Source organism: Manis pentadactyla, chromosome 1 (genome assembly GCF_030020395.1).
Source record: "Manis pentadactyla isolate mManPen7 chromosome 1, mManPen7.hap1, whole genome shotgun sequence".
NCBI classification, from domain to species: Eukaryota; Metazoa; Chordata; class Mammalia; order Pholidota; family Manidae; genus Manis; species Manis pentadactyla.
The window spans coordinates 6,795,399-7,879,293 of NC_080019.1; the positions used below are offsets into that span (position 1 = coordinate 6,795,399).

A 1,083,895-nucleotide genomic window follows, 5' to 3' on the forward strand; every position below is an offset into this window, starting at 1 on the left:
CATAGCCCCAGACAAAGGGGTGTAGAGGTTTTGAGCAGACAGTCCAAATCCACTTTCCCTGGGTTGCAGGTTGTAGATATGGAGGGCCATGAAGGAGGACTGAAAAAACAGAGGTATCACAGTGCAGAAGATAAACTCCAGGACAAATTGTGCAAAAGATGAGGCTTTGTCCCCTCCAAGATATATTTCAGCAATATCTCTATTCTTTATTAAACCATGAATAAATAACTCCAGAGATGCCACAGCAGACATATAGAGATAAGGCTCTTTTGGCCTTCTCATAAAAGTCCACTTAGCTAGGTGAAGACACACTTACAAATGAATGAATAGAAAGCATACTATGCTTCACATTTGCATACTTCAAACCATGTGGCCTTATTTTTGGTCTGCCTGTAGAAGATAAAAATCTGTCTTAAGCATTCTAATAAATTGCATGGATTATTTTACTGAGTTTTATGAGGAAAATAGAAATAACAACAATAGTTCCTGATAGTTGAGCACCTGTTCACAGAACCAAACAAATTCAGGTCTCCTCGCCTGATGTGAAGCAAAGCCAAACACTATGTCAGGATGTAGTGAAAGAAGGAGGGCATTTATTGCAGGGCACCAAGCAAGGAGAATGGGTAGCTAATGCTTAAGGTCCCAAACTCACCATTGGCTTACAAGCCAGAGTTCTTAAAGGCAAAATTATGGGAAAGAGTTGCAGGGTGTGATCAGCTGGTGCCCGTTCTTCAAATTGATAGTGGTAAGGCGGCAGAGGATGTTCAAGGGGTCTTAGCTGTCAGTCTTCTGGTTCTGCCCACTCTGGGGTCTACATGCTTGTCAGGAGGTGGCCCACCTGGTGGGGGTCTAAATTCCTGCAAAATATCTCAAGGGTATATGAGTCAAGAGTGCATCTACAGCCTTGAGGAGGAACTAAGACTCCTGTATCTGGTTTGCTTTTCCTTGGTTTGAAAACTTCCATTTTCTTTAATCCCTAATTATTCAGTTTAGTGTCCACACTCTGGGTCAAAACTGAGGGACTTGCCTTCTGTTTGTTAATGAGGAGTCTAAGGGTCTTCATCAAAAGGGGGCCACCTGTGCAGTTACACAGCTGTCATCCTCCAGTGACCATGTTAGGAGCTTCACATGCATCATTTTAACCTTCACTCTGATGTATTTTCAGTTTTATACATGGGTAAACCTAAGCAAATAGAGCTACTAAGAAGAACCTAGATTCAAGCCTGAGTTTTCCTGCTGTCCAAGTGCAGTATCATTCCTTTACCAAAAAATGAGTTGGCTACATCTTACTTTGACAAATTCCTCTTAATCAATTTCTTAAGAGAGAAGTTTGGATCTAAATAGAAAACAGAATGGAATGATCTGGGCAAAAGGTAAAATTTTCCTTCAGGGTCCTTCCCAAAAGATGACCAGTCATCTCCCAATGTTTATTCTCCCTTCTGGGATCAGTAGAGAAACTCCCCACCCACCCCAGGTTGAAATTGGTGCTGAGCTATCAGGTAAATATGCCTAGGTGTGACCATGTGACAAGGTGATGGTCAATGACTGCAGTAGAAGTCATATGTGCAATTGCTAAGTTCTGACCCTAGAAGTGGCACGCTTGCCTTCTTACCCTCTTTTCCTGCAGGCTGAAGCTCTGCTAAGAGTCAGACAGGAGTAACCGCTGCAGACACAAGATGGGAGCTGCAGTGTGAGTGTAGCTCAGTGACCAGATAGAGTGAGTGACCCTAGGTCTCCAATATCATGGAGCTGCCATTTCACCCCTAGACCACCTACTCCTAGATGAATACATTAGTTCGGAATGAACTTCTATTTTATTTAAGCTACTATGGTTTTGAGTAGATAAAGTGGTTCTCAAACTTCAGCATACATCAGAATCACCTAGAGGGCTTATTAAAATGCAGATTGCTGGGCCCCACCCCAGGGTATCAGATTTAGTAGTTTGGGAGAGACCTGAGACCTAGCATTTCTAACAGATTCCTAGGTGATGCTCATGTGGCTGGCCCGGGCACCAAACCTGGAGAACTGCGGTTCTGGCCAGGACCCACACCCACTCTCCCAGCCCTCCACAGATGCTCCTCTCGTGACTCCAGTTTCTAATGATATCCTGAACTGCCTTCCCATTTCAGGTCACACGCTAAATCCAAAACTCAAACTTAGCTCAGTAGTGTTTCGTCTGCAGTTCTCATCAGTGAATCTAAAGAGATTTGGAGCAAACCAGAAACCACACAGAGAGCTAGGAAATCCTATACCTCCAATAGCATCTGATAGAATCTGAGAGCCCTCGAAATCTGGATTCCAGAATCTAGATAATTCCAAACTTCTCTTTTTAATAGTCCATCATGCTCAGGAATTACAAATGTGTTTTTCAAAAACAAATTTAAAGAAGAAATCCACATGTATTTTGGTGTATGTTAAATTAAGCTCTGATTTTCAGCAGCTTCCTAGAAGACACACACCTTGAATAGGATCACAGGCTGCAGAGAGGGAAAGCACATGCATGAAACAATAGCTGAGTGGAGGAAAATGGAAAATAAAAACTCCCATGAAGGAATCAAAATTCTGAGTGGCAGCAGCACCCAGCAGATAACACGGGTGGCAACAAACTGAATGCTTGGAAACCAGAAAGCATCAAAGATGCTGCTATAGGGAAGCAGGGAAACCTTCAGGTGTGTGACTCACACTTCCCCAAGCCACGCTGGTCCTTAGAAGCCTCCAATAAGCTCTGAGCTTTTTCCCTGGCAGGGTCCCAGGTGACTCGTGAGCTTGCCTCAGCTGGCACTGGTGTCCCCCCACTGCCACCACAGATGCCACTCTCCTGCTGTCACCATCGTGACATCTAACACTGCCAACCCCATGCTGCTGTCACTCCCTGGCGCCCAGGGGTCACCTCATTGTAATTAGATGCCCCTGTGGGTAGCCTGACGCACTGCATCTCTGAACTCAGGATCAGAGCCCTCAAGTGGGATCAGAGAACCATCAGATCAGGAATAGGTTCAGGATTGCACAGACTCAGGCCTACAAGAAGCTGACATGCTTAATAAACGGTCGTTTTCCACTCGCTTGCCTACTACTCACGGTTCACCACTGCCCCAAACCAACACCCTTTCAGAGCTTCCCCTGCTGCTTGGTGAGCACCCTGCCCACCTCAGGAGATGGGGCAGCTTTTGCTGATCCTTCCTCAGTCCCCCTTAACCCTCCAGGCTAGGTTAGCTCCCCGGGGCAATGATCTTCTATCACCGTGAACCTTTCCTTCTTAGCACCTGTCAGATATCACTGGGGATAATAATAGTAGCACCTGGCTCACAGGTTTTTTGGTTTTGTTTTGTCTTTTCTTGGAAATGATTAAATAAATTAATATAGGAAAAGTGTCTGAAACCGCATATGACACATAGGCAGCCGTCAATAAACATTAGCTATGATTATTATATACATTTATTTATGTGATCATTTGAAAACTCTGTCTTTTAAGGACTGTGTCCATTTTTGCTTTTTATTGTATCCCAAGGTCATAGTAAGCACTCAGCCAACACTGGTTGAATGAATACATGAATCATATCTTGAGCCAACTGCCTAAGTCCCTCCTTATCACTGCTCCTGGATGTCTGATGGGTCCTGATGCAAACAGGACTTCCTCTTATTCTATTGTCCAAGTGTTCTCCAGTTACTATATAAATTAAACTCCTTCTTACACCCACATACACACACACGAGCGCACTTTACAGTGGCCCCTGAAGGATGCAGATAGAATGTTTTCTGTTTGTTTTTGTTTGTTTTAATGGCTTTACGAAGGAGTAATTGATATACAAAATGCTGCACATATTTAATGGATATACTAGATGAGTTTGGACATGTGTAAACACCTATGAAGTCAACACTACAGTCAGGGTGGTAGACATATCACCATCTCCAAAAATGTCTTGTGTCCCTTTGTTTTTGCTTTATCTTGTTTTATTTTGTTTGTGTGGTAAGAACAGCATGAGATCTACTTTGTAATGAATTTTTGAGTGCACAGTGTTAACTACGGGCATTATGTTGTACAGCAGGTCTCTAGAACTTACCCGTCCTGCATAACTGACACTTCACACCCATTGAGTAACTCCCCATGTCCCCTTCTCCCTGCTCCAGAAACTGCCATTCTGTTCTCTACGTCTGTAAGTTTGACCATATTAGATTCCTCATATAAGGGGAAGCATGCAGTATTTGTCCTTCTGTGACCAACTTATTTTACTTAATGTCACATAATGTCTCCAGGTTCATCCATGTTGCAGCAAATGAGAAGATCTCCCCTCTTTTCAAGGCTGTATAATATTCGATTGTATGTATATGGCTCATTTTCTTTACCCATTCATCACCAGTGGGCACGTAGATTATTTCTGTGTCCCAGCTACTGTGAATAGTGCTGCAGTGAACATGGCAATGCATAACATTGTTGTAACCCTAAAACTGTTCTAAAAAATAAGGCCTTCAAAAAATTCCAAAGAGATAATAAACATGATAATCTAAGTGAGAATACTAAATATAGTACCCAATGCCTAATAGCTGTTACTATTATTTTTGTCTTTATTATAAGACAAAATAAGCCCAGAGCCCTGGATTGCCATGGGAGAGACTTAATAAACATTTAATGATTAAATGAATAAGTGCCAAAGTAAATGAGTCAAAAGAAGAGGGCTGGAATGTAATAATAGTTTTGGATTAACTAGTCCTGTGACCTTTGACTAATTATTTAATGTCTCAGTTTATGTAATCTGTGACAGGAGTTGGGGAGAGAAGCCTCGGCCTCCTTTATATTCATTGAGTCACCAGCTTTTCAAGCTGAGAGGGCATTTGGCAGATCTCTCAGTGAGCAGTTCATTAAATTCACCCTGAGTCTAAAGGTGGTATTGCCAAGTTGTCCAGTTTTGATACACTAGACTGTCTGGTTCTTAGTTCAGAAACACCACCTTTGGACACACAGTAGAGTCTCAGTAAGTGTGAGCTGAATGAATGACATAGTGAATGATACAGTGCTGTCTACTTTGAAGCTGATCTACATGGGTTCCTCAAAGCTTCATTATCAGAGAACTTATTTATTTGACTACTATTATCAACAGTAATTTAGTTAACTATGTATATATGAAAATAATTTAGTCAGGTAATCATATTTTTCTTGGGGACACTTTTACCCGCAGAATACCATACATCTTTTTGTCTTCCACATGTTATTTCAACAAAAGAAATTTTAGAGTTTCATTATTTTTCAACATGTGTGTGTGTGAAGGTAAGAGAGGGTACTTTTAAAAGCCTGGATGAATGTACACTAGGATATTAACAGTAATTATCTCTGGATGGCAAAAATACAGGCAATGTCTGTTTTCTTTTATATTCCTTCTTTTACATGTACTTTCTTATTGAGGTGAAATTGTTAGAGAATATTATGTTAGTTTCAGATGAACAACATAATCATTTGATTGTTTATACACTACAGAGTGATCACCACCATAAGTCTAGTTACCACCAGTCGCCATATTCCCTTCCCTCATTGTGCCCTCTCCCAGCCCCTTCCCCTCTGATAACCGCCAATCTGTTCTCTTTCCCTGTGCGTTTTGTTTTGTTTGTTCATTCGTCTTGTCTTTTATGTTCCACATGTAAGTGAAATCATGCAGTATTTGTCTTTTTCTGACTTATTTCACTTAGCATAATACCCTCTAGGTCCGTCCATGTTGTTGCAAATGGCAAGATTTCCTTCTTTTTATGGCTCAGTAATATTCCATTTTATATATATATTTCACATCTTCTTTATCCATTCCTCCATTGATGGACACTTAAATTGTTTCTGTATTTTGGCTATTGCAAGTAATGCTGCAGTGGACATAAGGGTGCATATATCTTTTCAAATTAGTGTTTTCTTCAGATAAATACCCAAAAGTGGAATCGCTAAATCACATGGTAGGTCTAGTCTTAATTTTTTGAGGAATCTCCATACTGGTTTCTATAGAGGCTGCATCAATTTACCTTCCCACCAGCAATGCCCAAGGGTTCCTTTATCTCCACATCTTCTCCACCACTGTTTCTTATCTTTTTGATACTGGCCATTCTAACAAGTGTGAATTGATATCTCATTGTGGTTTTGATTTGCATTTCCCTATTGACCTTCTGTATGTCTTCTTTAGAAAAATGTCTATTTAGATCCACTGCTCATGTTTTAACTGGATTAGTTTTGTTTTTGATTTTTGCTATTGAGTTGTTTGATAATTTTAGAGATTAGCCCCTTATCAGATATATCACTTGCAAATATTTTCTCCCGTTCAGTAGGCTGTCTTTTCTTTGTGCTGATGGTGTCCTTTGCTGTGCAGAAGCTTGTTATTTTCATGTAGTCCCACTTGTTTATTCTGGCTTCATTTATCTTTGTTTTTGGAGTCAGATCCATAAGTGCAATGCCAAGACCTATGTCAATGGGCTTACCACCTATGTTGTCTTCTAAGAGTTTCACAGTTCCCAGTCTGACATTCAAGTCTGTAATCTTGGGTATTGTAGAGCCAAGTTGAAGCAAGCTAAACTGTCTTCCCAGCTGCCCGTTTGTCCCAGAAGAGCTTATTCTTGCTTTCCTTGCCAAAACAGCGGGACCATTTGTCTCTCAAGTCTGCCTTGTGTCTCCATTCTCCTTCCTCTTGCTAAGAAAAGTACAAAGCAGACCCACAGGGCTGGGGTGTCAGCAGCATTTCCCCAGGGGAAAGTGCCGGTAGTCCCTTTGGCTTTGGAGGGAGGGGTAGTGGAGTTCTTCGCAGGGGACAGACGGATGCATTTCCCTCCGCCTCCACCAGCCTTTTGCTTGGATGTCCCCGGAGGCCTGACCACTGTTTCCTACACTCTGGGTAAACAGGCAGACCCCAGCGGTTTGCAGATCTCTTTTCAACTCTGCCAGCAGTGTTTTTCTCTCTGTAATGTGACTGTGGGTCATTTTCATTTTTTCCCTCGCACTCTCTATTTAAAAACTTTCTAGAATGAACATGTACCACTTTCATAATCAGAAAGTAAGCAGTTTACTTAACAAAAAAGATTAGGGCAAAGCTGAGCAGTAGATTGGTAAAAAGAAAAAGTAAACTATGTTTACTACTTCAACTTGCATATTTAACTCAAATACTGGGTTAACTTGTTAAGCTAGATTTTTATTTCCTTTGGTTTCTATTCATAGCCTGAATAGAAAGATAAAATGTCTGCTTTATCAAAGAAAGAAAATTTTCTCCACCTTCAGAAGAAGCAAGTGCTTTTAAAAGTTAGTTGTCCAATTTTAGGTTATGTTTGAAAAGGGCCTATTTATTGGGTTTCTTTTATTCTCATTAGCAAATAAAGATTTTTAAACTTCTAACCAGTAATTATAAGATGTATTTTGCTCTCAGAAATCTCAGAAATCTGTGCTGAATTCCTCTATCCCTACTTCAACTTTGTTCAGAAGTTTAAAGATGGTCTGATATTGAATATTCCTGAAGGGCCTTTTTAACATATATTTTTAAAAGAAGGCATTTAAAAATATTTTTTATTTAAATGTATATGAAATATATATTTAAAAGCAGGTATAGCAGATTGACATAATTTTTTAATTGTCTGGAAAGGTTAACAAAACTTACTATTTCAATGTTAGTGTCAATAGAAATTAGGATCTCAAATTCATGACTGTCTCTGAGCTCTGCTTCCTTCACAGTGTCTACCACATAGCATATACTTGTCAGATAAATGAATGGAATTACACTTAACCAGGCTGATACTTTACCATTTACATTACAAAATTGTAAATAAACCTGTGCTTGTTCCAAAAACTTCACACAGTACAGAGCATCTAGAGTATAAAATAAATGAGCCACTTGAACGTATTCTACCAAAGGTTAACATCCTCCTAGACATATACATAAGTGAGCGTGTGTTTCTTTTTACATTACCTCATTAAAATGTTTTAATCTAAGCTGATTTCAACTCCGGTTTTCATATACAGATACCATATAGAATACATTTGGATTTATAACCACTATAAGCATTTAGATTTTTGCTTTGTTTTATTTTGTCTTGAAATTATTCTGCCAGCAGACAATATGCAAACATTTTCTGGGTCACAATTATTTTTCCACCAGCATTTCTCCTTGAAACAATTACCAGCACTAATGCACCCAAAGAGAAAAAGACATCCTTACTTCTAGTCTACTGTACATGTTTCCATGTGTTGTAAGCTACGCATCGTGAGGCATATGCTTCAGTAGCCCTCTCACAAGGCTTAATTGGGACTTAGGCACTCCATAAATATTTGTGGAATTGAAATGAGTTTCAGTAATTATTCTGTAATTCTTAAAGCATGTAGGTGCTGGAAAGATGATATGGCTTGGTGTGTTTCACTTTGAAGGCTGCAAAACCTCTGCAAACCCATCCCTGGAATCCGGTGATCCTGGTAAGTGGGGTCTTTGGAATTCACTGCAGTGGTTCTTTGGAATTGTTGGTTCTTTGGAATTCTCTGCAGAGATCCTTTTGATCTCCCTCCAGTCGTGCTTTTTTTTGGTCCCAGATTTCTCCGAAAATCTGGATTGGAAATAACTTCATTGCCTTAAGCCATCTGGTGGCTTTCCCTTGCAACTACAAGGCCAGTTTTGCATGCCTCAACACAGGAACTGTCCCTTTCTTCCCACGTCTATTAAAATCTGTGTGACAATGACGTGCTACCTAAGTAATGCATAGATGTTAAAAATCCAAGAGAAATTTTCACGATTCTAACCTCAGGGCCACTTTAATATCAAGAGCAACATAGGAAAGGCTGTGAATAATACAGTAAAACAAACCATATTATTTCATTATAATTATATACTAAAATAAGCTTTCCTGAGCAGCATCCGTGTGCCCAGCAGTGTGCCTGGGCTAGAAAAGCCAATGCGAAAGGCCCATGTTCTCAGAGAATACAGGCCAAGTGATATGGGAACAAACTTACAGTAGGGTAAGTGTTATAACAACGTGCTCAGGTGGGGATGGGGAAAACACTGGCTGGGGCTCCTCTCTCCCGCACCGAACACCAGGGAATGGGTGCTAGCCTCTCCCTAAGTATGCAAAATACAAGGAAACAAAGTTGTTTTGGAATCAGCCCAAAATAATGATTGACAAAATAAAGGAGTTGCATTGTGTAAGTTTGCACCCTACCTTTTGCAAAAGCCAAAATGGTTCATGACTTTGTGTAAGGCCTAACCCTCAAGGCCATGTGAGCCCAAGTGGGGTCATCACGGGGTACTCAGGGACCCTAGGGTCAGTAGGTCAGTCCCTGGTGCCCATCTGACTCAACCAAACACCACCTCCACCTCCACCTTCTGGAGGACGTAGCACAGCAAAGAGCAGCCAGCGCCTGCTCGCCAGGCTGCAAGAGTGGCCCCTCTAGCTCTAGCTCATGACCCCTGGACAGCAAAGTGTTACTGGAGCACATTCTGCCTCGGAAGGTCAGAGAGGGGTCCTGAGAGGCTGCGAAGTTTGAAGTGAATGTCAAAGAGGGGTTAGGAATTCACCAGATGATGCAGTGCAGGGCCATTCCATTTCACGGGGGCACATGCCAGAGTGCAAGTATGAAAAAGCAAGCAGACCTGCAGGCTATTTGCTATGACGAGAAAGGACACTGTGAGCAGGGAGCACTGAGAGCCACAGCTAGGAAAGCAAGCAAATGCCCACACTGAGGGTGGTGCGGGGCATGCTCAGGAGATGGGCCTTTGCCCAGCTGTTAATGGGGCCACTGTAGGACTCTAAATAGGGCAATGATGTAATCGTTCACATTTTGGAAGACCATCCTAGAAGCATGATTGATGTTAGACTGAAAGGATGCACAGCAAAACAAGGCCAGCTAGGTGATTGTTTATATATTCTAGGCAAGATATTGCAAGGGTTTCCAGATGAAGTTAGTGGCCTTACAGGTGGAGAAGCAGGATGGATATGAGAAATATTTAGCAGGTAGGATAAAGAGGTCTTTCTGACTTGGATACAAGAGACTAGATACATAGAGGACTTCAGGACGATTCCCGGACTTCTGGCTTATAAACCAATGTTCCATAGGCATCTCAGGTCTGAAATACGATGAGATGTCAGGGCTGCAGATAAAAATTCGGACCTGAACAGCACCAGTGCTATGGAAAGGAAGAAATTATTCCTGACTAAGATATTACAATGCCCACACTCGAAAGAGATGTGTTAACTAAATGTTGAATAAATCTACGTTCTTAAATACACCTGAGTATATACAGACAACCTGGCAGACTGAATAGGAAGAAGCCAGCCTAGTATTTTCTGAAGACCAGTGCCTGGAAGAGGTTGGGGGCAGCGCAGAGCCAGGTGATGTTCTGGTTTCACGAAGATGTCATGGATAGTTCTGAAAGTAAAGATTTCCACCAGGTGAGTGTCTGGCTGCACTAATACCCTGTACCAGAAGTCATAGTGCTGAGTATTTCTCATCCAGGGCAAGGAGTCACTCCTTCTCTCCAGCCTTGACTGGAGCATTGAACCCTGGACCCATCCAGCCCTATGAGATGGAACCTGAGGAGGGACGAGAGAGCCACCAGGATGCAGCTGGGAAAAATGCACCTCTGTCTTCCCGGCTATCTCAGACTGGGTGGAAATTCCAATCAAGATCCCTCTGGGGAAATACCAACATTATTCATCTACTGGAACTTTATATTAAAAAGCTACTTAATTCTTTAAGGGGGGGAATTGTTTGTCCTCCCATTAATAAGTCAATTTTTCCCCTTTCATCCTCCATCCCACTATATTTTAAAAGCAATTCATTCCAGTTAATATAAAAATGAGAAACCAGAAATTGTGAAGGATGCATATGGATGTCATTCTAGTGATTCATTGATACCTGTTAATCTAGGTATCAATAATACACTTATTTTTCTATCATTCAAATGCTCTCAATATTCATCTGCTCTTGGAACCAGTTGGAACATCTTAGCATTCTAAGGAACATGCTAATGGAATGGTACTGAGCCCCCTTATTAGTATTAAAAGCTCCATGTCACTTTCAGGCAATGAGTAGGGACCATCCTCAGGGAGGCATGACGTCCACACAAGGATATGAATTTGACCATGTAGGAAAAAAAACCTCAGGCCAACCAGAACAATTTTCCCTCACTGAAATTTTCACAAGTAAAAATATATATACTTATTTCACCTCATTCCTGCTCAACCATCTACAATTGTCTTTACCAAATCCTGCATGGCCAGATACACAAAAATGTTTTGACATCTAGTGAGGCAAGTATTTCTTGCTAGTAATCTTTCTCACAATTATTTTGGTTCTTCTTCCAATTCATTCTTGTTGATAGATTCTTTTTTACTGGAATATGGTTGATATACAATATTGGTTGCAGATGTACAAAATATATTCTGTAATTGTGTACATCACTAAATGCTCACCACCACAGTAAGTGTGGCTGTCCCCCGACGCCACACTGAGATATTACAATATTATTGGCTATATTCTCTGTGCTTAACTTCCATTCCGTAGTATGACTAACTTGTTTTATAATTTGAAGTTTTTACCTCTTATCCCCTTCACCCATATCACCCAACTCCTCATCCCCCTTTCTTATGGTAACCAAAAGTCTGTTATCAATATTTATTGATCTATTTCTTTTGCTTGTTTGTTTTGTTTTTTAGATTTCACATTTAAGTGAAATCATATGGTATTTGTCTTTCTCTGACTTATTTCACTGAGCATAATACCCTCTGGGTCCATCCATGTTGTCACAAATGGCAAGGTTTCCTTTTTTATGGCTACAATATTAATTTCCATTGTGCATATGTGCCAAATCTTCTTTATCCTATCATCTATCAATGAGTACTTGGATTGCTTCCGTATCTTGGCCATTAGGTGTACATATGCCTTTTCAACTTAGTGATGTTTTTTTCTTTATGTAAATTGTAGAAAAGAAGTGGAATTGCTGGGTCATATGGTGTTCCTATTTTTACTTTTTGAGAGACCTCCATTCTGCTTTCCACAGTGGCTGCACCAATTTACATTCTCACCAACAGTGTAGGAGGGCTCCCTTTTCCCCACATCCTCCCCAACACTTGTTATTTTGTGTCTTTTGGATAGTGGCCATTCTGACTGGTATGAGGTGATAGCTCATTGTGGTTTTGATTTGCATTTCCCTGATGCTTAGTGATGTGGAGCATCTTTTCATGTGCCTGTGGCCATCCATCCATATATCCTCTGCTGTTTTTTATAGGTTTCTTTTGGAGAAATGTCTATTCAGGTACTCTGCCCGTTTTTTTTGTTGTTGTTGTTGTTGATAGATTTTGAATGAGTTTGTCAGTTAGCTCTAAAAAGTCTCTAGGGTTTTGACTGGAATCTTTTTATACTTTCAACTGCAGAAAATAGGCATCCTACCCATGAAAGTGATAGGTCTCTCCATTTAGTCTTTTTTTCCCTACTTCAGGGAATTTCAGCATTTACTTTATGTAGGCCTACCTATTTCTTAGGTTCATTCATTATTATTCTGAAGCAGCTTGCTGCACTTAAAGTGTGCCCCAAAGTGCAAGGCAGAGTGTCATATTTACCAGGACACTTTCTGACTGGAAGATTTCTATTACAGTATTTTAAGAAATCACAGGAAATAGAGGAAGATGTAGTAGTTGTCTTTTGTCATGAATAAACAGCTCATCTTATAAATTATATTTTGTCTTCTTTATGGAAATACTTGCAATCACAGTGTGATGACAGCAAATGTGGCGTTTTGAAGAAGACAGCCTGTCAGATCAATCTAATTTCTTCTAGAGTGGGGAGGCTGACTTTAGATAAAGAATTACATGTGGAGTGTCTGGATTTCAGGAAGTCCTTATTCTCCTGAATATGACTCTGTTCCGAAGAATGTAGTAGACATAGTCTGGTGCTGGCTGCAATGCTGGAAGAGAAGTTGTACTTGAAAAGGGGCTCTCTGTTTAACTCTTATGTTTATTTATTAAATTCAAAGACAACCAGCCTCATGGCAAACACATACTAGCCTTATGGGACAACTCAAATAGCTTTTTTCAGAGTTCCTTTAGGTCACAGATGAAAAGCAGTTTAATTCTCTAGGGCTATTTTTTTGGAAAAGAGTCCTATGCCTAAATTCCCAATGTACAACTGTAGATATTAGATACCAGGACAATGTCAGCTGGAGGGCAGAGAGAGGACCACAGGTGCCTGGCTTTATGATTTCATGAATTCAGTTTGCCTAACCTCCTGTTAACTCGTGGGAGCGTAAGTCCAAAGGGGAGCTGGGGTGCTGGCAGGACGGCATTCATGGATGAGCATTAAGACCCTCACAGCATACTAATCCCCCCTGTTACTGACCGTTGGGGAGAGCTATGGTGGAAAGCAACAGACACCGGACAAGATGCAGGGCACCGGGATGTTCACACGCTGTATGTGGAGATGGAAAATGACGAAGCTGCTCAAGACAGCAAAGCAGAATGTTAAACCAAGAGCAGAGCCCTTTGGAGTGCTGCTGTGTGTGCTGCACATCCTTGATGCCAGCTCTGGATTCACACAACAGAAATGAAAACATAAGCCCATACTAAGACTTGTACCTGAGTGTATGTATATATATCCATGCTGTTCATAGTAGCCCCCAAACTGGAAGCAACCAAAATATCCATCAGCTGATGCAAGGACCTTCAAATGGACTGCGACTTAGCAATGAAAAAGGAACAAAATACTAAATCAGACAACAAGGCTGAGGCTCAAAACTAATAACAGTTTCATAAGGCTCAACTACTAAATAAAATAAGACACAGAGACTAAATACTGTATGATCTTTATTATATGAATTTCTAGGAAAGGTAAATCATTGTTACAGAAAGCAGGTCATAGCTGCCTTGGGCCAGATTTTGAAGAAGGGGATTGACCACAAAGGGGCAGGAGGAAACGTTTTTGGGTGATGAAAATGCTTTATATCTTGGGGGAATGTTATTGTAGGTAAATTACACTTCAACAAACCTAGGGGGAAAAATTGAATAGCAACAAAAAGCTGAGTAGAGAGAAAATTTAGTATAAGTCACGTTAATCTAAAACACTTAAAAACATATGTATTATCATGTTGTAAGGGCCTTTTGATATAACTGGAATGATACTAACATAAATGGCCTCAAATAGGATTATTTTTCTAGTCAGCATGTATTTTGGTAATCGTCATCTCCTTACTTTATTGCACCTACAGTCAGCATCAATACTGAGGGTATCTTCTCATACAAGGTCCAGGATTCAGCTCCGACATGGAGGGGTCTCCCTGTTGCTCAGAACTGAGGTTCTTCCTGCCCCCTCGGCCCCCTCGGCCCCCTCACCTGAGATGTCCACAGGCCGCAGAGTCAGCTGCTCTCTGCCTCCCGCCCGCGGTGTCCGGAGTGGCAGGGGATCTGGGACAGCAGAGACTTGGGACCAAGAGGCTGTGTGGGTGGCCTCCCCAGAAATCGAGATCGCCCTTACCCAGCTTCAGTAGCAGGAGAGGGAGAGGGCCCTTCCAGAAAGGCTCTGTCTGAATTCCTGGAACCAGAGAACCTAGAGACAGCGAAAAGGACACGGCCTGCCCCCAAGATCAGACAAGGAGCAGCGACTTGGCAAGGGAGGCTTGAGAAGGGAGGGAAGGGAAAGGAGGGAGCCGTCCAATCCCGGCCAAGACGACGCGGGTCGTAGGTGCGCAGCACTCGCGGGCCCTCCACCGGCGGGCGTCTGGGCTCCTGATCACCGCAGGGGCAGCAGCTCCCCTCCCTGCCCAGAGGTAAGCGGGTGGGTTGGGGCAGCCGCTCACCCAGCTCCAGCCGGCCCCGTAGGCTTAAGTCAGGTGTTACCCCGGGTCTCTCTGATGACCAACAAGGTGTGATGTAGAAATAATGGCAAATCTCCTGAATTAAAATAAAGGATGCTCCTGCCCGCTTGAGGATGCTTTAAATTCCTTTAAGAGGGTGCACAGAGTCCGAAGGTATTACTTCCAAATGTCTAGAATAGGTGATATACTAACCTAAATTCCTTCAACCTGAAGGGTAATCACCAGTCGATGAACAATTCCACATGGTTCTTCTTGGTTCCAACTGGAGGAGATCAGAGAGGAAGGCAAGGAGGTGCCAGAAGGGGAGTGGGGGGGTTAGAAGACAAACTTGGTAAAATCGAATCGTTTTTCAACCGATGGGCCCAGTGTTCCTCACTAGACAAAAAGACCGTGCAGCGCAGTGTTTCTGCTGTGCGCGGCGAGGCCCAGCTCCGTCGTGAGAACAGAGTTCACACAGGGCCTCGGTGCCTGAGAGGCAGGTAGCCCCGACCGGCTCGGTTCACTGATGCAAGACGCAAACCCGAGAGGGAGGTGGCACAGCCCGAGAGGCGGGATCCCAGGCCACTCTGTCGCTGCGTCCCGGCTCTCTGACTGCTCAGCATGCTGGATCCCACCGGCGCAGGCCTACGGAAACACCCCCTGCAAAAACAGAGGAAAATCCCTATGCCCAGCTCCCTATAGTGTCGCTTATAGTTTCTCAGATTTGAACAAGAGAGGTGCATTTGGAGAGGCCGATGGAAACAGTGTGTGGCTCTTCCAAATGCTAGGAGCTATGCTGCTTCTCTTCTGAAAAGCTCTTCCTCTACCTACCAAACTCTTCTCGTCTCTCCAGGCCCATCCAAACAGCCTTCCTTCTTTGAAAAGAAGGAGAAATGGAACTAACATTAGTTGAGCACCTACTGTATGCTCGCAAGGTCTTTCTGTGTGTTTTGTTTTGCTCACTCGTTGCTCATATGAGCCCCATAGTTCAGGCATGATTCACCCCATTACCAGCCAGGGCCCTGATTCTTCCTTTCATCCCCACATGCTCCTTCCCTCCCTCCCCTGGAGCACCCCTGCACTTTGTCAGGCCTTGCTTAGTCTGGCCTTGTATTATGGTTGTTTGTGGTCAAGGGTTCGGTTCCCCAGAGGCAGAGCCCTAGATGCCGACTCATGTTTGTTAAGAAAGGAAATGGGGGAAGGAGGAGGGAAAAGGCAGAAGCCATACAAGGGGTGGTTTCAGGCCACGTCTGCCCCAGCCTCATCCCTGGGGAGCTTTGGAGTCTAAACTACACCTGAGCATGTTTCCCTTGGGGCAAGGGGCTGAGGGAGCTCTGGAGGAGCTCTGCAGGGAGTTCTGCAAAGGTGGGCAGAGCACCTGAGGGTGCACAGAAGCTGACAGGGGCACAGTGAGGGAAGACGGAGAGTGGAGGGACGAGGCTGACATGACACCTTCTTTCCCTGTTATGGCTGAACGGGGTTCCCCAAAAAGGTATGCTGAGGTCCTAACCCCCTAGTACCACAGGATGTGACCTTCCTTGGAAAGAGGGTCATTGCAGATATAATTGGTTAAGCTGAAGTCACAGTGCAGAAGGGTGTCGTCACAGCAAGGTGCTGTGACAACACAGGGGGGAGCAGCCATGTAAGGACTGAGGCAGATGAGTAAGGCGGCTGGGAAGCCAGAGAGCCCCGAGGAGGGCCGCCGCCGCTGGAGCCGAGGGACAGGGCTCCTCTCAGGAGGAGTGTGGCCCTGCTGACACCTTGATTTGGGACTTACAGCAGAGGCGATACATTACCTCAAGTTACTTTAAGCGATCCAGCTTGTGGTGATTTGCGACCACAGCCCTAAGACCCCAATCCACTCCGCCCGACACAGGTTCTGCATGCAGCCATCGCCTGCTCACCCCTCCCCTTCAGTGTCTGTCTCACCGAGGTGCTGGGCCAGAGGAAGCGAAGCACTTACTCTGCCCAGATCCCCAGAGCTGTATCCTGGCCCCATGGGGACTAAGCAACTCCCTTGACACACAAATGGGAGGTGGGAAATGCGGCTCACTCCCAGGAGAAATTGGGAATCTTGCTCCCTGTCCTGTGTCTACCTTACGTTCTTGAAGCCCGCTTGGGACTTCCTTGGGGTTTGTGTCACTGTTGACAATGTTGCTATTTGTCAGCCCCTCTCTTCTGTGTGGGAACTGGCTAAACCTCTCCACTGGGCTCCCAGATGCCAACTTCTCTCCTGGCTCTGCCACAGACTAGTCAGGTGATCTGTGTGTGCTTCTGCTGGCCCCCAAAACTGAGGACCCTGGTGTGGGTGGGGGTCTTACTTCTTTCTGAACCCCCAATACCCACTATCCAGCACAGAATAGGATTCCTGTGCAAGTGCCAAACTGAACTGACCTGCAATCCTCAGGACTCCATTCCTCGGCCGCAGCAACTCTATCTCAAAAATTCTGTGCTTGCGTTTTATAGGCATACCACGCTCACAGAGAGACCAGAAAGCCAGCCCAACTCATTTCATCACAGTTTATTATGCGGAAAAACATAAGCCTTCTGTTTTCCTGGGCTGTTAACTTGGCACCTCATTTCATGTATAAAACTTGCATTAAAAGATCCTACCTCCATGAGTTAATCAGCCATAGAAAGATCAAAGCTATTTTATAGTACGAGGAACTCTCAGAGCTCACACACTATGAAGAATGACTTCACAGGCCACAGGAGAGAGACTGGGTGCCCGATCATTAATCCTCTAAACAACTTATGTTGGTATAAGACCCACTTCAAAGACAGTGAAATTGACTTGGAAAGGTTGAGTGACAGGCCCAAGATGACACAGCTGCTAAGGGACAGGCCCAACATCTCTGACTCGAACAACTTGTGGATTTTTAAAGAACTCCATTCAGACTCTCAAAGTGACAGACTTTTAAAGAAAACAACTGATTGTTTTTTTTTTACACAAAGACTTGGAATTATTCGTTCAAATGGGTGATGTTCTTCACAGCCGTCCCTTAGAAGGTTAAACGGCTATTCTGATGAGTTTCTGTTTCCATTTTGGGGAAACTTCAGAACCCAAGGAACGTTTTTTAAGTATTTCTTCTGGTGGCAAATCTTCAAGTTTGAAGTCTTTCTGAGCAAAACATGGACAATAAAGCAGGTGATTAAACTGGGCGTGAATTTTTCAGCCAAAAACACGGGTGGCTATACAGATATAGGATAGATTTTCAGTGTGGCTCTGGAGACAGTGTGGACAGGTTTCCACAATGTGTTTGGAGCCAGGCAGAAAGGGTCTGAAATCTGCTTTGCCATCTGCTGGTTGACCTTGAGCAAGTGGCTTGACCCTCTCCAAGCCTGTCTCATAGGGTGGTTAAAATGAGATAATGCACGACAGCCGTCACCTAGACTCAGTGCTTACCAAATGATAGCCATTATTATTGATCAAAAAAGACTTAAAAAAAAAGTCTGGAATAATAATAACATCACTGAACATGCAGCTTCAAGAATATTCATCTAAACGATTAGGCCCTGGTACTTATTTCCTGTATTCAGGGGCCAGACGAGCAGTTCAAATGAGTGCCTCCATGTCTTTGGTATTCCCAGGGGTCCAGGGCTTTCTCACGCTTTGCAGTGAGGTCAACCCTTGCCATCATTACCACGTTAAAATAATGCCACATTCAACATCTGTTCATTTTTACCTGTTTATTACTACTCCAAAGCACAAGTTCCCAGAATAATAAAAAGAAGAAGAAGTGGGTTTATTTTTAAAATAAGAGAAATCTGTCTTTATGAAGGACTGGTAAGTAACTGAGCAAAGCCTCCTTCCCTGAGCGGAGCTGACTCTGCACCTGTAATGATTGGTTAAATATTATTGCGGAGTTTTACGCAGTCAGCTGGCTGACTGGGATTCATAGCCTAAGAGAGTTTTTCCATACAACATATACTTCTTTTTCATTACACTAGGAATATATGTTCCTTGTAGAAAAACTAGAAATTGCTGATGAATATAAATAACCCTTAAATCACACATAATCCTGCCTCCCAGAGATAAATACTGCTAATATTTTTGTTGAACATTCATTCACTCAAGTGTCACTGTGTATTTATCTATTTTTTACACAATAAGATCACATTATACATACAATATTATGACATGGTTTATTAACGAAACATCTCTCCATGTCAATAAATGTTCAGTGTAGCTTTTGTCAAATGGTGCCTAGTATTCCACTTAAAATATAGCCCATACTTCCCCAGTCCTGTACTGTTGTATCCTTGAGTTCTTTCAACTCATGTTTTTGCTAATAGATATGATACTATGATGAGGTCACTCTGGGAACAGTGTGTCTAGTGAGAAGAGGACAGGCAGGGACACAATGGCCCTGATGACAAGGATAGGTCCCTTGTGATGAAATGGAGCTCAAAAAACAAGAGTGAGCAACCAGAAAATAGAAAGGTGAGTTGCAGCTGCCAGGAACTGTGGGGAGGGGAAAATAGGGAATCGATGTTCAATGCATATAGAGTTTCAATCATACCAGACAATAAAGTTCTAAAGATGTGCCATGCCACATGGTTTTAAGAGAGTAAATCTCATGCTATGTGTTTGACCACAATAAAAAGCATATATATAATGAAAGAAAGACAGAGGGAAAGAGAGGGAAGGAAGGGAGGGAGGGAGGGAGGGAGGGAAGGAGGGAGGGGGAGCAGGCAACCAGAGAAGCGGAGCTAACACCAGGAGGCAGGGGTGCCACCAGACATTGGTGGGGGAGAATGTTGCAGAGGGAGGGGCTGCTCAGTACTGCAGTATTTGCCACCACATCAGTGACTGGTCATCCACGGAGTCAACTGAGCAATTGGATATTCTATAAAATCCATTAAAGCAACTTCACAAAAAGGCCCTAGAATATACCCCCCATAAAATGCAGCCATTACTAAGCCACTTCACCATCCAATGAAGTTGGCATTCGAGAGGCTGACTCTATAGCCTGAGGATGCTTTGTGGTCCCTAAAGGTGGACCTGTATGCTGCCCTCAGCCCACTACACAACTGCAGGGTCGCCTGCCCCCAGATTGATGAAAACCTTCACTGCTCCTGTGGCTGTGTCTTTACTGTTGGTGTATTTCCTTCTTTAGGGGATTTTTTATTTTCCCTTAACATATTTAATATCACCCATTGAAAATTATTAATTGACTTGGTCACATCATATATAAAAATTAGAAGATACAAACAAATAAAAATCCCTCCAAAATGCACATATGCACATAGACCTGATATAACACTGTAAACATAGGCCTCCTAAAATCAACCTACATTCTTGATGCTGTCGTCAATCCATATTATAGTTAATGAATTCATAAGAGAATCAGATCCTCTCCAATAAAGGCTGATGCTTTCTGGGTTTCCCAGTTAGTGCCCACCTTGGGACTGCAAATGGTATTTGGTTAGAGTGACCAGACCATCCCTGGGCTTGCCCAGGAGTTTCCATGATTTTAGCACTAAAGTTCCAGTGTCCTGGGAAACTCCTCAGTGCTGGACAAACCAGGATGGTCGATCACCGTTCATGTGGCTCTGGTTGGCTCAGCCACCTTTCTACCAAACTTCTTCTGGAGGCCTTATTTTTGTTCTGGATTCCATAACCCATTGACTGCAGGTGAATTTCCTCAGAAGAAACTCCATGGAATTTATTAGTGATTAATATTGACAACAAATAATAAAAATATATAGAACAAATTTTAGAGAATGGTACAACTCTTTGGGGTTCTGGCATTAACTACCACCCCCTCAGTGACTGATGTAGCCCTTAACCAGGAGTGACTGGGGGAATATCCCTTCTCTCAGTCCAATCCAGGCCCTGTCCTTACATCACACAGGGTTGATGTCCTATCTGATCCCTCTTCATCCATCCATTCAATATGCCCACTAAGTCCATGGCAATGTGCTGGACACTAGGAATACAACAGAAAACAAGAGATGCATCCTGCCCTGCCTGGATTTACACAATGGTGGAGCACGCTGAGAGTAATCAAATAACGTCACGAATATGTAACTGTTTAATAGTGATGAGTACAATGACAGGGGATAGCAGGAGAAGCAGATTACTCAGAGATAAATTCTCCAAGGAAGAAAATGTAAGCTAGCCATGAAGGGTAAGTCAAAATGCAAATTAAAACTCCCGCCAGATGACAAAATTTACAAGTCAGACTATACCAAGTGGTAGCGAAGACGTGGCGCAGAAGGAACGCTTGTTTACCTCTGCTGGAAGCGTGTATCTATCTGTGCTACCTAACGCCCCTGAAAGCCGCATCCGCTTCCAATGCTCTGCTCCGTTCGGCTGGGGTTTGGAGTCTGCAAAACGCCTTTCCCGGGCTGCCTTGCCTGCTGGCTTCCAGGAGGCTTTGCCAGTACAAGGCTCCGGTGGACATTAGAAGGCCGGGAGAGGGCGGAGGCTTTCGGCTTCTGGCCCTGACCCTTGGTGGCAGGTATCGATGAAACTATGGTGGCAATAGAGGGGAGGTGATCTGGACGCCAGCAGCCGGGGCACAGCCAGCACCTCTTTCAGCAAGTCCCGCCCTGCCGGAGGCAGCGCCTCTTCGGGGACCCAGAGCCAGCGGCCACAGCACGGCTGGCGGGCCGAGCTCCGGGGCACCGGCACCTTCGGGTCTCTGCGCCTCACCGCCACTCCCTTCAGGCCCTCCAGCCCGGCGGCTTCCTTCTGCCCTCCACCCCTCGCAGTGCTTTTACACCTGTTCCTTGGATAAAAGTCCCCCTTTTTGAAACCTAGAGTGGTTTCTGTTTTCTTAACTACACGCTGTTTCAAGCATTTTTTTCTTTCCTTCTCACGTGCGCCAATATATTGCCGCATTCGCTTCCCCCAACCACCCGCCCACCTCTCTCCCCCTCTTTCCGTATATACACTATTTGGCTGAACCATTTGAAAAGGAACCGTAGCTGCTTGGCACTTCACTACTAAATACTCTTCAGAAAGAATAAGGAAATGACATTTTTGTACATAACTCCAATCCCATTCGCATTTTAAAAATTAACAGTAATTCCAGAGTATTCATTCCAATATTCATTCCAATATTCATGCCATATTCAAATTTCCCCAATTGACCAAATACATCTTTTACATTTTTTCCCCCTAATTCAAGATTCATGCGTTGTGTCTGCTTTTACGTTGGCTCAGTCTCTTTCAAGAGCAATTTGGCTTTACTTATAGGAATTCTTACACAAATGCACTAGGAAATACATAAACGTAGTTCTGAAGAGAGAAAACCCGGCAACAATCCATTTGAGGGTTAGAGGAGGAAAAACTGAAGGACCCGGGGATGACTTCGGGCCCGGCTCGAGCAGCTGGGCGGGGAGAGGTGCCGGGCAGCTTGCTTTCCCTGCAGGGCCCTCAATAGCCCATTTGCTTTCTGGTTGCAAAGTGGTCCCAGTCGGTTTCTGCAAATGCCCAAAATTCACTCTACCTACTTTGTGCCTCAGAAACATTAAGAGCATTTTTATTGCTCTAGTGATTTCTATCCCTGTTTGCCTTTCACAAAACCAAGGAAAGTAGGATGGGCTGTGGAGGTAATTCCCCTCCAACGCCAAAGGACTCTATTACCAGCCCCTCGCTCTGCCCAGCCTCTGAACATCCTCAGACGGTGTAATGGCCTTTGATTCCAAGTGCAGAAAGACTCCCCCATCACCAGCAGCCATTTTTCCTGCGATTATGGCCTGTCTCCCACCCCGGGCCTGCCTGCTCTCCCTCCCCCACCCTCCCCCCACTACAGCTAGAATTAAAAGCAGCCACCTGCTGCCCAACGGTTGGAATTCACATTGTTCATGCTCTATTTTAAACAGAAATAAGTTTCAGTGTGAAATTAGAAATCGATCTCAAACCTGAATTAGCAAAACCAAAACAGGGAAAAGCAAACAAAATATTTGTATCGTTAAAACAATGACACAACATGAACCCTGACCTCCAATATGGTGATGCCTTTGGAGGCATCCTTAACAGTTCTCCCGATATCAATGCAAAATGAAAGAAATCTCTATCTGAAATAATTGTCATGAAACAGAAATCAAAACTATTGGACAGCACAATTAATGTTTAGTGTTTTAAATTTTTCATTGGATAATGGTCACTTTTAAATATTAAGTATTGTGGTATTCATATTTTTTTATTGTTATTTGGCCTCTATTTGGTGCTAATGGTCCCTATCAAATGTTTATATCAAGTAAACAACATTTTTGCATGTTATTGAAATGTATCAGCTTTTCATAATGTTTCAGTTAATATAAACCAGGCATTTATTACATGGGGGTAGATTTCTCTGTATTAAAAACCTTTGCGTAACACTATCACAGAAAAATGATTACCTATTTATTATTATGGTCACTCATTCCTATTAAACACATAAAGTATTATAAAAATTACAGTATACACTATGACTTTGGCAATTCCTAGGGATTCCCAGAGGTTCCAATTTCTCACTCTTGAATTCTACTATAACATGTGTCGTGAATTTGGAAATTCTATTTCTCGCCCATTTTTTAAATAAAAATTGTGCGTATTTAGGGTATACAACAGGATGATTTGATACTCACATAGTGAAATGATTATTACAGTCAAGCTAATTTACATGTCTCCTCACAGTTGCCATTTTTTTTGTGCATGATGAGCACGTCTGAAGTCTATTCTGTAGCAAATTTCTAATATTCAATACAGTCATTAACTCTAGTCCCCATGCTGTGCTTTAGATCTCTAGATGTATTCATTCTCCGTAATGGCAGCTTTGTACCCATTGACTAGCACATCCCCATATCCTCCACTCTCTGCCCCTGGTAACCACCATTCCACTCTCTGCTTCTATCTATTTGACTTTCTTAGATTCCACACATAAGTGAGATGATGTAGTTTTTTTCTTTCTGTGTCTAGCTTATTTCACTTAGCAAATATCTTCCAGTTCATCCATTTTGCCATGTGTATGGCAGCATATCCTCTTTTTCAAGACTGAATACTATTGCATTGTATGTACATAACAGCATTTTCTTTATCAATGTACCCATCAGTGTATACTTGGGTTGTTTCCATATCTTGGCTGTTGCAAAATGCTGCAATAAACGTGGGAGCACAGCTATTTCTTCTTCAAGGGACTGGTTTCATTTCCTTTGGGCATATACCCAGAAAAGAGATTGCTAGATTGTATGGTAGTTCTATTCTTAGTTTTTTGAGGAACCTCCGTATTGTTTTCCATCATGGCTGTGCTAATGTAATTCACAAGGGTTCTCTTTTCTCCACATCCTCACCAACACTTGTTATCTCTTGTCTTACTGATACTGACCATTCTGACAGGTGTGAGGTGGTATCTCATTGCAGTTTTCATTTACATTTTCCCGACAATTAGTGATATTGAGCATCTTTTCATGTACCTGTTGCTATTTATATGTCTTCTTTGGGAAAATATCTATTCATATCTTTGACCATTTTTTTAATTGGTTGGTTGTGGGGTTTTTTGTTTTGTTTTATTTTGTTTTGGGTTTCTTTTTGCTATTGAGTCGAATGAGTTACATATTTTGTATATTAACCTCTTTTCAGATATATGGCTTTTCCTTTATATTTATTAATGCCATTCAATGTATCAGAAAGCTTGTACAAAGTCTAATTCATTCAGGTGAATTTCATTTGCATATGGATATAAACAGACATATGTTAGTCTTACTACATACTGTATATCTGAGGAACTCACTGGAATTGAGAAATTACTTTCTGGGGACTAGAATTTGCAGAAAATTCTTCCAAGTGGTCAAATATCAGTGCTCCTTAGTGACCAGGAGTGATTAACCAGACATTATATTTCAACATTTGAGATTTTGAAGAAGGTAAAATTTTCTGATGAGTTTTTTTAATAGCTCGAGAAGTTTTATTCATGGACTTCCTCCATTATGACATGGTCTCATGGATAACTACATGGAAGCTGCTAGAAGGAGAGGCACATTCTTCTTGCAGATGAAAGCATAGTTCAAGAAATAATCTTGTTCAACTTCTAAACACATCGGCTCATAAAAAGAAGTAAAATAAAAAATTATTTAGAAATGCAGTTGAATTCACTTGATGCATCTATGTAAATCTAGGGATGCTACCAAGTCAGTATTTGCTTATGTCCACAGCAATTTGTCATAAATTTATGCTGCACCTCCTTGCTAATAGAAACTCAAGAAAAGTGATATTAATGCTCTATAAGAAATATTGAAGAACAATATTTCTCTATGTTCAGATTTATTGCTACCTCTCTTATTAGAGCAAAAGTTCTATAATGGGTAAAATATTGTCTTAGCTCAGATTCCCTAAAAAGCAGAGCCTGAGTCAAGGATTGAGTCCTGATGCTTCACTTGATAGGTGTGGTCCCAGAGCAGTGGGTGTGAGAGAAAGGGGATGTGGGGCTGGGAGGAATGGGTAGCATTGCAAGATCCTGTGTATTACAGAACTGGCTACCTTAAAAACAAGCTGTGAAGATACAAAGCTGACTACTCAGTAGATGTACCTACCAGGCCAGAGCCTCTAGACAATCTATTCAGAGAAACTGTGGCTTGGGGACCAGCGATGGGAAGAAGCAAGGAGTAGGAATTCATCTACCTGACTCCTTCCCATCTCTTATTTCCATTGGTCAAAGTCAGCCCCAATGTGGACTTAACACCTCTGCCTTTCTGGGTTGCATCAGCTGGGCCATTCGGCTACTGCTCCAGAAATAAGACCCCATGCTCCACCTCATAGCATCTCAACCAAGACCAATAGAAAGGAGACAGTCCATAAATTCAGGGTGGAGACCAGTCAGTCTGTCTGTGCAGCAGGCCCGAGGGACCGGTCACCTTCAGGTGGTGGAGCCATGCAGTCCCAAACAGAGGAGGAAGGCCAGAGTAGCAGGAGAAGCAGAATAAGCAGCTAAGGATGTGGGGGGTGACAGCATTGGGAGAATCTTAGAAGGAGCATAAGATAAACCTGATCTGAGTATCTGATGTCAGAGTTTCTAGCATTGTTATTGACAGGGTGCTACAGTCTGGAGGGTCTCCCCGACAACACTCATACATTGAAGCCCTAATCCCCAGTACTCCCTTAGAATGTGACTGTCTGCAAATAGGGTTTTTAGAGTGGTAAATGAAGATTAAATTAGGTCATGAGGGCGGGCCAATAGGAATGGTGTCCTTGTAAGAGGAAATCCAGACACAGGCACACACAGGGAGAAGACCACATGAGGACGCAGGGAGAAGGCGGCCCTCTGCCTGCCAAGGGAGGCCTCAGGAGAAGCCACCCCTGCTGACACCTGATCTCCGTCTTCCAGCCTCCAGAACAGTGAGTACATTTCTGTTGTTTAAGTCACCCAGTCTGTGGTACTGTGTCATGGCAGCCCCAGCAAATACACAAGATGGATCGGAAATCAACCAAACTAAATTCCACACTGACTTCCTGTCATGTCTATCACTTGTTCACATTCCCTTGAGGTCAATTCCTAGAGCAGCCAAATTATTAACTCTCTTAATCTACCAGAACAAATGGGCCATCTGTAAGTTTTTTAATCAAAATGAGTCTCCAATAAAGCATTAGATGCTTTTGCTAGTGGAATGCAGCAATATATTCAAATAGGCACTATATGTTTTAATGAATAATTTATGTATGGCACTCATATTAGCTCCACAATTACCTTACTACCTCTTGCTGGGACAGAGCAACAATTATTCATATATTAGCCTACTGATTATTGCAATTGTGGAACAACTTCAATCAAGTCAACAAAAGAAATGAAAAACAATAAAAGTTATACTGTGTTCTACAAAAAAAACTAGAATTCGTAGAATCCACTGTGAAGCCTGACACACAAAACAAACTAGAAAAGCAAAATTGGCTGAAATACCAAACATTTACAAGGCTGTGATGAATGTCGACATATCGCAATTATTGGTTTATTTAGTTTAGCTGCTACTTTGAGGATTTAAAAAAAAATCACATAGATTGTACAAAATACATTTAAATGATCAAAGATGGGAGACCAAGGGCCTTAAGTGCAGCAAACAAGGAAATAGCAAACTGAAACACTGTTTTATTTACACATTTATCAGAGGATTTAGTAGGGCCCTACGAACTCTATTTAATTAGGCTCATTTACATGACAGCAAGATAAATAAGTATTGTTTTATGCTGTTTTATACCTTCTCCCCTTTCTGTGTCCTTTGGCTGCCTCTTCTTTTGCACATTCTGTGCTCCTTTTCTCATGTCTCATGTTTTACATCCTCTTAATTGCATTTCGTTGTTTCTCCATGTGGGCAAGCTATTTTGAATCCTGTCAACATTCATTTGAATGCCTTTGTAGGACGTGTTCTATTAGTGGAGAGGAAGGAGATAAAAAAAAGTTCAGTCCCTGTCCTCAAGGTATGTACTGTCTAGAAGGAACAGATACTTAGAGGTTAGAACCGAATCTGTTTAGTTTGCTTAGAGTTCCTGCTAATACGACAAATGGTGCAGGATATTAAATGTAAAGATATTCGACCCCTCTTCCCGTGCCTTCTCACCGCCACACCCACAGGGTAAAGCTGCCCTTCAACAGTGAAATGGATAAATTGTGGCATCATACAATGGAAACTACAAAGCAATGAGAATAAACACCTACAACGACACTCAACAACACTGATGAATCTCACATGTGTTTGTCAATAAATTTCTCTGTAAGACAAGATAAGCGAGGAGAACTCTATGGCAAAAGGACAGTTTGCAGACTGGAGAGGTGCAGCTTTCGGGCTAGGTACCAAAAGTATACTCCAAGGACACAGAGAGAGGGGTTTATTTTTATACTAAAGGTTTCTGCTCAGGTTCCCAGGCCAGGCCATTACATATACGAGCTATGCAAGCGTGCTTGGTCCTGATTGGTTGATACAAGTCACAGCTGATTGGTTGGTTTCCCAGCCGTTGTCCTTTTTGGCAGCAGTGGCGGGACCACATCAGGGACTGGCTCTGCCTTGGACCATAGATTTCATTTTGTGGTTCTTCCGAGGACACAGAGTAAGTGTGTAGCCTCCTGCCCATACATGGCCACTTGTTTCAGGCTCCAGAGCCCATCTCATTTTCTGCATTGCTGGATTTGCGGGGGAGGCAGAACTCAACTTGATTTTGTCTTATTTTCACATGCTGAACGAAAAAAGCCAGCCATTCAAGGGTGCATACTGTATAATTCATGCAGAGAAGGCACAAAAGCAGGCAGATCGGAGCTATGCTGCTGGCAGTCAGGAAAGTGGTTTCTCAGTGGGGGCCTGGGGGAAGAAGTGACTGGGGAGGAGCATGGGTAGGGCTGTTCTGGCGTGCAGGCAATGTCCTCTTTCTGGTCTGAATAGTGATTAAACAGGTGTGCTCAGTTTGTGAAAATTCATTGAGTTGTGTTTATAATATGTACACTTTATATGTACTATATTTCAACAAGAAGTTTTAAAACGATACTATCAGTGTGCCCAGCAATACCAAGTTTTTCTAAAGTTGATAATAATTTAGCTTCAACTGTTCCTGATTTTCATAGAAACAGGTAAGAATAATACTTCATGACAAATCTCAAAGAGAGAGGCATTACTATGTTCAGAAATACTTAAAAGAGTCTTCATAGCAAAGTCGCCTTCACTTGTGGGCTGTAAGAGGAATCCATGCAACCAAAAAGTATTATATTTGGTTTTACTTTGATTTTACAGGAATAGGAGTAAAGTAAACCTAAAGGAATGAAGTTTAATTTTTTTCACCACTAGAGATTGATCAGAGTTTGTATCCTTTCCCATTCCAGCTGATAGGCTAAAAGCCATAGGAAATTAGGCCAAAATAACAAAAACAGTTAAGTCCATTTTTAAAAGCAGCAAAGGGCATTGCGCCTAACAAGAAACCCAAGTGAGATACTAGCCGAATGAAGTAAGTGTGTTTTTGAATTATTTGTATTTGATGGTGAAGAAAAATGCTCTTTAAAGAAATGCATCTTCTAAGCAGGCCCACAGAAAGGCAAGAGAGATCTAAATAGATGAACCGTTAAGTGGGAAATGAACAACCTGTGAATACAAAAAGACAACAAAGTACCTTGTTTAACTGCATCTACACAAAAGAAATATACAGGAAGTCAATCGAGCCAAATGAGCTTTTAAAAAAAAGAAAGAAAGAAAAGTCCGCTTAAGGAACAGCACAAAAAAAAGGGAAATCATTTGAATTTTACAAGATAGAAGAGTGTGTCCTATACTTTAAGATCTCTAATTGGTAGAATTGAAGGTCTTCCTCTTTCCTTCCACATATACCTATTGTATTCATTATACTACCGTATTGTATTTAAAAACAATTCCATGGGTCCAAACTGCAAGAAAACAACAAGAAGAATGTTGAATTGTATCAACCAAAAGTTAGCATCTTACAACCTGATTAGATACGTACTAAATCATAGCACGATAGATATAAAATGAGTCCACAGTCCATCACTGATTTGAAACAAGGATTTATGTAAATGGCTCAGAATATAAAATTATGGAAAACATTACAGTACATCAAAGCAAAGCGAGTTTAATTAGGCTTAGTTTGATAATTACGGGAAACAAAGAACCTGCCTCACAGCATGGCTGGTGTAAAATTCAGCAGTAAGTCCAGTTGATCCAAATTAGAACTGCCCTATCTACCATCCCACATGAACCCTTTTATCTGAAGTCTACAGAGAACAAAGAATTACAATCCAGCTCAGAATTACAGAGGGTCCGTTGTTTTTTTTCATCAGGATTACTTTGGTTAAAACCAGACTATGTATGTTTCATTTCTCTATTTTAAAAATGTAACATATAAGAACTTCAGGTAAAAGCTTAATCATATTTGGATCCAGAGAATCTACTCACACTTTTTCCCACATAGAAGCCATAGGAGAACAAAATTCATCATCTTGCCGCCTAAGTCTTTTCTGAATTATGGATTCTCTAGATGGGAAGTGTAGAAATGGACCTCTCAGGAGAATTATAAAATCTGCCCCAAATTTCAAATAGATTAGGAACATCATGAGATTACATTTTTTATTTAATTTGAAGTGGAAAATGTAACAGGATCAGGAAGCCTAAAGGAAAGGCGGAGGTGCGGATGGAATGCTGTTCGATCTCCTGCTTCCCCTGCTGGACCAGGCTCTCATCACCTATCAACGGGACTGCCTCTGAGGTGCCTCTCTGGTGCTCCTAACTTTGGGGTCCTCCAGCTACCCACTTTCAACAATCTCGCCCAAATTATAGTTCTAACAAATAACCGTGATCATATTGTCTGTCCACTTACAAAATTCCACTGAAATTTTAAAAATGCAATCCTCATCTGAAAAACATTCAACCTCACTAATAATAAAAGTTCTAATTAAAACAGCAATTAAATATCAATTTTGCTTATCAAATGGGCACAAATGTCAAACAAAAAATGATTACTGCTGATGAAAGAGGAGAGAGGCACTTACAAATACTTCTTGTGAAAGCATCAATTAGTATAGCCTTTTTAAAAATAAATTTGGCTCTACAAAATCGTGAACATTAAAAAAAAGTCAAATACTTTGACTCTGTTTCTAGGATTTTATCCTAAAAAGGAATCAAAGCTTTGAACAAAGATTTATGTAGAAGAATAGTGATGGTAGGTTAAAATTGCCATCCTTAGCAGAAGCAATGTAAAACTCCAACATTAAGAAAATGACAACCAGAAGGCCACCTCAGGGAAGACTGGACACTTGTCTCTGTCCATTCAGGTTACTATAGCAGAAATATCATAGACTGGGTGGCTTGTAAACAACATACATTTGTATCTCACAGTTCTGGAGGTTGGAAAGTCCAAGGTCAAGGTGCTGGCAGATTCAGTGTCTGGTGAGAGTCCACTCCCTGGTTCATGGATGGCCATCTTCTCGCTGTGCCCTCAAGTGGTGGGAGGAGCAGGGAGCTCTCTGGAGTCTGTTTTATAAGGGCACTAATCCCCTTCATGAGAGTTCCACCCTCATGATCAAATCATCCCCCAAGGCTCACCTCCTACCATCACATTAAGGGTTAGGATTTCAACATAGGAATTTGGGGCAGACACAAACATTCGGTATAGCCACACTACAGGGAAGAACTCTGAATATAAGAAATTCTGCACTAGAATTAGCTGTGCATGCATCGACTAGTTTCCAGAGTAAGAAAAGAAATTAAGCTGATAATTAAGGCCATGAGTACAGGGGTAGATGAAGTGGAGCAAGTTGTCTCAATCTGCAGTGACCTGTGAAGTTGCTGACACTCCATTCAAAACATACATTGACTTTTTAATAATATCTACACAAAGAATTCAAGTAACATAGAATATGCAATAAAAAAGTTAAAATTTAGCCCAAACACCACCAGGTGAAATGAATCATTATTAATATTAAAATGCACATCATTCCAGGTAGCTCTCCATGCATCTATAAATTAGAGAAGAAATACTTTCATAAAAATAGGATCATTGTAACTTCTACTTTTAATAAAAAGTATTATATTTGGTTTTACTTTAATTTTACAGGAATAAGAGTAAAGTAAAACTAAAGAAATGAAGTTTACTTTTTTTCACCACTAGAGATATTTTATGAAATTATAAGGAAAATAGTTAAAGTAAAAAAAGAGGTTGGTGTCATTTCATTTAAGTTCTGTGCATGTTTTAATTTTAGACAATAATGATACTGTCCATAATGAAAGATGAAGAAAATAGTGCTCTTATATGGCTTTCATCTTCTTATTTTTGTCAAAATGATATTCTTATTTCAATTGGAAGTATATATAATAATGCTGTCACCATATTCTTGCAGTTTTTTAATCTTACTTCTACAACTAATTTAAAAATCAAGGGAATGGTAAACACAAGATTCAAGAGTTGCTTTCTGTTTGCAGGGGATAAGGTAATAGGATCAAGGAGGGATAGACAGATAACTTCAATTGTGAGGAATTGGGTGGTATGTTAACATTATTTGTGTGTTCACTCCCAGTCTGTTTTTTTATACACACATTTACAAAATTGGAATCATATCATATTCAAAATTTGATATTATTGAAATCTTCAAAGTGCTGAGAGAAAAATAGCTGCCAACTGAGAACTATATACCCAGCGAAACTATCTTCCAAAAATGAAAGTGAAATAAAGGCATTGTCAAATAAATAAAAGTGTGATACTTCATAGTAGCAGGGTTTTACTAAAGGGACTCCTAAAATATGGATATTATGAGAAAAGAAAGTGACCCTTGGAGGAAAATTTGGGAGGCAATAAGGAAAGGAAAACAAGGAAAATCATATACAAAGGGTAAGTCAAATTTCTGTTGAAAATTAGGGAACACTTTCCAACTTATCCTATGAGGGCTATTATGACTTTGGCAGTATTAAAAATAAAACTACAGGCCAAACTCACTCATGAATAGAGATGCAAACATCCTGAATAAAATATTACCAAACCAAATATAGTTCATTAAAAAAGATCACATATCATGCCAAAATTAGCTTATCCTGGGGACATAATGACATTTAACACAGAAAAATATAAAAACTAAATCCTCTACATTAAGACATTAAAGGAAAAAATCATGTCATCATGCAGAAAAGGAGTTGGAAACAATTTAACACTCATTCATCCAGCTGCTTATTACCTTTCTAACTACATCTCCAAATACACTTTCCCTGGCTCCTGCACTTTCAGACATGCTGATCTCCTTGCTTGCTTGTTTCCTTAAACAAGCCATGCAGTGTCGTGCCTCAGTTTTTGTACCTGCTATTCCCTCTGCCTGGAATGTTTTCCCTACGAATGTCTGCATAGCTTGCTTCCTTCCCCTTTCAACTATTTGCTCAACTATCAACTTCTCAGTGAGGCTCCCCCTTACCACCCTATTTAAAATTGCACCCCTCAATCCCACCACTCTTACCCCCTACCTTACTTTGGTTTTCTCCATAGCATTTATCACCTGCTAATACACAATAAAATACTACTTGTTTTATTTGTTTTCCTGCACTCTACCACAAGCTCCATGAGGATGGAATGCATTGTCCATTCTGTTTGGGAATGTGCCCCAGTGGTTAGACCAGTGCATTGCCTATGTGCTCAGTAAGTGTTTGTTGAATGAATAAATAAAAGATAAATTTTTTAAAGAAAAACAGGAACAGAACTACCTTTCCAGATAAAAGTTATCTATACCAAAATCAAAAATTATCTTCTATTACCTCAACTTCTGACTTTTATTCCTACATGCACTGTGATTACCTCAGGCCTTTCCCCTGTATCCATTCTATCAATGTTTAGTGATTGATTTTGTTCTGTCATGGTTCTGTTTATCAATTTGTTTTCTCAGTCCCTGTAATCTCTCTTTCCATCTCCTTCTGTTGTTTCCAACTTCCTTTGAGCCCCACTTTGTTGAAGTCATATTTTTTAATTCCTCTATAAAGTAAAACATTCTTGACTAAGTCATTTCTGTTCTTTAGGTTGTGAGAGTTATATTTCCTTCAGCTGTATTTTTTACTCTACATTCTTCTTTTTAGTACATTTGCCCAGTGTCCATGCCATTTCTTTTTATCTTTCATGCTTAACACAGACCATTCCAAACCTTCTATTTTCCCAAATTGCATTTTTGTTGACTCCCTCCCCAAGTATCTCAACCAGCATGTATTTATATTTTCCCCTACCAGCCACAGTCTGAGACAATGTATTTTGTCACCTTCCTACTTTCCTCTAGCCTGGAAGTGAGACACACAGTCGGGGAGCAGCCCTGATGATTCTGACTACAGTCTTTTCTAGGAGACCATGAACATATTTCTCATGTGCTTATTTAGGGCTGAGTCCTCCTGAATCTTTCCCCAGCTCCAGCGTAAAAGAGCCTTTGAAGTTTCACTTCCAACAGAGTTAGCCTTACTCACCACCTCTCTTTATCTCTCTCTGCTGCTCTGATCCCAGCAATGGGAAATATAAAGACAGCCTCTCAGACTGTCTGCAGGTTTGGGCATATTTCAATTCACAGCACCGCCTTTGGGAAGATGTGTATAGGATCAAGGTCAGGCACTGTCCTAGCATCTCCATCCTTAGCTATAATGTTTTGATGTTTGTGGTACTGGGTGGCACACTGTTTCTTGTTTAAACACTGCTAGTGATTCGTAAAAATTTTCTGGTGTTTTATTTTATTTTTACTCTTCAGTGTTACTATTCATTTCATTAGTTATCATGGGAGGAAGATGCTGCTGTGATCATTTCACCTGTCTGCTTTACAAAGATATCACCCATAGTCCCAATTATTGAAAATTTTGATGCTGGGCCTCACATCTCTAAAAATTGCTAAAGCTGGTTGGTGTTCCTAACTCAAGAAATTTCCCTTATTGGACAAATACAGGCACATTTCTGCATCATACATCATCAGGATTAAAACCAAAATAGAGCCAGAGTTGAGAAAAGAGATGTATTCATTTACTTAAGTCCATCCTTAACAATGACAAGAACAAAGTGACTTCTCAATCTCTAAAGCAGCAAGTCTCGTCTTTGGAGCTCGCCTGAGGACTCCGCTCGGTCCATTTTATAGTGGCTCTTCGGAATCATTGTTTACAGTTCCCCGTTGATCTGACCCAACCTTAAGTGTTCCTGTGTTAAAAACATCTGGAGTTACAGGATCTGGAATTAATCACTCAATTCATGTTTACTGAGTACCTACTATGTGCTCAATTCTGCACCCACTGCTATGGGAGACTAGTGAAAATAAACCATCTCTGCCCTCACAGAACGCACCAGCTGAGGACATAAGATATGTTCCTCCAAAAGAGTGGTGTAACAGTTCAGAACAGGAGATAAGTGTTCTGCTCTGGACTCCGACTCAGTGTGAGGTTTGATTAGACTGGTGAAATCCATGGGGAAGTCCCCTAGAGGTCGTTTCGTTTTGTCCAACTTCTCACACTGAACACTCATCATAAATGCCTATTTGTAGGGCAGCCATTGCTGGCCATTCACTGATAACTACAAGTGACACTTTTGAGATGGGAAATTATTGAGCTCTTTGTGGATAAAAGGTTTTTGAACTACCTATTAGTCAACCAGTTCTCCCTCAGAAGCACATAAAACTGTCATTTTGAGTCACACTCAGTCAACCACAGGATCATCGACGTTGCCTTTACCCAGGGGACTAAAAATTAGTTTACACTGACCAAGAGTTTTGATATACCTATCTCCACTACCATTTTAGTTTCTCTAAAACTAAGGGTATACTTGTCACCCATGGATCAAAATCAGTATTTTTGTCCTCTTTTCCTTTTAATTGAAGTATAGTTGTTATACAATATTATATTGGTTTCAAGTATACAACACAGTGGTTCAATAGTTATTTAAACATTATTAAATCCTCACCCCCACTTCCCCACTAGTGCAGTTCCTGTCTCTCAACCTAGGAAGATACTACAGAATCAACTGGCTGTATTCTCCAGGCTGCACTGCCATCCCTGTGACCAACTTATACTATGATTGAGACTCTTGTGCCCCTTTATTCTCCTCACCCTCCCCACCCACCCACCTCAGCCCCTCCCTCATGGTAACCACCAGTCACTTCTCAGTGTCTGAGTCTAGTGCTGTTTTGTTCATTTTGTTGTTTGTTTTGTTTTTAGATTCCACAAGTAAGTGAAATTATATGGAATTTGCCTTTCTCCACCTGGCTTATTTCACTTAGCTTAATACCCTCTAGGCCCAGTCATGTTGGTGCAAATAACATCAATATTTTTAACATAAATTTCAGCTTCGGTGGCAAGCCAAATACAGAAAGGAGAATGGAACCAACCCTCTGTTCAGACTTCAGCTCTGCCATTTTCTAGCTCTGTGACCAAAGGCTTCTCATCTTCACAATGGGACCTGTCTGTGGAGGCTGCTGTGAGGATGGACGCCGGCATAAGCAAGCCCTGGGCACAGAGCCCTGCTCGGTGTCCGTCAGCACTTCCCTTCCTGTGCGAGAGGTTCTCTAGGTCACAGCCTTATCAGGGACCCCAAATCGTAGTGTTCTAAGAGTCCGTTCCTTTGGTACCTACTAAATCTTTGAAGAATCCCAGATAGCATAGTGGTTTAGAAGGTGAGAGAGGGATCTGCCTAATGAGGGCCCCGTGAAGGCTGAATCTTAGCCCATCCACAGGCTTGGGGTGGGCTGTGCAGACAGCCCAACACATGCTGTGGGGGGCCTGCGTGAGCGACCTCGGGGAGGCAGGATGAGTGTGGCAGCGCCCTGACTCCCGCAAGAAGGAAGACAAAGGAATAAACATTTTTAGAGAAATTGCTCTGTGCCAAGAACCTCTGCGGGCTCATTTAGGCAGATCATTGTATTTAATCCCTCCTAACAAGCCTATTAAGTAGATTTATTTGTTGGTTCCTCAGTGATTTACTGAGTGCCTATATATTTTTTTTTTTTGAAGGAGTTAGAAGACGTTAAGAAACTTGCTACAGTGCGAGCAGTCAGCAAGCAGGAGAGCTGGAATTCCCACTCAGAGCTGCCTGCCCGAAGCTTACAGTTTTCCAGCTACAAGTTACGGCCCGCAGGGGAGCTCGTATGGATGATTAAAGTGAGGGTACATCATAGAAGCCTGGAAAGACAGGGAGATGAATTTAGGATTGTTGCTGTGGGCAGTTAGAAGCCCTTGAAATGTCCAGACAAACAGTAGCTGGTCATTCTATTGCCTTGTAAACTGAATTATAAATATATTAGCCAAAAATGTATAGGTATATCATTTATCATTGATTAAATAAATGGTAAGATATAGTTTTAAGATGTTTGTTAATCCAGATTAAAGAGACAAAGAAAGTGAATCTAACAACCAGGCCTCTACTGGATCCCTTCTTGGCAGAAAAAGAAGAAAAAGAAATGCCTTAGTTGACTGAAGAAATTGGAATTAGGATGGTAGATTAGATAAATGTATTCCAATGATGTAAAATTCGCTTAACGTGATAACTGTATTATGGTAAGATAAGAGAATGTCCTTATTCTTAGGAAATATACATTGAAATATTAAAAGTTAAGGACTAGAATGTATGCCACTCACTGTCAAATGGTTCAGAAAAAACATTCACATATATATATAATATATATATATATATATAATATACACACACACACATACACACTCAGGGTGAGACAGAGCCGCACATGAGTAAAGCTGGTGAGATCAAATGTAAACTCTAGGTAAACCCATATTAAAATAGAATCCGTTTTTTCTTTGTACTATTCCCATCCTTGAAACTTTTCATTTAATTTTCAGTTACTTCCAAAACAGCTGGAGCATTTTTGGTGACCTTTATTTTTAAGATTTGGGAACTAGTGCCCTGGTCAAATATTTAAGGTCTAAAGAAAACTATTTTTTGAAGCAAAAATCTATCATAACACTTAACTCTTTTTTAAAAAAATCAAATTTAATTTAGGTGGGAAGAAAGAAGGGAATTTAATAAGCACCTAATGATTCCCAGGCACAAAATTTTTCATTTAATCCTCAACATGAGACTTCAAGGTGGATTTTATCCCCTTTTTTCAACTGGGGACATTGGACTCAAAGAACTCAATGTTCCTAAGGTAAGTGGTGGAAACTAGATTTACATCCAGGTCTGTTTAATATTTATAGTGTCATATCCAACATTCATCAGTAAATATTTATAAGGTATGAAAATATCACGATCACCTCATTATTTATATGTAAAATTAAAAACACACATATCAAATATATTTGATATTGAACAAAGACTGTTTAATTCATGTCCACTCTTTTGTGGATCATTCTAAAAGCATAGTTTGGAGTCTTTGGATTAAATGCATTGTCATGCTGTCCATTCTGAAGCTTTGATGAATGAGAGGAATCACCAGCTGAATAAGCTGAATCATGAGGCAAAGAAAGAAGACACCGCAGCCAAACCTGCTGGCCACCCTGCCCGTTAGATTCTGACTTTCATGCTACACATGCTCATGTGTGCACACACACAAGCAGGCCCCCCACGTGTGACTGCAGTTGGCCCCTGACTCCCCACCAGCCCAAGCCTATACCCAGCTTGGGACTCTGTCCTTCCCTCCTCACCCTTCCTGTCCCATTAGCACCTGTTACCAGAGCAGGACAGGTGCTCAGGGCCACAGAGAAAAGGACCACTCCACGTCCCATCTTCATGGGTCTGTGTCTCCACAGGTAACCTCACCCAACAATTCAGTTTCCTTCATCACATTCTCTATTGTGATGCCAAACAGACCTAAATGATGTTAAACCGGGCTAAGAATGTGTTTGGAGATCACATAGAATGGAACTGGACGTAAAAAGATGTGTCAATTTTCATAGACTTGTTCATCTTTTCCCTGCCACGGTGGCATTTGGAATTTTTCTATTACTTGTTTAGATTCCAATCTCTAAGCTCCCCTCTCCTCTCTTCAGCTTCTAAGTCAAACAGATTTTTCTCTGCAAAATAACCCTTTGGTTACTACCAGGGACAGACTGGTATGTGGGCTACAACAGATGTACAAGACAAGCCCTACAGGCATGTGAAAGGGTTCAGTGTCAAGACAGAATTTATCTAATGCAGCATTTCCTCTCAAGTGCAATTTATCATCCCTTAGATGTTGAACTCCTTATAAATATTAGATTCTCTCTTTTCACAAGCACTCTGTTATTTTACCCTTGGTTCAGGACAGGCTTTGAAATTAGATTGACTCATTTCATTTGTGCTTGCAAATTCACTTTCTTTACTTCCAATTCTAATTTTTTCCCTTTGCCTTGAAATTCAATTTATATTCTAACACTTTGAAAAACAATGTCAATTAGAATTTGGCGCTTTCATGAAAGCTGTTTGTTCCCAAATGCCTTTTAGCACATCCGCATCAATGCAGTGTCTCCTGGTGGACCCACATCCTAGGAAAACCGATGGTGATTACAAAGTCACCCTTTGTGTGCCTCGGGTGTAATGATATAGCTCTGATGTCATGAGGCCGCTGCTGTGACTGAGCAAGGGATCCAGTTGCTTCTAAAGTTATTTAGTTCAATGAAGATAGAATATGAGAGCTCAAAGCTGTCTGTGCCCGCCGATTTTACGGCAGCAAGACTGGGGAAAGGAGCGGTAGTCCCAAAGCACGATCCTAGAGAGTGATCATCGGGTCCTGACCCATAGAGGATGCCAGATCATGTCACAGTAGGATGTCCAGAAAGATTGACAAAGGCAGGGCCTCCTGGGGTAAGACCTGGAAATACCGACGCATGACCATCAGAAATCCAGGGAGATGTATTAGATGCGCAGTGGATCGGAAGAGCAAGCTAGATGGTCAATGAGGCAAATTCTGGAAACAGGCTAATGTCCTCTGCCAATTCCTTTCTTTTCGTTAGGGCTTGGAATTCAGAGACCTGCGGCCCAATGCCTTTACTGAGTGAAGCTTGAGCACACGCAGCTCTGGTGAGGTGTTCTGTCGTCTCCCCAACTGGAATCAATCACTCACTCCCAAAACTCCCACAGCCCTTTGTTACCTTGTTTACAGCCCTTGAAATAATGGATGTGGAAGTGCTTTGTAAACTGAAAAGCACTGTGCAAATGTCAGGTGTTAGGGGTTTAGCAGGGGAGCAATTGATAATGCATGGCTTCCATTCCTGAGTCTGCATACGATTGAGAGACATGGGGAGTCAGCCAGACAGAGATGCACTCATCAGATTTATGCCTAGTAACAGCTGGTTCCAACGCACAGGCACCATCAACTTCCTCATACTTTGCCCCAGAATTAAACTTACCACCCAGGCAAGGCCGATTGCTTGCATGCTGGAGACAGGCTGAGCCAGGAGCCCAGGCTAATCACAGGGTCATGCCTCCCCATTGCGGACACGTGAGTGAGGGGGATGGGACATGTTACTCTAAGCCCCTTCACAGAGAAGTACAAAGAGAGAGACACCAAGCCCATTCACCATAAAGAACTTCTGTGCTTCATGCTTGAGTCACTTATGTACAGTTGACAGTCTCTGGGCTAGATGCTGATGATACAGAGATCACTGAGACTTCAGAGAGTTTATCATCTAGCAGAAACTATTGACAATCCAATGTGATAGCTGTGCACTAGAAAGGGTGGAGTTCATTCTGCCTGGGTGAGCTGGGGGAAGTTTCATAGAGCAGGTGATAAGTGAGTTGGCTCTTGGAGTATGTGTAGGAGTTCACCAGATGGCAAAGAGAAGAGAGGGAATTGTTCCTAGCAAAGAAAGCAGCAGGGCAAAGATAGGAAACTCAATCTCTTTATGGAATGAAATAAGGCACAAATTAACAGACACACAAAGGCCTTTGAGGGTACAAACATATATGCTATCATATCTTAATTTTCTATATACCAAGGTAGAAGGCAAAATTCAAATTAATATCCATGCTTTTTATTTCAAGAAAGAATAGTTTTCCTTTTTAATCCTATTTAACATATATAATGAAAAATTTTGGAAATTGCTTTTGTTTCTTTTTTAAAAAAATGAGTCCAAAAAGTGAAGAAGATACCGCCTTTATGGTTCAGTCTTGGACCTCTTTACCAAAAGGTACGGTCATTAGACAATAGAGAACAAGATGGGGTACCATTATTGACTCGTGTCTCTTAGAACAATAAAAGTTTACATAGTCCACAGGAAGTTTTAGTAAAATCCCCTTTCTCATCCTACTTCTCTCATACTCCAAATCTGGTCAGATCCTCTGTCCTCAACAGCCCCTCCTAAACCAATAAAGTTCCCTTCTCCAGGAAAGGGAAGGGAACACCCCCAATTTAATCATTTATGTTTAATATCCTAACATGCATCTTGACAATATATATGAGAAATGTGATTTATACAAGTTATGTACATAAGAATATAAATTCCCATTCAATACGTAGCGATCCATTGGCCATTCAAGAATAGCACCCATATCAAAACGTTATTTCCCACCGTCTTCCATACGTTGAAAAGCAATCATTTTGGCAGCTTTCTCCAAGTTTAAATGTCTTGGATCCTCTTCCACGCACTTGTCGTAAGTTTGTTTTTGAGCAGCTTCCTTCATCCTAGGGAATGGCATCGCACCCATCTGCCATCTGAGCTTTTTCAAAGACACTTTCCCCAAAGTCTGAGAGGACAGTCCTTGCCTCTGAGCCCTAAGATATCAGAGTCACTTTCTCCGACTGCTCGCATCACATCCACTTCACCAGGCACTCTTCCTGGTTCTCCAGGTGCCCAGCACAAGTGCCTTCACCAGCCCCTGTCCTCTCCCTGGTCCCCACGCGGCCTTGCTAATCTGCTCAGGAGTTGTCTGTTAATCTTGTCTCAGCTGGGTTTACGCCAGCATCCTCAACAAACGACCACCAATCAGAACTCTTGACCAGAATATTTCTAAATGTCACCTTGTACCCACCCTCCGCATGGCTGTGCTTCTGTTCCTAAGGCCCCATTGTTCTGGCATGGCTATGACAAAGAGCACCAATACTCAGGAAAAAGAACATAAATGTAACAAAATAATGAGGAGTTAAATAGATTTAACAGAGTAGAAGACAATAACAAAAAATTAAGACAATTGATAATTAGATAAACAAACAATTCACCAAAATTAAATACAGATGATTAACAAACTCAAGTGAAATTTTCACCTTTCAAGTAATCAAAGCAATACAGGTTGAAACAATGATAATATAAAATTTTATAACAGAGATATTTAAAAGATGTCCAATGCTGTCAAACGTTTAGGAACATAGATATTTTCACACACTTCTTGTAAATCCTTGATGAAAACTATTTCAGAGTATTTACTTCTGATTTTAAGATTCTATCATAGGGATAAAATGGGAATAAAACTGTATACACAGGATACTCAGCTTTATTCTGACAACAGAAACAGACACGGGATTCAGTCCATCATTATTCAGCATTCTGAGCACTAGCAAGACAATTAGAAATATCCTTAATGTCTATTTTCAGATAAATAGTTAAATAAATTATTTATGTACTGATAGAGATTTTAATGTATAAGAAAAGATTTGTATACATATATATGCATAGTAAAATTATGGAAATACAGGCAGCTACATATAGAAAAAAAAGGAAATGTACTAAAATATTAACAACAATTGAATTTAAATGGTGGAACCATGGGTGATCTTTTCTTTTACCCCAACCTTCCTTTGTTATTCAAAATTTTTAAATAAGAATGTGTTATGTCTGCAGTAAGTGGGGGAGATTTTTTAAAAGATATTTGAACTGATAATCAGTAGACCCAGGTCTAGTACAAGGTCTGCTCTGAAAATACTCTTGAGCGTTGGGTCATTTGCATCATCTCCCTGAGCCTAAATTTTCAAATCCAAAAGCGTGGTGGCTTGGCAGTGTTTCAGCTTAACAAAACTGACCTGGTTCCTAAAATTCCTGTCCCTGTAAGTTCCCAGCTGGGGCAGCTTCCCTAACTTGGGAGGGTAGCAGTAAAGTAGCAGTTTGTTGTTCCTACGTTCAGCGCTCGGCGGGGTGGGTGCCTGCCTGGGATCAGGCAGCGCCTGTACATTGTCACTTACCTGTTGGCTGCGCCCATGGGTGTGGGCAGCAGTCAGTCCTAAAGCTTCTCTGCCTTCCCTCGCATCCTCATTCACACTCTCCGTGTCCTGGACTAGACGGGTGTTCACCTCTGTGATGAAGGATGCCAGCTTCTTCGGTGGGACAGCCACCCTGGGAAGACCAAGGTCAACAGAAACAGACACGGGGTTCAGCCCATCCTCACAGGCTCCAGCCCCTGCTTCTGGGTTCTAGCCTGTCCGGACTCTCCTCTGCTTTACATTTATCTTTCCAGCCCTCCCTGTAGAACTCAAATCCCAGATCAGGCACAGAAACAACAGCCATAGAGAGACCTTTATTTTTTGTTTTTTTTTTTCATTGGAATATAGTTAATATAATATTATATTGGTTTCAGATGTACAATATACTGATTCCATAATTATATACATTACTAAATGCTCACCACAGTAAGTATAGTTACTCCCTGCTACTATACCAAGATATTACAATACTATTGGTTATATTCTCTAGGCTGTACTTCCAGTTTTATAACTGAATTATTTTATAATTTAAAGTTTGTAGCTTTTTTATCACATTCAACCTATTTCACCCATCTCCCTACAGTCACCAACAGTCTGGTGCCAGTATTTATGGATCTATTCCTTTTTTGTTTGTTTTGTTTGGTCTTTAGAGTCCACAGATACATGAAATCCTGTGGCATTTGCCTTTCTCTATATAGACTTTTAAATCACCTCCCACAATAGTATGAGGTCAAACTCCTCTAATAAACAAATGACTACTTAGTGGTCATGCTTCCTTGATTGAACCATGACTGATGTGGAAAGCAAGAGATAGGTGGGATTTTATAATAATTTAAATAATTATGAAAGTCCACATTTCTATCCAGCTCTAAAGTAGAGGATTCTACTGTAAGCTCCAAGGCTCTTCACAGCCATTATCAGTTGAAAATCCAGAAAGCTATCTTTTCAACACAAAAGTAGCATTAGCATAAAGTTGGACAGTTGAGGGTGAAACGCCAGGCACACAGGGCTATCGCCACTCCTCCAAAGAGCTGGAGACAAAGATGGTAAAGTTGTTTAAAAGATATAAGCCCTCATGAACCAAGAGAAGAGGCAGTAGTAGGTGAAGAGATTTAATAAGTTGCTGGAAGACATAAAGCAAATGGAAGGCTGATGACTGATAAAAAGAAAGGATCCATCAGCCTCTACTGTAAATAAGGGGATCTGCGGGACTGGAACATGAGATTCTGGGATAGCTGGTGACAGGGGCACTGGAATGAGAGGCAGGGCCAGGAACACAGGAGCAACAGAACGGCTGCCTGTTGGGGGTGACCCTCCTCCCCACCCCAGGGGACAGATCTGTCACGATCAGGCATTTCTTTCTCAGCAAAAATTAAGTTGCTCTTAACTTTTTTTTAAATGTTGTTTTCAACTCAAACAGCTATATAGGGGGAAATTAGGGCCCCTACCAGGCAGTGTTACCACTAAGCAGAGTCCTCCATTGGATTCCTAGTAGAGGGACCCCGGCATAACAGCCTGCTCCCCACCTATCCTGTTCAGAAGCCTGACAGTCAACAAGCCCAGTCCTATGCACAGAACTCTCAATTCCATCTCTATTGCTTTGGTATTAAATGTAATCAAATATTTGCAATGTAAATGAAAAAAAATCAAGCAGAAAAAAAAATGACACTCCCCCAAAATAATTCAGGGCACAGAAGAGAACTAAGGACATGAGCAAAACAAAATCTGTAAAACCAAGAATTCTCTTCTATGAATAAATGAGCCATGAGGGACTAAGAAGGAACTCTTAGAATTCAAAAATCTGTTGTACAATTGCTGCGATTTTAAAAGTGCAATAGAAGGATTGAAAGATCGATTCCAAAGTATCTCTCAGAGTATAAGAAGAAAAAAATAATTGAAAAATATGAGAGGAATCTGAAGTGTGAGAAAGCAACGCAGGAGTCAACGTCAGATCAACAAGTGTTCTGGAAAGTGATTCTGAAGAAAGCAGGAGGGAAGGAATGATCAAGGAAATAATGTAAGAGAACTCGCAGAATTGAGGAAGGATGTAAGTCTTTAGTTTAAAAAGAGAGGCCCTGAGTAAAGGCTCAAAGGATGGAAACAGGCCCCAACCTAGTAATGGCTTTACGAAATTTCAGAAAACTAGGGATAAAGAGTTTCTCCAGACTCATAGTTCTTGCTTTTTGTTTTAAATCTTGGGCGGGTGACAGGGAGGAGATAATAGTAAAATAACATCGAGACTGCAGAGTCAAATAAGGGGCACAGACTGGGTGCAAAGGGCCTTGGGTGGTAATGGCTGACCCCAGGGACCTCCCCGGCCAGTGTTTTCCCTGAGGGAGGCCAGTTCCAGGGAGTTTTGAGGTGCCTCTGAAGCCAAGCTGCTGGGCCTGGGAGGCTGGGGTGCCTAGGGCAGGCAGTCCCTTCTGCCTCCTTTCGGGAGCACATGGAAGGCTGCCCCTGAGCCTGCATCACTGAGCCCTGCAGTGTCTGCACAGGGAAGTGCCCTCCAGGCTGTCCTGCTGGGTTTTAAATTCTTTTCGGTGAGAGAAAGTTTTCTTTCAAACCTAATGAACAGTAAATTATAGTCTTGTATAGATGTGAGTTAATCACACTAGAGGAACCTCTGAAGGAGAGGAAAACTACCTTAGTCTCACTCCCTCACCCAGCATCTGACTTCCTTTTGGCTTATTCTCTTCTGGCTTTGGTCCACGTGCACACATAATTTTACTTGGCTGTGATCAGAGGGAACACGTGATTTTGTATTAAAGCAATAAAGTTCTAATGATATAGAGCTATAGAAGGCAAATGGCTATAGAGCAAAATTTATGCAGGTTCATAGGGAAAAAATTCATTTTCAAGGGGACAGTCTAGGATAATAGCAGATATTAGAGCAGTACATTGGGGATGGTGCTTATAAAGATTTTAATAAAATTCCTTCTTTTCCTTTTTATATTGTTCCTCAGCCAAGTCATGATGAAATAAATGTAATATATGTTCAGCCTATATTTGTACCATTTGATTTTTTAAACAATCATGGTCATTAAGTAAAAAGAAAACTTCACAGTTCTTAGTGCCAGAAGGACCTTAGAAATACTACTAACTGGGAATTTGTATCTTTTGACCATCTTCGCCCAGCTTCTCACCTCTGCCTCTGGTAACCACAAATCTGATCTCTGTATCTGAGTTTGGTTTTTTTTTAGTTTCAACATTCAAGTGATAGCATACAGTACTTTGTCTTTCTCTGTCTGTTTTGTTTCACTTAACATAATGCCCTCAAGGTCCATCTATGTGGTTGCAAATGGCAGAATTTCCTTTTTTATGGCTGAGTAATATTCCATTGTATATATACACCACATTTCTTTTGATTATTCATGTTGGTTAGTCAACAAATACTTACTGAATCTCTGCTACAAAGCAGGTGCCGTGTTAGGGGCTAGGGAAGATCAAGATGACTTTGACACTAGGTGCCTTAAAAACAGAAGCTAGGGTAAGAAACAAGTTGATAACCCAGTGGTGACAGCAGAGGGGACGTGGACAAAGCCCTGATGGAGCCCAGAAGGAGCTGTGCACACTCTGGGTTCCTGTCCTCTGAAAGAATAAACTGAATCTTTTGATGGAACCCCAGCTTTTTCCAAAGTATTATCTCTAAATGGCTCTCCTGTGACAGTTGGGGCAACTAGCGTTGTAAGTCACTTGAAACCTGGCCATGTTCCTCCAAGTACATTGAGTTGGTTTTTCTCATTGTTGTTGCTATTTTGATAGGGCGCTGAAATGTCTTTCCTCAACCAAAACAGTTAAGCAAATACTAATACAGCTTTTTTCCTGTATGCATATATATATATATATATATATATATATATAGAGAGAGAGAGAGAGAGAGAGAGAGAGAGAGAGAAATTTATGTGGTCCTGCTTATATCTGTGTACACATGCCCCTATGGAATCTGACATTTGCATACATTATACTTAGAAATATTTGTGGAGGGATGTGTATTTGTGGAGGGCTGTCACTCCATAAATGTGTATCTGGGTCCTACAGTGTGCTTGTTTGTGAAAATGCACAAATGTAGATGAAAGTTCAATGAAGGTCAAACATGAATAAAAACATTCAAGGGGCTATCAGGGAAGAGGGGGAAATACGTATGTATAGGAATTATACATGAGTGATTCTCACACTGAATTGTGAGGGTTGCCTTTAAGAGCATCTTGTTTAATTTCCAGAGTCATCTTAGAAATTCCCTTTTATTATTTCCTTGTAAAGGAGACCTTAAGTCAAAGATCAATCTCCAGCAGGACCCAGCCCCTGTCCAGCTCTGTCCCTCTGTGCTGTGCATTCCTAGAGGACACAAACCAGTCCTTTTTCTCTGTGGGTCAGCAGAACACAACAGCCAGCACAGGGCGGGTGCTTGGGAAGGAGAGCAGAGGAGGTAAGAGAGAGGAAAGAAAAAGGGAAAGAAGAAGGGAGGGACAAAGGAGAGGAGGCATCAGGCTCATTCATTAGAGGCAGACTGAGCTAACGAGCCGCTGAACGAGATGGATAAGATGCATCACTGGGGCAAAGGGGCCACAGAGAGACGCCAGTCCTCAGTGCTGCCCCGTCTCCTGTCTCCTTGGCCCAAGCCAGCGTCTCTCCTGGCCCAGCCTTGGACTCTCAGCCCTTGAGGATGGATCACTGCCCCTGGGCTGAGCTCCATGGACGCCTTCTGTCTGCACAGATGCCCGGCCTGTGGCGCCGTGAGCAGAGTGCCCCCTGTGCGCTGTGAGGCCTGCGTTCTTGTGTGGCTCGGCTTGTCTCAGTGGCTTTGGGATTGCCACCTAAGCCCTCTGGGCCTCATCTGTGAGGGTCCTGGTCCCTTAAATGATGCACTGTGCAATCTCTAAGACTCCCTCCTGCCCCAGAATCCTGTGATTCCCAGCCTTGCTGGGCAGCGAGTCCCGTCTGCCACCCCAGGGCTTCAGGCTTTGTTTGTGACCCCGGCTCCTTCCCACCCCCAGCCTCCACCTGGGGCCGGGGATCAACTCACAGCCTCACACAGGCTTCCAACCTGAGGGAGACAGCAGCTCCCCCACCACGGACACACAAGATCATTACACAGGGCCACACTCCTTATGCTAAGCTTAGGCAAGTACTGAATCTCAGGCTAGATGCAGAGGCCAGCTCAGAGACTGTTCCCACAAGGCTTTGAGCAATCTGATCAAATCCAGCCAATCCCAGGCCGGGTCCTGCATCAAGGTGTTCCTGGCTCTGCAGACACCCACAGATGCCTGCCCATCTCCTCCGGATACTGAGGAAGTCCACCCAAGTCCTCTCCTCAACACAGCGCAACTTCTCTTCTCTGCCCTGCTTCTCCCCAGCCAGCCTGACTCCCTGGTTTCTCTTCATTCTTTCTACTAAGAGAGCCATGGGCATGAAGTCCTCTCTTCAAGTAGGCAAAGAGCCCTCTTATGTCTATCCACCATGCAGTCTAATTAGCTGTCAGTGATTAAAGAAGTTCTAGGTCCACTCCCAGCTTCAACTCCCAGGGGCACAGGAAAATAGAATAGAGGTCTGCTGCTTCCTCTGGACCAGGGAAGGAAAGCAGGTGACTGCAGATGAAGATATTTCCCTGGGGAAGGTGGAGGACAGGAAATCCACTAATGTTCATGTTGGGAGCAGAGGGGGGTCTGAGGAAGGATCCCTGGGGTGAAGACAGCGCATCACTCTCCCTAAGGACTTCTCTAGCTAGTGAGGGAGATAGGTGCATGACCTGGTAATTTGCAAAAAAAAGCATCCTGGGGAAAATATGTCAATTGCAGCCTGCTGAGAGAGTTCCCAGAAGGTAGTCATTGATTCTATCTTGGAGGGAATCAAGATAGACATTCAGGGGGAAGTAAACTGTGAAGACTTTTTAGATTTTTCAGTTCTATTAAATAATGGTAACAACGCTTTCCATCTTTGCTGCACTTTATGTTTGACAACGTACCCTCATAGCGTCTATTCCATTTGATGCATTTGGGGGAATATCCATGCACTGAAGCAGTGAATGAACCTCTATGCACCAGGAAAGCTGTGGTTATAAAGATGAAAAAAGAATCATAGTCCTGGCCCTCAAAGAGTTTGCATCTGGTAAGACAGACAGGCAGTTAAACAAATAAAAGCATGACAAAGCATGAGTCCTTGAGTGGGACATCCACTTATTGTGGTGGCAAAGGGGCAGTGGACTTCACCCAGAGTGGAGGAGGGAGGGAAAGTTTGGGGATAGAATTAAGAGGAGAATGTTTGAAATGAGTAAGAAGAGGTGAGTGTGACAGAGGTCATATGGAGAAAAGAACATTCTGGAACAACACGAGCAAAGGCAGAGCCTAGTGTAGTCAGATAAAATATAGGGAGGAGTACAGTGGGGGCAGAAGAGTAAAGGCACATCGGGTACAGGTCACCCTCGGGCAGTCCACAAGGTGCAGGTGGAGGGGGCATCGGGATCACTTGAAAGTCTTCTTCAAAATGCACACACGGCCACCTGCCCCACTCCAGACCCTGGCGTCTGCAGGAGGGCACCTTCCTCGCAATGGTTCACAAATTCCTCTTGAACATAAGAGAGAAGTGCAGGTACTCTCCCCCATGCACTTCCGATTCTCAGCCACACTCCTCGTCCTGCCATCCACCCCCCAGGTTAAGATGACTGTGGAAATTAATTTTGGCATTGCCTTATCGGTCCCTAAATCAAAGGCAGGATTCTCTTCCTAGCTTCTGACTTCCTTCTGACTAGGATTAACCATGCTGGGCCCAGGGCTCCCCACACACAGCCGGGAGCTCCAGGTCTGTCCTCTCCGGTGCATGCCCTGGTCAGCAGCACCACGAGGGGGGCCTCCTCACTCTGCTGGGCCCTCTGGCCCTGGCCCCTGGCCTGCCTGGCCCTGGGATATCCCCCCGAGCCCTGTTTATACGTCATCGTCAGTCTCAGGACTACATGACTCAGAAGCCTGCAGTCACCTTGGTCTCACCCCTGACCCTGGCCAGGCCTACGTGCTACCACATCTGTCCCAATACGGCAGACTGATATGCCCCAGGCTCCACTGAGGATACGGGATGAGGGACAGTATTCCCAGTGGGAAAAGGAGGGAAATACTTCCATACATAAAAGAATATGGAATATCCTCACTCAAATAGAACATAGAATGTCATAACCCAAAAGGCCAACAAGCATGAAAGGATCTCAATATCACCAATCATCAGGGAAATGCAAATCAAAACCGCAATGAGACATCACCTCACACCCATTAGGATGGTTACTGTAAAAAAAAAAAAAACCTGGAAAATAACAAGTGTCAAAGATGTGAAGAAAACGAAACTCTTGGGCACTGTTAGTGGGAACGTAAATTGGTGCAGCTGCTACAGAAAACAGTATAGAGGTTCTTCAAAAAGTGAAAAACAGAAGCATCATATGACCCAGGAATCCCAGTTCTGGGGATAAATATTCAAAATACTGAAAGTGGGGTCTTGAAGGGACATGTGCACACCCGTGTTTTCTAAGCAGTGTTGTTTGCAAAAGCCCAGAGGTAAAAGCAATACAAATGTACATCGACAGATAAATGGATGAACAAAATGTGGTATACATACAATGGAATGTTATTCAGCCTTGCAAAGGAAGGAAATTCTATCACACACTGAAATAGGGGTGGATCTCGACGATATTATGCCCAGTGAAATAAGCCAGCCCCAAAAGACACTGCATGGTCCCACTTACATGGGGGATCTAAAGTAGTTAAAGTCGTAGAACAGAAAGTAGAATTGTGGTCACCAGCGGATGAGGGAGGAGGGTAAAGGGAGTTACTTAGGCGTGTGGACAAGGGATGTGGAAGGAGAGGCTGGGAGACTAGAATAAACGTGGGAAGGGCCTTATTTACAAAAGACCTTATTTACATAAGTGGACTATAAAAACATTCCACATATTTGATAGCTTTGGGGAACATCGGTCAGCTTTCCAATCTTTTGCATTATTAGGAAGTTTCTCAATGGTAAAAATGTCATTTCAAACATTATGGTGGGTCCCACTAAGATAGTGACCGTCCAGTGAATTATTTAGAGAGACTTTAAAAGAAAGAGGGAGGTTGGATTTGAGATAAAGAAAAAAAATCAGTGGGATGGAGGGAACGCTCAGAGCAGTGTTTTAGCTAAGGACATTTGGATTGTCTGAACATTCCACACACCAGCATAAATAACCAAGGGAACTGGTTGAGTAATGTCACCCAAAGAATCCCACAGTAGAGTGGGCTTCGGGCGTGGCTCAGTGAGAGGGACCCTGGGCTCTGGCCTGTTTCTCCAGGTCTGCTTGTCTCTGCTCTCCCAGGCGAATGGGCTGTATTCTGTGTATCCCCGGGGCACGGACTGCATACACTGGCTTTCTTCATGGAAGCAAAATGGACTCAGCCTCTCCAGACCTCATATTTGCATCCTGCTTCAACCAAAACAAAAAAGGGGTTTTCCTTCCTCCAGCCATCATACAAAAGTCCTGCATTTACTCTATTTGGAGCAAACTGAACCAAGCTCTGGGCCAGGGGAGGGCCGTATATTGACTTGCTTGGGCCTCTGAGCCAATTTCTGTGGCAAGAGAGATGGAATTATGTCGACTGAGTCTAATCAGGGCCCATCATCTGGGCTGGGGACAAGGTAAATCCTACTCAAACCACAGAGCGAATTCAGGGTGGCAGCAGTGATTCCCCAAAGGAAATCTGGGGGCTGTGAGCCATAGGAGAGGCAAGAAATAGATGCTGGGTAAGAAGCCAACCCTTGTGCATGATAGAGAGACAGGAAGGAGGCCCCAGGACAGCACCAAGGGTTCAGCTCAGAGGGCGGTGGACTTCGACACTCTGAAAAAAGACTAGAAATAACAAGAGGAGAAGCAATCTGGGAGGTTTAGGGGTAAAACAGGAAGGTAAGTATGACAAACAAATCTGTTGTTGAGTTTAAAGTAACTGAAAGACATAGGTGGAGATGTCTGATGCTCGATGGACAATTTTGGTCTTTCCGGTAACCCCATACGACTGCAACCGCAGCTAAGTGGTCCCTTTGCCAACACCACTGTGCCATGTCTCTTTAGAGTTTTGAAACACTCCACAGTTATTGATTAGCCTTTAGTAATTCCCTCTGACCCTGCCTGAGTATTTCCTCTTCCCCTTTAGCACCACCATCTACAAATCACTGGAAATGGGGTTGAGCAGGTGCAGAACCGAAGACAAAACATTCTTCCTAATGTGAGAAATTAATTTGTGGCTCTAATTGCCTCTAACTCTAAATGAAAAAAGAAAATCTACGTTCTCCTGGCATTCAAAAAATAGAACTCAGGCTTTATCTGAATAAAGAAAATAATCTGTCAGGAGGGAAAAAAAAAAGGACTTAAGCTGCTAAAATGTCAATCTTACCACATCGTTAAGGAAAAGCTAGTTTAATTACACTCATATCTACATGAAATCGTTTTTGAGTTGTGTTCCCAGGAACCCAAAGGTCTAGGACTTCAGGATTAACAGGACACATGGAACAGAAGCAAAGGGTGAGGAGCAAAGTACAAAGGGGAGAGCGGACACGATCTGACAGCCAGGAGCTTGTAGTCCTCGACCCGCTGTGCCACGAAGACCCTCTGTGAGCTCTGTCAAGCCATGCGCCTCTTCTGGACTGCAGTTCTGTCATATATCACAGAGAGCAACATGGAGTAAATGTTCTCAAACTGCCTCTCGTGTCTATGAATGCGTCACATAAAACCGAGTCTAGACTCTTTCCCCCCAAACACTTGTTTCATTGCAGGGAACACAGCCTTACTGGTTGGTCTATATGCCCGTGAAGTATACAGAAAAATGACCTGGAATTTTCCAATCCACATATGTCAAAACAGAGGTTAAAGAAAAGCTCCCACTGAGGTGATCCAGAAAACCAATGGTGACTTAGAACTTGAACAAAAACCATACATACTGCTTCCCAGAAGCCAGGCTGCTGAGCAATCAGCTAAAATAAAAGGCGGTTAGCTCTGACTCCATGGGAAATTGGCCTATCTTCATGCATTTCCCCCACTCCTCCCCTCTCCCCAACCCGCCCCGATAAAAGAACTTGGGGGAAAACATAATTTTTAGTGTCTGCATGCACGAAGCCCAGCAGCCATGCTTCTGAGGGCAGTGAGCACAGATGAAGACAGACTGGCACAGGGCAGCCTTGTGGTAGGGACTTGTTACCTTAGCTGAGCACCTGCTCTGTGCCAGGTGTGTTAGCAGGTGTTGGGAAGGGAGATATAGACAACTCAAAAGGCTAAAGGCTTTCATAAACTTTAAGGGTTGTACCTGGAGAGGTGGCTGCTGACCTGCAGGCAGCCATAGACGTTCTCTGCCCTGTGTTCAGGCTGCTGCGTGATCATTGCAAATCCCGCGCCCCCCACCCCCGCCCCCGTTCCCAGACTCAGCCAGGGGATTACTAGCCTACCTGGCCTTTTCTCTTCTTGTTTTCTATTCAATAGTGAAGCCACTTGGGAAACTCACATCTTGGTACAGTGTATGTCCACCCACTCCTGCCTTTCATCTCTTGACATCCTTAAGAACATCAAGAAAGAGCTGGAAAAAAGAGAAAGAGTGGTATAGAACACAGAAATCTACTGAGACAGTAAACAGAAGCTAAATGATCATTTCTGTAAGCAATAGCCAGGTAATGTGTAGCACAGGCAGGCAGAAATACTCCAGGCCTTCTGTCTTCCAAAAGGACGATGCTCAGGACCAGAATTTCATCTGCAGAAGTCGGAAGATTCCAGCTGGTTCACAAATCAGTCTACAGGAACCCCTGAAGACACTCTCTAACCGGACATTACAAAGACAACAAAAAGATTGGTTGGGAATCAATGATTCTGCACCACACAAACAGACCTGTACAACATTTAATATACAGTTAACTTAAACATAATCACACAAAGCAACAAGAAGAAGAAATATACGGCAGGGTGTTGAGGTGAACTTCCAATCTCCCCCCACCAGGGAACTGGTGTAAAACTTCCATCGGGCGTGACGAGAATTGCCTTCATCTCGTCCTGTGGGGATTTATTTTTTTCGCAGATGATCTAGGTTCTGCTGCTCCTCCTCGTGCCAGGCTGTTCCTGTTCCGTGCCATTCTGTGCAAGAATGGTTACTTCCTGATATCAGTGTCATTAAACTAATTTCAGAAAATATCTGTCTATTGGCCTCAGATTTTTAAGCGTCTTCATCTATTGTAGTTACAGAAGAGTGCTTGGTTTTCTTCCGTGTTCTCTGATGAATGCCAATTTGCTAGTCATTTACTACGTGAAGACTGGTTTTTTTCCTCCTACGTGGCTGTGCGTTTCTATCTCTCCTTGAACACCTCTGCCTGAAATCTCTGTGTTCCCCTAAAAGTCCTAGAGGGAGATAGGAAACTTAAAGCTTGCTTGTTTTGGCGGAAGTAATAATTTACAAATCCAGATAGAGATTGTTTCCCTTCCCCACCTCTGGGAAACGTGGCTGGTTTGCTGTTTCTGGCACTTTCTCTGCCTGCACAGCTTTAAAGCTGATTAGCTAAGCATTTCTCATCCTCTGTTGTGTTAAAACAGACTTGCCAAATTTGCCCCAGACCAAAGTGGGTGCCCTTGTATACCGACTCTGGTAAAACAGTGTAACTACATCAAAAACTAAATTAATACCATGCAAGTTTTAGGGATATGTGACCCTAGAAAGTAAATAGTATTTTTTGCCTTGATACAGCTTTTACTTTCTAGGGATTGGATGAAGGTGGGTAACCATACGCAGAATCTATACTTGTCAATCAAACGTATTTAAATGACAGAATCTACAACCCAGAATATTTGCCCCTGACTTGGTTTAGATCTAGACGTGAGCAGCCTGACTACAATCCTATAATGAAATGTTTAGACCCTGAATCTACAGAAGAGCATTTTTACCAAAATATATCTGATGGTCCTGTAAACAAGCTTAAGACAGTTGTTTCTGTCAATATTGTCCTCAGCGAAAACATTGTGCTGAAGTCCATTTCCAGGTGGAAGCAAGCCAGAGCTCATTGATGGATCAATGGATAAATAAACGGTGGTCTATGCATGTAACAGAATATTATTTGGCCTTAAAAAGTAACAAAATCCTGACACATGCCATAACATGCATGAACCTGGAGGACGTCGCCCGAAGTGAACTAAGTCAGCCACAAAAGGGCAAATACCATATAACCCCACTTGTATGACATCCCTAGAGCAGCCAGATTCATAGATACAAAAAGGAAATGCTTTTTCTTGGCTTTCTGGACAACCCTCCTAAAAGGCTTTTGGGCTCTTCAAAATTAAAAAAGGTATGTCTTGTTGTTTTAGTCTCGAGGGGAGTAGATGTGGCTGAGAAGACAAACGCACGGAAAACATTTCTCCATGACAAGTCACACAGCGACACTTTCCCGTGTTTGAAGCCAGTGGCCCAGAGCAGTCGTTCACCGCGCAGCCCCTCAGAGCTCAGTCTGCCTGGGCCTCTCGCCCCGTCCACGGCTCTCCAGTCTGAACGTATTCTGCTCACTGAACTAGAGGGAGGAAATGTTTCACATCAGGGACCAATTACCCAAAGAAATAAAATAAATGCATATATATTTTTTTCATTTTTCAAGAGAGATCTCTAAAGGCCCTACATTACCTGTTTTATAATACATGTGTTTATCAACCTCAAACAAGGTATATATTCATCACTGCATGGAAATTGAGATGAAGATAAATCTTAAGTGAAATCCTATTGAAAATAAATCTTTACCCTTTTTTATTTTTCAGTAACTTTGCAGCTGACTCTTGCTTCTGGAAGGAAGGTGATGTGGCAAAGCAGGGCTGAGGGCGCAGAGGGCTGGGCTTTAAAGCCAGGGAGATGGACCCAGTTCCTGGCGTGGTAGACCAACTACGTAGCTCTGGCTCTCTCCGGAACCCCAGCTGTTTATCTGCAAAACAGATGATAATACAGGCATCTGGGCTGCTAAGCTGTAGCAAGAATTCGAAATTATGCATGAATAGCATTTGAAGCAGCGTTTGGCATGTAGTAGATGCTCAATAAATTGTAGTAATGACTATGATGTCTGCATCCCAAGCACAATGGCACATGTCACACACAGCACCATTGCCCCTCCATAAAAGGGGTTCTGCTCATGGGCATAGGTCCACAGCACACAGAAGCTTACCCAAATCCTTTCTCCATATACCGTTTCCCACTTTATCAGTGAGGAAAAGGGGTGAATTACACAAATACAGAAAGAATTTCTTCATCAATAAATACTGTCTCTGGCTTTTACGCTCAATATTTCAACATGACACAGAGTTACCTGTCTTAGGAAAATAATATGCTTGCTTTCAAGAGAAAGGGTCCAGGCCAGAGGACTGCTGGGTATTTTTCTCACTGGGTTCTCTCAGTCTTACCCATTCCCCACTTCTTCTCTTTCTCACATGTGGAGTGTATTACCTGAAATATGAATGTTAAAGATTAAGGACAGAGTTATGTTTTCCTTTAATTCACCTCATTCTTTGTCCTAGGGGACGACTACATTCAAAGGGAACCTAACAGATCTAACAAATACAGGGCATCTTGTCCAGCTGTGTGGTCCTCAGCTTTGGCACAAAAATCAAGGGACACAAATACATGCTTGCCCCAGACACCTAGTCGATTTGCCTTCCTGCCTTGCCCTTTGCCCCTTGCCAGAGAATCTAATTCCAGTGTGCCCACTGAGCTAGCGGTGGCTCGTGACCTCATCCCCTCCACCACAGCCAGCTGGGCCACGGATGACCACCGGCCCCAAACTGTGCCAGTCAGATGCTTTCTTCCAAGAAGTGATTGTTGCTTCAGAAATACTAGCTTGACCTCCTCTAAACATTAAACTGGGGCATGGTCAAGACTAGACAGACTGTACTGGGTCTACATGGAAGCAGACCTGAGAAATGTGGTCTGCAGAGAGGAAAATTATGAAGCAGATACCCAGAGAGATGCAGAGTGAGAATATGATAGTGGGCTGACGGGGGAGAGAGAAGAGAAAGAGAGAAAGCTTTGCCTCCTGGGAGCTCCTCGATTGCTGGTTCCATCCCTCTGTGTGACCCAGGTGGGTGCTCTGTCCTTGGGGTCCTTCAGAGACACCTGCACCCTTCAGATGACTTTCTCTATTTGCTTAGGCCAGCTTGAGTGGGGTTTGTCCTCGGGAAAACAAAGGGTCCTCGAGCCAAGACTTCTCATTCTAGCCCCTCACCCACTTGGGTGATGGCATCACCGTTGCCAGGAGCAGCCACAATGGAAATCACGCCCTCTGCACGTAGGGAGCTGAGAGCCAGCACGCCCCCCAGAGCAGATCCATTTACCAGGCGCACATCATGCAGCTGGAGTAGCGCCCCCTATCGGTGCTGTGCTGGTGACTATCTGATAACCAGCTTTCTCTGGGGGGAAAAGTCCCCATCCTCAAGCATTTGCCAATTTCTGTAGTGTAAATACAACCCCCCATTGCTACTTCCAACATGATACTGCTGAACGTGATTTGAAAGAGAGTCACCATTAGCTTTTAGAAGTCAGGACAAATGGCCAGCTAGCCTACACTTTCTGATGTATAAGTACTTCCTGATTACCTTTTATTATTTGGTTCTGTTACCTTACTCATGGTTTAATGGTTTAGGTTTTATTAGCTCTATATCTTTTATTCTGAACTAATTTAAATCTCTTTCGGAGAGAGCATAGTAAAGTCATTTTTAAAATACAGCCTCATTCGTCTCTGAGACCCGTAGTTTCATGCTCTCTCAAACACTAAGGTAGTAATAACAATACCTCATACTTGTGGAGCAATTAGAGTTTCTAAACTACCTCGATGACATGCTAAGGCCGCGAGGACATAGGCATTGCCATCAGACCGACCTGCTTTGAATCATGCATAAAGGATGCACTTGGTCAGTGTTAGGTTTTCTTTCATATTCACTGACCCATTTGTTCCAAGGATCCATCCCAGCTGAGTGTTGGTCACGCACAGGACAACCAGAATCTGTAAAGAGTCCTGAACACAGGTCACAATTTTTCCAGTGTGGTGCACACCTTACTGCACCTTTGGGAAACCTCACTGACTCCATATCAGAGACCAGAAAGATCTCTGATTAAACAATAAATACTTTGTTTCTTGTGTTCTACTTTGAATAGAGCTGTTATCTTTGGTTTTGCTTTTGCTTGTGGAACACAAATGAGGCAAGAACTCACTAGTATTTCATCTCCTTCTCTGGACTTTCAAAGTACATCACCCTACGAACAGCAAGAGAAGAAAGAAATGCCCACTGGCTTGTCGTAGGGGTATCTAAGGGGTTCTTCTGTTAGATTTCCGCTTTGGCACAAACCATTTCTTGTTTTGCCTTTTTCAGTAACTTGAAAACAAGCCTTAGAGCAATGAATCAACTCAACCAACCTTCCCTTGGACTCCCCTCACTCCCACGATCCCCCAACTGTTTTGTAAGAAACCCAAATGTTCCCAGGCCCCACTAGCCTTTGGGAACCAGAGATAACTTTAGTAAATCATTCCTCAAACCATGCCTGGAGAGCTTTCAAATCTAGACTAAGAGTCCATTCTATAGTTCCCTAACAAGATCTTGTGTTTGAGCCAAGGGTTTTCAAAAATCTTAGCAACAGGCTTCTCCAAATGAAATCTCACACATAAGTCCTGCAATAGATAAGAAGAAGAAGAAGAAGAAGAAGAAGAAGAAAGCTGATCCTCTATGGCTTTGTAAGTCTTTTCATTTTTCAGATTTCAAAAATTTCTTAATTGGATCTGGTTGGATTGCAATGAGGGCCCCCAGAGGCCTTCCAGACTGGAGCCCCGGCCTCTCACTTGTTGAAAAGACCTTATAGCATCTTGGGGGAACCCTAGGGCTCCTCGGGGCACACCTTGAAAACCTGCGTTAGGAACTTCTCTCCTCAGTGTGCAGGAGCAAAGTGGATTAGGAGCTAGGGGCAAAAAAGACCAGTTAGGAGGTTCCTGCAATTGCTCAAATGAGAGATAACGAAGACCTGCTGGCCTAGGAGACACTTCAGAGATGAAATCACCAGGATGGGCAGTTAATTGGATGTGAGCATCAAGAGAGAGGCCGAAGATGCCTCTGAGTTTTCAAGCTTATTTGAGTGTGAAAATTAAGGTTCATTAGAAGAAATGGCTCTCAGAAAGAAGGAGCTAAATCAAAATGGCTTGGGGAATGCCTTATATTTTGTTGGGAGTAGTTCAGCTTCTGTCTTTGATGCATCCAGGGAGGACTTACCTACCCCAGAGAGGGGAAATGGCTTGTCCACAGGTTCCCACAGGAAACCAGGAGAAAGTAACGACACCCACTGTGCATCAAGGGCAAACACCCATATGACACAGAGCACAAAAATATAAGCCAGTTGCAAGGGATTAGGACCCCAGCCTGGGAGGTTTGCTTATCCCAAAGTCATAGATAAATGACCAAAATCATCCTTCCAAGTGAAAAATGTTTTCTGTCTCCAGGCTCAGCTCTTCTGAGGACAGGAGCTGGCAGCAAATGCCTCAGCCAGAATGCTGTCAGCTTAGATAGCTGGCAAATGTTTGCTGACGACCTACCGAATCCACTGAGCCTAGAGAAGTGACATGACTGGCTCCCCTTAGGATTCAACCAGCATAAGCACACAGATGCAGTCACTGAGGCCACTGCTTTTTCTCCAGAGCCAAGTCCCTTTGCTTATCTCAGAGGGATCCACAAAGAGTGTCTTCCTGCAGTTATGACCAGCGATGCTCTGTGCTCCGGGGCCCAGGCTGCATGCGCTTGGCTGTCAGAGTTAGAAAGCTGTCACAGGAAGATCTCTGAGTGCCAATCTCCTTTCTCCCTCTGTTTGCCCCCGCATCACCAGAGAAGGCAGATGGCGCACTGCAAACACAACCGTAAACCGGGCAAATGTGAACCATGTTGATAATGGAAATCCATCACCAGGCATGCCAGCCCATGGGACAGCCGGCTGTAGCGGGACCCCTGGGTGGGAGCGGGGGGCAAACTTCAGATCAGTTCAGGAAGAACATCCTTGAGAGTTATGAGCGCGCCCTACAGAGCCAGCCTCTTCCACCAGTTACCAGCTGTGAAAACTCCCAGGGCCTCATTTTCCACATCTGTAAAAGGAAACGATGCTTAGTACCTCCTAAGTCGGATATAAGCATGAGGAGAGGTTCACCAAATGGAGGTTTTTGCACAGTGACTGCTACGTAATAAACACCCAAACCACGGTAACAGTTATTAAATCCCATTCCACGAACTTCACTCAGAACTTGGACACCTTCGTCAGTAATATTGCAGAGGAGATTTCCGGCTGGGTGGGGAGTGGGCTCTATTTTGCTGACTCTAAAGCCACTTTTGCTGCTGTGACTCTGAAATGTGGCATTCAGCTACACCATTTCTTCACAGCCATCTGTACCACCTCATGGCCACCCAGCCAACATTCACAGGACACCTACAATAGCCAAAGCCCCATGCACTAAGCACCTGCAGTGAGGAATTTTACCCACAAAGACAGAGCAGACCTGTTTACACCCAGCCTCTGTGGCCATGGCTCTAACAACCCCAGAAGGCGCACACAGAACAGGCTACACGCACTCATCAAACGAGGACTTGTTTTCTATTTCTGCCTTTGGGATTATCTAAGGGATTGGCAGGTCTTTAAATCGCTCCAAGCTGCTTGACCATGACGCCAGGCCTGCTCCAGAAAACACCCTGCCAAGCGTGATGCTGTTTATCAAAACAGGGCTTAAAAAAAATCTTTTCTTTCAATTTCTAGTCTATTTCCTGATCTAGAAACACATAATCCCAGGAGAAAGCCAGCTCGTTTCCCTCTCTCCTCTGTTTCCCTCCCTCTCTCCCTCTTTTCTTTCCCTCTCCCCCTCCCACCCCCACCCCCAGCTTTTATTATTTTAAGCTGTATGCATGCCATTCTTCAGGGGATTCAAGTCAAATTTAGTCTTCTGCAATTGTTATTACCTACCCCTTGGCTTATGAGATGCATTTGCCTGCATTTGTAATGCATCAATAACTTCCTCTCTCCTCCACTTGTAAACAATGCACTATATTAAATAGCCTGTGTCTAGCCTTGTATTGAGACAGACAATAAATTAGGACTTCCAGTTCTTGGTTTGTACTGATGCCTAAAGCTGCCCGTTACATGCCTGTCTGCCCCACTGAACATGCTCTCTAAAGCTGAGCCGCCACAAAGCCCCGTTCAGCGTTCTCCTGTCTCCGTCACTGCTACTGCCTGTCAGTTTCACACCACCAAGCAGATTGTAATTGGCAGGATGAGATGCAGAAATAGGGAATGGTTTGAATACGTGGTTCTCACCATGCACAAACACATACACACACACACACACACACACACACACACACACACACCCATGCTCGTATGCACACACACACCAGTCTTTCTGTTTTCTGGCTTACACCATTCTGCAAATTTAGGGGCTTCATATGTGAAGTTTATAATCAGAACTCCCAAGCGCTGCCCTCATTTGCTAGCCCGTGGATTGGAAGCATCAAAAGGAAACACAAGGCCATCAACACCCAGTTCTACCCTGATCCAGCGCGGGGCCTGCGGGTCGGGGATGGATGCCACCTTGGGATGTGCCTGCTGGGAGCCGGCCTCTGTGCACTGTGGGGCGGCTTCCCTGGGATCTGAGATCTGCAGGCATTCCAAGGGTCACAGTGGCCCTGCTGAGCCTTGAATGAGGCTCTGGAGCTCACAGAACCTGTAGTTTTGGTAGACCTTTCTTTCTGGGAAATGAAAACCCAACATGGATTTCACCACCTGGTGTATTCTAACATCCACCGTCCATATACAAATTCAAATCTTGCTGAATGGAATCACTTAGAGCAAGGTTTCTCAATCTTGGCACTATTGATATTTTAAAGCAGATACCTTTGTTGTGGGGGGACATCCTGTGCCCTGCAGGAGGTTTAACAGCATCTCTGGCCTCTACTTACTAGATGCCAGTAGCAACCTGTCCTGAACTGAGACCATCAAAAATGTGTCCAGACATTGACTCGGTTGAGAACCACCATAACTTACTTAGTTGTACTGAGTCCTGTGGGCTGCCCAAAGTTACAGGATTTCAGACCTAAAAAGGACCAGAGAGTCCCTCTATTACTGTGCTTCTCCAAGGGTGGTCCCCCGCGCCCTTCCCCCAGCAGAATCAGTGGGAACTTGGTATAAATGCAAATGCGGGAGCCTCACCCCACGGAGACTGAGCCAGAAATGCGGGGCGTGGGCCCGGCAGTCTGCTTTATTAAGCCTTGCAGGGGATTCTGACAGAAGGTGAAGTTTGAGAACTACTGTATTATTCCAACACTCACCTTTTACAGATAGAAAAACCAAGACTCAGAGAGATAGAGTGACTGCCCCAAAGTCACACAGCTACTTTAGACCCAGATCTACTTACTACCCAGCCAAAGTGTTTACACTGAATTACTCTCAGGAACACCCCTCCTGGGTAATTTCCCCATCTCAGTCTTCAGCGGGTTGCTTGCTTGACCTCCTAATTTAATTCTCTTGCTACTTTTCTGAACTGGACTCTTCTTTGTGCTGGTTTTCCTGATCCTTCTACCCCTTTGAGAGACTGTGTACTAAGTAAGCTGCAACTGAGTTTCACCATCTTTCTGTCCCTACTCGCTTCCTGCTAGACGGGGTGTGAGGCAGTCCTTATGGTGTGATGCGGGTCTGTGGGTGATCTACGTGTTGGTGTATATGTATGTGCATCTGCAGGAATGTGGCCGTGGGCAAGCCTGACGTGTATGTGCGTGGCAGGCATGCGGAGAGCGGCCCAGTTACCGTAGAGACGCCACGCTTCTGCCTTCTCAAGCCATCTCTGAACGCAGGATCCGTTACCCGTGACAGCCTGGCAGCCTGGCCCTCAGCTTGAAGGCCAGTGGCAGGCATGAATTTTTCTAAGGCAGATTTCAGCAGGCAGAAACTGATGCATTCTTTCTTTCAAATAGGATGACGATGAAACTTCATCTCTTGGGGCTTTCAGAAAGCACACATGTTAATCCAGGGTCAATAAATTGACTATTTTTGACTAAAATTCAAACAGCCTTTGTAATTTATTTTTTTCCACAGAACCAATCAGTTGTTAGAATTAAAAACAGTCATTTTCACAGCAGATGGACAGAGCCTCTGAACCCTTGTCTTCTGTGAATATTAATAGTTTAAAAATAAATAGCAGATTTCCTAGCTCAGAAGATGCTCTGAACCACTGTCTGATTTAAATCCTGATTTTAGTCAAGAGTAGATGTATGTGAGTTGCTGTAGAAATGTTGTTTTTAGGAGTCAATGGCCAGGCTGCAAACTGACAGCAGAGCTTGGGTAAGAACTCGGGGTTCCTGACTTTGATCAACATGCTTATGCTCTGATCAAGATTCTCTCCTTGACCAAACTTTAGTCAGCGTCCTCTGAACTCTCTGCTCAACTAGGCCTGTCCTTGGGCTTCCATGCCTGTCCTTATAGAGGCAGTTACAGCAAGAATCCTGCTGCAAGTTTAGAGTGAATCCTCACCCTCAACTTCTGATGACCCTATATGTGATCAATTCTGTCACCTGCCACCGTCTCCCCTGTGATATCAGAACACCCTAGCCTCCTTTCAGTAGCGCCCTGTTGGGCCAGGTTAGCCAGAACCCACTGTTCCCCATGTGTGCTCTTAGTCATTTCCACCCTCTGACCGCCCCCTGTACTCTTTGACCATTAATCCCCACTTGTCCTTGAATTCTTCAGAGTTGAGCTCAAGCGCTCTCTCTTGCCACAGAACCCATTGAGTAGCCTCTTTGAATAAAGGCTTCCCTACCATTTCTAGCAAGTGCCATGAGTCATTTTTTCTTTGAGAGTTCATATGTCAGCCAGAATTTGTGCATCTCAGATGGTAAAATAGACTCATCCTTGACAGATACCTGGGGTAGGGAAAGGCCATGCCTCCAACTTTGGTTCTGGTAGCTCCTGGGAAAAGCTAGGAGACAGAGGCAAAATGAGATCACCTGGCCACCCCGCCCACCCCCCAGCCCAGGCCTGAGACTCCTAGAAACGGGACAATTCCATTCCCAGGTGAGGATTACTCAGCAGAGCTGTGGGAGAAGCCCCAGATGAAATGGGTCAAATGTGGAAACCTAAGGAGTAGATTGGACCATACGAAATTGCCTTTTTATTTTTTTGTCATCAAAAATGATAGAACATTTGCAAGCTCACGTGCTTCAACCTCATAACATTGGTGGGGGTCTCGATGCCACCTTGTGAATTCCTGCTCTGCCCACAGGCCCCAAGGTGCTCCTGGGGAGAGGGGAGGAAGAGGAGATGGAAGGGTCCAAGAGCTCGCAATCAAATTCAAGACTCACCAAATCAGTCTGATTCCTGAGCAGAAAAATCAGAATGGAGATTTGCATTTCTTCTTGCCTTTGTGAGAAAGATTCCTTAACACCATAAGTCATTTCTTGACTAAAAAAAGGGAAAAGAAAAAAAAAAGGAAAGTGTGGTCTCTGGTGATAATCAGCCCTTGTTAAGTATTTTATGATCATTTCTATTTCTAGCAGGTGAGAAGCAGTTATAAGAAAAACAATTTCCCAAGGGCCACCCAACAAAAGGTTGCCAAACCAAGGAATAGGCCTCCTGCAGGACAAGGTAAAAACCAGCTCATGGAAATCTGGGGTATCTGTGGGCTGGTGGCCGTCTGCTAACACTTCATGACAAGTACAGAAATTGAAAGTAATCATTTAAAAACACTTATGGCAATGTGACACAGTAATTTTACTTCTGTTGACTCTAACAATAAAAAATCAGGAGTTTCAATTTTGTATGTCTGTTTTTTATTACATTTTTCTAGTTATCCAATGTTATTATATTCTACAGAATTATCAGTCCACAATGGATTGGAAATTTTTTTTGAAATGTCCTTCACCACAGATATCTGAGAAGCCCTGATCTACAGGAAGGCAGATACCAACTTAACGTAAACAGCAATAACATTGCCATAAAATTGATTATGTCTGGTTGTAAAGACTTGCAACAAAAACTCATTTACTGCTCACAACAACCCTGGAAGACAGGAACTATTATTATTCCTCCAGTTTCACAGATGAGGCAATCGAGGCAGAAAGAAGATAAATTACTTTTCTAGTATTGCACAATTGGTATGTGACAGGTAAAATGAGAATCCAGGAAGTTTGGCTCTAGAGTCCATGCTAAGTAGCTTCTGTCATGAGACTCTACACAAGATAGGTAGTTGGATTCATATGTAAATGGTAACATATAAAGAAAATCAAGGAACGATTAATACCAAAACTCCAGGAGGAGAATAACTCTGGGAGGAAGGAATGTAGAGAAGGTAACTGGAGCTTCAAGGGTCTAATCCTGTTTTATGCTTTAACCTGGTGAGGGATACACACAAGTATTCATCTACTATTATTCTTCAACTGTACACAAGTCATTTTGTGTATCTTTTGTATGTATGATACACTTCACAGTTTCGAAACAAAATTCTTTTAAGGAGAAACTGGCACCATCCACCAATGGCACCCAGTGTCTAGGGAAGGTGAGCGCCCCCTAGTGGAGAAGATATATACAGCAATTCTCCTCTATCAGGCACTGCACGTGAGGAAGGTGCCCTCACTGCTCAGTCTAAGATTCCTCCCTAAGTCACATTCTAGAACTCACAGGGAGGAAGAACCCACAATACATGAGAATTTGAAACAACACCTATATAAATTGATGCAGAATTAACATTTTTTTATTGACATATCATTGACATACATTCTTATATTGGTTTCAAAAACACAACACAGTGGTTCAACACTTACCCGTATTATTAAATCCTCACCCTAACTAGAGCAGTCACTATTTGCCAATCTAGGAAGATGCTGCAGAATCATTGGTTATATTCCGCTTGCTGTACTACTATCCACATGACCAACTTATACTATGAGTGAGAATTTTTGTGCCCCTTTATCGCCCCCCACGCTGACCACTAGTCACTTCTCAGTGTCTATGAATCTAGTGCTGTTTTACTTGCTCTGTTTTGCTTTGTTTTTAGATTTCACAAATAAGTGAAATCATATGGTATTTGTCTTTCCCCACCTGGTTTTTTCACTAAGCATAATATCCTCCAGATCCATCCATGATGTTACAAACAGCAGGATTGCTTTTATTTTTTATGGTTGAATAATATTCCATTGTGTATATGTACTACCTCTTCTTTATCCATTCATCTATTGTTGGATACTTACATTGCTTCCATATCTTGGCTACCGTAAGTAATGTGGTTATAAACATAAGAGTGCATATGTCTTTTGAATCAGGGATTTTGTTTTCTTTGGGTAAATTGCTAGAAGTAGAATTACTGGGTTGAATGGTATTTCTATTTTTAGCTTTTTGAGGAACTTCCATATTGCTTTCCACAGTGGTTGTACCAACTTACATTCCCACCAACAGCGTAGGAGGTTTCCCATTTCTCCACGTCCTTGTCAACACTTGTTATTTCTTGTCTTTTGGTTAGTGGGCATTCTAACCAGTGTGAGGTGGTTTCTCACTATGGTTTTGATTTGCATTTCCCTGATGATTAACGATGTGGAGCACCTTCTCATGTGCCTATAGGCCATCTGTATTTCTACTTTGGAGAAATGTCTGTTCAGGTTCTCTGCCCACATTTTAATCAGTTTGTCTTTCGGGTGGTGAAGCATATGAGTTCTTTATATATTTTGGATGTTAATCCCTTTTCAGATAAATCATTTATAAATATATTCTCCCATACCATAGGTTCCTTTTTTGTTCTGCTGATGGAGTCCTTTGCTCTACAGAAGCTCTTCAGTTTGATGGAGCCCCACTTGTTCATTTTTTATTTTGTTTCCCTTGCCTGAGGAGATGTGTCCAGAAAAAAGTTACTCATACTTATATTCAAGAGACTTTTGCCTATGTTTTCTTCTAAGAGTTTTATGATTTCATGTCTTACATTCAGGTCTTTGATCCATTTCAAGTTTACTTCTGTGTATGGAGTTAGACAGTAATCCAGCTTCATTCTCTTGCTTGTAGCTGTCCAGTTTTCCTTACACCAGTTATTGAAGAGGCTGTCTTTTTCCCATTCTATCTTCATGGCTCCTTTATTGTATTTTAATTGACCACATATGCATCGGTTTGTATATGGGCTCTCTAATCTGTTTCACTGATCTATGGTCTATTCTTGTGCCAGTACCATACTATTTTGATTACTGTAGCTTTGTAGTATAACTTGAAGTCAGGGAATGTAATACCCCCAGCTTTGTTCTTCTTTCTAAGGATGGTTTTGGCTATTTGGGGTCTCTTGTGGTTCCATATGAATTTTTAAATTATTTATCCTTGTTCATTGAAAAGTGCTGTTGGTATTTTGATAGGTATTGCACTGAATATGTAACTTGCTTGGACAGGATGGCCATTTTGACAATATTAATTCTTCCTACCTATGAGCATAAGATAGATTTCCATTTATTGGTCTCTAATTTCTCTCATGACTGTTTTATACTTTTCAGAGTACAGAGTACAGGTCTTTCACCTCCTTGGTTAGGTTTTTTCCTAGGTATTTCATTCTTTTTGATGCAATTGTAACTGGAATTGTTTTCCTGCTAGTTCACTGTCATTTTATAGGAATGCAATAGATTTCTTTGTATTAATTTTGTATCCCACAACTTTGCTGAATCCTGCTATTAGTTCTAATAGTTTTTTGGTGGAGTTTTTAGGGTTTTCTATGTATAATGTCATGTCATCTGCAAATAGTGACAATTTAACTTCTTCCTTTCCAATTGGGATGCCTTTTATCTCTTTGTCTTGTCTGATTGCTTTGACTAAGACCTCCAGTATTATGTAGAACAAAAGTGGTGAGAGTGGACATCCTTGCCTTATTCCTGATCTTAGAAGAAAAGCTTTCAGGTTTTCACCATTAAATATGATGATAGCTGTGAATTTGTCATATATGGCCTTTATTATGTGGAAGCACATACCCTCTATGTCCATTTTGTTTAGAGTTTTTATCATGAATAAGTGTTGAATTTTGTCAAATGCTTTTTCAGCATCTATTGAGATGATCATATGGTTTTATCCTTTTTGTTAATGTGGTGTATGATGTTGATTGATTTACTAATAGTATACCATCCTTGCATCCTTGGAATAAATCCCACTTGGTCATGATGGATGATCCTTTTGGTGTATTTTTTAATTTTGTTTGCTAATATTTTGTTGAGGATTTTTATATCAATGGTCATCAAGGATATTGGTCTATAATTTTCTTTTTTTGCAGTGTCTTTGTCTGGTTTTGGTGTTAGAGTGATGTTGCCTTATAGAATAAGTTTGGAAGTATTCCCTCCTCTTCTACTTTTTGGAATGCTTTAATAAGGATGGGTATCAGCTCTTCTTTAAATGTTTGGTAGAATTCAGCTGTGAAGCCATCTAGTCCTGGAGTTTTGTTTCTTGGGAGTTTTTTCATTACCGATTCAATTTCATTTTTGGTAATCGGTCTGTTCAGATTTTCTGTTTCTTCCTGGGTCAGTCTTGGGTGGTTGTATTTTTCTAGGAATTTGTGCATTTCTTCTAAGTTGTCCAATTTATTTGCATATAATTTTTCATAGTATTCTCTAATAATTCTTTGTATTTCTGTGGCATACATTTGGACTGTTCCTTCTTCATTTCTGATTTTGTTTACATGTGTACTCTCTCTTTTTCTTCTTGGTAAGTCTGGTTTGTCTATTTTGTTTATTTTTCTCAAAGAACCAGCTCTTGGTTTTATTGATTTTTTTCTATTGTTTTATCCTGCTCTATTTTATTTATTTCTGCTCTGATCTTTATTATGTCCCTCCTTCTACTGACTTTGGGCCTCGTTTGTTCTTCTTTTTTGGTTTCTTTAATTACGAGTTTACATTGTTTATTTGATCTTGTTCTTGTTTCCTGAGGTAGGCCTACATTGCTATGTACTTCCTTCTTACCTCTTTTGCCATGTCCCACAAATTTTGGACTGTTGAATTTTTGTTTTCATTTGTCTCCATGTATTGTGTGATCTCTGTTTTAATTTGTTCATTGATTCATTGATTATTTAGAAGCATGTTGCTTAGCCTCCATATGCTTGTAGGCTTTTCTGTTTTCTTTGTGTAATTTACTTCTAGCTTCATATGATTGTGGTCTGAGAATTTGCTTGGTACAATTTCAATCTTTTAAATTTATTGCGGCTCTTTCTGTGGCCTAGCATGACACAGAATTAACATTTAAGGCTGACAGAAATGCCGCACATGAGAAAACATACAAGAGCACAATTTACAGTGACAGAGGGTATTGAGGAACTCCTTGATCCATTCCAAGGGCTTTCCCTGTTTGTGACTGATATGTTAATGCTGATGTGGTAATATGGGGCCTTCGTCAGTAAACAGGTGAAGCTACGTGTCTCATAAGGGACTGAGGTGAAATGTGTGTTTGCACTATACAAGAACTCTTCTTGATGTGAAGACGGCTAATGGTGCTAAGGAAAGCCCGAGCTTGGAAGTTTTGAGCCATTTTGGGGGTGTCCTGAAAACAGCCCCAGGAGATGAAGACAGATACCGTCTCTCCACAAAAGCTGGGTTAATGTGCCAGGCAAGTCAACCATGAACTAACCAAGAGACTTCAGACTCCTGGGTCCCACACCAAACCAATCAAATCAGAATCTTGTGAAAGCAGAGCCCAGAAATCTGAATTTCTACAAATTGCCTCTCCATTCCATGATTCTGATTGAGATGTTCCTGGGACCATTTAAGATGCACCAGGTGAATTAAGAAAAGTGTTTAATGATCACAACCTAAGCTAAATCTTGTTTCTGCCACATACTAGTTATATGACCTTGAGGAATTTAATTTCACTAGGCCTCAATAGTCCCATCTGTAAAATCAGATGATAATTTATCGCTTTACCTCTTAGAGTTATTAGGAAGATTTAATTAGAAGTTGTATGTAAAATATTTGGCATATAATAAGTGTTCATAATTTTAGCTGTATTTACTATCATTTATGAGTATCCATACTATGCAGGGCAATGGAGGGAAGGGGTAGAGAGAAGAGTACAAAAATGAACAAAATAGCCCACTGCTGTCAAGGAAATCATATCTAGTGGGGTTGCGTTGAAAAGCTTTCCTATAAACTTACCAGGAAAAAAATTCTCACTTATTTTTCTAGGATTATCAAGGCATTTTACCACCCTGAGTCAAAACCACTTTAAAACCCTGGATCTTATTCAGGTAACACTTTTTTTAATCGGAGGGGGGAAATCTGCTGGGAACAAACGGGTACGAGCCAAAAAGCTAGCCCTCCTTTAAATGAGACGAGGCACTGTGAGTAACTTTAAACTACTGACCGTTGACAAAAAGCTTACCAGCCTCTGCCCCGTCCCTCACACCGAGTCCTGGTACCAATGGGTTTGATGCCAGAAAGCATTACAGCCTTAGGAAATGTGTAGCAGTGCTCTCAGCCACTGTTTATGGGGCTCCTTCAAATTCCCCTTATGGGACAGTGCCTCCCAGGACCCTGTTGACCTGTATCTGCCAAGTGAGGAGAGAATAGGGGATGAGAGGACCTTCCCAGACCAGGTCCTAACAAAACCCATCCCCTTAAAGGGAAAACAGTCTAGCAATGAAAGCACCTCTGATTCTGTGAGGTTCTGTGGCAATGTTTAATAAGTACTATTGTCAATTTTCTGTGCCAAGGGAGGAATATCAACAGCAGTTTCGTTTCGGAATTACAGCTAATTCAGCAATCATATTTGGGGGTCTAAGATTACACAATGCTCCAGAGAAATTACTGCATCCAAACTGACCCGGGGAAGCAAAAAAGTTGTACCTCTGCCTTGAAACCTTACCCATATCTGTGTCCATTCTAGAGATAAGCAGGGAACTTCTCTGAGGTTGATAGAAAGCAACCCAAAGCTGATTTTGCCTCTTGCTGATTCAAACCCAATTGGAAATGATAAGCAAGGGTTTTAATTCAAAAGGCCCCTTACTCAAATGATAGACTGCATTAAAAAAATTATAGACTGCATAGAGGCATAAGTGTACATGAGAGCTACTGAATGAGTTGAAATAAAAACTTCATCACCTTTGCTAATTATGTCAAAAAGAAACTTAAATCAGGAGTTTCCAAGGAGCACCCATGGTTGGGTAATCCAACACCAGATAATAACTCTTTATTAGGAAAAAGTTATTTATGATTGCTGGTTATGATGCTTACCTTGGTACAGTGGTGTTCAGTGGTAGTTCTTTAAAATATTGATATCAGGCCCTACCCCCAGGCCAATTAAATCATAACTGCCTGGGGGGTGGGCATATTTAAAAGGTTCCCTAAGTGGTTCTAATGGGCAGCTTCGGGTTGAGACCTGCTGCCTTAGTTAACAGAACTCAGCTACCTGAATTGGTAAATCTTCTTTTAAAACAGCTTGACTTTTTCCCATGAGCACCAGACAAATCATGTTAATAAACATTTTCCAAACAAAAGCAATGAATTAACCACTGCTAATGTTCAGACCATGGAATTAGACGTGACCCTTAGGCACCAGACTCATCTCCCCAGATAGAAGGTTGCATCTGGATTTCTGAGAATGAGGGCGTGGCAGGTAATAACCAGAGATAAGTCGGCCTCAGCTGAGCAGTACTATGAAAGGAACAAGAACTCAAAACTACAGGCTCTTTTTCACATTATCCCAAGTGTGTGTAAGTACACCAGGCATTGTGCTATGTAAGGACTGGAGAGTCGGAGACCCTCTCCATTAAGAGGATATGACCAATGCATTCCCAAGAACTGCTTGGCTAATGGGAAGGATGAAATGTAGGCAAATTTTCCAGCCATACAATATGTCATCGAGATACAAAGCAGGTACCTAGGGAGCATGAGGAATCGTAGAAGCCTCAAGATGACCTGAGAGGATTTCTGGAGCAGGTGACTATGAGATGAACCTAGAATGGTGAGTGGAAGTCTGCTAGGTCAATGGGGTTAATAACTGTGCCAAGGTGAGGGACAGCATGATCAGTTCCAGAAACAACACCGTGACAGATGACATTAGAAAGGCAGGCAAGAAGCTTATTATAAAGACCCTTGTACACCATCTAAAGATTTTGAATTTAACCTTGGAAGTGATGGGGGTTATTGATGGATTTCAAGTAGGAAAGTGCCATGGCCAGGTTTACATTTAGGATGATCTCTCTAGCAGATTATATAGAGCCTTGCTCTAAAATGTGGTCCACAGGCCAGCATCATCAGCATCTCCTGGGAGCTTGTTAGGAGTTAAAAAAATAACTCAGTTCTCACCCTAAACGTACTAAATCAGAATCTGCATTTTAACAAGCTCCCCAGATGATTCCCATGCCCATTAAAGTTTAAAATGCATGGTTAAAAAGGAGAAGTGTTTATGAGAAAGGGAGGTGAGATATTAGGAAGACCAGTTAGGAGGCTAGGGCAACAATCTGTTAATCCGTCCCTTTAAACAGCTCTTTAACAACCACCTATGGATAGACCCAGGTATAGACTGTTCTCCGAACCTTCCAACTGATAAGTGAAACACTCAAACAACACTTATATGCACAAGCTGAGTTTTCTGCACAAGGTATCTTCATTTTCTGCCATATCAGCCAGAATCTTATAGACAAAACCATAGATGAGAACCCCAGGACATATGTACTGGAATATGCCCTTGTATCTACTGTGGAATTTCAGGTACAGTTTCAGCAGAAAGGGGGCTTTGTCCTGCCCCTTTGTCAAGTTTTGATGATGGGTAAGGCAACGAGACAATAATCTTTCTCTCTTTGTTATCTCAAAGACTATGTGTGGGGTGAACACCACCTTGGTAGTGGGGCCCCAGACAGCCAGACTAAAATCACCTGTGAATTTTACAGTCACTGACCAGGTGCGCTGAGAGATGGAGAGAGGCCAGAACAGAGAGAGACAGAGATAGAGGGAGAGATCTGAAAAGACAGATGGGAGAGGCTGTGCCTTGAGATCGTCTCTGGTGAATAATTTCCTCTCTTTGATCATAAGCAGTGGTGGTGTTGGGACCAAGCTAGAACTGCCCCCAAGGAACTCCTTCTCATAATAAAATAGCCTTCCCACAGAAGCAAATCTTAATGAATTTGAAAGAGGGAGTATGACCCACTAGGTAAGAAGCAAGGGGTTTAAAAGGACAAACAAGCAATTAGCCTATAAATAAGCATAAATGTACCTCATCTTTAACAATCAGTGTGTTACTGAACAGAGTATACAATTGGACTGGGGTTAAATTAAGCCTATTTTAAGCCTATTCTGGAATTTTACTATTTAAAGGAGTCCTTTGTAAAATGGATAATCACCCACTAATGAAGCTTTTGTTGAATCTGGAGTTCTACAAAGCTGAAGTTCCCAAACAGACTGTGATTGGAAGCTCTCCCCCCAGATAACTGGCAGAGTACAATTTGTCTGTGTGCCAGAGAACTGAGCTCTGGGAAGAGAGTCCAGTGGTCAGGGAACCCACCCTCCAAAAAAAAATATGGTCCCGCCTTTAGGGAAAGTGATTTTGGAGCTAGATAAAAGAACACACAACCTTGTGATTAGAAGGAATCTAAGATCCGTGGGTCAAGAAGAGTAGATGGAAGATGGATAAGGGGAGAGCAGATGGATTAATAGACAGCACAACAGTGGACAGAAGAAAGGGTGAGTGACCACAAAAAATTCTGAAGATTGTACTTAAATCATGATTAAATTCTGCAATACTCATCTCAGAATTTCTAGTGCTGGTAGACAGAATGTTTCAAAATATTGGTAATTCAATTACCTGAGGGGCATCTGTGGGTCTCTAAGTAGCTAGAGAGACATTCTAGATGGAAACAACGTAACATAACAGTGTTACTCCAATGATCTTGCATATCTTGACTCTAAATGCCAAAAGGAGACGTCTTTCTGTGCTGGACTTTTTGAAATGCCTTCACAGCATAGATGGAGCTTGAATGGAAAATTGAAGGATGGGGAAATTTGGTAATCTGGGAAGGGAATTAGGAAAAGACGATCGGAGTTAATGCCAGAGGCATAGCTATTTAAGACTCTCTCTTTAAACTATGAAGCACAAGTCATGGACTCCCAAATAAAAAGACACAGCCAACTATAAGCATGATATGGGACCCCAAGAAAAAGCTGGACGAGGAGATGAGGACAAGCAGAGTACACTTCCCAAGAGCCATCTAAGATCATCCCAACTTCAGCACCTCACACTCGCCACAAAGTGGAATGCCCCTTCATACAGCCCAAGGCTGGATGAGAAGAAGGTGGGGAAATACAGCAACACCAATCCAGTGAACCAAAAGAGAATTCAAGGGATGAAAAAAAAATCCAAGCGACGGGCCAGTGAAAGGGTCAGAAAGAGGCTAAGTAGAGTCAAAAGAAGCACCATTTAGATTTCAGCTGTGATCCGTACCAGCTATTTTTCAAAAGCTTTTACAACTTGATGTAACTTAGCAACTAACCTATGTTTGTTTTTTGTTTTGTTTTTGTCTGTGTCCATTTCTCTGTAGTTACTATTGGTAAAAAAAAGAAAAAAAGATGCTTAGGATTGTGCATTTATTGAAAAATGGGAAGTGAGGAAAAAAATATGTGCTATGTCCTATTTGGCAAGGTTGTTACAGGACAGGACAGCATAAAAGATAACAAAAGGCCCAATCCTTGGGGTCCTCAAAAGAAAAATCAAAGTCTGCAGGCTGCCCCTGGGAACCTCATGCTCTCAGGAGAGTGTGTCCCACAAGAAGGCCCTTGGTGGGGCATTTCTTTGAGATGTGTCAGGATTTCATTCCTTGCCTACCTGAAAATCAGAACCAAACCCGATCATTAGTTTTCCTAGACCCCACTTGTTGAATCCCCCATTGAATCAAAGGGGCTGGGAAATATATCAGGCTGGGAAAAAAACAGCCGACTCGGGTCCCCCACGACAACCCTGGCCCTCCACCCCCACCAGCTTCCTTCTCTCTTCTTAGTGAAGAGTATGGAAATGCCACGGCCAGTGAGCTCTCCCAGTTATCCAGGATACCCCTCACGGTAGAGAGAAACACACACACACAAACACAAACACATCTTGTTCTCTCCTTGCTGCTGCCCTGCTGTGGCAGGTGCAGGGACAGCTCCCAGGTTCCTAACTGGCTGGGCATCAAAATGTGCATATCAGCACCACTCTGGCGGACAGCTCACAGCAGAGCCCTTGGTGGAGCTTGTTAGAAATGTGTTCAAAACTCTCGGTGATGTAAAGAAAGAAACTTCCTAGTTGTGCCCTCAGCCACCTTTTCACTCTGCTCTAAGACAAAGCCAAGAACTTCTGTGACCCTCTCTTGGCTTTAGGAGGGCTCTCACACTTCCGCCCCATATAGCTTTTCATTCTAGAGAATCAGGCACCTGGAGGTAGGAAGTTATCTGTACTGGTTGAGACCTCAGTGATGCCAACAGCTCTGGGTCTTCCTATCTTCTCATTCAGCTGTCCTTAGCATATTGGATTTTTGTCACCTAACGGTCTCAGAATAGCTGTCCCTGCTCCAAGTGTCACATCTGCATCAAAGAAGATAGAAAGTAGAAGGGATGTCTCTTCTGTCCATTTTATTAAGAGAACAAGGGTTATCTCTGAAGGATCCAGGGATTCCTATTTAGGTCTCATTGGCAAGTACTATCAGAGGACCACTTCTAGCTGCAAATAAGGTTAGGAGAATGAGTATTTAGCTTTCCCATCCTTTGTAATCAAAGAAGGCAACAGGACGAAACCCACACTTACATGGTTAATTAATCTACAACAAAGGAGGCAAGAATATACAATAGGGAAAAGACAGTCTCTTCAATAAATGGTGCTGGGAAAACTGGACAACTATATGCAAAACAATGAAAATGGACCACTTTCTTACACTACACACACACACACACACACACACAGCTCAAAATGGATTAAAGACCTAAATGTAAGCCATGAAACTCCTAAAAGAAAACATAGACAATAATCTTAGACATCAGCATTAGCAATTTTTTTCTGGATACATCTCCCTGGGCAACAGAAACAAAAGCAAAAATAAGCAAGTGGGACTACATCAAACTAAAAGCTTCCGCACAGCAAAGGACACCATCGACAAAATGAAAAGGCAACCTATCAAATGAGAGAATATATTTTTAAATGGTATATTTCATAACAGATTAATATCCAAAATATATAAAGAACTCATACAACTCAACAACAAAAAAACAAATAATCCAATTTAAAAATGGGCAGAGGACCTGAATAGACATATTTCCAAAGAAGGCATACAAATGGGCAACAGATACATGAAAACACAGTCCACACCACTAATTATCAGGTAACTATAAATCAAACCCACAATAAGATATCGCCTCATACCTGTCAGAGTGGCTATCAACAAGACAAGAAATAACAAGTATTGGTGCGGATATGGAGAAAAGGGAACCCTCATACACTGATGGTAGGATTATAATTGGTGTGGACACTGTAGAAAACAGCATGGAGTTCCCTCAAAAAGTTAAAAATAGAAATACTATACCCAAAGAAAACAAAAACATTAATTTGAAAATAATATGTGCACCCTATGTGCACTGCAGCATTATTTACAATGGCCAAGATATGGAAGCAACCTAAGTGTTCAGCAATAGAGGAATGGATAAAGAAGATGTGGTACATATATACAATTGAATATTACTCAGACATAAAAAAGAATGAAATCTTGCCATTTACAACAACATGGATAGACCTAGAGGGTATTATGTTAAATGAAGAAAGTCAGACAGAGAAAGACAAATACCATATATCTCACTTACATGTGTAATCTAAAACACAAAACAAATGAATGAGCAAACAAACAAAAACCCAGCAACAGACTTGTAAATACAGAGAACAAACTGGTGGTTGTCAGGAGTGGTGAGAGGGCCTCTGGCAGTATGAACTTCCAGTTATAAATAAGTCATGGGGATGAAAGGTACAAGCATAGGGAATATAGTCAATCATATTATAATAAATTAGTGTCGTGACAGATGGTAACTACATGGAACATGGAGAGCACTTATATAAATGTTGAATTACTATGTTGTATGCCTGAAACTATTATAACTAAATGCCACTTTTAAAAAAGAGGGAAGCAAACATGTCTGCCATAAGCAAAGAACATAACCGCTTATGAGACTGCTTCTTTGTATGCCAAATGGAATCATTCCAGTATCTATGTCATGGAGGTGACACAAAGCTCCATGCTCAGAGTCTGGTTACCATGGGACACGGGACACACAAGCCTGTCAGGTCCCAGAGCAAGTTCTGGACATTCCATAGGAGGCGTATGCAAACAAAACACTGGGTTACAATGTGATGCTAATGCCTATAAAGAATTTTTGAGGCAAGAAAGGTGCACATCAGTATGAAATAGGAAGCTTGAATTGTCATGACCTCAGAGTACCAAACAATTTCTGTTTTTAAAGGCTGATAAACTTCACTACATTAAAACTAAAAGTATCCCTAATTTACAGAGGAGATGCTGGAGCTCAGAGAAGTTAAGTACTTTGCCCCAGATTTCATAGTTAACAATATTTATGACAATAATAACTATCATTTGTGGAACACCTAGTACAGACATGGATTACATTTAATCCCACAAAAATACTTGAAAGATGGGTACCTTTATCCCTACTAAGCTAACCCAGCCGTTGGGAGCCAGTGTGGGAACCCAGGGCTGTCTGATTCCAAAGCTCCTCCTGCTCACCCTAATGTGGAATGTTCTGGGCCCTTCTACCACACAGAGATGGACCCAAGGAATGACCAAAAAGAACATTCAAGCAGGTCAGTTGTGGGACCTACACTTTCAATAAACAAATGTATCATAATAGATCCGCTGAGCAGAGAGAGTTATTCAGCATCAGCTATGGTGAGGCAAGCGTGTCGACACACCCTGGCCCTGAGACCTTCTGACAAATGAACCGGGCTCCCGGTGCTGAGGCCATCTGCCTGCCACCAATTCCCGGCCAGCTCCCCAGCCGCCCCTCAGCTCCTTCTCACAGCCCCAGGAGGACTCCTTCTCCTCAAAAGACACACCCCACCCGACCTGTAGTAGCAACTGAGATGTCCCATTGGAGGGGCCTTGAAATGTGCTGGATCTCTGCGAGATTCAGGCTCATTTAGAAATGAATTTGCTTCAGATGAATAGTTTAGTTCAGTTTGGCAGACATTCCACTAAGAACCAAAGGACATGGAACCAGCATGGGTTTCATATTCTGAAGGGAAGTGGGGATCTAGAGTGGGCAAAATGGAGAGAGCGTTAGCCTCGGAGTCCGGCGTCCCGGTTCTCACAGCAACCGTGTTTCTACATGGACTGGTTCACTGGGCAGGTGTTTTCAGCTGTGTGATATTCAGGGTCTCTTCCAGCCCTGCAGAGGCAGTAAGCAGGTTTGAAAACGCAGCTTTCTGAAAGAGTAGTCAGGATCTTGCTTAGCCACTAGGTATAATGAGGTGTCTGAGTAAAATTCAGGGCCAATAGGTTGGGGACAGCCAAGTAGGGGTAGAGGCAGGTGGGTGGAGATGCCATGGGGGGGCAGCTATCATGACTCACTGAGAAACGCAGGCAGACCCCGTCCACCCTGCAGGAGCAGATGGCAGAGAGTGGCAGCCCTTGTCTTTGCAGACATCCAACCCGGGCCAGGCCACCCTCCCATGCAGCGACACGAGTGGCCGTGCTTCCCCTGCTGAGGCAAAAAGTGCTCTTAATGGAGAACCGTTTCTGAACAGCCTATTTGCTGGTATGTAATATAGAATGAAGCCTCCTTACCCGGTGAAGAGGTTGAATCCAGCATCAGCTTTATGCTAGGCACTGTGGAGATACAGAGAAGCCGAGAAGACAAGTATATAGCAGAAAACTTTTGCTGAGCACCCACTTTGTGTCAAGCCCAATACTTGGAATATTGCCTCTATTATCTCATTATATTTCAGAGGTCATTACTACAAAGTGAGAAGGAAAACTTCCATGAGACATTCAAATGATAATAGTGATCTTCATATCGTAATACCTAACATATCTTGAGTACTCACTGCACGCCGGGCACAGCTCTAAGCATTTTGCATGTATTACATTATAGAGATAATGTGCTTTAGAGACGTCGCTTCACTTTTCCCCTCCCTTTCTCAATTTTCCCCTAATCATCCAGGCTTCTATTTCCTGAGCTTCCTTCCGGCCATGTGGGGCCTCTGAGCCTGTCTCTGGTCTCAGTCCATAAAGCAATTCTGGGAAAGAGAAGAGGTTGGTCTTGATAAGCTAAGAGCCCCCAGGGTGGCCTTGACTCCAACAGAGGTATCCAGGGAGAAGAACAGGAAAGAACGGGTCCCCCAAGAATGCACACATTAAGGAAGGGGCATCCCTTAGGAAGTGATCCATCACTCGTGGCATTTCAAATGGAGCTGAGAAGAGCCAGAGGACAGGCACGGACAGAAAGGAGCTCCCTGACTATTGCTCAGAAAAATGAACTGGGTGAGCTCTTCCAGGGCTCACCTCTCTGACTCCCCAGCTCTGCCCTGCAGACCCAGAGGCCCCTCCCAGGAACTGGGGGGAGGCAGGCACAGCCTGGCTCAAAGTAAGGACTCTGAGTTTTAAGCCCAAGTAGACTCCCGATTTGCTGCTTGACCCCTGATCTCTTAAATAGTGTCTACACAACTCCAAATATCTCATCAGTTGAATCAGAAAATTCACTGAGCCACTTACCTAGAGGTCTGGGCTCCAAATCTTTGGACCAGTTTGAAAGGATGCTTTTATTGGCTTGATTAAATTGGCCAGATGTTTCCCCTTCGTTTTGGCATGGCCTCAGGTCCCTATCTGGTTATAGCACTAGAGCCTGGGGGGAAGGATGAATGAGGAGAGAGTGTACATTTTTTAAACCTAGGGCTCTGCATACTGCACTTTGCTTAAATAAATTAGAGTGAGTACACTAGGCTTCTGTGAACCAGATTTATGAAAGGGCCTGTTCTCAGTTGATGACACTTCTTTACTAACAACTTTAATTCACAGGGTGCTTTATAAGTCACTTCCATGTACATTATTTTGTTGAAACTCCATGCAAAGCAAGGTATTATTTTTCTTATTTCACAATCAAGAATCAATATTCTCTCACCCCTAAGGACCACTTCTTCTGTTATAACTTAAATGAAACTCAGCCCCCTTATGCCTATCATCAGGCTCAGCTCTTGGGATCTGAGATTTAGGGATCATCTGCACCCAAAAGATAGTGAATGAGGCTCCAGAAGAAACCTTACGGAAACATGAGGTCAGGATGCCACAGGAAGGCCAAATTCTGGCCGACTCCCCTGCCTTGCCCCGTGGCAGCGTTAGGTCACGTGCTTTTATAGAACACTTAAACCTGGACAGCTTGCCACAAAGGCCACATAAACATGCCCATGTGCTACTAACCATGAAACAGAAAAACCAAAGGGCGAGAATGAGGGGGATTGAAGGCACAGCTGCGGGGCCCCGGGTGCGGGGCAGAGAGTGGCCGCTGGGAACCCCGCTCCCGCGGACAGTGGCCACTTGTAGCGCTCTTGGTGAGACAGAGGACCTCACTGGGGTCCATCCTGAAGACCCAAGCAGGGTGGTGCCCCTCTACCTCCCCAGCCCCCTCTGTTTTCCTCTTAAAAAGAGGCTTTAAAAACTGCTGCTGAACAGAGGATTTTTAGGGCAGTGAAACTACTCTGTGGGTTACTGTGATGGTGGATGCATGTCGTTACGCACTTTTCCAAACCCACAGGACGCACAACACCAAGAAGGAGCTCAAACGAACTTGGATGCAACTCACTGGACTTTGGGTGATGATGCATCAGTGTAGGTTCGCGCATGGGCACACATGCGCCTCTCTGACGGGGGATGTTGATGGCAAGGGAGGCTGGCAGGGCAGGCAGGGGGCTCTGCACCTTCTGCTCAATTTTGCTGCGGACCTAAATTATAAAGTCTGTTTTTCCTAAAACTGCTGCTTGGAACTCTCTGGGACTGTGCTCATTCAGAACTGGAGGGTCTGGGGCCCGGAGCTGGCTGTGGGAGGACCCCTAGGTGACCTCATAACCAGGAACTAACCAAACCAGCTACTGACACAGCTGGGTCAAATGATAGCTAGGAGCAAATGCTGTAAGACTCCCCGTCTTCTTGGCTGGCTGCTCCACCTCTTCTCAGTCACTAGACACTGGAGCGCCCAGGGCTCTGTCTTCGGCCCCTTTTTGGGCTCTCCCCACACTCACTGTAATAGTCCTATGGCTTGATGTTCCCCAGATTTATGCTTGTGGCCTTGGCCTCCCTCTCTGAGCTCTTGGCTCATATAAATAAATTCCATAAGGACACAGACTCCACCTTGATTCATCTGTGCATCCCTCAAGGTACTTAGGGCAAGTCTGAAACAGCAGGTTTCAGTGAGAGGTGCTGCATTAAACTTTCTGCTTCCGAAACACAGTAGAGGTTGGTTGAGCAACTTAGAAAGTTCAGTACTCATTTCTCAGCCCCATAGTTTCACTCTAAGGATGCTCAAGGGTGACTTGGCCTCATGGCATTCCAAAAGTCTCCCCACCTTCGCTCCCACGTGAACGCCACACTTGTCCCAGCCTTGGTCAAAATACTGTCACCAGCACAATCAGCAGAACTGGAATTTTCAGATCCCAGACAACCAGACACAAAATCGGCAGAAATTATTCAGCTCAACCAGAATAATTTCTGGAATAAATCCAAGGGGATCCTGGGATAAAACACGAGGGGATTTCTCCAAGACCGAGCAGACACACTTGGTCTGTTATAACTGTAATAGTGCACCCACTGGGGCCGGTAGCCTCTGAAGTAACCCCCAATCCTCCCCACCCGCTGGTATTCAACTTCCATGTAATACCCTCCCTTTAAGAGTGGGCTGGATTTACTGACACACGTTTAATGAATAGAATATGGAAAAAATGATGGTCTGTCACTTCCAAGATTCAGTTGTAGAAAGACTATGGCTTCCCTTGGGGGTTCTCTTGCTCTCTCTAGAAGAAGCCAGCTGCCATGTTGCGAGGCACCCCTTTGCAGAGGCCCATGTGGTGAGGAGCTGAGGCCGGCCAATAGTCACGCGTGTGAGCGTGGAAGTAGGTTCTCCCCCACAGCCCCCTCGTTGAACTTAAGCCAGAATCGCTGGTTAAGCTGCCCCCCCACCCCCAAGTGCCTGGCCACTTAAAAACTGTCAGATAATAGAGGTTCCTGTTCTCAGCTGCTGTATTTTGGGGTGATTTGTAACACAGCAAGAGATCATTAATACACCAGTTTTAACATGTATTGACCCTACATGCTCTGAATGCCTGTTTAGCTGTTCCCCACAGTGGTTCAGAGGTTAACGCACACGTTTCATTGTCACACACACATTCAGTTCAGCTGTTACACACATGTTGGTATGTCGTTCACATTCAGATGCTAAACACGATACTTAAATATAAAATATTCATTTGAATGTACACAAAAGCTCTCAGATGCTGCCTTAACTCAAGTTCCTGAAGATGAAATATAAAACAAATGTAACAGGCCAGCACATTATTAACCATACAATCCCAGGGGCACCATGGTCAAGGGCAAAAGGGAAGCTCCAGAACATACTGATTCACTCTAGACTTTCTCCCAGAGTCAGAAAGGCGTCCAATAGGTGCCATGGAAGATTCCCAAGGAGTGTTTAGAGTGATCACATTGTATTTCTTTCTACCTCCGATGACTCCCTTATCACCAGGCGACAGAGATGGGAGCCAGTCCCCAGGTAGCCCCACATTCCAGGAACCTTTTCCTTCACAAATATACTCTGAAATACAGAGTCAGCTCTCTTAACCGCCATGCCTGGATTTCCTTACCTCTCCTGAACCAAAAGCAAGTTCAGCTAATTTCTCTAGAGCAAGAGAACACCGACCTCTGTTGCCTGCTAAGAACCAAGGAAACTAGTAAAATATAACAGAATAGCTTCACTTCTAGGTCAGAAATCTCATAACTCTCCCCCACCCCAAGTGTGGTCAACTTCTGATGTTCTCCTCACCTGCCCGTATGCTTCTCCCATACCCAGTGGGCACAAAGGCTGGAGGGTCCTGCACCTTGCCCAGGACCTCAAACTCTGCTCATTTGCCATGTCCCCAGGAACCCCCAGGTTTCCAAAGCCTGTGCTTTTCAAAGTGCAGTCTGAATGCTTTGGGGCCCAGCATGATAGGATGCAGGCCCCCTGTCCTGGCTTTTTTCAGAGTAGCTGTTTTATTTCTTGTTTTTTTTTTTATTGTTGCTTTTAATCTGTTTAACACACTAGTCTTTATGTAAGTTGTTTCTGAAGAAAGGCCAAGAAAATAATTGTGAGAAATCTCTCTTCTTGTTCCATATTCACGTTTTCAGCATCAATGACATCCGACTGGCCTCTGTTTCAGTAACTAGGCACCCTCTCCGAGCACCAGCTCCCATCTCTAACACTGGCTAATTTCCTGCTTTAACTGGGAAAATGGGCTGTGGCCTTGGGCACTATCTAGCCGGAATTGCATCACCTTGTTTTTCACTGTGTTTCCCTTTACAGTTACCTTCTACTATTGCTCCCCATCTATACTTGTGGCATAAAGCTTTTGCTTAAAATAAATATATTTCAAATCTTTAAATGAACAGATTAAAGGAAAGCTACTAAGTAAATAATAGAGCAGGCTCACACAGTTACGGCAAAGAGCATGAAGGTGTGAGGGATGAAAGCCATCCTCTGTGGGGCAGGCACCCCCCTGCTGGGCACGCCATCTGTGGTCCACCCCAGCACCATCCAAATGCAGCCCAGCACGAGCTCTCCATCTTACTGTGCATCAGAACCAGAGATGCTCATTCTGATTGGAGGTGGAACCCAGGAATCTGCATTCTTAGCTTGGGACCTCAGTCTGTTCTGGTACCTGATTATCTCCTTGACAGCACATTCATTCTCCAGGCCCACAAGACCAGGAGTTCCTTAAGGGCAAAAATCATATCTCACTCATACTTAGCTGTGCTGAGCACATAGGCAGCCCTCAAGTAAGTATTTGAGAATACAGACAGGCAGGTAGGGCAGAAATCAGAAAAGTCAAGCTGGGAAAGCCCTTTCCATTATACAAGTCAATAGCAAAGCTCAGAGAAGCTGAGTTCCTTGGGTGTAGCCCTTGGCTGCTGAAAGCAGAGCCATGGCAAAGTCCAAACACCTGGGCTCTGGGTCAGCATCTTTTCTAAGAGACCTAGACCACGACCGCTTGTGCCGGCAGGCCCCCCAGGACTGGAGCAGGAGCTGACAAGGACTTAGAAGATCATGGGCACATATTAAGTTCATTCAAGTCATGCTCTCCCACAACATAATGTAAGCCCTGAATTTTGCAAAAGCCTAAGGGAGACTAAGAGAGTCTGTGTAAATCTGCATGACTGGGGGAAAAGAACACACACATCTACTCTAAGGAGTCAGAAGCAACTTCTTCAGATACAGATGCCAGACACTAACATATCCTGGAACCAGTGAATGAAATGCCTTCGTGACATAAGGAAGTTGCACGCCTCCACCACCTGGAGAATGTGAGGTCTGTGTAGCCATCTTTACCCATCCCTACATCCTTACTGTTACTGCTTCAATGCAGGACCCCACCAGGTACATCTCTGGGACATAGTTTAATGTAGTAGTTAGCATGTGGGTTTCAGAATCAGGTGTCTAGGCTCAAATTCTTACCAACTCCAGAAACTCAGTTAATTTACTTAACATCCTCTTTGCTTCCATTCTCTCAACAGTAAAATTTGAATAATAGTAGCTCCTATTTCACAGGGCTATTCCTAGGTCAAGGGTCAGAACAGTGCCACCTTAGCATGTAGTAAGTATTTAGTAAGGGTTAGCAACTATTTCCCGTATTTCAATAATCACTGATCAAGCATTTAATGTTAGGAATGTTAAGCACAATGAGAAATACAGAGATGCCCCAGAGGTATGTTATGGACTAAATGTTTATATCCCCCCAAAATCCATCCTTGGAAACGGAAACCCTGCTTCCTTGCTCTCCCGCACCCAGTGTGATGGTATTAGGGGGTGGGAACTCTGAGAGGCAGCTGGGTCATGAAGGCAGAGCCTCATGAGTGGGGCTAGTGTTGCTAGGCCAGAAAGAGTCCTCAGGTACAATCCATTCCCTGGTCCCTAGAACAATGCCCAGCACATAGTATGTGTGCAATAAATATTTGTTGAATAAATAAACTAACTCCTGGCTTATGTTCATTCTCAAGTTCAAATATCCTTACCATTTTCCTTGTTGTTTGCATTTTGTATGTAACCTGTGCCTGGCCTCACAAGGACTAGCTAATATCAACATAACATGCAGCTTAGGTTCCTATCAGCTAGCATGCTGACAGGAGAAACTGTAATAACAAGTCTTACTCTAAAATATGACCTGGCTTCTATCCTACAAGGAAGATCTTGGCTTTACACAGCATGAGTTCGAATGAGCTGGAGGTGTCTTTCAGCACGAAGCAAAGGGGAGCTGAGGTTCTCCATTCCTGTGCAAGGAGGCACAAGGGCGGGTATGGGAGAAGCAGGCCTGAAGGGGAGGGCTCCCCACAGTGATCAGGCAAGGTGGAGCTGTCAGGTGTAGGAGGCAGAAATGGGAGAGAGTCCCTGAGGCTCCAGTACAATTTGTGGGAAGACTGGAGGCCTCCAGTGGCCAGGACAGGTGGTGGAATGGGCCAGCTGTTCCAGGTGACACGTTAGTCCCCTCAGGTGCAGAGAATCACCTGGCACATCAGGAGGGCCCAAGGAAATTTTACTTGTACTTGACTTGTTATCAGACTCCTGCCAGGAGATGGATAGCAACTCAAGCCAGGTAAAAGAGGAGAGAGAAAAGAAACCATTTATAGAGGAGTGGGCAGAATTAGAAGAGACTAACCAAGGATGGGGTGGTACTCCAGGGCTAGCAACATCCGGGAGCTATTACGCTTCCTAAACCCAAAGGGACCAGGGGACGTATTGGTCACCAGACCCTGAGGGAAAGTAGCTAATAAATAGGGAGATGCTCCCTAAGAGAAGCTGCGGCCTTTGGTCCAGGGACACAGCCAGCCTGTAGCAATGCGGTAAGGAGGGAGGCAGGGGATAAACACCCTGCCACTCCTGCTGGTGGTGAAGCTTGTTGACCAAATCTAATCAGAAGCCAGCCGGCAAGGGTGATCCTGAGGCCCAAAGCAGAGGGATGGAGGGAGAGTGCCCTGGGACAGAGGTGGGCAAGCGTGACAGCGGCTGGTCTCTCACACCTCCCAAAAGTATGCTCACCCTTCTCCTCCCTACATGCTGCTTGTGTGGATCATGACGGAGGGTTCCCATGATGTCTGCCCTCTAATTGGGTTTAGCCACTGGCAAAGATGGGATGTGACCACGGTGTTCCATTTTCTGGTTATCTCTAGCTGAAAGTCCCCCCGGGTCCCAGTCACTCCCTCTCCACTTGCTCCTTCCGAGTATCACACCTTCTCTTGGGGCCACCATATAGCTCCACGTCTTTATAAAAATTCTGAAAGTCCCTTCCACTTACCCCATTTTGGGTGTGCTGCATCTTTCCTGTTGGGATCCTGACTAATTCACTCTGTAAGGACAATTTTTATAAGGTGACATTTTTCTAGAGTCTCCAATTTTTCAATGGAAATTAACGAGAAATTAGAATTTATTTACCAGCAGTCCATTTTGACATTTTACAACCCCTTTTGGAATGATGCTTTCCACTGTCTAAGAGATACCTGGACAGGGTATCCTTGCAATTATTTTATTACACCAGTGGAGAAAATAGGAGACAGAGGACCTTCCAAACTTGCAAGGCCCTGGAACTCTGCCACTGGCTAGCTCTGAGCTTCTGATTAAGTAAATGTTTCCTAACGTAACATTAAAGGCAAATCGACTTTTTAGCTTAACTATTTAGCAAAATATGGATTGAGGGGAGGTCGATCTGAACATAAGATGGACAATTCCACTTGTGTCTTTCCTGCCTTAAAAAAGAAAGTCTCCATGGCTCCCCATTGTGTACAGAACAAAACAGAGCCCAAAGCGTGGCTCTCCAAGGCCCCACTCAGCCTGCTCTCTCTTCTCCTCCTCTTGCCGTCTAGGTGGATTTCCTGTATCCCAGCTCCTCTAGACACCTACAGCTCCCCTCCCCGTCCAGGTCCGGGCTGTACCTCTCTGTGGTCATGGACAGCCTCTATCTGAAATGCATTTTCAACTCTGGCTATCAAATCCTACTTGACGTGCAAAGACCCACTCATGCAAATCCTCAGAGCAGCTCACTTTTTAGCAACCACACAAGCTGGGAACAGCCCAAATGTCCATCAACCGGTGAATGGGTACACAAATCGTGGGATATCCAAACAATGGGCTTCCACTCAACAACAAAGCACACCCTAGTGATGCGTGCAACAACATGGATGGATCCTAAAATCATTATGCTGAGTGAAAGAAGCAAGATCAAAAAAGATTACATTCTGTATAATTCTAGCTATATAAAATTCTAGAAAATGTAAACTAATTTAGAGTGGCAGAAAGGAGACGGGTGGTAGCCTGGGGATGAGGGCAGAGAGCAGCAGGGTTACCAGGACCTCAGGGACTCTGGGGAAGGATGGAAATGCGTGTTATTCTGATCACGGTGATGGTTTCACTGGTGTGTACGTATTTCAAAACGCTTAAAATATTTTGATTTTCAACATTTGAAATAGGTGCAGTTTATTGTGCACCAACTACTCCCAAAAAAGGTTTTTTTTAAAGAAATACTATAAACAAATTTAAAATACAAACTGAAAAAACTGCTGGCAGCAAGCCAACAAAGGAGTATTATGCACAGTATAAGGACTGCCCCCAACAAATCTAAATGAATAAATGAAGCAGTGGGAAATGGATGCAGAGCACAAGCATGTAGGTCAGAAACAAAAACAGATGCATTACGCTGGCCTGAAATCCTTCTGCCTCCACAAAAGGCAAAAACACACCCTATTCACCAAGGGGTCTGAAGACCAGCGAGGTCTGCAGTGATCACCTGTGCAGAGGGGTCCTCCAGGCAGGGAGAGGGCTTCTCCCGCCCTGTTACCACATCCTCGGCCCTTTTACCTTCATCCCCCGGGCTTAGCATCCTCCGTGCTGCCTGGCATGTCAGGTCACCAAATTCCTTATGGGCAAGTGAAGTCCCATGCCACAGGTACACATGCCCTCGCACAGCACCTTTGCAGGCCACCTGCTATTGGAACGTCAGCACATGGCAGTCACAGCTGCCTTTGCATTGCTCTCGCCCAGTACAGAGAAGGGGTGGTTACCAACCGGCAGGACAGAGCCCTGTGACCAGCTTTATCACAGTCGGCGTTGGGTTAGGTGAGTGGCACCCCTCCCTCTCCCCGCAGAGGGAAAAACAAGCTCCTTGGCAGTCGGCTCCCGACCCGCACAGGGCCTCCTGCCCTGCACCCAGAATTAACGTCTTGAGTGTTGGTATGGCACTTGCCAAAGCACGGTCGCGCGCTTTGTTCATTCAACTTGCACAGGGCCCCTGAGCTAGTGTGGTGATTACCACTATCATTATCCTTATTCTCAGCCTGAGGAAGCACGGGCTTGCCGCTGGGTGTCTTTGCTGGAGGTGGCCTGCTTCATCATAAAGGACGAAAGCCCTGCCCCCTGCCCCCCGCCTCCACGTCCAGCGCGGTCCCCAACCACTCCGGAGGCTTGGCCCGGGAGGCTGCTCCCGCAGCGCGCGGACGGCGCCGGGGCCGCCCTTCCCTGCGTCCTGCCCGCCCGACTGTTCCGCCCTGTCTGCTGCGGCGGCGGGCTGAAACTGACAGGCTGGCCGGGGAGGGACCCGGAGGGAAAAATCCCAGGGGACCAAGGAAATAAGAAATAAGGGCAGAAGCAGGACCGTTGTAAGAAGAGGGAGACAAAGAGAGAAAAGCTGGACAAGGAGACGCAAAGCGTACATAAACCTTAATGAAAGAAAAAACAAGAATGAACGGATGATGGCTCATTTATTAATTATTAACGAACAAGTAGCACTAATGAATAGCATCATTAAAGGGCGTTTTGTGACTATTAATATGTAATTGTAGTCTAAATAGTGCTATCCCCTTGACCAGCCAGGGTCTTTCCAATCTTTGTTCAAAAGTCACCTCTTTTAACTGCAACCAGCCCCCAATCTAAGCCCCACGGTCACAACCCTGATTCTCTGGGTCCCAAAGTCCTTATCACCAAGAAGACAGTGTAAGACACGATTTTCTACACTTGCTTGTACTGTTACCCTGCACTAAGACCATATGCTTTACAAAGACATGGATTTCTGTGTGTTGTGTGGACTAATGTGAACAAGTACCTAATAAACTACAGGTGCTCCACAAATATTTATTGAAAACATAAACTAAAACTAAACATGAAAGGGAGAGGGGTTTCCTTCAGTGCATGCCCAGTCCCTTCCTGCAGAACTCCCTCCAAGCAGTCCTTCCCCGCACACGGGGCGTGAAAGAGGAAACCTCAGTTCAGCCTGCGGTGGAGAGTTCCGCCCTTCGGGCTGCGCGGGCTCCTGGCCCAGAGAGGCTGGAACCGAGGGCCCTCTGAAGCCGGGGCGGCATCCTCCCCCACCAGCACATGACCAGAGTTGCAGAGCTGAAAGCGTCCAACCCTCTCACTCTACACATATGGACTTCGGGACCCGGGGAGGTGGAGTGACCTTCCCAAGGGAACCTAGTGCTCTCCTGGTCTCCTCCGCCCTGCTGGCGCACAGGGGTTTTGTCGGCAGGCGGCAGTGGCCCAGCCTTTGGCAGTGCCCAAGGCAGAGGATGCACAGGAGCCTTGCAGCCTTGCCTTCCTAGGTTCTTGCTCCCCTCACCCCTGCACACATCTGTCCTTCCCTGACCTTCCCAGGGCCACAGGGTCCTCAGTGATACATCCTGTGACTGCATCTGACCCAGCGCACAAACGCCCATTCAGGTTACTGCAGGGCAAGAGGCTCTGGGGATCTGGCTTCAGTCCTCACCGGCTGGGTAGAAAGGCATTTTGCAGAGGAGGTTAACCTTGTCTAAACTTTACTATGTAGTTTTTCAAAGAGCTTGCAAACGTTTGAAACCCAGGTGACAGAGCAGAAGTTCAAAGCCAGGGAGAAGAAGTGAGAGGGCCGAGGGCCTTTCTGTTGAGTCGGGATTGTAGGAAACTCAGTATTTCCATTCCTAGCTCTCTAGCTGCGCAAGTTCTCCCCCCATTGTCTCCATATCTTGAGCAGGACAGAGCCGCACATACAAGGAAATTCCAAGCAGGTTCTTTCCGGATCCTCCCAGATCTAAGGAAGCCTGAGATACAGGAGCTTGTTCTCAGCCATCCTCTTCCAGGCGGATGAACCACATCATCAGAGGCCGCCAGTGGAGGGCCTGGAGCGAAAGAGAAGAAACCCAGGGCTTAAAATAGGCCACAGCGACTTCTACTTCTTGAGCATCTGATATGAGCCTGCATTACAATTACTCATCCTCTAACACAATCCACAAAATAATCCTGTGACATACGTTCAGAGAGGTTAACAGACTGCCAAGTGTCACACAGCCGGTAAATGTCAGGGCTGGCATTCGGATGGAGTCAGATGGAGCACTGCATGACATCAGAGCCCATGTTTTTGCTCTCTGTCAGGACACCTCCCTAAAATTCTAGCTGCAGTGGGCAACGTCACACCTGCCTTCCCATCTGCCTGCAGGAGGACGACTCCCTTGTCAGCCCCCTCGGAGGCTGCCATCTCCACGGGGTCCTTCCCATCCCACATTTCCAGGTTAGGTTTTCCACCACTCCTGTTGCCATGGCATTAAGGGGCTCTTCTCACTATTCGAAAACCCAGAAGAGGAAAATAAGAGGACTCAGCTCTTTGATTCAAGAGCTGACCAGTTCTTTTCAAAGATAAACTCAGTCTGGTCCTTGAATCAAGCTTAGAACTGGGAGACAGATAATGGCACTTGTAGGCCTTAGAGTTATTTTCCATTTCTCACTCCAAGAAATTCAGACATGATCTCATTCTTCTTCACAGGCTTTTAGCAGGAGCCCAGAGAAGATACCAGGACAATTCTCTGTGGGATGAGACTAGAGGGAGGCTGGTGGCCCCACCCATGTGTCTGAACCTGCTTCTCTTCTCTCCTCTCCTGCCTGGCATGAAAGATAAAGACGTCACCCTACTGGCACTGTTACATGCAAGTGGGAATTTAGGTGAGGGCCATGGTTTGCTCCATCAAGTTTAAAAGATAAAGAGATAAATATGCTGCAAGGTTTGTAGACTATTAGAGATGAAAAGGATGTTACTGTACAAACCTTGTTGGTCACCCAGGTCGCCCCTATTGATCACCTACCGCCACCCAACAACCACCCGGCATCTTCCGGGGAGCAAACGGAAGCCAAGAGAGATGGAGCGAACTGAAGGGAAGGCGCTCCTGCCACCTCCCTGCAAGCTGGCCTCTAGGTTCAGGGATCATCTTTGCAGCTGCCAGGGAGAGGCATTGCCCACTCCCCATCTAGGCGGCTCAGGGTATGTTTTGTTTATCACTCTCTCTGCTGGGTCTTTGGTTTTTCTCCACGACTCCACTAGCTGTTACGGTGTTGGTATAGTGGAAAGAAAATGCCCTTTGGAATCAAGCTCAGTCGGGTTTAAAGTCAGCTCTTCCTCCACTGAACAGCTGGGTGATTTTAGGCAAGTTATGTAATATTTTGTCAATCTTGGGGCTGAGAACGCTCTGGACAGGCCCATTCACAGTCCAACATTCTCTGATTTCCTGCCCTAGTTAACTTAAAATAAGGTATCCGAAGATTCGAGGTCCTGACTTCATGCTTCCATCTCCTCACACTTGCATTTTGAATGTTTTTAACATTCAGTTTTGGATTCCACATCACAGATCCACCAAGTTGTTCTATTTAAGTTTTGTTGACCTGTTCTCAATACAGAGGAATCTGTTGGGAGTTCTTTTAACGGGAACACGTACCAACTTGGTTAAACCATTGAATGACGAAAGAAGAGACAGAGCCCTTGCTTTTGTAAAGCACACTAGTTATACCTACTGTCCCAGTGTGAAGATGAAACCGGGGATATTAAGCACTCTTTGTTTAGTCATCTCTGAATCAACACCCAGCTGTCAACCCAAACTGCACAGGACGTCTTATTTGAAACCTCCAATAGTCCCCACTTGGGCAGCATATACACATAGAAGAGAGAAATGGCCTCAAAGTTCAATTCTAGAACTTTCCACTCCAATCCCTACACTTGAAAACTGAGCATGATAGACACAGTTTAGTAAGAATTCATCCAGTGATTCATCTTCATATTTACACTATAGCATCTACTTCCTTGTCTTTTTGGAATCAGTCTCAAAGGTAGTAGGGCTTGTGGAGCTGAGTAATACTCCAATAACTCAGGAGTTGCAAGGGTTCACAAATCCCGCAGTGCCCAGCAGGCCTGAGCTAAAATCCTTAAGAAAAGTTTTTGGGTGTTTGGAAAGAAATGGGGCTAATGGGTTTGGGAGTTTCTTTTCAGGCTGATGAAAATATTCCAAAATTGATTGTAGTGATAGTTGCATGATTGTGAATACACTAAAACCCACTGAACTGTATGCTTTAAATGGGTGAACTGTATGGTATGTGAGTTATATCTCAATAAAGCTGTTTTTAAAAATCCCTAGACATCTAATGCTCAGTTTCATCATTATGAAATGGGGATAATACCTTAAAATGCTGTTGTGAAGTCTGAATGAGTGTGGTAAAGTGCCTTGCACTGGTTTACAGTAGATGCTCAATTAAGAGAACCTGTTATTGTCAGAGTAGCAGTAATAATAGTAATTATGACAGTAGGGTAGTGAAACTGTCCCCATGTCCTCCATAGTTTCTTAGTCCAATACAGCCCCAAACTTCCTTTTTTCTCTACATTATTATCTATATAGTTCATTCAAATATTTGAAAATTAATGACATACCTTTTGTGATGGCTCTTCTCTTGTTGTCCAGCACATTTATTGATATCTCTTGTCATTTAGTTTTATTGTTAAAAGTAACTTTTTGCTTGTTTAAATCATCTTTCAACAAACTGTAAAACCCAAGGACAGAGAAAGTACCCCAGTGTCCCTCCCAACAGAACCTGCACTTGGAGGCATTCAACATGATACCTTGGCTGCATTTTATTATTGATCTGCTGGGAGCATGACATTCATCTCCTTACTGATTCTTTTGTCTCTCCGTCCTTTCTTTCCTAATTTCCATCCAGTAGCCTCTTAATCATCCTTCTACAAGTATGAAGAATCAGCTTTTAAAAATAGCATCCTCCACTTTCTACCACCCCTGTGAGTTAGACAATACACCAGAGGTGAAGGGAAGAAATTATTGCCCCAGTTAGAGTCTTGATAGAAGGGTAGATACGATAACCTCTCATTCTGTTCCTTTTAGGAAGTTTTATAAAGGTGGCCCCAAGAAACTCTTTGTATACAGAATCTTGGGCCACAAAACTGGCCTCTAAGGAGCAAAAGAGTCCTCCTACTTGGCGAATCGGCTACTTCCCTGGTAGGCTTCTTGTTCACTGTACCTCAAGGACATACTTCCTGCCCAAACAAAGAAACTACACAAATCGAGCGATTGAATTAGCAAATGAGGTCCAGCCCTGGGAAGAAACAGAACCAGCTCTGATTAAGAATGAATGAGTACTGGACAAAGTAGAATCCACCAACTGGCAGAACACGTGTCCTGACTACTGCCCTCTTACATCATCTGACACATGGTTAAGAATGGTGGGAGTGAGTGAAAATGCTGCTGGTTTAAGAAGTTCAGTAGATTAATTTGGAGTACTGCTCACGTGGCTCAATGGCAGGTCAAGTGTGCAGTGTACCTTTAACAAATGACCTAGACTTGTCTCCTGACCAGCAACTGAGTATATTAGAATGTTTTTAGCTACAAGTAACAGAAACCCCTACTCAATCAATAAAGAACTTGATTATCTCACATAACAGGAAGACCAGAAGAAATGCATGCTTCAGAATTGATTCCGTGGGTTGCCAATGTCAAGAGCCCAGGTTCTTCTCATCTTTCCGCCCTGCCATCCATGGTGCTGGCTTTAATGTTAGGTTCACGGCAACTGGGCAGCAACAGTTCTCAGCATCTCATCCAGACTCTTCCCATCTTGTAGGGGTAAGGAAGCCTTTTCCAGGGATCTCCCAGCTCTAGGCACTGGCACAGGGGAGAGGCAGGACTGCTCTGGAGCTGGGGGTGAGGATGGCTCTCCACAAGCACATGGCTGCATGGGGAATGGAGGACACATGAACACAACTGGAGCTCTGTTAAGAAAGAGGGAGAAGTGGAGGCTATGTAGACAACAAGCATGATCATAACACAGACAGACCATCCTATGACATAATGGACAGTTGGCAAAAGCTAAATGCCTATATGAGCATATAGGTCAGACTTGCTTTGTCCACAGAATTAAGGATGACAGGGCTTACTCTCCCTTAGAGACAATACAAAGCAGTCTTTCTTAGGATGCTAAAGGAAAGTCAAATCATCCAAAAGATATGGCAGCAATGAGTGGAAGACATATGAAGGTAGCTGGGGGGTGAGTAGAAATGTGTGGGCAATAACTAATTAAACAGGCTTCTGCAAGGTCCTGAGATGTTTAACTGCCAATGGGAAATGAGGGTGGAGGGGGGGATGGGTCACTAGTTGTTCCCAGCAGCACTGTGACTGTCTGACAAATCACAGTGTCAGTGTGAGTATCCCTGGCTTATTAAGCTCATGGAAGAGAAAAAAATGTTTCAGATACAGAAAGAACCAAAGCCCAGTTCATAACGGCCAACTCAAAGCAGGATAACAAGTCCCTCTGAGTTGTCCTGGCATCACTATCTGTATCTCTCTGATGGGCAAGGTCTGCCACTTTCATATCCTACAGTGATTAGGAAATGAGAAATACCAATATCTTCCTATCAAAGGTTTTGTAGGGACTGTTATTATTCATTATTGGGCAGCACTCTGCAGTTAACAAAACAATTTCTCATAAATGATCCCATTAATTTTTACATAAGTTAGATATATGCTGTGCTCACACTCTACACTTGAAATGGAGACTCAGGGAAGTTAAATGACCTGCTCTAATCTCCATGGTTGTTGAAGAATCAGAACTATGCCAAAGGTGGCCTTTCATAGAGTTAGAATAACAATATGCCCTTTACTGCATAACTATGACATCTCTGAGGCCCTGGAGATCCTTAGAGACTCTCTCTCACCTTGTCTTGAATGGAGCCTGAATTCCTGCTAGTGAGAACATGCCTCTTGAGCTAAGGCAACAGATATGCAAAAGGCCCCTACCAACAGGTCCACGTATTGCCTGGGCAAGTGGAAAAGAAATGGGCATCCAATTCTCTGTCTATTATAGTTTAGTGTCCATCCATGCTTTCCTTGAAATCCAGGGCTATTTAACTAAGTCTTACATGGAAAACAGACAGCCAGAGGTCCAAGGCAAGAAAGAGCATACTTAGACCAAAAGAAATGAGATTAGTTATGGGTTGGTGGGGGGCAGAGATGCCACAGGATTCCATTTTCTTTCCTGTAGACTGGTCAGAAAGGATTAAATAAATGACTCAAGCAGCCAGAAAAAGAAAAGGAAGCCTTAAAACCCAAAGAATAGACTTAAAAAGGAAATGATTGCTAGCCTGCACTAAAACCCAAAGGACTCTGAGTTAGAACTCCGGATGCTGAGCCTTCCTTAATACTCCAGGTTCCAATCTTCAGCATAGCTGGTCAAAATCACTGAATCAAACACGCAGAAACCCCTACTGTAAACAGCCAGAGTCCCAGCTCAGTTTCCGGAGCCCTCCACACACCCCCGCACCCCATCCCCTCTTCTGGGCACTGTCCTCGGTGCTGAAGTAGAGCAGACTGGTGCCCAGAACACACAGAGGCAGCAAAGGTAATTCCAGGCTGCACCACGCTCCACTTCTGATTTAACTTCGGAGTCACGTGGCCTTCGACCCTGGAATCCCTTGTTCAGATTTGGAACAAAATGCTTTAAATCCCCACCTTTCCTTTGCTCCCACCACTCACGCCAGCTTCTTGAAGGCATGGGGAAAGGATTTTGAAGCTTCAAGGACTGTTACCAGCCAAACTGCCAAGCCAGATCATTTGCTACTGATATCCAAGAATGCACTCTTGGTGCCCATTTTATCTTTCCAAGGGTCTCCTTTCCACTGTCTCAAGTGAAACTGTTCCCCAACCTACTTTCCAAGTTCCCTCTTAGAAAAGAGTCTGGGAGAAGTCTTTCATAAACCAGAGTGAATAAATCAGTGTGGGACTTCTTTGCAACCTTACATGCCAGGAAATGAAAGGTTGTATCGCCATTTAAGGAAGGTATTTTGGAGACAATAAGGAAGGAGAAGATTTCTCCAGGCTTGTAATGTCATACCCAGGGCAGCTTCCTATCATCTCTACATATAACCAGTTCTGATTGCTATTATCATTATATAATGTGAAAGGCCTTGGCATTCTAGAATAAAAAAACACATTTAACTTATTAGAAGCTAAAAATGCTTAGTCATTCAAGTGAAACAGGATGTCCAAGACACAGGCTCTGTTCTCAAGGCATTCCCAGGTTGGCTGGGGAGATGGGTGGCATACTGCAAGACATGCCCAATTTAATGGGAACCCAGAGGTGCACCTGGAGGATCCAGGCACGGAACTAGAAAAGGAGCTTATTGGGCTAATAAAAGGGGAAAGAAGAAAATAAGTGCAGACTTGGTGATTAGAAAATGTGGGTTATGGTCTTCATTCTGCTATTTTGATGTGATCTTAGAAAAGTCATTTAGCTTCTCTTTCTTTATCTGTAAAATGAGAATAATAATAATATCAGACTTACTGAGTTATTTTAGAGATGAATTGAGATAACATGAAACCATACTTCCTAAACAGCAAAGCTCTATTAGATAAAAAGCAAATCATATTCTGCCTGTTTGAGTAGCAATGCCTGAGTGTGTGTGTAAGTGCTATGAAGGCAGGACTGGCTCCTTCTCACTGGTTATGGTGCCTCACACAGCATCATGTTCCCAGAGAGATTTCAAGAGTATTCTGATTCTAGAAGAACTCTGACTCGGGGAAGAAAAATTACAGTGTTTGTCCTTAGTGGCCAGTTCTGCTCAAGCCATGCCTGGGGTGCAGGGCTGAGAGGTGCAATGGAGAAAAGACAGCTCTCACAGGAGGAGTTGGCCTCAAACATTCGCTCCAGATGGAATTTCAGCTGGAAGCATACTGCAGCAGCTGAGCCCAAAGAAATGACTGAGATTTTCTGGACCTCCTCTCTGGCTGGTGGATGAGATGAATCAGAAAGGAACAGAGGACAGGTGGTACAGGCAGAAGGGAGAGATGGGATGAGGAGAAGCAAAAGGGAGGTCATGACGTAGGGTCACATTCCAAATCATTTGCTTGGGTGGAAATTTTTGACTAATACAACTGCCACTGGATATCACTATAGCTTCATGGAGAGAGACTTTTTAGAAAGAAGATAATAACCACGGATTCTTAATGCTGGAAGAGACCTTAAAATTATCTAATCCAGCACCTTAATTTCACAGATCAAATTAGGGCCGAGAGAGGTGAAGTTCAAAGTCAGAAACCAAGTTCCTAAAAAAAATAGGTCTAGGATTCAAGTCATCTAATTCCCAGGTGAGTTTGTTTCTCACCACTCAATGATTATTAACAAATAAACCAAACACTGAAGAGACTTAAAAAATAAATAAGGGTCGCCTTCCCCCCTGCACCCCATGTAACCATCACAATGTGAGTGGTAGATTGGGTTGTATTCCCTAGGAAATCCCAGGTGGAGACTTGCACACCTGAGGTTTCCTGGGGAGTGCCCTCTGGAACAGCAGCTGGCAGAGGGGTTTTGAAACCACAACAGAAGCTTCAGCTAACACCACAGGAGCTCTGTAGTGGGGATAAAATTTAGAGTTGTCCAAAATGCAGGCTGAGGGCCAGGCCTTTGGACCTAGCATTGACCAATCACTGGATGTGGGTTACTCCTGGGGGAGGGAGGGGAACTTGAGGAGGGAGTCAGCTCTCTTTGGCCAAGAGCAATCCCTGAAGAATTCAAATGTGAACCACCATCAGCAGCCAGTGTTCCCAGAATCTGGGAGAATGAGTGTTTCAGGAGGAAATCTAAGCAGTAGTCCAGGTTTTAGGGGATGGGGGTGGGGGGTTAGTGCTGCAGCAGCCTTACTCCACATAGTCACTCAGGGACCCAATCACTGAGAAAATTGTCATCGCCCACATTTTAAAGCTGGGTCACCACTGTGTCTGCTTCATGTCATGGAAAAGAGAAAGAGCAGGGTAGAGACACACCAATATCTGAAGTCACAGGACTGGAAGCAGCTCAGATCCCATGGACAAAACTCAGCCACATGGCCGTACCTAATAGCAAGGGAAGCTGGGAATGGTAGCCACCAGGACACATGTGCCCAGCTACAGTTCTGCTACTGTGAAAGAACATATTAAGAGAGAAGGCCCTAAGTTGCCATTTATTGTTCACTGAATGTAGGTTGGAAATTATCTCTTGGTGATCGGTCCTCCCTCTGGAGATGGATAACACATGTTCCTTGAGGCTCTCTACCCTGTTATTCTTCATGAAGCCAAATTTACTACAGAAAGAATCTCTGCCTTCAAGACAGTCACCAAGCTAGTCTGTTTTCTGGAGAGGGGGTTCTTTCTCATCTGCCCTTGAAGTGACCAGGACACTATCAGAGACCTCCAGAACTATTTATATATATTCTGTTCTAGAGAAAGCCTAGGTTCTAGAGTTTCCTCTCCACACCCAATAAAATCTGGAAGGTGCAATGACTTAGAGTCTTTGCCTCTCTATCTATGTAATTGCAATTGCAGAGTGCACTGCAGAGACTTGTCAGGTAAAAGTTTAGCTTAAATCATGATTTATGACTATTCCATCTCTTTCTCCAAAAGTCTGGCTGGAAATAAGCAGCATCTCTTCTGGCTCAACACCCAATGTGATCCGACCTCACTTATTTCATAGCAGAACACTGTAACCTAACATCCTTTGAAGAAAGAACTGGATTTTTCAGGACCCAGAGAAGGATTTCTGAGTATTCTGTTCAAAATTCTAGAACTGTACTGACAGTTCTGATTCTCTGAAACCCAACAAAGCCTTCTGAAGTTGCAATGCAGAAACATTTCCCTTTCTTCCCACTTATAATCCTAAACTACACTAAACCTTCCAATATCTTCCCTCCTGCAAAGGATTCTCTTAGGTCTCTGATTCAGAGAATGGATCCAGGAATTGGAATCTATGCTCAAGATGCTTCTAATAGTCATGCAGTAAATGCCACTGGAGTCAAAAACTCTAAGTGTGCCCTGCCCATCTTGCCTGAGATCCAATCACAAAGGAGGAATGACCATGTCTGTTCTTACTGGGAACCAATGGGATTGATCCTTCTTGAAAAAAAGTGTTCGGCGGTCCTAGGAGCTTTTGCCGAGCATAGTTCTGCCATCAAGACATCTTTCTCCAGATATGTACCCTCACCATTGCTTTCCAAAAAAAGGCGGAAGCACATACCCCAGGGGGTAGGCAGAACCAGCCGCTGAAGTACAGGAAAGAAAATATCAACATCTCTTATTTTATCTTAAATATCACAAAGAAATTAATCTTTATTACTATCTCATGCATGGATTGACATTGATGACTTTTTCATCCGGGTGTCAGAGCCCAGGCATAACTTCCAGGAAACATGTTACCCTGATGGAAAAGTGAGAGATCCACAATGCGTGAGGCTTGCGTAGAGTTTCAGATTATACGATCTAGTTTTATTTAAGCTGACCCCACATGTACACAGTGGATACTTGCCTTAGAAAGATTCCTGTGAAGAAATCCCAAGTGAAAATGAATACTAATAACACAAGCAACAAGAAAAGGCAGAGCTGACACGTCCACTCCTAGGAGGAGCTCAGTCATATTCCTACTGTATTCACAACCATCTTCACAACTATTTTACAACAATATTACCACCATACTACAGCCGTATTCACAACCACATTCAGAACCATGCTACAACCTTATGCACAACCTTATTTCAGCTGTATTTACAACCATATTGCAAGATCAAAACAGTGATGACCTACTCAGATCCAAGGAGTTAGCCAAAAAATTTTGAAATTATCACAATTGTTGGAAATATCGTTTAACATCCACCATTAATTCATTATTAATGAACATCCATTCATTAATAATGAAACCCATCCTTAGTATATATAATAATATATATAATTGGAGTTAATTCATGATATGTGTTATATGATTTACAAATATATGTCTACATATAATATATATATATATATATATACACATATACATATATTGGGTGTGCACACACAAATACATTTGTGCTGATGGAGAACATACTCAGAAAGATTTGAAGACGACTGTCATAAATCACATAAACAATTTTTCATGATCACCTGTGAGTGATATTATTTTGCAGATGAGAAAGAAACTCAGGTGGCAAATATGCCCAGAGACCATCAGCTATAGCATTTACGTGGAGATGGAGACTGGCCACCGATGAAACTGGCACCCAAAAGCTGAGTGAGCCATTCAGGGAGACACCTGTGGAAATTAAAGAGCATTCTCCACCCCCATTGCTCCCAGGCTCTATTCTCAACAGATTATGCCAGGAAAGCCAGCACCACAAAGAATATCTCATCCTATCAGGCCAAGTGAGGTCGCCCTGAACCCTGGAAGCCTGCAGAAACATCACTCTTTAAGAAAAAAGCCAGGCATTTGCCCTAGGATGCTTTCAAGACCCTGTCACCATCTCCATTAACAAACGCAAAGGTTGCTCTAGGGCCTAGTCCGGAGCAGGAAGCTAGATCGCAATCCCAGATGTCCGAGTCTGACTTCACAAGGGGGGCCTGATCTTGGCAAAAGCCAAGGTTTTTCAAATTCATCCCTTTAGGGGTTGCAATGTTTCAAAGCAGATTTCCTCCCACTGCTAAAACTCACTGGGGAAATAGCCCTTGGAAGAATGAAGACCCATTTCTCTCTGCAGCAATCCAGTCTGCTTTCCCAAGCTCAGAAATGTGCTGTGCTCGGCATTTCTGCACTGATGCAGCATCCGTGGTCAAAAAGGCAGGCGGCTGCCGCAGATTCAGCCACAGCCGCTCTAGACGGGGGAGTCAGATCACACCATTTCTACCTCGTTTGGCAGCAGAAGCCCAGAGTCACAAAGAAGATGAGGTTCTAGTCCAGAAGCAGCTGGGTTATGTCACTCTAAAGGTGGTGAGTAAAATGACTGTTCACCGGGGCATCGGATTCTTGCACTAATTCCCTAAGTGAAGATTCTGGGTGTAAGAGGATGTGTGGGACATGTGTGTGTGTGTGTGTGCATGTGATTGTGATTGTGCACACGTCTGGGAAGTCATATTTTCACTGAGTAGCAACACTTGGTAAGCTGTGAGTGGATAAATACATGGATTACAGTGTTGGTGAGCTGAGAGGGTCAGAGAAACAATGCATTCCAAGCCCCTTTTTTCACAGAAGAGGATCCCGAGGTTCAGAGTAGTAAAGCCATTTGCCTGAAATTACAGAGCTAAGTGCTCAGGTCTAGAAACCAATGTCCTGACTCCCAGCACTGATTCCTTCCCGTTGCTCTGCATGGGTATGAGATGACCACCTCGACGCCAAATGACACGGCTCCCTGGGAATAGACAGAAACCTGCAGCCACAGCATTAGTGTCACTGAGACACTTATCGGTGTTTCCTGTAGACATGGGAAGCCATTTCTGACTAACTACAACCTGGGGCGAAGCGGAGAAACAGCAGTATGTGTTTGCTATCAATTGCTCCAGTCCTAATGGCTGCCTCCTCCCCCGAGGTTATTCTTCGGGTCACACTGCAAACAAAGCGTGTACAGTTCCGGCAAATCTTCCCAGCAGGGTCAAGTGGGCTGTTGATAAGGATGGGGAGGAGGCTCCACCAGTAATATCCCCCTCGGCTTGGAACAAATATTTGCTGAATGCCATCCATATGCCAGCTGCCGTTACACACTTTATCTCACTTTATTCTTGTCACAGCTTCCACACCTTATGAGTAAAACTTGAGACTGGGTGAGGTTAAAATGAGAGGGCTATTTTAGGGTCCTTTTAAAATTCCTAGTTCTTCCAAGAATCATAGTTTTAAGAACAGTTATTTTCTATGATCCTCATCACCAGAATGACCATCGCCCCTGAAATGGAAGGAAATGTTCTCTCCTTAACAAAAAGCAATTATCTGCAGCATTCTGGATCAACCGTGTAGTCAGAACAGGGAAAATGTCATTGCACACTGGCAGACTGTGACTCTAAACTAGGCATTGCACCGGCCTTTTGGATTTTTCTCAGGTTTTTCTCCTGTTTTTCTGGATTCCGATTCGAGTTAAGATTGCACAATGTGCTTAGGGACCTTGGCTTGTTAATACAGCTTTACCCTTAACTGTGTGATCTGGAATAAGTCCCTTTATTTCTCAGAGTCTCAGTCTTCTCGTGGATAAACTGACAACTAAGACTGAATGCTATCTCTCCTCCCTTCAAGCACTGAAATGTTTATGTACGTGTTCATTCATTCACTTACTCAAGCGTTTCTTGAGTCCCCATGACATGCCAGATGTAGTGCTGGTGGCAGAGAGAAATTTACAGAACTCCTCCTCCAGCCCCACACCTTTCAAGCCTGAAAAGGTTATTTCCCAACAGGTACACCTCTAGTCAAGGCCCATCAAGACAGTGTCCAGCATGCTTTCCATGTACCATGTGCATCTTACCTTGAGCCTTGCTCCTGGCTCTAAATGATTTGACTTTTCTTTCCCCTTGTTCTTTCCTATTTGTTGAATATTTGCTCAATAAAACGCAGTGCCAGGTACTGTGCTAAGCAGTTTTCATGCACTATGTCATTTAATTCAGACAATAATCCTACTCAGTAGGTAATATGATGAGCTCCAATTTATGGATAAAGATACTAGCAACTTGACCAAGTTGACCAAAAATTACACAGTTTAATAGTAGTGGGGACAGAGTTCCTGTTTGGGATGATGAAATTTTCTTGACGTGGATAGTGGTAGAGGTTGTACAGCATTATGAAGGTACTTCATGCCACTGAATTGTACAACTTCAAATGGTTAAAATGGTAAATTTTGTATTATGTATATTTCACCATGATAATAAAACACAAGTAGTGGGGACCATACACCTAGGTGGCATGCAACTCCTAAACCTTCTACCCCTAACCACTCCTCATCCAGCCCCCACCCGAACCCCTCACCCCACCACCACCACAGACAGGCCTCAGAAAGGAATGTGCTTCCTCTCCAATGGAGAATTTTTTTTATTGGAATTTCTTAAGAAGCCATGGCCACACATCAGGAAAGTTCCTTTCTGTGTTTAAGGTCAGCAGTAGCCTGTTCTGAATTATTATGACCAGATTCTTAAATCTGGAAGAGTCAGAAATCATTTCCACCTTCCTTCTCCCATTTCTCTCCCAGCCTATACTGTCTACAAACTCAACCCAACTTCAAACACATTTAAAGATTAGGTTGCTCCTTTGCACAAAGTCCAGGCATACACATAACGGGGAGGCCAAGGTGAGAAAGATACCATTTTGCCTGAAAGAGTTTGCAATCTCATAAAAGGAGTAAATACACAACTAGAGGGAGAAAAGTCATTGAATAGAATTGCTGAGCTGCCACACCGATGTGAAGGCCACAGATAGTGAAGCACCACTTTAGTCCACTACAAAGGGGGCACAGATTCGGTGCAGAGGGCCTTCAGCGGGGAGAGGCTCTATTCTGGGGAGAGGGAAAGGTATTTGCAGCGGGGGGTGCTTCTCATCCATAACATAGCCATGGACCTATTCCAGATGGCATTAGAGCCTACATCTCGCCACCTGTCACCTCTTTTTTTCTCGTATCCTTGTTTTTTTTCCTCCTCCTTTCTTTAGGCTTACAATACTCTGCTTTTCCTTTTTTTAACTTCTTCCATCAGAAACTTAGATCACTCATCTTTGGTTTTTCTTCTTTTCTGTTATAAGCACTTTAAGGCTATAAGTTCTCCATGAAGTATTTCTATGACTGCAAAACACAGTCTTGGTATGTAGTATTTTAATCAACTAATTAATAATTTACAATGTAATTTCTTCTTGGACCAGTTAGTTACTTAGAAATGACTTTTTTTTTTTCCCCAAATGCATGGGGGAAAGCAGGTGGAGTATTTGTTCTTGTTTTGTTTTGTTTTGTTTTTTGCTAGTGATTTCTCACCCAGTTATATGGAACCAAATAACATCATATCATAGTATTTGTTGAAACTTTATTTGTGGGCTAGTACATGATCCAGTTTTATACATGTCACATGTATGCTTGAAAAGAATGTGGTTTTTCTAATTACTGAGAAGGGGTTTCCAAGCTTGTGCATTAGAGCAAGCTTAATAGTGTGCTGTTCAAATCTTCTCTATCTTTTCCAGCGGCTTTTATCAATTACCAAGAGAGGTGTATGAAAATCTCTAGCTATCTTTTACCGTTTGCCTCTTTTCCCCCTAAAATTACTTCATTTTTTGCCTTCATATTTCAAAGCTAAATTTCTAAGGGCATAGAAGTTTAGAATGTTCTTCTACTTAATTATTCTTTTTACCTTGTTCATTATGTGGGGATGATCTTTACCACCAACAATGTCTTTTGTCTTCAAGTCCCTCTTATCTAATATTGATAAACTACAACAGTTTTCTTTTGGTTAGTGTTTACATGTTATTTCTTTTCCAATCCTTTTCCTTTCAGCCTTTTTGTTCCATGTTCTTGATGCATCTCTTGCAAACAGCATATGACAATATTTTATTTCTGGTCAAGCTATATTTATTTCCTTCAAGCTCTACTATACAATTAAAAAAATATTCCTATCTCACCTCCTAAAAATTTTAGGTATTAATTTCCAGGAAGTTTCTTACTGCCAGAAGGTCAGAGACCCATACTTTGAAAACTGTTAAGACATTAGTGAAAGAAACTGAAAAAGCAAAAGGTCTAGAACCCTATTAGTTAGGATTTCTAAGTGTCCCCTTTAGGATGTTAAAAATTGTCCCCTTCAGTCACACACTGTGTCCTGTTCAGCACACCAAAGAAGTCCTAAATTTCATCACGTCTCTCCCAGACGTCCCCAGAGAACTTCACACCCTCAGCCTGAGTCCTCAATGCCTCCTCCTGTTCCTGCTAACACACTGTACAGCAGTGAAATGATGGCAGACCGGAGGTTGTTACTTCCTTGAAAACGGACCTTAGCTTTAAGGCCCAGGTCTCCAAAAGGACCCTTGGAAATGTGGTTATAATCAGCCTCCTCTGCAATTAGTGGTAATGCTGTTGCCACAAGGCACTGGACAACTTCTCTGGTTTTCATCCAGAACAATGCCAATGATGCTAACAGTCTTTCTTGACCAAAAGCAACATGGCTGCCTTTTTTTTTTTTAATAAAAACAATGTCTTTAGCTAATATATTTGTTGAGCACTTACCATAAGTGTTTTTTTGCAGGTTGTCATTTTATCCTGACAACCTCTGGAGTAGACAGAGCTATTGTTCTGTTCCCATCAAAGAGAACTTCAAAAGCTTGCGGTTCTGTGAATTGTGCTCAGGCCCCGTGAGGAAGCAAACAAGAAGCCTCTGCTCGTTGCCCCAACCCGGAATGCCACCTCTTCCCACTGGTACCCTCCTCTGCTTCCCTACGCAGTGGTGCGGCCAGTTCATCTGCGATTTCTAGCCCCGGAATAACTGGGTGGCCTTGGCCAAGGTGCTTCTCTCCTCATCTTTCTTCATCTTCCAGCTCTAAGGTTCTCTCTCCCATTGCTGACCACCTCCCGCACAAGAGGCCAACATGGCCGGTCCCACGCCTGCTCGAGCTCCATTTCTGTAGGAGCTTCTGACACCCTCAGGACTCCAAAACTCTCCTCCAGAAATCAGGAGGAATTCTGAGCTGTATTTCTGTTTCATAATGTGCTATTTTTACAATGCTTGTCCAGTCAGACTGCGGATCGGCTCCAGGACACATCAGGAAATAACCCTTCTCCAGGCCCCCTTCTGCCCAGACAGTGGCCAGCCACGGGGCACACAGCTCAGGGCATTACACCATCTGCACCCCCAGAGAAGGAGGGGACAGGAGCAGGAGTCATTTCTGGGCCCACCTTTTAGAGGGAAGGCAGAGGTACAAGCCTGGCATTTCCTGGGTGTCGTCTCGGTCAACAAGAGCCCTGTGATGTCAGCATTTTCCTTGTCCCCATATCGCCCGTGAAAACTAGTCCAAGGTCCCCGAGCAGGCGGTGGCGTAGCTGGAAGGTGGTCTCCCGTCTGTCTTGGCATCAAGGCCATGCCCGTTCTCCTGCGGAGTCTGCCCTCTATGAGAGAAGAGGACAGGATCCACGCAAACCCAGCATAATTTAAGAGGAGACAGAAGAGCATCCTCTGTCTCCCTCAAACAACCATTACTCATTGGCTTTGGGAGTTCCAAAATGCTACTAATTGATCTTCCAGACTTTTTGAAACTCCCTTAAGAGAATAAACATGGGGGGGGGTGCCCATTACTGAGGTGAGATCTTGTCCTGTGAGTTGGGAACAGAACAAAGAAAGGTGAAGGCTCTCGGAGAGCAGAAAGAACCCCCATACCCTTACTTACCAGTAAGATCAGAACTAGGCTCAGAGAGGGAAGGTGACTTGTCCAAGGTCACTGTTCATAGGAGAGCAATAACTGGACCCCAGGCCTCCTGCCTCCCAGCCCTGTAGCCCACACCACGCGGCACTCTGCCAGAACACTGGCGCCTTTAATAGACAGGAAACTCTCTCAGTAATAATGCGGCTATTGACATATGACTAGTAAGGAATTGGGAATGAAATGCCATCTTTTCCCACCCTCAGGTAGCTCAAATTTAAAAAATATATATTAAGCAGAGAAATAAATCCCATAAAAAAACTAAATTCCTATCATTCCTTTTTTATTCCCTCTACCTTTTTTATCACTTGCTTCAATCTACCCATTTCTTCTGCGTTGTTTCGTATCAGCTCAGGGTATCTGATCAAGCACCCAAGGCAGGGACCCTCTCTGTCAAGCAGGGGTCCCGCTTACCAGCCCTGCCTTGGAGAAGGCAGTAAGCAGATCGTCTAGAACAAAATGCAAGTATGTTCACCTTGATTTACAGTCCTCCCTCCCCAGAACTTTCCCTGGCTCTCTGCTCCCAAATGAACCCCTAAGTCCTTCTCTATTTTCTGGCTCCCCTCTACCACCCCATTCCAGGTGACAAAACGCTGTGACTTGTTAAGATGCTATTTAAATGCAGAATGTTATTATCACTATATATCATCCAGATCGGCTTTCTAGGTCGCACTAAGATGTCAGAATGATGCAAGCCAACATTTTTATTATTTAGGATACAGTATACTAAGTTTATGTTGATTACTCGAAGTATCATCGTTGAAAGATAACTAGCATTAAAGTGTTGATAATGTTCCACTTTTGCAATCATATTTGCATAGCGTACAACAGAGTTAAGCAGGAAAAATTATCTTAAGTGGTGTTTCTCATCTTCTCTGTCAGTCTTACATTGCTTGCTTCAACCTGGTACAGGAGACAGGACAAACGCTTCCATTTTTTTTTATGTCAGCTTTACATTATGTAATGTTCTTCTTGTCCCTTCTGGGAAGTCTGCAGCACAGAGCTGTAATGGAAAAAGCAGAGTCTTTGGGGCAGGTCATAACTGGATTCCAATTCCAGCTTATGCACTTGAGAAAGTCATTTAACTGCTCCGGGAAGCAGTCGCCTCTTCTGTAAAATGGAGTTAGCAATGGAGGTTGTAGATAATGTATATGAAAAAAAACACCTAGGTAGCACTGTGCCTGGCACAGAGCTGGCTAGCGAGCAGCAGCCCCTTTGTCTCACGTACACTGTTTTTAAATGCATGTTTACCGCATTTTGAAATTAAAGCTTGAAAGTAAAGCGACATTCTCCATGCTGTACTTCTAGCTGCCGTGTCTTTGGCCTTCCAGCAGAGTTATATATGCAGATAATCTGTTTGATGCAGCTCAACACAGAAGGGATGCTGATTTTATTTGATGAACAATAGTTGAATGTCTCTTGAGTGTCAGCTACTGGGAAATAAATATTCTAGATTTCATCTATTCATTCATTCATTACAAACAAGCTATGCTCCAAACGACCCCCTTGTTCTTCCTTTTTCCACTTTTTTTTACACTTCCCCCTCCCCCAGCCTATTACAGTCTTTTTGTGCAATTGGATGCTATTTTTCATTTTCGTCTTGTCACCACCTAATGTCCAAATTTATTTAAATCATCCTCAGACACAATCTTACGAGATATGAATCACATTTGGGTTTTTTTTCCCTCTGACTTGTCAGCTGTCTCCTTTATGATTGACAAGATTTCCATTTCAGTAATTTCTACTAATTCTACTTCAAATCTGTATATTTAATGAACACACCAATTGGTACCTGATTATCGGTCAGGACCACTTTTTGAGTGTAATGTGCTGATTGCATAATGCATAGTACATGGTAGCTGACTGTAAATGTAACGCAAAGCAAGCCTTGTCCAGTTTGCACTGAAACAGTATCTGGCATATGAATACAAACATTACATCCTCTCCATGGTCTTATCCTTTATGCATATGAACACTGCATGCTCCCATCAGACTCTGAAACATAAACAAGGCTTTTCTCTTTGTAAAGGTATGTTGAATTATATGTATATCTCTGCATAAGGACAAAAAGGAAAACAAGAGTTTGCCTGCACCAAAAAAAAAAAGTCCAAGTTCTCCAATGCAAACACAATCTGACACATGCTAAAAATTGCCTGAAGCACTGGCGAGTTATAGATCCTCTCCCTGGGGCAGATAATTCATTAAGAAATAGCTTCATGCCCTATGTGGCAATTGAACAAAAATATTTACTTGTGGTGATATCAGATATAAGGGTAACAGGGTTTCTTTCTGAACAAGGGAGGAGGGAGAACCCTGCAGTAGATGCCCATCATAAGCATTGCAAATGAATCATTAGTTTTCATCCTGCAATCTAGGTCAGGATGGAGCCGAAGGGAGGGCATTTAAATCTGCGACAGGGCTCAGGTTGGATCTGCTTATGTCAAGGCACAGGAGGCAGACAGTTCCGTTGTGGTGAGGAATTCTAAGGCGGATAAAAAAATGTTTTCACCTGATATAGGGACCTTTTCCTGACCCAGAGAGTAATCAAGAATAAAGAGGATTGTACTTTCAGATGAATGCTATTTAACCACACACACACACACACACACACACACACACACACACACACACACACACACACACACACACACACACACCACGATTTTCCTTTAAGCTTTCTGTGTTCAACTTTTCAGGCTCTGAACAGTGTCTGCCACATAGATTTTAAAAGGGAGACAATATCTTCCAGACTCAGGAACATGTGGATATTTTTTTAAACAATAGAATAATACACTATTTGTGTTGAAAGGGACTTTAGAAATCTGCTCCAAGCATCTCATGTTGAAGAAGTGGATAGGAAAAAGAAGTGGAAGGAAAAACAGTGACCTACTTGTCCAAGGTCATACGAGTCACCTTTATCTTGCCGGTTTAATTACCTTTTGGGGTTTTTAAAAATATTCCTTTTTTTGTACAATATGAATAATTTATTAAATAATGCAGAAACAAAGCAAATTGACTTGATTGCTGCCACCTGATAAACTAGATATGTGTCAGAGACGTGCCACAAGCCTCATCCTTCCCCCAAAATGATTATAAAAGGATGCTATTTGTCAGGCCTCTGTCTTGTGGTCCTCCCTCAAAATCTCTAGCCCCTGGCTTCAATGTGTTTATTTTCTAGGCACATTGTGGCACTTAATTCACTTGGCTAAAGGCTCTGAAACTTTTGGGTGGCTCTTGCCTTATCCTTCCAGGGCCACTGGAGGTAGGCCCTGTGATTTTTCCTAAATATGTTCTGAAATTTCACTAAAACTAGAGGAATTTAAGTAGAAAAACATGAATTTCAACATTAAATCCAAGCTACCTATTATGTAAGTATTATTGGCTATTTTTTTTATTTACCAAAATCTTAGAAAACTTAAAGTTTACTATGATCTGAGGAGAATATACGGGCAAGAAGTGAAGAGAACTGGTTTTGTTCTTAACCACTGAATTTGCCACAGACCATCCACATGGTATTCAGAAGCAATTTTTCCTTCTCTCTAGGCCTTGCTTCTTTTATGCAAGTAAGAAGAAAAAGCAAATGGCCTCTGGGGTTCCATCATTAATTACACCATTCAAATAATATCTCCAAATCTGTTTTGTTTACTTTTTGAAAGCCACAGTAACTGCAAGAACTATCTGTAGCTATTTCCAAGATATGAACAGACACAAAAGGAATACTTCTTTTGTGTCTGCTAAATCTATGTGAAGCTTTTAAAGGAGTGGTTTCACTATCAAAACAATGCTCTGAAGCAATGTTGACTGACATTGGACTAAGTTCATGAACCTAACCCTCTAACCAGTGTTTTCCCCCCATTTCACTTTTCAGATTGATTTGCAAAGGTTTTTTTTTCTCCTTGTCCTTACTTTAAAATATTTGTTAAGGCCTGAAGAGAACAAGGAGTATGGATTATGCAGTATGCAAATGCACACAGATGAGTTAGAACAAACCTGGTTCCTATCTAGCCTGAACACTTCAATAAGAGCAGAGTTTTGTATTCAGTTTCTCCGGCCACCACAACTTGAAGGTTATAGAATGTTCTATTTCAGGACGCCTTTAAAAATGAGAGAGGCCCGTTTAAAAGTACAGCAGAGGGTTATTTTGATTTCTGCCACAGAATGAATCACTCCTCCTGAATGCAAACACCAGCAAAGAATGCGTTAGAGGATCCGCCATCATATTAAAAATTAAATCCGGCTGCATTTCATAATGGGCTTTCCTTTTTCAAGCACGATTTCATCTTCTCACCATGGAAATTGTGCTCTCGTGGCTGTTCTTTATGGTTAACACTGAGGCATCGGCTGAGGTCAGAACCCTGCTTCTCTGAACAGGGAACCACAAATGTCACCGACACATGGTACGGTTGGCAAATAATATATTTCTTTCCAATCTCCTGTGTCTTCAGTTGCCTCGCGTCATGCTTGTGGTAAGCTGAAGAGAGTTTATTTCTCTGTCTTCTTTCCTTCCTTTGGTGGGACCAGCGGGAGGCATGCAATTTACATTGAATTCAAAAGTGAACCTCTTTTGATTTTTGCTGTTGTCTTTATTTTAACCTCCAAGAAGAGAGAGATTTAACTCAGTCTTCACCCCAGGCTAAGCTAATACTTAGGTCATGTCGGAGCTCTCTGGGGAACCCCGGCTTTATACCATCGGAGGGGCAATGGTGTCTTTTCACGTGGAGCCACACAGCTGTCCAGCCATATGGGCCCCAAACAGCCCAGTCAATCGGATTTGAGGTTTTACAATGTAATTTCTTAACGTGTTAGTGTTCGGGGTGTTTGATCGGGGGCATAGACAGCTCTTAAGCCCAAGGGTTTAGGTTTTAAGAAGTCATCACAAACGTCCCAGCATCTGATCAGACTGGTTAAAAACAGATAAGAAATCTGTTACTGGGGGAGGGGAGAGGACCTGACCCCCTCTTTGGAGAAAGCCCCAAGGGTATGTTCTATTAATTCAACATCAGCTGCTTTTTTTTTTTTTTTGGCCTTTTTTCTTTTTTAACCCTGGTCTCATCATTTAAGGCGTTTCCACTCAGGCCTGCAGAGCCCGTTACAAAACCATCTCTCTCCTTCCCTCCCCCATGCCGCAAGATGAGAGAGCAAATATCCTGCAATGCAGCAACCGCGCAGGAGGACTGCACTGAAACCGTCCACAAGCTGAACAAAACCAGGCCTTTAAGGAAAACCATGGAAAGGGAGGCAGCGGTCTGTCCTGCTGCCCTTCAGCCAGGACAACCTGGAACTCAAGTCCCAGCCCCATCCTTCCATGTAGAATAGGTGCAGAAACTGTCTGCTTAAGAAATTCTTAGTGAATAGAAAACAAAAAGTCCTGAATCTAACCACCACCACCCCCGCCCTACACACACACACACACCATAATGGTGGAAGTCTTGAGCCAAGCTACCGCCAATATAGTTTTTCCACCAGAGAAGTATTTTAGTTTGAGGCGATCGTTATCGGAATGGTAAGTTTTCCCTGAGAGGATAGGCCAGATGATGACTCTTTCCAACTACACAGTCTTGAGAAATTAAAAATCTATTGCAGGAATATTTTATATTCTTCTCTCTGTTTCTATCTCTCCCCCTGTCTGTGTCTCTCTCTAAATTTAAACCAAAGCTTTCCACTTCTTAGAATTTTACAAAAACTCCTTATTTCTAAGCTTCTTGGGATACACTATGGGAGGCAAAAAGCCAGGGCTAAGAGGTTTTGAGATTTGGGGCAAGCACCCAGTAATTGACAAGCACTGAAATGGCCTTGAATTCAAGCGAACAGAGCAGCGCCCAGGGTCACCATTCATTCGGACCGTTCCCGCTCGGCGCGCGCGTCTGCCACGATCCCGGCAGGTCGGCTGGCGGCCGCAGCGCACGGGCCATCTGATTTGAGGGGCTGCGTTGGGCTGTCAGGGGCTTGTCCTTCCTATCCATCTCGCTCTGAACCTAGCACTGCCCAAAAAAACACTTAGATTTTTTTTTTTTAAGTCATTAAAGAGAAGCCAGTGGGGGAAGCAGATGGACCCTGCGAGCGCGGAAATCGCCGGGGTCGGGGTTGACTCCCGCGACTGCTGGACGGACTCCGCGGAGAGCCCGAAGATTTCTCATTGCTGGCGCCGGGTTTTTGTTGGGGATCGGGACGGGGGTTCTTAGGGTTTTGTTCTTAGGGGCAGATTAATCCTGAGTCCTTCCTTAACACCAAGCTAACCCCGGGCTCCCGAAGAAACGCGCAACACGGCCACAATCACAACAAAAGGCGCCTCCCCAAAGTGAGTCTAAATGTACGCGGGACGGGTGGCGGCCGGACGTGGGGACGCACTTCTGGGCCTCTAATCTCGTGCGTCCATCTGGCCCCTGCGGGCGCGGGTGGGCGGCAGGGTGCCGGGGGCGGAGAGGAGGGGAGCGCAGGGGCGCGCGCACGCATCCCGAGGCGCGGGCACGCGCGCCCGCTCTCCTTCACGTTCACCTTGACTGCAGGGGGGCGGGGGATGGGACTACCTTCCCCCACCCAAACCGACTCTTCCTCCGCCCGCCCCCCGCGGTCCTGCCCCGACGCCAGCTGGGGGCTGGGATGAGGGGGAGGTGCAAAGGCGCTCTGGTCGCCGCAGCGGCCCGGCTGCCGCGCGCTCGCCGCAGTGATGTCAACGGTATCCGCCGCAGCACGCCACCCCCGCCCCGTCCCCATCCCCATCGTGGCCCTGGCCCGCGTCTCAGCCCGCGAAAACCCCCGGCCGGCGCCTCCGGCCTGGGGACCAGAAGCGGGGGGCGTGCCGGTGCTCTGAGCCCCCCGCTCCATCTGCCCGAGCGGGAGAGACGGGGAGTGGACTACCCGCGGTGCCGCGGCTGCAGGGGCGGCGGCAAAGGAGCGGGGCGGTGGGCCCAGATGTGGGTTTGACGGCCCGGGCCGCGGAGGGGAGTCTGCCCGGGCCGGGGATGGCCGGGGTTACGTGAAGGGGGCGGAGGGCACGCCCCACTGCAGGTGCAGCGCGCGTGGGCACTGCGAAAGCGCCCCCTTCTCCCAGGATAGAAACCGGTAAACGGAAGCGAGTGTGAGTGGGGGGGTGCGAATCGCCACCTCCAGCCTTGGTTTTTCCCGCTCTTCCGAGCGCTCCCACTTCTCACTTTACCCAAATCCGCATTTTCCTTGGCACCGCTTTCCGCGAGCGAGGAGAGGGAGGTACCCGGGGGCAGTGAGAATGACGTGTTCTGGTGCAAAGAGGGGGTGGGGGGCTGCGGGCCGGGCTCTGTGGACCGGCTCCTAATCCTCTTGTTTTCGGTACAGTCAGCAGATGTGGCTCCTTTTAGCTGAATAATACGTTAAAGGAATAATAATTTTTTAAAAGGAGATCGACCTCACCCATAGACAGTGAACGAGATTAGGGTTTGGTAAGGATAAGCAAAGGCTCCAAATTCCCCGTCCCTCGCTGCCTCCTCCCCCTGCCTCCTCCTCCCTCCCCACCCCCTCTTCCCCATCCCCTGCAATCCGCACTCGACGCGAGTTCACGCGGAGGGCTGGATTTCCAGGCTGAACCGCAACTCGGGCTGCGCGTTGTTATTCATCTCAGGGAGCTGCCGCACAACCTTTGCCGCCTCCGCGCCTCTCCTTCCTCCCGGCCGCCGCCGCCAGCGGCGCAGTCCCTCCTGCACGCAGGCTCTGGTTCACCAAAGGGAGACGGGATTTTGTATCGTGCTCACGATCATCATCAGGATGCACCTCATCATGGTTATTTCTTCCTGCCAGGTGGAGCGACCACCAGCGCCTTCTAGCCGCCCGCCCCTTCCCCCGCGAAGGAAGCTATTCGGGCTGGCCCTGGCGGCTGCCCCCCGAAACGCCGGCTTCCTTCGCTTCTCCGCGTCCCGCCCTCATTCATCTGCGCGTATATTATCTTGATCCCTTTTATTCCAGTAGATCTACTGCCTTCAGTTGGGCTGGCTGAGATCCTGCGGACTGCGACCAACCTCTTAAAAAGAACAAAAAGAAGACCTTGCGTGGACCCCCCGGACAAAGCGCTCTGCGCTCGGCGAGAAGGGATGCTCGGGAGCGCTGGGTCGGGAACGCGAGGATCTCCGGTGCCGGGGGCCCCCACCCGGCCTTGCGGACCTCCGAGGGTATTCGGATTGAATTCTGTTTATCTTTCTGGCATGCTTGAACAGGGTCATTGTCGGGAACTGGGTTGATATTACTGTTTTTGTTTTTCTGAGAACGGAAGGTGAATCGTGGGAGGTCAGGTGCACTTGGCGTTCCTACTCCCCTGCTCACCTCCTCGAGATCGGGAGTTGGGGAGACTGGGGACAGAAGGCTTAGCAAAGAGTGTAAGCTAGAGATGGTCCTGGGGGCCGAGGGTGAGGGAAATGATGGGGCGAGGGGGAGTTAAGTGGAGACGGGCAAACCGGAGGATTTAGAAAAGAAGGGTGAAGGGTTTTTTAAACCTACTTCAGGTTCAGAGGATGAATTTTGCTGGGGAGGAGAATATGGGTGTTTGTTGATTAGGCTCCGAGGAGTTGATTTTAATAAATGATCTGTCCGTGTACACACAAAAGGAGGCGTCTGGATTTGTGTGTAAACAGAAGAGGTGAAGGAGGGCATGAAGGGAGGGGGCTTCAAATGTCTTATTATCCATTTGGCTTTGGGGACTCTCATTCTGCATCCTTCTCCCGTCTTTTGACCCAGGGATCCAGCTGCATTAGACACGAGTGACCTTTTAAATCTACGCCCAGCCTTTACCTGGTAAAGCCAGTTGACAGTTTGGGGTGGGGTGGGGTGGGGTGGGGTGGGGAGAGTGGCAGGGGTGTTTCGAAGACGTATATATTCTCTTTCCCTCCCCCCTCCCTCCCTCCCTCTCTCCTCACCCCTCCCTCCCCTCCCCTCCCCTCCGTCTCTCTGCCTCCCTCCCACCTCCCCGCTCCCTCCCTCCCTGCTGCATTTTGCATGAGCTATCTAGGTCATTAGCATTTTAGCGTATGCAAGACTTGACAAAGCTGATGAGGGGCCAGATGGGCCTCGCTCTTATGGGTTTTTTTTTTCCTTTTTTTTCCCCCCCCTTTTTCCTTTTTCCCCTCCACCACTTGGGACCTGAACGAGAGGACCGCAGCAGGCGAGTTCCGGAAGGCTGATTCCCCAGATTCCGGCCCCGGACCGCGGAGGCTCGCTCCTGCGGCACGCCCGGCCGGGCTGTGCCGGCTCTCGGCCAGCGAGGTAAAGTGGGCGGCGGCGCCGCCTGCCCTGGCAGCCGCGGCCGAGCCCCTGTGCCCCCTCGTTCCTTGCCCTCGTCTTCCCTCCTGGCCCCGCGCGGCTTCCTGGGGGAAGCTGGGGGCGAGGTGGGTGGGAAGGGTTTGCTGCGCTGGGGCGAGGTGGGATCAGTGTTGTTTTTTCATTGTCTGGAGCTGCAGGGGAAGCGAGGAAGGGGCGAGGGGAGTCGGGGTAATTACCACAGGGGAGGCACCCCTGCGTCTCCCACTTCCACCCACACCCCAACCCTCCACCCCCTCCGCGTTGCAGGAAAAAGCCTGGATCCGAAAGGATGGGGGAGAACAAAGAGCCTTTGGAAGACGTCGCTGTTATCTCATTGTCTGTGTGCCTGGGGGAGCTGCGGTGGGGAGGGCGCCGAGGTCCGCTCCCCGCCCCCCCACCCCCAACCCCTCCCCGCTGTCACTGCGGACGCGCGCGCCGCTTTTTCCTCCTTTTTCCCAGTTTTCGCATATCCTCTCCCGCACCTCTTCCTCGCTTCCACCTTTCCTTCCTTCCTCAGGAGCAAGGCCTCTCTCTCCGTGTTCACAGCGGACCTTGATTTAAATGTCCATACAATTAAGGCACGCGGTGAATGCCAAGAACGGGGCTGACTGAGCACCGTCGCTCCGAGCGGGCCCGCCGAGGAGCCCCGGCACCCTCCGCGGAGCTCGGCGCGCGGGCGGGCGGGCGGGGTCGCGGGCTCCTGCTTGGCAGGGCTGCCCCGACCCCAGCCCTTGGGGTGCGGAGGCGTGTGCCTGTGACAGACGGGGTCTTAGCGAGGCAAACAGACTCAGAGAGACAGAAGCTGATTCTGTGACAGCAACACGGATCTATGCGAGCACAGATGCGGGATGGGGATGGGGATGGGGGCGGGGGAGAGCGCGTTGCGGAGGGCTTCTGTGTGCATATTTTTCTCTGTGCTCGGGTGCATTGTATGTGGGTTACATTGTATGTAACCTTCCTCCGTGGCTGTTTTTGTTCTGAGCTTAGCTTTTGGTTTGTCCTCTAAAGAAATAACTTGGCATCCAGAAGACTGGCAGAGTGTGCCAGGTCTTGGACTGCGGATATATTGTGCTCTGCGGGAGGGTGGGGGTGGGGGGGAAAGGTAGCCAGTTGGAAGGAGGAGGGAGGTGTTTTGTCGTCCCTTGCTGTAGAGCTGTGAGCCCCTGACCTGCTTAAGTCATTGGAATGTGTGAGGAAGAACGACCAGACCCGACGCTTCACAAGCTCCATCAGGGCGCAACGCTGGGCCAAGGCTCCGGAGCGCCCCACTTCCCCCTATGCGTGTCCTGGCAGTTTCAGGCAGCGATCCAGGGGTTGCAGAGGAAAGGAGAGGCGCAGTAACCTACATGTACCACAAGTCCCGAAGGTGGGGGTGGGGGTGCACCCTTTTTTTATCTGAACCAAGGAAAAACAGTGTGTAAAAGATGGGGGGGATTGTTTGGAAAGAGGCAGTCAGGGATGGGAAGCGTTAAGCCTCCCTCGTCTGGAGAATATGCTTCCCAAATCCAGCCTCCCCTCAACACTAGACCCAGAGCTGCAGCTGGTCCTTGAACTCTGCTGGCTGCACCTCCAGGGCGCCATCCCATCTCCAGCTGCATGTTACCCCTAAGCTGCAGTGGATGGTGGCAAGTCCCAAATGCATCCATATCCCGGTGGAGAGAATGGAGAAAGGGCAGGTCCCCACAGAGAAAGGATGCCAAGAGCTGGATCTTCCTTCCCAGGAAGACTGTTCATGCCTTTCCCCACCCACCCTTAGCCAGAGGCCTGTCTTGACAAGGCCAAGGCCATAAGGGACGCTTAGAGGTTTAGCTGAATTCCTGACCCAGTAATCAAGGCCTAAAAGAGTCTCAACTGAAGCTCTCCACACAGCTCTTTCCTCGTCAATCCTCTGTCCAGCCCACTAAGTAAATTCATATTCAAGAATTCCATGGATCCCTGGTCTCATTTCCTCCCAAGTGTACCAATCATTGTGTAACTATTATATCTTAAGTTTCTTTCGCCCTCCTCAAGGAGTATCTGGAATCAGGAGTCAAGGTTAGGGTGTGGTACCCCATCTAGACCCTCCTAGAACCTTCTCTGGGTCTGCAGAAATGTGCCACATCCTGCTCGCCCCTGCAGAGAGATGGCTGCAGCTTCCATCAGGCAAGCTGCAAGTGCATAGCTTTCCCTCAGGTCCCCCAGAAGACAAACTTGGCTGAAGGGCAGAAGAGAGCAGCTTTTTGCTCTGAGCTTTAGCAAGGGTGCCCTAAGAGGCATCAGCCACCACTGCGTTCAAAGTAGACCTACCTCCAAACCTCCTTGGGGCATAAACCCTCTTGCTTCTCCCACTGCCGCCCCCCCCCCCCCCCACCACACACACACCTCACTAAGAAGGCTGTTCTAACAGTTATTTGGGGCATGGTTTAAGCCTCTGATACCAAACCCCTTGCCCCAGGGTCATCCACATTAGTGAGCCTTGGCTCTAATTGCTTCCCCATAATTCCATCAGACATGGTCGCACCCTCTGCTGACATGCCCGCTCACGGGTACAATCCACAGATGCCTCCCCAAGTAATTGGGGTCTTTTAGGTAGGAGGCTAACACGCTTCTCCCCAAGAGCTTAAACCACAGGCAGTGTGGACAAGGCCTGTCAGGTCCCTGCTGCTGATAATCTGCAAAGGGAAGGTCATTTTTTATTTTACTACTTAGATAAACTTTTGTTCCAGAAAAGTTTAATGTGTGTGGGAGTGTTGTGGCTTTGCTGGGTCTGTGGGCATCCGTGTGGGGATGTTCCTGTGTTCCCCAGGTCTCATATGGGCTTTTATGTGGGGCTTTAATTGCTGAAAGTGGCAGAGATGAATGAGCTACTCTGCCCCATGTGTTAACTTCAAGGCCCTTTTGTGTTCACCAAAAAGAGGTATCCCAGCAAAGGTCAGCCCTAGCTTCCCCGCCACTGTATTGCGGGCCTATTTATGCCCAGTGATATTTAGATAAGAAACGTGACATTTCTGCTCTTTCAAGGCATTTCTTGAACTCTCAACATTATCTTCTACCCATTTGATCCCCTCTAATTATGTTCCAAAGCTTAAATGAAAGGGAAAACATACGTTTTTAAATATAAGACACGCCTGAGGTACTCTGCTGGCTGACTGCGCTAGGAAGGCCCTCTTTGGCTCACACGATCATTTTGGTTCTGGGGATGATGTAGCGCGTATGTTCTTCAAGGTGACTGTACCACATACTTTAAGATTGATTTAGAAATGTGCCAAAGGAATAATTGGTAATGACATCCTTCTTTTCCCTGCCAGAGACGGCCCAGGCCCAGATCTCTCTGTAAGCAGAAAAGAAATTGATTTTTTAACAACAGCAAAGGTGAATTCCTTCATAGCTTCTATAACCAAAGAGGTGGGGAAGGGGGATAGTGTTTGTGGCCACATGAGGAGACTTAGCCAAAGAAATATTTGGGAGAGGACTATGTTCTCAGCAGGCATTTGACAATATACACACATATATACATTTTCTCACATTGCTAGTGTTTATAGGAAAGCATTTACATGCACACCATCCATCCATCTATACTGTCTCCACAGGAAAATAATTTTCTCTCTCCCTCTCCTAAAGTTATATAATACCCCACCCCTTGTTCCAGCTTTAGAATGGAGTCTTCTGGGGGCAGCTGCAAAGCTCTCTGGGACAGATGGAGCTCCCTTCCTCATCTCCGTGGGTGGTTTTAGAGCCCATGAGTCAACAGGGGCTGAGGGTTTTGCTGCTGGTATGTGTGTTTGAGGCTTGCCTGGCTATTCACCACCATGAGTATGTCAATAGCAATTATGAGAATTATGATACCTAATAAAGATTTTTTTCCTCTAACTCCCATCGACAATTCTTTCATTTGGGTGTGTTTTTGCCAAGTCTTAGTCAATTTGACTTCAGTAAAAAAAAAACTAATACTCAATTGCATCTCCGATGTACACATAGAACAAAAGAAGACTTCCAATGGGATCACTCGATTCAGTGCTGCTCTGTGCAACTATACACAGTTCTGCTCCAGGCCTGGAGTGATCTGCACCAAATTTAGATGGCCTCCAAAAAAAGCAGCCCTTATTGAGAGCAAGGAATGTTCCAGGTCAGAAATGAACTGCCAGCTATTCTCAATAGGTTCACTTTTTCATTTGTTAATCCTCCCTTTTTTCTGAAAATGGAAATGTTACCCAAAAAATGAGGACCTGGGTTATGGTTTCCAAAGCCCAAAAAGTAAGCCTCTAGGATCACTAAGAGTTTGTCTCAAGATTAAAGTGGGGGGAAGTTTATTTTCAATTAAAATCTAACCTATTTCTTAAAAATATATAAATATTGAGATCTAGGACTTAGGAAGCAGTATTTTAATGGGAGTTCAATTTGCTACTTCGTGTAGCGTTTTTAAGGTGGTTCCTCGCCCAGAGCGTCCCCTGTGGGCCTGGCCGGAGCAGCGGCCCTGCACCCAGGGCTTCCCAGTGACCCGCTTTCCAATGCCTTCATCTCCTAATGTTCCTGAGACATCTAAATTGAGGAAAGCGAAGACGAACAGATGCTGGTTTCCTTTTTTTTTTTTCTTTATCCTGTTTTCCTGACTTTGGTTTTTTTGTCTTGCCTAAATCCAGCAAACTGGGATTCCAAAGACTGGGTCACCTCGCATTTGCCAAAGCTTCGGACTGAGCTGAGGTGCAGGGAGACCCCAGCTGCAGAGATGGTCCCCTGCGAGTCCACCTTTCCCCCTTTTTCGCCGCCCCCTCCATCCTGCAGTGTCACCCAGGCGCTAGATGGATGCACCATGGTCAACGTTAGAAATGATTACGGGGTAGGCATGGGGCTTGGAGAAGGGCTGGGGTACATCTTCAGTTTCGCAGAATGGAGCGGGCCAACCGAAGACTTTGGCAGAAGGAACTGCGGTCCAGCCCCCAGAGCCCGCCCGCAGGCCGCGGCCTAGATGCCCGCCCGCCCGCGGTGCACCGCCCGGCCCCCGCCGGGAGGGCCCTGTCCCGGGCCGGCTGTCCCTCTCCCGGCATCCTCCTCCAGGAATCCTCTCGGGCCTGCAGGACCTCATCCCGCACCCGGAAAGCCTCAGAATGTGCGAGAACGAGGGGCAGGCGCCCTCCAGGAGGCGTGCGTTGAGGGAAGGAGGTAGGAAGAGCGCCCCGCCGGAAAGTCACTTCCCAGCCACTGCCTAGGCTTCCCCAACAGAAAGCACGGGTGCAAGCACTTCAGGTGGGATTGGGGGCGGCGGATTCGGCCTCGGTGCATCCTCTTGACCCCTGTGCGCCCACCCAGCCCCCTCCACATCCGTGTATCCGCAGCAACAGGGCCAGGGCGCCGGCCACCTTCCCCCAGGACCCAGCAGTCACGTCCTCGCCACCCCCGAACACCCTCCTTCCCACCCCCACAACTTTCTCTAAAGAAGCCAAACAACAAAAGCCTCAACCCAGAAGGAAAACGATGCATTTCTCCTTCAGCCTTAGTGTTTGTGCCGGATCCTGGGCCGGAGGAGTTAGGGCCATGCAGAAGTCCGCCTCAAAGAGCAGCCGGACCCTCTCTGCTTTCGTGACCCCCCCAAACCCCAGCCCCCGTCCCAGGCAGGAGATGCAGCCGTTCCCTCCACCGGACAGGGTCTCTTTCAAACCGAAGTTCTTTCCTTTGCCTTCTTGCCCGGGCCCATTAGGGTGCAGACCCAGCGCTGTGAGGCCCCATTGGATCAACAGGCCAGTGCCCTGGACTCAGGGTCAAATGCCCCAGGAGAGGGGGCCGGTTGGCCTCCAGAGGTCATAGGTCAGGGCCACTATGCGCCTGACACGGTCCTGCCACTGAGAACTTCTAAAGGTACACCTGGTCTTCACTGGGGTTTGGGGGAACGGAGGGGGCTGCTTCTCTTCAGCCCCTCTGGCACTTACACGGATTGATGTGGCAATATTTATTCCCATTTAATTGAGACACTGGTTTAATTTCAGATTGCTTCAGCTTAAGGCCCAATGGGGTTTTCTGCAGCTCTTTTCCCCTGTGCCTCTACAGAAACTAATTGCTGTTAATATCCAATTTTGGCTTTATTATTCGTTAGCCAATTATGTATCCCGTAGCCCAGGCCCCTCACTGCTTACTGCCTCTGTTGGAATCAGCTGACACCATGCCTGGCTTCTGGTTTTTTTCCTTCGCCTCAGTTCAAACCCTTCCCCCCACCACCCCCCTGCCCCCCAAGATGATTTACTGAGGCACCTCAGTCATTTTGTCTGTTTGTCCCAACACGGAGTCCAGTTTTGTGTGTGTGTGTGTGTGTGTGTGTGTGTGTGCGCTGGGGGGTAGCTTCAGGCTTTTTTTTTCCTTTTGAGGGTGATTTCTTCTTTGATGTAAGTAATTCCCACGTTTTAAAAAGGAAAAAAATGTAAGTTTTTCTACTGTCTCTTCACCACCTCTGGGCTCTCTCTGGAGCCATCTTTGGAGAGGCATTTTCAGTCAGAAGAAGCACCTCAGCCTTGCCGCTTCCCAGCCGAAAGCTACCCCATATACCCATCGCCATCGATTCACGCAGAGGGCCTGGACGATGTCATTCCGCACAGTGAGGAGGGAAGCTTGGGAAAGGCACCGTTTTCAGTGATGAGGAAGGGCGCTTGCGGTTCCTCTCCCCCAGACGCCCGGAAACTACCCGGGCTTTACTTCTCACCTGCCTGTCGCTGATGAAACGGGGCAATAGCTTTTAAAAAAAAAGTGTCATTGGCCTCATTTAATGTGTGTGCCCTGAGGTCACTGACATACAGAAGCAAGCACTTACATTGCTGGTGTTCTGGAAACAGGTACAGAAAAGCAAAATCCACAACATTGGCTGGAAGATCTTCCTTTGTCTGTTCTCCCTTCGTCCCCCATTTTGAAATAATGCTTTAAATGCTCTAATGTGCTCTGACATAGCCTACATGGTGTCAGCATCAGAATGGAATGGGGAGAAAACAAGATGTCGGCGCAGCAGGCTTTGGCTGAGGCCTCGTATTGCCACCTGGAGGCCCAGCCCCGCTGACGGAGCCAGAGGAGGCCACAGGCTTGCATCACGGCCTCCTTCGTAGGGGGGTTGTGGGGGTGAATACTGCGTAGGTCTGGGACACTGTGAAGTAGGAGCCTTACAAATAAGGCTCAATAAATACCACCCAAGTTAGATGTCATTACATTACCAGCAGCGGTCCTCCTTGTCCTGCAGAAAAGCTACAATTATATAGGAAGGCCTTCTGGGCAGTAAAGGGGCTTAGACAGCTTTCTGGTTCACCCCCTAGCCTTGGCCCTGCTTAACTCATCTAGATGTGTGGAGTTTTATTTTCAAATAGTTCATGCATGGTAGACAGACCACATATACATACCGTCCAGACATAAATTCAGAGGGAAAAATTCTCCTTTAGAACCCCTGTCTTCCTTGCAGAGCATGTCTTTCACCTTCTCGTCAACCTTATGCTCAGATCTCTCCCTTCGCCACCCCCAGTGCTGCACGTCTCACCCAAGGCCTTCCCCACCGGGGTAGGCCACAAATAAATAAATAAAAATCCATTTCCCTAAATAAATAAATATCCATTTCCATTTCCTTCTACTCTCCTCCCACTAGCCCCTTGAAAACATCTATATTCTAAATGGTCAAGAGGTGTTAAGAGCGAAGCACTAATCTGTGAATTGCTTAGTCTCTTTAACTTTCCCAGAGATATTTACATTTTAGAAGAGACACTTACATAACAAGTGGAATCTAACTGTAGGAGTTCCTAGCAGAAGGTGTCCACAATGGGAAGGCAGAAAGGCACCAACTTCCCCACTTTTTGTGTGAGGATAGCATCATGGTTCCCCTTTGTTCCAGACACAGCGATGCTCCAAACACATAGATAAACCATGGATAATAAGACAACGCGATTCAAGAACCCCGCATGAATCCTAGCTGGTTCCCTCCCAACGCCCTGCCATTCTGTTGGTCCTCGTTGAAGACAGATGGGAGCTCCCTGAGCCACAGAGATAGATGCCTGTGACTTTTGCATAATAAATTCGTATCAGTCCAGGTTAAGGTCACCACATTTAAAGCCAGCCATTTCATGTCACATTGCATAATTGTGAATCTTGATGCACTATTCCATGAGTCACAATTAATTGTTTGATTAAATGTGGCATGGAGGGCCCACTTAGCTCCGGGAACCCAAAGTAGACTCAAAGCAGTCCCGGGCAAACTGGGGAGAGCTTGACTTCTCCACGTCCCAGCATTGGTGCTGTTCATTCTCCTCCCCTTGCCAGCCCTTCCCTTGTCTCCGTGGAGCTCCTCCACCTGCACCCCCTGACCAGGACCCTTTCCCACCGTGCATCTGTGTTTCCCACAGTGGCAAAGCCAGGCCCCAGGGCAGGGTCTTGTAGGGAGAGACACAGTAACCGCCTTCCCAGCTTTCTGCCTGTCTCTTGGAAAGCAGGGACTTGGAAAATGTCAAAGTCTCTCCGCTCCTTCCACTCTTCCCTTCTACCTCAGCATCTTGCCGCCTTCATGTGGATGATTAATCAACAGCAACGGCATACATGAGGGGCCGGAAGCCTGGTGGAGCTGCCAGCCCCACTGTACCCCTACTGCATTAACCCTGTCTTCTCCAGTTCCTGAATCACTCATCATACCATTGACTAAAACCTGTCCAAGACAGCGTTGGGGGCAGCTGGGACATTTATTTAATGTGGAACCAGGGCCCCTCAGAAGTTTAGAGGGATTTGGTCTCTTCCATTTTTTGAGGCTTCCTGGATATTACAAAATTAAGAAGTGCCAAAGCAGGGTTACCAAAAGTCTCATGTATTTTACATGCTTAGAGTTAAGAATTTGAAATTATATGATGAATATCTGCTTTCAGTTCTGTTTCTGTACCTATGTGGGTATGAATAGCATCTTCCAGAAATATTACCCAAAAGGCTACGTATGAGACCCTTTGTGATTCTGGCACCGAGGCAGAAGGGCCTGTCTACTCAGGCCAAGCCCCCAGCCTCCAGAGGGAGCCTAGCATAGTTTGTAGGACTGCAAATTCTGGGATCAGATTATCTGTATTGGATCTTGGCTCTGTCTCTAGGCTATGTGACTCTGGGTAAATTGCTAAACCTCTCTGAGCATACTCTGTAAAAAGGTGATGATAATAATGGTATCTACTTCATAGAATTGTCATCAGAATTAAATTAGATAGTGCATGTTGAAAGCTTAGCCCAGAGCACTGTTCAGTGGAAATATAATGCAAGCACATATAGAATTTTTAATTTTCTAGTAGCCACATTTTAAAAACGAAAAGGAAACGTGACACTAACTCAATCATGTAACCCAAAATATTATAATTTCAACATGTAATCAATATAAAGATTATTAATGAGATATTTAACATTCTTTCATTCACACTAAATCTTCAAACTCTGATGTGCATCCTACACTTACTGTGCATTTCAATTCAGATGCTAAATTTTCATCAGTAATACTTGCTTTGTAATTTTAGGTTTCATATAATTTATAATTGAAGAGGTAAATTCACATACCCAAGTTCATTCCAGCCACTCTTAAATATTTTCTAATTACCAAATCGAGTTTCTGGTTTTCAGCTAACATTAAATCTATGATTCCATTCTTTGGTCTCAGTAGCCACAGTTCAAGTGCTCAGTGGCCACATGCGGCTAGTGGCTACTCATCAGGCAGTAGAGGTTTGGCATCATACCCGGCACAGAGTAAATGCCCCATAAATGCTCATAGCCATTACTCTCAGGGGCCCACCCTCTCCAGACACAGAAAACAGCTTCTTCTCTTCCCTTGTTTGCTCTGGGCCTGGCCTGTGAGATGAGCTCAGGTCCAGCATCGCCAGGGCCTCTTCAGGGTACAAGTTCACAGTCGCTGAAGGGACCAGTTGCCAGGAACATCTTCCTGAGTTTCCCCCCTGTGGTTCTAGGAAGGCTTTCGGAATCTCCACGATTATTTTGCTACTTGTATGTGTGTAAGGCGTGTGCATAGCAACGTTTCTGTGAAATTGTTCTTGCAAACCATAACTTGGTACATTTGCACAGCAGAAATGACAGGAGCTACCATGGTCACAGTAGCGACTGACATTTATTCCTATTCACAGACCAAATTCTGTATGGGAGAAAATAGGCATGAGTATGGAGCGTGCTCCTCAATTCAGTTCTGTGCTAAGTTCTCACACTGTTAATCACAGATCTTCTCAGCTTCCTCATGTTCATTTGTCCAACAATTTTTATTGAAATCTTGCTACATGTCAAACCCTGATGTCAGCTAGGAGGGATCTGTGAATACATGAGGCTCACTCCCTCCTTGTCCTCAATAATCTTATAGTCTGGTGGAAAAAATAAGACAAATACATAAGTAATTTTGACAAAGCCAAGTGTGATAGATGTCGTGCAAGAGACACAGTCACAATGCTGGGAGAGTGCTAGTAAAAGATGTGCCTTTTCCAGTGAGAGGGTTAGGGCCAGAGCCAGGCAGGACACTGGGGGAGTGGGGGGAACCTAAATAGTGAGATTCTAATGAGCACTCTCCCACGGGTGAGGAGGTTTGCAGGACCAAGCCTAGGTATAATGACAATGTATCCGACAGAAAGTTCGGGGCCAGATTGCACGTGGGAATTGCTGGATCATATAATGTCTTAGTCAGCTCAGGCTGCCATAACAAAATACCACAGACTGGCTGGCTTACATAACAGGACTTTATTTCCTTACAGTTCTGGAGGCTGGAAGTCCAAGATCAGGGTGCCAGAATGGCTGGGTTCTGGTGAGAGCTCTCTGAGCTTGCAGATGGCTACTGTCTTGCTGTGTCCTTACACGGCAAAGAGAGAGAGAGAGAGAGAGAGAGAGAGAGAGAGAGAGAGAAGGAGGGCTGCAGTCTTTTCTTATAAGGACAGTCATGACGGTCCCACCCTCATCTAAACCTACGCACCTCCCAAAGACCATTTGCCAAAGAGCATTTGTCATCTCCAAATACCATCACGTGGGGATTAGGGCTTCAGAGTACCTAGGAACCACGGCTCTATGCTCTTTCCCACAGCGGCCACACCATTTTACATTCCCACCAACAGAGCACAAAGGTTCCAATTTCCTTACAGCCTCCCAATGCCTATTATTATATTTTTTCTTTTTTTTTTTTTTAGCCATCCCAGAGTCATCTCATTGTAGTTTTGACTTGTATTTTGCTTAAGGCTAGTGATGTGAGCATATTTTCATGTGATTACCAGCCATTTGTATCTCTTCTTTGTAGCAGTGTCCATTCAAGTCCTTTGCCCATTTTTTAACTGGGTTGTTTTTTATGGTGACGTGACTTTAGGCAAATCTGAGGAGTTCTGACAAGTGGAGTGAAGTCAGCAGCCCCTGACCCACGGAATAAAGTCTAAGTGTAGGATCAGGTGGTTGCCTGCATGCCCACCGATTTTGTGTTGCCTGGCTGTTTGCACTTAAATCCTCAAACCTTCCTCCTCGGTTGGGTCTCTGAGACCCGGCTGCGGTCCTGCCAGCTCCAGTTTCCTGAGGGGCTAGGCTTGCGCTCTGGAGGGTTCCTCTTGCAAATCTGATGAAGGACTTAAAACGGCAGTACACTCCCGTCCCTGACCCTGACCTCTAGCCCAGGAGTCAGAACTCTGATGATTTCAAGTGACAGAAACCCAGTCTGAACTAGCCTAAACATGAAGGGGAATTTATTGCCTCATGGAACTCTGTACAGGAATCTAGTTATAACTCAAGGACAACTGGAAACATGGGCTCAAACATCTTGCTCTGCCTCTCCCTTCTCTGCTCCTCTCTGCACATATTTAATTTCTCTCTCTTCCTACAAACTGGCCTCCCCTTCCCAGGTCCATACAACAAGAAACACGGCCATAGGGAGTTCCCAGGTTCTATGTTTTATAGCCAATCTTGGGTCAGGTGCTCACCCCTGAGCCAATCAACTTGGCCAAAGGGATGGAAAACCCTGATTGGTCAAGTGTGAGTCAGGTGCCTGCATGGAGCTCCCTGGGTAATGGTGGGCGGGAGTGGAGGCAGCCACGTAGGGAAAGGTACTGGCCACAGATGTCCACTATAGCCACCACCATCCTGTGCGTGGGGCCCCTGGAGCTATGCAGTGCACACGCCGTGTGACGGAGGTCCTGAGAGAGTATCTTATTTCTGCACTCAAACACACCAGGTTGGCATTTTCCTCCACATCCTCCCGCCTCAGAAAACCTTGATACCCGGATCCATCACAGCCTCCAAAGTCTGGTAGTTTGAAATGCTGACCATTTCTCCTAACCCTGGTGCCAAGATTCCAGCATGCTTCAGTGTCCGCGTTTAGTTTATGGTAAGAGCTCGACGTGGAACCACAAATTGTTATGTATTTTCTTGCCAGCTTATGTAACATTTGGTGCTTTTCACGATTCCCCGCTGCTTATATCTCCCTGTCTTCTCACTCTCTCTAGCAATCCACCAATATTTCTCGTGTCCTCCCTGGAATATAAGAAAGGGGAAAAGAACACTAGAAATGCCTGTGATCTCCTCTCCCAGGCTTTCCTGAACAGAGGGCACTGTGGACCCTGAAGGGAATCCCTACGGAGAGGTCCTGCTCCCAAGTCTCACTGATTTTGGTTTTAATTTCCTCCTGTGAGCCAGGCATTGCATTCCTGCCCCCACGGCACCCTACCTCCCGTTTTCCATTGTCTCATCTCATAAAGGTTCCAGATCTGAAAGTCTCGGAGACCCTAACCCTAATCCAATTAAACCCTGCAAAAGCAACTAGGCTTGGGAAAGACAAAGAGGGGAAGAGGTTAATAGCAGACAGAACCTCCACTGACAAGCGAAATTAGCCTGGTGCACCTCAGGAGAAATGTTAAAAGCAGATTACTAAGACTGCTGTTGGTGATTAACATTTGCTCAAAATTCTAAGTAGCTGATTTTTTTTCCCCCAAGTTAAATGCTAACCTGAGGAAAGAGGGACAGCAGCTGTGTCAGAGGAACGTGAAGAAACAGGAAGACCAGCCTTCTGGGTGGATGTCATCTTCCCAAAGTAATCAGGATTGAGAATGCCCAGGATCAACCCCCCACTCGCCCTCATTTCCTTCTCAGGTAGGAAAGGTGGAGCTTCCAGCAACTCCATTCAACAGCAAAGCTGTGCTTCGGGATGGGGGTAGAAGCAGGGACGCGGCTACCAAACCTGACCTTGAGGAGGGCCAGGTCAAGAGCTCCCTGAGGTTTTGTGTCCTGTCTTTGTCACCCTGGGCCGCTGTAATAAACACCACAGACCAGGTGGTTTAAACAACAAGACATTTATTTCTCACAGTCCTGGAGGCTGGGAGACCCGGATCAAAGCATCAGGCAGTTAGGTTCTTGGTGAGGACTGTCTGCCTGGCTTGCTGACTTCGCACTGTGTCCTCAGAGGGCAGAGGGAGAGCTCTGGTCTCTTCATCCCCTTATAAGGGCACCCATCCCATCACGGGGGCTCCATCATCCAAAGGCCCTACCTTCAAATGTCACCACACTGGGGATTAGAGTTTCGACGTATAGATTTGCAGGTGGGGAGAGATACAAACATGCAGCCCGTAGCATATACTTGTGGATCTGTCTGTGGGTGGGTTTGTTCTGATGGAACAGGTAGCTAACACCGTGGAAAAGCACCCCCACCACTCGCCACTTTGCAACACTTTGGTGTATCAGGATAATCTTGGTATAAATGAACTTGATCTTCCTTGGTATCCTTTGATGGAGGCTTCATGGCGTAAGCGCGTGTGTCCCTACTGGTGAACACCATTAGTGGGATATCAATTGAGCTTGTTCCTTCAACAACCAGTGGGCACTACAATAAGGCACTAATCTAGCATCTGGGAGGAAAGAAAAATTGGACACGGATCTTATCTTTTCGAAATTTACAATACAGGAAGGAGAAGACTTGTATAAATGGCTAAAAACATGAGGGAGAGTGATAACTAAGATAGAAGGCTTTAAAAGGTCACATAGTTTCAAGAACATAAAATGGCACCATCGCATGGAAACAATATGGCAGTTCCTCAAGAAACTAAAAATAGAATTACCATATGATCCGGCAATGCCACCTTGGGGTATAAATCCAAAAGAATTGAAAGCAAGGACTCAAATATATTTGTATACCCATGTTCGTAGCAGCACTGTTTGCAATAGCCAAAAGGTGGAGGCAACCCCAAGGTCCAACAGATAACTAGATATACAAAATGTAGTTATACACACAATGGCATATGATTCAGCCGTTGAAAAGAAGGAAATGCTGACACACAGGCTGCAGCATGGATGAACCTCGGGGACATTAGGCTAAGTGAAGTCAGCCAGTCATAGGAGGACAGCTCCGTATGATTCCACTTGCCTAGAGCGGTCAGACTCAGAGACAGAGGTAGAATGACGGCTGCCAGGGGTTGAGGGGAGCAGAAATGGGAAGTTAGTGTTTAGTGAGAACAGAATTTCAGCTCTGTGGATGGATGGGGTGATGGTTGCACAACAATACGAATGCACTTAATACCCCCACATGTACCCTGAAAATGGCTAAGATGGTAAATTTTATATAATGTGGAATTTATCACAATTTTAAAAAAATACCATATTATTTCAGATGAGATTTCCTAGGAGAAGGGCATTGAGCTGGGTTTGAAAGGGCAGATGAATTTCAACATGGAAAGAAGGCAAAGGAGAAACTTAGAAACTGAGGGAAGAACATGGAATGTCCAAAGCCGGTGACAGACCCATACATTGGCACAGTAAGTTTCTGGGAGCAAGGGTTCAGGAAGGAAGATAAGGTTAAACAGCTGTTGCAGCCTAGACAATGGGACTTCAAAGGCTAGACCAAGGAGTTTAGATTTTATTCTCTAAGCCGGCATATCTAGCATTTCCATACTATGTTCCATGGGACACTAGTTCCATGGGATGCTGCGAAAAAAGGGAAGGAGGGGGCCGTAGCTGATTAAGTCTGGGAAATGCTGCATACCTGACGGGCCGGTTACAATGCACATTCACTTACCTGAGTCCTGACATAAAGGAACCTGACTCACCTTGGCTAACTTCCTGTTGCCCAAGCTCATTTGCTCACCACACACCTGGATTCAGAGCAGTGGTAGGCATATGGTCAGAGCTTGGCTTTAGCAGGATTCATAGACAGCAGGTGAATGAATGGACTGAAGGAGTGGAGAGAAATGACCAGAATATTGGGTCTTGTGTCATGAAGGCTGGGGCACATGTCAGATTTCTGTAAGTTCATAGGGAGATCCCAACCTTAAAAAGTGTCAGGAACACCAGAAACTTCTCTAGCACAGAGAAGATACCTCCTTACTGAAGTCAAATGTTGACATGAAGGCTGGGGCACATGTCAGATTTCTGTAAGTTCATAGGGAGATCCCAACCTTAAAAAGTGTCAGGAACACCAGAAACTTCTCTAGCACAGAGAAGATACCTCCTTACTGAAGTCAAATGTTGACAATCAGCAGATTCTCCCCCACCCCCACCCCCCCAAATTTTGGTTCATCCTAAAGCACAGCACCATCCCCTGCAGTCCATCCCACCTGCAGATCCCCTCAGCCCCCAGAGGCAGAGGAAGTGGTGCACTGCAGTGACTTATACCAGCTCCTGAGAGCTACTGAGGAATTTTCCGAGAACCATTGGTAGAACACAGCCACGGTGGGAGTATTTATGCCGTGGAAGTCAGCCAGTACTGCAGATGAGGGCTTTTGTTTTTGGAGATTCAGTTAAGCAGCACGCCACGGAGCAGATGCCAAGATGGGATTAAACGTGAGGATTGTATTAGGGAGAACAGAGGAAGGCTGGGCGAGCCAGGCCGAAGGCGAAGCAAGTCTGACCCCAAGTGAGGGGAGGAGGTGGGGAAGGAGGCTTGGTGGGGACATCCCAAAACACATCTGCATTCAATGGAAGGTTTGGCAAGGCTGTTGGGAGTCCTCGAGCCAAAGCTGGCCTTCAGTGGCAGTCTCCCAGGGACCTGCCTGTCCTAGAGTCCCCGCAGCACTCGGACATTCAGAAGGAGCAACCCATGGGAAGTGTAGCCTCAGTGCGAATTTAGCCTGGGGCTTCTGAGCCCAGAGAGGGGGCCCTGGTCATGCGTGCTGTGAGGCACCTTCTCATTGCCACTAGGCTCTCCCTTGCACCACACAGGAAGGCTCCAGAAGCAGCTCCTTCAAGGTGCCCCTGGGCCTTTTTTCCTGTGGGATAAGCCACAGCCCTTGTTACTGAAGTTGCAGCTGAGAGTCCTTGTCCCTCCCCCGCTCTTCATTCTAAGTTCCCCGCCCTGAACACTGAACTCACAGGTGTTGGTGGCTTACCTGATGGTATGACCTTCATTCCTGAAGGGTCGCATACTCTGCCTGAGATGCTGTGTACAGGAAAGGCAAAGCCGTGCCCGGAATAAGACCTGCCCATCTGAGGATGAACCACTGGCCCTCTCAGGCTGGTGTCCTGGAGGACAAGGGCTGGACCAAGGGCAGCTCTGTTGCTGGCATTCAGAGACAGCGATAGCTCGACTGGCCTTGGTAAGGACGACTTCATGCTGTCGAACCCAAATAGCCTCCATCTCTGCCACCTCAGCCCTTCTATTCACATGCCTGTTGTGCCAGTTCTGTGGGACAGTGACAGTGGACATCACCGGCCAAAGCAGGCTCTCTAACTGATTCTTCAGAGCCTCTTCCATGGTGGATACTTCTGGATGGACATTCATGTGTCCTACAAAATCCACATTCTTTTGCCCGCTCTCATCTGTACATCCACATGCGTCTACCTCTGACCTCCTCAGCCACTGTCCGGGATCAGTATCTGTTCTTCCCCGTGGCCACTTTCCTTCTGCATAAAGTGGAAGGCCAAACGCATTGCCCCCAGCTGTGTCCACTGGGAAGATTTCCTCTCTACACTGACTTCCAGGCTACCCCTGAATGTGTCTGTTACCGCATTTTAGTTTGCTCCCACATATCAAACCTACCCGTTTGTAAACCGAGCTTGGGATTTTCCCCCTTTCAACTGATCCTAAAGCCATAGGTCCAACCGCAGAGGTGAGGCACTAGTGCAACTGTGATGGGTCTGGGCCACCTGCCCAGGCAGCTCACTCCTGCCCTCATGCAGCTCAGACGCAATCTGTGGCGTATCATTTCTGTTCTGCGATGGAGTGCAGCTATTCAATTTGTGACTTTGCAGGTATGACAGGACCCAGCTCATAAGAGACAGTTCTGGATGTGAGGTCACTGGGGGCCCCATGGCCAAGTATTGCATTTCCACCAGGACCCAGTAATATGCCAAGAGCTGATTCTCAAAGGGTAGACATTTCTGGGTATGATGGCGTGGCACTGCTCCAAAATCCCAGGGCCCGCATGGTGATGCTCCCACTGGTGCTGGGTGTGTGTTGAGGGGTCAGTTGCAGAGGCTCTGTTTGGCCTTCTCCACTGTGGTAACACTGTATAACATAGACCAGAACCTGATGTAGGTTATTTCAATTGTCATATATATATCAGTTCCAACTGTGCACTTTGGGCCTGGGGAAATGACCACTGTGTGCATCTGAAGATGTAGTAGCCCCACTATGAGCTGGACTTTCATCAGGAGTCCATTTATTACCAGAACCTCATAGACTTTCACTCTCATGGGATGTAAGGTCACCTAGGATCTCCAGGTACCGATGTCATCTCAGATCCTGACCCTGTATCTGGTTAGTCCCCTTCCCCAGTGCACAGTCACCCAAATTAATTAAGTGACTTGGGGGAGGACTTGAAGAATCAGCACAGGGTGCACTGGCCATTATATTGTAACCTTCCCTCCTTCCAGGGACCACTTCCTCAGTCACTGGGTTTCTGATCTTAAAATTGGCTCAGGTCTGGGAATTGAACAAAGGCTCTTGAATTCTTACTGGAGACACTGTCCTTAGTCTACTCACTCTACCTCCATTCTTGCCTTATTTTTTATTACAGATGTTAAACAGAACTCTTTTGACATCTATTTTTCCTCTGCAGACACCATGCAGTATTAACCATTTCCACAGTTCCCTGAAGGTCAAGCCCACTTGGCTGTCTCCCCAGCCTTGCTGGTTTGTATGGTAACTCTGGCCTTCTGGCTTCCGGTGGTCACTGGCCATCACCTGGCCTCTACTCAGGGCCCTTCATCCCAGTGGAGGTTAGTGAGCTCAACTCCATGACCACCCCTCGTGTCCCTCTTGGCCTATAGAGGCAAGCCACCTTCTGGCCCTGGGTCCTGTCTATTCTAGGACCCCCATGTCTTTATGCCTTTGACTACCAGCCTCCAGAATAACTGAGGCATTTTCCACTTTACTCGGTGTCGGCCATTGCTTTCCCCAGGCTTCTAAGAGTCACCTGAGCAGACAGCTGTGTGTTTTCCATCCCCTGGGGTCTTCACTAGGATGGCCTATAAAAGCGCCCCCAAGTCAATACATCGTTCCTTATTGAGCCTCACATTCTGGCCCTTGATCAAGCACCCTTAAAATCCGATGCCCGCCTGCCTCCCGCCAGCACATGCTCTAGTTTTTACAATTCTTTATGTGCAAGGGCTCTTTCCTCTCTCACCTGGCTGAACACTTCTCCAAATCTGTGCTGAGCACATCTTCAATCTATACTAAGATTTAACTACTTATCAGCCTGGCAGCCAGGCAAGGAGGTGAAGGCGGTTCCTTAGGGGGCCAGAGATTTCTGCAGCCTCTGCCAGCATGACAGAAGTGCTGGGTTTTACTCGAGAGGGGGGAGCTACCTCTGCAAGCCCAGACGGCCCAGGCGCAGTTGCAGAGTTAATGTCTTCAACATGCACGCAGGTGCCCCTGTCCCATGTTTCAGGGTCTCAGGTCATCTTAGTGATGATCATAACAAAACAGTGTAACAGACCACATGGCCTCAACAGCAGAAGTTTCTTGTCTCACCGTTCTGGAGGCCGAGGGGTCCAAGATCAAGGTGTCGGCCAGTCTGGTTTCTGTTGAGAGCTCTCTTCCTAGCTTGCAGGCACTGCCTTCTTGCTGGGTCCTCACAGGTCAGAGGCACAGAGAGATCTTTCTTCCTAGTCTTGAAGGCCACAGTCCTATCAGATTAGAGCCCACCCTTACAATCTCATTTAACCTTAATGACCTCTTCAAAGCCCTCTTTCCAAATACAGCCACACTGGGGATTAAAGCTTCAACATAAGAATTTGGGGGGAGCACATAGCACAGATTTTCCCAGGGCCCTGTCCTTTGCATAACACACCTGTCTTAGCTGAGTATTTATTTCAACATCTCTGAAGCTCTGTGACTTCAGAGGTCTTCAGCCTGTCACTCAAGTGTCTGCCTTTCTGCTCTAGTGCTAACAGCGTCTTTGTGAACTACTTCCTAGGCATCCTGGCTCTTGTACTTAGCCATTTTCTGCTTGTTAACAGCCTCCAGTCTTTCGTTACTCTTTTGCAGGGTATCAGTTCCACTTTGCAGGAGCCACTCATCTCCGCTGTCGTTGTAGGCATTGTTCCCTCCACGTTTTTCAAGTTTTTGCATCATCACACCTGTGGCAAGTCCATCATGATATTTTTGCAGGTCACCACCAGTGAAATCTTCAGCAATTGAGCCATCACATTGTGCCAGAGACTATCTATGCCCCACCTCCAAGGCGGCTTCGTCCTCGCCTGTTGGGCAGTGGGTGACCCTGTACCACACCCCCATCTTGCCCCCTGTTTTCTCAGACCATTCTGAGTACCACTCATGTCAGTCCAGGTCCCCTGAGAAGCAAATACCAAGAAGGAAATAAGCATACAAGGATTTTATTAGGGGAAGTCCCTTTGAGAGAGCAAATGGGAAAGAATCACAAAAGCTGGGACAGCCTTGCAGAGCATGAAGCAAGTCTTACCCCAAGCAAAGGAGAGAGTGGGGCGGTTGATGGAAGCATCCTGGTCTAGCCATGAAGTAGCAGGAAGTTTCTGACAGGGCCATCAAGGGGGCTGGGAGACCAAGCCAGCTCTCAGAGAAGTCCTAGTCACTGGCTGGGAGCACCTTACAGGGAAACCTGAACCCAGCACAACATTGCTATGGATTTCAGAGCAAAGCAGTGTGTGTGTGTGGTGGGGTGGGGCGGGGTGCAGGGAACCCTTGGTCAAACATGACTCCTGTAGTCAGTCAGTTACTATCCCTCCAGGTCTGCAAGGGACAGTCACCCTACAATGCCCCAGGCCTTCTCTGACTCCAGCTGGGCAGAAAGAAAAAAATTACATTCAACAAAAAATAAGCACATAACATGTTTTAAAACCTTGACTGTTGACCTAAAATGACATCCACTTCTGCCAATAAGTCACAGAGATAAACTTCCTACAGCTGCATAGTCTCTGCCGCATTAGTAGGTATCGTTATTTTATCGCACAGGGCAAAGACAACATGGCCACTGATGGCAGTCAGCTAAACCAGGGATGGGAAAGGCCATTTGCATGCTGTCCCACATCATCTCTTTGATAATTGTCTTCTGGCAAGCTCAGCATCAGGAAGTATTCATAATGATTTGCCATCGCCATGGTATCATGTTTATGTTCATGATGCTAGGCTAAGCTCTGTGCATGTAAGTGAAATGGTCAATCAAGGCACATCCTGCTACCTGTGGAAGGACTGGGAGTGGGAGGTGGGAGTGAGTGGCCTTTACCACGAAGGGAGAAATTCTTGTCCAGTGCCCTCTGCTCAGGGATGAGCTGTTGCAGGCCAGAGTGCCCCCTATTGCCAAAGGCCTTCCGCGGGGGCCGTTACAAGTCAGTCCTGAGCCAATGGCTTTTTACGTCTCTACTCAATATGCTTATATCACTTTATATCCCATCCCAGACCCTCCCGACATTAGTCAAATTCAATTTCCAGCCATGAATGGGGAGCCAAAGCTCCTTCTGGCCTAAATTCATATAAAATAAGAGTAAAAAGATCCTCTGGATTGTCAGCTCAACATTTATTAAGCCCCAGCTGCATACCAAGCACACACCGTTAAGTCCTGGGATACAGAAAGAGTGAGACGCGGGCCTCCTTTCTAAAATCTCCCAATCAGCCCCTTCTCAGTCCTCATTCTCCTCGTTGCATTGGGAGCGCCAGGGTCTAAATTATTCACAGAGGATGAAATGGTCTATTTTGGGGTAATTCCTATCACACTTCATGGTGACTGCTTCCATTTTTAAAATAGCCTCAAGTGTGACTATTAATCAGGATATCATTAAAAATAATATCTGTCAGGATGACATTCATTTCTGTTCCTTAAATAATGTCACCAGCATTGAATTCCTGAACAGTGGAACACTTACAAGGTTCCAGAAGATCTCTAGGTAATGAGCTGCTGGTGGACAGGGCTGTGCCTTTTGCCTTTCTGACACCAATCACCTGGGACAGTGCCTGACACCTAAATGGAGCTCAGCAAATGCTGAATTTTAAAATCCCTGGATCTCACACCACAACCCTGTTGTGAGAGCACATGCTCCTCCCTGTGATGCCGAGCACCAAGATTCAGAAAGCTTCCAAAACATCAGAACGTGTCGTAGAGATCCATTATTGCTTTTTAAAAGTCTGTTTCTATCTTCATCCTCTTACATCTTAGGTGAATACATTTCATAAGTTCATTACTCCATGTGTGAAAAGGTACATGGTTTCATTGGTTTTAAATCTGCTTCTATTAAAGGTCAAGAGCTGCCCTCTTTTGAATCGGATAAAGATCAGTGTCAGTGTTGCTTTGTCCATTTCTACTTTTCACTAGCACTAACATGCTAGGCTTATTCAATTTTTTAAATTAGATTTTGAGATAATTGTAGATTTACATGCAGCGGTAGGAAATAATAGAGTGATCCAGCCTACCCTTCATCCAGCCTCCTACTAACGGCAGCATTTTGCATAACTATAGTGCAGTTTTACAACTGAGAAATTGGCATTGATACAATCCACTGACCCTATTCAGACTACTTGTACACTCACTCGTCTGTGTGTGTGTTTAGTTCTACGCCATCTTACCACGTGTGTAGAGTTGTATATTCACTACCACAGTCAAGCTTCAGAAAATGCCATCACCACAAAGATCCCTCGTGCCGCCCTTCTACTGTCACAGGTCCCTCCCTTCCTGACCTCTCTCCCCAACCTCTGGCACGCACTAACCTGCTCTCTATCCCTATAATTTTGTCTCTAGAATGTTATATAAATGGAACTGTACAGTATGTAGCCTTTTGAGATTTGCTGCATGCATCCAAGGAGATACATGTATCAATAGCCTCTTTCTTTTTATTGCTGGTATCCATTCCACAGTATGGATAGAGCACAGTGTGGCCATTCATCCGCTGCAGGACGTTTGGGTGGTTTCCAAGTGGGAAATCTATTTGACTTTATTAAATTTTTTAAAAGGAGGCCTATCAGCCATCAGTTTTTCTCATATTCAGAATCCCAAATACTTAGTTTCTTTTCACATCCCCAACTTTAAAATTTTCATAGTGCTTTTCTCAAGTCCCAGCATATTTTTCTGAGGTGTATCAACCAAAATTCCACTCAGAATTCAGACTCAAACACACAATACTTTTAAATGATAGGAAGACAATGTTTTCTCTTATGTTTCTAATACTTTTCCTGATGGGGCCTTATACTTAGTCAACTTTCCTGGCTCCTTGAAGCTGGTAAGCTCCGAGAACAGTCTAATATGGTGCGTAAATATTTGCTTAGCCCGAGAAGCTGTAAATATAGTTTGGATTATTAATTTCTCAACTTCCCAGCGTTCATTTATCCGTGCTGAAGCTCAGCTGCTGCTTTTCTGTATCTCAGAGCGTCTGGAAAGGGCTTCTTCCATCTGATGACTCTTAGTCTGTGTTTCCGCTACCTGACAAGTCCTCTGTGGCCTGCAGACTCACAGACCGCACGGGGCCATACCCCACCTGCTCCCGTGTACAGGCCCAGGGCTTCAGGCTAGCTTTTCCCAACTTCCTGCCACTGTCTCTTCTAGTGAGAGTCTTACTTATGACTGCTTTCTGTTCATCAGAGGGAAGGAATTCATTTAACTTTCCAAAACCCTGAACCAGCTTTCTGAGCTCCACGAAATGCTCATCCTTCTGGTCAGAGGCTGAAGACAGCAGTAATCTACACCAGTGGTTCCCACATCCGTCTGCATGCGGGTAAATCTGGGGAACACCCAGAGCATGAGCATTTATTAAAACTCTTCAGGACTTAAATAAATTATAATAAACACAGACATTGGAATACTGTACAACCATTAAGCAAAGGCTGAGAAAGTTGTTGATGTATTGATAAGGAAAAATCTTCCAGATAGAATATTATATAAATGAAGTTGTTATATATCAGTATGCTACCATTTGTGTAGGGGATGATAATATATACATGTCTTCACCTATATGTGCATACAATATCCTGGAAGTATTTATAAGACTCTAGGGACAGAGGTTGCTCTGTGGAAGGTTGGGGCGCCCCAGAAGGCAACTTTTCACTACGTACCTTTTAAAACCTGTACAACATTAAATCAGGCAAAGATTGCCTATGTCAAAAGTGAAATTAAAATTAAGAAAATGAAAATAAAGTGAAAGTTATGCCCATGCACAGCCAGGACCGAGAGCCACTGTGCAACTCAGTCATGAGCTGACAGTGAAAACTACAAGTCCAGTTGCAAGTTTCCTGGATTATTTATGCATTTGTTTGTTTGTTTTGGAAAAGGTGCAAAACTCCCTTTTACCTGCCATATCTACTTACCTTTTTAAAAATGAAGGTATAATTATAGATAGAGAAAAGTGCACAGTAAGTGCAGATCTTGATGACTTTCCATACATGTACACCTGCATTCACATCGAGAGACAGATCGTTTCCAGCACTCTAGAAACCTCTGTGTGTCTCCTCTTAATCAACCCCCACTTCTAGAGGTAGCCACCATTCTGACTTCTATTGCTTCCTCTTGAACTTCTTATAAAATACACAAATCTGTACTCTTGGTGTGTCTGACAGTCATTCAGCCTTATCCCTGTGAGACTGGTCCACACTGTCACACTTGACTGCGGTTTTGTTTGTTGTAGTTGTTTGGGGTGGGACTGCTAAGGGGTCTCCCATTGTATGGCCATACCACAACTCACTTCTGCATTCTTCTGTGATGGGCTTTTGGTTTATCTGCAGTTTGGGGCTATGACAAATAAAGCTGTGTGAATATTCTTACAGTTGTCTGCCAGACCAGGTGCCCCTTTCTCTCAGGCAGCTCCTGCATCCTCTTAGCAGCAGTCTTCATTGTGCGGCCAGCTAGTCAATGCTTATCTTCCCTGAAGGACTGGAAGCTCTGTAAGATCTGTGCCTGTTCACCGGGACATCTTCCCAATAAAAAGGTAATTTTCCCTATTGCCCTTCACGTTTCCTGTAGTCCAGCCTGGGATAAGAACCTGATGTCTGGGGATGTGGCAGCCATCTTCTGATAATGACAAGAAAAGCCAAAGAAACGCAGGGCAGGCAGCCATGTGGTATCAAGGTCTTTGATGACGTCGTGGAGCCGTGCCATCAACCCTGGACTGCCTGCCTTCGACTAGTCTGCAGGGAGAAAAGGGAGGACATAGCAAGAGATGCACGGAGTGGAGCAGAGATGAGGGTCTTATGAGTCTGATCTCAAGCCTCAGGTCCTTCCTGAGACCTGGGTGCGTCTTGCCCTCACACCCTGCAGTGTGCCCGTTTAATGAATCCTTCTTCCTCCGCCTAAGCAAGAACCACTGGATTTCCGTGACTTCAACCAAGGGTCTCATTTGAATCGGGCTGTCAGCACTGTATTCACACTGCTGTTTGTAATTTCATCTCCAATTCATCAAGAAAAGGTTAAGAATATGCTTGATTATCTCTAATTTCTAAAAAGTGCGAGCTTTAGCACAGTGTGGTAGCAATAACGTCGGCTTTGGAGCTGGACAAAATTGGATTCAATTCCCCATTCTGGGACTCAGCCAAAATGTGATTTTAGCCAAGTTACGTAAGTTCTCTGAGCTTCCGCTTTTCTTACCAGGTAAACGGTGATAATCATACCAACTTTGCAGGGTTGTTAAAGGCTGAATACAATAACGGATGTAAAGGGCTGGCAGATAATTAGTATTCAATAATGACAGGAATTTATTAAAGAAAGTTGGAGAAGTGTGTATTACGTATCAGAAAGGTTTACCTCAAAAGTGATTTTTCTGTTTATTAGGATTATCCTTTTTTTGAGTGTGAGAGGAAGGGAATTACCTTATTTCCTACTGATGCCAGATGGTAGACCCACCAATGCACACTAGTCCAAACTCAGAGTATTGCAGACATTATTTTTGAGTGTCAATAACCCATCAGAAAAATGATGTGCTAGCTAAATGATATCCTCAAAGTAAGATTTCTGAAATTTATAGGCACTGAGTACATTGATGAGCGATCCAAGGCCGCTCTGAGCATCCCTGCCAGAGCTCAGGGACGGACCGCGTGGCTGAGAACACCAGATGACTTCACAGACTGCGCGCCTCCTGTACTTGTTTAAGCCCCAGAGGCTTTGTGCGGTCTCTGGACCAGAAAGCCACATCCACAGGTCTGCTCTTCATCATGGACAACCACAGCTTTAAACACAAGGCAGCACTTTACAATCAAACAAACCCAGATGGACAGCTCCCTCAGAGCCAAATCTATACCCAGGACACAGATTTCTAGAGGAAAATACAGCCAAGGCAGAGACAAAAACAACCCAGGGAACAACAAGTCCCAGTCACTATAAAGTCATCGATCTGCTGCTCAGAATCGAGCACCACGTGCACATAGGGGTGGGGAGGGCCACGCGCTACATGCCGAAGCCCAGGAACTGTGCAGGGTGAGTGGCGGTCAGCAGAGCACAGCAGCAACAGTAGGGGGGGCATATGCTCCTCTACCAACATGGGCCACTTTATCTCCACACCTTATTCAAGTATGAGGGCCTGGCCTACTATGTGCACAGCCCTATACTGTGGGCCACTGTTTCCTGTGTCGGGTAGGACACATAAGGACCTGAACAATCTAGGATGCTCTGATCTTCCGGAACTCGCTGCAGCTCCAGCTCCTCACCATTACAGGTCAAGATGTCAAGGTGGTCAGTTTGCTCAGAAGTGGCCATGGCCTGCAGTACAGCCGTGTACTGACCAAACGTGTAAGAGATGGCGAGCCAGATGTCTAATGACCGACTCTTTTATTAGGAGGATGTGCCTCCTTGAGGCTGCCCTCATTTGGTAATACCCATCACTCCACACCTTGTGTTCCACCAGCATATGTCTACCCTATGTCCACGCCTTCAAGACCCTTCTCTTCATCAGGCTAAACTCTCTGATAAACCATTGGTAATGATGGTGGGTGGTCAAAGATAGGCTATTTCTTTCCTAATTACGATAACAGTAGTTACCGTTTACTGAGTCATTATCATATGCCGGGCATTATGGCATCTCATATAATTCTCAACTCTATGCAGTGGGCATTATTATTATCATCTGATTATTATAGATGAAGAAGTGGAGGCTCAGCGTGATGAAGTGACTCAATTGTCCCAGGCTGGTCTCTCCAGGAAGCAGGCTCTGGAGTTATTGTGCGAGATGTTTATTAGGAAGTGCCCTTGAGATCAACCCCTGGGGACCAGAGGGGACAGCACAGGAGAGGCAGAAGGAGAAGCTGAGCTGTGATGGCCTCGGCCAACCCCTGGGAAGCTCTGGAGCTAGAATGGCCCTTCAGAGCTGTCACACTGGGCCGGGATGGCCAGGTCTTTACACCCCGTCCAGAGCAGTCACTGCACGTGGGGCCTCAGAAGGATGGACTTCGGGCAACGTGGCTCTGCAGTGGAGGCAGAGCCCAAAGAGGCTGACAGCTGGAGACAGTCTGCTGACCACACTCCCAGCAGCTGGGGCACGAGTCCTTCATGACGCGGGAAATAGGTGGCGCACCACCATGTCTGCAATGTTAAGAGGGTTCCTTGGCTAGTGAGTGGTAAGGGCAAGCTTGGAACAGAAGCCTCTTGGGCCCTAGATCGTCCCAGTTAGCCATCTTCCCATAGCACCTCTGGCAACCCTTTAAATAGATGTTGAATGTTCAGCTCTCAAAAGGTGGTTGTCTTTTTTACATTCTTTGCCTGCAAATTGGTATCCTCCTCTAAGTGGGTGGGCTCCGTGGGTACATTTATGATTCTTGCCTAAGGAAGGATGACCTTGTGCCCTTCGAGAAGAGCAGTGGCCTTAGCAGTGTTGATATCCTGAGCCTTTAGCTTGGAGAAAAATCAACAAATACCGTGTCCCCCACAGAACATGTGGAATGGTCACTTCGGCCTTGGACCAAACATTTCAGGAGCCCCATTTCTCCCTACTACCCCTGAACAACTTCCATCCATGTCCTTCTTTAAAAATTAACTTTTGAGATCCTATTTCAGTTGCTCTTTCCTATCAGAGCTATTAAACAACAGTGAGTCAAACCATGTAAGAGTCACAGATCAATTTTGTAACAATGACACTTTATCCTTGTAAGAATTTCAAAGCATATAATACTTAAGTTACTTAAAAATGACATCATCCAGGTGTAACCACTGTTAACATTTTGACTGTCTGCTTTGAGAAAGTTTTGTATATGTATACAGACTAAAATATATGTACTCAATTTTACATAAATGGGAATAAGCCATACCTGCCATTCAGGAATCTGCCTTTTTCCCTCCCCCATGTGATAAGGGCATCTTTCTATGACCACAGATTTTCACTCTGGAGCATGTGGGTTGCTGAAGATGACCCTCAAGATATGGACAGAGTTGTGGATAAGAAGAGGGACATGATTAAGGTTTAAGATCTTTTTTCTTAAGTATAAGGAGAAAACACTGAAAGACTGCAAAATTCAATTTATTTTTTAAATGGCTTATTTTGACTACTGATTGTGACATGAGCAGCATTTGTTGACAAAAATATACACCTAAGTGATGTTTCCATGGTGTTCAGCCTCACACATGAGAGAGGCAAATGTCAGCAGTTTCCATTCAATCCAGGCCTATACACCAGCATTTTTTTGTTAGGATTTATTATAAGAGAAAGAGCCATCAAGTATAAAGTATTACCCACCTTTATAAATCTTACCTGTCTGCTTTCCAGAAGCAATTAATATTCTTGGTATAACTGATCATTAATATGTTGGTATATATATCCTACCAGTCTATTTCTAAGAATATTTTTTCTCTTATAAACAAAAGCAATCATATTTTATAAGCTTTTTATATTTTAGTATTCAGGAATATCTTTCTAAATTGAATATTCTCCTGTGACTTCATTTCCAATGGACATCTAGTATCCATTGTATGGTTCTATCATTTGCGAAACAAGTCCCAGTTGGTGGCAATGTAAGTTGTCTCAATTTATTGGCTATTAGAAACCTCACTGTGATGAACGACCTTGTAAGTAAATCACACTGAGGAGCATCCTTGCAGTGGGTATTCATGAATTGCCACTACAAGATTTCACAGACCCTGTCTATTCTCACAACGTCGCCATACCAAACGTTCTAAATGCACCCCCAGCTCACATCAAATATCATTGATTATGCCATGCAAAATGGCAAGGATTTTCAGAAGTTGCTTTTTAAATTCGTTAGCTCTGAGGAACAAATTTAATTTGGCCTTGACTTTTCAGCAGTCATTTTGCATATACCAGAATTTTTGTGACATGAGAAAAGAGCAAACATACAGATAGTTTTTTTAATAGAATGGAAATCTGTGAACACTAAATTTAATATTTCATTACCCTGATATGAAATTGTAGTTTGTGACTAGTTAGACCAATTTCTTTTTTAAATTTTGAAGCCATACCTTTTTTTTGTTGTTCTTTTAGGTCCGAGACATTTTGTGTGAGCTCCTTAGAAGCTCATAGGCCTCAGGCAGCAGGACTGTAGACCTAATAGAAAAAAAACGATGTAGTAAATACTGCTAAAAGGGACCAGTAATAGAGAAAGATTTCTAAATAAAGTATGGCCGCTTTCATTGCTGATAAACTGTAAGTTGTCTCTGTGTCCCCCTCCTCTTCTCCTCCCACCCATCTCTGCACAGGCGCGTAATGTTGACGGGCTGTAGGTCAGTTGGTGTCTAAGGTAGAAACAAGAGAAAGAAAAGCATATGGCTTCTCAGGGGTTGGCTTCACAGAATGGCCTGCTCTCTGTCTCTCAGTGGAAAGGTCATGTGGCACTTGAACTTGCTCTTGCTGAATGGACATCTGCTGAGACAGACATGCTCATGTATTTGCGTGGACACCTGTGAACAGGGCTCTGAAGAAGCGGCGCAGCGATGGAGGCCCAGGTCACCACGAAAGCCATGCATCAGGGCCCCGTGTCCCCCATTCCCCCTGGCCTTGTCTCTCTGTGGCCAGGGGAGCTCACTCTCCCCCTTGTCTTCTTATGCAGCCAAGGGATGTTCATTCAGAAGGCGTCTTCAGCACAGAAGACATGAGGAAAGAAAGCCTCCCCCACCCAGCCATCTGGGACTAGGAAAGCTCTCGCATGCAGCCCCCAGATACATCGCGGCAGGATCTGTCAAACCTTCTCCAAATGTCAAGTGGAGGAATGAATTACGGCTCATCAATAGATGCTTTTTTTCTTTGAAGAGATGTTTTAGGAAGCAGAAAAGGTCACTGCCCGCCCCTATCCTTCCCCTCTCACTCCTTTTTTGGGGGGTAGGGATAATCTTTATTTTCTTGGAGCAGTGCTAGGTTCACAGCAAAACTGAGCAGAAGGCACAGAGGTTTCCCATAGGCCCCCTGCCCCCGCACATGCATAGCCGCCCCATTATCAACACCCACCACCAGCCTCACTGATTTTTTTCCAAAAAATCCCCTTCATTTCTTCTTTTGGATATTCTTAAGCCTTAAAATTCCTTCCTTGTCCACAAATGCCTCTCCTTTCATTTCATACTTAATGTTCTTCTGGCTTTAGCCCTTATCACAGGCATGGAATCTCTCTGGGGCTTCTTCCTTAGCTCTTCACGCTGCCTAAGTTTTCTCTACCAAAAATTTCCCTTCTTATTCTGAGTTTATTAGCAGTGCACTGTCTTATTACTGCACTTTTTTATTGTAACAGTAATAACATGAGCCCAGCATATGTTGGTATTTAGCTCCCCATCCACTCAACCCACCACCACTAACCACCATCAATCACACATTCAACAAACATTTGCCAGATTCCCACTATGTACCAGGCATTGCATAAGATAGAAAGGACTGGGTTTAAATTGGAGCAGACAGGGTTTTAATTAAATATAATTGATGTAATAACTACTTTGGCTTAACCAATGTTCTCACGGGCATCATCCCATATATTTGTTCTGATAACTCTGTGAAGTGGCCACAGTGAATAACCCACGTGTCAGCTGATGTTCAGGGATCTGCCCAGGACCCTAGAGCCATTAAGCAGGCATGCCAGAAGTCTTCTGTGGGCCTCTCCACATGCACTCTCCATTCATCCCCCCTGTCGATGTCACAGAAAGCTGACTTTAATGTGACCAACAGGATCCTTGTCCTCTGGCTTTGGTTATGGGGAGCTTGTCAAGCGATCAGAAGAAGGGAAGAGATTGACATCAGGATATTTACGCCTGCAGTTCGCTCCTTGAGAAGTCACCTCAGGTGGCTGTGAACCTGGACCGAAGCTCATGCTCTTTTCCAGGCAACCTGTTCCACGTATCTCTACTTCTGGTCATGCCTTCCCTGCGTTCGGAAGGGGTAGCTGCTCCAGTGTGGCGAGCCCCATGTTCCTACAATATTCTTGGGAAGTTCCCTTTACCTGTCCACATTTTTAAAATGAGTTCCTTTGTAAAGCCTTCTCAAATTGTTCTAATTTGAGAGAAAAAGTGTATGCAAACATGTCAGATGTTAACAGGTGATGGGTTTATGGCTGTTTCTTGTGTTTATGCTTTCACTTTTCTGAGTTATCTTCGTTTGATTGGCACAGTTTTTTTTCTGCTGATACCTGACTGATACTGTAGCCAAGCCAGAGTCCAAATCAAGACTATGTAACCAGACATAGGATGACCAGCCATCTTGGTTCACCTGGTACTGTTCTAGTATTATCTGTGAAAGTCCTGCATCCTGGGAAATCCATCAGTCCCACGTAACGCAACAACCCCATGCATTTCTCCAAGAAAGAACCAGGTTGGTGCTGGAGCAGCAAAAGCCCAGGCAAAACCTTGACCATCTCCCTGGTTAAATAGTGAGCCTTCAGTCTAACTTCCCAGCCCAGAACAGGAACATGGAGAGAAAAATTATTTGTAAAATACTTATGTTGCTTTGATTGTGTATTAATAATACTAATCCAACCCTGAAAAATAGTTGTTGAACTCTTAGAGCCTTATGATTTTCAATTTAATATTTCACATTACATACATATTTTTATAGTAGCAAAGTACAAATCAGATGATCAATGAAGAATCTGCAGACATGGAAACATGTCACATCAGGATGAAATTCTGTGCAGGAAGTATAACAAAATTGTAAGTTCCAAGGAGAACAGAATGATGTAAGATTTCCAAATGTTTTAGTTTTTATGTGGAAAAATGGTAGATATCAAATCACTGTAACATTTATATTCCAAAGGATACATTTAAGGAGTTATATGTAACAGTTTGTTTTAAATTTCAATATTTACAGTATGTTGGATTTCACAGCCACAAATACTTAAACTTATAATGAAACATTTTTAATGTCAACTTTAAAATGTATTGGAGAGCACATAGTTTTTTTTATGTTTAAGGGCTACATAAGCAAGAACATTGATGTAGCTGGTGAATATATAATAATCCTATTAGTGACTTTTTCACTGATCATCTGCCATATGTCAGGCACACAACATTTCATTTTTCTCCCAACTTTTTATTTTGAAATTTTCAAACATTCCAAAACATGATAACCTAGTACAATAAACCCAGAAACCTCACACCAGTTGGTATTTGCTACGTCGCTCTCTCTTTCTCTATTCTGCTATTTCATCCCTAAATATAATAAATACCAGAATGCATTGCCTAAGAATAAGAACATCTACTATATAACCACAGTAGCATTTTCCCACTTTAAAAAAATAATAGTTTCACAAGATCATCCCGAATTCTCCCAGTTGTCCAAGAACATTTCTTATAGTTATTGCTGCTGTTCTGATTTTGATCCAAATCCAATCAAATGACATACAGTGCATTTGTTATGATGTCTCTCCACTCTCCTTTAAGTTAGAACAGTTTCCTGACCTTCCTTACATTATATTGTAGTATATAATATTTACTATATTACATCATTTTTTTTGACAAGACCAAGCCAGTGGTCCAGCTCTCTTATAGAATGCCTCATATTTTGGATTTGTCTGATTGCTTCTTCATGCTTAGTTTCAAGTTAGACATTTTCAGCAGGAGCACCTCTGAGGTGCTGCTGTGTCTTGTTGCATCACTTCAGGAGGCCAACAACGTCAGGATGTTCCATCATTAGTGGTAATGAATTTCATCCCTGAGTTCAGGCGATGACCCCCAGTTCTTCCCACGCTAAAGGAACAGTGTTGCTCTTACTACTTAGTCAGATTTTGAGAGGCGATACTTTGAGATCATGTGAATATCTTATTCTTCAACAAATGTATTTACCCAGTGATGATCCTCACCTGAATTGACTGTTACACTGGAGGTTGGAAATAATGGCTTCCTATAATTTCTTCTGCCATTAATTTTATTTTTATCATTATTCTAGTGATTAGTAGGGATTTAGGGAAACTTTTTTTAAATGTCTTATGTAAATGTAAAGCCCAAAATTATAAAAATTCTATGAGTAACATAGAGGGAAAGCCTTATGATAATCGGATTTGACGATGGTTTCTTGGGTATGATGTCAAAAGGATAAGCAACAAAAGCAAAAAATAGACAAATAAGGCTGCATCAAACATCACAACTTTCGTGCATCAAAGGACACAATCAACAGAGTGAAAAATACAACCTACAGAATGGGAGAAAGTATTTGCAAATCATGTATCTGATTAGGGATAACATCAGGGAGTTAACATCCAGAATATACAAAGAACTCCTACAACTCAACAACAAAAAATTCAAATAACCCAATTAAAACTAAGGCAAAATTCTTGAATAGACATTCCTTTACAGAGATTATGCAAATGACCAGGAGCATATGAAAAGATGCTCAATGTCAATAATGATCAGAGAAAGGCAAATCAAACTACAGTGAGATGCCACCTTACACCCATTAGAATTACTACTATCTAAAAAAAAAGCAAAAAGAAAAATAAGGGTTGGCAAGGATTTGGAGAAATTGGAACACTTGCACACTGTTGGTGGGATCATAAAATGGTGCAACCAATTATGGAAAACAGGTTGGCAGTTCCTCAAAAAACTAAAAATAGAACTACCATATGATCCAGCAAATCCCCTTCTTGGTATGTACCCAAAGGAATTGAAAGCAAGGTCTCAAAGATTTATTTTCACACCCATGTTCATAGCAGCATTACTCACAAGAACCAAAGAGTGGAAGCATCAAAAATGCCTATTGAGGGGTGAATGGATACATAAAATGTGGCATATACATGTAAGGAAATATGAGCCTATGAAAGGACATGCTTTACATGCAACAACATATATGAAACTCGAGGACATTGTGGTAAGTTAAATAAGCCAGTCACAGAAAGACAAACGCTGCATGATTCCACTTACATGAAGTACCTAAAGTAGTCAAATTTATAGAAACAGAAAGTAGAATGGGGGGTACTAGGGGCTGAGGGGAGGGGAGTTGTTTAATGGGTGTAGATTTTCAGCTTTGCAAGATGAAAGAGTTCTAGAAATCTGTTTCACGACAATGTGAATATACATAACACCACTGAACTCTACACTTTAAAATGGTTAAGATGGTAAATTTTATGTCATACTTTTAACTATGATAAAAAAATCAACATGTTATAATAATCATTGTCACTATTCTGTTTGATACTCAGACTAACCAAAACCTGATCAATAGGGCCCCTTCAGGGCCATCCCCGTGTCCTTTTGACATTAGCCCATTAGTTTTGAGAACATGTCCTTGCTCTTTGACTGCAGTACCAAGTCTAAGGCTCAGGATAACCCTGTTACCAGTGGTTCAGGACTAGGCAGGGAGCGACGTATGATTAGATTGCAGAAATGGCAGAAATGGTCAAGGGCTAGATCATGCTGGGCTTTGCAAACCTTATTACAAGGTTTGGACTTTATTCTAAAAAAAAATTAATGGATACCATGAAAGATTTTTAAGTTTACAGGGGCATGATATAATTTATACTTTAAAAAGAGTACTCTGGCTGTTAGGTGAAGAATCCATTGGTGGGGTTAAGAATAAGCACATTATTCTTACATTCAGATGAACCTGAGGCTATGTCTATGCATACTTGCATATGCAAAGACAATTTCTGGAAGGCTATTCAGGAACCTCTTCATGGTGGTGCCTCTGGAAATAGGGTCTGGGACTCAGTCACGCAGTGAGACCCTGACGGTCAGGCTTGCCCCCTCATGGAACACTGTCCATATATAGTTCACCTAAGGCTACCCTGCAGTTACTTAGGACCTGGCACCGCAGCAGCAAAGAAATAAACAGCACCCTCTCATTACATGGGGTGCTGGCACGGCAAACTTTCCCTTCTTTCCCTCCCTCCCTTGGTCTTAGCTCCTCCCTCCCACAGCTGATCCCAGAAAAATTTAGTTGGGCTACATAAAAATAACACTAATTAGCTTGCTGTTCCCATCTAGTTGCCATGCAGCACAGTAATAAACACGCTTCCCTAAGAGGGTCAGGCAACCTGTGTTGTGCATTTTATTTCCAAACCTCGCATGCATGTATTTAATCTTCATGGCTCAAGTAGCAATTGTTGCCTACTCACAATTTAAGATACTTAGGAGAAAGTTTGCTAATGAGAATCTCAAATCTTGCCCCCATGATTTTATAAAATAATCATAATAACAATGAGATAACATTTATTGAGCATTGACATGTGTCAGGCACTGTGCTCAGCTCTCCACACATCTGCTGTCATTTAGTTGGCATGAATGCCCACTGATCCAGTGTTGTTCACATGCCCATTTTGCAGATAAAGCAAGTAAGGTGCAGACCAGCGAGGTCACTTGCTCAAGAGCATACAGCCATTCAGTGGCAAGGCCAGACAGAGTGACTGCACTGCGGCAATGTGACGTGATGGTGGTGTTTCACCATATCCATTAATACACGGGAGAGGTTTTGCGGTTGTCAGTAAAAGGGGGTGTTTTAGTGGAATTGAGTGTCAGCTTAAACCAACGGTCAGTGGAAGCCACTATCATTTTTCTTATCAATGAGACTGTAACCTTTTCTGGGCAAAAGGACCCTTTCAAACATTTCTTGTATTTCAACACTTAATATAATCTATATACATAGTCATTTCTGCTGCTCTGAAAATAACAAATTCAGTTGATGTCCCTAGCCCAGGCACATGGAAAGAACCCTCTCCCTTATCGCCTCCCCCTAACTCCACCCACATTCCCTGAGTCACCTAATTTGGGTCAATTCTACTACTGAAACAGTTTTCCAATTGTTCACCTCGCATCCTCACTGCCAGTGCCCCGGCCCGGATCCTGACCATCACTTGCCTGACAGGGCAACATTCCCTTCTCCGCCTGGGAAACCCTGGCAGATTCTCCAAAATCCAGTCTTCCTTGACTCTCCTGACAGCATTATCAGTCCTTCTAGAAGGGCTTATTCCACCATATTACAATTATCTATAATTACTTTTGTGGTCTCCAATTAGACCGACTTCTTCCAGCCAAAGTGCTATATCTTTCTGTAGCTTCACCCCTTATTTGCACAGAATCTGGAACACCATAAATGTCATATTTATGACATTTTTTGACATTTTGACATGTGTTTGCTGAACTAATGACCTGACAATCTATACTAAAATGTTTTAAAATAAAAATCTTATGTAAAACAAAGCACAATGTCAAATGTCAAATACAGAAATGACAAAATAAAGATCAGTCTCCCTCTCGAACTCCAGTTCTTCCCAAAGGTTGTCTGCATATGCAGTTTTCATTTACAAAAAAATGGAATGATCCTGTTTGCATATCTGTAGCTTGCTTTTGTTGCATGCATCTGGGGGGTGTTTTCTATGGAATTTGTCTCACTATTTTAAACAGCTGTATAGTATTCCACCATATGTCTATTTATTTAATCAGGCCCCTGTTGGTGGGCATTTGGGTAATTTTCAGTTCTTTGCTATAATAATATTCCAATGGACTTATCTTGAAGTCCCCGTTCTAAGTCTTATTTTTTAAATAAATTACACATTCTTGTAATCCTCATTCCACTCTTCCTGCATGACCCCAGCCACCTACTTCTCCTCCATGGTGACAATGTCACTACTTTCTTACCTAGGCCTAAGTTGCAATACTTTAAAGAGACCATCTGAGAGCTAAATTCTAAGTGCTCAGATTGTTGGGTCAAAGAGTATATGGTTTTGTTGTTTCTGTAGCTTTTCAGTTGATACTCCCAACTTGTTCTTCAAAAAGCTTGTACTGATGTAATTAGTGATTAGTAAATATTAACTCAATAATTAGTAATTAGGACTTAGTAAATACTAATTTGCCTTCCTACCAGCAGCAAACTCTTTCTTCCCCTACATCCTCACTAATAGTGGCTATTTTCAAGCATGTAAATATTTGCCAGTCTGATAGGTGGTAAGGAAACCTCGTTGCTTTGATCTGAGTTCTTTAATTGTGGCTGAAGGTGAGCAGCTTTTCATATGCTTATTGCCGTTTGAATTTCTTCTCCTGAGAACTGCCTATTTGGGTCCCTTGCCCATTTGTCTATTGGGTTGTTACATTTTTCTTACTGATTTGTAAATTTTTCTGGCATAGCATCTGCAAATATTTTCCCTCCTAATACATTTATAATTAAAGCCACATAATTCGAAGTTTAAAGTTTCTTTTCAGGGTCACTTTTGTCTCTGTGCATTCTTTGAAAACAAGGACCAAGAATCTACTCTAGTCCTAGGTTATATGGCAAACTGGTTGATCCACTGCAGCCATCATCTCGGGCACCTGACACGGACTGAGAGCCTCTGGGGAACAGGTGTATCTGCTGTAGTTACAGAAGAAGATGAGATTTGCCTTCCTGGGTCAGCCCTTTTCATCGATCCAGTCTAGCTTTCTACCTGACAGAAGTAACAAGGAAATGTGGAAGAGAATCCAATTACCCTTTTTGACATCTGCTTCTAAAGGTTAAGAATTTATCCTGCGTATCACCATTTGAGATCTCTCTTCCATCACTCCATTTAAAACCATTCTGAACCTCAGCCCATAGTCCCACTCCAGGCAGTACAGGTAATGGGTTCTTTTGTTTATAATGCAATATATCAACTTCTGGGTCGGGAGGACAGTATTATATATAAGCACATATAATTCTCCCTGCTTCATTCCAAATACCAATCAATAATAAATAAAGATTAGGTATAAAATATTAATGCCATGTTTCCTTTATTCATTCTAAAACTTTCTTCAAACTTTTCTTTGGCCTTTGTGTGTGTGTGGTGTGTGTGTGTGTGTGTGTGTGTGTGTGTGTGTGTGTGTGTGGTTGTTGTGTATTATTACACACAGGAAAAGACAAAAATATGTAAGTATACAGTTTAATGACTAACATTCAAGGGAACAGCTGTGCCCTCACCCCAGGTCAAGAGAGAACATCTCCAGAGCCCCCGAACTCCTTACATGCCTGCTCCCCACTTGGAGGTAATCACTTTCTTGCATTTCTTCATGTACTGTGTTCTATGGATATACCCCTAAATGCTAAACTTTCATTTGGGTTGGGTTTGAACTTTATGTAAATGGACTTTATGTAAGTGTATCTGTAATTTATGTGTCTTGTTTCTTTCCCTTAATATTCAGTTTTTAGGATCCATCCATGTTTGCTGAGAACAGTTGTAGATCATTCATTTTCTTTTTTGATTGTCTCCCATTACATGACTGTAACACAGTTTAATTACACTTTCCACTGATGATGAATGTTCAGGCTGTTTCCAGGTTGGAGTAATGCTATTACAAATAAAGCTATACTACTCTTGCAAATACCTCCAGCTACACGTGCACACGAGTTCCCTGGGAGCATACTTTCGAGTGAAATTGCTGAGCCATAGGGATGCATGCCTTCAACCGCTAGGTATTGCCAAACATCTTTCCCAAGTGATAATACTAATTTGCACTCCCACCAGCAGGGCCTGAGAATTCCCATTGCTCTGTGCATTCCTTAACACTTGGTATTGTCAGAGGGCTTTTAACAGCTTTATTGAGCTATAATTCACACACCACACAATTGACCCCTTCGAAGTGCGCGGCTGAATGATTTTTAGTATATTCACAGAGTTGTGCCTCCATCATCATAATCAATTTTAGAACATTTATATACAAATATATCAAATTATCACAATGTACACTTTAAATGTCTTGCAATTTTATTTCTTAATTATTTTTCAAAACAGCTAAAAAAAGAATCAATATTTTTAAATGGTAGGACATTTCAGTTACCACCAAAAAATACCCCACACCCCTTAGACATCACTGTTCATCTCTCCTACTCCAACTCTCAGCAACTGCAAAAAAATCCTTCCCTACTCCGAGATCATTAAGATATTCTCCTATAGGATCTCTAAACTTTTTCCATTAATTTGTAGAGCTTTGATCTACCTGGAAATGCTTTATTATAATCGATGTTAAATAGGAATCCAACTTCATTTTTTCCCCCAGATAAACACCTGTTCATCCTAACACTATTTACTAAAAGACTGTTCTTTCTCTTCTACTGTGCATTCTAGCACACATCTAGTATCCATTAGTGTTTCTGGATATCTATTTAGTTCCAATGATCTGTTTATTTTTATATAACACCCCACTGTTTCAATTGTTACAGCTTTTACTATGAGCCACCTCATCCAGAAAAATTAAATAATTGCATTTCAAGAAAAAAAAATAATTATTAGTATTATATGTTTACAGAAGCTCTTGATAACTTGTAAAATAACTGTTTCAACCATGTTCCCCTTTGTGAGTGTCTTGACTCTTCCCAGTCCTTGGTATTTCCAGGTGCATTGTGGGATCAGCTTGTCCAGTCCTACCAAAAATTTGGATTTTTGTCAGGAATTTCATTGAATCTACTATTGATTTGATTCGAAATGGCATTTTATAATATTGAGTCTTCTGAACTACAAGCACGATATATTTCTCCACTTATCTAGGTATACGTCAACATCTCATGATAAAGTTGTTTGTTTATTTTAGTAAGGGTATTGCCCAAATATTTTGAGGTACTTCAAATTTTTCAATGTTATAAATTTTACTCAAACATTTTCCATTTTCTGTTGTGACATATTACATATAACTGATTTTTGTACATTCGTTTTGTATCCAGTCAGTTGGCATTCATACTAATATTTGAACTGTGAATTCTTGTGGAATTTCTACAAACACAACCGAATCACCTATAAATGATGGAAATTTTGTTTCTCCTTTTTAATTTTGCTTTTCTATTGCACTGCTGTGCTTAGTACCTGGAGTACCTCTAGTCAGTGTTGAGTTAATCTTGTTCCCATTACAAAGGGAAAGTGAAGTTTCATTATTAGCTGTGTTGCCTGTTGTGTTGTGTATTTGGTTTTTGGGTATTTGTTTCTTTGTCTGTTTTTTTCTATTCTGTTTTGTTTTGGAGCTATCTTTTATAAGGTTAAAAAGAAAGCTCCTACTACTAGTTAGCTGGGAATTTGTATCATGAATGGACATTGAATTTAATCAGATACTTTTTCCCATCTTTTGAAATAATGATCACAAGCCTTCTTCTTTTAATCTGTTACTGTGGCGATTTACATTGATTGTTTTTCTAATATTAAACCAACCATAATTTCCCAGAATAAACCAACTTAGTGATAATATATTACCTTTTTTATATATTACTGGATTCAGTTCACTAATAATTTGTTTAGAATTTTTATATCTGTGTGAGATCGGACTATAATTTTCTTTTTACATACTATCCTTGTCAGATTTTGCTATCAAGCTTATGACAGCTTGACAAATGAACTAGAAGGAACCCCTTATTCTATTTCCTAAAAAGTTTGTGTAAGACTGGAATTATTTGTTCCTTGAATATTGGGCTGAACTTTGCAGTGAAGCCCTCTGGAATTTTGTTGGGAAGATTTTTAATGACTAATTGAATATTTCCATGATTTGCAAGACTTATGAGGTTTTCTTTCTCTTCCAGAGTCATTTCTGTTCCATTTTATTGAAGTATAATTTATATATCACCAAATTCAAACATTTTAAGTGTACAACTCAATAACTTTTAGTACCTTTCCTGAGTTACACAACTGTAACCATAATCCTGTTTCAGAACCCAGATTCGGTTTGGTAAGTTGTTTTATTCCAGGAATTTATCCATTTCACTGAAGCTTTTTCTGAATAATGTTGTTCGTAATACCTTATTATTAAATATATTGTTAATTTTTACAGTATCCAAGTTTCATCTTTTTCTAGTCTTGCATTTTTGTGCCATTTTACCTTTTTCCTTGATTAGTCTCACCAAAGTTGGCCAAATTTATTCACCTTTTTTTGAGGAACATTTCCTGGCTGTATCAAAGCATTCTGCTGTGAATTTGTTCTCTATTCCACTAATTTCTGCTTTTATCACAACTATTACTTCTTTTTACTTTCTATAGTTTATTTTGGTATTCTTTCCTAGTTAGTTAGAGATGGATGCTTAACTCATTTATATTCCGACCCTTTTCTATCTATTAAGAGTTATAAATTTCCCACTAATTACTATTTTAGCTGCAATGAGTTTTGAAATGTAATGTTTGTATTATTGTTCTATCAAAATATTTAAAAACCTCCATTATTATTATTTTGATTTATACTTATGTAGAAGTATAGTTCTTAATTTCCAAATTTACAGAGCTTATTTTGTTATATTTTTATTATTGATTTCTAGCTTCATCATATTTTGTCCAAAAAATAAGCATTGTATGATTTCCATACTCAATTTTTTGTTTTGTTTTTTTATTAAGGTATCATTGATACATACCTTTATGAAGGTTTCACAAGAAAAATAATGTGGTTATTACATTCACCCTTATTATCAAGTCCCTCCCCATATCCCATTGTAGTCACTGTCCATCAGTGTAGTAAGATGCCACAGAGTCCCCATTTGTCTTCTCTGACCTACACTGTCTTCCCCGTGACCCCACACACACCATGTGCACCAATCATGATAGCCCACAATGCCCTTCTCCTTCCTTCCCCACCCACCCTCTCCAACCCCTCTCCTTCGGTAACCATTAGTCCCTTCTTGGAGTCTGTGAGTTTGCTGCTATTTTGTTCCTTCAGTTTTGCTTTGTTGTTATACTCCACAAATGAGGAAAATCATCTGGTATTTGTCTTTCTCTGCCTGACTTATTTCACTGAGCATAACACCCTCTAGCTCCATTCATGTTGTTGCAAATGGTAGGATTTGCTTCTTTCTTATGGCTGAATAGTATTCCATTGTGTATATGTACCACATCTTCTTTATCCATTCATCTACTGATGGACACTTAGATTGCTTTCATATCTCAGCTATTGTAAATAGTGCTGTGATAAACATAGGGGTGCATATGTCTTTTTGAATCTGAGAAGTTGTTTTCTTAGGGTAAATTCCTAGGGGTGGAATTCCTGGGTCAAATGATATTCCTATTTTAGTTTTTTGAAGAACCTCCATACTGATTTCCACAATGATTGAACTAGCTTACTTTCCCCTCCAGCAGTGTAGGAGGGTTCCCCTTTCTCCACATCCTCACCAGCATTTGTTGTTCCTAGTCTTTTCTATGTTGGCCATCCTAACTGGTGTGAGGTGATATGTCATTGTGGTTTCAATTTGCATTTCCCTGATAATTAACAATGTGGAACATCTTTTCATGTGCCTCTTGGCTATCTGAATTTCTTCTTTGGAGAAGTGTCTGTTCATATCCTCCGCCCATTTTTTAATAGGGTTATTTGCTTTTTGGGTGCTAGGCACTCAATTTTTTTTTTTACTTGCAGCCCAGAACATAGTCAGTTTTTAAAAATATAATATGTACACTCAAAAATTTTTATTCTGAGGACCTGAACAAACACTTCTCCAAAGAAGAAATGCAAATGGTCAACAGGCACGTGAAAAGATGCTCCACAATGCTAATCATCAGGGAAATGCAAATTAAAACCACAATGAGATATTACCTCACACCATTTAGAATGGCCACTATGCAAAAGAAAAGAAATAACAAGTACTGGTGCCGTTCCATGAGCTTTGACAAATACATGCAGTTGTATGACCACTGCCCCAAAGAATATTTGTGTGCTGTTCCTTTGTAGAGACCCCCTCCACTGACCTATGGCAACCACTGCTTTGTTTTCTATCACTAAAGATCTGCTTTTTCCAGAATATTATATAAAGAGAACCGTGAAGTATGCAGCCTTTTGCGTCTCCTCCCTTCACGTAGGACAGTGCATTCCGGGTTCATGCATGTTGTCGCTTGCATCAGAAATTTGTTTTTTTTGTCGTTAAGTGGTACTCATAATCGTAGCAAACTTTGCTTATCCACTCATCAGTCAAAGAACATTTATTTTCATCCCAGTTTTCTGGTGAATAGGAGCAAAGCTGCTAGAAGCATTCACATACAGGTTTTCGTGGGAACAAACCATTTCTATTTCTCCGGACAGTGAGGATGCTGGGTGATAGGACACATGTATGTTTAAGTTCGTAAGAAACTGCTACTCTGGTTCCCAGAGGGGCTGCCCCGTTCTGCACTCCCACCAGCAGTGGAGGAGGGCTGCAATTGCTCTGCCTCTTTCCCAGCTCTTGGTGTTATTGGGTTGTTATTTTTGTTTTGTTTTAGCCTTTCTGTTAAGTATGTAGTAGTATCTCATTGGACTTTTAATTTCGATTTCCCTAAGATAAATGATGTTGAACAACTTTGTGTGTGTTTATTTGCATCCATTTATCTTTGGTGAAAGCATCTGTTCAAATCTTTGGGTCATCTAAGAAATCTGGTTATTTTTTGTTTTTGACTTTTGAGTTTTGAGAGTTTTGCATACAAGCCCTTTGCCACATAATGTGACTTGCAAATATTTTCTCCCAGTTTGTGACTTGTCTTTTCAGTCTCTTAACAATGTCTTTAACAGAGCAATAGTTTTTATTTTATTAAAGTCCCATTTATGGTTTTTTTCTTTTATGGGTCATACTTTTAATGTCATATCTAAAAACTATAAATCTAATGGTTTTGGAGGTCTGCGTGTGTGTGTGTTTGTGAGAATGGGTTTGCATATGACTATCTGATTGTTCCACTATCATTTGTTGAAAAGATTATCCTTTCTCTGTTGAATCGCCTTTATAGTATTGTTAAAAATCAATTGACAACATTTGCATAAGTCTGTTTCACACATAGATAGACATATAATTTATTCTTTCACCTACACCACACTGTCTTGATTTACTTTAGCTTTACAATAATTTTGAAGTCAGGTAATGTGAATCCTCCAACGTTTTTCTTCCTTTTCAAAAACTGTTATTTCCTACACTTTTCCACGTAAATGTTAGACTCAACTTGTCTACCTACAAAACCTCCATCTAGCATCTTAATTTGGATTGCACTGAGTCTATAAATCAAACTAGAGGAAATTGGCTTCTTAATGAAATTACATCCTCCAGTTGATGAACATGTACCTCCATTTATTTAGGTTTTCTTTCATTTCTTTCTTAAGTTTATTTTATCTGATAGGAACATACCTACACCTGCCTTTTGTTGTTGTTGCTGTTAATATTTGCATGACGTATCTATTCCTACCTGTGGCCCCTCATATATGTCCACATCCTGATTCCCAGAACCTGTGAATATGACAGGTTATGCTCAAGAGGAATTAAGGTTACAAATAGAATTAAGGCTGCTAATCAGCTGACCTTAAAATAGAGAAATGATCCTGAATTATCCATATTGTCCCAATGTAGTCAGAAGGATTGTTCAAAGAAACAGAGAGAGGCAGAAGAAGGGAGTAAGTCAGAGTGATGCAATGCAAGGACTTAGCCCAATATTGCTGACTTTGAAGATGGAGGAGGATGGCCATGAGGCAAGGAATATAGGTAGCCTTTAGCTGGAAAAAGATCCAGCTTTAGCAAAGAAAAGGATCCTCACTTAGAGCCTTCAGAAGGAATACTTCGATAGCACGTTAGCAATGCCCCCAACATCACCTTGATTTTAGCCCAGTGAGACCTATTATTTGTATTGTTTAAACCACTAAGTTCATGGTAATTTCTTACAGCAGTAATAGGAAAGGAATACCTTTTACTGATACTTCCATTATTTTAATGCCCAAAAACATCTCTTATAAATAGTATATGATTTAATTTTGCTTTTGTTTGCTTTAGAGTCTGACAATCTTTGTTTCTTAACTGGAGGGTATTGTCCACTTATATTTAGTGCAATTGCTCATATATTTGGGTTTAAATATAGTATCTTATATTATGCTTTCTAATTATGCCATCTAGTCTCTGACTCTTTTTTTCCCCTTTCTTGCCTCTTTTCACTCAATTGTGTCTTATCACTGGTTTTCCCTCTGCTGATTTATAAGTTATCTATTCTGACCTATTATTTTAATGTATACCTAAAAATTAAAACATGAATAAGTAACTTACCAAATTCTAAAGTTAGTCACTATTTATCCTTACCCTGAACAATTAAATACCTTTAGAACACTTTAATTCCATCCATCCCTCTCCAACATAGTTGCTATCATGTGTCATGTATTTTATTTTAATTCTCACAAGACAGTATTATTTTATCTAACCAGTGTTAATTTAGATTTTGTCTAGATATTTACCACTTTTTTTCTTTATTCATTTCTTATTTTGGTATCACATTATTTCTATTTTAAATATATCCTTTGGAATTTTCTCTATTGAGTTCTGGGAATAGAATCTATATCTTTTTGTTTGATGAAAAAATATCTCAATTTCTCTCTCACTCTTGTAATATTTCTTTACTGTATATGAAGTGGCAGTTATTTTAATGCAGTGACAATATCATTCCATTGTCTTCTGGCTTCCATTGTTGCAGTTAAGTCAATTGTTAGTCTATTCTGCAGATTTTTTTCTGGTTGCCTTTAAGACCTTTCTCTGATTTTAGTTTTCTAAACTTTCCTTTAATCTCATGCATTTTTTTAAACTAGCTTGTGATCCTTGGGTTTTACATCTCTGAGTTGGTGTCTCTACTCATTTCTAGAAAATTTTAGAAAATTCTTAGCCTTTCTCTCTTCAGATATCGTTGTTCTATTTTCCTTTCCTCTTTTTATATAACTTTGACTTAATATATGGTAGACCTTTTTACTCTCTTAACTTCTTTTTTTAATGTCTTTTATCTTTTTGCTTCTCTGTGCTACCTTCTGGAAAACTTATCAGATCCCTCTTCAAGATTAATTCTCTTGTCAGCTATGTCTGATATGGTGGTGAGCCCATCCATTTAAGTTATTGTGTGTTTTGTTTCTATATGCTCTATTTTGTTCTTTTTACATTAACTTTGTTGTTGCTATTTATTTCTTCTTCCCTATAAATATATTCAAGCATATCTTCTTTCTATTTAAATATAGTGAGCACAATTGTTTAATTGCACCTGACAATTCCAATAGCTTGTACCCTTGTGGGCCTTGTCCTGTGGTTTCTTCTGGTTCTCAGTCATGGTTCTATTCTCCTTTAGCATTTATTTCATTTATATGCTGCTAGTGTACTAGAAATAATTACTTATAGAAAGTATTTGAGGCTTCCTCGGATGAAGCTCCTTTTCCCCAGAGAGGATTGGTATTTACTTCTTGGTGTGGAGACACTACCAAGCCAGACACTGCCTGAGGTTTCCTAAGCCACCCAAATGACATAAACCTGGAGAACAAGTCCCTTTGAAATCTATTTCATCTTTACCTGAAAGATACGATTCTTTGAATTTCAGATTAGGGTCATGATTCAAACTCCTGGGACCTTTTCTTTTTAGAGTACCAGAAATCTCACAGCGTTCCATGTGGAGAAACTCCAAGCTTTAAACAAGGATAAGACAAGGATGTCTGGGTTCCTTCTTTTTAATCACATTCCCTATGATATCAGTGGGCCTGTTGTCCCTTTGAAACAAGACAACATGTTACATCAGTTTCCTCGGGAAACAGTTTATAAAACAAAACACTATATATTTCAAGAGATATTAAGTGCCTGCCATGCACCAGATGTTGTGGTGGGAAACAACGGTGAGAAACACAGAAGCCAGTCCTCCAATGACTGCTTAATTTCTCTCCTGGATGTAATTGGTGGCTTAAAGATTATTTTATTATTTTGATTTGTAACTTCAAGGGTAGAATAAAATCATTGTGTTTCCATTATTTTCCATCTGCTACTATTCCACAGAGAGCTCAAAGCCTACTGGGGAAGAAAACACGAAACAACTGGGATAATTCAGTTCTACAGTCATTTATGTGGGAGGGCTTCTACAGGAAATAGATAGAAACTAATGGTCACCAAGATATTAATTGGTAGGTGCCCAGTACTCTACATTTATTTCTTACCTCAAACCCGAGACAGGCATTATTAAACCCATTTTCCAATTGAAGAAAAAACTGAGGATAAACACATTCACTTTCCTGAAGTTGCACAGTATGATAGGCAGCTTCTAAAATAGCTCCTGCCTCCTGAAATTCCCACCACACTGTGTATTATCCCCTCCCCTTGAGAGTGGGCTCAAACTAGTGACTCACTTTAATCAACAGAATGCAGAAAAAGTGATACAATGTCATTTTGGAGAATAAGTTTCAAAAGAATTATTTCCATTTCAATTTATCTCCTTCCTATGGCTCTTACTCCCCTTTCACTCTGATGATGCAAGCGACCACGTGGTGAGCTGCCCTGTGGAGATGCCTGTGTGGAGGAACTGAGGCCCTCAGCCCAACAGTCCATGAGGAACCCAGGCCTGCAACAGCCACACCCCTGTGCGTGAGAGCGGGTCCTCGCCCCAGCTGAGCCAGCAGATGAGCCTACAGCCCCAGGTGACATCTCAACTGCAGCCTCACAAGAGACCCTGAGCCAGAAAAGCCAGCTGAGTCATGGCCAGCTTCCTGACCCATGGAGACTGACCACTGAGCTTTGTTGTCACACAATGGAGAACTAATACATACCACTTGTATGAGCAATCTGAGATCTGACAGGTGTGAGGCCACACTGACTTCCTGGGCATGATCACACACTGACAAATAACTATACCCTCAGAGGAGGCACCTTTGAATGGAGGTTTCAAGAAGAGTTCACACTATCTCAATCATACAAAAGGGGAGCTACACTTGTTCTCAAAGCTCGCTTCATCTGACTCTCTTGTTTACAGCCAAGGAAACTGAGGGATTGAGGCTTTCCCAGTGTCCCCTGGCCATACGGGTAGGGCCTGGGGCTGAGCCCAGTTGGTTTCCCCATCCAAAAGTCTTCACACTGCTTCACCCTTGCTTTCCTTGCTATTGAAGGCAGGAAAAATGCTTTCTTGAATTTTGCTCACTAATGTGCTCTGTATAAAGACCTTTATGTGTTATGAGGCAATGTGACCTCCTGTAAGAGTAGACCAACAGCAACTGGCCCTTGATGGTCACAGTGAAGAGAAATTGCTCAATGTCCCCTTATTCCCTTTGTTCTCCCCCTCCTGCCTCAGCAGCAAGAAATGGACATTGAATGGAATTAGTAGGAGCCCTGCATGATGGGTGTCTCACCTGAAGGTTTCAGCCCTGGGCTGGTTCACTATGGATTCAGTGAGATCAAGAAATGACCAGAGAACGTTCTTGGGGTAAAAGGGTCTATACCCAGCTTTATTCTCATGGTGGTAGGTGGAGCATCAGGACCACGCCTGCATCAGCAGCCTGCAGGTCTGTAGCCCACCTGCATCTCCGCCTCCACCCAGAGCACTGGGCAGAGCTCTTTATATAGTGACTCAGTCAATAATAGCCTATAGGTGTGGAAGCAATAGCCTAGCAGTAGGCCAATTACGTCATCAAGTAGTTTAGGGTCAGGTGAGGATCCTGGCTGTAGGAACTTCCATTTTCCCCACAATGGGTTACCACCTGGATGCTTTGTGACTAGAACATTGTCATCAGACCACATATGCAAGAGGGAAGGAGCTAGTCATGAGAGCTAGACTAGGTAGCTTATCAGCCAGAGAATTGCAGATATTTGTGGTTCCTGGGATGTGGAATGTGGTTCAGAAGATAAAGGAGAATTTTTCATGATCCTGAGGAATCCCTAAAAGAAGAAAACAACACTTTTTGCATTAACAACAATTTACCAAGCAGGTTCTCGGCTCTGAGCCTCATTCACAGGCTGTTATGTCACACGGGTCCACTAGAGGTCAGCACTTACCCTAGCTAAAGGAGAATTCCCACCTCTCTCATCTGGACTGCCTGCCTTGGAGATATTTTGTCTGCCAAACAAACTGAATTTATTAAGAAATAATCAACTTGGATTTCCAATTTTTATGTATAAAAGACAGACATAATATGTTTCAGATCACTTTGAGACAACCAGTGTTATAAAATTCCAGCACCAAAGTGTATTTTTATAGTTAGCCTTTGTGGGGAAAGTTGGGGTTCCTATGGCCCAGATCTTCACTGAACCTAAACCACTTGATGATGTAACTGGCCTGTTGTTAGGCTACGGCTTCCACACCCGTAGGCAATAAGCTATTATTGACTGAGTCACTATATAAAGAGCTCGGCCCAGTGCTCTGGGCAGAGGCGGAAATGACAGGGGATCACAGACTTGCAGACTGTTGGATGCAGACGTGACTCAAGTGCCAGACCTACTGCCAGGAGAACAAGCCAGGTAATAAACCCTTTCACCTCAAGAACGTTCTACTGTCATTTCTGCGGTCACATTGAATCCATTGCGAACTTGCCTGGGGCTGAAACCCATTGGCAGCCTTCTCATAGGGAAATGTAAAATATTTATTAGAGTTTTGGAATGCTGAAATTAAAAAAAAGGAAGGAGGAAGGGGGGAGCCTGAAACCCATTACGATTTCCCACCTCCCTTGGGAACCAGAGACTCTGGTTTTGAGAAACACCACTTTTAGCCAGAGGAGTCCTACTACCTCCTCGAGATAGAATAACTGTATTTTCTTTTTCAAAGTATGACAGGCATGTGTCTTTGGCTAGAGCTTCCTAGTCTGTTCTTGGGCTGGGAAGGGCCTAAATGTATTTAAGAAATATAACTCCAGCTAAAGTCCTCATCATATGGTGTTGGCCAGTGACGAACGTTTTGGAGTTGAGTGTGGCATTTGGCATCAGCTGAATTTCAGTGTGTCTACCCACATTTGGTGCCGCAGGCTTGCAGGGAGGAGACCAATTTAAGACAAGGTGAACTTAATCATCTTGGCCAGGCTGTGATCTGCTTGAAGTCAGAGACTCCATACTATATGTCATTTTTTCCTCCTAGTCTCGCTACAGAGCTTGGCATGTAGTCTAATTGGATCGATAATAATGTATTAAAAACCAGTAAGAGCTAATAAGCCACCAAATGAATAAAGAGCATCAATTCCCCAGAGTCTGTGACTCTCGAGGTATATGTGCAATGTCCTATACTCCATGATTTAGATAAACGATCCATGTTTAATGCTCCAGTTGAAATTTTAACAATTGACAAAACTCAGAGGATTTGAAAAGGAATATTGGGTGTATTTTTCGCTTGTCGCATTATGAAGGGCCACTGCTGGGGCACGTTGGCTGCAGTGAAAATATCGGTCACAAGGTGGCGCTGGTGCCTCAGAGTTCACCTTCCCTCTGCTCAGCACCCGCGTTAAGCTGGGTCCTTGAGCGTTTGTCTCAACTAATGAGGTTAATTGGCATCCAGATTAGTTTTAATTACTAATTCTGGGAAGGGGGAAAAATGATGGGAAGAATGATAAAATCACAGCCAGACTCTTCACCTTTGGGTCCACTTGAGACTCAATTTGATTTTATCACAGGAGGAAGACAGGGCAACAAAATTTACAGAATCTCGTTTCCTATGCTGACAGGATTAACTCAGGTGAAGTGTATTCGGCCTGGGCTCACGTCCATCTCCGTCCCTACACTCTGAGGTCATCAGTAAGACATGGCCAAGGCCTTACTCCGTGTGGAAGAGAGAAATGAGGGTTGAATATGTGTGCAGGGGGATGGAGGAACTTTCCGGAGGTCAGTTACAAGCTCTGCCTTTCACCTGCCCCTGACCTGTGTTTTCAGTAACACAAAGCAGGGAGGGTTTGGTTGTCAAATACTTTCCATCCCGACTCAGGACGACCAGAGTAGGCAGCGACAACTGGCCAGATCCAACTGGGTAAACTTGAATCTGCAGTGGGTGTAAAGTCTCCGACCTGAATCCAAAGCACGAACAGCCTCAGGTCCGCTGACTGCCCCCGACGCACGGCCTCCACCGTGCTGGGTTCCTTTACGCCTGCGCAGCCCTGCTTGAACTAGTCCCCACCACAGTCCCGGGAGGAAGCTGTGATTAGCCCCGTGTTTACGCAGGAGGAAAACAGGTTTGCTATCTCGGCAGAGGGCACCTAACTAGGGGTGACTCTGGAATGAGAACACACCTCCCTCTCAGAGAATGTTCTCTCTGCTTTGCCTGGGCGCCCTCTCCCACACGCTTTGGCCAAGCAGGTGGGGCTGGCGGGTCCTTCACTGGAGTGGGGGCTTCTTTGTGAGGACCAGTGGTGGACCTCCGCAGTGCTATGCCTGTGGTTGGAATTTTTACTCTAAGTTACTCCAAGGTAACACAAGCTAGTGGTTAAAGAAACACTGATAGGGATCCAGGCTGTCTGGTTTGAGGTCAGCTCTGTCGCCAGCCACAGAAACCTTAGCAAATTATTTAACCTTCCTGTGCCTCAGTTCCCTCCTCCGTACACTAGGGATAACAAGAGAGCCCATCAAAGAGTTGTTGCAAGAATTAACTGAATTAAATGCTGGTAACACACCTTACATTGCACTTTGCTCATTGTAAAAACTTTGCTGTTGTTTACAAAAAACAAAAGGCCCTGTATTGTGTGTTACTTTGTGATTAGATGGGTCGCATTCATCAAATTCCTACGCAAAAATGAAGTCAAAGAAAGCTTTAAATCAGCCAAACATTTTTTTTTTAATTTGGTCCCTCTAATTTTCTCTGAGCAAATCAAGACTGCTGTCTCCTGTGAACCACTGGTTCTAGGTACTGACCTGGCCTTAATGAAGGTTATACAATTCGATCGATGAGCTGCTGCATATCTTGAGCACCTACTGGGTTCTCGGATATGGTTTGCTGTAGAGGAAGCCACTGGCTGCTGCCTGGCAGAGTCTCCCAGCCCAGCGAGAGAGAGACAGGAAGTTACAAGGCTTATAATGTGTGAGTGGGTTTGGACACTAGATCAAGGACCTGTAAGGGTGAAGGAGGAGAAAGCTCTTAATTTTCCCCAAGGCTGTTGGGGAAGGCTTCCTGGAGGAGGGGGCTTTTAACTGAGGTCCCAGGTAGATAGGAGGGGGAAGAGAATGCAAACCAGAGACAACTCAGGAGCAGGCGGGCGTGGCTAAAGAGTGGATGGATGTGAGGAAAGGGCAGGGTCTGCAGCTGGAAGCCAGGAGGAGCCCTCAGAGGAACCACACGCCTGAGCCACAGAGTTGGATTTTACCCTGTGCAAGAAGAGCTTCCTCTAAGAATGAGCTTCTCAAACTTCGATTTGCAAACAACTCACCTGGGATTGTGTTAAAATGCAGGTCTGGGGAGGGCCCAGCATCAGGATTTCCAGCAAGCCCCCATGTGCTTCCAGCGCTGCGGGTCTCCCACTATAGCATGCAGGGGTCAGCAAACGTTTTCTGTAAAGGGCCATAGACTAAAAACTTCAGGCTCTGCAGGCCAGAGGGTCTCAAATGAAAGAGTGGGACTCTATGCCAGTCAAACTGTTTGCAAACACATGCAGTAGCTCAGAAATAAACCCTTGCATGTATAGTCAAATGATTTTCAGAAGACCATTCAATGTGGAAAGGAGTTTTGCAATAAATGGTGCTGGGAAAACTGGATACCCAGAAGCAAATGAGTGAAATTGGACCCTCACCTTACACCATATACAAAATGTAACTCGAAATGGATCAAAGAACTAAATGTAAGAAGTAAAATTTATAGGACTGCTAGGAGATAAGGTTCTTGACATTGGATCCGGCAATACTTTCTTGGATATGACAACAAAAGCACAGGGAATAATTTAAAAAATAGATAAATTGAACTTCATAGGAAACTTTTGTGCATCTAATGCACTATCAACAGAGTGCATAGGTGACCCATGGAAAGGGAGAAAATATGTGCCAATCATATATCAGATAAGGGATTAATATCCAGAATGCATAAAGAGCTCCTACGACTCAACAACAAGCTGATTTTAAAAGGGGCAAAGGATTTGAAGAGTTATTTCTCCAAAGAAGATATGCTAATAAGCACATAAAAAGATGCTCAAGATCACTAATCATGAGGAAAATGCAAATCAAACCACAACTACCTCACACCCTCTAGGATAGCTATTAAAAACAAAACCAAAAGCAAAACAGAAAATGGCACCGGTTACTGAACCCTTGTGCATGGCTTGTGGGAATGTAACATGCTCTGTAGCTGTGGGAAACAGTATGGGACTCCTCGAAAAATAGAAAATAGAAAATAGATTTATCTTTGGATCCAGAAAATTCCTTGTCTGGGTATACACCCAAAAGGGAAAGTGGGGACTCAGTATATTTGTGCACCCAAATATACTTTTGGCATTATTTGGAAGAACCAAAAAGTGGAAACAACCAAATGTCCACCGACTGGTGAATGGATAAACAGAATGCAGCATGCCCACACAGTGGAATATTATGCAGTCTTAAAAAGGAAGGAAATTCTGACACAGGCTACACCATGGATGAGCCTTGAGGATGTTATGCTAAGTGACATAAGCCAGGCACAAAAGGATACTGACTGCATGGCTGCACGTACACGAGGTCCCTGGAGCAGTCACGCTCATAGAGGCAGAAAACGGAACAGTGGTTGCCAGGGGCTTGGGGAGGAGAGAGGGGCTGTTAGTGCTTCATGGGGACAGAGTTCAGGTTGGGAAGATGGAAAGAGTTGTGTGGATGGCTGGGGGTGACAGCTGCACAACATGAATGTACTTAATACCACCAAACTGGACACTTTAAAATGGTTAAAATGGTAAGCTTTGCTATGTTTATTTGGCCAAACAAAAATGATTATTTCTTTAAACAAGAGCCACTGTTAAAGTATTTCACCTTCCTCCACGTCTAATTCATCATCAAGTCCTATTAGCTCTACTTTCAAAATAGAGCCTGCAGGTGACTGCTGTCAGGTGGCCTTCCTCGCCCTCGGGCCATCTCCCACGTGGGCTCCTGCTTCTGTCCACGGCCTCTGCTTGCCTCTCTCCCACGTGGCAATGGCAGACACCCCTAACAACGGGAGTGACCTCACTTCCCAACCCTCCTGCCACCGTGGCCTCTTTCTGTTGCCTGAACTTCCCAAGGACGTTCCCTCTGCTCTTCTTCCTGATATATCCTAATGCGCCAGGTCTGGGCCTTGCTCACGCCTTCCTCCAGCCACATCTGTGCCCTCGGGTCATCCCCTCAGAGTGGGGGGGCTGTCCTGGCTACGTCCTCTAAGGTAGCATGACCCTCCACTCTCTAACCCTGTGCCCTGGTTTACTTATCTTCATATCAGACATGACCTTGTACATTGATTTGTCCATGGCCATACATTCTTGGCCATAAGACCAGCTCCAGGAGAGAGCATACCTCTATATCTCCACTAAAAAGTGTCTGGCACATAATAGGAATATTCAGTGTGACGGCTGGCTGTTTGAATGAATGAATGAATGACTCAGACTTCTGAGTTTTCTCTATATGAAGGCTTGGCTTTGGTTGAGCAGCCCATCCCACTGGGTGAGCCAAATAAGGCATCTGGGGCTTTGTTGGACTCCTGCTAACAGTCCCCTGGGCGTCCAAAGGAGGCGCATTCTGGTCCTAAGAGCAGGAGGTGGGTGGACATGTGGCTCCGGTTGAGACCCCACAGAATTTTTGCTCAAGACGAAGAAGGCCCATAATCTCCCCAGTGCTCTCAAATGACATCCTATTTGTTCTCCAAAAATGTATTTGCACTTACAAAGTCCCAATTACCACCCCAATGCTAGGATTATGGATTCAGGGTTTCCCCTCATCCTCACTGCTTGCAAAACTAAATTACCTGCCCTTCCAGCTTTAAAAAGCCATAAGAAATAAGAGGCTCTGGGGTAGAAAATAGCTGGCTTCCTTTGAGGGGTGTTGAAGACACAACAAGCATCTCTGAACAGAGAGTGGGGTGTGGATAAGTGGCTTCTAAAGGGTAAAGATGAGCCGATTCATCTAGAACTGGCAGGCAAGTGGCCGCTAACAGGGGGGCTCCATGGGGAACTGTTTGGGAGCTGGGGGTGGGGAGTGTAGACTGAAGGTCAAGGAAGAGGCTAGCATGGAGCTTTCCATCAAAGGGAATGAGGGTACAGTGGGCGTCAGCATCACAGCTGAGTAAGTAAAGAGCATGGTGGGAATGACACCGAGGAGTCAGGATACCTGGTGTCATTCCTGCGAGCTCTACAAAGACTGCCTGAGGTATCAGTGCTCATAGCAAGGAGGGGCAGAGGCCAGGAGAGGCATGACCCACTCGATTTAAAAGAGGAGAGGGGGACTAAAGGAGGGTAGGGCCTCCTCCGCAGGTGACTGTGGGGCCACAGGGACGTGTGAGAAGGAAAGGAGGGGGCAAGTATTCCGGTTTCCAACCTTTGCTGGGGACCAGACACCTTGCAAGGTGTTTTGCACATGTATCTCATTAAACCCTCATACTAGCCTAATAGTTGGTATTATTATTTCCATTTGGCAGATGAGGAAGCTAATGTTCAGCATATGTAACTTGCCCATCACACAGCTAGATGCGGAGCAAGCAGGACTCAAACCTGAGACATCTGATTCCCCAGGAACAGTGTGACTCTTGGTAAATGGTGAAGAAACTGTGGAACACCTTGAATTTATATTTTTTAGCCTTATTTTGATCTGCAGACCTCTTTGAAGGCAGGAGTTTCTAACCTAGGGGCCCATGGATGGGCTTCTGGGGATCTGTGAATCTCCAGAAACCATCTACAAAATCTACTTTGTACATGTATTTTTCTGAAGAGAAGAACCATGGATTTTGTCCAGTTCTTTAAGGGTCTCTGCCCCCTGAAAAGAGGTTAGCCATTGTTCTAGGAGGTCCATGAACCCTTGTAATAGCAAAAGAAGTGAGGGAGACAGAAGCTCTTTTCTCAAGAAAAAAGTTTAAAACTATGCAAATGACAAACAAGAAACAGAGTGCCAACTAAATTGATACGGTTTGGGGTAGGGGTTCACATATCTAGGTTGGATCAGCACCCCCACTATACAGGCCGTGTTCCCATTTGTGGAGTCCATCATCTTTTGAACACCTTTTCTGTAACCTGGGTGTTTCTCACATCGGGAAACCTCTGTATCACAGTGTCCCTTGCTACTAGGCCACAGACATGTGACCGAGTTCTGCCAATCAGATGTCCCTCCACCAGACTGAGGCTCAGGCAGAACCAATTCTAGAAGGGAGGGAAGGGGACGTGCTTTGTCTTGAGTAAGGATGTTGTGAAGGCAGTGGCCACAGTGTGGTGTTTGGGGCCTGGAAACGGCATCTGTAGAGGGCAGTGCACAGTGACCCCAGCAGGGGTGTCCTCATTAGACCAGTGTTGCACTGTGGTTTGGACATTGCTTCTGGAAGCTGGTTCCTCCAGCCCTCCTAATGAAACTACCCGATATCTTCGTAATAAACTCCTTTTCTACTTACTCAGCTGAAGTTGGTGTCTGTTGCTTGTAACTAAGACCCCTAAATGGCATATTCACAACTACACAGTGTGAGGAAGAAATCACAATTACAGGGAGCCTGAGGCAGGAGCTCCCACATGCGGACAGCTCAGCACCCATTCGTGAGGGATGGAGACGTGCTTTAGAAAAACACAGGGTGAAAGAGGAAAGAAACACAAGCTCACACTAGGATTGATATCTCTTATAATTATACATTTTAAGGGTCCAATGAAAAAGTAAATGAAGTAGATTGTAACATTACAAAACAGAAGGAAAAAAGGAAAAGGAGAAGACAGCCCAGCAATTTGTTTTTAATTAATGTTTTGAAGGGATTGGGGCATTTTTTTAATTGAAATGCTCTACATCATGTTGTCAGGGAAATGCAAATTAAAGCTCTGATGAGATACCATACACACCTAGTAGAATAACCAAAATATGAACACTGACAGCACCAAATGCTGGTGAGGATGTGGAGCCACAGGAATCTCATTCATTGCTGGTAGGAATGCAAAATGGCACAGCCGCTCTGGAAGACAGTTTGGCAGTTCTTACAAAGCTAAACATACTCTCAGCATATGAACCAGCAATCACACTCCTTGGTATGCAGCAAAGGAGTTGAAAGCTTATGTTCATACAAAAACCTGCACATGGATATTTGTAATAGCTTTATTCATAATTGCCAAAGCTTGGAGGCAACCAAGATGTCCTTCAGTAGGTAAATGGGTAAATAAACTGGTACATTCGGACAACGGCATACTATTCAACACTAAAAAGAAATGGGCTATGGAGCTCCAAAAAGACAGGGAGGAAGCTTAAATGCATATTTCTCAGTGAAAGAAGCCAATCTGAAAAGTTTACGTACTGCGTGATTCCAGCTGTGTGACGTTCTGGAAGAGGCAAAGCTGTGGAGTCAGTGAGGAGATCGGTGGCAGCCGGGGGTTGTGGTCAGGGGAGGGATGAATAGGTGGCGTACAGAGGACTTTTAGGGCGGTGCAGACACTCTGTGTGATGTTATAGTGATGGATACACAGATCTCTCTGAGGATACAAGGATACACCCACAGACTGTATGCCATCAAAAGTGAACCCTAAGGTTTACTAAGGACTTTGGGTGATATGTTAATGTAGGCTCATCTTTGGTAAAAAATGTACCAGTCTGGTGAGTGAGGTTGATGATGGGGGAGCCTGTGCATGTAGCAGGGTGGGCAGGCTCTGTACCCTCCTTGCAATTTGTTGTAAAACTGCACTAAAAACAATGAAGTCTTTAAGAAGCAGAAAAAAAAAGAAAAGAGAAGGAAGGAAGGAAGGAAGGAAGGAAGGAAGGAAGGAAGGAAGGAAGGAAGGGAGGGAGGGATAAAAAATAAGTTATTCTATGAAAACTGTAGGAGTCATGAGAAAAACAATAAAACTGATGGTTGTTTCTGGTAGTTGTTTTTGGTTAGGTTATGTATGGTTTCATGAAAAAATGTATATGGTCCTGAAAAAAACACAACTTTGTAAAGACCATTTGGAATAACAGCACAGACATGAGTCTTTCTGAATTGCATCTTCATGCTTTTCAAAGCTTCCATATAATTCGTCCTGTTTGATTTTAACAGCCTTTAGGCTGGCATAGCCTAAGCAGCTGCATAATTGCCAAAGAGTGGCTAGGAATAAGAGGAACTGTTTCATAACTTAGCATTCTATTTTAGTCACAATAAGAAAGCTAGACATAGGGCATTCTTTTAAAATTCCTGCCTAGGTGGAAATGAAACTTTTCAGAAGTCAGGAGGAGGCAACTTGCAAAAAGGGTATCTTGAAGAATGAATGGAAAATACCAGAATGGCTAATTTCATTAGAGGAAGGAAAGTAAATGACAGGTGTGTTGTATATATGTATTTTTTAATCATAAATACAATCACTGACTGGTAATTAAGGACCACTGGGACCTGCATAATTAAGTGTGTTGTATGGGATGTGAGGTGGGGGGCAAACCCCAAACTGAACACCACAGACACATGGGCATGACACAGACTAGTTACTCGTCCACCCCACTGGGTAGGTTCACCTCTGTGCTGGTGGGAGGGTGGCTGCCTCCCAGACACAAACGCTGTGATGATGAGCTGGGGCCTTCCCACCCCCCACTTGGCCCATCATTGTAACTGACTGACCTTCTCCCCTACCTCCAGTTTAGCCCCAATATACCTGGAGTGGGGTGGCTCTTCCCGCAGCCGAACACAGAAAAGATTTAGAGCGCGAAGGTCAGGCCCACCTGGGGAAGGCTAGACGCCCTCTGATGAATCCAGCTCTTTGGGACCCAGAGGGCTCTGCTCTTTGGGGTGGGGGTTCTGCTCTTTGGGGTGGGACCAACAGCCCCGCCCTGCCCCCCAGGGTGCAAAAATCTCAGGTCTCCTTGAAGTGCACGAAAGAAGTTGTCAGTCCTCTTATCAATCAATTTCTTCCCTTCCTGGTAGAAATGTGGTCTTTAATCACAGAAGACAGAACCGAAGTCACGCCGTAAGAGGCGGGTGATGTTAGCGAGGATCCGGTTGGTTGTCTCGTAGATGTTCTGTGATCCCAGAGGCGTGGGGCTCACCTGGGGAAGGTGAGGAGCCCTTTGGGGTGGACAGAGGCAGAAAGCTTAGGGAGAGTGGAGGCCCGGGCAGAGGCTGAAGAGGGGGGACCAGAGCAAGGACGAGCCCCACCACCCTTCAGACCCTGGAGGTGGGTGATGGGAAACACCCGTTTTGGCCTCCCAAACCCGCCCGTCGGGGGTCTGCTGGCAGTAAGAACCTCCCCTCCCAGCTGACCTGGGCTGGATTTTTCAGACGTGCGTGGCAAGGCTGGATGGCTTGTAAACACTTTCCTTGATGCCCTCCCTGGTCCTGTGACGGCCCGCCTGCCTGAGACCTGTGGACGCTGGTTCACCTGGCGCCGGGTCCCACCTGCTCACCGTGGGGACCCAGGCACCACCTGCCGGCCCCGGGTTCCCGGCCCCTCCTCGGCCGCCCTGTGCGTGTCCCCTGTGGTCCCTGGCCCTCATCTACATCTGCCCTGACGAGGGGCAATCCGTTTTGAATTGGGCCTTCCACCTAGCTCGGATGATTGCTGGAAATAGCTTGCTTTCCAAAAAAAAGAAAGGGTGAGAAACCACTATAGGAGTTTCGTGAACCCAGTTGTAAAGTTTGGGGGAACCAGAAAATTTGGAGTGTAGAGAGGAGACATTAGGAATCTACGTAAACAGGAAACTGCACTCCTCCCTTCAAAGGGGGTGGAATAAAAAATACCACTGCGGGAATACCCACAGCCTAGAGAGCGTGGTAATACCCACGGCAGTTGGCACCGGGGCTTCAGATAGGAGGGCCAAGTGTGCAACGGGTTAAAAAAGAAATGAGCAAGAGGGAGAAAGAAAGTCGGTTTGGAAGGGGAGAGTTGACACTGGAAGTTGGTTTTCCTTAAGGAATGTGGCGTTTATGAACATTTATGAACATTCTACGTGTAAAGCCCCCCCACCCCCCCACCGGGGTGAGATAGAAAGGCTAGAGGCAGACTGTTCCAGGTGGGGCTCGGCCGGAAACAGTACTAAGGATGGCGGGCTGCGTCAAAGAGGATGGGGAGAAACCTATTGAGGAACTCATTCAGTCATGGTTTAATTTTGTAATTAATTTAATGTTTTAAATTTAAAGGTTTTTTTTTTTTTATTAACAGACTAATTTCTAGAAAAATGGAACAGAAAGTAGAGAGGTCTACCAACACCCACACGATTATTAACATCTTGCATTGGTGCGGTGCACTTGTTAGAACTGATGAACCAATACGAATGCGTTATTATTAACTAAAACCCATAGTTTACATATTATGGTGCATTCTTTATTGTTGTGATTTATGAACATTTAAAATCTAAAAGTAAATCTGTTTGCATAGATGAGAGATTATAAAGAGGTGTCAAGAATCAATGTTTCCTATGTCAATACTGTCTATCATTTTTTTTTAAAGTGGAATTTCCCTCTCAGAACCACATAGATATCAAAAAACTAAAAAAAGTCCCATCCATTGGAAGGACTCTTTGGTTCTAGAATGAATTTGAGCTCTCAAAGGGCAACACTTTAGGAACTAGGCAAAACACAGCTGCTTAATCTTCTTGTCCCCCAGGATATAAAACCCCTTGAAATGGGGAGTCTGTCCAAGGACCAGTGAGAATCGCATAAGTCTGTCTAAGATTCAACCATCTTGACCATGTTCCACTGAGCTTTAAGGCATTGGGGGTTTCCAAGCTGTTGGTGTTGACATTGGCATAACCCTGGCCCCAAGAATGGCTCCAAAAGTCTGCTTCTCCCCAGGTATGCACTGGGTGCTAGATGGCGCCATTCGATCCCTCACCATCATATGGATTCTTCCTAAATCAGAGTTGGCCTTCATTCCCTGGAAGGCCAGGTCAGGAGGTTGAAACCTCAGTTCCTTTTTCACGTACCAGGCGGTTTGAAATTAACCGTAGCCTTCCCCGAGATGGGTTTCTCTTCAATGAGTTTGAACTTATAAACAACCAAAAGATGTAAATAAAATGCTAAAGGCTTCATTAAACTGAGTGAGATTGTGCCCGTGTAAGTTCCTAGAATGGTGCGTGGCTCAGAATTTGTAATATTTGGCTCAGAAAATATTTGCTCTCCATCTTGCATTTGTCAGTTAGAAAACCAGATGCCTTTCAAAGTCTTTAAGTTAATTCTATATCCTGGGCTTAGCTTGACTGGGGAGACCTACTAAACATATTGTTTATAATTGTAGACTTTTCAGTAGCAATTGTAGGAAATTGCTTCCATAGGAATTGCTTGTGGGTTATAGGAAACAGTCTGAAAGGGGGTGAAGGATTTGCATTCGCTGTTTTGGCAGTCATTGTCAAGCCTGATGGAGTAACTCGATTGTGAGGTTATTGCCCGTCTTTTGAGAGAGCGACGTGCAAGCTGCTTTTCTTTGGGCAGGTCTCAGCCTACCTGTGGGAGACCGTTGGCCTTCTGTTCTCACCTCTGATTACTCTATTGCTTGAAGAGCGTCCATTCTCTGGACTCTTAAGTCAACATCCCCAGAGCCGTGAGGTCGGCTTGTATTCGAAGTGCAGGTTGCACATGTCCCCTCTGAGTCCTGCCATGATCTCCTGTCATCTTCTTATGCTGTGTTATTCTCCTGCTAACCTAAGCTTGCAGCATCAACGGACCTTTGATGACTTGATTTCCAGGGGGCTCCATCCTGGAGAGTCTTCTTCTAGGGCCGCTGTCTCCCGCTAGACCCTCAGGGCCAAGGGGCCTCAGGGGAGGCAAGCCAGAACCCGAGGCACTCGCTCTCAGGACAGCACACGGGCAGGGACCACCCCGAAAGGAGGCGCCTCCTTAAATTTTGCATCCTCCCTTGCCTCATTTCAATAGACTGAATGCTTATATACCCCCAAGATTCATATGTTGAAACCTAATCCTCAAAGTGATGGTATTAGGAGGTGGGGCCTCTGGGACGTAACTAGGTCATGAAGGTGGAGCCCCGTGACTGGGGTTAGTGCCCTTAGAAAGGAGACCCTGCAGAGCTCCGTCTCCCCTTCCACCACGTGAGGACACAGAGGGGACAGCCGGCTGTGCACGACCAGGTACTGAATCTCTCGGCACCTTGATCCTGGACTCCCCAGTCTGCAGAACTGGGAGGAACAAGTGTCTGTAGTTTATAAGTCGCCCAGTCTGCGGTATGTTTGTTAGCCCAAGTGGACTAGACACACACCTTAGTCCCACCCTGCTGACCTTCCTTTCCACTCCCCACACCCCCACAATCCTGGCTCCCAACCTGATTATTGCCAGGGCTATCTAACTGGGCCCCCATTTCTGCTCTTCGTCTGCCTTGAGACCAACGATAAGCCTGCTGCTGCTCTGTCCAGCATTGTTCCCCCAGGTGGCTGTCTTGCAGATGGGTTTCAGCCCCGGGTAAGCTCACTATGAATTCAATGAGCCTGAAAAATGACAATGGGACATTTTGGGGTGAAAGAGTTTATGCCCAACTTTATTCCCACAGTGGCAGGTCAATCACTAGAATCCTGTCCACTCAGAGCGAGTCTGCCTGCAGCAAGCCCGTCTCTGCCTCTGGGCCTCTCTGCCTGCACAGCCATTTCAGTCTCTGTCCTCGGTGCTGCCACCACTCCAGTCTCATCTCTGCTCTCCTGCAGCCTTGCAGCCATGCCACTGTGTCACCTAGAGCCCTGGGCAGGGCTCTTTATATAGAGTCAATAGCAGCATATTGCCCACACGTGTGTAGTGAACCAGCCAACCGGGGCCAGGTGAGAATCCTGGCCACAGGGACCCTTGCCTTCTCTACAGCGGACATCACTGTGCTTCAGCTGTGTTCTGAGAATCCTGTCACAGCACCTGCCACCCAGCATCCTGCTTATTTCCTAACACATCTGCCCCTCTCTTGAAGGAAAGGACTGTGACATTCACCCTTGTGACCCCAAAGAATACACAGGCCCAGTCATTCATGAAGCGGGAGGCGATGCAGTGAGGTGGTTAGGAAGGGGGTTCCGCAGTCCGACTGCCTGGATTCAAGTCCTGACTCTGCTCTTAGCGCTGATTTTGGGCAAGTCACCAACCTTTCTCACCCTTAGATTCTCCAGCCATAAACAGGGCACCCCAAGTACCCAGGCCACAGGGCTGTCAGCAGGTTTAAGTAACTACAGCATTGTTTGCCGCAGTAACTGCTAGCTCCCATTTTTAAGAAATGTTTGCTGAACTAACTGGCTGTACCCTGTAGGTCAGTGTCCAGATTCCCTCCCTACACTGTCACTTTTGTCTTGTCACTCCCCTGAGCAAAATCCTCTAGGATCTTTCTCAATCTAGAGGAAGCCCCAACTCCTTAGCTTCAGTAGGTATTGATTTATGTCTATTTCAAAAACATGTTCATTATTGCTTAACTCTTTCTTTAACACTATTTTTGTGAAGGCTTGTTTTGAAATGACTGGTTGGTCCTGAGAAAATTAATTTATTAGAATTAACCTTTGCAGCAGCAGTCCTAAGGGCCTACCCCTAGTAACTCGGTGATTCCTAGTCCTGGCTGCATTTTACAGTCATCTGGGGAGTTTTTTAAAGCATACAATGCCTGGGCCCAACCCCTAGAAATTCCAGGCTAACTGGGCTGCAGTGCAACTGGGAAGCTCCCCAGGTGAGTCAAACGTACAGCCAGGATTGAGTGGCTCCATTGCCACCTCTGTTTTGTCACACCTGCTAGAAACACACAGCCTCAGATACCTGCTCTTCGGCCGGCTGCTCCTCTCCCAGTTTGCCTGGTAAGACCCAAGTCATACCAGGTCCTGCCCAGAAGGATTTATATAAAGAAGTACCTTCTGCTGCAAACAAGTCTTGTCTTCAGATCAGACCATAAACACACCTTGACTCACCCTCATAACTTCCTGGACTCTTGATCTGGTTTATGGCTTACCGATAACATCCTAGACGGAGAACCAGTTTCTGACTTGCTGTGACCTACTCACTCCTTGGGCTGGGGCTGGAATTTCACATTCCCTGGGCTCCTCCCTGCTCCCAGACGAGCAGCAATTGGTTACTTCTTTGGCTCTTAGTCCTTGCCCTTCTGAGTTTCACCTTGACAAGGCCCAGCCTTCAGAGCTTTTACAAACTTTCGCTTCCATCCTGCAATCTGAGCCCCATCCCAGCCCCCAGTCCCAGCTATTCATGCCTTTTGGGTGACCAGCTGATACTTTCTGATGGAGAAGTGGGTGATAAGCCGAACAACAAGGAAGAGAACACTGAACGAGGGAGAGAGAAGTCTGGAATGTCAATCCGGAGAAAGGCGGAGGGGGCGGTTTTGGGGGTGGTGCAACACAGTTTACCTTTTCTGTGTGTTTTAGGAGCCTGAGGGTAATGCCTAGGTATTCCGGTAGGTTGGGCCAAACCACAGTCCTTCCCATCTTAATATCATGGTTCCACTTTCCTCCCTTTTATCACACATAGCACGTGGGGCCCAAATAGGGAAGCAGAATTACTTTGACAGTGAGAGTAAGAATAGATTTCAGAACCAAATCAACCCATGTTGGACTATGGAGTGGGAAAGACAGTTACAGGTGGCAAGGACTCAACATTTACACGGGACCTTCATATAATGCTTGTATCACTAATCTGGAAGGATCTTGCTCTTTAATGAAAGCTGCAATAAACGTGAGATTTGTCCCCTTTTCACTCCTTACCTTGGGTCAAGCAGGACCAAGCAAGTCTCACTTTAGAAGGGGGGGCTTCTTCTCACATCAGCTCACCTCGGGCACCTGTGTCCTTCTGCAGCTGTCAGCTGAGGGCAACCTCATTCACAAATCTATCCAGTATGATAACCCCGAGGGGTACTTGAACTCAAGTCTTTAGAGGCACCTGAAAGATTCACCAACAATAAGGGAATCCACTCTATGGAGTGATAGCTGTGTACAATTTACAGTTAGTTTTACCGTAACTATAGAAACCATAACCATAAATAATATGTAGTGTTTTGATATTAATTGTTTTCATATTAATTTCTTCTCAACATCTTGGTGAAAGCTTTAACAAATTCTTTCGAAGAGTCTTCTGTTTTCTCATGGTTTACTTCATCATCAGCATACCCTACTAATTGGCAATGAAAAAGTCATTACTGTGAAGTTTGGAAAGTAAAATGATCCTTGTTACTAATTCCAGAAAACTCACATTCATGGTTGGTGATTGCTCAACCTTCAGACAATATCAAAACATTTTATCTGATTATTTTTAAAAAGTCATTAAATATTAAATATTTAATAAATATTAAATAAAAAGTGTACCTTTTCTCCTGTTAATCAGTCTTTTATCAGCTTAATTCACAGGCCCCAGCTACTGAACCTAAGAGAGTAGAGGAAAAGTTTTTCCTCTCTGACAAGCAAAAAGTAGTCTATTTCTTAGGTACTTTGGTATGAAAAGTGGAAATTTCAAATCCTCTGCTTGATATCCTTAAAGATTTTAATGAAACTACAGAAAAGATAAAACAAAAGGTTGTTGATATATTATAGGAATACAAATGGGACCTTGCTTATCTCTCTGCATATTTGGCAGACAGCCCAAATGTAAATTTTGGCAAATTCTTTCATTCTATACATCTCATGTATCAAAGACAATGAAAAAAAGATATTTCCTGCTAAGTTTTTTGCATACCTTGTACACCACTTTGCTAAAGAGGAATATGATTCGCTCACCTATGGTATTGAGGTTTTCATTATGAAAGTTTTGGTCACTTTTCAGTTTCCTGAGAAAACTGCAGGATTACCTAATGAGATATTTGACTTTATCAGATGGAAGGAGACAGCCTGGTTAGACATGTCCCCATAGGATGGCTATCATTGCTACCAGACATAGAATAGATATTAAATTTTGTCTGTAAAATCATCTTTACAAAATGTGGGACAAGAAGAATGTCCTTTTCTCATTTGAAAATACAATGAGGATGAGAATGGAAAAAAAGATTACAATAAAATTAATGTATATGCTCTTTCTCCAAAATTGCTTGACAATCCTTGGAGGCCATAAGAAGCCTAGGAAAGGATGAGCTGAGTCCTCTTGAATGATGGACTGTGACAAAAAAGGGATACAGCATTTTTTTTGGAAATAAGACTGTTTCAGAACCAACCAAACAAAAAAGCCACCCAGAAAAGGGCAATCAAGTTAAACAGGTCTTTGTCATTTCTTTACTAGAACTGTAACTTCTTTGGAATCTAATTTTGATTTCTCAAGTTTGGATTACCTCTATGCTTTAAAACCTGAGAGAGATTTGGCCTGTTGTGACAGCCAGGGTGCTCTGGAGTGTTCATGCACGATGGGCATTTTAGATATGGACAGTCTATAAGATGGATTGATAGATGCAAAGGATCTACAGGCAAACCTCATTTTATTGCACTTTGCTTTATTGTGCTCCGCAGATATTGCAGTTTTTACAAAGTGAAGGTTTGTTGTAGCCCCGTGTTGAGCAAGTCTGTTGATATCATTTTTCCAATAGCATTTGCTCACTGCTCTGCATTGTACTTGGTCTCTGCCTCATACTTGGTAATTCTCGCAATATTTCAAACTTTTTCATTAATATCACATATGTTAGGGTTATCTGTGATCAGTGATCTTTGATGTTACTATTGTAATTGTTTTGGGGAGCCACGAACCTCAACCATATAAGATGCTGGACCTAATTGATGAAAACTGTGTGTGCTCTGACCACTCCATTGACCAGCCGTCCCCCATTTCTCTCCCTCTCCTTGGGTCTCCCCGTTCCCTGAGACAGAAATATATTGAAATTAGGCCAATTAATAATCCTACAATGGCTTCTAAGTGTTCAAGTGAAAGAAAGAGTCAAATCTCTCACTTTAAATCGAAAGCTAGAAATGACAAACTTAGTGATGAAGGGTGTCGTAGGCCAAATGCTAGTTGTCTTGCACCCAACAATTAGCCAAGTCGTGAATGCAAAGGAAAAACTCTTGAAGGAAATTAAAAGTGCTGCTCCAGGAACCACATGAATGATCAGAAAACTAAACAGCCCTATTGCTGACATGGAGGGAGCTTTAGTGGTCTGGATGGAAGATCAAACCAGCCACAACATTCCCAGAAGCCAAAGCCTCATCCAGAGCAGGGCCCTGACTCTCTTCAGTTCTGTGGAGGCTGGGAGAGGGGAGGAGGCTGCAGGAGGGTCTGAAGTGAGCAGAGATGAGGACGAAGGAAAGAAGCCGTCTCCATAACAGAGAAGTGCAGGTGCAGCAGCAGGTGCCGATGCGGAAGCTGCAGCAAGTTATCCGGGAATATCTGGTTAAGAGAATTAATGAAGGTGGTTGTGTAAGTGAAGCAGCTCTCTAGTGGAAGAAGATGCCACCTAGGACTTTCATAGTGAGAAAGAAGTCAATGCCTGGCTCCACATCTTCAAAGGACAGGCTGTTAGGGGCTAATGCAGCTGGTGACTTGAAGTTGAAGCCCATGTTCATTTACTATTCAGAAAATCCCAGGGCCCTTAAGGATTATGCTAAATGTCCTCTGCCTGTGCTCAAAAATGGAGCAACAAAACCTGGATGACAGCACATCTGTTTACAACATGCTTTACTGAATATGTTAAGCCCACTGTTGGGACATACTGCTCAGAAGAAAAGATTCCTTTCAAAATATTACTGCCCACTGACAATGCACCGAAGAGTCACCGGGTCACCCAAGAGCTCGGATGGAGATGGACGATGAGATGACTGTTGTTTTCATGCCTGCCAACACACATCCATTCTGCAGCACATGGATCAAGAGTCATTTCAACTTTCAAGTCTTAGTATTTGAGTCATACATTTTGTAAGGCTACAGCTGCCATAGAGAGTGATTCTTCTGATGGATCTGAGCAAAGAAGATTGAGGACCTTGTGGAAAGGATTCACCGTTCTAGTGACATTTAGAACACTTGGGAATCACGGGAGGAGGTCTAAATAGCAATATTAACAAGAGTTTGGAAAAAGCTGGTTCCAGCCTTCATGGGTGACTTTGAGGGGTTCAAGACATCAGTGGGAGAAGTCACTGCAGATGTGGGGGGAACAGCATGAGAACTAGAATTAGAAGTGGAGCCTCGAGGTGTGACTGACCTGCTGCATCTCAGGATCAAACTTGAACGGAGGAAGATTTGCTCCTTATGGATGAGCAGAGAAAGTGGTTTCTTGAGATGTAACTGTTCCTGGTGAAGATGCTGTGAAGGTTGTTGAAAAGTCAACAAAGCATTTAGAATACTGCGTAAATTTGGTTGATAAAGCAGCTGCAGGTTTTGAGAGGACCGACTCCAATTTTGAAAGAAGTTCTACCGTGGACAAAATGCCATCAGCCAGCATCGCCTTCTACAGAGGAATAATTTGTGAAAGGAAGAGTCAGTAAACTGATAAGGGGTTAACATCCAAAATATATAAAGAACTCACATGCTTCAACACCCAAAAAACAAATAGCCTAATTAAAAAATGGGTGGAGGACATGAACAGACATTTCTCCAAAGAAATACAAGTGGCCGCCAACAGGCACATGAAAACATACTCCACATCATGGAAATGCAAATTAAAACCACAATGAGATGTCACCTCACACCAGTTAGGATAGCCTCTATCCAAAAGACAAGAAATAACAAATGCTGGCAAGGATGCAGAGAAATGGGAACCCTCCTACACTGTTGGTGGGAATGTAAATAGGTGTAACTACTGTGGAAAGCAGTTTCACTGTGGAAAGGAAGAACAGCAAACTTCACTGTTGTCTTGTTTTAATAAATTGCCCCAGCCACCCCAACCTTCAGCAACCACCACCGGGGTCAGTCAGCAGCCATCAACACTGAGGCAAACCCTCCCCCAGCCAAAAGATTAGGACTCGCTGAAAGCTCAGGTGATGGTTAGCATATTTTAGCAATAAAGATTTTTATTACAGTATCATTTTATTACAGTACCATCTTATGTTGGTTTCAATTATACAACTCAGTGGCTCAACAGTTACCCACACTGTTAAACCCTCACCCCTTCTAGTGCAGTTACTATCTAGCAACGTAGTAAGATGTTACAGAATCATTAACTATATTCTCCATGCTGTACTACCATTCCCACGACCAACTTATATTGTGATGGCGAATTATTGTGCCACCTTATCTCCATCCCCTCCCCACCCTCCCATCCAGGTCCCTTCCCCATGGTAACTGCTAGTCCCTTCTTGGTGTCTATGTGTCTACTGCTATTTTGTTCCTTCTGTTTTGCTTTGTTTTTATACTCCACAAATAAGTGAGATCATTTGGTATTTGTCTTTCCACCTGGCTTAGCATAATACCCTCTAGATCCATCCATGTTGTTGCAAATGGGAAGATTTCTTTTCTTTTTATGGCTTGAATAGTATTCCATTGTGTGTATGTAGCACATCTTTATCCATTCATCTGTTGATGGACACTTAGGTTGCTTCCATATCTTGGCTATTGTAAATAGTGCAGCAATAAACATAGGGGTGCATATGTCTTTTTGAATCAGGGACTTCATTTTTTCAGTTTTTTGAGGCATTTTACCCACAGTAGAACGTCTTTCAAAAGTGGAGTCAGGAGTGAAATTATTGGGTTGTATGGTGGTTCTATTTTCAGTTTTTTGAGGACCCTTGAAACTGCTTTCTACAGTAGTTACACCTATTTACATTCCCACCAACAGTGTAGGAGGGTTCCCGTTTCTCTGCATCCTTGCCAGCATTTGTTATTTCTTGTCTTTTGGATAGAGGCTATCCTAACTGGTGTGAGGTGACATCTCATTGTGGTTTTAATTTGCATTTCCGTGATGTGGAGTATGTTTTCATGTGCCTGTTGGCCACTTGTATTTCTTTGGAGAAATGTCTGTTCATGTCCTCCACCCATTTTTTAATCAGGCTATTTGTTTTTTGGGTGTTGAAGCATGTGAATTCTTTATATATTTTGGATGTTAACCCCTTATCAGATGAGTCATTTATGAATACATCCTCCCATACTGTAGGATGCCTTTTTGTTCTGCTGAATGGTATCCTTTGCTGTACAGAAAATTTTTAGTTTGAGGTAGTCCCACTTGTTCATTTTTATTTTGTTTCCCTTGCCTGAGGAGATGCGTCCAGGAAAAGTTACTCATGCTTATATTCAAGAGATTTTTGCCTATGTTTTCTTCTAAGAGTTTTAGGGTTTACAATAAAGTATTTTTAAATTGAAGTATGTCGTTTTTTTAGACATAATGCTATTGCACACTTAGATGACAATATGGTCTAAACATAACTTTTATATTTACTGGGAAACAAAGAAATTCATCTGAGTCACTTTTTTGCAATATTCACTTTATTGCAGTGGTCTGGAACCAAATCAATATCTGGGAGGTATGCCCGTATTGACAAATAATTGATCTACCAAGAGAAGCCTGTAATACAAAGTGAATGAACAGTTTCCTGCAGGTCTCCAACACAGGTACTGTGCCTAAGTGAAACCCTAAGTATTCCATGCTGAAGTGCTATTGTTGAGAGGATATTTCGCTAGATGTCATCACATTGGACTGACACCAGGATTTAGCTGGGCTGGAGGAGGACAGATCTACAAGTCAAAGTGAATTTTACATTTGAATATATTCAGTCTATAGCCACATGAAAGAAAAGAAGGCTGTTCTTGGAAAAGGAAACAGAAGGAGCAAAAATATCCTATGGCATTATGGGAGAGAAAGAAATGTCTTCTTTTCTTATTAAATACAGGTTAAGATTTGTTTAATTAGTCCTATTGTATTTACACTCTCCTTTTTAAAAAGTATTACATTTATGTATCTTAGGCAGCTACAATAATGTAGCCTACAAAATGTAAACAAACATTCAATGAAGTGTTCAAATAAATTACTGTATCAGAGAACAAAAAGAAACATAAAAATAGTGTTATATTTTCTTGCACATTATTTTTAAAACTGTCCTATTAGTAATTATAAGTTGCCCTTGTTAACTAGTCTTACTGTGGTTTTGCTTAGTATTTGTTACAGAGAAGTAAACAATACAGAATAATATATAACAAAATTAGCATCTTTTTTCATATTTTTAGGTTAAACTAACACACGTGTGTATTTATTATACATTATATTATTATCATTAATTTTTTTGTCTGATGTGACTGGTCCTGGATCAGCTCTGTAAAAAGATGGTCATCCTACTGGCCTTAACCCACCAAGAACCAGGCGTGAGCTTTTCCTTAAAAGCTCACCAGTTTGTTGGAAGAAAAAATCTTATATCTTTATTAAATGAGCATTTCTTTGAAACTAAGGAGTCTGAATATTTTTCACGTGCTATTGTCCACATATCTTCCTTGGAAACAGCCTGTTTGTTACCTTCGTCAAAATTTCTATTGGCCTCTTTCTGCCTTTTTCTTTTTGATTTGTGAGTCTTCCTTAGGACTATAAATCCTCTTCTACCATATATTACAAAAACTTCCCAATTTGTTGCTTGCTGTTTCTGCTGTGGCTGTTTCCTTCGTTGGGCGGACTTTAGAAATCTTTGTTTCCTGAACCACCTGTCTTCATTTTGTCCTCAAAAAAGCAATTTTGTGCAGGGTTAAGAGACTCTGGTGTCCCGCGGACCCAACTGTGAGTCCTAGCCCCATGTAAATGGACCTTGAACAAGTTTTTCAGTCCTTCTACTATTATTGATGACTTCTTCCTTTTCTTGAGATCAGCTAAATATTCACCTTTAGTTTTCTCTAGGTTTTCCAGTTTTTACTGCTAAGCCTTGACTTGACTGAAATGTACATGGGCGAATGACGGCCGCCCCCTTTTGTGTTTCTCCATAGGTTTTGCCTTCGTCCCACAGGCGATGGGAAGGGATCAGAGGGCTGCAACAGCTGTCCTCGCACTGTTCCGGGTGCTGCTCTGCTGCCTCCGAGTCATGCTGTGAATATTGTACAGTTCTGTGGCATTGGGAGGGTTTTATTGCTCCTGGCTTTCTAGTGGGTAGAACAGCTTCCAGACTGGGTCCCAGCTGGAAAACAGGGTCTCCCTTGGTGGTATAGAAAAATGAACTCTGTAATACTTCCTATCTCAGATCCCCAGGCTGCAGCTGTTTTGAATTTGTCTTTAACCCTTTCATGCACAGTGTCTGGAAGATCAAAACCACACGTGGCATCCATCCTAGCCTGGGCCATTCTCTCTGCCCTTCTTTTCCCTCCAGTGTCAGGATTTGGGCACCTCACCCTCATGGTTCCTGCCTGGATGACACTTCCTGGATCTGAATCTGGGGTAACGTAGAATGGCCCTTCCCTCTCCCCAGCTCGACCCAGTCCCCTACCCCACCCCCTGCAGCCGTAATATGTGACAACTTCCCTGAGAAAACAGGATCTTTACCTGCCCAGAATCAATGGGGGAACTCTCTGGACATTTTCTTCCACTGTGACAACGTAAATTATCTTCAACTAAATTCGAACCTTCTGGAAATGTAGAGTATGTCAGACTCACTTTTTGATTTCTTATCAGGCAAGTAAGTACCTTGATTATAATCAATATTGGTTAGCTTGAATTAGATTTGATAAAAAATAATAATGAATAAAGGGAGAAGAGTGGCTTTCTTGGCAGGGATTCCTCCCCAGGTATATTTTAGATAGCCCTTTTTGTGGGGGAAAAAGAAAAATATATCAGTTGCTTCTCCTTAGGCTAGGAACCCTGGTCCACATAGTTTACTTCCAGTTTACCCCTCCCTTTCTTCCGCGGTTTTGAAAAATCTCTCTAAATTCTCAATCAGATTTGTTGATGAGCTGTCCAAGCCTGCGAGATTAAAGGAGTGGGCTGCCTTAGCCACAGAACTGACCCTTTGTACCCCCGGGAGGGGTTCCCCCAGGCAGTCAGTGCGTTTTTCCTGCAGCCTATGAATATTTTATGGAAGTCCTTTTGTGCTTGCCTCTGGGGCCTGAACTGTACAATCTGCCTTGAATAATACAAAAAGAACAACCTCTCCGGACCTCTGTCCCTAAAGGATTTATCGAGATGAACTAGGCCTATCAGAGATTCATTACTGATATTCTTCAGAGATACTTTTCACCAGATGGGGAAGGAAGTTTATGTGTGTACAGAACACTTTGGGGGAGGTTAGTCTGAAATCTGTGTTTGGGGAACGCCTTTAGTTCTGGATCTTCAGAGATTAGGAGGGATTTAAATTTCCTCAATAAAAAGGGCCAAGTGATGATGTTCTAAAGACCTTCTACCCCCACAACCCAGGCTAATTTTATTCCTGAAATTTCTTGTCACTGTAGGACATCAATCAAAATAATTAACATAAAGCCTTTCTCTTGTCTTCTGACTCTTCCGCCTCTGTGCCGTTTAAATTGGAACAGACCCAAACCCAGTGTATATAGAGTCAGCTGTGCTCTGTTCGCCCTGAGCAGTGTGGGAGACAGGGAGACACTGCCCAGGCTGCTGAGTTCTCAGGCTAATTGGAGGGACCAGACCTCCATACATTATTTAAGTCGGCTTGTAACCTGATGCTAAGATGGCACTGTGCTAGAAAAGTTTCCAGAACGGAAACAGTAAGTGCGTGAGATTAAAGGATGACTTTATGGAGAAAATGGGCCTGGAATGATCAGATTTTAACTGGCAGACGGAGGTCATCTTGAGGAGGGCAGCAGCTCAAGAGAGTAACCTAAGCAAGAGTGTGGATAATAGAGAGAGCACCGACTGGGGAGAGGGCAGAAAGTGCTGGGGGCGGGGGTGCCAGGGAATGCCCCCTCCATACTAAAGGAAACCCCAGGCTGTCAGATGAGTATGGAGAGGACTGCCCTGTAGACTTTGGGATGGACGCTTGCTGCGGTCTCTCCCCAGGCCCCACTGCCTTTACCACACTGGCCTCAGAGGCAGACTTCTTCCCTTTTAAAGTTCTGTCAGAAAGTCCCCTTCTGTCAGAAGGCTTCCCCTTCGTATAGGTCCAAAAAACGTAAGTTTAAGAAAGGTTTACTAGACACAATGAGAGAACAAAAAGGAAATCAATACACAAAGAATTGAGTTTACAAGGTACACCTTGCCGTCTGGGGCTCATACACCCTACCCCATTCCAAATGAGATCCCAGGGAAACAGGGCCTTCCCGGGTCTGCCACCTAGCACATTTCAGGAGACGTCTTTAACCTCCAGCACCCGAGAGGACTCCTCTGAACATCTAAATCTCAAAATCCAAGCCCCTTCCATCCAGCCCCCTAAGCCCCAGTGGTATGGCTTCACCTCTCAGAAGAAACCCAGCTGTGTGACCCCAAAGTGAATCCCATATACAGGTTGGAGGATACTGTCCACCCATAGATAGGAGGGGTCATGCAGGGGCATTGAAAGCAAGGAACACTGAAGGCTTAGAATAGTAAGGAGGCAACAGGAAAGAACAAACAGGTAGAGACAAGAGACGTGGCTTTAGGTACCAAGGAAACCACGTGAGCATTTTGCAAGTTATGCCCCGGCAGCTACTCTTTGATGGAGACCAAAGCTCTTTCTTGTCTTCTTTCCTTCATGCCTTCTTGCTCTGCCCCTCAGCTGCCCACTCCACCTCCTGGCTCGTCTTGCCCGCCCTCCCCAGCTCTGGGATTGGACTGACTACCCTCAGCGTTGCAGTCTGTGTGACCCCCCAAGCCAGGCAGCCAAACTTCCTGCTTTTCGAGGGCATTATCTTCAGAAGGGATTCCCACACAGGACCGAGAAACAGGTGGCAAAACAACTCGAAGAACTTAGAAATTTTCCAGTAATCTAACCAAACGTTTTAGTCCGTAAGGACAGTCACCGTGTCTTTTTTATCTTTCTGTCCCACGCACCTAATGCAGAAGCGCCAAGCACCTGGTAGGGAAGTTTGTTGACTAAGATAATAAATTAATTAAGACAAGGAGACCAGAGTCACGTCATCCAAAGCAAGGGAATCAAAACCTTCAACAAGGAAGGTGGTCAATAACACCAAATATTACAGAGAAATCAAGTAAAATGAGGACCAAAAGGTGCTCTGATGGATTTGCAATGAGAAGGTTCACGGCACACTTTGTGCCAGGACAGTTTTACTGGAGGGGTGGGGCCAGTGAAAGTGTGATTGAAGTAAGCGTTGGTTGACTAATGGCCCGTGAGGAAGGGGAGACAGTAGGTGAAGATGATTATTGGGGGCAGCTTGGCTATGGAGGAGGCAGAGAGACTGGTAACCAGAAGTGGACTAAGGGTTGAGGGAAAGTTGCCTTTGTTCTTTTGTTTTACTTGTTGTTATTTTTCCATGAGAGATTCTCTGCATGGGGAGAAGGGGCTAATGGAGAATGGAAGGTTGACCTGGTTACACAGGGAATGACTAGCAGTAACTCTGCCATGGAGGGGGGATGGAAGGGCATGGAACAGAGGCCTCAGCCTTGGGCTGAAGACACACACCCACCTCTGCAACTGGAGGGGAGAAGTTGGTGTTGATACAGTCCGAGGTAAAATCAAGGGCACAGGAAGTTCAGGGAATTTTCACTTGGGAGCCTCGATTTTTGCAGTGATGCAGGAGCGGCGTGATGTGGGAGTGGGCTCGCTGAGTTGAGTAGCCTCGTTGGGTTGGAGGTTTGAAGAGAGCAGTGAAATCGGTAAAGACCCCTGAGGTACAGGGGGGAGCTGAGCAGGAGAAAGGGCTTCAGGTACTCCTGAGGGCCACCCTGAGATCAAAGACCAGACTTGTGAGGGCACCAATGTGCACGGGTGTGGGAGCTGCTTCAGCTGGGTTCCTGGCCAAGAATGGGAACACGGAAGGGGGGAACTTGATGACTTAAGTTTAGAGATTCACAGGCCATGAGTGGTACTCATGACACAGCCAAGAGGGAGGTTTAGGCTGAGGATGTAATCAAATGAGTTCCTGAGGAAACTTAAATGTGGGGAAGTGGGCAGGATTAAGGAGAGTGTGTTGGTCCTTGGGGGTGGGAGGGTGAGTCCCATTGGATGAGGTTGAGGTTGTGGATGAGAGTGACTGGATTATTCAGGGCAGTCTTAGATCATGGCAAGGTCCAGGTGGGGCCCTGCCAGTGGGTGGGTGATGAAGTGAGTCAGGACACGCTGCTGGACCCAGCAGAGCACCAGATACTGCATGATGATGCAGGGCAGTGTAGTGGGAATGGTCTGACAGTCCAGGCACAGGCGTGTGGGGGACCCAGGATTTACCTCTTAACGCACGCCAGTGTGCAAGTTAACGTGCTTCATCAAGTCTCAGTTGCTCGTCTGCCAGAGGCTGTAATAATGGCACTGACCTCATGGGAGTGCTGTGAATACTACATGAGATCAGAGATGTGGAGTGCTGACCACAGTACCTGGCACAAAATAAGCACTTGATAAATATCATAAAATAATGCCTGCTGTTATGGAGATCCGAGGCTTCCACTAGGAATTCATTACATAGTAAAGATAACACTGACATGGAAAATATGTAAGAGGAACCTAAGGAGGGCCTTCTTTGTGGAAATAGTATAAATTTTTGGAATTAAACAAGTTTGTGTTTCATCCCAACCCTGCCACTTACTAGCTATGTGACTTGCGTCAAGTCACTTAATCTACCTGAGGTAAATCATGATGTTGCGTTGTCAATATCTTCATTCCCCAAAATGTATTACATGGTTGCCTTCTAAGTTCTAGGCATTGCACTAGGTGTTCAAGATACAGAGACTTGGAAAAGACACTCTCCTTATGCTCTGGGTGTAGCTGGGGAGACGGGAAGAGATGATTATAATCAGGAGATCTAAGAGTTCTGGCAAAGCTGACTCCGAGGCAAGCAGGTAAGTCCTGATTTATGCTGGAGATGTCTTTTGTTTTGATGAAGCAATGAGCGGATTCCCTCCTTTTTAAAGTATAAAAATAGAACTTAGAACTTAGTCCCCCGTTTATTATTTATTTATTAATTACAATAATGGGGCTTCTGAAACTACTTTGGGAAGTAGAATGGTGTTAATAAGATCTTTAGGAATGCCCTTGGGCTGAGCAATCTGCAGGTAGACACCTCGCATGTGGAAGGCTGCAGAGTGGCAGCTCGATCCACAGAGGCGCAGTGGCACCATCAGTCAGTTCCTCAGGTCCTCAGTTTTCCCATCTGTGAAACAGGGAGAATAATAGTAACTATTTCATAGAGTCAGTGTGAGGATTAAGTGAGTTAATTCAGTGAATTTCTTAGGATAGTGTCTGGCATATAGTGAGTGTTCAATATATATTAGCCATCATTATTATGTAAATGATGAACTTAAGACAAGGCAAAATACCTTGCTCAGCCTCTGCAGGGACCGTCACAAACTCTGGGTGGATCAAAGCAATGAAAAGAAAACTAGAAATCAGTTTTACACTGAGTAGCTTTGCAAAATGAGAAATTTCTTGTTAACCCAGCTAAAATTCAGTATTCAACAGACCTACCCAATGCCTTGAATGCAGTATCTACACCAGAAGTAGTGACTGATTGCCTGAGTACTTGTTTTACAAAACAAAGTTCCAGGAGAGTGCCTTATTTACTAGTCCTTTTTCTCTTTTTCCTCTAAATAGTTGAAAAGAGAGAAACCACGACTTTCTGTCTCTGCTGTGGACCCTGAGCCATCCTCCTGCTGTGGTGATGAGGCAGCTCAGCAGTTTCACCTGGAGGGAAAGCCCCTGAGCTCCTGGGCTGCAGGCTGCAACTCATGCCTCAGCCCTTTCTCTCACCTCTCTCAGGAAGATTTTCCACAGAAGAGAAAGGCATTTCTAATCTTCAAGCTCTCCTCCATTGTAGAAGTCAAGAGATTCATGTGAAGGGAAATCAAAAGGGAGAGTGGCCCACAAAGGTTTTTCTCTCTGGTGCCTTGGGGGTCTGTCATTTCTTCCAATCAAATGTCTCCAGGACAATTTACATGGTTTTGGAACTTTAGAGAAAGTTCTCACCTCTTCCCTTTTATATCCCCCCACTCCTTCAACTCCTTGGGGGCTTTCTCTTCTCTGAAATTTGAGCTTAAATTTAAATACAAAGTTCCCACAGAAACTGCCCAGTCTTCCCTTTTTCTGCCTGCCTCTTTTTAAAAAGCTAGATTCAAACTGTGGTCAGAACATGTCTTTTAAAAACAAAATTTACCAGGTTTAAAAGAGGTATAGTGAAGAATGGGTACCCTGGAACCCTGCACATTGCAAACCCTTATTTGTTACAACCTGAATGTGGTGAGGTGGTTATCAGGAAACAGGTTTACTATCCGAGTATCCAACACTGGTAATTAGTCCAGGGGCCTTCACAGAAATTTTTTCAATGCTGAATAAGAGCAAAAGGACAGTAGTGAGGTTTTTTCATCAAGCAAATGGTTTCATTACAAAAACATATCCTTTGTGGCCTTTCAATTTTTTTTAAAGAATGAGAGACAGTTGATAGCAACTGTGTGTATTCATTTTTAAAGACTACTTTATAAAATTAAAAAGATGGTAATTCTAAGTTGGTTTTCTGTGTTTGCTTTATTGGACTGTGAAAACCAAAGACTTACTTTATTGAAACCTACTGCATCTCCAGCTAAGAAGGCCCTCCTGAAACCTGAAAGAAATTCCCTCCTTTTAAAGAGGGCCTTCTGGGGGATAACATTGTCTGTTTTTAATCTTTTAAAAAATTACTGTGATAAAATATACGTAACATAAATTTACCATTTTTAAGTGTACAGCTCAGTGGCATAAAGTGGATCTACACTGTTGTGCAACCATTGCCCCATCCATTTCCAGGACTTTTTTTATCTTCCCAAACCAAAACTCTGTACCCATTAAATGACTCCCCTTTTCCCCTCACTGCAGTCCCTGGCAACCAGCATTCTACTTTGTCTCTGTAGGGACCTCATATGAATGGAATCATATACAGCGTTTTTTTGTGTCTGGTCGATTTCACTTAGCCAGAAGTCTTCATGGTTCATCTATGGTGTAGTACGTGTCAGAATTACATTCTTCTTTGACTTGTTTTTAACCTTTCCACAGCTCTGCTTGTATTGAAGCTCTTTCAGCAATAGGATGGTTGGTAAAAGGGCAAGTCTTGTTAGCTTTCTCTGTTTGTTTATCTGTAACATGGTTCTAAGGGCTGTCCTCTCATTCAGACATATCCAAGCAGGCACAGGAGGGGTAAAGGCTGGAGGGGGTGCTATGGCAACAGGAGGGCCCTGCCTTTTATAAAGATGGCCACTAGTACTCAGTTCCAATCCACTCTTTCCAGTGCGTGAGGCAGGTCCAGAAGTGCATGTACAAATCTGATGTTCATATGTTGGCCAATGCTGTTGGACCAAATGGAACGTATTTGCAGGCCAGACTTGGCCCACAGCCACCAGCTAGCCATCTCTACTTAATAAAGAGCTAATTTTAGTGTGACTTCATTCATTCAGGCAATGAATGTTTAGACTACACATATAAGTAAGCTTTGATTTAAAAAGCACATAATAGCAGAGAGAAACACTTGGGACATAAATGCTAAAACAGAGAAAGGACAATAATGACTTACATTTATTAGGTACTTCCTATGTGCCAGGGAGTTTTTAAAAGGGCTTTACATACATTAACTCATTTAAACCTTACAACAGTCCCATTTCCATTTTAGAAATGAAAAGACAAGCACAGAGCAGTCAAATCACTTGCCTGTGGTCACGCAGCTAGGAAGTCTGAGGTGGAATTTGAACCCAGAAGGTTCCAAAGCCCAAGGTCTCCACTGGAAAGGGGGTGGAGGTGGGGTGGTATAGGGTTAACCTGGGGATCTGTGAAGAATTCCAGAAGAGGTAACTTTTGACTTGTTTTGAACGGTGATTTCAGCAAACAAGGGCCGGAGGGCAACCCAGGTAGAGGATACAATTTGAGCCAGGGATCAAACAGTAAGATTGGCAGGAAATGAGTCTGAAGAGGTCGCGGGTCTCCAATGTCTCTATTTCAACTGCTTGTTTCCAGGTGAGGTATCAGCTCACTGACAGCTCACGTCCCGATACTAATTGCAGAAGTAAGAACTGCGCAATAGCATAACATTTACAAGTTCTAGGCAGCAGAGCAGGTGGTCCCGGCTGTCGCCCCAGCACATCCGCGGCCACCCAGCCCACGACCCCGCTGGGGGACTACAAGTCCCGTCATGCAGCGGGGCGCGCCGGGAGCCCGCGGCCGGCCGCGCCCCCTCTGGCCCCGCCCGGCCCCGCCCCTCGCGCCCGCAGCTCCCTCCCGCCCGGTCAGCCCCGAAGAGTTGCCCGGTGGCCGTGGCAGACGGAAGCCGAGCGAGAACCTTGGCGGCAGCGGGATGGGAGACTCCAAAGTGAAAGTGGCCGTCCGGATCCGGCCCATGAACCGCAGAGGTAAGAGCCGAGCCCGCCCGGGGCCGCCGCGGCGGAGGCGGCAGGTGCCTGGCGCGCCCTTGCCCTCGCCCCGGCCGCCGTGTGGGGTCCGGCCGGCTCCGCCCCTACGGTCCGCGTCCCGGCGGGCGGACGGCCGGCGTGCCCCGAAACCTCGTCCCCCGCCCGCCCGCCCCGCCTGCGCGGGACGCCCCTCCCCTCGCCCGCACCGCGGCCCGGGCGCCGCGGCCCCACGTCCCGGTCCGCAGCCCCTTCCGCCGGCGCGCCCGCCGCGCCGCCCTTTCGCCCTGTTGCCTCCCCTGCCCTCCGGGAGGGCGCTCCGTCCCTGGCCCCGGACAGCTTCCTCCTTCCCCCGCGCCTGCCCCTCGGCCCGGGCCCCGCGTCCCTCCCGTCCCCTGCCAGCTGTCAGCGCGGCCCCCGCCCCTTGCTCCTCACCCCTTCGGCCTGGCCGGGACAGCCGCTCTCCGAGGCCCCGCGTCTTGGCCCGGTCACCCCAACCCTGCACTTCGGTGGCCCGCGGCAGGAAAATGGCAGGGAATGTGGTTCACTCCTGAGAAAGCACTCGAGTGCAAAAATTCCTCGTCTTGGTGTTTCACTTCGTGTTCCTTTAACCTGGACTGTCGTGAGGAGTTGTAGCTGCTTTGATTGAAGTTGGGTAAAGAGCACACCCCACTTTTTTGACTGTCAAGAAAGTTGTGTTTGCTTGAAGTAATTCGTCATCTCGCAACAATAAATAGTTTTAAGTGCCAAGATTCTTGTGAAATTGTATCTTTCAGACATTGTCACAGTTCTTCAGGGAGGATAGAGAGAGCAGATAAACCGAGTACATTTCAAATCATCTTTAGACAGATGCAGTGGAGAGAACCCCAGTTCCAAGTCCCAAGACGAGGTGGGCTGGGTCTTGGCCTTAATGCTTAACTAGCATTGGGACTGGGCGAGTAATTTTAATGAGGTAATATATTTGCAAACATTTTCTGTAGGGAGTTATATTATCGGGGTCACTATGACAATCCCAGGGGATGACTCTTCAATGGATAAGACTTAATCAGAATCCTTTGTAAGTACCAGACTCATCCAAGTCGTTTTTGCAACTCCTGTGTTCAAAAATTAAGTGTCACTTTAACTTTCCTTATAAATTACAAGTTGTTTTCCAACTTTCCTTTTCTTGGCTGTCTTGTGTATATTGAGATACACAGATCAAGCAGTTGACATATGGGGTTTGTCCTTCCTTTGGAAGTTGATTTCCCTCTTCTCTTAGGGTCATCTTTTCTTTTGGAGTTAGTGATTCCTCTTGTCCCTGCTAGGTCTGCTTTAAGGCTGTCAGGTGATGTAGAAGAGTTTTCCATAAGAACTTCCAACTAGTGCCTGTTTTGGGTCTTCAGTCTTTGCCTCACTAGTTCCATGCTCTGCCATAATGAAAGTAACTTACTTGAATGCTGAAAGTTTTCAAAAGCTGCTGTTGTTAAGTGTTCAGGCATTTTTATTTAAATTCACCTCGTTTATTTAAAAAAAACAGCGAGCCACATAAAACACAATTTACTGGGATTTGATTCTGAAAGCATGATTTCAGCACATTCTTAAAATGTCCTTTTCACAAAAAACTTGGAAATGCCAGTGTTAAAAAGAGGCCGCTAACCAGCCACCTCAAAAGACTATCTCAGATCATTAAAATCCTCCCCACTTCCTTCCCCCATGGGTTTCCGTCTTTGAAGGGAAGTACTGCTTTTCTTTTTACCCATTAATTGTCATTAGCTAGATTGTATTAATTGTCAGTATCAGAGTTTTGAGGGATGCGTAGAATAATAGTTTTAGCTGTGAAATGGATGGTAGCTGTTTTGTCTGAACTCACTTTAAAATTAAGGTTCACACATAGATCCATTACCCTATAAGTAGAAGTATGTTGTGGTAAACTGCCTCCTCATTCATTTAGTGTCTTCTTTTACCTAGCCTTGCATTTCCAGAATGCACAAAGACGTCTTTTTTCAGTGATCACCACTGATAATTAAGATTGGTTCTATTTCTGTTTTGTCTGTGAAACACTTGTTTACATGAATCTAGAAGTGATTATGGAGTACAGTGCAGTGGAATTCTAAAGCTAGTGATTTTGAAATTGCTGTCTACAGTTTAAAAAGGCTAAAACAAAACTATATTCCTTTACAGTAATGTTGGAAAGAATCATATTACTTGGACCAATTATTCTGGGAAAACAGTGTATTAAGTAATAGCATATAATTATGGAAAATAGTAAACTTTTAGCCATAATAATTGTTTCTCTCAGCATATTAGTTCAGGAAACAATCTCAGAAGTCACTCTTTACAGGTAAGAATGAGATGAGAATGAGTTTCTGGGTTGATGTAGTTTTACTGTATAAGACTCTGAGATTTAGAATCACAATAGCTGCTTTTTGAGGAAAATCTGAAATTCGCAGGAGACTTCTAGTGTACCGTTAAGTTGTTCATGTGGCTCAGTATCTGATTGTCCTTATTAGTCTTTTTTGCTAAATCATATATGTGTTCGGGAAACTTTCTAATTTGAACATTAAACATTAGGCCCTAATTCAGTAATAGCAAGAGTTGTGATGGCTAATGAATATGCTTTTGTCAGTAATATTTTCCTTGTTCTACATTTTAACATTGTACTAACAAAACAAAAATAAAAAGGAAAAAGTTTCTGACATCCTTACATCTTAGCACTTCACACTCTCATTTCCTTACTTCCAATCCAGTTTGCGTTCACATGCATATGCAATTTTACATAGACTTTAGTATTACAGGTTATATTTTTGCTTTTCTTCATCTGCAATAAGAACTTCCTAAACAAGCTAAACAAAAAGGGGTAAACCTGTTTTGTCATGAGAACTTGAAGTCCTATTTGCAGATATTGTTTGTCTTCTCATGTTATCTTCCTGACTTGTCCAACTCACCAGGTGACTCTGCATGTGTTCTTCTAGGCACTATAAGGAACACCCGTTCGTACATTATTAACCAATCTAGTTATTAAATGAGCTGAAAGGTTTACAAGCATAACTGATGGTATTAGCTAGATCAGTGACACTCTTCTGTTCAGGACTTTGATATTTTTAAACTTTAGATGGTTTAAAAAATATTTAATATTTATTGAGTGCCTGTCAGATGTCTAGCTTATATAAGATAGTGTGGGACCTTACTGCCTTTCCTCAAGGGCCTTCCCATATTTAAATATGTATAAGATCAATGACCGAAATAAATAAGTCTATATAGAAAGCATTTGGAAAATATGTTCACTATATATTTAGCCTTGGGTGGAAAAACCAGAAATTATACTAGAAATTTAGTTAGAAAAACAGAGAAGTGGGTTATTTCAGGTGTTAGGGAACATGGACAATATATTTATTTCAGCAGGTATTTCTCAAGGGTTTACTTTGCATTTTACATTACTTCATATAGTGAAAGACACAAAGAAGAATGTAGTGTCGAATAGAAATCAGTGCTTAAGTAAATCATGGTCTATTAGCTCAGAGGAAAGACTATTATATAGCTATTAAAAATGCTGAACATCAAAACCATTTAGCAAGGAAGACTGTTTTCTGTTAGCAGAAAAAGCAGAAAGTGAAAGTCTGTGTAACTATGATCAAATCTGTTATGATTATTACTATGTAAAAATGTAAACAGGAGTGGACAAGGGCTAGAAAGAAGCATGAAAAAATGAGATTGATTATTCTTTTCCGGGGAATTTTATTCTGAAAAACTTTCTTTTAGTGTTGTCTAATGTTGTAGTATTAATTTTTTTTAAGTTCGTGCCCTCGAGGAAATGAAGAGGTAAGATTAAAAGGTAAGCACCCATAGCGGGTTGCTAGGTGAGTGATTAAGTGCCAAGGGAGTCATAGGGAAATACAGGAATTCAGAAGAGTGGAAGGTCCTTGGAAGCTTGATGATTAGAGAATCCTTCTGGGAGGTTAGGGAGAGAAATTTGAGTAGACTAGAGGGAGAAACTGATGATTGGAATGAGTACACGGTAGGAGGGGAGGGGGAAGTACGGCCAGAGCAAAGGCACAGACAGGAATGAGCCAGGCAAAGCTAGGCAGCCGACAGGACGAGCCTGCCACCCATTGGGGGTCCCATGGCATTGACTAGAGATTGCGGGGAGCCCTCAATGCTGGCTAGGACCCAAGGTGGGGCTTAGGGTGGCTGGTCCCTGTGCTCTGTTTAGCTTTTTAGAACTTTGCTTGGGTCTTGGACACAAGCATGAAGGAGAACGATTGCTGGGTCTCCGGGCAAGGGAGAAAGCCTGGGTAGGTGACCTATTCAGGGCAAAGCTGGGCACTCTTCAAGAGCGTGTGGTGAGTGAAGCCAAGTGAATAGGAACAGCAAGGAGGACGGCCAAAGCTAAGTAAGCAGTAGTGGATCAAAAAACAAGGTAAAATTGAAGAAGGAGAGGACACTCTGAAGACTGTGGCAGTCACTGAAGTCACTGGTGACCCTTAGGACATGAGGGGCAAAGTAGGAAGGGAGAATCTGAAACAAGAAGGTGTTTTTGTTCCTGAGGCTGTGGCAGGTGCTTAAGCCTTCTCAGAGAGATAACTGAGATTACAGTTAAGGATGGCTGTGGATGGAAATTTCTGACATGTTTTCTGAAACAGAAGATACTTGTTTTACTAGCATCTGCTTGATATGCTAATGAGAATGAGACACACATCTCATACAACATCTTTTGTTCCTACTGTCAACTCAGTGACGGAAATTGGGATTTATACACATAGGGCAGGGAATTTTGGAGAAGGAAGTACACATTTACTAACAAAATACACTAAAAATTTGTTAGAATTGGCATTTTATGGCCTTAACTCTGTAAAACAATGGCTAATGTCTGACTTTTAATTCTTTAAGTTTTGGAGATGGAAGAAACCACTGATGAAACTATTTGTTATGCAGATTAATTGAGACCTTTAATGACTGGAGATGGATTTATTATTGATCTATATGCTTGCTGATCAGGCTCCCTTTGTGTTCAACAGAACTGTTCCTTAAAAACCTTGACAAAGATGAGCAGTGTAACCCTATGGGAAGTGTGTGAAATGGTCTCTGGGACACAATTCCATGAGTTAATTGGTACTGGACTTGAACTCACAGAAGCTGTAGATATCTTTAAAAGATGGTATTAGTCCATTCACTTCAACACATGATGATTGAAGAAAAATAACAGCTACTTTTTTAGAGTTTTCTGTTTGTAAGCTACAGTGTTCAGTACTTTTTATGTTATTTTATTCTTCAAACCAAACTTTGAAAGCTAGTTATAGAATTTCTGTTTAATGAAATATCAGACACGTTATGTAATTTTCCCAGAATTACAAAACCAGTATTTTGGAGCCTGAATTTCACCTACTTTGTCATGAAAGTCTGTGCTTTTTCTACTATTTTGGACATGATGATCTTTAAAGGGGCCTTGCATTCCTGAGTTCATATAATTTTCAAAGATGTGCAGGATACACGAGAAGTATAAGTCATGATTTTGGCCAAAGGAGCTTTTGTTGTTTTGGTAGTAAGAGATGCCCAGGTGAGTCAGTTATAAGAATATATGTACACAGTGCAGTGGAGACAGTGCATTATGAGCTAAGCAATGTGAGTGGGACTTGAGAATGATTAGGAATGAGTTGAAGACAGTGGGCAGGGAGGGAGGTATGTCAGGTAGGGGGCACAACACAAGTTTTTGGAATTAGCAAAACGTTCATGTCGGAATCAGCAAGACATTTGCAAGAAGAGTGAAGAAGTCCACTGTAAAAACTCAGACAGCCGGATAGAGACTGTATAATTAACACTGGAAAGTGTCTGTATAATTAACAGTTACTGTGCACTGACACTGTCCCAAGCACTCAACTAGATTATTTCAGTCAATCCCACAACAGTTCTGGGAAGCATTTACATTTTAACTCCATTTTACAGACTAGAAAACAGAAACTTAGACAGGCCTTGGCAGCTTGCCCCAAGTCACAAAACTATCAAGGAGAGAAAATGGGCACTGGAACCTAGGCGGTTCAACTGCAGGACCCCAGCCCTTAAATTCTGTGCTTTCCTGGGAAAGCTGGAGGAGCCCAGGGACAGAGTGATGGAACTGGGCTTACTCAAGTAGAGAGGTTTGTGGGGAGTAGATGGTATGAGGTTATTCACATGAGGTACAGGCAGGTTCAGGGAGGTTTGGGACATGGCTTGAAGGTAGAGAGACTGTTGGATTTTGAGTGGAGCAGCAGTGCAGCTGGAGTGGCGCTTTAGGGAGGTACGTTACTCTGTGTGACTTTACCCTGCTCACACACCAAGTTAGCTTGGTACTGTTTCATGGATACTGGTGGGAGACACAGGACTTCAGGATCAGAGGACTCAGTCGAGCCCCAGCAAGCAGTGTGAGCAGTTCCCCATGCCAGCAAATACTACAGGGGCGGTGTGGAGGAGTCCAGATGCATGCTCTGCAACATTGGGTTTGGTTTGCATCTGAGGAACACTGAGCTTGTGGAATCGTTGCTTTTAAGTGGTAAGCAAGCCTGCTCTTTGCCCCAAAGGAAGACCTTGTCTCTCAAGGTTGCTGGCTGCAAATACATTCCTGAGAGAGAGGCTGGGTGTAGAGCATTTATGGTCTTGCATTACAGATATACCCAGCAAGAACGGGTGGTATGAATGCAATAGAAATTTAGGAAATACAGGAAGACTGCCAAGCTTTTGATTTAGGTGATTTAGATGACTAAGTGGATGGGTGCTGATGTCATTAATTGAGATCAGTATAGAGGAAACTGGTTTTAGGTGAAGGTGTGGGAAATAACGATGAGTTCTGTTGTTGGACATTCAGCAATACTTAGTCAGTACTTCCCACATGCCATGCGTTGCACCTACAGCGGTAAGTGCAGTGCGTACCGGGAAGAAACTCAGCGGACTTGGTGAGTTTTAGGTGTCTGCGGTGTGAAGTGGGTAGATCCAGAAGGCTGTTGTATATGAGTCTGAAACTAAGGGACTGGAGATAGTGTAGATTTGGGAGTCATTACTCTAGGTAGAAGATAGGACACCAAATTAATGGGAAAGCCTTGGTGTGCTTAGTTTTCTTTTTGAGGTAGAATGTGAGGTTATTAATGGAGAGCAATTCATAGTGAGTGTTCAGAAATGTGATCGAAGGACTCTTACTATATTTCATTCATTGAGGGCGATGGGGTCATTCTAAGTATTTTTTGAGATATAATTCACATACACAAAGTGTGCAATTTGGTGGTTTTAGTCTATTTGCAGAGTTGTGCAAGCTTTACCACTCTCCAATTCAGGACATTTTCATCATCCCAGAGAGACTCTGTACCCATCAGCCTCACTCTCCATGTCCACCGCCCTCTCCCCCAGCTCCCTCCAGCCCCTGGTAACCACTAATACACTACTTGTTTCTGTGGATTTGCCCTTTCTGGACATTTCATGTAGATGGAATCATGCCGTGTGTGCACTCTTGTCTCTGACTTCTTTCACTTGGCATAATGTATTTATGGGTTTATCCATGTTTGTAACAAAATTAGTACTTCATTCCTTATTTATTTATTTATTTTTTAATGGGATGCTTTATTTTTTACTGAACCAGAGTTGACATACAATATTGTATTGGTTTCAAGTATACAACACAATGATTCAACAGTTACACACGTTATTTAAATCCTCACCCCAACTAGTGCAGTTACTATCTGTTGACATAAAAAGATGTTACAGAACCATTGACTGTATTCTCCATGCTGCACTTCAATCCCTGTGACCCACTTGTACTGTGATTGAGATTTTGTGTCTTCCTATGCCCCTCCCCCATCTTACCCACCTACCCCTTCCCCATGGTAACCACCAGTTACTTCTCTGTATCTGTGAGCCTCCTGCTATTTTGTTCATTTTGTTTTGTTTTGTTTTTAGATTCCACATATAAGTGAAATCTTAGGGTATTTGTCTTTCTTCGCTTGGCTTATTTCACTTAGCATAATACCCTCTAGGTCCATCCATGCTGTTGCAAAATTTTTGTGGCTAAATACTATTCCATTGTGTATATGTACCAAATCTTCTTCCTCCATTCATCTTTTGACAGACACTTTGGTTGCTTCCATATCTTGGCTATTGTTAATAACTCGTCAATAAACATGGGGGTTCATGTGTCTTTTTGAATCAGGGATTTTCTTTTCTTCAGGTAAATCCCCAGAAGGTGAATTACTGGGTTGTATGGTATTTCTATTTTTGGTATTTTGAGGAATCTCCATACTGCTTTCCATAGTGGCTGCACCAATGTACATCCCCACCATTGCCTTTGCTACACATCCTTGCTAACACGTGTTATTTCTTGTCTTCTGGATAGTTGTCATTCTAAATGGTGCAAGGTGATATCTCATTGTGGTTTTGATTTGCATTTGCCTGATGATTAGCAATGTGAAGCATATCTCATGTGCCTGTTGGCCATCTGTATTTCTTTGGAAAAATGTCTTTTCAGGTCCTCTGCCCATTTTTTAATTGGGTTATTTGTTTTTTTTGGTGTTGAGTCATGTGAGCTCTTTATATATTTCGTATGTTAACCCCTTCTTGGATAAATCATTTATGAACATATTCTCCCATACAGTAGGGTGCCTTTTAGTCTGTTGGTGGTATCCTTTGTTGTATAGAAGCTGTTTAGTTTGATGTAGTCCTGCTTGTTCATTTTATATTTTGTTTCCCTTGCCTGGGAAGATGTGTCCAGAAAAAAATTGCTCATGTTTATGTTCAAGAGATTTTTGCCCATGTTTTTTTCTAAGAGTTTTATGGTTTCATGTCTTATACTTAGGTCTTTGATCCATTTCATGTTTACTTTTCTGGAGTTAGACAGTAATCCTGTTTCTCTTGCATATATCTGTCCAGTTTTTCCAACACCAGTTGTTGAAAAGACTGTCTTTTTCCCATTGTATATTGATGGCTTCTTTATTGTATATTAATTGACTGTGTATGCATGGGTTTATATTTGGGCTCTCTATTTTGTTCTGTTGGTCTGTAGGTCTGTTCTTGTGCCAGTATCATCCTGTTTTGGTTACTGTAGCTTTGTAGTATAGCTTGAAGTCAGGGAGCATGATACCTGCAGGTTTGATCTTCTTCCTCAAGATTGCTTTGGCTATTCGGGGTCTTTTGTGGTTCCATATGAGTTTTAGGATTATTTGCTCTAGTTCATTGAAAAATGCGATTGGTGTTTTGACAGAGATTGCATTGAGTTTGTAAATTTCTTTGGGCAGGATGCCCATTTTGATGGTATTAATTCTTTCTATCCATGAGTATGGGATAGATTTCCATTTATTTGTGTCTTTAATTTCTCTCATGAGTGTCTTACAGTTTTCAGATTACAAGTCTTTCACCTCCTTGGTTAGGTTTATTCCTAGGTATTTTATTCTTTTTGCTGCAATTGTAAATGGAATTGTTTTCCTGATTTCTCTTTCTATTAGTTCGTTGTTAGTATATAGGAATGCAACATATTTCTCTGTATTGGTTTTGTATCCTGCAATTTTGCTGAGTCCAGTTTTTACTTCTAACAATTTTTTTGGTGGAAGTCTTCAGGGTTTTCTATATATAGTATCATCTGCAAATAGTGACAGTTTTACTTCTTCCTTACCAAATTGCAGTGTTTAATATCTTTGTTTCATCTGACTGCCGTGGCTAGGACTTTCAGCACTATGTTGAATAACAACATCCTTGACTTGTTCCTGATCTTAGAGGAAAAGCTTTCAGGTTTTCACCATTAAGTATGATGTCAGCTGTGGATTTGTCGTATATGGCCTTTATTATATTGAAGTATGTTCCCTCTATTTTGTTGAGAGTTTTTATCATGAATGGATGTTGAATTCTGTTAAATGTTTTTTCAGCATCTATCAAGATGATCACATGGCTTTGATCCTTCTTTTCGTTAATGTGGTATATCACATTGGTTGATTTAGGAATATTTGTACCATCCTTCCATCCCTGGAATAAATCTCCTTTGGTTGTGATGGATGATCTTTTTATGTATTTTTTAACTTCATTCCTTTTTAAAGCTGAATATTCTGTGATATGAATATGCTTTATTTTGTGTGCCCATTCATCAGAAATGGGCATTTGACTTGTTTCCACTTCTTGCCTCTTATGAGTAATACTGCTGTGACTTTTTGTGTGGATGTATATTTTCCCTTCTCTGGGGTATGCATAGATGTAGCAGTGGAATTACTGGGTGATACAGTAACTCTGATTTTTGATGAAATGCTAAATTGTTTTCAGTATGACTGCACCATCTCACGTTATTACATGAGCAGTGGATGAAGGTTCTGATTTCTCCATATCCTCACTAACACTTGTTATTGAACCTCTTTTTGATTATTGCCATCCTGGTGGGTATGAAGTGCTATCTCATTACGGTTTTGATTTGCATTTCCCCACTGTCTAATGATGTTGAGCATCTTTTCATGTGCTTATTGGCCATTTATTTATCTTTGGAAAAATTTCTATTTAAACCCTTTCCTAATTTTAAAAATTGGGTTGTCTTTTTATTATTTACATTCTGAATACTGGTTCCTTATCAGATATAAGAGACTAGTATTTTGCAAGTATTTTTTATTTTGTGGGTTGCTTTTTCATTTTCTTACTGGTGTCCTTTGAAGCATAGAAGTTTTTAATTTTGATGTGGTCCAATTTATCTTTTTCTTTTGTTGCTTGTGCTTTTGATGTCACATATGCAAAGCCTTTATCTAACCCAAGGTCATGTGGATTTATGCCTGTGTTTTTTCTAAGAGTTTTATAGTTTTAGCTCTTACAGTTAAGTCTTTGATACACTTGAAGTTAATTTTTGAGCATGGTATAAAGTAGAGGTCCAGTTTCATTGTTTTGCATGTGGCTATCCAATTGTCCCAGTACCATTTGTGAGAAGATCATACTCTCCCTCTTGGATTGTCTTGGCATCCTTGTTTAAAATTAGTTGACCATAAATGTGACAGTGTATTTCTGCACTCTCAGGTCTATGCCACTGGCTTATATGTCTGTCTTTATATTAGTGCTACACTGTGGTATTCCTGTAGCTTTGTAAGTTTGAAATTGATGAGTGTAGACTTTCTACTTTATTCTTTTTCATGATTGTCTTGGCATAGTATGGTCTGCCTTATAAGTTTTTAAATACCTATATCCTAGCTTTCTGAAGTTTATCAGTCTTTTGAATATGCATGTTTTATGTTTTGGGCCACATAGAGTTTTAATTATTTTCATACTCTGGCTTCTCTTTCTCTTATCCGGCATCCTGTCTTGGATCGTCCTTCATTACTTCATCTTTCTTTTAGCCATATTAGAGCCTCGTATTTTTATCTTTTGCTTGTTGAATAGATTTTTGTGTTCCTTGGTAGAAACATAAAACTAGGTGATTCAGGTATTTTCTATATATCTACTACAAAGCAACCTACCAACTTGCTTTTTACCTATGTGGCGTCACAAAATTTTTTTCTCCATGGGTCAGTGGACCTAAGGGGATCCCAAGCAATTTATAAGTACAGTAAGGAGTTATAAGTCATATTCCCTATTTTGCCAGTAAGAATATTAAATTCCAGTTGGGAAAACAAGCCCTTTGTATGTGAAATATTCATATTTTATTTATGAGTGAATATTTTATTTATATGAGCATGCATAGACATATAAACGTATCAGGCATGCGACACAAATTACTTGAAAGTAGAACTGTGTATAGCATGCAAGGCGTTCAATTTAATTGAAGTGTGAATCTAACAAATAATTTACTTCCCTCTTAAAAATGTACCCTAGTGAATTTAATAGTAAATAATAGTTAGCCTTTTAGGAATGTGACTCAAAGATAAAGGGAGGTACCTCTATATTTTTGAATAGTAGATTTGGTTTAAAAATTATTAATTTTCTAGAGAATTAGAAAAGCAGATTACTAAATGAGCAATTCTGAACTATTTTGTTCATACTGAGAATGATGCATTTCCCCAGACGGAACATGAGTTATGTAAAGGGAGTCTCCCAGCTCCTGCCCTTTTTTTACTATGATGTCATTGAGGAAAGAGCCATAGCTGACTTAGGCATTGAAGAAAGACTTGTTTCGAATTATTGTTCACTTTTACAAGGTGACTAACTTGCTAGCTGAATAAGCGAAATTATCATTTGTTGATATTTTAATGTTCATCTTGAGGAACTTGACCTAGAAAAGGATCCTGTTTGGGAAATATTATGGGATCTTGAATGGTTGTGGGGTAAATTTCTTTTTTTTTTAAAGGACTCATGGATACATGAATACATTCATGGTTCTGAGTACTATAAAGCTTGATTAGCAAGGACATAAACTTACAGCGTTACTTTAAGGTCACTCTGGTTGTCTGTTGGTTTTCAGACAGTACTAATTAAATCCCAGTCTCATTATTTTAGACTTCACTGGGAATAAACTGTTGTCCATGTGTTACTCCTTATAATAATAATGAGTATTTAATGCTACTTTTTATTGTGGTAAGGTTTTCATAACATAAAATTTACCATTTTAAATGATTTTAAGTATATAGGTTACTGGCATTAAGTACGTTCACATTGCTGTGTAACCATCACCACCATCCGTCTCCAGAGTTTATTTTGTCTTGCATACTGAAACTCTGTGCTTATGAAACTTCAAGCCCCCTGTTGTCCCTTCAGCCCAGCCCTTAGCAGCTACCATCCTACTTTCTGTTGTGAATTGACTACTCTAGGTACTTCATGTACATGGAATCATACAATATTTGTCATTTTGTGACTGGCTTATTTCAGTTAGCATAAGGTCTTCAAGGTTCATCCATGTTTTAGCAGAATTTTGGTCCTTTTTAAGGCTGAATAATATGCTACTGAATCATACCCTATTTGGTTTACCCATTCATTCATCGATGGACACTTAGATTGCTTCCAGATTTTGGCTTCTGTGAATAGTGCTGCTATGAACGCAGGTGAACCCTAATGCTGTTTTTGCAAAGGCAGTCCATAGCAGCTCAGCCTCTATCTTTTAAATCTAAGTAGTGTTCCAAACTAAGAGGAAGATGTTTATCTTTTGGTTTTTTGTTAGATTTTTTTTTACATTATTAAATGCTTGCCCCAATAAGTGTAGTTACTCTCAACATAGAAAGAGATTACAGTATTATTGACTATATTCTCTATGCTGTACTTTCATCCCTGTGACTAATTTATATGATAATTGAGATTTTGTGTCTGTATCCCCACCTTACCTGTTTCACCTGCTCTCCCCATGGTAACCACCAGTCTCTTTATGTATCTATTTCCATTTGTTGGATGTTTTAAAATTCAGAGTAAATTTAAGACCTAGGTTTGTTACTGTTATTTAATCACTGCTTTGCTTCCTAAGCAGTATAGAGCAAGAAGTTTTTAATGGAGAAAGTATCACGTTAAAATCTTGTAGCAGTAAAATTTAATTTAACCAGCTAGTAATAATTGATGGTACACTAGTTCTAGCATTTTATATTAGAAAGTGTTTCAAATATCTCACCTTAAACTCTCTTAAAATCTCACCGTTTTTATTTGCTTGGTTGTGTGGCCTAGGTATTCCACCACCATACCCATAATCTAAACAGTTTTATGAAAGCCTTTTCTTAATATCTACCCATCATCAGTCAACAGTCAGGGTGGGAATTTTGTTTGCTAGAAACAGCTAATATGATGAAGATAGTTGTTTATATTTTAAAAGCTACCTTTTGTGGGTGTTAGATGTAGGGACGTTTGTGAGTGTTGCAATCTTTAGAACAAAATGAGTTTAGCTTGGATATATTAGTTATTAAGTGATTGTATTTTGTAAGATTTTCCAGTGATTGGTTCCTTAGTCATGCCATTTGATGCCTCCAAATTATTAATTCTGTCTAATGGAGTTTTGAGGTGGGGGAGAGAGGAGCTGTGAAAAGGGTAAGGGAAAAGCATACAGATATTGAAGAAAAGTGGATCCCTTCTCAGTCCACGATTATTTGAAATGAAGTCTGGGCAGTTAGAAAAATACTTGATCTGCAGTTTTTCAGGCATGCGTTCTAGATGTATCCTTCTGCATACAGAACTGTACATGCAGCTCCTCTGCTCAGACCAAACTTTCTTGCAAGAAACTAATAACTAACTTTGTGGTGGGCGGTGAGATTGTAGATTCTGAGTCACAGTACAGTTTCCTGAGAGTTGATAGTAGTATAGACTTTGAGCTCAGGACCTCTTAAGGAAAGGAAGAATGGAAATTGAAAATTTGAAAAATATTTGCAGTGAGGATGAGATTTCCTTGCAGCATTTCTGTGACAGTCTAGAGTTAATTTTAACACAAAGCCTTAAAAACAAATTTCAGTACTAGTTGACCACGGTGACCTTTGGCCTTTCTGGGCTTCGTCTTCTGCACCAAGGTAAACAGCTCTACAACTTTCCTCTGATAAAGTTCCCTTTGCCTGAAAAATGCATTGGCTGAAAGAAAGACCACTGCATTTTTTTGTATTTGTTGAAAATAACTTTAAGAACAAATGTGGAATCACTGATATGAGAAAAGTTAAGTTGTGGCAGGTACAGGAAGCGAATGTATCTGTTTTGTTTTTTTTTTTTTTGTATTTTGTCCCAGTTATATAAGTTGAAATGGAAAAAAGAACTTACCTTTCCTGGCAGTGGAAATACTCTTAAGTTATAATAAGTATGACACGGACATTTGGCCAGGTTCTTTGGGGAGTACAGGGTAGCTCCATGTAGTGTACCTCCTTTCCTTTGGTAGTGGAAATGAGACAAACAGAAAGAGTTTCATACTTTGGGTCAGAAAAATATAAGAATGTAAAAATAGGAGACCATAAACATGACATGGCCTATCCTTAAAAAAAATAACTTTACTGAGATACAATTCACAGGTAATACCATTCAACCAATTCAGTGGTTTTTACTAAACTCACAAGAGTTGTGCAACTATAATCACTTTCTAGTACATCTTTGTACCCCCAAAAGAAAACTGTACTCATGTACAGCGTGGTGACTGCAGTCAATAATACTGTATTACTTATTTGAAAGTTGCTGAGAGAGAAGATCTTGAAAGTTCTCATCACAAGGAAAATTTTGTAACTATGCATGTTAATAGATGTTAGGTAGACTTATTTGTGATGATCATTTCACAGGACATACAAATGTTGAATCATGTTGTATACCTGAAAATAATATAATGTTACATGTCAGTCAGTTATACGTATATTTAAAAAAAAAGAAAACCAAACCCATTAGCAGTGACTCCCTAGGTAGTAAATAGTCTGTTTCCTGTTTGCCTCTTCTGGACATTTCAAATAAATGGAATCATATAATTTGTGGTCCTTTGTTAACGGTTTCTTTTACGTCCCCCAAGCTTCAACCATGTTGTAGTATACATCAGTTCCTTATTCCTTTTAACGGCTAAGTGCTGTTCCATTTTATGAATATACCACTTTTATCCATTCATTCATTAATGGACATTTGGATTGTTTCTACTTTTTTGCCATTATGAATAACCATATAATAGTGCTATGAACGTTCATGTACGTGCTTTTGTGTGGACCTATGTTGTCATTTTTTTCATGGGTGTATATCTAAGAGAGGATTGCTGGGTCATAGGCTAACTCTATGTTTAACCTTTTGAAGAACTGCCAGACTATTTTCAAAAGTAACCATCATTTTACATTCCTATCAGTAACGTAGGAGGGCTCCAGTTTCTCCACATCCTCACCAACACTTGTTATAATTGTCTGTCACTTTGATTATAATAATGCTAGTGATTTTGCAGTGGTATCTCATTGTTGTTCTGATTTGCATTTCCCCAATGGCTAATGATGTTGAGCATCTTTTCCTCTGTTTGTTGACCATTTTGTGGTTTTTTTGGAGAAATGTCTATTCAGCTCCTTTGCCCATTTAAAAATTGGATTATTTGTCTTTTTATTATTGAGTTGTAAGAGTTCTTTATATTTTCTGATCCAAGTCCCTTATTAGAAAACAACTTAGAAATGTTTTTGATTCTGTGTGTTGTCTTTTTTAATTGAAATATTGTTGATAAACAATATTATATTGATTTCAGGTGTACGGCATAGTGATTTGAAAATTATATACATTACTAAATGCTTACTGTGATAAGTATAGTTGTCTGTTAACATAACAAAGGTATGACAATATTATTGACAGTTTCCTGTGTTACAACTTTTTCCCTATGACTAATTTATTTTATAATTGAATGTTTGTACCTCTTTGTCTCCTTTACCTATTTCATCCATCTCCCCAGTCCCCTCCCCTAAGGCAACCACCAGTATGTATCTGTGTTTATGAGTCTATTTCTGTTTTGTATTTTAGATTCCACATATAAGTGAAATCATATGGTATTTGTCTTTCTCTGCCTGACTTATTTCACTCAGCATAATATCTTCAAGGTCCATCTATGTCACAAATAGCAAGATTTTATTCTTTTTTATGGCTGAGTAATATTCCTTTGTATATATGTATCACATCTTTTTATCCATTCATCTATTGATGAACACTTAGGTTGCTTTCATGTCTTGGCTATGTGATAAATACAGACTGCCTATATCTTTTCAAATTAGTGACTTTGGTTCTTTGGGTAAATTCCTAGAAGTGGAATTACTAGGTCATATGCTATTTCTATTTTTAGTTTTTAGAGGAACCTTTGTGCTGCTGTCCACAGTAGCTGCATGAATTTACATTCTGTGGTTTGTATTTTTACTCTCTTGGTGGTGTCCTTTGAAGCACAAATGTTTTTCAATTTAATGAGGTTCAGTTTATCTATTTTTTCTTTTGGTGCTTGTACTTTTGGTATGTAAGAAATCATTGCCTACCCCAGAGTCAAGCGGATTTACCTTTATGTTTTCTTCTAAGAGTTTTACAGTTTTAGCTCTTATACATGTATCTTTTGAAGTTAATTTTGTGTATGGAGTTCATCCTCTTGCATGTGGGTATGTAATTGTCCTGGCACCATTTGTTGACTAGTTTTCCAGTTGGATTGTCTTGACACCATTGTCAAAATCATTTGGCCTTAAATGTGACAATGTATTTCTGGACTCTCTCTTCCGTTGATCTATTATATACCTGTCTTTCCCTATAGCAGTACCACACTGTCTTGAAGTGGTAAGTTTGAAACTAATGAGTGTAGTCATTCTACTTTGTTCTTTTTCATGACTCTTCTGGCTATTCTTGGTATCACGATTTTAGGATCAGCTTGTTAATTTTTGTAAAAAAGAAAAAAGGTGATTCAGATTTTGATAGGGATTGCCTTGAAACTTGTAGACTAATTTGGGGAGTATCACCATCTTAATGGTATTAAGTCTTTCAATTTATGAATACAGGTAACTCCATTTATTTAACTCTAATTTCTTTTAATGATGTCTTGTGCTTCTTTTAAATTTATTCTTACTGAAAGCTCAGATGATGGATAGCATTTTTAGCAATAAAGTATTTTTAAATTAAATAAAAATTTATTCGTAAGTATTTAAATCCTTTTGATGCTGTTATAAATGAAATTATTCTGACATCATTTCTGGGTTTTTCATTGCTGGTTTGCAGAAGCACAGCTGAGGCTTGTTTCCTACAACTTTGCAGAACTTGTTTATTCTAATAGTTTTTTAGTATGTAGATTTTCTATATACAAGATGATATCATCTGCAAATATAGTTGCATTTCTTTTTTTCCAGTCTGGCTGCCTTTTGCTTGCTTATCTCGCCTAACTGCCCTGAGCTCCTAGTTGTAGTTGTAGTAGTAGACATTCTTGTCTTATTTCTGATGTGAAAAGGTAAGCACTTCAGCCTGTCACCATTAAGAATGATGTTAGTTGCAGGTTTTTGTAGATGTTCTTTATCAGGTTGAGGAAGTTCTTTCTAATACTAGTTTTTTTGGTGTTTTTGTCATGAAAGAGTGTTGGGTTTTTATCAAATGCTTTTTCTGAAATAAATTACTTTAAAAAATGACCATTTTTCCTTTTTTTTTTAATCTGCAGAAATTGACTTGCATACCAAATGTGTGGTGGATGTAGATGCAAACAAGGTTATTCTCAATCCTGTAAATACTAATCTTTCCAAAGGAGATGTCCGGTAAGTTAAGAAACAATGTTATGCTCGATGGATTTTTAAATGACTGGAAGCAACAGTGGCTGCTGCCAAGTTAGTCCAGCCTAGCAAATATTGAATGCTTACTAGGTAGAGATGTTATTGTCAAGTCAGTGATGAAGTCTACGACATGGAATGACAGAGTGCCAGGATGAGTGTTGTAGTTAGTGGTTGTGTTAAAAGCTTAGGGAAGAGGGCTTAGGTTACATGGGGAGTAACTGAGGAAGGCTTCCCCAAGGTGATGGTACTGGCTGGAGGATTAGGTGAGATGTTAGTGGGAAGAAGTGGAGTAGAAGGGAAGACTTTTAGGCTGCTTGCTCCTCAGCTTGGTTGCTTTATTTCTTCCAGTTCGACTCTGTCAGAGCCCATTTCACATGCTGCCTTCTTCCTCAAGGCATTTCTGCACCCTCAGTGGTTCCTTTTCTCTAAATCCCCGTGAGCAGTAGTCTGTGCTACCTAATTTAATTATTGCATATTGTTTTGGATTGTTAATTATAGAGGTACAGTAGATTTCAAGGCCCTGGAAGGAAGGGACTTTGTCAGGGGCTGAGGATGAATACTGGGACATCATTTCTGGATTTGGGTGATAGTATGAACAAGAGGGAGGAGGGCAAGATGGTGTAAAGTGAATTTGGGGAAGAAGGAAGACATTAATTTGGCTTTTAACCGTAAATGCAAGGAAATTAATTTAGTCAAAGAAACTGGGATCAGATTGCAGAAGACCTTGAAAGAGGATAAAGAAATTTGGTCTGTGTTTTTATGGATAAGGTGGCATCTTTGACAGTTTTTGAATATGGTGAGTAAGGAGGTGAATTTGGAAAAGCTGTCAGTTAGCAACGTAGAGAACAGGTTGAGGTGGGAGAGACTGGCTCCTTAGAGGGATCCACCGTATCAGAGATGATACTGACCCTGGAGGTGGCGAGGAGAGCTAGGAGACCGGGCCTGCCGTAGTACTTTGCATAAAGCAGATACCTCTTAAGTACTTATTGAGACAATGTTGTATCTGGAAACACACACACAGGGCACTCCATAAGTGTTCTTCAGAGTTGGGTTGAACTAAGTTGAAAGAGCACTGGACTTAAGAGTCAGAAAGTCTGGAATCAAATCTCTTCTCAACTACATTATTGCAGTTAGTTTTTTTTAACTTTCCTGAGCTTCATCTGTATGTCAGCCTCACTGTTTCATGGTGTTGTTTTCTGAAGATCAAATTAGTCATGTGTAAAGTGCTTTGTACAGTGTTCTGTAAGTGTTCAGGTTTATTGCTGTTGATGTAGAGGTTTTCTTGAAGCAACTCTAGGGTGTGGGTACTATCAGATGTGCTATTGTGAGGGTGTGGATGGTGTAGATGGTCAGAAATGATGCTGGATTTTGAGTCTGCTAATTGAATGACCTTTTGTCCTGAATTTTAATTGAACTCATTACTTTTGGAAGCTGTTTATTGCTTTTAGAACTTTCAATCTAGAGACCACTGCTTTATTTGGAAATGTGGGAATGCACCTCTGTACAAAGTTGGAGGCAATATCCTATGGTAGAAACAGTGTGGCCTTTATATATGGGCTGACTTGGATTCAGATTCTGGCTTTGCCACTTGTTAGCATGGTTACCTCCCAGTGTTCCTTATTTATTAAGTGCTTTAATTTTCTGCTGCTGTGTAACCAATTACCACAAAAGCTTAGTGGCTTAAAACAAGAGCAGTGATTTATTGTCTCATGACCTCTGTGTGTCAGGAATTCAGGCAGTGCACAGCAGGAATGGCTTGTTCCGTGCTGCCTGGGGCCTACCTGGAAGGCTGGAAGGCTGGGGACAGAACGGTCTGGAGAAGGCTCATCACCCAGGTCTGGTAATTGATGCTGCCTCTTGGCTGGAGATGCAGCTGGGGCTGTGGGCAGAACACCCACTCACTCTCTGGTGGCAGGTTCCAAGGGCAGGTGTCCTGAGAGAGTGAGAAAGCCCGGTGGAAGCAGCATTGCCCTTTACGTTCTGACCTTAGGAGTCACACAGTGTCACTTGTGTCACATTTTCTTGCTGAAGGCTGGTCTAAAGCTTTACATGGTTTCAAGAAGAGGAATCAGACTCAGCTCTCAGTAGAGGAACTTCAGTGTCACCTGAGAAAAGCATTTGGGAAGGAATATGTTTTGTTGTGGCTGTTTTTGGAAAACATAATCCACCACAAGTGTGTAATAGTACCTATCTGATAAGGTTGTTGTGAAAGTGAAATAATCACAGAGAAGCTCAGAAATACGTATTCTTTCCTTTTAAAACCTTCAAACTTCAGGGATTTGTGAAAGAATTAAATAGCACTTTTTGATTCCATAGGCTATTTGGATGTCTCTTTTTTTCCATATGCTGAAAATACAGACTGCATATTGTTCAGTGCTATAGAGTGCTTGCTGTCTGATAAGAAATTTTTAAAAATGAAACTACCAATAAGGTTGTTGTGTAATGATTTTTGATGAAGTAAAGTTAAAAAGCACAGCTCTTAATAAAATAGCTTTTTATTTAAGTATGTAATATACATCCAGGAAAGTATATATAGCTTGATGAATTTTCATAAGCTTAAGTGGCATCCAGATAAAAAACAAGGATGTTACTAATATGACAAAAGATCACCTCATGTGAATTGCTTTTTCTTTTAACATATGAGGGTGAAAAGAGAAAATAGAAATTTTGGAATGTAGCAGTCCAGTGGTATATGTTGACTTCATTAAATTTGAGGAAAAATCGAACGGAAAGCACACATTAAAAGCTATTTTATATGATATGAGGCTAATTACAGTCTAGCTTGTAGAATGACTAATCCATAAAACAAGCTGTGGTTTACAGGAGCTGTATTTGTAATTAGAGAACCAGGAATTTGGAATTAATATGTAAGTGATCAAGGCAGTTCAAATCACTAGTCAGAAAGGCTCAAATTAACATTTTTCCTTTAAAAGCTACTTATACTTGCTTTTAGAATAATATTTAATTCTGTTAATCTAAAACGGACTAATTTTATATGTATACTTAACAACTCAAGTTAGTATATTTTGAAAGTAAACATACAAACATTTTAAAACAATGATTTGTATATTTTTCTGGTTAATTTTGCATTAACTTCTGAAAGCTTCATGATTTGATATTTGTGCTTTATTTAAACTGATAAAAGCCATGGTTGTTTGAATGGTTAAACCATTTCCAGTTTAACAGGCTAATCATGGTGAACATGATTTGAGGAACATTTTTACTGTGCTATATATGAAATTTCAAAGCTGTTTTGAAAAATAAGATGCTTGAAATTCAGAAAATTGGTGACACCAGAGATTAAATTGCTAGCAAGTGATTAAGAGCGCTGATTTTGGAGACAGATATCTTGGATTGAATCTCAGCTCAACAGTTTAACATGTACAATAAGAGACAAGTTACTTAATTGCCCTCCATCTCAGTTTATTCATCTGTAAAGAGGAGATTACTATAGAGGATTAAATGAGTTAAAATTTGTAAAATGGCAGTGCCTGGTGTACAATAAACCTTACATAAATGTTAGCTATTGCTTTGAGTAGTAGTACTGTTATGGTTGTTACTGTGAAGTTGTAACCCATGGGATGTTTAATGAGCTATGAATTCATAAAGGAAGGAAAATTTTTTTTAAGATCAAAATATATTCAATTTAATACTTGCCGATCAAGAAATTACCATGTTCTGTAAAAATCTCAGCTTTGCAAAGTTAGAAACTTTATTTGATCTAGTTTGCCCAAGTTGATGGGGCTCCTAGGGACTAACATGCCATCTATTAGAGAGACAGGACCCCAATTTTTTGTTTACAGTGAATAAAATATTAATCCCTGCCATCCAGCTTCTCCTCCTTAGTGTCAGCTTGAGAAACCAGATCAAAACATTGCTTGTGAACATAATGAAGGTATGTTTTATTCAATATGGAAAAGATTAAGGACAAGTGATTTCTGTTCTACACACTATTTGAACATTCTAGGGACTGAAATGCTTGTATACACCAACTTAGTCTTTTTCTTATATGTGTACTACTGGGTACACACTGATGGACTTGCTCTATTTATTTTCTCATGCAGGGCCACACTGCTACTACTAGTACAGTGAGCTGTCTCTAGAATTACCTTTTTGCCTTGAATCAACTTAGCTCTCTAGATTGGTCTTTGGGGTTTTCCAAGTCTTCATTAGCAACATATTTACATGGCATCTTTTAGGGCTAATAAATGAGCAATTCGTTATCTATTCTTAGTAGATTTTACAAGTGTAATTCTCAGCATTTAGTTCTTAGCATTTAGGAACACTTTAAGTCCCTTCGTAACTAGTATAGTAATACCATGATGTAGAAGAGTCCCCTTTTAAACAATGAAATAAATCTTTAAGCTTAGTTTGTTTGAAGTATATCTTAAAAGTTACTAAATTTTCATCCTGTAATAAAATGTTAATGTTGGTTAGCCTGTTATCATGATAGGACAAAATAGTTTCGGAGGCTAAGTTTTATCTTTGCCTTTACCTGATTCCCAGCTTTACCTGCCAAACAGGCCTATCCTGCTAACTCTGGCTGACAAGTTAATTACACTGATGTTTTTTGAAAGAGAGTAAGGTTTGCGTTTAAGAGTGGCAACCTCCACTTTATGAAGAGTTGTGTTCTAAAAGTTACATATAGGGGAGTTTGCAAGTGGGAATGCATTCGCCCATAGGAAATGACAGCCGTGTCTAGTAAAAATGCTGTTCTGTTGAAAAAGTGAGTAGTTTGGCCCATAGCTCAGACAGTCACACTTTTTGGATTTTGGTATGCTACTGAAGTGCTTCATAGTTACTTCCAGTTTGTTGCACATAATATTAGAAAGATGTGTACTCAAGAGTCGAGGTTGAAGAAAATTAATTATTTTTACTCTTTATTGAGCATATTCTGAAGGGAAGAAAGTTTTACTTGGCTGCGGTTCTGTGGCGATGAAGAGTCAGTGACTGCCCGTAGCTAGTGCGCTTCAGAGAGCCAGAGGTGAGGCAGTTCTACCTGCCATATTTTCGCTCATCAGGGCTAATATCAGCACACTGAAAAAGGAAGGTGTCTTCATGCTATGATGAAAATAGTTCTTACTTCAAGACCCACTGAAAAGTTCTCGGGGAACCCCCAGGAGTCCTCAGACCACAATTTGAGAACCAAATTGAAGGACTAATCTAACTCTCTAGGAGATGAATGGATGTCTTTGGTTTGTTTAGTTTTACACTCTAGCTGACTCTTGAACAATGGGGGGCTTAGGGCACAAACATGCAGTTGAAAATCCATGTGTAACTCCGATTCCCCAAAACTCTGACTCCCCAAAAAACTACCAATAGCCTACTGTTGACCAGAGAAGTCTTACTGGTAACATAAACAGTTGATTAGTACATATTTTGTGTGTCATATATTTTTTATATACTGTATTCTTACAATAAAGTAAGCTAAAGGAAGTGTTTTTTCCAATTGTCACAAATCTACAAAAAATTTTCCAGTGTACTTATTGAAAAAGATCTACGCGTAAGTGAACCCACACAGTTCAAACCTGTGTTGTTAAAGGGTCAACTGTACTCTTATTGAGCTATTATATATATATATATATATTATATATATATATACTGTATATATATAATATATATATACTGTATAATTCACCCTTTAAAGTGAAAAATTCAATAGTTTTTATTATATTGACTGAATGGTGCAGCCAGCACCGTTACCTAATTTTATGACATTTTTGTCACCCTGTTAATCTACTTTCTGACTCTGAAGATTTGAGATTTACCTATTCTAGACATTTCCCAGAAATGAAATCATACAATGTGTGATCTTCTGTGATTGGCCTCTTTTTTTATTCTTAATTTTATTTATTTATTTATTTGTTTGTTTTATTGAAGTATCAATGATATACAATCTTTGTATCTCAGATATACAACACAGTGGTTCAGCAGTTACCCACATTAAGTCTTCACCCCCAGTAGTGTGGTTGCTATCTGTGAACACAGAAAGATGTTACAGAACCATTGGCTGTATTCTGTGTGCTGTACTACCATCCCCATGACCAATTTATATTATGATTGAGAGTTTTTTTGAGTAATTGGCTTCTTTCACTTGGCATGTTTTGGAGGTTTTCTACATTGTGGCATTTGGCAACATTTCATTCCTTCAGTGGATGGATATTTGGGTTGTTTCCACTCTTTGGTTACTATGAATAATGCTGGTGTGAGCATCTGTGTACAAGTCTTTGTGTGGACACATGTTGTCATTTCTCTAAGGTAGATATCTAGGACTGGGATTACTGGGTCATGTGGTAACTCTGTGCTTAACATTTTGAGGAATTTCCCGACTGTTCCAAAGTGGCTGCACTGTTTTATATTCCCGCTAGCAGTTACGGAACTCTCATTTACTGTAAGAAAAATGGTGGTGACTCCGGCTCATTGGAAAGTGCATACCCTGCCTGAAGGCATTCAAATTACAAGTAAAAAGCAAAACAAAACATTGTGCTGTCCAAACAAAACAGGTCTTGGCCAGGGTCAGCCCTTGGCTACTGATTTGGAACACCACGTCCTAGTGTACTTTCCACTGAGCCCTATGCTTCTTGAGAGGTTTTAAAAAATAGAACAAAATTTTAAAAGTATAGAATACTAAAGGTTTAAACAATAAACCACTTTCATGTACCTATCACTCAGTTTATCAAATCATCACCAATCCAATTCAAGCCTTCTGTGAACTGCTTCCCAATTTTAACCCGTTTCCTTCCCCCTGCAGTTAGCCACTTTCCTGAATTTGGCTTTTTATTTTTCCCTTAAATTTCCTTACATGTTCACTATGTATATTTGTAAACTGTTTGCACAGTGTTACATGTACACTGATACCTTTTTCTAGTAAAAGATCAGATAGATTTGTGACTTAAAAAGATTGACTACTCATAAAGCATAATACCTGATTTTTAAAGTAAAAAAAATTGTGTTAAAAGAACTAAAAATATCCAAAGTTTATCTTGGGAAGGAAAGCTGAAAGTTGGTATTTTACCAAATACCTTGTTCCTTCTTTTTTCCTTTAAAAGAGGCAAAACAAAAGCTTTTCACGCCTCATCTCTTGTCTGTGGTGAATTCCAAGCAAGAGGGGCAGTGGGAGTCGTTTAGTGTCCCTTCAGCGCTCTGAAGAGGCTGGGGCAGTGAGCTGCGCCTGCCGGGAGGGGCTGCGCCAAACACCAGACTGAAGCCTGGGTGAGAGGGAAGGAAGTCCTCCGTACAGATTGCTCATTGCAGTCCCTCGGTCCATGAATCCATTTTCATCTTAAGTCCTGTGTTTTCTATCCTGTGTGTGTATGTGTGTGTGTGGGTGTTAATACTAAAGTGTTAATACATTAACTTCGGTTTTTCTTACAATTCTTTAGTAACCTGCCCCCCAAACAAGTGTAAGATTTTAAGACCTGAATTTTCAGAAGCAGAAAACATTTGGAGGTCTAGACTTAAAGATCTTAATGAACCTGAACACTGGTTCTTTGGCATTTTGTGGCATGACCTGCTCTGAAGTAAATGTGGCAGAGACCCTCCAGCATGGATAGAATTAGCCAGAGGTGGCACAGAGAGGCAGAAACTTTTCTTGTTTTGTAGTAAATCTGTGGTGCTTCCCTCCCCTTCCTGTTTGGTCATGTTTAACTTAAATTCTTAATTGATGGCATGAAGGTGATAACTGGCAGCCGAGTGAGCATAGTGTCTGAGGTGTTGACCTCAGTCAGCACTGGCTGGTTGGTGATGTCACAAAAAATCTTTTTATTTCTTCTGATTTTTACTAGACACCAGTTTAGTCAAGATTGTTAGGTAAGTAATGAGTATGTATGTATTATGAGCAGAGCATACCCAGTCCTCCTTTAGGGGTTCAGAGTACTTTGATCCTCGTAGGGTGAATACCTACAGCATGTATGTATGTGTGTGTAATTACATATGTGCAGGATTAAGTGGGGCTGACCCATGCACGTACATTTCTTTTGCAGATGCACTAAGTCAGGTTACCTAGGGGAAGGCCTTAATGCCAGTATCACTTTGAAAAAGGAGTCATTTTCAGACTAATTCCTTGTTAGTGGAAGGAGTCCTTAGGTCATACTAGATAATAACTTTTCTCTATTGCTGTATGGATGCTAATTTAAGTACAAATTTTAATTGAAGGAAGTCATGCAAATGTAATTATGGTATGTACAATAGACCTGTTTCTTCTCTCTCTGCTGTGAAATGACTTGAGTGAGGCTAATAATTCTGCCCAAATAGAATTTATTCCTCTGGAGAACAGTATGTGGTATGTTTTAATTTCATAAAGACGCTCTTCCTAGGGGAGGCTGTCCACCCTGATTATGTCAGAGTAAAGCGGAGAGAGCATTGTGCCATGTACTCAGAAACATTAGATGATTCCCCCTTCTTAAAAATATACTGTGACCATTGAATGTATAGTATAAATTATTTACTACTTTTGAATATAGTTGTGAAAATTAATCAGGGAGACTCTTGAAAGCTGTAATAAAATAGATATGGCTGAATTCATATTGTTGCATAGATAATAGTAGCAGTATATAATCTAATAGCAGTAAATACAGATTTTTTGAAGTCTTTACCAGTAAAGGATAGTAGGTTGCTAGCTAGAAGGTTGACAGCTGAATAGTAAACCTGCCTGAACAAAAATGAGACTGTTACAGTAGAATGTGTGATATTTTAGCATTGTTATTGGATATATAAACATTGTCTCATTATTGCTTTTATCGGTACAGCAGTAAGAAGGAATAAACTTATTTTTAATACCAGAAAAGAGAGTCTCTTTATCACCGTGCTTGAAATACTACTGATGTGAGATTCAGGGTTATGTGTATATGGTCCATAACTAGATTAAGTAAGTTATAGCTAATAGGAATTTAATGTTTTGGATTTCCCCAGAATTCTGGATTCAGCATAAAAGTATCAGTTAGTATATGATATACTAGATAAGGCATCTAATTAGGAATAAGGTTTAGATAAAACACTAAGTCCCACTATGGAGGCTTTTCAGATTTGTCTTTATTTTCTAGCACTTTCTGTTTAAGGGCTCTTTGGCTTAGTCTTTAGTGTGGGAGTTGTGCCAATATAAACCAGATATAAAAATCTGGACTTGTGTCTTAAAGATGGGGTAGCAGTCCTCCGTGAGGACATGTCAGATGAGAAAGCAGTCCAACCCCTGGAGTTGCTGTATCTCAGAGCCTTAGGAAGCTTTAATCCATTCAACAGCTGGACATCAACCCTTTGGCAAGTATCTGTCTAAGAGTTAGGATAATCTTTATTAACCTTAGTTCTATTAAATTGTAGTTAAATTTTTTTAGCATGCAGTGTCTATAAACATACTAGTTAAACAAACAAAGCTAAACAAAACTGAAAAGAAAGAAGTTGAATTATTCTCTTGTGGACTTTGTTAGGTTAGATTTTTGTAGACTCAGGTTGGAAACGATTCTGTTGTTTAATTCTGAGCATTGTGCTTTTTCTTATGAGAGTGGTACTTAGCTAAAATGAAAAATGATTTCTTTTACAAATTGGTAGTTAGGGTTCTGGAGCCCTTTAAACTTCTTCCTTAGATTTTGTTAAATAAGTAACGTATATGACAATGAATTTCATTTTTGCTTCACTTTTATGAAACATAATTTACGTATACTTAATAATTAAAAAAACATATAGAATGGGTAATAAGAGTAGTAAATTTTTATCTTCATGTTTTGACCCATCTATAACACAAATCAATAACCTTTTATTGTACTGTTACTGAAATAGAATTTACACAAAGATCCTTGCATAGGTAGAAATTGTATTTGCCATTTAATTGTGAAAAATTTTTGTTACGGAGAATTTAAAAGACACACCAAAGTAGAACAGTATAGTGAACCCCCATGTGCCTGTCACTCAGCCCCCAAAACTATTAGCCCAGGTTTACGGTGTCCTAGTTAAATCTTCAACTGTTCCTCTTTCCCAGATCACTTTGAGGTAAATCCCATTTTACGACAAAATATTTTAATATTTTTATTTTTAATGTAACCACAATACCACTCTTACACCTAAAAAACCAACAATAGTCATGTTACAGTGTCAGATTTTCATGGTCACATATCCAATTGTCCTTTACAGTTTTCCCCCAAAGTCTGTTTTGAATAGCACCCAAATAAGGTTTACACATTGTGATTAGAGAATGTCTTTCAGTTTATTGGTTTTTTGGTTGTTGAAGAAACTGGATCATTTGCTCTGTAAATGGATTAATATGTGAATTCATTACAGAGGATGTGTTATCCTTATTTAGTCAGATACCAGATCTTGCTGACTTTTCTTGTGAATATTTTTATCCCGGCACTCCTTTCCATTTTCTCCAGCATGACCCTAGTTAAGGTCCATAATTGCCTTACATTTAGATTACATCCAGCCTTCTAAGTAGTTTCTAGAATGCACTAATGCCAGACTGATCTTTTGAGCCTGCTCCTACTTCCAATAATTTGGCTTTTGAATTGCGAGTGTTAGTTATTTCTACTAATTAAGAAATGTCACTGCCTAGGTGACATCTTTTATCCCTTTTCCTGCACTGTTTACTAATGCTTGCACTGTTCATTTTTTCCTATGTTTTTGAACATCTCCCCCACACTCCCCGCATTACACTGTGGCTGCTTAGAAGCCGAGACCCTTCTTACTCTTTGTGTCTCTTACAATGCTTCGCAAGTAGAAGGTGCTCATAAATGTCTCATGGTTGATTTCAGCTGTTGTGTTAGTGCTTGTTCTCAAGGACCCCCGTTCTGAGATTGGCCCTACTGAGTGGTGGGGAGTCAGGTTTTGTGAGGCGTGTCTCTCAGGACATGGTAGAGCCTGAGGCGCCCTCTCCGTCCACTCCGTGAGGAGTGCAGTTGTGTGGTGATCGAGACCCTTGTCCGCAGACACAGTCTCTTGTTGAGTCCCAGAGCACCACAGCTTTTGTTTTACCTTTGTTTCAAAGCTGTTTAATTGATTATAGTTTAAGTTTGCTGTTTCCTAGTGATTTAATATTAGGATCATACCACAAGATGTTTCCTTTGGGAAGAATTTCCTGAAGAGTAAATAATTCTGTGTATAATACATAGAATAGATGGTGCCAGATGGGGTGCCATAGGCCACATTTACCCATAGATGTGTGTGTTTGGCCTGCAGTTTCAATATTTAAAAATCAGGCATTTCATATAAAAATGCAGGTTTGCAGTTTTTCTTAAACAACCCCCAAATCTGGCAACACTGTGCTTGCTGCCTCCTTTGACAAGGTCATGACTCTTCAGATTGGCAGCTGGTTGAGTCCCACATTCGCTATTTGCCTGGCCCCTGTGAACCTTTCTGGTTAACAACCCTTGGTATACATTCTTACCAGCTTCAGTTGCAAAATATGTCCTTTCCTGACCTTGGCCCTGGGTTTTGGGGCACACATTACTTTTTGAGACCATCAACTTCTGCACTCTGATTATGTTATGTTATAAATTTTTCACTAGGTTATTAAGTTTAACCATGTGAATTCTGTACTTGCTGACATGACTATAAATTATAAGTGTTCAACTCAGTGCATTATGTTAATTTGAGAAGATGTAAAACAATGCTACTTAGTCTTCACTGTATATATTAATATTTATATATTTTTGTTTTGGAGAATAGTGTTATTTTCCTTAAAAATGTTATTTTTATTACCATGTTATCTTGATATTTTTAAGTGAATTAATAAAATATTTTTGTTTCTTAGCTTTAATTCTCATTCAAAAACATTTCCATACACTATAATCCGTACGGAAAAAAGCTCTTGAGGGGCCTCAGGAGTATTTAAGGGTGTAAGGGAGTCCTGATACCAGAAAGTTTGACAGTCTCTGATCTTAAAGGATGATGCGTTAGCCTGGGTTAACTAAAATTGTCCGAGGTACTCACCAAAATTTTAGGATATTATGTTTTTTCTCCTTAGAAGCAATGTCGTACAAATGGGTAAATCATATCTAAGTCCCTGCAAAAGCCTTTTTAACCTGTGGTTTTTCTGAAGTGTATGTAGCATTATTTAACTAAGACATTTTGAGCAAATAATTCTGATTTGGAGTTCTAACTTAGAATGCCAAGAAATTTAACCTTCTACCTTTTGGGTGAGGGGCTGGCATTTCCCTGGTTCTAAATCTTTCCAATTGTTCTCTTGTTCTTGGTAGAGAGAGTTTCTTGGGTAAACAGTGAGAAGAGGATTTAAGAACTGAGATGGAATTTTGTTGTGATTTGGGAGTTTTGGGGGTTTTCGAATGAGATTCAGATTCCAACAGGGTGAAGAAGTTGTGGAGAAGAAAATGGGCTTCCTTGAAGACTAGAGGAGGATGAAATGATCCTACCTCCTTCCCTTTGAGGAGCGGGCAGCCTGAAAAGAAGGTGCCAGGCCACAAATTCCTGAAGTCTTTCCCTTCTACCCACCAGCCACCCATTGCTGTGCCCAGCAGGGGAGCAAGGAGAGAATCTCCTTACATTGTCCCATTGTTAGAGAGTCCTCACCTTATATCCCTGGAATAATAGAACAGTTCAAGGAAGATGTGGTGGCCAAGAAGAAGTCTTTTGCTTTTGCTGTGCTGAAATAGAAGGGGAGGTAGACTGTATGGAGAGAAATTCCCAGCAGCTGTAACAAGGGCAGGGGAGTTCCCAGGCCAGTTCAGTTGGGCAGCTGTCCAAATAGGACAGTATATATTGGCAGGAGACACATGTCTTTATATTCTTTAGTTCCAAGTACCTGTCTTGTCTTCAGCTATTTTGTAGATCATCTTTAGTTTAGGAATTGAACCCTATCTGATTATCCTTATAGTTCAAAGGGTTTAGAGGTATTGATTATCTGTATGTGTTAGTATCTAGCATAGGGTCAGGCACAGGTGGTCATGCAATACTTTTAGATTAGATTGAAAAACATCGCTTATATTGTCCTACTACCCTAGAACTAGAGTGGAAAGTCCTTAGCATACATCTTATAAAATTTCCTTCATGACACAAAACTGGGGCAGGCTCTGGACATCCTGCTGCATATGTGTGGAGAAGACAACGCTAGAGTTACTTTAACTGTAGAGTTGATTACGGGAGGACTCTGCCTGCAGGGGCCAGTGCTCAGGAAGGGCCGGCTGGCTCCGGCGACTCTCCTGGGCTCTGCTGCACCTTGCAGAAGGAGCTCCTCTGAGCAGGTCTGTTCTTCAGAGAGTGGGTCACGTGAGGTTTCAGTGTCACCCAGGGCATTAAAGGGGACAGAAAAGACAATTAAAATTGACCTCATGACTGGTTAGCCAGAGACGGGTAAGATTCCTCAAGGGAGGAACAACCTAAGACAGGCACAGTCGCAGGGGGCCATCTGGGGAGAAAATGGGGAGCAGCAGAGGTGAGGCTTAGAACCTCACCCCCCTGTTCTGAGAGAAATCTTCTGCATACATGGATGTTTATTGCCCTTGTCTAGCTCGGATTAACACATAGTCTACAGGCACACACCTGATCATCTACATTTGCTCTCTTACAACACTAAACTATGTTTTCTACCTTCATCTCGTATCTACCTACCACTTCAGCATTTTATTAAAAATAATAATAATAGAGAAATGTGGTATCCACATATAAATCAAGTTTAAAAATCAAATGAATATTCATATTTGAACTGACTGTTTATAGTTCATAATGCATGAACAAAACCGAAAGCTTCTGTGATGACTGCCCTTGCACTGTTCACCATGTAACTTATTCACTATGTAAGAATTTGTACTCCATGTAAGAATTTGTTCGTTATGCATCAGAAGATTGGAGACTGACGAAAATTAGGCTTGGGGTGGATTAATGATTGTGCATTGAGTATTGACCCCCCTATACAGAAATTTATTGTTGTTAACAACTATTTGATCAATAAATATGAGGATGCCCTCACACACAAAATATATATATATATATACATATATATATATATATAAACACACTTCCAATTGTAAAATAAATAAGTAACCGGGATGTAATGTATAGCATAAGGAATATAGTCAAAATATTGTAACAACTTGGTATGGTGATAGCTGGTACCTAGAATTATCATGTATATAAATGTTGAATCACTGTGTTGTACACCTGAAACTAATGTAATGTAATACTGTTGTCAACTACCCTTCAATAAAATAAAATAAAAAAAATTGACCTCATGAAAAAAGCAAGAACCTTTGATAAATCTAAATTTTGCTTACTGTCAATAAGATAGAAGTATTTGATTATAAATTTTTATGTCAAAAATTTTTACAGTAATTTAACAAAAAAATGTTTAAGATATTCTAAGTAAAAAGACAGATAACTAAAAATTTCAGATGTCAGCAGAATGTAGTTGCTCTGAGGGAGAAAAAGAGGGGAGTCCTAATTTTATTTTTATTTTTACTCAGAAGTATAGTATTTCAAGTTTCAAGATATGCTAGTTTTTTGCATAGCTGGAAACTTAACGGATTCCTCCAAAGCTGAATTCGTGATGCAGAAGCAGCTCTGATTGGAGTTTTTTGTTTTGAAAGCTGGGATTTATATAGCAGTTTTATGCAGCAGTGCATATATGCCTCAGTCTCCATTAAGGCAAACTTTTTCCCTTTAATTTTTAGATGATATAAACATTTACAAAATTATCAAGTGTTTTAAAAAATAAATTTTACCCTATGAAATGAAACCATTGTAATCTGTGCATAGTAGCCACTGTTCTTGTAATTGTACTTTCTTATTTTGTTTGACTTATATATTCCCCTTTGTAGAAAATTGAGTGACTCGATGTTTTGGTCATATGCAAAAATAAACTTCTTACTCAACTTTATTCTCATCAAATGTTACCACAGCAGAAACCCCATGTGTAAGCAAGATCTTTCTTCAGTTATCACTCCCACTTAGTCACTACTCCAGTCATAGCCACCCTTGCGAGCTGCGATACTCTTTGGGAGATTGAAACTGCAATATAGTGGGTGGAAGGAGACGTTGTATTCAATATGGTACCGTGTCTCATTAGTAATTCTAATTGTCATATAAGCAATACAGGAAAACCCTGTTGTGTGAAATATTTATAAGGACTGAACCCATTTATTTATTTTGATGCTAGCCTTTATCCACTTCCATGAGGAAGGATGCTTAGAAATGGGAAACTGGGGCAGAGGCTGGTTTCAAAGTCCTGCTTTGGCACTGAACTGAGATTCTGGGCCCTGCCATGCCCATGGGCTTCACTTAACTCTCCTGCCTCCAGTTTCATCTTATCCCCATCTCAGACAGCACTTATGTGCCACTTCAGGTCCTCTTGTTCTCACTTTCCCCAGAGCCTTTGATCACTTTTCAGCACTGGCTGCTGCCAGCTCACACTGGACCCTGACCCACTTCACGTGCACATAATCTGACACCTCATGCCTTGCTCTGCTCCCCCTCTTCCCGGAGACTGTGCTCCATGATAGGCCTGAGGCTTTGCTTCCTGAGCAGACCACGCTGAGAACATTCCTTTGGTATGCCCTCGGTCTGTATACGGATGGGTTCTCTTGCTTGTGTATTAAAATGTCAGTTGATCTGTCTTACTTTAGCCTGACCTAGTACTGATAATAAAGACCTGAACTTAAAAATTAGGAAGATAGGTTTTTTTTTCACAGAGTGGATTAATTTTTTAATTTATCAACCCCATAAGCATTACAAAGGATCTAGGATTGGAATGCTGTCAGTGGTGCTTAACCATCTTCATTGCTTGTAAGGATAGGAAAAGGCAAGGGTTGGTTGAAGGGCATCAGAGAAGTCTGACTCAGACTAGCGTTTGAGTTTTGAGTCCACCATTTACCAGCTGTATGACTTTGGAAGTTTACATCATCTCCCTGAGCTTCTGTTTTGTCTTCTGCAAAATCAAGGATATGACTCCATTATGGGTATTTTAAGATACCTATGGGCATAAATGAGTTATTTATATAAAATGCCTGGTACTTAATAGATAGTAGCTGCGGTTATTCCTGATTTATTTATTCTGATCATTCTTTATTTATAAAAATTTTATTCATTGGAGTATGTCATATTTTAAGTAATATTCTTTTCAGACAACACTGGCACATGCTAGGTACTCAGTGTAAATATCTATTGACTGGGTTAGTCACATAGTAACTATCATATCATGTTCCTAATAACAAAAATTCCTTTTTTCTTTTAATTGGCAATAATCTTAGGTGACTTCAGCTATAGCCCTCAGTGTCATTTCTTAACCCTCCAGATAACAACTGTGAGTTGTTTATTTCAAGGATTGTGGGTTTCCTCTGAAGAGCACCAATTTGCATGATAGTGCACAGAGTTGGTTTCCTTGTTCTGAGTAAAGAGCTATTATTATAGTAAAAAGAGCTCAGTGATCAAGGTCTTTGAACACTTAGAAGGTGTGATACGCAGAAGCTAGTACAGAGTTCTTGGGAATATAGGAAGTGAATAGAGAGTTTAGTTTTTGGGTCTTCCCATTGATGATAAATAGCATTTATTTATAGGCTTTATTATTGCTTATATATAAAGTGTGTTGAATCCTTTGCAAGGGTTTTACCTATAAGCACAAACGACAGAAATACTTAACCAAAAGATATAGACACCATGATTATCTCTAAATGTTCAGAAGGGGAGGAGACAGAAGGTGTTAAATGACTTCCCAAGATCATACAGTTTGTAATTGGCAGAGCTGTGATCTGAACTCTGATTGCCTGGAGCTCATCTCTCCAAAGCCAGATGAGCTCACTATTTCCAATTGCCTTCTAAGATTTTACAGAAAATTTCTTCTGGATAAACATTTGAAAAAATATAATTGGTTAATTCAGATTAGAGCAAATATATGGGCATTCAACAATTTTTGATTGGTATCTAATATATGCAGCCCTGGCAAGGGGCCTGATGAAAAAAACAAAAACAACCCCCAAACCCTCTTTTTTTAAGGAACTTATGTTCTGGAGTTAGAGAAGCCTATACACAGCGAACTATACTTATTAATGCATTCAACAGTTATTCACTGAGTGAGCTCCGTGAGTGTCAGGGTGTCAGGGTGGTGCTGCCCCTAAGAAAGCAGTGATGAACAAAGGGAAATAGGGCCCCAGGCTTCATGGAGCCTATTGGTCTGTCAGGTCTATTATGAACTGAACTGATCCATTTTGGTTATTTATAATCAGATATTAGTAACCTCCTGTGATTAGAACTGGGTGACAGCTTATGGGCTCTCATAACTACTGTGCTAGTGGTTATGTAACCATGACATTCTGGCTGAGTTCTGCCATACACTTATTAGCAGGCAGGCACAGTGTTAGTCAGACAACCTGTTTTTCCATAAGCTCAGTGAAGTCACAGCTCTCAGTCAAGCACCTTGCTAGAAAGCTTCCCAAGACCATGTAGCAGAATTCAGTACCCTCTGGTTAGAATTATGTGACAGAATCTGAATCCAGGTCTGGTAGAGCCCTAGGCCAAGAACACCACTCACAATGGTACAGGATGCCACGTTTATGAGAGTCTTATATTTTGTTCTCCCAAGAAGTACCTGTATAATATATTCTAGTCAGTCTACATAGTTTTAACCCTATACATTTTACCAGCGAAAGATTATTTCTGAGATTCCTTGTGCTAGATAACAAACCCTCTAGTGTTGATAAGGAGAAAAGGTAGGGGAAGCCATGTAAAGCTCTTTTCTAGAACTGAAATTCTTAACTGATTTTCGCCATGACCTTTGGCAATCTGATAGTCTGTGGACCCTTCTCAGAATAGTCTTTCAAATAGATAAAATGCAAAGGATCACAAAGTAAGCCAAACATAATGAAATATAGTTACCAGAATATTTTAAAATATGTGTGATACAGTAATATCTGCTTCCTTATTGCTGTATTAATAGCAAGATCTAGTGTTGGAAATAATTGCTTTAATTTAAAAATTGTGGTAAATGTAAACACGAAACATTTGTAACAGTTGTAATGTGCTTTGAAAATTGCTGTGATTTTTATTAGTAACAGAGTCACTGCTAATAACTGAGGGTAACCACCAAATCTCAGTTAAAAGTTAATAAAAAATGAAAGTATAACTTTTTCCCTATCCATCTTCATAGATGCCCAATCATTCTATCCAGGTTAAGAATGCCTATTCTAGAGAGTGCATTCTTCATTAGAATCTTTCATATCCTGCCTAATCAACCCTGGAGTCTATATTTGTGATTAGGATATCAAATGTTAACTAATTATCCCTACAGGTAGATTAAAATGAATACTTGCATTTATCACTGTTTTTCTCTTTTGGTTATAATTTAGTAGGGATGATGAGACTATACAAATAATGAATATAAACAGTGTGTGAAGAGTTCATTGGAGAGATCTCTGAAGTGCTATGGGGTTATGCTGAAGTATTTTAAAATAAAGACAAGAGGATCTCATCTAAAGTAAAGACAATATGATAAGAGGATTTGGACAAACATTAATGCTGTTATAGATGCTGTGGGTGTTAGAACAAAGTGGGGAGAAAGAATGAAAGTTGAAATTACTATAATTCTCTCAGGTTGAAAAGGACATCACAGAAAATATATGATTAGCTCTTTGTTCTGTCTAGTTCAGAAAGAAAGATATTTTGGGTACTGTTTTCTGTATCCACCAGGATGGTGGAGGTGAAAGGTGGGAAATCAGGATGGAGCCATGGAGGAGAGGAAGACATAGAATGTTTTTCCACAGGGGAGTGACATAATTATCCAGCCACAGTTATAAGCACGTTATACCTGTTAAGTTATGTAACCCTCACAGCAGTCCTATTACTATTAGCATTTTACAGGTGGAGAAACAGGCATGGAGAGATTAAATTTCTTGCCCAGAGTCAAAACTAGGCCTGTCTGGCTCCACTGGACTCAAAATAACTCAATACAAGATTACACTGATGGTACTGTGGAGAATAGATTAGGCAGGAGCATGACTGGAGATAGGGAAATCAGGTCAGACTGCTAAAATGATACTGGCAAAAGATGGTAAAGGAGGCCTGACAAGAACACATGAGAAGAACTTTCCAGCTTTGAAATCTACACATTTATGTTTTCAAGTTAGGCAACATCCACAAAATATGAAATGAAAAGTCCAGTGTTTCTGAATTAGTGTTTAAAAAAGTTAATGGACTTCTTTCTCATTCTTATTTAATTATTTTTAAAACCTTAATATACCAGAGTTTCATACACGTGTTAACCTGAGGAATACCATAGCTTTATCATACTCCATTTTGTAAATAGCATCTAGTTTTAGTTGCTCATTAACTTTTATTATTACAAGTCAGTTAATGAGAAAGAGCATATTGATCTGTCTTGTCTTTTGTCCATTTTAAATTACTGGTTATCTATGATTTAAATCCTTACTTGATTATGTTTAGTAATCTATTTTACAAAATGTATTTCATAATACACTTCTCCTTGAACTGAGTGTTAAAACTTTAATTTGCATTTAAAAATGAGGTCAGGTTATTTTGTACAGAAAATATGTTTGATTTACCTGCCTACTTTGATAATCAGATAATCAAGATTTGACAAGATATATAATGATTTGATAATAAAGCCACTTTCTAGTTAGATTACAGGACAAATTTTTCCATAAGCTGAATCAGCTAGATAGGCAGGTTCAGTGTTTTCAGGAAACATTTAAAGCATGTCATAAGCTGAAATCATTTTGTCAAATTGTATTATTTTTTCAAAGATGCAATGAAGTTAACAAGTTTTGATTTTTTTCTCAACCATTTCTGAGTTTCAGAGGTTAAGCGAAGTTCTGGTAAGTGAAACAATAGCAGGTGTAGTTAACTGGATAAGTTATGATAAAGTCTTTGGCATGTGTCTGGGAAAATGAGTACTGTGTGACCTGAGTCATAATTCCTTTTGCAAGTGATATAGTTTCCCATTCTTTGCTTTCAGGAGAACTAATTGATTCATTAGCTTATAGATCATTAAAAATAATATTTGATGGTAGATCACTCAGTGATTCTTTTCTTTTGACATGTACTATGGCAGGCATGCAAGCTTTGAGTGATGTAGTAACAAACCACCTTCCAGTCCCATTCCCTTTTATATTTGAGCAGGGCTTTAAGTGCTTTACAACTATACAAAAGAAAATAGGAATAGAGTTAATGCTTAGTGCTCTCATTTTAGTAGTAAATTCAGTCATCTCATGGGTTCATTTCATTAAACGATACTTTTCCAATGCCGTTTTGCTCTTTATTTCTATCAAAACTTGTAATACATTGTTTTGTTCTGATGAGTCATATGCTACTAATAATTGTATTGCTAACTTAATACATAAGAAAAGTAACCAGAGAAATTAAAATTTTTAATTAATATAAATATTTTTGCAGAAAAGAATGATAGCATGCTTAACAAAAGCTTTACATTAGGATAAAATATTTTACAGGAAGTAGAATGGAAATACAAGTTCATGGGAAAAGTAAAGGTATAAAATTATTGACTATAAAAGAAGAGTTTTTTTGGAGGGGATGAGGATTTATTAATATGGGTGACTTGAACCACTGTGTTGTACATTTGAAACCAATATAAGATTGTATATCAATGATAATTCAATAAAAAAAGTTTTTTCATTGAAAAAATAGTTGATAGGATCAATAATAAAATACCATAAAAATACCCAGATTTATAAAAATTTATGGTATTTGGAGCCCAATGGATATAAAGGAATTTTATTTTAAAATACAGTATATCAGAAATTATGTCCTTTGCAGCTACTTAAACTCATTTTTGAAAATTTTATATGTCAAAATATATGAGGAGTTACAAGGTTTCGTGGGAGTACATGAAAAGCATGAATGTTATCCTGCATAATGTGCACATACCTTGATTTATTAATCTTACACATATGTTCATTGACTTCCTGAAGAAAATTTAGTTTTTTACAAGGTTTTTACCTCTTCTACTACTGTTTGTTTTTCTTCCTCCTGTTGTCATTACTGCGATGTTTTCACATAATGTATTAAAACCTGTATTTCTTATTAAAGCAACTTAAAACATCTCTTCTTGCTGTTGTTGCCAAGATTCCCTTCCCCTTTTCTATCCCCTTTCACTATCCACTTGCTTTATTCATGAATTGACATGTATATATATGTATGTATGCACCATCCATCCACCCAGCCAGCCAGCCATCCCTCTATCTCAACGGTAGAACCAGCAGGGTTAGGACTCCTTGTCCTTGTCTGGGTTCATTACTAAACACATAGGTTGTTTGATGGAGAATGCTCTAGCAAAAAGTTAAAAATGAATTCTCTTTTCTTAAATTTCATCAGTTGTATCAGATTGTACCATGTTTTTGTTTGCTTTATATTTGGACTGGGACTCTTGAATAGCTTTTTCTTTTTCTCTTCTTTTTTTATTGAAATACAGTTGATATGTAATATTATATTGGCTTCAGGTGTACAACACAGTGATTCAACAATTATCTACATTATAAAATGCTCACCGTGATAAGTATAGTTACCATGTCACCATACAAAGAAATTACAATATTATTGACTGTATTCCCCAGGCTGTTCTTTTCTTCCCTGTGACTAACTGACTTCATAATTGGAAGTTCACCTCTTTATCCCCTTCATCTACTTCACCCGTCCCTCCACCTTCCTCCCCTGTGGCAGCCACCAGTTTGTGCTCTGTATTTATAATAGTTTTTTGTTTTTCCTACACTCTTACATTTTTATTCTGTTTTTAGCATGTTCTTAAATTTTTCCTGTCAAATTCTTAGCTGCATCGTTCCATCAGTTCCCTCCGAAGATCTCTTAAATGTCTCGGGGCCTCTGTCTTGTTGCTCTGTAGACCTGCTCCTGCGTCACTGTCACCTGGACCTCACTGAGGAGCAGCCGAGGGGGCTCTGGCTCCTTTCAGGTTTTAGACCATGGTTTCTTACAGAAACTGGTAGTTTAGAGTCTAGTGTGTAGCTACATGGGAAGGACAAGATGTTGACAAAGAACATACGTAGGACAAGTGGTGTCTGGAGATTTCAGGAGAGGCTTATAAGGAAAGATTTTATTTTAGACAGGCTGTAGTCATGGTTAACCTAACTCCTCATCCCTCATTTCAGTAAACATTCATTGAGTGCCTGCAATTGGGCAGGCACTAGGCTAAATTTAGGTGCTGAGATACCTAGATGAAGGAGCTGGTGTGGAGGCAGCAGGCTGTGGAAACACCTGGAAGCAATTGATGCATGGAATACATGTTATTAGGAAATATACTCAAGCAGGCCAGGGAACCTTCTATTTTCATCCTAACTTGCTGTAATTCTCTTATCTCTTCCAATAAGCACATGTAACTGTGCTTATAATGTCACAGGATGCAGTGGTCTTTCAGATAAGAAACTGGTTTAAGAAGGTCAAGGGGGAATCAGTTGATACCTATACAGGACAGGGAAGGGGAAGGTGGTATTAGGAAAATACACCAAGCTTTGGCATGTATTAGTGAGTGATAGGTCTGATTAATTGTAATAAACCATGTTGGGGGTGAGTCCTGACAGCCCTTTGCCCTGGAAAAAACAAAACTATTGCAAATGAATTTCCACTTGGTGGAATGTGACTGGGGAGACTTTAAACTAGGCACCTTAGTGCCTTGTCTCCTCTGGACCAGCTCTTATTCTGGAGTTTCCTCCAAAGTAGTTCACCAGACAGTAAAATAGGACATTTACATCCTCTTATCACCATAGCCAGGAGGCACTCATTCCCTCTTCGGAAAGAGATTCTGTCCTTCTTTTGGGATTTTAGAAAGCTCATACAGAACACCCCTTTTTCCCCCACCCCAATTCTGAACTGAGGTATTGTCGGGTATCAGTAAGGTAGAGGAAACGTGCAAACACTGACCCTGGGTGCTTAGTATGTGCCAGCCTAATCTTCATAGCAGTGCTATGAAATGGGTTCTCTTAATAACTACATGTTGTGTACGGGGAAATTGGAGCATGGGGAGGTTAGCTTAGTTACCCAAGGTCACATAGTAAGTGGTGGAGCTGGGATTCAGAATCAGGCAATTTGATTCCAGGACCAATCTCTTTCCCCCATGTTTTCCTGAATCTCATTTCTTTGGAGCTTTTGGAGAAACTGGCTTTGGGGTTGTTGGCCAGGGGGGTTTCCTGAGACCTCCCCACTGAATGACAGATAGCACAGGCAAGCTGGATACCTGCAGGCCTCCTGTGGGGTATTAGGAGCAGAGCTTTGTACCCAGCTTCTTTTCTTGAGCACCACTGATTTGATAATTCATCCTTCCTTTCCTCATTTCTTCAGAAGGGTAGAGTGAGGGGCTTAGAGACATCAGGAGTGTTACTTGGGGTTCTTCCACATGGAAACAGGAAGAATGAGAAATAAAATATTCTATTCTTAGCACTGACATGTAAGACCAATTCTTTTGCAAGTTTATACAGGTTGGGCAAGATGCTGGAGAAAGGGCAGCCTTCCCCCAAACAAAACTTGAGCATCTGATGCTCACGTAGCTTCAGCCCCCACACTTACCCACCTAGGCACCCCTACTGTCAGCCACTGTCAGTGTTGCCCGCTTTATATGAAAGCAAGGGAAAGAACGAACAACAAACCAACATGCAAACGTTAAGTCAGAGGTCATTTCATTCAAGCATCCTCCCCCAAGTCTCCTGAAACAAGCCAAGTTTCCTGTAATTTGTTCTACGTCATCTGCCATTGAGGGAGTCAAACTCTTCAAGCAGACAGGGTGTAGTTTTAGAATGAGAGACTTAGGCTTGGATCCCAACTGTGCCACTGAACATTTTTGATCTCTCTGTGCTATTCTTCCCATATCAGTCTATAAAATAGTTGGTGGAAGACCTACCATGGGGGGTTGATCATGAGGATTAGAGCTAAAGTGTACCAGGTGTTTGATACACAGTAACAAAGGGTACATTCTATTGTTAATAAGAAAGTGAAAGCTACACTTAAAGTCAGTTGAATGCTTAAGAAAATAATTTTAACAGTTTTACACAAGCAAGTTTCTTAGGCACGTCTCCTGTTAACACTGCTGGCAAACGAATACTGATTAATGTCTGGGTGTATCATCTGGTTACCCACAGACACACTCATATGGAAGATGAGTGCACAAGATTTATTTGCAAGTATGTCTCTTAATATGCACGACTGGTTACCGATATGTTGCATGCATATCATATTGAGTTTTAAATTTAAATTTAAGAATTCATATCCTCACTTATTTCCAACAGTCTAAATTTGTATTCAGAAGCTCCACTGCTTTCTTTGTCTTTCAAGCTAATGCATTCAAAGATTCCTGCTTTCTTTCAACCATTTTAGCTTAGTTGAAGAATACCATAAATTCTAAAGGCGTACTTTAAGAGTTAGTTGGTTATATGTTGGGTCATGAAATAATCAAAGGTTGTAGGTGGTTTTTTTTTTTTTCTTCTCTAAGACATTTCCCATGTCATCCCTGCCCCTCATGTGTTTTACGTGTTAGTTAGGCTTGACAATCCTTTCTACCTGCAGTCTGCTCCCCACTTCCCCTCACATGGCTTCACACTTCGTCTGCTTGGGGGCAGGAACACATCTCCTCAAGGTTTGTTTGCCTTTTCAGGAAACCAGACTTCACTAGGGAGGGAAGGAGGATGGAAAGAAAAACACGAAAAACGAACGTAGGGAAGGAGGAGCCACCGCGCAAAACTCACTTTAGCACCCTGGTCCTGGAAAGAAAAGGCAATATCAATGCTCTCACAGGACCTGCATGTTTTTGATTTTGTCCTTCCAGTAGAGTATTGCTTCTGCCTTGGTTTGAATCTCCAATCTAGGATTTAGTTGTTGAGCTTGAGCAAGCTACTTAATCTTTCTGAGCCTTAGATTCCTCCCTTATAAAATGAGGATGATACTAGGCCCTGTCCTTCAGGTTGTGAGGATCTCAGGAAATAAGCCGTGGAATGCACTTGCAGGGGTGTGGGACCTGTACGAGCACACACACTTACTGAATCTCGCTCTGAATGTCAGCCCGGCCCCGAGCCATGCTCTTCCCCACCTCACCGACAGTGCTGCAGAGCAGTGTAAAACAGGTTATATAGGCAGTGGTCCCACCTGATCGCGGAAGTAGCAGACAGGTCTGATGAGGTTAAGTGACTACTAGGTCCCAAGGCTGATGTGAGGCAGAACAAAACAAGGGAGGGTCTCAAAGTGCTCGTGCAGAGCCCTGTTCCCTGCGGCATCATGCGTGAAGACAGTATCTTTTTCTTTTCTTAGTTTTTTTTTAATTGAAGTATTGTTAATATACAGTCTTATATTGATTTCAAGAGTACAGCACAGTGGTTCAACAGTTACCCATATTCTTAAATCCTCACCCCCCACTAATGCAGTTACAGTCTGTTAACAACATAGAAAGATGTTACAGAGTCATTGGCTATATTCTCCATGCTGTATTACCATCCCATGACCAACTTATATTGTGATTGAGAATTTTTGTGCCCCTTTAGCCCCCTCATGCTCCCCACCCACTCACCTCAACCCCTCCCCCATGGTAACTACCAGTCATTCTCAGTAAGACAGTATCTGTAATAGCTGATGATTTGTTATCTTATCAGCTACACTTCAAGCTTCTTGAAGACTTCATCTATTAACTATATGGTGCATTTGATTGTAGACACTTAAATAGTTAGAGACTTAATGCAATAAAGATCACATTATCATGATGACTCAGGAGTATGGACATTAGTAATTAAATACAGTTTACTAAAATACATTTATACATATTGTGCTTAGTCCAAAAACAATTGGCCTGAATTTTCAAATGGGCAGTTTTGCAGTGATGGACATAAAAATCTATTAAATGTGAAGTTAAATATATGCTGACCCATATGACTCAGCAGATTTACTCTTAGGTATACAAGGGAAATAAAATGAGTGTATGCACAAAGTCTGTGAAGGAGTGCAAAAGTGGCTATAAGAGGTAGAAGGGATGAACAAAATAGTAGATAGAAATGGTACAGAGAAATAAATAAGGAGGATAACCAAAAAGTGTGGATTTGATCAGGAGTTTGTCAACCCTTATAATAGTCTAAAAGTTTGGTTAAAAATAGATTGTGAGAATTTTTCTGTTCTCTGAGGTGAAATACAAACACATCTTAAAAGATTCCCAACCTCACTGGTCATTATGGAAATGCAAATTCAAATCTCAGTGAGATGCTGCATCGTACCCATCTGAAAACTCATGGGACAGACGGACAGCACCATGCCAGGTGAGGATATGCAGGCTGTGTCTCTCAGGTCTGCTGGTGGGAATGTGAAATGGCACATACACCTGGAGGACAGCATGATTGTTTCCTAAAAGGCAGCTGGACTCCTACCCAAAGACCCAGCAATTTTTCTCTTAGGTGTTTTTCTAAGAGGAGTGAAAATAAATGTCTACACAAAGACTTGTTCCGAATGGTCATAGAAGCACTATTTGTAATAGCCCCAAACTGGAAACAGTCCAAATGCGTATCTACTGGTGAATGATAAATAAGATACTATTCAGCAGCAATAAAAGGAAAAGATAAGTGATAACAAACACATGACCACATGGACGAACCTCTGAAGCATGCTCAGTGAAAGACACCAGATGCACAAGAGTGCATGATGTATGATTCCATTTACTAGAAATGTCCAGAAAAGACGAAGGTCAGAAAGCAGATCAGTGGTGACCTGGGCTGGGGACAGGACCTGGACTGACCACTGTCAGGCGTGAGGGAACCTCTTGGGGTAATGGAAATGTTGTCAGAGTAGATTGTGGTGAGGGATGCACTGCTCTGTACATATACTGAAAGTCATTGTTCACTTAGAATAGATGGCTTTATGGCATATAAATTACATTTCAAAAAAACTGTTAAGAAAACTACATAAACATATATTTAGAATATGTTTGCTTGTCTTTAAAACTTACATTTTAAAAATACATTAGGTTTGGTAACCCTTCAAAAATGTCAAGGTTTAACTGAACCCTTACTTCTCTGTGCTTTAGTATTTAACTCCTCCACCCTGTCTTCCTTCTGTTTCTAGTCACTGGCTAAGTCACGCAAAGCATAAGGGTACCCTTGGTGATGTGCAGGTGTGTGGAGTTTAAGACTCCTGTTTGTCTAACACAGGGAGGGATTTCTTTGGTTTGGGGTTCTCTCTGGCTTATGCTGGTCCAGGCATTTTTGGGTCCTTAAAATAATCTATCTCCACAGCTTTGTTCTTAGACTGTAAAAACGCTGCCACTTTCTGCTGGTGACCTCAATTTAATCCTCAATCCTTTGTCCTCTTTCTATATCTTGACTCTTTACTTCATCTCACAAATGACCAAGTCTTTTATTAATTTATTTTGCCTTCTCTGTTATTCCTTTGCTTGTTAAAATCAGTATTCGCAAATATGGAAATGATGGAAGCCTGGTGTATTTTGGGTGACATAAAATGTATTTCTTTTTGGAAATGTTGTAATATAACCAGACAATTCCAGTTTACAGAAAAAAAAGAAAAAAGAAAAAGGTTGCCATCATTTGTATAGTGGGGTTTAGGTATTATTTTTTCCTTTGAATTTCGGACTTTACTTTTAGTAAAAGTGGTAGGAATGTTTGGCAAATGGTAGAACATCTGTGACATGTAGCAGATAAATCCAAGTTAGTTTTTGGAAGGAGATTAGTAGTGTCATTACAGTTTATCTAAAAATACAAATTCCTGTTTGATTTAGAGGTTTGCAGTAAAAATACTCTGTTCATCTTGTCACATTTACCTTTTTAATAACTTATCTATTACCTTTCTAATTATTCTATTTATCTATTACCTATTCTAATTATTAACTTCCTAATAATTTCTACATATCTGATTTCTGATTGTTGTGTTCTCTGACACATTTAGGATTATTTTAATATTTTATGATTTTTCTGAGCAGAGATCCTACAATGGTACCTCAGATTATGAAATCTCTCTTAATGAAGAACAGGAGTGTTGTAATTCATCAGTGACGTTCATCATGAGCTTGAAATGGGGAAGTGGCTGGCTGAGCGCCGTGCATCTGCTCCATTTTTGTGGCACCCAGCAGTTTGAGTATAGGCTTTGCATCAGACAGACTCCAGTTTGAATCTTAATTCCAACCCCACTAATTGTGTTAATTTCTGAGTGCTAGTTAACTCAGGTGTAAAATGAGGATACTATCTCATATATATTAGATATGGTGAATGTCAAGTACTTAATGTAGTGTTTGGTGCTCAGTTATTCCATAAGAATAATTCTGTGCCAAGCTTATATCTGCAAGTCCAGATTGAAGGAGCTAGTTATTATCCCATCTTTCATTGGTCTGCATGAGACTTTGGAAACTCCTTGTGGATGATATACTTGCGGATCAGCTGGATCTTAGCTTGTTTTTAAGCTTTGTTAGGCTGGCCCCAGAGTAGTCTTTATTCTCTGGTGAGTTTAGCCCTGCTCCTCAGTTTTGGCCTCTCTGGGCTCCGCAGCAAGTGCTTCCTAGCGTTCAAGACGTTTGCACCGGGGCTGGTTGTTGCTCATGTCTCGGAGCCCTGAGAAAACCCTGGAATTGTTCAGTGCACACACAGCTCTCGAGTTGTAGTCCTTTCCCGGTGGTCTTTATGGCCTCTGGGAGTCTCACCGTCTGCATGTGCAGTTCAGTATTCAGTCAAAGAAAGAAGGGGAACCCGTGCACATTCCTGGCGTTCTTCCTTGGACTACTTCCTTCTCTGGCCAGCAAATTCCAGCTGCCTCAGCTTATCAGATCTCCAGTCTCTATCAGCTCAGCTCAGGCCACCATGTGCAGGCCTGGGTACCCCCTTCCTGTTCATAAGGTGGAAACCTGGGCAATCGTCCACCTCACTATTTTCCTTCTCGCAAAGATCACAGTCCCACATGGCCTGTTATCCATTGTCTGAAACTACATGCTTCATATCTTTTGTTCAGTTCTCTTGTTTATGGCAGGAGAGCGAGAACCAGTTATTCTGTCATGGCCAGACTTCCGGACTTACATTAACTGCCTTGTGCACTGAGGAGAAACACTTTCTGCTGATCCTATGGCAAACAGTAACTGGAAGTCAGTGTGCACTGCAGGGCTCTTACAGCAAATGGTGCTTTTGTACAGACTGGGAGGTGTGCCTTCTGGCACCCCATCAGAGCTGTCACCGTCTCGTGAAAAGCAAACGGTACCTGTGTCTTTAAGCCCCTCCATTGCTATGACTCCCTCAGTGCCTGGCCACTGTAGCGGGGCTGCGCGTGAGCACCCCTGCACTTCTGGGCCTCCGTGAAGTGCACAGGCACACAGCCGTACGCCACGCCAGGTAGGCCAGCTGACCTAGTATGGCTCTTCCTCCAGAAGCATTTGGCAGGTAAATCGGGCAGGTGAAAATTAGTTCTGTTATTCTGAAACAAGTTGTACTCACATGTGCGCCTTGGTACTCTACTGGTACCACGTACATTGATGAAAATGTTCTGAAAAATTCTTTTTCTATATTCCCCATGTGAAAGAGGGGTTTAATACATTTGACAAGGAGTTAAAGGAAAAGGACAAGGATAAAGGCCCTTAATGTTATTTTATTTTGAGTCACCATGGTAAGAAAAAGTCTCAGGAACTCATTTTAATAAATGTCTTGAGACCAAATATTTCCTTTCAGTTCTCATTAATTTGTTTGAATCAATTGTTATCTGCCACACACGTTTTGTGTCTGTCCAACTAAACAAAATGGAGTTAAATCTGGTGGGAAGGTGGTGTTCCCCAGGGGGTCATTCTCTTGGGCAGTGAGGCTGGAAGGGAGTTGTATTGATGTGTTTGGGCGTGACCTCACTTGCAAAGGATCAGATCAGACTCCTGTGCTGGGGTCCCCCTGCGAGACACATGTAAGCACACAGCCCTCAGTGGAGGGCATGGCTCTACAGGATTGGCATGTGCTCTGGAACCTTATCTGGGATTCAAGCATTTTTAGCAATTAAAAAAATGTATAATGAATGATAACTCTGTGAACGTTTATCTTTAGATTCCATCTCCTTGAGCTCATTGCCCTCTTTTTTTTTTCGAGATATAATTGACATATAACATGTTAAATTCCAGTGTACAACATGATGATTTGATATTTGTATGTATTGCAGAATGATCTCCACAGTAAGTCTAGTTAATATCCATCACCATACATAGTTACAATTTTTTTTTCTTGTGATTAGCCTCTTAAGATCTACTCTTCCAGCATCTTTCAAGTTTACATTACCCTCTGTTTTAATTACATTTCTCATTCATTCCTTGTTCCACTGTGGACTGACTGCTGATCCCACTGCTTCCTGGCTCTCTGAGGGCAGGTCAGTGATCCCCTAAATGCTAACCCTGGATCCTTTGTAGCCCTAGCAACTGGTTCACAGAGTGGACATGAGGCTCATCTTCTCCTTACCTGCCCAAGTTTTTTGCCGTGTTCCATTGAGTGGCTAGCTATAAGGGAACAGAGCAACATAACGCGTCTTGGGAGTTATATCCTGCTTGGAGGGGGAGTCTGCATCAGGAATCATCTCACAGACTTGTAGGGGAAATCAGCTCCGGGGTGTAATTAGAACAGTTCGTTGAATGGGTTTCAGAGAGCCAGAGTCCCAGTCCTAGTAACCTCCCAATGCAATGGCTTTTGTGACATTGGACGAATGCAGCAGGGGATGCGTCACAGGGTAGAGGGAGCTCATTTCCTGAATGGAGGCTTTGGCAGGTTGGGTGGCTGTGAGCTGCAGAGACTATATGAGGTGTGGCTCAGTCCCCAACAAAACTGGGAGACACAGATCAAGAGGAGCCTGCCACCACCCTGAATTTGCTTGCTCTCTGCATTGTGCTGATGCTCCTTCCTCTTTGGCATGCTCCGTGCCCTAGGATGTCACTCTTGCTGGTTTCCCTCCTTCTTTGGTCATTCCTTTACAGTTTCTTTTGAGGGTATCTTAAAGAAATATAAATTTGGTTTAGTGTTATTTTCTTATTTTGCTAATGCCTTTCATTTGTATTCAGTCCTCAGTGCCTTTCTTGTTTCTTTTCTAAAATGTTGATCAGCATGTGGAAATTCAACTAAGACCACGCAAATGAGAACAAACAGAGGCTATTTATTCAGAGCTTGCAACAGCAAGGGAGTCAGCCACTGTCACTTGTGTTTGGCAGAGACTAGAAGGCAGGCAGGGGAGTGTGAAGCTTTATGTGCTAAATACAAATAGAAGAGAAGGTTTCAGGTGTGCTCTGATGGAGGTGGTTGGCATCAGGGAAGCTGGGGCTGGCTAACCAGAAGCAAGTGTCATTTGTGATTGCTTTGGGGAGCATATTTGGCTTTTTCTGGTGGTCCTGGATGGCAAGCAGGGCCAAATAATAGGGAAGCTGGCCATCACTGACCACATCCTGACTGTTCTGGGTTGACTGCTACAGAGATTAGAGGTTCTTATGTCATAGGTGGTCTGGCTGTTGTCTCATATTCAGTCTCTCAAGCCAAACACAGGGCCAGGATATGAAGCTCTTAGGGAAGTATCTCTACAAGACTCTTTCTTAACTTTTTTTGTGTTTTAGATTCTCTTGAGAATCTGAAAGCTGTAGTACTTCTAACTAGAAAAAAAAAAGAAAATTCAGGAATTCACAGACCCACTGAGGCCCATCCATGGACCAAAGATCTCACTTATTTCATTCATATTTCACAGTTTCATCATTTTGTTACTACATTATTTTGTGTGGATTTTTGACTATTAAATTCTTCCCTATAACTTAGGAGTCATTGTTAATTAAGTACATATGCAAATGTATATTTTTGAGAGATTGTATTCTAGATGAGTTAGTATTCTGTGATACTGAGGAATATGCTCATTAAACAGCAAAAAGATTGAACCTCTTATCATTTCAACTCATCTTTCTATGAAGCTTTCTAAAATACAACTTACTTCCCTGACCAAATAAAATAAATGGTGGTAGATGGTGACTAGATCATTTTGTAATGCATACAGATGTCAAATTATGTCGAACACCTGAAACTTAGATAATGTTATGTGTGAGATTCACCTCAATAAAAAAATCGGTGTTGCTGAATGGCTTGGACTCCTTTTCATGGTGCACTGCAAACACATGATTTTCTAATGGTTTTAAATACCTGACTTCACTGGATCGTCAGCTCCTTGCAGCAAGGACTTGTACCTATGGTCCTTATTCTATAATCTCCCAGTGAACATGGAAGGGAATACTCGTCCAGGGCTCTTTGCTCCCCCTCAAACTCTGTCCAAACTCTTAAGATTGTGAGAGGGAAACACATGAGAAACTTCTCTGGTCTATAGCCTTATGTTACAGCGGCAATATTGAGTCCATAGGCCCTAGTCTCTTCCAAAGAGAAAAGCATGGCTTCTGTTGTTTTCTATATCTGGAAGCATTTTTTGCTTTTGATTCATATATATTCTGAGTAGTTGATAAATTGAATTCTAATCTGGTTTAAAAGGTATGTTACTATGTGTATCTCCTAGTAAATATTCTTTGGGGTGAGTATAGAACACCAGAAGAACTACAGAGATCCTGGGGAGAGTGCAAATCAGGAGTGAACAACTCAGCAGGCTAGGCAAGCTCCTCATCTCCTGGTAAACTCCAGCAGGCACTATGGAGGGCCTGCCGCCCATCAGATACTGGGCAGACAGTCAAGACCAAAACATGCTCTGAGCCCCCGAGGAGCTCCCAGTCCGAGAGGCAGTACAGCTGCAGTACTTCTCGTAGAAAAGAAGACCTAAGGGACTTAGATGTTCCTGAATGGGACAGAGAAGGCAAGCCCTTGTTTTTTGAAGGGCAAGAGGGCCATCACCAGACCAAAAAGTGGGCAAAACACACAGGTAACTGAAAGTGTAAAAGTAACCCAGCCTGAAGGATACAACATGTCCAAATATGTGTAAACCACAAAGATTTGAGGAAAGAGGGTAGGACACTGAGGTTGGGGTGTGGAAAGAGGTGATATTGTGGAAAGCCCCCTTGCTTAAGGAGTGAATTTTGTCTTGTAGGGAGTAGGGAGCCTGTGAGGGGTCTCAAGCTTAATTGTGACCAGATGTGATGCATAGTTTAGATACATACTGGATGGTGATGCTTTGTGGAGGGGAGACAGGGAGAACACACTTTGGAGGCTGTGTGCTAGGTAAACCTAGAGGGAGATGAGAAAGGCATCTGTGTGTCTGCTGCCTATCCAGATGGCTCACTCCTTTACTTCCCACAGGCCACTGTGCAAACGCCACTCTGTGACGCTTCTCCTGACCTCCCTGCTTAGAATGTCAACCCCATACCCACTCTGTATCCCCCTTCCCTGCTTTATGTTTTTCCATGGCACTTCTTATATTACCTATTCATTCATTCATTCAATTATAATAGAATTTAAGCTCTTAGAGGGCTGGGGTTTTTGTCTGATTTGTTCAGTGCAGTTTCGCCAGTACTGAGATTGCACCAGGCTGATAGTAGAATCTCAGTAAATACAGCTGAACAAGAGAGTGAAGGATGTGAGAGGAAAAGAGGGAATGGGTTTGAGAGGCATTTCAAAGATGAGAATCATACATCAGGACAGGGATAAACACAGCAATCTTCACTTAGTTAACTAAGCAGTTTAATCCCTTGTAAGTAGTGAAGCATTTAGTTGGGGAATGCTTGGAAACTGAGTTACACTAAGCGAACGAAATCTTTGCTAAGCAGTGGATTTGGGGAGTAATTATAGTAATGAGCTGGGAATTTCAGTTTTTCTCAATCTGCTAGCCAACTTAAGCCCCAAGTTAACATTGCATCTTGAGTCAAAATCACAATAATGGTTGTATCTAGCATTTGGGCATGCATGAATTATGTGCATCAGGCATTTTTTGCTTGCTTTTTTTCCCCTTAAAGCCCCACACTTTCCAATTTAAGTCAAAATTCTAGACCTGTTACTGCTTATAGTGAAGATAAGTCTTTAGCTTTAATTCTATTTCACTGCTATTAATTCTAATGACATTACTGCTGCATGTGACATTTGAGTTTGTGGTTTGATAGCCAGGATTAGGTGTTGGGATATTAAAGGGGATTGAATTATTTAATTGGATGGGCAGAATCTGTAGTATAATCCTGATATGATTGTGATTTTATTTATTTATTTATTTACTTTTAATTAAAAAAGTTTTTTGGTGGTACTTTAGGTTCTTTGAATTGGATTTGGAAACATTCTCTTTATCGGTGTGAATTCATGAGTCTCTGTTTTTGAGTATGTTCTACTTTCTTTCTTACTAGCAGGAATTTAAAACTTGGCCGCCTACTTGGCCCGTCCATGTGGAAAACATCAATAGCTCAGATCTAGCTGCTGTTGACATATGGGAGTTCAGGCCTACCGTTTCCAAATCTTTTGAATTTTCAAGAGAATTCTAAGTGAAGTCTAATGATTTCTTACTTTTGGCCAATACCGTGAGGAATAAACAAGCTGTGGGCTCTATCGGGCCTGCAGACCTTGAATGTGTGACTCTGGTTTGGAGACTGAAGTAGTGTGGCTCTAGATCCAGAAGGGTTGTGGGGACAGGAAAATGAGTTAATTTCATACTCAGTAAAAACTTTTTCCAGATAAATCCAATCCAGTCAAGGAGAAATTTAATCACATTAATCCAATCAAGAAAACTAGAGAAATATAGATTAATAAAATTAGAAACCACAGGTATCACAAGTACTGAGAGAAGTAAACAATATCAGACCCTTTTTGGCTTGGAGTCCAAGAGTATTTCAGTAATCTATCCTCATCTCTGTGTCTACCTTGAAGTTATTTTAACATGTGGTTATTAAAATGAATGTGTATTATGCTAACATAGAATGTGAAATATATTTTACAAAAAAACCCCTAAGTGTGCATCAATATTGATTTAATTCTTCAGCCAGTTTTAAGTTCCATATATTGAAAGTGGACAATGAATTAAAACTTCCTCTGCTTGTGTATTCAACAGATGAGAAGAGGCAGGTGAATTGCAAATGACTGATTAATAGTGAGTGTAGTCTTTGGATTTTGCTAACCCAATCTATGGTGATTTGAAATTATGGAATTGACAAACCAGGATTTTCATATTTCAAAAGTTTTGTGTTTGTGAAATATGCCAGGTGTGGTTTATTGTCCATATTCTTTGGATGTCCCTGCATTATTAACCAGTTGTACTTTGTGTGGGTAGAAGATTCTAATAGAAGAGTGTTGTCAAACTGTCTTTTTAAAGAAGTTTCTCCAAGGGCTATATATCAGAGGTAGTGATCTAAATGCTTTTCCAGTTTTTCTAAGCCTTCTCTTCAACAAACCAGGCTTTTAGTGATATTTGTGCTTCCTGAAGTTGGCCGGATAAGCAAAGATAGATACACATCCTCTGTGAGTCTGGTCAGCTCAGCTTTATTCCCTAAGGGGAAAGCACATCACGGGAGGGGAGACCAAAATACCTATCATCACACAGGTAGTCATCTGATTGCTGGTACTGCCGACTAAGTGCAAAAAAGCAGCCACATCATGACATGGTGTGGCCATGTTGGAATCAGACCCTTGTGAGGTACACATCTGCTGTGCAGGGGGCTGGAGGGCAAGCTTGTTAAAACAGATTCTGAATAATTCCAATTGGACATTAGAATACATTTCTGAATGTGTACAGAAATGTAAACAAATCTCTAAAGTTAAAAGGTTTGGTGTTAGTAGTTGTCAGCACTAATAGATTTATTTATATGTTTGATTTTGGTGGTTGATGGCAGGTACTGATTTATACATAACTCATCATTCTCCTGAGAATGCTTTGTGCTTCACACATACGTGATACTGTGTGGTTTGTTTTTGGACCTAATATCGATTTTATTTTTGTTATGGTCAGATGTATTAATAAAAATTTCCAAAGATCACTAACATATAAAGCCATCATTAAATATCTTCTTCTTGTGACATTAAAAGATTAGGAGTACAATTTAACTTAATTTTATGGTATAATTTACTGTTTCACTGAGACATGAGCACATGTCCCTGAACAAGGTCAGTGAAAAGGTTACTTATTCATAGGTTACAGTTCTGTCCGAAATATGCAACCAAATCATTTTTTGTTCCCAGGCTGTCCTCTTTCTAAAAGGTACATCTGTCCATGGTGACCCACCTCGGCTGTTAACGTCTCTAGCAACTAGAGTTACCATTTGGGAAATTGTAATTGTGGCAGGCAAGACTCATCAATGGATGCCAAAATTTGTGGACAAAAGTATAAGAAATGGGGTTCACATACTCTCAAAGTCCCCTTAGCCCTCTCCCACCCAAGAAAAATGTGCAAAGGGAAAACTAGCAGTATGACAATGGAGGAACATCATAGATAAACCCTAACCAAATGATCAGAGTTATCATCACGAGTAATGAGCCATGGACATCACCATGTGCCTTCTGGCATGATGCAGAGCATTACTTCTGTCGTCCTTGCCAAAGTGCTTATCTGTAGTTAGTCAAGAGTAAGGTTTAGACAAACCTAGACTGCGGGACATTTTACTGAATAACCAGCCAGTACTCTTCAAGTGTCAAGATCATGAGAGACAAACTGTCCCAGGTGGGAGGAGACACAACTGTATGCAGTATGGGATTCTGGCCCAGAAAAAGGGCATCAGTGGGTCAAAAAAATTGTGTAAGGTTGGCTCTGGATTATTTAATCAATCTTATATTGGTGGTTAATTTCTTGGTTTTGATAATGTAACTGTGGTTGTATAATTGTTAACATTTGGGGAAGCTGAATGAAGGGTACACAGGAATTCTTTGTACTATTTTTTGGACTTTTCATAAGTCAAAATATTTCAAAATGAAGTTAAGTAACAACAACAAAAAGTCACTAATCTCAACTGAGAAACTAAGACTGGTGTTTTTACTTTGTGTCTTTTGCTTGCTTGTTTTCTTTGCTTCCTGCATCTCCACTTTGGTCTGGATAGCTGAGGTTTCTAAGTAAGGGATTTGGGGAGAAGAGAGCCATTGCCACATTGGATTGCAACCATACTTTGAAAGGTTTTGTTTAATTCATTAATTTACCTATTTATTTTTGTACAGAGCTGTAATTACATCTTTGGGTTTCCAATGGCTTTGTAGGTTATTTGAGCTTTACCGTTGTAGCCACCAGAATCCCTAGGTGGAAATTTCAGTCTGTAATTAACTTACTGGCTTGTTTCTGTTTTTATTGTTATGTTCTGAATTCAGGTTAGTCCCCTGGATTCTTCTGCTATGTGTCATGTATTATTGCAGCTCATATTTGTTGGCTGTCTCTTAGGAAGGGCTGATTTTGAATATAAATTTTTATTCACACTTGAGATAGCATACTAAACATCTATTTTCTGTTGAAAAAGACAGTCTGTAGTTTTTATAAACATAATGAATAAATAAACTTGCAATGACATAAGTACCAAGTGGTGACCTTTTATTGAGTAATAATTAGAATGGAGGAAATTAATACATTGGGCAATGTTTGCGTTATTAGCAGGAGCACTTGTTAACGTATGACTCATAGATTCTTAAGTCTAGGAGAAATTTGACAAGGCTGTTTTGACTAGTGTCGAAGAGGGAAGAGCATGGACTTGGGAGTCAGAAGACCTCATTTTACATCCCAGATCCATCACTGCTTTTTTTGTGATTGGACAGGTCCTTAAACTTTTCTGAGCCTTGTTTCTCATCTGTAAAACTGGAGTAATAATAACCTCTTGGCAAGCTATTGTGAGAATTAAATGAAGTAACATGCAATATGCCTTTGCCTAATGTGGATATTTCATACATGCTGGCTGTGTTCTTACCTCAGCCAGGTTTATAACTAAGCTGTCTGCGGTTGGTGAGAATGTACTTTGCTTATAAAGACCTATAAAAAGGTGATAGAATATGTCATCTAGTACTGGTAGTAACTTCTACCAGTATTTCACAAGTCTTTCTGCAGGGAAGTTTTTCCATATCTCTTAGTCTAGAGAGATTATTTTCTTTTATATGTTCGCCACATTGGCTACCACCCCAAAATCTATTAGACAAGTGTCACTCATTTGCTAGACTTCCCCTAGTGTTTAAATGTTCTTATCTGAAATCATTTCATACAATACATATTAAATTTATTTTAGAAGAAAATCTTTTATGAGACAAAGGGACAAGCTGTGTAGACAATTGTAAGGAATCCCTTCCATGTACGGTTTCCTTCAAGCTATAAGTCTAAGTTGGCACTGTAATCCTCTGAGATAATTATTCCTAAAGCTCTAATTACTCTTCCTGTTTCACTCCAGTTTCAAAAATACTTTCATTTACTTAGATTTTCTAATTTTATATTTTACTGTGGGTATGTAACTGAGCATCAGTGGTTTTAGGAATTATACACTGAAGTGTTTAGGGCTAGAGGCATGTCTGCAACTTTTAAGAAAAAGTTTAAGGAAAAAGTAACGTGTGTATGTGGACATGTATCTCTACATAGAGGAGGGGAGAGGGAGAAGGGGGAGCACGATACTGCAGCTCTGCAATGTTCATAGAGGTGAATTTGGGTGGAGGGAGTTCTTTGTGCTTCTCTGACAATTTTTCTCTAAGTTTAAAACCATCTCAATATTATATTGGATTGAGTCATATTTCTGTACTCAGAAGATGTAAGCGAGTGGCCGTTTCGGAGGGTAGGAGATAGGACATGGGCAAGCATAGAAGAATAGATAATAAGTGAGTAATTCAGCAAGTAGTAATTCACTGGCAAGAGAAACTGTGTTCCTTTAATTTCACTTTTTTTCCTTAGCCAGAACAGAATTCATTTTTCGTAGAAGGGCCTTATAGGTAGGCAGTAAGTTGCTGCTGTATCAAAGCAGAGTAAACTACTTGGAAATGAAATCAGATGATAAAAAGTATTAAAATATATATATATTTACAAGACCTATGCAAGGGGAAGCAAAATGCATAAGGCTGAAATAGTAGGACTTTAAAAATCATCCAGTGCTCAGATAGTCTTTCTTCTGCCTGAGAGGTACAAGTTAGTTTTCTATAATTAGCACTTTGCCCTGCTAGTTAATACATATTAATTTATCCTTTATTTTAAGTTGCTATTTGATTTCGAAGTTAATCTTTTGTATTCATAATAAAATTTTACATGGTATTTATAATCATTTTACTCTTCAAAAAGAGTCTTCTGAACTCAAGAAACCTTTTAAACCCTTTCTGTTTTCTTCCATGTCAATGATGATATTTCTTTTTGGAACTCAGAAGCCAGCCAAAGGTAAGAGATTTGGCTTATTATGTGACACTTATAAAAAAATCTTACGTGCATGTTTTTAATGTCCTGGTAATTTTTCTTTTAAAAAATATTTTCTGTGCCACTTTTGTAAAAGTAATGCAAGTTGTCAGACTATTTATAAATCTGAAGCCATTTAATGGCATAGGAGGGACCTGGAGGTTTATGGAAAAGCTGTATTTGTACTTTGACCGATTCTGGCCAGTTTCCTGGCAACTACAACACAGATTCCTTTTGTGCTGTGCTGTTGGCCATGGATTGGCTCGGAACTGGTCCTTCCAAACTGTGGTTAAAACCATGCGAGGCAGACTCATCCCCGTCACTCTCGAGACAGCTGGGCCGCATTCTCAGGCCAACAGAAACCTGCCCTGGCTCACAGCTTCCTCAAGGAATGTGCTTTCGTCTTAGATCTGAGCCCAGCTTCTAAAGAAACTTCAGTGGCATGTGCCAGTTCCTGAGTTTCTTAAGGAATGTATAGGTGTGCCAAAGTGGGCCCAGGACTGTATTTTTGAATTGACTATTCTCTGAAGTTATTGGAACTTGCCAGGATATTCAGATTTTTATCTACATTCTTGGAGTTTTGTTTTTGTTTTAGAGATTGTGGTTGAATTGTAACTCCATTCTCTATTGTTGTTAGAATATGTATAGATATGGCTGTTTGGGACCCTGAATAATTTTTTAAATAGTTTAATATGGCACTGATTTATTTATGTATAAAACTAATTGCATTAGTTTTATCTCATCTTTTCTATGAAAAGGTGCTGGATTAGTTTTGTTTTCTTATTTTTTAATGGAGCAGAGGCTGGAGATTGTGGTTAAGTGAGGAAACATTATATGACTACTTAAAACTAATATTCTTTTTTCTTTTAGTTTAGTTATATCTTAATGGTTAGAGAAAATGTGTTCACATAAAAAATGTGGAAGAGCTGATAGCACATTATAAACAAAGCGGTTACCTCTAGGGAGAGGTATGCTCGGTGAATGGGAGGCCTTTATTTTTCTTATGCTTCTGTGATTTGATTTTGTCAAAGTGAATGTGTGTTACTTCAGTGTTACTTGAAAAAAATATTTTGTTTTTAAATTTTAAAGGGAAAATATCTATTTAGAAAGAAAAGAGCTTGTCTGCTTTAGAAAACTCATGGCTGGAAGTTTCCTGTAATAATTTATGAAATTGCTAAAGCTTAAAAGAGGATATCATCAGCATTGTTAGTAAGAACTAAATGTTCTTTAGTTCCCAGCTTTGTACCAGGCAGTGGTGCTTTCACGTTATTGGGGAAGAGAGCCACTCCAGGCTGTGGTGAGCTGACACCTGGCTCAGAGGCTGGGTTCAAATCCCAGCTTCCCCACCTGCTAGCCCCCAGGTCCTTAGCTGTTTGTACTCAGGGCCCAGCATGTCATATCAGCTATTGTGTGATGGTTACTTCAATTATATTTTCTTCACTGGAATTGTGAATAAGAAAGGCAGTTGTTAAAGAAACCCCTAAATCAAAGAAAGCGAAGGAAAAAACCCAATAATGGAGAGAGAAGTGCCATTCAGAGCCTGGCCTCTGGTAAGTGCACACATGCAGTGAAGGGATTTGAGGCTTACGAGGAGAGTCAGGCAGGTTTCTACTTAACTTTGTTAAGAACAGAATTAAATAAAATTATAAGAGGTGAGAGTTGAAGGCTAGAACTGAAGAACCTTAATTGGAGCTTCACGTTATACTGCTCTCCCCCTGCTAAGGTGACTCTCCCCGTGGCTGGCAAGTGCGTTTGAAAAGCCCTTGGGACCACCTCCCCTCTGCCTTTCCTCCTCTCCTGTTGGAGAACCACCGCTCACCCAGTCAGCCACCACTTGTGAGAGATACAGGCAGTAGGTACATGTTCAGCTGTGGGAGGCTGCTGGGGGCCAGCGATATGCAGCATGGTGCCGCGCCTGGGTGGAGAGCTCCTGGCCTCTGGGGCTCCCCCACCTGCCTCGGGGCTGTCAGCCACTGGGCTTCAGCTTGCCTTTCTGGCCGACCTGCCCCTTCACTGTCCTGCCTGCCCTGCCTGCTGGCTCTTTCACACAGAGATTGGGGCATCCTGACTCTTCCCTGCTTTACAGGTGTTTTTAACCAGACCTCTTGTGTTCCTGGGGGTCTCCTGGGGCCCTCCCAGACCTGCTCCCCTTCACAGCTGTCTCCAGCTGCAGGGTTTGGGCCTTTGGTCTCCCTGTGGCCCCCACTCCACCCCATTCCTGTCAGTGTCATTGCAACTATTTTTCAGGGATTCTCAATTTCTGGTAACAGGTACAAGCAAGCAATCTTACTTTCAGAGACTTGCCCTCCTTTCCCCCCTCTTTCCTCTTTTGGCCTCTCCCCTCCCTCTTTCTGCCCCTCCCTCCATCATTTTGAGGTAAATTCAAGTGGGAGGGGGATGTAGTTGTGCATACTTAATTTACCATCCTAATCTTACTTCCTTTCTTAAAAAATTAACTGTCATACCTTTGGTCCAGAGAGCCTTGTGAGTTTATACAGAAACATTCTCCTGCCAGCTCCAAACTCATAGCAGAGACAGACAGAATACTTTAAAATATTAAAATCATGTTATTATGTTAAAAAACAACATAGGTAACTGCAGGAACTGTCAGCAAGCTGGGGCTAAAGGAGCATATTGATGGCCCTGGAGTCAGGTTCTTCGAGGCAACTGGAAGTTCAGCTGTTAGAGTTAAAGGGGACCCTGAGTAGGGTTGATGACTGGAGAAGCTCACCACATGGAGGCAGATTTGGGTGAATGAAACATGAATGAAAGCTTAGAAAAGGGTTTTGGCCACCAACACTGAGCTAATGTCTGTCTGTCTACATAGGAGGGAGTAGAGACATTGGGCTTTGGGAAGACCAAGACCTGGACTTGATATCTGGGAGTGGCAACGCAACCAGCCCTGTAAAGGTGGCCAAATGGAGAGGGAAGAAATAGGCAATCACATAAACCATGAAATACAAATGCCCAGTTCACATGCACTTGCAAGCTACATTTTTTGGCCCAAGAGAAAAATGGTCATCGGGAAGTGAGGCAACTCAGAAAGTGGGAGAGTTTGAAGTGCAAGCTGAAATGGATTTAAAAATAATTACACTTAAAATACTCAAGGAGACTAAACCATAAACCATGAAATCCAAAAATGAAAAATCAATGAAAAAAAGCCTCTGAAAGATTTTTTTTTAAAAGTGCGTATATTTTAGAATGTAATAAACTTAAAAGATCAAAACAGAAATCATCTGTGATATCCTACCAATAAATATTAATGACTATCAGTATTTCCAGAGTATTTTCTTCCTAATTGTTACCTGTGTATATTTTTGTACAAATATAGGATCATGATCCAGACTTTCATAATTTTTGCCTTAATATATGAACATTTTCTTACCAGTCTTCTGTAGTCTTAAAGATGTATACTATTGCACATGGGTGTGCTACAAAATCTACTATTTCATAGCTGTTTACAACATACTGTAGTAATCTGTATGTTTTATTCTTTTAAAAATATATTTGCTTTCTATGATGAGAAAAGTAAAAATATAGAGAATATATAAAAGCATAAAGAAGGGAACAAAGATCTCTAATCTTATCATGCAGAAATAAACTTATATACACATAACTGAGTATGTGTATGTGGGTATAATAGCTATTATATTATACATATCGTTTTGTAACCTTGCTTTTTCCACTTAACATTGAAAAGTTTTCCATGTGAAATAAGATCGGTATCATCTATAGGGCACTTAGTCCTTCATTGTAAGATTGTACCATAAATAATGTCCATTGTAAAATGGGTTGTTTTTATTTCATTATTATGAACAGTGTTACCAGTGTTACAATATTACAAGTATGTTAAGGTTTTGTTCTTAATACATTCTGTGTTATTTTTATTTTTCAACAGGTGTTTGCATATGACCATTGTTTCTGGTCTATGGATGAATCTGTCAGAGAAAAGTATGCAGGTAAGAGTACAGTGTCCTCTTAACTACTGATCATACAGAAAAGGCATTCTAATATTCTTTCTACAAAGTATACTGGTCTTATTTTGTGTAACTTTAAGAACTATATAGAGAACTCCTCCCTACCTTTGCTATTAGAGTTTTTACATTGATTTGGAAAAGGCATTCTAATATTCTTTCTACAAAGTATACTGGTCTTATTTTGTGTAACTTTAAGAACTATATAGAGAACTCCTCCCTACCTTTGCTATTAGAGTTTTTACATTGATTGGGAAATGTGAGATCACAGTGCCATGTTCTTGGTATGAGATGATAGTTAGATTATTAGGGTACACCGCTGAGGTTATCACATGCATTCCCCAGGCCTTACATGGACAGTGCTCATTAATTCAAGTTCATATTGTATCAAGCACACTGAAGCCACTTAGATTCCCTTAGCCGTCTGTGGTGTGGCCCGGAGAGGCAGCTTGTTTTACCACAAGGGAGAAGAACTAACACAAAAGAAAATGAGTTTAATCCAGGCTCTGCTGACTGCCTCTGTGGCTTTGAGTAAATCCCTTAAGCTTCCTGTTTTCCGTTTTCTTCGATAGAGAGGAATATATGGTGTTCTCTCTAAATTTACCAGGAATTCTGTTACTCTCCTGTCCTCAATAAGGACTGTCTGAAACCTCTTTTCACACGAAGTTTAGAGCTACAGTGACAGCCTTTTATTTCCTTTATTCCTTACTGCCTCTGACACCTATTTCTAAGCAGTGTCTTTTAAATATTGAGTGTCATCTTGTACTGGCTTTTGTCACGAAAAACAGTAGTACTACACCTGTTTTAAAAAGTTGAGGTTAATTTGTTGTAGCTGGGCCAGCGATGACTGTAAGGATTGCTTCAGTATGGCAAGTGTGATGAGGAGGTACTGATCTGGTAAATTAACTAGGAAGTGAGACATAATGGAGGGCTATTTATAGCATTCAAAAATCTGACAAACATAACAGCGTCCAGTTCTTTCAGATTATGTTCAGGACTCAAAGAGGTTGAATGGCTTTTCAAGGTCACGTTTAACTATTGATGTATTTAATTTAGCCTGTGGAGGAGAATTTGACCCTGTTATTTTGTCCATTATTCAAAGCTAGAAGAAATTTCCAAAAATCTTCTTCCCTTCCCTAGCTGATATGTATTACAGGCCCTGTAATTAAAACTTACCATTGAAGAAAAGGAGAAGGGATTTATATATATATATATATATGATTGTTTTGAACTCTGGTACCACATGAATAAAGTATTAGCTAAGTGGTATATAGTTAAATTTAGGCCCAACGAGGCCTTAAGTATAAATTTTGGATATTGAGAATCATTGTTTATAAAATTACCAGTTCATCTAAGCTTTTTGCATTGCAGAGGGTTTTTGGACAGTGCTCATTAATTCAAGTTCATATTACCAGGAGCTCTTTTCCTCATTTTCTATCATGTGCTAACTAGAAATACCTGAAAGATGTAAGCCTTTGGAAGCATTCATCAAGCTTAAAAACTGTGTTTGGAGATGAAACAAGCTGAAAAAAATAGGTGCATTTGTGAGGGTGTTGTGTTTTTATTTTTTTTTTAATTGTTCACAGGTAGTTTTGGTTTAAAACATCCTTTTTCTCTTTCTCTCTTTCAGGTCAAGATGATGTTTTCAAGTGCCTTGGGGAGAATATCCTTCAGAATGCTTTTGATGGCTACAATGCATGTATCTTTGCCTATGGACAGACAGGTAATGTTAAAAAATATATTTTCTTTAAGCTTTAAGGATCATAGAGAAAGTACCAAAAAGAACATGTACTGTTAACATCTTCCCAGGATGATTGATAAACATGTTGACTTCTGTACCTTTGTGGTTAACAGGCAAGAAAATTTATTTGACATGAAAGGGTCACTTTGTAAGGGTACATTATATAGCTTGTGCAATAGAAAATTATTCTGCACAGTAAAATGCTTATGATATTTTTAAGAGGCAGTATATATAGTGGTTAGAGGAGCACAGACATGGAGTCAGGCTAGCCCAGCTCAAGCCCTGCTCCTGCTCCTGACCAGCTGTGCAACTTGCACCTCAGTTTCCATATCTGCAAAATGTTGATGATCAGAGACCTCCCTTACAGGGTTATCATAATGTGTTAGCAACGTTTAGAATAAGGCCCGGTACTTAAGAAGTGGTGTGTTAGTTTTAGGTAGTTATGATCATGATAAAGTGTCAAGTGATAAAAGCAGTAACTTGTATGATTAAAAGTATGTTTATAAAATCATTGCTACTAAAAAATGGAAAAGAATTATTCCAAAGTTAGGTCTATAAGTGACTTAATTTATAACTTTTTATTTTCCTGTGTTCTATAAATTTTCTTTAATGAATATGTATTTTTGGTACAAGGGAGAAAATAATTTTATAGTAGAAGAAGAAGATTACTCTTTGGTTTCTACCCTGTTGCCAAAGAGTAGTATGTCAATTTGTGCTGGGGCCCACGGGGATAACATATATTTTTTGTGCTTAGTGGCTGGGAGCAGGCACAGTGGTATTCAATGTATAGATATTCTCAGTTAATTTTAAGAAACTGTTCAGACCTCAGTATTTTTCAGTTGTTTTAGGTAATTTTGTTTTTCTGAAAGCATGAAGATGGTTAAAGAAGGTTTTTGGTTTTTTCTTAAACAATGTTAATTTTGCCTCTTCCATGTGAGGTAGAAAAGCTTCTATACTTACTAGTCTCATCACTATACTTGGGTATATTTCTTATTTTATATTTTGCATTTTGCTAAGTGTTAGTAACTTATTATGAGCAATGGAAAGAGGATTATGTATTTAAATTTCTCAAAGAGTCAGTAATAGATTTGATTTCCATTTTTTAGGATCTGGAAAATCATATACCATGATGGGTACTGCTGACCAACCTGGATTAATCCCAAGACTTTGCAGTGGACTCTTTGAACGAGCTCAGAAAGAGGAAAATGAAGAGCAGAGTTTTAAAGTAGAAGTGTCCTATATGGAAATTTATAATGAGAAAGTTAGAGACCTTCTTGATCCCAAAGGGTAAAGGACTTTGAGATTTTAATGTTACAGTATTATGGACTGAAACAGACTTCATAGACTGGCTTAAGTGAAATTTTTTATATTCAGCTCTAGTAGAGAGTTATTTATCTGGTTATTGTCTGTGATTTGTTTTCAGTTACATCCAGTGGCTTCCTGCAGCCAGTTCTGGGCATTTGAACTTAGGGCTGAGTCAGGACAGGGAAGTGTGGTCGAGCAGCTTGTATTCGCATCATGCTGCCCTTCTCAGTTTCATCCACAGCTGCAAATAAGAGCTATGTCAGGAAAATTAAGTCACTTGGTGTCAGAATGACTGGTATTCTTAATCAAGCACATTTTTTTTTTAAGACCAAGAAATTTCAGGTTGAATTCAACTGTTTGTTTGCAGGCTGTGAAGTGAGGGAGAGGCATAATCAGAGATGTGAAATGTGGACGTTAGGGTAGTTAATTTTAAAGATTCCCAGAGGGAAGAAGTGTCCCATTTTATAGCACAGCTTGGAAAAAGAAGTGCCTCAAAAGCATTTTATAAAGCTTAAAAATGCTGTCCCCACTCTGCAGTCATAACTGAACCTAATGAGGAAGATCAGAGGTATTGGAGGAAATCTGTTCATTGCCCAGAGAATTCTCTGAGTTCAGATTTTAAGGAAGTGCAACAGTGGAGAAAAAGAAACAGATAATAACCACAGTGGTGGCTTCTTAATGTAAAAACAGTGTCCAGAAGGTCGAAGAGCCAAATAAGCTGAGGCTTACGGAGGACAACAATGGGACATTCAGTTATGTTTGGATGAAGAAAGTGATCAAGGAAAGATGACCTTAGAGGCAGTGAATCATTGTGATGCTCAGTCAAGAGAAAATGGCACTTGTCAGCTCCTCCCTAGCACCCAGTTTTTTTGACAAAGATGCTGATCGTTGGGCACTTGGATTGGCACTTGGCATTTCTTTACAAAACGTTCCTTAACATCTGAGTGATCATTATTATATGCCAGGACTGTGCACGTCTTGGGGAAGAGCTCAGTGTGGACACAATGAGAGTTTTGGAAACAAATAATTGTATTACGGTGTAGTAGTGCTACAATAAATTGTAAAGAAGGCTTATTCAAAAAGGGTGAGGGCAAAAAGTGAATGGCTGTCTTTGTCCAAAGAAGGGAAGACTCCGCAGAGGGTGCTTGATGAATTTTGTGCTGAGTACGAATTTGTCCATGGAGAAGTTAGGTGAGAGCCCTTCGGGCATAGGGTCATTCTGTGCCAAGGCATGGAGGTGTAAAGAAATCACTGATGTGGAGGGTGACCCAGCTGTTCGGTGTGGCTGGAGGGCAGCGTGCGTGAAGTCAAAACAGACCAAAGGGAGGTCGGATGTAGGAAGGTTAGAGCCTAAGTACCTACATCTTGCAGAGTGTTATGCCCTTGTGTTTTTCCTGACTCTGCCTTGAATACTTTTTCTTGCACTTTCACCTCTGTGAAGAGCATCACTTTCTTTGAGACCCCAGACCTAATCTTTCCAGAAATTCTTAGCTGACTTCATTCTTGTGCTTTGTGTTGCACAGTGCTTGTGTGGAATAATTTGTCCTTTACTATCTACAGTTTGCTCATAGTCTTTAGGCATTTCTTATATATTTGGCTTGTGTGTGGTTTAGCAGTTAATAGCATGGGCTTGAGACTCACAAAGCTCTGGATCCAGGGCCTCTAATTGTTACCTGGTGGGCAAGATCCTTATGCTCCCTTGGCCTCTTTTGTACAGGGGGATGGTAATGTCATACAGTATCTCAAGGGCTATTGTGAAGACAGGCTGGGGTGATGCACATGAGGTCTTCGAGCACTTACTGTCACATAGTGAGTGCTCAGTAAGTGAGCTGCTGCTCTTGTTGCCTCCGTGAAAATTTCCTGAGGGTTTTTGTAGTGTTTTTCTGAAGAGTTGAAGACAATGGATTAAAACTCTAAAGGCGATCTCTTTTCAGTGAAAGAGAACTTGGATTTTGTATTCAAGTACTTACTTTATTCATTGTCTACTATGTGTACTAATGTTTTACTCAGCACATAATATAGTGTACATTATCTGTAAGTAAGAGAAAAATGAAGGGAAACAATATATCTTGAGATCAGAACTAAGTCAAATATTCTATATCTATTTCATGTATAGTTCTATAGTAGTAAGAGAAGTTTTCAGTGGCTAACTTGAGGATATTGTAAAGTTCTAAATTATTAGAAAATAATATCAAGTTCATTAAAGGAAAATCACTTGTAATCTCATCAACAAATTTTTTTTCATAATTTTTAATTTTTTTAAAGACCTTTTTGTGACAGAATTCACACGCCATAAATCATCAACAAATATCCCTAATCTTTTTTGGTTGATATCATTAATTATGCTCTTTACTCTCAGTTTTTGTCAGATGCCCTGTAGTGGGCTTATTAGTTCCTTATTAGTACTTGAATTTTTAGTTTTATTGACTTCTTTTTCATTACATACATTGAAGTGATCATGTGGTTCTTTCCCCCCCTTCAGTCTGTCAGTGTGGTAAAGGGCATGGATCTTTTTCCAATGTTAAAACATTATTAAATGTTAAATTATTAAATATTAAAACAATGTTAGCAGCCCTGAAATCAGTCCAGATTTTAAATCAGTGTGTTTTTAGATCATTATTGAATTCAGTCTGTGTGTTTTGTCTTTGTTCACAATTGAGATTGGTCTGTAGTTTCCTTTCTTGCACAGTTAACATTTATTGAGTTTCTTCTGCCCTTTTATATGCTTTCTGTGATATGACAAGCAGATCGTTTGTTTGACTGCATTCTTTGTGGAAGTAAACAGGCATCCCACAGTGTACCCTTTTGAGAGATGTGATATTTTACCATATTATGAACAATTCTTACCAGTGGAGATTTAAAATGTTGGTTTAAATTCTTCTGAGATCAGATTGGTTGGTTCTGTTACTTGGGCTCTTTGTTGAAATTTACTATGTGTTTTTATGGAGCACAGTTGAGTCCTTCTAAAAGCAGGTTATTAAAAAATCATTTCTTTGTTTTTAATGAACAGAAGCCGTCAAACATTAAAAGTCAGAGAGCACAATGTGTTGGGACCCTATGTGGATGGACTTTCTAAACTGGCTGTCACAAGCTACAAGGTAACAAAATATTCTTTATGTAAATTACTTAAATTCACTGTAGCAAAATTTTTTGTGGTTTAATTTGTGATGATTATTTTTCTTGAAATTAAAAAAAATTATAATAACATCACTTAATCACTTTTTACAGAAATCTCTCTTAAAAAACTATGTCTGGCTCTTAGGACAGTTTAATTTTAAGAGAAGATATACATACTTGCAAGGCATACCTATTTATTGTGACACACGTATTTTTCTTATATTTTGTGAACTCTAAAATGGTGAGCTCTTAAAATTATAAATCGCAGCATTTATTTCTCCCTTAGTAGTACATAAGGTAATGAAGTTGTTTATGATATCATTGATTTAATTAAATAAAATGTATGATTTGAGTAGTTCAAATTCAAAGCCTGTTTCTAATTTGAGAGAATCTCTCATAGGCCTTTACTTATTAGCTCTCTTCATTTTCAAACTTCACATTAGACTTTGTATGGATCCATCAGGCTTTATATGTTGGGGACTTGGGGGTGGGGCCAGAGGCTGTGATGTAATGTACCTTGAATGAAGAGCCCAAGAATGTTCATCTGGTGACACTTGATCCTCTTGTATGACTGACTCCTCTGTGATTCTGAATCATTTACTCTGCCTCACCAAGCCTCTTTGTGCTAATTTGCAAAATGGAAATGAATTTTATTGTCATGATTATCTTATGAGGTAGGTTCATTTGTTCCTTTATTCAGAAATCAGTTCTATCATGTAGTCAATGATAGTTCATTTAGTAAACATTAGTTACTTCATTTGGTAAATAAACATCTGTTGAACACCTGTCATATGGCATTGTGCTAGGTGCCGAGGATATAAAAAATGAATGAGATGGTCAATTCCCTCAAGTTGCTGACAGATGTTATAAAGGTATTATAAAATAATGTGATTATAAGTGCAGTGAGAGATGCATGTTCGGGATTCATGGTAGTTTGGAGGAGGGGTTCCTAACTTAAATGGGTGTGTAGGTGTCTGGGGAGGGTAGTGTCTAGGAAGGCTTCCTGGAAGAGATCAAAGGAGATGATGCATGTGAAGTCTTTGATAACTCTAGAGTATTACATAAGTGGTAAGTATTGTTGTTATTTTAATAATAACTTGAGAACCTATTTATGCAACATTAGAGATCAAGATGTTTTTAAAAGCTCAGAGGAGACTGGAAAGTATGAAAAGACATTTGCTTGTTTAAAAAATTAAAAGTCTCAATACAAAGTTTATGCTTGAGAAAACAGATTAAGAGACCAAAGTCTAGGTTAAATAGGATAAAGCTTTTACAGGAAGCCTTGGGACCATCAGATTTAATGGAACTAAAATGGATTTGGAATGGATCTAGAAAACTGAATTTTACCTTTTGCTGCTGTGTTCCCATTCTGGTGCCCACTTATACTTATTTTTGTAGTCAATTTTTACTTTGAGGCTTTAAATTTATAATACTGAATTTTTCCTTCGACATTATTCTTTTTCATTTACACAGAAAACAGAAAATTATGATTTCCAAAGATTTTCATGTATATATATAAAATATATATATTTCAGTGAACAAATGAGTGAATGAAGGAAGGAAGGAATGATGAGAGGGCTGGTATGGTGGCTCCAGAGATGCCATTAGGGACCTACATTCCTTCCAGTTTTCCACGGAGCCAGCTCTGTAGTAATGTCCAAATGCTCAAGATGTTAGTTAGCTCTTAGAACCAAGGTGTGGTATCGTTTCTACTCCCTTTACAGAGAATTCCCAGATGACTTTCTATCGCATTCACTAAAACCTAGTCATATGGCCAGACTGAGCTTCTTGGGCATTTGGGAAACGTTGTCTCTTAGTTCCTCTGTAACATGCTGTGCTGAAGATTGGGTTCCTTTACTGGAAATAAGAGGAGACTGGGTAAAAGTAGGCAACTTGTACACCCTTCCGCACATATCATCTTTCTTGTTACTCATTAAAGTCCTTGTACAGTAGATGATGTTACAGCTCTGTATTGTTCTTTATGAAAGTAGAATTCAGATTGGCTAAGTAACTGTGTTAGAGCTTATAACATTTTAAAAATGAAGATCCTATGATCTTTCAATTGCATCTTGCTGTCTCCTTTATAGCAGTAATGGCAACAAAGTAGTAAATCTTTGCAGAAAATTATTCTCTTCACGTTCTCATTAAAAAAAAAACAAATCTGATAAGATATACACTGATGTGGTAATGTGTAGCGCTATGCCTGCATGAAGGGGCTATAAATTATTCTTATTTGTTGCATATTCATATAATCTAATTTGATTTAACAATGAAGCCTCTATTGGTCCTATAGTTAAAGAAAACTGTGTTTTTAAGATTTCTAGATTAGATAAGGATTGGCTTGGCAAATTTATTCATCTTGTGGGACTCAACACGCAGCCTCTAAACTTTTCAGTTCCCAGCCAAAGCTGCCACTTCATTTGGCATCTACAGAAAATGATGTATTTTGTTTGAATTTTCAGAGACAATATTGGCAGTTATCCGCTGTGGGGCTTAGAGTTCACTGCAAGACAAAGTGTAAACTCCAGATGTGGTTAATTAAGTAGTGAAACTTGTAATGCATTTTGTCTCATGGCAGAGTTCTAATATTTATGAGACAGATAATGAAATGTGTGTCTATGACTTGTTTCCACTTAGGATATTGAGTCTTTGATGTCTGAGGGTAACAAGTCTCGTACAGTTGCTGCCACCAACATGAATGAGGAGAGTAGCCGATCTCATGCGGTCTTCAAAATCACCCTCACGCATACTTTATATGACGTGAAGTCTGGGGTAGGTGTGCAGATGCAGGACCTTCTTTTTTTTCCTTTTAATTTCTAAAGTAGATCACGGTCTGTCTATCTTATTCCCTTCAGGTGTTAGATGATTTTAAGTCCTACCCAGACATCACTTAGGACTCAGGACAAGAAACAGAAGCCACTCTAGGCAAATAGGAAGGGGTTTAGTGGAGGGAATCAGGTGATGACAGAGTTGTTAGAACAGCTAAGGAAGAGGAGGTTCTAGACTGAATCTCTAGGAATAACAACACGTATACACCGCGGGTGGTGCTACCCCTGAGGGCAGCCCCAGAGCTCGGCGCCACAGGCTCACACCTTGCCTGATGCTGGATGCAGCAGTCTGTGAGGCTGCCGCTTGGCGCCCCGGGAGCTGAAGAATGGAAGCTGGGGGCACTGTGGTGGGAAACCTCATGTTCTCATGATCTTGCTTACTGTCAGAAAAAGCCAAAACAGACAGGGGGGATGGCCTCTCTTTCACTTCTGCTTTCCAAATCTTAGGCAGACTCTAAGTCATATCCTGAACTTGGCTACAAGGGAGTCTTGAGAAGTATAGGCTTTAGCTCTCCGACTAAAGGAAGGTGGAACAGAAGTTAAACAAGCTGATGGGCCACAGTCTCTGCACAGCATTTTTTGAGGTTGAGTATTTGGCTCTGCAGTGTATGAAGAGTAAACAGAGCCAGAGACATGTATGCTTCTCCTACACTGAAACTTCTCTGTTGATTTGTGCATTTGTGTTTTCCCTCTTACTTTTTTTGGGAAGTTTGCATATTTTACTATGCTGCCTATCTTCCAGCAGATCAATTGCAGATACCAGAAGCTAAAATAATCACCCAGGCAAAGCACTCTCTTTTGGCAAAATTTTCACTTGCTGAAAGCATATTTTTCTTCTTTTACCACCACAGCAAGATTAGTGTAACAACAAAACGTTCTTTGTTTTCTATTTCCTTTTCAGCATAAAACAAAAAACATACTGATGACTTTTTTTTTAACCAAAAGTACTTTTGCTTTGGGAAGCTGAATATCCTTTTGTTTGCAGCATGTTTATTTATGGAGATAAATATAAATGTATATTTTAAAGAAAAGTTAAAAAAATGAACCAGTCTATAGATTTTAGCATTGCTTTCCCACATTTCTTGTATTGCTGCTGAAGTGTGAAATATTTATTAGTGTGTGATTTGATAGAATGTTTTGATAAAGGAAAATAACAGCATATGTGTATATATAAAATAGCTAGAAAATATGTAAATTTAATACCTGAAATTATGAAATAAGGGGATTTTCTATGAATAACATGAACAATTTTAGAAAGCACTGAGGTTTGGAGGGTTCCTTCTATTGTATAAAAGTCAGATTAATGTCTTTTTTTGTATCAGTAAGATTTGCAAATATTTTCCCTCAGGATTATTGGTAAATACTCATGAAACTTTAAGTTTAGTTTCATATCATATTAAAATTTCTATCTATAAGTGCTCTTGTATACTTCTCAATGAAAATTTTATTGGGTTCCCTTCAAAATGTCCCATTTTTGGTGGCACTGTTTTTCTGAGATAACTTTCACTCTGTCTGGATTAGTAGAGTTGTGTATAGTTTTGTGTGTCTCCTTAGGTTATATAGTTTTCTTATACTGTTTCATAGCAGCACACACTAATTTTGAAATAACAGTAAATAATGCAATAGTAAAGGATTTAGATAACAAATGCATCGGTGGAGACATATCACTTTCTGTATTCTTTAACGGTTCATTAGTTTCTCTTAACTTGCTTTCTAGACATCTGGAGAGAAAGTGGGCAAACTGAGCCTGGTGGATTTAGCGGGCAGTGAGCGAGCAACAAAAACTGGAGCTGCAGGGGACAGGTTGAAGGAGGGGAGCAACATCAACAAGTAAGATTTTCAGAAGCTTATTTTTGTTGCTTTATTGATTTAATAGACAAATAGAAGAACTTCTGTAGTTACTGAAAGAATAAGGTACTGGAACGACTGTGGCTATAATGAATAGTTTAGAATTGTTTTTAGGTATATATTTATTTATGGGCCCAGGCTGAGGAGCACAGCCTCGGTCAAGTCAGAAGTTTCTCCAGCACAGACCTAAGGGGATTTGGGGTCCGGGAATTCTTTGTCCCAGGAAGTGGCCTTGTGTAATGTTGGACATCTAGCCACTAGATGGCGCTAGTACCTGCCGCCTCTCTTCCCCCACCCTCGTGACAGCCCAGGTATCTCAGACTGCCCTCTGTGGGGGCAGAGCAGCCCTCGCTTGAGAACCGTTGGTCTGAGTTATAAAAAAGAACAAAGATAATGAATTGATCCATCGGAGTCCAGCGCTGACCTTGACCCAGGTGTCACTGAACAACAACAGGTCAACTAGCCATACTGGGATTTCCTTATTATGACTGCGTGGTGCTTATTTATACCAAGAAGCTAGGGTTTTATAAAATAATATTTTGTGCACTAATTCCTTCACATGGTTATATTTTCTACCTTGCACAAGCTAAATTGTCAGCTCCTTTTGGGCAAGAATATTTTCTATCTTTGTGGCTCCCAGAGAAACACATAGCGAGTTAGTAAGTTGTAAGTAACCACCTGGAAATCATAGACCACCATCATCTCGATGCTGTGCGGTTATTGAATGGCGGTATGTATGTAAATGTTTTTGCTTTGTACTAAGGTTTAATTAATTGCATTGTGTTAGTGGCTTCCTTTCTTAAAGATATGTGGTGATTGTGTTATAATCTTGACTTAAAGATTTATAGCTCACATTGTTATTTACAAAAATGAAAAAAAAAATAATTGAGCTAAGCACTTTTATTGCTTACTGTAAATAACGTTGGAGGAATATCAGTTTTTAGAGTTTATGTGTTTTTTAGCTAAGCCACAGAATGCTGACAGCAGTGCTGTTCTCATGCAGGTACAAAGGCATCTTGATGCTCAATCTTTTTGCTAAAACGTGACATTTGATATACTTGGTTTTTTATGATTATACGGTTTGTTGCACCATGCAGGTCCCTCACAACCCTCGGTCTGGTTATCTCAGCCCTAGCAGATCAGAGTGCTGGCAAAAACAAGAATAAATTTGTTCCATATCGTGACTCAGTTCTCACTTGGCTGCTCAAAGTAAGCTCCCCCTGCCTCCCTTTCTGGCATACTCTTGGTGGTTGGTAAACAGGAAGAATAGAGTGGACTATTAATCCCTCTCAATATCTTTTCCTCCATCAGTGTTCAAATTTATAATCATTAAGGTCTTATCTGGTAATCACAGTTTCAATGGATTATGCATAGGTTTCTTCCTGACTCACCAGAACCTGGAAGCAATGGAATTTGGGAGCACCCTGAATCACACGATTGCCTCTGAGATTTTGGGAATAGAGCAAGAAGCTAGTGCTAATCCGACAGCCGAGTGAGTCATAGGGAAGGAGTTGCTCCTGCCCTAGGACTCAGCTGGACTGCTCCAGCTTCTCAAAGGCTCCTTTTGTTTGACTGACATTTTGGACCTGATTTTTCTGTTTAACTTCAAGATTGCTTCTCGTAATCATTTTTAATTTACTTTAAGCTTATTAAAGGTGTTGTTTAAGGATACAGTGTAGAGTACACATTCATTGGGTAATTGATTCAATATGAATATGAGAAATGGAAATGAGAAATTAAAAAACCTGTGAAGTGCTATTAGGAGAACATAAATATAAGACACTCCTTGCCCTCTAATTCTCATAGTCTAGTAATGGAGATAAGATGTGTACCAACATACTATAACGTGACTTAGTGATTCCAAGAGCATGATAGTAATGACATACATGGAACAGGAGTTTGGTGGACAGACTGTTTCCACGTTTCTTCTCGTCTTCAAGGATTCCTTTTGTTCTGATAGAGATGATCTGGTGAACTGGATATCGTACTAGGAGTTACAGGATATAAAGTTTAATTCCTTATAGTTGCCAAGCTAGAACAAAATATTGTACCCAATACTCTTCTTTTTTTAATGGAGAAATGCTTTTATGAGCCATGTTTAGTTTTGTGATGGCTTATTTTCTCAATGATCAAGAATTTATGGAACACTTGTTATTCACTATGTTAGGGGTTGAGAATACAAAGGTCAGGTAAACACAGGCCGCTCAGTAGAGGACACACTTGAATAGTCCACAACATGGTTTAGGGCACCATGTTTGTTAAGGGAGTGGGATTTTCTTCTAATTCCTTCTCTTAAGGGGTTACTAGTCTTCAGTTTTACTTTCTAAAACTCTGCACACCATTTGAGAATGCTTTACTAAGTGAAATTTGCCACAGTAGAAAATAAGGTAGATTGTTTCCTTTGGCCAAAATGAAGTAAAAGTAGAAATTAAAAACAAAAGGATAAGCCAAAGATGATCATTAAAAACCACTTGTAAATAACTCTTGAATTAAAGGGGTATTATGGAACATTACACTACCAAGGAAATAATTGTACTGGTCTTCATATTTCAGTAGTTAACCTTGAAATCGGATTTATTTAAGTTCCAGAAGAAATCTTGATAAGATACTTACTTCTTTGGACTTTCCAAGAAGCCTTTCCTGATTATTCATGATTATTCCCTGGATATGTGTGATTTTTAAAGAGAGACTATTTATTGTTCAGGTGTTTCAATGCTACTATTTTAGTCCACTGAAACCAACAATAGGAAATATCTTTTACTAAATTGACTAACGTAGTTAAAAGGGCCCAGGTAATTACTGAGTGTGCCTTCCAGAGTCTGGAGGCAGGAGACCTTGTTCAGGAGAATCAAGTGCTGTGCAAAGTGCTTCACTTACATTATCTCATTTACTCCTTGGAAGGCAGGTGGTGTTCCCATTTTACAGATATGACAATGGATGCAGAACTAGTAAATGGCAGAAATAAGTATGGAATCAAGGATTGACTCTACTGCCCATATTCTTTTACCTAGGCTGTCTACGCTCTTCTTGTCAAAGGTTATTTTTCACTAGGAGAAGCACTTTTACCATTGATAGAAACTGTTGAAAATACTGGAACTTGAAGAACAAAATTAGACTTTATCTTCTGTTTAGTAAAATTAGGTTATAATTGTATCTTCTATGTGTTAATTCTTAGGCTAAAAAAGTGAACAGTTCTCTTGAAAAGAGTATGACCTTCTTTATCATATTTGACTTCTGCAGAAAGATCATAAGTAGGGGCATTTGTGCAAAACATAGTCAGTCATTCTGGGGTTTAAGCCATTTCCCTAAAGCCCTCTTGGAAGCCATTGATAAGCAAATCATTCTCCTTTGAAGTGGCTTTTATGTCCCTGTTGCTTTTTCCTTTTTTAAATTCTTAATCAGTCTAAAGCTCCCTGGTCCTTATTCACCTAGGTGTGATTTGAGTATTCTTCAGCATAACTGTCATCTAACTCATAAAATTGTTATCCTTTATAAGATGTGCAATTCTTAAAGTGTTTATTTTTTCACATTGTATTTGTGTTATGCTTTTGTTCTCTTGATATTTATGACATCTTAAGAGTCAGGAACTTTGGCTACACTTGGTGATTTGGGGGTGGACACATGAGTCCCCTTCTCTTAGGCAAGGTTGAGTGTTTTCTTATTTGGTAAGTGGTCAGTTGAATTATTCTGTATTAAGATGATTTTTTGCTTCTCTGTATAACCTTCTAAATATGGGTCTCTTAACATCAATAAAGCCAAAATCGGAATGCCTCAATAATGAATATCTTTTAAATTCATCCACTCTTACCCCTTCTTATTGCCACTTACCTAGTGAAGGTGACTTTCATCTCCTGGATGACTGAAACATCTCCCTTGGGCTTTCTTAGTTCATTCCATTCTTTACAGTTAGGTTGCAGTATCTTTCTAAATTAATACTCTCCTTAGACCTAAATCTCTTCAGTGATTCTCCAGAAGCCCTTATAATGACGTCCAAATTCTTTAATGACTTGAGACTTACTGGGTGGGCCCTTTGTAATCAGACGGCTCCCTACCTCTCATTGTTCATCTTTTGTTCTGGGTGTTACCAACTCTGTCTAAGTGATGAGGACTCTTACTTCTAGGATTTAACTCTGAAACATTCTTCCTCCTTTCTCCAGTCTCTCCTGCAACTTCCAACCACCTTTGCTTGGGTGATGCTTGTTCACCTCAAGGTCTCAAATGTCACTTTCTGTGGGCTTTCAAGACTGGGCTTCCTGCTGTTTTGCTGGTTTCTTAGACCATACTGTAGTCCTACTTCGGTTCTTTAATCATGTGATATTTGCTCGCCAGCACCACCCTCTAGATGGTAAACTCCATGAAATGTTGAATGAATAGATATTTTCACCTCTACTCTGAACTAGCATTATGACCTTTGGCAAGTCTGCCCATCTTCCTGGTCTCAATTTCTCATCTGTAAAATGAAATAATTTGATTAGATGACTTCAAAGAGTTCTCGCAGCTTTAAAAAATTCTGACTTCCAAAATTACATTTCTTTCCTATGTCTGTTTAACTTGCAGTTGCCACATTCAAAACAAAGCTTTCCTGATTTGCCTAATAAAACAATTAAAGAGTAAACTAAAAGCTTTATACTTTCTCTCTGAATGAATGCCAGTTCTTTTGTTGCTATTTCTTTTTGCTAATGGCATGAGGCCATTTTTGGATGTAAGCATATTGTTGCTCATGCTCAAGGACTTTTAAAATATCAAGTATTGCTGTTTGCCAGGTTTCCTTTTCTCAGCACAAACTGAAGCACCATATGCATGCTTTTCTCCTTTGATAGTTACTGTGACAGATATGCTTTCACCCAATAGCATTTGCTGTTCACGTGGGCTCACAGAATGCGGCAGTTCTTGAAGGTTAGTACTCCAGCCCAGTGCTGCTCGTGAACTAAATTGCAATCTGAGATGTGATTTCTGTGATCTTTATATATAACATTGGAATTTCTTTAATGTGCGTGCAATTCTTCTTGACATTTTTCTGGAAGCTGCCAGAGCTGGGCACCAACAATGTGAGATCAGTGTCTAGAGGCAAAGAGTGAAGAAGCAATCATCCAGGCATCGCAGAAATCACTTTTGCTTCCTAAAGCCGAGATTACTTATTTTCCCTTCTTTTTCATGTATTCAAGTGCATTTCCTCAAGAAATAAAATAGCTATGTTTTCTATGGAAAACCAAGTTATGTTGAGCTGCTTGTAATACCTAGGTAATTATTTTGTTCCTGGCTTTAGGACAAAATAATTTGGAAAGGTGTCAGGTCACCATACTTCTTCCAGGTCTGAACCCTCCCTGTGCTGCCAAGTGCTCTTTTGTTTCCGCGGTAGCCCTCCCAAGTGGTAGCTGGCGGGGAGTGGGAGTCATACTGGACTTGAAGGCAGAAGGCAGCTGGCCTAGAATATTGTTCAGTTTAGTAGTTCTGGATCTTTAAGCAGGTATTTAACCTCCTTTGTCAGAACAACCTGGATTTTCTTAATCCATAAAATGGGGATACTGATAATGCAGTACACAAAAGACTGAGAACTAAGTCAAGTCTATGCACAGGATTGTGTAAATCACAGATTGCTTGAACAAATTTTAGGTAGACACACTGGAGAAACGTATTTTCAAAAGTAAGAAGAATTTTCTATCTGTTAGTGCTGCCCACAGGGAGAGTTGGCTTGCTTGTGACCTGATGAATTCCCCATCACTGGTCTGCCTCAGTATTCTAATTTGAGAACCTCTAATTCAGTATATTCTATTACTTCAAGAGGGCATTGCATCTGAGATGGCATATTAGTGTATTAGTAGGAATCTATTGCTGTGTAACAAATTACACCTAAAATATAACCGCTGGAAACAACGATGACTTACTATCTCAGAGTGTGCCCGAGTGCAGCCTCACCCTGGTCACGGCCGGGTTTCTCAGGTGGCTGCAGTCAGTGTCACTGGGGTGCAGTCATCGTGCGGCTTGGCTGGGTTGGATCTGCTCCCCCAAATGGTCGCTCGCAGGCTGCAGATGATCTTTTTCCACGCTCAGTCCCGAGGTCTCTATGGGCCACCTCACCTCAGGGCAGCATCTCCCCAGAGTGAGAGAAAACATGACAGAAGCCACATCTTTTTGTAATCTGTGCCATAGAAGTGTCAGGCTAGGGCTTCCACTGTATTCCTTTCCTTAGAGGTGAGTCACAAGCCCTGCCACACCCAGGCGAGCGATGGTTAGGGGCGCGGGACACCGGGAGGCGGAGTTGGTGGCCACCGTGGAGGCTGCGTGCCACGCATGGGTTATGTGCAGCCTGGGCGCCATGAAGCGGAGGCAGTAGACTTGCTTCCCAAGTCTAGTTTTCTAATTCTGAGTTAGATCTAGTTGTTTTTAGTGGTCTTAAGAGAAAGTAGTTTTTTTGAGTTTGTTGGAGCACGCTCCAAAGCCCCTTTCACTGTAGGATGTGTTTCAGTTAATCAAGAGGAGTTTCTTCTCCTCAGCACCCTTGTCAGAACTGTAGGAGTGATTGTGTAGAACAGGAAGCCTGGTTTCCTAGTTTTTGAAGTGCTGTCAGAGGGAATAAAATGAAATACTTGCCGTATATCTTTTGTTTTCTAAGACTGATTGTACCTTCTGTTTTTAAAAATGTACAAGGTGCTTGATAGCTTTTAACAGCAACACTGTCTGAGCCGTAATTTGGGCTTCACAGTGATTCCAAATACATGGCGCTGTGGAGTAGATTATATAGGTAATCACTCTTCGATCAGATAACAAATAATATCACACTTGTTCAGTTCCTCTAAGGAAGGTTTATGTAGGCATGTAAGAAATAACCCTTTCTTACTCTGAGTAATTGGCTGACTTTTCTATCATGGTACCTGGTAAAAGAGGACAAATTGACTTAGAATTAATTTTTAGTAAACTGAAATGAATGTAGGCTTCCATATGCTTCCCTGTCCTTTCTCAAAAAGTGTCATCCGGGGCTTGCAGTCATAGCGCGGCTTGACTGGGGTTGAATCTCACCAAAGCTCCCCTTTGCAGAAAACTAGCTTGGCAGAGAAGAAAGCACATGGGACTGGGAGTCAGTGTACTTGGATTTTAGTCCTAGCTTTGTTCTTAAGTAGGTGTTTGACCTTGGCACGTTACCTCACCATTTCTGGCTTCCAACTTTGTTCTATGATGTCTTCTTCCAACTTTAAAATGCTACTCAATTTCTTATTTCCTCTAGGACAGTCTTGGGGGTAACAGCAAGACGGCCATGGTCGCTACTGTGAGTCCAGCAGCTGATAACTACGATGAAACCCTTTCAACTCTGCGGTATGCAGACCGTGCCAAGAACATTGTGAACCACGCTGTGGTGAATGAGGATCCTAATGCACGAATTATCCGGGATCTCCGGGAAGAAGTAGAAAAGCTCCGAGAGCAGTTAACCAAGGCAGAGGTATAAGGCACAGCTGCGCGATGCATCATGAGTCTGGGAAAATGTCCTAAGCTAGAGCTTGAAATTTCTCCCCTTAGCTGTAAGTGATGAACACTCCACTTACAATTTTTGAATTTCCTCTAGGAAGAGAAATTTGAGATGAGTAATACATAAAGACAGATAGATTGTCATGGTTGAAACGTAGAGAGTTTTAACAGATGTTAAAGGATTGAATAGGAAGAGAGAATAAAAGAAATTGAGACAATGTTTCTTTCCATAGTATAGGCAGCAGACAAGAGAGAAGACATAGAATAAGGGAGAGAAAGAGAAAGATGCTTGAAACAACGTGTGTAATTTAATTTTAGTGCAGAAAATAGTGGTGAGTGGACGTAGACTAATGGAAAGAGATACCAGGCAGATTTTTGTTGTATCAGTTGCTTATGAGCTGAAGACAAAATGGAAATCTTAAGTATTTGCACACTGTAATAATTTGGTTTTTCCATGTTGTGGGTTAATTATGTTGGCAGAAAAAAATATTTTAAAACAGAAATACCCATCTATTTAGTGGTATTCTATTTCCACTATGTTTTGTACATTCTATAATGTATTTACGTTCCATTACTGAATTTAAAATCTACACAGTTCTTGCCTACAAATGGATGCTCATTTTCTTGTCAAAAGGAGAACAAAATAACATATTTAGGATCCCTACTTTAATCAGCATTTCTGTTCCCACAACTTTCCAGCACTGTGGGCCTCTTTCCTAGGGCTGGGACCATAATCTTTTTTCTCATAACCTGTTTTCTTGTAGTAGGTTGGTAAAATATATGGTCAAAACAGTTATCTTGACTGTATTTTTGCCTGTTGAATTTTATACTGTTTTACAAGAATAATTTTACAGTTCATCAAGATTCTTTGAAATTTTGTTTCTGTCCTGGTGTTAGTAACACTATCCACTTTGTAGCATGTACCAATTTAGTCTGCTTATTCAAATACTTGAATAAATACTTGAATAGATACCTGAAGTCATCAATAAAAACTGGAATGAATTGTGTGTATGAGTCTAGATACATGACCAGTTAGGATTTTAAAAATAAGCCTTTGATAGCTTGAATTTTCTATCTCCTTAAATGTAATGATCTTCACAATAACACTAGGTTGAATGAAAAGGTTAAGTCGGCCTTTCAAGCCCACCCTGGATAACTGAATGAGTTGGTGAGACCCTGCGGTCTGGATGCTGTGCATCAGTGACGGTCATTGTTCTATCTTGGGTGCATCAGAGAGCCGTAGAGCTGAGAGGAGGCAGATCGTCACTCTGTCCTTCTGGATTTAGCTAATTCTTTTTTCAGGATAACCTATAGACCTTTCATGAAGTAATCATTTTACTTGTAGGCAATGAAATCTCCAGAGCTAAAAGATCGCCTGGAAGAATCAGAGAAGCTAATCCAGGAAATGACTGTGACCTGGGAAGAGAAATTAAGGAAAACGGAGGAAATTGCACAGGTGCGTGCTTCCTTATTTGAGAGAGGAACCTCGTGGCAGTTTGTGCAGTGCAGCTCATATGGCGTTTCTGGTGTCTTTTGATTTTTAGCTTTGAAGATGGCAAATCTAGCACTGTTGATAAGAATCTAGATCCAGGAGTCTATACGTTACAAAATGAAGTTGAAGGATAAATAAGACATAATAATAATTGTTCGTTATCTAAGAAATGATTTTTTAGGGTCTCACATTTTTTTAAATGAAATAACTACTTTGTAGCCTCTGGCTCTGAATCCAGTTCTGTTAAGTGTTTTGCAGATGTAAGGAACTTACCCAAACTGTGAAATTAACAGACATAGATATTAGGCCATGTAAATGAAATACCTAAACCTGAGGTGACTCATTTTGGGGACCTTTAGTATAGGTACAGTTGTGAAGTCTTGGAGTGGAATGTTAGCATTTGGAGAAAAACCTAAAATGTCCAGCTTTGTACAAGAAAGATTTATTCTGGCTTTCCTGTTAGATGGTTGTTCAGCGTGTCTTAGAAATACGGTAATGTGGAGCTGAGCACAGTCTCTTCGTGGCTGGACAACTCTCATAGTAGCTATTGAATCAAAGTATCTTATTCTTTCATTTCTGCTCATTGGCCATCATTTGGTCTTCCAAAGCTAAGGAAATAAGTGTTCCACTTGTATGCAGTAAGTAATAATAACAAAAGAGTCAGTGTTTGTTGGCTGCGCTTACGTGTTGGGCCTGTGCTAAGGACTTTCAAATACAGCAGTGTATTTAATCCTCCGAGCAGCCCAGTAAGACAGGGACTGTTACAACCCAGATACGTAAAGCGACCTCTGCTTCTTCCCTCCTCTTCTGAAGTCAAGACTCTCTGGTGTTTTCAGGGGTTCCTGTGTTAGGGAATGTATAGAATTTGCTACTTCATTTTGTTGCCCAGTAGATTCCATGTATAAGTGTGCTGTCCAGAATCAATTTATACATCAGATGTTGTAGGACAGTACTACTATTATGTGGCATAAAGTGGATGTTATATTTATACTAGTGCGGATAAGGATTTAAATCCATTTCAAACATTTTTATTATAGTCATTTTCAAAATCGATAAAAAGAAGAGTACAATAAATCCACATATACCCATCACATGGTTTCATTAAAGATCAATATATGACCAATCTTGTTTCATCTGGATCCCTGCCCTGAGTTAAAAGCATATACTTCAAATTACAAATAAGAGAATACACCAGTATATAAACTTCATTTCTCATTACCTATGTCACTTCTTGTGCTCCTTAAGTTAGAAGTCATTCTAATAATCGTTTGGAACTAGTTTGTGAGAACCTTTTTGAGTTTTACCTTTTTGAGGTAAAACATTGACTTTGAAGTGCCATTGTACTTGGGTTGCTTTGCTGGTACAAAGCCAAGCAGGTCTAAGCGAGATTGCAGTGCTAGTGAATCTGATCTTTAGCATCTTTCCTTACCTAATTCTTCTCCCCCTTTCTCATTTGTCCCTTTAGAAGACTGTGCACGATTTTATCCAGCACTTCATTCAAGACCTTATCTTTCCAAGCCCCCAGGCTTCATGCTGTTGAGCTTTCCTGTCCTCTCTTTGGAATAGACCTGGTCTATTGGTCATTGACCTCTCTCCAGAACAGGCTAGAACTTCCCAAACTGTATTTCTGGCAGTATAGCCACAAATTGTAAATAAGGCTGCTTGGAAAATATGGCCCATGGTCAGATAACTTTGGGAATATCTGGGCAAACTAAGTTAAATGGATTTCTGTTTTGAAACTTTTTGCATCATTTTTGGGGGTCTCCCTAAGTCCTCTGTGTTCTGGCATCTTCCCCTGTGCCAGGCACCCATAGATCGTCCCTGCCATTGAATTCTTGTAGAAACCAATCTGTACCCTTTGACCCTTAAATCATGCAATACTTTGCTTTTGTTCAGTTTTTCACGTATGCTTTTATTACCTTAGAGTTCATAAGGTTCTCAAGAAAAAAGGCCTTATCTTTCTGTTTTTAAAGTGTGTACTCAATAATTTTTTTGAGTCAACACACAGAACTCAAGTTGAGTAATTTCTGAGCCCAGTGCCATATTTCTGATACTGAATTGTCTCTCATTTTCATCTTTTATTTTTTCATTAACAACTGCACAGTTTAGTGTAATCAAGTCTTTAAGATGAATCAAGGGTTGACAAATATGTCATTGGGCAAAACCTGGTCTGGCACTTTTTTTTTTGTATCATTAATGTACAGTTATATGGACAACATTATGGTTACTAGACTCCCCCTATTATCTGTTCTGGCACTTTTAAATCTAAGTGTTTCCATAGTGAGAGTTAATACAGTTATAATAAGAGTATAAGTAGAAGAAATTATTGTATTACCAAAGCAGTATTTACTTCTAGAAAATATAGAGAGATTATTGGGAAGAAAATGTAGATTAACTGTGATCCAACCATCCATAGAAAACTATTGTTAATACCTTTGCATTTTTTCGTTGAGGTTTTTCCAATGCACAGATTGGTACACTAATTTATACCCTACGTTTCTCATTTAGTATTGGTTTGTGAGCTAGTTTACAAAGCAAAGTTTTTTTTATAGAGAAATGTTTCTTCTCATTGTTAGTTCTTTAAGTATCTACTACCAAAATCCCTACATAAAAGAATTTCCTCAGAAGGAACTAGATTAGATCTATTAGAATTGCCTTCCTCATTTTAGGAACATGGTTCTTTATCAAGGATAATTATTTTTTAGAACTGAGTGCTGAAAACTCTGTTGTCTACTGCTAACCTATTCAAATCTTCTGAGAGAACTCAATAGTGTTTTGTTAGAGGAGAGATTTAATCCAAAGACCCAGAATCAATATATCTCCTTCTGACTGTTGTAATAGTATTCTTCTACATGAGATGTATTGATTGGTTGCAGTGGCTATATAAATTAGGATGGTATCCCTAGAAACAGCAAAATTCTGAGGCTGTCACTTATCCTGCAGTCTTACTGTGGAGCCCCAATTAAATGGTTTAGCTTATCCTGTCTTTCCCCAGGTCATAGGGCCTTGGCTGTGACTCACTACTATTTGCTGTTTATATATAGTCAAGGACACCCTCCTCTGCCCCAATTCATATACCTTAATCATAGAGCAGTGGTTGTGGAATTTATATGTATCCCCATGTGCATGTATTTGTGTATTGTGTGGATTCAGAGACAGGCAGGCTTGAATGCATATGCAAGTTTTATTTTGATAAAATTCACAAGAGCATTAGTTTGAGGGCTTACTATGTGCTATGTGCTGTGCAAGGGGCTGGGAATACTCAGTGCATAGATAGGATCCATGGTCAAGTAAACAGTTACCAAGTATGAGAAGAGGTATACCCCAGACAGAAGAAACAGGTGTGACATCTCTTCGGCTTAAGAGAGCATTCCTGACACTTTGAGGAACCTGAAAGACGTTACATATAACTGCAGTTTGGGCTCTGAGAGTAGGAGTAGCAGATGTGACGTAAATGGGCCAGGTGGAAGGGCACTGTGGGCTTCGCTGGGGGAGTTTGGCCTTTGTGCTGGCTGGGGGGAGGTCACTGAGGATGTCAAGCAGGAGAGTGTATTCGACTTTTTAGAACAATCACAGTTGAATAAAAGGCATTTGTTCATATGTCCAGAGTTAAGTGAAAAAGATTAATTCAAGATGTGAGATATTTTCAAGAATGAAAATTAAGAACTCAGTAGTTATGCTTGGTTTCTATTTTTAATGGCTTTATTTTTCAAAATATTTAATTAACAAAGTAAAACAACATTATCTAGTTTGGAAAGAGGAAAAAAATGTGGTAATCTATAATACTGTGTCCTGAGATGACAAACCTGAATTATAAAGTTATTTAATAATTATAAGACCTTTTATATCTTGCTGTGTCAATAGCTCTGGAAATAATACTTCTCTGATATATTTGCAGGAACGACAGAAGCAGCTTGAGAGCCTGGGGATATCACTTCAATCTTCTGGAATTAAAGTTGGGGATGATAAATGTTTCCTTGTTAATCTGAATGCTGATCCTGCTCTGAATGAACTTCTGGTTTACTATTTAAAGGTGAAGTCGTAGGCTTTGCTACTATTTCCTGCCATAAAATAGAACAGTATTTCACAGTATTTTTCAAAACTTGGAAAGCCATGCTTAATCAAAATAATGAATTGGAAAATTGTTTTTATTTGAGAAATCTGGAAGGTAGAAAACCCTTGGTTTTCTGGGATCAGTTCCCCCTTTATAATGTTTGAGTGATGTAGGTCAACCTACTAATATGAAAGTGATATTTTGTTATTATTTCCAACCAAAAATAACTTAGCTACTGTTATGTAATGTGATTTGTACTACAGAGTTAAGCTAAGTTTAAAGCATAAAGAATGACTCTTAAAACTAACTCATTCTTTAGTAGGCTAAAGCTTTTGTTTTATATTGTGAGTAAGTTTACAAGAGGAAATGTTTAAAGAAAGTTAAGTGCTTAGGACCACTTGATATGAAATTTGGGTTTCCGGTAACTCTTAGGAAAATTAAGAAATTTGAATTACCAGCTTACAAAAAATGAGAGAGTAGGTCACTTAGAGACTTAGGGAATCAGAGTATGGAATAGAAAAAATAAGCAAGTACTGATATTCATTGAAATCTATAAATCGTGGGACATATCAAGAAGACCAGAGACAGCTTTAGAATGAGCATGAATCTGGAGACACACATAAATTATGATGAGCTCACCAAAATTGCCTTTTTAAAGCTCAGATCATAAACGAATTATATAATGGGCCATATGTCTCTAACGTATGGTTAATATTAGGAGGAGATTTTTTTCTCCCTCATAATAGAGGAGCTATACCTGTGGGTTTAACTAAGGTGACTGGGAAAGTAAAGATAATGAGCTGCTAAAGTTGAAAACCACTTTAAAGGTAGAGAATTGCATGGTTTCATTTTTAAAGAGACTAAGAATTCACTGTGCATTGGCTGGTTCACTGGTTCTTGTCAAGGGTGTCTTGGGATAATTGCTTTGTGTTTTGATATGGTGCCTTGCTAGTAAGTGTCCCACACCATGTTCCACTGTGATCCCTACAGCTGTGCATGCGCTCCCAGGTACTCTGGTGGGTGGGAGGGGAGGACCTGGGTTTCTGGTCTGGTTCCACTACTTAACAGTATTTGATCTCAAGTCTTTTGCTCCTTCCAGTGTACAGAGACTTCCCCTGTAAATGGAAGTTTTCTCTGGCTGGCTGCCTCACCAGGTTCCTGTGAAAATTAAATGAGATTTGATATATAGAAGCATTTTATAAACAGCATTATACAAATGTAAAATATTCCATATACCATTTTCTCATTTGATACTCAGTGTGGTACCTCATATTTGTTATCCTTAATTGAAAAATGTATTACCACATCACTTACTGTGGTTCTAAACAATGTTGGCAGTGTTCTGTGTTAGGATTTCAGCTGCACATATTCATATGCTTTAAGAGAGATGCAGCGTTAGAATAGGACTTAAATACCCTGTCCTTTCTGTTTCTCAGAACTATGAATTCTTTTCCTTTCCAATGTGATGAAGTTCAAATTCAAATACACAAACACATACACCCAACAAGAAGAAAACTTGATTCATATCAGTTGCTTGACTAAAAAGATTAAACAAAGAAACTGTTTAAAGACTTTTGGAGAGTGGTCAGAATGTTTCTGGTCAGCTGTGTGGAGGTGTTGGGACTCCATTCAGACTGTGTGGTCAGCCTGGTTTGGCAGAGCTCGAGGCAGTGATTTCTTTGCTGCCCAGGCTAACCCCACGACAGAAGTATACTCATGACCAAGCACATTCAAAAGGATGGTCTCAGGCCAAGGATAATTTTTATGCCAGTAAAGTGCGACCATAATGTGGGATGGAGGAATTTGGAGGCTGAGCGTTTTTTATTTCTTTGCCTTCAAATTCTGAAGTCAATTTAGATGCTGGGCAGATGACTTCACATCTCTGGGTGACTTTCAGTGCCCCATCTATAAAATGAGGGCAGTGGATTAAGTTATCTCTGAAGCGTTTTCTAGTTCCAAGCTGTATGGTTCTTTTCCAGAAAGAGAATCCTCCATTTATTTGTTCTGTCTGGAACTGGCAGAGACAAGGTATGGTGGCCAACCCACAGATAGGAAATAACTCATAAGGTAATTTTGCATCTAGTTTGCATGTATAGGCAGTTTTTGGTTTGCACGCTTCCAATGCAGAAAATTCCAGGTACCACGATGTATAAATAATGAATCAGGGAATACTGACACCTTCACCTGTTGAAAGTAAACTGCCTGTGGTGGTACTTGCCGCTCTCTGCAGACACTGATTGAGGCGATCAGAATGCGGGGCAGCACCTTTCAGTGTGCACCCAGCTGTGGGCCAGGCTGTAGGGGACCCAGGTGAGGAAGAGACAGCTGTGGCTGGTTAGGGTTCTGGGGTGGCAGCTGTTTGGTTCATCTGGTGGAGTAGCTGAATTTGTAAAAGACAGAAAGATACTTGGCTTCCTATTATCTCCATTCCAGGAAAGCTGTCTTCACAGTTTTTGTCCTGGGAAGCCAGGGTGACATTTTTATTAAAGAATTTTGATTATTTAGATAAGTAAAGAGTAATGAATAGCTTTCTGCTTATTGCACTGATACTCACTTTTTCCTTCAGAAATTGTCTGAATATGGATGAGGCTGGAGGAACACACGGGCTGAGCTAATGTGCTACTGCTCCTTACAGGCAGGCAAAGCCACCCTGTGGTATCTGGCACTGGTGGGACGTCCTTTTTCTCTCCATCTCCCTCCACCATCGCCCCCCGCACCCCAACCCTACTTCCTCCTCCTCTCTCTCTCTCTCTCTCTCTGTCTCTCTTTCAAAGGGAGATTCTTAAAAGAGCCACGTAGTTGATTCATAAAGAAAACAAGGTATAGTAAATTCATAGAATAATTAATCATCTCCAGTGAAATTAAGTTTAAATGGATACAGAAAGGTTAAAAAGCTACCCCTATCTTTTGAGTATTTCTGAGATTTAAAAATAGAGTGTTTTATAATTGTCGAAGTTTATCCTAAAACTAGTGTAAAGTCACACCCATATATCACAGGGAGAATGAAAGGCTATCCCTGATTATCTTATTTTGATTATCTTGTACTTACATAGAATTTAGTTACTCATTAAACTTATATACTGACCCATGCATGATATGTTTATTTTTTCTTCCTCATTGGTATTTTTATTGCAGTGCTTGGAGCACAGTAGGAAGAACCGAATCAAAAAGCTTGTTGTCCGGTTTGTTTAAACATCCGCCATTGAGGCTTTGGCAGAGCTGAGCTTTGGGAGCTTGGTATTTGCGAGCCCAGTGAATCGTCTCCCAAATCAGACTAGGTTATAACCTCAGATGAGAGATTTAAGCTGTCATTTCTAACGTAAGCTCTAAAATGGGGACCTTGTCTGTCTTTTGTCTCTGAGTGGCTCAGTGCCCGGCTCAGAGTAGGTGCTCAATATAATGTTTGTTGAAAAAAAACCGAAATTGTCTTTCTAGGATCTGGATTAGACCTTGGCATGTTTGAGTTAATGTCTTGTCCCTGAAGAGTTTCAGTTTAGTCTATCAACAGATATTTGACATCTACCACGCAGCATGTACTGTGCTTGTCGGAGAAGATGCAGGCGCATCCTGTATATGCCGCTGTCAGACAAGGGAGGAAGCCAGCATCCCTGTAGTAGGCGGTAAACGGCGGTACTGACTCCGAGGGTCACCTGGATTCAGAGAAGGGAGAAGTCACTGTGGGCTAATGGTGAAAGCTTCAAGTTAGATGAAGTCAGAAGAGGGGGTTAAAGCTGCTTTGCCTTCAGATGAAGGGAAGGTCGCGGTTCAGGCAAAGAGCAGGGGCAGGGCGAGGCCAAGAACTCCGTGTGTGAGGCCTGGGAGTGTGGGGGTAGGAGGTGGTGCTGCGCTGAGCCTGCGGGGCTGGGGCATGGCGCAAGGCGCAAGCTCCTCTCCACCTCCATCCCGAGGACAAAGGATCCCACAGCGCAGCTGGGACCCCCGCTGGAATTTCTGGTGGAAGGAGGAAGGGGTTATGCATAGAACTGGCCTAAGGTGTACTTTGGGGATTTCGTCTTGTTTTTTTAGGCCATCTTGGGTCCTTGTTCTCTTTGGCCTTATTTTCCCTGTTGGAACTTCTATCTACTTTGCGTTGGTGGTGTAAGGCAGGGGAGGAAGAACCCAAGGGGGGGAACGGCGACAGGCATGGAGCAGATGCTGTAGGCCTGCCGCTCGGCATCTCAGCAGCAGCGCTGTGGTCTCCACCCGGTCCAGCCTGGTCCCCAGGTCAGGAAAGCGGGGGCTGGCTAAGAAGCCTCAGCCAGTAACAGATGGTGGGCATTTGCCTGGAACATGCTCTGTGTATTACACCCTCCCTGGGGATTGAACGGGACACCCTGCTGTAGCTCTGGATCCCAGCTCTTTGTTTCCTTGGAAGCACCATTGATGTACAGTTGAGATGAGAAACTCTCAGAAAAGGCGAAATGAAAATGCTAGAGGGAAGGAGGCCTTTTCTCAAGATTGAGGTCCCCGAAGAGATGGGAAGAATTGGAACCTAGAATGTAATTCGAAGGGCCACCAGCGAAGGAGAGGAGAGGATCATCTTCCTTTGAGTCTGAAGGGAGTGCTAAGGGAAATGGCTGTTCATTTATTTTTCTTTTAAGTCTATTTAATGTCTACATGTGCCAGCCCTGTGGTCCATGCTTCGATGACAGTAGGGGGCAGGTCAGACTGTGCTCTGCTCATGGAGTTCCATGCTAGCTGTGGAGATGGACAGGAACCCCTGGACAGTCAGTTTTGTGTAAGGAGTTCAAGTACAAGAGTGATAGGCTGGCTGTTTCTGATGGTCAGTTCAGGATGTGACAGTTAACAGGTGAGGATGTGCCCTTAACAGGTGAGATAGAAATGGTAAGAAACCACCGATATGAAGATCCAGGGAAGAACATTTCAGGAAGAGAAAACAGCCAGTGTGCTCAAAGAATAGATGAAAGCTGATTGGCTGGCCCCCACTACAGGAGCTGGGACAGGAGAGGGCGTGGAGGATGTGGGACCGGGAGACACAGAAATGGATTAATAAAGGGAGGCTCTAGTATCCACCCAAGCAAGAGACTAGGATGTGATGGTAGAGGTGAGGGAGGCAGGCTGATTCTTGGTATGTTTTGGCGGGAGAATCTTTAAGGATTTTCTGATTGACTTGGGACCAGGGGTAGGCTGGTAAGAGAAAAGAAAGGACTAGACAGCATCTAAGCTTTTCAGTCAACTGGCTGGGGGGTGGTAGTGAGTTCATTCCTGGGGGAAGGAATAGACTCATGAGGTGGGGGTGGGAGTGGTGTGGGCATAAATTCTGCTTTGGCCCTTTCACTTTCAAATGCCTTTCTAGACGTCTAAGTTATGCCAAGTAGACAAGAAATAGGGTGACTGAGACTAGGACACTGTAGTAGAGATGGGAAAAATAAATTAAAGTCTCTAGTTCCTGGTTGGTGATTTAATTTTTGTATAGACCGTCTTTAAAGCCCACAGGATAGGATAAGATCATCCTGTTCAGGGCTCAGCGACCTACTTCCACAGACCAAACATAGCTCCCTGCCTGTTTTTATGTGGCCCTGTTTCTAAGAATGGTTTTTACATTTTTTCAAATGATTGGGGAAAAAATCAAAAGGACCTTATTGGACACATGAAAATTATGGAGTTCAGCTTTCATTGTTCTTAAATAAAGTTTTATTGGGAAGTAGCCACACTTGCTCATTTGTGTCTTATCTGGTGGGTCTCCCACCACAAGGGCTAAGTAGAGTGGGTGCGTGTGACTCACAAAGCCTGAAGTGTTTCCTGTCGGACCCCTGGTGTAGCTGTGTAGGAGGAGGAGGCGGCTTGAAGACATATCCAGGTCATAGCCCATTAACTCATGTACAGGCAGTCTCAGATGCTGAAGCACATGAGTAGCTCAATTTTTATGTCTGTTTTCTCAGTTACCCACCAGAAAGTGAGGCTGGAAATCGGGGCTGTGGTGAGAAGAACACATCTACCATATTGTTTATGAGAACAGAGAGACCATGTGATTCATAAAATAATTTGAGTCTTTTCAAACTCCTTATATTTGGATAGTTTTTCTAATCTTTGTAGTTGACTCATCTTGATTGAGACCAGGTATAAGTGATGTGCAACTTATCTAACTGTAGTTTTCAGGCCAGTATGTTTGGTACATCATTGACACATGACTGGTGCTCAGAGATCGTGTAACATATTTGAAATCAACATTGCAATGGAAAACATGAATAAAGACATTCATATAAAACTATAGCTTCAAGCTTAAAAGAGTTAACTCAACTCAGTGCTTTATTCCTTAAAACCAATATAACTTGCAGAATGAATTTCAAAGAAAGCTAGAATTCCCTCTACCATCCCATTTGCTTTAAACAGCTTTCAGCTAAGGTACTGGGTGAATATCAGAGTACTCAGGGTAGATGATTTCAGTTTGTGTACCTATAAGAATACAATATTAATCAGTGAATTTGGTTCTTTTGTAGGAACATACATTGATAGGTTCAGCAGATTCCCAAGATATCCAACTCTGTGGAATGGGAATTCTTCCTGAACATTGTATTATAGACATCACATCAGAAGGCCAGGTCATGCTGACTCCTCAGAAGAACACCAGGTAATGTACTTTAGTTGGTGTTAATATCACAGCTTTTAAGAGGAAGAATACAGTAGCTGTGGAGGGTATACAGGACATTTAGTCTTTGTTTTATTTTACGTCCACTTAATGAAGGTGTCCAGTTAGTTAACAAGTCCTTTATATTTGCTGTTTCTTAAATAAGATATTACTTATTATATGGTATACTTAATATCTCTTGAACCCATCCTTTCTTTCTGTCCCCACCATCATGGCCTTATTTCAATAAGGTCCTTACCAAATCTTGATTGGAAACCCTGCCAGCACCCTAATCCTTTTCCTGGTCCACTCCCCAGACAGGCAGATGGCTTTCTACTATTTTTCATACAAAATCCTTACATCCATCCCTCCTATGTGTCTCCCATTCTTCTGCATCTGCCATTCCTTTGTCCAGATAACTTTTGTCTGACCTTCAAAGTAAGCTCTGTCATTGTCTACTTTGGAGAATTCCCTATTTGGTTTAAGTTAAGGGCCCCTAGTATATAGTACCAGTGTACTTAGCCTCCTGTTACATTGATGCTTCATTTTGTGTTCTTGTGGGCTGTTAGCCTTTATTACCCTGTTATGCTGTGAGTTCCTTGAGGGGAAGGATCTTTCTTTTTTGGTTCTCTATCCTTAGCACACAATGTAAGACTAGTATATAAGTCCTCAGTAAATAATGAGTGAATGAAGAGGCGTGACATAAACACTCAATGTCATTTTGTTTCCTTAAGCTCTAAAATTGTTAATGCTCTGCTCTGTAATTGTCGGTAACAGTTATAGGTGATGGTTTATTTACTTAAATTGATCTTCCTTTCTGAATGTTGATCCATTTCATTCTGTGATATCAAAAATTGTTACCATCCTCATTAATTTCATCCATAAAGCCCTTAAATTTCAGGAAGTTGTCAAGGTCATTGTGAAGGATGCAAATGAGAGAGAAAAAGCAGAGCAGAAACTGCGTGGCACTCCCAGCCAGGGCGTGCCGTTCTGCTGTTGCATAATCTCACAGAATACCAACCTCAGGCAGGGTCCTCTGAAGCTGCGATACAATAAGACAAAGCAGGCCACAAAATACTTCTGTTCCAGCACAGACAAAAACTTAGGACACTGTGCCATACACACAATACCAAACCCTTCTCTTGGCCAATGTGAGTGACAACTGCTTCACCAATTACAGCTTTCTTGTTCTAGTCTGCCCTCTACAGATAAGTCTTTTGAACTACCCAGTCATAGAATTACATCTGCTTTCTGACAGCATCTCGTGTATACAGAGCCCTCACTTCTTCCTTGGACCCTCCCTCCGAGTGGTCCAGCTAAAGTCCAGATGCGGCAGCAGCCCCTGCCCAACGCCCACGCCGCCTCTAGTCTGTCTTCTCCCTCTGCGTGAGCAGTAAACCCATTTGGTCAACTGCAGGAATGTTCCTAGTGGTCTTTGGTTGGAGGACCTTGACACAAGTTTCCTAAAACTCTTCATTTTCATTTGAAAGCTTGAAGTTTACAGTTGGCAGCAAGTACTGAGAGTTGCTGTCCTTGAAGCGACAGGCTGGCTCTGTTCATTTTTGAGAAAATGTCTGCCCCAAACCACTTTGACTTTGTGTTAGTCTCTTGCTTGTATAGTCATCATTCCTGGGTGTGCACTAGTGCTGTGCTCTTTGTGTATTTCCCATTTTGTCTCCTGAATGTGTAAAAAGTTGTGTACTCAGGGTCAAGATTTAATAAAAGGAGTTGTTTTTACCATTTCGTCAGGGACATTCTCAAATGGACATTTTTGGATTGTTGAGTACAAGGCAGTGAATAATGCAGTGACTACTTGCAGTGTTTGGTGCCCCTGCCTTGATATGGGCTAGGACACGTGGAGTCTTACTCATTGCCAGTACAAAGGTCAACACAGGGAAAAAGGGCAGGTTGGCATTATTTTAAAAATCACTTTGATCTTGGGAACCCCACACAAACCATACTTGGAGAACTGTTACTATGTGCGTGCTTTTATTTACCAGTCATGGCTTAACTGCTGTAGCTTTTAAAAATAAGCCCATATATGTGCTTGCCTTCAATTGAGCTCCTTTCCGTCTTTAAGGAATATGTTTCATAAAGGCTAAAATTTGCTTATTTTAGTAGGTTCCCTCATATGATAATTATATTTCTTTGAGCCTTGTACTTTGAATAATTGGACTATAGGAATATAAAGACCGCTTATCTAAAAACCCACATGGTAAGTGAAATCTAGATAGAGAGTAAGATTTTGTGTGTATGTATATACATAAAAATAAGTAACAATATTAAGCCAAGCAAGAGCTTTAGGAGTTTAATGAAACTAAGATAGAATAGGGTGAAGAGATGAGCAGCTTTACAGAGGAAGTAGAATCCAGACTTGGCTTTGAGAGCTGAGAAAGACTCAGGGGGATGGAGAGGAACTGGAACCTTTCCCAGGTTGGAGGACTGGGATAAGTCTAGCTTTCAAGGAAGAGTCAGTCATGTTTAGTGGATAGAATACAAACCTTTTTTTTTCTCCTGGAGTTGAGAGTTTACTGGAAGAGGAAAAGGAGGAGATAAAGAGGACTTCCTTTTCTAGGGCCTTTAATGTTAAGTTAAAGAACTTGACCTTTTTTGTACATCTAAGCAAATGAATCGTTTGGTGAGAGAGAGGGGTGATAACACTGGTATTCCAGGAGTATCAATCTTAGAGTGATATGCATAATTTCCTGCCCTTCCAGATTCTTCCCTTAATATCCTCTGCCCACCATTTCTTCTGCTATACTCCATTGACGAGATAAGCAGTCAAGTGGGCCCGACAAATCTTTTATGTGTTAATAGGAAGTGACATTTTCCTATGCTATGGGAAGTTACAGAAGAATTTAATGTAGGTCTCATTTCTTACTGCTGATATCCTTAGATATTTCTAGAGTCTAGTTGGTTGATTGGCTCTTACCCAGGTAGATTGGACATGCTCATTTTAGTTTGAAAGTATACTGTTACCATCTTTTTATTATTGGCTATAATGGTTCCCTATTTACTCCTTAATAAGCTATAAAACAAATACAGAACTTTGAAAAATAAGGATAATCTATTATGCTAAGCACTTTAGGTAAATCAGCAAAGTAAATATAGACAATAAAATTCACCAAGGGCAGGTTTTATTTTGAGGACTTGATTATTTTGTTTTTCCTAATAACTAGATCTCTGTAGTGTTAGAATATTAAAGGAGGAAACGTGATAATCACTGTTTACATGTTTGAACCTCTTCTCCCCACAGAACATTTGTAAATGGCTCTTCTGTGTCCAGTCCTGTCCAGCTGCACCATGGGGACAGGATATTGTGGGGAAACAACCACTTCTTCAGGTAGGATATTGTTCATGGCTCTTAGAGGGAGATTATTGAAGATGATACCCTGAAACAGAATAATGTATATAAACAAGTAAACTCCATAAAAACTATGCATTGTTTAGTGTACACATGTATTTATTTACTATATATGTTTGTTCACTATATGGTTTGAGCCTAAGGGATGTATGAACCATGCACTCAGGAAAAATATGGAGTTTGCGTACATATTTTTTCTTTTTATTCCCAGTGGAAAATGATTGTAAGAATTCATTACTTTTTTCTGACATGCTTATCTTTTTATTTGTTTATTTTTTACTGGAAAAGTAGTGGTTTTGGTTTCCATATCCATAAAATAGGGTTTGTATTTCATTGAGGGATGCTGTCCGGTGCAGGTAATGGCAAACTTGACTGTCATGGCTTAAACGGTTTATTTCTTTGACAAAACAAGAAATCTAAAGGAAGGTGGCTGTTGGCACTGGCCAAGCCTTGCAAAGACATGACGGCAGAGTCTTGTCTAAAGGCGACCGTGCCCCCCTAGGCCTCAGAGCAGCACTCAGGCCATGTGAAGGAAGTGCTGTTGGAGAGGGGCCCTGACTATCCTCCTGATCAGAGATGCATGCTTCCCAGAGTTCCTGGCCACCTGCTGCATGTGTCTCATTTCCTAGAATTTGCCTCTTTGCTGCCAAGGGGACTGTGCAAAAAGTGTCTGACCTGGGACTGCACACATTTTTCCCCATACAAAACTGGTGTCATGTTGACATAGAAAGGCAGGCTGGACACTGTATAAAATCAGAATCCTGATCTGATCTTCTTCCTGTCACTGGTCACTGTGCTTCGTATCAAACTGACTTTTCCTACAGCTAATGGCAAGCTTTTGCTTTTTAGCCAGTTGATATTTTGATTATTGAAAAAAAAGTAAGGAGGTAAAAAGTACATGAAAAAAGGTCATTTTTTTCTTCTCAAATCAAATGTAAGTTGGTTGATTTAGTAGTAATCAAAGCCTTCATAGTTTGGGTTAAGTTGGTCTTTTCAGCATTATCTCACAACTTCTGCTGTATAAATTTTCTGTGTCCCCGTGTTATTTTCTTCAGAATTTCCCCAGAGACTTGTGAGAGTCTCCATCTCTGTGCCTTTTCTTATGCCGTTCCCTCTGTCCTAAGGCCTGCTTTCTCCTTATCCCTTAAGGCTCGGCTCACCCCTTCCACCGTTATTCCAGCCCTCAGTTTTCCTCTGACATCCAGCTTGTAACAGTCACGGGGCCTTGTCACACTTTCTGTTGTAATTATTTGCACATGCGTGTGTGTTTTAATTCTACTACTAGAATGTAAACTTTCTGAGTGCAGTAAATGCATTGTGTTTACATGGTATTCCCTTGGCATCTAGTATGTAAAGAATGGAATGAATAGGTTCATATCTTTATTTAAAAAATAATCTTTTTCTTCCCCCAAGACTGAGTTTGCCTAAAAAGAAAAAGAAAGCAGATCGAGAGGATGAGGAACAAGACAGGTGCATGAAGAACGATACCAGTTCTGAGCAGCTGGATGTAGATGGAGACTCGTCCAGTGAAGTTTCCAGTGAAATCAACTTCAACTACGAATACGCACAGATGGAGGTTACTATGAAGGCTCTGGGCAATAATGGTGAGCAGATCTCCTGAGAGTTTTAGGATCTTTGCAAATTGGTGGAGAGCTTAAAGAATTTGTAACTGAGACCTTTTAAGTGTTAACAAACAAGAAGACCTTTATGTTGTTCTCTGTACTCTATTCTTTTGTATCTAGGCTTTAATTTATTATATTTATAAAAACTTTCATTCATTCTGCCTTGATAACAAAGCACTGCAAACTTTGTTCTTGTTGATAGACTTTCTTAGGTTTGATCTTGACTGCCAGTGGCTAATTATTATAGCGGTTTTCTGGAGTATTAATCATGTCTTAGGTGATGTGTTGAACATATAATAGACCTGCTTTTTCTGTTTTCTATATGGAAGATAGTTTGGTATCCTGTCCAACAGAAGATAAATAATGGGAAGTAAGGAAAGCTAAGTTTATTCCAAACTCTAAGAATTTAATTTTGTTAGTAAGGATGACAAGCAACATAACAATATAGCACATTTGAAGTTTATTGTGTGTACCTTTTGTTCATTATATAACTTTAAAAAAAAACTTTAGATCCAATGCAGTCCATATTGAACAGCCTTGAGCAACAGCATGAAGAAGAAAAACGATCTGCACTAGAGCGCCAGAGGCTTATGTATGAACATGAATTGGAGCAACTCCGAAGAAGACTGTCTCCGGAGAAGCAGAACTGTCGGAGCGCAGACAGGTTTTCTTTCCACTCGCCCAGTGCTCAGCAGCGGTTGCGGCAGTGGGCGGAAGAGAGGTAGGTGGTGGCGGGCCTTGTGACGTGCGCAGCGTGTGCTCAGCACCGTTCACTCACCTGCGTGAGATGACCGCGTGGAAGAATCTAGACATTACTCTGCAAATAATTATGTCAAAAGAGAGTATTACAGATAAGAACTCTTTGACATTATCTTTTTTTTTTGTCCTTACATTTTGAAAAAATGAGAATTGTCGATTTTATTGATTTATTTAAAGCTGCCCAGGTTAGGAGCTGCCCTATTTTCAGTTTGTATGGTTTTGGATTTGAATAAACAAGTGTTTGTACTTAGGAGTTATACTTTATCGTTGTATTATACTTTAGGTTCTGAAGCTTGGGTAGATGCTTTTTAGAAAAAAAGGAAAAAAAAAGAAAGGTGGTTATTGAGACTGATGAGACCAGGTAGGTGAAGCATGGTGCTAATGAAATTCAGACTGCAAGTTTGATCTCTATATGGGCTAATTATAATTGCGCTAAAATGTCTAATCCATGGTTATGGACTGTACTTAACTAACCTCTTGCTATTCAAAGTTTGGTCTGCAGACAGGAGCATCTCTGTCCCCTAGAGATGGATAGAAATGTAGCATTTCAGGTCCCCTCCTTCCCCCCAAGACCTGTTGAGTCAAAATCTTCAGTTTATCGAGATCTCCAGAGTCAAGTCTGTGAAGTGCTGCCCTGACCTACAGCCAGCGTGTTAGAGGCACATGCGCCAATGCTTACAACGTAGCCCAGATACAAGTGTGTGCATGGGTCTGCGTCAGTGATGTGTTCCCTGTGTGCAAAAGGCAGTTGTAAAGCCTGGTCCGCAGTCTGACACTCACATATCGTGTACTATATAATATTCTGATGTGCTGTTTGGTGGGCATTCCCACCCCACCCACCTCACTCCTGCCTACCTTTTTTTTTTTAAAGAGAAGCAACGCTGAATAACAGTCTGATGAGGCTGAGGGAACAAATTGTCAAAGCCAACCTGTTGGTGAGAGAGGCTAGTTACATTGCAGAAGAACTGGACAAAAGAACAGAATATAAAGTGACCCTGCAGATTCCAGCCTCCAGCCTCGATGCCAACAGGAAGGTGAGGTTGCCTTAGGGGAAAAAGGCAAAGCTGCTGTTGAGTGAACTGCTTTATACTTGACAGTGTTCCCTAAGCACTGGAGAGTTTGCCCTCAGGCCCATCTGTACCCTCCCCAACCTAGCTCCTTCCATATTTGTCTTCTTCCTTGAGTGGAATATCCATTTAATTCTCTGCCTTTGTGCATGTATGTCCTTTATCCACTAGAAATGGCCTCTCCATCCTGCAAGTCCCAGCCCCACCAATTTATTTCACTCAGCTCCCTGTCTTCAAATCTGTTTAAATTGTTTCTGAGAAGTCTCCCTGATGAATCTTCCTGAAGTGTCTTTTCTTTCATTCTGTCACTGCCCTGCAACCCTGCCTTTCCCAGGTTAGTGTTTGTTTTCCTTATACCATGTGGCTCCACTTGCTAACAGGTTGCTCTGCAAAGCTGTCCACCAGTTGTTTCCTGTGTGTATTCAAGATCACGAATCTCTTTTTTTGTATAATATAATAAGCTTAATGAGATGTTGGGAAAGTCCTATCAAAGTCTTCTATCCTTACCATTCCGTTGTTTTTTCTGTCTTACTTAGGTTCTTTTCTAGCTCCTAATGGTCATACATAATTTTTTATGTATTAGGTAGAATTTTGTATTCAGATAAATATTTTGAGGATCCATGTCCTTTTTTTTCCTCCTACAGTATTCAGCAAGCAAAGCTTTAATAAATCCTTATTGGGTCTTCTACTCTAAGCTTATAGCAAAGACCACATCTTTCTTTCTGTGATGGTTTTACAGCATCAAAGTCAATGTTTTGCATAGAGTAGATATTTGGCAAATATGCTTAATGTTTTTAGTAATAAAGATACTGTGAACATTATCTAATCATTACTTCATGGGCAACTGTCTCTCAGTATACATTCTGTGTGTAGTTTGAAAGATTTTACCTACATACATCTTTATTTTGCTTGTTGGTATTTATAGGGCAAACCATGGGTTCAGTGGGATTCATAGACAGAAAGCAGAGGAAAACCAATCATGGGCAGAAGGTACAGGCTTCTCCTAGAAGACTGAAGAGAGTAAGGACTTTTTCCATTCAGTGGTGTTTGAGTTGGCAAAATAGAAATATGAACACTTTGTTCTTGTTAGCATGACTGTAGCCCTTCCCTCTGGTAGTGGCTTGGGCTGTGTTGGAAGAAGTAGCGCTGCCTCAGGGCAGCCAGGGCAGCAGCTCGAAGTGACCTGGTCACCGTGCGCATCTCCCTTCTCCCAGACACCTGATGGTGGTGCATCCACGGGGCTGCTGCTGTTGCTGGTAGAAGTGGCTCACATTGCTGGAGTTGAAGCAGCCGTTGTGCACAGATGGCTGCTATTCAATCCACCCTACTGTTACTGATTTGGTAGTTTAGTGTGTTCAGATTTCAGCCAGAGAGAGGAGCTGGACAAAATAATGCCTAAGGATGTAGTCTCCTTAGCTCAGGCTGGGCCCTGTACTCTTTTATCCAACAAATCCTTAAATTTTTTTTCTTTTGGTACTTGAAAATTCTTATCTCAGTAGTCATGCTGTGATTGCTGTTCGTTCTTGTCCTCATCCAGGCCTTGTACTCCCCTCTCTCTGGTAATTTTGGTAAGGGACAACATTTTTTTTTCCTTTTTTTCCAGTTCTTGCTGTTTTGCAGAGGGGCGAAGTTAAGATGCTGCAGCTATCGCTCATTGCCACTTAGTCCCCATTCTAGCATTCTCCCTGCGAAAAGGCACCACCCACAGATCACTGATGAGATTTTTCCTGTTTATTCCCTAGCCGGCTGAAGACACTGTAGAAGGGCCTTTACAGTATGTGAGAGAATGGTAGTTTTGACCTTCAGAATTCTAAAATCTTTGTTTCATTATATAAATTGTTTCTTTGGAAATGATTATAGGCAAGATAATAAGGCAGCATTAAACTATTTCACAACTGTGTTAAGTTCAAGTGGCTGTGTCAGAATAGTTGATAAACTTATCCAGTAAATGTAAATTGATGAGATACCAATATATACGTTTTTCTGGGGGAGATATACCGGAGGGACATTTTTATTTTCTACTTTGTGGTTTTAAAAGTTTAAAATTTTTTTCTGCATTAAAAGCGTACTGCTTTTATGCGCTGGAAAACTTCAGTCAATACTTTTTCTCTTTTTAGGTGAATCTCACAACATAAACTTAACCATTTTAATGTGAACAATTCAATGACATTTAGTACATTCACAGTGTTGCATAACAGCCATCTCTGATTCTATACTGCTTCAATTTTAAATTCAAACTGTGTTCATTTGGAAATTGGTATCATTTGTTGCCTCCGAACGGGTAAACAGGATGCTTCTCACATTTTTCTCTTTTAAACATTTTGTCTTATACCACATTAAGATATTACCCATTTAAAAACATTTAGTTCAAACTTTTGAAAGGTAAAAGATAGTTTCTTAAGTGTCCATTCCAGCAAACTTTCCCTTGTCATTCAATGCTTATGACTCTTTCTAGCCCCTTACGTTCTCTGGTCATATCATGGCCCTAAGAAAACACTTTTGACTTTCCATTAAATATGATCCATAAAACATAGTCTTATGGGTTTTAAATTTAAGTTTATATCCAACTGCGATCAAAATTTTTCTTATTGCAAAAGAAGTTTTTGATCGCAGTTGGATATAAAGGCATTATGTTAAGTTTATCAGATGCTTAGGAAGTTTTGCAATTGACAGAGTAAACAACGAAAGCAGTTTCAGTTTGGTCAGCGTCGGGCCCATGGGCACCAGGTGTCCAGGGCTGACTCCGCGGCGGACGCCCTTGTGTCTCACACGGTCACTCCCGTTGTCTCTGCAGCGAGGCTCTCTTCTCAGCGAACCAGCAATTCAGGTGAGAAGAAAAGGAAAAGGAAAGCAGATTTGGTCTTTGGAAAAGCTGGACAACAGGTTGCTGGATATGAGAGACCTTTATCAGGAGTGGAAAGAGTGTGAAGAAGATACTCCAGTAAGTTATTTGAGAAAAATTACTTAACGGGTAGTCACAGCAGGAGCCGAGCAGGAACGAGCCTCCCCATTTTAGGGACAAACTGTTCGTTTTTCCAAAACAGTAATCTTTTTTTCTGGAATAATGTTTATCTTAATCCTCTAAATTGTTCAGCTAATCGAGAAATGTAATGACCTATTTTTCTGGCAACTTCTTTTTTCTTGTCCTCATCTTGAATGCTCTGGATCTCTAGTAGATTTTCCAAATGCCATTCACTTCTGTTGGTATTACATGTGTCTGTTTCGTGTACTGGACTGTGAATTTATTTATAAGGTCAGAGACAATGCCCTCTCTTCTCTAGTCCCATTTCTCCACACATTTAACCTTGCAAATAATAAACCTGCAGTATCTCTTTGAGTTGAACATTAGTGGGACCTTAATATTCATACTATGAGGAACGCATTTTGAGGGAATTTTGATGCTAAAGTAAGAACCACAGAGACGTACTCCGTACTCCTCCTTCAAGTTGCAGGTTTTCCCATTTAGTCTGCCAGGCATTGTACCTTTGTAAAATAGAAATATGTATTACGTATGTTTATATATGTTTTCAATATTGCTAGTCCTATTTCCATTAAGAGTTGTTTACTTCCTTAGTTTCTTGTTTTATAAAAATGTTTATTTTCCCAGATTTATCATCAACAAAAATGACTTCTTAGAGTGGCATGACATTTTTCTTAAAATTTTTTCTTTCCTTTTCTTCTTTCTCTCATATGTCTGCTTAGAAATAAAGCAACATTAACAACAAATACAAAGAAAACAAACCAGTCTCCTGTACAGGGGTCACCTCTCATGCTAACCAAATAATTTGACAGAAACAAGTAGAATACACAGGAATGAGAAAAGAGCACTTCTGTTCACTCTGCCTCTTTTTATAGCTCATCTGTGTTTTTCATGTAAAGGAAAAGAAATGATAGAAGTAAAGACATACTGCCGGACTGCCCTCTCACGGGTGAAGGATGCTGGCCAACCTTCTAGATGGGAACAAGGAAGAGAGTGTGTGTGTGATACAGTGTATACTTCAGCTAAATTTAATGACCCCATTAGAGTGCTTCACAAAGTGGTAGGTTGAATTCATTTATTTTTTGTGATATTCTGAAATTGTACATTTCAAATCTCTTTAAAGGTAATACGGTCCTACTTCAAGCGTGCTGATCCATTTTACGACGAGCAGGAAAATCATAGTCTCATTGGGGTGGCTAATGTCTTCCTCGAGTCCCTCTTCTATGATGTGAAGTTACAGTACGCCGTTCCAATCGTCAACCAGAAAGGAGAGGTTAGTTTTCTCTTCACGCCTTGTGTCCTGCAGGGAACAGTCTGAGAAATAACGGGACGGTGGTAATGTATTGTTGTTCCTATTTATCATCAGTAATAACAAGTGCTATTGATGTGTATTAATATCCATGTTTCCATAGTGCTGTATGGACCTTACAGGTGCTTTGGGGAAAAGTAACTGCTAGAACCTTAGCTTCTAAATTCTCAGATACCATTAACCCACCCACTTGACTCTAAAACAGAAGAAAGGACAGATCTGGACAAAGTGTGTGCTGTTCCTCCTGGCTAGGTGGCGGGCCGGCTGCATGTGGAGGTGATGCGGATCAGTGGTGACTTTGGGGAAAGGATCGCCGGAGGTGACGATGCTGCAGACAGCAGCTTCGACAAGGAGACCCCAGAGAACAAACTTGTGTGCATGGTGAGTCGAGGTTTCATTCAGACGTGGTAGAAGTGGCTGATTTTGAGCATTGTGGGTATTGAGACCATCAGTGTTCCATCGTTCTTCGAATTTTGAAAATACCTGTCTCGGAGTCTTCCACACTGAGTGTTCTAAAGAGCGATTTCCCCATATATCCTCATGTGCCAGTTTGCCAGGTACTCCACTGCTTCCTCCGGGCGCCTGGGGTGGGTCTTTCCTCTGGGCCCTTCTGTTCCGAAACCATATGAATACCTGTTTTCCTGAATGTCTCTGTAGAGTAGCCCTGTGTTTCACACCATTTTTCTCCTCCTGTTTGGCTTCTTGAGTCCTGCTGATGTTGGACATTCATCCCAGCCCTACTCCTGTTCCTGAGCTCCTGCCATGAGTCAGTCTTCACTGTTCTTCCACATGTTTTTGTTCTTGTCACCTACTTCGACTATACTCTTCATCATGCCCTAACTGCCAACCCTTTTCTTTCTCCTCCTGTGTGGTGTCATTCCGGAGCTGGGTGTTGAGTGTCAGTTACCTGTCAGACATTGTGTCAGGTGCTGGGAACGTAAAGCTGAATGAGGCGGGATTCCTACTCAGGGAGCGGCCTGTGTAGCTCGTGTCTGTGTGCAGGGGACACACAAGTGACCAGAAGGCCCCAGGACTGTATGACCCAGGTGCTATGAGAGAGGTAGATGACAGATGCCCTGGGACACAGAGGAGAGGTCACTAATCCAGATGATAAGGCCTGAGGAAATTTCTGGAAAAATGCAACTCAGAGTGAAGTTGAAAGAGAGCATGCATGTTAGCCTTTTTCTCCATAGAGTGCTGTGGTCCTTACAGGTAATGCTGGGTAGATTTTAGGCAGGTGGCCGCATCCCTGGAGTCCTGCCCAGGCAGCATGGGGCGCCTCCTCTGTTGCTCCTGATGCTCATGAAGAAATCCCCTCGTATGTCTCCAAGTAGTTCTGGAGCACAGAGTAATTTTTCTTAAAATTTTTTCTTTCCTTTTCTTCTTTCTCTCATATGTCAACTTAGAAATAAAACAACATTAACAACAAATACAAAGAAAACAAACCAGTCTCCTGTAAAGGGGTCACCTCTCATGCTAACCAAATAATTTGACGGAAACAAGAAGAATACACAGGAATGAGAAACGAAGAGCACTTCCGTTCACTCTGCTTTTATGCGCTGGGCCCTGTACTCTTTTATCCAACAAATCCTTAAATTTTTTTTCTTTTGGTACTTGTCTCTTTGGGCCTAGGGGGGCATGGTCGCCTTTAGACGATACATTTCTCATTCCTGTGTATTCTTTGAGGTGCCGGGCTTGAGAAGCTCTGTAGGAACTAGTTAAAGAGGCTTTTGAAGGGGCGTAGGGTCACAGTGCACGAGGAAAGGGGCCCTTGACTGGTGAGGTGAGGAAGCCTGACCTTAACTCTCAGTTCATAATCCATCCTCCGTCCAGGCCTGTGCTTCAGGATGTTTTTCTGGAACTGAATTTGATACTGAAAAAGGAGTAAGTTAGGCGTTTGCTGCCATGTGTGGGGAGCTAAAGCCAGGAAAGACTTGGGCTCATCTCTGTAGGTCTTTGCATGTATTAAGAAGGCCTCAGATGTTTGATTCAATTACTACAGTTTGAGGAGCAAAAATTCTTAATTCACTGAAAGGTGAATCTTTACTGTATTAATTTCAGAACATTTCCTTAAGGTTGTGTAATTATCAAAGGTGGAAACATAGGCCTGGCGACACCTACAGGCCCATTCAAAGGTGATGGCCTAGTGACGCAGCGGTGTGGAAGACGAGCTGTGGGCAAGTTCACCGTGGGTGAGGCTGGCACCATCTCCCCTAGTAAAGGGGAGACTTTTTCACTGCTGAGAGAACCTCATGTATTGGGGTAAAAAAACTAAGTTACAATATCTTTAAGATTTTTAAAATGGAAGTTATCAAACATGTAAAAGTAGTAGGAAAATGTTACTCATCCCCACCCAGCCCCTCAGCAGTTTCCAGCCCACGGTCAGTTGCTTCCCTCACGCCCAAGCCGGTTCTGTGGCATCACCTTCCCTTGGGTTGTTTTGAAACAATCCCAGACACCTTAGTTATCTAAAAACAATTTAGTATGGTATCTCCAAAAGAAGAGTACTTTAAAAAAGGTAACTGTGATACCATAATCAAAAAGTGATGCCTTCTTGCTGTCACGCAGTAGCCAGCGCATCCCCTTGAGGCGTCTCATTGGTCTGTTTTAACCTTTAGTCTCTGGCACCTGTGCTTTGTGCACTTCACATTGTCCCTCCCTCCCCCTCCTTGTGTGTGTTCTCTCATTTACAATTTGTTTAATGCAGAAACTGGGCTGTTACCTTGTATTCTCTCGTAGTCTGGATTTTGCTGATTGGTGTTAGTGTGTTCAGATGTATTTGCTGGAAACTGGAAGTTAGATGTACAGGTGATGCGTAGGGGAGAGTAAGTGGCCAGGATATGGTACAGGTGGTGGTGGTGTGTTCTTCCATCAGAAGGCTCGTTATGCCTGGTTTTCTTCTGGGGATGGCAGCAGTCATTGGCCATTATTATCTGGTATTTCAGTAAGAGTTTGAAAAGAGTGGTACTGTAATTTTATCACCATTGCTTTATTTATTAGCTGGAATTCTAGCCTATTATCAACTATTTGCTATTAGAGATATAGTTTGCTTAGGAAAATCAGCATAAATCCATCCTTTCCCTGTATTTACTAATTTTTGAAATAATAAGTTGGTTTTCCTACTAATACATTAAAGTGAACAGTGAGATTTTTTGTTTTTAGTCTTAATATCATTACGAAGTCCTGGAATCAGATTGGATGTGCTTTTGATCCATTGTGTTTCTTACCTCTGTTGGAGCTCGGTGACCCATCCTCAGTCTGTGGGGGCCCCTTCCGTTGGCTTCTCACACAGCCCTGACCCTTGCGGACTCTGCTAGCTTTCATGCTTTCTGCTGTGGTGAATATTCTGGCTTCGTCCTGTACATTTCCTGTCCCAGACCTGGAATCAGCCATCTCTCCCAGAAACCTGATTCTTTTGGTGGGAAGTGGTTTTTAGAGATCACATTCTGAACATGTAATGGCATTTTGTGTGAAAGGAGGAGAACTAAACTGTATAACAATAAACAATATATTGGAAAAAAAACAAGAGAAACCAGCCTAGGGCACTTAAGATATCGTGGGTGATGGTGATTGCCAGCCCATGAAGAAGTCTGGATTTATTTTTTGGAGATGAAGAAAAAAGATGCACATATTAACATACTGATATTTTCAATTACATTAAATAAAATTAGATATTTAAAAACCCCAAACAATAACAATGTCTTCTGACGTTCCTGGGCTCTCATCTCTTGAGCAGCAGCAATTTGAAGTCTGTGGTGTTCTGACACCTTGTGGTGATTTTAGTTTCTGTATGTAAAAACTTTAAATAACCACCCGCCTGTGTATTCTAGTTGTCAAGGTAGACCTCATTCCTGATATTCTTTATTCCTGGCAGTCTTGTTCCTGAGAAGCTGCCTATAGTGAAGAGTTCAGCATATGAAATCTTGCTTTCTTATTTATTTTAACCTAAAATTGAGGTTATTTCTAAGAAAAAAATACTGGCTCTCAGATGGAATTCAGTCACAAAGAAATATGTGTTGGACATCTGTCTGCTCAGTGCCTGGTAGTGTTTTTTCTTCCTGTCATTGGTGGGGTCAGTCCTCACACCCCTATCCTTAGTTAGCTATCCTCATTCCCATTGGAGAAAAACTAAACCTCAGAAAACTAAGAATTTAATTATTTGCTCAGAAACTGATTTGCTCAGAAGCTAATAAGTGGCAGAGATTTTTATTTAGATCTGTGTACTCCAAAATCTTATAATCTTCCCAGATACCACATTGCCTCACATTAAAGAATATATATAATAAGCATTTATAGGCACTGAATTAAAAAGTGATGTTTTTTAAAATTTAACAAAAATTTAATTGCTGAATACTGACTGATCACTCTGTTTGGTTTGGACAAATAAAAAATGTTAGTCAATCCGTCTTTCATAGCCTGTCAGGGACTTGCTATCTAGATGTTCCAGAACTCTTGCTGCTGTCACAGTAGAAAATCATGATTAGGAGCCCCCATCTGTTGCTTACCTGTTACATGCCTGGGATGGAAGAAAACAGTCATCTGCTTTTCTGTGTCTTTATTAAGCCTTCCTGAAACATTAAGCCTATTTTTTTGTCGTTGTTGAACTGTATCAACTTCTGCCACATATTCAAATCTATCTTTGTTAAATTTATTTATTGGAGGTAGAGTGCCTCATACAGTATGCAGGGAGTGACCGGCTGAAGAATATCAATGCTCAGTCATATAAAAATTGGCCTAATTGGTTATAAAATCAGAATTTAACTTCACTTAATTAATTTTAGGATTTAGTTCCTTCATAATTAGAGGAGTTTTAGAATATCACAGTTTGTCACAAGAACTCCAAGTTAAAAATCAACCTTATGCTGCCTGCCAAGAGCAATAGTTAGTATATTTGCCTGCTTTAAAAATCTATTATGGTCTTTTCTTCTGGGGGCATTTGGGTCTGAGGAGACACATTTCGAGTTGCATGTTGTTACCATAAACCCTCCACTCCTGCAGTCCAGAGCACGTTTCCTTTGATTAGCCTCTTCTCCATAAATCTTCATGGGGAGGTTATTCAGTAACCGTTGGTGCAGAGGATGGTCATCATTCACTCTCTTTAATCTCCTTTTGTTTGCCCCTCCAGAACTTCAGAGTATACATTCCTGATATGCCATTAAGAGTTTTAAAAAAATGCTCTAATAGCATGTAACATTCTACTGGAGGGCCTTATTCTTTTTCATATTTTAAAATATCAAATAAATATTTTCTGCCTATGCTTTTTGGCATGTACACTGATTCTGTGTTTCCTTCATCATTCTTAACAGTCTTGTGTTCTTATGAGATATCCGTAGGTAGCCAGATTCATATCACTGAATGGTGTTGATGTTGAGAACTTTCTTCTTCTGAGCTGATAAATATTATTATTATAGTGTGATAATGATGATGATGATGATATGAGAAACTGGAAATTAAGTATTCTTCATCAGCCTGTAACTGCTTTAAAATATCCACCTTTATAGTCAAGATTGTTGTTATCCTGTGTCAACTCTCAGTGAATGTATCACCATTTCATGATACAGAAATACAGCCCCACAGTGAATGGGATTTGGTCCACATAAGCCAACAGTAATAACATCAGGACTGGTGCCCCTACCTCTTACACAGAAGTACTTCTTGGAACTTTGTGAGTTTAAAACAAACAGAGCCTTCCTTTTCTTCAGGTTAAAATACTCCAAGCCACTGGATTGCCACAGCATCTGTCACACTTTGTATTCTGCAAATACAGCTTCTGGGATCAACAAGAGCCTGTGATTGTTGCACCTGAAGTGGACACCTCATCCTCCCCTGTCAGCAAGGAACCTCAGTGCATGGTTGTCTTTGATCATAGCAATGTATGTTTATTTTCCAAACTTGGTCCACATTTAATTACTTTGGTAGAAAAAGGCAAAAGGATGAATCTTGTTGAATAATTTGGTACCAATATGTCTTGGATCAGAGTTTCTTAGCGTGGGGTTGGAGTCAAAGGGAAAGTGTCCTGAGCATGCTGTACACCTTAAACTTACACGATGCTGCACATCAGTTACACCTCCATAAAGCTGCGGGGAGAAAACCAAAGTGTCAAAGCATTTAACAACTCAATCATCCAGCATTAACGTGTATGTGAATATGTGTATATATGTACATGTTCTTTTCCAAAAGGAATCCATGTTTTGTGTTGGATTACTAGAGATTTGTCATCCAAAAAGGTTAAGGAACTAGTGTTCCAGAGAAAGTGAAGATAGAAAAGAGCCAAGAGCTACCTTTAGTGAGCACCAGTGCTCTGCTGAACATTATTCTCTTCCCACGTTTGAGCTTTGCCACAGCTGTATTTGATGGCGGTGCTTTTTCAGCACAGGAAGCCAGTTTCAGGGAGTCAGTTGCCTGTGACTAGTAACTACCAGTGCAGGACTGTCGGATTCCAGATTCTTTTTTCCTCCTGCACAATAGTTGGTGCATCTCACTTTCTTCAAGGGAGAATTCTCTTTCTAATCTGTTTAAACATAGAAATACCTTTAGTGTGTTAAAGATCAGGCAAGAGAAAAGGAGTGGAGAGTTTGTGACTTTTTAAAATAAATTGCCTTAGAACTTAATCCTGATTATTGTAAAAGCTGTCGTCCTACAGACATCCTTTAAAGATGGACAGATTGGGAGAAGCTTTCAAAATTAGGTGTTTGGTTGCACTGGTGATCATTACTTATTTGCTTTCTCTCTTGTTATCAGAGATAGCTTCCTAAAAACTGGGAGAAATTGTTTTTCCAACACACTGCTACCTTACTACATGTGATAACTTCTGTATTAAGATATTTTAGATCATTGTTGTAATTCTTAGTATAATTATTTATACTTTTATAAACAGTTCCCCAAATATTGCTTACAAAATAGAATGCAATGCTGGTCTTTCACAGTAGATTTTCAAGGTGAAAAGTTTTTTAAAAAATCAGAGTTATAGTTATTTTTCAAGTCAGAAGAGCCTTAGACCATTTGAGCATTCATTGTGGGGGTTAGATGACAGTGCTGTTCAGTAATGAAAACATTCTTTTCTGTCTCTCTTTTCCATGATGAAATAAGTATATGATGTCAGGTGTAAGTAATCATAAGGTTACCAGAAAGTGCTTCCTCTTATGTAATAATTTTCCTTCAGGAATTTTCTGTTACCATCACTGAGGACTTTATTGAGCATCTTTCAGAAGGGGCACTGGCAATTGAGGTGTATGGCCATAAGATGAACGATCCTCGGAAAAACCCAGCCCTGTGGGATTTGGGGATTATCCAAGCAAAAACACGCAGTCTTCGGGACAGGTGAGTTTTAGATATACATCTGATTCCATTGGTCATTTTAAAAACTAGAGATTAATACTGCCATTTATAAAGGGAGCCCTCTCCTGAGCATCCCCAGTGTTCCAGGGACAGACGGCGGTGCTTCCAGAGCATTGATAGCACCGGTAACCTACCGAGAGTTGTGAGCTGTGGAGTGTGGAAGAAGGGTAAATAGGCAGGTAGTTAACCCACCTAGAGTGAAATGGATTTTTGGCGAATAGCTTGCTTACTTCTAATTAATCAACTATGAAGAGAGAATGGATCAAGATATACTCTAGAATTCAGGATTACTTATTTTTTCTTAGTTCAAAGTTCTTTCCAAGTGCCATCAGTGATGGAAGGAGGCAGGCTCATTTGTTGACCAGGATTTTAAAAAGAGTTAAAAGAGAATGACTGGAAGAACATATATTTGTTCTATCTATAGATGAACTATAGATAAAAGTCACATTTTTGTTTCTTTTTTTTTTTGCATTTAGAAAGTTGTAGCAAATACTAAGTTAGACGTTGAGATTTCTTTCTTGAGCATTCTCTTATTGACCTGAGCAAAGGTACTTGTCAAGTCACTGACGCATACAGTACCACCTTTATCTAACAGTGGAAACAGACTCTGTACTTGCCTCTGTACATCTGACTACAATGTTTAGGTTTTTGAATAACCACTTTGAAATAGATTTATAATTATCATACCTTCTTGAATGAAATAAAGAAGCTGTTTCAGACCGAATGTTTCTTTAATTTTGCTCTAGATTGCATGTATTTGCTATTATGTACTTGTGTATTCCTCACTGAACTACAGATCATTCATACTGAGTTATTCTGTTTGGAAATCATTATCATTCTAAATTCTCATATGTAGGATCCTAAGCCACTTGTATTGAAATAGAAATGTATGGTTTTCCAAGAACTTCACCTGTTTCCTAGATGGAGTGAAGTCACCAGGAAAGTGGAATTCTGGGTTCAAATCTTGGAACAAAATGAAAATGGTGAATACTGCCCTGTAGAAGTCATTTCTGCAAAAGACGTGCCAACAGGAGGCATCTTCCAACTCCGGCAGGTAACAGAATCGTGAATGTCATCATTATGAATGTTCACATGAAATTCTTTGGCACCATAAAGCTTAATATTGGATTCTTCTTAGCAGAAATGTCAGTGATAATGGAATCTAGACTGGCTAAGTCCATTCCTTATATTGAAATTGCTTCCTAGTTTGTGTATTTTCTTTCATTTAAAAAAATACTGCTATTTATAATATTTTAAAACCATCTTATGTTAGGTTTAAGTAAGAAGAAGGCAAGCTTTTAAGAACAACTTTGAACTGTAGGAAATAAAACATATCAAGTAGCATTAGGCTGTTTATAAAGACAGGAAAAAGCAAGGAGTCACGGCAGAAGGAATGAGCCCTTCGATGTCCGGCATGGTAGGGTTCCGTTCTGGCTCTCAGTTGGCCTGGTTATGTTCATCTCAGAGCCTGTCCCTATGTATAAAGTGCAAGTGATGATAAAATCAACTTCACAAGGTTCATGTGAGGATTGGGGATACTGCATTTGAAGCACAGTGCTTGGTACACAGGAGGAGAGAAGTGTATTTTCCTCCTGACACCAACAGGTTCTCTGATTCTCTGCAGACACCAGCTGGGTGTCTTATAGCTCAGCTCAGTTTGGACCTTAACCACTTGGTGTTAGCTCAGCCTTCACAGGTTTAACAGCTCAACTTAAGCACAAGACTGCCTTGCTTCAAATGCCAGTTGCAAGTATCGGCTCCCCAGGTTACTCACACCTCTATCTGACTTGGCTACAAAATCGGGCTTCCTACAATCCCCTCAGGTTTGATTATTTGCTAGAATGACTCTCAAAACTCAGGAAAGCGCACCATCCAAAAGATAAACAACAACAAATGTTGGCGAGGTTGTGGAGAAAGGGGAACACTCCTACACTGCTGGTGGGAATGTAAATTAGTTCAACCATTGTGGAAAGCAGTATGGAGGTTCCTCAAAATGCTCAAAATAGAAATACCATTTGACCCAGGAATTCCACTTCTAGGAATTTACCCTAAGAATGCAGCACTCCAGTTTGAAAAAGACAGATGCACTCCTATGTTTATCACAGCACTATTTACAATAGCCAAGAAATGGAAGCACCCTAAGTGTCCATCAGTAGATGAATGGATAAAGAAGATGTGGTACATACACACAGTGGAATATTACTCAGCCATAAGAAGAAAACAGATCCTACCATTTGCAGCAACATGGATGGAGCTAGAAGGTATTATGCTCAGTGAAATAAGCCAGGCGGAGAAAGACAAGTACCAAATGATTTCACTCATATGTGGAGTATAAGAACAAAGGAAAACTGAGGGAACAAAACAGCAGCAGAATCACAGAACCCAAGAATGGACTAACAGTTACCAAAGGGAAAGGAACTGGGGAGGACGGGTGGTAAGGGAGGGATAAGGGCAGGAAAAAAGAAAGGGGGCATTACGATTAACATGTATAGTGCGTGGGGGGCACGGGGAGGGCTGTGCAACACAGAGAAGACAAGTAGTGATTTTACAGCATCTTACTATGTTGATGGACGGTGACTGTGAACCGGTATGTGAGGGGGACTTGGTGAAGGGGGGAGCCTAGTAAACATAATGTCCTTCATGTCATTGTAGATTAATGATACCAAAATAAAATTTTTTAAAAAAATTTAAAAAAAGCTCAGGAAAGCCCTTTACTTACTGTTACTGGTTATTATAAAGCATACAACTCAGGAATAGCCAGATGGAAGAGATGCCTGGGACAAGGTGTGCGAGGAGGGAGGAGGAGCCTCTGAGTCCTCTGGGTGTGCCACCCTCTCGGGACCTCGATTCATTCGCTGAACAGGAGCTCTTGTTCAGAATTGCATTGTTCAGGTGTCATGTGTGTTCCATTATGTCGGCACGATTGATGACAGCCCTGGCCGTTGGTGGTTAGCTCAGTCTCTCGCCTCCCTCCCCTCTCTCCCTGAGGTTTTGGGTGGGGCTCAAAGTTCCAAACTTCGAATCAAGGCTTCATCTTTCTCCTGAAGCTATCTAGGGGCCTGCCAGAGCCACCAAATTAAAAGTCACATCAGTAAAAGATGTGTCTGTGACCTTTACTACTCAGAAAATTCCAAGAGTTTTAGGAGCTTGGTGCCCGGAAATGAAGGCAAAGAGCAGATATCTTTCTGTGATAGCACAGGATGTGTTGAATAAATACAACTAGGTAGACACAAATACCTGCCAGAAGTCAGTACAGCAGACAAACATGGGCATTGCCACTGAGCCCCAGGCAGACTGTGATCTGTAGTGTGTGCTGCCAGCTACAGATGAGAGAAACTATCTTTTCAGAATTTACATAGAAGATTTGGAAATATTCTCTTTTGCTATACTTTACATTAATTCAATGTTTAGTAGAATGTTGCACCCCATAATAGTTTCCAGACTTCAGAACAATAGTAAAATATTGGAATAGCCTCTAGAAAATGAATATTGAAATCATTCCAAGCAAAATGTGAGAAAAGGTTAAAGGAAAAAGAAAGTTTGCTTAAATATTTGGGTTTCTGAATATTTTAGGAGGAAGGAGATGATAAGCCCTTGTTCTGTGACCCCAGCAAATGAATTTTAGCAAATTTATTGATCTATGGACAAGGAACCAAAAGCAAAAGGAAATTAGTTTAAATTATAGCATGAGATGTATACATAAAATAGAATTCTTAAGGGTGTGAAGAACATCTTTTACTGAACATCTGTTAAAACTATATATATAATCTTTGGATGCCTTAGAAATTCATCTCCTGGAAGGCAAGATCAGATAATTTTCAGTGCTTTAGTGTAAACTGAATATTTGGTATTTGTCATACATATGACAACCTTTACTAAATGTGTTCAAAGATATGTTGGGTTTATCAGGAAGGGCTTCTTTGAAGGGTATGTATCTTGACCTGGATTCTGAAAAACATGCAAAGTCTGGAAAGGTTTTTCATATATAAATTGCAAGAATAAAGAAACAGAGGTTGGAATTACATAAGTTTGGGTTGAAAGTAACGTGGGAAAAGCCGGAAAGCAGTAACAAGAGGTTGTTAGAGGAGCACGTGGCAGCTAGTTCACGGAGGCCTTGGATAGTAGGTTCATCTGGTTTTAATATATTTCAAAACTGGAACCTACTGTTTATGAACAAGAAAGTGGCAGAGGAAAACTAATTAGGTTAACCATATGAAAATACTGGTTTTATAGTTTAAAAATGGTCATTTACCAGCAGTTACAAGAAGTTCAATCTGTTAGGTTAAGTTTACTATTCAAAGCTTTTCTATGGAACATTAAGCCATTTCTGGATCTTTTCCTTCCTTTTCTTCTGTTTCCTTATCTTGAGTCCACCCCCAAAGTATAGGAACTTCACCCTTCATATTTGGCGGCATATTAAAAATGAGTCACTTTCTATCTTAGGCAGAGTAACAAACACAGTGTAGCTAACTGAAATGACTAAATGATTTTAGACAATTATGGTAATCTCTGAGGTGCCCTTTCCACAGAATATCTGATGCATAGTCCTTGGAAAATATTAAATCAAAAGACATCTGTAACCCATCTTTTCAAATCTAGCTCCATAAGATCAATCATTCCCTAAGTTGATTTTCCTGATAATGCAAAGCTCTTGGGAGTTAAAACCTGATGGAAGGAGAAGAGTAACTGACTTGGAATTGTATATTAAAATGCCATTTTTCAAGTTCTAATTTACATTCCTGAAATTTGTAAACTGACACTGAAGTTAGTAATTTGGGAATACTGGGAATTTTCTTTTAAAATATTAATTCATTGTAATTATACAAAGTCATATAAACTGTTTAAGAGGGAACAATTCCCTGGCCAGTTCTTCATTTTGGTTCTGCAGCTTGGTTTAAAATTGTTTTATTTAGGGATTAGAACAGCAAGTCCAGGATAGTAGTGATCATTCTTACTTGTAACTCTGATTGCTTATTTTTAAAGTATATCATACTATATATACTAGATTTGGTAATCTTTTTTTTATGTTTACTTAACATCCATCACCATACTCTTTATCTTAATATGTCATGTATGTTTTTCCACAACAATATTTAATGACTTGTAATATTTCATATATGCTACAGTTTAAGCAATTAATCAACATACACTTAATCTGCATCTAATTCTTTGTTTTTAACATTTCTTTAAGATTCTTTATATACATATATGATGAGAAGAACAGATTCCTAGAAAGTTGAATTGCTGGGTCAAGAGATACTTGCCCTTACAAAAAGCTTTACCAATTTGTATTTTCACCAGCAGTATATATATATAATTGCTTGTTTCATAAACTTTGGGCAGTATTGGAAATTGCCTTTTTAAAAGATAATTGCTAGTTTACTAAGTGGAAGTAAAGGTATAGCATGCTAATTTGATTGTGTTTATTTGATTTTTAGTGTGTTGAGCATTTTTTATTATCTAGCTTATTGTCTACCTTTGTTAGAGTATTGTCCTTTAATGTTTCTTTTTATTAAAAAAATATCTAGGCCATATATTCTGTGTCTTTCTACTTGCTTAAAAGGTAAATAATTTTTTCTGGTTAGATTTTCAGTTTGTAGTTCACTAACATTTAAGATACTGATAATTCTCCAAAGTTAAATGCTTTTCCCAGCATTAGCCTCTAGGAGGCTCTCTAAACCAAATTTTTGAAAATCAGACTGCTTTTAACTAACTAAATTTAAAAATTGTGATACAGGGGCAGTCCCGGCGAGTTCAGGTGGAAGTGAAGTCTGTGCAGGAATCTGGGACTTTACCACTGATGGAAGAAAGTATATTGTCTGTTGGCATTGGATGTGTGAAAGTTAGAGCACTCCGATCTCCCAAGACTCATGAGACCTTCCATGTAAGTTTTTATGCCTCTTGTTGAAAGACCCAAGCAGACAAGAGTCTTTTGGAACCTGTCAGAAAGCTGCCTTCCATGAACAATTCTTTCAGTATTTCTTGTTTTCCTTGGATGTCTTTTTTTTACTGAACCAGACTGTTGATCCTGACCTCGTACATGGCAAGCGGAGAGTTAAGACATCGCAGCCTCTGGAAACTCCTCAGTGCCTTCTAGTGATTAACTTCCCCCAACACCCACCCCTCTGCAGAAACCCCCTACTGGCTTGTAAAGACTATTTGCCAGCAGGTGTTTGATTTCCCCTGGGGAGTGGGGCTATAAACCCAGCAGGTAAGGTATTGTACTGGTTCCTGAAAAGGTCAAATGAGTGTTCTTCACTTTCCTATAAGAAGCTCAAGATTTAATTCCAACTTCCTGAAAACTATAAAACCAAGAATGAGGGTGAGCACAGGTGGGAGATGGAATAGTACATTCATTAAGTTAGAAAATGTAAAGTATGGGAAAACATTCAGATTGTTTAGCATTACTTGATTCTTGGCTAAATAATTATTTCAGTTCTGCATAACATATTTTTTCTTTTAGGAGGACGAGGAGGACATGGACAGCTACCAGGTAATGAAGCACCTGTTAACCTCATCAAATTAGCTTGATTAAAGGACTAAATTACTTATTCCTGAGTCTTGCTGTACTGACTTAATAAGTGCACAGTTAATTTTGATTTAAATACTGCTTTTTCTCAAATTAAAACTGGAGTAGGGAGCAGAGAGTTTTATAGACATTGAAGGGAGATCTGTTTAGTATAGAAAAACATTTCTGCCTGTTACCTTTGCCCCTGGAGCTCCGCATCCAGGTTCCCTGCAGATCTGCTTTTCCAGATCCTCTTCCTTGCACTTTTTCTCTCCTCAAGTAGGGCCACCCGCCCTTACCCCTAAGAGCTGTCCACACTGAGCTTTGGTCAGACCACACGCTAAGGTGTTGTCCGTATTTTAAGGTCAGTCTCCCTTCCCCTCTTTCTGGAGTCCTACAGGTTTGGTTTTGAGTATATGTCCCCGCCCCCTTTCCTAATCTCCTACAAGATTTTGTTTATTCTGTTAAATTTTATCCTGTTAGTCTTGTTAGTCATCGTTTAGGACTGTCAGAGCTCTTTGGATCCTGATTATGTCATCCAGTGTAGACACTCTCCTGGTTTTGCATCATTCTAATTTGATAAGAATGTCTGCCTGCCTGTAAGTCACTGATGTAAGTATTGTATCAGATAGGGTTAAATACAGAGTCCTATGGCACAACAATAGAGACTTCTTTTACACTGACATGATTCCATTAATCACTGTTCTTTGGATGTGACATTTGAGTCATTTGTGATTTTATTCAAGTAGATACATTGCACATTTCTCCATCTTATCCACAAGAATGTCATGATCTGTTTGGTTAAGTGCCTTAGTGAAATCCAGATACACTCTCTATCTGCAGCATTCCACTGATCTACCCAGCCCTGTAACTTTATTAGAGAAGGAAATGAGGGAAGATTGATGTGTGGTCAGGTGTGGACTGGGAGAGCTGTTAGTCTGTTGATCATGCCCCCTACTCTCCCCATCCCCCCCAAAACCCCACAAAAACCAGGGAGAGAAGCATTTACATGTTGTTTGTAGACTAGTGAAACATGTTGAAGGCTGTAGTTAAGAAATTTTAAGAATTCTTGCACTGGTTCTTAGGGATGTAAATCTGCAGATTATTGAGTAGTAGCTGTGATTTCTGTACTGCAAGGAGACCTTGTAGAAGATCTTAGTTGCAAGTGTTCTGTGTTCTACCCCTTGAGCCAAAAGACATAAAACTGGTTCTGGACATCAGAGAATGTCTTTCAGAAACAATTTTACTCTAGAACACTAATGTTTTCATTTTTGAAAGTTTCTGTTCTGAATAATGGTTGGAGTCGACTTGTGGTGGTAATAAAGACCTTAGTCTTATAATACTTTACATTTTCAAAGCATCTTAGAGTATGGTAAAATAGAGCATCAGTTTCAGATTTATTGTCTTGACATTGTATTTACTCTAATTTCTCTTGTTTTCTTCCAGGATCGGGATTTAGAAAGACTGCGTAGAAAATGGCTGAATGCATTAACAAAACGTCAAGAGTACTTAGATCAACAGTTGCAAAAACTTGTCAGTAAACCTGGTAGGAAAAGCAAGTTGAATATTTCCCTCCCACAAATCAGTGCCTAATTAATCTCCATTTGCCGCCACATAAATTAAAAGTAGATGAACACATCAATAATGGAGGTGGCAAGAACATAGGGTTGTTACTCATTTGTATCATATCCTTTCAAAAGAGCAATTGATCCAAATGTAATGATGTCTGTAGAATCCTAGACACACACAAAAAAAAGAGAAAGAGAAAATACAGTATGCAAACAGTGTCCCTCCAAGATAATGTAAGGAAGGTGCTAACATTTCTTGATTCTTGTCCAAAAGCAGCTGAATCCTCTGGAAGAAATTATTCATGTCCCACTGTGGGCCTCCGTTGAGCCAAAGATGGCCTCTCTGGAGGGGTACACCAACCTCTGTAGCTTACAGGTTTTTATTTTGAAGTTTTAAATGCTAACTAGAGAAGTAATAAGTTTTTAGTGAACGCCCCTCAACCAGTAACCAAAATATGGGCTGATCCCGTTGATGTGCAGGACCGAAGTATAAAGCAAGTGAGATACCTGTATTTGATCCTCATTCCTGATGTTCTAGATAAAACAGAGGATGATGCTGACCGAGAAGCCCAACTTCTAGAGATGAGGTTGACTCTAACAGAGGAAAGAAATGCGGTCATGGTTCCCTCTGCCGGCAGTGGGATTCCAGGGGCCCCAGCAGAATGGTATGAATGCAGCCATCTGTGTTCTGGAGTCCTAAATGCTCACCGAGCTGCCTGCTTTCTGTAGGAATTTTGCCTATGCTGTAATTAATGGAAGACTCATCATAGTATATGGGAAAAATGTTGTTTGAATTAGAGGAAGTATTAAATTATTTTCATGAGTTGGAATAATTATGGCCTAAAACTATGTTTTATTAAATAATATTGTTATTGGTCCAAGTAATTAAGATTTCTGAGAATCTAAATCAATATTTAATACCACTGCACTTAACTGTTTAAAAAAATAGTTAATATGTTAATTACTTGGGTCATTCCTTCAAAGCCCATTCGGTCATAATAAAATTGCATCTCCAGGAGTTTTTGGTTTTGGTGCTGGCTTAAACTGTACTGTCAGCAAATATTGTTGACCACTTTATGGAAATTAAAAATAGTAAATTAAGCCACATGGAGCCCTCAGGTATATAATTTTTTAAAGAAAGTAACTTTAAATAAGGGAGCTTCAGTTATAAACAGGTGTGTGTATATATATATATATATATATATATATATATATATATATATATATATATGTGTATGTATGTATGTTTGTGTGTGTGTGTCCTATAGACCTGAGGTGCGCGGTACAGGGCATACAATGGTCACATACATGAGCACCAGTAAAAAGAAACAGCAGTTGCAGTTAAGACCCTGTGGCATAACTGATGTGAAATTATAGCAAACCCAGGGTCCAGAGCTGTGGTTGGCTTGATCCTTCACAGCTCTGAACAGGTAGCAAGGCTGTGTGGAGAAGCACATGTTGCTGAGAAAATCTGCTTTATTTGAGGTGCTATATTGTTCTTTACATTTTAGGACCCCAGTTCCTGGGATGGAAACACACATTCCTGTTATTTTCCTCGACTTAAATGGTAAGTTAGGAGGTACTTTCGGAAGGCTTCTGTCCGAGTAACACTTAGGCTCTGCCCCAGCGTGCAGTCAGGCAGTTCTGTAAGCCTAAGGGGAGGGTCCGTTGTACGTGTGCCAAAGGACTGACGCTTGACGAAGAACAAAGGCTCCATAGGAGCAGGATCCCACTACAGCGGCAGGCGCATGTCATTGTGCTGTGGTCTCACATTTCGTCTGCAGCCCAGACTGCTCTGTGTGTACTTTGTCCTCCTATCAGTTTGGGATGGTAGGATGTTTCCCTGCACTTCAAATATTTCCTTCTTTAATTCTTAGGAGAAGATTTCTCTCTGCAGAGGACTAATGCTAGTGATGCTTATGTAGCATGTTTTCTTGGCATTACCTAATACATTTCTCACTTTTTTCTGTGAGTTATTTTTTTACCCCTACATTACCTATTTTTTTTAATAACTGTCTTTTTTTTCTGACATCTTTCCCCTTCATGTTGGATGTGGCTACATTTTACATACACTATATCAGAGGAAGGAAAATAAAAATGAAAAGGTAGATTAAAGAGCTAAAAATTAGAAGTCAGCAGTTAAGTCCCTAACACCACTGCAGAAAAACTATTAAAATGAGCTCTCCTAAACAGACAAGCCTGACAGCCTCGGTGGTTTCTGCCGCCCAGATGAAAGTGAGCGGCAGTACCTGAGGTATTGAGCATCTTGTGTCACCCAGCTTATTTAATCATATAGAAGATTTTTAGATGTACACAGAGGTAGGAATAATACTTAGCCATTTCCACCATCTATCCACCTGCTGGGTTTAATGTATTGCCGGAGCACTTCACCCTACTGTGTTGTGCTCTTGAGCCTTGGAAACTATGGGTGACTCTGGCCTATTCTTATGTTAGGTTCCCGGATGGATGAGGTGCCTGTGTGTGTATGTGTAGGAAGGTCAGAGAGTGGAAAACAATGAGTCTAAAGAAGACCTCTTACACCCCTTCTTGATCCACCCAGATCCACATCTAGAGAAGATCCTTTTGTCGCCTTCTCACCAGTTTAAGATGGATAGGATGTTGGAAGGGCCAGGCTTGGAGCTAAATGACCAAAGGGCAGGGGCAACCCCCTCCGGTTTCTAGCTCATGTAGCCAAGTGGTTCTATTGTTGAACTTAACTGTCAGATAACTGAAATTGCTCTTATTTCTCCCTTTTTTAGTGTACTAAAAAGTAGGGAGTTTGGATTATAATCCTGTCATTAACATTTATGGAATGACTTGGATTAACCTCTTGGATATCTTGGCTTCAGTTGCCTTCCATATAAAAGAAGGCATAAAGGTAGGAGATTGGCTAAGATAATTTCTTGGGCACTTTCCATCTCTAAGATTTGTGAACTGTTTAATGGTCATCGAATGTGCCATGTAAGATTTTAGAGCCAAAAGCAAATGAAATTTGAGGCAGGAGAATTTTAGTACTAAGCACATTGTCCTTTGAAGTGACCGCTGTACTGAAGGGAAGTTCTCTGTTTCTAGCCGATGACTTCAGCTCTCAGGATAATCTCGATGACCCAGAAGCTGGTGGATGGGATGCCACTCTCATCGGGGAAGAAGAGGATGAGTTCTTTGAACTGCAGGTTGTGAAACAGCATGATGGAGAGGTAAATAGAGCATGTCTCAGGAAACCTTGATGGAAAGGATTTCTCTCACCTTCCCATAAGCCTTTTGTAATAATCAGCAGGGTAGTCATTTAGTGCTTACATTCCTCAAGAAGTGTACATGAAAACCTGTCATTAGGACTCCAGAAGGACGGGAGCCACTCCCAGAAGGGGTGGGCGTCAGGTCGCAGCCCTCAGCGCATCACTGTCTCTCCTGGTGAAGCATCTCCGTCAGTGTTCACAGTTCAGCTCAGCAGTGGGTCTAATTTTAAGTGTATTGGAAAAAGTTTTCAAATATTTGAAGGAAGGAAGACTGATGTGATGCTTTGAATACCTCATCACTCAGTGGTATTCCTGCGTGCAAACCTTAACCCAATAGTGGAACCATGAGACACGACCATGGTGCGTTCTGTAGAAGTGCAGGCCTGCACCCTTCTTTAGTGGTGACCGGGAAAGGCTGGGAACCATTCCAGGTTCAAGCAGACTAAAGGGACGTGACAGCTAAAGGGACACGACCCTGGATTGGAACAATTGGAAAATTTAGATCTGGACTCTATTATATAATGGGTATGTGTTGATGTTAAATTTCCTGAATATGATAATTGTCTTTGCTCTTTGAAGATACTCCCTGAAGTATTTAGGGATATAGAGTCTATAAACTTACTCTAAAGTGGTTCAGACAAAAAAAAGGGAGACTGTGTGCATGTGTTGTGAGAATAGAGAAAGGAAAAGTAGCAAAATGGGAAGAGTTGATGAATCTAGATGAAGGACAGGAGTTCATTGTATTGAATTTGCACCTTTGCTTAATGGCTAAGCATTTCTCAAAATAAATAAATGTTCAAAGCCAGCCCGCCAGGAACATTATGCTCTGTACTCCCCAGACCCAGGTGGCTGAGGCCACGTCCTCAGGCTCTGTCGTCTTTCTAGGCCAGTCCCCGAGTAGAACTGCCTTTGCGGCCAGCACGTACTGCCTCACCCCAAGCTGAGACGTTTCCTTGTGAGGTTTTCTGGTTTTAGGAGGGGAGGGAAAAGTACATTCTGCCTGTCTTCAGGTGAAAGCAGAAGCCTCATGGGACTCCGCCGTGCACAGCTGTCCTCAGCTCAGCAGAGGCACGCCTGCGGATGAACGGGTGTTCCTGATCGTGCGGGTGACGGTTCAGCTCAGCCATCCGGCTGACATGCAGCTGGTGTTACGCAAACGAATCTGTGTCCATGTTCATGGCCGGCAGGTGAGTCATTGATCCCAGTTGAAATGATTTTAACTACAAGTCTAACATGAGGGCACGGCCTGGACTGATTGCTCTGGCCTCCTGTCCAGACAGGCTCTGTGAGGCATTAAGCTTATCTTTTCAATGTGACCACGACTGTCCTGTAACCATGCTTGCTTCACTCCCGGGACACATCATCGTGACTTACACCTAGACACTATTAAACTGTTACACGGACTCTTTCTTATTTCATATTCACAAATAACAACCATTCTTTTGGGTGCCGCAGAGCCCTATCAAAGTGAAGTTCACCTCTTTTGTTGCTGACTTTTTATCTGGGTCCTACAAGATGAGAAGGTTCATTGTAGATTAACTGTTTGTGCTTCTTACCCTTTGCTTTCCTACCATTCTTTCCTAGTCCTCTCTGATTCCTTGTGACTCATGTAATGGGGAGAGTACTCTGACAAGCTCTGGGGCAAAAAGATGAATAAGAAATAGGCTGCATCCTTAAAGAGCCAGTGTCCATTGGCACATGCGGACAGGTGTAAAGGGGCGGCTCTGTCTTGTGGTAGTGCTGGACTGCAGGCCCTCACCAAGTGCTGGAAGGTGCAGGCAGCAGGAGCAGAGGATGCAGACCGAAGGAGTCAGCGAGGCTTCCGAGAGGAGGTGGCATGCAAGCTGCTCCTGTACAGACGGACAGGGTTTTGGCAGGCAGAGGAGGAGTGCTGGCTGTTCCGTGGAGAGGAGGAGGCATTGCAGAGGGAGGCAGGGAGGGTGCGGCAGGCTGGGGGCCCTGAGAAGCACGCTGTGGCAGGCGTTCTGCGGAGGCCAGGGCCCTGGCTGTCAACACAGTTGCAGCTCGAGTATGAAGGACCTTGTGCCAAATGAATGCAGGCTTAGCAGAAAACTTCTAGGCAAGAATGAGAGGTATTTCTGTTACTGGCTTAGCAATTATGGAATTTGGGAGGTTGTTTCTAGAGATTCTCTTTAACTGTCTGCTCACTTTTCTGAAGCCTTTGCAATGCATTGACTAAAACCAGGACAGATGAAAATAAATCTTTTCATTTAAAAGAGCACAGTCATGGTTGACAGAGTCCTAGATGTAATCTCCACCCCTCAAAATTAATCTTTAGTTCTAAATGTCACACTGATATCAATCTTTGGAATGAAGACTGGCGGTAATGCTGCTAAAATTGCAGCTCTTTATTGGCAGTCCAACCTCAATAAAACCCTGGTCATTGGGTTAGCCGTAGATGAATCTGGTGTCTCCCCCATTCACTCTTTGCTCCATCTCCCTTTTCTCGAAGTCTTCAAGGGATTGAAAAAGACACGTGGCTCTTGTGGGGGAGCATTTTGAAGAATTGTTCACCATTTCAGAACTAGAGATTCTGGTGGCCAGGCCCTGGGATTGACCTTGTGCAACTGCCAACCCCACACAATCCTTAACTGGAAGGGTACATTGTGGAGTCACCAAGTTTCTTTTGTTTTCTCTTTTTTGGGGGGGAGAGGGTTGTTTTTAATTTATTTTTTATTTTAATAATATAGGGACAAGGTGTCACCACATTTTTCTCCTGGTTGAAGTGATTTGGTAGTATCAAATTGATAATGAAATGGTAGTATTTTCGGGCAGGCCAGATTCCCTCCCCATTTCAGATATTTCATTCCTAAAAATTGCTTCTTTGTAGCTATAACAGGGACTTCCTTGTGATCCTGCTACATGCCTGTCAGCTTCACTAAGTTGGCACAAATAGAAAACAAAAAAGTAAGATAACAGCACCCCTCACCCCTTACGAAAAGCTGTTGCTGACCTTGACCAGTGCCCGTGGCAGTCACTCTGCATTGCAAAGCTGAAGCTGAGAGAGTGAAGGGATGAAATCGATGGTCTGAGATGCTAAAATCTTTTTAAAAATGAACTGAAGATGGGTGAATAGGAAAGAAGTGGGTTTGGGAAGGTAGATACTGCTAAGGCAAAACGGCTTGATTTTTATTTTCTTTGGGGTTTTTCGCATGTTTCTTTTTTCCCTTTTGCATGAGGGAGAAGTTTCAATGTTGGTTTGATATTCTTGCTTCTTATCTTTATTCACCAATTGTATTCTGCCCTCTTCCCTGCTCTCTTCAACCTCTCCAGGATGTTCAGTCTTAGCAGCATCTTCAAATGAGTCATCTATGCATTAATTCAACAGTTCGGCTCTTAACTGTGCAAAGAGCGCAGTCAGCATAAACAATGACCATGCACTCTTTAATCATTCTTCATAACCATCCTGCTTTGGTCAAGAATTTAATGCCTGAACTTGTCAATATGCATGGTGCATGATGTCCATTGTGCTGCAAAGAAAAAAGAAGTGTTAAGAGTCACCAGTCCTTGCTTACACTTTAGTTAGAAGGTCATTTTACTGTGTGGAAGTCAGCAGTCTTAATTTCTGTATCCTTGAAGCAGAGTTAAACCAGATGCCTTGTGTCAGTTTCCAGAGTTGAGGGTCTTTATTTTCTGTGATTTGGGTATAGGACCTGTCCCACGGCAGGTATCTAATAAATGGGCTTTGTGCACCGAGATGAAGTTGAAGAAGGTATTTAGTGGTTTGGATTTTATCCTGCTTGTGTTGGAAATAAGCTCTGTTTCTTTTTGGTTAGAGTGAATGCAGTATCCTTATACTGTTTTCTTTGTTAATGGAGGTTCAGTTTTTGTGGCGGGAAACCGTATCTTCTATTTCGTTTTTCTCTAGGGTTTTGCACAGAGTCTCCTGAGAAAGATGTCACATCGAAGTTCTATTCCTGGCTGTGGAGTGACTTTTGAAATTGTCTCCAACATTCCGGAGGTAAAGGAACATGTGAAATTTGAATTTACAAAAGATAAACATAAAAAGGACCAACTCCCTGAAAAGTCACTCACCCAGAAATATGTATTAAGTGAAAATGTATATTTAGGGAAATGCTATAGATTTGTAGAGGAATTTTCTAATCTTAAATTTATTCATAGAAAAATGCACTTGTAGCTTTAAAGGTTCTGGTTATAGTACTTTATTAAAGAAGAACTTTCTTTTTGAAAATCAAATCAACAAATCTTATTTCTGTCATTTTTTAGTGGAGTGAACTGGGGTAAGTTACTTTGAGCCTAAATTTTTTCGTTTATCAAATTGGGGTAGTGATACCTTCTGTACAAGGTTGTTTTTAAGGTTTAAATGAGAGATTGTACATAAATTGTGCACACATTAAACAAGTTGTAGTTACTATTATTATTTTATTATTTATCTTTTTGTACTTACTGAGATAGGCACAGGAATCAAACAAATGGAGCTTAAAATACCCCTGACAGAAGCTTGCTGGATGGAGGATGTAGTTTATAGATGCTTCCTAATATTTAATCCCCGATGTAGACAGATTTATTCACCTAGTCTTCGGCACGTTTGGTGACTGTGAAAAAGAGGCAGAAGCGCAGTTCCTTCTCCCCACTCACTGTTCAGAACCAGGGAGTGTGTGCGGAGGGGCGGGCCGCCCCTCCCTGGGGAGTGGAAGGTGGGAATGTGAGCCTGAAGGGCCAACTCCCTCCCAGCCATGCCTCCAACATTGCCTTGCTCTTCATGTGAGGGCTGGGGGTTTGTCGGTGGATTCTGTTGAGTATTTGAATATGTATTTTAACAGGGAAACCAGGTTTAGGAAGAATACAATGATCACACAGTGCTTAGGCTTTCCTTTAGGTTTCTTGTATTACAAAACATTCCCTCTCAAATAATGTGAAATAATAACTTGTTCTTGCCTGGACCTTCAGAGTGGTGGATTTACATAGTAAATGTTAACTGCTGAACTATCTAATTTGGAGCCTGCTGAGCATTCAAAACAAAAGTTAAGCGTGTTTTTGAGTTAGACTAACTGCAAAATTGTGGATCTGTAATAGATGACCCTTTCTATATTTGTATGTTTAGCTAGAGACTGTTTATTCTCTGGATCTGAATGTTCTGTGTGTTTTTCTAATTGTTCCAGATTTTAACTCTGTCAATGGTGTGAGTGTGGTCGGGAAGCAATGACAACTGTAGGGAGCTCCCTTCGGCTTCTCCTTTTCTCTCCTCATTTCCCCTCATCTCCCCTTCCCTCCCCTGCTCTCTCCTCCTCTCCCATTTGTAGTTTTCTGATCCTCTTTAAAAGGGGTTTTATTCTTCAGTTAATAAAGTTTTCAAAGGGAAGAAATGTGGGGGAATCAGCTGAAAAATACACACAGCCTCAGTTGACTGGGCGTCCTGTTAATACTTACTGAACATTTAAGTTGGCAAGCATTATTTTCACATCACCAAATCCTGATGCTAAAGAGAAAGGAAACATGAGATTCAAGCTCACAGTGGAAGCCCACACTTAGTTTACTTTTTACTTAAAAATAAAATTAAAAGATCTCTTAAGGAGCTAGGTTTCATCATGAAAAAGCCCCCAAAAGTTCTTTGTTTCTATTGTACAGTGGTTCTGAGGGCTCGGTGGCAGAAAGCCGCGGTCATAGGCCAGGGAGCAATAAGAACAGTTTTGCCTTCCTTTAATTTATTCTTAAAGCAACTGGAGTGCTTTCATTGCTAGTAGGAATATAAAATGATATAACCCTTTTAGAAAACTCTTTGGCACTTTAGTAAAAGCTAAATATATACCTGCCCCCATGAGCCAGTAATTCCACATCTAGGCATTTACCCAAGAGAAATGAAAGCATATGTCCATAAAGACTTGCACAGAATATTCATAGCAGCTTAATTAAAAAATAACCTAAAACTAAAAACAACACAAACACCCGTCAATGAGTGAATGGATAAATAAATTGTAGAATATTACTCAGCTGTACAAAGAAATGAGATGTGTGAATGAACCTCAAAATCATCAGGCTGATTGGAAGAGGCTCTACACAAAAAAAGTATGATTCCATTTATGTGAAATTCTACAGCAGATACTATGGTGAAAGAAATGATCTGCCTTGGGAGGGGGAACGGGTTGGCCATGAGGCCGTAAGTGAACCTTCTGAGGTAATGGAAATGTTTTATCTTCTTGATAGGGATGTGGTGTATATGTTTCTTTAAAACTCAAGTTTCCCCTTTCTTATAAAATCAGGATAATATCTGTTCCTTTCAGATACCAAGAAGTATCTGTGTTAAATGGTAAAAAGAATATCCTATCAGGATCAGGAGACCCAAGTTATAGTCTCATCTCTTTTGCTAGTTATGTGACCTTCTTTCCTTATCTATAAAAGGAGGGTGATTCCTTTTTCTCAGGGTTAGTAAAAGGCTCAAATGAATTACCGTAGGAGTCAAAAGCTGTGTGAACTTAAGCCACCTTCCAACTTCTTCTGTGTTTTTGTGTTTTATCTTTTCTAAGGCTCATTTAAATTCTTAAAATATTTTTGAAATTAGAATGTGTCTTATAGTTGACGATGTCTTAAAATTAAGTGGCAGAGTTTTTTTCTTCTCTTTAGTGTTATATAAAATGACCTTTTTTTCTCGAAGTTGATGGCATCTTAAAAAACAGTGACATGTGGATATATATTTTGTAGTTTTTGACATTATTTTAACAAATTCACAAGAACATAAAATATCTGATTTTCTCTGAGAAGAGTAATTTGTTGTGAACGAAGTTTGCCTGTAATAATTAATTCATTAGTAAAGTCCCACCCTGACTTGTGAATATCCCATTTATATGTATGGTCCCCCCATGTCAGAGGAGCAGGGGTGGACCAGAAAGCACAATGGGGGGGGTTCCCTAAATACTTCTCTTCTTGGTTGGCCCTGTACCTTTGGTCTCTGCAACTTCAGAGCTGAGAATCCAGACCAGTTTTAGAAGCTGCTGCATTGTGAACATGTAGCTCATGGTGGGCCACTTAGTAAAAGGGTTGAAACCCAGCCCTCCTTTCCATTCTGATTCTCCATGCCTGTGTCTGCCTCCTACTAGAGTTGTTCAGATCCCACTCTTATCTGGCTGTCACTCCACTGCCTCATTCCCCTCTCTTGCCCTTCAAGATATGTGCCTGAATTGTTGTTGTAGTGGTTGTATTTCCAGCTAGCCCACCAAATCCTTTCTAACCAATACTGGGTTTGTTTGTAATGGAAATGTAGTAGAGAGTAGTTTTGTTGAGAATGTACTGTGTCTCAGCTGTGCTGTGTATGGCCTTTTAAGTTAACCTAACCACCATTCACCTTGACTTCTGTGGGGAAATGCATTTTGAGATATAAAAGCTGACTTTAAAATGGAATTTTGGAATGCATCCCATTTGTTAGTTCAGTACTCTGTGTGTATTTGTATAGATCAAGAAGCTTTTATAATGTTTTCTTGTGCAGTGTACTTAACTTTAATATACAACTTTCCATTCTCCAGGATGCTCAGGGAGTAGAGGAAAGAGAAACATTAGCAAGAATGGCAGCTAATGTTGAAAACACGGCGACTGCTGACTCAGAGGCTTACATTGAAAAATACCTCCGAAGTGTGCTGGCCGTGGAGAACCTTCTCACTTTAGATCGTCTTCGCCAGGTCAGCCAACAGAACTGGTAGCAGTGGCACTGACCCATCCTGATTCTGTGTTTGACTTTCTGCAATTCACATCTAAACTTTTGAATCATCTGTTTAAGTGGAGCATATTAATTTTAGATTAAACTGGCTGGTTAAATCTTTGAAGAAACAAAAGCTACACTTAGAAAGTTACTTTTTCAAAGACACTTAATGGTATCTAGTTGTCTTGAAGTAATAGAAAAAATATTCAACTCTTACTGGCTAAGGAATTATTTTTAAAATTCCTTGGAACTGGGTAGTAATGTTGCTGAAGAAGTACACAGTCATGAGGCAGAGCGGGCCCTTCCTTGTGTACTGGCTGGACAGGCCTGCCGCAGCCTTAGTGTAGATCCCTGGAAAAGACAATAGAAATGCCAGCTGGGAATGAATCCTTCGAAGAACCCTAAGTCTCATTTGATGTAGCAACACTGAGACTTTTTTTAACTGAAGATACTAATGAAAAATAAGCGTGAATGGTCTAATTTTCATGCTCATTCTCTTGGAACTGACCCTTGGCTAGCTTCAAAGGAGATTAATAGATAAGGAAAATAGATAAAAGAAGAGCATGCCCTAGGTAATCTGTCTGTAGTATGATGAACTTTGACTATTCCTCAGTGACTGTAATGGGGTCATGCTGTCATGTGGGGGAACAGCCATTGTTTAAAGAACTGGGAGTGTGTGTGTGCAGAGGGTGGCTCAGAGCCTGCTGCAGGTGCTCTTGCTCTGGAGGTGTGTCTCTGAGGTATCTCTGTCCTCTGTGTGTTTTCTGGCTGACAGGAAGTCACAGTGAAGGAACAGCTGACAGGAAAAGGGAAGCTGAGCAGGAGGAGCATTAGTTCTCCCAGTGTGAACCGGGTGAGTGCCCGCCTGTCTGCCTTCCCCTCCTCTCTTCCCTTGGACAGCTCTTCCACCCTTGACCACCTGGGATGTCAGCTCCTCTTCTGCACTGATTGAAGAGCCCCTTTCTCCTCCCTGTAGCGTCTGCACCTCGCCCCGTTGCCGTCCTCACTAATATGTGGGGGAAAGTACCTGTTTAAGTGCCTCTCTGGTGTTTCTCATTTATCTTTATATCCACCAGTACCCAGCACAGTGACCCTCAGCATCCAGTGGTATCCGTTGAACTAAAGCAAAACCAGCCAAGTGCCTGGGGCAAGCTGCTTGAGTTTCTGGGCTTAATTAATTACTTTTAAATTGACAAGTCTGGACTAGGTTTACAAACTCAATTGTAAAGGCCATCTAGGGTAGATAAATGAATAAAATAAGGTAGATTTGTTCATAACAGTGTCTTAAATTTTTAAAATCACGTAACTTATGTGCTTATTACGCATACAAATAATTCTTCACAAAGAAATGTCCTTGTGATGTGACCCTGTGATTTATCTCTCTTTCCCTTACTTTTGATAAAGGTATGGAAATGAGAAATATGACACCTTTGTGTGAACTTTACACCAAGAAAAACCATGATACAAGCCTTGTAGCAAAGCGCAGCTTGACCCCTCAGCCTTAGTGTTTGAGAGGCAGTAGTGGAAAGCGGGAATGATAACGAGCTGCAGGCCACACATGGCCCTAAGTGACTGGATGGCGTCACTCCTGGTCTCAGGCTGAGAGACTGGGAATGTGCTCTCAGACTGCAAGAAATACCACTTCAATTCAACACAAATATTTTCTCATTCCTTCAGAAAATAATATATTAAAAAGTACTGAAACATGCTGAGCTTTGGCCTTTAGAATCCTATGGTTTAAAATAAATAGTTCGTATGTAATACATTTGCTATGAATACCCAGAGAAAGGAGTTGTAAGATGAGAACACGTTAAGATAGCCAGTGACCCAGTGCCCTTTAGGTAGAAGGGGACAAACACGTGAAGTGTCTGGTCTAGTCCAGCCTGTCGTCCTCTCAGTGTAAGGTGTGTATCTAATCTTATACAAACCTCCCATCAGAAAACTGCTGTTAACCAGCTCAGTTAAAGAACAGCATCATGCCCTGTGACACCCTACAGGCCACTAGTCTGGTGCACAGCTTTGGTCTTGACAGCCTCTCTGCTGCCATCCAACTTTAACATTCTGTGGATTCCATTTTCAAAGTCAGGTATTTCCAGGACCATAGAATTTAAGTACATTTATGTACTGTTACCCATAAAGCACTAATTCCCTTCTATTTCTTCCTCAGTTGTCTGGCAGCCGACAGGATCTTATTCCATCCTACAGTCTAGGCAGAAACAAGGTACGTGGTCATAACCATTTTCTGTCAGTCTTAGACCTACTTCCCGTTCACTTGCTCCTCTTGAATATCACACACTAGTTTTGCCTGCTAAAATTTCTCCCTCTCTTCTGTGAAAGGAGAATGTGAAATTTATTGAAAGGTGTTTAGAGGTGATATCTTTTTTTTATTTATTTTTATTATTTATTTATTTATTTATTTATTTATTTTTTTAATAATTATTTTTTATTGAAGGGTAGTTGACGCACAATATTACATTACATTAGTTTCAAGTGTACAACACAGTGGTAAAACATTTATATACATAATTCTAGGTTCCAGCTATCACCCTACCAAGCTGTTACAATATCTTGACTATATTCCTTATGCTATACATTACATCCCGGTTACTTATTTATTTTACCATTGGAAGTCTGTCCTTTTTTTTTTTTTTTTTTTTGTGAGGGCATCTCTCATATTTATTGATCAAATGGTTGTTAATGACAATAAAATTCTGTATAGGGGAGTCAATGCTCAATGCACAATCATTAATCCACCCCAAGCCTAATTTTCGTCAGTCTCCAATCTTCTGAGGCATAACAAACAAGTTCTTACATGTAGAACAAATTCTTACATAATGAATAAGTTACATAGTGAACAGTACAAGGGCAGTCATCACAGAAACTTTCGGTTTTGCTCATGCATTATGAACTATAAACAGTCAGTTCAAATATGAATACTCATTTGGTTTTTATACTTGATTTATATGTGGATACCACATTTCTCTCTTTATTATTATTTTTAATAAAATGCTGAAGTGGTAGGTAGATACAAGATAAAGGTAGAAAACATAGTTTAGTGTTGTAGGAGAGCAAATGTAGATGATCAGGTGTGTGCCTGTATAGAGGTGATATCTTTTCCATCTGCCAGATTAAACAAGGTTTATTAGACCTTCTTATTACTCTCCTTTTTAGACATTAAAAATTTTGTTGCTTAAGTTCATATTTCTCTTAAAAATAATCTCCCTGTCTGTGTCAGAAAAGGAACTTCACATCAGATTTTAATAGTAAAATATTGATATAATGATTGAAAATATATGATGAATAGGAAGATTATATCTAAAATTTAGTAGTATTTGCTAGAAGAAAGAAAAATAAGCAAACAGAAATGTCAGCTGGAATTTATTCACTTGTCAATTTAGCTTTGTCCAATTTAATTGAGTTTTAATCATAGGTAATTCATTGCCGTTTATTTAAAGGGATCACACTTGAAATTATTGTACCTAGATGTCACATATCACAGTTTTGTGCCCAACATTCTTCGACGGACTTGGTTAGATGCCAGTACTGTCAGCTGTTGGCAACATGCCCCATATTGGTGTTTTAACCCTTGAGGAGCTTAAAAGTGAGCTGTGTCATACAAAATGGTCCGATATCAGGGAGTTGTTTCAAAGTAATCCCTGGGGGCAGGAATAGGGGTGGAGATAAAAGAAGACTGGCTATTTATTGATAATTATTAAAGCTGAATGGGACTCATTATTGTATGCTTTCTATTGTTAATTATTCTCTATTCTGTTTCCGCATCTGTTTGAAATTTTCCTTATGAAAACCTAAGAAAAACAGAGAAGCTAGTGAACAATTAGACTCATTTTTAAGGTCTAGTTTACTAGTAGCTTGCCTGAAATAATAGGCTTTATATCCTGTCTCTCTCTATGTGCTATTTTTTCAGGCAAACTAGATTACATCTTAAAAATGAGCCGTGTGTGTGTGTAGACACCTGCATTTCTTTCTAGCTCATTCAGTGATCCCCTACCATGTCTCTAAAAGTGTGCTAAGGTTTAGTACTTCTTTATACCAGTCCAGAGGTAGGTTTGATTAGCTCATAGGTTGAAATTACCTGAACAAAGCAGAGTTTTTGGAAAATTGCTGTGTCCTTATTTTTAAATGTAAATAAACAAAATATTTTAAGGAAAATATATTTATAGGAGGAAGTATGACTTCCTATGCTTTTTGGGAAATACATGTAACCCAAATCCTCAGTTATGAGTTCCTTGAAAGAAGTAGCCAGAATTTCTTCAGCTTTTCTATCTCCTCCCAGTTCCTTATATTTAAATGGAGAAAATAATCAAAACTAATAGTATCTACTTGAGAGAAACTGTGCTTCATGTACACCAAACAGCTAGAGCGGGAACATGGTTGCTGTAAGGGAAGCATGACCAGGTAGAGGAGGGAGAGCACAGAGGAGGGCGTGGACTCCTGAACAGGCTTATTCAGGGATCGAGAGGCTGCCGAGGGAGAGAATCCCCCAGAAACTTAATGTGAAAGGGTGGTAAGGAAGGCCTTGGAGCAGCAGTGTGAACAGAGCAGGGAGGGCTGAAGAAGATGTGCTCCTGAGCACACGCGGTGTGGGTGAGGTCAAGGGTGTACTGTGGGGTGGACCCCAGAGAAGCAGGCCTTAGTTAGAGCGTCCAGCGTTATGTACCAAGTAGTTATAGGGAATTGGGTAGCCTCTGAAGAGTTCAAGTTAGGTCTAGGTTTAGGTGTAGGTTGAGGATATGGTTACGGTTAGAATTAGGTTTAGGGCTTACTGTGAGGGTTAGGGCTAGGTTTTGGTTTAGGGTTATGGTTAGGTGTGGGTGAAGGTGAGGGTGGGGGGGGTTAGGGGTAGGGGTAGGATGATGTTATAGTTAGGGTTAGAGTTAGGATTATTATTATTCTAATGGATATATTCCAAATGTATGCAGGTGTCTTATGCAAGAGTGTGAGAGAAATGTTTGTGGGGTGGAGAGCTCAGGTAGGGGAGAAGATTTGGCAGTGGGGAGGGAGAGGAAGATAGATTCAAAATATATGAAGGAAATAGAATCTCTAGAGCTCTGTGGACATGAAGAGTGAGGCGGAGCAAGGGAGGAGATCAGGGTGACATCTAGGTTTCTGGACAGCAATTCAGACAGATGAATTGTGGTAGGGGCATGTTTGAGGAAGAAATGATTAGCTCAGTGTTTGCCATGTGAAGTGTCTGCCGGTACTGGGGTCTGGGAGCCTGGGCTGGAGGCAGGTTCGGGAGCTCAGGGCATGGTTGCAGCAGTGTGAAGGATTAGATCCCAAAGGCACAGCCACCAGAGCCTGATACTAATTCTCACCGGCAAGTGCAGGGAGAGAGACACTGGCCGAAGGACTGAGCAGCAGCGTGCAGAGGGGCAAACACACCGCAGGGAGAGTGGCTTGGAAACTGGGGAGGAAGGTATTTCAAGGACTCCTTCCAGGTTCTTCAGAGACCATAAGATGAGGACTGAGAAGACTGGTTTTGGATGTAACAGTAAGAGTTTATTGGAGACCTTCCCAGGGCAATTTCTGTGGCGGGGTGGGGAGAAGTTAGCAGAAGTTGTCATACTAAATGAGTAAATAAAACATTACCCATTTGTTACTCTACCAGGACCTTCCTGTTTTTAGTCACTTGATTTCTTGGGGTCTTTGGGTAACTTCTAAAGATGAGGAACGTCTGATCTCCACCCTCCCAGATTTTACCGAGGTCATGGTGCCTTCGCAGCAACAGAAAATGGCTCCCCACTCACCTCGTGTGTTTTGAGTTGTTTCATGCACCTCAGAAAAGCCCAATACCCCTTCCTCCCAATGCAGCAGTTTGCCATCTTCCTCACGATCCGGCCTCTCCCCTGCCTCCCCACCAACAGGGGCCCCACCGTCTGACAAACGGTGGACATACTGTCAGAGAAAGCAGAAGGCGCCAGCTGGCCAGTATCACTCAGCCCTAGGGCAGCTGTTCCCTCTTCCTCCGAACTCTTGGGTCCCGCGGGCCCCCAGGGGCGACGGGCAGAGCTGGGCTCCCGGCGGCGGCTCGGCGGCGTCACTGTGGGCATCATTTGACTTCTCCTTTGGGTCCAGATCTGTGGGTGAAATAAATGTCCACATATGAAAATTAGATACTGTTTGCTTTTCACCAGGGGGAAGGTAGAGGAAAACTGCTCTAAGACAGGTCTTCGTGGATAGATCTGTTTAATGAAAAGGAAGTGCAGGTAGTAGAGGGTTATAACCATAATGTTAGAAAAAAAAGTGAGAAGAATACTGAACATAGAGCATTTGATTCCAGGCTCAGTTCCTCATTATCAGATGAGGGGCCCTTCAGTAGTTTTATTATCTAAAGTAGAGCATCTTAAAAGATTTTTAGGGAAAATAAATACTTTTAAAATGCTATTTTCTTACTAGTGAGAAAAGAAACATTTTCTCCACTAATAGCAGGAAGGAACAAAGGCCCTCCCTGTTCCTTTCAACGAAACAATGAAAAACATCTTCAAATATGGCATTGCCTTGAATTCAAAATGTGTTATTAATACTGCCCATAATAGATTTCCTCAGAGTTGGGTGGTGTTTAAACTAACTGACATCCAGGTTATCCAAATCCTATTAAATCCCTTTACACAGAAGTGGCACTTAGATGGGAAATGATGTATGAACAAGGGTGTCCACAGCAATGTTGTTTTTAACGGCTGAGGATTGTAAACAAATGGAATGTCCGTGGGTTTGGTTAAAACCTGGACACACACATTCACACAGTTAAATAAATTATACCATGCAACTGTCAAAATAATTAGTAACCCTTCCAGGTACTAATAGGAAAGATCAATAGGATATACTGAGTGATTAAAAATGAAGTACAGAACAGCATGCTACCATTTGTGTCATACAAGGAAGGGGGTCAAGAGAGAAGTGTATGTGACTCTTTATAGATTTGCTTGCATATGCATAAGAAACCCTATAAGGGTGTACAGGAAACTAATGCCATTGCGTATCTGCCTGGGGAGAGGGTGCAAGTGTCTGGGGAAATGAGCAGGTGGGGTAGGGATAGGAGATCTCTCACTGGATGCCTTTTTATTATTTGGCTTTTCGATCGTGTGAACAAATTACCCATTTAAAGATTAAATAAATTAAAATTAAAAATTGTCTTCTCTTTTAAGTAATTAGAAGTTCCGTTCTCTTGTTTGTAGTGGTTTGAGAAGGTCTCCAGTCACTTTATCTGTAACAATTTGCACACAAAATCTGAAAGGACAGGTTATCAAAGAAATTGTTTTGGAATATATCAGAGACTCATGTTGTTGTTTTTTTTTCTTTTCTTTTGGGGAATTCCTGCATTCTTCAGTTTTCAGAGATCCAGGGAGAGGTAATTGATCCATTAGGTCTTCCTAATGAGTGGGATACAAGTACTATCCTACTATCTACCTATCTCAAACTTCCATGCTTGCTTTTACCTTTTTTCATTGAGGATAAGAATGAATTTTTAAATGTAGGTTTTATAAGATGACTAAGTTTGACACTGTACTATATTTTTGCAAAAATAACTTAGATGGTCACTATATATGATTCCTTTTACATGTTCCTTCTTACCTGGGTCTATGGTTGTAAAAGTGTCTTGTCACGAGACAAGGCATCGAGTCATCTTACTGATTTAAAAGGCTCTGGAATGTGAGGAGTTGGAATTAATTCATATAAAGCAAATGATACAAATACGTATTTGCAAAGATGTAAGATGTCCTTCTCTCAAGCATGGGGCAGAGGGAGGGTAAAGCGGCAGAAGTGTTTGCACATTCCTCCAACATCGCAGAGCTTTGCTGAGCAGGACCATCTTGGTTTCTTTGCATCAAAGTACTTAAAGTACAAGGGGATTGAGTCAGTACAATAATTTTAATCTGGACTTAATGATGCTTAAAATGATAGAAAATGTCTTTTGAAGTAATTGAAAATTATAGTTACATTAGTTACATCTACCTTGCAGACTTGTTTGGGCCTATTTCTGGGTTCTCTGTCCCATTAATTTTTGTGTCTATCCCTCTGACCTTGATTGTGAAATCAGAATGACAGACTACAGAATTTGATGTGCTGGGTCAGTCACAATAATGTCGACAAGCAGGAGTGGCTGCGGAGCACGTTCAAGTCTCCTTTTCCTTCCTGATTTTCAGTTAATACCATGGCAAAGATTAGTCAGTTGGGAGCAAAGTGACCCTGAACAGTGTGGCAGGGGCGCAGGAAGGGCGAGTCTGACAGGATCAGGGCCCTGGGGAAGACGAGAGGAGGTGGGGAACTAAAAGCAACCTCCCGTTTGCCTCTAACACCTTAATGGGCCGGCCATGTTTACTGAGGCTCGCTACACGCTAAAACTGGGATTCTTTTACTGAGCTCCACCAAGACTGAATTGGTGAACCAATTAATCTTAAAAAGACAAATTGAACTTGATTGCTCCCAACTTTCAAACTCACCTTAGGCCCTATAAGAAGTCATTCTTGATAAGCTTTTCAATTAAAAATATAAAATATCCCTAGTCACAGTGATGTTGCTATTTACTGTTCCTGGATATTTCATCATTATTGTAAGATGATTCTTTTATAGATAAAATGGAAAATTAGCAAACTTCTTATGACCAGTTTACCAAGATGGACTCATGTTTGGGTGCAGAAATAATTTCAGCAAATGTTTATTTTTCCATCTAAAACTTGGCTGTGCATCGAGATCTTTTGCAGTGCAAAGAACACTGTCAACATAAACATGTTGGTATTTCTGAAGCCATTTTAGGTGGAACTATCATTTTTAATAAGTTAGTAAGACAGTGTGTTTGTCATCTTTGCATCAGTTTATGATGCAATTAAAAGTAGCCCAGAGCCTAAATGAATATTCATTTAACTGAATTGTGTGTTTTGGCTACATCCCCTTCCTAAAAACTGCAGTCCTTTAGTGGGCTCTGGTAAAGCTGATGCCAGCTATGAGTCACTTGTTCTTTCATTGCATTAGAAGCCACCTTTGGACCTGGAATGTCACTGGCACTTGTCTTTATTTACCTCTTTGTCACTTTCCCAATCACAAACAGACCTCCTTACGGATAACCGAGACAATCTGTGTCTGGCAGAAGGCTGCAGATGCATGCAGGGCTCACACCAAGCTCTCGCATCAGCTGAGCACCTCCCATGCCTGTCTCTGCTCAACTTTGCCTTAAAATTTGGTGTTAGCTCCAAATGATGGCTGTCTTAAATAGGGATTTCTTTGACTCCTGTTAGCACAGACGACCCCTAATAAGTATGTGAATCTAGTTTAGGGATCTAAAACCGAGCTGGAGTTTTCTCTCCTGTGCCTCTTCATCTTGGCTGGCTCTGAAGTTTAATGGATATGCAGGATGTTAGAAACAGATCACAGATTGATCTCCCCAGATTCCAAGTAGTGGGGTGTAGGTTCCTGTGGTAGAAGTAAAAAAATAGATGAAAATGTGTCACTCTCACTTTGAGAGCTGAGAACAAAAGGTCCAGTGTCCAGCCAAGTCCTTTTTATTCACTGTCCTGCACTCATCTTCCTCTGAAGTTTCTTAACTGGGCTCCTTCCCTCCTACCCTCCCCCAACATTTCACTAAAGAGAGAATAACTCTGGAACAGCCAAGCAGGTGAAATTTATTGGAATGACCCCAACTGTCCCTGGGGGGCAGTGTGTGCAGCTAGACCCTAGAACACAGGTTTCGTCTCTGGCAAGACAATGGCCACATCCTGCAGGGGACAAGAGTACTGTGGCCGATGCTGCGGCGTGTTTCCCCGGAGGTCTGCAGGTGTCGGAGAGGAAGGAGGAGTGTTGTGTCCTGTTTACCATCCGGATCTGCTGTTCCTTCTGACGCAGAGCCTGTTCTGTCCCTGAGCAACTTGAGACACTGTGTGCTCGTGTCTAGGTGCAGGACCTGGGGACAGTGAGCACTGAGACTCCTCCGGGTGGGGTGCCGGCTGAGGCGACACGTGGGGTGAGCTGTGTCTGCCCTGCCCACTGTCCAGCGGGGCCAGCGGTCTGGCTGAGGCGGTGTGAGGACCGTGCGCATCTTCAGATGTTCTCGCTTGAGATATTTGACTCCATGAGACAGTGAGTCATCGGCCCTGTTCTGATTTGGTAGTGACGTTGGATGGGAGAAGGACAGCTGGGAACAGCGGGAAGCCATCAGGGCCCCGCGGGTGCCTTGGGCAAGAGGCGACACCCACATTATTTGCCGCTGGACAATTATTCACCAAACAGCCGAGGTGCTGGCTCCAAGTCAGCTACTTGGTTTCCTAAGGAACAGAGAACCACTGTGTCAGCTGCCAGACAAGGCAGCGAATTCGTTCTCCAACTCAGTCGAGTGTCTTCCGAACCACCTTGCGTGAGCTTACATAGCGCTGTAAGCACATCCCGAGGCTCTCCTTCCTGAGACGCCCCAGAGAGCATTGGCCTTAGCGGGCCCCTGATTGTGACACCCCAGAGCTGCAGCTGCCCACACAGACAGATGCATCGGAGTGCAAAAACGTCAGCCAATGTTCCAGTATGTGGCTCAGTGGGTGATGTGCAGAGGCACAAATGCGTCTTCAGTGACGGACCCGGGCGTTCACGGTCCCCCTGACCACCTCGTGTCCCTTCTGTTTCCTTGCTTCGTGTTACTGAACGTCATACCAGTTTTTAAAATGGCGAATGCTGGGGGTTCCTAGGGAGAAGCGGCTTTCTCTGAGGTGAACAGGAGCCATATCGCTTAGGGCTTATTGGTTTTATGATCAGTACTTCGATGACTGCTGAAAGCAGATAGGTTTCCAACGCGTGTCTGAGCCTTGGAGGCCTGGCCACCTTGGTCCATTTAGGGCCCTGTAGAGCTCGCTTTGGAGGCCGTTCGAGTTAAGTGTTAGGGTCGCTCGTCTGTGGAATAGTAGCTCAAACTAATATAAAATGCCAGCGCTTAACTTGAGGGAAAAGGAAGTCAGAGGGCTCATCAGGGGGTCAGATGGGAACGTGAAGCCTTCACAAGGTGTCCTCTCATCTCCATTGCTGACTTCGTGCTGGTGGTGGTCGGCGGGGGTTTTCTCCTTTACTAGACGGGACGGACTGATTTTAAAGTGCTCTGACTGCGTCACAGTTTTTCTGGCTCAGCACAGGCATTAGAATGGTGGGTCGTCCCATCACCTGCCTGGCACCAGTGTGTGCTGTGCAGTGAAGTCTCCTCAGTGGGAATTTACAAGATACATTGAGAGGAAAACAAATGTGGCTAATTCAGAGACTTCCATCATTGAGAACTTGGGATTATTTGATTTGGGCTTAGTGGGAATTTATGTTTAATGTCTATTAAAAGTAAGAGGCTTGGCAATATACTGTTCTAGAATTTTTACTTTCAAGAACAATGTGGGAATGGGTGGAAAGGTAAACTCCTGGAGAGGAGAGGAGAGACACCCGATGACATTAGACTTGTTCCTGGTTTCAGTCGAGCATCTGCAGGGAAAAAGGGTATCTTGAGGCAGAAGAACAGTAAAAGGAGGATTTCAGAAGAAGTGTTGTTACAGATGCATATTTTGTGGGAAGCACCACTCTGTGCTAGAAGGACTGTTAGGATGGAACCGAGGGGACTGTAAATTGTAACTGTAGGGGATAGCCAGATGTAAGGTGTTATTGTTATTAGGGATATTAATGCTATAAAGAAGATGAAACGTCTGAGAGGAAAAATAATTTAAGTAAATTGATCATGTCCTATAAAGGGAATAAAGCTTTAGTAATGTATAACAATTTTTTTCTTAAGTATCTTCAGATTCTTTTTTGTTAATCGACTGATCTGAATCAAAATTACCAATTTTGTCCTTAACAGGGCCGGTGGGAAAGTCAGCAGGATGTATCGCAAACCGCAGTTGCCAGTGGGATACCTCCAGTTGCCCCTTCTTTCTCTGACTGTCCCCCAAATAACCATTCTCCTGATCCAGGTAAATTATATTTTCATTTATCAATCATTGTCATGAAATTTGAGCATCTTTCAGAAATAGTTTAAGTCAAGATTTCGTCAGGTAACCACTATCCAACCAGTTAATACCCGTCTAATTTTTTGTGTTCTTGACTTAACATGTTGAATTATATTGATTTTCAAATGTTGGATTTCACTTGCATTGCTGTGATAAATACTGCTTGATCATGATGTGGAGTTCTTTATGTTTGTTTGATTTCATTTGTTAATATTTTGTTAAGGATTTTTATGGATACCTACTTTATTTTTCTCATAATAATGTCTTTGTTAAGTTTTGGTATCATGATTATATTGGTTTTGTAAAATGACTTGGAGAATATTTCCTCATCCTTTTATCTGAAACAGTTTATATAAGCTTAATATTACTTCTACCTTAAATGTTTTTGACAGGATTCACCAGTGACACCACTATCTGGGCCTGGAATTTTTTCTGTGGAAAGATTTTAAATTCTGACTTCAATTTCTTTAATATAGGGTTAATTAACTTTTTGTATTTTCTTGAGTCAGTTTTCAAAAGTTATGTGTTTCAGGAATTCCCTATTTCATCTAAATTAAGTTTATTTCCATAAATGTTACAGTGTGTCTTTATTGCCCTTTTGATGTTTATAGGATCTGTTGTGATATTCCTTTTCATTCTGATAGAGATAATTTTTATTATCTTTCTGTTTTTCTCAAATATTTTTGAGATGTGTTTATCAGTTTTCTTGGTCTTTTCACAGAACCAACATTTGGTTTTATTTTATTGTTTGTTTTCTGTTTTCTTGATTTCTATTTCTTTCTGCACTTCACAGATTTTGGCATGTTATACTTTCATTATCATCCTATTCAAAATATTTTCTAATTTCTCTCTGATTTATTCTTTGACCTTTGGGTTACTGGTAGCATGTTAATTCCTCTTCATTGGGTGAGGGTGTCTTGTTGATTTCTTATTTATTTTCAGACTTTTTAGTATTTCAGTCTTTTGAAATGTTTGAGACTATGTTTTTGGTGAATATCTTACATGTGCTTGGAAAAAGGGTCCGTTCTGTTCTGGGGCAAAATGTTCTGTATCTGTCTTCTGTATTCTACTAATTTATTTTTTCCTCTTCTATCAATCACTGAGAGAGGGTTTTGAATCTCCAAATGCAATGGTGAAAATTATCCATTTTTCTCTTTAATTATAGCAGTTTTGCATCATTCACTTAGAAATTCTGTTATTAGGTATATACATATTTAGGATTGTCATTTTTCCTGATGAAGTGATATTTCTATCATTATGAAATGTCCCTTTATATTTCTAGTGATATTCTTTCTTTGAAATCTGTCTACTTGATATTAATACAGCCATGTCAGTTTTCTTTGCTTATTGTTGTCATGGTGTATCTTTTTCTCAGTTTTTCAAATTTTAGCCTATATTTGTCTTTAAATTCAAGGGATTATCTTGTAGATATCATAGAGTTAGGTCTAGCCTTTTTTTTTATGTAGTCTGACAATTTCTCCCTTTTAATCAGCATGCTTAGTTCTTCGACACCTCATATTATTACTGTCATGTCTGCAATGTTGTTCTTGGTTTCTGTTTGGCCTTTCTGGTTGTTTTTTCTTTTTCATTATTCTTTTTTGCCTTCTTTTGGGTTAGTTGAAAAATATTTTTCAGTATTTAGTTTTACTTTCTCTTTTGACTTTTTGGTGTTCCTGAATTTGGTTGTTTATGTATTTAAGCCTATGCTCAAGGATTCTAGTATGCATCCTTAACTTATCACAGTCCACTGAATTTTTGTTGTTAACAGTTGGATTATGACATAATTAGGTATATTTTCCTTGCTTGGGTTTCAGTGATGTTCTTGGATCTGTAAGTAATTTTCCAAAAAATTTTGGAAATGCTCAGCTATTATTTCATTAAATTCTTTTCCCCTGGCCTTCTCTCTCTTTCTACTCCTAGGAATCTAATTATACACATGTTAGATTGCCTAATATTGCCCTGCAAGTCACAGAAGCTCAGTTCTTTAATTGTAATTTTTCATCTTTTTATCTTATTCTCATTTCTTTGGGTTTGATAATTTCTCCTGCCATTTCCAATGATCTGTTAAGCACATCAGAGAATTATTTATTTCAGTTAGTAACTCTTTTAGTTCTAGAATTTCTACTTGTTCCTTTTTGTATAGTTTTAATTTTTCTGTTGATATTCCCTATCTGTACGTTTGTGAAAAGCCTATTGTGCTTTACATCCTTGGACCAATGTGTAAAAGCTGCTTTAAAGTCTTTATCTGTTAAATCCAGCATCTAGACCCATCTCATAGTCTGTTTCTGTTGACTGTTTTTTCCCTTGACTAGGGGTCCTAGTTAATGAGTTTTAACAAATGTACTTACCTGTGTAATTTACACCCCAGCCAAGATATAGAAGATTTGTATGACTCCAGTTATCCCCACAGTCAGCCCATAGTTCTGATTTCTATTATTTAAGATTGGCTTTGCCTCTTCTACAATTTCACATAAATGAAATCATAAAATATGTAGTCTTTTTGTGTTTGGTTTCCTTTGCTTCAGATCATCTGTGCTGTTGTTGCATGTATCAATGATTTATCCGTTTTTATTGTTGAGAAATACTTCACTTTCACAATTGACTTTATCACAATTTTTAATCAGTTCTCCTGTTGATAGAAGTCTGGTTTGTTTCCAGTTTTTAGCTGTTTATGAATAAAGCTTGTTCTTGTAGAAGTCTTTCTGTGAAAATTCCTCTCGTGTAAATGCCTAGGGTTGAAATTACTGGGTCAGAAAGTACCACCATGTTTTAAAATTCTATAAACTAAAAAAATTATAATCATTACTTCTTTAATACACATGTTTACCACTTTGCTTTGCTCTTCATTGCTTATTGCACCCCACTCCATTTTTGAGTTAAGTTCCTTTATTGTGAATTATATCCAGCATTAGTGTGTTTATCAACTGTCCTTTAGTGGCATACTGTTTATTTCTTTTATATGTTTTCATTTTGTTCCCACTTCAAAAAATCTTTTTACCATGGAAAATATCAAACATACAAAAACAGAAAGTAACCTGATGTGCCTTTAATACCCCGTTCTGATTTGAAAGTGATCGATTCATCACCAGACTTTTTATCTGTATGCCCACTACTTCTCCACACCCCCTCATGATTATTTTGAAGCAAATACCAGATATTATCTCATCGGCAAATATTTGTACATGCATCTGTAAAGCTACACCCATAATATTTCACTCTTAAGAAAAATAAATAAGTCCTGAATATCACCAAACTTCTATTCAGTGTTTCAGTTTCCCCAGTTGGATCAAAAATATCTTTTGTTTTGAATAAAGTTCTAAGTAAGGTTCATGCATTGTGATTAGTTGATATACCTTAAGTTTGTTTAATCTTATATGTACCTCTCTTTTTTCCCTATTGTACTGTATTTGTTGAAGACCAGGTCTTTGTATAGTAAACTCTGTACATTCTTATAGTTGCTGGCGACATCCCCATTAGGTTGTTTAAATGTGATTCTCTGTCTCCTGTATTTCCTGTAAATGGGTAGTTATATATTCTGCAATTGATCAGGACAGTTTGAAGGAGGGGTGGGAAGTGGGATAAACGAATGGGTAGTTTTGTGTACTTCCCTCAGGAGACACACTGCATCTGATTGCCTCTCTTTGTGATATATTCAGCCTTTGGTATGTTATTGTCTGGATCTTTATATAATTAGGGTTCACCGTCACTCTAGGATGTTTAACTGCAGGTAGAACCCCAGCTTATCCCTGTTTTTTTCTTAGCATTTAGATGATTATATTCTTTGGGCTCTTTATTCATCTTAAACTAACTGTATTTTCTGTTTGTCTCCTCTTTTTTGTCCGTCTTCCTTATTATTGCTTTCTTATAAATCATTTGACTTTTTTGAACTCAGTTTTAGCATATCTCCTGCAATATAGCTATCTCTTTATTTTATGTTTTTAGTGATTGCTCTGGTGATTACAAAATATCCTTACCTTTTTTCATAGTCTACTTAGAGTTAATATTACGGTGTTATGTAAGATGTAGAAGCCTTACACATGTTTGGGGCCAGGTCCCAACTGTATTGCTGATGAACTTGGAATCATTTCAGGGGTCAGCATAGAGTGAGAGGTGGGAGGGCTACATGCTGCTGTTCAGGGAGTCTCACACAAATTCCTCAACTTGACTTGCTTGTTCTTTTTAAAATGTTATGGATTTTAAAAAGATAGATAACATTTTTAATGGATCCAGTGTTTTACCAGTTATGACTTGGATTAGATTTTCCTTAAAATTTAGTTTTATTCACTAAGGGGAAGGAGGGCTTCTTCTATCATGGGCACTGTCTGCATGTCTGACCCCAGCCTTTGGAAATGAAGAGCAGGCAAGAACATGATTGGTTCAGGGCATCTTGTAAAAATAACTCAAAACAACTGTACTTTTTCCAAAACGTAAGTTTCATATCTTTATTCAGTAATAGCTATGAAAAGTTAGATTTTAAGAACACATAGTTCCTGACATTGAAGAGTTTAAAGTCTGAATGGAGAGCATACATATGTGTCATCTGCTATGTAATTTAAAAATGAAAAACCTTATTTTATTCTCAGGCAGAAGTTAGTCCTTAGTGACAAGGACTGGGGTTGGATACTAATAGGATATTACTAGGAACATGGATGTTAGAGTGTTTTAGAAGCACACTATTGCTGCTATTTAAATGGAAAAGGAAACATCATCATGTTTGAGGGTAACTGTAGTAATACTCCATTTTCCTAATATTCATTTTTTAAGGATTTTTTTGATTTACATTGTTAGATTTGCTAACAAATGATATTTGGCAAATCTACAGGAATGAAAATGTCTATGCAATTGTTTTTGTTTTATCTCTTTTCCTTTTAATATTGACAGGACTTAGTAGCCTAGCAGCCTCCTACTTGAATCCAGTAAAATCCTTTGTGCCACAGATGCCAAAGCTCCTGAAGTCTCTCTTCCCCATCCGCGATGAGAGGAGAGGCCGACAGCCGTCCCCGTCTCCCGTAGCACATCAGGTAAAAGCATCAGGAAGCAGCCAGGCAGGGCTTCTAGTAGACGGCTGGCAGATGGCGCCCTGTGTTGCGCTGAGGCTGAGGGTCAGGCGGACAGCGATGGGGGGCCACGAGAACCGGGCTGTTAGACCTGGTAAAGGCTGGTGGTCATTTTTCTCTAGAGATAACAGAGCTGTTTCAACTTACTGACAGTCTAAATCCTTTTTGCTTATAAAAAGTGCCGAGTATACTTCTAATGGGCTTTATGGTGATAGGACTTAGAGTAACAATAGTAACATTTATGAACCCCACTTGGTGTTTGTGTATTGCCAAACAGAAAATGTAATTCCATTTTTAATTCTTGATTTCATTTCTCATTTAAAACAATTTTATATCATCACTGTCCTTTCCTCTCACCCTCTTTTCCTCTCCTGTGGTTTACTTGCTCTTTCATTCAAAATATTAAAAATGATCCCTTGTCTTATTTCCCCAGTTTCTTAACACTCTCTGTCCAGCCTTAGAACAACTTTTTGGGAAAATGTTAAAGGGTTTTCTAGATAATCAGGAAACTGCTCTTAGGTGATGGTTAATGAGAAGCCCGCTGGAAATGTAATTTCTAGCCTTACATAGGTGTGAAATCAACAGAAAATGATAACTGAATGTTTATTTATACAATTCAAAAACACATACAGTGCAAGTTGTTGAAACAGGTCTTTAGATATCAGCTCCTCCACATCCATATTGCAAAAATGCAGGTGACTCCTTGTCTGAGACCTTAACTGCTTTAAAGGGTTTTCTAAGTCTATGAATGCCTATTCAAGGAGGGCTGCTGCATGGATGCGAAACGCTTCCACTTTAGCATTATGTAATCGACACATACGCAGACATGTATACACACTGCATGGGAAAAATTAAACATCAGGATATTGGGAATGTTTAAAATAAATTTAACCAGGCTTATAATGGGTGCCTGACTGTTATCAAAATGAATCTTAAGACTGTGAGAACTAGACGAAAAAAGGAAATCTATTACTTGGTTGAGACTGGGGTAGCAAAAATGATTTTTCCAAGGTTTTGTTATTGCATACGTTATTCTGTTCTAAATTTCTACACTGTTGTTTTACAAAAGTATGATTCATGGACCATGCGTATCAGAATTTTGTGGTGGTTTAAAAAAAAAAAATACACCCTGACCTCCTAATTCATATAATCTGAATTTTATAAGCACCCCAGGGGATTCTTATTCACATTAAAGTTTGATAGCCATCATTTTTCAATTGCTTGTTGGTGAAGACAGAGTTATTTAAGTTGAGGAAATTGGAATGGCATTAGAAGTCATTGAATCAGACTACTATCGTTTATAATTATTTTTTAAAAGCTACTCTTGAGTTTTTGATATAGCACGTCAAAACACCTGCTACAATAAGAAGTTAGTTTACTGTTTTGCCAATAATTGATTGGTTCGTCTGGACATAAGAGGAACGACAATGTATTAGAAAGAAATCTAGTTACTGGTAGATAGCTGCAATTTATAATGTCCAGTTAAAGAGAGGTGATCTTGAAATATTTCAATGGTGTCTTAAACAATGTTTAGTCATTCAATTTACCTTTTTTTAAAGCATATAGGAGCAAAGTGGCCCCAAAATTTCATATTTTATAAGTCAATGAAATATAAATACAAAACCAGCTTTAACCAAGATGCTCAGTAGTGGAACTAAGTAGTCCGGTTGGTCTGTGAAGCCCCCACCCCACTGAAGGGCCTCTCGCAGGCTCGCCGGGCAGCTCTGTCTGCGTTCTCCTCTGACTTGATGTCATGCTCCAGGCACTTTCATCTCTAGGCTTCAGTGCTGCCACACTCGCCTGGCTTCCCTTGTGCTGACTGCTGTCTTTTTCAGCTGCCTTTGCTTGGACCATTTATTCCATCCTGCCGTTAATATTCAGGTGTCCCAGAGCTACATGCTGGGCCTTCTTGCCATGGGGAATCACACTCGGTTCCACGACTGTTTGTGCATTGACAGCATTCACATTTCTGTCTCCAGCCCCGATTTAGCCTTTCTGTTGCTTTCAGCTCACAAGTCTTTGCTCCCAGCACACAAAATATTTACAAAATACATGCCCTTCTCAGTATATAGCACAGATGCCCACCAGTCACTTACAACTCAACAAATAGTCCATCAGTAAATATTTGTAGGAGCCACTTCTGATCCAGTGACTTCTAACCATCTCCGTCTCTCATCACGCACCCGGATATGCCACGTCTCTCACAGTGGCTACTGCAGCAGGCTGCCAGTGAGTCAGAGGCTGCCTCACAAGGTCCATCATTTACAAAGTAGCCAGTGTGATTCTTCCAGAGCCTTCCATTGGTTCATGGCTTGAAGCCTCCCACTGCTTCCCACTGGAACTGAATGAAATCTAAGTTCCTAACCATGGCTTACAGTGTCCTATGTGATCTTTAGCCTTTATTCCCCATATTTTCCTCTTTGTTCACCATCCTAAGCCATACTGGCCTTTTTTTTTTTTTTTTTTTTTTTAGTTTAGTCTCATGAACCTATGAAGCTTATTTTGATGTCAGAGAGTCTGGCACTTGCTTTTCCTTCCACTTCTGAGCCCTACCCAGAGCCTCTGCCCAGCTACTAGGTCACTGGTAAAGTCGTGGTCTGCCATTTGAGCAGCCAGAAAGGCCGATCTAAGGAAGTGCGTCTGGGTTTAAACTAAACTAAAACAACAAAGTCCACAGTGCACATTTTAAATATTACCATAATTAGGTTTCTCTTTGGGGGTTATCATTTGTGATGTTTATATGTAGTTTCTTGTTTGTCTCCCCTCTAGAATGCAATCTTGGTGGCCAGGAGAAAAGTTGACACAAAAGGTATACTATCTGACTAGTGACATATATAAAGATTCTAATACTGGATGGTTTGTATGTGCGGTGTCATCCAGTGTAAAGGACTGCATGCCCAGTTTAGAGGTGAGGGAATCACGCCTGAGTGGCTATTTGAGATACAAGACTTGTCTGTGAACTTTCTTTCCTAGATTGATGTAAATTCTGCTGAAGAGTTTTCCTAAAGGAGGGAAGAACTTGAGCATATCATTTTGGATTTACGTGACCAAAGATGCTGTGTTCATCTCATTTTTACCATCTCTGCTAAAGCTCTAAGAAAAGAAAATTATAATTTTAAATGACAATATCAATATATAGTTTTCCCTTCCTAAGGTCACTCTAAATATACTTTAAGTTGTTACCACTTCGAGGTGTTTCAGCCTTGGAAATGGAACACTGTAGTGTCAATGGAATCTCAAAATCACAGCAAAACCAATACCATGTTGGCCAGATACCTTTAGTGTTCCCCAATTTTTTTTTCTAGTAATCTTCACTAAAATGGTGTCTCATTCACTTACAAATCAGATTTGATACCTAGAAGTTAAGATTCTTATTTTTTTGATAATCTATCCTACCTCACCTTGTGGAACCTCCCAAGTCCTCCAGGAAAAATGTCAGCTTATTTCCAACCAGCCTTTGTCTCAGAGTTTCCTCTGCTGTTACCCAGGATTAAAGGGAGGGGAAGAGAGGTTATCTCCAGATGTAACAGCTACAGATCAGCCAGCTGTGTGCCATAGAATAAGTGCTGCATCCTCCTTCAGTTGTCTGGCCAGGTCCTGTCACAGAAGTGACACTGTAATCCCTGCGCTCAGAAATAGTGTGTCTGTGCTCTTTCCTCAGAATAATATAACTCTGCCAGAGGAGCACATGATCGAACTTTTTTTTTTCTGTTTCATAGAACATTTTTTTTCCTTTTTTTTATTAAGGTACATTGATATACAATCTTATGAAGGTTTCACATGAGCAACATTGTGGTTACAACATTCATCCACATTACTAAGTCACCCCCACACCCCATTTCAGTCACTCTCCATGAGCATAGTAACATGCTGTAGTCACTACTTGTCTTCTCTGTGCTATACTGCCTTCCCTGTGCCCCGTCCCCACATTATGTGTGCTGATCATGATGCCCCTTAATCCCCTTCTCCCTCCCTCCCCACCCACCCTCCCCCACCCCTCCCCTTTGGTAACCACTGGTCTCTTCTTGGAGTCTTGTGAGTCTGCTGCTGTTTTGTTCCTTCAGTTTTGTTTTGTTGTTACACTCCACAGATGAGTGAAATCATTTGGTACTTGTCTCTCTCCCCCTGGCTTATTTCACTGAGCATAATGCCCTCTAGCTCCATCCATGTTGTTGCAAATGGTAGGGTTTGTTTTCTTCTTATGGCTGAATGATACTCCATTGTGTGTATGTACCACATTTTCTCTATCCATCTACTAATGGACACTTAGGTTGCTTCCATGTTTTGGCTACTGTAAATAGTGCTGCAGTGAACATAGGGGTGCTTATGTCTTTCTGAATCTAAGATCTTGTTTTCTTTGTATAAACTCCTAGAAGTGGAATTCCTGGGTCAAATGGTATTTCTATTTTTAGATTTTTGAGGAATCTCCATATTGTTTTCCACGATGGTTGAACTAATTTACACTCCCACCAGCAGTATAGGAGGGTTCCCCTTTCTCTGCATCTTCGCCAGCATTTGTTGCTCTTTGATCGCACTTTTTCTTAAGGCAAGTATTAGCTCTTTGTGTTTCTGGTCAGTTAATATTCCCATTATTGATACTCTTGTTAATGCAGTTTTTCTCTTTTATTATTATGTTGTTACTTGATGTATAAAAATACTTAAATGAGGATCTTTAGACCCATTTCTAAAATTTTCATCTTGATTTTGTTCTGACATTCCTACGATATCAAGATTTTTAAAAACTAGTTATTTGAAAAAGCATTCATTCTAGTTATCATTTGCAAACTTTAAGGGCATAGTTTATCTGTGTTTGAGTCATAAACAAAATACTGACCATTACAGGACCAAGAGAGAGCCCCGTCACATTGACTAGACATCACTCCTCAAGTCGCAGAGTGACAGATGAATGCATTTCAGCTGTGCATGGTCAGTAACTACCATCTTCAATCCACATTTCTCCCTCTGCCCAAGAGATTGTGGGAGACTGTTAGATGCATTGTGGAAACAAAGGGATACCATGTGTCCATGGCCTTCCTTTATATCCACCACCCTAGGAAGCCTAGAGTGAAACATGAGTTTGATGAACATTCCTAGACCGCCCAGTTCACTGCCCGGCTGCACCATGGCCCTGTGTGATGCAGCTAATGGAGTGGCTCACCTGTAGCTTAAAGAAATACACTAATACCTTGAACCTTCTTCCCATTTTGATTCTGTGTGTTTTTGCTACTGGGGCCTTGTTAGGGCACTATTTTCAATGGCCTATACAATGACTGTAATGCCTATTAAATAATCAAAATCAGACTAAAGAATGTGCAGGTTTTAGAATAACATCAGAGATAGAACCCAGAAAAATAGAAATAAGTACATATGCCTGAAAGGAATCTGGGTCAATTCTCCAGTAGAGGGAGGGATAAATATTGATACTAGTATTGCATAAGACTTCAAGATAATAGATATAACCTTGGTAAGATTTATAATGTGTAACAGCACAAAACCAAAATAGAAAGCCCCATATGGTTTGAGGATCAACAGAGACAGTCCATGGTACCCAAACAGACTGTGTGATAGCACACTCTTATTTCTACCTCACACCCACCTGCCCTTTCATCATTTTTAAAGCCATTTCTCTCTCCATTTCCTACCTAACTATGATGAAAGATATTAAAATAGTCCTTTTTATGGTTCTATCCTAGTTTAGTTTGGAGATTTAAACTCCTTCTCTGAAATAGTCATAATAATGAAGAAACTTACCCTAACCTACCTAATAAACACTACCCCCTGGGGTTCTGTGGCTTCATTCAGCTACACCTGGATTACTGCACCTGCTTCTGGGTATGTCACTAATAGAAACCCATTGACCAATTGGAATTATTTCAGAGGATAACATCAGAAGTGATTGATGAGGAAGGACGAAAGGAGTTATTTATAGCTTGACCAAACAATGACTAAGAGAGCTGACTGTATAAGCATCCAGAGGGTATCAGCACCAGAGCTGGGAAGAGTTGTGTTAGGAGGGCCCGCTAGAGAGGGCAGGAGGTGAGAGGCATAGAGTGGCAGGAGGGAAGTTAATGAGGATGGTAACAACCATGAATAAGTAAAATGATTTATAGATAGGAGGGTTCTCTCTTTTAAAAAAGTGGGATTTCTGTCACTTCTGTTTTTTAAAAATAAGAAGACTTTGAGAATATAAAAATAGTCCAGGTAAGAACTGAGGAATGGAATAGATCCTGTTTCCACCAGTCATTCCTCATATTTCAGTGTTAGATTAGGTGGAAGAGAGGCAGAAGTTGTACAGTGCAGGAATGATTATTATTTTTAAAAAGTACTTTTAATCAGTGTCCTTGACATTTTCAAACAAGAATGTTCAATTCTCTCCCTCACGCAAAGATACAAACATGAAACCATGGTGAAACCCTTAATGAAAAGATTGATGTTTATTAACTTGTTCTTTGGAATCAGCAGGTTCTCAGATCAAGATGCTATTTTTTTTTTGGCATTATATTTCTATTTTGAAAAGACTCGTGGATCTTTTCTTGCAAGATAGAAATTAACAGTTTATTCTGAGGGTTTAAAAATGAAGACTTGTATATTTTCATAAAAACTTATGTTTCTCATTTTTATGGAGATCTGCTTTTATTTGTAATCAATTTCTGTCTGAGTTCCAGAAATGCAAAGATACTTCTCTGAAAGAGGTGGCAGCTGACAAAATTGCTGTCTTTGACCTTCTGATGCCAGTTCAGTAACTAATCTGGAAAATAATGAACTGCAATTAATGAAATCTGTACTCATAGTCAAGTGTGTTTCTCAGACGACACATAAAATAATTGAAAGAACTTCCTGCTCTCTAATTAGTTAGATTGAATTAATTTGGCATAATAGCTTTTTTCATTTATCTGGAAGTTTCTGTTCAGATGAAGCTATTTATGTACTTCAAACTTCAGGACTCCAAATGGCGTCTTTGACTCAACCAGGGGGAAATTAAGGAGTTAATGCCCAGATTTAATTTCCACCCTCAAAGCACAGTCACATTTCCAGCCTGTCTTTGTTTTCTGTCTGCTCCCTTTCAGTGACCTGCACTTTGCTTAGGACTCCTTGTCAAGCACAAGGATATTTTTCTCCAATTTCAACACAGCTTCCAGTGCAGTGGGTGGACAGAGCCTTGAGGAGACAGAGCAGCACCCTGCAGGTCTCTGGTGCTAGCTGAAAAGATGGCTTGAATAGTTAGTTATTCCATCTTTCAAGTCAGCAATCCTTCCATTTATGAAAGAGGGAAAAACAGACCAGACACTAGTTCTTCCCTTGTGCTCAGGACGCTGCCTTAGGCTTCTCAGACGCGGGCTGCCTAGATACACAGTGAACCATGTAAAACTCTTGTCCTTGTGTCTTAAGGGTGGATCCTCTTAACTGACTAAAATAAGCATAAGGATTCATGTTCTGTTTTCTAGCCTTCCATTTTCCTTAATTGTTCAGGTTCCTTAAAAATTAATGTACAGAGCATTTTTTGTTGTGATTTAATACCACACATCATATATATATTTGGATATGGCACGCTGCATTCATTTCACTTGTTCTTGGGATAACAAAGGGACATTTGCAGAGGCCTTCTGGTGTACAGATTTTAAAAAAGAGTATTCAAGGCAAGTGACTTCTGTTTAGTTGCTTAGGGGTGAATTCTCTGGCACTCTTACTACTGTTAGAAGACTGTTATCTCCATTTTAATTTTCCAAAATCAAAACATTTTGCTGTCTACCTTTGACTGTGAAATGCATGGATGCTGTACAAGGTACATAGACCTACTAAGTTGACCAAGCTGTCTTCAGAATCAGGTTCAGTAGCTGATACAAAAAAGAATGAAAAGAAGATGGTTTCCGAGGCAATGTGGAAGGCAACTGAGGAGACGTGTATCTGCAGGCATTTTTTAGAAACTGGCATTGTGTACTTTTGTATGATTCTTTAGACCAGCAGGGATTGCAAACTTTTTTGGTAAAGGGTCAGATAGTATTATTTTAGGCTTTGCAAGCCATTCAGTCTCTGTCAAAACTAGCCATAGGCAATACTACAAATGAATCTGGGTGTGTTCTAATAAAACTTTATAACCCTGAAAGTTGAATTTCATTTAATTTTTACATTTCACAAAGTATTATTTCACTTCAACAATTAAAAAATATAAAAACCATTCTTAGGTTACAAGGTATACCAAGCTGGTAACAGGCTAGATTTAGATCCTATTTTTAAGTTTTTAGATTAACAAATATTCTGTGTTTTAAGTAAACATCCTTCATCCTTAATGGACACTTGAGAAATAACCTCAATTTTGGATGATGGGAATATTACATCCTCTTTTTAAAAAATATAAATTGTTTTTCTCATATAAAAATGTAAATAAGTGTTAACAATTACCATGTAGAAGTTTAAAAAGTTAACTAGCTAAACTCTAAAAATTCAAAAACTATCTTTCTGACAATTCCAGGAACACTAGTATTTAAATTTTTCTATATGTAGTACCTTGAATAAGTTGAGCTCGCACATATGTAATATAGTGAAATAAAAAGTCTATTTGGTCTTAATTCACTTTTATCCACCAATAGTTCACTTACTGGTAGAAGAAATGGGCCTTTTAGTTGTGTGATATAATTATAATTAAGTAGGAGTATCAGGTATTAACCCTTGAATGCCTGTTTCTGAGGACTGTCGGACATTTTGGGTTTTGCTCACACTGTATCCCCAGCTCCTGGCACAATCTTTAGAATATAGTAGGCACCTGGTGCACAGTAGTGAATGAGTAAATTAATAAAACCTAAGGTTCTTTGTTTGAAAGAAAACAAATTAGCATATCCTGAATGGCTTTGGGATTGATAAACCCAAGTAGAAACCTTCAATTTTATTTAGATCATATGTAATTCTGGATTGCTAAAAACATGTTTATAGTAAGCCAACCTAGAACATCTTGGAAGACAAAATGCAAATTCCAACGATTAGGATGGCCATGATACTTTGTAAATATGCTGAGCGCTTACTGTATGCCAGGGATTTTATATGCATCAGCTGAACAGCAGTGCTGAGTTAGACCAGTTTTGTCCAAGAGAAGCATAACACGGGCTACATGTGTCATTTCAAATTTTCTGGTAGCCACATTTTAAAAAGTAAAAAGAAACAGGTCAAATTAATTTTAATGTAATTTACTTAACCAAGTACATTCATAATATTGTCATTTCAACCTGTAATTAAGATAAAAAACTTACTGAGATATTTCCACCTTTTCTTGTGTATGATCCTTGAAATCAGGTGTGTATTTTACATTTCTAGCACATCTCAATTCAGATACTAAATTTTCATCGGAAATACTTGATCTGCATTTAGAGTTCATAAAGTTGAAAAAATAGATCCATATGCCCAAGCTGTTCCAAACATACTTAAAGGCACTTTAATTTTTAAATTTACATATTAATTGAAATTACATAATGAAAAAGTCCACTTCCTCAGTCACACTAGCTGAATTTCAAGTGCTCAGTAGCCGCGGGCAGTGGACAGCGCAGAGCTGGCGAGCGATAGTAGATCTTAAGTCAGGTGGTGCGGAAAGTGGGGCTGAGGAGGGTGAAGAACCTCGTCTGAGTTTACAGATACTGACAGAGCTGAGGTTGATATTCAAGAAGCAAGATTGAATGCACAATTGTGATCTTAAGAGGTATCACTGGATTTGATTAAAAATAGTAAGTAATTGTATTTGTAGAAAGAATGAACCTGTAGAGTATTTGCAGGAAAGACTAGTCAAGCCATGAAAGTACACTAAGTATGACCTATCCATATTCTTTTCTTTCCCATTACTTTCTAAAAATATATATATATGTATCAATGGGCAGTGGGGAGTCACTGACAGCTTTAAAGCAGGAGAGTAACCATATTTGTATTTCAGAGAGCTCCTCAGACTATAATTTGGAGGGTGGATTTGAGGAGAATAAAACCGGGAGAATTTGTTCAAGTGTATGTAAAAACATCCTGAGGGATTTTAATATTGGTCAGAAAAATGAAGTCACCTTCCCACACATCGATACCTTAACGTGACTGATTGAAAGAGGTGTGTGGCAGGTAGAGTAACAGTGTCTCGGCTGAGTACCAGCTGCCGTCAGAGGATTCACGTGGGCTGGATTACCACCTTCTAGATGTGCGACCCCAGAGTTGATCAGGTTTCCAGAGGGCTGATGGGTTGATTAGAATGCTGAGTCACTCGTTTAAAATAAGACATATAACTGCCAGATAGACAAAAATGCTGGTGTCCTTATGGCTAGCACACTCCTCCGGACCACCCTGGAAAGTTAGAGTGTGAATCGTTGACTGCTCCGCGAGCCTGGGGGCCGCGTGCACCCAGGGTGAAGGCCTCGGGTGGTGGGAGCCGAAGCGCCTGTCTCTGGACCGGTGCCGGCGCCGACAACCAGCTTTCCTCCTGTGACGCCCCAGTTCCCATTCTCCCAGCCTAACTACCCTGCGTCTGATTAACATAACCTTTAAGAAGTGTGTTTATATTCATTACGTTATCGCCGAGCCTTGATGTTCAAGTAATTGTATGTATCTGCCTCGACCTCCGTTTATTCCTCTTCTCAGAGCACATTACACGGTTAGGGGGTATCTGTTCGTGCGTGCTGCCTCGGCTTGGTTTTGTTGCTTGTTTTTCTCTCTTTGGCAGCATGGAAATCAAGTTGTCTGCCGGTTATTTGTAGCAAAAGCAAATCTTACATCTTTTGTTGTATATTCCTATGTTTGGATTTAAATGCTTAGCGTTAAAAAAAGGACTTGGACTTACTAACTTAGGCTCCATTAGGAAACGAGTTCTAAATTCTAAAAATGGAAACTAAGAATTTATCAAATTCAGGGTAACGGGTGCTTATAAAGAAAGGTTCATTTTCAAACAAGGAAAAAATTAATCAGAGAACGCAGTGTTTTTGAACAAAGTGATTATTTTTTGCTTAACTGATATCTCTTCTCCCCTCTACTTACCCTTAAGCCCAAATTTCAGGCTATTGGTTGTTTTCCAAATTCTACAGAACTGTACAGTTCGGCCTTCTTAGTGTCACTTAAGTAATTCATTCATTCACTTATTTGTTTTTTCATTCACCAAACACAGTATTATGTTTTATCCTTCAGAGAGCTTGCAGTGGTACACACACTCCCTTAAGAGACACACACACAGGTTAATGGGATGGTGGAGTAGTGCTGTGTGGTCTGTGTGTGTCCAGAGGTGGTGCCTTGAAGGCAGGTTGTGTTTCTACCTGCGGTTTCTGGAAGAGTCGATCATGCCTGAGCTGAGACTGAAAAGTGAGTAGGAATTCACGAGGTGGAAGATGGTTCCCTAAGGTGCAGAAACAACACAGAGGGCGCTGGCAAAGCTGTGTCCTGGGTCCAGAGGCTTAACAAGCGAGGACAGCAGGGTGTAACCTCACGGAGAGGGGAGGGTCTTTTATGTCATGCCAACAAGTTAAAACTTTATTCTCCTAGGTAAGGGGTTCTCCCGAATGGCTTTCATGTCTGGGTATGAAATTCTGAGCTGATCTGTCCTATTTTCATTCATGTGACGACTGAAAGCCAGAGTTAAACAATGACAAGATAGGAGATGCGAAGTGACCGGCATCTTTTCCTGAGCTACTCCTGAGCAGTTCTCTGGTGTAACCTGCTCACCAGTTAGGTTTCAGCCTTGCTCGATGAGCAGCGCGATTGCAGGTTCAGTGGGTGCTTGAGAACTCAGCCCTTTTCCATCTCTGTCATGAGCTCACTGGGCAACCTGAGCGCACTCAACCATCAGGCAGTGTCTCTGAGCCTTGCTCTGTAGTATGTGTGAAATGTAGATAATTATACTATATTCGCTTGCCTCGTGGGACTTCTCCTTAATTTTTATAGCTGCAAAATACCTTGCACTCATTTTTATTAATAGTTACCAGATGTGTCGTAAGGATTAATGAACTTATGATCTGAAATGTTTGGAGCTCCTGAAATAGGAGGTAACTGTCTGCACAGGGGATATGGAAAAGAGCATTAAAATGCAGACAATTCACATTTGGAAATTTGAGCTGCTATGTGTGAAGGACAAGTGGCACACTTAAGATTTTGGTATATCTTGTAGGTATTTTTGGTGCTCTTAATAAGGTTGTTGAAATCATCACAGGCTATTCCCAAATATAGAAAGCCAGGTCCCCCCCACCCCAGGTGGTGTGCACACACCCACAGATGCTGTGTCTGAGGCCACTGTTACCCTCTTCCCCGCCACCCAGACTTCCTGGCATCGTCTCTCACTGTTTCCCCAGCCAGTTGTTTGCAAGTGGTCAGTATCTTCTTCATGAACCTCTGAATTTTCATTGGTATTTGCTTTTCCTCTTGCCATCCAAGTTCACGCTCTTGTTAGCTCTCCCCTGAACCACTGAAGCAATGTCTTAATTGGTTTTGCCAAGCGTAGTGTCTCCCTGATTTAAGGATTCGTGTTCTGGAAGCATCGTTCTAATCGCCGCTTCATCGGCAGCCTCTGCCCGTCCTCCACTGCCTGTGAAAACCCGCCAGGCGCTCCCAGGGCCTCCTGCACACTGTCCTAACCGTCCTTCCCTCCGCCCAGCACTGGGAGGTCTAGATCATCTCTCTTCCCCAAGACCTCCGGGAAGGCTTAGGAGCTTTTCTGGGGGCCTTGATGTGAGAAGGGGGGACGCCTCGGCCCGGGAGCAGCTCTTGCCGTCCTTCCTGGTTGTGCCACTCTTCGTGTTTAAAGTGTCCCTCCGCCTGGGAAAGCCCCTCAGTCTCAAAGTAACCTCACCGCTGTGAGGGTATTCCAGGCCTGCTCCGTCATGACCCCGCCCTCCTCCGAATCCTCCCTTCTGGAACCTCCATTCTACCAGCTACATTTTCCTTGATGTTTTAGTTGATTGCACCCCTGTCCTACCCCAAACTGGATCTTCAATCGGCCGAGCACAAAGCCTGTGTCTGTCTGACCTCGGTGTTCCTCGCACCACTTGCTGCAGTGCCCAGTGCTGTGAGATGCCAGTCTTTGTTGACTGAATTTGTATATTGGATCAGAGTCCCAGTTATCCTCTCCTTGTAGGGCAGTGCTATAGAAAAATTTGAAGTATACCGAAGTAGAGACACTAGAGTGCCCGCCTCTGTGCACATGTCTCCCAGCCTCAGTAGAGGTCACTCCCTGGCCAGTCTTGTATGTCCAGCCCCGCTCTCTTCAGTATATGTCCCTTCACACGTCCTCTGCTGGTGAGGTTCCGCCTGTGATCCTCCCTTGTCCAGAGGTGGTATCAGGCCGCTCCCACTGTCCACCTGGCAACCCATGGAGGGGAGTTACCTGTGTGAGCCAGGAAGCAGGTGTGGTCCAGGCACTTGGCACCACGCTCAGGACGCCCTCAGGCCTGATCGAGTCTTTTGGCATGTTTTTTAGCCGCTTCATATGTGTTTAGTCATCCGGTTACCTAGCTTTTACTTCATCTGAATGGCAGGGGTTGGGGTGGGCATCTCTGTGAAGCGGATATGTTGCCTGGTCAAGAAGTGGTCCCTGAGAGTGACTGAGGTGACAGGAAACCTGGGAGGGGTACACTTGGGTCTTCAGCTCAGCCTGGAGCTGGGAAGCCAGGGCCCAGGGCCCCGCGGGTCCGCCGGATCCCAGCGCAGAGCCGCAGTCAAGCTGCTCCTGTAATTCATTTCAACAAATATTTTTTAAAGCATTTACTGGGTTTTTCTAATTACTCTGAGTCATAAAGAAAAGTGTGAATTCTGTTTCCCTGCTCTGTTAGCAGGTCATGAGTCGTAACATTTTAAAGAAGGTTTCCTCAGGGCTGTTGGAGTTCTGTCCTTGGTGGGACTCCCACGTGACGGCGGGACTCCCACGTGACGGCGGGACTCCCACGTGACGGCGGGACAGAGGATCCCTGTGAGGCAGGGCGGGAGCACGCGTCCGGGGCTTCAGGGGAGACCCCCCCGGGAATGGAGGGTGGGGCTGGCAGGGGTGTAGCTCCGGCGCTCTCCGTGGGATGTGCAGTGACCCTGCTGGCCCAGGCGTCCTCCCCTGCTGTCGGCCTCTTCTAGAGCCACTCTGACTCTCGTTCTTCCCAGTACCCCCCATAGTGCCCCGGTATCGGCAGGCAGAGGCTATATCCCTGGGGCTCATCCCCAGCTCCGTCCCTCCAGTGCGCCTATGCCTGCCATTTCCCCCTTACTCACCTCTCCTCTGTGCCATTCCTCGAGTCCCAGTGCTGTTCCCTCACCTTCTGCAGAGTTCATCCCCTCTAGCAGTGCTTTGGGGCTGTGAACTCAGGTAACTCCCCTACGGGGCCCTCTTTCCAGGCCGGCACTCCCACCAAGAGTATGGGCTGCACGGAAGAAGCAGGACTTTGGCTGTTCGCCTCAGTGTCCACAGACTGTGTCCACAGTCTGGACGACCTAGAAGCTGCAGGAACTGGGGGGGCCTGGAGTGCTCGGGCCAGAGGAAGGGCAATGGGAAGGTACAGCGTCTGTGTCTCTAAGCCCTTTATATTAGATTGAGAGATCAGTAACCAGCTGCCTGTCCTGGACCCACCAAAAGAGGCTGTGCAAACACACTCCGACCCCCGGTTCTGATTGCTCTGGCCGGACAGGACAAGGCGTGTGCATCCTGCCAGGATGGCTCCTCTTAGAGCCAAGCACCCTGTGCTAGCCCCAGGCTCCTGCAGTGGAGTGGGGAGATCTGGAAGGGGCCGAGTTGGGTGGGGAGGTAAAGGCGGACGTGGTGGGTCCTTGGCTTCTTGGAGGGACTCACATCTGCCTGTGTCCCCCCCGTCTTGGTAGACTCAGCGGCCGCTAAGCAGACTTGGGAGTCCTTCTTCACGGTTACCAGCTCCTTCTTCCGACGTCCCTTTTCCTTATCCTGGGCTTATTATTTTTTCACTCTTTTTGTTTTAATGCTCCTTGAACCGTGCATCCTTAAGGAGGGCAGGCCTGTCCTGTGATGTTGCTCGTACCCAGTAATTGGGGGTCTTACTACCTCATACCTGCCCTGCTGCCTGAGTCGCAGTGGGGCTTGGCTACCGTGGGCTCTAAAATGCCACCGGTCGCCTTCACCCGCCAGATCAGTCTTCTCCGTCTTCTGCCTCCTTTGCTCCAGTGTCTGCGGTGACCCTCGTCGTCACCTGATCAGGTCAGTCTCAGATGCCAGAGCCTCTCTCCATATCGCGCCTGCCCCGACCTCTGCCCCAGAACTGTGCTCCAGCCATGTGGCTTCCTCACGCCGCAGTTGCGTGACTTCTTCTGCCCCGCGAGTTTCCCTCGTTGTCACGACCCGGTTTGCACCCCTGTCCTGCGGAAGCCTTTTTCATCATCCCGGCTCCTGTCACTTCTGTCTGCAAAATCCTGTAACTCTGTGTGCAGACACAGGCCTTGGTCACCGTGCCGTGTGTCCTGTGCGGCTGGCGAGGCTGAGCCTGCAGGGCCCCTGGTGCCTGATGCGTCCCTGCGCGGGGATACCCCTGGCCCTGGGTGCACCTACTGGGCAGGGACGTGCTGTAATTCCTGAAAGCCGGAGAGGTTCGCTGCAGGTGGGTCCCCCTGGAAGCCTCCAGTCTGTTCGGTTCAGATGCCCTCTGGTCACCTCAGTTCTGCACCTCTCGTGCCCTCCTACCTGCCGGCCACCTGTCTCCTCAGCCCGCGCCCCGGTCCCTGTTCTGCCTGCCTCCCGGACATGGGGGACCCGGGGAGGGGAGTTGGCCTGGCCAGGCGTCTGCCTGCATGCAGTGGGCATCCCGGGGCTGTAACTGCCCCATCCACACCTGTCTTGTTTTAATTTTAGTGTTCCCGTTTTGATAATTAACCATAATATAGGTCACTGTCTTCTCCCTCTGTATTTTCCATGTTACCCTTTTCTATTTTCAACTTGTTAATCATATGATTGCTAAACTTTTAGGTGCTTGACTGCTAATGTAGTCTGCTGCTTTAATAGCCCACTGCTAGGCAAAGGCGATTTCTATAAACAGAACAATCTCCTTATTCTAAGTGTTCGCTTAATTCTCAGTTTTACATTTCATTCTGATTCATGATATCAGCGTGAAAAGACTAATGCTAAGCTGGGGAGAAAATAGTCTCTTATGATCTCCCACAGATGAACAGCACTTCTGATCTTATGAATAGCAAATCTATTTTCTCCCACTGTGTATTCATTCTCTTAGGAAATGCTGTTATCTTCATAGGAAGATTTTATTTATTAAAACAACAGCCAAAAAAGGCTAAATAATTTGAAAGAAACTCATTTTTCTTTCAAATGATTGGAAGACCTCCACGAATGCCACTTTCTAAAAGGCCCCGTTCAATCCAGGACACCCTTGGCATCCACAAAGTGACGTGAAGACAGCCTGTGGCTCCCTCCTCTGGGAGCAGTGTTCGTTATCTTGCTGAGGCAGGTCGGGCCCCAAGGCCCTGCGCCCGCGACCCAGCCCCTTACTGGGGAGGACACCTGGCCTGCGGGCCTCTGCGGCTCCGGGCAGCTCTGCTGCTCACTGAGGCGGTGTCCTCAAGTCCAGGCTTCCCCGGCAGTCTCTAGAAATGTCAGCGGTAACCCAAAGAAGGCAAATAGGTTTCCACTCCCATGTCAACTCCAGTGGGGTGGGAGCGGCTGCCTGCGGTGCTGTGATGGAAGGAGGCGGAGGCCGGGCCCCGGCTCAGCGGGGGAGAGCGCCGCAATCAGTGCTGCTCGCCTCTGCCACCTCTGGTCTCTGTCGTCTCTGTGTATCTGACCTCTGATCCCTGGTTTTCACTTAGTGGAGGCTTTGGATAAATCCTTTACCCTCTCTGGGCCATGTTGTGAAAGGAAGATAATACTTGCTGGCCTGTGTCAGAGGATTCATTGGAAGCAAACAGGATGATACCAGGGAGATGGAAGGCACTGTCTCTGGGCTGTCCCCTCCTCGGGACAGGCCTCCCTGGCCCTCAGCAGACAGCTCTGCATCAGGCAGTGCCAGGGATCTTGCCAAGCAGAGGACTAGGGGATGCGCAGTGTTTGAGAACCACAGCAATTGTGCAGACACTAGACTCTTGTACTTTTGTTTGTGTATTCTTCCCTGCATGGTCAGTAATATTGAAAATAAAATAGAAAATAATAAATAAAACATGTACAAGTTGTGAAAGAAAAATGATTGAAGGATTGCCTAATCTTTTAGAGTATTTATGCTTGTGACAGTCAGTGATCTATTGGCTTTAGTAAATTTTGCAGCCTAGAGATCCATCACCAAAATGGGCTGTTAATCTCAAGAGGTGCGGTTCATTTCGTACCCTGTAAGTATTCCTTGTGGGGAAAGGAGGGCCTCTGGAGACAGGAATATAAATGACATTTCACGTGAAAATGCATGATTTATCAAACTGCAGAGTTAAGCCAAGTAACTGTAAGAGACTTATAGATCTCAGCTGTTTCCCAGTTCAAATAAATCCTGCATTTCAAATGGAAAATGGCCATTCCTGTAATATAAATAATCTTTCCGTAAATATCGGAGAACATATTTCTTCCTCCGAGCAGCCCCCTCTGCTCGCACCAACCCCATTCCCCAGCCTCGCCTTCTCTCTTTCCCGTCATTGTGATCAGGGATAGATAATCTGCCGCCTTCTTCGAATGGCTTAAGTCATCAACAAAAGAACAACTTCAAGCACCTCACAAACAGTGGAAGCTGGATGAGCCGTGGCTGTTGTCATTGTCCATGAGACGGGGCTCTGTGTGTCGCCGCTGGAGTGGCTCAGCTGGAGCGACGTGAGAGGAGAGGCTGGCCGTCAGGGCACTGTTCTCACCCAGCCACTCCCCTGGGGGGCTGGCTGCTGCTTGGCTTGTGTCTCCCAGGGTCAGAGGGCCCCCCGGCCTGGGACCTGGGCCCAGCCCTCAGCAGCAGCCTGAAAGATGGCCTCTCAGAGAAAGGGCACGGCCTGCTGACAGCCTCTGTCCCCTTCTCTGCCAGCCAGGAGCCCCCCTCAGGCAGCAGGCCGAGGGTTGTTCTCCTGTTGAGCTGGGGGGCTGTGCTGGGGTACTTTCAGCTCCCCCAGGGAGATCCCCATTTCACTTTGCAGGAGAGAAGCGCCCTCTTGGCCTCGAGTGATTCTCTCAGTCTGCCTGTGAAGTTGGTGCTGGGCCGGGGCTCTGTTTCTACAGGAGCGAAGTTCTTAGCCTGAGGACAGGGAGGCCGGGGAAGCTGGCAGGTAGTGAGGGGATCAAGATCGCACTGTGCACCTACTGTGCGCCTCGCTCTGTGGCAAGGGCCTCTGCCTGCCTTGTCGCTGCACTGACCCTAGTGGCAGTCCTGTACGTGTGGTTTTCCACACCCCCAGGCAGTCCTCCAACACCAGCCGGGTGTGCTGCACTTGATCTTGATTCTGACACTGCTGGAGACGAGCTCAGATCCCACAGGGTAGGGGCTTGGTCCCTAACGACTGCCCCCACTCCAGATGCCAGCCTCGCAGCCAGCTTGTCACCTGGGCTTCTGACTGACAGGTAGATTGGCAGCCCCACAAACTCCTTGGGTTCGATTAATTTGCTACGCACAGAACAGAACTCAGGGAAAATTGCACATACTGGACTATCAGTTTATTATAAAAGGATATCTCAAGAACAGTCAAATGGGTGAGATGTGTAGGGCAAGGGACCGGGTCGGTGGGGAGCTTCCGCACACTGTGTGCCACACTTGCCCGTACCTGCACGTGTTCTCCAGCCCAGCAGCTCCTGGCGTTCCCTTTGGGTTTTCATGGAGGCCCCATTACATAGGCATGACTGATGAAATCACTGGCCATGGTGATCGATTCTACCTCCTTAGAGTCCAGGGGTGTGCCTGAAAGCCCCAAGCCTCTAAGCACATGGTTGCCCTCCCCCACCCTGGGTGCTGTTAGTCCTGAATTTCACAGGACCAACTGCTTGTACCGGGAGAGTGCAGGCACACCAGACCACAACCAGAATACAGGAGAAAAAGAAGTTATTTATTAGCAATAAGACCACCTACTGCACAGGGGCTGCCAGCCTTAGATGGGCTAACAGCAGTCTCAAGAGTTTGGTCAACATTTTTATATTCTCTGAACTTCCTGTTGGCTAACTGCCCTAGTTTTGCTTGGTTGCCTGAGACTAGTTTCCAGGTCAGTTGCTTCTTCCTGGCTCGGCTACTTTGCACCAGTTTGAAATAACAATTCTTCCAGTAAAACAGTTTTGCAGTAACAGGATATGGCTGGCTGCCACTTCTACTGAGGCAAGCACTAATAGAGAAGCAGAAATGGCAAGTTAATTTTTAGCCCTCACAGGTGCTCCCAGAAGTCACCACGGCAACATGAACTCAGGTGTGCTGGAAGGGGCTTGTTACTAATATCAAGACACCTTTGTGGCTCTGATCACCTAGGAAATTCCAAGGGTTTGAGGAGCTCTGTGCCAGAAACAGGAGGAAGGTCAGACCATCACAGGCAGCTCCTAGCTCTCCAGCTAATGGGAAGGGTGGGGCTGGAAGGGGCAGGGCCCCGGGGCCCGTCTCCAGGACGCAGGCGGTGGTCCTGACCCCAGCCCGGGTCTGCCCCGTGCACACCAGTGTCCAAGCCCTGAGGTGCCAACTAGCAACAGACTCTGCGTCAGTTCTTTGGGACTTGAATGTCGCATTCGGTTTCTGACCAGTGTGCTTCACCCTCCCCACCCAGGCGCACCGCGAGCGCGCGGGGCTCGGCGCGGCCCCCGTCGTGGCCGTGCAGGTGGCCCCTGCGGTGAGGACGCCCGACCGGCCGGCCGCGGAAGCGCAGGACGGGCCACCCAGCCCGCTGAGCGAGGCGTCCAGCGGCTACTTCTCCCACAGCGTCTCCAGCGCCACGCTGTCCGACGCCCTCGGCCCCAGCCCGGACGGGCAGAGCCCCGGCTCGCCGCCGCCCGCCCCACGCCAGGCCTCCCCGGACCCCGAGCTGCCGTCCCCGCGCCCCGCGCCCGGCGCCCGCAGGGAGCGTGCGGCCCCGCAGAGCGCCGACGGCGCGGCCGTGTCCGCGGAGCAGCCGCGCGCGGGGGCCCCCCCTGCGCATCCTGCCGCCCCCGCGCCCGGGCAGGAGCCCCCCAGCCCGCCGCGCGGAGCCGAGGCCGCGCTTGTGCTCCCCGAGGGCCCAGTACCCGACGGCTGCAGAGCGCGGGCGCCCCCCGAGCCGCTGCCCGCGCCCGCGGCCCCCGCCTCCCCGTTCCGGATCCAGAAGGTGCGGACCTCGGAGCTGCAGTCGTTCACGCGCATGCTGGCGGCAGACCCCGGCTGCCCCTCGGCTCGGGAGGACCCACCCGCCTCCGGGGCACAGGCCCTGGGCAAGCCGGAGGCTTCCTCGGACTCTGAAGAGGCCGCCGAAGTCCCCGAGTGGCTCAAAGAGGGCGAGTATGTGACCGTGGGCACCAACAAAACGGGCGTGGTGAGGTACATCGGGCCCACCGACTTCCAGGAGGGCACGTGGATTGGCGTGGAGCTAGACCTACCCTCAGGTGAGTGCCGCCTGCGGGTGCCCGGCCCTGGAGGCGCCCTGACAGGCTAACTGGCCCTGCCAGGAACTTGCTGTGTGCGCTGGGGCCCTTCGGTCCACCTCTCGGAGCCTGTGGGTCGCCACTTCAAAATTGGGAATTTTCACTAGATAAGTTTCCTAAGTGTTTTAAGAGTCAGATTCTCTCTTTTTTTAACTTCCATAAGTTTCTCAGAAACCTAAGCCAGTAATTGAAAGCTGCCATAAATTGGGTAATAAGTTTAAATACCCTTTTATTTGTTAAGTCACAGAAGCATCTGCATTTGGACTGTAGCAGTAGGTGGATGTGTTGTGTTTGCTCAGGTCACCGACTCTGATACCTGAGTGGATGCCGGGCGGTCTCAGCTGTTCCTGAGACGCCCCAGGGCCCCGTGGCCCGTGGCTGAGAGCTGAGGATGGAGGGACCTGAGGCCCGCTGCAGGCCAGCCAGTCTCTTAAGTCTCATTACAGAACAGGTGGCGTGAAAGCACCTAGGTCGGCGATCCGCGTTTGCACAACACTGAGGGCACAAGCCAAAGAAACACTTTCTCCTTCAGATCCTTTAAAACAGCTTTATTGTGATAAAATTTACTCACCATCAAATCCGCCTATGAGAAGTGTACAGTTGAGCGGGTCTTAGGATACTCCGAGCCGTGCAGGGTCACCATGGCCGGTGTTAGAGCAGGCTTGTCGCCCCAGGAAGAAGCCACGTGCGCACTAGTGAGGTATTCCCTTCCCCAAGCCCTCAGGGACCGGTCACTGGATTTTCACTCTGAATTTGTGGAAGTGTCCTAACCTGGACTTCTACCTATGCGGAATCCCATAGCAGGGGCATTCGTTGTGGGTTACATTTCCTGTAGCGTGTTTTCATGGTGCATCCAGCTGGAGCCCGTCAGCACCCCATTCCTTCTTGCCTCACATTTGGTTTGTCCATTCGTCAGTTGATGGCCATTTGGGTTGTTTTCCACTTCTTGTGAGAAGGGCTGCTGGGAACATTCGTGGACATGCATTTTCATTTCTCTCGAGTGGATACTGGGCGGTCACCGTGTCGTAGTGCGGGGACAGCCGCACTGGATTCAGTCCGCCCTTCCTGCCCACAGTGTACAGGGCGGGGTGGCCTGAACACTGGTGGGGATGGGAAGCTCGGAGACGGTCACAGGGGAGCTATGTGTGGCCTGGGGGTGTAGCTGTTGAGGGGAGACAGGGAGCAGGGGGCTCCTTTAACCCGAAGCCAACCCCACAGAGCCTCCCCACGGGAGTCACCAGCCCGGACTGAGAGAAGTCACTCACTGCCTTTAAAATAATTTTCTCAAAGAATGTCATACATTGGAAGTGGCTCTCGAAGTAGCACAGGCAGAGTGTTTTTTAAACTCCATTTCTGCTGAAAAGGGGAATTGGGAGAGAAGTTTATATCTGTAGTTGAACTCAAGTAAAGGGGGTTTGCAAATAGATGAATTCATCCAGCAAGTCAGCATTAAGCACTTACTACTTTACAGTCACTGTCCTGGATTCCGAGGATCTTGGTGAGCAGAACCAGAGTCCCTCGTTTCACTGGACCTTCATTTCAGAAGTGGAGGAAATACCAGGTTAACATATGAGGAAAACTGAATACACGAGTAATTGGCATGAAGAACATGAAGTGGAGTTAGTGGGCCAGGTGGTGGGTAAGGGATCTTAAATAGCACGGAGGGGCGCACGGGCCTCAGCGCCGTGGAGCAGAAGGCCGAGAGCACGAGCCCCGTGCAGGGCCCAGCTTCCTAGGCTGAGCGGCAGCAGGGAGGCCGGCAGAGGAGGCCGGAGGGGTGCCATCTGGCAGGAGGCCGCAACAGGAGGGTTAAAGAGCCGACTCCCTTGAGGGGAGCAGACCTGCGATGACGGTTGGGAACAGGAGGGCCATTCAGGTGGCCCTGTGCCCGGGTGGGGTGCATGGCTAGTGTTTGGGACAGGGGAGTGTGCCGGTCGGGCGCCAGGGCCTGTGGGCCAGTAGGGGAGGGCAGGAGTCAGGCTGACACGTGCCTGGGCACTGAGAACCGGGTCCTGATGGTCCCCTGACCATGTGGCAGAGCCTGGAGCAGGAGGAGGGTGGACAGGGGATGCAGAGCTCGGAGTTGGTCCAGGCTGGGGACACGGGCTAGACCTGCAGTGTCAGGGCCCCTGTGCGGGAGACAGGCAGAGGCTGGGGGCTGGAGCAGGCAAGCCCCCCATGCGGGGGCTGCTGGGGACCGACGGGGACGCCAGTGAACCAGGGGGGGAGGCGGCCGCAGCTGGCGCCTGAGAGCAGAGGAGAGCCGGCCCAAGGGTGGAGGTGGGTCCGTCTGTGGGGGTGGGGGTGGGGGGCCCTTGGGAGGCGGGCAGGGAGGCCAGCAGGTGAGGTCCGGCAGGATGGGGGTTTTTTTTTGCTACAACGATCGTGTTCCTGCCAGTCGCCTGGGATGCTGACATGTAGGGGCAGGGTGGTCCTTTGCTCAGGGAATCCCCCTTAGGCCCCCAGCAGGGTGTTCCCATCCTTTATTTCACAGCACTGTTTGCTTTCACAAAGGAAACTTTTCACCCCATCTAGACACATCAAGTGTGACGTCTGTCTAGCTGTAGTTTGGTAATTTGCCAGTTTCCGTTAACGGATTCAGGGAGAAAAAAATCATTGTCCCGACGACATCCATTCCCAGGTTACGTTTCCAGCGTCCTGACCGACACTGAGCCCGCGGGCCGCCGCCCTGGTGCTTCGATGGCTCGCGTGCCGCGGGACCAGCACGCGGAGCGCGGCCGGCGCGCGGCCGGCCTGCGGGGCCCTCGGGGCGGGGCGTGCGCGAAGGGCCGCCGCAGGGGGCGCTCTCACACCCCTGTCCCTCCCCCCGCAGGGAAGAACGACGGCTCCATCGGAGGGAAGCAGTACTTCAGGTGCAACCCCGGCTACGGGCTGCTGGTGAGGCCGGGCCGCGTGGGCAGGGCGGCGGGCGCCAGCCGGCGGCGCAGCGCGGGGCTCCGGCTGCAGGGCGCCGCCGAGCCCCGCAGGAGCAGCACCCTCTCCGGCTCCGCCAGCAACCTGGCCTCGCTGACGGCGGCCCTGGCCAAGGCGGAGGGCGCCGGGGCGCTGCGGGCCGAGCGCAGCCACAAGCACCCCGAGAACCGGAAGTCCTGGGCCAGCTAAGCCGGGCACGCCGCACCCCGCGTTCCCGGCCTCCCCAGACCGACGCCGGCCGAGCGCGCGGCCGTGCCCCTCCCGAGCTCCCGGGGACAGCCGGGCGGAGCTGCGGGCCGACTGGCCGCGTCCCTTGCAGCCCCCTTCCCCTGGGGGGGCGGGCGGTGAATGCCTTTTGCACGATGCGGGGCCGGTGAGCCCTCCCGGGACTCGGGGAGCTGCCTGCCTGCCGCCGCCCAGAGCCCGAGGCCGCTTCTCCGCAGGGTCCCGGCGCGTGGGGAGGGAGGCCCAGCCCTGTGCCCGGGGCTTTCGCCACCTGGGGCTGTTGCTGCTCTTCTGTCTGGCGACCCCGTTAACCTCCTAAGTTAAAGAGTAACCGTAACTAGTGCCTTTCCCCCCTCCGCCTCCAGGGCTAGGGCGCGGTTCAGCAGCCCGAAGCGCACGTGCGCCTCAGGCCCGTCCGTCCCGGCGCCCCGGATTCCCCACACTGAGTAATGAGCACCCCTAAGTGCCTCGGGCTGCCCCCTGGGGCTCCGGCACGCCCTGTGCCCCTGAGAGGGGCGCTGGCCTGAACCTCCGCCTTTCCACTAACTTTCCACAGCGTTTCTTGGAGGTTTCTCTGTGGGTGTTTTAGCATCTTAATACCTGGAAAGTTCTTTCTCTTTGCCATTTCCCCCCCTTAACAGAATGCTTGGAATATATTTATTTATATTTATTTTTTCAAAATCCAATATCATTCGCGAGCCACAATCCTCTGCCCGGGTGTGAGTGCCCTGCCTCATGTGGCGCCTGCCTCTGTGGCCTTTGAGGAGTCACCAGCCTCCCGCCTCGGGTGGGGGTCCCCGGAGAGGCCACAATATGATCCCCCTCCCTGTGCATCTTTGATGCAGATACCCGAGTGGCCTTGCTCTAAGATGGCAGTGAAAACGTGGGCAACTAGGCGGTTGTGCTTCTGCAGTCAGCGACAGCCAGCCAGAGGCCCCACGACCTTTAGCTAGTGCAATTTTGGTTTCTGGGAAGGTCCTTAACCAGTTGCACTTGGCAGTCTGCACCCTGACTGCTGAAGCTGGGACCTGTACCTTGGTGGGTGGGCCCATGGAGGGACGGCTCTCCCCGCCCTCCTTCACCCCCCAAACCCTGTTGCTGCGCCTGCTTTTGATCCCTGCAGCCCTTGCAGAGACCCGGGCAGTGCCACCTAGACAGCGCCGACTGGACAGCATTGCACATCCCAGAGCGTCGCCCAGCTTCAGTGCCAGGGCCCTTTCCTGCTGGGCTCGTGGGGAGGCGGTCTGTGGGGGCTGGCACCTTGCAGATGGGGTGGTGGGTGTGGGCTGGGGAGAAGCACCGGCCAGGAGGCCGAGCCACCACGCAGCCAGGGCTGGAAGAACCCCGGAAGGAAGCCGTGGCTTCTGCCGCTTCCCAGGGGCATAGCCCAGTGATCTTGTGCCCACCAGTCAGTGCCTTTCCCGCCTGTCACCTGAGTCCCTTGCGGCCTGTGCTGTGAATCACGGCCTGGGGGACACCCCGAAGCCGGGGCAGAAGCCCTGGCTCGGGATTGGCACGCTGCACTCTTGGCTGCATGGTTTCAGATCTCGTGTTTAGACTCTGGAGGACCTCCAGAAAGCTTGTTCTACAAAACCCCGGGTTCTCTAGGGACTTGAAGCCCCTCAGGAGTGATGCCAGTTTCCCTGCCCCGGGTGGGGTCGTGTGGGGCCCGGGCCCAGCCTGGGAAGCAGAGCCCCAGTGGGGTTGCTTGGCTGCTGCACGTCAGGGCCCCACGGGAAGGAGCCAGAGATTAATTAGCTGCTGTTAATTACACGTGGGGGTGCCTGGCGCCACCTCAGCCCCGCTTCCTAACAGCTGTTTGCAGGTGACACTCTTGCCCAGCGCCCGCCCCGCGGTGCCTGAGGTCAAGTAAACGGCCGGGTGGGACGAACCGCTCACACCGACTGGCGCCAGGACCTCAGCCTGCCAGGCGCTGCATCGCCGCCGTTTCCTTCTGTTTTCCAGAAGGCCGTCGGGGCCGGGAGGCCAGGAGTGCACCTGTCTTTGAGCTTTGTCTCTGCAAACAGTATTTGGAGCTGAAAGGGACCTTCTCACGGGAAGAGGCAAAAACCAAGGGAAGATCAGGGACTCTCGGGTCACAGAAGCCCAGCTTCTGGCCCCCAGCCGTGCCTCTTTCTCTTGTGCCTGAGCAGCACCCAGCAGCCAGCCACCTGCCGGCCTCTGCTCAGCGCCCCGCGGCCGGCCCCCCACCAGCCTGGGCCCCGCCCTGGTGGCCCGGAGCGTCTCCAGGCTGTGGGAATGGGACGCATGCTCGGGCCGGGTCTGCTGCCCAGCAGCCCACAGACAGGGCTCCGAGTGGGCAGCGCTCCCTGGCAGTGCCTCAGCGTCCCGTCCCTGCTGCCCAGCACCCCTGGCCTGGGAGGTGGTGTCTTTCTGTTTCTTGAGGCCCAGTGGCCATGCAGCAGGACGCCCGGAGCTGGCAGTGTGGCCTCGGAGGGGGCGTCGCCTTCCCGTGGGGGCGGCGGCCTGCTGGGAGCCCCAGGCCCTCGGGGGCCTGCCCTGCCCAGGGCTGGCCTTGGCTTCCTTGCTGTCGCCACTGGCACCCGGGGACCACCTGCCGGGCGTGCGCCCCGACTTGCCTGCTGTCGGTTCTGTGCCCTGCTTCTCTACGCGACCTTCCCAGCCCAGAGGCGCCCCTTTCAATCTGCTTTCCGTTAGTCACTTTGGTCCGCTGATGGGGGTTCCAGCGGGGCCCCTTTCTCCGAGGAAGGAGCCGCAGGTGCCCGGCCCCGCGGGCAGAGGTGCAGCCCCTGCTCCCCAGAGAGAAGGCCAGAGTCGGGGGGTGGCTGGACGTCCAGCTACTTAGGGGAGCACTTGCTGGGCTCCTCTGCCCTGCGGGGACGGCAGCCACCCCCGGAGGTCCGCGGGTACCCGGGAGGCAGGCCGAGGGGAGCTGCGGCCCAGCGGGGTGACTGGTGGGGGCGCCCGGCCGGTGTGTGGAGGCCGCCCTGGGCCCTGAGCGGGTGCCGGACGCCGGACGCCGCCTTTCGCCCCCACCGCAGGCCCCCCCGCGACCCCACCCCGCCGCCCTGCTGCCTGCCCGGCTCTGGGCCGAAATCCCGGGCGGCGGGGGACGGGCGGCGGCTCTCGCCCTCCCGGGAAGGGCCTCGCCCGGAGGAGTGGCGGCGTCGGGCTGTGGCCGGACCGGCCGAAGGGCCGCCGCTGCCGAGACCCCGGCCCTGCCGCCCCTCCTGGCTCACCGGCCCCGTGGGACCCGGCACCTGCCCCGGCCCCGGCCTCGGCCTTGCCTGGGCCCCGCGCGCCTGCCCTGCCGCCGGGACACCGACCGCTGTCCGCACACGCCTCCCTCCCGCGGAGAAGCCCGTCGGGCCTTCTCCTGGCCGGTCACACGGACGGGGCTGGGGAGTGTCGGAACGTCTTCTCCGGGTGCAGAGTTCTGTGCATTTAGTGGTTCACATATGAAAACGTGGCTTTGATTGGGAGAGTATATTATTGATTTCGTACACATATAATGGATTAAAAAAAAACCCCAAAGGCTGTAATGACTTGTAAAGACTTCTTGATTTGTACTGTATAATGAACTAAAACGTCTGTAATTTTGTACCGTGTATGCCTTTCCATCACGACCAGCAGCTTCTAAATAAAGCCGGATGATTTCTCGCCCACGCCTGCGGTCATTCCTGTAGCGTCCCCTCCCCGACCCTGGTGAGGGGTGTCTGGGCTCGTTCTGGACTGGCCCCCAGCCACTGAGGGGGGCTTTTCAAGGTTGGGACTGGGAGTCGTCTTCTAGCCCCCCTCCCCAGCACGCTGTGATTCGGACTGAAGACCCCAGGGGCCTCCCTAGTCCCAGGGCTGTTGCATCCCCCTTACTCAGGACCTCTTCCCGGCGCCGAGAACCAGTAGAAACCCCTCATGGCCCCTAGACCCAAGGTAACGGGCCTCTGGGCTAACAAGAAGAGAGCTGGCCTGGGGACAGGCTGGGGGGCCCGACGGCTTCCCGGGAGCAGGGATGTCCCGGCCCTCAGGCCATGGTACCACCATCTGGCCTGACCTTGACCTACCCCACGGCCGACTCCCAGCCGGGGAGCCAAAGACCTCATTCCTGGGTTGCACAGGATTGTGGCTGTGGATGCCGGCAGAGCTGGTCACCCGCCTCCCCCGCCCTGCCCCGGCTGCAGAACCCATGTCACTCTGTGGGCCCTGCTTGCCCACGAGGCTGCATTGCCAAGACATCACCCCTAGCTGTGCCAACTGCAGGTTCACAGCAGCTACGGGGTGGCAGGCCAGCCCCTCCAACCCGGACGAAAAGCAGGCCCCTCTGAGATCGCCTGCAGCATCCTACTCGTCCCAGGAGGACAGCCCGGCACCCGACTTGCTGGCGGCCCTGCGTCCAGCTGTTCACCCTGTGTCGGTGAGTCACTCGGCCTTTATCTGATACAAAATGTACTTGCAAATGTAGGGCTGCAGCCACTCGGAGGGCTGATTGGACGTGGCCATCAGTCAGAGTGCCTCTTAGCAGGACTTGTTTATATTCCTAAGTCCTGAAGAGTTGTTCTTGGAGATGTGCACTGCCAGAGTGACAGAAATTTGGCAGCCAGGAGCTGCCCCGCTCTGGGGTGGGGGTCCGCATGTGGAATTGATCTAGCTCTTAGGATAAATCTTATTTCTGAGCTGCCACTCACTCTCGCAACTCAATGAGCTCTGCTTTGTCTGTTCGAGCTGGGGGTTGTGTGGTCGCTCAAACCCCATGTGGGCGCCAGTGGCCACGTCACATTCACTTCACAAACTGAGTCACCCAGCAAACCCTGGTGTACCTGCCCCACCTGGGCCCTGAGTAGTGGATGGCACAGCCCCGTGTCCTAGTCGGGTGGTGGGAGCCTGGCTGGCAGGAGGCCGGGCTTTAAGGGCAGAGGAAGTTGCCCCAGGCAGGTGTCTGCAGGACACGGAGGGAGGGGGCAGTGTGGCTCAGCTGGCCCGGTGTGAGGGGCAGACCCAGAAAGTGATTTCAACCCCAGTGGAAGATCAAGGGTTGGAGAAGGTCCTTGGTGTCCCCCACCCCACACACACCCCCGCCACCTCTACTTGGTAACGTAGGTTTGGGGGCAGGTTAACACTTTGCAAAGTCTTTTCTAATCATGTTTAATGAGAAAAGAAATCAGGTTCTCTGCCATGGCATAAAGCAAATGCATCCCTGGCACAGGCTGAGGAGAGTTTAGGCCCTTGGTTCTTGGGCCCCACTTAGGAATTTGATCTGAAACCTTGTCATCTTTAAAGAAACAATGAAGCTCCCCCTTTCTCTCGTTTTGCCTGTTGCTGGTAAAGGCTCAGCCAGGAATAATGGGTCCTTTAAGAAAATGAGGTGCTTGGGGACGTGGCCTGAAGTGGGCAGTGAAGGCACAGCCCCTTAAAGGTGTGGTTCTGGGCTGGAGGAACCGCTAGGATCCCAGTAGTTTTAGGATGTGGGAAGTAAGAGGACAGCCGGGCACCTGGTGCCTCTGGTGAGAGGCCACTGGGCAAGACAGCTTTGGGGAGGCACAGCCCCTCCTGGGGGCAGTGGCGAGACCCTCGCAGGTGGGGTCAGCTGTGGGCGGATCCGGGGCTTCCCGCCCACCAGGGGGGTGTGACTGTCACCCCGACCCCCCACCCTTTTTTGAGCACAAAGGGCACTCCCAAATGAGTTCTTCCCCAAAGAAATCCCAGCCAAGCCTTGTTCAGTTATACATTTTATTCTCTAATAGGTACAATACTAAAATAAACACAAATTAAAAAAAAGTTTTATTAAAACAAAACTGTACAAAAAAGCAGTATACTACATTTTAATTACAGAACAGTCTACTGTCCAAAAGGCACTAATCCAGAATAGGAGATACAATGATACAGGACTCATTTGAACTATTTTAATTAATACAATAGAGCGCTTGTTTCTTTGACCATTTACAGCTAGAAACAAGGGCTTTTTGCTACAGTCATTACACATTGTTATAAATATGAGTCCCACGGGTGAAGGTGCAGTATCGCTCTCCCTAGAGAAGGTCCACGTCGGGAGGGGCTGTCAAGGGGCCGGGCCTGGGCTCCCACAACGTGTCTTCCGGCCTGGCCTCTCCGAGGGCTGGCTTCCGGCTTCCGGCCATAGTGGCAGCTCTTTACCCCTCTTGCAAGTTAGCACCGGGGAAGGGGGTTCTGAGACGCTCCAGGGAACTGGGGCTGGAGGTCTGGGTGGTGAAGCGCCAGCAGCTCAGCAAAGGGGAGGCATGTGGGTAACCTGATCTGTGGAAGGCAGCCAGAGGGACGGGGCGCCCACGGACACCAGCAGGCTGGGCACCGCAGCCTGGCACAGCCCCTACGGCTTTCCAGGCAGACTTCCGGCCCAGAGATGAGAGGTCCTGCGCCCCCGCCCGTGGGCCCGGAGGAGAGCCTGCTGGTGCCCTGGAGTCCCTTGCTCGGGAAGCTGATTTCCAGCCACGGGGCCATGCCCTCCCTCGGCCCCGCCTCAGGCCCCGGGCGGCTCCCGGGCAGCAGGGGCCCAGCTCTGCCCACGTCTCTGCTGGGTGGTCCAGACCACTCTCAACCCCAGGCTTCCTTCTCTGTAGACTCTGGACCCCAGGAGGAGAGATACTGCAGCTTCCCCGACAGTGTCATACACGTAAGACAAAGACAGGCATCTGATGTTGACAAAAATAAGTAACAAAGAAATAGGATTAAACCAAATCTCTTCTCACAGCATCCTATACTACATCCTCCTTCTGCTTAGCAGAAAATTGTACGTACACAAAAATACAAATACACAATTTTGTAGAACAGTCTGATTTTAATATATTTATATATATTTATATTTATACGAGTGGCAGGTTAGTACATTATATAGAGCTTTTTGCACTTTTGGCTCATATGCAACAAGGCTTATAAATTCAGCTTTAGCTTTCATTCAGGTTTTATAGCTTTTGAACAATTGTTTTCACATTTAAAGCAGCATCCAATTTGCACTAGGAGTTCTTGGTGATTATGGGAAAGGCGGGGGCAGGGCTGGGGCAGATACACCTTCCAGTGTGTGTGGCAATGGCGGGGCTGCTCGGGACAGTTGGCCATGATGACCCCTTGAGGTAGACTGGACACCTTACAGCAGACTCAGACCCAGGTGCGACCCCCCTCAGGGACCCATGGTGCACGAGATGGGGGACAGAGACCAGGAGACGCCACAGGGAAACACTCAGACTAAGACACACGGCAGCCACGGCAGGGGCCCCGACCGCCCGTCACAGGGACTCGCGGGTATTTGGTGGATGCTGAAGACCTGGGGACATTCCCGGGGCATCAGGCCCGTGGTGCCCGATCCCCCCGGGGCCTGCTGGGTGCTGGCGCCGTTACGGGAGGCGCACTGATGTCCCCCAGCTCCCCGTGTCCCTGCCCCTCTCCTCTCCACAGTCACAGCTGCGCAGCTGACCAGCGCTCGGCAGCCCCCGGGGGGCCAGGTGACTCCAGGGGAGCAGGGGGCGCGGGCCGCCGAGGAGGCCAGCCTCTCCTCTCCACGGAGCCGCTGGCTCTGCCACCCGCCTGCCTCCCTCCTCCTGCCAAGTCTCTGGCAGACCTGCCCGGCTGTGTGAACACGATCGCCCAGTTTGGGTTATTCCATTGTCTGAACAAAAATGCTGGATTATTAATGAAAATAAAGTGCCTGGATATGGATTGTTCTGTTTTGCAAACCGTGTAATGCTCCACAAATCATCCGAGCGCTGCTGCACGCGGCTCACGAACAGACCGCAGCCACGGCAGAATCCTCGTGTTTCAACTCCGAATAAAGGCCCAGAATTTAGGTCTGACTTCTAAAAAGCAGCAAGCCTCACGCTCCCTTTCAAGGCCGCACCTTTGCTGCACCCCTGCGCGCAGACACCCCGGGCCCCTCGGGCCTCGGAGGAGGACCAGGGGAGGCAGCCGGGATCCGGCGACTGACGGCAGCAAGCGCATCATGTGGCCATGGTCACTTGGCTCTCGGCCCTCTTGCATCCGATGCCCCGCTGCCTGCGCGAGGCCCCCCGCTCGCTCTCCGCACCCAGGGGCCGCAGGCCGGGCTGGCCTCAGCCTGCTCAAGAACTAGACCGCAGCCCCCCAGCAGGACCCCAGAAGGGAGCGCAGGAGGAGGGAGGCCGGCGGCTGCACGTGCTTGTCCCTGGGGCCCCCCGGGACCACGGCAGGGAGGGGATGGGGAGGGCACAGGCCGACTCTGGCAGGTTCCAGGGGCCTGTAACTTGCTTAGGCACTTAAAAAAAACGGACTGGAAATGTTACCTTCGGAAGGTACGCACACCCCACGTGACTGTGGCCGAGGCCGTGGCCAGAAGGGGAGCCCATGGGGAAGCGGGAAGGCTGTGGGCTCTTCCGGGGGAGGCAACTGCCACGTTCTTGGTGTCTTGGGGCAGGAGGCGCATCCCGCTGTGCCCGCCGAGGCCTTTCTCTCTCCAGGCCCCACAGACCAGGCCACCAGAGGGCACAGAGCCCAGCAGCCCCTCTGGGCTCCTGGCCACAGAACTTGCTATTATTAGTGTGAGAACAACTAGGAAAAGAAGAGGCCCTTCCGAGAGGACTGTTCTGGCGAAGGCAGCGAGCAATAACGAGAAGCCTGGCCGCGCCGCTGGTGCGTGAAGAGCAGCGCCCCCCGCCCCCCATAACTTTGGTTTGTTTCCGTGATGCCCACCCTCAGAGACACATATTAAGTGGTTCATGGACTCGAACACACTGAAATGTAGCTTTCAAGGCAAATAACAACGCTGCTCCCGACAGGAGCCACTACTGGGCACTCACCTCCACCCGACCCACCTCGCCGCTGCCCCGCCACCTCTGCCCCTCCGAATCTGGCCCAGAACCCAGACTTCAATGCAGCATCACTAGCATGGCTGCTGTTTACATCAGTATGGCACTAATGTCGTTTTGTTTCCAGTTTAATAGCATCTATAGATGATGAAGTGGGAAAAGGACCCACACGGGTTCTAATAAAGCAAAAACAGGGAGAGGTTTCTGTGCTCAGAGGAAGCGAGAAAACAAGGCTGAGATTCACACTTGGCCGTGAAGGGAGGGGAAGCCGGAGAAGTCACCAAGGGAACCCGGGTGTGCGACGGTGTCCCCACTGGCCGGGAGGAGCCCGCATTCTGACATTCCAACAGCCGGACCCCCCGGACCTGCACCGACAGCTGAGCGGGCGGCCCCGGCCCTTCCTCCCTTCACCCCATGGTGGGTTTTTGTTGGGGGAGTGGAGAATCAACCCCATCAGCCAGCTAATGACACAAGGGCCCTATAAGGGGACCCGAATCCCAGGGAGTCTCCCTGGCGGGCCTGTCCCCGGGTGCCTGGGCCGCGGCAGGGCAGACAGGAGAGACAGAGCCAGAGCCCACCGCCGAAGAACCTCTGACTTCTGAGAGGAAGAGCTGGAGAAGGGGAATCAAAACAGTTTAGTCGAGTCCTCGGGTCAGCTCAGAGCCCATGTCCCTGACGACAGTCACGAGCCACAGGACAGGCAGGAGGCTCACCCCTCCGCTGGACTGTGGGTAGAAAGTTCTCACTGAGCCACGGTCTAGCTCTGTCTCCAGGCAGCTGTTGCTTGCCGGCCACCTAAGGCTCATGAGGAGCCACGGAGCGCAGGGTGAGGTCGACCCCAGTGTGACCCCAGAGCCTCCGTCCCCACCAGTCCTGGCCCAGCCCCACGGCCGCTCATGACTGTGAAGGGCAGGATGCAGAACGAGTCGGAATGGCTTTGCAAAACCCTTGTAAACCAAGCAGGATGCGTCAATAACAAGAGCACTGAGAAAAATGCTGCAAGAGCTGAATAGAGAGGACGGGAAGCGCGCAGTCTTCACAGTCTCTGCCTCCACTAGCTGTGACCACACCCAAGGAGTGCTAGTAAATTCTAGCTCCCCTCAGACCTCAGACCACAAGACAGTGTAACATTTCTTCCCAGTACAAGACAAGACCTCCGCGTTCACCTCCTGGAGACCGGGGGGAGGGGGGGCTTGAAACAAGCTTCCACATCACAGCTCTGAGAGCCACTGTTTCTGTCACCGTCACTAACTGAGGGGAGAGGCCAAGGGGAGGGGACGCTCCGGGGTCTCCATCATCGCGCTGACACGGGGCCAGTGCCAGAAGGACTCAAGTGCAGAGCAGGATGGCAGCCACGTGACAACACGCCGGCAGGGATTACCCAGCACTGTCCTGGGAGAAAATGTAGGGATTTCTCATTCACATCCTACCAAAGGTGAAAGAAGCAGGACTTAACCTGCCTCCATGGAGGAGGTCCTGCTCAGTGTAGGTTCTGTGAATCTTCAACAATAAATGAGACCGTGAAAACACTCAGCCCAGTGGCTGGCACACAGCACGTGCTCAGCAAGCGTCCCTGTTATGACGAGCTTCAAACGCTCCCGGAAGTCTGAATGTTTGTCTCGCAGCGCTGATCTACAATGATGCCAACTTTAGTTCCTTGCAAGAACTTCTGGTGTTTTCTCCCCGAAAATACACATTTCACAGGTAAGCACTACCTATATGTTCACTGATGCTGGCGACTGGCTTTCTCTTCTGTTCTATGTTAGCAGGAGCTGCTTGTGGTAAAGGAATATATGGTGCAGGGTTTTCTCAATCACCAAAGTGGCCTCTGGGAACACCTGGGGACGGAAATATCTACGTACTCCAGTTCCTCTTAAATAGCCTCATCCCTTAAGCAGCACATCTAATACTTTGATCCCTAGAGTAGTAGACTGTTAGAAGGTTTAAACTGCAGTGATAATTCTATTTTCTTTGAATGTAAGCAGATAATCAGAATGCTCAGCTGGCTGTTTTAATGCATGTCTCACCAATCACAGAATTATATTCCAGACCATTCTCAGAATTGCTGATCTTAAAGACAGATTCTCAATTCTAATTGAGATAGTTATCTTTCAGCAGCTGGGAAAATAAGAAAAGGGATAGGACACTCTGCTTTTGGGACTCATAAATCCACAATCATGCCAACTGTCACACACCGATTGCCCCCCGCAGAGCCTCAAGGGCAGCACGTGTATTCTGAACGCAGGCGGTGGCGGTGGCGGTGGGGGTGGGGCTGACAGTCGTTTTTAGATCTTACAGGAAGAGACACTGAGTAAAAACCTTTTTGGTATTATTTTTCCTGATCTAGCCCAACTACCACACAGTTGACTGTAGGTGTTTTGAGAGGAACAAAAATAAAAGAACCCCAAGGTGAAACCCTTCCCACCGGGTGTGTGTGTGTTCGGGGTGGGGGAGAGGACAGTCGTAAAGCAGCAGCCCATCTCGGCGCTTTCCCGAACCTCAACTTCAGCATTTGCATTTGGATTCCTGCTGACAGGGGAGAGTGGGAAAGACCTGGGAAAGGACAGCATCAAAACAGGAACACGAGCAAGAGCTGTATTTCCTTCAGTGGCTACTAACCAATCCTGGAGTGTCCAGACCTGAAGAAAGACATGGGGGCCTCACGGGAACGAGGCAGCTCGTGGAGGGCCACCTGGCACTACGTTGGTGCAGACTCACCCTTGATCATGAAACTAAATACTTCTTCAAGTGACGGAGACATCCAAACAGCACAGCGCTAGAGGAAGGCTAGATAGTGACACAGCAGCGTGCACTGGCGTGAGGCCCAGGGCGAGAACAGCGGGCATCCTGGGCAGCGGCTGCACGACGCTCAGTGGGTGGGGTGGACGCAAGAGGAGGGAAGAAATGGGAGGGACAGAACACAGATTTGGAAGGGCTGGGGAGACAATCCCCGACAAAGCAGAGCAGTGGGGCAAACCCCAAGAAGCACAGGCCGCTGTGCAGAGCTGTGTGGGAAGACCTGGGCACATGCACGCGTCCCTCTGCTGCGGGAACACTGGGCACTGCGCACACCAGTATGTATGTCACCCAGTTGCGCAAAGCCCAAAGCCCATATGTGTTCATCATGCTATCTGCTCTAGATCATGATTCAATGAGGAAAACCCTTCTTAACTCATGTATAAACACCCATCTGACAAATACTTCTGATAGTGATCACAATGGAAATATCAAATAACCAAGGAAACACTTAATATGCGAGGGAGCTCATTAGACAGTAAACGTCCTGAAGTCAGGCCAACACACTACTGGCTGGCTAGCAAGCAGGACAGAGTCATCGAGGCCTCTCACCGGCTGACCCAGTGTGGGATTCTGGCTGAAGCTGATGGCGGAGAGAGGCGTCCCACAGCGGGCAATGACCAAAGGCTTCCGTTCTAAAGCTGAAACAGCTCCAAGTCACTCTCTTTCACTTAGGAGAGGACAAGGACACCACATCATTCTTTTAGTTTACTGAGCCGCTGTTCCGAATGTTCCTGGGAGCATTTGTGTTGTGCTAAAAGGGGATGGGGAAATGGGAGATCTGCCATTTCCAATCACATAAAGGACAGAAATCCTTTTAATTATGACCATGCCAATCTACATCCTGCTAAAACAGCTAATTACATGTCAGGAGGACGTTCAGTCATTCAGAACAATTGTCATTATATTTTTATATATTCATTCTATGTCACCCCCCCTCATTTCCATGGTTACACTTTGAAAGGATTCAGGCAAACCTTAATTTGATCACAGCACACCGTGTGAATCTCAGAGTTAATTATGGCTGAACAGAGCTACTTCTATTTAAAAGAGAAAATGAAAATGGAGTCACAGGAGCCAGCATCCCAGGAATGTGGAGCCAGGAGCCGAGCCGTGTGCATCATGCCTCCAGGTCTGCTGTGCAGGTGTGGTGACAGTGCGCGCTGAGCGGCTGCCCCGACTGGCTGCACCAGGGGCTCAACACCCACCGGGCATGAGACTGCTGTCCAGACTGGGGCAAGCCGATCTGAGAACGTGCCCAGTACGAGGGAAGCCAGGAGGAGGGCAAAACCCCCGGCAGGTGGATCCTTTGGGAGCTAACGGCTGGGAAGCGTGTGGGTAACTGTCAGTGGTGTGTGAAAATGCCAGTTAGCAAGTAGATGTACTTTTCTGCTCATTGCTTGGCCCCAAGTGTCACATGAAGCATGACAAACAAGAAGTCCAGAAACATGCACACGTATAATCCCACAGAGCGTACCTCATCCTTGGGGTTCTTGGGTGGCGGTAAGAAGGGGACGGTAAGAAGGGGATGGAGGGGTCCTTGGGTGCAGCTGGCTTTACCCTCTCTTCTCTCCTATATTTATTCCCCTCTTGATTACAAAAGAAAACCATGTTCCAGGAAACTGGATTCCTCAGATCATCAGCTAGCTTTCTGCTGCTCTCTCATCCCCACCAAGAAAGAATAATGAAGCTGATATAGGAACATCTCAATTTATAAACTCCCAGCTCTGAACACACATGGATGACAGTCAGTGAGCCTACGAGCACTGGCCTCTCCGTGGCAAGAACAGTAGCTTATCACTTAGAGAATTAAGAACAGTCTTTCTGGACACAGCCAGTTGGCGAGCGGAGTTGCGGTGACTGGAACGGACCTAGAGACTTGATGCATTTAAAGGGCCTTTCTCACCACCTCAGCATGGTAGTTCCGAGAGTGGGAAGGAAATCTCTCCTTGTAAGTGACAGTCACCTTCTGAAAAGAGGAGCATACAATGAGGGAGACCCCAGCACAGAAAGCAAGGGGCCTCTGCTCTGGCGGCTCCCACTAGGGGGTCCTTACAGGGCCACCTGGCCGTCCTGAGCTGCCTCCTAGGGAAAACCTGTTCTCCCTGTGGGAACAGGACACCTTTAAACTGGTAAGGCAGGTCTCACTGAGTAACGTGCAGTAGACAGCACAGACGTTGAGAGGACGAGGGCCTTCGGCACATGCCGCCCAGTGCGCCAAGTTCCACGTGGCTGACGACGGACCTCCAAATCTGAGTGAACATCCTGCTCTTTAGAGAGCACACAGGAAGGAACGTTTTATCTGTAGTTCCCACCCCTGCCCGCTGCGTCCCCACCCCTCCCCACTCCACCCCAAGCCCCACAAAGATGCCACCAGTGGGAGCTGGTCAATGTGCCCAATCCACTTGGGAAACCTTGACAAGCAAGTCCGGCTCAGTAAAGCTATAAATGGATCCGGCTGGCTTCGGTGCAGCCCCGTGACCACAGCAGTGAAACATCACTAATAACCACAACAGCAGAATGACACGATCTATCACCGCTCTGATGTAAATCGCAGATGTACCAACACGGAAAAGCAACACACAACATGGAGAGTCAGGACTAGCTGCTACTGAGCGCAAGATCACCAACGACGAGACAAATTATTGCCAAAGAATCTGTTAGGACTCACTGGGGACAAAATAACTGTGGTTACTCTCTGAGCAAAAGAAGACAAAGCAATTTTAAAGGCAGAGTCACAAGTTAAGCAGGAAGACTGCTTCTAACCGAACCCTTTTAAGACCAAGAGAATAAGGACTTGAAGTTCACATTTTCAGGACAGGGGTGGGGGACCATTCACGGAAAAGGGACCTTTTCCCTGTTATGGGCGGAGATAACGTAGCTGGTCGGTGGAGTACGTAGCTGGTCAAAAAGATGGGCTGCCAGACAGGCAGGGCTGTTTGTATGGAGAGCTGGAGCCGGACACCCACCCCACGAGCTGCGGAGATGAGCAAGCCCAGCAGGGTGGTCTGCTCAGCCCGGGCCTCAGCGCCAGGCCGGGGGCGGAGAGGCGTCAGCGCGGGCCGACGGTGCAGCTGGAGGGCCCCTGTAAGTGGGCGCGTTTCCACTTGGCGCCTGATGGTTGGAATCCGAGAGCGAGATTCGTATCGAGGGGCCTCGCGGGAGGACTGAGGCGGCCATGTGGGCGATCTTCTCAGGCGCCGCTCCCTTGGGGGCCGGGGCACCGGGGTGCCTGGGCCCAGCAGAGGCCCAGCTGCCTCTGACTCACCTCCTGTGCACTGAGCTAGAGCGAGAGCCACCTTACAGGGCTCGTTCTGCCCCAGGATCTTCTTTCCTGTGAGGAAATACGGGACACGGGGGGAGGGGTTGTCCCACCAAATGGCAGTGTGCAGTCCGTCCAGGTCCTGTAGGTAGGGGGCGGGTGAGCACACCTGTCAGCCACTTACAGGATCCAGACGACGCAGAAAACTGCCTTAAGGAATGATTCCCACTCAGCAACTGCTGAAATAAATGGAGGCATCCTGTTGGTACCGACTGCCCTCCCTGGCCTTTCATCTGATGTCAGGGTGCAACAGAGGCAGAAATCTCATTAGGATAGTCTGTCTTTAAAACGCTCCTCTGTAAGGCTATGTTTTAAGTAGGGTAGGAAGTTTACCCATATGACTATAGTAATTCGACCAAAGTGTCTTTAAAAAATAACGACAGACAAGTTACATAAACTGCTGACAAGCCCCCCACCCCCCCACCACGCTGCGGGTCTCCCCAGGGGCAGAGCAGACCCTGGAGTAGTCCCCTGAGGCCTGAAGAAAGTAGAGCATGAGTCAGAGAAGAAAGAACAACCAAAAAGCACAGAACAGGATTTTTTAAAGAGCCTGGCTATTTTTCCGTAAGAGAGCAGTTTAGAGTCTCTATTTTAATACCACCTCTCAAACCTGAAAAAGCATAAGAAAAAAATTTACTGTCCAAATACATTACAGATTAGACAGCGGCAACTCTACATACCATCCTAAGAACTAAGGTAGCCTGGACAAAACAGGGGAATTGAACCTGGTAACAAACAAAAAAACCAACGGTACAGTTAAATCTAGGCCCCCCAAAACCAAGTTTCTACTTCTGGTGAAAAAAGCAGCAGCTGCATGTAAGGCAGGTGGGTCTTCCGGGCGGGCCGGCAGTCTCCCTTAACTAAAGCAGAATTCTGGGGGGAAGCCGCCTCCGTCTGGCTCCTCCCGAGCGCGGCAGGCACAGCCTCCCAATCCCCCCCACTGCGGAGGGGCCCTGGTGCTGCCTCCGTCCCTGCACGCGCTCCTGCATCCTCGGAAGCCTTTTTCCTTCCTTAAAGGTCTTAAAACAATGAAAAACCTCTTAGCTCTTCTCTGGCAATCACTGTATTTCTATAGAAACTGCAGCTGTCTTAACAGTTTGAGTCTGTTTCTTTAAAAAGACCAGCAAGAACAAATGATACCAGCAATCCCATCATAAAGAAGCTATCAATTATAATAATCTCCTTACAATAAATCATGGATGTGACTTGTCAGTGTGTTTTTCTCTCTCCTTTTCTTTCTGATTCAACCAAGAAAAAGACTAAACTTCCACTGAAATGGATAGATAGATACAATATGTTATATTTCTTCTAAGTAATATTAAAAGGAAAGAAAGATAACAATCTCCTAATTGAAATAAAGTCAAAGACACCAAGAAAGAAAATGAGTGGGCGGATCATTCCTGAGAATAACAAATGCTACTCTTGAATTTGTTGGTTCAAGTAATACAGTAAAACAGGAAAGACGACTCCATTTTACTTCAATGCTTATTAGCTGGAAAAAGTATACACATTTTCCCCCTGAAATCCATGGACGAGGGCAGGCGCAGGCCCCGCCTAGAGCTCTTTAAAATCACAGACCCGCCTATGGTGGCACTTCTGCCCTCGCAAAGGCTCCCACACTGATATAAGCAGGATTCACAGGAGACGGTCCGTCAGCACGTGCCTCACATGCATGTGCCTCGAGTGGAGTCAGACCAGCTGAACTGGCGGATACTCAGAATCTCACTAGCAAGAAAGTTAACATGAAGAAGGTGAGTAAGCCCCAGGCTCCCTCAGTGGTTTTAGGTGGAATACACCGGGTGGGGAAGAGGGATGGGGAGGTAAGGAAATGGCACTTTCCTTCCATCTTGGAAATCGTTTTTAGGTGATGGACAGACAGAAACACTGCCTAATGGCCAGCCCCATGTCCCCTCTGCACAAGGCTCCCCTGTGGGCAGAAAGGAGAGACGGAACAAGGCCGACACACAGCAGTCACACCTCCAACGCACCTATGCTGCTATAGTGAAGGCCGTTTCCTCTTACTCATGGTGACAGCGTGTCATCTAATTGCGATACCAATATATCATTTTCATACAAGGCCAGCAGATGTAATTTTCTTTGATGCATGAATAGTTAATCATTTTGCTACTAAATAACAAGGTGATCACAGGGTGACTTTATAACGCAAGTTCACTGTTTGGTATTTTGAGTTCTCGAAATGAAGAAAAGATTTATCAAATATAAATATCTTTAAAAAGTAACAAAAGTGCTACATACGTGATCAAGGAAAAAAATTCCATTAGTTACTGCCGCTTAAAGTTGATTAAACTTTACAAATATTACCACATCCACTATCAATATGGCTTCCAATTATTAAATAAATTGCCTGTAGCAATATAGCTTTTCACACCTCTACAAGGACAGGGTAAAGAGAACACCAAAGCAGTCATATCCCGTTGTACCTCACAGACCCACCACGGAAGCAGCAAACGTCCCCTGCTTCTGTCTGCTCCCATTTAGGGGAGTGTTTGCTTTTGTGATGGTTGGTCAGCAGAATCCCACTATGAAGTATGCTCCAACCTCTCAAACTGAGGGGGCTTTAGTTAATGGACACAAAGACTGGAAATGCATTCACTCAGTTTTGACCTTAGCCTCTTTTTTGGTAGCAGGAAAGGGGACATAGACAGGAGGCAAGCCAGCTTCCGTGGTGGCCTCCAGTGCTTTTGCAGGCAGGCGGGACACCTGTGCCACATAAGGGACAGTGGTTCTGAGACCTGAACTTAATATCCAGGAGTCATTCAGCTCAGGGATTTTTTTTTTTCTCCAATGCTCTCAAGCTGAGTTTTTTTTTTTTTCATGACTTCTTTAAAATCTTTTTTTGTTTATTTTAATCATGGTCCCAAAGGCAGAAGGCAGTATTTCATCTACTCAGTCACACAGCTTGTGAGAGGAAAGGATGTCTGTGTCAGGCATGTTAACATCAACCAAAATCTGAGATGGAGTTTCTCCCCTGACATTCTTGGCACAGCACCCAGAAAGAAGTGTGATGTAGCCACAGTGTGGCTGTTAGGAGGCACGGCTTATTGCAGCTGGGAATCAGGTACTCCCACGCTGAAGTGGGGCTCTAGTGTTCTTTCTACTCTGTGCATACTCCCCAAATGATGTCTGTCCATTCTGGGCCACACTACCTCAGCTTGCAGCCTATCGGTCTTGGGGAAGGAAAAGGAGTACAGCCTAGTGTTACAGGAATCTAAAGGTACCCAAGGTTACACGGAGCCTAATATTGGAGAACTGAGGGCTATCTATATACCTGGAAGCACTTTCCTGGAATGCTAAGACAGAGCAGCGAGATCTTCTAGCCTTGAGGGCTGGGAGAGGGAAGTTTGGTTGGTCAGTCGGTTGGCTATTATTTACTGGGAATTAATACTGAGAGAGTATATGCAAAGGCTGAGGGCACCATGCCATCTTCACAGAACAAGACCCTAACGGCTAACTGACATACAAGAAAACTGCAAGTTATACTGTAAGAACACATGTTAAGGACCGAGGAAAGTTTGCTAAGGTGCTACGTCTACACTAAGGTAACCTCTTGTGTTCAACCCTCCCTGATCAGTCGTCATCCAGGGCCTCTGTCTTGATTTCGCTGGCTCCTTGTCGGGCCAATGCCAGGATGGTGTGGTTGACTGCTGCCATTTCCACAGCTAACGAGATGGGGTCTTGGTGGTCACTATGGCTAGTGCTGTCATCCTAGATGCGCAGAAAGAAGCAACATTACTAGTGTTGGGAAAATTCTCTAGCGCACAGGAAGGCATGCTTGGGCGAGGGGAAGCAGACATTCCTGGGGGCAGCAGTGCAGGGAGGGGGGCGTGGCAGAGGAGAGGGAAATCTATTTAAGTAGACACTGAATGGATATAGGTCCAGTGACTTCCAGTTGACATTTTTATGATTCAACAAATGAAAAGCATGAAAATATTTTCTTCTTGCTGAGAATTTTACTCCTCTCAGAAAGCCTGCTGGTGATGATCATCAAGGTTTGCAACATCACTGGCCCCTGGAGGCGCCACACTGGCAAGTGATGACGTTCTGGGTTGGGACTCTTCCCAAGAGGTGATCAGAATTCATGGTGTCTCTCTACTGAACTGAAAACTAGACAAAACAACAGACACCAGTATCTTACAGGTAAAAATGCATTTTAGTAAAAGAAAGAGAAAGGACTCTCGGTTTCCCCAGGACAAAGCATAACTGCCAGAACGGCTGCGGGAGAAAACGTGTGGGGCTGGTGCCATCCTGCTGGAAGGCGGCCATGGGAGGGAAGCACAGGCAGCATATCTGGCGGGGTGTGAGGTGCTCTTTCCTCGCACAGACCGATGTGCTAAGCAATAAAGCCGTGAAGGCAACGGGCACTGCAGGATGCCGGGCAGGCACGGACGGTGCGCCGCAGATAAGCCGAGAGCTTCCCACCTGTCACACCCTCGGGGGACTGCAGCAAGCGCTTTGGGAAGGGGAAGGCCCTTCAGGGGGGACGCTTGGGATGTGTTGCCCTGACTTCCGACTACACTGGTAGATGGAAAAGTAACAGGAATGTTTCCAACTAAAACCTTACAGAACATTCTCTGGAGTAAAATCTGGAGTTACGGGTTGGAGTCCTGAAGGGAGAAAGGCAACCTGCGGGAAGCACGCGCGTTGTTACTCCCACTGTCATGGACGGGCCCTTAGAGTTTAGGAAGGGACCAGCACGGAACTGCGTGCCCTCCCGCAGCACCTGCGCTCAGGCTGGTAAAGGTCAGGCAGGAGGAGCTCGCGGACAGGACGGGACGGGACGGGACGGAGGGGCTGGCTGGGCGCGGGGAACAGGTGTGCGTCCGCCAGAGGAAAGGCAGGCGTGCTGCCGGCCAGGAGAAGACACCATGCGCTCTTTTCACAGTCCAGAAGGAAATAAATTTACAACCTATATGAATTTTAATGAAGTCTGTCAATAGATAAGTGGGGGGAAAACCCCCACATTCTTAGTTACTGAATTATTCCATCCAGTGGCTACAGTTAAATATGTTTTTCTCCCAAGCAATGAAGACTAAGTCAGGGTGGGGTGAGAAGACATGCATTCATGAGAGGATGTGTGTGTCCATGTGCCACAGGCTCTGGAAGAACTGTGCGTCTCGGCCCGAGGGCTGCCGGCACGGGCCGCAGTCGGGGGCCTCCGCCGAGCGCTGCGTCGTATGTGTTTAGGCTTGGGTGCCAGCTACCCAGTGGCCCCTAGTATTTCTCAAACGGTGAGTGTGTGTGTGGTGAATGGTGTAACTTGCTTGTTTGGGTCAGATCCTCCTCTCTTCTTCTACCTTCTCTGCTTCTCTGCCTCCCTCTGAACTTCTTCCCTCCTCCTCCTCCCCATTGCGTACTTGCCAAGTATCCTGTTGTATGACAATAAATCCATGTGGGTGAATAACAATTTCTCACAAATTCAATAGGACAACTGAATCAAATTACATGAAATTCTATACACATGAGCACAGTGGAGGGACATCAGACTGCCTCCTCTTCCCCCCTACAAAACGCACCCACAGAATTGAGTTGTCATACTAACCCCCGCCCCCACCGGCTCTGTAGCCAGAGGCTCTGCTCAGCGGCTCACCTGCTCTGAGTAGTCGTTTCCGTCGACATCATCACTGTTGGAATGGCCTCCTGGACTCTGTACATCTATCCCATGACTCTCCAGGATTGCTGCTTCTTCGAAAAAAGCAAATAGATCCCTAAATCATCTGTTACATTATCAGAATGGCCTACACACTGATTTAAGTTTTCTGTTGAGGAAACTGAAAGGTAATTAAATGAGAACCTAGATTCCTCTCCATTTTGGTCCTTTTAAATTGCAGCCGGTTGCAATCCAATTGCACATGGGTCAGGGGAGGAACACACATGCCGTTCTGGAGCCCCTGCTGCTCTGTGGGCTGTGTGCATGTGGTTGATGTTAGGAGCTTTGTAAATACTTACCAACTGATTGGACAGCTCTCCTGTCTTGGGGTTCTATAAAGTGTTTGAGAATTGCAGTGATGAAAAGGGAGTAAGTCGATAAATGAAACACAATTTTAGAAGCTCAAAACTGACCCTCACCCTAATCTCATCAATTCACATTTCTGAAATGCTCTTTTTAAATCTCTACCTTTTGCTATGTTCCCTACCTATTAAGGCTCTTTCATGCCAATACTATTAATCAGATGTTTCTTAATATTGAAGTCATAGCCCAGTAACAACAAAGAAGCTTAGTGTGTCACATTCCCTCTCTTGAGACCTTGTAAGTATCTTTCATATGCACCATAGGAATAACTGGTCAGGGCCATGTTTAATCACGGGTTCTAGAATATTAAGAACAATGAGTTTTAGAAGTAACAATGCCATTATTATTACAATACAACAGTGTAAATAATATTAACTTTAGGTTGTTAAAAATACAATGAAGAAAAACCTAAGGGCAATTCTTATGTTTTAGGCTGAAAGTTAGGATCATTTAGACCTGCAGTTCTAAACTGAAGTCCCTCTTAAAATAAACACAATGTCCACAACTGCTTCAGAAGAGAAAGCAGCCTCTCTGGTACATTACCAATATTGGCCCTCCTCTTGATCTCCTTCCGTCTGTTTGCAAACCAATTATACACTTTCAGGGAGGTAACTCGTTCCAGGTCTGACAGCTTTTTGCCTGTGAATGCATGCAATACACTTCAGATAACCTATATTTGAGACAAGTTTTAAGGAACAACACTTTTCTTCTGAAACATTCTTTTGATTGCACTTATTGCCAGAATAACAGACACGGAGAAGAGTTATATTTTTAGCATTACCTACTATACTCAAATTATTATTGAATGAGTAAAAACATAAATATACAAACAGCAAGTAAAAACATAAAATGTTTCAATTCAGAAAGCCACACAATATTAAAGATTTCCAATATTAAATACGGCATTAAAGAATTCCACAAAGTCAGCCAGCTGGGGTTCAAAGCTCACATGGGAGTACTTAGAGGCTTTGTTTAATTAGCATCAGTCTAATGAATATGTTATAACTCCTCAAGTTTCCAGATAACTGAAGTTTACTTACATCTTTAAGGCCGTCCATAAAACTAGTTTCCTGCTATCTTAAGCCAGAGGAATAATTCTTACCCATATTTTCCTAAAGACTAAAGGTTCCTCTGACTACCTATTGCTGCGACTATTGCTAGAGCACATGGCACGATTAAGGATCATTTTAGGTTTTAGGTTTATTATCATCTTTGCTGCCAAACGTGACTCCTCCAGACAGCACCAGGTGTACCAGCGAACACACCTTCCCCTCCCTGGCCTTTTCTGTTTCAGCTGAGAGGCACAGTGGGTGGAGAAACCAGAAAACAGGCCAGGGCCCTCCTGCGAGGGTGAAGGGCTTTCCAGGAAAAGTCTGAGTTCCTGTGAGGCTTCAGGGCCGGGACTCTGGGTTGTGTGAAATAGGGTACAGAGGTCATTGGCGCTGACTTTATAGGGTCTACATTGCTAAGCCTGGCTTCTAGCTATGGGAGAATAAATCACTAATTATTATAAAACACTGATACTTGTGTATTTAGCCTTTAAGCCAATCAAATTAACTGGCCAAATGGGGATCAGCGGGATCATCTTGACTGAGAATGGTTTCTGGTGACACAAAACAGAAAATGCGGACTAGTATTTTAGAGAGTGGAAGAAAAGACTTATGGGTGTATAAGTGGCTCTACTAACTGGCGAGAGCAACAGGACCTCAGACTGGAACTGCCCCATGTTGTTCCTAGCTAAGCAGAAATCATCTCAGTGTGGGAAGGAAATAAGACACCATCTCGAAAAAGAATTCTTTCTTTAAGTGGGAATACATAATTACACAATTCAGAACAATTGTAAAAAAAAAAAATCTATCTTCATCTTTTCATTAACAAACCTTGCTTAAATATTCCAAACGTTAAAATTATTTTGGGATTGATATATTTATGCTGTGTTTTAGAAAAAGAAATCTAGTCTTTAAAAAAATAATTTCAGGGTCTATCTTAAGCAGGAACACTCCCTGGAAACTTTCCCCTGTGGACACCTGATGCGGAGCCCCCTAATGGCGTCCCCAAGGGGCAGTGACTGCTCTCCCTAGAGGATGGCATGGAAGGAGCTGGGCACAGCCGTGGGAGTAGAAGAGGTCTGGGTCCTGAACGACGAGCTGCAGCCGAGGGCCCCGACACCCAGCAAGGCGGCCCCTGCGGCCTTACCCGGCTTCTGTATGACTGCATTGCAAGCGTTCGCGATTTCTTCTCTCTTTGCTTCATCTGGGTATTGATTCTCATTGAAGTAGCTGCAAAGGCAACCAATTAAGACATAAAGTTTGTATTTTTAAACGTGCGCTCTCATTAAAACACTAGCCCACTGAAAAATATGTTCTTGATGATGTAATACTAGAGTGTCTAGTCCAGGTTCTCAACAGGATTTTCTGTGGGGATGGAAGGGTCTGTTCTGTACCGTCTAACAGGGCGGCCACTGCACGCAGGTGGCTGCTGAGCACCTGAAATGAGGGTGATGTGACTGAGGAAGTGAATTTTAAAATTTGACTTAATTTTAGTGAACTGAAATTTAAAAGACTGCACGTTAGTGGCTACTGTGTTACCGGAGGCCTACCCCATGGTATCCTTCATTAAAAGATGCCGATGATATAAAAATCACTTGTGACAGGACCAGCTGGTTGAAATCAGAGAGTTGTTATTGAGGCTCTGGTAACAACACGACTTCTCTTACGTGTCATATTGTAGCAGCAAAAATTGGACATTGCCCAGTTGTCCATCAACGGGAGAACAGCAAGAACAAATTAGGGGACATCTATATTTATACACAGCTATTTTAAAATGACTAGGAAGAAAATAAGTTGGAGCTCTATCCATTGACCGGGAGGAGTATTTATGCCATATTCCTAAGTGAGAAAAACAATCTGCAGAACAGTGTGCCTACAAAGATTCCATTATGGAATTTGAAAAATTCCTGTCTCTGTGTCCATAAATCTGCATGGATAAAAGCTGGAAGGGCACACGTCGGGCCATAAATACTGGTTACTTCACAGTGGGGGCAGGGAATTCGTGGAAGGAGATTCAAACATTACTTTTGCCTTTTTCCATATGTTAAAAAAGCATACATTATTTCGGGACAATAGCACCCAAAAGGCTTTCTGAACCCACCGTTAGCATTATCAGGCCTGGGAGACTATCTGTGGAACCAGAATGCTTATTAGGTGACAAGTGCGGCTCTCACCCCCCTCCCTCCTGTCGGCATCGGGGGAATGGACAGTGGAGGCCCCAGCCCTTCCTCTGAACCCGCAGCCCTGCCTTCGCCAGCTCGCCCGTCCCCCACAACGGTCTCCTGCTTTGTTCCAGGAGTTAAGCATCTTCCCACACGATTTTCTGTGACCATTTTTGCGGCTCCAGTGTTCACACTGTGGGGTTTTCCAAGTCACTGTCCCCACAACTGCTCCACCTCCCGGTTCCTATCGACCTTTATCTCTACTCCATTCCTGCTATTTACCGGGGGGGCAAAGACCCTGGGGTAGTTCCACGGACGGCAGCGCAGGAGCCTGTGGGGAAGGCAGAATCCCAGACCCCACTTCAGACTGAATCCGAATCTGGATTTTAACAAGCTCTCCAGGGAATTCCATCGCACCTTCACATGGGAGAAGCATCAGCTTCATCATTTAAAATTCAGCAGCAAACACAATGAAAGCAGGGATTAAGTCCCGAACATTACGCGTCTGCACTGTGGGTAAAGAAGAGAAGCAGGTAGTTCTGACTCCAAGGGGTTTACACTCTGCTGGAGGGGGAGAGAGAGGGCGAGGCGCCTGCATCGGTGTGCCCTCGGCGCGGTCCCGCGGGGTGCCTGCGGGCCGGGGTGCCTGCGGGCCAGAGCGCCGTGGGCACAGAGGACGGGTGCTCGGCGTTGTCTGCAGGAGCCCGGGGGGACTGCGCAGAGGAAAGGCCGTCTGGGGCAGATCCGAGGATGGGCAGGAGTGCACGAGGCAGAGGAGGAGGAAGAGCATCTCACGCAAGGAGAACAGCCTGTGCGAAGGCGAAAGGCAGAAAAAGCCTTGGGGATTCTGAGCCTAGAAAAGAATTTAGTGTGGTAAGAATTTGGGGTTCTTAAAGAAAATGAGGTATTACTCCAGAGAAGTGGGATGGGGCCAGCGCGATAAGCTTTGTCTGTTCTGTCAGGAGTAATGACTTCATCCTGAAGTAGGAGTTTTCAAGCCACACAGACACACTCCCACCTGTTTCAGAAAGGCAACACGTCTTCAAGAGTCAACCCGCAGAATTCTACCCCCATGATCCTAAATTCTGCAATTCCCCAATCGCCTTTCTACTTAGTCCTCCTCTTCAAAATAACTTGTTCTTATAACCTCCAATCCAACTCTCTCCTCAATTAAAAATAAAAATCTGCTCGTCTACTCCTCTTCTTCTGGCCCCATGGCTCATCTCTCAGCCGGCCTGGGGGAAGCGCAGGTCACCTAGCCTCTCCTCTCTTCCTTCCACCGCCCCGTCTCTGGCCCTGAGCAAGGCACCTTCCACTTGTTTCCCTCCCCCGTCATCAGGCTGTCAAGGGCCCCTGGACAAAGTCATTAAATAGGGCCAACCGGTTGCTTTGTAAATATGTGCTTCTCAATCGTAACTGGGCCCCTCATTTCCGAGGGGAGCTCCTTTCGTCCCTCCTGACCACCTGACTTCAATACTTCATCCTCACGCTCACTGAACCTGAAGCCTTTTCAGTCTCCAGTCTAAGCCCTCAACCCACCACCACACTCTTTGCAGACGATCTTTCCCATCCTTCTTCACCAAGATGGACGGCATTTAACATGTGTCTGCTGAATGTTGGTAGCTTCTCAACTTCTGAGTCACTGATCATTCATCCGTGTGGCATCCATCTCTTCCCTGTACCCAAGTGGTCACTCTACTTCACGATTTGAAGATGTATGTTTCTTCATTTTTATAATCTCTAAAATCAGGATACATCTGAAAATAATCTGGCAGTGCCTCCCACCCCCCATACACAAAATAAAGGTATGTCTCACAAATCAAGGCCTTCTAAGATTGGGAGGCTGTGGGAGCTGCTAAGACCTACAGGCCCTCTTTCAGCAACAGCTCTACAGCCACGAACCTCACTCTTCTTCCAAATGACTGCCAAGTCTGTGCCTGACCCTCTACCCTCTCTAACGTCTGATGAATAATCCTAATGCCGTGGTTCTGGTCAAAAGTTTTTAACAATCCCATAAAGCTGTTCAGAGTTGCCCCGGGAACTACCTTCGCATCTTCATCTGCTGCTGTCCTCGTATTTGCATACCCCAGGCTAGGGAACAGAATGACCTCGTGAGTTCCCTGCATCTCCGTGCCTTTCTCCTGCCAGAATATCTGCCATTTGCCTGTCCAACCCAAATCTTGTCTGTCTTTCAGGACATAGCTAAATATCACCTCTTGGCCAAAGGAAAATCTTTTCCTCACCCCATACACCCCACAGCACTTCATCTATTACCTCTTACACCTTTAAAATCTGGTATTACAGTTATCACTGCACATCTCCTCCTACACTGAAAGCCACCTGAGGCCAGGGTGCAAGTCTGACTTATCCTTATACACACTCCTCATTGGTAGCAGTGTTGACAAGCCAGTAAGGACAGACAGTCACCACCAATCCAGTGTAGGCACCTCCAAAAGAAGAGGGTATCAGTGTAAATGAACTGTTGACAACCAGGGGTATAGAGTTATTAAAACAGGGTCTCAAAAGATACACAGTAAGCTGTTACAAATGATTACTTCTTGGGAAGTAAAAGAGAACGCTGGGGGTGTGTGGAAGACAGGGAAATATTGGTGGTAATTCGGATTGATTGTCACATTCTGTTTTGTGTACTTTTCTGTTGAATTTGCAAAATGAACAAATGCTATTTCTGTAAATTTCTGTTTAATAAAAGAACTTTGGAGAAACACTGAAACAATTAAGAACTAGTTTAATGATTAATACAACTCATAAACCATTTATGTTTAGAAAGTGTACTTGGATCAGCTAGAAAATATTAGGATTGTGCCTGCCATTCTAGTGACTAACAAAATAAAGCCACAGAAGCTAAATTAGAATTTGCAATTATTCATATATGACTTTATGAGTTAAAAAGTTTTAAAGATCGTTTTTAAATTGCATTTTCAGGATCTAACTATATAAAGATAATCAGAGTAAAAATAAATCAGTAAATTCCTTCAAATCAAAGGCTCAAAAAATGTAAGAATTCATTCGGTATAGTTTTAAATCTCTAAACCCGGCAATTAACCTTTTCTTCTCTGTTAAAGACCTATTATTTTTCTAATTAAGAAATGCAGGCCTATAGAAAATATTAATTAACATTTAAATGTATTACTACAGGTAGAGGCATATACACAGGACTGTGAGAACCCCCTTCATCTTTTTTTTCTGTAATGTTGCAAGACGTAGGAGTTCAAGGTAGACGGTATAAACTGTTAAAATGATAACTTTTAAGATGCCTCATGGTAAATACTTGCCTTTAAAATGTAATAATTTAACATTTTTACTGCAAAGCTCTTTCTTTAAAGCTTTTATTTTGTGAGGGAGGGCAAGCACATGATACTGATGTAAAATGGGTAACTTTTTAATTAAAGAGGCAAAGATAGGCCAGGAAATTAAATATTCAACAAATATGTCTTAACATAAGCATGAATAAGTCACTGTACTTGAGGAGTAGATGTAAGTTCAAAATGTGGGCCCTGATCTTAAGAACATATAGTTCAACTGAGGAGGGAGATATGAAAAAGTTAAACAAAAGCAGACATCAAAATTAAAGTCAAAACAGTATGATAATCGTGATAAACCTGACTACCTCTAGCTGCTAATTAAGCATTTAAACAATATGCTAAATGAGTTCAGGGTAGAGAGAGATTTCTATGGACTAGGCTGACCTGGGCAAGCTCACTGAATCGGGTGGGCTTCGGCGGGCTGCACAGACTCCAGGCCCGGGAGCCACGTGGCCAGCAGAGACAAAGATGCACAGGCATAAAACCTGAGATGTGCTTGGGAAACAAGGTAACTAGTAACGCGTCTGATCTACGTCTGAGACTACAGGGGTTATGACAGGGTGACTATACATCTTGTTTGCCTGAGACAGTGCTGTTACCTTGGATATTAGTATATCCCCTTTCACTCCCCAAAGAATCCTATTTTAGGTATACTTTAGGTCACTAGACCTACATCACATTAAAAACTCATCTGAATTTAGTGTCAACTAAAAACCCCTAAGTCTTTTTCACCCATGCTCTGGGAAAGAGGACATGGTAACTGCTCAGAAAAAAGGAGACATCAAAGAAGACAGTAACTTCAGTTCCTATTAGATTTTCAGAAGTGGCCCTCTCTGAGCCCAAGTGAGTGATATGTAACAGACATTCAATAAGCAAGTGTTTGATAAATACATGGTTGAATAAATGAATACATAATGGGATAAATGAATGAAAGAAGGAAACAAACGTAAAAACAGAGAATAACGGTTTCAGTTTAGGCTTTTAGTGAAACCACAAACATCTCTTTCAGGAGAGAACCACCTGGGGTCTCACCATGTTGTACACTATCTTCTCTACATACATTCAGGGGTTTTAGACTAAGATATAACTGAACAGAATTACACTAGTGTAGTTATTTTTTTTAACTATATAACCAATGGACTTTCAATGAAGTTGGGAAATAGGTTTAATGACTTTTGATTTTGGATATAATTTATAATTCATTTAGTCACTCAAAAAGGTTGGGTACTAGTTTATACCAGGCAATTTGGCAAAGATGAATCAGACAAAGAAAGCTTCCCAGCGTGGTCACTAGGAGATGTGTGCATGTAACGGAACACATTATAAAGTATTACAAAATGGGCTGTATAGCATATGGGAGCAGAGATGCTCACATTTGTGCAGCGTCTTGAAGAAGGGGAAGGGAGAGTGGGTAAGGTGAAATAATACAAGGCAGAGGAAGTAACATGTACAGAGAAAGGGGATCATGGAAGAAAGCCGTGCTCTGTGAATGGGAACGAGTTGAGCGAGCTGGAATGTCCTGTCCATGAGACGGGGCAGTTAGGGGTCAAACTGAAGAAAACCACTGGGTTCAGCTTGGAAAGGGTACTAGAGAGTTCACAGTTAGCTTTTTAGGTAACTGAGAGTGAAGGTTTTTAAGCAGGCATATCATTATCATCAAACTTATCCTTGTAGGGCAACATCCTTGCTGATACTAGAGGCAGAAGGCAGTCACGTAGTTGTGGCAATAGTTGAGGGAAGGGTCTCTAGGCTTACAAAGAGGAAGGGTTGGATTCAAGAGATGTTTCAGAGTGGTACTAAAAATTCAAGAACCGCCTCACCTGCAGGTAGGGCACCACTCCCTCCCCAAAAAGAGAGCCTTAGGAATAATACACACTATTCATTACTCAGCATCAAGCATTTTCATCTTTATATTATGTCAAGGGAATGATATTTTTACTGTTACCAGTTGAATAAAATGTAAGGGAACTTGGCTCTAAGACTCTAGAGTCTTTCTGAACTGCAACTCTGGAGTTCAAAATGTACTTTTGTCCCTTATTAGGGTGTTTATACCCCTTGACATTTTCTAAGACAAAAAAAATGGAAAGAAAGGTAAACAGAAATCTTTAGGTAGTAATAAAAAGTGATAAAATAAATCCTAAGGGCACTATACTTTTGTACACAGAGGACATTGTCAGCTGAGTGATCAGTGAATATCTTCACAGAGAGAAATAAAATGATCATTTTGCCAGACAATGACAGCGAAGAATTAAAATGAAAAGTGGCAAAATAATTTACATGAGATGAGAAACCATAAGCTAGTAACAAATGGCAATGTCCTTGAAGCACTTTCATTTCTATAACACTGAAGTCTATAAAAATTGCAGCCAGAATATTCCTCCCTTTGTGTCTTGGTGAGCGGATAGAAAAGACAGAGACTGACTCTCTAAGCAAAGGGTAATGCCATGTAAATGAAATTTTTTCTGTCCTTTTATATGAACTCTCTCTCCAGAATAGATATTTAAACCTCACCATTTTAGTAATTCAAAATAAAATTTCAGGGTTGTCAGACAGCGCCCCACCATCTACAATCCAGTGTGCATTTCTGCATCACTAAAATTACCAGGCAGTGGGCAGGAAGAAGAGCAACAAACATTAAACCAAAACACTTTGGAATCTAATTGTCCCATCCCCTATTTTGAGAACATCTATGTATTAAATGAGCTTCAGCAACAAACAAAATAATTTTAAAAAAAAATTTTTTTTTCTATTTTTAAACAAGAGTGAAGGCAGTGATGAGAGAAACGGGAAAACCTTCTCCAAGTATAGCAACTATCTTTTGTTGATCCATAAAGGCCTATGGAGCACCCCAGTTCACTTACAGAGCAGGACAGGGATATTCTATTTTATCCAAAGATAGATAAAATCTATCTTGGATTTTGACATCCAGGCACCTCTGCTACCCATCATACCTTAAAATACCCCTGGGAGACAATCAGAGGCCAGAGAGAAATAAAGAGAGGTGCAGACAGAAATCAGTTATGCTTATGACTTCATTTACTGTGGACTCGAGGACAATTTGGGACCTTGAAAGATTATTCCCCGATCAACCTCCTCATTTTAGAAATGGGAACAATGACAAGCTTCTCCAGCTCTTACAGAGTGGGCTAGGATCAGAGCCAAGCCTCTTCCCACTCCTACTTGCTAAGGAAGTTGCTGGGTGTAGTGAGTGGAAGAGGGTCACCTGAAAATTCATGTCCACCCAGAACCTTTGAAAGTGATCTTATTGGAAATAGGGTCTTTGCAGATGTAATTATGGTAAGGATGGAGATGAGGTCACACTGGGCCCCAAATCCAATGAAGAGTGTCCTTAATAGGAGAAAGAAAAGAACACAAACACAGAGAGGACAATAGTGTGCAAAAGGAAGCAGACACTGCAGTGATGCGTACAACTGCAAGTCAGGGAATCCAAGGGCTGCTGGCAACTGACAGAAGCTAGAAGAGGTGTGGAGGTTCTCCTCAGAGCTCCAGGAGGAACCAACTCTGCTTGGTTTCAGATTCTGACCCCCAGAACTGTGATAGAATACACTTCTGTTGTTATAAGCCACCTGGTTTGTGGAAGTTTGTTATGTTAGCCCAAGGAAACTAATACACAGGGTCAATAGGGTCAGTACAAAAAGAAGGGAATGGTCTTAAGAGATGTGACTCAACCACTGGCCTGATGGACTTTATTTCACTACGGAGATACACCCGGCAGGCTGACTGGAATAGGCAGACCTTTCTCTGAGCGAGTCGTCTGCCAGCTGAATACGCATTCTCTTCTCTAGAAAGTCTGGTCAAATACTGAAAAACTCTAACTTCACTTCTTTATCCTTGTGTGATCCAAGTTGTGCTGCTACCCTTCTTTTGATGTTTTAGACTCCCCTTCATCTGAAGAGTTTTCCTAAGTTACCGTCTCAAAGCTTTATTGAAACTTCTTCACCTCGCTACTTCTTGGTAACAAATGGGGCTGAGATTGTAGCCTCAGCAGTTAGTGTAGTGCTGATTTTTTTAAAATCTTGGATCACTAAGTAAAATAAGTATTTCTATAATGCAACAAAGACTATTAAAATTAAAAAATCTGCTAAGGATGTGTATGAAACAAGTACAGTAAAATGTTAATGTTAGAATCTAGGAGGTAACTGTAAAAATCTTTCAACTTTGCTGTATGTTTGAAATTTTTCACAATAAAATATTGGAAAAACAGTAACTGATAACATTAATAATAAAATGATAAAATGCTAGCGGCATCCCCATTAAATCAGAAACAAGGCAACAGAGCCCAAACCCCAATACAATTTTTTTTCTTGTTATAATTTAATGTTTCTCTGGAGGTCCTGGTCAGCAACCTTAAGACATGAAACAGAATTAAGAAACAAACTGGGAAGAAGGGCCACAAAATTACCACTTGACTATTATACCATACCAAGAAAACCAAGGAATAAACCGAAAATACCTCAGAAATAATCAGGTGATTGGGTACTAACCAGAATAAACAAAAACACCAAAACCTTCCCATGTATCTATAATAACCATTTCAACAACTTAACAGAAAAAAGGCAACTATTTATGAGAGCAAGAAAAATTGAGAATTAGCAATAAAAGTACCTAGTAAGAAAAATATAGAAACCATATAAAAAAACTAAAAACTTCTTCTCACTTTGCTGATAGGTAAAAAAGAAATATAAGAAATGGAGAGGCATATAACACATTTCCAGGTAAGAATTAATAATAATGACAAATGAATTTTTAGGTTTAATGCACTTCAATCAAATCAAAACATTTCCTTCTTTTTTCTCAGTGGGAGTGGTATGAGTCAATAATATGATTTTAATGTTAACCTGGAAAAACAAATGACATGGTTAAGAACATTTTGAAAATAAATAATAATGAATGGGCCCTATCTTGTCGAATATTAGGAAATTATAAAGTTACAATAATCAAAACTGTGGTTCAAAACTTGATGATGAGATCAAAAGAACCAACAAATGTAATAACTATAGGCAAAAAACAAAGTGTCTTAAGTCTACGAAGGAATGAAAAATCAGCTGTCTGGAAAACAAGGCCCAACTAGATCCTCACCTTATAAACCCAATATATTAAGATTAAATGTAAAAGCAAAATCATTAAAAAAAAGGCTAGAAGAAAACATCTGAATGAGGAAGCATAAGTGATGGGGGCAGTCACACAAGAATAATGCAGTGGATTTACCTACATTTAAATGAAAAATAAATTGCCAGTAAATGCAAATACATAGCAAAAAAGGTTAATGATCTCATTCTGTAAAGAGTTAACACACAAATCATTAAGAAAATATGAATACACAATAGAAAAATGGGTAAAGGAAAAGAACACTAGAAAATGATGTATGATTAGTAAACATTTAAAAAAGTTTAGCGTCACTAGCACTTAGGGAAGTTTAAATGTAGACAGAAACACGGCTTTTCACCTACCAAATAGGCAAAACAAAGCTGATTTTCACTCACCAGAAAGATGATTACAGTACACACAAAGGGCAGGTCGTGCTGACCAGGAACAGCATGTGCTCAAGGCCACTGCTAGTGACATGGATGAAATCAGCTTTCTGTAGGGAGGTGGTAGTGATACGGCCAAACATGCCATTGTTCTTTGGACAAAAGGTAAATACAAGGGTGTTCATGTCAGTACTATTTAATAGGGCAAAACTGAGAAGGATTTAAATGTCTAATAAAATAATAATGGTTAAATAAATTATGGTATAGCCATTTGAAGAAAAAAGCCGTGAGAAAAATCATGTTTCCGAAGAGTACTTAATGACATGGGAAATGTCAATGAAAAAAAAGCAGGTTATAAAACCATACATCAGTTATTCTAACAATGTTTAAAAATACAGAGACAGGTAGATGGAAACACTACATGTAAATGTGCCAAAATATTTTCGTGGTTATTTATGAATGGAAATAGTGTTTTCTGCTTTATACACTGTGCTTCCTAAATAGTTTTACAATGTGTTACTGTATTTTCCAATAAAAAATATTGCTCAAAATAAAAACAAATCGAGTTAGTAATATTACAAAAACTACTTCTCATTAATGTTATAACTGCTTTTCAAAATACTTTTCTCTTTCACCATCTTTTGTATGTGATATGAAGTTCAGACCTGAAATAGATACGACTGTCGAACTACACGGCCAGCTGCAGAGGACTGGGTAATAAATTATATTATTCTTAAAATGCATTTAATCATTTAAAATCATGTTTTCAAAGAGTATATAGATATTACATATAAAACTACATAACCAGAATAACCTTCTTTTTAAAAAAAGATATATATACACTCAATAGTAAGGGTGAATGTAATAACCACATTGTTTTTCTTATGAAACCTTCATAAGAGTGTATATCAACACCTTTAAAAAAAGGTACATATACATAATACAGAAAAATGACTGAAAAGAAATACACTCATATGTTAATGATTATCTCTGGATGGTGGTGTTAAAGGGTATTTTAATTTTCTTCTTTATATTTTCTTGTATTTCCTCATTTTATGTAATAAGCACGTGCTATTATAATTTTGTAATTTAAAAAAGCTTTATTTGAAAATAAAGTTTGCTGTCTCAAAGCATGAGTAAAAGAGAATTGCATAAAATTATTTTTAAATAATAAATTTTCTTAGTTTATCTTAATGCTTTTTGGCAACAAGTTTACACTTCAAAGACTTGTTTTGCCAACATACTATAGTACAACAAACAAAAGATGTTCTACATCAATGTGTTTTTTTATAAATAAGAGTTCATTTGTAATTCCACAGACTTAAGATAAATAATGCTCTGTCCATATCAGCTTTTTGGAAGGTTTATATGACTATAAGGAAAGCTAAAATATAAATGAGTTCTATTACAGAAGAACCTGTATGTTTTCATGGCTTTGCAGCTTCTTAAAGTTTTAGAATAGAAAAACCTATGAAAAGAGACTTTAAAGTGGGAAAATTATTATTGCCCTAATAACAGATTAAAGGATTCAAGATATGAGAAGTTGACTTTTGGAATCTTTATTCATTAATGCAATGGAATCCCATAGCATAGATCATTACACATGGTTTTAGATATACCACAGACTAGTATATTTAGATATACCTCAGTAGATCCTGATGAAGAATTAAAGAACTTTATGCTGGAAGGAAATACTACCAAATCAGCCTCTAGTCAGCCTCATATATGCAGATGAGGACATGAACTCTACAGATGAGGAGCCGGGGAAGAGGCCTGACTTGCTCAGGGTTGCACGACCTAGAACTCAGGTCTCCTAACTCAGTTCTCTGGCTCAAAGACCTCACAGGAACAGTCATTATTCAGCGAAAACATGGTATTGTTTCAGATTTCCTTTAAAATGCAAATCTCTGTAGCAATGAATCCAAACCAAACTCCTATAAATTTCACAACTGCTCCCAGAGGCAAAGATGTGACCACATCAGCAAGAAATCCAGGACAGCCCCACCACCACAGCTATATCTCACCTCGGGGCTTTTTCCTTCTGGAAAAGGAAATCTAATTGCTCTGGAGACAACAGCAACACTGACTCTTTTAATCCTGGGCACAGGAGAATTAAATAAACCCTGGGACTTCTGCCCTGAAACACAGTATCAACACACACTTAAAGTCTACGTATACAGAGCCGTTAACCCTATCATGGAGTTAGCAGTCCCTCCTCCCACGCTAGCACACACACGAGAAGGCTTCCAAGTCCTTATCGGAATGGTAAGATGACTTTCTTAATTTGTTTAAAAAAAAAAATCGATCCATGGGAGAATTTTGGATATTAAGTCTGAAATGTGCCCTAACATACATACAAGTTTCCTCTCTCAGGGTCTTTCACCACCAAGATTCTATATTTAAATGTTTTATTTACTTGCAGCATGCTAATTGCCACTAGACCCTACTTGCTGTTTGAATCTTGGAGCTGAATTTTTAGCACACTATCCTATCATTAAGCCTTGAAACAACACAGGTTTATCACTTGTCCAGTAACATGCCGCCCTAAATGAGGTCCTACCACTGTAAAGTGTGAGTTGTGGTACTTTGTGATGATGGTAGAGAAAGTTATCCTTTTAACATGTATTACCTTTTTGTCACAAGTCTTTCTATGATGACCATGAAAAGAAGAATGGAGACAATTTTCAGGAGTTGTCAGGCAAAAACCATGAAACTGACAAATTCTAATCGCCTTAAAGAAAAACAACTGAGAAATGGTATTTCTCTTGAAACATGTCTCTTGACTGCACACCACTGAATTCATTAAAGTGTGCTCAACCCTCCACTTTATTTTAATAGGAAGAAAGAGAACATGTACAAGTGGGCACTGTTTGGTTCTGTTGGTCCATGGACTTCCTAGTTTGCTAATGGAACTACCAAATGTGAATGATAATCACATGAAGTTCATACCAGTGGGAACACTGGTACCTTGGAGAGTCAACTGCATTTACCAGGTTGCAAGCTTATCAAGGGCACTGACGTCAGAGTGCCCCTACCCACATCTGCCTCACCTCTGGCTGGGTAGCAGCTCTATCCTCTCACTTTTCTTTTGCTGGCAGGAAACAGGCTTACAGAAGAGATTTGTAAGGTGACCTGGTATTGTTAAGTGTCTCACATTTGGTATAAAAGTTGTCCTGAGGAAGGGAGTCTATCTTTAATGTTAAGTGCTGAACTATAAACTGGCCATTTACCCATCTGACTGACCAACCATTGACAATAATGTGAAGATCAACAGAACAGGACTGATAAAACCAGCCCACTGTCTCCTGCATGGTTTTTCCTGTGACCAACAGTAGGCTTCTGCAAAATGACTACCTCTTGTTAAAGGGATATAGCCTGTATCTAAAATGAGAACTCATCCTCTCTGGGGGAGGTCTCAACAAACAGCAACCCAACCCCAGACAACAGCATAGGTTCTTTAGAGAATCAGAGTTGCAATGGTTGTGTGTTATCCTGATACCCGCTAAGAGGAGAAACAGTACCTTCTTACTTAAGGCTGGCTGCTACTTTCTCTTAAACTTGGCTTTTTACTTTCGGTGTCGTGAGTTAGCTGCTGTTTTTAGTGGGAGTCCATCTGAACCAACCAGGATATAGATAAATGACTCTTTAATTGCCTTTAAAAGGCCAATTTTGAGAACACTTGACAAAAAACAGGCTACTTACATTAACATTGTCAGAACTGAAAGGTTATCTTACCAATTGTACACAAGTTAAATTTCTTCAAATGATAATACAGAGCAAATCTGGGGTACAAGTCATGTTCCAAGGAAAGTGTTTTTGGATGACAAACTTTCTATTCCCAGGAAGATGATAATTATAAGATAGCCTCAAAATGGTCAGAACTATAGGTTAGTCTAGTCTTTTATGTGGATGATATGTCGAAGCAGGAAACAATAAAATAGAATATTTAGATGAGGCTATTTGGATAATACATTTGGATATATAAATACTATTTGGATAATACTATTACAATTGGGATTTCCATGGCATACAGGTTTTCAAAGTATAAAGACTATTTTTAGATGCTTTGAATCACCAAAATCACATGACCAATAAGGCTTCCTCAACTCAAAGGCAACCAGAACAAAAGTAAGGTATTGCCCACAAGTTCATATCCTGATTTGAGATCTTCAAATACCAAACACATATGCAAACCTTGGCACACGCTGTGAATGTTCAGTCTATCAATAATGACTTCCGAAGGCACTACACTGAGGGCCAGGACCGCAACTCTCCTGTTCATGACTGTATCCCTCTGCGTCCATCATGAACAGAACAAAGTAGAAGCTCAGTAAATATTTGTTGAGCTTGAAAAAGTTCACTAATTTTTATGAATATTTTCCAGTTAGTCTGTAAGTTGGTATCTGTCAGTATTAATGTTTATAACTTGATGTTTACAATTCTGCTTCTGAGATCAATCATATTTTCACTGGCGACACATTTCATACAACACCAATAGTTAGCGAACTATACTTCATTTCCTTGTAAACTATGGCCACAGAAGAGCAGGACGGTCTTTTGCCCTGTTTAATTGTCTCAGGGACTAGAGAAATGAGGGGTCTGTTGTGTGTACAAATGAACTCTGGCAAATCTATACGAGGATAGAAAGAATTTTTTAATCTGCTTTAAAACATCGTGATAATTTCTCTTTCAGCTATTTCTGTTTGACCAAAAAGGAACCAGGAAGTATAATTTGCCAATTTTAAAATGCATTTAAGGACAGTTCATCTTCTTACTGGCTATGAGAAACAGATTGGGATAACTTTACCTGTCAATAAGTGGGAGAGTTTTGTTACTTTTTTCCTCAAATAGTCTAATGGATGAAATGAGGTCATGTCCAGGCCCCTGCTGTCTCATATAAATGTTAAGAACTTCCTTCTATTTGCAGAGATACAGGAGGTGTGTTCACTCTGTTCTACTCAAGTCATTCCTTAAGGGCTTTGAAAGAGGTTAAACTCTTTAAAATTCAACTTCCAGCATCCATTAATTCCAAAATGTACTGTGTATTCTTTCTTACAGCATTTTCTATCTAGAACAGCAATGACATCAGAAGGGAGGGAAAGGAAGACGAGCTTGACAGGGGTTGTAGTGATGGTGAGCCACCTCAAGGGAGGGCAGAATGCATATATTTTTTAGGTTCTCATTCATTACAGACCAGGATAAACATTAGATTTTACAGGACTTAACTCTACTCCCACAAAGTGGTTTCTATGAGGAAAAAAATGACATTTAGGCTTTTGAAAGTCATTTTTCTGCTCTTTTTGGGTCATTTTGATTGGAACACTTTAAATAATCGAATTATTATTTATCATTGAATTGCCGGTCTTACAACTTTAATAAAATTAGAAAATAGTGTACTTTTTACCCCCTGCCCGAAGTCTAATAGACATATTAGATGGGGGGGAAAGCATTTTCTGAGCTTGTTAAAGTTGCAAGGTCTTTTTAAATATTAAATTCAATCAAGTTCAAGCAACATAAATATTAAATTCAATCAAGTTCAAGCAAGACTTACTGCTGTCAGACTTTATGCATAGCACTGTGCCTATGGGTCAGCTGAACATAACCAGACCCCAGCTTGCAGAAGCACACAAACCACATCACTGAAGTACCAGATAAATTTTACTTAACAGATGGTGAAAGAATTCATTCTGGTAAAGATATGGCTCAAATTTTCTTCCTAACAATGCCCTGTTAAAACAGAGGTCAGAAGGAAAATTGCATATTACAATTTTATAATAGTCTACCTTTATATATATATAATACAAGTCAGCAGGAAAACACTGAATCAAAAGACATTTTTTAAAAAATTGAAAATGGCTAGAATTTCAACATATTTTTGAATGTGTAGAAGAGGAAATATTATTTAGGCTCTTGTCTTTCAAAAGGAAGTCTGAGAAGATTTTTCAAAACATTTGCAATTTCTTAATTCCCAGGATATTTCACAAATATTAGGCACAAAATCCACCAGCACCCCCAAAATAATTTGAGTCCCTGTCATCAGAGAGCTATTATTGATGCTTCAGATGTGGGAGGAAAGCAGCACAAACAACCTAGAAAAGAGATTACGAGATTTTTTTTTCAATTATTATAACAACCATATTTTGGCATGGATGCAAAAACAATTGCTTTGAGAAAGATAAATGTTGCGTCTGTGGCGATACAAGGGTTTTGCACAATCTGATGTAACTACTTCCCCAGCCTTATTTCCTGTTGCCTGACTACGCACTCCAGTCACCTAGATTTTCAGGCCTCTGTGCTTTGCAGGTCCTGCTTCCACTGCCAAGATTGCCTTTCTTCCTCTTCCCACCCCACGGAAATCATCACACTGCAATGTCACCGCCCTCCTCTGTGTCCTACGGCACTAGCACCCATCCCTTCCATGAGGTTTTTTCCTCCACTAGACTGAGACCTACTGGGGTAAAACCTTAGCTTTAAATATGCTTCAGCACTCAGTGTAGTGTTTGGCACCAGGTGATGAATGACTTTCTTTTGAGGAAAGAAACGCTAAATAGACTTTCATTGGCTGAGGGTTAGCAATCCAGGAAAGGGTAACTCTTTAGAAAGTTACATTTGAAGAAACCCAGAATGCTTTTTGAAAGTTCTTACTTGTTTAATATTTGTGTATTATTCAGTAGTAAGAGGAATATATTTATTAAACATCTACTATGTGTGTCCTGCACCAATGCCTAGTGCTTTATAGGCATTTTTGTTTAGTGTTAAATCACAACATTCCTGTAACTCAAGCATTATAATATAGTCATTTGATAGCAAGTAATTTGCCTAAGGATGTATAGCTGATGAGTAAGAAGGTTGGGACTGGAAAAAAAAGTCTGTGTTTTTAACCATTATACTATCAGGAATAAACAAACAGACCACAAGTAACATAAAAATGTATAAACTATTCAACATTTAAGGCAAATCATTTATTTAAACGTTTTTACTACCTCTCCCAATCTTTATCTTTGTGACTTTTTACATTACTGTAATTATGCAATTTTTCTTCTATCGCTTAACATTTTTTTCACTCACATTTTTCTGAATTTACACAAGCCAGATCTATCATTCTACCATGACATTCCACTTAATAGACTGACCACCACTGAGTTAGCCATGTGCTAAATAACTATCATGGTTAAATATAAAGAAGTTGAAAAAAAAAATCCACTGAATTTCCTATCCAAACAAAATCACCATCTTGGTCAGACACATGGCCTCTTTGGTTCTTGCTATGAAGAAGTTATTTTCTTTAGCTAGTCCATTCAGTTCAGCAGAAACATAACAAAGAAAAAAAAAGCGATGTAAGTTTCTTTGCAATTATAAAGTACTGAAGAAAGTTTTAAGAGATCATGTGAGAAATAGGACAAGCAAATTTCTTTGCCCTGTGAGAATGTTGTTTTCTCATTTTATTAGGAAGAAGGAAGTAATTCTCACTAACTAGACTAGTAAAAGGTAGATAGATGAACGACAATTTTTCAGGTTGCAGCACCCTTTAGTTATTTCATTACTGTAATGTGCAAACACAGACATTGAGGGACAAGAATATAAGCTGATAGCCAAACAGGTAATGAGACACATTATGTAGATATACTTACATATAGTTCTAGACTCCTGGTCTTCTAGAACTTAGTTATCATAGAGGTGATTTTGTCCTTTGAAGTTTGTCTATTTGTGTTGTTATGCTAAGTACCCATAATTTTCCAAAGACTTACTTCTAGGGTGGGAAGTATTTTCCTATCAAAAGCAACTGAGTCTAAGAGGGAAAAAAGGCTCCATAGAAAACATGAAATTATTTAGAATCATAAAGCAATTCAATTTTGAGAACTTGAAGGGCCCTTGGAAGTTACATAACATTTACTAATTTTTCGAAAAATATTTTGACCAATTTGCTTTTTAAATGAAACAGGAGCATAATGCTTTCTTCAATAAAAAATACTAAAGCACATACTTCAGTTTATATTATGATCAGAAGAAGAACAGAGGTGGGAGGGTAGGAAGTGTGCTTAAAAGAAAGTGTGAGAGGGAAAAAGGAAAAAAATGGGTGGGAGTTTTTCTGGCAAAAAAAGAATAGAAAGTGAGGATGAGGACAATACAGAAAGGAGGGTTAAAAGGAAGATTAAGAGGGCAGGAGAAAAATAAAAGAGGATAAAGAAACACAGGCAAGAAGAAATCCAGTTAAACGCAATTAAGGACTTTTGTCTTATTCATCTTTGCATCCTAATTCTTAGCACACAGCAGAACTCAATAAATGTGATAAGTGAAAATTAAAGAAGTTAAAGAGAAAGGATTGACAAGTTCAACAAATATGCTTTTTATTATACTCTACGTTTCACATGGTTATGGATTCAAAATAAGCAACAATCTCATTTGTGAATTCAGTCACAACAACTATGTGGTTAACTATAGGTTCTTGGTCTAAAAAACAAACTGAACTAGATGATCTTTAGGGGTCTCTTCCTTATTTTCTGCAGAAATAGTGACCAAATAAAGGTAAATGAAATTAAATGGAGGTTGTTGGCTTAAATGTTGCTTAAATTGAACCACTGGTCAGCCGATGCAATTTATATTTGTACAATGAAGGCAAATCAGTCCCTTTATTGTTCATATGATACCAGTTGTAATTCAAAGAAACATCTGGATAGGTTTCAGTCTCTCAGAAGAGCAATATCAGGAAGGCATTTATCAGCAGTCCCGCTCCCATTTTTTTCCAGCTAGGTGTAATCTTACGGAAATGAGAAGGGCCTCTTACTCCGCGGAATTCTGTGTATAGTATGAGTGATACCAGATAATGTTGGGACACTTAAACAAAATAATCCAGAAGGACACTTAGGAAGAAAAAGGTGATTATTTTTTCATTTTTAAAATAATAGGACTCTTTGTAAGGGATCGAGTATTTTTTTGAAAAGGGGGAAAACAAGCAGATATTTCTCCTTTTTTTATGGTAATTAAAGTCTCAAACTATATAAAGCAAAACAAGAAAACATTGAAAGAAAATGTGGCTTCATGAAATGAGAGCTGAAGTAGAGAAGACTTCCCTGTGTAAATTTTTTAAAATTGCACAGTTGTAATTAAAGGTAATAAAGAAAAGTGGGAAGTGGCAAAATGAAAACAGGTCATCAGGCTAATATCATTGAGACATTATTATAAAAGAACACAGGAGGAACATGTCTTCCAGAGCCACTTAAAATTTGACCCTATGTGACTCTTTTGTTTTTATTCTATTTAACATACAAAATGGTATCATGATACCATGTTATCATCGTGTCATCATAATTCAGCATATTACAGGGTCAGACAACTAGGAGAAGGAATGTTCCCTGCAGGTCAGGGTTTGATGACTGGCAGAACACTAGCGAGCTTGCACTGCAGTTGGCTGAACCACACCCAGTCTGCAGTTAAATATAGAATTTAGTTTCTGGAATTATTGGTCTTCTTAACCTTCACAGTCCCAGTATTCACTGAAAAAATTAAAAAAGTAAAAAGGAGAAAGGAAAGAGACTGAAACCAAAATCCAAGTACTGATACACTGTCTTGGGAAGAATTCCAAAATGCAGTAAATATCAAAAGAATTAAATTACAGAAACCTCAAGCAACATCCTTGAAACACACTTTACAAACTGTTTTGTCTCTTCTGTGCTGATTCTCCCAGGATGTCTAACACATTTATGCAAAATGCATTTGTGTACTAGACTTATGCCTCCAATTCAGACTGTATATTCAAACTGTATAACATGTCAGGTTAACAGCAGTGACACTAAATTTAGAGATAGGATTTAATTTTGGTTTGTTATAGTATTGTAGTTGTAATGCTATTTTTGTTTATGAAAAGGTACTTTTATTCTAAGAAACTATTATTGGATGCTTAAGCTTGGGGGAGGAGACACTTTGAGGCTGAAATTTTTAATAGTGAGTCTTTGCCTATTGAGAATATTTTGGGCTAATTTTTTTAATGTTGTTTTAGAGATTGACAAAGGTTAAAACAGCAACACAAAAAAGGTTTCCTTACAATTTCAGAGCCTGGGCTTTAGTAACAATTCTGTCTTATCATTGCTCATTAAAGATGAAAAAAAACATATTACAGGTATAAATATATGGAAAAAAATAAAACACAATAGTTTTAATTATAAACACACACAAGGGTATTCATTTTGCCCTCATTTTCCTGGATAGGCTCAGACAGAGACTAACCAGTTAGCTATTTTGATGAAAAATGACAGCAATAAGTAACCTATATATACAAATTTGGTCCCAAGGGTGGTATTCTCAGCTGCTACATTCTATTGTTTCTACCTGTCGCAGCTAGATATTCTTACATTTATTCCTGTATCTAGTCAAAGCCTTTTCCAAGTTGTTGCTCCTCTTTCTATCTTGCTTAACTGTGCTGAAAAACCTACGTAAGAGATTTGATGGCTTCTTGTATCTTTACTCCTTGAGACCAGCACAGGTGCAACAGCCAGGTCTCGCTCTTTCGTGTCCCAGTCACCTATCCTAATACTCCGGAGCTGAAAGAATCCCCAGCCAAAATCACCGAAATGGTAAAAAGGAAAGAGTACATTAGAAGTTTGGCTCCTAAAAACTTCTAACTATAACTCTAAAAACTTTTCGGCTCTACTGGGTTCATCACCCACTTACTTCTCCCCCACCCTAAAAGGTGTCTATTCTCTCTATCCCTGGCACTTGGCCTCATACTTTGTTGAGGTACTTTGTTGAATGAATGATCAAAGGGACAGTTAGGTTTGCTGAGTAAAGATCACATTTGAGTCTTACAGTATTTACATATCCAGGCATTTCAGACATACGATACAGATGATGTTTTTTCCCCTTGTAAATATGTAAACTATTTGAGGTAAGCCTAGCTCAGTGCTAGCACAAAGCAGATGCTTTATAAAAAAATGACTGAATAAAGTCAGTAATCTAATTCCAACACATGTTCATCTAGTGGCATCAGACTTCAGAGTTAACAAAGGCCAAGTCCATATATTAAAGGCAATCAGTGTACACCCAAATAACAGTAACACTCGCTTAGTGAATGAGGAGAGCTCACATCTACAGTTATGATTGTCTACAGGTCTATGTGGCTGGACCACTTCAGGTTTGGAGACTTGTTAAGTCATTCAACTTCTGAGAGCCTCAATTGCCTCAATGGAAAGAGGAGAAAACAGGCATGCAGAGAGGATTAAATGTGTTGGAAAAATATATGTGAAGCTGCTAATAATGCACTGAATCAATGCTTCCTTTTTAAAACATCTTTATTGTGGTATAATTCACATACCAAGCAATTCACCCATTTAAAGTGTTTTTTAGTATATTCGTGGAATTGTGTATCACCACAGTTTAGAAATTTACTGCACACAAAAAGAAACCTAACTCTCTTTAGCCTTCACTCCTGACATAATACCTCTGTCGTCCCCAGCCCGAGGCAACAGCGTAACTACTTTTTGTCTCTATAGATGTGCCTATTCTAGGCATTTTGTATAAGTGAAATCATACAATATTGTCCTTTATGATAATCAGTGTTTCTGAAACTGGGTATTTTAAAAGTCAAATATGTGGTATAGACAATAAAATGAAGTCAGAGAAGTGGAAAGGCCAAAAAAAAGAAAAAAATATATATAATGAATATTTACTGTGAGCCAGGCACTAAGATACATGCTAGGGAATATTACTTAAGTGCTTTGGGGATGGCAAGAGGCAGGAAAACAGAGCATGTGTGTGTTCCATGCTAGCAGGTGGGCAGTGCATAGAGTTCTCCTCTGAGTGCCTTCACTTTCCTCATTTAAAAGGAGCAAGGTCATCATGAGGGATGAAGATGGGGCATTTTTAGAGAGAACAAAGTGTGAAATAATTGTTTAGGGGACTGGGAAAGAATGAACCAGGAAGGTATAGTATGATTGGCAGAATTAAAGACCCACTTGAGGTTCATGGTCATGAATTTAAAATGAGATCAGTTAGCACGGTTTTAAGGCTTTCTTCAGTTATATTTAGCTGCAAAACGCAGAAACAGTGTAAGCACAAATGTAAAACAGAAGAGATGGATTTAACCAGGGTTCACTCGTAGTGGTGGCTTTAACTGTTCCTAATGTATTCATGATTCCTAAATCTCTATTTCTAGTGCCACAGAAATCTCCTAACACAGAAATCTTGAGGTGATTTCACAGTCAAAGCTCTAAGTGGAAGCGACTTAGAGAGAAAAAGAATTTGTGTTCAGTACTGGTTATGAGGAAGGCATTCTACTACGTGCTTTACACTTATCATCTCACATTATTCTCCTGCTAATAACCATGTCCATTTTAAAGAAAACTACAATTCCCAAAGATCAACATAAGCTGGGATAAAACCAGAAGTCCGTATGACTCTGAAGCCCATCTGCTTTTTACTGTATCATAATACTTAACTCTTCTTTTCATAAATATGGCAATTGGGGTGAAGAGGTGTTGAATGATTTACCCAAAGTCAAATTATTTTCTGGATCACTGTCTAACCCCATACACAAAAGTAAATTCAAAATGGATCAAAGACTTGAACGTAAGTCATGAAACCATAAAACTCTTAGAAAAAAACATAGGCAAAAATCTCTTAGACATAAACATGAGTGACCTCGTCTTGAACATATCTCCCCGGGCAAGGGAAACAAAAGCAAAAATGAACAAGTGGGACTATATCAAGATGAAAAGCTTCTGTACAGTAAAGGACACCATCAATAGAACAAAAAGGTATCCTACAGTATGGGAGAATATATTCATGAATGACAGATCCGATAAAGGGTTGACATCCAAAATATATGAAGAGCTCACAGACCTCAACAAACAAAAAGCAAATAATCCAATTAAAAAATGGGCAGAGGAGCTGAATAGACAGTTCTCTAAAGAAGAAATTCAGATGGCCAACAGACACATGAAAAGATGCTCCACATCGCTTGTCATCAGAGAAATGCAAATTAAAACCACAATGAGATATCACCTCACACCAGTAAGGATGGCTACCATCCAAAAGACAAACAACAACAAATGTTGGCGAGGCTGTGGAGAAAGGGGAACCCTCCTACACTGCTGGTGGGAATGTAAATTAGTTCAACTATTGTGGAAAGCAGTATGGAGGTTCCTCAAAATGCTCAAAATAGAAATACCATTTGACCCAGGAATTCCACTTCTAGGAATTTACCCTAAGAATGCAGCACTCCAGTCTGAAAAAGACAGATGCACCCCTATGTTTATCACTGCACTATTTACAATAGCTAAGATATAGAAGCAACCTAAATGTCCATCAGTAGATGAATGGATAAAGAAGATGTGGTACATATACACAATGGAATATTACTCAGCTATAAGAAAAAACAGATCCTATCATTTGCAACAACATGGATGGAGCTAGAGGGTATTATGCTCAGTGAAATAAGCCAGGTGGAGAAAACAAGTACCAAATGATTTCACACATATGTGGAGTATAAGAACAAAGGAAAACTGAAGGAACAAAACAGCAGCAGAATCACAGAACCCAAGAATGGACTAACAGTTACCAAAGGAAAAGGGACTGGGGAGGATGGGTGGGAAGGGAGGGATAAGGGCGGGAAAAAAGAAAGGGGGCCTTACGATTAACATGTATAATGTGGGGGGGGGCAAGGGGAGGGCTGTGCAACACAGAGAAGACAAGTAGTGATTTTACAGCATCTTACTATGTTGATGGGCAGTGACTGTGAAGGGGTATGTGGGGGGGACTTGGTGAAGGGGGGAGCCCAGTAAACATAATGTCCTTCATGTAATTGTAGATTAATGATACCAAAAAAAAAAAATTATTTTCTAATGGTACAGATGCTATCTCCCCAGGGAGTCTGCTAAGCAGTCCTCATTTACACTCCCACTGTCATCTCTATGCTCAATCTGTAGCAAAGTTAGGTTGTTTTTCCTTCCATTTTTTTTCTGGTATCTATTACTTTCTCTCCACTCTCTTTCCTTTTGCTCTGACATAGTTTGGGCCCTCGTGACTTATGCACAGATTACTCTAACAGCCTCTTATCTGGCCTACATCTATTCCTCCTCCAATCTGTTTACTAGTCCCTTCCTTTCTCTGAGGCTCTGGTATATAAACTGTAAATCATAAAATATGTACAGTACAGAATTGTGAAGATTAAATAAGATCAATTACATATAGGATAATTATCAATAAGATCCATAATTAGACACAAACTGTAAAATACTACTCAAATGGTAGCCATTTCTGCCTTAAGATTGGTGAGGGCAGATACTACAACGCTGCATTTATTTCCCCTTGGCTCTAAGCATATGGTATGTGTTCACATATATACCCAACTGGCTGATTTCCTGGGCATCTTCCGTACTCCCACTGTTATTATCTAACAGACAAATGTGGTCAGGCACAATCTTCTTTCTTTATGATGAAGCCTGAGCACCAAAGCTGTGGTATAATTAAGCATGGTACTAATTTAATTATAGCCTGCACAGTATGACTAAGTCCTACAAAGCTAAAATAGAGATGTTCCTGATGAAAAGCCCTACGGTGGGCCACAAAGAACTTCCTGATAATCTCCTAATATTTTTATATCCTTTCTCTGGTTCTCTAACTGATAAATTCTATCCGTCATCCATCATAATGCAGGCAAAATGTCAGCACTTTGGTAGTCTTTCTGACTCTTTCTTCTGCTTGTTTGCATCTCCTGATCCCATAAGCTTAAATACACCATCTTCATAACAGCATCTGCCCCTCAGTTCCCACCCCCACCCCGCCAAGTTGGTGAGAGAATGTATTTCAGGATAACTAAACAGTTGAGGTAAAGTTCTTTATAAAAGAATTCCAGCTGATTAATGCAGATGAAATGAAAATACTGGAATATACCCATTTTGTAAACCCCTTAGGAAAAAAGTGACAAGGAAAAAAATTATCAATGAACAAGAAAACAGTTCTTAAAGACAACGACAGGTTCTCTACCCTGGCTGTACTTCAGAATCACTTGAGAACTGTCCAAATATACCTCTGCCTAGGCCCACACCCAGATACTACGCTTCAGCTGGTCAGGGGTGAAGGCTCACTGATAGTTTTTAAAAGCTCCCAGGTGACCCTAATATGCAGCCGAGGCTAAGAATCACTGCCTTAAAAATAAGTGGATCAGGATGATAGTACTGAATCCACTGGTTAATTTTATGTTACTAAAAATGGGACAACTTGACATTATGTGCTCTTTATATGATGTAACAGGAAGAACAAAGCAACAGTTATGTGCGAAAAGAACTAAACCAGAATCCAATTGGGACTCTTGATCTAACTACCAGTCTACAGAAATTATCAGGTTGTGTAAAGAGGATATAACTAGCCAAAAATAAAATGTGGAAAATACAAGAGGACAAATATCTTGGTCTCTTCAACAAATTAACAGCATGAAAAAAGTGTGCGTATGTGTGCATGTGCATGTATGTACAAGTGTGCAAGGAACTGCTCCAAATTAAGAGACTCAAGAGATATAATCACCAAGTGCAGTGTATAAAAATACATGTTTGATGAACAGATGGATGAACGAATGAGTGAATGCTAATTAGAGAAAAAAGACCAATGATGATAAATGATAAATGATGAATTATTAAATCTTACACTTTGTAAAGCAGAACTAGATGTGGAACAGGATGTAGAAGCAAAATAATTTTGACAGGTGAATTCGTGAAATATTTATCAGTTTATGTCAAGGTCATATACAAATTTTCTAAAATATTTCAGTGAACTTAATTTAAGGTTTGGCTTCTTTTGTGTGTGGGGGGGTGATTGTATTTGCCTTAAGATTTTGAGTAATGAGAAAAAGAAAAGAATTACCTTTTCTATCAGGGATGAAATACAGTTGTTCTGTAGCTGAGCTGTCTAATAAAATTTTCTGCAATGGTGTAAACGCTTCGTATCTGCCCTGTCTGAAACAATATTCAGTAGCCATACATGACTACTGGGCACTTGAAGGTGGCTGGTGTGACAAGGAACTCAATTTTAAATTTTATTTAATTTTAAATAATTTAAGTTTAAATAGCTACACGTGGCCACCATATCAGACAGTACTGTTTTAGATGACTACAGTTCACCCCTCTACCTGCAACACTTTCTCCTCTCCTTTTACCTAATTGACTCTTTCCACATCCCCTATTATAAGATCTTGAAACACCAAGTAGCTCTCCTTTCATACATGTACTGTAGTTGCAATTTTACCTTGATTTGTGCAATTATTTGATTACTCTTTTTCCAACCTGACTGTAAACTCTCAGAGGGCAGGAACTAATACTTATGTTCACCATTATATTGTTGTGGCCTACTAGAATGACACTCAAATATTTGTTAAGTGAATGTTATTATAACTGTGTAGTTGAGTCTTTGTGATATGTATGAAGACTTTTCATTTCTCACAGTTTCATGGGATCTGATCCAAAATTTAGATCCTCCTTTATAATACACACACATATATATATATACACAAAAGTAGAGAGAATGGTACCATGAACCACCAGGTACACATCACCAATCTGTTACAAAAATTATCAACTTAGTGATACTAGTCTTGTTTTATCCACATACTTGCCCCTGACTTTCTACCTTGTGTTATTTTGAAGTAAATCCCAGATACGGTATCATTTCAAATTATGATACATTTTAGCACCTATTTCTAAGTGACAAGAACTCGAAGTTTCATAAATGTAGCACCATTTATAACTGAAACAAGAATCACCATTTATCCAATCAGTGTTCAAATTTCCACAATTGGCTAATAGATTTTTTTTTTTAAACGCTTGAAGAAACTGAGTTACTATTATTAGAACCTCTCACATCATGGATTTTGTTGACTTGAATCCCCCATGGTATTTTATCAGAACTTTGTTCCCTACTTTGCATAAAACTGGAGCTGCAACTAGAGGCTTGATTGGATTCATCTTCAATTTTGTTGGAAAGAATACCTATAGGCGGTGTTGGGTAAGTCTTCAAGAGATATGTAATGCCTGGTTGTCCGTCTATTTGGGATGTTAGCAGCTATTACTAATCACTGTCAGATCTATTATTTCATTAGGAGTTTGCAAAATTATGGTATTCTTATATTATTCCTTTTTCACTTATTAGTTGGAATCCTTAATCAGAGTAAAACTTTTTGGTTAATTGGAGATAAAGTTCATAGACAAAAGCCATGTTAAATGCTCAGTTCTTTCCTTGTACCCCTTTCAAATATATACTTGGTTCTCTAACATTCTCCAAGTGTGACCAATAATTTTTTTAGTATCATTATTACATGTGAATTTTAATAATTTTTTTGTGCTTCAATCTACTACAATTGATATGATTACTGATGTTCAACTGTCCCCTTCTCTGAACACTGGGAGCCTCTTTAAGGCAGACCCTGAGTCCTTTTGAAATCAGTCACTTATCTGTTAAAGCACTTCTTGCTTTAGTAAGATATCCAGTCTTATTACGTATATTTCCTATCCCAGGCCTGGAGTCAGACATTTCTCCAAGAAGTGCTAATGTACTTAGGACCACAGTCTGGGCCCTAGACACGCTAATTTCTACTATGTTGATCATTGTCTGTAGGCCTTTTAAGTAAGTAGGGCTGGGAGGTACACCTGCCTCTTTAATCGAGAAAACATAACAAATCCATAGGATTATTTGTAATTCAAATTCAAGATTACATGATTTCCCATCACAATCATAGCTGGCTTCTTAGCAGAAATTGACAAGCTGATCCTAAAATTCATATGGAAATGCAAGGGGCCCAAAATAGCTAAACCAATCTAAAAAGTAACAAAGCAGAGAATTCATTCTTCCAGATTTCAAAATTTACTACAATGTGACAGTAATCATATAGTGTGGTATGTCATAACAACAGACATATAGATCAATAGAATAGAACTGAAAGTCTAGAGATGCACCCTCACATTTATAATTCATTGATTTTTTTACAAGGATGCCTAGACTAATCAATGGGAAAAGAATGTTTTTTAAAACAGTGCTGGGACAACTGGATATCCACAAGCAAAAGAATAAGACCCTACCTTACATCATATATAAAAATTAACTGAAAATGGACCAAAGACCTATATGTAAGAGTTAAAAGTATAAAACGCTTAGAAAAAACAAAGGAATAAATCTTGGTGACTTTGATATAGGTGAAGTCTTCTTAGATAAGACAATAAAGGCACAAACAACAGATGGAAAAGTAAATTGGACTTCATCAAAATAAAAAACATACTCCCAAGACCATCATCAAGGATGTGAAAAGACCACCCACAGAGTGGGAGAAAATATTTGCAAACCATGTAACTGATAAGGGAGTTGTTCTTAGAATACATAAAGAAACCTTACAATTCAATATAATAAGACAAATAACCCAATTTATAATCCAAAATGGGCAAAGGATAAAAACAGACATTTCTCCAAAGACGATATACAAAGAGCCAATAAGCATATGAAAAGATGTTCAACATCAGCAGTCAGGGAAATGCAAGTCAGAACCACGAGATTCTACTTCACACACACTGGGAGGCTATAGCCAACAAGACAGTGACAAGTGTCGGTAAGAAGCCAGAACCATCATCCAGGGCTGGGCAGAAGGTAAAATGGTGCGTCTGCTTTGGAAAACAGTCTGGCAGTTCCTCAAAAAGTTGAACACAGAGTTGCCATATGACCTAGCAACACCACGAGTACACAAATTTTGTCATGGTGCAGATTTATTCATAATAGCTAAAAGGAAATAATACAAAATGTGCATCAGCTGATAAATGAGTAAATACGATATATCCGAACAAGGAAATGAAATTCTGATATATTCTACAATATGGATGGACCTTGAAAACATTATGGTAGGTGAAACAAATGAGTCATAAGTGGCCACATACATGTGATTCCATTCATAGGAAATGTCTAGAATAGACGTGATGTATATGTAGGGAAAGCAAATTAATGGAAAGCAGATTAATGGTTATGTAGGATTGGAGGGGTCACGGGGAAAGGAGTAACTGCTGCTGGGTAAAAGGTTTTTTGGGGAGTGAGTTCTAAAATTGTGGTGATGGTCACAACTAAATATTCTAAGAAGCATTGAATTGTACACTTCAGGTGAATTTGTATCTTAACAAGTGTTATTAAAAGAATAAATTCAAGATAAAATTTTTTTATAAAAGATTACAATGTTTAACTTAATTCTTTCAATTTCATGCTTGTATCTCTTTTACACTGAAAACCTTGGTTCCTAATAACATCAACATGATTGTTTTATCTATATCTATACAAATAAAAATAGAATCTGAATAACAATATTAATATTACCAAAATTAATAGAGACAGTGTAAGGTTTTTATATAGTTCTTTTTATTCCTATGCTGGAAATAAGACCAGGGAAGCAGAGTCAAAATACTGTTGTAAAGTTATTTGATATAGTTCTTGACTATTTAAGTCACTGCTTGCTTACACACAGTTTAGTTTGTTTGTTTCATTATATTTTTTAGGGGTCATCTTCCCCCTCCTTTCCAATTTAATTTTCTTTTATAATTATGTAAATTATCTATATGGTTATAATATCAACACAAGGTATATTCAGAGAAGTCTAGCTTCTATACAGTCCCCTCCAATCTTTTTTTCCTCTTCTATTGGTATTTATTTTATCTCCAATTATTTTATGGTGTACATTTGAAAACAAATTATAAACAAATACATGAATACTCAAATGTAGCTCCCTGTATACAGCTGACACTGCTTTTTTTTTAAACATTATATTCTGGAGATCACTGTATACAGAGAAGCTTCCAGTAGCTGCAAAAATGCAAAAAAGCATTTCAAACTAACAGTAGCGGTACAGAAGGTCATAGGATTTTCACTGTGTGAAAAGAAAAATTCATTCCTTTTTTCAGCTGCACAGCACTCTATCGTGTGAACCTAGACATCCAACAAGTGATGTACTCTAGTTTATTCACCCACCCCACTACTAATAGACACAAAGGCTGTATTCAGTTTTTGATGTTATTACAAACAGGGGTGCTATCTTTTCATATTTTGCCAATGTATCCTTGGGACAGTTTTCTAGAAGTGGGGATGCTGGGTGAAAAGGTGAACCCATGGGTAATCGTCCCTGATATTGTCAAATCCTCTCCATGGAGGTTGTTCCATTTTGCATTCTCACAAGCAATGATGAGAGTGCCCATTTCTCTACAGCCCAAACAATATTCAATAGCATGGAACTTTTGGGGTTTTGCCAATATGACAGAAAATTTGTGTCTCAGTGTAATTTTAATTTGAATTTCTCTTACCATGAGGTAAATTGACAATCTTTCATATGTTTAAGGACCACTTGCATTTATTTTTCAGCTGATATCTTTAGTCGCTTTTTCTACAGTTGTTGGTCTCCTCTCTCATTTAAAAAGTCTTTATTTATCAGGTAACAAAGTAGCGAATATTTTTTCAACTTCTGTTTTTTAACTTCACTCACAATTTTTTCTCCTCACAGTTTTTCTCTTGTGTAATCCAATTAATCAATGCTCTCTTATTGCTTTTGGATTCTGAGTCATAGTTAGCAAAAACTTCACCATTTCCAGGATATGGGGGAATTACCCAAGTTTTCTTCTGTTATGTATATGGATTCAGATTTCTGAATCATTTGAAATGCCTTGGTGTATGGTGTGAAGAATGGAAAAAATTTTGACTTAGACTAATGTATTTGAGTAAGGCTAGCATTTATGTTGGCTTTATAGTCTGCGCATATGTATTTATTCACCCATTCAGTCTAGGAGAAAACACCACATATTGCTCTGAGGCTTGGGAATTTTGCATTCCATGGTAGAAAAATTAAAAATTCCACTTTCATAGGAAGAAAGTCATACTGGGACCTTTTGTTCTACTGCTGTTAAATACTTTGAAAGGCTTTCTGTATTTATGCAACTACTGGAATAGACCACCTACCTCATAATTGCTTGTGCCAGTAAGATAAAACTAAAACACAGCTAACAATTCCTGGATTAAAGAGACTTATTAATTAAAAATAAGGTGAAAAGTGAAAAAGTACTTACAAATGGTAACTATATTTACCATGGTGAGCGGTTCATAATGTATGTAACTGTCAAATTATGTTGCACACCAGAAACTAATAGAATATTGTATGTCAACCATAACTCAATTTTTTTTTCAAAAGAGTGAAAATTAAGATTAAATGTAAGTCTACACAGGGTAAGTGCTCAATATCTTTTAAACTGAAATTTAATCAGTGTGATTCTGTGGCTAGCTCCTGCTGCCTTGGAAAAAAATTAAGAAGAATTGCAAAGCCTTCAAGGTTCGATTCTGAGAATGCATTAGGAGTATCACCTATCATTATTAATGTTGTCTATTTTTAAATAATCCTTCCTCACACTGACATTATGTGAAAAATGTATATTGATATCTTCATGAAAATATTAAATGGCTGAGTCAGCACAATTAGAACTTAACTAGAAACTATACCGAAGCTTATTTTGTTACCCAGAGGAAAACATACAATATTGCATTAATAATTTAAGTTAGATGTTACTCAAATTCACATCTGTTACATGGTAAATTCTTATGAGATTTTTTAAAAGACTCAAAACGTCTAGATGAGAAAAACAGAGGAGATTGTACATGTCAGGTTTCTAGGAAAATTACATCTTTTTCACCTTAACCTCTCACGCACATAAAGATTAGTTTTTCCAAAAGAGTGGCTACTCTAATCTATAATAAAGAGAGTGAGGAAAATTGCAGATGATAACATCAATGGATTTTCTTTTTTTGCTACTGGAGTCAACTTTCTCCTTAAGCAAACTAATTTCAACTTGATCAGAACAACAAAAACATGGCCTGAACGTCAGCATTTTAAATCTCCCTCACAGATAGTGATGTTAATGAGCTGGGAAATAACCAGAAATAGGCAGGAAGAGAGATGACAAAAGTCCTAGAGGACATTTAATTCATGACTGGTCATTGGAAAACTTCATTTCATAAATTAGGAAGTTACAGCTCAGAGTTTGTGACCCTAAGAAAGTTACATAGCTGATAAACGGAAAATCAAAACCATGTTTCAGGTCTTCTGACTGAGTCAAATGCTCTTTCCAGTATGCCATTCAACTGATCAGACTGGGTAAATGGAAAAAAAAGTGAAGCTGCTCAATATAAATATGCATTCTATATCAGTTTAGAAGTTAAACCTAGTTTTGAACATTTGATTCCATTCTTTTCTATTATTTAGACTATTGAGAAATCTCAATATGGAAATGTAATTGTTTTTACGTATATCTAATTAGATTCTCTTTCTCTACAATTTAATCTTAGGAAGTAAATATTTTTCTAAAGGAGAACTATTACCTCATTGCATATAAAACCCTCCATCAAAAAAAATTCTGTAAACATTACTTATAGGTAGGATATTGAAAGGATAATTCTACTACAGGATCCACATTAGATATGGTGAATATTTCACAACCATATTTAATTTATATCAATACAGATGGGAAACTGAAGTTGAGGTCAAATTCAAGTTTAAAAACTACTGAGTACCTATTATGGATCACGTACTGACTGGTGCTGCAGTCAGAAGATAAATTACCAAATCAAAGTCAAAAGCATGTATTTCTGTCCTTTGGGAATAAGCTCATGTAGGCCATATTCCTTATCAAAGAAAGTTAGATCTCAGTGGCCTCCTACATAATTATCAGTATTTTTGAAGAAAATAAGAAATGGAAGAGTTTTTCCAAATAATAATACAAAGATCTAAAGTAGAAAACATTTCTTCTAAGTTTCTTCAATTACTGAGGATACTATTACGTTACATTGGTAGACACGAACTACAATTTCATGAATTCTCAATGGTAAGATGAGCTTCTTTCAATAATATAGCATTTATAATACTGTACACCAAAATATTTTTAGAAATAGAACCTAGATCCCAAATTACTTGTTTGAGATGAAAACCAACCAAATCTATCCAAGGTTTTTCTCTTTTCTAAGTTTGGGAGACTGCTCATAGGAAGGGAAGACATGTACCTTTCCATGACAGCCAGGCACTCCTTTCTCCAGGTAAATCGACTCCCTCGTCGTAGTCGGAAGGTGCCAGACGTGGCAGAGACTGGGGGAGGTGTTTGTCTCCATTCTGGGTCCTCTATTGGAATGGGGGCTGGTCTCATACTTAGTGTAGCCCCTGAAATAAATGGGACATTTTAAGCAAATATCTTGCAACTTATTAAAACCAGTAAGACAAATGTATCATGAACTCAACAACAATAAAATTTTGCCCCTCCACTGAAACTTACTATTTATATTTTAAAATATTTATCTGACCATGGACAGTGACTGTGAACGGGTATGTGGGGGGGACTTGGTGAAGGGGGGAGCCTAGTAAACATAATGTCCTTCATGTAACTGTAGATTAATGATACCAAAATAAAACTAAAAAAAAAAAAAAAAAAGATGCTATTCATAATAGCAAAAAAAAAACACAAAAAAACTGGAAACTAACCAAATGTCCCTCATTCGATGAATGGACAAATAATATGTGGTCTATCAATACAATGGAACACCACTCAACAATAAGAAGGAGCTGATAAATGGTACACTGTGGATAAACCTCAAAAAGGCTATGCTAAGTGAAAGAAGCCAGCTAAAAGGAGCACATGTCCTCTGATTCCATTCATATGGAAAGCTGAGAAAAGGTGAAATAATGGAGACAGAAAGCAGACTGGTGACTGTCTGGGCCTGGAAGGGGTTGAAGTAGGAAATAGGGAGGAGGGACTGTGTTATGAAAATGCTCTATAACTGTATATGCTGATGGCTGCACAACTCAGTATATTTACCAAAACTGATTGAATTACATATTTGAAATTAGTGAATTGTATAGTATGTAAATTATACTTGAATAAAGTCTGAAAAATAAAATAATAATAATAATAGTAATAATTACCTGACCAAAATAAAAATCTGAAGGGACAAAAACTGCTCCTTAAAAAATCTATCATTAGTTATTTTAAAGTGACTTTACTTTTCAATTTCTCATTTGTCTTGCATCTTTGTTTATATCATTTTTGAAACAAAGCCCAAAATGTATCTCTTTAGGGAAAGAAGGGAGTATGTATGGTCTTTGGCCCATGTACGGTCTATTGATTACTTAATCAAGAGCATCTTCTGAAAAAAATCTCTTCTGAAATTCCTTTAGACACTTTTAATATTTTTGAACAATATATGTTCAGATCCTTTATTACCATTCAAAAGGCATTTTGATTTTGACAAACGGAGCTCTTAAAGAATGTATGCAGGTAGAAAACGAATTTAAAATGACCCTAATTTGTTGTAAACCCTTTAAAAAAAAGTCAAATATCGCATCAAAGAAAGTAAGATATTTGATATGCTTTTGGTCTACTAACTAAATCAGACCTCCCACAGGTGTACTACCTATAATGCTACTATTTTCTGTTACCTTTTGAATGTAATAAAACCAATAGAAAAAATGTAATTGCGCTATTTTACTAATTCAGATTAGTCTCTTCTCAAATGATCTGAACTGGTGATGATGCATGTATCCATTCATTCACCATTTACCAAACCTTTATTTTTTTTCAACATGGTTTGCTCTAGACTAGAAGCTATAAATATAAATGAGGGAAGCAAAATTGTCTTTGACCTCCACAGACTTATTTCAAAGAAATTAAAAAGAAACTTGGTATGTGTTTATAGAGTTCAGTCCCTGACTCTCCCCACTGTTCTTTCATTCTTTACACTGTTAAATTCATCTTTCCAAAGCATAATTATGTTTGAATCATTCTACTCATCAAAAACCTCCCAAAAGCTCCCTCTGCCTATGAAATAAAATCCAAACTCTTAATATTGCCCTAGGAAAACAGGTTAGAACTTGTTAGAATTATGTGGAATAAAGCATGTATTAATAAATATACATTTATTTCTTCATAACAGGAATCATACTTTATTTATTGTACCTTACAACTAATTCCATGGGTAGTGTTTCTACTTCATGATATATAGATCTATTTGCAGACCCCAGCCCCCCAAAAGCAACATCTTTATACAAATCTTCTTACAAAGATACCCAATATTTTAACCAATTCTGATTTTCCTCTCCAATCTGCTGTCCTACAGTCCTTCCCATCTGAGTAAATGGCATCCCTATTCTTCAAATTGCTCAGCTCAAAAATCTCAAATTCGTCTTTGACCTATTTCTCCCACATACTACATATTCAATACATAGGCAAATCCTGTCAATTTCATCTTCAAAATATATCCAGAATCAGTCCAATCCGTATTACCTTCATGGCTACCACTTTAGAACAAGCCAAAGCATAACCTCCTGGCATAGGTTCCAAAAATGGCCCTTCACAGTAAGTCACACTTCCTGGTAATCATGCCCTTGAGTTGGGCTGGTCCTGTGATGTATTTTGACAACAGAAAATGGAAGTAGTTCAACACTAGGTCATAAGAAACTATGCATCTTCTAACAAGATCTGGAGTATTGGCTCTGGGGAAGCCATCTGCCACATAAGAAGTATGACTAACCTGAGACCACAGTGTTGTAAGGGAGTCCAAGCTAGCCACATGGAGCAAAGGATGCCCAGCCAACCCCCAAGTGCTCTTGCCAAACCCAGTCAGGTGCCAGACATTTGAGGAAAAAAGCCATTTTGGATATTCTGTTTGCAGTAGACACAATGTGGAAAAATTTAGAACTCAGTGACAGAGAGAAATAAGGCCCTAGGCATATGCTCTCAAAGCAGCCATGTGGTAGCCAGCCTCCTGGTGCTCACCCCACTGTGTAGTCCCTTCCTATATTGTACAAGGAGTCGTCTGTGTGGCCAATAACAAATGGTAGAAGTGATGGTATGTCACTTCTGGGATCACATTATAGAACCTCACATGGTGTGTGTTTTGGTTGCTCTGTCTTTTTGATCATTTGCTCGGGGGAAAACCAGCTGCCATGGTGTAAGACACCAATGGTGAGAGCCAAGGAGAGAGCAGCTGATGTCTCTGGGCACAGGCAGTAAGGAACTGGGCCTGCCAACACTCAGGTAAGTCCCCTTGGGAGTAGACTGTGTGGCCCCGGTGACCACAGCCCTGGCTGACAGCCCCACTACAACCTCAGGGGAACTCCTCAGCCAGAGCCATCTTAGCTGAGCCACTCCTGAGTCCTGACCCACAGAAATGGTGAGATAACAAATGTTTGTTGTTTTCAGCTGCTAAATTGTGGGGTAACTTGTTGCACAATAATACAGAACTAATGTAAGATATGACAATCGTCTCCAGTTGTTTATTTCCCTGTTTCCCAATATACTATTGTAAATATTTATTCAGATTTTTTTACTTGGCAGACAAAAAATTTCCCCTTAATAAAGAGATTTCACTATTAGTAAGAATGAGCATCTTTTCATGTTTACTGACCATTATATATCCTTTCTTGTGAATTTATATCTTGCCTTTTTCCTTTTGAGTTTATTCCTCTTATTGGTGTGTAGAAATCACACCAACTACTAGTCAAATAGATTACAACAATTTTTTTCCAGTTTGTTATCTTTTATCTTTATTATAGTGTTTTGTGATCTCCATTTTTATGTAGTCAAACCTGTCAGTTTGTTCTTTTATGATTAATGCATTTTGCATCATTCAGAATATTTTCATAGTTTTCATTGTTTAAACCCTTAATTTCCTGTTGTGTGTGATATAAATATTTAACTTCTTCCATAAATGGACAGATGTGTCACCACACAATGCTTTAGAGATTCACAGCTTAAAATGTATGGCAAACTATGGCCTGCTGCCATAGTTCAAATAAAGTTTTATTGGAACACAGCCACATATGTTCATTTACACATTGTCTGTTTTGTACTGCAGGGGCAAAGTAGTGGCAACACACAGCCTGCAAAGGTTAAATATTTACTATCTGGCCCTTTACAGGAGAAGTTTCTGGTCCCTGGTTTTAAAAATTCCTTGCCTATATACTATGAAACTCTAAAGTGAAACCCTTCTTTAGAAAATTCAAGAAAGGGTTCCCTTCCGCCAAAATAACTGAGCAATTAGGTCTGAGCCTAATTTAAAGTTAACAAAGCTCAGGCATAAGAAGAAACTAAGAGGTTGATAGGTTTCAAAGTCTTTGCTTTGACACTTTTCTAAACACAAGCAGGAATTACAGCAGCTCAGGGCTCTGGGTCCACCTAGGCCAGAGTATATACATTTTATTCCACAACATGAGAAAAGGTCCAAACAGATCTAAGCTGCTATCTTTAACAGCTGTTGAAGATGGAGGAGGAAACAGACTGGGTATGGAAGCAGGTGCTCTCATCTGAGTCCCGGCTCTGGTGAATGGATGGGGAGGTTCAGGGCTTCAGTGGGCAGAGTCAGGGAGCAGGTCAGTTAGTCACAGCTAGTACGCCAGGTCTCTAACGACGGCATGCTTTCTTACTTAAGGAGACTGATAAATGGGGGCAAATAGAACAAGAATACAAAGAATCTTAACTCAACCATGAGGCTGAAGGAAATAAATCAACCGATACAACGGTTCTTTCTTGGTATTGGGGTTTATTGGTAACATAATTATGCCTCTTTATAACTTTATACACTGTGCAGATTTTATGTAAAAAGGATATTTAAATGAATAAAATTTGGTTAAGAAGAAAAAGAAAAAGAGAAGGAAGGAGGGAAGAAGAGCAGAGAGAAGTAAGTAGTGGTATGGTTACATTAAAAAAATAATGGGCAATTTATGTACTGAAGCTGGAAACTATGAATAAATTCAAACTTGTAAACCTACTTAATTTGAAACATAATATTATCACATTACTTTTGAGGGTTTTTTTCTTTCTCCTTTTCCTCTTCAGTGTAGCAGTATTTAAAAATAGCACAAGAAGCCCTCTGGAAACACTCCAATAAAGACTTGTTCTGGAAACTTTGATTAATCTTGTTTTGGTTAAAACAGATGGAAAGCAATGAATAGCCCAAGAATGGGCTCAAAATAATGGACTTTAACAGAAAAATATGAAAATACTAGATGCAGCAACAATGTATATAAGACTTTAAACCTGTCTGAAGTAAAGTATAGGAGCTCTGGGTGGCTAAAGAACCCACTTTTTTTTTCTTACAGGAAGTTGTGTTACTTATTTTCTTTATAGGAATGTTTTTTCCATATTGTCTGGCTCCTGTTAAGACAAAATTTTTGCATTTTCCTAGCAAATCTAAACCCAAGAGGGAAAAAAACAAAGTTCTTCCTAATTTGCTGACAGATTTTTAAATTTTGGTAAATGTTCTCTCTGTATATATATATGATAATTATCTTGCTTATCAGGTTTACTTGTGGGTGAGCCTTTGCCAATCAGCTAATAAAGGAATGACTACAAGCATGTCATTACTACTCCATTCATAGAAATGCTTCTCCAAAAATAATTTCCCTTCTTCCCAGATCATGTCCATGATCTATCTCCCTGAGGCTCTGATGCTCCAACAGTGAAGGAAGGAGGCATTACTTCTGATCTCCTGTGCTTGCTGCATAAGCTTCTTGGCAAACTTTCTTTAATTGTTTAATTTAAAAATAGGCAGAATCAGAGCCATGAGCCAAGAGGAATTCAGCAAACCCTGTCTGCTATAGTAATGCTTAGATTAGGCAAAGGAAAAGACTATTGAGCATAACCTGATTAAATAAAGGGGTTTTTGCTGTCAACCATGCTGAATTTAGTTCACTTCTTTAAAAAAAATAGGCATTTTTTTGCAAATGTTTTCATAAGAAACAAAATAAAATGTACATGATCAGTTTCCCTCAGACTATTTTATTCATATGTCTTGGCAGGTCTTGGGTTATGCTGGGAAATTCTGATGTTGGGACTGTTTATTAGAGAACTACACTATATCTAAATCTATTAGATTATCAGTAAAAATAACCTCAATATCCATTCTATTATTTCTCCTGCTGAGTCCAATTAAAGAGAGGCTTAAAAAATACAAATCCAAATGGATCCAGGGTGAAGAGGTTGAAAAAGAAAACTTCAAAGTACAGAGAGAGAAATGCTCTGAGCCCAGGAAAGGAGACACAGAATGCACAAATTTCTTCTGTTTTCTAAAGGCTTAAATTTAAAGAAAAGATGAAAAGTATTTTCCTAATTTTACATTTTCTTTCAGAATCTATGCAAAAGGTTGGTCCATTTACATTTCTTCTGATGAGATTTCTATACTGGATAGAAAAAAAATTATATAAAGTCAATTCATATAAAGATGCCTTTAAAAAAATAGCTATAAAGCCTGGATAGTATTCCATTGTACAGATAATACCATAATTTATTTAACCAGTTCTTGACTGAGGGACTTCCAATCATCCCTGCAATGACTTGCAAAGAAGATTCTGATATAGAATAAGCAACTATTAACTAGACAATGGATATGCGATTCTTAGATGCTAATGTAATTTTAGTTCATCTTATTCAGACATGGCAGTAGTTCCCAAGTGTCCATGGAATAAGAAGAAACAATACAATTCTTTAGCTAAAATCAAAGATTATTTTAAAGTCAATAAAATAAAACTTCCTTCATCTAAAAGAATTCTATACCATATTAACTTTTATAATAAAGGCAGAAATGCAAAGAAAAATTGAAGATAATTAAATTTCAACTGCTAACATCCTATTACTGTTGATGCAACAAAAACTACTAGTTGATAATTATGAGCTCATCCTCTTCTCTTCAGCTAACTTTAAATTATGTCCCATAGAAAATTTGACTGGAAAGAACTCAGAACCAGTATGGATTTGGTTTTCAAATAAGAAATAGAAAGTTCTTTAAAAAGGGAGAGCTGGTACTGCAACTTCACCGAAAAAGAAATGCGTATAATTAGGGGATTTTATTCTTAAAAGGAGGCACTATCTCCTTAAAGAAAATATCCTAATCAATAGCTTCCTGATGATGGGTGAGCCTAGCTCTGGTTCCAAGATAAACTGAAATAGGAAATAAGATTAAAAATGGAAATGAAACTATTTTTTTTAAAAAATCTTCAAAAGAACAGTAACTATATTTCCCCAGTGCTAAAAACTGGATTCCAACAGTAGTTTTTCACAGTTGGCAGTGCTAGACGATCAGCTGCAACAATGGACTGAGAGCTCAGTCCTCCCTCCTGTTTCTAGTGAATTCAGTTTCCTGGTATCCTAGTCCCTGCCTGGGTTTGGAGCCCAGCCCTGAAATCCTAGTGTGGGAATTTAGCCTCAGCCACTGTGATGAGATAATATGTAAAGGCTCTGTTGCAATTACATGCCAAATCCTGGAGACAAAAATCTTTTCTCTCACGAGCTGATTCTCTGACACAGCTGACTAGTGTTTGTCCTCCAAACTCTTTATTGCTCTGCCCCATACATTCTGGAACATCCTGACAATCTTGTTGGTATTTCCTCTAGTAGCCAATTGCTGGAATGTAACCAGGCTTTTAAAACCCCTGGCGCAGTTCCTTATTTACCTAGCCAAACCCTTGCTTAGCTCCTCTATTAAGCAGATCAAGTTCCAAGTATTTGTCCCTCTCAAACTGATTTGCTCTGCTGGGAGTCACAGGAGGAGTGATGTCTTTGGAAAGACTGTTTAGAGCTGAGATTGAGGTATTGCTTCAACTATGATACCTTAAGACTGCTCTATATGGTAGCCATTAGCCACTGTGGCTACTGAGCACTTGAAACATGGCTGATTGGAAATACGTGTTTTAAGTGTGAAGTACACGTTGGATTTCAAAGAATCAGTACAAAAATAAGAAGGAAAGAAAAAAAAATCTCAAAAATCTTTTAAAGTACTGACTGAAATGTTAATCCATATTTGTTAAATAAAATATATCATTAAAATTAATTTCAGCTATTCCTACTTTTTAAAATGTGGCTATTAGATAACTTAAAAATTACACCTGTCATTTGCATTATATTTTTACTAAATTGTGCTGCTTTAGAACACTTAATTAATGACAGAGTCATTATTTTGGGAGGTTTGCTTGTGTATCTAGGTATCATGAGAAAAATATCTAAAAATGCAAGTTGTTCTTTGCAGAAAACTGCCATGTAATAAATGTTGAGGGAATGCTAGATTGGCTTTGGATCATCACCACTTTGCAATCCCTACTGGAATAACTGATTCAAGTAAGCACCAACAACTGATGCTAAGACCACTGGCAAAAGGTTTTGAGGAAGAGGATATTCCTCCAGAGGCAAAATGATGCCCTACAGATTATTTACAAACTGCAAAGATAAGATCTGGTGATAACTACTTTAACAAATGATCAAACATAGCATATGAATAATGCTACAACCTGACATCACATGCCTCTGGATATGTGGTAATGTGAGGTAAACATTACCTCAAAGCATTTTGCCCCAATGTTATATTGTGAAAATTTTCAAACACAGCAACAATGAAAGACTCTTATAGTTAAAATATGTATTCATACCATGTAATATTTTACTGTAACTACTTTATCACATACCTATCCATCTCCCTATACATTTTATTTTGATGTATTTCAGAGTAAATTGCAGCCATTAGTACATGCCCTCCCTAAATAATCTATGAAGTACTCTTGCCAAAAATGTTTAACCTGATTCTAATCTAGCCTCTAATCCTAACTTCCAGTTTATAGGAAATATAAGGGATATACAGGAATAAGTTAACTGACACTGAAGAGAAAATAGAAAAATCCAGAAGGTGGGACAGTCTGCATGATTAAATGGCTTAAAACTCTCTGTCATGAAAAAAAAAAAGGTTTGAGTAACTAGATTTAAGAGTCTGAAGAGACATAACAAAAAATTCCATTCTGTCAACCTAAATCAGATACCATTTAATAAGAAACATTATAAAAGACATTCGTGCAACAATTAAAGAAATGTGAATATGGACTGGATATTAGGTGATATTACGGAATTATATTATTTTTCTTAAATGTAATAATAAGGACTGTGGTTATGTAGGCCATTACCCTTTTCTCAGGAGATGAACGCTGGAGAGAGTGTGTGTGTATGTGCAAAAATACATATATACATATACGTATATATAATTTTTAAAATTTATTCATTATTAATTTTATAGGGATAGAGCAAATATAGCAAAATGTTAATTATTGTATCAAAAAAGAAGATAAGCTTGTGTTCACCTTGCTGGTTTTTCAACTCTTCTGTACATCTGAAACATCTCAAAACAGAAACTGGGGAACAGGGTAGGTAAAAAAACAAATTCATTGCAGAGGGGTTGATACAGTCTGTTCTGTTTTGTCATACCTGGGCTTTTCAGACTGATAATGTGGTCTTTGAAAGAAATCTTGCCACGGACATACATACATAAGTATGTCTCTATAGCATTTTTTACTTCCATCTCAGAGCCAATGCTATTACACATTAGCTAAGAATCTTCAACATGCAAAACTCCAACTGATGATTCAGCCTGTGGTTAGCACTGTGGGATTACAGAGGACAGCTCGATTACAAGGCTAAGCCTGACCGTAGGCTCACTGCCACCTGTCTGTGAACGTATAGACTGAGACAGGCTGTTGCATAATTTCAGAGTTTGCTTTATATATCACTTGTTAAAAGTATCCTGCAACAGATTTTGTCCATTCCTGGCAACTTCAGATGTAAAGATTTGTGTCATCTTTTTCCTTAAAACTTCATTCTACTTTCCAACCTACTGCTGCTCCCAAAGATATCAGGGCAACTTCACTCTAAAGTCCAAAGATATATTCATCACCCAGTAATCAGAATTAGAAACAGAAAATTATTAAGCAGAGATCGCTGGATATGGCTAGCATGAACTAAATAAAAATTATTAAATTTATATAACTAATTAAAACAAGATTTTCCAAAACAACGCCTAGATATGGAATCTTATGTGTATGTACAGTTAAGGAAAAGAAAATTGGCCACTAACCAATCACAATTTGTTTCAAACTATGGTTAGAAATATCATATAACCTGGTACAAGTAACGAGTTAGCAGAAAGAGATATTAAGAAAACCATCCCATTTACATTTGCATCAAAAAGAATAAAATATCCAGAAATAAATCTAACCAGGAGGTAAAAGACCTGTACTCTGAAAACTATTATACATTGGTGAAAGAAACTGAAGGTGACAAAAATAAATGTAAAGTTATTCCATGCTCATGGACTGGAAAAGTTATTGTTAAAATGGCCATACTAACCAAAACAATCTAGTTTCAGTGCAATCCCTATCAAAATATAAATGGCATTTTTCACAGAACTAGAGGAAATAATCCTAACATTTGTATGAAACCACAAAATGCCCCAAATAACCAAAGCAATCTTGAGAAGGAAGAACAAAATTGGTGGTATCATACTCCCTGGTTTCAAACTATACCACAAAGCTACAGTGATCAAAACAGTATGGTACTGGCACAAGAAGAGAAATACGATCAATGCAACAGAATAGAGAGCCCAGAAATAAACCCATATTTACATGGTCAATTAATATATGACAAAGGAGGCAAGAATACATAATGGGAAAAAAAAACAGTCTCTTCAATAAATGGTAATGAAAAGACTGGACAACTATATGCAAAAGAATGAAACTGGACCCTGGTCTTATACTATACACAAAAATAAACTCAAAATGGATTAAAGACCTAAATTTAAGACTTGAAGCCATAAAATTCCTAAAAAAAAATACAGGCAGTGAACTCTTGAACATCAGCATTAGTGATTTTTTTCTGGGTATGTCTTCCAAGGGAAGGGAGACAAAAGCAAAAATAAACAAATGGGGGCAGAGGATCTGAACAGACACTTCTCCAAAGAAGAAATTCAGATGGCCAACAGGCATATTAAAAGATGCTTCACATCTCTAATCATCAGAGAAATGCAAATTAAAACCACAATGACATATCACCTCACACCAGTTAGGTTGGCCAACATCCAAAAGACAAGCAACAACAAATGCTGGTGAGGATGCGGAGAGAGGGGAACCCTCCTACACTACTGGTGGGAATGTAAGTTAGTTCAACCACTGTGGAAAGCAATATGGACATACCTCAAAAACGTAAAAATAGAAATACCATCTGACCCAGGAATTCCACTCGTAGGAATTTACCCTAAGAAAACAGGATCACAGATTCCAAAAGACATATGCACCCCTATGTTTACTGCAGTACTACTTACAATAGCCAAGACATGGAAGCAATCTAAGTGTCCATCAGGAGATGAATAGATAAAGAAGATGTGGTACATATACACAATGGAATATTATTCAGTCATAAGAAGAAAACAAATCTTATATTTGTAACAATATGGATGGAGCTAGAGGGTATTATGCTCAGTGAAATAAGCCAGGCAGAGAAAAACAAGTACCAAATGATTTCACTCATCTGTGGAGTATAACAACAAAGCAAAACTGAAGGAACAAAACAGCAGCAGACTCACAGAACCCAAGAATGGACTAACAGTTACCAAAGGGAAAGGGGTTGGGGAGGACGGGTGGGAAGGGAGGGATAAGGGGATTAAGAGGTATTATGATTAGTGCAGATAACATAGCAGGAGCACAGGGAAGGCAGTATAACAGAGAGAAGACAAGTAGTGACTCTATAGCATCTGACTATGCTGATGGACAGTGACTGTAATGGGGTATGAGGGGGACTTGATAATAGGGGGGAATGTAGTAACCACTATGCTGCTCATGTGAAACCTGGGCATAAGACTGTGTATCAATGATACCTTAATAAAATAAAAAAAATTTTAATTAAAAAAAAAAACAAAACAAGTGGGACTACATCAAACTAAAAAGCTTCCATACAGCAAAAAACACAACAAAACAAAAAGACAACCCACTGAATGAGAGGAAATATTTGTAAATGATATATCTGATTACAATAAGGACATATAACATGTAAAATAGATGAACAACTCATATAACTCAATGCCAAAAAAACAAGTAATCCAATTAAAAAATAGGCAGAACTCAATAAATATGAGAGATGCCCTCACAAAAAAAAAAAAAAAAAAAAAAGGACAGACTTCCAATGGTAAAATAAATAAGTAACCGGGATGTAATGTATAGCATAAGGAATATAGTCAAGATATTGTAACAGCTTGGTAGGGTGATAGCTGGAACCTAGAATTATGTATATAAATGTTCTACCACTGTGTTGTACACTTGAAACTAATGTAATGTAATACTGTGCGTCAACTACCCTTCAATAAAAAATATTTAAAAAAAAAAAAAATAGGCAGAGGGCCTGAACAGACATTTTTCAAAAAAAGACATACCATATAACCAACAGACACATGAAAAGATGCTCAACATCACTAATCATCAGAGTAATGCAAACAAAAGCACAAGATAGAAGCTCACACCAGTCAGAATGGCGAGTATCAAAAATACAATAAATAACAAGTATTGGTGAGGATGTGGAGAACAGGGAAGCCTTATACACTGTTGGTCAGAATGTAAATTGGTGCAGCCACTATGGAAAGCAGTAAGGAAGTTTCTTATAAAACTAAAAACAGGAATGCCATAGGACCCATTCCATTTCTGATGATTTACCTGAGAAAAACAAAATCACTAATTTGAAAAGATACAAACACTCTTATGGTTACTGAAGCATTATTTACAATAGCCAACATATGGAAGCAATCTAAGCACTCCATCCACAGATGAATGGGTAAAGAAGATGTGATACATATATACAAAAGAAGATTACTCAGCCATAAAAAAGACTGAAATTGCCATTGTGATAATATAAATGGACCTTGAGGCTACTATGCTAAGCAAATAACCAAAGACAAATACCATATGATTTTACCTGTATGTGGAATCTAAAAAACAAAGCAAATCTAAAAAACAAGCAAATTCATAGACACAGAGAACACACTGGTGGTTCCCATAGGAAAGCAGGGCAAAACAGATGAAGGGGATAAAGATGTACCAACTTTCAATTATAAAATGAATTAGTCACAGGGATGAAAGTACAGCATAGGGAATATAATCAATAACGTAATTTTTTCTATGATGACAGATTGTAACTACACTTAGCATGGTGAGCATTTAGTAACATATGTAATTGCCAAATCACTGTGTTGTACGTCTGAAGTCAATATAATATTGTATATCAACTATATATAAATATATTTTTAAAAGCATAAAAATATTATAACCTAGAAACAAAAATTTAAAAAGGGGGTAGAAATATCATATAACCTAGAAACAAAGAGGTGCCTTGGAAGGAGGAGTGAAAATGACAAGATAGTATTAGACACTAAACCAAAAATCGGTACAATCAGGGATCATGTTGTTACAGTTAAAGAGTTTTCTTTGGCATAAAGGCACAACAGTAAAATATGAAATTGCTTTAGTGAAGACAAGTCAGCAAATGGATTCAATAAAGTAATTAACTATATTTGTCTTGCTTCAGATGCAATAAAAAAAAAAAAAGAAATGATATTTACCAGGGTTTGTCTTCTCAAGTTGATACCATCGGTAAAATGCTCTTTTCTTCTGTTCACTCAGGTCTGATCCCTGCTGCAACAGCCAGTGAGAGATGCGGCTCTGACTGATACCTATGGAGAAAGAGAAATAGCTGCTGTGGGTACTGAAAGCACAGGGAATTCCCAACGGTTCTAGGTCACTGGGTGCTTTCTTCTCTGTTACTCTGTAAGCAAGCGCTGTTTGAGCAAACTGTTTAACATTGAGCTTCTTTGTAAAGGCTGACTGCATGCACTGGGTATGATATATTCAGAAATGATCTATTAGAGGTCGAAGCATTTTATTAACCAAGACTTGAAAGTGGTCTCTAAGGCTGATCTCTAAACCAGGTCCATGAACATCAGATAAATGAAGAGATTCCTAAGCAGCAGTCATTTGTCAGAAGTTGATTAGATGTGTGCTCCTTCAACCACCATCACCTCTGCCCCAATCCTGGTTTAGAATGTTAGGGCTTTTACTAGAAATTGAGAAGAAAAAAAAAAAATCAACCCAGTAAGTTTCATTATTAATACTGATAAAAAGATTTAGGGACTGGCAAAGGAGAGGTCACCGAAAATATCCTCTTCCATAAGGTTTCTGGCTTACTTGTTAATTCATTAGGCTTTTCCAAACTAGTTACCATTAGTACAGATAACCAAGAATTGAAATACTTTCACAGTTATGCTGCATATGACCTCTTAAGAAATCATATGCAAAAAGTAAAGATGTTCTTCTAACAAATAGACTTATCGAAAAACTGAATAGAATATAAAGCAGTATTTTTCAGCTATCACTAAGAGGTTCTTGACAGCAACTAATTAGAAATGTGAAAAACCTCCCCATGTGAAAGTAAAAAAGCATGTCTAAAACTTACTAGTATGAGAATTGCATGCTCCTTCTGATCATTACAGCTATTCCAAAAATGAATAATTCAACATACAACAGGCAAAAGCAAAGAAAAACAGGAAAGATAAAACTGTCTTATACACTCATAAGGCACTTTCCACAAGACCATTCAGCTATCAGAGAGAGTTAAAAGTATCTAAACTCTCCCAAGGAATTACTTATGGTAACTGGGTAGTATTGAATCCCACCTGTGCCAACACCTGTTTAAAGCTATAATGCACAACAGGAAGAGTGGTTTTCAGGAAGTAATCACACCTCCTAACATAAGAAGCAGCAGGAGGCCTGGGGATAATATTTAACTCATTAAAAGCAAGCAACTAGAATTTCATACATTTAAAAACCTATGTTAAAAAAGAAAATTTGAGGATATGGGAAAGGGGAGTTTTGTTAAAAGAAGGGGTGGGCTGCAAAGCAAGGCTCTCTGACTGGAAACCTTTCATTTCAAAGGGTGAAATTCAGGTTTTCACAACCTAACTGATTACATTCTCAAGTAGTTCACACAGCAGTTTTCCAATGGACTGAAGACCTATGGGATGCAGGTGCTGGCAGGAGTAGTGCATGCTTGTTCTAAGAGAACCCAAATTATTATGGATAAATTGCCTGTGTTTAGTGATGCTTCCAACCAAAAGTCTAGTTTTAGACTTACTATTCTTTACACTACTTTTAAATAAGAGTGAAGAAAACAACCGTTTACCACCATGAAATCAAAATTGATTTTCATGTCAACAAAACAAAACTATTTCATGTGGATGCTTTATTGGTACCATATTACTCAAAAACAGAGAGAATTTGAGGAAAATCTGTTTAAAAATATATAATGGTTCTGTTACTTTTGGTATGAAATCTTCCTCACACTGTCTGATCACACACAGACCAAACTACAGAACCCAGTAGGTATTAGGCTATACAGGTACTGGCTACGCTATACTAGCGTAAAAGAGTAAAAGCCCATCAAAAGGTTATTAAATTAAGATATATTCACATAATAAATACTCAGCAGACTTTGAAATTTAATGTTCTAAACAGCCATCAAAAACAACAGAAAACCAAAATCAAACAAACAAAAAGCCATCAATACCAAATGTTGGCAAGGACATGAGTATATGCCCTCACACTGCTGACAGAAGGGTAAAATGACAAGGCCACTTTGGGAAACACGTGGGTAGAATCTACTAATGCTGAACATAAGCATACAAATGACCGAGCAATTTCTTTCCTCAGTATGTAGCACAGAAATGTGTATATACTCAACAGAAATGTGTTCAAAAGACATGTACAAGAAGGCTTATATTAGTATTAACCATAATAATTCCCAATTTGAAACAAGTCAAATCCCCATCAACAGGAAAATGCCGAAATTGTGATATTCACGCATTCAACTACAGGCTACTATACCAAATAGAGAAAGGATAAATTACTGCTATATTCAACTACATGGATAAATCTCACAAAAATAACACTGGCCAAAAACAAAATCAGACACACCCAAGAAAAGCTCCCCACAGCTGTGTAATTTATACAAATTAAAAAAAAATAGACACAACTTCTACACCCAGAGGGCAATCAGAATAGTGGTCACCTACGGTTAGGAGGGAGAAGGTTCAGCACTTGGGAGTCAGCAGGAGGAAGGGTTTTGTAGGGACCAGCACTGTTCGTGGTCCTGATCTGGATGACGTGTGCCTTCACTTTGTAAAAGTCATTAAGCTAGACGCTGTTTTCTGTATGTATTTCAATGAAAAAGAACTTTTCTTGAAAAAAAACCTTTCAAATTCTATGTAGTGTTTTACAAAATAAAGCAAATGGATATGTATCAATATGGAAAGATACCCATGATATAAATGAAAAACGATAGTTTTATTAGTACATATTTTTACATCCTCTACATTGTTTTGAATAGTAACAAAAGCTTACACATAGCCAAAGTGACACAATATGAATTTAGAATGGCAGACTCTTCCTACATTGTATACCACTATACTACTTTCTTAATCTTTCTACAAATATGCATTAATTTATTTTATTTTTAAGCTCTCCCTATAATATAAATGCTTTATTAGTTGTTTATTATAAATATAATAATGAAGTTAACAAGGTGCAAAAAGAAGTTAATTTCAGCTTTTCCTCATCGACTCCAGTCTGAGGCAAGCAATGTTAAGTGTTAAGTGTATTGTTCTATAATTTTTCTGTGTAATTATTATTTTAATAAAACAAAGGGAGAGAAGGTAATAAAGAATATCCTCCTGTCTGGTCTTTTATGTAAAGAGGACAGAAACAAAGAACTTCTTCCCTGTAAATTTAATCTCAGTTTTTATATAATAAATACAAAAAACAAAGTAATATAGCAGGTAGTTTTTCCCAGAAGAGGCACTATAAAAGTTAGTATGTACAGAAACACATTTTACAATGATTTTTCTTTGTTAGCTGCTTGCTGATAGTTAAGGACCCTTTAACTCATCCTTCTGGGGCTGGTCCATGCCTTTAGAACTTCAGTTGAGCTAAGTGTCAAAAGGCCCTGCAGCTTCTCTTTACTGTCAGCTTTGGTACTTCCCTTGGGAGAAAATTTCCCTTACTCCCCTCTTACTTTCCACTGCTCAAAAAAAATCATTCTCTGCAAGTGTTAGCACCTCAAAACCTCATTTCTTCATTTAATACTTCAGAAGAAAAGAAAAATTACACATAGCCTTCATATGTTCAGAAACTAAAACTAAGCCCTGATCGATTTCTTTCCAGTAAGAAAGTACCAGTCTCATTCACATTCTTTTCTGAGCTTCAGCTCTGAGGCTCCTTCCAGTTCCTCAAATGCCATGCTCCCGTCCACTAGAGGGCTCTCCACCACAACCCATTCTTGTCATAAACCCTAAATCTACAAATTTAAATGTTCCTTCTCCACTTCCTGTGAGTGACACTCCTGAGCATTCGTATCACTGTCATCCTTGGAATGATGGATACAACTCTCTAATGCTTTGCTCGCTCCTACAGGTTAGTGTCCCCAGACTTCAATCCTTCAGCATCTTCTCTCACTCTGTACACCCTTCCCTTTGCTCATCTCAACTTTTACAAGGGTTTAAAATATCTAAATACCAGTGATGTCCATACCATCTCACACCATCTGCTAGATATATCGCCTCATGAGAATTTCCCACAGGTCTTCAGCAGTTAACATAATTCATCATCCTCTTCCTTTAAATCTGCTCTTCCTACGTCTCCATCTCAATTTTATCTACTACTCTACTCTTTCCTCTAACTCACATGTTTACTAAATCCAATCACTTTCTTTTCCTAAAATTCTCTTCATGTCTCTCCAATCCTCACTCCTGCAGTTTGAAGCCTCAGCCTCTTCTGCCTGGACAACTGAAAAAACTGATGAAAAGAACAAGCCATCTAAGATCTCATGATCACATCCCTTTATATTTAGAAGATCATTTCACAGTTGAAAAAGTGAAACGTGATTCTTTAAGCAATTTTCTACTTGAGAATTGCAGTCATCTCTATAATTGACCTTCCACAGTGCAACCAGAGTTATGTCTCAGAATTTTTAAGTTAAAATACATGCATGCATTCCCCATAAAAATACCTCATAAGTACACAGAGAAAAAAAGTTCTTCCTTACCTCCAACCCTTCTTTTATTCCCTTTCCTAGAGGTATTATTGTTTATTTGGTATGGATACTTCCACACTCTTTCCTATGTACTTAATATATAAACATGGGCATATATATATACATCTAGTTTTTTTAACACACATTTCAAGTTATTCTACACATAAGTAACTTATGTTTCTCATATGTCTTAGAATTTTCTAATGTAGTACATTATGAATCTTCAGCATTCTAATGGCTAGACATATTCCATACCACAAATATACCATAATCCATTTAGACATTGACCCATTATTGGATATTTCAGTTGTTGCTAATGTTTTACTATTATAAATGACAATGCAATGAACACTCTATGCATATCTTTGTGCATATGAAAAAATATTTTAGGACCAAGATACAGGAATGGAGTCTTTGATTGATGGCATCTGAGCAGCATTTAAGTTTGTGACAGATACTACCAGATCGTCCCTCAGAGAAGGCTGTACTCAATTTCTGTAGGGTTAGAGTCTCATCACTACTGGTTCAAGTATTAAGCTGTGTACAATACTCTAACCGGTAGTGATGAGACTGCATTCCTACATTCTGATAACTGAGTATTATAAAACTCATTTTGAAAGTCTGACATTCCTTTTATAAATGTAATACATGCTCAGTATAAAAAAGAATTCTAATCAATTTGGAGGAAGTGAGAACTTAAGAGGCTTGCTAATTTAAAAAATCCAAATTCTTACCACTTAAAAATAACTATAGTCATTACAAGATCACTCAGCACATGTAGACATACAATAGGCAGAAATAATTACTAAAATGACATCATACTTCAGCCAGAATTTTAAAATGTAAAACCATAAAATTTAGTTCAATTTAACACAAGGAAAAGTTTTTAAATGAGCTAGAGTGAAAACGAAAGATCTACTCAAGTTTAGTAAATATATTTAGAGGGGAAATGAGGCTCCTAAAAGAGTGCACTAAAGCAAGAAAAAAGGATTATACAAGGACATTATTAGGAGGTTGAAAGCATTATTTTCTAACTTCTGGGCAGTATTGAATGTTTCCTGGCTTAAAAAAAACTTAGGAAATTAGCAGAATGTGGCAGCCTGCCTCTATGATGACCCCTAATGATCCTCTCAGTCTTTCTACCTTTGTGTAATTTCCTCCAACACTGCCTCAGGGTTGACCTGTATAGCCAATAGAATACGGCAGAAATGACAGTCTCCGACTTCTCGGGCTAGGTCATGAGACATTACAGCTTCTGAGGGAAGCTAGGGGCCATGTTGTGAGACCACTCAGAGAGACCCATGGGGAAATCCATGTGGCCAACAACTGAGGCATTCTATTAGCCGCTATGCAAGTGAACCACCTTGGAAGTGAATGAGTCCTTAGCCTCCCAATGACTGCAACCTCCTGAGACACCCTGAACCAGAACAACCCGTCTAAGCTGCTCCTAAAAGGTTATTTTGCCCCCTTTCCAGTTAATAACTAAATTCCCTATTTTCAATTCAATTATTTGGTTGGTAAGATTTCTTTATCATGCATTTTTTATTAGTACAGGTTTACTAGTGCTACATTCTCCAGTACTTGTATGCATGTGTTGTCTTCCACATTTATACTTTGAGGACAACATAATAGGGGAAATTTTTGGAGGAGAGGGGGTTTGACCAGTTTCCTTCAAAATCTGTTAAAGCGGAGTGATGTAAATGGGAATGGCAGAGAAAGGACCTTTGAAAAGCTAGTCCGCCATAAAGCAATGAAAGCAAAACCTGCTCTACCATAAAAACACTGGCAAAAATTGTCAATATCAACTTTTTCAGAACTCTGGAAATTAACCAAAGGCTAGCAACAATCCAAGGAATGCTTATTCAAGAAAAAATGCGGATTTTTAGTAAGAACAGCTACATGACATTTTAACTTGACCTACAACAATCCCTACCATCCCAGCATCAAAGACTTGAAAACCAGTTTTCTGGCAATCACAGTGAAAACCAGTAGTGGCCTAATAGCCAGTGGAGGGGGTAAAACAGGTTTGGAGCCCCCAAAACACCACTCTAAGAGAACTGTCCTTATCTGACCTGTCTTGACAGTTCCCTAGAAACTCCCATTTGCAAAGCTTGTCCTTATTTGAGAGGATTCAGACCCCATTTGGTGTGAATAGCCTTTACCCTGAGGGAGGAGAAAGAAAAGAAGTGATTTGTTGAAAACAATTGGTGGCAATCATTTAACATCCATTAACATTTACTGAAGTAATGATAACAGTTAAGGCAAACAAGGAGCTGACCAAAGTATTCTAAAAGCTGAGAAATGAGAAGTCTAGACAATTTCTGAAGACCTTTGACATATTTCTGGGAATCTAGAATTCCAGGCATATATATAGGGCTGTGCACATGCCTAGGTCTAACTGCATGACTGGGGCAATGTGCATGCACAGGAAAACTGTGAAAACCCTAAGCTCTCACTGCCACCTGACCTTGAGACATGTGCAAAGAGAAACTGAAGGTTCATGCAGAATTATAAACTGCCTACCTAAGTACTGAAAGCACACCCCAATACACAAACAGAGCCCCTCAGCAAAGCTGAGAAATTTATAGGTTCTAGGTATTTACAGAAATCTATGTCAGTATTCTTTGTGGTGTGTTAACTCACCACATAGCTGACAAGGAAGAGACTTCAGTAGACACACACCACAAAGAATACTGACTTTACAGGATTAGTTCAGGGAAGTCCCTAAACAAGCAGAGCAACAACATCAAACCAACAACAAATCCAGGTGGAGGAAGGAATCTGATATTCAGAGTTTCCACAGTGTACTTACTTAAACTTTCCAGTTTAAAAAACAAAATTTATGAATCATGCAAAGAAACAAGAAAATATAACACATACATAGTAAAAGAAGCACCCAATAAGAACTGTCTTTGAAGAAACCCAAACATTGGACTTACTAGGCAAATATTTCAATTGGCTATTTTAAAGATATCCAAGGAACTAAAGAAACATGTCTAAAGAACTAAAAGAAAATATGAGAAAAACTCCCCCCAAACAAAATATCAATAATGAGACAAGAACTATAAGAAAGAATCAAATAGAAATTTAGAGTTGAAAAACAGAAGAAATGAAATGAAAAATTCACTAAAGGAGCTTAAATTCAGATGTGAACTAGCAAAAGAAATAGTCCATGTACTTAAAGACAGGTCAATTGAGATGATCTACCATGAGAAACAGAAAAATGGAGAAAGGACATTAAAAAAAAAAAATAGCCAAACAATCCCCAAATTTGAGGAAAAACATTAATGTGTACACATTTAAGCAGCTCAATAATCTTTGAGTACTGTAAATTCAGAAAGATCCACAACTAGAGACACCATAAACTGTTCAAAACCAAAGACAAAGAGAAAATTTGAAAACAGCACGAGAAAAATGATGCATTATAATATAAGGGATGCTCAATAAGATTAAGAGCTGATTTCTCATCAGAAACCACTAAGTCAAAAGGAGCAGGCTGATATAACTAAAGTGTTGGGGGGGAGAAAAAACATCAAACAAAAACTCCATATCCAGCTAAACTATCCTTCCAAAATGAGGAAGACAATAAGACATTGCCAGATGAACAAAAACTAGAGAAAATCTGATGCCAGAGGACCTGCCTTAAAAAAAAAATACTATATAGAGCTCTTTTAGTTTAAATGAAAAGACACTGAACAGTAATATAAATACACATGAAGAAATAAAGAATGCCAGTGAAAGTAATGACATAGGTAAATATAAAAGACAGTGTAAATGTATTTTTTGCTTATAACTCCTTTTATCCCTATTTGATTTAAAAGAAAACTGGATAATTATGAATCCAAGTTGATGGGCATACAATATATTATCATATAATTTATATGGGAATAATGGCCCAAAAGGACAGTACAGGGAATGAAACTATAAAGGAACAAGGTTTTTCTATGCTAATGAAATTAAGTTAATATTAACCCAAATTAGTTATAAATTAAGATGTTAACAGTAATCCCCAAAGCAGCCACTAAGAAAATAACTAAAAAAATACAGTAAAGGAAATGACAAGGGATTTAATAAACTGGTACACTAGAAAATATCTGCTTAACACAAAAGAAGGAAGTAATCAACACAGGAACAAAACAGACACAAAAACACAGAAAACAAATGACAAAATGGCAGAGGTAAATTCTACTTCATAATAATCACATTAAATTTAAGTAAACTAAACATTCTATAAGAAAAAAGGAATTGGCAGAATAGATTAAAAATCGCTATACAACTATATGGTGTCTACAAAAGATATATAGATTCAAAGACAAGTAGGTTGCAAATAAAAGAATAGGAAAATATATGCCATATAAACAGCAAGCAAATGAAAACTCAAAGGGCTATACAAAACAGACTTAAACACAAAAATTTGTTGACAGACAAAAGAAGGGCATTTTATAATGATAAAAGGTTAATTAATGAGGAAGACATAACTTAAAAAAAAAATATATATATATATATATCAAACAACAAAGCCCCAAAATAGATGAGGCAAAAACTGACAGATATGAATGGAGAAATAGACAATTCAGCAATAATTGGAGACTTCACTATCCACTTTCAACAATAGATAGGACAACCAAACAGAATGTCAACAAGGAAACAGAAGTCTTAAACAACATTATAAACCAACTAGACCTAACAAACAACTATCGAACATTCCACTCAACAACAGAATACATATTCTTCTCAAATGTACATGCAACATTCTCCACAACAGATGAAATGTTAGGACAAAAACAAGTCTCAAAAATTTTAAATCATAGAAACACTTGTTCTCCCAACACAATGGAATGAAATTAGAATTCAATAATAGAAGATGGGAAATTTACAAATATGTGGAAATTAAACTATACAGTCTTAACCAAGGAGTCAAAGAAACCACAAGAAAAATTAGAAAATACTTTGAGATGATTGAAACACACACACACACACAACATACCACAACATAAGAGATGAAGCTAAGAAAATGCTTGGAGGGAAATTTATTATTGCCTCTATTAAAAAAGAAAAAAGATCTCAAATCAATACACTAGCCTTCTGCCTTAAAATAACAGAAAAAGAATAGCAAACTAAATCCAAGGCAAGCAAAGGAAGGACATAATATAGAGGAAAAAGAGGAGAGAGAAAATAGGAACATAACAGAGAAAATAAAATTATAAATTGGTTCTTTGAATAGGTCAACAAATTTGAGAAATTTTTAGGTAGACTGACAAAGCAAAATGTGAGAAGACTCAAATTACTAAAATCAGGAATAAAAGAGAGGACACTACTACTCACCTTACAGAAATAAAAAAGATTATAAGGTAATTCTATGAACAACTGTAAGCCAACAAACTATGCAACCTAGATGAAATGGACAAAAGTCCTAGAACCTGCTAAACCCAACTGAAGAAAAAACAAAATATGAAAAGATCTATTACAAATAAAGATACTGAATTAGTAGTCAAAAATTTTCCTACTTGAAACCAATATAATATTGTATATCAATTATATTTCAATAAAAATATGTTCCCACAAAGGTCAGATGGCTTCACTGACAACTTCTACCCAGCATTTCAAAATTCTCTCTCACACACACACAACACATCAACCCTTCACAAAGTCTTTCCAAAAATAGAAAAGGAGGAAACACTTCCCAACTCTTTTGAGGAGGCATTACCCCAGTATCAAACTAGACAAAGACAGTGAAAGAAAACTACAGGTCAATATCCCTTATGAATACAGATGTAAATACCCTCAACAAAATACTAACAAACAAAATCTGACAACATATAAAAAGGATAATACACCATGACCAAGTGGGATTTACCTCAGGAAAACAAGATTCAATCAACATATGAAAATCAGCCAATGTAATACACCATATTAATAAATGACAAAACCCTGGAATTATTTTAATAGACAAAGAAAACACACTTAACAAAATCCAACATCCTTTCATGATAGAGAACACTCAACAAACTAGGAATAGAAGCAAACTTCCTTACACTGATAGAGGACATTTATGAAAAACCCACTGCTGACATACTTAGCGGTTGCAGACTGAGAGCTCTGTCACTAAGATTAGGAACAACACAGTGATGCTGGTTCTTACTACTTCTACCTAACACAGTACTGGAAGTTCTAGCCAGGACAAATGGCAAGCTCACAAAATAAAAGGCATCCAGATTGGAAAGGAAGAAGCAAAACCACCTGTTTGCAGATAACATGATCGTGTATACAGAAAATCTAAACAATGTCACACGAGTGGAGGCACACACAAAACTATCAGAACTAATAAATGTGTTCATCAAGGTTGCAGGATACAAATCAACATACAAAATTAAACTTTATTTCTACCCCTTAGCACTGAACAATCCAAAAATGAAATTCAGAAAGCAATTCTACTTAACAATAGTGTCAAAAAGAATCAAACACTTAGGAATAAATCTACCAAAAGTAGTGTAAAACTTGTTTAACAAAAACTACAAAACGCTGTTGAAAGATATTTAAGAATACTTAAATAAAAGGAACAACATCTTGTATTCATGGGTTGGAAGACTTGATATTCTTTAAATGACTGTATTCCCCAAAGTAATCTACAGATTCAATGTAATTCCTATTAAAATTCCAGCTGGCTTTAATGCAGAAATTGACAAAGTGATCCTAAAATTCCTATGGAAATGTAAGGGATCCAGAACAGTCAAAAATCTCAAAAAGAACAAAGTTGAAGATTCACATATCCCAATTTCAAAACTTACTATCAAACTACAGTAATCAAGACTGTGTGGTTCTGGCATTAAGGATAGACAAATAGATTAACAAATATAATTGAGAGTCAAGAAATAAATCCATACCTTTATGATAAATTCATTTTGACGAATGTGTCAAGAAAATTCAATAGGGAGAAATAGTCTTTTCAACAAATGATGCTGGAACAACTAGATATCCACATGCAAACAAAATGATATTAGACTCCTACCTCACATCACATACAAAAATTATTCAAAATGGACTGGAGACCTAAATGTAAGAGCTAAAATTACAAAACTCTTAGAAGAAAACAGATGTAAATTTGCATGACTTTGAATTAGGCAATGGTTTCTTAGCTATGACACTAAAAGCAGGAACAAAAAAATGTACTTCATCAAAATTACAACTTTGTGTACTTCACAGGTCACCAAAAAGAATGTAAAAATATTTGCAAACCCTTTATCTGACAAGAGACTTGTGTCTAGAATATTTAAAGAGCTCTTACAATTCAATATAAAAAGATAAAAACTCAATTAAAAAATGGGCACAGGATTTGACTAGACATTTCTCCAAGAAGATATACAAATGGCCAAAAAGCACTTGAAAAGATGCTCAACATCATTAGTCCATTAAGGAATACAAGTCAAAACTATGCTACCCCTTTACAACCACTACGATGGTTATAATAAAAAGATAAATAGTAACAAATGTTGGTGAAGATGGGAAGCAACTGGATCCCTCATACATTTCTGGTGGGCTTGTAAAATGGAAAACAGTTTTGGAGGTTCTTCAAATAAACTGGAATTATCACACATTTATTATTTTTGATTTTGTTTATTTTATTGCTTCTGCTGGGTTATGGTGGATAGATGTGGAGAAAAATTTTATTCTGCTATTTTTAACCGGTGGTATCCCCCAATCTTCTAAAATTTGCTGACCTAAGGGCAAAAAACCACTTTTAACTGGTAGTTGTCATTTAATTTTCCAAGAGGCTATAAATCTTTTGGTATGTATACTGGCCATTTATATTTCATCTTCTAGAAATTACATATTGACAGTCTTCAAAACTTTTTCTGTTTTTTAAATTTCACAATAACCTGTAATTGCTCTTTTTGACATATTATAAATACCAATCCTTTGCTCTCCACATTGCAAATATCTTTCGATGTGAATCTTGTTTAGTGTGTCTTATTGGACATATGCTTAAAATTTTTATACAGTTCAATCCATCTAAATTTATCTTTTGGGATTTATGTACTCCTTAGGAAAAGCTTTCTTTCCTACTTTAAAATAATGAAAATATTCAGTATTTTCTTCTAATAGTAATGAGGACTTTTTATCCAGTTTAAATATATATATATCTTTATTCCATATGGAAACTGATGTTTGTTTCTGGTGTGATGTGGAGACTTACTTTTACTTTATTTTCAAAGAGACACCAATGAAAAAACACCATTTTCTTACAGATTCGAAACACCTCCTTTATTTAAAATGTTAAATTTCCCTACATACAAGGACCTATTAATGAATTTTGTTCTGTACAGCTGATACATCTATCAATCTGACAGTATGATTTTATTTACTTACTCCAACCATAGTTATGGTAAGATAGTATACTTCACTATCTAGTAGGGAAAATTTGTTCAAACTACTGTCCTCTGTTCTTTTCAAAGAATGTCTTAGTTATTCTTAGGCATTTTGTCTTACAAGGAACTTTAGAATCATGTCAAAACAACAAAATCCTGTTATGATTCTGACTGGTATCAAAGAGCACGCAGTGCAAACTGGTGATACTTGAGTTGAATCGGGCCAGTACACAATATTATTGTTGAGCCTGTGACATGATATATGTTTCAAAAATTGGTGATTAAAAATAAAAGCAATCATCTCCTTCTCAACACCTTAAAATTCAACCCCTTTCCCCATTCTATTTGAGACAAAGAGAGAGGCCTTATTCTTTCATGGACAAACAGTGCTCCATAATATGGATGTACCATAATTTACCCAACTCCTGTGTTGTAGTGATGTATATTTAGGTTATTTTCAGCTTTTTGCTAACATGTAATATGACACAATAAATATTCATCACATTCATCATTCTAGCCACAGCAAGTATTTCTATAGCATAAATTTCTAGAAGATAAATTACATAGTCCAAGGGGGTGTACATAAACATTAAAAACAAAAAAGAAAGAAATGTTACACATACAAGAGTATATACATTTAAAAGAATTATGTAATTATTATCACCAAAGTGAAATCTTACCTGAATTTATTTAACAAGTATTTAGTTAGTGCCTGAGTGTGGGATAAAGGCAAAAAATAGTTTAAAGTATTAAGTAAATTGCTAAATATTAAAAGTTGGTAGAAAATTACAGTATTTAGAAGATGATATAGTATACTTTCTAAACAGTGATAATAATGTTAGCATATATCAAAACATCACAGTACGCATCTTAAATATTTAATTTCTATTTGTTAAAAAATAAAAGGAAACAGAAAACATAACCATATAAAAAAGGGACAACAGATTTAAAGAGGTTAATTCAAAAAAAGGAAATGTAAATGGCCAATAAATATGAAGTGATGCTTAACCTAAATAGTAATCATCAAAAGCTGCAGTGAAAGCTGCTAAGAGAGTGGATCTTAAAAGTCCTCATCGCAAGAAAAAATACCTTTTTGTAATTATGTATGATGATGGATGTTAACTAGACATATTGTGGTGATCATTTTACAATATATAAAAATGTTAAATCATTATGTTGTACACCTGAAAGTAATGGTAATTGTCAACTATACCTATAAAAAAAATAGAACTGCAGTGAAATATGATCTCACTTCCATAAGGTTGAAAAAAACACGAAAAAGTCTTAACAATATACCAATTATTAGCAAAGATGGAGAGCAATGGTTAGAGTATAGATGGTACAACTGATCTGGAGATCAATCTAAACAGGATGCTTATCAATGTTTATACCACATTTCACCACATCTGTGACAATACTGATTAATATTAATATGTGTCAATATTTTATGTACCAATAACAGAATAAAACTGCCCTCTCCCCAAAAAACTTCCAAAATCCTGTGATAACACTTTATGTACCGATGTGGGATAATTTCTAACTTAGACAAGCTTGATGCAAAATAGTGTATATTAATTAGCATACCACCTATCAAGTAAAAAAGGAGAAAAGGCTTGTATTTCCTTGTAAATGCACAAAGTATCTCTGCAGAAACTGGTAACATTAGTCTCTCTGTGAGGAGGACTATACGACTGACAGGAGAGAAACTCAGCACTGTATATACCCTTACATACTTCTGAAGTTTGACCACATGAATATATTTTCTAATATAAAAAGTAAATTCATATTTTTAATTTTATAACTTTTATTTTTAGTTTATTAGGTTTTTATTTCAGTAATAAGAATACACTGAAAATCCACTTTTGGGAACTAATTCTGTTCAGAAGTTATTTTAGAATTATTTTACTATCTATTTATTCCCTCTCTTCTCTTTTTAAAACTGATTTATTGTGATACAATTCACATACCATACACTTCACATTATGTAAAGGATACAATTAAATGGTTTTTTTAGTATATTCAAAGAGCTGTGCAAATATCACCACAATTTCCACCCCCACTTTTTTTTTTGAATAATAAAATGAGGATTCTAGGCAGAATCCTGGCAAGGTCAGCAGAAGAGAGATTATGGGGCAGAGAGAGAAGGAAGATCTTTCCAGCAGGGGACATGGACTTTCTCCTCCTCATATCCTACTCTGTGCAGGATATTAGCTGAAGTTACAGAAATAGCATTTTTTCAGGCAATTTTGTGCATGTCATATTGTGGAAGACTAGTTCATACTGGTGAAGAAAGTTTCCTAAGCTAATGTCAAAGTGTAATTTAGACATTTTTTTAAGATGGAAAAGGAAGGTGTATTTCAACAGCTTTCTCAAATAATTTTGGATATTCTCTGATGCTACACTAAAACTTGACAAGTGATAGATCTTAAAGATTAGCAGCAATGTTGAATTTGAAATCAACTCACTAAACTTTTTCATATTCTGTTCATTAAGATCAACTGATCTATTATGAACATTTTTTACTGCGTTAGTTTCAGGTGTGCAACATAGTGACTTGATATATATATACATATTCTGAAATCATTACCACAATAAGTCTGGTTAACATCTATCATCATATGTAGTTACAAATCTGTGTGTGTGTGTGTGTGTGACGAGAACTCAAATTTATTCTTCTAGTGTTTTTCAAACATACAATACAGTATTATTAACTATAGTCACGATGCTGTATGTTACATCTCCTGGACTTACTTATAACTGGAAGTTTGTACCTTTTGACCACCTTTACCTGCCTCTATGCCCCATTCCCCCCACTACTTGGTAACCATAAGTCTATTTTCTGTATCTATGAGTTTGTTTGTTTTTTCAGACTCTGCATATAAATGATATCAAATAGTATTTGCCTTCCTCTGACTTATTTCACTTAGCATAATGCCCTCAAGGTCCATGCATGTTGTCACAAATGGCAGGATTTCCTTTTTTTTAATGACAGTAATATTCCATTGTATATATACACCACATTTTCTTTATCCATTATTACACCAATGGACACTTAGGTTATTTTCATATCTTGGTATTGTAAATGTGCTGCAGTGAACATGAGGGTGCTATATATTTTTTAAAGTTGATTATTAAGTGTTCCAAGGCTAGAAACATGAAACATATTTAATCTCAGGAACCTCTGCTTCAGAAAAGTCAACTGGGAGAAGGATGAAGGAGAAATGATAGCTGACTGAACATTAAGCAGTATAGTGGTAAATAATGAATGATACTAATACAAAACTTCTATGGCATTTACTATGCACCAGAAACTTTACTTGCTTTAACTCATTTAATCTACTCAAGAACTGTTCTCATTTCCATATTATTGTTCATATTACTTCAGAAAACTGAGGTAAGAAATTCAGTAACTTGCCCAAAGTTATATAACTAGTAAGTGATAGAAATCACATTTTGAGCCCAAATCATGCTCTTGACCAGTGTATTATACTGCCTCTGTTTACTGAAATGCTATGTCAAGAACACTAGCTTTGCACCAAGATAAACAGCAATTAGCTGTGTGACTATGAGCAAATGACTGAAATCTCTTTTAGCCTCAGTTTTCTCGTCTGTAATGGAAAAAGTTAACACCTGCCTCTCAAATATATAAGACAGTTAGCACAGCACCTAGCACTTGGTAAGTGTTAAAATAAATTATAGCTAAAAATAAAAACTCTCTCCAGAAAGAGAGGTTTAGCTAACAAAATGCACAGTAGTAAAAAGCATCTACCATTGGTCATCTACAACTCACAATGCTGTCCTGGTAGGTATTTAGTACAATGATGGAGCTGAGCTAAAGACTGAAAAAAGCATGGTCAACAATTGTTTAATAGTTTTGTTCTTCCTAAATATTATTATGTGTGATAATAATTATTTTAACACATAGCACTCAGACATTTCAAAGATACTCTTAATGTCCTAGAAAAATCAAGAGACAGTGGTAATAAATGTCCTCAAAAAATAATAATGGAAGGACTTGGGAGCAACACACAATTTTATTGTTTAAGAGTCAAAGGAGAAAAAAAGCACTTTTATGAACAGAGCATATTCTAGTTCTTAAAATGTCTCAAGATATTAAGGATCACATAAGTATGTTTCTAAAAACTTGTTCCTATGTTTCTCATCAAGAACAATGACAAAAATCCTAGGGCAATGTTGTATTGAACATGTACCTTAAAATCAATGTGTTCAAAATCAAAAGGCTGTCCATGCATCTGCCTGGGAACAGGTTTAGAGATAAGTCATTCAATATTTTTAAAACTACTATGGCAAGCAAAATCCCATAGTGTAAGTGAGCAAAAACTATGTTTTTTATTCAGGCATACTAGGGCACAGGGGATGGGCTACTGCTGTACCTAAAGTCAGTTTTGGTTTGTGGCTTGTAGCCCTGCTGTTTTAGAAAATTGGCAAAAGAAAATATTTTTACCAATGGAAAAGTCATATAGAAAAGTGCTGGCAACCTTTGAGGTATTAAGGACCAATATCTACTATTCTATATTCTAATCTTCTGACTTCAGTACAGGGTACAACTCCCATAGGAACAGTTCTAGGAAATAAGTTATGACCAAGTGTAAGATACTCACTTTATTTAAAAAGAAGCACAGTCTCTAAATAAAGATAATTAAGGAAGAAATAATACCAAGTCTATACCAATTCTTCTAGAAATACAAGAGAAGGGAACATTTCCCAACTCATCTTATGAAGGCTACATTATCATGATTAACAAAACTAGACAAGGATATTACAATAATACAGAATCTGAGAGAAAATAAAAGACCCTAAGAAAATGGGGAGAGATACCATGTTCCTGGATAAGAACACTAAATATGGTTAAGATGTCAATTCCTAACACAAGATTGATCTATATATTCAATACATTCCTAATCCCCATCTCAAAACAAATATCCTTTTCTGTAGAAATTCACAAGCTGATTTTAAAATGTATTTGAAAATGCAAATATCAACAGTTATCTTGAAAAAGAAAAACAAAGTTGGGAGGAATTATGCTTTCGGATCTCAAAATTGACTGTAAGTCTACAATAATTTACAATTTTATATTGGTGTAAGGATTGACTGAAAGACCAATGAAACACAATAGAGAGCCCAGAAATAAGACCCATACATATACATTCAATTAATTTTTGACAGAAGTGCCCATGTAATTGAACAGGTAAAAAATTAAGTCTCTTGACCACTGCTGACCATTTCAACAAATGCTGCTCCAACAATTGGATATCTACATGGAAAAAAAATACATATTAACTCTTACCTCACACACACACATAAATTAACTTGACATAGTTCATAGACCTAAACATACTAGCTGAAACTATACAACTTCTTGAAGAAAACAAGAAATGTTTGAGACTTCACTGAGGCAAACTTTCTTAGGTCACAAAAAGCATGAACTATAAAGGAAAACAATGATAAATATAACCATCAAAATTAAAAAGATTTATTCTTTGAAAGACAATATTAAGAAAATGCAGACCTCAGGCCAGGATACCTATAAATCCACATATTGAAGGACTATATCAGAATATACATAGAACTCTTGTAATCAATAATAAAGCAAACAACTTGATTTAAAAAACAATAGGCAAAAGCTTTGACAGACATTTCACCTAAGATACATAAATAGCAAATGAGTATCTGAGAAGATGCACAACATAATTAGTCATTAGAAAAATGCAAAATAAACTAGAGTGAAATACTATTGCATATGCACTAGAATGGCTAAACTTAAAGAGAAGCACAAATACCAAATGCTGAAGAGAATGCAAAGCAACAAGGAAACTCATATATTGCTGTTGAGAATGCAAAATGGTACAGCTTCCTTGGAAAAGTTTGGTGTTATCCTTCATTTCAAAGATAATTTAAAAAGGGAAGTGATATGAGTATAGCTGGATCACTTCTAAAACAGGTTTAGAGGCTCTCTACACAAATTCTTACATTTTGGTAATGTAAGTCACTAGATATGGGTTAGATGCACACTTGTTAAACGTACTTAACACTTAAAAAACAGAATAGAATTTGACACCTGCAAAGAATACTTAGAAAATAATTGTTCAAAACCCCTCATCTTATAAATAAGGAAATTGAGGTTCAGAAAAGCATTGTGATTTGCCCAGGGACCCCAAGGCTATTTAATGTCAGACAGACTAGAACTTTGCTTTTCCACTATACTACTTATCATTCAACAAAATAAAATTGATACATTTCTTAAAATTCAGAGATGCTAATTTTTTTCTTCTTTATTTTTTAGGAGATTATTAATCCAATTAAGGTATTTCTTTGACTGATAAGCACTCACTCAAGCTCTAACCATTTATTCATCTATTCTGCCTCCTTGCTTTTGTCAGAAGTCATTTAAAAAGAAAACCATGTTTTAAGAATTTTAACAGCCAATGAAAATGTTTTACCTTGAAAGCAACTATAAAATACACGTGTTTATTACTAAAAGCAAAAGCTGTGCATGCTCCCCTCCCCACCACTGTCAGTGAAAATTTAGAATCTTGCTCGACCTCTTACAGAGGTAAAAATCCAACCTTGGTGGGAGCAGCTGTGACTCTGTGAAAGAAGCTACAAATAACATGCTGGGAAATTCAGCAGGCACTGTTATTATATCCTGTTTATACTGTCATTTTTCCTATCAGTAGGATATTATTTATACAGACCCCACCCAGGAACTTCTTGTTTATCTTATTATAGAAATCCTTCAAATCTATAAAAAGAAACCTCTATATTTGTTTCTGGAGCAAGCACATGTGTAATTTTGCATCTCACTACACTTTTCTTATGCACCACTCCCCATTTTTATCTCAAGGTTGATTTATTTCATTTATTCACATATTAGAGTTTAACTTAACTGACTTTTAAGAGATTCTATTACAGGACAGAGATTCTGGAACACCACATCCTAAACCTTACTCTGAGGCAGATTTCACTGGATAGATATTCTTCTAAGATACACTTGACTAATTTGTTTAAAGGCAGAAAAATGTGCACACACTGATCAGGTAACCCTAATGAATGAGGCCTGCATGCTGAGAAGGCTTCTTTACTCAGGCTAGTCTATCCCAGGTGGGCCAGTTATGAGGCCCAGGCTCTACACTAGTTCTCACTCACTCACTCACTGTTCTATAGCTGGATCTCTTTTCTGGAATGAAAAGCCCTGCCCCTGAATTTAACTTGGTGACTGGATGGGCTGGGTGAAAAACGAACACAGTAACACATGAGAACTACATGAATTCAGTAAGTTGACCAATTGGACAATGAACCTATCTGGTTATAAATCATCCTCACTCCCCTGCTTTATGTAAATAATTAAAGTAGATAAAAGAAAAATGTGAGTTCTTTAGTGGCAAGAACTCATGCAACATTTGTTAAGCAAATAAGTAATTATTTCTGGAGTGGGAACATCACTAGATAAAGTTGTACTGGACAAATTTTCACATGTATAGCTTGTGTCAGCTTCACCAATACTCCCTTTACCTTGTAAGGCGGCGAGGTGATCAGGAAATCTTCAGAGAGCGTATACAAAGCTAGACTCTGGGGATTTCTAAGAAAAGATAGCTGCTTTCAAAGAACATTACTCTAAAATGCATAAATGAAATGAAGTTTAGTACTTTAGAGTGGTGAACTAAGTGATAAGTTTCAGAAAATAGAGAGGTCTTTTGGGCTAAAGTGGTCAAAGAGGTCAAAGTGAGGATAATAACTGAGGTAACCTTGGTAAACAGGAATTTAGGTTAGGTCAGGAATTTATATGGGTTTCAAAAGCTATTATTTTAAAAGCCCAAAATGTTTCAAGATTCAGATTATTCAAGATACTCAGGAATATTTCCACTTGGACAAAATCAACTTTATGAACTTTGTAATGCTGTTCTGTAACACTATAATTTTGTCTTTTGTTCAGGGTGGCAAACTAGAAAATACTATTGCTTCTTATCAGAGAGCCATCCTAGGCACAACCAATGATTTGTAAGCATCCAAGTTAGCAGAATTCTGGAAATGGCAAGTACTAAATTCAGCTAGGGAGGGCGCTGAATAGTCTATTGCCTAAGATGGCAATAAAAAGAAGGCTGGAGTCTGATTATAAGGACTTTTATTTTTTCACACAAAGGAGAACCATCACAGATATCTGATCAAGGGAAAATGAACCTAAGCTTTTGGACTAGAAATGAAGAAGAGGAAGATTAAGTAGGGGTGAGGCTGAAAAAGGGGGAGAAGTTTTTAACAGCACCAATACTGTGATTCCAGCAGCAAAGGAAAGGTCCATGTGACTTAGCATAATGAATGTGAAAAATATTTTCAACTCTTGCTTTCAAAAACAGGACGGCATCATGGTGACTATTACTGAGCAGGTCAATGTTAAACACTGTCATTCCTTTGAAGTTAATGTCAGGAAAGCTTGCCGATCTTCTAGAATAGTGCTTCTCAAACCTAAATCACCTGGGGTTCTGGTTAAAATACAAATTCAGATTCAGTAGGTTAAGGGTGATACTCTCATCTTTACATTTCTAACAAGTTCCCAATACTTCCATTTCATGGCAGTATTTTGAGTAGCAAGATGCTAAAACATCTTTTAGTTTCTTTTTCCAAAAAAGCAGTATTTGATGTACTATGTTTAATCCATTATGGTATAGCTGATGCTTTTGTAAACTATTAAGAAAATCCTTTTAAAGGTATTTTATTATAATTTGCATCAAGTCAGATGAGTTTCAAAGGCTACTATTTTAAAAGTCCAGATGTTTTAAGATTCAGAGTATTCAAGATACTCAGTATTTGGACAGAATCAACTTTCTGAACTTCATAAGATTGTTCTATATAACACTACAACTTTGTCATTTTGTTCAGGCTGGCAAACTAGAAGATACTATTGTTTCCAATCTTGGGGGCTGCAATGAAGTCCTGAGAGACAACACTCCATCTTTTCATGGCATACATCAGTGCCCTTTCAGTGGCACCCTTAGCCCCATACCTCAATCTTTAAAGATATAGGTAACAATTTATTTTAAACTTACCAAAAAACACCTTAAGATTACAAAAATTAAATTCACACACTATCCTCTGTTCAAGATTTCTATGCAAAAGGATATGCCTTTCAAGTCTTTTAGTATGAACAGATTCATCATTTACAAAAATACATTACTAGTATAATATATTAAACACATATAATACAATCTTAGATTCTTGGGGTGAAGTATAAGATTTCTGAAATCTCATTTCATTTTTAACCAAACTGATGGTCAAAGCAACCTTTTAGGTAAATTAGCTTCAATATGTATCAATGTCTAGAGAAAAGAAATAATACCCTAAAATTAGAAGGTACTATTGAAGATCAATCCAACTATTTCTTTGGAGAGGAAAGAAACTGAGGCACAGAAGCTAAAAAGCCTAAAGTTACATAACTGCTAGGGGCATGTTAAAAAAAAGAAGGGGGAAGAATAAATTAATTTTCATATCTATTAATGTATAACATACAACCATGTATCAACTACAAAATGCAGTTGAAAGAGTTTCTGGTTCCCCTAATAACTAAGGCATAGTTGATTTTATTACGGTCCTTAAAATTACTGAAATCAGAGAAAGGAAGACTACATACCAACAAAGAAGACATACTACCCCAAAACTTAGGAACTCCATAAAAAATGCAATCTGAATAGAGAATGACACATATACACCACATACTTGGGATGGGGCTGCAGTGGAGTGGGTAATGGGATGGGAAATAAAGAACAAAGAGAGAAGACAATGATAACTCTTATCTTCTCAGTAATGGCTTGAAGACAGCTTTCACATACAGAAAACTGGTTAAAAAAAAACAACGCCCTTTAACCTTGTGAATCATTTTTCAATTGGCAAAATCAGGGATTAGATTTGGAGGACTGTAAAGCTTCTAAAAATATGAAATGTAGATAGCAGTTGGATGTGCATGTGTCATAAGCTCTGTCACAATTAAAAGAAAACCAGAGAACCCTTTTTTAGCCATAAAATGGGGGGTTTTTGTGCTTATCACAATGCTATAAAATTTACTAGCACAAGTAAAAAAAAAATTACTGGAGAAGTTCCATGATATCGGAGACAAAGGGTTTTAAATCACAGGCATACATTATTATGCCTAAGCTGACAGATCTGCACTGCAATGCAGAAATGCAAGCAATATTCCAACATCTGCACCAGAAGGCAGAGACTAGACATGATTCCAGAATAAAGGGCTCTTCAGCTCTTACCTGTTACCTGTGCAACAACTGCTTGGGAAATCCTCCGATTGGCAAGAAAGGCTTTGATTTCCTCTTTTATCACACTGCTGTCCCTCCTAACAAAAACAGAAGACAAGACCAACAATGTATGTTGAAGGTAGAAATCCTCATCTTTGCTAAGAAAGGTGAAGCAGAGAGGTGGGGAGAACATAGAAAGGACACAAAAATAAAGGTAAACAGACCAAACCTGTGTGAAAATATGAAATTAAAAGAAACCAAGAAAACACCACATATTCAAGTCCTAAAACATCACCCCATCAGACAGACGCTTTAGTGAATGCCACAGTAGAGACAAGCCTCATACCAGAGGATGGTTAATCACATGCTGTGTATAATTCACATTAGGAACAAGGCTGCCATATGGTATATACAAAGTTTCATTACTGGGGAATGAATATATCCTACAGACAGAAATCCTAGAAAAATAAAAAGCAACAACAACAAAAATCAGTTGTGAGTAGATTTGGGGCCGCATGTTAACTGTGTAACTGCATAAATAATGTTCAGTTCATAAACACCATTGGTGAAATAGAAATCATCATCCTCACAACTGCCAGACCACTAGCCATTTTAAGAAAGGATTTTTTGCCTTTTAATTTGTCTTCTTTTCCTGTATAAACCTAAAAAGTTTTAAGTGGGATGGGTTAAATAAGAAATTTTAATATAAAAGGCACTCATTAATTTCCTATTACATGTAATATACAGAATACTTAATACTGAAAACTACACGATATTCCTGTGCCCTTGGGATTACATATTGTAGATCTAATTTTTCTTCTACTAAGACACCTTATAAACTTTTACTTATTTAAAAATTCAACAAATTTTCACAAGACTAGACCTTCACTAGAATGACGAGTGGCAAGAATTTATTTCTCCGCCAGACCAGAATACTTAAGTAAAATTACAGATAAACCATTAAAACCAACCAATTTCTCTTTGAATGCTTTCTGTTCAAAACGATTACATATATAGAGCACTAATTTTTGTGCAGGCTCAAAAGTAACACACAACAGTAGTAACTTGTAACTTATAAATATTAGCAAACTATGGTCCATGCACCAAATCTGGCCTCCCAACCTGTCTTTATGAATCTATGAACTAAGAATGGATTTCACAGATGAACATTTACAATCATTATCTGATGTCAGAGAACACTAACTTTGAACATGAATTAACCAAAATATCCCGTCCCCACAAAATTCTATTCTTCTCATTAGTAAGCCTGTATTTTAGAAATAGTATTCAATTTTGAATTTCATCAATAAAAATTTGTGGCCATTTGTTTTCTCTCTTATATATAAGTATTTATATTATATCCTCAATTTTGCTCGTTGGCCACAAAGTCTGAAATGTTTACCATCTAGCCCTTTACAAAAAAGTTTACTGAGTCCTTGATCTGAGACAAAAGGGGATTATTAAATCTTTACAAATGGTTTTGTGAATGAACCACAAACTCCTTATAGGAGCTCAAGTTTCTCTCTAGATTATTTGGAGCAATGATAAAAAAAAGTATCCTATCCAAAAAGAATCAGTGTGATTTCACTTAGAGCAGATATTTTAGCCCCTTGGGTGAGGAGGGGCTATATATGTTGTCGGTGGATTCTGGAAAAGAGCAGAGAAGTGATAGTAGGGACAGCTTTCAATCTGGAGATCTACAGCATGGTCCTGATCTAATGGTTGGAAATTCTAAATCATAGAAAGATTCCTAAAGGAAGACAATAAAGAGTCAGCTGCCTAATCCAATATTTAAAATTTGTCATATTATCTGGATACTGGCTAGATTCCTTCCAAAATGCTTGTTCATATTTGAAATATTTCTTTGAAAAATATGCATCCTTATTTTATTTTAAAATTGTGTATCTGAAAGAAAATACATTGTAAAGTCAAACAAAATAATAAACTGCTCAGTAAAATACAGGTAATGTATGTAGACAAAACTGTTCTCAAATACACATCAATAATCAATTGAACAAGAGATAACTTCAGCAGTTATCTATTTCAATTGGCTATGTGAATAAAACAACCAAAGCATCTGGTTTATGATACAGCTGCAAAATTAATCTGAAAAATTTTAAATAAAGCATTGCTTCTCAATGTATAGAATATCCTTCTAGGAAAATGAAAACTGAGTTTAAGAGACTATTTATTAAGTTTGAATAAAAAGATGTGCTTTTGTGGGAAAATGATTAAATGGTATTTTCTTGATTACTGATTTAAATTGGAATTTAAATCAATTTATTTTAAATCGAATTAATTTAGAGTAGACACTAAATCACAAAGAGGAGAAAACACTCAATTATTCCAATAGGGAATATACAGTTTGTGAATTATTCACAGTCTCCAGTGTGATATTATCAGGACTGGAGCAAGACAGAAAGAAACCCAAAAGTCTACAATAGAGCAGCAATTCATTTACCCTCTCTCATAGACTGTATTTTTAGATTGCTTGGCAAGTTTCTAAATACCCACAGTAAGTTAAAAAAAACAATGAAAACCTCTTTAGTCAACTGCTTTACCAAAGAGAAGCTTTTCCAAATTGAAGAAAAACATAAACTTAAAAGGTAAGGATGAGCTTGGGCCATTCGTTTTATAAAGCTGGACCCTGGCTTCATCTGGTAAAATGAGAACACTGATTTCCCCATCATTAGCTTCTAAGATTTTTCTTCAAGCAATGAAATTAAAATGAAATGCAATCTAATATTAAATGGGTGTGTATATGTATATAACATTAAAACTTCTTCAATATAAAAAAATTTGAAACTGTAGAAGACCTACATAAACAATGATTATTTTATAAAACCACAGAAAGAATCTCAGGAAAGGAAGAAACAAATGATCTGCTATAATTATGTAAAATTAAGTAAACATATGTACTGGGTACTTTAAGGCACCTGGAAAGATTTCTATAAACTCAATTTAGACACAAGCAGAGATGTGTCATTTAGTTTGTTTCACAAGGTATTTTCACAGTTGTAAGAATATTCATTCAACTTTCATCCTGTCCAGTTCTCTTATGTATGTCAAAGACTTCTTTCTACCAGGTGAACTCTTGTTATTGAACTTTCACATATGCCCCTCATTCAGCCTTCTTTAATGACCTGCCACATTGTATCCTTTGACAACACCAGCCTCTTGGTATGAAAACTCCTTTGTTTTCCTCAAATCCAGTTCTTCACCCCCTTCTTACTTCCTCTCCTCATCTGAAATTTGACATCCTTTTTAAAGAGAATGAATCCCTTTTTCTTCATTATCTTACAAAATTGTATATTCCTCACGATTTCTACTCCTCAAGTCTTACAGAATTAAAGTGAAGCAAAGGCTGGTCTTTATTTGATTCCGTAGCGGGCTTCCTAGATAGCTACTAGTCTATTTGCATCTAACCATTTTAAGTCCATGACATCACCTCCTACTACCTTTTCCAAATCACAGCCATGCTGGATTTATCTATCTGGGCTATTTCCACATAAGGATAAAATTCCTTTCCACCCTCCACTGACATTATTTTTATAACTTGCTAAATTTTCCATTGTTACCTACAGATCTTTCTTAAGAGCTGGATGAATTAATCAGTAATGCTTCTTTGTGGAATCACCCTTTTTTAAGACACAATTTAACTGTCATCAGAGAAGTTGTCCCTGATCCTCAGAGCTAAAAAAGGTCTTTTCTTCTAATGGCTAACTTTACCATTTCAATTACACCACTCACTGCTAATATATTACATGTTGTTCTGTGTAACAGTTGTTCCTGATCTGGTCTTCTCTCTCCTACTGATCTGTAAACTCCTTTAGCACAGAGACTGTGTCTTATTCATCATGGGGTTTGCAATAACAGAGCTTAATTTGTTTAATGAGTGAACAAGTTCATAATTAAAGATAAAAGGTTGTAAAATGGAAAACCTGATCTATATAATTTATAAAACAGCTCTAAACTCTTAATCTCAAATGTTTGAGCTTCCCAAATCAGATTGGAGGAGTTATGCTAGCTCAAAATGGCAATGCTTCATTTTCTGCAACAGTAGATATTAAAGATTGCATGTCTAAAAGTGTTATACTTTTAAGATCTTTCATATTCTCTCAGTTGATATACATTACACATTCTTCGGGACCCTTTAAAGGTCGCCCTTTATTTCAGTCTTCCAGAGATGGAGCAATACCTATCAAGACAGACTGTTTCACAGGTGGACAAATCTAATTACATACAAATTCTTTCATGTCTGAATGAAAACCTCCTCCCTTTAATTTCTATTCATGGTGATAAACAAAGCATAATTAGAAATTTTAAAAGATAACATTAAAAGAAAAGGTACTCTCCATGTATAAACTAGATGGTAACTATGACCTATAGAACATAAATACTACACCTTAAATAACTCAGCATATAGATAACCAACTCAGAAGAAAAGTCTTGGATTTTTGTATAAAATACTAACACACTAATAAAATTTGGTATATGGGTAGTTAAGAATAACATCTTTAATATAGGGTGTTGTTTATTAATTCTTGATAAGTGCCTTTCAATTGTTATTTTATAATTATATGCAATAGAACAGATATACTTTAATAGGTGTACATCACAATAGCAGATATACATATATACCATATATATGTATATATATACATTAATAGATGCATTTAAAAAATATTAACATGTGAAATGGTATTTATTCTTGCTCTTGGCTTTAAAGTCTTTCTTAAAATGATATATTCAACAATTTGTCAAGAATTCACATGTTTCTTTTTTCTCCACCCTGATCAATTAAAAAACAGAAAAGTAGCAGTTTCTTTCTTAACAAGTTGATCAGGTATACAGTTATAACTTAATCAAGTTCTACCCCCCAAAATTCCTCCTTTGTATCCCCTGAAATTAACAGGATTAACTCAGTGGGTTATGAGATTTGAAAAACATGTCTAATGGTTGAGTTCTCTGAAGGTTGAGGAATGAGAGCAAGCAAGAGGTGACTTATGTATGATACATGTAGAAAAGCAGGCAGGAAGGCATTCAGGTATCCATTCCCCCCACCTAAGGATCACCAAAGCCAATGCACTGTAATATCACCACAGCAGTGAGTGACGAGCAAGGGCAATCCAGCCCTACATGGATACAGGGTACTCTGAAAGAGACACTGCTCAAAAATTTCTCTAACATTCTACCAAATAAATATCCATTTGGCTAGTAGGTGATTGATTTGAATTGGCAAATATCACAGAGGGGGAAGATGGGAAGTAAGCCCATTAAGGCACTCACACTGTCTTGAGTTTCATTAACCACTGTTCCCAAGGTCTTACTGAAATCTACAGTATGAGAAATTTATTTACAGAGGCAACAGACACCAGTGACATGGTAATAAAGACATGGGTTAGACTTCACACTCTGCCACTTAGTATTTAAGTTTTCTTGGAACAATTATTTAATTTTTGTGAATCTCAATTTCTCTGCTCTACCTCATATACAGGAGAGTGTAATGATTAAAAGTGAGAACAGTTATGCAATGAACTTCTGCCTCTGACCTAAAGGATTACTATCATTTACAAACTTGAGAAAAATGAGAGATGGGCACAAAGGATGAGTGTAGATGTTGGCAAAGTACAATGGCAGAGGACCACAGTGAGCCAGAAAATTTAGTGAGACCCTTAGATGATTAGAGGACACCACAGCAGCAGTTCTAAGAAATAAGCAGAGAAGAAGAAGATAAAGTAACCTAACTAGGCAACAAGTGGAAGTTGGTAAATTAAATACTGACAACAGTGTATAAACATGTATATATTTAATGATGAAACTTAAAGATGTGTAGTTGTGGGATTTAACTAAAAATCTCAGTTATTGCTAAATAGGTTTTCTGTGTATTTTGAGGACATAGTTGAATTACAACATTATGTCAACCTAAGAATTAATAGTCAAATTTTTAGATCCTTATAGTCCACTTTTAGACCTTGGTCAATCTTCCAGAGCTTCTGTTAAAAAGAAAGTTTTTCCAAATTTGTTAGTCTTATACACATTAGGGAATTAACTGTTATGTTAATTAGCTTATTAAAACTGATAATAGCACCAACAACAAAAACCAGGCGAGCATCCTAATGAATACATTTTACCGTCGAAATCCTCTCTACTAGGGATAATTAAAAGCTAACCTTGTTATATTTCAATGACTGAAATAACTTCTATTTGCCCAAATGGTTCTCCCTCTTAATCATGACAATGATATATATAAGGAACATCTGAGCTTTGGCCAGCTGCTTAATAAGTGAAAATGAATTCAAAGCCAAATTGATCTCTTATATTTTTAAGCTGTAAAAGCTTGAATAACAGGGTCCTGTAGCTGCTCTATAAAACTAGTCATTACAGGAATTACACTGGAATCTAGATACAATAGTTCATTTAGCCCAGAATTCCATATAATGCAGTTTCACCTAAAATTAAATTCAGGACAATTTGCTTAAAAGATATTTCACAATTGTGGTATTATAGGATAGAGCTTCCATAGGCAATATTAAGTCACCATTATACTGTCTTCAAGCCTTAAAATCTTTAAGAATAACTGTAACTCATAATTGTGTTTTAAATTTATCTGACAAATTCCTGCTACAGATTATTTCTTTACCTACTGTAACTAATCCATCTGCAGGCTCTCCCCCTACACCAGTAATAATCTGCTGAAAACAATAGTTTGATCATCTCTGTTTCTATAAACCTATAAAAATTCCTTATTTCCAGCCAAATTAAACATAAACTATTAGTATGGAACTCACATCTTTCAAAATCTGTTCTGCATTCTACTACATTCTGCTGGTTATGATAGTCTAGCCCATCAGCAATCTTTATAAAACTAAAAACACCTTGCTTTTTCTGCCTTTTACTATTCCTTTAACTTTTCTAAAGGTGCTTATATTGTAAAACAGAGACTATCCCTTAAGGTGTAGCTCAAATTCATCCATTTACTCAACATATTAAGCCTTTACTATGGGCCAAGGATAGTTCTAGATCCTGGAGACCCGACTGAAAACCCATGGTTGCTGCCAGCAAACTGTCCTAGGTTCAGTGCAAAGCCTTTCCTAATTATCTGTTGAAAGTGGACATCTTTTCTCAGTGTTTGAAACTCCAAATACTTACACTTATCTTGTAACAGATAACATTAAATATACATATTTATATTAGATTTATTCAAATATATACATATTAAGTATTAAATAAATATACATATTTAAACATGTATTTATTTAAATGGCATCTATTGCTAAAATTAGAACGTTAGCTTTTTAGGATTAGAAACAATGTCTATTTTTTTCCCCTAAGAATACTACTTTTTATATTACAGTTGCTCAAAATTATTTTGTTCGTTGGTATGTTGAGGGGAAAAGTACGAGTGTACACATTGTGTATCATAATAAAAATCATCTTGTCTCCCAGAAAAAGTAGTACAATAGATTTAAGGACCAGAATGTGTCTGTTAGCAGTTTAGAAAATTCCGATGTTAGCAATTACAGGCCGTAAAGAGAAGGCTAACAGTTGCATTGATAAACATAAAGAATGGAAAAGCTTATCAAGCAGCACAGAGAAAGAGCTGAAGTAAAGAAGAGAAAATTTTAATTAGAAACAAAAATTTGGAATATTTTTCTTTCATCTCCAAAATAGGAGGGGGAAACAGTTCTTATGGGTAGGTAAGAGAAATACAGCTTATTACTCAAAACCAATCTAAGAACAGAGACATTTTGGGGACTCTGAATAAGCAAAGGAACTAACCTCATTAATTCCTCCACTTTATCATCAACATCTAGGTCCTCTTCTGAGGCTTCAAAACTGTATGACCTCTGACCCATGCTGTTTGCATGGTAGCGAGTTGGTGACATCTTCCCATTAGATGTGGATAATCGCTCATTATTCTCCCTTCCATTTTGATGAGTAGTGCAAGGTTGTGGGGAGGTGTCATAACTGTTGCTCGGTGATGGTGACATTCCCGAATGCTGGGTCTGTGTGGAAGCTGTAGCTGTAGAGGAAGATGCTGGAACATTGTTGGTACTATTCCCATAGGAACTTCCTCCATAGCTGGACCTCCTTCCAAACTTGTCACTATGCTCTTGATCAAGACGGTCCAAAGTTTCCAAGGCATGAAGAATTTCATGTTTAGTCATTCCAGTACGCCGAAGGCGCTGAAGCAGATCTATCTGCTCTATGGTAAATCTGGGTTCATCTGTATAGTGAGACATGGTTTCCAGCAAACTAAAAAACAAAACAAAAAAACATTTTAAAAGTTCCTTTATTTACAATATCTACCAAAGAACATGTAATTACACAGAATTCTCAGCAGAAGATGCAAACTTTCTATATCGACTTCTGGAAATGGTTAAGACATTATTATAACAATAATTATTATTACTCCATGCTAGAATGTTTTTGTCATAGCAAATAGATTGGTACATATATTGAGTTTATTAGTAGTTGAACATTAGGTATAACATAAAACCCAATTTCCTATGGCATACAATTTACTTTTGCAATTTGGTAAATATCTCAACCAAAATTTCAGCTTTGGCAATAATAAAAAAACAGCAGATTAGGTATATGCATTATTAAGACTAGGCTACATACTCACAGGTGTTTTTTCTATCTCAAATTTTTTATTGTATATCAGAGTATAAATGAAAAGTTGCTGGAAAAAAATAGGTTGTATTATCTTGTTTTACTAAGTATCAGCAAAACTGACATACAGACTCTATAGGTTCATTTGGTGTAAATGCACAATTTGGTAAGCTAAACTCAAGCAAATACTAATAACCAGCAAAAATATCAGAGTGGAAAAGAGAGGTACATTAAAAGAAAACTTACTAAAATAGCACTATTTCTCCAACCACTTAGCAACTTTGTATTTCATCTCTTACTGTAGTGCATTTTCTCTTAATAGTTACCCTGAAAAATGGATCTTTTGTGGTTGTAGCCAAACTGACTATTCATTTTTCTTAGGAAAATGCTTCCACACTGTTTCCTTTAAGTAACACAAGGTACTAGAGTCAAGAAAAATATTATAAAAATTCTCACTACTTGAATTCCTTTCTTATAGAACCTGACTCCTATTTAAGATTTTTTTAAGTGGTAATTTCTTCTATTTTTACTTTCATAGTTCTAGTGTCAAACCGGATGTATGGCATGCAGCAGGCTCTCAATAAGTGTTTGTTGGTGGAAATGAATGTCAAGGAATTTTTTCATCTTTCCAGGTAAACATCTGCCATGGGCTAGTTCCCCTAAGCTACTGGAGATCTGTTTCTTCAACTCTATACTAAAATTTTATTGAACATTCACTTCTAGGCAGGCACAGGACAAGAGTTTCATATAATGTGATTTCATCTAGTCCTCACAGCAATCCTCTGTATTGTTTTTTTTTATTTTATATTGATTAATTGATTAATTGACTAAGGCTCAGAGTCGTTTTATACCCTGCAAAAGTCTAATGAAGAAGTTGAAAAAGTTTTAAACCTACATCTTACTGACTCCAAAACATACATCATTCTGCTTTCTAATATATGGCAAGACTTTGTGGTATCATCTGATTTGGGGCCTAGGTTGTTGTACTCTTTTAAGTCTCTATTTAAAACCACTTAGATAATTCTCAATCATAATATAAGCTGGCCACAGGGATAGTAGCACTGCATGGAGAAAAGAGCCAACATCTTCCTATGTTGACAGATAGTAACTGCAGATTTAATCATATGTAACCATTGAAACACTGTGTTGTACATTTGAAACCAATGTAAGATTGTATATCAATGGTACTTCAATATAACAAACAGAAAACCCCACTGAGATAAAACTACTGATGGACCAGGGATTCTAATAGTAGTTTTTACTTTTAAAATCTTTGCTCCATCTAGATTTATATTCACTTAGTGTGAAAGGATTTGAGCTTTATTTTTTTTTCCCAAAAGGATAGCTGATTGCCCAGTATGCTTTGTTGAGTAATGTCTCTTCTGTGATCTGAAATGCCACCTTTATCATACAGAAAATTCCTACACCAATCTCTATCTTTGGACTCTCTATTCTATTCCATTGTGCCTTTCAAATCCTTTCAAACAAAATTTTATTTGAAATTGCTCTAGTTTTAGAGACTGGCTAATTAAAAATAAAAACATTTTGTGGACCCAAAATAACATGTTGCAGGCCACTTATGCCCATGGGTATCTGCCTTGCTCTTATACACATTATCTTCCGCTTTTTCCCAATATTATTTGGAACAAGCTATCCATCATAAAAGTCCTATTTTCATGTTACCAGATTATTTCTTTGACTGCCTAGGTTTTTCCTCCAACATTTTATAATGAAAAACTTTAAACATACAGAAAAGTTAAAATAAATTTTCAGTAAATGCCCATATACTAATTCCTATATTTAACCATTAGCATTTTATACCTTATCATATTCCCTTATGCACCCGTCCTTCTATTCATCTTATTTTTTTTATTCATTTCAAAATCAGTTAGACATCTGTACACTTCCCTTAAATACTTGCGCATACATTATCATCAACTAAGCTCAGTATTTGTTTTTTTCTTTTGAGATAAAATTTATATAAAAGAAAATACACAAATCTTGTTTTGAGAAGTATACAGAACTGCGAAACCAAATCCCTAGGAAGACACATGATGTTACCATCACCTTAGTAGCTTCTCTCATGCCCCCCCTCTTCCTGGTTAATCCCTGTCCTCTTCCCTCAGAAGCAACCACTGCTCAGATTTTTTCCCACCATGGATTAATTTTGCCTATTCTAGAACTTAATATAAATGGAATGTCTACGTACACTCTTGTGTAAGGTTTCTTTCACTCAGCATCAAGTTTTTGAGATTTATCTATGATGCTGTATCATCAGTTTGTTGCTGTTTACTGCTGAGCAGTACTTCACTTGGGAATATACCACAGGCTTGTGTACCCATTCTATTTTGGACACTTGTTTCCAATTATTAGCTATTCTAAATGCTTTGGCTATTACACTTGTGCTCTACTAACTTTCATGTTAGTTTAATATATGCCCCCCATAATACGTCATTACCTGCTTGGAAGAGAAGAGAAAAACTTTCAACCAGAGTAACTCATTTACCTGTTCTCTGGCCAATTCCAAAAGAACAATACACCTTACTTAACACAAACAATCATTAAAATGCTATGCAGTGTTGGCAATGTTCTGTGTTCCATGATAGTAACAACACACAGGTACATTTACTGTCAACACTCACAGAGCTGTACATTACTGACCTGTGCACTTTTTCAGTAGGTACTAATACTTAAAGTTTGTTGAAAAAGCTATGTGAACATTTTCCCAGTCACTTTTTATAAGAGACACTTGACACTTTAGTTTCTATTTTAACCCTCAACCCTTTGTCCACTCCTATCAAATGCTTAGTAATATAATATGTAATCCCTTAGTCTTGGGAACTACTTTTATAGCTACCAAATCCCTTTAGCAATCCAAATAATTTACCCCTTAAATTACTGATTTGATTAAAATGAGGTGTCTGTACATTATTCTTTCCCCATGAAAATGAAATAGACCTGTCTCTTGCTAAGTTTAGTCTTCATGTTTTCAAAATACTTCATGAACTGACCTTCAGGTATGAGACTTCAAGAACTGTTTTTTTGTTATATGGACAAAAAGCTCTGAATGAACCATGATGTTTTCCTATTCTATTATATCAGAGCAGAGAGTAATCTATATATAACTCTTCAAACCTCTGTATGGAGCAGCATTCTGTATATTAGCATAAAACTAAAATAAATCATATGAATTTAACCTGTTACTGAAAAGTACCCATCCTAAAGTTTGTGTTAGAAGTATCAGAATTAAAGATTCTATAATATCTAAAACAATGAAATATTTCACATCATTTTAGATTCATTGACTGTCGGAACCACTTTTATTCCAAAGAGTCATAAAAGGAGGTAACAGAAGGTACCCATTATTTGTCTGCCTAGAATGCCTCATTGTTTCCAACCACATATTCTTGGGGCTGCCACACGATATCCCACCTCTTGGCCAATGGGGTGGGCACACAAGGAAGCCAAGCCTTGCTCTCCTCAAAATATTTAGCTTAGACTAGTGGTAAGATGAACAGTCACTATAACTGTGCTCATTGTGAGAAGATGATAGTCTGGTACATTCCTCACCATGTGGAGGAAGCTAGCTTGCAGAGAATAAAGCAGACATACCAAGAAGTGCAGAGCAAAGGAGAAAGCTCTACAGTGTTCATATCCCTCATTCTAGTAATTCCTAAGCTCCTGCTACATTCCTACTCTTCCCGCTGTATTGTTATGCAACAGCATACATTTCCCTTTAAACTACACCTTATTTAAATTAGATATCTGTGCCTTGTACCTCAAGAAAGGTACCTCATACAAAGACATACCTAAAATAAAAAGATCTACAATTGCTAGAATGGAATGTATGATCACATACAGTAGAATGATAATAACATACATAGCAAACAAGATCAAATCATGCATATGACACTGAAGGTACAATATTTTACTACAAAAATGCCAAGATTAGAAGCTTTCTTAGATATCGAGAATAATGTTCCAATATGCATTAACATAAACAAAGGCACACATTCTGTCATTTCCAAATTTTCTTTCTCATCATTTATTTAGTTTAAGCACATAATCATGAAATTATGGCAGTAAATGACCTGCAAAGGTCATCTAAGTGCATGTTACCAGCAATTTTTTTTAACAGAAAATGGTAACATTTAAGAACTGAATTAATTTTCTTATGTAGCACTAGGACTGTTCACAGGATGAGGAACATCTTTCACTTTAAATTCCTAATCTGAATGCAGACTCAGGCCAACAATAATTGAAAATGATGTGAGAAGAATTTCAACACTGCAATAACAAAGACAATGTTTAAAGCATAAAGGAACAATTAAATTCAGGAATTATGGCTCAGTTCATAAACTGATGTTCTAACAGACCATACCATCAAACCAAAAGAGTAAACCTATTTTACAATAAATTTTATCCCTACTTGAATATGTATCTAAACCTTCCTTGGATAAGGCATGAGGTCCAGAACACACTTTCTTCAATTGTATAAACATGGAGAGCAAAGCAGATTAAGGCATTCATAAATGAACAATCTTGAAATCACATGTGTAAAAATGACATTACTATCTTCCTTGTAAAGCATCAACAGTTAAGAAGATTTTTTTGGATAAAATAGCATTTTCTTCATTTGATTCTGCTGCCTTTATCTTTTTATTCAAGGTGACCAGGCAAAACATGGCCTAGTCATAAGTTAGCTTTGTTTTGCATACATGGTATTTATTGCATGATGACTTAACACAATTTGGAGTCAATCATAATATTTATCAACTAAAGATATACTCGGGCCCTTCTTACTATTTATGGCACATTACCTTCTTTCACAATTACTACCATCAGAGGAGTGGCAGTCAAAGTAAGAAAATTAATAATGAAGTGAGAATAAGTAAGAAATAAAGATTTACTGGGGATTGAGACTGACAGTATGGCAAAATGATTCTGTAATTCAAACCAACAGAACTGACTAAAGCAAAAAAAAAAAGTGACTATAGATAGCTATGGCTATGACTATACATAACAGTATAAAAATGTTTTCATAATAAAAGGCCTCAAGAAAAATAGGTTTATATTCCAATGCACCAATCACACTTTAACAGTTATTTTTAAATTACCATTGATTAAGATTGAGATTTTAAAAACTGTATCCACCTTATATACATTTGGGGGAAAAAAAACAAAGAAAAACATGCAAGTTTAGAGAGGGAGATATAAATTTGGTGTGGAATCAGAGAACTGGAAGCATTTAGACAAAATCATTCATACAACTAACATTCACTGAGTGCCCCTTATGTGTCAGACCATGTATAAGGCAGAAAGGAACAGATCAGGCAAAACTCCTGGCCTCATGATGCTTACATTCTAATGGCTATTACAGCCATTAGCACAAAAATCATTAAAATAAAACAGGAAACGAAGGCCCAGACTGATTCTGTGCCTTGCCATTTCCCAAGGACGCAGCTACTAAGTAGAAACTCAGGCTACAGTTCACATTACCTGGGCCTATTCCAAAGACTTTTTGATACGAGAGAGTCAATGAGAGGGGAAAAAACTTTAATGAGAAACTTAAATAACAAGGAAAACCTATCTTAATGTCTACTTACTGGATTATAGAATTATGTCAACCAAAACGGAAGGAATTTAATTGAAATGTAGACTGCACCAAATTTTAGAACATACTTATGCTAAAGACACTCTGCCCTGAGACTCTAAAGATGCACTTAATGAGCTAATAGATACTTTATCTTCTCTAATATCTGAAATTCCCGGAATACTTTTATTCAGAGGCCTATTTACTATGAACTAGAGAATACAGTTCATATCTTAGCACAAAAAAACTCTCAACATAATACCACCATCTCAATTTGTATTTTTTGCCTGACTCCAAAGAAAGCCTACCAACTACGTTAGCTATTAGGCTTAACTACATTATTATCCCTAGTGCATAAAGGAAAACGACTAAGGTGCTTAAGAGTTTGCACACAAAAGGCAGTATTAATGCAACATGCTTCCAACATTCTGCTTGTCACAAGGAATCTAAAACTAGCTCTCTTGAATGGCTAGCCATCCATTTAATATGTTTCTAGGCTATTGAGCAGTTTAAAATAATGAGTAGAATAATTTTAACTTCAACTGAAAATTAATGTCAGACTTCAAAGTTGAAAACAGAAATGGTAAAAGAGAAAGCTGACAGATTTGAAAATTCATTCCTTACCACACAATTATGAAAAAATTCTTTCAACTCTACAGATGTCTGCTATCACTTCTGGATTGAAATCACAATGATTTTTTAATTTTACTAAAACAGCTGGGAAGATAAAAATTAAGAGGAGGACTAGATACTTACACCACTGGAAAGGAACTGAGCATACTTTACATGAGGTGAATCAATATATTTTCTAGAGATGATCAGCGTTAATTACCATTCTGTAAAATAAAGACAGAAAATTCAGAAATACCTGTTAATCAGATGTTGAATAAAAAATTTAATTATTTAACTTCAGAATATTAACAGTTAACATCAGCTAATCATGTTTTTAAAAATTATTTTGTAAATCTGAAATGAAACTTGGTTTGAAGCAAAACTTTAGAAATAGAAAAATACTACTGATAGCTTTCAAAATTATTCACTTGGAAAAAGTAACAAAAATTATACCCCTGCTATTTAATGTTATCAGATACCAACCAGGGAAACAGATTTAAACATACAATGGAATATGTATACTATAAAGACATTCAAGATAACTTTCTGGCAATAACATCAGTGCATTTATGTAGAATCCTATAAACAAAAACCATACCACAGCATGACCGCAGCTAAAATCTTAACTATGGGGTAAATTCTGGGGTGTAGTTCCAAGTATATTAAACTCATTTTACAGCTAGCCAAATCTTGACTTAATTTCTCAAAGTCTAATTTCCCACATCTATAAAACAGGGATAATAGATAAGTACTTCAAAGAGCTACAAGAAGTTAAAACATTTTTTAAATGGTGGTAATGAAGCATTTTGCAAACTATCAAGTAGCAGGGGTGATAAGTACCAGTTTAAAAAAAAGAGATGAATACCCATGTTGCATTTTGACTACTGAACACAGTGTCAGTTAATAAGGAGTGAGCCTAGTACTGCTTTCTTCTGATTAGCATTCTAGTGCTTTAGTCACCATTCAGACACCTTGACCCCTTTCAGTTCAGATATAGATCTTAACAAAAAGTGAAATCTACTAGTCACCGTTTAGGAGCTAAAGATTACATATTATTACTGTCTGAACTTATTAGCAGTTTCAACCACAATCTACAGAGGCAACTCTTTCCATTAATTCAAAATTAAGATTATAAATTAGATGAAAGTTAAAAATGTTGATGTCAAAAACTCTCACATTAAAAGACACATTCAGCACTGAATTATATTAAGCAAGACCAAAGTATGTAACAGTGACTAATGATACATGCAAAATGTACAGGGTAAAGTTAGAAACCTTTCACATTTGCATATCCTAAATTGTAGCTTTAATGAAGTTCCTGTTGTAGTTCATTTTCTTGCTGACTTAAGAAATACCTGTCCTAAAAAAGTAGATACAAAGTACAAAAAATACCTACTGAAACCGCTGCTGCTTGCATGCCCTAAGCAAAATAGCAATACCAAGCCACAAAACTGATTACTGGTCAATATAAATTTTTCACTTTCTCAAATTCAGTTAAAATATACCAAGTAGCTACTTGCCCTGACATAGGCACATGATCATAATATACATAAGATGGGTTCCCATCTGTGTAGGAACATACCAAACTGTGGGGGAGGATCAAATACAAATCACACACACATATAAAACCCTCTCTAATAAGATGTATAATGTGCTAAGACTACAAATGCAAGGTTTAAGAGAGTAACAATTTAGAAATTAATTTAGGTTACAGAGAATTGGGAGGACTTCTTCAAGTGAGATCTCAGCTGTTACCTGAAGATTAGAATAAGACTTGCACCAAACCAAGGTGTGAAGGGACGTGAGAATCAGTGGAGGAAAGAATCCAGGGAGAAGCAACAGTTAAAGGAGATCATGAGGTACGTTTATAGAGAGTAAGTAGACTGTGTTGCTGGTCTTTAACATGGATGTATGATGAGTAGACAGGCTAGAAAGGGAGAACTTCCACAATCCATGGAGGCCTGGCACGTGCCTCTCAGCGACCTGACCTTTATTCTGTAAGTGTAAGGACCCATGCTATGACTGAATCAGACAATCTTGGGAGTCAATCACCAAATAACCTCATTTCAGAGATGAGGAAACTGAGATTAAGTCACTGATACAGACTTGTGTAACTGCAAATTTATTACTGAATCTATCACTGATAATCTAAATTATCACTGAATTTATGTCATGTATATTTCAGATATAAATGGGCTTAAAAATCTTAAAAAATATGTACTTTACAGAGAGCAGACCAAGCAAGTAAGGTGCTATGAGCTCTCCATTATGAGATTCAAAGTCACAGAGCCCATCTGGTACAAGGGACAGATTTTTTAAAATTGTTTTAAAAACAAATTTAAGAATGAAATAAAAATGTATATTAAAATCACACCTATTAGAAAGGCTATTATCAAAAAAATACCCCAGAAAATAAGCATTGGCAAGAAGGTGAAGATAATGAAACCTTTATGTACTGCTGGTGAGAATGGAAAATTGTGAAGTGACTACATAAACATCATGGTGGGTCCCAAAGAAAATTAAACATAGAATTACCACAACATCCAGCAATTCCACTTCCGGGAATATACCCAAAAGAAGTGAATGCAGAAACTCGAAAGGATTTTGTATGCCATGTTCACAGCAGCATTGTTGACAACAGCCAAAAGGTGGAAATAACCCCAAATGTCCACTGACGGATGACTAAATAAACAAAATGTAGTTAAGTGCATATGTAGAATATCATTCAGCCTTAAAAAGGCAGGAAATTTTGACACAGTAATGTGGATGAACCTTGAAGACATTATACTAAGTTAAATAAGGAAAAGGTCAATATTGTATAATTCCACCTATATTAGATACCTAGAGTGGTCAAATTCAGAGAGACAGAAAGTAGAATGGTGCTTGAAAGGGGATTGTGAAGGGAGACAGATAGTTATTGTTTAATGGTACAGAGTTTCAGTTTGGGAAGATGACAAAGTTCTGGAGATGGCTGGGGTGATGGTTGTACAACAGTGTATATGTACTTTATGCCACTGGTATGCTTAGAAATGGTTAAAATGGTAAAATTTACATTATGTATTTTTTACCACAATAAAAAATGGAGAACATTATAACAACAAAAAAGTGTATCAGAAGGTATCAGGGATAAGATGATGGATACATCCAAGCACTGAGCTACAAAAAAAAGCAAGTAATCTATAAAGATAAAAAATCAGCTCCTCACTGGACTTCTCATCTGTTGTACTCTAAAAATAAAAAGAGAGAGTTGCCTAACATTCACAGACACAGAGAAAAGAATTCTGTCCCAATAAAGCTTATTTTGGCATATTTTATAAACTGCAAATATGCAAGAATTCCAAGAAGACATTTTCTCATGTACCTGACCTGAGAAAAATAATTGAGAAAAGGGTCTAAAGAAAACATAAACCATAATATAGATGTGGTAACAGGGAAGATGAAGAAGGGTATTATAAACAATGAAAATTTCAGCTATTACATAAAATACATTAAAGTAACAATAATGTCTTAGACATTGTATAATACATAACTTAGAAATAAGGACTCTTGAAACTAAAGGACTGTATCATTAAAAAAACTTTAATAGATTTCTCTACAAGATGTGCTTAACTATTCAAAGAGCGAGCCGTAGGCCTGTAGAATGGAGGTAGGCAGAAATAAAAGCACCCTCAAGATCTCACTGGCAAGACAAAGATACAGGAAAAAGGGGGAGAGGCAGAAAATGAAGGTACTCTAAAGGTCTCATCTTTTCAAGGTCAAGGAGACACCAGGAAAAAAAATGAGCATCTCCTTGGGGAAAATAGTATTTTGTTTTCAAGTAACTGCAGAGAAATTTTAAATGTCAAGGTATAATTTTAAGGTCAAAAGAACTTAGCAGGATAAAAGAAAGATTATACAACTACAAAATATACATTTTTTGACCATGATTATATATTGTCAACAGATGCTAAAAAGACATCTGGTAAAACTCAGCAGCCATTTTTAATAACTCCATGGAAAATAATAGAAAAAAATTAAATATTTCTGGAAAACAGAACACTAGCAAGTATCATAAACTGCGGAACACTAAAACATTTCAAATAAAATGATTACATATACACACACAATAAATAAATAAATATAGTACATATGTAAGTGTACTTATGTATATATCTATATCAAGAACTTGTTTCTATATGGAAACTTGATGAAATGTGGAAGAGATCCAATGACAGTGGTTACTTTGAGTAGAAGGTGGAAACTGGACACTTTAGTGATGGAGTGGGAAGGAGACTTCACTGGGAACTTTATTATTATTTTAACTATATGACTGTTATTACTCATTCAAAAAATCAAATGAATAAAATTAGGAATTAGAGGAGGAAGCTCACTAACCCCTTTATAATTCAACAGTGACTTGAAGATTATAGCAAGCTAATAAGACATGAAAATGAATTAACTGGTATAAATACTGGAATGAATGAGAAAAATATCTTTCCGCTAATGATCTAATGGAATACCTAGAAAATGAAAGCTATTCTAGTAAAAAAAAAAAAACCTGAAATTAGTAAATTATTAAGGAGAAGTATGACACAATACACTTAAAATCAATTTAAAATTTCCCTCATTTACCAGGAAACACATAGAAAAATGGTAAAAATATTTCATTCACAATAGTAACTTTTTAACAAAATTTATAAATAACTGTACTGAGAAATAAGCCCAAAAGATTTTAATTTAAAAAATAGGATCTTAAAATTATAAAGCAGGAAGTCCAAGAACCAACAAGAAAACTGAACAAAAGGAGAAAAACAAAAGTGGATTTCACCACTCAGGTATCAGAATATATTGAAAAGCCATTACTCAAATCAATTCCTATGCATTGGCATAGGAATAGACACACTAATGACTGGAACAGAATAAAAATTTTTAAATATATAGATATCAGCCCATATGAGAAAATGTACAAGTCAAAGGTTAAATTTTAGTTCAGCAGGGAAGGATAATTTTTTTTTTTAAACAATCATTACAAAACTGGTTATCATCTAGGGAAAAAAATTACAGTTTATCTTACATTATAGAAGACATGTCTTGTAAACATTCTTAACAAAGAGCAGAAATTTTAAGACATAATGTTTAAAATTTCCAATTATGAAAAAAACCACAAACTAAGCAATTAAATTAAAAAAAAAATTTGATGTGTAGAGAATGAGCAGATCCAATTGTCAAGTTTGTAAAAAATACTTACACTTACTAAAAGTCAGGGAAATAACAATTAGTTTCACAATGAGATACCACTTTAGCAAAAATTTATTAAGATTGATAATGTCTTCTCAAAAGGGTACTGTCATATTTCATTGTCTGAATGTGAAATATGACATCCTTTTGGAAAGAAATCTGGAAATGTATATTAAAATTTAAAGTACTTACACCTTTAACCTAGCAGTCCTACTCCTGGGAATCTATCATAGAAATAAAAGTAGTTATACGTAATATGCACAAAGATGTTTACTGTTACACTTTCCAATTTCTTGTCTCTATAAACAGAGTTGTTTCAAACAACAGAGGAATGGCTGAATAAATTACAATATACTCTGACCAATTAATGCAACACAATTGTTACAAAGAATAAATTAGTCTTATCAGTTGACCTGGTGGAATTTGCATATTGCAATACTGAGTAAAGAAAAGCAAAATGCAATCAAATGAGTATTGCATGATCAGGTTTAAAAAGAAAAACTACTTTATATATGTGTGATTTATGTCATTGTGTACATCTATATGCATACATATATATACATACATATCTAAGTACATGAGCACAGAGAAAAAACAGGTGGTTCACAGGTAATGGAGCTGGGACAAAGGGTGAATGGGTGTGTATGGAATATGGGTCAGGAAGGATAAATGCATCAATGCTGTAGATACACACACACATAATTATGGAATAAAACTGTAAAAGTTCTATCAGAAATGGACTAAATTATCAAATAATAAGTTTAGGGCTGTCAAAATTCTATACAAAGTCAGTTTGAACAATGAAGAAGCCTACTGTCAGCATTGTTGAACCCTGAAAAGAAATATAACCCAGAAAATCCGTTAAGAACAGGAACCAATAGGTGCTGTGTTACCCACAGATGGTAAGAAGGGCTTCTTAACCTTAGTTTTTCTAATATAAAAAGTAGTAACTGTATAAGGTATAAGGAAGGGTGAGTTTCAAAAGACGTAATAAAAGGTAAGTCTGCTTCCCACTCCAAAGTCCTTTTTCTCTTCCACCCAGACACTGATCACAGCTTCTTCATACATCTTTGTACATGTTTGTGTAAGTTTAGGATAAAATTCCCAGCAGAAAGTGTAGATTAATGATAAAAAAAAAAAGCAGTTCCTGTGTGGTGACCTCCAATGAGTTCTACACAATGATATAAAGGGCATATAAAAGTGTAGGCAAAGGGTCTGTTTGTGTTTATACAGAGGATCAAAGCCGAATTTGGCTACCCCGAAAATGAACTAAGACACGATATGAAAAAGAACTTCCAACATCAGCACTCTCGGGAAGACTCATGACAGAAGATGATTAGCAAAAAAAAAACCCCAACAAAGATCCACGCACTGCTACAGCTGTAGATGCACTCATCCCACCAGTTCCTGGACTTGCCATGGGAATGAGGAAGGAGATATCTAAGCTGGCCTGTGCATACAGTAAAACAACAAATTTGACTGGATCTATACTGTTGGAACTCAACCAAGAATTAGGAGAAGTGCAAATTGTAGCGCTCCAAAATCTTACAACCACAGACTACTTACTGTTAAAAGAACAAATGGGATGTGAACATTCCCCAGGAATGGGTTGTTTTAATTTATCTGAATTCTCTCAGACTGTTCAAGTTCAGTTGGACAATATCCACCATATCATAGGTAAGTTTTCACAAATGCCTAAGGTGCCTAACTGGTTTTCTTGGTTTCACTGGAGATGGCTGGTAATTACAGGTATGCTTTGGTTACATAACTGTACTCCTATTATGTTAATGTGTGTGCACAATTTAATTAGTAGTTTAAAACCTATCCATGCTGAAGTTACTCTACAAGAGGATATGTCAAAGAAATAATCAATCTTCCCAGGTTTTCTTCTGTCTGCTACTTCTATTGCTTTTCTTCTTCCTTCCTAATTACAACCCTTAAATAGAATTCGTGCCACATGTCGAATTTACCGAGTATCACAATTCTTCCAAGTGGTAAAGATACCTCAAGACAAATGCTGGGCATAGAAGCCACAGGGCATAAATATGCAAAGAAGTACAAAGCTAACCTTTTCAAACAATAAGGCTTCTCTCTTACTTACCAACTTAACATTTCCCTGTATGGCCCCGGAAGATGACTGGTTAGCCAGAGACGGGTAAGATTCCTCAAGGGAGGAACAACCTAAGACAGGCACAGTCGCAGGGGGCCAATCAGGTGAGAAAATGGGGATCAGCAGAGGTGAGGCTTAGAACCTCCCCCCTCATGTTCTGAGAGAAATCTTCTGCATACATGGGTGTTTTATTGCCCTTGTCTAGCTCGGATTAACACATAGTCTACAGGCACACACCTGATCATCTACATTTGCTCTCTTACAACACTAAACTCTGTTTTCTACCTTTATCTCCTATCTACCTACCACTTCAGCATTTTATTAAAAATAATAATAATAAAGAGAGAAATGTGGTATCCACATATAAATCAAGTATAAAAATCAAATGAATATTCATATTTGAACTGACTGTTTATAGTTCATAATGCATGAACAAAACCGAAAGCTTCTGTGATGACTGCCCTTGTACTGTTCACTATGTAACTTATTCACTATGTAAGAATTTGTACTCCATGTAAGAACTTGTTCGTTATGCATCAGAAGACTGGAGACTGACGAAAATTAGGCTTGGGGTGGATTAATTATTGTGCATTGAGTATTGACCCCCCATACAGAATTTTATTGTTGTTAACAACCATTTGATCAATAAATATGAGAGATGCCCTCACACACACACAAAATATATATATATATATATATATATATATAAAAACACACTTCCAATTGTAAAATAAATAAGTAACCGGGATGTAATGTATAGCATAAGGAATATAGTCAAAATATTGTAACAACTTGGTATGGTGATAGCTGGTACCTAGAATTATCATGTATATAAATGTTGAATCACTGTGTTGTACACCTGAAACTAATGTAATACTGTGTGTCAACTACCCTTCAATAAAAAATAATTATCGAGGAAAAAAAAAAAAATTCCCAGCAGAGGAACTGTTATGACAAACTATACATTTTAAATTATGACAGATTTTTGTCCCAAAGAGGCACCAATTTATACTCTCACCTTTGGGAAATGCTTAATTGTGAATCTAGTATGTCAGTGGTGATGTACAAGTGAATTTACATTGTGCAGTTTGGTATGTATCTTTTTCACTCAATGATTATAAACACAGAAAAGGCAAAATATTTAAATCAGAGAAGAAGGAAATAAGAAACAAGGAGTGATAGGTTTTAGGAAGAAAGCAAAGCATAAAAGAGAGTGAAGAGTCGGCTTAGGCAACAAGCAAACCATTACAGGGAGAGGTGACGGGGGACACTGCAAACACCAATTAGTGAGACCATTAAGCCCAGATTTGGATATCAAAAAGAATTCTCAAAAGTCTGAAACAGCCATTACAGAGCTCCTTTTACCGCCTGCAGCACCTCTCACAGAATCAGTGTTATCTAAAATATCTATTTAAAATAGAACAAAAAATGTGTTGAAAAAAAGGTACGCAAGCCTCATGATCCCACAAGTTGAACAGTATTAGCACTTTCAATTTGCAAGTAAGTGAAGCTTCTTCCTGAGTAGATACACTAAACATGCACGCACACACATAAATATACAAATACACATAATACATTGAGGTTTAAAAAAGTCTTAAAGCTCTGCTGGAACAAATAAAAAGTGAATGTCCTTTCCCCTTAGCTGTCAGTCTTTCTGTCCAAAGATGAATACTATTAAGTTTCCTTTGAATTCTTACAAAGATAAATATTAAGAAATGAATATACATAGACCTACCTATATCTAACATAATCTTTTTTTTTAATGGTGGTTTAAAAAAGTTTTATTATGAAAATTTGCAAACGTGTACAAGGGCAGAAAGAACAGAGTACTAAACACTTAAGCATTCACCACCTAGCTTGAATAATTAAAAACTCCCCCTTTTGAATCCCTGTTACAATGGATATTCTGAAGTAAATTCCAGATATCTTAACCATTTTAACATACAATTCTTAGCAAGCTCCAATAGCTGGTTTCCAAATCCAGAGTACATTAAACATAGACACTTAAGAGAATGGTTGGCTTTACACTTAAAAGTTTGAAAGCCTTTACCAGAGAAAAAATAGCTGCCTGAAAATGATAAAATAAAAACAAATGAAAAGAACTATTTAATTATAGACACATACTCATAATAACACTGGCTATCAAAAAAAGTCACATTTTAGATCTTTGTTTTAAAAAGGCAGGAAAGTATGTGACACATTTGTTTTTGGACGTTAAAATGGTTAAAAGAACAGTTTATATCTTAGGAAGTTAATCAGAAAGTGTTTTACTTATGTCAAACATTTTTTCCCTTGAATAATGCCAGATAAATGAGGCCTTACCACTTTAAGATGTGACTCAAGGGGCACAGGGAGTTTATAGTGAAGAATGCTTAGGGACATAAGAGGAAAACAGAAACACAGATAACAGGAATTTAAAAATCATCTAGATCATAATACTAATTTCTCCAATAATGCCTCTGTAGCTTAAAACTGCAAATAACAACTACTACCACTACTTTATGAACACTTCCCTGGGCCAGACACTCACTGGGAAACTGCTTTACACGTACAAACTAATTCCATCTCACAATGCGCTGATGCAGGGGTTTAAGACAAACACTACTTGCTCCAGGTCAATCAGCTAATGGACTTCTTTTTCTTAATAGAACTGCAGTTGAAGTGCTTCAAAATATAAGATTAGGGATACCATTTTTTATCATTTCTCTGGAGCAAACATTTAATTATGGTAGGGACTGTGCAACCAGTTGAGCAACAGATACACCATGAAAATATCTAATGTTTATATTGTTTTACTCATTATGATTCATGATTAAAGGAAAGTATGTTATATACCATGGAGATTGTTATTCTAAAAGAATGATTACATATACTACTTGTCAAATTTTTAAAGACCTATAGACACTCAAGTAGTTTTCGTACACTTCCAGTGGCAGGGAAGTTTAAGGGAGAATTTTGCTGATAAAGACCTTTCTCTTAACAGATTCTGAAACTGTTCCTTGTAACTTAAACCCATTCATCCAGCTGAATCAATAAAAACTAAATATCTTCTTTTCTCTTCCACAAGGCAGCCTTTTAAATATATGTATAGTTTTTACAGAGTTTCCATGTCCCAGTCCAGATTCCAGTTTGAAATGGTTTTCTGTTTGTATCTATCATTATTGTTTTCTCATTTGTCATTATTCTGATTGCTTATCATTATTCTGTTTTCTCTTAAAAAGCAGCTCCCATATTCAACACAAGGCTCCTGCAGACAGCCTAACCAGAGCAGGACATAAAGAACTATCAGTTCTCCTGTCCTGGACCTAAAATTATATTACATTCTGCCACGACCAAATAATTTCTTGTGTGTACTAAATTTGCAGACAAATGTCTTTCGCACATTCATTCAAGAAGCAGTGATTAAACATCTATTGATATAACTGAATCAAGCTTCCCTTACCTAAACTCAGACTTTTTTCTTTCTTTTTTTTGAAGCAAAATAGTTTCATGTTTGCTTTCTTTTCCTTCCAAGGAAATGTTACAATTGGACATATTACATATTTATTTTATTTTTCTATGAACTGTGTCACCATTGTCTATTATCTATGTACCTGCCTTAAAAGTAGTATCTGGGACATAACAATCACAATATTTGTTGAACTAATTAATTCACAAATAGAAGAGGGTGGAACATTCATATTCTTTATGGCTTTCTGGGAAGGAGTTTCTAGGCTATCATATTTCTAGGCTATTATTCTTCACTACAAGGTGATCTTGAAGCTTTATCAATAAACAATCAGAAGAGTTGCATGACTGTCCCATGCCTTCTAGAATTTCCTATGATAGTCTAATACAGGAATTGTATTAGGTTTTTATATTACTATAATTGATTGTAAGTTTCGGTTAAGATATGCAGTGGTCATAATGTTCTTCATGTAATTGTAGATTAATGATACCAAAAAAAACCAACAAAACAGAACAACAACAACAAAAAGGTAGATAGACAAAAAGAATATTCTGCACATGTAATTTGTAGAATCTTTATTATCACTTATAATAATAAATAATTATTTCATTACAATAAAAAAAAAGATATGCAGTGGTTTTTAATGTTAACCTCAAAATGTTCCCTACCTTTTCCCACTCTAAAATAATAAAACTTTGAAATAAAAATACACATTTCCCTATTATTAACAATAGGTCATTGGTAAACTTCATTGAATCTATGAAATGTTAGGGAGTACTAATCCTTAGGTTAGAGGCTGAGCCACCACCTGCCTTTTTATGTAGCCTCAAATGTAACTGACTCCAGCCACAAGCACATTTACACAACAGGCAGTTTCGATGCCACTGCCCTGTAGCATCATTATTTCTGAAAGAGCTGTAGTTGTACACACTGTAATTTAATTTCAGATTTTTTGATTCACTGAAGTTCAAACAGTAGCCACGGAGCAGCTACTGTGTATTCTATACTATTAGCACTCCCTACCAGGGAAGGCCCAGGGTGGTCCACATCCACGGGGTTGTCACTGTTCAGTTACACACGACTCTACTCCATTCTTGAATTACAGTGCAAATATAGCAGGCGGTACTTCTCTCCCTGTCAGTTTCGTACAGTTGTTCCTAAATGTGCTATGCATAAGAATCACACAGGTGTCTTTTAAAAGCACAGAACTCCTAGCTAACTGTTCTACTGAATCCAAGTAACTGGAGGCAGGGGTCCAAGAATATTTTTAAATAGTTCCCAAGATAATTCTACTTGGAAACTCTGGCTTATAGGACAGGAAGGAACCCTAATAATGCAATGCCATATCTTTTGTGTAAAATACAGTATCCAGGCATAAAGACAGTTTTGAGCATAGCATCACCCTAAATATCTCCTATTAGTTCCCTCCCATGCCAACATTCCAAGCTGAATACTTAAAATAAATTTAATTCATTGTTTATAATTGAAGATAAATTTGATAACAGTTAAGATATGCCTTCTTCAAGGGAATTCATACAATAGACATTGGTCAAAGCAACTCATAAATATTCCCTAACTAGTATCTCTAACCTCTCTACTCCTCGTCTTACACAGAAAGTACTTGCCCCAGCTGGGCAGTTTCCACGCCCTTCAAACAATGAATCCTTCCTCCCGCCGTCCTTGCAACCAGTCATTCTTCAATGACTCTTTATTTATAAGGCCATTTACAAAACTCTTGGCTGGTAAAGTACCAAAAATATATTTCGTTCCACTGTATTATGATACTATGTATACAAATCTGTCTCTACCCTGGAATGTGGGCTTCTTAAGAGCAGGGATTATTTTTTTATCAATTGTTGTAGTTCCTGCTCCTATTAATGTGCCAGTAACAGTGTAAGCAGAAAAAATTAACCTTTGCTTAGTGAGGAAATTAAAGAAACTGACTATTTTCAAGTCTCAAATAAAATGATCTTAAGGATTCTGATCCTAAAAATTAATACCAAAAGATTCTGTTACTAAATTTAAAACAATGCAATTGGAACATCTTCTAAGACAACTGTTAAGCACTTATTCAATACATACTGGAAGTGAAATGCTGTGCAAGTGCTAAGGATAAAGAAAAATGAGCTTTGCTCTTGGTAGTCAGATAAGTAGTATAAGTGTTTCCAGCATCAAAGAGCGATCCTGTCATTGGTTAACAATCTACATTCACAGGGCCCTTTGAGTCAAACCCTGTTAGGTCAGTTGACAGCCCTGAGGTGGCTAAAAATACTAGACTGAGAATTCAGGAGTTGATGACAGGTCTCCAAAATTCACTACAACAGGAAAAAATTATAATTTGAATAGCAGATTTGCCTATCACCATTATATGTAATTTTAAAAGTCTGTGTGACTTATCATTCAAAAATGAAATTATCCTCTGGATGAAAGTAAACACACAAAAAAAATTCCTATTGGTACATATCTAGAATACTTTGATGTTAAAATATAACAATTTACTCACAGAACTAATCCACATGCCCTGATCTATTGCATAAACATCCACGTGGCTTTGAAGCCTCTACTCTGCTTCACAAGCAGAGTATATAATACACTGACAATTTCCAGAGCAAAAACTTACGGTTCTACATTTCTGGAAGATCCAATATTTTCCTCCTCACTTTGCATTTCCCTTATCCCTTAAGTTTTCTAATGTTTAAAAGATGAAGTAATTAGGGAATCAGAATCAGAGGTTTCATTTAGCTGGACCAAGGTGAATCACAAAATCTCGTATGAAGCTAGAACTGATGTTAACAATGCTTTCTAATTCCTTTAGTTTAAAGATGAATAAAAAGCTTACAGTAAGAACCAGAAACCCTGACTCTCAGGTTAGTGCTTACGCTAATCTACCAATAAATATAAGCAAAACTCTGCCAGTCATTCAGAAACTGGGGGATCTGTTTAAATGCATGTCATTGAAGGTTTTATTAAGAATTCAGAATTGTTATAAATGTGCACACAGAAGCTGTCCATAGTTGCCCCAAGCCAAGTACTTCTAACAGGAGGAGAAATAAAATTTACCACATTTTAAGAAATACCATCTCAATAAAAACTATATAATGAGATAATGGTTTGGGATCCACTTTCCCCACAGGCACTTCTTTTATGCCTCAATCACGCAGGACTTTGTATTCATCCATTTATGTTTTCAACAAGTATTTACTAAGCACCTATTATATGCTACGCACTGGGAAATACAGCAATGACCAAAACAAAATCCCTGCTCACACAAAGCTCACATTCATACAGTATTCAGATCATGACTGAGTCAACAGAGAAAAAATATAAAGCTAGTGGGAAAGTTATTTAGGGATTGTGGATAATGGGGTTACAATTTTAGACAAGGTGCTCAGAGAAAGCGTCAGTAAGAAAGTTAAATCAGAATAAAGTCTTGAATGAAATCAGAAAGCAAGCCACACAGATAGAAGACAGCATTCAAGATCAAGACCTTCAGGCAGAAATTGTCCATCATGTTCAAAGAATGGCATAGAGGACAATGTGGCTAGAGCTGCATGAAGAAGGGTAAAATACTAGAATATAAATTTAAAAAGTGGGGGCGACTTGGAAGGTCAGATCAAAGAGGAACCTATAGCTGAAAATTTCTGATAAAAAATACTAAATATTATCTTAGCTAGATAGGGATTAAATTAAGAACCTTACTAGGGATGACCAATTTAATAGGAAACCACGTAAATTGCCAATGGCAGAATTTCTGATAATATCAACAGGTTAGTAGAGATGTTATTTTTGGACATTCCTCACATCCATTAAATTGTATTTCAGAGAGCATCATCAATTACTCTTATGACTAGCTACTGAAGCATCCTCTTGTCAATTTACTAGGAGGTGAGTGCTAAAAGGAGCCTAAGAAGGCACAGGATGAGGGAATTCATATGTGCTCTATTGCAAGAGAAGTGGAAAGTGTTTTACCCCACTATCTCAAGAGGATATGCTAATATATAATTCAAAATCAGGAGGTGGCCAATCAGATAATGTTTTACAACCAGAAGAGGAAGGCAAACAAATTCCAGGGTGCCAAGTTAGGCTTTATCCCAAACTCATAACACTGTAAGCATCCCAGGGACAACGGTTTCTTTTATTTTCTGCATTTCCCATAGTCATCTATTGTTATTTTAGGGCCTCATATTTTTGTATTACCTGACTGACCAGACATAAAAAGTATCTCAAGCCATGAGAACAGGCTCTCCACCTGAGCTGGAAAGAACACAGCTTTCTCACACTGCTGTCTTTAAAAACCAGGGGGTGCAGATAACCGTCACATTTGCTCTGTTTCTTTTGTTCCTCTATGTTCCCCATAATCTGGCCATTCCCAGCAAGATCATGTTTTCTACTGCAGAAGCAGAAGGGCTTATCTCAATTTTATCTAAAGTCTTCACATATTTCAGATCCCTTATTCTGAATTATTTTCCTCTGATATCAACAGACAAGTTCATGAGTTCTCAAACTATAATGACAATTATAAATATAATGCACCATATAAATATATAGTATAAATATTTTAAATTATTTATTGTATACTACCAAATACAACTAGCTCTCATAAGCCACCCTCTATACTATATAGATTCATATCTAATTATAGTCATTTTTAAATTCTTTTACAACTATATCCAATGAGCATAAAAACTTGCTAAATCTGTATTCCATGCTAATTACTACTTCTTTTATATGTGTTAGTATGTAAATACAAGTAAAGACTTAAAAATACCTATCAAGCTCATTCTCATTAAAGATAATCCCTATGAAAGGCAGAAAACAATTCAGTCTTAAAAATGGTTCAGTCTTAAACCCAAATACTAAGTGTTAGACAACTTCAACATACAACTGAAAGTCTTTTTAAAATGAAATCTGTAACTGGAAAAATTCACTCTTTATATAGTGGACTAAAATAAAACACAAGTATATGCTAAACCAAGTGGTGCCAATTAACTTCCTTTGCAGGATTTTTATCTGCAACCTTCTCTATCTTCTTGGAAACCCTCTCTTTCTGCTATATTAATGCCATGGTTTCCAAATGCTCTCCCTACCTCCATTCTTATTCTTGTTATTCACACTGTTACCAAAGTAATCTTTCTAAAATGGAAAACTGGGAGTAGGATGGAATAACACAAAAAATAATGGACTTGGATTAAAATCTTAAGTTTAAACCATCAATCTTTCAAAAAGGTTATTGTATCCTAGGGGAAAACTGACTTGAGTATATCAGAAAAACAAATGTAATAGCTGGTATTGACAATACTTGCTTTCTAGAAGGGGACTTAATTTTGAAAACTAAACTATGATAAGAAAGTACTTTTGTGAGTATGCACAAATCCAGAGCTAGGCAAGCTCTCAGCCAAGAACTGCTTGGACAAGCCTTGCTTCCCCCCAGTAAGTGCAAGGACTGATTGTCCCAGGGTTTTTTTCCCTAAATTCAAATTTTTTATAGTGCTTCTAACATTTTAATTATTTTATTTATAATAAATGACTGACTTACTGTAAAAAAGCATCAAAAGGAGCAGTTTCTAACCATCTTAAAGGAATTAACTTTTCATCTCCCAAAAGCTACTGTATAAACTCATTTGATGGACTGGGGTGGGACACGTTAGTTGATACAACTTTTCAGTGGGAAATTCTGCAAAACGGAATAAAAACACATACAGTAACAGAGATCTACCAGCTGAGAAATTCCCATTTCAATCCAATGGGAATCATAATCCAATGTTTGGAGACTTGGGCTCAAGCTATTATTTCTTTTCTGTTCTATTCTTAAACAGAACAACTCACATTCAATGAATGCCATGAATGACTTGAGAGAAAAACCTTTCTTGCTAAGCTCTATTTTAATACTAACATCTATGTTAATGTTCTCCCTGCCCCTTTAAATAATGACCAAGATGCAGAAAGAATCCTGGTAGAGATCATAGAGAGAACATAATGAGTATCAGAATTTTCTGCTCTTGGCTGCTAAAATTCTAATGTTCTACCCCTCTAAAATAGAAAACTTTTACTGGAGTCATAGAATATGATACTAAATGAATATAAAAAATGAGATATTAGAATCTCATGATTCTGTACGTTGTGACTAGGAAACATCAAGTGTGAAAGAAAACTCCAAAAAAAGATTTAAGATGGAATGATGATATGCAGAACTGAATATTTAAGAATCAAGGGGACATCTAGAAGCAATACTAGCTGACAGTACGTGGGAGTCAGAGCTAGAAAAACCATCCCAAGAGCTACCTCTGTATGATAATAGCAGAGGGCATAAACTGGAGGCTTCAGGTGCTGAATCAATCCCATGGATGTATTTTGTTTGGTCTACATGGTATTTAAAAGTTAGAAAACTGAACATAAATATGGGAACTTTTGTTTTAAATTGCAGCTTCTGTCCCCACTGAGTCACCGCTGAGTTAGTAATTCCACGTGTGCCAACAATTGGCTGGAGCTGAGCTGCACTGCCCCCCTTCGTGTGAGGCAGGCACTCTCCCATTTACCACAGTCTCTACCATCTCCAGACACTAAGTATCAGCTGCCATTTATCACTGAGCTTATACTGAGGTTGTTCCATGATAGGGAAATAATTATTATGTCTTTATGAAAAGCATGAGAACAAAACTAAATCTGCTTTTTTTCCTTATACCTGGTCCACTTTTTTATGGTACCTGGGCACTGCCTGAGCAATCAACAAATAACATGAGGTGGTGATAAAGCTAGTTTACTAAAAGGAGGAGTCTCAAATATAAGCTACAAATCAAAGACAAAACAAAACAGACTCCTCCGAATTTAGTAATAGAAAATGTAAAGTTTTCACAAATGCCTAAGGTGCCTAACTGGTTTTCTTGGTTTCACTGGAAATGGCTGGTAATTACAGGTATGCTTCGGTTATGTAACTATACTCCTATTATGTTAATGTGTGTGCGCAATTTAAGTAGTAGCTTAAAACCTATACATGCTGAAGTTACTCTACAAGAAGATATATCAAAGAAATAATCAATCTTCCCAGGTTTTCTGCCGCCTGCTACTTCTATAGCTTTTCTTCTTCCTTCCTAATTACAACCCTTAAATAGAATTCGTGCCTCATATCAAATTTACCGAGTATCATAATTCTTCCAAGTGGTAAAGATACCTCAAGACAAATGCTGGGCATAGAAGCCACAGGGCATAAATATGCAAAGAAATAAAAAGCTAACCTTTTCAAACAATAAGGCTTCCCTCTCACTTACCAACTTTATATTTCCCTGTATGGCCCCGGAAGATGACTGGTTAGCCAGAGACGGGTAAGATTCCTCAAGGGAGGAACAACCTAAGACAGGCACAGTCACAGGGGGGTCATCAGGTGAGAAATTGGGGATCAACAGAGGTGAGGCTTAGAACCTCACCCCCCCTTTCTGAGAGAAATCTTCTGCATACGTGGATGTTTTATTGCCCTTGTCTAGCTTGGATTAACACATAGTCTACAGGCACACACCTGATCATCTACATTTGCTCTCTTGCTCTCTTACAACACTAAACTATGTTTTCTACCTTTATCTTGTATCTACCTACCACTTCAGCATTTTATTAAAAATATTAATAATAAAGAGAGAAATGTGGTGTCCACATATAAATCAAGTATAAAAATCAAATGAGTATTCATATTTGAACTGTTTATAGTTCATAATGCATGAGCAAAACTGAAGGTTTCTGTGATGGCTGCCCTTGTACTGTTCACCATGTAAGAACTTATTCACTATGTAAGAATTTGTTCTCCATGTAAGAACTTGTTTGTTATGCCTCAGAAGATTAGGCTTGGGGTGGATTAATGATTGTGCATTGAGCATTGACTCCCCTATACAGAATTTTATTGTTGTTAACAACCATTTGATCAATAAATATGAGAGATGCCCTCACAAAAAAAAAAAAAAAAAAAAGTATACACTTCCAATGGTAAAATAATAAGTAACCGGGATGTAATGAATACAGTCAAGATATTGTAACAGCTTGGTATGGTGATAGCTGGTACCTAGAATTGTCATGTATATAAATGTTGAATCACTATGTTGTACACCTGAAACTAATGTAATGTAATACTGTGTCAACTACCCTTCAATAAAAAATAATTATGTACAAAATAAAAAAAATAAATAAATAAAAATAAAATAAAATGTAAAAAAAAAAAAAAGAAAATGTAGCAGGTTCCAAATTACATAACCTTTAACCTAGCAATTCCAGTTCTGGAGATTTACCCTACAGATATACATGAGCAAAATAACTTATGTTCAGTGTTATTCTTTGCAACATTATTTGTAACAGAAAAAATGAGAAACAACCTAAATGTCCGCAGTTAGGGGACTAGATAAGTCAATTATACCACACAATACAGGCATTTAAAAAAAAAAGGAAATTTCTGATACTGATGTACTAATGAATAAGAAAAGTCTCCGAGTTTAAAGAACAAGGAAGAACACAGCATATATGTCATTTATTGGTGGTGGGGCTGATGGAGAAGGACAAGGAATAAGAGAGTGGAGAAAAATATACATAAAACTGTATGTAGATCTGTTTATACATCATAAAGCTCTTCTGGAAGGATACAGAAGAAACTGGTAATACTGATAGAGAACTTGGTACCTGAAAGATTGAAGTATAAGGAGACTTTTCACTGGACACATTTTTGGATCTTTTGGATTTTGTAGGAGGTAAATACGTACCTATTCAAAAGTCAGTTTTAAAAAATGTAACAGGTTGACTGAACTGACTATTATGATTAAGAAGTCAGCAACTATCAAAACTAATGAGCCAGTGACACCCCTCCACATACATATATGATATTTTGTCTTTCAGTTCATGGATGAAAGAAATTTCAGCAGCAACCTAAAGGGGGTTGAGGGGTGAGCAAAAGGAGAGTGAGAGGAAATAAGGACAATGGAAGAAGTGGCATGGTGTCTTTTTCCACCTGGCTTGCTGAACTGGTTTTGGGCCCAGGAGTAAAAGGATATATCCAAAAGATAAGAAACCTTTTTAAGAGAGACTGTAAAATAAAACTGTGAGCACACACTCTGGGGCTTTGCAACTTGAAGACAAAGTGTGCTACAGAGACGGGGCAGCGGACAGCTCTCTAATTCAGCCCTGCACCTCCTGGTATGTGAAGATTGGCAGCTCTGAAAGCACTAAAGACAGAATTCCCAGCATGGCTCCCATTCCTCAGAGGACCCAGCAGCAGAGGCAGTGATAGGGCATGACACTGGGGGACCGGAGGGGGACGGACATCCAAGGAGGCTGTAAGGAAAGACTATTCGCTTCTTTTCCTGAATGCATGTTACACTCCATGCAAGGGCTCCCAGAAACACTAGAGGTTACTCTGAAGATGGCTGGGGGCTAGCGAGAGCAGGAGGAAAACACAAGTTACACACCCATCTCTGCATAGGTGAGGAATCCTAGAAACAGTTACACTACAAAAATATAAAAGTATGTAGAGGAATAAAAGGACAGAAAACAATATTCAGGCAAGAGAGCCAAAAGGGAAGTATTACTGGACTTCGTTCTGTTTTGTTTTAACCTAGGGTATTGCTCACTGAACAGGAAGTAGAAGAGAAAAAACATGAGGATGGCTGGGAAGAGGTTACTCAAGGCTCTGCTGGGAACCAGCACACTCAGTTATGCAGTACCTACTTTCCTAAGTGAAATCTTTCAACCGCTCTAAAATGTTTCTTTTCTAAGCCATTGAAAGCAATGAGATCATGTTCTTGATTAAGTGCCAGGTTTTTTTTCCCCTGCAACCCAGATTGTTGGTTAAAAAGAAAAAAAATTAGAGGAATGAAAAAGGGTGAAGGTAGGAAGACTCGGGAACAAAAAACAGATGGGAGAAACATAAATATGTTATAGTGGTATGTAATATGTAACAGGCTGCTGGTAGAATGACCAAATACAGAGAGTTTGTTTTAAACGTTGAGGATATCTTATCCTGTTCCAAAACATTAACAAAGTATCAATTCAACTTATGTAACTGATGTTTTCCTATTTCACTTTATTCAGTTAAAGTAAATATAACATATACAATCCTTTTATGCCTCATAGCACATGGTATTAAGTAATCATAAACACAAAGACAAACTATTTGTAAAAGATAGGACTTAATATATATTAGGGCTTGCTGAACCATAAAAAGAAAGGAATCTGAAGGCTACTAAGTTTAGTTGATATGTTTTTTACAAGTGGAAACAAATGATATTCATTACCTAAACATTGAGTAGTGAGAGATATAATTTCTAAAATAATCAAGAAGTCAAATGTGCAAGAACTAGAGATTAAATTCCATCTCAAAATGCAACTCCTATGGTTTATAGAATAAGCATGGTCCATGTGTTATATTTGTATGTGACAGTGTCTTCCACTTATTTCAAAAGCCATTTAATGCAACTTTATATTTGAATAGCACTTTACACTTTTCAAAGTATCTTCACATTTCTCATTTGATGTTCACAACACCTTCTGAGGTAGATAGGGCAGGTCTCTTTCCGTTTTAGGTAACAAAACAGGCATAGAAAGCTTAAAAGAGAACATGCAAGTGAGTTGTAAGCCAGGGATGGTATGTAAGAGTCCAGAACTCCTGGTCCAATGTTTGTCAGAATGATGTTTACATAATATTATTCATCTACCATAACTCAATATTAAGTGACACTGTGTTCCAGTAACTACAGGCAATACACACACACACACACACACACACATACACACACACACAGGCAAAAGGAATATACTAGAGAATAATAACATACATAGTTTCTGTCCTCATGGAGCTTCCAGTATGGTAAGAGTCTTTATTTAAATTATTATACAAAAAAATGGCAAAGCTTCGCTTGTGGTACCCAGAGAACATACAATGTGGAAGAGTTAACTTCAGAAAAGATTCTCTAGGAATCAATGATAGACTAGGCAAGGATTCTCTTCAGAATTAATGATAAAGCTCAGATCTGAAAGATAGACATCATACAAAGAAAGGAAACACTAATTCTAGGCAAAGGCAACATCATGTGCAAAAGACCTACTGTGGGAGGGACTACATAAAAGGCAGGAGACTGTAGGAAGAGCAGTGTGGTTGAAGCAGAAGGCCTGTCCCCTATTCCAAGACTGAGATCAGGATTCGCCATGTCATCTTGGCACATTAAGGTTGAGTGACTGCTACCCTAGTCTAATGATTGCTTTCTATCTAGACATTTTACTCAGGAATAGGGGGTGGACTGAAAATGCAAAAACAAGGCAATTGCGATGTTCATTAAAAAACTGCCAAGTTATTTGAATTCTAGGGGGTGATATCCCTTTTAATTTAGGGGATAAAGAGAGAATTTATGAAGGTGGTAACATTTGCCCTAGGCTTTTCAAGGTGAGTTGAATTTCCATAGAGGATTAAGGCTACTACAGATGGAGAAATGAAGAATCTGAAGATACCCCTTGCCACTTCACAGGAGTGTGACTATTTTATTTTAACATAGCCTTTCCTAAGTGATATTTTGAAAGTAGAATACCCAAAATATCTTAAGTTGCAGAGGTCTTACACCTTACAAAGCTTTGTTTAATTTTATACTTAACAACAAATTTTATTAGGTCCAAGGGCATATGGTAATTCTCTCGATTATGCACATAAAGAAAGCCAGCTGAGTGAGGTTTACTTGTCAATGTCACATGTCAACACTGCTCTTTCCTTTTAACTTTACAGATTCCTCATCAGCAAAATGGTGGAACAGATATCAAAGTTTGTTATTTGAAATATGGGGAACTGACTAGGCCTGAGATAATAGACACATTAAGAACTCTCTACTATGATTATTTGAGGCAAAAGCAAGTTGTCCTGGCTTTAAATAAATGAAGGTAAACCTAATCTACCAGTGGTCTTCTGACAGTGAGTAAGAGAAAGTGACAGACAGAGAGACAGAGACGCAAATGAGGCACCCCTGATGAGACCTAATAACTGAGGTATAAAAAAAGCAATGGTGGAGGGGGCGGAGCCAAGATGGAAGCGTGAGTAGGACAGTGGGAATCTCCTCCCAAAAACATATATATTTCTGAAAATACAACAAATACAACTAATCCTAAAAGAGAGACCAGAAGACACAGGACAACAGCCAGACTACATCCACACGTGCGAGAGCCCAGCGCCTGGTGAAAGGGGTGAGATACAAGCCCTTGCCCGGCAGGACCCGAGCGCCCCTCACCCCAGCTCCTGGCGGGAGAAGAATAGGCAGCGCTGGAGGGAGACGGAGCCCAGGACTGCTGAACACCCAGCCCCAGCCATCCGGACCAGAGCGCAGACACAGTGCATGCGTGGAGGGCTGGAAACTAGGGAAACAGGGCAGCAAGACCTCTGAGCGAGTTCCGAAGCTGATGCCCCTGTGACAAAGAAAAGCGAGTGCTTTTTGAAAGTCTTAAAGGGACAGTGACGCAACAGCTGGACAGAAACAACCCAGGTCACAGTACAGCAGCTGGAAACTCCAGGGAAACCCGGACGCACTAAACCCCTGGGCAACAGCTCTGAGACCCCTCACGCAGGTAAACAGCCACACCGCCCCCCATCCATTACCCCTCCGGGGCACAGCCATAGCAGAGAAGCAACCTGAGCGTGGCCACGCCCTCAGCAAGGGAAGGGAGCTTCCTCGATACCGGCAGGGCAAGACACAAAGACCCAGTCTACACGCAATTGCCCAACACAAGCCACTAGGGGTCGCAGTTGTCCCAGTAAAGAAAGGCCAGTAGCAAGTGAAAATTTTGGCCCTCCCAGCTGACAGTCAATAGCACCTATCAACATGAAAAGGCAAAAAAATTTGATCCAGGCAAGACTAACCCAGACAGCTTCGGCATCTGCTACATCTTCCCCTGAGAAGGAACCTGGGGAGATAGATTTCACCAGTATTCCTGAAAAAGAATTCAAAACAAAAGTCATAACCATGCTGATGGACTTGGAGAGAAATATGCAAGAACTAAGGAAGGAGAATAAAGAAATAAAACAAGCTCTGGAAGGACTTCAAAACAGAATGGACGAGATGCAAGAGACCATTAATGGACTAGAAAACAGAGAACAGGAATGCAGAGAAGCTGATGCAGAGAGAGATAAAAGGATTTCCAGGAATGAAAGAATTCTAAGAGAGCTGAGTGACCAATCTAAATGGAACAATATCTGCATTATAGGGGTGCCAGAAGAAGAAGAGAGAGAAAAAGGGATAGAAAGTGTCTTGAAGAAATAATTGCTGAAAACTTCCCCAAACTAGGGGAGGAAATGGCCTCTCAGACCAAAGAGGTACACAGAACACCCATGACAAGGGATCCAAGGAGGGCAACACCAAGACACATAATAATTAAAATGGCAAACATCAAAGACAAAGACAAAGTATTAAAGGCAGCCAGAGAGAAAAAAAGGTTACCTACAAAGGAAAACCCATCAGGCTATCATCAGACTTCTCAACAGAAAACCTAGGACCAGAAGAGAACGGCATGATATACTTAGTGCAATGAAACAAAAGGGCCTCGAACCAAGACTACTGTATAAAGCACGATTATCATTTAAATATGAAGGACAGATTAAACAATTCCCAGACAAGCAAAAGTTGAGGGACTTTGCCTTCCACAAACCACCTCTACAGGGCATCTTACAGGGACTGCTCTAGATGGGAGCACTCCTAAAAAGAGCACAAAACAAAACACCCAACATATGAAGAAGGGAGGAGGAGGAATAAGAAGGAAGAGAAATAAAGAATCATCAGACCGTGTTTATAATAGCTCAACAAGCGAGTCAAGTTAGACAGTAAGATAGTAAAGAAGCTAACCCTGAACCTTTGGTAACCACAAACTTAAAGCCTGCAATGGCAATAAGTACATACCTTTCAATACTCACCCTAAATGTAAATGGACTGAATGCACCAATCAAAAGACACAGAGTAATAGAATGGATAAAAAAGCAAGATTCATCTATATGCTGCTTACAAGAGACTCACCTCAAACCCAAAGACATGCACAGACTTAAAGTCAAGGGATGGAAAAAGATATTTCATGCAAACAACAGAGAGAAGAGAGCAGGTGTTGCAATTCTGGTATCTGACAAAACAGACTTCAAAATAAATAAAGTAACAAGAGACAAAGAAGGACATTACATAATGATAAAGAGCTCAGTCCAACAAGAGGATATAACCATTATAAATATATATGCACCCAATACAGGAGCACCAACATACCTGAAACAAATACTAACAGAACTAAAGGAGGAAATAGAATGCAATGCATTCATTCTGGGAGACTGCAACACACCACTCACTCCAAAGGACAGATCCACCAGACAGAAAATAAGGACACAGAGGCACTGAACAACACACTAGAACAGATGGACCTAATAGACATCTACAGAACTCTACTTCCAAAAGCAACAGGATACACATTCTTCTCAAGTGCACATGGAACATTCTTCAGAATAGACCACATACTAGGACACAAAAAGAGCCTCAGTAAATTCCAAAAGATTGAAATCCTACCAACCAACTTTTCAGACCACAAAGGCATAAAACTAGAAATAAACTGTACAAAGAAAGCAAAAAGGCTCACAAACACATGGAGGCTTAACAACATGCTCCTAAATAATCAATGGATCCACAACCAAATAAAAATGGAGATCCAGCAATATATGGCAACAAACGACAACAACACAAAGCCCCAACTACTGTGGGATACAGAAAAAGCAGTCTTAAGAGGAAAGTATATAGAAATCCAGCCATATTTAAAGAAGGAAGAACAATCCCAAATGAATGGTCTAATATCACAATTATCGAAATTGGAAAAAGAAGAACAAATGAGGCCTAAGGTCAGCAGAAGGAGGGACATAATAAAGATCAGAGAAGAAATAAATAAAATTGAGAAGAATAAAACAATAGCAAAAATCAATGAAACCAAGAGCTGGTTCTTCGAGAAAATAAACAAAATAGATAAGCCTCTAGCCAGACTTATTAAGAGGAAAAGAGAGTCAACACAAATCAACAGAATCAGAAACGAGAAAGGAAAAATCACAACGGACCCCACAGAAATACAAAGAATTATTAGAGAATACTATGAAAACCTATATACTAACAAGCTGGGAAACCTAGGAGAAATGGACAACTTCCTAGAAAAATACAACCTTCCAAGACTGACCCAGAAAGAAACAGAAAATCTAAACAGACCAATTACCAGCAACGAAATTGAAGCGGTAATCAAAACACTACCAAAGAAGAAAACCCCCGGGCCAGATGGATTTATCTCGGAATTTTATCCGACATACAGGGAAGACATAATACCCATTCTCCTTAAAGTTTTCCAAAAAATAGAAGAGGAGGGAATACTCCCAAACTCATTCTATGAAGCCAACATCACCCTAATACCAAAACCAGGCAAAGAAACCAACAAAAAAGAAAACTACAGACCAATATCCCTGATGAACGTAGATGCAAAAATACTCAACAAAATATTAGCAAACCGAATTCAAAAATACATCAAAAGGATCATACACCATGACCAAGTGGGATTCATCCCAGGGATGCAAGGATGGTACAACATTCGAAAGTCCATCAACATCATCCACCACATCAACAAAAAGAAAGACAAAAACCACATGATCATCTCCATAGATGCTGAAAAAGCATTTGACAAAATTCAACATCCATTCATGATAAAAACTCTCAGCAAAATGGGAATAGAGGGCAAGTACCTCAACATAATAAAGGCCATATATCATAAACCCACAGCCAACATTATACTGAACAGCAAGAAGCTGAAAGCTTTTCCTCTGAGATCGGGAACTAGACCGGGATGCCCACTCTCCCCACTGTTATTTAACATAGTACTGGAGGTCCTAGCCACGGCAATCAGACAAAATAAAGAAATACAAGGAATCCAGATTGGTAAAGAAGAAGTTAAACTGTCACTATTTGCAGGTGACATGATATTGTACATAAAAAACCCCACCCCAAAACTACTAGAACTGATATCGGAATACAGCAACGTTGCAGGATACAAAATTAACACACAGAAATCTGTAGCTTTCCTATACACTAACAAAGAACCAACAGAAAGAGAAATCAGGAAAACAATTCCATTCACAATTGCATAAAAAAGAATAAAATACCTAGGAATAAACCTAACCAAAGAAGTGAAAGACCTATACTCTGAAAACTACAAGTCACTCTTAAGAGAATGACTTCTCTTAAGAAATTAAAGGGGACACTAACAAATGGAGCAAATGGAAACTCATCCCATGCTCGTGGCTAGGAAGAATTAATATCGTCAAAATGGCCATCCTGCCCAAAGCAATATACAGATTTGATGCAATCCCTATCAAATTACCAACAGCATTCTTCAATGAACTGGAACAAATAATTCAAAAATTCATATGGAAACACCAAAGACCCCGAATAGCCAAAGCAATCCTGAGAAAGAAGAATAAAGTAGGGGGCATCTCACTCCCCAACTTCAAGCTCTACTATAAAGCCATAGTAATTAAGACAATTTGGTACTGGCACAAGAACAGAGCCACAGACCAGTGGAACAGACTAGAGACTCCAGACATTAACCCAAACATATATGGTCAATTAATATTTGATAAAGGACATACAATGGCGAAATGACAGTCTCTTCATCAGATGGTGCTGGCAAAACTGGACAGCTACATGTAGGAGAATGAAACTGGACCATTGTCTAACCCCATATACAAAAGTAAATTCAAAATGGATCAAAGGCCTGAATGTAAGTCATGAAACCATTAAACTCTTGGAAAAAAACATAGGCAAAAACCTCTTAGACATAAACATGAGTGACCTCTTCTTGAACATATCTCCCCGGGCAAGGAAAACAACAGCAAAAATGAACAAGTGGGAGTATATTAAGCTGAAAAGCTTCTGTACAGCCAAAGATACCATCAATAGAACAAGAAGGATCCCTACAGTATGGGAGAATATATTTGTAAATGACAGATCCGATAAAGGCTTGACATCCAGAATATACAAAGAGCTCACACGCCTCAACAAACAAAAAACAAATAATCCAATTAAAAAATGGGCAGAGGAACTGAACAGACAGTTCTCCAAAAAAGAAATACAGATGGCCAACAGACACATGAAAAGATGCTCCACATCGCTAATTATCAGAGAAATGCAAATTAAAACTACAATGAGGTATCACCTCACACCAGTAAGGATGGCTACCACCCAAAAGACAAACAACAACAAATATTGGCGAGGCTGTGGAGAAAGGGGAACCCTCCTACACTGCTGGTGGGAATGTAAATTAGTTCAACCATTGTGGAAAGCAGTATGGAGGATCCTCAAAATGCTCAAAACAGACTTACCATTTGACCCAGGAATTCCACTCCTAGGAATTTACCCTAAGAACGCATCAATCAAGTTTGAAAAAGACAGATGCACCCCTATGTTTATCGCAGCACTATTTACAATAGCCAAGAATTGGAAGCAACCTAAATGTCCATCAGTAGATGAATGGATAAAGAAGATGTGGTACATATACACAATGGAATACTACTCAGCCATAAGAAGAGGGCAAATCCTACCATTTGCAGCAACATGGATGGAGCTGGAGGGTATTATGCTCAGTGAAATAAGCCAAGCGGAGAAAGAGAAATACCAAATGATGTCACTCATCTGTGGAATATAAGAACAAAGGAAAAACTGAAGGAACAAAACAGCAGCGGAATCACAGAACCCAAGAATGGACTAACAGGTACCAAAGGGAAAGGGACTGGGGAGGATCGGTGGGTAGGGAGGGATGGGGGGGGAGAAGAAGGGGGGTATTAAGATTAGCATGCATTGGGGGGTAGGAGAAAAGGGAGGGCTGTACAACACAGAGAAGGCAAGTAGTGATTCTACAACATTTTGCTATGCTGATGGACAGTGACTGTAAAGGGGTTTATAGGGGGGACCTGGTATAGGGGAGAGCCTAGTAAACATAATATTCTTCATGTAAGTGTAGATTTATGATAACAAAAAAAAAAAAAAAGAAAGAAAGAAAAAGGGGATTACTCCCTGATAGGATAAAACTAACTGTAAATCAACGATTAATGCATGCTTTAAATATCCTTAATTTTGATCACTTAAAGGGTGTCAGATGATCGGCTATGGAGGTACATTTTTCTGATACTATTCCTTTCTCTTAAAAAAAAAAAAGCAGTTCCTGTGTGGTGACCTCCAATGAGTTCTACAGAATGGTATAAAGGGCATATCAAAGTGTGGGCAAAGGGTCTGTTTGTGTTTATACAGAGGATCAAAGCCTAATTTGGCTACCCAGAAAATGAACTAAGATACGATATGAAAAAGAACTTCCAACATCAGCACTCTCTGGAAGAGTCATACCAGAAGATGATCATCAAAAAACCTCAACAAAGTTCCAGGTGCTACTACAGTTGTAGCTGCATTCATCCCACCGGTTCCTGGACTTGCCATGGGAATGAAGAAGGAGATATCTAAGCTGGCCTGTGCATACAGTAAAACAACAAATTTGACTGGATCTATACTGTTGGAACTCAACCAAGAATTAGGAGAAGTGCAAGTTGTAGCGCTCCAAAATCTTACAACTACAGACTATCTACTGTTAAAAGAACATATGGGATGTGAACAGTTCCCAGGAATGGGTTGTTCTAATTTGTCTGATTTCTCTCAGACTGTTCAAGTTCAGTTGGACAATATCCATCATATCATAGATAAATTTTCACAAATGCCTAGGGTGCCTAACTGGTTTTCTTGGTTTCACTGGAGATGGCTCGTAATTATAGGTCTGCTTTGGTTATGTAACTGTACTCCTATTATGTTAATGTGTGTGCGCAATTTAAGTAGTAGCTTAAAACCTATCCATGCTGAAGTTACTCTACAAGAAGGTATGTCAAAGAAATAATCAATCTTCCCATGTTTTCTTCTGTCTGCTACTTCTTTAGCTTTTCTTCTTCCTTCCTAATTACAACCCTTAAATAGAATTCGTGCCTCATATTGAATTTACCGAGTATCATAATTCTTCCAAGTGGTAAAGATACCTCAAGACAAATGCTGGGCATAGAAGCCACAGGGCATAAATCTGCAAAGAAGTAAAAAGCTAACCTTTTCACACAATATGGCTTCTCTCTCACTTACCAACTTTACATTTCCCTGTATGGCCCCGGAAGATGACTGGTTAGCCAGAGACGGGTAAGATTCCTCAAGGGAGGAACAACCTAAGACAGGCACAGTCGCAGGGGGGCCATCAGGTGAGAAATTGGGGATCCACAGAGGTGAGGCTTAGAACCTCACCCCCCTCTGTTTTGAGAGAAACCTTCTGCATCCGTGGATGTTTTATTGCCCTTGTCTAGCTTGGATTAACACTTAGTCTACAGGCTCACACCTGATCATCTACATTTGCTCTCTTACAACACTAAACTATGTTTTCTACCTTTATCTTGCATCTACCTACCACTTCAGCATTTTATTTAAAATAATAATAAGGGAGAAATGTGGGATTCACATATAAATCAAGTATAAAAATCAAACGAATATTCGTATTTGACCTGATTATAGTTCATAATGCGTGATCAAAACCGAAAGTTTCTGTGATGACTGCCCTTGCACTGTTCACCATGATTCACTATGTAAGACCTTGTTCACCATGTAAGAACTTGCTCGTTATGCTTCAGAAGATTGGAGATGAGAATTGGGCTTGGGGTGGATTAATGATTGTGCATTGAGTATTGAGTCCCCTATACAGAATTTTATTGTTGTTAACAACTATTTGATCAATAAATATGAGAGATGCCCTCTCAAAAAAAAAAAAAAAAAGCAACGGAGGATAAGTAGCACTTGCATTGTGCTACTGAGGGACAAAAATGAGCAAGTAAAGTGAGACATTCTTCACTTTCAAACAGTACTTTCTAATATTTTAAAGTGATTTTTCAGTTTTCTCCTCTTACCCTTCAAGAAAACTCTTGATGATCACATTTTGAAAATCTATGCTATTCTTCGCCATCAAACATATTTATCCCTCTTTTCTTTTACTAACCCATCTAAATGATGCAAATAATGACTTAATTTTATTATTAAGTATTAAGCCTCTACTTTGTGCAAAATATTATGAAAGTTACAAAGACAAGGTCTCCAGTATCAAAGGTTTATATTTTCGCAACACCAAACTATTCAAGACCTGTTGGGCTTTAGTCTATTTTCATTAACAGAAAAGGCTTTCTTTTTCTACCTAGGGACAGAAAACTTCCAAGCCACGAATAAGATTCCATGCCACACAGAGTAATCCAAGGAACCGGGTGCCTTTTTTTGGCTTAGAATCTATCTGGCCTATAGCAAGTACTCTAAAAAAGTTGTACATAAAAGAATAATTTTCCTTAAAGATAGTGTAAAGAAGAGAGGTTGGGAATAATGGTTAACTGCTGATACAAAAAACATAATTTCAATGAGTATGGATAATAAATAGTAATGACTTATTACCACAATCCAAAGGACTCAGGATACTTGTAGAGAAATGCTGACACCAACTTCAAAACCTCCAGAACCTCCAAGAGTTTATAAATCTCTTTTCACCTCAGCTATACCATCCTCACTACCAATCTTTCATCCTTCCTCTTGTCCAACTCTCTCACCCTGTCATGGTGAGACAGTTTGGGTAACTAAAAAAGATGGCAGACCAACACTGAAAAAAGGAGTACAAAAGGAAGAAGACTTTTCTTTTGATCTCTTCAATACTAAGGTCTCACTCCTATCTACCTTAATGTAGAATAAAGAGCAATATTATACTTTAAAATGGGATGACAGTAATGTTTTCTATTTTTCTTGCCTCCAAATCCCTTAATTAATTTGGCTTTTTTGAAAGTAGTCTTGGTTACTGGTATTTTTTAACCCTCTATTTATTGGTCCTTGATAGAAAAAAGGTTCTTAACCTCTGTAATATAAATTTATAATGGATGAGTCATGGATGAGACTCTACAATCTAACTTTTAGATATTAAAAAACTCATTTTCTCTGTGCCAAAGAGAAGTGGATTTGTGAAGCAATAGAGTTTGTCTCATTTGACAAGAAATCATTCTCTTTTTAGCTCAAAGTGCCTAATATGTTCTTGGAAACCACTTAACTATCTTTCATTTCTCACAGTGGATAATTACATGTTTTAGAGTACAGCTGAATCTCGCTACACTAAAAAAGTACATGGAAGAAGTTTCCTGGCAAAAAATACACTAATGACCAATCATTCTATTATTTTATAGTTTAAATATATGACATATAGTATAAATTTATAATGTTATGATACTTACTCATATAACAAATTATATGATTATTACTTAATATTTCTACAACTCTAGAGAATGTTTTTTCACTTGCTCATAAAACTAATGCTAGTAAAAAGGATTGCCCTGGCATAAAACTATAGGGCATACACAAAAAGAGTGTGAGCAGTTCTTAAGAGAAATTGAAAAAAATACAACTATACCCACTTTTGATTTCCACAGTCAAGGATCAGAAGGATAAACTGGAGTTTATAGATCTATTTATTCATCTATTGAAACACTAAACATTTTTAGACTCTCCCTAAGAGGTAATTACAGTTGGCTATGTGAAAAAGAGAGGTCCTTTCATACTTAACCATTTTTCAAAGGGAAGAATTAAGGATCAGCTATGTATAATAATAATAACTTCTGATGGTGATACATTAAATAAGAATAACAGTAGAGCTCCATATATTTTTCCTATCTATTTTCTTAGTTGACCATCACTGTAATATTCTAATGTAGGCATTATTATTACCATTTTATACACACACACACACAAGAAAACCAAGGTTCAGAGAACATTACACTAAATAATTTCATAAACTGTATCTTTGACAAGTGCCACAGTAAAGATTACATATGAAAAGTTTCTGACTCTAAACTCAGCACTCTTTCTTTTGTACTACACTGAAGTGGAGTGATGGACCGCAAATTAAGGCTGTAAATTACACCCAGCTCAGGATGCGTGCTGCTGTAATGTGACCTAGTTCCTCTTTAACCATGTCTTTCTAAGAAAGTTAGTCTTTTATTTTGATGACGTGAATTTTATCAATGTTCACTCTCTTATTGTTTATGCTTTTTGGGTCTTCTATAAGGAATGTTGCCTTAGCAAAGTCACATTTTCTTCTATGTTTCTTCTAGGAGTTTTATAGTAAGTTTCAGCTCCTAAGTGTAGGACTATATTCCATTTGCATTAACTTCTGAATATGATAGGAGATAGAGGTCAAGGACCACACTCCTGCTTATCTCACCCTATAAGATGTACAATTCCTCCAGCACCATTTGCTCAATGAATTGCCTTGACACCTTTATCAAAAATCAATTGACTGTAATGTGTGGATCTCTTTAGACTCTGTTCTGTTCAGTTGATCTATCCCTATAGTAATACCACATTGTCCTAATTACAACTTTATAGTAAGTCTTAAACTCAATTAAGTGTAATTCTTCCTGCTTTGTTTTTTGGGTGGGTAGGGTTGTTTCTGTAGGTCTTTTGAATTTCCATATAAATTACAGACTCAGCTTGTCCTGTTCTACAAAAAAATCTCCCAGGCTTTCGATTAAGGTTGTGTTGAATCTATATCAATTTGGGGAGAACTGAATATATATAATTGTTAAATTTATATTGTCTTCTTATCCATGAGCATGGTATACAGCTTCAGTTATTTAGTCTTTAGGTCTTCTTTAAATTTATATCAGCAGTGTTTTGGGGTTTTCAGCATCAGGTCTTATACACATTTGTTATTCATTCTTAAATATTTCATTTTTTGGTGTTATTGTAAATGGCATTATTATCAAACTTCCACTTTCCAGTTTTTCAATGCTAGTAACCAGATAAGGATACGGAGAACTAAAATTAATTTCTGTATATTGACTGTATATCCTGTGACTTTGTTAGACAGACTTAATAGTTCCAGGAGCTTTAAAGTAACAGATTCTCTAGGATTTTCCACAAACATGTTGCCTGTGAATAAAGACTGTTCCATTTATTTTTCTCCAGTCTATATGACTTTTATGTATTTTCCTACCTTACTGCCCCAACTAGGAGTTCCAGGATATTGTTGAACAGAAATGGCTAGGGCGGGAATTCTTGCTTTGTTCCCAAATATAGGAGGAGAGCATTCATCTTCCATCATTAAGTATGATTAGCTTTAGGTTGTTGGTCAAAAGTCTTTATCGGTTTAAGGAAGTTCTTTTTTTATTCCTAATTTGCTGAGTTGTTTTTTTTTAATTATGAATGGTATTTTTCTGCGTCTATTGAAATGATCATAGTCTTTCTACTTCAGTCTGTTAACACGGTGGATCACATTGACTCATTTTAGAATCTTAAACCAACCTTACATTTTTTGATATTACATTAGTCATCATGTGTTAGCTTTTTATTATATAGCTGGATTCAATTTATTTTATCATTTCCTAGTATTTTAGCAAGAATTTTGGCATATGCCCCTGAGGGATACTGGTTTATAGTCTTCTTTTCCTGTCGTATCTTTGTCTTGGTATCAGAGTAATACTGGCTTCATGTAATGAACTGAGAAGTGTTTGTCTGCGATTTTCTGAAAGAGCTTACATGGAACTGGCATTATTTCATCTTTAAATGTTTGGGAGAATTTCACGATGAAGCCATCTGACTTGGAGTTTTCTTTGTAGGAAGGATTTTTTTTGGGGCAGAGAAGAGTAAACTTTATTAAGCATATGTAAGGAACTCCTACAAATAGATAGCAAAAAAAAATCACAACAATGGAATGAATGGGAAAAATATACCAAATACCTTTCAAGAGGTAGGATACCCATGCTGGTTAATTAGACATGTCAAAGGGGCTCAACTTCCACAGGCATCAAAGAAATGCAAACAAGCCAATGCCTGCAACCATCACACAACCATTTAGAAGGCTAAATGCAAATGACAGGAATTCTCGAGGGTTAGTAAGCAAGGAGATGAAGCCAAATCTCATTCACTGACCATGACTATGAAAACTGAATACTAGTGTTTGTGAAATGTTTGCTCCAATAATTCCCTTACCTTCTGAAGATAGGTGCATGGCCGTGCATGTGCACCATGCACATTTCTTCGTTCTGAGTTTCCCTACTCCTGTATTTTATTTTTACCTTAATATATTTACGTACTGTATTCAATAGAAACCAAAACCAAAATAATGCGTGTCTTCTGCAGCCCCAGAAAAGGCCCAGGTGTAAAAAAAACATATTGGCTATTATCTAAATAGGTATCATGATTCATAAAGGGGTGGCTTCTGATTATCCTTCTTTATAGGAAGGATTTTAACGATGAATTGAATCTAATTTCTTTAAAAGACATAGGGAGTTTTTGGTTAACTATTTCTTCTTGAGTGAGCTTTCAAAGTTTGTGCCCATCAAGGAATATGATCATTTATCTAAGTTATCAAAGTTATTGGCTTAAGTTTGTTCTTAACATTCTCTTATTATTCTTTTAATGTTTATAGTGTCTGTAGTGATATCCTTTTTCCTGTTTTTTTTTTTTATTCCAGATGGTGGTAATTTTTGACTTTTTCTTTTCTTGATCAATCTCTCTAGAGGCACGTCAATTTTATGGATCTTTTCAAAGAACCATCCAGTAGTTTCACTGGTTGTTTTCCTTGTGTTCTCCATTTCATTGATTATCATTCTTGATTATTTCTTTCTCTCTGCTTACTTTAGGAAAGAAATTTATCTAATTAGGAATTAGGTCACTGATTTGGTACTGTTTTTAGTTAACAGCTCTCTGAATCAAGCATTTCTACACCAGAGGAACTGAACTTGAGGAACCTCATTCACATTTGGACCTGATGTAGATCAAGGGATTTTGGAATTGGAAAGTAAGGCTGCAACTAGATAAGGCTTTTGGGAATTTGGGGAGAGGAGAAGTACATTTTGCATGTGGGAGAAATATAAACTGTGGAGATTATAAACTGCCAGAAAGTGGACTGTGGAGATTATTTTCACAGATGGTTATAATAATTGCTCCTGTTAGAGTTTTGACTGTAATTTTCTTTGTAGTATAACTGGAAACACAATTTAAACCTGAAAGCCAAGTCTCAAGCTTGCTGGAAATAATGAGTTAAGATATCTTCACACGTGCCTAAGAGTACAACAGGAGTCTTGAGGACTGAGACACCACTTTTGTTGAAAACAGATAGCATCTGTTATGGTAACTCTCCCTTCCTGGTGGAGGGTATGAGAAGCTTATGTGTGTCCATCAGTCTGAAGGATCCTTGAATATATTCTCACCTTTGCTTATGTGATTTCTCCAACTAGAAACGTTAAATGAAGAATTTTTCATTTTTTCAAAACCAATTCCACCTCTCACAACAAATTTCACAAATATGCTTTCAGGAACAACTAGCAGCACCACTCCAAATGGCTTAAACTATTAGGATATTTATTATTTCATATAACAAGGAGTCCAGAAGATAAGGTAGATTTGGGGTAAGTTAACTGAAAAAACCAACGATCTTTATCCAAGAACCCTTTCCCTTTTCCCTGCTCTGCCATCTCCACTGAGAAACATTGGTTTAGTGCTTTTAAACTGTAGATAAGAGTCATGTGTAGGTACACCAACCAACACAATAACAAAATCAGAGCTTTGCAAGGAGGGAAGAAGACAGACGCATTCACTAAACAACAACAGCACTTACACGAAGGTCCAATCTCAAATACTGAAATTTCAAAAAGCTTTCCTGAGTACTCAAGTCATCATATGTTACATGTATGGCTTAAATAATTATAGGGCATTTTAAAGTATCTCTCTGAAATAAGATTATCACTAGAACATAGTAAGATGTTCATGATATAATATGTTAAATGACACAAAGCTGTATAAAGCACTTTTTTCCTAGACCATTTGAACTAAGTAACAGAACAATTATGCCACATTAAGTCAATCACTCAGCATTTCAGTATTTTAAAGTACTAACTTCTCTTTTTTAATCCAATATACTTATTCTTACTTTTATTTTTATTTTTTTATTGAACTATAGTTGATATACAAACATATTGTTTCAAGTATACAACACAGTGGTTCAACAGTTACCCACATTATTAAGTCCCCACCCCAATAGTGCAGTTACTATTTGTCAACATAGATAGGTGTTACAGAATCACTGGCTGTATTCTCCATGCTGCACTACCATTCCTGTGACCAACTTATATTATGACTGAGAATTTTTGTGCCCCTTTATCCCCCTCACTCTCCTCGCCTACCCACTCCAACCCCTCCCCCATGGTACCCACCAGTCACTTCTCGGTGTCTATGTCTACTGCTATCTTGTTCATTTTGTTTTGTTTTGTTTTTAGATTCCATAAATAAGAAAAATGGTATTTTGTCTTTCTCCACCTGGCACTGAATGTAATACCCTCTAGGTCCATCTATGTTGTTACAAATGGCAGGATTTCTTTCTTTTTTATGGCTGAACAATATTCCATAGTGTATATGTACCACCTCTTCCTTACCTATTGATGGACACTTAGGTTGCTTTTTATCTTGGCTATTGTAATAATGTAGCAATAAACATAGGGATGCACATATCTTTTCAACTCAGGGATTTTGTTTTCTTTGGGTAAATTCCAAGAAGTGAAATTACTGGGTTGTATGGTATTTCTACTTTTAGTTTTTTGAGAAACCTCTGTACTACTTTCCCATTGTGGCTGCAATTCACATTCCCACCAACAGTGTAAGAGGGTTCCCTTTTCTCCATATCCTTGTCAACACTTGTTATTTCTTGTCAGAATGGATAGTGGCCATTCTAATGGGTGTGAGGTGATATCTCATTGTGGTTTTGATTTGCATTTCCCTGATGATTAGTGGTGTTGAGCATCTTTTCATAAGCCTGTTGGCCATCTGTATTTCTTCTTTGGAAAAATGACTGTTCAGGTCCTCTACCTATTTTTTAATTGGGTTATTTGGGTTTTTTTGGTGTTGAGTCTAACTTATCTTTACATAGAGGGAGCATCTTCAAATTAAGGTCACATAAAGGTGGGCAGACTATGACTGTTAGTTGATTAATAAATATTAGGATGCAGGAGAGTCAAAGGGCTATTATGGCTGCCTGGTTTGGCTCTTAACTGACAGTTGCTACATTTCAGGGCTCTCTTTCAATGCTAATTGGCACTATCAATCCCAAGTATTTTGGGATTATTGAACAAGTATAAATGAGTAATAAATAAAAGACAAAACCAAATAAGTTACAGGTCAAAGTACTGAATTTTCCATCAAAGAGTTAATTTTGTTGTATTTACAGACCTGCCATAATTTTAGATACATGACTGTTAGGAAACTAATCTACACGTTATTCTTAAACTAATCTGTGCGTGAACATGTATTTTGTAACTCTGAATGGTCTTTCCAAAGATGTGTAAACTCACACATGAAAATGACATTGCTGATAATAAGCTTTCTTTATAAAATCATTAAATTCTGAATGTCTCTCTCAATAATATTCTATCTTTCAAACAAAAACAGTGAAGAGAGACATATCATAATTAGATCGCAATTATACAACAACACACTTTCTTGGATAAGAAGGATGTGACTTCATTAGATAATGTCAACATTAACTATTTCTTTAAACAAACAAAGAAACAAAACATTTCCTAGTATATTCCTTATTTAAAAACTTATTTAAAAAGATTCTAAATTAACCAGTCATTGGGTCTCAAAAGCAAAGCAACCATTTCAACTTTTTTTGGTCATTTTAGAAGAAAACTCCTTGGAACAGATCAAATCAAAGGGTCTCTGGTAAATCTACCTGATTAAAAAAAAGTTTTTGTTTATCTATTAAGGGATGGGTGGCACAATCAAAGGGCACTTTCTTCAAAGAAAGCATCAGGAACTTAAGGTTCATGCTGTGGGAGCACTCCGATGCTACTGGGGAAGGGGCGGATCCCCCCCATATCCTGGATCAGAGAATCTGAGTGATTTTGGTCCCTCAGGAAGGATTTCCACCTGGGCCCACAGGGAACACTAGGAACATCTTTACTGTATTAAGGAAACGAGAGGCAGATGGCCTCTGTAATAAGATGTTCATCCTCATGAGGATATACTGAATGTAACAATGTAGAGAATCACTTAACTCTGCTATGAAGGAACATTTAAAAAAAGGTTAACTGTGTAACTTTTGTTACACTATGTACTGTATGTGACAATTTTATTTCCAGGTGTGGAAAAATTTCATGCTTCAATCTGAAGTAATTTTTGAGAATATTTAAGGGTTGTCTGCAATGTGACATCCTGGACTTAGGAGCTCTATGTAAGTTCAGGGGGCAACACAAGCAGCTATATTTCTTTTCTATATTTTGTTACAGTACTAATAAAAAAGTGGAGGAGAATACTATTTAATGACCAATAAGGGCATGCATAAAACATCACATAATTATAAAGCTTTTGGTAGACAGGGTAGCAGATGGATGCAGAACGGAATCCAGGTTTGCAGGCATTAGAACATTAAGTGGACACAAAAATGTGATAATCACTAATTGCAAACATATTAAATTATTTAAGTGAAAAATGTAAAAAAAAAAAAACAAAAAACTATGAGTTAGCTAAGCCAAACACAATTACCCAGGATTCAACTCTCAGTAAGAAAACTCAATATTAAAGTTATCATTTTAGGTCTTTCATGTGGCCTTATCAAGACTTATTTACAGTAAATCATATTTAACTGGTACGATCAGGGATTGGTCCTTCTTATCTGGTTACTGAGAATTTACTTTAAAGCAACAACATTCCATAGTAGCAATACTGACCAGTGACAATCTAACGTATGCCAGTAGACTTCATTCAGTGGGAACACAGGAATACCTTGGAGATATTGTGGGATCAGTTCCAGGCCACTGCAATAAAGTGAACAACACAATAAAATGAGTCAAATCAATTTTTTGGTTTCCCAATGCATATAAAAATTATGTTCATACTATATAGTTAAGTGTGCAGTAGCAATAAGTCTTAAAACATATGTACCTTAATTAAAAAATATTTTATTACTAAAAAATGATAACAATCATTTGAGCTTTTATAAGTCAATCTTTTGGCTGGTGGAGAGGTTTGCCTCATTGTTGATGGCTGACTGACTTAACAGGAGGATGACGGTTGCTGAGGGTTGGGGTGTCTACAGCAATTTCTTAAAATAAGACAACAATGAAGTCTGTCACATTGACGCTTCCTTTTGTGAATATTTCTTCGTAACATGCAATGCTGTTTGATAAAATTTTACCTATAGAACTTCATCCAAAGCTGGTCAATCCTCTCAAACCGTTCAGCTGCTTTATCAACCAAGTTTAATGTAATATTCTAAATTCTTTGTTATGATTTCAACAATCTTCACAATATCTTCACCAGGAGTAGATTCCATCTCAAGAAACCACTTTCTTTTCTCATCCCAAAGAAGTAATCCTTGACTGTTCAAGTTTGATCATGAGATGCAGCAATTCAGTCACATCTCCAGGCTCCACTTCTAACTCTAGTTCTCTTGCTGTTTCTACCACATCTGCAATTATTAACTCCACTGAAGTCTTGAACCCCTCAATGTCATCCAGGAGGGTTGGAACTAACTTCTTCCAAACTCCTGTTAGTGTTGATATTTGGACCTCTTCCCATGAATCACAAATATTCTGAATGGTATCTAGATGGACTCCTTTACAGAAGGTTTCAACTTGCCCAAATTCATCAGAGGAATCACTATCTATAACAGCTATTGCCTTATTTATGTAATGTATTTCTTCAATAATAAGACTTGAAACTTGAAATTACTTCCTGACCCATGGGCTGCAGAACGGATGTTGTGTTATCAGGCATGCAAACAACACTGATCTCACTGCACATCTCCAACAAAGCTCATGGGTGGCCCAGGTTAGCTGTCAATGAGCAGTGATATTTTTAAAGGAATCTTTTTTCTAAGGAGTAGGTCTCAACAGTGGGCTTAAAATATTCAGTAAACCATGTTGTAAACAAATTAGCTATCATCCAGACTTTGTTGCTCCATTTTTCAGCACAGGCAGAGTAGATTTAGCATAATTCGTAAGGGTCCTCGGACTTTTGGAATAGCAAAGGAGCACTGGCTTCAACTTCAAGTCACCAACTACATTATCCCCTAACAAGAGAGTCGGCCTGCCCTTTAAAGCTTAAACCAGGCCCTGACTTCTCTTTAGCTCTGAAAGTTCTAGATGGATCTTCTTCCAAAAGAAGGCTGTTTTGTTCACATTGCAAATGTGTTATTTAGTGTAGCTACCTCCGTGAGTGATCTCAGCTGGACCTTGTGGGAAACATGCTACAGCTTCTACATAAGCACTTGCTGCTTCACCTTTCACTTTAATGTTATGGAGATGGCTTCTTTCCTTCCACCTCATGGACCAACCTCTTCAAACTTTTCTTCTGCAGCTCCCTCATCTCTTCACCCTTCATAGAACTGAAGCGAGCTATGGCCTTGCTCTGGATTAGGTTTTGACTCCAGGACATGTAGCTGGTTTGACCTTCTATCCAGACCACTCAAACTTTCTCCACATCAGCAATAAGGCTGTTTTGCTTTCTTATCATTCATGTGTTCGCTGGAGTAGCACTTTAAATCTCCTTCAACAACTTTTCCTTTGCATTCACAACTTGACTATTAGGTGCAAGAGACCTACCTTTTGGCCTACCTCATCAACATGACTTCCTCACTAAGCTTAATCATTTCTATCTTCTGATTTAAAATGAGAGATGAGCAACTCTTCCTTTCATTTAAACACTTAAGAGGCCACTGTAGAGCTCTTAATTGGCCTAATTTCAATATTGCTGTGTCTCAGGGTATAGGGAGGCCCAAGAAAAAGGAGAGAGAGAGGAACAGCCAGTCAGTGGAACAGTCAGAACACCACAACATTTATTATGTTCACCGTCTTCTGTGGTCACGGTTCATGGTGTACCAAAGTAATTACAATGTAACATCAAAGACCACTGATCACAGATAACATAACAAATATAATAATAATGAAAATTTTAAAATATTGCAAAAATTACCATAACATGGCACATAGACACAAAGTGAGCAAATGCTGTTGGAAAAATGGAGCCTAGACTTGACTCAGGGTTGCCACAAACCTTCAATTTGTTAAAGAAAAAAAACACAGTATATGCAAAGCACAATACAACAAAGTAAGCCTGTATTATAATCTAGGTATTTTGAATTGAGGTACTTGCTAATGTGCATGTTTTCAGAAACAGGTAAAATCCATATCAATTCCTGGGTACTTCCTTAAAAGTTCTTTGTTTTCTTCCACTTTCTCAATGATTCCTAGTTAAACTGAATTTTCCTCTGTTTACTGCATTACACTCACCTGCAAAAGTTTTTTGTCACCCCAGTGTTTACCACCTTACTTCTCTCTCTCTCTTGCATCCTTCCTTCTTTTCCGGTCTATGGTTTCCTTCTCTCTCGCAATATGCAGGAACTTGGTTTACACATGAATCACAGAGAGCAACCTTAAATTTTAGATCTTTGCGAAGTCCTAACACACAACTAAAATTTTCTGCTCTTCTCCACATATTACCTACTATGGCCCCGCCATTCGAAACAATACTGCTTATTGGGGGCTTTTAATCACTTGGGACCGAGTTGGGGATTCACTATACATTTTGTATCAGAGCTTCTCATGACTGAACTCAAACCAATTTCTTGAAGCAATTCATGAAAGAGACTCCACTTAACTGGAGTGACAAAATGTACATTATTTTTCACTAGAGAAAGGAGAAATTTGTATTTTAGACATATGTCAGATTCAAAGATAATCATTTCTAAAAAGTTGTTAAAACTTCTGAGTATAAACATTTCTACAGTATTTGGCAGACATTCAACACACATAATTTTTCTTACATTTCACTTAAATCTGCTAGGCCAAGTGCATAAAAAACACAAATTTGATGGTCATTGTTTTCTCCTCTATTGGTATCACCTTGGTTAAGGCTCTTTTAAGTAATTAAAAGCACAATTACAGAAAATGTGGTGCTATCTTTATCCTAGCCAAATCTTAATGGAATGAGCAATAGGGGACTACTTAAATAAAGGTTAACACATCCACATAATGCAATACTTTGCAAATGTAAGAAGTAATGAAGTTCTCTATGTATTGATATTTAAAAACCCATTATATAATTGCCAAATAAGATGAAGAAAAGCATATATAATATGCTATGTCTGTTGAAAAAAGGGAGTGAAAATAGTAGTATGTTTTTGTATAGAGAAATTCTTGAAAGATATACAGCAACCTAAAAACTGTAGGTGTAGGAAGGAACTTGGTGTGTGAAGGGTATATAGAGTGACCTTCTAACTAACACTATACAACTTCCTACATTTCTTAATTTTTAATCATATGAAATATATTAGGTATTGAAAAATAACCTAGCTTTAAATCTCATTGGCAATGAGATTATAAATTAATTATCAAGTTAATGGATAAAAAATTACTTTTAATTAAAATACCATGCTGAAAACCAATGTGCTAAGAAGAACAAACAAAAAAGGGGGTTGAGGAGAAAAGGCTGCCCAGTATTTCCTAAAAGGAATTCCTGTGACTCCCTTAATATCATTTACTGTATCATAATCATAAATTATTTGCCAATAATTTATATTCAAAATACCCAGCTAAGTGCTGGGTGATGTGTTCCTTACACTCAAAACTTTTACAACCCCCACCCCACCCCGTGTTTGTCTCTGCCTGCACCTACACATCTTTGTTTCTTCAATGTCTTTCTTTTCCCTATTTCACCTTCTAGTCTCTTTCTTCTTCCTCCTTTTGTCTCAGCCCACTCTTGCCCTAATATAGAACTGAATTATTTGCAGGAAAAAAAAACCTTTACAACCTAATTGTCCAATTAAAATCCAGTTCAAAACAAACAATAACTTAAAGTAGACTAGCCTAATGCCAAAGGAGTGGTGCAATGTATGTTCCAAATGACTCAAATAAGTGATTGATCACTGAGACCAAATAAATGAAGACTTCATAAAAGCCACAGAAATTAGGTAAGTGGAGAGGGAGAAAGACCATTCCAGAGAAGTGGAATTGCTATAACAAAGATGCCAAGGACAAAAAAAACAGATTATGTTCAAGGATATTGACTAAACCAGTTTGACTTAACCAGGAGGCTGGTAAACGTAACAGTGAGGGAAAAGAATGAAGTCTTACAACCTATAGCAATACCTAATATTTGTACAGTAATTTATATTATCTCATTTGATCACCAAAACAACCATTTGAGAAAAGGTGGATTGTAGAGGGCCCTGCTTATCAGATTATAAATATCTAGCAGCAGTATTGAATCCATCCATTAAAGGATAAAGAAACTGGAGGCAGGGAGACTTGTGAAAGTTCAGGCATAAGTTAGTAAGGACCCAAGTTAAACTGATAGCAGTGGGAACAGAAAGGAAGAAATCTGTAGGTGCTGTGGAAGAAGGTAAAAAGGGTATCAGGGTTTAGACCTCAGTTACTAGGAGAATGATGGTATAATTAAAAGAAATAACTGAAGTCCAGATGGAGAGGAGGTATTTTTAGTAATAGACTTTGGTTTCTGAAATACGCTGAAGCCAACAGTGGCACATCCCAGTTTTTAGAGCTTCTATCACACGTTCCAAGTGTGTTCTAAGTCCACCATCACCTAGCCAAATAAGACATGTTTCTCTGCCCATCATCCCCCCAAGACTGCTGCTCTTGGTAGGGAGGAATGGAGAGTGACTGCTGAGTGGGTGTGGGGTCTCCTCTGGGGATGATGGAAATGTTTTATAACGAGAGAGGGGTGATGGCTGTCTAACTTTGTGAAACTAAATGCCCTTTGAACTGTACACTTTAAAATGATTAATGTATGCTATGTGAATTTCACTTAAATGTTAAAAAAAAGGGCAGCTCAACTAAGACCACAATGTTAACATCATGATGTTAAAGGTCTGTGCCCAGTACCTTCCTGCCAATTCACCCTATGGTTCTCCACCTTCTCAATCATTCCAATGTGCTTCTGACATTGTCTTCAACAATAACAGGCACTTTTATCTTCCAACTTTTCTCTGACAGCTTCTCCTTACTTTAAAACAAAGTTGGCTCTTGACTGAGTAAAATACTTCTTTGCAGCCCAGTTACATGGTGGCTGCTTTTGTGTATTTTCTTTTCGTTGTTTTTTCCCCTTATATGTTGGTTACCTCGGGGCCAGGAGAGGAAAATGGGTTTTACCGCTCCTGATGTAACCTCCAGAAATTACTCTTCTACCATCCTATTAACAAACAAACAAAACCACACATTTCTTTGATGCTCAGGGCTGTCTCCACTACACTACCAACTCTCCCCTCCTCACTGCTGTCACTTCCTGACTTCCCTGTTGTTCTCTCCTCCTTTGCCTAAGTATTTGGCACCCAGTTTACAGCTTCCTTCCCCTAAGCCTGGTCATCATCCTGGATAACTTTCAGATGCAAGAAAACTACTTTCCCAACAGCACACCTTCAGGTCAAATCCAATGACATTCTCCTTCACACTACTTTAGCCATCCATTACCAAGGTAAAATCCTGGACCCCAATGATCACTCAAAATGCTCTTTCATCAAAATCAATACCTCAGATATCCTATTATTATCCACTTTCTCCATGCATGACTTCACCTGAGCAGCCAAGCAACTATAAGGGAAAGTTCTCCAAAGAGCAAGTTGGCTCCATTATTAACACATTATCACTGATCTCAGAAGAGCCCTCCATGCAAGGGAACAATCCTACATTTCTCCGGCTGATGCATTTCTCCACTCTCACTTGAATGGCTATTGCAAATCTCCATTCTCCTTAATTCTCTGACTGATACTCCTCTCTCTGGCTGTGAGATGATCTTTTCTCCAGCTTTAGAGAAAATAATCATCAGGTAGGAACTCTGACATCTTTCTAATATGAAATGCAAAAATGTATGTACAATTACACCCATCCTATTCTCTCTTCCTGAATCTTAAAAACGGTGAAATATCCCTCTTCCTATCTCAAGCTAATCCTACACTCTCTGTCTCACTGCCTTCATCCCTTCACTCAACAGTCAACAATTATTTATCAAAGATCTACTAAGTGCCAGGCACTACTCCACATGGAAGACAGTCAACAGACAAAAATTCTTGCCTTTCTAGAACTTAATTGTTGGAACTTGGAAAAGGATATAAACAACATACAATAAACATAGGCAATATGTGACATAAGTATGTATTGTATGACAAATGACATAGTATGTTAGAAAATAAGTACTATGGGGGAAAAAACACAGTAGGAAAAATTTAGAATGCGTGGGGCTGGGGACAGCAGTGTTTCACTGAAAAATGGGTGATCAGAGTGGGCCTCACAATTTTATTTCTCCATTTCAGGTCTCTCCTCTGAGCTCCAGACAAAAATACCTAACAGCTCATTAAACTCTAACATTCAAAGGGAATACAGGAATGTTTTCCCCTCCCAAATCTCATCCTAAACAAGTAAGCCAAATAAGAACAACTGTTCCATTTCAATAAATGCTAATACCCTCCACGAAGACTGTGCAAGCCAGACCTTGAAGCTATCCTGGATACCCTATACTCTCTCACTCTCCCATTTCAAGTCCTTTCAATTTAATCTCCTAAATAATTCTGGAATCTGTCACTTATCTCCATCAGTTGCCACCAGCATCCCCACCACTACCACAGAAGTACAGGCTACCACCACCTCTATTGATCAGTCCATGTTAATCTGCCTCCTCCCTTCCCTTCCTTCAACTTGCTTGAAACCCTTGATCTTAGGATAAAGACCAATTTCCTTTAGATGTGTTACAAAGACTATGGGCAATCTGGCCCCATCCTATCCTTCTAGCCTCATTTTGTATCACACTGGTCAGACATCTTGCCTCCTGTCATCCTTATTCTTGTCAAACTGCAAGTTACCAGAGAATTTCTGCTTCTACTGACTTTTCTCTCCCTCCACAGACTAGTTAACTTCTACTCAACCTTTAAGATTTCAGCTCAAGGGAGTTTTCTTCGACTTCTCAGACTACGTCCAACTAGGATGCACAGCACTGTGCAACTCTTCTTTATAGTAGTAAGAGTTCTTCACAGTAGTTGTTTGGTGGCAATTTTAGGTTTTTTTATATGGGTTATCTGAATAAAAACTCTCTGGCTTGCAAAAACTGCTATTGAAAAAATTAGATTGTTGAATTCATAGTGTGACCAAGTCTGTCTTAGTCACAGTTGTATTTCAAGCCCCACAACAGGGTCTTGCTCTCAGTAGGAACTTTGTAATAGAGATTTGGGAGTGACTGAATAAACAATAAAAATAAAAGGTTAACATACAGATTTTAAACTAGAGCTGTTGTCAAGTTTAACTGGCTAATGTTAAATACAGGAAGAAATACTTTTAAAATGCTTTATTTGTCACAATAAACAATTCTTTATTCATAAGACAATTTTATATGCAATATATCTCTAAGCCTAGCTATTGAAAAAAAGGTTTTACTTGTTCTTTATAATATTTAATGTCTGAAAGCTCATTTTAACTAAGGCTTTCATTTTGAAATTAAAATAATATTAATTTTCATCTAAACAAAATTCATATTTACAGTTTTCATTGAACTTTAAAAAGGATAAACAAAAGAACTAAATTTTCCTAACAATGATCTGTGAGTATTCATTTTACAAAAGAATTTAAAACAAGATTTTTTTTTTAGCTTTACCTTTTGTCCCTTATATTTGCAACAAAAATTGGTATATAAAAATTTCAATTACCTTTCAAGGATATATTTTTTGCCAAAAGAAGGTTAAACAAGTATATGTATTACTTTCAGAATCATAAACCGGTCACTCAGGTTGTGTGGATATCCCACATCTTTCTTTTGCATGTATCTGCTACCAGGGTTAATCCTTCACCGTATCAAAGCAAAGGTGGCTATGACAGGCCAAACCATAATCTTTCACTTTCCTCTCTGTAGGTACTTTGGCCATGAAAAATAACTTCATTGTTTTTCAATTCCCTTATTTTTCAACTTGGAATTGACAGTATAAAGAGATGTTTATTTAAAGATAATGTCTTGAGAAGTTCCTGCTGTTTTAAACTGGATTATGACTTCAGTAGTCTTCACTGAATTTAAGTGTTTAATGACTTACAAAATATCTACTAAACCTCATCAGCAGACCATTTTTTAGTTATTTGCTCACTCATGCATCAGGAAATGACTATGTTTCTGAATGACCTCAAGTCTACTACTTTTAGACACCTATGCTAAGTGAAAGGTCAGAAGCATTTAAGTTAGGTGTGCTGTTGGTAAAATGATGTTTATACACTCAAATGAAGCACAAACATTTCATAGGTTATTGTTTTTTCATAATGAAAGAGAGGGCATCACTAGAGACTCTACAGAGATTAAAAGAATGAAGTAAAAACAAGTCTATGTTCATAAATTCAACGACTTAGATGAAATGGACCAACTTTTTGAAATGTATAATGTAACAAAAGAAATAACCAGAATGGTTCAATAGTTATTAAGGATATTGAGTTAATAGCTTAAAAATACCCCAACAAAGAAAACTGTACTGCATGGTTTCACTGACTGCAGGAAACCAACTTGAGGAAATGGGGAGAGGCAGCATTAAGATAAGGCAGAAACTTTAAAACTGTGCTGCTGTCTATTAAAGTAGCCACCAGCCAGGTGGGGTTATTAAACCCTTAAAATGTGGTTTGTCCTAAGTGAGATGTGTTCCAAGTGCAGAACATATAATGATTGTGAAGACACAGCATGAAAAAGAATGTAAAATATCTCAATGATTTTTATTATGTGTTGAAATAGCAGTATTTGGACATACTGAGTTAAATGAAAATTACTATTAAAATTGTCACCTGTTTCTTTTTACTTATTTAAAGTAGCAGAATATTAAATTTATAAATGTGTAAATTACATTTCTGTTGGACAGAGCTGCTCTAAGAAATTGATAATGCAGCCAAACACAAACAACCACCAAAAAAGATTACTCATTGACATTTTGGAGCCTCTGGATCAACCTGTTTCCTAAGCCTGACCTGACTTTGGGTTTTTCAGATACACAAATGAATAAATTCCTTTTATAGTTTAAGTTAGTTTACGTAGATTTTGAGTTTTTCAACTGCAAGCATCCTAACTCATAACTCTACTCCAGCAGTTCTCTCTTCTAATGTCACATTTGAAAATACAAAAATAAGTCTGTAGAAATTTTCTTCATAGGTCTTCATTCTATTTGTATATGTTTATAATGTACTCACTGGCTTTTAAAAAGCCATTTCCATTACAGGTATCAGAACATAACACTGTTTTCAAATAAAGTAGAATAAATTCTAAGCAAGGAAGTTTGTTCTCACTGAAACAAGAATGGAGAAAAAAGAAATTCTCACTGAAATGAAAACCACATATTCATTTACTAATTCAAACACTACTGAAGTTCCTACTTAGGCTACGGTTATCAAATAGTTTCATGGCCACATCATCTGTCATGGCTGCCACTCTAGCGCTGTGGTTCAAAGGATGCTGGGCTGAACTGGATGCAGATGTTTATCACAATAAAGGAGATTGAAGGCATGTGTTCAGATATTTGCCTTCCCTGCAAAACAGTGCCTCTCCACAGTTAAAAGGAGGAAAAGATAATTTTGATGGGAGTTAAATTTTTTAACTTTTAATAAACTTTATTTCCCATTGACCATTCTTTAGTAGATAGGTTATATATTCGATTCCACAATTAAAATTTCATTACTAAGTTCTGAGACATAGATTTTACTAAATAAGTTTCAATAGTTTTCCAGTAACCACTTTGACACTTCAGATTTATAAAATTTTAGGGATTTTAAAATAGATTAATCTGACACTGAACTCACCCAAGTCAAGTGGTTCTACTGATTTACAAGGAGGCTTTCTCTCCTTGAACAGATCAAAGAGTTATTCATTTAACATTACCGAACATTCTTATGTGCCAAGCAGTATGCTATGGACAGGTCTAAGTATAGTTCTTCCCCTTATGAAGTTTGCAGTCTAGTATGAATAAAGACAAATAATTATATAAATGTTAATGAATATTATTAAAGGGAAAGTACAGAGTATTCCAGAAGCACATATGAAAATGACTTATCCTAGCCTAGGAAATGATATTTAAATCAAAACATGAAGAATTAGTGGGCATTTTTAGGTTGAAGAGTGGGGAAATGGGATGGTAAAGTAGAAGTGGGAGGGAAAAGCATCCTACTTAAATAGCATGTGGGATAACAGAGGCAGGAAGTTTGCCCAACTGAGAAACTGAAAGAGGTGTAAGTGGATTCAAATATCTTGGAAAGCCTTATAAGGCACATCAAATAGTTTGGGCTTTGTCCTAAAGGAAAGGGTTTACCACTGAAAGATTTAAAGAGTAATATTATCCATCTGGTATTCTGCAGGAAAGAGGGTAAGACCAGCAGCAGAGAGTGTTATTAGGAGGTTTTAAAGTAACCATTTGGACCATCATTGGCCATAGCTTGGACCAGAGCAGAGAGAGAATTGGTAAATATGGGAGAAACTTGGTAATAGAATTCTAGAAGATGCAGAATGAAGATAGAAGAGTCAGGGGCAATCTCCAGGATTCTAGCTTGTATAGTTGATTGATAGTGTGCCATTTCAAGCAATAACCAATACTAAAAGAAGAGAAGTATTGATTCTGAGATGCCTTTCAGACACCTAAGAAGAAATGGCTAGTTGGATATAAAGTTCTCTCCAGAGCTCAACGGAAATGTGTGGGCTAGTCTGTAAGTGGTAACTAAGGCTATGCAATAGATGAGCTCGCCTACGGAGTGTATAATGATAAGAAAATTGGGCCTAGAACAGTCCTTTGAGGAACTTAAAGACTTCAGAAGGCAAGAAGACCCCCCAAGAGGACAAGAAGACCCTTCAGAGGACAAGAAGACCTCCAAGAAGAAAAACCAATGACAGGTATCAAAGAAGTCAAGGAAGGAAGTGTTTCAAAGGAGAGGCATGATCATTGACAAAACTATTGAGATATCAAACTAGAAGGCTGAAATTTGTCCATGGATTTTAGTTATACTGTGGAAAACAGTATTGGAGATAAGTGAGAGTATATACCAGATTCCAGAGGATTGAGTCCATGAAAGGTCAGGAAACGGTGGTAAAACTAACCAGTATTACCTATATAGGGGACTGAAGAAGATACATGGCAATGTCTGAATGGGAAAGTAAAGTCAAGGGAGCTTTTGTTTTCTTTTTCCTATTGAGATGGGGATCACTTGAACATCTTTCAACACTAATAAGAGATAAGATTTATCTCTCATGAAGCGTAAAAATGCCAAACACTCACTTCCCAGCTTCCTTTAGAAACAGAGCATAGGCAGGTGACCCTCCACAGACTTTGAATTGGAAATCTGTGTCATAAACAAGCAGGAAGAACCTTCTTAAGCAGACAGGACCACTGCAGCAAGATTCAGCTTCAGGGCAGCAACAAAAGCCAAGCAGCAGCGTCCATGGTCCAGGACCAGCAGTGGTAAACAACAGTAACGCTGCCCTAACCAGATTGCACCTGTGGCATGGTCCTGGCTGTGGCTCCTGCCAGGGAACAGCCTCAGTTAGCTCATCCTATTGTACAGGCCTGGTTCTCTAGTCTTCCTAGGAATGCTGAGAGCTTCCCAACATCCATTGAATAAATTTACCTTTAACTTAAATAGCCAGAGTCAGTTTTTGTTCCAACTAAAAAACCAGAGTGCTCAATGAACTACAATAAAGGCTAATGTTCACATCAATGATATGGTGTCCAAACAGCTCCACGCATACCAAGATTACTAGTTTGAAATGGTGACTCAGTTATTTAGCATCACTCAGCAAACAAACTCTAGAATTAGGTAAGTACATTCTGAAATAGAGCTAAAGAACAGCATAAGGTATCCTGCCACTGGTCTTCATTTCATTAGTCCTGTGATTTTTTACGATGAGCAACTATTTTACCTAAAGTTGAAAGGTTCTCACTGCAAAATACAGCAGTAAGAGAAAGAAAAGGAAAAAAGCCAATGACTAGGAGAGAACATCTGAAAATCATGTATCTGATAAAAGATGTATATCCAAAATATATAAAGAATTCTTACAACTCAGTAAGATAATCCAATTGTAAAATGGACAAAATATCTGAATAAGTGTTTCACAAAAGGAGACACATGAATGACAAGCACATGAAAAGATGTTCAACACCATTGGTGAACTGCAAACTAGAACCACAATGAGATATTACTCCTCTTACACAAAAATGACCATAATCAAATACAGAAAATAAGTGTTAACAAGGATGTGAAGAAACTGCAACTCTTAATACATTGCTGGTGGTGAATGTAAAATAATTTTAGCAGTTTCTTAAAAAGTTAAACAGAAACTTACCATCCAAGCCAACAATCCCATTCCTAGGTATCTATCCAAGAGAAATGAAAACATGTTCACCCAAAAAGTTGCACACAAATGTTCACATAAGCATTATTCATGATATCCCCCGACTTGGAAACAACCAAAATATTCATCAACTGGCAAATAAACAAAATGTGTTATTTTCATACAAGGGAATATTATTCCCAATGAAAAGGGGAGCTACTGATAAATGCTACAATATGAATGAGCTTTAAAAATATTATGCTAAGTCAAAGAGACCAGACACAAAAGATCATATAATGTATGATTTAATTTACATGAAATGTCCAGAAAGGGCAAATATATAGGTACAAAAAGTAGAGTAATGCCTGGGGCTGAAGATGGGAATAAGAATAAAGTATAAAAGAGCATGAAAGATCTTACTGAGGTAATGAAAATAATCTAAAATTTTGTTTATCTATTCATCAGTTGATAGACATATGGCTTGTTTCTCCTTTTATCTATGAATAATACTGCCATGAACATTTATGTAAAAACTTTTGTTTGAATGCCTGTTTTCAGTTCTTTTGGGTTTATACCTTGAGGTAATGTTTTGCATAAATTGGCAAAATTTACCATAAATCATTGAAATGCACACTTAACACAAGTGAGTTTTATGCTATATAAACTATACCTCAGTAAAACTGTGTTCTTTTTTTCCTTAGTTACCAGGTCTCATTTTTGGTCATAGGAGGCCATTCTAGCAGATGAGGCACCATAATTGTTTTCAGAGGCAACACTTGCTGTAACAGAGAACCTCCTAGCCTAGGACTGACTCCTAACAGAATGTTCAATAAAACTTCAAAAAAAATTTGGAATTATTAGTTTGCTAATCCATTCAAAACCATTTAAAAAAGTTTTTCCTAAACTTTGAATTTGTAACATTAGCATATTTGAAAACAGTACTTCTCAAAGTGTGATCTGCAGACCAACACCTATCTATATGCACTGTAATTGTCTGAAACTGGCCCATGACTAGGTGATTACAGAAGTTGAGAACCCACGTTTAGAAACTTAAAGAGCAATCTGACAAATATTATCTGCTGAATCTGATAATAAAATATTTCCTTGGTAATTTTTTTTCATTTCATTTTTCTAGTGATTCGTTTTTATTGTATTTTACAAATCTGTCAGCCAAGGATTGGAATGTTAAGAAATAACATGTTGTCACAGATAGTCTGAGGAAACTAATTACAGTGCTCTCCCACTATCCTACAATTGGTTATCACACCTACCAATGTAGGTGAAACCCACTTTTTTTTTTAAAATATGGTTCTAAATGCTCCAGCTACTCTGGTGTTATATTTATAAATGCCATATTTTAAGGCCTTCTACATAACCAAGATTTTAATAGATGTTCATTTATTTTTCTGTTTTTATAAATAGATTCTCAAGTTTATAATTAAAAGACAAAAATTCAAACCATATATGCTTAATTAACATCAATTTTCTTCCCCCAACTAAAAATGTAGACTTCAATTTGAAGGAAAATAAACCCAGCCTTTGAACTTGGATAAATTACGGTCCTGGAAAAAGTCCTATAAGTCACACAAGGCAAGCTAATTATATTTTCATTTTAAAATAAAAATACAAACCAAACAATATGTTCCTATGCTCCTTTGGAATTTAATGCAGAAAATGGTGTTTAAATCAGTATAAACCAAAATCGATACATTGCACAACATGATGTTCCAAATGGGCCAATGAATCAGGCAATACAATGACCAAGCATACACGGTACTTTAGAGATCTCTAGGAGAGGGTTTCATAAATTTTGAGATCAGCAAATGGCTGGAAGACTCAGGATAAAAGTAGTAGAGAAGCTGCCTAAGTTCCCAGAGAGATGTTGAGCAGCCTATAGGCCTCCTAAAACACCTAGCCAGGTGCAAAGCCACAAATCGGTGGCTGCACAAACCACTGTTATACTACCTGGATGAGACTGTTTACATAATGTATACTATCCAAAAAGTAATAATGAAAACAAGAGAGAGAAACTGAATTACTGTGAAAAACCTACACCTATTTATAAAAAGGAAGTTATTCAAATCCTCTAAGTGTCCATCATAAGTTTGCAGGATTTGAGCACAGTGAGTTAGAAAGTTTCAGTTGCCTTTGGTAACAGAGAGAGTGTGAGACAAGGAGGTAAGTGGCCTGAGTTCTGCCCTAGCAATAAGACTAGGCAAGTTCTCCCTTCATTTCCTTACTGGAACAAGTGATGAACCAAATTATATCTGGTTCCATCCTTTCAGGGATTCCACATTAGAGCTTGTTGATACAAGTACCAATAATGCAAAACATTATCACCACAAACATGCAATAAACTGCCTTAAAATATGTACTGTGCCTCTGCTAAACTGTACCCTACATACATGGTTCATTGGGAAAATAATCTTTCATTTGAAAGAAATTCATCTTTTTACCAAAAAAACTCCATTTAATTATTTTCCAAATAGTTAACATTTAAAATATATGCCTAATATGGCTACCTTGAACAATCTGGAATTATTAGCTTGATAATTCATTCAAAACCATTATTTTCAAAAGTTTTTCTTGAGAATCTCTACTTATGGTATTATGTTTGAAAAGGGAGAGGAAATGGATACGCAAAGGTTAAAAATGTTCAGATACTGAGTATTTTTTAATGTAACACATTTTATAAATGTCGTGAGACAACTACATAAATATACAAAATAATTTTTAATATAGTGAATTTTGTTTTTATGTAAGCTTAAAGGGAAGGAATGATTATTTTTGAAAATCTCATTAACTAAGAGTTAACCCAGACATGCTGCTCTAAGTAATCTCTTAGCCTAGAGATAAGGATCTGCCTTTATGTAGTTTCTCTAGATAAAGAAATCACCATCATTAGCAGAAAGTGCAGGGAAGAAAAGCTAACATTTTCCTCCAGCAACTACAGAAATAGTAATTATCAACTTTAACAATCCTCTGCTAATTCAGCTTAATCCTCTAGCTCTGAAAAGATTAACCATTTATTCAGGATGTATTTCCCACTGGGTATTGGTTACCAGATAATTCATTAGGGTATCTAAAACACCAGTTTCTGGGTTTCCCTGATTAATCTCTGATTAAATTCTAAATAACACCATTTTTATTAGGCAACGAGTCAACTTGTATAAATTCATGTAGCCAAAATTATGCATATATTCTGAAAATTCATATAATCAAGGCTGAAAAAAATTTGTTAGTAATACAAAAATTAAGAATTTGTTAGAATCAAGTCTTTAGTGGAAACTGAGACAGTGAGCTGAACTATTTTAAAGTACAAGAAATATTTTGGTAAAAAGCAGGAGACTGGCTGAGGGGGTTTAATATGCAAAGGTCCAGATAAAGGAAATCCAGAGGACAATCATGGAAGCCAGCCTGCTTAAAACAAAGAGTCGTTAAATAGGATAATGCCAACTGGTAGTAGTCTTCAAAGCACAAAAAAAGTCTGAATAAATGTATTTTATAAGAGGAAGTGGGACCCAGGAAAGTAATTTAGTAATTTCTAGATTAGGAAGGGCTTCCTCACAATCCCAAATACGCAAAGATTGCTAAAATCCCATCACCAAAGCATGTACATCAAGAGGGAAGAGCATTATTCTCTTTTTGAGGCCACCACTGGCATCACCTCTGTCCTTTCTCCTCCATGTTATCCTCACAAATCCTACCAATTTGGGGCAAGACAAAACTCAATTGTAATATAACATTATCTTATTCCGGTAGGTTTTTTTTTTTTTTTGTCTGTGTTTGCTTTGTGTACATGTGGTTTCTTTTGGTTGTTTCTTTAAGAAATAGTTTTCTGTAAACTTACTTTGAGAACAATTATTTTCAATAACAAAAAATTCTTCAGTTCCTTATTGCTCATATAGAAACTGTAAGCCAACCTCTACTTACCCAACCATTACAATCAATCAATGCCTTCTAGATTCTCCTTCCAAAACAAACTGCCATGGAATGCCGAAAGCTACCGTCTCATACATTCCAGTGTGTGCCAACTAAGAGTAGGTTAGTTTGTTTTCCCAGTGTTTTTATCAGTCATTCTTGCAAGTAAGTAAATTACTTATATATTATCTAAACCAACAAAATATGAATATGAAGAACTGTTTCAATGACAAGTTGAAAAAATAGATGGAATATTCTGCTATAATTGATGATTTACTTTAAAAAAGAAAAAGCCATTGAATTGGATATGGATGAGATTTCTGTAAAAGATGGGGGAAAATAATAAAATATTACAATTTGACTCACAGATCATATAATGTGTCCTTAAGGTCTTTGTTCATTTTAAAGAAATCAAAACTTGAAATCATAAATAATACATTATGGGAGTGGTTTATGCATGAAAATCCACTGCAGAGTGACAACCCATGGATTCATCCACCAAGAAGAGATCTTGGCCCTGGATCAGTTTCTTGACCATTAGCACCATGTGGGTTTGGACTGGAGAATTCCTTGTTTGGAGGTGGGTGGAGGGAAGCGGAGGAACACTGTCAGGTGAACTGAAAGATGTTTAGCAGTACAGCCGGAAGTAATGTGGTGCGGTTTCCAAGGCTAGGTCATAAGTGATATGCCTAGCTTTGCTCGGGACAACTGCCTTTGGAGCCCTGAGGTACCTACCATGTAGGAAGTCCAGCTATCCTGAAGCCACCATACTGAACAGACCACACAGTGACAGAAAGGGGTGCCTAAGAAGCCACAGCAGTCCAGCCTTCGGTTGTTTGAGTTCTCCTACACTGGGCATCAGACACAGATTGAGCCAGCTTTCAGAAGACTCCAGAAGACAGATTCCAAATGAGAACCACCTATCTCATTTGAGCCAACCCCCAGAACCCTGAGAAAGAATAATAAAATGATTATTGTTGTTTTAACCTACAAAGTTTTGGGTTGGTTTGTTATGAGCAATAGAACACCCGGATAGAATATGTTAGGAAGAGGACAGGGCAGCTATACTTCCTATTTTATATACACTTCTTTATTGCTTGGATTCTTTTCTAGTAATAACTTTAAAATTGTAATCTTTAAGTCCCTGTATCTCCTGCTGTTCTGATAAAGAGAGCAAAACAGCTTATCCTCAGAAGATAGTGAACCTAAAATTCCTACCTATCATCTACAACCATTCTTAACCATTTTCATTGGTACCAGCATGCTACAACCAAAAGTATTTGTTAGGAACTTAGATCCGTCAACATATCTTGTGCTAATTACTATTTTTGAGAGTGGATCAAAGAACCAAGAATAATTCAGATACACTGTTGAGACCTCTGAGTTCTCACAGCTGAGTCTTCTTTCTTATCTTATCAAAACCAAACTATGTGCTTCCTAAACCTTAGGCCTATGGCTTATTGACATAATATGTAATCAATACAGGTTAGATGAATGAGAAGTAATAAATGAACAATGAAAATTAAAGGTGGGAGGAAGAATGCAGTGAGAGAGAAGCTGGTAGGAGATTTAGAACCTTACACTTCAACTAGGAACCCAAGTCATACACATGAAATAAAACCGAAATATTTCAAATGTGACATACCTTAAAAGTAAATACAAAAGAATTATATATACTAGTAACCAAGTACATAAGTGCAGTTTGTATGTGGAGTAAATGGCTATTCCAAATGTGACATGTACCATTTAATCGGAAAATGTCTCCTCAGAGAGAGAGGGCTTTAAATGGGTTTTATTAAGGACGTTTTTAACTGGCAAGATGGGACATACAAACATATTAAATGGGGAAAGTAGCAAATACCAAGAAATAAAGGCTGAAAACACACAGCGAAAGAAAGGTAATTTACTTGAATGTAATAGAGGAAACATCTTCGGGAATAAGAAAATAGGATGCTAGGAAGGGAGGAAAGGAAATGTTAGAAAACTGTTGAAAAGCACAGGGATTAAAGCTGGAATGTAACACAACTGGAACTAAAGCACAGTAACTTCTTAAATTACCTGATGAAAAGTGTCTGATGACAATTATTTTAACAATACTATGCACCATGGAAGAGAGTAGGAAAAAGGTAGGAAGGTCAGGTTTACTGCTGCAATCATCTCAGCAAGAAGTAATGAGGACAGCAACTACACATGTAGAAAGGATGCTGTGATCTAAGTGATGTGACAGCCAAAGAATCAGAGGAACACTAATGATGAATTAGATGGAGAGGAGGAGGGAGAGGGGTATGGAAAGGGAAGTACTAAAAGGGTGATTTAAAGATTTTACATCGAGGAACTCCAAGATGGGAGGTAAATTTTAACAAGAAAGGAAAAGGATGACTGAAAGAAGACAACCTGGATAGGAGGAATTTTAACTAAGAGGAAACAGACATTTGCATCAAATGCAATGGCATCCTACCAAAGGGTAACTGAGAAAAAACAAATTAATGAAGAAAAAAAATAAAATAAGTTACCTAGGAAGGGATTACTTGCAACATATGAGAATTCTAATGATTCATACAGGGAGTAAATAAATACCTTAGGAACAGAAGCAGAGTCCAATTAATATGATAACATGTACCTTAATCTGTGCCAACCACTATTCTAAGCACTTTACAAATATTGCCTCATATGCTCACAACAATCCTATGATATGGATACTATTATTTATCTCTAATTTACAGATGGAGGAACTGAGACACAACAAGATTTATTCAAGGTTACAGAGTAAGTCCTGAAGGTCAGATGTGCACCTAGACAAGTTTGGCTGCAAAGTCTATGTTCTCAACCTGCTCAATATTCTAGGATTAATTAAGACTAAGAAGAATGATGAAAACCTTAAAAAAGGTGAGGAATTAATTTATGAGGGCAAAGGTTCAAGAGATGGCTGATATACCAAAATGTATACAGTGAAAAAAAAAATCTTGCTTAACAGTTCCAGAAAAGTAGAATAAGGGAGAACTTATTGACAATGGGGGAGGGTTGGATAGAGCAGATGAACTGCCTTAAGAGTTGATATGCAAAAGTACAAAAATGAACTGATGATATAATTCATAAAAGACTAGATATTTGGGGTATAATACTAACCAAAGCATAACATCTAGAAAACAGCCACATTTAACCAAAACATATCCCATGGCACAATTTAGCAGCGTAAGCAATTACAGAGGATGGAAAGACAGTGTTTAACATAAGGCAGGCACATGTCAAAGAGAAAACATTCCAAGTTACAAACAGGTATTTAAGATTACCAAGTGCTCTACCACAGAACCAAGCACACAGTAGGTTCTCAGTAGATACTATGCTATGTCTGTGCAGTTTCCAAGTGTTCTTAGGACCACGTTATTAGAACTACGTAGTGTGCTTATGAAGAACATATTTCTGGGTCCATCTAAGATTTTGGAAATCTGGGAGTAGAGCTAAGGAAACTAAAATTTTAATACTTTTCCCAGGCAATTCTTTTGCATAAAAGTTGAGGTGTACTGCCTTCCTCTGTTGCAGCCCAAGTGTTGAAACTCTGTAACTCCCCACCTGTTTATCTCCTGTGGCTTTGTTATCTGATTCACATCTTCTAGGTTCTTTTGTTACCTGTCTTTGATTTGTGCTTTTTAAAAAAATTTCAGTCATGGTTTGATACTATCATCGAGACCTGGCTTTGGAGCTGTTTGTCCTGACATCCGTATCAAATGTAATACTGACATAGGGAAAGAGTTCTAGTTCCTTTCCCTGACATGATGGAGCTTCTGTTAAATATAACATATGGTGTATGTCCACACTGGACTGAGTCAGTATGTCAAGTCTTACGTTGCCAGATCTGTGTTGAAGATTCTCACTACTACAGCCTCATCATCTATCTGAGTTCCTGCTTACTGCCTCTAAAGTGAGAAAGCACTAATTTCCTGCCTCTGTCTTGATTTACTGCAAAAGCTTGTCAAAGATTAAAGACATTTACTAAGAGAATAGGTGTCACCATATAGAGAATGCAGTGAGAATGTTCTAGTTTCTGGAACAGTGAAGGTGAGTTATTGTAAGATGTCTCTTGACCTCAGTGATGAGACAAATGGTGGCCAGGAGGTTGTCTACCTGATAAGAGGTAGAACTGAAAAAAGAGCCTCTTCATTCAACAAGGGACGCTCCTTGATAGCAGCAAGTAGGGTCCCACAAGAGTGGCATCTAATTAGTTTCATGATTTAGCAGATCTGTTATTCACATTGTTGAGATGGAATAGCCCTGTCTCTCGTGTTACCTTGGGTTCTCTTTCCTTAATCCTGGCTAGTTCTATAGTCCCACTCTGTCACATTTCTGGTTTGCCTGAGCTGACTAACATACAAAGATAACAGTAAATTATACTGCAAGACTTTAGCCATTTCCTGCCAATCATTTGATCCTTGAAGAAAAGGATTAAATCTAACTCATCTTTGTATTTCAGAGTAGCTAAACACACACTCCTCGACTCAACATGTTTGGATGCCCTATTCAACCCCTACAAGAGGACCCTCCTCATGTAGAGCACCCAAAAGCATTAGCGTTATTAAATGGTGACGTTCCCCTGTACGACTCCCCCAGGTCAGGGAGTAGAAATAGACATCAAACTCATGGTCATGCAATACACTCAAGATTTCTCTCTTGCTCACTGAACTGAGAGAAACACACTGTTGCCACTAAAAGAAGGTAAGCTGCAGTTGAAAGGAAAGAGCAGTTCAAGTCAGCACCAAGGAAAATCAAATTTACCTGCAAGTCAAAGTTATGGAGAAGGAGAAATTATTAAAACCTATACCAAGACAAATGGAAGTGGAGGGAAGAGCGAGGAAAGTAGATGAAGCAGATATAGAAGAGAAGGTGAGATAAAACCATATATCCCAGAATGAGAGGCAAAGAGACTAGCTTCTCAGATTCCTGACAATCCTCCAGTTCTCACAAGGTCTAGTAGTTCTTTGTCAACCCAAAACAGCTGGATCCCGACAACACTTCTCCTTGAAGACAACAACTCACCTTGAAGCCAAACAATTCCTGATTAAAGCACTATTTTTTAGAATGTACACCAAGATAATAAAAAGCTGGCAACAGATATATCCAAAGAAAAAAAGAAATTATACCAGAAAGAAACTGAAATCTCAGATAGTCAAAAAGTTCTCTAAATATGAATCTGACTTATCAGGAAGTACTACCAATATTTGTAATATTCTTGTCAATGAAAAAATTGAAATGTAATTGATATTTTTAGAGCAAATTTTCAGTGCTGACAAAAAATTATCTCAAACCCAGAGAAGACAGACATCACATGATGTATCTTCTTTGCCAATATATTTGAAAATATTTTGTTAGCCACAGACCTTTGTCATACGATGTCTATAATAATCAGTAGTATGCTGGAGTAATAGCTTTATCTTTCAAGACAGGTTTTATAACTTATACAGCTGGTAAATGGGAGGTAAGGGCTCCAGCCCTGTAGAGTTTGTGGTCCTTTCTCCTACCTAACCTAACAGGAGAACCCATTTCTTTTCCTTTCAATATCCTTTCTCTGAAAACAATCGCTGAACTTTCTTTGAAGAGAATTCCCTTATAACAAATCCAAAATAAAACTATGACATGAGCTCACTATCAATTAATCTGAGAAGTCTGTTTCAAGACTATCAAAGACCAAAATATAATGTCAGAATAACTGTAATTTTGGTTATTCAATATAGATAGTAGCATACCTCCTCTCTGGCAAGAAATACATCACTTAAGCCTTGAATTCATTTAAATCTGATACATTTTATTTACAAAACTGTTCAATGTTATTGTTAACTTTTATTTTAAAAGTCTAATGGGTACTAATATTATAAATCTTCAATTAAGTAAAGTTTGTAAATTTTAAACTCTCAAAACAGGAAAGTTTAATTGGAATTTTCCATGAACACTTTCAAGATATGCCAAAAGAATTTCTGAACAACTGCAAAAGGCAAAACAGTGAAATTACAAATCCAATAATTGAAGCCCTTCTCCTTAGCTATCTTGACAAAACAACAGAATTCATGAATAAGAGGAATTATTCAATCTCTGTGGTGACAGAATAGTTCTGTATCTTGATTGTGGCAATGGTTACAGAATCCACACACGTAATAAAAATGGAACTATAGACACACACTGTACCAATGTCAATTTTCTGATTTTAATATTGTACTTAAGTAATGTAATATATAACAATTAGAGGAAGCTGGGTGAAAGGTACAGGGTCCTCTCTACTATTATTTGCAACTTCCTGTGAACCTGTATTTCAAAATTATAAAGTAAATAAATAAGCAAATAACTTATTAATAATAATACAACATATAAAACAAATTAGTATAAATACCTTGTTTAGCAGACTATAAAACAGAGATCTAACCAGGTAATAAACATGAACTTATGGAGTCAATAAAAGAGTAAAGACACTTAGCTGACATGCTGTCAACTAAGACATTCTATTTGAGAAAACAGAACTTAAAAAGTAACCACTAATTTGTCTTTATTAAATAATTCCTTGTTTTAGGGAAGAAGACCAGGTTGGCTGATGCCTGCATTGCACCGAAATGCAAGCAATATATATATTATTATTATACTTTATTAAAAGGAAGGAATTTTCTTTTTGAGGGAAAAAAATCTCCAAGAAATTGATATTTAACCTTAGACCTACATACCACCTTTGAAGGAAAATGACAGCTATTGAAAAAGCATGATACAGTATTGAAAATAAGTAAGATCATGCCATCTTTTCGGACAGGTCTTCCTCAGACAACAGAGTGTACTACTATTTTTGTAGTGAGTGGTTCTTAACTGCTATTATGTAAAACTTAAAATGCTTGCTATCTTTGACCTAAGTAAATAGATTTTCGACCAAATAAAGATAACATGCAGAATCACTACTTTCAAGTTCTCCACAATGAACAATTCTGTTACATAAAGGCAAATGTTGGCTAAATTAGGGGTTGGGGTTGCAAACTACAATCAGATATAGTCTCCTACAAAAACATTTAAAGTCTGGACTGATATCTAAGCTATCATTGTGCTACCGCTATATGGCAGTTTGGGGTAACACTTATCCTTACGAAGCTCAGTTTTATAAAAACAGGACACTCTCCTCTTTGAGAGGAATGAAACATACCGGCAGCACCATATGAGTATCAGCTGCCACTCTGGACAACCAACTGCAGCACTGGGAATAAACGAGCCGTCCAACCTCAAGTATGAACATCAACACGGAAATCAAACAGATTCTCTCTAAAGGGGCTTCCAAATCACATAATGCAACTATTCAATCATCCCAATAACCAAGAAAGAAGAAAACACACAACCTGAAATAGAGAATTCAGATTTGTGGAAAGCAGTGAAAGACCCTATACTAAATTAGTAGGTCTTTAATAAAGTTACATGAAAAGATAAGAAAAATTGGATTAGCAAGAAGAAATCTACATTAGAAACATAGTAACAAGGTGAAATGTATTAACAAGGTGAGGAAAGAGAATTTTTAAATTTAATAGCCTGAATTAAGCAATAATCTAAATAGTATTATTTTGTATTTTGGGAGAAAAAAAATAGAAGCCAAAGCAACAGAATACAGTTGACCCTTGAACAATAATTCCCCCCTCCCCACACAGGCAAAAAATCCAAGTATAACTTTTGACTCCCCAAAAACTTTAATGGCTTACCGTTGACTGGAAGTCCTACCAGTAATATCAACAGTCAATGAACACATATTCTGTATGTCGTATGTGTTATGTACTGTATCCTTACAGTCAACTAGAGAAAGGTTTTTTCAAATTGTTACAAATCTCAAAAAAATTTTCGTATATATTAACTGATAAAAATCTGTGAATAAGTGGACATGCGCAATTCAAACCCATGTTGTTCAAGGGTCAAGTGTATAGTTATCATTCTTTATGCAGCAAAATTTCACAATTAACTCTTTACTTTTGAAGACACTACTAACAATGATTAACTCTCACAGATTAATACCTAACCCTCCCTACCTTAAGAGCGCTTGTTTGGCACGGCTAAGGCATAGGGTCTGGAATTGGTAATGATAAAATGTAAGGCAGGAACCAGAATGTAAAATATCTTGTATAACATAATAATTACAATAGTTAACATTTATGATATTCCAGAAGCATTCTGAGGACTTAACTTCTAACGGCTCACAAAAATCTTAGGAGGTAAGGACTACTTATTTCCATTCTACAGATGAGGAAACTGAGGCACAGACAGATTAAATAATTTGTGCAAGATCACATAGCCAGTACATGTCAGAGCTGGGATCTGGACACAGATGGAGTGAGTCTGGATCTATCTAAAATGCTAGGGAGCCACTGAAGAATTACAGGCAAAGTATGGCTGACAACCAAATTTGCATTTTATCTTAGCAAGATCTCTCAGGTAGATGTGAATAAAGACTAAAGAAAAGCACTGAAAGCAGAAAGATTAGTTAAGAAGCTGATGTGATAAGACAGAAACTATGAGACCCGAATTAAAAGAGAAAGGCAACAGAAGGAAAAGAAGGGAATAGATAGATAAAAAGGGTACAAAACCAACTTGACTTCATAATCGGATGGGGAGAGTGTGGATGAAACCAAGGCTTGAAGGACTAGGCCCAGCCCAGCAGCTGTACATTTCAATTATGCTACTTAATCAAAATCCTTAAGCACATAGGTTTAGTTGTAAGTCATCCTCATTTCTGCAACAGCCACAAGAAGCAAGAGACTCTCTCCCCTCTTTGAAAAATGCAACTATATACATTAAAAGTACTGCCACTTGGCAATTCCACACTAATTGTTTAATATGCATACAGTAAAGACAGCTATTAAATGTTTTCGACAAACCACATGCAGACCATCACTGAATGTAAGATGGACAAAGAAGCTAGAGAGAATATGTGGAATTTAGTAAACATTCTTATCCTAATCACTCTAAATCCAAGAAAAACTTAAATTTCCTTTGAATGGATTAGAATCATTTTATCACTTATAAGGAGGGGTCTGTGGACACGTTTTTAAGATTCAGAAAAAGTAACTCATAACTTCAAAGCTAACTTGACTGTTGGGCTTTTTTCTCCTTTGTAAATATAAATGTAAAACAAATAAACAAAAATCACTATCCTTACAGCCCAAGTCAAGGATCTGTAAAATACTGCATTATGATTCTAATAACCATTGGAAAAGCTTACTGTAATTTCAACCTTATGGCCACTATTAGGGGTAAACTATGTTAAAGCCAGGGCCTTACAGTAACCAGTGCTCTTGGAAAGTGTCCAAGACAATGTTATAGTAAATTTCCTACTTGTTTCATCTTAAGATCAAGAAAAACAAGTCATCTAAAGCACTGGATTATGTTTAAATAGACTCTAACTAAAAGCTATACATCAAATAATCACTAGGAACAATCTCTACTGTGTACTTATGATGGGCCCTGAGACGAGGAAGGGTCATCTAGGCGGACAGCTTACATTTAGGCATGAGTCACATATCACTATTATTTCAAGAAAAATTTCAATACCAATAGCTTCCATTATGAGAGAAGTAAGATTTTGGCAGAATCTGTTAAAATTGGTTTATTAAATAAATTACAAATTTATTTAATAATGGTTTACAATAATAATGAAAATCTCCGTAGCTTCTAAAATGTGGGCAGCATGTAATGATGGTTACTGGTTACTCTGGTTTCCAGCATAAGTCAGTTATGCTTAGAGTCTCCTGTTATTCGTGGTTCCTTCCTTACGGACTGTGTGTCTGATAGAAATATAACAATTTCATACATAAACAAACATAAAGATGTTTTATATATGTGTGTGCATATGTGAATGTACCTACAGGACACTGTAGACAAGCTGTGATTTCCACTCCTAACGATTTTTCTATAAAGTTCTAATAAACTGAGAAGTAAAAACAGTTAAGAAGTAAAAGCAAACAAAAAAAAAAAAAGTTAAGAGAAAAATCTAGCCAAAAGCAAGGGGTGCTATAAAATTAATTCTGACAGCTAAAAAAGCCCTAAGTAAAGCAGGTTCACAAAACAAACAAACCCAATGTGTTTTTACTGAGCACTTTGAAGTTTATCTATAAATGCATCACATTTTTAAAAGTTGAATAGTACACCAACTTTCATGCCACAAAAAAATCGCATCCTAGGATAAATTTCTAATACCCAAGAGAAATGATTCAAGTTTAAAGATTTGCAAACAAAAATAATAGAAACGAGCTGCAAAGAAGTGAACAGGAAAAACAAACGTGGTTTTACAGCAAACACAGAAGCTTCCTGAAACATTAAAAGTGGGATGGCCTGAATGTAACATACAAAATCCCCAAAGTGAATAAATTAAGCATTAACTATTCCCAATGTGTTCAACATCTGCTGAAACAAACAATGCCATTCCAATCAATACTTGCCACAAAAAAATGCCGTAAATTGGTTATTTCGACTTTTTAGAAGATCAAACAATGAGAGATTTATCGCATTATATTTTTTAACTTATCAATACCAAGCTATTAAGTTTGTTACCAAGACTTTATATTTTTTAACTTATCAATACTAAGCTAAGGAGTTCTACAAGAATGAAATCTGTTGATAAAGCAGTGAAAATAAAGCCCCACTGAAGACATTCAACATAAAGCTGACCCCTAAAGGCTCTTCGATGCACATTTTAACCACAGTATTCACCATTTGCAGGGCACTAAACTAGCAACAGATTAGCAATATAGGCAACATTTTTAGAAGAAATCATATTAAAATAAATGTGTCTTTCACAGTTACGAGATGAAATTTTAAGCTGGACAGGCACCAGTGCCCTGATTTTCTATTTTTTTCATAAACCATATGACTTCCACATGCTGAGAATGTTTTATGCTTCAACCTGCAGTAGAGGCTTTACATCATTTTAATGCTCAGTGCTTAAAATGCAACAGAATCACCCCCAATGAATGCAAGGAATACATCTGGTTTACTTCTAATGATTTCAGCCAGACTACTAGTCCAAAAAAGTTTAATGATAGCTTTTCCCTATCAGTAACTTTGCATTTCCATAGAAGAAAAATGAACAAAAAAATAAAATCTGAGGTTAGGATGGGCAGAAGATACTCTTATATTTTTCCAACTCTTAATATTTTAGTTTTATATTTCTAAAATAAGTATTGAACATCTTAAAACTACATCTAACAGAATTATCTTTCAGCACAAATTTACCTTACAATGTAATTATGTTGGATTTTTCTCCAGTTTTTGCAAAGTAGTATTTCAGGTTCAGATAGAAGGTAAAAACAAGTAATTCTGAAAATCCTAGTTTATAAACAAACTAAGGGCTTGGCTTTGTATCAACATATTCTATATTCTAAATTCAAGTGTTAGGAGATAGATTCTTTTTTTTTCTCTATTCAGGTCAATATAAATATATATGCTACCTCACACTTATAGTCAGCTTATCTGTGTGAATGACCAACTGCAGAAATTTCAAATCAAAGGTTATAAAACATACCACAAAACTATTTCAGTAGTTATGGAATCCAAGGTCCTTCACTGATAGGTTCAAGAATTGATAAGTTTGGAGCCAAAAATGTAAATAAATTAAATTCTCAACAGTCCAGAGAGCAACTGGGCAATTTCTTCAGTTATTTAAAAGTCCCTTATACTAAAAAACTGTAATGGATGAAGAAGGGTTATTGAAAAACTTGTATTTCAAACTGAAGGAAGTACAAAATACATGCTCTTAAATTCTCCTGGTGTAATGGTATTAAATATTAAAGACTGTGAGAAGAGATGTTGCAATTTTCGTCCCTTTATAACTGTAATTGAAACTTGACAAAAAAAAAACAGAATTCAAATTTTCTAGACTTGACTTAACGAACATAACTGAACTACCCCTAACAACACAGTTGTACAATTTTAGGATGAGTTTCATGCAAAGCCCTGTAATCCTGATGAGGTAATTACCTGTGGCATACATGCAAAATAAAAACGAATGCAGGTCCTTTCCATCTAATGATGCATTTTTATAGTAAAACCACAAAAAGCACAACCATATTAGTACAAACTAAATAAACACGCACGGGAGGCATTATGTCCATCCTGAAAGAGAAATGTACCATGCCAAGAAAAAAAGGAAAGACTGAAGGAAGAAGTAGGTGGTGAAGGAAGGAAGAGGTTTCTATATCTGCAGGATCCCGGAGAAATGAGCCAGTCGCATCACTCCACACTAATAAATGATAAAGGTTTTTAAAGCTTCAGGGAAATAAAAACGGCAATCAGTTTATATCGTTCAACTTCACATAGTAGAGTATCTTTAATGTCAACTGCATTCTGCCCTTCACTCACCCAGTGCTCCCTCACTCTTCCACACCAGCTTTCAGACAAGCGAGACGGAACAGGGTGGGGTAGAAGAAAAAAACACAAGCAGCGCCCTTCAGAGACTCCCCCCAACCCCCAAATAATTTCCCAGTTTTTCCTACTACGAAAACAAGTCTCCCTCTCTCAACATACACAAGTCATTCTGTGCCTTCAGGGGACACACAAGAGACGCATACACATGTCAGCACTCCCGACCCCCACCCCACGCCCCCGAATCTTAAGTAACGTTTCGTCTATTTCACAACAACACGACGAGCTCCCGTTACCTACTGTTTCGGGGTGAGGGTGGGTGGAGGACTCCTTTCAAAGCAGCCCCAACAGTGTAACCAAAACACGGTTCCGGAATCAAATATTAAGAACACTTTTGCTTTTTCACCTATCTCTCGACTTCAGGATGCAAAAATCCATCTCGACACCACCCCAGCTCTAAAATCCTCCGGCCCGGAGTGTGGGGTGGAGACCGGCCCCGGGGAGGGGGCGGAGGCGGGGAGCGGGGCGCGAGCGGCCGGCGGGACCCGGACGAGCCGCTGACGCCCGCCGCCCCGCACCGCGCCGCCGGCCCGGAGGTCCAGGACCCGCAGCTCACGCACGGCCCCCGCCCAGGCCCAGCTAAGAGCCGGCACTCCGGCTCCCGAACTTCCTCTCTGTAGACATTTATTCCAGGCGGACGCATCCCACAAGTACGCGTCACACAGTTCCAAACAGTTAACACACCCCCAAACAAACCCACACACCTCCGGTCCACCTCACGGCTTCCCCAACTCAGAGCCGGAGACCCCACCTCCAGGATTCAAACCTTCCGCCCAGAGTGGAGGAAACCGGGAGCAAGAGCCGGGGGGCAGCCGACGCCTTTCGACGACCGCCCCCCTACGACCCGCCCCACCCCATGCCCTGCGCCCGGGCTACCCTCTCGGGAGCCCCCCGCTTCCTTCCCTCCTCTCCATCGGGCCGCTTACGAGACCCGTCCCCAGCTCACTCACTTTCTCCCCAAAACCCCTCCAAAAAAAAAAAAGTAAAGAGAAACAAGTGAGGAAAGAGACTTGAGGTAGTCTGGCTACAAAACCGCACGACTCACCTTCGATCCTCGCGGAGTTCTCCGCGCCCGGCACAGCCCCCTCCCCAACGTCCCAGCACGAAGGGCTGAGGCGGGGAGGAGGGGAAAGCGGGAGGGGGAGGGCTGTCTTCCGCGTGGGGCGCCCGTCGGGAGGGGACTGGGGAGGGGTTGAGGCCGGCACAGGAAGAGGAGAAGGGGGAGGGGAGGCCCCTATCTCCCAGTCTCCCCCTGAAAACCTCCCTTGTCTCAATCACATCAGACTGACTGTCTTTGTCTGGCTGACAACCGCCATATTGATAGCAACAGCCCCGCTCCCACCTGCTGCAGCCGGACGGCCCTGGGAGTTGTAGTTCCTGCCTCCCTTGAGTAAAAGCTAGGGACGCCGCGTCCGGAGGCCCCAGGGAACTACAGCTCCCGGGAAGGCCCGCGCCCACCCGCCTTCCCACAGGGAGGAGGGGAAAGGGGCACCAGAGACGTGGGAACTACATGTCCCAGAATGCCATGCTTCCCGGGCCCAGCGGAGGGACATGATCTCACGCTGGGGTGGAGAGACAGAATGAATTGGCGGCGGGGATGAATTTGAGCTGACGGGAAGGAGGCGTTCCGAGAGGAAAAGGAGGAAAAGGAAAGATGACCACAGTTCCCATGATGCATGGAAAAAGAGGACTACATTTCCCATGATGCCGCGAGAAGACAGACTCCACGTCCCGCGATGCTCTCGCCGGGCCGTGGCGGAGATTGAACCGGAAGACGCTTTCTGGGTTTGAGGAGAAGGTTAACTGGTGTTGCACATCCAGAAGTGCAGTATGAAACTGGTGAGTCTCCGCTCCTAGGTCAGAGGGCAAAGGTGATGCCATATCCTTTTGGACTTCGTCGTATCCACCTTGAGAAGGGAACTGGAAAGTGGGAGGACTGAGGAAAGCCGTTTGTTGTTGAGGTTTGACTCTCCCACTTCTCCCACACACCCATGACTGCCAGGAGATGTTATCCGTCCTTTGGAGGGCCTCTGATTAGATAAGAGGTTGGCTCGTCACATTTCTTCACCTTCGAGCTAAGGTTGGGCTTTATGAACTAGGTTTGACTAGTTTCCCCGCTGCCACGTGAGTGTTGAAATAGGTTGATAACTTCTTTCCTCGCGATGGGCACTTGGTCAACGTTTCTCCCAACCGTAGTTGAGAATGCTTCGGTTAGACACGAGCAGAGAGTAGCTCTGAATACTGGGCAGAGCGTAAATACTGCTTAAATGTTTTGTTATAGACTCCTAACTGCTTGGAGTTCAGAAGAAGACGAGGTCAGAGTGTGATCTGGAAGGATTTGAGTCTGTGTGTAAATGGGCTGAGAGGAAGTGTTAAGGCATTCCAGCCTAGGGCTGTAGGGACTGCATGAGCCAATTTAGATGGAACATGCCAGTATACTTGGAGCTGTCTTTGCATCGCAAAAATCAAACACCTGGTTTATAGGAAAGCTTCTCGGGCCTTTATTTTGAGCCATTTTACTCTCATTGTGCACACAGATCTAACTAGTTCATCCCAACTCTATGGAGTTAGCAAACAGCATGATTAGGAGGGTAGAAAAACAGGTGTGGTCTTCTGTCTCTCCATCTTTTTAAAGTCCATGTTCCTGCAGCCAAGTATTGTCAAGCTTTACTTTCTGTAATTATACAAAAACAAGAGGTTCATTTTCTCAATTAGTTGAATATGCTTTTAAAGCATGTGTGTGCATATACTCTGCAAAGTGTCAGCTGTTTGATGAGAGGAAGTCAGAGAAAAGTATTGAAGGTGGATTCAACACCAAAACTGTCTTCATTTAAAGCCATTTATGTAAGGGGAAGGGCACACAAATCAGTAAACCTTGAAGAGAACAGTTTGCTTCTGGGTCAATGTGTGAAACATTTAAGAATACAGAATCAGAAGTCACTGCCTTGCCCTAAAGAGCATGTGTTCAAATGAAGAAGACAGAAAAGTAGGTCAAAATTATCATTCACTGTGTCATGGTAGAGGCATGTTCAGGGTTTGGGAAATTGAGAGGATGATGGGGGTGGGTTGGGGAGGTGGGAGACAGCTTCCTGGAAAGGTGACTGTTAAACTGATAAGAAGGGTGGGTAAGCTAGGGCCTTCTATGAAGAGGGATCAGTTTATGGGAGCGAAAGAGTTTGCACCTAAATGGTTGGAACACAAACTGTGTCTCCTCAGTATAGGATAAATCGTATTTGGTCTGCTCAGTGAGAAGGCATGCAAGCATGAAACAGATAAATACTCATTTGCTGAGGGTATCAGACAGCCAAGACTTACTTTACGTATATTGCTTGCTCATTATATCCTCCTGCTTAATTTATGAAGGGAAAAAAGTAGAAACTTATGTTTTCCTTTAAGAACCAAAAGACACCTGAGAGGAAGAGGTGTTCTATCTAGAGTACCTCCCTCTTTACTTGCAATTCACATATTACATATTAAAGATCATTTGATAGTTGATAGATGATCTGTAATGCAGAATATCTGTCAGCACAGCTAAATGGTTTCAGAAGCATTGACACTCAATAAATTAGACTTATTTTGTGTATCATGCCTCCCACAGAATTGGAATAAATCCTCCCATAGCCTAAAATTTTTAACTTTGTGTGTGCTTTTGGAATATGTAATAAGCCCATGTTTTACATTTATGAAGCACAGAAATACATTTTATTGAGCACATTCTTGTTTTTGAGATTGTGACTTCCCAAAATACCCTTCCCACACACAATCTGTGAGCACATCTTGTTGATTATACTTCTGTTCTTGAGCAGGTCTGTTTCTCTCAAGTTGCACTATTACTGCTTTTGTATGGGCTCTTCTCACTGAGCACTTGGAATTCAGGCAGGCCCACTAACTAGTGTCCCTGCATTGTCTGAATCCTCTCCAATCCATTCTCTACTCTGCATCCCAGAAGTTTTTAAACTGCAGAGTTCCATTAAACCCCTCAGTAGCTTCCTTTGCCCTTAGCTAAGGTCTTAGAATGCTTCACCTGCCTTACTTGGTCTTGCCTGCGTCTCCAGGCTCACGTCTAGTCCTCAGCTCCCTTGTTCTCCTTGTTTCAGTTATGTTGCACAACATATATTCCAGCTCCTTGAACTCACCCTGTTCGCTTTTGCCTCAGGGACTTTATAAATATGTTCAATTGCCTGCAGCACTTCACTTTTTTGTCTGCCTAATATCTTCATATATTTCACATCTCTGTTTAAATAGCACTTTTTCAAGATTTCCTTGAATTAGGTACCCCAGTTACAGCCTTCCATGGCACATGTCCCTTTTATAGCACTTGTAATTATTGGTGCTATGTGTGCCCTCCTTCCTGTAGACTCTATTCCCAGGACCTGACACATAGTGTGATGCTCTGGTAGCATCACAAATGGTAGTTGAAAAAATAACTTCTGAAGGATTATCAAGGTCTGTGGATGTCATTGAAAAAAGATTAAGGGTGAAGTTAAAAATATTACAATAAACAATAAACATGGGAGTGAAAAAGTAATTGTTATCTTTTATGGAGCAATTACAGTGTGCCAAGCACTGTGCTAGTTACCTGGCTATTTAGTGTCCCATTTAATCCTTTGATCTAGGTGATAGTATTCCCATTTTACAGATAGAAAGTCTGGATCCCAGGGAGGCAAAACAGATAAAATAAATGGCAGAGCCTAGATCTGAACCCAGGATTAATTCTCAAGAATCTGTTGCTTAATGAGGCAGGACCTTGCACAGTGCCTGGCATTTGGTAGATGACCTCTTAAAGAAAGGAAGCCAGAAGTCATATTGAAAAAAAGTTCATTCGAGGTTATTTTTTAAATTAACTTTAAATGTGAGTTTAGTGAAATTAAGATCTTAAAAAAGATAATTGGGGAAAAATTAAAGTTTGGAAGCTTCCTTAATAATATAATGCCCTCCATATCAGATCATACCAATTGAGTGCACAAGTTAGATTTTATACTATTCAATTTATAGTTCTCTAACTTGACACATCACTTTCCTGGTGGTTTTTCACACACCCAAGGAAAGGCAGTGGATGTCATTAATAGTGTAATAATCCTTGGGTATCACCTTACAGAGATATCAGCTTAAAGGATTTTAATGATTGTCCGTATAATATTCGGTATCGGGCAGCTTTATTTAACTAAGGAAGATCCACTGATACTTCTAGTTAACCAGAATCTTAAAAAAAGAACAGGAACATTAGAAGTGTGTCCTCTAAATCAACACATTCTAGAGCATGTTCTGTTACTAGTAAAGATTGATGCTAATTGGGGTACACCCCATTGGCCAGTTGAGCTGAGGATAGAAACTGGAATTCCCTAGAATTCAGCCTCCTTAACAAAAGACCATGGGACAAAAATATACTGAATATGTTGAGGGAAATTGACTTTGAAACATGACGGCCAAGAATTTAGATGTTCAAACAGATGAAGGTTAAAGTGAATAAAATATTAAGAAGCAGTTCAAGATTTGTAGTGTGTGCCATACTTCCTAGAGATAGTTCCAGAGTTGGAGAATATCTTCTGGTTGTTTCAGTCAACAAAAATTTGTTATGCAACCGTAGTATGCCTTTGGCATTCAAAGTTTTAATACTTTCCATTTTAACTATTATATTTGACCGCAAAGAAATATGACTGGGAATTATTTGTAATTTTGCTAAGGCACAAATTTGAATGTGGCTTTAATGATAAGCCTTAGGGATTCACCTGTTGCTTCGGACTCCATGGCTCTCTGCGGTCATTGTTGCTCTCTTGTTAAAGGTCTGAAAGAAAGGTCATTTAAATGCTCGGTATGCTATACATTTTGAATTTGCTGGGGGAAGTTATATGCTCTAGTTGTATCTACATATTTAAAAACTCAAGAAGGCCATGAGATATATTCTTCAGTTGTCTCTGCTCTTTTGTACAAAAATGCTGTTTCATTACTGCTGGCTGTTGGGGGAGCCTCAAACTTTTAACTCGCCATTTCTCCTAGAAAAATAGATGGAGCAGAGAAACAGATTCATGGACTGTTCCCAGTGGACGACAAGTAAAACACCAAGTGGACTCGTAGATTACATAGAAGATCTTTTCTGGAAAGGAGCATATCATGCCCCAAGGTCAATGTAACAAATCATTAGAAAGGGGCGTGGTTAATCCTCACCTTGGAGAGTGATGGCTTATTTCTCCAATTTACAGAATTGCAGAATCTTTATGGCTTCTTAGGGTTTGGATCAGGAACAGAAAATCTCTTGCTATAAATGACAAACATTCAGTTTTACCGGTTTGTAATTCACCTAATGCAGTACTATTGTTAAAATGTCAACCTGATTTCACTTTCCTGTTTCTCTTTGCTGGGTGACTAGAGTGCCCTCATGTGTCTTTATGCTGTAATATCATTTCAGTCTTTCAAAAGGTCGTGTCTTACCACCACCTCAGTATGATGGGGTTTTTTCCCCCTTTTGGATAATTTTCTCAAACTCTGAAAATCAATGTGTGACAGGAGGCCAGGTCACATGCCTTGTTCAGTAGTGCTCTGAGATAAAAATAGATTTTTTATTTTTGGATATTTCAAAGTCTTAATTGTCACTCTGAAGATTAAATCTTTTATATTTAACAAAGCAGAAAAAGTATACCTATGTTCAATTTTTTTGGTAATAATTGAATTGAAAAAATATATTTAACATTCATCTGATTAAAATGCCAGCATGACAGCATTACCGTTGCCTATTACTAAAGTAGCACATCTGTTTTGTGACTGGCTTGCTTTGAATACTCAAATTCCTCTGCCATTTACCCTGATGATCAGCAAAGTGTACTTGCCAGACAAGGGCTAAGAGATCAGCGTGGCCATGGATGGAACTCAGTAAAACATGGTATTCCGAATGGAAAATTCACTCTTGGCTTGCCAATTGCCAACAGAGATCCAGGCTTAAACTGCCCCTCAGATCTCCATCATCATTCATTTATTTATTCAATAAATCTTCCTGAAACTACCTCCTCTGTGCTGGGCATTGCTCAGGGTACTGGGTATAGTGCAGTGAACAAACCAGATTTTCTGTCTGCCTGTATGAAACAAAGTCTAGAAGCTTACTATGCAATTCTAACAATATTACAGTGAACTTCCTGATGTAGAACAATGGCCGGGCACTGGCTCCAGTATTTTTTTAAGGTAGTGGTCAAAAATGTATTGAATTGTATCCAAGCCTTCTTAAAACTTTAACAGTTGTGGCCAGCTTGCCCACTGTTTACCATTGTGCCAGTAGTGTATGAGAATACATTTCTCCACCCTTGACAAGAATGCCATGTTTCTTGATTCTTACTACATGTCTTCATACTGTAATATTCTCTCACCAGTCCTCACACCCTCTTGTCTCTCAGACTTAAGCCAAATTTAGTAAAACATCCGATATATGGGTGTGGGAGAATGTAGCAGAAAAGGAAGCAAATTTCCTCGGATTAAAAAAAAGTGGTATCGTAAGAATCTTTAAAAGGAATTCTTAAAAGGATCTATGGTATTGCTTTGAAAATGCTGACGCGTAAGTGTAGTAATTAAATGACAGTATTACGGGATCAAGCAGACTGGGGAGGCAGCCAGGCCAGGTGTGCGTAAATGACAGAAGAGGTCCCCCATGCCCCAAAGAAAAAGGACAACATGTAAGATGAAGCCAGGAGTTGACGTCTTGGGAAGGGCTAAGGAAGAGGTAGATGCCAGAGTGTGTGGAGATCATGAGACGAGGCAAGAATGTGAGCAGAAATGATGAAGGGAACTAGAAAGACTGTAGGAAAAAAGAGCTTGAAAGCTCCACGGTGCTCAGTGCTCACGACTAAGAACTGTGTGGTGGGAACTTTACTGAGAGAAAAATGGGAAGTTTAAATTGCCCCTGATTGACCATATATCTGAAGGAAATGCCTTAAAGGTCTAAAACATTTAAATTTATTGAAAGAACTGAGTGAACTTTAGCTTTCTCAAGGATAGACTGTCAGATAGATGATGTTCAAGAAAGCGATTCATTAATAGGAATTGCAAAATTAGCACCCTTTTTGCCCTTAGGGTACAGTTTATTTTTCATCACTCATGTTTATGAAGGGGTACAGGGAGGTGAATAATAAAAGTTCTTGCATAATCCATTCCTCATATTTATGGCCTTAGCTAAGATTCTCTTTTCCTAAACACAATATTTCCACGTTTTTCTATTCCAGTAAAATAGAGAAAGGCATAATTAGATATGCTATAATAAGTTTTCTTTCCCATTTTTTTCAACATGTAGAAATTTGGGTAAACAAGCAGTAGTATTAATAAGTAAAGGATATTATCCTCATTAACTTTTTTTACATTTGTAAACAGCTTTATTAAGGTATATTTACATACAAAATTTAAGTGTTTAAGGAGTAAATTGCAATAACTTTTAGCAAATTTAGAGTTGTGCAACAATTACTATAGTCCAGTTGTAGAATATTGCTATCTCTCCAGATAGGTTCCTTGCGCCCATTAGCAGTCAGTCCCCATTACTGTCTCCAGACCCAGGCAACCACTAATCTATTTTCTGTCTTGTGGATTTGCCCTTTCATGTCATTTCATATAAATTGACTCATGCCATATGTGTTTTCTTGTGTCAGACTTCTTTCACTTAGCATAATGATTTTGAGATTCATCTATGTTGTGGCATGTATTGCTCAATAATATTCTACCCTACGAGTATATACTACATTTTGTTTATCCTTGTTTATCAGCTAATAGACATTTGGGTTGTTTCCACTTTGGGGCTGGCATTATTGTATGGACAGAAGTTTTTCTGATTTCTCCTTGTTCTCATTTATTTTTCTTTCATGATTACGCTGGCTGGAACCTTTAGTGCAATACTGAATAGAAGTGGTGTGGGCAGACATTCTTGCTGATCTTTTCTTCCTTTCCAATCTTAGGGGAAAGCTTTCAGTCTCACTCCTGAATATGATACAAGTTGTAAGTTTTTCATAGAAGCCCTTTATCCCTAGTTTGTTGAACATTTTTATCATGAATGGGTCTTAGATTTTATCTGTCAAATATTTTTTCTTTTGGTAAGTAATATTTGTTAATATAACATAATATTATATTAATATATATTATATTAACATGGTGTATTATTCTACCTGAATTTTGAATGTTAAAGCTATCTTGAACTCCAGGGATGATTCCCACTTGGCCGTGATATATAATCCTTTATATATGTTGCTTGATTTTGTTTGCTAATATTTTGATGAGGATTTTTGCATGTATATGCATGAGAGATAGTAGTCCATAGTTTTTTTGTGATATCTTTGGCTTCTGTGCTGTCTTTGTCTGGTATCAAAGTAATATTGTTCTCATATAATGAGTTGGTAAATGTTCCATCCTCTATATTCTGTAAGAGTGTGAACTCAAATTATTTCTTCTTTAAGTGTTTGATAGTATTCATTGGTGAAGCCATCTGGACCTGAGCTTTTCTTTGTGGGAAGATTTTTTAATTGACTAATTCAATTTCTTTACTTGCCATAGCTCTCTTTGGATTTTCAATTAGTGCAACTTTTTTTTTAATTGCAGCAAAATATACACAGCATAAAATTTGCTATTTTAACCATTTTAAGTATACTGATCAGGGGTTTTAAGTACATTCACACTGTTGTGTAACCATCACCACCTGCATCTGCAGGTGTCACTTAGCATAATATCTTCATAGTTCGTGCATGTTGTAGTCTGTGTCAGAATGTCCTTCCCTTTAGGGCTGATTAATATCCCATTGAATGTATGTACCACGTTTTGTTTATCCGTTCATCTGTCAGTGCACACTTGGGTTATTTCCACCTTTTGGCAATTGTAAGTAAAACTGCTGTGAACATGGTGTACAAATATGTATTCAAGTCTCCACTTTCAGTTCTTTTGGATATAAACCCAGAAGTAGAATTGTTGGATCATAGTAATTCTCAGGTTAACCTTTTGAGGAACCAACAGTGTTTTCCGCAACATCTGCAGGTGCACCATTTAATATTCCCACCAGCGATGCATAAAGGTTCTGGTTGCTCCACATCTTCACCACACACCAACATTTGTGGTTGTTTTCTGTTTGTTTTGATAATAGCCATCTTAGTGAGTGTGGAGTATATTGCTATGGTTTTGATATACGTTTCCCTAATGGTTAATGATGCTGAGCATCTTCTTGTATTTTTTTTAGATAGGTAATACATGTACATTGTTTAATTTAAAAAAATAAGCCAACTGTATAACCAGTTTTTAAAAAAAAAAAAAAAGATTCCCTGCCTACCTTTACCTTCCTCCCCAAGAGCAATCTCCGTCAACAGTTTCTTGTGTATTCTTTAGAGAGAGTCTGCAGACTTACACGTTTGTGTAATTTCCTTACCTTTTTTTATTTTTTACGTAAATGGTGAGATACTAACCACACTAATTTCGTATATTCCTTTTTCTAAGTTAGAAATACATCTTACTGCTCACTTCATACTAATATCTAGAACTGCTTCATTTTATAAAACACTGCACATCCACAACTAATGAGTCAAAGTCTGCAGTTAACAGGATCCTGGGTCATTTCTTTTCATAATACTTCCATTCTAAACAGTGAAATCTTTTTAATGCTCCTTTCAAATGTTTTTTAGTATTTCTGCCAGACACTTTGTATTTCCACTGTCTAATAGATGAATTTGGAACTAGGGATGTTAGGCTGGAACATAGAGTTCCACTACCCCCACCTAATGCCCCTCCCAACTGTTTTGAAAGTCATTCATTATTAAAGTTTAGGACATGGTTTTTGTTGCTAATGTAAAACATATATGAAATTCATGTCAGCATAGCTCAAAAGTATGTTCATACTATTGCTACAAAAAAATCGGGTACATAGTGTTTTGTTGTTAAGATACACCACAATTTAACTAGCCAAACCTTCATAGATAAGCATTAGGTTGTTTCCAGTCTCTTGCAATTAGAAATCACATTGCACAGATAATCTCCTTTGTATCTTTGGAAGTCTATCTGTAGGGTATGGTGAAATTGATGGTTCAAAGGGATGTGCATTTTTCATTTAGTTTTATTGCCAAAATGTACCTACAGAGACCTATCAGATTACATTCTTGCCAGCAGCATATCCCAGTGGGCACCATAATAATGTTATCATCAAACCGTATTATTTTCTTCTCACTGAAAGTGGAAAAATGGTGTCATTAGTTATACTTCTTTATTTTTTCTCTCGTTGTGTTTAAGATGTGGAACATCTTTTCCATGTGCTTATAAAAGCATTCCTATTTCCTTCTCAACTCTATTACAGTATTAACACTTGATCTATTATAGTATTAACTATTTTACCTTGTGTCGCTTGAGAGAGTATTTTAGTATCTCATAGTACTTGTTCCCACCCATCGCTCTTCATTACAGAATTTTCCAGACTGCTTTCAAACATTTATTTTTTCATATAGAATTTAGAATTTTAGATTTCATGTAAAATGTTAGAATTATTTCTAGTAAATCCTCATATTTTTATTGGAATCAGTGTAAATTTACAAAATTTTAGGAGAGAATTGACTTTTTTCTTTTAACTTCTCATTGAGTCTAAAACAAGTAATGTCTTTTCCTTTTTCCTTTAAGCCTTTTTAAAGCATATTTTTATCTTTTTGATTGTTACTGTAACTGGAATCTTTTCCTACACAGTTTACATAAAAAAAGGGTATATTCTCTTTAGAGACCCTTGTTGAATTTTCTTATTTCAATTTTTAGTAGTTTTTTTCATTTAATTCTCTTATGTTTTCCAGAGGTATAACTTTGGAGATAATTTTTTTTAACCTAATTTTTTTCTGTGGTATAATTACATCGACTTACATTTCCAGAATAGTTTGGAATAAGAGTGGCAGTGGTAGGCATCTGTTTTATTTCTGACATGAGTGGACCTGCTGCTTTAACTCAACATGTCAGTATGATACTGACTTTTGATTTGAAGTTTTTATATATTTTAATTTACATACTATAGCTTGCTGCTTTCTTGCTCCAAATTTTCTAGTCGCTAATAAAGTGAGATTCTTCCACATAGCCCAACAATAACATATCTTCTAAGGGGAAGATCTTTCTGTGTTGTACAATATTGTTTATTCTAGGGTGTTAATTATATCTTGTAAGCCGTTTGCAGAATTTTTGAGAAAACAACAGTTTTTATAAAAGTCTTAGGTTATGCAGAGCAGATTCATTGAAGTAAAAGAGAAAATTGCAAGGTTTCCTTGGAAAACAGGACAACCAGAAGTAGTTTCACTCTCTGTACTTAAGAGAAGGTCTGATAAAGGCAAGAAATGCAAACAGGTCAGTCTGTTAAAATAAATATAATTGCCACACCAGAAAAAAAAAACCCTGTAGAAACAAAATCGGGTTCAGAGCCCTAGGCAGTGACTTACTACTAAAGCTGTATTAGATTCAAGCTGTGTAGATCAAGTTAATAGCAAGAAGTTACTGATGAACAAACATGCAGTAGGTAACACTACCAGAAAAGCAGTAAAAAAAATCCATTGTTTGGCTCTACAATCCAACAAAGCCAACAAATGTTACTAAAGCACAGACCCTCCCTATACTAGCTTACCTTTAACAGACCATAGACACAACATACTATGTATATATGTTTGTGACTGAATGTATATAGGTTTCGTGGTAGACTGTGATAAAGATGATAGCGAAGTATGTAAGATGAGGAATATGAAAGATGAATTCCAACCAGGAAATCAGTTTCCTAGAGAAGTAAAATCTGAGCTGGCCTTGAAAAGTACATTAGCTGAAAGATAGATTGGAAAAAGAATGTTATGCCTTACTCCAGGTGGAAGGAACAGTTGAATTACAGAGGCAGAGGACTTAGATTACATTGACTGTTCTCCCCTACACACACACACACACACAATAATAGTAATAATAATAAAGAGTAAGAGGAAACTTTGAGAGGTGATGGATATGTTCATGTCCTTGGTGGTGGTGATTTCACAGGTGTGTACTTATTCCCAAAGTCATCAAATTATATACATTAAAAAATACGGCTTTTTACATATCCATCATACAAAGTAGTTTTCAAAAAAGATTTGGAAATATGCTCAGTTTCCCCAACAACAGTGAATATACATTTTATGTATTTCTTGCTTCTTAGTGCTCTGTAGCAGTGTATACAAAAATAGACACATCTCTGTCCTCTCACATCCGCCTAATTCATTGCTTCAGAATAACAATATTTTCATTATATATGTCATTAACATCTGAAAGATTTGTGCACATGATTGGAGCACTCGATCACTTCAAGTGCGGCCAGGCAGACTTGCTGAACGTATTAGGAGCAAAAGTTAGAACAGTAGGTTGAAGTCACAGTGGTGGACTTTGAAAACATGGCATTGTGGGTTGGACAGTAACAGAGTAAGAATTTATTTTTATTTATTTTCAAGAAAGTTTAGGGGTTTTAAAGTAAGAATTTGTAAACACTTTGAGCCTTTAAATTTTATCTCTGGAAATATAGGACAAAGGAGAAGAACTTTATTTTACACACTTAAAAACTTTGGAATGTAAAATCAAAAAGTATGATTAATTACAGTTGTAGAAAATGTTTTGAAAAGTGAAATGTAATCAAAGCAAGAGTCTTCTAAACACTTTACAAGGACTTCATAAGCAGTAACAGTTCATAAATACTACAGAAGGACAAAGTGATCTGAAGTATCAGTGGGACCAATTGATGGGCACCATATAGGAAAAAGGAAAAGAACAGAGACAATGAATTCCTTGACTTTCATCTTTATTGAGAAGGTTTTTGAGAAGTCTCCTTCCTGCAGAACTGATAAATGCATAGAATATTCTTGGTCACATCAACAGGTTGAATACAGAGAAATGACTAGAGCTTGTGTTATTGTGATACTGTCTTTAGAGAGTATGTGTGTGTGTGTATTTTCTAATAGAATTTTCATACAGTGAAACTAGCATAAATTTCAAGTGTGCATACAGTCTGATGATTTTTTATCCAGTTACACATCTGTGTATGTTCTCATTTATATCTGGCTTCTTTAACTCAAATATTGTTGACCTGAAAGTTTGAAGGATGAAGTTGTTGATTTGGCTAACTATGTCACCAATCTATAAATAGCAACTTGGTAGAGGACTGACCAACTCCCTGTGGGGTTACCATTTCTTTTTAGGGTACTTGAAGGGGCCCTGAGAAATACAGCCTGGTAAAACTTGTTTCTGGGCTGGGCAAGCTGCAGCGATTCTGTCGGAGACCTGTTGTCCAAGACAGCCTGGGATCTTTTAAAAAGAAGCCAATCTGACTAAAATATCTGAGTTCTTCAGAGGGACTAAATAAAGGAAACCTGTCCACTTGAATTTTTAGAATGTTTTCTCAAAAATAACTATTATAGAATCAATATATGCACATAAATTTTTTTCAGAATAGAACTGAAAGATACAAAAAAGAAAGCAAAAATCACCCATAATCTCACCACTTAGAAAAATCCCTGTTAAACATGTTGGTATGTAACCTGCTATGGAGGATGGGTGTACTGATTTACCTTACCCTTCTGTGTCATTCGCTCTAAAGCTATAAATTGTTAGGATTAGATTCAGCCCTGAGTGATAAGAAACCTGAAATAACCATGGCCTAAAGAAAGACGTTTAGATAGATAGAAAGACGTTTAGGTAGATAGAAAGACGTTTGTTTCTTATTCCAGGGCAGCTCCATGATCACTTAGAGATTCGAGCTCTCCTGCTAGGTTGTTGCCCCACCATCTTCAGTATGGGGCTTATTCTTTCTGATCCAAGACTTTACCTGCTCAGGTCACCAGATCCCTTTTCTAGGAAGGAAGGAGTAAATAAAGGCCTGCCTCTTCCCTCTGATAGTTTCTCGAAGCTGCACGCACCTCTTTAATATATCTTCTTGGCCAGAATTTAGTTGCATTGCTGCATCTAGTCACAAAAGAAACTGGGAAATAGTCTTTTCCAGGTGCCATAATTCCAGCTGAGATTTGGGGTTCTCCTTCCTGTAAAAGGGAAATACAGCTAATGAGACAACTGTCTCTATCACAAGCCTTTCCATTTTGATATTTGCATAGCGTATTTTGGGTATTTTTATAGTAAAACATTGTATGGGTTTATTCTACTGTAGAACATACTGGTCTCCATTCCCTACTGTCCCACACAATGCTGAAGAGAACATTTATTTATATTTTTTTGCACCCATCTGGTTATTTGCTTAGTGTAAATTCGTTAAGTACAATTGCGAGGTCAAAGACTGTACTTGCACATTGTAAATTTTGATTCAGAATTGCAGAAATGCTTTCATTTCCACCCATGAAAAGTAAATGAGAGTTTCTTTCCGTACAACCTCATGATTAGTTTCTTTATGCCAGTTTATGGGCAGAGCATTTTCTCTTAGTGTAGTTTTAATCTGCACTTCTGTCACTTGTGAAAGGTTGAACATCTTTGCTTTTTTTTGCTCTTTTTTTTAATAGCCTTTTATATTCTTTTGCAAATTACCTGTTTGTAGTATTTGTCCATTTTTCTGTTGAAATCTTTTTTTCTTATTTATTAGAGTTTCTTCTTAAATTAAGAAAGTCAAATCCTTGTTTTAGTTTTATAAATGGTTTTTTCCAGTGTATCTTTTGCCTTTTCATAGTAGTTTCTATCACACCGAAGTTTTTAGTATAAATAATCAAATCTATCATTTTCTTCTAGGATAATGGTGTTAGGATGGTGCTTTAAAAGTCATTTCCTGCTCTAAGAGTGTATCAAATATTTCCCTAAAGTTTTAGAATTTTTCTGCTCACATTCCATACAAAAATTTTCAAAAAAGCATTTTATCATGGATCATGGCAAACAGAAAATCAAAATCAAACTAGTTCCTCCAGCAAGTGTGGGTTTCCCTGCTGCCATTTCTATAAAGCCAGTATTAATCAGTAAAAGCTACCCCTCCCATTCTCTCCCAAGGATCCAGACAGTAGAGGCAAATGAAAGCTCTCTCCTTTACTGACCCCTGACTAATTACTGATGTGACTAGTAAGAAATTTTTCCATCGAAAAGCCTTTTCTAGACTCCAAAACATAGCGTGGTTAAGCTGGTTTTGGTCCCAACGTGAATGGCTGTGAAGAACCCAGCATGAAGTGTTCACTTAATGGTAACTGTTTTTGGAAACCTCTTCATTTAATCAAAAGCTGTTGGTAAATCCATTTCTTAGAAAATATGCTTTTCCCCTGATCTACCCAGAAGCATATTCATTCAAAGCTTGAACAGGCATACTCTTCTCCATGCTGATAGGCAGTATATTGGGCATCTTCTCTCTAAATAGAACAGTCTTGCCAACACTGAAAATCTGTTCAGTTGCTAGCATCCCTTCCGGATGATCTACCCAAGTGCCACAGGGGACTCCCTAGTAACCATGGTACCTACATTCTCACCTTTATGGTTGTCTGTGATGTCCAGATGTCTGGACCTTGAAGCTTGCCACACTAAGAATCATGCACCGTGTCAGGGCAAAGAGTCGTCTCCAGGTGAGCTGCGGTTGTTGGAATGTATATACTCAGTGGTGTGGGTGCACAGAAAAGTTCACAAGTCCTGGAAGAACTAGGTTCCTCATTTTTAAAAAAGGTATTTGAGGTAGATGACCTCTGAATTCTTTCCATTTTATACAATGTGTAATTTCTTATATTTTCAGAAAGTCAGTTGTAAAAAACACACTGGCATAGACACATCTTGATGACAGGTTATGTTAAAACAAGGAGTTTTGGTTGACCCAGTGAAATGATGGCATAATGAGAAACAGCATTTATGTATTTCCTTGGGGGCAGGGAGGGAGAAGCATGCAGCAGTTTTAACATGCCTAGAATAAACTTCCTAGCTTACTCTTGAATTAATATTAAATACATCTCCTTGTTGATACTGATCCTCAGCCACTTAAAAGTTTTACCATTTTGTTAACCTTGTTCTTTCTTGCTCATTGCCATCGCTGCAGATTTTCAACAATTTGTATAAACTCTGTTGTCCTGAAATTGTCTGTTAAATATTTCATCCTGTGAATGATATTTATCACTGCAATACCTCTTCTCCTTTTAAAATTATCTATCAAAATCTTGTTGCTTTTTACTAGTACTTTTATCACCCTTACTGCTTTGTTAACCAATAGAACATATTGGTTATTAATGTTGATTAAACAGCTGAAAACCAAGGACAGATAAAGCAAACATCATAAAACAAAAGGGAAACCAGTGCATAGGTCAGTCATATATATGACCTTTAGTGTAATTTATTTTGGGTGGTGGTGGGTGCACAGCTTGTGCTCTGTAGCATAGGTGTATTCAGTTTCTATGCAAGGTTAGGATAGAATATAGCACTTACTGTTTAAATTATTACCATTAGCTATTTCTACCCTTAGTGCTATCTCCCATATTCTGTATTTCCTTTCCTCCAAATATTATTACCTCTTTCTTTTCAACCTCTTTTAAAACTTTGTTGCCAGGAGAATCCTCTGTGGTAGTTACTCTTTATTCCAAAAATGAAAATTTTTCTGATAAAAAAAAAAAAGCTGGTTAATGTTTTTGGAAAGTCAAGAGTACAGAAGTATTGAAAGTAGAAAGGTGAGAGTTCCGAAGTGGTCAGCCACCCTCTCCTCTGCAGTAACCTCGTTTACCAGTTTGGTATATGTGCCTCCAGGCTTTTTTCTTTTTTTTTAATTACACTTAATTTTTGAAATTAATTTACATTAACTACATGTAATTGCAAGTGCACTTTTTTAAAATAAATAAGGTCATATACATAGCTCTGTGCATTTTTTTTTCCATCAACTATAATGACTTTCTAACATTTGTAACGTTCTGGTGCCAGACAGCCAACAAAGTTGGTCCCAAGCCATCCCTACCTGTTTTTCCTCCCTCCCTCCTAATGTTTACGCTCAACATTCCCACTCTTCCTGAGTTTTGCTTTCTATGAGCACTTGCTGCTGTTTTACTCCTTTTCACGGAAAGCCACGTCAGAGGACTGATAAGCATGAGGGAGCAGCATGAGTGTCGGTTACCCAGCCGTGTGCGGCATCCCGCACTCTCCCGTCAGAAAGTAGCTTCACTGTTCACCGTGCATGCTGCAGATTTTCTGCTCAAGTAGAAAATTACCCCTTATTTGATCCAGCTGTGTAGCCAGTTTGACAGTGAGTATGATTGGCATATTTAACAGCTCTCCTGCAAGATAGCATCAAGATACAAAGTGAAAGGTTACCAAATAAAATTGAAATATATTTATAGGCATCTCTGAGTGTCGGAGGGCCTGGCCCAAAATTCTCACAGGGGAAATAGTTCCAAATTAGGCAAATTTGGCTCAGTGGAAGCCAGTTGAACTCAGGATAGTGTGGTATAATGACAGGGAATCCCTTTCCCAGCCACACTAAGAATCTTACCCTGTCAGGGCAAGGAGTGCTCTCCTGGTGAGCGACAGTCGTGGATAGCAGTGAATATAGGTACTGGGCTGTGGGTGCACAGAAAAGGTCCCAAGCCCTGGAAGAGCTAAGTTCCTCATTTTTAAAAGAGGTATTTGAACTAGATGATCTCAGAATTCCTTCCAGTTTATAAAATGTGTTAAGTTTCTTATATTTTCAGAAAGTCAATTGTAAAAGAACATAGACACATCTTGATAACAGGTTATATAAGAAAACCAAGACACTTTGGTTGACCTAGTGAAGTGATGGAACAATGAGAAACAGAATTTTGTGTTAAAAGAGCGCTTAGAAATAATCTAGTTAAGTCTCCTTATTTGTCAGATGAAGAATTTAAGGCCCAAAGAATTTGGAAATCCATTTGACCCAATACCAACTTAGAGGCAGAGTTCAAACCAATACTTTATGCTTAGGTTAAATAAGCTGTTGTTGCTGTGATGCAGAGCCCAGCAATAAAATCGGACTCTGCTTTATTTAAGCTAAGAGTTTATTTCCACTTTGGGAAACAGTTTGATAGTTCCTTGTAAAGTTAAATGTACATACACCAGCAATCCCAATCTTAAGTGTTTACCCAAGGGAAATGAAATTCAATTTCCCTGCAAAAACCTGTATGTGAATGTTTGCAGCAGCTTTATTCATAGTTGTCAAAAACTGGCAACAGCGACCCAGGTGTCCATCAGCTTGTGGATGGATAAGCAAATCCTGGTATGTCCATACAGTGGGTTACTTCTTAGCAGTAAAATGGAATGGCCTATTCATACATGCAACAACAAGGATCAACCTCAGAAGCATTACGCTTGTAGCATATGAGATTTCCAATTGCTTTGCATCCTTGCCAGCACTTGTCAGTCTTTAATATTAACCTTTCTAAGGAGATTGTAGTAGAATCTTATGGTTTTATTTATATTTCAGTAAGGACTAATGTTCATTTTTTCATTTGTCATCTGTATGTCTTCTTCAGTGATTGCCTTTTTAAATATTTTACCCACTATTATTGCATTGTTTGTACTGTCATTGAGGTGTAAGAATTCTTTTACTGTCTGTATTCAGGCTCTGAAGGAAATAGGTGTTTTGCAAATATTTTCTCCCAATCTGTTTTCTCACATTTTCTTAAGAGTGTCTTTTGAAGAACAAAAGTTTTACATTTTGATTAAGTCACTCTCTTCTGCTGTAGCTTGGTCAAGAGAGAGACGGGATGAGTGCTTGTGAGAAATAAATGGGTTTCTTAAAAAAAAAATCTGATTAAGTCCAATTTATAAGTGTCCTTTTATGATTCTTACTTTTTGTGTCTTATCTGAGAAATCTGTGCCTAACCTAAGGCACAAAGATTTTCCTTTTTTCTAAATTTCCCTGTCTAATATGTTATCTACCAACTGCTATTGTGGCTATTAACCACTTACAGTATTACTCGTAGGACTAAGGAATTGAATTTTAAGTTGTATTTTATTTTAATTAATTAAACTTTAAAAGCTGATACGTAATTCAGTTACTGAGAAAATTTTAAGAATGTTCAGAAGAACTTGGGTATGTGGGTATACTTTTCATCTGTAAATGTTAAAATCTAAATGTGTATCAGGTATTTCAGATGAAAATTTAGCATCTGAATCAACATACATTACAGATATAATGTTCACACCAGATTTTGAAGACTCAGTACAAAAAAGTAATTTAAAACTGTTTCATTAATATTTTTATGTTGATTATATGCTCAAGTGATTTAGATGTATTGGGTTAAGTAAAATATATTGCTAAAATTAATTTCACCTGTTCCTTTTACTTTTTTAATTTAGCTACCAGAAAAAATTAAAATTACGTGTGTGGCTTGCATTGTATTTCTATTGGACAGTGCTTTTCCATGAGTTTTGTTGTTTCAGTTCTTACAGGTAGTTTTATGATCTATTTTGAGTTCAAAGGCCCCTTTAGCCCTAATGTTTTATTATTTTTATGGAAGCTAAGAGTCTGATGAGCATATGCAAGACTGGGGAGGGAGAGAAACTGAAGTCTTTTTTTAAAAATTGGAGATTTTATCATAAGGAAATACCACATTTTAGAAACTTTAAAATGTGTTAGTGTACAATTTCTCAGGGTTATGCCAGTGACTGTCTTAGTCTTTTTTAATTAGCTCTCCTTACTCTATTCTAAGGTGTTTGCTCTGGAAGGAATCTAGCAGACAGTTAGATAGTGATACAACAGGGAAACTACTGAGAGAGAAGTTAGAAAGATGACTAGAAAAAAACTAGTCACTTTTTTCCCTAAGATTCTTTGATTTTTTTTTTCCTATCCAATTATCCTATCTATATTAAGTCTGTTGCTCTGAGCATAGTATACTATCATACTTTTTCTTATTCCTACTATATTAGTGGAATACTTAAGAGAAAAGCATTTAGAACTTGCACTGGTTCGAGTATAAGTTCAGTCTGTTATTAATAATTGTGTAATTGTTGGATTCTCCCAGAGGAGGACGCCGCCCCAAATCACTCACGGAAGGCGTCTCTTGATGCAACAAGCAAGAGGAATTTATTCAGAGGCCAGCTAGCTGGGGTCCATGCATTAGCCCGACGCAGCGGGTCTCAACAAGGACCCCGAACACACAAAGCCAGAAGTTTTTATAGCATTTTCAAAGGGGCAGTATTTTCTACAGTCACAATACAGTGTTTTTCCATAGACACATAAATTTTCGGCTGACGCCACATCCTGGGGGTCTGGTTAGATAAAATCACTTTCGGAATGTTTAGGGTGGTTCTAGCAAGATAAGCTTAACTGATTGAGGTTAGCTAACTAAAGGTCACTACAATTAACACAGGCTGACTAACTTGTTTTTCAAAGTTCTAGCAATTTTTTTCTCCTTCTAGGTTAGAAAATGGTGTTTGAGCCTTTAAGATGGCTGTGCTTATGCTAACTTTTGATTCTTCAGGTTCTACATAATCTTGGGCCTTCACAGTCAAGTTGGTATTGATAATATTTGCTTTAGTTGTTGGGAAAGAACTAGTAAGATACTGGATAGAAAATATTTGTCAATAATTCTTATTGTTAGTAAGTGAAGATAATTCAAACAATGAACTTTCCTATTCCTATTGCTTTCTAAGCTCAGGTCTACGTTTATTTTTAGAATTCCTTTTCAAGTATGAGCATTGATGTGCATTTTTATGAATATATTTTATAAATACAGCTATCGTATTAGTGTCGCATTTCTGGTAATTAGATGATTATCAATACCGTTTGAAAATTTTCTTACAAAATTATAAAGCCTTGCCGGAATTGATAATGGGGGGAGTCTAGTAACCATAATGCTGCTCATGTAATTGCACATTAATGATACCAAAATAAATAAATAAATAAAGCCTTGCTGGTCTTGTTAGGGAAGTGTTTTGCCAAACTTCCTAAGACTAGAAAACATCAAGGAGTTCTGTAAAGGTACCAACATAATATTGAAAATTTAGACTAAAAAATCTGGGAGTTACCTTTTTTTCTGTCTTTCCCCCAAAGCCATATCATGTTGAATCATCCTTCTCACAAGGTAGCATTCTCACTTTATTCCATTTCCATTGCCATGTCAGTAGTTTGAGGTCTTGTTCACTTTGTGTCTGGAGCATAATAGCAAAATGAAAATTCTGGGTCATCAGCACTACCGAGCAAATTTCCCTGAAAATTAACAAATATACCTAACAAATGCTATCCTAATACTAAAATACTTTTCTGTTATGATTTTCTGGATTTTATTTTTGTACTGTGAGACTTCTGTCATAAAAACAGCACTACAAATTTTGACAATAGTAGGAAAGATATAGTTCATAATTCTGATGTCTGCGGAAGTGTGTGATAACAAAACAGAAAAGACATCCTTATACTCGTTACTAACATTAAATAGATGTTAATAGTTTGCCTTTTTTAAAAATCAGATCTCTTTCCTCCCTTCTCTGCCTTTTTAAAGACATATTTCATTTAAAGCTAGAATTATCTACCTTTACCTCCCTCTCCAGAAGTTACTACTTTCTTCAAGTTCATGTGTATCAAACCCATGTATGCTTTTATTAGTTTAGTATATGCTAAGGTATATATATTCAGCATTACTAGGTATACCAAATTATTCTCCTGAGTGGTGTACCAATTTATTTGCATTTTTACTACATTCACCCCATAATTTTAGCCAGTCTAAGGTTTGCTCATTATTGTCTTATTTTGCATTTCCCTGATCCTGATGGTGTTGTACTTGTTTTCATATCTTCACTTATTGACCACTCCTGTTTCCTCATTTCTGTTGAGTTTTTTAATGTTTGTTGTTGATTTGTATGAGTTTTTTTATACTGAATAGGTTGCCAATGCTTTTAATAATATGTGTTGGAAGTATCTTCTCTCAGTCTCTGACTTGTGTTTTCACTTTGTTAATGGTGTCTTTTGAAGAATTTCATCTTAAAGTAGTGTACTCAGAATCTTTCTTTTATGGTTTGTGTCTTTTTTCTCCTTAAGAAATTCTCTACTACCCTGGGGGATAAGGTAGTATCTTTTCATTCTTCACTAAAAGTTTTAAAGTTCTTGTCTTTATTTTTTCAGTATTTAAGTCATCTGGAATTAATTTTTGTATATGGTGTGAAGTAATGAATCCTTTCCAGATGAGTTGCATACTTGCCCAGCACCACATATTAGTAATGCTACTTCTGTCATATGTTAAGCTCCTAGGTAATGGTGTGTGCCTCTTTTCTGGACTGTTTATTCCTGTCCCATTGGTCCATTAACTATCCCAGCATAATAACATCCTATATTAATTATAATGAGTTGTAATATCATAAAATGTAAGTCTTCTCTAATCGTTTTTCTTTAGTATTTCCATTGCTAAGTTTAGCCCTTGACTCTTCTGTATGAATCTTAAGTTTAATAAAAAAGTAGATAAGTGAAGATTGCTATTTTCTGCAGCAGTTTATTTTCCTTTCCAGCTAACATTATCTCTAAATAGAGTTTTGTAATTTTTTGGTAAAAATTTTATTCTTTGCTTTTTTACCTTTATTCTGTGATACATTTAATGTATGCATTAATTGGTATTCCAATTTTAATTCTTATTACTGTTACTAATTGTTCAGTGCTAGCATATAAAAACACAGGTTAATTTGGGTACATTAATTATTGTATTCAGCAACCTTGATGCACTTTCTTACTAGTTGTAATAGTTTGTCTTCAGAATGCCTTCTAATCATATCATCTGTGAACATTGACATGATTTATTTCTCCATTTCTAATCATTTCACCTTTTTCTTGTCTTATTGCTTTATATAGCATTGCCAGTATAGTGTTGAATTTAAGCAATGATAATGGGTATCCTTATTTTGTTCTTGACTGTAATGGAACTGTTTCTCATGCTTCTCATCATTAACTGTGATGTAGGGATGTTTAGGAACCCTTTAGCAAAGAAATACCCTTGTAGTTACAATTTGGTAAGATTTTTTTGCCTTGAATTGGTGTTTTTTTCAAATACATTTTCTGAATCTATTGAGATTTGCTTTCCCCTATATTCATTTATGTGTGAATTGTACTAATAGGTTTCCTAATGTTGTACCGGGAATAAAAACTATTACATAAAAGTAAATTTGCTAACAGTATTTTTTTAATGTTGTACTTGAATCAGAAATAATCAAAGTCATTTCTTCATTCTACTGCCAGAAAGAAAAGCAAACTGTATTTCTTTTCTCTTTGCTCATAGATTTCTATAGTGGATGCATGAGTTGCTTAAATAGAGAAAGAAGAAAAAGGGGGAGAAATTAGTGATGTTATTTACAACTTATTTTATTAACACTATTGCCTATAAAAGGCAGTTCCTCTGGTGCTACGCTATTCTTTCAAACAGGATTAAAGAGCGTTTGGCATTATCTCAACCTAAAGGTTATAGGTTTACAGATTATTTCAGAGTTTCAGCAGTAAAAACTATTTTATCCTATCACTTTTTAATGGAAGGTAAAATCCAACAAAAGGAAACTACTGCTTATAACAGATAGCAGACCAGTTTAATAATTTAATCTATTTGGGATTATCTTACATTTGTTTCATCTTACATTAGCCAGTTAACTAATTTTCTTTGTTCACAACCAGATTACAAATTCAAGCTATATTCTTATCAACTCAAAATATGACCTTTTAGAGCACATCATCTCTGCAAATGTTTTTTGGTCTCTGACAATTCCTTTCTCTTTGTGTATCATGGCATGCATGGTGATTAAGTAGTCTCTCTCTGGGCCAAACTTTCCAGGGTTCAAGTCCTGGCACAACCCTTACAGCTTCAGAACTATGCAAGTTTCATAATCTCTGTGCCTCTTTTTCTTCATTTGTAAGATAGGAATATAGTTCCTACCTCACAGTATTCTTGGGAGGATTAAAGGAGTTAAATGTGAAGTTCTTACAGCATGCCTGACACTTAATAAATACCATATCATAGCAACTATATATTTTACAATTATTCTAAACAAGACTAGGGAAAAGGAGAACATAGGATGTTTTAGTCTCCAGTTCTTTTGCAAAAGACAGACTTACTTCCCAAAGCCAATTCACTAAAATTCAATTTGCCATGTGACCAAATTGCCAAGATTACAAAATGTACTAATTTAACAAGTCTTGTGGTTTATTTTTTTATGACACAATAATTCATACTGCTTTTGAAGATTTCTAGGAAGTTAAGATGGCTGGTTTATTCTCAAAATATATGAAACAAAATTTGACAAAATTACAAAGAGAAATTGGTAAGTTTCTCTCCTAGGATTCAAGTAGGATATGGGAAACTTAAATAAGATAATAACCTTGATCTACTCTGTATACAACAATTAGATTACATACTTAAAATTTTATGCATGCTGGATTATTTGTAAAAAATCAACTATTTACAAGGTGTAGGATCACAAAGCAAGTTTCAGTAAACATCCAAAAATTAATGTACAAATTCTGTTCTCTGCCCACAATAAAATTAGAGGTCATTAACTAAAAGATAACTATTACTTGCTGTACATTTGGAAATTAAACCAAACGTATAACACACATAACTCATGCACACTTCTAAATAGTTCATGGCTCAAAGAAGAAATCACATGGGGAATTACATAGTATGTAGAAATGCATAACATTTGAAAACAATATAAACTCATAAAATGCATCCAGAGCATCACTTAAGAGGGGTGTTTGTAGCCTGAATGCTAATCAGTACACAGCAGTGGCAGAATTTTGAAGACTATATCAGATAAAACTTAAAATAGAGCAATAAACTTAGAGCAGAAAGTAAGTAGAAACTGAAAAGCAAAGATACATTCAATGATAATTGAATAGTTGGTTATGAACCAAAGGCATAAAATATTTTAAACTATAAAGGAAGAAAAATAGAAAACAATGCATTGTTCCTGGCTCAGAGAAATATTACTGTGTAGTAAAAATGGTTGCATTCCCTAAGTTAATATACAGACTAAATGTGGTTTCCATTTATATATTATTGGAAAAGTAGTGTTTTAGAATTGTAGTCATTATGACTTATTTGGGGGTAAAAATGAAAAAAATAAAAACAACCAGTGGACAAAAATAGAGACTTGGAATTATTTTCAAACTATTATTACCGAACAGGAAGGTGTTACAAACCAAAAATAACTTAAAGGTGACAGGAACCACTTTTAGTGAATTTTGCTGGGACGTGTAGGAAAATGGACTCATGTTTTTGTCCCAGTTGTAGATAAGAGATTAAATTAGGGCTATTTAAGAAACGGTATTTTCAGAGAGCAGATAAGTTTGTCATCATTAATAGCTATTCTGCAGAAGCATGTCAATATCAAAAGAAAATCAGAAAAGAGAGGCAGAATATGGATAGTGTTAAACCTAAGTAGTGGGGTTTATCATGCTAATTTTGCTTACTTGTATTTTTGAAATTTTCTGTAATAGAAGTTTTTTTTTAATGAACATAACAGAATGGGAAAGATAATATACTAAGCATAACTGATAACAATTTTATCAAAAAATATAAACAATGCTTCTATGTTTATACATATGAGTTCTGAAACCAGATTCCATTCATTCAGTGGAAAAAAGATACAGGACACAGGAAATACAGACAGTAAGTCATGACACAGAAGACCCTGCAGCTTTGTTACTAAATAGAAATAAAATTAACATGAAAACATTGCTATGTGCTTGCTAAGCCAGAAAAACATTTTAAACCTTACATTGGCTAGATATTCACATCTGTCCTCAGTAATGACTGCATCTTCCTGAAGGGAAAGCTAGCAGTAGACAGCATTTGTAAAATTGCTCACTCACTTTACCTACTGTTGTGAGGTACACAAGTGTTAAAGCATTAGTGAATGCCACTAAAGAATAAAATTTCTTCTCTATAATGCTGTAAATTTAGGTGGTCCCCCAAATTGAGGTGGTCTCTTCAGCCCCTTAATGATTCTGTTAACAGTGGGCATATACCACGTGTCAGGTGCTGTATCCATTCCATTTGTCCTTCATTCATTGAGGAGGGTAGCTTCTACTACTGCATCTTACAGGTGAGGAAACTGACTCTTTGCATAGTTAAGTCAAAATTACACATTAATAATGAGTGCAACCAGGATTTGAGCCCAAACAGTCTTATTTAAACCCTGAACCTTAAATCATTTCTCCAAACTGCCTCTCAAAATTAAATCCATATTTCAAGTAGTTGATTTTTCCTGTTTAGAGCCATTTAATTGCTTCTAGATAGTTATACTACTGACATTACAAGTGCATTTTGGTATAGATTCGAGATGGTTTTGACCATATGTTGATAGAAAGAAGCAGTGAAACAGGTCTTCTGACCTATTACTGATGACATTGTAAATGGGTACAGCCTTTTTGGAAACCATTTTGGCAGCATAGTTCAAGAGCCATAAAATGCTCATATTTTTTGACCTAGTTAATGCCACTTCTGGGAATCCTCTAAAATAGTCGAATATGGAAAATGCCTTAAGCACTAAAGTGACCGTGACAGCCATTTTTGTAACTGAGCCACTGGAAGAGCCTCTAAATATTCTACAGTAAGGGAATCATTAAACAAGTGATGGTATATTTACCTAGGCAGCCAATAAAAATAGAGTGTGGTGCAACATAGACAAAGCATAGTCATCATGAGTTTTTAAAGCAGCATACAGAGCAGTACATGCTCTAAAGTCAGCTTTTACAAATACAGAAAAAGAGGGAATAGAACAATGACTGTGGGTATTAATTTTCTTTCTACTTTTTCAAACTTTTTGTAATACAGATTGATTACTCATTTTAAAACCCCATGATATGTAATGTTTCGGGTAATCACTGGATTATGCGCTGCCTGGTGATTGCAGCAGCATATTAGAAACATGCAAAGAGCATCCCTGGAGACGGGCCAACTGCGGGAACCCCGTGGGTGTGTGGGTCTTGGCCCCTCGCTGTGTCTTAGCACACTCAGGTGGCCCACGAAGTAAGGAGTGCAGCTTGGGAAGCGGGAGTGGGATCTTTGGAGCCAGGGGACCTGTATGGCTCTTCTCAGATTAGCCGCTCAAACTGTGTAAAGCTCAATTCCTCCTCCATTCACGTGGAGCTGGTGAGATCACGATTGGGCACTCCTTTAGGAGGTGCTCTGAAAGCATTTCTTCCGTTCACTTAACAGCCCTCTGAAAGTGTTCCTCACCTTTCCTTATCCTTGGATGACAGGAGCAGATGTAGTGTCTTTCAGCTAACTTCTTTTGCCTGATGTCTTTTGAGCAGCAGCTTGTACAGGTCAGTCTTCCTTGTGGTGTAACTTGTGACTTTTTATCCATAACTTAGACTTAAAGGTGAAGATGCTGCCATTCAGTGTGGCTGGCTGAAAAAAATCATTTTTTTCTGATCATAAAAATTCGGTAAATGCTTGTTGTCGAACTTTAGGAAAACACAGAAAGCTGAAAGAAGAAAACTACACTATAACTTTTCCACCCAGAAGTAACCATTATATACATTTCACGTTATTTCTTTTTAGGTTTTTCTGAATATCTGGTTGTTTTTTTTTTAAAGGAGAAATACAGGAAAGCTCTTATTAGAACACTTGTATGTTTGGTACAAGCTTGACATGATACTTGGTGTTCATTTTGAGAGTTTATATTTGTCTTTAATAAATAATTCTTAGAAAGGTATAAAAACGAAGCTGGCAGGATGGAGAGTGGAGTAGAGATATCTCTGCCATCCTTAGTAGAATATTTTTTTTCTGTAATTCTGATACCTATCAAAGAATGAACTTCTGTAAAGTACAATAACGCAACTCATGCTTCCTGGAATTGTTTTAGTATAATTACAATTTTAAATAATTTGTACTGTTTTTGTTATAAACTTATACCCTATCAGACCATGAGTTGTGAATTCTGATTTGAAAAATATAATAACATAAACTTGGCATAAAGAAGCTTGCAAAACGCCCACCATTTCTTGGCTCTTGCTCTTACCATTTTGAGAACATGTGGTTTTAAAAAATCATCAGCCCCTTGTAGTATCCTCTTGAGAAAAGGAGGAAATCGATCCAGTGACAGAACCAGCAGAGCAACAAATACCTGGAAACGCCACCTGAGCTGCTGTGGCCACGTGAGGCCAGGCATTCATGTCGAGTTACCCTAACTCAGAAAGAATGTACTTGTCATGGGGTAAAGAACATCCCTCCATTGTCTGGGCTTTGCTGTTCAAGGGAGGCCTCCACGGAATGACTGTAAAGATGGGGGAAACGGTCCTTACCTTCTTTCGTTTCTTTTCCTCAGAGCAGCAGAATTCTGAATGGTGACAGGGTACATCCCCTATAAATAATTTCCAGTATGGCTTATCTGTCATCCCCACTACATTGAGGAGGATGTGAGAAATGTTTGGGGTCAGTGTGTTGTCTTGCCTCCTCTCTCTCCTCTGAACACACCATTGTGGCTCGTGCCCCTTTAACTTCTGAGGTTTTGTGCCACAGGTGAACTCTTGATGGGTTGGGAGTAGGTGTCCCTCATTCCTTCTTGGTATGTGCACATCAGAGAAGTCACCTGTCCTTTTGAGTCATTTCCTCTGACAAGGCTGAGCCATAACCCCTTACTGATGCTTGTTTGTTAACCCTTCCCAATCATTTCCTCTGTGAGGAAGTCACTTGACTTCTTTACAGGACAAAAACCTAACCTGCAGCACAGTCTGAGGATCCAGTGAGGAATCGACTTCACAGCTTTAGGTAGTACTTAGATGCAATGGAATAGTGGGAATTCGGAGTGTCATGTGAGAGTGGAGCCTGGGACTGTGCAACTATATATCTATAACCACAACTATAGCCCAGAAACCTTCTATTTGGAGTAACTTTGGCCCTTCCAAAACTGCTTGCCTGAGCTACGGCTTGGTAGCCTATGAAGAACTGAGTGTCATCTGAGACTTTTGAGTATTTTGAACTGCTCAGGAAAGGTAGCTGGAGCTGTAATGGGAAGGAAGTCACACAGAAAGTGAGCTGTATTTACAGACTATTCCAATGAGAGAGGAAGATCAGTTGTACTTAATTCGCTATATTTTTTAGACTTTTTCTGTAATTGATTATTGATAAAAGTGATTTCATTTTTTTCAGTATTGCCTTTCGGGGCACCCAACCTTACCATGCAATGTGCTCAAATTCAAATCAACCACCATTATGTTGGACTGCGGACTGGACATGACTTCCACCCTCAATTTCCTTCCTTTGCCACTTGTTCAAAGGTATGTGCTGGTGAATCTGAGAAAAAATGAAATTTAGCTTGCTGGCAAATGGTACCCCTTAGCATTAAGATTACCAGTACTTTGTGTGTTGTACTAAGTTTGTTCCCTTAAAAATGTTCTTCATCAGAATAATTTCCTTTGGCTCGGGTGATGGAAAGTGTTGTATTGATTTATTGATTGGCTTCTTTATTATAACTTCTTCTGAGCTGTAAAATGTTCCTGCAACTGCTTAGTGCAAGTGAGGTCATATATATTTCATCTTTCTTGCTAATTCATATAAGAGTTTATAAATGGTCAACTGATAAGCCCAAGAATTGAATTTTAGAATAATTTAACTGCCTTTGCAGGTACTTTACATCATAGAGCCTGACGTTTCTTTCTTTTTTTTTTAAATACGGACCTTTGCACAAATGTGTGTGTCGTCCTTGTGCAGGGGCCATGCTAATCTCTGTATCATTCCCTGATGTTTCTTTTTGATAGTTATGTGTGCATTATTTTCATACTAGTCAGCTGTAGACATCACAGAATCATATATGAAGCCAAAACATATGTCTAAAAGCAGATAGAGTTCCCCAGGCCTACAGTCAGCACTGTTTACTCCTACTAAAACCTTGTCTAGGAAATTGGTGTCCCAGCTTACTGTCATTTAGAAGCAGTAGTTTATTAGAGAAGTGGGCAACTTTCATATACTTTGAGGAGCAGAAAGTGATACAGCGTACAAGAGGGGAGACAGAAAAGCTGTCCACAGCAGGTTTAAGAGCTTAAAAGCAGAACAAGCTAGGTAAACCTTCTAATGCATCTCATTCACTCCCGAAGACGTCACTGTGTGTGGTGATGATTCATAATGACAGCCCAGTGAACCATCTAGAAAAAGTATAATTACAAATCAAAACCATTGATTTTTTCTGAGATAAGGGATACAATAAGGTGATGGGGACAAGGTCAAAAATAATTACATATTACATTTTATGCAAACCTGAGAAAATTCAATTGTAATCACATGAAGCACTTAGAAATACATTTACCATCCACAGATATTGTCCAGAAGAGAATATTTATACATTTGTGCATGTGGTTCAATAACTATAGACACCACCTACATTTCTCAATAGAAATGACTGACAGGTTATTTCTTATTAAAACAGCCTGATATTACTGTCTTTTTACCCCCAAAATTAAAGTGTGTTCATTCATTTGGTGTTTATTAAGAGTCTGCACTGTGGTGGACCAGGGGATACAGACCTGAACAAGATAATTTTCCTTTCACCATGGAGCTTATAGTCTGTCAGAGAAAACAATTTTAAGTTTTCATTATTTCATTGAGTTAAGAAAACAACCATATACTGGTGATAATTACTGACAGTAAAATACAAGGTGCTGTGAGGGCTTCCACAGGGGGCCTGCATGCTCTGTGGGCCATGAATTTGCCTAGGTGTTAACCTGAGTGCTAGACAGTGCTAGCTACCTGTTTTCCCCTTTCCCATTCATTCTTGTCTCTTCCTACTTCAGTATTCTCATGGCCCTGGGTCAGCATCGGAGTCCACTTCCACTCTCTCGGCCCCTTGGCATTGTTTTTCTCAGAGGGAGGTTGTACTCGTGGGACAATTCGCAGCCCCTGGGGTTCCTTCAAAAAGTGTCTTCTTTACTCAGGCCAGAAACATTGGAGATACAGTGGCTACATTAGTACCCAGTCCCTCCCTCTCTCTTCTTCCTGCTTTATTTTTCCTCATAGCACTTATACATACATTATAGTGTAATGATATTTAGTTTATATATTGTCTTTCTTCTCCCCTAAAAAGATAAGTTATAAGGGCAGGGATGTTGTTTGTTCCCCACTGTATTCCCAGGACCTACTAGTTCTTGGCATGTAGTAGCTACTCAATAAATATTTATCATATGAATGAAACCCTTTATCCCACCATTCTTACTTTCTGAGAGTCATTTTGCTATTAATTATAATCTTTCTGTTCCCTTGTACCTTTCCATTTTGACTCAGTTCTTCCTATTTAGTTATGCTCCATCACTTCTAACTTAAAATTTTAACCTTGTCTTGACTCCACTTTCCCCTGAAGCATTCCCAACTCCTCTCCAGTCTGTGCTTTGCCCACACCACCTGCTAGAACACCTCCTGCTAAAGTCACAAGTGACTTCCACATCATTAGCCACGATGCACGTCCGTCAGTGCTCATCTGCCTGGCCATCCAGCTGCGCTCTCCTCCTTGAGAACTCGCTCCTGGTTTTCCTTGTACTTCTCTTACTCTTCCTCGTCTGTCTGCTTTGGAAATTCATTTTCCTCTAACTGGCCATCACTTACCAGAATTCTACAGCATCCAGTGGCTGGCCATCAGAATCTCCATGAAGGGCATTTAATTAATGCTCAGGGCTTTAATAACCATCCAAACAATAACTTTCAGATATGTATCTTTAGTTACTAATTTCTTCTGAGTTCAAGATTATACATTCAGATGCTTACTGAGTTTCTTTGGATGTGCCTTGGAAGGTACATCAAAACTCAACGTGCCCAGTGAGTTCATAAGTGGACGTGGTCCGGAAGAGGAGAGCAGACTCCCCCAGCCCTGGTTTTCCCCGATGGTACCCTGTACTAGGGAGTGGCATCTTGTCATATAAAGGCCAGAAAACTAGCGCCGACCTTACATATGCCCCTTACCTTGCTCCCCATATCCAATCTTTCATTAAGCCCTGCAGTTTTTACCTTCTAAACAGCTCTGGAATCCAGTCACTATCATCTTTACAAGCATTACTGATAAAGTCTTCTAACCAGTTTCTTCAACTCTGATCTCACCCCGTCTGAATCCAAAGCCATCTTTTTTGCATATCTTTTTATTCTGAAATGATTTGATTTATAGAAAAATTACAAGAATATACAAACAACTCCTAATTACCCTTACCAATTTTTAATATTTTATCATGTTTGCTCTATCATTTTCTCTTTATACATATGCATATAATTTTTTCTGACCTATTGAAAAGATATGGACATAATGCCCATTTACCACCTAATCATTTGTGTGCCATTTCTTTTATGAAGGACATTCTCTTACATAACCACAGTACAATAATCAAAATCAGGAAACTGGCACTTGACAGTAAGCTAGTATCTAAGCCAAAAACCTTATTCGTATATCCCAAGTTAACACCAATTTGTATTTCACTATAATGCCTTTTGTAGCAAAAAAAGAAAAATAGCGATACTGGTCCAGGATCCAGTCTAGGTCACACATTGCGTTTGTTGTCAAAGCCTCTCTTATGACCTTGTCATTTTTAGGCAGACAGGCTATTTTATATAACATCTTTCAGTTTGGGTGTGTATAATGTTTCCTCCCGATTAGATTGGGGTTCTTTTGGTAAAAGTACCACACAAATGATGGTATATATTATCAGAAGATGCACGATGTCAGTTCTCTCCAGAATCACCTCTTAGAAATACAGATCTAATCTTGTCTCTCACCTGTTCAAAATGGTTCAGTGGTTTTTCTTTGCTTTTGGGATAAATACCAAGTTAATCTTAGTATATCAGGCTTTATGCCTTCTACCTCTCATATTTGCTCTTTGTTTTCTTTCGGTTTCAAAGAAACTCATCTCCTGCTTGTCACACATGGTTCTTTCAGCCACAGAGGCTCTTCTCCACCTCCCAACCCCCAATCCCACTTTCCTGTAGCCTGCTTCACAGGAGCTCATCTCTCAGGTCATTTGTGCCTCCACTTCCAAGTAGGAAGGACACAGAGATGGCATTCTGGGTGGCGGAGGAAGGGGAGTGTATGGTCCCTTCTTAAAATGTCCTGTGGACAACCTCTTATGAAGATGCCCCTGCCAAAGTCTGGTGCGATTGGCTGGAGAGATGTGCTGGGCCTTGTAGCTGTCCTCTTTCTCTTTCCCTCCAAACTCTGCCCTTGTTCCAGTTTTGCCTTGATTCTACTGCTGTCCAGATCTCAGCTCAGTCATCTTAGACCCTGAGAATCTTTTGATGCTGCCTAGACCAGTCCCTCCTTAGGGGACTTTGTGGTGCTTTGTACTCTACTGCTTCATCATTTTGGACATCTTCTTCCCTGTTTCTGTGATTATTTGATGTGTCTGGCTTCCCTGCCCCCTCAGGAGAACAGGTATATTTGCTCACAGTCACATTGCCAGCACCTGAGGGCTTAACACATAAATAAAGATATATTAATGAGTGAGTGAAGGTGGACCTGTCATTCTCCTACACCAAATGATGAGGCTGTTTCCTGGTCCCTCCTCATGGAAGGACCTGGCCCATCATTACCTCCTCACTCCTACTCTCTGCTCCCACACCACGCTGTCAGAAGTGCCCGTTCTGTGTGAACCCATAACGCCTGCTGCCACCCATCACTTTATTCTATTGTAATTGCTGTTCACTGTCTCCCTGTGCTGGAGTGCAGACTCCTCAGACCCAAGGATTATTTTATTTACTCTCATATCCCTGCACTTTGCATATGTTGCTCAAAGTAAGCTTTTACATTTTTTGAATGAGTGAATGTAGTCATGCCTCTTTTCCTTATTATTTTCTAATTATAAAAGTAATACATTTCAAAGTAGGAAATGGGAAAAATGGAAAGTGAGAAGAGAAAATAAACTGCCTATTCTGTTCATTCTACCTTTCATTATTTTTCTAGATGATAGATATATTTAAAAGCCTTATTTACGTATGGGAATATTTTACCTTTTTGAATAAATACAACAAAAAAATTTTGTGCACTTAAATTTTTTCTTGACTATAACTTTTTTTAATGGCATCCTTTTTTTCTAGGAAATTGTTAAGTAGTGGAATCAAAGATCTGTTATCTATGATCATAACTTTTCTAATATCTTTACCTTCCATATCTTATTAAAGTAGAATTCTATGGAGAGACTTCTGTTTCCATGTTTAAGAAACTTACAGTCAAATCTTGTAATCATTAGGTGCAAAGTAATAAGCCTCTTCTTGACAGCTTAAAGTTTACTAACTCTTTCTGGTTCAGTTATTAACTCATTGGAACTCAGTAACCAAATTCTTTTCATCTCCATAATCAGCATCCCTCTGCCATTCGGTGACACATTGCTCTGGCCCTTCGTCTTTGGCCCTATTGTTACAGCATGATCCTGCTCTCTGAGCTTTCAGTCCCATCCACTAGCAATTTCTCAAATCAAGGATACCTACAGGTGTTTCATACAAAGCTTTGATGTTATTTTTAAAAATGTTCAGCAAAAATTAAAACCACAATACCTGATAATTTTACTTTTAAAAAAATTATTCTCTGATAAGCAGTGTACAATGTCTCATCATTTGTTGAAGACAACTAAGTGAATCAGGCATCTAATTTGAAGGCTGATTCGTTTGTGTCCACTGTGGAACATACAGGATGCATGTCCTTTTTGACCTGGTTCTTTTTGTAAAGGGACATGGTTATATATGACCTTCTTCTGGTGGGCATGAAATGAGAACAATATTCACATTATCTTATCTTTACACTTTTATTAGAATGCTTGGTTTTATAATCTGATCTTATAGTAAAACATATTTTTCGAGAAGCAATAAATCTGTAAGTGAAAACGTCTATGTGACTATGAAATGAGATGGGAATTAAATAGCTAATGATGGTAGAATGTTTTTTCTGAGAGTTAAAGCAGAAAACTCACAGACTTAAAAAAAAAGTTAATCAGATATAATATATACAACCAAATTTGATTCTCTAAGTAGTAATTTTCATTCTTAAGTATTAAATACAAAATTCTCACTTTTTGATTAATAAAGACAATGTAAACAGAATGTCGGCAAAGGGAGTGTGGGACTTCACTACATTTACATCCTTTTCTGTAAGTTTGGAATTATGTCAAAATTAAAAGTTATCCCCCAAATTCTCACTTTTTCCCTAAAAATAGATATGTGTATATTTTATTTAGGTTTTTAACCTTTTCTAGAAGACTGACAGATACTCACATATTTATGTTTCTGTATGTCATTTGTACCTATCACCTAGTTAGTTACAAAGTCGGAATTTGATAAAATTATTTTGGCGAGAGGATAAGGGAGTATTTAATTTGGTTTCTGATTATAGAGTCTTTTAGTCCCACACCCTTACTCTGCCCTTAATTTTGACTTTACACACTCATTTTGTGGTGAAGTGCTACCCTTTGCCACCCAACTTGTACTCCTAAGGAAGTGCTTTTCTTCACACATCACTTAGGTCATTAAGTTTTTCTTCTTACCACCATTTTTTTTTCTCCTAAATTACTTGCCTTTCCGCCTCCGGTATAATTCTTCTGGTTAAATAATAGGGCACACAGTTCAAATGTGAGATTACGAGAGTGAATGATTTCTGAGTCCAGACTCTTTTGGTGTGACACATACGTGAAATTAACCTCACCTTCTAGGAATTATTCGCTTAGATAATGCTGTCATTTTGTAACACTTAGAAAAACTAGCTTCGTTTTTGACAAGTGGAAGCTCAAGCCACCAAATGACAAGTGACTAATCCGTCCTGTAAGCACTGAGTCCAGAATGTGGACTTGACTAGAACTGAGGTGTTTTTATTTGTAGTGAGTCCTGGCTGAGGCAGGGCCTCTGCCCCCGTCTTGAGTCGCTGTCTCATCCCCAGCATGATGATGCCATTTGGCCTTCCCTCCAGGCTTGTTGTCAATCACAAGCAAGGTGAAGTCCGGGGGTAGTTGGAAGGCTAGAAAGTGGTTTCTGAGTGTCTTGTCATTCTTTTTCTCTTCGTTATTCTGCATAGCGTTCTTTCAATTTCCCCAACTTCGTAAACTATTTGGCTTTTTGTTCTGTTGGTACATATTCTCAAACTTTATACAACATGGTTATTTTTCATGTTTTTGATTAGCATTTTGGGTGAGCACCGCTTCCAGTAATTTCAAACTGTTTTTAACTTTATGGAGGCAGTACAGTCACCATGAAATCACTGAGGATTATAATCTATTTAGGATAATTAAATCTTTTGTTTTGCAGTCCCCGGCTGTCTAATCTTCCTGGCTGGTCCCTAAAGGACGGAAATGCTTTCTTAGACAAGGTAATGATAACTGAAGGGTATCTACACCCAGTTGGAAGCTGCATTGTCATACCGAAGCCACCCTGTAGTAATGGGCCTGATAGGCTCATTTTTTTCCCTATCTAGTCTCCTGAAAAATCCCTAAGTCCATGGAAGGTCTTCAATACTTGGTGATGATTGTTTTTAAGAGTGTTTTTTTTTTTGGAAATCTCAGTGTTCAGATTCAGGTGCATTTTTTTTTTGGCTTGTGTGTAAAAATCTAGAACTTGTGCTACAAATACATTTTATGACCACAGCAAGACAACTATTATTTTGAGAAATGGTGATGAGAGTTTCCAAAGTGATGCTCTGCAGAGAATTCCACCCAGCTCGTTTCATTTCAAGGCTGTACGGATTCTGTGACCGGAAGGAGTACAACTGTTGTTGTTTTTTTTATTGCCTTAAAATCCTCAGCAGTGAGTTTTAAACTGCTTCTATCCGGGGTCAGATCAGGCTTTGTGAAAAGTTTGGGTCTTCCTCTGTGGGTGATGAGAAGCCATGAAAGGCTGCGGGAGGGCAGTGTCACCGCCGAGGGGCTCGGCTGGAGCAGGCTGCGGAGCCGGAGCCGGTGTTTAACCTCCCGGGCGGTGTGTCCCTGGGGGAGTGGGAGAGAAGTGCGTTCTTAGGTAAATCCCAGCCCATGACCTTCGATCCTGTTCCAGCCTTCCCTCGGTAGCCTAGAATGGACAATCTTACAGCTCGTGAGGAAAAGAACACAGTTCTAGGAATCTCGGATCTGGGATCCTATTGTGACTTTAACCACTGACTAACAAGGCCTAAAATAAATGACTTAAACATTTTTTTTAAGGCTATTTAATTTTTGACATTAGATTATCTTCACGGTAATTCCTACCTCAGGTCAGTATTTAGGCAGTTAACTTACAAAGGAGAGACAGGAGTTACAAAAAATGTTAAAACTGTAACCTAGTCAAATATATACTAAAAATAACCAGAGGTAAAGGAAGGGTAAAAACTTTAAAGCTCACCCGTGCCATTCTTAGTTCTCAAAATCATCCTACCTTTCCCAGGTTTCACAATTGAAAGACTGACAAGAGTTTAAAGATCCTTAAGTGATTCATTTGAACAAGGCATTTCCTTCTTGTAATAGATTCTGTTAAATAAAGAGGTGCTCTTTCCAGAGTTAATTCCTGTAACTGCACCCCAACCGCAAGTGCAAGCCAAATGCATAATTCGAAACCAGATTTCCCTCACAGCTAACTGTCAAATTATGTCACATACAGGAGCGTGTGCACCTGATTTCAGCCTAACTCTCGCGCTGGCTGTAAATCATTGTTCCCTGAGAAAGACTTAGAACCATCTATCACCAGTGCATTGTGAGCAGAATGACTCGCATGTGCATGTGGGAGCGTTTCATTAGGAGGGAGCGGTGGATAAAATGCAGTGACATTGTCCCTGCTCAGAATGGCAAGTATGCTTCTGCAGGCCAGGAGGGGTGAGAGCCTCCAAGGATGCTTTGTCTTGTGACGTGGACGTGCCCTGGTACGTGGCATCAGGGGAAGATTACTGAGCCAATTTAAGACCAGGCAGAGCTTTGAAATTTCCCATGATTTGTCTTTAATCATATTTAATTTCATCCTAGGGGATTTGGGAGTCTTCTCCCATTAAACATAATTCCTCATTTGTTTTTAGCTGGCAGGTACATTGTAATTAAGCACTGTTTTTGTCTCTTTTTTGGCTCAGCTTTTCACTGGTTAAATGTTTCTCACATAAGGAGAGGAACTAGAGTTTTCAGTGGGAGACAAAGGGAGGAAATACCTACAAAGGTTCTGATAGGAGACTTGTAAAATTCAAAAGGAAAATGAAATAGTTTAATACCCTACTTTCAGATAAAGATAGTGAGTAAAATCATTCAGACTCTGATACATAAATATAGATACATATATATGAATATATAGAAATATATATCGAGTGACTAAGGAAAACATGATGGAACAAAATTCTAAGTATTTTTCTTTTTCTGGAAAGAGCAAACTGTCAAATTCTGTCTTTTACAGTTTCAGTTACAAAATCATAGATAGCTTTAACCTGGATGAAGCAAAAGATCGTCCATAGATTTCAGTTTGGAGTGTCAGTGAGGGAAGACAGTGACCCTGGTGGCCTCTGGAGGTGTCGTAGCAGGCCACCCGTGCACCTTCAGTCTGCTGTCATAATTGCAGCTGCCAGTACCTGTGTAGCTCTGCCCAAGTTTTTTCCCCAAACTTACCAACTGCAGGAGTCGCTATGGAAATATACCAGACCTGTTGTCCCTGGGTAGGCTGACTCTAAGCTCCAAGTTTTATACCATTTCTCAGATTTTCCCCGTGGGGATGAATGAGTCCCAGTTGCCCACAGTGGTATGTAGGTCAGCACATGTCCATTACCAGCTGCCTCCCTTTCCTTTTACCACTTGCCTTGCCCCGACTCTTTTTCAGCCTCTCCTTTGGAAGCTTCTCCAGGGTCTGTTTGTGAGGGACTCCAGACTAAGACAGGTGTATTTAATATGGTAGGTCATTGGTGGAGCAGCCAGGCTTGCCAGGTTCTCTTTCTTTGTAAGCATACTCTGTCCTTCTGCATGAACACATGTGGCTTGTAATCCAAAATAAACTGTACGCTCTGCAAGGACAAAGATTATATCCACAGAGGAAATGGTGACAGTTGTTTAACCCCTATTCTCTACTCTTGCTGTCCCTCCTTATGTGCCCCTTGGCAGGGGGAAAAGAGGCTCTAAGTCATTTGTCTAGGGCCAGGCCCCTAACCTGACTATATAACAGAATCACTAGAGGTGAGTGTTATACAAGTTCCATGGCCTCATCGCCAGCGTTTGGGTCCCTTAGGTCTTAGGTAGGGCCCAGGAATCTGTATGCCCACCAGTGCTCCCAGATCATTCTGGTGTTGCAGTATCATCCACACAGGTGTTATTTGGAAAGGGTTGGGTCGTGAGTCGTGGAAGCAGCATGTGCCCATGCATGGCTTCCTTGAAGAGGCATCAAGAAATGTGCGTTCAGATCCTGAGTTAGCCAACAAGCCATTTTTATCCTGAATAGAAATTTAGCCTCCCTGAGCCTGAACAGGGAACAGTTGGCTGGAAAAACTTTCTAGCTTCCCACCAACTCTAGCCATCTGTGATTCTTCATGGAAAGTTGAGTTTGGGGATGAAATTTCTTTGGTGCTGTATGTATTGGACATCTCTTCCTAGAATTTTTCCTTTTCTTCTAGGAGCTAAAGGAGTGCTCAGGTCACGTATTTGTGGATTCTGTGCCGGAATTCTGCCTACCAGAGGTAAGATTAAAGTGAATCTTACCGTAGATACAAAGTATATCTTGTCATATCTCAAAGTGAAGTCAGGAAATAATTTTAAGAGGCTTAGCTTTCTATTTTCAAATAGAAATGAATCTGTTATTCCACATTGTTATACAGCTAAAATATAATCATTTAGGAGCTTTTTATGTTGTCTGAAAGTCATTTTAAGTCACACTCTTCTTCCTATTCCTAGCTCTTCTTGTAATCCCCTCTGACATTTGTACAAGGGCATAGTTTTGAGCAAGATAAAGAAAAAACTCAAACCTTTCGGTTTTGTTATTATAAGTGCCCATGTCTTAGATGAGCCATACTTTTCCTACTCTTGCTTACAGTGGGTAATTGGCAATCACTGTTATTCAGCCAATACAGTAAACTAAAACTTCTTCCTGACTTGAAATATCATCTCGAATATTGCTAGAAATTCATAAATTCTGAATTGAGTCATGGATCTCCATCAGTTACATTTTGTTTCCACAGTGAGCCTTCTTAGAAGTGTTTGGGACCAGGCCCATCATTTTAAAGGAAATGAAATCAGTTCCCATTAGTTGAAATGAAACTAATCTCAGCAGACAGGCCTAATCCCCAGAGTGGCCTGGATAGTGTTGTCAACAGACGAGGTGTCCAGTAGCAGTGGCTCGTCCGGCATTCCTGAGGAAATCAGTGAGAAGCCACCATCCTGTTCTCACCGTGCACATGATAGGTCGCAGTGCACGGAGGAAATGCTCTCACCATTCGGTGCTAAAGGGAAAAGCAGATGTGGCAGTCTTTTTCCCATCCTTCTGTCCCCTCTTCCTCTCTCCATTTCAGCACTTTCTTTGATCCTGTAGGTAAATGTTTTTTCAGCTCTTTGAAGTACGTGTATATGCCCTTTTGGGGTAGTGGAGGGAAAGACAGGAAGAAAAAGAAGGACATGGTAATTGGTGGTGGCAAATAAAGGAAAATGTTTGAGATAAAGTAGTAAGAAAGGTGAAGGTGGAGTTACCAAGAATCCCGCACTCCTAACTGCTGTTCAAGCCTTCTTGTCATCTTCATTTGTCATTTGAGAATGGGTGGGCAGTTCCCCATCTGTTCAGAGATGCCTAATCCCAGGTGCTACACTTACTGTCCGTTTACCACATGGGACCCTGACTGCTACACCTTCAGTTTATGGACAGCAATGTAGAATTTATGAGTTGGTGGTCCGATGACGTCCTGCCTTGCTCCACAGAGTACTGAACTTTGAAATTAGGCAGTTACTGTTTCACACCTCTTGCTGGGCTAAGGATTATTGATGTATTTAGGGTTTTGGGAGGCATATAAGGTTTCTCAACTTGCATTGTGTTATAACTTATTATAGTTTATATCAGGTTAGTCACTATTTTAGGGTAAAGCTAGAGCATCATATGATTTGGAGAAAATGGGAGAGTTATAGAATCAGGACAGAGATACTTAGCACGTCCAGTCCTTCTGCCTCGTGGGTGAGCCAGGCAGACAATCCCAGTCCTCATGGAGTTTGTAATCTAGTGCAGCTACCTTAAATATCTTTGTATCCCCCAGCCCACACCATAGACTGTGTATAAGATGTAGGACAGTAAAATAAACAACCAATAAACTATGGTTGCTTGATCCAATTCATGATCTGTCAAACTCAATTGTGTACAAGTTTAAAGTTAAAATATGAGTATATAAGCATTATTTGGATGTTAAATTTATTTCTCAGAGAAAAAATGTTTGTGTAGGCACTCTTGATGTGTGTGCAGACAGAATATATGTGTATATATTTTTTTCTCATGTGTCCTCACAAAACTTCTCATTCTAGATTCTGTGGGCTGATTATTTTACATTAAAGAGAAATTTCAAATATTCTCGCCCAGTTGCTATATGTGAAAGGGGAAGTGGAGATGGTTTTGAGCTTTATTGTTGCTTCAACTGTGGTTCCCTTGTTTTCTTCTGGATCTTTCACCCTGCCCTTGTGTCTTAATTTCCTTACTTGTTTAAAATGGTTCTAGAGAGGGAGAAGGGAATGGGGCCAGCAGAATGTTCCAGGACTCTTCATTATGAGGATATTGTCCTGGAGTGCAGCGCACAGCATGGACTAAGGGTGGTGTCAGTTGGCTGTTACTGTCATTAGGCATTTTATTCACGCAGATCGCTGTTGCCCTAGCGGTGAGCAGCTTCTGACCTCTAATCTACATGCGGTCCTCAGGAGCTGATTACGCCTTGGTGGCTTTATTAAATTAACTTATTGTATATGTAAAGTCATTCAACCAGAAAATACCACAGCCAAACGGCACACTGTCTCTGTCATTTGCAAGGATGGTACAGACTCTGTTATTTCTTTTCCGTGGGGAACATCTCAATTTCTTAACTAAAACACTTCCTTGACTTAGCCCCATGCAGTGCTAGGGCACCATCCCATTTCCCACGGGAACTTCCTGGAGGGAGAGCTGTGTGCCTGAGGGGATGGCTCTGAGCCGAAGCACCTCACAGAGGGTGCCGCTTGTAAGGAGGCGTTCCTTCATCGACAGTGCACCAATGTCCGCTGCATACTGGCTGCCACAGCTGGGAGGGGCAGAGAAGAGGCACACTGGGTTCTTGATCTCAGACACATTTAATATTTCAAGAACAAAGTGACAGTCTGGGGTGCTATTGTACGGAATGATAATTGCCAGAAGAGGGGCATGCATAAAGTACCTTGGAGTTCTGAGGACAAGGTGGCTTTCATCTGGGCAAATCAGGAAGGCTTAGTGGAAGCAGGGAACTGAGCCTTAAAAGACAGGTAGAGCCTGAACTTATGGGGAAACATCCCCTTCTACTGAAAGAGTTTCCATAACATTTACTAGCATTTCATAGCATTTTCCTTTATCTGCCAACCTCTTTTCCCTTTTTCCATGACTAATGGAGTAAAGGGTAGACTTGGAGTTGAAATTAGGATAGACTATGAGGGTATAATTTCCTCTGATGACACTGTCACTGTGGTTCTCTTTGGCTCTGTATCCAGCACTAGTGGTCAAAAGTTACCCCAAAAAACGTTGCCTTCCACGTGTGACGTCTGATGAGCTGGTTTCTACCCGCTGCTCCCTCTGTGTCCCAGTGAGCCGTAGTGGTGGTGCATTACATTCTAGATCCCCACACAGCTTATATTGTGCTTTTTCTGCTTCATGTTGCCTGGTTCACTTGCCAGTGCCAGGCAGCAGGTGCCCAAGTGTCCTGTTGCCATTTATCCTCATGCATCTAACTCAGAGCTCGGTTTCATAAAATCGGATGGCAGCTGGTAGACTGGCTGCATCTTCGCTGTTGGCCACCTGTCCTACTTAATGTCAATATCAGGAAATACCCTAAAATGAGAGAATAGAAGTGTTGCAGGAAAGACATCATTATTCTGTAGTACAGAAACGACTTCTCTGCATTCTGACAACATCGTTTTTCAGGCCCATCGTGTTGATCTATGTGCACTGAACAGGTATATATCATTCCCTCCCCTTCCTTCCTTTTCAGACCGAGCTCATAGATCTGTCTACGGTAGATGTGATCCTCATCTCTAACTATCACTGCATGATGGCGCTGCCCTACATCACCGAGCACACGGGGTTCACGGGCACAGTGTATGCCACAGAGCCCACCGTTCAGATCGGCAGGTGAGACATGTTCATCTCACCGCACTGGAAGGTGGCTGGACAAATCCTTCCTTCAGTGCTGACTGGTTAGTGTCAGGAGCAGTTGTTATTTGCTTCTGAGCAGCTGTCCCAAAGAACAGGCATGAATAGACAACTCTCTAGATAAAACAGATGTTCACTGGAATTGCCTAGAGATTGATGCTATGAGTAGTCTTCATTAGTCCTTTTTTTCTTCTAACAAAAAGTGGAAGAAGGTGTCCACCAAGGCAGCGCCTCTGTGCAGACGATATAATTAGGGGAGGTCATGTTGAGCACGATGCCACAAAAATGAGGTCCAAGAGCTTCAGGAGAAAGGCACATAGCATATTTGAGTAAAGAAACTTTAGTACTTGCTTTCAGAATGTTCCCTCTTGGACGGCTTAGTGCAGACTATAAATGGAGACAGCTTGTAAAAAACAGGGTAAGTAATTAGATGGTTAAGTTAGCTGTACCTTTGATGGAGTGAAACTCAGGACCCTAAGGAGTACAGACCTCGGAGCCTTCCTCTCGCTCTGAGAATGCTCCACCGACTCTCCCTACCCTCTCCAAGCCTTCTTGAGGCAGGTGGCCGCTTCAAGTATCCATAGAATCATTTAGTGAGAACAATTGTGAAGAAATTACCCCAGGAAAAAGAATTGTGTTGAAGAAAACTAACAAGTATGACGTAAGGTGAAATATCAAGACCCAAAATAAGGAATGTAGGTGTCAATATAGACTCTTAGTTTTGGATTCTAGTATCTTGCAGAAGTCCACCAAAAAAGATGGAATCAGCAAAAATGAAACAAAATTTGTCCTTGTTTTGTGTCATCACATTACCTACAGCGTGTACAGAAAAACATAAGGGATCAGAGGCAGAGACATAGGAAAGTAAAACACTCGAGATGATCAGTTTCAAGAAGATAAGCTGAAAACACTGGACTACAGTCTGAACAAGTTAAAGCTTGAGTGTGGACACACCAGATGGTTCTCCGGGCAGCTGCAGACAGAAGGATGCCACACCTTGACTTGCCAGAACTAGTACCAGTCCTTCAAGATGAAAGGAGGTGGTATTAGGAATAAATAAATAAGTGGAAATGGAATAAAGTTGTTCAGCATTCAAATGCTAATAAATTTCAGGCTTGTTTTAAAGGTGACTTAAATCATTTACATTCTGAATTTTTAACATGGAAATTCAGTGAGGTGGCTAGGTTTTTGTTCAGCATTATGTAAAGTGGTGCCCAAGTTTATGTGCAGCAGAGAGAAAGATGGTTGAGAGGCTGAAAGCAGACAAGCTGTTTCTCACAGTGTTAAGAGTTCAGTGTTTTCTGATTTCCTTAGGAGTGTTCATCCCTTTTTTTTTTGTTTATAAACTCAGGCTTCTCATGGAAGAGCTGGTGAATTTCATTGAACGCGTGCCCAAGGCTCAGTCGGCCTCCTTGTGGAAGAACAAGGACATTCAGCGGTGAGCAGCAGGCCTGTCGACTCCCCTGGACAGCAGAGCCTCCGGCTTTGCCACACTGACTCGTTCGTTTACTTGTTTTATTCTTAAACATGTATACTGTTAGAGCTAAAGATTCTCTTTTACCTGTTTTATGAAAGGGTTGTTTGACTCAACCAACATATTGTGAGAGGCAACAATGTCATGTGCAGGGTCCTGTGCTAGGTTTGGGAGTTAGGAAAACAATTGGCTCTATCATGGCAGCGCCCATGGGTTAAGGGGAAATCAGACAATTAAACAAGTATATTACAGTCCTGGATGGCATGTATTATAAGAGATGCTTGATCACAGTGCTGTAAGCACTCAGAAATGAAGAACTCACTCCGTAGGGAAGCTGAGGAGGACAGTCCTTAGGCGATGACAGTTAAGGCAGGTGTTGGAGGAACAAGAGGACTTTTCCAGATAAAAAAGGTCAGAAAGTCGGGTCTGGGCACAGCACTGCAGGATATATATATGTTCCAGGAGCAGAGAGAAGTTAAGAGTGGACTGCAGTGGGTGAGGAGAGAGGTGGCCAGTGATCTACAACATTCCACTGGAGCAATGAAGCTTCTAAGGTGTGAAGTTTGGCTTTTATATTATTGAAAGTGGGAGGATTATAAAGAGGAGAATGGTGTGATCACGTATTTGTTTGGGGAAAGTAACTCTGAAAGTAGGTGCAGAAATTCAGGCAGGCGGACCAGGGGTAGGGCTGTGCCAGAAACCCAGGGGAGAGAACAAAGGCCCGAACTGAGGCCTCATAATGAGCATGAAGGGTCAAACTTAACAGAAATTTTTGAGATAAAACTGAAAAGATTTGGTAAAAATTGTGAAAGAGGCTGTGATGTCATAATTAGGAAGATAAGAGGAGAACCATAGTGGAAGCCACAGGGAAAAGGGAGCTTCCCGAATCCCAGGCTTGTCAGTGGCATCAGATGCTGCAGAAATACCATCACATAGGATGGAGGTGAGGCCCTTGGCTATAGAAATCCCAGGGAGGTTAGTCTCAGGAGAGGGCTAGGATCAGAAAACAGATTATAAGGTCTGAAGTAAGTTGAACTGTAACAGAGGGGGCCAGGAGGCAGTTTGACTCTGCTTCCAGGCTCTCCCGTTTATTTGGCAGCAAAGGACACCAGTCACTCTTAACATACTGCAGTCTCTTTAATCTACCAACTGCTGCCCTCACCTCCAGGCACCACAGGAGTCCCAACTGTCCGCGCCTAGCATCCAGAACCTTCCAGGTGTAGCATCCAGAGCCTGGAGTCAAAACCCACCCTGTGACTTCTTAGATGGCGCGTGTTGCATGTCTCCTGCCCGAGTCCGCCCTTTTCCAGCCACCTTGTCGCTGGGTTCTCTTTCCCTCTGGTCAGTGATCTGTTAGCCGTGTGGTTATCTAAACTTCAAAATGTCTTCGTTTTTGTGAATATTGTTTCTACAAGAATAAGTATGTGTAGCTCAGAGAATATGCTTTGTTTTTATACTGTAACTGTCTCTCAGTTTGAGCATGCGAGTCTCCTCTACACAGTCCTTTGTATACACGTGATTTATTTTACTTAGGTAACACTTGCTGTGTGCCAGACACTTTACTCAATGTTTTATTCAATTCATTTAATTTTTTAACATTATCATCTTACAGAAGAGAAGCAGGCACAGAGAGGTTAAGTAAGTGGCTCGAGGTCGGCCAACTCCTGAGCAGTAGGATTTGGATTCAGACCTGCGCAGCGGGGCTGCTGGGCTCCAGAGCCCGTGCCCTTAGCCCCTTTCCCGGCCGCCCCCAAGCCCACACCTGCCTCTTCCCGCATGCCTAGAAGCCCCTTCTCATGTGAGCAGGAGGAGTATGTTTCACTGTGTGTTTTCTCCCGTGCTTTATGAATCTTCTTTATGTCACTCGCTCCTCGACTGCGGGTCCGGTGTCTGTATGGCTTCACATCAGGAAATATTTTCTGGACATGCACGTGTCTGGGTCTTCTGTCTGGACAGGAATGGCTTCCTGGACCTGAGCGCCCACTCGCTTAGTGCAGGGCCCCTCCCCTCCTCTTTGTGTCCCTCCGGCCCGTCACTCTGCCTCCTTCCCCTTTTCTTGTCCCTCCCGTGTGCCCCAGGCCACATCAGACCAGTGCTTCCATCTCTCTGTTGGGAGCCTTGGGACATTGTTTTCTGTCCCTGTGGAACATGTACACCTTGGCTTCCGTTACTTCCTCCTTTTAAATTTATATCCTTTATAATATTCGGCCTTAGATAATTTTGGCACACCAGAAATGTTCAAAGGTTGCTGTTTCCTGACTCCCAAGCCCTGTGCCAAGTCTTAGGAAGTCCCAAGTCCTCATTTTGCCTTTTCTTCTGTGACCTTGGGCAGAGTCCTTGGCAATTTTCCTTTGCCTCCCTTTCTTTGTAAAATGCACAAAATAACAAATGACTGACTCACAAAAGTGCCGTCTTGGGTAGGGTAGGGAGGAGAGTGAATTGAACTGGAAGGAGCAGAAAGTTAGGGAGGGGCCCTGAAAGTTATTTCATAAGATGCTTAAGAAATCTCCCTTTTTAAAAAAAAGTGCGAGTTGAAATAAAACCTTGAATTTGCTGTCTTGCCACCTGGTGGGCAAAAATCAGAAACTGTTGAAAGCTAGCTTGGTAGAGGGGCAACAAGAATAACTTGCACTATTGGAGGCCTTATCTCATTGATTCCACGTGGGCCTTATCTCATTTATTTCATACAAACCTTATCTCATTTATTAAATTTATCATAACAATAGTGCTGATCAGGTCTTTTGTTTTCTGGTCAGGCATTTTGTTTTGGCTTTTGAGCACAAGATGAACCATAGTTACTGACAGAGAAAGAGAAGAGCCTAATTATTGGGAAGAATATGCCGAAGTGTCAGACAGACCAAGAAAGCTGTGTCCTCTTGTTCTCCTGGATAAACTCAGCATGAATATTAGAAGTGGTAGGAGAATTTGAAGAGCTGTTTCATAACTGACATCAGATAAAAGAGTTCTCTGGAAATATTCCCCTAGAATTGAACAACCTTAGGCTGGAATACTTAAAGTACCTCATGGAACAACATTTATACTGAAAGATTTATGTCACTTCAAAATCTCTATCACAAGTCAGTTGATTTCTAGTGTCCCAAGGTACTGTGGCATACTATACTAAGAAACACTGTTTTTTGCTATCTAATACATTGACATTTTTCCTAAGCAGTATGGGCTGTGTCTTCTCTTTATCTTTTTATTGTTTTTTCTTTTTCTTTTTTTAATTCCTGCACTCCTTGTCCAGTTCCTCTAAAGTAGGTGCCACAAACTCAGATGCCTCCAGGGATGGGAAAGGGATGCAGGAGTGAGGTGCGTATGGCGGGCTGCTGGGAAATGTGGGCTGGTGACCAACCACAGCCCCAAAGGGGGCAGCCCACCCCAGCCTCAGCAGATTGTGGCTGTGGGGACATGAGCCCATGGCTGCCAAATTTCCTTCTCTTTTCTGTTAAAGAGAAGCTCGTAACCTGGATATTTGGTATGTGTTTCTTTTCATCTTTTAAAAATGTTGGCTCACACATTTAAATAAAATCCTATATGATCCAGGCAAAACACCTCATTGGGTTGTATTTGAGGCTCGAAACCCCAAGTATATATAATATGTACATATTTATACTTAAGTCTAAGTTTTTGACTTATGCTTAAACCTTATTCAAGCAGTCTCTTGTTGAGTGCCTAGAATTAGTGCATCTTAGGAGCATTAAGTTACTAATAAGACCACCAACTAAAGAAAATGATAAAGTATTTCAAACTCATAGGTCAAAGGAATCTGACAAATGTCCTTAAATCATTTGAAGTTTGTTTGAATTAGCATTTGATTTAGTATTAATATGTATGCCCCAAAAAAACTATTGCTCTCACTTTTCGGCGGGTGTCTGAGTCTCTGCCTCAGTTGACCCCACTCCTTGAGATTTATTTAGAAGCTAGTCATCCTTCTTCCTCATTTTGACATTGCAGTTTGCCTTGAAAAAGAGATTTTGAAGGGTAGGAAAGGGAGAATCCCTTGCAATATAATTTTGGAGCCTCTGGCTTTCCACACTTCAGAAGCTTCAGAGCTTCAGAGCTTAGGTTTTTTAATGAGAAAATTTAAAGCAAAATATTCCATGTAAGAAACTAACCCAGCAACTAATATTTTTTGTGTAAGGCTAGTGTGTTTTGTGTAAGACTGGTAATCTACCATTATAATTAAGAATAAATCATTACAGGATACTGTCATAACCCTCTCACATGCATTAAGAAGGTAGGCATTGATATGTTCCTGACTGAAATGTTAAGACAATTTCCAGTACTCGGAGCTTAAAATGTGGGCTTATACCTTAAGAAAAAAGCATACTGTGCTTGAAGTCCCTCTGTGCTGACGCTCCGCAGGCATTGACCAAGGTCTCACTGTATAGCAGAAAGAAAGTAAAGTTATGGGCTTGGTGGTCAGACTAGTGTTTGAATTTCAGATCTGCCTCTTGGTAGCTGCAGCAGTATATTTATTCTAGTCTCTGTTTTCTCATTTATAAAACAGAAATAATATTAGGAACTGCAAGGGTTGCTGTGAGGAATAAATGAGTAATGAGAGACCTTAAAATAGTGCCAGGTACATAGTTGGTGCTCAGTAAACACCAGCATCCTTTTCCCCTTTAATGATACTTGGTTCATATGCCACCGCCCTTCCAGCAACTAGCACACATCTGCTTTCCAGTGCCTGGCTTATCCATGGATATGACCTTTCCTGATGAAAGCAAGGAAGGTATGTAGTAGGAGGAAAACCAACAGTCCCACTGTTGCCTCTAGTTAGTTAGCTCTGTCATTCATTCTGGGACTCAGTCTCCTTCTCTTCAAAATAAGAAAACTGAATTATGTTACCTCCAAGTTCACTTACGTTACAGGTCTTGCAGCTGTCCGAGGGAGAGGCTCCTTAAGCCTGTGCTCACGGAGTGGCAGTACTCTGAGGGAGTATCGCGGCTTGTGCTTCAGCTTTGCAGTTTCCAGAAACCTAATCATTTCATTTCACTCAGAGTTGATTAGCCTCTGAAGGACTGATTGATGCTAACTAAACTCCAGGATATCGACTGACAAACAAAAATCCCACTTAATCGCTTTATTCTGAGATTCTGCCTGGCTCCAGAACTGAAATGGCTCATCTGTCTAAGACACTCTGTTCTGGACAGCAAGTCCACTTAAGAGATCAAATTACAGATAAGAGTTTTTTTGATGAGCATAGAATTAAAGCAGAGAGAGTTTAGGTCCTCTTAAGAGTTGTTTCTATCATGCTTCGGTAGCCTAAGCAATTGCCTTTGTCCCTTTTAGAGATAAATTCATCTAAAACAAAATCAGGGATCACAGTCTCATTTCAGGTAAGATTGAAGAATGCTTGATTTTCAGGCTCCACTTTTGCTAAACTCCACAGAGGTCGTCACTCTGCTGACACAGCTGCACTCCACCCCGTTCACATGTATTTCAGGCATACATTTGTTAATGAGAGGAAAAAACTTTTCTGCTTCTTGTACTCTTTATGTTCTGCTCTTCCATTCATTTTGTTTGTTCATTCATTCAGCAGACACTTAGAAAAAAGCCCGACCAATGCTTTACTTATAAGCTTTTAAGTGATCCCTGTGGACTTAAAAGTCTTTCTCTTTAACAAAAACACATGATCTTGTGCTGGTAGGACGGAAGAAGAAACGGCAGAGCTCCCGCATGATGTCAAGTCACTGGGGGAGAATTTGTTAAGTACTCAAGTATGATAAGAACACAGCAAAACAATGAAATCTTTTAGAAAGTACTTAAACATTTAGACTCTGAGAACTTGACTTTGATAAATTAGGCAGAAAAAACACAGCTAGTACCCTTGTTCGACTTATCCTAAATCAACCAATAATCCTAATGGCTTTGAATGACTCAATAAATGCCTCTCTAATTATGGCCTCAGGTAAGCATAAGGAGAATTTTAGAGAAAGCTAAGTTAGACAAGATGTTAGTAGACAGAGGGAAGTAATGACAGTGACTGAATATCTCAAAAGGGGGAAAAAAGATGTTAACAAGAGGAATTTGTGGGTATAAATATGGAATTCAGAGGACTTCAGATGTTTTTTGTTAACTTTCAGGTGGCTGGCATTATGATAAGTTTATAGGGAAAGGCCTGAATAGATTAAGACATAGTTCTTGCACCCAAGGAATTTGTGCAGACTACATATGAAGTGGCAAGACTTAGGCTGGGCTTGGCAAGCTAGGTAGGGTTTGAATGAGGGAGGGGATCATTCCTGGATAAGGAAACAGTATGGGCAAGATTATGGCAACAGAGCATAATAGTGGTGACCTGCTTGGTTAAAATCAGCCAGTGCACACCAAAAGGAGAGAAGAGTTGCAAGTTGACATTGTACAAAACAGTACTGAAACATTGTGCCTTTGAAAAAGCCAACAGTACATTTGACTAATTCCTAGTTTAAATCTTTTGTCTAAATGAGAGAAAATTTACCAAAATTGTTAATTTGTTAAAATATAGTTACCCAACATAGATGAGAAAGGAAACCTTTAGACATTTTGAAATAGAGAAATGACAAATAATTAAATAGTTTTAGATTTGAAAAACAGTGTAGTCAGTATTTAAGGTACCCAAATAAGATACCCAAGGAATTTAAGCATAAGGGAGAGGGAGGTGGGGAATTAACATGAGCTGAATATCATATATATTATCAATGTAGATGGAACATGTATATATAAAATTACTCATTTGCTGTGGTCCTTATCAATTTTCCATTTAGAAAACTTGAGTTCTGGTTAAAAAAAAATTTTTTTTTTTTTAAATTTTTAAAATTTTCTCTCATTTTTTTGTGTTCTTTCTGCAACTCTTGTTACTTAGATGTCAAAACTCCTGGCCTGGAATTCAAATTTTTTTCTCCTTTTCCATTTTGTTGTTTTTGTTTTGCCTGGGAAATTCTCTAAACTTTATTTCCTAACCTATCTATGAGTTTTTCATTTCTGAAGAATGAATTTCAGACCACCAAAATAACTATAGAAATATCAATATTTTGGCTGGTAGTGAACACTTAACAGTTATGTAGAAAAATAAGACCAAGTAAAGGTTAAAAGGAAGAAAAGATAGCATACTACATTTCGTATTTTGAAGCTAACCTTTTTATTATAATTTAAAACACAGGTACCAAAAAACATGCAAAATTAATATGTAATTAATAAATTATTATAAAGCAGCCATCTTTATAACTACCACCGGGGTCAGAAAATAGAAAACTTCCAGTAATTCAGAAGCCCCTCCCTGTCCACAATCCAGTCACAGCCCACTCTGAACCATGTACCCTTCAATCCGTGGCAGTATCGTCTTTTTTGCAGCTCAGATTGTCCCACCGCTGAACAACGAAAGCCTCTTCATGTGATGTGTCTGCTGTGCCTGTGTGTTATGAAATTCATCAGAAAATATTCACTTAGTACCAAAAAAAAATAGTAAAGGGGGAACAGAGGAACAAAAGAGATATTAGACATATAGAAAACAAAAAGTAAATTGGTAGGTGTAATCCAACTATATCAATAATAATATTAAATGTAAATGGATTAAACAATCCAGTCAAATGGCAGAGATAATCAGACTGGATAAAAAAAAAAAAACAGTAGCCTCCTATGTGCTGGATAAACAGAATAGAGGATAGAAAAACAACAGAGAATATGAAACCAAAGTTTGGTTATTTGAAAATATCAACCAAACTGACAAAACCTTTACCTAGATTGAAAAGAGAATATCAAATTATTAGAATCAGAAATGAAAGAAGCAACAGCACTACCAACCTTACAAAAATAAAAAGAGTTATAAAGGAATCCTAAAACAATTATATGTCAGTAAGTCGGACAACTAAGACAAAATGGACGAATTACTCTATAGCATAAAGAAACGGTATTGTGATCTACTTATAGGCTGCTGCCTTCTCCTCTCAAGGACGCAGTGGAAGTGTCAACCTGGAGAAGATGTTATGCAGCGCAGGAGGTGAACTCTGCCCTTAGTAAAGTCCAGCTGGTGGGATACTCTCAGAAAATTGTGAGTGTCGATATTATTTTAAGGGATTCATGAATGCTTTTGATTCATAGTTACTCTGGAAGAATCTTATAGTTTCCTTTTTTAAGCCACTTAGTCACTAGGAATCTTGTACTATCTGTCATTTTTCTTCATCCTCCCAGGTTCTTACTGATTCTTAACCAAGTTTTTCAACAAATCCTGTCATTTTTAGGCTCACCTTCAACCTCACTTCTAGACACACCTATTGTTCCAATTGCTGAGCTTTTCACATTCCCAGTCACTAGCCAGCATTCTACTGGCCAGCATGTCATGAGTCAGGAGAAAGGCATCTCATCCTATTCACTTTTAAACAGTGGACACTACAGATCTGGGACAAGTGAGATAGGGAACAGAACATAAAAGAGACCAAGAAGCAATTTGGCAAGCATAACTTTTGAGCTCTGACCTGATAATAAGGGTTCCCATTTCTGTTAACTAGTGCCCAGAGCTAGTCAGTACAGGACCAAGAGATTAACACCTAACCTGGAAAAAATAAAAAACAAGTGTCTGTCTCTTTGGGCCCTTTGGTAATATATCAACTCTGCATTTTAGCGATGGAGGCCTGGCTGCCCGGCAAGGTGTGGATAGGCTCAGACTCTCAGAGAGGCGACAAGTAAAGACTAGAGAATTGCTGACTGTGTCCACCATAAGGTCTCCATCACCATTCTGTTTTACTTTAAACTTTCTGGTTTACTTTAGAATAGTTTCTATTTGTAAGTGGAGAAGGACATGTCTGTTACATTTTCCTGCAAAAACTCATCTGGAGTGACTGCATCGCTGAAAACTAATCCCGCATTCTTACTGTGGTCCTTTCCTAGGAGCTTTTCGGTGCCGTCCAGGTGACTCCGCTAAGCTCTGGCTACGCCCTTGGAAGCTCCAACTGGATTATCCAGTCCCATTACGAGAAAGTGTCTTACGTCTCTGGATCCTCCTTGCTTACCACACACCCCCAGGTAATTCTAATTCTCTTTTAACAACTCAGCTTTTTAGTTACTTAACCCAGATTCACAGTGTATCCAGAGTATCATCAGCTGTTTCCAGGTGCACTGCATTTTATTGTAGTAAGTGCTTAATATAAGATTGACTCTTAATAACTTTTTAAGTATACGTTATTGTTCACTATAGGTACATGTTGTACAGCAGATCTCTAGAGCTTATTTATCCTGCTTAACTGAAACTTTGTGTCCTATAGATTTTTCATGTTCCAGCACTGAGGATTACAGATTCCTCTCTAGATCCTGTTGCCTTTACTTTAACCTCTAGGATTCTGAGATTTGTTGCCATTGCCACTTCCAGTAAGCATAGCCTGATGTGAAATAGTGATGGTTACGTGTTTAGTTGTCAAATATTGTTTAACATTTACTGAGGACCTGCTGTGTGTTAAGCACCCATTTAGGTGTTTGAGAGTCAGTGGTGACCCACAGGCAAAGTCCTTGCTCATGGATCTACATTCAATTGATGTGTGGGGGGAGAATGGTGTGCAGGAAATAAGTGAATAAATGTATAGAGTAATTTCAGATGGTAGTACAAGTTACTGAAAACAGCAAAGCAGGGTTGTTTATAGAGCAATAGAGACTAGATCAGATTGGATGGTCTGAGAAAGCTTGTCGGGGAGCTCTCATCTGAACTGAGACCTGAAGAAATGAGCCGTGTAGAGCTGTGAGGGCAAAGCATTTCAGGGACCTGGAGATGAAGAGCTCCTGAAGCAAGAACCCCCCGGGCATGTCTAGAGTGGAGAAGGCTGTGTGACTGCAGCTTACTGCCTGCAGTCAGCAGGGAGGTCCAGGGGCTTAGCAGAGGCCAGGTCAGGCAGGACGCTGCAGGCCATGATGAGACATTTGGCTTTGGCTTTAATGTGTGGAGGGGAGCACTTGGAAGATTTTGAGTTGGCCATTCATTAACAGTCATATTTGGCAAGAAGCTAAGTACATAAACATTGTTTTAAATGCATTATTTATTCCATTTTAGGTACTTGTAAAGAATTTATTGTCCATTGCATAAATCCTGGTTCTTCCCATGTTTGTAAAGGAAGGCAAGTGAAGAAGAGAAAGTTAGCCGATGGAGAGATAAGTAGAGTTAACTTGGGGAAGTTCATATCCCATTTCAGTATGGGAAAACGAACGACTGCTCAAAGTCTAGAATAGGATGCTTCTGAGCTGCCCATCTGCAGTGTTTCTGTCATACCTTCTTTATAATCAAGTTTTATCTCAAGGTCTAGAGGGAACAAGTTGCTATTTTTTCCTATAGCTAGCAGAATTCTGGGCCTTCCCCGCTTACTGAAATCGAAAGCCCATCAATGTCATCTTAATCTGCTTCATTGAATCAAAATATTTTATTGGCAGCTTCTATCATTCTTGATATATTCTTCCATAAAAGATAGGAAGATTACTTGGCTGCTAACCCTTCCGATTTGTCCTGCTTAGATCAAAGCCTTTACAGTACTGTTGATGTAATTTCCAGTAAATTACTCTTACAAGGTCCATAAATTTAAAGGGAAAATAGGGTCCTGAAAGTAATGAGCAGCATACCTAAGTATAATTAATTTTAATTTCTAGCTGGCAACCAGTGTTATATGTAAAAAAGTAAATTAGATTTTCTTTTACCCAGATAATTGGATTCTATATTGAGTAAGCAGGGAAAAGAAAAGTTTTGAATTGAAAAAAAGTTCATAGTCTACTTCAGATGTCCGCAAACTATGGCCCACGGACCAAATTTAGCCTTCCACTTGCTTTTGTAAATAATAGCAACACACATTTAGTTATGGATTGTTGTATAGCTACTTACACATTATAACAGCAGAGTTACACGTTAAGCTTTACAAAAAATGGCCAACACCTGGTCTACTTGAATGGAACCCTCACTGGCTAGAAGAATGTAGCACTGCTGTAGTCATCTAATAAGCAAACGGGAATGGGGCTTTGGATTAAGCCAGAGGCACTAAGAAGGAAAGACAGAAAACATTGGCAGGCCTTTGATTCAACATTCATTGAATGCCCACTGTCTTAAGAAAGGACAAATACAAGTAAATATTTCATGCCTAGATGACATTGAGAATGGTGATAATGACACTAATCTAGTTGACAAGGAGGAGTTGGCAGGGTGAATGTTGGTTTCAGGAGAGGGTGGTGGGTATGATGAATCGTATTTGAGAGAACACTGGACCAAGAACTATGGAGCTAGAACAGGATATGAAGGCAAGCCTGTAGACAGGGGGAGCTTCATCAGATTTTTTAAAGTATGTAAATAGGGCTAACAGCAAAAGACTGAGCTGTGGGGAACATTTGCCAGTAGACAATAGAAAGAAGAAAAATGGTCTTGAAAAAAATGGAGCGTTAAAATTGATGCCCAAAAAGTTATGGAATCTCAAATTGAAGACGAGAACTAGCTCTCTCTGAGCACAAGGTCTTGGTATTAAATTATCTGATATTCAGCAACCACGTTGAATCCTCATACTGGTTCTGTTAGTGTTAGTATTATCTGCAAAGAAATAATGTTTTTGTTACTTCTCTTCCAATCCTTGTGTCTTATCTTTCTCCTATCCTATAACCAAGCTCCCTAGGCTGATGTTAAACAACTGATGGTAGTGGCATCCTTGTCTTGTACCAGAGTTTAAAGGGAATGCTTTTGTAGTTTCCTCCTTAAATATGATGCTTCCTGCACCTCTTTGTCACGTGAAGGAGTCTCTCCTCTCTTGCTAAGTTTCTAATTTTTTTTAATGTGCTTTTTCTGAGTCTGAGATAATCATGTGATTTTTCTCCTTTAGACCATTAATGTAGTACATTGTAATGTTAGCTTTTCTCACATATAACCATCCTTGTATTCCTTGGATGAATCTTAATTGATCACAATTTATTCTTTTTAAACACCCTTCTGGAATCAGTTGGGTCAGTATTATATTGAAGTTTGTAATCTGTATTCATAAGTGAAAAAGGGACCCATACATTATTTTCTTGTACTATTTTTATTTGTTTGGAATCAAGGTAAGTTAGTCTCATAAGACGATTTGAGCACCTTCTTTTTCTTCTTTTTTTTTTGTTTTATTAAGGTATCATTGATATACAGTCTTATGAAGGTTTCACATGAGCAACTTCTTTGTGGTTTCAACGTTCACCCATATTATCAAGTGCCCCACCCCACCCCACCCCACCCCATTGCAGTCACTATCTGTCAGCATAGTAAGATACCACAGAGTCATTACTTATTACTTTTCTTCTCTGGAGCACCTTCTTTTTCTAATGTCAGAAATAACAAGTGAGGGATTATCTTTTCTTGAAAGCCTATTATTCCCCATAAAATTTTCTAGGCCTGGGATTACCATCTAAATTTTTTCACAGTTATTGAACTATTTTGGAGGGTCAAAACTGTGCCAGTTTGGGCAGAAATTTGCCCATTTTGCCTGAGTTTTCAAAATCATATGCATGGAGTTGTTTATAGGCCTCTCTTGTTTAAACTATTTTGTGTAATTTTATTCTCATTCTAAATTTTTATTTTCACCACCCCTTTCTTTTTTATCAGACTCGCTAGATGTTTGTCTACATTACTAATTTTCCTCAATATGTTTTTATTTTTAATTGTGCTGTTGTATTTTCATTCTCTGTCTGCCCTTTATTATTCCTACCTTCCATCTTTGGGTTTACTTTTAATACTTGCCTTGTTTGTTTTCATCTTTCTCTGCTTTCCAATAAATGAATTTAAAGCTATCATGTTCTCTCTTAGTATCATTTAACTCTTAAAATTTTGATACATAGTGCTTGGTCATTCATCTCTAAGCTGATGATTTCAGTAGCCAAAGGTTATTTTGTGTGCTTTTGATTGTTTCTAGTCCATTGAGACAGCTTAGACTTAGGGTTAGACAAGACTTTTTTTCAAGTCATACTTATGTTTCAGGATTCCAATTTTCTTTTTGTTTTGCATTATTGGAAGGGTACACTGATTCACTGAGGTTTGTTTAGGCTTACTCTGAAGCTTCATCTGTTTTTGCAAATGTTCTCTGTATGTTGGAAAAGACTTCACCATTGAGTGAAAAGTTCTGTATGTATTTATTCATTCAAGCTTGTTGTGTTATTCAAGTCTTTCATATCTTTGCTTAATACCAGTTTCTGTCCAGGATGTGTTATTTGTTGATTTGTCTATTTCTCCCTATAGTTTCACCAATTACTGCATTTTACATTTGTAAGCTTTATATCCAGGGGTATATATGTTCATAAAAATTATGTCTGATTGATCAATTATTCATTTTATCAGAATGTTTTCTTTTTTTCTTTATCAAAACTGCATTAAAAGTCAAGAGACATTTTCTGCCTCCGTATTTGCCTACTGTTTTTCCATCTCTTTATTTTAATCCTTTCTGTATCCTTTCCTAGTGAATCCCTTGTGGACAACATTGTAGGGGTTTTTTCTTTTTCTTTTTTAATCTAGAGGGTCTCTTTTGAATGTTAACCTATTTATTTGTTTCTTGTAATTAAATTGCTATTGTATTGGGGGGTTTATTGTTGCCATCTAATTTTTAGTTAACTTCATTCTTTTCCCCATCCTTTCTTGCCTTCTTTTAGAAGGCTGAAGTTTTCTCTGCAAGTTTGAACGCATGTGTTTTATTTTTATTCTTCTGTGTTGTTCCTTCCTTTATTTTTCCTGTGAGTATCTCAAGCATGTCAGGTCTGTATGTTCCCCTGCAGAGCCACACCTTCCTGTTGTCTCTTCCTCCCTGTCCCTCTTTCTTTCCTCCCACCTGCCCACCTGTCTAGAATTTTAGTTCTGGGTCAGTTAGAATATACATACAGTGGTGGCTATGTTGCTTATACAACAGGGAACTTACATGGAGGGTTTTGTTTTGCTTTTTTTCAACTTTCCCATAAATCTCATAATCCTTTTAGATTTACTTTTCTTCTTCCAGGAATATTTGAGTGTTCACCAAGAGCATCTTTAAGTGGTAAACCTTATGAGGCCCTATGAATTACTAAGAATATTTTTAATTTTTCCTCATATTTAAAGGATAGCTTGGATAGATATAAAATTAAAGGAAAAGAACTTTGAACCTATAAAGCTTTGTTTTCCGCTTGTATCCCTTGTTGCAGTTATGGACTTGTGTTCCTTTGCTCTTAGAATTTTCACTTTGTCTCCAGTATTCTTAATTTTACTGTGATGTGACTTGAATGTGTATTTTTCCCTGTCTATTAGTGTAATACTCTGTAAGATCTTCCAGTTTCCTTTAATGTAGGAAAATCCTTAATCATTTTTTAAATTATTTATTCCTTCTGGTTGATTTTTTTATTCTATTTATAGAACTAACAGCATATAGATACTGACACTTCTATGCTTTCCATATCTCTTTCTTTTATATTTTCTATCTTCTTGAACCCTCCTGAAAAAATTCCCCAACTTGATCTTCCAGCTCACGAATTCATTCTTTGGCTATATCCATAGTGTTCTTCAACCTATGTATTGAATTCTTTATTTCAACAACTATATTTTCATATACAATATGTTCAAATGTTTCTCTTTATACTTATTTTATGTACTCATTCTTATTTTATTTATCTGTGGGCTTTTTAAGTGTATATTCTACTCTTCTGTCTGGTTTATTCTCCATGTGGAATAGGTTTTAGTGTTTAGTAGATGTTGAACTCCTTGGGGGTCTTGTTTCCCTGTCAGCTCTTAACTGCTTGACCCTCAGGGAAATCCTCCTGTACCTCTGCCCCAGACATGGCTTTTTTTCCCTGACTTGTTATCACTCAGTCTTGTAGTGTGAGGGAACAGGCAAGGGCTGATAGGCCTGCCTGTGCCTGTGGACACTTACCCACTGTTCTGGATTTTCACCCCAAGAGTATGCGGAGCAGGCCACAGTCTGCCAACTGCACAGAAGAGAGAAACGGACAAAGAGTCCCTTCCCAACTTCTGCTCTTCCCCCAGCACCCAGCCCTCTTTGGTTCTTGCGCACCATTCGATCCTGTTCTAGCGCCCATCATTTCCCCAGGGATTCATCCCAGCTTTTTGGTTTCTCAGAATTATCAGGTGCTCTTCATTCTCTGCGGTGGCCAACTTTAGATTCTCGAAGGGAGCCGGCTGCTGTGTTCACTCTCTGTCTTATCGGAAACCACTGTGGAGTTTTTGTTTTGTTTTAAAATATTAATTCCTTATATTTCCAATTAGAACAATAATTTGTATTCATTGTAGTAATTTTGGAAAATACAAAAATCTCAGAGAAAAAAATAAAACTGTAATAATCTGTCAAGGCAGAACTATTTGCAACCTGCTTTTCTGCACTTTACAGTTAACTACTTAATGAACTTTCCTTAGGTCAGTACTGTACCAGCCACATGATGTTTGAAATCTGTCATGTAGTCCATCATATGGATGTGTAATAAAGTGTTTGACTGTTTTCTCACTGAGACGTTAAAATTATTTTAAAGTTAAAAAAAAACTTCTCATTTTTTTTTGAAAAAAAAAAAAAGATGCACAGTCTGCCCAGAAGGAGGGCATGGGGCACAGTTTAAACACAGTAACACTAATCGAACAAAACAGTCCCTGTTGGGCAGACCCCGTAAGTGCATTAGCAGTAGGTAGTGAGCACTTTTGGTTATTAGAGCCAAAGCCTCTCTGGCCTTAGAAATCACATTAATGGGTTTGCCTGTGGATTGTGAACCTGTATTTGAACACCAATTTTCCTATTATGATGGCTTAAAAAGGCAACTGAATACTGATTGTTTCAGTGGCTTGCTGGCTATACTGCTTGACTTTGAGGGTAGGACTTTAATGTATATATGAGAATGACCAGCATGATAGAGCAAGAGCTACGCACAGCTGGACGCGGGGACTACGCACACCTGGACGTGGGGACTGCAGAATTCTGAGTCCGTCTTAGAAGCGGATCTAGCATAGGGCTTGGAGTGCACAGTAGCTATTTTGCTGCTGTTACTGTTGGTGTGCATCTGGGTTTCATTTGTATATTGTTTTGACTTTTTTCCCATGCTTCCCTGACCACGAGAGAGACCAGGGAAGGTGTCCACCCACCCCCTCAGCCCTCCTGGCCTGGAGGACTCTCCCACACGTTAGTCTCTGGCCTGGAGCAAATTGGGGAGACCAGGCTCAGCCAGTCACCAGGCCAGTTCCTTCCCATTTAGCGTTTGGCCGTGAGGCTAAGACAGGTGGTTCTCTGCTCTGCAAGGTGGGTGGTGGCTACGTGGGAGAATGAGGAGAGAGAGCAGGGGTTCCACGTGGGAACTTCTGCCTTAGGGCCGTGACCCTTCACCTTCTGTGGGTCATGGACTCAAAAGCCTGATGGTGAGGTGAGGAGAGCTGTTTAAAAGAATATTTATGTGTGTTTGTGTGTACGTGTACATGTGTGTACATATGTGTGTGTATATTTATATATATATTTGTACACCCACACAAGATTTTGCATTTACTGTCTGGAGACTGAGTATATAGAGTCATCAGAAGCCCATTGTTGTTTATCAGGTTAAGAATCTCTGACTTAGAATTTTAGAAATCTTTTAGGGAAGAAAATTTATCTTTAAAAATTGAGAATGTCTACCTAATTTCCTGAAGCCTGTGATGTTCGCAGTGGGGTGGGAAGAAGTGGGTAGCTTGCCTGCAGGGAATTCTGCTTCTCACACACACCTGCAGCGTGCGCTGTGCCTCCCTCCCTGGCCCTTCTCCCTTTGGTGTTCGGGTTGCATCTACAGGTTTGTTTTCGTGAAGTATTAAAGACATTGGCAGTAATAAATGTAGATTCTTCTCTTAAATCTAAAGCTACCTTAAGTTTGGATTCCCTGAATCTTTAGAGCTAAGGCAGTTGCTTGGGTAGGTCTGTCTGTCTTACTCTGTTTTTCACATTTTTTTCTTGCCTCTGAACTCCTCAAATGTTTTGTCATTGTTTATGCAATGTTTTGTTCTGGGTGCTTTATAATAAATGGTTTTCTGTTTTGTTTTTTACTGTATTTTTTTTATTGTAATAAACCTGTAACTTGATGTTGTGTAAACACATCAACATTTTTCAGCCACTCCTTAGTCTGCTGATGTAAAATCTATGTCCTTCAAGGTATGCCTGGGAAATATCTGCGGGCTGCTGCCCCTCCCTCCAGGCCTGGCCTCATGAGGATCTTGCAGTCATTTTCAGTCCCTGGGAATTCCCTGGGAGTGTCTCTTTCCCTGTTACAAAACGGATTAAAGCCTCACGGGTACCCTCGTGCACACAGAGAGCTGGACTGTAGTGTCAACACAGACATTTCCCCACATCTGTGAAATGCCACTCCTTGGGTTTCATTTGCTGCTCGGCCACCTGACCCGCAGGGAGCACCTGCACTGCTCCCCGTGCTCTTCCTCTGGGGGCACCCAGCCAGGCCTGGGCTGCGTATTGACCTTTCCACTCAAGAGCGGACAGGATGAAAATGCCCCCTTCGCTTCTCTGGGCCACTGTTCATCTACGGAGACCAGGTGACTGACACTGTCCAGCATCCCATCTTGTACGGCTTTCCCTGGGGTATGTCCAGGAGGGCCCACTCATCCTGCATTAAAGGACATAGCCATGTCCCTAAATGCTATTTACAGTAAATGCCCAGGACAAAGCCACAGCATACAGCCCCCTCCTCAGCTGTTGGGCTGAGGACCAGAAGCTTTCTCCTCCCCGTGGACACAGCCTCAGGTTGTCCCAAAGCCACAGCAGTGCCTCCCCGGGTCAGTCCTGAGGAGACAAAGCTGTTGTCATCACTGTGAATGTGGCGCTGACCAGTAAATTTCACACCTCATCTGTTTGGGGGTGTGGGCAGTGGGAAAGCTGAGCTCCAGGTAGTTCCTGGCTGGTTTGGAGAGTTGGGCTCGACCCATCCCGCAGCGTGCCAACACTGGACTGCTAGCCTATTCCTCTAAATCACTGCATCCAGGTTTCTTTGTGATACATTTCTGACTCCAGGCTGTAGAGCCATCTTAAAGTCCTGCTTCTCCACGGCCCTGTGCATCCAGTCCATTCCCAAAATGTCCATCAGTTGTTCTCAGGGATGTTGTGCAGATCTGCCTCTTCCATCTCTGTAACTGCCACGAAATTATAAATCCTTTTCCCTTTCTGTCTGGGCTGCCATAGGGGCCTGCAGAGTGATCCCCCTTGTGTGGACTCACCCCACTCCTTCAGCTGTCATCTGTAATTACTGTCACCAAAATGCCTTTCTCCTGCTTCAGACTGTTGAGTCCCGATTGCCCACCTATCCGTCTTCATGAATGAGACCTCTCTGGCCCTTTACCAATGAGTACTTTCTCTTCTTCTAATAATCTCTCCTCTCGGCCCCCAAGTAGACTTTCTGTTTGAGCCAAGAGAATGCATATTTGGCCGGACAGATTGCCCCACTCTGCCCTCTGCCCTGCCTTGCCCTGCCCCCCACAACTGGCAAGCTTACTCTCACCCTTCTAACTCTGAAGACACCATTTCCCAGCATGGAGTGCTCTCACATTTCCTGCCAGGCTGTGTTCTTTTATGCATTCATTCATTCTGCAAATGTTTATTAACTGTTGTGTGCCTGGCCTTTTGCTGGAAATTAAGGATACAGAGGCCTAACCCTGGGAAGGCTTCTTAGTCCTGTGGGGACACAGACAAATAAATAGGCAGTTACGATTCAGTGTCATTAGTGCCGGGACAGAGTCGTGGAGGCCATGGGGGCACATGTAGTAGGGACATCTTGGTGTGGGGGATGAAAGGGGTGTCCCACAGCTGTTACAAAGGCTGTCTGAAATTGAGTCTTAAATTCCTTAGACAAAGAAGGAAAACTAGAACCAAAACTTCATCTGCCAAAGTGCCATGTGCAAGTGACCTCCCTGGCTGAGCTACCTGGTCTGCAGCCCTCTTGGTGCATATATGCTCAGCATCAGCTCTTGAAATTTGCATTTCTGTTTTCTATGGCTTTTTGAAAAATCCTCTTTTTTGGTCGTACATAAATGTTTTGTCTTCAACCAGATTACCAGCTTCTAGGGCCTAGAGACTGAGTCTCCTTTTTCTCGTGCCCTGTGCGAAGCGTCCAGTAGAAACTAACTACAGACGACCAGCACAATGGCCACAGCACCTCTGGGCCAAGAGTTTTCCACAATTTTATTCCACAAGTTTGACTGTGACTGTCATCTTTTATAAAGTATTCTTATTTGAGCCTTGGACAAAGTGGAACTTTCTGTTTTGTGTGTTTGAATAAAATGTTCCTACTCGAAGCCCTCAGCCAGGGGCCACAGACACTAGCAGTATACACATGCGCCCTTTGGTGGTGAGATAGACATGGTGGCGGTGTAGGCTTGGCTTGGAGAGTGGCACTAAAAGCCTGTTCAGCCTGCTTCTTTGCAGTAGCCCTGGGGGTCAGCAGGAAATGTCTCTGATAGAGGGCTGACGTTACAGAAGCCTCGTGCAGCCTGGGAATGAAGCGTCGGCAGCTCCCTCGGCAGTGCTCACGGCGCAGCACTGCTTTGGTTCTGTGTTCACGGGCATTTAATTTTCAAAGGAAGGCAGTGCTGATGACGGAGGTTCAGAGAGAGTTTCCTCAGACCCCATCAGCACTCTGAATCACTACCGGCTTGTTCGGATAGGTTCCTTACCAAATTGCTGTCATTTTTAGCTAAATATGCTATGCGGCAAAGCCTGGTCCCCTCTGGCACCATTCCGGTGTCCTTCTGTTGTTTGCGTGCACACAGTGAACTGATTCACACGTGTGCCTCTGTAAGCCACCGTATGTCATCCTTCCTTCCTTCCTTCCTTCCTTCCTTCGTGGAAGCAGTGAATGCATTCGCACCTGTTGGAGGGGTACAAGTGGGAGGTCAGTTCCGCTCGGGCAGGGGAAAGGTTCTTATACGTAGTTGTCACAACCATACTTTTTCTGTATCCATGTTAAAGAAGTGTCTTTCCGGTTATAAAGCAGCCAATATAACCACAATCATGGTATTTCAAAATAATAAGCCCATACATCCACGCTTACATAAAATGCTAAAGGGAAGTCCACAAAAGACGAGTATATTCAGAGGTAACAATGCAGATTGTCTCTGCTGTGCTGCTGTTTGGCATTTTATTCCGTATTGGGAAACCCAGGTGGAACAGAGAAAGGAAGGATGCAGTTCCTTAGTAAATCATGTTTCTGGCGTTTTTTCTTGTGATGTTCCAGTGGGTAAGTTACATGAAACGGAGGAAAAGCTGTGTTACAAAATGAAAACATTCATGAGCTTTCCAACATAATATTTATAAGAAACCCAGCTCAGAGCCTTGGCTGAGGTCCTGTGACTAGTGATGGAGTTGGAAGGAGGCTTTACATTTCTGGTTCCCAATCCAGTGTTCCTTCTGGCTCCTCTGCCACTGAGGTGGGGAGCATCACCTCAGCTCTTCGCATCCCAGCTTCTGTATTTTCATACTGTACACATATTTCATAGACTTCACAGAGCTGTTCTGAGAAGCCAGTTACACAGGGCTCTGGTTCTCAAGGAGTGGTCATCCCCAGACCAGCACCAGGAGCATCTCCAAAATGCAGATTCTCAGGCGCACCTCAAGGCTGAATCAGAGAATCTGGGGGTGGGGCCCCCGATCCGTGTTTTAGCAGACCCTCCAGGTGATTCTGACCCTCAGAACTACCAATCATTTGTGTAGGGTAGCATTTTGAAAGAGCGAAGTGTTCTTAATGAGATAATATACTTTCTCTTCATTAAGTTAAAATTTATGTATAGTGAAATCCGAAGATCTTAAATGACCAAGTCTGAATTTTCATATCATGTGATTACCACACTAGTCAAGACATAGAACTTTTTTATCATTCTGGTAAGTTCCTTCATACCTCCTCCCATCAGTTCCCATCCTCTTGGGCAACCACTGCTCAGTGACAGACTTTTGTTGTTGTTGATAGAATTTCTTTTCTTTTCTTCCCTCCTCCCTTCCTCCCTCCCAAGCTGATAAACAATACTGTATTGGTTTCAGATGTATAGCGTAGTGACTCAGTAATTACACACTAGATGCTTACCACGGTAAGTATAGTTACCCCATTACCATACCAAGACATTACAGTATTATTGGTTATATTCTCTGTGTCGTATGTCCATTCCTATGACTTATTTTACAATTTGCAGTCTGTACCTCTTTATCCACTCACCTGTTTTACCTAGCCTCCCAGCCCCATCCCTTCGGTAACCAACAGTCTGTTGTCTATATTTGTGGGTCTGTTTTTTGTTTGTTTGTTTTACTTTTCTATTCTACATATAAGTGAGATCATATGGTGTTTGTCTTTCTCTGCCTGGATTATTTTACTTAGCATGATAACCTCTAGGTCCATCCATCTTGCTGCAAATGGCAAGATTTCCTTCTTTTTTATGGCTGAGTAGTGTTCCATTGTGTATATGCACCACATCTTCTTTTCCACTCATCTGAGGATGGGCACTTGGGTTGCTTCAATTCCTTCACTATTGTAAATAAGGCTGCTGTGAACATAGGTGTGCATATATCTTTTTGAATTAGTGGCTTTGTTTTCTTTGGGTATATTCCCAGAAGTGGTATTGCTGGGTCATGTGGTATTTCTATTTTTAGTTTTTTAAGGAACCTCCATACTACTTTCCACAGTGGCTGCACCAGTTGACATTCCCCCAGTGTAGGGGGGTTCCCATTCCTCCACATCCTCGCCAACACGTGTTCTTTCTTGTCTTTTGGATAGTGGCCATTGTGACTGGTGAGAGGTGGTTTTTTTATCTGCATTTCCCTGATGATCAGCGATGTTGGTCCTCTGTATTTCTTTTTTGAAGAAATGCCTGTGCAGGTCCTCTGCCCAATTTTTAATATGGTCATTTGGATTTTTGGTGTTGAAACATATGAGTTCTTCATATATCCTGGATGTTAACCCCTTATAAGATAAGTCACTTATGAATAGATTCTCCCCTACTGCAGGTTGCCTTATTGTCATGCTGATGGTGTCCTTTGCTGTACAGAAGCTTTTTAGTTTGATGTAGTCCCACTTGATCATTTTGTTTCCCTTGTCTGAGGAGATGTTCAGGGAAAAATTTGCTCATGATTATGTTGAAGAGATTTTTGCCTATGTTTTCTTCTAAGAGTTTTAGGGTACCATGTCTTCCCTTTAGGTCTTTGATCCATTTCGAGTTTACTTTTTGTATAAGGAGTAGACAATAATCCAGTTTTATTCTCTTGCTTGTAGCTGTCCAGTTTTCTAACACCAGTTATTGAAGAGGCTGTCTTTTCCCCATTGCATATTCATGGCTCCTTTGTCATACATAAATTGACCATATATGCGTTTGTTTATTTCTGGGCTCTCTGTTCTGTTCCATTGATCTGTGGGTCTGTTCTTATGCCAGTATCATACTGCTTTAATCACTGTAGCTTTATAGTATAGTTTGAAATCAGGGAGCATGATACCCTCAGCTTTGTTCTCCTTTCTCAAGATTGCTTTGGCTATTTAGAGTCTTTTGTGATTTGATACAAATTTTAGGGTTCTTTGTTCTAGTTCATTGAAAAATGCCATTAGTATTTTGATGGAGATTGCACTGAGTCTTTACATTGCTTTGAGCAGAATGGCCATTTTGATAATATTAATTCTTCCTATCCATGAGCATGGGATATATTTCCAATGACTGGCTTTTCATTAGAGGAAGTAAGAGGACTTGGCAATGAGTTTGACACAGAAAGAGCAATGGCTATATTTTCTTATACCTTTACTACCTGTGGATAGCATTCCTTTTTAAATTACTGACCTTAGTTCTCTGTGGTTTTTCAGCCTATGGACCAAGCTTCTCTCAAAAACAGCGATGTTCTCATTCTGACAGGCCTTACCCAGATTCCCACTGCAAACCCAGATGGCATGGTGGGAGAGTTCTGCAGCAACCTGGGTATGTATCCAACTGAAATTCTGAATGGGATGGGATGAAATGATGTAAATGTGTTTTTCCATATCTCGCTTCTGTAGTGGTATTTGCCCTTCTCCTCACATTCCCCACCTGCCTTTTCTCCTATTTACTCCCACCCTTTCTGCCCATCCTTCAAAGCTCTACTGTTCTCAATAAAAGCAATTCTTAAGCAACTTAGAGCTGAAGATACAGTGAGAATGGTTGTTCTAACATGAAATTCAAATTTTTAGCAGTTTATACAACAAGTGCTCAAAATTCTCCCACTTAATTTATATAGAAAATTCTTACTCTTCTTGCATTTTGCTGGGATTTGGGGGTGTAGTGGGGATTCTTACCAGATAGCAGTTTTCAAAGAAGGGGAGAATCACATCTTTGCCTTTCAAATAACACAGAAAAGACTGTTAATACTTCCAATTCACAACACTGATAAACCAAACAGATATTGTTTTGCCCCACCAATAATTGGTTGATGTTTTTTCTTCTTTTGGAGAAGACTAACTTGAGAGACTTGTAGGATGTTTGCCAACTGGAAGAAATGGATGTTTCTGTGGATATAACTGTCAGTAAAATCTTTAAGTCCCACCTCTCTTATAGAAGAGTGTACATTACTATCTTAGCTTGGGCTGCTGTTACAAAATACCCTAGACTGGGTGACTTAAACAACATTTATTTCTCACAGCTGGAGGATGGGAAGTCTGAGATCAGGTTACCAGCGTGGTTGGGTACTGGTGAGGGCCCTCTTCCTGGCTTGTGAACGGCCACCTTCTTACTGCACGTCCTCAGGTGGCAGAGAGAAGCCACACTGGAGTCTCTTACTCATTTTATGCGGGCACTGCGGACAGACGAGAGTTACTGCACACTCAGTTCCAGGCCACTGCGATAAAGCAAGTATCACAACAAAGCAAATCAGATGAATTTTTAGTTTCCCAGTGCATATAAAAGTTTTGTTTATATTATACCATAGTCCATTAAGTGTGCAATAGCATTAATATGTCTTAAAAAACCATGTACATACCTTAATTTAAAAGTTCTTACTACTAAAAAAAACGCTAACCATCAAGTAAGCTTTCAGAGCGTCATAATCTCATGGCTAGTGGAGGGTCTTGCTTCAGTGCTGAGGATGCTGACTGATCAGAGTGATGGCTGCTGAAGGTTGGGGTGTCTGGCAATTTTCTAAAAATAAAACAACAGTAAAGTTTGCCAAATCAGTTGACTCTTCTTTTCCAGAATGAGTTCTCTGTAGCAGGTGATGCTGTTTGAAGGCATTTTTCCACAGTAAAGCTTCTTTCAAAATTGGAGTCAGTCCTCTCAGGCCCTGCCACTGCTTTATCATCCAAGTTTATATAATATCCCAAATCTTTTGTTGTCATTTCAACAATCTTCCCAGCATCTTCACCAGGAACAGATTCCATCTCAAGACACCACTTTTCCTTGCTCATCTATAGGAAGCAAATCCTCTGTTCAAGTTTGATCCTGAGATTCAGTAACTCAGTCCCATCTCTAGTCCCCACTTCTAACTGCATGTAGTTCTCACGCTTTTTCCCCCACATCGGCAGTGACTTCCCCCACTGATGTCTTGAACCCCTCAAAATCATCCAGTAGGGTTGGAATCAACTTCTTTTAAACTCCTGTTAATGTTGACCTTTTGACCTCTTCCCACAAATTACAAATGTTCTGAATGGCAAATAGAATAATGAATCCTTCCCAGAAGGTTTTCAGTTGACTTTGCCCAGATTCATCAGCGGAATCACTGTCTGTGGGAGCTATAGCCTTACGAATTGTACATACTCAATAAGAAGACTTGAAAGCTAAAATGACTCCTTGATCCATGGGCTGCAGAAAAGACGTTGTGTCAGCAGTCATGCAAACAGCATGAATCTCATTGCACGTCTCCATCAGAGCACTTGGTGACCAGGTTCATTGTCAATGAGCTGTAATCTTTTAAAGTATATATTTTTCTGGGCAGTAGATCTCAGCAGTGGGCTTAAAATGTTCAGTAAACCATGTTGTAAACAGTGAGTTTTATCCAGGCTTTGTTCCATTTCTAGAGCACAGGCAGAGATTTGGCATAATTCTGAAGGGCCCTCAGATTTTCAGAATGGTAAATAAGAACCGGCTTCATCTTGAAGTCACCAGCCTCATTAGCTCCTACCAAGAGAATCAGCCTGTCCTTTGAAGCTTTGAAGCCAGGCATTGACTTCTCTCTACCTGTGAAAGTCCTAGATGGCCTCTCCTTCCAACAGAAGGCTGTTTCGTCTACACTGAAAATCTGTTGTTTAGTGCAGCCACCTTCGTGAACGATCTCAGCTAGACCTTCTGGATAACTTGCTGCAGCTTCCGCATCAGCACCTGTGCATCACCTGCACTTCTCTGTTCTGGAGACGGCTTCTTTCCTTCATCCTCATGGACCAACCTCTGCTCGCTTCAGGCTCTCCTTCTGCAGCCTCCTCCCCTCTCTCAGCCTCCACAGAACTGAAGAGAGTCAGGGCCCTGCTCTGGATGAGGCTTTGGCTTCAGGGAACGTTGTGGCTGGTTTGGCTGGTTTGACCTTCTGTCCAGACTGCTCACACTTTCTCCGTGTCAGCAGTAAGGCTGTTTTGCTTTCTTATCATTCATGTGTTCCCTGGAGCAGCATTTTTCACTTCCTTCAAGAGTGTTTCCTTTGCTTTCACAACTTGGCTGACTGTTTGGTGCAAGAGGCCTGGCTTTTGGCCTATTTTGCCACCATGCCTTCCTTGCTAAGCTTAATAATTTCTAGCTTTTGATTTAAAATGAGAGATTTGACTCTTCCTTTGACTTGAACACTTAGAGGCCATTATAGGCTTATTAATTGGCCTAATTTTAATATCATTCTGTCCCAGGGAATAGGGAGGCCTGAGGAGAGGGAGAGATGAGGGAACAGGCAATCAGTGGAGCAGTCAGCTTATACACATCATTTATCAATTAAGTTTCCTTGGTGCATCATGGTCCAAAGCAGTTACAATATCAAAGATCACTGGTCACAGGTCACCATAACAAATGTAATAATATGGAAAAGCTTAAAATATTGCAAGAGTTACCAAGTGTGACACAGAGACACAGGTGAGCAAATGCTGTTGGAAAAATGGTTCTGGTAGACTTGCTTGATGCACAGTTGCCAAACACCTTCAATTTGTAAAAAAAAAAAAAACAGTATCTGCAAAGCATAATAAAATGAGCTCTGCCTGTAATGCCATCATGGCCTCATCCGAACCCAGTTGCCTCCCAAAAGACCTCCCCCCCAATACCATCACATTGGGGGTTAGGGCTTCAATGTGTGCATTTTAGGGGGACACAAACATTCATCTGCAACAGTCACCAAGGAGGAGTTAATGAGCTCAGGCCCTTCACCCCTAGGAACTGTAAGTGATGTCATCTCTGCTCTAGGGGGGAGAAATGGTTGTCATCTTATACTTAATGGAAGGCACTATTCTTTGAAATTTCACTTGCCCTTGTTAATAATCATAGTCTTTTTTTTTCTTTGCTGATATTAAGCCAAAAGTAATTTACTCTTAACTTGGAAAAATTATTGGACCAGTCTAATAGAATCTTTGTTTATAATCTAGAATCATAGACTCAAGGGGCTTTAGGTCTGAAAGGAAGCATATGTCTGATCCACTATTTCTCAAAGTGGGATCCGCTAACCACCTGCCTCAAGATTGATGAGGTCACTTATTAAAAATGCAAATTTGGGGGCTCTCTTGTCCCCTCCTGGCCTGAGCCAGGAGCTCTGTCCTCTCGCTTTCTCTCTAAAAAAAAGTCTCTGCCTTGCTCTCCTAAAAATAAATAAGTAAGTAAGTAAGTAAATAATTGATTGATTGATTGATTTGGGGTCCTACCGCAGTTTAGTCGGTCAGACTCTCTAGGGAGAGGAGAGACCCAGTAGAAAAGTTGGATTTTCAACATGTCCCTTGGCAGTCTTCACACCAACTAAAGCTTGAAGTCCCCTGATCCGGTTTGCTCCTCTCCTAAGTGAGGGGGAAGCTGAGGTCATCACGGCCGTAGTGGCCCCTGATATCCCGTCACTGGGCAAAGGCGGGACTGGAGCCAGGCCTCCTGCGCCCTGACCACAGATGTTTTCTTTTTCCACAATGCCACCCTCACTAAGAGCCAGCCTGCCGGTGCTCAGGTGCAGCACCTAGGAGAACCTGTCCGTCAGAGCTGCGAATGGAGGACAGTAGAAGGCTCCAGAGACTTCTAGTTCTGTACCAAAAGCTGCTGCTTCATTTGGTTTTGGAAACCAAACAGAAACAAACTTAAGAGGGCTTTGACTTTTTTTTAAAGCCAGTTTTACACCTTCTAATACGAATATACCCAGAAGGTGCAACTCCTCATTTGATCATTTAGGTTAAGTATTGAAAGTATGGAGGATTTTCTTACAAAACATTAATGGAAGGAAATGCCACTAAAATGAATCGAGAAACTTGGCCTGTTTCCTGGTTGGTCATTCCGCAGTGGTCAGAGACTGATCAGAGACAAATCCAGGAAAGCTGTGAGCAGGACCTGAAAAGAGAAGAGCAGGAGGGCCTGTCCTGCAGCTTGGCTGCCCTCAGTAAACTTTCAACCCAAGCCCTTAATTGCGCACCCTGTTCCCAGGGGTGAGGCTTCCACCAAAATCTCAGCTGATTGTCGGGCTCTGAACTCTCCCGCTTCCCTGCTGTTCTTCAAAAGCAGCAGATTATTATACATGTGAAATGGCTTGTATGAATAGAAGTGGGAAAAAAATATCCAAATATAATTTCATAAGTTCCATTCTACCTTTTTAACTGTGTTTGGATACTAACATTTTCCCTCTGGCTTCAACTTTTCTAGCACTGACAGTCCGTAATGGCGGGAACGTGTTGGTGCCCTGCTACCCTTCTGGAGTGATCTACGACCTCCTGGAGTGTCTGTACCAATACATCGACTCGGCCGGCCTCTCCAACATCCCCTTCTACTTCATCTCCCCTGTGGCTAACAGTTCACTGGAGTTCTCCCAGATTTTTGCTGAGTGGTATGTCTGTGTTCTTCTCTGTGATTCAGAACATTCAAGCAGTAAGAAAAGGAATTTTAAAAATAAAAAACAATTTTACAGAATAGAAATAATGCTGGGTTTTTTTCATGTTACTTACTCTGAAACTTGCAGTTTGTTTTCCCATGTCAGTGATGTGAAGCTTGTACTAATGAAAGCCAAATCTGCTATGTCACTAGCGTTTAGAAGTTACCAAGGGAGGCGAAGCCGAAAAGCAAAGATGTCGCTTAGCCAGCACTTTGAAAATCAGTAACTATCCATCCTTCTTCTACTCTGCCTGTTACAAAGTGAAGTTACATTCTAAAAGCTAAAAAATTTTAAAGCCCAAGCTGATATTGTCTTAAATTTATAATACCAACTCTGATAAGAAAAACTAGCTTGAATTATTTATTTCAGTAATATGATATTTGATATGACTAAGCTTTATTACAGCAGGAAATTGATCAAATCCTAGGGTGGATAAATTATCAAACAGTATGAAGTCAGTGAACCCTTTTAGGATTGTGTAGGTGCAAGTTTAAGTCACCTGGCTAGAAAAAGGAAGGGGAAATAGCTTTTCCAGTAGCCCCAGCAGTGCCTTAGAATGGTGTGCCCAGATGTTCAGGGCAGGACACACACGTAGGGTGTTTAGTCCCTTTTGGTAGTGTGCTTGTCTCAGGGACACAGTGGGCTACTAAGTTTCCACTTAAAAAGGATTGCTCATCATTCTGTCATAGCATCCCACATGCTGTCCCCATCACCACCACCCTTTTTAAGGACATACTTTCCTCCCCTCTTAGTTACGGTCAAGGTCGGTCTTCCTGTACCTAGATTCAGACAGGCTTCTCCAGCCCATGTGCATATTACTCGTGTTTGTTCGCAATACTGTCACTTTGATTGGTACCCACTGAATTGTAGCCTTTGCAGTGGGTCTTTTCTCCCCCAAAACAAAGGAAGGTAGTGTGGAATGATTAGTAGCGTACCCTGAGCATCATTTGCTCGTGTAATCAGCATGTTCTGAGTTTCATTGCCTAGAGCCCCAGTAAAAATACTGAGAAAGAGAGCTCCCAGGACCAGCTAATACACGTTCAGTGTACAAATAAATAAGTTACAAAACGCAGTAGAAAAAAACTGAACTGATAAGCCCACTACCCAGAAATAATATCACTTTTAGCCCTCTGATGGATTTCTTCTTTCTTTATAGGAAACATGCTGAATATTTGATTTTTGATCCTGTTTTTAAAAATTTTAATGTTAGAGCCTTATAAAATCTTTGAGAACGTAATGTTTGCATGAGTGCATTATTACATCATTCGGACATCATTTGTATATAGCATAATTCACTTAACCGTTGTCTTATTGGACAGACAGGCTTTTCCCAGTTTTTCTCCTTTGAGTAATAAATCTTCAGTGAATATCATTCTATGTATTTATGGCTACAACTTTTGCTTTAGGTAAATTACTAAAAGTGGAATTACTGGAACAAGTGGTTATAAATATATTTTAATGTTCATTATACAAATCTAAATTGCTTTCCAGAAGATTTTTGTCTTCTGTAAATTATTACCTTTTTGTGTATTTACTTTTTAGAGATATTATGCCTTTCTTATCTATTTACTTGAACTCTACTCTCTGTGGTATTTCTGCAAACATTTTTTTCACATGACACTTTCTGCATTTTGTCTTTGATTTTGCTTTTTTAAATAATAAGTTGTTACTTTAAACTAATTTTAGATTTACAGAAAAGTGTAAAGGCAGTACAGAGAGCTCCTACGTACATTCTGCATAGTCTCCCCTAATGTTCACATCATTTGTGGCCGTACTCATATATCAGAACTAAGAAATGAACAATTAAACATTATTCTTAGCTGAACTCCAATCTTTATTCAGATTGCATGAGTTTTTCCATTCATGTCTATTGTCTGTTCCAGGATTCCAGTCCAGGAAAAAACATTACATTTAGGTTTTAATTTTTTTTTTGACAGAAATATTTTAGTTTTATATATTGATGCTATTTATGTACCATAACATCCTTTGCAACAGTCTATAAGTAATTTTTAAATTAAGCTCTTAGATTTGTCTCTTCCTGAGTTTTGAAATGCAAACTGTACTGGTGCCTGTTTAGATATTCTAAAGTAACCTTCCAAAAGTATCTTGCTTCCATATTTACATCTTCCTCCAAAAAGGATATGAAGTGATGTTTTTCAAAACAAGGTTAAAGAAAACTAAGGGTAGGAAAAGTTAAATAATGCATTGTATTAGTGAAAAGCCAAGCCCTGAAGTCCTGAACTACTTTCCCAGAAGTGGTATCTGTTAGAAGTGTTGAAATGCTTTTACTACTATTGTGGTGGAACTCTCAGAAGTGGGCTCCAAGAGACATACACCACTACATACATTTTTTCCAACTTTCTAAAAACATCAAACTTACAGAGTACCCGTGTACCTTGCTTGGTTTATCAATTGTTAACTTTTTGCCGCATTTGCTTTATCCAGACATCTACGTATTTTAAATATCATCTGGCAAGAAAACAGACTACTTAAAGCATTCACAGTGTGTCTAGATCGAGATACATCGTTACTATCTAGTTTGAAGTATTGATGCTGCTTAGTGCCTGTGCAAAACAGAAGGTTGTGTCTCTGAAAAAGATGTATCACCTTCTCAAAACGGATCACAGTGCAATATGGTGTCCTGGAACAGAAAAAAGACATTAGTGGAAAAACTGGGGAAATCTGAATAAAGTCTGGACTTTTGGTAATTGTAACGTACAAGTGTTAATTTCTTAGTTTAACAAATGTATCACAGTTCTGTACAGTGTTAATCAGGACACTGGGTGAAGGGTATATACCCTCTGTAATGCCTCCACAACTTTTCTATAAATATAAAATTATTCCAGAAAGCAAGCATATTTTTAAATAAATAATGTATGGAGGAATTGTAAAGGTTAAAAAATGCTCACAAGAGACTTATGTCCTAAATATTCTGTAGATGCTGGCTTTTATTCATAGAAAAAATTTTTATTTTATTATTTAGTGTTTGCACTGCTACCACTAGGTGGCAGCAAATGGCCCTGTGTGCTCTACCTAACCTGCAGGTCTGTTTTTCCTCTCAAAGGCTCTGTCACAATAAACAGACAAAGGTTTATCTCCCAGAACCACCTTTTCCTCATGCAGAGGTAAGAAAATGGAATTACTGGGGCAGAGCAAGAAAGAATTATAAATAAATGGAAGTGGAAGGAAACAGCAGTTCTATTTGTTTCCCATGGGAGGTGACAGTGAAACACTCTTAACGCAATATTTTTTACTTTCTCTTTTTATTAATACATTCTATTACTAGTATTTTCATACAGTTCATAACCTACCTCTGTGCTACTGACTGGGTGAGGAATTTTATCCAATATCTACTATTAACTTTGTTGTGTAACAGATTTATTTGTTGTCCAGCTCTCTTCTCGAGTTAGTTATGTTGATCATAAATGTAAAGTTTTAATGATGAAAGTAATAACATTTCAGTTTTAAAAATAGGGGGTCAAAAGAAACAAACTTCCAGTTAAAAAATAAATAATCATGGAGGTGTAATGTACAGGTGATGAGTATAGTCAGTAATACTGTATTGCATGTTGAAAAGTTGCTAAGAGAGTAGATCTTAAAAGTTCTCATACAGAAAAATTTGTAGCCGTCTATGGTGACAGATGTTAACTAGACTTACTGTGAATTTTTTGCAATACATACAAATATCAAATCATTATGTTGTACGTCTGCAGCTAATACACAGGCAGAGAGATTGCAGGTTCAGTTCTGACCACCTCAACAGAGCAAATACTGCAGTAACTGAGTCAGATGAATTTTTGGTTTCCCAGTGCATATAATAGCTATGTTTACACTATACCGTAGTCTATAAATGTGCAGTAGCATTATGTCTAAAAAACAATGTATATATCTTAATTTAAAAATACTAAAAAATGGCTAACCATCATCTGAGCTTTCAGCAAGTTATATTCACCAATCGCAGATCAATACAATATGAAAGTTTGGAATACTGCGAAAATTACCAAAATGTGACACAGAGACACAAAGTGAGCAAATGCTGTTGAACAGTGACACCAAAAGACTTGCTTAATGCAGTTACCACAAACCTCCAGCTTATGAAAAACACAATGTATGCACAAGCTCAGTAAAGTGAAGCATAGTAAAATGGCGTATGCCTGTAATATGTCAGTTATACCTCAATTTAAAAAAAGAACGATTCCTCCTCCCTTAGAGAACTGACAAGCATTTTTATGTAGCTGTGCACCTAGTTTTGTTTCCAATGTTTTTTCACCAGTGTGTCGTGGACATTTTTCTAGACGCCTCATATCTTTATTATTGTTGCCTAGTATTCCATCGCATGTCATATGAACATCCTATAATGTACTTAGCCAGTCTCTTACTATAGGACAATAGTTTTTTGTTATATTACAAACTCCCAATTTTTTGTTGTTTTTTAAAAAGGATGTTAAAATTGGCATAACCACTTACCTACCAATGCTGAAGATATAACATACTTTTCCACCTCAGCAGTTTTGTTCCTGAAACATATACTGAACAGAAACAAGTAGATATGTCATCGAAAGACACAAAAATCTTCAGAGCACAATTGGTAATAGTACTGAAACTACTCAAATGCCCGCAGTAGTATTGGATTTGTTGTATATTCACACATTGGAATACCTTCCATCAGTGAAAATGAATGAACGTCAGTTATATGCAACAATATAACTTTCACAGACATAATGTGAGTGAAAGAAGCCAGATAGAAGAGTAGATACATTGTGATTTTTTTTTTATATTAAAGTCCAGAAACACACAAATCTCATCTATGGTATCAAGAGTAGGCTGGGGTTATCCTGGAGGTAGGGGTGTTGAACAGTGGTAACTGCAAGTGGAAAAGGCATCTTTGAGGAGCTGGGAATGCCATTTCTTGGTGTGTATGTGTGAACATGGAAGTTTCCAGTTTGTAAAAATTTCATTAAGCCAGAGAGATGTGTGTGTATAGAGACTTAATTGATTTGTTTACCTTACAATTTGACTCATAGAGAAAATTGCAATGAATATCCTGCTAATTATCTTAAATTTGACTACTGTTTCCCTAGTCCAAAGGACAGGCCATTTATGAACCAGAATTTCAAGTGGAACATTCTAAGGAAGTTATTTTTCAGTCCTCATACTCCATCCATCATAGCAGCCAGGGTTTTTGCAGGCTCTGTTACTACCACAATTGATGCTCGAAATGAATTTGATCTCAAATGAAATTGATGCTAGAAAAATAATTGAGATATTAAGAGATATTACAATTCTGCCCATGGTACTAATAAAAAAAAAGAATTCTTCTGCTGCAGCTTCATTGCCTGTACTGTTTGGAGCTTAAATCAGTGCAGATGGAATTCTCGATGGTCAAACACAGGAAGTCAGCTGGGAGCATAGATCCAGTTGGCAAAACAAGAGATGAATTTATCTTAGTTTCAATGCACTGATCAGGAGAGCTGCAGGAGCTGGAGGTCATGCCTAAAACGTGCCTTCAGTTATGTGAAAGACCTGCTGCTCTTCTTAGGAGCCCGTTCATCTTGACAGCTATGGACACAGTAGACTTAGTCTCTTTGCCACTCATACATTTAACTTGGGCAAGTAATGGTTTTGTTCAGGCCAATTATATAAAGTAGGTCAGTTTTATTTGTATGTAACTCAGAAGCAAAGTGGGAGTTCAGTGTTTGCCCAGCTTTCCTTTGCACATACGTTCCAGCCAAGCATGTGACACCTAGTTATGCTCTCCAGGCTAGCCCTGCACTCTTGCTAACAAAAGCCATCTCTGAATTAAAGATTTAATCTTTAAAGTGAAGAGAGTCTGGCTTCCATTTGGGGACTGTCCCATTCTGGCCATGTTCTTGCTATTGGGGTGACTTCATTTGGACTTGTAGTTGTTGACGGGGCTCCCCTCCTAGGCATTTGGATTCGTTCTGGATTAAGCTTGTCACCGACCCTGTCTTTGTCTATTAAACAGCATCTCAGCATCTGATACTCCCTGTGGCCTAGTTGATAGTTAGGTCTCTGAAATCTGGATGTTTGTCATCCGACCTTTTGGTGCCAGAGTTGGGGAGAGGGGCAGGGCTGAATCGGCAGGACCGTCTATGCCGTCTGTGGCTGTAACTGAGTGTGGCGTTGCCTTGGGTCAGGCCTGATGCTGGGAGAGTTAATTCACATTTTGTGCTGAAAGGGAGACCTTTTTGGTTCAAAACATACAATTTTGAGACCAGAGTGAGGCTTTGCATGACCTGTTTCTTACCACAGCTCTCTGTCATGTGGGCGTAACATCTCTCCAATTTCTGAAAGCCAGTTTAGCTTTCATCTTCATTAAGTTGCCACATAATCTACAACTGACTTCTTAAGAGGAGGTCCAGTGCTGGTCAACAGTTTTTCCTGTGTGAGGCGCCATTGTTGACAAGACTTGTTGGTTCACAGCTTTGGGAAAGGTTACTTGTACGTTAAACAGTAACTGGTACTGGGGACTCCTGGGCCATGACGACCTGAGTGAGTCAATGTTAAGTATGTCAGTGTCACCAAAAGGGCCTGATGCTGGGAGACATCTGTTCAGAAAGTCACATCGTAGGTAAAATTCGATCTTTGGCTAATTTTAATAAGATTCAGTTGTATTTTTTTAAATTTCTTCCCTCTCACTCTCCTATAGGGTGGTGCCTCCTTCCGTGTAGGCGGGCTAATGTCTCTTCATGTGCCTTCTGATGTTTTCTAGCTCATTCAGACCAACAAGCTGAAGCACTACCCCAGCATCCACGGAGACTTCAGCAACGATTTCAGGCAGCCGTGCGTGGTGTTCACGGGCCACCCTTCCCTCCGGTTTGGGGACGTGGTCCATTTCATGGAGCTCTGGGGGAAATCTAGTCTCAACACGGTCATATTCACAGGTGAGCAAAGCATCCTCCCCCTGCCCTTGCCACGGGGCCCAACTCTGAGTGCACCAGGCAGGCGGAGGCCCTGGGAAGAGGTTTACAAGAAACCATGTGACCAGCACCCTGTCCTGCAAGCCCCAGGAGGAAGGAGCCACAGGGGCAGCAAGGGCAAAGCAAAACACTCTTCCGGTAGCTGTGCCAGGCAGAGCGCCGGGTCTGTCGCTGTAGGTTTTTCCCTGAGGCAGATTTCTACTGAACTGCTTTTGGTAGGGTTTTGTAAGCTGTCTCAAGAACTACGGCCATCCTAGTAACCAGTTTGACCCATCAGGAATTGTTTCCTGAGATGGACGTTTCTCCTGGGGTTGTAGTTGACCCTGGCATGCAGCTCTTTCTGGAGATGAGCTCCTCAGAGTAAAACATCCTTGAATGAGGGCAAGTAGGGGTTTTACTTAATCAGTATATTATTTTATCAATTTAAGGTCTTCAGACAGACTTGGGCTTTGGAAATGGCATGGGCAGTGAGGTTAAAAATACTTGATCTGAAATCTGGCCAGTTCACTGTAACCTAAGCCGAGCTCCCTCACCTCTGAGCTGCACTTTCCTCCTTGTGAGTGGGGTTATCACTGGCTCCCTCCTTGAGCAGCCCTCTGCAGTTAGTGAAGTGCTGTAAGAAAGCATTTTGTCTGGCGCATAAAGGCTTTTGAGAATACCACCAGTTGCCTTCCTAGAGTTTTCTATTTACTTCAAGACTTGAGTGACAGAGTGGAGTCCTCGTTATGCCGGAGCTTCAGGGTCAGGGGCTCTGGGCCCGTCCCTGTGCTCAGCCCGTTTATGAGGAGCACCAGTGCCCTCCAGCCAGGAGCACAGCAGGAGCTGAACAGAGGTGGGTTGGTTACCTCAGTGCAGTGAGGGACAGCACGTGCCACGGGGCAGCGTGAGCTTGTCAGCATGGTAAGAACTTCTTATGGATTTGGGCTTGTGTGTGGTGACTCTGAAGAGGGCTCACAGATGTGGGACGCTGCTCTGGACTGGGTGTCAGGGAGTGGGAGTAGCTCTGTGACAGAGTACCCTAATTATCATCTAGAAGGCAGGAGAACGGAGCCCGGGTAGGGTAATGTTTGCTCATTTGTGGTTTGGGCAGTGTTGTGGTTTTGTGTTGATTACAAGGGGTCTTATTTTTGTCTTGATCTTTAATGGTGGCCAAGTGGCGGTATCTGGTCTGTTGTTCTATGAGGTCTTGTCCGTGTGCAGCAGGGAAAGAGCATGGCCCAGCCGTGAGTGCCCGGATGGCTCCTGCTAACACCAAGGCCTCGCAGAAAGTGCAGGCCTGCTCAGAAAAGTGGCATCAGATGCTGCTGTTCACTTTTCCAGGCCTCCTTTGGGCCAAAGGCAGAGAAATTGGGGCCGTAAGATATTGATTACCGGTACCAGAACCTCCCCGTTGCCAAGTTTTGCTCATAAGCAGGAGGCGGTCCGGAGAACATTGTCTGTAGTAGGGCTAAGGGTGGCCTCTCCTATTCTTTTTGAGATGTTGACTCTGATACGAAGCGGTGCAGTATTAACGTATATACACAGAAAGAAGTGTTTGCTGTCGTATAAATGTTCCCTTAGCCAGTTAAGAAATCAAAGGCTATTTGATGGTCACAACTCCAGTTAGTGAATTTAAATGTAAACGGGTTTGTTGGGCTTCTAGAACAGAAGTCACGTCGTTTATGATGTCTGCTGTCGCCAGATGTTAAGTATTGGGCTGCCTTTTCCCATGTGTTATGACCTCAGACGTTGCGGCTCACCCAGTACACACAAAAAGGGGGTGGGCATCCTCCCAGGTAGCCTGTGCTTGCCTCATTTGGGGGTTCTGGATATTCTTAGAGAAACGGGGCCCCCTGGAGAGGGGGTGCCTTAAACTCCACAAGCTCTGTGAGTGACCCTGAGTACACCGGCTAAGTTAGCGGGACAGGTGAGTGCGAGCCTGCGCGCTGTAAGGAGTGGCGTCCTCGCGGGGTCCGGGCTGCAGGGAGCCTGTCACACCTGAGGAGGAGCCGTTCGGGCCCCAGGCGGGCGGCCTCCGGGAGTGAGGCGCTGGGCCTGGCTGGTGGGAGCCGTCTCGGCAGGAGCGTTTTGCTGGCACTGGTCAGGGTCCTTCCTCTTCCAGGCGGTCCTGTCGGGTAGGAGGCATGGGATTCGCCCCAAACCCAGGCGTGAACTTTGAACACTTGACTCATGGGGTCTGTGCCAGATTTCTGCACCGTGAAGTCACTGTTTTGTATTTATCAGTGTCAAGAGTGGGCAAGGGGGGAGTGTACGTATCCTGGTTGTCCCCAGATTTTGTAATTTTTTTTAGCATCTATTGATTATGTAATTTTTTTTTAGCATCTATTGATGATTCTGGTCTGAATAACTGTGATGGTTGCCAACTGGTGATGTTTTTTTAATTTCATTGCTGCATTTACTTTTGTTAGTTGGCATTTACTTGCAAAAAAGAGCCTTCGCTCCCCATTTATTGGCTCATCCCCCTGTCCATCTTACCTGTCTCCGTGTTGACGGGGGTGCAGAGCTCACAGCCGTGCCCCCACACCCACACCTGCCCCGCGGCATCCGGTGCCGCCCTCCTCCCCTGGTTGGTAAACAGCCCCTTGGCCGCGCCGGCCGCCTCCCCGGCGCTTCCCTGCTGCCTCCATTCCAAGTGTTGTCTTTTGTGCCCACCTAGAACCTGACTTCTCCTACCTGGAGGCGCTGGCCCCCTACCAGCCCTTGGCCATGAAGTGCATCTACTGCCCCATCGATACACGACTCAATTTCATCCAGGTGTCGAAGCTGCTCAAAGAAGTGCAGGTAATGAAGGAACCGCGCCGGCGTCCCTGCGGCCCTGTCCCCGCTGCCGGCGGCGTGGCCGTGTGAGCGGTGCGGTCCCTGTGCGTTTCCCCCCGCCTTGGTCCCCAGGCCTCTGCAGAGCTCGGACCCACAAAGGAGGGAGCTTTGCACCCGCATAGAGGTCTCCCTTCTGGCAGAATCCAAAGCGGAAGGAGAGAAAAGCATGCGCAGTGTACTGATGAGGACCGTGTCTGTCCAGAACAGGCAGAATGACCCCCTCCCCACCGAAAACGCCATTCTAGAAGCAGACAGGGCGGCGGCAGCAGCTTCCCCGAGCCGCGCGGACCGGCCCTGGGGCCGCCAGCGCTCCCAGAGAAAGGGGAGCAGCAGCCCGGGGAAGCGTCAGGTGGAGGGGGCGTCGCTCACACCTGCCCCCGAGAGTGTGGAGGGAGAGCGGGGCGTGAAAGGCCGGGCTGGTCATCGCCCTCGGTGGGAGCTGGGACCGCTGCGGCGGGGCGGTGGGGCCGGCGAGAGCCGGGGAGCCGGGGAGCCGGGTGGGGGGGGGTGCGCCTGGGTCAGTGAGGGCGAGGCAGGAGGCCGCCTCCGGGGCGGGGCTGTGCAGACTCGCCCCAGGCCGTGAACACACCCGAGCTGGGGCAGTAAATCCCTCACCGGCCTACAGGGCAGGCACGTCGGGCTTGGCCCCGGAACGTTTGTCCCTCCTTCCCCAGCTGTGCCCCCTCCCCGCCCACTGCTGACCTGGGTCTGGGAGGATGGGGATTCAGGGGCCCTGGGGACGGGCTGCCCGGCTCACGGCCCCCCTCCGCCCCCGTCCCGCTGGCCCGCAGCCCCTGCACGTGGTCTGTCCGGAGCAGTACACGCAGCCGCCCCCCGCGCAGTCCCACCGGCTGGACCTGATGGTCGACTGCCAGCCGCCCGCCATGGCCTACCGGCGGGCCGAGGTCCTGGCCCTGCCCTTCAAGCGGCGCTATGAGAAGATCGAAATCATGCCGGAGGTGAGGCCCGCCTTTCTCCTGCTTAAACTCGGGTTTTCTGCTTGAGTCTCTGGGGAGGGAGACCGTCCCCAGAATGGCTTGCTTTTGGCTTTGTATCAAATACGGACGAGCCACAGAACTGAGCCCCGTAGGTGAGTGACTGGGAGGCCAGGGGGCGTTCTCAGGCCCCTCCTTTTCCAGGTGTGTAACAGCCGCTGTCGCCCTAGGCCACTGCTCATACTCAAGTCTCGTGTGCGAGCAGGAGGCCAGGCCCAGGCTGGAGGAGCGGGAGCAGAAATGCCGAGGCCGCTTCTGCCCGTAGCCCCCTGAGGTCTGTGGGCCTTCTCGTCCCTCCCAGGCCTCAGGTATGCGTGAGGGTCAGGTTTCACTGAGTTCGAGAGAGATGGATAAGAGTAGCCAGAAAATAAGGAACGTAAACTTGGTTGCTACATGTGTGGGACAGCCGAGGACCCTGTGTGCGAGTGGCCGTCCCTACGGGCCAAGGGTCCAGCCCCTGCGTGGCAGGGCAGGAGACTGGGTAGCTCCTCTGGCTCCACTGGCCCCTTGAACGTGTCCTCAAACTTCTTGGTGTCAAGACTTCTTAAAAATTAGAAGCCCAAAGAGCTTCTGTTGATGTGGATTTTATCTATTGATATTTGCTATATTAAATGGAAAACTAAGACATTTAAAAAAATATTAATTCATTTAAAAATAATCATATAAACCCATTAGTTGTTAATTTAACCAAATACCATTTTTAAGAAGTTTCTAAAGGAAAGATGACATGAAGAGGGGTGCTGTTTTCCATTTGCAGTCTCTTTAATGTCTGCCTAGAGCTGGGTTCTCCTGTCTCCTGCTCTCAGTCTGTTGGGAAGATGCATGTCCAGTTTCCTCTAGAAAATTCCAGTGAACACTCATGAGAGAACGAAAGCAAGAAGGCGGAAAATTTGTCCTTATGAAATATGACAATTGTATTGACCTTGCTGCCCCGGAAAGCCCCTCAGGAGTGGGGGTCCCCCCACCACACCTGGGAACCGGCGCTCAGACAACCATCCTTTGTTTTAGGGAACTTCAGTCATTTCTTCCTCTTATTTTTATGACTCATACTTTTCAATAAAAGTATCCTGCTCATTCTAGAAAATTTGGAATATAGGGGGGAAAAAGGATAGAGACAAAAAATCATTTTAGTCCAACACCAGAGATAACTTGAGATTTTTGTGTATTTGCCGTCTCTGTTCACTGTGGTGTGTGTGTGGCTGAGTCATGCCTCATGTAATCTCTGGGGCCCGTAACAGGATGTATGGCGTTGAAGATACTTCGGAAGCATCTTAATGGCTGTATGATGGTCTAAGTGTAGCATAGTTTATTCTTTTATTGGTGTACATTTATACTTCTGCTTTTTCTAAATTATAAATACCACCTTAAGGAGACATTTTTACACCCGTTTTTGTCCACATGTGGAATATAAACGTAGAACTGAAAGTATCACTAGGCTTTGCCTGGGAAAACCACATGTGAGCTGAAAGTTTTGCTATCATCGTAAAGGAATCTTGTGTGTCCTCCCAAAAGAAGGTGTGTCCTCTGCAGCTTCCTTAGAAGTCCCCCTCCTGGTCCCTGTAAGTGCAGAGCGGGAGATGTGTCAGCCCTCGGCCTGTTCAAATAGGCTCTGCTCTGGGGCCCCGAGTGGACGCGCCCCCCTCCCGAGGGGTGGGAGCCGAGCTGTGGGTGTCGCGGGCTCGGGGTGGGCCTTCCCTGTGGCCGAGCTGCCACTTCAGACTTCTCGGCGATGATCACGACTGCCCGGGGAGCTTCTCTCTCACCTGCTTGGGTCCCATTCATTCCGTTGCCAACCTCCCGAGCCAGTTCTTTGGCTTTGAAGTTCTGGCGGCCAGCGTGAGCTGGGGCGGGGCCTGCAGGCAGCGAGGGGCAGTGCGCTTGGCACCGGCAGGGCCAGGGCCCCGGGGCGCACATCTCCTCAGCGGGGCCGTGTGTAAGAACCGTAGTCAGCTACAGCCGAGGTTCGGGCTCCTAAGGCCACACGATCCCGCCAGTAGGCAGGCCCAAGGCTCTGCAGCTGCGCAGGGGAGAGAGCCTGTCAGAGTCAGGCACTGGGGGCACACGGCCCCCCGGGGAAAGCTGTGGTTCCACCCTGGGGGGAAACCAGGTTTCCAGGAATCCCCCCCCACTCCAAAGGCTGCCGTCGTCGTCCCTCCTGCCTGACACTAGTCACTGGAGAGGTGATGAGATGAAGGCGGAGGCACCTGGCAGGTACTCTGGGTCAGGAGAGGCCCTTGGAGCGGAGAGGGGCTGCCCGAGAAGGCGCCTGGGAGCCTCCTGACGGTGGAGATGTGCTGCGGGCCTCAGCTGGAGAGCGGGCGGCGTCCCACCCCCGGGGGCCGCCTACGGAAGGGAGAGCCCGGGTCGGCCCCAGGCCCAGCGCGCGGGGCTGTGCGTGCCCGAGGGCCTCTCGGAAGGTCTCAGGAAGGAGCCCTAGAATCTGAGAGGCCGGGGCCAGCCCAGGCCCCTCCTTTTCTCCAACCTCCCTCATTAACAGTTGGTACATGTATTTGTGTGTGTGAAGTATTTCTGATTAAATTTTATTCTTTCTACCTTAATGTTATTTAGTCATTTTAGAGGACAGTGATGTAATTAAAATTCAAAAGAGAAAATGAGTAATGGTAACCATGAACGGCTCAGCTTTATGACACTAGATGACTGGAGCCCCCCCCAGGCTCGGCCGGGACAGGGCGCGGGGGCGGCACCCACGTCTGCAGACCGAGGGAGCCTGACCAAGGCCCTGTGTTTGCTCCCAGCTCGCCGATTCGCTGGTGCCCATGGAGATCAAGCCTGGCATTTCCTTGGCAACCGTCTCGGCTGTGCTGCATACCAAAGACAACAAGCATGTCCTGCAGGTAAGGGGGCCTGGGCCCGGGCCCATGAGTGACCTCTGGGGCCTGTGGAGACTAGGGGACTCCTCTCCCCACTCCTGCCCCCAAAAGGAAAAGGGCCTAGCCTGCCAAGCAGCTCCCAGACATTGCTTCCCACACCAGCAAAAACCGGAGACCCAACTGTATTTTAATGGGCTCATCGTGGAGGAAAGAGGGCACTGCAGGGAAATCCCCCGCCACTTCTGTCTCTGGCCTCCTGCCCCAGGGAGGAAAAGGGGGTGGGAACTGTGACTCGTGGAGGTGGGGCTGCTCGCAGCTGGGGCACTGCGCTGGGGGCCAACCCGGAAGCAGGCTGTCCCCGGCCCCATGCCCTCTCATGGTACCCGGCTGCTCTGGGGCGTCACCACCCCCGTAGAAAAACTGCAGATCTGCACTATCGCTATGGGACCCTGCATACTCGGTAGCTGCCCTTAAAGGGTGCTGGGTCCCTACCATGCACTGTCCTCTTCAATCCTCCCCAGATCCTCTACTACCACCATTTTCTAGGCAGTTTCTCTGATGAAGGTTCCAAAGCCAGGAGGATGTCCACCCGTCTGACCCGCAGCCAGTGCCCTTCGCCACTGTGCTGTTCCTGTACATGCCATCGCCAACACAGCTTATTAGAATTTACTCAGAAAATTCTGAATTCAGTCAACTGAAAATTTAACATGGGTCTTGACAAAAGGAATATATCTTTGCCAAGTAAGCTGCTGATGTTATGTAGCAGTTTGGCATGAGCTGGTTTTGTTGGGACCAGGCCCTGGGGCCCCCGTGAGGGAAGCGGTTCCCACAGGCTGGGCAGAGCTCGGGTTCTCAGGCGGTCTGCGCCGACCTCGGCTCCCGGGGGGCGTCCTGGATGAGTGCCTTCTTTTCATTCTGCACCAGCTCCCACCCCGGCCGGCCCAGCCCACAGGTGGTAAGAAGAGAAAGCGGGGTAGTGATGACATCCCAGACTGCAAAGTTTTGAAGCCTCTGCTGAGCGGCTCCATCCCTGTGGAGCAGTTTGTGCAAACCCTGGAGAAGGTGAGCGCATGCTGTGTGCCCCGTCTGAACACATGGGTGCCATCCTGGCTGCTGCTCCCAGAGCCCCTGCATCAGAGATGTGTGGTGCTTTTTACTCAGTGTCCACTGTGAGCGGCTGTCCCTGAAGCATCTGCTTGGTCCAGGGTCGCAGCCGGGAGAGAAGCAGGGGAGTCAGAGTTGGGAGAAGAGCACGCCTTCCTTCCCACCCAGTTCCAGGAAGCCAGCGGCTGCCTCACCACCCCGCTCCTCCTGTGGGAACAAGGCTGAGGAAAGGCCTTTCTTCAGACCCACAGGTGGGACAGGGTGAGGTAGGCCAGGACAAAGGGGGATCTACCCCTTCTGGAGCTTTGCTTTTCTACCAGAAGACCCCTTGCTTTCAGAGCACCAGACTGGCCACATCACCGGAGATGAGAGGCTTTGGGCTGAGTGTCAGGATCAGGAGCAGCGTGGCCATGAGCGTCCGTGCTGCTGGCTCCTGGGAGTTGAGGAGGCAGGCCCATAGTTCCCAGGCAGGGTGGGAGGAGAGAGAAGCAGCAGGCGGTCGTCCTGGAGGACACTGGCCCCCACACTGTGCCTGATGACTGCTCCTCCCAAGAAAAGAGCTCTTGACTATGATTAAAAGAAAAAAATGTAACCATAAAAGTTTTTGTGGTTTTGGCTCCAGTCAAAGGGCTTCAGAGATCACTGTTTTAGCATTAGAATTGCAGAATCCTTGATAGAAAAATGGAATTGGTTAAAGATAATATCATTCATGCTGTTGCTTGCTAGAAGTACAACTAATTCCAGGACAGATTTTTCTTCTGTCAAACTGTTACTGCCTTTTGCCCAAACTACACATCTCAGTTGTTGAGTTCTCTCAAGTCTTAAAGGCTTTCCCTTTATTAGGATTTGTTTTCCCCATTAGTCGTTTTATTTTCCCAGAAGGAAGGATTTCAGCCAAGTTATGCCGCACTCCAGGCCCCGCTGATGTGGGACTGGTTGTGGGAATTCAGGTGGGATACCCCGAGGGCCATGGACAAGCAGATCAGTAACTGCCTCCTCAGGGCCTCGCGGGGCTCCCGGCCCGCTAGGCAGGACCTGACTTGTTCTGAAACAACTTGCTCGCCCCCCGAGACCTTCTCTGAGTTCTTCTGCCTGACACCTCCAGGACTGACCCTTAGGATCTGACCCTGGGGCTTCCCTTCCGCCATTTCTGCCTCATCTCTGTCTTCAGGGGGACGGCAGTACCTGCCCCAAGCTGCATGTGAGCTTTCTAGAACCAAGTGTTGAGAATCTCACTAGGACACATTCTTTACCTATCTTGGGTCCCTTTCAGGCAAAACAGTCTTCCTTCCACTTCTTTCTCAGCTTTGTGTGATGGGAAGACAGTTGTGTAATTCACACTGGAGGCAGCTCCTTCTCCCTTGCCGAGTCACAAGGTCAGGGCTGTCTTGCTGTACAGAATGGCGTTTTCCTGTGACAGGATACAGCCTTTTTCACTAGGGGCCACAGAGGCCGGCAGGGGACAGCCCAGTGTCCCAGACTCTTGAACCCAGGTGCGTGGATGTGCTCCTTAAAACACTCACGGCAGCTTAAGCAGGTTATAGAAATTCTGTTGGCTTTTGCTTGAGACTTTGCATGTTTGGGGGCTTCTTTTCAAGTATATGAAACTGTGCTTGAATTCTGTTGCTCTGGTAGGTCCCACGACTAGTCTGAAGAAGTGTGTGGAGGAGTGCCAAAAATGCCAGTTTCTAGAATGTTCAGTTTAGCCAGTCTAGGAAGTTGAGAACTCAGCTGCCCAGGTATCCTCCTGCCTTGCAGCCCGCCCCTTGCTTGTACAATACCCACCAGCCTCCTTTCTCTTTTCTTTTGGAGCAGCACGGCTTCAGTGACATTAAGGTGGAAGACACGGCCAAGGGCCACATCGTCCTGCTCCAGGAAGCCGAGACACTCATCCAGATTGAGGACGACTCGACGCACATCATTTGTGACAATGATGAGATGCTCAGGGTACGACTGCGGGACCTTGTCCTCAAATTCCTGCAGAAGTTCTAATGGAACCCCTGTGCCCTTTCCACTTGCCCCATATCCTGCTGTCCTCCCTGCGGCTGCCCGACACAAGCCAGCTGAGGAAGGGTGGAGAGGCTGGTGCCCTCTGCAGAGCTCTCTGGCTCAAGGAACAAAGAAGTGGCTCTTGCGGGACAGTATCCGGAGTTAAATGGCCAGCATCTCCTGGTCTGCATTTCTTGCACTGTTTCAGGCTAGACCTTCTGCTTTAAACTTGAGGCTGTCTCGGTAGCCTGGACGAGCTGAGGGTTGGCATAGGGGTGACGGCGCAGCTTTCCAAGAGGCTAGTGGTGGAAGGGGAGGTCAAGAGATGACTTTTTTTTTTTATGGTTTCACAGGCCTCGGGGGGGAACTAGCATTTGATTTTATTTATTTGGACACAGCACTGCATCTAATAATAAAAATGACCCCAGTTATCTGTATTATATCATGAGGCCATTTTGTTAATAAAACTTATTTTTTATAGAAGCATCTGTGCCCTGTTGAACCTACAGTTTATGCATTGATTTTAGTGTCTGCAAAAATATGAAAGCATACAGTACAGCATAAACTTTTAGAACATCACAGCAACGTTAGTTTGGTGAACGCATTAAGTCATACAAGCTGACATTGTGTCTGTATAAGAAACACCAGAGCCCAGTGGGAACGGCCTCAGGCAGCGGGGGAAGGGCTTTGAATGTGGCTCCCAGGGCCCCTCGCCCTTCACTGCCTTTCCTTCAGTTTTCCAGGGTTCTCTGCAGTGAGCTGAGCATTACACTCAGATGCCCACAGACCCACGAGGTCGGTAAGCTACTATATTTGAAGTGACCCTGCTTTTGAATTGTTTGAAACAAATATTTACTATATTATGCCATCTTATCTAAGGTGGCATCAGTTGGAACACATGCCAGTTTTGAAGCATTAACGTATGCGATGGGGTGGGTAGACTTCACGTCTTCGAATTGGTCGGCTGTGGAGGTAGCCCAAGCTCAGCCTCTGTTCTTAAAATCTTTTTAGACTGGTTAAAATTCAGTCAGCAGTCAGTCCAGCCTGGCTAGCGGCTGAGCACCACAGGATTCAGTGACCCGAGGACTACGGACAGACCTGGAGAGCCGCCTGCTCGGGTCTGGGACGGTGGGTTGTCGGCTCTCTGGGACGGACAAAGCAAGGGGCAGGCGCTCCTCACCCGAGGAGGAACAGGGCAGCCTCATGTTTGCCATCTCCAGCTTTGCCAGGCCTGGCACAGGACTTCTGAGCTTAAACGGGTCTGTTTTCCAAGGTCACTCCGCCAAGTAGCGTGGGATGTGCCTACAGACTAAACCGCAGAGGCCCGCAGCCGTGGGGGAGGACGGCCTAAGGCGGGCCTGCCGTGGCTGTGAAATCCAGCTTTGTTTTTAGGAGAAGGAGAATTGTAGTGTGCATCACACATAGGCATATACTTTCTAATAAAACTTTTGGGGAGAAATCGAGTTTTTCTTTTAATTGTAACATCTTGAAAAATGCAAAAGCAGTATAAAATAAAGGTCAAAAAAAAATCACAATGGTTCTTTTACTTACATGTTCTAATGATATGTCCAGGAATGACCTGGATTTGTTAAAGGCCTTGATCAGAGAGCCCAAGGTATCAACCCCTTGAGAGGTGGTTACTAAACAAACAGTGTGTAAATGCAAATTAGTCAGTAAACTGACAGACAGGAGATAATTCAGAATCGTGAAGGTTTTAATCAAGTCACCACCACCGACTGAGTGGCAGAAGCCAGAGGCAGGAAGAAGGGAAGAATCATTTGCTAGAGCAAAGAGAAATGCTAGCACTGAGCCTTCCGAGGATTAGAGCAGGTCTGAGCAACGCTGCCTGGAGGTCAGATACCTGGGTAACAAAGCAGGTTGAAGAGCAGAAGGCCCGGAAGAAACGGCAGGACCCGCCTCTGAGCGCCAGGTTGATGGGTGGATGGTGGCTCTGGGGCACGCAGCCCTGGCTCTCATAGCCGCCCGAGGAGTCTGGCTTCCAGGAAAATTCCTCGAGCCCAACGAAATCCTAATAACTAATCTTCATAAATAAGATCCTAGTTACTAAATCCTATTAACAGTAATCCAGAAATAGTGAGGGACCGGATTTTATTTCTTATACTCTGAGAAGTGGCTTATCTATTGTTAGGTAACAAATTACCCCAAAACTTAGTGGCTTAAACCAACAGACATTTATGATGTCACCGTTTCTGTGGGTCAGAAATCTGGTGTGGCCTAGCTGGCTGCTCCTGCCTCGGGGTCAGCTCCCCACAGGACTACAATGAAGGTGTTGGACAAGGAAACCGAGGTACAGAGGTTAAATAACTTTCCCCAAAACGCATAGCCAATAAGTGGCTTCTGGCCCACGATCATGTCTTAGGTGAGCACCAGGGAGCAGGAGCCGGCCAGCAAGGGGAGGCCTGCCTGGTAGGCCATTTCTCTTCAAGTAACCGCCCCTCCCCTTGGTCCCTGAAGAGCTTGAAACTCCTCTCTCACAGTTGTCCTGTCAAGGCAGGAACTGGCTTTCCCAAACTACGGTGAGGCATCAACGGAAAGAAGGAAACCTGCAAAGCTGTGAGATAATATATTCACGCGAGCCGCGCAAACTGGTGGTAGGAAGGGGAGGCGGGGCATTTCCCGCCCCAAGACCAGGCGTTGCCCTCTCATCGTTCTATGCAAATCAAACCCAGTGAGGTGCACCACTTCATACCTACGAGAACGTCTATAAAAGCTTTTTTTTAATTAACAAAACGTGTTGGCAAGGATATGGAGAAATTGGAACCCTTCTGCACTGCTGATGGGAATATAAAATGGTGCAACTGCTGTCGAAAATGTTTAGGCAGCTAAAAAAAAAGTTAAACATTAAGTTATGATCCAGCAATTTCATGCATGGATATGTACCCGAAAGAACTGTAAGCAAGGACTCAGATTTGTACACCCATGTTCAGAGCAGAATTATTTACAATGGACACAAAGTGGAAGTGACCCATGTGTCCTTCAACAGGTGAACGGATAAACAGAACTATATCTATGAAATATTTTCCAGCCATAGGAAGGAATGAAATTCTACAATATGGATGAACCTTAAAAACATGCTAAGTAAAACAAGCCAGACAAAAAAGACTCAATATTGTATGATTACATTTATGAATGTCCAGAAAAGGAAAATCGAGAGACAAATCGAGGTCACCAGGGGCTGCGGGGGATGGGGAATTGGAGGGTTACCTTTCACTGGGTACAGACTTCCTGTTTGGGAAGATGAAAAAATTCTGTAAGTAGCTAGTGGTGATGGTTACATCGTGAATGTAACTGAATTGTACACATAAGGGCTAAAATGATCATTTTCAAGTTAGGTGTAGTTTACCAGTGTAGGGAAAGTGGAGCCACCCTGTCCAGGTCACTCACCTGGATGCGCTCGGGTGGCGCGCTGCTCTTGTCCGGGATGCTACAGAGGGACGCCGGGCACTTCCGTGCAGGTGGGATGACCGGCGCTCCACCGGCTTCTGCCAGTGCCGCCTGGTGTGAGCCCTCCACCTAATGCTCTGGTCGTTTGTCGGTCTCGCTGAGCCCACTGTTAACCTGCCAGGGGTCAAGCTCCGCTACCACCCGAATAAAAGTATTTAATTCAGTTTTTTTTTATAACTGACAAATTCAAAAACTTACATGTAGAAATAAAAAGTAACTACTATATCCAAAGCAATCCTGAGAAAGATGAGCAAGCTGAAGGACTCACACTACCTCAGTTGAGGACTAACTAGAAAGCTGCATTAATCCGGACAGCGGGCTCTAGCAACAATGATGCACAAATGGGGGTGACCGAGAAGAGCCCAGAAAGCCCGCGCGTAACGCAGTCATTACATTTTCAAAAAGGCCCTACGGCAATTCAGTGGAGAAGGGGAAGGGGGAAGCCTTTAACAAGCGGGGTGACTAGAGACTCAGAAAGAAAAGAATTAAGCCTTGACCTCTACTACACACCAAACACATACTAATTTGAGAAGGATGCTGGACCTACGTGTAAAAGCCAACACCATAAAGCTTTTCATGCAAAACATAAGAGAATATCTTCGTGACTTAGGGTAGGCACAGGTTTCTTGAGTTACAGAAAGCAGTAACAAAAAAGAAAAAAGTTATATATTGGGTCTCATCAAAATTAACAGCTTCTACTCATCAGAAGATACTATAAAGAAAATGGATAGGGAAGCCACAAACTGGGAAAAAATATTAACAAAATACACATCTGACAAGGGACTAGCATCCAGGGTAAATTATTCTTCTAACTCCACAAAACAACCAACACACCCAGACAGTGGAATATTATTCAGCAAGAAGAGGAAGTGAACTAACAGCCACGAAGGGATATGGAGGCAGCTTAAATGTGTATTGCTGAACGCACGGAGCCAATCTGAAAAGGCTACACACTGGATGAGTCCAACTCTAGGACATCCTGCAAAAGGCAAAACTATGGAGGCAGTAACAGGGCTGGTGGGAGAGGGAGGCGTGAGTGAGCAGAGGAGCACAGAGGTGCAGGGCAGCGGGAGGAATACTCTAGAACACGGCAGTAGTGGGTGCATGTCGTACTTCTATCAAAACCCACAGGACGCGCTGCACAGAGGGAGCCCTAATGTAAAGTAGGCCTTTGGCTAACGTGTCACTACTGGCTTACCAAATGGAACACATGTTCCGCTTGAATGCAAGGGCTTAACACTGTAGGAAGCTGGGGGAGGCGGGTGCAGGAGGAACTTGACTTACTGCTCAATTTTTCTGTAAACCTAAAACTGCTCAAAAGAAGTCTGTTTTAAATGCATTAATATTTTTTAATGGGCAAACGATATGTCAAGGTACTTCACAAAGGAAATACATGTAAATGATGTAAGCACATGAAAAAGTGCTTAATGTCATTAGTCATCAGAGAAATGCCAATTGGAACTACGGGATAACCATTACTCACCTACCAAAATGGCTAAACTCTATAAGACTGACAATACCATAGGGTGGGTAGGATGGAGGGCAACTGGAACTCTCATAATTCTAGGCAGAAATACAAAATGGGTTCAGTCATTTCGGAAAAAGGTCCAGCAAGTTTCTTATAAGTGTAAACATGTACATACCTACCTTATCACACAACAATTTGGGTATTTACCTGAAAGAAAAACACAGATCCATGAAAAGACCCGCACATGAATGTTCATAGCACTTTTATGCATTACAGCCAAAAACTGGAAACAGCCCAAGTGGCCATCAGTAGAATGGGTGTTCTGCAGGGGAGCGCTGCTCGCCAGGAGGGCCAACTCCTAGTGCCTGCAAGACTGGCTGACGCTCGAAAACAGAAGCTTCTAGAGCCCTCGCACAAAGGAGTAAAAATTCTATGACCCCATTTATGCGAAATTCTGGAACAGGGAAAATTCATCCCAGGTGGAAAAAAAAAAACCCAGAACACTGGTTCTCTCTAGGGTGCAGGTGAGACTAGAAAGGAATGTGAGAAACGGGGCTTGATAGTCACATTCCATCTTTACAGGGCACAGGGTTACACAGGCGTGTGCATTTGTCAAAACTTGAGAATGTACATTTAAGATCTGTACATTTCAGTGTGTAAATTTAATATGTAGTTTACATTAAATACATGGAAACTAATATTGACCTCCAAGTTAATGATGCAAGTGCTTAGGTATTTAGAAGGCAGTGTACCAATGTCAGTTTACTTAGAAATGCATCAAAAATAGAATGAAAGGCTGGGAAGAGGGATGGATATACCGATAGCTATAAGGCGTATACAGTAAAATGGTTGTTAAATACACAGGCTTATACTATAAAAATTAAACTTTCCTGTATGAGATTTTCATAATGAAATATTGGGTCCAGTATTTTAAATAAATAGATTCTAAACAGTTCGGATTCTAACATGACAACTACAAGATTTTGTAGGACTAGGATTTTTACTCTTTCACAAATGTGAAGACAAATGGAGGGAAAAAGAATTCACCCAATTACAACAGGTGAAATTAAATAGCACAGCAAACCTGGACCTCGGGGCAAGGCTGCTCGCCTTCAGGATCTCCTCCGGGACCCAGCCGGCGTCTTCAATTCTTCCTGGCCTGCCCTCTCGTTCCCCTTTGTCAATGAAGATTTACACAATAAGAGTAGTGAATTTAAGACTTCTCAGCCATTGGGCACCAGGCTTCCCTGATTTATCTGGTAATACCACCGTAGCTATATTCCAGAACCACCGTGGTACTGGTAACTATTCTGCATGTTGCCAGCTATAATTTCTATGTGATCCTCTTTTTTGTGAAATCACTCATTCATCATAAACTATTTAGTGCTGATTATATGCTCTATTCCTAAGAGGCTCCCAGGTGGCGTGGAAAGCTGAGCTGAGCCATAAACCGTTGCAGGGCACAGTGGGTGGCACAGACAGGCCCGGCTGCTCGCAGGGGAGATGGGGCGGCAGGTAAGCAGTGCCTTCTGAGAAGGGACGGCCTCCCGAAGGCACGGCTTCAGCTGAGACTTGAGCCATGAGAGGCATCACAGCAAGTGGGACGCAGGAAGAACCACTAGGAAGCTGAAGGAACGTCACCAGGGTACCAGCTCATTCCGACTGCAGGGCCCTCTTCACACGTATTCCACTTTCAGCGTAGCTTTGAGATGCGGACCCGATGTTTGCCATTTTATATGAGATTCAAGTTCAGAATAGAGAACTTGTTCTCTGACACAGTCTGACGGACGACTCAGGATTCGAACCTACATGGCTGAGAGCTCACATCCTGACTCCAACATTATCCTTCTTAACCACATTTTTTGAAATTATCATGGAAACTTCAATTTCAGTGACGATAACATCAGTTTACCTTGTGAAGGCCTGAAGCCAACAGGAGCAGAAGCGAAGTAGACATGTTCTCTCTAGGTACACAGTAAGACAGGGACTGGAGATGCCTGCACACACTGGGTCTCCAGCTCTATACCTCACACACACTTTTCCAAGTTACCAGGGAAAGGTACAAAAGTGGCATGTACGTGCCCCATACTGTCCCACATCCCACTCAGATCACCTGAGTGACATCTAAGTCGTCTCTGTGATCAAACGACTGATCCCAGACGCAGACGTAGGCAAGGCTGCCCGTGTCCCGGCACACGCACGGCATCACCCAGGCTCGGGCGCGCCGGCTGCAGGACGCGGCCACTCAGCCCCTCAGGCTGGGCGGGGTCCCAGCTGGCCAGGCAGTGGTGGCTCCCGACAGTCGGGCAGGCGCCTTCTCTCGGGCCGCTGTCCCGTCCCTGCAGAGGAAAATCACAAAAGACCTCCAAGCTGCTTGAGTTAAAGTCTCCATTTATTTTTATTTTTTTACAAAAATCCAATGTAAGACCATTGTGCTCATGACTGGAAAAGGGGTGGGGTGGATGGACACGGCATGGAGGTCAAAGAGCTTCCCCCTTCGAAATACCATCATTTCAAACCAGGAGCCCCAGAGAGGCGCAGCAGCCACTGGAGAGCCGGTTCTGCCCGCCCGTCAGGCCCTGCCGACTGGAGGGGTGCTGTCCACACCGGATGGAGAACCCGGCCGGGGTGCGGAGCTCAGACTGCTTCGGGGCACCCAGGGAGGCGCTTGCTCCGTGAAGGGCAAACTGGCTAGCTGGAGGCCAGGGACGTCCTGGGCCCTGGGCGCAAAGACCAGGCGACCAGGAGGTGCCTGAAGACAGCTGGGAACGCCCACATGGGCCCGCAGAGCTGTTTTATGTCCAGGGGTCCCCATGCTCGGTGTGCTGCTGGGCCTCTCCTAACCCACCCTGCCCCCTGCTACTGCGGAGCACCCTTCAGGAACACGGCCGGGCACCAGGGCCTGCTTCTGGAGCCCCTCCTTAGTGTCATGCACGTCCAAATGGCGCTCTCCTTGTCTGCAGCTCTGACGTCATAACCCGCCCTGCAGGACACCTTGATGTCATCCTTGGCCTCAGACCATTCAGCTACTCCCGGAGCTCCCGACAGTCCTCAGCGACCCAGCCGCCTGGCTCCCCTTAGGGCTCCTAACACAGACGGCTTACTTCTCAGCAGGCCCCACTGGGAGTCAGTTGATGAGTTCCTCACATTAAAAGAAACAAGGTAAAAATAGCAGCCACACAGCTCAAAACACCACACTCTTTGGCTCCCCGGTGGGAAGAAGGCTACTGCTAAAAAGAATAAAGTCTGAAGTCGAGGAAGGGCTGGTTAGACAGTTAGGACACCGGGAGGACCCTTTGCCAGGTTGCTAACAAGCATGACTCAGTTTCCCAGGCAGCTGCCTGAGTAGCAGAGCTACAAGAAGATGCCAGTGGGAACCTGTAGGGCACACGCTCTGGGAGCAGCTCTGGTCCTGTTTGCTGACGAGCAGTCCCTTAGGTCAAGCTGGCCCTGTAGGTGGGTGGCATCTACAGGACAGTCTGGCTTCAGAACAGTACTTGCAGATACTTGCAGAGAACCTATCTGTACAGGCAGGTCAGAGGAGAATGTGCTCCCAAGGAGGAGAAGCACAGGTATCAAGGTCTGGGGAGGACAGAACTGGCTTAAGGCATGAGCACGGCCAGGACAGACCTGAGCTTGTTCAGTGGCAGGAAACCGCCTATTCTCAACTTCACCGGAAGAAAGTGGAATCCAGAAAAATGGTAGAAGTCACTGGCTGAATCCCTGCCAAATGCCACTAATACCCTCTTCGGCTCCTCTAATGCTGCCACCAGAAAAAAAAAAAAAATTAGCTTATTTCCATTTCAGCCCAGAGAACAGAAATGTAAACGCAGAGGGGAAAGTGGTAACATCAGGTGTGAAAGCCTGTGAAGGCTCAGGGTGGGTTTCAGCTTAAGCCAGCAGAGCGCAGGGCCTCAGTGGCCCGCTGCATACCAAACCTGGGGGGTCCTGGGACCAACCTGGCATGTGGGGTCCAAAAACTACAGGTAACACAGGATGTGGGTCCAGACAAAGGCAGGAGGGAAGGTGAATTTCACCAAGGTATTTATGCCACGGCAGGCACCCTGCCGTGAGACTCCCCGGCCAGCCGGGTGGGGGTCCAGAGGATACGCGCTGTTCTACACCCCAGACAGCAGGCCAGCCTGCAGACCCCTCCAGGCCACCTCTGGACATGCAGCTGGCCCGTTTTCTATTCCCTTATACAAGAGACAATCTTCAGGACAGCCTGGAAGCAGAGCCCAGCATGCTTTCCGAAAGGAGGGCCCCACAGAGGCAGCCGCCTGGGGGGTGCCGTCTTCAGCCTCCCTCCCGCCTCAGCCTTCCACTGCAGGGACACCTCGGGGCCAGCCGACCTCTGACGGATCTGCACGCCTCCGAATTCAGCACAACAGGCTCAGCTGTTCCCAAAGGTACAGGTTGTCCCCAGTAACTCAAGTGACAGCAGAGTACGAGCTCCAGACCACCGGCTGGTGACAGAGAGGGGGAAACGAACTGACAGGTCTTATCTGGCCCAAGGTCCCAAGAGGGCCAAGCCTGGCACCACAGATGCTCCTGGAAGGACGGAAGTGACCTTTAAGGACGAGCCAGACACCGCAAGGCCAGGATCTGTCTCCACCAAAACAGAGAGACAGAGAGCATCAGGAGCCTTGTGGTCAGGAGCCTTGTGGAACAGGCAGAAATGTCACCCCCCACCCCACTACATATATATATATATATATATATATGTATATGTATATGTATATGTATGTGAGTGTGTGTGTGCACACATATATATATATACACACACACATATATGTATATATACACACATATATATAAATAAGCCTTGAATGGCAAATCTGAAACTTTTTCTCTTTAAATAATATTAATAGTTGTTACTGAATTCAAAAACCACAAACCAACTGTCCTGGGCTTATTATGAACTGTGTGGGTGACTCTCCGGAGCCGCCCCGGCCCTCAGTGTACGCTATCGGTCAGTGCCCTGTGTAGGGAACCCCAGTGACCTCTGGCCAGGGTTCCAGGCCCAGTGTGGCCGACTTCAAGAGAAAGAAGGCGATTTCTTTTCCGCGCTCCTGCTGCCTCTTGCAGCAGAGGACTTGGGCCACCCACCCAGCGGATGGCCCCGAGGTCCTTCAAGTCTAGGAACCGTAGGCGCCACCTCCCTCGCTCTGCTATCCTCTCCCGGAACCAGCCATGCCCCTAGATGAACTTGAAGCACTTGGTCTTGTCATGGGGCAGGCGGGTCTTGAAGAGCACAGAGTCCACCCTGAACTGAGTGTACAGTAAGGGCATATAGCCATACACCTGGACAAAGAAGTTGATACATTTGTGCCGCTCATGAAAGTGGGAATCATCGTGCGACAGGGCCTGAGGGCATCCCGGGCATCGGAAAGTCCACCGTGAGGTCACCTGGGAACAGGGAAGAAAGAGTACAGAGTGAGAAGGACAGGATGCGGACAGAAGCCCTGCCACTTGACCAGTCCGAGCTCCCATTTCCAAGATGCAGACGCTGGCCCCCTGTGGCTCCAGTTATTCACTCGCAGAGCGAGCCGGGAGCCAGGGCCCAGGTCTCTCTTCCAGTTCCAGCCGTATCTACGCCATTAGCAGGGGCTCTGTTCCAAATGGCCTGGACTCAGCCTTAGGAGGTCAGGCATTGCTTGTATCAGTAACTCTACTTCTAGTATTTATCTTCATTGCACAAGATACAATAGGTTACAGTTGTTCACTTCATCAGGGTTGTAATAGCAAAATACTGGAAAACTATCAAAAGAGGACTAAGTAATTACAATTATAAAATACTACACATCCATTAAAGATGTTTAAGAAAATTATATTTAAAGGCATAGGAAAGCGGTCATAATTTAGTAGTTACTATTAAGGAATTTCAAGCAATGTGAAAAGTATAAATAATAATATAACAGCTTTACTATCAACAATGTGGCAAATCAAATAACATAAAAAAAATCCTTAGCACAGAATACCTGAAAATGTGGGGAAAGGATGTAAGCCATGTCTTTAAAAAACAGCTGAGCTTGTAATGAAAGAAATGAAATCCTCAGAGGCCAAAATAATGAAAAGGCCTGAGTCCAGTGAGATAGCCAGGAGCTTTGGTTTTTAACAGGCTGGGGAGGCAAGAGCGAAAAAATATGACAGAAGGTTTAGAACACCGGAGCTAGTGGAAGGCTACATGGGTTGGCAGCAGCCCCACAAACAGAGATGGTAAAGAAATGCTTCCGTCTCAGTCTTGGCTCTAAGTGGAGGAGGAAATGCCACCTCTGAGAACTTATAACCACAAGCTGGCCCTTACACAGCTGAGGCTAGAATTTATGGGACTTGTGTGTCCTAAAAAGCCCCAAGATGCTATTTAGCTTAAATAGGTCTCAAGCAGGTAGTGACCCCAGACACATGGAAGGAATAAATGCAAACCCTCTCAGGTGCAAATGCAGGCCTCAAAGAAATTCCACAAGTAAAATTCCAAAGAATATGATCCCACAATCAAAAGTCACAGAAAAGGGAATGAACCACGTGAGAGTCTGCAGAACAAACAAGAGAATCAGACCCCACACACTGCAAACAGCAGGATTATCAGATAGTGACTATAACAGTACGTGTGCACAGTATGTACAATGACATCTTGAAAGGTTAAAGTGTGATGAAGAAACAAGGGACTATCAAAAAACTCCTTACAAATATGAAAGAGAACCAAATAGAACAACTGAAATGAAAAGTATATTGAATTAAATCAAATCAGACACTTGATGGGTATGAAGAAAAAATTGCTGATGAAAAGTATACTAAAATTATTACCCAGAATGGAAAATACTGATGAAAAGCTTTAAAAAATATGAAAGGTAAACTAAGAGGCATGTAGAAGAGATACTGTATGATTCTATTTATAAAAAAATCAAAACAACCAAAACTGATCCTGGACCAAAAAAAGACACTGACTTCCTATCATTCTTGCAGCTGAACTCTCTATCTGCTCTCATTGCCGCACCTTCTGCCTCCTGGAACGCAGCATCCTCTTTGCCTGGGCTTACCTCCAGTGGAGGTGGTGTGGAAGAGCCTCATGTTCTCAGGAAGGCTGCCTACTCACTCTCATCATAGAGCCCTCTGCCCCTGGCACTTCTGCTGTGTGGGTGCTTGAGGCTAAGAGGCTGAAGCTCAGAGAAGTGAGCCCTCAGCCATGAGAGGGCAGATCCAAAAAGCTGGCAAGAACTGTACAAATCAGCCAGGACAGCAAAATAGGATGCGCCACAGCAGTGACCTTGGCAGAATATACCCAGCTTCCGCCCACATCCTTCCCTCTGCCTCTGTGCTGGGTACTCAATGGGGCTCTGGAATTGTTCACCTGCTATGCTCCCCATCATGGAGATTCTCACTTTAATAACTCTAATTTCCATTTCTTGTAGTTCTCTTTAGGTCTTTCAAATCTGCTTGCTCTTTTTTCTTAGTAATTTGTGTTTCCTTAGTTTTTACTTTTAGTCATTTTAAACTTAATGATTTTATCATCTGGAATTACTGTTTGTCATGTCTAAACTCTTGCTCATAGTCAACTGTTCACTCATGTGACTGGTAATTTTAGATTTCGAGCTCACCCTCAATGGGGCTTTGCCTTCGGGAATCCTACGTGCCTGAGGCGAAGGACTGTCTCTTTACCGCAGTGTTTGGTCTTATGCTGTCAAATAGCCAAGGGGCATCGAAGGCCAGGTCCAGTGCTCATGCAGCCTGAGTCCCCAAGCCCACAGAGGCTCAGCCTATTCAAAATCCTCAGTCTGCACCTCTTTCCCCGGCCCTCCAGAAACCAGGTTAAAACGAACAATCTGCCTGTCACCTTCCTGGGGCAAGAGGGCGAGAGTCTCCGTTCAATTCTCCTTTCACAGGCCCGAAGCTTCTTCTGCCTTTTTCACATGAGTGATGGAACCCGAGCCTCCAGGAGGCTCCGTGAGCAGCGCCCGCCCGAGGGGCACGGCGGCAGCCGGCACGCGCACCGCCCGCATCTACGGTGCCCCCTTCCTTTCTGGCAGTTCTCTTACTTTTTCATAAGCCCAACTATGCATTGAAAAAAATGTTTGTTACATGCAGTGGACAGGTTTTTAGGGAACCAAGTCCACAATATTGCCAGAATCAGAACATTTACTGTCAAGTTGCCAAAACACAGACTACAAAAAAAGTATACATTTAAAAGAAATAAAAAATAAAAAAGCTAGCACCTCAGGTGGGGAACCAGAGGACCAAAAGAAATATACCAAGTGGCTTGAGTAATTTTCTTTCTTTCTGAATGGGTCACTGTCTTTTCTCAAATCATTTAAAAATTATTACTATTACTATTATAAATTGAGAAGAAATGGAATGAATAGCCCATCCCATATTTTATAGCTAAAGAGTAATCATCCTATGAAGCCACTATGAACTCTCAGGACCCGGGTCCCCAGAGTTGAGACTGAGGGGTGAGCCAGCGCTTGGAGCCAGGGCTCCGCCGGGCAGCCCACCCCAGAGGCACAGGGTGCGGAGTCACGACTCCACAGACCCCTCCGGAGGGTCCCGGCCCCTCGCGTGTGCCTCTCGCCCATGGGCAGTTCCTGCAGACCCTCCCGGTGTACGGCTCACAACGAGTCACTCTACTCTCCCACCAGCTCTCGCTGAAACAAGAATGGGGATCAAGGATTTCGAGGCTATCAAGCAGCATCTGTGTCCTGCATTCTTCCCTGTTCTCCCTGCACCTAACACCTGCCTCCCCATCCCAGACGCCCCAGCCAACCTCAGGAGAAAACCCCTTAATCTGCGCATGATTTCATTTGGCACAGAAAGTCACCTTATTCCACTGCTTTCCCTGAGGCGGTGGTTTCTAAATGTTCTTAATCACATAACCCATCAGCAAAAACACTTTAGGAGGGCAACCCACGGTATTCATTAAATAATTAAGTAAATACATGTAACTGTGCTACATAATAAAACATATGAAAAAGAAATCAGGAATGAAGTAACCAGTATATTATAAACTGGAATCTGAACATTTACTTCACCAGCACCAGAGGTCAGAGTTCACATGGGCACATACCAAGCCCCTCGGTCTAACTCAGGGGCAGGGTCACGTCGATGAACGGTAAGAGGAATTCCTCACAGACGTGGTCACCTATTATTAGCACAGAAAATGCAGATGCTGTCTTAGGCCTCCTCCTGCCTCTTCTCCTCCATGCTGTCTTGAGGAGTCTTTAATCCTTTACTCTGAATTGAGCCTATTTAGAGTCCAGATCTTTCTCCTCACTGAAAAAATTAGTACATTATTCAAAGATGTATTCTGAAACTAACTCCCTGTTCTTTATTTAGTCAGTATTAAGATATTAAGCTGATTGAAAGAACACTGATAATCATATAAAACACTCATATAATCCTAATTATAACAGGGGAGAGAACAGATCAAAAGTGAAAAATCTGAAGTATTCAAAGCAAAAAAAAAAAATTACCATTTTAGATAATAAAATAGTATGTGTACCTGATACACATACTATGATAAATAAGGTAAATTAACAAAAGCATTTAGTTCAAACTGGTTCTATACTATGAAGTACATAAGTGGGCTCAGAATTTGAAGATATTCTTCATTTATCAGTCTTTGATTTTAAACAGGTTAATCTTGACATGAACTCTTCTTATATTCCTGTGAGACTGAGAAAATTCACAGAGAATATATGTTCTTCAGGTTTTCGCTTTGGTAAGATCATGTATACCATGTGCAAATTATTTCCGTCTCACTATCTACACTGAAGAGATGTTTTGATAATGAAACACTGGCCCAATAGTCCGGCAGACACACAGACACTTCGATGAAGATGGAAGAGTCATCACGTCTGTGAGCGCCTCGAGTGGCTGATGGTATTACGAGGTACCTGGAAGCTCAGGTACTTTAAATTTTCATGGGTAATGCCCTCTCATCTACTAGGGAAGTAGAAGCAGAAGCATACATCTTTTTTTTTTTTTTGAATACTATATGTTTATTTCTCTTGATTCCAGAGTTACTTATTTGAACAGTATTTGTAACACTTGCACATGGCATTTGATAAATATTTTGCAATATTAAGTGATTCACATTTTTCTAAAATTTGTTTATGTGCAGATCTAGTCAAACGTAAGAAGCATACATCTTGAAGTCCAGCCCCTGGTGACACAGGAAAGGCCAAGAAAGGAAGAGAAAATTGGACCAATCATTAATTTCTTTCTAAGACCCTTGCCTCCCATTAAAAGTTTATAAAGTGTCCTTTTCATTGTTTAATATCAGATCTATCAGTGTGCCTGGAATATGTACTATTTTTATATAAATAACTAATAATCATTCACAGTTTAAAAACACACACACATACACACACACAACTGGGTGCATTATTTTGCTAATTATTCTTCTTTTGTGAGGCTTTGGCAGAAGGCCCAGGAATAGAAACCACGGGGTGATCAAGAGTTAGGTTACCACCCAAGACACGCTTGACCCCAGAGGCTTCTGTCTCTCTCTCTCTCATGCTTTGTTGTGTGGACCTCGTGTCCTCCAGTTACACCTCCTCTTACCCCTAAAGATCCGGTCTGCTCTAGTTACTAGTACAGGCTGGTGGTTAGTCAGCCTCAAGTTACCTTCACAGTGTAAGATGTAAGCAAGCAACATGCACCCAGTGTCATTAGCTCATGGCACATGACATCCATGAAGGCAAACTTACCTCTTTATACAATTAAATAATAGGCCTTTGGCAATAATGAAAATAAGACCTGAGCTAACTGAAGCTTTTTAACGACATCAGGTGTGACTCTGTAAGGACTGGCAGAGCATGGTCATAAGGACTATCAGTTTGAAGTGACAGATTCTCTGTAGTATTAAGAGTTGCGAGGCCCTCACCAGGACAGCTGCCACTCGTCTGAGGGTGTGATGACGACAGAGAGGTGATGGAACAGGTCTTTCTGTGCACTGAGTATGAAATCGGTATATTCTGGTTAAATTTATTTAGCAACTCCAAGACAAAAACTGAATGCTAACTTCTAGAATTCGGAGGGCACTTCTGTTTGTTTTTGAGTAAATACCTATGTAGTACTTGTGTGGTGTGCTGGGCACTGTTCTTGGAGCTTTACATACATGAACTCAGAAACCTTAAGCTTCTCCTGCCATGGGTCCCCCGGCAGTCTGGTGAAGACTGGACTTCTCAGAGTGTTTTTAAATGCACAAAATAAATCACATGACATTATAAAGGAAACAAGTTTTGCTGAAATAGAGCAACATATGTGCTCTTTTATTTATGCATTAAGTAACAAAAATCTGCCAGAAACTTAGTTACTACCATAATTTCAAAACACTGAACAATACTGATATGGGACAACGAATGTAATCTGATATGAAACTATCTGTGCATTGTACTGGTGACAAATCACAGTTACTGCAAATACTCTTATAAACTGTAGCCTGTTTCGTAACTAGAAATGTTGTTTGATGGAAAAGGATGGAAATGCTAGATTCCAGCTAGAGACTAGTGAGAATTAAACATGTACCATTTTTCCCATCCAAGGTCCAAACCCTCTGAATTCTATCCATTCATGCCTTAGGAGTATTAGCAACTAACCTGGCCCTAAGAATGTCCTCTCGGGTTGGTGGTATCATTACCCTGTTTCAGAGGAGGACCCTGGAGTCTGGTGAGCGCTGCCCCACTGCAACGTTGGGGAGCTAAGCATGCATGCCCACCCATCCCGGCAGGCACGGCCCTCACCTTGATGGGGGGCTTCCGGGTGATGTGGGAGACGAGGAAGTTCATGGCAATGTCCTCACAGTTGATGTATTCATCCACCATGTCTCGGATGGCCTGGGGCATCACGTAAGAATACAGGTAGGCGTAATACTGTTGGGGTAGAACAAGAACCACACACTCCGTGAGATGCCACAGTACTTTGGCTTCCACCAGAAATGGGTGTGGGTCTACGGGCTGTTCAGAAGTGTTGGCGGGGGTGGGGGTGCAGGGGGGGTATGGCAATCACCGGGAAGCTCTGGTGGCATTTAAGGAGTGCAGGCCGGAGATGCTAACCATCCTGCAAGGTGCATCTTCCACAGTGAAGAATTAGCCCATCCAAACTGCCATTATCACCTGCTCTGAGAATCAGAATTTCATTTAATCTCCCTGGTACTTCCATGATGTTGCAACAATATAGATTCATCACATCAGGTCTGACACTGGTTCAGCTAAACAACAGTCTATCTCAGAAAATTGCAGTAATGGATAAGTAGGGGTAAAGTATGCTTATCTTCTAGAACTCAATACCTCACTGCACCAAGAAACATTCAATCCCTCAGTGCCTCACGTACCGACCCTACGACCTGACCACTCCTTAGCATGGCCCCTGGCCACTCCCTGCTCCACGTCACCATCATCTCCTGCCTGGATTATTCATATAGTCTCCTGAATACTCTCCGTGCTGCCATATTTTCTTGCCTCCAGTCCATTCTCAACACAGCTGAGCGATGGTAAACAGAAGTCCGGCTGCACATGACATTCCCTTGCTCCAAGCCCTCCACGGCATCTCATCACACTCAGAGAAAAAAGCCTAAATTCTTAAGATGTCCTGCAAAGCCCAAAAAGTGGTGTGACAAAGCCAGCTCATACCTGCTGATGAAGGTCAAATGAGAAATTTTCAGGAATTTTGTGAGACCACTTAGGAATTCTGTGAGCTTGTTAGCACAATAAATAAAGATATAATTATATAAATGTCAAATTTAATTATATTAAAAACCAATAAATATCTAAAGCATATCACTTCTTAGTTATAATTTACTACTATTTATTACATTTTACTGTTACCATCAGGTTATTTATGTCTATCATATCTATGTGGTGAAAATATTACATAATGGGGCACAACTTGCCCACCTCTTCCCATCTCCATGTTCACGGACTTGTGTCGACAACTGGAAATCAGCTACGGTAGAGAATATTTACACAACTGAAATGGGCAAATGCTCTAAAGCAGGGCACATGTGAACTGCCAGGTGTTGCAAATATGCTGATGATGAATGAATAGGGGAGGTGCCCAATAAAAACTGACTTAAATGTTTTATTACCTTAAATAGTAGAATCTGCATAGTGAAATAATGATCCTAAAACTTTCATACCACACAGTGGTTTGCTGTCCATCTTGTGGCAAAGTACTTAGGAGATGGTCAACTTAAAGAATGACCTGTACATTCTTCTTTCACAAAAGACAGGTGATGAACACTTACTGATTCCTTAAATGGCCAGTGGCTGTCATTAGTACGCTAATGAGAACACATTTATTAATTAAACATAATTAATCTTCATCAAGAGAAAGGTGACATGATAACAAGAAAGAAAAAACTGTCTGCAAAAAAACATGGAGAAAGCATTATGAAAACAAATATTTAGAAGAATTTCCACCACTATGTGATTTTGGTGCCAAAAATTACTTAGGAAAATTTTATTACAAAAACTCTCACATGTGTACATTTTAAAAACAGAAAAACTTGTAACCTGTTTAAAAATCTCCTAAATGAAAAGTTTCAATGGATTTAGAAGCTACTCTAAAAAAAGGACCACTTCTCATTGGTTTGCTAAAAAAACTGAATGGCATCTTAGCAGATGAAAATTCTAGTTCAATTTGAAAATGCTACCAAGTTGGTACATGAGTATCATGACTTAGTAAGCACAGCAATAAGGTATTTCTCCCAGGGCCAGTGGTTAAAAACCAGTATCAGAATGTGCTTAATTTAGAAACAGACCTCTGACTTGCCATAATACAGAGCATCAAATCAAGAGTTCAAAAAAAAAAAACCTACTCAATCATATTACTTTCACTAAAATTTAAGAATTTAGTGAGAATATTATTTTGAAGTTTTATGTCATCTTTATCTCAACCTTATAAAAATTTCTATAAGCACAGTACACATATATAAATACAATTTATGTTTATTTATAAACAATTTATATAACTATATCAATTTGTAAATATAGTTATAAATTTATAAATATACATATTTGTGTTTTATAGGCTTGAAGCTTTTTATTGATGGGCACTTATAATAAAAAAACTTGTTTAGATTAAGGTGACCAACTTAACTGCTTTCAAGGGCCAAATACATAAGTGACAGTAGAAATAAACGGGCATAAGAAAATAGAGTCACGGGGCAGATAAGCACACACATGGCCCTCCCCGGGGAGCAGTGGTAAGGCAGCTCCAGCCAGTTGGTGCCGGCTCCAGAATGACGGAGGGCACAGGTGGAGATCAGGATGATGGGCATGTTCCAATGACTTTGATGGCCGGGAAGGCATGATTAGAAGGTTGGTAGATAGAAGCAACAAGACAGATGCCAGGCGCCTCAAATGACACTTTATATGACAGCTGAGAAGGAATCATCTGGAAGAATCACTGCTAAGCAATGAAAATGGTTCTGGACACCTTTCTGCTCCAAAGTACAAATTTGGGGAAACGAGCAGCCTCAAGTACTGTCTCTGGGAGAAATACAGAAACAGGCTACAAGGGAAGCCCTGTCCTCAAGGAAAAGTCAGGTCTCCGTCAGGTCAAGCAGACAGAGGAGGGATTCTGTCAAGCGGGAGGTGTAGGCGATTTGGCCAGCTCACGACAGGGAGTCTTCAGAGCCCAGAGGAAGGACTTGGGAGGGAAGGTATAGAGCAGCACAATCCAATAGAAATAAATGCAATGCCAATCTGACCAAGCTTCTCCTTACCTTATGAAAGAAGGCAGCACCTGTCAGCACCATGGACAGCTCACAGGAGTAGTTGGAGTTGTACAGCCAGGACTGGTGAGGGATGTCCCACGCATGGTAACGGCCAGGGAACCCAACAATGCGGTCCCGTGCTTCCCGCCACACCCTTAAAAAACACAAGTATATGCACACCTCAGTACAAAGCTCTGAGATTATCAGAAACATTTTAAATGATGGCCTCTATTTTGCAGGCTTGGGCACTCAGGCTGTGTTAATTTTTTTCCTTTTTTAAATAACAGAATCAGTAACAAGTCAAACAGGATAAAACAAATAACCAGTGTCTCACATAGCTTTCTTAATAAGCACCTGCTTATTATTCATCTAATTTCTGACAGTCAGTACCTCTCCAGGCCTTACAGAAAGAACAAGCTGGAACAACACAGGATGGAGCTAAGTTAAAGGTCACTAGAATGGGGGATGGACAGCAATCTGCTAAGAAGCAGGAAGAAGATACCAATTTGTATTTATATTCATTTTTAGTATTTAATTTCTTTAGAGAAGTTTTGTTTTTAATGACCATATATTACAGTAGGACTCATATATAATTATGTACATTGCACACTTTTCTTTTTACTTAGAGAAAAAAGCTGGAGACCCAGACTGTTGCATGGAGTTAAGGTGCCACAGTCTTGATTCCTGATCTGAGCAGAGCTGAGGCAGAAACCCGCACCACTGAAAAGAAGTGGTCCATGGGGCCATACAAACAAAAGAGTTCACAAATGCAATAAATAGAGAATTTCAAAATGTTTCCAGGATAAACTCTATCATCCCCAAATTTATAGGTAAGGTAGAACAAACAAAATTAGTTCCCCAGAGTCACAGAAAGCCCTACACCCTGGAGCAGGGCTTCCCATAAACAACGAGCCATCACCTCCCTGCTCCACTCACCCCCAAACAGAGATTTAAACTGCCTGAGAAACTCTCTCATCACTTACACGGAACGTCAATTCCTAAAACACGTTAAGACTTAATTTCAAAAGAATTCCTCTCCTGTTAAGTTCAAAAGCAAGTAATCCAGCCCAACGGACGAGAAACCACAGCTTCCATCACAACGTAACAGCCTTCTGGATGGGCTTTCTGCCACCTCCTACCCAAATCCCAACTCTATCCTAATTTATCTTCTAAAATTGACTCCAAATTACTAACCTAAAAGCTGTAAGATATTTTCATAATATAGCTTGACACTCACAGAATGTTAGAATTGCTTAAAAATACCACTGGCATATCCAAATGTTATATCAACACTCCTAAGATAAAGATCTCTTCAAATGCCTATTGCTCCTAGTAGCCCTGAAATAGCAATAGAAGAAAGAATAGGAAAATGCATATTTCAATCATCTGATCTGGCTGATTGAAGCCAATATAATGAAGACAGTTCTTAATAAGGCAGAATCTCATTTGCTACATGATATCAAAACATAACATATTCAATTTGTTAAGAGCTCCACTGGATGTAAATTACTTACTTAATAAGGAAAAAAACAAGGTGGGGGCACTGGTACAAGCTGACCTCAAATAAAGGCTTAACTTAAAAAATACCCTGGGACAATGCATCAGGAGTTTTAGATAGTGTGGTCTCAGTGGGTATTTGAAAGTTAGGCACTTAAAAATACCAACTATAAGTAATACTACCAATTTACACATAAAAGTGTTGTACATAATCAGTTGCCTAGCATCATATTCAAACTTAGGCTGCACTATTTTTAACCCATGTGCTGTATCATAGATCATGCTTTGGTATACCTTACCTTGAAGGAACTATTCTTTAAATGTGTTAATGTTCTAATTACCTACACATTATGATAGGAAAAAACTTTCAAAGGTAATTTCATAGCTCAAACTTCAAAATAATTCACTGGGCAAATTCAACTTTGCCAAACAATAACAGAGAAACTTAAAAAAATGAAATCAAGATAGTATTCCACTGAAGGATCTGAGTCATGAGAAATACTCCTCTGTTAACATTTCAAATTTAAATACTAGCACCTTTGAAAATAAGTACATCAATTCAACCTCCTCATGGTATGAACTTTGGCACATCATTTACCACAGCACTTCCACATTAGTGTTGTCAGTTAAGTAAAAAAAAAAAAAAAGAAAGAAAATGAAAGTCCAAAGTAGTTTGGACTACTGATAGTCCAAACACTATATATTTTAAATAAAGATGACATATTTTATGCAAATGTGTGAAACTCAAAACAATTCTTTAATGAGTTACCTGGATGAAGTGAAAGGTCATTACTATGAATGTTTAACTTAAAAGTGGTTTTCTGATCTTCAAAACTTAGGCAAAATGGTTTTGAATAAAGATCAGTAAATACTTTAGATAGTATAGTATATTAAAGTCACATGGGCTTTACCCTACAAAGAGACGTTCTTACCCTTGTTGGTTATACTTCATGTTTCTCCCCCCCTCTGGTTCCTTAAGAACCCAACAATGTGAAATGCAGTAAGAAAATAAAGTGTAAAATCAACTAATAACCAAAAACATTCTGTAAGAAATATTTTTTAAGAGATTTTGCTTTCCAGATTCCATGTTTCTTATTAGTATGTAAGCCTTTTCTTCCTCTCCAAAATAGAATATTAAAAAACATATACCAAGCCATGTTAAAGGGAAAAGGTTTGGGTGAGTTCCCTTTGGAAAAGAAAACTCATAAAGCAGAGCCATGAAATATGGAGAAAAAGATCCAGTTGTGGACCTGGAGGTAAAGGTGGAGAAAAAGATCCATGAAATGTGGAGAGAAAGAACATCAGATCCAACTGTGGAATTCAAAAGTTCTGGGTCCAAGACAAGACAAATACTTGGATCCAGGAAGGGAAACCCACTTTCCGCCCCACAATCGCTCACCTCCTCTTAACCTAACACATCTTCCCTTCTTTTTTTTAAAATAACGTTTATTGACATACAAACCACATACCACAAAATTGACTCATTTGAAAGTATATGACTCACTGAGTTTTAGTATATTCACAGAGCCCTGAAACCATCACCACTATCGAATTTCAGAATATTTTTGTTACCCCAAAAAGAAACCGCCTAATCTCACTCCCCATTTCCCCCTCTCCCCAGCCCATGACAACGACTAATCTACTTTCCATCTCCATGTATTTGCCTACTGTGGACATTTCACATAAACAGAATCATACACTATGTGGCCTTTGGTGACTGGCTTCTTTCACTTGATCTGTTTTCAAGGTTCACTCACGCCGCAGCCTGGGTCAGGACTTCATTCCTTTTTATATTGCTAAATAACCTTCCACTCTACAGATACTCCACCTTTTATGTATCCATTCATCAGTTAATGGGCTTTCAGGTTGTTTATACTTCTTTTTTGTTTCTTCGACAACTGATTTTTTTGTGTGTGGCAAAATGTAATATAAAATTTACTATTTTAACTATTTTTAAGTGTAGAATTCAGTGGCAATAAGTACATTCACATGGTTGTATGACCATCACCACCATCCATCTCCAGAACTTTTTCACCTTCCCCACCTGAAACTCTGTCCCCACCAAACACTAACTCCCCATTCCCGCCCTCCTCCAGGCCCTGGCTCCCTGTCCCTATGAATCCGACTGCTCTGGGTGCCTCATGTAAGTGGAATCATACAGTTCATACCCTTTACGCTGTTTAAACTTGCTACCATAAATAATGCTATGAACATTTATGTACTGCTTCTGTATGGACATAAGTTTTCAACTCTCCAGGTCCCTTTTGTTTAACTGTCTCAAGAACACATCTGCCTCTTTCTTTGGTACATAAGCTGAAGGTAGCTGAGATCCATATTATCTTTTGCCAAAGGGAGGAATAAGCAAACTGGGAAGACAAGGCAAAGCTTTTAGGCCGAAGGGCACCCAAACAAATGAGAAAAGGCTGAGGTGATAAAAGGCCAGGAAGTACAGCCAGAGATGACTCCCCAGTTCCATAACCAGAGGCAACGACTCTAGTAACCCAAGAAAAAGACAAATAACCCAAATAACAATGGCAAAAGCATCTGAATAGGCTTTTCTCCAAAGAAGACATACAAAGGGTTGCTATGCACATGAAAAGATGTTGGACACCATTAGTCATCAGGGAAATGCAAATCAAAATTGAAATACCACTGCATACCCAGTAGGATGGCTATAAATAAAAAATGGAAAATAACAAGTATTCATAGGATGTGGAGAAAATGGAACTCTTACATACTGCTGGTGACAGTATGAAAATGGTACAGCCACTCTGAAAAACAGTGGAGAAATTCCTCAAAATGATAAACAAAGGACCATAAAATCCAGCAGTCCTGCTCCAAGGTACACATCGAAAAGAAAGGAAATGTTCATACAAAAACCTGTACATGAATGTTCATGGCAGCACTATTCACAAGAGCCAAGAAATAAAAATGACCCAAATGTCTGTCAACAGTTAAATGAATCAACAAAATGTATTTATATCCACACAAACACATTAAGTGCTGACACAGGCTATAAGGTGGATGAACCATGAAAACCCTATGTTAAGTGAAAGAAGGGCCCAGAGTATCCAGTACCATTTACGTGAAATGTCCACAAGAGGCAAATTTATAGAGACACAAAGTAGATTAAAAGTTGCCTAGGGCTTAAAGAGGTTGGGGAGAAATAGGGCGTGGGCACAGGGTTTCTTCTCGTGGCAATGAAGACTTCTAAAAGATTGTGGTTAGGTTGCACAAATCTGTAAATATACTAAAAACCACTGAATAGCATGCTTAAGTGAGTGAACTGTATGATGTATAAGTTATATTCAATAAATGTTACTCAAAACTGGATTGCAGGAAAAATGATCACACACTGGATGTCATGGTAAATGTCAAATTATTTTAAAGTTTCTCAATGCTTATCCTCAATTTTTGCACCTACCTCCTTGTGTGGACAGGAGATAAACTGTCCATGGGCCAGCGTCACAGCCCATGACACACTCGGGGTATCCCTGACCTCCTCCATCCCTGTACTGTACTATTCCGTCATGGGGGGATAAGCTCCACTAAGAACTCCTAAGATTCAAGAAAACAGTACAGTAGTTGGGTGGAAGTTCTGGAGTCAGACAAACCTGCATTTGATTTCCAGGTCTGCCACTTACTTTCTAACTTCATGGTTTCATTCTCTTGAATCTCAATTTAGTCCTGTGTACAAATGGAGAGGGCCCCACCCCACATCATCAAGTTTTAGGAGAATCAACGAGACAAAGTGCTGAGCCCAGCTCTGGCACACAGGACAGGTTCGACAAGTGCCATGCATTTATCATCACAAGCCCCTCCTTCCCCTCCCCTTTTCCCTCATGGATCTCTGCATCCAACTCCATCTCTCCCTAAATCTTTCAGGCCCCAGGACTCTGGCACTGTTGCATCGCCCCAACATAGCCAGGGAGTTACTCTCATTCCTCAAACACAAAAACCTCCTGTTTTCTTTAGGGGACCAGCCGGCCTCCAGTGAGGCAGTGGCAGCGTGGCTCACAGGAGCCCTGTCCTGGCCCATCGCAGAATTCCTTCTCCCTGGCCTCCGAGGAAGAGCCCATCGGGGAGCAAAGGCGACGCAAAGCCAAGCAGAGCCTCGAGATGAAGAGAAATGGCGCTTCCAACGCTGTCTAAGACCTTGGACCCGCTGTATCTCGGGTCAGCCCTACTACCTCTGCAGATTTCTCAGTTCCCGTGAGCCAAGAAATCCGGCGTGCTGCCTAAACCAGGTCTGAGTCGGCTTCCTGTCACTTGCAGAAGAAACTGTTTCTTGATTGGAAAATCAGCTCCTCACCGAAACCCAAACATGATTTCATCGTGGCGGAGGTGAGCATCATCATCAATAGACAGGACGGCCTCCGTCTCGATTTCATTCCAGGGCAGGAATCGATTGTTCAAACTGTTCTTCTCAGTCCGGACCACCTGGAAGGGGGAAGGAAACACACTGATGGTCAGAGCTGCGTCATCAAACACAAAGCCAAAGCCGCCTTCAGGTCAAAGGGGAATCTGTGGCTAAATTCACTGAATCATGTTGCCTGGTTACCTACTCTTTATAAAATCTAGCATTTGCCTTTCAGGAATAAAAACTGCCTTAGAATTCAGAAAATGTATAAGGATTTCACATTTTAAGCTTTATTCATTTGTGGACTAATCCTCTTGTAGAACACACTAAAGCTGAGGATTATTTTACATATGTGATAAACGCAGTTCAAGGAAATTACAAAAAGCCTTCCCACGAGAACACAAGGTGGCAGAGGAGAACTGAGAGTATGATTCCCAGCTCTGGAACCTCCGTTTGCTCATAAACTTTAAAACCAAACTCACAAATGCCTTGAGTCTGTCACTCCTGACCCCCAATTTTAAGTCCTTTTTCACCATATAGACACAGGCAGCATGCCCAGTCGAGTTAACTGCTTCACCTTTGCAGTCCCTGCCCACAGCACTGACGACACATGCAAAAACTTTTTCCTTCAAGCTGCACTAATTACATAAAACTAACAGCTTCTGTGTCCACAGCAAATCCCAACACGGAGAATCTCTATCCAAAGTGACCCACATCGTGAAGTATTTTCTTCCTCAAACAAAGATTAGTACCCAAAGAGAACTACACTGTAATAAAAAGATTTAATTGAAATCACATCTCAGATAAGCACAGTTTACCACACTGGAGGTGGGAGCTCTGTTATTCACCTCGCCCCCTACTGAAATGAATGAGGATACCCACACTCAGGACTTTGACAGCTCATTTTATTTTTATACTTTCTATACCTAATTAATTCAACCAATGAAGAACCACCATTTCAGTCTCAAAAACCACAAAGAGAACCTCTTGAGGAATCATCTTTTTAGAAAACCAAGAAGGGTCATCTTACTTTCAACAGAACATGTTACTTGTATCGACAATAACCCCTCCCTAGTGGGATGAATGTAATTACATCCAGGGTCTAAAAGTCTATAAAAGTTTATCTAGAAGTTTATTACAAGTTATGATTTCAAAGGTACTCCTATGATCTCAAATATTGTCTCTTCAGCTTAAAATACTCTTTCTCCTATTCTTCTACCAAAATTATTCTGCCCCTGGAGACCCAGCTCAGGTGCCTCCTGTCACTCCTCTCCTTGCCACAATTAATCACTTCTTTGTTCTTAGGGCAGAATCCTCATACTTCAACTCATTCAGAATCCAGTTGGTTCAGAACTAGAAGGGCTTGGAGGTCAGAGTCCAGCTCTCACTCTATCCATGGACAACAGGCAAGGGGCAGAGCTAGACTCTAACTCGTACCTTCTAGCTCCAAATCAGTCTTTCTCTGCTAAACTTACATTAAATTTATAAATCTCATCAAACTAAGGCCCCATGGAAAATGCCTTATTAACTTGTATGCCACCAAGAAAGAAAAATGCTGCCAGATAAGAAAGCACACGAAGTAGGTTTTCACTTAGAATATTTACTTTATTGAAGAGCTTTTCAAGACTCTGCCTCAGCCCCAGAGGGGTTCCTCCCAAGCCAAGACAGGGAAGGGGCTGTAACAGATTTGCTGCTAGAGGACAGACGTCAGTCGGGCAGCAGGCACAACCAGCCAGCTTGCCCTGCAGGGCACTGCCCCGTGTAAAAACCCCCAGGCCTGTCGCCTAGGACTCCCAGGCCCAGGTTCAGCAGTAACAGAACCAAGGCCCTGAGGCCTGGCACAGGGAGGGGTGAGGAGCAACGAGGGGGAGACCGCTACTCATCGTGGCTGCCAGGCTCCCTTCCCAGAGAACAGGAGGGTGGCCAGAGGTAGCCAAAGCCACATGCCAGCCTCCGCAGAGGTCACCTTGAAAGCACACGATTTCAGAGATGTTATGATGTAATGTCCACCGGAGAATCAATGGACCACAGAGGCCATTCACTGAAACACCTCCAAATGACTCTTGGGCCATTCATTTTCCTTCCCTAACATGCCCAGCTTTCACTGATACAGAACTGCAATCCTGCCGGTTCAGGTGGACGGGGCTCGCCTGCAGCTCCAGCAGTGAATCCACGGAGCTTACAACCTCCACGGAGCTTAAAATCCAGCACTGAGTACACGGAGTTTACAATGAGGAGAAAACAACTGAAAAATCCAATCCTTGAATATTTGGTTATAGATCACTAATTCTGTGAGTTAAGAACAGGAGAATTATCTACAGCAAAAGCAGTGATGCAGGAACACAGCACAGAGATCAAAGTGTGATCCAACACCCCACAAGGCAAGCAACGGCCTGGGACGCGGCTGGAAATGCAGAACCGCAGGCCCACCCCAAACCTACCACATTAGAACCTGCACTTAAACAAGGTCCCCAGGTGATCCTATGCCTGTGAAGCTTTGTGATGCACTGGTACAGAGGAAAAAGCATGGCTCTGGAGTCAGGAGAGCTTGAGTTTAGATTTCAATTCCACCACTTACTGGATGTGGGAAAGCAAGTAACCTCTCCGCTAAATCAACGCAGCACCATGTTTCATGCAAAAACTGAAGTCGTTCATCAGCCCAACTTGACAATCCTATTAACAACTTCTTAATCTAAAAACAAGAAACAATGACAAACCCTAAAGTGATCATGATTTGATACATACTGTATATCCAAAATTTTGTCCAATTTACAAAGTAAATCACATCGAGAGGACCTGCTTATCCCTTGGAAGACTTAGAACTGAAGGTCTAATGGCACGTGTGTTTTGGCCTAGACTTCATATCCAGTTTTTGAGCAGGTTTATTAACACCCATCAGAGGCCAAGTTCACTAAGGTCAGCTTCTATGGATTCCAGGAAGATAGTGTACATTCCACCTCTGCTCATCCAGGCATAACTCCTCCGATATGGATGTCAGCAAGATTCTCAGATTAGGGAACTGAAGCATCAGCCATCAGAAGAAAGAAAAGCTTTTAAGGATTCACAGAAATACACCAAGTACTGCTGCAGCTTATCTGTGGTTAGCCTACATATAACTGTTGTCAATAAGTCTGCTTAAGGATAGAGAGTGGTACGATTCTCAACTAGGAGTGATTTTTGCCCCCAAGGAACATTTGACAATGACTGTGGACATTTTTGGTTGTCACAACAAGGGGAGGGAGAATGTGCTATTTGCACTTAGTGGATAGAGGCCAGGGATGCTAAACCTTACAGTGTACAGACAGCACCCCACAATGACCTGTCCCCCCAAAAGTGTCACTGGTGCCATTGTTGACACCCTGACTTAAAGTCAACCACCAGGAGACAGAAAAGCAAACTTCAAAGAGTTAATTATAGTTCATTATTTAAGGACAATCACTTTTTCCCCACAGCCAAAAAGAGATTTCTGCCCTTACAAACTTTGTAAATACAAACTAAAATTAAGGGGGGAAAGGGCAGTGAAGAGTAAAATTTTTCTTCTAACAGTTTTGCTTCAAAGTTCTAGTGCTTAGTGGCCAGATGAAGCTCAGCAAACCAACGATTATCCACCTAGCATCAAATACGGACAGAAAGACTCAAGGATTTGTAATGCAGACATGCACACCAGCATTGGCCCGAGAGGCTGAGACATGCAGAATGTGAAAGAAGTGAGTCAACCAGAAGTAGTTAGGAAACATTCTTATTTTTGTGATGTTTTGTTCCAAATTAAAACAACATTCCCTCCTTCCTCAACATTGGCTGTTCTTTCTTTCATGCCTTATGATTATACCTTAGTAATTTGTGAACGTGAAGACTGACCTTTCAATCATTAATTACTGGCATGACATTAACCATAATGTATAGAGCACAGTCCCTGGCATATAGCAGATGTTCAGCAAATGTTTCATGGATGATGAAGAACAAATGAGTAGGAAATAGGACCTAATTTGGTCCTGTCCATTCTGTTCTCAAAATATGGAATTAAAACTTTGAGAAGTTCATCTATCCAAGTATAGAACATTTGATATACTGAAACTCCTTTGTGTTTAACCTAGTTTTCTATGCCAAAAACCCAACAACCTACAACAACCAAATCAGAAGCAATGTTTACAAATATTTATTTTTCTTATTTCATGTGCAAGGCTCCTAAGGATGCTTCACTAGTTCTTCTGTTCACCACCATTCATGAGAGCCTTGGCTTTCTCTTCTCATTACAATGGAATAGTCCCTAGAACCCAACCTATGCAAATGTATGCCACAGGGTATGCATGATCAAAAAATAATAACTAATTTCAGTTAACATTCACCTTGGTTCTTGAGGAATTCTGGAGCTAATGAATGATAAAAGAACTACTCTAACAGGGTCCTTTCTCCTAGAGGATTAAGGAGGCCTTTGGCTTCTAAATCCAGGTACAATTAGCAAATCCACATTAATTAGCAAAGTGTCAATTCACACCATAAATATTTAATTAGCTACCAGCATAAATCTGATTCCATACTTAGCAAATCTCCCTTAAAATCTAAGGGATTGGAATGTAAATAGTTGTTGGTATTAACAAGAACAAGGGAACATTTCAACAATTCAGCAAGTGACAGCTGCTCAAGTGAAGGAGAAAAATGAATTTGGATTCAAATGAAGAACTACCTAAACATGGAATCTTTTAAGAAAGCAGCTCTTAACTAGCCATAGGCAAGTCTTCGAAGTTGACAGGCAAGAAAAATCAAGGGCTTAAAGAGAAAAAGTGAATCAACCCAAGTCATTAAGTGCGTCTTAGGTGGAAAAACCACCGGGACGTCTCGTAACAGTGCCGTTTTTCCACAGAAGGTTGCTGCCAGTCCCTTTTACCTGATACCTGGGCAGGGTTGGCTCTATGCCCAAGAGGCCAGCAATTCAACTGTCCCAAACCCTGCCTCTGTTAAAGAAAGTAGTTAAAATATTTATAGAGAATGGAGTCAAATTCTCCAGCTTGAAACTATTTCCTCTTTTTTCAGAAGAACTAGAAAAAACTTGTATTGCTAATATGAGCAAGCCATTCAAAATAGCCCCCATCCCAAATAGGTATTATATTATTGCAATGAGCTGCCTAGTAATCAAAGAGAACTACTTATTTCCCACCAGAGTTAAAAGAAAGGATTAGTTCTGGTAAGTTCTCCGACAAATTTCAATCACTGTTAAAGGAGGTGGCACCAACTTCTCTACATCCCTATCAAATTCAAAGGAAACTCAGGAAAAATGGGAAACAAAGGCTGCTTTATTATTCTATTTGAGCAGCATCTACCTTTCACAGAACACATGTTTGGTTTTTCTTTTTTTATTTCAATGACATTCAGAAAGTCGTAACTGAGAAAGAAAAAAGTGAAATTTGGGAAGAGGTCTATAAAGAAATCTCCCCCTTTACAACACTTAATATACAAGATAAATTCTAGGATCAAAAGTGTTAAAAATCCTACACATACTCAGTCTTTGAAGAGTCTCAGACTATAAATTCAATAAAATAAAATAAAATAAAAGATTAGCAGCGGTAATAAGAAAGAAAATTTAAAACAAAGATTTGTGCAGGAGAAAGCAGTCCCAGTGATGACCCCAAGGGAGGTCATGGAGAGGATGCCAGAAGCCTCTCTCGGTGCAGAGTTCAAGCTGCCCGTGACACAGGCAGATTATCCACACTGCCTTCCACCTCCGTGGGCACGAAGGGGTAAGGAAGAATCAAACAACTACTGGGCATTTCTCCAGATTCCTTATTGTATTATCCTAATTCCTTCCTCTGTAATCCAGAAGTCAAAGAGGTTAATTACCTTATCAAAGATGACAAAAATTACTATTTAATTCCAGGTCTCTATCACTTTAAAACTCATACTGCTCTATCCTACATGCTGCTGCTTAGAAAATATTTCATATGACTCAGTTACATGATGAAATAAATTTTTAGAAAACTGGTCTAGTACAAACACTCCCCTTGCAGACTAATTCTGCCTAAAAATGGTTTCTTTAAACAAGCTTCTAGCAATGCATAAGCTCATCAGACCTTTTGCCTTGCTTTGCTACCTTTCTCTGTAAAGTGCCTAAGCTACAGGGCAACAAGTAGGCAGTTTGCTTAAGACTCACTCCATGGCCTCACATTTAAGAGAAATGGGAAATCTTCTAGATTGCCAAGAGGGTGGATGAACTCAGGACTAAAGCCTTGTCTTGCATACTTGGCTATTATCTTTCCTATAAAATACAACATCCTAACCATGACAGATGGAGCAAAGAATGAGAAAGAACCTGCAAAAGACTACAGAAAAGGTTCAGGATCTCCAATTCCCAAACACCAAACTCCCAACTCCATCCTGCAAAGGAATTCCATACTATCCTGATGAATGACACAGTCTTCTTCCTAAATCCTTCAGGGGGTGATTAAAACTGCAGTTTCTGGAATCAGACATACTAAAGCTCAGCTCCTCCATTACTTACTAAATCATGACCTTGGACAAAATAATTAACTTCTGTAAGCCTCACTTTCCATAGCCATAAATAAAGAAATCGTAACAGATACTGACGTAAGTTCTTCACATGCTAAATTATAGACAAACCTCAAAGATATTGTGGGCTCAATTCCAGACCACCTCAATAAAGCAAATATTCTACTAAAGTGAGTCAAATGAATTTTTTGATTTCCCAGAGCATATAAAAGTTGTTTTCACAATACTGTAGTCTATTAAGTCTTCAACAGCATTATGTCTAAAACAATGTACATACCTTAATTAAAAACACTTTATTGCTAAAAACGCCAATCATCCGAGCTTTCAGCAAGTTATAATCACTGATCACAGACCATCATAAATAATGAAAATGTTTGAAATACTGCAAAAATTACCAAAATATGACACAGAGAAACGAAGTGCACAAATGGTGTTGGAAAAATTGCGCCTATAGACTCACTTCCCACAGGGTTGCCACACACCTTCAATTTGTAAAGAATGGAGTATCTGCAAAGTGCACCGCAGTGAAGTATAATAAAACAAGGTGTGCCTGGGTCCTAACTGCTTCTTAGACGTTAGCTTTACCATCCCATCACCCTCTCTCCTTCTTTGTAGCGACACAGGAGTCTACGGGTGAGGGGGTTTGTAAACCTTCATGGGGCCAGGATCAATCTGAGTTTTGGAGTCTTAGGAGACTTAGGAAGTGAGCAGCAAACACAGACCTGGCAAGGCCTGAAAGGACTGAAAAAGCAGAGGGAGAAATGTGACAGGGAGCGGAATCTGCTGGTCAGGAAGACGTGCGTGCGTGCGTGTGTAGGAAGACGTGCGTGCGTGTGTGTGTGTGTGTGTAGGAAGACGTGCGTGCGTGCGTGCGTCTGTGTGTGTGTGTGCGTGTGTGTGTGTGTGCGTGTGCGTGCGTGCGTGTGTGTGTGTGTGTGTGTCTGTGTCTGTGTCTGTCTACGGAAAGGGATTGAGAGTAAAACAAACTGCTCATTGCTCTATTACCATGATGGGGACGCCGATGTCAGGCCACAGAAGGTCCTCTGACGGTAGCTTGGGCGAATTCCAGACCACCACTACCTTGTTCAGGTACGGGAGGCCATTCAGTCTCTCCAATGAGTTCATAAGCACTTCCTCCCGCTCGTAAGTCAACATCACTACCGTGAACTGCTCCCGTGGAACGTTGCCTCCAAGGGCAGCCTGAAACTCCTTGCCAGAACCCCCTGCTCCCCCACCGATAGGCCGGAATCCAGTCCCCGAGCCCAAGAATTTGGCCTCTGAGGGCAACACGGGGTCAAAGGGTGTGTGGGGGAAAAGATGGAAAGGCCCTGGAGCGGAGTTCCAGCTGCGGTAAAAGTCAGTGACAGTCAGAGTGAAGTTGCGGAGGTATTTGGGTGAGGCATAAGGCGGCTCGGTTTCCACCGGCCCCAGGTCCAGGTCCCCATTGTCGGCCATGTTGGGGTCGGTCCCAGCCGCCTTGCCTGAACGATGGGGGATCTCAGCTGCTGCCTCTTCCCGGATGGGAGCAGCTGGAATCTGGATGCGAGTCCTAATCATAGCCAGCACGGTGTTAAAAATACTGTCAGCAGTTGAGAAGTAAGTCTCCCAGAGAAAGCGGCCCTGCCGCCTCATAGCCAGCAGATCGCTGTCCAAGAGACTTCGTAACAGGAAGTGAACCTCGGTGACGCGCGGCTTAGGCACCACCAGGGCCGCCTCATTCCACTGCAGCATGTCCTGGTAAGGAAGCTGTACTTGCTCCCCCAGCACAACTGGGACAGCACCGACCTCCAGGGCTTCGAAGAGCCGCGTCGCACACCCAGACGAGATGAGCAGCTGCGGGTCCCCGGGGGTGATGATGAGGGCGAAGGTGGAGAGCCTCAGCAATGCCAGGCGGTCCTCGCGCTCCCCGCACAGAGCCCACTCGGTAGGCAGGCTGGGTTTAGGCTGGTTTTTGCAGGTAAATTCTACCGAGACTTGATCGAGCTTGCTGTCCTGTACGGCCTTTAAGGTGGCAATGATACGGTCATCATAGTCAGCTGGCGGGTCACCCTCCATCTCCTCCTCGAAGGAGCGGGCCTCCTGAAGGCTGGACCTCAGGGACTCGATCTTCTCACCCTGGAAGGTGAAGAGATACTTCCGCTTAACTGGCACCTGTGGCGGGATCTCCATGAAGTTGGGCTCCGACATGGCATGGACTAGTGGCGACACTACCAAGTCAAAGCCAGGTCTGTACTGCGCAGCATAGAAGGTGGACTGGGCCACCATGGCGCGGCCTGTACTGACATTATACAGTAAATTCTGTGTGCCTGACTTCCGTGACAGGCTGATGACGACATGGTTGTGTCCATCTGCCCGCCAGTGCGGTAGAGAATACAGCTGCTTCTCAAGGTCGGCGGGCCGCAGCACCACTGGCTCCTGCATCTCTCCCACTAATGCCACATACAGGCAGGCGATGTCCGCATTCTCTGTGACATAAACGTTGGCTCGTGCTGTAGCCTGAAAAGCCTGCTTGACCAAGGGGTCCAGGTAGCTGCCAAAGGCAAACTGGTCACTGTCATAAACGTAGACCGGGAAGCCGGAGGTGAGAGGGCAGCGGGAATAGTCGAAACAGCTGTGCAGCCGGCAGCCTCGCGTGACCTTTGGGGGAGGGAGGCCAGCGTCGTCCTTCTCTGGGAGCAATCGGATAGGCAGGGAAAGTTTGGGCTGATTTTGAGCCATCAGCTCTTTGTACGAATGCTCCGTCTGGCTGATGACATTCTTGAGCTGCAGCAGGTCCTGCTTGGCATTCTCAATACTCTTCTTACAGGCTTCAATCTTCAGGTTCAGCTTGGCGATCTCACTGTTCAGCTCCTGCCGCTTGGCTTCCAGCTGCAAGAGCTCTTCGCTCACTGACTCGCGGATCCGGCAGAGATCCAGCACGTGCTTCACCTCGCACAGCTCGTTACCAGCCCGTGGACCGAAAATCCGCTTGCCTGCCTCATCGGCCTCGTCCAGGGTGGTGAGATAATAGTGAGCAATGAGGGGGAAGAACACCAGAATGATGAAGAGGGTAAAGCTGAGCCACGTGAGCCGGATACGGTTGGACCAGCGCAGCATACACGTCTGACCCCCATTCCCCACTCCCCCGCTGCGCAACATGGTATAGCCCGTCATGAGTTCCTCTGCGGCTCCAGCCCCCTCCGATCACGTCGGGTCACTCGCCATAACCATGAGTTACTGTTGAATAAACTCAATCTCTGTTCACTCACACATTTCTGTAAGAGTTTGTCTGCTCCCTATACAAGGCACCAAATAAAATGGAAATTTCATTTTCCTCAGCTGTGAATGAAATCATCTCTGACCTTATTCCAGCAGATGTTAAGTTCTGGTTGGTGACCAAAGAACATGTCTTTAATCTTTATCAAATGGTAAAAGGTACCACATTGTCGATGAGATGAAATGGAGACGATTCCTGATGATGACACGCAACAAAAACACCCTGGAGTCAGACAGACTTTGTCAACTGCCATAGCTCTTGCTCCTTGGTTTTGCTGACAAACAAGTATGCATAGTTACTCTCCACGGTTATAAAGTGGCTGGTTAGAACTGAAATAAATGCCAGCCTCTTACTGAAGTCATTGCCAACAATCAGGCCTGAAAAATAAAAAGAACCGTGTCAGTCTTAAAGAGATTATGTTCGACATGCCTGCCCCTCCCTTCCCCCCCACTGCCAACCAGGACATTTCTAAAAAATGCTTAAGTCTGTAAGATACAACAACGGTTGGAACACTGGTGCATATCTCACAAAGCATTTGAAGTCTGGTGTAAGTTTTGTTTAGTATGGACATCTTACTTGGTGTTAAGAAATGGGTAAGGGTAAGTGTCCAAAAACAGCTTCAGCTTTTCCACACAGATACACACCCTTCTTCCTATTTAACTGTATACAAGGCGGCATTAGAGCCCTAGGAAATGATGAGCACCTACATTCAACAGAAGGCAAAGATATGCAACAATTTGTTTTTCTAGACTAAGGCATCACCTTTAGACTAAGAGGGACACCTTCCCATCCAGCCTTGGGAGCTATGTTCATTCCTAACATGAAAGGCCTTCTGAACTACTTAAAACAACAACAAAAAAGACTGTGAGAAGCTCAATTTGTTATATTCAAGGTTGAAAAGAACTCTTTTGACCCCTACCCAGTAGGAGATGCAGTAGTGTAGAGACAAAAGGTGTTTGCTTCTCATTTATCTTGTTAGCGGACATCATGTGCTCCTGGTTAAATATAAATAGTAACTTGGTCTTTTAGAAAGAACACTATACTTAGCAATGACGGGCATTATTTCTCATCCTTTGGAGACAGATTTGCTATCAGACCTTATGCCTCTGTTTCCTAATCTCCCAAAATGGAGATAACAACATATTATGTTGTTATAAAAAGAAGGGACAGATGATGTGAGGGTACTTTAGGCTTGTAAGTTTTCAAACAACACTCCCAGTCCTGTGCTCTACCAAACTTCACTATCACAGGCTATAAAAGCTTTTCACTTGCTTTCACTCAGCATATCTACACCTCAATTCACAATTTTCTGTGCCAAAGAATACTTCAAATTCCTTTCAGTCATTTCCTCCAAAAAGTATTTATCATACTCTTAACATGTCTAAGACATGGTAAATATAACTGTGGGAGAATCTAGAATGTAAAATAATCCGGGACCTGATGGAACTTCCTTTAGCCTAAGAGATAAACAAACAGCAAGGATAGTACACGAGGTAGTTTGAAATAAGCAGTACTTCACTGACGCTTAAGCACTCTCTCTAGCTTCTGCCTCTGTTAACGACATGAAACTTAAAGGTTTAATGGAGTCTTCTCTCTCTTTAAATAAAAACAAATAGTAACAATTTTAATAAAAGGCTTAAGTAGAGCAACAACAACAAAAAAACAAAATATCCTAATCATATAAAAGCCTAAATTTGGATCATCTAAACTTGGAAAATTAATGGCTGACCAAACATCCCAAAGAATGTAGGTTCTGTACTCCTAAAGCATTATCCTTCTCATGCAAATGTTAGAATCCCTCATTCTGTTCTCAGCAGTAATATTCTCTGCACTTACAATCAAATCATAATAAAGAAAAAAAAGAGTGGAGGAAAAAGGATGGCATAAATAATCAAGGCAATTCAGCTGATTCATTCTCTCCTTACCGTGTTTTAGGGTCCTTCCCTTCGCTGACTCATGCAGCATTAGACTTCAGTGAACCATTTCTTGGAACAGTGAACTCCAGGTTCCATGGCTAAGTCTCCTGATAGAAAATAGAAAAGTGACACACTATTAGAAAAATACTTGGTATTATTAAAGAATTTGCTTACTGTCCACTACAAAAAAGCTTCCCTTATGTATATAACTATAGAATTTAATGTCCAAATAGAGACACTTCTTTTTAAGTGAAGAGGGGAACTATTAATAAATACACGGGGACAAAACAGGCATAAATTGGCACTTTTCTCAAAGGCAAACCAACCAGATATATGGTTACTTACTCATGTGCTCTAAGAACAGGGAAAAAAAACAAAACACTATAAGGTTGAAAAGTCCTTTCCTTTTAGAAGTATAGACTAACATATTACAGAGGAAATGATTTATCTGGAATTTGCTTTAAAAAATGCACAGCATGAGGGTGGTGAGGAGCATCTGGATGTATAGATGAAACAAGATTAGTCATGAGCTATTGTTGACACTGAATGATGCGGACACATGAGAGTTTATCATACTATGTTCTGTTTTTACTTATGCTTGGAATTTTTCATATTAAAAACTCAAAAATATATTCCACTTCTGGGAATTTACAAGAAGAAAATAAAATCACTGATTCAAAAAGATAACATGTGCCCTTATGTTTACTGAAGCATTATATACAATAGCCAAGACATGGAAGCAACCTAAGTGTCCATCGCTGGATGAATGGATAGAGAAGATTCAGCACATACATACACAATGGAATATTACTCAGCCATAAAACAGAAGGAAAGCTTGCCGTTTGCAACAATATGGATGGACCTGAAGATATTATGCTAAATTAAGTCAGAGCGAGAAAGACAAATACCATATGATTTCACTTAATGTGGAATCTAAAAAATAAAACAAAACTGTTTGAAACAGACTCTTAAACTCAGAGAACAGACTAGTGGCTGCCATGGAAGAGGAGAGGAAGGAGATGGGTGAAACAGGTGAACAGGATAAAGACTACAAACTCCCAATTATAAAATAAATTAGTCATGGGGATGAAAGTTCATCATAGGAAACACAGTTAGTAATACTGCAATATCTTTGTATGATGATGGACGATAACTACACTTATTATAGTTAGCATTTAATAATGCATGTAATTGTCAAATTACTATACTGTACACCAGCAATTAATATAATATTGTATATCAACTATATTTCATTTTTTAAACATCCCTTCAAAAATGGTTTTTATGAAAAACTATATATATATTACATAGAGTCCAAACAAAATGTTTTTAAAAAGTCATTTGGATACTGACAGTACTTCATCTAATATTGCTAGTTCTACTACTTTATATATGAACAGACCTGGAATAGAAACCAATGTTCTAATGGACACAATGATTGAAAAGAATTTATCCCTATCAAGTTCCATCTCTTTTACTGGAATAAGGCAAAGGGGGCACAATTGTCCAAAAGCATGAACTTTCCTGTCCTAAACAGCTATTAAATTATTTCAAGCACAAAAGAAAGAAAAAGAACCTTCAGATTCTCTTCTGTCATTCTCTGGAAAATGACAATGAAAGTATTAGGACCTAAAAATAAATGTCACTGAAAAATGGATAAGAAGCCATCTCCTGAGATTCTGACTGCACATACAAGATGCATGCTTTATTAATTCTCAGTCACCCACCACAGCACTGAATGTCTAACGTGTCAACCTGGCTCCAACAGTGCATCCCACACACAGCAACCAGACCGCCACCTGAAAGCAGGAATTAGAATGCTGGGGTCCAAGACGGCAGCATAGGAGGATCCTGAGCTCACCTCTCACAGACACACCAAATCTACACCTCCATTTACAGCAGTTCCTCCTGAAGAACTGAGGGCTGACTGAACAGCTTCTGTACAACAAACAATAGAGAGATGGGGACACGGTAATGATAGGGTTCCCAACCCGACACTGCAGCCAGGAGGGATGTAACTGAGTGGCCCTCGTGCACACCTGCCTGTCCTGGGAGGCAGCAAAAAAACGTGGCTTAAAGGGCAACTAGACTATAAGTGAAACAGACTATAAGTAAAATTTACTAGCCCTAGAGAACCCAGCAAACAGACAGGGAACTGCTGGAACTTTCTCTGGGGTTAGAGGCACCGGCAGGTGCCATCTTTTACACTCCCAGGGATGGCAGCAGGATCTGAGTGTTAGCCAACCTTCTAGAACTGCCCCAGCACACACACCCCCAGCCCACACCAGCTCCAGCCACCTGCCACATTCAACTCTCCCACCAAGGTGGCCCCAGTGGGAGGTGCCCGAGAACCTCCAGCCCATGCCCACTCAAGCCATCCTATCAAGGCAGCCACAGCACCTTAGGACTCCCCAGCCCACCCCAGCTCCAGCCATCCCACCAAGGCAGCCCCAGTGCAGCATGCCCCAGGAGCCCCCAGCCCACACCCACTCCAAGTGGCCTTACCCAGCTGACAGGCACACAGTCTACACAGACGCTCCTACACAAGGCTACTCCTTCGAGACCATGAGAGGCAGCTCCTCCACTTACTCTTAGAAACAAACACAGGAAGTCAAACAAAATGAGGAGACAAAAGAAAATATCCCAAATGAAAGAACAAGATAAAACACCAGGAAAAAACTCTAATGAAATGTAGGTAAGAAATTTACCAATAAAGAATTCAAAGTAGTGGTCATAAAGATGCTCCTCAAATTTGGGAGAAGAATGGAGGAACACAGTGAAAACTTCAACAGAAAATGTAAGAAGGAATCATTAGAGCTGAAGAACACAGTATTAAATGAAAAAATACACTAAAGCAATTAACAGCAGAGGTTAGATGACAGAGAAGAATGGATCAGCAATCTGGATGACAGAATAGCAGAAATAAGCAGAATAGACAGAAATAGTAAAAAGAAAAGAATTTTTGAAAATGAGGATGGTTTAATGGACCTCTGGAACAACATCAAGCATACCAACAATTGCATTATAGGGGTTCCAGAAGAAGAGAGAAAAAGGGTCAGAAAATTTAGTTGAATAAAGTGGCTGAAAACTTCCCTAACTTGGGGAAAAAGCAGTTGTCCAGGCCCAGGAAGCACAGAAAGTCCCAAACAAGAAGAACCCAAAGGATCTACACCAAGACATATAATTAAAATGGCAACAGTTAAAGAGAGAATCTTAAGGCAACAAAAGAAAAATGAACAGTCACATAAAAAGGAAACCCTATGAGACTATAACCTGATTTTTCAGCAGAGATTTTGTAAACCAGAAATGAGGAGCAGGATATATTTAAAGTACTGAAAGGGAAAAACTTACAGCAAGAATACTCTACCCAACAAAAGTTTTCAATCAGAATTTAAGGAAAGATAAAGACTTACCCAGATGGTTAAAAACTAAAGGAGTGCATTACTACTAAACCAGCCTTACAAGAAATGTAAAAGACCTTAAGTCTTCTTTAAGCGGAAAAAAGACCATCACTAGAAAAAGAGAAAACATGACAGAAAAAAATCTCACTGGTAAAGGTAAATATATAATAAAGGCAGAAAATCAGCCACTTAAAAAGGTAGTATGGGGGGGCGGAGCCAAGATGGCTGTGTGAGTAGAGCAGCGGAAATCTCCTCCCAAAACCACATATATCTATGAAAATATAACAAAGACAACCCTTCCTAGAATAAAGACCAGAGGACACAGGACAATATCCAGACCACATCCACACCTGCCAGAACCCAGTGCGTCATAAAGGGGGTAAGATACAAGCCCCGACCCCGCGGGAGCCGAGCGCCCCTCCCCCCAGCTCCCGGCGGGAGAAGAGCAGGCAGAGCGGGAGGGAGACAGAGCCCAGGACTGCCGAACACCCAGCCCCCGCCATCCGGGCCAGAGCGCAGACACAGTGCATGCCCAGGGGGCCCTGGATGCTAGGGAAACAGGGCAGCAAGAACGGTGAGCGGGTACCGGAGGCCTGGCGCGGGAGGACATAAGAGAAGCGAGCAGCCATTTTTGTTGTTGTTTTGTTGAGGTGAGTGCTTTTTGGAAGTCTTAAAGGGACAGGGACCCCAATACTAGGGAAACAGGGCAGCAAGACCAGAGAGCAGGTGCCTGAGGCTGGCACCGTACAATAAAGACAAACGAGCGGCCATTTTTTTTAATTAATTAATTTATTTAAAAAAAAATTTTTTTTTTTTTTGTGGTCGTTTTGTGTTGGCAGGTTCTTTTTGGAAGTCTTAAAGGGGCAGGGTGGGACACTTAATCCAGAGGTAGGGAATCCGGGAATCTCTGGGCACCCTAATCCCCGGGGCTGCAGGGAGCAGGGAGGCCCCCTACGGAGATAAATAGCCTCCCAGCCGCTCCCGCTCCAACACGACTCCACCCGAGCCAGGCCACGCCCACAGCAACAGCGGAGATTAACTCCATAGCAGCCGGGCAGGAAGCAGAAGCCCTGTCTGCGCGCAGCTGCGCAGCACAAGCCACTAGAGGCCGCTGTTCTCCCAGGAGAGGAGGGACACAAACCAACAAGAAAGGAAGTCCTTCCAGCCGTCACTCGTCCCAGCTCTGCAGACTATTCCTATCACCATGAAAAGACAAAATTACAGGCAAACCAAGATCTCAGAGACATCAGAGAAGAGACAGACCTAACCAGTCTTCCTGAAAAAGAATTCAAAATAAAAATCATAAACACGCTGACAGAGATGCAGAGAAATACGCAAGAGAAATGGGATAAAGTCCAGAGGGAGATCACAGATGCCAGAAAGGAGATTACAGAAATGAAACAAACTCTGGAAGGATTTATAAGCAGAATGGATAAGATGCAAGAGGCCATTGATGGAATTGAAACCAGAGAACAGGAACGCATAGAAGCTGACATAGAGAGAGAGAAAAGGATCTCCAGGAATGAAACAATATTAATAGAACTGTGTGACCAATCCAAAAGGAACAATATCCGTATTATAGGGGTCCCAGAAGAAGAAGAGAGAGGAAAAGGGATGGAAAGTATCTTGGAAGAAATAATTGCTGAAAACTTCCCCAAACTGGGAGAGGAAATAATCTAACAGACCACGGAAATACACAGAACCTCCAAAAGAAAGGATCCAAGGAGGACAACACCAAGACACATAATAATTAAAATGGCAAAGATCAAGGACAAGGAAAGAGTTTTAAAGGCAGCTAGAGAGAAAAAGGTCACCTATAAAGGAAAACCCATCAGGCTAACATCAGACTTCTCGACAGAAACCGTACAGGCCAGAAGAGAATGGCATGATATATTTAATGCAATGAAACAGAAGAGCCTTGAACCAAGGATACTGTATCCAGCACGACTATCATTTAAATATGATGGCGGGATTAAACAATTCCCAGACAAGCAAAAGCTGAGGGAATTTGTTTCCCACAAACCACCTCTACAGGACATCTTACAGGGACTGCTCTGGATGGGAGCACTCCTAGAAAGAGCACAGAACAAAACACCCAACATATGAAGAATGGAGGATGAGGGTTAAGGGAGAGAAGAAAAGAATCTCCAGACAGTGTATATAACAGCTCAATAAGCAAGCTAAGTTAGGCAGTAAGATACCAAAGAGGCTAACCTTGAACCTTTGGTAACCACGAATTTAAAGCCTGCAATGGCAATAAGTACATATCTTTCAATAGTCACCCTAAATGTAAATGGACTGAAGGCACCAATCAAAAGACACAGAGTAACAGAATGGATAAAAAAGCAAGACCCATCTATATGCTGCTTACAAGAAACTCACCTCAAACCCAAAGACATGTACAGACTAAAAGTCAAGGGATGGAAAAATATATTTCAGGCAAACAACAGCGAGAAGAAAGCAGGGGTTGCAGTACTAATATCAGACAACATAGACTTCAAAACAAAGAAAGTAACAAGACATAAAGAAGGACACTACATAATGATAAAGGGCTCAGTCCAACAAGAGGATATAACCATTCTAAATATATATGCACCCAACACAAGAGCACCAGAATATGTGAAACAAATACTAACAGAACTAAAGGGGGGAAATAGACTGCAATGCATTCATTCTAGGAGACTTCAACACACCACTCACCCCAAAGGATAGATCCACCGGGCAGAAAATAAGTAAGGGCACGGAAGCACTGAACAACACAGTAGAGCAGATGGACCTAATAGACATCTATAGAACTCTACATCCAAAAGCAACAGGATACACATTCTTCTCAAGTGCACATGGAACATTCTCCAGAATAGACCACATACTAGCCCACAAAAAGAGCCTCAGCAAAATCCAAAATATTGAAATTCTACCAACCAACTTTTCAGACCACAAAGGTATAAAACTAGAAATAAATTCTACAAAGAAAACAAAAAGGCTCACAAACACATGGAGGCTTAACAACATGCTCCTAAATAATAAATGGATCAACGAACAAATTAAAATAGAGATCAAGGAATATATAGAAACAAATGACAACAATAACACAAAGCCCCAACTTCTGTGGGTCGCAGGAAAAGCAGTCTTAAGAGGAAAGTATATAGCGATCCAGGCACACTTGAAGAAGCAAGAACAATCCCAAATGAATAGTCTAACATCACAATTATCGAAATTGGAAAAAGAAGAACAAATGAGGCCTAAAGTCAGCAGAAGGAGGGACATAATAAAGATCAGAGAAGAAATAAACAAAATTGAGAATAATAAAACAATAGCAAAAATCAATGAAACCAAGAGCTGGTTCTTTGAGAAAATAAACAATAGATAAGCCTCTGGCCAAACTTATTAAGAGAAAAAGAGAATCAACACAAATCAACAGAATCACAAATGAGAATGGAAAAATCACGACAGACTCCACAGAAATACAAAGAATTATTAAAGACTACTATGAAAACCTATATGCCAACAAGCTGGAAAACCTAGAAGAAATGGACAACTTCCTAGTAAAATACAACCTTCCAAGACTGACCAAGGAAGAAACACAAAAGTTAAACAAACCAATTACGAGCAAAGAAATTGAAACGGTAATCAAAAACCTACCCAAGAACAAAATACCTGGGCCGGACGGATTTACCTTGGAATTTTATCAGACACACAGAGAAGACATAATACCCATTCTCCTTAAACTTTTCCAAAAAATAGAAGAGGAGGGAATACTCCCAAACTCATTCTATGAAGCCAACATCACCCTAATACCAAAACCAGGCAAAGACCCCACCAAAAAAGAACATTACAGACCAATATCCCTGATGAATGTAGATGCAAAAATACTTAATAAAATATTAGCAAACCGAATCCAAAAGTATATCAAAAGGATCATACACCATGACCAAGTGGGATTCATCCCAGGGATGCAAGGATGGTACAACATTCTAAAATCCATCAACATCATCCACCACATCAACAAAAAGACAGACAAAAACCACATGATCATCTCCATAGATGCTGAAAAAGCATTTGACAAAATTCAACATCCATTCATGATAAAAACTCTCAGCAAAATGGGAATAGAGGGCAAGTACCTCAACATAATAAAGGCCATATATCATTAACCCATAGCCAACATTATACTGAACAGCGAGAAGCTGAAAGCTTTTCCTCTGAGATCGGGAACTAGACAGGGATGCCCACTCTCCCCACTGCTATTTAACATAGTACTGGAGGTCCTAGCCACAGCAATCAGACAAAACAAAGAAATACAAGGAATCCAGATTGGTAAAGAAGAAGTTAAACTGTCACTCTTTGCAGGTGACATGATATTGTACATAAAAAACTCTAAAGACTCCACCCTAAAACTACTAGAACTGATATCAGAATACAGCAAAGTTGCAGGATACAAAATTAACACACAGAAATCTGTGGCTTTCCTATACACTAACAATGAACCAACAGAAAGAGAAATCATGAAAACAATTCCATTCACAATTGCATCAAACAGAATAAAATACCTAGGAATAAATCTAACCAAAGAAGTGAATGACCTATACTCTGAAAACTACAAGTCACTCTTAAGAGAAATTAAAAGGGACACTAATAAATAGAAACTCATCCCATGCTCATGGCTAGGAAGAATTAATATCGTCAAAATGGCCATCCTGCCCAAAGCAATATACAGATTTGATGCAATCCCTATCAAATTACCAGCAACATTCTTCAATGAACTGGAACAAATAATTCAAAAATTCATATGGAAACATCAAAGACCCCGAATAGCCAAAGCAATCCTGAGAAAGAAGAATAAAGTAGGGGGGATATCACTCCCCAATCTCAAGCTCTACTATAAAGCCATAGTAATCAAGACAATTTGGTACTGGCACAAGAACAGAGCCACAGACCAGTGGAACAGACTAGAGACTCCAGACATTAACCCAAACATATATGGTCAATTAATATTTGATAAAGGAGCCATGGACATACAATGGCAAAATGACAGTCTCTTCAACAGATGGTGCTGGCAAAACTGGACAACTACATGTAGGAGAATGAAACTGGACCATTGTCTAACCCCATATACAAAAGTAAATTCAAAATGGATCAAAGACCTGAATGTAAGCCATGAAACCATTAAACTCGTGGAAAAAAGCATAGGCAAAAACCTCTTAGACATAAACATGAGTGACCTCTTCTTGAACATATCTCCCCGGGCAAGGAAAACAACAGCAAAAATGAACAAGTGGGACTATATTAAGCTGAAAAGCTTCTGTACAGCAAAAGACACCATCAATAGAACAAAAAGGAACCCTACAGTATGGGAGAATATATTTGTAAATGACAGATCCGATAAAAGCTTGACGTCCAAGATATACAAAGAGCTCACACGCCTCAACAAACAAAAATCAAATAACCCAATTAAAAAATGGGCAGAGGAACTGAACAGACAGTTCTCCAAAAAAGAAATACAGATGGCCAACAGACACATGAAAAGATGCTCCACATCACTAATTATCAGAGAAATGCAAATTAAAACTACAATGAGGTATCACCACACCAGTAAGGATGGCTGCCATCCAAAAGACAAACAACAAATGTTGGCAAGGCTGTGGAGAAAGGGGAACCCTCCTACACTGCTGGTGGGAAGGTAAACTAGTTCAACCATTGTGGAAAGCAGTATGGAGGTTCATCAAAATGCTCAAAACAGACTTACCATTTGACCCAGGAATTGCACTCCTAGGAATTTACCCTAAGAACGCAGCAATCAAGTTTGAGAAAGACCAATGCACCCCTATGTTTATCGCAGCACTATTTACAATAGCCAAGAATTGGAAACAACCTAAATGTCCATCGGTAGATGAATGGATAAAGATATGGTACATACACACAATGGAATACTACTCAGCCATAAGAATAGGGCAAATCCAACCATTTGCAGCAACATGGATGGAGCTGGAGGGTATTATGCTCAGTGAAACAAGCCAAGCGGAGAAAGAGAAATACCAAATGATTTCACTCATCTGTGGAGCATAAGAACAAAGGAAAAACTGAAGGAACAAAACAGCAGCGGAATCACAGAACCCAAGAATGGACTAACAGGTACCAAAGGGAAAGGGACTGGGGAGGATAGGTGGGTAGGGAGGGATAAGGGGGGGGAGGAAGAAGGGGGGTATTAAGATCAGCATGCATGGGGGGGTGGGAGAAAGGGGAGGGCTGTACAACACAGAGAAGACAAGTAGTGATTCTACAACATTTAGCTATGCTGACGGACAGTGACTGTAAAGGGGTTTATAGCAGGGACCTGGTATAGGGGAGAGCCTAGTAAACATAATATTCTTCATGTAAGTGTAGATTAAAGATAACAAAAAAAAAAAAAAAGGAAGAAAGAAAAGGGGGATTACTCCATGATAGGATAAAACTAACTGTAAATCAACGACTAATGCTTTAAATATCCTTAATTTTGATCACTTAAAGGGTGTCAGATGATCGGCTATGGAGGTACACTTTTCTGATAATATTCCTTTCTCTTAAAAAAAAAAAAGCAGTTCCTGTGTGGTGACCTCCAATGAGTTCTACATAATGGTATAAAGGGCAGATCAAAGTGTGGGCAAAGGGTCTGTTTGTGTTTATACAGAGGATCAAAGCCAAATTTGGCTACCCCGAAAATGAACTAAGATACGATATGAAGAACTTCCAACATCTGCACTCTCTGGAAGAGTCATACCAGAAGATGATCATCAAAAAACCCCAACAAAGATCCACGTGCTGCCACAGGTGTAGATGCACTCATCCCACCAGTTCCTGGACTTGCCATTGGAATGAAGAAGGAGATATCTAAACTGGCCTGTGCATACAGTAAAACAACAAATTTGACTGGATCTACACTGTTGGAACTCAGCCAAGAATTAGGAGAAGTGCAAGTTGTAGCGCTCCAAAGTCTTACAACTACAGACTATCTACTGTTAAAAGAACATATGGGATGTGAACAGTTCCCAGGAATGAGCTGTTTTAATTTGTCTGATTTCTCTCAGACTGTTCAAGTACAGTTGGACAATATCCATCATATCATAGACAAATTTTCACAAATGCCTAGGGTGCCTAACTGGTTTTCTTGGCCTCACTGGAGATGGCTGGTAATTATAGATCTGCTTTGGTTATGTAACTGTATTCCTATTATGTTAATGTGTGTGCACAATTTAAGTAGTAGTTTAAAACCTATACATGCTTAAATTACTCTACAAGAAGATATGTCAAAGAAATAATCAATCTTCCCATGTTTTCTTCTGTCTGCTACCTCTATAGCTTTTCTTCTTCCTTCCTAATTACAACCCTTAAATAGAATTCGTGCCTCATATCGAATTTACCGAGTATCATAATTCCTCCAAGTGGTAAAAATACCTCAAGACAAATGCTGGGCATAGAAGCCACAGGGCATAAATCTGCAAAGAAGTAAAAAACTAACCTTTTCAAACAATATGGCTTCTCTCTCATTTACCAACTTTACATCTCCCTGTATGGCCACAGAAGATAACTGGTTAGCCAGAGACGGGTAAGATTCCTCAAGGGAGGAACAACCTAAGACAGGCACAGTCGCAGGGGGGCCATTGGGTGAGAAATTTGGGATCAACAGAGGTGATCCCCCCCTGTTTTGAGAGAAATCTTCTGCATACGTGGATGTTTTATTGCCCTGGTCTAGCTTGGATTAACACATAGTCTACAGGCTCACACCTGATCATCTACATTTGCTCTCTTACAACACTAAACTAAGTTTTCTACGTTTATCTTACATCTACCTACCACTTCAGCATTTTATTAAAAATAATAATAATAATAATAATAAAGGGAGAAATGTGGGATCCACATATAAATCAAGTATAAAAATCAAATGAATATTCATATTTGACCTGACTGTTTATAGTTCATAAAACGTGATCAAAACCGAAATTTTCTGTGATGACTGCCCTTGCACTGTTCACCATGTAAGAACTTATTCACTATGTAAGAATTTGTTCACCATGTAACAACTTGTTCGTTATACTTCAGAAGATTGGAAACTGTTGAGAATTAGGCTTGGGGTTGATTAATGATTGTGCATTGAGTCCCCTATACAGAATTTTATTGTTGTTAACAATCATTTGATGAATAAATATAAGATATGCCCTCTCAAAGAAAAAAAAAAAAAGGTAGTATGAAGGTTAAAAGATACAAATAGCAATATCAACTGTAACTATAGTAATTGAATTAATTCAGGGATACAAAAAAAGATGCAAAATATGACATCAAAAACATACAACATGAGGAGGGTAAAACTGTCGTACTTTTAAAATGTGTTCAAATTTAAGCAACTATGACTTTGAAGTAGACTGTTACATATATAGGTCAATATATATGAACTTCATGGTAACTAGAAACTAAAAACCTACGATAGATAGCCAAAAACTAAACATAAAGGAACACAAACATAGTACTAAAGAAAACCATCAAACCACAAAGGAAGATACCAATAGAAGAAAAAACAGAGAACTACAAAAACAAGCAGAAAACAATTAACAAAAGAGCACTAAGTATATACCTATAAAAATTACTTTAAATGTAAATGGACTAAATGCTCCGATCAAAAGACATAGGGTGGCTGAATGGATAAAATAACAAGACCCATCTATATGCTGCCTACAAGAGAGTCAGTTCAGATATCAAGACACACAGATGCTAAAAGTGAAGGGATGGAAAAAGATTCCACGCAAATGCATCAGGTAGAAAGCTGGAGTAACAATACTCTTGTCAAACAAGAAACCTGAAAACAAACACTGTATCAAAAGACAAAACAGCATTACATAATGATAAAGGGTCAATCCAAGAAGAGTACATAATATTCATAAATATTAATGCACCCAATATAGGAGCACCTAAATAAGTAAAGTGAATATTAACAGACAAAAAGAGAGAAATAGACAATAATATAGTAATAGTAGGGGACTTTAATACCTCACTTAACATAAATGGATAGATCATCCAGACAGAAAAATCAATAAGGAAATATTGGCTTTAAACAACACATTAGACCAGATGGACTTAATAGATAAATATACAGAACATTTCATCTGAAAACTGCTGAATACACACTATTTTCAAGTGCACATGGAACAGTCACCAGGGTAGATCACATATTAGGCCAAAAAACAAGTCTTAATAAATTCAAGATGATTGGAAACATATCAAATATCTTTTTCAACCACAATGGAATGAAACTAGAAATCAATTACAATAAGAAAATGAAAAAAAAACACAAACACGTGGAGACTAAACAACACAGTACTAAACAACAAATGGATAAAAAAAATTTTTTTTAATAACAGGAGACAAATGAAAATAGAAACAACTCCAAAATCTATAACATGCAGCAAAAGCAGTTCTAAGAGGTAAGTTCATAGCAATTCAGGCCTACCTCAAAAAAAAAACAAGAAAAATGCCAAATAAATAATCTAACTTTATAGCTAAGGGAACTAGAAAAAGAACAACAAACAAGCCCAAAGTTAGGAGAAGGAAGAAAATAAAGATCAGAACAGAAATATACAAAATAGAGACTAAAAAACAACAGAAAAGATCAATGAAACTAAAAGCTAGTTCTTTGAAAAGATTAACAAAACTAAACTTTTAGCCAGACTTATCAAGAAAAAGAGGGCCCAAATAAATAAAATCAGAAGTGAAAGGGAAGTTAAAACTGACACCACAGAAAAACAAAGGATCATGAGAGACTACTATGAACAATTATACACCAACAAATTGGAAAACCTAGAATGGCTAAATTCCTAGAAGCACACAACCTACCAAGACTAAATCATAAAGAAAGAAAAAATCTGAATAGGCCCATTACAAGTGATGAGATTGAATCAAGAATTAATGAACTCCCAAACAACATCCAGGACCACAAATGAATCCATCCAGCTTCACAAATGAATTCTACCAAACATTTAAAGAAGACTTAGTAGGAATCCTTCTCAAATTATTCCAGAAACTTGAAAAGGAAGAAATGCTTCCAAACTCATTTATGATGCCAAAGCCAAGTAAAGATACCACAAAAAAGGAAAATTACCAGCCTATATCCCTGATGCAAAATCCTCAACAAAATATTAGCAAACCAAATTCAGCAATACATTAAAAGGATCAGACACCATGATCAAATGGGATTTATTCCAGGGACACAAGGATGATTCGACATCCGCAAATCAATCAACATGACATACCACATTTTCAAGGGATAAAAACCATACAATCATCTCAATAAAGGCAGAAAAAGCATTTGACAAAATTCAACATTCACTTATGATAAAAATTCTCCACAAAGTGGGCATAGAAGGAACATACTTCAACATAATAAGGCTATAGATGACAAAACCACAGTTAACATCACACTCAAAGGCAAAAAGCTTAAAGCTTTTCCTCTAAGATCAGGCACTAAGCAAAGATGCCCACTCTCACCACTTTTATTCAACATAGCATTTTAAGACCTAGCCACTGCAATCGGACAAGAAAATGAAACAAAAGGCATCCAGATTGGAAAGGAAGAAGTAAAACTGTTACTATTTACAGATGATGTAAAAATATATATAGAAAACCCCCAAAGACTCCACTAAACGACTATTAGAATAAATGAATTCAGTAAAGTTGCAGAATACAATTTACATACAAAAATTGGTTGTGTTTCTATGCATTAATAATGAGCTATCAGAAAGAAGAATTAAGAAAACAATCTCATTTACAATCACATCAAAAAGAAAAAAAGGCCTAGGAATAAATTTAACCAAGAAAATGAAAGAACTGCACTCTGAAGACTGTTAAGACACTGAAGAAAGAAACTGAAGAAGACAAAATAAATGGAAAGACATTTCCATGCTCATGGAAAGGAAGAACACTGTCAAAATGGCTATATACCCAAAGCCATCTACAAATTCAATACAATCCTCATCAAAATACCAATGGAATTTTTCACAGAACTAGAACAAAGACTCCTAAAATTTATTTGATACACAAAAGACCCCAAACAGCCAAAGCAATCTTGAGGAAGAAGATCAAACCTGCAGTATCATGCTCCCTGACTTCAAGCTTTACTACAAAGCTATAGGGATCAAAACAGTATGGTACTGGCACACACAAAAATAAAGATTCATAGATCAATGGAACAGAAGACAAAATCCAGAGATATATGGACATATTAATATATGACAAAAGAGGCAAGAATTATATAGAAGAGAAAAAACAGTTGTCAATAAATGGTGCTGGGAAAACTGGACAGCTAGATGCAGAAGTTTGAAACTGAATCACTATCTTACACCATATACAAAATAAATAAATAAAAATGATTAAAGACTTGAATGTAAGACCTGAAACCATAAAACTCCTAAAAGAAAAATAGTTTGCCTTCCTGCCTGATCCTACTGTCTGTTGGCAGTGACTGGACTTTGTCAGCAGAGGCCCTTTGTGGGCAATGCAGCTGCATTTCTGCTGGGATCATTGTGGGTAGGGCCATCCTCTGCCTGCCGTGCAGTGATGGCAGGGCTGCTGGGCTTATGGGGTAGGCAGGGTGGGTGTGCAGGGGAACAAGGCACTGGGCTGGGTCACCAACAAGAAGGAAGGAACTTTTGGAGCTCGTTGCTGCAGGTGCCTCCCCAGTTGGGCTGAGAGAGGGCCAGGAAATCTGGGAAGCCTCCCTCCACCTACTACTCAGCAAAGTCTCCCTCCACCTGCCAGGCAGCAAAGTGGGTAGGTGGGTGCAGGTAGGTGGCTGCACAGATTAGTGCCTCAGGGCCAAGCCACCAGCAAGGGGGATGGAGCATTTGGGGCTGGACCCTGCAAGCACCCAACCAGTTGAGCTAAAGGAGGGCTGTGGAAGCATTGTCTACCTGCCCTTCCTCCGGTGAAGAAGACAATGTCATCCACCTGCCCTTTCCCTGCCTCTCTGGCACCCTTCCCATCACTAGTAATCCTTCGAACTGCTGCCTCTGTGTTGGGTCCCAGCAGGACCGACGAAGCGTGCCTGTCCTTCACAAGTGACAGAAGTCTTCTTGCAGGGTGCTCCAGCTCTCCCTGATGTCCAGTCCCATTAATCACCAAAGCTCAATGCGATGTGAACTCATGTTCCCAAAGATATCCAGAGCTAGGTGTGCAGAGTTTCTGAGCTCTTAAACTCTCCCCACTTTGTTTCTCTCACTCCCACTTACGGGCTGGGATGGGGGAAGGGCTTAGGTCCCAATCAATCATGGCTCTGCCACTTTGCCCCTCTGTGTGGTCTTTTCTTCACCAGGTGCACATGGTCTGTTCTTCAGGTCATTTTTATTTGTTTTTGTTGCAGTTGCTTCCTCAGTGTGTGTGTGGGAGGAGGCTTCTACCTTCTTGCCTTCCTATTCTCCCATCTTTTTTTCTGATTTTTCTATTCTTAAAACTGCTTTTTTACTGTTAGCCTTTGTTCATATCATCTTCTGCCTCACTTTCAAGAGCCTCTATAACCAAGGTTTGCTCTACCTATCCACCCTACTTAAACTATAACACATACATTAAAATCATGAATCTTTCAAGCACTATCCCAGTGCAAAGAATAAGCTAGTAGCTCAGGCTGTGCCTTCTCCAACCTTCCCCATCTCACTGCCCCAGTAGACACACTGATGGGCACTTGTTATGACATTCTTCCTCTTTTCCATTTTCCACTTATTCTTTAGGGCCATTTTAAAGTCTTACCTCTTTTATAAAAGTTCCCCAACTACACTGGATTTCCCAAGTGTCTAAACTTCCATTGTACTCAAGATCAGAGGATTCAGAACTTACTTAAATGAAACTAATGAACAGTTGATTAATTTATTTCTCTCCAGCTAAATTAAAAATGCCTTACAAAAAAAACTACTTTTCTCACCACTTTTGAAATCCTCCTACAGAATAACACAAAGTTCCAGGTACTAGGTCATTGCTCACTATATAATAAGCTGGTTGTAAGCCTTAATTTATATTTTTATTCTCAGTCAAGTTTAAGATTTACAGCCTATATATCTTGATTCAAGGAAAATAAAAAAACTGTAAAATAAAAAGAGAGTATTTCACAGCTAGGAAAAGGCTTGAAGGTCACCAGGACTTCCAGATAGACTAATTGATTCAAGAATCAGCACAGTTTTGACAATTTAAGAATATTACATAATTTCCTCCTTAAAGTGATGTTGAAAATCCCTACTTACCACCAGGGTTATTGGGAGGATTAAATAAGACATTATAAGGGGAAAAACTTGTGGGACTTAGGTAAAGTAGTGCTGAGACAAAAACTGATGCATGAAATGCTTACATTTGAATAAAAGGAAAGTCTTAAGTAAAAAAGCTCCTCCTTCAAGAACCACAAAAAAGAATTAAATAAACCCAAAGTAAACAGAAGGAAAGAAATAATAAAGTGCAGAGATCAATGAAATCAAAAACAGAAAAAGAGAGGAAATCAATAAAAGAGGTTTGTCAAGAGTTTTGAGCTCTCAAGAGTTTTGACAAACCTGCAAGATGACAAAGAAAAAAAGAAAAGATACAAATTACCAACATCAGGAGCAAAACACGGGCTATCACTACAGTCTCTGTGAGCATCAAAAACACAGTAAGAGAAGACTGTGAACAACTCTACACACATGGACTTGACAACTGGATGAAACGGACTAATTCCTTAAAAAACCCACACTACCACAATTCCCCCAATATGAAACAGATAATGAATTCTATAACTATTAAATAAATTGATTTCATAATTTTAAAGCTCCAAAATGAGAAATTCTCAGCCCCAGATAACACAATCTCTTCCAGCAGTGGGAACAAGTCCCAGTCCAATTAATAAACCTAGAATTATCCTGCTACCAAACCAGACAAAGATGGCACCCAAAGATAAAACTACAAATCTCTGTCATGAATACAGGCACAAAACACTTAACAAAATATTTATCAATGGAATTCAGTAATACCTAAGAAGAATTAAGTCACACGGCATGTAAGCAGGGAAGTGTTGCTTTAATACAGTCAATCTTATCCAGAAGCATGAGACTTCTCGCCGTTCATTCACGACTTCCTTCACTACTCCTCTCAGTGCTCTGCCATCTCACCGCCCCCCCACCTCATACTAAGTGCGTCTGTATTTCGCACGTGTAGATCACCCGCTCCCCCGGCTCTCCTTCTCTGGTCCCTGTCACCACTCCTGAACCACAGCTGGTCCTCGATGGGCTTGTCCTTTATCCTTCTCTGTCCTCACTTAACAGAGGCTTGCCGATTCATTCAGTTTGCTCCCCTAACTGGATGACTCAAATTCACCTCTCTAACCTTGACCTCCCTCCTGGTATCTCTTTTCCAAAGGTCAGCAACGCAGACATCTGCACTTCGATGTTCCAATGGCAGGCAGTAAGGGGACATTTCCTATAGGAGGTTATGGTCATGTCTTCTCCCAGCAAAAAGGAAAAAAAATTTTAAATACTTGTGCACAGAGATTTACCATTCAGATCATGGCCAATGACCTACTTCTTACTCTTGCCCTAAACAAAAAATTTTTGCTGAAAAAACGGGAAGTAGAATTCTTGATCTGTTAGCCACTCACTTGAGGGCTTGAAACCAGCTGTGTTCCTGGAAAGCTGAAATAGTAACTCAACGCAAAAGTCCGAGAAGCAAGCTGAGAAGCTGGGGCTTAGAGTTCGAATCCAGAATTCTGCAGCCCCTTCACTTCACTCCTATGCCTCAACGTACCAACGCCCTCGGTTCCCTCCTCCCTCCCAGAGCATTCATTCTCTTCTCACGGTCCTTATCGGAAAAGCAAACTCCGTGGTCATCAGTGGGAACAGGACCTGTGCTAAGGACCTCTCTTTCAAGAGTTCGTTGACAGAACAACCATCCTACTGACTCGACTTTTCTTCTTTTAGTACTAAAATACTCTTACATTGAAACTTCCTATCACGGACTTGGGATATCTGTTTATTTAGGTCTTCTTTAATGCCTTTCAAAAAAGTTGTATACCTTTCTTCACGTAAAAAGAAAAAACTGAAATGAAACATTCAATGGAAGAGAGAAAGCAAGCAGAAGGAAGGGGAAAGGGGATAGGCTGCTTCCATTTGGGCTGCACTCAGGCCTGCACCTCAAAGGTACAAAGGGAAAATGGGGAAGGACACAGAGAAGCTGGACACCTTCCAGGCGTTCCCACATGATACTGCCAAATAACTTTACTATTTTAAGTAATTATTATAATAGCTAATAATTACTGAATGTTTACTGTGTGCCAGGCTAAACTTACTACAGTTCTTATCATACTTAATCTTCACAATAATCCTACAAACCAGGTACCACTATTATTCCCATTTTGTACATAAGGAAACCAAAGCACAGAGGTTAACATACTTGCCCAAGGTGAGCCACACTGAGTACAACTTGGATTCAAGTCAAAGCGACCCTAACTCCAAGGCCCCTTCTCTCAATGTCTTAATCACCATAGTAAACTACCTGTGATATTAACTCAAGGAACACGGTGACATGCACACCATGCATAAGTTATTTTTAGATTACCCATATTTCCACTGTTACACCAAAACCATGGATAATGATTAATTATAATTAAAACACACATTATACTACTCCAGAACCTAAAGCCAACACTGTTGTGGGGGAAATGGAAGTACCTATGGCCAGGATCCTCACCTGACACTAAACTACTTTATGTAACTGGCCTACTGCTACGCTACGGCTTCCACACCCATAGGCAATAAGCTCTTACTGACGAGTCACTGTATAAAGAGCTCCACCCAGTGCTCTGTGCGGAGACAGAGACAGAGGTGGATTACAGACCTGCAGACTCCTGGGTGCAGACCTGAGTCTAGTGCTCAACCTGCCACTGGGACAATAAAGTTGCGTATAAACCCTTTCACCCAAAGAACGTTCAGTTGTCATTTCTCGGTTTCACTGAATCCAGAGTGAACTTGCCCAGGGCTGAAACCCTCAGGCAAGACAACTGTATTCATGCTTAAAGTATGTATCTGCTACACAAAACAAGACAACATAGAGCAAAATATCTTTGCTGGTACACCTGTGACCTTACTGTGTATCTGTGTATGCAGTACTATTTTCTTTTTCATTTAAGTCAAAATTAGCCCATCAAGCAAAATCCCCTTACAATTCCATTACAATGTGTGGGTTCTACACAACTATTTGCACTACAGAATTGTTGTTTTTGTTGCAACTGCCACAAGTCCTTTGCCTTGCCAATGGGTTTCAGCCCCAGGCAAGTTTGCTATGGATTCAATGTGGCCAAAGAAAATGACAGTAAAACGTTCTTGGGGTGAAAGAGTTATGCCCAACTTTATTTTCACAGTGGCGGGTCAATCACTAAAATCGAGTCTGCATGCAGCCAGCCGGTCTCTGTCTCTGGGCCTCTGTCCTTGGCAGTGCCACCACTCCAGCCTCTACTCTGCTGCAACCTTGCAGCCATGCCACCGTGTCACCCAGAGCACGGGGCAGAGCTCTTTATATAGAGTCAATAGCAATGTATTGCCCACACGTTGTGTAGTGAGTTAGTCAAACCAGGGCCAGGTGAGAATCCTGGCCACAGGAACTCCCATTTTATCCACATCCTTCAAATTAGATAAAGATAGTTCTGTACAGGAAAACATTTCACTATGGTTTTTCAAAAAACATTTCAGAGGTGTTGTGCTGTTTTTAAATACTAACAACCCAGAAGAACATTTCCTGATCTCCTTCTAAACACAGGCATGACAAGCAGCCTGGCACAGAGAAGTAGTACCCAGTTCAAAACTCAGAAAGTATGTTCATAAGCACTAAACAATTTCCCAACACTATTGTTACTGGTAAGATTCTAACTCTTTTCTATTGTTCAAAACAACAAAAGCCACTTTCCAGAGAAGCCAACTGCAGATAAAGCACAACTTGTGAGAACTGCTTGTGGGCAATTCACATGTTACAGATCAAAGCCATGTGCTTTTCACACTACAATGACCACAGTAGTTTATTTACTGGATAAACTTAACCTGGGTCTAAAATAAGGGAAAAAGAAGTTCTCAGCAATTGAAAATCAAAATCAGGTGAGAAAAATTGACTGCAAGCTGACAGAGTTGAAAGTAAAGATGATACAATCACAGAGATTCACAGTCTCATGTCTCTCACTTTAAATCAAAAGCTAGAAATTCCTCAACTTAATGAAGAAGGTATGTCGAAAGCCGAGTCAGGCCAAAAACTAAACCTCGTGTGCCAAACAGTTAGCCCTAAGTTCTGAATGCAAAGGAAAAGTTCTTAAAGGAAGTTATAAGTGTAACTCCAGTGAACACATGAATGGGAAAGCCAAACAGCCTTATTGCTGACTCTTGTCAGAGGCCAATGCAGCTGGTGTCTTTATGCTGAAGCCACTGCTCATTTACCATTCTGAAAAATCCTAGGGCCTTTAAGAATTAAGCTAAATCTCCTCTGCCTGTGCTAAGTGGAACAGCAAAGCCTGGAAGACAGCACATCTGTTTACAACATGGGCTGCTGAGTATTTTAAGCCCACTGTTGAGACCTATTGCTCAGAAAAAAAGATTCCTTTCAGAATATTACTGCTCATTGACAGCGAACTGGTCACCCGAGAGCGCTGATGGAGATGTGTGGTGAGATTCATGTTGTTTTCATGCATGATAACACGATACCCATTCTGTAGCCCACAGATCCAGGAGCTGCTTCAACTTCCAAATCTTCCCACTGAAGACAAACATTTTGTAAGGCTACAGCTGTCAAAGATGGCAAGTCCTCTGATGGATCTGGGCAAAGTCAGTTGAAAACCTTCTGGAAAAGATTCGCCATTCTAGATGCCATTCACAACATTCATGATTCATGAAAAGAGATCAAAACATCAACATCAACAGGAGTTTGGAAAAAGATGACTTCAACCCTCATACACGACTTTGAGGGGTTCCAGACTTGAGTGGAGTAGTTGCAGACATGGCAGAAACAGCAGAAGAACTAGAAGTGGAGCCTGGAGATGTGACTGAGTGGCTGCATCTCATGCTAAACCTTGAGAGGCTGAGGAGCTCCTTCCTATGGAGGAGCAAAGACAGAGGTTCCTTGAGATGGAATCTGCTCCTGGTGAAGAAGCTGTGAAGACTGTTGATAGCAGAGGATTTAGAGTATCAGTGGATAAAGCGTGGCAGGGTTTGAGAGGACTGACTCTAATTTTGAAAATTCTACTGTGGGTAATCAAATGTAATCAAATAGCATTGCATGTTACAGAGAAATCTTTTATGAAAGGGAGAGTCCATCGAAGCAGCAAACTTTACTGTTGTCTTCTTTTAAGAACCTGCCACCCCCCCGATCAGTCAGCAGCCATCAACAGCGAAGCATGACCCTCCACCAGCCAAAAGACTGTGACTGGCTGACAGCTCAGATGATGGTTAATATTTTTTAGCAATACGTATTTTTTAGTCAAGGTATGTACAGTGTTTTTTTAGACATAATGCTATTACATATTTAACAGACTACAGTATAAACAAAACATTTCTGTGCACTGAAAAACCAAAAAATTTATTTGACTCACTTTATTACAATATTCACTTAATTACAGCAGTCTAGAATGGACCCCACAGTACCTCCGAGGTATGACTGTGTATAAAAAGCAGCAGCCCAAATGATATTTTTAAATGTTTAATTACCCTTGCAATCAAAGAAATATATATTTGAAACAAGATACAATGACATTTTCCGTCTATAAATCAGCAAAGAATGGCAAAATTATAATGCAAGGTGCCCACCAGGAAGAGGGTAACAATTCCCACACTCTGCTGCTGGGAATGAAAATTGGCACCTTCTGGAGCACCATTTGGCAGTAATAAAAGCCCTGAAATTGTGCCTTTACTTTGACCCTACAAGTCCACTTCCAGAAATTAGTCTTAAGAAAAAGAAACAGGAATGAGAAAAAAGATTTAACTTCAAGAATGTTGACCCTGGAACAGTCTGAAGTATAGCACTTAAAGAACAGTACATCTCTGTACTACGCTGGCAGCCTCAGCGTGGCAACTACTCTTATAATGTATTAGTAGGAAGGTAAACAGAAAAGTAATTTCCCTATTGTTAACATAAGTCTTTAAAATGTTCATATCTTATACTCAGCGATTTCAGTTTCTAGGAATGTTCCACGTAAAGATTTGTATTATAAAAATGTAATCACCACAGCATTCTTTCTAACAGAAAAAAAATAAAGAATCAGATATCCAGGATTAGGAGCAAGATTAAATAGAAAGTGTGATACATCCATGTTATTAATAGAACTGTCATGTCAGTAAGCTTTTCAATCATTTTAAATAAAATGGGAAAATGTTCATGATATAACGTTGAGTGGAAAAACACAGATTCCACCATATGAGGGAGGGAAGATGTAAAAAGTTTTTTTAAATAAAGTCTTTACATGGATTTTGCTAAAATATCTTCCCAGAACAGGCAACTTGATGTGCAAGTGCCTACGGTGTAAACTAATTTCTCTAAGGTTTCTGTTTCTCAAGAAAACATAATTTTAGTTTATGCTAGGAGACATAAAATCGGTATCATTAGTGTCCTGGCCTCCCTAAATGAGATAGAAAACTGAGGCTCACTAGGCCTTATGTACGGCACCCTACTTCAACCTTCATGGGTGAATTCGACTCAAGACTCTGGTTTGCTGTCCCTTTCTCATTACTATCTTTCTGGCTCATCAAGTCCCCAAAGGTCACAATTCCCTGTCCTTGACTCAAATGCTCCTTATCCTTTAACTCATAAATTAAAGGGTTGGACTAGGTGACCTCAAAGGTACTGTTAGATCCTCAGACCCCACTGACTTTACAATTGCCTTGCACAGAGAAAGCATGTACCTATTTGCTTTATTGTGGGGAAATACTACCGATATGTCAACTCACAGCAGCAAGGCTATTCCCAAGACCTCCTTCTGCGTCAACTCCAAGATTTCAAGCAGAATGCTTCCTTTTAAGGTACCCCCTTTCATTGATCCATTAGTAATAGGGTCCTCATGTACTGTTTTCTCCAATCTAAGCCACAGTGCTTTTGTATTTTACAGCACTACTTTAAAAAATTAAGAAAAGAAGTCATGCTGGGAAAAGTAAGTCAAGGTTGGAAAAAAACACCCAGGACACAAACAGATTTTATCAGGCTGGAATATCTAAGTGGATGAAATTTAACATAGATAAAGGCAAAGTTCAGCACTTAAATACCAGAACTACAAAAAAATGATTCCATTCAACAACAGTACACATGCAGCACAGAGCTGTGATTTCAGTTGGCTATACTTTCAGTGGGCCAAGAATACATGACATACATTAAAAAAGGATAACTTAGGGGGGATAAAAAAAAGCTAGTACTTTGTTCTTCGGTTGTTTTTTTTTTAACAAACTATAGTGCTGAGAAACAAAGGAGCAAAGGTTACTCTCTGCTCTGTCAGGCGACATTGTGTATTAAACCCAGTATGCTGTGCTGAGAGCCACACTTCAAGAGGGACATTAAATGGAGGGCAGAGGACTAAGAAGTTGGTGAGGATGTTTGAAACTATCAAATAAGAAACATCTGACGGAAATGGGACTACTTAGCCAGTGGAATGGAAGACCTAGGAAAAGGATGGCCATCTCAACGGCTACGCAGCCCCGAGAGTGAAATGAACGAGTGAAGCTGGCAGGTAGATGCCTTAGCAAAGTGGAGTATCGTTAATATCTAAGGGAGACTACTGCCTTCAGAAATGTGACCTCTGTATCATTAAGTCCTCTAATTTTTTCTCACAAAATGCCAGAAATGGAGATTTTTATGTGAAATCTCCCCATTTCTAAAAGTTGGTTCCCAATCTAAGTTTTTGCATAAATTGGGCAGCCAAATGGGAAGTATGCATGCTTGATCCGTGCACGCCAGTCTGTGGCTCGTGTCTTCGGAAAACATGATTGCTTTCTCCCAACATCTGAAAAACTGTCACAGACAACAGGAATAGGCTTGTTTTATATGGCCCTAAAAGGTGACAATCATAGAGAGGGGCAAACTGCAGCTCGGTCAGGAAAAGCCCCCTAAAAACTAATCTACAAATTAGAATGGGCTGCCCAGGGAGGTTTACATCATTCTAAGTATTCAGAGGGGACAACTCTATAAGCATTACTGGCCAGTTCAAGAATTCTGCCACTTACTACAGCTGATCTTGGTCAAGTAAGTAAACCTCCTCAAGTCTAAATTTTATTTCCTACCTTCCTTAACCCTCAAAAAAAAAAGGGTGGTGGTGGTGGTGGAATACTGTGACATTTAGCCAACTCTCTCACAAAGTTACTTAGACAAAAAAAAGACCAAAATATATGTGACACATAGTGGTTCTGTGGCATCTTACTACACTGATGGACAGTGACTGCATTGGGGTATGGGTGGGGGCTTGATAATATGGGTAAATGTAGTAACCATATTATTTCTTCATGTGAAACCTTCATCAGAGTGTATATCAATCATACCTTAATAAAAAAAATGTGACAAAAAATACGTATGAGAGTACTATCTGACAGCAAAAAGCTAGTGATTTAAGACATTGTAATCCACCATAATGTTTATGTATGTCTTGCCCTTTTTATACAGGCTAAGGGCATATTCTCAATCTAACTTATTTTTGTATTCATCCCGCAAAGTATCAAATACTTGTTGAAAACACATTTAAGAGTAAGTTGGAGAAGAGGGTTAACATGATGACAAGAATTAGATAGGATAACAGAGGGAACAGTCACCAAAGTAAACATCCAGGATGTTAATCATTAATATCCCAGACCAGTCTAAGAGGGATGGGGCACAAATGGAGGCATACACAAGTGATGACAGGTGTGTGAGGGGTGGTGCCCTAGGGCAGGCACTGACAAACGACAGTCAGCTGCCATTTTGTAAATTAAGTCACATCGGGACATAGCTTTGCTCCCTGGCCATGGATTATATGTATGCATTATTGTATGCATGGATTGTACATATGTATTATGTATACACTGCTTTCACTGTACAAGAGCAGAGCTGAACAGCTGCAGAGCCAAAAATAATTACTATTTGGTCCTTTACTGAAAAAGTTTGCCCACTCGTCTGTAACAGTACACTCAGGTGACAAAAGGCAGAGGTGGCTGAATGCTGAGACCCAGTTCCTCTTCCTATGGCTTCATCCCCTAGGATTTTAATTGGTCATTTTGTTACATGTGAGCAATATCCTACACTAACATTATGACCTAAGAGTAGGGGAGGTAAATACGTTAATAAATGGGGTCCCCATATTCCTCTTACATACTCAAGATTACAAAATGTTTAATCCTGCTTCTCTTTCCAACTAGTGACATCACCAAAGACCTCTGGAAAATTCTAAGTGTACCAGGAGTGTGGGACTGGTTCAGGCAAGAAGAGACCACATAGGTGAGCCTACCTCTGTACCTCCTGAGTCCTCAAATTCCTGTCTGCCTGAACCCCACTATTTTCACGGAACCTACAAACATGTGAAAAGCCCTTCCATTCCTCTTCGTTACCTATCATTACAGGTTTTCAAAACAGTCACCAAAACTTAAGAGGAAACAAAATAAAATGGAAATAAAGATGTTAACAGAAGTTTTCTGACATAAATTTAATATCCAGCAGAAAACAGGGCACAGTTTCAGCACTTTATAAAAGGTTAGTTTTTCTGGCCTCACTCTGAAGTAACTGTATGCAAAGACACTCAAACCCCTACGAACAGAAGATCTGAAGGGATCTTCCTTTCCTAATAACCTGACTTGACTTCTACTTCAGACAGTATTCCCAACGCTCCTCCAGGGGACTCCTTACCAGTCTCGCCTCAAATAGGGACCCCACCATACACCCCCCTGCTGCCACTGCCTCACTCCCATACCCCTCTCCAATGACTTTTCACTCAACAGCTAGCCTGGTGCCCTGTGGGAAAGGGCGCCTCCTCTTCTAATCCCCACACATTCTTCTAATGGCCTCAAACCATCCTTTAAAGCTTCCCCTCATTCCCAGAAGCCCATTTTTCAGGATTAACCTTACCTCTGACTCATTTCTCCCTGCCCTGTTCATTTCAAGTCTTCTTACTCATAGGTTAAAACTCTGAGACTTAATCATTAAGAAACTCCTACTACACACCAAACACTGAATGCTGGTTTTCCCTCCCTAGAAAAGTGAGGGGTAGAGGGTGAAGGCGCATATGCTTGTCAACCATTTGGTTAGTAGGTACGACCCCTAAAAGCATCGACCATAACTTCCGGTGTTAAATAAATAATGTTTCAAGTATTCCTAAGATCCACCATTCTAATTCTCTTCCATAAAGCATGTAAGCTAGTTTTTCCTCATACTTCTGAGTACTTAAGACTTCTCGGGCTCCCCACAGGCAGAACGTCAGGAAATTCCCACAGGATAAAGTATTTTCAACACATCCAGTAACAGTTTGGGAAGATGGCTTTTCTTTCATCCTGAAATGTTTAAGTCTCCCCTGCTAAATAAGCTGTGGAGAAAGCCTGGCTTCACTCAAAACTATCCATGCCCCACAGGTTACTATCCCTATTATGTGGACACAGTTAAAACTGGACTAATGTTGAACAAAACAGGGGGTAAATGCAGCCAGTTTGACTGCAATGGACCAAGATTTTTAACAACCAGAGAAAACATGGGGAGCCCAGCCTTCAAAAGTGAGTTTGAACAGGACAAAGTGAGGAGAACTGCGAAAGATGACTCTTAAGCAAAGTACATACAGAAAATAAACGGGCATGTGCTGTTCTGCGTTTTCTCTTCCCCGGCCTCCAGAGGAGCTGAACCTAGAGCACTTGAATGAATCCCTTAAAATGTTTGAAAAGGAAAGAAAAAAAAAAGCCCAGGTTAGGGGAAGGAATCCACCAAATTCAAGTCTTTTGAGAACCACAGATACCTAAATAGGACCAGAATCACCGGCTCGACGGGAACCCGGGATCAACACCCTCTCTGCAGTCTGGCAGCCCTGCCTGATCTCGAAAGGGCTCGTACTGTCCCCGGCAGCGCGGACGGGTCTCCGGGCTCAGATTTCAGTAGTGCGGGCCGGCACCGGGCAGCCCCCCTCCCGCCCAGGCAGCGCTAGGCCCTTCGCTACGCGGACCTGGCCTGGGCGCAGGAGCCCCAGATGCAGGGAACAGCCGCACCTGGACCCTCGGACAGGAAGTGGCCATGCTTGCCCGTGGGCTTCATCCTGAAAGGAGGTGAGCCCGGTGAAAGAGCAAGAGGAGGAGCAGCTGCAGGCGACTGTGTCCGACGAGGCGCAAAGCAGATGTGGGAGGGGGGGTGCACGGGGAGAATGCGAGGGGGGCAGAGCGGGGCTGCCCCCCCGCAGAAGATGCTCGACACCAGCAGCTGGGCAAACTCGGGGCGCAAAGCAAGGGCGGAGGGCTTCAGGCAGCACGAGAGGCTGCACAGCTGAAGCCAGGGTAGAAAAAGGGGTGGGGATGGGGGCAAGGCAACCCAAACTGGGGCTCTAGGGGGCGCGTGGGGTGGGGAGGTCGTGTTTGGACCCCACGGAGCCCCGGCACCCCCTCGCCGGTGCTAAGGCCCGGAGGTCCTCTCCCGCCCCGCGACGTCTGGGAAGGCCTACGCCCAGGCTGCACGCCCCCGTCGTGCTGGCCGGCAGCCTCCCCGGGCTCCGCGGCCGCGGCACTGCCGGCCCCGGTCCCGCCCGCCCGGTGCCCGGCGCTCGGGGCAAGCCCCGGGATGCTTACCGCCGCCCCGGCCGCTCAGGGCTCCCGCCGCCGCCAGCAGTCCTACCGGCGTCCAGTTCAGGGACGAGCCGCTGCCGCCTGTGCGAAGCTCGGGGTCCCCGAAGCCGCTCTCGCCGCCTGCCGCCCGCCTACCAGGCCGCGCCGGACCCTCCGCTCCCCCTGCCGGCGGGCAGCCATTTCCGACAAGCGACTGCGGAACTTGCCGAAGAGCGCGGGGCCGGAAATGGCCGAACCCGGGCTCGCGACGCCAGCGGGGCGGGGGCGCGCGCCGCCTTCCCGAGCGCGCGCGGAGAGTCGCCGAGGCCTCGGGCCGCGCCGCCGGGCTCGCGGGGTCCGGGGGCGGCGGCGCGGGGGATTGTGGGAAGCGGGCGCCGTGGGCGCGGGCGGGCCAGGCAGCGAGAGGGGAGGGCGCGCTGGAGCCCACGCCCCGCGGTTGGCACGGCCCCTCTCCCCGCGGGAAGGCCTGCGTGCTGGGCGCGGAGGCAGCGCTGCGGCGGCCCGCCCCCCAGGAGCCTGGGTCCCGAGCCGGCCCGGGGCAGGTCCCCGAGCAAACCCAGCCCCGTTGGAAAGGCCTTCCTAAATGAGCGACCCTTCTCCGGCTACGGTCTGGAGTTCTGAAACTGTGAACACTGAACAAAGGAAGGCCGGGCCGTGTGGATGCTTACGGGGGAAAAGCCCAGGGTTTTGCAGAAACAATAGCTTAATCCAGTCGTGTGGCACGCTTAACCAAAACCAGGAGGAAAAAGGAACACTGTCTGGAATGCCTAAGAGCGAACAGCGAGAAGTGCACATATCCTAGAATCCTAGGAGACGGGACCCTCTACTTCCACACTTGCAAAGTCAGGGCAAGACTTTTTGGATAACTGAAGCAATGGCGGTGGGCGAAGGAAGGCTACCCGTCCTGAAAGACACACCTGATCATTATTTCTAACTCAGGAATGAGTTAAGCCCATTATTTAAAATTTATAAATGTAATATAAGACCAAATTTGCTTCAATATATATTTATTTTTTTCACGTTTGTAATCCCCAAACGGCAAAGCTTCCACTCCAGGCCTTCCTAACTAGGGAACCCGAAACACACCAGGACCTAGGGAGCTGGGGAAGGCCAGGGGCTGGCTCCTGTCCCTGTGCTTGGGTGGTCTGGCGCTTTAGAGGAGCTGCAGCCCCCGGGATGACTCCAGAGCTGCCTGTCCCATTCATGCACCCTTCCTGGAGGAGCCCAGACCCGCGCTCTAGCTCTGAGACTGAGGAAACACTGAAGATTGATTAGTTTCCCACAGGGAACAGTTTGGGGTAAGGATTCCTGTTTGCAAAACAAAACTTTAAAAAACCTAGCAACCTATTTACCAGAGCGCACTCCTCTTTCTGATCGTCCTTTTTCTCCTCTTTCCTGACATCCTGCTCTCCTATCTCCTATTTTCCTTTCTTCTCCCAACTCACTCTTTCCTCTCCTATCATAATAAGAATATTATTCCCAATAAATAATTTGTTACTATGAACAAACTTAAACATTCACAGACCCACCACCATCATGTATGTACAAAAGCCTTTCTAACTTTTACCAATTATTGAGGGCAGTCAGAGAGGGGGAAGCAAATTTTTTAAAACTCAGAGGCATTCAAGGAAATGAAAATGGGGAACCACCATTGCCCAAATACTATTGTCAGGTAGCTAGCTAGCTACGTCTGGGGAGGTCTCCCCCTGCGCACTAGGTGAAACCTCAACCTGGACAGGGGAGAGTTCTCGACTCTGATCGAGAAAGAATTCTCAAACAAGTTCAGACGAGTGTAGGTCAGGAAGGAATTCATTAAAGCTAGAGTGGTGGTGAATGGCCACAGCTACGCAGGCAGTACAGGGCAAGGAAGAACAGAGAGGAAAGTTCAGTGAACTGCTCAGCATAGAGCAGATGCCGGAGTCCGCCTGAATCTGCACAGTGTGGGAACTAAGCCCCCACCACCCCAGGATTTGGGAGCCACAAAGCACTGGATGGAGTGAGGCTACATTCTGAGAACTTCCCAAAGCACAGAAAGGAGAGTTTCAGGCAGGCTACTGAAGAGCACGATCGTCCAGCTGCAGGCCTGTCCGGGTCACCCAGCTGACGGGAACTGGAAAAGCCCACATTAGAGATCCTAGTAGCCCTTCCCTTCTTGTCTTAAGTAAGACAGAAAGAATGAAGACTTATACTTAAGTCTAAAAAATTGAATAAAATAGCAAAGTAATAAACATGATTACCACTGGGAAAGGGGGTCTCTTATTAACCTCCCAAGAGGCTTGGAAGAGCACAGAGACAAAATGCAGTAAGTTGAGCAGCTAGAAGGCTTTATTCAAGGCAAAGCACACACTCAAAGAAAGGGGGGTGAGGGCAGCCTCAGAGAGGAGGTGCACTTAAAGGCTTAGGATTCATGTCTTTTCAGATTTCAATGAGGCAAAGGGCCTGGGGAACGTAGGTTCCACATGTGATCTCATGATGTCTCTCTCCAGTGAGAGACATTATGTCACCGTCCATAGTCCTCTAAATATTCTGTAAGATAGACTTAATACAGGAATTTATTGATCCTGTTCTTCTCCAAGATAGTGGTGACCCTCAAGCAGTGAGGACATACCACATAGGACTGCTTGCCCTGCCTTAAGACAGGGTCCGTTGTTGACTGATTAGCATAAAATATGTTAGGAATCTTACCTCCTACCTCCCTGGTCTTTAAAATGGAATCTTAGCCTTAAGATGGAGTCCCTCCTGTTCCTATTATACTATTTATATCTTGGCATTTGTCATCATAGGCAGGAAAAGTTACTCATGATGCTCATCCCATGTCCCTGCTCTACCTCACCATGAATAGCCTAAAGTTGTCTTTTTTTTTTTTTGAACAGCAGTTCATTTTCTTGGCTCCCCTGCAGAAGTCTTGGCAGCGTGGGAGGAGACACATGGAATTCCAGAAGCAGTGGGAGAATTACCAGGTGTTGGTCCATGTCTACACTGACAAGAGAGGACCTGCAGATAGCTACTACCTGGAGAACGCACCAGAAATGTCTTCTCATACATCTGCGTGAAACAACACGTTTCTCCCCCTGATGTCACTTTATTTGATTCTAATGATAGTTAAGCTTTAGGAAGAAATACCCAAAAAACTTTGGTGCACCTCTGACATCCCTGGAGCCTTGGGTGCTGCTGACCAACCACCTCCTCCCTTGGATCCTGTGACCTGTCCTCCCCATTTCTCTTCCTTCCTCTCCACAGTCCTAGCCCACCATCCTCCTCCGGCTCCTGTTCCTTCTCCTGACTCCTAAGAGGTGTTCCCTGCAAAGACAGGACCTGGACTCTTCTTCCTCTCCACACTCTCTTCCTTGCTGATGTCAACCTGCACCCTTGCGTCATCTCCAGCTCTCAGGTCCCTCCCTGCAGCACTCCGGTCCCTGTTCTCACACTGCACCAGACATCGCATCATCAGCATCCTATTAGTACATATTTTATGAATGGCCAGGCAATAAGCTAAACCCTTTATAGACACGATCTCATTTTAATCCTTGCAGGGAAGTATTGGCGTATTGATAAGGCATGGAGACGTAGAGGCAAAATAAATAAGGTCCCCGAGATCACAGAGTGAGGTGCAAAGTACAGATGGAACTCCAAGTCTTCCTAACTCCAAAGGTTTGTTCTTGATCAGAACAACCTGGTTGTTTCACTAGGACCTCAAGCTTAGTATGTCCCACTGAACTCACCTTTATCCCTTCCTGCTTCGCTCCCCTAAAATGTCCTTATTTATAATAGTGTTTGCATTGTCTTACCTCACACAGAAACTCAAAACTTAGCACCATCTTTGACTTCTCTTTATGCGCACAGCAAGTTGATTTCAAAGACTTAAAGCCTTTTCCTGCAGGCTCTCTACCCTTCCTCCTCTACAGCCCCACAACTACTTCCCTGGTTCAAGTCCTTGTTACTCCTCTCCTGGACTGCTGCCTTAATACTGCAATTTCTGGCCAGGAAAATACGATCACGTTCACAGTAGCTCTCTTCAAGAAAGCAAGCCAAGGCCACAGGATATACAACACAGCTAGTCTTCACTATCTCTCCATACTGTGACCTTTATGCTACTTACCAACTCTACTTCGCATTTTGGAACATAATCAGAATAGTTTGACACTGTTATTTAACAGACATCTATATAAAGCTTTATCTGCTTTAAGGAAGCAAAGAAGAGCAGAAACCCATGTGCCTTTGGTAGCAAACAGCGGTCACCTATGGGTCTTCTCTCTGGAGCACAGCCAGAAAGATTCAGTAGGGCCACTCTCTTTACTCCTGCTCCAAATTTTAAATTCCCAAAAAAGAGACGTGATTGGTCTGGCCTGGGTCCCATATCTTCCCCTCAATCAGTCTGCTTTGGCTAAGCAGCAGGTCAGCCTGTCTAGATGCAGCTGTTGGCGCTCTCCTGTAAGTAGGGCTTGTTCCCAGAAAAGGAGGAGGCATATGCTATTCATTTGTTTATTCATTCCCCCTGTCAGCAAATAGTTGAGCACCTCTCAAAATAAAGGCAAGATTCTTTCATGTATGCAAAATGTTTAAAACATGACCCTGCCCTCATACCATGCAAGTCAGGAAATAAAAAGATAAGATGTCACCAGATAAAAAGCATAACAATATTCACCCATAAGTCACCATCAATTCAATTATAGGTGATGGAAGGTCACTCACCACACCCTGTATAAGCGTCTGGTGGCCAAAGTAATCAGTAGCAATGTGTGCATGTTCAACAAAACAAGGTCACAGCAATGCCACTAGGAAAAGACAAAAACAGAAAACCACCCAAATGTCCATCAGTGGTAGACCAGATAAACAAAGTGGGCCTATTCACACAATGGAAGACTTCACAGCAAGGAGGATGAATGCTCTACAAATATACACAATAGTAATGCATCTCACACACTTAAGCAAATGAAGCCAAATACAAAAAAGTATCTAGGGTATGATGCCATTTATATAAAGTATAAAAGACAAAAGTAATCTATGCTTAAGGAGTAGAGACTAGAGGGAAGTAAAAGGGGCTCCACGGGTACAGGGGAGGCTCTGTTTCTTCATCTGGGCCCTGGTTACACAGGTGTGTGCAGTTTGTCAAAATCCATCAAGCTGGACACTTACCACATGTGTCCTCTTCTACATGTATATTATCCTTCAATTAAAAGTTTTTCAAGGTCAATCACTGATGGTCAAAGCAAAGGGCCTTTAGTCACCCTTGAACAGTGCCACTATGGTTATCCTAGAGTTGCCAATTATTGCCTCCCCTCCCTCACCATTACACCACCTTCTCAGGGACCCTCTGCCACCATCTTACTGCCTGGCCTCATCCCCTCCAGTCCCCAGATGACTGGACTTCCTCTCACATGGAACCGTGGGAGCAGGATGCTGAGAAGCTGAGTCACATAAGGGAGATTGCTTCATCAAAGAAGTTGGGCAGATCTGGGGGAGAGAACTTCTGGTGGGATGCACAGTGATAAGCCCAGAGAGCTGGTCTACAGAAAACAGAGCCAACAAGCAGAAGGAGGCAAACAGACCCCGGAGGAGACAGAGAGAGAAGCCTCAGAGGCTGCTCACTTCCCAGTTCTGGGACCCGTGCATCCCAGTTGTCCCGGGCTGTCCTTGAGATTATGCAGGTAGCCTTACTATTGAAAAAATGAGAAAACTTTACTTCTTTCAGCCAGTGTGAATAGCTTTTTGTTTGTGGCAGGTGTTAGCTCACTTACCCTCCTGCCAACTGTGTATAAAATGTACCCATAGGGTTCACATTCCTCAGATGAGAAAACTGAAGCCCAGAGAGGTTAAGTGACTTGTCTAAATTGCACAGCTGGTAAGCGGCAGCATTTGGACCCAAGCGGTCTGACTCCAGAGCCTGAAATCTCAACAATCACAGGACACTACAGCACAAGAGAAATGCTGAAAATGGTAATGTGATTTGTGTGTTGCATTAATGGGCTTAACTAAAGCAGTTAAATGAGTTGAAATGGAGAAATGATATAAAAGATTAAGAGATTGGCTGTCTAAAGAAGTTAGTAAGCATTTCCTTCTTTCACAAGGTAATTATCGTTTGAGTTGTAGGTGTTAGAGAAATGTAAAATGCATTTATCGTGACAAATTAAACAAGACTGTATTGTTAGCCAGGAAATTATTTTACAGATTTCAGCAAAATGCTCTCTTAGGGGTCCCCACTGATTACTTATTTTTCCCAAAAGGTTATATCCAGATGGGGGTTTTAGTCCTGTGGAAGGACTAATTGATGATAAAAGTTACTTCAAGTCTGAGCGAAGGAGGTGCCCGCGGTCACTTTCCCCAGGGACAGCTACCCAACCCACAGTCCACTCAGCAAGGCTTCTAGATCAATCACAACCAAGTCATTGGTGACCCCCAGGAAACTTCAAAAGGCATGATCCAGGAATTATTGGTGAGTTTAAGTCAGATAAGAACTTGTTCTATCTGTACTGCTTTGATCTTAAAAGTGCTGACAGCCACTATTCAAGATCTTTTCTATATATAAATGATTGAGCAATGTTGTGGCTTGTAATTAGAACAATGCATGACAATTTCTAGATTGCTGTTCTGAGGTTACTCTTCCCTTTGGTCCATCAATGCCAAAAAGACAAAAGGCCATCCTGAGGCTGCACAGATAGTGCTCATTAGCCTGCTAAATGGCTCACTCTGAAAGTCCTGTCTTTGATGTTATCTTTTAAAAGGGGCTGTTTTTTTATGTGGCAAAAGGTGGGACAGTTTGGGTGGCTTGCAGATGATTTGCAGTAAGAGCACTGAATTAACATCAGCTCCAAACCATGTACATATTATTGTCCAAAAAGGATTAGTCATCTCATTATCTCATGTCATAATACTACCTTGCACATGGCTGTGAAAAATAAAATTTGTACTAGTTTCAAATAAAGAAGCTTAGCCTGATTCAACTCTGCAATCTACACAAGACACATAATCTGTAATGACCAACATTCTAAAAAACTAGCTATTGCCCCTAACATATAATGTATCTGCATCTAAGGTCCCATCTCCCTTCAAGAGCCCTCTTCCCTCTGAGTTTTCAATTCTGTTCCTACCGTATCAGCACAGCTCTGCAAAGGCAGTCACATCTGACCATCAGCAGATACCAAAATGCCATCAAAACTTCCTAAACTTGCTCCTGGAAGTTCAAAGGGTGATACATTTGTTCCCGTAGGCAAATATACAGGCATCTAACTTCCACCCTAAATTATGCCAGTGAGTTGCAAAAAAATATGCTCAGTTAGGCACAACATGCCACAACATGATATGGCTGACTCTTTGAAGAACTTAGCATAATGAGAGCTATAACCAAAAAGAAGAAAAATTAGGCAGAGCATTGAAGGCTGAGATCCAATGTCACATTTGAATGCAGCTCTAGGAATCCAGGATTGTCCTAACACCAAAAAAAATGTAATCTCCAGATACAAAAAATTGTTCACTATTACTTAAAAATGCCTCATATAAACAAGGCTGTAAAATCAAAACTGAAAGAGCAATTTCCAAAGGTAATCATGCCAAAAACTTAAAATAAATATAACTTGTTAATAACATACGGATTTTATGTATTTTTTAAAAACACAGTAGTTTCTACTGATCACATTTTCAAAAGAAAAAATGTATATAAGTTTTAAAACAATTCATGAAGGTTTGCAACAAGATTTTATTGAAGAGAAAGTTTCTCTGTGTTTTTCTAAATATTGCTCAAGACTAATTCTCAACCTAAATGATGAGAGCAGGATTCTAGAAGGACCCAGTCCATCCCAGAACAAAATAATCCTTGATCCTTTCCTCAACCCAAGCCTTCAGCCTTGCAAATACCAAGCGACACATCAAACATGGAACCAAAGGAAAATGTGAGCACATTTCTGCAAGTTCATCAATTCTGGCAGCCAAAACTAACAACCCACAGCTCATCTCTAATGGATAGTGTTGGAAATTTCATCCTCTTATAAAAAGGGACACAGTAATTACATTGGGTAGATTATGAAGAAAAGTATATCTATAAAGTGAAGTCATTTAGAAAAAGGATGGTTGACATAAATCATGCAAGTAATCCACAAAGAATTCAACTCTATGTGAAATATCCTAAATACAAAAATACTTTAAAAATTCAAATGCCACTCTGCATTTGTATTACTTTTATGTACATTTAACTAAGCTGCAATGATGCTCAATATTTTCCTTTTATATTTCATATTTAATTAGCTTAAATTATAAACATCTAAATATAGGAACACACATTAATAGCACAAAAAAGGTCACAAAAACTCATAAATATTTGCCAGCTCTGTGGCTTCCTTCCAGCTCATGAGCATAATTTTATAAAATTGCCATCTTTATATATCAACCATTTTCATTTTCTTCTTTTTTCACTTACTTTGAATGGACTATTATGTGTTTCTGCATGATTCTCATAGTCATCTCTACAGGTGATAGAACCTTCCGTGGCTGTTTCAGTGGTTCCTGCATGACAGTCGTGGACAAAGAGAATATAAATTTTTCATCAGTCCACAGAAAAACAAAGGCAAGTTAGAGTTTTAATAAAGCTAAATTTTATTAAATTGAAAGGATTGTCCTTCACTTTGAGATTATGTCCTTCCCCCTTTCTTGTGTGAAAATGTGTTTTTATGAATTGATAGGGATGGCAAAGGGCATCTTTTTATCTTCCTCATGTGATAAAATACTGAAATGTACCTATTTTGTACCCCCTTACCAATGATTTTTTTCTTTTACTGGTCCATTAAATCCAAAAGTCCACTGACTACCAGTCTGTGTAACTACCCTCCTTCAAGGCATTTCAAAGTATGAGTCTACACAGAAACACACACTCAAAAAATGTTTTTGGAAGGACTTCTGTGGTAACCAGCCTCCAAAATGTCCCCAGTGATCTCAGTCCCCAGTATTCACACCCGTGTCTAGTCCCCTCCCACACTGTTCCAGAGATCCAGGTGACAAATAGAACACAGCGAAAGTGATGGTGTGTCACTCCGGAGAGTAAGTTGTACAAGGCGTTCAGCTTCCACGGTGCTGGCTTGCCCTCTGCCATCGCTCGCTCAGGAAGCAGCTAGCTGCCACGTCGTGAGCAGCACGTTGGAGAGGCCCATGAGACTGCTGAACTGAGGCTTCCTGCCAGCAGCCAAGTGAGGAAGATTGGGAGCAGATCCTCCAGCTCCAGTCCAGCCTTCAGACCCCTGCAGCCACCGAAGACCATGAGCCAGAAACACCCGGCTCAGCTGCTCCTGGGTTCCTGACTTACAGAAACTGTATTTTAAATGACTTAGTTGGAGGTAATTTGTTACGGAGCAATAAATAACTAATGCAACTCCCTTTATCCTTTCTGAGCTCGAGATGCCCTCTCCCTACACACAGTGCAACGCTGAAACTGCTTACCACGTTGGGAGGAAGAATTAGGAAGGACTGTGATCTCCATCGCCCTGGCTTTAGTTTACTGACACTGACTTTTTCCTTCACCATTGCTTTTTCTACTTTTCTCATATTAAGAATATTCAGCAAACTGAATAATCCATCTCTAGCAAAGGAACCAATTCCACAAGTTTGTCGGCTTATTTAAAGGAATCATTCTATGTAAAGATGGTATTTTATATTTTAGAAACCTGGTAAATTTCTATTGACAGAGTCCCTCACCTCATCTTTACCTCAACCCATCCTTAACTCAACAGAGGAAGGAATCTAATATTCACTGAGAAAATAGAAGCAAACAGATATGATCTCTTTTAAATTCCCTCTTCCCAGCTTTAAGTCATCTGTAAGTATTGGGGTGAAAAAATCATTTTAGCACCTGATGCCAGAATTCCTCTTAGGGATAGAAAATGCTTTATTGAAGAAGATACCTTGATGTGGCACTTGAAGTATGGACGAAGGAAGCTGGTCTTAACAATAAAACTGAAACAGAGGTAGCCAAACAGATCTACATTAACAACAACAAAAAGACCAAGAATATGAGGACAAGACAGAGAGGAGACGAAATGGGAGGCGGTAAAGAGAGATGGGGCTCAAATAATGGTGTGGGAGGTTGGAGCTTGGGAGAGAGTCCCAGGGTCAGAGGAACTGTAGGCGTATTTAAAATAGAAATATCTATTATGGGACTTCACATCGCTGGTGTTGCTAAGGATATAAAACCCCCTAGGCCTTCAGTAATATCTGACACATACACAAATGCCTTCTGTGAGTGATTTGGAGGGAAATCAAGGAAAAAAAGTAAGAGGGGGACAGTTCTGAGTTCTACGACTGGGTCAGCACAGAACCAAGGGATGAGATCGTGGAACTGTGTTGCAGGGAAATGAATCATTTAGTAGAAGCAGACACTCAAACGCCAAAGAAACCAAAAGGGGAGCTCCCAGGAATTAACTGAAATCTTGGAGGAGGCACTGAATTTCCCACTAGAATGGGGACTTAGCCAATTTTACTGAAATCTCAAAAAGGAACTCTACCTTAGCTGACACCTGGGTACATATTCACAGATTCTTCTCTCCTCTGTTCTGGCCTTTGACAAAGGGATGTCCCAAACCAGGCAGCCTGTTTGTTAATGTGATCGAATGTGATCTTGCTCTCTTTGGTACATGTCATCAACAGCCTCCTCGCTGCAGGGGTTCCCCCACTGCTTGTACAGGCTCAGACCCAAACGACCCCCATCTCACAACACGGACTTGAACCCAGATTTGCATTTGAATCCTCGTTCTACTATGTACTGGTGGTATCACCACGGGTGCGCAGCTTCACCTCTCCACCTTCTCTCGGCTCAGCTTCCTCATCAGGAAATGGGGATGATAGCAGCCCCTGCCTCCCAGGAGGGCTGCGAGGGTTCTCCTGGACAGTGAGCGTGACTGCTGTCCCCGCGCCCCGCAGGCGGTGAGCCTCACCATGCCAACCGCTGTCGGCATTACTCCCACGGCTCTGGGCAGTCATCCCCGCCCCCCCGCCCCCCACCCCCCACCCGCCCCTCAATGCCGGAAGCCTGGCTCCTGTCCGTCTGCTGAACGGCTCTCCCGAAGGGGGCCGCTGACATCCCGGGCCATCAGTCCCAGCGCATCTTCCCAGGCCCCCCGGAATTCCGCTGCGCTGCGCGGAATCCTTGCCACGAGCCTGCCCGAGGTGCTCGGCCTTGGCTCCTCGTGGCCTGGCCGTCTTCTCCCTCACCGACCCCCTCCCCACACCCCGAGGGGCTGAGTGTGCCCGGGAGCCGCCCTCAGCCGCGCTGGTGCCCACCCTGCGCTCACGGGCGTCCGCACTCATGACGTCCGCAGCCCAATCTCCCCCTTTCCTCTGGGTACCTGCCCCAGGTGTTGTCACGAACCCAGCCACCCAGGCCAAATGCAGAGAGACTGTGGCTAAGTCATTACGTTCTCGGCCTGCTCCAGCCCCTCCCCTTCCCCACTCAGCCCTGTCATCCTTCCCGCCTCCCTCGCCCACTGTCACACTGCCTACCAGACCCGACAGTGCTTCCTCCAGCACCCACGGCTCCCTCCCAGTCCTGCTCCGCCCCTCACGGCCCCCTGGGGTTCACAGCGGGCCTCAGAGTCACTTGGGCCAGGTCTCAAATATTAACTATGCGACAAACCTACTATGACTGTTCTTGGCCAAACTACTCGGCCTCTCTGACCTCCGGTTTTTGTGATAATTAAAAGAAAGCATATGCCAGATGGCTGGCACTCAGCAGGAACTCAGTAAGCACTCCCCTGCACCCCGTCCTTCCGGTCTTCATCATCCCCGGCTACCGCACAATATCCCCCTGGCTGGTCTCTCTTGCCCCTTCTACTCTGAATTGCCCTAGAGTTAATTTTTCTAGAAAATAAATGTGCTTAAAAATAGTCAACATTTTCTCTTTCCCTACAGTACAAAGTCCAAGTTCTTCGACGCAGTAAGCTCCAACTGCCTTTCCGGTCACTTCTCCCCTAGCCCAGTTACTCTAAACTGGCTGTTGACCAGCTACCTCACGTACCTGCTGGCTTATACCCCTGCACCTGCCCACCCCTCTGGTTTTAATGTCCATCCCATGCCCAAGTTCTTTCATCTACCTGACAAACTTCTTCACTCCCCCACCAAGACCTGCTTCCAAAGCTCTTGCTTATGCTACAAGTTCAGGCAACAAAAGCAAAAATCAACAACCTAAAAAGCTTCTGCACAGCAAAGAAGAAAAAACAAAATGAAAGGGCAAACTACAGATTAGGAGAAAATATATGCAAACCATATATGTGATAAGGGTTAATATCCAAAATATTTAAAGAACTTGTACAACGTAGTGGTAAAAAAACAAACAACCCAAATAAAAAATGGAGAAAAACCCAAATAGACATTTTCCCAAAGATGACATAAAAATGGTCAGCGAGTACAAAAAAAGGTGCTCAACATCACTAATCCTCAGGGAAATGCATATCAAAACACAACGAGACGACACCTCACACCTGTTAGAATGGTTAATATCAAAAAGACGAGAGCTAACAAGTGTTGGCGAGGATGTGGATGAACGGGAACCTTTGTGCACTGTTGCTGGGAATGTAAACTGGGGCAGCCACCATGGGGAAGAGTATGAAAGTAACTCCAAAAAATTAAAAGTAGAACTGCCGTGTGATCCAGCAATTACACTTCTGGCTATACCACCAGAGGAAATGAACTCAGTACCCTGAAGAGGTACCTGCACTCCCATGTTCACTGCGGCATTGTTCACAGTAGCTAAGATACAGAAACAGTTGTCAAATGTTCATCTACATATAAATGGATAAATACACACACACATATATCCACACTGGAATATCATTCAGCCTTTAAAAGGAGGAAATCTTGCCATCTGTGACAACATGGATGAACCTGGAGACAGAAAAACAAACTGCAAAATCTTATTTATCTGTGGAATCCAAAAAAGCCAAATACAGAGAAGCAGACAGTCGAATGGTGGCTGCCAGGACCATGGAGGTTCAGGAAATGGGGAGATGTTGGTCAAAAGGGTAAAAAGTTACAGTAAGGATGAATAAATCTAGAGATCTAACACACAGGACAGTGTGTTAGATACTATATTGAATAGCAGTTCATAATACTATATTGAATACTGGAAACTTGCTGAGATTAGATTTCAAATGCTTTTATCACAAAAAAAAATCGTAACAGTTTTTAGGGGGTGAGGGAATGGATATGTAAATTAGCTTGGCTGTAGTAATCACTTCGCTATGTATATGCATATAAAATCATTATGTTGTATACTTAAATATACACAAATTTTATTTAAAATTTAAAGAAATTAAGCTGTCACTTAAAGGGTGATGCCTATTTCTTAACTGGTTCAGATTTTTAAAAAATATTTTATACACTTACACCCACCCACAAACACACATCAAGGGGAAGAGAGAGGAAGAGAGGATGATAAAACAAATGTGGATGTGGCAAAATGTTGAAAATTGGTGAGCCTGGATAAGAAACACTTGGAATTCATTAAAAAAAAAAGTTGCCAAACTATATATAATTCTGGCTTTTACATAAGTTTGGAATTATTTCAAAAGAAATAGAAGACAGCATGAGGCCATCTAACCATAAGGTAACAAGCCCAAGCTGAGGAACATTTTACCAAACAAGCGACTTATATTCTAAAAATATCAATGTCCTAAAAAACGACAAAGTTAGGATGGAGGGAGGGACAGGTTGAGGAAATGTTCGAGATTAAAGGAGACTGAAAAAACATGGCAACTAAGTGCAAGGTATAACCCTGGGCTGGGTGTTTGGAAAAAAAAAAATTGCTGTAAAATACATTATGAAACAAGTGGTGAAATTTAGAAATGGACTCTTTATTATATTCTGCATTATAGCAATATTAAATTCCTGAATTTAGAACTTGCACTGTGGTTATGGAAGAGAAGGTCTTTGTTCTTAGGAGACACATCCTGAGGAATTTAGGGGCAAAGGCTGATGACGTCTGCAACTTTAAAATGTTTCAGCAAGATTAAGAATGATGTGTGTGTATGTGTGTATCTAGGGAGAGAACAAATATAGCAAATGTTAACAATCGGTGAATCTGAGTTCATGTTTACCATTCTTGCAACTTTTCCGTGAATTTGAAATTTTTTCAAAATAAAAAGTTTTTTACAAAGCTATTACTTACATGAAACTTTTTCCCACTCTCAGATAGAATTAATGTGCCTCTTGTAAGCTACTGTAAATCTTTTTATTTTTACCCTAAAATGTTCCATTTGGGTTGTAATTATCTGTAAGCATTTGTCTTATTCTGTTAGATCTAGAGCATCTTGAGGCAAATCCTTAATTTGCCTTTTGGAATTTAATAATGGGAGGAGTATTCTAATTCAAGGAAGTTTCACATCAGTAGCATGATATTACTGGAGTACTTTGATGCTGCAGTTTGGACTCACATGACTGGACATTCTTGAGACAAGAACAAGAACAGGAATGAAACTTTGGTTTGGACGGGGCTTCGGGCTGGATCTCCCATTCCGTCCCCTAATGGAAACGCGTGCAGGCAAAGCTGGAAAGCCCAGAGCAGCTCCCAGGCAGATACACAAAGGGGCTGTCTGTATGAGGGAGGGGGGCCCATGAAAGCTGGAACTAAGCTGCCCTTGATGCCTGGAATACAACTTCCTAATATTTCTGTCACTCGCACATCATAGGAGGGCAGCCCATCCTTGGCTGACCAGATGTCTGATTATAAAACCCAAGAGTTGAGGATCAAACCACTGGAGAATGTAGGAGAAGCCACATCCTCCCATCTCCCTGAACTAGCTTTGATCAAGAATATAGGAAACATTCTCTTTCCACTGTATTGAAAAGACAGCTTTTATCCTTCTCTGTGCCCACTTCCTTGATTTACTCTTCCTCAAGGAAGAAAAAATTTACTTCTATGACTGATGAGACTCTATACAGGGTCATTCACACTCACTGCCCTTTGAGTTTCTTTCGGAGATGTCAGCTCCCCAGGCCGTCATGCGTTCTCTCCTCATGCAGTGGCGAATAAAGCAGCTTCCAGAGCCTTTGCCTAGTCTAGGGGGAAAGTTCAGTTTGATAGAGGAAGACATAAGAAGCCCATTTGGCCTTTTGATCCCAGCTACATTCTCCGGACCAGCTTTCGCAGCAAGAAAGAGGGTATTTTAATGCCAGCCTGTTTCCTCTCACTGTCATCTGCTCCAGGACTCAGAAAAGAAAGCAACTTGAAGGGCCCCCTCTGAGTCCCACCAGCATTTTACTGATCTTTGCATCTCACGGTGCCTGTTCTATGAGAAGCCCTCATAAATGTTTGTTGTCTTGAACTCAGACAGTGTGACACACGGGCACATAACTGCTCACAGCTATCATCAGGATGCTGGTTGTTCTTTTTAATCGTACAAAGTGATTTTTGAAGCTTTTTTGGTTTGTCTGAGAGCTCTGAGGCTACAAGGAAACAAGCTTTAGTTAGCAGAGGAGAGAAAGCTGCATCTTTGTGCTTCACAGGGTTGCAATAGAGGGAGGGCTGTCCCAGGGGAGCTGTCAAGCAGCTTGACAGCAATTCTAGCAAGAAGGTGGTAGAAACACAATTGTAGCAATAATGATCAAACATGTTTTTTGAAATTTTCCTTTATCCTTGAAATGCCTTGTGTTGCTGAAAGTCTGTTCATTACTGATCATCCATCTGTAGCAAGTCGTCTCTTTGTGGACCTGTCCGTGCAGAAGATCCGGCGTGGGGAGACAGCATAGGGAGAGGGTTCTGGCAGAGGACCAAAGGCTCCCAGGCACGTGGAAAGTCAGAAGGGTAAAAGTAAACAGCAGCTCAAGGAGGCAGGAGATTTAAAAAACACAGGAAGAGAAGCTGTAAGAAAATCATCTTACTCAAAGGGGCCCCGGTTGTTGAAGTGGACGCCACAGCCCTTTACTATTTGTCTGGGACCCTCTCTGGAGACTCTGTCTTCTGTTTGCACTGTTCCTCTTACCTGGCCCATGAATTTCCCTCCTCAGTCACCCCTTCTCTCCAGGACGTCCAGCTTCTCCCTGGCCCTGCTACCACCCCCTCCTTAAGGATAAACGGGCCCCGGCTTCTCACAGCCCCAGGATCCTCCAATGCCCCCCAGCAGCCATCCTGATGCCCTCTCCTCGCACCCTCTTCCAAAGCCACCCAAGGGTGGCCTGTGGGCAGCAGTGCCCACGCTGCAGGGGCACATTTGAAGTGCAGTTCGCAGGCCCACCCCCAGGACCTCCTGAGGCCGAATCTCAGCCTTGGTGGGGGGCCACCGTCTGTGATTCTGAGGAGCCGTGGGTTTGAGAAACGCTGTCTGTTCTCCGTGTCTCTGCTTCCTCGCCCTTTCGGGTGACCTGCCTCTGTGTCTTTACTGTTTGATCCCCCAAGGCTCTGTCCTGGCCTCCTCTTCTCCCGAGCTACTCCCTTTCTCTAAGCGATCGCAGTCACCCAAGGGTGGTTTGGTTGTATGTTTAAACGTAGGTATGCATCAGTTTGAGAGTCACTCCATCCCTGGCCTCTTCTCTGAGCCCCCAGAATGTCCAGGTGCTTTCTGGACCTTTCCAAAATGTTGCACAGTTTTCTAAACTCGGCTTGCCTAGAGGAACCCCATTCTTCCTCCGGCACGCACTCTGCATCTATGTTGCAGGGTAGCACTGCCACCCACGTGGTCACCTCCGATTCCCCAGTGTCCCTCTTCATCTCGCCCACTTCTGGCCAGGCTGCAAGTACAGACAGTTCCATGTCCACCACTGCCCCTGTGTCGGTCTGGCCAGGGCTCCTCTCCACTGACCGGTGCGTCCTGCCAGCTGCCACCATGTCACCTCCATGATTAAGTCCCTGTAATGAATCCCTGTTGTTCACATGTTAACTTCTAAGCACCTTAACCTGCCCCATTTCCACATGTATTTCCCACTCACTGCCCCCTTCCCAAATGCACAACTGCCATTTCAGTGATAGCGAATCCCCTCCAGTACTTGGCATGGCCCACGCTGCTTCACGACCTCGCACCTCGGCACAGACTGGCGCCTGACTGCGGTGTGCCCTTCCTCCAGCACACTTCCCACCTCAGCTGTCTTCCCAACAAACTTCTGTCCGTCCTCCAAAACCTCACAGATGTCAGTTCCTCTGTGAAGTCTTCCCCTACATCACAGAGCACTTGCTTGCTTATCTCTTCTCAGACTGTAATATCGCGATGGCCAGAAGCCTGCCTTATTTGCCTTTCATAGCCAGCACCAAGCATAGGCCCTGACACCCAGTGGGGTTTAAAAAAAAATACTTCTTTTTTTAATCCATTCACTCAACAAAAACACAGTGAACACATATTATGTGAGGAGCTTTGTGGGTATTGTGAGCAAGACAAAAACTCTCTGCCCTCCAAGAACTTATCATCTAATAAGCAAACTAACAAGTAGGCAGATCATTTTAACATTGGACTAAATTCTATGATGGGGATAAACACGGGGAATTACATGGAGGAACACCTACTTCAGTTTTGGGGTGATCTTATGATCCCTTTGATAAGATACACAGAGTCTCTGGATCTGCAGGGAAAAACTGTCTCATGTAAAGCACATCACAATATCAAACTGTCAACAGTATTGCCGATACCAGGCATATTTGACTTCTTAAATAAATTTCCTCCCTTTACTTAATTTCAAAATGGAAAATTGTGGAAATAACTCTGTGATTCTCTCCAAGGTGGCCACCCTGCAGGGAAGTGGAGTCCCTCTGAAGGCTTTTCTTTTAAACAGAGCTGAGGAAGCAGTAAGTCCCTCGGTTGCCCGCAGTCACAAAAGTGTGCTTGGTCCCTGTCCACACTTCCTGTGCTCCTTTAACCCAGTCTTCAGAAGCTCTGTCAGCTGACAGAGCGGTGAGAAAATGCTAACAGGCACAACCGCAGGAGCACGTTCCCCAGCATAAACCTCTTCTCCCTCAACCATGTCACACCATTTGGGCCACAGGAAGTACAATTTGTGTTCCAACCATTTGGCACCAAGGTTTGCCTGGCTTATCCTTTTCAGAGAAGAACATCCGATCTGATCATCTTGAATACTAAATGACATGGAGGTATGACAAATTCCACCGGGGGGGTGTCCTGTCTTCTTCACACTGATGACCAATAAAAGGACACATGATGAAATCGAGCAAGCCTTACATTCCTTACTCAGTGGTGAAAACATCTGCCCAGAGGCAGGACGTTCTCTGCCTAGTTTTGGAGTTTCTGGGACTACAGTTTGGTGCCTTTCTAGTTTTTTTGCTGAATTTCAAAATACCTACATCACCACCAAGCAACTTCCACTACAAATATACTAGGTCAGCACCTCTTAAATTTGCATACGCATCAGAATCCCTGGGAAGGCTTATTATAATGCAGATTTCTGGGTTCCACCTCCAGAGGTTCTGATTCAAAAGGTTTGGGGTGGGATCTTACATTTCCTAGTTCTGACAAATTTCCAGGTGACGTAGATGCTACTGATCTGGGGACTACCCTTTGAGAACCAGTTAAGTCAAGAGTGTCAAGTAAGATACCTGATAATCTCAACTACCAAGAGAGACAAATTTCATCTGTTGTAGGAAAACTGTATCATAAGAAAAGCCAATAATCATTACAATAAATGCTTCAACAGCCTCTGTGTCCTCCATGCCAATGAAGGGAGCAAACCACCGGCTGTGCCTTGAAAAGCTAAGTGTTGGGAGCAGGAAGAACAGAGTCTTAACACTTGAACTCTGTTCTCTGAAAAATAACTGCAGCAAAGGCAGAACACCTGTGCCAACAAAGAAATCACTCCCGTAAGGCCACCCTGTCTGGGCTCTGCCCTCCCTAATGCGGTGGGCTTCGGCGGCAGGCCTGAGGAGGATAAAACAGCAGAGGAAGGGGAGACTGTTTCTGTCTGACCACTTGAGCTGGGACATCAGTCTTATTCCTGCCTTAGGAGCCAAGCTGAAACACTGGCTCTTTATGGGTCTCAAGCTTGTTGGCTTTTGAACTTGAACTTCTACCATCAGCTCTCCTGGGTCTCTCTGGCTTGCTGACTGCAGATCCTGGGACTTCTTAGTTTTCATAATTGCATGAGCCAATTCCTAATAATAAATCTCTTTATAATAAGTAAATGTGTACGTGTATTATATATGCATATCTCCTATTGGTTCTGTTTCTCTGAAGGCTCCTAATACAGCACCGCACAAAAACTTCTTTCCAAATCACCTGTTTTCTGCTTTAATTTCTGCATCACTAGATATGGACACTATTCCTGGCAACCTCTACCAAAGTGCCTTTAGAGGATGTCTGCGAGCTGACACTTCAGCAGAGGTGATTCAGATGCCGCGACTCATGGGTGACCTCAGGCCTGTTGTGCAGTCAGCCCTGGGAATGAAGTCAGGGTTGAGGCTGGCCGGAAGGGCAGCGCGCGCTCATGTAGACATGCCCCCTCCCCACTGTAATGTCCTAGGGGATGCTGATTTTTCTCTGTCATTGGCTGAGAGTAGAGAAGTTGGCGATGACATCAAAGGCAGAAACAACATTGCAATCTCCATAATTTGCAAGGATCCTGTTCCACTTCTGTCCCTTGTCCTGAATCTTCTATGTGTTCCACTACAAAAATAACGTGGTGTTCTCCTCTCCATTCTCCCCAATTTTATACAACACACACACACACACACACACACACACACATCCCTTTTCAAACTTGTGAAAGCTTTTAGATGTACTTCAAAGTAAAGAGGCAATGGAGGGTATAGCAATAAATCTCAGGAGAGTACCAACATTCTGCAAGAGACAGTGACGTGAAGAGAAGCATTTGATACGCATGAAAGAGCAGACAAGCTGTATTACATGTTTCACCCCACTTCAAGTACGGATGTAGGTAACTACTTTAATAATAAGCCATAAAATCGAATGTCCCAGTGGCCCTGATGTGCAACGCTACTGGAATAATGTCAGGAGAGCCCCCCGGAGGGCCTTGGGAATTCTGCTTCCGCCAGAGCAGGGCAGCTCTATAGGTTACTGGTACCTAGTAGGTATGTGCCAATCTGCCAGATGCAGGTAAACTTGTACATTCGCCATGATATGGGGAATGCAATTGGGGCTGGCTTGAGGAGACAGATGATGTGAGTCTGGATCAAAATAATACTAATATTAAGGACAACTTCCATTTAATGAGCAAGAATAATTACATTAATAGTAATAACTCAGGAAGAAGATATTTTTAAGTGACCTGCCCAAAGTCACACAGCTAATAAGTAGCACAGCTGGGATCTGACCCCAAGTGCTTCTGATTCTAAAGCATGTGCTGTTAACCACAACTCACTTCTGCCTTCCAAAGTATTTGGAATGACTAATCTTTAAGGAAAGATCGCCAATCAAAATAAACAAATAGGGAGACAGAGAGAGAGATCACATTAGGCCTGGGCTTTCAGTCCAACTCGGATGGTAGCTACCTGGTCAGGAAGCTAAGAATCCCAGTATCAAACAAAAATATTCATGTATCTTGTGTGTAGAATGAGGGAGGGACTGACAAGGACCCCTTCTTTGACCAAACTTTGGTCTGGCCCTTCTGAGCTTTCTTCTTGACTAGGCTGTACCCTGGGTTTACCATCAAGAATCCTCCCAAGCCAGTTCAGCAAGGATCCCCCAACCCTTGGTATCTAACCAAGTTACTCTTAGTAATTTTCCATCCATTGGTGCCTATTGGCTACAAACCTCAACTACCCCTGTTGTACTCAGAGTTGAGTTTAATCTCTCACCCCTGTTGCAACAGTCTTAACCCCTGTCCCAACACTCTTGAACCCTGTCCCAAAAGTCTTGACCCCTACTGCATTAGTCTTGAATAAAGTCTTCCTTGCCTATTTAACTTGGTCCAAGGAATTTTTGTTTGGCAGGACCTAGGTAAACACGGGAAGAGCTCTGTTAGAACAACTGTATTCTCTCATCTTTGCATCCCCAAAGCACCAGCTGATGAGTCAACAAAGCTAGCATTACAGGGAGCTCCCGGTTTGTCAGGTCCAGGCTGCTAGGAGAATTGTCCAGAATGATTGACTGTAGGAAACCTTCTAAGGAGGTAATCCAGAGAGTGGGAGGGGGGAAGGAGAGGCCCAGGTGACAATTTCAAACTGGTGAACCAAGTACAAGATCCTTCTCCTCTCCCATCCAAGGGCCCATTGAAATGCGGAACAAGATAGTTTGAGAACGAATGAAATGGAAACACCAGTACAAAAATAAGAAAGGCTGCCAACAGCAGCCCAGAAATCTTGAGAACTCCTAGAGGGCAGAAAGCATTAGAACGGGATTGCCAAAGAACCAGCCCAGGAAACCACAGCTCAGACACTTCGGGGAAATGTGAGTCTTGAAAAGAAATTGCACTGAAGCTTCAAACTGGGTGGCAACACAAAGAAAGTGCAAAAGCCCCAACAAACATTAAGGTGATTTCACCAGCAGCCTTCTGAGCAGCCGGAAAAGCTGGGCCCTCTGGCGTTCACTTAAGCAAATTCAGCCTTTGCCCTCCAGCCCCACAGAAAAAAACCAATCTAAAAAAGAACAAAAAAAGGGTGCTTGGCAATTAAGGTATGATGACGGGAGGCCATCACCAAAAGGACTAGAATGTCCTTTAGAGTCTTACGTACATGGGCAAACTAAACTTGTGATCTGGAAGTAAAGGAGAAGTTTCAGAACAAAGAGCAAATAGACAACAGTTTGCAAATATGAAAGAAAAAATAAGCGTCGTGGATGATACATTCGGGTACTCCGATATTCCTTTAGTAGGAACTCCAAAAGGAGGAAAGGAAATAAGGTGGGGTCGGGGGGGGGCATCATCAGTGACAACAGAGATAACGTCCCTGAGCTGAAGAGAGACCCATGTGTTCGGACTGAAAGGGTCCACAGGCGTGCAGAGGGAATGATCAAAGGCCTGACTTCATTGCATTCTGGTGAAATGTCAGACTTCAAGAAATTTTGAAACTTTCCAGAGAGGGGGAGAAATGTTTACAAAGAGGAAAGAGAATTAAACTAACATCCAACTTCATCAACAATGCTGGTGGCTAGTGACCACAGAGCCCTATCTTCAACCTCCTGAGGGAAAGAGTATTTGGGGCTCTGAATTCTGTAAGGGATCATTCAAAACACAACATTCACACCTAGACAGACTCAAACAGTTCACAACCCTCCGCCTACCTAAAAAAGTTACTTGCTGTGTTTGCTCACACAAAATGAAACAAATCCCGAAGAGAGAGAGCCCTGGGTGGCACAAGACCATGGCAGGCGACTTTTATGAATGAGGCTCAGTATCAGGCAGACTGTCTCCCCTTTCTTTCCAGCCTGGTGCAGGCTGAGACGTCGGTCACCCAGCTCCCACTCACACTGCACTTGTCCCTTCTTTTGATCACCGCGACCCTGCACGGGTGTTTTTCCATCGCTGTCATACTTGGGTGCTGGTGTTTCATAAAACCCTAGTTATCCAGGGGGCTCTCTGGAAAATTCAGCTTCCCTTGCTAATGTCTTAAGGTCCCAGATTCTCTTTCAGAATTTTAAAATTACTTATGACTTTAAAAATGGTTTTGAGTGTACTAGCCCACTCTTGCCACAGTAAGCAATACAGTGATGAAACAAAGTTGTTCCTCCACTCAGGGCCTTGTGTTACCATGGAAGGGGGCACCATTCTCCATACTCACAAATGTTTGCCCTAAAACCCAGAAAAACAATCGGGTGACATGTCCCTCAGGATCACAGCCACTTAGGGGCAGAGTCTGGGCCAGAACCCTCATATCCTGACTCCCAGTGTTCTGGGCTGCACTGTGTCCCCCCGCCCCCAAATTCGTATGTTGAAACACTAAGCCTGCCATGTGACTGTATTTGGAGATAGGGCTTTTAGAAAGCAATTTAGGTTAAATGAGGTCATAAAAGTAGGGTCCTAATCTGATAGGACTGGTGGCCTTATAAGAACAGGAAGAGAGGGAGGTCTTCTCCACATACACACCCTGAGGAGAAGCCCTGTGTACAGGTGAGAGGGCGGAGGTGAAACATGCTGGCACCCCAATCTCCGACTCCCAGCCTCCAAAACTGTGAGAAAATAACTTTCCGTGGCTCAAGCCTCTCAACAGAGTGCTATAGGCTGAATGTTTGTGTTCTCCCCAAATTCATGGGTAGAAATTGATCCCCAGTGTGACTGTGTTTGGCGGGCAGCCTTCAGGTGGTGACAAGGTCCTGAGGGTGCAGCCGTCATGATGGGACTAGTGCCCTTAGGAAAGAGACCCCAGAAAGATCCCTCCTGCTTCCGCCACGAGGCTACCGCATCCAGGAGGAAGAGGTCTCTCATCGGACACTGAATCTGCCGGTGCCCTGATCCTGGACTCCTGGTCTCCGGGACGGTGGGAAGTAAATGTCTGTCGTTAAAAGCCACCCAGTCTGCGGTGTTTTGTTACAGCCGCCGAAGCGGACTGAATAGTCAGGCAAATCCCCCTTCACCACTCGCTGCTCATTCTCCAATCACTAGTTTATCATGTGCATCTTCATCAATGGTCTCTCTGCCACCGATGAAGAAGGTGTTGAATATCTGACCTGGATCTGTATAGCTCCTGCTAAAAACAAACATTTGTGTTCTAGTATTAACGCCCCCTCGGCTTACTTACTTGGCTTCTGCCTCTTTTTCAACTATCACTTTACAAGAACCCATATTCACAGTTTATAACAAAGTTATGGGATTGACTCTTCTTGTTCATTTTTTTCCCCCCAGCAACTATAATTCCACAAGATTTCACCAAACTGTTCTTTAGCTTCAGAGTGAGGGGACTCTTTTTTCCATTACTCAACAAACTATCTAACATAATTTTAATTTTTTTAATTGAGATGTATAGTTGGCACATAAACTGTATTCATTTTAAGTATGTATCTAATATAATTCTAAATGTTAGACTCACCTTTCTGAAAATATGCATGGCTTAAACAAGTATACATACGCTATGTCATTTTACTTTTTTACTGAGTATCAGCTTTGAGAAACCACAGAAATGGACAAGCAGGCTAAGACGGAACTAGGCTGACGCCAGGTCAGGACCCACAGGTATTCTGAAAGGATAAGGAGACAGTGATATTTTCTCATTCACTGTCTTCCTCTTGTCCCAGGAGTCTATTCTCTGTTTATCTCCTGTCCACAGAGCAGCCTAATTCTTGCGTGTGCCCTTGTAAGCTTCGGGAAAACCTAGAGATCAAGTGTCTGCAGCCCCCCGGCCGGCCTGTAACAGCGCCCCCCTCAGCCCTGGCTCTCCTACTGAGCGGACAGGGGAGAGAACCAAGCCTCTCTCTGAAATGTGCTCCACTGAGCGGAGCTTTAAGAAATCAGCCCTGGAAAGAGGGAGAGATTAGGGGTTTCAAGGAATGGTGGTCTGCAAATGGGGGTAAACCAACACCTTCAATGTGGGTGGAGGTACCAGCAATTTTGGGGAATCGATTTCCAGATATTCAACATAAATTCAGCAGTTTATCTGCCTGAGATCTTGCCCGTGATGGATGGGCGAATTCTTCCTTTCCCCAGTAGTCCTCCTTCCACTTTATAGAAGAAGAGTAAACCCTTCGCCCACCTAATCTTACCGCGGCATACTTCCCTTGACGCCAAGCAGAACGAGGATTGGAAACGCCAGTGCTGGGGCGGAGGCAACAAATGACTGTAAGGACTGCATAAAACATGCTCTTGCAAGTCAGGGGGTTTCCAATTCTTTGTGTTCAACAAAGACCTAGAGGAGTTGCAAACTGATGGAACATTAAAAATATTTGTTGGTGATGGCTCAAGATAGGATTTTGGCTCAGAATGAGTTCAAAGAATTAACTGAGAGTGCTCTGTCAAAATTCTCTCCATTCCTATCTACTCTTCATAGGAGCAGGATTCCTCTGTACTTGCACTGAGAAATAGAACTGATACTAAACCTTGACCTGTTCTAGCAGTGAGCAAGAGCAAAACCCAGATATACAAGCTGACTGTGGTTCAAAGCCCATCTCTCTCATTAAGGGATATATTTCCAATAAACTGTAACTTACCTTTAGTTATTATTTACTAATTTGAAATATATATTATTATTTTGACCAAGTATATTGCTAATAATTATAATAACTCCAGCAGAAGAGATTATTCAAGGGTCACAGAACTTAAGGTCATAGGAAATAAAAATATTAGTATCAATTCAAATATACATGAATTGATACTAATTTTTAAATTTTATATACATATAATTTTTTGTTGCAGTTTAATAGGATAGTCAATATAAGGTTTCTAAGCACAACAACATACATGAGAAAAGTCTGTGTGGGAAGTGGAATGGAAATGCAAATTCAGGGAAAAAATGAATGATACAAAATTTCTGATGTTTCAAGGACAGCTTATTCCTGTATTGTTATAATGGATGATGGTGGGAATCAAACATTGTTAGATTCCTCTGAATACATTTAAAATAATAATGTAACAGTTTTGAGTGTGTGTATGTCACATGTATACACACATATACACACATCTAGATAGATAAATATTCATGTTAAGGCTCTATAGTTAGCATCTATAGCTTATATAAATATATATATTATATTGTATTACATGTATACATAATATACATAAATTTTATATAATATACAGCCTTAATAGCAATACACATATATGTATATGTATATGTATATATATTCTTATCTATGCACTATACACATGTGTTTACATATACCTCAACATACACATATATTCATGTTAAAACTTAACATTTAGGTGTGTGTATTTTGATACAGGTACACATATACATATATATGCATACATACATATATGCACATTTACATTTATGCTAAGGCTTTATAGCATATATTAATACATACATATATTATGTGTGTGTGTGTGTATATATATATATATATATAATATATATCATAAAGCCTCAACATGGATATACTTTGTGGTGTGATTACACAGTTATATACAATTACCAAAATTCCTCAAACTGCACACTTGAAATTGACAGATTTATTGTATATAAACAAAACAAAGAGAGAAAAACCCTCCCCATTAAAATAGGAATAGGAAAAAAGAAGAAAAAACAGGAATAGAGGGATATTTCCTTAGTATGATTGATAATATTTTGAGTGTGTGAATAAGAGCTTAACACACACATATATATACATAGACCTATGTGTACATATCAACTCAACAATGATTTTTTAAGTTAATATTGACAATATACTGTAAAACATATTCTTTACAACTATTTAAATGTATACAATACAATCTTAGATACAGACTGCAACCTGGGAAGACTGCTAGGCACCAGCACAGATTAATAATATGGGTGAATCCAGTATAATAGGAGCAGAGAACAAAGAAACAATTAGTACCTTTTTGCTGCTAGGATATAAGCGAACTAAATCACAGTGATGTAATGTTTATAGATGCCGGCAGATATAAAAAGTTCAAAGTAGCTATTTGTTCTCCTGCTTACAGTGCAGCAGGCGCGGGCTGTCTGAGGAGTGACCCGACAGGCATGAGTTAGCCCTGCAGAGGCAGAGGCCATCAATGCTTGGAATCTGGTGAAATGACACTCAGACCCAGGGCAGAAGCCCACACGTAAGCAGGCCAATCTGCTTCAAGCCCGGGTCACAACGCCTCGTCTCAGGACTTATTCCATAACTATCCAAAGCAAGGCCTCAGCATATCTTTACTCTGGGGGGAGAGGTCAGTTCAGCTGAACTCTAACCAAGTATAGGAACCTTCTTTTCATTAAGGTCTAATTGGCTTATTCTCCCAAGTTATCCTGGAAACAAATTTACGATGCTCCTAGAGGGCCACAGTATGTTATTTATAAAGGCAGATAATTGAAAAGCAGTAAAATTCTTGGCCCTTACTCACAGTAAACTTGCCGCCTAACTGGGGGAACAATATCCAAAACAACTCAAGAACAATTCAGAGCAACTTGTAAGAAGTATGTAATAGCCCCCCAAAGAAATGAGTACTCTCATACTTTCCCAGCAGAAGTATATACACATCAGTACAATCCCCTGTGGAAGGCTTTAGGGCACAGAGATCAAAATTTCAACTAAGTATCTCCTCTGACCTAGTAATTTAGCCTCTGGGAATCCATCCTTTGGCCATACTTAAGAAATAACATATATATAGAGTTACTCATTGTGGCATTATTCAAAATAACAAAAGACTGGAAAGAACTCAAATGCCCTTGATTAGAGGACTGGTTAAATAAGTCATGCTATATATTCACAATGGAACACGTTGAAGGTATAAAAGTGCACAAAGAAGCTTTCAATGCACAGATATTTTTTAAAGTCTCCAAGATACATTAAATGGGGAAAAAATACAGCAAGTTGCAGAAAATGAGTATATGATGGATGCATCCTTTGTTTACAAGGTGGGAAAAACAAGATAACTGAATCTATTTGCATTAATATTTGTATGTGAACTCTAGACTGAATACACACAAAAAGCTGATTACCTACAGTGAGTTGTGAAAAACAGGGAGGAAAAGACAGGAAGGGAGGGGGACTTTTGCTGTATAAAATGCATATACATGAACCACATGAATGTCTTCCTATTCAAACAATTAAGAGAATAATGAAAAACATCCCCCAAGGAGACCTAGCATAATGAGCAGGACGCTGGTTGCTGAGGGGGGCTCCATGCCCTGGGTTGAGCGTGGACTGAAGCTTTGGCCAGCTCTGGGAACAGCCAGGAAAATGAAAGAGAGCTGACAGCGGTTTCTGCACTGCAGCAACTGGCTGTTTGCACCCGTGCCATGAAGCCCCAGGGCTTCTGAGCCACGCCCGGCTGATGTGCCTCCCTGCCAGGTGCCTGTGCTCACTGGGGCCACTCCTCCCGCCTCCCCTGCTGCCAGGATGCTTGTGACCAGTCACCCTCACCAGTTACTAGAATCCTCAAGCAGCCGGCTTTAATTTTAACTCTTGGAGGGCAGAAGCGGGAGGGCAGTGTCGATTAAGTAAACTTCCATTAGGGAAGAGTGAAGCACAGGAGATCAAAGAGTCTGCGACAGATGCCTGGCCAGCTGCCAAGTCAGGCTTGGAAAATACTCCCCAAAAATACCACCAAGGCATGTGCCCGAGTGTGGGTGCTGCTGGTTTCAAGTTGTCCAATCGTAGGTGATTTTTTTTCTGGCCTTTCTGCTTTGATGTGCTTTCCAATTTTAAAACAAATGAGTACCGATTACTCTTAGAAAACAAAAAATATTGCATACAACGTGAAAGATGTACATATTAAAAACCAGACCACTATTATTAGGTAGACCAGAAACTTTGAAAGATAAAGGATGCTCAGATGGGCAGCATAAGAAGGTCACAGCCATAAACAGTAAAAATACTAAAATATAAACATTTTTCCTATAATGCTGAAGGTGTCACCTGACTGTAGGTCAGCGACCTGCCTGTCAGGCTGGGCAGAGTGGGACTGTACACGGCGCCAGGGCAGGAAAGGGCAGTCATTACAGAGCTGCGTTCCCTAGTCCCTGCCGTCCAGACCGAAAGTCAGCACCTGCTCACTGTCTTCCTCTCACTGGGTTTGAAACTTCTTATCTACCACTTCAAACCTCCTCCTCCATCCCTAAACCCGAATGATGACAATGGTCCTATTCATCTCAGAAACTTAACAAATCCATTTTGAAACTTGGCCAATTTTTTTTCTCAGCTCCTTAGTAATTGTGGGAAAAGTAAGCTAATAATCAAATGACTTGAGTAGATTTGGGGGTAGTTGAGGCTAACAAAGTCTCTCACCATTTAACAAAAGCTTTCATTTAAACAAAATTTGGTAAAGGTAGATGCAAAACCAAGCCCCTTCAATGCTTGAAGAAAATATGGTGGACCTTTAGTTTTACCAGGGATCTATCCTGAAACCTTCCTGAATCCCAAACTTGGGAACAGCAATATCACACAATACTTTCCTCTCCATTAGTCAGGACTCTTTGCTTGTAAATGACAGAAACGAGAGTGTATTGGAGGGCAGAATTCAAGGAATGGTTGGACAACCAAATCCAGGAAAAGTTAGGGGTGCAGTGGGCTTCTGTGAAGATGGGACCCAGGGACATATACCCCACCAGGGCTCTGTCCATCTCTCATTTGTGCTTCTCACTGCAAGCCATTTTCATTCCCTTTCCAACACTGGCACAAAATAAGGTCATTGAGAGGTCAAAAATCACTACTGGCAAGAGCTCAAGTTTTTTCTGACGGTAAATTGAAAAATCCCAGGAAGAGTCTTTGATTGGTCACTGAAGGTCCGGTGTCCACCCTGGATCAATCAGCTGTAAGAACATAGCAATTCCTGGTAGAACCACATGGTTGAGGTGAACTAGCAGCTGTTCTAAGAGCAAGGGGTGCTGGGTGAACCGTTTTGGAAAGTTGGGTATTGTAGAACAGCAGAGGAGGAGGGATACTGGGAGCTGCAGGAACACAGCTTTCCTAAGGACTCCAGGCCCAGGGGAGGGGCCGCGACACCACCACGAGGTGCACCACCGACGCTCTGTTTCCTCCACCTTCGCCTGGCAGGATGACCAGCACCGAGGGAATTCCACTGGGAGTGTCCCCGTTTCCATTTATGCCACTTCGCCCTCTACTTACGACCTGTTTTCTACACACGGAGCAGTCAGCTGCAATTCCCGATTGAGCTAAGCAGCGCTGTCATTTATTCCTTCTCTGATTGTTTCCTGCACAGACCATGAAGTATTTTAATACACAATGAAGAAAAATCAAATTTCTTTCCCTAACAGCTCCTCCTACAGAGCAAGAAGTGTTGGCAAGAATGTCATGAAAGAACCTGAAACAAAAATGACGACCACCAATGACTCACCAGTTAAGGCAGGGAAATGTGCTGGTGAAGAGTGAGCTTCAGCGTCAGACAGCCCAGGTCAGAACACCAGCTCCTCCACTTATTTGCCAACTTAATTTACAAAACCTCTCTGATGCTTGGGTTCCATACTCTCAAGTAACACCCATTATCCCTACCCTCCAGGATTAATGAGAAAATAAGATTATATATGAAATCATTTGCACAGTATATTAACAGTAATACCAGCAATTCTTAGGAATAACCATGGGTGGGACTACATTGTATTTAGTCTTTCATCTGCTAGAATGTACGTGCCACTGTAACAGGGAAGTCACTTCCGTTTGTTCACTTATGTAATCCAGGCACCTAGAACACTGAACCATATTAAGGTTTGTTGAATGACTGAATGTGAATCTCAGCATTTGGCACACAGTAGGCATTTAATACTTACTATTTAGTGAGACTTTACTATGTGCTGAGTGTTACACATTTTATCTCATTTAATTCTTACAAAGATGTATTATGCCATTCATTTTATCAATGAGGAGACTGAGGCCCAGGCAAATTAATTTACCTTCCTAAGCTCACAGAGTAAAATGCAAGAGCCAGGATTTGAATCTAGGTTGTCAGTTTCAGATGTTTGCTGAATTAGTTAGCAAGTAATGGCTCAGAATTAACTTGACAATTTAGTGAAAGTTCACTGTGGGTCTCACGCAAGTGAGGAGTTATCCTGGGGGCCAATTCTGCTGTTCATGTTGTACGTATTATGTGTACCCATGGTTTCGTGGGAGAGATCAGCGATGATCCAGCCCAGGAGCGCAGCCCACAGATATTTTCAATACCATTGCTGGGGTAGCAATGAGAAAAGAGTTCTCCACATTCTACAGGGAGAGTTATTAGACAAAAAAGGTGAAAAGTAGGTGTCCCAAGGTTATAAAGAGAATTAGTAGGTAAACTAGAAATAAAACTCAAATCACCTGCTCTGTTCTCACAGGACTCCCACTGTTACGGATTTGGAATCCTGCGTCTAGGAAAAAAGTGGTGTCATTGTGAGAAAGCAAAAATGTTTTCCTCAAATGAACGATCAAACAAAAACCCAGAAACAGGCTCATAAACACAAGAGAACAAACTGGTGCCAGAGGGGAGGAGGATGGAGGGATGGGTGAAATAGGTGAAGGGGATCAAGAGGTACAAACTTCCAGTTACAAAATAAGTCATGGGATGAAAGGTACAGCATGGGGAATCCTGTCAATAATATTGTAAAGCTTTGTACAGTGACAGATGGTAACTACACTTACCATGGTGAGCAGTTAGCATCTGTATAAAAGTTGAATCACTGTTGTACATCTAAAGCTATTATATTATGTCAACTCAATTCTATTTCCATATAAAAAAATGACTGTACCAAAAATGTTTTCCTTTTCAAAGAACTCAGCTACTAACATATTTATTTACAATCAATTATTTCCGAAGAAAAAAATCATATAAAATAATGACATTCATAGAAAGGATTCTGTTTGGAATCATTTTTAATTTAAAAATAACTTCACAGAAGTTTATTACAGGAAAGTTTAAAACACAGATGAGGAAGAAAGCTTAATTTTATTACCACCATACAATCTTTGTGTATATCCTCCCAGTCAGTTTTATATTTTTTTCTTCTACAAAAATGGGATAAAACTGTATATGTTTTCTAGCTTATATTTTCCAATTAATAAATTGTAACTTTCTTCCTATGTCAGTAAATCCATTTTTTTAAACTGAGAAACTCCATTGTATTTACACGTAAAGTGAAAATTCAAATTGTTTCTAATTCTTCCCCATTATAAACAAGGCCAGAGATGCACATATTCACGCTAAATCTTTTTGTACGTGCTTAATTATTTCCATAGAATGGATTTCCAGAAGTAGACTTGCTGGGTCAAAAGGCTGCATTTGGAATTTTTCAATTTAAGCGCAAACATCTGGTTTAAATATAGTTTCAACTTGTCTTTCAGTTCCTTTTTAGTTTCTTTTTTAGTATCAAGAACCGCAACAAACACATGGCAAGAAGCCCCAGAGACTCACCGAAGGAGTATCTCTCTATATATTCCTTCCCCCTCTCTCTCTCCCTTCAGAAGAAACAATTTTCATGATTTAGGAAGACGAAAGGAGTAAATGAAAACAAAATAATAATGTTGACCCCAAGTAACAAAGACTAGTTGGCCCCACTAATAGCTAGGGAAATAAAATTCCATCATAAGAGGCATACAGAATATTACATGAGGCACCATGGGAAGATTTTGAAGAAATGAAGTATGTCTAATCCTGGCCCTTGAGAACCTTAAAATTCAGTTCAAAGGAGAAATTATAACTACCCAAAAAGATTCAGAAGAACACAAAAAGGCCACACACAAGAGGCAGAAGGGTTGGTAATTCAGTTAAGTGAAATAATCAGTTAAAGCAAACTATCATCATAAAAAGATACATTGAATATTTTATTTTAAAGGAGTGCTTGAAGAACATTTATGCACAATCTCTGTCAAGGGGTTTTCTTTTGGAAGAGGACCATCAGTAGGAGTTCCACAATGCTTTTTTTGGTCAATGGGCTTCATGTTTGGTTTCCTTCATTAAAAAAAAAAATGCTTAATACAGTTTTTAATTTAAAAATAAAGCTTTTTTGCTTTTTTTTAGTTAACAAGAATTGTCTCCCATATTTGTTCTCTCACCCATAGCCAATTCTATTTTAATTGTTTTTAGAGAGTTACTCTTAGCTAGTCTTCTTCAAATCTCAACTCGGTTTTTATAGAAGCAAGTCTGTTTTCAAGCTCCTATTTCATAACAGACATCAGTCAGTAAGCCTCACAGAGGGAATGCAGAAAAGTAGTTCATACAAAGAGTTACACAGAAGTCTGTTACTTCTTTTACACAACATGAGTGTTTCTCAGATCAAATCCAGACGGCATCTACCGCGTAAATACCCTTCTGGGGTGAAACAGTGGAAGGACGAATAAAATATGTAACTTCTCTTCTTTGTGGGCAGTGTGTTAAAGAGCCAGTGGCACACAACATCAACCCGACCTGTGAGGATGGAGCTCTAGAAGATTCTTAGGCATCTATGGGTCAGGGAGTGATTTTCCTGAAAAACTCTAAGGATCTATTGAGATGTACAGGATCGGTAAGTACACCTTAAAAAGTAAAACATGTGAGGCTGTTGGCATTAAAAGTCCTCTGAATTAACATGAAAATCATACTTCACTAGTCCTTCAGAAGTGCTGATATCATGGTGAAGAAGAGGCCACTCCAGACTAAAGGTTATGAGCTCTGAGTTCTAGCCCAATTACGCAACAGTAAGTAGCAGTGTGGTTTGTACAAGTTACTGAGGCCTTCTGAGTTCCCTCTTCCCAATCTGTCAAACAAAGTGAATTAGTGCTAGATGATTACTAAGATTCTCTTCAGTTCAACAACTCTACTATTCTTTAAGGAGAACCAGTAAGTATATAAAAAACGCAAGCAGTACACACTACAGTTTAGACTTCCCAGGGGTTTACTGAATCAATCTAGATTCTAAAATCTAGTCAAGAGCTGGGAAATCACCTAGTATAATCACATCTCACGTTATTTAACAATTCAACAAATATTCAGGGAGTGTCTACGATGCTGGGGGTATTTCACAAAACAAGGGAAATATCTGCCTTCATGGACCCTAGAGTCTGCTGAGGGATACAGATGATTCAACAGTTACAATAAAGTCTGATCATTGCTAAGATGGAAGAAGTAGAATGTTCTAACAGGAAGAGTATGTACATAATGCAGTAGAGAAGGCTTTTCTCAATACAGTTGTAGCTACATGAGGCCTAAGAGGATAAGAAAAGGTTCATTAGCAGGGCTCAGGTGGAGGGTGCACAGAGTGTGAAGGTACAGAGCTGGGGAAGAGGTGGCTCCCCTGGTATCCGAGGCTGAACCGCCTAGAACCAGGGATGAAGTAAAAAGTAGAAAGGGGAGCCCCAGGACCACAGAACCTCACACTTCTGCCTTTAGCTTCCTAGCAGCGGCGGGTGGGCGCGGGGCGAGGGAGGTGACACAGTCATCAAAACTTTGAGTAGGCAGATGATAGAATCAGAGTAACATTTTCAAAAGATTACGCTGGCTGGGATGTGAAGAAGAGATTGTAGGACAAAACCCGTGGCAGAGAATCACTGGGAGGCTGCTTGCGGGAATCTAGAGAAAGGACGGAGCCCTGAATTAAAATACCAGCAGCAGGGACGCAGAGAGATTTAGAAGCTGGGACAGGACGTGGTGATGAAGCCAATGGCAGGGGAAAGAGGAGTCGAAAATGATTCCCAGAATTCCAGCTTAAGATATTGGGTAGAAAATTTTCCATTGTTTGCTAAGAGGTTTGGATATAAGCCTGGAGTTGCCGGCAGGCATTTTGCCATCATTTGCAAAGAGGCTGCCTGAGAATGGAGCCAACACAGAGGAAAACAAAGCTAAGAGAGAGAGAGAGTGAGGCTGTGGCGTCCTTAGTTTTGGGCTCGGAGCCCCCCTGGCGCAGATCCGCCCCGGCCTTCTCAGGCGCGTGGGTCCGCGCCGTCCGGGAGGTTTCGGTGGTGGAGGCGGCGGTCTGGTTGGTGGGTTGCTTGCATCAGCCGAGCTGGGGTTCTGTCACTTGGAGCCAAACGAATCCAAGAAGAGCGGGGACAGTGGGGGTGGGGGGCCCGCGGGAGAACTGCCACTCGGCAGTGACACAGGGTGACGAGCCCAGGAGGGAGGCAGGAGGGAAAGGAGGCCAGGGAGGGACGGCGCCCGGAGGAGAGAGGCTTTCAGGGACAAGCACGTGGCCAGGGACGCGCAGCGCCACCGAGAGACACAGGCACTGGGCTTGGCGACCAGGCGGAGCCGTGCCCCTGTGCGGGCAGTTTCTGGGCAGGGCTGGGCGGACAGGGCAGGCTGAAGGCAGGGGCGGAGGGAGGGGGAGAGAAATAATTCTACATTAAGTCGCTAATCTGTGAAGGTGAAGGTTGCCAGGGAGACGTTTTGGTCGGATGAGATGGGAGAAAGCAGAAGGGCTAAAGAGAAGGACGCAGGAGAGGGAGAAACCCCCTGACGGAGGTCAAGGGCTCGGGCCAGGGCACAGCCGTACAGGGGGGCACTGACTCCCAGGGAAGGACACTTCTTCCGTTAGAACCGGACAGAGAGAATGAAAGAGGCCGCAGAACTGACGCCACGTGTTAGCGTGGCCCCCAGGACTTGGTGTTACGGTCTGACAAACTGTCTTCTCCATAAAGTAGTGGGCAGGGTCCTTGCTGAGAGCGAAGAGACCCTGTGGGGTGAGGGGGTGAGGGAGGATGGAGTTCATCTGAAAATCTGCTGGGGAAACCGGAGAGAAATTAGGAAAAGACAGAAGAACTGACTGGGAGCCACGAGAAACCATTCCATAGTTTCACTAAAATCTGAAAGTTGAAGAAAGGATGGAATCTGGAGGAAAATGGGTTGATTATAGTGAGGTACCCGATTTATCAAAGGTCTCTATATTTTATAAATTATAAAAAGTGTTAGTACTGGGACATTCTTCATTGCTGATCGAAAGAAGGAACTTTAAGGTCTGGGGATATGACATGCAGCCTTACCGCGTCATAAACTGTCAACCGGTGGACATCAACCGCCGAAGTTCTCACAAAATGCTGTGATAGATCCCAGAGTGGCTGATAAGAGTCAGCAGGCTAGAATACGATAGAGATCTGGGTTTAAAAAATAAAACTCGAGCTATGCTTGTCAAATAAAGATTCTGAGATCTCAGTGACCACCCAGTCAAGAGATCAAAGTTACCGGCAACAGTTCTTTTAGGAGACGTGACCCTGGGGTTGAGCAAATACCAAATACCAAGAAGCTATGAGTTAAGGTCCTTTCCAGGGCCAAGACTCTGAAGTGTCCGTTGAGAGAGATAAGAGCTCACGTGAGACATGTGCCTCTGCAAGGCCTTATCCTGGCCACATTAGGTATCTATATGTTCAAGGTCTATACGTACATTTAGTTGCATCATCAACAAGGTTTTTGGACCATATTGTCTCAGCCCTTCCTGAAAAGTCTCCTCTGAGTTACAATGTGATATCTTGTCTTCAGAGAGGTCTGATACAAATTCTCTGAACATTGCTTTCTGTCATTTAGAGTCGGGGGCATCTCCTATGGAATTATTCAGTATTCTTCACAAAGGAAATATAAACAAAAACAAAACGCCCAGGTGGGAACTTCCAGGCCTCCCTTGCCTGGGTTTTCATGGATCTGCCCCATTTCTTACCAATCATTTCCAGGTTCTCAAGCTGGAAAGTCCATTCCCCCTGGCCCTTCGGAGTACTCAGTCTCCTCAGACTTCACTCATTTAGGGTACGCGTCCCAGAAGCAAGAGGATGTGCTAAGAGCACATCATCCCTCACCTTGAAAGACTCACAGACTTAGTAAACAATGTCAACGCAGAGTGACTGGTGTCGTGACAGACAGCAGAGGGGGCAAAAGGTAGAGGTGATCGTCTCTTCCAGGGTGGGCAGGGTCAGGAAGGCCTCACTGAGGAGGTGACATTTCAGCAGTGTTGAAGGATGAGGATTCCCCCAGTCAGGGAAGGATGCAAAAGAGTGGAAAGCAGAGGAAGTAAGAGTATAAAAATGCAAGAGATGTGGAACAGGCTAACTTCCAGGGGCTGCAAGTTGCTTTGCATGATTCGAGCACCAGGTGTAAAGAGAGGCCAGATTATAAGTCCATCCAACAGTGAGAAGGGACCAGACACTGGTGGCTGAAGAACAGTTAAGAAGTCTGAGCTTTATTCTGGCCCAGGTGTGAATCGATCATTTTTTCCCTTGGCTTAGGTTAGATAAGATTAGAATTTTTGAAAGAGAACTGTCGCTTAAACACAAAGGGGAAAGCAAACAAATACAAAAAGCAAACATATTAAAAAGTAAGAATGAACAGCCCACAGATCCCAGATTTCTTGGCCAGCTTCCCTAAGTTCCAGCCCCAGACTGGCTTAGCTCCTGGAACTTAGAGCTGGATGGTGCAGCCCAAACCCTCTTTTTCTCCTCAACCCATCCATGCTGGTGCTCCAACAGCCCACCACGCCCTTTGTCCACCAGCGCAAACATAAGGCCAGTGCGAGTCTTGCTCCTTCTCAGTTGCATCTCTTAGTATTTGCCCCTGGGCAGTCTCCCACCGAGGTTGGCTGAGTTTCTGACCCTTGGCAATCTTGTTCTAGATTGGGGGTCAGCAAAACCTTTTTGTAAAGGGCCACATAGGAAATATTTTAGCTCAGTGACTATACATATTTCTGTCACAGCTACTCAACTCTCCTGTTGTATCATGAAAGCAGCCACCAGCAATATGTAAACAAGAAGGCATGGCTATGTTCCGATAAAGCTTTATTTATGAACAGTGAGATTTGAATTTTATATCATTTTCTTGCATCATTAAATTTTATTCTTCTTTTGATTTTCTGTCAACCATATAAAATATGTAAAAACCATTCTTAGCCCACCAACGATACAAAAACAGACAGTGGGCCACATCTGGCTTGTGGACTCGAGTTTGCCAGCTCTGTTCTGGGCACTAATTCCCAGGGCAAAGATGGCCTCTTTCACTTTTGCCTAATAGTTTACTATTATAACAGACAGTAATAATACTACTACATAATGTGTTGAGCAGCAATTAGGTGCCAGGTAATATGTACCACAGAGAGCTGCTCTGAAGGCTAAGGAAAGTAACACATATAAAGCACTTAACATGTTTCACCTGAAGTAAGCATCAATAATTGTTAGTACTATTATTATTACTGTTTACATATCTTACCTCTGACAGGTAAAATGACTTACACAAGGCAGATATCAACATCCCACTGAGGATCAGAAAATTAAGTAATTTGTGAAATCACATAGCTAGTAAATAGCATACCCGGGATTTGAACCAGATTTACCTGACTTCAAAGTCCATGGCCTTTCCACTACATCATGACTTCCTGTTTTATCTGAGTTACATTCACTGGCTGGCTATTAATCCCTGGCGTGCCCATCAGCAGTGGCCATTACCAGCCCCGGAGCCTGCCATCTTGTGCCAAGAGAGCTTATTCTATTCTTGCTTTAAAACTTAAACGCCGTTGGACTACTTAGCTCTTGTTTCCTGCCAAGGGATTCTCTGCCCCCGTTATAGCAGTAAATATGACTGAGCTCATGAACAATCAGATGTTTTCCTGCCCAGATGTCCAATTCTGCCCACTTCTCCAGGTTCTTCTGACGTAACTTCCTGAGGGTGACTCGCCCGCAATCCCACCACCGCGGCATTCTAACTGAAAACTACACGTGAGATGATCTCCACCAAAGACAGCAAGAGTGGCGTTGCATAAAAACCATTCATCTGCGCGATCTTTTCAGAGTTGTCCATAAAATGTTATTGAAGATACTGTCCACAGTTTCAGAATTACATTCAAGGGTTCATGTGATAAATTCTTCCTTGAATTTAGTTCCAGGGGAAAAAAAAATGTCTTCCCTGTAGTTGACCATATATTTTATCTTGCCAGAATAAGAAATGATGTAACCCAGCCTGTTTCCTTTTACATTGCGGCTTCCAAGAAACCTAAAGCCAAATTCCATGCCAAAATGTCTCACCTTGAGTTCCTCGAGGGAGCTCCTTCTGCTTCACTACTATGACCACTTACGTGTTTTATAATTTTAGAAAGAACTAGAACATTCTGTGTGTCTCCTGTATGCCAGGCACTGTGCCCTTCCTGATGTGTTCCCCCCTGGTTAAGTGGTTTCAAATCTGGTGCTTGTTTTATTAAACTACCCTAGTGCCTTCATTTTTAAGTTATTTTTATGCCTCACGTCTCCTGGAAGCAGGAAGATAGTGGCATATATCAGATTTTTTTAAAAAGCTCTACTCACATGTACGCACATAGCTGTGAAGAGCTAACCTGGCTTTGTACTTACAGGCCACAGGATGGGGTTATCATTCCGTGAATATCGGGGTTTTTCCAGATGGCACTGTCTTCCGCATCTCTGTCCCTCTGCTTGTCTCTGTGAATCACTCCTTTTGTCTGCCTTTTGGGGTTTCTGCTGTGGGTGCCACTGTGATCCTCCATGAGGGCGTAAAGGAGTCAGGTGGACCCCACACTTGGGCTGGCCACAAGCGAGTTACATGCGTGGCACTCCCGTGCTTCTGCATCTGCACCCCTGACTCGCATCCTAACGAGAACTCTTTAGCTCTGGAGGCTTCCTCGTTGGAATCACGACTCTGGCATTCGGCACCCTTCCACTTCCCCTTGTATCACTTCCCCTCAACTCTGCCGGTTCCCTGGTGACCTTTCCAGGAGTCAGAGAGGGTGTATGTCCCTTAGGAGTATATGGGCAAGGGCGGCTGGCAGAGCATCTGGAATAAAGCTGGCAGACAGCTGTTACTAGATAGCAAAATCAGAAACTGGAGGGGATACTTGGCACAATGTAGGCCTTCAAATAAGTGAGAATGAATGAACTCAGACTTATCACCCCTCTCCCACCTTGAAACCTAGACAAAGCCAGCAACCAAACACCGAATTCTAAGCACCCATCTTATGAATTTGCTGCAGCAAAGCTGATAAAGGAAAACTTGGTTTCCTCTTTCTGCTTAAAAGGAAACCAGGGCACACCTCCGTCTATCAGCTCAGAGAGGTTCCTTATCAGTACCAGGCATGACGATCAGGCAGCGACATCATATTTTTGCTCTGAATTCTGCCCTTGCCTTAACTTGCTCACTGACCCTGGCAAGTCCCTTGATAACTCTGGGCCTCACTGCTCTCATCTGCAAACGGCGGAGCTTGAACTAAGAGGTATCTGTCTCTGGAAGCTTCCAGCTTTACACATCTGTGATGTGTCCTCTAGGAATCCAGCCAGCATTCTTCTTTGGGGGCTGGGTTTTACAAGATGTCTATTAAATTTTTCCTAGTCTTCTTATCACACATTTATCACAAGATCCTGGACTTTGGTCATCTGACCATAATATGATGCTTTTTTTTTGGTGGCAAAACACACGTAATAAGTTTACCATTTTAGCCATTTTTCAATATACAGTCCAGAGTCCTTAAGGACATTCACATCATTGCGCAGCCATCGCCACCGTCCACCTCCAGAACGTGCTCGTCATCCCAAACGGAAACCATCCCCATTAAACAGCACTTCCCATGTCCTCTCCCCTTGTCCCTGGACACCCCCATTCTATTTTTTGTCTCTATGAATTTGACTGCTATACATAGAACCATGCAGTACTTGTCCCTGTGGGTCTGGCTTATGTCACTCCCCATAATGTCCTCAAAGTTCAACCACGTTGCAGCCTGTGTCAGAATGTCCTTCCGTTGTAAGGCTGAGGAATACTCCACTGTATGTACCCACTGCATCTTGATGACCCATTCTTCCATTAGAGACGTTTGGGTTGTTTCCCCCTTTTCACTATCGTGAATAATGCTGCTGCTCTGAACACAGGTGTGCTAACATCTGTTTGAGACCCTGCCTTCACTTCTTTGGAGTATGTGTCCAAAAGTGGAATTGCTGGATCACATGGTAATTCTACATTTACTATTTTGAGGAATTGCCACACTGTTTTGTTCAATGGGACTTTTAAATGCAGAGACAGAACTGCTTAAGAAGCTGGGCATTGCAGTGTTATTGCCAATGCTGACTCCTGGGAGATGTTTCTAGGGTGTAGATTTGCCTAGAAAGGTCGTCTTGTCTCATTCTCTAGGAAAGCAGAGCCCACTTGCTATTCAGAATGAGCCTGCCCTAGACCCCGGGCCTGGAGCTGATCCTGTCCCTGCCTCAGTAACAACTTCTGTAAAGCAGGCTAATAACACTTAATTTGCAGGGTTTTTATGAGGGGCAGGGTTGATGTACACAAAGCACTGAGGTAAGAACTTATAAAACGAAGATAAGAATCTTACCCAACTGACTGCAAAGGCTGGTTGAGAAAACCAAGCAAAATAACACATGAGAAAGCTGAGGATGGGATCGCATTCTACAAATGCTATGCCCTCAACACTTCTGCTGATCACTGCTACGGCCTCCTACCCATTCTTCCTGCCTCCTGGTCTCTTAAGTCTACCCTTGATTCAGCTTCAGAGCGAGCTGCCTAAAGCAGATAGGATCCTGTCGTTTTCCTGCTCGAGTTTTCACCTCGAGTTTTCAGTGGCCCACCTAACCTTCACGAGGCCTTCTGTGATCTGACCCCTCCCTCTCTCTTCAGTTCTATCTCTTATTTTTCGGACCTCGCCTCTTGCTACTTTACCTCCATGATTTTGTTAATGTTTGTTCCCTCTACCTGGAGCACTCTTCCCCCACTTTGGCCAAAAGTTAGTCATCCTTTAATAGTAATTTCAGGCACTGACTTTTCCAGAAGGCCTTTCCTGACTCACCAGACTAGAATAGGAGCCCACAGCACCAGGATCAGATACCTACTGCATGCCAAGCACACACTCTATTATCATTATCTGTGGGTTGATCTCCCCAACAAGATCTGCCTCTTAAAGTCAGGGGTTAAATTACACTTCTTTGCATTTCCTGGCTTAGTACAGTGCTAGAAGGCTTGCTGAATGGATACATGGATATGAACAAACGGGGTGATGCTTTTGTTAGAAAGTTGGGATCCTTTGCACATGATAAACTTTTCGACTTTATCAGAATAACCACTTCTATAGTCTCATATTATACAACTATTATTAGAATAATTCGTATTCTTATATAATGAAGAGTTTGTTTATTTTTTAATTGGCACCACAGGGATGGAAGCCAAGGGGAAACTCTTTTGAGATCCTTTATCCCTTTCTCCCTCCAAAACAAATGGTGTGTTGCTAAATTGAGCTCCTCGGGTCTCCACGGTTCTTCTGAGAGAGGCTTTCGCTTCCTCAGCGTCTGAGAAATATCCTGGCCCCTACTTGCGTGGTCCTGGCAATGCAGCCCCCGGGGTGAGATCATCCTTGTAGCTGTTTTTCACTAGGAGTGGGCTTTTAAAGTCCAGTCTGGCACTTTGTAGGTGTTTGATACGCACTGCTCAGGAACTGGGTCAGGTATGAGTTGCTAGTTCGTGCTCACTCCTGGAAACTCCAATCCGTGGCTAGAGGTTAATTTATCTGCTTTGGAAACACCAACTGTGCCAGCTGTGATGTTTTTGAAGTAATAAGGGTATTGGAAGGTTGTAAAAGCAATGGGCCAACTGTTTAAATTAACCTAAAGTGTATATATATATATATATAGTTTATGTGGGAAACATTTGATCTGCATATTTTTAGTGGGTCCATGAATTTGTGGTTCAGTTTTCTTTATACAAGTGTGTTTTTCCATGAAAAATGAAGATAACTTAGTGGCCCTACCTTCTCTTCTCAGAGGCAGAAATGTTTTACAACCTAGGTTGCCTGATTTCCCATCTTCCTCCTTTTATTGTCATCTGATTGGTTAATTAGGATCATGTTCACCTCAAGAGTATCTTTTAGCCTTCCTAGTTATAACCTTTATTATTAAACAACAAATGAAATTGCTTGGATGCCGCAAGTAGAATCAATCAATTGATACTGGAATGGATATAATATAGGGTGAGGGTTTAAAAAAACTATTCCTTTAAAAACGTAAATTTTACACTGGGGATAGGGATCAGACTACCAAAATGCTACCCGGACTCTTAAGTAGGCAAAGGTGGAGACACCGTAGAATTTCAGCCTGGAGCTCCCAGGCTGGGTTATTTCGGGCGTCTTTATCACCAAAGGGAGCCCCAGGGTCACAGGAAGCGAGGCTGAATGGAAGGAGCCGTGGGGGGTGACCCAGAAACAGGCTGAGGCGGACAGACACCAACAAGCTTAAGCTATTCCAGGTGCCCCATATTCCAGGACTTTCTATCTGACAAACTTTTTTTTTAAAAACCTCAAACTGTGGGATCTGTAGACCGGGGTCGGCTGTGCTTCGGGGGGCTCTGGGCTGTGGCAACTGGAACTGTGCGGGAAGCGGTGTCTTGGAGAGCGGTGCCGGGGCGCGGCGTGCTCGGGTCTATCAGAGGCTTGGGTCAGAGGACAGCCACCTCCCGGGAGGGTGCGCAGGCGGGCGCGCGACAGACGCCTCACCCAGTACCCGAAACAGCGGGGCTCCGGACCCCCACCGACATGCAGTTTTCCGAGTTCTCGCACACGCACGCATCTGACGGAATGACACCCACCCAAGATCCCACGCACTGTAACCCCCCGGGGTCGGCATCCACGCACAAGGCAGATGGGGGTGAGCCGGGAGCGTGGAAGGACCCCGGCGGGAACTCCCAAAGCAGGCTTCCCTGAGCCCAGCAAAGTCTGGGGGCACCGACAAGAGTTTTAAAATTACTCCCGCCGAGCAAACCGGGCTGCTTCATCTCTAAACTTATGCAGCTCCAGTCCGCAAAACTAAGAGAGGACTTCGACCCCCGCCCCCAAAAGGGGTGGTCCTAAGAGCCCCCTACCTTGCTACAGCGCCAGCGGGTGAGGGCTCCGAGGCTGCGCACAGCGCGGGGCAAGCACGGCCGCAGCAGGTAGAGGGGGTCCCGCGCGGGCAACAGCGACCCCGCCCCGGCCCCGCCCCGCCCCACCTCGCCGGGGCCCCGCCCCCGGCAGCCCCGCCCGCGCCCGCAAACCCTCCGGCGCCGCCGCAGCCCGGTCACCTCCGGGCGCGCGCACGACTGAGCCCGACGCATTGTGGGAGCCGGGGGCCACCGCCAAGCCGACACTGACCCCTGGTGGGCGCGTCCGGGAAGAGCGGATCTGCCCGAGTGGCGGAGCGAGGCCAGCCTGCTGGTGCGCCAGTCACTGCTCCCATCTCGGCGAATACAAAACCCACCACATGCTTTGAAAGTGTCTGCGGCCACCTTCCTAGTGTAGTGACATAAGGAAAAACTGAAGCAACGTTAAGCCCAGAGAAAGCTTTTTAAACTAGGGAGAATCGTTTTCAAATCATAAGACTAAATGACGTTAAGATTACAGAGAAATCTGCACACTGCGTTTTCATTTCTGGTGAAATCACAAATTGGCTCAAACTGTGAATAATGGAGTAATAATGTAACAGGAATTTCAGAGCTGTGTAATCCAGGGCTTTCTTTTCTGAGTATATACCTCAAGGAAATAGTGCAAGAGAGGACAAAAAGTAAATGATGCAAACATACTCAGTGTGAAAAATTCAAAAATAACAAATGATTAATATGTGAAAGGCACAAAAATTATATGTAGCCTTTTAGATAAGAATATGAATATTATTACTATGTGATAATATTCAAATATTGGATATATGTATCTATCAAATATATCTATCTGCTATATATTTGATATTATATATGTCATATATAGCAAATATTTGATAGAAATATTCCCATCAAATAATGTAAAATGAAAAACAACATGAGAAAGCATGGCCAATGATATTAAGTATGTGTTGACATATGTAAAACGAAACTTTGGAGCAATGTAACATAGAGTTTAATGTGTCTTAAAAGTTCTTTCATTTTTATTAAATAACTTTTTACATATTTCTATGATGTTGAGACTAGTTCTAATTTTGGATGGCATTGCAGTACTGCAGTGTACTGCTCTTGATATAATGTTTAGTTATTTTCAGAGGAAAAGTTCAGAGGCTTGAGTGAACCATGTCAGCTTTCCTTGTCCAGGAACCCTGGGGGAGCACAAAAGAAAAGTACATTTATGGGGGAGTGTATTCGTCAGCAGAACTTCTATAGCAAAATATCACAGACTGGGGACTGAAACAACAGGAATGTATTGTCCCACAGCTCTGGAGGCTGAAGTCTGAGGTCAAGGTGTCGGCGGGACTGGTTCCTTCTGTGAGCTGGGAGGAAAGAACCTATTCAGGCCACTCTAACAGTTTGTAGATGGCTATTCACAGCCACACGATGTTCTCCTCTGTGTGTGCCTGTGTCCAGATTTCCCCTTTCATCAGGACACTAGTCATGTTGGATGGCAGCCACCTTACCCCAGCCCGCTATATCCGACGCCACGGTATTTCCACATAAGGTCACCCTCTGAGGCAGTGAGGATTAGGGCTTCAATCTTTGACTTTTTTTTTTGCAGGGGGAGAGACACAATGCAACCCTTAACGTGGAGCAGAAGTTTGAGCTCCAGAGCATGCATTTGTGAAAACTACACCCACCAAATGACAGATGGATGGCATTAATGTATAACAACCTCAAATGCATCAAAACCCTAACAACTTAAACCCAGGAAAACCAAACTGAGTACAGCTTCTTTCTTTCTGTCTTTAACTGTTCAGACCGTCTGATGGAAGCCAGGGATGTCAATGTGACAGCATATCTGATGTGCCTGGCCTCCTGCTTCTGGAAGGGGCCTGGAGAAGGTGTGTCCAAATGCCTGGAAGGAGGGCAGCGTCTCCTGGCACTTGAACCTCGGGAATGTGGGCAGAGAAGACGTGGGTTGAGAATTACAGGAGCGGGATCCCTGGCACTGAGAGGCAGGCACACAAATAAATACCTGTCTGCTGAAGAGCTCGGCTTTTGTGCAAGAGGGGGAACCCCTGCAGCGTGGGGAGGGTGCCCTGCAAGGGTGGAATCTGCTCTCCCTGAAATGAGCCGGCCTCTCCCAATTACCCTGACCACAGGGGCGGGAGGAGAAACTTGAAACCTTCCCTGCACCGGCCTCCTGCCTCGGGTGATGGGAACCCGGACGACCTTGGAGAGAAATGAAGCCCCGCCTATCACTTCGGGATCCGTTCTTTTTCTTCTTCTCAATGTCAGGGGTATACTGATAAAACCGACAGCTAGCTCTCCAGAGAGGAAGCGCTGATTTGTGGTGTCTGCAGATTTCTGTGGTGTAAGCACCCCGACCCTGGCTGACGGCAGGCAAGCTGCCTCCGTGAGGCCGCTGACACCGAGTGGGGGCGCCCTTGCACCTGACCAGGCCCAGGTAAGTGGCTCAGCAGTATCAAGAGGGGCGGCCGCCGGCAGGGAACCGCATCTGGGAGCGCCCCAATGAGCCGCAGGCAGACGGGGGGCGGCCCTCGTTGGGGAGGAGCAGAGCCCCCAGCTGGGAGCAGTGCAGTGGGGCGCTGCGGGCAGTGGGGTGGCCCAGTGGGAAGCGGGGGGCCGGGGAACGGGCAGGGAGACCGAGAGGAGCGGGGGAAGGGCGTCTTTCAGAGCTGGGAGAGGCTCCGGCTGTCTGGGTAGGAGAACTGGAACCGGCCGCTTCAGGGCACGAGAGAAGCAACCAGAATTTTCTCAGACTGGAGGGAAACACCCCCTTTCATTTCTCTTAGCAGGGCATTCTCCCTGAGAGGACCTTGGCAGGAACAGAGACACTTGGGTAAAAGCGTCCAGAGCTCACCCCCATGGCTCTCGCCTGGGAGCCACGTCCCACATGGGCTTTCTGCCAGTGGAGGGACTTGGAATCAGGCCGAGCCCAGCGGAGGACGCATGTGGGCCTCTCTTAGAACATGTGAGGCTTGTGTGAAGGCGGGTAACAAAACCAAGACAACCTGGGGGCCTCCTGTCACTGAGAGTGGATCTCAGCGGCCCTGTATGGGTGCCGATGAGCGGCGTGCTTCGGCTGCAGCAGTTCTGTGTTGCGCAGCCTAGCCCAGCAGTGTTCGAACTCCTCACTGCTTTCAGTATGGTTCTCGTACGGTTACCCCCATGCCGGCTGGTGTAAATGGGCAAACCTGGTTATACATACGCTCTTTCCTGCTTAAAAACCCTTCCCTGGGGCAAGTTCGCTGCTTTGCACACAACACAGGCTTTTCCTGAGCTGGCATCTTCTCACCTCTCCAGCTTTATGTGCTGCTCTGCCCCTGGTAACTTCACTTTATCTAGCTTGCCACTCCCAAGCCAGCTATGTTTGCTCAATTCTAGGCCTTCAGATTTGTTTTTCCTTTGAATTTTGACTCTTTTTCAAGCACTGTGGGTCTCTTCCCATGCCAGACATCCTGATTCACATCTGTAGTTTAATTATTAACAACCCAGGGTTTTACTATTTTTTTTTACTGTCTTTTTATTGTGGCAAAGATATGTAACATTAAACTTGCCATTTTAACATTAGTGGCATTAAATATGGTCACAATGTTGTGCAACCATCACCACTATTTCATAGTTTTTCATCACCAGGAACTCTGTACCTAAAAAGGAATACCTCGCTTTACTACAAAGCCACAGTAATCAAGACAGTTTGGTACTGGCACAAGAACAGACCCATAGACCAATGAAACAGACTAGAGAGCCCAGATATAAACCCAACCATATATGGTCAATTAATATACAATAAAGGAGACATGGATATACAATGGGGAAATTGACAGCCTCTTCAACAGCTGGTATTGGCAAAACTGGACAACTACATGCAAGAGAATGAAACTGAATTATTGTCTAACCCCATACACAAAAGTAAACTCAAAATGGATCAAAGACCTGAATGTAATTCATAAAACCATAAAACTCTTAGAAGAAAACAGGAAAAAAATCTCTTGAATATAAACATGAGCAACTTTTTCCTGACTGCATCTCCTTGGGCAAGGGAAACAAAAGCAAAAATGAACAAATGGGACTACATCAAACTAAAAAGCTTCTGTACAGCAAAGGACACTAGCAGCAGAACAAAAAGGCATCCTACAGTATGGGACAATATATTTGTAAATGACATATGTGACAAGGCGCTAACATCCAAAATATATAAAGAACTCACATGCCTCAACACCCAAAAAGCAAATAACCCTATTAAAAAATGGGCAGAGGATCTGAACAGACACTTCTCCAAAGAAGAAATTTAGATGGCCAACAGGCACATGAAAAGATGCTCCACATCGCTAATTATCAGGGAAATGCAAATTAAAACCACAATGAGGTATCACCTCACACCAGTAAAGATCGCCACCATCCAAAAGACAAACAACAACAAATTTTGGCGAGGTTGTGGAGAAAGGGGAACCCTCCTACACTGCTGGTGGGAATGTAAGCTAGTTCAATCATTGTGGAAAGCAGTATGGAGGTTCCTCAAAAAACTAAAAATAGAAATACCATTTGACCCCAGAATCCCACTCCTTGGAATATACCCAAAGAATACAACTTCTCAGACTCAAAAAGACAGATGCACCCCTATGTTTATTGCAGCACTTTTTATAATAGCCAAAATATGGAAGCAACCTAAGTGTCCATTTGTAGATGAATGGATAAAGAAGATGTGGTACATATATACAATGGAATACTATTCAGCCATAAGAAAGAAACAAATCCTACCATTTGCAACAACATGGATGGAGCTGGAGGATATTATGCTCAGTGAAATAAGCCAGGCGGAGAAAGACAAATGCAAATGATTTCCCTCATTTGTGGAGTCTAACAATGAAGCAAAACTGAAGGAACAAAATTGCAGCAGACTCACAGACTCCAAGAATGAACTAGTGGTTACCAAAGGGGAGGGATGTGGGAGGGCAGGTGGGGAGGGAGGGAGAAGGGGATTGAGGGATATTATGTTTAGTACACATGGTGTGGGGGTATCTCGGGGAGAACAGTGTAGCCCAGAGAGGGCACATAGTGGATCTCTGGCAACTTGCTGGACTGATGGACAGTGACTGCATTGGGGTATGGGTGGGGACTTGATAATATGGGTAAATGTAGTAACCACATTGTTTTTTCATGTGAAACCTTCATAAGAGTGTATATCAATCATACCTTAGTAAAAAATAAAAAATAATAAAAACTCAATTAATGTGAACCCTTCATAAGAGTGTATATCAATAATACCTTAATAAAAAAACTCAACATAATGCAACATATGAACAGGCTAAAGAAGAAAAACCATATGATCAGATCAATAAGTACAGAAAAAGCATTAGACAAAATCCAACATCCATTCATGATTACAAAAAAGAATTAATGTTGGATCTTTTACAAAAAATGAATCAGATAATGAATTTTACCTGGGCAAATAATTCGCCAAGCATACTAAGAGAGGGAAGACTTCTCTGGCTAGAGTGTTGAAATATGCTGTAAACAGACAACCATCAAAAGGGTGTAATATGAGGATTAAAGCCTCAAGATAACTTTTGCACCAAAGATTGGTTTTGACCAAAACATATGCTGCGGCCGGTGCTGCTTTTTTTTTCTGCCGTCAGAATGCTCTTCTGGCCCCAGGCAGGCAAACATCAGCTGAGAAAGAGCCCTTTGCCCTTTGCTGTTGGCAAAATCTAAAAGGAAGTGATGCCTGGAATGCCAAACCTCTGCTCTCACAACGGAGGCAAGATGACAGACAAGGTCTGGGGACAGTGCCGGCTTCTGTGGCTGGAAGCGAACAGAATCACTTCTGTACTTAACCCTGTGCCTCCTTTGACCTTCCTCTGGCAAATTAGGTCTTTAAAGCACAAGGATTTAGAAAATGAGAAGTATTTTCCAGAGATGAAGGAAAAAAAGAAGAAATCAAGAGCTGTCAACAAGGGGAACGAAGAAGCTATGACAGGACCCTTTATATTTCCAAGTGGCCTTTCACTTCCGGGCACCAGGGCAACAAATCCCCTTGTGTCAGATGCTCCAAATGGGAGGCCATCACCCTCTCTTGCCACAGAGGAGTGGAAATCATAGCTGGGCTAAAGCATTTCAGTTACAGGATCATTCAAAACACTCACTTAGAAAACTGAAAAATTAAACACATTTAAATGCATTAAGAATCCAGAGTATTGGCACTCAATGAGATCATAAAAATCAATTTTTCACGTCCCATTAAATAAATGAAAAACTGAGCACAGAGAGGTTGAAAGACCCACCACCCATGGACACACAACACAGAGGGGTGATACAGGATAATAGAATCACAGAGATCTGGGCTTGATTCCAAACCTACAGTCATTCCACAAGTCTGAGCCTCTGTTTCCTCATCTGTAAAATGTAGTAATAAGAATCATTTCACAGCATTGGTGTGGTAACCTGCAAAGCCCCTGGCATCAGTCCTGCCACATGAAAGTGCTCAGTAATTATTTTCCTTTCTTCTGATTTGCAGGGTCAGAGCCAATACTCAGTGCCTGGGCTCCAGATGGCAGCTCATTCTTCTTTCCTCTGGTCCCAGTGGCAGCCACAGTGATTAGAGGGGCCCCTGGGTGCACTACAGGGGCCTGCAGCTCTGCTGCCCAGCACATGAGACGCTGAATCGGCCTTTGTTTCTGCCTTTGCCACTGATAAGCTGTGCGTGAAAACTTAGACCCACCCATGGTTCAACTGCTCCATTTGAGGACAGGCAAAGGTCATTCAAGTTGGTATTATCTGCTATTTTGGAAGCCTTCCCAACTGCTAAATTCAGGGAACTTTTCTTAATTTCTTATTTGTGTCTACATTTGTTGCAAGAATATGTGTGTGTGTGTGTGTGTGTGTGTGTGTGTGTGTGTGTGTGTGTGTGTAGGTGTATCTGAGACTGGGGGTGGGGGACAGGGAAATGGGAATGGATGGGAAGGTGGTCTTATTCTAAATGGAGAAATGATATGGGTCAGTAAGGACTTTGGTCGGCTCAGGTCCTCATATTTGCGGAGAGAAAGCCCAGAGGTTGAGTAAGGGTTGTGGCTTGGGACTAAGAAAGTAAAACCCTAAGGCAGCAGAAGCCGGAGGCAATAGCAATTTAGCCAAGAGCATTTGGGAATTTGCCCTGTCTGCCCCATAGCTCCCCACATCTGTATTTTCAGCCCTGACCTCAGCCCAGAACTCTAGACTAACACTCGAATGGTTTCACAGGCATCTCAAATGAACTTGCTCAAAAGAGACGCTTGCTTCTACTTCACCCTATCCAGATCTGCTCCTTTCAGGCAGCCCTTTCAGTCTCAGAAAAAGACATTATCCACACAGTGGCTTAAGCCAAAAATCTAGGAGTTTTCCCAGATCTCTTTCTTCCATCTTCCTTCTCGCTTGTAGAATCTACATCCACTCTGTGTCCAAATCGGTTCTCTTCCCTCCGTTCCTACTACTCCAACCACCATCCAAGTCCAAGCCACCATCAGTTTTTGCTTCACCCAGCCGGTCTCCCTGATTCCAGTCTTGGTCCCTCTTCACGAACCCACCAGAGGGAATCCGAGGCACGTGGATTAAAGCAGCCAGGCTCAGGTCCCACTAACGCCAAGCAGATGCATACCTGCTGCCTCGGTAATTCCTCTGCTGGGCATGCACAGTATAGAAACGCATGCATACGTCCCACCAAAGACACACACTACAGTGTTCACAGAAGCTTTTTATTATTCATAATAACCAAGAGCTAGAAACAACCAGATGCCCATCAACAACAAGATGGATGAATTGTGAGAGTCACACATGGAATGACAGCAAAGAAAGAGTGAGTCATCACTGTGTACAGCACCGTACACAGATGAATCTCAGAGACTGAGGACGAGGAGAAGAAGCCAAACACACAAATACCTATCTGTGTCTCCATATGTAAAAACCAAACAGGCAACACTAATTGACAGTGATAGAGATCCGAAAAGTAGAGATCTGGACGGATGCTGACTGGGAGAGGGTGTGAGGGTTCCTGCTGGAGGCCAGAAAAATCCTGTAACTTAACCTGGCTGGTGGTTACATGGTCCTAACATACGTGTAAATGCTGTCATGACTGGTGTGCTCTACTTTATGTAAGTAAAGTAAATTAAAAAGTAAGAAAATATATTAAAACTTAAAAAAATACAGTAACCCACATATTACCCCAAATTCCAACGCAGAAGACAAGCGGTGCTCTGTCCCGCTCCCCCACGTTCTGAGTCAGCTGTCTCCCTCTGCATTTGTGCCAGGAGGGCAGGTGATGCGAGCCATGAGCACGCGCCCTGGGGGTGTGCAGGCCCGCAGGCAGCTGGGAGGGTGGGAGGCGCCTTGCGAGGGGCTTAGATCTGGACCTGCCTTTTGCGGTACCTTGGGCTGTGGACGTAGGTGAGTGTGTGTCCCAGGAAGGTGGTGGGATCTCTGAGCGCCTCCCCTGCTCCTCCCAATTTCACCCTCACGCTCTACCTCCTAGTCAAGGAAAATGCTCTCTGAATGCACCACCAATTTCCACCACTTAACTCACTGGGGCCTGGGTGGCTGCCCAGCATGGCCCTGTCCCCCCCATTCCTCCTCTTCTCACCTATTTCATCCTCTTGCGCTCACAGTGTTGCCCACTCTGCCCCCTTGATCTTCCCACTTCTTTTTCTCCCCCCTCCCTGCTCTAGGATTCCTTTCTTCCCGATCTTCTCACCCGCTCTTTCCTCTAGAATGTGGAAGAAAGATCGAATGATTTTCTACAGCATTCTGCATTACTTCATCTTAAAAAGGAATTTGGCAAGGACTCAAGTTTGTTTTGCAAAACACCCTTCCTGTCAATTTAGAATCATGGGCACGTTATGCCACGAAACTTGGACTTTTCATCTCCATAGCTGTCACTCTAAAGGTTAAAAAACCCAGCCTGTTGGAACCGTAGTGTGGTGGGCTTGCTGTGTTCTCCTCAGGAAAGCGATCCCCAGCCATGCTGTTATTAAGCACTGAGAAGATTTACTCCAAGGAAGTTACATAAAATTTCTAAATGGCCACAATTTACATACACAATAATAACCGACAAAATGTCTGGTGGTAGAAAAGCAGTTAGGGGAGATTTGCCTCATTTATACTTTATGCCGCACAGAGAGAGAACTGGTGGGGGGGGCCCTGGGAGTGGGCTGGGGAGAGGAAGGGGTGTGTGCAGAGACAGGCAGGAGAGAGACAGATGGGGCCGGGGCTGCAGTTCCCTCCCTTCAAACCCGCAGTCTTCACTACCCAGTCCATTGGGAAGGCAGGCCAAGGGCTGCTCTATCTCTAACCTTGCACACCCCTTCAGCAAACCAAAACCCTGTTAACCTCACTAGTTGGGGGACAGGGAGGTATGACAAAAAAATAGTCAAAAGCTATTTCCAAGTATTTTCTTCTGAAGCTATCCCCAAAGGACACCATTTTTTGGTTAGGTTTCATAACTTTGAAAACAATCTTTTTAGGACGACTGCTTTGTTCTTTCTCTCATGAACTACAATCATTTTATTGACTCTGAGTTATAGTTTTTATCTGGATTGTTTGTATTTTCATTCCTTTTTTCAGCTATAGCTGGAGATTCCAACGGTTATCTATCAGTTTCAATACTGTCATGGTCATATTCTGCTTGTTCAAGTCTTTGAAAACTACGACTCATTCTTGCAAGAGATTCTTTATCAATTATTTTTCTTTCTCTTCTTGAACATTATAGCGGCATAAAAGAACACTTCCCAGGTGAATAAACCTTTACTCCGTTTGAAAACTAATGCAGTGTCTAACTTTCTAAATACACTTCCAGATGTAAATGTGTCAGATTTTTAAAAATACCATAATGGCAGCTTTGTACCAACCGAGATACTGGAATGTTAATATATCAAAACAGCAAAACATCAGAAAGTGAATTGCAATCTTGAAGGTCACAGATCTGCTCTAATTGTTGAGGCAAATCAAAGAGAGCCCATATCGCTCAGACGACGTAGTGTAGGACCCTCCCTTATTTTCTCTGCTTCTCTGCAGTCGCCTGTTCTGCCAGCCTGGGGAGCTGCCGGAAATCCGTTCTGGACTCACATCGCCTTCCTCATCCCACAGTGCGCCCTCTAACGGCGGGACACTAGGGGGCGCTACGGCGCTCCAGATGCCCGAGGAGACCCCCAGCCGGAAGCTCGGCTCCTTCAGAGCCGCGGTTCACGGGGGCATAATTAATTGTCACAGATGAATTAAAAAGCAGCCAACAACTGCTCATGAAAATGTTTTGAGAGAAAAGTATAGATGTCCAACTCATGGGCTTTTAAAATGAGGACCATGACATGGGAGTCTAAACCTTTATTTACAGAACGTAGTTCAACACGTGGCAGTTACTAGCATTCAGTTTTGTATGAGAGACAGTTTTCAAAAAGAAAAAGAAAGCGCAGGGCAGGAAACCAAGGACAGAAGAAGAAAGAGCGAGCGGGTGTGAGGGAAGAGACAGGGAAAGACTTCAGTGGGGGAAGAGGGTGCTCACAGCACCACGTCAGACTCCTGTGCGGGTGCGGAGAGGGTGTCCGAAAGGGGGGAAAGGGGCAAGTCTGGAATAATGGTTAACTTTCTTCTCATCACAGTCCATTTTGAGAATATGAGACATGATGGACCTTTGCCCCTAAAGGAGAATATAGGCTTATATATTCAAGGGACCCATGAACCATAGTTTAGGAGCGCCTGGTCTAAAGAGGGCTACAGAGAAGCAAAAGCGAAGTGGAAGCTGCCGAGAGGCAGGAAGATGGGGAGCTGGGAGCAAGAGCCGGAAGGGAGGCCGGCAGGCAGGGAGGGCCCATGCTCCCCGCGCCCCCACCGCCCCCCACGCCTTCCCTGCCCCTGGGCTGGGCTCTGGAGCCGGCACCGGTTCAGTGTCCCATGCAGACTCCCTCCCCGCGTTGAAAGGGAACCAGTTCTCTCTTAAGCCATTGGTAAGAGCCATCCCAGCGTGACACCGAAAGGGCGCCCTCACTCCTGAGCAGTGTCACCTTAGCAAGTCACGTACCGCCCAAAGGGACGAATGTTTCTCATTTGTACAACGAAAGCATTCACATCGGTGAAATCGGACATTTTTGAATCGACACAAAGTCTCTCGGAAGCGTTCCAGGGGCCGGTGGGAGTCCTCAGTCTCCAGGCTAGACCGCAGAGGCTTCTCTCCTTCCCGGTTGCCGGGGGCTACGGAATCGGGGTTAGCAAAGAGGTTCGCCTTTGTTGGGGGGGGGGCAGAAAGAACCTCCCTGTTTGCACTTCTGTATACTGTGGCCCTATGATTAAAGAAGGCGGCTGTCTATATTGAAACCAGCGGCCTCAAGTATCAAAATCTGCCCTCTGCCCTAGGCCTTGCTTGTTCTCCCCTTGCGGTGTCAGCTGGCGATGGTCCAGGAAAGCATTTTGGAGTTGACCTCTACAAATTCTCTATATTCCAACTTCACTGTTAATTCCCAATACATACACTTGCCCCTGGGATTTGCATTCTAGAATTCTTACCAAGAGATGAAGAGCTACGATTAGAAGCTACTGCAAGGGCTTTGTAGCAGGGATCATATAAGAAATGAAGTTTCTGGATTAGGCCAGCCCCTTTACAGGAACAGGGACTGCTGACATAATATTCTTAACCTCTTGTTTTCTTAGAGGTCATATTTCCTAAGCATCTGGGGGCTGGGGGGTAAGAACTGTTCAAAAGAACAGAGGCATTGTTTTGGAACACTTGGAGCAGACAATATCCCCATTCAAGGGATCAAGGTGGGCTGGGCAGGGGTAAAGGATAGGGGAAGAACGGAATAGATCAGGTGTGAAAATTCTGAGCCAGACAGGCTTCACAGAGCTTCCTTCCAGCTAATCAGACCCTTTTCAAAGAGCAGTGTGAGCTAAATTGTTGCTTTGATGATCTTTCCCCTTTTTTCCCACTAAGTGAACATAGAAGCTTATGGCATCCATTCATTAGCAATTCTACAAGATGGAGGCTCTGGGCCAAAAGTAGACCACAGCCTCCACACTCTAGCCAGCCAACGTGTGGTGCTCATTAGGAAAGCTGACTCAAAACTGCCTGTCACCTCCCTGAGGTGTGCTTCGCCCACTAGGTGAGCTAGCAGGTGTCAGCACTGAAGGGCCCCCACCCATAAGATGGCGAACCTCCTGCTTCTCTTACGGGTCCTCGGTTCCCGCCCGTGCCACCTGAAGCCCAATCACCCCTTGCTCCCCTAATCCTAGCACCTAGCCAATAGCCACCAGCCCCGTAGAAGTAACACCACAATCACCCCATGCCCCTTCCTATATAACCCAGCACCTTTCCCTAATAAAGTGGAATTCTCCAGTGAATTGCTGCTGTGTGTCGCTCCTTTTCTTTCAAGCACCTTTCCCGCAGGCCCACCCCATGGCACGGGCAAGCTGCAGCAGAGCAAGGGGTTCTAGGGCAAAGGGGGAAGGAAAAAAGTCTACAGAGGTGTACAAAACAGATCATCATGCCCTGCCTGTTTGTCCACCTGTGGAACAGAGGATTTACTTGTCACCCGGGGGTGTCAAGAATCCATGATGCTCAGGAATATTGCTCAAAGTGTGGTCCTTGGGCATAGACATCAGTAACGTGTGCTTTTAAATTCACATTCCTGGGCCCTATCTCAGACCTACTGAATCTAAATCTCTGAGGAATGAGCCTGAGAATCTGTGTTTCATAAATTTCTCCCCTCCCTCCCCCAGGTGATTATTATGCAAAGTAAAATTTGAGCATCTGTTCTGTCAGGACACGCTCTTCTCTGAGACTCAGGGGAAGTGGGTCCCTGGTCCTGGCTGTCCTTCAAGCTTACAGGGCCTCCATTTTATCATCTCTTGGGTGAGGTCAGGGGTCAGCTAGCTATGGCCCTTGGACCAAATCTGGCCCACTGCCTGCTTTTGTAAATGAAGTTTTATTGGAACACAGCCCCAACACCTGTTTGTGTGTTTTCTTTGGCTGCCTTTGAGCAGAGGCAGAGTTGAGTAGCTGAGACAGAGACTGTTGAACTTAGCATAAAATCTCTACTGTCTGGCCCTCTACAGAAGAAGTTGGCCCATCCGTAGGTTACATGATTTCTAAGGACTTTTCCAACCCTGAGATTCTTTAAAAGAGAGTTCGTTGCCCTCTTAACAGATATATTTATATTGTTTCTGTGTCAGTCATTTCTTTTATTTTAGACATGGCTAGAGAAAGTGAGGGAAGCCAGAGGTGGAAGAGGAAAGAGACAACCATTGCAGACTGAGAACTAGGTAATTGGTGTCATTGAAAAAACAAATAAAAGGGGAAACCAGAGAAGGCAGGGTTCCACGCTGAGTTTGTTTTAAATTGGCAAAACGTGGTCTGGTCTAAAACTGTGAAGTAAGAGGACACTGGTTTTGGTGCCTAGAACTTTTCACCTGCCCTCCTTCAACTCATCTCCCCAGAACAGGGCTTACATCCCCAGGGTAAGCTTCCGATCTCCTTCTACCTGACAAGATTTCCTTTCTTTATCTCACCCATTTAGAGATAAAGATCTTACTTTAAATGAAACCATGCTGATAAGCTAATGAGCAAAAGAAAAAAGTCCCTCTCAAATAAAAAAAAAGAGCTAACTATATCTCTTTGTTATCTAATTGCTAGACTAACCTACTGATAACTCTCAGTTGCATTCTCCAATCACTGTCTCTAACTGCGTTTACCTTGGTCACCTACCTCTATGGACATTCCCTGGGCTTATCTCCATTCTATCTCCGTTCCATCCTAGACAGGTTTTCTCCCTCACCCTCCACCAAAAGCATTTGTTTGAAATTGTTCCCTGTTGCCAAATCCACAGCCATTTCTTGGTCCTCACCTTGTGTGACTTAGCAGCAACTGACAACAGGGAGGGCGGATCATTCCATAAACGGCTCGTTTCTTATCCATTCTGCCACCCTGTGCCTTTTGATTGGTGCAGTCAATTTACATTTAAGCTAGTTATCGTAGGTATGTACTTATTTCCACTTTATTGTTTTCTGGTTTTTACTTCTCTGTTCCTTTTTTCCTCTTATACTCTTATTTGATGGTTTTCTTTAGTGTTATACTTGGATTCCTTTTTTTTAAAGTTTTTGTGTATCTATTTATAGGCTTTAGGTTTGTGGTTAATATATGGTTCATAGTTTCCTAAGCATACAACAGTCTATATTGAACACATTCTTTAAGTACTACTTTATTCTTCTTTCTCCTCCACACCTCATTTTTGTGTGTATCCCTTGACTAATTTTTTGTATAGCTGATTTTTCTACTTTTGTTTTTTTAACTTCATACTTGCTTAGTAAGTAATGTTCTATCTACTAAATTTACTGTAGGTTTATTTTCACTGATTAAAAAGTATTTAGACTTAAGAACATTTTCGTCTACAGAAATCTCTTTAATATATCCTGTAAGGTCAGTTTAGTGGTGGTGAATTCTTTTAACCTTTGTTTATCTGGGAAACTTGTAATTTCTCCTTCAATTCTAAATAGTAAACTTGCTGAGTAGAAGATTTTGGTTGTAGGGTCTTCCCTTTCAATACATTAAATCTTTTATGCCACTCCTGTGTGGCCTGTACACTTTCTGAGAACACTGCTGATAGTCTTATGGGGTTTCCATTATAGGTAACTGTCTACTTCTCTCTTGCTGCTTTTAAGATTCTCTCTTTATCTTTAATCTGTGCCGTTTTAATTATTATACATCTTGCTGTTGTCTTCCTGGGGGTCCTCTTGTTAGGGGCTCTGTCTAGGACCTGGGTGTCTATTTCCTTCTCTGGATTGGGGAAGTTTTCAGCTTTTATTTCTTCAAAGAGACTTTCCACTCCTTTGTCTCTCTCTTGCCCTTCTGGACCCCTACTATTGTTTTGAGTCATCACACAGCTCTTTTAGCATCTTCTCATTTTTAGAAATCCTTTTTTCTCTCTGTTCCTGGGCTTAGTTACTCTACTTCCAGTAGTCTGTTACTCATTCCTTCTATTGTATTTTTCATTTTCAGCTCTTCTATTCTTTAGTTCTGAGTGGCTCTTTTTCATATTTTCTATTTCTTTGTTGAAGTTCTTGCTAAGGGTTTCTTTTTCTCAATTCAGTGAGCATCTTTATGACTGTTCCTTGGAATTCTTTATCAAGAAGATCACTAATCTTGCAATTATGAAGAAAAAAAAGGCAACTGATTTAAAAGAAAAGAGGAAGATTGCTCATCTCCATTTCATTTAGCCCTTTTTCTGGTGTTTAATCTTCTTGTGTTTGGAACACATTCCTCTGCCTCCTCATTTTGTCCGGCTTCTGTGTTTCTTCCTTTGTATTAGATCACCTCTGCCTCCTGGTCTTGAACATAATGGCTTTTTTTTTTCTTTTAATCTTTTTATTTTGGTATCATTAATCTACAATTACATGAAGGACATTATGTTTACTAGGCTCCCCCCTTCACCAAGTCCCCCCCACAAACCCCATTACACTGTCCATCAGCGTAGTAAGATGCTATAGAATCACTACTTGTCTTCTCTGTGTTGTACAGCCCTCTCCATGCACCCCCCCCCACGTTATACATGCTAATCGTAAGGCCCCCTTTCTTTTTCCCTGCCCTTATCCCTCCCTTCCCACCCATCCTCCCCAGTCCCTTTCCCTTTGGTAACTGTTAGTCCATTTCTTCGGTTCTGTGCATCTGCTGCTGTTTTGTTCCTTCAGTTTTTCTTTGTTGTTATCCTCCACGTGTGAGTGAAATCATTTGGTACTTGTCTTTCTCCGCCTGGCTTATTTCACTGAGCATAATACCCTCTAGCTCCATCCATGTTGTTGCAAATGGTAGGATCTGTTTTTTTCTTATGGCTGAGTAATATTCCATTGTGTACATTTACCACATCTTCTTTAGCCATTCATCTACTGATGGACACTTAGGTTGCTTCCGTACGTTGGCTATTGTAAATAGTGCAGCGATAAACATAGGGGTGCATCTGTCTTCTTCAAACTGGAGTGCTGCATTCTTAGGGTAAATTCCTAGAAGTGGAATTCCTGGGTCAGATGGTAAGTCTATTTTGAGCATTCTGAGGAACCTCCATACTGCTTTCCACAGTGGTTGAACTGATTTACATTCCCACCAGCAGTGTAGGAGGGTTCCCCTTTCTCCACAACCTCACCAACATTTGTTGTTTTTTCGATGATGGCGATCCTTACTGGTGTGAGGTGATATTTCATTGTGGTTTTAATTTGCATTTCTCTGATGACAAGCGATGTGGAGCATCTTTTCATGTGTCTGTTGGCCATCTGAATTTCTTCTTTACAGAACTGTCTATTCAGGTCCTCTACCCATTTTTTAATTGGATTATTTGCTTTTTGTTTGTTGAGGTGTGTGAGCTCTTTATGTATTTTGGATGTCAACTCTTGATTGGATCTGTCATTTATGAATATATTCTCCCATACTGTAGGATACCTTTTCTACTGATGGTGTCCTTTGCTGTATAGAAGCTTTTTAGCTTGATATAGTCCCACTTGTTCATTTTTGCTTTTGTTTCCCTTGCCCGGGGAGATATGTTCATGAGGAAATCGCTCATGTTTATGTCCATGAGATTTTTGCCTGTTTTTTTCTAAGAGTTTTATGGTTTCATGACTTACATTCAGGTCTTTGATCCATTTCGAATTTACTTTTGTGTATGGGGTTAGACAATGGTCCAGTTTCATTCTCCTACATGTAGCTGTCCAGTTTTGCCAGCACCATCTGTTGAAGAGACTGTCATTTCCCCATTGTATGTCCATGGCTCCTTTATCAAATATTAATTGACCATATATGTCTGGGTTAATGTCTGGAGTCTCTATTCTGTTCCACTGGTCTGTGGTTCTATTCTTGTGCCAGTACCAAATTGTCTTGATTACTGTGGCTTTGTAGTAGAGCTTGAAGTTGGGGAGCGAGATCCCCCCAACTTTATTCTTCCTTCTCAGGATTGCTTTGGCTATTCAGGGTCTTTGGTGTTTCCATATGAATTTTTGAACTATTTGTTCCAGTTCATTGAAGAATGCTGTTGGTAATTTGATAGGGGTTGCATTGAATCTGTATATTGCTTTGGGCAGGATGGCCATTTTGACGATATTAATTCTTCCTAGCCAGGATTATGGGATGAGTTTCCATTTGTTAGTGTCCTCTTTAATTTCTCTTAAGAGTGTCTTATAGTTTTCAGGGTATAGGTCTTTCACTTCCTTGGTTAGGTTTTTTCCTAGGTATTTTATTCTTTTTGATGCTATTGTGAATGGAATTGTCTTCCTGATTTCTCTATTAGTTCATTGTTAGTGTATAGGAAAGCCACAGATTTCTGTGTGTTAATTTTGTATCCTGCAACTTTGCTGAATTCTGATATTAGTTCTAGTAGTTTTGGAGTGGAGTGTTTAGGGTTTTTTATGTACAATATCATGTCATCTGCAAATAGTGACAGTTTAACTTCTTCTTTACCAATCTGGATTCCTTATATTTCTTTGTTTTGTCTGATTGCCGTGGCTAGGACCTCCAGTACTATGTTGAATAACAGTGGGGAGAGTGGGCATCCCTGTCTAGTTCCCGATCTCAGAGGAAAAGCTTTCAGCCTCTCGCTGTTCAGTATGATGTTAGCTGTGGGTTTATCATATATGGCCTTTATTATGTTGAGGTACTTGCCCTCTATACCCATTTTGTTGAGAGTTTTTATCATGAATGGATGTTGAATTTTGTCGAATGCTTTTTCAGCATCTATGGAGATGATCATGTGGTTTTTGTCCTTCTTTTTGTTGATGTGGTGGGTGATGTTGATGGATTTTAGAATGTTGTACCATCCTTGCATCCCTGGGATGAATCCCACTTGGTCATGGTGTATGATCCTTTTGATATATTTTTGAATTCGGTTTGCTAATATTTTGTTGAGTATTTTTACATCTACGTTCATCAGGGATATTGGTCTGTAGTTTTCTTTTTTAGTGGGGTCTTTGCCTGGTTTTGGTATTAGGGTGATGTTGTCTTCATAGAATGAGTTTGCTAGTATTCCCTCCTCTTCTATTTTTTGGAAAACTTTAAGGAGAATGGGTATTATGTCTTCTCTGTATGTCTGATAAAATTCTGAAGTAAATCCATCTGGCCCGGGGGTTTTGTTCTTGGGTAGTTTTTTGATTACCGCTTCAATTTCATTGCTGGTAATTGGTCTGTTAAGATTTTCTGTTTCTTTCTGAGTCAGTCTTGGAAGGTTGTATTTTTCTAGGAAGTTGTCCATTTCTCCTAGGTTTTCCAGCTTGTTAGCATATAGGTTTTCATAGTATTCTCTAATAATTCTTTGTATTTCTGTGGGGTCTGTCATGATTTTTCCTTTCTCGTTTCTGATACTGTTGATTTGTGTTGACTCTCTTTTCCTCTTAATAAGTCTGGCTAGACACTTATTTATTTTGTTTATTTTCTCGAAGAACCAGCTCTTGGTTTCATTGATTTTTGCTATTGTTTTATTCTTCTCAATGTTTTAAATTTCTTCTCTGATCTTTATTATGTCCCTCCATCTGCTGACCTTAGGCCTCATTTGTTCTTCTTTTTCCAATTTCGATAATTGTGACATTAGACTATTCATTTGGGATTGTTCTTCCTTCTTTAAATATGCCTGGATTGCTATATACTTTCCTCTTAAGACTGCTTTTGCTGTGTCCCACAGAAGTTGGGGCTTTGTGTTGTTGTTGTCATTTGTTTCCATATATTGCTTGATCTCCATTTTAATTTGGTCGTGGATCCATTGATTATTTAGGAGCATGTTGTTAAGCCTCCATGTGTTTGTGAGCCTTTTTGCTTTCTTTGTACAATTTATTTCTAGTTTTATAACTTTGTGGTCTGAAAAGTTGGTTGGTAGGATTTCAATCTTTTGGAATTTACTGAGGCTCTTTTTGTGGCCTAGTATGTGGCCTATTCTGGAGAATGTTCCATGTGCACTTGAGAAGAATGTGTATCCTGTTGCTTTTGGATGTAGAGTTCTGTAGATGTCTATTAGGTCCATCTGTTCTAGTGTGTTGTTCAGTGCCTCTGTGTCCTTACTTACTTTCTGTCTGGTGGATCTGTCCTTTGGAGTGAGTGGTGTGTTGAAGTCTCCCAAAATGAATGCATTGCATTCTATTTCTTCCTTTAATTATGTTAGTATTTGTTTCACATATATTGGTGCTCCTGTATTGGGTGCATATATGTTTATGATGGTTATATCCTCTTGTTGGACTGAGCCCTTTATCATTATGTAGTGTCCTTCTTTATCTCTTGTTCCTTTCTTTGTTTTGAAGTCTATTTTGTCTGATACTAGTATTACAACACCTGCTTTATTCACTCTGTTGTTTGCATGAAATATCTTTTTCCATCCCTTGACTTTTAATCTGTGCATGTCTTTGGGTTTGAGGTGAGTCTCTTGGAAGCAGCATGTAGATGGGTCTTGCTTTTTTATCCATTCTATTACTCTGTGTCTTTTGATTGGTGCATTCAGTCCATTTACATTTAGGGTGACTATTGAAAGATATGTATTTATTGCCATTGCAGGCTTTAGATTCATGGTTACCAAAGGTTCAAGTTAGCTTCTTTACTACCTTACTGTCTAACTTAACTCGCTTATTGAGCTATTATAAACACAGTCTGATGTTTATTTCTCTCCCTTCTTATTTCTCCTCTTCCATTCTTCATATGTTGGGTGTTTTGTTCTGTGCTCTTTTCAGGAGGGCTCCCATCTAGAGCAGTCCCTCTAAAATGCCCTGTAGAGGTGGTTTGTGGGAGGCAAATTCCCTCAACTTTTGCTTGTCTGGGAATTGTTTAATCCCCCCTTCATATTTAAATGATAATCGTGCTGGATCCAATATCCTTGGTTCAAGGCCCGTTTGTTTCATTGCATTGAATATATCATGCCATTCTCTTCTGGCCTGTAAGGTTTCTGTTGAGAAGTCTGATGATAGCCTGATGGGTTTTCCTTTGTAGGTGACCTTTTTTTTCTCTCTGGCTGCCTTTAATACTCTGTCCTTGTCCTTGATCTCTTTGCCATTTTAAGTATTATGTGTCTTGGTGTTGTCCTCTTTGGATCTCGTCTGTTCGAAGTTCTTTGTGCCCCTGTAGTCTGAGCAACTATTTCCTCCCCCAGTGTGGGGAAGTTCTCAGCAATTATTTCTTCAAGGACACTTTCTATCCTTTTTTCTCTCTCTTCTTCTTCTGGTACCCCTATAATGCGGATATTGTTCCTTTTGGATTGGTCACACAGTTCTCTTAATACTGTTTCATTCCTGAAGATCCTTTTATCTCTCTCTGCATCAGCTTCTATGCGTTCCTGTTCTCTGGTTTCTATTCCATCAATGGCCTCTTGCATCTTATCCATTCTGCTTATAAATCCTTCCAGAGATTGTTTCATTTCTGTAATCTCCCTCCGGACGTCTGTAATCTCCCTCCGGACGTCATCCCTTAGCTCTTGTATATTTCTCTGCATCTCCGTCAGCATGTTTATGACTTTTATTTTGAATTCTCTTTCAGGAAGACTGGTCAGGTCTATCTCCTTCTCAGGGGTTGTGATTTTGGTCTGTATCAAATTTTTCTGCCTTTTCATGGCGATAGAGTTTGCGGAGCTGGCACAAGTGATGGCTGGGAGAACTTCCCTTCTTGTTGGTTTGTGGCCCTCCTCTCCTGGGAGAACAGCGACCTCTAGTGGCTTGTGCTGGGCAGCTGCGCGCAGACGGGGCCTCTGATTCTTGCCCGGCTGCTCCGGAGTTTAGCTCCGTGTTTGCTGTGGGCGTGGCCTGTCTCGGGCTGCTACTCCGATATGGCGGAGCCGTGTTGGAGGTGAAACGGCCGGGAGGCTTTTATCTTCGTGAGGGGCCTCCGTGCTCCCTGCTGCCCAGGGGTTAGGGTGCTCAGAGTTCCCCGTGATTCCCTGCTGCTGGTTCTAAGTGTCCCTGGACGCTTCCGTCCAGCTGTGGGGTCCCTGTCCCTTTAAGACTTTCAAAAAGCATTCACTTTTCTTTGTCCTATGGCGCTGGCCTCAGGGACCCGCTCACCAGTCCTGCTGCCCTGTTTCCCTAGTATCCAGGACCCCGCGCATGCACTGTGTCTGCGCTCTCATCCGGATGGCTGGGGCTGGGTGTTCAGCAGTCCTGGGCTCCCTCTCCCTCCCCACTCCAACTCCTCTCCTCCCACTGGGAGCTGGGGTGAGGGGCGCTCAGGTCCCGCCAGGCTGGGGCTTGTATCTTACCCCCTACGGAAGGTGCTGGGTTCTCACAGGTATGGATGTGGTGTGGCTGTTGTCCTGTGTTTTCTGGTCTCTCTTTTAGGAATAGTTGTATTAGTTGTATTTTCAAAAAAATATGTGTTTTTGGGAGGAGATTTCTGCTGGTCTACTCACATTGCCATCTTGGCTCCCTCTTGAACATAATGGCTTTAAGAAGGCATCCTGTGGTGCCCAGAAGCTCAGGACTTTTTCCCCATCAGTGCCTTGTTCCCTTTTGTGGTGGAGCCACAGCTGCTAGTGGTGGGCTGTGAGCGGGGCTGCTTTTTTGCCTGTCTGCTGGCAGTGGCTGGTCCCAGCAGCTTGCCTCTGCATGCCCTTTGTGTGATGTGAGGGGCTTGTGCTGGGAGTCATTGTGCAGGGGCCATTCTCTCTTCCTTGCCTGCCGGTTAGCAATGGCAGCCCACTGCTGGGCCAAACATGCTGGTCCGGGCAGGTGGGCAGGGGAAAGCCACTGAGGCTGGGCAGCCAGCAAGGGGGCTGGAGAGTTTGGAGCTGACTCCTGCAAGGGCCTGACCCTGGGCTAAAGGAGGGCTGGGAAAGGGCAGTTTGCCTTCCACCGGCCAGGCTGCAAGTCAGACTGCTGCTGGGTTGAGCAGGGAGCAGCCCCCAGGCTGCCTCACCAGTGAGGGAGGTGGAGCATATGGAGCTGGCTACTGCAAACACTCAACCCACTGGGCTGAGGGACGGCTGGGGAACTGTCATCCACCTGTCCCCTCTTCAGCCTCCGACTCTGAGACACATTTCCTGCTACTGGTAAATCTTTCAAACTGCTGCCTCTGTGTTGGATCTCAGCAGTACTGACAGAGTGCCTGTCTCCACAAGTGACAGGAATCTTGGCCCCCAGAGTGCTTAAGCAATACACATTTATTATTTTCTTAGGCCAAAAGTCTGCCATGGGTCTCACAGGACTAAAACAAAGAGGTCAGCAGTCCCTTTCTGGAGACTTAGGGAGAATATTAATTTCCTCACTTATCCTGGTTGTTGGTAGAATCTGACCACCTTCGGCTGGGGACTGAGAGCCGTGTTTCCTCGTTGACTGTCAGCGGAAAGCCATTCCTTCGCTCATGGACTCCTTCCTCCATCTGTAAAGCCAGCAACAGAGGGTCAAGCCCTTCTCACATGCATCTCTTCCCCTTCGCCCACTGTCACATCCCTCTCTGACCACAGCTGGCAGAAGTCCTCCGCTAAGGACTCATGTAATTAGACTGGACCCACATGAATAATCCAGGATAATCTCCCCATCTCAGGGCTTATAACTGTAACTAATCTGCGAAGTCCCTTTTGCCATGAAAGTAACATATTCACAGATTCTGGGAATTAGGGAGTAGATATCTTTGGGGGCCGTTACTCTGCTCATCACACTCAGAATATGGGGTGTTGAGCAATTTGATTTCTGATTGTTGCTCCTGGAAAGCAAATGTATAAAGTACATTAGCAGGACCTTGTTCTCACATGAGAACATTAAATTAGGAGAGCCAAATAAAAATCAAGGATTCCTGGGTAAGTGACACATACTAAGAGTCTCTTCAAAATGAATGCTTCCTGTTACTGAAATCATTCAAGCAGCGGCTGATAAAGGTAACGGTTTTGAAGGTCCCTTCCAATTAAAGAATGTATAATATGGGCAAGAAACTATAATAGTAGTTTAAGTCTTGGTCTGCCTAGTGGTGTGTGAAAGAAATTAACTGGTTTACCCGTGTGGGTAGGATTTCCCACTGGGAAGTTGGTAAAGGTACTTCAATGTAGTCATTTTTCAACAGACATTTACTGAGCCCCTATTATGTGCCGAGGAGTGCCATGTTCTGAGGATATAATGATGAACAGTGATGGGTTGTATCTGTATTGACAAAATAAATGAAAGAGGTATGATATAGGATGGTGCTTATATGTTTCTATATTCCAGATTAATGTGAATCCTATGCTGTAGTAATATTAGAAGAATATAAAATATAAAACCCAGTTTTAAAATAGCAGTGTAATATGTTAGGAGAGTCTGGAAGATGATGTACAAAATTGTATTCAATCAGGCAGTAATGACACAATAGAGAACAAATTATTTAATTTTATTAAAAATTTCCAATTTATAACCAAAATATACAACCACTACATTTAAAATCAGTTTGTACACTCACAGTTAAAGTGCTAAGTAAAAACATTTACAAAAACTCACATCGGTCTACTGTAAACAAAATAAATCTACAAGAGCAGAGTGCGAAGCACATCGGCTAACGGGAAAGTACGGTTCATGCTCTGATCAAGGGCACTTGCTCTATACAGATCTCAACGACAGGAACTTTCCACTCACCCGGAAATGAATGAACAATTTCAAACACATGAAAAAGAAACATGAAGAATTAACGCCACAAAAATACAAGTCTTAAGCACAAACACTTTCTACCTAGATGTTTATATAATAAAGCAAGATTAAAATTTTAGAACCAACGTTAGAATCACCTCAGCACTAATTCAGAATATGGTTTGAAAAACTAAATTGCCAAGTGTCAACTGCTTAAAAACATTTTTAAAATAGTGAAAAGGGAATATCCTCTCTCCCTTTCTATCTTTTGAAAAAATGAAAATGTGGTTGGTGGTCATTATCTATAACAGTAAATGAGGAAAGACTTAATATTTTTTACAAGAATGGATAGTCGTCATCTGTAAATTTATTATCGATAAGCAGAGCTGGAAGACAGGACTATGTGGAAGGTACACTGTGACTGAAACAGAATGGTGTGGGTGATGGGTTATCTAGGATGCTCTAGACATAGCCCCTAAACTAAAATACAGGGTCAGCGAGGCCCTGGCTTCAAATGACCCATAAATACAAATGACAAGCTCCCTTCCTCAAGGTCACTGAAAATAAACAGCACTTTCAGACATCAGGGAAAGATGGGGCAGATTTCCAAGTTGGGTCACTTAATGATACCTCTTGCCTCAAAATAATCCTGCTAACACAAATTATTTCTGCCTTTGTTTTAAAGCTTAATATTCTATTAACTGATATTAGTTTGTACTAAAAGCAATGTTTGTTTCTAATGCAGATTTCTCTTTAAGAGAAGTAAAAGGGCTAATAGTCACTAACGCTTTAATATGAATTAGTTAATGCAAACTTCCTTCTTCCTAATGCTTGAGATACATTATACTGTGGAAGTATTGAAAAGGAAGACTAGGGAGAGGAGGCAGGTAGGAAGGTCTTCGGGAAGGTAGCATATGAGGGATAGGCCAGAGGGAGAGAGTAGGTACCTGCGCAGGCCTCAGGGTATCACCTAGGAAGACGCGTACCAAGCAGTTATTAAGAAATCCAGTTAAACTTTCTCCACTATAAAAGTTTATTAAAATTGCAACACCTAGATGAACACTGGCGTGAACTAGATTGGCTCTTGTTGGCTAATTTGTTCCTCTCATTAATCATAATAGTATCACTTATATATGAGGAAATATAATCTGAGTTTGAAACAACCCAATTTACAACCTTTCAGATCATAGTTCAATTTAAAATTGGGGATTCCCTTTGTAGGAGCTTCATATTTTTTAATGTTTTTTATACTCAAATATTTTTATTCTTACAACCTGAAACAGGAATAAAGAAACTCTTTAAAAGGCATTTTAAGGCAAGTTTGAGGACTATTTAACATAGCAGTATTTGTTATTTTAGAATGCTTACAAAGAAGATAAAATTCTATATTAGCAATTTGAGTCCATATCAGTTATAGGGGAGGGGGGTTATTTTGCCTCTAAATGATATTTACAGACTAATCCTTTGATATATGACAATATCCCAGATTATGAAAATTTAAAAACTATATACAGACTTAAAGAAAGGCTTAGGTAACTTATGTATTCCCAACAGGTATTTGCTTCAAATACTGAAGTTATTTTGATTAAGTATCTTTGAAAACTTGGTGATTTAACAACAAAGTAGAATTTTCTTGATCTGTGGCTATCTGTAGTTTGAGTCTCCTTCATAAAGCCTAGTGACAGGTTGATATGAAGAGTTGGGATGGGAAGTCAATATATCTGTTCAACAAAATCTTTTGTTTAGGAGTTTCTTGAATATATATTACAAAATCGATAACATTTGATCACTTTTGACCAACAAAACCAGCAATTCTACATAGTCCATAATATTATCCAACTATGACCACATAGTATGAATCTCCTTGGCCTGATTCTCAGAAGGAACAATCCATCTACAGGAGAGTGTTCTGCTGAGCTGACCATGATAGCCTAACATATACAACACTGTACAACGGTAAGAAAACAAGACAAAACAAAGGCTCAAAAATGAACCCAAACACCTCACATTAAATAAATGTGAATTTGGGGTATCGCATATTATAGTCAGTGAAATAACTAATAACTACCAGTAACTGTAGACATATATTTATATAAATAATCCCCCAAATTTACTATCAGATTAAAATACAACAAAGTCAGATTTTCTTAATTAAAAAAATTTTAAATTAGAAGACACAGCTCTTTCAAATAACAAAAATAAGATAACTTAATAGCTTTTGAATGTCAACCAAGCTTTCCTTTTTGGGGCTGGAGGAAAAGGATGGTGGTGATTATATCTTTATGATGCCAAGGTAAATGTCTAAATTGTGGTAACTCCTTCACATATGCAAACTTTTAAACTTCAATGAAAGAGTAAAATTCTAAAAAATAAAATTTGGCATTCGAAAATAAAAGCAGAAAAGTTGAAGTGGGTGCTAAAGATATGTGAAATGGGATATTTTAGTGAAATTAAATTTAAAAGAAAGATGAATGAATGATAAAGAATCCAGATTTACTCTTATAACTCACAGATAAGATAGAAATAGCACCTGATGATGAGAGAACTTCCAGACTATTATTTCCAAATCCAAGAGTTCTTTTATGATTTTAAAAAATAATTAAAAGTTCACATAAAAAGAAAAAAATTTTTCAAGTACTACTCCAGCTCAATGTAAAGAACTACTATGTTCATCTTGTTTCAGAAATATAGAATTATTTCATATCAAATGTTTCTGCTGACAAGAGTAGTTCAGGGAAAAATTACCTGAGGCAAGGCTAAGGGAAAAAAGAAGGATATAAATTTTTTGGTCAAAACTGGGAAGGAGAGAAATAAAGAAATAGAAAAATGGTAGATGGATAAATATAAAATAAATCACTCTAAGATTATCTGCTTTTTTTTAAATAGAATATCCCATTATCAAAATCCAGAAAATATTCCATGAAATGTTTGGACCTCCGAATCAAGTTTAGCAAATGTAATAAAACATGCAGAGGCAGAGAACTGGAAATAAAGTTTTGTTTCTGTTTTTGTTTTTGACAGGCAATCAAAATAACACTGTAACATAGGCAGATCTGACCGAGAGAGGCTGAGCATCTAATTAAATTTCTGGAAGCCAAGACGTTGCTTGAACCAAACAAGGAATCAAGGATAGTCAAATAAATCATACCAGAAACCAGTACATCTTCATTGCACTTCTGTACGCCTCAGACCCCAAACCCGACACCTCAACTGTAAATCTATGGACCAATGTGTTCAAGAATTTGATAGAAGTTATGCAGCCATAGAGCAAAGACAATGATCTTTAAAAGTAACAGAAACCCCCTTGGACTGGTTCTCAGAGAACACAACTAAATCTAAAAAAACTTTCTGCTGAGAGATGGAACTAACGGAATCTCTACATTTTATAAGATAGAAAAGGAGGCCTTATGAAAACCTTCTTCTGCATAGTCAGAAAAAAACTAAAAATAACAAACCATATTTATCACTATTTTACAGTAGGACATTCACTTGCCCATGGCAACCTGGAAATTATATTTTTATTCAATGAACCTAATAATACAATTTAAGAATAATTATTGAACAGAATCTCAATCCACTCTTCTGAAATTCCTTTTACATTTTATAATTATTTTAATGTTGGTAAAACCTGGTAACTTTTTAATTAGCACTTTGAGTTCACTCATTTTATCTTGAATACATTTTGTTCAGAGTTTAAGCTAACTACCTATACTAATATTTAAAAGAATAAAGACTACAAAATTTTATGTTATTGTTTTTCTGTATATCAGTTTTAAGGGTGCTTAATGTTGGTGCTTTAGGAGACTTTTCCCATGGAAAAGAAAAAAAAGGTCATGTCAAACAGTTGTAACCTTTCTTTCACTTTTATCTGTAACATAATTTTCCTTCTTTAAAACTACTTACACTATGAATGGGAAAAAAAAGTTAATAACATATCTGAATCCTATCAATTTAGCTATAAATTGCACTAATAGTACAGGTTGACTGGGAAGAGTAACAGTAAAAGCAAGCCCAGATTAGTGATTATAACATGGTCTAAGGACAAGTTAGAGACAGGTGGGATCTGAGACACAAGCTCTCTAATCCCCTTGTTTCTTTCACTTACAGATGAGAAAACCAAGATCCCAAAAGGTAAAAGTCCAGTTACACAGCTCATTGAAAAGAGAGGCAAGACTAGAAATCAGGTCTCCTGACTCAAAATTCTGTGTTATTAAAAAAAATAACAATGCATTTTTACTAAGCTTAAAAATAAAAAATATGTCAATTTAGAAAAAGAAATTATTAAGCACTAAATTTTTTTCTTTTAAAAGCACAACACAATTAAAGAAATATTTGCAAGTTAGCAATACAAACAAGCTAATAAAACAAAACCTGAGAACTACAATTTTACTAATAAAGTAGTTCACCCTACTTCAAGAAACATGATAAAATAAGAAGCTTGGAAAACATCACTGTCATATAAATGCTGTCACTAGTGAATGGTAATCACCGAAATAATGGAACACTGAAGTTTCAAAATCCAAATTATCACAAGGTAAAAACTTGTTTCTCAGGGAAAATTGGTGATAGTGGCAAATAAAACGAGAATAAATTATGGGCAATGCTATCATACCAATGAAAATGTTCAAGAAAGGACACAACAGATTTCCTGAAATAACTGAATTTTTTTTTAAATCTGAAGGAAATTACTCTTTAATGCATTTAAATAGATTGAACTACTCTCTCTTATGTAGGAAGTAATGTTGTACTAGCATGGGATTTAACTAAAATCTAAGTGAAATTTTACTTTCTTTTGTATTTATGGTAATAAAACTTTACTTCCTAGAGATCACAAAGTAAGAAATGTCCTTATATTAACCTATATTAAATCTTTATAAATCAACCAAATAGGAATGTCTACAAAGAGGCTGGCTTTGGGTGGACCTTAACATTTCTTTCCTAGAAGACTTTGGATCCTGACAGAAAATTATAATCCTATATCAATTTGACTATTAAAAAGTATAAAACTAAAATTAAATTAGGAAAAAACCCCAGGAAGCTATTACAGTCAGATGGAAGGTAAAGGATGCTTAGCTTTCCTATTCCTTTCCCGAAACTCAGTAACTGGAACAAAAGAAGGGAAGAGAATTAAATTATGAAGAGATGTCAACAGAATTTTTCATACAAAATAGAAATGATATAAGAATAATGTATAAATAATGCAACCACTAGGAAACATAGCTGAATCAATGTAAACATTTTTTTCTTATTTAAATCAGTTCTAAAAAGGCATAAAAGAAGTTTAAAACAAGCATTAGTTCCTCTGTAAATCTAAGTTCCATAAAAATGCTGCCTTTTGTATGTTTATGTGTGGAAAAGAATGGAGAATTCCTTACTTTACGCAGGTTAAAAAATTTTATAGACGAACATGTAAATAGTTAAGGTGTTACAATTAAGATTTAAAGTTTTGCCATGATGAAAACCAAGTGTTACAATAATCACCTTTTAAAAACCTGTTCTTAATCAGAAAGAATTAGAATTAGGTACATGCAAGTCCTAAAGTTATAGGGCCTACACTTTTTATATTTTTCTTATAAATTTCAGTGAAGTTAATGTATTTATATAATTCCATATCAAAGGGAAAATGTAATGGAGATCTCCAAATTTCTGTTTTAAGTGACCTACAAATTCAACTGTAGAAAATGAGAGCGCATACTCTGGTATAACATCTACTACAGAGCCAACACACTTCAAGGACATAGCTAGTCTTAAAGAAGAACTTCATTTTTAAAAGATTAATTGGATTGTTGATTTAAAGATTGTACCAAATGAATACTGGTCTTATTGCTTATTTTGTTGTTATGTTAAATACCAATGCAGACCATAGCCTTGTTTCCTATAACCCTAAAATTCTAAAAAATACCCAAATAAGTTATCAATACAGCAACTTACAGGTTACAGAGAAGTATAATACATGTTATCTTATTTGATCCTCACAATGTCCAGTGAGGTAGGTTTGGGGACCAAAAATTACCTTCTCCTCCCTCACTTTACATCAAAGAAATTGAGACTAAGAAAAGTTTAATTTCCTGTGTGGTTCACGTCGTAATTATGGGTCTTTAAACTTCAAGCCCAGTGGGATTTTCATTACACTAGACTATGTAAGTCATCCAAGTATGATAATATGTAAATGTACCTTTGGCATGTCAAAAGCAGTAAAAATCTCATCAGAGCGAAATTTTGGTATATTAATATTTTCTAAGCTCCAGCCAATGATCCACTAAAATTAAAGTAGTTCCTTTTATTTCACAGGGATATAGCCTGATCCAAGATAGTTACAATTTCAATAGTTTCCAGTTATTATCTCAAAGAAACTAATGAGGTAGGTTAAAATGCAGTAAAGTTTTCTAATTTGAAGAGATTCTTAAAATTTTTATAAATCTGCTCTAAGCAGTAGCAGAAAAAGAAATCATTACCAATAAAGGTTTGCTTAAATATTCATTCACCCAACTAGCACAACAAAATCTAACTTCACATAAAACTGACAAGAGCCTAAATACTTCTAATAATTGCTGTTTACCATTTAAAATTAATAAAAACTGTAATTTTGAATATATAAATCCATAATAAAAACAGTAAAATGGACTGTTATCCTATGAGAAATAGCTTCATTTGGTGCAATTTACATATTTCTTATTAGTTGCCATGTGTTATTCTGTTAAAGCAAAGACTTCATTTCACCTAGTTTAATTAAATTTAGATCTTCCAAATTTCTTTGAAGTGACTCTCTACTAGGGTAAAAGTAAGTTGTATAAGATAGTTATTTATCCATTTAAATATTTACTGAAGAACCTACTATGTAATAAGCCCTATGCTAGTTGTTGAGTTAGTACCCAATTGTTCTATGAAACTAATTATTGTTTTGAAATTAATAGTCTTGAATTTTTTGCTTTAACTACTGAATAAACTAAATTAAATGCAATATTGCGGAAATCAAAGTCCTTTTCAAAAATCTTTTGATTATATATTAACATTTTAGAGAAGACTACTATTTTGTCAGTTGTCAACTGACAAAATAAAATACTAAACATTATCATATGCCAATCACAACACAAATTAAACTTAAACATATGGTAAGAAAGCTGTCCAGACTTGCTCAAGTTGGTTTAAGCTAGTTGAGGTCTGAAACTGCTGTCTTACTATATAGTTCTTCAACTGTCTCTTTAAAAAAAATTGTTAATTTGAAGCACCCTTTTGATAAATAACAGAGCCCAAACGAAATACTGTTATTTAAAACAATGGATCAACAATTTTAAGTAAATTTTGTGGGACAAAATTAAGATACTAAAAATAACTGAAAGGTCAATATGGCATTTACATATATACTAACAGATAGTTTAATGGAGAAGATGCAAATGAATACGTAAAAATGAGGAAACACAAAGTTAAAATTTACATAGTGATGCTCACTTGACTGGCTATATACTTGGCCCACTTGTAGGAGAAAACTAATTAACATTTGGCAATTGATAATATAATGCAGATGGTGATGACGACAACATCTTTGAGCTCAAACTGCTACCTTCTATTTTAACTTGTTATTTTTGTTTCTGAATGTTTGTTTTGGTCCTCTCATGCTGTTCTCAGGAGAGATTCTCAGACAAAAGCCTCATGAATTACTGATTTATTTATAAAAGAGATGCTGTAAGTCTGGCCTTTGGAGAAAAGGTTTACTAATTGTCAGTTACTAGGGAATTCAGATTTTGTCTGTCTTAAGTACTAACTTCAGTTCCAAGAAGAAAGACAATAAAGATGGAGGAGAAAAAGAAATAATTTCAGTCACATGTTCAAGCATATCTTATGAAGAATTAATTGTAAATATTTTATATACTTCGAGAGACACAACATGACATACACACAAATTCTCAGGAAACAGCCTTCTGTGAGTGATGAAAGCTTCTTTTACAACATCTAATTTCTCGGTGCTTTTTGTTTTAAAGGAGAGGGAAAAGTACACATGAATTAAACATGTCAAGGAATGTACTATATTAGCCCTCAAATTTCCTAAATCCTCAATAAAGTTAATCTCTTGTATTTCATAATGTCTTAGTTTTCAAAGAGCTTGCATATGACTATTCATTTGATCCCTATTTGACTTTGTGAGGTAGGTATTTATCTTCTATCTTAATTTCAATAAACAAGGGAATCAAGGCTCAAAGAAGTTGATTTGTTAAAGGTTAAAAACTAGCATATGGCAAAGCCAGGCCTCTCTAGATTTGGAATATTTTTCAAACTGTGATTCTTGGATTACCTGCTTTCCTAAGAATAAGTTGTAGTATTTTTATAACTATAGATTTTAAAGCCTTGCCATCTTTGACTTGTTGAATAAGAATCTTTGGGAGTGGGGCCCAGAATTCCATTTTATAATGGACAAGTAAGTGGAGAAAAATTGGGTATCAGGTAATGGTACATAAGCATAACACTGAGTCCAGCTAGATTTTCACATGATGTGATATGATGCCATCAGATCATCACAGGGACAAGTTGGTTTAAAACAGCCTGCAGAATGGCTGATCAGAATCACCTGGAAAGTTTTTAAAACTACCAATTCTCATCTGAATGACAGGATCGCTGGGCATCAGAGGTTCCCCAAGTGATTCTTATATGTAGTCAGAGTCAAGGACCGCTTGTTTTAAATATGCTTTTCTATATAACACATCCAGGATTTCCTAGAATTTTTCCTTCTTTTCTGATCAGTTTCATGCCTAATAAAGTTTACAGTTTTTACTGTAAATTGTTTAAGCTTTTTATAAGACAAACCATCAAACATTTTTGAGCTGATATTTTTAAGATTAAGAGATACTTCACAGCAAGACTAATCATGCTTCATTTAGCTACAACGATTTTCAAATACCCCAAATTAATCACCACTTTGGATATAGGTTACATGTATTTCAGCTATAAAAAAGAATGATCCAGAATCTGAAAGTAAGAGTGAGGGGCAAAAGCTGTAGCCTACTGGCCACTAGCAACGCGAGTACAGACAATCAAATCGCTGACGGGAGGGGCCTGGATGCCAAGATCTGGTAGCCTTGGCAAGATCACATCTCACTGCAGAAAAATACAACAATGAATAAAGAGGAAACATTTTGCCATTTTGTAACTGTGGTTACCACAAAAAAAGCAATGTATGATGCTTATCTTATTACATGCATCCACAGAACAGATCTGAACATGAATTTCTCTAGAATCAATACTACTACATGGGAAAAGATGGCTATAAATTAAACACTTTCCATCATGCATATGGATAAGTTATAAAAACACAGCCAGTAAAAGTAATATTTACAAACGTAATAATATAAACAGCAAAATTATAGGGAAAAAAGTGTCCATCTCCAATTTTATTCCATTGCTAATCCTAATCCTGTATCTCTCTTGATGAAGATTATTTTGATAGAATTTTAAGAGCCTTCAATAGACTAGTCAGATTCATCTGTTAATCTTTATATTCTATTAGCTAAAATACCCTTGCTGATTTATCAAATTCTCCTACAGTTTAAAAACACAGTTCTTTTTCACTTAGTGAAAAGAAAATTACAAATTCCTACTATTCATCTGACAAATAAACTTTGCATAGAAAATTTCTTTAAATCTGAAATTTTGTTTTATTAAGTACTACGAGAATGTTATCTCACGACTAGATGATATTATATGAAAGTTCACTACAAAGCAGTCTCATATGTTTAGGATTTTACTAAATATAAAATAAGTGAGTTTATAAAAATGCTTACCAGACAAATTATTATCTCTTCATACCCTAGAAATAAGTATTATTTATATGATGATCTAATTCTTAGCATTTTGGATGCCTTGATGTTCCAAGTTTGATGCAATATAAAAAGCAAAAATTTGCTTTTCTAATGGACACAATCTGCACCTCACTGGAAGCATGGTAACAGAGAGTTGCAGCCATGCCAAGGCAAGTAAGATCTGCTTCTTAAACAGCACAAGTTTTCCACCTTAGGATGATTTAAGCACTGGTTCCATCTTCTTCAATAACTCGATTCATGCTGGTACCATGTGTGATGTGAGTCATAGGATTATTACTGAGATCTCTGATGCTGCTATGTCGTGACTGCTCGTTGAGCCGATGAGAACTGCTGTGTCTGGAGTGATCCGTCAGCCGTGACATGCTGCCATGAGGTAGTCTCTCTTCCATTCCTCTGTAACTGCAGGGAGTGTACCTAATGTAGGAGAGTTATTCTGAAGCAGCTAACAGAACACACTAGAAAATAACACTAAAAATTTTCATGAAAATGCCTCATTAAGTAAAATAATCAGGAAACCAAGTGAGAAAATAACAACCAATTTTGTTGATTTACAGTGATTTCATTAACCACAGAATTAACTATAGAATTATTCACATGGCTAACCAAAGGGGAGAAAATCTCATTAGGTTCAAAATTAAGGTTCTATTCCTTGCAAAAGAACAGAGCTAAGGTTAAGTATTGCCGACTGATAACAGATACTCTTTCATTCATCTGAGTTTTGGGTTATGGGGTGGGTTCACGGAGAACATTAGAAAAAACATGGCACTATTCCAGGGAGCCCAGAAGACTGGTTATAATCAGTAGCACAACAAACTCAAATTTTACTAAAAGACCAGGTTTGGAAGAGGGAGCATATGAAATCAGAGGAGAAATTAGAGTAACCAAAAAGAAAAGTGAGTGAATTGGCAAGCAATGATGATAGTATGTGCAGAAAAGAAAGCTTCTTTCCAGATGGCCCAGTTAACAGCCAAATTAACTACCTGTAAATGGTCTTAATTACTTTTCATTAGGGCTTGAGGCTGAGAAGATGGTATTTCATAGAAGCTACTTAAATATACTAGTAACAACCTCCTAACACTTTTTACCTATATTCCTGCTAAAGCAAATTATCTCTGTACCCTTGGCCCAAGACCCAGCATTTCGAGTTCAATGTATGTCAAATGAGCTACATTGTTTATTGCAGGTAGTCTTCTCTTCCATTACTGTACATATCTTGAAAGGCAGCAGAGCGGAAGCTGTTAAATTTTCTCTTGTTGCTGTCCTAACTCACAAAGCCCCCATCAGAGGTGAGAAAGCACCCACTCATAATATAACTTTTTGTGAAAAGGATTTAATTTAGGACTATAAAGCTCAAAGAACACTTAACCAACTATAATTTGTAACTTTAACATATTAAATTTTAAGTAATATTTCTGAAAGGATATAGCAGGGCATTCCTTTTTTAATATTAATTGAAAGAAGTAATCATAAGCATCTAAAGACTTACTGGCTGCCCAAAATCACTTATTATTACTTAATAACAAATTTCACAACTAAATATGAATCATTTATAAAATTTAAAGATTTTAAAGACTGACTCCCTCACTACTGAGGTTATCTAGTTTTATAGCATTGCTTTTCAAATGTTTTCATTAGATCACAGAGTTTAAAAATTGAGAAGTCCTTTTAATATTATGTTTAAAAGCATGTCTTTTGTTTCTAGTCTGAATAAAGCAAAAATCGGAAATTAAAGAATGAAAAGTACATGTTAAATATTTTTAAAATTTCTCATGCTAATAGGTAAAAAAGTATTTAAGTCTTATTAAAAAACATTTCACATTCAGGACATAAGCAGTTTTAAATTTACCTTGCATGTTTTGGTAAAATAAGTATCATATTAGCAAATGAAAATATTTCAGAATGAGCTTGTTATTATTCTATGTAATAATTATTATTTTGCATAATGATTATTGCCCTAAACTGAATGAAAAATTTTTGCAAATATAGTTTGCCAGCTAATTTGGAGATCTGTTACCTCACAATGACTTTGTAAGTATAGTTAGCCCTTGAATAACCTGTTTGAACTTGTACAATAAGGTCACTAAATAAGTGGAATAAGTAGGTCCACTTGTACATGGTTTTTTTCAATAAATATACTGGAAAATTTTTTGGAGATTTGTGACAATTTGAAGAAACATTTCCTTTTCTCTAACTACTTTATTGTAAGATTACAGTACTTAATATATGTAACACATGTGTTAATAATCAAAATTATTAAACTTACTGCTTTTTTTACAATTATAATAAAAATTATTACATATAAACACAAAATACATGTTAATAACCATCAACTGTTTATGTTATCAGTAAGGCTTCTGGTTAACAATAGGCTATTAGTAGTTATGTTTTTGGAGAGTCAAAGCTATCTGTAGATTTTTGACTGCACAGGGGTTGTTCAAGAGTCAACTGTACTACATTTCAAATACAGCAAATGAAAAAAATGCAAAATATGATCCCGTGTTCTAAGAATGATATCAAAGTAATAAAAAAATTGAAATAGATCACTATTGAAAAATATGAACTGAGTATTTTCTAAAATGAAACCTAGACCTCTGAGTTTAATAATCAAGACTAAAAGAGTAAATTTTTCATAGAAAAACAATTACTATATTGACTTCCTATGTCTAATTATTTAAGTGAAATGTATGGCTATTCACAAAATTTTGAGATGTCAAAAATTTGCCCACAGTATTATGCTCAGTGAAATAAGCCAGGCGGAGAAAGACAACTACCAAATGATTTCACTCATATGTGGAGTATAAGAACAAAGGAAAACTGAAGGAACAAAACAGCAGCAGCATCACAGAACCCAAGAATGGACTAACAGTTACCAAAGGGAAAGGGACTGGGGAGGACGGGTGGGAAGGGAGGGATAAGGGTGGGGAAAAAGAAAGAGGGCATTACGATTAGCATGTATAGTGCGTGGGGGGCACAGGGAGGGCTGTGCAACACAGAGAAGACAAGTAGTGATTTTACAGCATCTTACTACACAGATGGACAGTGACTGTGAAGGGGTATGTGGGGGGGACTTAGTGAAGGGGGGAACCTAGTAAACATAATGTTCTTTCTGTAATTGTAGATTAATGATACCAAAAAAAAAAAAAATCTGCCCAGATAATTAGGAATCAAATATACAGAAAAATTAATTTAATAAAGTGTTTAGTCTCAGTTGCATATATAGGAATTACCAAATTTATTTACCTTTTGACAGTTACTTAAGCCACTGTGACCATCTATTCTAATACACAACATGTAAAAGTACATTAATCTTAATGTAAACTTTAGGCAAATAATTAGGCAAAATAATTAGGATGGTTAATGAGCAGAAAAGATAGTAGGGTGCACTCCAAAGTCAAAAAGAAAGAAACTTGAAGATTATGTACTCGGATTCTCTTTTTGCTACCACTAATACAACTGAATTCATTTTGGTTTAACTAGTATCTCACTTTATTCATTGCCTAGCTTTCCCTGGTTATGTCACCTACTTATCAACCTAAGTACTCATTTCGAAGTCTCCACCCTACTTATCCACTTCCTTTTCTATCCATGCTCTCATCTAACCACCAGTTACCTACTCTCTGAAGTTGACATACATGTGTAGGTATATTCACCTAAGTCTATTTATTTTACATAGCACTGAAATCAATAATTATCCATCAAGGATTCCAGAAAAGACTGAGTTTTGATAAGCAGATGCACGTGTGTGTGATCTCACAGCCAAGATATCAATGAGCTAATAAGAAATCAGTGATGGAACAGACTAGAGAATCCAGACATTAACTCAGACATATATGGTCAATTAATATTTGATAAAGGAGCCATGGACATACAATGGCGAAATGACAGTCTCTTCAACAGATGGTGCTGGCAAAACTGGACAGCTACATGTAGGAGAATGAAACTGGACCATTGTCTAACCCCATATACAAAAGTAAACTCAAAATGGATCAAAGACCTGAATGTAAGTCATGAAACCATTAAACTCTTGGAAGAAAACATAGGCAAAAACCTCTTAGACATAAACATGAGTGACCTCTTCTTGAACATATCTCCCCGGGCAAGGAAAACAACAGCAAAAATGAGTAAGTGGGACTATATTAAGCTGAAAAGCTTCTGTACAGCAAAAGACACCATCAATAGAACAAAAAGAAACCCTACAGTATGGGAGAATATCTTTGAAAATGACACATCCGATAAAGGCTTGACGTCCAGAATATATAAAGAGCTCACACGCCTCAACAAACAAAAAACAAATAACCCAATTAAAAAATGGGCAAAGGGGAGGGGGCGGAAGATGGCGGCGTGAGTAGAGCAGCGGAAATCTCCTCCCAAAACAACATATATCTATGAAAATATAACAAAGACAACCATTCCTAGAAATAAAGACCAGAGGACACAGGACAATATCCAGACCACATCCACACCTGAGAGAACCCAGCGCCTCGCGAAGGGGGTAAGATACAAGCCCTGGCCCCGCGGGAGCCGAGCGCCCCTCCCCCCAGCTCCCGGCGGGAGAAGAGCAGGCAGAGCGGGAGGGAGACGGAGCCCAGGACTGCCGAACACCCAGCCCCAGCCATCCGGGCCAGAGTGCAGGGCCCTCGATACTGGGAAAACAGGACAGCAAGAACAGTGAGCAGGCACTGGAGGCTGGGCGACAGAGGACATAAGAAAAGCGCGCGACCATTTTTTTTTTTGCTTTTTTGCTGCTTTGTTTTGGCGAGCGCTTTTTGGAAGTCTTAAAGGGACAGGGACCCCAATATTAGGGAAACAGGGCAGAAAGACCGGTGAGCAGAGGCCTGAGGCTGGCACCGCAGAATAAAGAAAAACGAACGACCACCTTTTTTTTTTTTAATTTAATTAAATTTTTTTTTTTTTTTAATTAAAAAAAATTTTTTTTTTTGTTTTTGTTTTTTTTTGTGGTCGTTGTTTTGTTTTGGCGGGTGCCTTTTGGAAGTCTTAAAGGGGCAGGGCGGGCCACTTAATCCAGAGGTAGGGAATCCGGGATCTCTGGGCACCCTAACCCCTGGGCTGCAGGGAGCAGGGAGGCCCCTTACGGAGATAAATAGCCTCCCAGCAGCTCCTGCTCCAACGCGACTCCACCATTTTGGAGTAGCTGCCCGAGCCAGGCCACGCCCACAGCAACAGCGGAGATTAACTCCATAGCAGCCGGGCAGGAAGCAGAAGCCCTGTCTGCGCGCAGCTGCGCAGCACAAGCCACTAGAGGCCGCTGTTCTCCCAGGAGAGGAGGGCCACAAACCAACAAGAAAGGAAGTCCTTCCAGCCGTCACTCGTCCCAGTTCTGCAGACTATTCCTATCACCATGAAAAGGCAAAGCTACAGGCAGACAAAGATCACAGAGACAACACCAGAGAAGGAGACAGACCTAACCAGTCTTCCTGACAAAGAATTCAAAATAAGAATCATAAACATGCTGACAGAGATGCAGAGAAATACGCAAGAAAAATGGGATGAAGTCCGGAAAGAGATCACAGATGCCAGAAAGGAGATCGCAGAAATGAAACAAACTCTGGAAGGGTTTATAAGCAGAATGGATAAAATGCAAGAGGCCATTGATGGAATTGAAATCAGAGAACAGGAACGCATGGAAGCTGACATAGAGAGAGACAAAAGGATCTCCAGGAATGAAACAATATTAAGAGAACTGTGTGACCAATCTAAAAGGAGCAATATCCGTATTATAGGGGTCCCAGAAGAAGAGGAGAGAGGCAAAGAGATGGAAAGTATCTTAGAAGAAATAATTGCTGAAAACTTCCCCACACTGGGGGAGGAAGTAATCAAACAGACCACGGAAATACACAGAACCCCCAACAGAAAGGATCCAAGAAGGGCAACACCAAGACACATAATAATTAAAATGGCAAAGATCAAGGACAAGGAAAGAGTGTTAAAGGCAGCTAGAGAGAAAAAGGTCACCTATAAAGGGAAACCCATCAGGCTAACGTCAGATTTCTCAACAGAAACCCTACAGGCCAGAAGAGAATGGCATGATATATTTAATACAATGAAACAGAAGGGCCTTGAACCAAGGATACTGTATCCAGCACGACTATCATTCAAATATGACGGTGGGATTAAACAATTCCCAGACAAACAAAAGCTGAGGGAATTTGCTTTCCACAAACCACCTCTACAGAACATCTTACAGGGACTGCTCTAGATGGGAGCACTCCTAGAAAGAGCACAGCACAAAACACCCAACATATGAAGAATCGAGGAGGAGGAACAAGAAGGGAGAGAAGAAAAGAATCTCCAGACAGTGTATATAACAGCTCAATAAGCGAGCTAAGTTAGGCAGTAAGATAGTAAAGAGGCTAACCTTGAACCTTTGGTAACCACGAATTTAAAGCCTGCAATGGCAATAAGTACATATCTTTCAATAGTCACCCTAAATGTTAATGGGTTGAATGCACCAATCAAAAGACACAGAGTAACAGAATGGATAAAAAAGCAAGACCCATCTATATGCTGCTTACAAGAAACTCACCTCAAACCCAAAGACATGTACAGACTAAAAGTCAAGGGATGGAAAAACATATTTCAAGCAAACAACAGTGAGAAGAAAGCAGGGGTTGCAGTACTAATATCAGACAAAATAGACTTCAAAACAAAGAAAGTAACAAGAGATAAAGAAGGACACTACATAATGATAAAGGGCTCAGTCAAACAAGAGGATATAACCATTCTAAATATATATGCACCCAACACAGGAGCACCAGCATATGTGAAACAAATACTAACAGAACTAAAGGGGGATATAGACTGCAATGCATTCATTCTAGGAGACTTCAACACACCACTCACCCCAAAGGATAGATCCACTGGGCAGAAAATAAGTAAGGACACGGAAGCACTGAACAACACAGTAGAGCAGATGGACCTAATAGACATCTATAGAACTCTACATCCAAAAGCAGCGGGATATACATTCTTCTCAAGTGCACATGGAACATTCTCCAGAATAGACCACATACTAGGCCACAAAAAGAGCCTCAGAAAATTCCAAAAGATTGAAATCCTACCAACCAACTTTTCAGACCACAAAGGCATAAAACTAGAAATAAACTGTACAAAGAAAGCAAAGAGGCTCACGAACACATGGAGGCTTAACAACACGCTCCTAAATAATCAATGGATCAATGTCCAAATCAAAATGGAGATCCAGCAATATATGGAAACAAATGACAACAACAACACTAAGCCCCAACTTCTGTGGGACACAGCAAAAGCAGTCTTAAGAGGAAAGTATATAGCAATCCAAGCATATTTAAAAAAGGAAGAGCAATCCCAAATGAATGGTCTAATGTCACAATTATCGAAATTGGAAAAAGAAGAACAGATGAGGCCTAAGGTCAGCAGAAGGAGGGACATAATAAAGATCAGAGAAGAAATAAATAAAATTGAGAAGAATAAAACAATAGCAAAAATCAATGAAACCAAGAGCTGGTTCTTCGAGAAAATAAACAAAATAGATAAGCCTCTAGCCAGACTTATTAAGAAGAAAAGAGAGTCAACACAAATCAACAGTATCAGAAACGAGAAAGGAAAAATCACGACGGACCCCACGGAAATGCAAAGAATTATTGGAGAATACTATGAAAACCTATATGCTAACAAGCTGGGAAACCTAGGAGAAATGGACAACTTCCTAGAAAAATATAACCTTCCAAGATTGACCCAGGAAGAAACAGAAAATCTAAACAGACCAATTACCAGCAACGAAATTGAAGAGGTAATCAAAAAACTACCAAAGAACAAAACCCCCGGGCCAGATGGATTTACCTCGGAATTTTATCAGACATACAGGGAAGACATAATACCCATTCTCCTTAAAGTTTTCCAAAAAATAGAGGAGGAGGGGATACTCCCAAACTCATTCTATGAAGCTAACATCACCCTAATACCAAAACCAGGCAAAGACCCCACCAAAAAAGAAAACTACAGACCAATATCCCTGATGAACGTAGATGCAAAAATACTCAACAAAATATTAGCAAACCGAATTCAAAAATACATCAAAAGGATCATACACCATGACCAAGTGGGATTCATTCCAGGGATGCAAGGATGGTACAACATTCGAAAGTCCATCAACATCATCCACCACATCAACAAAAAGAAAGACAAAAACCACATGATCATCTCCATAGATGCTGAAAAAGCATTTGACAAAGTTCAACATCCATTCATGTTAAAAACTCTCAGCAAAATGGGAATAGAGGGCAAGTACCTCAACATAATAAAGGCCATATATGATAAACCCACAGCCAACATTATATTGAACAGCGAGAAGCTGAAAGCATTTCCTCTGAGATCGGGAACTAGACAGGGATGCCCACTCTCTCCACTGTTATTTAACATAGTACTGGAGGTCCTAGCCACGGCAATCAGACAAAATAAAGAAATACAAGGAATCCAGATTGGTAAAGAAGAAGTTAAACTGTCACTATTTGCAGATGACATGATACTGTACATAAAAAACCCTAAAGACTCCACCCCAAAACTACTAGAACTGATATCGGAATACAGCAAAGTTGCAGGATACAAAATCAACACACAGAAATCTGTGGCTTTCCTATATACTAATAATGAACCAACAGAGAGAGAAATCAGGAAAACAACTCCATTCACAATTGCATCAAAAAAAATAAAATACCTAGGAATAAACCTAACCAAAGAAGTGAAAGACTTATACTCTGAAAACTACAAATCACTCTTAAGAGAAATTAAAGGGGACACTAACAGATGGAAACTCATCCCATGCTCGTGGCTAGGAAGAATTAATATCGTTAAAATGGCCATCCTGCCCAAAGCAATATACAGATTTGATGCAATCCCTATGAAACTACCAGCAACATTCTTCAATGAACTGGAACAAATAATTCAAAAATTCATATGGAAACACCAAAGACCCCGAATAGCCAAAGCAATCCTGAGAAAGAAGAATAAAGTAGGGGGGATCTCACTCCCCAACTTCAAGCTCTACTATAAAGCCATAGTAATCAAGACAATTTGGTACTGGCACAAGAGCAGAGCCACAGACCAATGGAACAGACTAGAGAATCCAGACATTAACCCAGACATATATGGTCAATTAATATTTGATAAAGGAGCCATGGACATACAATGGCGAAATGACAGTCTCTTCAACAGGTGGTGCTGGCAAAACTGGACAGCTACATGTAGGAGAATGAAACTGGACCATTGTCTAACCCCATATACAAAAGTAAACTCAAAATGGATCAAAGACCTGAATGTAAGCCATGAAACCATTAAACTCCTGGAAGAAAACATAGGCGAAAACCTCTTAGACATAAACATGAGTGACCTCTTCTTGAACATATCTCCTCGGGCAAGGAAAACAACAGCAAAAATGAGTAAGTGGGACTATATTAAGCTGAAAAGCTTCTGTACAGCAAAAGACACCATCAATAGAACAAGAAGGATCCCTACAGTATGGGAGAATATATTTGAAAATGACACATCCGATAAAGGCTTGACGTCCAGAATATATAAGGAGCTCTCACGCCTCAACAAACAAAAAACAAATAACCCAATTAAAAAATGGGCAGAGGAACTGAACAGACAGTTCTCCAAGAAAGAAATACAGATGGCCAACAGACACATGAAAAGATGCTCCACATCGCTAATTATCAAAGAAATGCAAATTAAAACTACAATGAGGTATCACCTCACACCAGTAAGGATGGCTGCCATCCAAAAGACAAACAACAACAAATGTTGGCGAGGCTGTGGAGAAAGGGGAACCCTCCTACACTGCTGGTGGGAATGTAAGTTAGTTCAACCATTGTGGAAAGCAGTATGGAGGTACATCAAAATGCTCAAAACAGACTTACCATTTGACCCAGGAATTCCACTCCTAGGAATTTACCCTAAGAATGCAGCAATCAAGTTTGAGAAAGACAGATGCACCCCTATGTTTATTGCAGCACTATTTACAATAGCCAAGAATTGGAAGCAACCTAAATGTCCATCAATAGATGAATGGATAAAGAAGATGTGGTACATATACACAATGGAATACTACTCAGCTATAAGAAAAGGGCAAATCCAATCATTTGCAGCAACATGGATGGAGCTGGAGGGTATTATGCTCAGTGAAACAAGCCAAGCGGAGAAAGAGAAATACCAAATGATTTCACTTATCTGTGGAATATAAGAACAAAGGAAAAACTGAAGGAACAAAACAGCAGCAGAATCACAGAACTCAAGAATGGACTAACAGGTACCAAAGGGAAAGGGACTGGGGAGGATGGGTGGGTAGGGAGGGATAAGGGGGGGAGAAGTAGGGGGGTATTAAGATTAACATGCATGGGGGGGTAGGAGAAAAGGGAGGGCTGTACAACACAGAGAAGGCAAGTAGTGATTCTACAACATATTGCTATGCTGATGGACAGTGACTGTAAAGGGGTTTATAGGGGAGACCTGGTATAGGGGAGAGCCTAGTAAACATAATATTCGTCATGTAAGTGTAGATTAGTGATAGCAAAAAAAAAAAAAGGGCAGTTCCTGTGTGGTAACCTCCAACGAGTTCTACACAAGGGTATAAAGGGCATATAAAAGTGTAGGCAAAGGGTCTGTTTGTGTTTATACAGAGGATCAAAGCCTAATAGGGCTACCCCGAAAATGAACTAAGATACGATATGAAAAAGAACTTCCAACATCTGCACCCTCTGGAAGACTCATGCCAGAAGATGATCATCAAAAAACCCCAACAAAGATCCACGCACTGCTACAGCTGTAGATGCACTCATCCCACCAGTTCCTGGACCTGCCATGGGAATGAGGAAGGAGATATCTAAGCTGGCCTGTGCATACAGTAAAACAACAAAATTGGACTGGATCTATACTGTTGGAACTCAACCAAGAATTTGGAGAAGTGCAAATTGTAGCGCTCCAAAGTCTTACAACTACAAACTATTTATTGTTAAAAGAACATATGGCATGTGAACAGTCCCCAGGAATGGGTTGTTTTAATTTGTCTGATTTCTCTCAGACTGTTCAAGTTCATTTGGACAATATCCACCATATCATAGATAAGTTTTCACAAATGCCTAAGGTGCCTAACTGGTTTTCTTGGTTTCACTGCAGAGGGCTGGTAATTACAGATATGCTTTGGTTATGTAACTATACTCCTATTATGTTAATGTGTGTGAGCAATTTAAGTAGTAGCTTAAAACCTATACATGCTGAAGTTACTCTACAAGAAGATATATCAAAGAAATAATCAATCTTCCCATGTTTTCTTCCGCCTGCTACTTCTATAGCTTTTCTTCTTCCTTCCTAATTACAACCCTTAAATAGAATTCGTGCCTCATATCAAATTTACCGAGTATCATAATTCTTCCAAGTGGTAAAGATACCTCAAGACAAATGCTGGGCACAGAAGCCACAGGGCATAAATATGCAAAGAAGTAAAAAGCTAACTTTTTCAAACAATAAGGCTTCTCTCTCACTCACCAACTTCACATTTCCCTGTATGGCCCCGGAAGATGACTGGTTAGCCAGAGACGGGTAAGATTCCTCAAGGGAGGAACAACCTAAGACAGGCACAGTCGCAGGGGGGCCATCAGGTGAGAAATTGGGGATCAACAGAGGTGAGGCTTAGAACCTCACCCCCCCTGTTCTGAGAGAAATCTTCTGCATACGTGGATGTTTTATTGCCCTGGTCTAGCTTGGATTAACACATAGTCTACAGGCACACACCTGATCATCTACATGTGCTCTCTTACAACACTAAACTATGTTTTCTACCTTTATCTTGTATCTACCTACCACTTCAGCATTTTATTAAAAATAATAATAATAAAGAGAGAAATGTGGTATCCACATATAAATCAAGTATAAAAACCAAATGAGTATTCATATTTGAACTGACTGTTTATAGTTCATAATGCATGAGCAAAACCGAAAGTTTCTGTGATGACTGCCCTTGTACTGTTCACTATGTAACTTATTCATTATGTAAGAATTTGTTCTACATGTAAAAACTTGTTTGTTATGCCTCAGAAGATTGGAGACTGACAAAAATTAGGCTTGGGGTGGAATAATGATTGTGCATTGAGCATTGACTCCCCTATACAGAATTTTATTGTCGTTAACAACCATTTGATCAATAAATATGAGAGATGCCCTCACAAAAAAAAAAAAAAAAAAAAAAGGACAGACTTCCAATGGTAAAATAAATTAGTAACCGGGATGTAATGTATAGCATAAGGAATATAGTCAAGATATTGTAACAGCCTGGTAGGGTGATAGCTGGAACCTAGAATTATGTATATAAATGTTCTACCACTGTGTTGTACACTTGAAACTCATGTAATGTAATACTGTGTGTCAACTACCCTTCAATAAAAAATAATTATTATAAAAAAAAAATAATAAATAAATAAATAAATAAATAAAAAAAAAAAAAAAAAAAAATGGGCAAAGGAACTGAACAGACGGTTCTCCAAAAAAGAAATACAGATGGCCAACAGACACATGAAAAGATGCTCCACATCGCTAATTATCAGAGAAATGCAAATTAAAACTACAATGAGGTATCACCTCACACCAGTAAGGATGGCTGCCATCCAAAAGACAAACAACAACAAATGTTGGCGAGGCTGTGGAGAAAGGGGAACCCTCCTACACTGCTGGTGGGAATGTAAACTTGTTCAACCATTGTGGAAAGCAGTATGGAGGTACATCAAAATGCTCAAAACAGACTTACCATTTGACCCAGGAATTGCACTCCTAGGAATTTACCCTAAGAATGCAGCAATCAAGTATGAGAAAGATCAGTGCACCCCTATGTTTATCGCAGCACTATTTACAATAGCCAAGAATTGGAAGCAACCTAAATGTCCATCGATAGATGAATGGATAAAGAAGATGTGGTACATATACACAATGGAATACTACTCAGCCATAAGAAAAGGGCAAATCCAACCATTTGCAGCAACATGGATGGAGCTGGAGGGTATTTTGCTCAGTGAAACAAGCCAAGCAGAGAAAGAGAAATACCAAATGATTTCACTCATCTGTGGAGTATAAGAACAAAGGAAAAACTGAAGGAACAAAACAGCAGCAGAATCACAGAACTCAAGAATGGACTAACAGGTACCAAAGGGAAAGGGACTGGGGAGGATGGGTGGGTAGGGAGGGATAAGGGGGGGAGAAGTAGGGGGGTATTAAGATTAGCATCCATAGCGGGGTGGAAGAAAGGGGAGGGCTGTACAACACAGAGAAGACAAGTAGTGATTCTACAACAGGTTGCTACGCTGATGGACAGTGACTGTAAAGGAGTATATAGGGGGGACCTGGTATAGGGGAGAGCCTAGTAAACAAAGTATTCGTCATGTAAGTGTAGATTAATGATTAAAAAAAAAAAATGCAGTTCCTATGTGGTGACCTCTAATGAGTTCTACACAATGATATAAAGGACATATAAAAGTGTAGGCAAAGGGTCTGTTTGTGTTTATACAGAGGATCAAAGCCTAATTTGGCTACCCCGAAAATGAACTAAGAAACGATATGAAAGAGAACTTCCAACATCAGCACTCTCGGGAAGACTCATGCCAGAAGATGATCATCAAAAAACCCCAACAAAGATCCACGCACTGCTACAGCTGTAGATGCACTCATCCCACCAGTTCCTGGACTTGCCATGGGAATGAGGAAGGAGATATCTAAGCTGGCCTGTGCATACAGTAAAACAACCAATTTGACTGGATCTATACTGTTGGAACTCAACCAAGAATTAGGAGAAGTGCAAATTGTAGCGCTCCAAAATCTTACAACTACAGACTATTTACTGTTAAAAGAACATATGGGATGTGAACAGTGCCCAGGAATGGGTTGTTTTAATTTGTCTGATTTTTCTCAAACTATTCAAATTCAGTTAGATAATAACCATCATATCATTGATAAGTTTTCACAAATGCCTAGGGTGCCTAACTGGTTTTCTTGGTTTCACTGGAGATGGCTGGTAATTACAGGTATGCTTTGGTTATGTAACTATACTCCTATTATGTTAATGTGTGTGCGCAATTTAAGTAGTAGCTTAAAACCTATACATGCTGAAGTTACTCTACAAGAAGATATGTCAAAGAAATAATCAATCTTCCCATGTTTTCTCCCGCCTGCTACTTCTATAGCTTTTCTTCTTCCTTCCTAATTACAACGAATTCTTAAATAGAATTCGTGCCTCATATCAAATTTACCGAGTATCATAACTCCTCCAAGTGGTAAAGATACCTCAAGACAAATGCTGGGCATAGAAGCCACAGGGCATAAATATGCAAAGAAATAAAAAGCTAACCATTTCAAACAATAAGGCTTCTCTCTCACTTACCAACTTAACATTTCCCTGTATGGCCCCGGAAGATGACTGGTTAGCCAGAGACGGGTAAGATTCCTCAAGGGAGGAACAACCTAAGACAGGCACAGTCGCAGGGGGGTCATCAGGTGAGAAATTGGGGATCAACAGAGGTGAGGCTTAGAACCTCACCCCCCCTGTTCTGAGAGAAATCTTCTGCATATGTGGATGTTTTATTGCCCTTGTCTAGCTTGGATTAACACATAGTCTACAGGCACACACCTGATCATCTACATTTGCTCTCTTACAACACTAAACTATGTTTTCTACCTTTATGTTGTATCTACCTACCACTTCAGCATCTTATTAAAAATAATAAAGAGAGAAATGTGGTATCCACATATAAATCAAGTATAAAAATCAAATGTGTATTCATATTTGAACTGACTGTTTATAGTTCATAATGCATGAGCAAAACCAAAAGTTTCTGTGATGACTGCCCTTGTACTGTTCACCATGTAACTTATTCACTATGTAAGAATTTGTTCTCCATGTAAGAACTTGTTCGTTATGCCTCAGAAGATTGGAGACTGATGAAAATTAGGCTTGGGGTGGATTAATGATTGTGCATTGAGCATTGACTCCCCTATACAGAATTTTATTGTTGTTAACAACCATTTGATCAATAAATATGAGAGATGCCCTAACAACAACAACCAAGAAAAAGTACACACTTCCAATTGTAAAATAAATAAGCAACCGGGATGTAAAAAAAAAAAAAAAAAAAAAAAAAAAAGAAATCAGTGGCCAAAAGATAGTGTTAACATGTAAACTTAAAAACTGATTGATGGGATGCTCACTCTCCCCACTTTTATTCAACATAGTACTGGCGGTCCTAGCCACGGCAATCAGACAACACAAAGAAATAAAAGGCATCCTGATTGGTAAGGAAGAAGTTAAACTGTTTGCAGATGACATGATATTGTACAAAGAAAGCCCTAAAGAATATACTCGAAAACTACTAGAACTGTAACTGAATTCAGCAAAGTTGCAGGATACAAAATCAATACACAGAAATCTGCTCCATTCCTATATACTAACGATGAACTAGCAGAAAGAGAAATCAGGAAAACAATTCCATTTACAATTGCATCAAAAAGAATAAAATACCTAGGAATAAACCTAACCAAGGAGGCAAAAGACCCATACCCTGAAAACTACAAGACACTCATGAGAGAAATTAAAGAAGACACCAATAAATGGAAATACATCCCGGGCTAATGGATAGGAAGAATGAATGTTGTCAAAATGGCTATTCTGCCTAAAGCATCTACATATTTAATGCAATCCCTATCAAAATACCGACAGCATTCTTCAACGAACTAGAGAAAATAGTTCAAAATTCATACGGAACCACAAAAGACCCCAAATAGCCAAAGCAATCCTGAGAAGGAAGAATAAAGCAGGGGGAATTACACTCCCTGATTTCAAGCTGTACTACAAAGCCACAGTAATCAAGACAATTTGATACTGGCACAAGAACAGACCCATAGATCAATGGAATAGAATACAGAGTCCAGATATAAATTCATAAATATCTGGCCAATTAATATAAGATAAAGGAGCCATGGATATACAATAGGGAAATAGCCTCTCCAACAACTGGTGTTGGCAAACTGGACAGCCACATGTAAGATAATGAAACTGGATTGCTGTCTAACTCCATAAACAAATGTAAACTCGAAATGGATAAAAGACCCCACTGTAAGTCATGAAACCATAAAACTCTAAGAAGAAAACATAGGCAAAAATCTCTTGAACATAAACATGAGCAACTTTTTCCTGAATACATCTCCTTGGGCAAGGGAAACAAAATAAAAAATGAACAAATGGAACTACATCAAGCTAAAAAGCTTCTGTATAGCAAAAGACACCATCAGCAGAACAAAAAGGCAGCTTACATTATAGGAGACTATATTCATAAAAGACGTATCTGATAAGGGGTTAATATCCAAAATATATAAAGAGCTCACATGCGTAAACACCCAAAAAGCAAATAACCTGATTAAGAAATGGTCAGGAGATCTGAACAGACACTTCTACAAAGAAGAAATTCAGATGGCCAACAGGCACATGAACAGATGCTCCACATCGCTAATCGAGCTATCACCTCACAACAGTTAGGATGGCACCATCCAAAAGACAAGGAACAACAAATGGCTAGGATGCAGAGAAAGGGGAACCCTCCTACGCTGTTGGCGGGAATGTGAATTAGTTCAACCATTGTGGAAAGCAATATGGAGGTTCCTCAAAAAACTAAAAATAGAAATACCATTTGACCCAGGAATTCCATTCCTAGGAATTTACCTGATGAAAACAAGATCCCTGATTCAAAAAGACATATACACCCCTATGTTTATCACATCATTATTTACAATAGCCAAGACATAGAAGCCAGCTAAGTGTCCATCAGTAGATGAATGGATAAAGAAGATGTGGTACATAAACACAATAGAGTATTATTCAGCCATAAGAAGAAAACAAATCCTACCATTTGCAACAACATGGATGGAGCTAGAGGGTATTATGCTCAGTGAAATAGGCCAGGTAGAGAAAGACAAGTGCCAAATGATTTCACTCATTTGTGGAGTATAACAACAAAGCCAAAACTGAAGGAACAGAACAGCAGCAGACTCACAGACTCCAAGAAGGGACTGACGGTTACCAAAGAGAAAGGGGCTGTGGAGGGCAGAGAGGAGAGGATTAAGGGGTATTATGATTAGTACACATAATGTAGGGGGGTCATGGAGAAGGCAGTATAGCACAGAGAAGACAAGGAGTGACACTATAGCATCTTACTATGCTCATGGACAGTGACCGTAATGGGTTATGTCAGGGGGACTTGATAATATGGGTGAATGTAGTAACCACAATGTTGCTCATGTAAAACCTTCATAAGATTGTACATTAATGATACCTTAATAATAATATAAAAAAGACCTGATTGATACAGAAAGAAATCTTCATGAGATCACTTGCAGAATTATGAAAATCCTGTTTATATACTTTTAGGTTCAACATGGTTTTGGAATCTTTCAAGCCTGTTCTGTAGTTCTGAATATGGCAGAGGGTCTTATAGTATGAACATTCATCTGCCACATTACAGAACACCCTTAGTAGTCTACCATTATAGTTCTGTGCCCTGTATTCTGGGAAATGACCCCATTATTTCTAATCATTACCTGATAGATTATATATATACACGTACACTTAGCACTGTGATAGAAACTATGGGGGAACACAGAGACGTCTGTCACCTAGTTCTTTCTCCAGAAGCTGCAAACCTAGCTGAGGAAAGACAACTGTATTGAAAAGAGTTCACACAAAAAGCATGATTAAAAAGCAATTAACTAACTGCCATGGATGTGGGAATTAAGCAGGTATTAAAGGATGGCTATGATTTTGATTAAGCAGGGAGGTAGGAAAGGCCACTATAAGAAATAATCATCTCTGGTTTCCATGAGGATAATTTTTCCATTATAGATTCCCTCATGGCCTATATGCACTTTCTCTGAATCGCATGCTGGCTATTCTTCCTATAAGATTATTACTATAGGTATTTACCAAGGTCTTGTTCTTGGTCTGTTATTTTTTTAAATTGTATTTTAAGGGATTTTATCTCACAATTTTAATTACCAACTACCTTTACTAATGATCATAAATTTTCTTATCTGAGCTCCAGTTCCATTCAGATTACAGAGACTGAAATTCCCTATATTTAACTGTTTTCACAAATTCTGTACTCAATAAGAACTTGTCTTTTATTACCATTCATTCATCCTATTTATCTCCTCTAAGATATTTTCACAGGCCAAACTTTTCTGAAGTTCTATAACAACAATCATCTTTAACACTCACTGTTAGAATTATATGCTAGCCTGTACTATATTATTTAATTGGTTCTTATGTGTGTGTCCTAACTTTCCTCCAAGGTTGTATGCTCCTAGAATGCAGAAAATATACTTTACCTTTCTTCTGTGTTATCTCTAGATACACAGAATACCACATGCACAGGAGCTGTACTATAAATTAATTGTTCACTCCTTACTGAAAAGGATGAGGCTAATAATGTGAAATGTCAAATTAATGCTGAGAATTAGTTCATAGTAGGTGTTGTTGACAAAAAACATCCTATCAGATTCTGATTCTCTCCCTCCTTATGAGTTTCTTAAATTAGGACCACTCACTTGTAGAAACTTCCCAACTGGGCTTACTTATAATCTCCTCCCCTACACTGGTGTCCAAGTGATCTTTCTAAAATATAAATCTCATTTTATCACCCCAATGCTCAATGTTCTTTAACAGTTTCTCAAACAAGTCAGGGAAAATATCCAAACTCCTCAGCATGTTTCACTTATTACAATTGCCCAAATGTACATGCTGTGCTCTGGCCATACTCTGTAGCTCGCTGCCTCTCTGTCCTTGCCTCCGCATATACCATTTCCTTGTCTTTAATTTCCAACTGCCTCCTCTAAATTCTGTTCAAATTAGAAGTGCTATCTTGTTTGTGAAGTTCTTTCCATGATGAATTAGATGGTTTTCTTCTCTGGGATTCCAAAGCACCTGTATATGATTTTATTATACCCATTAAAATGTATTACGACTGGTTGTTTACTCTTCTGGTTTCCATCTCTGTGTCACCAGCACTTAAAAGAATGCTTCTCACATAAAAGGGATGAATGGAAGGGAAAAAGTAGGCAAAAGCAGGGATCTTTGAGTGTAGTTAAATAACAGACCTTTGAATGTAGTTAAAAAAATGGTAGAAGGTACAGTTTAGGTAGGTAAGGAGGAGAAAAGGACTAGATATACAAGGAATTAAGGACTGAATAGGTAGAAGGTAATATGCAAAATGTTCATTTAAAACACCTGGCAAGGAAAGGAAAAATAAATGTATAAAAGAAAGTATATCATAGTCAAAGAAAGATTGCTGCTTTTTATAACACACAGTAATGGATCAAGTTAGAAGTCAAAACAAAGCAAGCTGAGAGGAAAAAACAGAAGGTCTAAAAAGAGCATTAAATATAGGAATCATATTCTACACTAGGAGGACAGAGAAGACTGAGAGAAAAGGCTGGAATGAGATCGGAAAGATACAGAATAGTTGTAGAAACAGATGTTTTGAAGTGAATATAGAATGCTTTCCATTTGAGACATTAGAATTTCCATTCTTTCAGTTTACCAAATTAGAACTTTTAAAACACACACACACACACACACACACACACACACACACACACACACACACACACACACACACACACATCTTTGGCAAATTCCTTTACTCTAGCTGCTATTAATCTGTCATCAATTCATATCACTTCTTCTTTTAAAATATCTTTTAGATCAGCTCTTCTACTCTTTCCACAGCCACTACTCCCCTATATAAACCTTCATCATCTCTCAAATGAATTACTGCAGAGCTCCTAAGAAGTTTTTAATTCTTGGGTTTCCACCATCAAATTTAACAAGAAAAACACATCCAGCCTTCTCCCCAACATTCTCCGTGAAGCTTTCTCTGACTCCACCCCTGCCAGAATTAATCACTCCTTCCTCCATCCTACTACTACTGCACTTACCAAACAGGAGCCAGGAAACTATGGCCCACTAGCCAGATCTGGCCCCTTCCTATTTTTGCAAATAAAGTTTTATTGGAAGCAGCCATTCCCATTTTGACTACATATTGTCTATGGCTGCTTTCATGCTACAAGAGCAGAAACGAAGAGTTGCAACAAAGATCCACAAAGCCTAAAATATTTACTATGTGATTCTTTATAGAGAAAGTTTGCTGATCTCTGGACTTACATTGTACTTTAATTGTTCACATACAGTAATAAAAGTTAATATTGGGTACTTACTGAGATGGGCACTGATCCACACAATTAGATGTATTACCTGATTTATTTTCTACAACATTCCTAAAGGGGCAGATACTATTACTATTTCCATTTTACAGATGGGGAAATGGAGGCTTACCATTCCAGACCCCTGCTTTTAACCAAAACACTAATATTGATTACACTACCTTTCTTGAGCTTATTAAGAACAAAGATCTTAGCTACGTCATCTTTGTATTCCCAGAGGTTAGCACAGCACCTGCAATAGTAGGTATTCCATAACTGTTTGCTAAATTAATCTGACTAAAATAATCACTTTCACTCTGCCTTCTCCCCTCTCAATACCCTTTGATGACTTCACATTGCTTACTGCATCAAGTCTAATCTCTTCTGACCAGCTTTAAGTATGACCATAACTGGAACACCTACACCTACCAAAGTTCAAAAAGCTTAATAATAGTCAGTATTTCAGAACTGGCTACTCTTCCTTCTTAAGCTGTGTGACATATGAAATAAAGTAAGCTACCAATAAAACTCACCTGCCATCACGGGATCTGTGGAGGCTGCCATGGTAGCTGCTCACTTTGCTGTGGACACTCCCTGCTTTGCTTCTCTGATCATCCACCATAGCCAGCTGAGTTGAGGAAGCATGTGTAGATGTTCCTTGAGTGGAAGTTCCTCTTGATTTCCTTATAATAGGAGTATTTGGATCCCTTAGGAGGGACTGAGCAAAATCTGGTTCCTGGAGTACCTGTCGGCTCTCATTCACTATTCTAAACAACAAAATACAAAGTTTAATATACAGACTAACATCTCTATAGACCAATAAACAATAGTCTTGTGACACACTCATGTTATTCTTAAATTAACTGGTCTCCAAATAATGTCTTTAGGACAGATATAGTGTAACTTTGTTGACAGAGAAAAGAATACAGCAAAAATCCATGTTAATTTGTCCCCTAAAGTGGTATGATGGACAGAGGGCCTGTACTGGCATAAGGAAATCAGGATTTTAGTTCCAATTTTATCAATAAATAAGTTATCTTAGGCAAGTTATTTCCTCTTTCCTTTATTTTCCTCATCTATAAAATGGAGGAATACAATTTCATCATTTCCAAAAAGTCCTTTTCAGCTAAAAAAATGTTATGACTCTTAAGGACAGTGAAATATTACAAAAATATTACTATAAAGTACAGAAGTTGTTTTGCATAGTTTATGGAAGTAGTGGAAGCCTCATCATAGCAGATACTTTTTTTACTTGTAAAAGCAGTTATTTTAAGGCTATAAGATGATTTTATGGCAGAAACAGTTATCTAGTGCTGGAATAAACATCAGTGGTCATAATTAGAACAAAATATATGAAAAATTAATTTAAACAAACATACAGTTAAGTCCTAGACATATTAAAGGCTTAAGGGAAACAATTTAAGGGAATAAATTATTGTCAAGAACAAGCTTTTAACCATTATTAAAGGGTTAAAGCAAATAGATGGTTATGATGATGAACAAAGTAATCAAATTAATAAAAGACAAAAACAGTTGCAAAGATCAGTGTCTTAGTTTATGTAAATAAGTGAGAATCAAAGTTAAGATTAGATAAATTTCATTAAAAAATAAAACTTCAATATGTAGACTGGATCACACAATAAGGAAGTGCAAATATTCTGTCTTCAAATTACAAAAGGCTTGTTATTGCTGTTGTTTTTAGTACTGCAATAGAAGGGCTGAAGGAAGAGTATTATTTGTTGAGTATCTGTATTATGCCAAGTATTTTACATAGTTTTTCCTTTGATCCTTCTTAATGATGTTTTTATTACGGAGATTAATGTCCTAGGAGGGTATTTCTAAGAGGTTATCAGATATCTGTTAAAGAATAAATACTATGATCCCAATGTATAGATGAAGTAACTGAGGTTCTAAACGAACTTTGCAAAAGTCATACACTAAATCCAATAGTCAGTGATCAGACTTAAGTTTAAATTGTTTTGAAGCCAATCTTAAAGTAATGATAAAACATAAAGTTTATGTATATCCTGAAAACAAAGTGTCAAAAACTAGAAAGAACAAGTCACAAATAGTTAAAAGACAATATTTGTTCCTCTGTCATCCATGGCCTTATTCATATACAAACACACATTCCAAGTCAGTCTTGATTGCTGACTTTATTTTCTAAACTTTTTTTATAGTTAGTTCAAACTGGCTCTGGTCATTCCAAAAATTGAATATACCTTCAAATGGTAAAGGTTTGTTCCCTCATTTTATAGGTAAGAAAACAGAGGTCCAGAGAAGTTAAATGATGTAACTCAGATAATTTCAAAAGATTTCTAAAAATATTTCAGTCAGTGTCAGATCAGCATAAGCACAGTCTTAAGTGTGGCCTTACTCAGAGTGAGAACATTAATTTGACTGCCACAATTTTAGAAGCCAGTCTCTTTACAGCACTTTAAACAGAGGGGTTAAGAGCAACGACTAGAGTCTAGAGTCAGACTGCCTGGGTTTGTATCTCAATTCCAGCATCCACTAGCTATGAAACCTTGGTGCCTCAGTATCTTTATTGTAAAACAATGATCTCCCTCACAAGTCTTAGAAGATTAAATGATTGAGTAATATATAAAGTACTTAGAACAGTGCTTGGAGTAACAGTGCTCAATTAAATTGGTAACTATTATTATGGTTTTAGTTATTTCTCAAAGTCTAAACCAGACAAATGTTATAGATAGCTATAAGATGCTCACATTCTCAAGTTCCAGGATAAGGAGCTGCCACTCCAGTCCAGGGCACAATCCTGGCTTGGAGGATCACAATGACTTTGTTGGGTGGAGATCCAAGGTTGCAAAAAACCAAACCAAAGGGGCCTTGGAAGTGCTAACCAGTTTCAAAAGGATTCTGGCCCAAACATGATCACTGTAATAACTAGAATGATTCCCCTTAAGGGTAGCTTGGTTTTTAGCTCTATCTAGAATTTCGAATACAACCCTATTAACAGAATTGTATGTATGGTCCAGAGGCAACCAGGAATGTTTAATTAACCTGTGATTAAAATATATTTAAAATTTTCAGAGAATACACAGACAAATCACAGTAAGTCTCCCAAGGAGGAGCACCCTGAAAGGAATGAAGCACCCTGAAAACAGGGAGTTGGCCTCTTTCATTTGCTATTGAATCCTGGTGTCCCCAAACAGTTCTCGGCACATGGTAAGCATTCAATAAAGACTTCGTTATGGAATGGATGCCTGGGAAGTACTTTTGTTGTTCAATAAATCTTTCCCCTCTTCCTTTCTCTGCCCTATGAAACTGTATTTAAAGGAGAAATGCATTATCTGATATCACCAATAGCGGTATCAGATATGATAATAAACATATTTTTAAATAATGGTTTTGTGATTATTGTGATTTTGCGATTGTTATGTGATTATTTTATCTCAATGTAATCTGTGTAATGGAAACTGTTAATTACTGGTATTTTAGAAAATACCAGTTGTGTTAACAAGGCACTTTAAACTGTATAAAATACATTAACCTATACAAAGCACAAAATTTTAAGTATAATCTTAAGTTTTACAGAATATTCCCTAAAACCCATTTCCCATGGACCTTAGGGTAAGTAAAAATCATAAGAATATGAACTCCACCAATTCAGAATTTGTAATAATTCAAATACAGTATACATATGTTTTACACTGAGTAAAAGGTTTGAAATGATTTGTTCCTTTGTGAATATTGCAGGGTCTTATTTTATTAACTAAGAGTTCAAAAAAATTAAAGATTCCTTAAATATATGTCCTCAAAAGATTGGTTTGGCAAGTCTTATATATTTTTTTATGACACTCTAATATGCAGTGTGGCCAACTCCTAATTAAAATACTTTCTTTAACATATTTCATTTTATTTACTAATACTATTTTTCTATTTTGGCTTTAACACATACCACATGAGATTGGAATGATATGCTATCTCTTTAAATCATTTATGGTAATACTTAGAAGAACAATGGTTAATTAGAATAGGAAGTCTAATCTAGTACCTGTGTAATTTTGGACAAGTCACTTAGTGTCTCTGTGTCTGTTTTCTCATCTATAACGCAGAGATCATAATACTTACCAGTCCTTACAGGAATATCAAGAGGATCAAATAAAAATATATGTAAAAGCATTAATTCATTTTTAATTTTAAGAAAATTATAATTTGGATTTTAAAAAATAAAGATTGGCCCTCTCCCAAATATTCTGAATTATTAGGGAATGGACCTTAAGGCTGGTTCTACTTGACTATCTTCTCAGAATAAGTTTTTTGCTTTTCGTTGTGACATGCTACTATGCTGACCATAACTGGTGGCAGCTGAGGTTACAATCTTGTTGGAATACATCTTTCAAATCCAAGTTGTTTTAACATAAGCAACACAAAATATTTATGTGAATGTGAGGTTTGTGAATATAGTGATAATTTATTTCAACTTACTCTTTTTTCCTACGACCATGAAAAAAACTGGCCCATTCAAAGCATGTCTTTTTGCTTCCAACCCAAAAAATGGAGGGAATACCAACTATGAGGGCCATTAGGTATTTCATCAGAAAGAGAATCAGGTCTGGACGACTCATTTGAGTAACCTATAAGAGGGAAAGAAAAATGTCTTAATACGTAAAAAGAACTTTCTTTTAAAGGTTATTATAAAATCTTTTAAACAAAAAGAACAAAAGTAAAACAATTCTACAAATTTGATGTCTTCACTTCTATAGTTCTATAGTTAATTTTCTTGGTATATAGAAAAGACACACTCCTGAAAATTTGACACTAAGTTCATATTCTATAGTCTGAGTTCTATATTTTTCTTAATAGTTCACACTGGTTATCTTCTAAGAAGAAAGATTATTAATGTAGAAATAAACCATGAATAGGAAGAGACTTAGAAGTCATCTAGTCTTACTCTTTACCTAGCAAATTAGTTTTCAATTTAGTTGTTTTAGCAGTATAATTAGTACAGCATAGCACTTCCTCTTAGACATTCAAACCGCTAGCTGTTCTGCTCATTTGTCCTGGTTTTGTTCTCCGGGACGACAAGGAAGCTACCAATGCAAAAGTCAATCCAATAAGATACCCTGCCAGAAGCAAAACTTAAAAACTGTGGAAGTACTGGGAACAAAGAACAGAAAGACCAGAAAATCCAACAGAATCAGCTAGAAAACCAACAGAAACAACCAAAGTGTCCAACTATGTTGGACAAGATTAACAGATAAGTAGTGATTCTACAACATTTTGCTATGCTGATGGACAGTGACTGTAAAGGGGTTTATAGGGGGGACCTGGTATGGGGGAGAGCCTAGTAAACATGGTATTTGTCATGTAAGTGTAGATTAATGATAACGAAAAAAAAAAAAAGTTCCTGTGTGGTGACCTCCAATGAGTTCCGCACAGGGGTATAGAGGGCATATAAAAGTGTAGGCAAGGGGCCTGTTTGTGTTTGTACAGAGGATCAAAGCCTGATTTGGCTACCCCGAAGGTCAACTAAGATACGATATGAAAAAGAACTTCCAACATCAGCACTCTCTGGAAGACTCATGCCAGAGGATGATCATCAAAAAACCCCAACAAAGATCCACGCACTGCTACAGCTGTAGATGCACTCATCCCACCAGTTCCTGGACTTGCCATGGAAATGAAGGAGATATCTAAGCTGGCCTGTGCATACAGTAAAACAACAAATTTGACTGGATCTATACTGTCAGAACTCAGCCAAGAATTAGAAGAAGTGCAAGTTGCAGTGCTCCAAAATCGTGCGACTGTAGACTATCTACTGTTAAAAGAACATATGGGATGTGAACAGTTCCCAGGAATGTGTTTTAATTTGTCTGATTTTTCTCAAACTGTTCAAATTCAGTTAGACAATATCCATCATATCATTGATAAGTTTTCACAAATGCCTAGGGTACCTAACTGGTTTTCTTGGATTCACTGGAGATGGCTGGTAATTGTAGGTCTGCTTTGGTTATGTAGCTGTATTCCTATTATGTTAATGTGTGTACGCAATTTAATTAGTAGTTTGTTAAAATCTATACATGCTTATGTTACTCTACAAGAAGATATGTCAAAGAAATAATCAATCTTCCCATGTTTTCTTCCGCCTGCTACTTCTATAGCTTCTCTTCTCCTTCATAATTATAACCCCTAAGTAGAATTCGTGACTCATATCGAAATTACCGAGTATCATAATTCTTCCAAGTGGTAAAGACACCTCAAGACAGATGCTGGGCATAGAAGCCACAGGGCATAAATATGTAAAGAAGTAAAAAGCTAACCTTTTCAAAGAATATTGCTTCTCTCTCATTTACCAACTTTACATTTCCCTGTATGGCCCCGGAAGATGACTGGTTAGCCAGAGACGGTAAGATTTCTCAAGGGAGGAACAACCTAAGACAGGCACAGTCACAGGGCGGCCATCAGGTGAGAAATTGGGGATCAACAGAGGTGAGGCTTAGAACCTCACCCCCCCGTTCTGAGAGAAATCTTCTGCATACGTGGATGTTTTATTGCCCTTGTCTAGCTTGGATTAACACATAGTCTACAGGCACACACCTGATCATCTACATTTGCTCTCTTACAACACTAAACTATGTTTTCTACCTTTATCTTGTATCTACCTACCACTTCAGCATTTTATTAAAAATAATAATAATAAAGAGAGAAATGTGGTATCCACATATAAATCAAGTATAAAAATCAAATGAGTATCCCTATTTGAACTGTTTATAGTTCATAATGCATGAGCAAAACCGAAAGTTTCTGTGATGACTGCCCTTGTACTGTTCACCATGTAACTTATTCACTATGTAAGAATTTGTTCTCCATGTAAGAACTTGTTCGTTATGCTTCAGAAGATTGGAGACTGATGAAAATTAGGCTTGGGGTGTATTGATGATTGTGCATTGAGCATTGACTCCCCTATACAGAATTTTGTTGTTGTTGACAACCATTTGATCAATAAATATGAGGGATGCCCTCACAAAAAAAAAAAAAAAAAAAGTACCCACTTCCAATTGTAAAATAAATAAGTAACTGGGATGTAATGTATAGCATAAGGAATATAGTCAAAATATTGTAACAACTTGGTATGGTGATAGCTGGTACCTAGAATTATCATGTATATAAATGTTGAATTACTGTGTTGTACACCTGAAACTAATGTAATACTGTGTGTCAACTACCCTTCAATAAAAAATAACTATCTACAAAAAAAAAAAAGATTAATAGATAAAAATTGAATAATTTTTATGTAGCATAATTAACTAGATAAGAAAGATAGTGAAAACAATTTCATTTATAATACAACACAAACTATTTAGGAATAAATCTAACAAGAAATAAAAAGGGAAGGATAAAATTCTATCAAAGTAGTAGCTTAAAACCTATCCATGCTGAAGTTACTCTACAAGAAGATATGTCAAAGAAATAATCAATCTTCCCAGGTTTTCTGCCGCCTGCTACTTCTATAGCTTTTCTTCTTCCTTCCTAATTACAACCCTTAAATAGAATTCGTGCCTCATATCAAATTTACCGAGTATCATAATTCTTCCAAGTGGTAAAGATACCTCAAGACAAATGCTGGGCATAGAAGCTACAGGGCATAAATATGCAAAGAAATAAAAAGCTAACCATTTCAAACAATAAGGCTTCTCTCTCACTTACCAACTTTACATTTCCCTGTATGGCCCCGGAAGATGACTGGTTAGCCAGAGACAGGTAAGATCCCTCAAGGGAGGAACAACCTAAGACAGGCACAGTCGCAGGGGGGTCATCAGGTGAGAAATTGGGGATCAACAGAGGTGAGGCTTAGAACCTCACCCCCCCGTTCTGAGAGAAATCTTCTGCATACGTGGATGCTTTATTGCCCTTGTCTAGCTTGGATTAACACATAGTCTATAGGCACACACCTGATCATCTACATTTGCTCTCTTACAACACTAAACTATATTTTCTACCTTTATCTTGTATCTACCTACCACTCCAGCATTTAATTAAAAATAATAATAATAAAGAGAGAAATGTGGTATCCACACATAAATCAAGTATAAAAACCAAATGAGTATTCATATTTGAACTGTTTATAGTTCATAATGCATGAGCAAAACCGAAAGTTTCTGTGATGACTGCCCTTGTACTGTTCACTATGTAACTTATTCATTATGTAAGAATTTGTTCTCCATGTAAGAACTTGTTTGTTATGCCTCAGAAGATTGGAGACTGATGAAAATTAGGCTTGGGGTGGATTAATGATTGTGCATTGAGCATTGACTCCCCTATACAGAATTTTATTGTCGTTAACAACCATTTGATCAATAAATATGAGAGATGCCCTCACAAAAAAAAAAGGACAGACTTCCAATGGTAAAATAAATAAGTAACCGGGATGTAATGTATAGCATAAGGAATATAGTCAAAATATTGTAACAGCTTGGTAGGGTGATAGCTGGAACCTAGAATTATGTATATAAATGTTTTATCACTGTGTTGTACACTTGAAACTAATGTAATGTAATACTGTGCATCAACTACCCTTCAATAAAAAATAATTATCAAAAAAAAAAAAATTCTATCAAAGGAGAGAAAAACTGCAGTAAATGGAGATATATTCCATGTTTCTATATCCTAAGACATCAATTCAATTATCCTCCAAATTAATCCTATAAACTTGAGATGATCTGAAAAAGATCAATAGGACTTTTTCAGGAGTGTGAAGTATATGATAAAAGTCTTTCAAATAAGTGGGGAAAAGATAGTTTGTTTAATAAATGATACTGGGATGGTTAGCAATCTACCTGGAAATAAAATAATTTAGATGCCACTTCACACAATAAAGAAAAGTAAATTCTAGACAGATAAAAATAAATCATGAAAGTATGAAAAGAATGAAGAACATTTTTGTATTGGGGGAGGGGTACAGAAGGCCTTTTAAAAGAGTAATATGAAACAAAGAAGTCATAAAAGGAAAAGACTGACAGTCTAATTACTAAAAACTTAAAACTTCTATAGACCAATAACTAGAAATATTAACTGTATTATCTATCAATAATGCAAAACTAAGGCAAACAAAATGAAGGAATTAGTAAAGGTAAAAAACTGTAACACAAAAAAGAAAAAGCCCAGAAGTTGTTTATTTGAAAAAAAAATTAATAACCATTCTCTAGCCTGGTCAAAACAACAAAGAAAACAGCAAATACACATGCACACATGTACATACACACAGACACACATACATGTGCACACATATAAATGAGTAAACAGCTACAAAGAGAGGAAAACTAAAATGGTCACAAGAGATTATTTTGCTCAATTTGAAAATTAATGGAAACAAATGACAGGAAAGTATAAAGAAAACTGACTCCAGAAGCATAAAACTGTATCTCACTTGAGACTCTATAAAACAGTAAAACAATGTATGTCTCACTTACAAATTTTTATGCAAACAGAATCCAACAGTATATTAAAAGAAAATGCCACGACCAAATATAGAATTGCAAAGATGGTTCAATATTAGGAAACTGATTTATAAATTCAACCTATTATTGGATCAAAGGGAAAATATATATAATCATTTTCATGTACACCAGACATTTGATAAATTAAATATCCATTGTTACTTTTTAGAAATTGTAATAAAATATAAATAGATGATGAATAAGTCCTTAAAGTTATAAAATAATTCCATCTCAATCCAAAAGCCAGTTACCATGCTTAAGCTTAATGGGAACAGCAGAAGCCACTAAAAATATTCTCATTAAAGTCAAGAACTAGAATTGTATCTACGACCACTACTCTTGATTAACCTTTTTCAACAGTTCTAACAGACTGCTGTTAGACCAAAGAAATAAATTAAGGGTATGAAATCCATAAAGGAGGTAAAAATTGTTATCATTTATAAAAAATGTTATACCTGGAAAAACTAAGGGAATAAAGCAAGAACTGTTACAAATCATAAGCAAGGTGAGTAGGTACAAAATAAAATACAGAAATCACTGTCATATATACGTAACACTCAGCAGGGAGAGGAGAGCAAGGGGGATAAAAGGGCACAATAATTTGCCGTCGCAATATAAGCTGATCACGCAGACTGGTGAACCACTGGGATACACATTTGAAACCAACGTAAGATTGTATATTAACAATAATTTAAAAACAAAACAGAAACAAAAATAAAAAACAATCAGCAGGCAAAAGAAAGAAGTTTTCATTTGCCACTGTTATGGGCTGAACTGCGACCCCCTAAAATTTGCATGTTGAAGCTTTAATTCCAGTACCTCAGAAGGTGACTTACTTGGAGATAGAGCCTTTAAATAGGTAATTCCTAAACCAATCTGACTGGTGTCCTTATAAGGGGAAGAAATTTAGACACAGACACCAGGGATTGACCATTTGAGGAAAAAGATCACCGGAAGTGAAGAAATAGTAAGAGGTGGTCATCTGTAAGCCAAGAGGAGAGGCCTCAGAGGAAACCAAGCCTGCCAGCACCATCATCTTACTATTATAACTGTGCGAAAGCAAATTTCTGTTGTTTAAGTCACCCAGTCTGTGGTATCTTGTTCTGGCAGCCCTAGCAAACTAATACAATCATACTAACAAAAGAGACAAAACACCTAGGAATAAATTTAATAAGAAAAATGAGGTATGTATTTGAGGAAGTTTTAAAGCGCACTCACCTTAAAACATGTTCTTTGTTAGAAAGACTCACTAGTTAGAAAAAGCAAATGCTCCTTGATTTAGTCATTAAATTCAAAACAACTCAAGTAAAAATACCAACAGAGTTATCTAGGAGTAAACAGGATGGAGAAGCATATATAATAGCTACCAATTGAGTAAAGAAAAGGGGGGAAAGAGATTCTCTCATTTGTATATGCAAAAACATCTCTGAAAGGACATACAAGTTCACTGTAACATTCAAGCTATCCTTGGGAAGGGCACTGTTTGAAGCTGTGAAACACAGGTATGAACAGAGTAGAGACATTTTGCCAAATACTCTTACAGCTTTTGGGTTTTGAACAGTGTGACTATATTATCTATTTAAAAATTATTAAGAAAAAGATACAGAACTTAACTTTTTTAAAGTATGACCATTCCAAGTAAAAAAACAAGAGCTGGGTGGGGTATGAGGCAACACCCTCATTGTTGGGGGGTGGAATATAAACTGGTATCATCTTTCTGGTATACAATCTTCTAATACTTATCAAAAATTTTAAGGTGTACACCATTTCATCTAGAAATTCTCTTCAAGAAATATATCCCAAAGAAACAACACGTCAATAGGGAATTGTTTAAATAAATTATGGCACATACAAATAACCAAATACACAGCCATTCACAAATTGCCAGTATAAAGTAAAAAAAGGAAGAGTGGTGTGTTGATAAATGTCTAATCATTGGCTTTCCAGGTGAGGGAACCCTGTTTTGTAGCATCTGGCAATTTCTGTGGTGTGAATCCACCAACCACAGCCATTTTTAAGCTACCAATGTGGTATTACTGAAAGCAGAATCATGAAGAGATGCACACAATTGTGTCTTGTGAGCCTATGTAAGTGAGCTCTAGTACACTACTAAGTATAGACTAATGTGTCAAACAGGATTACATTTAAAAGTTACATGTAATATCTATAAAACAATATATTTATACCTGTATTACTTGACTTTTTGGTATTCTGTTACATACCACTATGCATTGTTCTGGTTAACTAGTGGCTTAAAACAAAAATTTATCATTATTTATCTCTGACAGTTCTGCCAGGTGACTGGGCTCAGCTGGGTGATTGTCACATAGATTGTCACCACCAGTCATCATCTGTACCTATGACTGAGTTGGACATGCACATAAGATGGCTTCTTCACCCAAGCCTGGCATCTCAGCCAGGATTGCTGGAAAAGGTGGGACCTGCCTAGGGATTTCTCTCCCTTTCTCCCTTACCCAACCTCCCTTCATGCAGCCTTTCTATATAGCTTATGACTAGCATGGGATTCCACACATCCTGTGGTTCCAGAGCAGACCTACTTCTTACTAGAGGCTGGCTTCTCCCACAAGAAGCATTCCAAGAGAACTTGGCAGAAGCTGCAAGGTTCTCATGACCCAGCTTCAGGTCCTGCAGAATCACTTCTGCTGCATTCTACTGATCAAAAAGCAAATCACAGGCCCAGCCCACTCCAAAGACAGAGACACAAGAACCAAGAAGTATGGTATTGAACGATTGGCTGGAGGCAGAGGAGTACATACCTCTAAAGAGTAGCTACCAAAATGTAAGAAAAATATAAACAGTGGTAGTTGGTGGGGAGGTGTTTTTTTCCTGGAGAAAACTATATGTATATAATCAACATTTACAAAAAAATTAACCAGGAAAGCTTTTACTGTATTAATGGAATGCCAATAGCTCATAGATACAATGTGAATTTGGATTATGGTAGGTATCAGTAAATGTTCTACAAATGAATTGCTCTAAGAAATTATCAAAAATGATACTGATATTTAACATACAGTATATAATGTCATAAATATCTAAAGTAAGCTATAAAGTAGAGCAATGATGAACTACATAGAAAACATAATTATGAGTTGTAAATGAATCAGTGCCCAGGACTTATAATCTACATTTACATACACACATACATCTTTTTGTGACTTCCTTGCATTCTCCACTATGACACATTACTTCTTAAAGACAGATGTTCACATAATATTAGGAATGAATGAATATTATATGGTATATAAAATGGGTTGAAACATGTAAATTACTTAGACTGTGCTTGACATGTAATAAGCGCTCAAACATATGTTACATGGAGTACAACTGTCCCAAAAGATACTAAAAGGTGATCCATTAAGATATTCTGTAAAGTAAAATTTGGATATTATAATCCACAGAGTTCACATGCACATTTGTGAATAGTATCTCTGGTAAGTCCTGAAATAAGGAACTGTTTATCTTTGTTTATCCCAGTGTTTCCTATGCTGTTATGTACACTTAAATTTCCTCGTCTGAAAACTTAAGGGGTTAGAATAGGTAAATTCTAAGATTTTTTCCTAATAGCCTATGACCCTATTAATCTTGAAACTTTTTCTATTACAGAATAGTTTTTATTATGTTCCAAAGTTTTCTTTGTCTATGATTTAAAACTCTATCATTCTAGTAAACATGTACATGTTAACCATGATTGGATCCATTTTTGGCCCCCCAAAAAAGAGAAAGTTCCTATAAAAGTGGAGGAAGGTAAAGGGAAAAATGTGATCACTGAGAAGCATGCTTCAAATCACATCTGCTTATATTTAATGAATGGTGAGAAAATAACTGAAGAAAATATTTATAAATGTAAAGATGTGGCTTACATAAACAATATAATGAAGAGGAAGGTTAAGAACCTAGAAAATTATAACTAGGAAAACTGTAGTCAAAGAAGTATAGAGGGAGACCTTACCACACAGAGTTGAGCACAGAATTAGAGGTAGTGTATGTGAAACAAGCACCGGCCTGATCAACATGACTTGGGTCAAATCACTTACAAAACAGGGAGCTTGTACTTAGCAACTCTGAGGTTGCCTTCAATTCCAGATGACTGACCAGCTTCAGTCTAAAATACTTGTCTTCAGAGATCTTATGCTTACAGTAATCCCTTTTGTTTTATATACGTGGAATCAAAATCTGGGGAGGTGAATTGATTAGCTCAAAATCACATAGCTAATTAATTCAGTCAAATACTGAGTGCCTACTATATCCAGGTACATGAAATACAGCAATAAATGAGTCAGAAAATTCTTTGCCCTTTTTAGCTTACATTCTAGGGAGAGGTGGGGACAGGGTGAGGGTGGAGTGCTGTCAATAAATGAGGAAATAAAGAAATCTTACAAGTTCATGTAGTAAGAAACTTAGAACTAATGCAGGATGGGGAATAGGGTTTGGGATGTGGTGTGGTGAATGGGGAATATTTTTAGATTAAAATGGTCAATAAAGATCTCTCCAAGGACATGATATTTAAGCAGGGATATGGAGTATATTCTGCAATAAGAGTATTTCAAGCAGAAAGAACTACAATAACAAAAATCCTGAGAAGAGATTTGTTGTCTCTGAAGAATAACAAGGAGATCAGTGTGGCTAGCTAGAGCTGAACGTGCAAGATGGTAGGAAACAAATCAAAGAAGTAGGTAGGCAGGAGCCAAATTATATATGGCCCTCAGGAAACAGAAAGAATTATGGATTTTATTCTAAGAGTAATATAGGAAGTCATTGGAGGGTTTTGTTTGAAGGTGAAACATGATCTCATTTATGTTTTAAAAAGATCACCCTGGCTACTGTGTTGGAAAATAATTGTAAAGGAGCAAGGATAGAAGATGAATTGGAAGACCACTGTACAAGTGTCAGACTGCTTGGACTAAGGTAGAAGAAAAGACGGTGAGAAGCTGATGGACTGTATGTGAGGAAGACAGGACTCAAAAATGGCTCCAAATGTAGGTCTGAGCAACTCAAGAATGATGATACCATTTACTGAACTGGAGATGGGATGCAGAAAGCAGGTTAGGGAGAAAAATTAAGAGGTCTACTTTAGAAGGCTAAGGTAGAAATGCCTTGTAGACTTCTAAATGAAAATGTCATCAAACAGATAAACGTCTGGTGCTCAGAAATGAAGTTGGGCTGTTAAAGTCTAAAACATGTGACTGAAAAAATTGTGAGGAGGAAAAAAAGAAAGCCTAAGTGGGAAACTGTATCTTGTAACTCCTGTAGTGTTTAAAACGGTAAAACAGCATGGTACTGTTTTTCATAAATTAGAAATAATGTCCACGTAACAGAAATACTTGAATTAAAGGGAAGAAGTGATAAAAGCAAAATCAGTACAACCAAAGCCGTCAGTGAGCAAGAGGTAGTAAGGAGCAGAACTGGGGGACAGAGGATGAGACACGGAACGTTCTGAACTGGGTTAAAGCCAAAACTCCAGAGAAGGCAAGTCAGCACCTGTCCATGGCAAGGGTGGAGTGAGAAAGCAGCTAACTCAAGCAACACCTGTTTGTGAACGTGCCATATGCAAAGAGGGCTGGAGCCAGAGGGCCAAGAGACCAGGGAAGAGTGTCCAAGTTACCCACAAAGAAAGGCGCTTTTCCTCATGACTGAAAAAGAGAGGAAGGAGAACGCATTATCATCTGGTTATGAATCACATGGAGCACAAAAATTCAGGCAGTTAGTATATAAAAGGCTATGTGCTACTTAGAAAGGCAAAGCCCCCTAAAGAAAAAGGAATACAATGTTTAGTTTTTATTTTAAAATAGTCCTATAATGAGCTGAATGAAATAGATTTTGAGAAAAAAATATCAAGTATCTGTTTGTTGTATAATTGAAAAATGGACAAATAATCTTTAAAGTATCCTCTTTTATAATTGTCCTTTGAAAACACTGTTTTCGCTACTGACATTAGAATATATCACTTTAACAACAGAAAAAACCCAGCTGATGTATTTCTTTGTTCTATTTACTGGAAACTAAAAAAGAATCCCAGGATGAGAGGGCAGGTAAGTAGCATCCACTTTAAGCCCTGTATCTTCATTATTGTCTTTTTTCTACAACCTGGCTAAGCTGTGTACTACCTACATTCACTATCTTCTAAACAACTGATCTCTACTAACACCACTCTAATTTTAATAAGTAGAATTTTGTAATATAATTTTATTTAACCATAATAGGGAAAAGACTTTCCTATATTGTTTTTCCAATTTAGATCCATAATCCACCAAAGACCCTGGGGCTCAACTCTTTTTTAATTAAATAGAAAACTATTTATGTTAAGTGGGGAAAAATGTCTTAGGAAAAAAAAAAACCCACCAGGGTATATTTATGTTTATTATGGTGGCTAAATTCAATCCTTGTTTCTGAGGCTGGTTTTTGTGTCAGGGTGACAGAGTCCTTGGCTTCTTTCGCTATCAAGCAGAATCTATACTTTAATGGAGACACATACTGCGTTAGGTCTGCTTTCATTTTATTTATTTATTGTCATCTTGGAAACTTTTTTCACATTGTTTTCTGTCTGGCTTGCTTTCATTTAAAAAACAGATTCATATAAAATGTTGGCTTATACTGAGCCTGTGGTCATCTATCCATCAGGCGCATCATACAATCTGTCATGATAAGTGAAAAACACTTCTAGAATGGAGGTCTTTTGATTCCAAATTTTGTACACTTAATTACACTCTATTGCTTTATCGTTTATTGTTTTAAAAAGTCACTTACTTGCCTATCAGATAAAAAGACTTGTCATAATGCTATACAGTAATTAAGACAGTAATAGTGGATTATGACAAGGATAGAAAACAGATCATAGAATAGAATAGTGAAGTAAGTTTCATATATGGAAACTTGATATATGACAGAGGCAGAACTACAGATCAGTGGAGGAAAGATGGGAGAGTCAACAAATGGTGCTAACTGGGTATCTACATTTTAAAAAATGGTATCTCCCCTTCACACCACGTGTAAAAATAAATTCTACAAATTCAAAATCCAAACATAAAAAATGAAATTTTAAAACTGCTGAAGAAAACAGGAGAATATTTTTTATGAGCTTGGAGCAGAGATTTCTTAAACAAGATGCAATTTTAAAGAAATGAACAGAAAGTTGTATAAACACATTTGTAAGCTTCTGCTCACCAAAGGACTCCATTAAAAAAGTGAAAAGACAGTGCCTTTTCATCAGCTGGTGAAGTGCTCCTTCTCCCCAAACCAGAAGACCTCTAAAAAATCACAAGCAACAGTTTTGTGATAACACAATTGCTTAAAAGCCTATAGCTTAGACTTGTAAAAGGCAGATGTTTAATAGAAATGTGTATTACATTCTTAACTACAGTGTTTATCTTCACCTTAAAGCTTTAATGTACATGTTGATAGTTCATGAAGTTTTTAAAAAACCCAGCTAACCTCTTCATAGTAACATGCCTTCTTCTCACTGTTACATATTCTGAAGTTTAGAACAAGGTTTCCCTTACCTGATATGGACACGGAATGTGATATTCTCTGCAGCGTTCTTGTATCCATGTTGTTTCCCAGATGCCACGGTAAGCTTGCTCATAAAAGTAGCATCCAATTACCACCAAGAGTGGTACGAGATACAAAATGCTGAAAACACCAATCCGGATCATAAACTTCACCAGTTTATCTTGGTTCTCCTTTTCTAATGGAATCTCAATTCGAACTCTGTTTAGTGATATAATGCCAGCTAAGAGGAGAGACACCCCAACTACCACATACAGGCAGAGGGGAGCAAGAACAAAATATCTCAATGCATCAACATCGTAGAGGCCAACAAAACACACGCCACTGATATTGTCACCTTCAATTTTATTCATCGCTAAAAGGATGATAGTTAGAGTTCCAGGAATGCCCCATGCACTGGCGTGAAACAGCAATGCTTTCTTCTCAATAGCTTCACTACCCCACTTTGGCACAGCTGCCAAGAACCATGTGATGGTTAGAATTACCCACCAAACACTGCCAGCCATAGTAAAAAAATAGAGTACCATAAAAAGCATGGTACAGGCTTTATTATGAGATCCTTGTGTCACCGTGGAAGCCTTATACTGTGCAGGACTAGATGCATTGCAGGCTACTCGGTCCTCAAGCAAAAACCCAATGAAGAAAATTAATGACACCATCATGTAGCAGACTGCGTAAAATATAATAGGTCTTTCAGGATAACGGAATCTTGTGACATCAATCAAAAAAGTTAAAAAAGTGAACAATGTGGCAGAGAGGCAAATGATTGAAATCAATCCTATGAAATATCGAGCAAATGAAAGTTCTTCTCTCCTAAAGTACATATTTGGACAAGGAGGTGAACAATCACGCACGTGCAAAAAAGAATAACCAAGATCAGGATCAATTTTCAACTCTCGGGGACACCAAAAACCATAGTCCCTCTGCACTGCCACTGGGGCTCCTTCAGTAGGATCTCCAGCTAAATTCAGATCCACAAGTCGAGGATATGGTTCATCACAATCTGGGAACCTAAAAAAATTTAAGATGAGAATCATTTTTAGTTATTGGTGAAATACACTGCCACATAACAATTCGGATTTCCAAATTTAGTACCCATGACCTTATTTATTGTTATGGCCTTGGAGCCCAATTATAATAAATAGGAAAAAAGTAAATGGTGATAACCTGTTTGTGGACTATATATTTTCCATATTTGACCTAAAAAATAATATGGTTTAATAATTTAGTTTTGGCTTCAAAAAAAAAAAAGTACTCTTTATTAAAATAGTCAACTATAACCACTGATAAAGAACACTGTATATACAGACTATTTATTTAGGACACAGTTTAGACTAAGGTTTCAAACTATATATATATATAATATATAATATACAGCTCCAACAGAATAGTAGCTAAAAGTAACTTTTTTCCCAACCTGTAACTACAGTGTGCTGTTCAACTGACTCGAGACTCAGTAGAACTTACTCAAGCTTAAGAGTTAAAAGTCTTTCCTAAATGTGTGTCCCAAGGTTATTTTCAGTTACATTTACACTAAAAATCCTTACAAGTGGCTTAGTTTGTAGATCTTCACATTTCACACTCACTCGCTGCTTATCATATTAAAAATCCTTCTAAGGTCTCTAATGTCAACTAGTTCTTTCCTATTATTCCTAATTTCTCTCCAATACATTACATTCTCTAACTCAGTACTCTCAAACTTTGGTGTGCATAAGAAAAACTTAACACCATTTTAAAATGCAAATTCTTGTTCCTTGCCACCCCTAATCATATTTTAGTATGCCTGTGTTAAGGTCCAGAAATCTGCCTCTAAACAAGTTTCTAGAGGAACATAATCTGCAGACTTAAGAAAATGTCATAGACTCACAACAAAGAAAACAGGTTTGTGCTGCAGACATACTTACCTGACTAAGGATGATTCTCATGAACTTCCTGCACCTTCAGTTTTCTTGCTAGTATCAGTTTCACAGCCCTCAAGCTTCAACCAACAAGATGTTTGCTAGTTTATATGTATCAAATAATTTCCAAGAAATTATCTTTGGTACTAAATTTGCCAAAAACATGCACATTATGCTGTAGCTGATTAATGTTTTGTTTTCTAATATTATCCATTTTTTTTACCAGGCTGGGAATTACACATCTTGTGTTTCTTTACCAGGCTGGGAATTACACATTTATTGGAATACTGCAGTATGCTAGGAGTTAAACATAAAAAGACAAACCAGGCTCTCTATCCTTAATTCTAAAAGGAGACCCAAACTTATAGATAGAACACAAAATTCAGCATTGTGATAATGAAGAAATCAAAATCTATATTAAATATAAAATGATAAACACTAAGATTTTTTTATTTCAGGGGAAGAGGTTACAAAAGACTCCACAGAGTAAATTCCTCAACACAGGATTCTGAATCATTATTTGCTAGTACTGAATGCAAGCAAAGACACAGAGGTTGAACAGGGTGTGGTTAGTACTGGGGACCATGAGGTGTGCACGACTTGTGACAGGTGATAAGGCTGCAGAGGCAAGCATGTCGTAGAAATGTGTGTATATATGTACATATAAACACTGATATAAAATTTAAAACCATGCAAAGTACTACTGTATGTTTTTATGGACATATCTGTATATCCAGCTGCCCGACATATACATATACCATATTTCACAACCCTTCCAGCTGAACTCTTAATTTCTGCTTCTTAGGTTTCCCCATCTGCATAAGTGGTAATTCCATTACTCTACTTGCTCAGGCCAAAAACCTTAGGGTCATCCCTCAAGTCTCTTCCCTCTCATATATACCTCAAAATCTACCAGCAATTCATGTCATTCTACTTTATGATAGACCCAGAACCTGACCACTTCTCATCTGAGCCATCAATACCTCTTCCCTGGACTTGTGGAGTAGCTTCCAACTTATCTCCATTTTCACACACAGCCAGAGCAATCCTTTAAAGACATGATAACTGCTGTGCTCATGGTCTTGTCTCTTCTCCTCAAAATCCTCTAATGGTTCCCTACCTCACTCAGTCAAATCCAAATTCCATTTCAAAGCTGCAAAGACCCCAACCCCAGCACTTCTCTCTTCTTTCTGTCCATTCTCCCTCACTCACTTGGCTCCAGCCTCTTTGGTCTCTGTGTTGTCCTTTATACCAAGCATGCTTCCACTCCAGATCATCTGCACTCACTGCTGTTCCCTCTGCTCAGACTGTTCTTCCCTAGAGACCTGTATTATTTGTTCTCACTCCATTCAGGTCCCTGTTTCAGTGCCTCCTAAACAAAGAATTTTAATGTTGTCTGTGGACAGGTATATATGTAGTAAGAGCATAAAAGCAAGTACAGGAATGATTAACAACATATTCAACATAATGATGACCTCATCTCTGGGAAGGAAAGAAGGGAATGAAGTCAAGATAGAGACTAAGGAACTTTCAATTCTATCTGTACTGTTTTATTAAAAAAAAAAACTAAAGTAAATATTATAAGATGTTAAGTTTAGATGAAGTTAGATAATAACAGGTACATATTTATTGATTTTATTATTCCTTATCCTTGAAATATTTCAGAATATAAAAAGGTACATTATTATATGAGAAATACAGTATTACTGTACACATTATTACTAATAATAATGTTCTCTCATATACATATATAAGACTGTCTAGTAAACAGTCTTAAACCTCTAGGAAATGTTTACAAAATATCTGAGGTGATATGAAAAGCACCTGACATTTTCTAGGTTATGTTCATACATGACAAAAACAGAACTGCCAGAACTACTTTGGTCATTAACACACTTAAGTTATACAGATATTTAAGTCCCATTATATCATCATTAAAGATATTTAATGAAAGGTAAAAAATGATTATTTTCTTCTCTGTATTTTCTAATTTCTCATAAATGGCACTACTTTTATAACCAGGAAAAATCAAACGAATTTCTCGATTATTTCAAAAAAGTTTTATCTAGTTTCTGATAAACTAGAAGACAAATAATTTTAAACACTGTTATATAAGTAATGATCCATGAAAATCTTTCTTTCTTAATTCTTAAAAATTCCTTCATAAAAACATTTTCTTTTTCTACCTTTTTCATTTAGTGCTTCCAAATTCCTAAGGAAATGAACAATTCTGAGCTGTGAAACTGCTGTTCAAAATTAAAACTAATACATATACTTCAAAAAAGTTTTATCTAGTTTCTGATAAACTAGAAGACAAATAATTTTAAACACTGTTATATAAGTAATGATCCATGAAAATCTGATTTTCGCACCTACTGCATTCCATATCTTCAGGCCAAGGAACACCAAACATCTCCATGAGCTTCGAACACTCGCTGTAAGCCCGCTGACACAGCCTACGACATGGAAGTGTGACACGTCCATATTCCATACAAATAGGAGCATAGAGTGCACAGAGAAATGGCCGGAAATCCCGAGAACAATCCAGATTCACCATAGGGTGGAATGGCTAGGAAAAAGTTAAAATTGTTTCATTAAAGAAAGAGCTGTATACAACTTAAAACTTTCTATATATAATATTACAATGCTCATTTTCTCCATTTTAAAACATTTCTGTTGTTCACCATGTAAGAACTTGTTTGTTATGCTTCAGAAGACTGGAGACTGTTGAGATATAGGCTTGGGGTTGATTAATGACTGTGCATTGAGTCCCCTATACAGAATTTTATTGTTGTTAGCCATTTGATCAATAAATATGAGAGATGCCCTCTTAAAAAAAAAATTTCTGAAGGTTATTAAAATTTTGTTTAAAAAAACAAAAATTTTTAGCCCTATCCCTGGAGATTCCAATTTGGTTAGGTCTGAGGTATGTCCCAGAATTGATATGTGTATTTTAATTAATGAAGGTGATATTAATGAAGAAGCAGGGCTGAGAACCACAATACAATCCATTTTACATAGGAAAAAAAAAAACCCTCAAAAAAGATGTGCCAAATGTTCATAAAAGTGATTACTGCTTGGTGTTAGAATTGTAAGAGATTTTAATTCTACATGATCTTCAATTAACGATGTATCAACAGGACAGAGAGGACAAGAAGTGAAAGGAGGAAGAGCTGAGAGGAAGAGAAGTAGTTATACATTGAAGTACTAATTTTGAGGGCTGGACTATAGGGAAGGATCTCACATTTGTCTCATGTTTTCATGTTCATGATAAAAATTTTTTAAACAAAGTTCTTTAAATGCTGAAATCACATGATGTAAACAGAGCTAACAATGTAAGCTGATATTAAGGAAACAAAAAGAAAAACTGGTGGCCCCAAACATAAAACCATACTGAAGTAGTCATTATGACCACAGAAACAGATCAAATAACCCAAGAAATGTGCACCTGGGCTTTGACTATCAAATACTTTTTCCACTTGTTTATATACTAGTGTCAGAGTCATCACTGATTTTGAACTGATAATAGATATTCTCACCAACAGGCCTTTCTATTGAATAAGAATCAATCAATTTTATTTCTACCATGATACATATTTTTCAAAGGCCTCTTAAACACCAAGCAGTCAGAAAGCCAAGAGTCACTTAAAGAACTGATGCCAAAGCTGTATAATGATGTGGTAACCGACATATAACAATAAACTATATGTGACCATTACTTCCAAGTAATGGTCTGACACAGAGTCAGTGTTAAACCAATGTTTCCATCAAGAACAACGTTAAAACCTTTTTTTAAAAGTTTCAAATTATCTACTTAAAGCTATTGGAGAGCTGCTGATAAAACAGAACTAGAGGGATCAAGAATCTAGAGAGCAGGGAAACGTGAACAGGTAGTAAATTCAGCTACTTTTCCAAGGAGGCAAATGTTGAATATGGGTGTAAGACAGGAGGCTAAGAATCAAGCTTCGCTTATGAACCAAGAAACCATCAGAGCTTTGGTGGTCTTGCAAGGCTACAAAAAAATTAAAAATGAAAGAGACAAGATCTATGTGAGACAGTGATGTGCCAAGAATTGAGCCTGATACAGAGCCAGTTTTTCCTTCAAGATATTTGAAACTTCTGAAGCTGAACAAAAGAAGAAGGCTAAGAAGCTAAGCAGAAAATATCTGAAAAGCAGACTGGAGCTTTTGGCAGCTTTATCAAGCTGAGGAAGCATAGATTAATTTTCCAGTCCTGCCATGGGAACTGAACATACCAGTCTCTCAACTGGAAGCATCTGAATGAGTACACTGTATTGGCAGAAGCAAATCAAAGGGAGGCAGAGACCAAACAAAACTGTAACACAGCTTTAACTCAGCTCAGTCCATGACTTAATTAAGATGATCTGCCCCCATTTATCTGCTTCGCGGGAAAAAGGATGAATCTTCCCTGAAGTACTGTAACACCATCTGGAACCTCACCAGTATTTTGTAAGATCTAGTACTCAACAAAAAGTTACTTGGCATGAAAAGACAGAACCACATGACTGAAAAACCAAGTAAAAATTACAGTGGTTTTGTGATTTAGCTATTGGACTCAATAGAGAAGAGAATATAATTATGACAAATACACTCAAAGATGAAGAATTTCACCAGAAAATCAGAATCTATTATAAAAGGAACCAAATGGAAATTCTATAACTGAAATACATAATCACTGAAATTAAGAATTCAGATATATCAGAGATAGAATTGGCAAAATATAAACTGATTAAAGATAACAACCTACAGGTTTAAAAAACTCTGCAAACCCCAAGAAGGATAAATACAAGAGAACCATACCTAGGCAAATGTTATTTAAATTGTTGAAAATCAAATAAACAGGCAGTGGGAAAAAAAGATATCCTTTCAATGGACAAATAGTAACAGAGTTGACTGGAAAACCAGAAAACAAAGATTTATTTAAAGTGCTAAAAGAAAATCACTTTCAACCTATAATTCTATAGCCAGCAAAAGTATCCTTCATAAATGAAGGCAAAGTAAAGGCATTTTAAGACAGGCAAAAACTGCAAAAGTTAGTAACCAGCAAACTTACAAAAAAGGAATACTCAAGAGTTCTTCAACAGAAGGAAAATGATCAAAGATATAAAAACAAAATTAAGAGCAACAAAAGGGGTGAATATGTGGGAAAATCTAAGTGAATATTCTTTGTACCAATAAAAAGGTCTTAAAAAATATATAAAATACATGTAAATTAGTAAGTGTAATAATAAAATGGAAAGGATGAGAGGGTCAGAGGAGCACTAATGGGCTAGTGGTTAGAGTAATTTTTATTAGAGTATTATAAGACATGGGCATGTATCATCATTTTTAGGGTAATTAATAAAAGAATGTATAATAAGGTGATAAAGAGGGAAACAGAATTATACAAAAGAAAGCAAGATAAGAAAAAAGAATGCAAAACAGTTTGGAAAAATTGAAATGAAAGAGTAAGATGACAGATATTAATCCAAGTATATCAGTAATTTCATTAGACATAAAAGGACTAAAACTTCTAAGGAAAGACTGATTTTTGGATGAGGTTAAAAAATGAGAACAAGAAAAAGCTATGTTATTTGCAAAAGACACATTTTCTATGTAAAGACACAGGTTAAAAGTAAATAGAAGGTAAACAATAAGCAATCCAAGAAGTAGCCAAAAGGAGTAGGCTTTATGACAAAGGGTGTTCTCAGAGATAAAGAAGGTCATTTCATAAACACAAGATAAAAGACTTAATTCACCAAGACTAAAAAGCAAATCTAAACACATGCACCACTTAACATAGCTTCAAACTACTTAAATCAAAAACTGAACTGAAAGGGGAAATACACAAATCCACAGAGGGAGAGATTTATGATCATAACACCCAAAAATGACTGGAACATATTTAACAGACTCATGGAATCTTTATCAAAATTGGCCATATTCTAGGTCCTAGAGCATGAAACAACAAACTTTAAAGTACTAAAATTATTCAGAGAAGTTTCTATGACTAAAATATAATTAAGGTAGAAATCAATTACAGAAAGGGCACAAAAAATAACCCAAAGGTTTGGAATTTTGGAAATCAGACAGCAAACTTCTACATTATCCATAACCAACAAAGGAAATTGTAACTGAAAATTAAATTTTATATATAATTATATGTACTATACAGCATAACATATATATAAATATAAAGCATAATATATATATCAATATATACTGATACTTGAACAACACAGGTTTAAACTGTGTGGGTCCACTTATGCACAGATTTTTTTCAATAAATATAATGGAAAATTTGGGGGGATTTCTAACAACTTCAAAAATATTTTTTTCAGTTACTTTATTGTAAGAACACAGTATATAATAGATATATAAAATATGTGTTAATTGTAGCAGACTCACAGACTCCAAGTAGGGACTAGTGGTTACCAAAGGGAAGGAGTCAGAGAGGATGTGTGAGGAGGGAGGGAGAAGGGGATTAAAGGGCACTACAATTAGCACTCACAATACAGGAAGGTCATGGGGAAGGCAGTACAGCATGGAGAAGAAAAGTAATGACTATAGGATCTTACTATGCTGATAGACAGTGACTGCAATGGGATGGCGGAGGGACTTGCTAATATGGGTGAATGTTGGAACCATAATGCTGCTCGTGTGAAACCTTCATAAGATTGTATTTCAATGACACCTTAATTTTTAAAAATAAAATAAAATATGCATTAATTGACTGTTTATATTACCAGTAAGGCTTCTGATCAACAGTAAGCTATTACTAGTTAAGTTTTGGGGGAACCAAAAGTTATACACCGATTTTTGACTGCAAATTTTTGTTTTGGGGGAACCCAAAGTTATACACAGATTTTTGACACAGGGGGTCAGCACCCAAACCCCTATACTGATATAGGGTCAAACATGTATATATATGCATGTATATAAACACACAAATATATTTATATATACATACACATGTTCTCTTTCTATATATAGTTATTTTCATTCTATATAGAGTATTAAATAGTAAAGATGACAAAATATCAGAAAAAGCTGTATTCATGAGAAATCTACTACCTGATATACATATATATCAGAAAATAACAAGGCCTGAAAAAAAATGGTCTAAGCTCCATCTCAAGAAGCCTGAAAAAGAGGGGCAAATAAAATAAGAGAGAGTAGAGGAAAGGCAATAATAAGTAAAATAGGAAAAAAGCCCTCAAATCACCCATTATTAGGAATGAGGGAGAGAGCACTACTAGAAAAAGTGTGGATACTATAAATAATAAATTTGATATTAGGATGAAATGAACAAATTCCTTGAAAAAAAAATTACAATTTACCAAAATCCATAAAAGGAGAAATAAAAAATATAGTCTTCTATCTGCAAAGAAATTTAATTCATTATTAGAAACTGTCCCCAAAAGAAAACTCCAAGCCAAGATGGCTTCACTAGAAAATTTTATCAAGCATTTAAGGAAGAAGTTATGGCAATCACACACAAACTCTTCCCACAAAAGGGAAAAAAAGAAACTTTCCCAACTCATGAAACCAGTTGAATTTTTATGACAAAATCCAACAGGGACTATACAAGAGGGAAAATTATACCTCATGACCATAGATGTAAAAATCATATCCCAATATTAGTAAGTTAACCCAAAAAATATAAAAAATAATAATATACCACATCAAATGAAGTTTTTCCCCCAAGGATACAAAATTGATCAACATTTGAAAAATCAGTTAATGTAATTAATGTCATTAATAGAAAAAGGGGAAGAAATCACACAATCCATTCAATAAAAGCAGTAAAAACATTTGATGAAATTCAACATCCATTTATTATGAAAACTCTTAACAGACTAAGAAGGAAATTTCCTCAGTCTTCTAGAAATATATATAGCGAACCATTGAAACCTCATACTTGCTGGTAAAGCTTCCCCTAAGAGTAAAGATGTGGCAAAAAGACTTGTTATTGCTACCCTATTTAACATTGTGTTGGAAGTCCTCACCAGGGCAGTAAGAGAAGAGATAGGAATAAAGAGTAAAAGGATTAGAAAGAAATAAAAGGTATACAGAATGGAAATACATTAAGCTATCATTATTCACAGATGACATTACAGTTACTAAATTTTTATTTCTTAGTTCCATATTTCCCCTTCAATACCTGGTCTGTGATAATGCGTGGGGGTTCTCCTTTACAGCACCCACGATTTTAGACTTTCTCAACAGAGTGTTGGAGGAACACTGAAGGACAAAAGGGCTTCCTTGCTGGCTGTTGCTGCTGCTCAGTTAGCAGTGGAAACGGGAAGAAATCTATGGTGTTCTGTCAGAGCCGTGTGCCCAGAACGGTCCCTCAGGAACCTCACAGCCTCAGCCCAGTCTGGTGAGCCCTCTCACCATGGTCACTGCATGCTTGAGGCTGCCTGCCTGCAGCAATGCCCTTACTCCCTCTATCTGCCCCACCACCAGTTGACACTTTTCTATGCCTTGAAGGGTTGCTTCCTGTTTGTTTGCCTTCCAGCTTTGGCGCAGGTAACCCAGTGAATTTTTTGGCCACCCAGTGAGCTGCAATTATGGCATCCCTGCAGAGCTCTCTCTATAAGTATTCTATAATAGTTTATTCTTTATATTAATTTGTTTAAATGACTTGTTTAAATCACTGAGTGATTCTGTCTCTTAACAGAATCAGACTAATAAAACATGACTGTTATAAAGAAAATTCAGAATAACCTATAAATCATTAGAATAAATGAATTTACTAGGGATACTAGGAATTCAATTGAGAAAAAAAATCAGCTCTATTTTTTATTCCTGGAATGTATTAAAAATTAAAACTTTACAAACTACCAACTGAAAAGGAAATTTAAAAACAATTCCATCTATAAGAGAAAAGAATGGATACTTCAGAATAAATTTAACCAATATGGTTAAAGACAGAAAACTACAAAGTATTACTGAAAGAAACTGAAGAAGACCTAACAAACAGAAACCCTGTATTTACAGACTGGAAGACTTAATGTGTTAAGATGGCAATACTCCCTAAAGCAGTCTACAGCTTCAACATAATCCTTCAAAAATCCCAGTGGCCTCTGTGGTGGTGTTGAAAAAATGGAAAAGCTGATCCTAAAATTCACATGGAATTTTAGAGATTCCAAACAGGTAAAAGCAATCTTGAAAAATAAGAACAAAGTTGGAGTACTCATACTTCCCAGTTTCAAAACTTATTACAAGGCTATAGTAATCAAAACACTATGGTACTGGCAAAAGGCTATACAAATAGATCAATAGAACAGAACTGCTAATTCAGAAATAAACCTTCACATGTGTGTCAACTGATTTTCACAAAGCCCATTCAATGGGCAAAAAATAGTCTCTCCAACAAATGGTGCTAGGACAACTGGATATTCACATGCAAAGGAATAAAGTGGGTCACTTGCCTTATAAAAATTAACTCAGAATAGATCAAAAGCCTAAATATAAGAGCACAATCTATGAAACGTGCATAAGGAAGCACAGGGATATGTCTTCACAACCTTGGATTTGGCAATGGTTTCCTAGATATGACACCCAAAACACAAGCACAGAAGAAAAATTAGGTACACTGAACTTGATCAAAATTAAAAGTGCTTGTATGCCAAACAACACTATCAGGAGAGTAAACAGACGACCCAAGGAATGGGGATAAAAAAACAAACAACTTTTAAATCACATACCTGATAAGGGTTTAGTGTGCAAAATACATGAGGAATTCCTACAACTCAAGAGACAACCCAATTTTTTCAGTGGGCAAAAACCCTGATTAGACATTTCTCCAAAGAAGTGATGTAATGGCCAACAAGCACATGAAAAGATGTTCAATGACATTTGTCATTAGGGAAATGCAAATCAAGACCCAATGAGATACTATGTTACAACCACTATGTAGCTATACTCTAAAAAACAACAAAAGTGTTGACAAGGAGGTGGAGGAATCAGAACCCTCACACATTGCTGGTGGGAATGTAAAATGATGCAATCACTACGTAAAACAGTTTGGTAATTCCTCAAGAAGTTAAAACATAGAATTACCATATGTTCCAACAATTCCATTTCTAGGTATACACTCAAAAGAATTAAAAATCGTGTTCTAGCAAAACCTTGTGTATCAATTTTCATGGCAGAGCAGCATTATTCATAATAGTCAAAACAGCAAAATAAACTGAAGGCAAGCAAAGGAAAAGGAATAATAAAGAGCAGAAATCAATGATATTTAAAACAGAAAAGGAATGGAGAAAAAAGTCACTCAAATTAAGATCTGGTTCTTTGAAAATATCAATAAAACTGATAAGCTACAGGCAAGACTGATGAAGAGAGAAAAAGGAAAAACACAAATTACCAATATCAATAATGAAAGAGGATGTCAACAGAGGCTCTGAAGATATGAAAAAGATAACAAGGGAATTACAAATAACTCTGTGCATATAAACTAGACAACTTAGACAAAGTGGACCAAGTCCTCAAAAGTCAGATGACCAAAACTCACCCAAGATGAAATCAATAATCTGAACAGTCCTATAACTATTAAAGAAACTGAATTTGTAGTTAAATATGTCTTGAAAAAGCCATGTCCAATCCAGATGATTTCATTGCTAAAATCTAACCATTTAAAGAATCAACACCAATGCTATGCAATCTCTTCAAGAAAACAACAAAGAAGGGGCTATTTCCCAACTAATTCTATAAAGCAAGTGTTACTTAACATTACCAAACAAAGTACAAAAGAAAACTACATACCAATATCCCTCATGAACATTAATGCAAAAATCTTTAACAAAAAAATAGCAAATCAAATCCAAAAATATATTGAAAACATTATATAGCCAAGACATGAAAGCAACCTAAGTGTCCATCAGTAGATGAATGGATAAAGAAGATGTGGTACAGATACACAATGGAATATTATTCAGCCATAAGAAGAAAACAAATTCTACCATTTACAAAAACATGGATGGAGCTAAAGGGTATTATGCTCAGTGAAATAAGCCAGATGGAGAAAGACAAGTACCAAATGATTTCACTCATCTGTGGAGCATAAGAACAAAGCAAAAACTGAAGGAACAAAACAGCAGCAGACTCACAGAACCTAAGAATGGACTAACGGTTACCAAAGAGAAAGGGTTGGGGAGGGTAGGTGGGGAGGGAGGGATAAGGGGTTTAAGGGGTATTATGATTAACACATTTAATATGGAGGGGGTGCACAGGGAAGGCAGCATCGCACAGAGAAGACAAGTAGTGACTCTATAGCATCTTACTATGCTGATGGGCAGTGACTGCTATGGGGTATGTGGTGGGGACTTGATAATAGGGGGGAATGTAGTAACCACAATGTTGCTCATGTGAAACCTGGGCATAAGATTGTGTATCAATGATACCTTAATAAAAAATAAGAAAAATAAAATTTTAAAAAAGCATTATATGCCATAACCTAGTAGGGTTTCTTCCATAAACTCAAGGTTGGTTCAATATTCAAAAAACAATTAATGTAATCCACCAAACTAACAGACCAACAAAGAAAAATCACACCATCATGCCAAAAGATGCAGAAAAAGTATTCATGATTTTAAGTTTTCCGCAAACTAGAAGTAGAAGGTACCTTCCTCAACTTGATAAAGAGCGTCTACAAAAACCCTACAATGAAACACTGATGCATACCTCTAAGACTGAAAACAAGGAAGTATCCATGCTCAAACCACTCTTACTCAACATGGTACTGGAAGTCCTATCAGCACAGTAAAGTAAGGAAAGGAAATAAAAAGCATAGAAATTGGAGAAAGAAGTAAAACTGTCATTTGCAGATGACATTACTGTCTACACAGAAAATCCGAAGGAATCTATAAAAAACACCTTCTAGAACTAATAAGTGAGTTCAGAAAGGTTGCAGTATACAAGAAAAACATACAAAAAACCCAACTGTATTTCTATATATTACTGCATTCTATATGTAATAACCATGTAGAAACTAAATTAAAACAATGTTTATAATCACTAAAAAAAGAAATAAACAAACATTTGGGTATAATCCAACAAAACATATATAGGTCTTGTATGATTACAACTATAAAGTGCAGATGAAATCAAGTAAGATATAAATAAATAGATACACACTTGCATTAGTTTGCTAGGGCTGCTGTAATAAAGTACCACAAACTGTCTTAAACAACAGAACTTCACTGCCCCATATTTCTGGAAGCTAGAAGTCCAAGATCAAGGTGTCGGCAAATCCATGTTTCCTCTGAAGATGCTAGAGAAGGATCTGTTCCTGGCATCTCTCCTAGCCTTTTGTAGTTCCTTGGATTGTAGCAGCATAAATACAGTCTTCACATAGCATTCTCCCTGTGCCTCTTTACATCACTTTCCCCCTATGTGTGTCTCTGCCTAAATTTCCCCTCTATAAAGACAATGGTCACAATGGATTAGGGACCCCTCTCTACTCCAGTATGACTTCATCTTAAGTAATTAAATTTGTAACAACCCTATTTCCAAATAACATTCTGAGGTACTGGGGCTTAGGAGAAAATTTTTGAGGGACTTGATTCAATCCATAATGACACTGTTCATGGACTGAAGATTCAACATGTAAAGATACCAATTCTCTCCTAAATGATCTCTAGATTTAATGAAATTTCTATTAAACTCCAGTGTGACTAGTAGTAGATAAAAATGAGCTTATTCTAAAACACATATGAAAATACAAAGGAAGTAGAATAGCTGAAACAATTTTGAAAAAGAAAGTGGGAAGAATCATGCTATCCAATTTTAAGACATACTATATTATAGCTAACAGTAATCAAGATAGTATTGGTGGAAAAGAACACACAAAAATCAGTAGAACAGAATAGAGAACCCAGAACTAAACCCACACAAGGATGGCTAACTGATTTTTTTAAAGCAGTATGTATGTATGTATGTATGTATTTATTTATTACTTTTTGTTTTTTTAAATTTTGGTATCATTAATCTACAATTACATGAAGAACATTATGTTTACTAGGCTCCCCCCTTCACCAATTCCCCCCCACATACCTCTTCACAGTCACTGTCCATCTGCATAGCATGATGCTATAAAATCACTACTTGTCTTCTCTGTGTTGCACATGCCCCCCACGTACTATATATGCTAATTGTAATGCCCTCTTTCTTTTTCCCCGCCCTTATCCCTCCTTCCCACCCATCCTCCCTAGTCCCTTTCCCTTTGGTAACTGTTAGTCCATTCTTGGGTTCTGTGATTCTGCTGCTGTTTTGTTCCTTCAGTTTTCCTTTGTTCTTATACTCCACATATGAGTGAAATCATTTGGTAGTTGTCTTTCTCCGCCTGGCTTATTTCACTGAGCATAATACTCTCTAGCTCCATCCATGTTGTTGTGAATGGTAAGATCTGTTTTTTTCTTATGGCTGAGTAATATTCCATTGTGTATATGTACCACATCTTCTTTATCCATTCATCTACTGATGGCTAACTGATTTTTAACAAAGAAGCAAAAGCCAGTCAACAGTGGAAGGAGAGGTGATCTTATCAATAAATGGTGCTGGAGCTGGTGGATATTTACAGGCAAGAAATATGAACCATAACATACTCAAATTAACTCAAAGTTGATCCTGGATTTAAATGTAAAACTTTTAAAAGTTGAAAAAAAAATCTAGATGTAGGGTTAGGTGAAAAGTTCTTAGAAGTGACACCAAATCATCTCAATAGATGTTGAAAAAGCATCTGACAAAATTCAACATCCATTCATGATAAAAACTCTAAACAAAATGGGTATAGAGGGTATGTACCTCAACACAATAAAGGCCATATGTGACAAGCCCACAGCAAACATCATACTTAAAGGTGAAAAGCTCAAAGCTTTTCCTTTAAGATCAGGAAGAAGACAAAGATGTCCACTCTCACTACTTGTATTTAACCATAATACTGGAGATCCTAGTCATCCATGGCAATTGGACAACACAAAGAGAAAAAGGCATCCAAACTGGTAAGGAAGAAGTTAAACTGTCACTATTTGCAGATGACATATTATATGTAGACTCTGTAACTCCACCAAAAAACTATTAGAACTAAAAACTGAATTCAGCAAAGTTGCAGGATACAAAATTAATACACAGAAATCTGTTGTGTTCCTGTATACTAACAATGAACTAGGAAAAACAGAAATAAGGAAAACAATTCCATTTATAATTGCATTAAAAAGAATAAAACACCTATGAATAAACCTAACCAAGGAAGTGAAAAACCTATACTCTGAAAACTATAAGACACTCATGAGAGAAATTAAATAAGATACCCATGCTCATGGATAAGAATTAATATTGTCAAAATGGCCATCCAGCCCAAAGCAATTTACAGATTCAATGCAATTCCTATCAAAATTCCAATGGCATTTTTCGATGAATTAGATGGTTCTAAAACTCATATGGAACTGCAAAAGACCCTGAAGCCAAAGCAATCCTAAGAAGGAAGAACAAAGCTGGGAGTATTATGTTCCCTGACTTCAAGCTATACTACAAAACTATAGTAATCAAAACAATATGGTACTGGCACAAGAACAGACCCATAGATCAATGGAACTGAATAGAGAGCCCAAATATAAACCCATGCAGATATGGTCAATTAATACATGATAAAGGAGCCATGGATATAGAATGGGGAAAAGACAGCCTCTTCAATAACTGGTGTTGGGAACACTGGACAGTTACATGCAGAAGAATGAAACTGTGTTACTGCCCAACTCCATACACATAAGTAAACTCAAGCTGGACCAAAGACCTGAATGTATGACATGAAACCATAAAACTCTCAGAAGAAAACATAGGCAAAAATGTCTTTAACATAAGCAATTTTTTCCTAGACACAGCTCCTTGGACAAGGGAAACAAAATTAAAAATGAGCAAGCAGGACTACATGAAACTAAAAAGCTTCTGTACAGCAGAGAACACCATCACCAAAACAAAAAGGCAACCTAGAGTATGGGAGAATATATTAGTAAACAATTTACCCAATAAGGGCTTAATAGCAAAAATATATAAAGGGTTCAAATGCCTCAACACCAAAAAAAACAAATAACCCAATTAAAAAATGGGTGGAGGACGTGAACAGACACTTCTACAAAGAAGAAATACAGATGGCCAACAGGCACATGAAAAGATGCTCCACATAGCTAATTATCAGGAAAATGCAAATCAAAACCACAATGAGATATTACCTCATACCAATAAAAATGGCTACTATCCAAAAGACAAGGAAGAACATGTGTAGGCAAGGATGTAGAGAAATGAGAACCCTCCTATACTGTTGGTTTGAAAGTTAATTGGTGCAGCCACTGTGGAAAGCAGTATGGAGGTTCTTCAAAAAATTAAAAATAGAAATACCATTCGACGCAGTAATTCCACTTCTAGGAATTTACCTAAAGAAAACAAAATCCCTGATTCAAAAAGATACATGCACCCCTGTGTTTATTACCACACTATTTGCAATAGCCAAGATATGGAAGCAACCTAAGTGTCCATCAATAGATGGATGGATAAAGAAGTGGTACATACACACAATGGAATATTATTCAGCCTAAAAGAAATGAGTCCCTGCCATTTACAACACTATGGTGGATCTAGAGGGTAAAATGCTCAGTGAAATAAGGCAGGTGGAGAAAGACAAATACCATATGATTTCAATTATTTGTGGAATATAAAACAAAGCAAAATAGAAGGAACAAAACAGCAGTAGACTCATAAACACTGAGAAGTGACTACTTGTTACCAAGCAGGAGGGGTTGAGGCTGAGAGGAAAAAAGGGGCACAAAATTCTCAATCATTATGTACAGTGGTCACAGGGATAGTAGTACAGCATGGAGGATACAGCCAGTGATTCTGTAACATCTTTCTATATTGACAGATAGTAGCTGTACTAGTAGGGGTGAGGATTTAACAATATGTGTAACTGCTGAACTACTTTGCTGTATACTTGAAACTAAATAAGATTGTATGTCAAATAAATAAATGAATAAATAAATTAGACCAAAAGCGTGATCCATAAAATAAAAAAATTCAGTTAAAAGAACTTCATTAAAATTTAAAACTTCTGATCTCCTAGAGACCTTGTTAAAATGATGAAAAGATAAGCTACAGACTAGGATAAACTATTTGTAAACCACATAGCAAGCAGAGGATTTGTAACTAGAATACATAAAGAACTCTCAAAACTAAAAAGTAAGAAATGATTCAATTGGAAATGAACAAAAGACAGACATTTCACCAAAGAGGATATATATGAACGGTAAATAAGCACATGAAAAGATGTTCAATATTATTAGCCATGAGGGAAGTGTACATTAAAATGACATATGAGATATCACTACATACATATTTGAAAAGCTGAAATATAAATAGTGACGATACCAAATGCTGGTGAGAATGCCTAGAAAGTAAATCTCTCATATACTGCTGATGGGAAGGTAAAACAATCCTGTGGAAAAGAGCGGTTTCTTAAAAAACCAAACATATGTTTATCGTATCATCCAGCAATTACACTCCTGGACATTTATCGATCCTCCTTCCCCTGAAAAATGAAAATTTCTGTCTGCACAAAAACCTGTACACCAATGTTCTTAGCAGCTTTATTTATAATAATGAATATATGGAAACAACCCAAATTTCCTTCAATAGGTGGTTGAACAAATTATGGTATATCTGTATAACAGAATACTATTCAGTAATTAAAAACAATGACTACTGATTTGAATGGATCTGAAAAAGTATTATGCTAAGTGAAAAAAGCCAATGTCAAAAGATTATCTACTGTGTGACTGCATTTATGTAACGTTCTTGAAATAACAAAATTATATATAGAGAACAAATTACTGGTTGCTTGGGATTAGGAGAGCGGAAGAGGGAGAAAGGAAGCATAAGGGAATTCCTTGGTGGTGATAAAACAGTTCTATATTTAGCTATAGTGGTGGCTACATACATGTGATAAAATTGCAGACTACACACACACACATATGTGTATATGCACAGAAAAACGAGTACATGTGAAAACTGGTGAAATGTGATAAGGTTTATAGATTGTACCGTGTTAATTTCCTGATTTTGATTCTATATAATAGTAATATAAAATACTAGGTATTTTTTATAACTAGGTTATTAGACATAATAGGTATTTTATGTAACTAGGTAGAGTACACAGAATCTGTACTATTTTTGCAACTTCCCATGAGTTTATAATTATTTTAAACTAAAAGTTAAAACTGTATTACATTCACATGCTGATGTATGTACATACATAATACATATATGCACACTTGGCTCTTTTAAGTATCAACTTGCTTTATATTCCATAATACATAAAGTACCAACTGACCCGATACTATGTTACTATGTTCATAAAACCTCCATCTGGAAGCCCCATCATGAATTATAAAATTGATCTGGTGACTACTGTGTGCTGCTTACAATGAGCCTAAAGCTACAAGTTTATGCTTCTGCCACTTTTTAATTGTTAAGTACCTCAGGAGTACTTTCTCAGCTAGCATTTACAGACACTTACCGTAGGCTAGGCAACGTTTCAAGTACCTTACACACATTGCTCATTTAATTCTCTCAATAATCCCATAAAGTTATTATTATTATTAATCACATTTTATATATGTGAAAAAAGTGAGACATAGAAAATTAAGTAAATTGTCCAAGATTACACAGCTACAAGACAGACCCAAGTCAAACCCTAGCATTCTTTTTTTTTTTTGGGTTACTGAAGGGTAGATAACGAAGCACACGGTTTAATCAGGAATCTCAAAACCAAGTGCCTCACTTTGAAGAAGAGTTGGCAGTTTCCCATACATACATTAAACATACCTTCTGTAGTATGGTACCACATCCCCAATATATACCCAAGAGAAGTAAACATACATGCCCCCAAGAGTTACACAGATGGACCCACTGCAGCTTTGTTCATAGTAGCCAAAAACTGGGTAACAAATAACAACACAGAAATGGATAAACAAAATGCTGGATATCCACACAATGGACTGTGACCCCAGAATAATTTAAAAATGAACTAAGGGTGTACACAACAACATGAATGCATTTTAAAAACATTGTAATACTGAAAGCAGCCAGACACGAAGTGTCCATTTTGTCTGGTTCCATTTTTTTTTTTTTTTTTGAAGAGAGCATCTCTCATATTTATTGATCAAATGGTTGTTAACAACAATAAAATTCTGTATAGGGGACTCAATGCTCAATGCACAATCATTAATCCACCCCAAGCCTAATTCTCGTCTGCAATCTTCTGAACCATAACGAACAAGTTCTTACATGGTGAACAAATTCTTACATAGTGAATAAGTTCTTACATGGTGAACAGTACAAGGGCAGTCATCACAGAAACTTTCGATTTTGATCACGCATCATGAACTATAAACAATCAGGTCAAATATGAATATTTGTTTGATTTTTATACTTGATTTATATGTGAATCCCACATTTCTCCCTTATTATTATTATTATTATTTTTTTTTTTTAATAAAATGCTGAAGTGGTAGGTAGATACAAGATAAAGGTAGAAAACATAGTTTAGTGCTATAAGAGAGCAAATGTAGATGATCAGGTGTGTGTCTGTAGACTAAGTGTTAATCCAAGCCAGACAAGGGCAATAAAACATCCACGGATGCAGAAGATTTCTCTCAAAACAGGGGGGGTGAGGTTCTAAGCCTCACCTCTGTTGATCCCCAATTTCTCACCTGATGGCCCCCCTGTGACTGTGCCTGTCTTAGGTTGTTCCTCCCTTGAGGAATCTTACCCGTCTCTGGCTAAACGCTAGCATTCTTATCCAGAGCCCTTGAGCTTAACCAGTTTGCCTACATAACCTCTCTAAACTTCAGTCTTCTCCTCTAAAATGGTCTTGAAAACACACAAATAATAATACATAGTCAGCATGCAGAACTTTGTAAATGATAACTTAAAAGGGGATTAGGGAAAAGTTGTAAATTAAAGAACTGTAGCAGGCCTATTTAGTGGGCCTAAGAAACCCTAGTGAATTAATTCTCTATTCTCAGCAAATGAGAAAGTCAACTGGAATGATGTTTTTAAAAAGCAAAACAAAACATGAATGAAAATCATTAACAAACATGAAAATCTCAAATCACTATGCTGGGTGAAAGAAACCAGTCATATAACAGTGAATACTGTAATGATAACATTTACATAAAACTCGAGAAAATGACAACTAACTGCAAATCAGTGGTTGTTTAGAGCAGAGAGTTTAGAGGGACATGGACTACAAAGGGACACAAGGAGGCTTTTAAGGTGATAGAAATGTTCTGTATCTTGTTTGTGGTGGTGTTTCAAGGGTGTATATACATCTGTCAAAGTTCATTGGCTTGAACACTTTAAATGTGTGTAGTTTATTGTATACAAATTATACCTCAGTAAAGCTGTTATATAAAAACAAAAATATTAATATTTTTGAAATAAGCAAATTGCCTTGATTTTAGCTCCAATAATCCTTAACCTCAGAAACATCAGAATTAAACGAGGTAGACTGAGTATTATAAAGTTGAAAACAAGAAAGATAAGGAATAACATTAAAGCTCTATGAAGAAGAAAAAGAACTTCACCTGATTAAATTTTAAAGATTGTTACCAAATACTTACTTAAACAGTAATACTTTTGTTCACTAAAACAAGACCTGGGTATAGGAAGTTTACAAACTGAAAAGTAACTTTCTAAAATTAAATATCTGGTTTCTACAACAAAGGTGCACTATATGGAACCTTCCATTCTTTATTTAAATTCAAATCAACCAAGCCTTTGTGCTCCCATTCTCTCTTCTTTCAAATTTCCATTCCTGTTACCATAGGAACCTGCTAGCTGACAAGCCTTCAAGCAGAGCAACAGCCCAAGCTTAGCAAGGGGTGTGAAAAGGGGACAGAGTCAAAGGCCAAAATTTGACTCATGAGAATTAGAATTCCAATCTCTGTCACTCCACAAAGGGTCTGTAACCATAGAAACTGTATCCTACTGGGCCTGGGAATATTATGACTAAATTAATTAAATATGAAACCAAATGTAAAATGGTCTTGGAAATTAAAAAATAGTAATCATTCTGTTTCAGATCCAAATTAGATAAGAAATAATTCAAAACCAACTTTTCAGAATAATTTTAAGTGATTAAAAATAAGACATTTAAAAAAGGTCTTTCTGGTTAAAAAAAAACTTTTCTGTAAAAATAAGCTTCTAAGAAAAGGTCTAAAACTTTTAAGATTATGTATTTTTAAAAAACTAGGTTTGTAAGACACTTTTAATCCCACAGATTTGCTTTTCTTTTACAAATCTCGTGACCACACATTAAATATTTTCTAACAGTCTTTCAGTGAGTTGGTCTGCAGCAATTTGCCATTATCACAGGAAAGTATTTTTAGGTCAAAAGGGAGTTTCCAAAGTAGCGCATAAAATTTGACTTTTCTTCAGAAAGTAAACTTTTAATATTTAAAGTATGATGAACAAGTATCATGATTTATCCCAAAAGATAAAATTTTACAAACCAAATTTCACACCTAATGATTTAATTGAAAATAGCTATTTTAAAGATATTCAAGTGATCGGTCACAGAAATCAGTGAAAGATTTTAACTGCTATTTTTTTCCCTAGAGTCAGAAATAACTAAATGCAACTAATTCTCCACTACTTGTATGTACATTTTTCAATTTAGAAGCTTCTTAATTCCTGGCTAGCCTCCTTGTCACACAATAGACTTCTCAAGGCATTTCACTAAATTGTTTGCTGAGGGAAAACCACCGATTTAATATTAACCTAAAAAGAGATAATAATGGAAGTAAATCTGATGGATAATACAGTTGACTCCTTGAACAACTCAGAGGTTAGGGGTGCCGACCCTTATGTAGTTGAAAATCTGTGTATAACTTTTGACTCCCCAAAAGCTTTGCTACTAATAGCCTACTGCTGCCTGGAAGCGTTCCGACAGAGATTGGAATAACATAAGCAGCTGGCTGACACCTATTTTGTATGTCATACATATTATCCGCTGTATTCTTACAATAAAGTAAACTAGAGAAAATAAAATGTTTTTTCAAATTGTTGCAAATCTCAAAAAATTTTTCCAATGTATTTATTGAAAAAAACCCACGTATAAGTGGATTCATTCACACACAGTTCAAACCCATTTTGTTCAAGGGTCAGCTGTATTTAAGGCAGAAGGAATATCATCAAAGACCCAGAGATGGGAAAGGTGGGTTTCTCTACTCTTTTGCTTAAATATACATCACCTGTAAGTGCAAAAACATAATGTTGAAAGCTACAAGTCACTTTGACCAGCCTCTCCCTATCCCCCCAAAAAAGGCAAAGTGAAACACCAGTGTTCATAGGTTTGTGGTACCCTTGGTATTGGGATTACCATCAACACCCTCACCAAGCACACTACTATATTCAACCTCAGGAGATTAAGTGCTTAGGTGCAACACCACACCATAATAGTCATGACTATGATTATCACTGCCTCTTAAGGAATTTATAGATTATAAAGGCCATAATTAATTCAAGCATTTATTTAGCAGTTACTACATGTGAGGGACTGTGTTAGGTGCTGACACGCAAAGATGAACACTGGGTACAAGCTCTTTTTCAACAGCAAAAGACAGGAAACAACCCAAACATCCATCAATAGGAACTGAATTGAAAAAATGGGGACAACTCTGTACTCATTAGGATGCTATTATCATAAAAGGCAAATGAAACAGAAAATAACAAGTACTGGCAAGGATATGGAGAAATCGGAACCTTTTGCACTTCTGATGGGAATGTAAAATTGAGCAGCTGCTGTGAAAAACCATATGGTGGTTCCTCAAAAAACTAAACACAGAATTATCACATGATCCAGCAATTCCACTTCCAAAAACACTGAATGAACAGATATTTGTACAACTGTGTTCATAGTAGCATTATTCATAATAGCTAAAAGACAGAAACAACCCAAGTGTTTGATGGTGGTACACACAATATTATTTGGCCTTAAAAAGGTAGGAGATTCTGGCACATGCTACATGGATGAACCTTGAAGACATTAAGTGAAATAAGCCAGTCCCAAAAGGATAAATATTGTATGATTCCACTTATATGAGGTACCCGAGTAGTCAAATTCAGAAAGAGAGAAAGAAGGAAGAATGGTCGTTTGTCAGGGGATGGGAGGAGGGGAGAATTAGGAGTTATTATTTAATGGGCACAGAGTCTGAGCTTTGGAAGATGAAAAACTGCTAAAGATGGATGGTGGTGATGACTGCATAACAAGGTGAATGTACACTAAAAAATGGCTGGAATGGTAAATTTTGTGTTATGTATATTTCACCACAATGAGGAAAAGAATTTTAGTGAGGACTATCTATAAATACCACTGTGGAATATCCAAGAAAAATTTAAAAAAGGAGACACACATGGTGACTAGCACCACAGTGATGCAATCAGCAAAATAAAGACTACGAGAAACGATATAAAGCAAACAGAAGAAAAAAGGGAGAGGAGAAAAGGAAGGAGAAACTACGTATTAAAGACTTGAGAGACATAACAATTGAATGCAATGTATGAACCCTGATTTGAAAAGTCAACTGTAAGAAAATGGAAAATCTCACAGCAATTTGAACATTAACTGGATATTTGATGACATTTAGGAAATAATAAAGGTATGCTGTTTATATATTTTGAAAAAAGCCCTACTTTTTAGAGATATGGAAATATTTATGGATGAAATTATGATGTTTGGGATTTGCTTTAAAGTAACCCAGTAGGACATTCACTCATAAATGAAATAAAACTAGCCATGAGTTGATAATTTTTTTAACTGGATGATGGGTATATGGTGTCCATTATACTATCCTATCTATATTTCTATGTAACTGAAATTTGCTATAGTAAAAAGTAAAAAAAAAGACAGTAAAACTTGAGTTTGGATAACTGGGAAATTGGTTCAAACATACTTCAGATACCAAGAATGTTCAGGCTTTTAATCTGTGTTCCCACTAGGATCTACCCCAGTGCCAGCTTCCCATGCTATAGAAAATCTTTAATGAGAATGACAAAAATAAACTGGAAATGGAGGCAAACACAAGACATCCCAGGAGTTGTCCCTCTGATTATCCTACAGAGGTCTAGTTTTTTAAAAAAAAATTTTTTTAAAGACAAAGAATCAAGTTCCCAAATACATTAAAGATTGCTTGTTCCACATACCAACTGAAATTAGGGTGTTAAACAACAAAGACTGATGCTCTGCATTCACACAGCACTTTAGCTTTTCAAAGTTAATATACACATCACTTAATCTTAATAGTAAGCTTGTAAAACAAACAGGAAAAAAAATTACTTCCTAGAGGAAACGAATACAAAAAGTCAAAAACTAGTAAGTGGCAGAATAAAATCTCCTATCCCTATTTTACAGTATTTTTTTACTAAATTGTCCTCCTCCTATTCAGCTGGGTTTAATTACTTGGTGTAGGGGAAAAACCTGCTCAGATCTCTTTTATCACTAGTCATAAATACCTCATAAAAAGTGGATTGGCAAAGATAGTTACTGACAATTTGCTGGCAATTTATTGTCCAAGCTGGGCAGATCTCAAAAATTTTGCTTTTTTCTGGACAATTTGGACAGTTTGGACAGTTCCAGGTTGGGCAACTCAGAAATGAGAATTTCTTTCTGTATCAAAAGTCACTGATATTCAGGGTAAAAAAAAGAAACATCAAGTTAAGAATTTAGAAAAGTTTAGTGTGTATGTTTGTGTGTAGATGTGCATGTTTTGGAAGGGAGGAATAGAGAAATAAACATACTAGCAATGATCTTTCTTTTCTAACTTAATGAATTGACACTTATATTATCCCATTTATTTAATAAACATGCCCCTATTTCAATGAAAGCACACACTAGGAATCCTCTATAAATAATCAAAGAACCTTCAATTTGTTGATTGTGAATAATCAAATTTTAAATAACCGAGATTCTCCACTCCCTGTCATGTGTGGTATCTGTTGCTCACCACCATATACTACTCTGTTCCAGGCACTCTTTCTGACTCACCAAACATCAGTACAGGAATTAACCATAAACAGAAGTGAAACTTGGGCCTACTGAAAGATGCTACACCTAGGAAATTCTTTCAATTCATCCCCCCAGTGAATACTCGAGAATGTGCTGTGACGCTTGCTCTAATTCCTTGCTCCTGGTAAAAGCAGGCAGACATATCCGAAGTTCCAGGATCAGAGATGAAGGATGTTGTCAGCAGATTCAAATTCTTATGAGGACTTGAGAACCCTTACTTACAACTGCTGTATTGACTGATGAGTTTCGATGCCCTTTGCTATTACAGAAACTTTACACTCTCGAACTGCCTGACAATTCTGTCCTAATATGACAACGATGCAATAAGCAACTGTCCCCAACATTAATCACTTGAAATCCCTAGAGCCTTCTCTTAGAAATGATTGTCCACTTAGGTGCTTTCCCTAGAATGTGTCCAATTCAAACAGAAGCAATCTCATTACTGATAAAAATATCTAGACTACATGGGCATGTTTAAGAAGAGGGCAGTGAGAACTTACCAAGCCATCATTCCAAATGTCCTATGAGCCTACAACTTCGGATGCAAGTTCATTTGGAACAAATACACCATTTTTCTAATACTTTCTTGCTACCATAGTTTAGAAATGGAACTTGGAATAGAATTAGCATTTACGAATCATCTATTGTGCGCCATACATTATGCCAGCTACTTCATAAACCCCTCATTTAATCCTAACAGTCCTGGGAAGTATTTTATTACTGCCTTTTCACAAATGAAGAAACCAAGGCTCAGGGATGTTAAGTGACTCGTACAAGATCTCAAAGCTACTACATGGCAGGATTCAAAAGCTGAATCTAAATCAGTACAAACATCATTAGGGCTTGCTTCTTACTACCCAATTTATTTTCAAAAGGAGTTATGACTGACTTAAAATGATACTAAAAACAAAGGTATTCCTTACTTCAAATTTTGTGGAAACAATTGATGGTTTTGACACACAGCAGTGACTATCACGCCTGGAATCAAATTACTGTATGGGTATTAAACCAATACCAATTTTCATATATCCCAATCTGACAGTCTATACCAAATCTTTCTTTACAAGTTAGACCCTGTATAATCAGAAGAGTAGAAAATGTTTTGTTCAACCTCTACAGCATTTTCTAATATTTGGAATATATAAGATGCCCTCCACATTTCAAAATCTATGAATAACAAGTTTCCCCAGATTTATATTAGTATACTTGGAAGTAATTAACCTTTGAGTTTTACTATAATATTGAGAAATTATGTGAGATGTATGTATTATATAGCCATATTAATATGAGAATATAGGCAAATGGCAAAAGCTATCACTTTTGGAGTACTATGCCAAGTACTTAATACATGTGCTTTTACTTTGTACCTGACAAAAGCCTATATGATTATAATTAGCTCCATTTTACAAGCACAAAAAAACTACAGTAAGGAAGTACAGAACTGGTAGAGTAGAACTGAAACTCAGGTTGGTATAATACGAAAGCCTATATTCCCTACTGCCACCATATGCCTCCTAGTTCCTATCTGGTAAATATATCCTTGTCCACAATGTTAAAGCCACTATAGAAACACATGTCTACTTATTTAAAACTATTACTAAATATATTCATTAGTTTATCATAGTTTGTAAGGTGTAATCATTAAAAAGTGCCTGAAGAATTACCATTAGAAAAATCCAAATAAGGCAACCGATTTTTATCAAAGCCTGTGAGATCAAGAAACAGATAACTCATACATTGATTGGGAGTCACCTTTCTTAAATTGATGTGAACTTGGTAAAACTGGGGAATCATTTTAAGTACTTAATAAAATTCAAATACTATAACCACCAGCCTAAAGGCTAAACAAAATAACTTATTTTGCAAAATTTTATTTCAATACTTAATGACTGAATTGTGAATATTATTATATTCTGTTCTTTAAAGTTTTATCATCAGGCTAGTAACAGAAAATATGTAATCATTTCATAACTTGGACAATTTTAAACTTCTAAATGGCTATTATTGCCCATGTTCCAGGGTAACACATTTCTTCATAAAAGCATAATGTCTAAAATATAGATCAAGAATAACATTCCCCAAACATGAATTCCTCAATTTATTAGAGTTTAAACCTAAATGTATAATTTTTATTGTACAAAATATAGTTAATAACATTTTTTCTATTGTTTATTGGACACATTCATTAAATAAGTTAATAGGACAATATACTAATCATTTGCTAAGATACGTCAGAATAGATCAAGTCTTACCTCCATTGCTAAAGCTGCGGTCTGTTGGTCATAATGATTCAGAAGATTAGGCATGAAGGTAGTATTATAAGGCAAATCTTGGCACATCCTCAAGGTTATAGGTTCACAAGAAAACAAACTGTGCCCACCTATATGCCCCACAAACATAGTCAAGGGCAAAAGACAGAAGACAGTCCAACTCATAGCCATCCTTCGTGGATCTGAATGAGATTCAAATGATCAGGCCTACTCAATATGTATTTTAGATCTTTATACACCTGCAGGTCTCAGCTTGAAAGTATTTCTTCTATATCTCACTGTTAAGTTCTTCAAACCTCTGCACCATCAGAGGTTTGTCAGTTTGGTCTCACAAAAGGCATTTGTTTTTGGTTTCACAATATGGGAAAATGACATCATCTTGTCTCTTCTTTTCATTTTATTAGATAGGGCACATTTGGCCAACATATCAAGTTGATTAACCACATTCCCAAACAACAGATTCCATCTTAGGAGAAGAGCTATTTCTTCCTTTGATTGAAGTATCTGAAAAGTATTTTTTAAAAATGTGAGAAATTAGTAATTTCCTCTCAAAATACCGTAGACTTAATGTTAAAATCTTTGATGAGCTCAGTAAAGTTGCAGGATGCAAAATCAATATATAAAAATCAGTTGCATTTCTATACACCAACAATGACTTATCGGAAAGAGAAATAAAGAAAATAATCTTTGGTGAGAGATATACTGACCTAATAGACAAAATACATGGGTATTTCACAGATACAGTATAGTTTTTCTACTTTTTCTTTTATATTACAGGAATACTAAAACAATCCCTACACACCATTTCAAGGCAAATTTTTGTTTCTCAGTTGTTTATAAAAACATATGGTTTAATTTGTCTATGATTGCAGTTTTTCATGTGTCATGAGATATCACTGATCCATTTGCAAAATTCTTATGCTGTTGTACTTTTATTCAGATATCTGCCATCATCAGAATCAAAGCTACTGAATTTAAAATTTATTATATGTGTTTTATCCATAATAGCGAATTTTTACATTAACTGACTTGGCAGAAGCTATCTGTGAAAGAGGTGATACATAAATAAGTTGAAAGATAAGGACTTAAGCCCCTTACTAGCTGTGTAAACATATCACTTAACTTCTCTGAATGCAGAATTTTTCTTCCTGAAAAAGCACTTCTCTTAACAAGGATATGAGTGAATTATGAGATAATGTATATAAAAGCCCTTTATAAATAGTATAGTAGCATCAAACATTAGGTAGCTTTATTACTGAGTTACAACTGAGACAAAGCCTACTTCTATCAACCAATATTGAACTGGCAAATTAGAAGATTCTAAAAGTAGTATCAGTAAATGTTCCCAACATTATGTCATCTTTTTAGATAATGCAAGAACTTTAGTACCACAAATGTAGAAACATTTGACTGAAAAATTTATTATACAGCCAGACTGCAGAGAATAGAAATCATCCCCAAAAAGTCATAGCAGTAATAGGAATGATCCCGTTACAGTTTCTACTAAGCTAAATCTCTGACTTGCCCCTACTTTTCCAGGGCAAAAATACATTATCTTTAGGGCTGGGAGGGTGTGGGTGGAGTGGAAAGTAGGTTTGGTAAGAATAATGCATATTCTAAGCTATATCATATTTCATTTGGTTTAGCAATGATGTCAAATGCTTTTATCTCATTTTGTTTCACATTGCATTGGGTATTTTTGATTTGCTACAATGGACAGCCTAAGTTGGGAAAACATGGTATAAGTTCAGGCTCAGAAATGCTCAGAGACCCAGGTTAATAGGCAACTTAAATACGAGGGCCCATAACAGCTTAGACCTTGAGACCTGGAACTGGTTTGGCTTAAAGAGGGCAAGAAATGTCCCTTGCTCACTGACCATCAATGATGCAGACCTCTGCATCCCAAACTTTAGCTACTAGGCAGAAAAAACTATTCGGAGAAAATTAAGCAATAGCTGTATCTTCCCAATTTTTTCCTCTAATAGAAGATGGTCTTGGTTTGTGTAGTCTCTAGAATTAAGAACACTGAAGTTATGAGCAATCCCCGCCCAAAATGCCTAATCTCTCTATACCAAAATGTCTAAATCAGCCATCTCTGTGACAGCTTCTTGGCCTCCCATATTTTTTCCCTCCTTCAAGATGGCCCCAAAATGTGAGATCTGGCTATAGAAAACTGATATTAAACATGGTCATTTATTTATATTAAAGCTTAATTACATGCAGCATAGTAACAATTATGCATTATCATTAAATATGTGTCAAATAACTGCTGAAGACTTTACTTGGTGTCAGTACCAAAACATCCATGTAATTCTTTGTAGTTTGTTCCTTATGCATGTTCCTCTCCTTGCAACTAAAAAAAAGAAAGAAGAAAAAAAACTAACATTGCTCCTTGCTGAATATGTATATAGTAATACCAAGAATTTCAAAATTTTTACTTAGACTAATCTATTTTCAAGCAGTTATGAGTTTCAAACTTATGGTTCAAAGACTACCACATAAAACTTGAGGAAGAAATAAGAAATACCCCACTGAGTTTTTTAAACTAAATGATACACCCCCTTATACTTCTGCCTACTCCATCTATTTTACCTGATTTCCTCTTATTACTTTTGCCTCATTTGCAGGTGAAGTTTCCCACCATCTTATAAAAGTGCTTCCTTTATGTAGTATGACATCCAATGTAGCAAACATTAAAATACTTTTGTAAAATCTATTGTTAGGCTGGGGTAGGATGACGATCTTAATATATATATCAAGACTGTAGTTTATGATTATTAAAATAAGTAAGAAAAAGAACAGTGCGATTCAGGGAGACAGAAAATACGTCCAGTAAAAAATCTTAAATAATTTATATTTCCCCCAAATCAGAGGTTCTCTAGCTTTAATGTGTAGCAGATTCACAGATCTCCTCACAGGTCTATAAAATCTCAATCTCTGTAGAATGAATTACAGAATGAATGAACTGCAGAATGAATTACTTCAGGTACTGTTACAAGTGGTCTGCAAGTCATATTTTGAGAAATGGTATCCTAAAATAGAGTAAGTTAAAAGGCTGTGGGTATATTTAGATATACTTATGTGCTTAGCAAGAGTAATACATAAAAAGAATTCTAAAAATCAAAGCAGGTGAACAACACTTAAATAGAAAAATGGGAAAATGACATAAATTTATTTTAAAAATACAAAAAGCCAACAAAACTCTTGAAAAGATATTTAACTTTACTTAAAAAAAATTGCCAATCAGATGGGCAAAAATAACATGGAGAATACGGTCTAAGAGAGGATGCAGGGAAAAGAACATTTTCACCATGTCAACATTTTCAAATACTGTTGGTGGGAATATAAACTATAAAAACAGCTACTTACATCAAAAGGCCTTAAAATGTAGACAATATGATGCAGTAAATCTATTCTATAATTTATTCTAAGAAAGTAAACACCCAAGTACACATAATGCCTAACCAAAATGTTAGTGTAACACTGTATAAAGTAAAAACCTAGAAACCTAAAAGCCCACCAATAAAGGATTCATTAAAAAAACTATAGTACACCATATAACAGAATATTAGTCACCAAAAAGAGCAAAATCTCTATTTACTTACACAGTAACACAATACAGCATGTAAAAATCATAAAAACATTTTCAAAACAGCATACATATCCCATTTTTGTCAAAAAAATGTATGTACATAGACTATAATAAAACTGCTTTGATTGTTTAAAAATCAAGAATTATAAATGCTCTGAGATTTTATAGAAGTACCTATGGTACCTTATTTTATGTATGGAACAATTAACTGCTAAATCTATAAATATGTGCTGTCTAGATGACAAAAATAAATACAAGTTGAGTCACTGATTTATTGGCTGCTAATTAAGCAACAAGCCAAGGGACACATTACTGTCCTACTGCAGATAGTAAGAAAAGCAAAAAAGTGATGATCAAGTTAGCATGAGTCAAAAACTGATATACAACATTGATAAAATCAAACACCTATCAGCTCCATCAAATGGTATATATGCACACTTTATATATATATATATATATATATATATATATATATATATATATATATATATATATATATATATTCCAAGTCGCTCTTCAGTAACAATGAATAATCTGCTTCTTATCAGGATCATGTGAAAAGCTGTAGGACAGACCTGCAGGACATAGAGAAGATTGTGGATCCAAGGAGGTCCTGCAAAAATACAGCAACTCACTAAATAAATGCTAACAGTTGTTTTGGCATTCTTACTGATATTATATATTTTACTACAGACATCTGTAGTATCTCAACTGAATAAAGGGGCCTGCTGGGTTAACATAACTGGAGTGAACAGCTTCAGGAGTCAGGGCAAAAAGTGAGTGACATGAAACAGTTGTTCATGCCCTACCTGCGGGAAAAGAGGCACATTCACTTCTCCATAGAGCAATACAAGATATTTAGAAAACTGGTTTCAGTTTAAGTTGACTGTCATTCCATCAGAAAACAAAATTAGGACTAGATACATTGAAGTCTACATTTTAGTGTTTATGAATGTATAAAGCAGCAATCTGATATTCCCCAATGAGCAGTTTTCTTTTGATTATAGAAACTAAAAGACCGTAAAATAAAATAAGCCAAGTGTTTGTTCTGAAGGATAGCAATAAAGGGGAGGGGGTGCAATCGTAAAAGACTGTCTTCCTTTCCCAGGCTGGCTGCAAAGACAGACCCAAAGAACTCAGGTGGAAAAAGGAGAGGAGGTAGCAACTGTGAAGAGGAGAGCAGGCTGCATCCCAGAAACAGTGACAAAAGGGGGCCCTGAGAGTTTGTCAAGAGGAAGGGTCCCAAACAAAAGATTATATTAAGCAATTCTATTCCAATTCACACCTTCTGTGGAGGAAGTGATCCATTCCATCATTCTCAGTTTACATTTAATTTTATTGACACCCTATAAATACAGGCAACATTTTGTATTTCCAATTCAGAATCATCAAAACCGTTGCCTCACACACAGTAGTTACAGCGGGAAAAGGAGGGATAGTCTTTGTCTTCCTTTAGAGGAGTTTCCCAAGAATGCATTGCAGGGATTAGCAGTGCCTAGCTCTAAATAAGTTTCTCCTCTCAAGGCAATCATTGTCTTGTTAAAGACAAAATAGACACTAAGCACATACTCACTACTTTAACACTTTTCCTAAAATCCATGTAGTCTCTCTGGACTTTGGCTTTCCACACCTTATTATTTAAAAAGTAAGTTCATTCTCAAAATATTGTCTCCTGGTTGCTAAAAGAAAGTTTGTATAACTTCATATTTAATTTATAGGGCCTAGGTTCCTGTTAATCCCAGAGTGAGGATCTCTTCTGATCTTACCAACTTCATCTCTCTAGTTTTTAAACTCCATCTTGTCATCTACTGATTATAACCAACAACCTAATCTTCCAATGTGCTGATAAGGTTTTAAAAAAACAAACAGGAAAAACAAATACATCTAGATTCAAAATTTAAATGAACAGTTGGCATCAAAATCTAGTCTCTTTTACAAATTATAAATTACTTTTAAGACTAAAGAAAGCAGAAGATGTTTTAAAACTAACCTGAAAACAAAACTGTAAAGTTAAAAGATGGCCAGATTCTGGACTAAAAAAAAAAATCAGTTTGAAATTCCAGCCCAGCTTCCCTTTCCAGTTAAAATCATTAGAAAATTCTCTAATATCAAGCCCTGATTTTTCCCTTAGCAAGGGTGTATGGTTTGTATGCTGACTATAAATTACTTCAGTGAGATAACATTTGGGGACCAGGATTTTTTTTTTAAAGCCCACTAGCCTAGTTATAGTAATCTGAAACTTCATATGTAATACCTTCCTCAGATCCACCAAAACTGTCAATAGCTCTCAGCATAATGAATTGGAAAACAAAAGAGAGGTAAGTAATTATTGACAAAACAATCTGTTAAAACTCTTTTCTAGCCAGTGAAGAGTTGATATTCTTCAAAGTTTAACCCTAGCCTTATGGAAATACCATATTAAAAGCCTTCATTTCTTTCTTCCAGACCTTGCTATACATCTTTTTCCAACTTCATACTTTTCCCAAATAATTTCTCCAGCACATGTTTTCCAAACCATTCTTTTTATTTACATTATTGCTCTTTTTGTGGGCAGCTGCTGCTTTAAGCAGCCATAGTTCTAGAGTTTCAGGGATTTAAAAAATCTGAGGCCAGCATCACTTTCCTCTGTAAAAGGTAAAGATGTGCTAAGAATTGTTTCCTACCACCTGTCTCCTGAAGACAATAAAGCCTAACACCAACAAATTAATATGCTCAAAACAAGTTTTGGGTATAAAAACCTATCGTTTTACTAACAAACTAATACGAAATTTAAGTTGGGTAGAGTTTTTCCTGATGTCAAGTGAGAAACACAGGACTTAGTAGGATTAAAAACCTTCCCTACTTCAAGTATCTCAAATAATGCAACTCCCAAGAAAAATCTACCTAAGTATTCAAAGCACAAAATGAAGTTCGAATGAAATTTAAGAGCCCATAGTCCTTTCTTCTTCCCTTCATGGGACACACTGTTAGAGATTTAGGAGAGACATGGGGGTAGACAATATTAATGGATGAGGAAAAAAAAGTAGTAGGAAAGAGAAGGTAGGATGGTAGGCTTTATTAATTATACTTATTTTCCTGATTGTCTCAAATCATCTGGGGGTTAGAGGAGGAACTTACTTCACTCAAGTAAAGGCAACAGGATAGCAGAAGGGCTGCATCTTCATATTTTATCTTTAGCTCTATCCTTCCAAGCCAGCCTTGTGAATAAGCTTTTACACCTCCTACCTAACCCCCAATCTTTGCACTTTTGTGTTGTGGCTTGGTAGTTCAAGTAAATGCTTCCCCCCCTCCCCACCCCGGAAGAAAAAGATAGTATTGATTTGCTTAAAAGTACAAATGGAAAGCATTATTGGCTTCTTAATAACAGAACTAAGGATTTATCTCTCCCTTAGACTGTCAGCACACCACTCATGGCTAAAAGGTGGCTGAGGAGGAGGTGACATCCCCACACCAGTCTGATCTTTTTTTTCTTGCTTTTGTGGTACTGACTTTGCAAAGTAACCCAATGGCCATAAGTACACACTACAGGTCTATCAAAACTACTTTTATAAAATAAGATTTGGTTTGGGCACTTGTATGTAGCAGTCATTCCTATCTGCTCTGCTGCTGCATCTGCCTAAATTCAGGAGGGACCAAAATTTAAAATTTCATTGTAATACTGGGTAAAAAAACTGGACCTCTTTTATAAGGTAGACATTCTTGACTTCATCGACTCCTTAGCCAATTTAAATTAATGCCCTGCGCTTTTGTTCTCAAAAAAAAAAAAAAGACATTCCTCGTTCTTCTAGAGGCGGCACCTAACCTCCAAGCCTCCTGAGATTTAAAAAGCTTCTAGGAAGGTGCTAAAATGCCCGGAAATATTTTAACAGCACCTTTATTTCGGGGGCCACCTATTAATTAGCCGGCAGCACCCCCAGGGCGCAAACGGAGTAAAAGGGGGGCGTCTGGGGAAGCACTGGGGAGGGAGGGCCGACTTCGCAAACTGAAGGGATGCAGGGAACAACTTTTGGGCATCGGAAACGAGGTCGGCCGAGGGCTTAAACGACGTCCGGGCGAGGGGATCGCCAACGCGGGGCTCGGGACGGCCCCCCACCGAGCGCCGGGGCCCAAGGTGCACGGTCCGCGCGGGCGGGCGGCCGCATCCTCCACCCGCGCTCGCCGCGGGCCGCCAGGCCGCCCGCCCCCGCGCCGCCCACCCACGGCGGGCTCGGCCCGGCCCCCGCCGCCGCGCAGGCTCCGCGCCCGGGGGGCGCAGGGGGAGCCGCGGGGCACACTCGCACAGGTTGCCCGGGGCAGGCTCGGGACGCAGAGGGTTAAGCAGGGCCCTGGGCATCCGGCCACCTCAGCCCCAAACTCGGCTCCCCCGCACGCCCGCGGCGCGCGCCGTCCGAGAAGCCCCCGGCCCCCCGCCCCAGCCTGGCGCCGAAGGCTTTTGTTTTGGTCGCGACGCGAATAACGATCCCCGAGGAGGAGGTGCCGGGGCTGCCGGCGGCCCCTCAGCGCGGGGTTAGGCAGAGAAGCGGCAGCGGCGGCGGCAGCTCCTCAGTCCCCGCGCTCCCCGCGCCCCGTTCCCGCCGAGTCGGCGAGGCACCTCCCGTCCCGGCGCTCACCTCGCACCTCCGGCTGGGCTCCGAGCCGGGCTGCAGCGCTGGCCGGAGACGGTCCCTCAGGTACGCGGAGCGAGCGAGCCCCGCCGGCGCGCGCCTCGGACCGACCGCGAGCTGCTGCGAGCGCCGGAGCGCGCGGCCTGGGGAGGGAGCGCGCGCGCGCACGCACGGCGCAGGCGCGGCGCGCACGCTCGGCTGAGCGCTCTTGTTTTCCATTTTGATCCTGGCTGCGAGGTGCGCGCGCGGAGCGCTTCGCTCTGCTCTGCTCTGCTCAGCCTCGCGCCGTGGTTGGCGCCTGGCGCTGTCCTCCCCCGGCTGAGTCGTTCCGAGCTCTGGAAGCGTTTTTCTTAAACGCACTCAGCCCTCCCTCCGCCGCTGAGACTGCGCAGCGACATTCACCCAGCCTATGATGCTGTTACCGCAACACCGTCGAAACCTGTTCTGAGAACGATTGCCTCGGCCTTGGACCCGGGGATGGGAGGTGGTCAAGAGACGAGTCACCGAATGCCGAGGGTGGCACTGGGTGCAGGTAAAAGTAGGCAAGGCAACTGGCCTGTTGCAAAGCTCCAACCCGAAACAACAGAGCTGACAGGATGCCTGCCCCTCAACAGTTTACATCCGTTCTGCCAACACCTGAGCGAACAGGTGCAGCTTGTGGTAATACTGGTGGCATTCCCCGTCTTTTGGTCCTTAGGAAATGTTAACCCTCTCTATACATAAACAATTTTAGAGCTGAAAGAGTTCCTACAGATCATCTAAACCCAACCTCTGGTGTTAAAGACGAGAAAAAGAACGCCCAGAAAGGGTAAACGACTTACCCAAAGTCACAGAGCGCTTTGACAGTCTGCATTCATTAAAAGCCAAAGCTGCTCTTTTTTACTACACAGTTGCACCTACCTTTCTCTCTCTCTTTCCGTCCCTTTTCAACTTAGACTTCACAGGCATCAGTTTGTTCTGCTGGCAGCACAGAAGACTTGAACTAATATTGGTCATGTTGCACAACAACGTGAATGTACTTAACACTACTCAAGTGTATGCTTAAGCAATGGTTAAGATGGTAAATTTTATGTGTATTTTACCACAGTTTTTTAAAAGTGCTCAATGTTTAACAAAAATTTAGTATTTCTCTTAGCCACAAATACAGTTTAACATCAGAAGGTGAGCTTTGAAGAAAAGCATAATGAAATCTGGAGTGACATTTTCAGTTTTCTTAATAAATAAATACTTGTGCAGTAACTTTTTAAAAATAGTACTATTGATCCTTGGGCTATGTCTTGCCAATGGGTTTCAGCACCGGCAAGTTCATTATGGGCCAACCAGAGCCGGGTGAGAATCCTGGCCACAGGAACTTTCATTTTATCCACAGGCTGATTCTAAGCAAGTCTGTGGGTCAACACTGTCCTAGGGCAGGCTGAGGGGAGGTGCGGATAAAATAAAGGTTCCTGTGGCCAGGATTCTCACCTGGCCCTGGTTGGCTCGCTCACTACACACGTGTCGTTATTGACTCTATATGAAGAGCTCTGCCCAGTGCAGGAGAGTAGAGCAGAGGCTGGAGCGGTGGCAGTGCCAAGGACGGAGGCCCAGAGGACAGCTGTGCAGGCAGAGAGGCCCAGAAGCAGAGCCTGGCTGGCTGCATGCAGACTCTGAGTGAACGGGATTTTAGTGACTGACCTGCCACTGTGGAAATAAAGTTGGTTATAACCCTTTCACCCCAAGAATGTTCTACTGTCATTTCTTTGGTCACATTGAATCCATAGTGAACTTACCTGGGGCTGAAACCCATTGGCAAGACAAGAGGCAAATAGCAAATGTGAAAATCTGTGTGTGCCTGCTTTGTGTATTTCCAGATCCCTTGTACCTGCGGGACCTCTGAAGATGTGCAGCTAGGTGCATTTTTATTCGATTTACACACCATCCTGTGAAAACTGTCCGGCATAGGATTTATCATAGCTCACATGGGGAGGTGGAAATGTCATAGAAATTATCACCCAGGGTATCAGCATGATTAAATCTCAGAAATATAAAAAAAGCAAGCTATAAGATACGTAAATTATTATACATTTTTAAAAACACCTAGCCATATTGTTTATGAGGTGGAGTATACATAAAAAGTATACAAAATGGACAAGTAGGCTACACACCAATTTCATGACAGTGGTTGCCCCTAGACAGGCAGAAAGGGAATGAGATCTGGAAAGTTATACACAAGGGGCTTCAACTGTTCATCACACACGTGATGCACAAATGTTAATATTTTTTAAAAATTTCAGTGAAGATACAAGTGTGTTCCTTATGCAAGTGTCTCAACTTCTTTTTTATGTTGGAAATGTTTCACTTTAAAGTAATGTTGAAGCATCTTGGATACGGAGAGTGCTCACCCTGAGCACAGCAGGATGGTGTCATTCAGACGAGGCGGCAGGGAGATCAGCAGCCAGACTGTTGGATGAGATGTGGAGCAAGAGGAGACCCCGTGGTGCTGGTTGAGAGAAGAGACGAAAGAGACCTTATTTTCTGGGATAAAAATATTCAAATCCAACAGGGATAAAGTGAGATGCTCTCTTTTATCCCACCTCTTTCATTCCATCAGTTATGACCACCAGTAGAAAGTCTTTAACGTGCAGGAACTTCACAGACACAGCATTCTCACAGCACATTGTTAAAACTGGTCTCTTTCTGGATAAACCCATTTTGAGACCATAAATGTTAACTGGTAAATATATGGTAGTTTAGTATTGAGTCTATGTACCTTCCCCAGGCCACTCCTCCAGCCCCAAAGGCTTTGTTTATCCATTTATATACAACCTGGTCATGTGGAAAAACCACCCGGTTGGAATTCAGACAACCTCGGTTCTAATTTCAGTTTGGCCACTTACAGATCCTTTGTTAACTCAAGGAAAGCAACAACCTCTATGCGCTTTTTTAAAATTGGAGATATAAAAATGCTGCCTATTTCAAAACTACAAACCAATACAAATGTAGGGTTTACATTTAAGTTGGAAGAGTATATTCTTGTCTATTTTAGGAAATATAGTAAGGAAAGTTGTCTCCGTTTTTTGGTTTGGGTTAGCTGCTGCCCACAAAAAGTGTTTTACATTTGCCAAAGAAGTACCATCTAGAATTCTTAATTTTTAGCCATTCTCCAGCACTTGTTTATAGTTCCAGCACAGCAGTTATCACTGTGGGTCTTATATTAAGTTACTTGCACATCGCATTTTCCAGTCTTCCTCAGTAGGCTTCTTTTTTATCCTTGTGTTCTCACTCTGCCCTCTATTACATGGTGGGTGCTCAATGAATTTAATTGATTAAATTAAACCGGATTGTAAATTTTCCCAAATTTGGTGTTTTTCTTATTAAGGCATGCCATCTGCTGGTTCCCTAGAGTATCGGTCAGTCGGCCTGAATACCTTATTCCTAAATTAATATTCATGTTGAAGCATTTGTGAGTTTGTGTGTTAGGCAATTTTCCCACCTCTTTCACTCCTTGTTGCAGGTGCTCTTTCATTGAACCGATATCGAATTATTTTCCCTCCAACCTTCTTTTACCTGTTGGGCACTCTTAAAATCTGGAAAAGTGAAGCTTTCATTTCGGAGCTCCGGTGTGACCAGGGGAATACAATTGGGCATGCTCAGTAGGTTGGCCTGATTTGGAACAAAAATTTGTCTTGAATGAGGCTTTCATTGCGGCGTGTTTCAGGATTGGATGCATCTTCATTCTAGCATTGTATTGGGAGATGGCAGCCGCTCCCACCCTTCACTCTTTTTAGTGTTCTTCGTGTGCCCAGTTTTGGAGCCAGCCCTCCTGGATCTCCTGGCCAATCAAGAGATCACACATTGTTGCCTAAGAGACCCCGGGCCAGCGAAAGGATTTATAGATGGTGATTGGACTACTGGAAGTAGGCAGGGTGGGCTGGACAGAGTCAAAGAAAAAGCAGCTATGGCAACACCAGCGCTTGAGGCTTGAAGGAGGAGACGAGCTAAGGAGGTGAGAGCATTGGGCCGAACAAGAAAAAGATGGAGACTTTTTCGAGAGCTCCACCCTGAGACACCACCCCACCCGTGCCTCTCACAAAACCTCGTTAGGGCCCCTGGGGATTGCATTTTGCTGCTTTTCAGATGCAGTTAGAGTGCCAGGTGCTCCATGCTTCGGAAATTAACAACCAACAAAATATTTCTGTGCTGTCAAGCACTAGCTCTTTGTATTGTATTCGAGTTTTTGCTTTGTTTCTAACTAGCTGAATATAAGATGAATTTGTATTTAAATCTAACCATATCCTATTTCCTGATAATACCTGAGATTCATTCTCTGGCAATACTGCTGTACACACAATGGGTGAGTTGTGTGTTCGCAAGGAAACTCAATCCTATGCTCTATAACTCCAATAAAAATCTGATAATCCTGAGCATAATTCCAATGCTCAAATTCATAATATTCTGAGTTTTACCTACATTTCCACGAATATTAATCCTTAATTTGCCTCCCCTCCACCGTTATATTCATTTGTTCAGTTGATTGGATGACTACGTATTGAACACATTATGTGCTACTGAGATTAGGATTCAGATGAGCAGCGTCAGGAAACCACATAAGCAAACAAGCATCAGAGTTTTGTTCCCTGTTGTCTGAGTGATTCAAAGTTCAGTATGCCTGGGCAGCCAGTGCATGAAGGGAGAGAAAGAGGGATGTGGCTCAGAAGGTAGGTTGGGGTAAATTCATAGTGGATCAAGACTTGCATGTTATGGAACCTGGATATTCTGTAGCCATTAGTGAGTCTCTGAAGTTTTTGAGCTGAAAAGTGACATGATCAACCGGTCCTTAAAAAAAGAACAAAAACAGAAAACATCCCTAAGTAGAATGGTGGGTATCAGAGGCTAGGGGCGGGGGTGAGGGGGAAATGGGAGATACTGATTAAAGGGTACAAACATTCAGTTACAAGATGAGTAAGTCCTGGAGACCAAGTATACAGCATGGTATCTATAGTTAATAATAATAATATGCTGTATACTTGAAATTTGCTAAGAGGGTGTTCTCTCTTATACACACACACACATACACACACAGTTGTAACTATGGGAGATGATGGATGTGTGAAATAGTTTGTGGTAATCATTTCACAATGTACACATATATCAAAACATCACATTGTACACCTTAAATATATACAAAATTCTTTTTTTTTTTTTTTTTTTTTAGATAATTATTTTTTATTGAAGGGTAGTTGACACAGACACACAGTATTACATTACATTAGTTTCAGGTGTACAACACAGTGATTCAACATTTATATACATGATAATTCTAAGTACCAGCTATCACCATACCAAGTTGTTACAATATTTTGACTATATTCCTTATGCTATACATTACATCCCGGTTGCTTATTTATTTTACAATTGGAAGTGTGTACTTTTTCTTGGTTGTTGTTGTTAGGGCATCTCTCATATTTATTGATCAAATGGTTGTTAACAACAATAAAATTATGTATAGGGGAGTCAATGCTCAATGCACAATCATTAATCCACCCCAAGCCTAATTTTCATCAGTCTCCAATCTTCTGAAGCATAACGAACAAGTTCTTACATGGAGAACAAATTCTTACATAGTGAATAAGTTACATGGTGAACAGTACAAGGGCAGTCATCACAGAAACTTTTGGTTTTGCTCATGCATTATGAACTATAAACAGTCAGTTCAAATATGAATACACATTTGATTTTTATACTTGATTTATATGTGGATACCACATTTCTCTCTTTATTATTTTTAATAAGATGCTGAAGTGGTAGGTAGATACAACATAAAGGTAGAAAACATAGTTTAGTGTTGTAAGAGAGCAAATGTAGATGATCAGGTGTGTGCCTGTAGACTATGTGTTAATCCAAGCTAGACAAGGGCAATAAAACATCCACATATGCAGAAGATTTCTCTCAGAACAGGGGGGGTGAGGTTCTAAGCCTCACCTCTGTTGATCCCCAATTTCTCACCTGATGACCCCCCTGCGACTGTGCCTGTCTTAGGTTGTTCCTCCCTTGAGGAATCTTACCCGTCTCTGGCTAACCAGTCATCTTCCGGGGCCATACAGGGAAATGTTAAGTTGGTAAGTGAGAGAGAAGCCTTATTGTTTGAAATGGTTAGCTTTTTATTTCTTTGCATATTTATGCCCTGTGGCTTCTATGCCCAGCATTTGTCTTGAGGTATCTTTACCACTTGGAGGAGTTATGATACTCAGTAAATTTGATATGAGGCTCGAATTCTATTTAAGAATTCGTTGTAATTAGGAAGGAAGAAGAAAAGCTATAGAAGTAGCAGGCGGGAGAAAACATGGGAAGATTGATTATTTCTTTGACATATCTTCTTGTAGAGTAACTTCAGCATGTATAGATTTTAAGCTACTACTTAAATTGCGCACACACATTAACATAATAGGAGTATAGTTACATAACCAAAGCATACCTGTAATTACCAGCCATCTCCAGTGAAACCAAGAAAACCAGTTAGGCACCCTAGGCATTTGTGAAAACTTATCAATGATATGATGGTTATTATCTAACTGAATTTGAATAGTTTGAGAAAAATCAGACAAATTAAAACAACCCATTCCTGGGCACTGTTCACATCCCATATGTTCTTTTAACAGTAAATAGTCTGTAGTTGTAAGATTTTGGAGCGCTACAATTTGCACTTCTCCTAATTCTTGGTTGAGTTCCAACAGTATAGATCCAGTCAAATTGGTTGTTTTACTGTATGCACAGGCCAGCTTAGATATCTCCTTCATTCCCATGGCAAGTCCAGGAGCTGGTGGGATGAGTGCATCTACAGCTGTAGCAGTGCGTGGATCTTTGTTGGGGTTTTTTGATGATCATCTTCTGGCATGAGTCTTCCCGAGAGTGCTGATGTTGGAAGTTCTCTTTCATATCGTTTCTTAGTTCATTTTCGGGGTAGCCAAATTAGGCTTTGATCCTCTGTATAAACACAAACAGACCCTTTGCCTACACTTTTATATGTCCTTTATATCATTGTGTAGAACTCATTAGAGGTCACCACATAGGAACTGCATTTTTTTTTTTTAATCATTAATCTACACTTACATGACGAATACTTTGTTTACTAGGCTCTCCCCTATACCAGGTCCCCCCTATATACTCCTTTACAGTCACTGTCCATCAGCGTAGCAACCTGTTGTAGAATCACTACTTGTCTTCTCTGTGTTGTACAGCCCTCCCCTTTCTTCCACCCCGCTATGGATGCTAATCTTAATACCCCCCTACTTCTCCCCCCCTTATCCCTCCCTACCCACCCATCCTCCCCAGTCCCTTTCCCTTTGGTACCTGTTAGTCCATTCTTGAGTTCTGTGATTCTGCTGCTGTTTTGTTACAAAATTCTTATTTGTTAAAAAAAACAAAAACCTATCTAATTGGAGACTGTAAGCTCTGTTAAAGCAGAGATTCAGCCTTGTACCCTTAACAAAGGTGTAATAGGTCCTTTGTAAAGTTGAAAATGGTGACAGTGTGAAGAATGGCTTGGGAGATGGGGCTGGAGCATTACCTGTCTGGAACATTTCCAGAGGACCCATCCTTGCTATTGAACATGGAGTTGGAACCATACATTAGGAGCTAGAGTCATAGGCCCTCTTTTTTCCTATTTATCCAAAGGAAAATTAAAGGTGAACATGCAAGGACAGCCACTAAGGGCCACAGAAGTCACAAAAGAGCAACAGCAAGCTTTATATGTAGAAAGAAGAGAAGACAACTGCTTTGTTTTGTTGACAGGGTGGGAGCAATTATTTTTTTTCTGTAGGTTGTGTAACAATGTCAGTCTTTGTAATAGTCCTGAGCAGTCTACACTGTGGCATGTATGTGCATGCTGATAAGCACACTGCCCATCTTCTGGAATGGAGCAAAGAGGAAAAAATTGCCAAAGGATATGGCAAAAGACAGGGCAGGGTGCCCCCTTCGCATGCTTCAGTAGGACTGTTACCAAGAAGGCTGTCTCTCCCAGCCAGGCTCATCTCTTGAAAACCAAACTTTTCTCAAACTGATTTGAAGCCTAATTCAAATGATTTCTAGCTCTGAGGAATCAGGAAAAATAAAACAACCAGTACAGAGCCTTGGGGAGGCCCTAGAAAAGCTATTTTGTCCTAATTCAGAAATTGTGCCTAGTTTATTTCCTACACAAACTGGAAAAAGAGAGAGTTTCTCAGCTTACAGCAGGTGTTTTTAACCTGGGGTAAGCAAAATTTTATGTTCATGTGCATAGTTCTAAGGAAAGGATTCATAATATTCATCACATTTTCAAAGAGTTTTATGGCCCTCCCCCCACCAAAAACAAGAGGGTTAAAAACTGATTTAAAGAGAAGAAATGTCAAACGTAAATAAGAACAAAAAAAGTATGTGCTTTTTAAATGGGCAAATCTAGACTCAGTGACCATGTTTTGCATCTATAATTTGCTTGCTCACAGATACTTTCATAACTGCCAGTTAATACTATAATAAAATAATATCTTGTGCCTTTTGCAACTTAGCTAATCATGTGTGACTCCGATAATTAGCTTATAGGGCCTAAGAAGAATGTGAGGGCTAATCTGAGCCCCCTTTATTGCAGGGGTATGGTGGCAGCAGGTGAGTGCAAGAAGGTATGGTCTAATGATGCCCCTGTAGATTTAAATCATTGCCTTTCTCTCCGGCTATAATTTAAACACGAAAGAGAATATCTCAAGTCAAGCAAGAGCCTCAAAGATTTAGATCTAGCATTTGTGGGAATCCCAAATTACCCAAAAACTAATGATTTTTTTACAATTGTTCAATATGTGCTGCTGTACAGTAATTTTTGGAGCCCGTAAATCAGGCAAGCAAACCCCGGCCCCAAAATGAAACCCACCTTCAAAGAAGAAGGAAGACAGAACAAGCAGAAACACTGAGGATGTATATTGAAACTTCCACCAATCTGCCTTAGATGTTTTCCGCCTTAAACTATCCCTCTAATGGACAGGCATTCTGTAAGTGATAGGAAGTTCTGGGAAAGGCTGCAGGGAAGTTACTAGTTTTTGAGGCCACCTATCCGTCAAGCACTTTGCTGGTCCCTTTTTCTCTAATCTTTGCAACAGCAGCTGAGTGTGGACATAAACATCCTTATTTACAAATGAGGAAACTGAAGCTTGGATGGATTAAATAACTTTCTACAGCTAGTAAGTTTTAGAGCCAGGGTCAAATCTGTATAAGGTAAAAAAGAAAAGAAAAAGAAAAAATTGGTTGTAAACAACACAATAGATTCTAGCTAATGTAAGCAAAAGAGGAATTTATTGCAGTGATATCAGGTGGTTCACAAAATGGGCAAAGAAAGGACAAGGGGCTCCTAAGGGGTGAGACAATGGGAACAACTTAACAGAAAGCTAATGACGACTTTCAACAACCACCTCAGCTGTAAAGTAAGGATAAGCCAGCATCAGTCCACCTGGTCAAGCGTGTTGTTGTAACTGCCTCTTAGCTGGTGAAAGGGAGGCCACCTTGATTAACCAACCCAGCAGACTCTAAACAATAAGGGAAAAGGCATTCCTCTTGGAAATTAAACTGCTTTAATCAAACGAAGGCAGACATATATTGGGCATCTAAAAAGAGCTCACTTCCCTCAATAAACTCAAATCTGCCCATTTCCATAGGCTTGGCTTTATCCATCATACCATTCTACTTCTTAAATATGGTATCAAGCTAGAACCCTTGTTTCTCAGGAAGATAAGGGGAGGAAGAATGTCACAAGGGGCAAGGATGCAATGTTTTGTATTGCACTATGATTTTACAAATGAAAAGACTTCTTTCTGGCCAATATGGTATGTTCTCAGCTAGAAGTGATTTAGGATTTCCCTTGGTGCGCCAATGAAAATAAAATGCAATTTAACAGACCTGGGCCTGACTTCCAGAGTTCCAGCAGTAAGTATCTTATCCTTGGTCGGGGCATGTAACTTGAATGAGCCTCATTTTCTTCTATAAAATGAGCTAAAACCAACCACCTCACCAGATTGTTATGAGCTTTAATTGAGCATATGGTTAAAGTACCTGACATAGAAAATGCTCCCTGGAAATGTTCTTCCCCCCAGTTTCTTCTCAACACACTAAAATATTACATAGTATTTGTATTTTGAGTACTCTGAAGATTGATATGATTCATTTCTTCTGATAGGTGTAGTTTTTCTAATGGAAGAACATCCAGTTCTATCATGATGGCATTTGCACCTCCAAAGAGCACAGAAGGTCCCAAAATGCAGACAAAGATGAGTACCTGGACACCCCTAAATCATCAGCTTTTGAATGACCGGGTAAGTGACTAGAGCTATTGTATCAGTTGCATCCATGTTACAGGGAAAAAAAAAGTATTACAATCTTGGTTATCAAAATATGAACAGGAATTTTTGAAAATTGTGTAACAGATGTGGGAAAAAAAATGAACGATTTTTTCCAAAACTTTTATTGAACCCTTACTATGTGGGCCAGGCTGGCAATAGACACAAACCCTGCCCACAGTGAGAATGTCTTAGATTTGTTTTTCCTCCACTGTCACTCCTCCTCTCTCATATGCAAAATGCCTTTTTTTCTTTCATCACTGGTTCTCTGTTGGAACTACCAAGAATGGGAGAGGAGAGGAGTAGTCTGTGAAGAGTTCAAAAAAAACAAACAAACAGATTTTCTTACTAGAGTGGCAGTTACTAGATAAGGCTGCACATTTAACTAAATAGGTAAGATGAGCCCATCCTAACCAATTACATTACTCAGGTTCACCTAAGAAGTTTGTTTCCTACCTGCCATCTGGAGAAGTGCTAGTAGAAAAAACCAAGCAAAGGATTGCAGGAGTGAGGAGCTGAGTATCACGCTGGGGTGTGAGATCAGCCAGCCTCTGGGGATATCTAGCCCTGCTTTAGTTGGGGGCAGAATTTACCAAAAGGTCTTGGGCTCCTATTGCCAAAGCCTATTAGATGCGCCACACCTAGTTGGCGATAAAACACAGTCCACACCAATAAAACTGACCTCATTATCTTGTCCCTGCACACCTGTTCCTGCCCCTGGTGAAAGGCACCTCTTTCCACCAAGTCACTCAAGCCAGAAACCATTCTCCTGGTCAAGTCTGGGATTTATTTTCCCACTACTGTTTCACAGTAAGACACACGTGATTCTTGGGTCAGAGACAACTTTATCACTCACAGCCCAGCAAGCAGCTGATTGCCTTTGCCCTCCTTGTCCCACAGGCGAGGCACAGAGGGCCCAGGCGAATACTACACGCACCATGGGTTTGTATCACAGCCGAGGAACAGTGAGCCTGGGGAACCCACTGCTTTTATAGTAAGCAGTAAGCAAGCCTGCTCTTGATCTCAAAGGCAGGCGGCACCTCATTGCTCAAGGTTGCCTTGCTGCAAACAAACTTGGAGAAATTGCCCAAGAAAAAAGCATTCTGAGCCTTGCATTTTCTGTATTCCAAGACCTTTAGGAGTGTGAGAGACCCAGAGGGATGTCTACCAGCACCCCCTCATCTCCACATCCAGGTCATTTTCAAGCTCTAGAAATCTTTCCCCAGATCTCCTCCAGGCCCCTTTTCTCCATTCACCTCTACCCCTCCAGGTCCACCTTCACACCCTTATGACCTTTGCCTGGGGCATTGCAGCAACTCCCTAACTGGTCTCACTGCCTCTGTCCCTACCACCCCATCCTCTATCCTAGTCCCAGAATGACCTTTCTAAAACATCAATCTAATCTTAGTACGTAAACTGCTAACAGGCCCTTTCTACAGGACAAATTCCGAATGCCCATGCACAGCATTGAGGACCCTTCACAAACTGACTTCTGCCAACCCCCAGTTCCCACCCCTGTGACTGCTCCTCCCATCCTATGGGCAGGCCCACTCCCTCACACCTCCACGCCTTTGCACATGCTCTCCTCCTCGTTGATGTAGGCATCAACACAAATGTCATTTTCTCTGCAAAGCCTCCTGCTTGCTTTTCTTTGCTCTCATCACTTTTACTAACTTTCCCACTTGCCTATAATGTGTTAGGAGTTGAGGTTCTGTCTTTCTTCTCTGCATCTCCAGTGCCTGATATGGTTCCTGAATCACAAGAAAGAGAGTCAGCATTCAGCTGCGCCCCTGGGACCTCCTTCACTGACTCGCACCTTCCTGTCCCTACATCCCTCCTTCCTCAGCCTAGATTTGACACTTTGCATCTCTAACCCTAACAGATACGCTAATCATTCTGGCAAAGCGGGAGCATCAATTCTGACCCCTCCCGTTGAGTGTGTTCCGTTTTCTAAGCCTCTGATGAGGGATATGAACAACGTGGGGAGAGAGACAGCAGGGCCAGCATAGTGACGGGAATACTGAGAAATAAAAGGGAGAGAGACTGGGAAGGAAAAGGATAAAGGAAGTGAGGAAAGAAGAATGAGAAATAGAGAAGAAAGGAAGGACCAAGAGAAACAGAAGGAAAGGCAGAGACGTCTCCCCTTCGTCCACCCATGAACAGCAAACAAGTCTACTGCAGCTCTGCTTTATTCAGCTCAACAGTGATTTATTGAGCACCTGTTTGCAGTGCTCCTAGCTCTTCAACAGTTGATATAACAGCTTCTCTGCTTTCCCCCTCCTCAAAACTTCAGGGTTTAGTTTGAAATCTGTTTTTCCCATAGAATTGTGAAGGTTTCACACGTGTGAAAATGTGACTGGAATTGAAGTATGTTCTTGCTGGATAACTTGATTGGGAAGGGCTTTATAATCAGCGTCAGGGAAGGACCAGGAGGAGAGTGGAGGAGGAGGGGAGGCTGCAGGTTTGAGCCTTGACCCGGCAGCCAGTGGCCTTTATACTTGCACACTGACCCTTCAGTGGATGCTAGCCGCCCCCTTGGACAAGGCAGAGCTCTCAAGCTCTTGGCTGTCAGCTGGCCACACTCCCAACAGGTGGGGTAATAAATCCTTCAGTCCTGCAGGGAGGACTGGGCAGCACATCACAGCAAGCACTTCATTGTCTCTTATCTTGGTTCATGAATAGCTTTTGTCTAGAAATGGTAATTACTACAGATAATATCTATTTTGTTGTTCAGACATCCCATTTTATTCAAAAAATTACTTTTCGGTTTAGTCAGGTTCTAGTTTGGAGTAAAATGATTTTTTAGAATCTTTTCTTGTATATATACACATATATGTGCCTATAAACGTACATAGACACACTCAAAGAACTTGTATATGCATATACCAAACTATTAAGAGTGGTTTCCCCACAAAGAGTTGGATGGCACTGGGGGAGGTGTTCCTGTAAGAAGAGTGTTTTCAGTGTTTACATTATATAGTGCAATAAAATTTCAAATTTTAAAACAACTTAAAAAACAAATATTAATAAAAAAACATTAATAAGTATTAATAAAGGAAGGAAAATAATTCTGGAGATTGAAAATTCTGGCTCCAGATCAGCTGTGCCAATAATTTCCTGCATGACTTGAGTAACTTAGTTACTTTCTCTGGGCTTTATCACCCTCCTTTATAAAATGATTGGGTTGATTGTGAAGGTCTAAAGTCTGAAGTTCCCTTCAGACTGTGTGAAATAGATTAAAAATAGATGCCAAGGATAGAGCTAGCCAGAAGGTCCATACAATAATTTCAGAGTTTCTACACTCCTAAAACAGGGCATTTGTCACCAATAATCAGCATAATTTTGAGGTCCTGCTTTTTTGTTTTTGTTTTGTCTTTCTTCTATTCTGTAATAAAATGTGAAATATGTAACCATTTCAGACTAAAATAAGAGTCACAGGATTTTAACTTCACAGCAGGCTGTAAGCAGAGAGATCGAATTCAATTTCTGCTGCCTAAAAAATAGCATCATCAGCATAGGCAAATGTAACATTTCAAAATCATTCAGGCATTGCAAATTTTGAGAGGAGGAATGTTTTAAAAGCATGTATTTCTTTGCCATCTAATGTTTTAATTGAAAGTAAACTGTTTCTTTTTGAGAATGATTCGCACATGTAAGGCAGTCCAGTTAAAAGGGTGTTCTGAGAAAAAGCAGTTAGTTATCATCAATCAGTCATAATTTAGGAGCCCCTAAATGTCTTACCCCTACCCTGTAATGATGTCACATGGTGAATATGTAACTGCAGTGTCAACAGACTAAAATAACAAACGTAGGATTTTGACTTAACAGCAGGCTCTGGGTAAACTGTGATGTAAACAGACTGCAGCATTCGGCAGCGGCAGCGAAAGAAGATCCATTTCAATATTTCCATTTGGAATCAATACTTTGTTTTAAGATCAAGAACCTGATTGCCAATCTTTGGAGTGAAGACTTGCTCCAAACCAGAGAATATGAGACTCTTAAGTCGAGGATCTGAGAATGAAATAATTTGTCCCACATTGTATTTCTTGTCCAGGGTAGCGTCAGAACCAGATCTGAGTTCGTCTGGTGTTCCTCCTCTCCCGCTTCTCTCTCTTCTGTTTCTACTGAGGTCTAGACTCATTTTGGTGAAGAGCTAGATTTTTTTGGACCCTACTTAGACATGGTCGTTGGCCCTTGAAAGGCTATCATATGTTCCTGAATAGCAGTCCCCACCTCCCTCCCTATTCCCTCCTGCTGACTCGCCTCTCCCCGGCAGGTCAGTGCCCCAGTGTTCCCAATGCCCCATGGTGTCACTGGGACCATGGTGGTCATCCCGTCCTCCTTTTGGGAGGACGTTGTGGTCCTGCAGCCGAACCTTTTCTTCCTGCCCCCTGTAAGGCCAGAGCATGGGCAGCAGTGCATTGAGACCCTCAGGCCAGAAGGCAGGACAGGGAAGACCAGGGTCCTAGTGACGGACCAAGTGAAGAACTGAGCTGAACAGACAGTCTGAAACCAGTGATTTTTTAAAAAATCTATACATGTAACCCCTTTGAGCCACTGCTTATCCTCTTTAAAATAAGGAAATTGAACACAAAGATCTTTAGGATTCCACTGAGATCTAAAATGCTATGACTTTGGAGGTGTTTGTTGTTTGGTCAGCGGGTGTTTGTTGAGGGCCTGCCATGGAACCTGAGGAGCCTAGAGAGAAAGTGGTCGTGATCTACATGGGAAGGTGGAGGAAACAGAAAGAACGAGGGAGTCACAGCAACCCTCTAAGGTCCAAGCGGAGCGTGAGCTGTAAGTAGAGCGCCAGTCGGAGGAGCCAGATCGCCGGGCATCAGAAAGGTGCTCGTGCTGCTGACATGGGCAATAGATGATTGGTAGGATTTGGTGAGATACAGGAGAAGAGTTGGGGATGGATTTGTATCCAGATTTTTGAAATCTTCTGTATTTAACAGATCCTCTTCTATTTTCATCTAGCAATTCTGAGTTTATCTGTTGCTGTAATTTGGGGGTCCTCATAGCTCAGTGGCAGTTAATGAGGAGGACGGGGAAGGAGGGCATTCTTTTTCTTTCTAATGGGCAAAAAGTGTCTACCTGTGATGTAGGATTCTCTGGCCAAGAGCACAGCTGACATTTCACCGGCCTTGAGACTGTTTTTGAACCAATTATTTCAATCCCCATTTTGTAGGCGCTTTGAAATTACAGCTTGAGAGTCTAAAAAAGGAAGGAAAGCATTATCTCTTAGACACATAAAAACCAGCTCCTCATCCGCCTCCACAAAAAGGCAAGAAATAGGCCTGAGCCTCTCTCCAAGTAGAAACACTCCTACAGAGCTAGAGAATGTAGGCAGCACTGAGGGAAAGGGGGAAACATGGATCCCAGTTTTGAAAGCTGACAGAGGGTGTGTGGGGGGTACTGAGAGAGACACCCCCATCTGTTCATTACTCTCCCTTGCTCCCTTTCTCCATAACTCTCTCTTCTCCTGAACATCCTCACTGGTCTGCCTTTCTCATTCATTCAGATACACATGTTGACTGATGCTCAGAGAAACATCTCTGCATCAATATATAAATAACACTCACATTGTGCAATACGTCCGTAAGGATATTCACTGTCACATCCACATTCATTCAAGTCTAGCAAATAAATACCTGTAGTACAGCCCTCTGCACTGGAGCTGTAAAGAGAAAGGAGACCTGGCTTCTATCACATAGTATGTAACAGCAAACCGATACAGATAAACCCTGAGTTGTAAGTCCGCAGGTGCACATATACACATTTATAATCCTGCAAACATGTAAGTATAGGCACACCCACTGATAGGTGTATACACTGGAATATGAAAGCAGAGATGCTCATTCATAAATTTCACATGTTCTCAAATTTGTCTCCATTTTCCTGTCAGTTTTTTTTATCTCCTTTCAAATTCTAAAATTGATTTCACTCTACTACTCTTTCTTATTTCTTACTTTAAAAAAATTATTATTTTTTCTCTAAGATGAATTATTATTCCACATGGAAAACAGAAAAAAGATACTCTGCCCAGGTGAAAAATGAGTAAAGAAGCTTCTCAGGAATGGAGTATGTCCTTTTATACTCAGTTGATACAACGAAAAGCCTATCAGTACTTATTTATTGATACTTTAATGATGTCTTTCTTGTAATGGCTATTTTGAACCATGAAATATGAAGTCATTCCATTCTTTTTTATTTATTGTAGGTATTTGAAGAAAGAAGAGCTCTGCTTGGAAAATGGGTAACCACTTAAAATTAACTTATTTTTGTGTAAAAAACCAAGTTGTTACAGTTTTCCTTTGGAAGGTTAAATCTGTGTAGAAGGCTGTGCATAGCTACCGAGTAGCAAAGTGGATGAGCTGAGCTATACACTATTGTCTCAGATGCATATTCACCTTCCTGTACTGTACTTGGTGAGTAAAAAAGCCTAGAACTCTACAAGCCATATTTCCCTTTGACAGCTACTCCCTATGAAGTGCTGCCAATGAGAAAGAGGGAAATGGAGAAAGAAGACGCTGCTCCTTTCTGTTCCCTTGCTGTTCCTGGCAGAATCCCCCTGACTCCTCACCTGGCAGCACTGTGGATCCCAGCACCTGATTTTCTCCACAGCCCCCTCACACTTCCTCAGATACGTCCGAAGCAGCTGGCTATGATCTGCTGGGGTCCTTCTCTGAGCACCTGAGGGATCAGGAAGTTGGTAGGAGCTCGCTGCAGTTCTCTCTCTGTGACACGTCACTGTTCCCTTTCAGTCTTTTCCATTCTCCAGTACTTGTTCAACCAGTTGTGTTTATTCAGTTTGATCATGTCTGTTAAAATAACCAGTAGGACTTCTGTTTACCTGACTGAAGCCTAACTGATACCTACAGAAAGTACCGGGCCAACTTCTTAGGCCACGAGCAATCACTCATTACCTTACGTCCAAACTGATTCCTTTGGGCTCTATGACACTTTTTGCACATTAGAGAAGGAAAAGAATGCCCTTCTTCCCCGTCCTCCTCATTAACTGCCACTGGGCTACGTAACAGCAACAGACAAACTCAGAATTCCTAGAGGAAAATAGAAGAGGGCCTGTTAAATACAGAACATTCAGAAATCTGGATACAAACATGTCCTGAACTCTTCTCCTCCATCTCACCAAATCCTACTAATCATCTATCTCCTCTTTCAAGGGGACAAAAATATTCAGTCTCCTGCACTGCTTGACATTAAGTACTATTTCTTACTCTTCCTGTTTGTCTTAGTTGGTCACTCGTTCTTTTTTGTGTTGGTCTATAAGCTCCAGTCTAAGGATATTTATAAACGTATGTAAAAACAATCAATCAATCATGTACGTATATCTCTGGAAGGATTCATAGGGAAAGAGCATCATTGCTTTCATCCAGGGAGGAGAACTGTGAGTCTGGGACTGGGTAGAAGAAATTCTTTTAGCTAGATCATTTAGTGGTCTATACACCTCCACAAAAGCCACATCAATTTAGTTGTTGGAGGCGGGTATTTCCCATCTATCCTTAATTCAATTTTCTCTCTCCATTTTAGTTTTTAGGTTTGTTTGTTTGGGTATATGAACACTGTAAGATATTGATAACATCAGAAAAGCGGTTTCAAAAAAGGAAAGGAGAAATAAGAATGCCAGTATTTCTGCTTGGAATTTTCATTGTGGGGATGAAGTACTGGTATTGTTAAGAAACAAAAGTCATCCAAGTAAATTTGAATATCTAATTGACTTTATTAAATGATTCATGAATCAGGCAGCATCTCCTGTAGCAAGTAGAGAGATGCTCTGAAAATTGCACAGAATGGAAGGTTTATAGACAGGTGGGTGGGTGAGGTTATTAGCAAAAGAAAAGGGATTGTTTCAGGCAAGGTCACTTTCTTTTAGGTGGAGGAGCAGGGAGTCTATAATGCAGATTACCTCTTCTTTTAGGGAGGATGGAGAAGGCTCATGGGACAGATTATTGTATAAATGATGCTGATCAGAAAATTCCTGACTGATTACATTTCTGGGGGAGGTTGAAACTCTAACAAATTTAGGGATTAAGTCCCAATTTGTTGACTTGGCCTAGCAGATATGGCACTTTGTTGGGCCTGTGTCTTTCTTTTTAACAGTTTTAAAGCTCAGTCTAGTATTAGAAGTAAAGACTTTTTTTTTATTAAGGTATCATTGATATACACTCTTATGAAGGTTTCACAAGAAAAACAATGTGGTTATTACATTCACCCTTATTATCAAGTCCTTCCCCATACCCCATCGCAGTCACTGTCCATCAGTGTAGTAAGATGCCACCGAGTTCCTATTTGTTTTCTCTGAGCAACACTGTCTTCCCTGTGACCCCACACATACCATGTGTACCAATCATTATACCCCATAATCCCCTTCTCCTTCCCTCCCCACCCCCCTCCCCCACCCCTTCCCTTTAGTAACCACTAGTCCCTTCTTGGAGTCTGCAAGTCTGCTGCTATTTTATTCCTTCAGTTTTGCTTCATTGTTATACTCCACAAATGAGGGAAATCATTTGGTATTTGTCTTTCTCTGCCTGACTTATTTCACTAAGCATAACACCCTCTGGCTCCATTCATGTTGTTGCAAATGGTAGAATTTCTTTCTTTCTTATGGCTGAATAATATTCCCTTGTGTATATGTACCACATCTTCTTTATTAATTCATCTACTGATGGACACTTAGGTTGCTTCCATATCTTGGCTACTGTAAATAGCTCTGCAATAAACATAGGGGTACATATGTCTTTTTGAATCTGAGAAGTTGTTTTCTTTGGGTAAGTTCCTAGGAGTGGAATTCCTGGGTCAAATAGTATTTCTATTTTTAGTTTTTTGAGGAACCTCCATATTGCTTTCCACAGTGGTTGAACTAGTTTACATTCCCACCAGCGGTGTAGGAGGGTTCCCCTTTCTCTGCATCCTCACCAGCATTTGTTGTTCCTAGTCTTTTCTATGTTGGCCATCCTAACTGGTGTGAGGTGATATCTCGTTGTGGTTTAACTTGCATTTCCCTGATAATTAGTGATGTGGAGCATCTTTTCATGTGCCTGTTGGCTATCTGAATTTCTTCTTTGGAGAAGTGTCTGTTTATATCCTCTGCCCATTTTTTAATAGGGTTATTTGCTTTTTGGGTGTTGAGGCATGTGAGTTCTTTAAATATTTTGTATGTTAACCCCTTGTCGGCTATGTCATTTACAAATATATTCTCCCATACTGTAAGATGCCTTTTTGTTCTTTGATGATGCCCTTTGCTGTACAGAAGCTTTTTAGCTTGATGTAGTCCCATTTGTTCATTTTTGCTTTTGTTTCCCTTGTCCGAGGAGATGCATTCAGGAAAAAGTTGCTCATTTTATATTGAAGAGATTTTTGCCTATGTTTTCTTCTACGAGTTTTATGGTTTCATGACTTACGTTCAGGTCTTTGATCCATTTTGAGTTTACTTTTGTGTATAGGGTCAGACAATAATCCAGTTTCATTCTTTTGCATGTAGCTGTCCAGTTTTGCCAACACCAGTTGTTGAAAAAAGTAAAGTCATTTTTTAAAACAATCTGGACATTATGGGGTCAAATGTAATATGACATCTCTTCAATGTTAGACAATCCAGAAGTATTTTATATTTGGCCATAGGGTATCATTTTTGTTCATACATTTCCACATGGTCCTGTCTGATGTTCTATACAGTAACAAAAAAATTATTAAGAGAAACTGAAAAGCTCTTCTACTTTGCTGTTCCATGCTACCACTTATTTAATCCCTTATCTCTCAAATACTCTCTGCCCTAAATCCCTTTAAAAAAGGAAGTTGCCTGTCAGTCTACAGAAAGCAATAGCAGAAGTATTTTACTTGAAAAGAAAGCATATCAAACTTTTTCTTAGCTTTTATGTCGTTAACAGAAATAATAGTAATATTATAAAGAATTTGCAAAAATTAGATAGCATTACTTTTACCTTGCTGGAAACAACAATAATCAGAGTTAAAATCCAAAAGAGAAACTGTAAAATATTTTGCAAATTGCATGATAGATGAAGATTAATATCTGGGATATACAAAGAGTTCCTACAAATCAATAAGAGAAATACAAATACTTCTACAGAATCATGGGCTAATAGAAGAGTGAGAAATAAATAAAAATACATAAATGGCCAATAAACATAAAAATATGTTGTATTTCACTAAAATTAGAGAAATGCAAATTAAAACAGTGAGATTCCCAGCCCCTCCCTTTGTCTATGTGGCAAGTATTGGATAGATAATATCCAGTGTAAGTATGGATTCATTGGACAGGATATTCTTAAACACAATTGGAAGGAATGTAAAATGGTAGACTTTCAAAAGATGATCTGACAGGATCGATTAAATTTTTAAAAGCAAATATCCTTTGAACCTGTAATTCCACTTCTATTTAACTGTACTAGAGAAATATTTACATGGGACATGAAAAGGTATGTCCCCAGATATTGCCAAGTTTCTTGTTTTTTGGTTTTGTTTTTGTTTTTTTGTACTGGAAACCACCCAAATGGTATCAATAGCAAACTGAGTAAATAGATCATGGCATACCCATCCTACTATGAATGAATGAGAAAACAAAAGCTCTGGAGTTAATTACATATCAGGATTTTTGTGGCTATATTTTATTTTGAAAACTGCTATGTAGTATAGATTGGCATGCCCTAATTTATTTAACTGCTTCCCTATTGAGAGATATGAAAGGGATGCGAACTCAACAGTCCAAGCAGGTTTATTGCTAAACCTGAGACGGACCCCTCTGTTCTGGCCAGTAGAACAAAGGAAAAAAGCATCTCTAACTGGTCAAGAGAATTTTTGTGGCCAGGGTTTTTGGCGGGCTCTTTGAGGGGGGAGGGGTCAGGGGAAAGGTGGGCGTGTGGCTTGCTGACACGTCCTCTGGAGAATGCTTGTGGCCTAGGTAAGATGACACCTAGGTCTCTCTGAGATGGTGGGTAGGCTTATTCGGAAGGTACTCAGGTCCGAATTCTATCAGGATCTGTGTATGCAAATAGATAGAAATGCAGGAACGTCACACTAAACAGTGTTTATTTTTGAGGAATGGAGTGAGTTTGATGGGGAAGAGAGGTTAAAGAGGATTTTCATGTTTAATTCTACATGCACCTATTTGAAACTTTTAAAACAAGGGTGTGTTCATGCTTTGTGAAATTAAATGCTTGATAATAGGACTCAGAGACTCAACCAATTTAGATAATATTACCAATAAGCAAAATATGACAAGGCTCTGTCTTCATCTTTGGCCCCTCACTCCCCATGAACTTTTCCCTGCCATTCAGTGTGAAAAGCATGGAACCTGACTGCTGTGGCCACGGTCCTCCCTTCCTGAAACTGCAGCAAGAATCCTTGTCACAACTACTCCAAAAATAGGATTTTCACAATCTGTTGAGTCCAGAAAGCACCATAAAAGGCATTAAAAATAATTACAAAATGTAATTGTAATTAGGATAGGATAGGATAGGATATGTCATGTAACATAGTGTGAAAAAGGACCTAACTGTGAAGGGGGGTACCATACATGGCACTAGTGTAGGTGAATGGTGCTAGCTGCTACCCAGGCACACTGGATCCCCCACGACTATGTTAGAGGTATTTTTACTTGAGAGGTGATGCAGGAGGTGAGGAGATTATCAAATTCCTGTACCGTTAACTCTTCCATGGATTATTTGCTTTTGGGGTTATTCCTAGCACCCTTTAAATTCCAAAAAGTTTTCCTCCAACTGTTAAACATTCTTCTGAGTCATCTCCCCACCTTCAACTGGTAGGAGTTCAAAGAATGCAAATTCGTGTTCTATTAGCCTAAACAAACACAGTTAGACAGGAAAATCCCTGCAAGGCAAAGAACACCTATAGTCAAATATAAATTAACTTTGACCATAGTAATCAGAGAAATAAATGAGGAACCAGTGTAATTATCTTTTTAATCTCTGGAGGAAAACGTTTTAATGTTGTCTTTTATAGATTTCTTTGGCATTTTATAATACTAATGTTCTTTTATATTCGTTTGAAAGCACTTGTTCTTCACTCTGAGCCATTCGCTTTGTGGGTATCATTGCAATTTGATGAGCTAACTTAGTCTTTCTAAATGTACCTTCCATCCTGGCCAATGTACAAATGTGGTAATTCGGTGCTTTTTAATTTAGTTGTTTGCATATATATTCTTTTTACATTGATTTAACCCACATACTTATTAACATCACTTTGATATTTAATAATAATAGCTGCCATGTCTGCAATGAGTCATGCACTCTATTAGGAATTTTATACAAATTTTGTTTAATCCTTACAACAACCCTACAATTTAGGTATAATTATTCTTAACGTATAAATGAGGAAGTTGAGAGGTTGTTAGTGGTGGAGCTGGGATTTAATGATTTATTTCTAAAGAGTATTAGAAATAATAGAAAGAATAGAATACAGTGGCCTCATTCCCAAACCCACAGTGCGATCCTTTCTGTTGTCAGGTTGATATGTAACAGTTTGCTTAGCTGATCCCTATCATTAGGCATTTGGGGTTATTTCTGATTTCTTGGCAGTGATGATAATATCTGAATGAAACATCAGCATGAACATTTTTTTGTGTCCATAATCATCCTGGGCTCCCATGTAACTCAGTTTCTGTAGAACCATATAGCACTCCCTAAAAGTAATTTAAAGAAATGAATTCCAATTTCTATTTTGTCTCTCAAAGAAAAATCACAGGGCATTCAGTTGAAAACCACTAACATACTTCCCAGATCTCCTGCTTTGTTCCTCGGTTCTCACACTGTAAGTGCTATTGTGACAATGACACAGTCTGAACCCCCAGAACCCCACCAAGTCAAAGCCCCGAAGCCCTTCTGTTTCCTTATACCCCACCTACCCCCACCTGCACTCTTTGTAGGTCAGTGCAGCTTCTTACGTGGCCTTCTTATAGGTCCTTTGGCCCTAAGCTGTCGTGGTCTGGCTTCTCCCGGTTCATTCTGAAAATGCATCCCAAAAGGAAACAAGTTCTCCTTTCATGGGGGTTGGAGATACGGATTGTGCAGGAATGGGGATAGGAGAAATTAGGGAACACTCACACGTGAATAAAGTTTATTCACTTATTTGTAAGTTAAGGTTTTGGGGTGTTTTCCCTTTGAATGATAGTCCCCAAAGTGTGATTTTGGGTTATTGAACAGATCTATAATAGTGAATGGTTTTTATCAAGAAGTAGCCCTACTAATTAAAAAAATATATCTTATGACTATAATGAAGCTAACTTGTCACAAGCCTTATAAAAAATACATTTTTACTTGATATGCCATTTGAGGTAGTCAGTGTATTTCATAATTAACAACTAAAGTTCACTGTAAAATTCTGACTATAATAACTATCATAAATATCTATATGTGAAATGCAGTACTATACTAAATACAAGTAGCCCCAAACGTGCCTATTTTCTCTTCTCTAGTGGGCTAAGAAAGAGAGAGTTAGACTATAGTAAAGTGGTTCATTCAGCTGGTAGGGGTTCCCATAAGAGCCTTTCTTTCAGTTTTGGCCAGCCCATATGTTCTTTTTTTTTTTTTTTTTTTTGATATATAGTGGATATACAATCTTATATTGGTTCCAGGTATATAACAGTGGTTCCACAGTTACTCATATTCTTAAATCCTCACCCCAACTAGTGCGTTACTATTTGTCAACATAGAAAGATGTTACACAATCAGTGGCTGTATTCTCCATGCTGTACTACCATCCCTGTGACCAACTTATATTATGATTGAAAATTTTTGTGCTCTTTTATCCCCCTCACCTTCCCTACCCACGCACCCCCAAACACCAGTCACTTCTCAGTATCTGTGAGTCTATTGCTATCTTGTTCATTTTGTTTTGTTTTGTTTTGTTTTTAGATTCCACAAGTAAGTGAAATCACATGGTATTTGTCTTTCTCTGGCTGGCTCATTTCACCTAGTGTTCTAGCCTCTAGGTCCACCCATGTTGTCGCAAATGGCAGGATTTCCTTCTTTTTTCAGTTCCGTTGTGTTTATGTACCACATTTTCTTTACCCATTCATCTCATCTATTGACAGACACTTTAGTTGCTTCCGTATCTTGGCTATTGTAAATACTGTGGCAGTAAACATAGGGGTGCATGTATCTTTTTGACCAGCCGTTAACTTCTTTGACCAGTGACTGATCTGGGGACTGATTTGATGCTATTTCTGGGGATAATTTTAAGGAAAACTTTAATTTGCCATGCCCCAGATTTTGTTTGCCATGCATCTACTTTCTGTCTCTGGCACTGTTGTCTCCCTAGGTCCTTCTATTTCCTTTGCAGTCGTATCAATCATTTACACATTAGTGAGACTTAAACCCAGTGTGCTCCCCTTCTCAAGGCTATTTCCATGTTATACCTCATCTGCAAACATTTGGTTCTGATCTTGGTGTCTGGCACTGATGAGCTAATATAGAAACTCTTTGAGGGGAGAGAGGCTGCCGAGGTTCGTTCTCATGAAATTGTACTTTAAAAATATATATTTTCTAAGTTTATAAATACTGCCAGCTCCCAATGTACAGTTCTTATGTAAATGCAAGTCCTGAGGCCAGGTGTACTTCTGTGTACACACTCGGGGCTTGCACGTGCTCACACACAGAAATGTGAGAAAGGACAGGTAGGTGGCAAAATGTGGAATTTATGAATTAGGGAGAGAAATACATGCTTCCTTAGGAATAAATTACCAAGCTCCCTTTCTATGCCATTCTTCTCTCTTCCTCATAATGAATCTCTGGCAGCGGACTAAACCTGGCGCTTTTTTCTTTTTCCCAGTTTGACCAATGGACAGACTCCCAAAGGAGAAGAATCCTGGCGGGCCTGTTAGAGCGCTGCTCCCTGTCACAGCAAAAGTTCTGCTGTCGAAAGCTTCAGGAAAGAATTCCAGCAGAAGCTCTGGATTTTACTACCAAGCTCCCAAGAATGTTGTCATTGTACATCTTTTCTTTCCTGGATCCCCGGAGCCTTTGTCGCTGTGCACAGGTGAAGGCAAAGAAGCGTGCAGGGCATTGTGTAAGGACGTTTTGGGAAACTCTGAAAGTTGACCCAAAAAGTGCATGCGTGAAACCGAGAACTAGATGAAATGGTCGGTGTGTTTGGCTTGTAGAGTTTGAGTTAACTCCCTTTGTCCTTTGTGTCTAACTCCATATTTAGTGGTCACAAGTTTGGGGGGATGAGGGGTGTCTAAGACACCATTAGCCTCCACAGAAAAATATGAGCTAGCTGGGGAACCAAATACACGTACATGAAGTGGTTCATCAGCAGGATAGCCTTATACTGTACAGAATACAACTCCAAAAAAATCCTAAATTGCATAGTGCAGGCTGTTCACAAACAGAAGCTCAAATAAGGTGCTGGTGAGAAATGTATAAAAGAATAAGAGATTAAAAGAGTTCAGAGTGAACAGGTAGGCTGACCATTATTTTCTTACAAGTAATTTCCTGGAATATTAAAGTGTAAACTACTCAAGATACAAAACTGATAGTCTTTTTGTTGAGTCTTTTCGTAGAGTGTAGGAACACTGAAAATTACCTGTTACCACACATTTGCATGTGTAACATGTTAACTTTAATTTGTAAAATTAAGGAAATAAATGCAGTAAGGAAGATGAATTATTCAGTAAATGGGGTTGGGACAAATTGAGCAGCTATCTGGAAAAAAATTCTAGCAGGATAAAAGATTGATGGAGAAATCAAAGAAAATCATTAACGTACTCAATTAAACACAGGCAAGGAGGCCTTTTGCAAGTATTCTGTAATACCGAGAATCCTTCAAGTAAAATATACAATTTAAAATCCTGCTTTATTCATTTTAGGTATTTATAAATATTTTATGTTTATGATACGTATTTTTAAACAAGAATAAAGAAGGCAACATTTTAAATCATGACTATAAAAATTAAAATTTTCTCCATAGAAAAGAACATCATAAATAAATCCTAACAGTAAACAGGGGAAAAACATATTGCCAACAAGGGGCTAATTTCCTTATTTCTTAATAAAGAACCCCTATAAATCTATATTAAGAAATAAAAGACCAACAAGCCAGCAGAAAAAGGAATGAAGGAAATGAACAAGTAGTTCACAGAAAGAAATGTTTGTTTCTAAAATATGTAAATTGCTTAGTCTTGTTATGTCATTGCATCTTTCATGAGTCAGGCTAACTTAAATTTTTTTTTTATGGTAATATTCTATATTGGTGAGGGTGTAGGGAAACAAGAATTTTCATATTTTGTTGGTAGGTAAATTGGTACAACCACTCTGGAGAATAGTATGGTAGGATTAAATTTTTAAATGAAGATTTCCTTTGGCCCACTGGTTCCACTTCTTAGAATCTGTCTGATGAGTGTACTTTAAGATGCAAAAATCATGGCTATGTAAGAACATTGCAGCGTTTGTTTGTAATAGCAGAAGTTTGGAAATGGTGGGGAAATGTCCACCATTAAAAGACTGGTTAAATAAATTGCAACAATCTCCAAGATACGTCATCAGAGAAAAAGAGCAAAGGTGCAATACTGTCCCACCATTTTGGCAAGGAAAAAGAATGAATACGTATTTGTTAATATAGGCCTAGAGTATTTTTGGAATGACACATGGGCAGTTGTTGGTAACAGTGGTTACATCCAGGGAAGAGAATGAATGATGAGAGGACAGGGATGAGAGAGAGAGAGAGACTTCCTTTTTACCGTGTGTCCCTTTACATCTTTGAACTTAATATTAATGCACACATATTACTTATTCCAAAAATGAAACATCTTCTTAAAAGAGCATAGCATTCTAAATGTTCAATAATAGGAGAGTATTGTACAGCCATATGATGAATTATGATGCAGCTTAGAAAACATGTTTTGTAAGAATAGAGATGCTTATGATATCAAAATGAAGAAAGCATGGTTTTAAATTGTACAGGCCTGGGAAAAAGACAGAAAGGAAAAGAACTCTACCAGGCTGTTAATAATGGTCACCTCTGATTGATGGGGTTTTGGGTATTGTTTTTCTTAAACTTCTGAGAATTTTCCAAGTTTTCCACAATGAGAATGTTATTGTTCAAGGGATATGTTATTGGAAATTGCTCATCCTATCTTCTATGTCCATAATATGTCAATCTCGCAAGATCTCAACATTATATTTATTCCCAGTACTAACTATGAAGAAGCACACTCGTCCTTCAACTAGACTTAAAGTAAGCAATAAAGTCATTGCACTACAATGAGCTTTGAGCTGTTTAAAAAGATGGAGGTGGGGTGTCTACTGTTTGGAAAGCTCCTACTTACCCTTCAATTCTCCTCATTGCTGTCTACCTTAAAAACAAACAAAAACACCAAAAAGCAAAAACAAAACAAAAACCTTATCTACACTGTAAAGTAAAATCCCAACTGGTCACATATCTAGTTCTAAACAGGTCGAAGGAAAAGTAGGAAAAGAGTGAGAACTGAGAAAGTTTCCTTCCCATCCCCTCCCTCCAAAACCTCGCCTCTTCATTGAATTCTGAGTTAAACCCTGTGCACGTGGTTCCTGCTCCTAACTGCGGGGCTCTGACCTGTTTCCTCTTTCCAGCTCCTGAGCTTATTTCTATCAGCTGTGCCCTCCTCTCTCCTGTAGGCCTCGTCTTCAGTACATAAAATGATGCTACACTTAACAGGATCACAGTACACAGCACATGGAAGGAAAGGAGAGAGGGATAGATAAATGCATGTATGTGTAACAAGGCCCATGATAGAGTGTTCTGCTTATTTTTTTGGCACTCAGATATTATTAACTATTTAATTAATCTTGACTAAGAGGCCAGTTTGCCAAGGATCAAATTTGGGTTTCAAGGTTTGATGTCATCTTTGCAACTCTTACAGCTAAGACGGAACATCTAGTCTCAACTTTCTGTATGCATTTGACCCTAGCAAGACTTCTTCAAAACTGGGAGTAAATATACTCTACACACAGTAGGGTCACCTCCACCATTGGCTGGATATGTGAGCTTGACCATAATCCTGTGGAAATGGAATGTACAGAACAAATACTTTATGTACTATCTTAAGGGCTATATAGGACACATCATATAGTATCAGTAATTGTGTTCCATTTATAAAATGTATAATTAGGTAAATCCTAAGAATGGAGGGAAAATGGAAGAATACCATGGAAAGCATAAACAATGGGCAGACCTGAGTTTATATAACCTTCAATAACTGTCATATGAACTTTGGGAACCTTCAGGAAGTTCCAGAGTCTATCTGAGCCTCAGTTTCCTCATTTGCAATGTGACAGTAATAATTACTCTTGCCTCCTAAAGTTGCTGTGGGGATGGTTAATATAGGTGCTCAATAAATATTGATGCTGATTCTAAATCTGAATGAACATTTCAAGAAAATCATTCAGCCTGGGTAGGAAGCATTTCAGGTAGGAGGTGACTCAGCTGTGATTTGGAGGCAAAGAACAAAAAGTTACCTCAGGTCCAGGATTGACAACTCAAAACCTAGAGACAGTAGGCATGTAACCTGAGTAGGTGTGTTTTTTTTTTTCCCCAATTGTTTTTCCAGGTGAGCTGGCACTGGAAGAACTTAACTGAGCTGGATCAGCTCTGGATGCCCAAATGTTTGCGGTTTAACTGGTACCTTGATTTCTCTCCGACTCCCTTTGAGCAGGGTATATGGAAAAAGCACTACATTCAAATGGTGAAAGAACTTCATGTCACCAAGCCTAAGGTAAACTGGGGGCAAAAAAGCAGCAAACTTACAACACATCAGCTATTTAGGATTTCTAGAACTAGGACTACATGGTCCAGCTAGAAATTGGGAAAGGGAGTTGGTTCAAAGGAAATATACTGTGACTTCAAGATTCTCTTTTCTGAGAATGTGATGGCTCTTTTCAAGGTAGCCATGTTAGTTGAGGGCCCCCATCGGACACCCCAAAGCACACTTCTACTGTGGAGCTCCTCACTCTGATTCCTGGATTTCATCTCTGACTCACACACCAGATTGTTCTGACACTGAGACCCTGTGGGTAATATGGGTATTTTACTTTACTAATTCAAACTTTCTGATTCTACCAGGTGAGCTGAAGTTTATTTTTATATCATTTATAAAGAAAAGTTTTCCAATAAGTTAGTAATTATGGAAGGGAATAATGGGTATTTTCAAGTTCTTTTTAATCTAGAAGCTAAGTAATTTAAAGCATTTACATATGATCATAAAAAGTAAGTAATGCAAGAATAATTTTTTCTAGTGATTTCCTATTATAACCAATGTTTCTGTTCATTCTTATAGTCACAGTTAAATAATTTGTAGGAAAATTTTATGAGCCTATTTTTTATGGTGTGATCTATACACATGCAGAGTTGTGCATTGTTTTGCACAGTAGATTAGTTCCTGAAAAATTATGTGTAAATTAAAATTTTTAAATGATTTTTTAAACCACAGGGGTGTCATATCCTATGGTAAAACTGCAGTGAGTTCTTTAGAAATTGAAGAATCCTTTTGAAATATGAGTACTCAACTCCTAAATTGCTCATTTAGGTTTAATTTTATTGTCTTAAAGTAGAATCCATCTACATTTAATATAGTAATAAACTATGCATAATTAATATTGTTACAATTGCAATGATAAAACTAGTCTTTCTGATATCAGTAATTGGGATATTCCATGAGGATTTCTTTTAAAAAGGAAGTTTAAACTGCAGCGATGGAACAAGTTTTTTTAAAAATTACTAAAGCTATGGCTTCTTTTTCTCCTAAGAATTTTCTTGACTTTCCTTCTCAGTTGGGGGCAGGGAATGGCATTCCACAGCTGAAGCTTGGACTGTTCTGGGGCAGAGGAGAAAAAAGTGACTAACCAACGTATATATACGATGAAAGAGGTTTTGAGTATTAGTTATAAAACTGACTTTAGGCCATCGGGGCAGTGGGAAAATAAAGATGCACAAACTTCTAATTATTAAAAAGTAAATGTACTTGAATGCATTGTTGTCTTTAACAATAACTCTTTTTCACAAAATATTTATGCATATCTATATTTTAAAATAATGAATAGTTCTGATTAATAATAATGATGCAAGAAAGTTACCGCCTCTTTGCTTAGTATTAAATTTCTGTAGGGAGTACTTTGTTACATTAAAATTTAGTTTTTCTGTTAAAGAAATAGGCCTAAATAAAAAAGACAAAGATTAATCAAATCAACTAATAAATGTATTGGTTAAGGAGAGAGACCTAAATTTGAAAGGCTAAGGTTAATAAGGTCAACTGTGAGCATTATACATACTTTGATAATTTGTGTAATTCCCTGTGATGTTGCCCCAATAAGGGTGAACACAGGCGACCCCTGGAGTAGAGCATTATTTAGCTTCCCTCAGGTGCCCTCCAGTGCCTTGTGCCTGGCATGTGCTCCAGTAGAGCTTTTGAAAGAATTTTATGAGTAGATGGCTGTGGTTGATAATAGTTTCTCCAACCTTACAATGAGGGGACTGGACTAGAATGATCTTTATAACTGTCTATAAGGCTACACTACTGCAAACAACATAATTGCAAAAACACTTCATCTAGGAAAAAGAGAGTATGTTCAACCCAAAGTAGATAGAAGGAAGAAATAATAAAGAACTGAGATCAATGAAAATGAAAACAGACAAGCAATAGAGAAAAATAGTACAATCAAATCTGCTTCTTTGAAAATGTAAACGAAATTGTTAAGCTTCCAGCTAGACTGAGGAAGATAAAATAGAGAGAAAACACGAATTACTAGTAAAGGAATGGAACAGGGACATCACTAGTGATCCTGTAGACATTAGAAGGATGATAGAATATTATGAACAACTTCATGTCACTGAATTGGACCACCTAGGTGAAATGCAAGAGGCCTTGAAAAATTACCAAAACAGTCTCAGTAAGAAGTAGAAAACATGAATAAATCTTAATCAATTAAAAAAACTGAAGGCATAATTTAAAAATCTGCCAAACTTCAGACCCAGATAACTTCATGGGTGACATCTATCACATATTTAAGAAAAAAATACAAATTTTACATAAACTATTTCAGAAAATAGAGGAAGAGGGAACACTTCTCAACTCATTACCTTTATACCAAAACCAGATAGAGACTTTACAAGAAAATAAAATAAAGCCACAGACCATTATCCCTCATGAACACAGGCATAAGAATCCTATTAAAATATTAGTAAAGTAAATCTAGTTGCATATTTAAAAACAAGAATAATACTTGATGACCAAGTGGGATGTATCCATGGAGAGTAAGGTTGGCATAATATTCAAATAGCAATTGATATAATTCACAGAATAAAAGAAAAAAGATGTATGATCATTTCAGTATTTGCAGACAAAAGCATTTAACAAAAACTTTATCATCTGCTCACGATTTAAAAAGTTCTCAAAAAAACTTTAGGCAAAATGAACAAAAATTTTATTAACTTAATACAGAGAAGCTGTCACAGTTTTCATTATAACCTATTTTAAGTGACATTTAAGCATTTTTCCAAATTGATGGTGTTTAATATATCATTACTAGCATTTATGCCTCAATTTTTCCCTCTGAAATTATTTTTTATCATGTATTAATTTTCCCCAGTACTGCTAAACTAGACCTTCTCCAGCAAAAACAGATTTCATTCAACATAGACTCAGAAATAAAATGCATGTCCATTTTAAATGAGATCTGCACAAAATGTTGAAGACTAAACCAATAATGAGCCATGAAATAAATGTAAAATGTTTCATTGGTCTACTAGACTACAATCATTAATTAAGTGAGTAAATATTTATTAAACCCTGTTATGTGTTAGGTGCTAAGAGCACAATGATCCTAACCCCTGCTTTCAAGGATCCTAGACTAGTGGCCCAGGACATAGGAAAATAAACAAGGAATTACAGCACCGAGTACTAAGTGGTATCCTGTAATAGGAATACATGCAAATGGCAGTGAAAACAAGGAAAAGAAACTAACTGATTCTGCTTGGAGGGACTGGGGAATTTCTTAATTCACAAACAATTTAAGCAAACCAATTTACCAAGCAAAGCTTCTCTAATCTCTTAAAGAACAAAAATTAAGCCTTTAATAGCTTCTTAACACACTAATACCACTTCCCTTAGGTTATAACCACATAAAAACCTTATGAATGTCACAAAATGATAGACTTTCAACTTGGGAAATTAAAGCTCAAGTATTCTTTGAGAGCAGTTGAGGTTTTGATAATTGATGAAATCTATTGTCTGCCCCCATATAACTAAATTGTCTTTATGTGTTATAGGAATTAGACCTGGAGTACATTTTTTCTTTTGGAACATGTACGTTTTTATGGATAAATTCACTGCAATTATGGAAAAATCATATGACAATGTGGTAGAAATGATGGCAGTACAGGACAGACAGATTCAGTGCACAGACGGGAAGTAAGACAGTCCTGGATTCAAATTCTAATCCCGAGTCTTATTACTTATGTAGTAATAGGCAAATTAATTGGTTTATCCTATCTTCAGTTCCCTCTTCTATAAAATGGGAGTAGTAATGATTACCTTTTAGAGGTATTGTGAAGGTTAAATAAAATAATGCAGGAAAGTGTCCTGAGACAGGGCCTGGCATGTGGCTGCTGTGATCACGGTCACTACTGTGGCCATATGGTGACGATGGTGATATCCTTTGTTTTTCTTGTTATCGTTGCACTGTTTTAAGAGCAGAAAAAAATGATTTTCTTCTAGACACCTCCAAAGGACGGGTTTGTGATTGCTGATGTTCGACCAATTACAAGTAGTACTCTAGAGGAAAAGCAGTCTTCCTCATCGGCTTTCCGGTCCTCTTCCTCAAGAAAGAAAAATCACCCAGGGGAGAAAGAACTCCCACCCTGGCGATCCTCTGACAAGCATCCAACCGATATCATTCGTTTCAATTACCTGGACAACTGTGACCCCGTCGAGCAAATCTGGCAAGGGTGAGAAGCTCCATGCCCTTCTCCACTTCTTTGCTTTTAGAAACAATTTACTGGCACGTCAGCGTGAAAAGATGAAAATAGCACTTACTGTGAAGTACAATTTTTTTTCGATACCTAGAAGCAAAAAGTAACTGAAAAGTATACAAACTGTTATTGGTTAGTTCATCAGGGTTTGTTTGTATTTTGTAGCTGTAATGATTTCATGTTACAGTTTCATGTACTGTTTTAACATCTCGAATTCCAGTCCAGCACCATAGAGTTCACTCGGGTATTTTCCTTTTCCGTATTTACATCTCCCTTCTCTGACAGTGAGAAACCTGACTCTTTCATTTATTTACTGTATAATAGATGTAGATTACATGTTATAAATACATATATAATTTTGATTATATGTGTATGCATATAATTTTGTATAAAAATTGTATTATATGTCATACATAGTATATACTCATAAATTCTGAAAGTAAATTCAGAATTGCTAACCCATGTCACTATTAAAACAAATCTACTAACTAGAATTCAATATTTGTTTCTTTTTGCCTTTAGTTTGAGGGTGTACACTCATAATATTGTATTTAGAAGCTATGTGGGTTCCTTTTTTTTAGTATCTCCTTCAGTGTGGGTATGTTACATGGTTCTAAAGTTGAAATTGTATGAAAGGATACAGCAAGTGTACAAAAGGCACAGTCATCTCTTCCACTCCACTCCTTCCATGCTGTCCTTTCCACCCCATTTCCACTAACAAATCAAATTAGTTTCTGGCCTATCTTTCCCATGTTGCTTTTTGCAGAGAGTCACAAGAGATACCATTTTTCAACTCTGATTAGCAAAACTTTAAAGATTGACAATATATTCTGTTGGTGAGGTTGTGGGCAAACAGGCATCCTCAAACACTGCTGGTGGGAATATAAATTGGCACAAACCTTATGGAAGGAAATCTGACAATAACTAGCAAAAATATATATGTATTTACATTTTGACCCAGCAATCCCACTTCTAGGACTCAATATTGAAAATACAAAAAGTATATCTGTGCAAGGATATTTATTGCAGCATTGTTTATGGTTTTTAAGTATTGGAAATATTCTCCTAAGAATATTCAGACAAATTATTGTGTTAAAGCCCCATGAAGTAATACCTCTGTGTGTGGTAATGCCACCAACTCCACAGACAAGATCATTTGTTTTATTTTGCTTTTAGATTTTAGGGACTTTATTTATTTTATTTTATAATTTTGAGAAAAACTGAGATGGTTCCAAAGTCAAATATGCAAAACAAGGCAAACTTGGAGAAGTCTAACTTGTGTTCCTACCCCTCAATACTATTTATTCCATGTTTCTGGTTGAGTCACATGGGAATCTGACTTGTAGGTAATCATTTTTCAAAATGTTACTGTGTAGTCCTTCCATTAAAAAAATTGTAAGGCAATACACACACATGCACCCTTTCTGAAATAAATGGCAGTACACAACACTTAGCACTTCATCTACCTTCCTGTTCTCATGTGACAGATCTCTGGAGATCACTCCACAGTTATAGGCAGAAATATTCTGCCTTCCTTCTTGTAGCTCGTAGTCCTCCGTTGTGTGGAAATGATTCAACCAGCCTTCTGTTGATAGACATTTGGTGTGTTTCCAGTTGAGTAAAGACAATCTTTTTAATCACGGGGACAACAAAATCAGACAAATAGCTATGCAAACCACCAAAGTTTGAAAGTGATCATATGTAACTTTTCCCATGCTTTCCAATTTACAGAAGAAGGAAAAGGCATGAAGTGACCCCAGACTCCAGCCAACAGTCTCACGATAAGAAAAATAAATTGCAGGACAGATCTAAGCTAAGAAGAGCACAGTCATTGGTAAGTACTGCTGACGAAAGATTGCCTACCATACCATCAATGAGAATCCTTGGATCTCTCATCCTATTTGTGAAACTGAATTTGTTTTTTAATCTGAAGGATCGAGTGGTGGGTATAAATCCTGGTCTCTGACACTAACTGACAAGGTGTCTGACCTTGAAGACACCCTTTATTTAATCTCTGAGCCTCTGTTTTCTCCTTGCTTAAAAAAACAAAACAAAGGACTGGATGAACTGATGTGTATCAGTCTGTTTGAAAACTATACAGGATAATGACAGCATATTATCACTGGTTCTTTCTCCTGCTGAGTCCTTTGGGATAGGGGAGGGCAGTGCTATAGAAATTACCTATCTATACAGTGACTGTTCCACTGACCTAAGTATGCTAAGCTGCTACCAGTGGAGCATGATTATCAAATTGCATTTCAAGTAGCTTCAGAAAAAATGACTTAAGAACTTTTCTTCCCTTAAAATTAAAAAATAGCAAATGGACTACCTACTAAAGTCAGTAATTGTGACTAAGGGGCATTATCATTTCATAGGAGAATTTCCCAAACTGTGGTTCTGTACCCCCAGCGGATCCGTTTCAGCACATACGAGTCTTTGGAACAAAGTAGAAGAGGGTGAGGGTGGGAATAAAAAGTTCATTTTAGTAGTGAAGATTTAGAAAAAAGCTGAGGATACATTCAAGGAAAATTAATATAAAATGGATGTCGGGAGAGGAATAAGTATGTACTCATGAATAAATCACTTTTATAGCTCTGCTTTAAAGCTCTATTACTTCTGTTTAAATGTATTTTCAAGAGTTACATTCAAAAAAAGAGAGAGATGAGCTTTTTAAATAGGGCAGTCTGCATTCAGATGAGCCGGTTCTGTTGGACTGGCTGAGGCTTATCACAGACATATGTACAGATGCCCAAGAGCATGGGGAAGCTTAAAGCAGAGCAGTAAAATTGTCAGTGAAAACCATTAATTGAGAAACATAACTTCTGAGGCTTATCACACAGGCCATTCAGGCATGCTTCTGCCTGGCCCGGCCCCTCCTAGGCCTCCTAGAATCGAAATCCGGGGGAGAGCAAGGAATTTGAAGGACCATAAAAGTTGATGGTGATGTATGCTTACAAATTATCGGCACAGTCAAACATTTCTCTGGCTTAAAACCCAAACCCAAACAAAAATGAAATCATCAAAGGCTAAACAGAAGCCTTCCCATTGGGCTTTTGACATTAACCATCTGTCACACGCTAGCAGGGCTTGCTTAAGTTAAAACATTCATTATACATTAAAAACTTTAAAAGTTGTGCTAATTAAAGCTGAAAGGGAAAACGGTAAATTAAACAATGATAGAGAACAATTAAGCTATTAATAAATGGTGATTGTATTGATCTACTTGTGCTGCTTATGTAAATATACTGATTATAATCACTATTTATGCTCAGTAGTTTTGATAAGGAGCATAATTAAACCCTGCAAAAGTATGCTGTGATCTTGGACTCTGCAGCAGTGCCTGTGATAACCTGGCTGTTCCCGCCCCAAGACCACGCCCACTTAAGGCCCCCTCTCCCCTAGGTGACAGTTTGCCCCCTGCTGTGGGCCGCATACCTCAGAGGAAATAAGCAACCTCCTAAGTGATGCCAGGTGATTGTGAAAATTAAGAAACTCCGCATGTGGGGCCTGAGAGAAGAGGAAATGGTTTTTGAGGAAATTCAATTAGGGGACAGAAGGAGAATAGGGAGTAAAACTGACAGCTGCAGCTATAGGGAGCTGCAGACACAGCCCAGGTGCGCCTGCAATGGAGAAAATCCTAAAGTCATTCTAGCAAGTTCTCACATCTTTTAGACAGGTGTACCTAGGAAGGTTTTAGATGGAACTAGATAGACAGGTGGGCAGGTGGAGCTTACCGGGACACATCCCGAAGGCAGTGGTGAGACAGGTATGAGACCTGTAAGCGGAAAATACTTGGATACTTGGGGAAGTTGAAGCAGGATGGGAAGAGAAAAAAGCACAGGAGTGTAAAAGAGTACAAAAAATATTGCTCAGCCATCTCTCCTGGGCTGTGCCTGTATCAGACCATTGAGACGTCTTATGTTTTGCCCACCATGACTTATAGTCTTCAAATAGGAGAGTTCCCTAAAAACAGAGCTCTTCTTAGGGAAATGCTGTCAAGTCCACATGTGTTGCTTTGAGCTTGTCATGTTTTCTCTGCTTTTGTAGGTTTGAGTTTTCAAGACCCTGCCCTTCAAGGGGCACCTGATTTCCTCTTAGGCTTTTAGTTCTAGTTGCCTCCTTACAGCTGCTTCATTTAACCACCTTTTGATGTGAATCTCTGAGAGGAGATGAGAGGAAAGGCTAGATCTGATCACGAATGCTTTAAAATTTTGAAGATTGTTCATTACAATTTTATAAATATCAAGAAATGCCCATTACTATTAGTTATTAAAATAGCATACCATACAGAACAAAGCAAATAAAAAACATTAACGCTGCATGCAGTACAGCTAGGTGTCTTAATTAAACTTTAGAGATTTTACCATCTTCTGTAAAGATGTGGACAAAAGTTTTTTTTAATCGTAACAGCTGGTCCCACAGTTCCTGTTCGGGAAGGGGAAGGGGGAGCTGTCTCCCTGGGGGAAAGCCACTGAGCTCCTAGGGAGGGACGGCAGCTAGAGGGCTTGGGTGCTTTCTGCAGGCCCATCCCATGCAGTGGGGGGAAAACCTGCTCTGCCTGAGGTTAGAGGAAGAGCTTGCTGTTTCTGCTCCTGCAAGAGGAGGGGAGGAGAGCGGAGGGAGCAGCGAGGACAGAGAGGAGGAGAGAAGCCAGCCGGGGGCAGAGAAGCCCAGACAGCTGGGGCAAGGGGCCCAGGCAGTGCCACCATTCTCATTGAAATTGATTTGCCATTGCTGGAACATAAACCCCACCTTCCATCCTGATATAAATTCTACCGTTTACACCTGGAAGCAAGGTGTCGGAGCCTAGAAGGTCAAGAAAACACCAGCCCCTAAGGGACAATCCACAAACACCACCCGGCTGGCTGTGGGCTTCCCAGGGCCTGGAACTGGACCCAGAGCCTCCCAGCTGACATTTCCTTTTCCTACCAAGTTAAGTCTAAAAACAAATACCCTTTACCTCACACTAAACTTTTACTGGGAAGTGAGAAGTCCTCATTTTCTGATTTGGCCATGGATTTCAAAAAGCTTGCTGTTCAGAGCCCTCACCTCCTGAGAGTAACACCAGCCTTTACCTACCTGCTTACTGTAGCTGCTCCCGATAAGACCTTATCTTTTCCTGTGCCCTGCTGCCTCCGGCCTCTGCACTTTCCAGCTGCCCCAGGCTCGAAGATAACTTGCTTCTTTGTCTTCTGGGTTTTTTTTAAAGGCTTCTTCAAGCATTCTGACCGGTTTTTTTTTTCCTCTCCAAGTCAAAGGAGGAGGAAAAGGAATGTACTTGAAAGTGATTCCTGACTTACACCATGGAAAGAATAATGAGTGGCATTAACTAGCCATCACTCAACCCCAGAGTTTTCATTTTCCCATTTACAAAGTGAGGGTCCGGGTTCCCACATCTTTAAGGTCCATTCCAGCCTCACATCTGAATCTATGGGACCCTATAGTCTCCAACTGCATTCACTCCCCTCTCCCTCCTGAGACCTGAGAAACACAGCTCTGACTGAAATGACTTCACATAGCAGGCCAAGAAGAATCCATCGTATTCACAAATCCTAATTATAAGCCAATGACACTGGTTTCTTTCATCGTTTCTTTGAACTTAAGAAAACATAATTAAAACAGAAGAATTTATTTACACAAATAAACAAAAGTATGCAGTGGTTTCCTGGCAAAAATCTTTTATAGACTGCATTCAAATTCCAATGAACTCCCCAGGTGTTTGTTTTATAACATCTGTTTGGTTTGGATGTGCAGAACTAGAAATAGCTTTTGGAGAGCTTTTTAATTATTTAGTTCAATCAGTGAAATTCCTGAGAATTCCATTTGGAAGGAAGAATAAGAAAGGAGCTGGGCTTTGTAGTCAGACAGACCTCAGTTCTTTTCCTAAATGGTGTGACTTTGGACAAGTTTCTTAACCTCTCTGAGCTTCAGTTTCTTCATCTGTAAAATGGGAATAATGACACCTCCCTTGCAGGATCATTGTCAGGACAAAATGCCAGATATGCATTAAGTGTTCAATACACCTTTGTGTTCTCCCCCATTAAATACCATCTTACTTTTCATTTTGCTGACCAGGAGCACAGGTTTGGGGATTCCAACAGCTTTCAGATCAATGCCCAGTACTGTAATTTTAGTAGCATGGTGGTTGGGCTAAATTATTAACCTCTCAGAGGCTCCATCTCCTCATCTGTACAGTGGAGCTAGTAACACCAGCCCTGTAGGGTTGGAAGTGGATGGGGGGCACCTAGCACAGGCCACGCACAGAGGAAGCATTCGGTAAATCCTAGCCAGCAGTGCTGACAGTAAGTAACAGCAGGCAGATGACACAAAATCACACGAAATCACGGCCTGAGACACAGGGCCAGAAGAGCAGGCAGTGACGTTGAGCAGCTGCCGAGAGGGCAGCCAGGCCGCCAGAAGGCACGGCAGAGCCTCCACTTGGTGAATCAGCTTCTCTTCCTGACTTTTACCTTTATTTCTCCCCCATGACCTTTGCCTTTTCTTTCTCTCACAGTTTCCGCTATGTACAAAACAGTTGCATCCGAAGCTGCATGAATGCAGGCCATGCGTTTTTGTTTCACGCGTGGCCTCTGTACAGTCTCCTGGCTGCACATTCATTCATGTGTTTCCTCCTTGGTGCTGGGTGTTCATTCCACGCTCTCAGACTGAGCTCAGTGCTGGGAATTGTGGGCTCTGTGTAATCCACTGCTTACTAACTACAATGTTAATTTTTGGTAAGAGAAAAGGCCTAATGGCTAAGGATCCTGGGGGCAAAATTCACTCTGGGAACGACCACTACTCAGAGACTGCATTTCTCCTGTGCCTCTAAAAGAAGGTGGTTCACTTGTCCTGTCTTGTTGCTTCTTGTTTTCTCATGCTGTGCACAACAAATTACCTTGGCATTTCCAACAGGAGTGATTCTACCTGCTTCTCTTTCACTGAAATGTTTAGGCCAGGACCAAACGACTACTTGTTTTTATTTGAGTTTAACACAAATATTTGACACAAATGTCTTCTCTTCAGTATCCACCAGAAGTGAAGAACCATGGTTTTGAGTTATGTAACATCATTATGTTACATATCAAATCATGACAGATATTTCAATCACTGTTGCTACTGAGGTTTAAAATTTGTATGTATGTAGTATGCATGTGTGTATGTGTAACATTTGGTATTATAGTATCTCATCACAAACTATAGTAGAAGCCAGTTTTCTGAGACATAGATGTTTTGAAATATGAGTTCACAATCATTATGAACAAACAACCATTCGAACTTCATGGCCTGTGCAGATTTTGCAACACATCCCTGCCTGATTTCAAAACGGTGGGAGGCTGAAGGTGCCGTGACATAGTGTAGACTTTAAATTTCAAAGCCTTCCCTCACAGCTGACAGCTTTACCCCATGATTACTTGGAAGATAAACTAAGAATGAAGGCGGGCCTGTGGCTTCTTTAAAACCGTTGTTTCCCCGAATCCCTTACCTCTGTTTCTCACAGAAGCACAGTGAGCTGGGAGGACAGGGAGCACCCTGTCCGCAGGTGCTGATCAAAGTGAGGGCCTCAAGCAGGGGGTCCAGGCAGGTCTGAGCAGCCTCTGGGCTCCCAGGCAGACAGGGATGGCCTGCGTTCCCCCCATAGAATCCCCAGATGGAAGAACGGTCTGCGAGGCAGCTCCATCCTGGGGGTGAAGCCAGGGTTGAGTGGTCATCCTCTTAGACTCTCCTCTCAGAAGGAAGCCCCCATAGGTGGGCCCTCCCCAGCCATCTTCTCTGTACTCTGGGCCTTTGTCCCCACCAGAGGCCCTTACCTATTGCTCAGCTCCCAGCCTCTGCTAGGCAACTCATAGGGATGAGTTGAAGCTGTGTTTGTATGAGTAAGACAAAAACCTTCTGCTTTTAGGATCGTCAAACACAATAATCCATGTTGCCATACAGTGTTAGCTCATCATCCCTGAACTAGGAGTCATAATGAAGTGGGGAAGGAGTCAGATAAAAGGGGAAGAGGAGTGGGGTCCTATGACACAAATAGTGTCACCTTCTTTGCCTTTCTTGACCACATCACAGGCCTGGGAAGATTAAATGAAATAAGAAGTGTATGGCTCTCAACACAATGCCCAGCAAGCAGATATTTGCAATTATTTTTGTTAATGGTGGTGGTGAAGAGTGATTGGCACACTGCAGGGATTATCATTGTTACTATATTTATCTGTTTTCCAGATATACATACATTATCTAGTCTGTTCTCTTAAGGGGTCTATGGGTTTATCCAAAGGTGGTGTTTGTGTCACGAAAAAACTCAACTGGGGAGTTACAGACACAGGTACCACACAGGCTGGTACCTACCTGGGGCTGATAGTCCTTCTTGGGCCTTAGCCTCCCAGGGCCCTGCTCTTTTTTGGGCCCCTTGGCCTCAGTCACCTCTTGCCATTCTCATTCACTGATCTGCCCAAAGAAATGACACTGACACCCAGTCTAAGGATAGTTTTCTATCCCCATTTCAAAGTCCACCTGCATGGTGGTTTCCGCCATTATCCTGAAATGAAAGAGAAGGAGGGATCAGTTGTAATGTTTATTCATTTAGCCAACAAGCATTTTACAGGCCCTGAAATAGGCAGTGGGGATACAGCAAAGCACGGCACAGTCCCTGCCCTCCAGGCGCTTGCAGGCCACCGGGGACAGCAAGTAAGGGAGAACTCAAGGTCTCTGGGTTGGGCATTGTGTTAATGTTCGTGCGACCCCCTACTGAGACTGGGAGCAGCAGGACATTGCTAGTGTGAGTGAGCTGCATAGCCACGAGTGTGCGTGTTCAGGAGAGAGCTGGGTATGTGCGTCAGGGGCTCAGCAGGGACAGCCGGGTGAGAGCTGGGAATCCAGCAATGAGAGGTCTGGGCACTGCTTCCCCAGGACACGAACCGAGAACAAGCCTGGAGAATTCCAATGTTTGAGGCCTGGCCCGACATTTCTCCTGGGTCCTTCCGTTTAAAGACATGGTAACATGTTGAGATATTATTAGGTAAATATCTCTAGGAAAAGAACAGTAAGTTCAACCTATGAGAAAGATATATTTAAATGACCTGATTCAATCCCTCTTCATAGGAATAGGTTGAGGGAAGACTACTTGCGATAATGCTCCAGGGCTTGGGTTACTGGCTGACTTCATGGCTGTCGGCGCCATTAACCCATCAGAAAACAGGGTACAGAGGATGGACCTGCACATATGTAAAGATGACTTATATCAGCATTGCTTAGTAGAGCACAAGTTTGGGGACAGCTCAGATATCTATCAATATGGTTCATCTATAAATGGATTATAATGCAACCACTGAGAGAGTGAAGAAGTTCTTTAAGCACTGACTTGTAACACACACACACACACAGCCATACATGTACTGTCACACATGCAGTGAACAAAATGTGATGATGTTCTGGTATGCTACCAGTTGTATACAAAGGAGAGGGGGAAGCATGTATTTGAATTTTATGTACATGTTTACTTGTATATGTATAAAATATCTCTGGAAGGATACTCACACACACTCAACAGAACAACCTTCATTGCCCTTGAGGAAGGGAACTAGGGGGCTGGGGGATGAGGTGGGAGGAGATTTTTCATCATCCCCTTTTATATCTTTCCAATATTGAACTACGTAGAAAAGTAACCTATTCAAAAATAAACAATTATTTTAAAAGGGAGAGAAAGGGGGGAATAAAATCACTGAGGAGCTATAGGAAAATGCTTTTACGGGAAGAATTCACGTGGGATAGTTTAATGAAAATGCCTTTCCCAGTGTCTAAGTACTCAGAACTTAAAATGAACTGCATGAAATAAGGGTTTGACTATCCTGATAAGATAGTCCATGTTGTTAAGTCTCTGCCGAGAAGACAGACCTTTCTGGAGGAAAGAAAGGGAGGGGGTTCATAGCAAGGCAGCAGTCAAAGAAGAGTAGTAGGAAGGAAAAGGTTTGGTGAGCCACAGTGTAAAGGAAAAACCCAGTCTTTCCCTCCTGTTGTAGGGGAAAACCTCAGTTCATTCTCTCTTGTGTGCGTCTTTTAGTATTCATACAAAACACTCACACTTCTGACACCAGATGTTTGGAGGTTTTTTTCCCACACTAAGCAATTCTTTGCAATACCAGCTGGGTGTCCTGCCATTTAACTCAGTTCTAGCACTATCTACCCAGAGGCAGCATCAGATCCCTCAGGTTAAGGGCTCAGTCCTGTAACACTGCCTCCGTTCCTCTCTGAGACACACACACACTTCAGACACCAGTCACAAGCTCAGGTTGCCACCTGCGGTTCCAATGATACCCTCCTTGGGTTTGAATAATTTGTTAGAACAGCTCCCAGAACCCAGGGAAACACCAACTTAGGTTTACTGTTTTATTAAAAGGTGTGGTAAAGGATACGGATGAACAACCAGATGAAGAGATACACAGGATAAGGTCTGGGAGGGTCCTGAGCACAGAAGCTTCTGTCCCTGTGCAGTTGGGGTGCAGAGGATGTGTTTGCCAAACCAGAAGGCCTTCAAACCCCATCTATTGGGGTTTAATGGAGGCTTCCTCATATAGACATGATCAATTATTAACTCCATTTGTTAGCCCTTTTCCCACTCTGGTCGAGGGGGTGGGGTTGGAAGCTTCTAATCTTGGCTTGTCCTTTCTGAGGACTGCCTCCATCCAGCAGCCCACCCAGAGTCACCTCCCTGGAACAAAAGATGCTCCTAGAGCTCTTGTCATTTAGGAAATCAAAGGTTCTGGAAGCTCTGTGTCAGACCCGGAGACAGAGGTCAACATATACTTTTCTATTATCTTATACCCAACATTAGTATAAAAGAGCTTTCTAGTTACTTCAACCAGATCATCAGGTGCTCTAAACCAAGACGCAGGACTGCCGGATTTGTATCCTTTTACATATGTTCCCTGTGTTTTCCTTCCAATCTCCTTTTTTCTCTTGTAATGATGGACATTAAAGTCTTAAAATGAAGAGAATCTGTGAACTTTTTTTCAGACACAGAAAGAAAGGGCCGCCATCCTCCCAGAGCCAATCTTGGAAGGCAAGAGAAACCCCAACAGTCTGGGTAGGCGGTGACAGTTACCAGGGGTGGGGCTGGAGGGGCTGGCGGGGAGTCCCTGGGACCTGCCACAGCAAAAAAGGAAATTTTGAGAGGAGCCTGCCTGGGCCTGTGGACTTCCCCAGGGATGCAGGATGAAGGGGCTCCTCAAATGCAGTGATAAATCAGCTTTGCACAGTAATAGGATTAAATCTGAGACTGTTACAGATGAAGTGTGACTAGCCCAATCTTGTATCACAGAGAACTGGGCTTTTCTTCCTTCAACAGGTATTATTTTCACTGTAACTAAAATTGTACAAAGGAACACTGCTATTTGTTTGCATTGCTTTGCTGATCTTGACAACACTGAAAATGCCAAATGAGGGAAGATTATTTAGTCCCATTTCTTCCCCCTTTTCCTCTTCTACTCTAGCAACTTGCTACATTGAATCCGTTTGCCTACTCTTTCCCAGAAAAGTCATCAACAAACGTGGATCTATTCTAAGCAGGCAGGATCATAGAGCTTCAGTGAGATAGAAGATTCCAGCTTGGCTCAGGGTGCTTGCAGACTCACTGGGAGACAAATACTGACATTCAGAAACAAATACTAATGCCTGCAAGCATACGTTCAGTGCTAAGTCAGAGGTCTCGATAATGATGGCTTGGAGTCCAGCTGAGGCAGAAATCCCTGAATGTCAGGACACACAAAGTTCTTGGAGAAGGTGGGCTTCAAAGGACAGGTTAGATTTAGAAAAGAAGTGAAGAGAGCACGTGAGGCAGGCATAGGGTGTGAGGGAAGAGCAGGTGGCAGGGGGCATCTTTGTGGAAAGATGAGGGACTCGGTTCACTGGAGAAGAGGACGGGACAGCAGTCACTGGCTGAAGCAACTTCTGATTCCATGAAAGTCTAAAGGAGGATTTCCCCAGATTAACAGAAACCCTGTGTGCTGCAAACAGATCCATCAGAGCATTAGGGGGATGTGGCCTGACTGCTGGGATCTGCCGGCTAAGTGTGAAGTTACAGGCAGGGGGTTGTGTTCAGGGAGGGCTCCTGACTCTGGGTATCTGCCCGGTCTCCTGTGTCTCTCTGCACACCCCCGGGGTCCAGGTCAGAGGGAACTTAACAAGAGTACATCGCTCCTGCTCCCAGCAAGCTCAGCTTGTATTCTTCCTTTCTCTTGCTCTCTCCATTCTTTCCTCTCCCCTTTCCTGCTCACGGCCAGATGTCGAAGAGAAATCCTCTCTCACTGTGAGTTTTGGTTGGAATGTCAGCCTGACATTTGCCTGTGTAGTGAGAATGTGTGCATGCACAGATTAGCAGGGAGCATAAAATACGGAAACTGTCCCAGTGCTCACCTGGCCTAAGGATAACAAGTCTCCAGACCCAGGTCTAACACCTTTGCTCTGGGAACTTGGGCTGGCGCCTAAACTGCCTCTTCTTTGGTTTCATTTATTTCTAAGAGATGTTAATACCTGCCAACCTAGCTTGCAGAATTTTCTTGAGGTTCAAATGAAATTATGGTTGTGAAAGCTCTTGGGAGACTAAAGAGCTTACTATTAGTAGTTCAAGGTGAGGGTTGCATGGCGGTAAGGGATGGTGAAATTGGGAAGTCTCACAAAAATCCCATCCAGCCCTATGATTTTATCTAATTGTTTTATATCATTAAAATAAGTTTAGTTACTTAGTTTCCTCTGATGTTTTAATGACTCTCAGTCTAATGAGATCGTTTTCCTCCCCAGATATCCCTAAGTGCAGCGCCTGGCTCCCAGCCCCGAGCTCCAGCTCCTCCTGCCTGGCCACCCTCTCAGGTAGCGGGGCTCCCAGCCACCGAAGCAGCGATGAAAATCCTCACGCAGCACCTGCAGAGACACTCTGAGTTTCAGTCATTCCCCATCCAGGCTCCAGAGCCGAAGCTGGTTTAAATACTGAAGGGATTTTTATAGAAATGGCGAGATGCTCTGGCCGTTGGAGAGTGGATGGTATTGACTTCTCTATGAGAAACTTACAGCTTAGGTACCTAATCGTGAGAGCGAGTCCTCCAGGTTCCGGTGAAGGGCATTCATTGGGTAAGAGCTGACCTCGTTACAAAGTTAGGCAGGAATGTGATGATGGATAGAGCCACGGGGTTGATGAAGGGACACGTCATACACTGTTGGGTGCAGGAGGCAGGGTCCCTGCAGAGTGCAGAGAGCACATTCCCAAGGCTACCCGAGCAGTTTAATGATGGGGCTATTTGGCATTTCAGTTTGCTAGGGCAGCTGCAACAACATACCACTGTCATAGCCGTCTGGGCTGCTATAGCAAAAATACCACAGATGGGGGGCTTATAAACAACAGACACTTACTGTCTCACAGCTCTGGAGGGGGGAAGTCCAAGGTCAAGTTGTCAGCAGGGGTGGTTTCTCCTGAGGCCTCCCTCCTGGGCTCTCCGAGGGCTGCCTCCTCCCTGGGCCTTCACATGCCCTTCCCTTTGTGCATGTCTGTGTCCTGATCTCCTCTTAATAAAAGGACACAAGCCATACGGGATTAGGGCCCACCCATATGACTCTTTTAACTTTAATTACCTCTTTGAAGACCCTATCTCCAAAGACAGTCACATTCTGAGGTCCTGGAGGGTTAGATTTCAGCATAGGGATTTGGGGCCGGGAGGCGGTGGGGGGAGATGACAAACCCACCCATAATGCCCACTGTGGGTGGGGTTAAAAGAATCAAAATGAGATGGTAAAGCGCCTGTCGCCATCAGGGGAAGCCTTCATCATCCTTTGGCCTGGAGAGGCAAAGGGAAAGGGCACTTGGGTGCTGTAACCCAGGGGGAACTGCAGCCACAAGAGAGGGGCACCCAGCAGGACGTGTGCCATTTGGTGGAGGAGTGCAGCCACTGGGGAAACCAAGGCCCGCAGGGCGGGAAGAGGGGAAAGGCCCGACCCTTGGACATTCCGACTGTGTCTCGCTTTGGTCAGAGAACAGAGAAGCCCGGGGATGCAGCTCGTCGACGCCAGGCTCTGAGGCAGGTAGCGGGGCTGGGAGGTTCGGCCAGATCGGAGGAGGGGCAGCATATGCGTGGGTCAGGGGGTCATAAGCAGCACAGTGGGGGAGAATGTGTGCGTTTCCGAAGGAGGAGTGATGATAGATGTTCAAGGATGTAAATGGGCTTTAAAGAGATATTGTTAAACAGAAAATGTTACTCAGCGGCGAAACACTAGTCATATATTCTGAACTAAACCGCCTACTCATATAACCATTTCTAGGTCCCAGAAGTTCCCAATCTAGGATACTTATTTCCCTAAGTAAAGCAGGTAGAAAAACAAATGTGTTGATTAATCGTGTAATGTTGAACACTTACGTTCTTATACTACATACTATAGTATATGTCATTTTTGAGTGGTTTAAAGCGCTGGCCTGGCGGGACGGCCCAGGATACAGCGGTCTGATGCCCAAAGGATCAGCAGGGGACAGAACGTGACCGACTGACAGCCGACCAGCTGCTCCAGATTCTGCCCGCCCTGTCCCAGTGAGCCGCTACGGTCATGTCAGCAGCCAGCCGTGCTGTGGGCCTCAGTTTGAATGGGCCGGTCTGGGGTACGTCCGCAGCCCCTTCTGGAATAAACCAGGATCTCCTGGGAAGGGACAGGCCAAGAGAAAGAAGGGCGCGTCCAGTGCAGGCGGCTACATCTGGCCTTAAGCTGTTTTGCGCTCTCTGTTCCTGGGAAAGAAACACCCCCAGGCTGACGTACCTGCGCGTCAGGAGGGTCTGCAGTTGGGGAGAGCCACGCAGCATCGTGGGCTGGAAGGCGCGCTTCCGAGACGGTCGGTGCCGGCTGTGCACAAGGCGCTCAGGACGGGGCCTCTGATCCCCTTCAGGTGAGCTGCGATTCTCATGGCGGGGTGCTGCGTTCCGAGGACGAGAGCCCCAGGACGGAGTCAGCGGGAATCGGAGTCACCTGTTCTCTCCTAGCCTTGGGAGTCTCACCGTGTCATTCGCCATCCCCTGGGGGTCACAGAGGCTTGTTCAGAGCAACGGGGGTACAGACCCAGGAGAGGTGCAAGGTTCTGGAAGACCACGTGGGATGGGAGACGTATTGTGGCTGTTCTGGGATAGACTCCGCCTCAGGACGGTTCCTGTGGGTCCCTCACTCATCACTGGTCACTGCTTAGTTCCAGAAACCAGGTACATGCCCTGTCTTAGTCCACTCAAGCTGCCATAGCAAAATACCGTGGCCTGCAAAGCTTCAACTACAAAACTGTACTTTCTCATGACTCTGGAGGCTGGGAGTCCGAGGTTGAGGTATGAGTGAAGTTGGTGCCTGGTGAGGACCCTCCCCTTGGGCCGCCTTTTCTCTGTGTGCCCACACGGCCTGTCCTTGGTGCCTGCGCCTAGAGAGAGAAGGAGGAGAAGAGAGACACAGTGAGATATCTCCTCCTGGCATCTCTTCTTATAAGGACTCGAATCCTATCCAGTCAGGGCCCCACCCTTATGACTTCATCTAACCTTGGAGGCACCATCTCCAAATACAGCCACTCTAGGGGGTAAAGACTTTAAATGTGAATTGAGGCGGGGGGGGGGGACACAAACATTCAGTCCCTAACATCCTGCACAGTGATATGAATTAGATGACAATTGCTACAAATTCCTATTGATATTTGTTAATTCAAGAAAACCTTACTGAGCACCTGCTATGTGCCAGATTCTCTGCTAGGCTCTGGGAATAGAAGTAGGAGGAAAAAACTGTTCCCGCCTTTAGTGACTGTGTAAGTGCAAAGGTGACAGCTCCTGGGAGGGACAAAGAAACCACTCTACAGGGAGCTGCAGAAGTGACGTCCAAGCAGAAACTGAGGCTGAGTAGTATTGAGTAGTAAATAGGAAGTAGGACAGATGAGGGGAGAGAGGAGCAAGATATGCAGACGCCCAAGGCAAAGCGGGGTGACCGCCAGCCTGGTGTGCCCAGGGCTGTCCTGCTTGCAGCACTGAAAGCCCCATGGCCAGGAAGGCCTCAGTCACTGTGCCCTCTCCGTGGAACTGTAAATAGTGCAGTGTACCTGGCACACATGGAGGAGATGGGGCTGCCGTAGGGTTGACAAGAGAGAAAGCTGGAAAAGTGGAAAAGTAGGCAGAAGCCCAAACGGGAACTCAGCCCCACTAAGGAGTTAGCCCTTCATCTAAAAGGTAGTTGAGCAATCAGTGAGTGGTCTTAACTAGGGGGGTGACTGGCATTTGGAAAGAGCTCTAGCTGCTGGATCATTAAGACGAGGGACAATACTGAAAGCCATTTGTAGCTTTCTAGGGAAGAGACAACAGTAAGAGTGAAATAACGGAGAGGGATGGCGAGTGGTGAGAACCAGCGGACTTAGAGCATCTTGAGAAATAGCAGAACTGAGAAAATATAGATGTAGGAGATGAGAGGCAGGAGAGACAGAGGATGACTCCCAGATTTCTGACTTGGACAACTGGAAAAAGTCTTGGGAAGTAATTAGGATGCCTTGGAAATACGTTCCCCACACCAGCCTGCCCAAGAGTACAAAGTGGTTATTCTGCCTCCTGTACAGCCCTTGTTGACCTAAAAACCTCAGCAGTTGTGCAGCTGACCCAGATGCTCCGGCATAGCCATCAGACACACAGGACCTTCAGAATAAAAAGGAGGTTTGGGGCAAAAGGGGGAGGAAGATAGACGTTGATTACCTTAGTAATGACTTCTGTGCTCTGTCTTGCTTAGCGTTCACAAGAATCTTGGATAAGCAGGCGGGTATTGTCAGTCCTTCAGAGCTGAGGAGCTGGGGATAAGATGACCATGTCTACAAAGCAGCAGAGCTGAGTAGGACGTGTTTGCCTCCAGGGAACTGCCCTTCCCACTGTGCTGCTTGCCGAATGAGCACTAGTTTCTGCCCGATTGGACCTTGGGTCACATCTAGTGCCGTGCCTTGATTCCTTCAGGAATCGTCTTCATTCAGTGTTCAAGGATGCAGGCCAAGAGAGCACCACCCCTCCGGGCTCAGGAGGCCAGCGGAAGGCTGCTTCCGGGAGCGAGGACTGCAAGAGATCTTCTTAATCCTTTGTAACTGGTCCGCACACTGTATTTGCAAAAACCCTAAAGCCAGAGGCCCTGTATAAGGAGCTTGGTGAGCATCAGGGCCAGGGGAAGCCATGGAGACAGTCAATAGCCAGTGAGGGATGGAGGGAGGGCCAGGAGATGAAACTCAGGGGATAGGTGGCTATGGGAAGAGCACTGCAGGGAGAAAGGCACCCAAGGTGAGTCCCCAGGGCCCCCTCCCGAGGAGAGGGTGTGCACAGGTGCGCTTGCCCAAACCCTTAGCTCAGAAGACCTGACGGCCAGAGCTGTGTGGCCTCTCCCAGGACAGGGATGCCCTGCGGCTGAGGCCTTAAGGAAACCCCCGTGCCAACTCATCTTCCTTCTTAACCAACCAGGTTTACATTTTGATGTGAATCTTGACGTATCTCCCGAGAAGTCTTAATCCTGTATTCACATAGTGATCTCCATTTTGCTTGTAGTCTTCTACTATTGTTATCTCTCCATGTATTTTATCCCTCCCAATTCTAGATTGGGAATTCATCAAAGGGATCCCAGTTTCATTCCCTCCATATGTTTTTTATGCAGTACAGACCATGACTGGAGTTTGGCTGTTGTCATTGGAGTGTCACCAGATTGGAAATGTCCGTTTCCCTGCTGTCTTCTTATTCACTGGCACTGGCAGAGAAAGGACACAAGAGGGCGCTCCTTCCCCTCTTATCTGAGTGCAGGGCGCTGCACCTTTTCTGCCCGCTTAGGTCTCTTGAAAATTCAGACATGAATGTTGGGGAAAACATATTTTTTACCACTACTGGGGAAAGGCATCGGGGAATTTGGAATATTTACACTAGACACCCTTAAGGAAATATTTATTCAGTTCAGGCTTTTGATTCCATTTGAATCAAACAAATATTCACATAGTTTTTGAAGAACTTAAAATCTAAGAAACATGTATTTTAAAAAGTCACCAACCACCTTACACCCCTTAGGATGCCTATTATCATACACACAAATAAAAAGTGTTGGCAAGGATGCAGAGAAATCGGAACCTTCGTGCATTGCTGTTGGGAACATAAAATGGCAGCTGCTATGGAAAATAGTTCAGCAGTTCCTCAAAAAATTAAACACAGAGTTACCATATGATCCAGCATTTCCACTTTTGAATATATACCCAAAAGACCTGTCAGCAGGTCCTCACAGAGATACCTGTCCGCCCATGTTCGTAGCAGTATTCTTTACAACAGCTGAACGGTGGCAGCGACCCAGGTGTCCATGAACAGATGGTAAACAAAATGTGGTCGACACACAGCGAAAAAGGACACCTTGAAAAAGAAGGAATTTCTGTCACAGGCTACAACGTGGACGAGCCATGAGGTCATTGTGCTAAATGAAATAAGCCAGTCACAAAAAGATGAATACTACGGGATTCCACTACCTAGAATAGCCAAATTCAAAGAGACAAAAAGTAGAGCAGAGCCTGCCAGGGGCTGTGGAGAGGAGAAACGGGGAGTTAGTGTTCAGTGATGGCAGATGGGTGGGGGCGGTGGTTGCACTGGTGAATGTAGTTAATGCCACTGAATTGTTATACTTATAAATGGTTAAAATCATAAATGTTATGTTATGTGTATTTCAGCACAATAAAGAAAAAATACATGGGGGAAAAAACAACCGAAGTGTACAGTTATCAGGCCCAAAGAGAGGCAACTACTGGGGATGGAGCAGTTCATTCTACCTGGGAGGAGAGGTTAGCGAGTATTAGCATCAGGGAGGGTGGTGATCTGGGTCTGGAAGGATGGGCAGTGGATAAAGCAAGATAATCTCTTAGGCTCTTCTTGATGCCATAAGTTAGAGTCGTGCTACAAGGATCTGTCTGACACCACACACTTTGCCCAGGCTTATTCTGGAATATTCTTTTTTTCTACATTTTGTCTCTTTCCCATATTTTAGGTTCTCTGGCCCCTTCTCTGACTTTATCATAATCCAGATTTTTTTAATAGTCCTTGATAGATTACAGTGCCCTTTTTCCTACACTGTTAACACATTGGAACTTTTAAACAATCTCATGAGACAAACATGAAAGATACTCCTATCATCAATTTATAGATGTAGATTCCAAAATTTAGAGATGCTAATGGACCTTGCCAAGATGATCCAGTTGTGACAGAGCCAAGGCAGGAACTGATCTGTGTTTCCCTCCCCTGGCATTGGTTCTAAATACCACGTGGCCTCCCCTCCCACTGCCTCCATCCTGGGGTCTGCTGTTGTCAGGAGCTCCACTCTGACCTCAAGCCTTCTTCCTACAGTTCAGTCAGCAGACCACACCCTCTCCTCTCTGCATTTCTGTCCTTCCTCCTCTGCCTCTCATGCCCATTACTTCTCTTAAGATCCCAACTACGAAATATTCCAAGTTCTTCCTACTTATGCTCAGATTTCTATAGTAGAAATTAATCACCTTGTTCAGCCCTAATTTTGTCAGGATCAAAAAAAATGTCTGCGACAAAATAGGATGTATCTTTTATACTCATGTTCATAGCAATATTATTCACAATAACCAAAAGGTGGAAGCAACCCGATTCCCTTGCTGAATGGATAAACAAATGTGGCCTACCATACAATGGAATATTAGTCAGCCTTATAAACAAAGGAAATTCTGACATACGGCACAGTGTGGATGAACCTTGAGGACAGTACGCTAAGTGAAATAAGCCTGTCTCAAAAGGACAAATACTGTATGAGTCCACTTATAGAAGGTGCCTAGAACAGTCAGATTCACAGAGACATAAAGTGGGATGGTGGTTGTCAGCATCACCAAGGATTTAATAGGTGCAAAATGTCAGTTTGGAAATATGAAAAAGTCTGGAGATGGATGGCGTTGATGTTGCACAACAATGTAAATCTACTTGATTCTACGAAATTATACACTCAAAGACGGAAGAATACTTTTTAAAGAGAGAGCGATGTCTTTTTAAGCCCAGTTCCAGGTACCCCCTGGTCTCTATCACAGTACCTTGAATAGTGAAGGCCGTCATGGCTGTGCATCACCAGGTCTGCAAAGAGAGAGGTTTCCAGCAACCCATCCCTGCTAACACCAATGTCCTCACCCACCCCTTACCACCCCCCAGCTCTGGCTCCACCCCCTTCGGCATCCCAGCACCATGCTTTCTCAGTGAAGCTTTTCAGGTGTCTTCATTGTTCACCCCACACTTTTCAGTTAGTCTCAGAAATGTCATCATATGACCCAGCCTTCTTCCTCGCCTTCATTTTGCTGAACTATTTCCTGCAAGTTGCATGAGTATCTCTCTTCAGTTCTTCCATGTCTGCTCTCCTAAACCAGGAGACCCGGTCTCAGACTTCACCTCATGGCTGTGCACTCTCATGATGTCTGTCCACTTGGGCCACGAAGACAAAGTATCATAGACTGGGTGGCTTATAAACAACAAAATTGGCCTCTCACCATTCTGGAGCCTGGGAAGCCAAGGTCACCTTGCTGGCAGGCTTGGTGTCTGGTGAGGGCCCTCTTGCTGGCTCATAGGTGGCTGTCTCCACCCTGTGTCCACGCACAGTGGAAGGGGCCTCTTTCATGACAGCACTGATCACATGAGTGGAGGCTCCACCCTCATGACCTAATCACCTCCCAGAGGCCCACCTAAAAATAACATCACCTTGTGGCATAACCTTCCAAAATACAGATTTTGGGGGATCACAAACATTTCAGATCACAGCGCAGGGGTTGCCAGTCAAACTCAGAAACAGAGAGTAGAAAAATAGATGCTGGGGGGTGGGGGTGGGGGTCCTAGGAAGAGGATGGAAAAAGGGTACAAACTCTCAGCTCCAAGATGAAAAAGGTCTGAGGATGTAACATAAAATAGGGTGACTATAGTCGATAACACTGCGTTGTATAATTTAAATTTGCTAAGAGTAGAACTTAAATGTTCTCACCAAAACAAACTCTGCATTTTAAGAAGATTTCCAGGTGTTTTGCATGTGCTCTGATGTTTGAAGAGCTGTTTATCATCTGTTCTTCCCCATGTACCTTGCGTGGTGATATGAGTTAGAAGGTGAGATCACAATGATTTTATAGTTTTCACTAAGTAGAAAGCTAGTTTGTTCAAGGCTGGATGGGGTTTGTATGGACAGGTGTGAGAGCCAGGACAGAGTTCCAGGAAGGTGGAATGGTTTATGCAAACAAAACAAAACACCAAAAGCAAAAAGTGAACAGAGATTAGGCAACTTTGTCTGAAGTCAAGGATTCAGGAAGAGGAGTCGTAGTGATAAGTTTGGAAAAACTCTTAATAAGAGGCCCAGCTATTTACTCGAGAGCGCAGTGTTTTCTCTTAAGTTGTTTATGATAAAATTGTGATTAAGTTCATTCCATTATCAAAAAGAGAAACAGTTTTTACAAAAGAAAATGACTACAATTGTCATGCATTGTAAAGATCACAACTACCAGCACACATGTCTGTGAGAAAAACAAGCTGTTGAATAAGTACTATCTGCTGTGGCTGCCAAATCTTTGTAATTAAATTATTTGCTGCTGGTTCATTAGTTTGTCATCTGCTAATGCTAACAGATAAGAGTTGGCATCCTTACTACAATGGAAAAACAACGAGAGGGGGGGAAAAGCCTTACAAGTTGAGGAAATTCTATCCATTAAGTTTTCTCTTCTCTATGAATAGGGGGCAAGCCATGGCTGCTTGGTATGAGGGCAGACCACCTTGGGTCAGCTCACAGAACATCAGACTTCCCAGGGAATCTGGATTAAGCTCTGCCGGGGACTGTGGGAGACGAGGCCCCGAGAGGATAAATGTGTGCTTTTAGGCAGATTACTCCCGTAACCGTATACAGGATGGGCTTTTGAAAGGAACAACTGAAGACAGGAAGACCGCTTAGGTAAAGTACAACAGTAAATAGCACTAATGCGGGCTTGTGACGGAGGAACAGGACCTTAGGTTTACATAGTACTGTGTGTTATACAAATTCTTTTCATAGACACTCCTTAAAACTATTATGTGAGGAGTGTCGCCAAAAAAAAAAAAAAAAAAAAGAAGGTAGAAGTTTAATTTAAAAGATGGTTATGTGAAAGATACTTTAAAAATCCTAAAAATATTTTTATATTTAATACATTAAAAATGTATCTTAAAAATATCAGGACTTATATTAAAAATATATCTCTAAATATAATATGTAGTATAATAAATATATTTAATATAAAATATATATCTATAATGTATATTATAGATATTTAGTATAAAATAAATATATCTTTAATATTAAATATATATTAAATATAAGTAACATATGTAAATAAACATAAATGAATATAATATATATTGAAAATGTATTAAAATCTCAGGACTTCATATTAAATACATCTTAAAATATAAAGACATATTAAATATATATCTTAAAGTATATATTAAAAATAATATGTTAATAAACATACATAAATACGTGTAATGTATATACATATATATTAAAATCTCAGGACTTTATATTAAATATATTAAAAATATGTCTTAAAAATACCAGGACCCAGTGAGTGGAATGGTGGGGAAGGGGTGGAAGGGAAAAGAGGGGAATCAAAGATGATCCCTAGGGTTTTGAACTTGGGCAACCAGGCCGTTGTTCTTGCCATTGACAGAAGCCTAGAAGAAAAGCTGATTTGGAAGGGAGTTTGTAATGGTAGATGTTCTTTTTCTTTTCATTTAACTAATTTCAAACTTAGAGAAAAGTTATACCGAAAGACTACTACAAATAACTACCATATTCCCTTTGCCCAGCAACTCACTCAACTTTTGCCTAGAATCTCAGTAACATCCTTTATAGCAAAAGGATCCCGCACAGGATCGTGCATTGTACCCAGCTGTCATGTCTTTCAAATCTCCTGTAATCTAGAGAAGTTTCTCAGTTTGCCTGTACTTTCATGGCCTTGACTGTTTTGAATATTACAGACCGCTTTGAAAGCTGTCCCTCTATTTGGATTTGTCCAGTGATTCTTCATGATTAGACCCATGTTATGCATTTTTGATTGGAATATCCCAGAAGGGACTGTTCTCCTTGCATCATTAAATGGCATCCATGGTAATGTTAACTTTCATGATTTGATTAAGATTTTATCAGCCAGTTTCCTTCATGGTGAAGTTAGTCCCCCCTCCCTATCTAATTACTAAAATATTTCTCCAGGAGATACTTTGAAAGGGTGTTGGCAGGGCTGGTCACCTATGCAGTACTGGGTCCTGCACTGAGAAGGGTTTGGTTCATTTTTTGCTGATTTCCAGGAAGACAGGCAGGGAGGAAGGGAGGGAGGAAGGAAGGAAGGCAGGGAGGGAGGGAGGGGCAAACAGGCATACATTCAGTTTTTGATTTGTTCCATTTGAGTTACCAGGCATTAAGAGAAAAACAAACTAGGGCTAAAGATAAAGGCTGGCCCAGTACATGCACAAAGTGACTGAAATAGGAATGAATCTCTCCAAGGGCATTAGAAAGAAAACGAGGAACTCACAGGTGGGTAGAGTGTAGAAAGGGAAGCCAGTAAGGACTGAAAGGAATGCACCAGAGAGCGAGGGAAATCCATAGGTGCCGTTACTACAGAAACCAGAGGAAAGGGGGCTTTATGAGGGAAAGGAGTGGTCAGCTATGTCTGTGCCGCAGAGAAGTGGAAGGAGATGGCTGCCCAAGCCAAGATCCCTGGCGCTAATACCTAACTACAGGGAAGGGATGGTTTGTTCGTTTATGTATTCAACAAACATTGGTGGATGGGGTTAAGCACATGCTTCGGGGTAGAAAGGGTGCTGCCAAAGCCGGCTTCCTGGGTGTACCACCTGTGTAGGAACACAAGGTCCTGCGTTTAGAGAGGTTCCCAGGCTTTGTCTCACGCACTTAAAATGCTTAGTTTGAGCAAATGGTCTTGCATTTTCATTTTGCACCAGGACCCTGTAAATGGGGTCCCGGTAGCTGGTCCTGGGCAATGGAGCAAGTGCAAACTATAATTTCCTTTTTGAATACTAGGGAATGTGGGGGGGCAATATCCTGTCCCAGTGGCAAAGTGGGGGTAAAATTTAATTTCGCTTGGCCACGTGTGTTGGCTGAGAGTCGTGAACGGTGGAAACAGATTCCAACGCCCATAGATTTACAGAAGCGGCGCCGGATGGGTTCAAGGCCTTGGGGTGTGATGCGTCCGACGGCATTTAAGGGGCAACAAGACTGGAGGAAAGCAGAGGCAGGACAGCAGAGGCAAAGAAGGTGCGAGGTCGGGGTGAGGACAAGCCAGGTGCGGATACAAATCCCGGTCCGGCGCCTGGGGCCGAGCAGGGTGCGCGGGGAGCAGAGGCCGGGCAGCCTCCGCGCGCTCCGCCCCGACGCCAGGCGCGCGCCCCGGTGGCGCCGCGCCTCGGATCCGCGGCCAAGCAGGACTCCGGGACAAAGGCCGAGCCGGCCCCGCGGCTGGGTGCCCTCCGCACGGCGGGGGCGCTTGCGGAGCGGGCCTTCCGCCTCCCGCCGCAGGCCGCGCGCCCGGGGCGGCGCAGGGAGGCCTCCGTGGGCCCCGGCACGTCCGCGCCCCCGCCCCCCGCCGCGCGCGCCCGCGGGCTGAGCTGGCGGGGAGGGGCTCGCGGGGCTGCGGGCGCGGCCGGCGGTGGAGGCCAGCGAGCCCGGCCGCGGCCTTCGCGGCGGTGGCCGGCCGCGCTGGGAGCCGCCCCGCGCGCAGCTCCCCGGGGCAGGAACGGTCGGAGCGGCGGCGTCCGCGCTCGCGGGGGGGGAAGGCGGGCGCGGCAGCCCGCCCGGCTTCGGCCTCCCGAGTCCGCTTCCGGCAGCCCTGCGCCGCCCCGCGCCCCTCTGCGCCCTCCTGCGCCGCCCTCCGCACCCCTGCGCTGCTCTGCACCCCCCTGCGCCGCCCTGCGCCGCATTGCACCTCCTTGCGCCGCCTTCCGCCCCCCTGCGCCCCCCTGCGCCCTTCTGCACCGCCCTCCGCACCCCTGCGCTGCCCTGTGCACCCCTGCGCGCCTGGGGGCCCTGCGTAGCCTTCCGGCTTTTTAAGAAGGGGCTTGGAGGAAAGTCACCGGGTTCAAAGAACTGGGAAGGGAACTGAGGAGATTTGAGGTCGGTTTCTGCTCCTCCTGCCTCCACATCATAAGAGTAATAACGTGGTTACCCTATAAACTGTGGCAAATACCAAAAGGCGTAAATAATTCGACCAAAAAGGAAAAAGAAAGAAAAGCACCCATAACTTCATTAGCCACAAGCAAACACTTTACATATGGGGCTATGTCTTCACATGTTGATGTGTATATTGTTTTACATTGAATTCTGTGCAAATGTTTTGGTATTTTGTTTCTGGTGCTTAATATAAATATGTCCAACTTCCTTGAACATAGTATATTTTTAATGGTTCTATACTAACATTGAATAGCTGTACCAAAATGTAACCATTTTCAGTTTTTGAAGGTCCAAAAGACAAATATTTTTGAAGTTCTTGATTCTTAAATTGTTCTCTACAAAGACTGTACAAACTTATATTTCTAGTTGCACTGAGTGGGCAGTCTTAATACTCTTAGGAATATTGACCAGAGAGAGACACCAGGCCTTGAATGGGTAACCCCAACTTTCTTAAGCCCCAATCCTCTGTAGAGAAAAATTCACAGCCTTTTGAACTCAGACATTCAAACTAGCGGAGACTTTGGCCAGATCTTGTTCTTCAGTTTTCCCATCATTTCTGTTCCCCTACACCCTAAGAACAGTAGCACCCCACCCATATCTTGAAGGTGAATGAGGAATCAGCCAGAAGTCTGTCTCCTAGACAGACTGCCCTCCTCTAACCTCCCAGAGAGACTCCTTCCAGGCCTTCCTCAGGAGTCCCAACCTGCTAATAGATGCAGTGGCTCGCATGGGGTCAGGCCCATACGAAGGCAAAGTTTAGGTGTTAAATATTTATTCCTATTAAGAATCCCTTGGAGAAATAGCCTAAGTTCCTGTGAAGGGATGAATGGATAAAGATGTGGTATACATACAATGAAATATTATTCAGCCAGGATAAAGAAGGTACCATTTGTGACATGTAACATGGATAGACCTTGAGGCTATTAGGCTAAGTAAGTCAAAGGCAAATACTGTATGATATCATTTATATGTGGAATTTTAAAAAGCCAAATTCATAAAAACAGAGTAGAAAGGGGCTGGGGGTGGGGGAGTAGGGGGATAATAAGAGATATTATTTAAGGGTACAACTTGCAATTTGTAGATAAATAAGTCCTGGAGATCTAATGCACAATTATAGACAATACTGTGTTATCAGACATCAAACTTGCTAAAAGACTACATCTTGATTATTTCCACCACAAATAATAAATGATAATTTTGTGATGTGATATAGGCTTAGGCAATGGTACAATGGAAACCATATTGTAATATATAAATGTATCAAATCAACATGTTATACAATTTAAACTTACAGTGTTATATGTTAAATATATACATATTTTAAAAAGGTCCCATACAGCTGGGACCATAGAGGATAAATAAGAGAGAAAAGAAGCAACATTCTGCATACAAATGACCTCACTCTCAGCCTCATCTCACAAAAATTTAAAACTTAAATGGACAAGTGCTACAATAAAGGTAAATGAAAATGCAAAGGGGGGAAAAATAAATTAAAAAGTATCCCCTGGAAAACTGAGTGCCTCTGCACTCAGGACTCTTGCAAGTCACCATCCCAGAAGATTTATTCCCCAAATCTGAGTGGCTGCAGGGACTCTGAATGACTTTTTGAAGCTTTGGCATTGTGTTTTAAGAATAAATAATAATAGCTACTCTGCTGAGCACTAGTTTGCATGCTCTGTGTGTTAGGTCCTAACCACCCTTTGAGGAAGGTATAATTATGGCCCTCATTCTACTGAAGAGGAAACTGAAGCTCAGAGTAGTTCTTCTGATTCCTGATACTCTGTAACTAACAGCACGGGTGGCTGGCTTTTTCTCCCCCTTGCACTTGTGGAAAGAGAGGTGTGAACTGGATGGATTCAATCATAGCACAGCACTTGGGGGTCAAAACGGGTAGGTATCAAAACTACTTTCCACGTTTACTGCTTCGGGGCTGCACCTTTGTCATCACCGGCTTCTACTCTATTCTGTCCAGTCAGCCGGCCTGCTTTCCCAGCCGCATAAATTCAGCTCCCTCCTGCTGCTGTACCTGGAGGCTCCAGTTTTGCCCTTATCTTTGAGGTGTTTGCTACCGCGTTCGCCCCTTGTGGCGGTGACGACAGCGATACGTACACAGACCTGGTTCACTTCAGTTGTTTATTGTTGCTCGGAAGGCCGGGAGAAGGTGAGTGAGAAGAAGCAACAGCCGGGGGGGAGCGAATGAGAAGAAGAATGAGGGGAGAGAGGGAGACAGAGATTGAGAGAGAGGGAGAGTGAGTGAGTGAGAGAGTGAGTGAGTGCTTCTCTTTCCTGCTTATGCCTTATATAAAGGAAGCTGGCCTATGGTGATCAAGATCATGCAAGCCTATAGGAGCAACTTCCTTATGCTAATGCCACCAAACCAGGCAGGGTGGCGCCCAGGAAGCGTGCGCCATCTTAGGGCATTGGTCAACTAGAGTGGAAGGGCGGTGTTCAGCCATAGTGGGACTCAGCCTCGGCCGTAGGCCGGCCCCTACATTTGCCTTGCGTCTCCCATGTGGGCCACTGTTTCTGAAGACGGCTCTAGCTCTCCTTTCCAGAGAGGGCTTGCTGTTTACTTTGTCTTTCGGCTTCCTTAAGACTACTAACCATTCATGTAACACCACTAAATCACAAAATGATTACATTTTCAAGCTAGAAGGGACCTTATCTGTTGTCTAGTCATCATTTTACAGAGAAAGTACTCTGGCCACTCTGCTACTTGAGTCACAAGGCTAAGACACAGGTGTCCAGCACTCTTTGCTGAGCCTCTGGTCACTGGCTGTGGCCACTGATCACTGGAACCTTGACTCCAGGCTTGCCCATACTGGCATCACCAATAAGAGCAGGTAACCCCCCCAATGCCCTGAGGTTGAGCAGAGGTCTCTGTCCCTTGGCTACCCAGGACGATTGCTTAACCAATCCTGAAATCTTGAACAATGTGAATTTTGCCTATATTAATTCTGCAAAATATCCTGATGAACTTTTTTTATGGGTCTTTATTGATTGAACAGCTGACCCTTGGCAATGTGGCAGGGAGAAGAGCAGGTACAAAGGAGGAGCTTTCAAAAATCCTACTAAATCATGCAGAAAGAACAAAGTCTTAAAGGTCTCCAAACCTTAGAGCTGGCAAGAGGTTTACTTTATTTTGTTGGTCAAATTTTTTCAAATGTATTTTAAAACAGCACAAACATGTAGCATATTCACATCTTTCCAATTTGTTGTCAGGGTTGGGTTTTTTTTTTAATAGTACTGTTTGTGTTGTATTTTTATGTAATTTATATATTGTTTCGATTCTGCAATTTGCTTTCCTTCCTTTCTCTCAAGTATAATATACACACAGAGAGATGCAGATGTCAAGTGTAGAGCTTGGTGAATTTTCCCAACCTGAACACACCCAGTTACTTGCATTTCTCAAGAAACATTCCCAACATCACAGTAGCCCTCTGTGTAGAGCTTTTAGTTGTTCTTTCTTCCCTCTTTTCAGAAATTTGGCAGATGTGAAAATGGATTTTTATTTTACTTAAAGATGGCACATTCCCTAACTTCTTAGCATACAGAAAGTATACAATAGAAGAAACTTTTCTTTCCTTCCCACTCTTATGAAGTCAACTTAAAAAATCAAGTGCATTAAAAACATTGACTTTTTAGGGAAAGTCTGAGGGTAGGTTGGAGATTCACACATGTTTAAAGGTGAAAGACCTTGCAAAGAGGAGGTGACGGTCAACATGTTGTACCGCCAAGGGGCAGATCTGGACCTGGAGCCCGGGCCTCCCAATAATGCACCATTATTCTTTCTTTGTTAAGGTTATGCAAATAACCACAACTGAGAGTGGAGAGGTGGAAGGCAGAGAGACTTCCGGAACATTTCCTGTGGATAGCTGAATAATAACACTGTGGGGGACTGTAAACGAGAGTGCAGGGGGTTCCCCCTCTCCATTCTGGAGAGAGCTCTGCTGCCCTCTAGTTGCTTCCTGATATGGTCTCTAACAGGTCCCTTCTTACCATGGTTCCCAAACTGTGCAAAGACATGCCAGGGTGTTGCAGGAAATTCATAGGGGCATCTTGGGATATCTTATATTTTTGAAGGAAACACAGGGAGACCTGACATCTATCGCATACTGCATGACAATTAAAGGAAATCCAGTTTCCACATTAGATTGTATTACATTCCTTGTGAAGACATCCTGCCTTTATGGAGTTGGGTTTTTGGTGGATGCTGTGTTAAAAAGAAAATTGATGGGGAAAAGGTAATGAAGGTGGGTGTGTGCAGTCTGATTCCAGAGTTTGACAAGTGCCGTGCTCCACTGGTGCACAAATTTCATCAGGAAGAAATTGTAGTTATTTAAGAATAAAATAAAAATATCAATTTGTTTCAGTGTATATGTACTGTTTTTGCAAACAACCACTAAATTGTTAGGACATAATTATGTATTAAATAACTACTTGAGAAATGGACCCATTAGGTATTTCTTTTGGTCTGGGGTCTTTGTGAACCCTTGCTTTAGATGAAGCATAAGGCTGAGGTCAGGTTCTTCAAGTTACTTCAGCATGTCTAGTACTATGTATCAGTTGGCTGTTCAGCTGGTAGTGAGAGGCTAGGATGATTCTATTCGTACAAGGAAACTAAGTCTCAGAAAGTAACTTGGTGGAGGTCACCCAGTCAAGACAGATGCAGTTTACACAATTGTTGACACCCTCTTTAGGACAACAATGTACACTTAGGGGTTCAAAAATCGGGTGCATAAAAAAATCTCACCAGAGGCCTTTGCAAGGAGGGCTGATGCTTAAAGTTTATTGGCTTCACAGCAAATCTACCTTTGCTACCAGGTAGTTAAGTGGTGGAAATGGAATTCAAACCCAACTTTGTCAGCCTTTAAAGACGCAGAATGGGAATTTCCTTTTCCTAAAGGTAAAAATAGAAAACGAGGGATGTGAAAGCACTCCTAGAAATGTGAGGCCCACCGGGTCATCTCCATAGTTGACCATCCCTAAGAAGGAACCTGAGTGGGAACATCATTCCCGTACCTTCCTGTTGGGAAGATGTCACAGGGGACTGGAGGAGGCACTGCCTGCAAAGCTGAGTTTGAATTCTGGCCCTGCCTCCTCCTGGCTCTGTAATCTGTGACTTCCCTCTGCTGGATGTTACTGGAGCAATAATACCCACACCCCTTAAGATTGTGAGGATTAAATATGACAGATGAAAGTACCTGGTCTACAGCAGGAACACACCTCTGCTCCCACACAGACATCGTGTGTATTTGGAGACAGCATAAATATGGACAAGCTGGTTGGTAGGGTTTCCTTCAAGTGTGGGTAATTTAAGTAAATGTACATTCATGGCAAACCCTCTCTACAGAAGATGCAAATCAGACAAAGCTGGTGATATTTGCCTGGTGTCTTGTCGTGGCTCAGTGGCTAGCTTAGTGTCTGTTTTCAGGAGTTCCCCATTATCCACAGACTAAGGTTGAAATTCCTTATCCTGGTATTTAAAATTTCCCAAAATCTGGCCTCAGTTTAACCTTCTAACATTTTCCCCCACTATGATCCAACCCAAACCTCTGTTCTAACCCAACTGGTTTCCTCACTGGCCCTAAATATCCACCGTGGCCTCAGCGGAAAGCCACTTCCCCTGCCAGGAATTCTCTCTCTGCAGCCCTGAAGCCAACCTGTCCTTTGGGACTAGTGCAAGCCCTCTCTTGCACTGAGCATTTTCTGGCTGATCCCAACCTCTGGGGATTCCAAGATCCCGGACTCCTCCCATGCTTTTAGGACTTAACCACACACTGCCTTATTTTGTTCTATAGCTTATAGGGAGTTTGTTTTCCCTTCTAATTACATTGCAAGTTCAGTGTAGTGTCGTGGAAGTAACATCAGCCCAAAAGCAGAGACTTGGCTTCTGTTTCTAACATGCTATATAACCCTGGGCAAATAGAAGTGAGGGGGTTGGATAGGGAAACTCTAAGGTGCCTTTTCTTAAAATTAGGGTCCTCTCCACAAGGCCCAGCTCAAGTGATATGTATATATAATTTCACTAAAAAAATTCAAACATTTGTTGATCATTTATTCCCAAATTAAGCTAGGTGCTAAGGATGAATAAAGGCAACAAATGCAAGGCTTGCTCTCAAGGAACTTTCAAGGGAGGGTTAGATGCACATACTCACTGGTGGAACTTACTGAATGAGTGTCAGGAGCTAAAAGGTCTGGAACTAGTAGAGTTTCTGTCTGGTAGTTGCCTTTGTCTCCCCATTCCACTGTTTGGCCCCGTGGCTGAGTTATTCTCTTGAGTCCCATCGTCTGGCCTGTTCCAACGCCCGCCCATGCACACCTCAGAAGGTCCTCACTATAAGACACACACACACACACACACACACACACACACGTTCCCTTTGGCTTTGAGGTCAACTGTGCTCCTGTCCAGGTGAGGTTGCCCCAGTCAGCAAGGCTTCCCTACCCTCTGCCCTTCCATCACTGTCCTTGGAACCTGCAGTCAGTCCCTTAAAGCTGAGCGTGGCCTGATAAGATTGATCTGGCTGCAGTACACAGTGGGAGGCAACAGGGAAGAGGGTTGGGACACCATGAAACCCTGCCAATGGCCAGACAGAGTGATTTCTTTGGTGGCTTTATTACATACCAAGGGCTGTCCGGTACACTTTACCTACATTAGCTCATTCAATCCTCACACATCCCTATCAGATAGGTACAGTTGTCATCCTTGACTACAAATGAGAAACTCAAGGCAGAGAGAAGTCAAATGACTTGCCCAAGATCACGAGGAGGTGGAGAAGTTAGAACTGGAACTCAGTCCACTCTCCCAACCCCCAGATGAAACGGCCTGCGGCTGCAGTACTCAGGAAAGGTTTTCTTTTCTGCCAGCTGCGATCTATTTCCTGGAGCTACGCCCGACACACAGAAGGTAATGGGCAGATGCATAGTTCCCCCTTGGTAATGAACTCGAAGGTGTCAGCTAGATCGGCAGGACTGGAGCTGCCGGTTTCAGGGTAGTCCGTTTGACCCCGAATGGCAGGAAGGGAGCAGAGCAGAGACAAGACCCTGGCGAGAGGTCTGAGTTCTTGTCTAGGTTGGGTTCTAGGAAACCTTTTCGTTTTCTGCAGCTCAATCCCCACCTTAGGGAAGGGAGCTGGGCAGCCCCGCGTCCCTCGGAGGTAGGAGAGGCGTGGGCAGGCCGTACAATGCGGGTCTGTGTGTGCAGGGGCCGGCTCCGTGCGCAGAGGCAGGAAGGCGGGGTGTTTGTGCAGCAGGGGCTCGCGAGTACGTCGGTCTCTGCAGGGCGGGGAGGAAACTTAGGGCAGGAGGCTGGGCCGGGCGGGGATGTGGGGGAGGAGCTGAGGGCGCCCGCCTGCGAGCGGACCCCGTGCCAGGAGGCGCGGCGGCGGTGGCGGCGGCGCCGGCGAAGCCACCGCGAGGCCCAGCGCAGCGCGGGAGAGGCGGGCGGGCGGGCCGAGGCGCCGGCGGGCTCGGAGCAGGCAGGGAGGAGGGAGGCGAGGCCCAGCCCGCCCCGCGCTGCCGCCCTCTTGGCCCACGCAGGCCCCGCCCACAACACGAGTCACGTGTGCGCCACGAACCCTCCCCGGGCGCGGGCTGGGGGCGCGCGAGCAGGCGGGCGGGCGGCGACGGGGTCCCTGGGGAGGAGGCTCCGGGGGCGACCTGGGACGGGGCGCCGGGCCGAGGCAAGGCCGCAGGCGGACGCCGCGAGGGGGAGCGCGGGCGGGCGGCGCGGGGCGGGGCCTGTCGCTGGGGCTGGCGCAGGAAACGGGGAGAAGGGCCGGTCCAACTGGCTGCCAGTTTGGGCCGCTTGTTTACTCCTGGCGGGGGAGCTTTAACCCGAAGGGCGGGAGGGCGGGAGGGAAAACCTGGAGCCGGATCCGCGGGCTGCGGAGCGGGAGCGGGGCGGAGGCGGGGCGGACGGAGGGACTGCGGAAGGTGCCAGGGCCGCCGCGTTCCTGGAAGGGCCCGGCTGAAGCCGCCCTGGAGAATTTGTTTTTGGGTTTTTTTTTTGTGTGTGTGTGTTTTGAATTTCCTCGCCTGTTCAGTGTTCCCTCTTCCCGTTTGCACCCCTTCGGGACACATACACACGAGTTGGTGAAGGATTGCCCGCCCGGAATCTCTGCGGCCCTGAAAAATTGCTCGTGTAGCGGGCGCCTCAGAGCAGAGGGCTGTGCCTACGTGCTCCTAGGGGTCCCTGCCTAGTCTACGTGCTTGTTGTTCCGAGAGCGTCTCTGCCACTTAATCCAGGAAATGATTCACTTGCAGTATCGTCATATATTTTGCATGCCTGTGCGTGGCTACAGTTACACAAATAAGTTAATTTTATTCTAAATCTAGGCATTCTAAGCGTCTTGGGCTTCATTTCCCAACTTGTATGGTAGATGAAATAATTTTTCCGTAAAATGTGAAGCGCCCCATAAATGTATTTGCATAAAAAAAGCAGGCACTGTTTTTCATTATTTAAAAAAATCACCTGTTACCATACAGAGATTCTGTAACATGTGACATAATACTATAGTAGTAACTACCATCAACCGTTTTATACCTGAGGAACTGGGCTCAGCAAGTCGAAGTGGCTTGTCAGAAACCACCCAGCTAGTAAAAGAGCACAGGAACACAAATGGCCTTCCCTGCCTCCCTCCATTTGTGCAGTGGACATATGTAATTTCCTCTGTGTGGCATTCATTCCTTTGGGACATTGGTTCTCTATTCCCTGTGGTTTTATTTAGGCTCAAGACCACAAAATTCCATCCCTCTGGCAGCAATGGTGCAAAGGGTGGGCATTTTAATTAAGCCAAATCAACTAGAGAGTCTTTCCTTGGAACTAATACATGAATGCCAAGAGAGAGAAAAAATTTTTTTCTGCTGGTTTTGCTAAACTGGAATGTCATAGCTGCTAGCTGCCAGCAACAGTTTTCCTAAGTGTATGAAGGAAACTCTTTTTGGGGAGCGGGGTTGGGAAGGGCCTCTTTTGAAGTAGGACAGAACTGGACCAATAAGAAAGGGGCAAGCAGAAATGAGAGATCTAGAACACAACCGAGGACAGCTTTGTTTAAACCTGGGGTCTGGCTGCGTCTGTGGCTGGTACAGACTCCTGGACTTCCCAGTTAAGTGAGCCAACAAATTCGTTTTTTTGCTTAAGCTAGCATGAACTGAGTTCCTGTCACTTGTCTCCACAGAGTCCTGACTAATGTTTGGCACAGGATTATTTATATATCCTCAGAGAATAATGGAAGTTGGGTGCTGGCCACAACTATCACTTCTTAAGTACTCTAGTTCCCATGAGTCATACCAAGTGTGAGTCCTACGGATATGGTTAGACAGAAGAAAATATAATTATTCCTCAATATTATTATATGATAAACAGGACACAATTCAACAAACCCAAATTAGAAGTTGGATAGATAACATTTCCCCTTGGGATGTTGTGATGGTCTGAATCATGAAAAGGATAAGGTTGAGATTTTGAGATAGGATTGTTAGAAGGTTTTTAGTGAAATGGTAAAGAAAGAGGAGCCAATAACAGCTACTCTGTCAGTTAGTTAAAGCTGAAGGCTGGGAAGGTGAGGGGTCTGTTCTAAAGAAGTAATCAGAAAGACAGGATATTGAACCACGAAGATCAGGGGCATTTCCAATTATGAATCTTAGGGACAGATGGGGTCCTTGACAGATAACCCTTCTTCCTCCTGAACAATTCTGGTGATGGACATCTAGGTGAGTCACCAAGCCAGAAGTAGTCCGTGGTCCAAGGAACATAGAGGCGGATGGTCCTTCCCATCCTTTAAGGGTCTGGGGATAAAATTGTAGAGGCCCTGTGTGTGTTCCTTGGTGACTCGCCAGAGAGACTGGATCTGGTCTGATACTGTTGTCATGAGAGGAAAAAGAAGAAGAAGAAAAATTTTAATGTGTACAGTACCAACCCCTTGCCACTTCCTGACTTCCAGGGGTAGGATTCTTGGCTGGATCACTCAGCTACTAGTTTTTCGTTTACTTTGTTTTATCGAAGTATCATTGATATACAATCTTATACTTGGTTTCAAGTATACAACACAGTGGTTCAACAGTTACCCACATGATTAAATCTTTACCCCATTTGCTAGGTTTTTGACAAAGTTAAGAAACAGAAGTCAGGAGCAGGCTTATTTCTCCATTTGAGAAAGAGGGAGAGAGGTGGGGAGGGGTAACGAAGCAAACAACGTTGAGGACAGTGGACAAGAGAAGGAGGAGAAGGGGAGAGAAACAGCTGTAGGATTTGGGGGCAGAAATTTGAAAAGAGGATTTGTGGAAGCTTTGCTGTGTGTGCCGAGATGAAATTTCTCCTTGGCTTCCTCCCGAAGAGAATGTCAACAGAGACACTAGTTTTGGGGCTTTTTTAATTGACTTTGTTTTTCTCTTGGCTGTGTCACCCAGATTTCACAGGTTTGCCATCCCCAGCTAACTGAAGGTGCTGTGGCATCTCACCTCCTGCACCTTTTCCCAGGACATAGAAGAAATGAGAGGGACAATGATAACTTCCCTTTATCAAGTGGTGTGTTAGCTTGTTGGCAATGGGGCCAGTGGATGCTCAAGTACGTGGTAGTGATCATCTTGCAGCCATTTGGGTTTAGTATTCTGTCAAAGAAGTCTAGCAGGTCGGGGCTGGTGAATTTCAAAGATTCTCTTCAGGGCAAACCATTTGGATCAGGAGGTAAGCCATGAGAGAGGAAGAGAAATATCAGAGGGATAACAACCTAGAATGGTTTGGGAGGGGATAGAAGTCTGGTTCCTACACACGGTAGATCTTCACTCCCATATTTGGGTGCTAAATGACCAAAAACCCAGTTGATAGCCATTTCTTTTGTCCTCAGGTATCATGTAAAGCTTCTCAGGGTGATCTGAAAGGCAGTCAATTGTCTTGTCAGATGGAGAGGGTTGGGCTTTGGTGACTGAACAGTTAATAAGTAAAAAGATTATGAGACTGGCCAGGTCTAAAACAAGTATTGGAAAATCAGAGTGCTCCCAGGTGAGAACATGCAAGAGGGTAATTGAACAGCATTTTATTTCTTCACATGATTTCTGCTCTTATGCATGATAAGATTATTAAGGCAGGATGTCGCCTAGAGCTAGATGAACTGTAGGTTAACAGAATCAGTATGGTGACTGGGTGTATTGTCAAGGTAAGATTAAAGGTGTCATGGCAAGTATCTGATTGGCTTTCTCCAGAAAAACAAACATCAGGAAGGCCCATTCTTCCCATCTAAATTCAGACTGGTCTATAAAAAAAAAGGAGAAACTTTTTGTCAGTAAATGATTCAAACTTGAAAAACTTAAATTAGAAGAACCTAGGTTTCAGACCTTACTATCCATACTGAAACTCAAGAGGGCATTCGATAGTGTGTAGTAATCCCTGTTTGCTGACTGCAAATACTGTATGATGTCTGGGGCAAACAGGGAAGAGTGCCTGCTGTTCAATTCCGAAGAGCCAGAAATTGTTATGAAAATGACTGGCAGCATTTCAAGGGCTTTAAGAAACAGGCTTTTATACTTGGAGTTTTCTCTGATTGGCTAGTGGGTTTATGGGCTTAAAAAAGAACTGTTTTCATTTGTCAAGAAGTCATTCAGCTGATCAGCCTGAAATCCTGGGTGCTGGCTAGTTAGCACATCCCTGGTGTGTGCCTGTGGAAACTACACTTGCCAGGGCTTTCTGGGCTGCCACTCCACAGTGTGTGTAGTGTATATGTAGGGCATCCTGCGCCCTTGGTGAACTCCTCCATGATCATCCCCCCACATAGAAATTAAACAAAATCTGGGCCATTCTTAACAATCTGGGTGGTTCGGACTGTGGCAGGCACACCTGCCTTAGGCAGGAGTTTGGTCCCACACAAGAATAAGGAAGAGTGGCAGACCACCTACATGGAACTAATGAACAAAATGGGATCTTTTTGAGAAGATAAAGCATAACAGCTTGGCAAAAAAAAACTCCTGTCAGTTCACTAGAGAAAAGGCCACAAGCCCCTCTTCTGGGGGACTACTGCCCTAGGAGGGAGGGTAAGAATAGAAGCCTTAAGAGCAAAGTCACATGACAAAAAACACGGAGCAGAAAGTAATTACTGTTGATTGGAACCGGAGAAACTAACATAGAGGGTGGCGCGGGTGGGCATCCACACTACGCTTTTCCGGCAACTATCTGCTGCTTACTTTGCCTGCGCTTCGTCTCCCCCTTCTCTCTGTTGATAGCGCTCGATCTGTTTTTCTAGGAACATTTGCTATCTAGGGGGTGAGATGACCACCCCGCCTCTCCCACAAAGTATGAGCCAGTCCTCTTCCCTTTCACAGCCTGAGATTTCCTGTCCTTTTCCACCTTTTTAAAAGTTGTTTATCTTTTAAACAGCTCTGTGTTATCTCCCTTTTGGGCAGGAAAAGCTGTGTGCTTCAGCCCATTGTAAGGACTTTCTATGGGAAGACTGCAGAAGTTACAGTGTAGAAGCCTACTGGAGAAGGACTCCCAGTGAGACTGGCTGCTGCTCCAGAGTATTTGTTGAGTTGAGCTGAACTGGTATTTTCACCTCGTGGTATTTTCCTGTCCCTGGTTTGCTTCAGGGTGAGAGCCTTGTCTAGATGTTCTTAAGCCTGCACACACATTCTTTCCTTGGCCTTCCACTCTGGTCTCAGTTTACTAGCACCTCCCCTGGGGCACTCTGTAGAGTGAAGCTGGAGGTGCTCCACCCTAAAAATGGCACTGTTCTGGATTTTATCTTCCTGCCCTGAACCGTGAGATAAACATTCTTTTAATCCCCATTTTTTATGCACTCACTAGAAAGCAGACAGGGTTGTTCCAGAATGCGTTCCCTGTGTCATAGAAATCACAGAAGCATAAAAGGAAAAACCAGATGTGCACACAGAGCCTGCCTGGGCTTACACATTCTTTCATACCCAGAGTCATAGGGCTTTATGGTCCATGTTCCCAAAGCCGGTTCATTTTTTTCCTTGTTTGAATATGTACTCTTGCTCATATTCAGAATCTCAGAGTTTCAGGGCTGGGAGGAAGTAGGCACAGCTCTGGGTGTTCATGCACTGGGGGGTATCTGTGGGTATCTCCACACACCTGGGGTTTGTTTGCTTGAAAGTGCGGCTGTGTGCAGATCTAAGCAAACTATTCAGGGATACCCTTAGGCTTTGAGCAACCTACTTGCAACCTATCAATCCATGAAATGCAAAGCCCACCTTCTCCAGCAGAGCCTTACAGATTGATTAGATCAGAGGGAAGCTGTCATTGGCCCCAGGCATACTTGCAAATTACTTTCTCTTTAGGGCTTTTGAGTCAGTGAGCCTTTTAGAGTGAAAATGCATAAAGTAGATGCTGGGCCTGTTTTTGTCTACTCGGATACACTGATTTTTCTCACTCAAAAGAGAAGTCTGAAAGTATGCTATGGATGCAAAATTCAGAGTATTATCCTTTTCATTTGAAACGCAGAGCCTGGTTTGAGGTTGGGATTTGGAAGCTGTGTGTAGAACTGCATCAAAGAGGTAATAGAAGTTCCTAGTCTAGGTGGATGAGAAGTAGGGTGGCAAACAATTGGGCAGCTGGCACCTTGATGTCCTGTTGTAGGAGAGCTAAATTCTGGAGGGACTAGCTGGGACTAAAGTAGTGGATAGGGACCTGGGTCAGGAGTAACTTTTTGGTAGTCTAACTAGATGCTTGATTCATCATTATTTCTTGAATGAGAACTATATGCTAGCCACTGTTGTAGAGGCTGAGGATACAGCAGTAAGCAAACACACAGTCTCTGCTATGCTTGAGCGTATAGTTGAGTAAATGGAGAAGGCTGTCAGGTGGTGATGAGGGCTGAGAAGAAAAATAAAGCAGGGCCAAGAATGGTGGGATGGTGCTATTTGATAGCTCAGTGAGGGAATACCTTTCTGTAAAGGGTGCATTTGAGCAGGGACCTGAATCAAGCTATGGACGCAGTCACGTGGATATTTGGAGGAAGATCATTCCAGCCCAAAGGAACAGCTTTGGGAAGTTGGGAGTGGGTCTAAGGAACAGCAAGGAGGCCAATGTGGCTGGTGCCGGGTGGGTCAGGGAAGAGTGATGGGCAGTAGGGCCAGAGAGTTGATTGGGGGCAAGACTATGTAGGGCTTTATAGTGAGGGAGGTGGGAAACAATTTAAAGGTTTGAGCAGAATAGTGATCTGATCTGAGTTAGTCTTCAAAGGATCACTCTGGCTGCTGTAGTGTTGAATAGCATGTAGGGAGGTAACAGAAAAAGGGGGACCAGTTAGGAGCCTGTTGTGGAAATCCTGGGCACAGTAATGGCAGCCCAGCTAGGGAAGTAGTGCTCGACACGGAGGGACAAAGCCAGATACTGGGTATATTTCATAGACAGATCCAACATGATTTTTTGGTGGTTTGGATGTGATTATGAGAAAAAGAAGAATTAAGGATGACCCAAGTTTTTTGTTTGTTTGTTTCCTGAGTAACTAGAAAAAATGGAACTGCCATTTACTGAGATGGGGAGAAGTGATTTTGGAGGGAAATCAGAAGTCTGTTTTTGGACATGGTACATTTGAGATGTGATTAGACAGCCAAGTGAAGATGCCAAATAAGTAATTGGTGACAAGAATCTGGCTCAGGAAGCCAGATTAGGTATCAAATGAGGCTGTGGTGCAACCTGAGGGCTCAGTTAATTCCACAGATCTCATCCTGTTCTAAAAATAAATGGTTAGAAAGTCTTCACCAAAAAGAAAAAAAAAAGTCTTCACTGGCTCTGGGCTCTACTGAGCATCTGAGGCATGCTTTGAACCAGGGATTGTCCAGACTATAGATGGAATAACTCTGGTCATTCCTCCAGATCCAACTAGCTGTTCATTATTAACCACTGTTTGTCAAGTGCCTACAACCTGCCAGGCACTGTGCCAAGTGTTCAGTATTCAATGGGCAACAAGACATGCTCCTTGCCCTCATAGAATGGCTACTCTCATAGTGGGTTAGGACAAGGGAATGGAGATTTCTGTACAATGCATGCGTGGGAGTCACTGTGGGTGCTTGGACCTGAAGGATAGGCCCCTGATCAGGAGAAAGTGCCAGACAGAGCAAGTGCTATGCAAGGTGACGCCTGAAGGATGAGTAGGAGTAGGCAGGTGGAAAAGCAAGAGAGAAGGGTGGAGAGTGTTTTAGACAGAGAAAGGAACATGCATCAAGAAAAGTCTGTTCAAAGGACAGAAGTTCGGTTCAGCATGTCCAGAGGGCAGAGTGGAGGGGGCAGGAGCAGAGACAGGCAGGTAGTGGCTGGAGAAGTAATTGAGAGCCATACCCTGAAGGATCTTAGTGAGCAATGCTGGGACTTTATTATAAAAAAAAGCTACGGGAAGGCTTAAAGAGTTTTCAGCAGAGGAAAGAGGCTAATGTAAAGAATCAGTTACAGGGAGGCAAGCCCGGAAGCAGTTACTCAGGGGATTTGGGGAGAGTGGCAATTTCAGACTCATACTGCCCTAAAAATCACCTATAAATGTGTCTGTACAACATGAGGCAGGGCCTGGGTCTGCTTTGCATAGTCTCGGTAAATAGGAGATGCTCTCTGAGGAGCTAAATACTTTGATGGGAAAGAGGTACAAGATGCCTACATTTTAATAGGAGGCCAGGGAGTGGGAGGAAGCAAGGTGAAGGGCAGTCTAGATCTGGGTGAGGCAGCCTCTAAGACGCAAGCTCCAGGCATGGAGGGCCGGAGAAGCCAAGATCAGGAATCAACAAGCCTATGGTCTTTGTGAGTACACCCTGCTGTGTGTGATGTGTGTGCTAGGCAGGGTGCGTTCAGGCCAGGGCCTGGATTCTGTGTGAAGGTGCTGAGGGCTGTGTGCGTGTTTGGGATTGGATCTTTGGGATGGGGAGTTCTCCTGGAGTCTGTGCTCATGTGCGGAACTCTGGAATGCACACTGTGCAAGTACAGACCTGCAGTAGGAGGGGATGTGTGTGTAACACAGGCTGTGAGAGAACACATGCTTTTCGATGGCCTGTGCTCCCAAGACACAAACAAAAGCCATGGGTCCTGTTCAAATTTAGAGACTCTTAGTTCACTCTGCACTCAGCAGGCACTCAGTATTTGTGAAATGGATGAGTGTTTCTGCTTTATTAAAGTTCAATCGTTTTAGGAAATATAGAGGTTTGGTTACAAGTTTGAACTACATGTTTTAAGGTAAATAAACTCACAGCCAGGTCCCAACATCCATTTACAAAACCTAATAACTTAAATACTGTAATGGAGTTTACATCCTACTTTGTGTAAAATGCTTCACTGTTTCGTTTTATTCAACAAACATTTGTTGAACAGGGTACACAGGCAGCACTGGAACTCATCTCCTCCTGTGAGCCACCTTAGTCTGGTTGCTGCAATTAAAGCTTGATTATATGCTATCTTGTATTGTTTCTTAATTGCGGCACGTGCATTAATCACTTCCAACTAGGCTCTGTGTTCCTTGGGGGCAGGGCCTATCTTATAAACTTCAGGATAGGTGAGAAACTTAGCAGAGACAGGACTACCCAGAAGTAAGTAAACACCCCCCACTGTTTAAGGAGAAAGGAAAGCAGGAATATAAAGCTGTGTATGAACTGTCATAATACATAGTATATAATGAGATACCTTAATACTAAGGGAGCACACATTATTGTTAATTAAAACTTCCTTTAATAATGATAAATTCTAGTCTGTGTTTTCATGTTAAATGAATGTTTTGTGTATTAATATAATAGCTATGATCCCCACACAGCTTTCAGGCTTTCATTCTTGTTCTTTTTAATGGAAAACAAGAATGCCTTGAGGATGAGAGTTACAAGGTAGAACCAGTCTTTGGTGAATTAGTCCACAGCAGAATTGTCCTATAGGAGGATTTGGCACTAAGGGATACTTTGCTGCACAACTGGCCACCTATTAGATGCTAGCAGCACTCTCCCCCGCCGAAGCTGTGACAATCAAAAATGTCTCCAGGCATTGCCAAATGTCTCCTGGGGACAAAATCACCCCCAATTTGAGAACCAAGGTTCACAGTAATTTTGTATTTTTCTTACATAACAAATGGTGGGAGATGGGGGAAGGGAAATACTATTTATTTCTCATTTGGTACCGGCTATGGTACCAGCTATGGCACAGCATGTACCTATGCTTTTTATTTCATCTTACAGATGAAGAAGCTGGGGTTCTGAGAGGTAAAAGAACCTGCTGAAGATCATAAAGGCAGTGCCGCAGCAAAACCAGGCTTGCAAACCAGGCTTGTCTGACTGCAAGGCCATTCGTGCCTTCCAGCACCCTCCCCGTCGCCTCTGCGGGGAAAACAACATACTTCAAATCGAAGGAGAACTGCTAACTCAACAAGTATGCCCCAAAATACTTAAAAACTTTTGGGGAGAGGGGCATTCTCTCTTTTCATTAAATTGATTTTAATGTGAATATATACACATTACCTACAGACACTGGGGCCCCTCCCTACTGTTGCGGCTCTGGTCTTATCTTTGAAAAACACAGAGCAACACAATGGAACAGCTTCAATTCTCCTTGTTACAAATTATACAAAAACCAGGGCCTAACGGTGCCAAAAGCAACCGGCACTGTTTACATAAGGGCTGGAAGCTAATCGTTAACTTTCTCCCATTTCATTCCAGAAAGAGTAAATAACGCCCGACTTTACAACCACAAACGAGTAAAATCATGTAAAAATGTCATAAAATGGAGAAGGAAACACTAAACCAAAAGGAAAATGGAAAGGCTGGGTGCACGGCCCCGTCCCTCTGGCGCGGAGGGCCGCGCGGCCTGGGTCCCTCGGTCCCGCCGCGCTCCCGGAGCGCTGGCCTCCCTTCCCGCCCGGGGCCGCGCACCGCCTCTCTCGGAGGAGCCTCCCCCGGGGCCGGACCGGGAAAAACAACCGCAAGAAACTTTGGCTCGGCTTGCGGCTCAGCGCAAAAAGGGCCAACGCTCAAGTTTGGTCCGGGTTGCGGCGGCCGGTTCCGACTCGGGGGGAAGGGGGCCGGGTGTCACGGCCCGGTCAGGCCCAAGCGCGCATGTGCGCGAGGAGTCCCCCGGGCACTTACGGAGCGCCCACTGTGCATGGGCGGCCGGGCTGTGCGCCCCGGGCGCGCGGGGGGCAGGGGCGGCGCGGGCGCGCGTGGCCGGGGGAGGGGGCGCGGGCTGCGGGCGCGCGCGACGCCTGCGGCCGGGGCGGGGGCGGGGGCGCGGGGGGCGGCGCGGGCGGCGGGAGGTGTGTCCCGGAGCCGGGCTGGCTCACTCGCTCGCTGGCTGGCGCGCTCCTGCGCTCCCTTCCCGGGCGGGGAATCCGGGCCGGGTTGTGGCCGCCGCCGCGTACGTGAGCGCAGTGTCCCGGAGAGGGAGGGCAGGCCGGCCAGGTGGGCGCGAACCAGCCTCGGCGGGAGGGCGGCCGGAGCCGAGCGGGGCGGCGGGCCGCGCCGGGTGGGGGGGGGCGGGACCGCGGCCGCTGCAGCCCGGAGCTGAGCCGAGCTGCCCGAGCGGGAGCTGCCCGGCCCGCGCTGCTGCTCGCGGCGGGCGAGGTGAGCTGCGCGGGGACCTGGCGGCGCTGCAGCGGGGGGCGCGGGCGGCCCGGAACTTCCCACGTTCTGCACGGCCGCAGGGCCGGCCCGGCGCCGGGGGGGGTGGGAGGGCGGACAGCGGCCGGCGGGGCGGAGGGCGTTGCGGCAGTGCATGCGGAGGCTGGGTGGGGGTGGTCGCCCGCTCTCCCCTGCGCCGCCTCGTTTATCTCGCCCGCTGCGACCGCAGCCGAGGAACCCCCTCCCCAACTTCGAGCAGTTGTCCGGAGTCGCCTCCGACGGCGCTGACTTGCCCCCTCCCTGAGCCCTTCGGGCTGGGCCGCCTTCCCGGCGCCCCGCGCGTTCCTGCCCACTCCACCGAGCGAGTGAGCGGGTGCCGGGCTCCGGGACGCGCGGCGCGACACACCCTCCACCCCGGGGGCTGGCCCCCGCCCTTGCTGTCCCCTTTTGTCCCCCCTTCCTTCCGCGCGTCTTAACTCTGCCTCTCCACACCGGCGGCCCCTAGCCCTCTTTGAAACTGGCACTGCGGGCATGTGGGGTGCCCGGGTGGGGGCCTGAGCGGGGAGTTTACCATGTGCAAACAATTTCAAAGGTAGCATTTTCTTCCCTGCCCTGGAGTTCAGGCTCAGCAGCCACTTCACTTTAGGGTTGACTCAGAAATCTAAAGCCCACCTGCGGGGCGGTAAGGGAATTCCTTGCCTCCTTGATTGCAGACAGCTTGGCCCATTCCCGGTGGCACGGGAGCACTTCCACCAGACAGGCATTCTCATGGCGCAAGGGTTACCCACAGGCCACCATTGTGTTCTTTGCACCCCTCTTTCCAGAAAAGTGTATCTGGTGCAGCTTGCCTAGATGTGAATGATCAACAGGTATTGAAGGCCTTTTTGACACTCTTCCTAAGGTGTTGTGTGTAAACAGAAGTTCCTGTACGCAAGGAACTTGAAACACAAGGAAAACAGCAATTAAGTTCATCTCCACTTTTGAGGGGCTGCTGCGTTCTCAGCACCATGCCAGCCTCTGGGAGATAAGAGGCACGCAGGAGATCTAAGGCCTTAGAAAGCCTTCTGATCAGGTGGAAGTGATTTGAGAGCTTGAGTTCAAATTAGTGTGTATGCTGTCTAAGTTACTATAAATGCTGGGAGGCAGGGGGAATATCAAAGGAAAGGTTAGAGTTGGGGAATGGACTTAAGGGTACTAAATTATGAAATAAGTTATGCACCTGGAGAATAACTCGCTGGCAAAGGCCCAAAGACAAGAGAGGAAGAAGTACAGGTGCAAGAGGTCGCCAAGGGCCTTGGACCAGAGGAGAAAAGGCGCAAATAGGGAGGGAGGGAGGGATGTTACAGAAAGATACATAAGATGGTTCCCTCCAGGGCTTATCTCACGGAGGAGACAGGACTTGAGCATGTGAAGTAAGACCTCAGGGTAGAGCGCAATTAACTGCAAAATGCAAGGTGTAGAGGGGGTGCTGTTGGAGTTAAGAGAATAGCCTTATGGGCAGGAATTGCCAGGACCACGTTCCTAGAGGAAGAGACCCTCCAGATGGGTCATGAGGTGTGAAGGGGTGGTTTTCCTGAGGGACAAGGAGATGGCCTTGGCCAGACCAGGGAACGTTTCCTGAAAAGTAGGAGATAAAGATGGAGAGGAACAATAGTTGGGATTGTGAAAGTCCTAGAAAGCCCGACTGGGGGCTTGCACTTTACCCTCTGTGTACTGGGGAGACAGTAAAGGTTTTGGAGCTAGAGAGTGATGAAATGACAGGGTATTTGGAAGCGTTTTCACAAGTAATAGTAGGAGGCAAATCATTTAGTGGGTTGTCACAGTTGTGGAGTGCTCAGTTGGACTGGGATAACTGGAAATGGAAAAGAGGATGGGATTTAGAAGCATTACTGCCGAAACAATCTGTTGACTGGCAGGGTGAAGGAAGGAGACGAATGGAAATTAATTCTTTGTGGGAAATTGATTACACGCCAGGGCCTCCGAGCTGCTGTAGTCGGTAACTGGAGAAATCGGAAATGTGTGTTTTGTAGAGAAGTAATTGACACTCAGGCTGCAGAGAGTTTCTTGTGCTTGCCAGAACATCCAAACATAGGTGTCCTGCAAGCAGCTGCAGCTCCAAGATTGGTGGGAGGTTGGTAATGTGAGAAAGGCTGCCAAAGCCAGGGCAGGGAAGGCCCTCCAAGGATAAACGGGGTGTCTTTCTGGTCCCAGGAAGGCAGTAGAAGATGCCGAGGAGTGAGACTGAGGCTCTAAACCTCAAGGCTCTGCTCTGTATTGCCATTCAGATGACATCGCTGGGTCCTGAACCTGAAGTCGGCAAAGCAACTCTGGGGGATTGAGGCTCCAAAGAGAAAGAGCCACTTCTTCTAACCATGAGGGTGGGATTGGAGATTGGAGGGAAGTAGAATGGAATTTGCTAAACAGGTCAATTGTTGGGCTTTGAAACAAGTTGTATTTTGCTCTCCACTGAGACCTTCAGGCTAGTCCTGGTGTCCTTCCATAGGTGTGTGTGTGTTGGGGGGAAGCAACAAGATGCAGGAGCAGCAAGGTGATGTAGAGGAGCAAGGAGGGAATTCCCAGGGCCAGGTCTGTCCTGACCTGCCTGCACCCCTGCCCGTTCCCAGGAATCAGAACAACCTGCCGGCAGAGGGGAGTTAGTGCTGTTTTCCTGAACTCTGAATTCTGCTGTCTTGTTGTAAGGGTGACTTAGGTGATTTGCTGAGCAAATTCCCCAAGCCTCCACTTGCAACATCTGAGGGCTGGTGAATTTAAAGGTTGACTGCAAAAAATTGCAGAATGAGCAGACTGTAATTGCAGTCCCTTAGCCTCTGTTTCTCTGAGGTACAGGATCAGTGAACTAGCCCGGGAAGCTGACTTGCATGGGAGAGGAGCCCATCAGATAGTTTTTCTTTATAAGGAATATGTGACTGCCAAAAAAATTGCATGAAGCAGTGGTTGAGCTAGTTTACTCTTTACAGAGTAATTGTTTCTGTACTGTTCTGACTGACCTACATTAACAAATAAAATTTACATCACAACCTACTACACTCAGTGGTTTGTGTAAAAATCTAAATTCACGAGGTATTACCTTCCTTTGCTTGGTGCTATCGCCTCTGATACTTTTATTTTCTGTTCCATTATTTTTCATGTAAAAATACTTATCGTCTCCCACTAAGTCGATTTAACCACTCCGTAATGGATCATAACCCACAGTTTAAAAAAGACACTTACAGAAAATTTTCACATCTAGTAAGTAGTTCTTAAGCTGCTCATGTGCAGAGAGCTACCCTTGCTAGTGCTGTAGACCGAAGGAAGCATGAAGAGACTGAAAGTTTATGGGCCAGTTGGAAAGGGGTGATCTACCTGTGATTAAAGAGCAAAGCCAGATGATTAACTGCCAACCGGGGAAAGTAAGTGCCTGTAGGGGCCAGAGGAGCAGGCAAGCAACCTGTGCTGGAGTGGATTGGAAAGGTTTTCTGGAATAGGGAAAGAAGTCTGGGTTGAATCCTTTGGGGTGTCTCGTGGTGCTGCACAGGTCGAGGGGCCGGGGGGGGGTGGAACCCGGACAGAGATTTGGAGTTAGGGATGTACACTGTGTGTGTAAGGAGTGAAAGGCAGGGTCCTTGTTAGAAGGTGGAAGTCAGGTTGGAAAGGTGGGTTAGGATCAAAACGTAATATAGGGGTTGTAATGGGTGGCCCAGAGAATGTGTTCAGCCTACAGACGTGTTATAATTTAGACTATACAAAATTTTCAAAAACTGGGAACAATCTAGAAAACCTCTGGGTTTGGGAATCTCTTCGGAAATCCCATCAGGCAGGCCTAGAGCTGAGTGGTGGCTGCCCCGGTGGGTGGGGGACATGCCTTGTGGTCCCCGGTTGTCATAGTTCCAGGGCTCTCTGCTGCATGAGTACAGGCACTTGACGTTCCCTGCTTATCCTGCAGGCCTGTGGGTTTGGGACCCGAGTTTTCAAGAGAATTTGAAAGCCAGTCCAGGGAATTTGGGACTGCTGCCCTGGGCTCTGGGTGGCCACTGGAGGGTTTGGGTAGGAGTGGGACATGGAATCTGAGACACTTGTGTGCAGATGATCTGTTTCAGGCCAGTCAGCACTACTTTCTGAATCGCTGCTGGCTGGTACTTTGGAATATTTTTTCTGCTGATTGGTATGGTACTAATTAGAGTGTGCTTTGAGCTGTCTTCTCTGTTGTGAGGCCAATTTCTAGGGACCCCCAAGATCCCTCGTGCTTTGCTGTTTCCCACTTCTGGCTGGCATGGTGAGATAGCGGCTCCTGGCATGTGTCGTCTGAGAATGATGTTGGGGGAATAACTTGCTGAGGTGTGAGTCACGATGGCCACATGCCATATGACATTAGAGTCTCAGAGCTTTGGTCCTGTGAGTTAGTTTTGAAGACAGTAAGGAGAGGGGCTGTGTCATTTCTCATTTCCTTATATGGCCTCAGGGCGTAGGCCTCCAGGATCCAGAGATTCATAATCCAGGATTCCAGATGACCACAGGATAATTGCTTCAAGCCCTGGTGTTTGTTAATGCAAATGACCCCTAGGAAACTAGGCTGGTTTGGGGACCATCTGCATAAGTACCGGGTCTTCCGTGATCTAGAGACAGTTTGGTTCACTGTGGGAGTCCATGACACCCGTGATTCCGAGTGCGTCCCTAGGTGGGCTGCATGTGAGAGGGACTCAGAAGTAGTCATCCTGCTTTTTACAGGCTGCACAATGTGATTATCTTAAATACCACTTTTGTCACATTAAAAAAGTGCCAAAATTGGAGTGCTTTTTGCTTAAAAAATTTGTGACTGTAGGATGGTAGGATGACTGGAAGTCAGCCAAATCCTATCAAATTAAACCCATTTCCTATTTTATATGATGTTGTAGTTTACTAGATTAGATAAATGATACAGCAGGTAGGGCACACTTGGGCTTTTGTAAAGTATTTTATAGTTTCTTAAGAGATGATGGTTCGTATTAAGGAAGTGGTAGAATGTGGGCTGGATGGTGTTATTAGTTTAATTTGATGTCATATGTAAAAACTAGCAATTAGTGGCACTGAGTCAGCCTGGAAGGGGGTCTGGAGATGGGTGTTAGAGGGTTTCTATTCTTGGCCTTGAGCCTTTCAGCACTTTTTCCAGTGTTGTGGATGGAGATACAGAAGGTGTGTTTGTCAGCTTTGTTGATGGCTCAGAGGTGGAAGGGATTGCTTATTTAGCAGGTAAATTGAGGTTCAGACCCACAGAGACTGAAGGCCCCCAATTAAAAGAAGTTCAGCAGGGGATACATGTAAAGTCTGGTTTAGTTCTTAAATTTTGAATTGTAATGTATGGTGATGTTCACACATTTTGGTAAGATAATTCCACCTCTGGAGATACGGTGGCGACCATATGCAGAATGAAAATGATGTTTTATGCCCATATTACTAAGGGTATTTTATTTTACCCTATAGTGAAAAATTGGAAACAACCTAAATGTCCAGTGGTGTGAGTGGGCTGGAAGTAATCCATGAGTGATTCTAATGGATGTGTCTTTATCATGGAATATTCTGGAGCCACTGAATATAATGTTTAGGAGGAGCAGTTTTAAAAGGAACAGATGTCTCTGCTCAAAGTTAAGGTGCATCTGCAGTGGGATTTCAAATCTGAAAGAAACAAAGTGCATAAAAAATGACTGGAAGGAACTATATGAATAGTTCTAATACCAAACTACTGATCCTGGTTGCTTCTGGATGGATTGAGCGACTTTCCTTTTATTATATTATTAATTTATTATTTGTATTTTATATACTGTGTATGTATATCTCAATGGGAAAAACACTCCACTCTCTCTCTCTCTCTCTCTCCACACACACACATGTATATATATATATACACACATATATATACACATACATAAATATATATATATTTTAGAGTAAAAAAATACATATTTCTTTAGAGTAGTTTTGCGCTCACAGAAAAATTGAGAGCAAGGTACAGATTTCCCCTGTGCTCCTTGCCCCCACACGTGCGTCCCCACACATTGCACCTCACTCTGGGTGGTGTACAGTAAGTGGGTCAGGACAAATGTAGAATGAGCTGCATTTGGCATTATAGTGCCACACAGAGTACTTTCACTGCCCTAAAATTCTCTGTGCTTTGCCTGCTCATCCTTCCCTCCCCACCCCCCGACCCCGGCAACCACTGATCTTTTTCCTATCTCCACAGTTTTACTTTTTCCAGAATGTTACATAGTTGAAATCATACAGTATATTGTCTTTTCAGATCACTTTCTTTCACTTCATAATATGTGTTTTAAGTTTCCTCCATGTCTTTTCATCGTTTGATAGCTCATTTCTTTTTAGCAGTGAATAATATTCCATTGTCTGGAGATACTGAAGTTTGTTTATCCATTCACCTGCTGAAGGACATCCTGGTTGCTTCCAGGTTTTGGCAAGTATTATGAATAGAGCTGCTGGAAACATCTGTGTGCAGGTTTTTATGTGGATATAAGTTTTTAACTCCTTTGGATAAATACCAAGGAGTGAGGTGGCTGGGCCATATGGTAAGTATATGTTTAGTTTTTGGAAGGAATGCCAAACTGTCTTTCTGTGTGCCTGCACCATTTTGCATTCCCACCAGCACTGAGTGAGAGTTCCTGTTGCTCCACATCCTCACCAGCATTTGGTGTTGTCAGTGTTCTGGATTTTGGCCATTCTGATAGATGTGTAGTGGTACCTTGTGGTTTTAATTGGCATTTCCCTAATGACATATGATGACATCTTTTCATGTGCCTTTTCTTGCCATCTTTTTGTAAATCTTTGGTGGGGTGTCTGTTAAGGTTTTGGGCCTGTTTTTTAATCAAGTTGTTTTCTTCTTGTTGAGTTTTAAGAGTTCTTTGTGTATTGTAGATAATAGTCCTTTATCAGAGTGTCTTTTGCAAATATTTTTTCCCTGTCTATGGCATGTCTTTCCATTCTCTTAAACACTGATATTCTAAAAACATTTTACTGCTCAAGGGCATAACAGAGGAAAGGTAGATGGTTTGTTGATTCAATGACTACTTTTCACTGTCTGCCTCCTGTGTGTTAAGCACTGAGTTAGACACTGGAGTCACAAAATACGGCTCAGTCCCTGAATTGAAGTTGATGACTGATTGAAAGGGGAAGACTGACAGGTGAACAGACAGGCACAGTGTAGCCTGGATGGTGCTCTGACCATGCCGAGAAGGGGCAGATCGTGTGGGAGAAAAGGTTTGAGACAGTTTCACTGGTCGTGGGTTTAATGTGAGCCCTGAGTGGGATGAGGCTGTTAACAATTGAATCTAGTTCATAACTGGATCAGAAATTCATTGGTCCAATCACCAGATCTAGTTTTAATGACTTCTGGTCATGTGACATTTGGGCCACCAAGGGTGGGGGTCATGCTGTAAATGAAACATGAACAGGTGAGACTTTATCCACAGGAAGGAGACTAGGATAATGTAGGTTCAGGTATGACAAGCACTCTCATTGGCGGGTGGGGGGTACACAGTAGTGCTTTAAAATATCTTCAGGGTTATCAGGTGTAGGACAGAGTAGACTTGTTCATTTTTGCTTCTGGTGTTGGCATACGACCCATGGATAGAACAATGGCTTTATCCTCTCTAGCTTCAGATTCCTTAACTGTAGAATGATTATACTGAAGTTGGCAAGCTTTAAATTTCCTTTTAACCCTAAAAACTGGAAGAATAGATTTCAGGTCAGTGTGAAAGAGGATTTCCTAGCTGGCAGAGCTGTCCATCAGTGGAAATGTCTGCCCACGGAGTAGTGAGCTTCACATTGCTGGAGGTGTTCAAGTTGGACTGAATGCTGTTGATTAGGGATACTGCAGAAGGAAAGGACAGGAATTAGGCTGACTTCCAAAGTCCTTTCCAATTCTTAGGGTCAGGTTATTACATGACCTGTCAAAGCTAAAGAATGTGGAATAGGGGATAGGCCTGTAGTTGCACAGTGTTTGAGACATTATCATTATGTAAGGTCTTTTAAAAATGTTTATACGTGAGTCCCAATATTTTTGGGAGACCCTTCAGGGATCATTTTAGAAAGGATGAAGAATTTTACTCCAGGGTGGGTTAGGACTCAGTCTGTGGCCTCAGGGATGCTGAAAATTGAGTTTGGTCTTTAGGAAAAGCGAGAAGGTGGGAAAATGACAAATAATAGTAAATAAAATAGATAAACATGTAGAAGACCTGTGCTTACTGGCCAGTTTAGTCAATAAAATGAATGAATCAAGATGGGGCCCTTCAATGGAACGCTAGCCTCTCTGCTAGGCAGTGGAGGCCCTGGGAGTGCCCTGTCTTCCTCCTATTGGTCTCCCATCCTGGGATGTATTCATGAGACAGAACACATAAAGTGCTGTCCAGATACCAGGGATGAGACAGCCTAGCAGTTGCTCTGTAGGTTTAGCAACACAGAGAACAAGAGATAGGTAAATTTAAAGAAGTTTTTGCATGGGAATTTCCAGAAATATGCATATATTTAGTTTATCAGATAATAAGTTTGTGATTTGAGTTCAAATTTTTTGATTATTATTAATTACAGCTTACATGTAGAAAATTTTGACTTAGCTTGATTTGCCTACATTTTACTTAACTATATGATTTATTTAGAATCCACCCTGATTCTTTAGCATTTTTAGATTTCCTTCCTGATATTTTTGGATCACGTTTTGATATTTGGGCTCTGCTAGGGCTAAATCACCCAGCAGAAGTGTCTCAGAAGATGATTTGTGTCTCCACGTCATTTCGGCTCACATTTTGGCATTTCAGAAAATCAGTATTTGGCAAGAAGGTGTTCTCTTCACATGTAATTTTGGGGTGCATGACCTAAGGAAAGACCGTTTTAGGTGTATGTAAAAAATATAGGCAGAACTTGGTTATTTAGAGCTGAAGTTGGCATCGTTGCACACTGCTGAGACAGCCATCATCTTTATCTCCCACGGTGTATGGCACAGCAGCTGGGCTTGTGGAATTGCTGGGAATCTGTTCCCTGGGCCACATAGAGCGGATGGGCGGGGGGGACTAAGACTACCATAAGCTTTTCTTTCTTTCTTTTTTTTTTAAAGCAAAGTATGATAAGAAATAACAGTGCTCAGCCTTTTCTGTCCTTTCAGTAGTGGGAAGCTACAAAACTCTTTTAGTAAAAACAACCACATTCAGTGGCTGTTTCTCAAAGAGCAGGGCAAATGAAAAACTCTCCTCTTTCTGTTTTTCTTCTGCTGAAAATGAATTACTCTTGGTGTGCCGTTCTTAAATTCGTGTGTCCTCTATCCATTTTAATCTTGTTATCTATTTTTATGGTGACTGTCGCCATGGTACTCTTGCTCTTTACATAGCACAACAGAGATTTCAGATGTCTGATAGGACGGCTCAAAGTTCTGCAGCTGAGAGAGAAACTGGGTTTGAGTCGTTTTTTTTTTTTAAATTGAGGTATAATTTGCATACAGTGGAATGCTCAGATCTTGAGTGTCCTGTTTAATCAGTTTTGACAAATGCATTTGGAGACAGAACATTTCCATCACCCCAGAAATGTTCCTTATGACCGTTTCCAGATTCTCCAGCCCCCAGCCAGAACTACCACCACCCTGATCTTTAATCACTCTAGGTTAATTTTGCCTGCTGGGTTCTTAGCATTAAAATTTTGTGTTTTTGAGGACTTTATCGTAGTGTTTTGAAGAGGTGGGGGTGTGTGTGTGCTGAAAACTCAATATTCTATGTGGTTAGGTGGCTCTGGTGAGTAAAATAACATTTTGGAGCTTGTTTGATGGGGCATTTGATTCTTCCTTTTCATTAGTTTGTGGAATCCAGGTTAATGTTAGGAAATCTGATTCCTAGATGGAAGTGTCTGAGGCACAGACACTAGGCGTGGTGTGGAATAAGTGTGATTGGGCAAGAGCTGTTGTGATTGGCAAGTATGTGTGTGTGAGTGTGTGTGTGAGAGAGAGAGAGAGACAGAGACAGAGACAGAGAGAGAGAGAAGGAAGGGAGAGAGGGAGAGAAAGAAAGCTGGCTGGAATGCTGAGCTAGAACTGGAATTGCTCCTAGGACATCCCTTTGGATTACCCACAAGCCCCCTGACATACTTTCCTTTTTTCCTGCCTTTTCTTTGAACTAACATATACATTTTAATAATCTACAGAGTTACAGGGTTGGGCTTGTAATTCTGAAACAGGATCGGTGTTGCAAAGCCGGCTGCTTTGCTGAGCCCTGGGCCTCTGGGGAAGCCTGTGTCACATTCCGGTAGAAATTGCCCCAAACATGTTACTGAAATGTATTGAACAGGGTCAAGTTTCTTTCTGTCTTTTAAGAAAAATTAACTGGTGAAGCAAACTTTTCATTTCACGAGTCGTACATAAACACATTCTCTGTAGGAAAAAAGCCCACAAACCTTCCACGGTGAGCAAAAATCTTCTTTGACAGTCCTAATCCCGACCCTTGCCCAGAGATTACCCACTGCTAGGAGTTTATTGGTATTCTTCAAATGCTTTACATATTTGCACTTATACCTAATAGAGCTTTAAAAAAGTTGAGTGCATTGCCCTGCACTATGCATGGGTCTTCTAGATCTTATTTAACTCCTGCCTGGCCTTCCTTAGAGTCAGAAGGCAAAACCACTGTTTAGCCTTCCCCTAATAGATGGACATTTAAGTCATTAAATCCTCTACTGTTATAAGTGCTGTTTCCGTGAACTTGGCTGCTTGGGGCTCTTTGCAGCACATGTGAGTGTTTCTCTAGGGTAGATACTGAGAAAGAGGAATTACTGGGTCATAGGGTACTTTATAAATCTTAAGACTTGTTACAGGGTCAGTTCCTAGCTTGGACTTCATGTAGGCTCAGACATGAAGCAACTGGTCTCTAAGATTGGGCAGGATTTAGGGTGTGCAAGGTGTGTGTCCCCCATGAGTCCACACTGGCCGGCTAGAGGGGTCACCATTGAGAAAGGGTCCTCTGAGCCTCGTCGTTCATTCTGTCTGGTCCCCCTGGGGACGGTGGCCTGCATGTTGGCCATGGTTGTGTGGACAAGAATCACAGGGTGGAAGAGCAACACGTTATGGACTCCGGATGGTGGATTCTGAACCAATTCATCCGACTTTCAGTGCATCTGTGACTCTTCTCTGTGCCTCTTCAGAATATGAAGTTGGCTGACACACTCCAGCCAAGGGTGAGGCTCACTTGGAAACATTTTCGTGTTCTTAAAAAAAAATCTAGAACACTCATACTATTTTTATTAACAGTTCATTTTATTTGGAGAAGGCTGGGTATCTTTATGTACACTTTCTGCCATCATCTCTAGATCTCTGAGAACCCCTAAAAAACATGACAGTTCAGCATGTCAGGCCAATCCGTGCCTTTAGGAGCAGTTTGGTGAGGGGGGGCTTAGCTGTGTGCCTCTGAAGGGCTTGTGCTGGTACCACTGGTCACGGAGGTGGAGACAGCCAGAGTCCTTTTGCAGCCTTAATTGTTTCATTTGCATTCACCTTCAGATTCATTATGCAGATACAAGGGAGACCAGTCTGGTTCTGACCCCATGGGAGCCCTCCTGTGGCATTCAGGCAGTTGTCCAAGCCTAGTAATGCTTTTTTACATTGCCTACTTCTGGGGTTTTGGGGCGTCTCCTGCTCTGGTCTCCTTTGGGGGTTAGTAGGCACTTCCTCTTCCGTCATTTCAGGATTTGGCGACAAAACTGGTCCCCCATCTTCTCTCTCCCATTTGGTAGTTTCTCTCAGAGCCCTCCCGGCCTTCATCCTACTGGCCTTCAGCGTGCCCTCCGTGTCACACGGCCCACTTAGGCGACTGACTCGGGTTTTGTAAGTTACCTTTCTTGATGGGCAGCCATCACTGTTCTCAGTGTGGACGGTTCTCTAATTTTATAGGGGGATAGGTGGGAAATATGTTTGTTTTTGCTTTTAGTACTTATGCAGTGGTGCTGGACGAAAGGATCTGCTTGCCTTCTGGCCTCTGTGGCCACAGTAGGATGGCAGTCAGGTCTACGGTGACAAAGAGGGCCCTCTGCTGGGTTCTGACTCTTGCCACAGAGCTCTTCCATGGTTTTGGGGTTTTTTTTTTTCTTAAATGTACAATTGGCCCTTGAACAACACAGGTTTGAATTGCGCAGGTCCACTTATAAGCCTATTTTCTTCAGTAAATATATTGGAAAAATTTTGGAGATCAGTGACAATTTGAAAAAATGTTCTTTAGCTTGCTTTATGGTAGGAATATGGTATATAATACATGTAACATGAAAATATGTTGACTGTTTATGTTATTGGTAAGGCTCCGGTCAATAGTAGGTTATTAGTAGTTAGGCTTTTGGGGAGTCAAAAGTTATACGTGGATTTTTGAGTGCGTGGAGATCAGTGCCTCTAACCCTTACGTGTTCAAGGGTCAGCTCTATTACGCGGCCCCTGGCGATGTTAAACGTTACTGGCTACTTTTCCCCCTACTTGCACAGTTTTCCCTGTGATGTGATCTTCCCGGGAGATGGGCTGGTCACCACCAGGTGTTGGTGCCTCTTTCCCTTTTTTTTTTAATGCCCTTGTTTGGTGAGTACTCTGTGCAAGGCCGCGTGCTTGGTATGTGAGGTGCATTTCTTCACGCTCTTTCAGGCCCCTCTCTCAGACCAGGGGAGTTGCAGTCTCTAAAAAGAGGAGCTTGACAACTCTTAAAAACCAACACACTGTTGAAAAAAGTTGCATTGTCTCATCAAAGCCCCAAAGGATCCTTTGGCGTAGGAGCTAGTGTTTGTCTCATTTTACAGGTGAGGAAACTAAGGCACAGGGGGGTGAGGGAATTTGCTCAAGGTCACATAGGTGGGTACCTGGAGCTCATTTGCAGCCCTGTTTCACTTTGCATTGTCTTTGGGATATTTGTAAAAGTGCTAAATAATCATTGTAGCCCTCATTTTGGGGAACCCCCTGCTCGATACCTTGCCATCATAATTCCCATTTCATTTCCCTTCTCATGCCAAACCACCAACACCGCATCGACCTCTCAGTGACTCCAGTTTTTACCAACAAGGAGCCCTGACGAGCTCATCTAGGCTAGCCACCACCTCCTCTGACTTGACGTGTAGTTTTTCTGTATAATATAGTAGAGCAGAGCTCGTGGAATGAGACATTTTTGAGCTCACCTTTTCTGTCACTTTCTAGCTCCCTGGCCTCGGGAACATCGGTCAACCTCCCTGAGGCAGTTTCCTCATCTGTAAAATGGGGGACGATGGCACTTATCTCAGGGGATTGTGAGGGGTGAAGGGCAGTACAGCTATGAAACGCTTAGCAAATGACTGGCGCATGTGTCTTTGATAAATGATCGCTATTCGAACTTTCTTGCAGGAATATTCAAAGTCTTTGAAAGGCTGCCAATTTCATTCATCTCTCAAAGTGAAGGAGCATGGGCCATATGGTCCACATTCGGTGATTGATCCACATTTATTTTTTCATTTCAGCATAGAATGTCTTCACCAGTGAGCTCTCTGATCAGTGCCACCATCCTGTCCATTTTGGGAGAAACATCCAAGAGTGGACATCCCTGTAGCCTGAGCTGAGACAGGGGTGACCCGTCATTCATGCTGTTTCTCCATCTCTGTTCTGTCTCTGAGCTCATCCTCAGCCTCATAATCATGGGGGCCATGATGATCCCTAAAGGGCCTTCTCCAGAGAAAGGTACTTCCTGCGGGGTTGTGCCTCGGCTAAGCTCTCCTCCCCCGCTGAGCTCATTTTTCACTATGTATTTAAACGACCTTCCTTGACAGAGTCTACAGTCACTTCTCTTAAGCTGACTTTCTGTTTTCCAGGGGAAATGTGTGTCTTTCCTTCACTCTCCATTCAGCAGATTTTTTAGTTTGTTTGTTTTAGATTCATAACGCATTTTATTTCAACTAATTTAGCTTCTGTCAAGCACTTAAAATTTTAACATGCACATTCATCTGATTTTATGAGCTTAATCCTAGAAACCATCTTTTTATCAGGCTTTGGTGTCAGGCTGCTGGATGTTTTTGGTATTTTCCTGAAAGAAGCAAATTCTGACTCATTCATCTAAGTATACAACACAAAATATATGCATGTTACTGTACTTTTATAAACAGATGCTAGACGTGCGACCCAGGTGGGACCTCAGTCAGGCCTAAAGCTCTTTAAAGCAGAAGGAAGCCAGGCTTCTTGACTCCCCTCTTCAGTTCATCGGCTAGAGCCCGGCACACGTGTTGAACATCAGCAGATTTTTTAAAATGCTGGTGTTTTGTTCCGTGGTGCCCCTTTCCTTGGGTTTCTGGTGAGTCGGTGTTGAATTGTTTCCTGTGTGGGTCTACACGCTGTGGGCCTGATCCGGATCTGGGGAGGCTGGAACCCAGACTGAATCGTGTGGGTGGGTGCTGATCTGGGGAGCCGACCTGGGGGGTTTGCTCACACAGCTGGTCAAGCCCCACCTGAGGGAGGCCTGGCAGCAGGCCTTGAACCACCCCAGGTGGGGCACCAAGACTTGAGATTTCTGCTGGGGAAGAGGTGCAGGGTCGGGCCATGCCTGCTGCAAGGGTGGACAGCGGCGGCCTCCGTCTTGGCTTTGGGCCACAGTGGCCAAGCCGTCTGGCGTGGCATGAACTCCAGGCACAAACCCTGGGGTCAGTTCACTGTGGCCAGCAGGCCTCTGAATGGAATACCCTGGCTTTCTCGGTTCCTGTGTCTTGCTGAAATCAGTTTTGTGACTTCAATTAATTAGTGGCTCACCTGTGGTTAACTTTTTGATTTCATTTAGAGTCAGTAGTTGTATTACTGGTTCTGGCTGAATATCCTCTTAACAGTTCAGTTCGCAGGTGCAAGCTTGACTCTGGCTACTGAGCACCCAGAGGGGCCTGCTGTGTCACCTAGCACTGGTCCTAACGCAGGGGTGCAGGGGGAAGCACATCTGTTGAGTTCCTTCCAGACGCTGGGCGCCATTCTCGTTTTTCACAGGTGAGGCAGGAAATGGAGGCTCTGGCATGGTGACTGAGTGAGGCCAGTCATGCAGGTCGCGGTGCGGGGCCCCGGGCTCTGGCTGCGGGCTGCCCTTCCCTAGGGGAGCCCTCTGCGGCCCCTGGTCTCTGCTGCACCCGCCCACGTGGCGGGCTGCCTGCTCTGAGGAGCCGGGTTCAGGCCTTCAGTGGCAGTGGGCCTTTTTCCCCTCTCAGCCACAGTGCTGCTTGGGGCCTAGAAGCTTCCTCGGGGGTCCTGGGGGCACCCTTCTTGGGCCCCTGAAGCCCTGTGTTCTTGATTATCCACCGTGGGAGGGGCTGCTGCCTCAGTCCCACCTGTGGATTCCTGCCAGGTGAGTCACCAGGTAGCTCGCTCTCTCCCCACAAGCCCCACTGTCTGTTTAGCATCATCAGGGGATGTGATTATGTTTTCCCCAGTTTTAGTGAGAAATAATTGACATACATCACTGTATAAAAATTTCAGGGTGCAGCATGATGGTTTTGATTTACATATATTGTGAAATGATTGCCTTAATAGGTTCAGCTAGTGTCCATCTCATGTAAATACAATAAAAAGAAAAGAAGAATAAAGGAAAAAGTTTTCTGCTCATGAGGGAGAACCCTTAGGATTCACTCCCTGAACACCTCTCCTGTGCGTCATGCAGCGGCGTGAGCTGTAGTCATGTCGGACAGCACACCCGAGTGCTTGTTCATGTTGTAACTGGGAGTTCGTACATTTTGACCACGTTCCTCCAATTCCATCCCCTCCCCCTGCTCTGGTAACAGCAAGTCTACTCTTTTTTCTGTGAGTTTGGGTTTTCTTTGCTTAGATTCCACATACAAGTGAGAACATACAGTATTTTTCTTTCTCTGACTTTTTTCACTTAGCATAATGCCTTTAAGGTCTGTCCATGCTGTTGCAAATGGTAGGATGCCCTTCCCTTTTAACAGCTGAATAATATTCCATTGTACAAATTGACCACAACTTCTTTACCCATGTATCCATCGATGGACATGTCGGTTGTTTCCAAATGTTGGCTACTGTAAATAATGCTGCAGTGAACATGACGGCACAGTTAGCTTTTCGAGTTAGTGTTTTCATTTCTTTTGGATGTATTTCCAGAAGTGGAATTGCTGGATCATATGGTAGTCCTATTTTTAATTTTTTGAGGAATTTTTATACTGTTTTTCCATAGTGGCTGCACCAGTTTACAATCCCACCAACAGTGCACAAGGGTTCCCTTTCCTCCACATCCTCACCAACACTTGTTATTTCTTTCCTGTTTAATAATAGCCATTCTAACTCTAAGGTGTGAGCTGATAGATACTTCATTGTGGTTTTAATTTGTATTTCCCTAATGTCTAGAGATGTGGAGCCTCTTTTCACATGTCTGTTGGCCTTTTATTTGTCATCTTTAGAGAAATGTCTGGTCAGTCCTTTGCTCATTTTTTAAAATGGGTCGTTTTTGCTCTTGAGTTGTATGCATTCTTCATATGTTTTGCATGTTGACCCCTTGTCTGATACCTGGTTTGCAATTTTGTTTCCAATTCTAAGGTTGTCTTTAGGGAATGTGATTATTCACTGAAATGACTGTGTTCCAAAGAGTAGTTTTACTTTAACCACTTAAATGAAAAAGACGGAGTCTGCATCTCTCTGCCCTCTGAAAGGAGTGAGAGCATAATTCTTTTGTTGGTCCCAGTGTTGGCACTCAGGCATCGCTGTGGTGTTGGCCTCCTTTTCTGGCGCGTGCACTCTTCAGGGCCTTATGCTGGCCGGTCCTGGATCATTGGGCTTTTCCAGTTCTCACCTCTGTGTTTTATGTTTTTGGGGTGGTTCTTTTGTTTCCAGGTTATGCTTTTCATTACAGCAGGTGCCTCTGGTAGGTGCCTTCTTCCCTGTGAAGCTCAGACTTTCTGCCTCACAGCCTTGTGAGGATGGGCCAAGGCCCGGAAAAGGTGTCAGGGCTGCTGGGTCTCTACTTCTGGGAAGAGAGACTAGACCAGGGAGGAGCCGGGAGAGCTGCAAGCACCACAGCTTGTTAGTTGGGCAAATCAGCAGCCTTTTTGAGCAACTTCAGTTTTCCAAGCTGTAAAATGGGAATTATATTGTCCCTCCATGTTTTCTTGAGTTGCTGGGAGGTCTGGGTGCAAAAGGGAGACCCTGTATGTGTCTAGTAAAGTTAGGGTAAACCCAAGTGCCCTTCAGACATCCTCTGCTGGTCTGGGTTCATGTGTAGGTCTCCTAAGCCAACTCTGAAGCTGCCTGGGAGAATGGCTGACTCTGTGAGGCTTGTTCTCCCAGCTCACAGTTCTCTCCTGCCCAGCTCGGGGTAAAATGCCAAGTCAGCACTCATTCATCTCCCCGCCCTCTTCTGGAACTTTCACATAGTTTTAGCACAGTTCAAAACTGGTTTAACCCACAATACATGTGTGCATGCATGTTCACCCCTTCCCAATGAATGTACAGAAACTGCTAGAAGACCTCCAGCCTCACAGGGCACATGTGGAAGCATGGATTTCCTTACGTGTGCTTTCTCATCTAGTATTCTGTTTTTAAGAAAACACTGCTGTCTTAGAACCACATTTGAGCACTAAACATCTACTCTTGCTTTTGATACCTGTCTTCATTTTAGGGCAAGCGGCATGTTCTCTGCTGCACATTCTTTCTCCTAACATGTTATTTTTGAATATGGAGTCCTCCTCACCCATGGGAATATCATCTATTTAATATTATAAATCTGATAGGAAAGCAAGGTGGGGTTTCTGCCCTCAAAGGGCTTTTGGTCTAAGGGAAATGCAGTCCTATTGGTACTAGTAGAAATAGAGACTATTGAACCTAACTGCACCAAGTGTTGGGCTAATAATCATCTTGTTTAATTCAGAGCAGTGAATGCAGGATACAGGAGTGAACAAAGGCGCTGGTGGTTTTGAAAGCAGCTGGGGAGCTAGGTGTGCAGGAAGGGGCAGCATACTTGTTCTGGGTAGACCCGAAGTACCATCCTCCCTGCAAACAGAACGGACCCTCTTACTTGATTGAATGGCAGGTGTGCAGTCAGGCCAGCAAAATATTTGTCAATTAGAGTCATTTATTATTTGCTGGAGAAAATTCAGTGTAACCAGATCAGATGACTATTTCCACTGCCCATCTGCTGGAATATGAAAATAGTACTGCTATTTGGGACCCTTAATTCCCCCCTCCATTGTTCTGTGACATCTAATCCTCACCAGAATGGGCAGGCGGGATGCTCACTTACAGGGGATGCTGCAGAGAAGGCTCCATTCCCAGGGCAGGGATGGGCAACCTGAAGGTCCCTGTCAATCCTGATGGTCTATCATTTTAATTTATAGGTGGCCTAAACTATATAGATTGACGCAGTATGATCCAGTTTTTAAAAACCTTCAGAAAAAGACAATTAGAATATCCTGACAATCCACATGGTCATTTGCTGATACGCTGGTGTTGAATCAGTCACTGACCTGCTCAGCGCGTGTATCTTAGGCTTGTATTATGAAAAGCTAAGATGCACACCACACATTTTCAAAAGTGGCATAATGGGACCTGATTAATAACTTGAAAGATCTAGAAGTTTAGCTCAGGCGCTTGACTACTTCCACCAGGATTTCTGTCAAAAGCCAGGCTGGACAGAGAGTCCTCTGGGAAGAAAAGTTCAAGATGTGCTCACTGAAGTGAGTGAGGTTTTTTTTTTAACCTTATCTTGAGAAAGCACCCAAGAAAAAAATAAAGGTTTGAAATTCACCAGGTAGCATTTGGTGATGAGGGGGCATGATAACTTGCTTCTGCCAAGGTTTATACAGTGACCTGCAAACTGAGAGGACCACAGCCATATTTGCATATAAACGTAATGCTGCAAATGCACATGGCATCTCTCAACAGAAATTATCACTGTTAAGAACTGCTGAAAAATGAATTGCTTGGGAATCCTCTTCTCCACTGAGTTTTGGTATAAAATAAGAGATGTGGTTTGCTGTAACATTTGTACCTTTGGGTGAATTTTGAACATTAAAATGAAAAAAAAAAGTTACAACTTACAGATTTAAAAGAAAAAAATTAACAGCTTCATGCTAAAAGATTAAGAACGATATGCAAAATATTAACCAAAGAACTAAAAACTTAAACTATCAATTAGTGTCATGGTTCCCCAGTGGAGATCATAAAATAGACTGAAAGCTGAGCTTTAGTAGAGAACCTGGAACTCTTGGCAGAGGGTTGCTGTCCTTTGCATTGATCCGTAAATTGTTCATGAGAGTAGGTAGCAAGCACCCAAGGTTGAGCAAATTGGAGTCTTCCTCCAAAATTCACTCTCCTTAACTTAAAAAAAGCAAAAAACCTAAAAACCAAGTGTAATGATCTTTGACTTATGATCTCTGTCCTGAAAGTCCCACTAAATGATGTCATGGTTTGCTGCAGGAGGAGAGAGCCACCATTGTGTGTAAGCACGTGCACACACACGTGTGCTAAGACATGTTGTCTGGCAACAGTCACATGTCAAACAGCAATTTGCAACTCAGAACCACAGAGAGGGTTTGTTTTCCTATTCTGTCCCCATCGCTTAACTGATGGCAGATGTCCTCATTAAGGGCTATTACACTTCTGAATATGTTTGCTGAGCCCAGAAAAGGGCCCATCCCTTTCGGACATTGATGAAAATGCACGGCTAGCAAACCCTGACGAGTGGCAGGGGTGAGAAGCCCGGGAGGGCCCAGGATCGCCTTCAAACTGTACATCTGCCGGGAACTCCTTTTCAGCATGAGTTTGTTTCAATCAAGGAATTCTGTAAGTAGAGAACATAATATCATAAAGATGAGATTTGTCTATATGCTGAACCACTGTTTTTGTTACCCTGAAATAGATGTTTCTTGGTCTCTCTGCTGCACCGGAACTATAAAGCAAATTAGGGGATGGCTGGTTTATATGGACCACTGGTAGCTCCCAAGAAAGGAACCGATAGGGAAGTAGACAGAATTAGAGGTCAGGAAAGAGGTTTGAAGGCGGCTACAGTGAGATCGATGGAAGCGTGCTGGGAGGGAGGCGGGGGATCCTGCACCGGACGTGGAGTAGGCGATCCAGGGTCCAGAGTTACCCTGGCCTTTCCCCCCACCTGCATGGCAGACCCCTGTAGGTGCTCTGATTCTCTTCTGAACCCTCAAGGACTCTGCTGATGGTGTTACCTCTAGAGTCATGTTCATAGTATGGGGGTCCTGATGAACACGGGGAGACATTGGGTCACACCTGCTGATGCCTGCCAGCCTGCATTTGGTTGAGATTTGCAGTTTTCACTTCCATGCTCTCCCAAGTACAAACTTGGCCAAAATTTTTGTTGACTTTTGGGATTGATTGCATTTTCTCTTTGTGCACTCTCAGAACGCGCTGTGTGTATAAAGTTCTTCCCAAAACTCTAAATGATTAACAATGATTTGGACTATTTAACAAGGTCGATGAAAGCATTGACCTTTATTTTGTAGGTGGGTGGCTAAGTGGAGAAGAAATTTTCAAGGCAAGAAAGTGCACAAGGAAATGCAGGTAGAGACTTGCAGGATTGAGAGCTGCTTTTTTTTTTTCTTTTTTCCTGTCAGGTTCATTGACATAGGAATATAATACCATGTAGATAAAAAGCTGCTCAGTTAAGTGTTTCATTTTGAGAGATTCCACACCTGCTGGAATAATGGCAGGATCGTGACCTTTGCCACCAGATAGCATGAGTGTGACCTCCAGGGCTGTTGGCTAGCCTCTGAATCTGCCTGTGGCTCAGTTTCCTCATCAGAAATGAAAGAAGGTGTATTTATCTCAGGTCATTCTGAGGATTAAATTAGATACAGTTTGTGAAAACTGGTGCCTTAGTAAAGGCAGTTTCCCTTCCTTGTTTCTCTTCTGCTTTTAAAAATTAAGATTTGGGCATACTATAAATAAAACAAATAAAATGCACGGCAGTGTGGAATTCGGGCCAGTTAAAGGGGAAAGGCCGGAGAACAAAGCAAATGCGCTGGGAGCAAGCGGGGGGTTGGGGGGGTGGGGGGTGGGCAGCTTCGCCAACTTCATGCAAACCCAGCAGGCTTTGGGAGGGCTGGGCTCACAAACCAAATGAAAAGTATTCTTTACATTAAAAAAGAAAAAAGGCTTACAAAATCACCCTCAGAGTCCGTTAGGCAATATTTCAAGCTCTCTCTGAAGACTGGAAGCCCAGGAATTTTGGAAATACTACCCTTTCTTCATAGTCAGTGGTAGAAACCTCAAGCTTCCTGCTGTGGGAAGTGGGAGTGGCCACGGTGTTTTTGGGTCTAGAAAAGCGTTGTCACCGTCTCTGGGTGAATGCTGCCCCCTGATGGCTCTGAGCGGCACTGCGGCTTCCTAGCTTAGTTGCTCAATGAGATCAAACTGCAAATAAGAGGTTCTTGGTTTTGGCTTGAGACTTCAAGAATAAAGCAGGTAAGTTTTTAAGGTTGAGTTAGCTTGGACTTTTTTTTTTTTTTTGTAGTGGCAAAGGGCTCACCCATCGCATTTTTTTCTCTTTATTGTTACAGTAAAGCTTTCCAATGCTGGTACTGAATGTAAAATCACAAGACGTCTAAACAGGAGCTCTGCAGGATGCTGTGACTCCGACCTTTTTCTTACCTTTTCTTTGCTTTCTAGGGACCTCATGGTGGAGATACCATGTGTCTGATTCCAGCCTTGAAGCTCTGAATAAAATACTTGGAAAAATGAGCCAAACCCCTTTTCTCAATATTTGCAACTTTATTACTATATTTTAAATGTATTTCTCCCGTTCATGTTTTGTTATTGTGGGGATGTTTGCTTAGCATAATTTGTTGGAATGTTTGGAAAAAGGCCAGGGTTTGGGTGATGTGGAGATAGCGTGGGACTCAAAGCCCTGGGGTACTTTTGGACAAGGATAAAGAACTAAGAAGGTTTACAGAACTATTCAAAGCAAGTTTTAACCCATAGCTGTGGTGACAGGTGTCTTCTGGTGTGAGGGTGGCCCAGGAAAGAGATGTGGCTGGACGGTCTCTTGCAATGGCTACTTAGTAGACTGGGGCAGAGTTAGCCCCTTGAGGCCTTCCAGGTGGGGGAACAGCACTGCTACTGAGGTCCATGGAAATTCTAGTATTTTATACCTGCTGCAGTCCTGGGGATGTGCTTTGCCTGTATCGATTCCTTGGCTAAATACTGACTGGACAAATGATTAGGCAGGAACGGAGGACGTGGAACAGCCGAGGTTAGGAACGTGCTTGGGGACCCAGAGGCAGTGAGCAGCAGGACGGCTGAGGAACCAGGCGCACTTAGGAGGAGGGCGGCTTGAGTTTGCAATGGGCAGGGTCAGATTCTTCCCCTTCTGCCAGCGGACCCAGGCCTGGGAGCAGCTGGCCCCCGGTAGGCGTCCGCCCGCAAGCGCTGCGCAGGAGAAAAGGGACTCGGGTGTGTGGAGGGGGAATGGAAAGTTCTGTCTGTTGGGTGAGCAGTATAACCAGTTCTCAGGGAGGGGTTGGTGAGAAGGGCAGCTCGTGGGCTGGGGAGGGGAAGAGCGGACCAGGAAGGAGGTTGAGGGTAGTGGGCACAAAGCTTGACCTGCTGGACGTTGGGCAGCCCCTTGGGAAGCCAGTTCATGACAAAGGTGATGAGGATGGAGGTCAGTGGAGACAAAGGACATGAGGTATGGGGAAGCAGAGGCCATAGGCCCTGGGTCCCAGGCAGAGCCTATTTGGAAGGAGGAGAGGGGGGCATGGTGTCATCCTGAGAAACGCAGGCTGTGAAGTCGGCAGGTATTCGGCCTTTCACCAGCTTTGACCTCTGTCAAGTCTCTTAACCGCTCTGAGCCTGAGTCCTACTGAGAGCAGAACCGGGATGGGTGTTGATGACCCTGTGGGATGAGAGAATGCCAGACAGCGTTTGGGGTCCAGCGCACAGGAAACGCTCATAAGTAGGTGTGAATGTATTATCTGCACACAGAAGAGCTAGCTGTTCCCAGAGAGCTGAGCAAAGGACCTGGGGTTAGAACCTACTACCTAGTGGGAAAAAAAGGGACAGTTCATCATCTTGTTAAGAATACGAAAAGTAAACTTGTTGCAGAAGGTAAGTAGGAGTTTATTTCCAAAATGTTCATTTCCCCTGAGACTGGGACTAGATTGGACTTACTCAGAACGGGGTTCCTTTGCAGTTCTGCCACACTTCTCATTTGTGAAGAGCTTCTGCAGGAAGGTTCTCACTCGCTCCTCCAAGGTATTAGAGGGGGAGCATCCGCCTTGTGAGTTACAGATGAGGAAAGAGGCTCTGAGCCAGACTGGGTGTTGTGGCCTGAGGGCAGGTCTGTTTTCTTCTCCACGCTGTGGGCCAGGGCAGGGCCTTCCCAAAAGTAAGCTTGCTGACTGATTCCAGTCACTGAGGGACCTGGAAATAGGGTTCTTTTCTGGAATGATGTCAATGCACTTGGCGCCGGGGGTCAGGGAGTGGCCTGGAAGAGCCCCGATGGCCTCATCTAGCCCTGGGGCTCACTGGGTGTGTGTGTGTGGGGGTGGTGGTGGTTGGAACCCCTCCTCAGGAGGAGGATGGTGAATGAAGCCTCAGATGAAGGTTTCTGGTTGCCACCCCCTTCCCAGCTCTTCCCACTGTGAAGTGCGCTGGACAGGGCTCCCCAGCTCCCTGCTTCCTGGAGTAGGGTAAATGGGGGTACACTGGTGCCTCAGACGATGCTGAAATGATATATGCCTTTCTAAGAACAGCTCCCCTTCATCACAGGATGATCCCTGGGGCCTCGTCAGGGCTGGGGCTGTGTCTGCATCAGCCCTGAAGGCATGTAGCCCTTATCCTGCTGGAGGCAGTGAGGAGGCCTGGGTGTGGACTCAGGAGACCAGATTTCCTTCAGGCTCCGGCCCCAACTGCCTTTATGGCTGAGAACAAGTCACTAAGCCCTCAGCAATAGTTTCCTCAGGTGGAAAGTGAGGAGGAGAGGTTGAGTGGCTCCTTTCTATGGCTCTTTGCAGCTTTGAAGCCAATGAAGCTTCAAAATCCACGAGTATCCAACAGACGTCCTTGTGTTTTGACTTAGCAGCAGCCCGTGTGAGAACCCGACGTAAGGCCGCGGTCATTGGGGTGTGTGTGCTGAGGCCGAGCTCGGACTGTGCTTCCTGCACGCAGGGTGGTCTGCACAGCACAGCACTAGATGCAGCTCTCAGACACAGAAATAGAAGATTTGTTAAATTAACAATGGTGCATCCATCTAGGAAAATACTGTGTGGCTTCTAAAAGTGTTTTCATGAAGAAGAACATTTAATGATAGAGTAAAATCTACCCAAGATACTAAGTGAAAATACAGTTTACAAACCACGATCCCATTTTTGTGGAAATGGAAGTATGTAAATACACATGCAGAAGAAAGCATGGAATGCTGGCATTGGAAAAGTGGGCATCTCTGGGAGTCAGTTTCTTGAGTTTGTTCTCTGTTTGCTTGTTGGTTATTTTCTAACTGTCCTACTAGGAATGGGTATTTTGTAAAAGGAAAAATATTGTCGATGTTCTGCAAAATGTAAATTAAATGAATGAGATGTCCATTCATTTTAATGGACACTTACAGGCAGGGCACTGTACTAAAGCTTCCTGACGCTTCCAGATGATAGATTAAGTCTCTGTGTCCCCTTTGCCTCCCCAGGAAAGACAGCAGCATGGCCAGCGTGCTGTCCCGGCGCCTTGGCAAGAGGTCCCTCCTGGGAGCCCGGGTGTTGGGGCCGCCCGGGGCTGCCCCTCCCACAGAGCCTCAGGCGGAGCTGCCGGTGGCTCTCCAGCCCTTCCCTGCCTCTAAGGACACTTCCTGCCACGAGCAGCCCAAGGAAATCCTCAAGGCTCCCAGCACCACAGGCCTCCAGCAGGTGGCCTTTCAGCCCAGGCAGAGGGTAGGTTGAACCCTGCATCGTCAGTTGCCTGATTGCTGCAGGCTTGGGGTAGGCAGGCCTGTGGTTCCCTGCGTGACAGGCGAGAAACTCTATGGGCCTCGATTTGTGCACAGACCTCTTGCTTGCAGCCCTGTGGGCCTTGGGCAGCAGGCTTCCTGAGAGAATGAGCCGCAGGAGCAGACCCAGGGCCCCTGCACAGCAGTGCCAGCGGCCAGGACTCAATGTCTGACATTCTGGACTTACGCCTGCTCAGAACCTCAGTTGGAAGTGTGGCCAGAGCTCAGTTTCTCTGAATCTACCACAGTTTGCAACTTCACAAAACAAGGGAAAGAATGTCAGGCTCATAAGAGACAGAGAAGATTGTGTCTTTGAATTACCTTTGGATGTTTTTGAGAGACAAAGGTGTGTGTTTAGTCAGAATGCCATTTGGGTTTCCTGTTCCCTCCCCTTATGGCAGGGCCTAGTCATCACTTGTACCTGATAGTATCACGAGGTCCAGGTGCTTGGGCTTCTCTTTGATTCTCAAGGGCCCATAAATAGAGACTCTTATCTTCTGTCTCCCTGCCAAGACTGATGTTGTCCAGGCCTTTCTTCCCACGAGGTAAGGCAGCCTGCCAACTGCTGAGCACCCCTGAGCAAGGCAAGCCTACATTTCTACCCTGCCATCTTTCCCCAGGTAGAGTCAGAGTTTCTGAAGGGGAAAATGCAGGGTATGGACAATTCAAGGCAATGCTTGGGCCAGCAGACACACAGGCTTCAGAGGCAAGGTAGGGCAAAAAGTCAGAAGGATGGACATAGATTCCAGATTCATTTGATTGGAGAATTTAACCCATTTACATGTAAAGTGATTATGGATAAGTAAGGACTTACTATTGCTGTTGTGCTGTTTTCTGACATCGGTGGTTCCTTTCTTCCTTTCTTCCTCTCTTGCCATCTTCTGTTGTGATTTGTTGATTTTTTTGTAGTCATACGCTTTGATTATTTTATCTTTTGTGCAACTACTAGAGGTTTTTTCTTTCTTTGTGGTTACCATGAGGCTCATAGAAAACAGTTCAATTTAAGATGATAACTTCCTTGCATACAGATTCCAAGTTCAGGAAAAAAAAAAAATCCCAGAAACTGTCATGTTCACTGTCTCCATTTAAAGAGTTTACAAAGATCTGTTTGGGGGATAATTGATCCACGGTGGCTAGTCTGGGTGCTCAGGTGGGAGGCAGGTTCCTGAGAGCATCTGGAGTTACAGGTGAGTCAGAGAATGCCGTTTGTGGCAGGTGGCACCCAGAACTTGGGCATATCGGGTAAGAATCCCCCGGTGCTGACCGCGTTGCTATTTTTCTCCCCCCAGGTTCATGTGTGGTACGGGGGACAAGAGTGCACAGGACTGGTGGAGCAGCATAGCTGGGTAGAGGATAAGGTGACTGTCTGGCTGTTGGACCAGAAGTTACAAATCTGCTGCAAAGTGGAGGAGGTCTGGCTGGCGGAGCCGCAGGGCCCTATTCCCCAGGTGCCACCTCCGGAGCCCAGAGCCCAGGCACCGGCCTTCAGGCCCGTCTCCAGGAACATTGACGTCCCAAAGAGGTTTGTGTGAGAGGGCCTGGGCCCTGAAAGCCTTATGGGTGGTGAGGTACCGGGTGTGGGCTGTCTCATGTTGGCGAAGGAATGTCGCCGTCCTAGATGGCTAGTTGTCAAGATACTGAACACATGGGATACAGAGAGAGGGCATTGTTTAAAAAAAAACAGAATGGCATTTTCTTCACCATAGCTCTGTCATGGGTGATATATCTTTTATATATCAGGCTAAGGGCTATTTTTCCCCTCTTTATGCTTCACCTAAAGTTAGTCCCTAGCTTTTCATGATGAGAGACAGGGAAAAAAATGTCTTAGATTAGGAGTCACCAAACTTATTCTGATTGGGCCACACAGTAAATAACATAGGCTTTGCAGGCCAGTCTGTCACATGAACTCCTGATCTCTATTCTGGACCATCCAAATGGGTATGGTTGAGCTCCAGAAAACTATGCTTAGGGACACTCAGATTTTGATTTTATGTGACTTTGATGTGCCACATGTCAAGACATAATACTCCCTTGATTTTTAAAACTGTTTAAAAAATGGAAAACCATTGTTAGTTTGCAAACTATTGAAAAACAAGAAGCAGGTCATGTTTGGCTCCCAGCCTGTAGGTTTGCCAACTCTGGCTCAGATATTCAGAATGGTTGGTGTCGAATGAAGAATGTATATTTTGCTTTAGAATTTCATGATGCAATTTTTTCTTGAGAACATACATATCCTAATTGCTATGTTGTATATACTCTATGTACGTTTGCTCTTTTAAGATTGAAAAAGAAAATCCACCAGTGGAGATTGTCCCTTGCAAATAGGATGTACAGGCAGTGCAGCCCAATCCATGTCCTTCTGTGCTTGTCTGTGGGTTCTGCTGTTACCAACAGCATGCCTAGTGTCTTGACCAACCAGGGCAACAATATTTGTGATTGTGAATTCAGTGGAGTGCTGACAAAGAATTTGTTTCTCTGTTCAATGGAAGTGAAAAATACAAGGTCTTACAAAAAAGGAGATGCTAATATGTTTAATATATGACTAGCCTTGGTTTAACTCCTTCAAACCCAGCCATATTATTTTAGTGGGTCTGAATTGTAAAAAAAAATGAATTAATCCAGTTCTTTGAAATAGATGAACCACCTAGACATTTATTTCAGATGAACTTTTCATACTTTAGCATTAGCTTACAGAGAGCTCCAATTTTACTTTCAAGTGATGAAACTTTATATGGATGTTTAAACACATACTTGTCAAATATTAGAGAGCTCTGCTGTAGAAAGCGTCTGAGGTTCAATGAGATTTTAGTGTTTCTGGTTTACTTGTGCATTGGCTGATGTATGTACTAGGTTCTGTTGACACTCAGAAGCTATCAGAATACCTCATCATTTTTCCAGGGTGCGGGGAGGGGGCAGGAATTGGTTAGTTGTAAATTTAAATACAAGTTGGGGAAAGGCAGGTAATTTTAGGGCTTTTGAATCCCAGTAGGCATCTTATATGCCCATGCTTTATTTCATTGCTTTGACTCATTTTTGTTTCCCCCCAATAAAATTCTCTCTCATAAGCTGCAGAGTTAGAGTTAGGAAGTGAATTCAGGGGAGAAAGGAGCTGCCGCAGGTGTCAGCAGTGGGATGGGGACCCACCTGCTCATACCAGGCTTGACTGATACTGTAAATGTAATTCAAAATGAGTATTTTTCATGAGGAATGAAGAGAGACCTTCATGCTTTAATGTACATGCTGGCTGATTGGAGTTGGGTGTGTGGAAGGGACAGTCCAGAAGTAAGGTGATGATGTGACCAGCCGTGTCAGGAAGTCACCTTTGGCCATTGCTCACTTGAATCCAGGAAGTCGGATGCAGTAGAAATGGATGAGATGATGGCGGCCATGGTCCTGACGTCGCTGTCCTGCAGCCCAGTGGTGCAGAGTCCTCCCGGGGCCGACGCCACCTTCTCTGGTGAGGAAGGGCGCCCACGTGGGTTCTGGGTGTGGCGGAGGCCCGCAGCTGACCGCTGCTCTGAGCAGCTCATCACCAGAGTCGCCAGCTTTCTGGAGTCTCTCTTCTCACTTGCATGTCAGACTGGCTGAGGGACAGATGTTGGGTTAGACGCTTCCATTCTTTTTCCTCGGTTTCCTCATCTGGGGAGGAGTTTCCGGGTGCATTGTGAAGGTGACTGAGCATGGGACTGAGCCTCACTGGCCACTGGAGGAAGTTCTTCTGTGGGAGTGAGTGAGTGAGGCACATTGCTGGGGGCCTGAACAGGGCCAGTAGAGGAATATTTAGTTCATAAAGGTAAAAATGTACTAAATGGTCTGGTAGTGGCCTCAGGATTCATGCTCCCATTCCAAGTGCCTAATTCAGTCTTATTAATTAGTGTGGGTCTACAGGCCAACGGCCTGGAATAAATGAGCTGACGTCTAAAATATATCCAGTGGTTTAATACAAACTGATAGCATCACTTCATAGCAAATTTTCAAATTAAAAGAAAATTTGTCCAGTGCGACCCCCAAAATATTTTCCCAGTAATATGGGAGGAAGAGGCGTTGCTGGATATTAGTGGTTTGACAAGGCTGGTAGTGAACCTGGAGGTTTCTTTTTGAAATTCATTACAGGGCTGGCTTAACTTACTCCCAGGGAATAACTTTTTCATTGGTGTGATCTAACTGCATTGCAAGCTGCTTAAAAGCTTATGGGGAAAAAAACATAGCTCTGAACACACATCAGGAGGAAAGTGGCCTTTCAAGTGTCCCTCATAAGTAATCTCTCCAGATAGAAGGTAGATTTAAAGGTGTGATAAAGCGAACGTCTGTATTTCACCCAAAGCCTGTCATCAATGACTAGGCTACTAGTGTTAAGTTGTTGCCGTCTGATGGCACCTAGTTGTGAAGCTAGTGTTGCGGGCCTGCTCTGTGGGCACTTGGGAGCCACACAGCAAAATTGGGAAGAAAGGAGTCAATCTTCATGCTCTCAGGAAATTTTATGAGTTTAGGAGATTCAGGAGGTTGGTCAACAGGAGGAAGATCCAGGAATGTGTCCTAAAGGGAAAGGACCACTGAGTCCGGTTCCCCTCAGGTTGTGTATATGTGTAAGTATAATACACACACACGTGTTCACACACACACCCAGCATGGACACAGGGGCATCCACATTGTCATATGCCATGATCCCGATCTCTTAAGTCCCTTTTTTTTTTTTTTTTTTTTACTTTGTGGAATCTGATAGTACTTTTTTTTTAATTTTGGTATCATTAATCTACAATTACATGAAGAACATTATGTTTACTAGGCTCTCCCCTTCACCAAGTCCCCCCCACATACCCCTTCACAGTCACTGTCCATCTGCGTAGTAAGATGCTGTAGAATCACTACTTGTCTTCTCTGTGTTGCACAGCCCTCCCCGTGCCCCCCTCCCCACTATACATGCTAATCGTAATGCCCTCTTTCTTTATTCCTGCCCTTATCCCTCCCTTCCCACCCATCCTCCCCAGTCCCTTTCCCTTTGGTAACTGTTAGTCCATTCTTGGGTTCTGTGATTCTGCTGCTGTTTTGTTCCTTCAGTTTTCCTTTGTTCTTATACTCCACATATGAGTGAAATCATTTGGTACTTGTCTTTCTCCGCCTGGCTTATTTCACTGAGCATAATACCCTCTAGCTCTATCCATGTTGTTGCAAATGGTAGGATCTGTTTTCTTCTTATGGCTGAGTAATATTCCATTGTGTATATGTACCACATCTTCTTTATCCATTCATCTACTGATGGACATTTAGGTTGCTTCCATATCTTGGCTATTGTAAATAGTGCTGTGATAAACATGGGGGTGCATCTGTCTTTTTCAAACTGGAGTGCTGCATTCTTAGGGTAAATTCCTAAAAGTGGAATTTCTGGGTCAAATGGTATTTCTATTTTGAGCATTCTGAGGAACCTCCATACTGCTTTCCACAATGGTTGAACTAATTTACATTCCCACCAGCAGTGTAGGAGGGTTCCCCTTTCTCCACAACCTTGCCAACATTTGTTGTTGTTTGTCTTTTCGATGATGGCGATCCTTACTGGTGTGAGGTGATATCTCATTGTGGTTTTAATTTGCATTTCTCTGATGGTTAGCGATGTGGAGCATCTTTTCATGTATCTGTTGGCCATCTGGATTTCTTCTTTAGAGAAGTGTCTATTCAGCTCCTCTGCCCATTTTTTAATTGGATTATTTGCTTTTTGTTTGTTGAGGCGTGTGAGCTCTTTATATATTTTGGATGTCAATCCTTTATCGGATCTGTCATTTATGAATATGTTCTCCCATACTGTAGGATACCTTTTGTTCTATTTATGGTGTCCTTTGCTGTACAGAAGCTTTTTAGCTTGATATAGTCCCACTTGTTCATTTTTGCCTTTGTTTCCCTTGCCCAGGGAGATATGTTCATGAAGAAGTCACTTATGTTTATGTCTATGAGATTTTTGCCTATGTTTTTTTCTAAGAGTTTTATGGTTTCATGACTTACATTCAGGTCTTTGATCTATTTGGAGTTTACTTTTGTGTATGAGGTTAGACAGTGATCCAGTTTCATTCTCTTACATGTAGCTGTCCAGTTTTGCCAGCACCATCTGTTTAAGAGACTATCATTTCCCCATTGTATCTCCATGGCTCCTTTATCATCTAAAGTCCCTTTTTGACAAATATTTTTAATAGCCTACTAGAGATTTTCTTCCATTACGATGTATTTCTGATCTTATGTTTGAAGTCAATGGAGGCTTCCTTGGCAGCTAATTATAGTGAAGTATTCTGCAAGGTGAGGTCTGTACAACAACCAAAACATTGTTCTAATCATGGATACTATTTGCACAAAAGCCAGCTGTTCCCTTTGGTCTCTGTATTGTTAAGATGGCTCTGTTTGTTGTGCCTGTGTGGAGAGAACAGAGGGAATTAAAAAAGTATTTCTTAGACGTTCACCATAAGTACTCAGTGTTCTGTGCTGGCAGAGGTACACTTTGTGTTTATTGTGTAAAATATCTATGGACCCTGCCCTAGAAGATCTTACCATCTAAGAGTAATTTATATCCATCTTATAACTTGTAGATTAATTTATGTTATTAACTTCTTGCTTTGTTTGATATTTCTTCCTTTGTCTGCCAATTTGCCAGTTTCAGTATTTGAGAGCTTCCTCTGTGGAGGGCTACAGGGTTGTAGGGTTGGCCTGGCGCTGGACCTGCCCTTTGTCTCCAGAGTCCTGCTCACGCGAGGCGCAGTGTTCTGCTCCCTTGCCCTCCTCCCCCTGAGAGGTCTGCTGAGTGGATGTGTGTGGGCCCTTGACCTGCTGGTGGCCCCCCTTCTTCCCGGAGGGCCACCCCCTGTGCGGGTGTTATAAACTCTTGGTTTTCAGAAGGTCATGGCTGTGCGACATGCCGGTGACCCTCAGGGAAGGAGTTGTCCTCCTGTTCTGTGCATGTGAGGTTGGGCCAAGGAGCGCCTGCATTGGCACCATGGAACGGTGGGAGTGTGTCCCAGGTTCCCAGCTAGGAGCAGGTTGGAATACGGACCAGGATGGCCGAGAAGCAGTAGGGTCTTTAGCCTGGCCACGAGGGCTGTGGTAGACGATCTCAGAATCCGGGGTAGGGAGGCTCCGTGGGATGCCTGTCCACGCGGGGAGTTGGGGACGTGGCCACCGTACCGCACGTGTCACGGTTTTTCCCCTTCTCTTGCTCCTTCCATGTATCAGAATTCCAGAGTCTCCTGTACTGTAAATGAATCCAGATTTACGGCCCAGGCAGGGAAGAGTCTGGGTTGGGCCTAAAGGACCCAGAAGCGGAGCAGTGTAAACCCTGAAAATTTCACATCGTGCCACGATCATCTTCTTGTTGAGATGCGTGGCTGGAAGCAGGGCGGCAGGTTCACGGCCACGTTGGGCTAAGGGCCTCCTGTCATCTTGGGATTAGCCTGAATTGCTCTCAGAGTTTGTTCTACGTCCTCCAGAGTTGTTACTGTGGGTAAAAGCAGGCCCCGGCAGGCTGCAGCTCTGGTAAACGCCTGCCTCCTGATGGCTGGCAAGCTGACGGAGTGGTTTCTTCTCACACACAGGTTTTGATGTACTTGCCTGGGTTTAAATTATCGGAAGGTGTTTTTCAAGAAAGCATGATCAACAAGCTCTTAACTTGGCCTTTCCATCCTACCCCACCACGGGGAGAGCTTCCCAAGGGGTCCTCAGCACGCTGGTCTGTGCACGTTCCTTCCCACCCACCCTTTAGGCCAAGGGGCAGGAGGGGTCTCCTCTCCCCTGCCCTCTCTTCCCCTGCTTTTTAATTTTATTTTTAACATATAAAGGGAGCAGTACATTTTAATTAGGTTATCTTTCTGTTAATGACATACAAAATGAAGTCGCATTATGCATGTGTGCTGGCCCGTGATCATCCATGGGGCAGTGGCCGGCAGTGCCCGCCAGACCAGGCAGGGCCACCCACAGAAATTGCCGCCATCAATTCATTTTAACCGAAGCTCAGAAAGGGGAGTTTTTGTTTGTTTTCCCCCTTGCAAAGCGGCCTGGTTTCCGCAGAGCCAGGCAGAGCAGAAGCAGAAATTGGATTCAGGAACCCAAACTCCAGCCTAGGATATCATGGTCTGGGACCCGGGCCCTTGGCGGACCCTGGCATAGGGGCGGCGCCGGAGGCCTGCGGGGCAGCCGGTGAGCGGCCTGCGTGTTGTCTTGGCCAGCTTCCCGCGCGGCCTGTGACCCCTGGAAGGAGGGCGGCGACGTGTCCGACAGCGGGAGCAGTACCAGCAGTGGCCACTGGAGCGCGAGCAGCGGCCTGTCCACCCCGTCGCCTCCCCGCCCCCAGGCCAGCCCCAGGTATCTGGGGGACGCCTTTGGGTCGCCCCACACTGATAATGGATTTGACACCGATCCAGACGCTTTCCTGCTGGATGAACCAGCTCCACGCAAAAGAAAGGTGGGTGGTGCGGTGTGAGCGTGAGCTCAGCGCCCGCATGCAGGGCCCCAGGTCCTGGGTGCTTCCAGGCCCCGGCTTCCCTCTGCTGCTCCGGCCCCTCCCGATATTCCCAGGAGCCCGTCCTCCTCTTCCATGCCCGTCCCTCTCACCAGTCCTGCTTCTCCGCTGCCCTCCGGAGGGCTCCGGAGGAGGCCTGGGCGCCACACCCCAGCTCAAGGCCGCCAGAACCCCCGGGCAGGTTCTCTGGCCCAAGGAACCTCTTCCCGAGCCTTTTTCTGGGCGCTGTTCCAGGGCAGCTGATGTCACAGGGTGAGAGTGAGTGGGGGGCGTGAGAGGAACACGTCCCAGTGACCGCGTCTTCCTTTCCAGAACTCCGTGAAGGTGATGTACACGTGCCTGTGGCCAAACTGTGGCAAAGTCCTGCGCTCCATCGTGGGCATCAAGCGACACATCAAAGCCCTCCACCTGGGGTAGGTGTGGGCTGGGCCTCTGCCGAGCAGCGCGCCGGTGTTCTCCGCCACCGCCCACAGCCCGAGGGCTCCCCGGGAGTGCCTTGCTGAGAATGGCACCTGGTGCCTGTCGCTGGCCCTGGGCCCGGTGGGACTGCCCGCTGGAAAGAAGTTTTGCTGGGAAGGCGGACCCGCCTGTTGTGGCTGTGGCCGCTGCTCCTGGGAAGGGAGCTCTGTCCACCCGGGGGCGTGGCTTGCCTCACTGGGGGAAGCAGGAAGCTTTAGATTGGGGCAGAAATTGGGTAATTTGGTGAGTCCTGCACCCGCTTGCCCTGGGGACCAGGGCCCCGTTAGGCCTGACTGCCTAGACCAGGGCTGATCCCGGCAGAGGAGGCTCACCCTGCCCTGTCCCTCAGGGGATGCAGTGCAGGTGGCTGGGGCCCGGAGAGGCCCCGGGGCAGAGCTCTGAGTCGGAGGACTTGAGGAAAGAGGTCGCATGTTCTGCGAGAGAAGCCAGAGAAGCGAAGCCGTGGGTGCGAGGACCACACCCGCTGCTGGGCAGGCTGGGCCCTGTGTCACCACCCCAGGGGCGGGCCTCCATGCGTCCTGGGCTCCTTCCCTGACCTGCCCTGAGCCAGCACGCCCTCCTGCGCCTTGGTTTCCACGTTTGAACTGAGGCAGCCTGTCCTGACCATGGCATCTCCTCCCACACAGGGACACTGTGGACTCGGATCAGTTCAGGCGGGAGGAGGATTTCTACTACACAGAGATGCAGGTGAAGGAGGGTGCTGCTGCGGTCCCCCCGGCTGACCCAGCTCCCACCCCTGGTGTGGCCAGCCCGCCCCTCGCCACTCTTCCATCGCTGCCTCCCAAAGCCCAGCCATCAGGCCCGGAACACCCGGGCCTGGAGTCTTACCTGCGCCCTGGTGCTCTCAGCAAGTCAGCTCCTGGCTCCTTCTGGCACATCCAGGCGGACCACGCGTACCAGGTACGGGGTCGGGGCAGGCCGGGCGCTCAGCCTTGTGGCTCTGAGGATGTTCAATGTCTGGTCTGGCGTCAGCCAGCCTGCTCACAGGCCACTGACCTCCCTGATTGAAGGCTGAGCCTTTAGCTAAACTGCCCATCGCTGACTTCTACAAAGAGGAAAAGGAAAATGACCTCACGCTCAGTAAAGTCAGGAATTCTGGCATTCCTCCTTGGAGGCTGTCATGAGTCATTACTGAAAATCTGGCCGAATTCCTGAGTGCCAGATTGATGGATCTGGAGTGGGGAATTGTGACGCCACTGGTTATAAAAGGGGACGGAGTGGTGTAGTTGGGCTTCCCAGAGTAAGTCCTGAGTTCCTAGAATTGTGTTATGTTAACAAACAAACCGGGACCCTTTTTTTTGAATACCTACTGTGTGTCGACATTGGGTTTATCACGTGGAGCAAGACTTAATGTTTGACCTTGTAAAGTGCATGGTTTAGCTGGAGAGAGAAATGAGTATGTGACTATGATTAATTTTAATAAATAATCAAGGTGTCTTCCTAGAGGCACAAGAAATAGTTGTGGGTACAGGAAGGACCAGGCTCTTATTCCCATGGGGTTGGGAGGGTTGTCATGGAGGGGGTGACACGTAGATGGTCCTCACTGCATGTAGTAGGTACTTAGTGAACACACAGCTTACTGTGTGCCAGTTTTCTGAAAATCCTCTTATGCCTACAGCTTGGTTTTTTCAGACTTTAGGCTGGTTTGCAGGAGGCTAGTAAGTAGAAAGCAGTGTTTTGGATCAGAAAAGCCTTTACAAAATGAGTCGGCTTCCCTTCTCATTAGAATGAGTGGTCGCTTAGCTGTTTCACATTTGGCCAACTTCAGGTGGCCTGTCAGGCAGCTGGCTGACCCCATGACCGGGGGTCTGGAGAAGGCAGCACGACGACACCTAAACCCAGACATTGAGGAGAGCGTTGCTACTTGCCAGGGGTTGCGGGGGACAGTGTACACACCCGCGCTCCAAGGCTTTTGGGGAACCGCCTATAGCAAGTGATCTAGTCAGGAAGTTGATCCCCTGGGGTCATCCAGTCGTGAGGCTGGCACGTAAGCCAGCTCCTCGAGAAGGGTTCCACAGAAAGACTGGAGCTTAGGATCGTGGCGACTCCTTCAAAGAGCTGGCTGCTCGGACACTTGGCTTGGGGAGGGCATTCTGCTGTATCTAGAACCTCGCAGCCAGACACACAGCTTCAGCTGTGGGCCGTGCAGTCACGGGACGAACGGGTGGGCTGGGAACCTCTGAGCAAGGCGAGGCTGATGCGCTCTTGTCCTCGGCAGGCCCTGCCATCCTTTCAGATCCCCGTCTCACCACACATCTACACCAGTATTAGCTGGGCAGCTGCGCCCTCCACGGCCTCCTCCCTGTCGCCGGTGAGTGAGCCCGTCTCTGGGCCTGTCGACCCTTCTCGGGGGCCCTGGAACAGGCTGAGGGCTCGTCCACACATAGCTGGTGCCAGAGCCATCTCCCTGCACTTGCCTCCGGTGCCCTGACTTCTTGGCGCTCTCCATGCTCTCTCTCCCGTCGCCTAGCACTTCCAGCTGGTCACTGCCCCTTCCTGGAAGGGGAAGGAGGGTGCTGGCGGCAGAGTGCCCACATCCAGCAAGGTGATTGCTGGGAAAACCAGCAGGCGAGGCCAGAGTCAGAGCCCTGTGTAGCCCCAGGTGTCTTCAGCTGCTCCTTCACAGTTTAAATTCCTAGAGAAGGGAGAGAATGTGGGGAAGTCAGAGAGGATGAGGGTGGGCAAGAGAGACATTGGGGTTTGTGGGGGCCTTGTGGGGTGGATCGGAAATCACGAGGCTACTACTGATGCCGCAGGTTGCTTTCTTCTAATGAAAATAAATTGGAAGCCATTGTGAAGCAGGCACAGTGCTTTCTAGAACGTGTCAAACCTAAGTGCGTGCAGGTGCCATTGAGGCAGTGCAGCCCTTCCTTTTGTTCCACACATGGTGCCTCCACCTGACACTGCAGGGAGCAGGCCAGAGGCTCCCCTCTGTGTGGCCTCTACTCCATCCCCAGAGTGGCCTGCTCCTCCCCACCTGGCCCCTGCTCACCTTGACTGGGAATGTCCTTCCAAGGCCTCCTGGCACCAGGACGGGCTCGGCAGGTGTGGCCGACTCTCCTGTAGGATGGCTTGTCACCGGTCCCTCCTGCCCTTATGCTCACGGCCCGTGCTTACCACCCGTGTCCCTGTGCCCAGGTCCGGAGCCGGTCGCTAAGCTTCAGCGAGCCCCAGCAGCCAGCACCTGCAGTGAAGTCACACCTGGTTGTCACTTCTCCACCCCGGGCCCAGAGCAGCACCAGGTGAGACCTCCTGTGGCCTCCCTTGGGCTCTGTCCCCACATTCCCACTGTAAGTGTGGGCTCCCGGTCCACCCACCCTGGTCCCCAGGAGTAGCCCCCAGGGAGCCCACTGGGAGGACACAGTGGGTATGCGGGAGGCTCCTTCCAGCCCCTGCCTGTTCAGCCAGCCTCATGGCGGCTGCACTTGTCCAGCCCAGCACGTGACTGTACCCTCGTTACTGTCCCTTGGCAGGAAGGCCCGCGGGGAGGCCAAGAAGTGCCGCAAGGTGTATGGCATCGAGCACCGGGACCAGTGGTGCACTGCCTGCCGCTGGAAGAAAGCCTGCCAGCGCTTCCTGGACTGAACCTGCTCGGCTGGCTTGTCCCCTATGCTCCCGGCCCGGTGTGGCCGGTGACACGAGGCAGACGTGTCACAGGCCCTCAGCAGAAACCCGAAGGAGAAAAAGAGTGGACATTGGGAGTTTGGGCTCTGTTGGCCACGGTGTAATACTCAAAACCTTTCCCCCCCCTTGTGGGAACATTTTATTTTTTAAAAAAAAAACAGCAAAAATATTTTTTCCCTCTAAAATAGGAGAGAGCCAAAACTGACCAGGGGTATTCCGCAACGAACCAGAGACCAAAGCATTAACCTCCCTCGCTTTCCCACACCCTGTCTCTCTGGGGGATTAATGTGTACATCAAAAGAAGGAACAGCGCATTCTGTTTCCTGCTGAGTTGGTGAATTCTTTGTTTTCTCAACTCTTCCAGAAGGGACTGTGAGCAGGATGAATTAAGTTTTCTTAAAAAAAAAACCCCAACAACAAAAAACACCAGCTTCTGGTGATTACTTAGAGGGCAGGACCTGCTGTGGATGGGGTGGGAAGGGGCCTGGGGCCGGGGGAGGGGGGATCCTGTGTCCTTTTTAAGGTGCAGCCAGCCACCCCTCCTCCTCCTGAACCCAGGAGGAGGGAGGGCTTGTCCTCGCCAAGCAGCTTTCGGGGAGGTAAGAGGAGACCCCTTTCTCGGTGACAACTATTTGAATCTGGGTTCCCTCAGACACTGGGTTGCATCCCAATAAATATTGTATGGCTCCTTCTCAAAACTCAGACTAATAGTTTTTAAGACTGTCCCCAAATAGCTGAGCCAAAAGGCTAATACAAATTTGCTTCTTGAAATGTGGCAGTTAAACACTACCTTGATCATTCTTTCCTCCTACTTGAGGAAGAACCAGAGGGTTGCAGTCTTTGTGGAAGCGTCTGCTGTCACCCAAGTGAATGAACTCCCTCCTGACATGGCCTCCCTCCAGTCAAGGACATGACACGTCTCCAACACTTTCTTCTTTTGTGGTGTAGTCAGCAGCCTTTTTCTGAGTAAAGTTCCCTGTTACTTGGGTGAGAACCCCGCCCCACAGTAGGTTCCTCTTTGTCTCTGGTTCCCCGGGATTTTCCCATTTCCCTCCTCAGGCTGCAGGGAGGCTGGCCTGGGGCAGGCAGGCGGAGGCCAGCCGGAGCAGGAAGTGGCAGCTTGCCCCTGTGGTGGGGAGGAGGGCGCCAGGTTCCCGATTGTTCCAGGGGCTCACCTACCCCTTTGGAGACCCTGTGACCTTCATCCTAAGGTAGCAAGTAGGACAGGACTCCAGTTGGGGCAGGAGGCGTTTTACCAGCATGAGTCCAGCCCGAGTGATGTGGAGGGTCAGCGCCACCTCCTTGGGTGTCTGCTGAGCACCGCACCTTGCTGATGGTGGGATGGGAAAGGCTAGAGTCTGAGGCAGTCGTGTGGGGAGGCCTGGCTGGGATGAGGACCTCCTGGTGCTTCAGCCCTTGGTGTCTCTGGAGACCTCAGGAATGGAGGGGAACCTGGTCTTCATTGCTTGGGAGGAAAATAAAGCAAAACTGTCTTGTTGAGAAGGGGCGGGAATTGAGTTCAGTGCCATGCTAACCGATGATTAATGCCAACCAGTGAGCTGAGCCCCGAAGGAGGGCATGTGTCTGTTTTGGAGCCCTACCTTTCTTCTAAGTGTGACTCTTCTGGGGATTTGCTTGAGCGTGACCACCTGGTGCCCGGCTCTCTTGGGTTCCAGTCCTTGACCTGGGTCCCCAGGGGCAGGGTCTCAGGGACTCCCACCACGCCACCTCTCCTGGGCTGGGCAGCAGCGGCCCACCTTGGCCCTAATGCAGGCCGCCCCCGTGGCCTGGGGTGGAAACACCTGGCCACCGAGCGCCTCTGGCTGCTTTGTGTGGGAAATGTGCAGAGGTTTTCCATCCAAGACATGTTGAGTGTTAGAAAACCTGCCAGCCTAAGAATGGGCCGAGGTCATGAAGGCTGGTGGTGGCAGGGGGAGAGGTCTTCAGTGGGGATGAGGAATATTTTTTTAACTTAGTAAAAAATGTATGTGGGATCTGTGCCCTGGTAAAGCCCCAACCCAGGCCTGCAAGTGGTGGCCCAGGGTCCTTCTGTCCCTTCCAGCTCCCTGAGAATTAAAAGCTGACAGCTGGCTGCTGCTTATCCAGACTTCTCACTTGCCATGTTGCCCTTATGCAGGCCCATGGGGGAGGGAGGGAGCCCCGAGGTACGGGCTGTGCCCCGCAGGTTTCTCCCCTGCCCTTCTTAACCAGAGTGCGCAGGCTGAGTCCCCTCTTTAGAAAAGCTGTGTGAATACCCGCCTCAGCTTGGACTGTGTAGATAATAACTGGAGATGAAGAGTTTCTCTGAGTGAGAAAGGCTTCTCATCACTGCTGCATGAGGCAGACCAGGGAGAGAGAAGGAAGAAATTGGTGAACCAGTTTCACAACCGAGGGGGTTTTATTTTATGTTTGTAGTTTAGCTTGGGCGCAGGCTTCCCCTGTCTGCATTTGCTCCCCGCCCCTTCTGGTGGCAGGGGCCTCCTCGTCCTGCCCATCTTGTGGCTGTCGCGTTGGTTCTTGGTGTGTGGTGTTCCTTGGGGTTGCGAAGTTCATTTCTTCTCGGAGGGTGGGGGTGGTTTGTGAACCGATCCAGCGATCACGCCTTTTTTCTTCGTCTCCGTGTCTTTCCCCGCTTCCCAGCCCCCTGACCCCAGGCAGCAGAATCTGGCAGCAGGTAAGATGCCACAGGTATGCTTTTGAAACTAACAGGACTGATTTTCAAGAGCAGTTATGTTGGGGAGTTTTTATTCTGGTGACGTCGCCCTTATTCAAAATACTTCTTGGAATTTAGCTTTGGGGTCTGTGGTGCCTGCTTTGAACAGCCTTAATGATACTACAGTACCCGGTCCTGTCGCTGATTCCTGTGGTTAAGTGAGGTCACAGGGGCAAAGCATGGGGCTGGCCTGCAAATAAAATAGCTTGGATTGAATTAATGTGACTTTTCACCAGCTGTGAAAGCAATTTTGTAAGAGAACATTTGGAGTAACGTCCACATTGTGATAGTAAGCCTACAGCTTGACTCCATGGAAGACATTATTAATTTGGATGTGAAACTGATTTGTTTGAAAGAAATCTGTCCTGTTACTTTCTGGTCCTCCCAGGTTCTGACTTTACCAGGAGCAAAAATAAATAAATAAATAAATTGGGGGGAGATAAATCCCATCTGTGAATTTGTCTCACTGGCACCTTTTCCCCCAGCTGTCTTCCAAGTATTATTTTTACTGTTGAAAGAATTTTTTTTAAATGTGAAATGTAATGTTTTTACAACAACAATATGAAATATATTTTATAAGGAATAAAATGGTACATTGTCTGATTTAATGTGTGCCTGTCCCTCTACCCTCTCCCCCTACAAAGGACAGGATTATCATCCTTGGTGTTAAAAAAATGCATGCTGGCCTGTCACACTGTGGGCGAAGCACACACACGTTCGTTTGTTTATAATAGCCACAGGTAACATTACCAAAGACCAGGCCAGGTGGATTACCCACCTAACCCTGTGTAAGAGTTCCTATTACTCCCATTTTACAGGTGAGGAGAGAGGTGCAGAGCTTAAAGAGCCTTGCCCAGGGTCATAAACTAGGGAATAAAGGCACTAGGATTGAAGTCCCGGCAGTAAACTTTTTATACTGCCTAGACTGGCAGTAGGGAGCATGTTCTTAGCTATATTCCTGTGTTTGTTGAGAGGCTGGCAAGTGGCTTAGGTCACACTACCTAAGGAATGGGTTCTGACCTCAGCAACATGGACCACTCCCTGATTTCATCTGTTCCATGTACTGGGATGGCCCAAAGGGCAACTTAATAGCTGGCCCAGGTGGAAGGCAGAAAGCCACACCCCCCACCCTTGCTCCACTGGGACTGCTTTCTGCAAATTTAGCTGCTGGAACCATGAGGCATCTCTGGGAGCAGGTTCCAGGGATCCCTAACAGGGCCAAGGGTGAGGGTGACGTGGCTCTGAGGACACCAGGGACGTGATTACCGTCAGTCAAGCCCAGCAGCCAGTACAGCTGGTGTGGGAGGTGGTCTGTGGCCTTTTTCCTGTCTTGGGGTAGAACAGGGCTTCTATCTCCCCGTTCCTTGTCTTTGCCCCACCCCATCTGTCTAAGAAAGTCCAACTAGAATCTGCTCTGCTACAGCTTGCCCAAGTTCCCCCAAATCAGCTACCCTTCAGCTGGACATTATCCACTTGCAGCCTTACTTTTATGGCTGTCCATGGACCCCCTAACTTCTCGGCTTCTGGTTGGGTTTGACCAACAGGAGGCACCAGGCTGGAATTTGAAGGTCTGGAGGAGATAGAAGTCAGGGTATTGCATCTCCAGGCCCTTCCTGCCCCTCACAGTGTGTGAACAACCCTGAGAGTATGGGAGCCGCAATTGTCTCTGGGTTCCAGTAACCCCCTTACCTGGGCTCCCCAGCACAGCGCCCTCCCCTTCCTTCCTGATCTCCCCTAACCCTGTCTACAGCTGAAGGTTTGACCCACCTGTTACTCTGGGTGCACCGTATGCTTCTTGGCTGGACTCTGATGCACACCTTAGTAGTGTGTTTTGTGGTAAGTTTGAGATAAAAATGATGTCAGCAGGTTCTGCCCCTTGCCTCATATCCCAAACCAGCAAGATCTGCATCAGCTGGAGTTGGTTAAAAATGCAAATTTCTAAGAAATGAGAGAGGGGAGGGATGGGGTGGGGGGCGAGGTGGCAGGAACCTCCCCAGGGTGATGTGCACAGGGAGGTCCTGGGGATCGTTTCCTCTCTATCTTGCCTGCGTGCGCTAATTCATTTCTTGGGGCCAGTGGTGTCCTCTGTATGGCTCTCTTATATGGCAGGAGCACGTTAAGTTCTCTGGATCTGGGGACGCAGTACCGTCGGGGTATTTTGGCTCCCGTATCTTTATGTAAAGCACGACCATGCGCCTTGTGCCTCTGCCTCCGGAGAGAAGCAGCTCTTTTGGTGTGTTTGCAGTCTGTGTTTCTCAGTTACTTAAAAACAGCCAACCACTTTATTAACCATTTGCTCAGTAGAAGTTTAATGGAGAAATATCTGTTTAAAACAATCGGTCAAAAAGAACAGCTCTTTTACAAACGAGTTATGGCAGTGACAAGTCAAAGCCCCAGGCTCAATTTCCTGTTCCTTCAACGCCCCCAGAAGAGGGAAGGGGCGGGTGAGAAGGAAGGATGGGCCGTTTAAATGTCAACTGGGGGAATTACAAAAATACACTCTGATGTAGCAACAGGGTCATCATGAAACATGCCATGTGGGGAGGGACCCAGAGGGGCGGTTCCTCTCGGGTGGAGACCTGGAGGTGAAGCCTGCCTCAGTGCCTTGGGGCAGAAGGAACCCCGCTTCCCAGCCGGCAGGTCTGGGGCTGGAGACATGCTGTTTGGGGGATCACCCAGACACCTGGGGAGAGAGACATGATTAAAATGGCAAACCTGATTGTCCTTCTGACCCATCTATCCTATTTGCCCTTGTGACTGCAATACATAGGCAAAGAAAAGCTATCAACCGAGTAAACAGCAGCTAGAGCAGTAAGAAGCGTTCTCTCCCTCCCTCTGCATGCCTGCTTTTCCTGGCCTAAGTCTATTGGCAGGAACAGAATCAAGGGGAGTCCCTGGGCTGGGCCCTGAAAAGCATAGGCTAGGCCCCTTGCCCAGAAATGGTTCTTGGATCCCTGGCGTTTGGCATCTGTGTGCACTAATCCATTTCCTGGGGCCAGTGGCATCCTCTGTATGGCTCCCTTATATAGCAGGAGCACGTCAAGCCTCATTTCACTAACTCCTCACATGATGCACCTGCTCACTTCACACTGTCCAGAGGGGCTGAGGCGCGGGGCAGCAGAAGAGAGGAGAGCCATGTAGGGTGGGGACGGCAGGTACCAAGGCCAGCTGTGTGCGACCTCCCACCCAACAGTTCTGTGTAAGACCTTCCCCTCTTTCCCGATGCCCCTCCTTCCTGGGACCTTGTAGCACTTTCTGAAGAAGGTCCTTCATCCCATCCCAGGGGCGGGTGGGCCCATTTCCTCCAACCCTGTAAGTCTAGGTTGGTTTTGATCTCTCAGAAGTCCAGGGGCCTCTGGGAGCAGGTGCCTCCCGAGATGGAGAGATATCAAGCATGCACACAGCTGCTTGGGGTGTGTGTGGACTCAAAAATACATATCCACATTGGAACTCAGCAACCTTGAAATGTGGGGAAAAAAGAAATGGAGCGATGGCTGTAGAAGGAGAAAGGAGGGCGATCAGTAATGCCCAAACGAGCTGATCAGCATTTGCATCAAGACCCTGACATCTGGAGCAAAGCAGACAGAAACAAGTTGCCAGTTTTGTGTCGGTGCCTCTCAGTTGGAAGCTTAATAGAAAATTAGAAAAACCAATTGTTGGAATAGGAGCTCAAATCGTTTTTTTTTTTTTTTTTCAATCAATTGAGTCCTGCTAATGTGATTCTGAACTGCCTTTAGGTAAAGAAAATGGTTGTCGTCCAGAATTGGACATCAGCCTCCGCATCCCTTAAGAGGCACTTTTAAGAAGAATGAATGTCTTTAAGATTTGAAAATTAAATCCACACTACTTCTGAAGGATTTACCATTAGGTTCTGAGCAGATGTGGCTTGGGAAAAAAGAGACTGCTTGCTCAGGATCCCAGAGTATGACTTCAGAAGTGGTGTAGGTGAATTCAAGGCCTTTGGAGATTAGTCATTCTGCTAAAATAAACACAGCAGCCTTCTCGTCACAGCTCACTACGTATGTGCCGTATTTGGCAACGGACCTTTTGAACAAGCTGGCCCACTTGCAAAGAGCTATGTGGGGTGCCTCCATGCTGAAGTGTGGGTGCCAAAGATTAACACATGTATAATATACTCTGAAGGAAGGCATTCACGATCTGGCTACCTCGGATGTAAGGGCAGCACATTAAAATGGCACATGCAGACGTTTTTCTTTCATGCTTCTGTCAGGGAAAGGGCCCGCTTGGGTAATGTTTTGGGAATGTTTTTTGACCAACTTCTTCAAATTAGTTCTTTCCATTAGGCATGTTCTAGACTGTTTGAGAAGAGGTATGAGACTCTGGGGATAGTCATAGTCCCATAGACGGATAAAGGCACAGATGTTTGACAGTTGGGATTTTCTTAGATTTTTCAGAAAATTCCACTGTGCTAGTTCCCTGTTACCACTCAAAGTTATGTATAGGTTGATGCGATGAGGAAAGTTAAGTTTGTAATGACTGGGCAATAAACTAGGGTCTCTGGTGTGTATATTCCCTGGAATGTATCATAGGTACACATGGGGCAGGAACAGATGAGGAGGGAGAGAGGATTGGGGGCAAGCAAGCAAACAAGACCAAAACACGGCACCGGGAAAGACCCGAAAAGTGAGGGGTGATGAGGATCCCTTAGTCCCTATTCTAAAAGCTTCTAAGTCAGTTGGGCTAAATTCTCGAAGCCTTGCTCAGCAATGATTCATGCCCTTGACTGCAAGGAGTCAGTCCCCCTGTCAAGGCATAGGATGGACAGTGAAGGCTGAGGGGAAGAAAGAAAGCAGGTGTAACTCCTGGTCCTAACAAGAACTCCAGACTGGGAGAGTGGGAGGGTGTGATGGTTTCCATGGAACTCACTCACCTTGGGATGTGAGAGGCAGGGTGGGGACAGCTAAGGTGCCTTGGAAGGTGAGACAGCAATGTCACAGCCGCAGAAAGCAGACTCTCTGCAAATGGCTGAGTGTAGGTCTGGCTGTGGTTTCTTAGAGGTAAAGTCTCTTGAGGAAAGGTGAGCTGACTGGTTGCTATGGCAACCGGATAGTAGGCTTGGTCCACTTAACTGTCCCCATAGTAACTGAGCTCCTGGAGAGCTATGGAGGAATTAGTTATCTTAACATAATACTATTATCCCCATAGTAACCGATCTCTAAATGGCAGTGGTCAGCTCCAAGGAGCCATCCTAGAAAAATCTCTGCTGCCTTGAGAAAGGGTGGGCAGGAGGCAGGGAGGTGAATTTACCCTCCAGGCCTTCCTGGAGCTGAACACCTTGAGGGGGCGTGTGTGTGTGTGTGTGTGTCTGGGGCGAGTGCACTGCGGGGCCGGAGGAAGGCTTAGACACTGGGGATGTGAGGCGTCCTCTTGAGGCATCCCTGGCTCATCATGCCCAACTCACTCCTGGGTTGAAGCGGACGGCACAGCTGGGAGGCCCTTCCGGCTAGGCTCGGCCATTCTGGCGCAGGGTGCGCCGGCGCTGGCTGGACTGCATGCTCAGGACCAGGTACTGCCTCATAAACTCACTGAACCGCTTCTGGTTGGCCAACTTCCGGGCCGACTTCCGGGCCCCGGTGAAGCCCCCGAACCTCTTCTGCAGCTGTTTCTGCTCTGTCTCTCCAGCCTCTTCCATGCCGGGCTCTGTCCCTTTCTGTGCTTGGAATAGGCTCCTGATGCGGGGCATCCGCTTCAGTTGCATCTCGGAGGCTCTTGGCTGGTAAAGAGCAGCCACCACGTGCTCTGGGTCAGCAGGACTGAGCTGCCAGGAGCCCCTGGCCAGGACCTGGGTGCACGGAGTCCAGAGAGGGCGGGAGAAGACCTTCCCTTCACACTCGAGGATGCACACCTGCAAAGACAGATGGTAGGAAGGAGGAAGACCAAGGACATCTATTAGGGTGAGGCAATGAGCAGGTAAAGTCCCTCTATGGTCTACATTGGTATCAATGCAAGTGCTTCCGAAGCATCTCTTTACCAAGTACCACGCAGCAGTTTCACACATTGCTCTTTAGGTTCATAGCATTTCAGAGTTGTAAAGACACCAGAAACCATCCGGCCCAGCAACATCATTTCACGAAGAAACCCAGGTGACGTTCAGTTATCCCAGGTAACACAGCAAGTTACACAGAATGAGGGCACTCAGACTACATTCAGTTAAAGCATTAGTTGGGTTTTTGGAACCAAATACAGTCCATGAGGGTCACCTGTGAAGAAGAAATTAATTTTGTTCTCTTATCAGGCTCTTGGGACAGGTCAGATTGGTTTAAGAAACTGGGGATGTCAAAGCACGTAGTTAAATTTACATGGTTATTTTAAAGTTACCAGGCAAAGGTCAACGCTGGTTGTTCATTTTCCACCCCACATATGCTATCTGCATATAAGTTATAGAAAATAAGGGTCAAGACCCTTTGGGATGTAGGCAGGTTGGTCAATCCAGTTCCAGGAGGGGCAAGGGGACCATCAGATGCAACCCAGTAGACCTGCCAACACGGCAAACTTCTGATGCTGCTCTTCCTCTCCAGGCTACGGACATTCTTACTCATATTTGAATCCTTCCAACAATCTTTTCCATGCAGTAAATAGTAAGGTTTCAACAGAAGTTTGTTGTCGTGAGCTGAATTCATCAAGAAGTCACTTTATATATGCATTATATGTAGCTAGGAATGAAAAGGCAATAAATCTTGAATTTTTTAAAACAGGGACAGAAAGCAGAAAGACAGGAAAGAGTCACCTGAAGAATAGGAGTGGCAGCCAGTCACAGCCAGACCTTGAGCACCCCCGGCCCTTAGTACTCAGCCCATTACAGTACTTGCCAGTCACCTGTTGCAGTGCTTGTCACTGTTGCAACTCTGTTTACCTGATATCTTGTCTGTTCCATTAGATCAGGGATCCTAATCTATTTTAGGTCATAGGCTTTTTTTGATACTCTAATGAAAGTGATGGACCCACCCTTTCGCCATATAAAAGCACACTCACGTCAAATTTGCAGACAGTCTTAGAGGGTTTGTAAATATTCTAAAGGGAGTGTGCATATGCATTCCAAGCATCTAATACCCAGGTTGCAAAGTGGAGCCCCTGGTGATGATGTGGAGTGGAGAGGGTCAAGAGGAGAGGGTGGGGGAACTGCAGTTGAAACCCTCCAAGGGCCACATTGGGAGGCAGCCCCAGCTCTTCTTGTGCACCAGCAAAGCATTGCACAGACTTCTAGCACTGGAGGGGCCTTAGATGACACCTGATGCCATGGGTCCTACACCTGGGTGTGAATCTAACCCATTTAGAAAAACAGAATTTCAAGCCCTAGTTAAATCCCTGAGGAAAGGAACCAGTATTTACAACTTATTTTTACAAAGCTCAGGTAATTCCACTGTTTGCCCAGGTTTGGAAACCACAATGTAGTCCACGTTCACATGTTATGATGAGGTTCAGTGACACACTGTTAGGTACCTGTATATAACCCAAACAAGAACTCACACATCTCAAGTCCTCTTCCAGGACATCTCCTCAGTGGCCTCGGCATGCTTGCAATACAAGTTGGTGGAAATTAATTTGACAATAAGGATCATATGAGACCAAAAGGTTAGGTTCTGATAGGAAAATTGCTCATTTTCTGCTGGACCAGAGAGGATTTTGAGATGTATCCAGACTCCTCCACTGAGAAGACTTCCAAGAAGCACCTCTGCCACGCCCACCTGCTAGCCAGAGGTGGTGATGTTGGTCCCTATTGGTACATAGGCTGTGGTTTTTCTGAGCATGTCTTTTCCATTTTGATTTCCCTCAGAGATGCTGAAAGAACTAACACATTATCTGTGCCAGCCCAGCGGAGGTACTGAGAGAAAAGAAAACCACTTTTTCACACCCACAGTGTCACTGGGTATAAAAGAATGACAGGCTATTGCATAGATGGGGAGGATGGACTTCAGAGCAGTGGCAGCTGCAAACTTGAGGGCTCTTTAAGAGTCGCCACTGGGGTTTGTAGACTGCAAATTCTTAGCCTGTCCCCCTGGAGGTGCCATTCAGGAAGCCAAGGGTGGGGCCGAGGAGTTTGCATTTGTAGCAGGTACCACAGGTGATTCTGAGGCTGGGTACGAGTTGAGAGATCCTGCTTTGTAACTTGCTCCATGGAGGAAGAAGCCATCATGGCACATGGAGACTCCTTCTGAGAAAGGACCAGTTGGGTCTGTACTTAGCTTGCTCTTGAAACTCTTTGAAGAAAACCAGGTAGAGCCAATTTGTAGTGCCTCCTTTCAGATCATAATCCTAACGCGTTACTGCTCCACAGCAGTAGGTCTCAACTACTGCGCCGAGAAAAGCGCCAGGCTGCAGAGTCAAGAGGAAAGCAGGAAAGCTCGGGAAAGCCGACAGATGTATGGGATGTGGAGCTGAGATGGATCTTTCAGCCTCTTGGTCCAATCCTTGTGGACTAGGAGCCCCCACATGCTTGCTAAATTGTTCTGCTGCTTTAATATACAGGAACAGGTGGAAGTCGTTAAACCTCGAGGCTGTTAGATCTTCGTAAGCTCCTGGGTTTCTTGGCTTAGATGGTAATTAGATTGCTGTTGATCAGAGAGTATGAAATTCTCTGATCAAACCAGATGCATAGCCCATCCCGAGATGCAACATACTGTGAGATGAGTCAGGTACTAACAAAATCACTGCAACTCTTGATTTAGGAGAAAGTTTGGGGCAGATAGGAGGAGGGCATATTCACAACAGCATTTGTAGCAGCAGATGGGCATATGAGCTTAATGCCTTGCCCTCTGGTGCCAGCGACCCAGCAGCCTTTTTGTAGAGATGGGTTAATGGCCTATTAAGTGAGCTGGACACATTTTCACAGCCCACACTGACGACATTGCTGTAGTAAGCCAGAGTGCGGAGAGCGTCTGGAAAGTCTCAGATTGGTGCCAAATGTTTCTGCGAAGCTGAGCTTGTGGGGAAACTGACCAGAGGGCGATTTGGATATCTGGGCTCAAATATTAGGGAATTAGGCACATGAGTCCATTGGCAGGAAAAGACGAAGATCATAAAACTTAGGAAATTTATGCCACTAAAGAATCTAACCATTTCTGATCCAGAGACGTTTGGGAGCTATTGGCTTTAGGAGGTTCTGCTACAGTATCTGAGGGCAAACACAAACAGACCAGCAGACAAACAGTACAAAAGAAAAATAGAAAAGGAACTCCGACTGCAAATCAACCACTTGAGTTTTCATGTAATGGAGACAGAAAGCACCACTAGAAGGTAGTTTCTTTTGCTATTAATAGAGTTCCAAGAAGTTTTAAATAAATTTCCCCAGATCTTTCTTATGGGTTACCACCTCCTTTGTCTCAAACAGCTCAGAGAATGTTATTTTATCTCCTTAAGCTGACAGCAAGTACCGAACATTCATAATTAGGTGACAGTCCAGGCCATTGTGATGGGTTTGGGTGTGTGAGTCATTTATGACCAACATTATGGTCTGACAAGAGGCCAGCCATCCTCGGAACACTGACCTGGAATGAGAAATAAAGACATTTTGAGGGAGCCAAAAGTCCAGAAGGTCCTAGAAATGGATTATATAAAGTTGGTGGAGAGACTGGGAAGGTGATGCTTACTGAAGGTATCCCCATCATTCACAGAGTGGACGTACTCTAGGATTGCAAGATTTGGAAAAGAGATGGGGTCGCCTGCATTCTAGCATTTCATAAAACTTAAAAAAAAAAAAGGTTTCTGGGCCCCACCTTGGACAATCAGAAAAAGAAGCTCACACCTTTTGGTGAGCAGATACCAGAGGCTGTCAGAGCACAAAGGAGGGAGGGAGGGGTCGGTGGTATTGGGGGCAGGTGGAGAATCAGCAAAGTGTTCTCATTAGAGGTAAAACAATCCAGGTGGAAGTCCGAGCAGGATTTATCAGATGGGGGAGGAGGGAGAGGCATGTGCCAAGGGGCAGGGCAAGTTCTGGAGCAGTGGGAGGGCCAGCGAGGGAAGGGAAGTGTGGAGGACACTGGAGCCCTGCAGGGAGGAGGCGAGGAGAGCCCCCGTGGGGGTTACCTGCTGCCTCCAGAGAGCGGAAGGCCCCGGGTCCTTTGGTGGCATCTCAGAGGGACAGTGTCCATGGAGGTAAGAGGCAGGGAATCTTGGCACTCACTATGTTTAGAGGGAGGGGAGGGGAACAGGAGCCCAACAGGACATAGGAAAATGAGTCCGGAAAGGGGTAGAGGGCCTGGAAAGTTCCCCAAGAGAGGACAAGAGGGTGGAAGGGGGGAAGCCAGCAGGGGCAGGGCGTGGGGCGGTCAGGAGCTGTGGTGACCCCTGAAAACACAGCTCAGCCAGAGGCAGCGGCCAGGGCGTCATGGCGCAAGCGCAGGCGACTCTCTGGAGAAAGTGACAACAAAGGGAAGCAAAGAGCAAGAGGGAGACAACGGAGACCTGTTTGCCCTCTGTCGCCCCGGGGCAGGGCCCCCAAGGTCATGGTGTCCAATGGAGGGAAGACCACAGGCACTTCACAGTCCGATGTGGTCTTGGTTACAAACAAATCGCCTAAATCCATGAGTGCTTTACTTTGTAAAAAATACAGTAGAGCAGACCCAGGATTATCTTTACAGTTAAGTTCCTAATGCTTTTTTCCATCATAAAATACATATAACTGAACAGCACCTCCAGGGGACACAGGAGAGACATTTCAGTCATTTTTAAGTGTCCAGCTCAGAGGCACTAAGTACATTCACACTGTTATGCGACCAGCACCACCCTCTGTGTCCATAAAGTTTTCATTGTCCCAGACTGAATCTGGTGCCCATGGATCACTAATTCCCCTTCTCACCCCCTCCTGGCTGCTGGCAACCCCATTCTGCTGTCTCTATGAGTCTGACTGCTCTAGGGACCTCATTTAAGTGGAATTATACACTATTTGTCCTTTTGTGACTGGCTGATCTCCCTCAGGGCACTGTCCTGAAGGTCCACCCGTGCTGTAGTGCTGTAGCCTGGGTCAGAATTTCCTTTCTTTGTCAGGCTGAGTAATATTCCTCGGTGTGTATAGACCACATGTTGTTTATCTGTGGGGGGACCCTGGGTAGCTTCCGCCTTTTGGCTGTTGGGAGTAGTGCTTCTGGGAACACCTGTGTGCAGACACCTGTTTGAGTCCCTGCTCTTTGAGTGGGAGAGAAAGGGTTGCCGTTGAAGTTGCTGACGCAGGAGTTGTGCACACCTGTCAGTCTTGTCCAGGCTGCAACCTGAGGACCCTCACATTTACTGGTTTACATGTAATCTAGTCGTCTGCTCTGCTTACTAAGACCAAGGGAAAGTGGGTTTGGATGAATGTTTAAACCTCAATGGGCTGCCCAGAAAAGGCGCGTGGGCCTCTGTGTACTGGCCAAACTCAGCTTTTCTCAGCTCCTTAAATGCGCTTCCCCCCACCACCCAACCGCCTCACAAGATTTTGTATGTGTGCAACCTGCCCTCCCCCTGCCCCGTCCCGGGGCCTGGGGCACACTCCCGGCCACGTCACTCCTACTCACCTTGAAGTCCCCTTGGAGACTTCCGCTCCCCACAAAGTCCCCTCTACCCGGCTAGACGAGGTTGGGGCCCATGCCCTGGGCTTTCCCAGCACCCAGCAGAGCCTCTCTAGGGAGACTGTGGGTTCTTCTCTCCCACTAGCTGGGAACTCCATCCACCTGCTCACTTTTGCATCCCTCAGTGCTTAGCACATAATAGATGCTCAGAAAAAACACTTTGGGTGAAGGAGAAGGACCGATTAGGTTTGGGTGGGTTGTCTGGGGCTGTTCTGCCTGGCGCTGCAGTTGTCGCCAGAGCAGAGCACGTTTGGGTCTGCCGGGCTGTGTCTGCCCACTGTCAGTGCCTCAGCCCAGTGCGGACGCTTGGTTTCTGCGTGAGTGAGCTTGCCTAAGACACAGTAGTTGCTTCTGGTTGTTTTTAAAGGTTGTGGAGTTTGAAATATGACACCTTTTGAAAGGTATTTATTTGACTACAAAGAAAAAATACTTGTGTTATATTGGACTTAGTAGGAGAGGAATAACTCTTTAGACTGCAACGAAAGCAGTTGGAGAAGCAGCTTATTTAATGAAAAGAAATTTAATTCTGGATTTGCCCCCAAATTCAAAATTTAAAGTGTAAGAGAGCATTTTGGTGTTCATTTGTAGAATTACCTATAATATCAAAAATGGAGGGTCATGTACATGTCAATAGGAGAATGGTTAAGCATATTACACTATATTTGTGGACAGAAATAACTTAATTATTCTGATATAATATAGCAAGTGGAAAAATGAGAATTCTTTCTCTGACTGGTGGGATTCAAGGTGAATTTATAGCACATTAGAGAAATCTAGTGTTTTTGTCAACTTAAGAGCATGTGCATCTTTATTGACATACTCTTTTGGGGTGACAAAAAATAAAATATACTCTGCAAAAAAAAAAACCGGTGATTTTAATTTTTAAAAATGTGTCTGTGAATTTGCCAAATTCTCTTCAATGAGTATGCATGGTTTAATGGGAACAAAATGGCAGCGCGGGCAGGTCTTCCTCTGAACGTTAAGTGGAAAGGTGACAGCGTTTGCATATCTGAAGATGCTGGCGTTGGCATCTGTTTCCTACCAACCGTGTCACCTGACCTGTGGGCGACGCCTTGGTTTCTCCTTCTGGGTGGGCTCTGGAGGAGGGAGGAAGGACACAGGGACCTCCTGGACCTACCTCAAGGTTGAAGCTGCCAGGAGCTGGGCGGAGCTTCTCTCTGCAGGTCAGACAGTCCTTCTGACAGCCGCAGGACACGCTGGAGAAGAGGCTGAGCAGCAGGAGCTCACAGAGCAGGATGTTCATGGTGCGGGAGCAGGAGGCACGATGCTAAACACAAGCGAGGGAGGGCGGCAGTTAGAACAGCCGGTCTGCGGGGGGCTCATACAGGGGACACGGGAGAGACGTTCCTCAGAGGGGACAGTGCCAGGGCCCGAGATTCACCTCCCAGGAGGGGCTGCAGCTGCCATCCAGGCTTGGTGTCCATGAGGGGGCTAGTGTCCTGGCTCCCGGGGGAGCACCCTGTGATGCTTGCCACCCCGCTGGCCTCAACATGTGCGAGAGCACTGCCAGGGAGCCAGAGGCCTCACTTTGCAGCTTTCCAGCGTGTGGCCTTGTGACAACCTCTCCAAGCCTGTTTTCAGAATGACAAGGGGACTACGGGCATGTACCTTGTCGCAGGGCTCTTGTGGAGATGAGGTGAGGTCCAGGGGGGAGCTTTGGCAGAGGGCCGTGCAGGAGGGAGATGGGTGTGAAGTGCATGATTACAAATGTCTCCTGTAGTGGCCTCATCCCCCCACCCCAGCCTGGGCAGGAATGCCCCACACCCCAGAAATCACTCTTCCTGGAAGCTTCCCCCAGGTTCCTTGTCTGTTTCCCCTGCTAGATGTGAGCTAGTCCTGAGCACAGGACCAATATGTCCACCTTGCTAGTCATGCAAAGCACAGGACCAGGCACACGGAATTATTTTTTGAAAAATGAACAAAGAAACTCCTCTAATAGCCCCAATGAGTGTTAGTAAGATCAGTAGTTTATATTTTTGATGCAGGATTGACTGGACGATGTGCAGTTTTTCCTGTTCTCTTTATATTTGTCCTGTGATCCAGCCTCCTGAACCAGAAAATTCTTTCCTTGAACTACATCATTTTGGGTTCATGTAGAATCATCTCTACTTGGAGGATGAAATGGAAAGGGAACTAGGGAACTTTCTGGAAATGTTGTGAATGTTCTTGACTGAGGTGTGGGTCTCTAGAATGTATACATTTACCAAAACCCATTGAATTGTACATTTAAATTCTGTGCATTTCACAGTATATAATTTTTACTTTAATAAGGAGGTCAGTGCAAGAAAAACCAGAATAATTGCCTTTATTGCTTTTAAATGCTTTTCATTTTATTTACTGGGAAAGCGTATAAGCCGTACTACTCGAATGCAGCCTTCAGACCAGCAGTGTTAGGACCACCTGGGGTCTGGTTAGAAGTGCAGCAGTTCAGGCCCTCCCCCATTGCCCCTGAACCTGGATCTGCATTGGCAGCAAGATTCTCAGGTGATTTGTACACATGCTGAAGTCTGAGAGGCATGGGTGGAAACTGGATGTGAGGTGGAGTCCATCGGTGGAGGAAGGAAGGGGACCCTGCAGTTGAAGTCACCCCATGGCCACACTGGGAGACTCCCCAGCCCTTTTTGTGCATCGTCCAAGCATTTCATACCAAGACGATGTCAACTACAAGATGCACAAGCTATGTTTGGTATGTTGATGAAGTGACCTTTGAGATGGAGTTTGAATGATGGGTAAGAGTCTGCCAAGACTCCAGAGAAGGGCCATCTGAGAGACACAGGACACAGCCTTTTCAAAGGCACTGAGGCGTCAGGGCCACCTGCCCACACTCCCCTTTGCCCTGCTGGAAGGGGCTCGGGTCACATGGAACAGGGCCTTATTTGGCGTCTTGGAGGGTTTGAGCTTCACCCCAAGGATGATTGTATGTCCCAGGCTAATGAAGAATAGACACCGACATCTCTACAATCCAGTATATCTCCAACAGATTTTTCTTCTTTATCCTGGAGGCCAATGCCTTGGTTGAGATTTATTGTCTTGATTATGTGATAGCCTCCTAATTAGTCTTCCTAACGATCTGGGCTTCCACCAAGTCATCCGAATCTGATGATGTGACTTCCTACTTACAATAATTCTAGAACCCCAGTTGTGAGTCTGCACCGCTCCTGCCCACTTCTCTAGCTTCATCTCCTGTCACTCATCCTGTGTCCCCTGTAGTCCTGATGTCTTACGGTTCCCCACTCTGTCAGGTCCTCAATGCCTCTGTGTTTTGGCACTTGCTCCTTTGGGCCCAGAAATCCATGCCTCCAACTCCTACTTCATACACACCTCAAGAATGATTCCCCTCTGGGAAACCATCTCTAACCCCAGGACTGATTGATATAAATCTCCTCTGCTTCTCTGGCACCACGAAGATACCCTTGCAGGAAGCAAGCAAGGGGCCCATCAGGCCCAGCAGACCTCTCTCTGTGGCAGAGTTGTAATTTGTGTTTTCTCGTCTGCTCATCACTACACGCTGCCTGGGTTCAGATCCTGGGTCTGCAACACAACCTCTGTTTCTTGTCTGTAAAAATGTGACAATAACATATCTGTGTCCTGTGACAATTAATGAGTAAATGTCTGTAAGCAGTAAAAGACACCAGGCTCACACACCTCAACAAACAAAAAGCAAATAATCCAATTAAAAAATGGGCAGAGGAGCTGAATAGACAGTTCTCTGAAGAAGAAATTCAGATGGCCAACAGACACATGAAAAGATGCTCCACATTGCTTGTCATCAGAGAAATGTAAATTAAAACCACAATGAGATATCACCTCACACCAGTAAGGATCACCATCATCGAAAAGACAAACAACAACAAATGTTGGCGAGGTTGTGGAGAAAGGGGAACCTTCCTACACTGCTGGTGGGAATGTAAATTAGTTCAACCATTGTGGAAAGCAGTATGAAGGTTCCTCAAAAAACTCAAAATAGAAATACCATTTGACCCAGGAATTCCACTTTTAGGAATTTACCCTAAGAATGCAGCACTCCAGTTTGAAAAAGACAGATGCACCCCCATGTTTATCACAGCACTATTTACAATAGCTAAGATATGGAAGCACCCTAAATGTCCATCAGTAGATGAATGGATAAAGAAGATGTGGTACATATACACAATGGAATATTACTCAGCCATAAGAAGAAAACAGATCCTACCATTTGCAGCAACATGGATGGAGCTAGAAGGTATTATGCTCAGTGAAATAAGCCAGGCGGAGAAAGACAAGTACCAAATGGTTTCACTCATATGTGGAGTATAAGAACAAAAGAAAACTGAAGGAACAAAACAGCAGCAGACTCACAGAACCCAAGAATGGACTAATAGTTACCAAAGGGAAAGGGACTGGGGAGGATGGGTGGGAAGGGAGGGATAAGGGTGGGGAAAAAGAAAGGGGGCATTACGATTAGCATGTATAGTGTCCGGGGCAGGGCAAGGGGAGGGCTGTGCAACACAGAGAAGACAAGTAGTGATTTTACAGCATCTTACTACGCTGATGGACAGTGACTGTGAAGGGGTATGTGGGGGGGAGCCTAGTAATCATAATGTTGTTCATGTAATTGTAGATTAATGATACCAAAAAAAAAAAAAAAGACACCAGGCACAGAACATGTACTATGTCAAAGCTTATAAAAGAAAGAGCCCCGAACCTTCTCTCTCTCACACACGCTCACTGTCCATCCAAGGGCGCTTAGCGCACTCTACTAGTAGGCATGGATTACTTGTCTATTTCTCCCAACAGAGCGACTTCCTGAAGGACAGGGCTCATGTTCCATGGTTCTCTGTATTTCCGGCACAGGGTCAGATACTTAGGAGGTGCTCAAAAAGTGTGACAAGTGACAGCGTTAGTGGGGACCTCCCTCCTTCTCCTCAGCAAATGTAGGGTGGAGAGTGTCCAGAAGCATGTGTCTCACTGGGGGCCCTGGGTGTTCAGGGAAGTTCAGGACATGTGCCACAGGCCAAGTGCCTATTAGCTAATTTTTTGTTCAGTTCAAGGGGAAAGGTTGGGAACTAGTTTTGCTCCAGAGCAAGGCAAGATGCCATCCTAAGCTGGAAATGGCAGAAGGCTGGTTGTAAATGGCCGTGAGGCACGGTTGGAAAGGTGCTACGTGCGAGGGTCCCACAGGCCAAACAGTGTTGAGGTGTTGGCACTCAAGCTAGAGAAGCTCCTCACCGCGTACAAGTTCTTTTGAAAAGAAAATGTATCTTGGGTTCCAAACCTCTGCCATGTAAGCAAACGTCTTAAATTGAGGACTGCCTAGAAGATTGGAGACTGATGAAAATTAGGCTTGGGGTGGATTAATGATTGTGCATTGAGCATTGACCCCCCTATACAGAATTTTATTGTTGTTAACAACCATTTGATCAATAAATATGAGAGATGCCCTCACAAAAAAAAAAAATATATATATATACACTTCCAATTGTAAAATAAATAAGTAACCGGGATGTAATGTATAGCATAAGGAATATAGTCAAAATATTGTAACAACTTGGTATGGTGATAGCTGGTACCTAGAATTATCATGTATATAAATGTTGAATCACTGTGTTGTACACCTGAAACTAATGTAATACTGTGTGTCAACTACCCTTCAATAAAAAATAATTATCTAAAAAAAAAAAAATTGAGGACTGCCTGAACACGTCCTTCTAACTTGAGAATTGTCTTCACATTTCTTAGTCTACTAAATTTCAGTCTTGCTATTCGGGAGATATTTTTTGGAGAGTTTGTCTAGAATGGCATGGCTGTGCTCGCTACAGCCACATGATGGCAGTGACTGTATGTTACAGAAGAAAGCGAAGGCGATGCGAAGAGGGACTGTTAACCTTTCCTTCTAGGTACACAATTGCAATACCTAAAATGTTTGCGCAGGCTGAGCTGATAAGTTGTGACAGATGTTAATGAAATGCTTTCTGGCTAAGATTTTTCATGAACTTCATTAACCATGGCTACTGGCACATTCAGGAAATGTTTAGTGGATTGGCTGATATTTGCTCTCTCCGATTCTGGGTAAATGGGTTTTTAAGCTGAGGTGGGGAAGGAAGGTGGCTCCTGGGACGTGTAGCTTGTGCTCCATTTGGTAGCCTTCCTGCCTGTCAACGTGGGCTTCTCTGGCTTGGCACTTGGGGAAACCTTACCAAATGCACTTGGTGTCAGCTGCCCTGCTGCTGCATGGCACGCCTCTCCTCACGTCTCCAACTTCTCTACCCTCCTCTGTCTGACCCCACACTTTTAACAAGAGGCTCTACCTATTGTTGAAGAGCCATCTGTATGCAATACCATTCATTCTCCCCGCATTTAAAGAATCCTTAAAGTGGGAATGACAACATAGTCCTATCTCACAGGTTTGTGATATTTAAATGAGATGAATATAAGTGAAAACTCAAAATATATGTAGTTATCCTTATAGGGGACAACACTTTGTACTTTTTTCATGTTCCTCACGACACCTAGAACAGCTGTGCTCTAGGTGAAATTAGATTTTGAAATTTCTTGAAAACTCAAACCAAGCTTTTCATTTTTAAGAAGTCTTGATCTGTAAAAAGTCTACGTGCCTTTTCTGTAGCTCTGTGTATAAGTTAATTAAAAGGAAGGAGAGTAATTAGCAGTTCATGAGTTATGTTAATGTTTAATCTTTACACTGTGTAACTGTGTGACCCTGGGCAAGTTCTTCTACTTCTCAGCAGCAGAATGGGGGCACCAGCAGGCGGCTGGTGTTTATTGTAGGATACTGACCATCAGTCAATAAAACCTCCCTGAATACGTTTGCATTTTAGATGCCCGTATTACGCTTGGTGAGCCAAGCTCAGGTAGCACTTCTGTGTGGTGAGGCTATAATCTGGACATCTTGTATTGAATAAAGGAATGTTTAATTACCTCTTATTTCAGTAATGATATCTCATAAATTTAATCGTGCCTCGCTGTTTATAAAGATAAAATACCACCGTGTTTTAGCCTTAATCTATTTGTATGCAGTCTTGCTTCCAAGGGCAATATAATTAGTTGCTTATCTGTTTGGATGATTATGTACGAAGCTCGAGCTGAAGCTAAAAAGTTAATTGAGTTTTGTCTCATGACCTACGAGAAAGCCTCTATTTTCAGTGCCTTAAGCAGAGGGGCAGCCTTCCTGCGGGAGGCTAATACGTCCCCACCCTTCTCATAAACCACATGTGTAGCTATCGCTCTTACAGAAGATTATATTCATATACACCCCTGCAATCTAGGGTTAATATTATCCCCCTTTTTGGGATGGACATAAGGCTGTAGAGGTTAAGCGACTTGCCCAGGATCTAGGATCATCCAGCTCATGAACGGCAGAGCCAGGACTTAACCTTAGGCGTTCTGATGCCACATCAGGTGTTCTGGGAAACCATAAACTCTGCACGGCGGTCTGATTCGGAAAGGCTGGCAAATTCTGCTGGAGTCTCAGTGGGATGGTCTGTTTGTATTAACAGTAATCACATTACCATCACATGGAGAGTTCTGTGCGCCAGGCACTGTGCCAATTGCTTTACAAGCACCCATCCTGTGTGTGTGTGGGGTGCTATTATCCTCATTTTACAGTTGAGGAGACTGAGGCCTGAAGCAGACCATCACTTGGAGTGGCGGAGCTTGGACGCAAACCCGTCTGTGGTCACGCTCGTGCACCCACCAGACCTCTCAATGATCTCGGCAGTTCTCTGTCTTCCTGTTGGTGATTTTGTTCTAAAGGCCTCCTTTTGTCCTGGACTCTGGGCTCCCACTGCCTAAGTGAAACCTCTTTATTGTTGCCGCTCCCCAGGTCACAGAGGGACCTCTCATGGCCCACCAGCGCTCGGCCCTGCGGCCCACTGCAGACAGGACCCCTACCCTGAGCTGTTGCTTGTTCACCGGTTATTACTGAGGGAGGCATCTTAGTTTCTCCTCCTCCTTGGACTAATTCACTTACATCAGAAAGGTCCCTCTTCTGCTCTGAATTTTCACCTGGAAGGAGGGGACAGGCATAGCGGGGCAGAGGGCAATGCAAATCCACCGACCACCACGGAGAGCAATGAATAAGCAGAGCCCCCGTGCTGGAGAAAGTCCTGGTTTCGAGCTCTGGCTCAGTTGTTGCCTGTGGGGTCTTGAACGAGCCTCTTTCTTTCTCTGGGCCTCAGTTTCCCCTTATCCAAAAAGAGGCAGTTGGATTAGATGGTTAATACTTCTGATTTTATAAGTGGCCTGATATTTGTGTTCTCCTGCTTAGGGGAAGCGAGAGGGAAGGAGGAAGGAGGGAGGGAAGAGAGGAGGGCTTCCTGAGGAGCAGCGTAGGGCCAGGGCCATACAGGACAGAGGCACAGCAACAGCCCAGGAGGGGCTTGGAGGAGGGTGGAGGGCCCCTCAGATACTTTTTCTATCGGGGCTGCCACAAAGTTGGGAAGGCATCCCTCTTAACTTTGATGTTCCTGATTCTGGTCCACAGTCCCACATATACAGTCAAAACAATTTAAATCAACTTCTTAAACCTCTTATTTACTCTTATAATAACATCAATGTTCTTTTGAAAAACGTGAGAAAGTACAGGTAAGCCAGAGTAATGGATCTAGACCAAGAATCTCCTAATTTCTTTTAACTTTGTACCTTTGCAAGTTCTATACATTATAAACCCCATTAAAGTGCAAATTAAGAATGCTAAGAGCAGTGTAAGGGAAAAGGCCTCAATTGCCGGAAGCCCATTGATTATTAGGCACCCATGTCCCGTCCGGGGACTGTTGGCCTAGATTCGTTCATATCTAGTGTCATTGATTGTGGGTTCTGAGGAAGCCGAGGACAGACTGACATGTCTGTCTGCCAGGCACTCAGCTCTGTGGCTCCTATCAGGAACGCCGCCCACATTCTGGGCTGAATGAATGGAGAGTGGGGGAGGGGAAGCGTGGCTGTGAGCCCTGGGGGGGAGGCAGAGACCTGGCTGCAGCAGCATTCCCTCCTCGGGGGCAGGCTCTGCACCTCACTTGCCAGGCCAGGCCCTTCAGAGCTGGAGACGCTGTGTTTCTGCAGTGTTGAGGCAGCAGCCCATGTTTGAAAAGCCACAGGATCACAGAAAGTCAAGACATGATCATAGCCTGTCTAGGGACATGCCCAGAAAATCGGCTTGCACCCCAAATTGGTGTGCTCCAAATTTCACAGCTCGTTTGTGATTAGAAGGAAATCTTCATGTTAGACAGTGGGAGCACCTATAAGGCATTTAAATGAAAGTGTCGAGAAAATCCAGGTTGCCTAATGAGTTCCCAGTCATTCAAGCTACTGCAATCTGTTGTCGTGATGACTCCTGTTTTGTGAGCAGGGCCCTTCTGCAGTTTAGGATATCTGATGAGTATCTCTACCCAGACTCAGAACAGATAGATTGCAAAGGTTCCTTCATGGGCTTTAGGAGCTGTGGGACTGGTAGTGGGGCTCCCTGAAGCATGTTAAAAAAGCATAGAATGCCCCCCCCCTTAACTTCATATCTCTACCATGTGTATATGTGTATTAGCATGAAATAAGCATGTACACAAATTTAACTCACTGACACACAGTAGGTTTCAATAAATGTTAATACCTTTGTGCTCCTTTGTGCCTTTGTCCTGGCTGTCCCCGCCCCGCCGTCAAAGCCCTCGGTCCGTCTGAGTTCTACCTCCTTTGGACTGTCTGGAGCAAGCCCTGCTTACCCCAAATTCCTCCAGCACTTGCTGTTTGGACCACGCAATTTAGGGCTTAATTACACCCAGCCTTGCATCGTCCTCTAATTGTTTCACTGTGTGCCATTTGCCCTGTCCCCACCCCATTAGTGTTTATCCACACCCCCCACCCCCACCCCTGGCCAAGGGGGCCACGTGCAGGAGCCCGGAGCCAGGAAGGCTGGACTCAGTCCTATCTCTGCTGGTCCCGAACAAATTAGTTAACCTCTCAGTTTGTTTCTTCAACTGCAACGTGGAGACAATTGACACCTCATCGCTGTTGCTGGGGAAAACGGGTGTGAAAGTGCTAAAATGTAAATCGCTGTAGAGTGTAAAGGGCTGTTGTTATCATTTCTGCTGAATACACTGGAGCCCCCACATGCCTCCCTGTCTGCTGGAGTGTAGATGATAAATACCTGATTGATTGAATATGGAACAGCTTTGTGACAGCTCCTGTCACAGGCCCCAGAGAGCACGGGTTTGAGCCTGATTCTGCGATTACTCCCCTTTATCGGCAATGCAAAATCTGCGTTCTCTAAATCCCTGAGTACATTCAGCCTTCAGCTGATAAAGCAGAGGCTGCCACCCTGCTGAGAACAGAGCTGCACCCCCAAAATGACCCCAGGCTGCCCCACAGTGCCCTTGATGGGCAGCACATGGGACAGTGGTAGCTGGTGGTTGGGGACAGTCTTTCCAGGGACCCTCCCCTGCAGAAGACTCGGCAAGCCCTAAAGAACACCAATCCTTTCTGTTAACAGTATCACAGCATCGGTGGAAATGTATACACTATTTCCCTGCCACACTTGATAAACACGACAGATGAGTGTGCCTGCAGCCGCCGCCCACAGACGGTGAGAAAGAGCAGCAATTTCTTTGGGTGGTTTTGATAAGCAGCCAGGCAGTTACTTTTCCCCTCTGTGTTGAAAACTCCAGTTAACGGCTTGCTGGCGAATGCCGTGCAAAGCTCATCTTTTGTTACTCTGCTGAACAATGTTATTGGTTATAATTGGGGCAATTATGGGCTGCTGGAGGAAGCAAAACACAGATGTTGAAGCCAGGATCAGGGTATTCAAGTCCAAAGCAGCTGGCTTTAAATAGTCCATTTCCCAAATCATCCTGCCTTACTTGAAATTCCCCCAGAACTTGCCCATGATCGGAGGGAGATGAGGGGAAGCAGGGATGGGGAATGGAGGGAGGGAACCGCCAGCGCGCAAGGAGCGAGCAAGGAGCGAGCCGCACAAAGACAGGAGGCTGAGCGACAGCGAGAGTTGGGCTGACTTCCCGACGTGCTATATTCCACGGGACCTGGGCAGAGACCTTAGGCGGGGAAGACTGTGGGTTCCAGGAGAAGGATGCAAAGACAGAGGAGCAACCGCCAAAGAAGTCAGGGTCCGGGAGTCCAAGGTCATCCCTGCAGAAATCTACGTGGAATTCGCAACCGCGACCGCGTTCAGCCCCGGACTGGCCGAGAACAACGCCCCGCTCCGACGTTCCCCACCTCCTTACTAGCAATTTCTATGCAGTGCGTAAGGGGTAAGGGTGCCTGCCCTCGGGATTAAAAAACACAAAGCCAAATCAAGTTCAGTGATATGCTGAAAACCAGCCAGAACACGCTGTGGGGGAAGGAGAGAAAGGAAGTCAGCCACAAAGAGAAATTCCTCACAAGGGTGCCGGGGGCTTCCCGAGGGCTGTCCCGAAAGGCAGCCCCCAGCCCCCGCAGGCGCCGGCCCCTCGCCTGCCCCCCGACACCTGTCCTCCGCCGCAGCAACGACAAAGTAGGGGCCACACCTGGGGAAGCAAAACTTTTCCTCATTTCCAAGTTCAGCTCTTGCTTTTGCTGCATCGCTCTTTAGGATAAAAACCTCAACCCACCCACCCTTGCCCCCTCATCCGAGCACTGAGAATAAGACACGGAGAACGCAAACATCACCTCGCAGGAGGCCAGCAGCACCCACCCTGGGGGAGAGGCCGAGGGGAGCCCCGCGCCCTGCGCCTGCGGCGCGGCAGCGGTCCTGGGGCCGGGGACGCACGCAGCCGCCTACCTGGGAGCTGTCAGCAGTGGGGCGCCTCCGACGCGAGGCTCGGCTCCGCGCTGGAGCAGCCACACCGGCTATATATCCGCCCCCCCACCGGCGCGGCCCTCCCTCTCCCTGCCCACCTCGATGACACGCACACGCGCTGACCCCCTTAATCAAGGGAGCAGCGCAACCCGCGCCCCTCCTTGGCCCTTCCGCCCTGGCTCTGCGCTCGGCCCCAGGACACCTACCGCCCCGACAGTCCATCCTCAAGCCTGCTTTACCTGGACTCTGCTCAGCCAGGATCCCGCAGCTGCTTTCCCTTCGCTTCCAGGGTCCTGCAGGACCGACAGGGGCTCTGGCAAGTGTGTCAGACCAGGGGGCTCCCGTGGCAGTGACGAGGCAGACCCTCGCCCTGCAGCCTCCTGGAACAATCTCTCTGCCTGAAGGGTGAAGGAACGCAAGTGGGCAGGAGGAGGGGAGGCTCCGGCCCGGCTCCCACCGGCACAGGGGAGCCCAGAGCAGAGCTGAACCAGGCGACTTCCAGCTGCCCCGGCCCCCTAAGCTGCACCAGCAAGGCCACTCAAGGGAGTGGCTCTTCCTGCCCCGGGCCAGGTCAAGAGCCACTTCACAGGTGCCCGCAGCCCTGTACAGGGTAAAATGCAGAGCCTTTAGACTCAGGACGAAGTGTCTGAAATGCTGGCTCTCTTGTCAGAGCAAGCCACTTCTCCCTGCAAACCTGGGGTCTTCCTTCTGAAAAATGGGCATAATACCTCCTAGGACGGTTGTGAGTAGGAAAACGAGATCCCGTTTATATCCAGAACATGAGATGTTTAGTAAATGTGAATTCTGCATCCCTTTCATCCTTTATCACATTGAACAACACCAACTGAACCTGGAAGTACAGCTGCTGTACTTTTAGGGTGTCACCACCAAGTGCCCCCAAGTCTCAGAAGCTGTTGAACATGTCCCTGGGCTCAGGGTGCAGCCTCCTTCCCTTCCCCGCGGGCAGGTAGCTTCTGCGCAGCCCATCGGGGACGTTTGGATGCTGCAGCATCTTTGTGGATCTGCCTTTCTCTGCCCTAGGCAAACCGCACCAGGACCTCCTCCTCGGCTCTCCCAAAAGAGTCCAAAGTCTCCCAAAGCCCAGGGTCCGAGCCTGTGCTGTCCAAGGAGCTCAAGCACCCTCGTAGGTGGCCGTCTGTTGTCCCCCTGGATCTGCGACCAGGTGGAGAGGGATTAAAGAAAGCATCTGCTCTGACTGCTAATGGGTATGGGGTTTCTTTCTGGGGTGATGGAAATGTTCTGGAATTAGATATTGCTGACGGTTGCACAACATAGTGAATATACTAAAAACCACTGAACTGTATGCTGTGAAATAGTGAATGTTATCTGAATTATATCTCAATAAAAAAAATGTATAGAAAGAAAGCACCTGCCCCAGACTAAGAGCAAATTCTAAGAATAAAACTTCCCTTTCATCTGTATTCACAGCACAAGCGCTCAGGAGAACAGTGTACTCGTGATTTCTCACTTAGATCTTGATTGCCCGAACCTTACCTTTGTTACTACAGGTCAAAGCCAACAGTGTGAACTCTGAGAAATCGACATGACATGTGATCAGTTCTGCATTCTTCTCTATGTTGGGGTCCCAGGCCTGGAGCTTGATATCACACGTGCTGTGGCAGATATCACTGGTTGCCTACCATTCTCCATTCCCCTGTTCTTCCTTACCAAACACTACCCTTCATTTCACTTTAGGGGGGTGGTCCCTACTGAAAGGTGACACTTCCCAGACTTCCTTGCAACTAAGAGTATCCAGTGAGAATCAAGCTGCTAGTCAGTGGGTGGGGCCTCCAGGAAAGCTCTTTTAAAGGTGGCCAGTTCAGCTAGAATTGGCCTCTTCTTTGCTTTCCTTCCTCCCTGCAACACAAATGTGATGGCTGGAGCTCTAGGAGTTATCTTGGATCATGAGACGACTCTGAGGATGAAAGTCATCGATAAAAAAATGATGGAGCATAAAGATAGAAGGATTCTGGGTCCCTGATAACTCTGGAGCTGCCATACCAATCCTCCAAATTGGATGTCCAACCTCCAATTTCTTTTTAAAGAGGAAAAAAACAAACACTTATTTCAAATGTTGGACAGGGTTCAGCTAGCAGTTGCTGCATAATGATCCACACTAAAGTCAGAGGCTTAAACAATAAAGCATTAATTTAGGTTGAGGTCATCAGGGCAGTTCTTGGGCCTTCAGTTTGGGTTCCTCGTGAATCTGCACTCCTCTGCATGTTAGCTTCAAGAGGTTGGCTGGCTGTCAGCAGGGGGCACCTGGGTTCTCCATGTGTGTCCTTCACACATTGCTCATATCCCTTCAGCAGGCTGGCCAGGCAAGGCTCAAGTGGAAGCACAGTGGAACAAGGAACCAAGCAGAAGCATGTAGAATCCCTTGAGGCCTAAGATCAGAACTGTTACTTCATTTCTTCTGTGGCATTTACTGCCTAACGGCAGTCATGAGACCAGACCAGAGCCAGGCTGGGCAGAGACTCCAAAGTCACAGTACAGAGGCTGTTCACCGGACCTTGATAACTTTAATTGGCCTTGTTTTGTTTAAAACACTTATTTGGATTTTCTGTTACATGCTTGAGAAAATCCTCTTAAATGATATGCCTGCCTTTGAGCACCTAGTTATTCTGGGGGGCATCTGGGAGCCAAATGCTTCTGTTCCCTTGCAGTTGAAGGAAAGAAAAGGTAAGAGTGATAAGTCACAACTTCTTTGAACTTCTTCATTTGCCAAATGAAAGCATTGAACTAAATGACCTGGAAGTCCGCTTTGGGTTGAATGAAGCTGCCTGTTGTGGTGGTTGTCTTCTAGAAAGCATGGAGGGGATGGGTAGGAATGAACCCAGGGAGGGAGTCAGCAGCCACGGCTGGGTGGGGCTCTGAGAACCTTGCCTCTCGGGAAAGCAAGAGCCCACTTAGAAAGGGTGCAAGTTTTGTGGGGCTCACAATCACTCAGAGGCTGTCTCGCAGCACCTTGCTGCTGAATCACAGAGCCTTGGGCTCTGGGGCTTCCCGGGTTGCAGTAACCAGTCACCGAAGTGGCAAGCTGCCTGCTGCCCTTCTGACTGACAACATGCATCTGCGGAAATCGTCGGAGAGGAAAGGTCACACCGCCTTATTTCTAGAGATTAGGAAACAGGGCAGTCACTTCTGCCCAGGCCAGCTTGCCGTCCTCCTGCAACAGGGAGGCCCGTACCCTGGTGGCTTCAGGAATTAGACTCCATTCAGGTAAGTTTTGAGGCAGATTCAGAAGCTCTTAGAACAGTCACCAGGAAATTTCCGTAGAGGGAGTACAAAGGGAAGAAGGCAGCTCTAGCTGGGCTCCCACGCTGAACTCCCGAACCTCCACCCACCCAGCAATTTTCCCCGCTGAAGTACAGAGCTGCTCACCACCAGGTATTTGGGCTGCTAGGAATTTACTGATTAATTACGGCACCTACGGCGGCCGAACGGTCTCCTTGGTAACCACGCCAGCAGGGTCCCAACTGGAAAAGCTGCTTCTTATTTTCAAAGAGGGCAAACCCATTTCACATGTGAAAACACCTTAGATCGGAACATGGATTTTTAACATAGAGAGACACCCATGTTTCTCCACAACTTTGCTTCCAAAAACGGATGGGCTTTTGTGCTATTGAGGGAAAGTTGAATTTTAGTGAGCAGTAAGAGTGAGTGATCAGAGAGCAAATAAAAGAAGATTTAGGCAAATACAAGTTCCAGGCACACAGTCAATTATCGCCTTCGTGTGTATAGGTTTTATGACCCATAGCGTCCAGCCGCGTGCTGTGCTAGGTGTTGTGAGAACAAAAGGCAGCTGGACTCAGGTGTCCTCGCTCTCCAGAACCTGGCCCCGGGGGACAAGACATATGCTCCTGAGTGGTGGCCAGGACTGCACGTGCTGTAGAAGCTCCGACGGCTTGAGAGTTAGAGACACATGATAAGGTGCTAGTTGTAGGTCAGACTGGAAACTGAAAGAGAAGTTCAAGTGAGAAGGGAGAGATGACGTGATATCGATCTTACTGTTTGAACAAAATGTTAAGATGCTGGGGATCAATCGCAGGCTCTGGGAGGACAGAAAAGTAGCAGCTGGGCTTCAATATGGGCACATATGGGGATGACGGGATACACTAACCTGCAAGGGCTTCCTTAACAAAATCCCACAGACTGTGGGGGGCTTCCACAAAAGACACGTATCTGCTCACAGCTCCGGAGGCTGGGAGGGGTCTGAGATGAAGGTTTCCGGCGGGCTTGGTTTCTCGGAGGCCTCTCTCCTTGGGCTGCAGAGGGCCACGTTCTCCCCACGTCTTCCATCATCTTTCTGTGTGTGTCTGTGTCCTGACTTCCTCTCCTTTATAAGGACACAGATTGGGTTAGGACCTACCCCAATGACCTCACTGAACCTTATTCACCTCTGCCAAGACCCTGTCTCCAAACACAGTCACATTTTGGGGTCCTGGGGGTTTGGACTTCAACATACAAATCTTTTGGGTGGGGGGGGCACAATTCAGCCTTTAATGGAGGAAAAAGGATGCTGTTTCCATCAGATAATGGGGAACAAAACCCCAGAAAGGGAACTAGAGGTCACTGTGGGACACCGAGTGACTTAAGGTGATGGTGAAGCCCTTCCATTCTCTGGTTCCCAGACACCCAGCTGACAATGTAAGTCCCTCTTTCCTGTATCACAGCATGCCTGGAACACCCATGTGTCCCCTTAGCTATGTCTTAAGCATCCCATCACCACTGGGAGATGTATCCTGAAACTTGGAATGTGAAGGCCATAGCAACTTAAGAAATGCTGTGCTCCGAACAGAGGGCTTCTGGTCCCTTGAGATGTCTCAGATCACAGTCCCTGGGAAGTTTTGTAGGATGGTGCTGTTTTTCTCTGGATTCAATATCTGAATGCAGGCAAGGGGAGGGCTCCAATACTCTTATTTTCTATAACATTCCATAATAAACATTTGTTCCAGCCTGGGGATGCAGACCCCTCTCTAGCTTGTCCCTCTGTTCGATTGGGCACCAGTGTTGTATGTGAGCTCATTACCTTTCACAGCTCCACCCCTTGGGGGACTCTTAGGTGTCCTTCCAGCCCAAATCTCCCCTTGGACTTCTGGTGCCCAAACGCCAGTGCCTTCAGGAGGTTCTTGCTCAGATGTCACCTTGATAGCCCACAGGATATTGTCATATGCCCTTTAACTAGCTCCTGTTCCAAATTTCCAGTGTTGGCAATAACAGCCTTACAGCCCCTCAGTTTTATAACCTGAAATGTGTTCCTTCTCCCTCTTTCCCTGTCCTTTGGATTTGGGGTGTTACCAAGTGTAATCAATTTCATCTTTGTTGCCATTTGTCAGAGCTCCCAGCTCTCCCCCTCCCTCTCTCCCTTCAGTCTATCCGATATACAGCAGCTCGCCTAATATTTTTTCAATGACATTTTCATTTTGCTTCAATATCTTGCTCCAAAATTCTAATTTAAAGGCAATGAATGATAGAGTTGGAAGGTAGAGGGCCTAGCCCATGGTATTTGCTCTAAAGACCTGGGTTTGAGTCCCAGCTTAACCTCTTAGCTGCCATGTGACTTTGGACGAATCAGTCTTGCTTCCAAGACCTTGTTTTGCTGTTTAAAATGGCCACAGCAATACCTAACAAGGTTGGCGTGAAATTTATTCAGTTAATGTAAATGAAGGGGCTTTGCAAACTCCAAGGTAGCCTACGAATACAAAACATAAGGGTTATCCCTCAGGACTATGTCATGTACAACCACCTCTTATAACTAATTTAAAATGAACTTGCATTGCACTTTTTGGGACTATTGCTGGTATTGACTTGCAGTTTGCATTGCGTAGTGCGCCCCCTGCTGTTTTCCGCCGGTTTCACACCCTGCCTATCCAGGGGACTGCACACGACCTGGAGGAAGCAACTTCCATTCATTCTCTCCAGTTCCTCTCCAGCTGAGCATCGTGCCAAGCAAAGCGAAGTCAACCATTCCACATGCATTGATTAAGCACCACACATTTGTGGACATATACAAGGCACATATTAATTGGCAATAGAGTCAATGAAATATAATAAAAATCATTACACTAAAATCCCTCCCAGGCTGGTGTGGAAGACAAGCTGCAGGAACCGAAAAGGATACGTAAAGCTGTTGCCCTGTTAGCCAGAGATATGTGGGCTTGAAAGGGCATTGGAGTCCCTTGGCTGGGCTGGCGGGAAAGGCTTAGCTGACAGGGAAGATTTGAGTGGGGTCTTGAAGGATGAGTGAAATCTGGGTAGGTGGACATGGGGGGAGGCAGGAGACAGTGACCAGGTCAGGTGAACTGGATCCCAGGGGGCTTTGCAGAGAGTACCAGCAGGAGAACGGCCTGGCCATGCAAACTGGGTGAGACACAGAAGGCCTCGAATGGGGCCTCAATAATTTGTACTCCACCTTGGCAATGGGAAGACATCAGAAGTTTTTGCGCAGGGGTTGATGTGTACTCAAGATACTGTTTTGGGAGTGTGAAGATAGGCCTGACACTAAATGCATGTTGACTGGAGGGAGCAGGACTGTCTGTGGAGGTGTTCCTCTATCTTTATGTGCCTCGCTCAGTGAGGATGACTGCAGCCTCAGAATCCTGCTGGAAATAGACAAATCGTCAAGCAACTGCACTGAAAGCTTTCTATTTTTTCAGCAAATAATGTCACATGAAAATCTTGCAATCTCTTGACATTTCCTGTTTCTAGATGAACTTACATTTCTCCTTCACTGCCACCATCAGAGGCCTGACAGCCAGCCATGGTCTGAAGCTGTGCCTGACAGAGAAGGCCCCTTCTTCCTCCGTCTCTCCAAACAGTTGCTAGCTTAAAGCGCCTAGAATGCCATTCCACCAAACTGACAGCAAGATGACTGTCTTTCCAAAGCTGTTTCGTGGGTCTGGAAGAGAAAAATACAAAACATATTTTTTTTTTGAGAAAGAAAATTATTTTAGTCCTCTGCAAAATAAAATAATGGTTCTCTAAGCCTGGTTTTCTGCATCAATTAAAAGACATTTGTAAAGAAGCTTGCGATGACCTTCTCCCTCCTGTGTACACCCTCTGCCCACCCTGGGCCTCCGGCGGCCACACACACACTTAGCTGGTACTTACAGCTCTGTCTACTATCATTACAATGCAAGAGTTGTACCAAGCACCCACAGGAGCTGGCACCGTTAGATTACATGCAAAATGCAGCTTGTTGAATCACACGAGCACAGTGTCTAAAAAAATCCAAAGCCACACAGTCAGTTAAGATAATGGAATTATTTCTCCATGGGAAAGGTGGGCGATTAACCTCTTGTGTCATACAGAATAAACGGAGTGCAGACCTCCAGGAGAAGAACTTTTTCAGAGACTCACCGGTGCTTGCCAAAACTTTGCTCTGCCTTTTGCTGTCGTTTTGCCCACCAGTATGGGGGAGTTACCCAGGCCTGGCCCCAGGAGTTCAGACTCCTAATGACAGATAAGACTAAATGAGAATGCGACTCCCTCCGGAGGCAGCACATCTGTATTCCAGGCTGCCACGCAGCCTCCATGGGGCTGCTTCCAGGACCTGAATGTTTTATTGAACCATTAATGGGGAATTTTCTGCTTGGATTCCCTGCTGCTTGGAGACAAAGGCACCAGAGGGCTCTGAGTCAGGGCTTAGTGTTGGGACAGAAACATTCTTATTTGCATTCCGTAGCTTTGTGTGTGTGCATTGTCTAAACACACACAGACCACCCCCTCCCTGCCAACGTAACTGTACATATTCTTGTTCATTCACAAACATGGACTGAAGGCCTCCTTTGTGCCAGGCACCATGCTGGGGGCAGGGCGCACAGATAAGAATGAGACGGGATCCTGTCTGCAGCACACCATAGCCTTTGGAGCCTGCAAAATGCATTTAGGATTAACACAAGGGAGTATATGCCCCAAATATGAATAGATTCCAGAGGGCTTGAAATTAATGAGCAATAGATTCAGAAGCAAAAAGCAAAGGCAGGCCAGATGATTACAAGTGGGTAAAATGAAATGGACACAGATTGGTGGGAAACAAGAAAGAAATCAGTGACATGGTGATTTTTCCTTCTTTTCAAAATTATGTCTCATGTTGTTACAGCAATATTTATCTAGTGATTCAGGGAGAAAAAAACTTAAGGTTAAGTGAGAAGACAGTCAAGACACATCCAGAGTCTTGGCAAGCAGTGCAATATTCTCTCAGATGGAAATATTTGCTGAATGAATCAATGTTTCATTACACGACCAGCTATCCCACTAATTTCTAAGGATGAGAAAACCACTTCTGGAATGGAAAGTGGTATATTCCCCCAAAATGAAAATAGTTTTCTTTTTCTGACTGTATAAGCAGTGTGTGCTCATTGTAACAACAAAAATTAGACTATTAAAAGGCATAAAAATGAAAGTAAAAATTCATTTGGAGATCTACATAGATATAGTCAACTAATATTTGACAAAAGAGCAAAGGCAATTCAATGGAGCAATGATGGTCTTTTCAACAAATGGTGTTGCAACAGCTGGACATCCATGTGCAGATGAATGGATCTAGATACAGACTATATACCCTTCACAATAATTAACTCAAAATCCATCATAGACCTAAATGTAAAACACAACACTGAAACTCCAAGACGATAACATAGGAGAAAACTTAGATGACCTTGAGCGTAGAGGGATGTTTCAGATATGACACCAAAGGAATGCCATGAAAGAAATAATTGATAAGCTGGACAGTTGATAATTGTCATTGGCAAATGACAATGCCAAAATAGTGAGATAGCAAGCTGCAAACTGGAAGAAAATACTTGCAAAAGACATATCTGATAAAGGACTACTATCTGTAATGTACAAAGAACTCTTAAAACTCAACAATAAGAAAACAAGCAACCTGATTAAAAATAGGCCAAAGACTTAAACAGACACTTCACCATAGAAGATATACAGTTGGCAAAGAAAAGCACATGAAAGGATGCTCAAAATCCTATGTCATCAGAGAAATGCAAAGTAAAATAACAATGAGATACCACTGCACACCTGTTAGAGTGGCCCAAATCTAGAACACTGACACCAAATGTTAGTGAGAATATGGAGCAACTGGAACTCTCTTTCATTGCTGGTGAGGATGCAAATGGTACAGCCACTTTGGAAGACAGTTTGGTGGTTTCTCACAAAACTAAACACATTCTTACCATATGATCCATGCTCCTTGGTGTTTATCCAAAGGAACTGAAAACCTATGTCCACCTAAAAAACCTATGCACAGATGCTTATAACATCTTTTTCATAATTGCCCAAACCTGAAGCAACAGAGATGTCCTTCAGGAGGTGAATGGGTAAACAAACTGGGGTCCATCCAGACAATGGGATATTATTCAGCATTAAAAAGAAAGGAGCTACCAAGCATGAAAAGATGTGGAGGAAACTTAAATGCCTATAACCAAGTGAAAGAAGCTATCTGAAAAGTCTACTTATTGTGTGAGTCCAACTACATGACATTCTAGCTAAGGCAAGACAATGGAGACAGTAAAAAGATCAGTGGTTGCTTGGGGTTAGCGGAGAGAAAGCTCAAAAGGCAAAGCACAGGAGGATTTTCGGGCAGTGAAACTATTATATGAGAGGCCATCATGGTGGATACATATTATTACACATTTTTCCAAACTCATAGAGTGAACAGTATCAAGAGTGAACCCCGGTGTAAACTACGGACTTTGGGTAATAATGGTGTGTCCCTTTAAGAACCAAAGTCTCAGTAACAGGGAGCCACTGTCTGTCTCTGTGCTGTCTGTCTTTGGCACTGCGTGGTCTCTCGTTTTTGCATCATTTCGGTCCTGTGTTTCTTCCATCTCTCCATCTGGGCTGGTTTTCTCCGCTTTTTCAAGTGTATGGTAGAAGGTGGCCGTCTTCAGTTTCTGGGCTTATTTGTCCTTAAAAAAAATTTTTTTTTCTTAACAAGAAACTATCCTCAATTTTTTGGTTTTGAGTGACCCACCCAGAATGACTTAACATTTCTAAATCCCAATTGCAGCTTCCCAGGAAAGAGATGATTTGCTCCTAAGTTTATTTTGGAAACTTTCAAGCCCCATAGAAAAGTTGAAAGAATAGAACCATGAGATGCATCATTGTGAATGTTTTGCCACAGTCACGTGCTTTCTCTCCCTCCTGACAGGCACCTGCTTTTTTTGGCTGAACCATTTGAAAACATGTTGTAGATATCATGACGCTTCTCTCCGGAATCCTTCAGCCACGCTCTCCCAAAGCAAAGACATCCTGATTCTGAGCCGTTCTACCGTTTCCACACCTAAGAAAACTAACCACAAATAAACAGCATCATCTGATGTCCAGCATATATTCAAAATTTCCTGAGCATTTCAAATTTTCTTTATATATATATATATATATTTTTTTTTAACAAGGTTCCAATCAAGGTTTTTATGTTGCATGTTTTGGGTCATTTAAAAATCTAGAACAGTCACACTGTCTTCGTTTGTATTTCTTGACCTTGACCATTTTGAAGCATTAGGGCCAGTTGCCTTACAGATGGTCTTTCCTTCTGGATTTGTCTGGTGTCTCTTCATGACGAGACTCAGATGAAGCATATTTTTTTGGTGCAACAATTACCTAGGTGATGTGTGTACTTGTTATTTTATCACACTGGGAGGGAAATTTTGGTGATACTGAGCTTGATTACTTAGTTAAGACACCAGGTCTTTCCATTGTAATGATGCATTTTGCTGTTCTAATCAATAAAGAATCTGCAGGGTGATAACTTTAATATTTTCTCTATAACTTTTATTGAATATTTTTTCATGATCTTTGAGTCAGTTATTATGTTGGATGTTATGATGATTATCCCTCTTTCCTTATTTTTAAATGACAGTTTTATGTCATTTAAAAAAGAAGAGCATTCCTCCATCTTCCTTCTCTTTTTCTGCCTCTCACTGTAGGCGCACTATAGATACAATGCTCTTTAAAAAAAAAAACTTAACCTGTCGTAACACTTACTGTAATTGTTCTTTTTGATACTCAAATTGCTCCCAGATTTGGCCAGCCGGAGTCCTTCAGGTTGAGTCCGGGGTCCTGGAGCTGACCCTGTTAGTCTTTGAACATTTTGTGTTTTCTGGCACAGTACATTCCAGAATTGTCTTGCACTTCCTTGCCCCAGATCTGCAATCAACCAAAAGAGAGCATCTGAATGGTTTGATGTGAATCTGTCACCCCTCTCCCTCAACCCCAGTGGCTAGGGAGGGGGCTGGGGTATGGGGTAAGGGCCCCATAGAATAAACCTTCCTGCCTATGTTTGTGTCTGTGTGTGTGGCAAAGGGAAGGGGTACGCTGGAAAAATCTAGAAGGTTTAATACTAGGACCAAGAGCCTAGCCTAACCTTCCCATGTGAACTTTTAGGGGCATCTCCATCCTATCTTTTCAGTTCAAACCTACCTCTGATGTGCATTTGAACCCAGCTTTACCTGGATGAAAATGCTGGTGGGACTGCAACAGTTTTATTTATTTGGCCCCCTCACCCTCCTAGAGGCCTATATTCAGATGAACTCATAAATTCTAATAGTTACTGATCTTCCACTCCAGTGAGGATACTTGATTTCATAGACATTATCTCATTTAGACTTCAAAACAACCATGCAGAATGGATATTATTATTCTCACTTTACAAATGAGGACTGGAGTGTCAGGCAACATGCTCAGGTCACACGTTAGAAAGTGGTAGAGTCCAGACTTGAACCAGTTCTTCAGACCCCACACGGGAACTTCCTCTCCTTTTCCTTATTACCCTGTGTGTGAAAACTACCTGGCACCCTGATACAGTCAATCACCACGTATATCCTGAGTCCCTACTATGTGTTCACCATTGTTACAGGCATGTTCAAGGATATATCATTTATTAAGCGCTGACTGTGCATAGAGTGTTAAATTCATTGATGTAGCAAATGAATGGAAGACGATTCCCACGATTAAGGACTTTGCCCTCTCACCTTGGGAGTGAGGGGAAACACACAGAGAAATACTCATATAAAGAAATAGGTGCAGGTTAGCTTGAAGATGTGAAAAAAGTGTATTAAAAAATGTCTAATGAGTGGAGTCTGCAATGACTGTGATGTGTTGTTTCAACTTGTTGCAAGAACTTTGTGGAAAAAGTATTGCCTTGGGAGCCAAGAGACTTTAATCATAATTAGATACTTTTAAACTGAGTGTCTGCTGTGAACCAGTGTTGTATGCTGGTCTCAGCCTATCAATAACCAGTGCTGTGGCTGGACCACCCCTCGCGGTTTTTATGATTGCAAGACACCCTTCAGCAATAACTACAGGAGAACTTGAAAAAAAGTGAAGGTTTATCATTACAAGACCTGCAAATTACATGTCTGGGGTTGCACAGCGAGGTCACAGGCAGAAGGAGTATGGGCATGGGCTGGGGGTTTTGCTCTATTGGGGTCAAGAGTGGGGGGGCCTTGGGTTTCACAGGTTCACCCTTTATTGGTGAATTAAAAAAATTAAGGGCAGAAATAAGCTCCAGAAGAAAAAAAACCAGTGGCCCACATGCTCAGTTACTGAAATCAAGCGAGATCTCTAAAACAAAGGAGCTCTGTGCAGCGAGGGGCCTGGCTCTTTATTCAGTCGTGTGGCTGGCAATGCGTGTATTTGAGACAGGCTTCTTTGGAGTGGATGCCTCTGCAGTCGAAGCTCAAGTCAGGCATCTGCATTACAAAACAGAAAAGCCAACTATCAGGGCTTATATTACAACCCTGTATAATATATACGGTATATTCTATAATCACGATAGCACCCAGCCAGGGACTGAGTTGGGTCCTACTAAAATCCCTATGTTGAAGCCCCAACCCCCAGTGTGACTGTATTTGGAGATGGGGCTTTGAGAAGATAATTAAGTTTAAATGAGGTCATAAGGGTGGGGCTCTAATCCAATAGGACTAGTGTCCCTGTAAGAAGAGACCAGGGAAGATGGGCCAGGCAGGAAGGCCCTGGGGGCACATGGGAAGAAGGCAGCCACCCACAAGTCAAAGAGAGAGGCCTCGGGAGAAACCCACCCTGCCACCACCTTGACCTTGGACTTCCAGCCTCCAGAACTGTGGGAAAATGAATTTCTGTTTTTTAAAGCACCCAGTCTGTGATATTTTATTATGGCAGCCCTAACAAGGTAATATACACCTGTTCAAAGAAGGAAGTAGGACTTCTACTTCTCAGATAAAGAGAACAAAATCCAGAGAGGCAGAGAAATTTCTCCAAGATCCTGAAGATAGGATGTCGTGATACCAGAATTCAAATCCAGGTCTGTCCCGCTCTGAAGCCATGGCTTTTTTAATGCACTCTCCTTTGACCAAGTTCTGGCACCGACACAGCTGATGTGCCATAAAGGCAAGGATGATGTCCAATTTGCCTATTGTTGTGTCTCTATGGCTTGCTACAGTTCCTGTCACAGCACTCGAATGTTTGTTGACTGAATATCTTTGCCTTAAAGAGCTTTATGATTTGGTTTAGATAAGGAACCAAGCAAATACACAGCCCACATCAAGCCACTGTTGTGGCAGAGGTTTTTGGAACAGTACTGTTGGAAAGGGAAAGTCCAGGGTGGGTTGGAACAGAAGAGAAGGTTCCAGCAGGTAGCCAGAACTCCAGTTGGTCCTGAACCTCCGGACACCAGGAAAAATAGTCACTGTCAGGGTTTAATGGCTTATTCATTTATATTCTATATTTTCAGTCATTGTATGAATACTTTACAGAAGTGAGAGTAAAGGCATAGTGAAAAATAACTTTATTAGGAACTTTAACAAGAATTCAAACATAGCAAACCTCTTTGTCTCAAGTCAATTTTGAGGCACAAACATAAAACAATTAATGCTATCACGTGTCCTTTTAGCAAATGGGGTGGGCCAGGTTCTTGTCACAAATGACCGCATGAGGACGTCCTCCTTTTGACGGACCAACTGTATGAAAATACCCTATTTCCTTTTTGTCCTAAAAAAATGAGTTGTTCACAGAGTGATTCTTAAATTTGAGAAAAATCATTAGGATGCTGTCATCTCAGATTTCACTTAGAGGGTAAATTTTACCGTCGTTATTAGAGTTGAGAGTGCTACAGTCTGGCTGTCTCTTTTCATTGCATCTTCTGGCTTGTCTAGTAATTTGAAATGTCTTCCTCCATCCATTTTCGTCTCTTTGCCTCTAAGGGTATGAAATGAAAAAACTGAACTGTCATTTGTTTTCAATGAAGGCTAATAGCAGACTACAAAGATGGTGTCTGCTGCCTTCTCGTCTACCTTCTTGAAAAATGATGTATTTCTTTTGAAAATAAGTCAACTGAAAGATGATGATTTCTTCCCTATTGCATCATCCTTCTAGACAATTCCATCACTATTTTTGTCTTTTTTTAACATAATTGAGAACAATTGATGAGTAATGATGAGGAATGATTTCCCAGGTAATGGAATCATAATATGTGTCAAGATGAGAAATAAGATCAAGATCTCACATTATATCTAGGACACATTGCGCTTAGATAAAAGGGTCCATGTGGTAATTGCAAGATAAAGTTTATTTAGTTAAAAAATATGTAAATTCTCTTTATGTTTCTGAAAAACCTCTAAGTTATAAAATATCAATGCTGACAAATAGTCAAGACTCAAAAAAGAAATGCAAAAGGGACTTGGGGAAGTGGATGAGGACCAACAGGCACTCCAGGTGTGTGGGGCCGAACTGCAAACAGATACAATGAAGAGAGATGACGTAGCTCTGGGTGTATGGGAGTCAGTGAGTAGATCAGATTTATCAGAGCTGACCTTTTGGTGGGAAGTAGAGGGCATCAGGTTGAAGGTGTGATGATGGCTACCATCCATTTGAGAATGTGGACTCTTGGGCAGGGCACGGTAGGTAGCAGGAAAGTTTTGACTGGGGGTGGGGAGGGGTATGTGTGACATGATGCATGTATCATGCATCTGACTGTTTTCTACCATGATCGTGAAGCTTTAGTACCAAGGACAGAATTGAGCTTTTGACGTGTAATAAGATCATACTTAAGAATCTTAACATCCAGTTCAGAGCATTATGCGTTTATTTTCAAGTATTACAATATGCATTACATTCTTTTACACAAATTAACAACATGCACGCTGTCTTCAAAGCCAGTTAAAACCATCCACATATTAGCAAACTATTTAGTTAAACCCCATTTCATTGGGAGTTTGCACAGATCCACAGCCTTGAATGTTTTAGGCACCGCGATTTGCTATAGGGGGCGTGACAAAAAATACCAGACTCCTCAGTCTGGAAAGGCGAACTGTAAAAGTGAATGTGAGTTTAAGTTCTGAAATGGTAAGTGCAACTTATTTTAAGTTGAACACACATTTCTTTTTCAAATTCTGGACACGCTTCATAACAAAGAAACTTATGGAACCATTTCAGGTGGTAGTGTCTGGAAAAGTAATTTCAAAGATGGAGATAAATGGGGCGGTGACAATCATAATTGGCAATTAAAGAAAACAGTGCTGTGGGTGGTCGTCCCCCAGAGGCAACTGTCAGGGCCATCTGTGCCCAGCCGCATAGGCAGAGTGGCCCCTGGTGCGGCCCTTCCTCATCCCGGGAGGCAGTCTGCACCAAGAGGAGCATTGGGTTTTCAGAACACATGCCCAGTGACTTCCTTTTTTTTTTTTTTTAATTTTTTATTAAGGTACGATTGATATACACTCTTATGAAGGTTTCACATGAAAAAACGATGTGGTTACTACATTTCCCCATATTATCAAGTCTCCCCCACACCCCAATGCAGTCACTGTCCGTCAGTGTAGTAAGATGCCACAGATGCACTGTTTGCCTTCTCTGTGCTACACTGTCTTCCTCGTGACCCCCACACCGTGTGTGCCAATCATAATGCCCCTCAATCCCCATCTCCCTCCCTCCCGACCTGCCCTCCCACACCTCTCCCTTTGGTAACACTAGTCCCTTCTTGGAGTCTGTGAGCCCAGTGACTTCTTTTTCTTAAATAAAATCACCGTTCATCATTGACTGGGGTTAGCTAGTGGTTCTCAGGTGGCGCCTCTCCCGAGGCTGCAGTGGACAGTGGCTGCAGCCCGTCATCTCAAAGGCTGTCTGTTAGGACCTTGGCTGGGGCCGAGGGCTAGAAACCCTACACTTGGCCTCTCTATTTTTGCCAGGGCTTTCTCACATCCTGGTGGCTGGGACTGAGAGGGAGAGCCAGGCGAAAGGACATTTTGTATCCTCACCTGGGAAGTCACAGTGTCATTTCCGCTGCCTTCTCTTCATTAGAAGTGAGTCTGTTCATTACAAGTCCAGCCCCATTCGAGGGCAGAGGAATTAGACTCCCTCTCTTGATGGGAGGCCCATTAAAATTAAAAAAGTTGCTGGTTATCATTGTCACATTTTGATAATAATTACACCTAGCCTCTCTCCCTTGCCATCTGTCCCTCCATCAATCACTCACTTAACAAATATTTATTGTTTTGTTAATTTTGTCTGTACTTGACATCTGAATAGGCCTTTCTAGTTTCAAAGCACTTTCATATCTGTTATTTTACTTGACATTCTCGTATAAAAGATCCAGTGGGTTTTAGTGCTTCCATTTCTTCAGATGAAGCAGAAAGAGACTAAGGAATTGTCCGAAGTCCCTGGGCTGGTGCTTGGTCCAGGGGTCATTCAAGCCCAGTTCTGTCCTGGGACCATGTTCCTTCTACTTACCTCCCTGAACACCCCCATCCTCCCTGCCTCTCTCTCCCTTTCAGCATGTCTGAGATTGGGCTGGGGGATAGACAGTCAGACAGACTTGCTTTAAAGTCACATGACCTGTACACTGGTGACTATGTCACCACCAAACCAGGACACTTGAGAGTGAAAGGAGGTGCTACTAGTAATTATGCTGTCCTGACAGGCATAAATCAGAACTGTTCCAGGTAAACTGGACATATGGTCATCCTACCCACAAATAATCTAACTTCACTGGGACTCAAGTGTCCTGTGTTTTTCCACCCAAATCCTGCCTTCATTACAAACTTCCCATCTCTTAAAACAGAACCAGCAAATGCTAAGAGAGCCGTCAGCATACGAGCTGTCCATGAACTTGCCGGGTAAGAATGAGGGCATCTACGCACTTACACGCAACTGCGCTTGACCAGCCCTGGACCCCGGCTCATCCCTGAGGAGCTGAGGTCCCAGTGTGGCTTCAGGTGAGCGGGCAGAGGCCTGTGGGAGACACTCCAGCTGTCCTAGCTTCTCCTGGGCTGAGCTGTGCTGTTGGCTGGGGAGGCAGGGTGAGGAGAAGGGCTGCCCTGAATGGGGGCCTAGAGCTCAAGCCTGGATTAGGATGGGGACGTCGGCGATGAGCAGAATGGAGGACAAGGGGGTTGCTAACAGAGCTGGGTGTTGTATAGCCTGGGGGGCGCTGTGGGGCAGGTTGGGTCCACCAGAGACAGATGCTGCAGTGGTGGGGGGAGTCTGGGCTGTGAGACATGCATTAGGGATCAGCATCTGTGAAAGAAATGGGAAGGAAGACACCGAGCAGACAAAGAAGTCTCTGTGATGCAGGCCTCATAAAACCCTGGCTTGCCTGGTGGGGAATTCTGGAGCAAATATGCCCCATCAACGTTGCCCCTATTGGGCAGAAATGGCTGGCTCTTTACGCCCGGCCTCACTTAGTCAGTGGAGGCAGGCTGCCTCGGGAAGGCTGTGACCTTGGGGAGCATGGACTTCCCCAGCTGGGACAGACCCTGAAGGACCTGGGAGCTGGTGGCTGTGTGTGGAGCCGTGCTTCCCACAGCGTGGCACAGTCCCTCCTGAAAGGGGGTCTGGGTGCTGAGTCCCCATGTCCACCCCAGGTAGTGACAGGAGGGACATACGGAGAAAACTTCTATTTTAAATTAGGTGTGGTCTCAGATTTCAGGGCCCCAGACCTGGTGTAGAATCTGCTACCAATTAGGTGCGTGCCTCGGGCATGTCCTTCCCGCCGTCTGGACTCACCATTCTTGCCTGTAGAAGTGGGGAGGCCCGACCAGAGCAGGAGCTGCACCCCGAGGCACTTCCCGGCTCCCAGCTACCTGGGCCGGGCGGACTTCTCTGCCTCTGACAGTGGGCTGAATTCAACATTTTTCTCTTGGTTGGGGATATTTGTCACAGGCTGTTCAAAGTAAACTAGAATGTCCCCCTGGAGAATAATGTTTTAAACGGAGCTACAGAAAAATTTATTGCGATTATTAAGTGGCTAAAGAACAGAGAATCCCTAGGGAGTGATCGGATGTCACTTGTCACACTTGGAAAAGATTTAGCCTTTCCATTAATGGGAAAGCGTGTGTAGCTAATAACTGCAGTGTGCCGTACTTAGCATTTATGGAGAACGTTTCTGTGTCTTTCCTGTTCTTTGGAATGTACCCCCTTCCCGAAAGCCCTTCAGTGGCCTCTTTTGTGAATTATGAGCATCAAATTAAAACTGCACACTTGATGTGGAAGGTTTTTTGAAACTAATGCATTATCATAGCTTTCCACCCTTATCTCCTGTTCCCAAGGTGATTAAAAAGACGGCTATGCCATTGAGTGATTTCAAGTGCCGCATCCAGTTATCTACAGGATTTATCTTTGTCTGCGTTGCTGAAACCCTCTTTTCTCTAGGTGAAGAAATCTTGGCACCTTCACTGTTTCTGGCAGATGCTGCAGGAGGGGTGGCCGGTCAGGGGTCATGATGTTGAGGTGGGAGCCCTCATCTGCATCCTAGACCACTGCACCCCAGGATTCCTCTGACAGCAGGCGGAAGATAAGCGGGAAACCAGAGGAAGTCTGTGTCGGGGAGAGATGTCGGGTGCTGTGATTCCCGCCAGGTGGGGGAGAGTAGAAAGGGTCCCTTTAGGCAGAAGGGCTGCCTCTGGCGCTGCCAGTCCTCAGTGGTGAGAGCCAGGAGAGGGGACCATAACTGGGGGCATGTCCGGTTGACATAGTCATCTGTGTGTCAATCCCAGGCTTCCCAGAAGTGAGTTCCAGGCTGGGCTGTGAACAAAGCGAGGCACACGGATGTATGGAGGGGAGTGGGGCACACAACGTACGGCAGGGCTCAACCAACCCTCCCTTGTTCCAGAGAACAGACCTTGGCTGGCAGATGAAATAGGATGCCTGTTAATCGTAGTTACAGTCTTTCCTCTTTTCCCTGGCAGGAACCTGAGTTGCACTGGGACCACTTGAGGTGTTTGAGCCGGGGGGGGGGGAAAGGCCTTTGGAACACAACCTTAGCAGCCTCTGGGGAACAGATCCCAGTGTGGAGAGAGCCGGATAGCAGAGAAGTGGGGAGCCTGGCGGAGCCCTGGTGCGAGGGAAGGGCCGGGGAAGCGGAGTGCAGACCCTAAAGTGCTCTGCGAACGTGTCTGCTCTTGCTCGACCTCATCAACACCTTCCAGGGGCCTGGGCCTCAGGTCCTGGGAGTGCCCCCAAGAGATCCATGAGGCACCAACCCCAGCGTCACCGCCCGGCTCCTAATGGGACCCTTTATTCATGTGAACTTGGACTATTTGAAGTTTCTTACCTGGGCGTCCAGCCTCTGTCTCTTCTCCTTCTGATTATGTCTTCGCTGCTTCTGGAGCAATCTTCCTAAAGCTTTGATCCTCTCCTCGGGCTAAAAACCAATGGAAATCCCCCCAGCACCCGCAAGGGTGGCTGATTCCTTTAGCAAACGCTGAGCCCCTCGGCTTGCTTTTTTATTATGTCCTGTCTCCCCTCTGCCCTGATCTTAGGGAGAGTCACAGTTTTACTCTGTGTCTTCATTTGTAACTTGTCCTCCTGATTAGAAACTTCCTCTTTCCTCCTTCCCCCTAACCTCATCTCTAGAACCCTTGACGTCCCCAAGGCTTAGTTCTGATGCCACTTTATTCAAAAAGTATACCGAGACTTCTCTGGGAAGAGTCCATCCTTTTCTCTGCTGCCATAGAGCTATTACTGCATGTGACCCAGTTAGCCTCATTTATTGGTTCTTTTTCTGTCTCCCCTGTGAACCGCTGGTAATTGAGGGCGGGGAGGGGGCCTCCCCCATCTGCATATGCCGCTGGGAACCTCAGCACTCTGTGTTATGACCGGTGCTACGCTCTCCCTTGAACCTTGGGCCTCTCGCTGTTCCTCCTGGCAGCCAAGACCCCTTCCCCCAAGTCCTGATTTTGGATTCTCTGTAGGGCCAATGCTCTTCTGCCTTCAAATGCTCCTCTGTGTGGCGTGGCAACAGTTAACATCATCAGCCCCTTTGCTAAGGCAGAAGCTGCGACCTCGCAGGGCTTTGTTTCCAGGGTCCTGAAACGCACCACGTGGTAAAGCACCAGGGCCGGAGGGGCTGAAGCGCTGGGTGAGGCCCTCACCTCCCCGGCAGATGTCAGAAATGGAGCCCAGTGGCTACTTCTCAGGAGTATTAAGGGAAAGTAAAAATAAGACCACTGGCAAATGAGCACTTTTATCAAGGAAAGTTTAAATCTCCAGATGAAACACGTAGATGATCCCTCTGCTCATTATTTAATTTTTGGATGTTGTTGAAAATATTGGTTCACTCCATTTATCATCTATAAGGTTAGAAATGAGGGTCCTCAGAAATATTTGTTTGACCCCACCCCCCACCCCCCGGTCAGTGTGAGGGTGGGACAGAAGTTCAGTGACTGGCCCAGGGTCACACAGCTAGGGGGGGCCACATTGTGTAGATAACAGCATTAACCCAAATATAGAGAGAAGGGAAGTTCTACTTGAAGCTTGGGATGCTGAGGGTGAGGAGACTTTCTTCCTGAACGGATAGACTTGGCATCTTCTCAACACATTAAGCCAATCGCTAGGGCCGTACCTATTGACTAAATGGGCCCCCTGACTCAGTCACCCAGACCTCTTTCCAAATGACACAAGTGACTAGCTTAGCCTCTGCCTTTGGGGCATCATGGCGCAGCCAGCTTACCAACACGGTGCCACTGTGGGCGAGAGCAGTGTGGGAAGGCATGGCTTGGGGAGCAGAAACTGTCCTGCTGGGCCAGCTTGAAGCATTGTTAGGAGCTTATGTTAACCTTAAAGGTAAAACTGTCAGTTGTTTTACCAGCAAAGTGGGTTTATTCGGGAACTGCAGAGAATTGCAATTCAGGACAAGCTATGGCGAAAACAAGCATGTCCAGAGAACAAAGGAGCGGAGGCTCTTTTATAGAAGAGACAGGGAGAGTTGGGGGCTGTTCTAAGCAAAAAGTCCATCAGAAGAAACTGGGGAGTCCCAGGTTTTGGGGCAGCTCACTGGCTGAGTTGTGACAGTCAGTCACTGGCCGGGCTGTTGCTGGGAGAGGCAGAAGCTCCTGCCTCCTTCTACTGGGTGGTAAAGTAGCCAAAATAGTATGAGTTGTAAGGTGCGTGTCTCCTCATTTTTGTGGGGTCTGCAACTGACCAGGAGTGGTGGGCTTGAGAGCTGCCTCTATAGGCTCCCCCTAACTCCATGTCAGTGAGGCTTCCCTTACCAATTTTCACAGCTAAAAGAGATAATGGATGCAAAATGCACCCCACAGCTGCCAACATAGAGTAAGCATTTAATGAATGTGAGCTCCCATTGTTATGTTTATTCACCCCACATCTCAGAACTGTGATATGAACTACTTATATATAATCTCAGACTATGCAGCAAAAAGAAACTTTTAGAGATCTTCTACTTTAACCTCTTTAATGAGGAGTTCCTGACAGATGGTCTAGAGTCTTGCCACCCATTGAATCAGATCTATTGCATTTTGATAGGATTTTAAAAGTAGGAGATATTGCTAGAAGAACCTAGATACCCCTTAAGTATCCCAAAGGCAGGGGTACTAACTGCTGTCCTGCTGGTTGGCTTTGTTAGTTCTTCCTTAAGCTGGGCCCAAGTCTTTCTCTAGTGATGCACACCCCTTGGTTAGGCTTTCTTTGGCCAATTTTGGTGCAACACAGAGAATGTCTTGCCGGCTTTCTCAAGGGCAATCTTTCAGTTATTTGAAGACAACCATCATTCTCCCCTGAGTCATCTTTCTGCCTAAAGAAGCCTGATTCCTTCAGCCATTCACTGTGACCCATGACCTCCTAGGACATCACGATCTCACCTGTCTTTGGACAACTTTCAGGTCTGTAATCAATGCAAAACCTTCTTCCTCAAAGATTAGAGGTGGTTTATGACAACGACAGCAAAAATGTAGCAAAGTTAGGCTTTATTCCTGATAGAAAAGGGAAATTAGGATCAAGGAAATTTGAAGAAACAAATACGGTAACTCCAAGGGTTAATGAAGTTGATGTAATCCAGTGTGGACTCTGGATCTGAGCATCTGAACAGCAAAAGCAAAAAGGAAACGATAATAGGTGTGGGTACTTATTGTTAAAAAAGAACAATGCCTACAAGAATTGCCTAAGAGATGTGCTTTTCTCTTGACCCTAAGCTTCTTTTGCAAACCTTTTTTTCCTAAATAAACTTAAAAAATTTTTGGAATAATTAAAAAAAAAGATTTACATAAAAGTTGCAAAGACAGTGCGTTGTGCCTGCAGACTCCACACTCAATTCCCCCAAAGGCTAACATCTTATGTAGTAACCATGGCACATTTGCCAAAACCAAGGAATTAACATTGATTCTGTCAACCTTAAAAGTAAAACATCCAGTTATTTTACCAGAAAGTTGGGTTTATTTGAAAATAGAAGAGGAAATGCAATTTGTAACAAGCTTGCCATAGCAAAAGCCAGAGGCAAGTCTGGAGAACAAAGGGAGGAATGGTCTTTTATGAAGGAGCCAGGGAGATGGGAGGGGCTGTTGTAAACAAAAAGTCCTTTGGAGGAAATGGGATTTAGAAGTGGAGTGGCTTCTCATTGGCTGAGTTGTGGCAGTCTCTCATTGGCTGGGCTGTTGCTGGGCCAGGAGCAAATCTTCCTTCCTCTTGCTGGGGTGGTAATATAGGCTTCTTCCTGTTAGTCTGCAAAGGTCTGCAGTGAGTGGTAAGGCATGAGGGCTTCCCCCCAGAAGGGCTTTCCCATTCCATTTTAAATGAGGTTTCCTTTATGCAATTTCACAGTATATAACTATCAATTAAACTCTAGACGTCATTTGGATTTCACCATTTTTCCCACTCATCTCCTTTGTCTGTTCCAAGATTCAACCCCAGGTACCATGTTGAATTTGGTTGTCTGATTTCTCTAGTCTCCTCTGGTTTGTGAGTTCCTCATGCTTTCCTTTACACATGATTTTCATTGTTGTTGCCCTTGTTATCATGAATGGTGAATAATTTACTTAATAAGAACATTTTTAATAAAAGCAGAATTGTGTTTCATATACCATTTCTTGTAGTGATGCTCAGTAAAAGTTGATGTTAAAACATTTAAAAGCACTTCAGTGAAGATGATTCTTCTGTGCTCAGTAAGAAGTAAAAAGCCTTCTGGTGGTTTAGCCTGAACAATAGGTAGGACTCAGGCTACACGTGGATGACTCTAGCCCCTCCTTAAGCATTCCTCTCTTATTAAGGCTTTGAAAAAAAGCCAGAGTAGGTGGTTCCAGGTTATTTCCTCTGACACTGGCCTGCAGTGGTGGTTTCTGTGTTGCTGATTCAGGATAAACCATTGTGTTTTGGGAAATTAGGTGATCATGTGGTGGCCCTTTGTCATGCTGATATGAAATCTATTCTCTTGGTTAAGTTTTAAAATTTACTCGATGTAGCTTTCCCCTTTCTTTCTTTCTCCTCTTTCCTTCTAACTTAGGACATGAGTATTCTCCTCAAAAGTTCTCTTTCTCAAGCTGTTTTCACCTGAGCATGAGTGAGCAATGAGAACTGATGTCAAGTCTAATACCCTACAGGCTGTGGGTGGTGGAAATTATACGGTGGTGATGTGGCAGGTGTTAGGCTGGATAAAAAAGGGGTTGGGAAAAGAATGCATTGTAACAGGCTAGAAAATGTGGACTACAGAGAGGCACTGTGGTCTGGTTGAAAGAATCCTTTTGGCCAAGCAGCCAAGTTCTCTGCCAGTGTGAAAATCAGTCACTGCTGACAGCACACGTTGGCCTGCTTCACATGGTTTGTGATAGAATTTTGTGACCTTGGCAATATGAACGAGCTCTTCTGGTCTGGATGAACAAGAGCTTCAAATGTCAGAGAAGCACCCTGGTATCATTTTGGGAAAGATACCCATATGCAGAAACCTGAGTAATATTCTAATCTCAAATGGTTCTTGAAATCCAATGTTACATGTAAGGTAATAGAAAAATTTTTATTATTATGTGAATTTCACATTAAATACTTCGATTTAACTCATTAAGTAATTGTCTTAGTCCTTTGGGGCTGCTGTAATGAAGTGCCATAGATTGAGTGGCTTATAAACAACAGAATTTTATTTCTCACCGTTCTGGAGGCTTGAAGTCCAAGACTAAAGTGCTGGCAGGTTCGATATCTGGTCATAACTGATTTTCTGGTTCATAGGTGACCATCTTCTCGCTCTGTCCTCATGTGACAGAAGGGCACTCGAGCTCCCTAGGGTCTGTTTTACAAGGGCACTGATCCCATTCATGGGCGCTCCATGTTTATGACCTAGTCATGTCCCAAAGGCCCCACCTCCTAATACCATCACATTGGAGGTCATATTTAAAATACATGAGTTTGGTGGAGGGGAGAGGCACACAAGCATTCGATCTATAGCAATAATCGGGGAACATTGGTCAGTGGATTGTATGAAGAGTAGAAATTTCAGTTTGGTTGGAAACTGTGACATATGTTCAACTCAACAGATAGTATTTTGTGGATATGCCATGTGGCGGGCAACATGCTAGGCACTGGGGATACATACGTGAATAAGGCAAAGTCCTCCACCTTGAGGCGCTAACAGCTAAGAAGCAGACATCGCGACAGAGGTTGGATATGATGCGTAGGAACCGTTCCGAGGGAGGCACTCACAAAGTGCTGTGATTAGGGATGGTCAACCCAACCTGGGGTTTAGGGGCAGCTTCTTGGAGGGGATCTGAGCTAATTCTGAGACAAAAGAAGACTTGGGCAAGAGATGCAGCCGCATCAGCAAGAGCACATAGGTATGCAACAATGGTTGCAAATGCACACTCTTCTATCCTATTTAGGTGTAAAATGTGCCTCCCTGGGTGGTAGACTAAAACTAGTAAGCCATGCTTTTGAGGTCAGAATTTGTCTTCGGCTGATGAAGTGCTCTGGTCAGGGTCTGATGTTTTTATGTGTTAGGAGAAATCTCTCCAGAGATACCACTTGAAGGATGAATTCAAAGGAGGATGGACTGGATGTGGGGCCTCTGGAAAGATGGTGGTTGGACAACCACACTTTTATGACCCCTGTCCCCATCCATCTGCTGAAATCATCAATGAATAAACAAAGTGTGGTTTCCTGCTAGAGCCTGGAGGAAAATCCCAAATACATCGGGAACTTTGAGTGTGAGACAGACTGTGGGCATGGGCTGGGAGAGCATTGCGTTTGTGCACCACTATTTCCAGTACTGTGGGAAAGCCCCAGGACCTGGGGGGAAGCCAGACATTCCGCAAAGCCTAAGCCAGTGCCCACTGGCCCAAAGGGCATGGACTGCTGCATCCACAGGTCCTGGTCTCCCTCAAGAGTCTTCCCTGCCGGGTCGAACTGCTCTCTTCCCAGCTGGTTGGGAAAGGGCTATTCCTCCTGTAGTTCCTGGGAAGTTAGGTGCCTCCTCACATACTTCAGTCAAGCGGTCCCAGCTTGCCAGGCCACTGGGTTCTGACGCTCAGAAGATGCATTTCTTCCTGAGTGGCCATCTCCTCACTGCCTGCAGACGCCCAGTCTCCCGACTGATTCCAGGAGGCAAAGAGACCCTGAAGTCATTTAAGGGCTCAGCAGCTTGAAGGCAAATCTAACTAAAACCAAGCTAAGTAGCTCTGATGAAGATTTAGGAGGAAGCAAGAGATTTAAAAAACAACATACAAATTTTACAGCCATATTACCCTGTACCACAAAGGAATGGTCCAAAGAGGAAAACAAGTTTCTGAAAATATAAAATTATTCCTAAATGTTAAGGAGTGAACAGAATACCCGAGAAAATGGAGTAAACACCACTGATTTAGTAATCTGGAAGAGCAAATGGGGTGCCGGATCTATAGATTATTGGGATCTCTGCTTGGCTATCCAGTAATTCACAGGGATTTTCAAAAGAAAAAATAGTAGGCCGTGTTATTCATATGCATTTTACAAATTTCTAAGTCCAACTGTGATTTTAACTGAAATCTCAGTACATTCTGGTTTATCTTCTCAAAGGTTTTATGTATTCCAGGATGGGTTGTGTATGTATCGCAATTTTGCAGTACCCTCTCCTGCAACATTTCAGTGAATAGAATTCAGTTCTTCTAGCTCAATGTATTTACATGCCATTTGCATGTTGTTATACAGTGGTTGAATTTTGCATTCATCATCATTCCTATTGTACTGTGACGTCTAGAAAGCCAGGGAAATGGAGAAGAGGAGAATATTATTTTTCAAAGCCTATTGGAAACAGTGAGAGCAACATTTAAGGGAACTTTTATAGCTTAAAAAGTGTTAAAGAATTTTTCTAGTTCGAAAGGAAGGATAGATGGCTTGGAAGTGGTTCAATGAAGCAGAAAAGTAAAGGTGAAAATGGTAATGTAAACATTACATTGCAGAATGTGACTCTACGTGTGGGAAAAAGTAAAACAGCACAGTTTGTCAAAAGAGGAGTACAAATAAGAAAATGATAATGAACGAGAAATTGGATTTTGCTGGACAGGTAGTCCATTTTCCCTCTTGTCCCTAATACGCTGTCTGTTACGAAATGTTGCCAAGTGGTGATACAGAGCCACCAAAGTCCTCACAGATGAAGCACAGAAACCCCTTTAGAAAACCTCCAGTTGATAAATTTTGTTGCTAAAGGCAAAAGAGACAAAGCCAGAGGCCTCATGCAGAACTGCAATCCTCATAGCTAAAATATGTATCACGTCATAGTTGCATTAGTGAGGAGAAGCTTGTAAAACCAGTGACAAAGCTGGTGATCAATATGCTTGGAGAGAAAGCATAGCGAGGTATTGAAAAATCAACTTTAAAAATGGTGCTGTTTAAAGCGTGCTGCTGTTGGACATCACAGGCGACATGCAAGAGCGATCACCACCATGGGGGGTGCGGAGGATGGAGAGAGAATGAAACAGCTCTTGTGAGACATGTGGTGCATACATGACCGTGTGCTTGGAGGCTTTTTGTCCTGTTTATCGCTTAAAAAGCACATACTGCAGAGGAGATTTTTCATTTAGTTGCTTATTAGTTCATGAGTGATGGTGTAGGCTGGAACACCTCCTGGGAGTTCTCTGACCATCTGTCTTTTCAGTGGCAATCTCCTCCTGATCTGTTGGTCTCACCATATCTGCATACTAATAAAACCTACATTGTCAAACACATCCTGTTCTTGATTCAATGTTCATGGAAATAGTGAAAAATCTGATCCATCCAAATTATACCCACAGGTGGCACATCTTTTTAATGTAGTATGTCAAGAAGTAGGCACCTAGTACAAGACTTTTTCCATGCCGAAGTAACACTGGCTGTCAGAGAAAGCAGCTCCCAAGAGTTTTTGGAAATCAGGACTGAAATAAAAACATTTCTTGACAGCACTGATAATGTCATCAACTCCCGTTTGTAAGACTTCAGTGTTTTGCTTGGCTGTGTATCTCAGCAATGTGTTTATTGTCTTTAGAGCCTGAGCCTATTGCCTCGGGGCTGAATGATCATGAATTTTAATAGTGAGAATAAGATACAAAAACTTCTCCCTGGTACAAATGGCTCAGTTGCAGAAAGTCTGTCTTTTTCTCCAGCACTTGCTGCTTTTCTTCTCATGGAGAAAGAAATCAATGTTGTTTTACTGAGCATATTTTAAAATTACCTCCAAGGGCTGCAATAGAGCATGAAAAACTACTTTCCAAAGAGTAGATGAGGCACCCTTCCGCACCTTTTCCCAAGCTGAGAGTCATCCCTGCAGCTCCTGAGTGTGATGGGCCCACTGACTTCGCATCTGATGGAGAGCTGAAAAGAAATCTTCAGTGAGTCATCTCCTCGTGACTTCCACGTCCCTGTTCAACCCAAGTACCTAGTGCCATCTGACAGAGCCAAAGTCTTGCTCCTATGCTCAGTAACTTATATTGGGACTTAGAACTTTATAATTAGGTAGAAATAGAAGAAACTAATTAGATGTGGAATCTGGTGACACAAACTGTGTCATCAAGCCAAAGAGGGAAAGATTTCAAACTGTCATCCCTTCCAACTGATCCTAAGTAAACAGTACTGATTTTATGTTTATCATTAAGATTAATAAAATTAAAATATTTTTATTATTAAAATTATGATGGCTTTCTTTAGAAATGACCTAAACTTTAGCCTAGTAAGTGGTCTGGGGTGCCCAAAGTGAGAGAAATCCTAGTTAAATGCAGCAGCTGTTCTTAAAGAATTGACCTTCCTTTCCTTTCAGGGTCAAGTACAGCTTCTTGTTTCTCTAGGATCATTTCTCTCAAGAGGGTCTGTGGTAGGGCTCCCCAGAGAAACAGTACACTTTTCTATCATCTATCTAATCGTATCTATCATCTTATCTATCTATCTATCTATCTATCTATCTATATCTATCTATCTATCTATCTATCTATCTATCTATCTATCTATCTATCATCATCATCATCATCATCTATCATCATCATCATCTATCATCTATCTATTATCTATCATCTATCTATCTATCTATCTATCTATCTATCTATCTATCTATCTATCTATCTATCATCTATCACCTATGCATGAATTGGCTCACATGATTGTGGAGGCTGGAAAGCCCCAAGTCTGCAGTGTGAAGGCCTGGGGAGCAGGAGAACTGACAGTGTAAGTTCCAGTTTGAGTCCAAAGGCAGGAGAAGACCAATGTTTCAGCACTAAGACCAGCGGGCAGAGAGAGCAACTTCTTTCTTAGCCTTTTGTTCTATTCAGGCCCTCAGTGGATTGGATAAAGTCCATCCACACTGCGGACAGCAATCTGCTTTACTCAGTCTACTATTCAGAGGCTAATGTCCTTTCCAAATACCCTCACAGACACACTCAGAATCATGTTTAACCAAATATCTGTGCACCCCATGGCCCAGTCAGGTTGACACATAAAACTAACCATCATAGGATCCTCAGTCCTCCTAAACAGGGGACTGTGTGGCCATTCCATATGCCTGCCACAAAGATATGGATGAAGTCCAACAGAGAATAGAGCATAAGTTCTCTTTCCAAGAGGCACCATGGGCCACATGATTCCTGTGCCAATGGGCTTCTGGTGTGATTGTACCATCAGTCCCACAGGTGTGCCTAGAACCCTGATGATTCTGGACCTCTCATCCTCCAGAAAGGACTCATATATCAAGATCCTTAGTTGCAGGCACTAGAAATTGAGTCTGATGAATGTTAGTAGCAAAGTCACTTATTAAAACGATATGGGGAAGGGAACACTTGTGCACTGTTGATGGGAATGTAAATTGGTGCAGGCGCTATGGAGGTTCCTCATAAATGTAAAAATAGAATTTCCATATGACACAGCAATTCTACTTACAGGTATTTTATCTGAAGAAAACAAAGTCACTATCTTGAAAAGATAACTGTATTTCCATGTTCACTGCAGCATTACTTACACAGCCCATGGAAACAACCTCAATGTCCATTGACAGATGAATGGATGAAGATGTGTATATATATATATATATATATATATATATACACAATAGGATGTTATTCATTCATAACAAAGGAGTTCCTGCCATTTGTGACAACATGGATGGACCTTGAGGGCATTATGCTAAGTAGAATACATCAGAGCAAGACAAATACTGTTTGATCTCACTTGTATGTGCAATCTGAAAAAAAAACAAAAAACAAAAATGGAACACATAGACACAGAACAGGTTGGTGATTGCCAGAGATGCGGGTGGGGGAAATGGGTGAAGGTCATCCAAAGATACAAACTTCCAATTCTAAGAAAAATAAGGCCTGGGGAAGTAATGTACAGCATGGTGACAATACTTAATAATAATGCATAGTATATTTGAGAGTTTTTTAGACAGTAGATCTCAGCACAAGAAAAAATTGTAAGTATTTGAAGTGATGGATGTTAAGCTTACGTTGATAATCACTTTGCAATATATGCATGTCAAATCATTATGTCATGCACCTGAAACTAATATAATGTTATATGTCAATTATATCTCAATAAAACAAGAAAATATAAACTCAATAATAAGATAATAGCCACTCTAATAAATAGGATATTGGGTGGCTCACAGAAGCTCTGGGGTAGGGGGCTTAGAAGACTAGTCTTCGAGGCCATACATGCAGGAGTCATGATAAAAAGTACTAGACCATGTTCTGCCTGTCTGCACCTATCACTGGTAATTCCATGATCAAACTCTGCACGTGGAGGTCACACCACTGACACTGACAGAGAATAGCACTGCTACCGTGTGGCTCAGGAGCTCAACCCTGGTGCAATACCATTGCCTTCAGATAGAATTCTCCATGGTTTGTACTTCTTTGCAAGATGCCCACTGGCTCAAAGTCTGGGGCACGTGCTTCAGATGGTGGAGTCTAAATTCTGTGCTCATAACTGACCTGCAAAGGAGTAAGGAAGTGAATTTCTGGAATTTTCTAAATACTTCTAAAATGGTGGTAGTGGCCTGCCTTCTTCCAGAAACCGCAAGATGGGGAATTTTCTGAATAAAATCAATATAGTCAGGACAATATAGAGCAGTATGGAAGAGTTTGGACTCTGGGACCAAACTCTCTAGGTACAAATTCAAGGTCTGCCACCTACCATGGGACTTCTTGGTAAATTAATTGTTCAACCCTGCCCCTGTGTTTCAGATTCAGGAAGTCTGGGGTGGGGTCTGAGGATATGTGTTTCTCAAATGGTCCCAGGTGATACTGATGCTGGTGTGAGGACCACACTTTGAGAACCTTTGGGCTGAAGGAATGGGTAGAACATAGAAGGTGTTATGTAAAAGGTATAATTTTCAGGCTTATAGGTTATGTTTAAAGAACGTTAGACTGTGGTTATTTACATGTGGAATTGGTCTGAAGCAAATAAATTGGAAGCCTCCAACTTTCTGTGTGTGTGTGTGTGTGTGTTTGTGTAAGTGTATATGTTCTTAATGTTATATTTTCTTCATGGGTTGACACTTTTTAAATTTATTTTGGTATCATTAATGTACAATTACTTGAACAACATTATGGTTACTAGACTCCCCCTATCATTAAGTCCCCACCTCATACCCCATTACAGTCACTGTCCATCAGCATAGTAAGATGCTACAGAATCACTACTTGCCTGCTCTGTATATACTGCCTTTCCCAGGTTCCCCCTAGCTACATTATGTGTGCTAATCATAATGCTCCCTTTCCCCCCTTATCCCTCCCTTTCCACCCACCCTCCCCAGTCCTTACCCTTTCGTAACTGTGAGTCCATTCTTGGGTTCTGTGAGTCTGCTACTGTTTTGCTCCTTCAGTTTTTTTCTTTGTTCTTATACATCACAGATGAGTGAAATCATTTGGTACTTGTCTTTCTCCGCCTGGCTTATTTCACTGAGCATAATACCCTCTAGCTCCATCCATGTTGTTGCAAATGGTAGGATCTGTTTTCTTCTTATGGCTGAGTAATATTCCATTGTGTACCACATCTTTATCCATTCCTCTACTGATGGACACTTAGGGTGTGGAAGCCTCCAACTTTTTAGAAAAATGATTTTGTTGAGATAATTCATAAACCATACAACTGACCCATTCAAGGTGTAAACTCAATGGCTTTTGGTATCACTTTCCAAGTTAAATTTCCTTTATTGTGGTAAAGTTAAGATAACATAAAGTTGACTGCTTTAATCCTTTTTTTTTTTTGCTTTAATCATTTTTAAGTGTGCAGTTCACTGGCATTAAGTACGCTGACATTGCTGTACAACCCTCACCACCATCCCTCTCTAGAATGCTTCATCTTGTCGGTGAAAAGAACTGACGAACTCAAACTCTGCCCCATGAAACACTAACTTCGCATCTCCCCTGCCCTAGCCCCTGGGAACCCCCATTTCACTTTCTGCCTCTATGAGTTTGACTACTCTAGGGACCTCACATAAGTAGAATCATCCAGTATTTATCCTTTTGTGTCTGCTTTTGTCACTAGCATAATGTCCTCAAGGTTCATCCATTCTGAAGCAGGTGTCAGAATGTCCTTCCTTTTTAAGACTGAATAATATTCCATTGTATGTGTAGACCATATTTTGCTTATTCATTCATTTGGACAATTTGGGTAATTTTCATTGTTGGGCAATTGTGAATAAGACTGCTGTAAATATTGGTCTGCAAGTTTTTAACTTAAAAATTTAAATAGCTAATATAGTCATATGGGCCATGTACAAAAGAATGGACGCACAGTGAAAAGTCTTGCTCCCAGCCATGTTCCCAGCCACCCAGGTCTCTTCCCTGCTTGACAGCCATTGTTAACAGTTTCTTGCGTGTCCTTCCAAAGATATATGACTTTCTTTTTTGCTGAACAGATGACACTTACTCTCCTATATGCACTGTTCTGCACCTGTTTTTAAAATTTAATGCTATTTCTCAGAGACCTAAATTAAGAGCTTTCTCATTCTTTTTTTGTAGCTACATAGGATATCATTGTATGGGTGTACCATGATTTATTCAACCATCATTGTTACTGAGGTGGTTTCCAAGCCTGTGCTTTAGAAACACAGCTGCAATGAATAATCTTGTAGAAATGTCATTTTATGTGCATGAATACATTTGTATGATAAATTCCTAAAAGTGGAATTAGTTAAAAGATATTGCATGAGTAATGTATATGTATATAGCCAAATGTATATAGATAGATCTCTAATACATATATATATAAATCTCAAAATTACTCATATGTACATATGAGTAATACATTTAGTCAAACTGCCCTGCATGGACGTCGTTCCAGTTTGTGCTCCCATCAGCATATATGTGAGCGTGCCTGCCTGCCAACACTGTATGTGACCTAAACTTCTCATATTTTCCAGTCTTCTGGATGAAGAATGGTTTCTGATATGCACAGGAAGACTTACATCAGAAGGTATATAGTACTGTAACTCATAATAGTAAAAACTACTTGTATCAATTTAAAAAAGGCTGTGAAAGCCATAAACTCCCAGAAGGCCATTCTGTTCAGTGCCCACCTCAGAGAGGGCTGTGGAGGCCAGTGGACAAGGGGGTTTCTCTCCAAGGCCAGGACAAGGGGTCACCGAGACCAGTGGACACGGAGAACCATCCCAAGAGCAGAGCCAGGGGTTTCTGGGCTAGCTGGCCAGCGAATGCACTCTTCTCCCAGCTGGTGTGTCCACTCTATCCCTCTTCAGTGGAATATGGCACGTGTCACAGACCAGTGACTGCCCTGCGTTTGCCTGTTCCCCTTTTCTGGAAAATGTCGACTCACTTATCCTACTTCTTCCTTATCACTGTCTATTGGGTGAATTCAACTCCATAAATTTAATAATGTGTTTTTTTTCGCTAATGGGTCACAAGATCTTGAGACGCACATTTGGGTCTAAGATCTAGGACTTGACACTGGATGTGGTAACTGGATCACATATGAGAGGCTGGTTGGACTCATGGATAGACTGTGGCCAACATCTGTTGGCTCCTTGATGAACATTCACTTGGCCTTCCTTGCTTGCAGAACTCTGATTTTGTTGAGGGTTGGGAAATTGCCCAACTGCAATTGGGTGATTGGGTTTTACTCCAATCTGGAGGCCTTCAGGGCGATGTTTTGCATTTCTGATAAAAAGAACAGATGCACTTGTGCAGTCCCTTCCCTCTTCTGCCCTGATGCAGATAAAAGGCTAGAGCTGCAACAGCTACTTTGTGACAATGAGGTGACAAATAAGGATAGTGAGCAAAACATGGAAAAGGGACCTGAGGCTTAGTCCTTATTGGACTTCTGTACCAAGCCTTACTTCCAGAGTTCTTTTTATATGATATATATAAGGCCTTTATTGTTTAAGCTACTATTAACATGAATATTCTCTGACTTAGAACTAAAACTAAAAGCATTCCTAGTAGATACACATGGACTGCTAAAGCCCCATTTGTTAATATCAGTGGGGTTTTTTACTCTCAACTCTGACCATTTCCGATAACTAAGTCCGGTTCCCTCTCCTAGTTTCCCTGATGATCCATTGCCCAAAGCACCCAACTTCCTGTGTCAATTGTCAAGAACTGTGAAAGGTATGAGATTTTATCCTGCTTGCAAGCTAATAAGTTGGCTTGCCCAAGTTTCATGGATGCTGGCAGAAGACAGGAGACACCTGGGTCAGAGACAAAGGACTTTTATTGCTCACTGCAATGGCAATAACCAGAAGATCAACAGTTAACAGCAGTTTTGTGAACCTTAATTCCCACAGGGTGATGTGAAAAGATACATATGATACCTATATGTGCAGTGGGGTGTACTTCAAGAGAGGAAGCCCAAGCTTAAGTAAAGGGAATCTTGTATAATGGATGCAAGCCTGCCTGAGTTTTGTCCTGGAGGGAGATATTATCTTCATTATACTGGAGGGTAACAAATCTGCTGTTTTGCCTGAGGGTTTCAGCCCCAGGCAAGTTCACTGTGGATTCAGTGAGACCAAGAAATGACAAGGGAATGTTCTGGGTAAAAGGGTTTATACCCAGCTTTATTCTCATGGCAGTAACTAGAGCACTAGAATCATGTCTGCATCCAGCAGCCTGCAGGTCTGTAATCCACCTCCACCTCTGCCTCCACCCAGAGCCCTGGGCAGAGCTCTTTACATAGTGACTCAGTCAATAATATCTCATTGCCTACGGGTGTGGAAGCATCAGTCTAGCAGTAGGCCAATTGCATCATTAAGTACTTTAGGGTGAGGTGAGGATTCTGGCCATAGAAACTTCCATTTCCCCCACATCTGCCTTGCCCTCTGCTTCAGAGGAAACCCTCTCTCTGTTTTCCTGTACAAACATCCTTGAAAAGATCATCTGGAACAAAGACAGTGAGAGCCTCTGTTCTAAGACATGCAGAAATGTGGGTGACCCAGGGATAATGTTTCCCAGCATCAGCATAATGATTCTGGCTCGTTTAAGAAGAAGAAATTTGTTAAAATGATATAAGATACAGCCACTTTAGAGGACTAGATATCTGACAATATTTAGTAGACTTGGAAGTGCTTATATGGTATGACCTAGCAATTCTATTCCCAGAAATATACCCTCTGGGAACGTTTGCACGTGCACACCAGGAGGCATTACAAGAGGGTCTATAACAATATAATGAAATTAGCATAAAATTAGAATAACTTAAATGTCCATAGGGGAGTGTATAAATTGTGCCACATTCACTCAGTGGGATTCTGTAGAGTCACAGCAGTAAAAATGAATGAACTAATAGCTGCATACATCATCCTGGAGAGAATCCATAACCATAATGTTGAGTGAAAAAAAGCCAGTTGCAGAAGGATAGTATAGCATGGCACCATTTATATGAAGTTAAAGAATATGTAAGATGAATACCATCTAGTGCTTAGAGTTACATACTTATGTAGTAGAGTATCGAAGAGTCTTGAGAGTGAAAATATCAGTTCAGAACAGTGTGGTTGCCTTGCTGGGGAGAGGCAAGTGGGATTTAACTGGTTTGTCAAAATTTTACTTTTAAAATGTATTATCTTTATAGCCTTTATGCCACATGTGTGCTCACTAAATTAAAATGTTATAAGAAAGGATATTGGCTAAGGATAAAGGCATGCAGATGTAGATGCAGAGCCCACTAGACCAGGATCAAGGGATAGAATCCCAGTACATCCCAATACACGGATGGCCTGGAAGGGACACACTGATGTCCTGCTGAGCTCCGGGCCACTGGCTCTGGAAACGGGCTGCTGCCATCAGCATGGCACCACTCTTACTCTGGGATCTCAGTCTTGTTAAATTTCCAGACAGAACCATCTACTGCCCTTGCTTCTTTGACTGACTTGGTCCTCTTTCAAAGTCTAGGGCGAGTGTGCCTGCTTGGTAGAGCTGGGGCTGTGTGGGCCTGTTCTAGCTGCAAGGGAGGCTGGAAAGGTGACCAGTGGCATTTTCAACCTCTGTAGTGGGAGGTAGGCTCTGCTTCTCACTAAAATTCATAAGGTTGCTAATTCAACAAATGTTGGATGGAGGCTCAGATTCTGGGTGCTCCAAAAGTGAAAATGTTCACTACAAACCTTGAATATATGTGGTCAGATAGAGTTAGTAGAGAAAGCATCCTAAGTACAGGAAATAGGAGAAATGAAAACAAGTGGTGTTTTTCTAGAATGTATAGAAAAAAAAGGAGGCAAATTTAATAGGCAAAACTTTACCTGGTTGTAAGGAGTACTGTAATCTCAATCTCTTTCTGTTTATTTTCTAGTTAGTCATTATTATTTTTATTAAGCCAAAATGATCTCCCCTACTAAGCCATAAGCTCTTCAAAGTTCAGAACAATTCCTTACCTAGGAGAGATGCCACTGGCATTCAGGTCTGATGGAACTGAGCTCTGAGACAGGGTGTCTTCATGAGTAAAGTGGAGATTGCACCCACTTTTCAGTGTGGTAAATATTATATCCAATATAACTAAGATCAGAGAATAGACATTTGTAAATATTTCCTTCCTTCTCTTCCCTAGACCCTTTCTGTTCCTCTTCAGTTCCTGCACAGGGCTTAGGAAGTGCTCAGCCAGTGTTTGCTGAATGAATGAACTTGGCTTTGTCATATCCAGATGCTTCTGCCCCTTCTTGCTTGCAGCTGTCATATCTGAGCTTGCTCTGTAGCGATTTTGGTAGCCTCGGGTGAATCTTTGTTCATGGACAGCCTCTAGGAGATTTTTACATGTCAGTAGGACTTAACTGGTGCTACTTTTCTTCCTTCACTAAACAGCTCATTTGCAAAATGGAACACCAGATATGTGCCAGGCTCCAGGGACAAATGACATGGCTCTCACCATCATGGAACTGCAGTTGCAATAGGGCGGATGGGCTCGTAAATAGCTCTCATATAATGGGGAGCACAGAAGAGGATATCACAGGCAATGAGCGGCTCCCATGGCCATCTATCCCAGGAGTTCAACATATGCCAGCCTACTCTATTGTTATGCCTTGTAATTCCTAGAGTTTTCCCGAAAATGAGTGCTCAGTTAATGATTGTTTAATCATTTTTTTCAGAATATTTTTAGGAAATGACATCCCTGTAAATCCTTTCCTATCCTGCTCAAACTACTTTTATTCACTAGTTTTAGTGGTCTCCTTGAGTAGGAATTAGGCCCCCTTCACAGTTCCTGTTCCATGTAGTTTTCAAAAGCTCTATTCCCAGAGTTTTATCTTGACTTCTTCCTACTGTGAAGGATCATGACTAAAACAATTGCCACTGAGAACTAATTATGAAGATGGCAGTGGAATTACTATATCAACCATCTCATTAATCCAATCACTTGGGATAAACCCCAATGGAAATTAGCGAAGGCTGGATCATAGCGGGGGATTGGCCCACCGCAAGCACAAGAGGGATCGCTGAACACATCTGGTTCCAAACGCTGACACTCATTCCTGGGGAGGGGGGCGGCAAGAAGGGAAACTTTGGACTTTCAGTGAGTCTTTTGGTTGTTGAGAAGAGGTGAGTCCATGGAATTCCAGTAAGTTTAAATGAGTGGATTAGAGCAAATGTAGGGATAAGCTCAAAACCATCACGGAAAACATAATATATGAGATTTGGAAATCTACAAAACAATGCTTGACAACGTTCATGTGTACACACCAGGTAATAACAAACTCTGGGTTCAAGAGTGTGGTTGTCTCTGGGGAAGGAGGAAGGGTGGTGGAACGTAGGTCGAGACTCACATGTGGTGATGCTTTCATTAAAAACAACAAAGATCTGAAGCAAAAACGGGAACATGTGTGTGGACAGAAGTTCTGCGACCCTATGGATACAGCCAAGGTGGTACAGCAGGAAAAGAAGGGAACTGAATCGGGGGCTAAGTCTGCCTGGTCTCTGCCATGGCTGGGTTGTGACACGTTGGATGGGTTTATTCAATGCTTCTGGGCTTCCCTTGGAGAATGGAGAAAATCATACTTGGGCCTACCTTTCTTCTTTCTTTTTCTTTTTTAAATTAAAGTATCATTGATAGACAATTTTACAATGGTTTCACATAAACCACAGTGTTTTTAACATTCACCCATATTGTCAAGTCTTCACTCTCTCTATTGCGGTCACTGTCTATCAGTGTAGCAAGACGTTATAGAGTCATTACTTGTCTTCTTTGTGCTGTACAGCCTTCCCCAGTGACCTACCTATATTGTGATTGCGGATAATAGTGCCCCTTAATCCCCTTCTCCCTTCCCACCCACCTTTCCCAATCCCTCCCCTTCCTTAACCACTAGTCCCTTCTCAGGTGTCTGTGAGTCTGCTGCTATTTTGTTCCTTCAGTTTTGCTTTGTTTTTGTACCCACAGATGAGTGAAATCATTTGGTATTTGTCTTTCTTCACCTGGCTTATTTCACTGAGCATATTCCCTCTAGATTCATCCATGTTATTGCAAATGGTAGGATTTATTTTTTTTTATGGCTGAATAATATTCCATCATGTATATGTACCACTTCTTTCTCCATTCATCTATTGATGGACACTTAGTTTGCTTCCATATATTTTTAAAAAATTATTTTGTATTATTTTTATTAAGGAATCATTGATAGACAATCTTAAAAGGTTTCATATGAGCAACATTGTGGTTATTACATTCATCCATATTATTAAGTGCCCCCCACACACCCCATTGCAGTCACTGTCCATCAGCATAGTAAGATGCTACAGAGTCACTACTTGTCTTTATGCTATACTGCCTTCCCCATGCCCCCCACATTATGTATGCTAATCATAATGCCCTCTATTCCCCTTCTCCCTCCCTACCCACCCACATCTGCACCCCCTTCCATTTGGTACCCACTAGTCCCTTCATGGAGTCCATGAGTCTGCTGCTGTTTTGTTCCTTCAGTTTTGCTTTGTTATACTCCACAGATGAGTGAAATCATATGGTACTTGTCTTTCTCCACCTGGCTTATTTCACTGAGCATAATACCCTCTAGCTCCATCCATGTTGTTGCAAATGGTAGGATTTGTTCTTCTTATGGCTGAGTAATATTCCATTGTGTATATATAGTACTTCTTCTTTAGCCATTCATCTACTGATGGACACTTAGGTTGCTTCCATTTCTTGGCTATTGTAAATAGTGCTGTGATAAACATGGGGTGCATATATCTTTTTGAATCAGGGATCTTGTTTTCTTTGGGCAAATTCTTAGGAGTGGGATTCTGGGGTCAAATGGTATTTCTATTTTTAGTTTTTTGAGGAACCTCCATATTGCTTTCCACAATGGTTGAACTAATTCACATTTCCATCAAAAGCGTAGGAGGGTTCCCCTTTCTCTGCATCCTCACCAGCATTTGTTGCTCCTTGTCTTTTGGATATTGGCCATCCTAACTGGTGGGAGGTGATATATCATTGTGGTTTTAATTTGTATTTCCCTGATAATAAGTGATGTGCAACATCTTTTCATGTGCCTGTTGGCCATATGAATTTCTTCTCTGGAGAAGTGTCTGTTCAGATCCTCTGTCCATTTTTTAATTGGGTTATTTGCTTCTTGGGTGTTGAGGCATGTGAACTCTTTATATATTTTGAATGTTAGCCCCTTATCAGATATGTCATTTATGAATATATTCTCCAATACTGTAGGATGCCTTTTTGTTCTGCTAATGGTGTCCTTTGCTGTACAGAAGCTTTTTAGTTTGATGTAGTCCCATTTGTTCATTTTTTATTTTGTTTTCCTTGCCTAAGGTGATGTTTTCAGGAAAAAGTTACTCATTTGTATATTCAAGAGATTTTTGCCTATGTTTTCTTCTAAGAGTTTTATGGTTTCATGATTTACATTCAGGTCTTTGATCCATTTTGAGTTTACTTTTGTATATGGAGTTAGACAATAATCTAGTTTCATTGTCTTGCATGTAGCTGTCCAGTTTTTCCAACACTAGTTGTTGAAGAGGCTGTCATTTCCCCATTGTATATCCATGGCTCCTTTGTTGTATAGTAATTGGCTGTATATGTTTGGGTTTGTATCAAGGCTCTCTGTTCTGTTCCATTGATCTATGAGTCTGTTCTTGTGCCAGTACCAAATGGTTTTGATTACTGTGGCTTTGTAGTAGAGCTTGACATTGGGGAGTGTAATCCCCCCAGCTTTAGTCTTCCTTCTCAGGATTGCTTTGGCTATTCAGGGTCTTTTGTGGTTCCATATGAATTTTAGAACTATTTGTTCTAGTTTGTTGAAGAATGTTGGAATTTTGATAGGGATTGCATTGAATCTGTAGGTTGCTTTAGGCAGGATGGCCATTTTGACAATACTAATTCTTCCTATCTGTGAGCATGGAATCTATTTCCATTTATTGGTATGTTCTTTAATTTTCCTCATGAGTGTCTTTTAGATTTCAGGGTATAGGTCTTTCACCTCCTTGGTTAGGTTTATTCCTAGATATTTTATTCTTTTTGATGCAATTTGTGAATGGAATTGTTTTCCTGATTTCTCTTCTAGTTCATTGTTAGTATAAAGGAATATCACAGATTTCTGTGTATTAATTTTGTATCCTGCAACTTTGCTGAATTCAGTTATTAGTTCTAGTAGTTTTAGGGTGGATTCTTTAGGGTTTTATATGTACAATATCATGTCACCTGCAAATAGTGACAGTGTAATTTCTTCCTTACCAATCTGGATGCCTTTTATTTCTTTGTGTTGTCTGATTGCTGTGGCTAGGACCTCCAGTACTATGTTGAATAAAAGTGGGGGGAGTGGACATCCTTGTCTTGTTCCCAATCTTAGAGGAAAAGCTTTCAGCTTTTTGCTGTTATGTATAATGTTGGCTGTGAGTTTGTCATATATGGCCTTTATTACATTGAGGTAATTGCCCTCTATACCCATTTTGTTGAGAGTTTTTAATCATGAATGGGTGTTGAATTTTGTAGAATGCTTTTTTAGCATCTATGGAAATGATCATGTGATTTTTGTCCTTTTCGTTGATGTGGTGGATGATGTTGGATTTTTGAATATTACACCACCCTTACATTCCTGGAATAAATCCTATTTGATCATGATGGATGATCTTTTTGATGTATTTTTGAATTTGGTTTGCTAATATTTTGTTGAGGTTTTTTGCATCTATGTTCATCAGGGATATTGGTCTGTAGTTTTCTTTCTTTCTGGTGCCTGCCTGGTTTTGGTATTAGAGTGATACTGGCCTCATAGAATGAGTTTGGAAGTATTCCCTCCTCTTCTACTTTTTGGAATACTGTAAGAAGGGTGGGTATTTGCTCTTCTTTAAATGTTTGATAAAATTCAGCGGTGAAGCCATTTGGTCCAGGAATTTTATTCTTGGGTAGTTTTTTGATTACCAATTCAATTTTATTGCTGCTAATTGGTCTGTTCAGATTTTCTGTTTCTTCCTGGGTCAGTCTTGGAAGGTTGTGTTTTTCTATAAAGCTGTTCATTTCATCTAAGTTGTTGGACCTACCTTTCTTAAAAGGTCTCTATGAACATCCTTTACTCAATGTATATGAATACATTATGAAGACTGTTTAGTGTTTCCCAAAGGAGGGATTATTAGCAACCAGTTAGAGCTTTGGAGTCTATATGGTTGAGCCTGGAAATGACTGAGATGAGCAAACAGCCTATAGCCAAGGACTTCTGTATTTATCAGCAATATAGAGCTTAGATATAGGAAATAAAACATTTCAAAAAATATGGGGAAATACCTGACAATCATTGATGTCAACCAAAAATGCCCTCGAAAGTTTACCTGTGTTCCATATTCCTACTCACCCATAGGTTTGTGAGGGCTGTAGGGTTGTCACATCTCATCCCTGATAGTGCTCACTGGAATCTTCCAGAGGGTGGTGTGTACAGGCTTCCTGGCTATGAAGGAAGAGAGAGTGAGTGGGAAAGAACATCCAACATTACCTTAAAGCAAAATGATGATACCTGTGGCTCACCACCTGTTCTTCCTCAAGAGCCTGAAAACTTGTGCAAGATCCACTTGGATGCATGAGCCCAAGGGCTCTCTATCCAGGCTTTCCCCCAGGGATAACTTATTGGAGACACAGAGAAGATACAATTATATCTTAGAGGCTTTCACCTGCAGTTTTCCCTTCAAAGATGGTCCTGCCAGTGGTACACTTGTCATCACAGGTTTTGACTAGTTGTTTTGGTTTGTTTTCAGAGAAAGGACCTCAGCCAGTGGTCACTTTGCCTTTTGGTTTTGTGTGGTTTTTACATGTGTCTCTGTATGTCTGTCCCTATTTATTTTCTCTGGCTGACCCTTACTGTGTCTTCCAAATCCTATCCGTCATTTATTCTTGTCCCCTTATTTTGCCTCCAAGCCCTTTGCTCCTCTCCACACTATCTCTTCCTTTCCTGTTTGTCTTCTCTCTTTTCTCTCTCTTGTTTCTTGTGGCTCTTCCTCCCTTTCTCTCCTTATTTGATGTTCCTCTGAATGTCATCTGATGCCTATTGGTTGGGGACCCTGTCCAATATTTAGGTTCAATAGCGTGGACATCTCTCTCTGTTGAAACAGTTATTCATACTCCTTCCCTATTGTTCTACAGGAACACCTTTAGTCTTGAATAGAGTAAGCCAGAAGAAAGCAAGTAAACCAGTCACCATTCACTTTCTTCTGCGTGCAGAAGAAACTTCAAAAAGACACGGAGAGTGAGAGAAGGCTGTTTCTGGGCAGAGTATCTTTTCCCTTGAGATTATGCTGGCCGGCATTGAGTTACTTCCAGAGGAACAGATCCCAAGAAGGAGTTACTGGGTGAGCTGTATGACCTGGCTGTTCAGATATGACTGTATTTTGGGAATTCAGAGAGCAGTTCAGTAGAGAAAAGAATCCTCATTTCAGGCAGTCATAACTTTTCACTGCAGCATGTTGCTGCAGATGGTATCATGTGTCTTCGCATGTGAGAAAAAGAAATAACAACAGAAAAGAAGTGGCTTAATTTTTCCTGAGGTCTGTGTGGTCACTTGTCCGGCCCATGCTTACTACACTGGGATTGTGAAGTGAAGATTGAATATTCCTGGTCCTGTGGGTCTAATCAGCCCCCCAAATTGGCAAACGCTTGGGCCAAGGCACTGGCAAGTGAAATAGAGGAGCCTTAAGGCGGCTTTAAGTGGGCAGAGCATGGAAATCGGGGTGGCAAGGAAGGGCCCCGCCTCTCATCCGGGTCTCACATTCTTCTCGTCCGCGATCAGCCCAGGTCTGTTGGCTCAAAGCACAGAAGCTTGACCTGCCTATTTACAACTAGCTGTTTCTCTAGTTAGGTTTGTACTTGATTAGAGTTGTGTCTTAGCAGCTCTAACCTTTATTCAGATCAGATTATGCACACGTGCACAACATGCATCACGCAGACATCAGCATAGATGCAGCCTTACACACATACCCTGTGCAGAGTGTGGACAGAGGTATATACTTTTATCCACTCTGTGTCTCCAAGAAACTATCCCCAGCAGATAGACCTTGCATACAAAGCAGAATTACAGAGCCTTAGAATAGGATGTGACCTTACAGACACCTTGTTCTATTGTTTGCCTAATGCCCAAGTCCTTTCAACAGCATCCCCCAAAAATGTCTAGTCATTGAGGACATCAGCCCCTCCCAGAAGAGCCCTCTTCCGTGTGGCCCCAGGTCTGTAGCTTCCAGCTTAGTTCTCCTGCTTCATTTACTGCTCTTTCCTATTGTCCCCACTTAGGGGACTTAAAACCCCACTTGTGCCTTCCCACTCACATATAATTTTATCCACCCTCCAGTAAGCTATCCCGGTGGAAAAGCCCTTGCCTCTGGAAGTAGCCTTGTCCTCACGTCACGTCCTGTGGGCTTTGATTTGGTGCTTGCTGCTTCTTGCCAACAAGCCTAGGGCTGCCAAGTATCCAGTTTGTGCCTATTTTGGAGCTCCTGATCATACCAGCTACTGAAGGGACATCGAGTCTTGGTGTCCCTCATTCCAGTGCTGGGCCAGCGTGTAAACTGTATGCTACTTGTTCTGTCTATTGGTGTGAAAGGAAGGCCACATGGCATGGGGGTCAGAGCACAGGCACGGAGGACAGGCCTCAACTTTCAAATCTTACTTTGTACCTTCTGGTTGTACAGCCTTGGGCAAGTCCTGTAACACCCCCATGCCCGTCTCCTCATCCCTTCAAAAGGGCTAGTAGGACCCATCTCGTAGGTACAATTACCTTGTAGTGAGGATTAAATATAAGTGCTTGGAAGAGGACCTGGAAACTCAGAGTTATAATCATCAGAGAACAAGGTCAGCTCAATCCTACTTTGCCCTCCTTGGTTGCCCTCAGGAATCTGATAGAACCAGACCTGGAGGCTTGGTGGGGGTCTGATGTGAGGTCGAGGTGGAGAGGAGGTCTGGGGAGAGCTCTCTGGATGGAGAGCCCCCTTCCCTCTCTGTGCAGATGTCTGCTTGGTCCCCAGGTCCAGCGTGCCCCTTCCTAGCCCTGTGGGCCTTGAGCACACTGCGCGCTGGCCTGGGGACTGACAGTAACATGCCAAGTTCCATTCCAGAGCAGAATGAAGCCACCAAGGAAGCTCATCTTTCACTCCAGGGCTCCAAGCCACAGAATCCGGAGATAGGGTGCCAGATTTCACCCATCAAAAGGAAGCATTTCCAACAGAGCTGTCCAAAGGCAGGATAGCCTCTCCTAGGTGACGCTGATGTCCCCAATGGCTGGACGTTTTTGGGGCGATGCTGTTGAAGGGAGTTGGGCTTCAGGTAAACAATAGAACAGGGTATCTGTAAGATCACATCCTACTCTAAGACTCTGTTATTCTGTAAAAAGTCACGGGGTCCATGGGCCAGCCTTTTTTGTTTTGTTTGTTTCACACCTTTAAATGCATGGCCATTCTCTTTTCCCATCTCAGAGCATGTGGAGTTTCATGGCAGCAAAGCCCAGGGAGGACCCTGCTTCTTGGCCACTCCCCCCTGCCTGGACATCACCTTCTTCCTTATTACCTCAGCTCTTCTCCTGAAGGGCCCACAAAGTTCCAGCCGTCCTGTGAGCGAGGGCAGGGTGGTGCTCCGAGAGGTTAGTAATCTGGCTGGGCTGTGGTCCCTGCCTTCAAGGAAGTTTTGTTCTGGGATAGGCAAACAGGTGTATACATATTATTAAATGCACATTGTAAGGTAGAAATCACCTGATCCCCTCCACGTAGAGAAATGAACTTGTATCTTCCCACTCACATCAAAGAGCAAACTTACTGTTTCAAACGTAGACACATGAATAAAGAATAATATATGAAAACCCACATACACATTATCCAGCTTTATCCAGTCTTGATATTAAGCCATATTTGCAGGGGAATTCTTTAAATAAATTACGCATTACAGATACAATAGAGGCCTCCTGGTCCCCATCTGGGATGGCTTCCCCTGCCTTCATCTCTCCCCAGAGGGGATCATATTCATGAATTCAGCCTCAATCATTTCCATCCACATTTTTACACTTTCGCCACATATGCTGTGTATCCATAAAAATTAGAAAGCATTGTTTTGCCTGTATTAGAAGTTTATAAAAACTATATTTTGTTGTAAATTTCCTGCTGAATCTTGGTTCTTTTGCTCAAATTGTTTCAGGGATTTATTCTGTTTGGTGACTGTAGCTCTAGTGCTTTTATTTTAGATGCCATCTGGTGTTACAACGTCGGAATAACGCCATTTGCTCATCCATTCTCCTGTGGGTGTGTGTTATGTTTTCCCCCCTTTTTTGGACTTGTTTTGTTTCTATGACATAAAACCAACATTCTTAAATGTGTTCTTTTGTGCACATTCGCAAGAGTTTCTTCAGGGCTTTTGTAGAGTTTGGGACTTGCAGGTCAAAGTGCATGCACTTTTTCTGCTTTGCTCGATGTTGCCAAATAATTCTCTAGAGTCATAAGAATTTACACTTCTCTGTGCACTGAATGGAGTTTCCTGGCTCTTCCTCTTTGCCAGCATTTTCATCACCATATCTTACGTTTTGCAGTCTGATGGGAGTGAATGCATCGCGTTGTTGTTCTGCTTTGCATTTTCCTCACTGCTAGAGTTAACGCGGCTACTCACGTTTTCTCTACTGGGGACTGCTTCATATCTCTGCCTGATCGGATTTCATCTGCATCATCCCTTTGAGAAAGAGAAAAGCAGCCCCTGACATGAGGAGGGAGGCCTGGGCGTTCTGCTGAACGTACAGATTTCATATACCATCGGCCTCAGACCCTCTGGGACCGTGACAGACCAAGACAGAAACAAGGGCTTTCTATAATCATATCTGAAAGCAGACAATACAAGAACGTTGTCCAAACCAGAAAATATCACATATATATAAATACACACATACGCACACATGCAGTTGAATAAATCTGAATATATATGAATAAATCAGAATACAGCATATATCTGAATAAATGAATAAAATTATATATATCTGAATAAATACATATATGCATAAAGCTGAATCAGTCCCTGGAACAATTTATTATACACACATATGTATATGTGTATGACTGTATTTACAAATATGGAGAGACAGAGAGACTGTAAGAAAATGGCTCATGCAATTATGGAGGCTGACCAGCCCCACGCTCTGCAGTCGGCAAGCTGGAGGCCCAGGAGGGCTGGCGGCGGAAGTCCCGGTCCGCGGGCGGAACACGTGGTCCAGCCCAGAGCAGACGGACAGAGACAATTCCTCCCTCCTCCACCTTTTGTTCTCTTCAGGCCTCCAGGGCATGGGAGAGGCCCACCCTCACTGGGAAGGGCGCTGCGCTGCCCCCAGTCCACTGATCCAAATGCTCATCTTACCCAGAAACCCCTCACGGATAAGCCTAGAAAAAATGTTTGACCAAATATCTGGGCACCCTGTTACCCAGTCAGACACATAAAATCAACTGTTCACAAACCTCTTTTTTAGGGATGACGTCTGTATCTGACCTGAAATCTCTACTTCCCTGAAAGTTGTTTTTTGAGACATCCTAGGTTTCTGGACATATTTGTATATATCTAGATATAGATATATAATTTGTATATATATTTGACACGTTTGTGGAATGCCCCTGTGTGCTGGGCATTACTCCATGGGCTGGGCTGCAGTGGGGACCGGAGAGGCAGTGTGGCTGCTGTCAGGGGACATGCAGTGTGACAGAGCCATGAGTGAGCCCAAGAATCAATTAACAATTACAGAGTGAGATCCATGCTGAGAAGGAAAGAAATAGAGGAGGCGGGGGGTGGGGGCGAGATGCTAGAGCTGTTGGCCAGGGGTCTTAGCCAACTGCTAGCAAAACCATGCGCTGGACGATGTGAACAATGGACACGTATTTCCCACGGCCCTGGGGCTGGTGGTCTGTGATTAGGGGGCATCGCGGTGTGTTCTTCCCGTCTTCTGGCTGTGTCCTCACGTGGTGGAGAGAGCTCTGGCCTCTTCATCCCCGTATAAAGGCACCAATCTCATCTCATGAGGGCTCCGCACCCACAACCTCATCAAAATCCAATTGCTTCCCAAAGACCCCATGACTAGACACAGCCACACTGGGGACTAGGGCCTCAGCGCCTGACTTCTGGGAGGGCACAGACATCCAGCCCCTGCCGTACACCCCATACACCTCTGAGGGGGAGTAAGAAGGTAGGCAGATGCACAGCAAGGAGGAGCATCATGCCTGGCGAGGCAGGGAGGAGCCGCCAGGTCCCGCAAGGCCCTGTAGGCCTCCTGCGAGGCATGTGGATTTTGTTCTCGTAATGGCTCTGAGGAAAGAGTTTCACTTCCAACTACAACCGCCACGGGCTAGAATGAGTCCCATGGGCACATCTGGCTGAAGGGACATTGGGAGATCCTGACTCTAGATGTCCAACCAGGTGTCCAGGAAATGGAGGAGAAAAAGATCACGGGACACTGGGCCCGGTGGTCTCGTCACATCTTGTTCTTCAGTGAAGCTGGAGAAAAGTATACCTCTGTTAAGTTTTACATGAATTCTCTGTTGATTTATTAAATGTTTTGTTTGCCCCTGGAGTCCCAAGTGAAAGGAAAATGGATCCCATCCTCCGAGTGCAGCCTTGGGTGGAGACCTGGGGCTGTTGAAGGGGAGGGGGCTTGTTGGAGAACAGAGCTCCGAGCACTGGGCTGTGAGGTAATTGAGCGGAAACAGTGATTTCGACAATTGTCATTCGCGTCAGACCATATGTCTGACACACTATCATCAAAGCCAAGCATTTTGGGAGAGTGATTATCCCCATTCATTATGTGCAGAAACTTTAGACACTTAGAAACCGCTAGATTACAAATTCGCTGGGGCAGAACCTGCACGAGGTAAAGTTATAATTGAAAGCCACTCACGTGATACATTTTAAATAAGTTCTACTTTCCACTTCTAGGCACGTTAACAAATCTCAAATAATTGTTTCTTGCTAGAGCTAAATTTAGGACCCCTAAGACAGATGGTCTGTCATGCTCCTGCGCAAGTAATATTAATGGTTTCCTGTTTTTTAATAGGTGCTACCTTGAGTGCCTACTGCACATGTGCTGCTGACAGGCCCTGGCCATCATTTGTATTTAGTCCTTATAATACCCCTGGGTAGGTTCCCAGATTCAGCAAATAAAATAATTTGAATTTCATGTAAGCAATAAATAAGCTTTCACAGTAAAACTATGTCCCAGATATTTCAGAGAGCTTACCTATGCTGAAAACAATTGTTATTACTTACCTGAAACTCAAATTTAACTGGGCATCCTGCATTTTATTTGGCAACCCCACCTGAGAAGTTGGGGCACCATCCACATTTTTCAGATGAGGAAATGGCGATTCAGGGAGGCTTACATGACTTCCTTGGGTCATAGGGAGAGCCTCTAAGGACTGGAACAGGATCTAAGTGGTGTTTTGGATTTGAGAGTTCGTGGTCTTGCTACCACATTGCGTTTATTACTCTGGCCCCAACTTGCCTCAGGCCTTCCCTCTCCTCTGCTGCCCCCAGCTCCAGTGGGACCCTCTGCCGGGTGCAGGGACAGCCCCGTCCTCAAGAAGCTCCTGTCTTAGCAGAGGCCAGACAAGGATCCAGTTAATTATAGTATGAAGCAATAAGTTCATGGGGGACCAACCAGTGGGGTAACAGTCAAGGAAATAATGGATTCTGCCTGACGAATACCATAGACTGGGCAGCTTAAACAACAGAAATTTCTTCTCTCTCCATACAGGAGGTTGGGAGTTCAGATCAAGGTGCTGGCAAAGTAAATTCACCCTGAGGCCTCTTCTCCCGGCTTGCAGGCAGCAGCCTTCTCACCGTGCGCTCACACGACCAGTTCTTTGTGTGTGTGCAGAGGCAAGCTCGCAGATGTCTCTTCCTACGAGGACACGAATCCTATAAGATTAGGGTTTCATCCTTATGACCTCCTTTAACCTTAATTTTTTCTTTAGAGGCCCCATCTCTAAGTACAGCCGCATGGGGGGTTAGGGCTTCAGCATGTGAATTTTGAGGGGGCTCAAATATTGCGTCCATATCAGAGGCTGGTGAAGTGGTCACGGGGCAGGTGCCATCTAAGCTAGTTCTCGGGAAACAAGCCGTCTGCAAAGGAGCAGGACCGAGCGTTCTAGGCAGAGGCACAAGAGAACGTGCCGTGTTGGCGGAACGGCAGAGCAGTCTCCTGGCTGTGCAGCAGCGACTGGCCAGCTTTGGTGGACCAGGATGTGGCCGGGGGAGCCTGGCCCCACATCTGCATCAGTAGATGGGCTCACCAGTGCCCAGGTGATGCGAGCACAGCTGCTCCATCAGCCACCCTGAGAAACATGGTTCCAGAGAGTACCTGGGGTTGAAGGTACAAGGGCAGACGGGGCCAGGTGGTGAAGGATTTTTATTCTAGATTGAGGAGATGAGATTTTTTAAAGTACATTTTAAAATTTGAAATATAGTTTATATACAATAGTGTACTGATTTCAAGCATGCAACACTGTGATTCAACAGTTACACACATTATTAAATCCTCACCCCCATTAGTGAGGTTACTATCTGTCAACATAGGAAGATGTTACAGAATCAGTGGCTGTATTCTCCAGGCTGTACTTCCAGCCCCGTGACCAATTTATATTATGATTGAGATTTTTGTGCCCCTTTATCCGCCTTACTCACCCCAGCAACCCACCCCAACCCCTCCCCCATGGTAACCACCAGTCACTTCTCAGCATCCATGAGTCTACTGCTGTTTTGTTCATTTTGTTTTGCTTTGTTCTTAGATTTTACATGTAAGTGAACTCATATGGTATTTGTCTTTCTCTGCCTGGCTTATTTCACTTAACATACCCTCTAGATCCATCATGTTGTTGCAAATGGAAGGATTTCTTTCTTTTTTATGGCTGAATAATATTCCATTGTGTATATGCACCACATCTTCTTTATCCATTCATCTATTAATGGACACCTAGGTTGTTTTGATATCTTGGCTATTGTAAATAATGTGGTGATAAACATAGGGGAGCATGTATCTTTTTGAATCAGAGATTTTGTGTTCTTCAGATAAATTCCTAGATGTGAAATTACTGATTGTATGGTCTCTCTGTTTTTAGTTTTTTGAGGAACCTCCATACTGCTTTCCACAGTGGCTGCACCAGTTTACATTCCCACCAATGGTGTAGCAGGGTTCCCTTTCTCCACCTGCTCACCAACACGTTATTTCTTGACTTTTAGATGGTGGCCATTCTGACTGGTGTGAGGTGATATCTCACTGTGGTTTTGATTTGCATTTCCTTGATGATTAGCGGTGCGGAGCCTCTTTTCATATGCCTGTTGGCCATCTGTATTTCTTTGGAAAAATGCCTGTTCAGGTCCTCTAGTCCATTTTTTAATCACATTACTTATTTTTTTGGTGTTGAGGTGTATGAGTTCTTTATATATTTTGAATGTTAACCCCTTATCAGATAAATCATTTACAAATATATGCTCCCATACTGTAGTTTGTCTTTTTGTCTTGTTGATGGTGTCCTTTGCTGTACAGAAACTTTTTAGTTTGATGCAGTCCTACTGAGTTGAGATCTTTTTTCGAATTTAAAGATAACTTTAGACTCTCTTAAGGAAAGAGATCAAGAGGAAGGCTTCCCAAATAAGAACATATTTCCTGAAGTTTAACTTTGAAAAGATTTCAGATAAAGAAACTAGGGGCATTTTGATAATTCATCGGGATGGAATGTGATTGGAGAATTTCATGCATAAATCTTGAACTAAAATTAAATCCCAAAGATCAGCTGGAGATGGGAACCTGGCCAGCTTGGCATGTGGGTTGACTGGCTTTAGAAGCTTGACTTCTGTCTGCCCAACAGCTGGACCAAACATCACTTTTCTCTCTCTGGTGGAATATTTGGCCAAGAGAGTCAGAAAGCTGGTGAATTCAGCCTGAAGAAACGATGCATCTTCCTTAATGTTATTTTGAAAAGAAAATCCAGTGGACTAAATATATATGCTAATATGATTTCTGTTTTCTGATTGGCTCATTTAAAAGTTATTATAAATAAGCACACATTTATTAAGAAATACACATTTATTAAAGACATTTATTTAGGAAAACACTGAAAAGCAGAAGGAAAAAATCATTCCTATTATCACTTCCCAAACAAAACCCATTACTTTCAGGGTTTTAAAATATAAAGAAATTTATATTTTAAATAATTTATTATTTGATGTTGTTTCCAGTTTGGACTGGCTCTGTATGCAAATGTCCCCAGCTTGGTGAATATAACTTTTTTTTGGAATGGACCTGAATTGATGACCTAGCTTAAATTACTTGCAATGTGACTAATATCTACTGAGTGCCTGCCATGTGCAGGGTATTAAGTTAGATCCTGTGGTAGTTACAAAGATTAATAAGACACAGCACCTGATGGAAGCAGGTTATAAACTAGGGAGGTAGCTAGACCTTTGTAGAACAAGGTGGAGCTAATGGGGTCAGCAAATAAAGAAGGTAATTTCAGTTGGTCTGTTGTTGTGGGGATGGGAGTGAAGTGTTTGGAAAGAGGTTTTTGACAAGTGGCATTTGAGCTGGAACTGAAGATGCCTTGGAGTTCAACTGTAGTCTCGGAAGAAAAGAAAGCAAGTATTTGGAAAAATGTGGTACTGGTCTTGGCAAGGCTGGTCATCATGGCTTGAGTAGGTAATGAAGGGGAGAATGGTTCATCTGATTCCAAGTGGCTGCTCCCTACAGAAGGAGAGGGTCAGGGAAAAAGAGGCTGTACTTCCAGGGGACTCTGGGCTGGGTCACTGGCCACAGAGATGAAAGCTGATGATGGGGAAGAAATTCAAGGAGAGTGTGTGGCAGGGAGTAGGGGAGTGTGTGTGTGTGTGTGTGTGTGTGTGTGTGTGTGTGTGTGTGTGTGTACATGTGTGTACGTGAGTAAAGAGACAGAGGGACAGAGGGAGATTGATTTTTGGCAGCTGCTCTTGGTGAAACACATTTGATAAAGGGAAATTCTAAAGAGGATTCTAGGAAGCTTTCTGTCTGCCATACTTTGTAAAACCCATAAGCCACTTCTTCTCTACCTTTAAGATTATCCTTTAAGAATTGTGTCAGATTTTCCTTTTTTTTGGAGTTGACATGAAAAGCCAGAGGGCCCAGTTATTGTTTGGTTCCTGTATATTTCCTAAGAGTGGACCCTGAAAACTTTTAAATTATTGAGGTATATTTATATTCATTTCCTTGTTCTGTTGGGTGGCTATCTATGGTGATGTGGCAAAGCACCCCAGAACTCTGTGGGTAAAAGTAACTATTTTGTTGCTTATGAACCTGTGGGTCAGGAATTTGGGCAGAGCTCAGGGGGTGCAGCTCACCTCTGACCCATGTGGTGTCCAGTGGGATCCAGTGTGACATCCCTCCCATGGATGGAGCCCCTGTGCGACTGTCAGCTGGGAGGTCCTGGGTCTTCTTCATGTGGCCTCCATCTCCTGCAGGAGAGCCTGCATTTCTTTACATGGTGGCTGCCTAAAAAGAACACTGGAAGCCACAGGCCTCCTAGGTTCTAGAACTCACACGAAACCACTTCTACAACATTCACTTGACTGGGGCATGTATCAAGGCCAGCCCAGCTTCAAGGTGCACAGCAATAGACATGGCTTTTTTGGTGAGAGATGCTGAAAAATGCTATGGCCATGACTTCTAATCTACCAAACATCCCAATGGCATTCCCAGGGCTTCTTTCATCATCCCTGGCCCTCTTCTCCCTGCAAAAGCCTCCAGCTCTAAAGCACGGCCTTGACCTTGGCTTCCCCGTTGCTCAATAGCAACCTGAACCCACTGCGGAGGGGCCCAGGGAGCAAGAGTAGAGACTCTGTATCTAGGGAAGAACTCAACAGGCCAGAGAACTGAGATGCCCTGGGGCAGAGTTACACACCAACTTCCTTCCGGCCTGGGACTTCATAAAGGAGTTTCTTAGACTTTTTCACTCTACCACGTTTCTACAATGCAGTTGATGTCTGCCTGTCCATCAAAAAAAAAAAAAATCTAATCATGTGCAGGGAATTTCCATTCTGTAGTGCTGACCTCAGACTTAGTCCTCCAGGTTTTCTCTGAAGACCACTGTGGCTCATGCCAGGAGGGTCTCCACCCTGCTGGACCAGAAACTTCCCGTTTGGCCATCACACTGAGGGACACCCCTGGCTTGGTTCCAGGGTGATTATTTCATCCACCACGTGCCTGAGCCCCCACAGGCACCCTTTGAAACCCTGAACTTTGTTGCATCCCCCACATCCACTCCAGTTTCACAAAACATTAGTAAATAATGTAAATTTCACTAAAATTGTCCTGAAGAGATGGAGGAAAGGGTTCTAACAATTTGCTACATGCTGAAATTTAATTTAAAAATTCCCAATTAGTCACTTCATCTTTTGTCCCTCTTAGTTGCTCAGTCTCCTTAAATTACCCAGCTGGACGGACCACCTCACTCGCTTCCCTCCCAAGCTCCAAGCTCTTTGACTCCAGGTCCCCCTGCATGAAGGGTTTCTCCCTGGTTCTCTTTTCCTTAATCAAAACCCCTCTGCTCTCCAGGCTGCCTCCTGCCGCCATCATCCTGCTCAAGCCGGCGAGGGATTGTAGACGTGAAACAGCCTTTTCTGTCTCGAGTTAAGTATTTTTCCACACACCCTGTATGGGTTTCCTACTGCTGCAGTGACAAATTGTTGTGACCTCAATGGCTTCCAATAGCACAAATGTATTCTCTTACAGTCCTGGAGGTCAGGGATCTGAGACGGTTCTCTCTGGTTAAAACTAAGGAGGGCTGCCCTCTTTCCGGAGGCTCTGGGAGCAAATCCCTTCCCTTCCCTTTGCCAGCTCCCAGACGCTGCCTGCATTCCTCGGCTCCCATGTCCGTACATTGTAACATTTTCAAGTCCCTCTCTGACCCTGACTCTCCTGCTTCCTTCCTGTAAGGAGCCTAGGGATTCTCTGGGGCCCCCTCGGATAACCCATGCCATCCTCCCCAGCTCAGGAGCCTTCCTCACACCTGCAGGGTCCCTTTTGCCATGCAAGGTAGCATGGTCCCAGGTTCTGCGATTAGGACAAGGACATCTTTGTGGAGGTGGGGAGGGCTTTATTCTACCTGCCACACACATTCAATGCATATACTAATATATGCATAGATCATTTATGCATTGAAATAGTACCCATAAGGGTACTATTAACAGCAGTTACCTTTGAGACTTGGGATTGAGAAGGGAGGGAGACTTTATTTTATACATTTCTGTGGTGCTTGTATTAGTTTTTATATATAATATAGTGCATGTGTGTTTATACATGTATGTTATACATAGTATAGATAATATATGCCATCTGTATATGTGATCTATATTATACAGGTATATAAGATGCTTTATGTATGTGCATTAGTTTCCTTGGGCTGCCTGTAAAGCACTACAAATTGGGTGACTTGAAATAACAAAAAATTATTTTCTCGCAGTTCTGGAGGCTGGAAGTCTGTAAGCAAGGCATCCGCAGGCCCTGCTCCTGCTGAAACATGCAGGGGGGAGCCTCTCCTTGCCTTGTCCAGCTTCTCATGGTTTCTGGCAATCCCTGGCCTTCCTTGGCTTCTAGATAACATTATCCAATCTCCGTGTCCACCGCCACATGGCCATCTTCTCCCTGTGTATCCCCTCACATTGCCTTTCCTCGGTGGGTGTCTGTTCAAATTTCCTCTATTATAAGAGGACACCAGTCATACTGATTAGAGGCCCACCCTAGTCCTGAACCTGGAAAGTCTTTCATCTTAATGAATTAACATCTGTGCTAACATTATTTCCAAATAAGGTGACATTGTGAGGAGCTGGGGTTAGGACTTCCACGTATCTGTTTGTGGGAGCACAATTCAACCCACAGCAGTAGATATATAACGCACATGTAGTATTATTTATATTGAATGCCAATAACATATATTCTTGTGTAATATAATATATACATAATGTTATTTATACACACAAACACCCCTGTATATGAAATACATTTTACGATGTGTTTGGGAAACGCGAACAGGGCTGTGAGCACACAGTATACATGGTAAAAGGAGAGACAGAAGCTGACGCAGAGCTCTTGAGCTCCCTGGACCACCGCGCCACGGCCAGCAGGAGAGCGCTGACGATTACTGTTCTTTTTAAATGAATGGGAAAGGCTTTCAAACTTACACTTGTCAGTTGTCAGTCTACCTTCTCAATAATATATTTTTCAGGGCTTATGTTTTCTGATTCTAGAAACAATATGTATTACTTAAAAAGCACTTAGAAAATTCAGAAAATCATCTGGAAGGAGGAAATCATCCATAATCTTACTACCTTGAGATGGCCCCTGTTAATATGAAAATGGTAACGAAGAAATGTTTGAAAATATAAAACAGTATCTGTCACTATGTATTGGTTTGACACCTGAAAGTAAAATGAATACTTGTGAGTTCACTGCCCAACTGAATGACAACCACAGTCCCCAAGAGCATGGAAACTTCTGGAGGCTTCTTTCCTGGCTCCCTGCCTCCCCGTGAAGAGGTATTATTGTGAACTTTGGGTTTGTTTGCCCTGGCTTTTTTTTTTTTTTTGTATCACTAATATACAATCACATGACCAATATTGTGGTTACTAGACTCTCCCCATTATCAAGTCCCCACCACATACCCCATTACAGTCACTGTCCATCACTGTAGTAAGATGCTATAGAGTCACTACTTATCTTCTCTGTGCTATACTGCCTTCCCCGTGACCCCCCCTACATTATGTGTGCTAATTATAATGCCCCTTACTCCCCTTCTCCCTCCCTTCCCACCTACCCTCCCCAGTCCCTTTCCCTTTGGTAACTGTTAGTCTATTCTTGGGTTCTGTGAGTCTGCTGCTGTTTTCTTCCTTCAGTTTTTCTTTGTTCTTATACTCCACAGATGAGTGAAATCATTTGGTACTTGTCTTTCTCCACCTGGCTTATTTCACTGAGCATAATACCCTCTAGCTCCATCCATGTTGTTGCAAATGGTAGAATTTGTTTTCTTCTTACGCTGAATAATATTCCACTGTGTATATGTACCACATCTTCTTTATCCATTCATCTACTGATGGGCACTTAGGTTGCTTCCATTTCTTGGCTATTGTAAATAGTGCTGCAATAAACATAGGGGTGCATATGTCTTTTTGAAACTGGGATCCTGCATTCTTAGGGTAAATTCCTAGGAGTGGAATTCCTGGGTCAAATGGTATTTCTATTTTTAGTTTTTTGAAGAACCTCCATACTGCTTTCCACAATGGTTGAATTAGCTTACATTCCCACCAGCAGTGTAGGAGGGTTCCCCTTTCTCCACATCCTCGCCAGCATTTGTTGTTCCTAGTCTTTTCTATGTTGGCCATCCTAACTGGTATGAGGTGATATAGCTCATTGTGGTTTTAATTTGCATTTCCCTGATAATTAGCGATGTGGAGCATCTTTTCATGTGCCTGTTGGTCATCTGAATTTCTTCTTTGGAGAAGTGTCTGTTCATATCCTCTGCCCATTTTTTAATAGAGTTATTTGCTTTTTGGGTGTTGAGGCATGTGAGTTCTTTATATATCTTGGATGTTAGCCCCTTGTCAGATATGTCATTTACAAATATATTCTCCCATACTGTAGGATGCCTTTTTGTTCTGCTGATGGTGTCCTTTGCTGTACAGAAGCTTTTAAACATGATGTAGTCCCATTTGTTCATTTTTTATTTTGTTTCCCTTGCCCAAGGAGATGCATTCAGGAAAAAGTTGCTCATGTTTATATTCAAGAGATTTTTGCCTATGTTTTCTTCTAAGAGTTTTATGGTTTCATGACTTACATTCAGGTCTTTGATCCATTTTGAGTTTACTTTTGTGTATGGGGTTAGACAATAATCTAGTTTTATTCTCTTGCATGTAGCTGTCTGGTTTTGCCAACATTGCCCCGGCTGTTTAGCAAAGAGCTTACTACATGTGTATGTAGCCTGACACTGTTTTGTCTAGTTTCTGTTTAGATTTGTTTTGAGCTGAATAGCTAATGGGCCATGGTTGGCCTTTCCTCTGCATCCAGATGGAGACATTATCTTTACTACACTGGCCAGGAAGCAAACCTGACTGAGCTTGGAGACCTTCCAGGGTTGTTCACTTGCCCAACATCCTTGAAAGGATGGTTGGGAACAAAGAGCCGTCAGAGACTCCCTCACAAGACGCACAGAAACATGGGAGGCCGGGGCACACGGGTCTCCCAGCGGAAATTTACCAGCAAACAAGACGGGCAAGATGTCTGTGCTCGGTGGGCTGACATTTCTGTGGGGACAGGTCACAGGTAAACAAAAAAGAAACATTGTCCTTGGTGCTCAGAAGGTGAGAAATAGGCTGTGGCCATCAGGAGGGACACTGGCAGACGCCCTTAGATGGGATGGTCGCAAAGGCCCCCTCCAGGAGTGTCCCCTGGCTGAGTGGCAAAGGATACCAGCTGGGGAATTGCGCTGCACAGGCTCAGAGGCAGGAAGGAGTTTGGTGGGGGGTGAGAGCTGAGGGCAGTGACTGGGGAAAAACAGGCCTACGTTCTGGAAGCAGGGATGGGGAGTTTGGATTTTTCTCCAAGTGCACATCAAAGGCTTTCAAGCAGAGGAGTGCGCGGATCTAATTTGCATTTTTACCAGGCTGCTCACTTGGCCGCTGTCATGGGAGAGATTGGAGGGCTTCTTCAGTTGCTGGCAGGGCCTTACAATTTCTAATTGGATTTTTAATCTATTAGCTGATCTGACATCGAATGGGCTTTGACTTCCATATTCTCAGAATTAAAACTGACTTTTACATTTAATCACTGACATTTTCCTGCTGCTTCTACTTCTGATATAAGCCCATCACTCGGACTTATTTCTCCTTTCTTCTCTGCTTCGGGCCCTTGTATGTACTCGTTCTGGTGGGTCCAGCAAGGCTCAAGAATCCCTGTGTGGGGCTGCAAATTCCTTCAGGAAGGAAATGGCCCATGAGCAATTCAGACTTCCCTAAGGCTGGCCTCTGACCACAAGGAGTGTTAGATGACATTGAACTGGAGAGCCGTACCAAGCAGGTATCTATGGGGAAAATGGCCAGTTATTTAGTTCTTTGAAATAAAGCATTGTGAAGCCAAAAAGCCTGAGTCCTCTACATTTGCTCTGAGGGCTTGGTTTGCATGAGGTCTGAAGGTTTTGTGACCTCCAGCGATGTGGACGAGGGCAAATAGGTGGTCGTGGGGATGAGTTCCAAGCTGGGGATTTCTTTGAGGGCTCACACCGAATTCAAAATATGTGCAGATTTTTCACACTTCGTTGCATGGTATATCTCTGTTTTAACATAAATGTGCTTTAAGTTCCATCTCTAGAGTAAGACTGGCCCTGTTAGCCTTTTCTCTGTGTACCTGGCTGGCCACGTGGATGCTGGGACATGTTCATGCCTGTGTGTGTGACCTTCGTTCTGCTCCTTGGGGGTGCTGTCCCTCCCTTACCTCAGGGCCATCGCCTGGGTCCTTCCGTTAGCCTGGAATACAAGCCCATCCTCTCCCTCCAACCTTGCATAGCTGCTATTCATCCTTCAGTTCTCAGCTTCATCTCAACTTCCTCCCAGAAGCCTGTGCTTCATGCCAACCCACTCCTGCCCATGACGTGTTCCCATAACATCCTGCCCTTCTCCTTTCTAAGACTCAACACACTTGTGCTTGTTTAACATCTGCCTTCCTTGTTGGCAAAAGGTCCCACAAATGGTTCACCTGTTCACTGCTGTCTTTATGGGACTTAGGGCCTTGTCCACCTCATTGATCATTGTATCCCAGCACCTAATTCCGTCCCAGCACAGAGCAGGCACCTTGCGGCATTGTGCACGGGGACACAGGTGCTGGGGAGAGGGGGTAGGTGTGGAATCCCGCGTGCCGTGGGAGGGTCCCGGCCCCCCTCTTCATTTTCAGCTTGGCCAACTCTCTTCCTCTTGGAGCCTCAGCTTCTTTATTTGTAAAAGAAAAACATAAAGGCAGTCTAATTAGAGACGATCTAATTATAAAGGGTCACTGTCAGAATCAAATGGGTTGGTGATTGTAATGTGGCTTGTTTTCACTTTCCTGGGAGCCTGCTGAGGCCCACCTCGCCCGTCTGGGGATCTCCCCGTGTGGAGGGTGCCCTGCCGACACTCCCGTCCCAGCCCTGCTGAGACGCTCCGCCTGCCGGAATCCGATTTCCTCTCCCTCAGGGACGTCACCGTCAGCCACTGTCTATCGGCCAATTATTTCCCTAAGGGGTCTGCTCTTGGAGATGAAAAATCAGCTCCTCCTCACGATTCTGGGGACCCTTCCGTCGGGCCCCGTGTAGGCACAACTGAAGGGGGTTGCTTTTCCCGTGCGAGGGGTCCTAGGAGTTGTTTTGCAAATGGCCCTAAATTGTAGCGAGCAGCTGGTTTCAGTTTCTATTCACGTCATGTTTCAGTCATCCTGCAAGCCTGGTAATTACTGTCATTTTACAAATGAGAGCACAGGTTTCCCGTGGTGCCTCCCCAAGGCCAGACAGCGGCGGGCCGGGCTCTCTGCTCTGGAGCCTCTGCTCCCGCCCTGAGCCACGCGGCTGATGTTTAAGCACTGATCTGACGGACGCCGGTGCCTGACCCTGGGGAGGGCTGTGGTAACCTCTCTGCGAGGGTCTTGTAGTGACGAGATGTCGTGTGAATTGGCCTCGTTCCCAGGTTCATCTGATCGATTCACAAAAAATGTCCGTGGTTTCCCTCTGGATTTTTGTTGCCCTGTATGATTTTGCCGATCGATAGTCTCTGAGGCAGAGATTCTGAACTGATGGCTCCTCTTTCTAAAGATCGTGGGGTCCAGGACCACCCAGGGATCTCTGAGGACCCTATTTGCCTTTGGAAAGTGATCTGTGGGTGGAGTGAACCGGAGTTCTCAGCTGTGGTTTTCCTCATTTGCTGCAGGCTCCCCCGGGTACTGCTGGTCCCCTCCTGGGCCCCCCGTGCCAGGCACAGGTGCATCAGGCTGACTCCCAGCAACACAGAACCAGCAGGATAGACACTTCTCTACATATCCCCTATCTAAGAATCTGCCTACCGTCTGTCTGTCTATCTACCTATCTATTATCTATCTATCTATCTATCTATCTATCTATCTATCTATCTATCTATCTATCTATCATCTATCTATCATCTGCCTATCTGTCCACCCATCCGTCCATCTATCTAGATTTATGATATATTTATGTCAATTCTTGCATAAATTTTTCTTGTAAATAGAGAACTACTTTTTTAGATGGTACATCTTTGCTTTCATAGTATATTAATGATGCTCAATCAACTTGCAGTTACAATATGATTTCCATGAGGAAAATATAAAGAGGAAAATATAATTTGCTTTCTGATAATCATCATGAAATAGTTTTCCAGAATTCATTTCAGCCACTTAAGAGTCTAATGCACTTTCACCCCTGACCTTTGACTTGCCCTCCTCACTCTACCCGCGGCTCAGCCATGCCTCATCATCGCTGGATGTCAGCACCCAGTCACTGTTGGTGTTAACGTAAGAGGAAGTAGTACATATGTCTTCTCCTAGGTGTCTATCCTGAGGATCAGATTTAATCTATAAAAGGGGAATGTTTGCCTTCTAAGAAGAAATTTGGATTTTTCTTGCTTTCAGAAGGAAGCCTAAAGCTAACATCCCTGTATATTTTAAACAGAAAAAGAGTCTTCAAACAAAGTCTCAACTTGTCTTTGAGGAAAAAGCCCCTGGGTCCTTGTTTACTAATTTATTTTGAAAGAATATGTTTGTGAGTACCTGAGTCCGGGGGGCGGTGAGGCCGTGAAGGGCGGTCCCGGGGCAAAGGGCATATCCACGCATTAAGGCACACAGAGCTGGGAAGGGGGTTGCTGCAGGCCGGGAAGCCTTCAGAGGAACAAAACTGGCCTTGAACAGGCCTGCGTGGTTGCGTGAGAGGAGAAGGCAAGGAGGCCGGAGCCGAGGCTTGAGGAGGACTGAGTGCAGGGGAGGCGCACAGCCAGGGAAAGGCGCACAACCAGGAGCAGGTGGGGGCACAGTGAGGGCGCAGCGGCCACGAGCCTGGGAAGGTGGGGCAGAAGGAGCTGGGCAGGAGTTCTTTCAGAAACCAGGGGAGTTGGGGAAGTTTCTTGCAGGAGATGGAAATGAAGAACAGGCTTTGGAAGACTGGGTCTGGAGGAATTTGAGGGGCAGAAATAGAGTCAGGCTGTTGTGGTAACGAAGGCTTAGCCTTGCCGGCTGCCTGCCCAAAGCCTCCATCCACACCGGGGCCAGGACTCGAACTCACATCCCTGGACTCCTGGGTGGGGAGGTTGGTGGAGAGAGGCCAGTCTCCGGGCACTGGGCAGACTCCTGCAGGCGGGCGTGTGAGAGCGAGAGCGTGCTCATTTTCTTCTTTCCTTGTTCTGGAAAAGACTCGTTATTTGTTCCTGGTTTTAGGATTTGGTTTCCTTTGTATGGGGCTTTCACAGCATCACAGACATCTGTGGGAGGCAGCCCATCCCGGGTTCTTTCTCCCCTTGTGAATCAAAAATATCCGTTGAATGGAAGACAGTGAAGGAACTAAGTACTGAAAACTGGGTGAGGAGCTGGGAGCATCACAGGAAGGGGGAGGGCAGGACCTACTGATCGTTCTTTCCACGGTGTGAAGTCGTATTACAAGTACACTCAACACCACCTTGTTAGGCTGGTGACTCATAATTCAGGTTCTCAAGGTCCCCTTGCCCTTACACACAGAAAAAATGTCTGGGCGAACTCTTGCTCTTACAGTTAGGTATTGCATTTATGTTTCTTCTTCTCAGATTTTTTCTTGGGGAGGAGATGGGTTTGTGGAATGGAAGTAAGCGAGAGACTGTCTAGAATTTTGGGCATTAGAGAACAAGGTTGTGTTCCCTCAGGGCCCCTAGCATAGAGTCCACTGGAGCTTTTAACCAAAAAACCTACAGAGAGAGAGAGCTGGATTCCAAGACCATCAAGAGGGGAAACCAGAGGGCCTTGGGGAGGGGGCGTACACCTCCTGTTCTCTTACTCGTGTTCTGCTTATGGGAAAATCGGTAAATTTACTTCTCAAAAGATGGTGGCAGACTGTGCTCTCACAGATATGGTGAAGAAGTAGTTAAATAGTGGCTGTCCCCCTGAGCATGTTGTGAGAACATCTTCGCATTTGTAAAACTTAAAGGTTACAGATTCAAGAACCTGTGAATGAAACATCTTTCTGTTGCTCCACTTTTGCGTGGGGCTGTCAGGGCTGGTTGATTAATGTTAGATGCAACCTCTGTGGTGCAATCATGTGTCTTGCTTATATTACTTGTTTTTTTCTCAAACACATTTCCACCTGTTAACTCATTTATCTATTTGGTATCACTTGCAGCTTCAGAATGGCCCAGCATATTAATGTATTATAATTTCCTTTACCATGGCCTTAAATTTGGGGGTGGGTGATGGTAGGTCAAAGAACACAAATGCTTTTATAGCTCTTACTATATAGTGTGGCAGCATTTTGCACACATGGTTATCACCTTCTTTTCCCCTTTCTCCAAAGGTAGAAATTCCCACCCTACGTGGGGCTAGTCACATTCCACATTTGGAACTTCCATCCTTCTAGTCACAGAAAACCAGGAAGCCTAGGTGCTGGTCTTTTTTCCCATTTAGCTCTGTATTTTGTCCAAATCATTTCGTTTTTCTTCTCTAAAAAATGGGATTATGTTTACCCTCTCTATTTTAACTGAAAGTCGAGTCAAACACAGATGAAAAGGTGAAAATATGTAAAAGTCCAAGCAATCTACAAGTAAAGGTAGTATCCATTTACCTTGGGATATATAATCTTTAAGACCAGAACCCCATTTCATCCCATCTCATTATTTAATTCTGGGAGGTAGGAACCCACCTTTAACACAAGAAAAAGCTAGAATCCAGAGACAGTACGTCATTTTCCCAAGTCACGCAGCTGGGAAATGGCAGATGCAGAGCTGCAACCCCGGTTGGTCAGATTCCAAGTCTAGGCTGCCTGCCCGGCTAGGTTCCTGTGGGGCCCTTTGTCGCACAGCACTAGTTAGCAGTACATCTGACAACTTTTTAATGGGGTGATTCAAGGTAGATGTGTAGTTTGCCAAGGCAGCCACAGCCAAGTCCCACAGACTGAGGGCTTTAAACAGCAGACATGCATTCTCACAGCTCTGGAGGCTAGAAGTCTGAGACGAAGGTGTGGGCAGGGCTGGTTTTTCCCAAGGCCTCGCTCCTAGGCGTGCAGACGGCCACCTTCTCCCTGGGTGCTCACAGGTCTTTATTCTGTGTGTGTCTGTGTTCTGATCTCACTTTATAAAGACAACAGTCATATCAGATTAGGGCCACCCACGTGACTTCATTTTAACTTAATTGCCTCTTTAAAGGCCCTGTCTCCAAATATAGTCACATTCTAAGGTTCTGAGGGTTAGGATTTCAACATTGGAATTTGGAGGGGACACAGGTCAGTCCATGACAGTGGATAAAACTAGTTAATTCCTTGCTTCAGTGAAATTGTGTACATTGCATTTACCTAAATGGGGACTATTTTATAATTGCGTACTACTTTGGATTTCCAATGGATTTACAGATTGGAAACACCTTACCTTTTGAGCCTCATTTAACAATGCTTTGAGCCATATAGGAGAGATGTTATTAATCTTTCCAAGAAACTGAGGCTTAGAGGTTTCATATGACTCATTAATGGATGAATTAAGTTGGATGTAGTTTTTGCTGTTCTTGAAATAAAAAGTAAAATCTGGTATTTGCATTTGAAGGTAAGAAATGTTGAACCATTCACAAGAATGCTGTCCTAAATACCTTAAACAAACTACTAGAGCCACTGTGGAATAATAACAGTTTTAAATTTTAGGGAAAAAAAATCCTCTATAATTTTACTCCAAATATACTTATTTTCAGTTCTGTATATTCTTTCCAGTCTTCGCACATATTTTTACATAGTTGGAATTACTGTGTATATCATCTTGTGTTCTGTTTCACTGCATTTTTTCGTTTTATTTTGAGGTCACTGAAGAGTCACATGCACTTGTAATTAACACAGAGAGATTCCATGTTCCCACTACTCAGTTTTCTCCAATGGTCCATCTTGTAAAACCCAGTGCAGTGTAACAACCAGGTTATTGACATTGATACAGTCAAGGTACAGAACATTTCCATCATCACTAGGACTCTTCATGTTGTTGCTTTTTTATAGCCACCAGTATTCCCACTGGTCTGATTTCTATTTCTATGCTTGTGCCACTTAAAGAATGTTATATAAATAGGGTCATACAGTATGACCATGCAGTATTCTGGGAGGTAGGAACCCACCTTTAACACAAGAAAAAGCTAGGATCCAGAGACAGTTTGTCATTTTCCCAAGTCACATAATTGGGAAATGGCATTTTGAGTTTGGCTTTCTTCACTTAGCATAATTCTCTGAAGAGTCATCCCAGATGATGCGTGTATCATCAGTTCCTTCCTTGTTACTGCTAAGCAGTGTTCCGTTGTATGACCACACCATGGTGTGTTTCACCATTCACCTATTGAAGGACATCTGAGCTGTTTGAAGTTTGGTCTGTTACAAATGAAGCTGCTATAAATCTGTGTATACAAGTTTTTATGGGAACATAAATTGTCATTTCTTTGGGATAAAAGTCCAGAAACGCAGTTGTAGGGTTGTATGATTGTTTCACTATTAGTTTTTAAAGGAATTATCTAACTGTTGTCTAGAGTAGCTGTGTTATTTTACATTCCCACTAGCAATTTATGAGTGATCCAGTTTCTCTGCATCCTTTCCTGCATTTACTATTGTCACTGTTTTTCACTCTGGTCATTTTGATAGGTGTGTGGCGTTATCTCATTGTGGTTTTAGTTTGCATTTCCTAATGGCTAATGATGTTGAACAACTTTTCATACATTTGTCATCTGTGTATCTTCTTCAGTGAAATGTGTTTTCGTGTCTTTTGCCCATTTTCTATTGCGAACTGTTGAGTTTTGAGTGTTCCTAAATGTTCTAGATATTAGTCCTTTTTCAGATATGTGGTTTGCAAATATTTCCTTCCAATCCATTGTTTGTCTATTCATCCTCTTAGAGTCTTTCTGCAGGGCAAAAATTTTTAATTTTCGTTGAGTCCAAGGCACAATTTTCTCTTTTCTGGATCGTGTGTTTGATGTCAAGTCTAAGAGTCTTTGACTAGATCCTGAATATTTTCTCCCATGTGTCTTTTTTCCAAAAAGCTTCATAGTTTAATATTTTACATTTAAGTCTGTGATCCATTTTGAGTTAATTTTTGTATACAGTTAGGTCAAGGTTCATCTTTTAACCTGAGGATGTCCAGGTGTTCCAGCACCATTTATTCAAAATGATATTGTCCCTCCCCTGGATCAATTTTGTACTTCTGTCAAAAATCGGTCAGGCATATATGCGGGTCTATTTCTGAGTTCTCTATGTTCCATTCATCTGTGTATCTATCCCTCCACCAATACCACATGGTCTCGATTACTGTAGTTATAGAAGTCTTGAAATCAGATAGATTGATTCCTCCCACTTTATTCTTGTTTCTCAAAATTGTTTCAGCTATTCTAGTTCCTTTACCTTTCCATATTAATTCTAGAATAATACTGTTCATATCTACAAAAATCTTGCTGGGATTTTGAAAGGAATTACATTAAACCTGTATATAAATTTGGGGAAAATTGATAATTTCCTATGTTGTGTTTTCTAATCCATGAACACAGTAAGTCTGTCCACTTATTTAGATCTTGTCTGATTTCTTTTATCAGCTTTTTATAATCTTCCCTATACAAGACCTGTACGTGTTTTGTTAGATATATACCTAAGAATGTCATTTTTTTGGAGTGATCATAAGTTGTACTTTTAATTTTGTTGTCCATGTGTTCATTGCTGGTGTAGAAATAATTTTCTGTGTGTGTGTTTGCCTTGTACCCTGTGACCTTGCTGACCTGACTTACTAGTTCTGGGAGATTTTTGTTTTGTTTTATTCTATTTTTGTAGATTCCTTGGGACTTTCAATGTAGATTATCATGTCATCTGCAGATAGGGACAGTTTTATTTCTTCTTTTCTGATCCATATGACTTTTAATTTTCTTTCCTTGCTTTATTACACCACTAGAGCTTCCAGCACTATAATGAATAACAGTGGTGAGGGTAAGTATCTTTGCCTTGTTCCTGATCTTAGGGAAAGTCATTCAGGCCTTCCCTATTGAGTGTAACGCTAGAAGTAGGATTCCTTTGTAGATGTTTATTGTCAAATTGAGAAAGGTCCTCTCCATTCCTATTTTTCTGGGAGTTTTTATCAGGGATGGATTGAATTTTGTCAAATGCTTTCTCTGCATCAATTGATATAATCATGTAATTCCCTCATTAGTCTCTTATATGGTAGATTAAACTGATTAATCTTGGAATAGTGAATCAGCTTTTCATCCCCAAAATAAACCCCACTTGGTCATGGTGTATAATTTTTTTTAAAGAATTGCTGAATTTTATTTACTAATATTTTAAGAATTTTTGCATCTGTAGTCTCAAGGGATATTGGTCTGTAATCTTTCTCTTGTGTATTGTCTTGGTCTAGTTTTGATATCAGGATAATAATATCTTAAGAAAATAAATTGGGAAATGTTTCCTTTTCTGCTGTGTACTGGAAGAAATTGTGTGCAATTAGTGTTAAGTTTTCTTTAAGCATTTTGAAAATTTCTACAGTGACAGCATCTGGACCTAGCGATTTCTTTGTCAAGAGGCTCTCAATTATGAATTCAATTGCCTTAGGAGTTACAGAGCTAAGTCATGATAGTTTGTGCTTCTTAAGGAGTTGGCCTATTTCATATAAGTAATCAAGTTGTTTGTAGTATTTCAAACCTTTTAATGGTTGTAGGTTCTGTACTGGTATCTCCTATGTCATTCTTGATTTTACTGATTTCTGTCTTCTCTCTTTTGATCTTTGTCTATCTTGCTAGAGGCTTGTCAATTTCATGAGTCTTTACAAAGAACCAACTTTCTGTTTCGCTTTTTTCTATTGTTTTTCTGTTTTCATTTTCATGGATTTCTCCTCTTTATTATTTCCTTTATTCTGCTTTCTTTGAGGATAATATTTTGCTCACTTTCTAAGTCCTTGAAGTGGGATCTTAGATTGTTGATTTGAGACTTTTCCTCTTTTTTTCATGTAAATATTTAGTGCTATCAACTTTCCTGTCAGCATTGCTTTAGCTGTGTATGTATTTTTTGATATGCTGCATTTTCATTTTCATGCAATTCAATGTGTTTTGAATTGCTGTTTGACTGAAGAAATTCAGATGGCTGATTATTGATAGGTATGGCTTTATTGCTTTTTGTTAATTGTTTTCTGGCTGTTGTGTAATTCCTTTGTTCTTGTTTTCTTCTCTTGCTCTCTTCCTTTATGACTTGATGATTTTCTGTAGTAGTATGCTTAGATTAGGTGCTGTGGAGCCAGAGCACAGAGTGTGGGTTTGTATGGAGTGACAGGGATTCCAGGGTCCAGGACACAGGGGCTCCATCTGTAGCAGTGGCTCCATCCATTGAATTTTTTATTTGGTCATTTTATTTTCAGTTCTAAAATTTTCATTGGGTTCTTCTTTATATCTTCTATTTCTTTGCTGAGACTTTGATTTTTTGTTTGTTAAAGTACATTTTGAACTGCTTATTGAAGCATTTTTATGATGCACCTAAATATATAGAGCAAATATTATCAGATCTAAAAAGAGAAATATAAGTACAATAATAGAAGGGGATTAGAATTATCTCACAAACATTTTGAAACAATCATCACATTTGACTTTGGAGGAAATGTGGCAGAGTTCAAGTAGCAAGGCCTCTGGAGTCAGACAGGTTTGGATTCTAATCCCTACTTCCTCTCACTATGACCTCAAATTCCTTAAGCTCCTGGAACCTAATTTTTATCTGTAAAATGTGGACAATAATATTCTCTCAACAATCTCCAAAGGTGGGTTCAATAAAACATTATTTGTTCCTTTCTGCCTATTTCACTTTATGTTTGTTTAGTGCCTTTGCAGTAAATAATTTGCTATCACTTCAGAGTTTTCTCTGTGAAAAACCTACTTACTCTAAAAAGCCCATTCTTTACTCAGTAATTTGCTCCTGCCTCCACCGTCCCCCACACTCCTTAGAGAGAAGATGCTGAGCTTTGGGGCTACTAACGAACACCGGAGAGGTTCCTGGGGTTCGACAGATAAGGCAAATCTTTCTGTATGCTCCCAGAGGGAGAGAGAACACGAGGCTCTATATGCGATGTTAAAATGGTGTATTGTCAATCGAATCTCCTTGTCACTGTAACTGAAAGAACAGTGTCTCTCCTTGACTCTCTTTCTGAGTATCCTCTTCCTTATTCAGATATCCTAACCAGCGTATCAACGTTTTTTCTATAATAGAAAATGGGATCGAAGTGAAGCTCTGACTCTCAGCTTGGCATTAATCCATTGCATGTCATGGTATAATAAACGATTTACTTTTTATTTTATCATCAGGATGCCGGTAAGATCAATTCTTTGGATCTAAGACCGACAGTCTATGGGTTTTTAAGTTGTTTGACCTTGAGCATATATCTGGCTGATATAGACTCAAGATGTAAAAATCCATGCACCCTACCCCACTGTGCACTCTCCCAGGAAAGGAGCTGAAATTCATATCCACGGGCAGATCCCTAGTGCTGTGTGTTCAGCTGTGGGTAATTTTACACAGCTATTGTACCCATAGCACTTTTACTGGAAGTGCCAGCATTCCAACTGTTTCTCTGGCCAGTTGAGGAATACAAAACTATATATACTTAGCTCACAGTCAAGGATGCATCCTGATGCAGAAGGTGGAAGGGTGTGTTGGCGTCCTGTGGTTTCTGCAACAAACTACTGCAAACTTGATGGTTTAAAACAACAGAAATGTATTCTGTCACAGTTCTGGAGGTCAGAAGTTTGAGACATACCAGGGTAGTACTCCAGTGGGGGATCGAACAGAGAGTCTGTCACCTGCCTCTTCTCGTGCTCCTAGGCTTGGGGCTGCACCACTCCAGCCTCTGCCTTCATCTTTACATCATCTTCTCCTCTGTCTGTCTGTGTCTCTTCTTTGTGTCTCAAGTCTCCCTCTGCCTCTTTCTTATAAGAACATTTGTCAGTGGATTTAGGGTCTGCCTGAATAATCCTCAGCTCAAGATCCTTAACTATATCTGCAAAACCTCTTTTTCCCAAATAAGGTCATACCCACAGGTTCCAGAGTTGATGTGGATATATTTTGAGGTGGTGGGAGGGTGTCATTGTCTTAGCCTATCACAGAGGACTAACAGTGGCTTCAGATTGGGTGACTTGTTATTTTCTCTTTAACTCTGTGCCTTTATGTTTGGGACATAGAATGCTTTTTGAGGACTGACATACTAGATAGTCCCTGAGAAGATGCAGAAATAGTTAAGTTACTTATATAAGCACTACAATTATGATTATTTCTTTAATTCCAATAGTGAAATCTCACTGATTCTAAATATTTTATAGTGGATATGATTTCTAAGACTCAGATATGCAAAAAGAAATTGTTTCCCTATAATTTCTATCTCAGGCTTCATTTACCAGATAAAAATGTAATCAAGTCACTTCAAAAAATTCAACTCCTTTAGTGATTTCTCAGACCTTTTAAAGTTAATTAAAGAGTTTCCCCCGTTCCCCTTTTTTCTCCACAGGATTGATTCTAAGTTCCCAGCTTAGGCCATAGAATGTAATGATTACAAGTCAGCCTTCAAACCCATTGTTTGGCCAGGAAGAGCGGGTTCCCTGCCCAGGGCAAGTTTCTTAGGAAATCAGTGAGACTGAAGAAAGACAAGGGCAAGAAGATGAGGGCCTGAAAGGGTGTTTATTTTCACAGCAGCTGGTCTCAGTCTCTCCTCACTCCCCACTCTTCCTGGCCTGGTGCCTCTTCTCCCGTCCTTAGTACCAGGAGGAACCCTGTGGGCGGGTCTCTGGTGACTGGTGGATGTCTGACCAATTATGTACCAGGAACTGAGGGACGGATACCTCCCCTGGGCTGGTAGTCCCCTGACTGACAGCTGCTCTGTCGCTGGGAAACATCCCATAAATGTGCAAACATGCTCTTGTTATATAAACAATGGGTGCTATTAAGGTCAGGCAGGAATACTACGTGTATTAAAAACCAGCATCTCTACTTAGTAGCTGTACAATCTTTGTGCTGCAGGATGGGTTCCTGGGGAGTGGACTTTGAGATGTAGGACATTTGCTAAGTAGTGCCCTTGGGATTAATCCTGTTGAAAGGAGAGGATGGAAGCAGAAGTGGACAGAGGAAGATGTCCAACTGAGATCAGGCCCAGTGAAAGATGTGGAGCTAGAATAATCCTTCAGAGTTGTCCCAGGCTGTGCCCAGATAGCCAAGTCTTTTTACTCCCTCATTGATCAATCATTGGATGCAGGCTGCCCTGGGAAGTAATGTGATCTCAAGCAAGACAGTTCTCTGCTTCAGTCATTGGATGTGGGCTGTCCTGAGAAGTGATGTGATCTCAGTAAGGCAGTCCCTGTAAGGGGATGACAGCTGAAGGCCATCTGCTGATAGCCATCCACTAGACACAGATCTGGGTGGTGCATTACAGTGTCCACAACAGTCCATCATGCTGCTTGGATCCACTTCTCCATCTATGTTCTGGGAGCAGCTACTCCAGGAAGCCAGTGAACTTTTTTCCCTCGGGGAAATTTATAGGGGGCAGGTTTGTGGGATGAGCTGCAGCCTTTAGGCAAGAAAAAGAAATAAAAGGTATCCAAATTGGAAAGGTAGAAGTAAAACTGTTACTATTTGCAGATGACATGATTTTTTATATAGAAAACCCTAAAGACTCAACCAAAAACTTAAAACTAATAAATGAATTTTGTCACGTTGCAGGGTGCAAAATTGTACAGAAATCTGTTGTTTCTAGACACTAAGAATTAACTGTCAGAAAGAAAAATTAAGAAAAACAACCCTGTTTACAGTTGCCTCAAAAAGAATAAAATACCTAGGAATAAATTTAACCAAGGAGTTGGAAGACCTATGCACTGAAAATTAAAAGACACTGATGAAAGAAATTGAAGAAGACACAAATAAATGGAAAGATATTCTGTACTCATGGATCAGAAGAATTAATATTATTAAAATTTCTATATTACCTGAAGCAATCTACAGATTCAATACAATCCCTATCAAAATTTCAGTGGATTTTTTGTGATCCATACTGTTTTCCATAGTGGTTGTACCAATTTATATGCCCATTTACATTTTTCCAGTATGGAAAAATTTCAATAGAATTTTTCACAGCAATAGAAAGAACAACCCTAAAATTTGTATGGAACTGCAAGACTTCTAGTAGTCAAAGCAATCTTGAAAAAGAAGAATAAAACTGGAGGTATCACACCCTGATTTCAAACTCTATTACAAAGCTACAGTAATCAAAACAGTGTGGCACTGACATAAAACAGACACATAGATCAATGGAACAGAACAGAGACCAGAAATAAACCCACACATATATGGTCAATTAATTTATGACAAGGGAACCAAGAGTATACAGTGGGAAAAGGGCAGTTTCTTCAATAAATGGTGTTGGGAAAACTAGAAAGCCACATGCAAAAGAATGAAACTAGATCACTGTCTTATACCATACCCAAATATTAACTCAGAATGCATTAAATACTTGAATGTTAAGACCTGAAACCATAAAACTCCTAGAAGAAAACATAAACAGTAAGCTCCTTGACATTGATCTTGGTGATGATTTTTTGGATGACACCAAAAGCAAAGGCAACAAAAGCAAAAATAAGCAAGTGCACAGCGAAGGAAACCATCAATGAAATAAATAGGCAACCTGCTGAATATTCAATAAGGGGTTAATATCCAAAAAAATAAAAAGAACTCATACAACTCAACAGCAAAAAGACCAAATGATCTGTTTAAAGATTGGTCAGAGGATCTGAATAGACATTTTTCCAAAGAAGACACATGAATGGCCAACAGGCACATGAAATTATGCTGAATATCACTAATCATCAGAGAAATGCAAACCAAAAGTACAATGAGATGTCACCTGTTAGAATAGCTATTATCAAAAAGATAAGAAATAACAAGTGTTGTTGGAGATAGGGGGAAAAGAGAACCATTGTGCTCTGTTGATGGGAATGTAAATTGGTGCAACCACTGTGGAAAACAGTACGGATGTTCCTCAAAATAATTAAAAATAGAACCACCATATGATTTAGCAGTCCCAACTCTGGTTATTTATCCTAAGAAAACAAAGACACTAATTCAAAAAGATATATGGATCCCTATGTTCATTGCAGCATTATTTACAGTAACCAAGATATGGGAGCAACCTAAGCATCCATGAATCGATGAATGGATATAGAAGATATCACACACACACACACACGCATGCACATACACACACAAAATGGAATATTACTCAGCCATAAAAAATGAAATCATTCCATTTGCAGCAACATGAATTGACCTAGAGGATATTGTGCAAAATGAAATATGTCAGATAAAGATAAGTACCATACAATTTCACTTATGAGGAATCTAAAAAAGATGGGAAATAGACTAGGGAATGTTAAGACCTGAAACCATAAAATTCCTACAAGGAAACATAAGTAGTAACATTCCCTTATTTGTTTTCAAATAAAAATTCAAAACAAAACAAAACTCACAGATACAGAGAACAGAATGGTGGTTGCCAGAGGAGAGGGGTATTGGAGGTGGGTGAAATGGGTGAAGAGGTCAAGAGGCACAAACTTCCAGTTATAAAATAAGTAAATCTGGGAATATGATATAGAGCATGATGACTGTGATCAGTAATATGATAGTGCATATTTGAAAGATGCCAGGAAAGTAAATCTTAAAATTTATCATCACACACACACAAAATTTATAACTTTGTATGGTGACTGCAACTAGAATTATTGTGGTACTCATTTCACAATGAGTACAAATGTGCAATCATTATGTTGTAAACCAGAAAATAATATAGTGATATATGTCAATTATACCTCAAAAAAAATAACACTGCAAGGGTGGTGCCTCCCCTTCTTTCTTGGTGGTCCCTTGGCTCAAAGTGGCAGTCACAGCTTAAACTTCAGGGACAATCTTGCTGTGTCCACGCGTAGAGGTATTCTTCCTTGGGGAACCATGGGTTGCCCAGGCAGAGTGGCAAGGACAGGAAGCAGGAAGCACAAATTCTCCATGTGAGTCACTGAGTATGACAGTAAATGATGGCACCCATTGGTTCCCAGGTCATGTAGCCTTCCTTTTGGGGTTCAGCCCATACAAAAGTGTTGATTAAAAATGAGGACTGCATTGGGGGGGACACATAATCTGACATCATTGCTGCCAAGCTTGGATATCCAATTAGCCATTAGTCCCAGGCCCTATTCCCAGCCCAGTGTACTCATGGGGCCCTTTCTTGTAATCCTTTCAGGCAGGCATTTCCCTGGCATAATTAATTTCTCACATGGGTTTACTACCAGTGCTCTGCTGAACACTTGGGGGAGAGCCTCTGCAGAGCTCTAGAATTATCTCCCTGTGCCACTCCATGTCCTGCAAACTCTAGCCTCCTTGGTCTTTCTTGATTTCAATTTACAGAGTTCTCCTAAATTGGTCCCTTCCCACCCCTTCTCTGTACCAGAAACTCACTCAAGGCCTTGTCACAGGGCTCCCTTGTCTATTTCCTATCTCAGGGATCATTCCTTCCCTGCCTGACGTCCACTGGCTTGAGGCCTATTTTTCATGTATTTTGTCCAGTTCTTGTTTCAGCAGGGAGGGTAATATCTCGGAGTGTGCAGGGTCTAACTGGGATTTTTTTAACCTAAAGGCAAACCTTTTTCCCCTTCTAGTTTCTCTATGACTCCTCCCCTTTGGGGCAATGGCGGTCTGGAATTTCCTGGCCTGCAAAGCAAACCTCACAGGTCAAAAGCAGTAGCAGGAAAACAAGAACAAATATTGCTTAACAACATCACCTCTCATTCTGCCATAATGGTGACTCAGACAGTTTCTTTCACCTTAATCAGGTTTTATTGTCTTAATCAAGGAAGCGACACTGAAGATTCTATTGGTGTCTAAACCCTATTTGTTTTATTGGTTTTACCTCGTGGGGGAATCAGCCAACCAAACACTTGAGTCCTTTGAGAAAATCGCCCGATTTCAGCAACTTTTAAAGCAGCCCAAGTAGAGTCCAGCAAAGCCCTGAAGCTTTCTTCCTTGGTGTGTAAGATCATGTCTGATTCCTTTAGTGCCGAGAGTTTCATTCTGTGGGTCTCCTCAGCAGGCTCTTTGCCAAGACTCCTCCCTGGCATAGGGGAGGGAGAGAGACGGGCTTAGCTCTTTGCGGGGTCCCACGCATCCCGCTCTCTGTGGGAATGCCCCCCACCACCCCCGCTCTCTGCATGGGGGAAGCAGAGGCTAGAACTCGGGGCATTCAGGCCCCTTTTAGTGTCTCTGGCTGTTTATAATATGCTCTGTTGTGTTGAACTGACTTGGAAATGAAAGTCGCAGCTTCTTTACATTACTATTTCAAAATTTGCCCCAACACATACTGCTCCTGCTTTAGGAACAGAAAAGAGAAAGACGCCTGTGGAGCATATCTGTTTCTCCGTGTGTGTTCCCATGGGGGAAAATACTAAATTATTTTGGCTTCTCTCCCTAACAATGACAATTTCGGGAAATCCTGGCACAGTTTCTAATTCAATGAATCCAGGAGATTTTCTTTTATTGTGGTGGCTGTTGGCTTAGATCATACATGGTGGTAGAAAAATAGACCTATATGCAAATTACCTCTGTGCACCCTGAGCTGGGTCTTACGGACAAGCTCTGCTGGGCATTACAAACATTTTTGGCAGCATTTTATTCCAAAAAGAGATGGTTAAAGTTGGAAAGACCTTACAGATGTAGTCAAATCTCATCATTTTCACATAAATGGAGGCCAAAAGAGAAGTAATTTCCCCAATATTATATATAGCCAGCTGAGAGTAAATCAGGGCGCTGAACTCAAGTTTTATAACCTTGTGTTTTCAGATGTTGACTCCACTCCCTTCAATTGTTGAATTTTATCTCAGGAAAGCACTATATCCTGCCTAGGTGATAGCCTTTAGTTGGTGAAAGTCAACATTCAGAGTAAATGCCTCTGGGAAACCAGCTCAGTGAGGATAAAAGAGAAACTCCAGTCAATTCCTGGAGGACTTGACTTCCTTGACTTTTTTTTTTTTTAATTTTAGATAATTATTTTTTATTGAAGGGTAGTTGACACACAGTATTACATTACATTAGTTTCAGGTGTACAACACAGTGATTCAACATTTATATACATGACAATTCTAGGTACCAGCTATCACCATACCAAGCTGTTACAATATCTTGACTATATTCCTTATGCTATACATTACATCCCGGTTACTTATTTATTTTACCATTGGAAGTGTGTACTTTTTTTGTTTTGTTTTGTTTTGTGAGAGCATCTCTCATATTTATTGATCAAATGGTTGTTAACAACAATAAAATTCTGTATAGGGGAGTCAATGCTCAATGCACAATCATTAATCCACCCCAAGCCTAATTTTCGTCAGTCTCCAATCTTCTGAGGCATAACAAACAAGTTCTTACATGGAGAACAAATTCTTACATAGTGAATAAGTTACATGGTGAACAGTACAAGGGCAGTCATCACAGAAACTTTCGGTTTTGCTCATGCATTATGAACTATAGACAGTCAGTTCAAATATGAATACTCATTTGATTTTTATACTTGATTTATATGTGGATACCACATTTCTCTCTTTATTATTATTATTTTTAATAAAATGCTGAAGTGGTAGGTAGATACAAGATAAAGGTAGAAAACATAGTTTAGTGTTGTAAGGGAGCAAATGTAGATGATCAGGTGTGTGCCTGTAGACTATGTGTTAATCCAAGCTAGACAAGGGCAATAAAACATCCATGTATGCAGAAGATTTCTCTCAGAACAGAGGGGGTGAGCTTCTAAGCCTCACCTCTGTGGATCCCCAATTTCTCACCTGATGACCCCCCTGCGACTGTGCCTGTCTTAGGTTGTTCCTCCCTTGAGGAATCTTACCCATCTCTGGCTAACCAGTCATCTTCCGGGGCCATACAGGGAAATGTGAAGTTGGTAAGTGAGAGGGAAGCCTTATTGTTTGAAAAGGTTAGCTTTTTACTTCTTTGCATATTTATGCCCTGTGGCTTCTATGCCCAGCATTTGTCTGGAGGTATCTTTACCACTTGGAAGAATTATGATACTTGGTAAATTTGATATGAGGCACGAATTCTATTTAAGGGTTGTAATTAGGAAGGAAGAAGAAAAGCTATAGAAGTAGCAGGCGGAAGAAAACATGGGAAGATTGATTATTTCTTTGACATATCTTCTTGTAGAGTAACTTCAGCATGTATAGATTTTAAGCTACTACTTAAATTGCACACACACATTAACATAATAGGAGTATAGTTACATAACCAAAGCATATCTGTAATTACCAGCCATCTCCAGTGAAACCAAGAAAACTAGTTAGGCACCTTAGGCATTTGTGAAAACTTATCTATGATATGGTGGATATTGTCCAACTGAACTTGAACAGTCTGAGAGAAATCAGACAAATTAAAACAACCCATTCCTGGGGAATGTTCACATCCCTTATGTTCTTTTAACAGTAAATAGTTTGTAGTTGTAAGGTTTTGGAGCGCTACAATTTGCACTTCTCCTAATTCTTGGTTGAGTTCCAACAGTGTAGATCCAGTCAAATTTGTTGTTTTACTGTATGCACAGGCCAGCTTAGATATCTCCTTCCTCATTCCCATGGCAGGTCCAGGAACTGGTGGGATGAGTGCATCTACAGCTGTAGCAGTGCGTGGATCTTTGTTGGGGTTTTTTGATGATCATCTTCTGGCATGAGTCTTCCCGAGAGTGCTGATGTTGGAAGTTCTCTTTCATATCGTATCTTAGTTCATTTTCGGGGTAACCCAATTAGGCTTTGATCCTCTGTATAAACACAAACAGACCCTTTGCCTACACTTTTATATGCCCTTTATACCCTTGTGTAGAATTCATTGGAGGTTACCACACAGGAACTGCCCTTTTTTTTGTTTTGTTTTGTTTTGTTTTTGGTATCACTAATCTACACTTACATGATGAAAATTATATTTACTAGGCTCTCCCCTACACCAGGTCTCCCCTATAAACCCCTTTACAGTCACTGTCCATCAGCATAGCAAAATGCTGTAGAATCACTACTTGCCTTCTCTGTGTTGTACAGCCCTCCCCTTTCTCCCACCCCCCCATGCATGCTAATCTTAATACCCCCCTACTTCTCCCCCCCTTATCCCTCCCTACCCACCCATCCTCCCCAGTCCCTTTCCCTTTGGTACCTTTTAGTCCATTCTTGAGTTCTGTGATTCTGCTGCTGTTTTGTTCCTTCAGTTTTTCCTTTGTTCTTATATTCCACAGATAAGTAAAATCATTTGGTATTTCTCTTTCTCCACTTGGCTTGTTTCACTGAGCATAATACCCTCCAGCTCCATCCATGTTGCTGCAAATGGTTGGATTTGCCCTTTTCTTATGGCTGAGTAGTATTCCATTGTGTATATGTACCACATCTTCTTTATCCATTCATCTATCGATGGACATTTAGGTTGCCTCCAATTCTTGGCTATTGTAAATAGTGCTGCGATAAACATAGGGGTGCATTGGTCTTTCTCATACTTGATTGCTGCAAACTTAGGGTAAATTCCTAGGAGTGCAATTCCTGGGTCAAATGGTAGGTCTGTTTTGAGCATTTTGATATACCTCCATACTGCTTTCCACAATGGTTGAACTAACTTACATTCCCACCAGCAGTGTAGGAGGGTTCCCCTTTCTCCACAGCCTCGCCAACATTTGTTGTTGTTTGTCTTTTGGATGGCAGCCATCCTTACTGGTGTGAGGTGATACCTCATTGTAGTTTTAATTTGCATTTCTCTGATAATTAGCGATGTGGAGCATCTTTTCATGTGTCTGTTGGCCATCTGTATTTCTTTTTTGGAGAACTGTCTGTTCAGTTCCTCTGCCCATTTTTTAATTGGGTTATTTGTTTTTTGTTTGTTGAGGCGTGTGACCTCCTTATATATTCTGGACGTCAAGCCTTTATCGGATGTGTCATTTTCAAATATATTCTCCCATACTGTAGGGATCCTTTTTGTTCTATTGATGGTGTCTTTTGCTGTACAGAAGCTTTTCAGCTTAATATAGTCCCACTTACTCATTTTTGCTGTTGTTTTCCTTGCCCGGGGAGATATGCTCAAGAAGAGGTCACTCATGTTTATGTCTAAGAGGTTTTTGCCTATGTTTTCTTCCAAGAGTTTAATGGTTTCATGGCTTACATTCAGGTCTTTGATCCATTTTGAGTTTACTTTTGTATATGGGGTTAGACAATGGTCCAGTTTCATTCTCCTAAATGTAGCTGTCCAGTTTTGCCAGCACCATCTGTTGAAGAGACTGTCATTTCGCCATTGTATGTCCATGGCTCCTTTATCAAATATTAATTGACCATATATGTCTGGGTTAATGTCTGGATTGTCTAGTCTGTTCCATTGGTCTGTGGCTCTGCTCTTGTGCCAGTACGAAGTTGTCTTGATTACTATGGTTTTATAGTAGAGCTTGAAGTTGGGGAGTGAGATCCTCCCTACTTTATTCTTCTTTCTCAGGATTACTTTGGCTATTCGGGGTCTTTGGTGTTTCCATATGAATTTTTGAATTATTTGTTCCAGTTCACTGAAGAATGTTGCTGGTAGTTTCATAGGGATTGCATCAAATCTGTATATTGCTTTGGGCAGGATGGCCATTTTGACGATATTAATTCTTCCTAGCCACGAGCATGGGATGAGTTTCCATCTGTTAGTGTCCCCTTTAATTTCTCTTAAGAGTGACTTGTAGTTTTCAGAGTATAAGTCTTTCACTTCTTTGGTTAGGTTTGTTCCTAGGTATTTTATTTTTTTTGATGCAATTGTGAATGGAGTTGTTTTCCTGATTTCTCTTTCTGTTGGTTCATTGTTAGTGTATAGGAAAGCCACAGATTTCTGTGTGTTGATTTTGTATCCTGCAACTTTGCTGTATTCCGATATCAGTTCTAGTAGTTTTAGGGTGGAGTCTTTAGGGTTTTTTATGTACAGTATCATGTCATCTGCAAATAGTGACAGTTTAACTTCTTCTTTACCAATCTGGGTTCCTTGTATTTCTTTGTTTTGTCTGATTGCCGTGGCTAGGACCTCCAGTACTATGTTAAATAACAGAGGGGAGAGTGGGCATCCCTGTCTAGTTCCCGATCTCAGAGGAAATGCATTCAGCTTCTCGCTGTTCAATATAATGTTGGCTGTGGGTTTATCATAGATGGCCTTTATTATGTTGAGGTACTTGCCCACTATTCCCATTTTGCTGAGAGTTTTTATCATGAATGGATGTTGAACTTTGTCAAATGCTTTTTCCGCATCTATGGAGATGATCATGTGGTTTTTGTCTTTCTTTTTGTTGACGTGGTGGATGATGTTGATGGACTTTCGAATGTTGTACCATCCTTGCATCCCTGGGATGAATCCCACTTGGTCATGGTGTATGATCCTTTTGATGTATTTTTGAATTCGGTTTGCTAATATTTTGTTGAGTATTTTTGCATGTACGTTCATCAGGGATATTGGTCTGTAGTTTTCTTTTTTGGTGGGGTCTTTGCCTGGTTTTGGTATTAGGGTGATGTTAGTTTCATAGAATGAGTTTGGGAGTATCCCCTCCTCCTCTATTTTTTGGAAAACTTTAAGGAGAATGGGTATTATGTCTTCCCTGTATGTCTGATAAAATTCTGAGGTAAATCCATCTGGTCCGGGGGTTTTGTTCTTTGGTAGTTTTTTGATTACCTCTTCAATTTCGTTGCTGGTAATTGGTCTGTTTAGATTTTCTGTTTCTTTCTGGGTCAATCTTGGAAGGTTGTATTTTTCTAGGAAGTTGTCCATTTCTCCTAGGTTTCCCAGCTTGTTAGCATATAGGTTTTCATAGTATTCTCTAATAATTCTTTGTATTTCTGTGGGGTCCATCGTGATTTTTCCTTTCTCGTTTCTGATACTGTTGATTTGTGTTGACTCTCTTTTCTTCTTAATAAGTCTGGCTAGAGGCTTATCTATTTTGTTTATTTTCTCGAAGAACCAGCTCTTGGTTTCATTGATTTTTGCTATTGTATTATTCTTCTCAATTTTATTTATTTCTTCTCTGATCTTTATTATGTCCCTCCTTCTGCTGACCTTAGGCCTCATCTGTTCTTCTTTTTCCAATTTCGATAATTGTGACATTAGACCGTTCATTTGGGATTGCTTTTCCTTTTTTAAATATGCTTGGATTGCTATATACTTTCCTCTTAAGACTGCTTTTGCTGTGTCCCACAGAAGTTGGGGCTTAGTGTTGTTGTTGTCATTTGTTTCCATATATTGGGGGATCTCCATTTTGATTTGGTCATTGATCCATTGATCATTTAGGAGCGTGTTGTTAAGCCTCCATGTGTTTGTGAGCCTTTTTGTTCTCTTTGTACAGTTTATTTCTAGTTTTATGCCTTTGTGGTCTGAAAAGTTGGTTGGTAGAATTTCAATATTTTGGAATTTTCTGAGGCTCTTTTTGTGGCCTAGTATGTGGTCTATTCTGGAGAATGTTCCATGTGCAGTTGAGAAGAATGTATATCCTGTTGCTTTTGGATGTAGAGTTCTGTAGATGTCTATTAGGTCCATCTGCTCTACTGTGTTGTTCAGTGCTTCCGTGTCCTTACTTATTTTCTGCCCAGTGGATCTATCCTTTGGGGTGAGTGGTGTGTTGAAGTCTCCTAGAATGAATGCATTGCAGTCTATTTCCCCCTTTAGTTCTGTTAGTATTTGCTTCACATATGCTGGGGCTCCTGTGTTGGGTGCATATATATTTAGAATGGTTATATCCTCTTGTTGGACTGAGCCCTTTATCATTATGTAGTGTCCTTCTTTATGTCTTGTTACTTTCTTTGTTTTGAAGTCTATTTTGTCTGATATTAGTACTGCAACCCCTGCTTTCTTCTCACTGTTGTTTGCTTGAAATATGTTTTTCCATCCCTTGAGTTTTAGTCTGTGCATGTCTTTGGGTTTGAGGTGAGTTTCTTGTAAGCAGCATATAGATGGGTCTTGCTTTTTTATCCATTCTATTACTCTGTGTCTTTTGATTGGTGCATTCAGTCCATTAACATTTAGGGTGACTATTGAAAGATATGTACTTATTGCCATTGCAGGCTTTAAATTCGTGGTTACCAAAGGTTCGAGGTTAGCCTCTTTAGTATCTTACTGCCTAACTTAGCTCGCTTATTGAGCTGTTATATACACTGTCTGGAGATTCTTTTCTTCTCTCCCTTCTTATTCCTCCTCCTCCATTCTTCATATGTTGGGTGTTTTGTTCTGTGCTCTTTCTAGGAATGCTCCCATCTAGAGCAGTCCCTGTAAGATGTCCTGTAGAGGTGGTTTGTGGGAAGCAAATTCCCTCAGCTTTTGTTTGTCTGGGAATTGTTTAATCCCACCATCATATTTGAATGATAGTCGTGCTGGATACAGTATCCTTGGTTCAAGGCCCTTCTGTTTCATTGTATTAAATATATCATGCCATTCTCTTCTGGCCTGTAGGGTTTCTGTTGAGAAATCTGACGTTAGCCTGATGGGTTTTCCTTTATAGGTGACCTTTTTCTCTCTAGCTGCCTTTAAAACTCTTTCCTTGTCCTTGATCTTTGCCATTTTAATTATTATGTGTCTTGGTGTTGTCCTCCTTGGATCCTTTCTGTTGGGGGTTCTGTGTATTTCCGTGGTCTGTTTGATTATTTCCTCCCCCAGTTTGGGGAAGTTTTCAGCAATTATTTCTTCCAAGATACTTTCCATCTCTTTTCCTCTCTCTTCTTCTTCTGGAACCCCTATAATATGGATATTGTTCCTTTTGGATTGGTCACACAGTTCTCTTAATATTGTTTCATTCCTGGAGATCCTTTTGTCTCTCCCTATGTCAGCTTGTATGCGTTCCTGTTCTCTGGTTTCAATTCCATCAATGGCCTCTTGCATGCTACCCATTCTGCTTATAAACCTTTCCAGAGTTTGTTTCATTTCTGTGATCTCCTTTCTGGCATCTGCGATCTCCCTCTGGACTTCATCCCATTTCTCTTGCGTATTTCTCTGCATCTCTGACAGCATGTTTATGATTCTTATTTTGAATTCTTTTTCAGGGAGACTGGTTAGGTCTGTCTCCTTCTCTGGTGTTGTCTCTGTGATCTTTGTCTGCCTGTAGCTTTGCCTTTTCATGGTGATAGGAATAGTTTGCAGAGCTGGGACGAGTGATGGCTGGGAGAACTTCCCTTCTTGTTGGTTTGTGGCCCTCCTCTCCTGGGAGAACAGCGACCTCTAGTGGCTTGTGCTGGGCAGCTGTGTGCAGACAGGGTTTCTGCTTCCTGCCCGGCTGCTATGGAGTTAATCTCCGCTGTTGCTGTGGGCGTGGCCTGGCTCGGGCAGCTGCTCCAAAGTGGTGGAGTCGCGTTGGAGGGGGAGCGGCTGGGAGGCTATTTATCTCCGTAAGGGGCCTCCCTGCTCCCTGCAGCCCAGGGGTTGGGGTGCCCAGAGATCCCCGGATTCCCTACCTCTGGATTAAGTGACCCGCCCTGCCCCTTTAAGACTTCCAAAAAGCACCCGCCAAAACAAAACAACGACCACCAAAAAAAGAAAAAAAATTTTTTTTAATTAAAAAAAAAATAAATAGTGGTCAGTCACTTTTCTGGTGTCCTCTGGCGCCAGGCCTCCGGTGCCCGCTCACTGTTCTTGCCGCCCTGTTTCCCTAGTATTGGGGTCCCTATCCCTTTAAGACTTCCAAAAGGCGCTCGCCAAAACAAAACAGCAAAAAAGCAAAAAAAAAAAAAAATGGTCGCGCGCTTTTCTTATGCCCTCTGTCGCCCAGCCTCCAGTGCCTGCTCACTGTTCTTGCTGCCCTGTTTTCCTAGTATCGAGCGCCCTGCACTCTGGCCCGGATGGCTGGGGCTGGGTGCTCGGCAGCCCTGGGCTCCGTCTCCCTCCCGCTCTGCCTGCTCTTCTCCCGCCGGGAGCTGGGGGGAGGGGCGCTCGGCTCCCGCGGGGCCGGGGCTTGTATCTTACCCCCTTCGCGAGGCGCTGGGTTCTCTCAGGTGCGGATGTGGTCTGGATATTGTCCTGTGTCCTCTGGTCTTTATTCTAGGAAGGGTTGTCTTTGTTATATTTTCATAGATATATGTTGTTTTGGGAGGAGATTTCCGCTGCTCTACTCACGCCGCCATCTTCCCCCCACCTCTGTTCCTTGACTTTTTGATTAGGGGTAACTATCCTCTGTGTGGGCAGGATAGATTTCTCTAAACCAATATTTAGAGAAATTGAACTAGGTAGCAGTTATTATTCATGGCTATAAAATTGTCCCTTTTACTAGAAAGAAAATTCTTTACATTATAAAAAATATGTGGTCTTTAAAGTTGGACATTTTGAACAGTAGGAAGGAAAAAAATTATTGTCATATCATCTAAGGATGGCCACTGTTAATCTTTCAGGAAACTTCCACTTTTTTGGTATTTGTGTTTTCTATAACACAAGGCTATAATATTCAGAGTCTATATAGATCGTTTGCCTTAACATCACATTATAAACACTATGTTATTGCATAGTCTTATGAATAAAATTTTAATAAATAACTGCAGAATATTCCATTATATTAATGTACCCATTTAGCTTCCACCTATTGAATATGATGTTATTTCTACTCTTTCACTGTATGAGACATAGACAGGGACAGATAAGGGATGTATTTAGAGGCTACATCCTCTTAAGGATGAATATGTTGGAAATGCTGGAAATAGTATTTAAGGTTAATGTGTACTGGTAGCCGCAGGCTATACTTGAGTTCAATAGATAATAACTAGAAATAAGACAATCAGGATAATTCTAACTTGGCAATACTCTTTTAAATGTTTTGAGAACATGTTTGAAGAAGGGACTCTTAACACACCTATTTAAATCAGAGGACTTTAAAAATGATCACTCCTTCTGTAGACTCAATTTGCAAGATCCTTAGAGGCTGATAAAGGCCTTAGAGTCCCATTTTGTCAAACTGTCCTCTGCATAGGGACTGCCTAGGGAACGTTAAAATTTAGGTTCCTGGGCCACCTGCAGAAAGTCTGATTTGGGACTGGGATGGGATCTGGGAACATGCATCTTAACCTGCACCCCGGGTGCTTCTGATACAGGTTGCTCATTAACTAATTAAGGCCAAGGAACACTATGATGCTTGTTAATGAGTATCTCCCCTCAGCTGGGGGAGGATACAGGCCTCACAGTTCAGTCCTGTTCATCACAGGGGATTTCTTTGACGTCTAGGTAGTTAGTGATGAATCAGATTTTTCCCCCTATAAATATGATACCCTTTCTTGTAATTCACATTTTACGTTATGATTAAGTTGCGAATGATACCAAAGGTTACTATCTCTTCTGTGCTAGGTATAAATTAAAAATTTTTTTCTTTAAATTTTAGTTTCTTTAAAGGGGAGGATTAGACCCTTTTTTCACAAAATTAGCCATAATCTTCCTTACATTGAACTCTCTTCAAACAATTGTTATGCTTTGATCAGATTTTATACTGGCACAGAGTGAATACCAGTCTTTACTCTGAGCCCCCAAATTATGTAAGTATGACAGAGCCTGTAGTTAAGCACAGAGCAATGTGACGCCGCAGCACAGTCCAAACAGACACGTTCATCTTACTGAAGTCAGAGCAGTGGGGGATGAAATGTAACCCGTACATCTGGGCCATACTAACAGACAGACCCAAACGCGCTAAAACAACCTTTAGGAAAAAAATGTTCTTAACACAGAGACAACCCTAAAAAATGGGCAAAGGACTTGGATAGACGTTTTCCAAGGAAGGTATACCAATGGATGATGAACACATGAAAAGATAGATGTTCATCATTAGTCATTAGGAAAATGCAAATCAAAATCACAATGCAACACCATTTTAGACCCAGAAAAATGGCTATATTCTGTGCACATATGAAAAGAATGTGTATTCTGTGGTTTTGAAATGAAATGTTCTGTGTGTGTGTGTGTGTGTGTGTGTTAAGTCCACCTGGTCTAATGTATCATTTAAGAGCCCATGGTTCTTTATTGGTTTTTCTGTCTGGATTATCTGTTCATTGATGTAAATGGGGTAATGAAGGTAATGGAATCCCTTACTATCTATTACTCTATCACTGTTAATTTTTTCCTTTATGTCTGTTAATGTTTTCCTTACATATTTAGGTGCTCCTATGTTGAGTGCATAAATATTTATGTATGTTATATCCTCTTTGGATTGACCCCTTTATCATTATGTAATGCCCTTCGTCTTTTATTATAGTCTAAAAGTCACTGCATACCCAAAGTCAGCTAGGTTTTCTATGGTATCTTCTAGGAATTTTATTGTCTTGAGTTTAGGTCTCTCATCCGTTTTGAGGTAATTTTTGTGAAGGGCGTAAGTTCTGCATCTAAACTCTTTTTGTTTCCTGTGAATTGCTGGGCCTTTAAAAATATATTCCTATGTTTTAAAGAAGTATTTCATTTCCCTTCTGTGGGGGCCTTTTCAAAGTTACATCATTCAGAATAATCCTTAAATAGTTCTCAAACACAGAGAAAGGTTTGTGCAGCCTCAGTCAGGGTCATGAACTTGCTTATCACTTAGAAGCAGCGCAGATCTGTTCTCTTGTTGATCTGATTTTCTTTTCTTTTTGGGCTTGGTCAGTAGCCAGGCAGGGCAGGCGGTTTATCAGTGACAGCCAGTCTCAGGTAAACAATGAGTTGGGGAAAAGGTTCCTGCTGATTCTGGTTTAGGCGACAGTTGCAGCCATCAAATGGGGCCCAAAGCACAGAGACAGATCCTAAATTGTCCCTGGAAGGGAAATCACAAAGCTGAAGCTACGGAACAGGGCAGGAGGGGGCATTGGTGACTCAGGGTTTTATGGTTCCTTCTCTGTGACTCATCACAGAAGCGGCTTTCTAAAGGGATGGTGAGGACTGTTTGGGGAACAGGGCCCAGTGAGCCAAGCACAACCCGCCTGGGCAACGTGAAAAACAGCCCAGCGAAGGGGAGCCAGGCTGGGGCGCGTTCCCCCGGGGGGCCAGGCTTGGATGTGTGAGGCCCCAGCAGAGGGTGCCGCGGGCGCCCTCCGGCGTGCGCTCTCGGGGCTCAGTGGTGTGTTGGTGATGGGGGGCGCGCTCCAGCAAGCAATGCTTTCTCTAGCACTCTGACCTGTTGCCATGCCTCAGTTTCTTTCCTGACTTTATTCCTTCATCTTTCTCCTCTCCTGCCCGGCTCTTCCCACTCTACTCCATACTCAGCTCATGCCCTTGCTCTAGACTGCGGGTTCATTGGGCATCCCCCCCACCCGCAGCCAGACTGAGTGTCTGTCCTGAGCCCGGGCACTGGACCAGCTCAGGCTACAGGGGACGAAGGGAGCGGAGGCATAGAGATGCACAGCAGTCCCCCCATATCTACCGTGGACATGTTCCAAGACCCCCAAGGGATGCCTGAAACCACGGATATTACGAACCCTATGTATGTTTTTTTCTACATATACATATCTATGATGATGTTCAATTTATAAATTAGGCACAGTAGGACATTAACAATGATAACAGAATATGCCAGTATGCTGCAATGAAAGTTATATGAATGGGGTCTCTCAAAATATCCTATTGTATGGAACTCACCCTTCTTGGGATGATATGAGATGATAAAATGCTACGTGGATGGAGTGAGGCGGGTGATGCAGGCATTGGGACCCAGCGTTAGGCTCCTACTGACTACAGGTCAAAAGCACGATCATTTGTTTCTGGACTGTGGTTAACTGCGAGTAACTGAAACGGTGAAAAGCTGACCCACGGAGGAGGGGGCGTTACTGTATGCGCTCCTTTCACAGAGAGCTGGGAGGGGAGGTGCAGGACGTACCAATGATGCCATTTGGACATTAGCATCATTTCTTAAAATATGGTATAAACGCATAACATTAAATTTACCAGCAACCATTTTTAAGTGTATAGTTCGGTGGTGTGAAGCAACAGATCTCTGGAACTTTTTCCTCTTGCAACACTGAAAACTCCATACCCATTAAACACTAATTTCCCATTATTAGGATAATTTTTAGTATCTGTGTTTTGATAACCACAAGTCAGAAAACAAATGATTGAGCTTCCATCTTAAAAAATACCAGGCATATATGTGGGTGTGCACGTGCACTGACTATCTCTGAAAGGTTGCTTTAGGGAGTGAGTGGCGTGGCTGGGAACAGGGTAGTTAAAGAGCCTTATTTCTCATGATATATCCTTTATACCTATGGAATTTTGGACTGTGTGTTTGCATATCCTAGTAAGAAAAAAGCAAGTAGCTAGGGGAAAAAGATCAAGTCCTGTAAGCCCCAGACCGCCCACTGCATCCCTGAGCACCAGCCAGGCTGAAGGGGGAGACTGAGGGGCAGGGACAGGGTGAGGGGCAGGGACAGGGTGAGGGTTACGATGTCTATGATGAGGATGTCTTGGTGATTAAAAATACAATAAAATGAAAAACAAGCAAAAACAATAGTGCATTTATATTTGAGTGTGACTGGCTCCTGCCACCTCGAAATATCTTTCATGCCAGAATGGCCTTGTCACATACACCTCAAATGATAAGATACCATTTGTGCCACCACAGTGCTAAGGGCTGCCAGCAGCTGTGGTGTCCTCAGGCAGCAGAGAGCTAAGAAGGCCCCAAGGGTGGGGACAGGAAGGCCAGTGGAGTTGTGCCTGGGAGGACGGGAGAGGAGGGCAGAGCGGACGGTGGGGGGCCTGGGATGACAGGCCAGGGAAAGTACCAGGCTTACTTACCAAGGAGAGACAAGAGTCTCACTGACCTTAGTCCAGCAGAGAGAGCATGAGGTGGGGCCACGCCGTGGGGGGATGGTCCTCCGTCTCTGCTCTGTAGACAGTGGGGGTCGGGGGAGTTGGCCGTCATACTGCTCTGCACACCTAGCAGTGTGTTCCTGGGCAAGCTACTTAACCTCTCTGTGCCTCAATTTTCTCATTTGTAAAATCAGAACAACAAAATGGGGATTGCTGTGAGTATTGAATGAATGGATATATGTAAAGACTTTAGAGGAGAACCTGGCACATAGTAAGTGCCTAATAAATGTTGATTCCTGTCTTAACTACTGAAGGACAGAGAAAATTGAAGCAGGTGGATCCATTAGGAGGGGCAGAGGTGATAGGAACCTAAACAGTGGTCAAGGCAGTGAACATTCAGGTGACTGAGAAAACCTGGGGGGAAAGCTCAGGAGTCACTGAGTATGGAGGGGCTGGGCAGACGGGATGCGGGGGCACCAAGTCCGAAGTGGCTCGAGCCGAGTCTGGGTGTCGGGAGGACCCTGACATCATCACTAGAAATAGGGGTCAGGCAGGGCCGTACTGTGTGGGGACGGAGGGGGTCAAGTTTAATCGTTGGTGACTCCGAGGCGACAGCGGGCCATTGAGGTAGAAATGTCAAGTGTGCGATTGGCAGTGGGTGACCCGAGCTCGTGAAGGGGCAGCATCACCACTAATAATAGGTGGCAGTCGTGTCTTAGAGCGGGCGCGCTGTCCGTGATGGGCACGGGGCAGGGCAGCCAGGGTGCTCAGCTGTGTCATGTGTGATGCCATACAAGCCCCAGGAAGGTTGTGGGGTTGTCATCACCCTGAGCAAAGAGGCCTGGGTTGGGGAGGAGAAACACCAGGAAAAAGGCCCCTGGAGTTTAAAGTGGGACACCAGTGATGATGTTTTAAGGCAAAGAAAACTTTTTTGTTGAAGCATTTAAAGTAAAAACTTCCTCCCTTAGTGTTAAAGGCAAGCTACAAAATATGAAGCAGCTTCAGTTACATTTGCCTTTGGCAAAAGAGGAGCAGCCGCCCTGCCCCGAGCTGGTCTGCGCAGCAGGTGCACGCGTGGCCTCCCTCTGGCCCGTCCTCCGCAGACATCCCCCGAGGCCCGGGCCAGGCTCTGGGGACACTGGGGGGAAGGCGGGTGGTCTCCAGGCCTGGAGCAGCCCACAGCCTGGAGCTGGGCAACTGGGGAGCCTGCAGGCCCCTCTTGTTTGTGCTTCTCTACTGAGATGTGATTGTAAATGCTTGTCGTTGTTCTCGAGCAAATCTGCATTCATGACCTGCAGTAGCAGGTCACTGTCCCCCACCCCTGTTGCCCATTTGCTGCCACACTTTGAGTTCCCAGAGGCCTTCTCTCCTTCACCCTTGTCAGCCTATTTCTTTCTAAGGCTGGTCTTTCCACCGGCGTTACGGTGACCTTCCAGGCCGGGGCTGCCCTGCCACTGGCTGCTGCCCTTTCTGGAGCACACACTGCGCCCTCTGGCTTCTCTACCCAGACCTGGGAGATGCTCTCAGCCTAGAATTCTTTCTGCCTCCCTCCTTCCCCGGCAAACGTGTGCAGCCTCACGGCCCTCCTGTAGAAGGCTTTCTGGACTTTTCCCAGTGAGTGCCCTCCCGTAGTATCTGTAGATTTTTTGCTACAGTCAGTTCTTGGTGATAAATGAATGGCATCAGCTGACCCCGCCATGGACAATTGTTATAATGCTGCTCTACTGTGTCTTGCTGTCTAGTGGATTCCTTCCCTCCCTGACCCCCATCTGCATCTACAGTCTCTGCTATGGACTGGATGTCTGGGGAAGAAACAAACACTGTGTCCACACAAACACTATCCCAGTCCATTATGTTATAATTCTCTTGTATAGTTGTTCTTTCCTTTATAAAACATTGTAATAACTAGGATCTGTATCATAAAGTGTATCAGAAAGTATGAAGAATAAAATGAATACATGTTCTTACCTTATCACATCTGTAGAAGACCCCTGTACGTACCTCCCCACAGTTCCCTATCTCCCCATCTCTGACTTTGTGCTAATCATCCCTTATGTCTGTCTCTGTCTGTGTGTATGTATTTTTATGTTTTTACCCAGCTGTGTGAGGACAGGGTGATTTGCTATGATGAGGACGGTTCCCAGGAAAAGAAGCTGAGTAAAGACTGGCTATGGTCCAGCTACCGCGGGATTTCCAAGCGCCTCGGCCGGGCCGGTCGTCCGGCAGCCTCATGAGTGAGTCTTTGGAGTAGAGGACCCCCTAGTCGGTGACTGGCAGGACTGTAGTCTGGGACAGGTGCTGGATGTCTGGCAGAAGCATGGCCAGGGGTGGGAGGCTGCTCTGTTTTCTGCTTCTGACCTCTCCACGGCAGCCATCAGAGCGCAGCAGGGCAAGGAGGTGGTGAGCACAAACTCCACCAGCACATGGCAAAGACCAGCTCGGGCCAGGTGAGAATCTGTAACAGGCCCCTGTGGTCATTCTGGCCTCAGGTTATGAAGAGGGCACAACTGCAGGGGGGACTTGGACTTGGGGATGACATCCATTAACGTGTCTGTGTCTTGAGCTGCCCTGCCTTAGTCTGGATTTGTTCCCTCTGCGCCGGGTACAACCTTCATTCTAGAAATCCCCTTTCACGGTCAGCCGAGGATCCCCGGCTCTCTCTTGTATGTGGGGTGTCCTTCATCTCGTCTCCAATGGCATCTTCTTCCTGGGGCGGACCCCTTTGCTTCCGCAGAGCACATCCTCAGAGCTTCCTGAGAAGGACGTGCTGCTGTTCAGTCCAAAGCTGTTCTGACTCCTGCTCCTCTGTGTACATAATGTGTCCCGCAGCCCCACCAAAACCTGTGGCTCTCCAGGGTTCTGAAATGTCACAGTTCTGTCCTTTGGGATGGATCTGCTGTCAAAGTAACCACACTGGAAATTAATAATTCCAAATCAGTCTGGAAATTCGTATCTGTGAGATCTGGGATGGTTTTGTTACAGAGCCCCTTCTCTCTTTCTCTCTGTCCCATCATTCTGTACCTCCTGTTATTTATGGATTGTAAAATGATTGCCACAGTAAGTTAACATTCATCATCTCATATAGATGTAAAAAAATGCCTTTTTCCCCCCTTGTGGTGAGAGCCCTTGGGATGCTCTCAACAACTTTCCTGTATGTCACAGAGCAGTGGAAGCCACAGTCATCACGTTATTCATTACAGCCCTAGGATTTATTTATGTCTTATAACTGTAAGTTTGTACCTTCTCAACACCTCCCTCCAATTCCACCTCACCTCACTTCCTACCTCTGGTAACCATAAATCTGATCTCTTTCTAGGAGTGTTTTTTTCAGACTCCGCATATAAATGGTATCTTATAGTATTTGTCTTAGTCCACTTAGCATATTGTCCTCAAGATCCACCCATGTTGTCACAAATGGCAGGATTTCCTTGTGGTTTTATTTATGCTGAATAATATTCCAGAGTGTGTGTATGTGTGTATACATACTACAACTTCTTTATTCATTCATCCATTGATGGACATACACATTATTTTTGTCTTGGCTGTGGTAAATAATGTTGTAATGAACATGTGGGTGCAGATATCTCTTTGACGTAGTGTTTTCATTTCCTTTGGATATATTCTCAGAAGTGGAATTTCTGGAATATGAGGTAGTTTTATTTTCAATTTTGAGGGACCTCTATACTGGTTTCCATAGTGGCTGCACCAATTTACATTCCTGCCAACAGTGTGTGAGGGTTACCTTTTTTCCACTTTCTTGCTAACATTTATTATCTTTTTTTAATGATGGCCATTCTAAAAGGCATGAAGTGAGAGCTCATTGTGGTTTTGATATGCATTTGCCTAATGATTAGTGATGGTGATCACCTTTTCATGTACCTGTTAGTCATTCATATCTTCTTTGGAAAATTATCTGTTCAAGTCCTTGGCCCAATATTAAATTGGATTATTTGGCTTCTTTGCTATTGAGAGGTATGAGTTATTATTAACCCCTTACCAGATATATCACTTGTAAATATTTTTTTCCCATTCCATTCACTGTCTTTTCATTTCGTTGGACATTTCTTTTGCTGTGCAGAAGCTGTTTATTTGATGCAGTCCCACTTGTTTATTTTTGCTTTTGTTACTTATGCTTTAGGTGTCATATCCAAAAAAATCATTGCCCACACTGAAGTCAAGACTTTTTCCTGTGTTTTCTTCTTGGAGTTTATGTTTCAGGATTATAAGTCTTTAATCCACTTCAAGGTAATTTTTATGAGTGGTAAAAGACAGGGGTTAGTTTCATTCTTTTACACATGAATATCCATTTTCCTAGCATCATTTATTGAACAGACTATCTTTTCCCCACTAAGTGTTCTTGGCACTCTTGTGAATTATTAATTGGCCATGTACGCATAGGCTTATTTCTGGGCTTTTGATTCTGTTCCATTTGTCTGTGTCTGTTTTTGTGCCCATTCCATACTGTTTTGATTACTATAGTTTCATAATATAGCTTGAAATCAAGATGTGTGATGCCTCCCACTTTGTTTGTGTTTCTCAGGATTGCTTTGGTTATTTGGGGTCTTCTGTGATTCCATATGAATTTTAGGATTTTTTTTTTACTTCTGTAAAAAATGCCATTGGGAATTTGATAAGGATTGCATTGAATCTATAGAAGGTTTTGAGTAGTATGGACATTTTAACAATATTAATTCTTCTGATCCATGAACATAGGGTACCTTTGCATTTATTTGTGTCTTCTTTGATTTCTTTCATCAATGTCTTGTAATTTTCAGTATATAGATCTTTCACCTCCTTGGTTAAATTTATTCCAAATATTTTATTGTTTTTGATGCCATTGTAAGTAGGATGGCTCTTTATTTGGATGTATCTCTTGCCTGCGTTTCTTCATTAAGTTGTTTTTCAAAGACGTGCTCACTGGCAGTTGTGCTAACAAGTGGCTGAGGGGGGTGGGGGGAGGGCAAAGCATGTCTACTTGGCAAATGTAGCTTCAGAACAATCCTTTCCCCGCTGAACTGCCAGCCTGCAACCCTTTTAGAAATTCTACAGCCATCATTGCTCATGGGAATTAGAGTCCTTAAATCTTTGCAAGTTTGCGAATGTCCATTTGTTGCCTTTATACTTAGTTCTACATTTTACAGCTTTGCGGCCTTCGCTAACTTAACTGTTAAACCTCGGCTTCTCACTTGTAAAATGGAGACAGTGACTCCTACCTCGGAGGACTGCTGTGGGCGCAACACCAGGCCTGTCTGCTCAACAGATGCTACTTCCCTTTCCTCCCCCCTTTGCTCAGCATTCCTTCCCTTTCCTCTTCTTTAGATAAATGTGACTGATCCTTCCTGCGGCCCCGGCAGCCCAAATATGCCATGGTCCAAGGCCCCAGTTCTTGCAAAGCTAGACAGAGGCAGAAGCAAGCCTCGAACCCAGGCCAGCTGTCCCCCGAGGTGCCGGGTGCTGAGCCCTTCCCCGCTTGCCCTGTTGGAAGAGCAGCTGTGGCTGTCTTCCTGGCACCCACACTTATTAACCCTGCGGACAAGACTGGTGAGATGAGGGGATAACCTCTCCAGGGCTTCAGCTAGTGAAGGAATCTGACTTGAAGCATTAAGTCCCATCAGGGGACAGAAGACAGGGCGCAGTCACCTCTGACCTCAGTACAAGTACGTCCACGCTCCAGTGCCTTGCAGTGAGCCAGCAGCTTGACATCTGGCATGGAGGGACTTGCCCACAGTCAGACGTGCCACTGCCTTCTGAATGAAAAAGGCCCAGCGCCAGATGGGTTTGTTCCTCCTCCTGCCCCCGGGAGGTGGGTTATGAATGAGGGACTGAAAAGACTTGGGGGCAGAGGAACTGCATGAGAGATACAGAAGCCTGCCAAGGCTGGGCGGACACTTGCAGGAAAAGATTTAAAGCAGCGAGTCTTAGTATCAAGTCAGTGGACGTGTGCAGCCCCCATGCTTAATACATGACTCCAGCTATCGTGACAATGTCAATATACAAGAATGTAAGATATGAAAGACCTGCTTAAACAAACTGTGCCATTTGCAGACAGTGGGATATTAGGTCGTCATTAAAAAGGATGCAGTTACTCTGTGTGTATTGACATGGGAAGATGTTCACGTATTTTTTTCAAGAAAAAATGGTTACAAAGCCATATGCACAGTGTGACCAGTTTTAGGTAAAACTGACCATATACACATGCTCCTGTGCAGGGAGAGGTGGACGGCGGCTGTTCGTCACAGCGCCTTCCATGGTTGTCTCTGATGGTGGATTTCATGATCTGAGAATCTAAAAAAGCTACTCATGTAAATGAAGGGCAGACGGTGTGCTTTGCATTCTCTCCCGAAGAAAGCCCTTCGCTTCCGTGACCCGTGGCTGTGGAAACTGGGATGAGGCAAGACTCACCTCTTGTGTTTGTTGCAGTGAGGCAGCATGAGAGCAGGCTTGTTGCTCAGGACCTGTTAGCATCCTCTCTAGACAGAAGCTGGCTGCACATATTTTTCCCACCCACAAGGGAATGTGGGTAGAGTGGCATGAGAAAGGCTGAGGCACTGACTTGTGTTTGAATCCTCAATCTGTTTAGCAGCTGAGATCAGGGCCGTCGTGCTGGGCTGCTCTGGGGGTGCCTCTCACACTGCGGTGCATGTGACCCACAGGCGTTCAGGACTGGAACTGACCGTGGTGGCTCTGTGTGACTCCAGGCGCAGAGGTGAAGACACCGGCCCCTGCGGCCTCATCTGTTACCTTGTGGGGAGAAGAGCATTCACCTTTAGGACTGTGGTGAGGATGGCCTGAATAACTGACGTGAAGGGCCTGATGCAGAGCCCACACATCCTGGACTTGGCAGCTCGGTCCCCTTTCCTGATGGAGTTGACTTCCAGGTAGAAAGGAAGGTATTCCAGGCATCCAAGGACAGAGGTAGGAAATAATGCTGCACATATGGATGCAGAAAAGCCACTGTTTGCTACTTTTTACAGGCATGTATTCGGCTGTCTCTGTTAAAATCAGTTTCTTGCATAGACTCAAACACAAATGTACTGTTGGCATACACAACCCTGGTGCAGAGGAGTGGGACCTGCCTCTCCTCCCCACCCTGAAAGCTGCCAGGCTCCCTCAGGGACTCCCTGAGTGGACACAGCCGCCAGTACCCTGGGAGGGCAGCAGGCCGTACTGACGTTGGGCGACCTTGTGCAAAGCCCCAGAATTAGATTTTAAAATGCTTTTGTGTTGTGGCAGAGTCTCAGCTAGTCTCTTGTCCCTCAAAGCATGGCATCATTTCTAAAAGAACACAAAACGTTTGGAAATAAAATTTCAATTTGAAAGATCTTTTCACAGAACAGGCCTTGGTTTTTAAGATATACTTTTCAATATTCTTTCAGGTCACAAAAATGTTTTCCCTTTAAAAGGAGTAGGGGTCCTTTCATTCCCAAGTCTGAGAAACAGCTTTACCAGGCCCTTTCACTTGGTGATAATGCATTTAAAAAATCTCATTTGCTATTCAAACAGATTTCAGTCTGTTTTTGATATGGCTTGATTTTTTTTTTTTTTTTAACTCTCCAGGTGATTTCACAAGAAATTGAACTAAAAGCAGAGCTATCTGGCTGGGCTTGAGGGTTGCTAAGGAGTTGTTCATATAGATCAGAGACACAAGCTACAAGGTGAAAGGTTTCACGCTGAGACAGACAGGATTACGCCTAACTTACTGTTCTTATGAGGCGGCCTGTTGGACTGAAGGGCACACGTCCCCGGGGAGGGCCAGGCTGTGGAGCCGCCAAGCACCACAGATGCCAGAAAAGGTCCTTGGCAATCGGGCAAGAAACTGAAGCTTCTGGGGGCAGAGAGGCTGCAGGAGTTCTCCGGCCCGTGATGCTCTGCAGCTCTGCGCAAGGCTGGGAGACTCTTTTCGAGGAAGGGAGAGGACACGCTGGGGGGAGGGGTTCTCCTCAGCCCTGAGATGAAAGTCCAGATGAAATACTGACTGATCCATTAGAACTGTGCCAGCTCCTACGCAGTTTTGTTTTAAATAATGCTCTAAATTGTTATTTAAAAATAAACCTTAC

The 1,083,895-nt window shown here is 41.6% G+C and overlaps 8 protein-coding genes, 3 long non-coding RNA genes and 1 other non-coding gene across 47 annotated transcripts; 7 read left to right on the forward strand and 5 right to left on the reverse strand.

The window, feature by feature from the left end:
* Nucleotides 1–113,345: 113,345 nt before the first annotated feature.
* LOC118914366 (uncharacterized) lies at nucleotides 113,346–116,223 on the forward strand. 2 transcript variants are annotated; one of them, XR_005025586.2, is made up of 6 exons: nucleotides 113,346–113,446; nucleotides 113,626–113,801; nucleotides 113,967–114,169; nucleotides 114,732–114,788; nucleotides 115,153–115,256; nucleotides 115,560–116,223. It is a non-coding gene; the product is annotated as an uncharacterized LOC118914366 (long non-coding RNA). The 2 variants fall into 2 exon arrangements; XR_005025585.2 differs by having other exon boundaries at nucleotides 113,970–114,169.
* Nucleotides 116,224–194,813: 78,590 nt separating this feature from the next.
* KIF13B (kinesin family member 13B) lies at nucleotides 194,814–387,818 on the forward strand. Of its 9 annotated transcripts, XM_036888824.2 has the most exons (41): nucleotides 194,814–194,950; nucleotides 212,904–212,997; nucleotides 252,150–252,162; nucleotides 256,076–256,136; nucleotides 257,782–257,874; nucleotides 258,999–259,179; nucleotides 262,208–262,295; nucleotides 264,952–265,086; nucleotides 266,860–266,972; nucleotides 268,088–268,199; nucleotides 274,213–274,425; nucleotides 275,797–275,907; nucleotides 279,842–279,976; nucleotides 286,459–286,589; nucleotides 289,843–289,929; nucleotides 291,364–291,554; nucleotides 292,083–292,293; nucleotides 293,203–293,365; nucleotides 296,193–296,339; nucleotides 297,502–297,651; nucleotides 297,940–298,068; nucleotides 303,390–303,560; nucleotides 304,850–305,007; nucleotides 305,947–306,079; nucleotides 310,763–310,909; nucleotides 311,489–311,518; nucleotides 312,980–313,079; nucleotides 313,640–313,766; nucleotides 314,613–314,668; nucleotides 316,174–316,298; nucleotides 317,348–317,524; nucleotides 320,227–320,319; nucleotides 323,837–323,989; nucleotides 324,785–324,862; nucleotides 326,177–326,230; nucleotides 331,358–331,378; nucleotides 335,837–335,948; nucleotides 340,866–341,005; nucleotides 360,692–361,499; nucleotides 364,372–364,436; nucleotides 366,663–366,957. In XM_036888824.2, exons 1-41 carry the CDS (start codon nucleotides 194,896–194,898, stop codon nucleotides 366,735–366,737), a joined length of 5,436 nt encoding a protein of 1,811 aa, XP_036744719.2. In that variant the 5' UTR covers nucleotides 194,814–194,895; the 3' UTR covers nucleotides 366,738–366,957. The 9 variants fall into 9 exon arrangements, with proteins under 9 accessions (XP_036744719.2, XP_057361379.1, XP_057361395.1 ...); XM_057505396.1 differs by lacking the exons at nucleotides 364,372–364,436; nucleotides 366,663–366,957 and adding an exon at nucleotides 387,624–387,818; XM_057505412.1 differs by lacking the exons at nucleotides 364,372–364,436; nucleotides 366,663–366,957 and adding an exon at nucleotides 387,627–387,818.
* Nucleotides 370,385–541,953, reverse strand: HMBOX1 (homeobox containing 1). Of its 15 annotated transcripts, none has more exons than XM_036888833.2 (13): nucleotides 541,650–541,953; nucleotides 511,660–511,746; nucleotides 472,213–472,292; nucleotides 465,027–465,503; nucleotides 457,257–457,342; nucleotides 434,100–434,210; nucleotides 420,702–420,855; nucleotides 387,829–387,911; nucleotides 386,176–386,271; nucleotides 385,569–385,601; nucleotides 385,210–385,301; nucleotides 384,917–384,988; nucleotides 370,385–383,327 (listed from the first exon to the last, which is right to left on the reverse strand). In XM_036888833.2, exons 3-13 carry the CDS (start codon nucleotides 472,233–472,235, stop codon nucleotides 383,190–383,192), a joined length of 1,365 nt encoding a protein of 454 aa, XP_036744728.1. In that variant the 5' UTR covers nucleotides 472,236–472,292; nucleotides 511,660–511,746; nucleotides 541,650–541,953; the 3' UTR covers nucleotides 370,385–383,189. The 15 variants fall into 15 exon arrangements, with proteins under 15 accessions (XP_036744728.1, XP_036744724.1, XP_036744726.1 ...); XM_036888829.2 differs by having other exon boundaries at nucleotides 385,210–385,304; XM_036888842.2 differs by having other exon boundaries at nucleotides 383,191–383,327; nucleotides 384,884–384,988; nucleotides 385,210–385,304.
* A 352-nt stretch (nucleotides 541,954–542,305) lies between these two features.
* INTS9 (integrator complex subunit 9) lies at nucleotides 542,306–632,365 on the forward strand. Of its 2 annotated transcripts, none has more exons than XM_036888953.2 (17): nucleotides 542,306–542,443; nucleotides 570,607–570,734; nucleotides 577,711–577,771; nucleotides 581,006–581,068; nucleotides 584,567–584,706; nucleotides 586,079–586,165; nucleotides 594,113–594,233; nucleotides 595,070–595,204; nucleotides 608,975–609,086; nucleotides 613,935–614,115; nucleotides 617,225–617,285; nucleotides 620,894–621,065; nucleotides 623,758–623,882; nucleotides 624,710–624,877; nucleotides 627,670–627,768; nucleotides 628,669–628,806; nucleotides 630,664–632,364. In XM_036888953.2, the coding sequence occupies exons 1-17, from the start codon at nucleotides 542,435–542,437 to the stop codon at nucleotides 630,838–630,840; spliced, it is 1,977 nt and encodes a 658-aa protein (XP_036744848.1). In that variant the 5' UTR covers nucleotides 542,306–542,434; the 3' UTR covers nucleotides 630,841–632,364. The 2 variants fall into 2 exon arrangements, with proteins under 2 accessions (XP_036744848.1, XP_036744849.1); XM_036888954.2 differs by lacking the exon at nucleotides 542,306–542,443 and adding an exon at nucleotides 542,454–542,565 and having other exon boundaries at nucleotides 630,664–632,365.
* On the reverse strand, nucleotides 571,123–571,229 carry LOC118914405 (U6 spliceosomal RNA). Its single transcript, XR_005025605.1, has one exon. It is a non-coding gene; the product is annotated as a U6 spliceosomal RNA (small nuclear RNA).
* A 5,764-nt stretch (nucleotides 632,366–638,129) lies between the features above and the next one.
* Nucleotides 638,130–739,535, reverse strand: EXTL3 (exostosin like glycosyltransferase 3). Of its 2 annotated transcripts, XM_057506204.1 has the most exons (8): nucleotides 739,412–739,535; nucleotides 704,592–704,677; nucleotides 668,026–668,123; nucleotides 663,850–666,477; nucleotides 656,296–656,423; nucleotides 650,496–650,640; nucleotides 647,512–647,640; nucleotides 638,130–641,179 (listed from the first exon to the last, which is right to left on the reverse strand). In XM_057506204.1, exons 4-8 carry the CDS (start codon nucleotides 665,995–665,997, stop codon nucleotides 640,970–640,972), a joined length of 2,760 nt encoding a protein of 919 aa, XP_057362187.1. In that variant the 5' UTR covers nucleotides 665,998–666,477; nucleotides 668,026–668,123; nucleotides 704,592–704,677; nucleotides 739,412–739,535; the 3' UTR covers nucleotides 638,130–640,969. The 2 variants fall into 2 exon arrangements, with proteins under 2 accessions (XP_057362187.1, XP_036744801.2); XM_036888906.2 differs by lacking the exons at nucleotides 704,592–704,677; nucleotides 739,412–739,535 and adding an exon at nucleotides 696,185–696,400.
* Nucleotides 739,536–762,718: 23,183 nt separating this feature from the next.
* On the reverse strand, nucleotides 762,719–846,689 carry FZD3 (frizzled class receptor 3). 5 transcript variants are annotated; one of them, XM_057506376.1, is made up of 8 exons: nucleotides 846,547–846,619; nucleotides 842,512–842,549; nucleotides 838,327–838,848; nucleotides 814,324–814,520; nucleotides 810,047–811,064; nucleotides 797,515–797,663; nucleotides 793,596–793,829; nucleotides 762,719–773,196 (listed from the first exon to the last, which is right to left on the reverse strand). In XM_057506376.1, the coding sequence occupies exons 3-8, from the start codon at nucleotides 838,513–838,515 to the stop codon at nucleotides 772,983–772,985; spliced, it is 2,001 nt and encodes a 666-aa protein (XP_057362359.1). In that variant the 5' UTR covers nucleotides 838,516–838,848; nucleotides 842,512–842,549; nucleotides 846,547–846,619; the 3' UTR covers nucleotides 762,719–772,982. The 5 variants fall into 5 exon arrangements, with proteins under 5 accessions (XP_057362359.1, XP_057362283.1, XP_057362318.1 ...); XM_057506300.1 differs by lacking the exon at nucleotides 842,512–842,549 and having other exon boundaries at nucleotides 846,547–846,680; XM_057506335.1 differs by lacking the exon at nucleotides 842,512–842,549 and having other exon boundaries at nucleotides 846,554–846,677.
* A 72-nt stretch (nucleotides 846,690–846,761) lies between these two features.
* On the forward strand, nucleotides 846,762–850,684 carry LOC118914300 (uncharacterized). The gene is made up of 3 exons (XR_005025553.2): nucleotides 846,762–847,072; nucleotides 848,391–848,430; nucleotides 848,886–850,684. It is a non-coding gene; the product is annotated as an uncharacterized LOC118914300 (long non-coding RNA).
* A 6,034-nt stretch (nucleotides 850,685–856,718) lies between these two features.
* FBXO16 (F-box protein 16) lies at nucleotides 856,719–894,283 on the forward strand. Of its 2 annotated transcripts, XM_036889083.2 has the most exons (7): nucleotides 856,719–856,850; nucleotides 863,098–863,133; nucleotides 871,698–871,904; nucleotides 875,455–875,619; nucleotides 879,616–879,845; nucleotides 881,601–881,703; nucleotides 892,659–894,283. In XM_036889083.2, exons 1-7 carry the CDS (start codon nucleotides 856,752–856,754, stop codon nucleotides 892,839–892,841), a joined length of 1,023 nt encoding a protein of 340 aa, XP_036744978.2. In that variant the 5' UTR covers nucleotides 856,719–856,751; the 3' UTR covers nucleotides 892,842–894,283. The 2 variants fall into 2 exon arrangements, with proteins under 2 accessions (XP_036744978.2, XP_057362485.1); XM_057506502.1 differs by lacking the exon at nucleotides 863,098–863,133.
* A 19,270-nt stretch (nucleotides 894,284–913,553) lies between these two features.
* LOC130684710 (uncharacterized) lies at nucleotides 913,554–923,208 on the forward strand. Its single transcript, XR_008999074.1, has 5 exons — nucleotides 913,554–915,667; nucleotides 915,947–916,101; nucleotides 917,496–920,841; nucleotides 922,254–922,443; nucleotides 922,731–923,208. It is a non-coding gene; the product is annotated as an uncharacterized LOC130684710 (long non-coding RNA).
* Nucleotides 923,209–923,331: 123 nt separating this feature from the next.
* On the forward strand, nucleotides 923,332–964,464 carry ZNF395 (zinc finger protein 395). 3 transcript variants are annotated; one of them, XM_057506573.1, is made up of 10 exons: nucleotides 923,332–923,424; nucleotides 948,257–948,497; nucleotides 949,843–950,075; nucleotides 951,901–952,010; nucleotides 956,752–956,987; nucleotides 957,357–957,457; nucleotides 958,151–958,424; nucleotides 959,743–959,835; nucleotides 960,663–960,766; nucleotides 960,998–964,464. In XM_057506573.1, exons 2-10 carry the CDS (start codon nucleotides 948,270–948,272, stop codon nucleotides 961,107–961,109), a joined length of 1,491 nt encoding a protein of 496 aa, XP_057362556.1. In that variant the 5' UTR covers nucleotides 923,332–923,424; nucleotides 948,257–948,269; the 3' UTR covers nucleotides 961,110–964,464. The 3 variants fall into 3 exon arrangements, with proteins under 3 accessions (XP_057362556.1, XP_036744800.2, XP_057362545.1); XM_036888905.2 differs by lacking the exon at nucleotides 923,332–923,424 and adding an exon at nucleotides 923,478–923,630; XM_057506562.1 differs by lacking the exon at nucleotides 923,332–923,424 and adding an exon at nucleotides 943,125–943,392.
* Nucleotides 964,465–965,953: 1,489 nt separating this feature from the next.
* Nucleotides 965,954–987,537, reverse strand: PNOC (prepronociceptin). 4 transcript variants are annotated; one of them, XM_036889158.2, is made up of 4 exons: nucleotides 987,459–987,537; nucleotides 976,564–976,713; nucleotides 969,471–969,727; nucleotides 965,954–966,544 (listed from the first exon to the last, which is right to left on the reverse strand). In XM_036889158.2, the coding sequence occupies exons 2-4, from the start codon at nucleotides 976,687–976,689 to the stop codon at nucleotides 966,328–966,330; spliced, it is 600 nt and encodes a 199-aa protein (XP_036745053.1). In that variant the 5' UTR covers nucleotides 976,690–976,713; nucleotides 987,459–987,537; the 3' UTR covers nucleotides 965,954–966,327. The 4 variants fall into 4 exon arrangements, with proteins under 4 accessions (XP_036745053.1, XP_036745052.1, XP_057362675.1 ...); XM_036889157.2 differs by lacking the exon at nucleotides 987,459–987,537 and adding an exon at nucleotides 987,202–987,275 and having other exon boundaries at nucleotides 965,955–966,544; XM_057506692.1 differs by lacking the exon at nucleotides 987,459–987,537 and adding an exon at nucleotides 987,202–987,275 and having other exon boundaries at nucleotides 965,956–966,544; nucleotides 969,337–969,727.
* Nucleotides 987,538–1,083,895: the final 96,358 nt, after the last annotated feature.

Bases quoted from the DNA above. Each gene is read 5' to 3' on its own strand.
- KIF13B (XM_036888819.2), top strand. From the start codon at position 194,896: ATGGGAGACTCCAAAGTGAAAGTGGCCGTCCGGATCCGGCCCATGAAC. The intron at 292,294-293,202 runs GTAGGTGGTGGC...TTTTTTTTAAAG, and splicing joins CGGCAGTGGGCGGAAGAGAG to AGAAGCAACGCTGAATAACA. The intron at 331,379-335,836 runs GTAATTGATCCA...TGTCCTTAACAG, and splicing joins TTTCAGAGATCCAGGGAGAG to GGCCGGTGGGAAAGTCAGCA.
- HMBOX1 (XM_036888831.2), bottom strand. From the start codon at position 472,235: ATGCTCAGTTCCTTTCCAGTGGT. The intron at 457,343-465,026 runs GTTAGTTCCTTT...TGTTTTTGTTAG, and splicing joins AAAGTGGAGGAATTAATGAG to GAGGGACAGCAGTGTGATAA. The intron at 385,602-386,175 runs GTAATGTACCAG...AACACTTTATAG, and splicing joins CAAGAGGAGGGCCAATATTG to AACCCCAAGACAGGAGAGCT.
- INTS9 (XM_036888953.2), top strand. The intron at 595,205-608,974 runs GTAATTCTAATT...GTGGTTTTTCAG, and splicing joins TGCTTACCACACACCCCCAG to CCTATGGACCAAGCTTCTCT. The intron at 623,883-624,709 runs GTAATGAAGGAA...GCTGGCCCGCAG, and splicing joins AGCTGCTCAAAGAAGTGCAG to CCCCTGCACGTGGTCTGTCC.
- EXTL3 (XM_057506204.1), bottom strand. From the start codon at position 665,997: ATGACGGGCTATACCATGTTGCGCAGCGGGGGAGTGGGGAATGGGGGT. The intron at 647,641-650,495 runs GTAAGGAGAAGC...CTACCCCAACAG, and splicing joins GTGCTGCCTTCTTTCATAAG to TATTACGCCTACCTGTATTC. The intron at 641,180-647,511 runs GTGAGGGCCGTG...CCCTGTTCCCAG, and splicing joins CCCGGAAGCCCCCCATCAAG to GTGACCTCACGGTGGACTTT.
- FZD3 (XM_057506300.1), bottom strand. From the start codon at position 838,515: ATGGCTATGAGTTGGACTGTCTTCTGTCTTTTGCCCTTGACTATGTTT. The intron at 797,664-810,046 runs GTAAGGGAAACC...TCCCTCTTATAG, and splicing joins ACATTCCGTGTCCATATCAG to GTTACTCAAATGAGTCGTCC. The intron at 773,197-793,595 runs GTGAGTTTTATT...CTCCTACATTAG, and splicing joins CACAGATCCCGTGATGGCAG to GTACACTCCCTGCAGTTACA.
- FBXO16 (XM_036889083.2), top strand. From the start codon at position 856,752: ATGATGGCATTTGCACCTCCAAAGAGCACAGAAGGTCCCAAAATGCAG. The intron at 856,851-863,097 runs GTAAGTGACTAG...TATTTATTGTAG, and splicing joins ATCAGCTTTTGAATGACCGG to GTATTTGAAGAAAGAAGAGC. The intron at 881,704-892,658 runs GTAAGTACTGCT...TTTCCTCCCCAG, and splicing joins TAAGAAGAGCACAGTCATTG to ATATCCCTAAGTGCAGCGCC.
- ZNF395 (XM_057506573.1), top strand. From the start codon at position 948,270: ATGGCCAGCGTGCTGTCCCGGCGCCTTGGCAAGAGGTCCCTCCTGGGA. The intron at 957,458-958,150 runs GTAGGTGTGGGC...CCTCCCACACAG, and splicing joins ATCAAAGCCCTCCACCTGGG to GGACACTGTGGACTCGGATC. The intron at 959,836-960,662 runs GTGAGTGAGCCC...CCCTGTGCCCAG, and splicing joins CGGCCTCCTCCCTGTCGCCG to GTCCGGAGCCGGTCGCTAAG.
- PNOC (XM_057506692.1), bottom strand. From the start codon at position 976,689: ATGAACATCCTGCTCTGTGAGCTCCTGCTGCTCAGCCTCTTCTCCAGC. The intron at 969,728-976,563 runs GTAGGTCCAGGA...CTGTCTTTGCAG, and splicing joins CTGGCAGCTTCAACCTTGAG to GTGTGCATCCTCGAGTGTGA. The intron at 966,545-969,336 runs GCCGAGCCTAGC...CTCTCTCCCCAG, and splicing joins GCGCACCCTGCGCCAGAATG to GTGTCTGGGTGATCCCCCAA.